The sequence below is a fragment of the Diabrotica virgifera genome, chromosome 2 (genome assembly GCF_917563875.1).
Source record: "Diabrotica virgifera virgifera chromosome 2, PGI_DIABVI_V3a".
In the NCBI taxonomy this organism is placed as follows: domain Eukaryota; kingdom Metazoa; phylum Arthropoda; class Insecta; order Coleoptera; family Chrysomelidae; genus Diabrotica; species Diabrotica virgifera.
In genome coordinates, this window is record NC_065444.1 from 54,977,617 (window position 1) to 56,131,049 (window position 1,153,433).

The window sequence follows — 1,153,433 nt, forward strand, 5'->3', positions numbered from 1 at the left end:
CTATTTTTCCGTTTAATATCCACTAGTTTACACCCTTTATCCTCCATTGCCTTCTTATGTCTTTACACCTCGTTTGGTTTCTCAGATTGTTTCCTATAATTGTTTTGCCAGTTTTCTACTGACAGGTGGTAGTCATTTACATATTTGTAGGTATTTCAACTCAAGGCTGCAAAAGCAAAAGGTGTTTGTACTTACGCATAATTCTCTTAGAGGGGTTTACAATGATGGAGTACGTTTTCAATAAGATGATGAAAAAAAGTTATTTATAAAATAACTTCTATTCCACTACATCTTTTGCGTGGTCGGCTGATTGTTCTTCTACCGTTTGGTGGTTTATCTCTAGCTGTGTCTATATTTATACCTATTTATTTTTTATATTATTTCTTTCTTTCTTTCTCCCCTTTCTTTTACCCTCTCAAGGTGTCGGATTTGTGCTGACTATTTTAATTTCCATTCACCTATCTCTTCCAATATTTTCTATTTCCTACCAATATTTTACTACTTGCTCTATCCATTTTTTCTTGGTCTGCCTCATTTTCTTTTTTCTTTTTACGATGTTTTTTGCTTTGTGGACTTTTCGTGTAATTCTGTTGAGTTGCATCCTTATCAGTTGCATATACCACTTCAATTGTCTCTTTGCTATTTTATTCAATATTAGTTCTTGGTTGGTCATTCTCCTAATAGTCTCGTTGCTTAATCTATTCCATTTTGTCTTTCCAGCTATCCTTCTTAGGCGTCTCATCTCCATTGCATTTATCCTAAGTACCCTTATGTTTTTGCTGAATTGTGTCCAGTTTTCACTTGCATAGAGCATAGTCGGTATCACTATTGTGTTATATATTTTTATCCTTGTGTCTCGTGTAAATTCTCTTTTTCCCAGTATTGGGGCTAATTAATAGTATAACTTGTTTGATCTTGTTGCAGACAGAGCAATGCAAAATTCAAGATATTGTAAGATGGGGAAGGCAGCGCAAGAGGATTTGGTACAACCATGTAAGACGAATGGATGAGAATAGACTCCCAAAAATTGCCCTAGAAAACAACCCGCTCGGTTGAAGATCTCCGGAAGACCACCTAAAAGATGGAGGGACAGTTGGCAATCTACCTCCCTGGAAATTAACCAGAGGCAACTTCAGAAGAAAGGAAGACGAAGAAGAAGAAGATTTCTTTGCTTTATTTGTTATTTCCCCGTATATTCCCAGATATTCGTAAGTAACTACATATTTCCAATTCTAAGTTTTTACATTTTAACTTTATTTCATTATTTTCCTTATCTTCTTTGCTGCTGATTATCATTATCTTCTCTTCTTATCCGAGTAGATATTAAATAACAGCACGGATAGAATTCATCCCTGTCTGACGCCTCTTTGAATGTAACTTCATCGGTTAATCTTCCATCGACACGTATGCCTGCTTTTTGCTTGCAATGTAAGTTTTCTATAATATGTAGGTCTCTACCATCTATGCCTTTGGTTCTTAGTACATTTAAAAGCATTCCATCCTGTACCCTATCAAAAGCATTTTCGTAATCGATGAAAGCCATATAAATCTGAATTGCTATAAAAGGAGTTAAACCATTGCTCAGGAATTTTACCAGTAATATACACGTCATTAAAAAGTTTAACTAAGATGGGTCTGGTTATCAACGAGAATAAAACTGACGTCAGAGGCAAGTCAGAGAGTTAGAAACATCGGACTTGATCGGACATTTACCTTTAACGTCGGTGACTATAAGGTTGGAATAAATAAAAGGACACAAAAAGTTTTCTGTCATAAAGGACAGAAATAGGTGGCGAAGATCAAGGAACAGCAACACCAGAAAAGGGAAAAGCCGAGGAGGAAGAAGAAGATCACATGCACATTAAGATGTTGCAATATTAAGCCCCGGCGCAAATTGATCCTAAGCGAGACACAACCTGCACCGGCGAACTGCGTGGACAGTTTTTTGAAGCACGCTTATAAGCGAGAGACCGCAGATTGAACCCATCCTATGATCAGTGCATGCGTTCGCAGGCAGGTCTCGCTTGGGAACGTTTGTCATCGGCGTACAGTTTTCTTGGGTCGTGGGACGCGTGACTCACTGTCAGTTGTTTATTTTTACTTGTTTTTGTTTGCGAGATGGACGTATCTGAAATGAATACGGATGGTACCTAAGTACAATTTATTGTGATAAATAAAAATATTAGCATAGTCAAAACCCCGAGTGAAAACTGCTTTGTCTTTGTCATTAAATTCTGATAACTTTTGGTAGACTAAATAAGGGGCGATACGAAATTAATAATGAAAGTTATACCTTTACAATAACGTCATTATTAGAAAAATAAGGTGAAAAATGATTCATGTTACTTAAAACAGTGATCGATAAAAATATCGTATTATTTACCCTCAAATTCAACTTGTCGGCATATTACATTTTTTTATGCTTAAAAATTAACGAAATATGCAGATAGTGTTATTTTTATCACCGATTAGTAGCGGAGGGATTATTAAATAACTCTGAGATTATTTTAAATATTATGTAGGTATTATATGCAGAAATAAAATACTCAGTGTAAGATATCTTTTTATGCACCCGCTTATGATCAAATTCGATGTTTTCGAAAGTCATACCGCTACGACTACTAGGGACGTGTAAAGATATTTTTAAAACGTTACGAGTTACAAGTATGGAAATACCGATTTAAAGTTGCCTACTCAATTCAGTACAAGGATCAGATACATCAGTATTTTGTAATCAGTATTTGTACTCAGTACCACTAAGATTCGGTATCAAAAGTAACCGTTACAGCTCCGCACTGATTTTGCTCGTCTCTATTCGTTACAGCGACAGTCAACAGTTGGGTCGGGTTGGGTTTAATATGCGGTGCGCTAGAAAAATAACTGCACGGGTCACCCGTCCCGTCGGCGCAGGTTGTGTCTCGCTTAGGTTCAATTTGCGCCGGGCCTAACGGTCGAGCTATTTAGTTAGAATTTTTGAATACCTCATTTGTGTATTAATCTGTAAAACGTGATGACAGTTTTTCTACATAAAGTAACATTGAAAATTAAACGTTTAACATTATAATCATAATTAATTAACCTAAACGACTACAAAAACAATATCATCGAATGTAAACCTGTCTTTTATAACATTAATTATAATGTTTATGTATTCAAAGACAGATGTATACAAATAAAAATACTGATTAATGCAAATCTTATAATAACTCAATTTTGTCAGTTTGTATATTGTTAGGACATCTTTATTAAATACGGTTAATAGAAATCAAAATACAGTGTGGGCCAAAGAAAACAGTCCACCTCCATATTTGGGAATATTTGTTAAATTTTAAGGAAATGACGAAACAGGTCGATTTTCGATCTAAGCGGGACACATTTTTACGGTACATACATTTGTCATTTGTCAACCGCCTCCCTTCCACTTCCCCACCCCTTATTTTTAAATGGGGAATAGCGGTCGTGTGCTAGCTCATTTGAAAGCTTATTTAATTCTTTATTCAGTAATATAAACATTAACATAATTATTTATACAGGTTGTCCCAGAAAAATATTTGAATTAAATTAATTAACACAAAAAGAAGAATGTATGTAATTTATTTAATTCAAAATACATTCTACTTCTGTCACAAAACAGAAAAAATGTTTTTTGATCAATAAACATTGCTTTTCGCTTAATTTCAATGTTCAAGCTGCTACCCATCTGCCTCTTGGTAGGTTGAATATTGAATTTAAGCAACAAACAATGTTTATTTATCAAATAAACAAATTTTTTCGTGTTTTCTGACAGCAGTAGAATGTATTTACATTCTTCTTTTTCTGTCGATTAATTTAATTCAAAATAATTTTTCTTGGACACCCTGTATAAATAATTATGTCAATGTTAATATTACTTAATAGAGAATTGAATAAGCTTTCACATGAGCTAGCACACGACCCTATTCCCTATTTAAAAATAAGGGGTGAGAGAAGTGGAAGGGAGGGGGTTGACATATGACAGATGTATTTCCCTTAAAAATTTGTCCTCCTTAGATCGAAAATCTACCTGTTTCGTCATTTCTTTAAAATCTAATAAATACTCCCAAATATCGAGGTGGACTGTTTTCTTTGGCCCACACTGTAAGTATTATTTAATTATGTATTTGTATGTTTCTGAGGTATTATTGGAATTCACAAAATATTTTTTTATAAAATATTGTAATAACGATTGTTAATCTCAAAGTGAAACCACAAATTGTAAATATTATTAAAAAATTTCAGGAGGCGTTTCGACGCATGTCATCAGTCATCTTCAGCTGTATAAAATTGGCAGAACTATATCTGAAATGCGTAAGAATACACAACTTTAAGAAAGAGTTTTTTAAAGAAATTTTTTAATAAATTTTGTATTTACAATTTGTGGTTACACTTTGAGATTAAAAATCGTCATTAATTCACAAGGCACATTACACTCAATGAAAAAGGTACGTAATATCAATAAAAATGTTAATTCAGACAACAAACGCAATACTTAAAATTTGTCCAATTCTTAGTTTTATTGGGACAACAAAACGATGTTCATCAATTCATTATTTTCGTTCGTTGAGCCAATGTATTACGTTTATTGAATGGATGAACATTCATTATGTATACCATAATATCACTTTATTGGTATTACGAACTCTGTTCACTGAGTCAACGAACACTATTTATTGATATTACGAACTCTGTTCACTGAGTCAACGAACACTATTTATTGAAACAACAACGTCGTTAATTGACCGACGAAGACTATTCGTTGTGTCAATAACAGTGTTATTTCTCCTAACGTATTTCGTTTATTTCTACAATTATTTCCATTTATTGTTACAATTAATTTCGTTCATTCCCACAATAAATACTGTTTTTCTTACAAGCAATTCTAATCATTCTTACAATCAGTTTCGTTCATTCCTACTATGAACGTATTTTATATTAATAATTACTGAATGCAATAGCCCAATCTATGATATTAATTGATTAATAATAATTTTTTAAATCCCCCTTTTTTTCCTTAACCTAAAGGACTTTACACTGTGTGATTTTTCATATGATTTCACTTATACAGTGTACTGTAATAAGTGTTACACTCCCCCCACCCCCTTATTAACTTATTTATTTTTAGCACATAAGCAAAATGCTCGCAGAGGTCGATTTTTAAAATAATCAAAGTATATTATAACATCAATGTTTCGAACTTAACACGATCCCTCTTCAGGTGACAGCGTTTGAAATAGTGATTCCAAAAACGTACAACACTTTAATCCTTTTTGAGGCGCAGGTGCAAAATTTCGATCGAATTCTTTTTAAACGCATTCATTTTTTTTTGGAATTCTGAGAAAACTGATAAGAATTTTTGAAAAATTTAAACGCAGAGTAAAATATTACATTATTACCGAGGGCAGAAAGTCCCTTAGAATAAACAACAAGTTTCTTTTGAATGGTATGCCTATTTGAAATTAAAAATCATACTAAATTTTCTCTTTTCCACCCCTGTGACTTATTAAAATAATCATTATAGAGGTTCTCAGGGACTTCAGACCCTCGATAATACTGTAATATTTTATTCTGCATTTAAATTTTCAAAAATAATAATTAGTTTTCTCAGGATTCGAAAAAAATGAATATATTTAAAAAGAATTCGACCGAAATTTCACGATAATAGACACACAAAAACTTCCTTCTACTACGGACTACACTTGAAAACGAAATGCAATTATTATTCGGCACTTCGGTAACACAGAGAAGCTGGGGGTATCACGATAAGGAAAAGCCATTAACTTTCAAATGGTCAAGCAAAACATTTATTGTCTCAACAACTACGATTATTGTCACAATGACGCATTGATTGTGGGAATTAAATGCAGTAGTAGATTGATTAATGCATTCGTTGTCATAACAATCAATTTACATCTATTCAATAATCATATATTACTCTATATTAACAACACTTGTACATTGTTTTAATGAAATCTGTACGTTGTCACGATAAACCAGGGTAATTGCTTGTCATCTACGAAATCAAGAACGTGAGTTGCTGCCAGAATTAACAGTATTTATTAAATATACGAAACTAAGTTATTGGCTGAATAAATTGAGTGTTATTGATTAATGTACTCTAGTTATTCTCACAATTATTATTCAATCATTGTGACAATAACCAAATACATTCGTCAATGTCTAAAAGTTCGTTGAAACAACAAATTAATTTGTTGTGACAACGAAATACTATTCAGTAATCACTGTTAATCAATATTACGAACTAAATTTTTTTGAGTGTAGAGAGACACTTTTCATTAATATCAAATATTATTTTGTCTGGCATTAGCCACAGCTGATTGTAATGACAGTTACATTTTTACCAAAAAGTTTTGACGTTTAGATTTCCACTTCGGAAATCGTTTTCAAAAAGATTATTAAGATAATTGTGTATAAAAGTGATTATAAGCACAAAACTAATAAGGTTATGTTTTCAATTGAGGTTGACGTACTTGGCCATGGTGTAGGTACATGCAACAGCCATGCTTTGGATGAAAAGAACTGAGGGTGGATGTTTTATGTCCTATGTTACATGAAATTCTGATTATTATCTGTTTTTCTGCATTATTTCTATGTGTTTTTTACGGTTCTGTGTATGGGAAGTTTGTATTGTGATCTGTATTTTGTTGCATATGTATTGTGTATGATAGAATATGTGCATCTCACATTTTCGCATCCGCTATTGTTGGAATATTCTTGTTGTTCACTTCGTTTTTAAGTATTGCCAAACAAAACCCTACTGCATTCTGCTGATGAGTTTGCTTCACATTTTTCTTCATTAAGTAGGATCAGGGCTGTTGCTTTGATTTTTTTCTTTTTGATGCCTCTTTCTTTCATAATTATTGTTGATGCACCTGTCCATTGCAATTATTTGTGTCCATTATCCCATGTATGTTTGCGTATATGTGGTTTGTCGAAGTTCGTGTTTTTATGTATGTATCATGCTCTTTTGTCCTGACACTTAGTGGCCTTGCAGTTTCTCCCACATAGAAATTGCTGCATTTACAGGTTATGCTATAGACTAAGTTCTTAGATCTTTCTTGGGTGTTGTTAGGTTTGTTTTGGACAAGGTAAACCTGAGTGTATTGTTCTTTTAAATTTTGTTGCAATGTTGTACTTATTTCCTATCCTTTTTATCATATTCCCTTTTCCTATTCCCTCAGATATGCTAACGCAGTGCACCGAGAGAAAAAAATTCTTGACATAAAGAAACTTTATTAATATTTAAGAAAGATCGACTTGGCATATTGCCTAAGAAATATATCTTTGTATGTAAGATATAATTTTCTAACATATTTCAAATAAATTCTACTATAGCCAAAGAAATATATCTTAAACATGATTGAACTATCACTTTCTGGCAAACTTCAAACCCATTTATCAGAAAGAAATTACACTTGATGTTAATTAATTTTATTAGTCATCAAAATATATTTTCTACACATTACAAAACTATTCTTTCTGAGCAATAATATTTCTTAGTAAGAAATATTATTATCTTACTATTAATAATTAATGTATTTAATGTTAAGAAATATATTTCGCAGAGATAAACGTGTATTTAGAGTTAAGTTAATATTTCTTGAAAATAAAGTTATATTACATACGGCAAAATAAATCATTGTGTTAAGGTAAAATCATTATTTATTAATAAAAACAAGATATAAAATGTTATTATTACATATAAAATATTTTTTCCACTCTTAAACCACTGGCTTCTACACAAAAATAAAAGGATGGAGAGGCAAATCCAAATTCCTCAAAGTTTCCTTCTTTTGTTACTAGCACTTTGTATATCAGCAATTCACTAAAACAAAATCGTTATGTAGAAAGAGTAAACTTACTTTAATAAAATTTTCTTATAAAGATATAGATATTTATTTTGACAAATTTAGGAAATACGAAAAAAAAACAAATACATGGCCCCACATAAGAACTATTAATACTAATAATAATCAATCATATTTAGTTCAAACATGGCATTGTTTAACCTATACACATCTTTGTTTATTTTTTTATTTTTGTTAATGAAATATTAATTATTTATCTGTATAATATTAAGTCACACAATAAACATTGTTTAGCTAAAATAAGAGGGAAAATACAACCAATGTAAAACATTGAAGCAGACATAATAATATGTAATTTTCTTTTTTTTATAATCTAAAAGGGACAGCATACCTAATCATTAAGAAATTTTATTACGGGAAAATATTATTAGTTTACATCTTAAGTCATTTAATACATATTAACTAATTCACGGTTTTCGGCAATAACATTTCTTAACCATAAACATATATTTCTTTTAGACTAACTGATTTCTTTATCTCAAATAAATTAACAGAAAACATCCTCTGCGTTGCACTCGCCATGTTTGATATAGCGTTGTATTGTATATTTTTATAGAAGACGATACATTTAAAAAACCTATTATAGTTGATACAAAAGTATACACATTTTTAAAAAGGTACTTACATGTATGAAGTTCTACCATTTCTGGAAGGCCCCGCAGTTGGTTAATAACTCCTTTCTTAATATTGTTCTGAAGCTATATATTGTATCATTCTGTCCCAGCTTTAAATTGTGGCTTATTTCCCAATTAGAATAATAAGCTCCTTTATTTCAGAGTTGTCCATCATTATACCTAAAAAGCATATAAAGATACTATTATGTTTCTTTTATAACCATTCGGATACGCTACAATATTATTATTACATCTTAAATTACTCAATTTACTTTTATTTAATACCTATATATGTACGTACCTTCAAAATATCCCTTAATTTTTAAAGAACACCAATAAATCAAAAATCCATCTATATGAACATGAACATATCACGCCATCTTGACAAACACTGACGACTAAATCATAAATAGTTAATCTGCGCAATTCTTTTGTGGAAGAAAATCTCTTTGCAGGTAATATTTCGGCATTAATGACAAAGTTTTTATTTTATAACCACAGTTACTACAGAGGGTATTTCTGAAGAATTATTTCTTGCGGTTTAAAATATTTATTTGATTGCAAGAAAATTTCTTGTTCACAAATATAAATATGCATTAACTTAACATTATATTTCTTATACTGCAAAATATTTGTAGTTTTCAATTTAGGAAATAAAAACTTTAGGATAAGAAAATTAAATGTAACCATTAATGCATTTCTTAGTATTGAAGAAATTATCTGTAAGAAATTATTGAGTTGTGTTTAAAAAACTCGTTTCTTTATATGTGAACCGGTATGTTTAAGTTAATAGGATATGTTAACTTTTAAGAAATATTGCTCAAAGAAATCGGTGTTTTAGGAGAAAAGAAATTGTTCTCTCGGTGTGTACAATGAAGAAATGCAAAAATAATCATGAATAAAACAGACATTAAAAAGGAAAAATCAAAGAAGCAGCCCTCATCCTACTCAATGAAAAAAAAATGTGTAGCAAACTAATCACTAAAATCTAGCAGACTTTGGTTGCCAATACTAAAAGAAAACGTCAATAATAAGGATATACCAACAATAGCAGATTATTAGAGTCCGAGATACATCATCTGCAATCATAAAATATACAATACATATGCAACACACAATACACAAATACAAGACACGAACACACACATACCTACACAAATGAATAAACCACATATAAATTAATAATGCAGAAACACACAAAATAATCAGAATTTGATGTCCCCTAGGACACAAAATCCACACTCAGCTTTTTCAACCAAAAGCATGGCTGTAGCCTACAACACCGCGGCTAAGAAAGTCAAACGTCACTTTTAAATATACATAACCCCTTCAACAACTTTGGTGGTTATATCATTTTCGCACAATTAATAAATAATCTTTTGAAAACGATTTCTGAAGTGGTTATCGAAACGTCAAATATTTAGTTAAAAGTGTAACCTTAATTACAACCAACTGCGGCTTAGTCCCTTATAAACACAATATTTAACTTAGGCATGCCACTAGAAAACAGTTTTAAGCCGGATTTATCTTAAGACGACACGAGCTGTAGAACAATAGACGGCGCACGTCCCCGTTGTCCTCCCGTCACGTTGTACTATAAACTAGCCAATGTCTTTCATATAGCACGATTCTTCAACTGTCCCCGTAGGACAGCAGTGTTGTCCACGTCCCGTTTTAAGATAAATCAGCCTTTAGAAATTTTAATGTAATTTTTAAAATATGTGCTACTGAAATATGATGTTTAATAGATTATACATAATATGTAGTGCCATGTACGAATTTTACAGTGTATAAAGGTAAGAACGCCAAACCTGGTAACCGTAGATACAACACAACCAGCAAGCAGACATATCCGAAAAAAGACGATTAAAAATGGGGTCGGAGAGATTCTGGCACAAACCACTCAAAAAAGAATTTTCTCTCGCGCTATTTTCTAACTACTGGTGACACATCAACGACTCTTCTATCAGACAAGACTGACAGCAAGCTTTATATTCCCATTTTACAACATTTTAGTAGACGGTGCAGCTTCGGCTTCCATGGAGGTTTTAGGGCCACTGCCCGTATGAGAAGTTCTCTGACGTAACGTCGAAATAGCCAAAAGCGCACCGTTATAGGTGAGACGGATACGGCGGTTCAAAGACTTTATCATGATAAATGTATATGCATGAGATGAGACTTGGAAGATAGTGTACTTTGACATGTCTCGGTCTGAGTAACGGGATATCACCACCAATTTGTGATTATGGATATTATAAACGGTGGAGTAAATCATAAAACGGAATCGCAAGGAAGTTGTATAACTTAGGGATGACAAGTAGAATAAATCGAAAGATATTTAATAACCACGAAATTATAATTATATCTAATAAAACGCAACAATGAACACTTTTGCAATACATAAGATGTCTACAAAAGACATAAATTAGTAATAATAAAAAGAATAAATGCCATTTTATTTGCAAATTATTGTATGCATATCGTTAGTCTAAAAAGTATATATAAATAAAAAATTGTTATAATTTTTTGTATCTCCATACTTTTAATATTTCAATTAGAAAATTATCAGAAATGATTAACTTGTTCATATTCTTCTTCACGTACATCTTCTACCGAATATTGGCGACCATCGAATAATAGGATAATGTTTGCAGCTTCTGGCATTTGGAATCATTCTCGTAAGTTTTCTCAGTTTCTCCTCTATCTTCAATCCTGCCTTTCACTATAAACTATAGCAGACTGTACTTACCATTCTGAAACACATGACCCATATATTATGCTGCTTTTCGCTTAAAAGTTGTTAATAATTCCATCTCTTTACCCATTCGTCTCAGTACCTCTGTGTTGGTCACTCTGCCTATCCAAGGTACTCTTAGTATGCTTCGGTACAGCCACATTTCTAAAAACTCTAATTTTCTTATAGTTGCTGCAGTTAACGTCCATCGCTATACTCCGTAAAGTAGCATAGAGAGTACGTAATATTTACGTACGTACCCTCTACGTCTGGGTCCCACTTAACATTTGCTGTGTATCCCAGATAAGTATTTGAATCTGAATCGGTGTACCTTTTCAATATGTTCGGTTTTAATATGTAGATCGATATTTTGAATTTTGAATGTTCTTTTTACTAATCATCGTAAATTCAGTTACCTCTTTGTTGACCTTTAACCTCTATGTATTTAAATCATATAAAACTGAATCAAATGAGCCGACACACTGACACACATTAAAGTTAATTGTGGCTCAGATTGGAAAAATTCAACGAATCAAACTTTTTTATTTCGTGGCTCTACTCATTCTACTTTAATTTTCATTAATACTTATTTGCTTTTAACGCGACTGGGGCCTGGTGAAGCTTCTGAGCTGGAATAGTTGCCAAACTTTTGCATTCCAACTTGAATATAGGCAGAAACACTAAGGCAAACCTTAAGCTATTGTATAACAACTAACAGTGTCACACTGGCCTGTGTGTACAACACTCTCTGAAGAACTTGCCAGAAGATTATCAGCCGCAACACACTTCAGTCAAAAACCAATCGTAAGAGTGCCAAAATGAACCGTCCGCAATAGGAAAAATGTCTGAATGTAAACACTGCATAACTCGCACTGAAAATATAGGCTCGATATGTTGACAAAATTCAGCTTCAATTCAAATGAGGGAAAAATCCAACAAAGAATATGTGAAGGGATAAAACAACGAGGTTTGTGACGCAGCCGTTCCAACTTTGAGTTGTATAGAAGTTTTGGAGAACCTGACGTTGTAAAATGCATTAAGGTAGCACACCTTAGACAGGTAGGGCATGTAATCAGGTGAGAGGAAGATGCCATAGTCAGAAAAGTTTTTGACTGAAGAGGGCGGACAAGACAACGAGCAATAGGAAGATAGAGACTTAGGTACAAAGACACCTTAGAGAACGATTTAAAATCTGTTGGAATTTGAGCATGGAGAAGAGTTGCCAGAGACAGGAGCGAATGGAGGATTGTTCTGAAGAAAGCTTTGACCCATAAAGAGCTGTGACGCCACTGATGATGATGATGAAGATGATGTTGACAAAATTGGAAGGCACAGTATATTGAGTGGACATGCGCTAATAAGGCTGACGTAATGCAGAAAAAAAGCAAAGACCAGATAAGAATCAAAGCCGGTTTCCTTACTAGAACCGTGCTAGTCAACGGACACTTGTATACAATTAATCTGATACGTGAAGACTGTACATAGTAGATTCTGTAGGAGATAACCTGAAATAACACTGATATAATAACTGTGGCAACAAAAACTTTTGAAGATTATCAAGTAGCTTCAAAAACATATATGGTACCAATCCAATAGACTTGTACAAGCTAGTATTTGAAACAAATATTTTTAAAGCCTATTTGATGTACCTACCTACCCGATAAAAAATAATATAGGCACCCACACCTGTAAATGTCTTCTTCTACAATTTGATTACTCTGTGGCGATTGGAAAAACACTATAATTGTTAATATATGTTTGATAATTAATAACATCGTAGTTTATATTATTTTTTTATTTCAGGATCAAAATCTGGTTTTTCTGGTTGAAAATGATTTTATCTTCATGGATAATGAATCTGATTTGAGGGCGTGATTCAATGGTCAATTTTTATTTTTACTTAATGGTAACAGAACAGCATGGAAAAAATACACTGCACCCTGTATATTTTAATAATGGTTGTTTAAAATTAGCGGATTTTAAAAATTCTTGGATTCTAGAAAGGAATATATTAGGTAAGAATGCTTTTATAATTGATGAATAAACAAAATAAAAAATAAAAAAAAATAAATGCACAATAATGTAGGCCTGGATCCCGCGTACCAAAAAAAGTTTATTAATAGCAAACTGAAAATTTGTTAAGCTCAACGGTGTCTAGTCGGACAAACTTCGATGTACGGGAACGCTGAAACAGAAGAAGTTTTAATTGTGGAACAGGTTACAGGTTTCGAACGTCAGACTACGAAAACTTCCCATTTACTTTGTCGAACATAACTTCCAATTGATTTGTTACCCTTTCATTAAATTCTCATACAAAAATCAGTCTGCTATTTACATCCAACATAATTCCTGTCATTTAACATGTTCTACGTGTTGGACTTATTAAAATACCCAACGTATCTGTCGGACAAACATTTTCTCATATATTATATAATATGTATATGTTATAGTCAAAGCCCGAATTTCACGCACTCCTAGGTTTGACTAGGCCATCCTCAGGTCTGACAGGCGGTCTTAGTCAAAGCCCGAAATAAATTACAGTGTCGGTCTTTGACTAGTCAAACCTAGGAGAGACTAAGTTGGTCAGGTAAAGGTCAAAATTTAATTTTATGACTAGTCAAACCCCGATCAGCTATTAAAATGTCGTAATTTGTTAGATTAGGTTTAATAAAACGCCATTTTTTAATTTTAATGTTTATTATTTTTATATTGTCATAACTAAAATAAAAAATAAGTGTTTATTCTCACATGTTGAAGCATTATGGCATTTAGAGTGGCTCAATACGTTAGACCTTTTACAGTTACATAATTTTGAAGAGGGCTTATGAAGAGGCTTTTGAAGAGGCTTATGCCTCCAAATTATTTAACATTTAATATTTAAAAATATTATTAAATTTTTTACACAGAATAAAAATATTTTGAGGAAATTGATTTCATAGAATTGTATGAGTTTACTATACACTCCCAATATTTCCAATAATTCTTCTTTTTTTAATGAAACTTTATTTGAGCTGTTAATATTGTGAGGCAGGAAATTGTGTGTTTGTGTACGTTTCCTACTTTGAATCTATCAAAATTCTTTATTTCTTCTAATTCTTTCTAAAAATTCTTTCAAAATTATTTTATCTTTCCTACTCTGTTTGGCTAAAAGTATATGAATTTTATTTTAGTGCAAACATATGGAATGGGAGTGTCATCGTCAACTGTGAAATAAGATATTGCGATCGGAGAAAAACTAAGAATCACCATAATACTAATGGAGCCCCTGGACCGTCGTCACTAGGAGAGGAAGGAAATTATGAAACAATTCAGATCAGTTCTTCAGATGTGGTTTGTTGTATTTGTCAAAAAGAGAGCTCTGTCGCACATACGTGCGTAATTTGTAATCAGGTGGTACATGTTGTGTGCGCTGACAGCACACTTGGTGCATACTATGAAGGTTTTGAAAGAAAAGTTACATGCATGCGTTGTTCACAAACAAAAAAGATTAAAATAAATAAAGGAAAGCCGATTGAAGGTCTTCATGCCCAGGGTAATGCTATGAAACAATTAAAGTGAAAAAAAGATTCCTTCAATTTTCTCAGCTTTGATAGAGTCAAAGAAGATGCTCGAACTATTTTGGTATCATACGAGATAAAACAATTGACAGTTTTTATAAAGTTGGTATGAAATACGGAACAATAAACACACTTTTTTCAAGAAATCAAATAAAATATTGCAAAGACAATTTTCTCAATTTCGAAGATGTTCCAGACGTTAAGCTGTTTCTAAGAGAAATTAGTACAAATGATTCTAAATTTGGAGGACAAGGTTTTATAAAATGGTATCTACTTCAATAAGAAATGCTCTTCAAAATTAAATAAGTGTAGAAAGTTTAACGCATTTTGCAACTCAAAATGCCATAATGCCTCAACATGTGAGAAAAAAACAATTTTTTTTATTTTAATTACGACAATATAAAAATAATAAATATTAAAAAATGGTGTTTTGTTAAACCTAATCCAACAAATTACGACATTTTAATAGCTGATCGGGGTTTGACTAGTCAAATCCCGTTTTCATAAAATTAAATTTCGACCTTTGCCTGACCAACGTAGTCTCTCCTAGATTTGACTAGTCAAAGGCCGAAACTGTAATTTATATCGGGCTTTGATTAAGACCGTTAGTCAGACCCGAGGATTGCCTAGTCAAACCTAGGAGTGCCTGAAATTCGGGCTTTGATTATAACATATATATCATATTATAAAGTTTTCTATTGAATAAACTTAAAAACAACCTGCTAGTTTTCACAAGCATAAACTTGTCAGGATGATACGTTCCACAATTGAAACTTCCCCTGTTCCAGTGTTTCCATACATCAAGTTTGTCCGACTAGACACCGTTAAGCTATTAACAAATTTTCAGCTTGCTATTAATAAACTTGTTTTCGGTACGCGGGATCCAGGCCTAATAATATTTGTGGTTTTGTAATGATTTATCGTACAAAAAACAGAAAACTATTAAACTATTAAATTCAGATGCTGTGTATCTTATAATCTATTTTAAAATCATTTTTGTTGAAAACGATTTAGGTACGGAGTGGAAGTCGAAAAGTCAAAAACAAAAAAATATAAAATCTAATTTCCATTACAACTTACAACCAAGTGTGGCTTAATCCCATATACTTAAACATAATATTTAACTTAGATGTTCCACAAGAAAAAGAAAACACTTTCAGAACTTCAAGTTTAAAGTTTAACGATGCAGAAGTTAAAATAGAACAAACATCCTTGTTTAAATCAGTGTTTAGATTTGATTGCAAAAACAATTTGATTGCAGTTTAGCATTTATTTGTCATAAAATATCAAATTTATTGAACACTTTGTATTACAAAGTTTCATAATTGTGTATTAAAGTCCGCGGTTAAATTAGACTAACCTTTAATACATCATTTTAATGGTGCGGTATTTATATTTTCTTCATGTAAAATGAATCCATACGTTTTTAATTACAATATACACTTTGACTGTAATCATTTATTATGTAAAATTATCTGATTTTACCTTTTGATATGTTAAGAAGCTACATCAGTGGGCGGAAAACACGTTCCAAGATTTTAGCTTGAATTCTGAATATTTTGGAGATATTTAGCACACATGCCTATAATATGTAATATTGTAGCCCAGTTTGAGAAATAAGTTAAGTATGTGGAAGTGGAAATTACTCTATAATTAAATAAAATATTACAAAAACGAGTCTTTACCGCCATTCTTCTTCTTCTTCTTATGCAATCCACTAATGGATGTTCGCGATCACGTTTGACCATTATTCTCTATCCCTTGCAGTATGTATTAGGTCTCGTATGTTTCGGGTTTGCTCACAACGGAGACCAAAGGATGGAATCCGAGCCTAGAGCATGGTATCGTACTCATCATATTTGTGAATTCTCGCATTTAAAATAATGTATTTATTTTACCTGGCGATCGAAACAATATTATCGATCGCTATGTAAAATAAATGCATTATTTTGAATGCCAGAATTCACGAATATGAAGAGTGGGATACTATGCTCTAGGCTATGATACCATCCTTTGGTCTCCGTAGTGAGCACACGCTTAGTCCTATCCATTGTTTGACATTACGGAGCCATGACATTTTCTTCCTTTCCAATCCCCTCTTCTTCCTTCGATCTTTCCTTCAATTTAGGTTTGCAGAAACTGGTATCGCCATTACGAAGACCAAAAAAATACACGTCTTCAAATAAATGTTTATCCCATGCCTGGATTTTTTGTCACATTGGGATTACTAAGATCGATTATCTACTAGTAGATATAACGAGAAATCCAACTTGACTACTTTGGCAACTATTAGCGTGCATATAAGTAGGTATGTATATTAGGTGCGTTCGCGGGAGCCTGTCGACGACTAGTCGGCGACAAATTAGCAGCAAAACGCATGCGCACTTTAAAATGATATAATTAATATCGTTAATAGATAAATATACAAGGTATATTTTAATATTATAATTTAATAATTAGTTATTAATATTAATTAAAAGTAAATATACCTTGTTTATTTATCTATTAACGATATTATTTATATTAAATGAGGTTAGAAATTGTCGGCGACAATTTGTCAACTGTACCCGCGAACGCACCTATATTATTATCACAATATTTTGCTTTCGTTAGTGTCACGTACCTACTGCAGATGAACTGTTGCCGCACTGTTGAAAGTTCGCAGAACTTTGGAAAAAAAATATTGATGACGCGCTGATGTAGTCTTTTTCAGGCAATAATCTTTATGTACAGGGTGTAGCAAATTGGTATGTTTTGCAGGGTATAACGAACAGATAAAAAAAAGGAGTTAAGACGTCATTGTGTATTTATGTATTGTGTATGTATATATGTTGTGTTTCTGACCTTCTAATAATCCATTAATGATGGTATATCCCTATTGTTGACTTCTTCTTTTACTAGAGGCAACCAGAGCGTGCTATACAGGGTGTCCCGAAAAGATTGGTCATAAATTATACCACACATTCTGGGGTCAAAAATAGTTCGATTGAACCTAAACCTAACTTACCTTAGTATAAATGTGTTCGTAAAAAAAGTTACAGCCCTTTGAAGTTACAAAATGAAAATCAATTTTTTTCAATAGGCATATCGAAAACTATTAGAGATTTTTTATTGAAAACGGACATGTATCATTCTTATGTCAGAAATATCTTAAAACAAAATTATAGTGAAATTTGTCCACTCCATAAAAATTTTATGGGGGTTTTGTTCCGTTAAACCCCCCCAAACTTTTGTGTACGTTCCAATTAATTCATTATTGTGATACTATTAGTTAAACAACGTTTTTAAAACTTTTTTGTCTCTAAGTATTTTTTTGATAATTCAGTTTTTATCGAGATGCGGCTTCTTTTTTAATATATTTACATAAAAATTTTCTGTGGGTTTTGCTCCTTTAAACCCCCCAAATGTTTGTGTACGTTCCAATTAAACTATTATTGTGGTATCATTAGTTAAAGACAGTGTTTTTAAAACTTTTTGTCTCTTAGTCTTTTTTTGATAAGTTACCTTTTATCGAGATATGGCCCTTTTTTCCAAATATACCTAAAAATGTAATTATAAATAGATTTTCAGATTATTAACAGGTCTCTATAATCGTACTTAACCATATACAAATATGTGGTGGATTCGACAAAATTATTCAAAATATCTCGATAAACACTGGCTTGCCGAAAAAGTACTAAGAGGCAAAAAACTTTTAAAAATATTGTGTTTAACTAATGGTAACACAATATTAATTTAATTGAAACGTACACAAAAGTTTGGGCGGGTTTAAGGGAACAAAACCCCCATAAAATTTTTATCCATTTTCAATAAAAAATCTCTAAGAATTTTCGATATATGAAAAAAAATTGATTTTCATTTTGTAACTTCAAATTGCTGAACTTTTTTTGTGTACACTATTGTATATAGGTAAGTGAGGTTCAGTCAACTTATTTTTGACCCCAGAATCTGTGGTATGATTTATGACCAATCTTTTCGGGACACCCTGTATATTCTGTTGATAGGTTTGCTACACACATCCTCATTAAGTAAGAAAGTAAGATGAGGGATACATCTCTGATTTTTCTCTTTTTGCTATCTTTGCCTTTCATGACCAGTAATGCATATTTCCGTTGTAGGTACCTACTATGTTCTCGCAGACATTTTTGCATAACTGTCACTCGTCACAGATAATAAAAAATCTCTGTTGTTTTTGTAAGATCCATGCACATTTATTATGACACTTAGTGGTCTTGCGGTTTCTCTGACTTCACAGGATATTTTATAGATGTAGTTGACAGATCTCTCTGTTGTCTATTGTTTGGTTTGGTTTTGGTAAGAATATTTCTCAAAATATTGGTTGTTTTAAATGTTTTTATGTATTTATTTCCTATCCTTTTTCGACAGCCAAGTTTTCAGTTTTCTGATAAGCCTTTTACATCTGGTAATGGCCCCCTCTTGTGTGGGCTTCTGGATTGCTTATAATGTTATTTTGTTTTCTTTCTTCAATATTGTCAAATTCCTTGTTTATCAATGACAATGGATAGGTTCATAAAAGTATCCTATACTAAGTTTACTTTTCATATTTTTAAATTTCTTTGATTTTCTTGTGTGGGATAAAGCTGTCAAATTTTCTACCTCATTTTTAAATTTCTCTGTATTTTTCTGTAAACCAATTTCTATTGACATTGCATTTGGTCTCATTAAAAATATCTAATATTTTCTAAGATATATACATTCTATCGATAGAAAGAAGAAGAGCTAACAGCGATTAAAATTACATTTTTCTTTTAGGCTTTGTCGATTTTGAGTTTGTGATATTGAGCCATTTTTTATTTTTTTAAAAGATGAAGCTTTCGATCCTAATAGCATTATTAATAATATTAAGAAAATATTAAAATATTACTAAAAGATGTTTAAATTGAAAACTTATTGGTCCATTTCCTTGGTAACACTTCCTAGGCTTCTAAAATTTTCAAGCCAAATGGATGCTGAAGCGAAGAAGACAAGAGGGAATTCAAAAAACTTACAAGTCACGACCCCGTCTGTTCAGCTGGTAAATTCCAACAGAAAATGGACCTAGTTACTCGAAGGAGTAAAGACCTCCTAAAATGACCTACATTCTCTCCGATGAAGCTTCAATAAGAGCCGAAAATCGCGATTCAGAGGACTGGACTGCGCTCCGTATTCTAATTGAAAAGTAAGATTGTTTTGCCTTCGCATTGCAACTGAATTAAAAATAAAAATTTTATTTTATTTTTATTTTTTTGTTTGTGATATTTCAAGTTTACTTGTAGTGTACTAAGATCTACAGGTCAGGTTATCCATATTGTTCGTCATAACACGATATAGTCCTTATACCTCAAGTTGTTAATAGGAATTCCGTGTACCATCACTTGAGCTGTCTGGTAATCCAGAGTAATCTTGAATAATGGCTTCCAATTACAGGTTAAATATAGAGTAGAGTAGGGAAGACATAATGTTATTGTAACACTAAAAAGTTTTCTCTTTATTAACTAAGTTAAGCACAGTTACGAACAATGTACTAATTGAACTTTATGGTTTAATGCATGTATATGTAATTGTTATAGGTAGATACTATCTAATATTCCTTTAATTCTACTCAATTAAATATCCTACAGTATGGTGCAAAAGAAAGGAATAAATTCGTTATTTCGTAGGGCGGCGACTTTAAGGAAAATACTAAAAGAGGTCGATTTTTATTTTTAGACTATGATTTTTTGACATAGGTACGTAATATCTCATAGGTACTAGTGACGTCATCTATCTGAGCGTGATGACGTAATTGACGATTTTTTTAAATGAGAATATGGGTCATGTGCTAGCTGAGAATAGGGGTCATTTGAAAGGTTATTCAATTCGCTATTCGGTAATATAAACATTAACATAATTATTTATACAAGTTGTACAATTTTTTTTAATTATATAATTGACACCAAAGAAAGAATAATTTATTTAATTCAAAATACATTTTACTGCTATCAAAAAACGGAAAATATGTTTATTTCACAAATAAGCATTGGTTTTCGCTTATTCAACGTTCTGCCCAGTTGAGGCAGGTGGGTGGCAGCTTGAACATTGAATTTAAGCAAAGCCATGTTTATTTGTCAAATAAATCTGTTTTCTGACAACAGTAAAATGTATGTTGAATTAAATAAATTACATACATTCTTCTTTTTGAGTCAATTAATTTAATTCAAAACAATTTTTTGACACCATGTAAAAATAAGTATGTTAATGTTTATATTACTGCATAGAGAATTAAATAAGTAATCTTTCAAAAGATGGTCCTTTTCATAGGCATTTTTCAGTGCGTCACAAGTGATAAAAAAAAAGGTAAGTCCGTGATAATACACATTTATAACATTTATTCTAACATGACATTTTAATTAAATCTGACAGTTTTCACATTTTATTTGCAATGTGGCATAAAAACAAATCAATTGTGTTTATTGAATTTATAAAATGGTATTTTCTTCGATTTGTATAGTCTTATAAATTGTACAGATTATATTCGTAGATATATTATATAATTCGTATATAATTTTTTTTTCGGTTATAGCGCCATCTATCGACAACTAGAATAAATGTTATAAATGTCTGTAATCACGGACGTGCCTTTTTTCTGTCACATACAATTTAAATGCGTTAGAAAGAAATCGAAAAACTGTGACGCACTGAAAGGTGCCTATGAGAAAAATATTACACGACCACTATTGATATTTAAAAAAAATCATCGATTACGTCATCACACCCAGAAAGCTGACATCCCTAGTATGGTTTATATGTAAAACAATCATAATTTAAAAATAAAAATCTACCTGTTTCAAAATTTTTCCTTAAGAGGAAACAGTAGCGATCAACAGGTAGCGAAAACGCGTTCCAAGATTGCGGCTGTAATTTTAAATATTTTTTCGAGATATTTAGCACACGTATTCATAATATAATAAAGAATGGCGGTACAGAGCCCAATTTGAAAAATATATTAATATGTGGAAATAACTCTGTAATTAAATACAATATTAAAAAAACGAGCCTGTACCGCCATTAAGAAGAACAAAAAAATACACTTTCTTCAAATAAACTTTTTTATCTGATGCCTAGATTTTGTGTCATTTTGGAACTACTAATGAAATAAAAAATTTTAGTACATAGTTCCAAAATGACACATAATCTAGGCATCGGATAAAAAAGTTTATTTGAAGAAAGTGTATTTTTTTGTTCTTTTTAATGGCGGTACAGGCTCGTTTTTTTAATATTGTATTTAATTACAGAGTAATTTCCACATATTAATATATTTTTCAAATTGAGCTCTGTACCGCCATTCTTTATTATATTACGAATACGTGTGCTAAATATCTCGAAAAAACATTCAAAATTACAGCCGCAATCTTGGAACACGTTTTTGCTACCTGTTGATCGCTACTGTATCACCTTAAAGTCGCCAGTTTAAGTAATAACGAATTTATTTCTTTCATTTGCATCCTACTAATACTGTGTATATTTTACATACATACAGCGGCGGCTCTAGACCATGTAGCGCCCGTGTGCAGTCGATGCCCTGGCGCCCTTTGGTAGATGCGCAGTCAAAATGGAATAGTCGAATAGGTACCTACCTAGTACTAGTACATAGAGGGTATTAGCTACGCTTATATTGTAAACAAAATGCAGATGCAAATAGTGCAATATTAAATGATATCGGGAGCCAATAGGTATTCACAGCGTCAGAACAACCTACCCAAATCTGTTAAAATATGTAATTAAAAATGAACTTTTTGATCTATGAGGTAAGCAAGTAAGGTTGAAAATTGGTTGAGGAACTTTGACAGGTTTCGAATAGACAAAATTTGACAAAAGAACACGAGGGATGGCATGTGTGAAAAATTCTGCTATTGCCTCGACTTCTTCTGCTACAGTTTTCGCAGTATTAATGAACTCCACAAAAGCATACTCATTGCGTAATTCAGACAAACTTATTTTTGCATGATCCATCATTTTTACGGCTTCTGAAAATACAACATCTGACTTTTGAAGAGCCTTGCTAACTATATTTATCTTGCTTAAAATTTCAAACCAAATAAGCAAAGAGCAGATGAATTTAAATGACTTAATTTTTGCCAATATTGAATATATTTGCCATATTTCTTGACTCTGCATATTTGGTGTTATCAGAATATATGCTAAACAAGGCATCACACACTTTTTTCCAGATGAAAACAGAGAGCTTTTACTGCTTCAACCCTGCTCTCCCATCGAGTATTCGAGAGTGGTTTTAGACTTAAAGTTGGCACTTCTTTAGCTAGTATTTGCCAGCGTGCTGTTGACGCAGAAAAAAACATAAATTTCTTGTATAATTGAAAAGAAATTTACAATTTTTAATAATTTAGCTGTGCGTTTTGCAGGCGGCAATCTATAAATCGCGCTTAAGTGCCAATGCTATTTTTCATTAATCGTTTTAAAGCATAATTTATATTGAAACAAAGTAAAGGCCCGATCTTTGGCGCTCGGCGCCCCCGACATCTAGGCGCCCGTGTGCACCGCACACCCTGCACAATAGGTAAAGCCGCCTCTGCATACATATTACTACTGCACAAAGAACAGTTTGTGATGTTTCACAAACACTTACATTTTCCGTTTGATTTTTGCTAATCTTAATATACAGGGGTCCCAGAATAATTTATCCAGGCTATATCTCTTAAACGTATATAGATTTTCGATTGGGACAAACACTGATTTATTCCATTTGTAATACTCTTTAATATGGCGAAAAAATCATCCCCTAAATATTCTTCGATTAGTTACAACCCATAATTTTAATTTTTTTGGTAGCATCCTGTAAATTTTGTTATAGTTTTGCATCTAATATTATACCGTCTATTCAACAGATTTCTTAAAAATAGAATCGGTTCGTAACTGATCAAGAAAATATAAGTTTATTTTTGTTAATTATATGTCTCCGACTAATTTATCCAGGCTATATTTCTTAAACGAATAGAGATTTTTGAATGGAACAAAAACTGATCTATTCCATTTGTAATACACTTTAATATGGCGTAGAAAAAAATCATCCCCTAAATATTCATTCCTTAGTTACAACCCGTAACTTTAATTTTTTTTAATAGCACCCTGTTTGTAAGGGACGAATTTTTAGGGGATGAATTTTTTCTACGCCATATTAAAGTGTATCACAAATGTAATAGATAAGTTTTTGTCCCATTCGAAAATCTCTGTTCGTTTAAGAAATATAGCCTGGACAAATTAGTCTGGGACACATAATTAACAAAAATAAACTGATATTTTCTGATCAGTTACGACCCGATTTTATTTTTCAGAAATCTTTTGAATAGACCATAGAAGACCACATCCAAAACTATAAAAATGTACAGCGTGCTATTAAAAAAAATTAAAGTTGGGGTTGTAACTAAGGGATGAATATTTAGGGTATGATTTTCTCTATGTCATATTAAAGTGTATTTCAAATGGAAAAGATTAGTTTTTGTACCATTCGAAAATCTCTATTCGTTTATGAGATATAACCTGGATAAACTAGTCTGGGACACCCTGTGTACTCTATTTGGTAATAAACTATAAACGATTTTATCATTTTTTAGGTCTCCTAGAAGAAGGCGATGATTTTAGATCACATTATTCAAGTGTTAAGATGTCAGAAAGTGTTTATTTTGTTCAATATAAATCTCTCATTTTTGGCGTTTTCTTTACTAATCCTAAAAACAAACAAAAAATCCTTTACAAAAGGTATATTTATATTAGAAAAGACCCCTTTGAGCTACAGCACACAATGTTTTCGGAAGTTGTTATAACTTTACACGATTTCACAGGTTTTCACCCGGATATTTTTAGTGGCTTAACCATGTATTTCTCGTAAGCAGCCCTGATGATGAAATTTCATTTCAAAAACCTTCTGTAATGTAAAAACGGTCTTTTCTAATATAGATGTAACTTTTATAAATAATTTTTAATTATTTTTTTATTTCAATTCATTCTTTTCACATTCTATGTGATTAAAAAATAAGACTTAGCTCAAGTTTAACCCACCACCCCCTTCCGTCTCACCCCACCGTCAAAAACGTGTTAATTTTTTTAGGTGGGATGAAATAAATTTTAAAATTTCAAAAAATTCTCACGCATAGTTGAGACTCTTACAAAAAATGTATACCTATTTTTATAGACCCCTCGGTTTAGTGTACATAACCTCAAAATAAAATTTTTTTGGAAAAAACCATAACGTTTTGTTGAGATGGCTTAAGGTCCATTTTTTTATTTTATGTATTATATGAAACACTATATTTCTAATTTTTTTTCAGATTTTTCCGTAACGTTCGCAGTTTCAAAAATCCAAAAGACTGTTTTTTTTTGGCGGTTTTTGGAGATTTTCCCTATTTTGTAGACTTCAAAATAGATCAAATCAAGGTTTGTTACAGTCTATAAATAAATTGAAGTAATTGAGTCCTATAAAATACACTGACCGGCACAAAAAACGGCCACCCTACAAAATGGGTAATTTTTGATGTTTCGAATCTCCTAAACCTTTTCTCCGATTTAGGTGATTTTTTTAATATCTTATAGAGTTATTCCTTACCAATACGCTGTAATCATATTGTTGATAGACAGGTAAATTGTCATTGTATACCGGGTGTACAAAACAAATTGTGATTTTTTTTCAAAATTCGCGCAATCATGTGGAATATTCTAGCATTTAAAAAATACTGAAATTAAAACCCAACTATAGCCTCAGGTTTTCTGAACATTTTGTATTTTGATTCATTCGTTTATGTTGGATAATAAAAAAGTTAGGTACTTTAACAACTAGTCATGCTTTTCATCGGTACAGCGTGTTTCTAAATAAATGCGACAAACTTTAAGGGGTTTTTTGCATGAACAAATAATGCCCGTTTGCTTTATAAACATACGTCCGCAAATGCTTCGTTTCCGAGATACGGTATGTTGAATTTTTTCTTACAAACTGACGATTTATTTATTGTTTTAAAAACCGGTTGAGATATGCAAATGAAATTTGGTAGGCTTTAAGAGGTTGTTATTGCGCATTTTTTGACATGCAATTAATAATTTTATAGTCACCATTAGCGTACCTGCGGGTAATATTACCCATCATATTACCCGTATGCTCGCCAATGGAGAATATAAAATTCTTAATTGCATGTCAAAAAATGTGCAATAAATGTGTCTCTTAAAACCTACCAAATTTGATTTGCATATCTCAACTGGTTTTAGAGCAATAAATAAATTTTCAGTTTGTAAGAAAAAACTCAATATCTTGTATCTCGGAAACAAAGCATTTGCGGACATATATGTTTATAAAGCAAACGGTCATTATTTTTTATGCAGAACTACCCCTTAAAGTTTGTCGCACTTATTTAGAAACACCCTGTATTGATGAAGAACATGGCTAGTTGTTAAATTACCTAACTTTTTTATTATCCAACATAAGCCAATGAAGCAAAAAACAGAATTTTAAGAAAAGCGCAGGCTATAGTTGGGTTTTAATTTCAGTATTTTATAAATGCTAGAATATTCCACAGGGTGTGGTCTTTGAGAATAAAACACAGTTTGATTAAAACACCCGGTCTAGCAACAATATTATTACAGCGATATTGTTAAAGAATAAGGCTATAACATATTAAATCGGACAATAACTTTAGGAAATTCGAGACATCAAAAATGACTAATTTTGTGGGGTGGCCGTTTTTGTGCTGGTCAGTGTATTCAAAAATGGGAGAAACACGTTTAAACCCCCTTAATACCCTAAAAAACCATTTTTCGGATTTTTGAAAAAATTACACAAAATAAAAAAAAATTAAATATGCAGCCATCTCAAAAAAAAAGTTAAGTATACCCTTTTTCCCAAAAAAATAAAGTAGATATTATACACTTAATTCGGGTCTATAAAAATAGACATGCTTTTTTAAAAGCCTCAACTATAGTATGGTATAGTTAGACCCAAACCCAGACATCCAAAGTGAAAGTTATCCTCCAACACCAAATTGTTCTATATGGTCCACATAATGTTCTGAAAAAAGTCACACCATTTTGAGCGTCGGATTTGGGGGGAGAGGGGGGAGAAATCTGCAAATTCGTAGTTTTTTACGTTTTTCGTCAATATTTCTAAAACTAAGCGGTTTAGCATGAACAACCCTCTACACAAAATTGTTCTACAATAAATTTGAAATAAAAAAGGCCCTATGCATAACCCTTCTAAAATGAACGGTTTCAAAGTTACGGAGGTAGTATAGTATAATTGGTCCAAAAAAAGGCCTAACCCAGACATCCAAAGTAAAAGTTTTCGTTCAACACCAAATTGTTCTATATGGTCCACATATTGTCCAGTAAAAAGTTACACCATTTTGAGCGTCCGGTTTGGGGGGGAGATGGGGGAGAAGTCGGTAAATTAGTAGTTTTTTTACGTTTTTCGTCAATATTTCTAAAACTATGCTTTAGCGTAAGGAATGTTCTATAAAAAAATGTTCTACATAAAATTTAAAACAAAAAAGGTTCTTTACATAATTGTTATAAAATCAACGGTTCCAGAGTTACGGAGGGTGAAAATTGGAGGTTTTCGATACTTTTTATATTTACCGATTTCTCCCCCCTCTCCCCCCAAACCCGACGCTCAAAATGGTGTGACTTTTTTCTGAACGTTATATGGACTATATAGAACAATCTAATGTTGGAGGATAACTTTCACTTTGGATGTCTGGGTTTTTGGTATAGTTATATCATAAATATTGCCCAAAAAATATAAAAAGTATCGAAAACCTCGACGTTTCACCCTCCGTAACTCTGGAACCGTTGATTTTATAACAATTATGTATAGAACATTTTTTGTTTTAAATTTCATGTAGAATATTTTTGTATGTAACATTGTTTACGCTAAAGTATAGTTTTAGAAATATTGACGAACAACGTAAAAAAACTACTAATTTACCGGCTTCTCTCCCATCTCCCCCCCAAACCAGACGCTCAAAATGGTGTAACTTTTTACTGAACAATATGTGGACCATATAGAACATTTTGGTGTTGGAGGAAAACTTTTACTTTGGATGTTTGGGTTAGGCCTTTTTTTGGACCAGTTATACTATACTACCTCCGTAGTGGGGCCTTTTTTATTCCAAATTTAATCTAGAACAATTTTGTATAGAATGTTGTTTATGCTAAACCGCATAGTTTTAGAAATATTGGCGAAAAACTTAAAAAACTACGAATTTACCGATTTCTCCCCCCTCTCCCCCCAAAACCCGACGCTCAAAATGTTGTGACTTTTTTCTGGACATTGTGTGGACCATATAGAACAATTTGGTGTTGAAGGATAACTTTCACTTTGGATGTCTGGGTTATGCCATCTTTTGGATCAACTATACTACACTACTATGCGTGTGAATTTTTTTAAATTTTAAAATTTATTTCATCCCACTTAAGACAAGTTAAAAACGAGAAATAACGTTGTTGTTGATTTTATGAGAGAAAGGAGGGTGGTGGGTTAAAATTGAGCTAAGTCTTATTTTTTTAATCACATAAAATGTAAAAAAATATTTATGAACAATTTAAACCCAGATTGAAAGATTACATTATTACCGAGGGCTGAAAGTCCCATAGAATAAACAAAAGGTTTCTTTTGAATAAGATATTTGAAATTAAAAATTAGGTACACTCAATTTTTTCACCCTTGTACTTTATTCAAATAAACAGTATAGAGGTTTTCAGGGACTTTCGGCCGTCGGTAATAATGTAATCTTGTATTCTGCGTAATTTTTTCAAAAACAGTAATTTTCAAAAATACTACGTGTAAAATACCTACGTGTACTCTACAAGAAAAACAGCCAACATTTTAGTGTAAAATCGTTTTAAATTTTATCAAAGACTGGTTTCTAGAGACTGCCCTCCTGTTTCCTGTTCTATTCGGCGACAGTCTTCAATGATACAGCGGTGCTGACCTCTAAATGACGGTCGGTAAAGTCCTGAACTAACGCAATTTCTAGGGTTGCCAAGTTGTTTGAACGGCTAATGGCAAGATTGGCTGTGTTCCAATTCCCCAAACTCGAGAATCGGAAATATAAATTCTCAATAAACATTAAAATTACAACTCGGACAGATTGTTTTGAAAATTGTAGGTGAAATATTAATTTGTGAAATAAACAAAATTATAAGAATGGGGAGCTATGAATGTAAACATTTTTTTATAGTCGTGTAAATAACATTCTTACGAATATGTCTTTGATTATGATTAAATTAATTATTGTTAAATATCGCTTAAGGGGAACGGAACAAAATGCAAAATTTAGACGCATGTCAAAATTTTCAATGTGTTTTAAATGTATTCATTATTTTTGAATCCTGAGAAAACTAATATTTTTGAAAAATTTAAAAGCGGAATGAAAGATTACATTATTAGTTATTATCTAGGGCCGAAAATCCCTGAAAACTTCTATAATGTTTATTCTAATAAGTTACAGGGGTGAAAATAAAAAAGAAAATTTAGTGTGATTTTTAATTGCAAATACACACACAGGCAAAATTAGCCGAACACCTTAAAAATGGGACATGTTTGATGTCTCGAAATTCCTAAACGTGTTGTCCGATTTGGGTGATTATTTTAGTATATTATAGCCTTATTAGTTAAGAATATCGCTGTAATAATACTGTTGATAGACAGGTAAATGTCATTTTATACCTTGTGTTAAAATCATACTGTGTTTTTTTCTTAAAGTTCGGAACACCCTGTGGGATATTCTAGCATATATAAAATATTAAAATTAAAACTCGAGTATAGACTTAGGCTTTCTTAACATTTTATTTTTTGATTCATTTGCTTATTTTGGAAAATAAAAAAGTTATGTGCTTCAACAACTAGCCATGCTTTTTATCAATAAATGCTCATATTAGGGGAGGAAAGTATGCTAAATTTGCAGTTACTCGAGCGTTATGGGGACCTATTGGATTGTGAAGAGTGGGTGCTAAAACCAAAAAAAGTTAAGTTGTTTTCCAAAAAGTGCGGGACTCTCCATTTTTTTAATTTAATTTTCAATTTCCACCAATCGTTTTTTCCGATTATAGCGCCATTTATCCATAATTGGAAAAAATGTTGCGAATAAAAATTGCTTATTTTTACATAAAGGGTCCAAATCTGCAATAAAAATTGGGACCTCCTATTTAAGATTTTAAAGTAACCCCCACCCCACCTCCGTGGGGGGTGGTGTTTGGTGCGATGCGGTAGATTTTTGAAAAATATTGAATATGTGTATTTTGCAGTTTTACGATCTGATGTTCATTTAGCCAAATATCGCAGGGTTCGTATTTAAAATTTTTAATTTACCCCCCACCCCTCTCCGGGGAATGTGACGAGCCCCTACGGAGGTGGGGTGGGTGATTTAATTTAAAATCTTATATAGCAGCCCCGAATTTTTATTGCAGATTTGGATTTTTTACGTAAAAATAAGCAACTTTTATTCGACACATTTTTTCGAATTATGGATAGATAGCGCTATAATCGGAGAAAAATGATTGTTTCAAATGGAAAATTAAATTAAAAAATGGAAAGTCCCCCACTTTATGGAAAACTTAACTTTTTTTGGTTTTAGCACCTACTCTTCACAATCCAATAGGTCCCCATAACGCTCGAGTAACTGCAAATTTAGTATACTTTCCTCCCCTACTATGAGGATTTATAGATGAAAAATATGGATATTTGTTAACGCACATAACTTTTTTATTATCTCACACAAATAAATGAATCAAAAAGGAAAATGTTAAGAAAGCCTAAGTCTACAATCGAGTATTAATTTTAATATTTTATATACTCTAGAATATTCCACAGGGTGTTCCAAACTTTAAGAAAAAAACACAGTATGATTGGTACACCCGGTATAAAATGATATTTACCTGTCTAGCAACAATATTATTATAACGATATTCTTAAATAATAAGGCTAGAACATACTAAAAGAATCACTCAAATCGAACCAGTGTCTTAGGAAATTCAAGACATCAAACATGTCCCATTTTTAAGGTGTTCGGCTAATTTTGCCGGTGAAACATTTTATTTATTGTAAGGGAAGGCCCTCGGTAATAAAGTAGTCTTTCATTCTGCGTTTAATTTTTTTTAAAATACTTAGGTATTTATTAGCTTTCTCAGAATTCGAAAAAAATTGATACATTTAAAACACATTGAAAATTTTGACATTCGTCAAAATTTTGCATTTTGCTCCGTTCCCCTTAATTACTAAATTGTTTTACAAAAAATAACAAACTGCTTAATTATGTAGGTTCATTCTTTACACATTTTTATGTGACTTTGCACTTTGATATGGTGTTTTGTACTATTTTATTCTTCTTCTTTGTGTGCCGGATTCTTTAAGGACAATGGCATTATCACGGCCATTTTACTCTGTCTGCAGCAGTTCTGAAGAATTCTATTGTTTTTTTCACCCCAATACTGTAAATTTTTCAACCTGGGTTCTTTTTCTGGGTCCCGGTGAATTCGTAACTATTTTAATCTCCCATCATAATTACAGGCCAATTGGTAACTCTGGCCCTCAGGTAATTTTTCGGTAATCAATCAACTACCGGTGAATTCGTAACTAAATAAAGGTATAATCTTTTAGACTTGAAATAAACATATGGAAAATCTCTTTGATTTTAAATTATCAGATGGATTTAAATAATTTATCATTGCTAAACATCTAAATATTGAATTTACAATTGAAGGGCTTAATGTGAAACAATGACAAGCCACACATGAGTTCAAAAAGACGATTCTAGAAAGAAAAATAATAAAGTTGACTTGACATTTGATGACAGTGACCGTGACCCTGACTATGTAAAATCTAGAAGTGACTCAAGTAATGAAAATACAGCGATATGTAATTTTTTCCTAAATGTGGCTTGTCACATTATTACCATTCAAGATTAATGTAGTGGCTTTTGACGTGGCTTGTTATATTATTGCATTTGGTTGTAGAATAATGAACAAGGTCCGTCAATAAAAAGGACAAAACCAAACACACCCGTCAAAACTTCCAACAAGTTGATGGAGACAAAGAAATAAACACTGTTTTACAACTATAGGGCTGAAACCACCCCGAACTCAGTCAATAATAGAAAATTCTGAATCTACATATCTAAAATTTGGGTATTTAAAATTAATGGAATGATGTAACGAGCCACATTTTTTTAATTAAAGGCTGTTTTTTCTAGAGTTTCAAGTAATTTGATTAATATTCTTGTTAACTATAGTCCCATAGGGCATGATGCATCGAAATTTCTAAACTAAAACAATAAAAGCTGCTACTGGATTTTTTAATATTAGTTTTAACATTCAAAGTCAAATATCTCACTTTTACCTTTTTGAGGCTTGTCATTGTTTCACATTAAGCCCTTCAATTACTTGATAAAACCAAGCTCGTGTAGAGCTATACTTGATGGAAATAATATTTATAACACGTGTTAATGAAACACTATAATATCAGGTATCAGGCAGGTCAGGTAATAGAAAAGTTACGAATTGGCCGGTGTACATTTTGATTTGAAAATTTTTGTCATTAAAAGTTACGAGTTGGCGCGTGTCCCTTTTTCTAAAGGTTTAAGTTTAACAGATCGTTTCGTCTTTAATCTCGATCTAACTGATAATGACAATGATGATTTTTGTTTATATTTTGGTTCATTGGTTCAGAGCCATTCAGCAGTACTGCATCAACCAAAATTTACTTGTATCGTCTGCATATCTGAGTATTCAAGAGTGTTCCGTTAATTGATATGCCTTTATTGATGTCTTCTAGTACCGCTTACATCTCTTCTGAGCATATATTAACAGGTAGAGGAGATAGTACACGTACACATCCTTGTCATACAGCTCTTCTTATAGGTATCCCTACGACTTTCTGATATTGGTATTAATCTGTAATGATTCTCACATCCTGATCATATACTTCTGTGTTCCCTAATATGTTCTACTACTGTGTTCTATTTTGTCAAGGACTTTCTTAAAGTCAACTAGACATATGAATATGTTATAGTTGACATCTCGACACCATTCTATGAGTTTTCCGAAATAAAAGGCAGATATCGAGCATTCAATTTTATTTAATCTTGCTCAAGTATACATACTTTCGCTCCTAGGACACCTTCAGGGGCGTTTCGTCAAGAAAAGGATGGTATCCTCGAATGCCATTTATTGGCTGATTGGTGGCCAGTTAAATTAACATATATCTAACACATACACTACACGAAGGACAAACAGGCACATTTGAGTGTCGGTAGTTTTGGTGCTTCTACATTTTGAAGATGGAGGTGAGTTCTATGAGTGTTTGTATAGTAAATAATGCCTCTCTAGTGCCAAAGACTCTTCAAAATCTCAGTTGGTTTCATGTTATTCTATCGTCTAGTTTTTGTAGACACTTTTAGAACATGGTTCTAAGACTAAGACTTTTAAACCATGGTTCTTCAAGCTAATCGTTCCATATTTTTTATGTTTCATAACGTGCGTTGAGTTTTTTGAATATTGGGATGAACTCGAAATTAGCCATTCTTTCGGAATTTCCCCGAAACCTATAGTAAATTTCGTTGAATAATTCTACTAGCAGGTCAATGTCATTCTCTGTTAGTAATTTAAGACTTCATGGCTTTATCATATTTTTTATACGTTTTAGAGCTTTTTCAATTTCCGTTTTGGTAATAATTGTAAGTTCATTTCTACCACTTGGTTATTTCTATTGTCTCCATTCTTTCGTCGTCTTCAAATACAATACTTGTTTTATATAGGGTGTTCCAAAAGTAGCGGAACGGTCAAATATTTCGCGAAATGAACATCGGATCGAAAAAACTGAAAAATACGTGTTCAATAATTTTCAAAAATCTATCGAATGACACCATCACGACCCCACACTCTACCCCCTAGAGGTGAGTTGGGGGTAAATTTAAAATCTTAAATGGAAACCCCTAGTTTTTATTGTAGATTTGGATTCCTTACGTAAAATTAAGATTTTTAAGAACGTTTATTCGAGATATTTTTTGGAATTGTTGATAGATGGCGCTATAATCGGAATAAACGATTTATCGTGATATCATAGCTAAATTATAGAAAAAGTCTAATATCTCGAAAAACACGCTTGCAAATGAAAACAGAAAAAACAAATTTTTATTTTTCAGATACCTATCGAATGATACCAAATACAACCCACCACTCTATGTATACCCTGGAGTTGAGGTGGGAGATAACTCTAAAATCTTAAATAGGTGTCCCCGTTTTTTATTGCAGTTTTGGATTTCTCATGAAAGAAAAAGTAATATATTTTCAAAACATTTTTAGAATTGTTGATAGATGGCGCTAATAAACCGTATTCTTCCGATTGTAGCCATCTATTAACAATTCTAAAAAATGTCTCGAACAAATGTTACTTATTTTTTCATGAGGAATCCAAATCCGAAATATAAAATGGGGGTTCCTATTTAAGATTCTAAGGTTACCCCCACCCCACCTCCAGGGGTGGGGTGGAGAGTCATGTTTGGTGTTATTCAATAGGTTTTTGAAAAATATTTTTTGGTTTTTCATTTGAAAGTGTATTTTTCGAGATATTAGACCGTTTTTATAATTTACCTATATGGTATCACGATAAATTGTTTTTTCCTATATTATAGCGCCATCTATGCACAATTTGAAAAAATGTCTCTAATAAAAGCTGCTTACTTTTACGTAATGAATCCAAATCTTCAATAAAAACTAGGGGTATAGAACACGTATTTTTCAGTTTTTCGATCGGATGTTGACTTCGCGAAATATTGGGCCGTTCCGCTTTTGGGACACCCTGTATAATCTTTCCATGTATTCATTTTCTCTGCACTTTCAATAATTAGTTTGTCGTTTTTGTCCATTATGTTTCCAATACCTCCTTTTTTATATGCCAGCTGTTTCTTTAATTTTCCTGTATATGTTAAAGCTATTATGTTGCTTTCCTATCTCTGCTCATTTTCTGGTAGCCACAATGCCTTCGTTTCTTTAATTTTTTGTTTAATTGTTTTATTTACGTTTTTGTATTTTTTGAACCATAGAGCAAACAACGATATGAAAAAAATAATTGATATTTCCAGAAAAGAAAATATATAAAAAAAACATATTACTACAGCATTATACCTACAAGCGAAATTATGATTATTATGACTCATTTGTTACTAAACCAAAAATGTTTTTGATTATGAGTAAACAGTAGCGATCAACAGGTAGCAACAAAATATAACTTCGGGAAATGGTATCATAAACTTTGGCAACAGTGGTAATCTTTGACATTATCTAAGATTAATATTTTGACAATATCATAGTCGCGCTAAATGGAAGTAATAGAAAACGATTTTATTATTAATAAATAGATATTTATAAAAATAAACCAAAATGGGTGAAAATTTATGTTAAGATAGGTATTTAGAAAGGTATTTGCATGAAATATCTAATAATAAAACAATAATAAATAATCATTTTTTTGTTGTGAAGCGAAACAAATTTCGATTTTCGCATAATTTTGGCACGGTTTTTAATGGACTGTTTCTTGGAAGGTTTCACTTTATTTTTCGTTTGATTTACTTTTTCCATTTTGTTAAACTATTGATAATATTTTTAGAATAAAAAATCCTCCTAAAACTTTATATATGCTTTTTCTCATGAGGATCTTTCAGTGCGTCACAGTTTTTCGATTTCTTTCTAACGCATTAAATTGTATGTGACAGAAAAAAACGCACGTCGGTGATTACATTTCGTCGGTGACATTTATAACATTTATTCTAGTTGTCAATAGATGGCGCTATAATCGAAAAAAATTATTTTCGAATTATATAATATATCTACGAATATAATCTGTACAATTTATAAGACTATCTATACAAATCAAAGAAAATACCATTTTATAAATGCAATAAACACAATTGATTTGTATTTATGCCAAATTGCAAATAAAATGTGAAAACTGTCAGATTTAACTAAAATGTCATGTCACTAAAATGTATATTATCACGGACTTACCTTTTTTTCTATCATTTGTGACGCACTGAAAAATGCTCATGAAAAGAAGCATACTCGCATTAGAATTCGAAATATTTTTACGTAAAATATACTTACCTACCTACATATAATAAAACTCTCAATTAACAACAATCTATTCTTTCAAAGAGGCCAACAACTTATACAACAACAACAAATATATAATAAATTAACTATCAATAAACACTACTTTCCTATGAAACAACAAAAACGAATTCTTAAATTAACACACTACTGCACTGAACAGATATCGATAAAGATGACAGAACAGATTAGAGAAAATCTGACGCAGGTTTGTCAAAATGGCAGTGATAATTTCTCTATGTTGCCTAAATAGTTATTTAGTCATATGTTCGATTTCTTGTTAGAAATAAAAAAAATTAGTAGTTCCAAGATTACACAAAATCTAGGTATGGGATAAAAAAGTTTATTTGAAGAAAGTTTATTTTTTTTCTTCTTAATGGCGGTACAGGCTCCTTTTTTCAATATTTTATTTAGTTATAGAGTAATTTCCACGTACTAACATATTTCTTAAATTGGGCAATGTACCGCCATTCTTTATTATATTACGAATATGTGTGCCAAATATCTCGACAAAATATTCAAAATATAGAGCCGCAATCTTGGAACGCGTTTGTTGCTACCTGTTGATCGCTACTGTAGCCTCTTAAGAGTAAACAGTACAGTAGCGATCTTAAGTAGCCTCTTAAGTGTTTACTCTAAAGAGGCTACAGTAGCGCATCATCAATATTTTTGTTTTTCAAAAGTTCTGCGAACTTTCAAGAGTGAGGCAACAATGCTTCGGTAATTCGACACTGACTGTGACATGTTTATCCTATCAAAAACAATAATTTTTATACTCATAGGCGCAAAATGTTGCCGAGTCAGTCACATTCGATTTCTTGTTATAGAAAATCGATTTTTAGTAGATCCAATATGACACAAAATCTAGGCATGGGATAAAAAAGTTTATTTGAAGAAATTGTATTTTTTTGTTTTTCTTAATGGCGGTACAGGCTTCTTTTTGCAATATTTTATTTAGTTATAGAGTAATTTCTATATACTAGCATATTTCTCGAATTGGCCTGTACCGCCATTCTTTATTATATTCCATGTCAAATCCATGTCAAATCACTCAGGCAAAAAATTTTGGATCTCCGATTTGTCTGAAAATTGGTATATAGCTTCTGCGGGACGTAAAAATAAGATATTTAAGGTCAAAAAATCTTCTTCTTCTTTTTTTCTCAAAATGTTATTTTATGCGATTTTACGGTGATTTGGTGTTTATTTAAACAAATTTGCATTTTCTGTCGTAAAGTATCGATGAAAAACATAATATTTTAATAGAAAGGACTCAAAAATGTCATTATATGGCATTATAACAAGTTATTTTGAATCAAAACAAGTTTTTGATCAAATTTTATAGTGTAAAGAACGTTAAAATACCATTTACATTTTCCTCCATTCCCAAAATACATCATCATCGATTTGGCTGAAAATTTGTCCACAGATAGCCAAAAGACAGGACTTTAAGTGGTTAGGATGATTTGAATTATATTACAATACCAAAAAAGTTACATGCAATAATATCAGACTCAAAAGTATATATTAGTCCAGTCAGGATAGCATTTGACCTTGAATGCCGAGCTGCCCAAAATTTTATTTTTCTGATCTTTAGGGGAGTCAATAGTAGCCTAAATTTAAAATCACGAATGAATTCCTCCGTTACGTTAGCCGCCATCTTGATTTTAAAGGAGAACCTGTTTTGCTCAATACCTCCGCCATTTTAAACTTTTCGACAAAAATGGTAGGAACTGAAATTGTTCCAAATAAATCGTATTTACAATTATTACAATTTCTTTTTAACAATTTTTGTCGTGAGGTCGATATTTTCGAGTTAATTTTACTTACAGTAGACGCCTATATTTTTGACTATAATATTGCATGTAACTTTTTTGGTATTGTAATATAATTCAAATCCTTCTCACCACTTAAAGTCCTATGTTTTGTCTATTTGTGATGTATTTTGGGAATGGAGAAAAATGTATCTTGTATTTTAACGTTTTCTACACTATAAAATTTGATCAAAAGCTTGTTTTGAATCAAAGTAACTTGTAATAATGCCATATAATGATATTTTTGAGTCCCTTCTATTAAAATATTATGTTTTCCATTGATACTTTACGATAGAAACTGCAAATTTGTATAAGTAAACACCAAATCACTGTAAAATAGCATAAAATAACATTTTGAGAAAAAAAGAAGAAGAAGATTTTTTGACTTTAAACATCTTATTTTTACGTCTCGCAGAAGCTATATACCAATTTTCAGACAAATCAGAGGTACAAAATTTTTTTTGCTCCAAAATTGAGTGATTTGAAATGGAATGACCCCTCGACAAAATTCAAATGTCTCGATAGAATTCAAAATTACAGCCGCAATCTTGGACCGCGTTTGTTGCCACCTGTTGATCGCAACTGTATGCTCTTAAGTAACAAAACATTAGAAGCTTAGATACATATTTAGACAACCGTCCGGGCAATGACTTAGAGATAATTGAATACATACAAAAATTAGAAAATCACTGGAAAACACTTTTTTGAAAATACGCTAGTGAAAATCACAGACTGGCTTATTCATTTGGGATTAGTAAAATTTGCAATTCGCCCTATTAAGAGGAAATCGATATCTAAAACCGCCTTGGGCTATCACAGAAATGCTTCCAACCATGACTTGGGGTGGCGGCAATCCCAAAATCTCATCTCTAAGGTGGATATGTAAAAGTAACACAGAATAGCTTGCTTTAAAAAAATAATTAAGATGAAATTAACACGTAGGTACCATGTAACCGATCGAAAACCAATGAATTTGTAAACATTTGGAAAAAAAAATTAAAAACATGACCTTGTAACATCTGCCTCTTTTGTAAAGTGGAGGGAGCGGTAACTTCCTGAGTTAAAGATCAGTGAATCGCGATTTCTTGCGTACTTAGTGTACATATGTCGTACAATAATCTATTTTGTTTCATAATTTATCTTTAACATAAAAAACATGCGGCGTTTATCAGACGTTCCCAGTTTCACGATAAACGCTGTAATTGACTGCAACACAAGTTGAAAATAACGTTTGCTGATAAAATGCACGAGTGAAAGCCATTAAAATATATCAAAAGTCTACATATTTACACATGTTTGACCATATACGACTTCAAGAATATTATTAATAGTTCAGAGAAATAAGGAAAAAAATATCGTGTTGGTGACACATCCCCCTCCAGGCTGAAACCAAATTTTTCGAGTAATATGGTCATCTATAATAATAACCTATATGTTTCCTGCAGCCGATTTTGATGATATACATAGTTATAAACAAATGAAGATCAAAAAACGGTAAATTTTCGCTTTTTTCGTCTATAACCAAAAAGTTAAGTATTTTAAACAAATTTGAGAGTAATAAGCTCATAAACCGTATAAAAAACTTCAATATGGCGTTCGCTGAATATGTCTATCCTTATTGGTTAGGGGAAGGGTGGGCAAGTCGACATACTCGAAGGTAAAATCGATTTATTTTGAAAAATGTAAAAGTTAACATGAATTAAAAAGCGCCATAATACAAAGAAAACATTCTTTTTTAATATTTATCAAGTGAAAAACAAAATCAGAACTCCATTTTAAAACTGCAAATGTAAAACAAAAAAGAGACAAATTGTCACTTGCCCTACCCTAGAGGGCAAGACGGCATATACGTGGATTTATACATAAAGTGATCAATTATCAAAACATAATTCGCAAATAAAGTTCTTAGCCTTCATTGATAGTCCTGCATACTCTGCATGAGCCCACATTTTACACATTTGGCAACGTAACCAGCCTTCTTGACATTTGGAAAGGCTATATAACTCATTGCAATAGAGGCATGCGCAATCATCGTCGTCGTCCTCATTAAAGGGCTCTTCATAGTCTGATTTATTTTCATAGATTTTAACTGCCGCACTTCGTTCACTTTTTCTTAATTTTCCGGTTCTCTTATCTCGACAATCTTTTTGAGTGTCTTTATCTCCACATTCTAAGGTACCATCAAACACATTTTTCTTTACTGAGTTTTGCTTATTCCCTCTTACCTCTCTCGCTTTCTTAATATTCTGTTGTTCGCGAAGACTCTGGAGGTATGGACTCGTGGTAAGAACATCTTGGTAACTATTGGCCTTTCTTCTTCTGGACTTTCTTGCATTTCCCTGAGGAAGAGGTGAAATTTGCAACAAAACGTTTGTGACGTTATTAGCTGAAGACTCTACACGTTCATGTTGCTTTGTATTTACTGTTGTAGATGACTGCGGATCTTCTTCATTCAAATGTTCTGCTGCAGCGAAACATGCACCCGGATTAAGGGATTCAGTGTTTGCATTATCGGCCTCAAGTGGTACGTCAGTTACTGTGCTGGGCAAATACATGTGTTCTGGAAATATATCCGGGTTGAAAGGTGAGATCCCTGTTGCTTTGAATCCGCTTAAAGCTATCGTTGGTATTGCGGTTTTATTGTAGGCGGAAGAAAAAAGCGAGGCGACCTGATAAAGAGTGATGACACGACTCGGATTTTCCTTCAACCATTGAGTTGCTGCTGCATCGTAGTAGTTACTTAGTGGCCCGAAAAAGCACACATCGAGAGGTTGGAGACGATGTGTGCAATGTGAAGGCAAGCAAAATAGCACCACTGAATTGTTTTTTGCAAGTTCCAATGCTTCTAAATTTTTATGGCTGACATGCCCGTCTAAAATTAGCAGGGCTTTGTTTTTGGTGTTCGGTCGAACATGTTTAATAAAGTGTTCCATCCACTTTAAAAATAGTTCCCCGGTCATGTAACCTGATTCATTGTACAAACATAAAGTCCCAAGGGGCGCTCCGTCGTATAATGTTGGATTGAATTTCTTCCGAGGAAAAATTATAGCAGGTGGAATATAAGTTCACCCTGAACTCATGCACGCTACTACAGTTGAATGTACTCCCCTTTCCCCGCTGGTGATAGCACCCACTTGTTTCTTTCCTTTTAGCGCAAAAATTTTAGAAGTATTTTGTACAGTTGTCAACCCTGACTCGTCCATGTTAAAAATCATACTTTTGTCGATGTCTTCATTATTTATTACGTTACGTAGATTTTTAAAAAAGGTCTTTACTTGTGGTTTGTTAAAACTTTCAGCGCGTGCCATTGATGTTGCCTCTGGCTGACGTAAAGATATATTCGGATGCCTTAGTCGAAAAGAGCGTAGCCAACCTTTGCCTGCAATTTTTTTCGTGTTATTGAATTGATGTTTTAACTTCATTCTCACTGCAAATTCATATGCCAAAATGCGGACATCTACGGTCGTTAAGCCAAAAAATCTGGCTTCCAGTGCTAGCATATGCTCCACTAGAGCCTCTTCTAGTTCTCGATTTAAGGTTGTTTCATGTCTGCCAAGATGCTTTCTTGTACCAACTGCTATTTTATTTCGATTCATGGCACGGCGGCGAAGTGTTGCCTGGGGCACTTGGTAATGCCTGCTAGCCTTTAACCAACCCATGCGCTTTTCCGCTACAGCCTGCAACGCTCGCTCCATGTTCTTCTCATTCCATGTCCCTCTATTGGTTTTTCTTTTATAATTAGAAACCATCTGTAAATAAAAACAGCAGTTGCAAATTTTAGGTCATAAAGGCCAAGGGCGGATCTATGGTGGGACGGGGGAGGAGCAATGGGGATAATTATTCCCCCAGACAGGTCCCACCATAATTTAAATGAATGGAAAAAACTGGATATAAACACTATAGGTAAGAGCTTAAAAATATACTAAAAAATATATAGGTACCCATGTTTTTACTTCTATATTAATAGCAAGTGCCCAAAACATTAGTTGAGCATTTTATTTTAAAGGATTTTTGGATAAAAGTTGAGCCCAGAGTTTTTTTACCCTCCCCCAGTAATATTTCATAGATCCGTCCTTTAGAGGGCAAGATGACACAGCTATATTTCAACTTGCCCGCTAGCTCGGTGATCATAACATGAAAGCATGGTCGGATAAAATATAACCCTAAGAGCAGTTACAATATCCTAAGGTAAAGATTAGGAACGCCCTTTTTATCTCCAAAATAAATCACGACAAGAAATGCTACGATGGCATAAATATATAACGAAACATATGGTACTTACATTGGACCAAGATACAACAATGACACAAAAACGTAAATATTTTTTTAAACGTACGGAGCATCCGCACCCAAAGACTATCAAACGATTACTGTGAAGGAGTAGATTCTAACGAGCGTACGGACTGAACGAATAATGGACTAGTTTTCGTGGTGGGGGCAGTGTGTCGTCTTGCCCGGCTATGTCAACTTGCCCACCCTTCCCCTACTTAGAAAATTGCCAAATAAATCATAAATTTTGAGTTTTTATAAATATTCATAACTTATGTAAAAATTAACTTAGAACCTTCTTATTACATGGAATGCTGAGACTTATGGTGCTTAAATTATACCCTAAATTCCAAAGCAATTGGTCAAATAGTTTAAAAGTTATTTAATTTGTTTATCCAAAATTAATTTTTTTTGCAACACTGTAAGTCAGAAAATGATGAAGTTACAGTAATATTTTGGATAGTTTATGAAAGAAGAAAATTTACAGTATTAATTTAATTTAAAAAAAATGACAAAAAATAATTATAGATATTGCAAAATAATTTTGCAAAAACATGTGAATTAAAAAAATGGGGGGCTAACTTTGTCCCTAAATGTCCTAGAACAGTTGTTTTTCTATCTAAATGTGTATAAAAATTCAGTCTTTCTAAATATGAAAAAATAATTTTTCTACGGGTAACGGTTAAAAAGTTATTCTAATTGTTTATAAGTAAGCAAAGAATGGACATGTTTTTGCAAAATAATTTTACACTGTTTAAAATTATTTTTTGTCATTTATTTTTAATTAAGGTAATAGTATAAATTTTCTTCTTTCATAAACTGTCAGAAGTATTATTGTAACCTCATAATTTTCTGACTTATAGTGCTGCAAAAAAAATGAACTTGGGAAAAATAAATTAAATAACTTTTAAACTATTTGACCAATTGCTTTGAAATTTAAAATATAATTTAAGTACAAGAAGTCTCGGCATTCCGTGTAATACGAAGATTCTAAGTTAATTTTTACCTAAGTTACGAATATTTATAAAAACTCAATATTTATGATTTATTTTGCAATTTTCTAAGCAACCAATAAGGTTGGACATATTCAGCGAATGCCATATTGAAGTTTTTTATACGATTTTTGAGTTTCTTACTCTCAAATTTGTTTAAAGTGCTTAACTTTTTGGTAATAGACGAAAAAAGCGATAATTTACCGTTTTTCGATCTTCATTTATTTATAACTATGTATATCATCAAAATCAGCTGCAGGAAACATATAGGTTAATAATATAGATGTCCATACTACTCAAAAAATTTGGTTTCGGCCTGGAGGGGGATGTGTCACGAGAAAAACCTTATTTCTCTGGACTATAAATGCCAACATTTATTTATAAAGAGCAGCATCTCATATTTAAAATAAATATTTCGATATATATGTAGATACCAACCACATATAAATGTGTTTACATTTTAACGAGACAAGAAAGAAGATGGTTACTGATATAAATTATTAAATCGCGATACAAAGTAACAGAGCAGCAACAAAAATCCTGCAAATAACGAATAATTTGTTTAGAAATAGCCTGTATCAGGAAAATTAAATGTTCTTCTGAAGCTATTTTCTTGTCACATGTTGATATTATATTTACTATCTTTATAATACGGAAAAGGGGATACCAGATCGATAATTAACCACAGGATACAAGCGGTTGGGTTACGGCGCGGTGATGGGTGGCTTAAAAAAACGATTCAGGAAAAGGAGAAGGAGCTAGCTGAAATGAAAATGTTACGATGGATGCTGGATAGCTGCTAAGACTAGAGTGAAAACTATGTGTGACGAATGATATAGAGTTGTTAGAACTTAATGGAAGGTGACGCAGAGGAAAATTGAGGTGAAGCTGGAATCACTGTGTGGCAGAGGACTTGAGAGTTTAAGGTTTAGGTGAAAAAGACACGAAGACACGATGGAAAGAAATGAATAACGAAGAAGAATTAGGAAAGCGACCCCTGAAAATGGAAAAGCTGAGGAAGAAGAAGAAGAACACAAATATTAAAATGGTGGACCAGAAGACAACATTGAGACATTTAAGTAGAAAGGAAAATGAAAGACATTATTGCATGAAGAAAAGCTGACCTAGAACGGAGGGAACATGGTCAGCGATGATTATACGGATTATCTAAAATAGAATATTTAAAAATTAAAAAAAATTTACCTGTTGCATAATGAGAGAAAATGAGAACCAAATCTAGTTGTTTGCGGATGATTTTATACAGTGAGCACGTAAAGGTTGGAATAAATTCATTTTCTCGGGAATGGACGATTTCGGAAAAAAATCCCGAAACAGGTCAATTTTTATTTTTAAATTACGACTTTTTGGCATATATATCATACTAGTGACGTCACCCATCCGGGCGTGATGACGTCATTGATGATATTTTTAAATGAAAATCTCTATTCAGTAATACAAACATTAACATAAATATTTATACAGGGTGTCCAAAAAAATTTTTTTTTGATTAAATTTATTGACAAAAAATAGAATGTATGTAATTTATTTAATTCAAAATACATTTTACCTCTCTCAGAAAACAGAAAAAAATGTTTATTTGAAAAATAATCATTGCTTTTCGCCCTAATTAAATCTTCAAACTGTCACGAGGCTGGTGGGTGGCTGCTTTAATATTGAATTTAAGCGAAAAGAAATATTTTTTTGCCAAATAAACATTTTTTCCTGTTTTCTGATAGCAGTAAAATGTATTTTGAATTAAATATATTACATACATTCTTCTTTTTATGTCAATAAATTTAATTCAAAAAATAATTTTTGTTGGACACCCTGTATAAATAATTATGTCAATGTTTATATTACTGAATAGAGAATTGCATTACCTTTCAAATGAGCTATCACACGACCCCTATTCTCATTTAAAAAAATCATAGATGACGTTATCACGCCCAGATGGGTGACGTCACTGGTATGATATATATGCCAAAAAGTCGTAATTTAAAAATAAAAATTGACATGTTTCGGGATTTCTTTCCAAAATCGTCTATTCTCGATAAAATGAATTTATTCCAACCTTTACGTGCTCACTGTATAATAAATAAACTGTAAACTTTTTTATTTTAGATTTTTCTCTAGTATTTACACAGTTGTGAAAAGGTTTACTCAACTTATTTTTTGTACTTATACCGGGTGGAAGAAAAGAAATATTTTTCTTATGTTAAGTTTGAGACACCCTGTAGGGAGAACGAAGTACAAATGTGAGTATACATCAGAATCGTATTGTAGTCTTAGGTTTTGTGAACATGTTGTTGGTTGAATGTCCCTGATATCTTTAGAAACAAAAAAAAAATAGACGGTTTTATAATTTAACATGTGTTTTAACGAAAACAAAAGTTTGAGACACCTTGTAGGGAGGAAAAGGCACAACGGTGAGTACTTATACCTCGATATTATGTTGTAGTCTCGTATTTTGTGAATATTTTATTTTTTTAATTTCTCTGATTTCTTTAATACCAAAAAAACTAGTCGGTATTACTCTTTAATATGTGTTTCTATGTTTCACATGTGTGATGTGATGCATGTCGTCAGCTAAAACACATATTAAAGAGTAATACCGTCTAGTTTCTTTGTTGTTAAAGTTATTAGAGAAATTAAAAAAATAAAATGTTCACAAAATATGAGACTACAACATACTATCGAGGTATATTCATCTTTGTGCCTTTTTCTCCCTACAAGGTGTCTCAAACTTTTGTTTCAGTTAAAACTAAAACACATGTTAAATTACAAAACCGTCTATTTTTTTGTTTCTAAATATATCAGGGACATTCAAACAACAACATGTTCACAATACATAAGACTACAATACGATTCTGATGTATACTCACATTTGTACCTCGTTCTCCCTACAGGGTTTCTCAATCTTAACATAAGAAAAACATTTCTTTTCTTCCACCCGGTATAAGTACAAAAAAAGTTTGAGTAAACCTTTGCATAACTGTGTAAATACTAAAGAAAAATCTAAAGTAATAAAAAAAATTAGCGGAATCCGTTAATCTGTTCACGAAAAATCTACTATGAAAATTCAACAGAATTTTCTATATCCCTAACTTTTGACGAGCAGTTTATATAGATATAATATACTACGTTTTAATATTTATAAAATAGGTATAACTGTACCTAACTAAAAATTCATAATTAAGATCTAGAAAGCTCCGATCCGTCGGAAAGTGATTTTCTTCTAGTTATAGAGAAATTACTATAACTTCCGGTTCCCTATATATCTTCAAATTTAAATATGTGTTATAAATTAAAACCAATAATATTATACTCTCTACTCTATAAAATTATATATTCTTCTGATGTTTTGAACTGTTTTAGGTATGTGGACACTGGACAGACAATTTGGACATGTACCTATTATGGTTTTTCAATTAACATCTAGGTATAAAAAAATTATTTGCTATAGTTTATTCACATAGGAACTAATTATTACGTATCCCACAATAATTTATATCTACTTACATATTTACAAAGACAGATTTCATTTCTGAATGAAATAAAATGACATTCCTTATTACCTTAATATATTAGTAATTTTTATTGTTGTTCTGAAGCTCCTTTCTTTCGACCTCTTACTTCTTGTACTTACATAATATTGTGCATAATATTTTTATCGAGAATCATTATCTTCGTTTCATTCTTTACACTATAAAAAGACATTTACCGATTATATTAGTATGTTTACTATTGTAACTCACCGTCGGAAACTATCAGTACCTATTATTGAGCAAAAATGAACCAAGAATGTGTTTTGACTGTTTATTCTTGAGTGAAGTAAACATAATCATAGTTAATCTTATTTAAATGTTCCATCGACCTATCAATACAGCAAGCCAATAAAATCAAAAATAATATTGACATTCTGCTGACCTATCCTAATATTTCAGGAAATTTAAAGAACCCTACATATTTTACAGATATTTATGAATACGTTTAAAAATAAAATTAAATATAGATAGAGGCACAGTCAACAAAAAATCCACAAACATCTTGTTTTGGTGGTTAAAGAAGATATGGAAACTGGATCAAGGCCAAGTCTAAAATGAACTTTTAGTAAATCATTATTTGTAAAAGAGGGAAATGCTGGCGACAAAAAAGGGTACACAGAAATCTGGAAGTAAATTTAATTAAGTCAGAAAGTTCCTATTAAGGTGTGGAAGTTTAGCAAAAATTTGAAGAAAAATGTAATCTTATAAAGATTGGTGGAAATGGATTGAATGAAATAGAAGTAAGTATTAGTACCTATGTAAGTATATTGAAAAGAATATTTTAGTAGTATTAGTATTTCAGTATATGTTTATGTTTATGATACTCCTTCTAAAATGAATAAAAAAAAAATAAAAAACGAATGCTGCTATAAACTAACAAACAGACCAAGTTCTGCGCTTAGACCGATTATTCTTGCCTCTAGTTTTACCCAAAGTACCTAAGCATTTTATTCAGGATGATCGACTTAGAAGTCTTTAGATAGTTAAAAATATCTGAATCTTTTTGCTGGCGCCAGATATCAAAAAATCTTCTCAGTGATGCCAGATACTTACCGTCTGAGCCATCTTTCCACTTCGTCCAATATTCGATAAAATATAAGTGGGCTTATGGAGTCTTTCTATATAACTCCAGTTGATATTTCAACGGATTCTGTATATAATTTTAGTTGAGTTTTGTTTCTTACAATATGTTCCCTATTCCTTTTATGATGTCTAATGGTTCTAAAACTCTAAATTCTACTTGCCTGTTGCACAGTAGATGTATTGTATCTGATAGTCGCACAACAACAAACACAACAAGCAAAATCGCAGTACTAAACACACTTCTATACCTATTAACTATTGTCAAGTCATAGGAGATAACTTCTATGAATACATACCTATCTATTTTCCACGTTTATAAAAAGAATTTTTCTTATGTTATTGAGTTAATATTCGCAGCGTGAATAAAATATTTGATAAGTAGGTAGTGGGTAGGTACTGTTGTTTCATTGGTTATGCATATTTCTTGTGTCTTTAAATTGGTATGACGATGATAAATTAATTATGAATCTACATACATATGACACGTTTGCTGCCGATATTTTCTTAGTTTATCGTCATGAACATTTAATTTTTAATTTCAATAAACTATAATATGGTCATTGGCAATAATATCAGGTAAGAATTTGATCTTAATCTGATCCCTTAATAGCAGACATATTGGTGTACCTATCTGATAATAGTGATAATACTCTCTGCTTTTATTACTTAATGACCTCTTCATATTACAACTCCTGTCAAGTTGTTTTGGCATTGAGCCTTGTGCCCTCAGCATACGATGAGGGCACAAGTCTGAAGACGAGAAGGCAGAACACTTTCTGTGCAACTGCCCAGGGTTTAATAGGATATGCTCAATATCTTCTTCTTCTTCTTCTTCTTTTGCCCTTTAATTCGTCCAATTTTGAACATAGGCTTCCCCCAGTTTCCTCCATTCGCTTCTGTTTAGTGCTTTCTGTTTCCAGTGCGTTCCTCCTATCTTTTTATTGTCGCCTCCCTATCTCATCTGGGGTCGTCCTCTTGCTCTCTTTCCTGTCCATGGTCTCCATTGTTGTATCGTGCTATTCCACCTATTGTCCGTTTGTCTAGCGTTATGACCTGCGAAGCTCCATTTTAGCCTGGCTATATGTTGGCCTGCGTCTTTGACTTTTGTTCTATTTCTGACCCAGTTGTTTTGCTTTTTGTGTGTCAATTTTACTCCTAACATTGCTCTCTCTCTGTATGCTCAATATATGTGAGCATTATTAACTCGAGCCCTATTACTCCGTAGAGGTGTCACTAAAGGGACAATAATACTTTCTTAAAAATAACAAGGCTGGTCTGAAATAACGACTTTAACCTAGGGATTACGCCACAACAGACTTCTTATATGGAACCTCCTAACCTAACATAGCCTGCTTGTATTACCTACTCATTTGTTAATCTTCCGTTTATGATATTCCAAATTTTGGGAGTATATGTATCAATCATTTACATGGGAAATGATTCTTTTGAGTAGTTTAGAAAAGAGATTAGACAACATCACTCACGATTAGCGATGTGAAATTACGTGTAATTTCAGAAATTGTAAGTTACACGTGTAAAATTACCCAAAAATTACAAACCAGATGTAATTTATGTAACTTATGTAATTTATGTTCATTGTATTAAAAAATCAATTGTTTGCATTCATATTGAATATAATAAACACAAAGTAACTACATACTTATGAAATAAAGAAAAGTGGATAAGAAATACATACAAATAATAAAGAAATGAAAACATAGGTTCTTTAGTTTTGTTTTAAGCGGCTTTTATAAATCACAACTTCCTTTTTCGCAGACAACTGGAGACCTTCTTGTTATAAAACGTCGAAGTTTCAATTGTTTGCTCTTCCAATGAGCCTTGTGTAATTTTTTTTATCTCCGGCAAATCCAGAACTGCATCCTGAAATTAAATAGGAAAGTGTAAACATAGAGAGTAAAAATAATGGGTTTATAATATAATATATACAGATCTAACTACCTTGTTTTCGGCATCTGAAGTATCCTTCTCGACTTCCGTTTTTTTTTGGGGTTGTTCTGTGCCTTTACCCTGAAATTGATAATTTTGGAATATAAACAATAAATATGTATGTGTTTACACTAATTTACCGATTTCATTAAGACGTTTTCTAAAATGTTCACTTTGCTTTGTCTCAAAATGCGTGCTGGTCTCTGTTCCCTAGTTTCCATTCTTTGATCAATTTCATCATCGGTCATTGCAAAGTCAGCAAAATTAAAATCATCGTCGGAATTTCCATTTCCTGTTGTATTTGAATGCCATGATGATATTGTCTGAAAACATAAGATTTATAATTTTTTATTCGAAAACGGTGGAATGCATTGGAAAATCGGAAAAGAAGCAAACTGCATATATCACATGCACATATCACATATCTAAAAAATGCCTAAATTTAAAATTACCTCGTCTAATTCTTCCTCTTCGGAAATATGGTTTTCAATTACTTCTATCTCCTTCTGTAAGTTTCTACCTTCTATCGAAACGTTGTTCTGTACAGTCTCTTCTATAGGATATTGACTTTGTATGTGATGTTGTCGTGAACGTTTCAGCAATTTTGAATTATATTGTATATAATTTAAATTTGCTGCCCTTTGAGTTGTTAGGCGATTTCTTCTCTTCGTATGAATGCTGCTCTGGGAGCTAAAGCTTCTCTCTGTTGCCGCAGAAGTGCACGGCATTGTCAATATCCTGACTGCAACTTTGGAGAGGCATGAATGTCCACAAAATCCTTTCCACCATGTAACCAAAGAGACATTATCGAGTATGTTCCATAAAAATGTTTCGCCAAAAAAGTCTGTTTTAGCTAAATAGTTTCCTAAATCCTCAGTAATCTTTGACACTCCTTCATCACCAATCTCTATCGTGGTCGTGGTTGACATAGTAGTAATGTATTTCATCGCTTCAATCCTTTCGGCTGATGATAAATTTGCACCAACAGACCGAGGGTTTAGTAAGTCTGCGGCAAAATGGATCGGTTGAAGGGCGTATTCCTTCCTTGATATAAATTTATCCATCGCTTCTGTTTTTTCGCAATCCGTTAGTTTCACGCATTCTAAATGAGTAGATATGTTACTACCGATTTTCGCGAAAGTTTCACAAACCAAATGAATTGACGAAGAATCTCCTTCAAGACGTGTTATTGCTTCAGTAATTGGCTTAAGCAATTCAACAAGAGCGCTAGAATTTATCCAGAATCCTTCATCAAGTAAATTTGCTTTTGCGCTGCGTATTCTATCTTGAATTGTTTTATCTGGAGATATTGCTAGACGTTGTAGGACGGACTTGCATTTAGTCAGATCTTGAAGACATTTTACATGTGAACCCCATCTTGTTTTTACAGGTAGGCTAAGAGACACTCCACACTTCATCTCATTTCTTATTTCTGTGAATTGAGCTCTCAGTACTTGACACTGGTTAATAGTTTTAACGATATGTATAATATGTGACAAATGTGTCTCTATTGAAGATAATTTCAAAATATCGCTGCACAATAAATGTAATGTGTGCGCTAAACAGCCGTATGATACAAGATGGGGATACATCTCTTCACATTGTCTCACAGCCTTCCTCATATTCTTTGCGTTATCAGTCACAATAGCGAAAAATTTTTTAGGTCCATACTCCTCCAGAACTTCAACCATTAATTTTGTTATATATTCTGCGGTATGCTTCTCTGCTTTTGTTAGTACTGATTTGACAAATAACGGTTCGGGTGTTGTAACAATGAAATTAATTACACTTTCATTTCGCAAGTTGGACCAACCATCGCATTGCAATGATAAATTGTCAGCTTGCTTAATTTTATCATTAACTTGAACTTCAACTCGCTCGTACTCTTCGGTCAGGAGACGATTTGATAACATATATCTCGATGGTAAGGTGTATGAAGGTCTAATTTTTTTAAAAAACAATTTCCAATCTTCATTCTCGGTAATTGAATGTGGTGCTGAACTGGTGTAAATAGCTCTAGCAAGCAAAATATTCAATTCGTTATTTTGTTCGTGTGTCATTCGATCACAAAATGATTGTATTCTGTTGATTTTTGTGCAAACAGGTGTTTCCACATGAATGTTATCAGAAGCAGATGTTGATGCTGTGGAAACCGTTGATGATGTACAAGCAGCATCAGTGTTATCGTTATCCAATTTTGCCGATGTGATCTTTTTCATGGATGTTTCAAATGGAAATTTAGAGTGATTCCCCTTTGACTTTGGAGTTAAAATATTGAATTTAAGTTTTATCATATGCGGCACATAAGTGCATTGTTGAAGATGAGATTTCATTCTTGTAGCATTTTTTGCATGTACACTCTTGCAAAATTTACACCTCACATTTATGGTCTTTTGATTAGAAGAACCCGCAGGTAACACTTCAAAATAAAGCCAGATATCTGTCTTACGTTTCACCATGTTTTATGACCTAAAAAAAATATTCAGGTAGACTTAAACATTAAGAAGGGAAAAAACATTATTTTTCAAAGTATTTGATGGGCACGAGGGCATAAAAAATTGTTAGGCATCCTTAAATAGAAGAAAGATTAAAATTGAATCTGTGTAACAATTTAATGAAATTCGAATAAGCAGAATACTGGATCGGACAACTACATTATTTTGCCCTCAACGTTATCAAAATTTTTTATTTAGTAAGTTATGTCAGTGTAATTCAATTACACATGCTACATGCACAAGTACCCCGTTGCTCCTATCATTCTTATAGTTATTGTACAGTAAACTAATCTAAAAAATCGAATAAAACTTGGTAAACCGAATTCAGAATTAAGTACTGTAGCCACATATAAAATGACGCGCGTTAGATTTAACGTACAGTCGATATGCGATAGGCCCGCCCCTGTGTTTCCCAATCTAAGGTTGCTATGGACATCACCGGCACGTGTTTTGCTGTTTGTAGAAATAATATATTTCTTACCTTATAGTTTCTGTGCTTCCTTATAAATAAATGTAAAGTAACCAACGCTGCGTGAATGAATAGAGAAAGAACAGTCGAAAACTAACTTATACATACACATTACACATACAATAACAGAAATGTAAACATAACCTGCCTGACTCAGACTAAGGAACGACTAACGAGCGACGAGCGTAATAGCACCCACTGGTTCGCGCGCGCCGGCACCGGCGCACCGCACTTACGACAATTGCGCGCGCATAAGTTGCCATAATATATGTAATTTTACCAGTAATTACATAAATTACGGTAATTTATGTAAATTTATCATAAGTTACGTTAAATTTCATAAATTACGTAAATTCCAAAAATTACATAAATTACATTAAGTTACGGGTATCATGTAATATTACCGTAAGTTACGTGTAATTTATGTAACGTAAGTTATGTAATTTTACAACTCACATCACTACTCACGATATAATTGTGACTATAAAGAAAATATGGATAGACTTAACCGTTTTTTTTTTCTTTGTTTTTTTAAGGAACCTGGATGTACCTTTTTTTAATAGTTAAAGATGATATACCTACAATTATGAAAAGATTTAATTCATTAAAATTATTTAAGCGGTACCTATTAGGTATAATTTTTTTTAAAACCAATTAATTAATTAATTGGTGGTACAAATAATGATGGTGGTAATTAATTAATTAATTAATTTAACAATATTGGATTATGCAATAGAAAGAAAATATGGTATATAATAGGTATTGGAGGTATCTGATACATAAATAATTAAATGGGCAGGTCTCTTAATGAGATAAGATAAACATATATCATTATATCAACCAATAAAAAGATAAAGTAATAGCATAGGACAGCATTATAGAAATGTATTAGGTAGGAAGATACTAATGCAAGATGTAATAAAAATGGAAAGAAAGAACTGTTATTACCTACTAGCTTACAAAAACTCAAAGACCAGGTTTTAATTAAAAAAAAAAGTAGAAATTGCTTGTATTTAGGACAAATAAATCAATAATTGATAAAAGGGCTTTAAAGAGTTTTTACTGCTGTGGAAGTAGGCTTCACTTACCTAACTGGGTTTAGCACTCCTCTTTTGAGCTTTAGTTACCTACCTACTTGAAAAACTACAATTCTTATGGAAATACAATCGTTTGATTAGCTATTATAAACCAGAAACTAAATTTAATTAACAAAGGGAGGTATATCTGATTTTTTTGGTACCCCATTCCTATAGGTAGGTGTTCTGTAGATACATGTTCTGTTTTTATTTTCAATTATTTGCTTACGGCATTTTGAGTAGGCAGCAGTCTCTCTCTACGAATACCTAACAATGTTAAAAACATAGTTGTTTAGTACTTTTTTGTACGGCGTGGAAGCATGGACTCTCAAACAGAACAATATAAATAGCATTGACTGTTTTGAAATGTGGTGCTATCGACGAATATTAAGAAGTTAGGTTGACCGAGTCACAAATAAAGACGTATTACAGCCAATGGACAAAAGGCCCGAAGTAATACGTAGGTAGGACCTACCATAAAAAAGAGGCCATTGGAATACTTAGGCCATCTAATGCAGGGACAAAAATACACATTCCTACAAACTATAATGCAGGAAAAGATTGAAAGACGAAGGAATCATAGCTGCACAAGAGTGTCCTGGAAGAGAGTGGTGTGGTATGAACTATTTGGAACAGCTGAAAACAAAGTGTGAACAGCCTTGATGATATCTATTCTTAGATACGAGAGGAGCGGAAAGAAAAAGAAGAAGACTCGGTAATGACTTTTTACAATATATTTTCATAAAAATCAAATCTTAAAAGGTTTTAGCCTTCCCTTTAAGGCTATGGTGCGCAAATGTTCAAAATTTCTAATCCATGTTTAGTCTGTCGCTTTATATAAATAACTATTTCATTTCCACACTCACTTTTTGAGATTTTTCGTGTCTTTCAAATTTTATGAAAGCTGTCTTTGATAAATTAGTTGTAAACAATAAAAAATTTAAAGATAGAAAATTTTTTATGAATTATTTCAAGATTTGGTAATAATATTCGGTCTTTAGTCAGTAATTACCCCACTGTAGTCAAGATAGCAAATATCTCTTGCGGATTCAACATTTTCATAAAAATCCATGCAAAATTAAGTCCTCACGAGATGAAGTTTGAGGTATGTACCTAGGTACCATAGAAAAGAGTCTGGAATATGTAGGTACCTACCTATACCTATAACGAGGTACCTACCTGAGATGCAACAACACATTAAATTACAAATGAGAAAGATATAAGTAAGTACTTAAGTCAAAGTTTGGGTTTAGAAGAATAGGTAGGTACATCTAGATAAAAAGTATTACTAATTCAAGTAGGTATGTGTATAGTTCTTACCAAAATATAACTGTCTTGGCCTTAGTGAAACTAATTAGCTAATACCGCTGTAACCAAAACAATTTTTCAACAATCACACATACCTAACCTAAAAAAATGCTAAAGGCACTAAAAAAATATACCTACTGCAATAAACATAGACATGCTATAAGTAGGTATATGGCAATAGCGCCAATAGCTGCTTTATTTTAAACACTGATTTGCATGGTCATTTAAAATATCGGTTTAGTTGACTTTTTGTTACTAAAATCCTATAAGTAGGAAAACTTTTTATTTTTCATCCAAAAACTTATTAAAAATATAATAAAATATTTTATAAAATTATCCATAAAATATTTACAAACCAACTAAAATACCTATATAAAAAAATAAACAAATTTAATCAATAGATACCCTGTACGTCTCACTTATTTTATTCCATCAATGTCCTTGAAAAAACATTCACTTAATTATAAAGATTCTAAAAGCTTGTTTTACATAAAGAGTGGCAGTAACTCATAAAGCGGCTAGTTCAAAAACACAAAAAAGTCCCGCATAAATTGACTCCCACATAGACATAGCAATAAAGAAGAAAACGAGAGAAAACAGCTCAAAGAAATGAATAACTGCACCTTCCACAACGATTAACCTATATATTTACAGACAACCCATGAATCGATACCGATCATGGGGCATTTAACCCGTTTACAAAGCTACTTTTTTCGTTCTACCCAAACCTTTCCCCCCATTTCATTATAATAGTAAATCTATACAATATACATCGTCAAAAATTCACTGACCAACTATAAAAAACAGTTCGGGACTGACATCTATCGCATAGCGACTACACTACAAGTTAGAAGAAGACAGAATGACTAACCTAACGTCGGTGCTGAATCGTATGACGATACCCAATGCACCAGTGTTTCAGCCATAATGGTAAACGCGATATTTTCCTATCACGTGGTGATGTTACGATTCCAGCGCCAATAAGCTAAGCTGCAACGATCGATGTCGTCATGGCAACCGTGGTAGCTCCGCCTTGACAACAAGGACAGGCTTTGTCACGTGGTCCGCGTGCGACGAGGACGGAAGAAAGCAGTAAAGAATTTCATTGGACAATAAATAGTAAAAATTTTATGGTTTTTGAAGTCAATGCTGTTTTCGAAATCTGCTACTAGATGTAGGTAACGTCTCTGTTTTCAGAAAATGTGGATTTCTGTCCCGCCAGTCGTTTCAGAATTTAAAACTTTCAGCCTTTTAATAATTTTTTTTATTTCAAAATTTTTTGATTAATGTACGTTATTTTTTAAACAAATTTAGCTATTGTTGTATTAATGCGTTTAATTTCTTGTTGTAAAGGAACCGGTTATATTATTATTTAAGTATTTAAAATTTTGCAATAAGTAGATAGGTTCTATATAATAAGTAGATAGGTAGATAGGTATTATATTTAAATAAACATTGCATAAAAAGATTTTAATTTTTATAATCATATTAATTCTATCCATTGTTCTACATTTTTATTAAAATAAAAAATATTCCCGTCTTTTAACAAAAAAAAAAAAAATATTTTTTAGATTATGAAGCATTTACTACCTATACCTAGAGTTAGAGTACCTACTTGTCGTTTTTTAACCCGGGAGCAGTCGCGCTCACTTCTGTAACGTAAGCAGTCGCGCGTAGAGAAAAAATCTCACAATATAGATTTAAATACGAATTTAAATCAAATTTATATTTTATAATATTTTTATTTACTTCTTATCTTAAAAATACATATTTCTAACAATTTTATTAGTTCTCACCAAAGTCATAAATTCATTAAATTCCGCAAAAAAATAAAAAAATAAAAAAAAATTCTATGCATTACTACGATCTTCCTCGAGGCACTTACGAGTGGAAAGCAATGTTGAAAAATGTTTCATCAAATTATCACGAAAAAGGATAAAATGTGAGATATTTCTCACGGCGCGACTGCTCCCGGGTTAAAAGTTATAATATAACCAATCTAAAAACCAAATACATATTAGGAACCTATGTATTTGGTTTTTACATTGGTTTTCTAGATATAAGGAGAGATAACAACATTATTCCAAAAAAAGAATGTGTGTGTACTTTGTACGCACGTAAGAAGATATTCTTCTATTATATAATAGGTAATTTAAACGAAGTAAATATACTTAAAAGGTTATTTGTATTTTATTTAAAAATCAAACTAACTTTCTTATCTACCACTTTCAAAAATTTTTTATTAAAACAACCAAAAATAAAAAAAATATGAATCGCCCAGGAATTGAACACGCAACCTTCCAATCTCAGTGCTAACGCATTGCCCACTACTCCAGCGAGGCCCTAGAAATAGACATGTAAGTTTCGGATATAATTACACAACACGGCGACATATAGTGTAAAAATGTTATGCTTACATAATATTTTATTATTTTACTACAGGGAAACACAAATCCAAAAACACAAGAATTATAATAAATAATACATTTGCTAAAACCACTAATATATTCTTTTATTGACTTATTTGTACGGTTACAGATACATACATACCTACCTATCTTGAAAGATTAGCAATGAACTACATACTGTCAGAACTACATACTGTCAGTGAGCGCAGGCGCGCGGATCATGTACAATTTTACCCTCAATCGATCCGCCGCTAAAGAAGAATATCTTCAAAAATTGTAAACAACATGACAGTTCCAGAGGAATGGAGAGAGAGTATAACAATACCCATCTACAAGAAAGGTGTAGAGACAGATCCTACGAACTACCGAGAAATCATACTGTTCAATTCTACATCAAAACTATTGACAAAAATTCTATCCCAAAAAATATACAAGAAAGTTGGTGTATCGGAAGAACAACAGGGTTTCCGCCCAAACCGATCTGCATATAAGTATAATAGACGCTATTTTCATTATGCAACAATTAAGTAGTTGAGAAATCAATAGAATTCGACAAGCCCATGTTCACATGCTTTGTAGATCTGAAACAGGCAGTCGACAGAGTACGATTGAAGGACGTGCTCACTATCCTTGGAAAGAAAAACATACGTAAGAGGTATAGAAACATAATCAAAGAGCTTAATAGATCCAACAAAACACGAATAAAAACCACACACAGGCTCACGGAATAAATCAAAATCAATGTCGGCATTAGACAAGGGGACAGCCTCAGTCCATGCCTATTTAATTTAATAATGGATGAAGTTATAGGTACTTAGTGTTAACAAATGAATCAGGGATACAAAATTGGTAACCGAACCATGAGAATACTTTGCTACGCTGATGATGCAATCTTAATAGCCAAAAACGAAGATGACTTACAACGCCTACTACAAAAATTTAAAATAACCGCCGAAAAGTATAACCTGACACTATCCACAGAGAAAACCCAATCGATGGTAATATCCAAAGAACCAAATTGGATGTAAATTAGTAGTGGACGACCATATAACCGAACAGGTAATGGATTGTAGATACTTGGGTGTGGAAATATCTAGCGACAGGCATCTGTGGCAAGAAACAAAACAGCAGGCAACGAAAGCACCGAGAATATCTGGTTTCCTGAGGGATATAATCTGGCGGAATAAATATAATATGAGCACCGAAAGTAAAGTCCGCATTTATAAGACATGTGTTAGACCCGTACTGACATACGCAGCTGAGACAACGGCCGAGACAACAAAGACCAAACAAATAATGAGAACAACAGAGATGAAAACCCTAAGATTCATATTACGAAACGAAGACACATTGAGTGAGCTAGGTGTTCAAGACGTAGTGAGATGGACAAGAGCACGGCGACGCATGTGGAGAGACCACATAGATCGGATGAACCCTGAACGTATGGCGCAATGGGCGAAGACATAGAAGCCCAACACCAAGCGACCCATCGGAAGACCCAAAAAACGATGGTACGAGAGCTGGAGCTTCGGATCGCAGCAGAGACTGTAACAGAAGAAACAGTACATAGTCCTATTACAAGAACAAGAAGAAGAGATTGGTTTTCGTTTTAAAATTAACAAATTGTCGTCTTTAAAAAACTTCTTCTTCCATATTCAGACGTTGGCCGTCATCATGTTTACAATTTCCTGAAATGCCGATAGAGAAAGGTTTCTCTATCGGCTGCTGCGCAAAATAATTCTTCTTTTGTGGAACCACACCATTATCTAATATTACACAGTTATGAAAGTTTCTTTCGATTTATCCATCTCTTTCCCTCCACTTTTCCTTGTTTCCTTGTATTATACGGCTAAGTAGATGGTACTTACTTAGGTCCTCTAATTATATGGCCGAAGTGTTTTGTTTTTCTCCTCCTTATGTTAGTTATGAGGATGATTTTGAGCGGACGGACGTTCTGAGTTCATCACTTTAAGAACATCTTAATTGATAGTGCGAAACCCACGAGATTTTTAGGACCCATCAATAGCACCACAATTTGAATGCTTCTAATTTGTTAATTAAGCATTGAGGTTTTTAATGTCCATGTCTCAAAACCAAATAATAAAATAGACCACACATAACATTTTATTAGTTTGCAAAGATTTTTATTTTGGTTTTTTATATAGATATTAAACTTCCTTCCCGTGTTCCAGAAAGTCGTCGTACCTTTACCTTTAACTTATTGTATCTGTGTATGTTATTAATATATACAGATAATAGTGTTACATCAGAGCTTGGTGTTAAATCAGTCGAAAACTAAACATTGTCTATGTATGTAGCTCTATGCATGGGATGATGGAAACCTACGAGGACATGGAGAGATTAGTTTTCTGCCGTTCCCAATCTCATTTGCACAACAATACTTGTACCTAGGTGAAGATCTATCCACAGCTAACCTACACGAGTTTGCTATAAGAATCAAATTGTTCTGGAAGGAATCGTTTGTTACCTCAGAAGCTTGTAGGCAATTAGTGTTATACATACTTGGAACCAGGGCCACTTTATCCATTAGGCAATATAGGCAGTTGCCTAGGGCGGCACATTATGAGAGGGCGGCAAAAATACTGTACAAAAATATTTGTATTTAAAAATCATGGATCTGGGTTCTGTCATTAAGCAAAATGAAGTTCTTTCAAATTTCTTTACCGCAAGGAAGCCAAAAAATTGTGCCCAAATAAAACATAATATAAAGAAATAAGAAAGAGAAAAAGGAAAATTCAATTTGACGAGGGGGCCGATGATGACCTAAACTTTTCAGCTAGTGATGAGATGAAAATCAACACATTCAATATTATAATCGACACTCTGATAAGAGACCTGAATAGACGTCTGGAATCTTATCGACTTATTTATCAACGTTTTCGTGTTATTAACAGATTTGCCATAATTAAGCAATAAAGAAATTATTACCTAAAGAAGCTGAAAATCTGATATCTACAAAATAAAGACGACCAAGATACATCATTCATACATGAATGCATTCACTTAAAGGGTCATTTGGATACCACAATAAAATCACCAATAATTGACATATCTTAATATTTAAAGAAGAGTTAGTGCAGTCACTGAAGGTGGATATGAACTATTACCTCCGATTTCGTTGAACCTCCATCGATTTGCATGAAAATTGGTGAGTGGTTAGAGGAGCAAAATTGTGCAAAACGTAAATTACGTTTCATGGAAATAAACCACTGCTAAACAAATATATGTCCGGCCATTTATGAAACTCTCCGAAAATAAAAATGTGTCATGAGCATGAATCACACTCGTTTCATTGGTAGGCGAACTTTGAGATTTGTTTAGCAGTGTTTTCTTTTCATGAAACATGTTTTACGTTTCATGTTTCATGTTTTTCGTTTCATGTTTCTTTGGTGTGCGGCTTGGCTTAGGCATCGCGGAATCCAAACTGTGTCCATGAAACTTGATTTTCGCATTTTGATATATTCTGCCGCTTATCACTTTTAAAAGCGTTGTAAACAAATAGCTCATTAGGCTAATTTTTCTGAATGTTGAAACTAAATGCATGTTTTTGCATGTAATTTTTGGATATAATTACGAAAGTCGACTTTAACCCGCTTTGGGGTAATTTTCCAGTTACATATATTTTGTTAAATAAGTACATATATACATAGTTGCTATCCATTTTATTGCCTGTTCATCCATAAGTTTTAAGAATTTTGCACAAAACTTTGTCACTTTATTAAAGATAGGTACTAGTAGGCACACTTTAGAAGACCAAAAATAATCATTTTTTTCAAGAAATTTTTCTCAGAACCTTTATTAAAAATGAACATAAAACATTTTACATCTAACTCTTAGAGAGTATAAAAAAATATATCTTTTTTCATATTTATACACGTAGACTAATATTGTAGAGGGCGCAAAATTCGAGGCCTCCAAAAATGACGGCGGACAGTTAATCTCAGGATTTAGATACCTATCTGAAATAAAAGAAACCGTACGGCATTTGAGAAAGAAAGGTTTCTTACGTGATAATTTACCACAATTTGACCAAAAAATAAAAAATAAATATTTTTTAACCATGAAAAACTGAAGAAAAACGGACGATTTTTTCACAAAAATCTTTAAAATTTCCGTAATTTTTTTTTTCGGAATTTTTCACTAACGATGGTAAATTGTCACGTAAGAAACCTTCCTTTGTCAAATTCCGTACGATATTTTTGTTTCAGAGATTTCAATCCTGAGATTAACTGTCCGCCATCGGAACTATTATTTTTTTCGAGGCCTCGACTTTGGCGCCCTCTACAATATTATAGTGTACGTGCATAAGTGAAAAAATATATATTTTATCTACTCTATTTCATACTTATTATGTATAAGTATTTAGTTTGTGCAAACTGTCATTAGAGATAGCAGTGAGTGAAGAATTTAAAGTGTGCGTGAAGTAACAATGTATTTTAAATGGGATGTACTTTTTCGCACTGTTTTTTGGCACACCTTCATATAATCAAGTATCCCTAACTTTCACGTTGTCATGGTGATGACAGGCGAACAATAAATTACAACAAAAGTTTTAACAGTTTTGTGGTTTGAAAGAAGTTAGAATTTTTAAATGTCAAAGTTCTAAAATTTTTAGAATAGAAATGAATTCCAGTGACGAAGAATTACAGTTTTTTATTTGTTTATCGTAGATAAAATATTGTACGAAACTGTGCGTGAAGTAGGTACTTTTTGCTAACTTACGCGATGTACCTATAGCACTCGCTCCGCTGTCGCTCGTGCTCTAAACATCCACTCAAAAAAATTTAGTTCGTAATATTGATTAACAGTGATTATTGAATAGTATTTCGTTCTCACAACAATTTAATTTGTTGTTTCAACGAACTTTTAGACATTGACGAATGTACTTGGTTATTGTCACAATGATTGAATAATAATTGTGAGAACAACTAGAGTACATTAATCAATAACACTCAATTTATTCAGCCAAGAACTTAGTTTCGTATATTTAATAAATACTGTTAATTGTGGCAGCAACTCACGTTCTTGATTTCGTAGATGACAAGCAATTACCTTGGTTTATCGTGACAACGTACAGATTTCATTAAAACAATGTACAAATGTTGTTAATATAGAGTAATATATGATTATTGAATAGATGTACACTGATTGTTGTGCCAACGAATGCATTAATTAATCTACTACTGCCTTTAATTCCCACAATCAATGCGTTAATTGTGACAATAATCGTGGTTGTTGAGACAATAAATGTTTTGCTTGACCATTTGAAATGTAACGGCTTTTCCTTGAAAGTGCCGAATAATAATTGCATTTTGTTTCCAAGTGTAGTCCGTAGTAGAAGGAAGATAAGGATAAGATATTACTTATTTTTTATATTTGAATAAAAGTGTGTTTTTTCTGATAAGGTAAATACGGGAGAACATTCTAATTAAAAATAAACTTGTCAGTGTCTTATGTTTGTAAGTGTTTACTTTTAATATTGTCTTGTGATGTTATTTATAAGATGAACTGAAAATGAATTTTCGAATCCTGAATGAAAAACAATAATTAGTATTTTTGAAAATTTAAACGCAGAATAAAATATTACAGTATTATCGAGGGTCTGACGTAGTGATGAGCAAAACAAGAACAAGACCAAGACCAGGCTAGTCTTGGTCTTGGTCTTGTTCTTGCAAGCTTGGTCTTGGTCTTGGTCTTGCAGCTAAAAGGCAGTCTTGGTCTTGGTCTTGGTCTTGCACTAGCCGGTCTTGTTCTTGGTCTTGGTCTTGCTGCAAGAGTCTTGCTGGTCTTGCTTTTTTGGTAGTAATAATTTGAACCAAACAATTTCGAATAAAATGTACATTGAAATTGTGATGTTGGGGGTTGCTGGACGAAGACACTCCCGAACAAACAAACTTAAACTTTTTACATATCTTTATTCTTACAAGGTTAAAGGTACAGTTACAACTACGTCGACCGACATTATAGTTAGGATAGGTCAAGGTGACCCATATCTCGGTAACTATATCCCCTGACCACGCGCCAGCAGAGTTCAGCGAACACACTGATACAACAATGAATGTCTCAGGTACTCGACCTTCCCACTTATATCTTATTATATTAAAAACAATGCCCATATGTATTACCATATATGGTTATGCTATACGTATTTCAATAATGACGTGTGCTGTGTTTGCAGTCTTGCGAATGAGTTGAATACTTTGAACTTTGCTACTATCGTAATAAATTATACAAATTGCAACTATAATATTGACCTTATTCTTATAACAAATAAATTAGGAAAATTCCGTGAGGGTTGTCGTGTACCATCACATCTCTCTGGGCGGGGAAAAGATGAAAGGAATTTCAGTAACAATTTCCTTTCATCTCTATTTTATATTATTTATGCTGACTGACGTCTCTCCTTTATAAGAAAATTAAACAAACATATTAAAGAAAATGAGAAAAGAAAAAAAATGAGATATATAAATATTTACACTGAACCTTAAGTACTAGTAAAAGTCTTATGGTGGACTATTATTACACTTTTACACTATAACACTTTTCAGTACTTATTCTTTTTATATATTATACAGCTTAACGTTATTCTTATGTATGACTACTTGTTTACCCTTTTTCTCAATAATTACGTTAGGCGTTTCATCTTTAATTACGGTATATGGACCCGAAAACAAACAGTTAAGTTTTGTGTTTGGCTCCTTTTTTATTAATACCTTATCTCCTGGTTTATAAGTTATTTTACTCGTTTTGGCATCATATATTTTTTTTTTGCTGTGTTTTGTATGTGTTAGTGTTTCTCTGGCCTCCTTTGCGGCTACTTGTAGTCTGTATTTCAGTTCCATGGGATAGTCGTCAAAATTATACAGGGGTTCTATTTCGTTTTGAACATTTGTCGGCAGTCTACATATTTTTCCGAACACTAATTCGAACGGAGTATAACCCGTTGCTGAGTGTACTGAAATGTTATACGAAAAACAGAAATATTGCACCCATGTACTCCAATTTGTAGGGAATTTTGATAGTTGTATCCTAAGGTACGCATTTAAATGTTTGTGAGTATTTTCTAAAGCTCCTATTGTTTCGTGGTGATATGCTGTTGAGTTTAGTTTCTCTATTTGCAATAATGAGCATGTTTCCTTAAATGTTCTTGCCATAAACTCTGAGCCTTGGTCTGTGACTATTTTTCTGGGTACTCCATACCTCAGAATAAAATTTTCTACCAATGCCTTGGCTACTGTTTCGGCTTCTTTGTTCTTTATTACATATCCTTCTATGTATTTACTTAGCTCACATTGCAGTGTCAATATATATCTATTCCCACTGTCATCCATCTCAAATGGTCCTACTAGATCTATAAATATTGTGTCGAATGCGCAGGTGGCAGTCGATGTGATAGTTAGAGGTTGTTTGGTTATGATAGAATGCTTATGTCTTTGACAATCGTCGCATCTCTTCACAAATTCCTCGATATCTTTTCGTAAACTATTCCAAAAATAATATTTCCTTATATTTTTGTACATTCTATTTATTCCGGCATGCCCTCCTGTTGGTAACATGTGAAAATCATTAATTATAATTCTTCTTAATTTTTCATCTGCTATATTCTGTTTGTCTTGTACTATACATATTTTGATATCTCTTTCTTTAAATATTTTAGGATCCTTTCTTATCTCTTCAATAATTGGCTGATTCTTATTATTCTTTACTAGTACTAGTTCCTTTATATTCTTTTGTGCGCACATTTGAATCAAGGCTCTCAACGATGCTCGTAGCGCAGACGTTGATCGAGGTTCTTGATATGTCGAGTTTCTCAACGACGCTCGTAGTGCAGACGTTGATCGAAAATCTCGAATCAGATAAATAATATCGTCTTCTTCATTGTACAATATACTACTATTTGTATTTTCTTCAGCCGAATCTAGCTTCATTGTTTTGCAATCGTCCTTGTCTATCAGTTTTACCTCTACCGCACTTTTCGGGAATTTCAACAATTCGACTACGTCTGGTTGATCAGTCCATTCGTTCTTCGAATCGGTGATTTCCTCCTGCTTTTTCGTTTGTGCTCTCGTCATCACTAATATACTTTTCTCTGAGTCCTTATTTAGTTGCTTTAGTTCTTCTGATGTAACTTCTATTCGTGATAAGGCGTCAGCTGTTACATTTTCAGCTCCTTTCACGTATTTAATTGTAAAGTCGTATTCTTCTAACTTCAATCTAAATTTGGTTAATCTGCTGGAAGGGTTTGTCATACCAAATAGGTACACCAATGGTCGGTGGTCTGTCAAAATAATAAATTCTTTCTGTAGAAGGTAATGTCTCCATTTAGCAATGCTCCATACTATTGCCAGTAATTCTTTTTCTATCGTAGGATAATTCATTTCCGCTTTATTAAGTGTTCTACTGGCATATGCTACCGGTTTGTCATTCCCGTTTGACAAAGTTGCTCCTAGTGCGATGCCAGATGCATCTGTCCGTAGAATAAACGTGTTCTCCTCCGATAAATCTGGGAATTCCATTACGGGGGGGTTTGATAATGACGTCTTGAGGCTTTCAAAAGCTTTTTGGCATTCTGTTGTCCACTCAAATTTTACATTTTTCCTTGATAGTCTATTTAGAGGTGCGGCTATTTCTGCAAAATGATTGATATGTTTTCTGTAATAATTTGCAAAGGCTACGAATCTTTTTGCTTCTTTTGCATTTTGTGGTATTGGATATTGTTCCAATGCGGTGATCTTTTCCGGATCTGGTGCTACACCTTTATTCGAAATCTTGTGTCCTAAATATAATAGTTCTTTTTTCATAAACTCGCATTTAATTGGATTTAATTTCAGATTTACTTTCCTTAGTCTCTCTAATACCTTCACTAAATTCTGATTATGCTGTTGTAGACTGTTGCCAAAGACTATCAAATCATCAAGATATATAAACATGTTTTCATAATTTAAACCTGACATTGCCATAGTCATGGCTCGTGAGAAACATCCTGGGCTTGTCTTTAACCCCATCGGAAGTCGTGTCATTTGATATTGACCTCTATCGGTTGCGAATGCTGTGTACGGTCTGGACTTAGAATCGAGTTCTATTTGGTAATATCCTTGGTATAAATCTAAATGTGAAAAATATGTTGCTCCTGATAAAGCGTCTAGGATTTCTTCTATGCATGGTAATGGAAATCTGTCATTCTCAATTTTGTTGTTTAGTTGTCTGTAATCTATCACAACTCTCCATTTCTTGTTTCCATTTTCATCGTTTTTCTTTGGCACTATAAGTAGTGGAGATGAGAATTCTGATATTGCATTTTCAATAATCCCGTCTTTTAACATTTTGTCTACTTGTCTATTTATTTCCGTTTTTTGTCCGTGTGGTAATCTATACGGTTTTGTATAAGCAGGTGATACTCCTTTTTGCAATTTTATTTTTGCTTTGTATACGTCCGTCGTTGTGCATGGATCGTTTTCTAAGAAAAACACATCGGAATATTTTACACATATTTTTTCTATTGCTCTTTTTTCCTCTAGCGATAAATTTTTTGTGTTTATTATATTCAAAAGTCTTTCGGCACGACTCACCGATTGTTTTGATTCTCCCATGTGGAAAACGTCGAACTTGTCTAATCTTTCGACCTTCGGTCTAAAATTCTTAACAATTATTTCTCTATCATTGATATTTAATATCCTTATTGGTATTTTTCCGTCGACTGGTTTTGAGACTGTTCCTGCCGAGAAAATTCCTTCCGCTATCTCCTGTGGTATAGTTACAAAATCTCCGTAGTGTGTCCCGATCTCGAAAAAAAATAATTTTTCACATCTCCTAGGTATTATTATCGTATAAATTTCTCCCATAGATAGCATTTTAAAATCTCTTCTCATTCCTTCTACATGTAACGATAATTTTAAGGATTCGTAATCTATTGTAGCAAAATATTGGTATAAAAAATCGCTACCAATAACCCCATCGACTTTATTTGTGAAACTCTTCATAACTGCAAATTCCTGTGTCAACGTTATCTTCTCTGAGTTATCTAATATTTCAAGGTCACACAATAAGGTTCCCCTTGTATATATAGTTTTTCCGGTAACACCTCGCAAGCTAATACGTCGGGTTTTGTTTATGTCGGTGTAGTTTTTATCTAAACATTCTTCAAATAAAACGCTGACTGTTGCGCCAGTGTCAATTAATAGTTTTTTGCGTTTTCCTCTGTAATAAACATGTGTAATAAACTCTGTAATAAACTCTGTAATAAACTCTGTGTTCCTCTGTAATAAACTCTGATATAATTTAATCCACTTGCTGTGGAATTATCTGCCTCCATTTGATGGGCCACGAAAAAAATCTACTTCTTGTATTGTGCTTGTGTGTGGTTGCTCTTGGCGGGGCTGCTCCTCTGTTGCGAAATATGCTCCTGGTGAATTTCTGTTGCTGGGGTTTCTACCTTGCGACCAATTATTATTTCTCCCTCGATGACCATGTCCTGCTCCTCTGTTTCTTTGAGACCTACCTCTGTTATGATATTGTCTTACTTCGTTTCCATTTGTATTTCTATTATTATATGTCTTGTTACCTTCTTTTCTCCTGTCAAAACTATTTTTGTATCCGTTTGTTGTATTTCTTCTTCCGCCTCTATATGTTTTATTCATGTGGTACATTCCTGCAGTTTCCGTTCGAGTTAGCGATTCTTCGTTCTTTGCGCTTGTTATCGCTTCCGCTAAAGTGCTAAAGTTCTTGGCTTTCAAAATTGTCTTTATCTTGTCATTTTTTAAACCGTTAGTAAACACGCTTATTGCAATTTTTTCGTTTACTTTGGCCAGCACTTCTTCTGCATCTCTGTTTCCCTCTGCTTGTGCTATTGTTAATTTAGCCATGAGCTCCTCTAAACTTCTTCCAAATTTTTCTATTGACCTATTCTCTTGTTTCGCTGAGTTGATCTCCGCTGACAGAACAGGGATAGATTGTTTTACTAGAAACTTTTCTTTAATATCGGTTATTAGTGCCGCGTTTGAGTTGTAAGTGGTCTTCAGTCGTAATTTTGCTGCTTGCGTTAGTTTCACCTTCAACAGGTACTTTGTTAGTTGCGGTTTTCCTTCATCATCTAAAAATTCATCGTACAGTTCAATTGCGTCTATGAATGCTCTAATTGATTCTTCGGTGTTTCCTATGTGAGGGATCAGGTTCCCTGCTGTTTTCAGTTCGAATTTCTCTCCCATCTTGTCGTTGTTATGTTCAACTTGTCTTTTCCGTAGTTCTGTTTGGACTTTTCCGATCTTTTCTCCAATTTTTGCAATAATATCTGCAATGAATTTGTCTTCTGCTGCCTTACAGCTGTCACCTTTGTATATTTTATGCACCGTCCTAAACTGTTCCGTGATAGTCCTGAGTTTTTCCACCCATTTATCTGTGATTAGCTTATTTTTCCTTCGTTCTATAGTGTCTTTTGTGAGATTCCTATTTAATATAGTTATATCTTCCAGAATACGTTGAAATCTTTCCTCGAACATAAATTCGGCTTGGCCTGACTACGTTACTCAATAGTATATGGCCTAGTGTCTCGAAGTCTCAATTACTTCGTAAAGCTTATCATTGCCGTTAAGTTTATCAAATATAACAAAATGTAACATATAAAATAATATAATAAAACATAAATGTAAGTAAAATAAAAGGATCAATAATATTGGATAACCGTCAATATTTAAAGTGTCAGTAAATAAGTAAGTGAGTAATTATATAATAAAAAAAAAATCAAAATTTCAATATGAAAATAAAAAAAATAGTCATCAAACTTACTTCATAAGCAGTTAAACTGTATTGTATTAAAAAGAAAAATTACTCACGAATGTGGGTTCATGTGTCTATGCATTTGGTCCTGGATTCTGGGCGTCTAACCTCAGCATCTCCATTGATTTAGATACTTCCTGTCGGATGTGGCGTCGAAGCTGCTTCTTCCATCGTCGATACAGTAGCCATCCGACGATGATTATGGCCAGGCTGAACGATACAATTCCCAAAACTCCCGGGATTGATAGCTTCTCGTTTTCGCCGGTTTCAGCTGTCACACCTCCGCTGTTGCCTGCTTGGTTTATGAAGATCTGTTCCTCTTTTTCTTTATTCTGGTTGTTTCCCATCTTACGTGTAGAGCTGCATACCTCAATCTATATGCGAACCAGAAAACTCCATTCTTTAACTTAAGGCACGGGTCGCCATGTGATGTTGGGGGTTGCTGGACGAAGACACTCCCGAACAAACAAACTTAAACTTTTTACATATCTTTATTCTTACAAGGTTAAAGGTACAGTTACAACTACGTCGACCGACATTATAGTTAGGATAGGTCAAGGTGACCCATATCTCGGTAACTATATCCCCTGACCACGCGCCAGCAGAGTTCAGCGAACACACTGATACAACAATGAATGTCTCAGGTACTCGACCTTCCCACTTATATCTTATTATATTAAAAACAATGCCCATATGTATTACCATATATGGTTATGCTATACGTATTTCAATAATGACGTGTGCTGTGTTTGCAGTCTTGCGAATGAGTTGAATACTTTGAACTTTGCTACTATCGTAATAAATTATACAAATTGCAACTATAATATTGACCTTATTCTTATAACAAATAAATTAGGAAAATTCCGTGAGGGTTGTCGTGTACCATCACAAATAAATAAAGATGTGAAGAATGAAACTCTATTATTTGCTTTAAAATTTTAACAGAATGTAGAATGTAGTTTCAAACGGATACCAATTTTACCATTATACATTCACCTAATGACCTAATTATTTCTCTCTATATAAAGAGATTAGAGTATATTTTTATAATGGTAATGTTTATCAGTAGGAAAAATCTGCATTTACAACCCTTGTTGCAATTGCCGGCCTTCGGTTGTGTCACGTTGTGTTTTGCATTCTGTCGATACCTGCCGCCTGCCTTCAGACCACGTCTTGAGTCTGGAATATTGTTTATTGTCCCTGTATTTTAATAAAATGTTAAAGAAAAAGAGCTTCTTAAAAATATCGGGCCCTTTAAGGCCCATTTATACATATCAGGGCCGTGTCCGTTCCGTGTTAAGACAGGGCCCGGTCAAAAAAAAACAATATGTACTCTTATGAGTACATTTATACATTGGCGTTTCCCGGACGGGGCCCGTCCGGGCCCGGTCTGAAATTAATCCCAGCCGATATTTTTGCTGGCGGCACTGGCGATGCGCGAAAATGACACGGATCGCAGGGACTTGTATAAACACGATTTTATTGTTTTGTGACCGCGACTGCTGGAAAACAGACAAGCAATAGATATTGTGAGGTGAGATCTTCTATCCAAGCCAAAATATTTTCAACTATCTTTTACACAGAGATATGTAATAACGTTTTCCTCTCTTATTCGGCCCGGTACGCACACTGCCAAAACCCGGTTGTATGTAAATATTGCATTAAAAATACCCGGACTCGGCACTGACCCGGAACGGACACGGCCCAGGTATGTATAAATGGGCCTAAGTGCCACAAATGGTAGGGGACCTTCAATTCACGGATTTTACGAAAAGGGATAAACGGTTTATAGTTTGTTAACAGATAATGATCTGCTCCTTTCACTCGAACACTGTAGTATTTATCCTACGAGGGTCAAATTTAAGAACATGAATTAAATTTTTTTAAGAGAACACAAAAATCAAATATTTTTTACTCTATTTAATCATTATTTAATATAATTAACTTTTTTTGTAAACTAACTAAAACATACTATTTAGTAAATACGTTCATATTTACCATACCTATTTATAGACCTAATACTATAACATAATAACTATACCTAGTGGGGATTTATAAACGTTTAATTCTGTAATTTGTTATTTTGCAGTTCTTTAATTTTATTTAAACTACATTGCTCTCGTAACACGAGTTATTCGCACTTTTTATTTTCACATATTTTTGGATTGAATACCCATTATGACATTTAAAAAGTTGAAAATATTCGGATGTGGGTAGTAAAAACTAGAATTTAAAATTGAAACACACTGAAATGATGCGCATGCATTTCAAGTGCGGCACATACTATTTGTAGTACTGGCCCTTTCTGGGGAAAACCTAGATTCTTCCAAATAGTTTTCAACTATGAAATCAGTAAACTTCTTTACGCGTTTGTCATCCGGGATTTTCACAAATAATTCAACTTCCAACTTTCGTTGATTGTAAAAAATTAATCCAAAAAATAATTTTAAAAATTTCCCAGTATCGGAATTTTTGTCATTATATTCAGAAACTGAACCTAAGCTTTGGATTTTGCGATACCAAGCTTGACACATTACAATCGACAACCAGTTATTTTTTATTCAGACCACAATTCTTTCACAGCATTGTGAATCCCTTTTCAAAATTTATTATGATATTTTTTGTATTAATTTTAAATTTAACGACCTACATTTTTCCTCGATTATGCGAAAAGAATTGAAATAAGTGTCAGTATTTTTATTAGACAAAAAAGCTAAAACTACTGGTACATAAAAACCGTTTTTAATTGCATTTTTTTTAATGGATTATCCTATCTATAATTACATTTTTTTTGTCTTACAAGTAATTTCAATTGTCCTTGAACTGTCGCCGTTTGAAAACTTGCCTTATGGACACTTTGAAGGTTGAGAAAATGCAAACCGTTTGACTTATCAAAACGACTTAAAAGTACATATAACCAAAATATTATGTATTTTAAAAATTCGATATTGTTTAAGGTTTCTTACAATGTCAGTATATATTATTGAACTAAAAAATAAAGTTAAATAATAAAAAACAATTTTTCTCAAAAACGTGCAAGAGTCTTGCAGGTTGGTCTTGGTCTTGCGTGGTCTTGCAAGGTTCGGTCTTGGTCTTGGTCTTGTTCTTGCAAGCTTGGTCTTGGTCTTGGTCTTGCAACCAAAAGGCGGTCTTGGTCTTGGTCTTGGTCTTGGTCTTGCTGCAAGACCAAGACCAAGACCGCAAGACCAAGACCAGTCTCGCTCATCACTAGTCTGACGTCCCTGAGAACTTCTATAATGATTATTTTAATAAGTCACAGGGGTGAAAAATAGAAAATTTAGTATGATTTTTTTATTTCAAATATACTATTCAAAAGAAACTTCTTGTTTATTCTAAGGGACTTTCAGCCCTCAGTAATAATGTAGTCTTTTATTCTGCGGTTAAATTTTTCAAAAATACATATTAGTTTTCTCAGGATTCCAAAAAAATGAATGCGTTTAAAAATAATTCGATCGAAATTTTGCCCCTGCGCTCTCAAAAATGATTAAAGTGTTATACATTTTTGAAATCACCATTTCAAACACTTTTAAATGAGCTGTCACATGATGTACTTTCCCATTAAAAAAAATCAAAGTTACGCCTGTCACCTGAAGAGGGATCGTGTAAAGTTCGAAACATTGATGTTATAATATACTTAGATAATTTTAAAAATCGACCCGTCTGAGCGTTTTGCTTATGTACTAAAAATAAATAAGTTAATAAGGGGGGGGAGTGTAACACTTATTCCAGTGTACTGTATAAGCGATATAATAATTATGAGAAATCACACAGTGTAAAGTCCTAAAGGTTAAGGACAAAAAACGGGATTTAAAAAATTATTATTAATCAATTAATATGATACATTGGGCTAATGCATTCAGTAATTATTAATATAAAATACGTTCATAGTAGGAATGAACGAAACTGATTGTAAGAATGAATAGAATTGCTTGTAAGAATAACCGTATTTATTGTGCCAATGAACGGAATTAATTGTAACAATAAACGGAAATAATTGTAGAAATAAACGAAATACGTTAGGAGAAATAACACTGTTATTGGCACAACGAATGGTCTTCGTCGGTCAATTAACGACGTTGTTGTTTCAATAAACAGTGTTCGTTGACTCAATGAACTGAGTTCGTAATATCAATAAAGTGATATTATGGTATACATAATGAATGTTCGTCCATTCAATAAACGTAATACATTGGCTCAACTAACGAACATAATGAATTGATGAACATCGCTTTGTTGTTCCAATAAAACCAAGAATTGGACAAATTTTAACAATTGCGTTTGTTGTCTGAATAACCATTTTTATTGATATTACGTACCTTTTTCGTTGAGTGTCGCGTGCGTTCGCAAAAAGCATACTTCACGAACTGTTTCATAATAGTTATTTTTGAAACATAGTTATTTCGTGAAGTATGCTTTTTGCGAACGCACGCGATGTTTACATCGCGTAAGTTCGCAAAAAGTACTTCACGCACAGTTTCATGCAATATTTTATCTACGTTAACAAATAAAAAAACTGTAATTCTTCGTCACTGGAATTCATTTCTATTCTAAAATTTTTAGAACTTTGACATTTAAAAATTCTAACTTCTTTCAAACCACAAAACTGTTAAAACTTTTGTTGTAATTTATTGCTCACATGTCATCACCATGACAACGCGAAAGTTAAGGATATTTGATTATATGAAAATGTGCCAAAAAACAATGCGAAAAAGTACATCCCATTTAAAATACATTGTTACTTCCCGCACATTTTAAATCCTTCACGCACTGCTATCTATAATGACAGTTTTCACAAACTAAAAACTTATACATAATATGACATAGAGTAGATAAATAACTATTTTGTATTCTCTAAGAGTAAGGTATTAATATATAGAAAGTTTTATGTTCATATTTAATAAAGGTTCTGAGAAAAAAATCTTGAAAAAATGCTTATTTTTGGTCTTCTTAAGTGTACTAGTACCTTAATTGTAATTTTATAACTTTATTAAATTTTATATAGGTAAATATTTTAAAATCCAAATTAGCCAAATCGATCTAGTCGTTCTGAAGTTGTTATAACAAAAATTTTTTTTATAAAATTGTAATATAGTGTATATATTTTTATGTATATTATATAGGTATATTACTGTATACTGTATACTTAGCTAACGCAAGGTTACCTAAATTAACCTAAATAGGATTTCGGGACTATTAAAAACATCATACCGAATACCGAGCGATAAGAAGTATTCATTTCAAAACTTTTTTCAAAGGACATATAGATAGTCCTATAACTAATATAAGATATTAATTTATTGATATTCGTATTTTTTAAACTCCCTATAAAAGTGGAGTTTAAATTGGGCAGTAAACTCCCCATAAAAAATCCGTTTAATTAAAATAAATATAAGCACAAGAGTGATAGCAATTAAGAAAAATATTCAAAATTATATTTCACCGACCAGGAAACAACACCTACCTATTAGGTACATATAGACAATTCTGTTCCTGTTTTATTTATGATACGAGTTGACAGACTGCCCATGAAGAAAGCGATAAGTAGCTGAGATTATAATCTTTCAGCAGCTGTTTTCCTTGTTAATGATAATATAACATTAACTTAATAGGTAGAGAAGAAGGGAAGGAACTATTTCGTGGAAGCTAATGGTATACTACTTATAATATTTTAAAAATGTATTAGTTGTCGCAATTTTTTTAGAAAAAGCCTACATAAGGTACCGTAAGTGTTATCGACTATATTTGATGAGAATTTACAATAATTTCAATCTAAAATTACATTTTCCACGACTGAAGCAAGAAATCGAGATATTTAATAAAGAACTTATAGCGAGTTATGGATATAACACTAATTTGTTTAGATATTTGCTATCTATAGACCCAACTCTACCACCCTGGACAATTAATACTCCATACATTAATACTTCTTTAATAGCCCACCCAAAAAACGACACGAGACCCATCCTCATCAATCACTTCTATCAAGAAATTCTAACAAAATATGACGACTATATTAAGATTTTCACTGACGCTTCAAAAACCAAAAGTGGCTGTGCCGCAGCATTTATAACAGATTCTATGGAATACGCTATACGAATACTTATTTATTGCAGTTTATTTACTGGAGAAGCTATTGCAATTTTAAAAGCACTTGAATTTTGCCAAACTACAGATCCTAATATTGTACTAATCACAGGTTCACTATCAGTACTTCAATGCATAAAACAGATCTATCCATCTCATAATATTATCCAAAAAATTAAATGTATGATACATTGTATGCAGAGCAGAAATATAAACATTCACTTCCTTTGGGTACCTTCACACATACGTATTTCAGGTAATGAAAATGTCGATGCCCTAGCACTTAAAGCAACTACTGACGAACACATTGACATTATCCAAATAATTCCAATCGCAGATATCAATTTGAATATCAAACAGTATTGTATACAAGTTTGGCAGCATTGTTGGGATTCGCATTGCTAAAAGCTCAAAGAGATCAAACCTTACATCAATCTCCAGCTCCAGCTCCCTGAAAATAGAAGAAAACAAGTGGTAATAAACTGATTAAGAATTGCGTATACAACATTAACCCATAAGTACTTAATAACCAAAGAGCTACCACCACAATGCTCATACTGTCGATGCCTGATAACAGTCCAGCACATTCTTACAGAATATCCACTTTACTCGTATGAACGAAGCATCAACATTTCTGAAGAATCAATTCAGCTGAAGAATATATTAAATTATAGTTTATTCAGTACAATTAATTATCTGAAAGATATACATTTATCTCATAAAATGTAATAATTATATTGTAATTGTTCAACATCCGCTAATAACCTTCCATGGCTGATGAGGCTTTATGTAAATAAAAAAAATTCAATCTATTTCGAAATTATTTTGACATTTCAATTATCACTTGGAAATCATTTTCGGAAGTTGAAATTAATTTTATTTGCCTCATTTGCAGGGTGTCCCGAAAAGATTGGTCATAAATTATACCACAGATTCTGGGGTCAAAAATAGGTTGATTGAACCTCACTTACCTATATACAATAGTGCACACAAAAAAAGTTACAGCCCTTTGAATTTACAAAATGAAAATCCATTTTTTTTTCATATATCAAAAACTCATAGAGATTTTTTATTAAAAATGGACATGTGGCATTCTTATGGCAGCAATATCTTAAAAAAAAAAATTAAAGTGAAATTTGTGCACCCCATAAAAATTTTATGGGGGTTTTGTTCCTTTAAACCCCCCCAAACTTTTGTGTACGTTATAATTAAATTATTATTGTGGCACCGTTAGTTAAATACAATGTTTTTAAAACTTTTTTGTCTCTTAGTACTTTTTCGATAAGCTAGTGTTTATCGACATATTTTGACTATTTATCGAATCCAACACATATTTGTATATGGTTAAGTATGATTATAGAGACCTGTTAATAATCTGAAAATCTATTTATAATTTACATTTTTAGGTATATTTTGAAAAAGAAGCCACATCTCGACAAAAGGTGACTAGTAAAAAAAAAGACTAAGAGGCAAAAAAGTTTTAAAAACACTGTTTTTAACTAATGGTACCACAATAATAGTTTAATTGGAACGTACACAAACATTTGGGGGGTTTAAAGGAACAAAACCCCCATAAAATTTTTATGTAAATATATTAAAAAAGAAGCCGCATCTCGATAAAAACTGGCTTATGGAAAAAATACTAAGAGGCAAAAAAGTTTTAAAAACGTTGTGTTTAACTAATGGTACCACAATATGAATTAATTGAAACGTACACAAAAGTTCGGGGGGGTTTAAGGGAACAAAAACCCCATAAAATTTTTATGGGGTGAACAAACTTCACTAAAATTTTGATTTCAGATGTTCCTGTCATATGAATAATACATGTCCATTTTCAATAAAAAATCTCTAATAGTTTTCGATATATTGAAAAAAGTCGATTTTCATTTTGTAATTTCAAAGGGCTGTAACTTTTTTTCTGAGCACATTTGTACTAAGGTAAGTTAGGTTCAATCTAACTATTTTTGACCCCAGAATGTGTGGTATAATTTATGACCAATCTTTTCGGGACACCCTGTATAACCCGGACTGTCAGCAATCTTACCTACATCGCTCAAAATAACACATAAGCTCCCAATACTTCACAAGGACGAATGGAACTAAAGAAAGACATTTATAATAATAATTCTGCCATTAAATATTAAAAAAATGACTTTATTAAAATGATATTACCAATCATATTTGAGGTGTGTTTCTGGGACGACTTTATTGGAAAGTAATTCATATGAAATTAACTTTAACTGGAGACTACCTAAAATGTGCTAAAAATTTGTGACAAATATAAAAAAGAGGTTTTGTCGTATTTTGAGCATGTTCTGATTTGAGAATGGCAAACATAATCCCAGTATTAGAAATAACAACAAAATTAGATGTTTTTTTTTTCGAATTTTGAGGATGTCCCGGAAAGAAAATGGCAAATCTAACCCAGACATTCAAAAGATCGGAAAACAATTCACAAAAATAATTTATTTGCAAAAATAATTGTTAAATTCGTCAAACATGACCAAAATTTTGTCAAATATTTTTCTCCAGCTCAATTTATATCGAGTAGCTATCGTGTAAGCATTAAAATGTAAGTTCATGATTGTTTTTCAGGTTTTTAAATCAAAGGATGTATCAGAAAACATATTTTTTGCGATAGGGGGCATCTGGAGAATTAAAAATTAGGCTAAGGGGGTTTTGAAATATATAGGTAGGTACACCACATTCACATAGCAAATTCCCAACATAAACAAACGCACGTGTTAACGATTCGTCCACTCATTCGTCAAGAAGCTATTAAATATAATTTATCGCCCTAAACGAGGCGGTTTCTCATTTTACAGGTCCTAACTTCTCAGTCTGCATCTGCAAATTCAAATTGTAATTTTTAGCGTGTTGGTTTTTAAGATAATATTATTTTGTGTTATGTTATTGTAGTTTACAGTAGTTATTGTTGAGTTATTAATTAAGACTGGTCGTGTTTTATAGTTTTTTATGTTTTCTAATCGTGACATGAAATTTGGCATACATATACCTAACTAATATGTCAAAGAAAAAAGTAATACTGTGCCGATGTGTGCTTTGGTCCTGGCAAAAAAATACACGTTCAAAATAAGCCCGGAAATGGATGGATGGTTTTTAGACGGTTTTTTGCAAATATTCCAAAAAGTAAATATTTTATCAAAGAAAAAAACATTCTTAGCAAAAACATAACTTATAAATAACATAACCTTATAATATTGAAATACTTTATTGAACAATACTTTATTGAAAATGTTCACATTGTTATGTATATCTCAGTTAATAAATTATTTATTTTACCACATTTTTCTTAAGGACATATCACATAGTCGCAAAATTTCTCCTGTCAAAATGTTCAATGTGTTTTAAATGTATTCATTTTTTTTCGAGTCCTGTGAAAACTAATAAATATTTTTGAAAAATTTAAAGGCAGAATGAAAGATTACATTATTATTGAGGGCCGAAAGTCCCTGAAAACTTCTATAATGTTTATTTTAATAAGTTACAGGGGTGAAAATAAAAGAGAACATTTAGGGTGATTTTTAATTGCAAATATTTCACTAAAAATAAGCTTTTTATTCATTCTAAGGGACTCTTGACCCTCGGTAATAAGGTAATATTTTATTCTGCGTGTAAATTTTTCAAAAATACTTATTAGTTTTCTCAGGAATCGAAAAAAATTAATACAATTTAAAACACATTAACAATTTTGACAGCCGATATTTTGCGCCTTTCCCCTTAAAAAGAACAAAATTTTGTTTACAATTAAATTTCAAGCAATTCTTACGGTATTAATTTCAAAAGTAAATATTTAAAAAAAACATATGATACACCTTAGTACGGCCCTGTTTAGCTTCCACGTGCGTTTGTTTACAGTTGGGAATTTGTAAAGTGAATGGACTGTAGGAACTTTCTGAGTGACCAGTTCCGAATAAGCCGAGTGCAGATTTTACCATCTTATCCCACTGTAATCTGTAATAATTTCTTTATAAGTGTTTAATTTCACCAATATTCAGTGTATTTTTATAATATTATTGTTTGATTTGATTTTATATATTGCCGGTCCGGAAGAAAAAATGACGTAACTGCAAATTTGGTCAATTCCTGTTTATTGATGTAATTGGAATTTTTTTTCCCAATTTTTTTCCAGTTAGTAGTTAGTGTGAAAACCAAACCATGTAGTGCATCACACATGGGACATAATGAGACTCCTATCATGAAGAAGATAGTATCTACGTCAAGACTAAAAATTTCAGTTACATCCAGAAATTTTATCTACATCAACCACACTAAACTACCTGCAGCTAACTGATGACTGCACTTCAACTTAAATCCGAAAGCTCCAGAAATATATTTTGCCATAACTATCATGTTTTCATATTTCTTTGTAAATCTTTTAGGGCAATATTTGCTTTTTGGTTAAATTAAATTATATTTTTTATGTATAATAAATATGATTATTTATTATATTCTTTTATTTGCCCCTCCAGTCCTCTCTGTGTAGGAGAGGCCCTGACCCGAAAGGCAGAGCTAGTGGAAGTCTCAATAATTATCATCCAATGATATAGCTAGTAATTCTACTGTTATATCGCCGACCCTACGAAAAGTATAACTCCGAAAAATGCCGTTAAGAATAGAACTTTCAATGAACGCCGCGAAAAATATTATTTTCGATTATATGACTGTGAAAATTATAATCCCTAATAAAGTGTTAGGGAAAAATTTATTTTTTGAGGAGTATTAGCAAAAAACATCATTTCTGTTTGTGGGTCCACGGAAATTATAATTACTAAAAAGTTCTCAGAAATAATTGTTTTCGTTCGGCAGGAACAGAAACAGAAAGGGAAATAATTGTTTTCGTCGGCATCTGTTATGAATTAAATCTTTTTGTTATAAATATTTTGGGAGTTATAATCTTCGCGGCACGCATATAAAAAAAATTGTATCGGCAACACTTATCAAAGAGTTATTATTTTCACTGGAAATGTATTAGGAAGCGATATATGAATTGCTATATTGTTATAGTAGAGGATTCGATATAAGGTCGATTTGTACCGATCTGTTTAATAGATAAAAATTATTGGATATGTAATTTAGAATGTTAACAATTACAAAAAAACAAAGGTTGCCCGATCTAATCTTGTTCTAACTATATTTAATTAATAATTAAAAAATTACATTTTTTTTATGAATTTAAAAATAAATTCGACCCGGGCAGATATTATTTCAGATTTTTTGGATCATCCTAAACAAAAAAGGTCTTTTCTAATTTTTCTCTAAAGTTGATAATTTTCGAGTTATAAACAATTTAAAACTGAAAAAAGAACGAAAGATGACGATTTTCAAGGCTCAAAAACATAGTAAAAAATACCATTTGTGAAACTACGAAGTACCTAAATTCAAGTTCAAACCTTTTTCTATCAGGTCCCGATAATAATTTTAGCCATGTTTTATTCTAAAACATATTTTTTAATTGTTAATGAGGAAGATTTCTTATGGGGGGACGGGCATTAACAACTAAAAAACAATGTTTCAGAATAAAATAAGTCCAAAAGGCTTATCAAGAAATTATAGATTAAAGTTTGAACTTGAATTTAGGTACTTCGTAATTTCAAAAATGATATTTTATACTTATGTTTTTGAGACATGAAAATCGTCATCTTTCGTTCTTTTTTCAGTTTTAAATTGTTTATAACTAGAAAACGATCAACTTTACAGAAAAATTACAGAAGACCTTTTTTTGTTTAGAATGACCTAGAAAATCTGAAATAATATCTGCACGGGTCGATTTTTTTATTTATAAAAAAATGTAATTTTTTAATTATTAATTAATTATAGTTAGAACAAAATTAGATGGAGCAACCCTTGTTTTTTGTAATTGTTAACATGCTAAATTACATATCCAATAATTTTTATCCATTAAACAGATCGGTGCAAATCGACCTTATATCGTATCTTAGACTATTATAAAAGACTTAAACGAATGAAAATGTTAATTGATTTTTTCTTCTCCTCTATGGTTACTATTGTTTCTACAAACATAGTACGGAATAGGTTTGTTTTATATGTAGAAACGAATACGAATAAAAACTTTTCTTTTATGGTTACTACCCTTTCCATTAACATACTAATATTCCCTACAGAATAAATAAATAAGTCTTTATATTTGATACGGTAACCAACGTCATAAGAAATCCCTGTTAAAATATTTATGTTTTAATAAATTGCCAGTTTTATTCTTTGAACTTTGGGAACTTAGAAATCTTTAATAGGAACTCTCATTTTTTATTGCCGATTAGGATTCTAAAGTAATTTAGCGAACATGTAAGGACTTTTACATGTGGGGTATTCCCAAATCACGTCCCAACAGGAATGGCAAAATAAATTATACATCGATATATATTGTAAGCATATTGATACATCGAATGAAGATATTTATACATGCTATAAATCAATATATTCTTGTATAATTAAATAATATAAAAAATAATTAATAAAACGATGAGGTTTTCTCCAAAAATTAAAAGAAAGGATACACTTACGAATAAAATCGACTACGAATTAATATTGGTTTCACCAATTTTGAAAAAATGTGAAAACGTTGAAATACCCACGTCCGTCTGTCCGTCCGTCTGTCTGTCTGTCCGTGAACTCAACTCCTCCGTCGTTATACCAGGTAGAATGACAAATGAGGTGTCAAATGAAAGCTTATAATCCAAGGATGGTACTAAAGGTGAGAAATTTGACTTAGGCTGTCTGTCCGTTCGACCGCGAATATAACTCAATATTATTGTTTGTTTGTTACGAATAATTATAATTTTAATAAAAATGATTATTTTTCCAAGAAAAAAGTATTTTATTCAATTTATTATTTATATTAAGCCGTACCTACTAGTTCGCTGAATTACTTTCTTCTTCTTGGCTTTTTCCCCTTATGAGTTTGCACTCTATTCTTCCAGTCGCCATCTCTGAGGTCTCTATCTATCATATCATTTCCTATGTGAGTTTTCCATCTCACAGAAGGTCTTCCTCTCCGTCTTCCTTCCCGCGGGTCCCAGTCCAGTAATCTTTTCGGCCACCTGTGCTCCGGCATTCTTTGTACATGTCCGTACCATTTCAGGGCTCTACTTTTACTACCACAACTTTTTTGTAATTGAGCATTCTACTTCTATTCTATTTCATATTTCCTCTTTTCTTATTCTATCCTACCTGGTAATTTGTAGACACCTTCTCATAAACTCCAGTTCAACTGTATGTATTTTATTTTTTATTATTGTTGTCACTGGCCATTCTTCCGCTCTTATAGGGTAATACTCAGCACTATGCCCTGAAAAATCCGTTTTTGTTTTCTTTAGTTAGAGTGTTCCTCCATATCACTCCATGGAGTGCTTTCGTGGCTTGTTTTCCCCGTACTATTTTCATTTCTATATCTTTCATACAAGTCTGTTTATCATTTACCCTAAATACTTAAAAGTCGTACAAGTCTTAATAGTGTCTTCTAAACTTACGTTTAAATCAGCAACCAATCTGTAATCAATTATTTTCGACTAGATTAAATTGGTTTATCCTGATATAAAAACATACACTTCATGATAAACTTTTTGGCCTGCAGTGTGCGCCTTTATATCAGGATAAACTAGTTTGGCCTAGGACAAACTAGTTTGGCCTACGCGCGATAGGACAAACTAGTTTGGCCTACGCGCGATAGTACAAACTACACTCACCGGCAGAGAAAACGGGCACCCCAAAAAATGGGTCATTTTTAATGTCTTGGATTTCCTAAACCTGATGTCCGATTTAAGTAATTTTTTTTAATATGTTATAACCTTATTCTTTATCAATATCGCTGTAATAATATTGTTGCTAGACAGGTACATTGTCATTGTATACAGGGTGTACGAATCAAACTGTGTTTTTTCTCAAATTTTGGAACACCCTGTGGAATGTTCTAGCTTTTATAAAATACTAAAATTAAAATCCAACTATAGCCACAGATTTTCTTAACATTCTGTTTTTTTTATTCATTCGCTTGTTGGATAATAAAAAAGTTAGGCACTTTAACAACTACCCCTGTTTTTCGTCAATACAGGGTGTTTTTCAATAAGTACGACAAGCTTTAAGGGGTAATTCTGCATGATAAAATAATGACAGTTTGCTTTATAAACTTATGCCCGCAAATACTTCGTTTCTGAGATAGGGGGTGTTGAAATTGTTCTTACAAACTGACGATTTATTTATTGCTCTAAAACGGTTTGTGATATGCAAATGAAATTTGGTAGATTTTAAGAGCTAGTTATTGTGCATTTTTTGGCATACAATTGAGAATTTTATATTCACCATTGGCGTGCATACGGGATATATCTAAAATATTTATACCCGTATGCACGCCAATGGTGAATATATAATTCTTAATTGTATGCCAAAAAATGCGCAATAACTACCTCCTAAAATCTACCAAATTTTTGATTTACATATCACAAACCGTTTTAGAGAAATAAATAAATCGTCAGTTTGTAAGAACAATTTCAACACCCCCTATCTCGGAAACGAAGCATTTGCGGGCATACGTTTATAAAGCAAACTGTCATTATTTTATCATGCAGAATTATCCCTTAAAGTTTGCCGTACTTATTTAAAAACACTCTGTATTAACGAAAAACAGGGGTAGTTGTTAAAGTGCTTAACTTTTTTTATTATCCAACATAAGCGAATGAATCAAAAAACAAAATGTTAAGAAAACCTGAGTCTATAGTTTGGTTATAATTTCAGTATTTTATAAAAGCTAGAACATTCCACAGGGTGTTCCTAAGTTTGAGAAAAAACACAGTTTGATTCGTACACCCTGTATACAATGACAATGTACATGTCTAGCAACAATATTATTACAACGATATTGATAAAGAATAAGGCTATAACATATTAAAAAAATTACTTAAATCGGACATCAGGTTTAGGAAATACAAGGCATTAAAAGTGACCCATTTTTTGGGGTGCCCATTTTCTCTGCTGGTGAGTGTAGTTTGGCCTAGGCCATACTAGTTTATCCAAACGCGTTTAGGCCAAACTAGTTTGTCCTGAAATCGGGTTTGGCCGGTAAATACATCCATTTATATCCTTTAATCGAATTTTGCGGTAAGTTAATAACTTTTTTGGAAGCATTTGAAATGTGGACATATCGAAGAATGCTGAGAATCTCCTGGATAGACAGAATAACCAATGAGGAAGTACCTACTAACAGACGTACTAACAGAAGTACTAAAAGAATACACAACAGCAGGGAGATACTGGATTCCATCAAAATAAGAAAACTTCAATACTGGGGTCATATAACACGTGACAGATATGAACTCCTAAAATTAATTATGCAGGGAAAGATTCAAGGAAGGCGCAGCATAGGTAGGAGAAAAATGTCCTGGCTGAAAAATCTCAGAGAATGGTTTGGATGCAGCTCAACTGAACCCTTTCGGGCTGTAGTGTCAAAAGTTAGGATAGCAATTATAATTGCCAACCTTCATCGCAGAGATGGCACGTAAAGAAGAAGATTTTTTTTTTTTTTTTTTTTTTATTTATTTATTATTTATACATATGACCTGGCCTCTAGTGACTAATCCAGGTCGTTTTTTCCTGATGGGATTACAGATATTTTTTTTTATATTTTTACATTTTTTACTCAACTATTAAATCTATTTTTACAATAACAATTTGCCATAATCTCTTAATTACGTATAACAAACAAATTTAAATAAACAATTTAAAATATTTTTGGTACTATCAACTCCCTTCTAAGTTATAAAGACAGTCCCTCTATTTTCAGAAGAGAGTTGGTAGTTTTTTTTTTATTTTTTTTTTATTTTTATGAATTATGTATTGAATTATTATTTTTATTTATTTATTTTATATTGAATTATTATTATTATAATTGTAAATATCTATTTTTGAATTTATATTTTATTTTATTTATTTTAACTTTATCTTACTCAACTTCATCAGGGTTGGATTATTGGTTGTCTTCTTCTATTATTATAGATTTCTTGTTGTTTTTTAGATATTATTTGTGCGAGATTGTTTAATATTTCAAAATATTCTTCATTTTGTAATATATCTCTTATTTCAATTCTTTCTAATCTTCTTCTCATTTCTCTGTGTTCTTCATTTTCTATAGTATTTTCACAATGTAACACTATATGTTCTGGTGTACCTAGTTCTCCACATTCACAATATGCATCATCTTTTAAGTTAAATCTTTCCAAATATGTTGGGTACGGTCCATGTCCTGTTAAAAAGTGTATTAAACCTTGTTTTGGATTAAAATAATTTGGAATGTTTTCTAATATTGGTATAAAATTGTATAAACGTCTAGATTTTGTTGAATTTTCCCATTCATTTTGTCTTTTTCTATTTATTATTTCTTTTAATTCTCTTTTATTTCTTATATCTAATCCTATTATTTGTATTATTTTTTCATGTTTTTCGTTTTTTAGCCAATAATTACATGCTCTTTTTTGTGTTTCTAAATGCATTGGCATTACTCCAGTTAAAACTGTGAGTGCCTGTGTTGCAGTTGTTCCAAATGCTCCCGTCATTCTTACAAGAAATCCTCTCTGAGCTCTATTTAATTTTTCTGCGTTTTTTTTATTTATTAATCTATGTGCCCATACACTTGAACCGTACCCTACAATTGATGCAAGTATTGTACTTAGGTATATTCTCATCTGTCGGAACGAAATTCTATATTCCTTCTGTGCTAGACTAGCAATGCTATGCATGGTCTTTGTTGCCTTTTCACAGACACAATTCATGTGTTTTGTAAATAATTTTTGTTCGTCTATTATAATACCTAAATATCTTGTTTCCATTTTTCTTTTTATTGTTTTCCCTCTAATTTTTATAATTGGATCTCTTTCTAAATTTCCTTTTATTAAACTATATGTTGTTTTTGAATCTGATATTGTTAATTTTACTTTATTCATCCAATCATTTACTCTTATTAATACTTCATTTGATTTATTTTCTAATTCTCTTCTTGAGTTTGCATCTATGATCAACAACAAATCATCTGCATATGCTATGCTTCCAAGCACTTCAGGATCTATAGTCAATTGTTCCAGCAGTTCCTCTAGCATTACATCCCAGAACATAGGTCCACAAACTGATCCTTGTGGACATCCTTTTGTGATATGTTTTGTCTTTTTTCCTGTTGGACAGCTTAGGCTTGCATATCGGTCTTGACAGTAGTTTCTGAGACTTCCGTACAGATTCTTTGGACATCTCATTCTTCGAAGTCTTTCAAAGAATGACGGCCACCAAAGATTGTCAAAAGCCCCAGACACGTCTATAAAGATCATTAAAACATACTTTTTTATGCTTTCGTTTACTATTTCAAATACTTTATTTATTGCATCTTCTGTTGATCTACCTTTCCTAAAACCATACTGACAAGGATGTAATCCAATTTCTGTTCTTATTTGATTTAATTTTTTACATAGTAATTTTTCTTGTAATTTTCCCATTGTATTCAATAAACATACCGGTCTATATGATTTCGGTATAATATATAATAAAGAAGAAGAATATTTTTTTTATCTTTAACTTCACCAGTATTCAGTGTCTTTTTATAATTTCCCATGGTATGTGTATGTAGGATGTTTTATTTAGGCCCGGTCTTTTCACCTCCGAATAAAAGTTATTCGGAGTTTTATTTGACAGATTTACATGTAATGTGCCGGATAAACTTCCCAATAAATAGTTATTCGGAGGTGAAAAGACCGGCCCTAATTGTAACTAATTTAGCTTAATAATAAATATACTCAGTTACTCTCGTTGCCAGCTTCTAATTTTTTTTTATTTTGTAAAACCTCATAACAACGCAATGTTTAAAATTTACGCTGTCGCTAATATAAGGTCTCTTGTTTTTTTCTTTTAGGTAATTGGAGTTTTTACTAGTATTCCTTTTAGTGGGACACCCAAACCCGATGGTGCAGCACATGTAGCAGACCAAAGTATCCTGGCTGCTACCATGATGAAGCTTATATAATAAATACCTAAAGACTAGTTTCCAGACATCTAAACAAGTACATGAAGTCAACAAATACCTGAAAATACATTCATTTGTAACTTCACCTTGCATCCAGAGTGACAAAAATATAGTAACAACTGCCATAAATATTATTTTTATATTTTTATTTGTAAAGCTTCAAGCAAGATTTGCTTAAAGCAAATTCATTATTTATGTTTTTCTAATAATTTATCCTTCAATTCAAAATTTTCTCATATTTTATCAGCACAAGCCAATTATAATAATGATACAGGTCCTAGTTATTATTTTCCAGAAGCATAATAATATATTAAAAATTTAATCAAATAAATAAAAATGAGATTTGAAGATTTGAGTGATTTCACAGGTTGAACAGCATTGTTTCTCATAAATCACGTACATCTGTTGATGTTAAAAATATCCCCTAACCAAAAACAATCAAGAATGCTGTTTCTGAATCTCAGAAACAACCTCGTTACATACCACTAATTTGTCCCCGGCCATATATCAATCATTCACATTTGTGCCTTAAATCTTCAACCACGACAGATCTTTAGAAAATATAAAATGGAGAAGATAATATTTCAGTCTATTTTAGTTGAAAGTTATAGAAGCCAATGGATATAACAAGAAAGATTTGAAGAAAACTAATTAACTATAAAATGTGTTTCTAGTATATTGGAGAAGATTTTTTGGTGTTTTAAGTTCGAAATATGTCAAAAAATTACGTATGATTTAAATTATATAAATTCTCAATTTAAGCAATATGTCTATTGCCTTTAAAAGCTGGCAGAAGAAGCTACAGAGGTGAATAAATTGTATTAGCAAACCCTTGGCATTAAAAGAACTGTGGCACTTTTGTTACGTCAAAATGGTTTTAGTTAAATTTTGTCTAAAACTTTGCAAAACATTGCAAAGAGGTAGCCAGTGGAAGTAGTGGATTTAAAATGGACTGATAAAGATGATGCTTAATGGTTATTTTTTTATAAACTATTTATATTTTTATAAACTATGTTTATAAAAATACAAATTGTGGTAATTGTGGGGGGAGGCGGAGCGAAATGGGGTACTGGGGCGGAATGAAGGTTGGTATTTTTTAAGTATTAATGACGTGCTGCAGCCAAGCGGCTATAAGTCAAATTACATCAGTGTAGTGAGAATGAAGACCGGTAGGCATGTTTGTCTAGTTCTCTTGACGTTAACCACGTGCCACATTGACAGTACCATATTGACAAAACAGCAGGGAAATTTCAAGCTGTAACCAGCAACTATAAATATAGGGCAGTCAATGAGGGTATGTGGCTCCGAATTCCATCCTACTATATCGATTTACGTGATATTTTCACAGTCAGTAGGGAATAGCCCAAGAAACAAAGTCTACCCTATGCCGATGTGTGCTTTTGTCTTGGGGACGGTTCCCACGCCTTCTCGGGGGTGGAAAATTTTTTGCTTAAATAACTACGGAAGTTGCTAGAGAACCTATTAACTAAGCCAAAACTGTTCTATAATTGTTTTTCAAAAACTCGATACTTTTTGAGTTATTCCTGGTTGAAAATTGGCCATTTTCATTGAAACATAACACCTTTTCAAACGGGTTTTTGCGAATACCTTAAAAACTATGCATCTAATTAAAAAAACTATATAAAACATTTTTGTAGCGTATAAAATGACAAAGAGATTCTTTCCTTTATGAATCTCCTAGTGATAACACAAAAAGAGATATGGTAAGTGAAAAAAACTTGTTTTCTTGGTGCATGCTCAAATCAGCGTATTTAACTTGAAATAACAGAGAAACGGTCGATTTTAGGTGTATATTGCTACCAATTACTTTTATTGTGCTTGAAAAGTCCTATAAATTAAGTAATATTAAATGTTGATTACATTCAAACTATGCGAGATAAACTGTAAAAATTTGATGAATAACTTATTTTAAGAAAATCCATGCTGATCGCCAACACCCGGAAAGGATAGGCACCTTAAGAAGAAGAAGAGGAAAAAAATGAGAAGTATATTCAACCCCTCATCCACAAGAATTTAAATGCATGGTTTTCCTTCTACAATACATTTTACTATAGTGTTCTTTTTATGTTCAAAAAGTTGGGCGGGTTTAAAATGAATGATTTTTGAAAAAAAAATAAGATCAAATTATTAAGCGCATTTTTAAATGTTCTTAAAAATATTCCTATTTCTCCATAGAGATGCCAAAAAAAGATGCCATACAAAAATGTTGGTTTCTTCTAGATAAACATTTTGATTTTATTTTTTATAACAGTATCTCTTATCATTTTCAAGTTACATGGAGAAAAAGGAAGATTTTTAAGGAAATTTAAATATGCGCTCTATAATTTGATCTTATTTTATTTTCAGAAACCATTCATTTTAAGCCCGCTCAACTTTTTGAACATAAAAATAACACTGTAGTAAAATGTATTGTAGAAGGAAAACGATGCATTTAAATTCTTGTGGATGAGGGGTTAAATATACTTCTAAATTTTTTTCTTAAAATTCGTTAGCCATCAATTTTTTGCAGCATATCTCGCTTTGTTTGAATGTAATCGACATTTAATATCGCATATTTGAAAGGACTTTTCAAGCACAATAAAATGTATTGGTAGCATTATACACCTAAAATCGACCGTTTCTCTGTTATTTCAAGTTGAATACACTGATTTGAGCATGCACCAAAAAAACAAACTCTTTTTACCTACCATATCTCTTTTTGTGTTATAACTAGAAGATTGAAGAAGGAACAAATCTCTTTGATTTTTTATGAGCTACAAAAATGTTTTATATAATTTTTTTAGTTAGATGCATTGTTTTTAAGGTATTCGCAAAAAAAACCGTTTGAAAAGGTGTTATATTTCAATGAAAATGGCCAATTTTCAACCACGAATAACTCAAAAAGTATCGAGTTTTCGAAAAAAATTATAAAACAGTTTTTGCTTAGAATTAGGTTCTCTAGCAACTTCCGTAGTTGTTTAACCAAAAAATTTTCCACCCCCGAGAAGGGTTGGGAACCGCTCCCAAGACAAAAGCACACATCGGCATAGGGTAGACTTTGAATAAGGAGATATTTTCATGCTATTCCTAAAATTTCATTAAAATCCATGCAGTAGGATAGAATTCGGAGGTAATAACCTGTCCTTGCTCTCATTGACTGCCCTAATATCTAAATCAAAATTAGCAGTAGGTTAAAAGACAATAACAAAAGTTATTGATGCTCAATTTCTACCATAGTGTCGAATAAATAAAATGTAAATTCAGGGTTTAAATGTTTTGATAAGATTTTACTATCATTAGTAAAGCCTTTTATAAATTTCGGCTTTCGGTAAAGATCATACGATTATCAGAAGTTAGTAATCTCTTGACACGGGTCAAGTAACTTTCATTTTATCAAACAAGCTGCACCATTTTACATATTCAGCTACTGGACATAAATAAACTAGGGAAATGGCCGAGTCTTATCTAAAAAGTTTGTTTAATATGCAAACTAATACTGTTGTTAATTAAAATTACCAATAAATCTTTTGTTTATGTTAAAATATAATAAAGGTTAAAGACAATTATAATATACAGGGTGTCCCGAAAAGATTGGTCATAAATTATACAACAGATTCTGGGGTCAAAAATAGGTTAATTGAACCTCACTTACCTATAAGTATACAATAGTGCACACAAAAAAAGTTACAGTCCTTTGAAGTTACAGAATTAAAATCGTTTTTTTTTCATGTATCGAAAACTCTTAGAGATTTTTTATTAAAAATGAACATGTGACATTCTTATGGCAGGAACATCTTAAAAAAACAACATTAAAATTTGTAAACTCCTTAAAAATTTTATAGGGCTTTGTTCCCTTAAACCCCCCCCCCCAAACTTGTGGATACGTTCCAATTAAATTATTATTTTGGTACCATTAGTTAAACACAATATTTTTAAAACTTTTTTGTATTTAATATGTTAGCATAAAAATTTTATGGGGGTTTCGTTCCTTTAAACCCCCCAAATGTTTGTGTACGTTACAATTAAACTATTATTGCGGTACCATTTGTTACACAGTGTTTTTAAAACTTTCCTGCCTCTTAGTATTTTTTAGATAAGGCACCTTTTATCGAGATGTGTCTTCTTGTATATTGTTCAAAATATACCTAAAAATGTAAATAATAAATAAATTTTCATATTATTACCAGGTCACTATTCGCTCCGTACATGACTGACGCGACACCTAGCGTAGTCGCCTGACATCTTTGGCGACCAGAATTTGACGTTAAACATATGATACACATATGACTTACTTATTTGAAGTTAATATATAATATTTATTTACAATTTTTGTTAAAATACCATACAAACAATAAGTTCGAGTGTCAAATAAACGTCAAATTAAAAAGCGGATATTTGAAAGTTCTCTGAAGAAAATATCAATATTTTAAGGGTTCTTCTTCACTTTTTCGTTATAGTTTAGTTATCGATGTTAACATTAATTAAGTTTCCATCGAAAGCAATTAGGCAGTGTGAATTATTAGTAAAATACCAGATTTTAACACTGGCTGGGTCTATTGAAATATAAATACAAATAATAAAAATCATAACGGCAATAATAAGGTAAGCGAAATATCTATTGAAAACAATTATTACTTAATCATTATTCGCCACGCCAAAGTTGTCATATTTCGCCGCTACGGACGCTGGCATAGTTTCGTATATCCCCACCACGGTCACGCACGGAGCGAATAATTCTACTTAACCATATACAAATATGTGGTGGATTTGACAAGAATATTTAAAATATCTCGATAAAAACTGGCTTTTCGAGTAAGTACTAAGAGGCAAAAAATTTATAAATATTGTGTTTAATTAATAGTACCTACTATAATAATAATTCAATAGGAACATACACAAAAGTTTAGGGGGTTTAAGGGAACCAAACCCCATAAAATCTTATGGGGTGCACAAATTTCACTATAATGTTTTTAAGATATTCCTGTCATAAGAATGCCACATGCCCATTTTCAATAAAAAATCTCTAATAGTTTTCGATATATTGGAAAAAATTGATTTTTATTTTGTAACTTCAAAGGGCTGTAACTTTTTTATTATGTGCACATTTGTACTAAGGTTAGGTTCAATCAACCTATTTTTGACCCCAGAATCTCTGGGGTCATTTCTGGGGTATAATTGATGACCAATCTTTTCAGGACATCCTGTATAGTGTATAGATATTGTTGGAATAAAAATAAATGTCAGGAAAAAAAAATATATCATAATGTATGTTTCAATCAAGGCAAATGACTTGATAATGTCTGATAATATTATAGAAAATAACTTATTTATGCTTGGTATTATACAGGATGATGCAGGTATAAATAATATTATCTTGCTAAAACTCATGGTAACACTAAACTAATTCCCTTGTGTTTAATAGTACATATTGAAGTTAATTAGTTATTTGTTTCATGTGAAATTATAACTATGGTATATTATAACTTATTATACAACCGTGCCCTATTATTCCGCCATAACACAGTTTTCAGTAATAATTAATCCTCTTTCTTGTATATAAGATAGCAATATTGTGATATTTGTATCAAAGTTTTAATATATTTAACTTTGTTTGAGCGAACTCAAAAACTTCGGGATAACAAGTTTCAACGATTTTCATAATAAATTTCCAAAAAACTCTAGGATACGACGTACAGCTGGTTCCTAAAAAAAACTGATACGACTCTTAAAGCGTATTTTGTAGAAAATTGAGCAGTGTATTTTGAAGGATAAATACTTATTATTTACATACTGCCACTGCCAAATTTTAAAATTTTTGTCAGATAACTTGTTCTGTTCAACCTCAAAAATGGCGGTTTAATATTTTATTTAGCAAAAATATATTTTATTCTAATTTATGTAAAAACTATCATTTATTTTATAAAATGCAGGAATTCAAAAATAATATCAAAATTTAGACCTTAATAATTATTACAATGTATGAATTAACATATATGTAGTCAGTTGTTTGTTGTTTGTTTGTTTATTTTATTATTTGTCTGTCATAATAAATATAATCTAATGTCAGACCAATCAAATACACTGCTCAAAATTATCAAATCTTACTAAGAGTCGTATCAGTCTTTTTAGGAACCAGCTGTACATACCGGAATACAGGGCACCAGGTACCTCTTACAGATTCGCCGACCCCATATTCCTGTTTAGCGACCTCAAAACATATGAACATTGAACTCATTTCAACAATGCAATTTTCATTTGTTCCTTGTGCTAAGTGTTCAAGATATTTCCTGAAGCACTCTCGAAGCCAATGCAAACGGTTTCATAACGATCCGTCTTAATTTAAAAAAGTTAGAGGTTTAGGCGATTTTAGTGCTTTATTTCCTCGCCTATTTGCCCAACAGTTAAATACCAAAAAAAAAATCTAAAATAATAAAAAAATTTAGCGGAATCTCTTAATCCGTTCACGAAGAAATCAACTATTAAAATTATTATCATAATTTTTAGTGGTGCAAAAGATTTGCAGTTACGTGTGTATTTTAATTTTTAATACAATTAATAATATAAATTAACACGTTCGCTAACAAGATCTTCAAATTTTGGACATTGAGGAATCACATTTTTTTTTATTATTTTGAAATAATAGTATATTAAGTATGGAGAACGGTAAGGGTTTTATACCGATCGAAGACAATTGTTCTGAGATCGGTTCCTATTATTGTCTGAGATCGGTTACCCTTAACGTTCGACATGCTTATAACGTTTTTTGCACGATTGATACCATTATAAATTATAAAATTAAACATTTTCGTCATATTGACTAGTTTCATTCATTTTATCAAGATAGATACTTTGGTTGTTAGGCAGTAACTAGGGTGCATAACAACAATGGAGAATTGAGTTTTTATTTAGTTGTCAATAATTTTATAATTTTAAGTACAATTTTGATTATTATAAAATAAAATATGAGCGAAAGTGAATTTGAAGAAATTGAACGGGCTTGGGAAGAAGGGTGTTCCGCAATTATTACCGAAAAATCCAAAATCCGTTATCAAAATACCTACCAAAGTTTTAAAAAATGGTGCGAAGGCAAGAATTTAAGAATCGAAGAAAAGACTCTATTGGCATATTTCGTTCAAAGACATATGCAGTTGAAAGCTCCTGGAAGCCTCTGGGCAGAATATTCAATGATTAAATCCACCGTTTTTCTTTATGATGGCATTGATATTTCCAAGTTTTCAACTTTGATCGCGTATTTGAAGAGAAAAATTGTTGGCTATAGGCCTAAGAAAGCGAGCATTTTTACACGGGAGCAATTTGAAAAATTTCTGATGGAAGCACCGGATGAAGAATTTCTAGTTCACAAGGTAATATAAGCTAGTTTAGGTAAAAGAAATACTCTAATGAAGATTTTTTCATAATTTGTAGGTCGCAATGATATTGGGAATATCTGGTGCCTGTAAAAGAGAAGAATTATATAATATTACTATGAATGACATCCAACAAACCGATGTTCGTTTCCATCGCGATGGTTTAATGATTGTAAAAGTACCCAATACAAAAACGAACATCCAGCGTACTTTTACAGTCGTTAATAAACCAGACGATAAAATTCCATATTTATAAATTCTGCAAAAGTATATAAAACTTCGTCCATTACAAGTAAAATCAAATCATTTGTTCTGAAGATACGCCAAAGGAAAATGTTGTGCTCAAGTAATAGGGAAAGGGACAATCGGGGGCTGGCCTCAAATTGCCAAATTCTTAAATTTGCCTAATCCGTCGACAGCGACAGAAAGCTATGTAGAAGATTCTCTTCAAAATAAAATAGATTTTGCCGAAAAAATATTGTGCAATACTAGTAATACTACTAATGTATGCGATTCTGCAGGAGTTTCTGTTAGAAGTGAAACCACAGCCCAAACAAGTGGGATTTCATTAAATAATTTAACAAATTGCACCATAAATTTCAATATTAATAAATAATTCGTTAGTTTGCTTTATTCTTTCAAAAAATAAATTAAAATTAAGAGATTTTTTAACTCGACGGTAAGTGAATTACTTACCGTCGAGTTGGAGTACTTACCGTCGAGTTGGATTACTTACCGTCGAGTTGCTAGTAAATGTCACCTACTGACGTAAAATCTGTCACGGTAAACAGTCAAAAATGATCAGTCGTGCAAAAAATTATTTTAATTGTGCTGTGAATCAATGTAGTAAATATCAGATGCAGAAAAGAGACATTTGAAAGGATTTTTGAACCCGACTCATATATGAGACACTGGTCTATTATATAAATTTTTCTTTGATAGACCATGTGTCTCACTTATGAGCCACTCCAAGGATAATAATTTCGACTGATTTTTTTTTTATTTTTAATTTCTCTTATTAAAAAACGAGCATACATAATGTTAAAAAGAAACTAGATCTTCGATCGTGATATTCACGAAAACAAGGGTCTACACAAAGTTCAACAGTTTCTCCATATTTGTCCTTACAGTCTGCACAAACAAAGTACGTTTGAGTTCTCTTCTTTTTTGAAGAGTAAACACATCTTTTCCTCTTCTCCACCTTCTTTGGATAATGTGGTTTTTCCGTATATGTCGGTTTTTGAAGTTATACTTCTTTACCGGCGATAGAGGGTAAATTTTTATATGGGAAAACCTAGCGACCGGGCGCATGCGCATTATAACTTTGTTCTGATTGGATGTTCAAATGACATGTCAAAAATTATTCAATATGCGGCGGCTGTGGCACAGCTGTAGTTAGATTATTTATGGTTGTTGCGTTTTAAAATTTGTGTGAAAAGAAACAACAAACAAAAGTTAGTTACCTATACTGCCTTTTTAAATAGTTTTCATATACCTATATTTTTGGACTTTTGGACTATTTTGGACAAGGAAAACTCATTCTAATTTGGTAACTAGTTTTTATTATAATCATATTGTAATTATACATTTGGACATTTGGATTAGGTTGAAATACATACATTTATTTTCTCAAGAATGCGGATTTTAGAGAGAAATCCCAAATTAGGTTCGATTTTTATTTTTAAATTGTGATTTTTTGGCGTAGATTTATTTATCTAGTAGGTATTGATGTGATCTTGATTATTGATATGAGATAATATTCTTATATGTCATTTAATTTAATCAATGCATTAATCATAATCTAATTAATTTACCAGATCACATATCAATATGTTTTCAATCTCAGGGCGAATTATAAAATTAATTACTTACTCTCGTGGCTTCTAAGTATTTCTCAGTGGTTCCTAATCGGGATAGGAAAGAAAAGAGTAAAATAATACACACATATAGGTTACAATTATAATCAAAATATTGTTTATTTTATTTAAATGGCAATCACTGCTTAATATATGCTAGATCTTATTATTCTTAAACAGTAACATTTACAAATGGGAATCTTATTTCCTTTTGGTTTCCAATTGAAAGTTTTTATTAACATTTAACTATTAGGATTTATTAGCAACAATTCTATTTAAGTTTGATGAAGCTTTTCTGATATTATTTATTATGTTCTTCAATTTATAATGTGGTATTTAATACGAAAAACCCATACATTCATGTCCAAACAAATGAGACTGACCTTTTTCTGGTGAACTGAGAATGTCTTCACACAAGACCCGTTTCCTGCTATCCTTGGCTGCGAGCAAAACCTCGTCCTGGCTTTCAGTAATGTTCTCCTTTGAAAACTAGCTCGTATAGCTCTCGTTCCTGCTTCTGTCGTGATGCTGTATTCTACCTTTTTCGAAACTGCAATCAGCTACCGGGACACTCTTGGCTCAAGGAGGTTCTTTTACTCTCAACCTGGCCTACCTCTCGTTCCACGATAGATACTCCACACTCACGGAACTACACCGGCTTTCTCACTCTCCGTACACTACCGTCTACTACTGGACTTCACTTCTCGACAGCTCAAAACATTCTGATCTCTATTTTTCATTCATTTCCCTACTTTCTAAATATCCCTTCCAGATTCACAAATCAACCTTCCACCACCAACTCTCATTCGCAGTATTCCTCAAAACCAATTTTTAATCTTTCTAAATATGCTTAATGGATTTCAAAAAATAAATAGTTAATTCCCATTCTAAAATTACTTTCTACTATTTACAAAATTTAATGACCTATTCTCTATTTCCACTGAGTCTTATTTAGCATCGGCTAATGATCGAACCTTCCGCGAACAACGATAATGACCTATTATCGATTCCAACTGAGTCTTATTTAGCATAGGCTAATGATCGAACCTTCCGCGAACAACGATAATGACCTATTATCTCTTTCAACTGAGTCTTATTTAGCATAGGCTAATGATCGAACCTTCCGCGAACAACGATAATGGTACGCGCCATTCACTTTGTTTATTCTCGGCGCATTGTCCCGAGTTCCGTAAGCTTTTTCTAATCACTTCTTAAAATTAAATATAACAATTTGTTGTATACAGGTTGTTCTAAATTTATATGCCCGTGGTTGAGAAAATTGAAAATATTTTATATTTAATTGAATTCTGTTTATAATTATCAAAATTTAATAACCTATTTGGTACTACGGACTACACCTCTGGGGCTGTGCAAAGTCAACATCACTGAATATCATTCAAAGATTTCAGTCGAAAGTTCTAAGATCAATAGTGGATGCACCCTGGTATGTAACTAATCAAACACTTCACGAAGACTTAAATATACCTTTCATTAGAGAAGAAATCCATCGAGCCTCGGAATCACAAAACGAGCGTACCATTCACCATGACAACGAATTAATAAGGGAATTATTTCATAATGGCCCTGTCACAAGGAGACTAGATAGAACCTGGCCTCAGGACCTATTTTAAAACTTTAAACAAATAGAATAAGATGAGACATCATTGGAAGTCTCTTCTTCATGACCAAAAACATAGAAAAAATTTACTTAATACTCTTTTAATGATGTAGATTGTAAATAAACATAATTACATAAAAAAAAAAAAAAATATCAAATAGAAATATAACAGTATGTAATGCTTTGATTTACATACTTAATTTGATTACCAACAAAAGTTCTACCAATCTTCATCTAATATATTGTTTTCTTACTGTTTTGTTATATTTTTATATTTTCTTCCACAAAATTTATCTACATAATTTAATTTTCAAAACAACTGTCAAACAGTAAACCGTTCAGTTACCGTATTTTTCCACATGATAAATAATGTAGGATTGGACGAGTGAGTCTACGCTTCGATTTCGAGTCAAAGCGGCACGAAATTCAAGGGTTCAATTCCCGATGCAAGTTTTATTTTTTTATTTTTTTATGCATGTTATGATTGTAAGTATATTTGTTATATAATTCTTTTTTCAGAAAATGCGTATTTAAAATTTTTGCCAACAATTATTATCGTTCAGAAATCATTTTTTCTTTGTGGCATTTTTCAATGTGTTTGTGTGCGTTTTATTCTTTTACTTTTTTAAATTTTTGGTATAGTCTTAAAAATCACATAATATGTAGTAGAAGTATAACTTCTTACGTGCGTACAAAGTACACACACATTCTTTTTTTTAATGATGGAGCACGTGTGTTTATGTTTGCTTTTAAATATTGAAATACAAGCAACTCTCTAAACTTCAAATAAGTAATTTTTTTCTTTGCACTTTATTATATAGGTACGTGCTATTCCAAATGCAAACATCCAATAAATAGAAAAACACTTTCAGGTACCAACGGACTGTTTTCCAGGGCGTTGTGTAGTACGACACCATTTGGTCACTTCGATTTATGCCCGACATATTTTTGTTGTAGTCTAGTATGACATTATAATCACCATGTATAAACACCACAACAGCGATTTAAATCAATAAAATGTGTTAAAATAGCAAAACACAGCAGAGCAACAAAACACGTGTTGTTTGTCGGCAGTTACAAATGAAATTGGTTAGTGACTGAGAGACCATCCGACACAATCACGAGCCAGACCTTACTATAGACCACTGAAAAATATGAAACCTTTACAGTAGACGGGTATAACGGAAATCGAATAAAATAGTAATATTGCTAACGGCTCATATTTGAGACGGCAGTCCAGCAGAAAATTGTGAGTGGCTCTTATATGGGACGCTTGGTAGCGAACGAGTTAAGGCATGTATTGCTTTACGAAACACCGATGGGCAAGTAGGATATTATTTTTAAATTATCAGTAGTAATTGCACGAGAGCTCTAAAATTATCGATTTGTTTCCCGAGTGACACTTTGACAGTTTTAATTTCATGACCCGAAGGGGAGTGAAATTATGTCAAAGTGTCACGAGGGCAAAAGTTCTATATTAATTTTAGAGATCGAGTGTAATTCGCTGAGATTATTTCATGAATAAAACTGTCTTTTTAAATCATTTTAACTAATATTTTATTGATATTTTCACCTGAATATTTGTTGAATCTGTTTCTTGGTGTTCTCTGTGACAAGTTGTAAAACATTAATTGTCATTAATGTCACTGAATGTTCATTTTTGCATAGTAACGAAGGTAATCTGACGTAATGCTTGACGACGGGATATTATCAAAAATTATCGGCATTAATATCACAAGAGAGTGAGAATAAATTGACAATAATGCGACAATTTTTCGAAAATTTGTTGTCTGGCAATAGACACGAGAACCCGCAGGGCTCGAGTAGCTATTGCCCCAAGACAACCAGTTTGAGAAAAAGTGGAGTATTATTTTTTTATTTATTCTTACTGTCGTGTGATATTCGTAAGGTTATTTTTTAATACTTACATATAAAATTGAAGTCTTTGTACAAAAACTTTCAGTGGCATTGATCCTAATTATTAATGTGACAAAACTAGGAAATTGTTTGCAATTAAACAGAAACAATCTACTTAAGTAATTTTGTTCAGTAGAAAATTACCGATGTAATAACAATCTGATTTTACAGAATTAAACACGTGATGAAAAATCTTACTAAACGATTGGAAGGTAAAATCATTAAAAAATATTCGCTGTAATTTTTATTTCTGTAGCTTTCTATTGGTCAGAATCTCCTATAAATGAAAGAATCTACATAATTTCAGTCTTATCTAAAAGCTAATATCTACAACTTCCTTCACATTAGCTCCACCAAAGGTTATTTTTCCTGCAAGAATCAACAGGAAAATAAAAGAATAACTAGATAATTTATCAAGTGCTCTCTGGGGAATAGCTTCGTCGGTCGTGTATAGAAACACTCGGTACTTTTAAAGGATGCAAAAATAAACTTACCCACATTTTACGAAGCCTCTATAACTATCACATAATAACCACAAGAATTATCCGAGTACACAGGAAACTGATCACGATCACATAAGACCGAGAAACATCTTCAACAACTTAATGTCTTTAACCTCTAAGAATTAACCCACCATAATATTCGTCGAGAATTATTGTTGTCGATAAGATTTATGTGACTTGAATCATAATCGTGAATTAATTTGGCGGACGCTTGAAGTGAAATATGGTGCTGAAGACAATCGAATGTTTTTATAGTAACTGCTAACATTTAGAATACCGGGTGGTGAATGGTGGGACTAACCATGTGGAACGCAATGAGAAATTATAACCTGTCAAATTGCTGCTTCTAATGATTTTATATGAAAATTTATTAAAAACTATTTTGTAAAAGATTGGAATCTATATCGAAACTATTGAAACTGTTCTTTAGATGACGTATTTTCCAAAAATTGCAAGTATTCAGTACGTTTTTCGAGTAGTAACATTTGGATTGGTGAATGGTGATGAATAGAATAGAAATGATAGAAGCATTTAATGCGATAGAAATAGCGCCACAAAACAGTGGCCTAAATATTAATGAAAGAAACACCAAATACATGAAAGCCAGCAAATCGAGAGGCCAAAGAAACCTACAGAATCTGACAATAGGAGACTATAACATCGAAAGCGTAAAATTTTTTACATATCTAGGTTCACTAGTTACCGCAGGTAACAATGTCAGCGACAAAGTTAAGAGAAGAATACATATTGCTAATAAAACATATAATGGACTAATTAAACATCTAAGATCTAACATCACGAGAAAAACCAAATGCAAAATATACAAAACCCTGATAAAACCGGTCCTTATATATGGATCAGAGACATGGACACTTTTGAAAAGCGATGAGAACTTATTAGGTACGTTTGAACTAAAAATCCTCAGACACATATATAAGGGGGTGAAAGCAAATGACGTATGCCGCAGAAGATATAATTTTGAACTATACGCAGCATACAACGAACCCGACGTCATAACGTCCATAAAGATCGGACGTCTGCGCTGGATGGGCCATGTTGAGCGGATGTTGAAGACCGAAACACCAAAACATATAATGAGGCAAACACTAGTAGGGAGAAGGTCAAAGGGAAGACCCAAACTTAGATACATGGAACAAGTGGAACAAGATCTGAAAACACTTAAGATTACCGACTGGAAAAACAAAACAAGGAACAGAACAGAATCGCGGAAATCCTTGAACAAGCCAGGACCCAAAAAGGGTTGTCGAGCTACTGATGATGATGAATTCGACCTTAAGTATAAAGTAAATAAATCGTACGTAGAACTCTACGTAGAAAACTCAGCAAAAGTGAATACACATGGAGAACTGTCGGAAACGTTCAAGGTTGGCAAGGGTGTTGCGTGTTGCGTGATAAGCCCCATTCTGTTTAACATATCTAGTATCCAGAGAAGCCTTTATGCGCTAAGCAATCTCAGAATGGGAAGGGGGAATATCCATTGGAGGCAGAAGAATCAACAACTTAAGATGATACAACGCTTTTCGCTGAATTCTTGGAAAAATTGACGGAACTGTTAGAATGAGTGAGTTTGGAAACAGGGCTGTCCATAAATAAATCAAAAGCTTAAGATTATAGATAGATTATATAAAAAGATTACGCGCGATCATAGATAGAAGAAGTGGTAAATCAATTCGCACCAAAATACGGAGGTTTCACCAAAAACATAAAAACAAGGTCAGCCATGGTCAAGGGAAAAGCCACAACATCACCATGGATACAAAGATAAGGCCTGTAAAAACAATGGTCTTCTCCATTTATCTATATGGCACTGGTTTTTGAAGGAGATTGATAAAGGCACTCTAGACGTGTTTGAATTTTTTGCTGTCGAAGAATATTGCGAATTCCCTGAACCGCAAGAATAACCAAGGAGTCTATTCTTAGACAGCTGCAGGTTACCCGTAGACTTCGAACCGTTGTGACCGAAAAAATCACCACTTATTTTGGTCATATGCACAGAGATGGTCTGAAGAAGCTGACATGGCAGGGGATTGTGCAATTGTGCAAGGAGTGAGAGCCTGGGGAACATCATCAAAAAGGTAAGTGGACCAAATTACAAAGAGATCAGAGATTCACTAAACCTTTGCGTCAGAGTTGCTAAGGATAGAGAAAGAGGGCGACAGTTTAAGAGAAATCATTGAAAATTCATGGTGGCACGATGTCCGAATCGGACGTCCGACTAGGAAGAAGAAATAAATTGTAAAGACTATAAGCATACATTGTGAAAACTGTTAGCATTACAATGCTAAAATAATTATGTTAATTAGAGTAAATTTCGAATTATTTTGCCCATTCACTGATATTCTCTTCAAAAAACATGAATTGCTAGAAAAACGTGGAAAACAACTAATAGGCTATTGATTATGTATTTTAAAAAGGAACTACAACGTTAACGGGGTTTTATTGTTTCATATAGTCAATGGAACTCTAAATATGAAAAAACTGCGGAGTGTTACCATTTAAAGGGGTGCGTTTTTGAGAAAAGGGTGAATTAGGGTAAGTTCTATGCACTTTTGGCACAACCACGTCTACAGGAAAATTGTTCCAGGTTAAATTTACTATCGAAAAATCACATTCTAAAGTCAAAAATATTTTTTTTGCAAAAATATGTTCAATATAAATGCAAGAAAACAACACGAAAGATAGCAATTTTGTTTTTTGTCCCATAACTTTTTCCCATTGAGATATAGGTATAGGCATTGCTTCACAGAAAAAAAACTTCAATCCTTCCTCTTTAAAATGGCGTTTTGTGGAATTCTCTATAATTTCTAGTTTCCAAAACATGATTTTTCAAAATTCGTTACTCACAGCGATTTCGGCCCATTTTCCTTGTTACTTCGCAAACATTGTTCTGTAACTTTCTACGCAGCTCTAGGTATATGCAAGGGTACATTAAAGTAGGAACAAAAGTAAATTACCTTTAAAATGGTCTATTGTAGAAGGCTGTAGGACTATCATTAAACAAGATATGGTTTTTAAAATTTTATACTTTTAATGATTTTTGATATATTTGTCAATTATTTTTAAATTTCTCATTATATCTTTTTTTATTGTATATTTAGGTATATACATTGTGCAATAAAAAAGAAAGCTTATTTTCTTTACTTTAAAATGGTGTATCTATTGTAAAAAATTCTAGGACTATTTTTAAACAAGATATGCTTTCTCAAAATGTGACATATACACATGCCACAGGTCCCACTAAGTTGGAATTATATGGAAAACTTTTTTTATTATTAACTTAATGAAAAAAAAAATCTTTATAAAATGCTCTGCATAAGCTAAAACCTGAGATGCAGTCATGAGATATAAAATTTTATCAATAGTGTACGAGGTATGTTAAAAAAAATGAATTTCACTCAAGAGTAAAGTACCTTTATTCTAATTCAATTATATTCTTGTAATTGAAAAAAATAAAAAAATTTAAAATTTTTCTCTAATTACGGATTTCCTTGGATATCCTACGGATATCTTGTTTAAAACTAGTTCTAGAATTTTTGCAATACACCATTTTAAAGTAAAGAATATAAGCTTTTTTATTGAACATTGTATATATTTAAATGTACAAGAAAAAAGTCTTACTAAGAAATTTAAACAATAATCCTAAAAATGTCATAAATCATTAAAAGTATAAAATCTTGAAAAAGCATAACTTGCTTAAAAATAGTCACACAACCATATACAATATACCATTTTAAAGGTAATAGGGATGTTCACTAATTTTTAAATATAGTTAAATTCAATAGATTACAAGGTATATAAAAACGTAACAATCATAAAACTGTTTAAAAATGTATATTTTTTAAGATAAATGAGTTCATAATGTTGATTTTCTTGGAGGCTAGAAAAACGGTACCCTGCGGCGAGGCTACGGTCTGTGACGTCAGCAGTCGTAACGTCTTTGATCGACGACTAGTTTTGTATACTTATTTACTCAGTGTATTTAAATGTGCGCAGTTTTTTACGTATTTAATTATAAAAACAAAAGCCAAATAAGTGGTGTTTTGTTCCTGGGTGTGTAAATACATGAAAAAACAGTTCTGACAAGATTGTTATTACCGTTCCAGCCAATTTAAAACAGAAAAAGAAATGGTTTGTTGCAGCTAGAACTTAAAATAACTAACAGAACTAACTTAATAAAATAAACATTATAGAAGTTTTCCAGAGGCTTTCGGCCCTTGGTAATAATGTAATTGTTCTTTCTGCATTTACATTTTTCAAAAATACTTACTAGTTTTCTCAGGATTCGAAAAAGATGAATGAATTTAAATAGCATTGGACCAAGATTTTGCACCTACCCCCTTAAAGAGTAAATGAAAAAGTTTCGGGACCTCAAATTTGTATTCCTTAAACTGGGATATTCCTAAAAACGGGATTCTAATAATACATACAGTAAAAGTAAACCTTGAAATAACTACATGTGGATGTAGGTATGACTTTATAAGTATTATATTAAAATCATTAATAATTTAGTGAAAAGATTGGTTGAAATTGAAATGAAAATGTATAATATCCAAGTTCAAAAATATTTTTTACCTTGGAACAGTTGTCAACTCGAAATACGAAACAACCGAAATAAGATCTAGAGTTGAAACGGACATAGCAACATTTAACAACATGCATGAGAAATATTTTCACCCATTGCGACATAATATCTCTCCCACTAAAAATGTGGCTGCTAAAATGTTATTATTTCCGGTCTTACTATATGGCGCAGAGGCCTGGACAATATTGGAAACATTAATGAAAAAGCTAGAGGCATTCGAGATGTGGGTGTACCCACGTATCCTCAAAATATCCTGGGCGACCCACACCAACGTACAGGTATTGCGTCGAATGGGAAAACAAAAAGAAATCTCTTTTACAATTAAGAAACGAAATCTTAAATATTTCGGTCATATCATGAGGCATGATAAATATCGTATACTCCAACTGATAACGCAAGGTAAAATAGAGAGCAAACGCGGACCCGGAAGAAAAGACACGCATGACTTAAAAACTTACGCCAATGATTTGGACAAAAATCGATCGAGTTATTCAGAAACGCCTCAAATGAAATTAAAATTGCCATGATGATAGCCAATGTTTACAACAGACAAGGCACACGAAGAAGAATAAAAATATTTTTAATACACCTAACCAAGGTAAAGTAATAACCAGCCAATACAATATTGTATACAATTGTATACAATATGCATGCGTACAAGGCATGCATACAACTTTCTCTATTTTTTTTTTGTGGAGTATTAAGCATTTATTTTTTTAGCTTAAAGAAGACATGAAAAATTATATGGAATATACACTCAGTAAAGCTGTGGTAGATTTATTTTTTTACAAGATGCCAATAAATCATACACCATTGTTACATCTACACTACAGTCGGTAGTTTATACGAATCAGCTTTCTGAAAACCTTCTTCCATTTTATTTGTTTATTTTTGTAAAACTCAAAATATGTCCTTACAAACAGTCTATCCACTTTAAACTAAACAAATTCACTATAAAACTCCACTTTAACCCTGATAAAACAAGAAGAGAACAAAATAAAATGACCTGAAACGTTAAACAGGTAAACAGTAACACTATGAGAATGGCCCGCGCTTGGGGTATGCAACTAGTGACGTCAGGCCAATAGAGAAGCGTTCTTGAAATTTAAAATAATGCTAGATTTCTAATAAAGATTTTTTATAGAAAGGCTTTTTCAATTTTGTTGAAATTTTGGACAATTATTCCTAGGGTGTTTCTTAATCGTTTTACATGTTTGAAATGACTTTTTAATTTTTTGTGAACATCCCTATTGACTTCTATTTCTACTAAGTGTACCATTACATATATCCAGAAATGCGTAGAAAAAAGTTACAGAACAATGTTTGCAAAATAATGGAGAAAATGGCCCAAAAATGCTGTGAGCGGCGAAATTTGAAAAATTTTATTTCGGAAAATCTAATTCCTGGTGAATTTTACTAAACGTCATTTTAAAGAGAATGGACTGAATTTATTTTTCGCTGCAGCAATACCTATACCTATATCCATGAAGAAAAAAGTTATAGGGCAAATACAAAATTGCTTTCTTTGGTGTTTTTTTCTTGCTTTTCTTTTGAATATATTTTTGTAAAAGAAAATATCTTTGACTTAAAATTGTGATATTTCGATAGCAAATTTAATCTGGAAGAATTTTCCTGTAGTCGTGTTTGTGCCAAAAGTGCATAGAACTCATCCTAATTCACCCTGAGCCTAGGGACAAATTCTCCCCTTTCTCAAAACGCACCCATTTAAATGGTAGATAGCACTCCGCGGTTTTTTCAAATATATAGGTCCATTGACCATATGAGACAATAAAATCCCATTAACGTTGTAGTTCCTTTTAGCTCTCTTATTTTGAACATAATCAATAGCCTATAAAAAGAATATTGTATAACATTATAAAAACAAAGATGAGTAAAATTTACATAAACCGAAATGATTAAAATGTTACCTTTGTGGGACACAAACATTTTAACAGGTTTACAAAGAAATTCTGTCACTTCATAGCATTTGAATTAACATGTGGAGCCGGTGAACCGTCATAGTATAAAATGAATATCTTTATGGAAGAAAAACAGTCACGATGAAACGATTACAGGCTTAGTTATGTACAATATTATTATTATAGCTTTAAAAAATTGCCCAAAGTGGGAATTTTGTCATAAATTTTTGAACACCGAACCAAAACAGGCAAGATACCTTATTTTGAGATTGCTCAAAAAGTTCTTAGAGAAAGTGGTAGGTGGTGCTCATTTAACATCTTAGAGACTACTTTTAACACAAATAAAGGTCACCTCTGCTCTTGACCAAATGTACTTATACTTTATTAAAAGTTAATTCATTTGACCAGTTAAGTCACTTCACACTACTTACCAATGAATCCCATTAGCTCGGAAATGTAGTAACAGATTTAAGAACTGGAAACGCAAAAATAAAATATAATAACCAATTTGTATTCTTTTTATTAGAGATACCAATAAGAGGAGGAGTACGACAACTATGTGTACTATTCCCACTACTTTTTAATATGTGCTCATAAGAGATGTTAAAAGAGGCACTATCAATTAACGGAACACTAGGAAATAATCTCAGATATGCAGACGATACAATACTCCTTGCGGACAGCAGGGAAGGGCTGCAAATTTTCGTTGATCGCACTACGCAATATTGCGAGATGTATGGAATGGCTCTGAACACAAAAAAAAATCATGTTTGTCAGTAAGAAAAAGATTGAAGTCGAAACAATCTACGTTAAAAGAAAAGCTTTAGAGGAAGCACCTAGATACAACTATTATTTAGATTGTGAGATGTGAGCTAAATGAACAATGGGACCCCAGCCTTGAAATAAAATGAGGCATTGTGATGGCCAGAAGCATTTTCAATAGTAATTACACGGGAGCTCTAAAATTAAAATTAATGAAAAAATTAATAACCATTTTCAATTTCGTTGCAAAACGAAAATACAGCCGAACGATATTCTAGTCCAATCAGAGAGTGCAGCAAGCCCCTCTACCGGTTTCGAAACTTATTAGTCTGTCATCAGGAGGCACATATGCTGCTCTCTCTGATCCAATCAAAACAAACCCCAGCGTGCAGTCCCGGATTGCAACGAACTAAATGGCCCTAGCGGCAACTGCTAGCAAAAATACTATTTGAAAGCCATACGGATGCTGAGACTAAGGAAGATGAGGGAATTTTACAATTTACAATTCACGTCCCATCTGCTCAGCGCGGTAAAGTTCCAACGAGAACGGTTCCCTTCGTACTCCAATCAGAGTAAATGTAAATCAAAAATGAATAACCATTTTCAATTTCGTTGCAAAACGAAAATACAGCCGAACCATATTCTAGTCTAATCAGAGAGTGCAGCAAGCACCTCTACCGGTTTCGAAACTTATTAGTCTATCATCAGGAGGCATAGTCTTTTTGCTAGCAGTTGCCGCTAGGGCATCTATGCCATTTCGTTCGTTGCAATCCGGGACTGCACGCTGGGGTTTGTTTTGGTTGGATGAGAGAGCAGCATATGCGCCTCCTGATGAGAGACTAATAAGTTTCGAAACCGGTAGAGGTGCTTGCTGCACTCTCTGATTGGACTAGAATATGGTTCGGCTTTATTTTCGTTTTGCAACGAAATTGAAAATGGTTATTCATTTTTTATTTACATTTACTCTGATTGGAGTACGAAGGGAACAGTTCTCGTTGGAACTTTACCGGGCTGAGCAGATGGGACGTGAATTGTAAATTGTAGAATTCCCTCATCTTCCTTAGTCTCAGCATCCGTATGGCTTGCAAATTGTAGAAGCCTCGGAGGTGTAACCAGAGAAGGTTCCCATTGTTTTCATTCTGGTGGGATGTAGAATTGCATTATGTTGTTTTATATGTCATTAGAGTGAAAACTTAGTCTTTTTAAAATTAATGATTTGTATCCCGAGTGACACTTTGACAATTTTAATTTCAGGATCTGAAGGGAAGTGAAATTATGTCAAAGTGTCACGAGGACAAAACAAATCGGTAATTTTTAAGAGCTCGAGAGTAATTCGGTAAGATTATTTCATTAATTATTTTAAATAATTTTAGCTAATATTTTATTGATATCTTCGCCTGAATATTTGCTAAACCGGTTCATGGTATTCTCTTTGACAAGGTGTAAAACATTTATTGTCATTAATGTCACTGAATGTTCATTTTTGGGTAGCAACGAAGGGCATCTGACGTTATACTTGACTACGAGAAATTATCGAAAAAAATTCCGGCTGTAATTTTTATTCTTGTAGCTTTCTATTGGTCAGAATCTCTATGAATGAAATAAAAGTAGTAGTTACACGAGAGCTCTAAAATTATCGATTTGTTTCCCGAGTGACACTTTGACAGTTTTAATTTTACGACCCGAAGGGGAGTGGAATTATGTCAAAGTGTCACGAGGGCAAAACAAATCAATACTTTTTAAGAGCGCGAGAGTAATTCGGTAAGATTATTTCATGAATAAAACTGCCTTTTTAAATCATTTTAATTAATATTTTATTGATATCGTCACCTGAATATTTGCTAAACTTGTTTCTTGGTGTTCTCTGTGACAAGTTGTAAAACATTAATTGTCATTAATGTCACTGAATGTATTTTTGCGTAGCAACGAAGGGCGTCTGACGTAATATTTGACGACGGGAAATTATCGAAAAAAAATATCGCTGTAATTTTTATTTCTGTAGCTTCCTAGTGCTCAGAATCTGTATGAATGAAATAAACAATAGAATTAGTAGGGCTTTTCATCGATTGTTATTTGTTTTGAACCTCTGTCATATATTGTATAATCTGTGTATAATATTAATATACACGGATTATACAACATATGACAGAAGCTCGAAACAAGTGACTGTGAATGAAAAGTTCTATTCAGTATTATGCAATGGAAAACAGGGAATAGAAACATTAAGAAGGATGAAAACAGAAATACTCAATACTACGAAGGAAAGAAAAATGAAGAAAAATCCACATTCTGGTTGAAAAATTTAAAATAGTGGAGTGGAAAAACAACAATACAACTAAGTATTTTCTATGGGAAATAAGCCACAATTTTACTAAAAAATGAATTTATTAACGTTTCGAAGCCCAAATCGGGTTTCGTTGTCAAAATACAAAATACTATTAAAATAAACAAAAATGTTGTTGCTAAGTAAAAAAATTCTTCTAATACTTTATTTAATCTGACTCATTTATATTGGCAATTCAGACGTATATTATACATTTTAAAGTAGAAGACTTTAAAATGATATCGCCAATATTTATGAATTGCGTTCCTGGGACGACTTTACTAAAAGACAGTTCACTCGATTACATGAAATCAATCCCAACTCAAGAATATCCGTCGCAAAAAAATCATAGCATGTGATCTGTCTTTAAAAAGACAACCAAATGCAACGATGACAGTAAAATTCTCGCGTTAGAGATTCCATAGTAAATCACGAGGGAAAACCAGGAAAAAACCTCGTGATACTATCCCAACATCGTAAGTATTTGGTCTTACATTTAATTTACTTTCAAAAAACTAATACCAATTTCTGACTTTAATATGTTTAAAATACAAATAATATTAATAATACATAGATATACAATAAGTAATACTAAAATATAAAATTTGTACTAACTCGATATGTTATTGACTTACTAATCGCGGTATTCTATTGACTTCCTCTTTCAGTATGGGTAACCACATCCTACTGCATTCTACCGAGGAATTTTATATATAATTTAAAATATAATTTAAAATACAGAACAACAATACAACTCTTCAGAACTGCTGCAGAGAGAATAAAATGGGTCATGATGATCGCCAATGTTCTTAAAGGATGAGGCACATGAAGAAGAAGAACGAGCAATACTAAATTCTCATATCTTGATTAATTTTTCCTTCCTAAATTATATATTTTATTAATTATTATTTATTATGTACGACAAATCTTAACTTTTTAGATAAAATTCTTTAGAATAATTCATAATTTAATCATAATGTAATACGAGATGAATTTCTTCGTTTTTGTTATTTGTTTCTTATTCACTAAGTTATGAATACCTATATTTTATATATCTACTTCCCAGTGTATATTCGTCTCATTCGCGAAGTTGTTTTAAGAGATATCATTCAAATTGTATTTTATAAGTATAAACTTCTACTTTTATACTAAAACTTAGTTTCTTTTCAGAACTTCTTAAATAAACCGAATCCCGAATAAACTGAGCTTTGCTGTCGTCTTTCATACGCCAGCTTGTTCGTCAAAAATAGGTATAAGTTTTCGAAAAGAGATAAGTCGAAAAGTTAGTTCGCTTGAAAAATATTCCTATGAGATATTTTTGCATAATCACTTTTATGAAACATCCCAGAATAAAGATCAAGCAGTTGGCCTATTTTATTTTATTTAGTTATACCTACCTAAAACTTTGGAGAAGCAAATACAAAAATATGGGATTGCTGTTAAACAACATTACTATTATATTCGTCTTCGAGCGTTCAACGAAGCAACACCTAATTAGTTTAATCACAACTAGTTTTTGCGGTTTGTTTATAAACGTTGAGTACTAAAAGTGAAAAGTGTAAATTATCGACAAAAATTACCGATACTTGGACATTTACTGTAAGTTATTTAATTTATTTAATTAAATCGACTTATTACCAATGATTGCGTGTTGGTGTAAGGACCGTACTCAGGTTCCGTAGATCAATATGAACGAAGCTTCATCATCAAATGTTTTTCCTCAACAAGAAATTCCCAAAAATGATACTACTTCACCAAAGTTATATTCAACAGTTTTAAATGAACCTACCAGTATATTATTCCCTTCCAAAAAACAAGCGGTTGTATTAAATTCAGTTCCAAATTCAAAAATCGAGGATTACCTGAATGCTGTAGCCAACTCAGTTGACCCCAAAAATATACTTGCAATATCCCGAATTGTTAATGATCGTATATGCATCTACTTCACTTCAGAAAATATTGTTGAAACATTTTTGAAAACAGACAATGGGATAATAATAGTAAATCAACATCGCATTCAAGCTAGAAAGCTAATTACTCCAAATGAAAAACTAATAATTTCTAATGTACCTCCTTCCATACCACATAACGTCATAGAAAATGAACTCAAGAAGATAGGAATCTATCAAATAACACCAGTAGATTTTCTACGGATCGGAACATCAAATCCTAGTTTTAGGCATATCATTAGTTTTCGACGTTTTACTTATATAGCCCCTAAAAATCTTGAAAATCTTCCCGATTCAATATTAATTAACCACGATCAATCGAACCACCGAATATATTTCTCACTAGAAAAACAAACGTGCTTTATTTGTAAACAAACTAATCATTTAGCATCTCGATGCCCAAATTCTAATAACCAATCCACCGATGACAATACAATAAACATTTCCCAATCACAATGTGATCAATCTATTAGTTCACTACAAAATAAAACTCAACCAACAGCAAATTCTCCCGTACTTACTAAACATATCAGTAATTCACAACCTACTGAAACAACCACTTCAACCACACAACAAAACTCTACTGAAACAATCACTTCACTCGCACCACAAAACTCTACTGAAACACTCACTGCACTCACACCACAAACCTCCACTCCAACAATCACTTCACCCGCACCAAAAAACTTTACATCTTTCGATAACTCCCAAACAATGGTGACGGAACCGGTTAAAACAAATGAAACTATAGCAGCAACTCAAACAGAAGGGCAAACACCTAAAAGAAATGCTTCTGATCTAACTTCTCCTGAAACAGAGGGTGGAAGTCCTTTTAAAGAACCCATTACAAAACACAAAAGAACAAAAACAGATCTCCAAACCCATCATAACGTAGCTGAAGATCTTACGACCTGTACAGTGAATTTTTTCCAAGATAAGTCGAACAGTAGCTGTTTAAGTCAAGAAGAGTTAATAGATTTATTTGAAAACGCTCACGGATCTCCAGATCCACTTAGTATTGCTAAAATATACACGGAAGATATCGAAGGGTTAATAGATCTCTTAAAAAAGCTTTATCCAGTGCTATCACATAGATACTTGAAATCTCGATGTACAAGACTGAGGAATAAGCTTAGCAAACTACAGGATGACTATTCTTCTACAGATTTTAGCGACACACCCACTAATTAAAAACATTCAACTCCATAATTCAATGGAATCTGAACGGGTTTTACACCCGTCTAGAAGAATTCAAATTACTAATGTCAAAATTCACACCGTCCATCATTTGTCTACAAGAGACACACTTTAAACAGCAGAAATTTTATAAACTAAAAAACTATACACCATATATTAAAAATAGACTTAATGCAAACCAGGCTAGTGGAGGGACAGCTATTTATGTACATAACCAATATAATACTGAAATAATAGATTTAAATACACAATTAGAGGCTATAGCAATATCTCTGAAAGGACCTCAAAAAATAAACATCTGCAACATATACATTCCTCCCGGTACTGATCCTTCAGCTCGCGAATTATCAGACCTTTTTAATCAAATTCCTCAACCACGAATTATTTTAGGCGACTTCAATGCACATCATGTCCTATGGGGCTCAAGTAAATCAGATAGTCTAGGGCGTAAAATTGAACAAATTATAACTAACCTTAATGTCAACTTACTTAATGACGGTAGTATTACAAGATTTAATGTCTCTACAGGTGGCGGTTCAGCGATTGATTTAACTCTATGTGACCCTGTTTTACAACCTGGACTGTCTTGGCAAGTAACACCTTATCTACATGGAAGTGATCACTTCCCAATATTAATAACAAATAATAATTTAACTCCCTCTTCTATCCCGTCTAATAAATGGAATCTAAAGCATGCCGACTGGTCTTTATATTCTTCTTTAATATCTCGATCCGTATCTGAGCTAACTCCTCCCAGCGATGACCATGCAAGTATTAATCATATAGTTTCCAGTTTTATTCAGCTTATAACAACAGCTGCAGAATTATCCGTAGGTTTTATAAAATTTCCAAAAAAACACCCTCCAGTTCCTTGGTGGAATCAAGAATGTAAAGTAGCAATCAGAGAGTCAAAAAGTTCTTTTTACAAATTTAAAAAATTTCCTACACTTCAAAACCAACTCGAATATAAGCAAAAGAGAGCCTACTGTAGATATATATTGAAGAAAAGTAGGCGAGAAGCGTGGAAAACATATGTCTCGTCCTTAAATTCATCTACTCCTATTTCCGAAGTTTGGAAAATGATTAATAAAATGAATGGTAAAAAATCCTTCAATACAATCCATTATTTAGAATATAACAATCTTACTTGCTCGACGAAAGAACAAATAACTGCTCTACTAGCTGATACATATCTAAGACACTCCAGTAATGACAGTATCTCTACTAAGTCCATAATACACAAACAAAATTTAGAGAACACTTACATAGATTTAGAGGATCATACAGATTCTCCTCTTAATGCCATACTCTCAATGGATGAGTTACTATATTCATTAAACTGTATAAAAGATACCAGTCCTGGACCTGATAACATTCCAGTTACATTTTTAAAATCATTACCAGAAGAAGGTAAACAATACTTACTAAAAATTTACAATTTTATCTGGACAAAAAATGTATTTCCAGATAGTTGGTACCAGTCAATTATTATTCCAGTCATTAAGCATGGGAAAAGTAAATCAGACCCTGAGTCCTATCGACCGATCTCGCTGACATGTTCTATATGTAAAATTCTGGAGAAAATGGTAAGCAACAGACTACTGTGGTATCTAGAAGATAAACAACTTCTTACCCCTATTCAAAGTGGTTTTAGGAAATCAAGGTCTACTTTAGATAATCTAGTTGATATAGAATCCGAGATTCATGAAGCATTTGGATGCAATCAAGAGTGTTTAGCAGTTTTCTTTGACATAACTCATGCGTATGATACAATTTGGAGATCTGACATATTAAAAAACTTATCCAGATGGTCAATCAAAGGTAACATCCTCAAATTTATAAAAAATTTTCTAAAATTTCGTCAGTTTAGAGTTCGTGTAGATAATGTTTTTTCAGAGCCAACAACGCAAACTAACGGTATCCCACAAGGTTCTACACTAAGCGTAATACTGTTCCTTATTGCGATTAATGATATCTCTAAATCCTTTAGTTCATTAGTAAAAGCACGCTTATATGCTGATGATCTTGTCATATTTTCTAGAGGGAAAAATGTTTTAACACTTACCAGATATATACAAGCCTCTATCAATCAACTAGAAAATTGGTCAGAGAGATGTGGTCTACAGTTTTGTCCAAACAAAACAAAAGCAATTTTCTTTAGCAAGAACCCAAAAAACATCATATTACCACCTAATCTCACCTTAAACTCGTTACCTATTGCTTATGTTGAATCAACTACCTTTTTAGGAATGAAATTAGATCATAGGTTAACCTGGAAAGATCATATCTTTCATCTTCGACAAACAACTCAAAATGGCCTAAGTTTATTAAAAAGCATATCTCACAAACAATGGGGAGCCGATTTCCAAACACTCATAACTGTCTACAGAACGCTTATTCGTTCTAAACTAGATTATGGCGCAGTTGCTTACAATTCAGCCAAAGCACCAATACTTAAATTACTAGATCCTGTACATAATACAGCGATAAGAATAGCGCTGGGAGCTCATCATACTAGCCCGATTGAAAGCTTATACTGTGAATCAGGTGAACCTTCCCTCCAACTAAGAAGAAACTTCCTCAGCCTTGTATATGCAGCTAAATTGTCGGCTAATCCACATATACCGACATTTAAAAACACGTTTGCCGACAGATTCACATCGACATTTAACACCTCACAAAGATTAAGTCCGCCGTTTTATATCCGGATACAGAGATTACAAAATAGCTTAAACATACATTTTCCTGAGACATACAATGTAACTAACCTTAAACATCAACCTCCTTGGAGAATACAGCTGCCTATTTGTGATACAAGTCTTACTATCCACGACAAATATGACACACCACATAGTATAATTAAAAAGAAAGCAGCAGAGAAATTAAACTCTGCTAAGAACTTCCACATTTTTACAGATGCGTCTAAATCTGACAATGGGGTAGGGGCTTCTTTTACAACTTTACACCAAGACTTCTCCTTCTCACTGTCCCTTAGATCAACCGTATTTTCAGCAGAACTTCTTGCTATTTTGCAAGCAATAACATTTGTAAACAATAAAAACATAAAAAATTCTTTGATAATAACTGACTCTTTAAGTGCCCTCAGCTCTATGAAACAGTTATACGCAAAACATCCCATCTTATTGCTTATAAAGTCAGAACTAATGAGATGTCAAGAAAACGATCGATTTGTTAAATTTCTTTGGGTTCCGTCACACTGTGGTATAACTGGAAATGAAAAAGCTGATCAGTTAGCAAGGGAGGCAACAGAAAATCCACAATCAACATTAGTCACTAAATGCGTTCATAGCGACCTGAAGCAACATTTTAAAAACAAAATAAGTGAGAATTGGCAACTTCACTGGAGCAATTCAGAGACATCTATGAAGAACATTAAAGAAGAGGTAGCTGTATACAATCTCCCACAAAAGCGACGAGACCAAGTATGCATCTCTAGGTTGCGTATAGGTCACACGAAGTTGACACACGATTACCTTCTAAGTGGCGAACAAGTTCCCATTTGCTACAGTTGTGATAGTGTAACCACCGTGAACCATGTGCTAGTGGACTGCCCTTTATACACCCTAGAGCGACATCAAGTTGGATTACCGACTACATCTAAAGAGTGCCTAAACGGGTTAAATAACGACAGAACTATAAGCTTTTTAAGAAATGCAAGACTCGTTCACAAAATTTAATGTAACATTTTAGCCATTTATGTAATTATTGTACCATGCTAATGACCCTTAGTGGTTGATGCAATTTTGTAAATAAAAAAAAAAAAAAAAAAAAAAAAAAAACATTACTATTATACACATTATTACATATTTGCAAATACCCAACTAGCAATAGCACAAGAGTATGAAAATACTAAATGTATGACAAGGAAATTAATCAAAGAATATAAAAAATGGGGACATGAAATAAACGGAAGAAAGATAGAATCTATGTGTGTCAGTAAGATACAGCCACCTCGCATTGGAAGATGAAGAAATTATCAGACATTGTGACACATATATCTAAGTACCTGGTCATCACAGAAGAAGGGAATGTAGATAACACAATAGAAGAAAAAACAACCAGGGAAGAAAAGCAATATCTCGTTTAAATAATATACACTCACCGGCACGTAAAACGGGCACCTCACAAAATTGGTCATTTTTGATGGCTAGTATTTCCTAAATCTGTTGTCCGATTTAAGTGATTTTTTTAACATGTGATAGCCTTGTTCTTTAATAATATCGTTGTTATAATATTTTTGCTCGACAGGTGAATTTTCATTGTATATCGGGTGTACCAATCAAACTGTGTTTTTTTCTAAAAGTTCGGAACACCCTGTGGAATATTCCAGCATTTATAAAATTTTGAAATTAGAACCCAACTATAGCCTCAGGTTTTCTTAACATTCTGCTTTTTTATTCATTCGCCTATGTGGGATGATAAAAAAGTTAGGTACTTTAACAACTAGCCCTGTACTTCATCAATTCAGGGTGTTTCTATGTAAATAAGTGCGACAAACTTTAAGAGGTAATTTTGCATGAAAAAATAATGACCGTTTGCTTTATAAACATATGTACGCAAATGCTTCGTTTCCGAGATACGGGATGTTGAATTTTGTCGTACAAATTGACGATTTATTTATTGCTCTAAAACCGGTTGAGGTATGCAAATGAAATTTGGTAAGTTTTAAGAGGTAGTTGCATTGGCGTGCATACGGGTCATACTACCCAGTCATGTTATCCGTATGCACGCCAATAGTGAATATAAAATTTTTAATTGTGCGCCAAAAAATGCGCAATAACTACCTCTTAAAACATACCAAATTTCATTTGCATATCTCCACCGGTTTTAGAGCAATAAATAAATCGTCAGTTTGTAAGAAAAAATTCAATAAACCGTATCTCGGAAACGAAGCATTTGCGGACATATTTTTACGAAGCAAACGGTCATTATTTTTCATGTAGAATGTAGAATTACCCCATAAAGTTTGTCGCACTTATTTAGAAACACCCTGTATTGATGAAGACGAAGAGTTGCTGAACTGTCTGCCTGTATTTTTGAAGACGGTCGGCAGGGAAATCGAGCTTGAAGAGAGTTATCTGCTTACAGTAGAATCAGAGAAATCATGAAAGTAAATTATAGTACAGAGTAGTAGAAGCTATTGGTACACAATAACTAAGATGGTATGCAAAAGATCGACTTCGGAAATGACAAATATAGAAGTAGAGAAAAACCCATGGAGGAACCAAGAAAATATCGGTTAATGTAGGAAAACGTTATTTCAAAAACTGTATATTAAGAACAGATTTTGAGCGGCTATCTGGAAGCTGAAACGTTCAGTATAAAGTTTATACTAAACTGTCAAATATTTTAACTACAAGAACAGTGACAAAAGAACTGATAAAAGTAAGTTTGGATTATATAAAATTTGATTTCATGTCGCTTTCATTTACCTTTACAAAAAACTAAAGAAACTAAAGAATTTATAAGGAGCACACCTATTCTTTACGATTGTTAATATTATTAAATAGTTTTTCTCTGGTGTAAGCATTCCTAACATGTTACGAATCGAATCACAGTATGTGAAAAGCCATAAAACGATAATGGGACTTCATATGTACCTGCTTCGTTCTTCGCCAGCATTAAATATGTGAACTCGCGTTGGCCATTTGGCCATCAACCGTATTAAACTTGTTTGGTTTGTCCATATAAGTTTTAACACTGAGATTTTGCACTAAACTAAACTTTGTTAAGTCACAAACACAACTGATTTGTAAAATATCCCAGTGAAAGAAACTATAAAATGTTAAATCCCTCCTACAGCTATATATTTTTAATTGTCCCTCCACCATGATGGCGCGTCAAAGTCAAATAGCCCTTGAAGCATAGCTGTAAGGGTCGTTATACGGGAATAGACCCGTCGATGGGGAAGTTTAACACTGATTTATTCCGACAGGCCCAATAGGTTAAAAATAGTTATACATAAAATTAACTACTGATGAATACGGAATACGGAACTACATACATAAATTGAAACATATAGCGTAGGTTGAACCCCTTTCGAGTTTTAATTTATATCATTACATATGTTTCAGTAAAACGATCTCAGATACCATCATAACACATAAATTTACACCTAAAGTAGCCCAAATTATGCTAAAATTAAATAAGAGATACAGATTAAAGGTAATTCAAATTTGCGACTTCAATTAGGTAGGTATGTATAATAACGGGCAATGAAATGGGAGAAATGATTAAAAATTAATTGTCTCCTAAATATCAAGATAAAAAATATTGAAAGTATTGTTTTTCTTAGGAAAGGTTACATCAACGTATCATGTCTACTACTACAAGAAACAAGCCAAACCTAAATTTCCTCTTGTATTATTTTTCTATCCAACTAAGCCTATATAATGTAAGATATATTTTGATCCAATTAGAAACACCCAAAGAAATAAGTGAACACAAATAACAGCAGATACAACAGATACACAAAATAGCGAATAAACAAAAACAGAATCATCAATGAATATTGGCACGATATACAAAACTCGATGGTAGACGAAGTATAAGAGAGTCTTTGACAACACATATCATAAAATCTGACAAAAATGAGTGGACGACACAGGAAACCCTTGATCCGATGGAAGTTCGACGGAAACAAATAAAAATATTAACAAATATTGAAATCAACAAACTCGTTAAAAGAAAAATTAAGCAAGCCAAAGAATCTTGGCTCGAGAACTTATGTACAGATATAGAAGACCTCCAAAAAAATCACGACATTTTCAACTTCCACAAGAAACTAAAATATACCTCCGGAAATAGAAAACTGAAAAATGCTCACATTCTTAAAAACGTAGACGGAACAATTTGTGATCACGAACAACAGTGCAAAGAATGGGAGAGATACATCAGTGACAGTCCCAGTATACTGAAATCAGAAGTCCAAATAATAATACAGCAAGCCAAAAATAATAAAGCACCTACATAGATAACATTTCTATTGGGCTGCTTAAACTGTTGAACGAGGAAAATCTTACCTACTTAAGGACTTTATTTACCAAATTTCCAACGAAATCAGATGATTGGTTGGACTCACCGTTTACTAAAGAAAAGCAGGCGCACTAAATGCAGCGATTTTAGTCTAATCAATTTGATGAGATACACACTTAAGATCATCATCATCATTGGCTCGACAGCTCTTTCTGGGTCTTGGCCTGTTCCAGGATTCTTCTCCACTCTGATCTGTTTCGTGCTTTTTTCTCCAGTTTTTTATGTTTAAGGTTTTTATATCATTTTCTATTTGTTCTAAATATCTCAGCTTCGGTCTTCCTCTTGTTATTTTTCCTACTGGCATCTGTTTGAATATTTTGTTTGGTATTTCGCCTTCTTCCATTCTTTCTACATGTCCCATCCAACGCAGCCGTCCTATTTTAATGAATGTTATGATATCCGGATCCTGGTTGCACTTAAGATAATTTTACGAATTATACAAAGCTGAGCATTCCTTCTTTGCGAAAGTAGAATGGGAAATAAGCAATTTGGGTATAGAAATGGTCTAGGAACCAGTGAGGCACTATTTTGTCTATTTTGTCACCATTTTTTCTCTTACGACAAAGTTGTAAGTTCAGACAGAACGATTATCCTTGTTTTATCTACTTCGACCGAATATAACACCAAATATAACACGATACAGTTTTTGATTGCTTGTAAGCGGCAGAACTTGAGCACTACGATATAAGACTGCTAAAATTCTTATATTACAATTAGGTAGCCTCTATCCAAATTGGAGATAGTCATACTGAAAAACTACCCTCAAACGTAGAGTACGACAGGGTTGTGTTTTGTCACCCAGTATTTTTAATCTATACTCTGAAAAGATCTTTAGGGAGACGTGGATGACGGAGAAGAGGGAATAAAACTAGGCGGAGAAGTAATCAACAAACTCAGATACGCTGACGATACAACCTTATTTACAAAAAAATTACAAGATCTCCAAACGCTACTAAATCTAGTCAAGCCTTAAAATTATCATGTCAAAGACAAGTGAGGGGAAGTTGGAGAGAGTAATATAGATCAAGGTATGCTTTCTCTTATTGGAAAGGAGATAGAATATGTAAACGAGTTTAAATAACTTGGCAGCTGTATCTTGGTACTGGGGGATGTTACCCCCGATAATGGGGTCGATTTAGTTGAAACACTATTTAGCAAAATATATTTATTTAGAACACTAAATAAGACAGTAACTAGTTGGTGGACAACGTATCTGATCTAACCACGTCGCTGTCTGAATAATGAATAATCTCTCTTCTTTACTTTCTCCGTATCTATAAATAAATCGTAATTGTTTTGTTATGATTGACTACAACTGAATGTGACCATGAAAAATACTAATAGTAACATAATTGTTAACTCCGTTGTTTTCAAAACGAGTGGCCTACATTGCAGAAGCAATGTCACCCATTTACGTAATGTAAACAGTACATGTAAATAATATTTGTTTAAGACTTTAAAAATTAAATCGATATGGATTACTCTTATTTTTTGGATGCTAATATAAATTATGTCTTCTTCTTAACGTGCCCTATCAAGTCCCCTTGACGTTGGCGATTAACATGGCGAAACTGTCTCTGTCTCGAACTATTCTAAATAGTTGTTCTGCTTTCTTTTTTCCTGTCGACTCTCGGATATTCTTCAACCAAGAGGGCTTCTTTCTACCAATTCCTCTGCGTCCTTCGATTTTACCCATCATAGTAAGTTGAAGAATATTATACCGGTCTCCCTTTACTACGTGTCCAAAACAGGCCCTCTTTCTATATTTGATGTTATCAAGCAGCTCGCGGGCAGCATTTGCCCTCTTAAGGACTGCCACATTTGTCATCATAGCCGTCTATGGTATGTTCAGTGTACGTCTGTGCAGCCACATTTCAAAGGCCTCCAAACGATTAATGGTGGATATTTTTAATGTCCATGCTTCCACACCATACAAGAGGACTAACCAAATGTAACATTTAATCATGCGCTTTCGAAGTTGAAGTTGCAAGTTATCATTACAGAAGAATGGCCTCATTTTTAAAAATGTCGTGCGGGCTATAAACAGCCATGAATCCTGTACAGCTGGTTAAATGTCGATTGTGATTCTGATGTAGAGATAATAACCAGGATCGAAATATCACGCAAGATTTTTATGACCTGGAAACTTGTCGATGCATCTTGAAGTGTTATGTGTGGTCCTATTATATGGTTGTGAGACATGGACATTAAGAACCATAATTTTTAAAAAATTAGAAACATTCTAACTGTGGTGCTTTCGAAGGATCGTAAAAATATTGTGGGTTTCGCACACTTCCAATAAAGATGTTCTTAAAATTGATGAATTCATACCGCCTGCTCATAAACCTCATAAAGAGTAGAAAAACAGAATACTTCGGCCATATCATTAGAGGACCTTAATACCATTTACTTCGCCTTATAATAAGTACAAGGAAAAGTGGAGGGAAAGCGATATATTGGTCAAAAGAAACATTCATGGCTGCGTAATATTAGACAATGGTATGGTTCCACAGTAGAAAATTATTTCGCGCAGCAGTCGATAGACAAAGGTTTCAACAAATTAAATAGGTACATGTAGTAAACATGATGATGGCCAACGTGTGAATACGAACGCGGCATATACATAGGACGATTATTTTTCTGTAAGATACTTGAGTTTGTACCTGATTGATATTTGGGCGGATCTAGCAACACTCATTTCTCCGTTTGAATACTCAGAATGTATTCTTCCCAATTATTTTTTTGCACGATTGATCATTTTTGACTGTTTACCGTGACAGATTTTACGTCAGTAGGTGACATTTACTAGCAACTCGACGGTAAGTAATCCAACTCGACGGTAAGTACCTACTCCAACTCGACGGTAAGTAATTCACTTACCGTCGAGTTAAAAAATCTCTTAATTTTAATTTATTTTTTGAAAAAATAAAGAAAACTAACGAATTATTTATTAATATTGAAACTTCTTAGTATAGCCAACATTTTTTCTCTTCAAATACGCGATCAAAGTTGAAAACTGGAAATATCAATGCCATCATAAAGAAAAACGGTGGATTTAATCATTGAATATTCTGCCCAGAGGCTTCCAGGAGCTTTCAACTGCATATGTCTTTGAACGAAATATGCCAATAGAGTCTTTTCTTCGATTCTTAAATTCTTGCCTTCGCACCATTTTTTAAAACTTTGGTAGGTATTTTGATAACGGATTTTGTATTTTTCGGGAATAATTGCGGAACACCCTTCTTCCCAAGCCCGTTCAATTTCTTCAAATTCACTTTCGCTCATATTTTAATTTATAATAATCAAAATTGTACAAATTGTCAAAATTATTGACAACTAAATAAAAACTCAATTCTCCATTGTTGTTATGCACCCTAGTTACTACGTAACAACCAAAGTATCTATCTTGATAAAATGAATGAAACTAGTCAATATGACGAAAATGTTTAATTTTATAATTTATAATGGTATAAATCGTGCAAAAAACGTATAAGCATGTCGAACGTTAAGGGTAACCGATCTCAGACAATAATCAAACAATTGTCTTCGATCGGTATAAAACCCTTACCGTTCTCCATACTTAATATACTATTAATGTATTACAAGAATTCATGAAAAAGAACTGAAAAAAATGCAATGTGAGTAAGTACTTATATCAACTGAAAAAAAATGTGAATAAATTAACATAACAGATATTTGAATTACTTCATTTTTCATCCTAAATAATGTATTAACGTTACCACCATGGTTACGATGTATTACCTCAAATTAAAGTTTCTTTTGATAAAGATTAAATTTAAATGAACAGGGTATCTAAAGACGTGACCAGACATCTCGTAACGCGACAGTTCGTAACCGGACAACTGGTAACAGACAATTCGTAACAGCGACAGTTCGTAACGGCGACACTTCGTAACGGCGACAGTTCGTAACTATACAAATTCGTAACGGACAATTCGTAACGTCAAAATTGAATTATTCTGTTTATTTTTGTTAACGTGTTAAACTAACTGTTATTACAGTTATAATTAAAATTATGTTTATTAATTTAACGAATCAGTACCGGAGTAAACATGTTTAACACATTTTATGTTTCGTGTTTCAGAATATATGTATTAAAAGTCTTTAAACACAAACACACATTTAAATACATACAAACTTTTAACAATATTCTTAAAAGTTTATCCCTCTTATTGTTCCTTAAATTTGCATATACCTAGACAAAGGAATATTGAGTAATTCGTGAAATATTTAAGCCAGCAACCATCTTTAGAGATTCCCAATTTTCTAGTAAACATTTTTTAAAGGAAAGATTATAATTATCTGTTATTATAATAAACCTTGTGATTGGTTATAGCGTTGGATTATTCAATCAACGGTTATAGTTGATACGAGGAATGGCTTTTAATACTTTAATACTTGGTTTAAATACTTTTATTATAATCTGAAACACGAAATATGAAATGCCTTAAAAATGTTTATCCTGATACTGATTCGTTAAGCTGATAAACATAATTTCATTTAAAATTGTAATAACATTTAGTTTCCACGTTAACAAAAATAAACAGAATAATTCAATTTGGACGTTACGAATTGTCCGTCACGAATTTGTATAGTTACGAACTGTCCCCGTTACGAAGTGTCGCTGTTACGAATTGTCCGTTATCAGTTGTCCGGTTACGAACTGTCGCGTTACGAGATGCCATATGAAACCATCTAAAGAGTACATCCTTTATTTTTAATGGAACACATTATTTTAGAAAATTATACAAAACCATGGGACATTTCAACTTTTAAACTCAAATATGCGCTTTTAAACATGAATTTAAATGTAAGTGATTCACGCAAGTCTATTATAGTCCATCATCTGTATTTCTATTCATCATCGTGGATTATTCATAATATACCCTACATAATATAGTTTGTAAGATCAGGTTGTTAAGCAGCTTTACAAAATATAAAATATACATGGTGTTCCATGCTAATGGGCTGCGCTTAGCATGCGTGAATAAGCATGTACATTTAAATTTATGCGTAAAAAGCGTACATTTATATAAACTGTGTCCACGGATATGCCCAAGAGGAAAACCTTTTTTATTTTCAATGTTAGCGAAAAATGTCATTCTTGATAAAAGTTTTGCTTGTTCGAAAACCCCATAAAACAAAATAAAATTCAAGTTTTTCAAAACCCGCTTAATTTTGTAGCCAATTTTATATAAATCTCTATAAATTTTTGCACTAAGTTCGAAATCGTAACAATAATCTATAATAATCATAGTGTTTTAACAAGTTGGGGTAGGCTGCGTCAAGTAGTTCTTTTTTATTTACTGTTAATTTTCCTATTATTCTTTATTATTGTTTTGTTATTGATATTAAATTTATTGTTTTCTTATTAGGGGGTTTTACAACAAGCACAATATTTATCAAGAATGACAGTTCACAAGATAAATTCTTTGTTGAACGCTTAACATTGTCGAAGAAAATGACAACTCACAAAAATTATTTATCGGAGTTTACAGTTACTAATGTACACTGTAGTAGGTTAGCAACACTAGATTATTGTTACGATTTCGAGCTTGGTGCAAAAATTTATATGGATTTACATAAAATTGGCTACAAAATTAAGCAGGTTTTGAAAAACTTAAATTTTATTTCGTTTAATGGGGTTTTAGAATAAACAAAACTTTTTATGAAGAATGCCATTTTTGGTTGAAATTGAAAATAAAAAAGTTTTTCCTCTTGGGCACCCCATCCGTGGACACACTTTAGTATAAAAATCGGTGGACCTCAGCGTTTTTTATAATTTTTTGAAACAGGTACAGCAACAATTTTATTTCATAAGTAGTTTCCATCCTGCGTAAAGTAACGCAAACCTCTTCAGATTAATAAACTCAAAATCAGAAAAACTACTCCGATTATTCTTTGATATCTAGAGAGATAGGTGTCTCAGATTACGCAGATTAAACGCCAGAAAAGAAACAATCAAACCAAGAATAATTAAATAAGACGCGATAGATGGAGATGTAGGTATTGACATTAAAAAATCTCTCAAATTTTATAACATTGTATATGAATCTTTCAGAAGAGAGATACGTTGAGAATAGTTGAAAAAATAATAGAAAAATGAAAGTGGACTGAATAAGAAGCTATAATAATTAAGTAAAAAAAACAAGAATCGGTATCGTTTCAAAAATTTGAAAAAAAAATAGGAAAGTAATATGGCATCAACACATCAACAGAATGAACCACGCATGTAAAACAACATATGCTGTGAAGGCATATTAAAACGAACGCAATATCATCAGAAATGTCCAGACCAGACAATGGATAGGCACAGGTAAAGGTAGAGAATAAGGAAGAACTTATCTACAAATGAAAGCATACATAGTAAAGGAAAGTTTTAATAAAAAAATTTTGGTTTCACTTTTTTTTAAAAATTTTTTAAAATTGTTCATCGACAAGCCTAAAGAGACCGGTAGATTTTTCAAAGTCGGTAGAAGCATATGCACGCCATTTTAAAATGTTTTTATGTGTCATGTTTGACGTTTTATTGGACTCTTATTAACAACATAAAAGTCGGAATATTTAATGCCAGTTCGAGTTTCATGGTCGGTTAAGCAAATATTAGTTTACACTGTTGGTCGGTTGGTAGGCCAATGAGCGAAAAATATCAACTTTCGAGAAGAAAGCAAAACTATGTAGGTACATGTAGATATACAAATAGAACTAGGAGATAGTATCTAATGTAGTCTAATCAAATAAAATTACAATACATGTAAATCGAAATTTAATTCCGTACAGGTTGAAACACATTTTATATCAACGTTTAGGTGGAAACAAATATACCAGACTGTATGATCGCCCCCGTTAGGTAAATTATTCCGATTCGTTTTTTTTGCACAAACTTACTCAAACAGAGCTCCTTATAACAAATCCACAGAGTGCCAAGAGGTACCGTGGTCTGAACATTGTTTAAACAATTTTTTTTAAACAAATTCAAAATATCAATTTTTTCACTTCGGATAAATTTTTTCTAGATGTTTTGGTTCATTATGAGCTAAAAAGGTCTGATTTTTCTCGGCAACATTGATTGTTGCCGAGTTATTCGCGATTCAAATTTTAAAAACGGCCATTTTCAAGGCATTCAAAAAATGGCCATTTTCAAGGTTTAATAACTCAGTTTAAAATTATTATTATAAAGTCGGAAAGTGACCAAATCAAAGCCCCCCTACAAGATTATGAAGAAATTTTTGTCATTATTTTATTACTAAGCTGTTATTTTTAATTGTTAACAATGAGTGCTTAGCGCGTATTAGACGCCCGTCAATGGCGAGTGCGAAAGAGATGCACCATTCCGGCCGTCCAATGGTGTTTCTCACTCGCACTCACCATTGACGCTCGCGTCTAGCGCCTAGCGCTCATTGTTAATACCTACTTTAAAATATTAGCTTAGTAATAAAATAATGACAAAAATTTCTTTTGAATCGCGTATAACTCAACAACAATCACTTTTAGAGAAAAATCAAACGAGACCATTTTTGCTCAAAATGACAAAAAGAATCTAAAAAATATGACAAAGTAAAAAAATTTATATTTTGAATTTGTTTAAAAAAATGTTTAAACACTTTTCTGAACGCGGTTTCTCCTGACACCCTGTGGATTTGTTATAAGGACCTCTTTTTTTGGAGTAAGTTTGTGCAAAAAAAAACGAATCGGAATAATTTACCTAACAGGTCGAGTTTTGCATACAATTTACTTTTGCGCATTTACTCCAATAGGGAACTTGCATAAAATTTTAAATTCGAAAAAAATGTTATAAATCACAACAGAACATAATTTAAAACATGTATCAAATATTAAAAAGTTTTGTTTGGCTTTTGTTTGGCCCCTAAAGATATTAAAAATTCAAATTAAAACAGGTGGCCCAAAACGCGTCGTGACGTCATTCGTTTAAATTATGTTTACATTCTTCCAAAAAAGTAAACAGAATTTAAAATTAGACATTATAAACGTCAGTAGAAAATACAGGTATGTAACCTCACAAGTGTTTTTGATCGTTTGAACTATTTTAAATGTAAATTTCATTTAATAGTGTCAGTGTCAAAACGAATGCCAAACCTAATAGGGAACTTGCACATTTTTTTATTGCATAATAATATTCAGTTTCCTTTAAAAATAAGATTTCCAAAATTTCACGCCTTAAAACCTCATAATAATATAAGTACAAATTTAAAATCTATATATTTTTTTGTTTTCTGGCCTTGGTTTAGAGAACCTTTAGTCAATTTAAAATAGTTCAAACGATCAAAAACACTTGTGAGGTTACATAACTGTATTTTCTACTGACGTTTATAATGTCTAATTTTAAATTCTGTTTACTTTTTTGGAAGAATGTAAACATAATTTAAACGAATGACGTCACGACGCGTTTTGGGCCACCTGTTTTAATTTGAATTTTTAATCATCTTTAGGGGCCAAACGAAAGCCAAACAAAACTTTTTAATTTTTGATACATGTTTTAAATTATGTTCTGTTGTGATTTATAACATTTTTTTCGAATTTAAAATTTTATGCAAGTTCCCTATTATTGCTGCGGTAATTCATGTTATTACATATAGACATTTTTACGATTTTTTTTGTAAAATTGAAGGGAAAAACTTTCATTTGAGACTTTCTAAATAAAATTTTACCCTTAATATATTTAAATAATTATAAATAAAGCTTGAAAATAAATTTCCAAAAAATTATTAAGTATTTGCATTATAAATAGGCACTACAAGTACCCAACATATTTTATTTTGCAGAAAAAGTTGAGGTCTGTCGCCAAAATAAAGTAAAAAAAATTTGGTTAAAAAATATTTAATAATTTATAACATACTTATTTAACTTGTTTAATAAATGTTACTATTTTGTAGACTATACACTTTTGTGTATAAAACCTTTCGCGTATCAAAAAATTGAGCAAAAATCTCACATTTTTTGTTTGTATGTATATTTTCGACAAATGAAGTGAGAATCAAAAATCAATCACACCCCCTCCAAAATGACGTTTGAAAATTGTTCTAATTCGTGTATAACTTTTTTTAATAACTTCGCATTGATTAAACATTTTGGACTGCCGTTTCGATATTAGTGTTACTGATTATTTCATTTATAGGAGATTCTGACCAATAGAAAGCTACAGAAATAAAAATTAAAGTGATAATTTTTGATAATATCTCATCGTCAAGTATATTACGTCAGATGCCCTTCGTTGCTACGAAAAAATGCATTCAGTGACATTAATGACAATTAATGTTTTAAAAGTTATAAAAGTGATGACTTTCAACCGCCAAATATTTATAGCAACTGTGTGTTTAATTGTACTAATTTGTACTTACATAAATAAATTACAATAAAATTTTGGTTTTGAATAGTTTTATTCATGAAATAATCGCAACAAATTGCACTCGATCTCTAAAATTAATATAGAATTTTAGAGCTCTTGTGCAATTACTACTGATTATTTCATTCATAGGAGATTCTGACCAATAGAAAGCTACAGAAATAAAAATTAAAGCGATAATTTTTGATAATATCCCGTCGTCAAGTATATTACGTCAGATGCCCTTCGTTGCTACGAAAAAATACATTCAGTGACATTAATGACAATTAATGTTTTAAAAATTATAAAAGTGATGACTTTCAATCGTCAAATATTTATAAAAACTGTGTGTTTAATGGTACTTACATAAATAAATTACAATAAAATTTTGGTTTTGAACAGTTTTATTCATGAAATAATCGCAACAAATTGCACTCGACCTCTGAAATTAATATAGAATTTCAGAGCTCTTGTGCAATTACTACTGATTATTTCATTCATAGGAGATTCTGACCAATAGAAAGCTACAGAAATCTGAATTAAATCGATAATTTTTGATAATCTCCCGTCGTTAAGTATATTACATCAGATGCCCTTCGTTGCTACGAAAAAATACATTCAGTGACATTAATGACAATTAATGTTTTAAAAATTATAAAAGTGATGACTTTCAATCGTCAAATATTTATAAAAACTGTGTGTTTAATGGTACTTACATAAATAAATTACCATAAAATTTTGGTTTTGAACAGTTTTATTCATGAAATAATCGCAACAAATTGCACTCGACCTCTGAAATTAATATAGAATTTTTGCTCTCGTGACACTTTGACATAATTTCACTCGCCTTCGGCTCGTGAAATTAAAACTGTCAAAGTGTCACTCGGGAAAAATTCAATAATTTCAGAGCTCTTGTGCAATTACTACTGATAATTTTTCGCGCATATAAAAAAGTTTTTGGTAGGCTACCATTTTCTGAAGAGCTTTTCAAACTGTAAAAATTCGTTGTTGTTTATTTATCGATATTAACATTTAAAACTGCATGAATATATCTATTAACCCTAGGTACTACTTAACAATGCCATTTATATCTACATGGCATGGTAAAAGTAGTAGAATATTTTGAAAAATAATGATTTTTGTAGCAACCTTAAATGAAAAACGCCTGAAAAGTGATGGTGGAAGTAAATCCAAGGGTATGGGTACAAACATTTTAATAGAGATAAAAAGATTGAATTTGTGTAAAAGGTATATATTTTAACATGTAAACGTGGTGAATATTTATTAATTGGTTTGGGGGTAGGGTTTTTAGCCACACTAATTTAAGGCATATTTTTATAAAATGAAACTACCTATACAGGGTGATTGATTAGTGGGGTAAAGCTCAATAGATCTACTATCACTATAGTAATAGATAGCTATAAAAGTTAATAACAAAAATTAGTTAAAATGTTACAGGGTGTTCGATAACACAGTGGCAGTGGCAGGCCAAACTTATGTTTTTTTTTAAATAAAGCACCCTATATTTTATTTTAAATTGGAAACCCTGTTAACTTTTTCATCACAAAAATATAAAGGTTTGTTATGTTATACAGGGCATTTACAAAGTTATAACCAATTTTATATGAAAATCCTAAGAAGTTCAACTCCCTGTATAAATAAAAATAAGCAAAACAGCAATGGTTTATTATTGCCATATTTTTTTACGTATTGTCAAAATTTTCAAGAGTGATTGATATTGCTAATTTTCTTTATATCAAATACAGGGTGAGTGAAAACGCTACTTACATTAGTTTCTCAGTAATTTTAAAAGTACCATTACCGTACTTTAATTTTTAGATAACATTCCCTATGTCTAAATTTATTAGTTTTCGAGATATTTTCATTTTTCAATGGACCAGTAGCGTGGCCACCCAAATCACCAGAATTTAATAAACTGGACTGATTTTTTTGGGGTTACGTTAATAATGAAGTTTATAAAATACATCCAACAACAAGGGATGAGATGAAAAATAGAGTACAAAGTGTATTTCGTTATGTTAATTTACAAATGCTTCGTAGAGTAAGTAGCTCATTCAATGATCGTTTTTAGGCGTGCATTGTGTTAGGAGGTAATTTTAAACACCGTATGTAATTAAATATTAAAAATGTTTTATTAAAAGTAGCTTCTAATTTTTTCAAACATGTTGTTTTTTGCAAAATGTATTACTGATAAATTATTTTTCGTTTTTAGTTGTTACATTGTTACATTTACATACAAAAGTAGTGTTTAATTGTATTCACAAAATGTTGTATTTTGTGTTTGTGTGTGTTTTTGTAAAATATTACTAATTTTCTTTCTTTATTTGTTACATATACTGTTATATTTCTATTTGATATGAAAATTAAATTTTGATAATTATAAACAGAATTCAATTTAATATAAAATATTTTCAATTTTCTCAACCACGGGCATATAAATTTAGAACAACCTGTATACAACAAATTGTTATATTTAATTTTAAGAAGTGATTAAACGAAACTCGGGACAATGCGCTTAGAACAAACAAAGTGAATGGCGCGTACCATTATCGTTGTTCGCGGAAGGTTCGATCATTAGCCTATGCTAAATAAAACTCAAGTGAAATCGATAATAGGTCATTATCGTTGTTCGCGGAAGGTTCGATCATTAGCTTATGCTAAATAAGACTCAGTTGAAGTAGATAATAGATCATTAAATTTTGTAAATAGTAGAAAGTAATTTTAGAATGGGAATTAACTATTTTTCTTTTGAAATCCATTAAGCATATTTAGAAAGATTAAAAATTGGTTTTGAGGAATACTGCGAATGAGAGTTGGTGGTAGAAGGTTGATTTGTGAATCTGGAAGGGATATTTAGAAAGTAGGGGAATGAATGACAAATAGAGAGCAGAATGTTTTGAGCTGTCGAGAAGTGAAGTCCAGTAGTAGACGGTAGTGTACGGAGAGTGAGAAAGCCGGTGTAGTTCCGTGAGTGTGGAGTATCTATCGTGGAACGAGAGGTAGGCCAGGTTGAGAGTAAAAGAACCTCCTTGAGCCAAGAGTGTCCCGGTAGCTGATTGAAGTTTCGAAAAAGGTAGAAACACGGCATCACGACAGAAGCAGGAACGGGAGCTATACGAGCTAGTTTTCAAAGGAGAACATTACTGGAAGCCAGGACGAGGTTTTGATCGCAGCCAAGGATAGCAGGAAACGGGTCTTGTGTGAAGACATTCTCAGTTCACCAGAAAAAGGTCAGTCTCATTTGTTTGGACATGAATGTATGGGTTTTTCGTATTAAATACCACATTTAAAATTGAAGAACATAATCAATAATATCAGAAAAGCTTCATCAAACTTAAATAGAATTGTTGCTAATAAATCCTAATAGTTAAATGTTAATAAAAACTTTCAATTGGAAACCAAAAGGAAATAAGATTCCCATTTGTAAATGTTATGTTTAAGAATAATAAGATCTAGCAAATATTAAGCAGTGATTGCCATTTAAATAAAATTAACAATATTTTGATTATAATTGTAACCCATATGTGTGTATTATTTTACTCTTTTCTTTCCTATCCCGATTAGGAACCATTGAGAAATACTTAGAAGCCACGAGAGTAAGTAATTAATTTTATAATTCGCCCTGAGATTGAAAACATATTGATATGTGATCTGGTAAATTAATTAGATTATGATTAATGCATTGATTAAATTAAATGACATATAAGAATATTATCTCATATCAATAATCAAGATCACATCAATACATAAAAAAGTGTTACATATGCATAATTGTTACAAAAATTTTGCATGTTGTGGTTGTGTTTTTTTTTTAAATGAATTACTAATAAATTATTTTTATTTCTTTATTTGCTACATTATTACATTGATTACCGGATTGATAATCAGTAATCGTCATAATTGTCAATTCAGTCATGGCTTACTTAAAATTTAGATAAAAGACACCTAAAATAATTTGCACTGAAAAATGAAAATATCTCGAAAACTAATAAATTTGGACATTGGAAACGTTTTATAAAAATTAAAGTATGGTAATGTTACTTTTCAATAATGATATAAAAAATAGCGTGTTCCATTTAACATTACTGAGAACATAATGTACTTGCGTTTTGACTCACCCTGTATTTGATATAACGAAAATTAGCAACGTAAATAATTCTTGAACATTTTGACAATAAGTAAAAAAATATGGAATTAATAAACCATTGCTGTTGTGCGTATTTTTATTTATACAGGGAGTTGAACTTGTTACTATTTTCATACATAATTGGTTATAACTTTGTAAATACCCTGTGTAATATAACAAACCTTTATATTTTTGTGATGAAGAAGTTAACAGGATTTCGAATATAAAATAAAATATAGGGTGTTCTATCTAAAAAAACATAATTTTGGTCTGCCACTGTGTTATCGAACACCCTGTAACTTTCTAACTAATTTTGTAATGTGAAGCTCAAAGTAGGCTAAAATTTTTGTTATTAACTTTTATTGCTATCTATTACTATAGCGGATTTATTGAGCTTTACCCCACTAATCAATCATCCTGTATATCTCTACTAACCTTCTTTTTTATAATATAATAGTATCTACGAGATATTTAATAATTCTTATTAGATAACTGGAATATAATGATTTAGTGGTTGATATTCACCAAAGTAATAACTTTTGCTAATTAATATTTTACTGGCTTTATTCTGACATATGTTTAAAATTATGACAGCGTCCGTGCGAGGCTGCCAGTTTTTGTCATATTTTAAATTATCTAATTTATTAAGGTGATACAGTAGCGATCAACAGGTAGCCAAAACGCGTTCCAAGATTGCGGCTGTAATTTTGAATATTTTTTCGAGATATTTGGCACACGTATTCGTAATATAATAAAGAATGGCGGTACAGAGCCCAATTTGAAAAATATATTAATATGTGGAAATTACTCTGTAATTAAATACAATATTAAAAAAAGAGCCTGTACCGCCATTAAGAAGAACAAAAAAATACACTTTCTTCAAATAAACTTTTTTATCCGATGCTTAGATTTTGTGTCATTTTGGAACTACTAAAATTTTTTATTTAATTAGTAGTTCCAAAATGACACAAAATTTAGGCATCGGATAAACAAGTTTATTTGAAGAAAGTGTATTTTTTGTTCTTCTTAATGGCGGTACAGGCTCGTTTTTTTAATATTGTATTTAATTACAGAGTAATTTCCACATATTAATATATTTTTCAAATTGGGCTCTGTACCGCCATTCTTTATTATATTACGAATAAGTGTGCCAAATATCTCGAAAAAATATTCAAAATTACAGCCGCAATCTTGAAACGCGTTTTGGCTACCTGTTGATCGCTACTGTATCACCTTAAAGAAATCAAAACCAAACTTGTCAAAACAAGTTATATTTTACTTTTATTCTCACAAAATATGTGTCCTCTATGATTGTTATACCATCTAGCAAATATTACATAAAAACCCCACACAAAAAAACGACGCAGAATTAATCCAGTATTATTTGCACAATGTTGAATTAATTAAAGGATTGGAATAAATCCTTTGTAAAAGGTATAAAATTTATTAAAATCCCTAAAGGGCTACATCAGAACAAAACGTTTTCGATTTTATTACAAAATCATCATCAGTGTAAGACAGTCTGGATGCTAGCTGAGCCACCAAAGAAATATAGGGGTAATAACCCTTCAAATATAAAATGTATGCTTTACAGATGCATATTTACTTAAAATGCCTTGTGATGGGCAAAAGGCAACAGGAATAATGCCCTAAGGTAAGGTATTTAAATTCCCAACATGTGGGATGCAAAAAAAATTCCAACATGTGGGATGCAAAAAAAATTGAGTTTACATTTCGATGACTTTATGGCAACTCCAACTGGAGTTGCCATAAAGTCATCGAAATGTAAACTCAATTTTTTTTGCATCCCACATGTTGGGAATTTAAATACCTTACCTTAGGGCATTATTCCTGTTGCCTTTTGCCCATCACAAGGCATTTTAAGTAAATATGCATCTGTAAAGCATACATTTTATATTATACAGCATACATTTTATATTTGAAGGGTTATTACCCCTAGATTTCTTTGGTGGCTCAGCTAGCATCCAGACTGTCTTACACTGATGATGATTTTGTAATAAAATCGAAAACGTTTTGTTCTGATGTAGCCCTTTAGGGATTTTAATAAATTTTATACCTTTTACAAAGGATTTATTCCAATTTTTGTGATTGATGGTATACAGCCAACTACAGGAAAACTTTTCTTTCCTTGTGGATTTTTTAATTAAAGAATGTTAAGGAAAAATATTTTATGAATTTACAGAATTATTTTTTAAAATTTTGTTAGAATTTTTTCTTCATACTTAATAATTTCTTAGCTGTTTTTGTTTAAATTGAAGAATGCCTTTAATACTTTCAGGTAAAACATTTAAGAAAAACAAAAGAAAAGGTTTCATACAAAACAACATTATTATACGGTCATATAAATCAAATTTAAATAAGTACAACAAAAAATTAAGTACATTTACAACATTACAAGACGAAGCAATAAAGTTACGTACATAATACGAAATCAACTCTTTATAAGAAATTATCCCAATTCAAACTAAAATTTCTCTCATGCAGCTTTCGAATCAAAAGGAGCGTGCTTTTGCGTCAGGTAGACACCGCAATAAACCTCAGAATCTCTGATGGTCGCAAAAAAAGGCCATCCCTTCGGCTCATTTGAATGAAATCTAGGAACTTTCTACATAAATACGCAAAGCAAAAAATGACCCACTTTTGCGATTCTCTAAGAAACTTTCTACAACTGAAAATAGTTTAGTTAGAAGCGGGACGGACTACAGATTGATTAATTTTTTCCAATCAGTGAGTTAAATTGAAAGAAATCGTCTACTAATGATTTTATTAGCAATATTAGGTGAAAAAGTGTGTGAGTGTTGGTGTTTACAGTTCCATTCTGTTTTCCTTATTACTACATAACTGTTATTTTACGTTTTTGTTTGATAGTCGTGTTAAAATTTGTTTAAATAAAGGTAAGTAAATCTTATTATAATTTTAATTATTGGATGATATCGTTTATCAGACCAGAGAAATTAGGAAATAAAAAGGCTTTTTTCTACAACCTGTTAAAAATGCAATTTTTAGCACTCCATAGGAGCGTTAAAAATGCTACTATAAAGCATTAGTGCTTTAAAATTTTTAAGCACTTTAAAATTTGACACTTTTTGATAACGGTCTCTGATTTTGATGAATTTGGTGATAACAGTATAAAGTAAATAAAATATTTAAATGATTAAACGTTGAATTAATTTTTTACTTAAAACAGTATAATATAAACAATGCAAGATCGTCACTTGATTTTAATTACTAAAGGTTAAGACTGGTAAATTATATCGAGAAGTGACATAATTCTACTGAAAAAGCATGGAAAATCTTTTGAAAAATTAGAGTTTGTAAAGTTATTTTTGTTAATTTTTTACTTAATTATTGCAAAAATACCTTCCAAACTCGATTTTTTGAAAATTATTAAGGAGGCAAGCGCAAAATGTTTTAAATGTACCTACCTATTCATTTTTTTCGAATCCTGAGAAAACTAATAAGTATTTTTTAAAAATTTAGACGCAAAATGAAAATTACATTATTGCCGAATGCCGAGGGCCCAAAGTCTTCCTGAAAACTTTTATAATATTTATTTTAATAAGTTACAGGGGTGAAAAAGAGACAATTTAGTGTAATTTTTAATTTCAAATATGTCCTTCAAAAGAAACTTTTTGTTTATTCTAAGGGACTTCCGGCCCTCGGTAATAATGTAATCTTTCATTCTGCGTTTAAATTTTTCAAAAATGTTTATTAACTTTCTAAAGACTCGAAAAAAATGAATGCATTTAAACAGAATTGGACCAAGATTTTGCGCTTGCCTTAATAATGTTTAAAAAATCAAGTTTTGAAGCTATTTTTGCAATAATTAAGTAAAAAATTAACAAAAACAACTTTACAAACTCCAATTTTCAAAGATTTTCCTTGCTTTTTCAGTAAAATTATGCCACTTCTCGATATAATTTACCGGTCTTAACCTTTAGTAATTAAAATCAAGTGGCGATCTTGCATTGTTTATATTATATTGTTTTAAGTAAAAAATTAATTTAACGTTTAATCATTTACATATTTTATATAATATTTTATACGGTTATCACAAAATTCATCAAAATTAATTGTTAGACACCGTTAAAAGTAGTATTTTTGAAAAAATTAAACGTAGAATGAAATATTACGTTATTACCGATAGTCCGTTCTTTAAAGGCAAAATATTGAAAAACCTCTAAATTTTAAAGAGCCGCTTGGATTGACATGAAATTTGGCATACACATAGCTAACAAGTCAAAGAAAAAAAGTGATATTGTGCCGATATGTGCTTTTGCCCTGGGGGTGGTTTTCACTGCCTCTTGGGGGTGAAAAAATATTCGTCCAAAGAAAGTCAGGAAATGGATAAACTGGCTAATTTTAAGTAACTTTTCTTCTATAGAGTTTTTTCACTAAGTCAATACTTTTCGAGTTATTTGACAGTGAATATGTTCATTTTTTCAACAAAATAACTACGCTTTTAGACGGTTTTTCGTAAATAACTCAAATAGTATGTATTTCGTCGAAAAAACATTTTTAGCGAAAATATAGCCTGTAAAAATTTTTAAAAAATGGTGTATATATCACGTCTCTACACCTAGTAAAAGCAGAGTTATAGCTAATAAAAAATAGGTTCATATTCGTCCAATTCCAAATGGAATATTTTAACGTGAAATAACCAAAAATTAAGCACATTTCGTGGAAAATTCATTACAAATTATTTAAAGTGTTTAAAAAAAGCTTCATTTTTGTTTTATAAAAAAAATTCTAACATCAAAATTAAACAAGTTACGCTCAAAATAAAGTTAGTCCATTTTGGTTTTGGTAAAAAAATCGAGAAAATCACCCCCTAATTAGTATCTTAAATAAACTTAATCGTTACGACTTCACAAGTTTCTTGACTCGTGTATATATTGTTTATATGATCTGTAAGTTTCATCGGTTCAAAGTAGGGCTGTAGTTAAAAGGGGTTGAACGAGTCACTGATCACGAATGTATGCAAATTTAGAAACACCAAATCTTAATCAATTTTTGTCTAACAGAAAACCAAAAAAATACATGATATTAAGAAAAGCAAATCTGACTTTTTTGTCGAGATTTTTGGTATCTCTAACAATTTTTAAGTTATTTTGAAAAAAAAGCATATTTTGAAACCAAATTGTTTCAAAAATAAGCACTTTGACTCGATCAAACTTACAGATCATATAAACACAATATAAGTAAAATAATTTGTGGAGCGGTAACGATTAATTTCATTTAAGTTGCTAATTAGGGGGTGATCTTCCCGATTTTTTTTTTGCAAAAACAAAAGGGACCAACTTTATTTTGAGCGTAACTTGCTTAAATTTAATGCTAGAAACTTTTTGTGAAAACAAAAATAAAGCTTTTTTTAAACACTAAAAAAGTTAAAATAGGATTTCCCCAAAAAGTGTTTAATTTTTTGGATATTTCACGTCGAAATATTTCATTTGAAATTTGGTGAATATGAATCTCTTTTTCATTGGCTATAACTCTGGTTCTACGAGATCCAGAGACCTAACGCGTACACCATTTTTTTACTTTTTTATGTGATATATTTTTGCTAAGAACGTTTTTTTCGACAAAATACTTACTTTTTGAGTTATTTACACTCGCAAATAACTCGAAAAGTGTTGAGTTGGCGAAAAAGCTCTATAGAACAAAAGTTACATAAAATTAGTCAGTTTACCCATTTCCGGACTTATTTTGGACATATATTTTTTCACCCCCCAATAGGGGGTGAAAGTCACCCCCAGGGCAAAAGCACACATCGGCACAATATCACTTTTTTGCTTTGACATGTAAGCTATACGTATGCCAAATTTAATGTCAAACCAAGCGGTTCTTTAAAATTTAGAGCAAAAACCGTGAAAGAATGGACTACAAGGGCCGAAAGTTTCTTAGAATATATAAAAAGTTTATTTTGAATTAAATATGTGCAATTAAAAATCACACTAAATTTTCTCTTTTATTTTCACCCCTGTAATATATTAAAATAAATTTTATAGAAATTTTCAGTGACTTTCGTCCCTTAGTTATAATGTAATATTTCATTCTGCGTTTAAATGTTTCAAAAAGCTATTTATTACCTGTCTCAGGATTCGAAAAAAAAATGAATACATTTAAAACACATTAAAAAATGTTCAAAATTGTAAAATAGGTTTACAAAAGTACTGAGATTATTCTTATAAATTCAGACGCGTAGGGAGTTTTTTTTTAATTCGTGTAACAATGTTGACCTTGGATCTTAATTTCTCTGGATCATTGGGAATAAAGAAGGTATTTTATAATTTTTCTCAAAGTTGATCGTTTTCGAGTTATAAACAATTTAAATCTGTATACCTAAATAATTTAAATAAAAAACACAAGTAAAAAATATTTTTTTTTAATTACGAAGCGGCCAAATTTAAGCTCAAACCTTCTTCTATCGGCCCCCCATAGGAATGTTGTGCATGTTTTAATCTAAAACATTGTTTTTCAATAATTGTTAATGAAGTGCTTATGAGAGGATGGGCGATCGGGCTTCATTAATAACCAAGAAACAATAATTTATAATTCAATAATCCCAAATTATTTATCGGAAACTGATAAAATAAGGTTTGACCTTGAATTTAGGTACTTCAGAATATCAAAAATTATATTTGATGATTATGGAAATCCTTAATAATGTAAGATATACCGATGATTTGGGACTAATAGTGAATGGCCAAACCAAGAGAAGTGAAGAAGTAACGGAACGAATAAGTACTAGCAGGCAACAAAACATACTGGAGATATCATAGGCTTCTGAAGAACAAGAACTTATCCAGAAATACAAAACTGAAAATATACAGAGTTGCAATCAGACCAGTAGTTGCGTACGCAGCTGAGACAATGTGCCTCACGGGAAAAGATAAAGAAAAATTGAGAATATTCGAAAGGAAAATTCTCAGACAGATTATATGGGCCCGATAAGAATGGACAACGGAGAATTGAGAAGAAGAATAAACCATGAACTAAGAGATATAATGAAGGGAGAAGATATAGTTAGATTTATTAAAGCACAGAGGCTGAGATGGCTGGGACACAGAGAGAGAAGGAAAAACGACCTACTGATTAAGAAGATCACCAGATGGAAACCAGAAACTTAAAGACCAAGGGGAAGACACAGAGAGAGATGGTGGGACCAGGTCATGAAAGATATCAAAATTCTGAAAGTGAGAAACTGGAGGGAACTATGCACATATCGAAATGAGTGGAAAAAAATTGTAACGAAAGCCAGGTCGTACAACAAACTTTGACAACATACAAGTGGAATGCGGAGTGATTCACCGCAATAAGCGAATCCGAGAGCTCTAGTTTTTTAGCTCGATTTAATGACTGGTGTCGATCTAATAACTTAATTTTAAATGTAGACAAAACAAAAGTAATATATTTTAATAACTTAAATTCTGTAAATCCTGTACTACACCTAAGTTTTAACAATGTACTACTGGATTTCTCAAATCATACAAAATTTTTAGGTATCCATCTCGACTCAAAATTAAAATGCTCACATGAATGTTCACTAAAATGTTCACATAGACATGCTCAGTAAGTCCCTTAATAAGTCGTACTATGCATTATCCCGTATTAAAAATATTATGCCCATCTCTGCACTGTTAAATGTATACTATAGTCTTGTTTATAGTAAACTTTGTTACAACATAGTTTTATGGGGGAATGCAGTCAACAGTGACAGAATATTTATAACACAAAAACGTATAATACGAAAAATGTTTGGAATTAGATCTCTTGAGAGCTGTAAGCCCATATTTATTAAGAATAATGTTTTAAGTTTTCCATGTATTTATATCTTCAGAATGTTACTACAGTGGAACTTGGTTATAACGTCATTGAAGGGCCCATTAAAAAAATGACGCTATATCAGAGTGACGTTATAAGAGAGGTATAGAAAAATGAAATTTTAACGAGGGAAAATTGTATTACAGCATTATTGCTTAGGTATATTAGATATATTATTTTTTAATGAATCTAAGTCGTCTTAAAGGCTTTTAAAATTATATCCTTGTTTTTAGGATTGGGCCAAGATGACACTCGAATTAACAAGTCAAAATTGCCGACATACATTAGTAAATTTTCGACCACTTTCAAATGTTCTTATAACAGGCACTTTATCTTTAATGGGCAAAAACCTTGCTTTTAGTACCATAACATGCCATATTAAAAAATAAAAAGCTAAATTAATAAATTAAAATCTGAAACACAACAATTTGACTGTTAGGACGGTACTGACAATGACAAATGAGAAATCATAGAACTGTTACGGTCACATAACTGTTGTACGACTGTACACAGAAGGGATGATTTAACTTTCTCGCATTCTTGGAAGGAGCAATGTCGCAAAGCCAGAAACGCATTGCACTTTATTCTTCATAAAATGAAAAAACAACAACCTACTGTAAAATTTTATGACGCTATAGACGAGTGTTACTTTATTTTAAGCTGCTAAAACCGGGTTTTGAATAATGTTATTGAATAGTTTTTGGCCGGACCTATTAAACATTGACGTTACAACCGAGATGACGTAACTACCGAGGCCGTAATATCCAAGTTCCACTGTATTGGGACCGTGCAAGTTCGGCAAAGCGACCTCTATTTCTACGCTCTGTACTTTTATTCGCACTTTTAATTATATTGGCCAATTATATTAGTCCTGGTTGCTGGATAATTGTCAAGGCCATAGTCCAAAAAAATAATAGGAAGAAAAAATAAGATTTATCTTATGTTATTAAAACGTAAACAATTGTATGTAGTCAATAAAATTAGTTATTAAAATGCAGTACTGCAAGTAAAATACAATTAATTAAATTTACCTTTATATAATAATTGCATATCATATCAATATTGTGAAGCAATATAAAATTTTTCTGCTTCAATGACAGAAGGTATGAAATATACGTCAATTTGACAATTTCAATTGACAATATGAATTATTTAAGATAGTTGCAATATTCTCCGCGACTCGCGCACGGTCGTTTCTCGTTTCCCTTCCAAGTACTTGCACACCGCGAATATGCTGTTGATAATATTCATATGTATGACAGAAATTCTAGTTTCCACAATTATTCGACGCATGGTGGCGACTTGCTGAGTGTACCTGGTCATAGATCGAGTAAATTTGAAATGTCAGTAAAGTATATGAGCATTAGATTGTTCAACATTTTACCAAAAAAATATAGAACAATGAATAAATATTTCTTTAAGAAATCCATTAAAAGCTTATTGCTTACCAAATGTTATTATACCGTGGAAGAGTTTGTTTCGGACAGAAATATTACCTGAATGTTATTAATTCTATCTACCTTTAAATGTTTATAAAATTTATAAATGTATTAATTTTATTGTTTGTTTGTTTGTAAAACTAATGACATGTCCTATACATTGTATGTCTTAAAGGATGAATAAATATTATTATTATTATCTAAGTAAGAGCGGCAAACATTCCACCCGGAATGAAAAGCCCTGATTATGATGACACTGTCAGTCGCTGTGGCTGAAGAATTTCCATGTTTATATCCAATTTTCGATAGAAGATGGAACCTTAACACATTCCGTGCGGGTGTCTGATCATAAGACTTATACTCATGACTGACAAAAAAAATGCATATTTAAAATGTGTATAATCAATGGCATACATGCGCGCCGTTCGGAATACATGAAAGGCATCATGTGGCTCACATGTATGCCATCCGCACGGAACGCGTTAAGGAGAGGAAGAAATACAGCTAATCGCACTTAAATATACTGTAATCCTTATGTCGTTACTATACTTCGAAAGAATACGCTATTTGTTTTAAATAAAAAAAAAGTTAGTGTTGAGTTCAATATCCATTAAAGTTTAATGATTAAAAAAACGGAAGATATTACACAATATAAACTTCTTACCTAAAGAGACCAAACGCAATCATTTTGATAACACTTTTTTATAAGTACAAATATTTTTTGTTAAGAAAGGAAAATCTTGATTTTCATAACAATATATTCTATGCGACACCACTAAACCGTATACTGAGTGCTAAAACAGATTCGTTTTTTACATAATAGCTTTTTTAGACTCTGCGATAAGAAAATTGTGTCATTTTATGTTGTTTTGTTTGGTTCGCCAGTTGTCTGATTAATAATGTGTTTTATCGTAAATCGTAAATATTATAAAGGTTTCTTACAATAAACTTATATTAGGTTCAAAAAGAAAACTAGGTAATATTTTGTTTCACAATGACGAGTGTTTAGTTACAGATAGAAAACATAAAATATCCATTTATTGTAAGCAAGAGAGGTACCTCTAGAAATAATTAAAACGATCGAAAATATCTACCAGCACAACACGATAAAATTAAAAGTAGAATAACTAATTTACCCACTTGAAGGTAGCCCATGGGATAAGACAGAGAGAATACGGCCGGTTTGCGCTCGACCGTTTTGCGCCCTTACCTGAAATCGACCGGTTTGCGCTTTGCAATTTTCATAATAGAAATATCTAACTACTATAGTTTCCTTAATCGGCCGATTTGCGCTCTCTTGCAATATAATTTTAATTCCATTCTACAATAATAGTCTGGTGAACCTACCTGACTCAAAATCTGTGGGGAAGGAGGAAGACCCAACCCTTCGGTCCTAACTTAACTTTCGGGTATTTCCGTCTTTAGACATTAATTTTCGTAATATTATCAAGAACCACATACTTCAGTGAGATATTAAATTAAATTTAAATGTTAAAATAAAAGCTTATCGCAATTTTTACTATATCTACAGGCTACAAGCAAGTAATTAAAACAAAATTATCCATGTTTCTATATGTGTTTCTATAATGAGAATTATAAAAAAAATAGGCATTGAAATCTAAAAGCCGTGATTTTTTTAGCATTATAAAGCGAGAACAAAGACATACATAAGATTTTTTTGTGTTTCCACCTTCCAATTGCTGTGCACATCATCTAGACTATATCCATTTTTTTTTATAGTTTTATGATTTTTTAAAACTAATTTTACTAGCCTAACCGTTACCTGATCGTTATGGTAGAATAAAATTAAACGTCGATTACAAGAGAGCGCAAAACGGTCGATATAAGAAAATAGTTAGCTATACATCACCATTAACCCTTAAACGCCCAACCTTTTTTAGGTTCCATGTACGCCCAAGGGTAGGTAAAAAATGTCCACCTCGAAAATAGCTAATATATTTATTGAGAGTTGTTGAAAATGGATTAAACTTAAGAATCTTATGCTTAATAAACACATAATCTTCTAAAATGTTAATATAAACAATTTACAAACCTTACAACAAAATTACAATGTACATCAAAATTAACATACCAGTAAAAGCCAGTAATTCAGATTTGTCGATTTTCTCCACATTCTTCCTTTCAGCCTCCTCATTGGCGGATAATTATGTAGATTATATAATTATACGTCGATAATTATATGGATTATCTTCCTACCAACAAGAAATTATATAGAAACCTTTAGGAACAAGTTTTACCAAGGGTATACTTTTTATGCCCATCCATATTTAACTCAAGATGCTACTTTTGTTTTCAAAAATATCGGTAGAACCAAATTAACATTCGATAAAGGGCTGGCTGTCTTTTTAACAATAAATAATTTTTTAAAAATTTTTAAACACGTAATAAATGTGTTACAAGGGAATACGCATTAGGTGGACATTTTTTACCCACCCTTGGGCGTTTAAGAGTTAAGAAAGTGTTAGAGCGCAAACCGGCCGATTTCAGGTAAGGGCGCAAAACGGTCGAGCGCATACCGGCCGACACCGACAGAGAGATTCCCTGAGTCCTCTGTTGTTCAACCTAATCATGGATGGAATTATAAAAAAAATATAAACTAAAAAAGGATAATTTAATAAAAAAATTTTGTCTTGGTAAAAGGTATATTAGTTTAAAAAGCCCCTATAGGGCTACAAACATAGAAACAAAACGTTTTCGCTCTGTGACAACAGCATCATCAGTGTTACAAGAACATGGTGAGCCAACCAAAAAATACAAAGGTCAAAACCTTTCAAAACAGAGTAAAAGTCTCGTATAAATGCAAACATGGCAAAATCCAAAGGATGGATATAATTCCTATGGATACGGCCCTAGGGCAACATATGACTCCCACACGTGGTAAGTGGGTCAATAGGTAACAATTAGGTCATTATGTTACAAGAGGTGACAGGCAACTCTAGCCTGTCACAAAACTCTTCGAAAAAGCCATGGTAAGACATTATGGAACAGAACTAAAAATGCATAAGTATTGTTATGCTCTGTATTTCTCCCTTTTATGAGATTGATCAGCAAATTCTTACTTTGATTAATTACTTAATTATTTTAATTATTACTTATGTAAAACAAAACCAAAATTAATTTAAATTTTCTAATAAATTTTATTCTCAGGGCTATTTTAATTTTAATGCATTACCTTCGGTTTGTGGCTTCTAGTATCTCTAGTTGCTTAGGTACTTCATCCAAGGACAAAACAGGGAAATTAAACACATTCGATGTCATATAAATGTTATAAATATTTTTTATTTATTCAGTATACCATAAAAATAAGATTTAAAAATTATACTAAAAGTCAATTCTGTTACTACTCTTTCTCATCTAATAAATTAAGCGTTAATTCTGATATCTCCTTTGTTTTAACAAAAATTTTATTTAAATAATTTGTTAGACTATTCTTACAAAAAATACTAAAATTTACTTTCTCCTTTGGAATTGATTACTTAATTCTTCTTTAAATTTTGGAATGACTAAATTATGCTATAGAACTGCTCAATACAAAAATAAACAAATATGGTGTGAATATAAAACAACTCTCTCCGTTTCACAAAAATTCTGACTAACCTTTTGTTTCTTCTTTACTTCTTCTTCCTGGATTGCGTAGTCCTCGATTCTCCCACACGTGCTCCTAGGATGTAGCGAAAGGTCCTTCTCGTCCAAACTGCTTCACCAACAAACAAACAACGGAACTCGCTCGAAATCTCTATTCAGTTTTCTCTCTGCTCGATATCTTGTGCAAATTGAGATCCACCGGCTACTCGTTCTAGACAGAAAACAGGAATCTCCTCGGACACAAGGAAAATTAACCTCTCAACTCGATCAACGATTTCGTTTCACCACGATTCTGCTCTCAAAGGCCAATTTCACCACTTTACACCGACTTCTCACTTTTTAAAAACTGGACTGTACTCTCCAGATATTCATTACACAGTGAGCATTTTTTCTCTCCTCAAACTCAGACTCAACACTCTCATCCCTTCCATCCATCATCTCCGCCAATCACAAACATCCTTGTTACCCACTACATCCATATTTTCATTTCTTAAGAATCAATTTATTTTGTATACAACTTTTCCATTTTGTTAAATTCTGGAGATACCAAATTACTTTCGTTGTTTCAAAATGCTAAACAAAAAGCCTTATATTCTAAACTCAATAAATTTGTTTACTGTCTCTCCTTCTCCGAATCATTTACAAATGTCCTATTGTCGATTTCAAAGCGAAATAAAATGTACTTTCTAATCTTCCCGCACCATTGTTTGAGTCCGTTGCGAGACCCATTAATAAACCACCTTAACGATTTCACTTTCCGCGAAAACACTGTTTACTAACTAAATTATAATATTTTCAATTTTTGGTCATATACAGGGCGATGAAAATCTATGATCTCATGGTCTCTGATATAAATTCATTTTCTAAAATTTTCCCATAAAAATTATACAACAGTAGGTATATAAGACGGCAATGCAAGTACCCAATTGTGAGAGTAAACAAAAAATAAGAAAGACATTTAAGATTTAATTTGGATACAGAGTACCACCATTCGCTTAGTGCCGATTTCTCATATCGAGTTCAACTCCAGTTTAACCTGAACTTCTAGTGAACGTCAGTTTAAAGTCAAAATTGACTTTCTTAATTCACGTTCAACCGATAGTAGTTTAAATTACGTTTAACTTGAACGGTGACATTCGGGCGTTCAAAACTCAGTTCAGATATTTCAAGGATTACGCATGCGTTGTATTATTGCAACTTGACATCAAACGCTGTCATAATATAAATATAACCTAACGTATTACATTAAACATAACGATCAGTGGCGTAACTAACGCCAATGCAACCAATGCGGTGCATTGGGGCGCAGGCCTTAGGGGGGCGCATAAAACTGATATTCTGGAAAAATTTTAGCAAAAAAATATGTTGAAGCAAAACTACAGAGATCCGATGTTAATCTAGATGATGCAAAGAATCTCCTTCAGAAGTGTTTAAAGACTGTGAGCGAACTGCTAGGAGAATTCGACGATGACCTGGATCAAGCCAGAAAGTTAGCTGCGAAGTGGAATATTGATTCCTCAATGACCTCCAAACGCAAAAGAAAAGTAAAGACTTTTTTGACGAACTTTCTAGTGACTATGAGTTTAGTGATCCTGTGCATTTCTTTAAAGTTAAGGTATTTTTGAGAGCTGTTGATATTCTTATTTCACAGTTAAACGAAAGGTTGAAATCTATGGTATGTATAACTGACACGTTAAGTTTTTTAAGCCAAGATAATTTATTACATTTTTCTGACGAACAACTTGTAAAGTCAGCCTCTGAGTTGTGTAAAAAATATGAATCTGATGTGACTCATGCTTTGACCAATGAAGTAATTTACTTTAGAAATGTAGTCAAAGACGATATCAAAAGTAATAAAATAAGCAAAATCAGCCACTCGGCTGATTATCTATTGATTTAATTAGGAATAAATTTATTGCATCAAGTGTCCCAAACGTAAGTACAGCATTAATAATGTTTCTTACATTACCCGTAACTGTTGCAAGTAGTGAAAGATCTTTTCTAAACTAAAAATAATAAAGAACTAATTAAGGAACTCTATGTCCAATACTAGACTGTGTGATCTTAGTGTAATTAGTATTGAACATGAAAGAGCTCGGTCTTTAGATGTAGAAAAGTTAGCAAGACTGTTCCTAGAGACAAAGAGCCGCAGGGGCTTTGTCAGGGAATAGGAATTAACGTACAGTGTTGTTCCTATGAGCTGTAGGTAGGTTTGACTGTAAGAATGCATCATCTAGTAAAATTAATCAAAGTTTGAGAAACGGAACATAAACATTATATTGTTGCTTGCGATATCATGTATACTATACTGTATAGGGCACTGAATAAATAAAAAATGTTGAGTAAAGTAAGTAGTGTATATTTTATCGTCCTAAAAAGTACATTAATTAATTGTAAGTATATAATGTGATCCTTACTTCAGTTATATTATTGGTATTTGGAAATGTTCAGTAACTTAAGGGGCTATCCTAGTGTAAAAGTACGAAATTCATATAACATACTTCATATTGGTTCAGTTGGTAATTCATATTGGTACAGTTATTTTTATTTTAGAAATTAAAAAAAAGTATGTGAATTTCGTACTTTTACACTAGGATAAGTCTGGGTCTGGGGTGGAGAATAAGTCTGGGAATAGGGGCGCACGAGGAATACTTGCATTGGGGCGCAGGTCAGACTAGTTACGCCACTGATAACGATAAACGATAACATTATTTTTATTTTTATTACATTTGTTTATAATTATTAGAGCTCGGGAAATATGCAAAATGCATATTAAGTGCATATTTGCATATTTTGAATAAATTTTGTAAGTGCATATTCATTTATTAAAATTGCATATTTGAAACTTTTTTGCATTTTTTTGCATAGATGCATTTTAAAGAGAAATGAGAAGTCTCAGATCTAAACAATAAATCTGAAAATTCTCGTGGAACCACTTTCTGGTAATATCCTTAATATCTGCCTTTTACGATTTATAAGACGACGAATAAAGGAAACGAAGGGGGTTCTACAATATGCAGTCACATTTTGTTAGTGAAAACATTTTTCAGTATTATTAATGTTGCTATTAGGATTGAAAACTTTACCTTTCAATTGCCAGATGACGCTAGTCACCTAATCCATACACGTCAGTTGCAATGTGGGGATAAACTTTCATGGTTGGTCACTTCGAGTATGGAGCAGCAGGCCTACGCCTCTCCGATGATGACTCCAATACGATTCGAAAATCGTCTATTCAGAGTGCTGGACTGTGCTCCCTGTTCTAAGTAAAAAATAAGATTGTTTTGCCTTCGCATTGCAACTGAATAAAAATGGTACCTATACATTTTTACTTTGGTGAAGAAAACATTTTGTTATTGTTAAGTGATGCTGCGCCATATGACCAAAGGTGGACAACATTTAAAAATATTTTTTTCAAATTTGTTACTCGTCTAGAGCACGCGTCTGCTACAAACAGAGTAGCAGGATGTTACAAAATGTAAGGATGGAATTTACAATGGTCAAAATACCCTTGTATCAAATATAAAAACATATTTTTAAAAATCTTTCTGAGAGTATAGGTGTATAAAGATCGTTTACCTAATGTGCCTTTACCACCTGAACTTATGATAACTAGATGGAGAACATGGTTAAATTCTGTAAATTTCATAACCGATAATTTTGAGGGAATTAGAGACGTCATTATTTGTAGATTCGATGTAGACGTAACTCAGGTGCTATGAAAAATGTGTGGATGTTTTAAAAAAAACCATTATTAAAAAGTAATTTGACACATATCCAAACCAATTGTGTAAATATTGCTTAGCCAATTATTAAATTAGAAAAGCGAAACATTTCTTTAGAACAAAGTATTGAAATTATCAATTCATTAAATGAAATAATTAAACACCTTGATGAAACCAACAAAGTATATCAAAAATGAAATAGACTAAATTTTCAATCTAATGGCATATAAAACAACATACTGTTACTCTACATCCCACCAGACTCAAAACTATGGGAACCTAGGGCATCTATGCCATTTCGTTCGTTGCAATCCGTAACTGCACGCCGGGGTTTGTTTTTGTTGGATCAGAGAGAGCAGCATATGTGCCTCCTGATGAGAGACTAAAAAGTTTCGAAACCGGTAGAGGTGCTTGCTGCACTCTCTGATTGGACTAGAATATGGTGCGGCTGTACGATGTTGGTGCGGCAACGAAATTGAAAAGGTTATTATTCATTTTTGTATCAAAAATCTGCACGGTGTTAAAGAAAAATGAGGGATGTCAAAAAATAATTAAAAAAAATATTATTAAGATGGGGAAATGTAAAGATAATTTAATTTTATAGGTAGAAAGAACCCTTAATTAAACAATATTTTAAGTTTGCTTCTTTAAAACTTCATGTGAAGTAGAAAGAAATTTTTCCTAAAAAAATAAATATTTTTTTAGCAAATACCTCGACATTCCATTGGCATCAAATAAATAATTAAATACCTTCAAAGCAAGGATTACTGCGTTTTTTATTTATATGCATTAAATGCATAAAAGCATATTGAAGTGTATATTTCAACGGTTTTTTGTGCATATTTGCATGCATATTTTAGTGTTTTTTAAGTGCATATTTCCCGAGCTCTAATAATTATTATTAAAATAACTTTTAATAAATAACATAAAAAAAGGTCTTACAAAATGGCGATAGTTTTACCTTTGCCATCTATCGGCCTTTCTAGAAAGCTGTAGAACGTGAAGTGACAATGAGAATTGCATTCCAAATAAAACCGAAGTTCAAGGATGAACTTCGATCAATTGAACCACAGATTAACGCAGGTATGCGAGATCGACCCTTATACGCATTTCATCCTTTTGGAATCATCAGACAGAGCTGCGGTAGGCTCTCTGGATCGAAACTAAATATTTCTGTCATGTTAGCAAATTATTTAAAATAATATGCAAATGATACAACAGCGACATCTATTACTTTGTAATAATGTTAGCAAATTAAATAATTTAATAACATAACAGAAAGACTTTGTTTCGATCCAAAGAGCCTATCACAGCTCGTTCTGATGATTCCAAAAGGAAGAAATGCGTAGGTATAAGCGAATGGTGGTACAGTTGTTCCATTTTATCTTTTCCCACGCGTCATAATTCATTGTCAAACAAGTTAAACCAAAATATAAAGTGAAACGTACGTCGATGTTTAGTATCATTGATATGCATACGTACTGTCAGCGGTAATAATTATAAAATGGCTATTATCTCGTGGAAGTATATTTTATAGAGTTATTTTATTGAAGTGTTTAATCTTTTTTTCCTATTGAGATCGATGGACTCAACATTAAACAGCTTGAACATCATACAGACTATTACTAGGTAGGTAATACCTATGAAGATAAATATTGAACAGTAATAAATAGATAATTGAAAAAATGTCACAACAACAAAGTTAATATTGTTTTAATTAATTAGTTAATATTTAGATTTATTATTACCTAAGGTTGAGAAAGACGAAACTATCGAGTGAATTACAAAAATAATTAATATTTTTAATATATTGCACCTTTGGGCAAACAGTGATACAATTGCTTTTTTTTAGAATTGCAAATACAAATTGACTTATCAACACTACGATATTACTAATACATACTCGTCTCTGTCTGGGGACCCAAAATTCAGTATTGCAACTCTTCCTTTATTTAACTGAAATATTATATTTATTGTTTATACATATAAAACCAAATAAACAATAAATGCAAATAAACCAATAAACTGCCACTGTCATTGAAAATTATAAACGTCGAAATTCATAAGCTATCAAAGACATCCCTTATTGTTTATCCCTGTTTAACTTATTGTGATTTCTATGGAAAAGCGGCTTAATTTTGCGATACTAGTTTCTGTGAGTTAAAAGAAGACCTAGTATAATAAGTAATTCGTAAATAATATCATAAATGGGAAAAGATAGCGTGGAAGGACTATATAGGCCAGGAACCAAAGCTTTTCTCCTCGCAATTTTTACAGAATGGATCGATTTGCTTGAAAATTTGAGAGTAAGTAGTGGATAGTCCAAGGATCAAAATCTATATGATTCCGAAAGGCGCTTTTACCATGGGGGTGGTTGCCACCCCATCTAGTGGGTATAAATTTTTTATTATATTTTGACTGCAAAAGTTGATAAAAACATTCATTCTAAGCAAAAAATGTTTTGTACATTTTTGTGATAAAATTAATACTTTTGATGTATTCGCTATCGAAAGTGTTAGTTTTGTATAGAAAAAATCTATAAAAAAATATAGAAAAAAAAATGTTTTTCGATATACTCATTTACGATTCACTCAACTTTTGCCGTAAAAAAAATTTTTTCAAACCAAGTTCTTGTGAATTAAATAACCTACAATTTTATATTGAAACATTTTTTCTTATCTCTGATGCTAACCTTTCTATTCTGAAGAAATTTGCATTTTTTACCAAACTACAAAAATTCGTTATTGGCTTTTACCTCCAGTTTTTTAAAAACTACTCATTCTAAGCTAGTCAAACTTCTAGAATCTATTAATAATACATAAATAAATAAGAATGAATAAGGTCAATGACTAAAAACACCGCCAACTTACATTATTATACTTCCAATTGGATTTCTATTGATTTTTTAACCGTAACTTTTTATTTTTTATCTTAGAAAGTTTGTCAAAAAACAATTTTGTAGGTTTTTACAAGATCTATAATCCTATTAATATTAAATATTTTTAAAATCCTCAGTAGCAAAAAGAGGTGACTTTGAAAAGTTTGGTAAAGGTGGTTTTAGCATGTTATTACAAGTTTTAATTGTCAACAGCTCACTCAATTTCTGCCGTAGAAAAAATTTTTGCAAACTAGATACTTGAGAATTAAATAAGCTACAATTTCATATCTAAACATTTTTTCGCATCTCTGATGCTAATCTTGCTATTCTAAAGAAATGGCCATTTCTTTCCAAACTACAAAAATTCGTTACTCGCTTTTAACTCTATTTTTTTAAAAACTAATAATTCTAAGCCGGTCAGACTTTTAGAATTTATTAATAATACATAAGTAAAAAAGACCAAATAAGGTCAATGACTAATTTTAATTATTGTGGTGATTATTGGGTTGCTTGCGATCACTTTTCCGCTGAAGAAAATAGGGACTGACATTCTTTTCATTGTAAGCCACTTAATTTTTGAGCTAGAGACTTTTTTATTTCTATAATAGAGATAGATATTTTTAAGTACTTTAAATTAGTTTAAACAAGTTGTCGGCGAAAAATGCATACTTTTCCCGTATTTTGACTTTGAAACTACAATATTTAGCATTTGACGAAGAAGAGCCAACATATAATAAAGTATAATAAATTATTGGTCTTAAAGAAAATTTGAAAAAACGGTTTTGTTTATTTTTTCAGAAGGTACATTTTTGTTAAATAAAGTTGTTTTGATAAAACCAAAACTTTTGGAGTAATTAGCAGAAAACTTATTAAAAACATTGTTTTTTTCGGTATAAAACTAACACTTTCGATAGCGAATAAATCGAAAACTATCAATTTTATAAAAAAAATGTATAGAACGTTTTTTGCTTAGACTGAACGTTTTTACCAACGTTTGCGATTAAAATATAATGAAAAATTTCCACCCCCCGAGATGAGGTGGCAACCACCCCCCTTGATAAAAACGCCTTTCGGCATGATATAGATTTTGATCCTTGGACTATCCACTACTTATTCTCAAATTTTCAAGCAAATCGATCCATTCTGTAAAAATTGCGAGGTTTTGTCCTATTTTAAGCTTCATTACTTGGACTAATAAGTACTCTATATCTAAATTAAATCCTGTCTTTCTTATTTTATAGAAATAAATAATTCTAAAAAATATGATTATTTTATTAGTCTTTATTATTTTTGTATATCGAACTATAATTCGTAGTCTAGCTTTATTCTTACTATAAACAGCAGATAGATTAATAGACCTGGATCCCGCGTACCAAAAAAAGTTGATTAATAGTAAGCTGAAAATTGGTGAATAGCTTAACAGTGTCTAGTCGGACAAACTTTGATGTACGGGAACACTGGAACAGGGGAAGTTTTAATTGTAGAACAGTTAAAAATTTGGAACGTCAGATTACGAAAACGTCCCATGTATTTTGTCGGACAGAACAGCAATTGATTTGTTACCCTTTCATTAAACTCTCATGCAAAAATCAGACTGCTATTACTAACCTACATGATTCCTGTCATTTGACATGACATGTTCTTCGTGTTCCACTCATTAAAATGCCCAGTTGGTGATAAACACCAGTCTGATTTTTGCATGAGAGTTTAATGAAATGGTAACAAATCAATTGGAAGTTTTGTCCGACAAAATATATGGAACGTTTTCGTAGTCTGACGTTCCAAATTTTTAAACTGTTCTACAATTAAAACTTCCCCTGTTCCAGTGTTCCCATACATCAAAGTTCGTCCGACTAGACACCGTTAAGCTATTAACAAATTTTTAGCTTGCTATTAATCAACTTTTTTTTTGGTACGCGGGATCCAGGTCTATAATAAACAGAACTCTTGGGCTTATCCACATAACTACCAGTTTATTAAAGATAATCAGTGATCGGTATCAAGTTGTTATTAATTGATTTGTGGGCTTGTTTGTAACATGTCTTTGACTCTGAGCGGTTGATTGGTCCGTAGTAATGCCAATTGTATATAATTAATTTTATTAACTTTGATTGGAAATGCTGTTTATGATTAATTAAAGATATGTCTTACATTAAATTAAATAAACCGACCATTGATCTATGATATCAACATTATTTTTGATGTTATTTATTTACCAGAAATAATTAATTATAATTTGATTCGAGTAGAATGATAAACTATACACATACACAGCCGGTCCCAAGTCCGGATAAAATATGGAGGGTGGTTGACAAGGTTCACAAGCAACCTAATAATCGTAAATACGAATACTGCTCAAAGAAACAAAGAAAGCCCCATGTTTTAGAGAGGAAGTGAAGATAAAATGTGAGAAAAGCTTCTCAATACAGATGGAATACGACTTCTAGGGAAGATCAGAGGACAAAGAAAAGAAATGAACTAACTAATATAAACGAAACACATTCAGAAATAATCATGGGTGGACTACTTTCGATCACTATTTGCTAAATGTGACGATAACGAACCACCAACACCTGAAGTGAAAGTAAACGAAGAAATAAATATTGAAGAAGCATAAGGAAATTAAAAAATAAAAAATTGCCACGAGTGGAAAGAATATCGAATGAACTCCTAAAGTAATCCAAAAAATAATAGAACAAAACACAACACCACCAGAATGGAGATCAACACTCAAAAAAATTTAGTTTGTAATATTGATTAACAGTGATTACTGAATAGTATTTCGTTGTCACAACAATTTAATTTGTTGTTTCAACGAACTTTTAGGCATTGACGAATGTATTTGGTTATTGTCACAATGATTGAATAATAATTGTGAGAATAACTAGAGTACATTAATCAATAACACTCAATTTATTCAGCCAATAACTTAGTTTCGTATATTTAATAAATACTGTTAATTCTGGCAGCAACACACGTTCTTGTGAGCACGTTCAGTGCGCCAATGTTTGTGAGAAGGGTGACTTTGGCGTTATAAATAAAAAATTATAGAAGCTATAGATTTAATTGCAGAAAAATCTTTATATTAAGGTTTTTATTTGTAAAATTTTCTGAATTTTTCAATGGTCAGTTTTTTTCTAGATTTATATTTTCGGAGTTATTAAAAAAAACAACTAATTTCTCAGTTCATTTGTTTAATAAAATGAAGCACCCTCTTCTGGAGTAGAACTTTTTGATATGTTGTATATTAAACATTTCTTAATAAGAAAATATAAAAAAAATTAAGAAACGCTTTTCTTTAGTTAAGAGTGACTAAAATTAAAAATATTATAAAAAATCAACTAAAAAGCCAAAAATAAAAAAAATTCAAACTCGAAAAATTATTCGAAATAAACTGTCACACACATTTGTTAAAAAATTGAAAAATCTAACACATTCGTTAAAGAAAAGCGTGGGAAGAAAACCGTTTATTCGATGAATACGCGCCCCACACTTTTCTTTAATGAATGTGTTGGATTTTTTCAATTTTTTAACAAATGTGTGTGACAATTTATTTCGAATAATCCTTCGAGTTTGAATTTTTTTATTTTTGGCTTTTTCGTTAATTTTTTTATTATTTTAATTTTAGTTTTAGTCACACGTAACTAAAGAAAAGCGTTTCTTAAAATTTTTTTTCATATTTTCTTATTTTTTTACTTTTTAGTCTTACACTTTTCAAACATTAAAATATATCATCATGTTTATTAAAACATATGTATAAAACATAAATATGATGTAAAAACATGAAAAGTAGTCGGAATCGGCAAAAAATTTGAAACTTTATTGTTTATTTATGAAGCATAAAGTAAACAATTAACGTAAAAATTGAAATTATGTACAGTTCATATATTTAGCTACAATCCATAAAAGTTTCAAGTTTCTTCATTGTAAAAAGCCAGAGAATTTAAGCATTTTCCATTAAAATCGTTTTTTTAATTAAACAATTAATGAACATAAAAAAAATTTATTGACTATTCGTGTATTGTTCCCTCGAATGCATATATTCTGCAAATTTTCATTCAGTTGCATTGAAAAAAAGGCAGCCAAATTAACGTCTAAAGATTTGACAGAAACGATTGAACTAAAGAAAAGCGTTTAATAAAATTATAAAAAGTTATATCTTGTTTGATTTTTCCGAAGTCAAAATCTATAATGACTCCCTTATATAAATAATAATTATCTATTGTATACGTCTAATGTTTCGGATTGTTAATAAATACCTACAGTTGTGGGTACAATGCCAATAGTTTCATTATTAAGCAAATACTATCGAAATTAACCCCAACATCCCCACATGTTGCTCGGCAATCGAACAATATTGGCTGTATAATTGCAGCGTGTGTTTCAGATGGACAGATACCGGGAGTTGGCTAGACGTCTATATGACGCTGATTGTATGAAGTGTACAGATCGATGGTGTACACCCCACGTTGTCCTGTTTCGCTCTTTCTTTTCGAAAGACTTTCTCTGTTTTACAATTTCTGGTTCCGTTAAGGATCGTCTGCAGTTAAGGTCTCCATTGTAAATGCCTTTTTTATTCAGGAATTTTCTTACTCGTACAATCTTGGTCAACATTCCAGTTACTGTTCTGGTTGTTCGTACCAATATGGAGCAGTTCCTCTGTTCTCTTTGTACATGGTCCACCAATGAAGATATCACATGTATTTGTTTTGAGATTCTCTTTCAATGTTCGTGACTTTTTCGGATCCAGTTTACTACAACCCTACGTACGGCAGCCTTTGGTACTCCCAGAGTCACAGCTTGTCCCGTTTGATTTGTTCGATCCTCTTTTAGCAATTTGATCTGCTTTTTTATTGAATTCGATGTTCTGATGGCCTGATACCCAGGCAAACGCAACCTATCCCGATCTCCCAGTTCATTAATTTTTTTAGGCAGTCACACTCCATCCTGGATGTCACTCCTTGACATGACAGTGCCTTTGTTGCCGGTTTAATTTCAGACAAAACATGTATTTGCCCTTTTTCAAGGCCTATCTTACTATTTTTCTACGCATATTGCAGTATCGCCTACAACTCAAAGTACAAAAAACCTAATTAAACTACTTTATCGTTGGATATCCGATACCTATTTGTAAAAACATTAATTTATTCCATATTGCTATACTTTCGGAGGGGAAGCATGGACTCTCGAAATTACAAGTATGAGACGCATATAAGCCTTTTAGATGTAGGTTTTTCGAAGAATGCTGAAAATCTCTTGGACAGAGCACGATGTTCTGAGAAGAATGGGGACTGAGAGAGTACTCCTAAATATTGTAAAATACACAAAAAACGAGTTATCTAGGACATATTTAAAGAGAAGAAAAATACAACTTTCTACGACTCATAATGAAAGGGAAACTGGAAGGAAAAAGAGGTCCAGGAAGAAGAAAATGCTCCTGGCTGAAAAATGTAAGAGACTGGACAGGCATGGACACACATCCGATACTAAGCACAGTCCAAGATAGAGAGCTATTTGCTCAAGATAGAGAGCCAATCATCAGTAATGAAGAAGGCACCATAAGAAGAAGAAATACGGTGCAGTTCCTCCTCAAGGCAAAGATTTCGCCAATTCAAGGATTATTGGAGTATCTTCGTGTCTCCACACCCTCTCTAGTCTTGGATCCGTCTGTATACCAGATCTTGTCCTCTTGGTTGTGTTATTCTATGTTTCTCTATCCATTCCTGTCTGAAATAGACATCCTGTAGGCACCCACAGTTTGTAGATATTCTATTCTAATCGTACTCTTGTAACATCGTCAGCAAATGTTGCTGATGGACTCATGTGGCAGGGATATCTCTGAGGTAGAATTTAAGTATACCTAGCGAAATAGTCGAAAAGTAGGATTTTATTTAACTTTCAACCTCATCTCTTCTCTTAAAGTAAACAAATAAAACTATCATAAAGCATAATAATGTAGGGGAGAGTTGGATAAAACGGGATAGTCGGATAAAACGGGATACCGAGCCTAGAGACCCAACTAGTGCTGCTATCAATCGGACAACGACGAAATCTTGTTCTCAGTCGTCATTTTAACATTCTCAGTTCGTTTTAACTCGATGTCATTATTTTATGAAAAGTTGTTGTGTTTCGAATTGTTTAACTCTATTTTTTTGGTACTTTGTACTTTTAAGTGCGTTGTTTTCTACATTATATTGCCTACATATCTAAACATATAATTACGGTGACTATTACATTTAATTAAGCACTCATTAATGAATATCATCATGTGTAGTCTATCTAATTTTACTTTCAAGTTTAGTCAGGAGTCATTTTTTTTTGAAAAATGTCTGAGTTGGACAAAACTGGACACTTATAAGTTGGATAAAATGAGATACAGTTTTTTATGTCCCGTTTTATCCACCTATTTATTTGTTGGTCTATTAATTTTTTAAATAGCGATAAAGCGTGTTCTCATACTGCAGAAAAAACAACATATTTTTATGTGACTTTTGTTCTGATATACGTATACCTAGTCCTAAGTAAAAGGTCTAAATTCTCATTTTGCAATAAAACATAAAAAATGCCTATTTTTAAGTTTCTGACTACTGTAGATATTGTGTTTTCAAAGGTAAATTTTGCTTTGCAGTCTTACATCTAGTTAAATATACTTTTTAGACTATTTTATGCAAACAATTAAATATTGTGAACCTATCCCGTTTTATCCAACCATGGTATGCTAAAACTTGATGTGCAGGACTTTAATAAATATATGTTTTTACTATTTTCCAGTCATTAAAAATAGCTAAAAATGTGTTTTTGTGTGCTTTAATAAATGTTCTACCTATAAAAAATAATAATATGATAATTTCTTTAAGATTTTTTCGGTAATAAAAATAAACAAGAATGGTATCCCGTTTTGTCCAACTCTCCCCTAGATAAAGAATAAATAGAGAAATATAGATAAAGAATAAAAATAAATAAAAATGCAGCTTTTAAAAAAATAAAACTGTCCCTAAAGTTGTGAGAAAATAATGCAAAAAAGCCAACAGAAGCATTTTTTAATAAAAACGCGTGTTAAGACTTTTTTACATAAAAATATATAGCACATAAGTTTATAAACTACTTTAAAACAACCTTTACATAGTATTATCTACTCGGATATTACATAGCCTATAAATAATGATCTAATTCTTGTGTTTGGGATTGTTAATGAATGACACAACGCCAATAGTTCCATTATTAAGCAAATACTATCGAAATGAACCCCAACATCCCCACATGTTGCTCGGCAATCGAACAATATTGGATGTATAATTGCAGCGCGTGTTTCAGATGGACAGATACCGGGGGTTGGCTAGACGTCTATATGACGCTGATTGTATGAAGTGTACAGATCGATGGTGTACACCCCACGTTGTCCTGTTTCGCTCTTTCTTTTCGAAAGACTTTCTCTGTTTCTTTCTATCGAGATACATGTTCGACTGTGAGGCGCGCTCTCGCCCTCTCTCTTTCTGGCGCTCGCTGGCGTTTAGATGTTGGCCATCTTGAAATTTGTGAGTCTGTTGTATTCAATTGTTTATCCACTTGACGACTTTATTAGGTTGTATTAGGCTTGAGTTTGTGATCGATGACTTCTTAGTGCGGGGGATTGTCAGAGAGTGAGAATGGCTGTTTTCACGTTGTAAAGAGTCTGATTTTTTTTAAATATGTTTCACTTTATATCAGTATGTAACAGATATGTAATTGGCTATAGTTATGTGTAGCTTTACATTATAATAATATTGTTTAATATAAAAATATTAAACGATGTGTTGGAAGTAAATAATGAAATAAAATAAATTAAATACAAATTTACAATGAAGTAAAAAACTTATGTACCTACAATGGTATATTTTTTTATTAAAAAAATTTATGAATAAATATCTTCAAAACGTTTTCAAAATAGTCGGAACATCGTCAGTGGCATATCTTGAAATTGAGATGACATGAGGTCCAAAATTAAAAAAGTATTGTATTTTTTAAAATAAAGTTCATCATCATCATCATCAACCCGTACTCGTTCACTGCTGGACATAGGTCTCCCTCAGCTCTTTCTATCTTTCTCTGTTTTGTGCGGCTTGCATCCAGTTGCCAACAATACGCTTCAGATCGTCAGCCCATCTGGTTGGTGGTCGTCCTCTGCTCCGTAGTGCTTCTTCTTGTGGCCTCCACTCGACAATACGTTTTGTCCATCGGTTGTCTGACAATCTGGCGACGTGTCCTGCCCAATTCCACTTGAGCGACGCGATTCTTTCGATGGCGTTCGTTGTTTTTGTTCTACGACGTATTTCTTCGTTTGGGATTCGGTCCCTCAGGGAGACACCCAACATCTGGCGCTCCATAGCCCTCTGAGTTATGCGAATCTTGTTCACTACCTTTTTTGTGAGTGTTAATGTTTTCGCTCCATAAGTGAGTACAGGCAGGCGCGGATACGGGGGGGTCAAAGGGTCTACAGACCCCCCTATTTTATTTAGTCTATAAGTATGTTTTTATGATTTATTATTTTTTTCTGTCAACTCTAAACTTTAAGCCATCAGTAGAACACTAAATTAAACAACAACCGCTTCCAAAAAATTATTGAAAGAAGAAATAAAATATAATAAAACCAGCCTTTTCTGAAAAATAAATTGAAGCCGCATTTGTTTGGGTACCGATGGAGAGGTAAACAACTGAAATATTTTTCTCAATTCAGAGAATAACAGAAATGATATCTTAAAATGCAAATACATTACACTGGGTATAAACCTTACCACATGAAAAGTCACGTTTCAAATTTGCGGTAGGTATAATAAAGATATAAAAATTTGTATTTTACTAGATAATCCAGGGACGCGTACTTACTCCATGATGGTAGAAACGTTAATCTTTACACCTCCAGTTGGAAAAAAGTGACCAGTGAGATTAATAGTCGTGAATTGTGTTTGCTAGCGTTGACTAATAATTATTAATTAATTATTAATAGTAAATATGTCCAAACGAAAGATTCAAACCGACATAATGCAGTTCATAAAGAAGCCACGGTCTCAAGTAAGTCCTCGGTCTACTACTGTTGCCGATGGTAATTGTAGGCCTACGTTAATGTTAGCTGTCGGAAACTGTAGTATTGGTGTAAATGTATTTTCACCAGAATCAGTTACGTGTGATACAGATTCGGCAGCCACTAATTATAACGATATCGGTTGTTTTGTGGGTAACGAGAAGTACAGTGACGACTTAAAATATCGTGTCACAACTAATCCTTGTCTCCTCCGGTTTTTGCAACACCATTTCGTTCGTAATATGATCAGTCCATGGTATTATCAAAATTTTTCTAAGAAGGCACATGTCAAAAGTCTCCAACTTTCTAATTATGTCAACATTAGCAGTCCGAGCTTCAGTATCTTAAAAGAAGAATAGAGTGGACATTTTACCACTCGATATAGGAGTTTCAATTTTAGTCTTTGGTTACTCATACATAGTAATTTCCTTATCTTCAAAAAGGCTGCTCTTGATTGGTCTATTCTTGATTAAATTTTTGATTGCATATTTAGATTTTCCTTAATCCAGACTCCTAAGTATTTCATTTTATCCATTTGTTCAATATCTTCATTTTTTATCTGGATTCTTATTATGACTTTACATTTCTTACTGATAACCGTAAGTTTTCTTGGATAAACTAGGATAACTTAGTTTTGTTTTCTTTATGTGTATTGTTAAACCAAACTGTTCCCAGTATCACAAATTGTGTTTAGTAGCGTATGTATTGCTTTCCGTAAATCTGGTTTATAGTTACTTTATTCACAACTTATAGAAACCATTATATTAACATATTTGTCTTTATTGTTATATTATTCCCGACCTTAGTCAGATTTTCCCGAGTTTTGTCACATTTGTCACTTCATATTTAAAATTGTGTATATTAATAATGATTTAATATTAAATGTATTTATGATAATTCCGTTTTATTTTACTTGCAACTACGGCTTGACAATACGTAAAGAGTCCCATCAGAGCTCAATCTTTTTGATACTGGAGGTACCTATCTGGGATTATAAATATACTGTATTTTATCGTTAGAGTAAGTGTGAGTCGTAGGTATGGCTAAATCTGGAAAATATAATATTTGAGGTAAGTCTGACCCCCCTATTATGAATTTCTAGATCCGCGCCTGAGTACAGGCAATGGCAATACACACTGGTCAAAGATTTTCCTTTTCAGGCATATGGGTAAGTCCGATTTAAATACATAGCTCAGTTTACCAAACGCTGCCCAGGCAAATTCCCAAACGAATTTCATGTCCCAAGTACTTATAAGATGCAGTCTGCTCAATATCCATTCCATCAACAACAATATTAAGATTTAGCATCAGATTAGTTATTATTTGCGTCTTGTTGATGTTAATCTTTAGTCCGACCTTTAAGGAAGCGTGATATAACTTGTTCAACATTATTATTGCATCATCCATACGATCGGCTATAAGGACGATGTCATCTGAGAATCTCAAATGACTGAACTTCTCTCCATTTATATTGATACCATATTCGTTCAGATCTGCCTTCTTAAAAGTGTGTTCTAAAATGGTTGTGAACGGCTTTGGTGAGATGGTGTCTCCTTGCCGTACTTCTCGCTGCATACATAATTTATTAGTTTGTTGATCAGAGAGTCTTACGCTAGCCGTTGCATTGTAGTAGATATATTTTATTATGTTAGTGTAGCGATGGTCTATTCGGCATTCTGTCAATGCTTTTAACATTTTCTGCTGGTTTATGGTATCGAACGCTTTCTCGTAGTCCACGAATATCAGTGCCAATGGTTTGTTGTATTCCGCTGACTTCTCTATCAAGTTTTTCATTACCGCAGAAAGTGGTCGTTAGTGCTATATCCGGAAAATAAAGTTACTAACCTGAAAATGGTGCTAGGTTTCTCTATAACTATAGATAGCAATATTAGTTTTGAGTTAATTTGTAAATGTTGGCGCATATTGAAGAGATCCAACTTTGTTACTCATGAATTTACAGTGACACTTTCACAAAAAAATGCTGTGGTTCAATTAAAAATTTATCCCCTTATAGCTGACTTTTACAGGATTTTTTGTTAAAAATACTTACCATTTTCTGGTAATATTTTCAGTAGTACGTAATTACACGAGAGCTCTAAAATTATCGATTGTATCCCTAGTGACACTTTGACACTTTTAGTTTTGTGAAAGTGTCACGAGGGAAAAACAAATCGATAATTTGAGAGCTCGAGAGTAATTCGGTAAGATTATTTTATGAATAAATCTGTCTTCACTCAAAAAAATTTAGTTCGTAATATTGACTAACAGTGATTTTTGAATAGTATTTCGTTATAACAACAATTTGATTTTTCGTTTCAACGAACTTTTAGACATTGATGAATGTATTTGGTTATTCTCACAATGATTGAATAAGAATTGTGAAAATAACTAGAGCACATTAATCAATAACACTCAATTTATTCCGCCAATAAGTTAGTTTCGTATATTTAATAAATAATTGTAATTCTGCCAGCAAAACACTTTCTTGATTTCGTAAATGATAAGCAATTACGTTGGTTTATCGTGACAACGTACAGATTTCATTAAAACAATGTACAAATGTTGTTAATATAGAGTAATATATGATTATTCCATAGACGTAAACTGATTGTTATGACAACGAATGCATTAATCAATCTACTACTGTGTTTAATAACCACAATCCAGGCGGACATGGTAACAATAAACGCAGTTGTTGAAACAATACATGTTTTGCTGGGCAATTTGAAATGTAAGGGCTTTTCCTTATCGTGATACCCCGAGCTTCTCTGTGTTACCATTGTTTAAAAAAAATTCTTTGTTAAACAATACTTTTACCTCTACCGAAGTGCCGAATAATTTGATTTCGTTTCCAAGTGTAGTCCGTACTGGAAGGAAGTTTTCGTGTGTCTATTATCGTATTCATTTTTTCCGAATCCTGATAAAACTAATTCGTATTTTTGAAAAATTTTAACGCAGAATAAAATATTACAGTATTATCGAGGATCTGAAGTCCCTGCGAACTTCTATAATGATTATTTTAAGTCACTTCTATAGTGATTATTGTTTGTTCGCTTTAGATATTGTCTGGTCCCACAGAATGCCGTTCATCATGGATATGGCTTTTCTACCCTGTATGTTTCTGTCTTTTATATCAGCATCGAGTGTTCCATCTTGAGTCATCTTCATGCCCAGGTACTTGTATTCATCGCAATGTTTAATTTCTCTCCATCGTCTAATGTAATGGACTGCTTTGTCCCTGCAATATACATGGCTTCAGTTTTCTTAATGTTGACTTCGAGACCCCATTTGTTATATTCTTCTATTAGCTTCCGAATCATGTAACTCAAATCGTCATGATACTGAGCAATCAGAATTTGGTCATCAGCGAAACATAAAGTGTATGCAAGTATCTAAACTTAATTTCGTTAATCATTTGCTTAATTATGTGTTCTCGTTTTGCTAGTAGGTAATTAATTATCAGTTAACATATTTAACTGTATAACAAAATTATTAAGCCTTAATTTCTCTACCCCATTGTATTATTTTTAAACTATGAGAATATGTGGTAAAATTTAGTTTTTTTAACTGTATCTAATAATTGCTGCTAATAACCATTTAATGATTGCCGCCGAAAAAAAGCGGAAGCTGGCAACGAAAATTTCTCGGAAGATAAAAAAAATTAAGTATTTTTTAGACTGGTATGAAATACACTGCGCGTCAGAGAAAACGGCCACCCCAAAAAATGGGTCATTTTTGATGTCTCGTATCTCCTAAACCTGTTGTCCGATTTAAGTAATTTTCTTAATCTGTTATAGCCTTATTCTTTAAAAATATCGCAGTAATAATATTGTTGCTAAACAGGTAAATTTTCATTGTGTACCGTGTGTACGAATCAAACTGTTTTTTTTTAAACACCCTGTGGAATATTCTACACTCACCGGCACAAAAAACCGCTACCCCAAAAAGGGTCACTTTTAATGTCTTGTATTTCCTAAACGTGATGTCCGATTTAAGTAATTCTTTTAATATATTATAGCCTTATTCTTTAACAATATCACTGTAATAATATTGTTGCTAGACATGTACATTGTCATTGTATACAGGGTGTACGAATCAAACTGTGTTTTTTTCTCGAAATTTGGAACACCCTGTGGAATGATCTAGCTTTTATAAAATACTGAAATTAAAACCCAACTATAGCCTCAGGTTTTCTTAACATTATGTTATTTGTTTTATTCGTTTATGCTGGATAATAAAAAAGTTAGGATTTTAACAACTACCCCTGTTTTTCGTCAATATAGGGTGTTTTTAAATAAGTACGGCAAACTTTAAGGGGTAATTCTGCATGATAAAATAATGACAGATTGCTTTATAACCGTATGCCCGTAAATGCTTCGTTTCCGGAGATATTGCTCGAAAACGGTTTGTGATATGCAAATGAAATTTGGTAGATTTTAAGAGGTAGCTATTGCGCATTTTTTGGCATACAATTAAGAATTTTATATTCACCATTGGCGTGCATACTGGTATAAACATTTTAGATATATCCCGTATGCACGTCAATGGTGAATATAAAATTCTTAGTTGCATGCCAAAAAATGCGCAATAACTCCCTCTTAAAGTCTACCAAATTTCATTTGCATATCATAAACCGTTTTAGAGAAATAAATAAATCGTCAGTTTGTAAGAAAAATTTCAACACCCCCTATCTCGGAAACAAAGCATTTGCGGGCATACGCTTATAAAGCAAACTGTCATTATTTTATGATGCAGAATTACCCCTTAAAGTTTGCCGTACTTATTTAAAAACACCCTATATTGACGAAAAACAGGGGTAGTTGTTAAAGTGCCTAACTTTTTTATTATTCAACATAAGCGAATTAATCAAAAAAAGAATGTTAAGAAAACCTGAAGCTATAGTTGAGTTTTAATTTCAGTATTTTATAAAAGCTAGAACATTCCACAGGGTGTTCCAAAGTTTGAGAGAAAAACACAGTTTGATTTGTACACCCTGTATACAATGACAATGTACCTGTTTAGCAACGATATTATTACAGCGATATTGTTAAATAATAAGGCTATAACATATTAAAAAAATTACTTAAATCGAACATCAGGTTTAGGAAATACAAGACATTAAATATGACCCATTTTTTGGGGTGGCGGTTTTTTCTGCCGGTGAGTGTAGCATTCATAAAATACTGAAATTAAAACCCAACTATAGCCTCAGCTTTTGTTACTATTCTGTTTTTTGAATCATTCGCTCATGTTGGATAATACAAAAGTTAGGTACATACTTTAACAACTATCCGTGTTATTCATCAGTACAGGGTGTTTCTATATATTGTTATGATTTACTTTTTATTACTTTAATATCAATTAATCTTTATTTGATTACTCCAATTAATTATTTAATCAATTATCTAAGTGCCTTTTTATAATACAAAAAAAATATCTAAATTATTTTATGTTATACTTATCTTCTCTCGTGGTTTCAGTATCTCTTAGTTGGTTCTAATCGGGAAAAAATATTAGGAAAAGGAATTAAATAGAAATATAAAATAAGCATACAGAATTTTATTATCAAAATGAATACTCTAAAAATCGATCAAATTTAAAACCTGTGGACACAGCTGTCCGAATCAAATTTTTACCACTTAAATTTATTCTAGTTAAAAGAACAATTTATCGGTTTGTTCCCGATGACTTTGATAAAACAAGCTAAACAAACAAATTTAGGTATTCGCAAATTACCTATACTTCCTATTTACTTTTTGAAATATTGGAATCTTAATTCATATGCTTTTACTCAAAATTTTAGTTTCCGAACATAATAATATCTTTCACATAAATTGACTGACCTTTTGCTTCACTCACTTTGATGTCTTCTCTTGACCCAAAACAGCTCTCCCTCGTTGACTATGTTAGGCTACCAATCAAAGCCCTCTCCGTTCTCAAACTTCAAATCTATCAGCATACCAGCACCAATTCTCCAACAAAACACAAACTCCAAAAATGCTCTCCTCTCTTTCTCACAATAATACAGAATCAAAGAGGTATTTCGTCTCAATTTGATCTGTCTCTCGTTCCACTTTTCAGCTCTATTCTCCACTATCAAAACACTCACTGGTACTTGCTATCTAACTATCCACGAAAACGTTGACGGCTCTTCAGCGATGCCAATCACATCATAAATTCCTCTTTCCAAATCTATCTCAACATTCAAACAAAACTTTCCCCATTCCAAAGTGCCTAACCAATCAGAAACATTTATCTCCCCACCTTCTCTTTTTTATTTGAAAACAAACAGTCATTCTCTCAAAAATATTCCTACCCAAACTTACGACCTTCCGGAAATTATCTAAATATTCCTATCATTAAACAAACATATTTAAAATTCCAAACTTTCTTTACACTAATTTCCTAAGAACTTATTACTATGGCTATTGGCTTCGTGCATAATAAAACACCGTTAAAATCTCCAAATACCCTGAACAATTATTGTCTATTCATCACTTTCTCCCCTAATTTGTTCTATTTTTCAGGGAAAAAACTTACTAACGATAAATCACTTCTTAAAAACTACTTATAATAAATAGTTACAAATCAATATACAGGGTGGATCAAATTTATGTGCCCGCGTTATATTAAAAAAAATTAAAATTTTTATTCTATCTTTGATTGATAAATTGAAACACAATAATATATTTGAAATTTGGTAGGTTTTAAGAGGTAGTTATTGCGCATTTTTTGACATACAATTAAGAATTTTATATTCACCATTGGCGTGTATACGGGTAATATGATCGGTCATATGACCCGTATGAGCGCAAAATGGTGAATAGAGAGTTATTGCCAACGTCTTTTAAGTCGACCTGTAATAAAAGATCCTTTATTTTGACATATAAGCATGCGCAGTATTGCGCCTTTTATTTTTGTCTTTTAATAAAATACAGGCCGCCTGTATTTAAGGAAAATTAGAGGACACCTTTATTTTAATAAAAGTTCCTTTATTTTGACATAACGTGTCAAAAATGTGAAGAAAGGTCTAACTTAACTTGTATTTTGAATTTATCTTGTCGCTTCTTTGGATTGATAATTTATGTATTGTGGGATTGATATTTGATTAAACTTTCATCATTCAAGTTGTATGTTGGGTTTTATTTATTAAAAACAACTCTAAGTAATATTCTGAGATATAGATTATTGATGTTTTGACCCAAACGAATATAGAAAAGAACATTTTATTGAAGCTTGAGTTATTACAAGAAGTTGTAAAAAGGAATATTACGTAAATAATTTTAAATTGTTACTAATTACAATGATCAGACTTAAAATATCAGTAACTCATTTATTAAACTCAATATATTTTACATTTTTCTATAGAAATAAATATTTATTGAAGATATAGGAGATTGAAGATATAAGATCAATAAATTTTAATGAAAGTTAGGATTTGTTAAAATTCTAGATTCAAAATAGAGTTCTATTCAACAGATATATAAAACAACAGGTTAACAAAATAAAACAAAGGTTCAAGTATTTATTTTTGAAAATTTAATCTTTTATAGATTAGAATCTATAAAGTTTTTAATCAAAAGTATTAATACACTTTTCTTTTCATGCCATCTTCTTCTTTTGGTTCTTATCCGTTTCGAATGTTGGAAATCATATAGCAGTCGTAACCTTGCTAGCTGCGATTCGAAACAGTTCCATTGATATTCTCCCTCTACCAGGTCTTCGCTTACCTTTGACTGTACCTTGCAATATGTACTGCAGCAGGGAGTAACGGTGCTGATTTATCATATGTGTCCCAGATACTGCAGTTTTATGCGTTTAATGGTAAACACAATCTCCAATTCCATCTTCATTCCTCCTTGTTCGTGATCCATTTCATGCCATCAGCATTTGTTTATTTAAACATTGCCAAACAAATTAATAAAAACCAGCATAAAGCTTAATTCTTCTATTATCTTTTTGTATATCGGGAAGTTTATCTGACAGATTAGAGGTCTTTTCATTTTCAGATAACTAATTATTGGGAAGTTTATATAACAGTATCCTTAGTGTCTGTCTTTTCAGCTCCGGATAACTAGTTAACGGGAAGTTTTTCTCTGTCAGATATCTATTAGTATCTAATCTGTCAGATAAACTTCCTGATAACTAGTTATCCAGAGGTGAAAAGAAAGAAAGAGGATAAAAGATCCATAATGGATAAAAGATCAAACGCCAATAGCATGTATGTATATATTTATAAATTTATTATTTAAAACCTGCTAATGATCATAAAATACTTAAAATCAGTCACCAATATAATATTTATATTTATTTATAAATTTATTAACAAACTGCAGTCCAATAAAAATAAAATTAGTTTAAGCGCTAGCTTTAAATGTCGAACAATAATTTTAAACAAACACACACACAATTTAGTTGCATTAGATTAGCTTCTGGTTGAAAATGTACTGCCACAGCTTCTATATCAATATCAACAGCACACTCATTTGCCAGTATTTCAACGTTTTCTCTATTATGTACTACTGCAATATGTAAAACTGAACAAGCTGATATTATTCTTTGAATAAAAGGTAACTTGCATCTCATTACATATGGTAAAATGGGAAATCTCTTCACAATACCAAATGTTCTTTCAATAACAATTCTTGAAGGGATTTGTGATGGATTATAAAAACACAACTTCTGTCTGAAAATTCTGGAATGGTGTCATTCGGTAGTTGTAGTTGAGGAACGGATATCCACTATTCCCTAATAATATATTCTCCAGAAATTCCCCATTACATATACCCATAATGCAAAAGTATTTAAAAACTCCTAAAATAGTATTTCCAATTTATTGCACTTCCATATTATTGAACGATGAGTATTATGGGATATATTATGTTGTTCTCTAAACATCTTTAAATGACAAAATAATTAAATTTAACCTCGAATTTAACGTTTTACTCTTCAATTATCTTATTTTAATTTATATCGACAAATGGAATTTTATAGGATATTTTTATATTTACAAAAATATTTCATGTCATTGGTCAAAATAAAAGATTCTTTAACTGCGTTTGCAATACCACTCTTTTAGACCCGTCCTGTATTTGTCCTTTATTAAAGTATCCTGTAATAAAGGATCCTTTATTTGCCGGTGGCAATAACTCTCTAATATTTCATTCTTAATTGCATGTCAAAAAATGCGCAATAGCTACCTCTTAAAACCTACTAAATTTCATTTACATACATAATCTCAACCGGTTTTAGGGCAATAAATAAATGGTCAGTTTGTAAGAAAAAATCCAACATCCCGTATCTCGGAAACGAAGCATTTGCGGACATACGATTATAAAGCAAACTGTCATTATTTTTTAATACAGAATTACCTCTTAAAGTTTGTCGCACTTATTTAGAAACACCCTGTACTGATGAAGAACATGGCTAGTTGTTAAAGTACCTAACTTTTGTATTATCCAACATGAGCGAATGATTTCAAAAACAGACTGTTAACAAAAACTGAGGCTATAGTTTGGTTTTAATTTCAGTATTTTTTAAATGATTTTTTTAGCTAAAGAAATAAATTATTTACACATTTTGACATACTACATTTTTTATTTCCTTTATTTTTAAATGCTAGAATATTCCACAAGGTGTTGCGAACTTTGAGAGAAAACACAGTTTGATTCGTACACCCGGTACACAATGAAAATTTACTCGTTTAGCAACACTATTATTACACCGATACTGTTAAAGAATAAGGCTATAACATATTAAAAAAACTACTCAAATTGGACAACAGGTTTAGGAGATACGAGACATCAAAATAACCCATTTTTTTGGGGTGCCCGTTTTCTCTGACGCGCAGTGTAGTTATGCTCAACTGCTTGACTATTATTTACAGACCCATTTGTTTAACATGATTTTCTGTAAATTTTTCAATCTATTTTTAATCTAATCAGGAAAGCACACTCCATCAAGTATTTCTGACTTGCAGAATGATTTATATGATTGTCTTGTCAATTCAGAAGATTGTTACTGTTTATCAATGATTTATAATTCAAAAGCTTCCAGCATGGTGATGAATGTGATACGAATGTAATTTCGAAAACAGCTCAAAATAAAGATACGGTATCACATGTCACGTGCTTTTTAAAATGGGAATAGCTTAAAAGTTCTAAAATAAACATTATGTAATTACCGTTTCTACATCTATCTACGAAACCGTGTAGAAATAAATTTTTTTAAAATAAATAAACAGTTATAGTTTAGGTAGTATAATAGGTAGGTATGTAAGACGAGAAAAACTAATGATATTTTACGTGATTTCTACCATTTCTACGTGATTATATATTGTAAAATCCGGAGATATGGGATGAAGCCAGAAAGCAGTTTATTAACGAAAATCTTAGATTTAAAATATTGTTTATTATATTTTTATTTCAATTATTCTAATTGTTTAAAAAGTAGTAAACTTTGTATCTGGGGCTTTTCGTTGTTTTCCTCGTAATACGAGAGATGTCGCTAGATTGCGTCTCAAAAGGTGGGTTCATTGCATCGCGATGGTTTGCCTTAAAAGAGGCAGAATGTTTATATTCCCTTCAGAGTTGTGACTGCATAAACTTCACTGATGATGCATAAGGATGCTGAAATAGTTGCTATATGGAGATGGTAGTCCAACTCTAAATCGAATATAAACAAAACCTGCCTTGAACCCTTTTTTATAATGATATTTTATTTAAAATTAAGTTTGGGGTCTACATATTTAATTTATATAGTGATGAGCGCGCTAATAACCGGCAAAATAGCACAAAAGACGGAAAACGTAATAAGTTGTGAGATAAAAAGAAATGAAACTAGTCGAGCTGGGAAATTTAGCGATATTAACCTATACATTTACATTATATTGATTGTTTCCCACCTTTAGACGTATCGGACGAGTTTGGCAACTACCACGGTCACAGTGACAGTTTTAGTTGCCATACTCCTCTGATACGTGTTAAGGTGGGAAACAATTAGACCAGGGCGCATCTGTAAAAATATTAGTACATTTGGACGTTGAGAGGCGACTCAAATTTTTTTGCAGAAATTATTTGAAAATAAATCAAATAATAATATTTGAGTTATCTCCTCTCTCTCAAAAAGGTCCGGAACATTGTTTAAATAATCAAAATGTCAAAAAATTAAGGAAAGATTCGATTTTTTTCTTCGTTTTTTGATTATAACTTTAAAAGTATTCATTTTCGAGAAAAGTTGTACTTACATAAAAGTGGCGTAATTAAATTTTCTACAATATAGAATTGGTTAAAAATTTAAAAAATAGCCACCCTTGTTGCAAAATAGCAATAATTTCGAAAAAAAAAACATACAAAAACAAGTATTCGCATTTTACGTTTTTCAACCATTCATGCTAAACTTAGGACCTTTATATTTCACCCAGAAAAACTATATAATACAGTAAAACAATACTGTAAATTTCATTAAGATCGGTTTAATAGATTTTGCAAAATAAATTTTGCAATCCAGCTTTCGTAAAAAAATTCATTTTTTCAAAATGTTACAGGACTGAAAATAAAGCAGATAGCAAGTTGAAATTTTTATTGCGTATAGATATAGAAGTGTACTGTACCTTTTATTTGCAATTTTGTAAAATTAAAATCAATTAATTTTTACTGCGTCAGGAATTTTTTTAAAAAAACATTAATTATTGGTGCTACGCGCAGGACAGCGGATAGTTTGCTCTGATTCGGCATTCCAATGACGTTTCATAATGATTGATACATTTTAATTTGTATTACATTTCGATATAAATAAATAAATTTGTTTATTGCAAAATAAAAACACATACTCTATCCTTTGAAATATTCTTTTTCTCATGATCATCTTTCAGTGCGTCACAGTTTTTCGATTTCTCTCTAACGCATTAAATTGTATGTGACAGAAAAAAAGGCACGTCTGGGAATACTTCGGTAATTATTCTAGTTCGGTGATTATTCTAGTTGTCGATAGATGGCGCCATAATCAAAAAAGAATTATTTATTAAATAAAATAATAATATTATCAATATAATCTGTACAATTTATAAGACTATACAAATGAAAGAAAATACCATTTTATAAATGCAATAGACACAATTGATTTGGTTTTATTCCAAATTGAAAATAAAATTTGACAACTGTCAGATTTAACTAAAATGTCACGTTAGAATAAATGTCATAAATGTGTATTATCACGGACTTACCTTTTTTTCTATAATTTGTGACGCACTGAAAAATGTTCATGAAAAGGAGAATAACACTTTTATTAGCAAGAACTATCTTTGTTCATATATTTTAACTTAAAAATAAAAGTTTATTATTTTTAAACATATGCAATTGTTTAAACAATATTTCTCAAACAATAATAAAATTAGTTTGATTTTTGTGGAATTAAAATACAACAAAATATAGAGTCAGAAAATAATATATTAGATAAAGATTGGAAGAAATTTTGGTGGAAATCAACTTGTGTGAATCGAATACCTCTATCATGCGCGTAGCACCAAAAATTATTGTTTATTTAAAAAATTTTCTGACGCCGTGGTAATTCATCGATTTTAATTTTGCAAATTGCAGATGAAAGGTACAGTACACTTCTATAAGCAAAAAATTCAACTTGCTATCTGCTTTATTTTCAGTCCTGTAACATTTTGAAAAAATGAATTTTTTTTGCGAAAGCTGGATTTCAAAATTTATTTTGCAAAATTTATTGAACCGATCTTTATAAAATTTACAGTATTGTTTTACTATATCATAAAGTTTTTCTGGGTGAAATATGAAGGCCCTAAGTGGAGCATAAATGGTTGAAAAACGTAAAATGCGAATACTTGTTTTTGTATGGTTTTTTTCGCAATTATTGCTGTTTTGCAACTAGGGTGACTATTTTTTTTAACCAATTCTATATTTAAACGCAAAATTTAATTACGCAACTTTTATGTTAGTACAACTTTTCTCGGAAATTAATACTTTTAAAGTTATAATCAAAAAACGAAGAAAAAAATCGAACTTTTCCTTCATTTTTTGACATTTTGATTATTTAAACAATGTTTCGGACCGTTTTGAGAGGGAGGATAACTCAAATATTATTATTTGATTTATTTTCAAGTAATTTCTGCAAAAAAATTTGAGTCACCTCTCAACGTCCATCTCAAAACAGATGCGCCCTGGACTAAATCGATATAATGTAAATTTAAAGGTTAATATCGCTAAATTTCCAAGCTCGACTGGTTTCATTTTTTTATCTCACGATAATACGTTTTTCATCTTTTGCGCTATTTTGCCGGTTATTAGCGCGTTCATCAATGTATATCAAATTGTATAGTGAGATAAAAAGAAATGAAATGTTAATGCCAGCAAATCAGTACAAATTACTTTTACAACCAAAAATATGCATGTCCTCAAGTTTCTATAAATAATACTCCGGTTCCCATCAAACCAGTTGTCAAATACTTGGGATTGCATTTGGATGAAAAACTCATATGGAAAACGCACATTAAAACTAAACGTAAACAATTAGATCTTAAACTAAAAAATATGAACTGGCTATTTAACAAGAGGTCTCAGTTATCTCTTGAAAATATGGTGCTTCTGTACAAATCTATACTTATACCAGTTTGGTCATACGAAATAGAACTATGGGGCTGCAGTAAACCTTCAAATACAAAGATACTCCAAACATTCCAGTCCAAAATACTCCGTATGATAAGTAAAGCTTCATGGTACGTATTCAACCAGACACTTCAGAATGATCTGGACATCCCACTAATCAAGAATTTAATAAAGAATCATTCAATAAAATATAAAAATCGCACCACTGACCACACCAACGAATTGATAAATAATGTATTCACTCAACCACTTGCTGAAAGAAGACTGAAGAGAATATGGCCAGACGATCTACCACAATAATGCTTAGAGAACCGTAACTAGACGGTACCTAACTCATGTTAATTGACTTACATATGTACCATTTACTTATTACTTTGTATATAGAGTAGATTGTAAAAATGCAGTGTATCAAAAAAAAAGAAATGAAACTAGTGAAGATGGGAGATTTAGATATAAAAACCTATAAACTTACATTCTATTTATTGTTTCCAACCTTTAGACGTATCAGAGGAGTATGTCAACTAAAACTGTCACTGCGTGACAGTGGCAGTTGCCAAACTCGTCCGATACGTCTAAAGGTGGGAAACAGTAAGTAGAACGTAAATTTATAGGTTTTTATCGCTAAATCTCCCACCTCCACTAGTTTCATTTCTTTTTATCTCACAACTTAATGTGTTTTCCACCTTTTGCGTTATTTTGCCGGTTATTAGCGTGCTCATCACTGTAATATTAGGTATACTTAAACAAAGAAGAAGAAGACATATTTTATAACGGCGTGCAGGAAAACGGTGTATGGCGTAAGCGCTATATTTTTTACCTTCCGTCTTTATAGTGAACCTAATACTGGTATAGGTCCATAAAAATAAACAGGCTGCGCCGGCTGAAGCACTTGGAGAGAATGAACGAGATGGAGCCATCGAAATAAATGTATAACCACAGTATATAGAGGTTCCACAGTACAACCACTCCTCTGTCGGCGCTTTGATCTCAAGAAGTAATACCGGCAGTTGTCAATTGGTAATTCACCAGTAGTGGATGCGGGTTGTCCCTGTTAAAATCCGTGCGTTTCTATGACTAGCAGTGCGAGAGTGGGGCAAAAGCGACTAAGAACATTGCGCGGTCGCCATGCGCGACTACAGATTTTACTTCCAATTTTTCGGAGAGTGGTTCTACTGTCCCTCTTTATGCTGTGGTATAACCAAAGATCGGATGGAGTGAAGATAAGAGGCAGGTCTCTTTATATTGCACGATTTAAGGACCAGTTGAAAGACTACTTCTTACGAGTGTTGAGTAAAAGACAGGAAGAAATGGAAGCTGCTTCTAGAACAGGCCAAGACCCACTGTGGGTTGTAGAGCCAATAATGATGATTTATACCTACGTCTTTCATAGCGGCTCATAATTTCTTCAAGGGAACCGAGCCAAATGATTTACGAAGATCTACAAAAGTCGCATGAAGCTTGATTCCTTTTGCTAATCTTTTTTCTGCCTGTTGTTTTATCGTGAATATATTGCCTACATAGGATCGTCCAGGTCGAAATCCACTTTGTTCTTCAATTTCCTTTGCTTCCTCTTCTAATAGGGTTAATACTACTTTCGGAAATGTCTATTGAAGATGCAATACTATTATAACAACTATTTTTTCTTTTGTTAAAAATTGAGACTGAGGTTAAGATTTCATGAGCAGATTTATACTCTTTTGGTTATTATGTATTGAGCAGCAACTATGCTAACCAAAAGGATATTTTGAAAAATAATCCGTATAATATGTCGATATACCTACTAAATATTTGAATTGAGTGTTTTTTCATATAAAGCAATTGTGTAGTTCACTTTTTTCTTGTGCAATGCAGAAAAATCTGCAAAAACAAATAAAGCCAACTCTTCACTATGTAATTTACACATAATACACAATGTAGACGAACAATTACAATAAATGATGAAAATTTGTAGGTATATTGTTGTTTGTTTTCTTATTACCTATTAGTAGCTGAATACAAGGCTGTCAATGATTTTTTAGAGCTTTGATCGTTAACCTTTTTTCGAAATTTAGTGTTTGTTAACAGATGTACCAACAAAGATTAAATAATTAAGATTCACATTTTTGTTAAAGTCAAAATTTCATTTACAATAAAATATACGTTTACTTTTGTTGATAAACATAATATTACAAGGTATGTATTCGGTACCTAATTCTATCATACATGTTTTTACAGAAGATTAACAAACGTTAGAAGTTTCTGTTCCAAATTATCAAGGGATAGTTCGAGCCCAAAACCAACTGCTTGACAAACGGCAATAATCATTGCGAAGAGATACTTAAAGACAAGGGACCAAGTGGCTCGTGTCCTGTTTTTGTATTATCTCTGTTTACTGGAAGAGTTGTCACCGTCTTTCTCAACAGTCGGGCGTGACTACCAAATTGGAGCAAAAACAATAAGATAAAATATGCAAATACTGAACATTTTAGTTAATAACTCATACAGAAGTAAAAACTTCGATTTGTATATTGGTATAACAAGTTTATTATCAACTATTAAAATGTCATACAAATGGATTGCAACACGTTTTCGATCTGAATCAGATCATCTTCAGTGCGTTTTGCTTAGTAGATGAAACTAGCACACTATTAAAAGGTACACGACAATTAGACCGAAATCATTAGACCGAAAGCAGTAGACCGAACTCATTAGACCGAAAAGCACTTTACCGAAACCTCACTAGATCGAACAGCATTAGACCGAAATGGTAAATAAATTTAAAAGGTTTGCAGTAAATTATGCTAAGATTTTGTATATCTGTCTTTTTGTTTATTGTATTTTTTTGTATTATTTTATATATAGACTGTGTAAATTGTTACTATGTACTTACAGTCTGATATGAAATAATTTTTATTCGTTAAACAAATTAGTGAAGGTAAAAATAAATTAAGGGTAGAGGGACGTGTACACCATTTTAACTGTTTATAATAACCATCCAAATAACATTTAGTTGTAATTATATTAGTCTTATCTCTTTTACTGCGACAAGCAAAAAGACTTGCTTTTCGGTCTTCTGCTGTTCGGTCTAGTGAGGTTTCGGTAAAGTGCTTTTCGGTCTAATGATTTCGGTCTCTTCAGAGTAAACCCTATTAAAAGTGGTAACATCGAGATATATGATTTACATTGTATGATTATAATAAATATAGCGGCTCCAAGTTGATGTTAATAGATTATATACTATTAGTGCTCAAACAAACGGACAGAGACCAACTCATTAGTTGGTCTGTGTCCATTGAACTGGCAAGAACCACGCGTTCTATTCGAGCAGGGAACCATGTTGCTCTTTGAGCACTAATAGTATACAGTGATGAGCGTGCTAATAACCGGCAAAATAGCGCAAAAGATTGAAAACATAATACATTGCGAAACTAAAAGTGACGAAACTAGTGGAGGTGGAGATGATCGTTATAAACGTATAAATTAACATTACATTACATAGTTTCCCACCTTTAGACGTATGTGACAGGAGTATTTTATAAAATTCTACTGTCACAGTGACAGTTGTCATACTCCTTTGATACGTCTAAAGGTGGGAAACTATGTAATGCAATGATAATTTATACGTTTATAACGATCATTTCCATCTCCTCTACTTTTATCTCTTTTTGTTTCGTAGTGTATTATGTTTTCCATCATTTGCGCTATTTTGCCGGTTATTAGCGCGCTCATCACTGTATAACCTATTAACATCGATTTGGAGTCGCTATATATATTATAATCATACTATGTAAATCATATATCTCGATGTTACCACTTTTAATAGTGTGCTAGTTTTATCTACTAAGCAGAACGCACTGAAGATGATCTGATTCGGATCGAAAGCGTTTTGCAATTCATGTGGATGACATTTTAATAGCTTTTATTAAACTTTTTATACCAATATGTATACAAATCGAAGTTTTTTACTTCTGTATGGTATGAAATTTTAACTACGGTATACACCCAGCTGCAGCTACTGGGATTTTCCCATTGATTTTGTATTTTAGTTAATATTAAAAGAGTTAAAAATGGATATGTAGAGTAAAGGGAGGAAGGATGGACCACATTTTAGAAAACTGAAGCCTTTTTCTTTATTAAATTAACATCAGATTTTTAAAAAATTGTAAACCATAACTTAACTTGGTATTTGTTCTGGTGTAAGTAAAAACTTGAAATAATAATTCTTAATCCTAAAAAAATATAATGCACTGGCATGTCATCGGTCCATCTCTCCTCGACTGTGGAGGCGAGATGGATTACTAGGAGTAGAAGAGATGGACCAAGCTAAACCTATTTCTTTTTAATAGCAACACTCAGAAAATTTATGCGTTTTAAAATGCACAACAAATCACGTTAAAATAATTAAGTTGATCTGCTTAATTTAATTAATTAAAAGTATTTATTTCATAAACGTTCGCTAATAATATGATATTGATTTGAATACATAATAAAAATGTAATTATTTAAAATTAAGGGAATTCCCTTTTCTTTGATATCTAATATTACTTCTTTTTAAATTAAATATTATCACATATAATTTAAAAGAACCATATTTAAAATAAAGCAGCATTGATAAATTGTTTTCTTGTCTACTAACATTAATAGGGCGGCGATACAATCAAATATACACATTTTTATTTTAATTTGCTTTTTTGAAATGTTTACTAGTGTTTCTCTTTAAATCAATGATTAGCGGATATGATTTAAAAGAAACACATTCGAATCAAACAGCAATGCATTATTATATGAAGATGTTTTCCCCGTCTGCTTATATCAATAAGACACCCTTTTAATTTTATGTTAACATTTTTATTTTAAGAGTGAGAAGATATTGTTTCTATAAGATTCGCTAACATTTTAAAAACACTTCGGCTAATTTTACCCCTCGTGACCTAAGACTGTCCAATAGAAACTCGATGCAGTCGCCATCACTAACTGGGAGGCAGTGGGAAAAAACTTTTGTCCTTCGACATCGCGACTTAAAAGCTTCTAGCCATGATACAAATATAGTTAATTTTTTAAAGAACTGGCCTTTATATTCGCATGCTAATGCCAAAGACTTGGTAAGTTTCTTGCTATAATAATATGCATCACTTGCTTCATGTGATCATGTGCGATGCATTTATATTCAAGGCATCTAATACTATTTTACCTTTTTTCAGATTGACATTGATTTTCGCTTGCTATTTCCTGGAAAAGTTTGCTATATAGTAAATGGGCGGATTTTAAAAGAAGATAAAATCATTTTATAGAACAAATATAAATGATAAATCCTGCAAATTATTATTCTCATCTTTAAATGACAAATCTGAAACAAGTAAGTTTTTTTGTAATATAATAAATTAGTTGCTACTTGTGCTAAGAGTAAATTTTATTCTAACAAAAACTATTTTTACTAAGTCTCTAATATAAGTGTTTTGTCGATTTTTTTCCAACTTGGTCTTGGTATACCAAATAAATATTATACATTTTAGCAAACAGTGTGGCAAATATACAACTTTGAAAAAAAAATTCATTATATTTTTCTTTTTTATATGATTTAAATTTGTTTCTGTTTTAGATGTTGAAGATTATATCTTGGCCACATTATTAAACTCGATTATTCTACCAACTAGTCGGTTTCCAGTAGATAGTTCTTGTTTTTTAGAGAGTTCAATCTTGTTTTGATTATTTTTTAGACTGATGTTATAATAGGTTTACGTTATTTTTGTATATGCAAAATTTTTAAAATATATATTTTTGTTATAAATTTAATGTTGATTTTATTTAAAATGTTAGTACTAAAGCGCTTGAATTAAAGTCGGCTCAAACTTTAAACAAAAAAAATACTAATATGTTAATAAACATTTCATTTTAATTCATAAAGAAAACAATTTGATGTAATTTGACAAACAACTTATAGTATTGCTGTAAGTTTTGAAATAAAAGGAACGTATTTTAAAACAAAAAGAACGTAATTTAAAAACAAAAGGAAAGCCAAGGAAGTAAAATCATTTTCTCTTTAAATCAAAAGGATAGCATTTTTATTTCAAATAAAATTAACTTTTAAAATGTTATTATCGGCATTTAAATCTATAAAGAACTATTATAAAAATAACAGTGTTTCATGTTCATTAAAATAGATACTTAGGTCATTTCAATTGCTTAATGGTATTTATTTACTTCAAATACCACAGTGCGACGTTTTAATAGGATTAACCAATTAGAGTGACTATGAGGATGTTTATTTTAAAAATGCGTTTAAAATCATAAGATCTGTTATTAATTTAAATAAAAACACTAATGAAGCCAAAACATATTGGATTTTACTTGAATCATTATTATTTTTTTTGATTTTACAATGATTTTTCTTTGAGTGAAGAGACTTTCCGCACTTGTTACAGAGATTAGCGAAGCCAATACAAGTTTTATGTAACCAGCACATTGTAACCAGTCATATTTTTTATACGTTTGGTGACAGTCCTCCTTGCACCCAACAAACTCATTTTCAACATCACTCATGTTTCATTACCACTAGTGTCGTTTAGAATAACATCTTCTTCAGATAGTGGCGATTCGCTTGGCTTTCTTTTACGTTTTTGTTTTTTTATTTTAAGGTTTTGAGCTTTTTTTAATCAAAAATCCACAAGGAAGAACTTCCTGTAGTTGGCTGTATACCATTAATTACAAGTGAAATTTAATAAAAAATGTTCCTCGTGGTAAAAGGTATATTAGTTTAAAAAGCCCTAAAGGGCTACAAACATATACAAAACGTTTTCGCTCTGTAACAAGAGCATCACCAGTGTTACCTAAAATAAGTATAACCATATTAATTAATTAGTCTCATGAGCCACTCTCTCAAGCTACTTCTTAAGATAATTCTTAATAGAATCAAGCAGAAATGAGAAGAGACAATGGGAAACAAACAATTCGGTTTCAGAGAAGGATTGGGAACAAGGGAAGCTTTGTTCTCAATGTTAACATTACTTCAACGATCATGGGAAGTACAGAAATCAATTTACGTCTGCTTTATAGATTTTGAGAAGGCGTTTGATGGAGTTCAACATGATAGGTTGTTTGAATATCTAGAAATGATTGGAATAGATGATAAAGATCTGAGACTTTTACAACATCTATATTGGAATCAAGAAGCTTCTATTCTGGTAGACGGCAAAGAAACAGACAAAATTTGCATTCAAAGAGGTGTCAGACAGGGTTGTGTGTTATCCCCAACTTTGTTTAACGTATACTCAGAAATAATTTTTAATGAAGCCTTGGAAGGACAATGTGGAGTTCGAATCGGGGGAGAAACTATTAACAACATCAGATATGCAGACGACACCGCGATCATGGCTGAAAATATCGAAGATCTTCAATTCCTTATTGATCGAGTCACTAGAGAATGCTCCAATAACGGACTTAACATAAATGCAACAAAGACAAAGTTACTTGTGGTTAGTAAACAAGACCCTATGCAACTAATTGTCAGTGATAAATCAATAACAAAAGTTAACCATTTTAAATACCTAGGATGTTGGATAAACGAGACACTAAATCCGGATGAAGAAATTAAAACTCGTATAGAAATTGCAAGAGGAGCATTTATGAAACTTAGATCTATTCTGAGCAACTCTCAGCTGAATTTACAACTAAGAATCAAGTTCCTAAAATGTTATGTGTATCCTGTATTACTATATGGATGTGAAACCTGGATCATGAAGGTTAACATGATGAACAAATTAGAAGCCTTTGAGATGTGGTCGTATCGTAGAATGCTCAGACTATCTTGGGTTCAACGCATTTCAAACAGAGAAGTCTTAAACTGAGTAGGTCAAGGCGAAGGTGACTTAATGAAGATGATAAAAAAGAGAAAACTTGAATATCTGGGGCATATAATGAGAGGTAGCAGATACAGGATGCTGCAGTTAATACTCAATGGAAAGATCGACGGAAAAAGAGGAATTGGTCGAAAGAAATATTCATGGCTCCGAAACCTTCGTCAATGGACTGGCTTATCAGCAGATCAATTGTTACATGCCGCACAAGATCGAGAACGATATCGGCAAATTGTTATGGAAGCTACCCACGCCTAAAAATTTGGGCACGGTACTTAAAGAAGAAGAAGATATTAATTAAAGCAAAATGTTAGAATGATGACCAAGGTAAAAGCAAAGTTTGGTTATACTTACAAGAACATGGTGAGCCAACCAAAAAATACAAGATCAAAGCCTTTCAAAAAACAAACAAAAATCTAATATCAATAAATACATCGAAAAATCCAAAGGATGGATAAAATTCCTAAGGATACGGCCCTAGGGCAACATATGACTCCCACACGTGGTAAGTGGGTCAAAAGGTAACTAGATCATTATGTTATAAGAGGTGGCAGGCAACTAAGAGATGAGACTTTAAAAGCGAATCTGTCTGATGTCAGGACGACAATTGTCAATGATTAAAGTTTTATGAAATGTTGGTTACGTAGCTACTAAAATTAAAGTTATTTATGGTACAAGCAATGATAACAGCTAACATCAGTGTGGGAATTATAAAATTACAAGAACTGTAAATGTAGATAAGAAAGAAATAAATAAAGAAAAGGGTACAGTATTACTGTAGATGAGAATAATTAGGGGAAGCAAAGATAATATGAGAAACAGATTTATAATGTGATTTATGAAAAGAGTTGACGATGTAAGGGTTGAAAGTCACGATTGAAAGACACATGGCGATTAACACAATTCGGACTTCTCTGTTTCTCTTTGACTATTTCAAGGTCCTCGTATAGGTCCAATCTCAAAAAGTTCTTCTCGGGGATGTTATGTAATAGAGATACGTTGTCCGGGAAAGGTTTGCCAGCTGCAATATCTCTCCTAATGTACCTTTTGGTGGTGGCTCTAAAAAGTTTTGGGGGAAATTTGTTTTGAAGCTCGTACGGAGTTGGTCCTCATACGTACGAGGTCTATGAATGCCCATTATTACTTAGACAATATTGTTGTCGAACATGTAATGCCTTTTGCTCCGTTTCTTGACCTAATTTTTGAAGTTATACTTCTTTACGGGCGTAATGACGGTGAAATTTTATATGGTAAAACCTAGCGACCGGGCGCATGCGCATTATAACTTTGTTCTGATAGGATGTTCAAATTACATGACAAAAATTATCCAATATGGCAGCTGTGAGACTGTGGTTTGGTTATAATGTATGCTTGTTGCGTTTTAAAATTTGTAAGAAGAAAAACAACAAACAAAAAGTTAGTTAATGGTTATACTGCCTTTTTAAATAGTTTTCATATTATATTTTTGGACTTATTTACATAGAAGAGATGATTGTTGCATGCCAATGTGAAAGCCCATCAAACTGTGACTAGTATGCCTGCCGCAGATCTCGCTTATTCAAAGCTAAAGAATCTTTCACTGGTAAGTGTTTTATAAATAGTTGATCAAATTTTGTTATGATATTTGAACATAGCCACTTTGCACGACGCAAGTGATTGCGAAATTTATTAGTCGTTATACGGGCTCCGATACCTACCTTGAACCTACCAAAATACATAAGTAGTATGTAATACTTTTATTTACATAATTTGATTACCATCAAAATGTCTATCAATATTCACCTAATATATTGTTTTCTTACTCTATGTTTTGTTGTATTTTTTCAATTCTAAATCATTTCAATTCAAAATCAAAATAATTTGATTTACATAAGTTAAAAATGTCAAAAGGTTAATCTGTTTAGTTAGACGATCTTCGCACATAATGACAAGCTGTCTCTGTGGCGAAGTTTTAATGCGAGTGAATCCCAATACAACGCAAATACCAGCCGCGTGGTAAGTTGGTTCGAATCCCAATAGAAACTTTTATTTTTTTATTTTTTTTATACATTTTATGATTGTAAGTATATTTATTATATAATTTTATTTTCAGAAAATACGTATTTAGTTAAAAATTTTTTCGAATGTTCAGAAATCATTTGTGGCATTTTTAATGTGTTTGTGTGTGTTTTATTTTTTTATTATTTTAATTTTTGGCACTGTTTTAATAAAAATGTTTGAGAAGTAGTAAGTATAAATTAATTTAATATTTAAATAAAATATAAATAAAAAGTATATTAATTTCGTTTATAATCATATAATCATATAATAGAAGTATAACTTCTTACGTGCGTACAAAGTACACACACATTCTTTTTTTATTTATGCAAGACAACACTCGTCCTCATGTGGCTCGACAGGTTATTGGCTACCTAAATGATGTTGATATTCCATTATTAGAGTGGCCACCTAACAGTCTGGACATGAATCATATAGAGCATCTATGGGACTATCTCAAAAAAAGATTCGAAGTCGTAGACACCCTATTGCCAATCACAACCAACACTGAGTCCGTTATTGAAGAATGGGAGAATATTCCGCAAGCTTTTGTTAAACATTTGATATCAAGCATGCCTCGCAGTCATAAGAAGTAGGGGAGGGCCTACACTGTATTAGTGTTGACCCAGATGCATTTTATTGTGTTACTTTACTGATTTTTTTCTTTTTGCAATTTGGAGTTATGCTAGCTTACTTACGCATTTCCGGCAAAAACAATTTTTTAAAGAAACAATAAGGCAAATTAAGGCCATGATAAAGTCATATTGGACTTACCTATTTGTAGGTGTTTATTATTATTTCAATGTAACTTAATTTTATTTTGTGTTCATATTGTAAATATTTAGATTAATTAAAGTGGTGCGTTAATTTTGTCCAGGAGTTTATTTTCTTGTGGCATTGTTGTGATATACTTGTTTTCTTCTGGACTAGATCCGAAGTGGAAATCGAAACGTCAAAATAGACGAATTTTCAATTAACCTTGTGGTTAATTCCTCGACAAAAATAATATATGACATAAAAAGGCCTCAAGAAAATAGCTCTTCAGAACTACAATAGTTACTAGAATGGAATAAAAACTGAAGACCTATTAATCTAGAGCACGGTTTCCGAAAATATTATTACGGGGCATACGACCATCTACAAGCTTGAAAAACCTCATAAAAAAAATAGTAAATTATAGCAGAATTTCTGGTTTAACCGTTATTGATTTTTCCTAGTTTAACCGTTTAGAAGCTAGTGGAATTTCGTTTTGAGGAGAATATCAACAGTACATAAGAGAAAGCATAATACAAGCAGGTCTGGAAGCGCTAGGAGAAATAGAAAATATAAGAGATAAAAATTACAAATGGGAATTCCACGAAGACACCTTAGAGAAAATAAAAGAAAAAAAAAGAACTATACCATAAATACCTAAGCACAAAAGATCCACAAGACCTCCGTAAATATAGAGATAAGAACAGAGAAGTTAGGGCTATTACAACGAAAGAAAAAAATGAACAATGGGAAAGGTCATGTAGAAGTATAGAACAGAATATGGGAGGAACAAGAAGTTCAGAAGCCTGGAAAATTGTGAAATCATTACGAACTAACAGGAAAGAGAAAACTTTTATACAATACATACCAGACGACGAGTGGGAGAACCACTATAAAAATCTACTGATAGAGCAAAGACCAGAATTCAGCATCGATGGAGACGAACAAAAAATAATGACCACAGAGGAAGAAAAAATAGTCATAACAGACAAAGAGATGAAAGAAGCAATAAATTCCATGAAGAACCATAAAGCTGGAGGACCAGGAGGAATTGTGGCGGAACTAATCAAATACGGAACACAGAAATTAAGAAGAATGATATGCCGAATCATGGAAAGAGCAATAAATGGAGAGGACATCCCTAAACAATGGCAGGAAGCCTACATAACATCGATATACAAAAAAGGTAACAGAAAAGATTGCGAAAATTACAGGGGGATAAGCGTCATTGCTACAATGGGAAGACTGTATGGCAGGATCCTCAGGAACAAAATAGAGAAAAATATAGAAGGTAAAATCGGAGAAGAACAAGCAGGTTTTACAGCAGGGAAATCATGTCTAGATCATATCCATACAATACAACAGACAATAGAGAAAAAAAGAGCTAAGAACAAAGATGTACACATGGCGTTTATAGACCTTACGAAGGCATACGACACCGTGCCAAGGAAAGAACTGTACAAAGCAATGACTAAAATAGGGATACCACCTAACCTAACACAAGCAATCAAAAACATGTACAGTGGAAATGAAGTAAATATAAAAATCGGAAACAAGGTAGTTGCTAACTTCAAAACAACAAAAGGATTACTACAGGGATGCCCAACGTCACCGACTCTATTTAAATATTTTTAGAACACGCACTAAAAACTTGGAAGACAAAGTGTAGGAGTATGGGAATACCGATAAGGGACGATTATCTCTACACATTGTGTTTCGCAGACGATCAGGTGGTGATGGCTCAAGAAGAAGAGGATATCAGTTACATGGTAAGAAAACTAAAAGAGGAATACAAAAAGGTGGGCCTGGAAATAAATATGAAGAAAACGGAATACTTAGTAATATCGGAAGAAGACGTAAAAAACTTAGAAGTAGAAGAACAAGTTGAAATAAAAGGAACGAATAATTTAAATATTTGGGCTTTATAATGTCGAAAAGCGGAACAACAGAAGCAGAAATAAAAAGTAGATTGGGACAAACAAGATCTTGCATCAGACAACTCCATAATGTAATCTGGAATAAAAACATCAAGGGAAAAACAAAAAGAATGATATACCAAACAATAGTAAGAAGCATCATGACATATGCCGCAGAAATTTGGGTCATAAACAAAAAAACCCAAAAAAGCATTCTGGCAACCGAAATGGAATACTGGAGGAGATGCTGTGGTCTCACCAGAAGAGACAGAGTAACAAATGAGGAGATATAGAGAAGAATGCAAGTGGAAAAAGATGCCCTGCAATATATAGACGAGAGAAGACTGAAATGGTACGGCCACATACGCAGAGCAGAAAACACTTGGATAAACAAGGTTGCAGAATGGAGCCCAAGAGGAACGAGAAGAAGAGGACGACCTAGAAGATCTTGGAAAAATGAAGTCGACGAAGCCATGTCTAAGAAAGGATTGGAAGACGGAGACTGGGAAGATCGAAAAAAATGGAAGTCCTGGCTGACGGAAGGGAAACGGCATTAGTTGTAGACAACCCTTTATATATATATATATATATATATATATATATATATATATATATATATATATATATATTGTTAAGATATGTAAAATTTGAATTAATATGGTTTCGATCTTAATATTTTAGAAAAGTTAAAACATATAATAAAAATATACCAAAATTCATTTCGAAGAAATGAAAGTCAATTATCTTTGGATGGCCGTAGGTAAACAAAATTTAAATAGGGATTAAGTATTTTCTTTGTACAGTTAGTATGATAAGAAAGTGGTTATGTGTTTGGACAATGAGACCGGGTTTCCCAAATGGACTTTTGCGGCGAGGGAACAATTGTATTTAGAAATTTAAATGAATGTAATCTTTGTTTAGATATTAAGAAAGGAAAAAAAACCGATTGGCATGTAATTAGTTTTAGGAAATTTCTAATGGTAGGGAAAATTGGTGTTTGTTATCTGAAAGGTAGATGGGGATAAAATTGAGGAACTCGGATTGGTGAAGAAGGAAAAAGGAGGGGCTAGGTATGAAGAATGGGAGTTTAGCGAAATGTTAGAGGGTGGAAGAAGAGTCAGTTGTTAAATGATCGTTAAGTCGACTAGTGGTGATCTCTAAGAGTCTCCTGAAGTAGTAAGGCAGATAAGTGAATAGTTGTGAGTTTGTTGAAATAAGTGTCCTGACGGAAGCTCATCACGTAAAGCATTGTAAGTTATATTGTTCTACTTATATTCCAAGAGTCACCGTTGCATGCCGGAACGAGAAATAGATTCAGTTTATCGAGAGGAGAAAAGGCTAGCATTGTTTTTTGAAAGATACGTGCATCTGTAGGGGGTCATTAATGACAATAGGCTTGCAATAATTTGTTGCGAGATTGCTGACTACATAGGGGGCTGCTAAGAGTAAATTGTAGGCGACCAGAGACAAGAATTTGGACAACTCATCATCCGAGAGACAGTTTTATTTTTTTTGTAGAATTATTTATTCATAACGCAAATTTCAATAAGTACTTTAGATAGTGGTAGGGTTATTTCAATAATCAGAATAGGAGATATTATTTTTAGAGGATATTTTGAGGGTGAATTTATTTCAATAGATGCTTTTGTACCATATATGTGTTTTATTCCGTTAATCTTTGACCTTATTTATCATATGTAAAGCAAAGGAGATATTGAAGCACGAGAATATAAAACCCTGAGATTAGAGCATTAAATAGTGTGATTAAATCATAAGTGCATCATTAAAATTAAATTTAATTAATTAGTTAATTATCTAATCAATTGCTTTGAGCACACCGATCTTTGAATATCACAATAATATATATGATTTTTCCTGAGCAATGAACAATGTTCCTTCATTGTGGAAAAAATGTTAACATGACTTTACCTGCAGAAGATTGAACTTTAAACCTCTTTGGTGGCGGAGAATTAATGACAGCTTACAGGATGTTTAAAAATAATGATACCAAGATTCGTCGCCAGCAATTATTGGTCAAAGAAAGTTGCTACCGTTTTTCGGGCGTTTTTCCGGTATTCCGTGAAATGTTGCAAAGGTAAACCCATTCGCAAGCTTTTCTCTGACAAAAGACGAAGAACATATTGCACATAAACTTTGCTGTAACCCAGTTTGTGTACGACATCAAGAACGGATCCAATACTCAAATCAACATTATTTTCTGAGATTGTTCTGATTACAATGCGACGACTTTCTCTAATTATACCTTCGACACATGCCACATTCCTGTCGGTTGAAGCAGTAATACTCAATTGCAGCACCACTCTTTCTTTCTTAAACTTCCACTTCTCTCTCTTTCGACACCATTCCTGGACACTAGAGACGCAATACATACATTTACTTACATTGGTTGCATTCTTACATTATACCTATTATATCTCGCATTATATTTGGACGGATGGTTAACAACAAACTTAATTTACAAGTTCCAATGTGGCAGTGTGATGTTTAAACAAAATAACTAAAATTGCAGAACGTCAGTGGAGTTATTACAATTATTGTTTCCAAGGTTAACCTGACCAAAGATGGGTTTCAATTAAACAAGTATATTATATTAATACTAGTTGTTCATGACAACATAATAGTGTTAATGAAGCTTTCAATTTCTTTGCAAATCCAATCTTATAATAGGTACCAAAACATAATTAAACGTGAAGATTTATTTTTTAAATATATTTTTTATCTTCTTTCCGTGGGACGCCATTAATTTTAATATAGGTATACGTATGTACTTCAATGGTGGGTGAAATTTATTTATACTTATAATTTGTGGTCAATAATACCTGGCCTACTAGAGGATTACTAAGCAAAATGTCTGCGAATGAACTTCTAATCGGACAAATCCTCTATTTTTAGTAGGTCTGGTGGGAAACAGGTTTTGCAGTGTCATTTCAGCCACTCTGGCACTCTGTCGATATCGCGAACAAGATTTCTACCAAATTTGTATACCTACTTAAAGACAAACCAGTTATTTAAAGTGTTTCTGCAATCAGATTATCGTGACGGCTGTCGATTGGTTTGACCAATAGTGGAATTTAGCATAATATGTATAAAATAAATTCAATGTTTCTTACAGAAAATATTTTTTTACTTGTAAGTCTTGTAAACATACCTATTAAAACGTCGTAAATATAACGTCTTCAAAAGCGTGATGCCGTTTTTTTTCTTAAGTGCCCTCTCCTCAATGGAGGCTACTACAATTGCAAACTCTTCTCTGTTTTCAGCTGTTCTTGTTAGCTGTTCAAAATTTAGCCCTGTCCATTCTGGGATGTTTCTTAGCCACAATAGTCTTTTCGTTTCTAGTCCTCTCTTTCCCTCGATCTTTCTTTTCACCAGTGGCGGCTCGTACCACTTTAAGAAGGTAGTGCCACAACTCGGGCAGCCGCCAAAATTTTTAGTGACGGATTCACGATATTGTCAAAAAAAGGTATACTGACAACAAAAACTAAAAAAAATATGCGCGGATACTTTTATCTTATGTACATATCTTAAGTTTATTGATCTGAGGTGCCAAGCAATTGTCCAACATTGATCAAAACAGTTCCGTAAATTAATTAATAATAAAAACCTCTTAACCTACCACCAGCATTTACTGCTGATAGTGCTTGAAAATTGTTATTACGATTTAGTCTCTATTTACCAATTTATAAAAATAATACTATTTCATTATTCACACACATGCACACATTTTTGTAATGTCACTTTTAAAGTTTACGATATATGAAGTTCATTCTTCTATTTTTTGGTTGCAAAGTTTTCAATGACTTTATAATTAAAATTATCAATACAATTTACAAAATGCTTTTCTGCAGATAGCATACCTAAAGCACTAGGCTTCGATGTAAACATCGAAAAACAGCGTTCTGCTTCAGATGTTGATATAGGAATGGTAACTAAAATACTTAAAAGTTTAATAGTTTCTTCAAATGTGCTTTTTGAACCTTCCCTCTACAATAAAACCGATAGCGAAACAGCCCCAGAGGTAGTACTTAATTCGTCTCGCTAATACAGTACCTACTTCTAATTCAGTTTTAAACCGAGTTTTGCTTAAAAATTAAAATTGTCTCCATGGTTCATTAAGAAATGATTCGGAGAACTGATGCTTATAAGCAGAAAACTTCTCCGACATAAATAAATTAGAAGCAACTAAATGTCCGGAGAAGGTAGACCTTTGAAAGATCTGGTACTTTGAATAATATGAACCTTTAAGTCGTTGTCTAATTCGGCGCTAAAATTGACCAGCTCCTTATAATATGCCTCTATTTTCTGAATTTTCTTTTTCGTCGTGACCTCTTAAAGCTAACTCGAAAGCTCCACAACACCTTATAACATTTGTAGTTTTTTTTTCTAGCGAAAAACCACCAAAAAATTTTTTAAAATACTAATCTTTATTGTCAATTAATAAATTAAACTTAAGAAATAATCAAAATATTATCAAAATACCCACGATCATGATGCACCAAAAGTTTAATTATAAATACAAAAACTTTTTAACAGAAAATATACATAATAAAAGCGACAAACCAGCTAAAGAAACTCAAAATAAATAGACCTGGCTTCATACCCTCGTGCCTGGCACAGAGATTCTAATGTTAAGGTATACTAATAGTCCAATATAGCTCTTTCTCTGTCACTTACATATAATGCTCGTAAAATCTTTCTCTCTTTACTCGTGCCAGTACTGACTTCGGCGCGAAGGAGATTCTCCTGTCGAATACTCTCCGCTGTCGGCAGGGATTGTATTGCGCCCATAGTTGCCATATTTTATATAATTTAAGAAGATCAAAAGAAATACACACAAAAAAATTAATAGGAATTAAAAAGTTTTGAAGATAAAAAATATGTTTATGGATAGTTAGCAAGGTAGTGCCATGGCTCTATGGCACTACCTCACGGGCCGCCACTGCTTTTCACTATTAGTTGAGCATATTGGTACTTATTAGGTTTGTTCGTAGAACGATCAGCAACCGTTACCAACCGTCAGACGCAAGCGCGTTCGTAGTCTACGAACTCGAACTGTTAACTGCGCAGCGCTAACTGTTAACTGCGCATGCGTCTGATGGTTGGCAACGGTTGTTGATCGATTGGATCGTACTACGAACAAACCTATTTTTTCTCACAGTATGTGGCCTAGGTATGATGTTTTTCTACTATTCACTGTGAAAAGTTTTCTTTCCTTGCCTATTCTATGCAGTACTTCTTCGTTTGCGATGTCCATTAAATTTTGACGATTCTTCGGTAGATCCAGATTCCAAAGGCATCCAATGTACACTGGGGTGCAAAGTTAACCGGACACCTTAAAAATGGGTTATTTTTGATGTCTCAAATTTCCTGAACCTCTTGTCTGATTTAATTAATTTTTTTAATATATTATAGCCTTATTCTTTAACAATATCCCTGTAATAGCAATGTGCTAAACAGTTAAATTTTCATTGCATACCGGGTGTACCAATCAAACCGTGTTTTTTCTCAAAGTTCGCATCACCCTGTGGAATATTCTAGCATTTATAAAATACTGAAATTAAAATCTAACTATAGCCTCATGTTTTCTCAACATTTTGTTTTTTGATTCATTCGCTTATGTTGGACCGTAAAAAAGTTAGGTACTTTAACAATTAGCCATATTTTTCATCAATACAGGGTGTTTTTAAATAAGTATGGCAAACTTAGGGTTTGGTATAAAGGTATAATTCTACATGAAAAAATAATAACAGTTTGCTTTATGTATGTCCGCAAATGCTTCGTTTCCGAGATAGGGGATGTTGAAATTTTTCTTTCAAACTGACGATTTATTTATTGCTTTAAAACCGGTTGAGATATGCAAATGCAATTTACTGCGTTTTAAGACGTAGTTATTTTACATTTTTTCACATACAAGTAAGAATTTAATATTCACCATTGGCGCGCATACGGGTAATATGACGGCTCATGTTACCCGTATGCGCGCCAGTGGTGAATATTAAATTCTTACTTGTATGTGAAAAAATGTACAATAACTACGTCTTAAAACTCACCAAATTTAATTTGCAATCTCAACCGGTTTTAAAGCAATAAGTAAATCGTCAGTTTGTAAGAAAAATTTTAACACCCTCTATCTCAGAAACGAAGCATTTGCGGGGACATAGGTTTATAAAGCAAACTGTCATTATTTTTTCATGTAGAATTATACCTTGAAGTTTGTCATACTTACTTAAAAATACCCTGTATTGATGAAAAACATGGCTAATTGTTAAAGTACCTAACTTTTTACGGTCCAACATATGCGAATGAATCAAAAAATGAAATGTTGAGAAAACATGAGGCTATAGTTGGATTTTAATTTCAGTATTTTTTAATGCTAGAATATTCCACAGGGTACTGCGAAGTTTGAGAAAAAAACACAGTTTCATTGGTACACCCGGTATACAATGAAAATTTACCTGTTTAGCAATAATATGATTACAGCTATGTTGTTAAAGAATAAGGTTATAACATATTAAAAAATCAATTAAATGGGACAACAGGTTTAGAAAATTCGGGACCTCAAAAATGACCCATTTTTAAGGTCAAAACGGCAAACAGGTGTATGTTTTCAAAAAACTTTTGATAGTGTGTAAAAAATATATTTTATATCAGCTAAGTACTTTCAACACATAACGTGCCATCATCAGAGCTTCGTCCTCTTAAAATACCTTCATAGAAGAGCAATTGCTTAACAACACAACAAAAAACATGAATACTGGGCAAAAGCCACAGATATAGGGTAATAACCCTTTACAGTGAATAGAATCACATCTAAATTCTTTTATTAAATTATAACTGACAGTCTTCCTCAGCTGATCTGCTGTTCACGTGGGCTCAAAATGGTCTGACTCAGCCATGTTGTCTTTATAATTTAGTAAAAGAATTTAGATGTGATTCTATTCACTGTAAAGGGTTATTACCCTATATCTGTGGCTTTTGCCCAGTATTCATGTTTTTTGTTGTGTTGTTAAGCAATTGCTCTTCTATGAAGGTATTTTAAGAGGACGAAGCTCTGATGATGGCACTTTATGTGTTGAAAGTACTTAGCTGATATAAAATATATTTTTTACACACTATCAAAAGTTTTTTGAAAACATACACCTGTTTGCCGTTTTGTCCTATTCAGAAGTGTGTACAAGTCTTGCAGTCATTTCCAATTCATTTTTAAGGTGTCCGGTTAATTTTGCACCCCAGTGTAGTTACGGTTGATGTTTTAAGGGTCCAGGTCTGAACTGCATAGAAAAGAGTCGACCAGACGTAGCATTTTGATAAACGTTGTCGAACTTCGAGTTTTATTCGACAATCATAAAGCAGTTTTTTATTTTCTCGAAAGATTTGCTGGCCTGTTCCATGTCGTTTTACATGACAACTTCCATCAATATTATCATATACTAATATGTCACACTGGTAAAAGTTCTCAATACATTACATTTATTCTGGAGATAGAGAATAAAACAAGATGGACTTAAATGTAAACGTTAAAGGATAGACCAAGTTTAGTACCAACAGCAATTTACCATCAAAAAATATCTGAACGAAATCTATTTTGAAGATGATGCTGCTCAATCAGAATATACCTGAATGAATCCTCAAAATAAATGATTTTGTTTTTGAAGTTATACTTCTTTACCGGCGATAGAGGGTGATTTTTTTATATGCTAAAACCTATCAGCCCGGCGCATGCGCATTATAACTTTGTTCTGATTGGATGTTCAAATGACATGTCAAAAATTATCCGATATGGCAGCTGTGGTTTGGAGGTAAAGGTAAAGGTAAACAAATGTATAATATATTAGTTTTATTGTTGTGAGGACAGAAACAAAAAAGTTTATAATATTGTAGTGACTTTTAAATAGTTTTTAAAAGCAACAGGTACGTAATAATTGTTAATGTATCATGGGTATAAACCTACCTATTTGATCTGCCAAAATACATAGTATGTAATACTTTTATTTATATAATTTGATTACCATCAAAATTTCTATCAATATTCACCTAATATATTGTTTATTTACTCTATATGTTTTGTTGTATTTTTTCAATTCTAAATCATTTCAATTCAAAATTAAAATAATTTGATCAATTTTCAAAATATCAAAATATCACAAGTTTAATCCGTTTAGTTAGTCGATCTTCGTAAATAATGACACATACTGTCCGTGGCTAAGCGGAGAAGGCGAATGAATTCCAATACCAACCGCTCTTATCAGCGGTGGTTCGAGTCCCAATAGAAACTTTTCCTTTTTGTTTTTTTTTAATACATTTTATGATTGTAAGTATATTTATTATATAATTGTATTTTCAGAAAATACGTATTTAGTTAAAAAATTTTTCGACAATTAATGTTCAGACATCATTTGTGGCTTGTTTAATGTGTTTGTGTGTGTTTTATGCTTTTATTATTTTAATTTTTGGCACTGTTCTAATAAAAATGTTTGAGAAGTAGTAAGTATAAATTAGTTTAATATTTAAACAAAATATAAATAAAAAGTATATTAATTTCGTTTAAATCATATAATAGAATTATAACTTCTTGCGTGCGTACAAAGTACACACACATTCTTTTTTTTCTGATAACATCCATATCCTGATATTTGCAACTGTTGAAACAAAGTTTTGTCCATTATGTCTGTACATAATTCGTATCAAACCACGGAGTATCAACCTCTTCTTCTTCTTCCTCTTCTACGGTACTACAGCCCAAACTGAACCTTGGCCTCCATTATTTTTTGCCTCCACACGGTGTTCAAGAGAAAATCTAAATAAAAGTTGATCGAACCCTCTATTTTTTTTGCTGTTATGCTAGCAGTATCCCTTGTAGATCAAAAATACGTCAAAATTAAAATCGGCTACGGGCACTTTTTTGCGCATGCGTAAAAGAAAATTTTTTCTATTTATTTTCCTGTTTTTTTATTTTTCTTTATTTGTATAATCGGATTTTCATTTATTTTAATATATGTGAGTACGTATGTATATGATACGTGTACACACTCACACATACACACAGACATACACATACACACACAAATATACCGGGTGTTAAATAGTCAAACGGGGCGTAGGAAACAATGGGGAATGCTTAACTGTTGAATTCCTGCTTCCCTAATTATTTTAAATCAAAAGTCATGAGAAACTATTTGTAGAGAGGACTGAAATCGCTATTAACCCATTTAGCACCAAAGGTGCGAAAACGCACCATTTTTTTGTAGAATTTTTTTTTGACAATTCGTTAATTTTTTTTTAATCTTTGTATTTTTTAAGCAACCACAAGATATAAGTGTAACTAAATTTAATTTTGTTTAATTTCCAAACTCGTGCTTTCATCACAAAATATTTTCTAAATGTCCGACATTTTCAATCCTTCGACACAACTTTATTTTTACTGTAGTAATTTTATTGGCATAACACTTTTGTGGTCAACTAAATTAAAACATTATTTTTTTAACCTATTTGTACACCAATTGTTATAAAAATACAAAAAAAAATAATTTCTGAGTCATCAAATCTCGTGTTTGAAAATAATGGTTCGATAACGAACCATTGGCGGAAATCGACATAATATATAATCCTGTCTGATCAGGAATAAGTTCAAGGTGATGCACAGGCAGTAATTTGTTGGGATATTTCTTTATTATGTGTAAAAACACGTATCCACTATGCTTGCGCTCCGAGCTCCTGCAACTACTCCACATAGTGGACAGGTTTGCCGCTCCCGGACTGTGCAATTGTGCGCACTCTGCCTCGGCGCTCCAATCTGTGGCAGTTTATATATAAGGGAACGCATACCGTATCGATTGGAGCAGTTGCAGGGAGCGCGGAGTGCAAGAGTTTTGTGAACATATTGGATGGTTGGCGCTCCCGGACCGTGCAACAGTGCGCCAACGACCGTGCGGCAGTGCCTCGGTGGTCCAATATTACGAACGTAGTGGATACGTACTTTTAGAAAGACGGGTATTCTGGTATTCAGTTTTGTTAAAATCTAGGGTGGGGGAGGGGGCTACATAAGGGAGGTTGCGTAGTGTTGTAGACAATATGTCGATTTGTCGAATTTATGCAACTGGCACAGTGCAAGATACAGGAATGGAAAGTGTAAACTGGAAATATCTAAAATAATTTCTAAAAAAGATAGAGGACCGTTCGACTTCGTTTTTGGTAAAGAAGCTGAAGAAGGTTTAGGCAATGTTCTAACAATACTATTTTTGTTTATCAAAACTTCCAGGTCCATTTACACTCTAAATGTTTTGAGACTTTTCACAAAAATATAAAATTGTGTATTTCAATTTTTATATCTCATTTCCGCCAAAGGTTCGAAAACGGACCATTTTGTTGTTGTGACACCTGCCATTATCAAAGTGTAAAATAATTTTTTTACGAATGTTTAAGTTTATTTTACTCTAGTTAATCAAATATATTACATATTATTGCAGTATTTCTTTGCTTGGCGGTTAATGGGTTAAAAACAAATGTTAAAATTGTTCTACGAATTAAACACATTCCAAAATTTGCAAAAATCTAAAGCAATTGCCAGAGTATTATTAGTCCAATCGACCTCTAAAAGTCAGTTTTTACCTATAAAAACCATACGAACTAGCTGAATTTTTTAAGACTATGAATTTTGGGACCTTAAAAAAAGCTGCAAAAAGGATTGCCACTCCTACCCCCGGGCTTCTCACTAAAACCACCCGTCGTAGAGGGGAAAATCGAAAACTTCACATTACCAAGAATAGGTTTACGCCGTATAAAAAAATATAAACAAAGTTTAGATGAAATTTTGAACAAAAATGTTTGTTAGAATTTTTTGTGCAGAATGAACCGTTCTTTCAGAAACAACGCTTGAAGCGACCGGCGATTTTAAATGTGAGTTACGCCCGCGCACTCAATTTTTTAAATAAAATTTGTTCAGCTTTGGTGTCTAATTTTTGCATTTTGTAGCAAATGAAGTTAGTTTCTGTGTAGCTGTTAAAGAAATAAACATTACTTTTTTTGGCACATTTTTTACGATTATCATGAGATCAATATAATTTATTATTTCCATAATTTAAATTTAGCGTGTTTTAGGCATATTTCAAATGCCTCATAGTGGTTGCCAAAACTCAAAATCGACATATTATGTTACAAATTTTGAAGACTGTGCTCTACTCTAATAATGGAAACTCCATAGCGGCCAGTGAATGAAAATAATAAATTATATGGATCTCATGAGAATCTTAAAAATGGCAAAAATCGCATAATATTTATTTATTTAACATTTATATAGAAACTAACTTTATTTTCTCAAAATGCAACAATTGGATATCAAAGCTGCAATTTTTTATAAGTATATAAAACGTATTTTTATTTTTGGTAATAGGACACTCTGATCAGAAGATATCCAATTTTTACCGTCGATTTGTATTGATACAAATTATATTTAAAAAATTGAGTTCGCGCGCTTAACTGACATTCAAAGTCGCCGGTCGCTTCAAGCGTTGTTTTTAAAAGAATAGTTCATTCTGCACAAAAAATGCTAACAAACATTTTTGTACAAAATCTGAGCTACATTTGTTGTTTAAAACATTTCTTTTGTACGGCATAAATACATTTTTGGTAATATGTATGAAGTTTTCGGTTTCCCCCTCTACGAGGGGTGGTTTTAGGAGGAAGCCCGGGGGTAGGAGTGAAAAACAGGTTTGCATCTTTTTGGGGTCCCAAAATTGATATTCTTAGCAAAAAACAGCTTGTTCATAAGATTTTTATCTCACTTTTAGAGGTCGATTTGACTAATAATATATGCCAATTGTTTTACATTTTTGCAAAATTTTGGAATGTGTTTAATTCGTAAAAACAATTTTAACATTTGTTTTTAATACACATTTCAGTCCTCTACAATTAGTTTCTCACGACTTTTGATTTAAAATAATTAGGGACGCAGGAATTCAACAGTTTAGAATTCCCCATTGTTTCCTATGGCCCGTTTGACTATTCAACACCCGGTATATTTGTGTGTGTATGTGTATATCTGTTTGTATATGTGTGAGTGTGTATACATGTCATATACATACTCACGCATATTAAAATATATGAAAATCTGATTATACAGATTAAGAAAAATAAAAAAACAGAAAAATAAATAGAAAAAATCTTCTTTTACGCATGCGCAAAAAAGTGCCCCGTAGCCGATTTTAATTTTGACGTATTTTTGGTCTACAAGGGATACTGCTAGCATAACAGCAAAAAAAATATGGGGTTCGATCAACTGTTATTTAGATTTTCTCTTGAACACCGTGTCCACCCTTGTTTGTCTGTGGCTGCTCTTCTCTATACACGGACTCCTAAAAGTGCTTGTGCGTCGCTGCTTACTGTGTCTTTCTAGCGCTTTTTTGGCTTTCCAACCGATATAACTGAGTTAGAGTTGCCATCTAACAGCCTTCATGTAGAGTATAAAGACATATCTACCTGTTTAGCAACCCACGTGATGGGGGAGTCATGCAGTGCCCAAGGGCTTGATTCTTTATAAACGTTATCAATCCTTTGGAATTTTAAGCAAATATGCTAATACATATAACCAATTATAACAATTTTTTTACCATTTAAAGTGTTCATACTCTGGTATTTCTTTGGTGGCTCAACTTGTGATCAACCAGTTTTAAACGCTGATGATGATATTTTTAAATATTCCAAAACGTTCTGTGATGTAGCCCTTAAAGGGATTTTAATAAATTTTATATGTTTTACAAAGGATTTTTTATTAAATTTTCTAAAAATATTAATTTAATTTTTATTTAATTCAAATCGCTTTCAAACAATATCTTATTTGACCCCCATTGCCACTGCCATTAAAAAATGTTGAACTCTGTTGAAAAATTGTGTACTTACTTCTTTAATCAAAAATAGACCTGTCACTGGGTTTTTCAAAAATGTTGTCGTAGTTTCTAATATTGCCAGTTTCGTTTTCGTCCGGTCACCCTGTATATTAAAACGTTTTTATATACTTGGCTTGGTCGTTGTAGGTGTAGGTAAGTATGTCACTATATCCGCAAATTTTGGAATCCATTTTAAAAATTTCAGAATAGCTAAGAACTAGCTAACAATGCAATATTTAACTGCTATTAAATGGATAAATCGATTTTTTTTTAATTTCAAACTATTTTAAAAATGAGACTAATGCAATGACATGTAAATTCTATTTTAAAGTACGTTAATAGATCGTTAGGTGGCGGCTTAGTGGTAGAGCATTAGACTGCAGATCGAGAGGTCCCGAGTTCGAACCCGGCTGCACGTTTTTTTTTTAATTTTTTGAATAAATAATTAAAAAAAAACTAAGTTCTCTGATTGAACTGGAATAATGATGCGGCTGTAGTTTCGTGTTGCAACGAAATTGAAAATGGTTATTTATTTTTAAATAATTAAAAGTTAATGTACCTACTAAAAATTCATATTATATAAGTTAATAATTATTATATGCAAATATTATATATACCATTTTAAATATTTTTTTAGATTTATACCTATGAGTTTATAATTTTATATTGGGTCCTATAAATAATAATGAAAACGTTTTATTATAAGAAGTTATTTCTTTTATAAAAGCGTAATTGTTTTGGAATAGGGTACCTGCTCTATTTTAACTTAAATTTTAGATCTTCAAAATAAGAAAAATACTATTTTGTAAACTATTTCCTTAAGGGGGTAGGCGCAAAATTTCGTGCCAATGTGTTTTAAATGCAATAATTCGAATTCTGAGAAAACTAATAAGTATTTTTGAAAAATTTAAACGCAGAATGAAAGATTACATTATTACCAAGGGCTGAAAGTCCCTTAAAATAAACAAAAATTTCTATTGAATCAGATATTTGAAATTAAAAATCACACTAAATTTTCTCTTTTTTTTTCACCTCTGTAACTTAATAAAATAAACATTATAGGTAGAAGTTTTCAGGGACTTTCGGCCCTTGGTAATAATGTAGTCTTTCGTTCTGCGTTTAAATTTTTCAAAAATACTTATTAGTTTTCTCAGGATTCGAAAAAAATAAATGCATTTAAAACACATTGGAGCGATATTTTGCGCCTATGCCCTAAGGTAAAAAATTTATAGAATAATTTTTCTCTAATAAAAAATACTTGCAATATATAAGTTATATTTGTTTCGTAGATGCGTTCTTGTTGATAATATAAAAAAAAATCGTGATTTGAATAAATAAGGAAATGGTCATGTGTACACGAACACACCCACTATCAATAAAACTGTTTAGGATTTAAAGAGAAAATCTAATAAAAAACAGTAAATAAAAGGATTTTATTGTTAATCTTTTATATATCTTAATTAAAATCAAAAATTAATTAAAATCAAGGTTCCGTATGTAAGAAAACAAACCTATCTTATCGCGTTGTTCGGTTAAAAAATTGTTTTATTATAAATTAAAATATGAGTTTGTTATCAATATAATTGGATATACTACGACTATTGGAATGATAAGGTATTTTAATATACAGATCACAACAGGTTCAATTTTATAGAAAAAGTCAAACAATAAGGAATGCACGTAATTTTTCCCTTGTTGCCATATTCTAAATTTGAAAAAATAATCAGATTTTTTGACATGCCAGTCCTATTAAGCGCAAGGTGGCACCATGTCACCTTCGTTTCTTGAGGTATCTTCTAATTACTCACCAATTTTCGTGAAAATCGATGTAGGTTCACCGAAATCGAAGGTTATAGTTGATTTTTACCTTCAGTGACTGCACTATACAAAAGAAATTGCAATTTAATGATCTAAATGAGCGTATTTAACTCTCTCTTAAGCCGGGAAGATGGGGTAATTTTCTTGAGCAGCGGTTGTAGCTCGATAATCGAAATTAGCGTGAGAGTTTATTCTTAGAATAGGTATAAGCTACACGAATTATATCCGCGATACGATATATTTTAATTTTTCTTAGCATTTTTCTCTTGATGAGCTCAAAAATCGAAACTATATCACTTCAAAAGCTCATAAGTAGCTCGTAATTATGCCGCAAATATCGATTCAATATCCCTATTTTTAAGTAGTGGGGAGGGGCTGACTCAGCCCCCACTAAAATATTAAATTCCTGCCCAGTGTAACGAGCTAAAAATTTTCAATTTGCGAGGTATGAAAGCTCATACTCAGCGCTATTTGTTGTTTAATTTTTCCAAGTGAGGGGGGCAGCTCAACAGGGGTCTACAAATGACAGAAACATACAGGGCAGAAAAGCCATATCCATGACGAACGGTATTCTGTGGGACCAAACAATATCTAAATCTAATAATAGCTCATACACAATACCATACTTAAAAGTGTAATCAAATATGGCAGTGAAGTTTGGCCACTGAAACAAAGAACAGAGAAAATGTTACAAGTAACAGAAATGGACTTCTGTAGAAGAGCAGCAGGTAAGTCGAGAAGATATGGGATACCAAATGTGAGAATACGAGAAATGATGGCAGTTACACATACAATAATTGATGACATAAAAACAAAACAACTAATATGGTACGGCCATGTTCAGAGAATGCCAGATGACAGGATCCCTAAACAGATTTTGGCGTGAACACCACAAGGGAGAAGGAAAAGAGGAAGACCGAGAAGAAGCTGGAGGGAGGGAATTGAAAACGAACTAGAGGAAAGAGAAATCCCTCCAGGTCTATAATGAAACAGAGAAGAATGGCGTTTAGGAGTCGAAAGGCATCGGAGAACGCTGTAAACTGATAGTAGTGGCAGTGGCGGCTCGTGGCTTTAGGAACAGGGTCGGCAAGGTATTGTCTCCTCAGATAGGTATGCCATCAAATTAAAAGGCTTCAATTTTATAGGAGATTTTTGGTTTTTGTTTATTTTTATTTTTTTTTTATTTTTTTTTTGTTTTTTCCTATAAATTTAGAACCTAAACCTGTTTATAAATTAACTCTAGTCTATGTTGTTTCGAAGTAGCAAAATGGGTTATAACGTCATTGTAAAATTTATTCTTGTTTTGGAGAGATTTTAAAAGTTTTTTTCTATTGACATTTGAGACAAGCTTGACATTCTTTCTTGTTTCATGGTGTTTCGACAATACGTTTTGACTCTTTTGAAACAACCCCTCTGTGGCTTAATGGTAAGAGCGCCTGCCTTTGGATCGAAAGGTCCGAATGGTCGTGAGTTCGAATCTCACCAGGGTCAGAGATTTTTCGTTTATTATAAATTAATAAATAAAAATAGTTTCTGTCCTTGTGGGATCGGTACTCACCGCAGGGACCGCAGACATTCGGATACAATTAGCCCCTCTTTGCAAAGACAATGACGTCGACTTTGCAAAGTAACAAGACACTCAACACACACACTACACATTACTCCCCTGAGTTAGTGATAAGTTATAGTCTAAAAAATCATTATGAAATTGACTGGTCAGTTGGTTGTGAAAACCAGTGCCAATAAAACACAAAACACACACACTCTTTTGATACAAGAGAAATCCCGTTCATTTGAGGCAGAATTTGCCCACCTTTGAGAACAATAATTTATTAATTTCGGGAACAGTTTGTTGTACCTAATGAATTGCAGTACTTGCAACTTATCCCACCTTCCGAAAATATTTGAATCAGCATATAAAATTTCATTTTCTTATTTTATTTGATTAAATAATGATGGATAATTTTTAATGAACTTTTCTAATAAATATTTTGAAAATTCTTTGGCGTAACTTTTAAATTTTGAATCGTGAAAGAGGTAAATGACTTATGACAGTGAGTAAATATAGCGGGGGTGCTATAGTTTTAACTTTTGCCTGGAAACCATACAATTCACCGGACATCAAGGCAGCGCTGTCAGAAGTTTTATTTTTGATATCAATTGATACCAATTTATTTTTGATATCAAAAAATTTTAATCTGTCCTTTAAAACACCAAAATATATTCTGTCTTATGGCTTCTACTCACGTCTGAAAACCTAAAAACCTCTCATAAATATTCAACTAACCTCAAATAATGTTACCTCTATCAGTAGTTTCGTCTAATTCTATCGAAAAGGATTAAAATGTATTGATTATTACATTCTGTGCTGTTTTAGGTACAGTTCACCAAATATAGCTGAAAGTGTGAAATTCCCATTGCCTGCTCTAACAATGAAGTGAGAACGCACATACAAACGGTCTGGACCGTCAGTGCGAGTGCGAGGTCCGTCGTTTGACGAATGCGCATGCGCATCATGATCGTCACGCGTTTTCACACTTTCAGCTATATTTGGCGAACTGTACGCCGCTAAATCTCTTCGAGACAGAAAGTAAATAAGAAAATTCCGTATTTGTTAAACAATTTTATTTGTTCTCTATAATTAACTTGATTTAACGAATACTCCGATTCATTCTGCCCCTAAATGGTAATTCCTGGCAACTTAAAAAACTACAATATCAATAATTAAACGACGTAAAACTACTTATTTCATAGTTTCATCTCGGGCGCAGTGTACCTACGTGGCTAGTAGGTTCGTGCTTTGCTTCCGTTTGCCAGATCACCGATCGGCAGATTGGTATCTGCCGGACTTGCCATTCAAATGAATACGAGGAAAGTATAATTGGTTGCTTATCGGCTAATATTCCATAGCTTCTTATTACAACCAAATCGTCAATCTGGTACGGCTTGCCGAAGCGGGCATATCGCAATCGGGTGCATGGCTATAGGATCATTAATTTGAAAAGTCTCTTACGCACAGCGCACAGGGATCACTTAACGTATCGGATCGATCGAATTCTTTTAAAAACAAGGAATAAAATTTAGTCTGTATTATCTCACAGATATTTTTTTATTTTACAGAAACGAATATCATCAACTCTGATTAAATTAAATATTTAAAAAAATCTATAATGTGTCCATAAATGTGTGGGTCGGCACTGCCGACCCTGACAAGCCACCACTGAGTAGTAGTAAGGCTCGATGCACATTTGCGTGTTTTTAAGCTGCGTGCCCGCTGCGGGCGATCGCTAGCGGGTCAGCAGTATGTACATGATTTGAGTTTATTCACCACACACTCGAGCTGATCCGCGTCGGGCACGCTAGTGTGCTGTGAATAAATTTAACTCATGTACTGCTGAACCGCCAGCGATCGCCCGCAGCGTGCACGAAGCTTGAAAACACGCAAATGTACATCGAGTCTTATAGATGAAGTAAGAACTTCTGAGGTAGAGGTAGTGTATTATCTAAAGGGTTGTGATTCATGCATGTGCAGAACACAAATTTACGCTTCGGCCCTACAAATTTAAATAATTTTAGACGGGCAGGTGCGCAGATATTTTCAAGGTCATAGCTTTTTAGAAAATCCATTACCTCTATATATTATTTACCTAATATCAAATTTAAATCATCCAAACTGAATTAAAAATTTCAAAACGTTTTCGATCTTATCAGACTATCATCAGTGAAAAGATCTTAAAAGTAATTGACACTAGCCATAGCCATGTAGCATACATATTTTTAGAATATTCGTATTTTTATTATTTGCATAGCACAAGGGAAAATAGTTCAATACTATTGTATTGAAAAGGGATTAAAATAAAAATTCAAACCTTATACTAAATTTACAATCGAGATGCAGTAGAAATAAACAAACCAAAACACGTTAAATGCTACTAGAAGCACTCCTTAGCACATTGTAAATCCCAAATAATGATTTCCAAAATTTACACATTGTAAATTATGATTAGGGAATGCTCCTAGTAGCATTTGACGTGTCTTGATTTGTTTATTTCTACTGCATCTTGAATGTAAATTTAGTATAGTTTGGAACTTTTTATAAAATGGTGGTACAAATTAATAACTACCCATTATTTATGTTTATAATAAAGACATAAACAACAACATTTTCATGGTGACAAATCCAGTCTATAAAGTGGGATAATGTCAATGCCGACTCGTCACTAAAAGCAAGTACTAAAATTCTCAATATGGTCAAATCTTCTTTGTGACAATGAGTTACACAATTGCAAAGTAACATTAATAATATTCAGGTATGGAGTAAAAAGTCAATTCGTAGCATCCTAAATAAAATCTGTGAAAAATCAAATAACGAATAAGCGGATACTGGTAAGTTATTTACTAGACATGATTATTCCACAAAATTAAAAACAACATGACAGTACCAGAAAAATGGAGAGAGGGTACCTACTTATTATAGCAATACCCGTCTACAATAATGGCGTAAAGACAGATCCTACAAACTAATGAGGAATTACACTACTCAATTCTACATCAAAACTATTGACAAAAATTCTATCTAAAAAAAAATACAAGAAAGTCGGTGTATCGGAAGAACAACAGGCTTTTCGCCAAAACAGATCTACAATAAACGCTATCTTCATCAATGCGACAATTAGTTGAGAAATCAATAGAATTCGACAAGCTCATGTTCACATGCTTGGTAGGGTAAACATACCAGTTATTGAACACTGCGAGTTCCAAAATATTTTAACTGAAAACAACAATTCTGTATTGGGCTTTTCATTCACAGCCATTTGTTTCGAGCGTCTGTCATGTGTCACATATTATTACTGTATCTGCGTCATACGTTATTGGTATATACCAATTATTGGGACCGTGCAAGTTCGGCAAAGCGACCCCTATTTCTACGCTCTGTACTATTATTCGCACTTTTAATTATATTGGCCAATTATATTAGTCTTGGTTACTGGATAATTGTCAAGGCCATAGTCAAAAAAAAATAATAAGAAGAAAAAATAAGATTCAGGTTATGTTATGAAAACATCAACAATTGTATGTAGTAAATAAAATTAGTTATTAAAATGCAGTACTGCAAGCAAAATACAATTAATTAAATTTACCTTTATATAATAATTGCATATCATATCAATATTGCGGAGCAATATATAATTTTTCTGCGTCATTGACAGAAGGTATGAAATATACGTCAATTTGACAATTTCAATTGACAATATGAATTATTTAAGATAGTTGCAATATTTCTCCGCGACTCGCGCAGGGTCGTTTCTCGTTTCCCTTTCCAAGTACTTGCACACCGCGAACACAAACCAAAGGCGTATCACGGAGATATATTAATATTATGTAATACATGACAGAAGCTCGAAACAAATGACAATCGATGAAAAGCCCTATTCAGTAGTCAGCTAAGTTTTGTTGAGATGTCGTCATTAGTATCAATATTCACATAAATGACATTTGGTTGACGTTTATGTTTTGCCGGCAAATGTCAGATTCTTTGGTTATGCACCAAAAATACGGTTTTCTTAACCCTATTTTAAGAAATCTTAGGTGAATTTTAGCGTTATAATTAGTGGTGAAATTTTACCATATTGCCCAGCATAAATATACAAGTTAGTGGTACAGTAAAAGTAAGTATTTTTAAGGTTTAAATCACCATATTTAAGTCTAGGTTATGTGTTAGATGGGTGTCCAATAACTACAACTAACATATGAGTAATATATGAGTTGGACATCTGTCCAATAATTGCATTTTGCAAAAGTTTATACAGTTTTTGTGTGAAATATTCGTGCGTCTTCTCTGTTACCGGCACTTACATTTTGGTGTCAATATTCACAGTGTAGCCAGTTTTTAGAAAACGTCATAATATATACATGTCATATCATTATACTAAGTGTAGTTTTTATAAAAAAAATTATTTTTATCAAACATGTATAACTCTCTATTGTGACTATGACGAGCAATTATTAATAAGTAAACGGTCACTTGTATCAGTTAACAACGGTAAAGCTTTGATGAAGTGACTAATGATAAGTAGGTATCAGAAAAATTGTAAATCTGGCAACGTTAAAAACATCAAATTTCAAATTTTCATGTTGCAAAATAGGTGTACCTATTACTCTTTTTGTATAATTTGGACCATCCATTTAAGAGATAATTTTTTTAAGAGATAAGCGTTTTCATACTTGTGGCTTGTGGTTCACTATGTATACTTTGATAGCAGAAGGCATAGCAAGGCTCAAGTGGCAATGGGTTGAGCATGTTGCCAGAGATAATCTCGCAAAATGGAGACAGAGATTTACAAACTGGAGACCAAAAGAGAACAGGCGAGGAGTAGGCAGACCGCAGAAGAGGTAAACAGATGATATATCAAATAAGTCGCAAGCAAGCAGTGGATGAGGATTGCCAAGAGTAGAAATTGATGGAAGCAAATGGAAGAGGCCTATGTCCAGCAGTTGACGAACATAGGTTGAAGAAGAAGAAGAAGATATTAATATCATCATAAGTTAGTTAAATAAAACAATATGAACAGGTATGCATATCACAACACTCAAATATAGACAGTTAAAGACAACTGACCCTCGGTTGATAATCCAAGATTAAAAGTGATCTTCAAGTAGACAGGAAATGATTCAATAAAACTGTATGCAAAAGACAATCATTGCATTTAATTTATATGAATGTGAAATCGAAACAATGAAGAAAATAGATAGAAAAAAGCGATTTGTTAGAAGGATGGAGGGAATTACAATACATTACCAATAGACAAATGAAGACGAAAGGTAAAATCGGATAAGAACAACACAACATTGATAAAAATTTACAACCGAAGTACCAAATTACAAAATAAATGAAGAAGTAGTGTAGAAAATTACATGAAAAGAGGAAGCGAAAGTTGAAGTAAAAAAAGATAAAAGAGCCCAAATCCTTGAATAAATAAGAATAAATACAAATCAAGCAGAACAAATTGACAAAAATAGTTCTACAAATTAAGACAAAAAATTAGTACATGGAAACAGATCAAAATTAAAATAGGATAAATATTGGCAAAGACACAAATCAGAAAGTCATGGTAAAAAGCGATATATATTGCAAATGAAAAACGAACTGGTTCAACTAAAAATATCAAAAAATAACTCCTAGACCTTAAATAATATGCCCATTATGGACTAGAAAAACGAGGTTAGAAACAGATTTAATTCTTGAATCCTGCAAAGAAGAAGTGGGTAAAGGTCCTGAAAGGACTGTTAGCTACGAAGGAGTAAAATATTTCAATCATAAAGTCAAATTTAAATGAAGATTTTGATTTTAGGTGTAGAAAACTGGAATAGATTATATTTGAATAGGGTTGAAGCCAATGGAAGAATAATATACTGTACCTTTTTTAAGACGTAAAGCTTATTTTTCAATGTAAAATGCATAATCTACAACAATTTATGTAAAACTGGATAGTAGAATTATTCAGAAGCATAGTTGAGATTAAGTAATTAAAATAAATTATTTATTTAATTAGTGATTAGATCACAAAACAACATATTTTTAAATGTTACAGGTATCAAATGTTTTCCTCCACAAAATTCTCAATTATATTATCTACCTGTTTACCTACATCGAGTATTGTAAGTCAAAAAATCAATATTTAATTCATATCACTTCGCAAAAAAAATTTCGAAAATGTGGTGGAAACCAAAAATGTTTAGATATGTATATTGGATAACGTTCCATTCCGTTGAAAAAACAAAAATTGTTGATAATAGTTAACAATAATCTCATGTAAATAATTTTCATATATGCACACGAATTATAAAGATTATTACATAGCAGATACAAATAAGGCACAGACATGCAAAATAATTTCAAAACTGACCTAAATCTTCTACACCGAAACCTAACCTCACTTTCTTCAAAATTGTTTTAATGCCCGATGTTATATTTAGTTAAATGGTGAGTTTTCTTTAAATAACTGATATTCTCAACTGAATTGATGATTAAATGCTCATAATTACAAAGGTCATGGATGATAATTGTACTTTTTGTAAAAAACTCCCTAATTATCGACGTTTTTGCGTATTTAAATGGTTTTCCGAATGTTTCGATTGGATTTGAAATGCAGAAGGTGAAAGACGTGTGCCGAGGATGTTACGGCGTCGGCGTCATAGGCCAACTAATTGGTGTAATGGGGGCGAACTAAATTAAAATATAACCTTGGCATAAACAATGAGAGAAGTGCATGCATGGAACGACAAAGTACGATGTTGTGTACGCATGCAAGGTTGGTGTGTTTCGGTGTAGAGATCGGAGAGAAGGACCCGCGAGAAGCAACAAGCGCCGTGGAGGACATGTTGGCGCGGGAATTTGAACTTTTCTACATAATTATGAATAAGTAGGTTAGGTAGCTCACCTCTAAAAAAGAATAGCCAGCGGCTGTCGAACACGACTAATGACTGTCACATCACCCTGCACTCTTTGGGTTATACCTATAGGTATGTGGCATGCGGATTGCATATAGCATATAGGAGGGGCCCCCAGCGCAGCCGTATACATCTTAGTGTTATGGCCGCTACTCACATTGGAAGATAGGCCATCAAGCATGCCGTGTATACCGCCGCACAGCCAGCTATATAGCGATTGTAAAACTTTTAGGACACTTTGCGAAACCTCTCGGCTGCCATCGGTTCCGAACTCTTCTAATATCCGGATGGATCACTAGCTCTGTCCTCTTTTCTCCCATTAGCGTTTACAGATGCATTTCGGCTTGCTCGTAAATCGTAAACATTTTCCGCACCGTTCCTCGCTCACCGCCCCTTTCTTTTGCTTGCTTGCACCCCTCGATATCGGATCAAATCGCCGGCTAGACGTTGACGATGTTTTCAGACCATCTTATCTGTTTTCCTTTTGGATGAATCATTATACTAATGTGTTTAATCCCTTCGCGAATTATAGCCCTGTCGCGATGTTTGTTTATAATAAACAATTTTTAATTTTCCATGTTTAAAAAAAGTATAGGTGTATCGAAATATTGCGTGGGTACATGATTTCATAATTCATTTGTTATAATATAGGTTATATAAAATTTTGACTAAATTGTTTTCTACTATGTATTTAACAAGTTTTTCTGATATTCGTTGAGGGAAAAATAAATATTTCGCTATAGACTTCAATAATTCCCATCTAAGGTACCTACAGATTTAAACGTTAAATTAAACTTTTTATTTATTTATTTGTTGTGTCCAAACTACAGAGATTATTGACAATGAAACAATTGTTTTACCGTATTAACCGCCAGCGTTATTAGAGGGATGGTTTATTTTTATTTTGGAAAATGTTTTTTACATTAACATACCTAGCATATTTGAAAAATACACAGTTCTCAATTGCTGAGAAAGTTTATTGTTTTACTAATGTCTTCTACACACACCGGCAAAATTAGCCGAACACGTTAAAAATGGGACATGTTTGATGTGTCGTATTTCATAAACCAGTGGTCCGATTTGAGTGATTCTTTTAGTATGTTATAGCCCTATTATTTAAGAATATCGGTGTAATAATATTGTTGCTAGACAGGTAAATGTCATTTTATACCGGGTGTAACAAGCATACTGTGTTTTTTTCTTAAAGTTCGGAACACCCTGTGGAATATTCCAGCATATATAAAATATTAAAATTAAAACTCGATTGTAGAATTATGCTTTCTTAACATTTTCTTTTTTGATTCATTTGCTTATGTTGGAAAATAAAAAAGTTATGTGCTTTAACAACTAGCCATGTGTTTTATCAATAAATCCTCATAGTAGGGGAGAAAAGTATGCTAAATTTGCAATTACTCCAGCGTTCTTGGGACCTGGAGTGGATTGTAAAGAATGGGTGGTGCAACCAAAAAAATTTAAGTTAAGTTTTCCATAAAATGTGGTACTCTCCATTTTTCAATTTAATTTTCCATTTCCACCAATCGTTTTTTCCGATTATAGCGCCATTTATCCATAATAGGAAAAAATGTTGCGAATAAAAGTTGCTTATTTTTACGTCAAGGATCCAAATCTGCAATAAAAATTGGGGGCTCCTATTTAATATTTTAATGTAACCCCCCACCCCACCTCCGTGGGGGTCGTGTTTGGTTCCATTCGGTAGATTCTTGAAACATATTGAATAGGTGTATTTTGCAGTTTTACGATCTGATGTTCATTTCGCAAAATATCGGAGGGTTCGTATTTATAATTTTTAATTTACCCCCACCCCTCTCCGTGGGGTGCCACGAGACCCCACGGAGGTGGGGTGGGGGATTTAATTTAAAATCTTAAATAGGACCCCCCAATTTTTAGTGCAGATTTGGATGCTTTACGTAAAAATAAGCAACTTTTATTCGACATATTTTTTCGAATTATGGATACCTAGATAGCGCTATAATCGGAGAAAAATGATTATTTCAAATGGAAAATTAAATTAAAAAATGAAAAGTCCCCCACTTTATGGAAAACTTAACCTAACCTTTTTCTGATTTTAGCACATACTCTTCACAGTCCAATAGGTCCCCATAACGCTCGAGTAACTGCAAATTTAGTATACTTTCCTCCCCTACTATGAGGATTTATTGATGAAAAACATGGATAGTTGTTAACGCACATAACTTTTTTATTATCTCACATAAGTAAATGAATCGAAAAGGAAAATGTTAAGCAAGCCTAAGTCTACAATCGAGTATTAATTCTAATATTTTACATATGCTAGAATATTCCACAGGGTGTTCCAAACTTTAAGAAAAAAACACAGTATTATTGGTACACCCGGTATAAAATGGTATTTACCTGTCTAGCAACAATATTATTACAATGATATTCTTAAATAATAAGGCTATAACATACTAAAAGAATAACTCAAATCGGACCACTGGTTTATGAAATACGAGACATCAAACATGTCCCATTTTTAACGTGTTCGGCTAATTTTGCCGGTGTGTGTATTAGAGCTTCTTTCAGAAGTGTTTTCGCTATTGATATTGCTGTTGAGTAGGTACATTGGACAGTATATATTAATTATATGTCGCACATAAATTAGTATTTTACAGTTGGGGCAAGTCCGGTGAGAGTCTTGCCCTTAAAATGATATAAGTATCCTTGAGTAATTTTGGATGCCCTAGCTGCTGTCTGTTAACAACCACTAGGCTATATCTTTGAGCTATGAGTGATAGTAAAGTAAAAGTAACGTCTGGTTTGATAATTTATTAGTTTTGCATCTATTTGGCACCATTGCTCGGGTTCTGGTATAGGGCGTGTAATTCTTAGTTTCGGTACCCCGTCAAAATAGCCCCGTCAAAAAAGCTCCGACAAAATAGCCTGCAGACAAAATAGCCGCGGAATAATAGCCCGCCGACAAAATAGCCCCGACAAAATAGCCCCGACAAAAAAGCTCCCTTCAGAATTCATCATGAAATAATTCCTTAAAAATACATTTATTCGGAAATGGTAATTATCCTTTATTCAGATGTTTATCTTAACCACATTAAATAAGAATGGTCTTTTCAGAGAACTCGAGTCCTGTCTTCCCTGCCTCTTGGAAGTTTGAACATTTAAGTTAAGCAAAAATCAATGACTATTTATGATATAGGTAAACATTTTTTTCTGTTTTCGGGCACCAGTAAAATGCATTTTAAATTAAATAAATTAACTACATTCTTCCTTTTTGTCAAATAATTTAAATTAAAAAAAGTTTTTGTACACATTATATAAATAATTACGTAACTGTTTATAAGAAGCTGTTTTAGCCGGGGCTATTTTAGCCGGGGCTGTTTTGACCGGGGCTATTTTGTGTGCGATCTATTTTGTCGGGGCTATTTTGTTTGCGGGCTATTTTGTCGAGGCTATTTTGTGTTCGGGCTATTTTGACGGGGCTTTTTTGACGGGGCTGTTTTGACCGGGCTATTTTGACGGGTCACGCTTAGTGGTATTCACTTGATTGTTGGACAGGACCTCGATTTTTGACCCTTCGCTTCGTTATCGAACGTATTCGCTTCGTATCTGTTCAGTGTACAGATAGCGAATGATCGATAACGAAGCGAAGAGTCAAAAATCGAGGTCTTGACGAGTTTAATCTAGACATAATATTAGTGGTAATAGTTCATTGAATACCATTTTAATATTTTCAATGTGTCTATAAATACCATTAAAGAATGAATTTAATTAGACTATTAATCTGGGCAGATTATCGGACAATACGTCATTTTTGGGAAAAGTTATTTACCAGCAATTTTATTGCTGGAATCTAATCTTATGATTCTATATATTAGGTAATAATATAGGTATGCAAAGTCCGCAGATAGTGTGCTACTTTTTTTATAAACAAAATGACGCCCGAAAATCGTGTTTTTTTTTTAATTTTTGCTCTATAACTCCAAAGATTTTAACTTTACACCAAAAACACCCAAATAAAAATTCACCGTAATTAAATTCTGCATAGAGACATGTTTTTCCCGATTTACTTCGACGAAAATTTTCCTCCCTCGGAAAATGGTGGTTTTTTCAACAAAATTTTTAATTTTCAACTAAAATAGGTAAGTAAGTAATTATTTATCAATAATTAAATAGCTTGGTGATATAAAAGCTCTTTTGGTATAGGTAGATTATATTTCCAGTAGCTGATGAAAATTGAATGAACAGTTTAGCAACAATTAAATTGTTAATTAAAAATGTAAGGTCGTTATAACAACCACAATAATTATAATACATAAGAATGATTATGATTTTTGTAAAAAAAAGATACTATAGGTGCCTATCTAATGTACTTTACAGATTTGAAATTAAACTATTTAAGCGGCCTCAGGAATATTAAAAGAAAAATTATAAACAATTTTTTGGCTCATAAACAAATAGAATATCATTGCATATATATTGCGTTCTATCAGTATGTAGTTAATTATTGATTTGTCCGTGTCTCTTGGTCCTTGTCTTGTAAATTTATGTACATTTTTATGCTTGTAGTGTGTGTTTGTTACTATTAGGCTATTTAATTATTCCATTGTTATTTCTCACCTCCTCGCCATATTTTCCAATTACATCAGATGTTGACATATCCTTGGTTCCATTAAAATGTCCAATGATAATAGCTATTTCCACCTACCTCTACCGAAAGTATACTTTTCCGGACCTGATTGTAGGGAGCAAAGTTGTACTTTTCCTCCCTAGGGAGGAAAAGTAAAAGTGACGTTATGGTATTTCATTCATGAAATATAACTTATTGACGCCCTGTATAATATCTATTTTCTATTACGTAAGCATCTATACATTTTAACATTTATTTATAAAACACCCTGTATTTTGCAGAATGGTAAAAAACAGTAAATTGTATTTTGATTTAACAATGTTTACATTAATAATTTGACTTATATTTGACAGTTGACAGTTATATTAAACCTACTTGTTAGTTTTAGTTCTAATAAATTTTGTTTGTTAGATACATAAATAAATTAAGTAAAAATGAAAAAATGACTTGTTATTTGAGAAAGGTGGAAAAACCATATGTATAGCATGGGAGTAAAGTGCCTTTTCCTCTCTTGAATGATTACTGCCCTCCGCTACACGTCGGGCAGTAAACTTCGAACAAACAAGGGAGGAAAAGGCACTTTACTCCCATGTTATACATGTGGTTTTTCCACCTTCCTCAAATAACAAGTCATTTTTTCATTTTTACTTAACTTATTTATGTAACTCAAAGATAGCTTCTGGGAACAATTGCAGGACGAAATGGACCAAATAAATCATAAGGTCATAATAGTAGGCGATTTTAATGGGCGAGTGGGGTCAAGCAATGAATATGACTACCCTATAGGACCATATGGAGAAATGGTCAGGAATAATAATGGACAAAGAGTCATCGAGTTTTGCATCATGAATGATATGCAAGTTAGTAACACATTTTTTCAACACAAGGAGATTCATAAATACACACGAGTGATGGATTCGCGGAACGAAAAATCCGTTATTGACCTAGTATTAGTACAGAACAGATACAAAAATGAAATAGCGGACGTGCGTGTTAAAAGAGGCTATGAGATCAGCTCGGATCATTTTCTCGTTGAAACTAAAGTAAAGACAAGGAGAGAACAGGCATTTAATATTAAAAATGAAGAAAATCGCTACGAACAACCAAGTATTAAAGTATACAAACTTCAGTCTGAAAATATTAGGAAAGAATACTGTCGTAAATTAAATGAAGAAATACAAAAAACAAATTGGAAAAATGAGGAGGATATAGAAATATTATGGAACAATTTTAAGGAGCTGGTGTACGCAACTGGGAGTAAAGTATGTGGGGTAACGAAAGGAAGATATCTGAAAGGTACAGCTTGGTGGAATAATGACATAAAATTGGAAGTTTCGAAGAAGAAAAAATTGTGGAAAAAGTATATAAGCAATAAAAGTGAAAGTAATTATCAAGAATATAAGGAACAGAGAATACTGGTTAAAAATAAAATTAAAGAAGCTAAGAATCGACAATGGGAAGAATTTGGAAATAAAATGGAAAGTGATAGTAAGGGGAATGCGAAGTTGCTTTATAGGACTTTAAAAAATCTAAGACAAAAAAAATCAAACGGATTAACAGGTTTAGAGGACAAAGATGGTAACATATTATTAAAAAATGAAGAGATTACCGAAAGATGGCGAGAACATTTTATGGAGTTATTAATGGGAGACAACAACGAAATAGAGAATGACAGGGAGGAGTACAATTTAAATGAACAACAAGATGATGATGACATAACATACGAAGAATACAGGGAAGCAATTTTAAAATTAAAAAACGGCAAGGCTGCAGGACACGATAATATTAAGGCTGAGCTAATTAAGTATATGGAAGAAGAAGGATTACAATTACTATGGAAGATCATAAGGAGCTGTTGGCGTACCGGATGCATACCTAGAGATTGGACGCTTGCAACTATTCTACCATTACACAAAAAAGGCGATAAACATAAGTGTTCTAACTATAGAGGAATATCATTGTTGGTAGTTGCTAGTAAAATCTACGAAATAATACTAGAGAAAAAGCTGCGAGAAAAGATCGAGGCCACACTGGATGACAGCCAATGCGGCTTTAGGCCAGGGCGAGGTACAACCGATCTCATATTCACGGTGAGACAGTTATCAGAAAAAGCCCTAGAGCATAACAGTAAGTTGTATCTCTGTTTTGTGGACTTGGAAAAAGCATTTGATCGGGCGCCACGTAACAAGATCTGGGAAATATGAAACCGTAGAAATGTGAAACCGAAGTTAATCCAAGCAATAAAGAGTATATATAAATGTACACGTAATAATGTAAGAACGAACAATTGCTCATCTCTTGAATTCTACACAAGGACAGGTGTAAGACAAGGTGGTGTTCTGAGTCCTTTGTTATTTATCACTCTAATGGACGAAATTGCAAAAGAATGCAGGGGTAAGGTAAAAAGAACTAGGGTTGGGGTGTATAAACTTCAACAAGTTTGCGTGTCAGAGTTGATATATGCCGATGACCTGGTTATTGTGGCAAAATCAGAAAAAGACTTGCAAGTAAATGTGAATGTTTGGAATGAAGCCTTTAAGAAATTTGGGATGAGAATAAATATTGAAAAAACAGAAGCTTTAGTAATATCGAAAACACAAGAAAATATAAATGTTAAGTTGAATAATGAGACCATTACACAAGTTGAGGACTTCAAGTATCTAGGATCAACAATGAATGGGCAAGGAAATATAGAACCAGAAATAAACAGCAGGGTAATGAGTGCAACCAAATTATACTATGCACTAAATAAAAGTTTTATTAGGAAGAAAGAAGTAAGCCTGAAAACAAAAATGAAAGTATTTCAAACCGTATACGAGCCGGTGCTACTCTACGGTAGTGAAACGTGGACAGTGAACGACAACATCCGTAGTAAAATCCAAGCATGCGAAATGCGATATTTACGTGCGGTATCCGGGGTGACCAGACGTGATCGTATAAGAAATGAAGACATACGTGAAAGGTGCGGTGTTGGAAGGACCTTAGACAGCCTTGAAACGAAACAGTTATCGTGGTTCGGACATATGGCGAGAATGAGTGAAGGTAGAACTGTAAAGAGGGTATGGAAAGCGGCATCTGACAACAAACGAAGAAGAGGCAGGCCAGCAAGAACGTGGAATGCAAATATTGGAAAGGATTGCGGAAAAAGAAATATTGGGTGGAGAGAAGCAGAAAGACTAGCTACCGACCGAAAGGCATGGAGACGTCTCATTTCTCCACTTACCTCGACACCGTAAGGTACAAGAGGACGGCTTAAGTAAGTAAGTAAGTAAGTATTTATGTAACTAAGCAACAAAATTTATTAGAACTAAAACTAACAAGTAGGTACAATATGACTGTCAACTGTCAAATATAAGTCAAATTATTAATGTAAACATTGTTAAATCAAAATGAAAATTTACTCTTTTTTACCATTCTGCAAAATACAGGGTGTTTTATAAATAAACGTTAAAATGTGCAGATAATTACGTAATAGAAAATAGATATTGTACAGGGCGTCAATAAGTTATATTTCATGAATGAAATACCATGACGTCACTTTTACTTTTCCTCCCTAGGGAGGAAAAATACTTTTCCTCCCTAAGGAGGAAAACTACAACTTTGCTAACTACAAACAGGTCCTGAAAAGGAAAAGTATATTTTCGGTAAGGGTAGGTGGAAATAGCTATTTGTATAACAAGGGAGGAAAGTGCTACTTTTCCTCCCGAGAATGAAGTTTACTGCCCGACGCGTAGCGGAGGGCAGTAATCATTCAAGGGAGGAAAAGGCACTTTACTCCCATGTTATACATATGGTTTTTCCACCTTCCTCAAATAACAAGTCATTTTTTTATTTTTACTTAATATATTTATGTAACTAACCAACAAAATTTATTAGAACTAAAACCAACAAGTAGGTACATTATAACTGTCAACTGTCAAATATAAGTCAAATTATTAATGTAAACATTGTTTAATCAGAATAACAATTTACTGTTTTTTACCATTCTGCAAAATACAGAGTGTTTTGAAATAAACGTTAAAATCTATAGATACTTACGTAATAGAAAATAGATATTGTACAGGGCGTCAATAAGTTATATTTCATGAATGAAGTACCATGAAGTCACTTTTACTTTTCCTCCCTAGGGAGGAAATATATTTTCCTCCCTAGGGAGGAAAAGTACAACTTTGCTCCCTACAATCAGGTCCGGAAAAGTATACTTTCGGTAGAGGTAGGTGGAAAAAATATTTCCTTTACCAAGGAGGTCTTCCCAGAATTTGTCCTTTCTTTCCTTTTTATCTTTTTCATCTGGGCCATACACCATGATTATGGTTAGATTTTCTTCCCTTCCCTACTGTAAGTATTCTTTCTGTCCAACTTTCTCATGTTTGTATGTGTTTCATTCTGTCATTTTGTATTACACATCCCACTCCCGCTGCTGCTCTTTTTTCATTTGGTAGGTACACCGCTGTATATGAGAATATGTCCACCATCGAAATACATTTCTCCATTGCCTTTCTTTTTGGTTTCTGTTAATAGTATTTTTATTCTATTTCTATCAAACTCATAGCTTACTTCTACCTTTTTTTCCATTTAGTACTCTGACATTCCACGTTGCTAGTCTCCAAATTTTTTGTTTATTACTCTACCATCCTCATTTCCTGTTCTTTGCATCGTCGTTTCCGTTAATGTCTTACCATCTCTTTTCCTTGTAGTTATTGTAGCCAGTTTTTTGTTTGCCTGTTATTGCATCTTTGTTCTTGTATCAATTCATTATTTTTTATACTCCATATCCATTTTTCTCCACTGATTATTAGTTTTTGATATCCTATTTTTACTTTCTTGTTTTCTTCTCTCTTTTTTTCTGAAATTATTCATTATATATATCAGATCATTATTTTATTATTTATTTATTATTTATTATTTATTATTTGTTATTTATTATTTAAATTAACGTGCATGTGACATCTATGGCCATTAGCACGAGTTACAGTTTACATGGTAATATTATAAATTACAAATTATAAATATATAGTTAACATTAGTAGTAGTTAACATAAGTAAAAAAAGATCAGTTAACAATAATTATATTTTGTTTAACAGTTGATTCTTCTCGAGGAATTTGATAACCTTGTTGATTTGGTCTGTACTGTTGAGGACATCTTTGAAGTTAGGACTAATACCAAGCTGTTGGCGTTACGGGTATGTCCTATACGCAGTCTTCGTAAGATTGCCATGCTTTTCCGAGATAAACTAGGGCAGGTAAATAGGTTCACTGAGGGCTTAATTTTATGCAGCACTGAAGTAATTTTATTCCAATGAATTTGCCAGGTGGATAGAGTGTGCTTCTTCAGTCTGGCTTTTAGATCATTACAGATTTGTACATTAAGTATGGTATCCATCGATGATGCAGCTTTTTTGGCAAGGCAATCGGCTTTTTCGTTACCACTAATGCCAACATGGGATGGTACCCATAATAAAGTGACTTTTGTATTATTTTTAGAAAAGATCGGTATCATTGGTGTTGGAGGTACATGGATTATTGGATGAAAGGCTTGTAACTTCGTCAGCGTCTACGGGATTTAATGTGATCTTAAGCTTTTTAGATAATCTTGTAATTCGATTTTTAAGCGATCTATCAGATACAGCTTGATATATTTGCGTAAGGTCTTCTAAAAGAGACTTAATGTTGGTGGTAAAGTTATGAGCTTCTTTGAGAGGATCACTGCTACCAAAGGAACTTTCCAGGAAGGCAATAAGCTGTAATGCTGTCAAAGAAAATCTCTCTGGGTTAGCACTAATTAATTGTTCAATAGTTGATTGAGCAGAGGGAGTAATTTTACCAAGTTCTTTGTCATCAGTTTTTAATTTCTTTTTAGGAGCTGTTTTAGGAGTTGCAAAGGCTGTGGGAGATTTATCATTTATAGGGTTTAAGTCTGGGGGGTTATCAGTAACCGATAAAGTGGGTGATTCGAGACTTGTGTCGGTAGAATAAGTTCTTTTGATGCAAGGATTTGAAGGTAAGGACACTGACATTAGAGACTGTTCATTTGGAATTATTAAGTCGTTATTAGTTGGATTGATTTCTTCTTTTGAGGAGGAGGAAGGACGAGACATAGTAGAAGGAGTTTCAAATGGGATTAGGCTAGAAGTTGTATTTTGAGAAAGATTGGTAGATATTTCTTGAGGGTTAGAACAGGAGTCTGCAGTGTGTCCAGATTGTTTACATAAGAAACATTCAAGTTTATCCGAAGTGATAAAGATTCTATTATTGTTATTTTCGTGCGATATTAAAATTGAGGTATTTAATTCAAAGTTTTCTTTATCCGGTATAATATAGATAGAGCGTCGAAAACTGAAAATGTGAGCGTATTCGTCCTCAGGTGAGCCGCATCGGATAAAAGAGATAGGAGAAGCAAGTTGTAATCGAAGTTCTTCTTTCAAGTGCTTGCTCTATGAGTGAATTCGGGATCGAAGGGCTCACGTTGGACAGTAGTAGCCTCTTTGCAGGTGTAATAAGTCTGCGAATAGATACTGTTTGATTTCTAACAGTAATGGTCGGATAATTTTGCAGAAGATTATCCACTACGGATAAGGAAGAAAGATATATGCATATACGCTGGTTAGAAATTCGTGAAGCAAAGGTTATTTCTTTAGGGGTAACAATTTCGCCAATTGCCTTGATGTATTCAAATAGCACGACGTCAGGAAGAGCGTTCATAACGATGGCGAAACTTCTACTGGGACATGATATTGCTGTTGTAGGTTTTTTTGGTGTGATTTTTGTTACTGCGGCGAAGCTGGGTTGTACTGTTTGTGATGATGTTTGAGATGATGTTGATGCCATAATTTGATTTTAATATTCTGGATGCCAAAATATTAAATATGTATGGCCAGTAAGAACTGGCCTAATTTTTTGGTTGTCGATATTTGCTGTTAATTAAAAATCGCCTTACCAGTATTTTTGTTGGTAAACACAGCACATTAACTAACTAGTTTTTATATGATACACTATTAGCAGAGACGATAAGCGAGGAGTACTTTACTCGTTGGCTTCTGAAATGGGAAAGATCATTATTATTATTTATATAAACCTGTTTGTGTTCTCCTCTCATTAATAGTGTTTTGTTTTTTGATTCATTCGTTTATGTTCGATAATAAAATAGATATGTAGGTACTTTTATTTTACAAACGACATTTGCTATTTTGTCTTGAACAATATCATTCCAAATCTTGAGAGCTACTAACTTTCTCTACCTCTTGTAAGGTTCTAGGAGGTGGCAAACGCTGTCTCACAGCATTTGGGACTAGCCTTCTGCCAATTATGTCTCACAAATGTTCGATTGGGTTAAGATCTGGAATATGCGGTGGCCCATTCAAAATTCCGAAGATTTACCTGTTGTAAACATTCGGTTACAGCTCATGCAACATGAGCTCTTGCATTATCGTGCTTTAGCAAAAAATTGTTACCAATATAAAGAGCCAATCGCAAGGTAGCTAAGTCCTTCGCTATGCACTCATCATGGGTCAAATTCTTTGTAGTGCGTTCCATTTTCACCAAACAACAAAAACAATTTAGGGACTTAATTGAAAGTTTAAATAATAAATCTACTAATTTTCACAACAAATCAGACAAATTTTGACTGTTAACAGTTTGAAATTTATCAAATTGTTAACTTCGCATAGCCTACTTTAGGGGTGGTTATTAAACTAAGCAGAAAATGAGGATTTATTGACGAAAAACATGGCTAGTTGTTAAAATATCTAACTTTTTTATTTTTCAATATAAACCTGAGGCTATAGTTGAGTTTTAATATCAGTATTTTATAAATGCTAGAATATTCCACAGGGTGTTCCGAATTTTAGAAGAAAAAAACACAGTATGATTGGTACTTCCGGTATATAATAATAACTTACTAATAGTCGAGCAACAATATTGTTACAGCGATATTCTCAAAGAATAATGCTATAACGTACTAAAAAATCACCCAAATCGGGCAACAGGTTTAGGAAATACGAGACATCAAAAATACCCCATTTTTAAGGTGGTGCCTTAATTTGGCTGCTTAGTGTATTAAACAACCATGTCAAACAACTTTTTCCGATATCTCCTAATATGGTCCATACTTTTCTAGGCATTACATTTGGCTTTCAAATTATTTTTTGTTAAAGTGCTTGAGTAACTGTCTTGTTTCTTGTTGTGGACCCAACTGTTGTTACTGTCTGTATTAGTTTTATAGTTTTCTTTTACTTTACACTTACACTTACGACAAACTCTTCAAGAATAATAATGCAAAGTCTCAAACAATTTACCATAAATATGCAGATGGTACAATCTATGTAATTTGTATATTTTCTTAAGTTTAACTAAGTAATACAAATTAATAGCCTTACACCTAAAGGTAGAAAGGCTTAGGACTAAGTAAGTAAGTAATACAAATTAATATTCTCCCAAAGGAAATGTGTTTACCAAATTTTGTGTGTTTTCCATGTTTTATTTCATTTATTTTTATCTAGTTCGTTTCCCATTCGTTTTTTTTTTGATAAATATTGATAAGCATCGTAAACAATCACTGGAAATTTCTTCTGCTAGTTCTTAACCAGTTGACAATATTGATGAATTCTAACTGACAAAATTTTATTTTCTTGTCCACCACTAACAACGTCTATTTTTGGATAAATAAATCAAAATCTGAGGGAGCGTTCTCCCGATCATCTTTTATTCATGCGTGATATAAAATTGTGTATCTACCAAATTGGACGGTGAATGATGATGTCTGGGGTTTCCAAACCCTTAATAACATGGAACGTCTGAAGGTATTATCCAAATTAACTTTTTTCTTTTTTTTTCTCCAATAACTATTTGAAAATCATGTAACGTGAAAAAGTATAACTACTTGAATAAACAATAAATCAACAAGAGTTGGCTAAAAAATACCTCTCGAAAAATTAATTTTCTTCTCTTCTCTTCTCTTCTCTTCTCTTCTCTTCTCTTCTCTTCTCTTCTCTTCTCTTCTCTTCTCTTCTCTTCTCTTCTCTTCTCTTCTCTTCTCTTCTCTTCTCTTCTCTTCTCTTCTCTTCTCTTCTCTTCTCTTCTCTTCTCTTCTCTTCTCTTCTCTTCTCTTCTCTTCTCTTCTCTTCTCTTCTCTTCTCTTCTCTTCTCTTCTCTTCTCTTCTCTTCTCTTCTCTTCTCTTCTCTTCTCTTCTCTTCTCTTCTCTTCTCTTCTCTTCTCTTCTCTTCTCTTCTCTTCTCTTCTCTTCTCTTCTTTTCTCTTATTATTTTTGTATAATGACTCTGTCTGTTTTTTCAATGTGCCTGTAGTAAGTTATCATTCCATCGTTTTCGTGGTGTTCCCACTGATCGTCTTCCTATTGGGGAACTGTCTGTCGCTGTCATTACTACTCTATTTGTTGCCATTCGGCTTATGTGGTCATTCCATTCTATTCTTCTGTTTCTTACCCAGTTATTAATGTTGTCCACCCTGCATCTACGTCGTATATCTGTACTTCTAGCTCTGTCCCATAGAGTTTTACTATCGATTTTTCGAAAGGTTTTCATCCCCGCTGTTTCCAGCAATCTTTTTGTTCTCTCTGTGTCGGGTTGTGATTCTGCTAAAAATTAATTTTGTAGTGGTATATTTTACTGCAACTTTGTGTAAGAAGTTTATTAATAACCAGTTTTAGTTTTATACTCTGTATAAAAATCATTAATCCTTAATTATTGACGATTTATATAACATTTCAATAAGTTGTATTCTAAAAAACTGTCAAAAACTTAAGTAGTTTATCAGCTTTATCATTTTAAATCCGGTTTTATCTGTCAGCTGTAACGCTTACCAGGGCCGTATTAACTACTTCCATTATTTTAATCTGTTGGAGGAAAATTAAATATGGATCCTAACAGCAGCATCTCACCTGCATCACTATGCGTACCTAAATAGTCCAGGGCGCATCTGTTTTGAGATGGACGTTGAGAGGTGACTCAAATTTTTTTGCAGAAATTGCTTGAAAATAAATCAAATAATAATATTTGAGTTATCCTTCCTCTCAAAAAGGTCCGGAACATTGTTTAAATAATCAAAATGTCAAAAAAATAAAGAAAAATTCGATTTTTTTCTTCGTTTTTTGATTATAACTTTAAAAGTATTCATTTCCGAGAAAAGTTGTACTGACATAAAAGTTGCGTAATTAAATTTCCAACAATATAGAATTGACTAAAAATTAAAAAAAAACTAATCACCCTAGTTGCAAAATAGCAATTATTGCGAGAAAACCATACAAAAACAAGTATTTGCATTTTACGTTTTTCAACCGTTTATGCTACACTTAGGACCTTCATATTTCACCCAGAAAAACTATATGATACAGTAAAATAATACTGTAAATTTAGTTAAGATCGGTTCAATGTATCTTGCAAAATAAATTTTGCAATCCAGCATTCACAAAAAATATTCATTTTTTCAAAATGTTACAGGACTGAAAATAAAACAGATAGCACGTTGAATTTTTTTTTTGCTTATAGAAGTGTACTGTACCCTTCATTTGCAATTTGCAAAATTAAAATCGATTAGTTACCACGGCGCCAGGAAATTTTTTAAATAAACATTAATTTTGGTGCTACGCGCAGGACATCGGTGTTCGATTCACACAAATTGATTTTCACCCAAATTTCTTCCAATCTTTATATAATATATTATTTTCTTACTCTATATTTTGTCGTATTTTATTATTTTAATTCCACAAAAATCAAACTAATTTTATTATTATTTGTGAAATATTGTTTAAACAATTGCATATGTTTAAAAATAATAAACTTTTATTCTCTAAGTTAAAATATATGAACAAAAAAAGTTTTTGCTAATAAAAGTGTTATTTCAAAGGATAGAGTATGTGTCTTAATTTTGCAATAAAAATTTTTATTTATTTATATCGAAATGTAATAAAAATTAAAATGTATCAATCATTATCAAAGGTCATTGAAATGCCCAATCAGAGCAAACTATCCGCTGTCCTGCGCGTAGCACCAATATTTATTGTTTATTTAAAAAAAATTCCTGACGCGGTGGTGTTAATCGATTTTAATTTTTCAAAATTGCAAATGAAAGGTACAGTACACTTCTATATGCAAAAAAATTTCAACATGCTATCTGCTTTATTTTCAGTCCTGTAATATTTTGAAAAAAAAAATGAATTTTTTTGCGAAAGCTGGATTGCAAAATTTATTGTGCAAAATCTATTAAATCGATCTTAATGAAATTTACAGTATTATTTTACTGTATCATAAAGTTTTTCTGGGTTAAACATGAAGGTCCTAAGTGTAGCACAAATAGTTGAAAAACGTAAAATGCGAATACTTGTTTTTGTAAGGTTTTTTCTCAATTATTGCTATTTTGCAACAAGGGTGACTATTTTTTAAATCTTTAACCAATTGTATTTCAAGCAATTTCTGCAAAAAAATTTGAGTCACCTCTCAACGTCCAAATTTACTCATGTTTTTACAGATGCGTACCTAAATAAAAATGAACTCTAATCACAGCTCAACGTACAACGTACCAACGAGCCTTGGAAAATAGGTACTAAATTTTAACACTATTTATTTCAATTGAGCAACATATTTATTCAACCTAATAATATATTTCATCCAGATTATCCAATAACTGTAATTTGTATGTAGGGCAAGGAAAGGTATATTGGTGATAAAAATGAAAAATAATAATAATATAGGAATTTGACAACTAAGCAAGAAATACGTTTTGGTTTATTATGTTACTTATTATTTGAAGTAAATGTTTAGAAGAGTTCATTTAACAAAAAATGAATAATAATGATAGTAAATGTCAAATTGACATACAAACTTATGTTAGGTAAGTTGGTGGCACGGTAAGGCATATTGGTGATAGGGGTTAGAAAATTTGGTGAAACAACCGCAATTTTAGGAATTTACCTTACCTTGGCTAAATCACGAATTCAATGCAGCTTTTTTTATTGATAATTATTTTATTGAATGGTTTTATAAAGTTTTATAAAGAAAACAGCAATTATTCCAATTAGTATGTAACCGTCTCTCACATTCAATAAGAAATGGTTCCACTGTCGACTGTCACAAAACGCGACGGTCAAAACAGTCTGTTTACTAAAAGCGGGTGCGCGCATTGCTAAATTGTAATATATCTTTGTCCTGCTTACACTCGCAACAACTTACTAGCGCTGTGTCATGAATGTGCTTGCATAGGGAACTGTGTGGTAATCGGATTAAAAATTATCACCAAATTACTTGTATCACCAATATACCTTTCTTTACCCTATATAGGGAATAAAAATTTTGTTGATGACATGACAACTACGGCCATAGGGCTATATCAAAATTCAAAATGTAACTGTACAGGCTAGAAAGTAAATCACACTTGCGGAACGCATTGTTCTTTAAAATTTGAGACCTACTATATTGCACAATTTCTCAGTAAACTTTCTACAAATTATCGGACTTAACTTGGTATCCCCAATTACATTTCTCCAAATCTGCATAATATATCACCTGAATACAGTCATATTTTCAGCTTCAGATGGCATTCATTTATGTAAGTTTTCTAGTATTGAACTACCTTATTCGTTATCAATAAATCATGACGATACAACATACTGATCCTTTCTGTCACAAGATGGTGTATGTTACAACTACAAAGAGACCGGACATACTGCCAATCGCTGCAACGAAAACTTACCACTACGTATCGAAAAGAGTTCTATGGAGAACGGTAATGACCTCCATCTGAACTTAGCGACGCAACAGTGCCTCTCCTATTAAAAAAAGTCCGATTAAAAATCTAACCAAAATACAACCAACAATATTGATACCTATTAAAATTGAGAACACAGGTCTAACCAATTAACCAAAACGCAATATTAACGATGTACTTACGCCCCCAAACACACATCTAAATAAAAAAAAATGGGACAGCTGTACCGAAAAAAGACCAGTACCTACAGACTTTACAGTAACCAAACCGCCCAATTAAGCTCTTTTGGAACCAGTAAAACTCGTTATTAATTATACAACCATTTACATAATTCAGGATTGTGCTACTAGTCAAGGCGGGATATGTTATGAATTGAACAATTTCCACAGGAGTATATTATTTGCTGAAATCACTTCAGGACTTACCTTGTGTCAATAACCACGATATGCATCAGCTTCAATGTTGCAAACCTTGTGCTTAATTTTTTATTGAACAAAATATGAAAAAATATCGAAAATTTTTGCTTTTAGCGCTCATAGTTTCGCCTATACTCAAGAGATATTACTTCAACAATTTGCTCAATTTTAAATAGTATTTGACTAGCTAAAAGTTAAAAATTTAATGCTTAGAACAATGCCATAATTACGAAATAAAGTGCAAAAAATTGAGTTTTTATCTTATTTTGTGACTCCTTACACATAATTTACCGCCTTCATATTTTTTGTAGAAAAATTATATAAAACGACTTACCCGTGTTCTAACTTTCGTTAAGATCTTTTTAATAGTTACTGCATAAAAATTTTACAATCAAGAGTTTACAAAAGAAAATTGCAAATTTTCAAAATTATGCTGCGCCCGAAATAAGCACTTTAAATAGTCGATTTTTTTTGCATATAAAGCAACACTTAAGCTCTCAAACGCAATTGGAAAAATTAAAATCTGTGAACTAGGAGAGCCTAGGAAATTTTTAAAAATTATGATGGTGAGGGTAGTTCCTCCGTACTCAAAGCCAAAATGAATCGCCAAGGAGGTGCCCACAGGGGCTGCCCCACCTCACAAATTTAAAAATGTCTACGTTCCCCTGTTGACCGATTAAATTCATTCTAAATCAGATTCAATTTGTTCTGGTACGTATCTGGCCGAAAAAGGTTTAGGTTCAGATTATCGCACAAAGCACACACTTCAAAAAGGAACGTAACAAACAAGCCAAGCTTATACTTCTAAATATGAACTACCTATAACTAATTTGTGGAGTAGCAGTGTACAGGTTTAGACCTATCCAAATAAGTCAAAACAAAAGGCTCTCAATTAGAATTGGACATAATCACGTTGGGCAATATGATATTCAACCTTGAAACTGTTTGAAAAAGTTTGATTTGAAGTCAAACCTAAAGATATCGAAATCAAGTCAAGTCAAACTTTTTTACAAAAAAGGTTTGGTTTTCAAGTCAGGTCAAATTTGTTGAATAAAATCAACCTAGTTTGACTTGATGCAGCTCTACTGATTTTTGCATGAGAGTTTAATGAAAGGGTAACAAATCAATTGGATGTTCTGTCCGACAAAATACATGGAACACTTTCGTAATCTGACGTTCCAAATTTTTAAACTGTTCCACAATTAAAACTTCCCCTGTTCCAGTGTTCCCGTGCATCAAAGTTTGTCCAACTAGACACCGTTAAGCTATTAAAAAATTTTCAGCTTGCTATTAATCAACTTTTTTTGTACGCGGGATCCAGGTCTAGGAGCCGAAGAAATTTAGGCAAAGAGGAAACTCCATTTTTTTGCAATTTTAAATACTAAATATTAAATTTTCGATTTATAGCTTGTTCTGGAATCCTCGAATCGAGATAAACTCTCGGCGTGGAGGATAAACTCTCGGTGTTGGTCACTTAGAGTATGGAGCAGCAGGCCTACGTTCTCTCCGATGAGACTCCAACAAGAGTCGAAAATCGTCGATTCAGAGAGCTGGATTGAGCTCCGTATTCTAAGTGAAAAATAAGATTGTTTTGCCTTCGCATTGCAACTGAATAAAAATGGAATTTTTATTTTATTTTTATATTGGTCGTTACTTCTTTGAGTAACTAGGTCCATTTTTTGTTGGAATTTACCAGCTGAACAGACGGGGTCGAGAATTGTAAGTTTTTTTAATTCCCTCTTGTCTTCTTCGCTTCAGCATCCATCTGGCTTGCAAATTTTAGAAGCCATGGAGGTGTTGCCAAGGAAATGGACCAATAAGTTTTCAATTTAAAAATCTTTTAGTAATATTTTAATATTTTTAAATATTATTAATATTGCTATTAGGATTGAAAATTACTTCATCTTTCAATTTCCAGATGACGCTAGTCACCTAGTCCATTTACGTCAGTTGCGGTGTGGGGGATAAACTCTCGGTGTTGGTCACTTCGAGTATGGAGTAGCAGGCCTACGTTCTCTCTGATGAGACTCCAATAAGAGTCGAAAATCGTCGAGTCAGAGTGCTGGACTGCGCTCCGTATTCTACGTGAAAAATAAGATTGTTTTGCCTTCGCATTGCAACTGAATAAAAATGAAATTTTTATTTTATTTTTATCTGAAATGTACCTATAGGTATGTGTTTTAAAATTTAAAGTATTCGAATTGTATACCTACACTACATTCCCGCGAATCACCTCATGGTGGATGCGGTAAATTTTTGCAATAAAACAATTATAGATGTGTTGTTAAATAATGTCTAATATACATAAAATTGTGCGTACTTACCGATAGCAAACTAAACTAAAAAGGCGCCATTTTGAACCTAAAAAGAAAACATTTACTTCTTAATACCTTTCCTATACTAGTATAAAAAATAATTAAAACCGCCTATATAAGTTCATAATCGAAAGTCAACGATAAGGTCCGGTTTAAAAAGAATGTTAATCAGCTACTTGAACCCAAGCGGTAAAAATCTGCATTTATTTAACCGGTAGAGAAAGGTGGTCTATCTATACGATAATATAGTCATTAAATCAAGAAAGTATGAAACAGGCGAATGTGTGGATAATTTGGTAAAGCTGGGATTCCATGGAAAGTGGCGTGACACTCCAAGAGAAAATACGTAGGTAATAGAAAAAGATAAAAACTAAATACGGGACTCAACGCAATGCGAAATAGCGTTATTTCCCTCAAAATTTGTGACTTATGATCCTTGGGCTCAGAACGAATCCTCGATTTATAGATTGTCGGTATGTAAATGAAAATGGTTCAAAAGAACTCGGAAGCTGATACAAACTAGCTACATACCCTTTCAACCCTTTCGACTCGGCTAGGAGCTGGTACGGTCCGTGCGGTAGTAATTTTACAATGGAGTGGTCTAACGACGTTGTCTTGGAAGTTTAATCATTGTATGAATTAACCAATCCACTAAAATTCCTACCACCAACACTGGTGGAGTGCCCTAGATTTATCAAAAAGTGAATATTTGTTAATTTCACAGTAAAATGGGGTGTGCTGTCTTTTCTTTTCAATATTATCTATTTTCTCTTTGCCGACGTGAACTCGCGAAGAGTGTCATGCCACATTCCATGGGATTCCGTCTTAATAATTTGAAAATATTTTCTTTGCTTTCACGGTTGCTACTTGATTTTACTTGGACAAGTATACACATACAGAGTTTAAAACAAGCACAAGTATACACAGTTTAAAAAAATTGTGACTGCCTTTTGATCCTGGCAACATGCAAATTTGTTAAAAGGAGACCTTTTCAAGCAAGATGGTGAAAAAAAATTGAATCAGAATATTTTTCCGCACATATATTATTTACGCATGATATTACATACATGCAACGCAACGGTTGAAAATAGTGCCGCGCCCGCTTGATTTTGATTAGCAATTAAAAAAGAAAGCGGTTTTCGATATTGTGTTGCAAAAAACTCTTCGGGATTTCATCAAGCGATGTAAAGAATATCTACCTACCTAGGAACATTGAAATTTTCAGTTTTTCACATAGTTTTTGAAGGTTAAAAATGGCCGATTTCGCAATTTTTTAATTTTTAATCGCTAATGTCAAAAACTATCAACTTTAGAGAAAAGTCACAAGACCTTTTCTGTTTGGAATGGTTCAAAAAGCCTAAAAAAACTTTGTTCGGTGCAAAAAAAAATAATTTTAGAAAAAAAAACATTTAAAAAATATTTGACTCACTTTTGGACCTGGCAACATGCAAATTTGTTAAAAGGGGTAATTTTGAGTAAGATTGTGCAAAAAATCCGAATCAGAATATTTTTCCTAACGGATGCGCAGTGGCTTTCTGGACTATATATAGTTAATCTTATATGCAAAAGATGGGCCCGATTGGTCAAGTAATTTTTAAACAATTTGTTTATCCCATTTGATAAAAAAGGCCATTTTCAAATAACTATACAGATGAATGATTGTCAATATTTTTTCAGCAGTGGATTTTTGATCTCATTCTCTTTGTAAGGTGTTAGATTTTCATGTTTTTAAAAAAGGATATTTAAAAAAGATCCGCTGATTTGTCATCCATGGAACATGTGCGGGGTATAGTAGGTCGAAACCTAAATTAATTGCCACGTGCTGCAGCAAACTAAAAATACCTGTGGCATGCCATAAGAAGAATCTGTATGATTATTCCGCAATATGGTATAGAGTATAGACCACCTAATTCGATCAATGTTCCATATAGTAACTAAGTGTATAGAAAATCAAGGAGGAGCCACTCAGTAACAATTTTTTGACGAAACTGGATGGAAAATGTGTTTTCCACCTACCTCTACCGAAAGTATACTTTTCCGGACCTCATTGTAGGGAGCAAAGTTGTACTTTTCCTCCCTAGGGAGGAAAATATTTTTCCTCCCTAGGGAGGAAAAGTAAAAGCGACGTCATGGTATTTCATTCATGAAATATAACTTATTGACGCCCTGTATAATATCTATTTTCTATTACGAAGTATCTATACATTTTAACGTGTATTTATAAAACATCCTGTATTTTGCAGAATGGTAAAAAACAGTAAATTGTTATTTTGATTTAACAATGTTTACATTAATAATTTGACTTATATTTGACAGTTGACAGTTATATTGTACCTACTTGTTGTTTTAGTTCTAATAAATTTTGTTGGTTAGTTACATAAATAAATTAAGTAAAAATGAAAAAATGACTTGTTATTTGAGGAAGGTGGAAAACCCATATGTATAACATGGGAGTAAAGTGCCTTTTCCTCCCTTGAATGATTACTGCCCTCCGCTACGCGTCGGGCAGTAAACTTCATTCTCGGGAGGAAAAGTTACACTTTCCTCCCTTGTTATACAAATAGCTATTTCCACCTACCTCTACCGAAAGTATACTTTTCAGGACCTGATTGTAGGGACCAAAGTTGTACTTTTCCTCCCTAGGGAGGAAAATATTTTTGAAAAGGAAAAGTGACGTCATGGCATTTCATTCATGAAATATAACTTATTGACGCCCTGTACAATATCTATTTTTTATTACGTAAGTATCTATACATTATAACGTTTATTTATAAAACACCCAGTATTTTGCAGAATGGTAAAAACAGTAAATTGTTATTTTGATTTAACAATGTTTACATTAATAATTTGACTTATATTTGACAGTTGACAGTTATATTGTACCTACTTGTTAGTTTTAGTTTTAATAAATTTTGTTGGTTAGTTACATAAATAAAGTAAAAATGAAAAAATTACTTGTTATTAATTTGAGAAAGGTGGAAAAACCATATGTATAACATGGGAGTAAAGTGCCTTTTCCTCCCTTGAATGATTACTGCCCTCCGCTACGCGTCGGGCAGTAAACTTCATTCTCGGGAGGAAAAGTAGCACTTTCCTCCCTTGTTATACAAATAGCTATTTCCACCTACCTCTACCGAAAGTATACTTTTCCGGACCTGATTACAGGGAGCAAAGTTGTACTTTTCCTTCCTAGGGAGGAAAAGTAAAAGTGACGTCATGGTATTTCATTCATGAAATATAACTTATTGACGCCCTGTACAATACCTATTTTCTATTGAGTAAGTATCGATACATTTTAACGTTTATTTATAAAACATCATGTATTTTGCAGAATGGTAAAAAACAGTAAATTGTTATTTTTTTCAACAATGTTTACATTAATCATTTGACTTATATTTGACAGTTGACAGTTATATTAAACCTACTTGTTAGTTTTATTTCTAATAAATTTTGTTGGTTAGTTACATAAATAAATTAAGTAAAAATTAAAAAATGACTTGTCATTTGAGGAAGGTGGAAAAACCATATCTATAACATGGGAGTAAAGTGCCTTTTTCTACCTTGAATGATTACTGCCCTCCGCTATTCTCGGGAGGAAAAGTAGCACTTTCCTCCCTTGTTATACAAATAGCTATTACAATGTTATCAAATAATAAGAATATTATAATGTATATATTTATGTACTGATGTACTTCCATAAATAAATATTTAAAAAAATATGTGTCCTTCTAGGTGTAGCATCATTGTTTTTAATAACAGGATATTATTCTCTAAGCTTCATGTATATTAGCTAATTTAAACAAGTTTAAAAGTCGACTTTTGCCTTGCCAAAGGTTCAAGAATCCGTTAACAACACGCCGTATTTCATCCTCACTAGGTGTGCGTTGGTTTTATTAATAATGGACTGTATTGTAGAGTATTTACATTATATTACAATTCTTTGTACAATGGTAATCTTTTTACAAGGTAATTTATTACAATTACATGCTTTCTTTCTGCCATTTTCTTGATGACAGCAAAAAATAGTGACAAGTTGACAGCCATCAAATGCCATGTTGCCAAGCATTTACACATCTTTGCGCAACGTCGACTGTCAACTTTGTTGGGAGTAAAATACTTTTCCCAACATGTTGGGGGCCTTAGGAAGCCAATATTGCCAACAATTATATAGTATATTAAACCAGCTTAAATCTAAACTTAGTAGAAATTCAGATTGTTAGGTTTGATAATATTTCAAATATTTAGAAATGTTTTTTTTTTATAAGTGTAGAGTGTATATAGACACAATTATACATTGGTATAAAAAATATTTTTTATAAGAGTATATAGACACCTTATTAATTTATACATTGGTATAAAAAAAATATTTTTTTTTTTTATAATTGTATATAGACACCTTACTAATTCATACATTGGTATAAAAAAGGAAATTATGAGAATCTGAGTATTATCTATAAGTAAATATAGCTTTACCTGTGTTTTTTTTTACAAGACACTCTCAATAGAAATCTATCAAATAAAACTCTTAAACTTTTACACTTAAAAACTAACTTAAATTTCTATCTATATACACAAATTTACATACAGGTAATACATACATTGTTGCAAGAAAACCTTTACACAAAGTCATTTAATTACCAAAATTTGCACTAAAATTTTGCACTATAAACTTTTCACCAAAATGATCGCACTAATCACCTTTCTTCATTGCATTGGTTGTATGTTCAAATTAACAGTCTATTTACAAAGCAATTTACAAATGTACAAAGCAAAGGTTTAGTTTATAGGTAGAGGAGCTATCTTTGTCACTGATCGCAAATAAGTCCCCTTGGCTGTTCTTATCTCTACCACCCTAACCTTGGAGTCATTTCCTGGAATTGTTCTCACAATTCTTGCCATTGGCCATTGTAAAGGAGGGACATTGTCCTCCTTAACAAGAACAAGCATGTTTTCTGTTAAATTCGGCACACTATGATGCCATTTAGGCCTCGTTTGTAAAGAATTTAAGTAATCTTTATGCCACTTTTTCCAGAAATCCTGCTTGATCTTGGTACACAATTGCCAAAACTTTAAACGATTGTCAGGAATCTGTGTTAAGTTGACTTCTGGGAAGCTTGTAATTGGCTCCCCTATAAGAAAGTGTCCTGGAGTTAAATACGAAAGATCTGAAGGATCTGAAGACAACTGAGTAATGGGTCTAGAATTCAAAACACCCTCTACTTCCACCAACACTGTATTAAATTCTTCATAGGTTAAGAGCGTGTTACCCACTATTCTTTTTAGATGGTATTTTGTACATCTAACCCCACTCTCCCATAATCCTCCAAATACTGGGCTATAGCTTGGAATAAACTTAAAATCAATCTGTTGATTAGCAGAATAATCAATGATTGTGTTTTGGTAATCTTGACTGTGCTGTATATTATAGAGCTCTTTCAGTTCATTTTTTGCGCCAATAAATGATCCACCATTATCACAATAGATCTTAGAACTTTTACCTCTTCTACTAAAGAATCGTTTAAGTGCAGCTAAAAACGTTTGTGTTGATAGATCTGATAATAATTCAAGGTGAATTGCTTTCACAGCAAAGCACACAAAAACCGCAACATAGCCTTTAGTTATCAGGCTCTTTCTAATTCGCGATTGTTTTATCTGAATAGGACCAAAAAAATCTATTCCTACATTTTTAAAAACTCTATTTGAATTTACCCTATCTGTAGGCAGTGAGCCCATTAACTGGTTAGCCACTTGACCTTTAAGTCTAAAGCATATGACACAATTAAAAATGTTCTTTTTAATTTCATTATGTGCACTAATAAGCCAATATTTCAAATGTAGGCTACTTAAAATTTGTTTCAGGCCAGCATGACATAACCGTATATGTTCACGCCTTATAATAAGATTAGTAACATGGCTATTTTTTGGCAAAATTATGGGGTGCTTTTGATCAAAAGCAATATTTGCATTGTGCAACCTCCCCCCCACACGAATCAAGCCCTCACTATCCATGAATGGATGTAAATTTTTTAAATTGGATTTAATGTTTTCTTTTTTATTTAATAACTTGATTTCATTGGAAAACTTTTGATATTGCTCACTTTTTATGATTCTTTTTAAAGCTGTGTCTAATTCTTCAACAGTTAAATTCCCATATTTTTTGTTGTTTTTATTACTTACGTTGTAAGCAAATCTCAAAATGTATGCAGTCACTCGTTGTAATCTACACAAATTAGAAAAGTCTGTGAAAAAAGTTTTTGACTCTTGAACATTTACAACCATTACTTTTTTCTTTTGTTCTGGAAGAGGTCCTTTCAATTGAGGAATTTTGGACAAATTCAATGAGATGTCATTATTTTTTACAAAATCTGGTCCTGTAAACCAAATTGAATCCAACTTCAAGTCTAGTGGGGACACTCCTCTGCTCAGACAATCCGCAGGATTTTGTTTTGATGGAACATAACCCCATTTGAAATCCCTCGTTAAACTTTGGATTTTAGTTATTCTATTAGCAACATAGGGATTTAAATTAATTGGGTCATTTTTTATCCATGCTAATACAATATTCGAGTCAGAATATAAATATACTTTTGAAACTTCATTTTTCAATAACAGAAAAATTTTATTAATCAGGTTACTCAGTAAAAGAGCACTATTTAACTCAAGGCGAGGAATGGAGAGTTTTTTGTTGATTGGTGCAATTCGTGACTTCGAACACAAAAGATTAATATGAATTTTTTCATCTTTTATAGTCTGTGTATATATTACTGCACCATAGGCATAAATACTAGAGTCACAAAATCCAATAAGAGATATACTAGATGCCCCTGTGAACTTTAAATTCCTTGGTAAAATAATTTTTTCCATTTGAGCAAGCTCACTGGAAAATTTTTTCCATAAATCTAATAACTCATCAGAAACTACTTCATCCCATTTTAATTTAGCTAACCATAGTTTCTGCATTATTAGTTTGGATTCTACTAAAATAGGTCCACAAATACCCATTGGATCCCAAAGTTTTGAAATAGCACTAAGGATTTGCCTTTTTGTGACACATGTTTCAAAATTAGTTCTTGGCACTGAGATTTCAAAATTATCTGTTCTAACATTGTACTCAAGTCCAAGTGCTTTAATAACAAAATTGTTTTGAGAGAAATCCTTATCATCCAAATGTTGCAGATGAGTGGGAATTTCTTTTAGAATTGTTTCTGAATTTGATGACCATTTATGCAATTTGAATGATCCTAGGTTTAAAATTGAAATTAGTTGCCTTTGAGTTTCAATGGCATCTTCTAAAGAATTGCTTGAACAAAAGACATCATCAACATATGTGTTCTTCAAAAGCACCTCAGCACCTAAAGGATATTGATATTGAAAGTTCTTTGCTAACTCAACAAGACGAGTGGCCAGGAATGGAGAACTGCGAAGACCATACGTAACTGTTAACAACTGTATAATTTTTAATGGCATACTTGGATGTTCTCTCCAAAGAATGTTTAAAAGAGATGTATGCTTGGGATCAATCATGATCATTCTATACATTTTTTCTATATCAGCTAACAATGTATAATCAAACTTACGAAAAGAAATTAATATGTCGAACAGCTCTGGCTGTACTACTGCTCCATTAAACATACATTCATTCAGACTTATACCTCTCTTGGATTTTAAACTTCCATCAAACACAACTCTGACCTTAGTAGTTTTCTTATCTTGTCTTATAACTGCATGATGACTCAGAAAATAATTACTTGGATTGTTAACATCAATTTCACCCAAATTCAGAATTTTTGCATGGCCTAAGGCCACATATTCATCAATGAACTGTTTGTATGACCCAAACAATTCAGGATTAACGTGAAGTCTCTTTTCTAGATTTAAAAATCTACTGTGTGCTACTGAAAAAGTATCACCAATATTCAAGCTTTCAGCATTTTTCTTTAAAGGCAATTCTACTTGAAAATGATTATTTATTCTACACACTGAATTCCTAAAACTTTGCTCACAAGCAGCTTGATCGTTATCATACTCCACTATGACTTGTGGTACTCGCTCACACTCCCAAAATTTTGAAATTATATTTTCTAGATTTGAACTAACATCTACGCTACTGGTGTTATTTTGTATACACAAGCTGACTGCATTATTGCACATAAATTTATTTTTTACCACCTCAGGAATTTCTCCACTGACAACATAACCCAAAAATGTGTTTTGCAATACTAAATTGTTACAACCTAACTTTATAGTACCAGTAAGCAATATGCTAAAGAAAATATTAGCCCCTAACAAAACGTCGATAGTTCCAGGAGTATTAAATGCATTATCTGACAACTGCACGGTACTAGGGATAAGCTTACTACTTTCAAATTGCAAATGTGGTAACATACATGTAATATTGTCTATAATATGGCAAGTAACTTCCATACTAAAATTATAAATACATGACTCAATTTTTATTGTAACCGATTCTGTGATACTTTTGGCACCATTTGTGACACCTACCAAAGTCATTTGTGAAGCATCAATACTATGCCCTAACTGTTTTGCCAACTGTTGTGTTATAAGAGACACTTCTGACCCAGAATCAATAAGTCCTCTGACTATTAAATATTGATTGTCTTTTGTTTTGACTCTAAATTTTACTGTTGGTAAAAGCACTGTGGTATTGGGGATTCTTCCTACTAACCCTACCTTATGTTGCACTACATTATTAGTATTGCACAAAATAGAATTGTGCTCTGAACTAGAACAAATTTGACATTTAAATTTAAATCTACATTTGCCCGAATGAGCATTTAGGCACACTATACATATTTTGTTTTTTAAAATGAAATCTGATTTATTTTCATAGCTTTCCAATTTAAAGTTTTGACATTGGTATAGCTTATGGCCAAGAGTAAGACAAAACTTACATTTTTTGTCACTTTTATTATTTACAGTAACATGAGAAACTTTTACTTTTTGTCGACTGACATTATCAGCTGCTGTTGTGACTGACTCCAAAGCTAAGGCCCTATTTTCTAGATATTGCAAGAACTCATTAAGGGTTGATAACTTGGAATTGTCTCTGTCAAGTTGAAAACATTTATTAGTGTGTGAATCCAGTTTTCTAGAAAGCAAACATACCAACAGAGAATTCCAAGCATCAGTTGGTTCGCCTAGATTTTTCAGAGCAGTCACTTGCTGTTTTATAAGAGAAACAAATTCTCTTAGACTAGAACTAGTCCCCTTTACTACTGGTGGCATATCTAAAATTTTATAAATGTGACTACTTACCAATAATGCTTCATTGTTGTATCTTTCATCCAACAATTTTAAAGCCTCTTTGTATGACTCATCAGTTAGCTCTAAATTGCTTATTAAAGCCAAAGCTTCACCTTTTAGATACGATCTCAAATAAAACAGCTTCTCTACCTCAGATAAACATTTGTTTTTGTGAATTATAGCTAAAAATAGATTTTGAAATGGTTTATAATCATCTAAGTTTACACCATTAAACGCAGGAATATTAACGTAAGGCAACCTTGTCGAAGGCATACCCTGACTCCAATCTGAATTTCTGCTCTTGTCACAATCTACACCTGGTGTCTTAACCTGACCTAAATTCGATTTGGAAATTAAAACATTAATTTTAGATTGTACATTATAGTACAACTCCTCAAAAGACTCAATTTGGTCTTGATCTTTCTTATCGAATGTTTTAATTTCCGCATCAATATCTGAATACTTAATTAAGAGATCATCAGATTTTTCTCGTCTTACAATAAGTTGTTGGCTCACTATATCTGTGATATCACCATCATTTTGTTGACAAACAAACTCGTTTATTCTAGCCAAAGAGCGTCTATATTGATCTCTTTTACCTTTTAAAATTGTTAGTTCTTGTTTGGAACTCATTGTTAAACTTTTCTTCAAAACACAATATTTGAGATTTTTTATTCAGACGTTATAGCTGAAATGTGTCTATCTATATTATTTACAAGCCTTACTTACTTTGCACATGTAATACGTTACAAAAATTAAGCTACATAGTAGGTAATATTATGTACTTGGCCTAATGTGAATGTTTTATGGTCTGGGGCCCATACTATAAACACGGCAATCTGCTCTTCCTGTGGACAATGGATGGACCAGATTCATCACAATTATGCCGTGTGTGCCTCAGTTGCATTCATTTATTGCAGAATATCGGAATAATGGCTGATGGCTGCTGCTTTCATCACGTGGACGTGGAGATTTATTTTTAAAGCGAAGCACTTCATCATTCACCCGTCTCTAACGGACCAAAATGTGCGTTGGTTTTATTAATAATGGACTGTATTGTAGAGTATTTACATTATATTACAATTCTTTGTACAATGGTAATCTTTTTACAAGGTAATTTATTACAATTACATGCTTTCTTTCTGCCATTTTCTTGATGACAGCAAAAAATAGTGACAAGTTGACAGCCATCAAATGCCATGTTGCCAAGCATTTACACATCTTTGCGCAACGTCGACTGTCAACTTTGTTGGGAGTAAAATACTTTTCCCAACACTAGGCATGATATATGTACCGGGTGGTGAATTGGAAAGCGGGCCATAGGAAACTCAATGTAAAATTCTAAACTGTTGAATTCTTCCTTCCCTAATTATTTTACATCAAAAGTCATAAGAAACTATTTGTAGAGAATTGAAATCTGTATTGAAAACAACTGTTAATATTGTTCTACGAACAATAATTATTCAAAATTTTGTAAAAATATAATACATTTTTCAGAGTAATACGCCAAAGTTAGGCCACACGCAATACCATAATGTGTATAAGGTTGCATTTGTTGACAATAAATTTATTATATTAACAATTTGAACTGTCAATTTTTTTATTTATTTTATCACTTACTGTTTAAAACACAATAAAGTTGATAAGATACCTTTAGTTAAGAAGTATTAATAATAAAGATATCTTCTTCAGTCAATAATGTGCTCACTGTCAGTTAAATAGTAACGTGTGGCCTAACATGCCCACACATACCTACTGCGGTAAATACATTATACTTTTTCAAAATTTTGGAATGTGTTTAAATCGTAGAACAATTGTAACTTCTGTTTCTAATACAGATTTCAATCCTCTACAAATAACTTCTCATGACTTTTGATGTAACATAATTAGGGAAGCAGAAATTCAACAGTTTAGAATTTTACATTGAGTATCCTATGGCCCGTTTTCCGATTCACGATTCACCACCCTGTATAGAGCAAGTAATGAAGCTTAAAATAGGACAAAACCTCGCAATTTTTACAGAATGGATCCATTTGCTTGAAAATTTGAGAATAAGTAGTGCATAGTCCAAGGATCAAAATCTATATGATGCCAAAAGGCACTTTTACTATGGACTTTTTTTTAATTTTTGACCGCAAGATTTGGTAAGAATATTCAATATAAGCAATAAACGTTCTATACATTTTTTTGATAAAATTAATATTTTTCGATTTATTCGCTATCGAAAATGTTAGTTTTATATTTTATATCGAAAAAATCAATGTTTTTAATCAGTTTTCTGCTAATAACTCAAAAAGTTTTCGTTTTATCAAAACAACTTTATTATCAAATTTTTGTTAAGACGAATAGTAATCAAGCTATACTTTATTATATGTTAGCTCTTCTTCATCAAATGCTAAATATTGTAGTTTCAAAGTCAAATGACGGGAAAACTATGCATTTTTCGAGCATAACTTGTTAAAACTAATTTAAAGTATTTAAGAATATCTATCTCCATAAATCAAAAAAAAAAGTCTCTAGCTCAAAAATAAAAGTGCCTTATAATGAAAAGAATGTCAGTCCCTATTTTTTCAGCGAAAAAGTGATCGGAAGCAAGCCCCTAATCGCCACCCTAATTAAAATTAGTCATTGATTGGTCTTCTTTATTTATGTAATATTAATAGGTTCTAGTCTAGAAGTTTGACCGGCATAGAATGATTAGTTTTTAAAAAAATGAAGTTAAAATCGAATAACGAATTTTTGTAGTTTGGAAAAAAATGGCCTTTTCTTCAGAGTAGAAAGATTAGCATCAGAGATACGAAAAAATGTTAAAATATGAAATTGTAGCTAATTTAATTTACAAGACCAAAAATTTTTTCTGCGGTAAAAATTGAGTGAGCTATTGTTAATTAAAACTTGAAATAACATGCAAAAACCACCTTTACTAACCAACCCTTTTAAAGTCACTTCTTTTTGCGACTAAGGATTTTAAAAAGACTTAATATTAATATACTTATAAGTCTTGTAAAAACCTACAAAATTCTTTTTTACTTAACTTTCTAAGATAACAAATAAGACAGTTACGGTTAAAAAATCAATATACTTTTTTGAAAAAAAAAAGGAGAAATCCTTTTGGAAGCTGATTGGAAGCATAATAATGTAAGTTAGCTGTATTTTTAGTCATTGACCTCATTCATTCTTCTTTAATTATGTATTATTAATAGATTCTAGAAGTTTGACTGGCTTAGAATGATTAGTTTTTAAAAAAACTGGAGTTAAAATCAAATAACGAATTTTTGTAGTTTGGTAAAAAATGCCATTTTCTTCAGAATAGAAAAATTAGCATCAGAAATACGAAAAAATTTTTAAATATTAAATTGTAGGTCATTTAATTTCCAAGAACTTGGTTTAAAAAAATTTTTACTGCGGCAAAAATTGATTGAATTGTAATAATGAGTATATCGAAAAACGTTGATTTTTTCGATATAAAACCAACACTTTAGAATACCGAATAAATCGAAAATTATTAATTTTATCAAAAAAATGTATAGAACATTTTTTGCTTAGAATGAATGTTTCTATCAACTTTTGTGGTCAAAATATAATAAAAAATTTCCGCCCCCGCGATGGGGTGGCAACCACCCCCATGGTAAGAGCGCCTTTCGGCATCATATAGATTTTGATCCTAGGACTATTTACTACTTATTCTCAAATTTTTAAGCAAATCTATGTATTCTGTAAAAATTGCGAGGTGGAAAGCTTTGGTTCCTGGACTAATACGTGATCAAATCAGCGGAACGCACATAGCCAATTAAATTTGTAAGCATAGTACTTAATTAACAATTGCAACAACTGCGTTCAATTGCAAACAACTTTTGTTACATTGGAAATCAGGAAAAAACGATACTTCTGCTTTTTACTTTATCCTTCGATAAAGATGAAGATATTAAAAAAAATCCATGCCATTAATGAAATAGAAATGTACAAATAAATAAAGGTTTTCAGAAAACCTAAACCGATGTCCCAATGCAAGCGCTGCCAGGAATACGGGCACACAGCGAATTACTACAAAAGGGAACCAAGATGTGTCAAATGCATTGGAAGACATAATATAACCCAAGACTGTAAAAAACCCAAAAATATAGCTCCAAAATGTGTTCACTGCGACAATAATCATTCTACTAATTATAGAGAATGTAGCGCTGCAACAGCTCTGCAAACACTGAGAAATAAAAATACAAATACCAAGGCTTCTGAGAGCAGCCTAAATATAAATAAAAAAATATGAAAAAAAAATTAAGAAACGCTTTTCTGTAGTTATGAGTGACTAAAATTAAAAATATTATAAAAAAAATTAACTAAAAATCAAAAAATAAAAAAATTCAAACTCGAAGGATTATTCGAAAAAAACTGTTAGACAGATTCTTCTTCTTCTTCTTCTTCAGCCTGTGTTCGTCCACTGCTGGACATAGGCCTCTTCCATTTGCTTCCATCGATTTCTACTCTTGGCAATTCTCATCCACTGCTTGCCCGCGACTTGTTTGATATCATCTGCCCACCTCTTCTGCGGTCTGCCTACTAATCGCCTGTTCTCTCTTGGTCTCCAGTTTGTTAGTCTCTGTGTCCATTTTTCGGGATTATCTCGGGCAACATGTCCGACCCATTGCCACTTGAGCCTTGCTATACGTTCTGCGACATCAGTAATCTTTGTTCTTTCACGAATGTCGATATTTCGAATTTTGTCTCTCAAACTAATCCCTAGCATGGCCTTCTCCATCGCTCTTTGAGTTGTACTGAGCTGCTCTAAGGTTTTCTTTGTAAAGGCCATGGTCTCCAGTCCATATGTAGTTACAGGCAAGATACATTTGTCATAAACTCTTCGTTTTAGACACATTGGTATATCTCTATTCTTCAAGATAAAGCTTAACTTGCCGAAAGCTACCAAGACAATTGTATGCGTCTTTTTATTTCGGCTATTTGGTTTTCTTTGCCGATTTTAATGGTATGTCCAAGATATATATAGTGGTCTACATTCTCAAGACTGACGTTGTCAATAACATGATTAGTTTGTACATTACTCATTATTTTTGTTTTCTGAAGATTCATTTTGAGACCTATTTTATTTGACTGCTGGTTTAGTTCCTTCATCATTTGCTCCAGTTCCTTGATATCTGTACTGAATAATACTATGTCGTCCGCAAACCTCAAATGACTCAAATGTACACCATCAATGTTTAAACCTTTTTCCTCCCAGTCGAGCTGTTTGAATACATTTTCCAATGCTAAGGTAAAAAGTTTTGGTGAAATAGTACATATCACCTTGTCTAATACCTTTACCAAGGCGTATTTTTTCGGTTTTTTGGTCTTCATTGATTTTGATGTGGAATGTGGCCTGTTCATAAATGTTTTTAATGAGTGTAGTGTACCGTGAGTCTATTCGAGCATCCCTGAGGGCTGACAAAAAGGACCAGGTTTCAATACTATCGAAAGCCTTGTGAAAGTCAATAAATGCCATACAGAATAAGCCAAATAAAAACGGAGCATATGCAGTTAATACAGTGTATCGGAACTACATTTGAAATAGTCGACCAATATAAAAGTTTGACACACATAAATCATATCAACTCAACTACCTGTCTCCTTTTAGGCTAAGGCTATGGCCAGACAAGCGACAATTTACAGCGCCATAAGAGCAGTAAAATGAAGCGAGAAAATGGGTCCCGCGGTGAGTGTAGTGGATGGCCAGACTGAGCTGTAAAATATCGCGCAGCAACATCGAACGGGCCCATCTTCGGCGTCGTGTCGCAAACGAATGGACCTGGGTCCTAATTTGTAGCTCATCTAGTCACAACCACGACCAAAACACTATATTTACATATCGCGACACGCCGTAATTAACATCCTCGTCTGGCCATGCTTTTTACTGCAGCTACTGCCGCTTCATTTTACTGCTGTTACAGCGCCGTAAGAGCAGTAAAATGAAGCGGCAGTAAAAAGCATCACCAGATGGGGATGTAAATTACGGTGTGTCGCGAGATGTAAATACAGCGTTTTGGTAGTTGTTGTGGCTAGATGAGCTACAAATTTGGACCCAGGTCCATTCGTTTGCGACACGACGCCGAAGATGGGCCCGTTCGATGTTGCTGCGCGATATTTTACAGCTCAGTCTGGCCACTCACTACACATTTATGTACGTCGAACTTTTATATTGATCGACTATTTCAAATGTAGTTCCGATACACTGTATTAACTGCGTATGTTCCGTTTTTATTTGGCTTATTCTGTATGTAAGGGTACATTATATTCTGTGGTTTTTTCTACCAGTGTTCTGACGGTTTGTAAGTGATCGTTAGTACCAAACCCTTTTCGAAATCCCGCCTGTTCAACCGGTTGATATAAATCAAGTTTTTGTGTTATGCGGTTGGTTATTATTCTTGTTAGCAATTTGTATAAATGTGACAACAAACTTATAGGCCTGTAGTTTTCAATATTAGTATTGTCTCCTTTCTTGTGTAAAAGTATTATTTCGGCGTTTTCCCACAGATTGGGTATTCTTTTCTCTATCAGGGACAGATTACATATACAAAAATCTTACACATTCGTTAAAAAATTGAAAAAACCTAACACATTCGTTAAATAACAGCTTGGGGTGCGTCTTCATCGAATAAACGGGTTGAGGATAGATACTTTTTTACTTTTCGCGCCCCACGCTTTTCTCTAACGAATGTGTTAGATTTTTTCAATTTTTTAACGAATGTGTGAGATTTTTGTATATGTAATCTATCTAACAGTTTTTTTTTTCGAATAATCCTTCGAGTTTGAATTTTTTTTATTTTTTGCTTTTTTTGTTTAGTTGATTTTTTTATAATATTTTTAATTTTAATCACTCGTAACTACAGAAAAGCGTTTTTTTAAATTATTTCCTATTTTTTTATTTTTTACTTTTTAGTCTTACACTTTTCAATCATTAAAATTTATCGCCATGTTTAACAAAAGGATGTATACGATAGACACTTTTTTGCATTTATTTCAACATTTGATACATATATTGTACATTTTCTGTAATTTCTTCATACATTTCTTAAATCAAAATCAATATTTTCACCTATTACAGTTTTGCAGTCTTTCCATCTCTTCTAATGCTTTACTATTGCACAGTGTAGACCCTGTTAATTTCTCGCGAATAACGAACTCTAATGTTAATTGTAGCACGAAACGTCTCTACCGGTGGTTTTTCTAAAACTACGTTAAAAACACGAATTTTTTGAATTCGAGTTTTGGTTGGTTGAAGTTTTGTTTCGTATCGTATTGAAATTTGACACGAATAAGCGCCGATGTTTATATAAACAAAAATATGAGCGTTCAAAATCGTCGCTGCTTAGGATGTTTATAAACATGATGCACAAACATGAAAGTAATCGAAATCGGCAAAAAATTGAAACTTTATTGTTTATATATGAAACATAACGTAAACAATTAACATATAAAGTGAAATTATGTATAGTTTATAGAATTAGCAACAATCTGTAAAAGTTTTAAGTTTCTGCATTCTAAAAAACAAGAAAATTTAAGCATTTTCCATTAAAATCGTTATTTTTTTATTTAAACAATTTATAAACATAATTTTTTTTATTGACTATTTGTGTATTGTTTCCGCGAATGCATGTCTCTGCCAATTATCATGCATTTACATTGAAGAAAAGGCAGTCAAATTAATGTCTAAAGATTTGACGCAAACGATTGAACTAAAGAAAAGCGTTTAAAAATACAGGAAATAAGTTCTTATACAACGAACTTTAAGAAGTCCTGGAGTATCTTACGCCCAAATAACAGAACCAGAAGAACGTATCCACAAGATGGTTAGCTTTTATCTTGATTTCCCCTAGATATTCCAGTTGAGAAATAGCGGCTAGTAATTTTTTGATTTTTAAATGATTCGTTTCCTGGGGTATAAGATAGAAAACATGTTTTTGGATCATACATCAAGGCAAGATTCATATGAAATAGTACAACCGATTCTAAAACAACAATAGATGATATCATAATAACAAAATTTCTTAGTTGAAAACGAATTCTAGAGCCAAAGTAACAAATATATTATTTTGTATTCTTGTAATAATACATTAGCTAACTTACAAATGTTTCTTCTTCTTATTGTACCGTCTTCTAACGAAATCTGGCCATCACTTTTTTAAACGCTTCTCTATCTTTTGCAAAGTGAAATATCTGTTCAACACCGAGGTTAGCTCAATCTCTGATATTACTCAGCTATTAACACAATTTTAATTGCGGTAATAAGCTTTCTACCATGTACAGTTCGTCTTAACATTTCTTAGTTTGAGATTTTTGCAGTCCAAGGAATTTTCAAATGCCACCAATTTTTTACCGATTGAGCTTCCAGAGTCCAAGCTTCTACCCCATATAGAAGCTGCGACCAAACATAACATTCGACGAACCTTAATCTGCTAGCTATACGTAATTTCTTATTTGTAAACATTGACTCAACTCTAAATAGGAAATAAGCCACAGTTTAACTAAAAAAAAAAATATTTTATATATTTTAATATTTTATATAAAAAATATTTTAACGTTTCGATGTCCACATCGGATGTCGTTGTCAAAATACAAAATATTAATAAATTAAACAAAAATGTTGTTGCTTAGTAAAAAATTTTTTTCATAATTTAATTTAATCTGACTCAATGTTGTTCTGAAGCTATTTCCTTGTGGCATTTTTATAATTACGTATTTTTTATGGGAAATAAGCCACAATTTTACTAAAAAATGAATTTATTAACGTTTCGAAGCCCGTTAATAAATTAATACTTTATATTATTCTTCGAAACGTTAATAAATTCATTTTTTAGTAAAATTGTGGCTTATTTCCCATAAAAAATACGTAATTAATCTGACTGATTTATATCGACAATTCAGACATATATTACGTTTTAAAGTAGAAGACTATACAAAATTATATTGCCAATATTTATGACTTGCGTTCCTGGGACGACTTTACTGAAAGATAGTTCATTCGATTACATGAAATCAACTCCAACCCAAGAATATCCTTCACAAAAAAATCATAGCATGTGATCTGTCTTTAAAAAGACAACCACATGCAACGGTGACAGTAAAATTCTCGTTGTGTAAAATGCTGTAAAATGTCTCTATTATTCCCATTCCACCTCTAAATCCAAACTATGTGTTGTCTAAAAATTGATCTTCTAAACAGGTTTAAATGTCGACATTTCTCTGGACAAAGGTTCAAGAATCCGTTAACAACACCCCGTATTTCATCCTCACTGGGCATGACATACGTGATCGAATCAGCGGAACGCACATAGCCAATTAAATTTGTAAGCATAGTACTTAATTAACAATTGCAACAACTGCGTTCAATTGCAAACAACTCTTGTTACATTGTCTGCTGCATTGGAGGCGATACCCTCTTTCAATGTCATTGCGTACGACAATCGAGATAAAGATACAATCAAAACAAAATTGTAATGCGTTCGTGTTTATATTATGCATTTGGGTGTACCTTTTGATTTACAGTACACAAAGAAATAAAACAGACAATAAAAACTTGTGTTTATGCAGAAAACTGCAAATAATACCTACTTAGTTGATCTGCATAAAACACATAAAGTAGGAAAACATGGCGTTAAATGAATCCTAAATAACTGAAGTATTAACAAGTGCAACAAAGAAGTGTCAAATACAAAATCAATTAATTAATCAAACCAAAAATATACAAATTAATTTTTGTACCACTTAGAATCTAAATAGTCCAGACGTCAGTAATGTTGCCCAAATGCAAAACCAAGACGAGACTTAGACAGTCTTGGTCTTGGTCTTGCGCCAGTACACCTGGTCTAGGTCTTGGTAATGCGCTCCCGGTCTTGGTCTTGGTCTTGCAGCAAAAGTCTTGCAAGTCTCGCAGTTGTCCATTAGCCTATTGCATATCTTTGAACAACGTAACAGAGAGGAACATTTTAAGCTTGAATATCATAGCCATAGTAAAGACTAGCCAAATTAATAAATGTCTAGACCTAGACAACTGACACCGGGTGAGGTTTGAACCCACTGTTTGAAACTAAACTGTCATTGCTTTTCGCGCAGAATTACCCATTAAAGTTTGCCATACTTATTTAAAAACAGCCTGTAATGATGAAAAACATGGCTAGTTAAAAAAGTACTTTTTTATTATCCAATATAAGCAAATGCCAGTATTTGGAGGTATTAGATATATGTAAATACCTCCAGAACGCTTCTATTTAGAAAAACGAAAATTGGTATGTTTATTTACTTTCCTGAAATGAATCGATTCCATCCATTGCGAATTTCTAGTACCGGTCATAGGCGTACGTTTTGGGTAGGGCAACGGTTATTTTATTGCATAACTTTTTTGTCTTCAACTTTTAAGCATTTTTGATACTGGATTATTAAATTGTGAGGTATTCTAGTACTAAAAGATACTCTTACTTTAAGTCGATAGGATACACCGTTTTCTAGAAAAATCTATTTGAAAGTTTTTAGTTTTGGGAATTTGAAAAAAAAAAGTTAAAAAAAATTAAAAAAAAAAACCGATGTATTTTACCAACTTAAAGCAAGAGTAACTTTTAGTACTCGAATATCTCATAATTGAATAATCTCGTGTCAAAAATGCTTAAAAATTAAAGACAATAAAGGTATGCTATAAAATAACTGTTGACCTACCCAAAACGGACGCCTATGACCCGTACTAGAAATTCGCCATTAATGAAATCGATTAATCTCTGGAATATAAATAAATGTACCAGTTTTCATCTTTCTAAATAGTTTTTTTTAATCTTTTTTTTTTAATTCAAGGAACGAAAAATTTTCAAATCGATTTTTCTAGAAAGCGGTGTGTCCTATCGACTTAAACTAAGAGTACCTTTTAGTACTAGAATAACTCACAATTAAATAATTCAGAGTCAAAAATGCTTAAAAATTAAAGACAAAAAAGTTAGGCGATAAAATAACCGTTGCCCTACCCAAAACGGACGCCTATGACCTGTACTAGAAATTAGCAATGGATGGAATCGATTCATTTCTGGAAAGTAAATGTGTATACCAATTTTCGTTTTTCTAAATAGAAGCCTTCTGGAGGTATTTAAGAAAAACTAATTACATGACGCCATCTTCAAAGAGCTCTAGCTCCCTTAGGAAGCATTTTCGGACTAGGTGAATTGGGTTAAATTATCTTAAAATTATCTGAGGAATCTCCTGTCTTCGTTTGTCGGTAGAGTTTCTGGACACCCTGTATATTTTAGAAAATGAATTGAACACTTTTTCAAATAACTATAACTGATGAGCAAGTTGCCTGTTCATAGCTTTTACGCTATGATCGCAATTGCGATCAACAAAAAAAAAAAGAAAAATAGAAAGTGTACAAATAAAAAAAATGCCAAAATAGGTCTAGACATCAGTTGGACAGTCAAATCTATTAGTTTTTACGACCTTTTTTCAAAGTCCAGGTGCTTGACCTTATTATGGGTCAAATATATGTATCATTTTCTAATTATCTCTTAGGCTAAAAATGGACAACGAAAATTTTCTTGCTAAGCAATAGTAAAAGTTAAAAACATCAAACAAACAATAATATATTAATTTCTTAACTAGTGTGGAAAAGTTTTTTAAACGAATCTGAGGGTTGCAATGCGAGCCGAAGGCGAGCATTGTAATTAGGTGAGTTAAAAAAACTGTTCCACACTAGTTAAGAACGATATTTTATTCAACAATGTGTGAAAATGCGAATATTACATCGCTCGAGCGTGTGGAAAAATAACCTTTCCTACACGGCGTTGAATAAAAATATCATTTTTTGGAATTCGCATTCATGATACATTGTTGCTACCAAACTAAGAAATATTGCTGAGAAAAATACCAATGTTTCACAAGTGATGAAAATGTCTGAACACGAATGGACAACTACTGGACAATCCAAAGCTGTTAGTCCTAACAACTTTTTCTCGAATTCGAAAACTTGTACTTCTTCCCTGTCCAAAAATTTTTTTTAACTATTTTTTCAAAAAAGGTGGACAAAAAAACTTTTTATTGGACAAGGGTGGACATTCGAAGGACAATCAAACGTAAAAAAAAAATTTCGAAAAATTCTCATTTTTTGGCATTTTACTAACAAACAATAATTATTGCTAATTTAAATAAACAAAAGTTGGAGAATTAAAAAAAATGCCTGGACAAGTGTGGACAACAGTTGGACAATCAAACGTATCAGTTTTTACGACGTTTTTTTGACTTCGGGGTGTTGGGCCTCATTCCACGTTTTTTTAGTATCTCGTAAAAAAAAAGGTGGACAAAAAAATTATTGCTGGACAATGGTGGACATTCCATAGACAATTAAACGTGAAAAAAAATTTCCAAAAATTCTCATTTTTTTTGGCATTTTTACTCATTTTTTGGCATTTTTACTAACAAACGATAATTATTGCTAATTTAAATAAATAAAAGGTGGACAATTAAAAAGAATGCCTGGACAAGTGTGGACTACAGTTGGACAATCAAACGTATCAGTTTTTACGACGTTTTTTTTTACTTCGGTGTGTTGGGCCTTATTTCACGTTTTTTAGTATCTCGTAAACAAAAGGTGGAAAAAAAAATTTTTGCTGGACAAGGGTGGACATTCGATGGACAATCAAACGTTAAAAAAATTTCCAAAAATTCTCATTTTTTGGCGTTTTTACTAACAAACGATAATTATTGCTAATTTAAATAAATAAAAGGTGGACAATTAAAAAAAATGCCTGGACAAGTGTGGACAAAAGTTGGACAATCAAACGTATTAGTTTTTACGACGTTTTTTTGACTTCGGGGTGTTGGGCCTTATTTCACATTTTTTTAGTATCTCGTAAACAAAAGGTGGACAAAAAAAATTTTGCTGGACAAGGGTGGACATTCGACGGACAATCAAATGTGAAAAAAAATTTCCAAAAATTTTCATTTTTTTGGCATTTTTACTAACAAACGATAATTATTGCTAATTTAAATAAATAAAAGGTGGACAATTAAAAAAAATGCCTGGACAAGTGTGGACAAAAGTTGGACAATCAAATGTATCAGTTTTTACGACGTTTTTTTGACTTCGGGGTGTTGGGCCTTATTTCACGTTTTTTAGTAGGTATCTCGTAAGCAAAAGGTGGACAAACAAAATTTTTGCTGGACAAGGGTGGACATTCGACGGACAATCAAACGTGAAAAAAAATTTCCAAAAATTCTCATTTTTTTTGGCATTTTTACTCATTTTTGGCATTTTTACTAACAAACGATAATTATTGCTAATTTAAATAAATAAAAGGTGGACAATTAAAAAAAATGCCTGGACAAGTGTGGACTACAGTTGGACAATCAAACGTATCAGTTTTTACGACGTTTTTTTTTACTTTGGTGTGTTGGGCCTTATTTCACGTTTTTTTAGTATCTCATAAACAAAAAGTGGAAAAAAAAAATTTTTGCTGGACAAGGGTGGACATTTGATGGACAATCAAACGTTAAAAAAAATTTTCAAAAATTCTCATTTTTTGGCATTTTTAGTCACAAACGATAATTATTGCTAATTTAAATAAATAAAAGGTGGACAATTAAAAAAAATGCCTGGACAAGTGTGGACAAAAGTTGGACAATCAAACGTATCAGTTTTTACGACGTTTTTTTGACTTCGGGGTGTTGGGCCTTATTTCACGTTTTTTTAGTATCTCGTAAACAAAAGGTGGACAAAAAAAATTTTTGCTGGACAAGAGTGGACATTTGATGGACAATTAAAAAATAAATTTTTTTTTGAAAAAATCGTATTTAGAGGTGGCAACTTCACACGGCTGATTACTGCCATTGACCACTTACATTCAATCTTGGTTAATTTCATTAATCGCGGCAGGTAAAGTAAAATTCTTCTTTCAGTATAATAAAGTGTTACTTTACTGCCGCAAATGAGGGCAATTGAGTACAATAATGAACCTTTAGTGACGGTTGGCGATAAATTAATTTTTTTCCAATTTTGTTTTGCAAAATGATTTTATCAATAATGTTTCCTGCTTATATGCTTGCAGTTAATGTTCGCTCAATAATAATAAATATTGTATGATGGTCATATTCATATTTCTTCTCTGTATCTTTATCCCTTATAAGGAAGCAATGAAGATATGCCTTTCGGTTGATTACTACTCTCCATTTATCTCTTCCTTATTCATGTTGATTTGCTTCTGAAGTAACTGAGAAGCTACGACTTGTCAGAAGTAAGTGTGAGAGATTGAAGAGAAAGGAAATGGTCCGAAAAGATGGAGAGACATATTCACATTTTTGGAAGCCAAGGGTCTACAAGACCTGTAACTCTATTGTATATATAATTATTGTATACTAGACGTCTAGACTAGATCATATGGAGCCACGATATTTCAAGCAAAATTAAACACAAAATCTATACAACACTAGCCGAAAGCTGAGAGATATGGGTGACAAATCAAAGAATGGAACACAAAATAAATGCAATGTAAATAATGTTTTTGAAAACAAGCTACACCGTTCAGTGCCATTTTTAACAAATTTTGTGGCGATACATACCTAAATATATATTATTTTCATATTATAAATAAATAATAGGTAATTTGTTTTTTATGTTTCAAGTTTCCATTCCAAATTTGAATGAAATTTAAAATCAAATTGAATTTTTATCCAAAATTTTGTTCAATAATTGTATTATTTAATTTTATTATCACATTATCAGTATTTCATCTTATTATTGCCACAATCATTAGTATTATCTAGTTATTTATCCATTACTTGCTTTTTCATACGCCGACGACGCCATCCCTTGACTGAGGGTTAAAATTCGAGTTCGAACTTTGCTTAGGGGATGATTAGGGTCGGTAATACAGATCCAATAGTACAAGGATTCGCTTCTAGGCCAGACTCGTAATTACTCTCGTTTAGATAACCCGTATCTTTAAAATAAAAGAATTTATCTATCTGCATACGATAAAATACAACAAATTAATGAATTACCTACCACAACATTTAACATGTAGAAACTGTAATTTAAAAATTATACTTTTTCGTACCTATATATTTTGTTTTTTAATTTAATTCATTATGTTCGACTTTATGAGAAACGCGATCCATTTTTTGCATTTTTGGTTAAAAACAATATGAAAACGGTCCTAAAGATTAAAATCTTGTTTAAAAGTTTTACTGTTGCTTTTCAATGCTTGACGATTCTTCAGTAATAATTAATATTTATTTTTTTCTATTTAAAACCAGCGGAAAAATTAAAAAACATTCTTTAAATTATTAATCAAATTAATATCAAAGCCCTATGGACATTATGTGTTAGAAATTTTTACAAACAACAGAATTCTAATTGAAAATAATCAATTGATCACCTAACCTGAATCATATCGTCTTACAATTTAGATCTCAGGGGATTATTGGAGGATGTTTAAAAGAAGTGCGGGTCGAAATATTTTAAATTCATAAATTAATTTTGTTAATATTTAAATGATTAATCACTCCCTGTAGTTGTTCATGAGTAAGATTTTACAATATAATTTGAACATTGGAATTCTTTGGTATAGGTACTCCTAATTTTGTAAGTTCGATTCTCAGATTAAACTGTTTGGATACTATTATTGGACACTGTAGAAGAATATGATCTAGATCCTCAATTTTTCCGCATTTACAGTAAGGATGTTTTTTTACTTTTAATCTATATAGATGTGAGATTGTGAACTTGTTAGTTTGTTTAAATAGTGTGAACTGTCAAAGAGTATGCCATTTGACTTGACCTTGCGCATTGCGCATGTCCCACCTTCGTTACACGACGTCATCTTCCGATTTTATTGGTTAAAAATCTGTGTCATAATGAAAATTTGTATCATAAGTAGTGAAGCCCATTAGGATACAGGTATTGAAATTCTAATTGACATTTAAAACATAGAGTACCTAATATCTGAATGAAGTAGCTGAAACGATCGAAAACATCTACTAAAACGACAAAATAAAAAGTAAAAATAGAAGAAGAACTAACTGACCCAATTAAAGCTGGCAATGGGATAAGACAGAGAGATTCCTTGAGTGCTTTATTGTTTAACCTACATGGATATGTGATGGACGTGTGGTGCGGGGCGAGAAGTATGGCATCCTGCGACTCCTAATGCAACGAAAAATAGATGGAAGAAGAAGCATCGGAAGAAGACGAATTTTATGGCTGAAGAACCTGAGAGAATGGTTTGGATGCAGCTCAAAACAACCATTTAGAGCTACTGCCTCAAGAATTAAAATAGCTATGATGATTGCCAACCTCCGTAGCGGAGATGGCACCTGAAGAAGAAGAAGAAGAACTCAAAAAGGATACCAAATGGGAGAAAAACAACTAAAAATAATTTGGTATGCAGACGATGCAATACTAATCGCTAAAAGTGAAGAAGATTTACAACGTATGCTGCCCCAATTTAATATTTAACCGCCAGAAAATTTAACATGTTAATTTTCCTAAAAAAGAACAAAATGCATGGTTTAAACACCAAAATCCAATAAGATGTAAATTAGACATGGAGGGTCTCAAATATCTGATGCATCACACTATCTATTCCAATTCTCTCCCCCCCCCTAACAAGGTCCAAAATTAAAGAAAAAATTGTTGAAACATAAAAATATATTAGCTGATATGAAACTTAAACCACAGACTGATAAATTTGACCCAATAAACACGCTACTTAGGAGCACGCAGTGTTAGAAACAGAAGAGTAGAATGGAATGACCCCATGAGCCGAATGATAACAAATGATAATAATAGTAATAAGGACGGCGAGAGACGGTTCCCTAATAGGAAGGCCAGGAAATAACGAATAAAGTTATTCCATTTTATTTTTGCACATGCGCCATGATTAATTTTCAAACAAGTAAAATCAAAACAAAGTTTTGCAAAGACAACGACGTCAACTTTGTTAAGTAACAAGACATTTACTCAACATACACACTACACTTTACACTAGGTGCGTGATTGGAAAAATCCACGGTACCATGCCAAGGGCCATTAGTTGCCGAAGCATTAAACTAAATAAAAAAAACAAAGCGAAACGTACTTCCATGTGTAGTATCATTAATATTAATACATACTGTCAATCGTAATAATTGGGAAATGGCTATTATATCATAGACGTATTTTATAAAGGTATTTTATTGAAGTGTTAAATCTTTTTTCACTATTGAGGAGATTGATGGACTCAATATTAAACAGTTTGAACATCATACCGACTGTTACTAGTATAAAGATAAATATACCTATACCTACTAAAGTCACCTGCACATCAAACAAAAGAATAAACTTGCGTCCTCTGCAAAACGTAACCCTAAATGTAACTTTTCAATGGACTATCACTTTATTCAGAAAAGTGTAAAAATTTCAGACAAAGCAAAGAGGAATCATTATGAATCAAATTATGATCTTTACAATCAATTGTTGTTTAATGAATAATCAATCACACTAAATTAACCTTCTCTGCATTTCATTAATGCCAGTCATGACAAAGGTTTACTAATAAATAGGTATTACAACAAATAATTTACCTAATAATTAAGTCAATAGGTACATCTACACAGACACTAAACACTGTTCTTATTTAACATATTTTTAACATCATTTAACAATCATTCTTTGTATTAATTAAAAATGTTTTACCGAAAACCGGCTGCGTGCATAATTACCGGGCCACTGAAACGATAAAACTAGCACAAAACTTGCAAATGTCTGTACGTTTTTTTAGTTCTAGGAATATTTTTTAGTAAACAAATCAAGTTCGTGTATAGACGAAGTGTCTATGTTATCCGAGCAACGTTGCCGGTATCACTGAATTAAGTGATGAATGTTTTATAAATTTTGGGGGATTTTATTATTGAATCGTTAAATGTGATGCACAAGTTGGTGTTATGTAATTAAAAACTGTCTGAAATTAATAACAATAAATGTATTCATGTAATAAATGAATAGGACTTATTAGATTGAAATATTTAAGTAAACTTAAATGTATCAAAATTAACTTATGAAAACAATATCACCTAACAAAAATAGTAACATACTGCAGCAGAGACCAAAATTTACACAACCTGATAGTCCATTGAAAATTGAAATGATACATTTTGTAGCCCTAAGCGTGCATTTCTCAGAGAACTCTCAGTAGAACTCAGTACAGAGATTTTTTTTGATGTGTTGGAGGGGTAATAGCGATGTTTAAGTTCGGGTTTGCGGAGTTACCACCCTTCTCCCCCTATTGTAATCTTGGAAAAAGAGGTGCAAAGGAATTTTCAAGTCAAAACTAACATTCTACAGAAAATTTTATTTGTAGCAAATTAAATTACTTACTTTATTTCCTATCACTTTTTCTCGTAAAATGGAAAATAAAAAAAACACTAAGTTTTGAACCTTCTCTGGTAACATCTCCGAGGCTTCTACAATTTGCAATCCATAACGGATGCTGAGACTAAGGAAGATGAGGGAATCTTACAATTTATAATTCACGTCCCATCTGCTCAGCGCGGTAAAGTTCCAACGAGAATGGTTCCCTTCGTACTCCAATCAGAGTAAACATGTAAATCAAAAATAAATAACCATTTTCAATTTCTCGTTGGAACTTTACCGCGCTGAGCAGATGGGACGTGAATTATAAATTGTAAAATTCCCTCATCTTCCTTAGTCTCAGCATCCGTTATGGCTTGCAAATTGTAGAAGCCTCGGAGGTGTTACCAGAGAAGGTTCCCATTGTTTTCAATCTGGTAGGATGTAGAGTAACATTTGTGGATGTTGTTTTATGTGCTATTAGATTGAAAACTTAGTTTTTTGCTAGCAGTTACCGCTAGGGCATCCCTGCCATTTCTTTCGTTGCAATCCGTGAGTGCACGCCGGGGTTTGTCCTAGTTGGGTCAGAGAGAGCAGCATATGTGCCTCCTGATGAGAGACTAATAAGTTTCGAAACCGATAGAGGTGCTTGCTGCACTCTCTGATTGAACTGGAATAATGATGTGGCTGTAGTTTCGTGTTGCAACGAAATTGAAAATGGTTATTCATTTTTGGAAAATAAAAAGTTATAAAAAATTGCCATTTGGGCCTCATAACTTTTTTTCTGACCATTTGACAATAAAATCACATCAGAGCAACATTGTAAAAGGTTGTTCTTCTTCTTCTACCTCTTTATAAGCAATTTTGATTGTTCACTGTAGGATTAATACCTCTATGGAAGGTTGTAATTACATCTGTAATTACAATAATGTAATTACATCAATATTATGTTGATAGTATTAAAGATATTATTGTAAGTTTTGACCAAAATAGTGATATTAATTTAAATTTGCAGACAGTTGTTTCATCTGATGTAAATTTTGAAACTTTTGAGAGCATATCACTAAACCAACTATATGATATAATCAAATTTCAATATAAAAAAAATAGTACGGATGAAGTAGGTCTTGATATTATCAAAAATCTATTTCATGTGTTAGGTTATCCTTTATTAAATTTAATTAATATGAGTTTAGAGAAGGGCCTGGTGCCCAAGCAATTTAAAATATCAACTATAGTTCCTGTTCCAAAAGTTCCTAATACTAATAAACTTGATCAATTACGTCCAATAAATATGCTCACATTTTGTGAAAAAGTTTTAAAAATTGTGGTGTACAATCAGCTGATTAAATTTATTACTTCAAATAATATCCTGTATAATTACCAGTCTGGATTTAGAAATTCTCATTCATGTGAGACCGCATTACAATTAGTTGTCTCAGATATGAAAAGTATCTTAGATACGACAGGGGTCGGTATATGCGCAGTTTTTATAGATCTCAAAAGAGCATTTGAAACAATAAATCGTCATATACTTCTTTTGAAATTAAAGAAATATGCTTTCAACTGGACAGTTTTTAATTGGCTGGAAAATTATCTGTCAAATAGGTACCAAAGGACTAAATTAAATAGTGAAATGTCAAATCCACAGTTAAATGATATTGGTGTGCCGCAAGGCAGTGTACTTGGACCTCTACTTTTCATATTATACATTAATGATTTGGGAAACGTATTAAGCAAATGTAAAATTCATCTTTTTGCTGATGACACATTAATATATTTTTATGGGGAAGATTTTGTTGATGTAGTGGACACGATGAATCGTGAATTGCATTTATTAACTGAAAGATTTAAGTTAAACAAATTGAAAGTCAATGAGTTAAAATCCAAATACATGTTTATTGGTAATAATACTCTTTTCGGGAAATTCTTAAGTTTGGATGTTCACATTAAATTAAATAATGAAAAAATTGAAATGGTTCAGGAAATAAAGTATTTGGGATTCATATTGGATAGGGAACTAACTTTTAGTAAACATGTTGATTACATTTGCAGAAAGATAGGGAAAAAATAGGTTTTTTTCGAAGAGTATCACCATTTTTGACATTTCAAACTAAATTAACAATTTATAATTCGTTAATATTACCTCACTTTTTATATTGTTGTTCACTGATTTATACAGGATGTTCTAATTATGACAGGCTTCAAATTATCCAAAATAAGGCTATGCGAGTAATATTGAGATGCAATCGATATACTCGAATTCAAGATATGCTGAAAACTTTAAATTGGTTAAAAGTTGAACATTTTATGTATGTCCAATCTATGACATTCTTATTTAAGATGGTAAACCATTTATTGCCTGAGTATTTGAACAGTCAGTTGGTCCCGATAGCAAATGTTCATGAGCATAGCACTAGAGCTGCAAATTCAATAAATTTTTATGTTAGAACAACCAACAAGTCCAGTTCAATGAAAAGCTTGTTTCATAAAGGAATTATACAGTTCAATAATATACCTTATCACAATAAAAATGGCCATAATGCAACTATCTTTAAGAGATCATTAATCCATTATATTAAAACTAAGACCTAGAAACCAATTGGCAATGTTTGTTGTACTTCCAGTGTTTTTATTTTTATTTTATTTTCTCTTTTTTTGTTTATATATTGAATGTTTCTGATTAATTTAATTTGTCAATGCTTATTTCTTTATTTGTTTAGTCTCATGTTTTTAATTTTTGTAATACTTTATGATAATTATACAGCGCTCCTTGCCTTGACAATTCTTATGTAATTTGTATAGGTGTGGAGTGCAATGTTTTTGTTTTGTGTATTATCTATTATGATAAATAAATAAATATCTATCTATCATCTATCTATCTTTTGTGCGGTCGGCCGATATTTCTACCGATTGGTGATTTATCTCTTGCTATTTTGACCACACGGGGCCTCCCCCATTATTTTTATGTGGTTATTCCATTAGTTTTTTTATTTAGTGTCCATTCGTTGATACAGTGTACGTTACATATTTTTCTAATGCCCACTTCTGTATCGATCTTCCATCGTATTTCCTGTAATTTTTCTCAGTACTCTCATCTCTCATTAACTCTTTTCAGTACTCGTTTCCAGTAGTCTTTGTGTTGTTGCTGTGTTGAGTTTTGTTTTTGATGCATATGTCGTTATTGGTTATATACACTGGCTTTATAAATTCTTGACCAAAATCATCTGTGTTAGTAAGTCGATTTCACATATAGTGTTATTAAGACATCCTGCCAGTCTATTTGCTTTTTGTACTTGATCTCTCACTTCTGTGTCCAGATCTCCATAGTTCTTCTTCTTCTTGTTTGTCAATGTGCTTTCAGTAAGTTGTTATTCCATCGTTTTCTTGCTGTATAAAGTCGTGTTTCTGCCGCGTATATCATTATTGGTCTGGTGACTTTTTTGGCGAAATTAAAATGTTAAATTTTCAAGGGGTTATATTAAATTGGTGCAGCGCACGTTGTAAATCATCTTCACCTTGAGAGGTTAGTATTGCGTCGTCTGCATAACAGAATATTTTAAGTTGATTTTCTCCCATTCGGTATCTTTTTTAGTTCTTACTTTTTTATTTTTTCATTCATGATCAGGTTGAACAATAGAGGACTCAGGGAGTCTCCCTGTATTATGCCATCGCCAGCTTCAATTGGGTCAGTTATGCCTGGTTACACCAACAAATCTTAAGCTCCAGCTTAGCCCAGCTTAGCTTATAGATAGGGCCACTTTAAGTCTTACTCACGTTGAACCATAATTTTGGATTCTTATCTAAGCACGTCTTAACTGAGATGAAGTTTAAGATGCAATCCACGTGAGCGACAAACACGTCCACACTAGTACAATTTACTTCGAGTAGGCAAATATTTGCGACGAACAGCTGGTTCAACCGACGCAAATTTTTACCAGTGTGGACGCGGCATTACATTGTGAATAAATTATCAATTATTCTGAAAAATTTTATCTAAAAAGCTAAGATCTATTTTACGCAATAAATAAAAAATAATTAATAAAATATATAATTTAGGATGGAAAAATTATTGAAGATATGAGATTTTGTCCTTGCTTGTTCTTCTTCTTCATATGCCTCATCCTTAAAGAACATTGGCGATCATCATGACCCATTTTATTCCATTTGCAGCGATTCTGAACATTTCTATTATTGTTTTTCCACTCCACTGCTTTAAGTTTTTCTTTTTAACCAGAATGTGGATGTTCTAGGCCTGGATCCTGCGTACCAAAAAAAAGTTGATTAGTAAGCTGAAAATTTGTTAATAGCTTACCGGTGTCTAGTCGGACAAACTTTAATGTAGGTACGGGAACACTGGAACAGGGGAAGTTCATTCTGGCAATTTTAGGGTTGTGAAAACTAGCAGGTTGTTTTTAAGTTTATTCAATAGCAAACTTTATATAATATACGAAAAAATGTTTGTCCGATAAATATATGTCCGACACATAGAACATGTCAAATAACAGGTATTATAATGGTGGTAAATAAAACTTCATTTTTGCATGAGAGTTTAATGCAAGGTTAACAAATCAATTAAAAGTTCTGTCCGACAAAATACATGGGACGTTTTCGTAGTCTGACGCCACGTGGCAATCAATTGTGGCATGCTGAATATTGATCTAAGACTCAATGGTGCAACGCATATGTTTCGTAAGCTGAGCTTAAGGCACGTCTTAAACTTAAGCTTTGTTGGTGCAACCAGGCATTGGTTCTTCTTTACTTTTACTTTTATTATATGGTTCTGGAAGATATTTTCGATCGTTTTAATTATTCCTAGAGGTACCTCTCCTGCGTATAATAAAATGTATAACGTCCTTTAATTTTACCCTGTCAAATGCCTTCTTAATGTCCACGAAATTTAAATATGCCGGTTTGCTGTATTCTAATGACTTCTCTTAAACCTGCCTCATTATAAATATAGCGTCGGGGAGGTATATAAATATGCGTCCTCTCGAGCTAAAACGAGCTATGCGTCTCCATAATTGGACAGTGTAACTCCAAGGTATTTTCTTTCCATTACTTGTTCAATACAGATGCCATCAATTTATATTTTGCACCTAATATGGTCTTTGCTGATTACTATTGTTTTAGTTTTCTAAAATAGTTATCATTTTAAATTATTTTACTCTTATGTTAAATTTGTGGACTAGTATTTGTAGACTGTGTTAATCATGGCCTATCAATATTGCCTCGTCTGCGGTCTGCGTATCAGAGTATTTTTACTTCTTTATTTCCCATTCTGTATCCTCTTCATTTATTCTTTTTCCTGACGTCATCCTGGACACAATGCAAAAAGTTATGTCTCTAGGGGCTGTATTTAAAAATCAATTGCCTCTGGTGTTTTTAGTTCTAAATGACTTGGTCTGTAATGATATGATTCCCTATGATGGTAACAGGATTAAATATTCTTATATTGATATTTGTTTTATGTTGTCATTGTTGTGCATTACTGCAACTTTCACTGTTATTCCTAGTAAGAAAATTCAATAGAACCGATATTTTGAGTTTTTTGGTATCTGCTTAGAGCCAGTAATCGATAGCCTTATGAGTAGTCAGTTAACTGAAAGATTCATTTACAGAAGATTGTCTGATTTCTCGTTGCAGATGCTGAAAGGATTATTTAAGTTGTCTTAGTTGCATAATTCCAAAAACATCACAATGTTGTAATAATAAAACTCCTACTAAAATTGGTAGCCAATTGTTTTGCGCTAACTAGCTATAGTCTCTCAGGTTTTGATACGTCTTATCTTAAACGCAAATCTGAAAAATGAGTTTTGCAAGGACAAATAAAAAACGATATTAACTAATCATGTTTATTATACAGAAATGAATTTAATGTTAAGAGAAAAGAAGCAAATGCTGCCTAAAGCTTGTTGTGGTGTGATTGTTGAATGTAGATACATAAAATATAATATGTATGTATGTAAGTCGTTTTAGGTAGGTGTGGAGTTGTGCGTAGTAGCGGTCATGTTGTTATGGCTGTTTATTCCCTGTGTTTTCTCTGTGTAGAAGAGGGGAAAATTTATATAAGGCAGAAAATCTAAAACAAGAAACCTTATGTTAGCAACAGCATAAATTTTAAAGATTTCGTTACCACGTAGTTATAGAAGATTATCAAATATTTAAAAGTAGGCCCAACACCGAAAGGTATCAATGGGTCTACTGATTAAGTAAAAAGTAAAAGAGGGCGCCAATATTTTTTAGAATAAAAATAGTAAAATAAAACAGACAGTTAACAAATAAACTATGAAAATCAGCAGAAATCGGAATAAAATAATTACTTGAAGACAAGTTGATAACAAACATATATTTATAACATTACAATATATTTTGTGTGGCTAATAGACTTCTTATTTCCGTGGTGTATCTGTTTCCATCTAGCGTTGTAGTAATAACTGGTGTGTTCTCTGTGAGAAAATCACCAGGACAGAATTATCTGATTCCATGCCCAATGCCTCTTCTACTTTTAAATGTACGACGCATTGAAAAATAAATATGAACTCTGCATCTCGTCATACAGAGGACATCATAGCCTCAAAACTGACAATGGTACGGAAAATCGACTACATCAATATTTAGAAGTGCCGTTAATTAAGCAATGATAGCAAATATGGTCGCCAACGATGGATAACAGTCATGGAACTAAAAAAGAACAAATTAATATGTTTTTTTATTTTCCTTTTACTAGAATGACTTCAAATGTTTTTAGCTATTTTTTAGATATTAGGCACTCCTAGTTTTCGTTTATAATGGTAACACCTAACGTTTGTCGATATATTTTTTCGGCTAACTTTCAGCTACTTCTTTTCTATTTATGTAGGTATATTTTGCCAATATTTTATTTAGACAAAATACTACTCCAGTATTTTTAAATCGGCATTTTCAATCGTTTCAATTTTCAATTTTAAACAACTCTACATCAACTTCAACCATATATTGGTCATTTCTCCTTGGACTGTGTAACTAGAAGAGAAGTATCGATTTTATTAGAAGACTCCGAATTAACCACACCAAACTTACTCATGGTTTCTTGATCTTCTCAGAAACTCGTCCAACTTGCATCCATTGCAATTAGAGATGCATCAAGTCAAACTAGTTTGATTTTACGCAACAAACTTGACTTGACTTGAAAATCAAACTTTTTGTATAAAAAAGTTTGACTTGACTTGATTTCGATATCTTTAGGTTTGACTTGAATTCAAACATCTTCAAACAGTTTGAAAAGTTTGAATATTGCGCAACGTGTTTATTTGTTCAGTGGCGGATCAACGGGGGGGAGTAATGGGTGGGGGAGGGGTAGGGGAAATCCCCCAATCCCAACAAGGTCCAAAAAAATTTTTTTGACAAATTTCAATAAACAGAAATGTATTGGCTGATATGATATTTAAACCTCAGACAGACAAATAAAACCCAATAAGCGCGCCAGTTAGGATAATAATTATTAAGAAAACTTATAGCGTTTTATAGTATGATACAATTGATCCAAAGAATGGCATAAACCAGACATCCAAAGTGAAAGTTATCATTTAACACCAAATTGTTCTATATGGTCCACATAATGTTCAGAAAAAAGTCACACCATTTTGAGCGTAGGGTTTGAAGGGAAGAGGGGGGAGAAATCGGTAAATTCGTAGTTTTTTACGTTTTTCGTCAATATTTTTAAAACTATGCGATTTAGCATGAACAACCTTTTATACAAAAATGTTCTACATTCAATTTGAAATAAAAAAGGCCCATTGCATAATCCTTCTAAAATGAATGGTTCCAAAGTTACGGAGGTAGTATGTATAGTATAACTGGTCAAAAAAAGGCCTAACCCAAACATCCAAATAAAGAGTCTTCCTCCAACACCAAATTGTTCTATATGGTCCACATATTGTGCAGTAAAAAGTTACACCATTTTGAGCGTCCGTTTTGGAGGGGAGATTGGGGAGAAATCGGTAAATTAGTATTTTTTTTTACGTTTTTCGTCAATATTTCTAAAGCTCTACTTTAGCGTAAACAATGTTCTATACAATTCTACATAAAATTTAAAATAAAAAAGGTCCTATATATAATTGTTATATAATCAACGCTTCCAGAGTTACGGAGACTGAAAAGTGGAGGTTTTCGATATTTTTTATATTTTTTGGGCAATTGATGATGATTTTGGGTGGTGAGGTTGACGTTTCTTCGAGGGCTTATCACTAACATGCCACTGAAATAGCAAATTTTATTTACAAAACACAATCCTGTTAAAGAAAATTTCTTTCATCAGTAATAATATTATAAATTTCCCAAAAAATATAAAAAGTATCGAAACTTCCACTTTTCACCCTCCGTAACTCTGGAACCGTTGATTTTATAACAAATATGTATAGGACCTTTTTGTTTTAAATTTTATGTAGAATCCTTTAGAAACCGCATAGTTTTAGAAATATTGACGAAAAACGTAAAAATCGCCGAATTTACCGATTTCTTCCTCCTCTCCCCCCAAACCCGACGCTGAAAATGGTGTGTGTGACTTTTTTCTTACCATTATGTGGACCATATAGAACAATTTGGTGTTGGAGGATAACTTTCACTTTGGGTGTCTGGGTTTGGGTCTAGTTATAAGTTATACGATACTATTAATGCATATTTATACATTAATTTTTAAAAAATTTAAACCCAACATTTGTAGCCTGTCTCCGAAAGAAATTTAAATTGTAGATAAATGTAGGTAAAACCATATAGACCTGGATCCCGCGTACCAAAAAAAAGTTGATTAATAGCAAGCTGAAAATTTGTTAATAAATTAACGGTGTCTAGTCAGACAAACTTTCATGTATGGGAACACTGGAACAGGGGAAATTTTAATTGTGGAACAGGTTAAAAATTTGGAACGTCAGACTACGTAAACGTTCCATGTATTTTGTCGGATAGAACTTCCGATTGATTTGTTACCCTTTCATTAAACTCTCATGCAAAAATCAGGCTGGTGTTTATCACCAACTGGGCATTTTAATGAGTGGAACATGAAGAACATGTCAAATGACAGGAATCATGTTGGTTAGTAATAGCAGTCTGATTTTTGCATGAGAGTTTAATGAAAGGGTAACAAATCAATTGGATGTTATGTCCGACAAAATACATGGGACGTTTTCGTAATCTGACGTTCCAAATTATTAAACTGTTCCACAATTAAAACTTCAACCGTTCCAGTGTTCCCGTACATCTAAGTTTGTCCGACTAGGCACCGTTAAGCTATTAACAAATTTTCGGTTTGCTATTAATCAACTTTTTTTGGTACGCAGGATCCAGGTCTAATAACCCAATGGTTAGTTTTGAATTTTAAAGAAATACCAACAAATATACAGCAATACGTTTGTATTGTATTTTCGAGTGAACTAGCAGATTGGTATGTAACCAGATGTTTTTATAACTGGCCCTTAAATGCCTTTTTTAATAAAAGAAAGTCATAAAAATTCCAAATTATTTTATTTTGAGCTGTCCATTGAGACACATGTTACTGTGCTTGACTGCTAAATACAAATTTTAAGATTTTTTCACTTGAATACTATTTTGTCCTATTGTAACATGAGCGGAGGTGAGGGAGCAATATAATACAATCCAGGGGTTTTATGTAAAATATAAACGAAAGTTGAAAAGGTGGAAGATTGTGATTCGGTAGTTTTTTTATTTAAGTTAAAAAAACAATGTTACGTAATAGTGATGTAACGAATATTCGTATTCGCATTTGGGAATATCCGCATCTTTTTGCATATTCGCATTCGCGTTCGCATTCGCAAAATTTGTGCGAATATTTTGCGAATATGAATATCAGAGAAGAGAAATAATAATTTGAAAATAAAGTTAGATTAATAAAATCACAATCCATTCTCTTTCTCATCTTTTTTATTAAAAAAAGGTAACTTAACCTCGTATAATCAGATTATCAGCCTTCACGTTGTTTTATTATTTGGCATAATGTAATAAAGCTTAAGATTCAGATTGATTTACACTAAATATCAATTAACTTCTCATTACAAATTTAGAAAACATTTCAAAAATAAAAACAAATTAAAAAAACTGAGCATTCGCATTCGCATCCGCATTCGCGAATGTCGTTATTAGATATTCGCATTCGCATTCGTATTCGCGAATGTTCAAAAAATGACATTTGTTACATCACTATTACGTAATGCGCTGTTCGAACCATCCTACCCCCTCCCCGTGTAACGTGCCGTAACGTTTTACATGACTCCCCCCCCAACTTTCGTTACGTAATACTTGAACCTGAACGCTCCCAAAGTAGATTAAATTACACTTTGTATGATAATCCAACGAATTCTTTGTTTTAATCTAGTAACACTCAGATATAAAAAAGTTATATATGGATAAAACGAAACTTGCCAGCAAGCAGTTTAAGCATTCAGAAATCATTTTCAAGAAATTTAAATTTACGACCATATTTTGATTATAATCGCTTCCCGTATTAAGTTACTTTTATGTGGCACTCATTGTATTATTAATTTTCTTATCTTAATTGGCAACTAACATGTCAATCTCGACAAAAAAGTATATCTACTAAATAAATTATTTTTCAAACTCTTTCAAACTAGTTTGACAAACAGTTTGAATTTTCAAACCTGTACGATTGACCAGTTTGACTTGACTTGAAATATTTGTGAGAAGGATTGACTTGAGTTTGACTTGAAATTAAGTCAAACTCAAGTCAAGTTCAAACATTCAAGTCAAACTTGTGCAACTCTAATTGCAATGTTTCCTGACTGTGAAACACATCCTCACCGAATGTAACTCATTCACCAAAATACATCACTTCGACGCTGTCACGCCAAAACGGCATAAACGACATTAACCTGATTTTTCAGAACACACAAAAAACTGATTATTTTTATTTTTACCAATTCTGCTTATCTGCAAACTGACTCAAAAAAATTGGTGATTTTTTTTTCAAATTTTAACATTTTGTAAACATTAATGTGGCCGAAAATACTATGTGAAATAAATTAAAAACTAGAAAATGGCGCTTGTGTCCAATCAATATATAACATTGGTGAATATGCCAAACTTACCTCTGGCGTTTGCGTCGATCGCATTGTTGTAAGGTTAACCGAAATGGCGCTTAAAAAGGATATATGCCATTAATGAAAAAAAAACGAAAATTAAAAATTGTCGTTTATGCCAACAAGAAAAATTATGAAATTACGAAGATTTTTGATTGGTTTTATTTTTTATTAATCAAAAATACATTCTAAGTTAAAAACAAAACTCTAAATTCTTTAAACATGTTTTTGGTGCTAGGATGAAATACTTAAAAATAAATAATACTCAAATAGAAGAGCTATACAAAAATTGGTATAAAAATAAAACTCAAAAAACACTTTCAAAGAACAACAACTTAAAACCTAAGAAAACACAAAAATCAGAGGTACATAAAAATAGTTATTTTTTAATTTCTAAAACAAATAAAAAATAATTATTCACAAAAATAACATAAGATTTACTTCTTTTATATAGTTCAAAATAAAAGTTAGTAAAAAAAACAGAAAAATAACAGAAAAATATTTAACAACTTTTAACTTTTAAACAATTTAAAAAAAAATTCACTCCGTTTCATCTTCTACATCTGTTTCATCCAGTTGATCTGGAACTATGTTGTTCATTTTTAGAGATAAATATTCTGCATGATACTCTGGTTTAATAATCAATTCTGTTGCTAAGTTGAAACATGATGTGAGATCGTGACTAAATATTTATTCTTCTGCTGCAACGTCTGGTGGTTCCTCAAAGATGATAATGTTATTGCTAAAAGCTTCTGCAATGTTGGCATTATAAATGTCATAAACCTCTAAGGGGAATATAGGGGAATTATTGCCAGTCTGTATATCATTTTTTGCTACTTCGGTATATGACTTATTTTCATTTAGTAAGACCATTATTTTTTACTTCTGCTAAAATACTATGGCATAAACGCCAAAAATCGATCGCCATTTTTAGCTATATAAAATTGATTTGAACTATATGCTGTAGTACAAAAATAATTGTTCATCACACTAGTACAAAGTTATAATAAAACATTTTAAAATAAACTTTTTATTTGCGCAATTTTTAAAAAAGAAACCTGCATATGAATACCATTGAGGAATGGCGCTTGTGTCAACCACGATGTAAATATTTGGTTTTGACATAAACGCCTCATAGTTTTTAAAGAAATTCAGGGTGTTTACGCTTCAAAAATCAATACAAATTGAAAATATTGCAGAGGTAAGTAATATCATATTACTTATCCATAAAAATTGTAAAAATACATACCTTTACTATTATTACTGGACCGAACTGTACACAATGATAATCTTATGGGCACTGGCGGTTGTGTCAATCATTGTTCACGTCGACCTTCACGTGCGTGACTAGACTGGCGTTTATAAAAACTTTAAACCAATATTACACCTATTTCACTTTGTTTTCGGTTATGCTGCGGTGACTGTCTGGTGCGGAAATTAAAATCCTATTTTTTCGTGCATCTACCTCAAAACTGGCCATTTTGGCGTTTATGCCGTTTTGCCTTGGCAGCGTCGACTTGATATGAAACCTACTTACTGTTAAAGAAATGCTCAACAACCCTACAGAGATCATGAAAACTATATCGTTTTTAAAAACCACTCAGCTCTACAAGAATATTTAATATCATAGACATTAGTTAAAGTTATATAATTATTATATGTTTTTCGTTATTTAATTATGTATTTAATGTTAGTGTTCTTGTACCCATGGGCATAGTTGTCGAGGTACTTTTTTTTACGTAAATATTTTTTTTTAAATTGTCTATTACTGCTATGTTGTTTACTTTCTTTTTGTGCTTTTTTAATGAGATAAAGAACCTTTTTGCAACGTTTCCTTTGTTTTATACAAGATATTGTTATTGGTGGGTGAAAGGCGTTAATTTAGTGTAATAGATTTTGACTGACATTTCGATTTACGATGTTGACCTATTCAATTGTAGCAATGCTGTAGGTATATACTTATTCTATCTAGTTGAATGTTTCTAAAACGTTTACGTTGTTATGAAGCTAATATAGAGTTTCTGGCAAAGTACACCAGGGAAATAAGGCAAAAATATACCATGTTCCGGACACTTGAGCAGCCAGGTTGCAAATGGGTTTTTTGGGTACTATATACTTAATACATTATAAATACAAATATGCCCGTCACAGTTTGGACGAGAAATTTAGTTATTAACAAATATGGGTCAAAAATGAGAGTTTTTTCGTTTACATCGCTATAGGTAAATATAGGGTAATTAAATGTCTTATTTATAATATTTTTCTTTTAGTAGATGAGCCAAAAACCCCCTCTGTGGCTCAGTGGTAAGAGCGCCTAAACTTTGGATCGAAAGTTCCGAATGGTAGTGAGTTCGAATCCCACCAGGGTCAGGAATTTTTTCATTTATTATAAATTAATAAATGAAGATAGTTTCTGCCCTTGTGGGATCGGTACTCACCGGAGGGACCGCAGACGTTCGGATACAATTAGCGTCTCTTTGCAAAGACAATGACGTCGACTTTGCCAAGTAACAAGACACTTACTCAACACACACACTACACATTACACCTGAGTTAGTGATAAGTTCTACAATTACGTGGCTAATAGTTCTAGTTAACCAAGGCCAGAATCAGAGAAAAAAAAAGATGAGCCAAGGTTTAAAATAGCGTTTTTAGAATTTTGGTCCGATTATTTGTTGCTTCGGATATTGCAAAATAAAACTAAAATTTTGATAATAAATAATGTGCTATAACTTTTGCGAAAATGAGTTTAGGACTTTCATATTGCACGAAAAGTTAAGTTAAATAGTTCATACAATGCATAAAAATTTTTAAGACGATGCGTCAATTAGTTTAAATTTTATTCAATTTGCTTATCCCAAAGAGCTTTTTGTTCGCAATATTATTGTTCAGGAAGTAATAATGATACAGTAGTTCTGTGAAAACAACGTGAAAGAAGAATAGTCATATTTTCAACGCATTTAAAAAAATTATTAAAAAGTCATTTTCATCACTCAGAAAACATTTTACTAAAATAGAGTCATTTTTGGCTTAAAACAATTTGAATCACTTTGTTAATATTGACTATAGGCTAAAACTACAATGGAATTTAAAAAACAGGTATTTTTATACGAACTTTCAAAGAAAAACTTTTCACCTAGGTTAATTACGGTCAAAGTTAGCCACTTTTTTATTTAATTGTCGGCTACTTTGTTTATAACAATTAAGCAACCTAACTAGAGTCATTTTGAAGTTGAAGATATATATATATATATATATATATATATATATATATATATATATATATATATATATATATATATATATATATATATAAAAAGAAGTCAATCTTTGAACACACTCAGTGATCAAAAGATACAAAGTTGGTTCACCGACCAATCGTAACAAAATCAAACAAATGAAATAGAGAATGTAGGGATTTTTCCACATTCTCTATTTCATTTGTTTGATATATATATATATATATATATATATATATATATATATATATATATATATATATATATATATATATATATTGATGTGATCTTTATTATTGATATGAGATAATATTCTTATATGTCATTTAATTTAATCAATGCATTAATAATAATCTAATAAATTTACCAGATCACATATCAATATGTTTTCAATCTCAGGGCGAATTATAAAATTAACTACTTACTCTCGTGGCTTCTAAGTATTTCTCAATGGTTCCTAATCGGGATAGGAAAGAAAAGAGTAAAATAATACACACATATGGGTTACAATTATAATCAAAATATTGTTTATTTTATTTAAAAGGCAATCACTGCTTAATATGTGCTAGATCTTATTATTCTTAAACATAACATTTACAAATGGGAATCTTATTTCCTTTTGTTTTCCAATTGAAAGTTTTTATTAACATTTAACTATTAGGATTTATTAGCAACAATTCTATTTAAGTTTGATGAAGCTTTTCTGATATTATTGATTATGTTCTTCAATTTATAATGTGGTATTTAATACCATTAAAAATCCATACATTCATGTCCAAACAAATGAGACTGACCTTTTTCTGGTGAACTGAGAATGTCTTCACACAAGACCCGTTTCCTGCTATCCTTGGCTGCGATCAAAACCTCGTCCTGGCTTTCAGTAATGTTCTCCTTTGAAGATTAGCTCGTATAGCTCTCGTTCCTGCTTCTGTCGTGATGCTGTGTTCTACCTTTTTCGACACTGCAATCAGCTACCGGGACACTCTTGGCTCAAGGAGGTTCTTTACTCTCAACCTGGCCTACCTCTCGTTCCACGATAGATCTCCACACTCACGGAACTACACCGGCTTTCTCACTCTCCGTACACTACCGTCTACTACTGGACTTCACTTCTCGACAGCTCAAAACATTCTGATCTCTATTTTCAGTCATTCACCTACTTTCTAAATATCCCTTCCAGATTCACAAATCAACCTTCCACCACCAACTCTCATTCGCAGTCTTCCTCAAAACCAATTTTTAATCTTTCTAAATATGCTTAATGGATTTCCAAAAAAAATAGTTAATTCCCATTCTAAAATTACTTTCTACTATTTACAAAATTTAATGACCTATTATCTACTTCAACTGAGTCTTATTTAGCATAGGCTAATGATCGAACCTTCCGCGAACAACGATAATGACCTATTATCGATTTCACTTGAGTCTTATTTAGCATAGGCTAATGATCGAACCTTCCGCGAACAACGATAATGGTACGCGCCATTCACTTTGTTTATTCTAAGCGCATTGTCCCGAGTTTCGTATGCTTCTTCTAATCACTTCTTAAAATTAAATATAACAATTTGTTGTATACAGGTTGTTCTAAATTTATATGCCCGTGGTTGAGAAAATTGAAAATATTTTATATTAAATTGAATTTTGTTTATAATTATCAAAATTTAATTTTCATATCAAATAGAAATATAACAATATATATATATATATATATATATATATATATATATATATATAAATATATATATATATATATATATATATATATATATATATATATATATATATATATATATATATATATATATATATATATATATATATAGATTATGTGTAAAAGTTTGAGTAAACTTTGAACCTCAACAGAGTGGTTAATAAAGCTTTAAAAATGGCGTCCGAACGGAATTAATTCGTGGTCGGTGGAGATGAATTACTAAAATACGTGCACTCAAAAAATGAAGCTGATTCTGCAAACATATGCTGCGATTAATATCGCTGGAACTTGTTGATGGATTTTGATCACAATTTTTTTAATTTGTATGTACTCGTAGTCTTATAGAGTACGTTATATACACACAACCCCACCTAACATTACAAAATGTTAGGGGGAACTCCCCTTATCACTCAGGGATATGAAAAATAGATTACGACCGATTCTAAAACCTACCGAATATACATATATAATTTCATAAAAATCGGTCAAGCCGTCTCGGAGGAGTATGGAAACTAACACTGTGAAAGGAGAATTTTATAGATGTAAATATATAGATGGCTATTAACAAATAGGGGTTGGTGATAGAAGAGTGAAAATTAAGGGTTTTATGTAGTTTTTAATTCTACATCATATAAAATTCTTCTTCTTCTTCTTATGGTGCCTATCCGTTACGGATGTTGAACACTAACATGGCTACTCTGACTTTGTTGACTGCTGCCTTGAAAAGTCCGGTAGTTGTTAAGTTAAACCATTTTCGCAGATTGTGCAGCCAGGATATTCTTCTTCGTACTGGACCTCTTTTCCCATGCACTTTACCTTGAAGTATGGTCCGAAGTAGGTCATATCGTTGTTCATTGCGCATTATATGGCCCAGGTATTCCAGTTTGCGACGTTTTATGGTTACGACTAGTTCGCGCTCTTTACCCATTCTATGTAGAACTTCTTCGTTGGTAACTCTGTCTATCCAGGAAATCCTCAGCATGCGTCTATAGCACCACATCTCAAATGCTTCGAGTCTCTTCAGTGATGCTTCAGTTAAGGTCCATGACTCCACGCCATATAGAAGAACGGAGAATACGTAGTATTTTAGTAAACGAACTTTTATTTCCATATAAAATTAAGGTAGATAATTTTTTCCAAAAAAAATAAAAAGAAATGTCAGGGGGGCAACTTCACTTATAACTTATGGGTATAAAAAATAGATTAAAACCTCTTCAACGTCCAACAGGATAAACGTGTAAAATTTTATAAAAATCGGCCAAGCCGTTTCGGAGTAGTATGGTAACTAACACTGTTACAGGAGAATTTGATGTATATAGAAGTAACTGCGAATTAAATAATAAAAGTGGCTAACTTTGAACCTAATTAACCTAGGCAAAAAGGTTTTTCTGAAAATTCGTATAAAAATACCAGATTTTGAAATCCTAAAGTAGATTTACTCTATAGTCAATATTAACAAAGTTATTCAAATTGTTTAGAAGCCAAAAATGACTCTATTTTACCAAACTTTTTTCGGAGTGATAAAAACGACTTTTTAATGATTTTTTTCAATACTTCAAAAATATAACTATTATTCTTGCATGTAGTTTCCACAGAATCGCTATGACACTATTATTTTCTGAACAATAACATTGCGAAAAAAAGGCTCTTTGCGATAAACTCTGCCTGTGTTAGGTGTGGGGTGAACTGAGTAGCTTCACACATGATGCAGCCGGTCCCAAGCCCGGATAAAAGAGGAGGGGAGAGGAGTAACACCTCTATAAAAAACCAGGGTTTAGCTGGCCCGGCTAATAGCACCCTGTAAGGGCCTCTTGTCTAGGGTTACAGATATACCGAATGATTGCCGAAATAAGCAATCCCTCACTTACTGACCAACGGCTTCGGGCGGATGAGTTAGTAAGTGTTTAGGGCACTCTTTTGCCCTGGAGTTGAGAAATCGGCTCCGAAGGCGGATGAACCAACAATGTGTCAACGGCATAAGGATCAAGCAGGCAAACGGAAAACCACTTGATTACATATTCCAGAGCACGTTATGGAATGAGAAAGGAATATAGTGCTATGCGATCCGGCAAGCAACCGGCGCCACGTCGATTCCGGGTCGACGGGTGTGAAATGGACGACCGGGCAGATGGATGTGGGCAACCAGGCTACAACTGCGAAATTGGTGACTGGAAACCCAAAATTAAAATTACTCACAAAACACCGTATAGCCACATGGAACGTCCGAGGTTTGCTAGAACCAGGAAAACTACATATCTTAGAACGAGAGCTTATTAGAGAAAAAGTAGACATATGTGGAGTTTCAGAAACACACTGGGAAGGCCAAGGACACTGTGAATCCAACTACTATAAAATATTCATGTCGGGAGCCAATAAAACTGGTCAAAATGGCGTAGCAATACTGGTACGGAAGAACCTCGCAAAATGTGTATATGAATATCTCCCAATAAATGAGCGCTTAATTAAAATTACTCTTGATGGACAGCCAACAAAGGTTCATGTACTACAAGTATATATGCCAACATGCGACGGGACAGATGAAGAAGTAGAAGAGATGTACCAGTTAATAAACAGTAACATCGCTAACATACCCAAAAAAGAGCCAGTCATAATATTGGGTGACTGGAACGCAAAAATAGGCAAAACAACATCAGAAGAGCTGCTGAAAGGAACAGTTGGTGGGTTTGAAATAGGCGAACGAAATGAGAGAGGAGAAAGGCTATTACAATTTGCCATCGACACTGAACTTAGTATCATGAACACCATGTTTAAACATCACCCGCGAAGACTATCAACTTGGACTTCACCAGGGGGAAGATATAAAAATCAAATAGATTATATTCTTGTCAGCAAACGATGGAAAAGTTCGGTAGTAAACGTAAAGACAAAACCAGCGGCGGATTGCGGAACAGACCATAAACTGTTACAATCCGAATTCCGTATCAAATTTTGTAAGAAAATTGAAACAACTAGAACAATTAAATATATTCCTAAAGAGCCTGGAAAATACAAAGAAACACTAAGACATAGTAACACACCAAACATTACTTGCGATCCCAATCAAACATGGGAACATACAAAGACGTGGATTATAGACGCAATAAATATTACAAACCCCAAATAAACCCAACGGAAAGAAAAACACTGGATGACTGATGAGACACTGAACCTAGTAGAAGAACGAAATAATATTAGAAACAACGCTGCAAATCCAACAGAAACTGAAAACAAGATAGCAGATGTAAACAGACGCATAAAATCATCAAGTAGAAGAGACAAAAATAATCACATTAAAGAAATATGCAAACAACTAGAAGAACACGCCGACCGTCAAGAATCTAGAGAACTGTTTGCCAAAGCGAAATACTTAACTAAAGAGTTTAAACCACAAACGCAGGTCATTAAAGATAACTTGGGAACGATCATCACCAATGCAGAGGGCATAGCAGCGATATGGAAACAATACTGTGAAATGCTGTTTCATAGTGACCATGAAGATGTGAACCCAGAAGAAATAAATGACGAAAAGGAACCACATATTTTAAAATCGGAAATAGAAACCGCAATAAAAAAATTGAAAACTGGAAAATCTCAAGGAGAAGACGGAATCACGGCGGAAGCACTTAAAGAAATGGGAGACATAGGAGTTGAAGTGATGTTCAAACTGTGTAATGAAATCTGGAACACAGGAAAATTGCCAGATGATTGGTGTAAGCTTACTTTCATACCCATTTATAAGAAAGGCTCACCAACTGATTGTAATAACAACCGCACTATAGCCCTGATCTCCCACGCAAGTAAAGTCGTTCTAACTATAATTAACGAGAGACTAAAATCAATACTTTTACCACAGATCCCACAAGAACAATGTGGATTTGTCCCTGGAAGAGGCACACGAGAACAAATTCTTAATCTCAGACAAATTATAGAAAAATCTGGAGAATTTAATGTAGAAACATATTTGTGCTTCGTCGACTACTCGAAAGCGTTCGATAATGTAAAGTGGCATAAAATGTGGGGAATACTGAGAGACATGGGTACCCCCGAACATCTAATATACCTGCTGAAACAACTGTATATCAACAACACAGTAAACGTAAGAGTCAACAACACATACTCCGATAATTTTAAACTAAAAGCCGGTGTTCGTCAAGGATGTATTATCTCTCCCACGTTATTCAATATATATATAGCGAACACATCATGCGCATTGTATTCGACGGATGGCTAGGAGGAATATCAGTCGGAGGCCGAAAAATCAGCAATCTGCGCTATGCTGACGACACTTTAGTACTAGCATCATCAACAAATGAACTTGAATACATCATGTTGTTCTGAAGCTATTTCCTTGTGGCATTTTTATAATTACGTATTTTTTATGGGAAATAAGCCACAATTTTACTAAAAAATGAATTTATTAACGTTTCGAAGCCCAAATCGGGTTTCGTTGTCAAAATACAAAATACTATTAAAATAAAACAAACATGTTGTTGCTAAGTAAAAAATTCTTCTAATAATTTATTTAATCTGACTCATTTATATTGGCAATTCAGACGTATATTATACATTTTAAAGTAGAAGACTTTAAAATGATATCGCCAATATTTAAGAGTTGCGTTCCTGGGACGACTTTACTAAAAGATAGTTCATTCGATTACATGAAATCAATCCCAACTCAAGAATATCCGTCGCAAAAAAAATCATAGCATGTGATCTGTCTTTAAAAAGACAACCAAATGCAACGATGACAGTAAAATTCTCGCGTTAGAGATTCCATAGTAAATCACGAGGGAAAACCAGGAAAAAACCTCGTGATACTATCCCGACATCGTAAGTATTTGGTCTTACATTTAATCTACCTTCAAAAAACTAATACCAAATTCTGACTAATATGTTTAAATTATAAATAATATTAATATTACATAGATATACAATAAGTAATACTAAAATATAAAATTTGTACTAACTCGATATGTTATTGACTTACTAATCGTGGTATTTTCTTTCTATTGACTTCCTCTTTCAGTATGGGTAACCACATCTTACTGCATTCTACCGAGGAATTTGCGACACAATTGGTTTCATTTAGCATAATTAGAGCCGCTTCTTTGATTTTTCTCTTTTTATAATCTGATTCTTTCAGGACTATACTTGAATCTCTCCACTGAACTCTATGTTCATTATCCCATGCGTGTTGACATATCTGAGATCTATCAAATTCTCTGTTTTTAATATAAGATTGATGTTCACTTATATTAAAAACAGAGAATTTGATAGATCTCAGATATGTCAACACGCATGGGATAATGAACATAGAGTTCAGTGGAGAGATTCAAGTATAGTCCTGAAAGAATCAGATAGTAAAAAGAGAAAAATCAAAGAAGCGGCTCTAATTATGCTAAATGAAACCAATTGTGTCGCAAATTCCTTGGTAGAATGCAGTAAGATGTGGTTACCCATACTGAAAGAGGAAGTCAATAGAAAGAAAATACCACGATTAGTAAGTCAATAACATATCGAGTTAGTACAAATTTTATATTTTAGTATTACTTATTGTATATCTATGTAATATTAATATTATTTATAATTTAAACATATTAGTCAGAATTTGGTATTAGTTTTTTGAAGGTAGATTAAATGTAAGACCAAATACTTACGATGTCGGGATAGTATCACGAGGTTTTTTCCTGGTTTTCCCTCGTGATTTACTATGGAATCTCTAACGCGAGAATTTTACTGTCATCGTTGCATTTGGTTGTCTTTTTAAAGACAGATCACATGCTATGATTTTTTTTTGCGACGGATATTCTTGAGTTGGGATTGATTTCATGTAATCGAATGAACTATCTTTTAGTAAAGTCGTCCCAGGAACGCAACTCATAAATATTGGCGATATCATTTTAAAGTCTTCTACTTTAAAATGTATAATATCCGTCTGAATTTCCAATATAAATGAGTCAGATTAAATAAATTATTAGAAGAATTTTTTTACTTAGCAACAACATGTTTGTTTTATTTTAATAGTATTTTGTATTTTGACAACGAAACCCGATTTGGGCTTCGAAACGTTAATAAATTCATTTTTTAGTAAAATTGTGGCTTATTTCCCATAAAAAATACGTAATTGAATACATCATGTACAGACTAGATACTATTAGTCGTGAATATGGACTTAAAATTAATGCACAGAAGACCAAGGTAATGATGATCGATCGAATTAGAAATAACCAGCCGGAAATACGAAACGTAGCGGGGTTTGAAGTGGTAAGCCGTTTCAATTACTTAGGTTCTGTTATCACAAACAATGGTGGATGCGAAGAAGAAATACGCCGACGCCTTACAATGGCCAGATCAGCAACGGTCAAACTCACTAAAATATGGAAGGATACGGCCATAACCAGGAACACGAAACTGCGCCTGGTACGGACGCTTATCTTTCCTATCGATACCTATGCTTCAGAAACTTGGACCATTAAAAAGTCCGACTCACGACTTATAATGGCCTTTGAAATGTGGGTATATCGTAGAATGATGCGCATACCCTGGACAGCACATCGCACAAATATCTCAATATTATTAGAACTCGACATCAACACTAGGCTTACCACCATCATCAACAAAAATATATTGAGGTACTTTGGACACATTACCAGACGAAGAGAAAGCATGGAGAGGTTGATGGTTGAAGGCAAGGTAGAGGGTAAAAGAACTCGAGGAAGATCGCCACTCCGATGGTCAGACCAAATAAAATGCGCCACCGGTTACTCTCTGTCTGAGGCAGCACACCGCGCCCAGGGGAGAGAAGAATGGATAGCAACCATTCGTCAAATACCATAACGTCACCACATCCTTACGAAGGATAAAGGACAGAGGAGGAGGCGATAAACAAATTGAATAAAATTTAAACTAATTGACGAATCGTCTTAAATTTTTTTGTGCATCATACATAATATTTGACTCAACTTTTTGTGAAATATGAAATTCTTGAGGCCATTTTCACAAAAGTTATAGCACATTTTTTATTTTTGAAATTTTAGTCTTCTTTTGCACTTTCCGAAACAAAAAAGGATCGGACCAAAATTCAAAAAGTGTCATTTTAAACCTTGGCTCATCTACAAAAAGAAGAATATTATAAATAAAATATTTAATTACCCTATTTTTACATTTTTACCTGTAGCGATTTAAACGAAAAAACTGCCATTTTAGTCCAGTCGGGTTAGACGAATAACAGGCCTAACCTTGCATTAGGATCTGCCCCAAATTTTATTTTTCTAATCTTTAGGGAGGGTCAATAGTAGTGTAAATTTTAAATCTCGACTGAATTGCGCCGTTGAGTTAGCCGCCATCTTGACTTTAAACTAGAACCGTTTTTGCTCAATATCTACGCCATTTTCAACTTTTCGGCAAATAGTATATAAACCAAAATTGATAAAATGGTATTTTCTATAATTTATATTATTACAATTTTTTGTGCGGTCGATATTTTCTGAGTTATGGCGGAAAATATTGACAGTTAGAGCATAGTTATTGAATTATTTCGTTTATAATTAGTTTTACGACAAAATTGTTCCTATACAAAAATAGAGAGAATTAAATTCTACACAATTTTGATCTCTTTCATTTTTTGCTAAAATTAATATTTAAGGTAGTACGTATGCGATAATGGCGCGAGCGTAAGACCTGATTGATTTTATAGCAACTGTTTTTGTCCAATATCTACGATATTTTCAACTAAAATTGTTCAAAATATAATTTCCTACAATTTCTTTTTAGCAATTTTTTTCATGCGGTTGATATTTTCCGAGTTACATGGGAAAAGAGTAAAAAGTGGTGGGGGAGCATAATTATTGAACTGAATCTTGTTTCCGAGCTGCCCCAAATTTTATAATTATATCCTTTAGGAGAGATCGATAGTAGTGTAAATTTAAAATCTCGACTGAATTCCGCGGTTGCATTAGCCGCCATATTGATTTTAAATAAAAACTGTTGTTGCTTAATATCTCCGCCATTTTCAACTTTTCGACAAAAATGATGGGAGAGAAAATTGTTGGACATGAAATTTCCTACAATTTCTTTTGCACAATTTTTTTATGCATCTGAGTTAAGAGGGAAAATAATGGAAGCGGAGGGTAAGCATAATTATTGAATTGTCTCATTTATTATTAACTTTACGATATAATTGTAAATAAACAAAAATAAAGAGAATTATATTTTATACAATTTTTGAAACTTCCAATGAAACATCAACCAATCTAAGTATATAAAAGGCATAAATAATAACTTATATGCATTAAATTTACTTAATTTTATTAACTAGCGGGTTTTATTGGTTGAATTTTTATGTCGATATTTTAAGTTTCATGTTAGCTAATATATTTTAATATTTCAACAATTTTTTTTTAAATTCTGGACCCTGTTGGGGGGAATCTTCCCATTCCCCCCCTCCTTGTAGACCCGCCACTGGTTCTCTCGAAAATTGTAGTAAATCGTAATTGCAACAATTTCAGTTCTTACACTTTTTGTCGAAAAGTTGAAAATGGCAGAGATATTGAACAAAAACCATTGCTATAAAATCAATCAGGTCTTACGCTCGCACCTTTGCCGCAAACTTACTACCTTAAATATTGATTTTATCAAAAAAATAAACGACATCAAAATTGTATAAAATTTAATTGTCTTCATTTTTGTATAGGCATATATTTGTTGTAAAACTAATAATAAACGAGATAATTCAATAATTATATAACTATGCTCCAACTCTCACTATTATCCCCTCATAACTCGGAAAATATCGACCGCACGGAAAAAATTATAATAAATGAAATTATAGAAAATTGTATTTTCAACAATTTCAGTTTCTACACTTTTTGTCTAAAAATTGAAAATGGCGGAGATATTAAGCAAAAACCGTTCTCGTTTAAAATCAAGATGGCGGCTAACGCAACGGTGGAATTCAGTCGAGATTTTAAATTTATACTAATATTGACCCTTCCTAAAGATTAGAAAAATAAAATTTGGGGCAGCTCGTAATGCAAGGTCAAATGCTATCCCGACTGGGCTATTTTTGATCCTTATTTGTTAATAACTAAAATTCTCGTCCGAACTGTGACGGACATTTTTGTATTTATAATGTATTAGGTATATAGTACCCAAAAAATCCATTTGCAACCTGGCTGCTCAAGTGTCCCGACAATAACCTTATTTCTCTGGACTAAATTTCTTATCTTACCTTTTTATAATAATGGTGTTTTCTACGTTCACGCCACAAAGAAAACCATTAAATTATTATGTTATGTTATATACAGTGTGGTCGGACGAAAATGAAATATTTCATAATCACGAAATAATCACAAAAAAAAACGAAATAGATTCATAATCAAGAACTACGACAAAATGTTTGAACAACCCGGCGACTAGTCGATTTATGATTAAAGAGGGAGACATTTTCCGGTATTTTCGATAATTTTACTTTCACCCCTAAGCCAGTTTAAGAATAAGCCCAATATTTTTTAATGACAAGGGGAGTTAACGAAGTTAAGTCGTTAAAGAAGTTTTCGTTTGAAAATCCTTTATTATATCAGTCTTTAAATTTTTAAATTCGGTTCAAACAATGACAGAAGAATATTAAATTATACTACAGTGTATATTTGGTGATTGACTGGTGGGACCATTTTTTTACCCAGTAATCTGGCTGGCGAAATATACTCACCGGCACAAAATTCCGCCACCCAAAATTTTTGATTAAGTTTGACAATTTATAACTTTATTATTTGTGCTCCGATTTTCAAGATTCTTGCACCAGTTTGTAAGTACACGTATTCATATTGTTTGGTATTATTCAGGTAACAAAAAATTTTGCTTGCATGTCATTGTACAGGGGTGAAAGGAAGTGTTGTATTTTCTCTTAATTTTAAAAAATTCTGTGGAAAAATGGAATAGCTGATTTTGTTTCATAGTCCTGTCATATTTCCCGGAGGCATCACCAACATTTCATTTTTTGAATTATCCGAATATATTTTTTCTTGTAACAGCTGTACCATTTTTTGTAAATAAAAACACTGATTGACTCATACAATTGAGGTTGGATTGATAAGATTAGAATGGTCCGCATGCAGCCCAGATCTCAATCATATTGAGCATTTATGGGATGAATAAAAAAAGCTATTTGCCGTCATCCTAGGCCTCCAAAATTTGGTACAGTTATGGCCCTGGTAGAGGAATATCGGGCTATTCTTCAGGCAAGGAAAACACATCTTTATTAGATGCTAAACAGATTGCGAGCAGTCGTTGCTGCAAGAGGTGGACATAACCGCTATTGAATTGTTTTGTTTTGTTAATTTTAGTGCGTTTGATATTTTTAATTAAATAAACCTTCAAAGCAGTGTTTTTAATTACAGCTCTTACAAGAAAAGAGATATTCAGATAATTCAAAAAACAAGAACTTAGTGACACCTCCAGGATAATACAAAAAGGAGTATGACACAAAATCAGCCCTCCAATTTTCCCACAGAATTTTTTAAAATTAGGAGAAAAACAACGCTTACATTTACCCCCGTATAATGCCATCTAAGCAAAACTTTTTTGTTACCGGAATAATAGCAATTGACATCAATACATGTACCAGAAAGTCGTGCAAGAATCTAGAAAATCGATGTACAAATAATGAAGTTATAGATTGTCAAACCTAATCAAAAATTTTGGGTGGCGGAATTTTGTGCCGGTGAGTGTATATTTACAATTACTGTAAGACGTGAATAATTCTGTCTTGACTTATATGATATTATTGAAAATGATCAACAATTAAATGAAGATCATTTAATTTTTTAACAGGACGGTGTTCCTTCCCAGTAGGCTTGACTTGTTCAAATATTTAGACCAAAATTTTCTATGCATTGGATTGAGAGGAGTGGCAGCATCGAGTGACCTTCTTGGTCACCAGATTTGTCTGCTCTGGATTTTTTGTGGGGATACATAAAAAGTAAAATCTACAGAACACCATCCGTATAGAGTTGAATATTTACGTCAACACATTGTCAACGAGTGCCTTCGAATCTCTCCACAGATGGTTTGGAATATGTAAGAACGCTTCAAACTGACTTTTATCATTGCATGGACGTTGGAGGTCACTATTTTCACCATTTGGTCAATTAAGAAATAAGTGACCAGATAAAATTATTGAATTAATGAAATAAAGTTTATAATTATTGATTGTTTTGTCATTCTAATGTCAAGTTCAAGTTTTATGTGAATAAAAAGTACTTTCATTGGAGAAAACATTAAAGGGAAATTGTGGATCGGTCACTGCTCGCTCACTGATTTTTTCATAAGACTGTAAACGGCGGTCATAATCATCCTCATTAAGTTCCTGAACTAGGTAAGTGTATTTTATATAGCGTAGGCAGTGGCGGATCCAGAATTTGGGGGGGGGGGTCATGGATCTTGAGGGTCATTTACTTACATTCCTCTGATGCAAGGTCACTTAGTCTTACCACCCCTAGGATAAGTGGGTTTTCAATATTATTTTTTGGATGAGCCTAAATTTTTTTTGTTTGACGGCTCTCGGTTTTTCTTTTTTTAGGATTATTGGATTGATATTTATTTTCGTCTGAGGGGGGGGTCGTGATCTCCCCCTTTGATCCGCCACTGAGCGTAGGTATAAATGTATTTTTATACGGATGAAATTTGTTCTTTTTCAAAATGGCTTGAACGCCAATTCGGTTGACTTCAGACACAGCTTCTACTTGCTTCATAGTTAACATGAAATCTAGGTGAACATGTTGCTAATACTGCAACTTCACTAGGTTCATGAACTACAGCCCTTCAGTTTCTCGTTTTTATTACCTACATTCCCAGCTTCCTGAAATGTTTTTACTCCAGAACATACTTCCTGCTGTCATGTTTACTTGAAGTCGTTCATTAAATTGCTGATCTGTCATATTAGCAAATTTTTTATTCAAAAAATGAAACAATACGGGATCTACCCTTTCCGGAATTGAATAAACCATTGTAATAAATGTTTAATTACAAATTAATGCTTATAACTCATATTCACAACAAAACTTTCAAAGTCCGTGTTTTTTATGTTAGTCTGGGAGGTAGCGTCAAATTTGTCCTGGACATTTTGGAATGGCTGTTTTTTTTTTATTTACCTGTAGCTAGGTTTTTCAAAAATACTGTCGTAGTTCCTAAAAATGTCTCCGGTATCTAAAATGTTTTGTTTTTATACGGCGAGCCCGTATTTATTTCCAAAGTAAAGTTTTAGTTTTTTGGTTTATGCATGGACATAGAGATTAATTTGTACTCGACGTATACCTAGTGGTATTTTCAAGCATTTTATATTTTCAAGATTATTTTTATAATCCTTGCATGAATAAATATCATAAAATACTTTCTGGCGTGTTACATACATACATATTAGTTGTATGTCTCTCTATTTAAATATAATTGATTTTGTGCCGTTATTTCTTTTGTCTCAATTATTTTAATTCTTCAATTATTCAGATTATATTTTTCTAATTGTTTAACTTGATATTTTGATGTTTCAGTTCAGTTCTTCGGGATATGGATAAACACAAGGAGAATGAAAAAACAAGGTACGAGTTCCTTAATAATATTTATGTGTATACATATACATACATAAACAACAATTCATATTTTGAACACAACAAGTAAAAAGTACAATTCAAAAGAAAAATAGATACAAAAAATTTTCAAAAAACAGAATTTTTATTTCTAACCACAAACGTGACTAAATAATAAATAGTAATAAAACTTTTGCCAGCCTATTCCATAACAGGCAAATATACACTGAGAAAAATATCGCTATCTTACAAGCATTTAACGAATGACTTGAAATATTTAAAATCGTATTCAAAAACTAAATTACTCAAATAATACCGCGAAAAGCACAGATTTTTTAGATATTATAACGAAAGAGTTACCGAAAATAACGGTTCTATCTCGACATAGCCAGATCTTTACAGAAATATCTACACGGAACACGAATCGACGTGAAGGGGGCATGCGGAAATTATAGGAATGTCAGTAGAATAGAGATGATGAGTCCAGAATTCTCCAGAATAACATCGTTCTCTGTTTAAATACAAAATAACGTTTTCCTTCAGAATTATGGACTCACCATCTCTATTCCACTGACATTCCTGCAATTTCCGCACTCCCCTTTCTCGTCGTTTCGCGTTCCTTCAAGATATTCCTGTAAAGATCTGGTTATGTCGAGATGGAACCGTTACTTGTTTGTAATAATTTAAAACACAGTTTAAAATAAACGACAAACTGTGGAAAGTTTAACGTAGAGATAATAAATGTCTTAAATACAACAAAGGTTTTAATTTAGCATGTTATGCAATTTTCATATCATTAATTTTTTCTTTTTAGTTGTCAATAAACTATATCTTAAACTCCATATTCGTGTTATTGCCAATCCACCTGAAAAAGTGAAATTTACTTATAAAATCTAATCAATAAATAAAACATGAATGGCCAAAAAATATTCGGCCAAGTATAGGAATATCAGCATTTTACAAGTACACAGAATGAACCATGGCCTGTCATAAGTAGCTAGCCCTATTGCGAAAACTCGTGTCGTCAAAAAGTAAACTGCCTAAAAATATTTTAGACTTTCCGTCTTGTCGTGTTTTGTGGCGCTACTTCCATGACGCTCGTGTCGGCATTTTAAAAAAGGAAAAATTAATACAACGCCAGTATAAAAGCGTCTCCTCAATAATTAACAATTTTTAAATTTATTTTATGTTATATTACTTAAAGCCCGACTCATAAAAAAAGTCATTTATTTTTTCCGTAGGTATACTTTCTCCCTCTTAACACAGATTCTTTGTTTGCGCAGCTTCTTCCACCGGCCATATCTCATCCTGTGTAATTTACAGTAGCCTAAAATATATAACTAAAACACAAAAAATAATATTTTTGATTAAAATTGTAACCTTACTTTAAAAATAAAGTTTATTCGAATATACTTTAAAAACATATAAAGATAAAAACCAAATTTAAAAAAAAGACAATTTGGAGTTTTATAAAATCCCCAAAAATTAATCCTCTTGTTGGTTGTAAGAATTTGTTTTCTCAGTGTATATAAGTTAAGTAAAACAACGGCCAACTCGAGATCATCCTTTCAAACAGCAAATCGTTGGCTAAAAGGTATCAAAAAAATAAAATAAAAACAGATGAATAGCTTCAAATTTCCTATTCTAACAATTCTTCAGAATACTTTAAATTTTTGATAAAATAAAAGTTCTAGTTAATTCTCCTATGAATATACAAAGTCGAAGGTAGGTGATTTTAATAGGTACATATTTTTCATTTTTCAAATGATATTACCCTTACCCGTGATTAGTGAGAAGTACTTGGTATATCCTAAAAAATACTATTTTCCTGTTATATACTGTAAGGTATAGAAAGATTTTGTTTGTCCCATTTATCTATTTGTTTCTATCAAAAAACAATTCCTTAATTTCAAAAGATTTTAATCTAATATACAAAACTGAAACTGGTTAGAAAAAAGATAAGACTTCAAAACTACTACTAAGTACCACTATCAGTCTGCGTATCAGAGAACACATAAGCTGTACAAAACAAAGCAGCAATTTTTTAACATCAGATAGAACTAGACCGAAAGACCGAACATTAACAAGGAATACTAAGCTCAGGTTGGCCAATGCCCATATTTTTCCCATTGCTACATACTCTGAAACATGGACTCTCAAAAAATCGATAGAAGTAAGATCGACGCCTTTTGAAATATGGATCTATAGAATTCTATGCGTGTCCTGGACAGAATCTGTCCTTACAGAACCAACCTGTCAATTCTGGAAGAGCTTTATATAAGGCAGGCTATTAAAAAATATACCAAGCATACCTAAAGGGACCACGGAACTATTGGTAGCAGTAGAAAAGGTAGAAAGCCGAAGATCAAGAGAAGATCTCCAACAAGATGGGCAGACCAAATGAAGACGCTGATGGGAAAATCTCAATATGAAGCCGTCCATATGGCGCAGGATCACAGCCATTGGTAACAGAATTCTCTGCTACCGCCAACTCATTGGAGACAGAAAGCTAACATTTATAGTGTCACCATGCTCTGCCAAGGGCTCAGGGGATGAGAAGGAGAACTAACAATAATTCATTCATGGAGTTTAAATAATATAACCTCGGTCAAAAACAACAACTAATTGTATTAAAGATATTTGGGTTTGGTAGATCTGCCTATATTATCGATTGTTTTGTCAGGCAGTCTAATATAACATATAACACTAACTAGCAGGTGCTATGCTATACATTTTTTGTGGATCTTCGCCTGGATAGAGATCAGTTTTTATTTATTTCTATTTTTTATTCTGGTTTTATACGTCTATGATTCATACATCTCCCGTTATTTCTTGTTTTGTGACTTGATTACTTGATCTGTGACTTCTTCTTAGTGGTTAACTTGTTCCAGCCATCTTGATAACATGACATTATGAGGTAATCTTTTCTATGTCCCTTAAGTTTATTGTTCATGATAAACTATTCATTTTTTGAAGGAGCATATAATTTCAGTTTTGATATAGGACAGTAACAAAATACCTGTACCATATTTTCTACTCCTGCATTCCTTTTTAGGCATACTAAAGTACCTATTTTATGTTCAAAGCAAGCTAGCCGCTATTCCAATCTTGTCGTCATCGTCCAATCTTCTAATGATATGTTTAGTAATTCCCATCACTGCATATATTTGAGTTATGTTAATTACAAATAATATTTGTATTTTGTACTAAAGTTGTACTATGAGAAAATTGAAATAATGGATCATTAGCAATATCTAGGTTATGAGTTCGGACTATAAAGATGCCAGAAGATCAACTCTACGTCAACCAAACCTCAGTAGAAAGAGTTACACATTACAATTACCTCGACACCATAATAAATAAAGAATGGATCAACAACCATTGGATAAGAAGGTTCATTGGAAAAGCTAGATCCGTCTTCAACCATTCTGGGCTAACTTGGTTTACTGGGTCTACCGTTCAGCCACACACTAGTCATAGAAATAAAAATTTTAAAGCTATCAGTATAGAGTATAGAGAATCTAAAAAATCAATGACCGATGCACAGTTAATATGGTAAGACATAGGAACTTACAGCTTGGAGACACTCATTACGTCATACATTCTGACCAATATCATGCAGTTATGCCATAAAAGGTTAAAAAATCAATAACACCTTTTTCTATGGTCAAAACTTGTAACATTTCCAATGTTTTAGTTTTTGTTTTATTTGTGTGGAGTATATGCTTAAACAATGTCTTAGTATTTAGTAAATTGCATATTTTAACAAGAAAAATATACATATCGTACATCTCTTAGCTAATTCTGTCGGTTACATATAAAGTTAGGATACGAGCACAACTTTTTAAGTTATATGGACAAAGGAAATTATTGTAGTATAAAAACATTCCGTTATTATATCTTTTGGTAATGTTTTATTAGTACGTTTGTATATAATTATAAAATCATCTACCTTTTACCGTTTTAAAAATTGAAATATGTACATCAGTGTAATTAATTGTTGATCTTCTTACTATTCCATATTTAATAAATACATCTGACACTTGACAAGTTAGTATAATGGTTTGTAGTAGGTAATTACAATATTCATGAAATTCGGATTTCTAGAGAAGTCTTTTCAGTATATTACAACAGTTTATTGATAATATAGACAACGCGCCAAATCTTTACTCTAACGTCAAAAAAAAAATAAAATGGGTTTCAAAATTGAACATGTAGAAATTTGTAACCTAAGCCGCTGCACTAATAATTTAATCTTGTGTAAAATACCCCTGTTTGAATGTTTTATAGTAAGGGAGCTTTTAGGATTATATATTTATTAGTTGTATGAAAATACATCAAACTGTGAAAAGTGATTTTGTATGAAAAAATTTACCATATTAAAAATTTAAATTGATACTGATATCAAGAAAAATTTAAAAATTAATAAAATGAATTTAAAATAAGCCTAATATTACGAACTTTGTGACCTATCATATAGATAGGCTATAGTTCTAACTGAAAAAAAATATAGGATATAGATCTAATTCAGGTACGACCTTAGGAGTTGCTACAGCACGACCAGATTCCTTTTGTATTTGAGATTTGGATGCGAACTGGTGTTGACGTTCAGTTTTTCCAAATTTTTTGAATTGTATTTTGGTAACGTCTCGCCAAGTAAAATACCTGCACAGTACCACAATAAAATTGAGAATGTGTGGAAAAGTCGAGCGTCAGCAACAGTGCGCATCCAAATCTCAAATACAAAGTGAATCTGGTTGTACTTCATACAGAAACTACGTCTCCGGGACCTTGTTGAGAGTTTTACTTTGTCATGAAGTTAATCTACTTAAATTTTTAACATCCTATAAAATCAGCAACTATGTAATCTAGTACCAATTTATTAACATTTGTGTTTTCAGTTACGTATTTAGTGACTTTAAACAAATATACCTTGCATACAAGAGAAGCACTGAAGATCGAATATTTATTCAGAAAACGTTCCGTGACTTAGCCCGAAAGGGTTCTGGAAAAGGAAAAAGAATCATCGATAAGAAGATAAATGTAAAAATTGGAAAAATTTGGTAACATAGTGAGAGATATGATCTGCTTCAACTATTATAACGAAAGATGATGGTAAATGAAGGCATGAAAAATCTGCAGGTATGGTTTAGCAGGTCCACAGTGGGTGTATTTCATTTATTAACTATACCTGTATTCTAAGTACCAAATACTCGAAAACTAATTTTAACAATAAATAAAATAGAAGAATATGTCTGTTTAAAATCGTAATGTTAAAATGAAAATTGGATACAAGGTCTAACAAACAAATAAATGCAGCAATATGTCACATCATTTTAAGTAATTTGTTTCAAATACTTTGAAAGAAAGTTTACAACACAGTAAATAATCCATTCAATTACTACAAATATTTTATTATCGGTTCAGTCATAAAACTATAAATAATATAATCCTTTCAACTTTGTTAATTGCAAATAATGGCGACAAGCTATGGTCATTTTTTAGATCCAGTCCAGTAGATCCAGATCTCTACAGATGACGGCTCGCTGAATCAGCGTATTATAATTAATCAAACTATATCACGTTACATTCGCTACTTAAAACATTTAAGCAAATAAAATTAATTAAAATGCTTTATAAAAAATATATATTAATAGAGACCCTTTCGAGCTACATCACAGAACGTTTTAGAAATAAAAATATCATCATCAGTGCTGGTTACAGGTATACATTCTTCAGCCACCAAAAGACATGGGTGAAAATCCATTAAATGTTACAAAGTTGTAATAAAGGGCCTAGCCGGGTAAGAAGATGAAAACTGCCCTCAATTCGATTCGCATTCCATATAGGTCACCGTTTAGCATATATAGTAAAACTCACTTTCTGAAATTTTTAGCCCCTAGGTGGTCATGTGACCCACCTAGACCCTAATTAGGGTTTTTAAGTTTTTATTTTTTATCTCAGCCGCATCGAGAACTAGTGAAAAACTTTAAATAAAAAAGTTGTAAGCTTTAAAAAATTCTGTCCGAAAAAATTTTTTCTTTAATTTTTGGCGGAAAATTTAAATTTTAGACCGATTTTAAAATTTTAAATGAGTATAAAAAAATAACCAAGACATTCGTTTTCACGCAAAAAATATATATAACGTGTATTGTTGCATAATGTTTCACCCCGAATTTTTTCAAATTTTTAAAATTGGTGAAACGCACCTTTAAAAATAAAAAACCGCATTTTTTCGGTTTTTTTTTTCGTTTTTTGATATAATTTTATACATATTTTTCAAAAAAGGTAACACCGTAACTAGAATAGGTAAAAACCTGAAAAATAATTGGGGTTTGTTTAATAAAAATTTTTTGTAACGCCATCCATTTTCAAGATACAGGGCGTTGAAGAAAACAACATTTTACACATTTTTTACGATTCTGCGGAAACTACTGGCAACATTGTAATAAAACTTGGCGGGTTTTAAGAGGTAGTTATTGTGCATGTTTTGACATACAATTAAGGATTTGATATTCATCATTGGCGCGCATAGGGGTAATGGTCTGAAATTTTCAAAGAAAAAAAGATAATACGCCACTGACATATTTCAAATTAACAATCATTTTTGAATTCCTCCTTCAATTTGCGATAAAAAAAAAACTATCTTCTCATTTTTTCATACGACGCGCCGTTCTGCTGCAAAAAATAAAATATCTTAACGCTTCCAAAGTATTCGAATTAGTTTTTATAATGGATGTGTGTAGATGTAGAAACTAATAGAAGTTCGAATACTTTGTAAGGGTTAAAATATTTTATTTTTTGAATATAAATGGCGCATCGTATGAAAAAATAGGAAGATAGATTTTTTGGCACAAATTGAACGAGAAATTCAAAAGCGATTGTTAATGTGAAATATGTCAGTGGCGTACTATCTTTTTTCTTTAAAAATTTCAGACCATTACCCCTATGCGCCAATGATGATTATAAAATTCTTAATTGTATGTCAAAAAATGCACAACAACTACCTCTTAAAACTCGCCGAATTTTATTACAATGTTGCCAGTAGTTTCGGTAAAATCGTAAAAAATGTGTAAAATTTTGTTTTCTTCAACGCCCTATATCTTGAAAATGGATGGCATTACAAAAAATTTTTATTAAGCAAACCCCAATTATTTTTCAGTTTTTTACCTATTCTAGTGAAGGTGTTACCTTTTTTGAAAAACATGTATAAAATTATATCAAAAAACGAAAAAAAAAGACAGAAAAAAGGCGGTTTTTTATTTTTAAAGGTGCATTTCACCAATTTTGAAAATTTGAAAAAATTCAGGGTGTGACAATATGCCAAAATAAAGGTTTTATATTTTTTTCGTGAAAACGAATGTCTTAGTTATTTTTTTATACTCATTTAGAATCTTAAAATCGTTCTAAAATTTAAATTTCCCGCCAAAAATTAAAAAAAAATTTTAAAGCTTACAACTTTTTTGGTTAAAGTTTTTCGCTAGTTTTCGATGCGGCTGAGATAAAAAATAAAAACATAAAAAGCCTAATTAGGCTTTCGGTGGGTCATATGACCATATATTGGCGAATGGATTTAGTGTCCGCAGTCATATAAACCCAAATAAACAACAATGACCACCTAGGGGGCTAAAAATTTCAGAAAGTGAGTTTCACTATATATGCTAAACGGTGACCTATATGGAATTCGAATCGAGTTGGGGGCAGTTTTCATCATCTTACCCGGCTAGGCCCTTTACATTTTTATAGAGAATAATATGTGTGGTGTTTAAACTATTACATCGTGTAACGTAGGGCTCCCTCACACTGTGGGTTGCTGATCTTGAGGTGAGAATCGCATTTAAGAAATTTTTATTTCGAAAAAGTTCTGTCATGTAAAGCGAAAGGGTATTTTTAGATATAAATACTTACACCTTTTTTAAAGGATCTTAATTAATTTTTGGTATACAGCCACCTACAGGGAATGTTGTTATTACCTTGTGGATTTTTAGCAAATACTCGTAATTTTATGAGAATTTTGACTTATTAACGAATATCTACACATTTTCAGAGAAACCCATTTGTTTTATTTTTTAGGTGAGGCTTCGTTGGCGCGTTTGCACTAATACACCAAGCCGAAGAAATCGAAACGAAAAAAGTGTAACGAAAAATCTTGCATCAACCGTATACAACAAGCCACAGATATACAGGTACCTAAAATGTATTTTTTAACTATTTACAACAAAATTTGCAGGATATAGTTCAGAGATTGATTGCACGCTCGTACAAAACCGCTCTGGGAAGAAAGGGAATAAATAATTTATCTTCAGTGAAAATAATGGTAGTGTTCAATAGATAAAAAGATATTTAAAAGTTAAAATTATGTGTTAGTTTATGCTCACTGATACCTATGTTACAAAACATTGACAATAATGTGTGAAAAAGTTGTTCCATATATTAACATTATTTTCAAAAAATTACTAAAATCCTTTATAAAAGGTATATTTTATTTAAAATCACACAACGTTTTCGATCTGAAAAGATCATCATCAGTGCTTTTTACCTGAAGTGAGTATAATCGTTTTAATGAAAGCTAACTTAAGGTTAAATCTTGACTAATAGGTTGAAAACCTTACAAGGTTGTTGGTTATACTTATAGGGTAAAACCAGAAGAATGGGTAATTCACTTCGAAAATCTATTCAAAGATGATAATGATAGTAATGAAGTACAAAGAAATGACCTACAATACATTCCCAAAAAAAAAATAAAAAAATAGGAAATCACCTGGTCTGGACAATATGCCAAATGAATTAATTAAATAGGGGGGTACAAAAATAATAGAAGAGATAACAAAATTATTCAACAAAATTGAAAACAACATGACAGTACCAAACGAATGGAGAGAGAGTATAACAATACCCATCTACAAGAAAGGCGTATAGACAGATCCTACGAACTACCGAGAAATCATACTATTCCATTCTACATCAGAACTATTGACAAAAATTCTATCCCAAAAAATATACAAGAAAGTCGGTGTATCGGAAGATCAACAGAGTTTCCGCCCAAACAGATCTACAATAGACGCTATCTTCATCATGCGACAATTAGTTAAGAAATCAATAGAATTCGACAAGCCCAAGTTCACATGCTTTGCAGATATAAAACAGGCATTAGATGGAGTACGATTGAAGGATCTGCTCAATCTCCTTGGAAAGACACCAGAAATATAGTAGCATAATCAAGGAGCTCAATAGATCCAAAGAAACAAGAATAAGAACCACACACTGGCTCATTTAAGAAATCAAAATTAAGGTGATCGCATTCGACAAGGTGACAGCCTCAGCCCATGCCTATTTAATTTGATAATGGATGAAGGTATAGATAGTATTAACAAAATCAGGGATACAGAATGAATAACCGAACCATGAGAATACTTTACTACGCAGTAGATGTTGTCTTAATAGTCGAAAACGAAGATGACTTACAACGACTACTACAAAAATTTAAAATAACCGCCGAAAAGTATAACCTGAGACATTATGTAAATTAGTAGTGGACGATCATATAATCGAACAGGTAATAGATTGTAGATACCTGGGTGTGGAAATATCTAGCGACAGGCATCTATGGCAAGAAACAGCAGGCAACGAAATAAGCGAGAATATCTGGTTTCCTGAGAGATATTATCTGGAGGAATAAATATATGAGTGCTTTGCTTATATGATAAGCAAAGTCCGCATTTATAAGACATGTGTTAGACCCGTACGTACTGACATACGCAGCTGAGACAAGGGCCGAAATAACAAAGACCAAACAAATCATGAGAACAACAGAGATGAAAACCCTAAGATCAATAAGAGATAGGATACGTATCAAAGACACATTGGGAGAGCTTGGCGTTCAAGACGTAGTGAGATGGACAAGAGCACGACATCCCATGTGCAGCGACCACGTAGATCGGATGGACCATACATGAACGTATGGCGAAATGGGCGAAGACGCAGAAGCCCAATACCGGCCCATAGGAAGAGCCAAAAAACGATGGTACGAGAGCTGGAGCTCCGGATCGCAGCAGAGATTGTAACAGAAGAAACAGAACTTAGTCCTATTAAGAGAAGAAGAAGGAGAAGAAGAAGAAGAAGAAGAAGAAGAAGAAGAAGAAGAAGAAGAAGAAGAAGTGTCCTGGAAAGTCCTGTGGTGCCTGATGTTATATCCAGGAATACTTTAAACATCACTTTCATTTAACACAATAATATAAACATTTTGTAAATTGAATATGCTTTAAAGGATTTTTACCCAAATATCTTGGTTGCTCAAGTACAAGTATGTTATTAACTTGTAAGTATAACAACCTTGTAATTTTTTCAACCTTAGCCAAAATTTAATCTTACGTTTGCTTTCATTAAAACGGTTATACTTATTTCAGGTAAAAAGCAATGATGATGATCATTTCAGATTGAAAACTTTCTGTGATGTAGCCCTTTAAGCGATTTTAAATAAAATATACCTTTGATAAAGGATTTTAGTAATTTTTTATGATTTGTGGCATGCAGCCAGCTACAGGAATTTAATTTCCTTGCGGTCTTTGTACCATTATTTTCAATAAAATCTAATACTTTTTCCATCCGCATCACACATTCTCGTACAAATCTTATAATTAAATTACCTTATAGTTGAGCTCGAGTCCCAGGCATTCGCTTTCGTTCCAGTCCAAGCGTGCAAATCGCTCCAGTACTAGAAGAAATTAAAATTAACACAGGAAAATTATGGCTGCCTTATTTTTATCTCTATACCTGCAATAATTTACTATACATTGAACTACAGGCAACATTGATTACAGTAAACATAGTGTAAGGTCCATGTCACCAGCCCCCCCTTTTTCAATTTGAGGGCCAAAAAAAAGCTCATTCGTTTGTATTGCGTTAGTACTGGATTGTATCAACCTTCATTCGTTTGTACTGCCCCCACCCTTTTAAATCTGCCTGGAGGGGCTGGTGACATGCCATCCCCCCCTTTTTCGATTTGAGGGTCAAAAAAAATCTCATTCGTTTGTATTGCGTTAGTACTGGATTGTATCACCCTTCATTCGTTTGTACTGCCCCCACCCTTTTAAATCTGCCTGGAGGGGCTGGTGACATGCCATCCCCCCCTTTTTCGATCTGAAGGTCCGGGATGGGTATGTTCGTTTGTACTGCGTTAGTATCGGATTGTATCGTCCTTATTTTGTTTGTACTGCCCTCACCCGTCTAGATTGGCCTGGGGGGGCCAGTGACATGCTACCCTCTACTCTGCACTTTTTCCCTTCTGAATGTCGAAAATAGGCTATTTCGTTTGTACTGCGTTAGTACTGGATTGTATCACCCTTCATTCTTTTGTACTGCCTCCACCCTTTTAAATCTGCCTGGAGGGGCTGGTGACATGCCATCCCCCCTTTTTCGATATGGGGGTCCGGGATGGGTATGTTCGTTTGTACTACGTTAGTAGCGGATTGTATCGCCCTTATTTTGTTTGTACCGCCCCCACCCGTCTAGAATGGCCTGGGGGAGCCAGTGACATGCTACCCTTCTACATTTAAAACAGGGGAGGATTAATGCTAGGAGTAAGGACACAAAATTAGCCAGAACTATTATAGTAACACCGCGGGTGTTAAATTGGGTAAATTCGTCAAAAATGAATTATATTTTGAAACGGAAAAACAGGCTTGCAAGCCACTCTCCATGGGGAATGGAAAGTTACACCCTCAGATGGATCTCGGAGTAGTTCTACGCTACCGATTTGAAAAATGGTACATGTATTTGTTGGAGATATTTTGAACACCATTTCCGATCAGAAATCAGAGGAGCGACCTTGCCTTTTCCTGCTAGGAAGAAATTTATCCATCCCCTCAATAAATTTTACAGTTTTACACGCTATCGATATGAAAATCAAAGATCTCATGCGGCGCATTCCGAAATGCACTCTTCGTTGTACAATTTCAGCCTCTCTGGATAACTGATTAACTGAAACATACATTCGGCAGAATTCATTGGAATCGAAAATTATTAAAAGTATTTGGAACATTAAATGAAAAATTCCCACAATCAATGTCTTTACCATCTAATGCGAGAGACCAGATAACAATAATTGCCGTTGCTATGTTATGGTAATTTGTTTTCTAGAAATGTTTGTATTGTTCATTTGTGACTGCAATAAGATTCAGAATTTCCGTATTCCATTTGCAAAATAAATATAGTGTCAAAAACTTGCTTATACATTTGACGCACTGTCCGTCAACGTGTTAATTGACTCTACAGATTCAGTGCCAAAACGAGACATTTTTATAGAAAAATATTTGCAAATATATGAAATGCCAAACTGACCTATTAAATAAACAATGACAGTGCAATTTTCGATTTTTTTACTATGGAATTATCGCTGTATAGACCAGGACGGATCTGTTTTGAAGTGGATGTGAGTGGTGGCATTCCGATTTTTGCAGATAAAATTAGGTGACAACTTCAGTAATTATAATTGGCTTATGCTCCTTCTCAAATATGTCCGGCACATTAATAAAAACATTCAAATATTTAAAAATTTCGAAGAACATCGATTTTTTTCAACTTCAATCGTTTTTAAAACGGTTCATTTTGGAAAAAAGTCGTAGGGAAATAAAATAAAGATAATTGAATTTTTTATGATATACGACTATTAAATACACTTAATTTTGCATAATAATTTTGCAATCTAAATTTTTTTAAAAAAGTTAAAATTTTTTATAAACTTTCTGAACAAAAAGTAGACCATTATTTAGAAGTTTGCTAATTTTTTTACATATAAAGATACGCCCTACCTATCTAATGCACTTTACAGAATTTAAGTTGGTTTATTTAATCGGCCTCAGCAATGTTTTAAACTTATACACAATTTTTTGGCTTATAAACAAATACAGTGAGAACGTTTGAGTTAATAAATACGAATAAATTCATTTTTCTGTTATTTATGAAATAAACATTTTTTTCTGTTTTAGGACAACAGTAAAATGTATCTCGAATTAACTAAATTAAATACTTTCTTCTGTTTGTCTCAATTAATTAAAAAAGAATTTGGGTACCCTATAAAATATTTATGTAATAAATAGAGAATTGAATAATCTTTCAAATAAGCTAGCACACGACCCACATTTTCCTTTAAAAAAATCATCGATTACGTCATCACACCCAGATGGATGACGTTAGTAGTATGATAGATATCCCAAAAATTATAATTTAAATATAAAAATCGACCTGTTTAGGGATTTATCTCCAGAGTTGCCCATTCTCGAGAAAATAAATTTATTCCAACTCAAACGTCCTCACTATATTTGTTTATAAGAAGAAAAATTGTTTATATCCTTAAAACAGTGCTGAGGCCGCTTAAATAATCCGATTTTGATTTTGTAAAGTGTATTGGATTGGTAAAGTACCTCTCGATATGTAAAAAAAATTAGCCAACTTCTAACAGGTCTACTTTTTGTTCAGAAAGTTTTTAAAAAATTTGAACTTTTTCTAAAAAAATTTAGATTGCAAAATTATTATGCAAAATGTATTATGTCGATTTTAATAAAATTTGGTGGACGGATTGGGTATGTTGCAAGAATTTTCTAAGTAAAATAGGAAGGTTCTAAGTGCAACCAAAGTGGTTGCAAAACATTGAATAAAAAGAGGCTTATTTTGTATTTATTGCTATTTTGCAGAAAGGATAATCATTTAAGATATTTTATACCAGTCGTGTCGTATATCATACAAAATTCAATTATCTTTATTTTATTTCCCTATGACTTTGTTCCAAAATGAATCGTTTTAAGTTACAAGCAATGAAAGTTAAAAAAATTGATGTTTTTCGAAATTTTTAAATATTAAAATTTTTTTAATAATGTTCCAAACATATTTGAGAAGGAGCATAAGTCAATTATAATTACTGAAGTTGTCACCTAATTTTATCTGCAAAAATCGGAATGCCACCTCTCACATCCACCTCAAAACAGATCCGCCCTGGTCTATACAGCGATAATTCCATAGTAGAAATCGAAAATTGCAATGTCATTGTTTATTTAATAGTTCAGTTTGGCATTTAATATACTTGCAAATATTTTTCTATAAAAATGTCTCGTTTTGGCACTGAATCTGTAGAGTCAATTAACACGTTGACGGACAGCGCGTCAAATGTATAAGCAAGTTTTTGACACTATATTTATTTTACAAATGAAATACGGAAATTCTGAATCTTTCATAAACGAACAATACAAACCTTTCTAGAAAACAAATTACCATAACATAGCAGCGGCAATTATTGTTATCTGGTCTCTGACATTAGATGGTGAGAAAGATATTGATTGTGGGAATTTTTCATTTAATGTTCCAAATACTTTTAATAATTTTCGATTCCAATGAATTCTGCCGTATATATCTGGACCTCGGAGGTAAACTACACTAAGTCATTTCAAACAATTTTGTTTAGCGTATGTTTGCAACAAAGTTTAGAGCACTTAGGATGTTAATAAAAATCTGATATATCCCATAATTGGTTGAAAGACAATATGACAATATTTTAGAGATAATAAATAACCAATTTGTATAATTAAACTAATAAAATAAGTGGATTAAAAATACTTATTCAAAAAAACGCCATGTCGACATAGTGTAGTTTACCTCCGAGGTCCAGATATGTTTCAGTTAATTAGTTATCCAGAGAGGTTGAAATTGTACAACGAAGAGTGCATTTCGGAATGCGCCGCATAAGATCTTTGATTTTCATATCGATAGCGTCTGAAACTGTAAAATTTATTGAGGGGATGGATAAATTTCTTCCTAGTAGGAAAAGAAAAGGTCGCTGCTCTGATTTCTGATTGAAAATGGTGTTCAAAATATCTCCAACAAATACATGTACCATTTTTCAAATCGCTACTACTCCGAGATCCATCTGAGGGGGTAAATTTCCATTCCCCATGGAGAGTGGAGAGTGGCTTGCAAGCCTGTTTTTCAGTTTCAAAATTTAATTCGATTTATTTTTGACGAATTTACCAAATTTTACACAGCGGTGTTACTATGTGCAAGGTTTGGCTGATTTTGTGTCCTTACTCCTAGCACTAATCCTTCTCTGTTTTAAATGTAGAAGGGTAGGGGTAGTACAAACAAAATAAGGGCGGTACAATCCAGTACTAACGCAGTACAAACGAAATAGCCTATTTTTGACATTCAGATGGCAAAGAATGCATAGTAGAGGGGTAGCATGTCACTGGCCCCACAGGCCAATCTAGACGGGTGGGGGCGGTACAAACAAAATAAGGGCGATACAATCCGATACTAACGTAGTACAAACGAACATACCCATCCCGGACCCCCATATCGAAAAAGGGGGTGGCATGTCACCAGCCCCTCCAGGCAGATTTAAAAGGGTGGAGGCAGTACACAAGAATGAAGGGTGATACAATCCAGTACTAACGCAGTACAAACGAAATAGCCTATTTTCGACATTCAGAAGGCAAAAAGTGCAGAGTAGAGGGTAGCATGTCATTGGCCCCCCCAGGCCAATCTAGACGGGTGGGGGCAGTACAAACAAAATAAGGGCGATACAATCCGATACTAACGCAGTACAAACGAACATACCCATCCCGGACCCCCAGATCGAAAAAGGGGGGGATGGCATGTCACCAGCCCCTCCAGGCAGATTTAAAAGGGTGGGGGCAGTACAAACGAATGAAGGGTGGTACAATCCAGTACTAACGCAATACAAACGAATGAGCTTTTTTTTACCCTCAAATCGAAAAGTGGGGGATGGCATGTCACCAGCCCCTCCAGGCAGATTTAAAAGGGTGGGGGCAGTACAAACGAATGAAGGGTGATACAATCCAGTACTAACGCAATACAAACGAATGAGCTTTTTTTTGACCCTCAAATCGAAAAAGGGGGGGATGGCATGTCACCAGCCCCTCCAGGCAGATTTAAAAGGGTGGAGGCAGTACAAACGAATGAAGGGTGATACAATCCAGTACTAACGCAATACAAACGAATTAGCTTTTTTTTGACCCTCAAATCGAAAAAGGGGGGGCTGGTGACATGGACCTCATAGTGTATGCGAGAGTAAGATTGTGCTTGTTGTTTTAGATGAAAATGTTCGTATGAGCTTTCGTAAACCGTAATTGACGTTTGTCACTATACCAATGATTTATTTAACCAGAATGAAACCAAAAAGAAGAAAATGATTTAATATATATTGGGATCTCGATAAAAACGCGAAAATGTATGAGAAACTAAAATTGAGAAATGTGAAAAGATCAAAGGCTGACGACACAGTACAAAACCTGAAAGGCTTCTTCTTCTTTAAGTGCCGTCTACCAATGGGAGGTTGGATACTATCACCACTGTTTTTACTCTATCTATTGCTACTCTAAAGAGTTCTATTGATTGCATTTAAACCTGTACCTTCATTTTTTCAACCATGACACTCTTCCTATACTCCTTCCTACTCTCATATTTCCCTGTATTATCAATATTAGCATTTAATATTGCTGTGCCCTCATCACCTGTCCCAGATATTGCAACCTTCAACCAGGATACTCTCCTTCTTCCTATACTCCTTCCTCCTCTGATCTTTCCCTGTATTATCAGTCTTAGTAGTTCATATCGTTGTCCTCTCTTTACGTGTCCCAGATATTGTAACTTTCTTAATTTTATTGTGTTTATTATTTCGTATTTTTAGTTTTACCCATTTCTCGCAATACTTCCGTGTTCGTTTTCTTCTGTGTCTGTGTCCATGCTATTTTAATCGTCCTCTTGTAACACCACATTTGACATGACTGTAGCTTATTTATGTGTTCTTGGTTCAGTGTCTAGCTTTCAAGTTCTTTCAGCTCATCTACATTCATATCCATGCATCGCTGAGCTATCACATTAAAAGTAAATGACGCCTCTCTGGTTCCCAGTCTGCTTCTTAACCAGAACTGCCTATCATCTATCCCTTCTTCCAGTTTTTTGTTTATACGATGTCAGTATTTTGCAAAATTTGTTTTCATTCGATCGGTTATTGATTTCATCTCTCAGGCGTCGTCTTATCGATTTGTGCATTTCTTGTCTTTGGTTTTATTTCCTATCTGATTCTATGCCATGGCACTCGAATATGTTTTTGTTGATATAATTGCGTTTCTATATCTTTCTCTAACTAATACATAGTCTTCTCTCTGTCTGATCTAGTAATGACTTACAAAACAATAGATCAGAAGATTTAAGCCTCATTCAGAAACCACATGAGCTATCTACTATCCAGAAGAGATAATTAGACTCTTTTTACTATGTAATGAGAGGCGAGAGAGGTATCCTACCTCTGCTGATCATGCAGGGCAAAATAAAGGGAAAGAAATCAAGATCAAGAAGAATCTCATGATTAAGCAATCTTCGTGAATAATTTGTCTTCATCTCCATTGAGCTCTTTTAAGTTGGTAGCATCAAAGATATGAATAGCTAGTATGGTATGTTTAACAGTAAATGGTTAAGTTCAATTAGTTACCACTATAAACAGCTCGGATTAACCGATAATAGTATAAACGGCCCGGTTTCAGGTAAAATTTATTTTAGGCTTTATTATGGGAGTACCGTCTAGTCAGTGTTAATTGCAAAAGACCAACTCTGTCTACCTCGGTGGCTTATCGCTCCGGGTGGGTCTTAACAATGGGCCAGGTCAGATAAATTTAATAATATTTACGACCGCACTAATTGAACTCAAACCAATTACTGTTGAACAAACCATACCTCCGATGGCATAAGAAGCTAAAAAACGACAAAAATTAAAAAAACTATCACAATACAAAAAAATAACCATCGCTATTGATACAATAGCTATTGAAACATACAAAGAATAAAATAAGTGAGAATCCTTCTACGAATAGCATAGCTTTATCACTTACTATATTATGCAATCCATTCCCAATATTTTTAAAAATATAAAAAACAACTGAGTTGTGACAAAAGCATTTTATATAAAAAAGTAGTAAACTCAACAATATCCAGATAAACAAATTAAATATAACAAATATTTTAGTACATCTTGTAAAACACTATTTTATAATCTCAATAATATGCTGTGCCTGTACAGAAAGTATAAGTATCTTGTCACTTGTGGTTTAAGGCCCAGTCTACATACAACATTATCCAGCTACACTTAACAATTATTGCGCACAATCTTATTCACGCAAACCAACGAATTACACGCTAAGACAAATTACAGTCGATGTATGTACAAAATAAGTCTTATTATAAAAACCATCCTCAAGTAATAATACAAAGAATTTCAAAAGATCGCCTATCCGGAGACGGTCCGACATATTTGTGTGCTTTGCACCATCTTCTATAGTACAGGACCCGCGATATCGTGATCGATTTTTGCAGACAATTTTAGGATCGATTTTGCGATTTCTATTCGATAGAAATTAGTAAATTTATGGATTTAACAAGTTTATGTCATATCTATTTGACTGGTCTATACTACGTTCGATCCCAAGATAAGCCAGGCGCAAGTTTCAGACGCCTAATCGGTTGGTGTGTCATGTCGTTGCAGCTTGTTATAGGTTAAAGCTGCGAGGACACGACACACTCACCAGTCACGGGTCTGAAACTGATGTCTCAGCTTATTTTGGGAATAAACGTAGTATAGTAAACAAATTGTGCAACAATCAATCAGTAGCTAAGAGTACAAGTATAAATAAGTTAATCAAGAACACACTGCAAAAATTACTGAAAATTTATCATAATTCATGGTTATTAAGATTCTATCAAGATTAAAAGGAGAAACCGAACAATTAAAAATAAACCCGGAAACTCAATTTAAAAAAAAAATTAAATCTTTACTGAGCTACAAGTACATACTTAGAATAGTGGAGTACCTAAATTCCAAATTTAACTAGAAACAATGCACAAGAGCAATTTTTCTAAATGTAAATCTTTCGACAGGGTTTAACATACACGAGTTATATTCGAAATAAACGAATATGGATATAGCGCATGTGAATCATACCTAATCTGCTGCCAGAACTTCAGAGTTCTGATAGGACAAGTACTATCAGAGCATGGGACTCCAAAGGTGGGAGTACTATAGGGACCAGTGTTGTGACGTCTATTGTATAATAATATTATACAGTGAGCACGTAAAGGTTGGAATAAATTGATTTTCTCGAGAATGGACGACTTTGAAAAAAAATACTGAAACAGGTCAATTTTTATTTTTAATTATATAATAAATAAATAAATAAATAAATAATATAATTATTTTCCTGTTTTCAAATAGCAGTGAAATGTTTTTTGAAATAAATAATTTACACACATCCTTTTTTTTTGTCAATAAATTGAATTAAAAAAATTTTTTTTGGACACCCTGTATAAATAATTATATTAATGTTTATATTACTGAATAGAGAATTAAACTATCTTTCAAATGAGCTACCACACGACCCCTACTCTCATTTTAAAAAATCATCGATGACGTCATCAAGCCCAGATGGGTGACATCACTAGTATGGTATATATGCCAAAAAGTCGTAATTTAAAAATAAAAATTTACTTATTTCGGGATTTTTTTTCCAAAGTCGTCCATTCTCGATAAAATTAATTTATTCCAACCTTTACGTAGCACTGTATACACTGCACAACAGGAACATTCCTTTTCAACCTTTACGCTGATGACAAATATATAGAGTTCTGATAGAATAGGTACTATCAGAGGACAGGACTCCAAAGGACTACTATAATAGTGTCCAGTGTTGTGATGTCTACTGTGTAACATATACAATGCACAACAAGAACACATATATAGCGACCGAACACAGGAACCAGAAGATAGCAGGAAATATTGATGCATATGGTATAAAATAACTGTATACCTGTTATGTTTAAGAGGATTTGGAAAACATCAGAAGACTAATAGACCTATCGAGCGGACATATTATGAAGCTAAATGCCTAATAATCATAATCAACAAAGCCCTGATCTTCACTATTCACGTGAAAGGCATGAGTTACAAAGCAGCAACAGCTCCAGTGAGCATCAGAGGACTTACGGGTAGATGGAGCAAACCTGCCTTCAAAACCAAAACTAGATTTAAATAGTACCCACCTACGTAGCTGAAGGCTCCCTGTTCAAGACAACAAATCAGGTTACTGACGTACCCTGGAAGCGTACGATATTAGTACAATGGAAGAAAAAACGCGCGTAAAATTTTCCAAACTGAAGAACCGCCCTAACCACATTCTTCGAGGGATAGTAAGGTATGATGTCTTCTACTGATGGAAATACAGAAGACCAAAACCACAACTGCTTTAATGTATAGACACTAGATGGTATTGCTGACCTAGCTCCTTCCTTGACTACACTTAGTTGGTGGTTGTTTTGAGGGACAGACTATCCCAAAAAATTAAAAAGGCTATTAAAGAGGAGTTTGGCCACCAAAACAATTTATATACAGCAATCTGTCAAAGAAAGAACTAACAAAAACTAAGTATGAGTGAGGGTAGTGGAGTGTCTGGAAAACATTGGGCTCGAAGGGTACTGGTGATTGCTCTAATGCAGTGAACAGTGTGTAATGTAAGTGATCTGATGGCTCAGGAGATTGTAACCCCTGGAAGCCCTGATGAAGTCTTCAGAGAGGAAGTCGAAAGCTTGGGGCAGTGAAATTCGAAGCGGACACCATACCATAGGTCTATTAGAGATGCTTTAAGGAAAATCCAAACGTTAAACAAATCATGGTCTTCAATACTGTTGTTCCTGGTGTTTTGGTAAATAAAACTTAGCGAAAATGAAGTGAATGTAGACAACGTGTAGTAGAGTGACAAAAAATGTGTGAAAGGAATGCCACCATCTATCAACATTTAAATGGAAAAAACTCATTTTCAACGAGTTATAGTGAACTAGACTGATTACAGACTCCACCTATAATCAGTCTGGTAAAAAACTATTTTAAAAAGTGGAGACTAGAAGTGGAGGTTCATTCAAAGCAAACATTTTTCGAGGAACCAAAAAAGAATCTTTAAAACTATAACAAGAACAGTAGTTGAGAAACATGAATGTTAAGGATAAGGACATGAAAGACTCTCATGAATTTATATGGCAACATGGACAAAACAACGTAACAAAGAACAACATTTATATGCATAACCAAATATACAAGCCCAGAACTTAGGTAAGTAAAGAGGTTCGCACTAATAACGATAGAAGCGAAACTACAAAAAAATATTACTAAATAATTAGTTACCAGAAGGAAAAAGAAAAAAGAAAGAGTAAGATCATGACGGATTAAGAGTATTTAAAAAGAAAATTAATAATATAAACATCGGTAGCTGTAAAAAGGAATAACTTAGGAATGCATGGAAGAAAATTCGCAATGAAACCATCAGTGGACTGCGTTCTTAAATCTTTATGTGTACATAAACCATACCGTTAAATCAAGCCAAAGAGAACATACCTAATGGGAGCATGTCACCATCTTAACCACTTTAATTTCTACAGGACAATTTGCACTTACAGAGAGCCACAGGAAAGTATCTGCACAAAATAATTTCATAATTATTGATATTTGTTATAGATTTATAGTCCGTCCGCTATAACTTTTCCCATGCGGTACGATTCATTTTCAATCAAATTAAGTCAAAACAGAAAGTGAAACCTACGCCGATGTGTGTAGTATATGTATAGAATACAGTATACAAAATGTATATACACATCGACGTTCGTTTCAATTTATGTTTTGACTTAATTTGATTGAAAATGAATCGTACCGCATGGGAAAAGTTATAGCGGACGGACTATATATCACTATTACTACCTAATGTCTTATTTCCATATATCAATCAGTCCTAAAATCAGTCCTAAAATCTCCCCCAAAATTGTCCACAAAAGCAAACGTAGCGATCCATCACGGAATCTACTATTTTATTTGCACAAGCCCAAAAACTTTTCGGAAAAATTAAAAAAATAAGTTTTTCAGTAAATATAACAAATATAAATTTACTCTTTGGCACTGCAAAGAACTTTTTTTTAGGGGTTGGTATTCGTCAACACTTCGCCCTAAGTGAACTAAGTTTGAAGCACTTATTTTAAAATACTACAAGAAAATTAGACGTAATTTGAAACTAGCAATGGGTGTTGAGACACAAAAAAATACGGAAATGGAAATACAATTGGTGAAATATGAACAACTGTGTAACAATTTATTGCCTAAAAATACATTAGATGTTTGTCGTGAATTTTTGTCTAAAAAATATCAGTCACAAGTACATAATTAACGAATAAAAAATATTAGCAACATTTGGTATCCTACAATACAATAGTAATTCTTCATATATTTTTAATCAATTATGCTATATGAAGCAATTGCAACTTTTGGATAGTTTCCTTCCTTTATTTATAATTTAATTAGTTGCTCAATAATATAGAAGCAATTTTAACATAAATATAAAAACCAAAATTATGGCGAACCTACTCGTGAAATAAAAACAATCAATGGTGCATGAAAAACTTGAAAACAGGATACAGTATTATCTAGAGATGATATATTATAAACATTTGATGCAATCAAATCATAATACTAAGTCACATAGAGAAAAATGGAGCGGTCCATTTTAGTAATAACTCTTCAAGACACAATAAAATACGAAGAAATCAGGAGAAGAACCAAGGTGACTGAAGTCATCTAAAGGATAGCCAAACTAAAATGGAGATGGGCAGGACACATGGCTAGAATGACAGATGGAAGATGGACAAACAAGTTATTGGAATAGAGACCAAGGGAAGACAAGAGAAACCTAGTTCGACCACCTACAAGATGGAATGACGATTAAAGAAGGAATAAAAACTGAATGAGAGCGGAGCAAGATAGATGGGGTTGGAGGAAGGGGCCTATCTTCAGCAGTGGACTTTTGAGGTTGATGATGAAATAACAATGAATAATATAAAACGTAAGGATTTGTGGTATAAACATTTGGAAGGGACCTTTGTAGATCCTATGCCAATGCGTTCACTTCTATCTAAGATTTTATTTGTTCGACCTCTTTTTATACCATTTTGAGCATTCTAATCTAGAGCACTTTTCCAATTTGCATTTGTAGTGTTCTTCAAAGTAGTTTCCCCAGTCTATGTCGACTCTCCTTTCATAACTTGCAGGAAATTACTGGGTATTTTTTTGGCCTGTCCTCCCTCTGTTATTGCACAATAAAGAGGTTGTTTGATACATGGTTAAAAAATAGGAATAAAGAAACAAACGTTCATATGGTATCCATTGATATTCCAGAAATCGTATGGTAGGGTACTTCGAAAAAGGCTCTATGGTAAGCACTCGATAAAAAAGTAGTTCCCAGAAGAATGGGGACCATGGAACCATTGGTAGTAGAAGAAAAGGTAGAAGGCCGCAGATCAAGAAAAATATCTCCTACGAAGAACACTACGGGCAGACCAAATGTAGACTCTGGTGGGAGAATCCGTACATGAATCCGTCCATCTGACACAGCACCGCAGTCAATGGAGGACAAGGGCCCAAGGAAAGGGGAGGAGGATTGCACCAGTTCTGAAGACTTAATCCTTATTTATTCCCAGGTGAAATAAAATTTAAATTTGACACTTCTAGGCACTTAATATATACTAATGATATCAAAGAAGACTTCTGGATATGACATCTGTATGAAGAGGACTAATATTGATATGAACCAATATAAAAACTTATGGAGAAACGTATAATGGATAATGGATAAAGGAAAAATAATAAATAATGATCGAATGCGATTGTATTGGGGGCAGACTGCATGTGTTAGGGTTGGGAATCAGTGCTCTGAAAAAGTAAAAATCAAGCGTGGAGTTCGACAAGGCTGTATATTGTCACCAATGTTGTTTAATCTTTACGCTGAAACAATCTTAAGAGAAGTGTTGTAAAACGCAAAAGAGGGCTTACTCATTAATGGTATGCTTATGAACAATATCAGATACGCAGATGACACTTTGTAAGTGACAGAATCAATTGAACATCTTCAAGCGTTATTAAACCGAATGGTGGCGTTCTGCGCGATATATGGACTCAACCTCAACGCAAGAAAAACAAAGTTTATGGTTATTAGTAAACAAGCAGCCGTAAACAATAATAACTATAACGTAACAATCGGTAATGACTCGATTGAACGAGTAAGTAATCTTGTATATCTGGGTACTCATATTAATGAAAGCTGGAACCCTAGTACAGAAATAAAAAGTAGAATTGCCAAAGCAAGAACAAGTTTTATGAAATTTAAGAAAATCCTTGCAGTCATGATCTAAATTTGAAACTTCGCTTAAGAATGGTTCGATGTTATATATTCCCAGTACTACTTTACGGGGTTGAAGCACGGACCCTGACAGAATCGCTTTAAAAAAACCTAGAAGCATTTGAGATTTGGGTCTACCACCGTATTCTAAAGATCCGTTGGGTAGAAAGAGTCACAAACGAAAGAGTTTTGCAACGTTTGAATAAAAGTTGCGAAGTAGTGAACACGGTTAAAAGGCGCAAATTGGAATACTTTGGTCACATAATGCGTCACCCAGAAAAATATGACATACTTCACCTTGTCATGCAAGGTAAAATAATGGGAAAAAGAAGTGTGGGCCGCCGTACAACTTCTAGGCTTAAAAACCTACGCCAATGGTTTGGGAAAACTAGCACTGAACTATTTCGTGCGGCTGTAAATAAGACAGTGATTGTTAATATGCTGGGCAACATGAGAGAGAGCCAACGATCGACAAGCGGTCTCGGCACCTTAAGAAGAAGAAGAATGATATTATTTTAAGTAAGCTAATAACATATAATGAAATGGCTACACATTGCTACACAAAAATAATGGGGAAGCACCGTATATAAAGATCGATTTCTATTGTCACAAAACAAGAGTTTTCATAGAGTTACATAATTATTCTTTATTATCCCATTATTTTGAATGGGATACAAATATTTCTTAAATCAGAAAACATCAAATGTATTTTTTAGGCTATCAAAAATTTTTACAAAATATTTACACAAAGAAAAAACATTTATTCCTTGTGATCACTGGGACATTACTTAGGATTTCCTAATAAAATATTTAATTTTTCACCGCGAATATTTTAGCAATACCTTCCTATCACCAACTACTCTTTTTGCTAAATAGGTCGATTAATATAATCGAATCACAACTACTCGATATCCAACACGATTTCGAATATTACGTAAAAATTATTTTATAATAACTGACAATGTATGATTATTGCTCTCATTAATTTTAATTTTATGTATTCGTTTATCATCGGCACACGCAGAAAATTGAACATTAAGAAATTAATTTATCGATTAATCTATATTTAATGAATCGATTATTCGATGTCTTATAAATCGATTGTTATTATTTTTAATACGAAATAATAAAATTTTTAATAATTAAAATAAAATCAAAGAATGCTTTTAACTTGACTATAAATAAGGTAATATAAATGAATTACCTTTTTATACAAAAATTTACATATTTCATTAAGATATCCTATTTTTACACTGTTTACTCAGTGTTTATTCACTTTCACTATTAAAAAAATTATTATTGGTTTATTTAGAAGTATGCAAGATTTAACGACAATTTTTTCAATGATGGTTTGCTTCTTAAAAAATAAATAACAAAAAATGTTTTTTGCTGCCAAATTATTACTAATCTGGTAGCCTTCTTATTAGGGAAATTTAGCAACCTTATATTTTTTTATTCATAACATAAAAAATAATTTTAATCACAGTATTATCAATAATAAAGTTTTATAAATACCCAAGTAATAATTATAAACGATCTAGTGGATCTAGTTTAAAAATAATGACCAAACTGCGGATGATTGTATCGGAACAGAAATGTTCTTACAGACACCTCATTTTCCAGACCTATCACCATGTGTGCCAAGCGAAAACGTTGACAGAAGCATTATTGGCGCCGTTAATGAATGAAATGGATGACGCCTTGAGCAAAAATAAATAGTGATGTATCATTGTCTTGATATAGAAAGGGCATTTGACAATGCTTTACACGCAACAGCATTAATAGAACTTAATTAAAGCAGGGTAGATTGTACGACATATCTACCACTGCTCTATTTCATATATGGTTGGTAGAGATGGAAATAGAACAAGCTAACTTCTGTATTTCCACAACTAAAGACTTTTCCATTGAGGATGAATTGTGTCCACACATATCCTAATGGAATAATTGATTATATAAGACCGTATATAGTATGACCAAAGAAGGTATCATTAGATCCACTTCTCGAGTTAAATATGAGTCTTGTGGTCTATCCCAAGACTACATACCAAGAGAGTATAGCTTTATAAATGATTTCTATATGAAATGGGACAAAACTATCATTTCTAAGCTAAACACGAATGAAATAAAGTAACTCACAGACGGCTCTAAAACAGCATGAGGAATTGTATTATGTATGTAAGAGCCTAGAACTAATCTCTCAAAAAGCCGGGGTAAAATGCCATTCTTCTTTAAAAAGAAAACTTATCATGTTGGAATATGCTCTTTACTTTGGACAAATATTGGGAATCAGGGATTGTCATAGGAAAATGAAATCAACTAAAATAGGAATATTTAGTTACCCTCCTATGGATACCTGGACATATATAAGTTAAGAAGGACAGAATTAGTCAAAAAAGGACAGCAAAAACACCTTTTATGGGACTGGGACCCTTTTGCAGAATCCATGTTCTTTTTTAACCAGTTTAATTTCTAAATATACTGCTCGAGAGAGTTATTTTGAAATGCAGCCATATTATTCTTATAGGTTTTTCATCTAAGAAATTCGTCTTTCGTGTTATGTCCCATATGTCTATTGCAATCTTTTTATTTTCCTTCCAACTCAACCCTTATCTACAACAATTGTATCTGAGACCAAAAACAACTTCACTGGTACTATCTCATTCCTATAATGTTCTAGTATAAAATCCAAAATGATTATATAACTTTAAAGTGAAAATAGCGTATGAGTCACCCGATGAAAAAAAAGTATATTCGATATAGTTTCATGGTTTAGTGAGCATTCATTTCTTGATCACTACTGGAAGGTTACTGGAAGGAGGCATTAGAAAAACATAGCATATATTTTGTAAACAAACTAGGAAGTTGAAAATGAACTATGTAAAAATCGCATATCGCTAACTTGTTATTGCATCTTTGGATGACAATACAACATAAGCTTATACCAATTAGATCATAAATAAATTATTAATTGTATAATTGTAATTTCTATATTCTGAATATACTTTTAAACTAAATACGTATATTCAATATACAAAAACCTAGTACGTGTCGAAAAACAGATCATTATATAAAATGTGACGTAATTGTCAAAAATTTGTACACAAGTCCTGCATACTTCTACCAATTAAAGTAACATTAGTACGAAAAATCACCAAAATCAATCAAAGCTTACAGTTCCATCTTTCTTGCAGTAAAAATGACACTAAAAGAGTATTTTAATTCGCTATCCCATGGTGATGGTGGCCCAAAACTACCCCAGAAAACGGCATTGGTCACTGATGATGTTTTAACGTCCCATTAGCAGAAACGTGGTGGTTTACAATATGGTGCGGCGTGTGCACCTGGTGCGAGGGATGGTGATGAGACCCGTGGTGGTTCTGGTTGTTGGTAGCCGAGTTATTGTTATTCGACTGCTGCGTTTGCTGTCTTTGCGAGTTCTTCTTATTTTTCATTCTTCGGTTCTGGAACCAAATCTTCACCTGGCGCTCGGTCAAGTTGAGGTTCCGCGCCAACTCCCATCGTTTCTGTTTGGAAACGTAGGCGTTGAACAGGAACTCTTTCTCCAACTCCAGCGTCTGGTATTTCGAGTAGGGTTTACGTTTTTTGCGGACAGTCACTTGACCGGTCCATTCGAGGGGGTTGGTACCAGCTCCACAAGACACTGATCCTACCATGGAACCCAGCGAACCTGAAGCAAAAAGAGATGGGGATGATCCCCACATAACTGTGAACAATTAAATATTCATAACAAGGGAAAATTTTAGCAATTAATTTTCAAGGTTCAGTTGCAATTGTTTGTTATCGTAAACTGTTATCAACGTTAATTGATTTCTCATTCCAATTGCTTTGTTTTCTACTAAAACAAAGCTATGGCTACGTGGGATTTATAAATTAATTATTATTAATTGAATTTTTAGATAAACATTGGTATTCTAAGAAATACTCCGGAAAAATATGAAAATTTATTGTACAAAAATAAGGAAAATGTTGAAAGGTTATAGAAAATTATTTTATTAAAGAGTACCTACTAAGTATAATATAGAAAAGGGCATTTAGCACTAAAAACCAGAATAAATCTATTTTTAAATACAGCACCTAGAGACTTGCAACTTTTTGCATTTTGTTCAGGATGATGTCAGGAAAAAAGTCTACTATAGAAAAATAGGTGAAAATGTATTTTAAACAGCATTATAAAGTGCATAACATGCATCGAGAATCGAGAAGTTCATAAACATGTCAAAATAAGCATAATAAGGGCCAGATTTTGTTACTCGGGGATTTTTGGGGTTGCTGAAAACGAATACGCCATCAGAACCGACATCCGGAGTAGAGATGCATCAAGTCAAACTAGTTTGATTTTATTCAACAAACTTGACTTGACTTGAAAATCAAACTTTTTCTGTAAAAAAGTTTGACTTGACTTGATTTTGATATCTTTAGGTTTGACTTGAAATCAAACTTCTTCAAACAGTTTGAAGTTTGCATATCATATTGCGCAACGTGTTTATTTCCAATTCTAATTAAAAGCGTACCGACTTTTGTTTTGACTTATTTGGATAGGTCTGAATCTGTACTCTGCTACTCCGCAAATTAGTTTGTAGTTCATATTAAGAAGTATGTGCTTGGCTTGTTTATTACGTTCCTTTTGAAGTGTGTGCTTTATGAAATAATATCTGAACCTGAATATTTTTCGGCTCAGAATATGTACCAGATCAAATTAAGTCTGATTTTGAAGGTATCCCTTCTCTTCCACTGCAAAAATTAAGAGAAAAAATCTGTAGTTGAAGAAGAATTAAGTAAGAAAAATAAATGTACTGATTTATTTGATATTGCGGCAGGTGATTTCAAAACAATGAAAATTGAAAAGTGCATACTTGTATTACCTATGTAAAAATTAAGAACAGTGTTATAAAATGACAATTAATGAACTAACTCTTTACAACGACATTGCAAAATCACAAAAAATTCATTAAACCTACTCTATCAAAATATAATATTTTATTGTTCCTTCATAAATTTTTGTTAAAGGGGCCGTTTAAGTACCGTAACACAATTTTACAACCTCTTTATCCCATCTGTACCTTTTTCATCTTTTGTTGTGAAGGAAGGTCCAGCTATTTATTGCAAACATGTGTTACTGTGCTTGGTCTGGTAATACAAATTTTAAGATTTTTTCACTTGAATACTATTGTCGTATTGTAACATGAGCGGAGCGTGCAGGAGCAATATAATACAATCCAGGGGTTCTATGTACAATATAAACGAAAGTTGAAAAGTTAGGACATTGTGATTACATAGTTTTTTTATTTAAGTTAAAAAACAATGTTATGTAATGCGCTGTTCTAACCCCCCTCCCCCCGTATAACGCGCCGTAACGTTTTACATGACTCCCTCCCCCAACTTCATCATCATCAGTAGCTCGACAACTCTTTTTGGGTCCTGGCTTGTTCTAGGATTTTCCGCCATGCTATTCTGTTCCTTGCTTTGTTCTTTCAGTGGGTACTCTCAAGTGTTTTCAGATCTTGTTCCACTTGTTCCACGCATCTAAGGTTGGGTCTTCCCTTTGACCTTCTCCCTACTGGTGTTTGCCTCATTATATGTTTTGGTGTTTCGGTCTCCAACATCCGTTTTAACATGGCCCATCCAGCGCAGACCTCCGATCTTTATGGATGTTATGACGTCGGGTTCGTTGTATGCTGCGTATAGTTCAAAATTGTATCTTCTGCGCCATACGTCATTTTCTTTCACCCCTTTATATATGTGTCTGAAGATTTTTCATTCAAACGTACCTAATAAGTTTTCATCGCTTTTCGACAGTGTCCATGTCTCTGATCCATATATAAGGACCGGTTTTATCAGGGTTTTGTATATTTTTATTTGGTTTTTCTCGTGATGTGGTTAGATCTTAGATTTATAATTAGTCCATTTACTAACTTGCGTTACCCTCCCCCAACTTGCGTTACGTAATACTTTAAAGCTTCCAAAGTAGATTAAATTACACTTGGTATGATAAAAAACTATCCAGCGAATTCTTTGTTTTAATCTAGTTAGTGACACCCAAATATAAAAAAGTTATATCGATAAAACGAAACTTACCAGCAAAGCAATTCTAAGCATACAAGAATCATTTTCAAAAAATTTACCCTATTTTGATTATAATCGCTTCCTGTATCAAGATACTTTTAAGTGGCACTCATTGTATTATTAATTTTCTTATCTTAATTGGCAACTAACATGTCAATCTCGACAAAAAAGTATAATATTTACAAAATAAATTATTTTTTAAACTCTTTCAAACTCTATCAAACTAGTTTGACATACACTTTGAATTTTCAAACCTGTACGATTGACCAGTTTTACTTGACTTGAATTATTTGTCAGAAAGATTGAGTTGAGTTTGATTTAAAATTAAGTCAAACTCAAGTCAAATTCAAACATTCAAGTCAAACTTGTGCAACTCTAATCCGGAGCGCCTGGTGTCTAGGGTCACGTCATCTTCTGGAGTTTCGAGCGATTTCGGCCCTAAATTAATGCAAAGTGGTTACGCGAGGAGTTTTAGGGCTTACAAAACACGAATACGTCATCAGAACTGACCCCTGGAGCACCTGGTGCCTACGGTAACTGCTAAGGCAGGTCATCTTCAGGAGTTTAGCCTTAAATCATCTAACCTTAAATGCATGCAACTAGATTACTAGGCGGTTTTTGAAGTCGCTGAATACGAATACGCCATCAAAACCAATACGCCGGACCATCTGACGCCGAAGGTCACTGCTAAGGCATATTATCTTCTGGAGTTTGTAGGCTTTCTGGGCATCAGGTGCACCAGGGGTTGGATCTGATGGCGTATTCTTGTTCAGCGACACCAAAACCCCTCCGGGTAATCTGTTTGCATCTGTTTAGTACCGAAAACCCTCTAAACTTGAGATGGCGAGACATATCAGTAAAACTGGGCACCATGTGCTCCGGTGGTCGGTTCTGATAGAGTATTCGTCTTCAGGTACCCCAAAAACCCCCCGAGTAACAAAATCTGTCCCGTAATATTCTTATTTTGACATGTTTGTGCAATTTTGGATGCATTTTATGCGCCTTAAAATGCAACTCTGCATTTCCACCCATTTTTCTATAGCAGAATTTTTAAATGACATCATGCTGAACAAAATGCAAGTCTCTAATGCCTGGTTGCACGAACAGATCTTAAGCTCTACCTTACCTAAGCTCTACTTATAGATAGGGCGTCCTTGAGTATCACTTACGTTGCACCATAATTTTAGATTCTTACCATATTATCAATTATACTACTACTACTACTATCGGTTTACAGCGTTCTCCGACGCCTTCCGACTCCTAACCGCCATTCTTCTCTGTTTAACCTTAGACCTGGAGGAATTGCTCTTTCCTCTAGTTCTTTTTCAATTCCCTCCCTCCAGCTTCTTCTCGGCCTTCCTCTTTTTCTTCTCCCTTGTGGTGTCCATGCCAAAATCTGTTTAGGGATCCTGTCGTCTGGCATTCTCTGTACATTGCCGTACCACACCAGTTGTTTTGTTTTTATGTCATCAATTATTGTATGTGTTACTCCCATCATTTCTCGTATTCTCTCGTTCGGTATCCGATCTCTTCTTGATTTGTCTGCTGCTCTTCTCCAGAAGTCCATTTCTGTTACTAGTAACATTTTCTGAGCTCTTTGTTTCAATGGCCAAACTTCACTGCCATATGTGATTATACTTTTAAGTATGCTATTGTATATGAGCTGTTTGTTCGCTTTAGATATTGTCTGGTCCCACAGAATGCCGTTCATCATGGATATGGCTTTTCTACCCTGTATGTTTCTGTCTTTTATAGCAGCGTCGAGTGTTCCATCTTGAGTTACCTTCATGCCCAAGTACTTGTATTCATCGCAGTGTTTAATTTCTACCCCATCGTCTAATGTAATGGACTGCTTTGTTCCTCCAATACACATGGCTTCAGTTTTCTTAATGTTGACTTCGAGACCCCATTTGTTATATTCTTCTATTAGCTTCCGCGTCATGTAACTTAAGTCGTCATGATCTTAAGCAATCAGAATTTGGTCATCAGCGAAACATAAAGTGTACAGTGTTGTGTCGTCATTGAGAGGGATTCCCATGCCATTACATTTTCTTTTCCACAGCTTGAGTGCTTGTTCCAGATAAATTTTAAAAAGGGTAGGCGAAATACAACAACCCTGCTTCAATCCTTTCGTGACCTTAAATCCCTCAGACATCCTTAATCCAGTTTTAATTTTTGCAGTCGTTCCATTATACAGACTTTGGATTGCTTTGATAAGATATCAATTATATCTATTATTATATTATGGTAATCTTATTGTAATATATTATAATTATATTATATTAATTCTTATGATATTCTCGACTTAAGCTTAAGATCTGTTGGTGAAACCGGGCATTAGTGCTGTATTTAATAATCGATTTATTTTGTGCTAAATGCCCTGGTCTAATGATAGTGATGGAAAACTGAGAGACAAATAGATGGTGTCAAAAATTATTGAATTTAAATTATAAACATACATAACCTCCAAGATTTTAAATATATATTTTTAAACATATAAGATGATTACCTACAATTAATAAAACACTAAAAGGAAGAAATACAACATAAGTAAAGTAATAAAATAAGTAACAATCTTAAGTTTGACAAGCTAAAATATACCTAACAATCTGTTTAGTTCAATTAGTGTTTAACAATCTATAATTACCACCAAGTCTAAAAAGGTAATAACGATGGCAGGTATTTGCTAGATGTTCTAGTCTTCATAAAAATGCCTTCTTAATAATTCAATTAGTTCTCTACATTTTGTTATTCTGAGCTCAAATAAAGGAAATGTCCAAAATTTGTTAGCAATTTTATATAATTTGCATTAGCAGTTTAAAAAATTTATTCTAAGATTATTTTTTTCTAATTACATGGCAGCTGCACATTATTTTTCTGAAATGGAAAGCTTTCGGTGATATTGAAGCTTACTAGTGGATTAAAGAGATTTTGTAAGCTTTGTAGTGATTCTACGACTAATGCATTTTATAGCTGTTAAGTATTTTTTATATAGTCACTATGTTTAACCCATTCAGTGCTCATGCCACCTTTGCGTGCCATGCCGATACTTAACGCTGTGCGCGTGTCACTCATAGGTGACATAAGTACCTATATTCATACTAATTTGAGTTTTTTGTTAGCGCTAGTAGTGGCTGTGAAAAAATATATATTTATATTTTAAAATATGTGTAAAATGTTTTTTTATTTATTTTTTACGATCCTCTATATAGTCTATAGGAACATTAACACTATAGTTTTGTAATAACTGATTCTAATTTTCTTATTAAACTATTTTATGCATATTATTTTTGTAAGACAACATTAATATTTTGTTACATAACCAGAGCGTGTATCTAAAACTGAAACGGGAAATCTACGTGGAACCTCTTCTAGAAAAAGAGCTATATACAGGGTGTCCCGAAAAGATTGGTCATAAATTATACCACTGATTCTGGGGTCAAAAATAGGTTGATTAAACCTCACTTACCTATATACAATAGTGCACACAAAAAAAGTTACAGCCCTTTGAAGTTACAAAATGAAAATCGATTTTTTTTAATATATCGAAAACTCCTAGAGCTTTTTTATTGAAAATGGACATGAGGAATCCTTATCATAGCAACATCTTAAAAAAAAATTATAGTGAAATTTGTGTACCCCATAAAAATTTTATGGGGGTTTTGTTCCCTTAAACCCACCCAAACTTTTATGTACGTTCCAATTAAATTATTATTGTGGCACCATTAGTTAAATACAATATTTCTAAAACTTTTTTGCCTCTTAATACTTTTTTGATAAGCCAGTGTTTATCGAGAGATTTTGAATATTTGTCGAATCCACCACCTATTTGTATATGGTTGTATGATTATAGACACCTGTTAATAATCTGAAAATTTATTTATAACTTAAATTTTTTGGTATGTTTTGAAAAAGAAGCCACATCTCGATAAAAGTTGACTTACCAAAAAAAGACTAAGAGACAAAAAAGTTTTAAAAACACTGTGTTTAACTAATGGTACCACAATGATAGTTTAATTGGAACGTACACAAACATTTGGGGGGTTTAAAGGAACAAAACCCCCATAAATTTTTTATGTAAATATAGTAAAAAAGTAGCTGCATCTCGATAAAAACTGGCTTATCGAAAAAATACTAAGAGGCAAAAAAGTTTTAAAAACGTTGTGTTCAACTAATGGTACCACAGTAATGAATTAATTGGAACGTACACAAAAGTTGGGGGGGGTTCAAGGGAACAAAATCCCCATAAATTTTTTATGGGGTGGACAAATTTCACTATAATTTGGTTTTAAGGTGGGCCTGTCATAATAATGATACATGCCCGTTTTCAATAAAAAATCTTTGAGAGTTTTCGATATATTGAAAAAAATCGATTTTCATTTTGTAACTTCAAAGGGCTGTAACTTTTTTTATGAGCACATTTGTACTAAGGTAAGTTAGGTTCAACCGAACTATTTTTGACCCCAAAATGTGTGGTATAATTTATGACCATTCTTTTCGGGACACCCTGTATAATGCATACTGAAGTGATATGGAACACAATACCCAAAGAAAACAAAAAAAAAGGTCTTTCAGAGCATGTTGCTGAATATTACCCTATATGGAGCGGAGATATGGCCAATGACACCAACAATACGAAATAAAATAAGAACAGATGAATTGCACTTTATGAAAAGATGTCTACAAATCATCAGAAAGGATAGAATAGGAACAGAGGAAATATGGAACAGAATGGAAGTAGAATGTTCAATTTTAAAAAAGTTGGAAAACTGAACCCTGTTGTTTTCCAAGTGGGGAACCACTTGCTGTATGTAGTTCGGGCTCGTACAAAAAATGCCAGAGCATAAGTGGCCGAAAAGGATATTGGACTTCCTCTCCGTCTTCTTACCAAGACTTGTTATGTTGTTATGGGATGGAAGATGTGCATAGGAAATGCTATTATCGATAGAGATCTCAAAGAAAATGACTGGGAGAATAGAGTGCTGTGGAGGACGAAAACGGTGAACTCATAATGGGAAAAACCGAAGAAGAAGAAGAAGAAACATACATATAAGTGATAACTAAACTAACCTAAGAGCTAGGAAAAATAAAGCAGACACTCGGGCGAGATGAAGAGTTACGACAACACCATATAGAACGCAGAACAACAACCACAACAAAATGATTAGATCGAAATTAATGAAATGCCTTATTACCCTCTGTAGGCGAAACCATACCAGTAGCCTTTGCCCATTGTTATTTGATTTGAGATATCCCTGGAGTTTGTGTTGTCTTATTGTCGGTCTTAGGTTAGGTTCATTGTCAATTTTTGCGTTGAAGTCTCCACAGATTATCTGCATGTCTTGTTTGGGGATTCCCTCTAGCCTTTTTTCGAGTTGTTCATAGAAGTCGTATTTAATATCAATTTATCTTTGAAATTTCCCTTAAATAGGCAATTTTGTTTTATGTTGGTTCAGAGGCGGGCAAGCATCTGTACTGACGACGGTTACACCAGAAACAGCGCTGTCTGCAGATTATGCCTTGCCTCTAAATCGAGATAAAACATAAATTGCTTTTAATTCACTTCTATCTTTACTCAGATTATGAGTACTAAGAACCATTTCTTGTACCTTTTCCTAGATGAAGGAAAACGGACTGTGATTGCATATTGTGGGATCCTTTCCGTTTTCTATTTTTCGTCATCTCTATGCCTTGTAAATGGTAGAAGGCAGAGATTCAGGATGCTATTTTTAATACTATATTCTGTATATGAGACCTTCCTACTTTCTATTTTCGTATTTGATTGTGTCCTCTTTATCTTCTGTTGGTGCATATGCAGATATAATTAAGATATTGTACCATTTTCCTTGCAATCCAATATAACACAGGCTCTCACTAATAGGCGTAAAACGTATAACACTGTTCAAGTATTCTTCTTGGACCACGAAACCTGTGCCGAATTCGTGTTTTCCTATCTGGTTTCCACTGTAGAAAATAATCGTCTTGTTTTATATTATGCTTATGTTCCAGAAGAATATCTAAACTGAGAAAAATACTTTCTAAATTTTCTTATTTTAGAAAGAAAAATGTTTCTTTCTAAAATTTCTACAGAATATCTAATAACTTTAGAATATGCATGTGTCTTTCATCAATATTATTCAAATCATGTAAATATAATTTGTCCAAATCTGACCTCTGTTGATAGCATTAGATAATTAATTCTGTGTATATGAAGACGATAAATAAAATTTTAAAACATATGTTAACTAAAATTTCAATCTAATTGATTCAATGTTTGTAAAATTTAATGAGCCGCAACAAACAAAAATGTCAAATAAATGTGTCAAATAATAAATTAATAATATCATTGGAAATATTGTTGTTTGTTGCTAAGAAAGATAAACAAATACATAATACAGAGAACAAAAGGCAATATTATTCATAACGTGTAGGTCTCAATTTTTTTATTCCTTCAGAAGCAAACGCAGTAAACATTACAAGGACAATAATAATCTATAGGTATTATAATACAACTATATGAACTTAGGCAATAGTACTAGTAGTAGTAGAATAGTGGTCTCGTAGTAAACAATTCAAAGTATATCTACAGCTTTGAATTGTTCGCAAATGTAGTACAAGTATCAGGCAAGAATACTTTTACATAGTATTTTTACTTCTTTGTTTCCCATTCTGTATCCTTTTCGTTTGTTGACGCTTTTGATTATTTCGTTCATGACTAAATTGAAGAGCATAGGGCTCATATTTTTTTTGGTTTCAAAAAAACTGATCAAGCTCGTTAGATTATGTATGAATGTAAATGTCACCTCTCCTCTTTAGTATAGGTATTACTCCAGGAAAACAGAAAGACAGAAGACTAAAAAGAAGGTTACGAAAAATGGTTATAAGGGAGGGTTCAAGTATTACGTAACGCGATTTTTGAAGATTTTTAACCCCCCCCCCCCTACGTAACGCACTCTTATGGGAGTTTAACTATTGCGTAACGCAATTTTTGAAGATTTTTACACCCCCCCCCCCCCCCAACCTGCGTTAGGTAATACTTGAACGGTCCCTAAGGTTATAAAAAACAATAACTGTTAATTCTATTTCAGAAGGGCATAAATAAAAATTAAGAAAATTTATCTCCAAAATACGTAGGTACAATATACAGTTTATCAACTTAAGTTGAAACCATATGGGAAACTTTTTTATTACCTATTAATTTTGAAAAAAATGTTATTCTTCATAAAAAGCTCTGCATTACCTAAAAGCTAAGATGCAAGCATCAGATAATATCAAATTTTATCAATCTTATACAAGGTATGTCTAAAAATATGAATATCACTCAAGAGTAAAGTAGCTTTATATTTCATAATTTCATAATAATGAAAATTGTTATTATGAAAAGTTGTTTTAAATTAAAAACTATGTTTCAACATGCAATTACATCCATAATTTTTATTTATTAGAAATATATGATAACTCTTTCACTCCGAAAAAAGAAATAAGCAAATTTTCACAAAACAAAATATATTAAAAATCTAATAAACATTAAAGAGTTAATAATCTTCTTTCTATCGTAACGGAAGAGTTATCATTATTTTAATAAATAAAAATTATTTTCTTTGTCGGTGAAAATTTTGCAATTTTTTTAATTAGAAGGATGTACCTAATTGCATATTATAATATAGGTAGTTTTTATTTCCAAATAAATTTTCAAACAACTCTTAAATGAAATTCTTATTTTTTGACATACCTCGTATAAAATTAATAAAATACCTGATAGTTAAGATTTTTAACCCATGCAGAGCTTTTTATGAAGAATAATTTTAGTTCGTAAAATTAATAATAAAAAAGTTCCCCATATGGTTTCCAGTTACGTAGACACCCTGTATATAATTCATAAAAACATCAAATTAGTTAAACCTTCTAATTTTACAGTAAACAGAATTAAATCTCACACGTTCCACGACAGGTGTCAAAACTAAACAGAAAAAAGTCTACTAAAGTTTCATCTGTATTTTAATAGCAATTGTTTCGAACAGGCAACTATTGCTTTCGTATTCAACACGACATAATTATTGTTTATTTACTTGTTTGAACACAAACGGATTGTTCGAAATTGACACTTAAAAACTAATGTGCAAAGCAAATATTATGGTGTTCATAAATTTTAACAACCCTGAGCCCGAGGAGACCCCGAGTAGTCCGCGTATCCGTCGCGTATCCCAAATCTCAGCCATCAATACGGAAGGAAAATAGGCCAGGCTTTAGACGAAAGACGGAATATTAGTAAAATGAATAATGTAAGACATTTTCGAATACAAAAACCTTAAAAGTTATGTTCGTTATTGTTTTGTGTTTGGTGCTTTTCTTTTTATAGGCTGTTGATTATATCCAAAAAGAGGGCTTAAAGAACTACAACGTTGCATGTGTTTTAAAGGAGTAAACGTTTATTGTTTCACATGTTCAATGAACCCCAAATATGAAAAAACCGCGGAGTGCTACCATTGACTATTTAAAGGGGTTGAGTTTTTGAAAAAGACGTAAATTAGTCCCTATGCACTAGGATACATTAGTATGAATTCTATGCATATTTCGTACGTATACATCTACAAAAAAGTTGTTCAAAATTAAATTTCCCATCAAAATATCACTTTCTAAAGTCAAAAATATTTTTTTAATAAGACTATATTCAACAAGTGCAGCAAAAATAAACGCGACTACACGCGATATTGTTTTTTGCTTCATAACTATTTTGACGGGGTTATAACTAGAGACTTCTTCGCAGAAAAAAACTTCTATCCTTCATTACCAACGAAAAAACAGGAATAACTCGAATTGAATACAATAAAGACAAGAAAATTAGAATACCTCGGATACATTACACACGGGGAGAGATACAACTTACTCCAACTGATTATGCAGGGAAAGACTTAAAGACAAAGAAGCACAGGGAGACGTAGAATGTCATGGTTGCGCAACCCGAGAGAATGATATGGATGTACATCAAATAAATTTTTCAAAGCAGCCATCTACAAAGTGCGAATAGCTACGATGATTGCCGACCTGCGTGGCGGAGACGGCACTTAAGGAAGAAGAAGAAAAAGAAGAAATTAAAAGAAAATTAAAATTTTCAGATCGAAATAGAGATATCTGGTTTTATGTGCATGTATAAGATGCTCCATAATCCAAAACTATTTATACTATTTAAATTGGGAGTACCTACTAACATTTTCCTCATCGTTACACGGATTCAAAATTGAATGAAATTAAATGAAGATAAAAAAAAATTAAAGGCATTCAAAATGTTAATGATGTTGTAAATAAGTTGGACTCGCAATTAGTTTGACACCAATAAAATTAGAAAGAACATCACATCTGGGATTGCACCAACAGTAAACCACTAATTTAACAAGAGCAGGAGAGAAGAAAATTGACCATTTTGATCAATAACAAACACAAAAATAATTATTCCGACATCATAATTTGCGGTTATCGGAAATTAAAATATCCAGAATTTCGTTATTGATGTGTAGCTTAATTGCTTTGGATTTTTCTAATAAGTATTTCAAATAACACAGAGATTCATTGGAAGAAAGAAAATTTAAAAATTTTTGGTATCCGCCAGAACGAAACTATATAAATACCTTCGGACTAGAATATAAAATCAGTGAAATGGTAATCAAGATCTATTTTTATGGAATTAAACATGAATGTGATGATTGTGAAATATAACAACATTTTTTAAATTACCAGAAAATGTCAAGAAGTCTATGTACCAATAAATAAATGTTGACTTGCAGCGACATAAATAATTAATGTACTTTTGTCGGCAAATTTATCCTACTTAGTTTTTGTAGAGTCATTACCAGTTATATGAGAATAATATTTGGCCTGTTAAATATTTAGTCACCATTTTAAATGCACACATCACAAAAGTTGTGAAGTTATCCATTAAAATTTTCAAATTTTTCTGCTTTTTACCGTTACACCTCTTTATGGTATAGCTACAGGTTATTCTACAGTAAGTTTTAATGTAGTTATCAAGCTTAAATGTGTGGATATGTCACCAAAGATTTAATAAATATAGTACAACGCTTCTCTCCTTGTGGTGTCATTCACCACTTAGCATATATCACTATTGTATATCATTAAGTTAATGTTATTATTTTTTAATATATAATCTTCTTAATATTTTTATAAATAAAAATCTTCGTAAAAATAGATGTATTTCTTATTGACGTTTTATTGATTACTGTCCCAGAGATTCGAAGCATTCCTCTCCAATACCGCAGCTCAAATGCATCAATTATTTTCCTATCTGCTGCTCAAATCAGATGCATGGTTTCAGAGCCATAGCTAAATATTCGTAAAACCAGTATTTATATAAGAATGATCTTAGCGTTTTTGTTATATGTGTGTTTTTCCTATTTTAGTGAGGTTCGACATACGGGTTTTACCCATCCGTATGCGTCGTGAATTTCCTGTTCGCATATTCCATTATTGTTGAAGATTCTGCCTAAATAAATTAAAAATTTAACCATTTAATGCTCTAAATTTATTTTTTTTTTAGTTTGTCGATTATCAATATTAGCTCTTCCTCACTGGGCTGTTAATAATATCTGCAAAGCTAATATAGAACACCTTTACTCCACCTACTGAGATACTTCTTACCGATTAACATAAATATCTAAAATATTGAACCAGTCGTCAGTCTTGAAAGTCTAGATATTTCTACATACACCGAGAGAAAAAAATTCTTGACATAAAGAAACTTTATTAATATTTAAGAAAGATCGACTTGGCATATTGCCTAAGAAATATATCTTTGTATGTAAGATATAATTTTCTAAAATATTTCAAATAAATTCTACTATAGCCAAAGAAATATATCTTAAACATGATTGAACTATCACTTTCTGGCAAACTTCAAACCCATTTATCAGAAAGAAATTACACTTGACGTTAATTAATTTTATTAGTCATAAAAATATATTTTCTACACATTAGAAAACAATTCTTTCTGAGCAATAATATTTCTTAGTAAGGAATATTATTATTTTACTATTAATAATTTATTTATTTAATGTTAAGAAATATATTTCGCAGAGATAAACGTATATTTAGAGTTAAGTTAATATTTCTTGAAAATAAAGTGATATTACATACGGCGAAATAAATCATTGTGTTAAGGTAAAATCATTATTTATTAATAAAAAAAGATATAAAACGTTATTATTACATAAAAATATTTTCTCCACCCTTAAACCACTGGCTTCTACACAACAATAAAAGGATGGAGAGGCAAATCCAACTTCCTCAAATTTTCCTTCTTTTGTTAATAGCACTTTGTATATCAGCAATTCACTAAAACAAAATCGTTATGTAGAAAGAGTAAACTTACTTTAATAAAATTTTTTTTATAAAGATATAGATATTTATTTTGACAAATTTAGGAAATACAAAAAAAAACAAATACACGGCCCCACGTAAGAACTATTAATACTAATAATAATCAATCATATTTAGTTCAAACATATGGCATTATTTAACCTACATATATTTGTTTATTTTTTTCTTTTTGTTAATGAAATATTAATTATTTATCTGTATAATATTAAGTCACACAATAAACATTGTTAGCTAAAACAAGAGGGAAAATACAACCAATGTAAAGCATTGAAGCAGACATAATAATATGTAATTTTCTTAATTTTTATAATCTAAAAGAGACAGCATACCTAATCATTAAGAAATTTTATTACGGGAAAGTATTATTAGTTTACATCTAAGTCATTTAATACATATTAACTAATTCACGGTTTTCGGCAATAACATTTCTTAACCATAAACATATATTTCTTTTAGACTAACTGATATCTTTATCTCAAATAAATTAACAGAAAAAATCCTCAGCGTTGCACCCGCCATGTTTGATATAGCGTTATATTGTATATTTTTATAGAAGACGATACATTCAAGAAACCTATTATAGTTGATACATAAGTATACACATTTTTAAAAAGGTACTTACATGTATGAAGTTCTGGAAGGTCCCGCAGTTGGTTAATAACTCCTTTCTTAATATTGTTCTGAGGCTATATATTATATCATTCTGTCCCAGCTTTAAATTGTGGCATATTTCCCAGTTAGAATAATAAGCTCCTTTATTTCAGAGTCGTCCATCATTATACCTAAAAAGCATATAAAGATACTATTATATTTCTTTTTTAACCATTCGGATGCGCAACAATATTATTATTACATCTTAAATTACTCAATTTACTTTTATTTAATACCTATATATGTACGTACCTTCAAAGTATCCGTTAATTTTTAAAGTACACCAATAAATCCAACATCCATCTATATGAACATGAACATATCACGCCATCTTGACAAACACTGACGACTAAATCATAAATAGTTAATCTTCGCAATTCTTTTGTGGAAAAAAATCTCTTTGCAAGTAACATTTCGGCATTAATGACAAAGTTTTTATTTTATAACCACAGTTACTACAGAGGGTATTTCTGAAGAATTATTTCTTGTGGTTTAAAATATTTATTTAATTGCAAGAAAATTTCTTGTTCACAAATATAAATATGCATTAACTTAACATTATATTTCTTATACTGCAAAATATTTGTAGTTTTCAATTTAAGAAATAAAAACTTTAGGATAAGAAAATTAAATGTAGTCATTAATGCATTTCTTAGCATTGAAGAAATTATCTGTAAGAAATTATTGAGTTGTGTTTAAAAAACTCGTTTCTTTATATGTGAACCGGTATGTTTAAGTTAATAGGATATGTTAACTTTTAAGAAGTATTGCTCAAAGAAATCGGTATTTTAGGAGAAAAGAAATTGTTCTCTCGGTGTAATACGATCTAGTGAATATCTTAAGCAAATAACCAGACCAAATATCGAACAGAAAAGAATAAAACACAATAGAATGAGATATACTAGTGAAGAATCGAACAGATACAACAGAATAGAAAAAATAGGTTGAAATTTTGTAAAAAACAAAACAAAAACACAATTCATCTTATCTATTGTAATATGTAATTCAAATTTCCATCCTCTTGAAAAGTCGTTTATTTGATAAAAGTTGGCGGATGTTTGGCTATCTAGCTTAAATTTTCTTGGAAAATTATCTTTCAAATGAAATAATTAACGTAAAGCAACCAATGTCGGTTTTCAGTAAATCTGATCAAAATATTGGATATTATTTTTAAATTTTATGAATGTAAACATAAACACAGCTTTTAAAAATTATATAAACATGAATTTTTATCTTCATATCTATAAAAATCATTTTTATAAACAACCTCGATGAAACAAAAAAGTGAGTCCATTTTTATTTTTAAAATCAATTACATCAAACTCTGGATAGAATCAATTAAACTTTATCACATCTTAATGAATAAAGTGATTCAGCATAATATGATAAAAATATTTATTTTTATAAAATTAAATATTAAAGAATTTTGTAGCTAAAACCGACTAAAATATATAATAATCGAAAGAAATTTATTAAATATCCTAGCTCTCTGAAATATTCTTCCTGTTTTTGACTAAAAATATCTCTGTGTCCTTATAGCTTTTTCTGGTTTGCTTTTGGAGTATTTTTGAGTTAAAATCCTTTTAAATAATATATTATTCCAGTTGATTCAATATTCTTAACATTTTATCCAAGAATTCCTACAATAAACACAAGCAAGCTTAAAGAACCCAACGTAAAAAATACCTACAATACGAACCGTAGTAAACTGAACATAGACCCCAATGATATTGACGAGCACTGGGATTAACTAAGAATTATACAGAGTGTGAAAAGATTGGTCATAAATTATATCACAGATTCTGGGGTCAAAAATAGGTTGATTAAACCTCACTTACCTATATAGGTACAATAATAATGCACGCAAAAAAAGTTACAGCCCTTTGAAGTTACAAAATGAAAATCGATTTTTTTTCATATATCGAAAACTCTTAGAGATATTTTATTGAAAATAGGCATGTGGAATTTTTATGGCAGCAACATCTTAAAAAAAATTAAAATGAAATGTGTGCACCCCATAAAAATTGTATGTGGGTTTTGTTTCTTTAACCCCCCCCCCCCCAACTTTTTTGTACGTTCTAAATTGCGGCACCATTAGTTAAACACAATGTTTTTATTTTAAAACTTTGTTGCCTCTTATTACTTTTTTGATAAGCCAGTGTTTATCGAGATATTTTGAATATTTGTCGAATCCACCACATATTTGTATATTATGGTTAAGTATGATTATAGACACCTGTTAATAATCTGAAAATTTATTTATAACATTTTTAGGTACATTTTGAAAAAGAAGCCACATCTCGATAAAGGGTGACTTATCAAAAAAAGATTAAGAGGAAAAAAAGTTTTAAATCTCTGTGTTTAACTAATGATACCACAATAATAGTTTAATTGGAACGTACACAAACATTTGTGGGGTTTAAAGGAACAAAACCCCCATAAAATTCTTATGTAAATACAGTCGAACCCGCTTATTGGAATAGCCTTTGTGCAAGGCAAAAATATTCTTATAACCGGGATATTCTAATAACCGATCATTGGTGGCTAGTCGAAATAAGTGTTACCGAATATACGTAATAATATTATTTACATACTGTGCCAATGTGTAGTTTTACATACTATACCAATATGTAGTTTTATTACATACTATGCCAATATGTATATCATATTATATGTACCTACATATTCAGTGTATGTAAATGGTTTTAGGTCTTTTTACGTCAATAATACAGTAGTGTAACTAGTACTTATCTATGTATGTGTTAAATACCAAATTACATTACATGTATGTGAATGAATACGTTATATAATTAATATGAAATGTATGCAATATGTAGATTTGTAAATATTTTCTTATTAAAATGCATACCTATATAACAAAATTACTTTTTTTTTCTTGAGAAATTATTGGTAATTATAGCTTTTTCGTTGTTAATCCGTGTGGTCATCCTTAATCCATTGGTTGAATAGAAGTTTTATTGGCGTCAAGAGATGGATTGTTACATTCTTGTTCTTTTCTCTTCTTTTCGAATTTAACAAAGCCATAATTCCATCTTGCAAAGAAGTAGGTACTCTCTGAGTGAATTCTAACTAAACTGCTTCTAACAATTTTATAACAGGCAACAGTGCCTTTGTGTAGACAAATAAAAATTATTTTATGACCCATGCATTTGTCGGCTATGCTAAAGATCGAATTGGTATTCCTAACAAAGTAATAAATATTTATTACCCTAATAATATCTAATCCAGCACTACCGGCCGTTGACGACAAACCATAATACCAAACATAATTTAAATTTTTAGTAAATTGTAAAAAAAAATATTCTTTGACCTGCAAAATATGTTCATAAGCGGTATTATCTAGTTAGATCCTATTCCAATAAACAGATAAATTTATGAAGGAGTAAATGGAAATGTTTCGGGAACTTGAATTTATATTCCATAAACCGGGATATTCCTATAACAGGGATTCTAATAAACGGGTTCGACTGTATATTAAAAAGAAGCCACATCTCGATAAAAATTGGCTTATCGGAAAAATACTAAGGGACAAAAAAGTTTTAAAAACGTTGTGTTCAACTAATGGTACCCCAATATTGAATTAATTGGAACGTACACAAAAGTTTGGGGGGTTTAAGGGAACAAAACCCCCATAAAATTTTATGGGGTGGACAAATTTTACTATAATTTTGTTTTAAAATGTTCCTGCCATAAGAATGATACATGTCCATTTTCCATAAAAAATCTCTAATAGTTTTCGATATATTGAAAAAAATCGATTTTCATTTTGTAAATTCAAAGGGCTGTAACTTTTTTATGAGCACATTTTGTACTAAGGTAAGTTAGGTTCAACCGAACTATTTTTGACCCCAGAATGTGTGGTACTTATAATGTATGACCAATCTTTTCGGGACACCCTGTATACTGGGTCTGAGTAAAGAAGTACCTAGGTACTAAATACTTCCGCAAGTAGAAAAGAGTAATATGAATGACGAGATACTCAATATGATGGACTAACGGAGACAATGTAAGAACAAAAATAACAATAAATACAAAGAGATTGACCACACGAAGGTGATAAAGCAGGGAAAAGAAAAATACTTTGAAGAGAAATGCAAAGAGATTGAGGAATTTAAAAAAATACGATCTCTTTAATCTACACAAGAAAGTTGATGAAATTGCAGTGCTAAGAAAACAAAATATCATTCGTGCACTTCTGGATTGACAAGGGATCACCTACTTTAACACTGACGGATGAGAAACGTTTAGCAGAATACCTCGGCGAACAGTTCGATGACGAAAGAGGTTACCTGGAGCACATAGACACGTTTAGTGTCTCTTGTAAATTTATCTATAATACGAGTTTAATTGGCTTTACCTTATTAATAATATTTTATTAATAACGTCTACATCAAAGTTTCCTGTAGTACGGAATGTGACACCTACATATTTAAAATCCTAACAATTTTTAACCATACCATCCTCATGCCTGAGTTCCTCTTCAGGATCACTGATCACCACATGCTCTGTATTTCCAAGCCTTATTCAGCCAACTGTTCTTGTAATTTCTGCATCATATAGGATAAGTCGTCCAGATCAGCTGCTATAATGTTGTTCTGAAGCTATTTCCTTGTGGCATTTTTGTAATTAACTATTCCAAATGGGAAATAAGCCACAATTTAACTAAAAAAATGATTTTATTAACGTTTCGACGTCCACATCGGATGTCGTTGTCAAAATACAAAATATTAATAAATTAAACAAAATTGTTGTTGCTTAGTAACAGATTCTTCTAATAATTTAATTTAATCTGACTCATTTATATCGGCAATTCAGATCTGAATTTTAGAATTATTTCTACTTCGAAATGTGCAAGAACTCCCTCCATTTCTCTGTTCTTCTTATGCCAGTGCCTATTTTTCTTTTATCTCAAATTTATTATATAATTTAACACATTTTAACAATATTTGTTCGTCCTGTATATACCGCAATACTTGCTAATTTTCTTATCGTCCACTGGAAGATACCATATATATTATTAACTTTCAAAATTCGACATATTCTTAGATAACTTAACAGTAAAAACAATTTTTTACGTAAGTAGAAACATAAGGTATACAGAGACAACATTATTTGTGGAATAACGCTAGAAAATTTAAAGAACTGGTTATAACTTCTGAGTCTAAAATTAATAGTATTATTAAAGTTCTGAGTTTAATCAGCATAATAATTCCCACTATTTGCCGAAAAACTGCCGTTAGCCAAGTTTTCTTCTCAAGAATACGTCACCGGACCGGTCTAAAGTGGTTGGTGTGCGTGAGTAATAAAGTCAGCTGTTCGTCACGTGATTGAGAGCCATTCATAAAGCCTTGACGTATGCCAGAATAATATCTGTTGTTTTTATCTACCATCCAAAAAGTCGAGCAAATCCTAGATGTTTAGGGACTAATTTTAAATTCGTATCACACGTAACGAAAGGTCTATCATTGCGAAAGATCGTTATAGAGATATTATAGCACTTTTACTGTTCCATAAAACTGACCTAGGCGGACTAATGTTCAAGACGGCAAGTCAAATACAGCCACTTCCTGATGATTCGTTTATGTATTACCGAAAGAATTATTACTTTATTGTGGTAATAAATAAGGAAATTAATTTTAGTTTCACTTCAAATTTTTTATTCCAGGTTCTTTATTTGTAGGTCATACATTCCCAAGCTTTAGTTGCATTTTTTATTACATCAGTTTAGGTTTAAACTGATTATATTTATTTTATAATTTAGGTTTTTTCTAAAGACCACCGATTGTTGAAAGTCAACTAGAGGCCATTCTTCAGAGATCGCTTAGAAATAAATAAATGAATTCTATTAATATCAATATTTATTAAGCTTTTGAGTGACTTTAAAATTGAAAGAGGTTATCAAAATGCAGTTAAATTACTAAAATTATTTATCATCATCAACTTCATTATTCCCTTTGCCTTTATCCCTTTATGATAATCCCCATTTCCGACATGTCCTGCCTAAGCGTTACCCCAGGTCTTCTTTGGTCTTTCTCTCCTCATCAAGTTCAGCAATTCTTCGTACTGGGTGAATAACGTCTCGACGTTGAACATGACCAAACCATCTTATTCTATGCTCCTTCATTTTGGCATCAATTGGTAGACTACCCCTAATTTACCCATTCTTAATGTTATCCTTTTTTGTGACCCATCCATCTAAGCATTCTTATTTCCGCTATATGGATTTATTGTTCCTGTTTCTTTTTAACTGCCCAACAGACTAAAATTATTATATTGTTTAATGATAATAAAATTATAATGCAATTGAACTTTGCTACGTTTTCTCTATCCTTTTATATGAAGTTGAAGCCTGGACCATTACGAACGCAACTAAAAAAGATTTGCTAGCTTTGAGATGTGTTGTTATCGAATAATGTCAAAAATATCACGGACACGACACGTAACAAACACGGAAACATTAAGAAAGATGAAAAAGAAGAAGAATTCAACACTACGTAGGAAAGAAAAATGAGTTACTTCGGTCACATACTAAGAAAAATAATAGCTGATGCGATTGGTTATATACAAGGGAAAGTGGAAGGAAAAAGTGGACCGAGGAGGAACGTCCTGGTTGAAAAATTTGAAGCAGTAGAGTGGAAAAGAAATAATAGAACTTGAAAGTCAAAGTTTTTCAACCTAATAAAAATATTAAAAATATTTCTAAAAGATATTTACTTAAAATACTGATTGGACCATTTTCCTGGTGACATCTCCATGTCTTCTAAAATTGCAATCCAGATGGATGCTGCAGTGAAGAAAATAGGGAATTCTAAAAAAACTCGTAACATGAAGTAAAAACCACTTCTATGTAATTGGTTTATTTATTAAAATTTTAAAAATCCCAATGGATTGAATAAAATGTGTCCAATTCAGAACGTTTTCGGACCTATCAGTCCATCATCAGTAAATTCGAATACTTGCTAAATAGCCCCAGAACCAAACAATGGTTGAATTTATAATTCGATCTACATTATGTCAAAGTAATATTGAACAGGCTAAACGCCGATGTTAAAAGATATAACCTCCGGGAACATGGGTTCACCATGTTCCCGGAGGTTATATCTTTTAACGTTGACTACCAAGACTTGGTAGTCAACGTTGGCTTAAGATGGTTGTTTACGTTTCCTGGTAGGGTTTCACCATGTTCCCGGAGGTTATCTTTTAACATCGGCTTTTAGCCTGTTCAATATTACTTTGACATAATGTAGATCGAATTATAAATTCAACCATTGTTTGGTTCTGGGGCTATTTAGCAAGTATTCGAATTCACTAATGATGGACTGATAGGTCCGAAAACGTTAGAGTTTTTTTAAAATTCCCTCTTTTCTTCACTGCAGCATCCATCTGGCTTGCAATTTTTAGAAGACATCGAGGTGTCACCAGGAAAATGGTCCAATCCGTTTTTCAAGTAAATATCTTTAGAAATATTTTTAATATTTTTATTAGGTTGAAAAACTTTGACTTTCAAGTTCTATTATTTAAAATTTTAAAAATCCCAATGGATTGAATAAAATGTGTCCAATTCAGAACGTTTTCGGACCTATCAGTCCATCATCAGTAAATTCGAATACTTGCTAAATAGCCCCAGAACCAAACAATGGTTGAATTTATAATTTGATCTACATTATGTCAAAATAATATTGAACAGGCTAAACGCCGATGTTAAAAGATATAACCTCCGGGAACATGGGTTCACCATGTTCCCGGAGGTTATATCTTTTAACGTTGACTACCAAGACTTCGTAGTCAACGTTGGCCTAAGATAGTTGTTTAAGTTTCCTGGTAGGGTTTCACTATGTTCCCGGAGGTTATCTTTTAACATCGGCTTTTAGCCTGTTCAATATTACTTTGACATAATGTAGGTCGAATTATAAATTCAACCCTTGTTTGGTTCTGGGGCTATTTAGCAAGTACAGTGGAACCTCGTTAACTCGGATTAATCGGGACCGCGGCCGATCCGGGTTATCGAAAATCCGGGTTAGCCGGAGAAAATGGTAAAAATTAATAAAATACGGTATACTTACAGATAAACTCCGTTATAATTGAAATAACATGAAATATATATGCACAGTACCAAATCCGAAAACTTTTTGTTATAGTCATGAGCAGTGTTGTTGTCCCCGCAGATAGACTTTCGCCAGTGATAGATAGTTGGCGTATTCCATGACGTTTTGTCCATCTATCCAGCCAACTTTGACTTGTAGTGAAATTTGGTTCACAATCAGGCAACATTTTATTCAGCTTGAGTGCTGATTCTTGAATAATTTGTCAAGACACTGGTAAACCACGTTCGCGTTCCGCACAAAACCACACAAGCGTCGTCGAGAGTCTCATTTTTAGCTTTATTAGCTTTGCACCTATTGTCCAAACTGTCTTTTATTATCATTTTGAAACAAAATTCTTCGATTTTAGTTATATTTTTCTTCCAATCCGATACTGTAGATGTACCGACACCGCATAGATGCTGCAATTGTTTTAAAGATTCGCCTTTATCAATTCCACCTAATGCTTTTAGTTTCTTTTCCATTGTCACTACAACATTTTTACGTTTTGTTGCCATTACGTAGACATAAAAACACGGAAATATAAAATCTGAATAGATTTACGAACGATTACAGAACGGAAGCCAACAATACGACTGCACTACACACAATACGGTCTCAATCGCAACGATGCTATGTTATTTACTAACAGTGAAGACTAAGACCATTGTTTAAAAAAGAATATTTTAATAGTCTTTTAGTCTTTTTTAAACAATGCTAAGACAGTTTGTTATAAATAAAGGATACTACGGGTGCCTGTTGTTTTCGATAACACGACAATGAACGTCGTGTACCATGAGTCATTTTTACTATCGTATATGTAGTTCAAATTACACAAATACCCATTATGTCTCAAATATTATATTACATACATTTTTATTGTTGAAATATTTGTTTGATAAAAATCGGTCCGGGTTAGCCGGACTTCCAGGTTATCGGGGGCCGACTTATCTGGGTTCCACTGTATTCGAATTCACTGATGATGGATTGATAGGTCCGAAAACGTTCTGAATTGGACACATTTTATTCAATCCATTGGGATTTTTAAAATTCAATAAATATACCAATCACATAGAAGTGGTTTTTACTTCACGTTAGAGTTTTTTAACTATATGGTATACAGCCAACCTAGGGAACTTTCCTTTTTAGTTTGTAATTCTGAAAGTTGCAATTCACAACCCGGTCTACAGATTAGTAAATTCCAACGGAAAATGGACCTAGTTACTATATAGGAGTAATATGTCTCTACTAACAGAAAAATAAAAATGTATACCTACCATTTTTATTCAGTTGCAATGCGAAGGCAAAACTGTCTTATTTTTCACTTAGTACAGAGAGCGCAAACCAGCACTCTTCTTGTTGGAGACATCATCAGAGAGGCGTAGGTTTGCTGTTCTCTGCCTCAAGTGACAAACCTCCGAGAGTTGTCCTCGGACTGCAACTGACGTTATGGAGTAGGTGCCTAGCGACATGTGCTAAATGAAAGTCAAAGTTTTTCAACCTAATAAAAATATTTCTAAAAGATATTTAATTGAAAAACTTATTGGACCATTTTCCTGGTGACACCTCCATGGCTTCTAAAAATTGCAAGTCAGATGGAAGCTGCAGTGAAGACAAGAGGGAATTCTAAAAGTTGGAATTCACAACCCCGTCTACAGCTTGGTAAATTAGGACGGAAAATGTACCTAGTTACTCTATAGGAGTAATACTAACAGAAAAATAAAAATGTATACCATTTTTATTCTGTTACAATGCGAAGGCCAAACTGTCTTATTTTTCACTAAGTACAGAGAGCGCATACCAGCACTCTAATAATAGAACTCTTCAGTACTGCTGCAGACCGAGTAAAATGGACCGTGTTGACCACCAATGTCCTTAAAGGATGAGGTATACGACGAAGAGAAGAGGAATACTAAAATGAATTGAGTTTATATGTTTTTAATTGTATTTTGACAAGGAATTCCGATCTGAGGTCGAAACGCTGATAATAGTAAAAAGTGTTCTTATAATCTGTAAATTAATGTAATGTCCAACAAATATAGTAGGCTCTAACAAAATTAAGTTTGACAACATTGTGTGAAGACCAAGCCTTCTCGGATATCAACAGAACCGTAATTTAGTCCAGACAAATATATTTTTTTACCAAACAATGGGATGTTTTAACCAAATAATGTTTCAAATATGATGTTAAAAATAATTTTGAATTCGGTTCTGCTAATGAACTTTTTTTGTGTAAAAGTAGAAAAAAAGTTTAATTTCTCTTGCTTAATATTTATCGTCTAATAATTTTAGCCGGCATGTGCTTATTTTTAAAGCGGCTGCCCGAATTTCTTAAACATTTATACCAAACATCGATACCGCCACTTGCGCATTTTGACCGATTTCTCCTTTTACTATAGATACATACTTGACAAAAGATAAACAGATTTTTTTTCGATAATACATTTTTGTCAGGCGTCAAATTTATTAGATATAGGTAATGCTGAGCACGCCACTGATAATTTCGAGGTACCTATCAGTGATATGTACCTATGAAAGATTTTAAGAAATAGTTTGTATTCATTAATTTAGTATCGTTTTGTACCCTAAGCTGTTAACAACTCAATAAACTTGTTCATTTCTTTCAGAGTTTCGTTACTTAATTCTCCAACGAACACACATCATTTTATACAGAATAAAAGTTATATTGGTCATTTTCTTCGAAAACCAATTAATTGAACCAGGGAACCGAAAAGAAACGTGTGACAACGATTACTGCGGTTTTCGTAATTGCGTTAGTTACTGGAAATTCTGTCAGAAACTTATTTTTCCATACCTAGGCTTTTACCAACATAAAGAAATAAATGTATAGGCTTCTTATATCATTTTCTCGTCTATATCATTTTTATACTATGAACTTTTAAATATGTCGAAGGCATTGTTCAGAATTTTTCTAGAAGTGTTAACAGCTTGTTATTTTCTGTTCTCTCGTTGTTAAAACTCTTTTATTCTTCTAGAAACTAATTTAAATTGATTATATAAAAAATATATATGTTACAGTTCAAGTTGATTATCCAGTTGGAGTTGACTTTTCCTAGTTCGAGTCGACTCAAACGGCTGGTTTTAGTAAAAGTTGATTATAAATATATATAATAAGATTTTTATTCAACATTTACTAGTAAAAGTACACTCCAACTAGTTTACTCTTCCCAATGTCATTTAGTAAAAGTTGATTCACAAAAACAACCGATTCTAGAAATTAAATGTTACTGTATATTATGTTCAAATCGTGATATTTCTAGTCCAGGCTGTATCGTCGCCCCCGTTAGGTAAATTATTCCAGTTCGATTCTTTAGCACAAACTTACTCAAAAATAGTTCCTTATAACGAATCCACAGAGTGTCAGGTGGTACCGTAACCGAAAAATTGTTTAAACAATTTTTTTAAACAAATTCCCAAAAAAATCACTCCGGACATTTTTTTTACATCATTTGGGTCATTCGGAGCAAAAGAGGTCTTTTGTGATTTTTCTGTAAAATTTATTGTTCTCGAGTTATACGCGATTTAAAATTTGAAAAATGCGAAAATGACCATTTTTAAGGCTTAATAACTCAGTTAAAAATTATTATTATGAAAGTCAGAAAGTCACCAAATCAAATTTTAACGACCCCCCTACAAGGTACTGAAGAAATATTTGTCATTATTGTATTACTAAGCTGTTATTTTTAATTATTAACAATGAGCGCTAGGAGCGTATTGAGGCGGCTGTCAATGTGAGTGCGACTGAGATGCACCATTGGACGGTCGGAATGGAGGATCTTACTCGCACTCACATTGACGGCCGCCTCAATACGCTTTTAGCGCTCATTGTTGGCAATTAAAAATAACAAGCTTAGTAATAAAATAATGACAAAAATTTCTTCAGGATCTTGTAGGAGGGGCTTTAAACTTTGATTAGGTGATTTTCTGACTTTCATAATAATAGTTTTTAATCGAGTTATTAAACCTTAAAAATGGTCATTTCGCATTTTTCAAATTTTAAATCGCGTATAACTCAAAAACTATCCATTTTACAGAAAAATCACAAGAGACCTTTTTTGCTCCAAATGACCAAAATAATCTAAAAAAAATTGTACGGAGTAAAATAGTTAGTTATTTATAAAACAGTTCGTGAAGTATGCTTTTTGTGCACGCACGCGATGTTTAGAGCACGAGCGGGCCGAGTGCTATACATCGCCTAAGTGCGCAAAAAGTACTTCACGCACAGTTTCATACAATATTTTATCTACCAAAAAACAAATAAAAACTGCAACTCTTCGTCACTGGAATACATTCCTATTTTACAATTTTTTAAAACTTTGACATTTAACAATTCAAACTTCTGTCAAACCACCATGACATCCGACCTTCTGTCATCACCATGACAAGGCGAAAGTTAAGGATATTTAATTATATGAAAGTGTGCTAAAAAACAGTGCGAAAAAGTAAATCCCATTTAAAATACATTATTACTTCAGGCACACTTTAAACCCTTCATGTACTGCTATCTATATTTACAATTTTCACACAATAAAAACTTATACAGTAGGAAAAATGAAAGAATACCCATGAACGAACATATAAAACACGCTGTATTTTTCTGTCACCGTGTCACACAAAAAGTTGGCCAGCTCAAGTACATGTAATAATTATTATTACATGTACTTGCGCTGGGCAATTTTCTTTGTGACACGGTGACAGGAAAATACAGCGTGTTTTATATGTCCGATCATGGGTATTCTTTCATTTTTCCGACTGTACATAATATGAGGTAGAGTAGATAAGAATTATTTTTGTGAATTTGGTTAACAAAAATTGGTTAAACAATTTTTCGACCGCGGTACCGCCTGACACTGTGTATTTGTTATAAGAATGTATTTGTTTGAGTAAGTTTGTGTAAAAAAATCGAATCAGAATAATTTACCTAACGGGGGCGACGTTACATCATGGACTAATAAATAGTTGAAACGGTCAAAACAAAGAGACGCACACTCATCAAAAATGCACGTGAGATTATACTCGTATAAATTGTATAATATACTTTTACTAACAAGGGTTAGGAAGAGTCAACTTCAACTAGTAAAAGTTGATTTAAATTTTTCAAATCAACTTTTACTGCTCGTTTCAGTTGGAGTTGACTCGAACTAGGAAAAGTCAACTCTAACTGAGAATCAACTTGAACTGTAACATATGTTAAATTGTTGAATGGGTTGCATATGTGAGTCCCTAATATGTTACTTCATGTAACATATGTATATAAAATAAAAACAGGTTATAAAATAAAACAATATAAGAATTTAATCAGCTGGGATTACAAAATAATGTTTTTAAAGCACCCAAAGATAATTAGATAAAAGGCAGTATAAGAAAATATTACATATAATAAAAATAATATGTGTAAAATATTACAGTGTGTCTCAGAAAGTTGAAATAATGTGAAAAATATTTTTATTATTAAGTTTAGGAAAAAAATATTATTTTTTCCATGAAGTTTTTCAGGGCTTAATATAATTTAAAATACTACTATAATTATGAAGATTGCGTAGTGTTATACAAGGTGTGCAAACAAATGAATACTGTACAATACTCTACCGAGGCTATTTAAATACATTCATTTTTTTCAAATCCAGGGAAAACTAATAAATATTTTTGAAAAATTTATACGCAGAATGAAAGATGACATTATTACCGAGGGCCGTAAGTCACTTAGAATAAACAAAAAGTTTCTTTTCAATGAAATATTTGAAATTTGAAACTGTTGAAAAATCAAACTGAATTTTCTCTTTTTTTGCACCCCTATAAGTTATTAAAATAAACATTAAAGAAATTTTTAGGGACTCTAGGCCCTCGGTAATAACGTAATCTTTCATTCAGCGTTTAAATTCTTCAAAAATACTTATTAGTTTTCTTAGGATTCGAAAAAAATTAATGCATTTAAATAGCATTGGACCAAGATTTTGCGTCTATCCCCTTAAAACTTGAGAATACACAACATACCTACTGTACAATATGAAATATGTAAAAGTTTAGTAGGTATTGTCAAAAATTAACTAGGCTATCACGGATTAATTATTACAGTAATGCTTTATAATTTTAAATGTATTAATTAACTAATCATTTCAATATTAAAAACTACTTTTTTTCAAAACTGAATAAATGAATACCAAAATAAATCACAAAAAAATATGTTCTTATATTATTTTAGAACATTTCATATACACACTATACGCACAATCCTCTTGTTTATTATTTTCTGTATTAAATTTTGTTAGTGAATTTTTATTATCGATATGTAAATTATCAGGCCCATGAGACGAACTCCTCAGAATTAGGTGAGCCAGCTATATTTGCTGATTTACATAAAGTGACTAATTTTTTAATCTTGAAGAGTAACTTATCTTCCATTATTTTTTTTAAATACTTAACAATAAGAGGAGTACCTACTAACAAAGATAAGTTATTTATTAAAAAACTTATTGTAATAGTAAGTAAATAACTGCCTTCAAAATATACAAATAAATTTGCCCTACAGAAAAGATATATTTTTGATCAATTAAAAATAAAAAATGAACCAAATTACATAGCATGCCTTGTTCAAAGTATTTTTTGAAACTTGAAAATACAAATAACACACTGTATGATATAATGTAAAAGCTATAATATTATAAAAAATTAACTGTAATATACACGCTATCGGGGATTAATTTAATGTATTATAATTAAAATAATGCAATTTATACCTATAATAAATAATAACAAAATCAAATGCTTTATAATTTTAAATAAATTAATTAAGTGATTATTCAAATATTCAAAACCAGTTTTTAACTGAATAAATAATAACAACCATGTTATTATATTTTAGAACATTTCCTATACGCACATTTTCTTTTTTATTATTTTCTGTATTACATTCCACTAAGTGAATTGGTATTAACGATTTAGGAACCATCAGGCCCACGAGAAGAACCCCTCAGGAGTTCCCATATTTTCTAATTGAGTGCTTACTAATTTTAGTAGGTATTATTAGTATTTTTAACGAAAATTATGTGTAAATACCTGCTATGCGACCAACTTACATAATTTATTAGGTAAGTCAGCTGTTTTTGCTGATTTATATTTTATATAGGTACATGTGACCATGTGACTAATTTTTTCCTTTTAAAAAGTAACTTATCTCTGTCCTAATTTTTTTGACACATTATTAAAATACAAGAGGAATACTAACAAATAGTTATTAAAAATTGTTATTAATTAAAAAAAATGTTTATTAAAATACTCATTATAGGTAGGTACATAATACCAAACAACTGCTTTCAAAACATACAAATAATGTACCTACTGAAATATAAAAGGAACTAAATTGCATGGCATACATTGTTTAAAGAATTTTTTTGCAAATACAACAAAACATACTGTATGTATAGGTAATATGAAATATGTGAAAGTTTAGTACCTATTATCAAAAATAAAAGTATATAACGCTATCAAGGATTACTTATTACATTATTATAATAATTAAAATAATGCAAATTATATAATAAATGACACAATCCAATGCTTTATAATTTTAAATAAATTAATTAACTGATTATTTCAATATTCAAAACCAGTTTTTTAATACTGAATAAATAAATACCAAAATAAATCACAATAAATATGTTATTACATTTTAGACATTTCTTATACCCACAATTTTTGTGTTTATTATTGTCTGTATAAAATTTCGTTAAGTGAATTGGTATTATCGATCTGTGAACAACCCATCATCATCAGACCCACGAGACGATCTCCTCAGGAGTTCGCCGACCGATCGCAGTTCCAAAATCAACAGACACCGAGCGCGATTTTGAACTCTGGGGCCATCTAGCGGCATCGCGAAGAAACACGACACAGTTAGTCATTTCAAATGTTTTGATGTGGAAAAATGTGCTCAGAATAACATTGAGAATAAATTAAAATACGGAATTTGGTTTGATAATTAACTGAATTATAATTTATTATAAATAACTAAAAAATAGTGAGAATGAACGGAACAATGATGTCTTATAAAACTATTTGAAAGAAAATACAAAAGCTTAGACAGTACATAATTAAAAAAGTATAGTAGGTAGGTACATAAATTCAATTTTTGCAAATTTTTCATTTTGAAAAGAGCTTTAATTTTCATAATTTTGAATAGGAATCAACAATAAGTTTAATTTGACGGTTTAAAAATTTAGCAGCAATTTTTAAAGTTTGTTGTTCACAAAATGATAAAAAAATAATATCGAACTATCTAATGTTTGGAACATTAATTATATTAGGCAATTATTTAGTCCAATGATATGCAATAGTTAGAAAATTCATTATTAAGAATATAATGATAAGCTCTCTGACTTTTATTATATATTTAAAAAAATTAGTTTATTTAAAAAATCATTGTTTTTGAAAAATAATAAATTATAGGAATGTTTATTGGGGTAAAAGAGACTATCATTGATAGCAAAAGGAAGTTTTGACTCACCTGGGGGAGGATAAGGTGTAGACGGAACTTGTTCAGGTCCATAGTTTCCAAGACCATAACCTCTATCATGGGCATGGTTGAAGGAAGCAGATTCGGCGACCATAGCAGCAGCAGCTGCCGCACGACCTCGATCATCTGTGGGTAAATATGGGACGGCTTGGTGGGCATCCACATGGTGCCTGGATGCAGAAGAGTACGGAGAATAGTTGCACCAAGAACTGCTTGAGAAGCCCTGATGGCATGAGGAAACAGCTGGGTCTGCACTCGGCCCCGCTGAGACGCTACTGTACTTGTATTCAGGAGTACCCGTGGCAGCAGTAGCTGCAGGTGACCAGAAAGACAAAGGTGGCTTTCTATCTCTGTTACCTGAAGCGTCAGCTGCTAGGTTGTAATACGTGGGAGCGTTGTACTGATGATGAAGCTGACCTACCGTTGGTTCGAACGCCGTTTGCTGGTTGTCTGAAGGAGAGTATGACCAAGGCTGGCCATGACCGTGTCGTATGACACCGTCTCCGCAGTCCCCATAACCTCCAGAGGTCAGTCGCTTGGCGGGAATGTGAAGAGGGCCTGCTGAGCCACTGTTGCTGGTGACACTGGCAGGTGAAGAACTCGACGTCGCCGAAGTGGTTGCTGCTGGAGGCGGTACTGTGGTAGGACTAGTCATACCGCTATTGCTGATCGGCGTAGCCGCGCTTTGGGGGGCTGGAGGGGGGCTTTCCTCGTAGAGGCTGCCGTTCATCATGGACCACCAGGCTACCCCGGCGGAAGACCCCGTTCCGGTGGCTGGAGAAGATCCCGGGGGATGCACATGGTCGTAGAGGGTGGGCGCCGGGCACGCCACCGGGTCCGAGATGGTAAGGATGATTGTTAGGCGATTAAATTACAGCACCCAGAAATAAACAACCGACATGTCAGCACAGAAAAGCGAAAGTTTCGGTTGGAGTCACGATGGCACACCAGTTGGTAGGGCAGGAAATTTATGAAACAAAAAAACACCACAATGAACAAAGTTATAAAATATTTTCAACACATGCAAATTTAATAAGTCACTTTAAATTTTTTTTCAATGTTTATCGTTCTAAAAATCCATTGACACTTTCGTTTAACAGCCACCGACAATATGTTTTTCAAAAAAAATAATATCTATAAAAATTTGTCCGCAATTTTTTTTAATCCCTCGATTTATTCGCGATCTCTATAGCGCTCGTCATGTATGTGTACTTGTGTCAGCTGCGTACGAATGTCAGACACACACTGAAGTAGTATGTGAGTGTGGTTCTCCTTCGCGTTTAACTCGATCGGCTGGATTCGTGGACGCGCGTGCGATCTAGCGGGACACATAGAAAACGCTGTGATGTGTTTCTCGCGATGCGAGTTCCCCGCGATGTTAGCTCAGACACACGTTCGTCGTCCCAAAGATACCAGTGGAGGACGAAGTGCACGCTTCAAGTTCTTGGATTAATTCCTTTATATTTTCCTTCTTATTGCCTTTCTTGCGAATTCGAGTTTGAAGCATTTAGGGCTTAGTTAGATAAATGTGCAGGCGATGGTTGAAAGCCGGTTTTTCGATAATTTGAAAAATAAAAAAATTTTAATTCAGGCGGCATATTTTTTGCAACATTGTAGCTGGCCAGATATACAACAAAAATTTAAATAATAATACGTGTGCTATAAAGATAAATACACCGCGGTGCAAAAAAACCGATCCACTAAAAATTTGGTCATTTTTGATGTTTCGGATTTCCTAAACCTGTTGTCCGATTTAAGTGATTTTTTACCACGTTATAGCCTTATTCATTGACAATATCTATGTAATAATATTGTTGCTAGACAGTCAAACTATCATTGTATACCGGCTGTACGAATCAAACTGTGTTTTTTTCTCAAAGTTCGCATCACCCTGTGGACTATTCTGGCTTTTATAAAATACTGAAATTAAAACCCAACTATAGCCTCAGGTTTTCTTAACATTTTGTTTTTCGATTCATTCGCTTATGTTGGATAATAAAAAACTTAGGTACTTTAACAACTGGCCATGTTCGTCATCAGTACAGGGTGTTTCTAAAATATTTGCACAAAACTTTAAGGGGTTATTGTACATGAGAAAATAATCACAGTTTGCTTTATAATCATATGTCCGCAGACGCTTCGTTTTCGTGATACGGGATGTTCAATTTTTTTTACAATCTGATGATTTACTTATTGCTTTAAAACCAGTTTAGATGTGCAAATAAAATTTGGTGGGTTTTAAGACGTAATTATTGCTTTGACATACAATTAAGAATTTAATATTCACCAGTGGCGCGCAAACGGGTAATATGACCGATAATATTACCCGTACGCACGCCAATGGTGAATATAAAATTCTTAATTGTATGTCCAAAAATGTGCAATAACTACGTTTTAAAGCCCACCGAATTTGATCTGCATATCTCAACTGGTTTTAAAGCAATAAATAAATCGTTAGTTTGTTAAAAATTTGAACATCCCATCCCGTATCTCGGAAACAAAGCGTTTGCGGACATATGATTATAAAACAAATTGTTATTATTTTCTCATGTAAAATTACCCCTTAAAGTTTTTCGCACTTATTTAGAAACACCCTGTACTGATGACGAACATGGCCAGTTGTTAAAGTACCTAACTTTTTTATTATTCAACATAAGCGAATGAATCGAAAGACAAAATGTTAAGAAAACCTGAGGCTATAGTTGGGTTTTAATTTCAGTATTTTATAAATGCTAAAATAGTCCACAGGGTGATGCGAACTTTGAGAAAAAAAAACAGTTTGATTCGTACACCCGGTATACAATGAGAGTTTAACTGTCTAGCAACAATATTATTACATCGATATTGTCAATGGATAAGGCTATAACGTGGTATAATATTACTTAAATCGGACAACAGGTTTAGGAAATTCAAAACATCCAAAACAACCAAATTCAAATTTTTAGTTGATCGATTCTTTTGCACCGCAGTGTAATACGGAATTCAGTAATTTTTTTCTGTAGATCATCCTTGGATGCTATAGGTCTAGGAGAGCGTTCAAGTATTACGTAACGCGATTTTTGAAGATTTTTGACCCCCCTCCCCCCTACGTAACGCACTGTAATGGGCGTTTACCGATTACGCAACGCAATTTTTGAAGATTTTTGACCCCTTTTTAAGCGCTCGATTGTACGCTTCTCTAAGATTATTTCATGAATAAAACTGTATTTACAAATAATTTTAACTAATATTTTTTTGATGTCTTCATCTGAATATTTGCTAAACTGTGCTGTTCACTTGGACAAGTTGAAAAATGTGTGTCACATTAATAATTAATGTGGCACACATTGTGCCAGAAAAATTAACTTATGTTTTCTAGAACTATAATGTTCTGTAAAGGAGGTTACAACTACATTATCTCACTCCCATTTTTTCTAGATCTTCTCGGACTGCATGTTTCCACCTTTTTCCTATACCTTCTCCCATCTGGCCTTTCCCAAAAGACATTGTGTTGATATGAGATATATGTTATTACCGGCCAAACCGGATTTTTCCTAGCCCTGAAATGGTACGGGCATGTACAAAGAATGCCGGAGGACAGTACCTTTAGTACCATCCTTGGATTATAAGTTTTCATTTGACTCTTCATTTGTCATTCTACCTGGTATAATTGAGTTCACGGAGAGACAGACAGACGGACGTGGATAATATAATTCAACGTTTTCACATTTTTTCAAAATTGGTGAAAACAATAATAATTCGTACTCGATTTTATTCGTAAGTGTATCTTTTCTTTTAATTTTTGGAGAAAACCCCATCCTTTTATTTATCATTTTTTATATTATACATTTAATTATACAATAATATATTGATTTATAGCATGTATCAATATCTTCATTCAATGTATCATATGATACAATTATCGATGTATAATTTTTTTCCCATCCCTGTTGGGACGTGATTTGGGAATTCCCCGTATGTAAAAGTCCTTACATGTTCGCTAAATTACTTTCGACTGGGCTAATTTGGTTTAGACTAGGCCGTATCAGTTTATCCTAAAGTGTGAGTTTTTATTATATCAGGATAAACTAGTTTGGCCTAGGCCAAACTAGTTTGGCCTGAAGTGTGTGTATTTATATCAGGATAAACTAGTTTGGCCTAGGACAAACTAGTTTGGCCTAATTGCGATAGGACAAACTAGTTTGGCCTAGGCCATACTAGTTTGTCCTGAAATCGGGTTTGGCCGGTAACATATACACATAAAAAACATGAAAATAAAGGATTATCTTATAATCTTATGACTATTAGTTGAAAGCATTAATTTTTAGTCTTAGAACTTGTATTACCATGGTTTATTCTAGTCCTCAAAGGCTAGATAGCGTTTCATATTCGATAAATACGATAGTAGGAAGTATGTTTTGGAGTTACTAAAAAAATTTCAGGAAGCTGGGAATGTAGGTACTAAAAAAAGAAAATCTGAAGGGTCTGTACACTCAACGAAAAAGGTACGTGATACCAATAAAAATGTTAATTTAGACAACAAACGCAATACTTAAAAAATATTGAATGGGTTGCATATGTGAATCCATATTAGAAGTAGTAGTGGAACACAGACTTACTCACAACCATTTAATAATACTTTGACGATTGACGACCGGTTTCGATCTCTACACTATGAATGAAGATGATCTGAATAGTGTAGAGATCGAAACCGGTCGTCAAAATATTAAAAAATGATTGTGAGTAAGTCTGTGTTTCATTACTACTTGCAATACTTAAAATTTGTCCAATTCTTGGTTTTATTGGGACAACAAAACGATGTTCATCAATTCATTATTTTCGTTAGTTGAGCCAATGTATTACGTTTATTGAATGGATGAACAGTCATTATATATACCATAATATTACTTTATTGGTATTGCGAAATCTGTTCACTGAGTCAACGAACACTATTTATTGATATTACGAAATCTGTTCACTGAGTCAACGAACACTATTTATTGAAACAACGACGTCATTAATTGACCGACGAAGACTATTCGTTGTGTTAATAACAATGTTATTTCGTATTTCGTCTCCTAACGTATTTCGTTTATATCTACAATTATTTCCGTTTATTGTTACAATTAATTCCGTTCATTCCCACAATAAATACGGTTTTTCTTACAAGCAATTCTATTCATTCTTACAATCAGTTCCGTTCATTTCTCCTATGAACATATTTTATATTAATAATTACTGAATGCAATAGCCCAATGTATAATATTAATTGATTAATAATAATTTTTTAAATCCCCCTTTTTTGTCCTTAACCTAAAGGACTTTACACTGTGTGATTTCTCATACGATTTCACTTATACAGTGCACTGGAATAAGTGTTACACTCCCCCACCCCTTTTTAACTTATTTATTTTTGGCACATAAGCAAAACGCTCGGACAGTTCGATTTTTAAAATAATCAAAGTACTCGTATATTATAACATCAATGTTTCGAACTTTACACGATCCCTCTTTAGGTGACAGGCGTAACTTTGATTTTTTTAAATGGGAAAGTACGTCACGTGACAGCTTATTTAAAAGCGTTTGAAATAGTGATTCCAAAAATGTATAACACTTTAATCCTTTTTGAGAGCGCAGGTGCAAAATTTCGATCGAATTCTTTTTAAACGCATTCATTTTTTTTGGAATTCTGAGAAATTTAATAAGTATTTTTGAAAAATTTAAACGCAGAATAAAATATTACATTAATACCGAGGGCAGAAAGTCCCTTAGAATAAACAAAAAGTTTCTGTTGAATGGTATGCCTATTTGAAATTAAAGATCATACTAAATTTTCTCTTTTTCACACCTGTGACTTATTAAAATAATCATTATAGAGGTTCTCAGGGACTTCAGACCCTCGATAATACAGTAATATTTTATTTTGTATTTAAAATTTTAAAAATAATAATTAGTTTTCTCAGGATTCGAAAAAAATGAATACTTTTAAAAAGAATTCGACCGAAATTTCACGATAATAGACACACAAAAACTTCCTTCTACTACGGACTGTGCGACGGACTACACTTGAAAACGAAATGCAATTATTATTCGGCACTTCGGTAACACAGAGAAGCTAAGGGTATCACGATAAGGAAAAGCCGTTAACTTTCAAATGGTCAAGCAAAACATTTATTGCCTCAACAACTACGATTATTGTTACAATGAACGCATTGATTGTGGGTATTAAATGCAGTAGTAGATTGATTAATGCATTCGTTGTCACAACAATCAATTTACATATATTCAATAATCATATATTACTCTATATTAACAAGTTTTGTACATTGTTTTAATGAAATCTGTACGTTGTCACGATAAACCAAGGTAATTGCTTGTCATCTACGAAATCAAGAACGTGAGTTGCTGCCAGAATTAACAGTATTTATTAAATATACGAAACTAAGTTATTGGCTGAATAAATTGAGTGTTATTGATTAATGTACTCTAGTTATTCTCACAATTATTATTCAATCATTGTGACAATAACCAAGTACATTCGTCAATGTCTAAAAGTTCGTTGAAACAACAAATTAAATTGCTGTGACAACGAAATACTCTTCAGTAATCACTGTTAATCAATATTAAGAACTAAATTTTTTGAGTGTAGTTAATCAACCTAGTGGAGTTGCAGTATTACGACTTTACGACATATTCACCTTAGATTCCATGTTAAGTACGAGGCAAGTAGCAGCTATAGGTATCTGGAATCAATTGAACTAGAGTCCAAGCCCCAAGTCATTTCGAACAATATCAAATTCGATGCATATAAAATACTCACAGTGCAGGATTGCATAAACTTACCTAATGGGAATGGTTACGAACCCCCAAGATTTTCCAGGAGGTAGGTACATACATAGCAACTCAAAAATGAAATGTAAGGACTGATATTTTTGGTGATCAACTGGTGGGACAATATTTTTAACTGGCTATTTGACTGGTGACATGTATTTACAATTACTGGAAGACGTGATTAATTCTACCTTGACTGACATTATAGGGCTTTTCATTCACAGTCATTTGTTTCGAGCTACTGTCATATGTCGTATAATCCGTGTATATTAATATTATACACAGAATATACAACATATGACAGAAGCTCGAAACAAATGACAATCGATGAAAAGCCCTATTGAATAGGTATGATCAACAATATGATGATCATTTCATTTGATTTTTCAACAAAACGGTGCTTCTCTGCATTATGGTTAACTTGTTCGTCAATATTTAGACCAATATTTTTCACTGCATTGGAGTGGGAGGAGACGCTGCATCGAATGGCCTCCTAGGTCATCTGATTTGTTGCTACTGGGTTTTTTAATTGGGACACAATAAACGGTAATATCTATGGAACACCACTAGTATCTTTAGAAGATATATACGTCAAAGAATTGTCAACGATTGCCTACGAATCACTTCCCAAATGCTTCGGAATGTAGAAGAATATTTACAACAAACCTTTATCATTATATGGATGCCAGAGGTCATCAGTTTCACCATTTGGTGAACTAAGTAATAAATAACCAACTAAAAATATTAATTTCAAAATTTATCATCTTTTCTAATAAGTAAGTATCTACCTAAATCAAATCTAGTGTATAGGGAATTGCAGGAGACTTCAAATGATATCTTATTTGCCCCCATTGTCAATATAAAATGTTGAGGTGATTCTTACCCTGTCTTATGGGCGGATGTAAAATAATCGAAAATTCCTGAAAAATTAAGCTGGCACTGGGTTTTACAAAAATATTGTAGTTCCTGATATTGCCTCTGTTTTGTTTTTTCTATCCTGTATTTACAAGAAAATAGAAAAGAAGATATTATTTATTAAACCAAATCTTTTTTTCTTTTTCAGGTGTGCATTTGCTTAAGAAGACAGAAAAACCTTAAAATTCACGAAAAAGATTAAGTTCTATTAGAGTATGAAGAGATGCACTGTGAACTTGGTTCATATACGGTATAAAAAAACAACCTTCCCCACGCTACGTTTTGCGCTGTGCTGTCCGTCAGAAATAAATTAAGGTAATTATTTATACAACTTTAATAATCATTTTTTTGCCATAATGTTATTATAGTTATGGTGAAAAATTACATAGAATTGCTGATAATTACCGTTTAAAACTCAATAACACATTAAGTTTCATTTTTGTAATGCGACTTTTTTCTAAATTTAGAAAACATAAACGACGGGAACTAATGAAAAAATGATCATAATGTTTTAGTTGTATGTTAATTTCGTATTACTTTTAATTTTATTTAATACAAAATAAATGTTTAAACATAATTTATAACCCTTACTATAGTAATTATGCAACCTGTTTATTTTACAATGTAAGCAACTTGACGTTGCATTGCGTAAATGACTTGAATATTCAAGATATTATCTTCTTTTCTTTAGGATCTTCATTTTAATAGCATTTAGAGTTGAAAGTCTAGTTCAGTCTTGCCCACTTTTTAAAATCTTTAATGTTTCCTTCGTCACCTATTATTTAGTTTATTTTCGTTTTCTCCTCCGTTTATTAGTCAGTCAATTCATAAATATATATTTATTTAGTATCAAATCTGTCCTGAATTATTCACAGTAAACCGCTAAATGATTTCACAGATTTCAAGAACTAGCAAGTTAATCTATTCGTCCAAAGAAATACTGTTTTCTTACAGAACACTGACCAATAAATGAACAACTGATTGATGAACTTAAATGCGTATAGCAAAAAGTCTGAAAGCATTTGAAGAGGAAAATGTAATTTTAAAATTATAAAATAGTCAAAAAAGTCAAAAATTATAAAATAATGAAATGGTTTCAAAGTAATAGTTATAATGTCGAATCAACTACTAGAAACGACTAGAATCGACTGTTAAATAGCTAGTCCAGGGCGCATCTGTTTTGAGATGGACGTTGAGAGGTGACTCACTTTTTTTTTCAGGAATAGCTTGAAAATAACTCAAATAATAATATTTGAGTTATTATCCGCTCAAAAAGGTCCTGAACATTGTTTAAATAATTAAAATGTCAAAAAATGAAGGAAAAATTAGATTTTTTTCTTATTTCCGAGAAAAATTGTATTCATTTCCGAGAAAAATTGTATTGACATAAAAGTTGCGTAATTAAATTTCCTACAATATAGAATTGGTTACAACCATGGTGATGATGATGATAGAATTGGTTACAAATTTTAAAAAATAGCAATACTTGCGAAAACACCATAAAAAAACAAGTATTCGCATTTTACGTTTTTAAACCATTTATGCTACACTTATGACCTTCATATTTTACCCAGAAAAACTTTATGATATAGTTAAACAATACTACAAATTTCATTAAGATCGGTTTAATAGATTTTGCAAAATAAATTTTGCAATCCAGCTTTTGCAAAAAAATTCATTTGTTCAAAATGTTGCAAGACTGAAAATAAAGCAGATAGCAAGTTGAAATTTATTGCATATAGAAAAGTACTGTACCTTTCATTTGCAATTTGCAAAATTAAAATCGAATAACTACCACGGCGTCAGGAATTTTTTTAAATAAATATTAATTTTTGGTGCTACGCGCAGGACAGCGGTGTTTGATTCACACAAGTTGATTTCCACCAAAATTTCTTCCAATCTTTATCTAATATATTATTTTCTTACTCTATATTTTGTTGTATTTTAATATTTTAATTCCAGAAAAATCAAACTAATTTTATTATTGTTTGTGAAATATTGTTTAAACAATTATTGCATATGTTTAAAAATAATAAACTTTATTCTCTAAGTTAAAATATATGAACAAAGAAAGTTCTTGTTAAAAAAACTAATATTTCAAAGGACAGAGTATGTGTTTTTATTTTGCAATAAACAAATTTATTTATTTATATCGAAATGTACTAAAAATTTAAATGTATCAATCATTATCAAAGGTCATTGGAATGTCCAATCTGAGCAAACTATTGTCCTGCGCGTAGCACCAAAAATTAATGTTTATTTAAAAAATTTCTGAAGCCGTGGTAGTTAACCGATTTTAATTTTGAGAATTGAAAATGAAAGGTTACAGTATTCTTCTATATGCAAAAAAAATTAACTTGCTGTCTGCTTTATTTTCAGTCCTGTAACATTTTGAAAATACGATTTTCTTTTGCGAAAGCTGGATTGCAAAATTTATTTTGCAAAATCTGTTGACCCGGTCTTAATGAAATTCACAGTAATATTTTATTATATGATAAGGTTTTTCTGGATAAAATATAAAGGTCCTAAGTGTAGCATAAATGGTTGAAAAACGTAAAATGCAAATACTTGTTTTTGTTATGGTTTTTTCGCAATTATTGCTATTTTGGAACAAGGGTGACTATTTTTTAAATTTTAAACCAATTCTATATTGTAGGAAATTTAATTGCGCAACTTTTACGTCAGTACAACTTTTCTCGAAAATGAATACTTTTAAAGTTATAATCAAAAAACGAAGGAAAAAATCGAATTTTTCCTTCCTTTTTAGACAATTTGATTATTTAAACAATGTTCCGGACATTTTTGAGTGGGAGGATAACTCAAATATTATTATTTGAGTTATTTTAAGCAATTTCTGTCAAAAATTTGAGTCACCCCTTTACGTCCAAATGTACTAATATTTTTACAGATGCGCCCTGGTCTAAGCATAATAACAGCAAAACTCTATTACAGTCGGAAAAATGAAAGAATACCCATGAACGAGAACGAACATATAAAACATGCTATATTTTCCTGTCACCGTGTCACAAAGAAAATTGTCCAGTGCAAGTACATGTAATAATAATTATTACATGTACTTGCGCTGGCCAATTTTTTGTGTGACACGTTGACAGGAAAATACAGCGTGTTTTATATGTTCGTTCATGGGTATTCTTTCATTTTTCCTACTGTATCTACCTTGTAATTGAAAATCTGGAATACAGATTACCGCAACTATTCATTTAAAGAAAACATAAATATGTAATGCAGAGAAGAAAATATGTAGATAATAGTATAAACATATATGTAGATTATTGCCCTTGGAGATGTCCTTCAGAGTAAAATATATGGAAAATTTTGAGTCTACAAAGTAAAAATAGCAATATTTCCGGATGTCAAGCAAAAACCAGATTGCATTAGCTTTCTCCAAGTATGAGGATCTGTACCTGGAGTAATCATCTATTCCCTTGTTACAAGTATTGACCAAATAAAGCAGCCCAAGTCATTAAGAAACTTTGAAACTGGATCCTGTTAGAGAACCTACTTTCCAAGACGAAGAGAAACTATTGAAAACTAGTCAGAAGACTCTTGATGGAACTGTCATTATCATCATAATCAGGCTGCTATAGCCCTTAAAGTAGTCGACCATCTCAAGCTATCTGCGTCATTCTGCTATGTCTCTATATTCAGACCGCTCCGAATATTTTACTTAATACCACTCTTTCAACGATCATTGGAGAGGATTCGTTGGCGTTGTGACGATATTTATGTGATGAAATTTATCACGCTTATGAGTTTTTTTGAAATTCCTACTCTTCCATAGCATTGTACAGGTTTGGTCATATGAACTTTATGTATATGGTCAAATGCCGCTTTAAAAAATATGATGGTACTTATCTATATTAAATTCCTGCTCTTTTTCGAGAATTTGGTGTAGGTACTATAGAGATCTGGTTAATAATTGAACGTCCATGCCTAAAACCTGCCTGATATTCTCCTAGGAACGCTTCGGTATGAGGCTCCAATCTCTGGTAGAAGATGTTGGACAATATTTACATATATGTCGTATTTAGGGGAGTTATTTTCCGGTAATTATTGCATTCTAGTAGGTTCCTCTTCTTATGCAATGGGCATATTAAACACTCCATGCTTCAGCCATTTGCTTCTCAGATCAAATTTTATAAATGATTTATGCATGAAATAGGCTATGTGATGTCCATCATCTTTAAATAATTCAGATTAGATACCATCGCTGCCTGAAGATTTGTGGTTTTTTCACAAATTCCTCAATTCGGTACTCCAATTCTATGTTGTTAGTTACCCCTTGCAGCAACTCTCAAAAGTGTCCTACCGATCGTAATACAATATTCTCTTTGTTGGTAAGTCAACTGCCATCCTTATCATTAATTATGTCGGTTCTGGGTTTAATTCTTTTGTTGGTTGTTCTTGTTGTTGCCTGGTCCTAAATGCCTCTCATCTGTTATTTTGTTGCACTCATGGTCAAACCAATCGTTTCTCTCTTGGCTTCGGAATATTACCAATGTATTTTCGGCCGCTAATTTCAAAGCCTCCTTGCAGTTGTTTCACAGTTCCATGTTTGACTGATCGACTATCCAGGTTTGTTCTAGGGTTTCTTTTATGTATGACTGGCACTGTTTCCCTGTTTCCATTTATTAGCATAATAAAGATGTAAATTGCATTTTATTCGTCTAGTGTCCCTTTCTTTTTTGATGTTGGAAATTGTCGAAACTTGGCTGGTACCATAAAGTAGTCGATATTTCGGCTTCAAGGTCACTTCTGGCTTCCATTAGGTTTGATGATATCCAAGATGCTTTATGGATAGAGCTCAGTAAGAAACAAAAAATTCCAATGGTATTGCGTAACTGGGCATTAAGGTAGATGTTTAAGGACGTCCGGCGTTCCCTCAAAAACCAAAGAAGCTACCAAAGGAGAATGCCAGGTCAAATGATCTCTATATCTTCAATCTACAACTATGATTGTTTTGCTGATTATCCTGACCTGTGGTTTTGCAGGGATCGACAAACATGATGGTATAGGCATACAGTTAAACTTGTTTGTCTTATTCCTTTTACATTCTCCTTCAAGTATAAAAAAATCATTCATTTACGTATAATTGAGTTCAAACAATTTTTGAAAAGTTCATTAGTAAACATTATTTTTACATGCCTTGTCCTTGACACAAAATCTACATATATTCTCTACCTGTACCTACCTGTTTCAACAAGTTTTACTCATTTGATGTTTTTATTTGCTCATTTCGAAGGTGTTGCAAAGCAACAGTTCGTTTTTTCTGACTTTCTTACCAAACAGGTCAGATTTCTTGCACCATGTTTTAAAACCTCAGAAGGAATGCCATCTGCTCCAGGAGCTTTGTTGTCTTTAAATTTTTGTATTGCTTTGAGAACTTGAGAACTTATTCCTTTGTTGGGATGTTATTATTCTCTCTTTCGTTGTCGATACTTCGATTATTCATTTTACTTTCTTCTTTGAATACAAAAAATTGTTATTAATTTCTGTACTATTTGGTTCAAACAATTTTTGAACAGTTCATGTAAACATTATTTTTACTTGCCTTTAATCTAACAACACTTCTTGTCCTTCAATACAAACTAGATTCTTTACCTGTTTCAACAAATTTTACTGTTTTTATTTGCTCGTTTCGAAGGTATTGCAAAGCAACAGTAAAAGCTTTTATTTGCTTCTAATCTGTCTACATAATAATTTCGCGTTTTCTCAAAGTGTCTAGTTTATATTTAATAAAACTCATATGTTTGTTTAATACATCACCAAATTATGAAACTATAAAAACTTTAATATGACAATTAAAATGACATTAACGAAAGTTATGGCCAATATAAACCCATTCAATATCTGTTAACAATAGTTAACACTCGTAAAATTCATTCATACCAAATATTTAATGCCACAATCAAAAGTTTTAGAACAAGCAAATGGTACGGTGAGTATCGTATCGTAAAAAAATTGACAGCCGTTTACTCACCCAACCTGTGCTGTGTTTTATTTCTTTATTGCTTTATTTTCTGCTACCGTCTTAAACGGTGGCTTTTTTCACTATCTCCTCGATTTAATAGAGAAATGGATGCATGTTTATGGCCACAATAATATTTAAATTTTGTAATGATAGTCCTTGGTAGGCGAATCAGTATTTTAGTTTTATGATGTCCTCTAGTTGTTGTCGAAGATAATTTATTGTCGACACCCAATTAGAATTCATTTGACTAATGAGGCACTAAAATTTTTTTTCATTATATACTTATTAAACTAATTTTATCTGTTTTTAAGACAGCTGTTTAAAAAACTACTAAATAAAATATATCGTTCCAATTTTGTATCTAAGTATTACATATAATTCAGTGATAATTACCACTTTTTATATGTATAAATGGATGGTATTGTTATTGTTATAAACACTATTACAGTATTATTGATCAGTAACAGTTCTTCTTTTGGCATCAAAACCTTGGATGGCTAATTGCCTATCTGGCTATGTCCTTCCATTCGGATATCTCTCGTACCCTTCTCCTCTATTGTTCTACATTCATAGTTTTCAGGTCGTCTTCCATGCCATTCAACCATCTCGTTCTAGTTCTTCCTTTTTTTCGTCTTGGTATAGGCTTCCATTGTAATATTTTCTATGTTTGCTAGATATACCTATGTATACTACAATCACAATAAAGATTCACTAGAAATAAACAAACCAAAACACGTTGAATGTTATAGGAGCACACCCAACTCATAATTTACAATGTATACAGGGTGTTTCATTAATAATTGTCCATATAGTAACTGGAGAAACCTTAACACAAAATACGAAGATTTAACCTAAAACACTTAAATAAAATGTGGTTCCTTACTGAGTTACAGGGTGTTTTATCTAAAATATTAAAAACTATTTTTGCTCAGCATTTTAAAACTATTTGACGTATCCTTTTCATACTTGGCAGAAAGTGCGACTACTAGACACACTACTAAAATATGATAAACAAACGTTTCTAGCTACTACCAGAGGCGTACGACAGGGGGTGGTGAATAGTTGACCCTTCTCAAATTCTACGCCACTGGAGGAATTACTATTTTAGTGCCATTTTTAGATTCTAAAATACTTTCTACGTAAATAATATACTCTTCATTGGTAACGATAAAGTCATTAGTTTTCGAGTTATTTGAAGTTAAATATTAAAGGGCATAGTTATTTTGATTAATTTATGATATGATTCATATTATGATTAAAATTTAAAAATTATTTGTACCCAGTACTTTCAAACTATTTGGCGTATCCTTATCATACTTGGCAGAAAGTGTAGGTACTGTACACCCTACTAAATTAAGATAAATAAACGTTTCTAGCTACTCCCAGAGCCGAACGACAGAAGATAGTGACTGGTTCACCCTTCCCAAATTCTACGCCACTGACAAAATTGCTATTTTAGTGTAATTTTTTGATTTTGTAATACTTGTTATGTAAATAATATACTCTTCATTCGTAACGATAAACTGATTAATTTTCGAGATATTTGAAAATAAAAATGAAGCGACACAATACAATAATCAAAATAACCGTGTCATTTCATTTTTAACTTCAAAGGTCTCGAAAACTAATGACTTTATCGTTACGAATGAAGAGTATATAAAACTCCGCCTCCGGTAAGTGCTGGGTGGATTGAGTAGCTCAGTAAATGCCGGTGCCGGCCCCAAGCCCGGATAAAGGAGGAGGGTTGAGGCGATGGGCTAGCAACTCGTCCCTTGTCAAAAGAAATAAATGCTACAAATTTCGACAAAACGCCTCGGAATGAGGACGGATCAAAACAAAGACGACTAATGCAACGGAAAAGGAAAATGATATTGGCTACATGGAACGTGCAAGGACTTAAAACCAAACAAGCAGAAGTATTCAAAGAATTAGCGGAAAGAAAAATAGATGTATGTGTTCTTACCGAAACCAAGAAAAAGGGAAAAGGAAATGAAGAGATAGGAGAGTATATACATATCTTCAGTGGAGTGAGCAAAGATAACAGAGCTAAGAGAGGAGTCTCTATTGCTATTCAAAAAAATCTTAAAAATAATATTAAATCGTGGACTGAAGTAAATGAACAACTGCTGATGCTGGAAATGAAAAAGAATGGGCACAATATCGTAATTGTCGGAGTGTATGCCCCAAATGATTATGTTGATCCAGAAAGTAAAGACGATTTCTACGACAAGGTGAATGAAATAATCTCTCAAGTTACTTAAAGAAAACTGTGAAATCTATGTACTAGGAGATTTAAATGGCAGAGTAGGTAGAGAAGAAAATAATAGAGTCGTAGGAAGATATGGGAAACAAATAACCAATGACAACGGAATGCGTCTTAGAGATTTTTGTGAAACAATGTCTCTCAAAATTATGAATGGATTTTTTCAACATAGAGACATCCACAAATTTACATGGATACAACCTACTAGGAATCTGCGCTCGATAATCGACTATGTAATTCAACGTCAAACTTCCCAGCTGAAAACCACTGACGTAAGGGTATACCGTGGATCAGAATGTGGATCCGATCATCGTTTACATATGGCCAACTTAATAGTTAACTATCGCAAAAAAATAATATTCAGGTACAGAATATAGAAAAGGGACAAGAAGTAAGATCTCATAAATATAACCTAGAAAGCTTAAAAGAAGACTCAACGAAATTTCTTTATAAATTACGACTGGCCACAAAATTACAAAATGTGGGACGAGAAAATATAACAGCGGAAGAATTATACCAGCAAATAAAAAAATACATTCATGAGGCTGCAAGTGAAGCGTTGGGGTATAAAGACAAACATGAAATAAAAAATAAAGAATGGTGGTCGGAGAATATGCAAACGTTAGTAAACAAGAAGAAAACTGCTTATCAGAAATGGATGTCAACAAGAAAGGAGGAAGATCACAAGAGATATGCAGCATTAAATCGAGATGTAAAAAGAGAAGTAGTGAAAAGTAAAAATGAGATGTGGGACCGAAAATGCGCAGAAGTGGATAGGTATATGGGTGGAACAAGAGTTGGACAAGCGTGGAAGGTAATAAAGTCTCTCCAGAGGGAAGGAAAGGAAAAATCTAACATAAAGTTAATAGATCTGAAACAGTGGAAACACCATTATGAGATTTTACTGACAGAAGATACTTAGATGTAAATTCCAAGAGATCGAAATGGAAGAATTAGCCGAACATACCAAATAGTTGAGATAACAACCGGAGAGTTAAGCGAAGCCCTCAAAAGATCTAAAAACGGTAAAGCAGCAGGACCTGGAGACATCCCAATTGAGTTGGTAAAGTACAGACCAAACATATTACATGAGATGTTGGTTCAACTATTTAATAAATGATTAAAAGGACAAAATATCCCTGATGATTGGAATGTTGGATACATCCGGTCAGTATTCAAGAAAGGGGATAAACGCATATGCTCTAATTATAGAGGAATAACTGTTACCAGCTCAGTAAAGAGGTTGTACGGTCGAATAATAAAAAAAAGAATAGAATCAGAATACGAAGACATGGAAGAACAAAGTGGATTTCGTGCAGGAAGATCGTGCACTGATAATATATTCGTTCTGCAGCAGGTAATATAAAAACGGAAGGCAAGGAATCTATCTACCCACCTATTGTTTGTAGATTTGGAGAAGGCATACGATACGGTACCTTTGAAAAAACTGTTTCAAACATTGACGAAGGTAGGTCTCAGTAGATATGTGGATGCTATCGCAAATATATAAAAAATGCAAGAAGTGTCGTTAAAGAAGGAAACTTTATATCTGAATCATTCCCTATATCAAAGGGGCTTAAACAAGGATGTTGTCTGTCTCCGACTTTATTTAAAATATATATTCAATCATCGCTATAGCAGTGGAGGAAACAAGTATCCGGAATGGGAATGGACATAGGCAGTGGTAAATGTCTAACAACTTTGTTTTTTGCAGATGATCAGGTAGTCGTAGCGAATGATGAGGAAGACATGGACTATATGTTTAGAAAACTAAAGAAAGAATATGAAAAATGGGGCCTCAATATGAATATGTCAAAGACAGAGTATCTTAAAATAGAGGATGATGAAGAAGATCCAGAGTTAAAAAATTAGAACCACGAAAAGATGTAATGAATATAAATATCTCGGATCTATAATATCTAAAGAAGGCACTACCAAAAGAGACATCGAAAAGAGAACACAGCAGGGCAAAAAAGCGGTAAACATTCTGAGCTCTCTACTGTGGTCTAAAGATATAATACAAGAAACGAAATTGACAATCTATCGTACCTTGGTAGAGCCTATTATGACTTATGGGGCAGAAGTTTGGCAGATGACAAAAAAAGATAGGAAAAGAATAGAAGTAGTAGAAATGGATTATCTAAGGAAAGCGTGTGGTATATCTAAAAAAGATCACATCAAGAATGATGAATGAAGATATTAGAAGGAGGACACATACTATACCAGTGTAGATAGAATTGAAGCTAGACAACTAGTGTGGTATGGTCACGTGAAACGAATGAATGAAGATAGATGGCCAAAGAAAGCTTTAAATTACATACCACACCAAAGAAGAAGAAGGGGAAGACCTTCAGTTGCCTGGGAAGAAAATGTACGGCATATCATGAAAGATAGAGCCATCAAAGAAGACGAATGGATGGACAGCAAACGATGGCGGTCGAAATGCGAGAAGCGGCAGAGGCTGTAATAACCTCGCTTATAGATAGATGAAGAGTGTATTATTTTCATAGAAAGTATTGGAGAATCCAAAAATTAAAATAGCAATTTCGTCAGCGGCGTAGAATTTGGAAAGGGTCAACCATTCACTTTCCCCTGTCGTACGCCTCTGGTAATAGCCACAAACGTTTGTTTAACATAATTTAGTAGTTTGTACAGTACCTATACTTCCTCTGCCAAGTATGAAAAGGATACGTCGAATAGTTTTAAAATGCTGAGCAAAAATAGTTTTTAAACTTTAAGATAAATCACCCTGTAACTCAGTAAGGAACAACATTTTATATAAGTGATTTAGGTTAAATCTTTGTATTTTGTGCTAAGGTTTCTCCAGTTACTATATGGACAATTATTAATGAAACACCCTGTATACATTGTAAATCTGTGTAACCCTTAACTACTGCCGTAACCCCCTCTGTGGCGCAGTGGTAAGAGCGCCTACATTTGGATCGAAAAGTCCGAATGGTGGTGAGTTCGAATCTCACCAGGGTCAGGAATTTTTTCATTTATTATAAATTAATGGATGAAGATAGTTTCTGTCCTTGTGTAATCGGTACTCACCGGAGGGACCGCAGACGTTCGAATACAATTAGCGTGTCTTTGCAAAGACAATGACGTCGACTTTTCAAAGTAACAAGACACTTACTCAACATACACACTACACATGACACTAATACTCATGTTGTGAGTGGCTGAATGACAAATTCCATGTCATAAAAAAAACTACTGACGTAGATGTTTCAGGACGTATTTTATTATACGAGTATTAATAAATATTTATTATAATAAGTTAATTTCACTAAATAAAATGATATATGCTAATTTTACTGATTTTCCGTGTAAGGTTATTTACTAAAACGTTTTTTGCGATTTCCCTAAAACTTCTTAAGGTGGACATGATTGGTTTTGATTGACACCTCCTCAAGTGTATAAATCCTTTTTGTTTTCAATCACGTATTTTCAATAATTTTTCATGACAATATTGAAAATAATTAATTTTTATACAAGTTCAACATAACGCTTATGTAATATTAATCAAGTGCCAGTTTTGTATGCTGTAGTAGGTGGATCAAACAGCCGCTTTTATGAGCACACCTTCAATTAGGCGGCAAGCAGACACAGAAAGTAAACGAACGCTAGGGGTGGACTTTTAAATAGTTAATCATCTTACGCCTACTCTGTCTGCATGTCAAAATATCATTTCCTCACTTCCATACTCAGACATGCATTTCCGTTTTTTAGATATTCATAACATATTCATAAATGGTATTTCTATGTCTCGTTCAATCAACCAACCCGTACTTTTTTCTGAATCATAATTGGGAGGAGGAAGTTCGTTTTATGGCTGGCCTTAGTTCTCTGTGCGTCTATTAATTTCTCATTTAATAATTTCTTAATGCATTTTATAGTAATATGACCGGATATCAAGATATGGAATAATTTAGAAAGATCCTTTTAAAGTTCGTTATTTTTTATTCACCAAAATTATAAAAAGAATTAGTTGCACAGATATTTTCTTCTTCTTATAGTGCCAATCCGTTTCGAATGTTGGCGACCATAATATGTAGCAATCTGTACTTCAGTACAGCACACTGCTGCTCTGAAAAGATTTATGGTTGTGTTGAACCACGTATGTAGATTTTTCAACCAGGAAATCTTTCACCTTCCTGGTTCTCGTTTTTCTTCTACTTTTTCCTGCAATTAGTTTCAGCGATTCATATCTCACAATCACAAATACACAGCGAAAAAAGAAAGATGGCCTTCTTAAAGACATAAATGGAAAAATTATTATAGAGTCAAAGAGAAATTAAAAAAGTGGAAGACATACATAACAGATCTGTTTGAGGATAATAGACAAGAACCGGAAGAAATCGACAGCGAACTGGGACCAGAGATCATAATGGAGGAAATCGAACAAGCAATACGAAACACAAAAAACGGAAAGACTGTAGGTCCAGACGAAATACCTGCGGAATTACTGAAATGTCTAGACGATGAATCTCTACCGGTACTACTGGATCTGTTTAATGAAGTATATAAAACCGGAAAAATCCCTCAGAAATGGTTGGTGTCCACCTTTGTAACAATACCAAAAACAATATACGCCAAAGATTGTTCGGACTATAGGACAATATCACTAATAAGCCATACCCTCAAAATATTTCTAAAGGTGATTCATGGAAGATTATACAGAAAGCTAGAATATGATATGGATGATACCCAATTTGGGTTCCGCAAAGGACTTGGAACAAGAGAGGCATTGTTTGCGTTTAATGTCCTCTCTCAAAGATGCTTAGATATGAACCTGGATATTTATTCCTGTTTCATCGACTTCGAAAAAGCGTTCGACAGGGTCCGACATGAAAAACTAATAGAATTATTGAAAAACAGAGATATAGACAGACGAGATTTACGAATTATCATCAATCTGTATTGGAATCAAAAGACCAATATAAAGATAGAAGAACAAGAATCCGAGAATATTGATATAAAGAGAGGAGTAAGACAGGGTTGTGTTCTGTCGCCGCTGCTGTTTAACCTGTACAATGAAGCCATATTTCAGGAAGCGATAGCGGAGCTAAGTGATGGAATCTCTATAAACGGAAGAATAGTAAATAACATAGGATTCGCTGATGACACCGTTATAATGGCAGATACCCTGAAATCGCTACAACAATTGCTAAATAGAATTAACGATTATTGCATTCGATACGGACTAAAAATATACAAGAAAAAATCTAAATTTATGATTGTCTCAAAAACAGAACGTGGAAATGAAAGGTTAATGATAGAGCAAACCCAAATAGAAAAAGTTAAGACATACAAATATCTGGGAACCTGGGTTGATGACAGAAATGACCAAAGCAAAGAAATTAAAGTCCGAATTGAAACTGCAAGGCAAACATTTATAAAAATGAAGACACTGCTTACAAACAAAGACATTCAGTTGCCTCTCAGATTGAGCGCTCTAAGATGCTACATATTTTCTATATTGCTATACGGAATGGAAGCTTGGACATTGAAGAGACAACACATAAGAAGAATAGAAGCGTTCGAAATGTGGTGTTACAGAAGAATATTGAAAATTCAGTGGGTTCAAAGGATTACCAATGTTGAAGTGCTACGACGTTTAAATAAGGAGTTAGAAATTATGAAAAGTATAAAAACTAGAAAACTGGAATATTTGGGTCACATTACCAGAGGAGAAAAATATGAGTTGCTGAGAATTATTATGCAAGGAAGGATCCAAGGAAGAAGAAGCATAGGAAGAAGACGCATCTCCTGGCTGAGGAACCTTAGAGAATGGTTTAACTGTAGTTCATTACAACTATTCAGAGCAGCAGCCAACAAAGTGACCATAGCCATTATGATATCCAACCTCCGATAGGAGAAGGAACTTTAAGAAGAAGAAGAAAAAGAAGAAGAAGAAGAAGAAGATTCATATCTCTTGCTGTTCCTCATGATGTGAACGAAGTATTAGATTTTGGCTATTTTTATTATGGTTAACAGCTCTTTTCCTTTTTGTGGTCATAATGATCCTGATTAGCAAGGTGGTCGATATAAGATATCTTCACGATTCGACGATAAAGCCACATTTAGAAAGCCTCAATTTTCTTGCAGGTGGCGTCTGTCAGAATCCACGACTCGACTCCGTACAACAGTATAGGGAGGATATAACATCGTAGTAACCTGATTTCCTACACTACATTTTCTATCCTACATTGGATTTCTAGGCAATAGTCCCAATTTTATAGACTTTTTCACTCTTTCTATTTGATGATCTTTCACACTGAATCGTCCAAATTGCTGTTCCTTCTTAAGGCGCATTTAAATCAAAGCGAACACGAACGAACGAACGAAGGAACGAATTCGTAGGTGTTCGCTTGGTCATTCGTTCGCTACAAAGTAGGGCCATTTATATTGAAGCGAACGTTCGCATTTGTTGATGATCGGGAGTGCATATTGCCCGCAGATGTATTTAAGATGGACCAGTCACACATTGTGTTTAAGTTTATTGTCGTGTTTCTTGTTGGGTAAATTTTAACACAATAATAGCTTATAAAATGGAATGTGTATTCTGTGAGCAAAAAAAATATTTAATATTCATAAATATAAGTATAAATTTTGATACGACTTCAATAATTTCATTTTGTCCTGTCTCTATTTTATAATTATTTAATTTAAAAAATTTGATTTTAATAATTAAAATAAAATAAAAATTATATCCAGACTCAAAAATAATTTATCCAGTTATTTTTTATTATTTTGATGATAAGTTTTATTTATTAATATTTTATTTAAATCTGACATTATCAACCAAAGTTTGAGATAAATAAAACGTCCAAAAATGTGTAGCAGTTATAAATTCATATTTCTTCTTCTTCTTAAGATGCTGTGCATTTCTACGTAGGCGTCCACCGTACATTGTCTTGTTTATAATATATTACTGTTTTTAGCAGCATTGCAAAGCATTTCATAGCCGTGGATTCTTGTCCACTGGCGGTGGCGATTATGCAGCCATGACATCTTTTTCCTAGACGCCTCTTACCATCTATCCTTCTGTCGAGTATAAGTTGCTGAAAAGTGTATCGTTCCCCTCGTTATATATGCCACTAGTATGCAGTCTTCTTACTTTTAACATAATTAAATAGTTCCCTATCCTGTAGACTCGCTCTTCTTAGTACTTAATCATTTCTGACTCTGTCCGTCCATGATATTCTAAGCATTCGACGTAGGCACCACATTTCAAACACTTCAAATTTGTTAATAGAACTGGCCTTTAACGTTCATGCTTCGATTCCGCATAAGACCACAGGTCAAACGTAACACTGTCTAGCATATAAATTACTGACAAAATGTTTGTATTCATATTTCTAATAATGACAAAAGCAATGACAAAAAAAATTGTCTTATATTACAATAATTTTGAATTTAATATATTTAGGTAGGTACCTGTAATGTGCTTCGAACTAATGAACGCAACCTGTATCAGCAGCCAGGTAGCAGGTATTATACGCTGTTTGAGGGAGCATAGAGAACAATATATTAAAGAACCAGCTTTCTTAAAATTCTCCCTCGAAAAAGTTACTTGTTCTTGGTATTATGATTATATTATGTTCAAATAATAAATTGTAAAATTGGTGTATCAAAATAAATTTGCCTTTAATTAATTTTAGCAAATAATTTGATTTGCTTACCTCATTAGTCTTTCTGGGTTGAAATTTATCCAATAAAAACATTGGGCTGTTAAAACCCAACCACTTCGAACCCTCTTTTTGTCTTTCTCGTCTAAATGATGCCAGAAGCTAATTCATTTTTTTAGTTCAGAGACATCACAACCCATTCCTATTAAAATGTTAAAACAAGCATCAGTTTTTCTGTTTATTATTTTATATAGCTTCGATTTCGGGTTTCATAGGCATTCTTCATTTCTATATAACTAAATTAATTGAAGTATCTTTTCATTGGTCCATTCCATATTGTAAAATTATGTTTTCACGACTACACAATAAACAACCCTCGCAAACTAATGTTTGTAAATAAATTAAATCAGTACTTCTAAACGAATTCGTTCGCTACCGTCTATCCACTGTCCACATTGAACAACGATTTCCTTTGATGATTCGCTAACTTACAGACATCGGTTGGAACATGTGCGAATGCGAACGAATTCGTTCGGTCATGCTCGATTCGCTGTACAAATACAATAAAGTTAACGAACGAATTCGTTCGTTCGTTCGTGTTCGCTTTGATTTAAATGCGCCTTTAGAGATCATCTTACATTTTGTTTTCTTAATGTTTAGTGAAAATCCATATCTCTGACTTATTTCTGTGATCCTATTTATTAACTCTTGGAAGGCCTTAGAACTCGCTGCGTATACCACCGTGTCGTCTGCATATCTTATGTTATTGATACATTCTCGTTAATTCGAATTCGGGCTTCAACATCATCTACTGCTTTTTGAAAGATTTCATCAGAGTAGGTATTATGTTGAACAGCAGTGGTGATAGTATCATCCCTGTTGGACCCCACGTTAAATTTTGGTATCATCGAATTCGTATATCTGTTAATCGTTTCCATTCGGTTAACTTGCATGTCCACCTTCCGTCCTTCAACCTTGTAACGTGGCAAGCCAATCTGTATTTCAATCTGGAAGCTCCCTTGACAACATTTTTTTTCGACATTATATTTTTCAATTTTTTTCTGATTGCTTTGTGTACTTTTTGATTCATCTTTCTTATTCCTTCTTACTTGTGTTTATATCTTGTGTTGATATTTTGTTTCTGTCAGAGAAACAAGTAACTGAAATGCAAAAAAATGACATAAAACCAGAAACAAAAATCATGTGTGTTAACAATCGTTTACAAATGTTACATGATTTGTCGAAATTTAAAAAAATTAAATAATCAGTGTTGCAACAATAAACACTTTATTAACTATAATCCTATAAGAAGTCATAAATTAACATTAACTGGTCGAGAATTCCATAAAAATCAAATACCATTCATCGATCAAACATTATCATTAAGAAATTTAAATATTATGTGGCAATAATCATAAAATATCCGTTTATTTCTCTATTAAATTTATAAGATTGTATATAAAAAGTACCGTTTATTACAGTAGCTAAAAATGTAGGAAAATGTGTAGATTTTTTTGTTTTCTACGACTAGGCCCTCTTTACTGGATTTTTTTGTTTTATAAAAATTTGAATGATTAGAAAAAGAAAAAAGATGTTGGACAAACGAGACACTAAATGGTGATGAAGAAATTAAAACTCATATAGAAATTGCAAGAGGAGTATTTATGAAATTTAGATCTGTACTGTGCAATTCTCAGATGAACTTGCAACTAAAAATTAAGTTAATAAAATGTTCTGTGTATCCTGTATTATAGGCTATTGATTATGTTCAAAATAAGAGAGCTAAAAGGAACTACAATGTTAACGGGATTTTATTGTCTTGTATGGTCAATGGACCTCTAAATTATAAAAAACCGCGGAGTGCTACCATTTAACTGGGTGCGTTTTTGAGAAAGGGGTGAATTAGTCCCTAGGCACAGGGTGAATTAGGGTGAGTTCTATGCAATTTTAGTACAAACACGTCTACAGGAAAATTGTTCCAGGTTAAAATTACAATCGAAATATTATATTTTAATGTCAAAAATAGTTTTTCTTACAAAAATATATTCAAAAGAAAAGCAAGAAAAAAACACGAAAGAAAGCAATTTTGTTTTTTGCCCCATAACTTTTTTCCACAGGGATATAGGTATATTTATTGCTTTAGCAGAAAATAACTTCCATCGATCCTCTTTAAAATGAAGTTTGATAGGATTCTCTAAGATTTATAATTTTCGAAATAGGATTTTTTAAATTTCTCGGCTCACAGCATTTTTGTGTAATTTTCCCCATTATTTCGCAAACATTGTTCTGTAACTTTTTCCTACGCATTTCTAGGTATATGCAATGGTACATTTAGTAGAAAGAGAAGTCAATTACCTTTAAACTGGTCTACTGTATAAGGTTATAAGGCTCTTTTTAAGCAAGTTACGCTTTTTCAAGGTTTCATACTTTTAATGATTTTTTATATTTTTAATGATTATTTTTTAAATTTATCATTATGACTTTTTTTCTTGTATATTTAGGCATATACATTGTGGAATAAAAAAAGCTTATTTTCTTTACTTTAAAATGGTGTATTGCAAAAAATTCTAGGACAATTTTTATACACGATATCCAGAGGATATCCAAGAGTATCCGTAATTTGAGAAACATTTTAATTTTTTTTTATTGTTTTCAATTAGAAAAATATGATTGCATATTATAACACAATTTTTAATTCCAAATAACTTTTCTTAATAACACTTTTCGATATTATTAAATATAAAGGTACTTTACTCTTAAGCGAAATTCATATTTTTTAACATACCTCGTACACTATTGATAAAAATTTATATCTGATGATTGCATCTTAGGTACTAGACTATGTACAGCATTTTATAAAGAATAATGTTTTTTATAAAGTTAATAATAAAAAAGTTTTCCACATGGTTCCACTTTAGTGGGACCTATTGCATGTGTATAATATGTCACATTTTGATATCTTATTTAAAAATAGTCCCAGAATTTTTTACGATGCACCATTTTAAAGTAAATAAAATAAGCTTTATTTTTTATTAGACAATGTATATATATACCTACATATACAACAAAAAAAGTTATAATGAGAAATTTAAAAATAATCTTAAAATATATCAAAAATCATTACAAGTATAAAACTTTGAACAACCATATCTTGCTTAAAAATAGTCATACAGCCTCTTACGATAGACCGTTTTAAAGGTAATTGACTTTTATTCCTATTAAATGTAACATTGTATATACCTAAAACTACGTAGAAAAAAGTTACAGACCAATGTTTGAGAAGTAACAAAAAAAATGGGCCAAAATCGCTGTGAGTTGCGAAATTTGAAAAATCCTGTTTTGGAAACCATAAATCATAAAGACTTCTTCTAAACGTCATTTTAAAGACTAAGGACGGAAGTTTTTTTCCTGTGAAGAAATGTCTATACCTATATCCTCGTGGAAAAAAGGTATGGGCCAAAAAGCAAAATTGCTATATTTGGTGTTTTTTCCTGCTTTTCTTTTGAATATATTTTTGTAAAAAGTAATATTTTTGAAAAAAACAATAAATGCTGTATAAAAGGTATATTTAAAAAAACCCTCAAAAGGGCCACATCAATTCACATAACTAGTTTTCGACTGGTTTACCAGTCATCATCAGTGCTTACGTGCAATGTACATGTTAGCCACCAAAATGCTATTTTACAAAAATATGTGGGTCAAAGCCCATTTCAAGTAGTCCGTTAAGGAAACATAAGTATAAAAAGCTACCTTAAGCCTTACCTTAAGCTACCTTAAGACGGCAAGTACTTGCCGTCAAACTTCCAACATGTGAACAAGTCACACCCAAATTTCAGATGTTACCTAGGGCAAATTAAATTATATTTTAAACATCAAGGCTTAAGGTAGCTTTTTATACTTATGTTTCCTTAACGGACTACTTGAAATGGGCTTTGACCCACATATTTTTGTAAAATAGCATTTTGGTGGCTAACATGTACATTGCACGTAAGCACTGATGATGACTGGTAAACCAGTCGAAAACTAGTTATGTGAATTGATGTGGCCCTTTTGAGGGTTTTTTTAAATATACCTTTTATACAGCATTTATTGTTTTTGTATCACATGGTATACAGCCAACTACAGGAAAACTTTTTTCCTTGTGGATTTTTAATATTTTTGACTTTAAAATGTGACGTTTGGATAGTAAATTTAACCTGGAACAATTTTGCTGTAGATGTGTTTGTACCAAAAGTGCATAGAACTCACCCTAATTCGCCCCGTGCCTAGGGACTAATTCACCCCTTTCTCAAAAACGCACCCCTTTAAATGGTAGCACTTCGCGGTTTTTTAATATTTAGAGGTCCATTGACTATATGAAACAATAAAACCCCGTTAACGTTGTAGTTCCTTTCTAAAATACATAATCAATAGCCTATTATTATATGGATGTGAAACCTGGATTATGAAGGTTAATATGATGAAACAATTAGAAGCCTTCGAGATGTGGTCATATGGTAGAATGAGAATTCTAAAAATATCATGAGTTCAACGCATTTCAGACAAGGAAGTCTTAAACAGAATACACAATACACTGAAAAAAATTTAGTTCGTAATATTGATTAACAGTGATTATTGAATAGTATTTCGTTGTAACAACAATTTAATTTGTTGGTTCAACGAACTTTTAGACATTAAAGAATGTATTTGGTTATTGTCACAATGATTGAATAATAATTGTAAAAATAACTAGAGTACATTAATCAATAACACTCGATTTATTCAGCCAATAACTTAGTTTGGTATATTTAATAAATAATGTTAATTGTGGCAGCAACTCACTTTCTTGATTTCGTACATGACAAGCAATTACCTTGGTTTATTGTGACAGCGTACAGATTTCTTAATGTTGTTCTGAAGCTATTTCCTTGTGGCATTTTTATGATTAATTATTTATATGGGAAATAAGCCACAATTAAAATGAAAAAAATAATTTTATTAACGTTTCGACGCCCAAATCGGGTGCCGTTGTCAAAATACAAAATATTACTAAAATAAACTAAAGTGTTGTTGCTAAGCAAAAAAATTCTTCTAATAATTTATTTAATCTCACTCATTTATATTGGCAATTCAGACATATATTATACATTTTAAAGTAGAAGACTTTAAAATGATATTGCCAATATATATGAGTTGCGTTCCTGTGACGACTTACTGAAAGATAGTTCATTCGATTACATGAAATTAACCCCAACTCAAGAATATCCGTCATAAAAAATTATAGCATGTGATATGTCTTTAAAAAGACAACCAAATGCAACGACAGTAAAATTCTCGCGTTAGAGACCTCATAGTAAATCACAAGGGAAAACCAGGAAAAACCTGTGATACTATCCCGACATCGTAAGTATTTGGTCTTACATTAATTTACTCTCAAAAAATAATACCAAATTCTGACTTGTAACATGTTTAAATTATAAATAATATTAATAATACTAGATATATAAGTAATACTAAAATATAAAATATGTACTAGCTCGATATTATTGACTTACTAATCTTGGTATTTTCTTTCTATTGACTTCCTCTTTCAGTATGGGTAACCACATCCTACTGCATTCTACCGAGGAATTTGCGACACAATTGGTTTCATTTAGCATAATTAGAGCCGCTTCTTTGATTTTTCTCTTTTTACTATCTGATTCTTTCAGGACTATACTTGAATCTCTCCACTGAACTCTATGTTCATTATCCCATGCGTGTTGACATATTTGAGATCTCTCAAATTCTCTATTTTTAATATAAGATTGATGTTCATTTATTCTAACGTCTAATGGTCTTGATGTCTCACCTAAATAAAATTGTTCGCATTCACAAGGTATTTTATAAATGCAATTCTTTGTTCTTTCTTGATCATTGTTAGGTTTAGTTTTAGATAGAATAGATCTCAATGTGTTTGTTGTTTTGAATGTTGTTGAAATGTTGAATTTATTTCCTATTGTTTTAAGTTTCTCGGATAGTCCTTTTATATATGGTATTGATATTTTCCTCGTATTATTTCTGGTGAATGTTGTAGGATCCCGTTCTAAGTTGTTCTGTTCCATTCGATCCAATCTTGACAATTCCTTATTTATAAACGATAAAGGATAATCATTTTTTAATAAAACAGATGTTAACAATTGTTTTTCTGCTAAAAAGGAATTTTCGTTAGAACAAGTAATTTTGGCTCTATCATATAAGGATTTAATGATTCCCTTTTTAACGTTGATGTTGTGATTTGACTTGTAATTGAGATATCTGTTGGTGTGTGTTGGTTTTCTATACACTTGAGTCTCATATCCAATATCCTTCTTTGAGATCAAAACATCGAGGAAAGGTAGGCTGTTATTGTATTCCTTTTCCATTGTAAATTTTATTGTCTCTTCTTGATCGTTTATAATATTCAGGAACGTATCCAACAATTCTGATCTATGAGGCCATATTGAAAACACATCATCTACATATCTCCACCATACTGTGGGTTTTAAATTTTGTTTAAAAATAATATTAGTTTCGAAATCCTCCATAAATATATTAGCCAATAATGGAGATAAAGAAGAGCCCATTGCTAGACCAAAATTTTGTTTATAGAATTCATTGTTTAGTTGAAAATAGGTATTATGGGTATATAATGTCAATAACTCCATTATAGCTGATACATTTAGTCTTGTCCTAGTTGCCAATGTATTATCATTCTCTAATTTCGTTTTGATTATGTTTAAAGTTTTATCTAATGGTACATTTGTAAATAAACTGTTTATGTCAAAACTTACTAAAATATTATTTGGATTAAATTCAATAGTTGATAATTTGTTTAAAAAATGTTTTGTATTTTTTATAAAAGTGTCATCATTATTAGCAAATGGTTTTAGAATGTTTAATAAGAATTTTGATAGTTCACTACAAGGAGAATTGATGGTACTACAAATGGGTCTAAGTGGTATGTTCGCTTTATGAATTTTCGGCACTCCATAAAAATGTGGTGTCTTACTGTAGTGAGGTGTCATTAATTTTCTTTGATAGTATGTTAGATCATTTTTAAATTTGAATAAAGTTCTATATATTTTGTTTTCTAGTGTCTTCGTTGGATCCTTCGTTAATTTGCTATAAGGTCCATTTGTAATTAGATCTGTAATTTTGTCCTCATATTGTATTTTATTCATTATTACAGTTGCATTGCCTTTATCCGCTGGTAGGATTGTTATGGAGTCATCATTTCTTAAAGTTTTTAAAGCTTTCATTTCCTCTTTGCTGATATTCTGTTCAATTTGATTAGACTTTTCCAATTCAAGTTTACATAGTACCCTATATTGTTCTTTTTCATGAGTTGGTAGACACTGGGATATTTTCTCCACTGAGCTGATTATGTCTAATTTTGGAATAGATGGATGAGTAACAGCATAGTTTAAACCTTTTGACAATACCAAATTTTCCGTTGCATTTAAATGTCTATTTGATAGATTGACAACTGTCGCTAATATGTCATTATTTCTATTTAGGTTATCAAAAGTATGTAAACTATTTTGTTCTAAAAGATTATTAAATTTATTTAAATGTATATTTCTTTGTTTCTGATATGAATTTTCATAAATTATGTGTAAACTAAAAATAATTCGATCAAAATCAGAATTTGATATCATTCCGAAAAGTAAATCTTCAATACTTACGATGTCTTGTTCGATAAAAAATAAATTTGACCTGTGAAATTGCAACCTTTCCCGGATCATCGACAAACTGGCTCTATGTAGAATATTTTGGAGTCTTCTGCTTGAGTATGCTGGCCGTAACCTCAAGCCCTTTGGTATTATGTTGTTATTTCTACATCTTCTTAAAAATTTTATTGAATTTTGACAATGTGCCAGTTTCTCGTAGAAGGTTTCCAATTTCCTAAAATTTTGACACACGATAGGCCCATACCGGTTTCTTAATGTTGTTCTGAAGCTATTTCCTTGTGGCATTTTTATGATTAATTATTTATATGGGAAATAAGCCACAATTAAAATGAAAAAAATAATTTTATTAACGTTTCGACGCCCAAATCGGGTGCCGTTGTCAAAATACAAAATATTACTAAAATAAACTAAAGTGTTGTTGCTAAGCAAAAAAATTCTTCTAATAATTTATTTAATCTCACTCATTTATATTGGCAATTCAGACATATATTATACATTTTAAAGTAGAAGACTTTAAAATGATATTGCCAATATATATGAGTTGCGTTCCTGGGACGACTTACTGAAAGATAGTTCATTCGATTACATGAAATTAACCCCAACTCAAGAATATCCGTCATAAAAAATTATAGCATGTGATATGTCTTTAAAAAGACAACCAAATGCAACGACAATAAAATTCTCGCGTTAGAGACCTCATAGTAAATCACAAGGGAAAACCAGGAAAAACCTGTGATACTATCCCGACATCGTAAGTATTTGGTCTTACATTAATTTACTCTCAAAAAATAATACCAAATTCTGACTTGTAACATGTTTAAATTATAAATAATATTAATAATACTAGATATATAAGTAATACTAAAATATAAAATATGTACTAGCTCGATATTATTGACTTACTAATCTTGGTATTTTCTTTCTATTGACTTCCTCTTTCAGTATGGGTAACCACATCCTACTGCATTCTACCGAGAATTAGATTATCCAATTATTATAAAATTAGACTATCCGAGAAACTTAAAACAATAGGAAATAAATTCAACATTTCAACAACATTCAAAACAACAAACACATTGAGATCTATTCTATCTAAAACTAAACCTAACAATGATCAAGAAAGAACAAAGAATTGCATTTATAAAATACCTTGTGAATGCGAACAATTTTATTTAGGTGAGACATCAAGACCATTAGACGTTAGAATAAATGAACATCAATCTTATATTAAAAATAGAGAATTTGAGAGATCTCAAATATGTCAACACGCATGGGATAATGAACATAGAGTTCAGTGGAGAGATTCAAGTATAGTCCTCAAAGAATCAGATAGTAAAAAGAGAAAAATCAAAGAAGCGGCTCTAATTATGCTAAATGAAACCAATTGTGTCGCAAATTCCTCGGTAGAATGCAGTAGGATGTGGTTACCCATACTGAAAGAGGAAGTCAATAGAAAGAAAATACCAAGATTAGTAAGTCAATAATATCGAGCTAGTACATATTTTATATTTTAGTATTACTTATATATCTAGTATTATTAATATTATTTATAATTTAAACATGTTACAAGTCAGAATTTGGTATTATTTTTTGAGAGTAAATTAATGTAAGACCAAATACTTACGATGTCGGGATAGTATCACAGGTTTTTCCTGGTTTTCCCTTGTGATTTACTATGAGGTCTCTAACGCGAGAATTTTACTGTCGTTGCATTTGGTTGTCTTTTTAAAGACATATCACATGCTATAATTTTTTATGACGGATATTCTTGAGTTGGGGTTAATTTCATGTAATCGAATGAACTATCTTTCAGTAAGTCGTCCCAGGAACGCAACTCATATATATTGGCAATATCATTTTAAAGTCTTCTACTTTAAAATGTATAATATATGTCTGAATTGCCAATATAAATGAGTGAGATTAAATAAATTATTAGAAGAATTTTTTTGCTTAGCAACAACACTTTAGTTTATTTTAGTAATATTTTGTATTTTGACAACGGCACCCGATTTGGGCGTCGAAACGTTAATAAAATTATTTTTTTCATTTTAATTGTGGCTTATTTCCCATATAAATAATTAATCGTACAGATTTCATTAAAACAATGTACAAATGTTGTTAATATAGAGTAATATATATGATTATTGTATAGATGTAAGCTGATTGTTGTGACAACGAATGCATTAATCAATCTACTATTGCGTTTAATACCCACAATCAATGCGTGCATTGTGACAATAATCGTAGTTGTTGAGACAATAAATGTTTTGCTTGACCATTTGAAATGTAACGGCTTTTCCTTATCGTGATACCCCTAGCTTCTCTGTGTTACCATTGTTTAAGAAAGAATTCTTTGTTAAACATAGCTGTTACCTCTACCGAAGTGCCGAATAATAATTTATTTCCTTTCCAAGTGTAGTCCGTAGTAGAAGGAAGTTTTCGTGTGTCTCTTATCGTGAAAAAACTAATTAGTATTTTTGAAAATTTAAACGCAGAATAAAATATTACAGTATTATCGAGGGTCTGAAGTCCCTGAGAACTTCTATAATGATTATTTTAATAAGTCACAGGGGTGAAAAAGAGAAAATTTAGTATGATTTTTAATTTCAAATATACCATTCAAAAGAAACTTTTTGTTTATTCTAAGGGACTTTTTACCCTAGGTAATAATGTAATCTTTTATTATGCGTTTAAATTTTTCAAAAATTCTTATTAGTTTTCTCAGGATTCCAAAAAAATGAATGCGTTTAAAAAGAATTCGATCAAAATTTTGCACCTGCGCTCTCAAAAAGGATTAAAGTGTTATACAATTTTGGAATCACTATTTCAAACGCTTTTAAATGAGCTGTCACATGACGTACTTTCCCGTTTAAAAAAATCAAAGTTACGCCTGTCACCTGAAGAGGGATCGTGTAAAGTTCGAAACATTGATGTCATAATATACTTTGATTATTTTAAAAATCGACCTGTCCGAGCGTTTTGCTTACGTGCTAAAAATAAATAAGTTAATAAGGGGGTGGGAGGAGTGTAGCGCTTATTCCAGTTCACTGTATAAGTGAAATCATATGAGAAATCACACAGTGTAAAGTCCGTTAGGTTAAGGACAAAAAAGGGGGATTTAAAAAATTATTATTAATCAATTAATATCATACAGTGGGCTAATGCATTCAGTAATTATTAATATAAAATACGTTCATAATAGGAATGAACGAAACTGATTGTAAGATTGAATAGAATTGCTTGTAAGAAAAACCGTATTTATTGTGAGAATGAACGGAATTAATTGTAACAATAAACGGAAATAATTGTAGAAATAAACGAAATACATTAGGAGAAATAACACTGTTATTGACACAACGAATAGTCTTCGTCTGTCAATTAACGACGTTGTTGTTTCAATAAATAGTGTTCGTTGACTCAGTGAACAGAGTTCGTAATATCAATAAATAGTGTTCGTTGACCCAGTGAACAGAGTTCGTAATACCAATAAAGGGATATTATGGTATACATAATGAATATTCATCCATTCAATAAACGTAATACATTGGCTCAACTAACGAAAATAATGAATTGATGAACATCGCTTTGTTGTTCCAATAAAACCAAGAATTGGACAAATAAGTATTGCGTTTGTTGTCTGAATTAACATTTTTATTGATATTACGTACCTTTTTCGTTGAGTGTAGGCCAAGGCGAAGGTGACGACGAAGATGATCAAAAAGAGAAAACTTGAATATGGGGGGAATGTAATGAGAGGTAGTAGATACTGAATACTGCAGTTAATACTCAACGGAAAGCTCGAGGGAAAAGGAAGAATTATATATAGTTTAGCTCTCCAGGCCTAGAAGGCCCATGGCTTGGTTTACTATTCCTTTCCAATCTCTCCTATTTGCTGCTTTATTTTTCCAATTTGTGATTTTCAGTTCTTCTATGTCTTTTTCAACATCTTTCTTCCATCTGGTTTTCGGTCTACCTTTCTTCTTCTTTCCTCCTATTCCTCCCGTTAGTATTTTTTTGGGAAGTCTCGTGTTTGGCATCCTTTGGATATGTCCCAACCATCTCAGTCTTTGTGATTTTACGATCCCTACTATGTTTGGTTCACCATACATCCTCTCCAATTCCACATTTGGTCTTCTTATCCACATTCCATTCCATATCTTTCCGCCAAATATTTTTCTTAGGACTTTTCTTTCCCATACTTTAAGCATGACTTGCTCGGATTTGTTCATCGTCCATGTTTCACTGGCATACAAGACTATAGGTCTTATCACTGTCTTGTATATTCTTATCTTAGCCCCTCTAGATATGTTCTTATTTCTCAATAAGTTGTTTAGAGCAAAGATACAACGATTACCAGCCATAATTCTCGCTTGGATTTCTTCTTTTATATTTGGTCTCCTAGTGAATGTCGCTCCTAGATATTGGAATCTCTCTACTTCCTCGAATTTATATATTTTTGCCTCTGTGTTTATTGTCAGGTATTGTCCTTGTGTGTATTCTCGTTTTGTCCATTCCATATATTTAGTCTTTTCTTCGTTTATGTATATCCCTTTCTTTCTTCCTATCGCCTCTAGTCTTTTTAGTATTTCTTGTAATTCTTGTTTGCTTCTGGCTATCATTACTATGTCATCAGCGAATGCCAAGCATTGGTGTTTTCGTTGGTATACAAGTCCTGTCCTGTTAATTTCGGCTTCTCTGATGACTATTTCAAGAAGGATACTAAACAACAGTGATGACAGTGGGTCTCCTTGTCGTACCCCTTCACCGACCCTAAACTTATCTGTTTCCTTTCCATTTATTTTAACCCTGTTCTCTGTTTCTCTGAGTGTAACTTTTACCATCTTTATTAATTTTTTACTAATTCCAATTTCACATAGTGCTTTGTATATTTCTTTTCGCTTAACTCTGTCAAAAGCTTGTTTAAAGTCAATGAATAGGGCCATTGTAGATTTTCCGTATTCGTAGCTTTCCGCTTGTATCTCACGCAGCAGGAAAATTTGATCCACCGTGCTGCGTCCTCTTCTGAATCCACATTGATATTCTCCTATGTCATTATCTATCTTTTGTGTTATCTTGTCTTTTATATGTACTGCAAGTATTTTATATGCAACGTTTAGTAGGGCTACTCCCCTGTAATTATGGCATAAACTTTTGTCGCCTTTTTTGTGAATTGGACACAGTGTGGCTTCAGTCCATTCTTTTGGTATGTGTTCTTGTTCCCAAATTTCTTTTATCAGCTTTTCCAAATGCTTAATTAGTACTGGTCCTCCATATTTAAACATTTCAGCTGTTATTTCATCCTTACCTGGGCTCTTGTTTTTCTTTAGTTTTTCTATTATTTCTTTTATTTCTTTTTCATTAGGCGGTCTTTCCTGCATTTCTTCTTGATCAATATTTTCATTCGGTCCTTCTTCTTCTTCTTCTGCATATTCTGTTGTGGGAATTTCATTTAGAAGCTCTTCGAAGTATTCTCTCCATCTGCTCAGTATTTCTTCGTCGCTTACTAAATTCCTTCCATTTTTGCTTTTGTAGTGTACAGGTTTTCTTTGGAACCCCTTTTTCTCATTTTTTACTCCTTGATATAAGTTCCTGACTTCTCCATTTTTATAGTTTTCTTCTATGCATTTCAATTTATCTTCGTTGTACTTTCTTTTCTTTACTCTTATGATTCTTTTAGTTCGTTTTCTTTGTTCGTTGTATTGTATCTCCATCTCTGGTGTTTTCACTTGCATCATTTTGAGTCTTAACTTATTTCTTTCATCCAGTTCTATTTTACATTCTTCATCAAACCATTCTTTGAATCCATCTTTTATATTTCTATTACTGACTTGCGCTGCTTTGGTCATACATACTTTTATTTGCGTCCATTTTTGTTCGATGTTTTCATTTTCTGCAATATTTTCCAGTTCTCTAGTGACTAGTCTTTCATATTTACTTTGTTCTTCTTCTGACAGTAGTCTAATAGGTTTAGTTACTTTGTACCTTTTTTTCTGTTGATTTCTAAGAACTGGTATAACCTGTTTAAGTTGTATTCCGACTATAAAGTGATCTGTGTCTGCATCCGGTCCTCTATATGTTCTTATGTTCTTTATACATTTTTCCATGTCTTTTTCGATGAGCACATGATCTATTTGATTTATGGTTTTTCCATCTGGTGATCTCCATGTTCCTTGATATATTCTTTTGTGTTGAAAGTACGTGCTCATAACGATCATGTTTTTTTCTTTTGCAAAATCTATTAAGAGGTGACCATTTTCATTCGTTGTTTCATGCAGACTATATTTTCCTATGGTGGGTGTGTATATTTCTTCTTTTCCTATTTTGGCATTAGCATCACCTAGTACTATTTTTATATCGTATTTGGGAATATTTTCGAATACTGTATCTATTTGACTGTAGAAGTCTTCCTTTATCTCTATGTTTTTCTCTTCAGTCGGTGCATGTATGTTTATAAATGTTATTTTTTGGTATTTTCCTCTTATTCTTAGTATGCATATTCTCTCTGAAATTGGTTTAAAGTCAACGATTAGATCTTTCAGCTTTTTGTTTACTACAAATCCTGTGCCTAACATTCTATTTTCGCCTCCGCTATTGAAAAATAAATAGTCATTTATTTCCATTGAGTTTTGGCCTAGTTGTTTCGTTTCTTGTAGTGCTACTATTTCGAATTTATATTTTTTACATTCATCTACTAGGTGTTTCAGTTTTCCTTCTTCGTATGTTCCTCTTACATTCCATGTTCCTACTAATATATGTTCTTTTATGGGCTGCTTTTCATTAATAATCTGTACATTTTGTCTATTTCGTGTACCTGTACTTTGCCATGTCATCTCCGTTATTTCAGTCTGCTTTCGTTGTATTGCTAGTTTTTTGGTTGTATATTTTTCTCTTTTATGAGTTGTTGTTGGTTGTTATTCCATGTCCATATTTCACCATTAATGATTAGCTTCTGGTATCCTATTTTTACATTTTTTCCATTATGCCTCTCTACCATAGCCTTGCTTCTAATTTCTTTCTGAATAATTCTTTCTTCTTTTGACATATCATCATTAATATAGATTCTTTCGTCCTTTTTGGTTTTTAATTTACTTTTATTTTTCATTACTTCTATTTTGTTTTTCACGCTGTTGAGTTCCACTATGACAGTATTTTCTCCTATTTTCCTTGCTCCATTTACATCTACTGAAACTTGTAGCTCTTTTTCCATAAAATTCTCCATAGCCCCTCGTAAAACTTTCTGATCATTTGTATCAATTTTTATTCCTTGTATTATTACATTTTTTCTCTTTCTTTCTCTTTCCAATTTCTCTATTTTTTCATTTGCTATACTAATTTCTTTTTCTAATTGACCTATTTGTTTTATAGCTTTTTCGTTTGTTTCTCGCAGCTTTTTTATTTCATCTTTGTAGCCGCTTTGTTGATCTTTCAGTTCTTTAATTTCATTCTTTAGTTGTGTGATTTCGTCTCCAGATCTATATTGTTCTTTTTTTATGTCTTTTATATCCATTGCTAATTCCCTCATCATTTTCATCATTTGTTCCATTCCACTTATGTTATCTTCATCTGTTTTTTGTGATGTTCTAGCTGTTATTTTTGATTTTTTGCTGGGATGTTCCTCCTCTTCCCTTCTCCTTTTCATTTCATCATCTAATTCGCTATCTGAACTCATTGTTCTTAATTCCTAGTTATTTTTCGTGCTAGAGTTATTAGTCAATGCGTCACGGGTGAAGTTTCGTGGAGAACTCTACTCACAGTTCAAATTCCCACCCGCACCCGCGCTAGCCGTTACTAATTTTCCAGCACTTTTATTCCTAGGTAAAAATCAAAATCAAAATCCGGCCCTGGTTATCTGTTTATAATAAAATTAATTATATTATAATAAAGTTTTCTACTTACAGCTGATTCTGTTTATTAATATGCTTTATTTTCCTGTAGAAATACACCATTCACAATATTGTTTAAAAGGAAGAATTGGTAAGAATAATTCTTCATGGTTCTGAAACCTTCGTCAACAGACTGGCTTATCAATAGATGAACTGTTGCATGCCGCGCAAGATCCAGAACAGTATTGTCATGGAAGCTACTCTCACCTAAAATTTGGGCACGGTACTCCAAGTAGAAGAAGAAAAGTATTTTAAAAGTGTGTAAAATATTTAATTCCCAGCTGAGCGTTTTCGGCTTACGATGCCATCTTCAGAGCTATGGTCAAAATACAAATTCTTCCTCAGAAAAAACATATTTCAAACAGCACACTAGAGGCATTAGAGAAAAACACATGAAAACATTTTATCCACCTACCTCTACTGAAAGTATACGTTTCCGGACCTGATTGTAGGGAGCAAAGTTGTACTTTTGCACCCAGCCATCTAAACTGAGGAAAAATATTTTCCTCCCTAGGGAGGAAAAGTAAGAGTGACGTCATGGTATTTCATTCATGAAATATAACTTATTGACGCACTGTACAATATCTCTTTTCTATTAGGTAAGTATCTATACATTTTAACGTTTATTTAAAAACACTCTGTATTTTGCAAAATGGTAAAAAACAGTAAATTGTTATTCTGATTTAACAATGTTTACATTAATAATTTGACTTATATTTGACAGTTGACAGTTATATTGTACCTACTTGTTAGTTTTAGTTCTAATAAATTTTGTTGGTTAGTTACATAATTAAATTAAGTAAAAATGAAAAAAAGGACTTGTTTTTTGAGGAAGGTGGAAAAACCATATGTATAACATGGGAGTAAAGTGCATTTTCCTCCCTTGAATGATTACTTCATTCAGTTTACTAAGTAAACTTCATTCTTGGGAGGAAAAGTAGCACTTTCCTTCCTTGTTATATAAATAGCTATTGTTCGCGTTAAGTGAGCAAGCACCCAGCCATCTAAACTGAGTTGAGGAGGCAGACAGAGTACCTATTTAATAAGTTAAATTAACTTTTGAGGAAGAATGTGTAATTTTTGAATACATTTTTTCATCAGTGGGATCACTCTTTATTAGTGGTAGGTACTTTTAAATTTTGACCATAGCTACAGTCGGAAAAATGAACGATTACCCATGAACGATCACATCAATCACTTATTTTGTATTTGCTGTCTTTTTCTATAACAAACGTTTGTTATTTATAGAAAAAGACAGCAAATACAAAATAAGTGATTGATGTGATCGTTCATGGGTAATTTTTCATTTTTCCGACTGTATGAAGATGGTTTTGTAAGCCAAGCGTCCAGATAGGAATTAAATATTTTACACACTTTTAAAATACCTTTTTTTTCATTCGTTTATTTTTCAGAAGTATTTACAAAATATATCACTATTTTTCAATTATAAATTTTTTTTCCAAATATAAGACTATATTTGAAATAGATTTGACAAGGTCTCTCTTGTCGAGGTTTTCTTTTTATGTAATACGCGGTTGGTGGCTAATTGGCTATACCAAGCCCATAAAGAAAGAAAAAAAAAACTACGCAGTTATGCCTGATTTAATATAAAGTTTTTTAACAATACAATAACATTCAATATTCTAAAATAGACATTTAGTGCACTACTGTTCGAAGAGATTGATGAAAAATCGCGTGATGTCGATTTTCTGGTTGTATTTTATTAAGTTATCTAAACGATTTCTATAAATAAGCTGTCCTTCCACTATTTATTTCAGGGCTTCCATCTTCCGCCCTTATCTTTCCATGGTTATCCATATTCACAATACATTGGCTGCGGAGGCAAATCGTATGTATAGCTTTATACGGTGTATGTTAAAAATACCTGTAAAATCAATAACACTAGATAGAGTTTTAACTATACAGTATGTCAATTTTAAAACTTACAATGGGCTATATCTGACGAACAACCAAAAAATTTTAAATTGCAAACCCCTACTTGTGATACATCATTGAAAAGACTGTAAAAATGCTATCCAATAGTATAAATATTAATTATACAGGGTGTTAATATCAGCCGCCTTACTATGACTTTTGTATTTGTAATGCTATCTTCCGGACTATTATTTTGAATGATGTGTCTGTCGGTACTTTTTTTGTTAAATAAAAACAATTTGCGGTTCTTGCAAAACAAGTTGAAAACATCTGTTTTTTGGGTTCTGTCAGATTCAATAATTTTTGGTTTATTTGAGACTTTTGAATGTCATTAGTTTTCATCATTTGTACGATCGACAGGTACTACTGTCATTCAACTGTAGTTGTCACGATGGTTTACAGTATACCTGAACCAGTGTTATTTACGAACAGCTCAAATATTTAATGAAAGGCATTCGGACAAAAATGTTAAGTCACGTGTACGTCCGCGATTTAAAGAAACGCGAAACGGGATCAGTGCAAAATAAAAAAAGGGTTGCCCCAAGATTACTGAATGAAGCATCCCAAATTGAGGCCCTTGGAAATTTTGCAATAGACCTACTGCATCAACACGTCAGGTGTCTGCAATGACAGGACTTTCACATGAGTCGATTAGAAAGGTGTTGAAATTACATAAGTTTCACCCGTACAGAACACAAATGCTTCAAGAACTAGGCGATGAAGATCCAGACCGACGAATTAAGTTTTGTGAACGCATGAGTAAAAGAATTCGCGTGGAACCGAGAATGTTAAAAAATATTTGTTTCACTGATGAATGTACTTCTATGCTGAATGGTAATGTAAATAAACAAAACTGTCGGTACTAGAGTGATGCGAACCCGCATCTATTCAGAGGTCACACTCAATATACTCAAAAACTGAATGTTTGGGCAGGAATATTAGGCGATGCTATAATTGTCCCCTTGTTCATAAAAGGTAATTTAAGTGGCCGACATTTATCTCGATATGCTGGAAAACACCATCGAACCTTTAATTGTGCATGAATTAGAGAACCAAAGGGACGACCAAGGCAGCCTAGCTCTATACGAAGATTTGCTGCACTTCCAACAAGACGGAGCACCTCCTCACTATCCTGCTTCCGTTAGTCACTGGTTGGATACTAATTATCCGAACAAATGGATTGGAAGGAGAGGTCCTGTTGAGTGGCCACCGAGGTTACCAGACTTACCGCCACCTGACTTATTTCTATGGGGTTACTTCAAGTCAGTTGTTTATAAAACTCAACCTGCGCCACTTGGGGAATTCCGAGAAAGAATTACGCAAGCATGTTCTATTAGGTACTAGAACAATATTTGCCTTGCCAAAATTCGTGCATAATTTGAAAATAGGCTGTATTATTGTTTATAAAACAACGGAATACACTTTGAACATTTATTTAATTGACATTTTTAACAAATTTTTAGTTCAATAAATTCTCCATTTAAGCCAAAGTTTCACAATTATTGCTTCACCCTGTATAATTATTATTTATACCATTGGATGGCATTATTTATAGTCTTTTCAATGATGTATCACAAGTAGGGGTTTGCAATTTAAACTTTTTTGGTTGTGGTGGGTGGGGCCTAGACGGTTGATGGGGGTGAGTTCTCTTAAACGTCATTTTAGTTCCCCCTTACTGTCCTAGAAACAGTTTCCAGCATTTTTCGATATCAGCTTTTGTTCGTTAGATATAGCCTATTGTAAGTTTTAAAATTGATACACTGTATATCTAATAGAAATTTAACTATATTATGTAGAATAGTTAAAATATCTAACAATAAAACACTAAAACTTGTGTTTTCAAAATTTACATAGATTCTAATAAGGATCCTTGAGGCCTTTATTTTGAATAAGGAGAATTTGAAATTGGCCATTAAAAGGATGATGATGATCTAGAATCTAGAAGGTTAGGTGCGTACAAAAATCTATTTTTCTATTATTGAAAGCTCTTTTGTGTTCTGCTATGAGTTTGTTAAAAGTTCTACCGGTTTGACCTATGTAAGTTATTGTGCAGTCACCACATCATATAAGTTTGTATACCCCACTGTGTAGTACTTTTTGTTTTTGCTGTTGTTGTTTTTAGTATATTATATCGTTTTCATCGATTAATAAATATTATTTACTTAATCGATGACAACAAAACTGAGAAATGAGAAAAAAATTGAATTTTTCGAATTTTTTCACAAATTGTAATGAAAAATTTAGCCCATCTTTTGAAGTGTCCGAATAGTGAAATTATCAATAGTAATTGCACAAGAGCTCTAAAATTATCGAATTTTTCCCGAGTGACACTTTGACAGTTTTAATTTCACGACTCGAAGGGGAGTGAAATTATGTCAAAGTGTCACGAGGGCAACAATTCGATAATAATTTTAGAGATCGAGTGCAATTTGCTGCGATTATTTCATGAATAAAACTGTTTAAAACCAAAATTTTATTGTAATTCATTTATGTAAGTACAAATTAGTACAATTATTAAACACCTAGTTGTTATAAATATTTGACGGTTGAAAGTCATCACTTTTATAACTTTTAAAACATTAATTGTCATTAATTTAACTGAATGTATTTTTTAGTAGCAACGAAGGGTATCTGACGTACCTACCTAATATACTTGACGACGGGATATTTTCAAAAATTATCGGGTATAATATCACAAGAGAGTGAGAATAAATTGAATATAATGCGACAGTTTTTCGAAAATTTGTTGCCTGGCAATAGACACGAGAGCCCGCAGGGCTCGAGTGGCTATTGCCCAATGACAACAAATTTGAGTAAAAATGAAGCAATATTTTCTTATTTATTCTTACTGTCGTGTGATTTTCGTAAGATTATTTTTTAATACGTATATTATGGATATTTTCTTAAATGTGACAGTTGTCAAAACTAGGAAACTTGTTGTCATTAAACAGAAACAATCTACTTAAAAAAATTCTATCGGTAATTTTCTACAGTAGATAATTCTCAGTATAATTTTAATCTGATTGGACAGAATTAAACACGTGATCAAATATCTTACTATACGATTGGAAGTTAAAATCATCAAAAAATAATCACTTTAATTTTTATTTCTGTAGCTTTCTATTGGTCAGAATCCCCTATGAATGAAATAATCATTGTTAATAATATTTCGAAGGAAAAAGCAAAAAGATAGGATCGTATTAAGTATACGATTTACCCAACCCAAAAAGATATCGCCTGATATAACTATTAAATATAAAAAATGATAATTTATAAAAACAATTTATGAGGATTTAAATGAAGAAGATAGTTTCGTAACAGAAAGATTGCTCTAACCACTTAATTGGTTGATTTTCAATGACTTGCGGAGACCGGACATTTTTGACTGTTCATAATATAATAAATATGTCCTGCGTGGAATCCAACAGTTTCTAGAAATAATTAAGCAACGGCTGTGGTTTGGGAGGATGAATCAAGAGACTCCATTCTTGGTACTTTTAGCATCAAGATGTTTTCGTGATAATTTCTACAATTTGTGTTTATCTATTCAAAATTGTTTAAATTGTTAACAGGCTTTACTATTAAAGTATGTTAAAAATGTGACGTATTTTTTGTTTGTTTATTACATTGTGAGCTCAAACAGCGTACTTAATCCAATTAATAGTAGGGGAGGAAAGTATGCTAAATTTGCAGTTACTGGAACGTTATGTGAATCTATTGGGTTGTGAAGATTAGGTCCTAAAACCAAAAAAAGTTAAGTAAAATTTTCCATTTAAGTGGGGACTTTCCATTTTTTAATTTAATTTTTCATTTCCAACAATCGTTTTTTCCGATTATAGCGCCATCTATGCATAATTCGAAAAAATGTTTTGAATAAAAGTTACTTATTTTTACGCTAGGAATCCAAATCTGCAATAAAAAATGGGGGCTCCAATTATTTATTTTAAAGTCCCCTTCCCCCCCCCCCCACCCCACCTTTGTGGGTGGTCGTGTTTAGTGTCATTCGATAGATTTTTCAAAAATAATGAATACGTGTGTTTTGCAGTTTTTCGATTTGATGTTTATTTCGCGAAATATTGCGGGGTTCCTATTTAAAATTTTAAATTTACCGCCACCCCTCTCCGTGGGAGGTCGTGTTTGGTATCATTCGATAGATATTTAAAAAATATTGAACACGTATTTTTAGTTTTTCGATCTGACGTTTATTTTCTAAGGATAGATTTTTTTTTCGGGCCCCCTTAACGAACTCCCCTGTATTAAGATCCAATATATGGTAGGGGTACATTTACAGGGTACAAGTTTTCTCCTGATTGACTTGAGTCAGTCTATGGGAAATCACTCCGGTGTTATATATTGCATTAAAAATTTTTACTACTACTTTCATGTTGTCTTCATCTACTAGCTTCAGCAACTTAGTTGGTGTATCATCTTGACCACAAGCTTTGTGCACATTAAATAAGTCGTACCTTCTAAAGCTCTGGAGAGATTGGGAAATGTCGAAAGGTCTTAATCTTGATGAAGGAAAAATCCGAATCTGCACCTCCACGTGGTAGAAGGTGGGCAACATCAACTTTTGATGGCAGACGCAGATAGGGACCGAGTGATTGCCGCAATAAGCAATCCCCGTTTACTGGCCAACAGCTTCGGGTGGAGGAGCGAGTAAACGGTAGGGCACCCCTTTGTCCTGGAGCTGGGAAACTGGCTTCAAAGGCGGAAGAAACGGCATAGAGATGAGGAAGAAAGATTGGGACAAGACACCTCATTAAAGATCCGGATTGGATAAGTCCTAGTAGAATCAAATGGCTATGCTTGCAGCGAAATTCAATTCCGGAGTAAGCTCCTCAATCGGATCTCCGGGAGGAGCAGTTACAAGTATAACAAATAGATTAAAATGCAAAGAAAACATGAGAATAGGCACATGGAACGTGAAAACCATGGCACAGGAAGGTAAAATCCAGAATGCAATTCAAGAAATGGCACGAAATAATCATGGAATTAAATATTCTAGGAATAAGCGAGATGCGTTGGCCAGGCTCAGGAACCGCAAATATCGGAGAACACCGCGTATACTACTCTGGAACAGATAACAGCAAACATGAATTAGGTGTCGGTATTATATTGACAAAAGAAGTTGCAAAATCTGTTGACAACTTCGTCCCAGTCTCAACAAGAGTTATGCTCATACAACTGAAAGCAAGCCCAATCGACATCAATATAATTCAAGTGTATGCACCTACAACAGAAGGAACAGAGGAAGAGGTAGAAGAACTATACCGTAGCATTGATGAAGTCGTGAAAAGGTTGAAAAAGCAAGACCTAACAATTGTCATGGGTGACTTCAATCTTCAATGCCAAAGTTAGTCAAGTACCATAAGCCTAATGAGCCATCTTCTCAAGCTGGTTTTAAAAGTCATCCATAATAGAATTTACCGAAAATGCGAAGAACAAATTGCACCCAATCAGTTTGGATTTAGCTGGCAGCTTGGAGGCCTTATTTAGCGTGCAGGTGTTGTTTCAGAAATGTAGAGATGTCAGCTATGATGTTTTTGCATGCCCGATTGACTACAAAAAGGCTTTCGATAGAGTCCGACATGAACAAACGATGGAAGTGCTGAAGAGGACAGGGATTGACGGAAGAGACCTGAAAATAATAGCTAACCTGTATTGGAATCAATCAGCAGTGCTCCGAGTAGATGGAGAATATACAGATCATGTCAAAATCTTAAGAAGAGTGAGACAGGGATGCATAATTTCACCGCTTATATTCAATCTGTACTCAGAGCACATTTTTGAAGAGGCTCTAAAAGATATTGATAAAGGCATCTCAATAAATGGAGTCAAGCTCAGTAACCTGCGATATGCAGATGATACAATAGTGTTTTCCAATACCATAGAAGGGCTGCAGAACTTAATGAATAAAATAACTGAAACCAGTAGAACATATGGACTAGATATAAACACCAGCAAAACCAAGCTAATGATCATCAGCAAGCAAAACATAACTGGAGTAAATCTGTATGTGAACCAAATGAGAATTGAACGTGTCTCACAATACAACTATTTGGAAACTATATAATCAATGAGTCACGGGACAATACTCAAGAGATTAAATGTCGCATCGGAATGATCGGAAAGGCAAAGAGTGCATTCTTGACTATGAGCTCTGTGTTCAAGAGCCATGACATCACTCTAAAAACAAAAATAAGGCTTCTTAAATGTTACGTGTACTCAGTGCTTCTATACGGAGTAGAAACGTGGACATTGAAGGCGGAAACTCTATCGAAACTTCAAGCTTTTGAGCTATGGTTGTACAGAAAGATCCTGAAGATACCATGGACAGACAAAGTCACCAATGAAGAAGTACTACGGAGGATGAACACAACCGCAGATTTAGTCAACATCGTGAAGGGCCGAAAGCTGCAGTACTTGGGGCATATAATGAGAAATCAAGGCAGATACGAGCTACTCCAGTGCATTTTACAAGGTAAAATTGAAGGAAAAAGGGCCCCAGGACGAAGAAGAATATCCTGGCTTGCTAACCTGAGCCGCGCCTGCATGGTATAGAAAGACCTTAACACAACTATTCCGTATAGCAACTAACAAAGTCATCATAGCCAGAATGATCGCCAACGTTCGGAACGGACAGGCACCCTAAGAAGAAGAAATAAGTCGTGCAAAGATAGCACATCCTCCATTTCGTCGCACCTTTCTGTCATCCATTTTCTTTGGATAATTTGATCTCCCTTTTAATCCTTCTCTGAATCCTCTTATATTTATTTTGTCAAATTTTTTAGCACTTTTCTCCGTATCGAATAATCTTAAATTGAAAACAGTACTTGAAGTTTAAAATATAATAAAAATATGGCGTGATTTTGTCTAAATAGATAGTACGTACAACGTTTCCACTAAGATTAATACTAATTGGAAAATCCAGTTATAAATAAGTTAAGTTATATGACAGTTAAATACGTACATGATTTTTTTAATGTTCTTACTGTAATAAAGCACTTCATAGTTTTAATCGTAGTTCCGGCTGAACAAAATGCTTCATGTCTTCATTCTTCTTGAGTCTACTTGAAAGTTATAATCAGAGTCAGGCAAATATGCCGGTTGAAAAGTAAGATATATGCGCGCGCATATATGCATATTGTTTGTGTCAAATATGCGTGTATAGGCATTTATTTAAACAAAATATGCACGTTATAACCCGTTTAAATATATTAATTTTATAAAATATTAGTTGTTAATATTGTTATAAAAATATTGTTATGAAAATGTAGCAAATGTTTTCTAGAAACCTGAGTTCTTATAAGTGCTTTAAGAAATATTTTTTTCCACCTACCTCTACCGAAAGTATACCTTTCCGGACCTGATTGTAGGGAGCAAAGTTGTACTTTTCCTCCCTAGGGAGGAAAATATTTTTCCTCCCTAGGGAGGAAAAGTAAAAGTGACGTCATGGTATTTCATTCATGAAATATAACTTGTTGACGCCCTGTACAATATCTATTTTCTATTACGTAAGTATCTATACATTTTAACGTTTATCTAAAAACACTCTGTATTTTGCAGAATGGTAAAAAACAGTAAATTGTTATTCTGATTTAACAATGTTTACATTAATAATTTGACTTATATTTGACAGTTGACAGTTATATTGTACCTACTTGTTAATTTTAGTTCTAATAAATTTTGTTGGTTAGTTACATAAATAAATTAAGTAAAAATGAAAAAATGACTTGTTTTTTGAGGAAGGTGGAAAAACCATATGTATAACATGGGAGTAAAGTGCCTTTTCCTCCCTTGAATGATTACTGCCCTCCGCTACGCGTCGGGCAGTAAACTTCATTCTCGGGAGGAAAATTAGCACTTTCCTCCCTTGTTATACAAATAGCTATTACATATTTGAAATGAAATTATTACCGAGAGGTATGTCTAATTTCTTCTGCGGCCCTATTTAAACCATGTGCTTAGCAAATTTTATGTAGGTACCTACTTCATAAACGTTGATAAAAAAAAATTCAAGACCTTTCTAGACTTCTTCGAGAGATACTGTGGTAAGAAAGAAGTCTCCGGTGAATATGTAAAGATTGTGGGAGACATGCACCTTGAGGGAATAACAACTAATGTTAGGACTAGTGTGGGAGAGACTGGTAAACATGTGAAAAGTAGGAATGCACCATATACATAATATATTATGTCTTTATATATGTCTCTTAGTTTGAATAAGATAACAAGTATGACGGTAATGTAATATTAGGAGGAAATAGTGAAAGTGACTTAGAAGAAAAACTGGAACACTAAAGACAAGCTTTTGAGGAAAGGAAGGTTTAAAATTTATTAGAATAAAAAGAGACTATTCGGAATGTTCATTTAAAAATTGCGTTATTCCAAATAAAATGATATCTGTGGATGGTGAAATAAATGATTGTGAAATGTAATAGTTTTAAGTAGGTACCTAGGATTGGTATTACAGAGTAATGGGGGAAATGTATGGAAATGCATGCAGTAGAATTAGGGTTGGATGGATGAAGTGAAAGGAAGCGAATGATTTGTTATGTGACAAAAAAATTGTATCCAAGCTGAAAGGTTAATTCTATAAAACAGCCTAAAACCAGCTATGATATATGGAGCTGAATGTTGGGTAGTTAAAAACAAAGAGGAACAACGAATGCATGTGGTTGAAATGAGAATGCTTAGATGGATGAGTGGTGTGACAAAAAAGGATAGGGGAAGGAGCAGGGGAAGAAGATTAAGAGGACCTGGGGGAGACGCTTAAATCTAATTCGGGAAGCCGACCCAATGTAGGGATAAAAGCAAAGATAATGATAATGTATGATATATTTTAATGTATACAGGGTGTCCAGAAACTCTACCGACAAACGAAGACAGGAGATTCCTCAGATGATTTTAAGACAATTTAACCCAATTCACCTAGTCCGAAAATGCTTCTTAAGGGAGCTAGAGCTCTTTGAAGATAGCGTCTTGTAATTAGTTTTTCTTAAATACCCCCAGAACGCTTCTATTTAGAAAAACAAAAATTGGTACGCGTATTTATCTTCAAGATATAAATCTAATCCATCCATTGCAAATTTCTAGTACCGATCATAGGCGTCCGTTTTGGGTAGGGCAACGGTTATTTTATCTCATAACTTTTTATCTTTAACTTTTATGCATTTCTGACACTGGATTATTAAATTGTAAAGTATTCTAGTACTAAAAGGTTCTTGTTTTAAATCGTTAGTACACACCGTTTTCTAGAAAAATCGATTTGAAAATTTTTCGCTTTCCGAATTAAAAAAAAAAATTCAAAAAAAAACTGTTTAGAAAGACGAAAACTGGTACATTTATTTATATTCCAGAGATAAATCGATTTCAATAATTGCGAATTTCTAGTACTGGTCATAGGCGTCCGTTTTGGGTAGGTCAACAGTTATTTTATAGCATAACTTTTTGTCTTGAATTTTCGAGCATTTTTGACACTAGATTATTAAATTATGAGGTATTCGAGTAATAAAAGTTACTCTTACTTTATGTTGATAAAATACTTCGTTTTTTGTTGAAAAGTTCTTCTAATTTTTTTTTCAAATTCCAAAAACAAAAAACTTTAAAATCGATTTTTCTAGAAAACGGTGTGTCCTACCGACTTAAAGCAAGAGTACCTTTTAGTACTAGAATACCTCACAATTAATTAATCCGGTGTCAAAAATGCATAAAAGTTAAGGACAAAAAAGTTATGCGATAAAATACTCGTTGCTCTACCCAAAACGGACGCCTATGACCGGTACTAGAAATTTGCAATGGATGGAATCGATTCATCTCTGAAAAGTAAATATGCATACCAATTTTCGTTTTTCTAAATAGAAGCCTTCTGGAGATATTTAAGAAAAACTAATTTCATGACGCCATCTTCAAAGAGCTCTAGCTCCCTTAAGAAGCATTTTCGGACTAGGTGAATTGGGTTAAATTGTCTTAAAATCATCTGAGGAATCTCCTGTCTTCGTTTGTCGGTAGAGTTTCTGGACACCCTGTATAAACAAAATCAGAGACTCACGCTAGTACATATTATAAACTTAAATAGAATAAGTAACGGAATAGCTCGTAATATATTTTAAAAACAAAAGTATAAAATGATGGAACATGGAAGATTATGGTAGAGAGTACTTGTTTCTGATATATTGGTCATCAATAGCGTGAAGCCAAATTAGAGTAGGTGAAATGAACTTCGAGGATAATCACTACAACAGACGTAACCATTTTGTTCATTAATTGAGATGTTAAAAATATGTTAAATTGAGGGTTTTCTAATCGTGAGATAAGTAGCATTTCCGAGAGGCAAAAATGAAGTAGGTATAATTTGAACATGTTTTATTTTTAGTTTCCAACATAACAATACAAGGAAAAATGTATTTTGCAAATGTTTTTCGACCTAAAAGTCAAGATTTTCCACCAGAAAATATATTTTTGTATTGCTGAACGCATATTGGAAGATGTATGATTCCTAACGTCTACTGTTATGTATGTCTACTAATATGCGACTTGCTTGAAACAAAGGCGTGTAGGAGGTATCTACGTAGGTAAACTCTATGATTCGATTACACGATTCGCTGCATTTTCTCTATGCAATACAGGAATACGACACGCAATATAAATATACTTCTGTAAACATAGAATCCAGTTATATTAATATCCAATGGCGACACATTGCCGCACTGCATGGAACAGTTGCCATTATTAAAATATCATTATTTGTTCATCCTCTTACAAAACAGTAGATATATTGATGTTATCAAAATCGTCTGAGTAGATAGTTTCATCTGCATTTTTAAAATATTAAATTTGTTTTTATTGATAGACAATAATTCTGTTAAAAATTTGAATATTATAGTGAGAAGTTAATTTTAAGATGCATTATTTTTTTAAATATTTAGGAACTAAGGATTATTAGCAATCTCTACCGGAATCAAACATCGTCTATTCGGGAAGAGGCAGGAGAACCTAACGATATCAAACTCAAACGTGAGGTCCAACAGGGACCTCACGGTCAACATATATATACTCTGAGGAAATCTTTCAAGAAAGATGATGTTGAAGTCGGAATTCGATTTAAAGGAGAATGTGTCAATATCATAAGATATGCAGACGACACGGTGGTATACGCAGCGAGTTCTAAGACATTCCAAGAGTTAATAAATAGGATCACAGAAATAAGTCAGAGATATGGACTTTCACTAAACATTAAGAAAACAAAAGGTATGATATGATGATCTCTAAGAACGAACAGCAATTTGGACGAATCAGTGCGAACGGTCAACAAATACCTAGAAAGAGTAAAAATATATACCTACCTTGTTACGAATTTCAATGAAAATTGGGATCTGTCTTTGAAAATCAAATGTAGGATAGAGACAGCAAGATCTGCATCTCAAAAAATGGTTATTCATCTCAAAAAGTTATTCAAATGTTATGATTAATCAATACACATAAAAATCGGGTTACTACGATGTTATATCTTTCCCACAATGTTGTATGGAGTAAAGTCGTGGACTCTCACAGACGCCATCTGTAAGAAAATTGAGGCTTTCGGGCTTTACCGTTTTTTCTGTACGTTTATGCGTTTCTTACCGGTGATTCACGAACGCTGGTGGTCAGATCAGCTTAGTTTCTTCTTTGCGTTTATTATGTGGTTAATCTGCGTACCAGTTCCTTCTATTCTCCTTAGTTTCTTGCTTTGTTTTTCACTTCTCCCCATCTTAAACCGATTCTGTTGTGTTCTCTGATTACTATTTTCTTTCGGGTATTATCTGGTATTCCCCTCTTTATTTTCCCCTCAGGTTGATATTTGAGAATTCGAGTACTTGTTTTGTGATGCTATTAGGATCTTTGCTTAGCTTATGACTAATCCATTTCCATTTCTTCTGCCTAACTGTGGTTATTACACTGGTTGGTTTTGTTATTTTCCATAGTTCTACATTCGTTATTTTATTAGGCCAGTAAATTTTTAGGATTTTTATACGCTTTTAACACAGGTATTGGATACATTGATTTTTGTTGCTTCTGATATTTCACTTGTTTGCCTGATTTTATTTAACGCATTGAAGGCGAATTATGCCTTCATTATTCTTGTTTGTATGTTTATTATGTGCATCCTCCTTTTTTTTTTCCATAATTTATCCCAAATAAGTGACTTTTTCTACTTTTTCAATTTAATTACCCTTTATTTTCATTATATTAATTCGTTTTTTAATATTTTTGTCTTCTCTGCATTTATTTTGAGACTAATCATGCCGGAGTAGGTACTGTGTTAGCTTATCGATTTTTGTTTGCATGTGAGTTCTGTGTTCAGTTGACAGGCAGACCTCGTCAGAAAATTCAAAATGTTCAAGCTGATTAAAGAGGTTCCATCTAATGCCTGTCCGATCGTCTCTTACTTTCGACATAATCCAGTCTACCAAGATTAGGAATTACGTAGGAGAAAATATGCAACATTGTGTTTAACACCGCTTTCAATTACTATTTCTTCTGTGATTACAGAGGTGTATACGCGACAAATTATTTTGAATATGTTTATTTATACAACAAAAACAAAAATATACTGCAGAACGTTTATCCCGCGATTATTCTCAAAAACATTTATTTTGAAATGGGAGGCAATTTATTTCAACACTGTTTTGTTTAATTTTCAATTATTACACATATGTAGTGTAAATTTTATGTTTCAATTATTATAGTAGGGGAGGAAAGTATGCTAAATGTGCAGTCACTCGAGCGTTATGGGGACCTATTGGGTTGTGAAGAGTAGGTCCTAAAACCAAAAAAAGTTAAGTAAAGTTTTCCATTTTAGTGGGGACTTTTCATTTATTAATTTAATTTTCCATTTCCAACAATCGTTTCTTCCGAGTATAGCACCATCAATCCATAATTCCAAAAAAATGTTTCGAATAAAAGTTTCTTATTTTTACGTCCAAATCCGCAATATCCAAATCCGGAATCCAAATCTGCAATAAAAAATGGGGGCTCCTATTTAAAATTTTAAAGTAACCTCCCACCCCACCTCCGTGGAGGGTCGTGTTTGGTGCCATTCGATAGATTTTTCAAACATATTGAATAAGTGTATTTTTCAGTTTTTTAATACGATGTTCATTCGGATTTAAAGTTCGAAATTCGTATTTAAAATTTTCAATTTACCCCCCATCCCTCTCCGTGGGGTGTTTGGTATTATTCGATAGATTTTTGAAAAATATTGAGCACGTATTATTTAGTTTTTCGATTTGCCGTTCATTTCGCGAAATATTCGCTATTTTCTTGTGAAATTTTGTGACTCACCCATTTTCTGACGCCCCGTTCAAATCGTCAGATTTTTGAAATATACACTGTTTTGCATGTACATAACTTACCTTATCTTAATCTGACGATTTCGAGTTTTTCTAAGGATAGATTTTTTTCGGCCCCCTCTTAACGAACTCCTTTGTATTAAGAGCCAATATACGGCAGAGGTACATTTACAGGGTACAAGGTTTCTCCCTATTTCATTTCTGACGCGCTCGAGTAATTGCAAAAATCCCCGCTCGGGCTCCCCTACCATTATACAGTGATAAGCGCGCTTATAACCGGAAAAATAACGTAAACGATGGAAAACATAATACATTGTGATATAAAAAGAGATGAAACAAATAGAGACAGAAATTATCGATATAAACGTATAGATTAATATTAGGTACATTATCAGTAGTAATTGCACAAGAGCTCTAAAATTCTATATTAATTTTAGAGATCGAGTGCAATTTGTTGCGATTATTTCATGAATAAAACTGTTCAAAACCAAAATTTTATTGTAATTTATTTATGTAAGTACAAATAAGTATAATTAAACACACAGTTGTTATAAATATTTTACGGTTGAAAGTCATCACTTTTATAATTTTTAAAACATTAATTGTCATTAATGTCGCTGAATGTATTTTTTCATAGCAACGAAGGGCATCTGACGTAATATACTTGACGACGGGAAATTATCAAAAATTATCAGTTTAATTTAGATTTCTGTAGTTTTCTATTGGTCAGAATCTCCTATGAATGAAATAATCTACATAGTTTCCCACCTTTAGACGTATCGGATGAGTATGACAACTGCCACTGTGATATGTCACTATCAGTATGACAGTAGAATTTTATAAAATACTCCTGTCACAGACATCTAAAGGTGGGAAACTATGTAATTTAATGTTAATTTATACGTTTATATCGATAATTTCCATCTCTACTAGTTTCATTTCTTTTTATCTCACAACGTAATATATAATATGTTTTCCATTTTTTGCGTTATTTTGCCGGTTATTGGCGCGCCCATCACTGTATAAATAATTATTATTTTCTGTGGCAGTCTAATGAATCAAATCCCAGGAACTCAGTCAGTTTTGAGACCCTGTATGTATAATGAGCAAAGCCAACAATTTGGTGTACGAACCGACGTCGCTGCTGTGTATTTTCGCCTACATTTAATTAATAAATTTAGGTCATGAACTGTACGCATTCTTGGAGTTAATCTTATCTTCAAAATTGCGACAAATAATGACTATGTTTGCTGTGTTTCTGCGTAGAGACCGTTAGGACGCTCCTGTTTGAACCTGATAATAGCACGTCAACCATATGCAAATCGTACCATAACTCACGACCTCGGATCGGAGTGGAGTCTAGCTACCCGGAAAATTCATCGACAACGGCGACATACATACACACACCCCGATCTGCATAATTAAATTTCTGGAAGCTAACATAATCTAATTTCAGTAAGTGACGAGTCGGTGGTGATGGTCACATGCACTGGATAGTGCAAATTGACTCGATATGCTACGGTGGATATGGATATCACCAAATGAATGAATAAAGTGGGGTGAGTTGGATCAACGAACGCGATTTTTTAACAGAGCAGGTAACGATTTGAAGGGTCGGGTCGAATATAATAGTGCCAGATATATCTAATAAATAAATAAATGTATAAACATTTAAACGGAGGAGAAGACCTCCGAAACCGGTATAGACTCTTCCTGCACTCTCCGATTTAACCAGAGTATTATGCAGCTGCTGCATTTTCGTGTTGCAAAGAAATTGAAAATGTTTATACATTTTTAATTCATTTACTCTTTTGTAGGAGTATTAAGGAATCTTCCTTGTTGGAACTTTTACTACGCTGAGCAGATGAGTTGTAAATTATTTAAAATTCTCTCATCTTAATTTCCTCAGCATTTTGTTTGATTTTTAAATTTTGAAAATCTCAGGAGGTGTAACCAAAGAAAGTATTCCACCTGTTGTCAATCTGGTGGTACGGAGGCGATATTTATTGTCGTTTTCTGCGCTACTTCGATTGATAACTTACTTTGTTAAATAAATAAATATTTTTTTATTCTACTCCACTTATGATTCGATGGTATTGGCACAAGACAGTGACAACGTAACACAATACTCAAAACACACGAAAAAACTAGGATTGGTAGGTACATCATGTTTTCTTTAAGAGGGGTCTCCAAGTTGAAGGAAACCGGGTGCCGGCATCTCTTTTGTTTAAACAATTTGGCCGTTTTCGATCACTATGGCCTCTCCTAATAGCCATTTGAGGCCAAAGAACTTTTAAATCAGCTAGAAGGGAGGATTGAAAATTAATAGTCCATTCTTTCACGGTTTTTGCTCTAAATTTTAAAGAACCGCTTGGATTAACATGAAATTTGGCATACGCATAGCTTACATGTCAAAGAAAAAAAGTGATATTGTGCCGATGTGTGCTTTTGCCCTGGGGGTGACTTTCACCCCCTCTTGGGGGTGAAAAATATAAGTGTAAAATAAGTCCGGAAATGGATAAACTGACTAATTTTAAGTAACTTTTGTTCTATAGAGCTTTTTCGCCAAGTCAACACTTTTCGAGTTATTTGCAAGTGAATATGTTCATTTTTCAACGAAATAACTACATTTTTAGACGATTTTTCGCAAATAACTCAAAAATAAGTATTTTGTCGAAAAAAACCTTCTTAGTAAAAATATAGCCTGTAAAAAAGTAAAAAACATGGTGTACGCGTTAGGTCTCTGAACCCCGTAAAACCAGAGTTATAGACAATGAAAAATAGATTCATATTCACCAAATTTCAAATAGAATACTTCGAAGTTAAATATCCAAAAAATTAAGCAATTTTTGGGGAAAACCCATTTTGACTTTTTTAAACTGTTTTAAAAAAGCTTTATTCAGTTTTTATAAAAAGTTTCTAGCATTAAACTTAAGCAAGTTACGCTCAAAACAAAGTTGGTCGCTTTTGTTTTGGCAAATAAAATCGGGAAGACCACCCCCTAATTAGCAACTTAAATTAAATTAATCGTTACTGCTCCACAAATTATTTTACTTATGTTGTGTTTATATGATCTGTAAGTTTCATCGATTCAAAGTGCTTATTTTGGAAAAAAATTTGGTTTTAAAGTAAAATTTTTAAAAATTTTAATTTTGAAAAATATGCTTTATTTCAAAATAACTTAAAAATTGTTAGAGATACCAAAAATCTCGAAAAACAAAAAGTCACCAGTGCTTTTCTGAATATCATGTATTTTTTTGTTTTTCTGTTAGACCAAAATTGATTAAGATTTTGTGTTTCTAAATTTGCATACATTCGTGATGAGTGACTCGTTCAACCCCTTTTAACTACAACCCTTTCAAAAATAAGGACTTTGAACCGATGAAACTTACAGATCATATAAACAATACATGCACGGGTCAAGAAACTTGTGAAGTCGTAACGATTAAGGTCATTTGAGATACTAATTAGGGGGTGATTTTCCCGATTTTTTACCAAAAAAAAAGAGACTAACTTTATTTTGAGCGTAACTTGTTTACTTTTGATGATAGAAATTTTTTTTATAAAACAAAAATGAAGCTTTTTTTAAACACTTTAAATAAGTTGTAATGAGTTTTCCCCGAAATGTGCTTCATTTTTGGTTACTTCACGTTAAAGTATTCCAATTGAAATTTGACGAATATGAACCTATTTTTAATTAGCTATAACTCTGCTTCTACTAGGTATTGAAACGTGATATATACACCATTTTTTAAAATTTTTTACAGGCCATATTTTTGTTATGAATGTTTTTTCGACAAAATACGTACTATTTCTGTTATTTGCAAAAAAACGTCTAAAAGTGTGGTTATTTTGTTGAAAAAATGAACATATTCACTGGCAAATAACTCGAAAAGTATTGACTTAGTGAAAAAACTCTATAGAACAAAAGTTACTTAAAATTAGTCAGTTTATCAATTTCCGGACTTACTTTGGACGAATACTTTTTCACCCCCAAAAAGGGGGTGAAAAGCACCCCCGGGGCAAAAGCACTTATCGGCATAATATCACTTTTTTTCTTTGACTTGTTAGCTATGTGTATGCCAAATTTCATGTCAATCCAAGCGGTTCTTTAAAATTTAGAGGTTTTGCAATATTTTACCGTTAAAGAACGGACTATTAATAGGTATATCTAAAACCCAGATGACCACAAATCTTGTAGTCAGCGAAGAGATATGCCTAGGAACAAGATCCATAGACCAGGTTGATGCCTTATAAATACCTAGGTCATGAGATTCGCCTAGGAAAATATATCCAAATCGTTGAGCTTCTCCGTCCTATAAGGCTAACTTGGGCAGCCTTCGGCAAGCTGAACCACATTTTCAAATCGTCTGACATACTGTGGCCTTTGAAAAAACTCCATACATCAGTTTTATATCCTGTCTCCCAGAATATCTAGTTTTCCAATTTATTTTGTAAAGATTATTTATCTTTAAAAAAAATATCCTAAGCCGCTCCAGTTTGAAATGTTTCAAATTGTTACGCAACATTGAGAAAGTACCTATTTCCCCTTGGAAGGATGTATTGGACTCGTCCCAAATTTGTTGATGTTCCGACGATAAGGACGAATTTCGCTTACAAGTACTCAGCAGGTTTGCAGCGGTGAAGGATTTTGCCGCGCGGATAAGTCAGTTCCATGGTACCCTTTTAGCTGGTAACTCGTCAGCCAGCAGTGGAGCTCCAGAGGCCGCTACCTACCGGCTTAAAATTGTGTTTTGTCGCTATGTTAGATCACATGGATTTCACTGTTTGAAGAGTGATTTGTGTTGGTTAGAAGAATCAACTTACTCCCCTTTGTTGGATCTGTGTCCTGTCCCATTTTAGAAGCCCTGTGTCGTCGTTATGAATTGGATGCCTGCCCCCCCCCCGTGTTGAATGGAAAGTTTGTTCAAGTGTTGTGACAATGAGATGTTTCTTTTAAAAAGGTACTGTATTTTTCTTGTTTTTAAATCAAAAAGGTGAATAAGTCCCAAGTAAATTATAAAAATTGTAGTCGATAAAATGTAGAGATATTTTGCTTTCAAAATGTACAAGTTTTTTGTAACGTTTGTTTAATATTTAAAAGTCCTGTTTTGCTATTGTAGCTATCTAAAATTATTTTGTTTGAAAATAAACCGTATTATGTAAATTAAATAAAATGGCAGTGACATTTGACAGTTGACAGCTCAGTCAAATCTTGTTTTGGAATACACTGCCCGATAAAGTTTAAAGTTTTGTAATTGTAAGTCATGTAAAGGTTATAAATTTTTATTGTCATTCCTAATAGTAAAGTCTGTATTTCTTTGAGAATATGTTTTCTCAAACGATTAAAAATAAAGTTTGAGTTTTAAAATGAATATTTTGAAAATGTACCTATTTTTATTTTCTCTAACCCTTTGGAAAATTATTAACTAGATTTCTAATGCAACTGAAATTGAGTTTTAGTGTAGAAGAAAAAGAAGTCGGCATAGAAGCCAATATTGATTATAAAGATAGCCCAGTTAGACCCAAAAGAGGAATCTCAGATGCAGTGGCGGCTCGTGGTAATTTAAGGAGGGTGTTCAATTAAAGAAAATAATTATACAAACGGTGAATAAGCGCCGCAGGCGAAAAATTTTTGGGGCATCGCCAAAAGATGTTCTGTAAAATGAAACCTATCTTTGACCCGATTAGTCAGGATGTCACACACTTTTTTGTTTTGTGCAGAATATGATACCTACTGAATGATGGCGCTTCTTCGGTGGTGAAGGTGGAGGCAGAAGTTACGAATAATGAAATGGCTTTGTCAAAACTGTTTAAAAATCCGTTTATTTTAACGGCATCCAAAGACCGAGATTTAAATTATAGTTTTATTCTTTGAAAATACTAAACATGGAAAACAAAATAAAGAATGTAGTTTATCACACCCACATAATCACTAAGTTTTTCTATATTGTTCAACTTTAAAACAATGTTTAAACTTTTTGTTTCTTATTGCACATTCTTGTACCAAGTTTATTTCCGGCCAAGTTAGTCCATTCTTTTTGTAAGAAGTCGATTTTCAAAACTATTTGCATTTTCTTTTATAAACTTTACGGAATAAGGCTCCACCATCCTAAAAAAACTACCTACCCATATTGTATTTAATAAAATCCCACAACAGAAAATGCCAAACTGTGAATCGAAACGCTTCGCCCCGGTCTGTGTGCGGTGCACAAATGGTCAATGTTTTAAGATAGGAGAATCCCTGGTTCACGGATTTAAGAGACCCGTGTTGAGCTGGCCCCCCCCACTTGCAAAAATTAAAAAACAAATAGCCCTGATTTATGAGCTATTTATGAGCTCTCATATTCCGCAAACTAAAAATTTTGAGCTCGTTCCACTGAGCAGGAATTTAATACCCTAGTGGGGGGGGGGCTGAGTCAGCCCCCCCCCACTACTTAAAAATAGGAATATTGAATCGGTTTTTGCGGCAGAATTACGAGCTATTTATGAGCTCTTGAAACTATATAGTTTCGATTTTTGAGCTCATCCCCTTCACCCCCAAACAACCCTTTAATTGATTTAACTTAAGAGAAAGATGCTGAGAAAACTTAAAATATATCGTATTGCGGATATAATTCCTATAGCTTATATACTCTAAGAATAAACTATTAAATCAAGGGCATTTCGATTATTGAGCTACAACCCCTTCGCAAGAAAACCACCCTATCTTCCCGGCTCAAGAGAAAGTTGTACTTAAAATGCGTTAAACTAATTATTTGGCGACTACATAATATATCATTTAATAATTTATAAGCTTCCAAATTACGCGCATTTAGATCAGTCAATTGCAATTTATTTTGTATAGTGCAGTCACTGAAGGTAAAAATCAACGATTACCTTCAAGTTCGGTGAACCTTCATCGATTTTCACGAAAATTGGTCAGTGGTTAGAGGATACGTCAAGAAACAAAGGTGACATGGTACCACCTTGCGCCTTTACCCTGAGGGTGGATACCGCCCCTTATCCGGGGTGAAAATTATTTTAATAAAAATAACTGCACAAATCAATAAACGAACAAATTAAAAGCAAAATTTATTATATAAAGTTAATAAAATAAGTCAATACTTTTTAAGTTATTAAAGATCAAAGATTTTAATTATTTGTGAAAAAAAATGCATGTTTTGAAGAGGTTTTTTGTAAATCACTGAAAAACTGTAAATTTTTACAAAAAAGTTAATAGTAGTTTAATTCGTATAGCTTATATTCTAAGAATAATCTCTAAAATCACGCGCCTTTCGATTATTGAACTACAACCCCTTCGCAAGAAAACCATCCCATATTCCCGGCTTAAGAGATGGTTGTACTTAAAATAATTTAAATTAATTATTTGTCGACTATATATTGCTTAATAACTTATGAGCTCGCAAAATATACGCATCTCAATTATTGAATTGCCATTTTCTTTCTATAGTGCAGTCACTGAAGATAAAAATCAACTATGACCTTCGATTTCGGTAAATCTCCATTCATTTTCACGAAAATTGGTGAGCGGATTTTGATACTATCAACTTTTTCTGGATCTTATTTTTGATGGGAATTTCTAAGTACTTTGACAAGTATTTAGTACCTAAGTGTTATAAATTGCATCTTTTTCCCGTTATTTAAGCTTGAACCCTTAGATTTGAACAGTCGCGGAAAAAAATATACACTTAATTACCAATAACTTACTTTAAATTAACATTAAAGGTTTTTCAAGTAAGCAATTTATTATATTTTTTATTAGCTTCAATTTTAGTGATGAAAACTTTTTTGTAAAAACTTACAGTTTTTGAGTCATTTATGAAAAATCGCTCTAAAGCATGCATTTTCTTTCCAAAAATTAAAATATTTGATCTCTAATAACTCAAAAAGTATTGATTTATTTTAATCACATTATGTAACAAATTTTGCTTACAATTTGTCCCTCTCTCGATTTGTGGGGTTATTTTTAATAAAGTAATTTTCACTCCCGAGAAGGGGTGACATATACCCCAGGCTAAAACCCCAAGTTGTTATTGTCAATTCGTGAAAATAAATGGAGATTTACCGAAATCGAAGGTAATAGTTGATTTTTACCTTCAGTGACTGCACTATAGAAAGAAAATGGCAATTCAATAATTGAGATGCGTATATTTTGCAAGCTAATAAATTATTAAACGATATGTAGTCGCCAAATAATCAATTTAAATTATTTTAAGAACAACTCTCTCTTAAGCCGGGAAAATGGGTTCGTTTTCTTGCGAAGGGGTTGTAGCGATATAATCGAAAGGTGCGTGATTTAAGAGTTTATTCTTAGAATATAAGCTATACGAATTAAACTACTATTAACTTTTTTGTAAAAATTTACAGTTTTTCAGTGATTTACAAAAAACCTCTTCAAAACATGAATATTTTTCACAAATAATTAAAATTTTTGATCTTTCATAACTTAAAAAGTATTGACTTATTTTATTAACTTTATATAATAAATTTTGCTTTTAATTTGTTCTTTTATTGATTTGTGCAGTTATTTTTTATAAAATAATTTTCACCCCGGAGAAGGGGCGGTATCCACCCTCAGGGTAAAGGCGCAAGGTGGTACCATGTCACCTTTGTTTCTTGACGTATCCTCTAACCACTGACCAATTTTCGTGAAAATCGATGAAGGTTCACCGAACTTGAAGGTAATCGTTGATTTTTACCTTCAGTGACTGCACTATACAAAATAAATTGCAATTGACTGATCTAAATGCGCGTAATTTGGAAGCTTATAAATTATTAAGTGATGTAGTCGCCAAATAATTAGTTTAACGCATTTTAAGTACAACTTTCTCTTAAGCCGGGAAGATAGGGTGGCTTTCTTGCGAAGGGGTTGTAGCTCAATAATCGAAATGCCCTTGATTTAATAGTTTATTCTTAGAGTATATAAGCTATAGGAATTATATCCGCAATACGATATATTTTAAGTTTTCTCAGCATCTTTCTCTTAAGTTAAATCAATTAAAGGGTTGTTTGGGGGTGAAGGGGATGAGCTCAAAAATCGAAACTATATAATTTCAAGAGCTCATAAATAGCTCGTAATTCTGCCGCAAAAACCGATTCAATATTCCTATTTTTAAGTAGTGGGGGGGGGCTGACTCAGCCCCCCCCCACTAGGGTATTAAATTCCTGCTCAGTGGAACGAGCTGAAAATTTTTAGTTTGCGGAATATGAGAGCTCATAAATAGCTCATAAATCAGGGCTATTTGTTTTTTAATTTTTGCAAGTGGGGGGGGCCAGCTCAACACGGGTATTTAAGAGCGTTCTTCTATAGGGTTACTGTATAGTGGCTTTGTTAAATTTGAATTCTGCACTTACCACGTGCATCTAGCGTAGCGGTGTTGTGCAAACAAATTATGTGATTAATAAATACAGTTATATTTTAATGATACTATGATATTTATGAGATTTAAGAAAAAATATTTTAATGATATTTATGAGATTTTTAAAAATATGTATTTTAATGAAATTTGATTGGGTGTTCACTGCACAAGTGAACCAATGGAGAAACCGCCCCTGCTCAGATGAATGTCCCACCAATTGGTATCCGTAAGTACCGTAATGTGTCCAGTAAGTACCCAGTATGTGAATCTGAGGATTTGTTCCAAACGGCGTCATTTTTTTAAATAGTAAGTCCTCAAGTATTTGTCAGTATCCTTTGCTTATTTGGTTATGGTAGTTAGTCCTCTTTAAACCCTCCCATCTCCCTAACGAATCTACGACTCAGCTCTCCGAACAACAAACTGATGCGCCGTTCGCAAAGAAGGTTTTTGTGCCTGCTCCTTCTACTTTGGCCCCATTTCGACTCCCAGTATCTTTGTAGTTAGTTCTATCCCTGTCCCCATCTGAGCAGACATGTAAAACGCTTCAATACCAATATGTCTTAAAAGAAAAACCTGTAATCAGTGTGTTTTGTCAGTGTTGACTTACCGAGCGCAAACGTTGACCATGGCAAGCAGAGCAGTACAAAAGATCCGTGTATCTCAAAGGGCGATAAAGCGGGCTACGTTGGGCGTTTCATTACGAGAAAAGATCCTAAACCGCCACCTATGACAAAGATCAGGAGTGGGTGATGCAGTAGGGAGAATTGCAACACTGAAATGGAACTGGGAGGCCACGTGGCTCGAATGACAGATAACAGATGGACAAAGCGGATACTGGAATGGAGACCAAGGGATTCTGCCTACCGAAGCAGAGGTCGTCCACCAACACGTTGAACTGATGATCTAAAACGTTGTCACAGAAATTGCATGCAAGAAGCACATGAAATCATGCACAGATCGAAACAGATGGAAAATTATGAGGGAGATGTATGTCCAGCAGTGGACAAGCGAAGATTGAATGATGATGGCTTCTCCTCTAATTCTAGAGCTGAAATTGTATCGTAATTGCGAACTAATATGGAATGTTCAAAAAATGCTATTTTGGATTCTACGATTGGTTTGGCCTATGTAAGTTCGGGGGCAATCTGCCCAAGGAATTTCAAAAACTCAGTGTTATTCATTTGAGATGTTGTCTTTGATTGATCGGACAAGAGATGAAAGTTTTTGTTGCGGGGTAAATATTGTCTTTAATTCTCGTGGTTTGAGAATTTGGTCGATTTTTACAGTAACACCTTTGATGTAAGGAAGAAAAGCTTTCGTATGATCAGGGTCTGGGCCTTGAAATAATATCTACAAAGGGAACTTTGCTGGAAACCATTTGTAGATGAAGCCATAGATTATAGTGCCAGACTAAATTATTAAGGGGACAATAGGTAAATACAAGAAGCTGTATATCTCGAAAATTTAAGAATGAAATAAATAGTCGTTAAGTTAAACAGAATCAACGCAAATAATAATTTTTTGCTTATAAAAATATAGAAATAATTTCTATATTTTAATATAATTTTAATATATTTTAATATAATTTTAATTTCTATATTTTCTTTTATTAATTATTAATAAAACAATACACAAAATTTAGACAAGACATAAAAACAAATCCCATTTACATAATCTTACTTTCGAATGAAAACTACCAAGGTGCGACTTTAAGGATCTTATCTCATGACAAAATCAATATTTGAATGTGTTTTAAGCAATCATTATTAATCCTGATTTAAACTTGCACCTAGGTGTTATTTCAAAATTCTAGATAGTTACTACATAGTTAAGCAAACAGGTAATAAAAGTTATGCCGATTATGCAGATTCATTGAATGGGACGATAAGGGAATTTACTAAAGCACCAATTTTCAAATCAAACGAGATAAATACTATTGTGTTTTCAATTTTATCAATCAAAGGCAAAATAAAAATTAAATTAAATTTTTTTTAAATAACGCGGGCACATAAATTTGATACACCCTGTATATTGAGCTGTAAATATTTATTAGAATTTAGTTTGGATGTAAGTGGATTTCTCTTTTAATGTGTTTTCCGATGAACCATTAAAGACTATTGTGAATAATTAAAGTGAAAAGGACGATGTATTTAGGTTTATAATGGAAAAAGATTGTTTACTACGGGAACTATAGAATCCACAGGTAGATGTAATTATCACTTTCTGGGAAAGTGGTTTAAAAGAAAGTTTGGAATTTTAATATCTTTGTTCAACACGAGTAAATGTTGTAGAGTTTCGCCGAAAGTAATTAGGATGGTCGGAATAATTTTGAAAATGACTGTTTGTTTGTCGAATGGAAAAGATTGTTTCTGATTCTTGGCAAGTTGGAAAGGGAAAGGTAGTTTGAATGATTGACAGAGTTTGAAAAAGAAGTCAGTGTGTTATTTGGCAGCGCTGAGGAGCGGTCGACGTTTTGGTGGATAAGTAGTTAGCAAGTACCAGTGGTTGTTTGATAGTGGAGAATAGTGTTGAAAAGTGGAACGAGAGACAGATCAAATTGAGACGAAATACCTCTTTGATTCTGTATTATTGTGAGAAGGAGAGCAGAGAATTTTTGGAGTTTTGTTTGAATCGAGTACGTGTCAAAAGAGGCCAGGCTTGTTGGAGAATTGGTGCTGGTATGCTGATAGTTTTGAAGCTGGAGAACGGAGAGGGATTTGATGAGTAGCCTTTAACATAGTCAACGAGGGAGAGCTGTTTTTGGGTCACGAGAAGACATCAGAGTGTTGGAAGCAAAAGGTCAGTCAACTTATGTGAAAGATATTTTTATGGTCGGGAACTAAAATTTTGAGTAAAAAGCGTAGGAATTAAAATTCCAATATTTCAGAAAGTAAATAGGGAGTATAGCTAATCTTGCGAATACATAATTTGGTTTTGTTTATTTTGTTGTACCAAAGTCATCGGGAACAAACCGATAAATATTTTTTTAACTAGAATAAATTTAAATTGTAGAAATTTCATTCGGACATCTGTGTCCACAGGTTTTAGATTTGATAGATTTTAGAGTATCGATTTTGATAAATAAAAGACAATTCTATATTTTTATTTTATATTTGGCTTTGTTTCTTTTCCCTATTTTATCCCGATTAGGATCAACTAAGGCCGCGTTCAGAGTGGACGAGCAAAGAGCAAAGAGCAAAGAGCAAAGAGCAAAGAGCAACGAGCAAAGAGCAAAGAGCAAAAAGTGCACGTTCAGAGTGGACGAGCAAAGAGCAAAGAGCAAAGAGCAAAGAGCAAAGAAGTGCTAATAGCGGGTAGTTACGCTAGACGAGAGTTTAGTTCTTTTCCACTCGGCAGTGTGGATAGGAGCGGTAGGATATTTGCTCTTTACTCTCACAGTAGTCCATGTAGTGAGACCGCTCCCGTCTGAAAAAATTTCCGATTCGGTCTCTTTGTGGATTCCTATTTAAAAATATTTTAAAATTTCCTTTAAACAAATCTGAAGGGTGCCGGGCGGAATTTTTGGGCAGAAATTGTTTAAACAATTTTTTTTAAACAAATACAAAAGATCACGTTTTTTGCTCTGGAACATATATTTTTAAGTTTTGTGGGTCATCTAAACAACAAAGGTATCTTGTAAATGTTCTCAAAAATTTATAGTTTTCGAGTTATAGGCAATTTAAAATCTGAAAAATGCGAAAATACCCATTTTCGAGGCCTAAATACTCATATTTAAATTAGTATTTTTGAGGTTGTCAGATACTTAAATTGAAGTTTAAACATTGAGACTCAAGACTCTGAAGAGTGATCGCGTCTAACCTTAATTTATACCGTTGTTTTTTAATTGTTAAATATGCGTGTTTATTCGATTTTTTGCCGGTGTGGCGCGCTCTATTTCAAAAATCTCCTATTTTCCTCCGAAAATTATTTTTTCTAGATTTTTTGGGATTTTCTAAATAAAATAAGTTTCTTGTCATTTTTCTCAAAAGTTAACAGTTTTAAAGTTATAAGCGATTTAAAGTCCAAAAATGAGTTTTTTGTCATTTTTTGGATTTTAAATCGCTTATAACTTTAAAACTATTAACTTTTGAGAAAAATGTCAAGAAACTTATTCTATTTAGAATATCCCAAAAAATCTAGAAAAAATAATTTTCGGAGGAAATAGGAGATTTTTGAAATAGAGCGCGCCGCACCGGCAAAAAAATCTGATAAACACGCATATTTAACAATTAAAAAACAACGGTATAAATTAAGGTTACTCTTCAGAATCGAAGCTGAATGTTTAATCATCAATTTAAGTATCTGGTAACCTCAAAAATACTAATTGAAATATGAATTTTTAAGCCTCGAAAATGCGTATTTTCGCATTTTTCAGATTTTAAATCGCCTATAACTCGAACACTATTAATTTTTGGGAAAAATTACAAGATACCTTTTTTGTTTAGAATAACCCAAAAAAACTAAAAATATATAATAATAAAAATGGTATACATTTTTATTTTATAGTCGTATTACTCCGTAGAGTAAGTCCACACCTACATTGCCTACATTGGATCCGATTTTCTCCGATCAGATCAGATCAGATCAGATCCGATCCGATCCGACAGGCGGTGCCTATATAGGGCTTTTCATTCACAGTCATTTGTTTCGAGCTTCTGTCATGTGTCACATAATATTAATTTATCTACGTCATACGTTATTGGTATATAAACAATACAAACCAAAGACGTATGGCGTAGATATATCAATATTATGTGACACATGACAGAAGCTCGAAACAAATGACAGTCGATGAAAAGCCCTATTGGATCCGTCTTTCTCCGATCAGATCAGATCCGATCAGACCGGTTTTCCGGCGAGGGTGCCTACATTGGTTCAGTAATCTTCCGACCACCGACCACCGACAATAAGTTCCGATGAAGATGTGTTGAGATGATGACATTTAATATATTTAATCATGTTAGCTCGCAACCCCCAACTTGCAACAAACTTGCAACCAGTTTGCAACCAACTTGCAACCAGTTTGCAACCAGTTTGCAACCAGTTTGCAACCAGTTTGCAACCAACTTGCAACCAATTTGCAACCAACTTGCAACCATCTTGCAACCAACTTGCAACCAACTTGCAACTAAAATTGCAACTCAACTTGCAACCAATCGGAATGAAACCAAACACTTCTCGATGAGAATAGGAGAAGCTACTCCCGACGTCGGCCGATATCGGATCTGATCTGATCTGATCTGATCTGATCGGATCGGAGAAAAACGGATCCAATGTAGGCACTCCCATTTAATACTATGGGTTTATTTTTTATTTCGACGTCGGCCGACGTCGGATCTGATCTGATCTGATCGGATCGGAGAAAACGAATCCAATGTAGGCACCCCCATTTAATACTATGGGTTTATTTTCTATTCCGACGTCGGCCGACGTCGGATCTGATCTGATCGGAGAAAATCGGATCAAATGTAGGTGCGGCCTAACTAGGTGCATTTTTCCGTTGGAACTTTACCAGCTGCAGACGGGGGATGTGAATTGCATAGTGTAGAATTCCTTCGCTCTCGTCTTCACTGCAGCATCCATTTGACTTGCAAATTGGTCTTGGAGGTGTCACCAGGAAAGTGTACCAATAAGTTTTCAATTTAAAAATCTTTTAGTAATATTTTTAATATTTTCAATATTAATAATTTACTATTAGGATTGAAAACTACTTCGTCTAAAAATATATGTTCCGGAGCAAAAAACGTGATCTTTTGTATTTGTTTAAAAATAGGTATTTATGAAACAGTTCGTGAAGTATGCTTTTTGCGAACGCACACGATATTTAGAGCACGAGCGACAGCGGAGCGAGTGCTATACATCGCGTAAGTTCTCAAAAAGTACTTCATGCACAGTTTCATACAATATTTTATCTACTCTACCATAAACAAATAAAAAAACTGTAACTCTTCGTCACTGGAATTAATTTCTATTCTACAATTTTTAGAACTTTGACATTTAAAAATTCTAACTTCTTTCAAACCACAAAACTGTAAAAACTTTTGTCGTAATTTATTGCTCATTATGTCATCACCATGACAACGCCAAAGTTAAGGATATTTGATTATATGAAAGTGTGTTAAAAACAGTGCGAAAAAGTAAGTCCCATTTAAAATACATTGTTTCTTCACGCTCACTTTAAACACTTCACGCACTGCTATCTATAATGACAGTTTTCACAAACTAAAAACTTACACGTAACATAACATAGAGTAGATAAAATTGTTTAAACAATTTCTGCCCAAAAATTCCGCCCGGTGCTCTTCAGATTTGTTTAAAGGGGACATTTTTGAATAGGAATTGACAAAGAAACCGAATCAAAAAATTTTTCAGACGGGAGCGGTCTCACTACATGGACCAAAGAAATCAAACTTGTTTGGTTTCGCCGCTTTGCTCTTTGCTAGCACTCTGTGCACCTCCGTTTGCCAGTATGAGTTTGATTTCTCCGCTTTGCTCTTTGCTCTTTGCTCTTTGCTCTTTGCTCGTCCACTCTGAACGTACGCTAAGAGATACTGAACCCACGAGAGAAGATAAATATAACGTAAGATTATTTAGACATTTTTTTAAGATTATAAAAAGGCACCCTGAGATTTTTTTATTGTCTTTTATGTATGATTTGCGACAATTAAATAATTAATCAGATAAATAATAATTAATATAAAATTAATAAGAAGCAGATCATAACAATACAGAAAAAAACACTAAATATTACAAACACAGAACAAGAAAGAGTGGGATCAACTTTGTTTTATGTAACTCCTAGAAAGATCTGCAGTCTGCCCAAGAACATTAGGCGTTTTTTATGAAGAGGATTTATGACATGTAAAATGTCACTCCAGTAAGTGCTCTTCATTTGAATTTAACTAAACTTATGTCTGTATCGGAGGATGATCACCAACTAGATAGTCTGACCAAATAAAGCATTCAGCTGGAAACTCATTCTGCGAAGCTCTTAGAGCAGCTGAAGAAAGAGACCAATGGAGAAACATTGTTAAGAATATTGGAAGAAATCACGATCCTCAGTAACGGGGAAACGACAGGAGAGAGAGATGTCTGCATCTGTCTATGAAATCTTTATTTATTCGTCTTAAAATCTAAACTTATCTGTGTGTTGAAGACGGATCGGATGGCAAGAGATGATCTACTCTTCTGACTGCATTGACATTTTGCATGTTTGGCTGGGTGGCTATCAGATTTAGACACTCTTTCAGTGTAACTGACACTAAACCGATGAAGAGTATCCTTCACGGACTTAAGAAAATGCCATGCTGGATCATTTCGTTGAAGACATAGTAAAGGGCATCAACGCCATCAACGATAACTTACTGTAGTTTATTTTCGAATTTTGGTAAAATTAATAACTTTGAGTCGCTGGCAGCACTCCATAGCTGGAAGCTGTCTTGGATAGTAATATGTTGTGACCTATTGAAGCTGAATGAGCTTTGATTTGCGGCCAACGAGCCAATCTATTTTGTTCAACTTAAGATTAAGTTGGTTGCGCTTGGCGAATGTGTTTTATCCATGATAATCGTCAATCCAGGTAGCAGTGTTAAAAGTTACATCTATTTGTACGAAGAGTAAACGTCACATGAGTGGATTTGAAAATATTTGCTTTAATACGCCATTTGTCTTGCCAGTTTTGGACCTTAGTAAGACAATTTGTAAATTCTTACAAGTTAATGTTGGCGTCTGATACAAAAAAGAGGTAGTTAGTCGTGTTAGCACATCTGCAGTGTACGATATATAGAGGATTGGTCCAAGAACACCGAACACCTGAGTTTATTGGATATAGACGTAGTCTCATTCCCATGTTTTATTTGAAACTTCCAAGCTACCAGATACAATTTCATTAACGGAGAATATGGGTGGGGCAGTAGTTTCTCTAGTTTAAATAGTAAGTCTTCATGCGATACTTTGTCAAAGGCATGGGATATATCATGAAAGACTGCTGAGCAATCAATATACCTTTTACTATCAAAGTCCTTATTTATTTGATTAACCACTTTATACATTGCCTCTAAATTTTTCCGTGTTTTTTACGGAATCCAAATGGGTAATCTAGTATTATCTTGTTTTCATCTAATATAGTTTGTAGCCTTCAAACATACAGCTTCCCAAATACATTGGAAAGTACAAGCGTTTGGGTTTGTAGGACGAAACCTCTTCTAGTTTTTTTTTTCACAGTAAATTATAAATTTATAACAATTTTTAGCTAATTTTTGAAGTATTTTTTAAAAAATCCACGAGGAAAAAGTTTTCCTGTAGTTGGCTGTATACCATTTATTACAAAAAAACATACAGTACATTATTTCACGGTTTTTGCTGTAAATTTTAAAGAACCGCTTGGATTGACATGAAATTTGGCATACGCAACGCATAGCTAACATGTCAAAGAAAAAAGTGATATGGTTCCGATGTGTGCTTTTGCCCTGGGGGTGACTTTCACCCTCACCCCATCTCGGGGGTGAAAAAATATATGTCCAAGATAAGTCCCAAAATGGATAAACTGACTAATTTTAAGCAACTTTTGTTCTATAGAGTTTTTTCACCAAATCAATACTCGAGTTATTTGCAAGTGAATATGTTCATTTTTCAACAAAATAACCACGTTTTTAGACGGGTTTTCGCAAATAACTCAAAACGTAAGCATTTTGTCGAAAAAAATATTCTTAGCAAAACTATAGCCTATAAAAAAATGAAAAAAAAACGGTGTATACATTGGGTCTCTATACCTAGCAAAAGCAGAGTTATAGCTAATGAAAAATAGGTTCATATTCGAAAAATTTTAAATAGAATAATTCAATGTGAAATATCCAAATAATGAAGAATTCTTGGGGAAAACACATTACAACTTTTTTAAGTGTTTAAAAAACTTTATTTCTGTTTTTATAAAAAAAATTATCTTGCATCAAATTTAAGCAAGTTACGGTCAAAATAAAGTTGGTCCCTTTTGTTTTGGCAAAAAAAATCAGGAAGATCACCCCCATTTAGCAACTAAATGGTTACTTTTAAATGGTTACCACCATTAATCGTTACCGGTTCACAAGTAACTTTACTTATGTTGTGTTTATATTATGATCTGTAAGTTTCATTGATTCAAAGTGCTTATTTTTGAAAAAATTTGGTTTTAAAGTGAAATTTTTAAAAATTTTAATTTTGAAAAAAATGTTATTTTTTCAAAATAACTTAAAAATTGTTAGAGAAACAAAATATCTTAAACAATAAAAAAAGTCGGCTTTACTTTTCTGAATATTTTGTATTTTTTTGTTTTTCTGTAAGACAAAAATTGGTTAAGAATCGGTGTTTCTAAATTTGCATACATTCGTGATAAGTGACTCGTTCAAGCTCTTTTAACTTCAGCTCTTTCAAAAATAAGGACTTTGAAATGATGAAACTTACAGATCATATGATAATACGTACGCGAGTAAAAAACTTGTGAAGTGGTAACAATTAAGTTCATTTGAAATGCTAATTAGGGGGTGATTTTCCGGATTTCTTACCAAAAAAGGGACCAACTTTATTTTGAGCGTAACTTGTTTATTTTTGATGCTAAAAAATTTTTTTAAAAAACAAAAATAAGCATTTTTTAAACACTTTAAAAAAGTTAAAATGAGTTTTCCCCATAAAAGTGCTTCGTTTTTTTGTTATGGCACGTTAAAATATTCAATTTGGAATTTGACGAACCTATTTTTCATTAGCTATAACTCTGCTTCTACTAGGTATAGTGACCTAATATATACACCATGATTTTCACTTTTTTACGTGCTATATTTTTGATAAGAATTTTTTTTTTCGACCAAATACTTACTTTTTGAGTTATTTGCGAAAAACCGTCTGAAAACGTGGTTATTTTGTAGAAAAATTAACATATTCACTCGCAAATAACTCGAAAAGTATTAACTTGGTGAAAAAACTTTATCGAACAAAAGTTGCTTAGAATCAGTCATTTTATTAATTTCCGTACTTATTTCGAACATATATTTTTCACCCCCATAAGGGGGTGAAAGTCACCCCTAGGGCAAAAGCACACATCGGCACAATATCACTTTTTTTCTTTGACTTGTTAGCTATGTGTATGCCAAATATCATGTCAATCCAAGCGGTCCTTTAAAATTTAGAGGTTTTGCAATATTTTACCTTTAAAGAACGTACTAATAAAATCCTTTATAAAAGGTATATTTGTTAAAATCCCTATACAGGGCTACATCACAGAACAGAACTAGTTTTCAATCGGTTGATTGATCATCATCAGTGTTAACGTGCATCTAACATGCTAACCACCAAAGTAAAAAATATTTGGGTAAAAACCCTTTACAATTAATCCGTCATAAGAACATAGAAATAAAATGTGAAATTAAACATGGATTTTTAAAATATCCAATGTTTCATGCTCTAGGTACCATTGAGCTCGAATCTGACTTGTTCACATCATGACTGTATGGTAGCAACTTGCTACCATAGCGTTTTTATCCAAATATTTTTTACTTTGGTGGTTAGCAAGTGAGATTCACGTTAACACTGATGATGATCGGTCAACCGATTGAAAACTAGTTCTGTTCTGTAATGTAGCCCTGTATAGGGATTTTAACAGATATAACTTTTATAAAGGATTTTGTGGTTTTTTCTATTTTTTCAAAGATCAAATCAAAACTTTAACTTTTTTATTTTAATCTAATTCATTAATATATTGTTTGATTAACATCCCTAAGAGTGAGATTCGTCCATATATTTTTAGTGGCTTTAACCATGTATACTTTGTAAGCAGCACAGAAGATGGAATTGTTGTTCCGGAAACGTTCTGTGATGTAGCCCGAAAGGGATCTTAATAAATATACCTTTTATAAAGGAATTTTTTAATAATTTTTTTTAAATAACGGACTTACTTAGTTTATTTCTTAAAACCAGAAACAAGAACTGTTACCCCCATCTCTACTCCACAGAATTAACTTGATATGCCTCGATGCACTTAGATATCCCTGGCTACCAACTCACTGGAACGAATGGGGCCTTCGGCCAATGTCGCTATATGCGACAACATGGCCTTAACTAACGAATGTTGCCGCGCGAATTTCAACCTTACTGCAACGTTGCTTGAAGGCCGCTCTCCCTTACCGAATATCGCGAAGCCGTAACGTTCTAAATGCGGGATTCTGGTGTAGCGGTTTCCAAGTTTCGCCAGTCCCACCCTCACTTGCAGGGCGGAGATGAGAACAGGGCTGGGCGCCGGATTTGTAATTTCAGAGGAAATGGAAGTATTTATGTTACAGTTAAGAAGGGATTTAAAAGTACAAGTTGCCAAGAGGAAATATCTGGAAGTTTTAGGCTGAATGTTTCGTTCTGTATATTGAGGGTGAAAGCCCTAGGCTTTTGATATCATCAAGTATTATAATCTAATTATTTAAGGAAATTAGTTCAAAATTGCCTACTACAGGAGCATTCAAATGTTCGTTTCTTTAATAAAAATTTAATAAAGGAAGAAATTACATATCGAATAAAAAAATACAAGGACCGATTGCGGGAACACCCAAACCACCTAGCAAGGAACTTGATGCAGATGTGTGCAGTGCGCAGGTTAAAACGTAAAGTGACTAGTGATTTAGTGTGAGCTAAAAAAAAGTGTAGTACTTATTTATGTTTTCCCAGAACCAATAATAGTTTAGTAGACTAACATTAAGAGCGGCATATTAATGGGTATGTTCGCCACATGTCAATAGTTTAGCCGACATAAATATTATTTAATGCTTATTACTTTGTAAAAAACGGCAGATTGTAATAAATTGGGATGTCAATAAAAAAAAAAAAAAAAAAAAAAAAAAAAAATAAAAATGGCTTTTAGTATTTTTGGTGAGAATAAACCAAGATTTTACTCTAAAATTAAATTTATTTGACGTTTTCAAAATACAAAACATTCAAAAATTAAACAGATTTTGTTTTTGTTGTTTGGTAAAAAATTCTTCGTGCTACTATAATATGGGGTTTACTCCGAGGATGCGTTCTACCTCTACAAGTACCTCTCTATTATAGTGTGTCTACCGATCGCTATCTGAAAATTCCTAAAGGATTTGCACAACATAATGAAATGAAAGAAATTTTGTAGAAAAAAAACGTTTATTCACAAGTAATACATATCTGGAGGAAAATAAATGTAAAATGAAAGTGGACTCTAATAATTAACAAAATAGATGCACCCCAACTAAGTATTTACAAAAAAAAAACGATACAGCCTAATTATTATTAAAGAAAGAATTCATGCACCTTAATTTGGGAGAGAAAGACAGTCAATTTATTCTAGCTGAAGAAAAAGCCTTGCAGGCTCACTAACCAAGAATTTAAAAAATACCCTATTTAGGTATATAGGTTAGTATCTGACGTGCCTTATAAAAATGCGAGAAACAGTCCTCGTCCTCGCGTAGTCAAGACATAACTAATTTTTGTAAATCTGGTCCAAGGGTGTGAATTTTACAGCCCTTCCTATTTAGGGCCTGTTTTTCGTTTTCGTCCCCAAAACTCCCAAAAACTTCAAAAATTTCCCACCTTTGCGGCTTATAATAGTACTGCTCATTACCTTTCCAACGCATGTCTAATTTTGAAAATCGGTTATACCATTCAAAAGTTACCGAGCTCAAAAATATGACTCAATTTCTATTTAAAAAATGCCGAGTTGTTGAAATATCTGGGAGAATTGGGCAAAAAGGAACTTTATGCACTGTTAAACCTAACATGGAAAACTAAAAAAATACCGAGTGACTGGAACACGGCTATAATATTGCCTATACACAAAAAAGGAGATTCAAGAGAATGTGAAAATTAGAGAGGCATATCGTTGCTCTGTTCAACATTAAAAGTCTACGAAATTATCCTAGAACGGAAGCTCCGGAATTTAGTCGAGCCTAGATTAGCAGATATTCAAAGTGGGTTTAGGCCAGCACATAGCGTCCAGGACCATATCTTCACTCTACAGCAGATCATTGAAAAGTCATACTAAAAGATGAAACGGTATATTTGGGATTCCTAGATATGAAAAAAGCTTGTGACAAGGTGAGCAGGGAGGGAATATGGCAAAGGTTGACAAATAAGGAAGTGGATATGGAACTGATAACCACAATCCAGAGTTTGTATTGCAATACCATAAATCAGGTAAGAACAGGCAATCTTATTTCCAGCAAATTTACGAATAACGACGGAGTCAGACAAGGAGGGGTATTGAGCCCCTTACTGTCTATCTGTGTAATAGACGAAGTAATTAAAAAATGTCGGCCAAAAACAAAAAAATATACCATAGGATACAGAAACCTACAAAAAATAAAAATCGAAGTCTGTGTATTTGCAGATGATATTGTTATTGTGGCAAGAACTGAAAGAGCTCTGGAGGAGAACATAAGAATCTGGGAGGCAGAATTAAAACATTACAATCTAATAATTAATAGCAATATCCAAGAAAGATGTAAACTTAAATATTGAAATCAAAGGCAAAAAAATAGAACAGGTATTTAAATACCCTGGAATAATTTTAAATAAGACACAAGAAGACGAAATTGGAAATAGGATAAAAGCAGCCACAAGAACATATCATTCGCTGTATAAAAAAGAAATAACTAGGAAAACCAAATTGATAATATTTAAAACAATTTACGTACCTATTACGTACATATGGAGCAGAGAATTGGGTATTGAACGACAAAGAAGAAAAGAGATTGCAAGCAGCGGAAATGAGGTATTTAAGAAAAGTCGTGGGAGCTAGGAGAATCGATAAAAGACGTAGCGAAGATATTAGAAGAGAATTAAAAGTAAAATCATTAAAGGAAAAAATTAATGAAAAGAAATTAAAATGGACTAAGCACGTATTTAGAATGAACCACGGCAGACAGGTTAAAATGACATGGGAAGCGAGGCCGATAGGGAAAAATAGGAGAGGCCGACCAAGGAAAACGTGGAATACAAGTGTGATGGAAATATTGCAGAATAGAGGAAAATCGTGGCAGGAAGCCAAAGAATTAGCTAGGGACCGAAAAAAGTGGCGTAAGTTCGCAGAGAATAACGAGTAAAGAAGACACCTCGACATCTTACGGTATAAGAGGATCATCGATTATGTATTCTATTTAAAAAAGGAAAAATGTTTGTGGGTATGTATGTATGTATGTATGTATGTGACTGGAAAAGTTAAACGGTTCTGAATTTTTTTTCTGTGTTTGAAGAGGGGGTCAGAGCCGATTCAGAACCGGCATAGTTTGTAATTTTTGACAACCCATAAGCCAGCTATAGAACTTGGTAGGTACAAAACGTTATATTTTTTGGGGGTATATATTTTCGGTTCAAGAAGAGACAGGAGAACCGCAAATACACCAAATCAATAGTGTTGAGTTAAGCTTTCAATGTTGTCTAAGCTGTTAGGATCAGACATACACACGGCTCAGTATCGCCGAAAAACTGAAAAACTAAACCCATTCATTATTTGAAAAACTAAACTTTGAAAATTTTGGTTTTTCGACAATTACTCAAAACTTCAACCTACGAATTGCGCCAATAACTGAGAGTTTGTAGAAGGACTCTAGACAAATCTGACGGTGTATACCTCAAATCCGGGAAAATTCGAATTTTTAAGTTATAGGCTTCATAAGTATGATCAAATCTATTGCCTACGGGAAAAACGGTTTTTCAAGCTCAATAATTCCTGTAATATCTTCAGTTATCACACTTGACCTTAGATGCATCAGAAACTACTTGTCAATACGTTTTAAACTCATGTTTAGTGATCAAAATCGGTTAAGCCGTTTAGAGGTTATTAAGCTACAAAAGTATCATACAATTAACGATTATTCCCGAAATGGTTTATGTAGTTGTAGTGGTTACGACGCTACATTTGATCTGGCAACGGGCAATCTGAGTTCATTAACCGGCCATCCCAATATTTTTTTTCAATCTATTTCGAATAGGAAAAAGAATCTAGTGTAAATTCGATGGACACTAGATCATTTGGAAGAGAATGCGACAAAGGCGAATATTTATAAAGCTTAACGTGTAATCGAGAAAAATTGCATTCAACTTCATACATTTAATTTATAAAAAACTTTGAAAAACTCCTGATACAAGAATAAAAAACCGCTAAACGCCGTAAAAATGAGTGGCGCATACAATATTCCAGCTGCAAAAGATCTGATATGAATATTACGTGGCGCGAAAATGTATTTTCATTTTGATTCAAAATAAAATTTTAGTTTTATTTTAAACAATTAAAACTGTATCAAAGTTACCCTTTTGTGGCGCGTTTTACTTTAAATTTAGCAAATATTATGGAAAAATCGTTTAAAATAAAACTAAAATTTTATTTTGCATCAAAATGACAATCCATTTTCGCGTCACGTAATATTCATATCAGATCTTTTGTAGCTGGAATATTGTATGCGCCACTCATTTTTACGGCGTTTAGCGGTTTTTTATTCTTGTTAAATATTTGAAAAAAACGAATACATGAACACAATATAATATTTGAATATGGAACCCAAAAAGATTAGTTAATACATATTAGTTAATTTTATATTTTATATTTAATAACATTCATTGTACAAGGTCATGAGATTCGCATAGGAAGAGATAACCAAACCGTTGGGCTTCTCCGTCGTATAAGACTGACTTGGGCAGCCTTCGGCATGCTGAACCAGATTGTCAAATCGTCTGACATATGTCTTAAAAGAAAAACCTGTAATCAGTGTGTTTTGCCAGTGTTAACCTACGGTGCGGAAACGTTAACCATGACAAGGAGAATAGTGCAATTTCATGATATCATATCATTTTAAAAATAGTTAGTCTAATAGTAAAGGTTTAATACCAAAGTTTGTGTCGTTTATTTGTTAACAATTCCATCTATTTGTAAATAGATACCTATGCATATCAAAATAAATACAGATTTGAAGTTTTGCAGTCCATACATAATGAAGCTTCAAATTTTTTAAGATACTCAACTGAATTTTTTTAATTCTAAACGCGGCCTACTGCGAATTCAAAAACACGATAAATTACCGATATTTTGCTTTGAGTTAGAGATATCGGAAAAAGTTATTTGAGCAAGTTGTTCCAAATATTATTATAACCCCACATACCAAATTTAATAACAAAATTCGCACTTTTAGATTTTTCATTATTGTTAGTCAGGACCCTAAAATTCGTTGTCCCGAGACGCACCCAACCACCCAACGGAGCTGAGAAACTACTCTGCCCTGCCTCCCTTGGTATATCTCCGGGCAGCGTGTGATGGCGCCGTAGATGCCACTGTTAGGAGACCGGGTCTCCTTAAACGCCTGCTGCGCTGCACGGAGCATTAGCATCGGAGAATGCTGGGCTTCTCGGCTCCGTTCATGCATCTCGGGATAACCCCATGGTCCTGCCTACAATAATATGTAATAAAACTGAGACGCGATCATGCGTTCTAATGCTAATGCTCCGTACGTATGGATAATTAGTGATAATATGGAATTTACACGTTGTATAATAGTGAGAGTAATTGTTGTTTTCGCGATTCATGATAAACAAAACAGTATAGAGTGTGTAAAAAATTTATGGGGAGGCTGAGCCTCCCTTGCCTCCTCTGACGAGCCGCCACTGGAGAGTAGCAACACTGAAATGGAACTGGGCAGGTCATGTGGCTCGAATGACAGATAATAAAAGGACAAAGCGGATACTGGAATGGAGACCAAGAGATGATGCCTACCGAAGCAGAGGTTGTCCACCAACACGTTGGACTGATGATCTAAAACGTTGTTATAGGAATTGGATACAAGAGGCACAAGATCGAAAATAGATGGAAAATTATGAGGGAGATATATGTCCAGTAGTGAACAAGCGAAGATTGAATGATGATTTTACAATGCTCTTTTTGTAAATGCTGCTTATATTACCTAGAAAGTTGTATCTTTAATATTATTTTAGCATCCCTGATGATTTTAGTGACTACTAACGAAATATGGGATTATTTCGAAAAGAGTAGGCACATCTAGACTTCTACTTGAGCTGCCTATCAAATAATTTTGGTGATTTGATTAAGAACTAATCAGCTGTGATCGTACCTATATATCCCTTTTTATTGAATGCTCCACCACTGTCTATATACCGCTATATATCTATATATCCTTCGCGATAGCCTGCCTTACTCCCGTTTTGTTTTGAAAATCGCTGGCCTGGTGGATTCATGCTTTGGCCCTTTGCCAATATCAGATATAGTCGTTCATTCACCTGGGAATTCAGTGAGGTATTGTTGGGGCACAGAAAAGCTTTTTGGCTTTCCCAATTCATTCGATAAAAAGTATTTTATGGTAGTAATCTATCGAATGATTTCAGTTCTTTGAATAGAAAAAGTGTGTCACAAAACGAAGGGCTGTGCGATTTAAATTTATTTTTGTTTTATAACATCAGCAAGTTTAAACACCCTTTACTAGTTTTAAAAGTCTTACTTTCCTGTTTCCCATGAGGATTTTGTTATTGGTTTTTAACCCGGCACCTGCCACGTGGGGTGCTACCAGCACCCCATAACACATTTTTATCAAATATTTGGTATTTCAAGTTTGGTAACCGAGCTGTGCGTCATAGTAGCTTTCTATAATATTATATAGCATGGATGTGTTAGTGTTTGAAGTGGTTGTTTAGTGTCATTCTGAACTCATAGCTCTAAAGTCGAATTGGGGTGTCTTCATCTGGCACTTTAAGTTTTAAATTATTTTGTATTTTTGATACAAATTTACATTTTTTATTGAAATAACTGATTTAAATTATTATTATAGACTCTATACTCACTAAATCTTAATTTTTTTTTAGATCTTTTACTTGACTTAATTTATTATGGCTTGGTACTTGCTCATTTGCTTATAACATCTTTTTCATTTTATTTTTCAACTTTTATAACATATAAGTGGCTAATAAGTTAATAAAACATGTTTTTTATATTCTTGTGCTACTCAACGCATTATTTTGTTTTTTCAACAAGTAGATCACAGAAAAATTTTAAGGGGTGCTGTGAGCACCCCACGTGGCAGTTGACGTCTTGCAAAGCCACGTGGCAGGTGCCGGGTTAAATAAATATTTAACTTTAATAGAGTCAATATTTCTCTTTTCTGTTATTAATGTGATAGCTCAAAGATGCATGGATATGCATGTTTCTTACGTTGATTTTGACAAAGCATTTGACAAAATAAGTTAACTTAAGAATAATAACAAACCCCTATTGGAATCAAAGGGCACGCATTGAAATAACGAACAAATCGTGATAACGAACCCAGTTCAGAAATTAAAATCAGGAGAGGAGTTAGGCAGGGATGTATTCTGACTCCATTACTATTGAAGGTATAATACTGAATCCAATTTTGAAGAAGCACTACTATCAGAAAATGAAGGAATATTGGGAGGAAGAACTATTATTAACAATATAAGATATGCAGAGGACACTGTGATTATGGCAAGCTCTGGTGAACAGCTCGAACTACTACTAAACAAGGCAAGCAGTTTCTGTGAAAAATATGGATTAAAAATGAATACAAAAAGACCAAACATATAATAATAACAAAGAAAATAATTATACAAACAAAAATACCTTTGGAAAATGTACCGAGGAATTCAGTGCGGTATTTTTGGGACACAGAAAATCTTTTTAGCTTTCCCAATTCATTTACTTTTGTTTTATAACATCAGCAAGTTTAAACACCCTTTACTAGTTTAAAAAGAACTTATATCTTACTTTGCTGTTTCTCACTTGGGAACTTGGGATTTTGTTATTGGTTTTTAAAAACATAATTAACTAGATTGAGTATTTCTCTTTTTTTGCTATTATTGCAGCTCAAAAAAGCATGGATATGCATGTGGATGTGCGTGTTTCTCACGTTGATTTTGAACAAATATTTGACAAAGCAAGACATATAAAATTAGTCCAAATTCTAAAGACAAAAAAAAACCTAGATAAAAGGGACTTAAGAATAAGAACAAACCTTAGTGGAATCAAAGAGCACCAATTGTAACAGGTAACGAACCCAGTTCATAAATTAAAATCAAGTGAGGTTAGGCAAGGAAATATTCTCCATTACTATTCAAGGTATATACAGAGTGGGCCAAACAAAGCAGTCCACCTCGATATTTGGCAGTATTTATTAGATTTTAAGGAAATGAAGAAACAGGTCGATTTTTGATCTAAGGGGGACACATTTTTATGGTACATACATCTGTCATTTGTCAATCCCTTCCCTTCCATTTCCCCCACCTCATATTTTTAAATAGGGAATAGGGGTCGTGTGCTAGCTTATTTGAAAGGTTATTCGATTATCTCTTCAGTAATATCAATATTAAAATAATTATTTATATAGGGTGTCCAAAAAAATATTTTAATTAAATTAATTGACACAAAAAGAAGAATGTATGTAATTTATTTAATTCAAAATACATTCTACTGCTGTCACAAAACAGAAAAAAAATATATTTTGATAAATATACATTGAATGTTCAAGCTGCCACCCATCTGCCTCTTGGTAGGTTGAATATTGAATTTAAGCAACAAACAAAGTTTATTTATCAAATAAACTTTTCTTTCTGTTTTCTGTCCGCAGTAGAATATATTCTGAGTTAAACAAATTACATACATTCTTCTTTTTTTGTCAATTAATTTAATTCAAAATAATTTTTCTTGGACACCCTGTGTAAATAATTATGTCAGTGTTAATATTACTGAATAGAGAATTTAATAACCTTTCAAATGAGCTAGCACGCGACCCCTATTCCCTTTTTAAAAGTAAAGGGTGGGGGAAGTGGAAGGGAGGCGGTTGACAAATGTCAGATATATGTACCATAAAAATGTGTCGCCCTTAGATCAAAAATTGACCTGTTTTTTTATTTCCTTAAAATCTGATAAATACTGCCAAATATCGAGGTCCTTTGGCCCACTCTGTATATTCAAGGATTACTATCAGAAAGTGAACTAATAATAGTTAACGGAAGATCTACTAACAGCATAAGATATGCAGATAACACTGTGATTTTAGCTGTCTGTCGACATACTACTAATCAAGTCAAGTAGTTTCTGTGAAAAATATGGATTAAATTACCTGGAAACCTGGATTTCAGAAATTAGTGCTCAAACAACAGAAATAAGGGCCAGGATAGAAATAACAAAAAATGCGTATGTAAAAATGAAAAAAATTCTCTGCAATAAAGACCTTAGATTACAACTGATAGTAAGAGCTCTGAGATGTTAAGTGTTTTCTGTACTATAATATAGACTTGATAGCTGCACACTGAAGCAAGAACACATAAAGAAGTGATAGTCATTTAAAATGTGGTGTTACCAAAGGAATCTTAGAATGGTATGGACACAGAAGAAAACGAACACGGAAGTATTGCGAGAAATGGGCAAAGAATACAAAATAATGAATATACTAAAAATAAGAAAGTTACAATATCTGGGACACATAATGAGGGGACAGCGATATGAAAAAGATAGATAATACAGCTAAAGCTAAAAATAAGAGGAGGAAAGAAGGAGAGTGTTATAGTTGAACATTTTAAGGGGTTTTTTAAATGCGGGTCAGTAGAACTCTTCAGCAGCAATAGAGTAAAGATAGTGATGATAATATTCAACCTCCGATTGTGAGACGGCACAAGTTAAAGAAGTAGTCTCTCTATACGAGGTGGTGGCAGTACCTACCTATGTACTAAAATTATTTAAAAATTGGTAGGACTAATTATTAATATTAAAATGAGAAAAGTAGTTTATTTAATTAACCGTATATATTATTATGTAAATCAAAGAATAAAATTTTACTCAAAGTCTCTGTAAAAGCTAGTTATTTATAGGTCTGGATCCCACGTATGAAAAAAAAAGTTGATTAATAGCAAGCTGAAAATTTGTTAATTAGTGTCTAGTCGGACGAACTTTGATATATGGGAACACTGGAACAGGGGAAGTTTTAATTGTGGAACAGGTTAAAAATTTGGAACGGTCAGACCACGAAAACGGCACATGTATTTTGTCCGACAGAACAGACTTAAACTCTCCGAACAGAGATTAAACTCTTATGCAAAAATCAGATTGCTATTTATCACCAAATGGGCGTTTTAATGAGTGGACCATGTAGAATATGTTAAATGACAGGAATTATGATAGGTGATAAATAGCAGTCTGATTTTTGCATGAGAGTTTAATCTCTGTTCGGAGAGTTTAAGTCTGTTCTGTTGGACAAAAAAAATGTGCCGTTTTCGTGGCCTGACCGTTCCAAATTTTTAACCTGTTCCACAATTAAAACTGCCCCTGTTCCAGTGTTCCCATATATCAAAGTTTATCCGACTAGACACCCTTAAGATATTAACAAATTTTCAGCTTGCTATTAATCAACTTTTTTTCCATACGCGGGATCCAGACTTATTAGCTAAATACATTTGTATCAAAACATAAATCTCATAGTTATTTATAGTTCTACTTAAAATAATGACAAAATATGATATTGCAGGTGCTTTTCATAATACATAAAACTAAAATTATTTGCAAAATAAACGAAAATGTCAACGGATGTTTGAAATAAATTATAGTAATGTAAGGCAGTAATTACACTAAATATTTCTTCAATTTCCAACGTAGGTATGCAAAGATGAGATTGTCAAAAATTATACCTATTTATATCTACGAAATACGATCATTATATATTAAGAAAAATATATTTTCTTGGTAATTAGAGACGCAACTGAGACTACAGGAAATATAGGGGGCAAAAAGTGCTCGCCACAAAAATTGAGTAATCCTCAATAATTGTATATCTCTTCCCAAAGAGTTTGTATTAAAACAACTAAATGTCTACTATTTCAAATACGGCTTTACTGTGAACTCTCATTTTTTACTCTTAGAATAGGTACGCAGCAAAAATAGTGCGAATCCAAAAACCTACAACATATTTTCTCTTTTCACATCTTTTCATTATATCTCCATATTTTTTAGAACATACGTCCGCTATTCATCTAACAGGACTAAATATACCTACCGAGCAGCATTCCTATCGCAAGTTACTATGACAAGTGATCAGTAGGGCAAAACTAACCTATCTCACGATGGACTAAACTAAGCTCACATTTCCTGTCTATGGGTGAAAAATATAACGCTGAGCGAATTCTGCTTCGCAATGATAGGAAGTCCAGACATCTAAGGACCAAAAAGCGACGTCGTTATGAACGCTTGACTATCGCAAGCCAGTTGTAGCTGTGATAGCTTGGTCTTGGTCTTGGTATTGCACTCACAGTCTTGGTCTTGGTCTTGGTCTTGCAGCAACAGTCTTGCAAGTCTCGCAGTTACCCACTAACATATTGCTATTTATTAAATATTACTTTAGATCTTAGAACAACGTAAACGTATAGGTACATTTTCAGCTTGACTTAACATAGACATAGTAAAAACCAACCAAATTAATAAATGTCTAAACAACTCACATTGGGTGGGTTTAAACCCACGATCTAAACTATCCCTGCCTATAGTCTAACGTCTAACTAACTGAGCTATCTACCATCTCCCACGGGAGTTAGTCTGTTTCTTAATAAAAGTTTGCATTTTGTGTTTGGTGTCCTTCGATAGATTTTTCAAAAATATTGAATACGTGTAATTTTCAATTTTTCGATCTCATGTTCTTTTCGCGAAATATCGTGAGGTTCACATTTACAATTTACAATTTACCCCCCACCCCTCTCCGTGGGTGGTCGTGTTTAGTATCATTCGATGGATTTTTGAAAAATATTGAACGTACTTTTTAATTTTTCGATCTGACATTCATTTCGCAAAATATTCGCTTTTTTGTGAAACTTTGTGACTCACCCATTTCCTTACGCCCTGCTCAAATCGTCAGGTTTTTTAAATATACACTGTCTTGCATGTACCTACTTAACTTACCTTATCTTAATCTGACGATGTCGAGTTTTTCTAAGGATATATATTTTTTTCGGGCCTCCCTTAACGAATTCCCCTGTATTAAAAGCCAATATATGGTAGAGGTACATTTACAGGGTACAAGGTTTCTCCCCATGTGATAACCTGACGCGCTCCAGTAACTGCAAAAATCCCCGCTTGGGTTCCCCTACCATTAAATGCATCATTTTATTTCAATTTTTTATAAGATATATTTTTGCTTAGAATATTTTTTTCGATAAAATACTTACTTTTTGAGTCATTTGCGCAAAAACCGTCGAAAAACGTGTGTTTTTTTTTTGTTGAAAAATGAACATATTCAGTCGCAAATAGCTCGAAAAGTATTGACTGGTTTATTTGTAGATGAATAAAATAGAACAAAAGTTGCTTAGAATTAGTCAGTTTATTCAACCTTGACTTATTTTGAACCTTTGTTTTTTAACCCCCCAAGAAGGGGTGAAAGGTGAAACTCATCCACAGGGCAAAATCACACATGCATCGGCCAATATCTCTTTTTTGACGTGTTAGCTATGTGTACGCAAACATGTCAATCCAAAATCCAAGCGGTTCTTTAAAATTTCAAGGTTTTGTAACATTTTACCGTGAGTGAATGGACTATACAGGGTAGCCGGGCATTATCTTATCTTGTGCTTTTTCAGCAAAAAATTTTGTTTGGCCTATTGATCTAATATCTAATTGCACACTCTGCAAAAAGTTTATAAGTAGGGCGTTTAGTCTTTACTATATGGTATTATTCCCACTAACTGATAAGGAAAAACAATTGACTGGGTGTCCGTAACAGTGGATATGCTATTCGTATTATATTTTTATCAACAAAGGTGACATTATATCTTTAAAAGTTTTAATGCAATATTATTATGCTGTTGGCGGCGTCACACAACACAAGCAGATTATTTTATGAAACGTATTCTCAAAATCTAGTACAATTACTTTTGGAGCGAAGGCGTTGTCTGATATTAGGAAATACAAAGCCGTTGAAATACCGGCCCTAAACCACCTTGAGAATTGGTCAAAACAAGTGGGAGTACAATTTTCTACGACGAAAACAAAATGTATATTGTTTTCAAAGAATCGACATTCTACAAAGCCAGATTAGCAAATATATGGAAACAGCTTAGAATATGTTGACCATATAAAATTTTTAGGAATGTTTTTCGATAAAAAACTCTCTTGGAAAATGCACATTATGTACATCAAGGAAACTTGTCAAACTGGTCTGAATTTATTGCGAACTTTGTGTAACAACAATTGAGGGTCAGATTTTAAAAGCCTTATTCATATTCACAAATCATTTATACGATCAAAGATTGATTATGGTTCAATAGTTTACGCTTCTGCCAAGAAGACATTACTTGCTCAGCTTGAAACTATACAGAATACAGTATTAAGAATAGCCACTGGAGCTTTTCGTACTAGCCCTGTTGAAAATTTACAATGTTTAACTGGTGAACCACCTTTGAAATTTAGGAGAATATATCTATCGTTAGCTTATGCATCAAGCATTCAATCAATAAAATCACATCCCTCTCTTCGTAATACAATTGGTGACCGTTTTAAAGATATTTATATTAAACACACCCGAACAGACCCACCATTCTATGAGAGAATTCGAAGGTATCTATCCTCGTATAGTGTTCAGTTTCCAAAATTCTTTGATAAGTCAACCACCACGGCTGAATTTCCATCATGGACATTACCCCCTTTACAATATGATCTAACTCTCACTAAATATAATAAGTTCGAAGATACTCACAATATAATAAACCAAGAGTCACTTAACAAACTTTCATGTTTTTCCGATTATTATCACATTTATACAGATGCATCCAAAACCAGTGATGGTGTAGGATCAGCAATTGTCACTCCAAATTCCATATTGCAATTTAAACTATCATCTACTAGCAGTATTCTATCTGGAGAATTGTTTTCGATTCTACAAGCATTAATTCATGTAAACAACCTTAACATCTCAAAAACTCTGATCATTACTGATTCTCTTAGTGCATTACATTCAATAAAACAGCTCTATACCAGTAATCCTATTGTTCAGCTAACACAACATCAATTACACCTTATAAACCAAGCAAAACAGCAAATTCACTTCTTTTGGGTTCCATCACATACTGGTTTGGAAGGCAACGAAAAAGTGGATCATTATACCGGTGAAGCAATACACAGTGAATCTTCAATAACAGTGAATACAGTGTCGTGTTCGTGAAACAGAAAGTGCTAAGTGAATGGGGAAATAAATGGCAACAATCAAAATCACTTCTACAGACTATTAAACGTACAACACATTCATGGTATGAGATAAACATCGATCGCCGATTGTTTGCTAAAATAACTCGTTTGCGTATAGGACACAGCAGACTAACTCATGGTCATATTATATCTGAATCAAATCACCCTATATGTGATCATTGTAACTGTAATATATCCATACCACATATTTTGGTAGATTGTCCTAAATTTATTAATGAAAGAAACAAACATTCAATACCTGTAAATATAAAAATGTTTTAGGAGATAATTGTAATCCGAAAAACCTTTTCAATTATCTAAAGGATATTGGCCTTTTCAACAAACTGTGAAGAAGTTTATTTTTTTTATATTATATATGTCTAGTATTAAGATACGGACAAGTTACATACTTTAGTTATTAGTTAAAAAAAATATTGTACTCCAAACCTACCCACTTATTGTAATATTAATTGTACAAATCCTGATTGTATGTTCAAATGTAATTAACTGTATATTATGTTCTCCCGCTAATAACTCTGAGTAGTTGATGCGGTTAATAAAGAAAAAAAAATTCAGTTTGGCAACATTGTATGAATAAAAAGTCTTCTAGCATATGAACAGAACTGTAATTTAGTCCAGAAAATTAATATATTTTTTTACCAACAAAATAATGTTACAAATCTGATGTGTTGTTCTTAAAAATAGAAAAAATGTTCTCTTGCGTAATATTTATTTATTAATTCCTCTTACGTAATATTTATCGTTTGATTATTTTATTTCTACCAGCCCCGAGAACATAACAAGCTGACTTCCGCTCAAAATTCGGAACAAACAATCACCTACAAACAGTAGAAAAATCTGTAGAATATAACAGATCACTGGTACTTATCTTCGTAGACTTTCACAAAGCCTTCGACACTGTGAAATTAGACAGCATTATATTATAACTGTTCTGAACAATAGTAGAATAGACTACCGGTTTACAAAGCTAGTACAAACATTATACCAAAACGCCACAATGCGTGTAAAACTACATGATACCACCATAGAAATTTATATTAAGCGAGGTGTGAGACAGGGCGATACTCTCTGACCTAAATTATTTATAACGGTCCTCGAATACGTCTTTAAAATGCTAAAGTAGGAAAATAGAGGAATAAAAATAGATGGAGAAATGCTCAATCATCTGCGTTTTGCCGACGATATAGTACTTATTACCGAAGATCTGGGTGAAGCACAACAAATGCTACAAGAATTAGAAAACGTATCTTCAACAATAGGTCTAAAAATGAACATCAGTAAGACCAAATTTATGACAAATTTAGTTCTCCTCGAACACCTAACCATCCAAAATAAAGTGGTAGAATTGACAGAAAAGTACATAAGTATATCTCGGTCATGAAATCAGAATAGGCAAGGACAATCAGACCTGCGAATTTTAACGACGAATAACACTTGCTTGGACGGCGTTTAGTTCACTAAGAGATATCTTTAAGAGCAACATCCCAATAGCCATGAAACGGAAGACATTTGACCAATGTGTTCTTCTTATTATGACATACGGAGCACAAACTCTCACGCTCACCAAAACAACAGCACTAAAAATTCGAGTGGCACAAAGGCGCATGCAAAGATTGATTCTCGGCGTGACAAAAAAAGACAACATAAGGAACCAAGACCTGAGGAAAAGAACAGGTATCACTGATGTCGTCGAACGTACATATAGTCAATCTGAAGTGGAATTGGGCAGGTCACATAGCGAGACTAAAGGACTCAAGATGGACAAGAAAACTAATTGACTGGCACCCAAGAGAAGACAAACGCAGCAAAGGACGGCCACCAATACGCTGGATGGACGACATTAAACGGATATCCAAGAAATGGCAACAAGACGCACAGAACCGTGGAGAGTGGCGAAAAATGGGAGAGACCTATGTCCAGCAGTGGACAGAAGAGGTTGCATGATGATGATGATGATGATTATTTTAACTGTACTAATATCCAAGTATTTACTATAAGTTGTAAAATAACTAATTTAGAATGATTAATGGGATATTAAAATATCTTATCTTTAAAGCGGCTCCTCAAATTACTTAAACATTTATATCAAACATTGATACCGCCAATTTGTTGCGCATTCTGACCGATTTCCGTTTCGACTATACCGTATCTCAATTAAAATTGGTTGCGATCTATGTTTCTACAATATTCTAGCGACTAAAATCTCTTGCTTATCTTACTTCTTACAAGTAAGACCGACAGACTGAAATTATTTAAAAAATGATTTACTATCTTTAATGGGAATTAGCCACAATTTCAATTTAACATAACGTTTATTTTAAATGAACCATACCCCATCCTGAATGAACCACATGATCTGTCTCACATTTAGTGGTAAATCATCTAGCCTGTGACTAAAGGTATTTTGTAAGAAATGTAAATAATAAACGTATTTTTGTGGTTAACTCTCATTAAAGGTAGTAAATAATATTAATATACCGCAAGAAATGGCTTCAAAACATGATTTAAACAACTTGCAAATTGGCAAATAAACAAAAAGTGTCAATGGATATAATATATCATATTAAAATATAATAATTATCATAATAGTATGTATGTTAATATGAAGGCGCTGAAATAATTCTTTCGATGTTCAATTTTTTTTTGGCACGGCGAATATTAAAATGTTGTACCCATACATCATTTATATTTAAATGAACGCCAGTTTGCCAATGAGGCAATCATAAATTTACACAAATCACCATTTTAAATTCAAATTAAAATTCATTTAGTTAAGTTAGCGCAAAATTACTGTTATTAAAACAACATTTTTTTCTACTTGAATCTTTTTCAGTCAATTTATTCAGGTCCTTCGAATAAGCAGGTTTTGAGTAATTTGGAACCTAAAAATATTTTATTGCTAATTAAAATGTTTAACTTATGCATTTTGCGATATTGGTTGGGACTCCCTCTTTATCTGAAGTGATGTTGTTCTGTTTCTTGTGACTAGCTTTAATAGATATATACTACACAATTTCTTTAGCTTTTTCAATTTGACATAGTTAGTCTGGTTTTTTCAGTGGTTATACAAGTTATAATCAATATTTGGCTTGTAAAACTATCAGAGACGTATTAGTATGTCAAAAAATGCAATGAGTCGCCTAACTAAAGTTTGGAAAGACAGGTCTATCTCTCAAAATATCAAGATGAGACCGGTTGTATTCTCAATATTTCTATACGGAGCAGAGACTTGGACTCTTCGCGCATGCGAGCGCCAAAGAATTGATGCCTTTGAGATGAGGTGCTGGAGAAGAATGCTGCGCATACCTTGGACAGCTCATAGGACAAACGTTCCCATTCTAAACCAATTCAAGTTTAAAAAAAAGGCTGTCCACAATATGTCTGAAACGAATACTGCAATTCTTTGGTCACGTGGTTCGCAGAGGTGACGACAGTTTGGAGAGATTATTTGTTTCTCGAAACGTTCCGGGGAGAAGATCAAGAGGACGATCACCAACTAGATGGTCCGACCAAATAAAGAATTCAGCTGGAAACTCATTCTGCGAAGCTCTTAGAGCAGCTGAAGATAGAGACCCATGGAGAAACATTGTTAGGAATATTGGAAGAAATCACGATCCTCAGTAATGGGGAAACGACAAGAGAGAGAGAGAGAGAGAGAGAGAGAGAGAAAACTATTTTTAAAAGTTAAAAACCGTGGGAGCACATTCTTCATATAGTTTATACTATCTGGCATTCTACAACAATACATCACTGGGTCTCCATGGAAATAAGTTGCTGTCGGCATTCTGAGACCATTTCCAGTAACAACACCAGGTAACCTGAGTAAGGTGTGATAAGGCTGAGTGACCGAGCACACACTATCCGGACAGCGAGACACCAATTTAGGTCGGTGCCTTGATGACCGAAATACACTTGATTAGGACACAAGTCCAAAATCAAGTAATAAATTAACTATACTAAATTTACAATCAAGATGCAGTAGAAATAAACAAACCAAGACACGCTAAATGCTACTAGGAGCACTTCCGAATCATAATTACCACAAATCATGATTTCCAAAGTTTAAACATTGTAAATTATGATTCGGGAGTGCTCCTAGTAGCTTTTAGCGTGTCTTGGTTTGTTTATTTCTACTGCATCTTGATTGTAAATTTAGTGTAAGTCATTAATAGGGAGAAAAGCTCTTCTAGGCACCCCTTAAATCAGGTGGCTTAACCACATTAAGTAATACAGAGGATGTCCCATTACCCAGGGCATTCAAAGTAACGGTAAGTACAACGCCTCCCCATTCGGTATGTCCTTAGATGAGGAGGGATGGTGGTATAGCTTGTGGGTCAGATCGGTACCACTTCATTACGGAGTGTGACCGGTTTGATCTTCGGACATGTGGGTCCCACTGTTCCATTGGAACACACATGTCCCCCGGGGCTGGGGTTGTACGAGTATGTGTGTGTGCACCAGTTCACAAGTATTTTATGGTTGATGTGGACTATTTTTTCAAATAGACAGAAGTAGTTGCATTACCCAACCAAGAAGTAGTCAGATTTGGTGAGGCACTGCTTGAAAATATTACTTCCCGACATGGGGTTTCACTTCTTCTTCATTCTGACCAGGGGCGCAACTTCGAATCATAAGTGTGGAAGACCATGATGGTTTTACTGGAAATTAAGAAGACCTAAACGACACCTCTTCATTCTCCAGAGAGACTGGGACAAACTGGTGCCTCTGTTTCTGCTAGCTTAACAAAGCTCTGGTGAAGAGCTTCGTTAGCCTACTGAGTTAGCATTTCTAGCCTAAACATGAAGTATCTGGTTACAGTCCGGAATAGTATTGACTGGCCGAGACATGAAGTTTCCCATCGATCTCCTACATGACAATCTACAGACGGAAAGGCAGACCGAGAAACACTCCCCGAGTATGTCAACGGTCTAAAGGTTCGACTGGTTAAGGTCCAATAGTTCTATGACTAGTTTCTACAAGTCCATTGGGTTTTGTTATATTTTCTCTATTTTAGGATTTAATCTGATAACCGATTCTTATAGTAGTTCCACATAAAGGAGTACGACAGGGTAACACAAACTATCATTAAAAACGACGTGGCAGCACAATTTAATGTCAACAATGTAGCTTTCCCGATAGCTGAGATAATGGGACCTAAGACCTAAGACTGGGATAACTCAAGAGAAATAAGATGTCGAAATGAAAAATTAAAACATTCGATAAGGTGCGTAAAATGCACTGTAATCTCTCCCTCAATATCCATAACCGAATAAGGAGTTTGAGATGCAATGTTCTCTCGACTTTGCATACAGAGCAGAAGCATGGACTTTCACGGATGCCTCATGTAAACGCGATTCTATCAACGCATACTTGACACCCATGAATTCATGATATTTATATCACTAATGAAACCACCTTACAACGCATCTGTGGAGAACTAGAATACCTCTGAGAAATGAGCCACAATTTTACTAAAAAATGAATTAAAGACAGATCACATGCTATGATGTTTTTGCGACGGATATTCTTGAGTTGGGATTGATTTCATGTAATCGAATGAACTATCTTTTAGTAAAGTCGTCCCAGGAACGCAACTCATAAATATTAACGATATCATTTTACAGTCTTCTACTTTAAAATGTATAATATACATCTGAATTGCCAATATATATGAGTCAGATTAAATAAATTATTAGAAGAATTTTTTTAGCAACAACATTTTTGTTTATTTTAATAGTATTTTGTATTTTGACAACGAAACTCGATTTGGGCTTCGAAACGTTAATAAATTCATTTTTTAGTAAAATTGTGGCTTATTTCCCATAGAAAATACTTAATTATACAAATGCCACAAGGAAATAGCTTCAGAATAACATTAGAATACCTCTTAACTATCAAACGTAGAAAATTGGAATACTTTAGACAAATCATGAGAAATGAGAAATATCACTGCTTCTTCTTATTAGTCTTCTGCTGATATTTCTTCTTCTTCTTCTTTTTGTGTAGACATGACTGTCTGTTTTTCAATGTGCCTCGAGTAAGTTCTATCGTTTTCGTGGTCTTATCTCTCACCGCCTTTACATTTTCATTTACTTATACGATCGTCCTATTCTACTTTTTCTTATTATTGCCTTGAATCTGATGTTTTTTACTAACCATGTCCCACGTAGGTATATCTGTATTTCTAGATCTGTCCCATAGTATTTTACCATCGATTTTTCCGTCGAAATGTTTTTATCTCTGCTGTTTCTAGCATTATTCTTGTTCTCTCTCCATCAGGTCGTATTTCTGCCGCTTATGTCAACATCGGTTTGATGACTGTTTTGTAAATTCTGCCTTTTCTTCCACTTCTGTTTCGAGAAATGAATTTCTAACCAATGACAACTGAAACTGACGTCTCAGCTTATCTTGGAAATGAACTTAGTATAGTAACATTAGCTTTTACTTTTCTATAAAACTGCTGAAAAAATATTTAAATTCTTTTTGAAATTTGTTTAAAAAAGTATATTAAATATATCAAAGCTGTAGTAAAAAGTGTTTTATTAATTTTTAAATATTTCTGTATCTTCATTATATTAATAAAAATTATGAATATACATAATGAATTATATGGATGAATAATCCATCGTATATCATCATAATATTGATATACAAATACATCGAGAGAATTAATCCAGCGATCCTTACCTGACTATTCCATAAAAGAGTAAATATAACATATTTAATAAAATTGATACCTTGGTGGAGTGTGGCAAGCGTTGAGCCTGGAAACACTCTCGAGAGTCTGAAACAATAGAATAATAAAATCAAAGGGAGTAACAGGATCAATAACACACTAAAACTATAAAGATGAGAGATACATCTATAAAACTAATCTCCCAAAAATCTTTCGATTTTGACGATAGATACTTAAAAACGATGATAAACATAAATGAGCTTTAGGCATCAACGTAATATCCACTTTTGTGTTTTCAAGGTTGATCGATTATTATTCAAAGTTTTAAATACATTATTTAACTGATGCTAATTAAAAATAACTATAATTAAGAATAAGGTTTGAAATTCTAGAGAATTCGAATTTTTTATTGTGGACCAATAAAGTGGCCTTGTGACTCCCTCTTTTACACACTTGCTTGGATACATTTGGGCTTGGGCCGGTGAAAATGAAAGTGACATAAGTCCAAGGAACAGAGCGGTTTGTTAAAATCGTTTGAAAAATTCAATTAAACGATATTTCAATACCGACCAGTAACTGAAAAATATCTACGTTTAGTTTATCTAATCTACAGGGTGTCCCGGAAAATAGTGCGTTCCTTAAAGGTGTGGGTAGAATGCACCATTTAAAAGAAAACTTTCTTATAAATTTTTTTTCTTAAGTCATCTGTTGCCCCAAAAAATGAAAATAATGTCTTTTACTAAAATTTACATTTGGCAACACAGAAGTTTTATTTATTTTGACACAGCGAAGATAAAAATATACAATAATTGTAAACACAACCTCAACATCTACGGGTATAAGAGGTTTTCGATTATGTATGTATGTGTGTAAACACAAACAGTCATATCATAATCACCTGTAACCCCAGAATAGGTACATCGTATTGTTGTAATATTGTCATGATTTCGATCGCGAGTATCATGATATTATGTTAATTATGTTTAGTGCAAGATTTACAGCAAGGCTATTTACCTCGAAGAAAAACAAAATCTTCAGAGAACCCGAATTTCTGTGTAAAGTGTTGTGTGCAGATAAAGTTTATTTTACTGGAATGGTGTGTTAAACTTTCATGATTACCAAAAGTATGAATTTGTGGACTGGGATTATTTATAATCATCTGATTGAACCATTCGAACTTCACAGAAGATTGAATGGAGAAATGTAGTCAAATGTTTTGCAACATGTTCTATCGATACTTCTTGAAGACGTAGCTTTATTGTAATAAAAATTTTTCATTATAATATACAAACCTTATTTATTAAATATTTAATAAACATAAGTATTAAGCTGTTTTTCTATCACTGTTATCAGTATTTTATCAATATATATTATGCCTATGGTCGATGATTCATGATAGTTGAGTTACAGTAAAATTAATTTAGTACAGAAGGAACGCAGCGTTGCCGGCTGTATTTGCTTTTCTGTAGACATTAATCAAATGCATTAAAATTAATAAATTATTTTTTTGAAAACGGTTGAATTTACAACAAAATTTTATCAGACTTTTTGCTCTAAATGGTGCAGATAGCTCATACCTTGAAAGAATGCACTATTTTCCGGGACACCCTGTATAAATGAATTCTAGATCTGTCATTCATATTCCATCATTCATTAAGCATTATAGTTCCTAGGGATTATAGCTAACGCCATGGCGTTCAAAATCCTATTCTTAGGTTAGGTGGATTACTCCTCTGTCATTTATAGCTTGCTGTATCGCTGTGTGTCTTTGCTGCTGTCGTGACTCTTTTCCATTTCTTCCTGTCCTTGCACTGAATTTCCTTTCTTTCCCTCTTCCTCTCTTGCACTGAACTTTCTTTTATGTCATATAGGTAGATACAATACAAAAAATTGGGCTAAATTGGCTAAAGACACTTTCACTCTAAACCTGTAGGTACAAGGTAAGTTCAAACATAAATACTTGAATCTGGAAATGCAATGAATTTTATGGAACATTTAAATGTGAATAGTATTGCATTATTAGCATGTGGAAACATTACATTTATTTTTGGTTTTCTAAAAGTTTTCTGTTACTGGCTTGCATCACGTAGTTCTTCATTGCCTTCATTTCCTCCTTCATTATTAAGTCCATAAATTTTCTCTTCATGTTATGGCAAAGATCCAATATTGTCTTCAACATTATCTGCGGTGTTAAGATCCAAGAAAAACGTGTGACGCACCTGAGGAATAAACGTTAGCAGATGAATTATGTCTTGCTTTTTCAACTCCCCAACAGGTCTCTTTGATGGATAAAGTTTTTCGTATGGCACATTCTTTGAATCTACGGGCCTCCCTTTTTTTTTAGTAGGCTTTATGTTTAGGATATTAAATTCCATTATCTTCGGTAATGTTTTTTTTTTACATTATTTCATAAGGATCATCTTTCTATAGTCTGATGTCTGATCCATTGAATGGTCCTATAGCAGCAGGACAATATAGGATAAGAACTAACAAAGATCTCGAAGAACTATACCCAGACGCCAACATCATAAAAGAAAGAAAGTCCAGAAGACTCCAATGACCAGGACAACTCAGAAGACATTCTGATCAAAGAACAGTAAGGCTGGTATGGGAAGAAGTTCCAACTGAAGGAAGACCAAGTGGACGCCCTCGACTACGGTGGCGGGATAATATAGCAGGATACCTGAAAGCTATGGGCGTGGAGAACTGGACCGAGATTGCTCAACATAGATCAGAGTGGAGGCATGTTATCGAGTCAGCTAAAACCCACGAAGGGTTGTAACGCCTGGAGTAAGTAAGTAGCATTCATTGAATTGTCAACCAGGCACAGGACTGTTTCAGTGTTTTTCTTCCTCACAACCATATTTCCATATTGTTCTTTAAAAGTATTTGCTGAATATATATCATTTGTCATTTTGTTAACAATAAACCTTTTATTTCTACACTTTGCCACGATGTCATGCCATTCTTCTGGAACATAGGTGATCTTTTCTTTTGCTGCTGATTCTACACTGCCAAAATCAGTATCATTTCGCAAACATGAATAGCCTGGAACTAAAGTCTTTTGATTTATGACATGGATGTTAGTTTAATCACTATGAATAAACATCATCAATGCCAAACATACGAGTATATTTATGTTGCGATTTTAACCTCCATATTTATCGCAAATAATTACATCCTTTTGTCGTTTGCATTAAGTTTTAAGTCTTTTATTGGACATAAAGGAATGTCTTGTTAGCCTTTTACGGCTCTAGTTTCATCCCACATATAAAGATATCCAGAATCTCTTATATCTTCTTCTATATCATCCAGCCATCTTCTTCTAGGCCTTTCTCTATACCTGGGCCATAGTGGTATCCAGTTAGTTATTATTCACACCATATCTGAGTGTGGGCGTCTCTTTATATACCTATGTAATATGTGCTATTCATTCTAAGAGAAGAGATTTTATGCATGATACAATAACCCAAGATACGACACGCAGCGTTCCTAATTTCGTTCAGGTCGCGCATGACGTCACGTTGTGAGTAGATCCTTTACATTTCGAATGCATTGCCATTATGATTTGGGGATTTTAGCTTTTAATATCAGTTGTGAAATTTTTGAGAAATGCTGTTTTGTTTAGTATGATTAAATATAATTATTGAGAACATAATCTAATAATAAAAATCAATTACAAACATGATTTTTTATTATTAGGCAAGATACGTCTCATTAGGTATATATTATGCTGTATAATACCCAGCGTTGCTCTCTACTGTTGTTCTGAAGCTATTTTCTTGTGGAATTTTTGCAATTAACTATTTTTAATGGGAAATAAGCCACAATTTTACCAAAAAAATCATTTTAATTACGTTTAGACGTCCAAATCGGATGCTGTTCTCAAAATACAAAAAATATTAATGAATTAAAAAAATCTTCTAATAATTTATTTAATCTGACTCATTTATATCGGCAATTCAGACATATTATATTATACATTTTAAAGTAGAACACTTTAAAATGATATTGCCAATTGTTCATTCGATTACATGAAATCAACCCCAACTCAAGAATATCCGTCACAAGAAAATCATAGCATGTGATCTGTCTTTAAAAACACAACCACATGACCACATGCAACGGTGACAGTAAAATTTTCCCATTAGAGATTTCATAGTAAATCACGAGTAAAAACCAGGAAAAATAACCTCGTAATACTATCATGACATCGTAAGTATTAGGTCTTACTATTATTATCGTAATTATTATATTAGAATCTGGTATTAGTTTTGAGAGTAAACTAAAGTAAGACCTAATACTGACGATGTCGGGATGGTATCACGAGATTTTTTCATGGTGTTCCCTCGTGATTTACTATGGAATCTCTAACGCAAGAATTTTACTGTCATCGTTGCATGTGGTTGTATTTTTAAAGACAGATCACATGTTATGATTTTTTTTTGTGACGGATATTCTTGAGTTGGGATTTATTTCATGTAATCGAATGAACAATTGGCAATATCATTTTAAAGTCTTCTACTTTAAAATGTATAATACATATGTCTGAATTGCCGATATAAATGAGTCAGATTAAATGAATTATTAGAAGAATTTTTTACTAAGCAACAACATTTTTGTTTAATTCCTTAATATTTTTTGTATTTTGACAACGGCATCCGATTTGGACGTCGAAACGTTAATAAAATCATTTTTTAGTAAATTGTGGCTTATTTACCATTAAAAATAGTTAGTTGCTCTCTACCAGAATCCACTTTGCCTTTTCCCGTTTTGGCTAAATTTTGGGATGGAATAGCTTTTTTTTAAGGCATTGAAAAGTTTTAGGAGAATATCCAAGCAGCTCGTGTTTCAGATGACGTTCATTATGTTCGCTGTTACAATATTACAATGTGTTGAGCAGATACGAGCGTTGTTAACCTTAAAATGGTCTGCACATTTACGTTTACATAATTGTTTTCACACACATCGCACTTTTTTGTCTTTTGGGAAACTAAAAAACTTGATATTCGTATCGAAACCTTGTGATTGATTGTCCACATTACAACCAAACACGGCACACCTCATTTTTAATAAAAATTTAACAAATTATAAGTAAAATTCGCCTTAAACAAAAAAATAAACACCGTTTACTATACGACAACACTGAATTTAATGCTGTTCTGTGTTCTACACACAGAGTGACGTAGTTACGTAGGCCCCGCCCACCGACTCCATGTCATATCTTCAGTTATTGTATCATGGATTTTACGTATCTGACTATTTTTTCTCCCGTTAATTATTCTTCAATTTCGGTATTTGTTTTGCTTCTTATTTCTCCCTCTCCTGTTACATTGTGTCCCAGTATCATTCCCATTATTTTTCTTTTAAATTTCAGAAGGCTATCTTCCTCTTTCTTGTTAATTGTCGTTTTTTCCATCCCGTATGTAACAACAGGTCTTATTAAGGTCGTATAGGTTCATCTTTGTTCTCTTACTTAGAGTCTTGTTTCTCAGCAGATTTCTATTCATTCCATATGTTTTTTCCCTTTCAGAATTCTTTCCTGTGTTCTCTCTTCTCCGGTTTTTCCTATTGTTACTCCTAAATAACTAAAGGTGGATACAGTTTCAAAATGGTTCTGTGTTATTTATTAGATATTTCTAAGTTGTTGTGTCGTCCTTCCCTGTCGTCATGTATTTTGTTTTGTGCTAGTTTATCTCTAACCCTATTATCTTTACTTCCTTTTTCTAATTTTTGAACTGCTTTTATAAGTGCCATCTTCATCTTCGCTGTGATGGCTAGCTAGATCATCTGCACATGCTATTACTTCAAGTTGATTTGTAATAAAGTTTTTGGTTGCAAAATTTGTTCTCCTTATTATTGCTTCAAATATCAGGTTAAATAGTGTTAGAGAGATAGATCCACGTTGTTTCAAGCATTTAAGCATTTATTTACTGTGATCTACTTAGAGTTTTTCCGTTGAAACTGATCTTTGCTGTGATGTTCTTTAGGGCTGTTGTTAGCATATGTCGGAATTTTTCTGAGATTTCAAAATGCTCTAGCCCTTCCATCATTTTTGGTGCTTTATATCAAAAGCGCTTTTAAAATCTATGAACATTACGTGCATTTCTCTGTTGTATTATCTCGATTTTTGAATTATTTACTAAGCCCACTTTTATTCTGAACAGTACTATATCAGGGATTTTCTTCCGTTTGCAACAACAAAAAACTTTATTTGACTTTTTACTAACATCGAATTTTAGTATTTTACATTCATAACTGCTAATATCCTCTGTCAAAAATTGTATAAAAAAAGTAAAATTTGCCGTGAGAAATCCACAAAATATTTAAGTATCTAAAATTTCACACCTACTTAAAAACCACTTCGAGAAAAATGTCTGATGCCTCAATCTTAGAAGAGATTTGTGGAAAAGACTCCGCCCCAGATGTTAAGGGTATAATAAATTTTATTATTAAGAAAATCTTTATTTGTATCTCTTGGTCACGTTTGTGATAAATTACGGCTCAAATATATATCGCATTTCCTTCAGCCATTTCTGGTTTGGCACGTTTCAACGCGTTCATAAGTCCATCTAGATGCGAGATCTGGCGCTGGGATATTACATACACACAGAAACGTTTATTTATAACTGAGGGTAATGTTTAATTGTCTCCAAGGGACAATATTGGAATGCTAAGATACTGTGGGATCTGGTAACAATGGATACAAAACTGTATTGCAAAAATGATATTTAATTTAAACCATCTAATGAGTCTATTTATGATTTTTTAAATTTTTTTACGGACTACCGATAAAATACATTAACCTATACAAAGCGGAGTTAAACAAGGATGCGTACTGTCCCCGACATTATTCTTAATAATAACGGGTTGGATCATGAAGAAAATAAGCAATAAAAAAACAGGTATTAGGTGTAACTTCAATATATGAAGCCTTACTTTATGCAACAGAAAGTAACTCGGACCATATAGTGATATTATCAGATTCTTTATCAGTTTTGACCTCTATTGGGAAACCGGGATTGCCAAATACGTACAGTTGCCCTTATATTTACAAAATTAAGGATATCAAACAAAACTTAGTAACAAGCGGAAAAATGTACTCTTTGTTTTGATTAAAGCACATATAGGTTTGGAAAATAATAAACTGTAGACCAATTAGCAAAAGAAAGTCTTTTGTCTGGTAGAGAAACTTCGTATAAAATAACGGCTTGCGACTTTCTGGCTTCCTTAGAATTAAGATTATACCAAAGGTGGGATAATATTATATGGAAGGAATATTCCATTGTTAGCCCAAATAGATACACTTCTCTTCAAACAGATATTCCTAAAACTCCTTGGTATAAGTTTTTTAATGGACCTAGTAAATATGTTACCACGATCATTAGACTGAGATTTGGACATGCTTGTTACCCCAAACATTTATTTAAACTCAAGGTTTTAGATAATGGTCGATGTGAATTTTGTACAGAAGAAGGAAACCTAGATCATATATTTTTCAGTTGCCCCGGAAATACTATAATTTCATCCAGATTAACAAATAACTTACATAAACACAAAATATATTAGCCCCTTGGAACCTTCAGTACTTATTATCACTAAACTCGAGAACAGTGTATGATTCCTTAGTTATGTTTTTAAAAGATAGTAAAATAACCATGTAAATAATTATACATTAGTTAATAACGTAACCTTTGTTTCTAACCCAATTGTTAAATTCCTTTATTACCGTAACCTAGTGTTGTATTTCTTAAAAAAAAAATGCCTTGATGGGCCCCTAGGCGAGAAAAGAGTGACCCTGTTTATTGTTTTGTATATTTATTTTAATATAAACTCAGACAACCATTTCTACCATGTTGAGTCTGGCTGAATGACTAAAACTCTATGCCAAAAAAAAAGGTGTAACTTGCTAACTAGTTGGAGGACTTGGACAATTGTTTCCTAATCGAACATAGCAACCATACGCAAAAAGAGATCGACAAGTTTGCAAGATACTCCAACGTATTGGACCTGAAGATTAGTGATGAGCGAGACTGGTCTTGGTCTTGCGGTCTTGGTCTTGGTCTTGCAGCAAGACCAAGACCAAGACGAAGACCGCCTTTTGGTTGCAAGACCAAGACCAAGACCAAGCTTGCAAGAACAAGACCAAGACCGAACCTTGCAAGACCACGCAAGACCAAGACCAACCTGCAAGACTCTTGCACTTTTTTGAGAAAAATTGGTTTTTATTATTTAACTTTATTTTTTTAGTTCAATAATATATACTGACATTGTAAGAAACCTTAAACAATATCGAATTTTTAAAATACATAATATTTTGGTTATATTTTTAAGTCGTTTTGATTAAGTCAAACGGTTTGCATTTTCTCAACCTTCAAAGTGTCCAGAAGGCAAGTTTTCAAACGGCGAGAGTTCAATGACAATCGAAATTACTTGTAAGACAAAAAAATGTAATTATAGATAGGGTAATCCATTTAAAAAAAAAATGCAATTAAAAACGGTTTTTATGTACCAATAGTTTTCGCTTTTTTGTCTAATAAAAATACTGACACTTATTTCAATTATTTTCGCATAATCGAGGAAAAATGTAGGTCGTTAAATTTAAAATGAATACAAAAAATATCATAATAGATTTTGAAAAGGGATTCATAATGCTGTGAAAGCATTGTGACCTGAATAAAAAATAACTGGTTGTCAATTGTAGTGTGTCAAGCTTGGTATCGCAAAATCCAAAGCTTAGGTTCAGTTTCTGAATATAATGAGAAAAATTCCGATACTGGGAAATTTTTAAAATTATTTTTTGGATTAATTTTTTACAATCAACGAAAGTTGGAAGTTGAATTATTTGTGAAAATCCCGGACGACAAACTTGTAAAGAATTTTACTGATTTTATAGTTGAAAACTATTTGGAAGAATCTAGGTTTTCCCAAGATAGGGCCAGTAGTACAAATAGTATGTGCCGCACTTGAAATGCATGCGCATCATTTCAGTGTGTTTTAAATTCTAGTTTTTACTACCCACATCCGAATATTTTCAACTTTTTAAATGTCATAATGGGTATTCAATCCAAAAATAAGTGAAAATAAAAAGTGCGAATAACTCGTGTTACGAGAGCAATGTAGTTTAAATAAAATTAAAGAACTGCGAGATAACAAATTACAGAATTAAGCGTTTATAACTCCCCATTAGGTTTAGTTATTATGTTATAGTATTAGGTCTATAAATAGGTATGGTAAATATGTACGTATTTACTAAAAAGTATGTTTTAGTTAGTTTATAAAAAAGATAATTATATTAAATAATGATTAAATAGAGTAAAAAATAGTTGATTTTTGTGTTCTCTTAAAAAAATTTAATTTATGTTCTTAAATTTGACCCTCGTAGGATAAATACTACAGTGTTCGAGTGAAAGGAGCAGATCATTATCTGTTAACAACTATAAACCGTTTATCCCTTTTCGTAAAATCGGTGAATTGAAGGTCCCCGACCATTTGTGGCACCTTTAAGAAGCTCTTTTTCTTTAACATTTTATTAAAATACACGGGCAATAAACAATAATCTAGACTCAAGACGTGGTCTGAAGGCAGGCGGCAGGTATCGACAGCATGCAAAACACAACGTGACACAACCGAAGGCCGGCAATTGCAACAAGGGTTGTAAATGCAGGTTTTTCCTACTGATAAACATTACCATTATAAAAATATACTCTAATCTCTTTATATAGAGAGAAATAATTAGGTCATTAGGTGAATGTATAATGTTAAAATTGGTATCCGTTTGAAACTACATTCTACATTCTGTTAAAATTTTAAACCAAAAAATATAGTTTCATTCTTCACATCTTTATTTATTTCAATGTACATTTTATTCGAAATTGTTTGGTTCAAATTATTACTACCAAAAAAGCAAGACCAGCAAGACTCTTGCAGCAAGACCAAGACCGAGAACAAGACCGGCTAGTGCAAGACCAAGACCAAGACCAAGACTGCCTTTTAGCTGCAAGACCAAGACCAAGACCAAGCTTGCAAGAACAAGACCAAGACCAAGACTAGCCTGGTCTTGGTTTTGTTCTTGTTTTGCTCATCACTACTGAAGATAAATACAGAAAAACCGAAACTCTTAAAAAACAACAATCAAGAAACTAGAATTGAAATAAATGCATTTGTCTTGCATTAAATTGCAGGGGAGGTAGATAAATTTACCTATCTGGGATCAATCATGGAAAAAAGGCAGTATTAGATCAGATGTAGAAAAAAGTATAGTAAAGACACAACATGCATATATAACTTCTTAAAGAAAATTTGGAACACAGGGTATATATAAGAATTAATCAAAATTAAAATATTTAAACAACAGTTGTTAACAACTGTATTGTATATTGTATATTATTATAAGAAACAACTACCGAAAATTACAAATCTTTCTAAATAAATCGTTGAGAAAAATCCCAAAAAAATTCCTGTTTGTATAAATAACAAACGTAGAACTATAGAGAAGAACCGAAGAACAGAGCAAGAGAAAATATCAGTGACGATTAAAAGATGGAAATGGAAATAGTTCGGACATACTCTTTATCTTTATAAATAAATCGTTGAGAAAAATCCCAAAAAAATTCCTGTCCATATAAATAACAAACGTAAAACTATAGAGAAGAAGAGAACAAGAGAAAATAACAGTGACGATTAAAAGAAGGAAATGGAAATGTATCGGACATACTCTAATTGAATGAAAGACCAAAATAATAAAACCAGACAAGCACTCTAATACCAAACAGGTGGAACCAGAAGAAGAGAAAGACCCAATAGTAGCTGGAGAAGAACTGTAACAAGAGCTCATGAAAGAGTTTCTTTTTCGTTGTCACAGAAACGACATTTCTCATTATCTGATTTGCCCATTTTTTACTAATGTCTAATAAAGCATGTATTTCTGCCTGAAAGAAATTTGGGGCGTTTCCAAGAGATTTAGATAACCTTAAATTGGGCTCAGTAACCCCCACTTCCTGTAATCTATCTTAGACCCATCCGAATACCATGAACTTTCCTTCAGCTTTGTTTCAACTTCTTCACCAATTTGGTGGTTTTTTATGATCACTTCAAGGGTGTTTCAAAGTCAAACGAAGTAGCATGGCATCTGTTGGCCTGTCCTTAGAATCCAGTCCAGCCTGATAGTTAGTTCGTTACGATGCTTGGAAAAATTTTAGATGTGGATATTCTGGCGCATTCTAACCAAATACATTCCTTCTACATTTTTTGAGGATTTATAAAAGTCACTCATTTCTAAATCCCCTTCTGGGTCATCAGATGACCCAGAAAATGACTCTATAGGTTTCTATGATAACATAGATTCTATTTGGTCTTTTGTCCATTTTATTTCCACGAGTTAGGACGCTGTCCTTAGAAAATTTTGTCCATCGGTTGTCAGCTCATCTGGCTACGAGTGCTAACCAATTACATTTTAGCGATGTGATTATTTTGATAGTCTTTAGTTTTTGTTCTACGACAAAATTCCGTCTAATTCTTCATTTGGGATCTAGTCTCTCAGAAAGAAACCCAACATCTGGCGCTCCATAGTCCGCAAATCTTGTTTAGCACGTTTTTTGTGAGAGTTAATGTTTCCACTCCATAATTTCCTTTTGAGACATATAGATAGATCCTATTTAAATATATAGTTTAATTTTTTTATCAAACGCTGCCGAGGCGGATCACCTTGGACGTCTGGTAACACATGTCTGCCTGGTAACACATCTCTGCCCAACCGAATTTCATGTCCTAAGTAGGTACTATACGATGCAGTTTGCTCAATATTCTTTCTATCAACAGCAATATTACGATTCAGTACCAAATTGGTACTAACAATTGCATTATAATAATGTTGGAAAAATTATACCACACTTCCTTGTAGGTCGGAGTTCAACCTGAGCAAGTCGCAGATTCACTAATCTGATGCTAATCATAATATTCCTGTTGATAGAAAGGACATTCTTTGGAATAGTGTTTTTTTAATTTAGTTTACAACTATCCCGAATGAACTTATCAGTCAATGCGATTAGGTATATGTAATTAAAAAATCTGAATGTTTCTTATAGCCACAATATTTGAGATCAAATAACTGATGAATTAGAAACTTTTTCCAACCTTCTAAATCATCAGGAGGGCGGAATAGGTATAGTGGATCCCAAACCTTTTTTCAGTGCGTCAAATCATTACATGACATTTTAGTTAAATCTGCAGTTATTTAGTTAAATCTGCAGTTGTTTAATTAAATCTGCAGTTGTTAAATTTCACTATACAATGTCCGAATATACCAATGACATAAAATATTTATATTTACGTCGCTGAAAAATACTAGCCTACAAATTAAAATTGTCATTTTACCATATGATATTGTCAAAATACTGTCACGATCGATTACTTTTGTGCCAAATTATCTTTATTCGCATCATTGATTGGTTATCTATTTAGAGTATTGTAATCGCCAATAAATTATACATCTACTTATAAGAATAAGTCGTTTTAATATGCAAATACCCGTCAAGGAATACATAATATTCACAAGTTTATAATACAAGTTTAATGTATAATAATCATAGAGGTAAGTTTTTTCTGTCAGTTCCAACTGTAATGCTTTAGAGAGAATTCGATACTCTGTGACTGTGACGCACTGAAAAAAGGGTTTGGGATGATATGTATCATATCTATTGTCAAACAGGAATCGCTAATTTATATAGGCTAACATGGTTTTTTTGAAGTTATTAAATATGTATATATTTTACAAATGCCTTATTAACTCTCATCTTTAATTTAGTTGAATGATTTTTATTAGTGTAAATAAATGTATATCTCACCTATTAGACAACTCGAAGGGATGAAGAACTCTTTCCACGTCCCCGAACAGTTTGACGCATTGGATATAACACTCGCGATGGAAAAAATTCTCGCCTGAAACAGAAAGAGAAAACAGCTGTTATTTCATAAATTTTCACTTGACATGTTTACAGCTAACGTTAAGTGTCGAACGAAATATACGAGGTTTACAATCGTCCCTGCCATCTCCATTTTTTTTAGAAATTGCATAACTTTTTGTTTTAAAATAACTCTTTCAAAAAATTGAAGTTTGGAAATTCTAGTCGAATGTACGACATCGCTTTAACTACTAATAATTAATATACATTAGGTTCTCCAATTTTATAGAAAAATATAGTTCATAACATTGTTATTTATCCTTTATTTCTTTTTTAGACAAACGTACATAGTCTGTATGGGTGTCCCTGAAAATAGTGCGTTCCTTAAAGGTAAAGGTAGAAAAGACAGACAGAATTGAATTTGTCTAATCTATCTGGAGACAAAATCAGCCAAACTGATTTGCGATATATGTACCTACATACAGAGAGGATCTAAATTATGGAATAAATTCATTTTCTCTAAAATAGACGACTTTGGAGAAAAATCCTGAAACAGGTCGATTTTTATTTTTAAATTATAATTGTTTGGCATATATTTCATATTAGTGACGTCATCCATTTGAGCGTGATGACGTAATCAATGATTTTTTCAATGGGAATAGGAGTCATGTGGCACCTCATTTGAAAGGGTGTTTAATTCTCTATTTAGTAATATAAACGATAATTCTATTATTTATACAGGGTGACTAAAAAAATTATTTTTCAATTAAATTAACTGACGCAAAAAGAAGAATGTATGTAATTTATTTAACTTAAAATACATTGTACGGCTGTCAGTAAATAGAAAAAAATGTTTATTTCACAAATAAATATTTTTTTTCGTTTAAATTAAATCACAAACAGCCTCCCACCTACCTCTTCGCAGTTTGAACATTTAATTTAAGCGAAAAGCAATGTTTATTTGCCAAATAAACATTTTTTTCTATTTTCTGATGGCGATAGAATGTATTTTGAGTTAAATAAATTGCATACATTCTTCTTTATTCGTCAATTAATTTAATTCAAAAATTATTATTTTGGCCACCCCGTATAAATAATTATATTAATGTTTATATTATTGTATAAATAATTTAACAACCTTTCAAATGAGGTGCCACACGACCCGTATTCCTATTTAAAAAACATCATCGATTACGTCACCACGCTCAGATGGAATATATATGCCACGTCACTAATATAAAATATATGCCAAAAAATTGTAATTTGAAAATAAAAATCGACCTGTTTCGGGATTTTTCTCCAAAGTCGTCCATTTTAGAGAAAATTAATTTATTTCATAATTTAGATCCTTTCTGTATAATGAAAGGTTGTACGAAGCTGGTTTTGTTGAATATAGTATAATAGCACGACGATACTTTAGTGATAAACAGACATACAATTTCAATAGTATATAACGCGCTATAAGAAATAGTCACTTCTGTCGCAAGTGTCACGTGCCGGTATTTATTATCTTTCGATTTTGAAATCTATATCTATATTATTATATGTACCTATAATAAAAAATAAATTAGAGGTCGTCAGTAAAAACTAGAGGGTGTCAGAAAAAATTTTGGTGGTCAAAAAAAATTGGAGGGAGATACGATAAAACAGAAGGAAATAAAAAAATTGAGTGCAGTGACTGTAGGGGGCAATTGGTTGTATCCCTCGTTGCATGGCAACGCCACTGAGGTTCCAAATGCCGAAAACGTGGACGTGGACCTTTAAAATCGTATATTGTTTATACATTTCGGAATTACTTTCGTTTTTAAGGGTTTTTGACATCGCTAATTACGAATCAGACATTATTTTTTCGGAAAAACAAGGCGGCAAGAAGTTGAAAATATCAAGCAAAACGCAATTTTTTTGTTAAATTTGGTAGTATAAGTTTGCTGATTACAAATATAACATTACTTTTTTTTTTAAATAGCGGATCCAATATGGCCGAAATAAATTCGAAAATTTTATTTTAAACGCACATTTGTTTAAAATCTTATATTAGAAGGGACTTTTGAAATTGCCGATTACTAATACATTTTCTTTATGAAGTACAATGTTCAGAACCTATTACTTATGTTCTTATGTACACTTCGCGTCAAAAAAAACTGGTACAACTCTTATAACCAAAAATCGTGTTTTTCAAGTTGTGTAAGTTGATCTTGTCACAAGTGTCATTCCAATTTCTAGGGCAACGTTGCCAGTTCAACGAAAATATTATATCAAACTAGGTAAAAACGGGGCTGAGCGACAGACTGCATTTTTTAATCTACTAAAAACTAAAACAATTGTAATTTTCCGTCATCTCAATTAAGTATCTATACATTGATTCGTGTTTTATTATAATTTATGAAAATATTTCAATTAAAAAATAATGATAGATAATAAATCTTGACATAACTTTAAATTATTATGTTAAATGTCAAATCGAGAGGTGTGATGGGTTTCTCGTAAATTGCAGGACAAAACTGCATTAAGTTATGTAGAATAAATAAAATACACTGGAAAAATTAAAAATTTAATTTGAAATTAGTACAAAATGAATAACTTTTACAGTGAACAAGTATGGAATTTAAATATATGTATGTATTACAATTTGAAATACACATTTTAAACGTTATTTTTTTGTATTTAGATTTAGTGCAATTCCGTTATCTGTGATGGCAACAACGAAGTGATTCACGAACAATAATTGTCAGTCTGAACACAGGTTTACATTGGGAAAAAAAAGTGTACCAGTTTTATATGACGCGAAGTGTACAACTACTTACCCATACATACTCAACAATCGCCAGAATTATGTAATATGCGTCATTTACCACTTTTGTATTCAAACAACTGCCAGCAATGCATAGGCAGCTATAGGCAGCTAAACCAAAGTGATTCGGCATCTTCTTAGTACATATATATTTTAGTCGCATAATAAACATTAGTCGCAGAACTATGCAGAATTTTGTACTTTTTGAATGTATCTTTACAAAATTTTGATTATTTCAAGTGTATTTTCACTATTTATGCATTAATAAATTTAAGGAATTTATTGTCACTAAATCTTAAGTTAACTTTCATCTTACATTACTATATACATACTTAAAAAAGAAGAATCTGCTTTGCAGCTGTAAAATTGATAAACTACAAAACGTTTTACAGCGTTTTCAATATAGGCGTTCTTTTTCACTTTCTATGCCGGCCAAAATAACCTCGGACATGGCTCACTTACTCCTGAGCTATAAACCAGAATACATCCAGTCTGATCCTTACACCTGCTTATTACGACTCTACGATAGTATGAGAAAACAACTGTAAACATTAAAATCCTTAGATAGGGACTTTTTTCGCCTCATGACCACGTTTTCAGCATTTGGAACCACCACTGTGGCGACGAGTAAAATAACTAGTATGTAATTGATAATCATCTTAAGAATTTAGTGTAGATTACTTGTAAACATCGCAATCGCTCTCGCTGTTACCTTATTATTGATGAACAATCAATGCAACAACAAATTTCGCAATTCGACCTATTCAAGAGACGTAGGTGTGAAATTGCATTGTTTGTAACCTTCACGAGATCGGGCACGTCATTTTTCATTCTAATATGAGTGATAAATATAACTGCGTGAACATAAACATGGTTTTTTACAGAAATCCCGTGTTTTGTTTCTTACATAGTAATGCTATTATTATCTAAGATAAATATTGTGCTTTATTGTTGTTTTGGCACGTCACTAATAACTGCATAGGTAGATTAAGTATTACGTGACGATAGGTTGAGATAATATGCGTAGTTTCTTGAAATCTCGTATAAAAGGTGACACTTTTTTACTTATTTTCAAAAATATGTCCTTCAGATTCATAGTAGAACGTTTATTGATATGTGTGTGGTTGGAGTATTGACTGTGAAACCTGTGGTTTCATTCTCCTAATCATAGTTGACGTTCATTCTTAGGACAAACAGATAAAATTAATTTTTAACAATACAAATACGGCCAAAAATTCTACATTAAACAATTGTTTAACTTAAAAATTATTACTCTTCGTATACAGTTCTCTATTATTACCAATTTCGTGGCCACTGATTGTATTTTTCCAGTATTACCCAGTTTCGCATCCAGTGGTTTTATTTTTTCAATATTTGTTTATTTTTATTTAAAAAAAATTTTTGTAATTTTTTTTTTAGTTTATTAATTTTGTTTGTCTTTTTTAAACAGTGAAAACATAACATCTGATCATTCGGATTCTTAGCTATAGACTAAGGTCTGATCTTCCAAAAAAGGTTTTCTATGTTTACGAGCTTTTCCTCGTTTATTCAATTCTTGATAGGATTTCTACAATCCTACAGGGCATTAATGTTGCTAATAAATTAATAAAAAAAGTAATCATCTTTTGAATTACCTCGTACAACATTACAAAACCTTATGTTTCAAAAAGCAAAACATGGATGAGAATCAAAAAACGTAAGGATATAGGTACGGGGTGTTCCATTAAAAATAATGTTTATTTCACCCTGTCAATACCTACTGGTGGCCGTGTATATTTGAAAATATTTTTAAATTATGCTCCTATCCATGCCCTAACTTTTTTCTCAATACATTTTTTTCGTGTCTCTTGCGACCATTTGTCCCTAATTATTGACTTAAAAATTAGTTTATTAAAAAATGTGTAATTTTTTATGTCGGCGCTCGTCCAATAGATAACCCAAATAAGCAGTTACAAAAGGAACTACTAAAGGTATCACAAAATTGTTTTGTCAAATTTTTAAGATGCCAATAACAGTGTTCTAAAAAAGTTTTATTTTTGTTTCATTATTTTACGAATACAATCCAATATACCTATGAAAACTAATCCTTTGTGCAAAATGTTTTAGTAAAAATATTTGAAACACGGAGGTATCTTAGGATCGTAAACTTTTTTATTTCATAATAAACACTAGGTATCATTTACCTATTCCTAAACTTTCATCCTTGATTTATTTTTGGGTCATTGTGTTCTTTTATCAGCTAGCAATATTTTCTTGAATTGATACATACCTGTTAATTTTTTGACAGTTGAAACTTAAAATTTAAAACCTAAATACATATTTTATTCTGAGACTATATTATAAAGAACAACGAAAGTTTGGCATGCTATAGGCAATATTATTGGCGGACATAAATTTTACAGCTCCAAATTGATATAAATTAACTTGAATACAGTCTTTATAAACAGTCTTCATTTATTCAACCAACGCAACGTATAAACTTCAAAACATCACAATGATTCCCAAGATCAGGGATATGACACATTACATGTTACTATCTGTATACTAAGATGATTTTATTTAAATGAGCTGCGTCTGAACAAGTAAGTATTAGTATAGAAAAAAATATTTTTTTGCTTATTTTACTTGTAAATAATTGATGAATTCGTCACGTTATTTGATGAAAGTTCATTTTATCTAACAATAAAACACTGAAAAATCAGTTTTCAATAATTGTAAAATTTTTTGTCACTACAGCTGTTTCCTCATAGTGTTTTTCTCAAGAGATGTACTTTTACTGTGCGTCTACACTTTATAGTCTTTAAGGGGGGGAGGGTATGGTTTGAAATCAACATGTCAAGCACATTTTTGTGAATTTTTTTCAAAACTATGGTACAATTATTCTATTTTTAAATTAAATAAACATATTAAGTACAATCCAAAGAATATTTAGAAAAAAATTCAATCCAAAATATTGAAAAGTAAGCCATTGGTGACAAATTTTGACAGGCAGCTCACAAAAAAATGGATTTTGCGGTGAACATCAGAACTCGTCACTAGATCATACGAAATAAAAAATTCAAAAATATTTAATTAGCTAATGAGTTTCGCGAGTCACAACGACGAGGTTTTTTATTTTTAATGATTTTTGAATTTTTGGTATCACTCCGAAATCGAAAAAATTAAATTTTTGGTAAAAATTTTGTGAAAATCAACAGATCTATTATTGTTGAACAAAAAATAAGCACATAAAGAAAAAATATCTCAACGTGGTTACCTCATGAAATGTCTTTAAAAAATCTGTGCAAAATATCAGGTAGATTGGCCGAGTAGTTTTTCAGTTACAATGTCCACCGCATTTGAAAAAGCAGTTTTGAGAAAAATGCGTTTAAAGTATTGACAACTGCATCTTCATCTTCTTATTTGTCTGCCAAATCGTAAAGTGATGCACATTGGAATATGTTTTTTGAATCGAGGAGTAATCTACAAATAGTCTAAGAGCTAGTGAACCCTCCGACTAACGGTCGTCCTGTAAGGCTAGAAATTTCTCTAGTGATAATTCATAGCACACCAAGGCTAAAAACCATGACCTGGCAGGCATCAGCGGTGCACGTGTATCTACCAAGTGAATCGAAAAGTGCAAATTTAGGGGGTAAAATAAACTTTCTCCTGTAAAGTTTAAATTTAAGTATGTGTTTGAGTAAGTCATTTAGAAGAAATGTGTACAATGACAGGCGATTCTGAAGAGCATAAGACCTTGCCAGGCGAGGGGAAAGATTAGTGGTTTTTCCTAAAATTATTCTTTTTGCATCGAACAAATTTTTTTAGGTTTTCTGAATCATTCCAAACAGAAAAGGTCTTTAGTGATTTTTCTCTTAAGTTATTAGTTTTTGTTATATAAGCGATTGAAAATTTTGAAAATTGCGAAATCGGCCATTTTGCCATTTGGCCAATGTTGCCAAAGTACGTAGATATTCTTTAAACATTGATTGATGAAATCCCGAAGAGTTTTTTGCAATACAATATCGGAATAGTATATTGTGCAACAAGTGCAGAAAGGTACTAATTTCTCACGAGTTTGAAAAGTTGCGGTACGAGCGCAAGCGAGTGCCGCAATTCAAACGAGTGAGAAATTACCTTTCTGCACGTGTTTCACACTATACTTTTTCTACAAGCACAGTTTTTCCTAAAAATAAAAATCACAATTTCCAAACGACGATTAATTATAATAGGTACCTATGTGATAAATTTTAAACTGTATTTAATTAATACTTACTAATCAATTTAAATTCCTTATACCTAAATAAATTGCACAGAAATCAGTTATCATTTGAAAGGTTATTTAATTCTCTATTCAATAATATAAACAATAACATAATTATTTATACAGGGTGTACAAAAAAAATTTTTCCCCTATTTGTCAAATTTAATCAAAGTTAATTTATTAAAAAAAAATTTTGTACACCCTGTATAAATAATTATGTTAATGTTTATATTAGTGAATAGAGAATTAAATAACCTTTCAAATGAGCTATCACACAACCCCTACTCTTCTTTAAAAAAATCATCGATTACGTCATCACACTCAGATGGATGACGTCACTAGTATTACATATATGCCAAAAAGTCCTAAATTAAAAATAAAAATCGACCTGTCTGAGGATTTCTCTGGAAATTTGCTCATTTTCGAGATAATGAATTTATGCCAACTCAAACGTCCTCACTTATTCTACAGTGTCGCGCCCGCTTGATTAGCAATTAAAAAACAAAGACGTTTTTCTACAACCACTATTCAAAGTGCACTTTTCTGCACGGTTTTATGTTAGCAAACTTGATATTTTCTCACAGTATAAGATATTTGACATAAGTGTGCAGAAAAGTGACGTTTCTGTGCCGCAAAGTGACGTTTCTGTGCCGCAAAGTTCTTTTCTGCACAGTTGACTACCTCATTCTGAGTAACGTTATACCTATTCTGTTTACATCCGTGGACTACCGCATTCTGAGTAACGTTATATTCTGTTTACATCCGTGGTTAAACTTTAGACAAATATATAACCTATAAGACAATTATTATATTTAACTAAAGCATAGAAACTAAATTATGGATGTTACAACTGTTTTATTTTACAATTTTATTCTTATTAAACATTTTATAATTATCAAATAACCAATAAGGATTTAGCAACCTGTGCAAGAGACGTCGAATGAAGTAGGTTTTGTGTAAATCCGTGACTGCATAAATATAATGTCAATAATGTGTAATAATTGTTTAAATTTAAACAAATTAAGGCAGTGCATTAATTTTTTAACTGATTTCTGTGCAATTTATTTAGGTATAAGGAATTTAAATTGATTAGTAGGTATTAATTAAATACAGTTTAAAATTTATCACATAGGTACCTATTATAATTAATCGTCGTTTGGAAATTGTGATTTTTATTTTTAGGAAAAACTGTGCTTGTAGAAAAAGTATAGTGTGAAACACGTGCAGAAAGGTAATTTCTCACTCGTTTGAATTGCGGCACTCGCTTGCGCTCGTACCGCAACTTTTCAAACTCGTGAGAAATTAGTACCTTTCTGCACTTGTTGCACAATATACTATTCCGATATTGTATTGCAAAAAACTCTTTGGGATTTCATCAATCAATGTTTAAAAAATATCTACCTACCTTGGCAACTTTGAAATTTTTAGATAAATGTCCGATTTAGGGTTAAAAATGTCCGATTTCGGACATTTTTAATTTCTAGCCTTACAGGACGACCGTTAGTCGGAGGGTTCACTAGCTTTTAGACTAAAAAGAGAAGGCCAACAGTTGTTTAACGTTTCTCACTACGCTCAAGCGTGCTGGCGCGAAGTCGCGGCAAAAAGCGAGTCGAAGGTAGGGATATTCAACACGCTGTATCTCTGGTAATTTTACTCCGATTATTTTGAAATTTTTAGAGAGTATTCTTGAAAGTATGCAATTTTATTTGAAATAATAAAAAAATTAAATATTTCAAAACCATACCCCCCTCTTAACTGAATAAATTAGTGAGAGCTGTTTTTCTCAAGTTTGTCATTCACAATTACAAACTATAAAAGCAAAAGCACTAACACAGTAGTATACCCAAACTTACATGTAGTGACTGCCCAAAAATTTACATGGGTCAAACTGGTAGAACCTTCACTAAACGTACATCAGAACATATATGTAGGTACAAGGGCTTTCAATAATAGAAAAACAGATTCTACGTGCGTTCTTCACCTTCTAGATCATAATCATTTTTATAATGAACAATTTCTAATTCTCCATATTTACAATAAAGACATTTTTATTAATTTCTATGGAAACTACTACCATTGATTAATAAATATAGGGGGAAGATACGAAACCCTGTGCATTATTTTGTTTCCTTTAAAATCTGCCTGTATAGTGGCGCGCCTAGCGTAAATTTGTTGAAGCTAGCCAAGAACAAGCACTTATTCTACGTGGACCGTATTCAAAATTTTAATGCACAGTCGCTATCATATTAATCTGTATTAATACCTGTATTAATTTTTTTCTGCAAAAACGTTGAAAATATAAATTGACTATAGAGTTTTTTTCACTAGTCTTGACTTCACAAGTAAATACTTTTCGAGTTATTTGCGCGTGGATATATTCATGTTCCAAAAAAAGTATGTTTCATGAGGAAATGAGTAAGTATTTCGCCAAAAAAAATATTCATAGCAAAAATACAGCTTATAAAAAAACGAAAAAAATGTTTTATATATGACATATGAAGTAGACCCAGTAAGAGCAGAGTTGTAGCTAATAAAAAGTAGGTTCTTATTCGTCAAATTCCAAATTGAATATTTCTACGTGAAATAACCAAAAAATTAAGCACTTTTCGGGGAAAACTCATCATAACTGTTTTAAAGTGTTTAAAACAGCTTTATTTTTTTAAGTTTCTAGTATCAGAAGTAAACAAGTTGCGCACAAAATAAAGTTGATCCGTTTTTTTATAAAAAAAAATTTAAAAATCACCTCTTAATTAGCATCCCAGATGAAATTAATCAGTAGCGCTTCATAAGTTACTTTACGTATATGTATGCTTATATAGTAAGTTTCATCGGTTCAAAGTGCTTATTTTGTAAAGGCTGTAGTTAAAAGGGCTTCAATGGGTCACTAGTCACGAGTATATGCAAATTTGGAACAGCCATATCTTAACCAATTTTTGTGTTACAGAAAAACAAAATATTCAGAAAAGCAAAACCTTTACACTTTGGGATATTTCGTATCACTGATAATTATAATGTTATTTTGAAAAAAAAGGCATTTTTCTTTCAAAACAAAAAAAATTACTGTAAAACTAAATTTACGATAAAACTTACAGATCATGACAAGGCGAAAACGGCGGGTCCGCTGGGAAAAATATTCCCATGAGATTTTTTGGCATAATCACATTCGTGAGACATCCCAGAATAAGGTTCAAGAAGTCGCCCACGTGAAAAGTGGTTCAATTTTTTTTAGCAATTTTTTTTAATCAAATTGCAAAAATCAAAATTTTTGGCTCGGACATTTTTTTTGTAGGTTTTTTGGACCATTCTGTATAAAAAAAGGTCTCTTATTATTTTTCTCTAAAGTTGATCTTTTCGAGTTATAAGAAATTTAAAATTGAAAAAAACGAAAAATGGCGATTTTCAAGGCTTAATAACTAGGTTAAAAGTTATTATTATGAAAGTCAGAAACTGACTAAATCAAAGTTTAATGCCCCCCCCCCCCCTACAAGATCCTGAAGAAATTTTTGTCATTATTTTATTACTAAGCTGTTATTTTTAAGTAATAATAATGAGCGCCATGCACGAGGTAGGCGGCCGTAAATGTGAGTGCAAGTAAGATGCACAATTGGACTGCCGGAGTGGCATCTCTCTCGCACTCAGCATTTACGGCCGGCAACCACGTGCATGGCGCTCAATATTATTACTTAAAAATAACAGCTTAGTAATAAAATAATGACAAAAAATCATTCAGGATCTTGTAGGGGGGGCATTAAACTTTGATTTAGTCACTTTCTGACTTTCATAATAATAACTTTTAACCAAGTTATTAAGCCTTGAAAATCGCCATTTTTCGTTTTTTTCAATTTTAAATTGCTTATAACTCGGAAACGATCAACTTTAGAGAAAAATTATAACAGACCTTTTTTATACAGAATGGTCCAAAAAACCTACAAAAAAATTGTCCGGGCCAAAAATATAGATTTTTGCAATTTGATTAAAAAAAATTGTTAAAAAAAATTTGGCCCACTTTTCACGTGGGCGACTTCTTGAACCTTACTCTTATTAGAATAATGTAGGTAATCCTGAGAATCTAATATTTCACCTGACAATACAATCCACGGTGGACGCCTACGCAGAAATACAAGGCACCTTTAAGAAGTAAAGTTAATAATAAATAATTCAATAAGTATACTTAGTCACGATTTTCCCCCTAACTCGGAAAATATCGACCGCATGAAAAAACTTGGAAGAAATTGTAGGAAATCGCAACAACTTAAGTCCTTACCATTTTTTCGAAGAGTTTAAAGTGGCCGAGCGGTTTACTTAGTCAATTTTATATTAAGTAAATACCGTTGCAATATCTCCAAACAAAATATACCATCATCAGAAGAGACTGTAATTAACGAAAATACTTACCTAATTTTTTATCGAGATTATGAGGCAAATAAGATAAATGTACAATATCTATAAAATCACCCAGTGACTTAAATCAAATTAAAAGACAAATTACAACTACAATTATTCTTGTTAATTTAAAAACGAGTTTAGAAAGTAATACATAGGTACACTCCAATAATTATTTTAAAGATTGCCATTGTTATCGTTGAATGAGAACTCAAATTTAAATACATCAAAAGAAATAAATAATTTTTATTATAATCCGATCGACCCGACCGACCCCAAATTCCGATAACCAAAGCTACCTGAATACGTCTCATCGTTGTCTCAGGTAAATTCAATCTCGTACCTAGAAAGCTGCTAACGCCATCTATTTCTAAAACCACTGGTGTCGTACATAAACGCTCGTTTAGTTTCGTATCTTCTCCCCTATATTTATTAATCAATGCTACTACATTAAAAATTACAGAAATAATTCTGAATGGCCAACCTGAGACAAACAGCCCTCCCTCCTAAGCGTACAGATACCGAGATTCGTGTACTATGGTACCTTGCATTTCACTTTTTTTTATATTTTAGACATCTAAAAATGCCCGACAAAAAAATACAAATTACAAACCCGTAAGATTTTATAGACTACATTAATATATACCATGTTTCTCTAAAATTTTTATACGGATAATATAGATAGAATTATAGAAGTTTATTTATTTTATCCCTATTATATGTCCAAAAACTCCCAACTTACGTGATCATTGCGCCTTATAATAATAACTAACCCTAATACACTTGTAATTTGCTGGGTCCATTTTTGTGTCCAGGATATTGTCCTGTCAAAGGATTTTCTGACCCTCTGTGGAAGGTATTATCGGGGGTGGGCTTATATAATTGATATTTGTGGTGCGATCCCCACGAGATGAAATAGTTTCGGTTCAGTTGGTCTTTATCTTTTCTAAGATGTCTCCATAAACTCTGATTACTTTGACAAACTCGGAAAAGTGGGGTTCTTCGTTCAGTAGGGTAATGTTGAGACGAAAAAGGTTGCGCTATAGATGTAAGGAAGGTTTGTAATATTTTAGGGTGGGTTGTGTAGTGTATTTCTTCAGTTATCTGTATAATAACTTTTTTTTAACATTAGTTTCTTTTATTTAAAACTTTTTAGATCCTTTCTTCACGTCGAAGTGATAAATCAATTTGTGATTAACTCATAAACATAACCAATTCCAGGAAATGCACCACAGAAATAAAAACAAAGGTCAGCAATGGCCAAGGGAGCAATGACAAAGGTCACCAAAATGTGGAAAAACCACATCACTATGGACACAAAGATAAGGTTTTTAAGAACAATGGTTTTCTCTATTTTCTTATATTGATCTGAATGCTGATCTTTGAAAGTCGATAAATGCACTATAGACGCGTCTGAAATGTTTGCTAGCGAAAAATGTAGTGAATAACCTAGACTCCTAGACTGTAAGAAGAACTAACCATAAGAACTAACAATTAAAAGCACAAGAAGCTGAAAAGCTGCAGTGCGACCGGAGTGCGGAGTGCATGCACCGACGGCTTCCAGAGGAAGGAAAAACAAGAAGAACTAATGAATCTAATCTTCTTTTCATGAGCATTTTTCAGTGCGTCACAAATGATAGAAAAAAGGTAAGTCCGTGATAATATACATTTTAGTGACATGACATTTTAGTTAAATCTGACAGTTGTCACATTTTATTTGCAATTTGGCATAAAAACAAATCAATTGTGTTTATTGCGTTTATAAAATGGTATATTCTTTGATTTGTATAGCGTTTTAAATTGCTCAGATTATATTCGTAGATATATTATATATTTCGCAAATTATTTTAATTTCGATTATAGCGCCATCTATTGACAACTAGAATAAATGTTATAAATGTCACCAACGAACTGTAATCACCGACGTGCGTTTTTGTTACATACAATTTAATGCGTTAGAAAGAAATCGAAAAACTGTGACGCACTGAAAGATCCTATGAGAAAAAGCATATGCTTAGACGTAGGCTTCGAACATTGTGACCGAAAAAATCACCGATTACTTTGGTCATGTGGTGTGTAGAGATGGTCTCGAGAAGCTGATATTGCAGGGGATGGTGCAAGGAGATGGTGAGAGAACCCGGGGAAGATCATTAACAAGGTATGTCGTGGACCACATTACAAAAGAGGATGGAGCTTCACTAAATATTTGCTTCCGAGTCGCAGAAAATGGACAAAGGTGGAGACAGTTTTGAGAGAAAAGATTGAAAATTCAAAGTAGTACGATATCCGAATCCGACGTTCTACTAGAAAGGAAGAAATTCCTTTTTTCCGTAATCATCATCATGGCATCTACACTCCTAGCAGAGTGATTGCCGCCCTCTTTTGGCTCTTCCGATTCGTTTGTCACGGTGAACGCATTAACCGCATTAACATTTTGGTTTTACAATTGGTTGTGTGACTTGATATCTTCTACAATTTTCCTCCATTCGTTCTTGTTTTTGCTTCTGGTTACCCATTCTCTGACTCCCATCTTCTAAGGTCCTCCACTATCTGGTTCTCCCATCTAGTTTTGGATCTTCCTCGTGGTCTGCCTGATACAAGTCTCCATTTGGAAATTTTCTTGATAACGGCTTCTGGATTCCTCTTTTCTATATGTCCCATCCATCTGAGTCTCTGTGCCTTGATAAATCTGGAGATGTCTTCTCCTTTCAGAAGTTTTTATACTTCGTGGTTCATGAGTTTTCTAAATTCATTAAAACCTAAATTTAGTGGTACTGCTATCCTCCAATTTATTTTCCTTTCTAGGATCCTCAATCTTTCTTCCTCTTTCTGTGTCAGACACATTACTTCAGCACCATATGTGATTACTGGTCTAATTGCTGCTTTGTAAATTTTCAGTTTTGTATTCTGAGTAAGCTTTTTATCTTTGAGGAAGTTACTGTATTTCCAGTAGGTTCTGTTTCCTGCCTGGATGCTTTCATTAATTTCGATATTTCTATTAACGATATTTCTTCTTCTATTTCGATATATCGTAATTTTAACCATTAATTAGATAACATCTGAACACCCTCCGACAATTTGCCATATCTATTGTGTTTTATCAGTATATTATAATTATGGTAGGTACTTTTACAAGTAAGTATCTTATTCTCATTCAAAAAGTTGATTCGACATTTTGCACAATATTGTCATATTTCAAAAACACAATAAGATAATACCATACTTTCTCTGACGAAGGATCATCGTCATCATCACGTAGCGCTACAACCCTGGGAGGGTCTTGGCTGACTGTACAACTTTCTTCCAATTTGTTCGGTCTTCCATCAACCTAGGGTCAAATGGAATGTTCATTTTCCGGGGATCTGCTTGGATGTTATCTATCCTTCGCATTCTGGGATGTCCAAGTGGTCTTTTGCCTGTAGGAATCTCCTCCCATAATAGTCTTACAAGTTTCTTGTTATGAAATCTGTGCACGTGGCCTTCCCATCTTAGTATGAAGAAGGGTGTGCTTCATCCAGAACTTTTCAGTTGATTCACACTGAACTTCATTCTTTATTCTTTATTCAGAACTTCTTCAAGAAGAAGTTCTGAAAAAGGTTGCATTAAGTATTTTCAGTTGTGTCAGTCTTGTAATGAAGTTGGTGTTTAAAATGAGTTGTAGTATTCTTTTGAGTTATTTCAGCATTTTAGAAAATTATTAGAACTTTTTGAATTTTAAAACCCAAGTTGTGGGTTAAATTATTTCGATATATGACGCTCATAAAAATCCAGTAGACTATGCTCAAGTTGACTTATGCCAAAAATAATTGAGTGTGTGTATTATAGAAAATTAAAGAAAGAATTTTCAAATGAACAGAAGTACTTTGTAGCGATATAATTTACTACAGAATGACAGTATTTTTAGTTTTTACACTATGGTAATAAGTCAAAATCAGAAAATGACCACCTACCCTACGAATCATAACGAGAGTTACAATCATGTACGAGAGTACATCTGTTGTGGAGAGAGCTTGCGGAATGAAATGGAAATGGGCTGTTAGGCGAAATAGGCAAGTTAAACGGTTGGAGAACAAGTGCAGATAAACGAAACAGAAGAAGACCACAGACACGATGGCAAGATGATCTGCGAAAGATGAGGAAAAATTGAATTCATTCGTGCAATCTGGATAAAAACAGGGACGGCCTATGTTCTAAATTCTACAGTAACGTTAAAACAGGCTGATAATGATGATGATGACGATGATGAAACAAAATAAGAGAGATCAGAATAATAAGCAAAAAATCAAACTAGCTCAGGAAAATTTTAATATCACTTTTCACCCGAATAAGACCTATAAGTATCTTTAAAATATAGAACATACCGCCAAATACGAAACGACACGTAGTATTTGGTTTTATCATAATAGATACCTGACAATTATTAATAATAGTTATTTATGTACCAGTCAGTAAAGTGACTCTTTATCGAACGAGTTTGATATTAGGAGCCGAGCGAGCCTAGCGAGCGAGCCTAGCGAGCGAGAAGAATAACAGACGAGGTCGATAAAGAGTCGTTACTGACGTGGTGCATACAAAATTTTATCGTCAACCATAAAAAAACATTAAGAGGATCGGTACGTATTTTCGGCTGCAATGCTATTCAAATGGGGATTCATTTTTTTTTTCGAATCCTGAGAAAACTAATAAGTATTTTTGAAAAATTTAAACGCAGAATGAAAGATCACGTTATTAGCGAGGGCCGAAAGTCCCTGAGAACTTCTATAATGTTTATTTTAATAAGTTACAGGGGTGAAAAACTAAGAGAAAATTTAGTGTGATTTTTAATTTCAAATATATCATTCAAAATAAACTTTTTATTTATTCTAAGGGACTTTCGGCCATCGGTAATAATTTAGACTTTCATTCTGTGTTTAAATTTTTCAAAAATATTTATTGGTTTTTTCAGGATTCGAAAAAAATAAACACAATGCCGTGGTAATATTTTCCAAATCTATCTTTGTCTTACAACGCACTCAGCGCACTCAGCCGAATATAATATTATTAGCATATATTGTCAGTCAGACACTGACAATCAGGGACAATTTTAAATATTTGACATTGCATCGGGAATATGTTGAGTTGTTGATTAAATATTATTGAAATATAGTGTATTTGATAAATAACTGATTTAAGACGTGAACTTAATAAAAAGTTATTTATTGTGTATTATTTGTGGAAGCTCCAAGCAGAGAATACATCAGGATAATATATTCTGTGATCCAAGTATTTTGTTGTTAAAGATGTTCAAAATTGTAAGCGTTCCAAAACAATATATTATTAAAAAATCACTTTAACACTTTTCCTCTTTTCTCGATTGAGTATTAGTCTTTGTTGTACAAATAAATTATTACAATCACTGAATACATAGTTAGTGAAAAAATTATCACATTTATTAACTAAATTAATAATTTCCAATTATAAAAATAACAGTTATCCAAGAACATTCAAAACCCATCTCTTTAAATTAATGATGACATTTTCAAGTAGAATGACATTCTAGTAATGTTTACATATCCATACCAGTGTGAATTTTACTACACGTAATTTGCCGTGTAAAGACAGAAAAAGTAGGGATACACGTAAAATATTTGCGAATTATGTACCCATAGCCTTAAGACTTACTTAATTACATCCTAATGAAAAAAGAGTGTGTGTACTTGGTACGCACGGAAGACGTTATACTTATATTATTATGATTTCAACGAAATAAATATATTTTAAACAGTTAATCATATTTTTATTTAAATATTAAACCAATTTTAACACTTAAAATAAAATACCAACAATTTAAAATACCGTTAATAGTTACGTTATGTTTATGAAGTGTAGCCTCCCACAGCGCAGTTGCTTTTCCCTTGACGAATAGTAGAAAATCTAAATAAATATATATTTGCCAACAAATTATTATCCATATCTGTCACCATCCTATATACATATCTATAATCGAATTAACAAAAAAACTATTTCATAATATACAATTTGTATGTGCATTAATACAAAACTTAAAAGATTTACGAATTGTATTAATTTTAGACGAAATAAAAATTTCATATGACAGTAATGACGATGACAGAAAGCTTTTGCATGATGGCCGATTTCGATGTTTAATCGATAGTTGTTATCAATATTGAATAAGTACCTAGTTACTAAATCTGTAGTTTTGATTTATGTTTTATGAATATAATTGCAAAATACTACAAAAGTTCATTTTCTGACATAAATTTAATTAATAATAACTTAAATTTTGTACAATATTTTTAATAATTAAAGTAAATAAATTTTAAGTTCACTCAAATAAATAATCGATTACTGCCATCGACCACTTACATTCAATCTCAGTTTATTTTGATTAGTCGCGGCAGGTAAAGTAAAATTCTTCTTTCAGTACAATAAGGTGTTACTTTACTGCCGCAAATTGCGTCAAATGAGTACAATAATGAATGACTTTAGTGACGGTTGGCGATAAATTCTATTTTATGCTTTCTTTTAGTCTACAAACTCTATTTATATTTAATTTAAAAAACACCTCTACTCTCACGATCCTGTTTGTTTAATATGCAAACCACTTAATCTTTTTCAACAAAACTAGAAAATTATTAGATATAAATTTGTAACTATCTACACCTGTGTCACACAATAGATTACCTCATTGTGTGCGAGATGCTGCACTTAAGCTTTTGTCATGTAAATCAATAAGCAATCTAGTAATTAATTTTTTCCACTATAATTATTTTCATAGAAGTAATAATAATTTTCATAAAATATTTTTAGCGGCATAAAAAATAATAATTTCTGCAATTGGTGTAATTGATTTGATGCATAATAAATAGTTTGCTAATATAAATATGCAAATTATGCACAAACATTACGATGGGCAGGACATCTTATAAGAATGGGTAATTATAGAACACCTAATGGAATGCTTAGTGGAACTATGGTGGGACGTCGCGTCGTCCAATAGGAAGACCAAGGAATAGGTGGATAAATGAAATGAGCACCGATACTATGTGACGTTTAGCTCTTTCTGGACGACCGACACAGTAAAACACAGGTTAAAAAGAAAGTATATATATATATATATATATATATATATATATATATATATATATATATATATATATATATAATAACTATCTCGCTACGCGGAATCAACATATCCACACATTCAGACCCAGACATCTCATTTCAATTCAATGCGATAACATTGAACAGTGATACACAATCACCCGTCCATCGTTACTACCGCTCACTGTAGTAACGGTGTAGAACGCCACGTCAATACTGTGGCGTCTACCTAGGCATAGTACCACCTCAAATCCGGTGCATCTGTGCCATCGAGCTATTGCTAATTCAATACGTTAGCAACAACTGATTTATTAATTCTCCTGGCTCGTCTTAAATATGCTCCCGATGCCACTTCTCCTTCAGTTTCCCCCAGCGGTGTTATGAAGAAGGTATGCGCCAACACGGATACTTCTACGGTCGTCTCTGGTCAATCGGCTCATCGCCCGCTGTGGTATCATATCATTACAACTAAAGAGATGTTGAGGGTGGATATGTGGAGGAGAGCAGCCAGAGACAGAGATACCTACTTGGGGGCGGATGCTGGGGGAGGCCCAGGGCCGACTTGGTCAGTAGCACCATGGGAGAGACTATAAATATGAAGACAATTTAATAAAGAGATGTATAAAAAATATGTGTATTGAAATAAAATATTAAATTACTATCTTCTCTTCTATAATTGCAATTTGCCGGCTATTGGTTCTTAATAGATCTAGTTATCTTACTTTCAAATTATTTCCTTCACAAACGACTTAAAGATGTTGTGCTATATAGAGTTTACTTTGCAATTTTCTCTGTAAATTCATGTTTTCAGCTTATTGTGGCATTCCTCAGCTTACGCTTTAATTCATCTAATTAAATCTTTCACCCACAATTTTTCTTTTGAGGTACTGCTTCGTATCGGATATTGAAGTATATTTTTAACTGTTTCTTGCCTTTAATTTTAACAGAATTCCTAATCGAGTTTTAAGTGAATATGAATAGCTCTTAAAAGATTTTGCTGGTTTATTTGTACTCCCAACCTTCAGAAAATTTTGAGTCCTACTTTAGCTATGAATATTTTGATTTCATTATTTTGCTAGTACAGTTTTTTTACTAAATCCTCGTATAAATTGATGTGAATTATATCGTATTCTTGTCTTTTTGAGTATACAAACAAAGCTGTATTAGAAGTTAGAAGTGGCATCACTAAAGATTTTACAAAAAACGAGGTTCGGAAATTGCTAATAAGAAATCATCAAAAGAAATGGAGAACACTCAAGGGCAAATCCAGACTAAAAAAATAATCAAGAATATTGATAAAAAAACTCAAATAATTTGATAAACATTAAACGAGAATCAAAACAGTCACGGAAATGGTGAATAGATATTGCTGTTTAAAAAAGCACATATACAAACTAGATAAGGTGAATGAACCATGGTGTAGAAAGTACGAAATAGAAGAAGAGACTCATACATATACGATGGCATTGCAATGTGCTAAGTGATCTCAGGCAGACATTCACTGGTCCACTGAGGTTTGAACTAAAATAGATCTTAAACTGCCAATAAGAAAACTGTAGACCCTCGTTGAGGCAGAGAATTTATTAGAGTTTACGGAAAAACAAGGTATGGTACAAAGACCTTACGACCAAGTGGCAGACACTAACGAGTCTCTCTTGATTTAAGAAAAAGAAGAAGAGTGTAGGTACCTACGTTATAACTAACCTAGGCACCCACCCCCCTTAATGTCTACCCGGCTAATGTCTACTCGTTTAATGTGATATATAATTAAAATAAAACAAAACGAAATTTGGCGCAACCCTTTCTAAAGGCCCCCTTCAAAATCAGAATTGAACAGTTAGAGAGCTCACAGATCGGTCGCCAGCATTCCGGGGATCATAATAGCAAAACTTTTTCTCCTTTGTTTCATCCCCTATCGTTATTTCAGAAAAATATCTGTCACGAAGAGTAAAAGTTATTTAATTTCTGTCCCATTTGAAAACAAGAAAAGATTTTCCTTTCTCGGGGAAAGCTCTCCCTTTTCCCTGTGATGTAATTAAAAAAATTGATGAGAGCCTCGGGGAAACCGCAGAGGCTTTGTTAAAAAAGTCTTTAGAAGTCAGCAAGATTTGATGGTGCGTACGTAATTAGGGTGGGTGGGGTGTCTAGATCTTAACTTAAAAATATAATTTCCAGTAATGTTCACCAAAAACACAGAGGCGTTTTTTGTAGGGGATGATTTATATTAGGCGATAGTATTTTTCCGGTTCAAGACTTTTTTATTGTGGCATCTCAATTTTTACTATGTTTCATTGAAAATAGAACAAAAATTGTAAATGAACTTATTTAATGGAATTTAAAGAAACTAAAAATTAAATTTATATATCTTTTTTTCTTTATATCACTGATCAGCAATTCGTAAACTGAAATAGATGAAATAGTATAAACTGAGAAATAAAAGAAACTGAGTAACAAAACAAAACATAAAAACACACCTCTGTTGTTAATTTAAATAGAAAATTAAATTAAAAACGGTGTTTTGATTTACGTTTTGTTGTGATCATCATCATTAATAGCTATTTAATCCATAGTTGAATGTAAGCCTCCCTTAGACGTGTCCATTCATTTCTCTTCGTTGTTTTCTGCATCCATTCGTGATTGGCCTCTACTTCTCTTATTTACTCTTGGTCTCCATTCAACAATTCGCTTCGTCCAACGGTTGCCTTTCATTCTTCCTATGTATTCTGGCCAGTTCCATTTTAACATGGCAATCTTTTGAATTACACCTGTTACTTTTGATTTTGATCGCCTTCCCTGTAACTCCACAGTCTGTCTGTCAAATGAAGAATTTGACAGACAGGCTGTGGAGTTAACGAAGACAGTAACAGCAATGGTTACCAGAATAACAAATGAGAAAGGGGCTCAAAAAATAGACGGATAGAGAGACTGATAAATTTCAGGTGAAAGTAGGATTGCACCAAGGCTCAGTGCTTAGTCCTTATTTATTCTCATTAGTTTTGGACCAGATAACAGCGAAACTACAGGGTAGTAATTCTATGGTGCCTAATGTATGCTGATGATGTAGTGGTAATAGGAAATACTGAAAGAGACTTTTAACAGAAACTGGAACAGTGGAGACAAGCTCTGGAGGAAAAAGGTTTAAAACTTAGTAGGACAAAAACAGAGTATTTGGAATGTTCATTTAAAGATGGAGTTACTACAAATAAAATGGTATCTTTGGATGGTGAAATGATTGTGAAAAGCAATAGTTTTAAGTACCTAGGATCGGTATTACAGAGTAATGGAGAAATAAATGGTGATGCATGCAGTAGAATTAGGGATGGATGGATGAAGTGGAAACAAGCTAATAGTGGTGTGTTGTGTGACAGAAAAATTCCAATGAAGCTGAAGGGAAAATTCTATAAAACAACCATGAGACCGGCTATGATGTACGGAACTGAATGTTGGGCAGTGAAAAAGAAAGAGGAACAACGAATGCGTGTGGCGGAAATAAGAATGCTTAGATGGATGAGTGGAGTGACAAAGAAGGATAAAATTAGAAATGAGTATATTAGGGGAAGTCTAGGTGTGGCACCAATTGATGCCAAAATGAGAGAGCATAGGTTAAGATGGTTTGGTCATGTTCAACGTAGAGACGTTTATCACCCAATACGAAAAATAGCTGAAGTGCAGATTCCTGGAAGGAGTAGGAGAGGAAGACCATAGAAAACCTGGGGGAGACGATAAGGCAGGACATGTTGGTAAAAGGGATTAACATTGATATGACCCAAGATAGAATTGTGTGGAGAAATGCAATGAAGGAAGCCGACCCCGCATAGGGATAAGGCAAAGAGAATGATAATGACTTTTGATCGTCTTCACACGCCGATTATGTTGTTGTTAACACGTTTGGTCCACATGACGCATGAGTAACGTCACGAAGGTTTTATCAAAGGTACTGTTGTCGCATAAGTGGCATCAGTAGTACTGTGTTACTTAATTAATGATTTAATTACGCGGTATGAACCAAGTGGCGCTTGTTTAAGATGGGCAGCGAACGTGTTAATAGCCCATGTTTGCAATAATAAGTACCTACTGATGAGAAGATTTGCCTTAAAAGTATTTGATTTGAATATTGTTTGTAATTTTTCAAATGCTGTCCATGTCAAGGAATATCTTCTATTTAAATCAGGCTTTGTAGTAAGCTTTAATATGTAGTTCGTTAAATTTTTTGAACTACGATTCAACCTTTTCTATATTGTTATTTCCTAGAGTTGTATCCTCAGTTATATCTATCGATTCGTTTGTTAGATATTTAGGTTTGCTAGATTTATTTTTAATCCTATTCCTTATGATTTTATGTTTAGGTATAACAGCATTTCTTGTAGTTCTTCTCTGTCTTTTGCTACTAATCAACATAATCTGAAAATCTCAGATAGTTCAGGTTTTCGCCGCTCTTTTATTAGGACATTTTATAATTCGAAACATATCTTCTAGTCTAGAGCTAACGTAAATAGTTTGAGTGAAATATAATCACCTTGTCTAACCCCTCTATTTAGTTTTATCTATTCTGGTTTGCTGTTTCTGTTTTTACATGCGATGTTAGATTTTCATACATATCTTAATGGCTTTTGTATATCAGCCATCCACTCTATTGTTACTTAAGGCATTAAAGATTGTCCAACTTTCTATGAAGTCACATGCCTCTTTGTAGCTTATGATAGCTACCCAAAGTGTTATGTTGTATTCGTTTGATTTTTAGATTAGTGTTCTTATTACTTGTATGTAATAATTATACGGTGCTATAAGTTTTTCTAAATCCTGTCTGTTCCCTAGGATGATAACTATATAGTTTTTGTTGTTGTGATGTTTAACATGAATTTCCGTTAAGTTACTGCCAATTCCACAATAAATAATTGTAATTGTATACAATTTTAACAAAAAGCGTTACTATTTTGCTGCCTTTACTAACAAAGCGTTAAATAAAGTGTTCATCATCATCATCATTTGGCTCTACAACTCTATATGAGTCTTGGCCGCGTTTACTATTTCCCTCCATTGTTGTCGGTCCTGAGCAGCTATTTCCCATTGCTGTACTCCCATTTTGCGTAGATCGCTGGCTACTGCATCCTTCCATCTCTTTCTTGGGCGACCAACTGACCTTTTTCCAACGGGCCTTTCCCAGAATGTGGCGTTTAGAAGTCTTTCGTCACTTGATCTTAGTACGTGACCCGCCCATCGTATTCTGTTTGATTTAATGTAGCGTACTATGTTTTCATCTCCGTATATTGTCTGGAGTTCATCATTGTGTCTTCTTCTCCATTCTCCTGTTGTCTCTTCTCTGCAAGGCCCATAGATAGTCCGCAGTATCTTTCTTTCAAGTACCAGTAATTTTGTTGTTTCCCGCTGATTCAGAGTCCAGGTTTCGCTTCCATACGTTATTGTGGGACGAATTATTGTCTTATATACTCTTATTTTTGCTGGTCTTGAGAGTATTTTTGATTTAAGTAGGGTCCTTAACGAGTAATATGCCCTGTTTCCTGCAATAATCCTGGCTGCCACGTCCTTTTCATAGTTATTTTCAGATGTTATGACCGCTCCCAAGTACTTAAATTCTTTGACGACTTCAAAATTGTATTCATTAATTGTTACGTTTTGTCTAACCCTTGGTCTTGGGTTCTTCGTAACCACCATGTACTTGGTCTTGTCCTCGTTGACCTTAAGACCAACTTCCTTGGCTCCGTTCTCGAATAGGGTGAAAACTTCTTTTGCATCTCTGGTGGATTGTGCAATTGTGTCCACGTCATCCGCAAAGGCTAATAGTATTTTTGATCCTTGGGCGGCAAATCCGTTTGTCAGTTGTGGCTGAGCTTTCCTTACTGCATGTTCCAGTGCGAAGTTAAACAGCAGGGGGGCGAGAGGATCTCCTTGTCTAAGTCCGGTGTCAATGAGGAATTCCTCCGACGTGTTGCTGCCGACTCTGATTCGTGCGGAAGCGTTCTCCGTGCTCACCTTTGCTAATCGTACCAGTTTTCCAGGTACTCCCATTTCTACCATAGTCTCCCACAATGCTTCTCTGCTAACAGAATCGTAAGCTTGTTTGAAGTCCACGAAGATTTGGTGTACATCGCGGTTGAATTCCCAGTTTTTTTCCAACACCTGGCGTAGGACGAAGATCTGGTCTATAGTCGACCTTCCCGGTCTGAATCCGCTTTGGTAGTCGCCTATTATTTCCTCTGCGTATGGAGTTAATCTTCTAAACAGTATTATGGATATAATCTTGTATGTTGCATTAATTAACGATATTCGTCTATAGTTCCGACATATTTGTTTGTCTCCCTTCTTGTGAATAGGTATTATATGGCTTTCATGCCAGTGTTTCGGTATTTCTTCTCTTTCCCAGACTTCTCTTATAAGATGATATATCTCAGATGTAGTTTGTCTCCCCCTTTTTTTAGTAGTTCCGCCTGTATGCCGTCTGGGCCTGGCGCTTTATGGTTTTTTAGGGACGAAATTGCGGACTTTACTTCAGCTAGTGTGGGCCCTGGTATTTCAGGTTCGGCTAACTGGTACTGTCTTTGTTGCCCTGTCGTTGTGCGGTTTTCTGTATTTAAGAGTTGCTCAAAATACTTTCTCCATTGGCGGCTTATCTCTTCGTCGTCAGTGAGCAATTGTCCTGCATCGTCTTTTATAAATCTTGGGCTGTTGATCGTGTTGCCCGTCATTGTTTTTATGTCCCTATAAAACTGTCTAGACTGACCGGTTCTATGTTCCTCCTCGAGTTGCTGTATTCGTGCTTCTAGGTACTGTTTCTTTTTTCTTCTCAAAAGTCTTCTCGTTTGAGTCCTTACTCTGTTGTAGTCTTCCCTGTTCTCTTCTGTAGGTCGCGTTAGTAGCTTCAGCCTCTTGATTGCTTTCTGCTGTAAGCTTTGTTCGCACTCCTGGTCAAACCACTGGTTTTTCTTCTTGTTATTCTTTTGTTTCCCTATCGTTTCCGCTGCGGCGCTTTCTATGGCGTTTGTTATATTTTGCAATTTATGGTCTATGGTCAATTCTGGTGTTGATGTCTCTTCTTCTTCCATTGTCTGCAATTTATTTTGGATCAGTGACTGATATTGGCGTTCATTATCAGGTAGATCGAGCCTTGAAATGTCCCATCAGTTTCCTTGTTGGCGTTGCTTTGGATGTCTCGTGTTTAGCCTTGTTCTCATTTTTATTCTGACCAGGAAGTGGTCAGAGTCACTTTCTGCTCCCCTTAAACTGTGTGCGCCGATGATATTGCTAGAGTGTCTTCCGTCGATGAGCACGTGGTCTATCTGGTTTCGTGTGATTCCGTCATTTGACACCCAGGTTACTTTATGTATATTTTTCCTTTGGAACTGTGTAGTTTTCACTACCATATTGTTGGCTACAGCGAACTCTGCCAATCTTGATCCGTTATCACTGGTGTTGTCGTGTAAGCTATGTGTACCGATCACCGCTCTAAGATGGTCCTCTTTACCTAGTTTGGCATTGAAGTCTCCCAGTATGATTTTGACGTCGTGTCTGGGTGCCATTCTGTACTGTTGTTCTAGAATTTCATAAAATTCCTCCTTGTCGTCTTCATTTGCTTCTTCAGTTGGTGCGTGGGTTGAGAAGAGGGTTAGGTTAAACCATTTTCCTTTAAGCCTTAGAGATATAATAAAGTGTTATTGGACTAATTTACATAATAAATAAGGTAATCTGTATTCTTAACAAGTTTTCTAATGATACGTCACAGATAGATTCGTATTTGTCAATGTTTGTAATGTAAAACAATGAATTTTTGCTTCTCAGTAATCTAATAGCAATGAAATCTGGATTACCATAATTTACCATTTATAGTAGACAAATGATCATCTACCTCGACGGATGCAGTGGCCAAGTCTACAGGTGACATAGCTGTGTTGCCCTCACACAATGATACACAGGTGGAACTACAAATCAGTTCCAACCAAATGGAACAATTAAAATAACATATGAAGCCGAACGAAGATACATCTGTTCATTTAAATTCTAAAATCTAAGTATTAGTTCTGAAATCTTTGGGAATTTAATTAAATAATTAGCTAAGCTGAAAAAAAAAAGAATATATTCACAAAACGGAAACCAATATGTATTCAGATATCTGCAATGTGTTCTTAGTAGGATTTCCTTAAAAAAAGTTTTTGATCTAAAAAATATCCTAAGGTTCTGGGAAACCAACTCGTCAGCACACAATAGATTAGTTCAAAAGTTATTAAATAAGACAATAAAGATGATACATAACAGACGATACTCGTCCCCAACAGAGTGATCTAGTGATATCAACCAATTGGATTAGTAAGAAGAGAGATATTTGGATACACTAAAAAATTTCACCAAAGAGTATGTCTATAGTCTATATTCGCGAGCGGGACACCCTCAAAACAGCGCTTAGTTTTCGAGATACTGACCACGGAGGGCCGAAGGGCTAATTTTATTCATACTTTTGACAATATTCCCCCACCTGAAATTTAAAATAAATTTCATTTTCGTTTTTGTCACGGTCAAAAACATAATCTAATACCAAAATTAGCCATTCATCACCCATGGTCAGTATCTCGAAAAATAAGTGTTATATTGGGGATTTCTAATGTCGACATTAAAAGTTGCACTATTTTTTTTATAAAACATTTTTATCTAAAACTTACCAGAAAACTTCTTTGTTACTCTCTACTTTAACATAAACGTGATTAGGAAGCTAAATTTTAAACTTCGTCACACAAATTTTGCGATTAAACTTTGCAATGCACATATCCGCACCTTTTTCTTTGAACAATTCATAATTTTTATCAGGATTAGAATAAAAGCTTGAAACAGGTACCGTTGTCTTCAGAAATATTAGATCTATATACCGTAAAAATTTTGGAAAAAAATATTAAAATGGAACAAAGTTGTAGCGAGGTAAACACAAAAAACGTGATTTTTTTTTATTTTAAGTTAAAATTGCGATTTTGACAATGTTCCCCCACATACAATTCAAAATAAACTTCATTTTCGTTTTCAGCACCCTCGAAAATATAAAGTATGAATAAAATTAGCCCTTCGGCCCTCCGTGGTCAGTACCTGGTCATTTTAGGGGTATCTCACGCTCGCCTAATATGGTCTATACAAATGGTGATTCGATCACTTACCTACTTTATTTAACAATCAGAATATTATACATTCGATAAGTTAAAGTGTTGACTTGGGAGCTGGGCTCCTCATTGGCGTGAAGGGATTCCTTCTAGTCCTAGGTTGTCTTCATGTCAGCTGGCTATAGTCTCTTTAGCCTTCGGACAATTTGTGGTTGGACTAGGGGCTGTAAGACTAAGTTGGGGTGTGTTTTCATTTTCTCGTGGTGTTTTTTGTACCTATCTTTAATGACATCTGTGATGAATGGAACCTTCAGATCTTGAACCAAGGTGCATTTATGATCATGCGTAGTATTTTTGACTGGCTCCTTTGGATGATAGCAATATTAGATTTGCTTGCAAATCCCTAGATTTCGATACCATACATCCATATTGGTTTGATTCATATCGATTTGACTTTCCTCTACTCTCTCTCGGAGCAGAGTGCTCTAAGGAATATATTCGGAGGAGGAAAATACGATAAATACGTTTGGATGAGACGAACAAACGCAGGGATCAGAGATCTGTACCGGAAATCAGAAATTCTCCAAAATCGCCCATTTTAGAAAACAGTAATTGATTCCATAATTTTTCCCCTCACTGTATATACTAATTATAGTTCGCTTTGTAGCAAAACGACTGTTAAAATACACCCTAAATAAAGCTGTTACCCTTGTTAGCGTTTCCCTCTGTGCTCTCGTATCCGCAGCAATTCCTATGCATACCTCCATCACCACGGACATATAACTCCAAAAGTTCCGAATCCATATATATGTGTACTTTGTCTCCTTTTATTATTATTTTCCATAGTTTCTGATGAAAGCAGTAAATGTCGATGGCGGAAGGGCCGACCGACCGGATCCCATCCAAACTTTAGCTGCCTACGCGACTATAAAAAAATCAATTCAATCTAGCGATTGCAAAAAGTATTCCGACATACACAACCAGTTCTGGGAAAAACAATCCGACTAATCGCGGATGGATGCTTTTATCGTAAAAATGGATTTTGCATGAATAATTTATTCAATCGCGCGATTTTCATATGGGGGCGGTTTTACATATCGGTGATGCTTTTTCTAGTATTAGCAATAAATTCGAAACACAAAGGAAACACTTCAAAACTGGGTTTATTTTTTGTTTGATGATTCATCTACCCTAGATACTTTTACTGACAATTTAAAAGGAGTCACAAATCTTATTCAAAAATTTATCATCAGGTGCAGAAGATTCTATAAAAATAATCCAGTACTCAGTTATTTGCAGGGGGACAACATAATTTACAAATTATTACAAGGTATACAATTATAATCAGTACTCTCAATATCAAATATGTACATGCCTTTTAAATATTTATCTCTTTCTCTCTCTACCACATTCCCTCCTTACGAAGTATTAGGTGCTTTTGAGTTTCTTAGCCAAAAGTGAAAGATGTTTGATTGGCTGGATTAACGCATCCTCTTCTATCTTTACCAGTTCTCTCTATTTCTCCTTCAGTTCTTCTCCAGCTATTATCCGATCTTCCTTTTCTTCTTTTTCCACAGTACTCTTGTACAGTATTCGCTGCCAATACAGGCAGCGAACTTGATATGTAGCCATTATTCTCACATGCGCTGTACCTTTAGCTCTTTATGCGCGGCCTTTCTGTTTATTCTACGTATCTTGTTCAAGGTGAAACAATTTCACAATGCTAACAAGTGTAGTAGCCAAAATCAAATTCCTCATAGTCACATCACGAGAAACAGCGAAAGTTAACGACTGCTGCAACTAATTTTACAGGGAAAATTAGAAGGAAAACGAAGACCTGGAAGGTGAAGGATTTCCTGGCCGAAAAATCTACTTACTTGGTTCTACACAATAACCACAAATCTCAGAGAAATAGTGTACAAAGTACAGATCGCCATGATGATCGCTAACATCCAAAGTGGATAGGCACTACAAGAAGAATAAGAAGAAGAAGAAGAAGAAGAAGAAAGAGATGTGTAACATGGAGAGGGTATATTCTTACCACCTTTTTGCATAACGAAAGGAAAGAATCTAAAACAGGAGTTTTGTAAAGCTTTGCCTCCTGGTGCTGACGTAAAAATGTTTCAAAAACCCGGCTACGTAAATAGTGATCTATTTTTTGATTATATGAAAGTCCATTTTACTCCAAGAAAACCAGCAGATAGAGCCTACTCCTTCTTCTCGATCGACGCACATCGCATACTAGTTGCATTGAAAGGCGGAAGTTTGCTTAATATAATATAATAATTTTGATAAGTATTCCTCCCCATAACAGCCATTAGCTTCAACCATTAGATCGTGCCTTATTTAAGTCTCTCAAAATGAATTACTATTCTGCTTGCTCCAACTTAAAATATGACCAATAATCCCTCAAGGAAGATCATCTGGCGACAGTTTGGTACGCTTCTTAACTTAGCTTGGGGAACACAACAAATATAGAAAATGGAATTAGTACTTTTAGAACCTCTGAAATCATTCGTTTTGAACCTAAAGCAATACCAGGATATGATTCTCTGTTAGAATCCTCTGACTCCAGGCCTCAAGACATATCCTTTTTTGTCCAAAATGATGTAACTGGTACAGCTGTAATTACTTTTGTCCCCAAATATATTACCATCTTAAATATCTCTATTCTATTTACTAGTGTGGTGATAACACCACAAAAAACATATTGTTGCTCTATGGATGCGAAAGATGGCAACTTACTAAATCCCTGGAACGACGCTTAATTGCATTGGAAATGGACTTCTAGAGAAGATCGGCTAGAAAATCAAGGCTTGAAAGAATACAAAATGACCAAATCAGAAATATAATGGGGGTCAAGTCAACCATCATAGACGAAATTCAAAGGAGACAACTGATCTGGTATGACCATGTAGAAAGAATGGACGATGCCGGCTGCCAAAACAAATTTTAAAATAGACGCCAAGGAAAAGAAGAAAAAGAGGAAGGCCGAAACAATCCTCGCTAGGCGGCATTCAGAAGGTAATATCGGAAAGGAATCTTTACCCTGGCGAATGGAACGACCGACGAAGCAAGCTAGAAACGGAGAACCCGAAGCATCTAAACATTCCGTATATGTATTTGGCACCTAGGAGTTTTCTATTGGTTCTTTGCAGCACGCGGTCATATTTCAACCAATACGCGGCGAGGTGCCAAACGCATATACGGAATGTTATTCGGTGCGAAATTTATATACGGAATGTTAAATATTCGTAGACGGAAAAAGACACTTTTCATTAGAGTCAGTTAAAAGGAGATTGATTAAAATACTTGTTAATGTATTATTAAATAAAAATAAAACAATTATAGTATTGCAATGTTATTTGGTGCGAGATTCATATGCGGAATGTTAAATATTCGTAGACTAAAAAGACGACTATTTATTAAGTCAGTTAAAGAAGACTGATTTTAAAATATTTTGTTAATGTATATTATAGTTATTAAAGTACCAAGGGTATAAGGATAATAACGCTTGAGGTCAATGGTGTATATACCGAGGGCCTATGGCTCGAGGTATATACATTGACCGAAAGCATTATTATCTATAATACCCGTAGTGCCTTCAAAGTTTAATGTCCGACTAAATTCTTCTTTATATGCAAAAAATTTGAATGAGTTTTGAATTAATTAATTTTTAAATAAGTACATTTACCAGCAATAGTCGTAATGTAGTTGTGGTAACCATAGTTTTACTTAGGTTTTTATTTGTCAACTTGACAGTATTAAACTAGTTATTTAAATTTAATGTCCAAGGGCGTTATTTTTCAAAATAACGCCCTAGGGCATTATATCATATTTAACTGACTTCGAAATCATGTCATTATTTGTCAAATAATATACCAGTAGGACATTAAAGAAAATAAAACAATTATTACCTATACGGAATGTTATTTGATGCGAAATTTATAAATGGAATGGTATGGTAGATATAGGTATACCTATAGATTTGAGAGACTTTAATATTTCTTTATTTGACTATTTCACTTTCGCAGAATTTTTACTTGCAGACTTGCACGTATTGTATAGTATGTTTCAGCTATTCAATTCTGTTATTTCTATTGAAGTTTAGGGCTGTGTGCTACCAGACGAAAATAGTCGTCTTTTTTTAACTACGAACATTTAACATTCCGTATAAGAATTTCGCACCAAATAACATTCCATATGCTATACTTGTTTTATTTTTATTTAATAATACATTAACAAAATATTTTAAAATCAGTCTTCTTTAACTGACTTAATTAAAAGTCGTCATTTTGAGTCTACGATTCTTTAACATTCCGCATATGAATTTCGCACCAAATAACATTCCAAATACTATAATTGTTTTATTTTTATTTAATAATACATTAACAAGTATTTTAAAATCAATCTCCTTTTAACCGACTAATAAAAAGTTATCTTTTTCCGTCTACGAATATTTAACATTCTGTATATGAATTTCGCACCGAATAACATTCCATATATGCGTTTGACACATCGCCGCGTACACCGAGAGAAAAAAATTCTTGACATAAAGAAACTTTATTAATATTTAAGAAAGATCGACTTGGCATATTGCCTAAGAAATATATCTTTGTAGGTATGTAAGATATAATTTTCTAAAATATTTCAAATAAATTCTACTATAGCCAAAGAAATATATCTTAAACATGATTGAACTATCACTTTCTGGCAAATTTCAAACCCATTTATCAGAAAGAAATTACACTTGATGTTAATTAATTTTATTAGTCATAAAAATATATTTTCTACACATTAGAAAACAAATCTTTCTGAGCAATAATATTTCTTAGTAAGGAATATTATTATTTTACTATTAATAATTTATTTATTTAATGTTAAGAAATATATTTCGCAGAGATAAACGTATATTTAGAGTTAAGTTAATATTTCTTGAAAATAAAGTGATATTACATACGGCGAAATAAATCATTGTGTTAAGGTAAAATCATTATTTATTAATAAAACAAGATATAAAACGTTATTATTACATACAAATATTTTCTCCGCCCTTAAACCACTGGCTTCTACACAACAATAAAAGGATGGAGAGGCAAATCCAACTTCCTCAAATTTTATTCCTTCTTTTGTTAATAGCACTTTGTATATCAGCAATTCACTAAAACAAAATCGTTATGTAGAAAGAGTAAACTTACTTTAATAAAAATTTTTTTATAAAGATATAGATATTTATTTTGACAAATTTAGCTAATACAAAAAAAAAACAAATACACGGCCCCACGTAAGAACTATTAATACTAATAATAATCAATCATATTTAGTTCAAACATATGGCATTATTTAACCTACATATATTTGTTTATTTTTTTCTTTTTGTTAATGAAATATTAATTATTTATCTGTATAATATTAAGTCACACAATAAACATTGTTAGCTAAAACAAGAGGAAAAATACAACCAATGTAAAGCATTGAAGCAGACATAATAATATGTAATTTTCTTAATTTTTATAATCTAAAAGAGACAGCATACCTAATCATTAAGAAATTTTATTACGGGAAAGTATTATTAGTTTACATCTAAGTCATTTAATACATATTAACTAATTCACGGTTTTCGGCAATAACATTTCTTAACCATAAACATATATTTCTTTTAGACTAACTGATTTCTTTATCTCAAATAAATTAACAGAAAAAATCCTCAGCGTTGCACCCGCCATGTTTGATATAGCGTTATATTGTATATTTTTATAGAAGACGATACATTCAAGAAACCTATTATAGTTGATACATAAGTATACACATTTTTAAAAAGGTACTTACATGTATGAAGTTCTGGAAGGTCCCGCAGTTGGTTAATAACTCCTTTCTTAATATTGTTCTGAAGCTATATATTATATCATTCTGTCCCAGCTTTAAATTGTGGCATATTTCCCAGTTAGAATAATAAGCTCCTTTATTTCAGAGTCGTCCATCATTATACCTAAAAAGCATATAAAGATACTATTATATTTCTTTTTTAACCATTCGGATACGCAACAATATTATTATTACATCTTAAATTACTCAATTTACTTTTATTTAATACCTATATATGTACGTACCTTCAAAATATCCGTTAATTTTTAAAGTACACCAATAAATCCAACATCCATCTATATGAACATAAACATATCACGCCATCTTGACAAACACTGACGACTAAATCATAAATAGTTAATCTGCGCAATTCTTTTGTGGAAAAAAATCTCTTTGCAAGTAACATTTCGGCATTAATGACAAAGTTTTTATTTTATAACCACAGTTACTACAGAGGGTATTTCTGAAGAATTATTTCTTGTGGTTTAAAATATTTATTTAATTGCAAGAAAATTTCTTGTTCACAAATATAAATATGCATTAACTTAACATTATATTTCTTATACTGCAAAATACTTGTAGTTTTCAATTTAAGAAATAAAATCTTTAGGATAAGAACATTAAATGTAGTCATTAATGCATTTCTTAGTATTGAAGAAATTATCTGTAAGAAATTATTGAGTTGTGTTTAAAAAACTCGTTTCTTTATATTTGAACCGGTATGTTTAAGTTAATAGGATATGTTAACTTTTAAGAAATATTGCTCAAAGATATCGGTGTTTTAGGAGAAAAGATATTGTTCCCTCGGTGTATTGGTTAAAATATGACCGCGTGCCGTAAGGAACCAATAGAAAACTCCTAGGTGCTAAATACATATACGGAATGTTTAGATGCGAACCGGAAGGCGAAAAATGCAGACATTTTTTTGGGGGGTCATGGATCTTGAAGTTGATTTAATTACTTTTCTCTGATGCAAGGTCACTTAGTCTTACCACCCCTAGGATAAGTGAGTTTTCAATTATTTTTTGGATGGGCCTAAATTTTTTTTGTTTGACGGCTCTCGGTTTTTCTTTTTTAGGGTTATTGAATTGATATTTATTTTCATCTGTGGGGGGAATAATGACCCCCGTGAAACCCCCCTTAGATCCACCACTGTTGTTAAGAGAATTAAAAGTCTTTCAATTGCAACTTTTTCAATGGCTGTTTGTATACCTGTAACGTTCATTTGGTATACATTTTGCATTTAATACTTATTGTCCAATAAAACAACGATGCATATTTAAAAAAGCCTTAAGTTTTTGTAGACATTCCTCCTGCATACATTGTTTCCACACTTTCTCAACCCATTCATGCATCGAACAAATAAAAAACCGCACGACATGCACACGATCTGCAAGACTGGGAATGAAGTTCGCATACTGCATTCATTCGCCGCCATACTTTATCAGATTAATCAGAGAATTTAATATTCTCGAAGGCACTCAAGCTTGTTATGTTTCAAAATAAGATTTAATCGTAAATTTGTAGTTGTTTCTTATGCAGCTCCTTAAGTGTCTCACTTGAGTCTCTCGTCGTTTTGTATTTTAAACGCCACGCTGAGATCTCTTTGTTTATTAAGTTGCACCAGGAATAATAATCATTAAACAGAGACAGTGCGGTTAGTCAAAATGGTAGTATGTATAAACATTCTTTGATTGTGGTCGATAAAAATTAAAGACACGGAGTCACTTGATGGATATTTTATTTGTAAAGTTTATTCATCTTCAACTCAAGTAGGTAATAAGCATAATATTTGCTTTACGTATTCTTTCGTTCCCTTTTCAGCTACTAATCAATTTTTTTATTACATATCTGTAAAGCGTTAATATTTTACGACTATAAAGCATTACAAATAAATGCAGTGGATGTCTTCCATAAAGACCGAATTCATTACAAGGCTTTGCGATTAATACTAGATGCGCTGAATTGCATGTACAACTACACACAATCTTTTAGTTTAATCTCTGGAACGTCGCTTACTTAAGATGACCATTTTAGCTGACAAATTTATTCTCTAATGCCAATCTAACAAACGAACTACACTGCTACAAAATATGTGACATCTCTGTTTCTAATCTAGTCGACAAAATGTGGCATAACCGGAATTCTTCCATTCTGGTAGTGGCACATCTTAAAGTTTCTCAGCAACTCAACAACCCAGATAAACTTACTATTTTCCATCTCCTATGCCATAATTAATTATTGTTTCCCAAATTTTGACACAGCTTGATAATCCATGCAAGATTTTTACGGATGGTTCAAAATTTAGATTGGAAGTTGGTTGTGCTATATATTTCGGACTACCAAAAATCCCGAATGTTCAAGTTATATAAATATAAATGATGCTCCAGTATACTCTGCACAAATGTTTGCAATCAATCAAGCCCTAGAATGGGCAATCAACAAAAAATTTCTAACCACCCAGTTGTAATTATATCAAATTCAAGGTTTCCGATATTAACTTTAAAATCTTAGTCTTCTACCCTGTGAATCCAACAATTTCTACATGGGAGAAACTGCAACATTACTAAGTGTTAGGGTAAACGAGCATGGAACATACAGCTAGAACAGAGACTTCGAGAAATTCCAGATATGCAAACATCCCTGGGTCAACAAGCACAGAGTATAATCCAAAAATGCATCAATTATCATGAAAGAAACAGATCTGAAAAAGAGAAAAGGCAAAAAAGCAGCGTTCATCCTACTCAACGAAGAAAAATGGGTAGCAAACCCATAAGGAGGCTTTGGTTGTCAATACTAAAGAAAGACGCCAACAACAAGAACATACCAACAATAGCGGAGTAAAGAAAGTCGAATAACAAATCATCGACAATCTCATACACAATATAAGAACACTTCTATGTAAGTACAAAAATTAAAAAAAAACTTTAATTTGCATAATCACATCTAAGATACAAATTACACAAAAAAATTAACACAAAATAAAACACTAAAACGGTTAGAATTTGATATCCCTGAGGTAATAATATCACTCTCAAACAATTTTTCAACCACATATTTGTTGACATGCTGACTGGCTAAAAAGACATACACATCCTAATACAACCAGGATATAAAATCTTCCCAAAATTTTTAGAATAACCTTTTATGTGATCGATTTAAGATGAAAACGTCAAAGATTAGTTAATTAAAAATTTTCATTACATGAGTAATTTTATTTTGGCTATCCCTTATAAACATAATACTTAAATTAAACATAAAACAAGAAAGCAGTTGCAGAACCATATCTACGCTTATGTTAATCTCTCAGACGTCACTGTTTAGAACTATATTAAATTCTAGGTAATAACTTATCTGGTTGTAACAAACTTTTGCAGGTAAATATAAAATCAAGATATGTTTCAAAAATCTAAATCTTTTTTTAACATTGTGAACATAGAACTCTCGTTAACGTTGAATAAAAAAGGTAAAACTGCTAGGCAAACAAACATTTCCGCGTAAAATGTGCAGTGCACATGCGTTATATTCAAAGGTATAGCCCGGTTATAGATAAATGAGAAATTATATCTATAACCCGGCAATACCTACTGTAAATATATCCTCAAATTTGGACAAATGACAAATGCATTGTAAAAATACTGATAACAAGAAAAATATAAAAATTGAGAGTATTTAAATGATAATATATTTTGCGTTGTTTTATATGAAATAATAAAATAAACAAAAACCTAATACGTTTTTATGAATACCTGTCCATCCCCAAAACAACCAAAGCTCCCTTTTTTTAATATTTTTAGTTAACCCATTTAAAATTTATAACCGAATTATGAAACTCCAAACTCGACATTCCGCCCGTTATTCTGGAAAGTGGAAGTATCAACGACAAATATTATCGAGAAAATTTCACCATGCATCTTTTGTTGCTTGATATATTCTCTAACCAATCACCAATTTTCACGAGAATCTATGGAGGTTCAACGAAACCGGAGGTAATACCTCATATTTACCTTCACGGACTGCAGTACTAGCCTAATCATCCGTCCTTGCTGCCAATTTTTAATAAATGGATACACTTTAGTAATAATATTGATTATTTCATTCATAGGAGATTCTGACCAATAGAAAGCTACAGAAATCTGAATTAAATCGATAATTTTTGATAATCTCCCGTCGTTAATAAAAAATACATTCAGTGACATTAATGACAATTAATGTTTTAAAAATTATAAAAGTGATGACTTTCAATCGTCAAATATTTATAAAAACTGTGTGTTTAATGGTACTTACATAAATAAATTACAATAAAATTTTGGTTTTGAACAGTTTTATTCATGAAATAATCGCAACAAATTGCACTCGACCTCTGAAATTAATATAGAATTTTTGCTCTCGTGACACTTTGACATAATTACACTCGCCTTCGGCTCGTGAAATTAAAACTGTCAAAGTGTCACTCGGGAAAGATTCAATAATTTCAGAGCTCTTGTGCAATTACTACTGATAATAACAAAAACATAAAAATTGAGAATATGTATATGAGAATAATATGTATATGAGAATATATTTTGCGTTGTTTTATATGAAATAATGAAATAAACAAAAAGCAACCTAATACGTTTTTTATGAATACCTGTCCATCCCCAAAACAACCAACCTTCCTTTTTGTAATATTTTTAGTTAACCCATTTGAAATTTATAACCGAATTATGAAACCCCAAACTCGACATTCCGCCCGTTATTCTGGAAACTGGAAGTAACAACGACAAATATTATCCAGAAAATTTCGACGTTTCTAGTCTCTCCCAAAAGGACGATTCGTTCCATACTCTGGCAATCCCAATCCTTCCGTCATAAAATAAACGTCGGCCCTTTTGCCTTTGCTCCTCTATGAACACTTTACATTTCATTAAACCGTACGGTTACGCTATCGCAGAAGATATTCCCCATTCTCCTGCAGGAATATCCGGAACATGGCAAATTAGCAACTCCGTAAAGTATTTTAGGTGGAGTCGGCATATTACTCCAGACAATCATTTGTAGGAAATTTAAATTCGAGTTCATATACATTTTCTCGGGAATTCATGGCTATGAGCTCAATAAATTTGCTCCAGTTCTCTTCCAAATTTCCTTCTATATGTTTTTTTATTTATGAAAATTATGTTTCCATTTCTTCATCAGAAATTCAAAAACATCACATAGAGCAAACATTGCAATACGTTCCTCCGAATAACAAAAAGGGTAACAATTTTTATAATTATATAAAATTTTATACAGTTTTATAATATCTACCTACATATACCTTAAGTGAGATCCTAAAAGACTTTTTAAAATAAATAATTTATAAATAAACAGAATTCAGTGGATCTGAGCAGATTATAGATTAATTAGCCTTATGTGTATAAGATTCATATAAGATAATAGAATCAATCCGAAGTAAATGCAAACAAGAAATTGTACCATCCACTGGGCCATTTAAGTTATTTTAAATAGGGAGTTGGGACTGATGAACGAGATGAGTAATTACCTTATTAAATACATAATATATTCCATGAGAAGGGATCATATTGAATAACCAGTGGCGTAACAAACTCTGTCGGGACCCCCCGCAGAATTGGAAATGGGGCCCCCAATAAAAAATTACTAAATGCGACTTGTGTAACAAAAACTTATATGTGTGATAGACCAGTAAATGAACGTGAAATACGGCGATACCGTGTAATTTTCAGTGTCGACGTTCAGTTATTTGCGAGTGGAAATGTATATTGTTCAACAAAAAAACCTTTTCAGGCGGTTTTTCGCAAATAACTCAAAAAGTAAATATTTGATCGAAAAAAATATTCCTAGCAAAAATTTAGCTTATAAAAAAAAATGAAAAAAATTAAGTCTAATCGACCCAGTAACAGCAAAGTTGTAGCTCATGAAAAATTGTTCTTATTCGTCAAATTCCAAATCGAATATTTCAACGTGAAATACCCAAAAAATGAAGCACTTTTCGGGGAAATCTCATTAAAACTTTTTTAAAGTGTTTAAAGAAAGCTTTATTTTTGTTCTGTTATAAAAGTTTCTAGCATCAAAACTAAGCGAGTTACGCTCAAAATACATTTGACCCCTTTTTTTTTGGTAGAAAATAATTCGTGAAAATCTCCCCATATTTAGCACCCCAAATGAAACTAATCATTACCGCTTTAAAAATTACTTATTTTTTTATATGACCTGTAAGTTTCACCGGTTCAGAGTGCTTATTTTTGAAAGGATTCTAGTTGAAAGGGCTTAAACGAGTCACTAATTACAAGTGCACGTAAATTTTAAACAGCCATATCTTAACCAATTTTTGTCTTACATAAAACCAAAATATTTATAAAAGCAAAACCTCAATTTCTTTATTCTTTAAGATTTTTCGTATCACTAATACTGTTTAAGTTATTTTGAAAAAGGGGCATCTTTCTAAAATAAAAATGCTTTTTTTACTATAAAACCAATTTTTTTTCATAAATAAGAACTTTGAACCGGCCAAACGTACAGATCATATAAACAATACATATTTTTGTATATAAAGTAACTGGTAAAACGCTAACGATTAATTTTATTTGGGGTGCTAAATAGGGGGGGATTTTCACGATTTTTTTTAATGAAAAAAGGGGTCGTCAACTTTATTTTGAGCGTAACTCGCTTACAATAATTTTGATGCTAGAAACTTTTATAAAAAATAAAAATAAAGCTTTTTTTTTAATTTTTAAAAAAGTTTTAATGCGTTTCCCCGAAAAGTTTTAAAAAACCAAATTTTTTCGTTATTTCACGTTGAACTATTCGACTTGGAATTTGACGAATAAGAACAATTTTTCATGAGCTACGCAACTTTTTACTGTGTTTTTACTGTGTCGCTTGACTTCATGAATACACCATTTTTGTTTTGTTTTTTTGGATGCCACATTTTTGCTAAAAATATGTTTTCGATAGTTTTTCGATAATATTTAATTCGATAAAATAATTATTTTTTGAGTTAATTGCGAAAAACCGCCTGAAAACGTGTTTTTTTGGTGAAAAATAATCAATTTCCGGATTTATTCATTTCCTGATTTTTTCAAACGTATGTTTTTCACCCCCCGTGTAGGGGTGACTTTCACCCCCAAGTAAATGCAACCAACGGCACAAGTCCAACTTTTTAGTGGAGGGTAAGTAGAACCTAAATCCAACTTATCAAGCAAATCCATCGTGACGCTGATAATTACACTCCAAAACGGTCATTTACTGGGCTATTAGTGTATCCATGCACTGTTTATGACAACTTACATGTTTCATCTTTATTATTATAGAATAAAATATAACAAAAATTAATAAATGATTACATTATTACATAGTATTATTCTGAGATGAACAACTTTCTTCATGCACTACTATCAGCGAATACGAGTATACCTACAATTTTATTAATACCTAATAATATGTCTGATGGACAATTTAATTTTCAATACCGCACTGCTTAAAAAACGTTGCGTATGTATATGTAAAATAATATAACAATAACACATTTTTACATATTATACTAGACGACAAGATGGGGCCCCTGACATATTGTGGCCCCGCCGCAAGCTTCATGCTGCGGGGGCCTTCGTTACGCCTCTGTGAATAACAATGGTAATGAACCAACCTTTATCAACAAGAACTGACAGGATGTTCAAAAAACAGTATAATAACAAAATTTTAACTGGAATCTGTCAAACAAGCCATCGAGCTCAGATCATCGACACGTTGACTTTAGCTTATATACAAGTAAATGACCCCTAATTAGCTAGAGGGATCCGAAATGCACAAATTGAGAATATCTTGAACCAATTTGGAAGCAAAGAGAGCAAAAAGAATTAATATCAAAATAAGTTTTGAGATCGAAGCGGCGAATGATCAAATCAGGGAAGCAATTCACACAAAATGTCAGGAGAACTGCCTAATCAAAACTAAGACAAATTATAGACAAACGCCTTAGTGGAGCAGAAAACTGGAAAAACTAAAAAAATAAGTACGGAGGCTATCAAATAAAGCCAAGGATTGGGGAACTGGAAAACATACAGAAACACTCTTACTGAATATGATAAAGAGATAAGAAGAGCAAGGGGAATCTTAAAGAAGGTTTTGCGCGAGTATTTCCGATATACCTGCGAGAACTAAAATTCGCAAGATTCGTTCCAAGGGTCTGGCAGAGGAACCAGTCTACTTAAAATACCTGATGGCACCTTTGCCGGATCTAAAAAGGAATCGCTAGAGTTCTTTAGAAAACCACTTCCTAGGATCAATAATTATTGATGAGCAAACTCACGCTGACAACCTAGAACGATCTAAACGTTAGATCTAGAAAATAAAGACTGGGAATTCTCTGTAACAAACATCAAACCGGAGAATGTAAAGTGGCCCATAAACCACTCTGCTCCGTTTAAATTTCCAGGGGAAGACTATTCTATGAATATTTCCTGCTTTACTACAAACACGATTGGCCATCTTGTTGCCCATCTTAACAAAGATCTTTAGAGTATAGCACTAGCTGGTATATCGAAGAATTATGCAACTCTAAGGGTGGTATACTTACCCAAATTAGAACGACAATCCAACTCCCTAGCTAAATCCTACAGGCCGATAAGCTTTATAGGTAAATTGCTGTTGAAGGCAAAAGAAAACTTCTTGATAGATATATTAAGGAGGGCAATTGAGGGATCCATCCTCTCCATTTCAAACAAATTTGCATATCAAGAAGTTAATCAAGTGGATCAGAACAAGGATGGAAACTAGGCTGATTCTAACAGACCTGCTAGGAGAGGTGATTTTGGCCAAAACATGTTAGTGAGTGCCCACAGGGGGAAGTGTTTTTCCCTTTCTGTGGCTGCCTCGTGTCGAACTGTAAAGACGCGAATCTCTTGACTCTTGTAGAGAACATACTGTCTGTACTCACTTAGAAATAACCCCATAGTGCCACCTGTTAAATACCTCGAATCGCTCTGATTCCGCCTCAAGTAAGTAAACGACTTTTCTGTTAATAGTGTAAAACGTAAACAGTGACGTGTGCACGTGTAGCCGCAAAAACAGGCAGACAATACCTAACTACCAGTTTTTTCTGCGATTAACCACCGCGAATGAAAACCTTTATCTCTAATTTCCCTTGAACCGGACCTACATACCAGTTAATACAGTCTACCTACGGTCTAGGCCTAGAGAGACGAGGTAATTACTCTACTATCTTCTAATCGCAAATTTATGCTACAAAAGATGTGCCTGCAGGAAAATGAAACTGCAGGGACAGATCTACAAAAATTATATCTGATATAGAGAGGCGGATTAAAGGCACTGGAATCGATCTGATTCGATCAAATTCTACAAAGACGTGTTGAACGTACCTACTTGAAAAGATGGAGTTCATTTTGATATCCTACCTAAAACCAAAATTTGTAATACCTGGAAGAAGAACTTTTAGATAAAAGGATAGTAGAGAAGAGTATGATATTATTTGCTTCAAATTTCTTTGAGTTAATTCTCCTCTAGGTAAATTTTTTAGCAGTATTTGAAAGATTGGATTTTAATTTTTCATTGAACTTCGTATTTAAATTATTTCAAAAGTTTAGCCCGAAAATTTCACTGATTGAAAAATCAGTAATTTTGATAATATTAAGAAATATTTACCATTAAACATTTAGGTAGGAACATAACAGAATTCATTACAGATTATTGAATCTACATTATGTATGTATAATGATTAAGTTGTTTCTTAGACAAACTACACATGTTTGCACCAAAATGAAGCAATTATTCCAGAGTAGTAACCCCTCGTCTATAAATTATGCTACTCAACGGTCTACCAAAAGGGAGAACAACCTAAATTAAGACGAAATAAACGCGGATAAATAATGGACGATTATTGGTTAGGAAAACACATGTTCTTAATTATTTCGATGGCACGCCGAAAGCAAATTGGAACAAGACAGGCGGTATCTTCTAACAAAACAGGACAGAATTTTATAACCGTGCCATTTACAACTCACGATTGAACACCTTTTTTAGACGTACCAATAAAAGTTACATATAATAAAACAAAACTACATGCGAAGCGTGACTTACTTCTTTTTTGTTGTCATAATTTAGAATCGTTTTCTAGTGTTTGTACAAAATTGGTTAAGAGTAGATTGGCTAAAGATATATCTGCCATATCGATTATAAATCGGGTAAGAACAGTAGCGTACCTACCGATAAATCAGCGGGCCCTGGTTCCAGTTGGGCTGCGGGCCTGCCCGCCCAATAAAAACACATTGTATATTAAAAGTTTGAAATACACATTAAATATAAATCATCATACATCATAAATAGTTATTTTCCTAACTAGTGCGGAAAGTGATACTTTCACGGACGAGACTGTCGTTGTACGAACGACGCGATAGCGGAGTTCGGGCAAGCAGACGAGTGCGGGGAAGACACTTTCCGCATGAGTTAGGAACAATATTTTTTCTAGGGCCGTACGTATGGAAAAAAGCCACAAAAAATAGAGTCATATCAATTTTTATTTAGAAGTGAAAATACACAAATTGATTCTTTGACAAGGTTGTCAAAACCAAACTTTCAATATAATGGGTTACCACGACGACGATATTGGTTTCCATGACGATGATTTAAAACCATTGTAATTTTCTACTGATTTGACTTTTAAATAATAATATAATGTCAAAATAATTTTATTTCATCAAATTATTGCGTTAATTTCATTAAAACATGAACACAATAAGATACATTTGAAATAAATTAGTAAATAATATCTAAATATTAGTTTATTGCATGTATTATAGTATATTATAATGCCATATTAGAAGGTATTATACTTTCCCGCACGGCGTGCGGGAAAGTGCAACTTTCAGAAACAAAATGCGTGCTAGAAAGTGGCTGTTTAAGCACGGCCGTAGAAAAATATTATATCATATTATTTATAAAAAGTAAAAAATAAAAAATAAAAAAAATTTTTAAGAAACGTTTTTCTTTAGTTACGAGTGAATAAAATTAAAATTATTATAAAAAAAATCAACCAAAAAGCAAAAAATAAAAAAAAATTGAAAAAATCACATTCGTCAAAGAAAAGCGTGGCGCGTCTTCATCGAATAAACGGTTTTCGCCCCACGCTTTTCTTTAACGAATGTGTTAAATTTTGTCAATTTTTTTTTATTTTTTGCTTTTTGGTTGATTTTTTTTATAATATTTTTAATTTTATTCACTCGTAACTAAAAAAAAGCGTTTTTTAAAAATTGTTTTTTTATATTTTTTTATTTTTTTACTTTTTAGTCTTACACTTTTCAAACATTAAAATAGATCGTCATGTTTCTTAAAATATGTATAAAACATATGAAATACTAACATGAAAAGTAGTCGGAATCGGCAAAAAATTTGAAACTTTATTGTTTATTTATGAAGTACAGTCGAACCCGCTTATTGGAATAGCCTTTGTACCAGGCAAAAATATTCTTATAACCGGGATATTCTAATAACCGATCATTGGTGGCTAGTCGAAATAAGTGTACCGAATATACGTAATAATATTATTTACATACTATGCCAATGTGTGCTTTTACATACTATGCCAATATGTAGTTTTACATACTATGCCAATATGTATATCATATATATATATACCTACATAATCAGTGTATGTAAATGTTTTTAGGTCTTTTTACGTCAATAATACAGTAGTGTAACTACTACTTATCTACGTATGTGTTAAATACCAAATTACATTATATTATGTATGTGAATGAATACAGTAGCAGTAGGTAATTAATATAAAATGTATGCAATATGTAGATATGTAAATATTTCCTTATTAAAATGCATATAACAAAATTACTTATTTTTTCTTGAGAAATTATCGGTAATTATAGCTTTTTGTATTGCTAATCCGTGTGGTCATCCTTAATCCATTGGTTGAATGGAACTTTTATTGGCGGCAAGAAATGGATGAAGTTAACAAAGCCATAATTTGCATCTTGCAAACAGGTTGGTAAATACTCTCTGGGTGAATTCTAAATAAACTGCTTGTAACAATTTTATAGCAGGCAACAGTGTCTTTGTGTAGACAAATAAAAATTACTTTACGACCCATGCATTTTTCGGCTAAAGTTAGAATTGGTAGGTACTCGTAACAAAGTAATAAATATTTATTACCCTAATAATATCTAATCCAGCACTGTAGGCCCTTGACGACTGACCATAATACCAAACATAATTTAAATTTTTAGTAAATTGTAAAAAAAAATATTCGTTGACCTGCAAAATATGCTAATAAGCGGTATTATCTAATTAGAACCTATTCCAATAAAAGGATAAATTTATTAAGGAGTAAATGGAAACGTTTCGGGAACTCGAATTTATATTCCATAAACCGGGATATTCCTATAACAGGGATTCTAATAAGCGGGTTCGACTGTATAACGTAAGCAATTAACGTAAAAAGTGAAATTATATATAGTTCATATCATTAGCTACAATCCGTAAAAGTTTCAAGTTTTTACATTGTAAAAAACAAGAGAATTTAAGCATTTTCCATTCTTCTTCTTTTAGTGCCTATTCGTTTCGAATATTGGCGATCATTCTGGCTATAATTATTTTATTAACTGATGCTTTAAATAGATTAGTTGTTGTTGTGGAGAACCATTTCCTCAGGTTCTTTAACCATGATATTCTTCTTCTCACAATTCCTCGCTGTCCGAATACTTTACCTTGAAGGATTACCTTCATTAATACAGTAGAGCGTCGATAATCCGAACTAATTGGTACAGGGGTAGTTCGGATTATCAAATTGTTCGGATTATCGAACATATTTTCAAAATACATACAAAGCTCATAAACATAGTACATATGTACTGTTATATTTCTATTTGATATGAAAATTAAAATTTGATAATTATAGACAAAATTCAATTTAATATAAAATATTTTCAATTTTCTCAACCACGGGCATATAAATTTAGAACAACCTGTATACAACAAATTGTTATATTTAATTTTAAGAAGTGATTAAATAAGACTCAAGTGAAATCGATAATAGGTAATTATCGTTGTTCGCGGAAGGATCGATCATTAGCCGATGCTAAATAAGACTAAGTGGAAATAGAGAATAGGTCATTAAAATTTGTATATAGTAGAAAGTAATTTTAGAATGGGAATTAACTATTTTCTTTGAAATCCATTAAGCATATTTAGAAAGTATAAAAATTGGTTTTGAGGAATACTGCGAATGAGAGTTGGTGGTGGAATTTTGATTTGTGAATCTGGAAGGGATATTTAGAAAGTAGGGGAATGAATGACAAATAGAGAGCAGAATGTTTTGAGCTGACGAGAAGTGAAGTCGAGTAGTAGACGGTAGTGTACGGAGAGTGAGAAAGCCGGTGTAGTTCCGTGAGTGTGGAGTATCTATCGTAGAACGAGAGGTAGGCCAGGTTGAGAGTAAAAGAACCTCCTTGAGCCAAGAGTTCCCGGTAGCTGATTGCAGTTTCGAAAAAGGTAGAACACAGCATCACGACAGAAGCAGGAAGCGAGAGCTATACGAGCTAGTTTCAGAGGAGAACATTACTGGAAGCCAGGACGAGGTTTTGATTGCAGCCAAGGATAGCAGGAAACGGGTCTTGTGTGAAGACATTCTCAGTTCACCAGAAAAAGGTCAGTCTCATTTGTTTGGACATGAATATATGGGTTTTTCGTAGTAAATACCACATTTAAAATTGAAGAAACATAATCAATAATATCAGAAAAGCTTCATCAAACTTAAATAGAATTGTTGCTAATAAATCATAATAGTTAAATGTTAATAAAAACTTGCAATTGGAAATCAAAAGGAAATAAGATTCCCATGTGTAAATGTTATTTTTAAGAATAATAAGATATAGCAAATATTAAGCAGTGATTGCCATTTAAATAAAATAAACAATATTTTGATTACAATTGTAACCCATATGTGTTATTATTTTACTCTTTTCTTTCCTATCCCGATTAGGAACCATTAAGAAATACTTAGAAGCCACGTATGTAAGTAATTAATTTTATAAAAAGCCCTGAGATTGAAAACATATTGATATGTGATCTGGTAAATTAATTAGATTATTATTAAAGCATTGATTAAATTAAATGACATATAAAATTATTATCTCATATCAATAATCAAGATCACAACAACTGTCGTCCAACGTGGAGGGCATTGTAAAGTATTTCTAGTGGCAAATTTGAAGGATAGAAAGAGTAAAGCCGGTATTTGAAAATTTATATGCCTGTGGTAAAAAGTGAGATACGTACATTTGATAACATAAAATTTTAGATCTCTTTAGGTACAAATTTTACATAACTGATTTAATATTTTATTTTTACGATATTTACATTTGATATATTTATTGACAATTTATAATATTTGGGTGAGAAAAAGTCGTCTTGGTAACATACTAGTAAAATTTCATATTTGGCGGGGACAGTACTTCTTGAAAACAAATGTCAGTGACAAGAAGCCAAAGCAAGGACAACAAAAAACAAAAAGAACATTCAGACCAAGAAGATATTTTAGACACGACAATCATGGCATCAGAACAGCAAGAATTATCAGGAATAGATAAACTATTACAACTTATGCAACTCCAGTCACAAAAAATGGATGAAGCAAAACTAGCAATGGATGAAACATCAAAGAAAATGGATAAAGTGGATCAAAAAATGGATGAAACACAGCAAAAAATGGATGACAATCAAAAGGAAACAAAACAAGCAATAGAAGAGAACAATAAGAAAATAGAGGAACGCATAGAAAAGTATGAAAAGGAAATAAAAGGATGTTTGACAACAATGAAAAACGAGATAGAACAGCAAGAAATGAAAATTAAAGCTCACATGAAAGAACAAGAAATGATAATTCAAAACAAAATGGAGGAGTTAACGAATGGCCAGAAAAAGGAACTAGAAAATTTGGAAAATAAGTTAGAAAATGCTATTCAAGTAGACAGAGAAGAAGTGGAAAAAAGAATCACAGAAATAGAAAAACAAGTCACCGAAAACAGGACGCAACAGAATGTCGGAGAAAGAAGAGAAATGGTTATACATAGCACAGATGACGTGAAGATAAGGTTTGGCGGGGATGTAAGAAGATTACACCCAGTGCCGTTCATAAATAGCCTGAAAAAGAAAATACAGCACATCGGAAATTTCGAAACAGCAAAAGAAACTATCAGAAACCATCTCAAATATGAAGCAAGCCTATGGTTCGATAGCAAAGAAGAAGAATTCGGCAATTGGCAACAATTTGAACAAAAATTTTTGAATTATTTCTGGGGAAAAGTCCAACAATTGGAAATTAACAAGGAATTGCAAAATGGGAAATACAATGATAGGATGGGGGTATCAGAAAGGACATATGCTTTACAAATTTACAATAATGCAAAGCATTTACAATATAATTACTCATCGGAACAATTAGTCGAACTGATTGCAAGACATTTCGAGGAAACGCTGGAAGACCATATCACATTGCAAAATTACAAAGACATAGATAGTTTATGCCAATTCCTACAAATAAGAGAATCACGTCTAAGAGAAAGAAAATCAAGAAGGTCGCGAGAAGATTACAGGCCCCGAGAAACACAAGATTACAGAGATAGAAATCAAAATAGGAGGGACTATACAAGACGAGATTTTAATCCCAGAAGGGAAAACGAAAATAGAGACAACGGAAGAGGAAATTATGAACAAAGAAATAGGCAATGGAATGAGGATAGAAATCGAGAATACCAGAATAGAAACACCACACGCTCAAATCAAGAAAACAGAAATAATGGTAGACAAAATGAACAGGGATATCGAGAAAACCGAAACAGATCCGACAGACCAAGAGAAAATAGAAGAGAAGTAAATAATACCCAGACAGATGAATATGACGGAGAGAGACATTATGACGAAAATATAAACAACGATGAGCAACCGGCGTCTTTTCACGACGGCGCTCACTAAAAACCAAAAATCAAACAGGAATCTTTTGTCACCCCAAGGAGTTTATTAAATTGGCAGGAAACAACGAAAAGAAAAATGGAGTTAATTTTTAAAATTTGTGGATGGATTTATCAACGAGAAACCAATTAAAATTATGATAGACACTGGATCTGAAATAACATTGGTCAACAGAAAACTAATAGAAGAAGTTAACTTAACAAATTTAATTTACAAAATACCTAGGGTAAATTTAGTGGGCGCAAACAAACGGACATTGGCAACAATAAATGAAGGCATACGAGTAATGATACGACTGGGTAAGAATATGTATGCACTACAATGTGTAATAATGCCAAACATGTCACATGACATGATAGTAGGAGTTGACGAATTGGCAGAAAAACATGTAGTGATAGATTTTAAAAATAATACGATGAAACTAACAGAAGAAAAAGAAAAAGAACAGGACAAGGAAAATGAGAAACAAAATACGGACGAATCAGGTAAAGAACAAACAGTGGAAATGAATTTGGCAGCGAAGCAAGGACAAAGAAAAAAAAGGAGAAAAGGTCAGAAAAAGATAAAAGAAAATGAAACCTGTGGCTCCTCAAAAGAAGAGTTGAGCCCAGAAGAAGAAAATTTGGGAGTATCAGAAACAAAGGAAACCTGGGATTCCTCAAAAGAAGAGACGAGCTCAGGAGAAGAAGAAATAAAGCAAAAAAATGAAAGTGAAAAGAATATGATTGAAACAGTCGTATTTGAAGAGGAGGTATATGCAAACGAGGATGCAGAATGCACGTTAAACATGTGTGAAGAATCTGAGAAAAAAGACAGAAAATTGATATGTGGAGAAGGGAAAGAAAAGGAATTGCGGTTGATGTTAAGAAACTATGAAAATTTGATCAATGAGGAAAACAGAGTGGCGAAAAAGTACGAACATTCATTTGAGGTGAAAAACTTGGGAAATTTTCGATCAAAGACTTACCCGATTCCATACAAGTATCGACAAGAGGTGAAAGAAGAAATAAATAAAATGTTGGAAGATCAAATCATCGAAAGATGTGATTCACCGTATGTTAACCCGATTGTGATAGTAAAGAAAAGCAATGGAGAATTGAGATTATGTTTAGATGCCAGGAATATCAACCAGCACACTGTATCACAATATGAATCACCTCTAAACATCGAGGCCATTTTTGGAAGAATCACCGGGTCACACATATTTTCGAAAATTGACTTAAAACACAGTTTTTGGTTGATACCGTTAGCTGAAAAGTGTAGAAACTACACCGCTTTTTCTATTGATGGTATTGTCTACCGGTTTAAGGTAGTGCCATTTGGATTGCAGAGTGCTTGTGCTGCACTCGTCCGAGCTCTACATACCATTTTGAATCGCCATGAAGATTTCATAGTTCATTATATCGATGATTTATTAATTTTTTCACAAGATACTCAGAGTCATCTGGAACACATAGAAATAATTCTGAAAGAATTGGACACAGCGGGATTGAAATTAAACATTGAAAAATGTAAATTTTTTCAAAAAGAAGTCATTTATTTGGGTTTTCAATTGGACACCAAAACAGTAAGATTAGCCGAAGACAGAGTCAAGCTCATAGATGAATACCCAAGACCAACGAATTTGAAAACATTGAGAGGTTTTCTTGGCACGATAAATTATTTTAAAAAGCTGATTCCCGATTTGAGCCAAAAGGAAATCCCTCTGATAAAATTGCTTAAAAAAGGAATAAAATGGAATTGGAAAGAAGAACAGGAGGAAGCTTTCGAAACATTAAAACGAGAATTCGCAAAAGGAACGAAAATATACCACCCCATTTACAATTTACCTTTTATACTCCGAACTGATGCGTCCATACAAAAATTTGCAGGAGTTCTGTCTCAAATACAAAACGACCAAGAAGTACCGATATGTTTTATATCTCGAGTGACTAAAACACATGAGAGAAAATATAGTGTTACAGAATTGGAGTTTGCCAGTGTACTATATTGCGTAAACAAATTGAGGTTTTACTTATTGGGAGCAAAATTCACAATCGAAACAGACCATGCAGCTTTAGTACATATCATGAAGAATAGATTAGTAAATAATAGAATACATAGAGGCATTCTGTTATTACAGGAGTATGATTTTGAGTTCCGATATATAAAAGGAAAAGACAACATAATAGCCGACGCTCTAACACGGGATGAGGACACCGGAAAAAAGGAAACAATTACTCTACAGGTGGGACTAAATAGATTAATACAAGAAGAAGGGATATATTCGTTAAATGAGATAAGGACAAACCAGGAAGACCTAGAGGAAAGAGAGAAAAGAAGAGCGGAAGTAGAAAATAACATATATTTTAAGAGAATAGACGGAAAGGAACTATATTTAGTGACACAGACATTGGCCGAAAAGATAATAAAGAAATTACATGAGGACAATGGGCATATCGGTAGCAGAAAAGTTTGGCTCGTTTTTAGGGAAAATTACATAAGCCGACAGGATTACCGCATTGCAAAGGAAATTACCCAGAAGTGCGATGTATGTCAAAAATATAAGAGTCGGAATTTCAAAAACGAAAATGTTGCCAAAAATATTGAAGCCCGAAACAAACTAGACATTGTAGCAATAGATATGTTAAGCGATCTAATTATGACCACTAAAAGGAACAAACATATTCTGGTAATGGTGGATGTGTTTTCAAAATACGTAAAATTATATAGTTGCCGCACCACAAAGGGGGAAGAAATATTAAGAAAAATCGATAATTTTATAGCCATAGTAGGAACACCTAAAAAGATTCTACTGGACAATGCAACGTATTTCCGAAATGATCGTTTCAAGGGACAACTTCGAGAACGAGGAATAGAGACAAATTTTGTCAGCATCAGGCATCCACAGAGTAATCCTTCGGAACGATTCATACAGGAAGTGACGAAATTTCTTCGCATTGCAACAGATGGTCAACATCGCCACTGGGACAGGAAAATGGCGGAAATAGAAAGGTATATAAATACAATTCCGAGCACAGTAACAAAAGAGACCCCAGAATACATCATGAAGGGTGTACTGCCGATAAGGCCATGGGAAGACCAAGAGCCAAAAGAATATCAACAGGTGATTGAAACCGTACAGAGAAGATTACGGCGAAGCAACGAAAAATATATCCAAAGACAGGAACAAAATAGAAAAAGAAGACCAGTGACTTTCCAAAAGGGTGAAAAAGTACTCGTGAGGGCATTACGAGTATCAAATCTTCCTGGGGGCATTTGCGCAAAGTTGATGCCTGTTTTCGAAGGCCCGTATATCGTGAATAATGAAAATGGGATAAATAGTTATGAGTTGAGGCACAGGAACTCGGAAAAGATCCGAGGAATTTATAATATTCACGATGTATACAAATATCACGAATAAAAGACAGAATTACATGAAGTAGATAGTAAGTTAGGATATAAGACGTAGATTAAAGTAAGGAAATATACAGGGAGTTGGTTTTGCCTCGAGAAAATTTATTTAAAAATGCAGATAAATTTTATCGAATACAAGGCGGGGATTTGTTATATTTCTATTTGATATGAAAATTAAAATTTGATAATTATAGACAAAATTCAATTTAATATAAAATATTTTCAATTTTCTCAACCACGGGCATATAAATTTAGAACAACCTGTATACAACAAATTGTTATATTTAATTTTAAGAAGTGATTAAATAAGACTCAAGTGAAATCGATAATAGGTAATTATCGTTGTTCGCGGAAGGATCGATCATTAGCCGATGCTAAATAAGACTAAGTGGAAATAGAGAATAGGTCATTAAAATTTGTATATAGTAGAAAGTAATTTTAGAATGGGAATTAACTATTTTCTTTGAAATCCATTAAGCATATTTAGAAAGTATAAAAATTGGTTTTGAGGAATACTGCGAATGAGAGTTGGTGGTGGAATTTTGATTTGTGAATCTGGAAGGGATATTTAGAAAGTAGGGGAATGAATGACAAATAGAGAGCAGAATGTTTTGAGCTGTCGAGAAGTGAAGTCGAGTAGTAGACGGTAGTGTACGGAGAGTGAGAAAGACGGTGTAGTTCCGTGAGTGTGGAGTATCTATCGTAGAACGAGAGGTAGGCCAGGTTGAGAGTAAAAGAACCTCCTTGAGCCAAGAGTTCCCGGTAGCTGATTGCAGTTTCGAAAAAGGTAGAACACAGCATCACGACAGAAGCAGGAAGCGAGAGCTATACGAGCTAGTTTCAGAGGAGAACATTACTGGAAGCCAGGACGAGGTTTTGATTGCAGCCAAGGATAGCAGGAAACGGGTCTTGTGTGAAGACATTCTCAGTTCACCAGAAAAAGGTCAGTCTCATTTGTTTGGACATGAATATATGGGTTTTTCGTAGTAAATACCACATTTAAAATTGAAGAAACATAATCAATAATATCAGAAAAGCTTCATCAAACTTAAATAGAATTGTTGCTAATAAATCATAATAGTTAAATGTTAATAAAAACTTGCAATTGGAAATCAAAAGGAAATAAGATTCCCATGTGTAAATGTTATTTTTAAGAATAATAAGATATAGCAAATATTAAGCAGTGATTGCCATTTAAATAAAATAAACAATATTTTGATTACAATTGTAACCCATATGTGTTATTATTTTACTCTTTTCTTTTCTATCCCGATTAGGAACCATTAAGAAATACTTAGAAGCCACGTATGTAAGTAATTAATTTTATAAAAAGCCCTGAGATTGAAAACATATTGATATGTGATCTGGTAAATTAATTAGATTATTATTAAAGCATTGATTAAATTAAATGACATATAAAATTATTATCTCATATCAATAATCAAGATCACAACAGTACATACGTTTTAGTTACAAGGAATAAAACACCTGCATAATAAACAAATATATTGTATGTATTACAAAAATCCGCGGTCATATTTTGCCCATATTGTTATATTAAATCCAAAAATTCGGTCCGCGATCATATTTTTTAATTTTACAACTTTTTTCGCGTTCGGACTAGCGATCGTTCGGATTACCAGGGTTCGGATTATCGACGCTCTACTGTATGTATTTAGTGCCGTTTCTCATTATGTGTTCGAGATATTCTAACTTTCTCCTTTTAATGGTATACATCACCTTTTTTTCTTTGCCCACTCCAAAAACGATTTTCCATTAAAATCGTTTTATTTTTTTATTTAAACAATTAATAAACATAAAAAAAAATTGTGATTGATTATTAAATGTATTGTTCCCGCGAATGCATATGTCTGCAAATTTTCATTCATTTGCATTGGAGAAAAGGCACTCAAATTAACGTCTAAAGATTTGACGCAAACTATTCAACTAAATAAAAGCGTTTAAAAACTCAAGCTAATTTATAGTCCATTTACTCACGGTTTTTGCTGTAAATTTTAAAGCACCGCTCGGATTGAGCTGAAATTTGACACAGGCATAGCTAACATGTCAAACAAACAAAAGTAATATTGTGCCGATGTGTAATTTTGCCCTGGTAGTGAGTTTTACCCCATCTCGAGGCTGAAAATCATACGTTCAAGTAAGCCCGGCATTGGAAAAACTGACTAATTCTAAGCAACTTTAGTTCTATAGAGCTTTTTCACTAAGTCAATACTTTTTGAGTTATTTATAGGTGAATATGTTCATTTTTCAACAAAAAAAACACGTTTTGAGGCGGCTTTTCGCAAATAACTCAAAAAGTAAAAAAAATATTGGTGATACCGAAAATCTCAATTAGTAAAAAATATAGATTTTGCTATTATGAATATTTTGGACTTTTCGTTTTCCTGAAGTCAAAAATTGGTTATAGGTACCTATAAGATATTGCTGTTCAAAATTTGCATACACTCATGATTAGTGACTCGTTTGAGCGCATTTAAATACAGCATTTTAAAAAAATAAGCACTTTGAACCAACGAATCTAACATATCTTTTAAACAGTACATAAGTAATATTGTGCCGATGTGTAATTTTGCCCTGGTAGTGAGTTTTACCCCCTCTCGAGGCTGAAAATCATACGTTCAAGTAAGCCCGGAATTGGAAAAATTGACTAATTCTAAGCAACTTTAGTTCTATAGAGCTTTTTCACTAAGTCAATACTTTTTGAGTTATTTATAGGTGAATATGTTCATTTTTCAACAAAAAAAAAAAACACGTTTTGAGGCGGCTTTTCGCAAATAACTCAAAAGGTAAAAAAATTATTGATCGGTACTCACCGGAGGGACCGCAGACGTTCGGATACAATTAGCGTCTCTTTGCAAAGACAATGACGTCGACTTTGCAAAGTAACAAGACACTTACTCAACACACACACTACACATGACACTAGGTACCTAACTGTTCAAAATTACCATACCTACCATGCCAATGGCCATTAGTTGTCGAGGCATTAGCTAAATAAAAAAAAAAAATTATTGGTGATACCGAAAATCTCAACTAGTAAAAAATATAGATTTTGCTATTATGAATATTTTGGACTTTTCGTTTTCCTGAAGCCAAAAATTGGTTATAGGTACCTATAAGATATTGCTGTTCAAAATTTGCATACACTTATGATTAGTGACTCGTTTGAGCGCATTTAAATACAGCATTTTAAAAAAATAAGCACTTTGAACCAACGAATCTAACATATCTTTTAAACAATACATAAGTAAAGTAATTTGTAAAGCGGTAATGATTAATTTGGGTGCTAATTACAATTAGAGGGTGATTTCCACGATTCTTTTTACCAACCAAAAAAAAAAGATACCAACATTAACTTACTTAATCGTAACTTACTTACTTTTAATGTTATAAACTTTTTTAAAAAACAATGGACTATTAAAACAGTAAGTTAATAGTAATCATATCGTTTTTCATACCGACAAGACTGATCACTTTACGCCAGCGGTTTTTATAAATAATGAAACTTAAAAATTTTCTACAAATTTCAAGTCATAACTAATTAATATCAAAAATCTAAAACAGCTTTTAAAAAATGAATATTGAAATGAAATTTATATCAACAAAATACTATAAATCACCGTGTAAAACTTAGATTGAATATCGCAGTTTCTGAATTTCTGTAGCTTTGTAGTTTACCTACAACTTATTCATGAATCTTGCTAATATAAAAAAATAAAGTATGTGTTTGAGTTAGCACGTGTAGGCAGGCACGCGGCGGCGGGTCTTTAAACAAGTGTTGAAACAAGGGCTTCGGTAAGCAGGTAAAGCGAGTGAGGTAACTTACAAAAGCGTTCCCTATGTTTTTTAATAAATTTTGTTTTCAAATTTTTTGATGAATAGGTATTCTTAGTTTTTATTACTTGTGTAGTTCAAAATGTCCGTATCAAATTAGAAACAAAAGAAGCAAAAAATGCGTTAGAGCGGGCCCCTGTGGGACCCGGGCCCTTGTTCCACGGAACCCGCGGAAAAATGCTCAGTACGCCACTGGGTAATAAAAAAGGTAAAATAAGTGAAATTTTACTTTAAAGAGCGGCAAAATTACAGTTTACAAATGATATAATTATAAACATCTAGAAGATATTTATTTTGATTAAGTTTTTAAAACGCTATAGATATTCTGATAAATATTTTTGTTTTTCACTTGCTTGTTTACTCCAGTCGTCAGAGGTTTGAGGTAAACATTATATGAATAAACTGTATTTTGCTGAGAAAGCCAATTTTTGGACCCCAAAAATATAGAAAAATATTTGCCACTCCTACTCCCAAGATTCCCTCTAATAGTGTTGGGGCGGAAAACATCGATTTACTAAGAATTGGTACGCCGTAGAAAAAACTATTTAAAAAAAATATATAACCGAGATAATTTTGAACAAGAATCTTTATTAGCACTTTTTGTGTAGAATGAACCGTTCTTTCAGAAACAACGCTTGAAGTGACCGGAATTTTTAAATGTCAACTCCGCGTGCGAAGTTAATTTTTTAAATAAAATTTGTATCAACTCGACGGTAAAAATTAGTTATTTTTTTTATTAGAGTGTCCTATCAACAAAGATCAAAATACGTTTTAAAGTTGAAGAGCGCAGCTTTCGTTTGCAATTGTAGTTTTGGAAACAAATATGAGGCATTTGAAATATTCCTAAAAATTCCTAATAACAATGAACTTAAAATTCCACATTACAAACGATCTACAACGTTTAATTTCTTGAATAGGTATGAATGAAGCTATACATCTTCAGCTCTAAATTACATACAATGTCTGCTTCGTGATAGCATTTCCTGTGACGTGGCATCATTTGAAACGTGAAAGTTTAAATTCAGCGTTTCTAGGCATAATTCAAATTCCTCATATTTGTCGCTAAAACTCAAAATCGAAATTTTATGTTACATGTTTTGAAGATTAAGCTCTAACAATGGAAATTTTATAGCGATCGATCAAAGAAAGTTATACATTTTATTGATCTCATAAGAATAGTAAAAAATGGCAAAAATCTCGTAACGTTTACTTAATTTAACAGCTTTATAGAAACCGACTTCATTTTCGGCAAAATACAAAATTGCATACGAAAGCTGCACTCTTTATCTTTAAAACCATTTAATTTTTGTCGACACTCTTATCAAAATATATTGAATTTTTACCGCCCAATTAATTGATACAAATTTTATTTAAAAAATTGATTTGCGTGCATAACTGACATTCAAAATCGCCGGTCGCTTCAAGCGTTGTATCTGAGAGAACGGTGCATTCTACACAAAAAGTGCTAATAAATAATCTTGTTCAATGTTATCTCAACTACATTGAGTCGTTTCCTCAACGTTTTCCATTGAGGTCCAAAAATTGACATTCTGTCTCTTGTTCTTATAGTTTGTATAACTTCAGTGGCATCTTCGTCTCTGAGGACTGGACTATTTTTTATTGACGAATAATAACTTGGTAGAGCACCAAACTAGACATATATGCTCTTGGTCTTGCTTCAATGTCCAATGCTGGACATTGAAGCAAGAACACATAACTTTTTGAAAGGGTTATAATTGAAAGGGCTTGAAAGAGTCACTAATCACGAGTGCATTAGAAACTTCGAATCGAACAGCCATATCCAATTTTTGTCTTTCCGAAAAACAGAATGCAATCAAAATATTTATAAAAGCAAAACCTACATTTACTTTTTTAGATTTACTATAAACTAATACTTTTTAAGTTCTTTTTCAAAAAGGGCATTTTTCTATTCTCATACTATAATATATCAATTATGATGTCACTACCTATATCATAATGAACTTCATTATGATACAGATTTTCATTAAGATATAGATTTTTAACCAATAGAATCGCGATATGGCATTCGCGATAAAGGTGGTACACGCGCAGTGACCAATGGAGAGTCAAATATACGCTTTGACAGTTTTCAATATGTAAACAAACCGTCAAACTGACAAACTACTGAATTTATTTGTATTACAAAATTAATAAATTTGAATATATTTTTTGTTGTGAATGATCATAGAAAAAATAGTGTATACAACTTGCATTTAATTATCATTATGAAGCTCGTACTCTATACGAAACTCGCCGCATACGGCTCGTTTCGTAACCCTCATACTCGCTTCATAATGACCATCATTAAATGCTCGTTGTATAATATACTATTAACATATTTTCCTAAAGTAACCAAAACAAAAAATAAACAGTTTTTGGATTTTGATATTCGCATTTCGCTTGGAAACATCTTTTGTGCGAAATATTTTATTTATTAGAAATGAAAAATCCCATACACGATTATTTGGTCTCCGAATTTGAAAACAACCGTATAAAAGAAATAGTCCATCTCGAGTTGGCAAGCACCAAGCACTGAAAAAGTGCAAACTCTGCTTTCAATATTTTACACAGAGATGAAAAGGAGAGAAGAGCGTAATAAAATTCCCTTGACGTCTTCTTGTTTACATTTCGGAGTTTGCTTTTCTTATTTTACAAGGTATATTTACATACTTTTGTAGTAAACGGAAGAGATATTGCCGGTCTCTCTACGAATTTCCGAGTGAGACGACTGAAATAATTAATTCCCTGCTAAATTGAAAGAAAAACGAAAAAGATATATTTAAATTTTTCCTGCTAAAGGATTGTATCTTTATTCAAACCAATTATTTGTTTTATTTAAAACGAAATAAAATAATCTAAAACACTGACATAAATCTCTTCTTCTTCTTCTTCTTCTTCTTCTTCTTCTTCTTCTTTTTCTTCTTCTTCTTCTTCTTCTTTTTTATAGACATGACTCTGTCAGTTTCAATGTGCCTCCAGTAAGTTGTCGTTCCATTGTTTTCTTGGTCTTCCCACTGATCGTCTTCCTATATTGTCCTATGAAAGGGTTGGTAAAGCTGGTTTTTGCATGTTATTACAAGATTTAATTGTTAATAGCTTCCTCAATTTTTGCCGTAGAAAAAATTTTTGCTAACCAGATTCTTGGAAATTAAATAAGCTACAATTTTATATTTAAATATTTTTTCGTATCTCTGATGCTAATCTTTCTATTCTGAAGAAAAGTGCATTTTTTACCAAACTACAAAAACTCGTTATTCGCTTTTAACTCCATTTTTTTTAAACTAATCATTCTAAGCCGATCAAACTTCTAGAACCTATTAATAATACATAAATAAAGAAAACCAAATCAGGTCAACGACTAATTTTAATTAGTGTGGTGATTAGGAGGTTGTGTCCGTTCACTTCTTGCTGAACAAAATAGGGACTGACATTCTTTTAATTATAAGTCACTTAATTTTTGAGCTAGAGAGTTTTCTTTTTATTTCTGCAGATAGATATTTTTAAATACTTTAAATTAGTTAAGTATATTCAAATGGGAAATAAGCCACAATTTTACCTAAAAATGATTTTATTAACGTTTCGACGCCCAAGTCGGGTGTCGTTGTCAAAATACAAAATAATACTAAATAAACAAAAATGTTGTTGCTTAGTAAAAAATTCTTCTAATAATTTATTTAATCTGACTCATTTATATCGGCAAATCAGACACGTATTATACATTTTAAAGTAGACGACTTTAAAATGATATTGCCAATATTGATGAGTTGCGTTCCTGGGACGACTTTACTAAAAGATAGTTCATTTGATTACATGAAATCAATACCAACTCAAGAATATCCGCCACAAAAAATCATAGCATGTGATCTGTCTTTAAAAAGACAACCAAATGCAACGGTGGCACTGAAATTCTCGTGTTAGAGATTACATAGTAAATCACGAGGGAAAACCAGGAAAAACCTCGTGATACTATCCCGACATCATAAGTATTTGGGTTTACATTTAGTTTACTCTCAAAACTAATACCAAATTCTGACTTGATATTTTAAATTTTAAATAATACTAAAATACTAAATATGTACTAACTCGATATGTTACCGATTTACTAATTGTGGTATTTTCTTTCTATTGACTTCCTCCTTTAATATGGGTAACCACATCCTACTGCATTCTACCGAGGAATTTGCGACACAATTGGTTTCATTTAGCATAATTAGAGCCGCTTCTTTGATTTTTCTCTTTTTACTATCTGCTTCTTTTAGGACTATACTTGAATCTCTCCACTGAACTCTATGTTATTATGCTAAATGAAACCAATTGTGTCGCAAATTCCTCGGTAGAATGCAGTAGGATGTGGTTACCCATATTAAAGGAGGAAGTCAATAGAAAGAAAATACCACAATTAGTAAATCGGTAACATATCGAGTTAGTACATATTTAGTATTTTAGTATTATTTAAAATTTAAAATATCAAGTCAGAATTTGGTATTAGTTTTGAGAGTAAACTAAATGTAAACCCAAATACTTATGATGTCGGGATAGTATCACGAGGTTTTTCCTGGTTTTCCCTCGTGATTTACTATGGAATCTCTAACACGAGAATTTCAGTGCCACCGTTGCATTTGGTTGTCTTTTTAAAGACAGATCACATGCTATGATTTTTTGTGGCGGATATTCTTGAGTTGGGATTGATTTCATGTAATCAAATGAACTATCTTTTAGTAAAGTCGTCCCAGGAACGCAACTCATCAATATTGGCAATATCATTTTAAAGTCGTCTACTTTAAAATGTATAATACGTGTCTGATTTGCCGATATAAATGAGTCAGATTAAATAAATTATTAGAAGAATTTTTTACTAAGCAACAACATTTTTGTTTATTTAGTATTATTTTGTATTTTGACAACGACACCCGACTTGGGCGTCGAAACGTTAATAAAATCATTTTTAGGTAAAATTGTGGCTTATTTCCCATTTGAATATACTTGATTATAAAAATGCCACAAGAAAATAGCTTCAGAACAACTTTAAATTAGTTTGAATTTGAACAAGTCTTCCTCTAAAAATGCATAATTTTCCCGTCTTTTGACTTTGGTACTACAATATTTAGCATTTGACGAAGAAAAGGTAACATATAATAAAGTATAGCTCGATTATTATTGGTCTTAAAAAAAAAAAAACGGTTTTGTTTTTTTTTTTTCAAAACATACATTTTTGTTAAGTAAAGCTGTTTTGATAAAACGAAAACTTTTTGAGTTATTAGCAGAAAACTGATTAAAAACATTGATTTTTTCGACATAAAACGAACACTTTCGATAGCGAATAAATCGAAAACTATTAAATTTATCAAAAAAAAAATGTATAGAACGTTTTTTGCTTATAATGAATGTTTTTACCCACTTTTGCGGTCAAAACATAATAAAAATTTCCACCCCCGAGATGGGGTGGCAACCACCCCCATGGTAAAAGCGTCTTTTGGCATCATATAGATTTTGATCCTTGGACTATCCACTACTTATTCTGAAATTTTCAAGCAAATCGATTAATTCTGTAAAAATTTCGAGGTTTTGTCTTATTTTAAGCTTCATTACTTGGACTAGTAAGCTAGGAGAAATATTTAAAAATGATATGCCCATATGTCTGAAGAGAATAGTTTATTGTCGTTAACAACATAAGGAACAGAGACCCTAACATTAACAAAAAGGTCAGCAGAAAATTTAAGAGTGGCCCAAGGGGCCATTGAGAAGAATCACAAGGAGAGACAGAATACCAAATAATACCATCAGGCAAAGAACAAAAATCAAAGACATAGTAAAAAATGTAGCTAAAAAGAAATGGAGATGGGCATGTCATGTGGCAAGAACACCGAGCGACAGGTGGAGCAGAAGATTATTGGCGACCACGGTCGGACAAACGAAGCAGAGGCAGACCACCATCGCGCTAGAGTGAGGATGTCAAGAAAACTGGCAGGAACTGGATGATTCTAGCTCAAGACAGGGAGAAATAGGGAAACTTAGAGGAGGCGTATGTTCAGCAGTGTACAATAACGGCTAGATTATGATGATGATTTATAGATAACGTGCTTTGTTTTTATCATTTCTAATATTTCCATAGATTAATCTACCTATTTTATCTTCTTTTTTCTTGTTGTCTTTTTAAAATCTTATTTCCTATTCTTTGTAAAAAGATTATAGTGCCAACTCATAAAATAGTAAGATAATCTAGATAATTAATATTATTAGGTTACAATAGCATAATAAATCATATCTAATGTCGGTAAAATATATCTATATAATTACAAATTTGTACTACATTCATAGAAAAAAAGATGCCAGCGGCGTCAATTCTTTGATCATGTTGTAATGGTCTGTTTTGTAATTGGTCGCCTCTTCTGTGAAAAGTTAATTGAGTTGTTGTTTTGACTACTTTTTGTAAATTATGCAAATGGCTAAATTATATAATATTCTCATATTAATTCCCACTCATGAACATAATTAAGAATCTACCTAATTGTTTGCGGCTGATTATAATTTTTAATTGGTCACCTTTTTTTGTATTCCTGAGTGTAGCGATTTGAATATTTTTTAGATTTTTTGGTATTAATAACCACTGTTTTTGTACAATAATTTAATAAATGTTTTTGTTTGTCAATGACAACGAAAAGTGAGATATGACTATTGTCGTTTTGACGATATTGCGTGGTATAATCAGAAAGAGAGATATGGACTGCTGCAACTAATCTTGCAGTATACTGAAGTCGGAAGTCATAAAAGCAATACAAGAAGCCAAAAACAATAAAGCACCTGGACCAGATCAAATCCCTGTTAAGCTACTTAAGCTTTTAGATGAGGAAAACATTACCTACTTGACTACTTTCTTCAACAAAATTTACAACGAAGGAAAAATACCAGATGATTGGTTGGAGTCACTGTTTATAACATTACCAAAGAAAAGCAGGCCCACCAAATGTAGCGATTTTATACTAATCAGTTTGATGAGTCACACACTTAAGATACTTTTACGTATTATACAAAACCGAGTACATATTCCTTCTGTGCGAAACTAGAATGGGTAATAAGCAATTTGGATTTAGAAATGGTCTAGGAACTAGAGAAGCACTATTTTGTATGCGCGTTCTCGTACAAAAAAGTTGTGAATTCCGAAAGAACGTTTGTTTGTTTCATCGACTTCGAGAAGGCATTCGACCGAGTAAAACATGATACACTTTTCGATTGCCTGCGGGCAGCAGGACGACCACTACGATATAAGACTGCTGAAATACTTATATTACAATCAAGTAGCCTCTATCCAAATTGGAGACAGTCGTACTGAAAAACAACCAATAAAACGTGGAGTATGACAAGGTTGTGTTTTATCACCCACTCTTTTTAATCTGTCTGAAGAAATCTTTAGGGAGGCTTTGGATGACAGACAAGAGGGAGTAAGGCTAGGCGGAGAAGTAATCAACAATATTAGATACGCTCACGATACAGCCATTCTTGCTGAAAATTTACAAAATCTTCAGACACTACTAAATCTAGTCAGTGAAGCAAGTTATCGGAGAGGCCTTAAAATCAACATTTCAAAAACAAAGTGGATGGTAGTTGGAAAGATTAATATAGATCAGGGTCAGCTTTCTCTTGATGGAGAGGAGTTAGAACGGGTGAATCATTTCAAGTACCTTGGCAGCTGGTTAAATGTAAATTGTGACTCTGATGAAGAGATAATAACTAGGAGCGAAATATCACGGAAGGCTTTTTGAACTGGAAACCAGTTTTATGTAACAGAAACCTGTCAATGAATATTCGAAAGAAGGTCCTGAAATGTTATGTGTGGTCTATCTTATTGTATGGTTGTGAGACATGGACGTTAAAAACCACAATGCTAAACAAAAAAGAGGCATTGGAATTGTGGTGCTATCGACGAGTCCTAAAGATATCGTGGGTTTCGCACACTTCCAATGAAGATGTTCCTCAAATGATGAATGCAGAACGTCTGCTCATAAGCACCATAAAGAGGAAAAAAAACAGAATACTTCGGCCATATAGTTCTAGGACCTAAATACCATCTGCTTCGCCTTATAATACAAAGAAAAGTGGAGGGAAAGAGATGGACTGGTCGAAAGAAACTTTCATGGCTGCGTAATATTAGACAATGGTGTGGCTGCACAGAGAAGAATTATTTCGCGCAGCAGCCGATAGAGAGAGGTTTCAGGAAATTGTAAACATAATGACGGCCAACGCCTGAATACAGACACGGCACCTAAAGAAGAAGAACTAATCTTGCACGGAAAAGTAGAAGGAAAACCTGGACCAGGAAGGCGAAGGATTTCCAGACTGAAAAATCTAAGTACGTGGTTCAACACAACAACCACAAATCTTTTCAGAGCAACTGCGTGCAGAGTACAGATTGACATGATGGTCGCCAACATCCGAAACGGATAGGCGCTACAAGAACGAGATAATAAGAAAACCGCGCGCTTTAATGTGGATTGGTCACTCTTCAGGACGTGGTTTGTTTTGTTGGATGCTGGCACTGGGCTGATTGTGGATCACTGGTGGTATCGATATCTGGTTGGTGGACTGGATTCTATCTGCATGGAGCATGTTTACAGAGTTAGGTCAGAGGAGAAAGGGCTGTTGTTAAAACCGTTCTTTAATAGTTCTCCAAGTAAAAAATAGTGTTCTCAAGAAATTATAAAATTTCTCGAAGTATATGCACAACATACATGTTTGTGGGAATTTAAGGATTTCAATGTTAACGCTAAAATATGTTTACCTACTGCAGAATGCATACATCTTGGAACTAACTAAAAAGAACGTACCGTGGTTTCCGATTGCTGCTAGAATTTTGCGTGAAGTGGATCAGTTGAGAGACACATAATTAACAGAAATTGTATTTTATCTGTTTGAACTTATTAGATTTGAAATTATACTCATTTTCCAAGATATAGCATCATCGTTCAAGAAGCAATCAGCTGGTTTATCCCTAATTGCAGGTGCTATTTTAGAACAATTATGACTCTTATTAATTGTGGTTAAATTTATTTAACCTGTACTTCTAGTTTCGGTTCTCCACGAACCTTCTAAAACAAGCATTATGAAGTTTTCAGGGACTTTCTACCTTCGATAATAACGTAATCTTTCATTCTGCGTTTAAATTTTTCAAAAATTTAAAAACTTCATTCTGCGTTTAAATTAGTTTTTCCAGGATTTGAAAAATATGAATACATTTAACACGCATTGAACATTTTAACAAGCGACATTTTGAGCCTATGCCCTGGATATCATTGTTACGTATTTTAAAAAATATGTTTTATTGGAAAGCTATTAACCCATTGATTTTAATATTAACATATTAATATTTAAATTTTTTCTTATTTTTTATAAATAGTTTTTATGTTTGTCCTACTGCATTCATTTCATGTACTTATCCGAAAGAATTTGACTACAAATCCGACAATCTAGAAAAAATCAAGCTCGCCCAATTGATTTAACTGTCCCAATTCTCCTTTTTACCTATTCTCCGTTTTTCCTGCCTCTGTAAAAAACCTCTGTCGGTAAAAATGGTTGCATATATCCGGTCCATAAATTAAAGAGAGGTACACATCGAGTTCGCTTCTGTATTCGGTAAAGACTCTACGTTCCGTGAATGCAAACTACGGACTTAGAAAAGCGTTCTGAGGATTTGGTAGGATCTAAACGTTTTCAGTTTATGGAAGGTGACTTCCTGTGCTTCACCGTATCGCTGCGGAAATAGAGCCTTTTGGCTCCCTGCCTCCTTTTCAACGGGGCCAGAAGCGCAATCTTGGATACAGACTTCTAGCTAAGGGCGTCGTTTGAGGTAGGATCGAAGGTTCACAGTCGTGATGTTGTTGACATTTTTTATAATGTATCTTAATTTAATAATATTATATTTTATTTAATATTGTTGGAATGTTGTTTGTCTTTGGCATTTATATATTTTTAACAAATATCTCAGTTTTTAGTCACCTGGAATAAGCAACATGGAGAATAAATTACTAATAAATGGTATTATACAACGAACGAAAGCAGTAACTATTCTAGTCTTAAAATTAATACTAGATCAATACACTAGAAATTAATTTCAATCAGTATTAACACTAAAGATACAGGAGACAAAAATCAGAACAGTAAAGTACCTAGTAATATTACTCTTAATGTGTAAGACATTATACCATTCAGAGCTATTTTTTGAAGTATTGAAGGTTAAACTAGAAGAACTCTAATAGATACTAAAGAAGATCAACGATTATTACGACAGCGTAGTTCTGCTTACAATACAATCGTTTAAAGATATATCGATGGAATACAACAGTCATCCCAAAAAAAAAGAACATTCGACACAAGGAATCAAACAGGAAAGATTATAAATCAAGTTCTTCTATTAGTGGATAAACTAATAGAATGAGTACCCGCTCCCAGATGGTTAACAGAAGTCTCAGCTTGGTTCGGATTTTCATTTCCCTTGTTCCCACAAGGTGCCGAATTCCAGAAAAAATCCACTATGTACATATTTTGATGCTAAAAATATTGATTTTGAAATTTGAAGACCACTCTTGGGATCTGGAACAAGGATAATCAAGTCTTTTTTGCGAAATTTTAAAAATTTAGTGAGCGAAATAATAGTGATTTTGGAATGTCAAAATGTGGCGATTTAAAATCATTGTAGAACGTGTTCATAAGCACCTACAAATTTTTTCAAAAAACAAAAATGTAGCCCTATGGTGGGGTAGCAAAGTATGCTAAATGTGCAGTCACTCGAGCGTTATGGGGACCTATTGGGTTGTGAATTGTAGGTCCTAAAACCAAAAAAAGGTAAGTTTTCCATTTTAGTGGGGACTTTCCATTTCTAATTTAATTTTCCAGTTCCAACAATCGTTTTTTTAGATTATAACACCATCTATCCTAATTCGAAAAAATGTCTCGAATAAAACTTACTTATTTTTACGTAAGGAATCCAAATCTGCAATAAAAAATGGGAGCTCCCATTTAAGATTTTAAAGTACCCCCACTCCACCTCCGTGTGATGTCGTGTTTGATATCATTCGATAGATTTTTGAAAATATTGAGCACGTGTTTTTTATTTTTTCGATCTGTCATTCATTTCGCGAAATATTCGCTTCTTTCTTGTAAAACTTTGGGACTCACCCATTTCCTTAGGCCTTTTTGAAATATACACTGTTTTGCATGTGCTTTTTTTTAGATTTTTTTTCCTCCCCCCTTAACGAATTCCCCTGCATTAAGAGCCAATATATGATAGAGATACATTTTCGGGGTACAAGGTTTCTCCCCATGTAATAATCTGACGCGCTCGAGTAACTGCAAAAATCCCCACTTCGGCTCCCCTTCCCCTATTTGTATAGCATTAATATAATTATACTCTATCTACAGGGTGAGTTTTGAGTATGATTGAGCCTCAATTATTATCTTGGAAACGGCTCGCGCGATTTTTATAGGTTTTGATGTGATGCGACCGATAGTGGTATTTACATTGTTCTTATCAGATCTTCAATTTTTCTTCAAATCTAATGAACTTTCTTAATTCAAATATTCACCCTGTATATTTTTTACCTTTTGGGATTCTTAAGACATAATGATTATTTTTGATGTAATGTTTCCTATACCTAAATGCTATAATTAGTACATTCTTTCACGGTTTTTGCTCTAAATTTTACAGAACCGCTTGGATTGACATGAAATTTGCTTACATGTCAAAGCTGAATAGCTTACATGTCAAAGAAAAAAAGTGATATTGCGCCGATGTGTCTGGGGGTGACTTTCACCCCCTTTTGGGGGTGAAAAAATATATGTCCAAAATAAGTCCGAAAATGGGTAAACTGGCTAATTTTAAGTAAATTTGGTTTTATAGAGCTTTTTCGCCAAGTCAACATTTTTCCAGTTATTTGCTAGTGAATATGTTCATTTTTTAACAAAATAACCACATTTTTAGACGGTTTTTCGCAAATAACTCAAAAAGTAAGTATTTTGTCGAAAAAACGTTCTTAGCAAAAATATAGCCTATAAAAAATTTCAAAAAATGGTGTAAACGTTAGGTCACTGGACCTTGTAGAACCAGAGTTATAGCCAATGAAAAATAGATTCATACTCCCCAAATATCAAATAGACTATTTCGACGTGAAATATCCAAAAAATTAAGCACTTTTTGTAAAAAAACCATTATAACTTTTTTTAAAGTGTTTAAAAAAAAGCTTTATTTCTGTTTTTATAAAAAGTTTCTAGCATTAAATTTAAGCAAGTTGCGCTCAAAATAAAGTTGGTCCCTATTATTTTGGCAAAAAAAATTGGGAAGACCACCCCCTAATTAGCAACTTAAATGAAATTAATCGTTACCGCTCCACAAATTATTTTACTTATGTCGTGTTTATATGATCTGTAAGTTTCATCGATTCAAAGTGCTTATTTTTAAAAAAATTTGGTTTTAAAGTAAAATTTTTAAAAATTTTAATTTTGAAAATTATGCTTTTTTCAAAATAACTTAAAAATTGTTAGAGATACCAAAAATCTCGAAAAACAAAAAAAGTCAGCATTGCTTTTCTGAATATCATTTATTTTTTTGTTTTTCTGTTAGACAAAAATTGATTAAGATTTGGTGTTTCTAAATTTGCATACATTCGTGATCAGTGACTCGTTCAATCCATTTTAACTACAGCCCTTTCAAAAATAATGACTTTGAACCGATGAAACCTACAGATTATATAAACAATACGTAAACGAGTCAAAAAACTTGTGAAGTCGTAACAATTAAGTTCATTTGAGATATTAATTAGGGGGTGATTTTCCCGATTCTTTTACCAAAAAAAAAGGGACTAACTTTATTTTGAGCGTAACTTGTTTACTTTTGATGCTAGAATTTTTTTTATAAGACAAAAATTAAGCTTTTTTTAAACACTTTAAATAAGTTGTAAAAAGTTTTCCCCGAAATGTGCTTCATTTTTGGTTATTTCACGTTAAAGTATTCCATTTGGAATTTGACGAATATGAACCTATTTTTCATTAGCTATAACTCTGCTTCTACTAGGTATAGAGATAGAGACGTGATATATACACCATTTTTTTAAATTTTCTACATGCTATATTTTTGCTCACAATGTTTTTGTCGACAAAATACTTACTATTTGAGTTATTTGCGAAAAACCGTCTAAAAGCGTTGTTATTTTGTTGAAAAAATGAACATATTTACTAGCAAATAACTCGAAAAGTATTGACTTAGTGAAAAAACTCTATAGAACAAAAGTTACTTAAAATTAGTCACTTTATCCACTTCCGGGCTTACTTTGGACGAATATTTTTTCATCCCCAAGAGGGGGTGAAAACCACCCCCAGGGCAAAAGCACATATCGGCACAATATCACTTTTTTTCTTTGACTTGTTAGCTAGGTGTATGCCAAATTTCATGCCAATCCAAGCGGTTCTTTAAAATTTAGAGGTTTTGCAATATTTTGCCGTTAAAGAACGGACTTTTCAAGGAATTATTTTCACGTAAAATTTGTAAATCTTTTACTGAATCAGTTTGGTTAAATTTTTTTACTAATTTACTGACAGTAGATTTTTTATGTGATTTAGGTTAGGACATAAATTTTATTAAAGACATTACACGATTCTTGTTGCCTTCTACGCATATCTCGATATCTCCATATCGTACTATCAACTATAATCTCAACTTGTTCTTTTTCAGATAATATAATCCATTTTGACTTTAATTAAACTCCAACAATACGAAGTTATTGAAACGTCAAAGTTGTTATTGTAACGGTCATAAATATTTAAATGCATTATATTAACTTCGGCGACGATATTTTAAATCTAACAATTCTTCCGAAATGGCACTTAAGTTTAGGAAACATCACATGAAACATAATCAGTCTTTTTGAAGGACTTCAAAAGGTAAAAAATATGAAATGTGATCTACTTGCAATAACACTCCAAAATCACTATTACGAGTATTTTGCTCATTAAATTTTTGAAATTTCGCACAAAAAGCATGATTACTCTCGTTCCGGGTGGCGGCACTAGTTTTTCTTTCAATGTAGGTAAGTACTAAATAACAAAAGAATTGGTCTCAATAGTGTGCCGTCAAATTTGAAAAACAATGTTTTTAGCGTCAAAAAAGTGAATATTTTCTGTGAAATTCGGCATAAATCATATATTGCTGTTTTCATCTCTTTCTAGTCAAATATTTGTTATACCATTTGTGTGTTTCTTTTTTTTTCTCGGTTGGATATAGACTATTGAATAATGTCTTCAAGTAACTCTCGCCAAATTTGATTATTCTGCCTGAATATTTTTGTTATAGATTTTAAATATCGTAGGGGTCAGGGGTCCTGTTAACCTGTCGTAATTACACATTTCAAAAGCTTTCGTTTAATGTAAAAAAGCAAACATATGCTTCACGTGTGACCTGTGATTTATATGGTATTCTTCTTCTACAAATGAATTCTGTGATTTTACTTTGTTTCTCATGGCCAAAAAGGCTCATCAATGCCATTCGTTGGACCGGAACCCTTCTGCGGCGTTGCAAAGGCCATGACAAGATCAGTTATAAGACATTAGGTAGCTCACAAATCTTTGGAATGGTGGAGGAATTCACCAGGACAAAGACAGGGGAAACAGATAATTACGGAACATTCGTTAAAATTTACGGCAGACCTAATAAGCAAAGGCAGGAAAACAGTCAAAGTCATATTAGGTCTACTAAAGATACTGTATGTTGGATAGGCACTCGAAGCTGATGGGATTGTCAGATGATGACGTGTGCAGATTTTGTCAGCTAGAAGAAGAAACAGCAGCGCACATTTTATGTCAGTATGACAGTCTGGCAAATGTATGGCTCTTTGCATTGCGAGAAGAACATCCACCGTAGCTACGTGAAAGGTTGTCTCCAAGCTCTTAGACCTTTTAAAAAGAGATAGGCTGGAGAATATAATCTAGAACTAGAGGACCACAATAGAACTGAAAGGTCGCAGTGGAATAGGCCGAAAGGCCTCCTTAAATTTATCTATCTATCTACTTTGTTCCTACAAACTTGATAAGAAACTCAAGAATTTGTGTTAATTTTGATTTTTGGTAATGTTTACAAAGTTAGTTCTATACAAAATTTTAGCTTGTGCCCCTAATTTTGAAATTGTTAATTTCTATTTTAGCATAGTTCTAAAAATTTACCAAAATATTAACAAGATCTATTTAAAACGTGTTTTTGAAGACATTGGCCTTAGCTTATTTTTATTTTGGAAGAAATTATACATAAACATAAATATAGAAATAGTTAAACTAAAAACTTTTGTCAATAGCTAATTCTTTTTCGAATTGCTGACCTTCCGTTTTTCTAAAACCAGTTAAAATTGTAAATTCTATTTTGCCTAAAGTAGTCCTTTTACCCTTTTAGCAATTTCGCCGCGGCGACCTTGTTTCTACAGAGCCCTGAGCGCAGGTATTTCCATCCAATCTTGGATATATACTTTTATTTAGTTCAGAAACAACGGGAAATCTAGATAAGAATTCAAATTGGAATTGGCTCTGCGAGATCCCTGGCACGGGGGTTACGAAGAGTCGCAGAGAGACAATTAGGTGTGCGCTCTTGTTGGTTAATCTCGTTAATAGGATCTTTAGCAGTGTAAACGTGTGTAAAAGATGAAACTCTGATGGAACTGGGACCATATTTGGTCGGACTATTCTCGATTATATTATAACTTTGTCGAATGAGCTTGAAAGGGTTAACTCCGGATGGGCTTAACTTGGTCGATGCGGTTTTAAGTTTGCGACAAACATTAATTTCATTAAAAAGAAAAACTAATTCTGGTGACTAATAAATTTTGTGTCACAATTTATTTGGATATTCTTTCACAGCAAAAGTATATTATTTTATTTATATTATTTATTTATATAGCTATACCCTAAGCCTTTAATACCTTGAAGGCTTAGGGCTGAAAAGGTTAATATTCCATTACTCTAACTTCATTCCATTGATTTTTGTCCAACACATCTTCTTTCAAATTCTAAATATTAGTTTTTGTAAGATTTTATATACGCTGTCCTTCAGTTTCTTTCTTGGTCTACCTTTTTTTTTGTAGATATTGGCTTTCGTAACAGTATTATTTTCGGCATTTTTTCTGTGCCATCCTTTTAATATGTCCTATGTATTATTCTCTGTATTTTGTTTACTGTCGTTATTTGTACTTCGTTTTATGTTTCTTCAAATTCTTTATTATTACTTCTTCTCCATTGACCATCTATTTTCACACCTCCATATATTGATATTTCTGCCGCCCGATTCTACCTGTTACCAACCTTATTTAAACTTAATATTAGATGTAATATTAAAAACTTGTAACTATTAGAAATGTGGACAGATTGGAGTAAAAATTGACGACAACTACATCCATAGTCTTTTGGGGTACTATATCCATAGTGTTTTGGTACTTAATTAATTATGGTAAGGCAATATATGGTCATTTTAAATACTGCAGGAGATCTGGACGTTAATAAAATAAATAAATGAATTTAAATTCTTGGGGGTAACTTTAACAAATACAGGATCATATGAAACAGATATAATATATAAAATAAAGAAAGAAAAGACAATAATATGACAATTACAGTCAATTACAATTATATGGAACATCGATATTTCAAGCAAAACTAACCACCAAATCTTTAAAACAATAGTGGAAAGCTGCTTATTGAGCCATACTCAGGCACGTGGGTGACAAATAAATGATGCGCGATAAAAATGATGTTTTGAAATAGTTATGTTCCTAACAAGTGCAGACATTTTTGCACGCTCGTAGAAAAAAGAAGTTGCAGATTAACTCTATTGGACAAAGTGAAAAATTAACGAATTAGAAAACTAATGAATGTGAAGACGACACTAACTGACAAAATAGAAATACCAAAATTTTTGTGGTATGGCTGAGAACTTCTGAATTAAAACCAAGTAGGAGGAGAAGGGGATGTTATAGATTACAGTGGAACGGTCAAATGAAAACCATTGGAAAAAAGGAGCATCTGGCATCTCTGAAGAAGGTAGATTATATGACAAGAACAAAGAACAAGAAATAACGATTGGGTTTGGGAGGTGGTAAACGGCAAACGTAATATACTTACTGTGTAAAACCATGGATAAGTAAGTAAATAATAGGGAACGTATGTTAATATATGTTTGCTTAATTCGTAAACACATGCATGTCTTTCCAGCAAGGCCTCATCATGACTACTCCACCAGAAATTCAACTTTTGATGTCTATTTACCGATCCCGTCTTCTGAGTTAGTGAAGAAATCTATACTATATTCCGCAAAAAAACTATACAACCATCTCCCTTTACAACTCAAATCTGCAACATCCTTTCTCAAGTTCCGTAAAATGACAAAAGCTCATTTATCTAAAAGACCATATTATTCAGTAGAAGAGTTTCTTAATGACTAACTAAGAAATCACAGTAATGTACAAGTAACTAAAGTGTATTTATATATATTTGGGTGTCACATACAGCAGCTTAAACTTATTAGTTCCTTTGTTTGTGTTTTATTATATTATGTTGTATGTTCAATTTTGCAATTTATAGTAATTTTGCAATATATTGGTTTATGTTTTTTTACTTCACTTTTTTAACTTGTTTATATTTTTTTTATTGACGATTTATCTAATTTTATAAAATTGTATTTGATATTGTTATGTATATCTTTTTCGTGAATCTATGTTAAGCTTTGTCCATAAAATTGTATAATTTTCAGTGACGATACAGCATATTTCTATAATATAAGAGATAAATATAAAACTGAAGTAAAATTACAAACAGAAACAACAAATCATTGACATAACTGGAATTAGCCAGTAACACTCATTAAATTCATCAAAATATCCATCATCCATCAAGTAAGAAATAAAAAAAAGAATGTGTGTGTACTTTGTACGCAGGTAAGAAGTTATACTTTTATTATAATTTCAACGAAATAAATGTACTAAACAGTTTATTTGTATTTTATTTAAATATTAAACTAATTTTAATACTTACCTGCCACTTTCAAAATTTTTTTATTAAAACAATACCAAAAATTAAAAAAAAAAAAGAATATTAATCGTCAGGATTCGAACCCGGGACCTCTCGATCTGTGGTAGAATGCTTTACCAACGAAGCTATCATCGCTCGGTTTACGAGACATCTCGGACATAATTACAAATCACGGTGATAAATAGATCAAGTGAAGTATAAAGATATTATAATAAATACCTACTTATTATCTTACTCCCCTTGCAGACAAATCCAAAGACATAAAAATTATAATAAATAATATATTTACTAAAAACACTAATATATTATTTTCCGATGGGGCCCAAAATCCCGACAGCCAAAATCCCGACGGCCAAAACACCGACACGCCAGAATCCCGACACGCCAGAATCCCGACACGCCAGAATCCCGACAGGCCAAAATCCCGACATGCAACAATCCTCGCACAAGCAAAAATCCCGACCACTACATTTTGAATATTTATTGTTTCCTTTTCCAATGCAATACCAAATCATATTATACAGTATTGAAATTGAAAAATTAATTACTTACTAATAAGTACGGGTACTAATTATTATGTATTTTAAAAGAAAAAATCATTAAACTAATAAAATCATTAAAAATATATAAAAGCTATACTTACTGAAATGGAAGGTTGTAAGTGACATGATAATATCTATTATATGAAAGTAAACTTGAATTCAGGATTTGATTATACATAAGTATATTATTGGACTATATATTGGCAAAAAATATAATTTAATTCATATACCCATGTCAGAAATTTTATTTAGAAAATTAGTTCATATTAAATGGGAAATACTTTTGTTTAGTAACAAAAACTAAAAAAAAGATGGCCATAAACAAAAAAACAGAAATAAATGTAATTATATATTAAAAAGGAACTTCTCAAACCTGTCGGGATTCTGGCGTGTCGGGATTTTGGCCTGTCGGGATTGTGGCAGTCGGGATTTTGGCTGTCGGGATTTTGGGGTAGACCCATTATTTTCATACCTTATTTCATAACTTGAAAGATTAGCAACGAACTACATACTGTCTGTGTGCGCATGCGCCCAGAATAATAAAAATTCACTCTCAATCGCGCCTAGAGAAGTATAACTTCACAAAAATATAAGAAACAAAAACAAAAGAAAGATAATATTTTATCATATTATGATGATATATTTATGATAGCGGAAAATGAAGACGATCTATAAATGATGTAACTTCATTTCAATACTAAGGAATTTTAAAATAATAACATATGACCATGACCGCAAAAAACGGAAGTATAAAAAAATCAATAGCGTATAAACATGAAATTAAAACCAAAAGATAGAACTAGAAATAAAATTTAAATATCTTGGAAACATAAGTTACCAAAAGACAACAATATTGATGAAGAAGAAATAGAGAAACAAGCAAAAATAAACAACATGAATAAACGGGTGCAAGTGTGCAAGGAAAAAATAAGAATGAAACTTACACATTAGCAACGACATTAGTCAAACGACAGAAAACAAATGTGACCTAGAAAGAGATGACATGATAATATTCCAACAAAATAAGTGGTAACGTAAAGTAAAAGAAAAACAAACAGTAACAGTACCTACCAAGGGGGAGGCCTACGTTCAACTTTGGACAAATGAAGGTCAATAGATAGATAGATAGAACTTTATTTAGTAAGTTAAACGGCTGCACAAGAAAAAAAGTTAAAAAAGAGTTAACGGCTGCACAAGAAGAGACAGACCAGAAGAGAGATTGCTAATAATATAAATGCAGACAGCATATTGATGAAAGATAAAAAACTATACAAAAAATGAAGTGAAGACGGGCCAGGCAAAGCATAATCTTTGTAACGAAGAGGAAGAGGAAGAAGACTGCGTATATGGCTGAAAGCCTTCTATGGTTGCATTGGAGGTTTTAAAGCCTAAAGAACTTTTTCTGAAGAATATCCTAAAATTAAAAATATATATACGATTTTTCTGTAGTTCCACTTACAGCGACGTATTGTACGAGTTTATAAATAAAACAGATAAACAAATTTTTATTTTTCCTACCGATATAACACGATTAAATAATAATTGAAGGTACGGTGAGCTTTAAATAGGCATTTTAACGATACCACCCTGTGTTTATTTGAAAACAAAACGTACAGTAAATCAACAGTTAAAAGTACAAACAATCGCAATAACTCTTTTTCAAAACCGTTTTCATTCAACACATTCCGACATCGAACACGGCCTTTGGCAATCACCAGAGTTTTCGCTTAAAATTTTTGGAATTCAACAACGGTCATCGGCGGCGCAAATGACAGTATAAATAACAGAATATGTCAGGTTAGTTCCACTTTATTGTTATGTGGATGTGACTGGTACACGAGAAAGCTTTCGGTTGCCAGGGCGCGTGGAAATGGAAATTATTGAGTTTTGACCCCAACTATCGAAAAGCTTTTCTCTAAATTTCCCCGCAAAACAGTTTCCACGTTTGCAGGAGTCTGCTGTAATGACTATTACGGGAACATTAGAAAGGGAAAATGGTTAAGAGATTGGGTAATTTTATATAATGGCCGGAAATAATTTTGTATTTAAATGGAACACAAAGCTCAATTGGTTCTTCTTCTTTTAAGTTTATTTGTATTTCGCGATGTTCATGAAACTTTACTATTATTTTCCTAATATTTGGATAATTTATTAGTTGGTATAAGTTATTCCTTCACTTCACACTGGTGAAGGACTGGAGAAAGAGTGCAGAGGACCGAAAAGAATGGAGAAATATTATCCACAATTTAGAAGCCGTAGGCCTATAAGGCCTGTTAGCGCTGTTATATATATATATATATATATATATATATATATATATATATACAAAATATGCATAACATGGAATGCAACCACAGACACGTGTTTCTGACTTATTAGTCGTCATCAGTATGGTATAGCCAAACAGGAGCAACGCAACCAATTTGTGGCTGTAATGTTAGAAGACCCTCAGGATTCGAGAGCAACAACTAACACATCCACGGAGGAAGCTACAGCTACCTGAGGAAAGTAATGCCAAACGTTTAAAACGTTTTAAAATCAAACAAGGAGAGGTTAACGCGAGTTAATAAATATCGGCATGGCTCGCAACAATGAAAATACAAAATATGCATAAGATGGAATGCAACCACAGACACGTGTTTCTGACTTATTAGTCGTCATCAGTATGGTATAGCCAAACAGGAGCAACGCAACCAATTTGTGGCTGTAATGTTAGAAGACCCTCAGGATTCGAGAGCAACAACTAACACATCCACGGAGGAAGCTACAGCTACCTGAGGAAAGTAATACCAAACGTTTAAAACGTTTTAAAATCAAACAAGGAGAGGTTAACGCGAGTTAATAAATATCGGCATGGCTCGCAACAATGAAAATACAAAATATGCATAAGATGGAATGCAACCACAGACACGTGTTTCTGACTTATTAGTCGTCATCAGTATGGTATAGCCAAACAGGAGCAACGCAACCAATTTGTGGCTGTAATGTTAGAAGACCCTCAGGATTCGAGAGCAACAACTAACACATCCACGGAGGAAGCTACAGCTACCTGAGGAAAGTAATGCCAAACGTTTAAAACGTTTTAAAATCAAACAAGGAGAGGTTAACGCGAGTTAATAAATATCGGCATGGCTCGCAACAATGAAAATACAAAATATGCATAAGATGGAATGCAACCACAGACACGTGTTTCTGACTTATTAGTCGTCATCAGTATGGTATAGCCAAACAGGAGCAACGCAACCAATTTGTGGCTGTAATGTTAGAAGACCCTCAGGATTCGAGAGCAACAACTAACACATCCACGGAGGAAGCTACAGCTACCTGAGGAAAGTAATGCCAAACGTTTAAAACGTTTTAAAATCAAACAAGGAGAGGTTAACGCGAGTTAATAAATATCGGCATGGCTCGCAACCATGAAAATACAAAATATGCATAAGATGGAATGCAACCACAGACACGTGTTTCTGACTTATTAGTCGTCATCAGTATGGTATAGCCAAACAGGAGCAACGCAATCAATTTGTGGCTGTAATGTTAGAAGACCCTCAGGATTCGAGAGCAACAACTAACACATCCACGGAGGAAGCTACAGCTACCTGAGGAAAGTAATGCCAAACGTTTAAAACGTTTTAAAATCAAACAAGGAGAGGTTAACGCGAGTTAATAAATATCGGCATGGCTTGCAACAATGAAAATACAAAATATGCATAAGATGGAATGCAACCACAGACACGTGTTTCTGACTTATTAGTCGTCATCAGTATGGTATAGCCAAACAGGAGCAACGCAACCAATTTGTGGCTGTAATGTTAGAAGACCCTCAGGATTCGAGAGCAACAACTAACACATCCACGGAGGAAGCTACAGCTACCTGAGGAAAGTAATGCCAAACGTTTAAAACGTTTTAAAATCAAACAAGGAGAGGTTAACGCGAGTTAATAAATATCGGCATGGCTCGCAACAATGAAAATACAAAATATGCATAAGATGGAATGCAACCACAGACACGTGTTTCTGACTTATTAGTCATACTGATGACGACTAATAAGTCAGAAACACGTGTCTGTGGTTGCATTCCATCTTATGCATATTTTGTATTTTCATTGTTGCGAGCCATGCCGATATTTATTAACTCGCGTTAACCTCTCCTTGTTTGATTTTAAAACGTTTTAAACGTTTGGCATTACTTTCCTCAGGTAGCTGTAGCTTCCTCCGTGGATGTGTTAGTTGTTGCTCTCGAATCCTGAGGGTCTTCTAACATTACAGCCACAAATTGGTTGCGTTGCTCCTGTTTGGCTATACCATACTGATGACGACTAATAAGTCAGAAACACGTGTCTGTGGTTGCATTCCATCTTATGCATATTTTGTATTTTCATTGTTGCGAGCCATGCCGATATTTATTAACTCGCGTTAACCTCTCCTTGTATATATATATATATATATATATATATATATATATATATATATATATATATATATATAAGTTATTCCTCTTCTTTAAGTGCTCTCTCCCGGTTGGAGGTTGGATATCATCATTACTATCTTTACTCTATTCACCGATGCTATGAAGAGTTTAGTTGCATTTAAACCAGTTTATTTCACCGTGTTTCATCCGAGTCAACTGTCAACCATGACACTCTTCTTCTTCCTATACTCCTGCCTCCGCTTATCTTTCCCCGTATTATTAATCTTAGCATTTCATATCGCTGTCCCCTCATTACGTGTCCCAGATATTGTAACTCTTTTATTTTTATTGTGTTTATTATTTCGTATTCTTTGCCAATTTCTTGCAATACTTTCTTGAACGTTTTTTTCTGTGCTTAAGCTAATTCTAAGCATCCTTCTGTACGCAGCAACATCACATTTCAAATGACCACATTCAGTGTCCAGCTTTCAAGTCTTTATTGTAGTATCAAAAACGCGTAACACCTCAGAGCTCTTACTCGCAGTTCTAATCTAAGGTCTTTATTGCAGAGGATTGTTTTCATTTTTACAAATGCATTTCTTTCCTCGCTGATATTTCTGTTGTTTGATGATTATTTTCTGAAATTCAGGTTCTTAGGTATTTGTATTTATCAACACTTTCTATCGACACATTTCCCAAATGTATCTTTGTTTATATAAACTTACGTGCATAGAAATCGGCTTACTTAAAAATTTGGTCATGTTTTATGTCTCATATTTCCTAAACCATAAAATCCTAAACCGTAAAAAGATTATACACACGGAGCAGCCCAGATGGACGAACAAGGAATCAAATAGACTACATCCTAATAAGATCAAGATGGAGGTCGTCGTCCATTAACTGTAAAACATATCCTGGCGCAGACTGTGGAAGCGATCATCAACTCCTGGTATTGAACGTTCGACTTCGTTTTAAAGTCCCCAAAAGAAGACCCCAGAGAAAAGTCATGTCTCTAACTCCATCAAAAATCAATGACTTCCAACAAAACCTAGAAGATGCTCTTTCCTTAGATCAAGTAGATAGTGACCCTGAGAGCACTTTGATCTATCTGAAAGATAAGGTAATCGAGGCTGCAAAAGACTGTGAGGCAGCGGTTTCCACTGGCCGTAAGCCATGGATATCCGATAATACGTGGACTGTGATTCAACGCAGAAAAGAACATAAAACTAGATACGGAACAAACGATGAATACAGAGCGTTATCGAGAGAAATCAGAAAACAGTGCCGCAAAGATAAAGCTGATTACATCTCTCAAATATGCAGAGAGATAGAGGAACATGGCTGTAGAAATGAACCGAGGGACTTATTCCAGAAGATCAAACTCCTTACCAGAGAATTTAAACCTCAAACGTGGTCTGTAATAGATAAGGAAAGTAATTTAAAGACCGATACTGATGAAATATTGGAAACATGGCGAGACTACTGTGGCGAGCTATATAAAAATAACGAGGTATCAGCAGAAAATCAGTGGCCTTCTAACTACCCTAGAGAACCTACTGTTTTACTCGCTGAAGTCAAACATGCAATTAAATCACTAAAGAGAAATAAATCCCCAGGCATTGATTCAATACCATGTGAAATACTACAGTTACTAGGTGACAAAGGAGTACATATCATACATTCTATCTGTGTCACTGTTTGGAATTCAGGAAAATGGCCATCTGATTGGTGTACCTCAATTTATATCCCACTACACAAAAAAGGAACTACTACCAGATGTGAAAACTACCGCACACTGTCACTAATAACACATGCTAGTAAAATCTTGTTGCATATCATCAAAAACAGATTAAAAACCTATCTTCATTACCAAATACCTCAGGAACAAGCGGGGTTTGTAAAGGTAAAGGTACAAGGGAACAAATCCTGAACCTGAGACAACTCATTGAAAAGTCTAGAGAATTTCAAGTACCTATGATTATATGCTTCGTTGACTACCAAAAGGCATTTGATTGTGTAAGCTGGATAAATCTGTGGTCAATTTTAATAGAAATGGGCGCACCAATGCACCTGGTGACACTTATTAAAAATCTGTACCAGTCTAATATAGCGACAGTACGACTAGATCAGAAGTTCTCAAACCAATTCAAGACCGAGAGAGGTGTTAGACAAGGATGCGTGTTGTCACCTGACTTATTTAACATTTATGCTGAACATGTCATGAGGATGGTTTTAGAAGGATGGGCCGGTGGAGTAACAGTAGCTGGTAGGAAAGTCTCCAATTTAAGATTCGCTGATGACACTACACTTATAGCAGCAAATGAGCAAGAAATGTTTGATCTTCTGCGAAGAGTTGAGTATGAAAGCAATACAGTTGGTCTGAAAATCAATAAAGCTAAGACAAAAATAATGGTAGTCGACAGATTTGACACTATTCAACTGACTAACATATTACAGGAATACCAGATAGTAAACACCTTTGTCTATCTCGGGTCTAGTATAACTAACGATGGTAACTGTGAAGCAGAAGTTCGGAAACGTATTGGTATGGCAAAAAATGCGATGAGTCGCCTAACTAAAGTTTGGAAAGACAGATCTATCTCTCAAAATATCGATGAGACTGGTGAATGCCCTTGTATTCTCAATATTTCTATATGGAGCAGAGACTTGAGCATGCGAGCGCCAAAAAATTGATGGCTTCGAGATGTGGTGCTGGAGAAGAATGCTGCGCATACCTTGGACAGCTCATAGGACAAACGTTTCCATTCTAAACCAACTCAATATTAAAAAAAGGCTGTCCACATTATGTCTGCAACGAATTCTGCAATTCTTTGGTCACGTGGTTCGCAGAGGTGACGACAGTTTGGAGAGATTAATTGTTTCTGGAAACGTTCCGGGAAGAAGATCAAGAGGACGATCACCAACTAAATGGTCTGACCAAATAAAGCATTCAGCTGGAAACTCATTCTGCGAAGCTCGTAGAGCAGCTGAAGATAGAGACCAATGGAGAAACATTGTTAGGAATATTGGAAGAAATCACGATCCTCAGTAATGGGGAAACGACAGGAGAGAGAGATTTCCTAAACCTGTAGGCCGATTTAAGTGATTTTTTGAACATATGATTCTTTGTCAATACCACTGTAATAATATTGTTGCTAAACAGGTTACTTTCATTGTATACCGGGTGTACAAATTAAACTGTGTTTTTTTCTCAAAGTTCGCATCACCCTGTGGAATATTCTAGCATTTATAAAATACTGAAATTAAAACCCAACTATAGCCTTAGGTTTACTTAACATTCTGTTTTTTGTTTCATTCGTTTATGTTGGATAATAAAAAAAGTTAGGTATTTTAATATCTAGACATGTTTTTTATCAATACACGGTATTTCTAAATAAATGCGACAAACTTTAAGGGCATCAGAAATAAGTGCATGAAAACATATTGACAGTTTGCTTTATAAACGTATGTTTGCAAATTTTTGGTTTCCGAGATACGGGATGTTGAATTTTTTCTTACAAACTTACGATTTATTTATTGCTTTAAAACCAGTCGAGATAAGCAAATGAAATTTGGTGGGTTTTAAGACGTAGTTATTGCACATTTTGACCGGTCATGTTACCCGTAGGCACCCTAATAGTGAATATAAAATTCTTAATTTTATGTCAAAAAATCTGCAATAACTATCTCTTAAAACCTACTAAATTTCATTTCCATATCTCGACTGGTTTTAAAGAAATAACTAAATCGTCAGTTTGTAAGAAAAAATTCAACATCCCGTATCTCGGAAACGAAACATTTGCGGACATAAGTTTATAAAGCAAACTGTCATTTCTTTTTCATGCAGAATTTCCCCTTAAAGTTTGTCGCACTTCTTTAGAAACACCGTGTATTGATGAAGAACATGTCTAGTTGTTAAAGTACCTAAATTTTTTATTATCCAACATAAACGAATGAATCAAAAAACAAAATGTTAAGAAAACCAGAGGCTATAGTTGGGTTTCAATTTCAGTATTTTATAAATCCTAGAATATTCCACAGGGTGATGCGAACTTTGAGAAAAAAACACAGTTTGATTGGTACACCCGATATACAATGAAAATTTAGCTGTTTAGCAACAATATTAGTACAGTGGTATTACTAAAGAATCAAGAATCATGCTATAACCTGTTCAAAAAATCACTTACAACGGCCAACAGGTTTAGGAAATATGAGACATCAAAAATTACCAAATTAAGTGGGCCGATTTCTATGCACGTAAGTTTATTTGTTTTCTTAGTTATATTTAGTCTTGTTTATATTCATTTTTAGTCCATATTTTTTCACTGAAACTGCTTCTTTTGATTAGTAGCAGTTGAAATTGTTCATAGAGCTTGACATAATCACACTGTCATCTGCATGGCTGTCATCCAAAACCCCCAAGTATAAAAATTAAACTCATTTCCGTCAATATTTCCTGAGTTCTAAATTTTTCATTTTCCATGTCTTCGAGATGCACTTTGAAAATGCAGTTTCTCATGCACAAAAATTTTTGCCGGAGATCAATTTAGTTCACAAAATTGCCTGACACTCTCTCTAATCGAATGCAAAAAGTTGCATGACGATTAATCTTACTGCACAAAATTCCTAGGTTTAAAGCTTCGTGGCCTCGCCTATTAATTTTTCCCTAGTACCTATTGAACACAAGTTTCTCATTTCCATCTTTCAGTATTCTCGTTTTTTTTCTACTGCTGTTAGATAATTCTTTAATTTTTTCTGTGTTAAAACTATCTTGTCTTTTCTTATATTCTACGTATTCTTTCAGTTATTAAGAAGAAGTTATTAGCATAGTAAACATGCGTTTATAGGTGCAAGACTTAAAAAAGGAAAATCTGGAGTTAATTTTTTTGGAAATGAAGGAAAAAAAAGATAATTGAAAAAAACAACATAGACAATAGTGTATGATTTATTTGAACCTTCAATATAGAGAACTAAAACTACTTCTCCAAATTAGTATTTTTTTTCTTGTGCCAAATCGGGTAATTGAATTTTACTCAATAGCGGAGAACTCCATTTGCCATTAAATGATTTCATAACAAAACAAAATCAAATTCATACCGATAAGGTTTATGTAATAAGGTATCGTAAAATTTTAAAATAAGACGTTTTATAATCAGGGAGGGTTAGACTGTCTCTGCGACGTCTTTCCAACACGTTCGGAGACATTGAACGGGCAGTGGCAGCTCAAGCATGGGATGGATTGTCATTCAATTGTAATAAAAAAATGACTATAGAGAAATGTTACACTATTTTAAACAAAAATGTAAAATGTGGTTGTAAATATAAACGGAACTTAAAATATTTTACACACAAAACATTGGTAGAATTTGTCAATAATTACTCAATAAATTTCATTAGGGTCTAGCTTTCTAAAGTAGGTAAGACATAGAACTGGATAATAAAAGATTTTTTTCAATAAATTCATGAATATGGTTCCGGAGCTATTTTTATGAAATTTGAAAAATATTTGGACGCAACTCAAAATATTGACATCATTTAAAAGGCATCTACTTTAAAATGTAAGTTATCAATATGGATGAGGTAGATAAAATCAAATTATTAATTTTTGTATTACCAAGAAACACAAACTAAATTTGATTAATTTCTATTTTTAGAAACATTTCCGAAGTGGAAATCGAAACATCACAATAAAAATGTTTACCACTACTACCACTAACATTGTCATTAATTCCCATTAAAATGTTAGGTTATAATCATTTCAGGAATGCGAATGCAGTATGCAGTAAATATAAAAATTATGAAATTAAATATATAAAGAGGACTTTTCAATTATAAATATAAATAAATGGTTTATAAACGCCACATGTTATTTTTGTTCAAATAATTATTGTATTCAAATTTCTTCATTCATTCGTTAACTTTCTATTTGTTTTACCATTTTTTAAATATCTTCGATTTATTTAAAGTTTCATTTTTGTTCATAATAGTTATTTTTGAAACAGTTCGTGAAGTATGCTTTTTGCGAACGCACGCAATATCACGCTATACATCGCGTAAGTTCACAAAAAGTACTTCACGCACAGTTTCATACAATATTTTATCTACGATAAACAAATAAAAAAACTGTAACCCTTTGTCACTGGAATTCATTTCTATTCTACAATTTTTAGAACTTTGACATTTAAAAATTCTAATTTCTTTCAAACCACAAAACTGTCTAATAGACCGGGCAGTATCGTCGCCCCCGCTAGCGCAATGATTCCGATTCGATTTTTTTGCACAAACTTACTCAAAAAGAGGTTCTTATAACATATCCACAGGGTGCCTGGCGGTGCCGTGTTCGAAAAATTTTTTAAACAATTTTTTTTTAAACAAATTCACAAAAATAATTTTTTTATTTTCAAAAATTTTTTTTTAGATAATTTGGGTCATTCTGAGCAAAAAAAGTCTCTTATCATTTTTCTCTAAAATTGACTGTTGTCGAGTTATACGCGATTAAAAATTTGAAAAATGCGAAAATGGCCATTTTCAAGGCTTCATAACTCGATCAAAAATGATTATTATGAAATTCAAAAAGTGAAAAAATCAAGATTCAAATACCTTCTTCAGAGTTCTGAAGAGATTTTTGTCATTAATTTATTACAAAGCTGTTATTTTTAGTTATTATCAATTAGCGCTATAGTTCATCTCTATCGTCGCCCCCGTTAACGGAACTATTTCGATTAGATTTTTTGCACAAACTTACTCAAAAAGAGGTCCTTATTATCCACAGGGTGCCAGGCGGTGCCGTGGTCGAAAAATTTTTTAAACAATTTTTTTTAAACAAATTCACAAATATAATTTTTTTATTTCCAACAATTTTTTTTAGATAACTTGGGTCATTTTGAGCAAAAAAGGTATCTTGTAATTTTTCTCTAAAATTGATTGTTGTCGAGTTATATGCGATTAAAAATTTGAAAAATGCGAAAATGGCCATTTCAAGGCTTCATAACTCGATTAAAAATGATTATTATGAAATTCAAAAAGTGACGAAATCAAGATTGAAATACCTTCTTCAGCGTCCTGAAGAGATTTTTGTCATTATTTTATTACAAAGCTGTTATTTTTAGTTATTAACAATTAGCGGTATAGTCCAACTGTATCGTCGCCCCTGTTAGCGGAACTATTTCAATTAGATTTTTTTGCACAAACTTACTCAAAAATAGGTCCTTATAACATATCCACAGAGTGCCGGCCGGTGGTCGAAAAATTGTTTAAACAATTTTTAGACCACGGAACCGGCCGGCACCCTGTAGATATGTTATAAGGACCTCCTTATGAGTAAGTTTGTGCAAAAAAAATCTAATCGAAATAGTTTCGCTAACGGGGGTGACGCACGATACAGTTGGACTATAGCGCTAATTGTTAATAACCAAAAGTAACAGCTTTGTAATAAAATAATGATAAAAACCTCTTCAAGACGTTGAAGAAGATATTTGAATCTTGATTTTGTCACTTTTTGAATTTCATAATAATAATTTTTAATCGAGTTATGAAGCCTTGAAAATGGCCATTTTCGCATTTTTCAAATTTTTAATCGCGTATAACTCGACAACAGTCAAGTTTAGAGAAAAATGACCAGAAACCTTTTTTACTCACAATGACCCAAATTATCTAAAAAAAATTTGTCGGATTATTTTTGTGAATTTGTTTAAAAAAATTGTTTAAAAGATTTTTCGACCACGGCACCGCCCGGCACCCTGTGGATATGTTATAAAGACCTCTTTTTGAGTAAGTTTGTGCAAAAAAATCTAATCGAAATAGTTCCGCTAACGGGGGCGACGATACAGTTGGACTATACCGCTAATTGTTAATAACTAAAAATAACAGCTTTGTAATAAAATAGTGACAAAAATCTCTTCAGGACGTTGAAGAAGGTATTTGAATCTTGATTTTTAATCGAGTTATGAAGCTTTGAAAATGGCAATTTTCCCATTTTTCAAATTTTTAATCGCGTATAACTCGACAACAGTCAATTTTAGAGAAAAATCACAAGAGACCTTTTTTGCTCAGAATGACCCAAATTATCTAAAAAAAATTGTTGGAAATAATAAAATTATTTTTGTGAATTTGTTTTAAAAAAATTGTTTAAAAAATTTTTCGACCACGGCACCGCCCGGCACCCTGTGGATATGTTATAAGGACCTCTTTTTGAGTAAGTTTGTGCAAAAAAATCGAATCGGAATAATTGCGCTAGCGGGGGCGACGATACTGCCCGGTCTATAAATTGTTGTTGTAATTAATTGCTCATTATGTCATCACCATGACAACGCGAAAGTTATGGATATTTGATTATATGAAAGTGTGTCAAAAACAGTGCGAAAAAGTCAATCCCATTTAAAATACATTGTTACTTCACGCACACTTTAAACCCTTCACGCACTGCTATCTATAATGACAGTTTTCACAAACTAAAAATAATATGACATAGAGCAGATAAACTCTTTTTTATTCTTCAGTTTAATGTTGGGATGAATACATATTGATATCATTGAATATTTGTAGTTCATATTTTTTTATATCAATCTTATAATATTCTTTTTGACTTGTTTTTATACAACCTCCAAGCAGTGTTCCTTTTCAACCTTATTAATTATATAATGTAGGTATGGAGAATCTTTGAATATTTGTAGTTCATATTTTTTTATATCAATCTTATAATATTCTTTTTGACTTGTTTTTATACAACCTCCAAGCAGTGTTCCTTTTCAACCTTATTAATTATATAATGTAGGTATGGAGAATCTTTTATTTAATTTAACTTGAATTTAAATTAAATTTATTGTAATAATAATTATATTCGTTTAATCCTTGCCATTTGCTAAGATTTTTTTTTATTTAAATACTTACTTGTAATTTTGTAACATTTCATGGAAAGGAAATGTTTAAAATTTATGCTGTCCGCCAACACAAGATTTTTTGTTTTAGTTTTTTTCGTTTGATTACAATTTTTCTTGCCCCTCTCTTTTGGGTATCTAACCAATTGATACACCACAAAAGGAATAAGCTGCATTAAAAACATGACCGCTACTATGGAGAACTCAATACCTACCTTAAACTACTTCAGCTTACATACATACATATACAGTCAGCCTTAATTAAGAATTCATCTAGAAACTAGATTCTACTATAACTGCAGTTAACATTACATTCATCTGCATGAAGCCAATAAATTAATCACCAACTACGTAAAGCCAACCATACATATTGACATAAGTATTATTTTCACTTGTGTACAGCTTTAAACAGGATTTGCTTCTTTTTTTTTTCAGTAAAATCTAAAGTTTATCATTTTCCTTACTCATTAATTTTGTTGTAGATTGTATAATTTTACTAAATATACCTTAAAAGTTTGGCAAAAAGAGTATTTTAAAAAAAGGGAGAAAGAATCTCAACTTTCTCTAGTATAGTTATAATGGTAGTTAAAAATCAAGAAAGTTTCATTAGTTTCCGGTTCTGCATAACTTTAATGATTTAAAAAGAATTCCAGCGAAGAAAGAATCACATATAGAGGTCAATCTTAAAAATGTGTTTGCATCCAGTATTTTTAAAATCATTGTTTATTTGAGTACCATTTAGTAAGTAGGTACTTTGGTAAAAATCGGCTACAATTTTGCTAAGGTATTCTCCGGTTTGGGTAATATTTAACAAAGCATTTGAATAAAAAATCTCTAAATCTTGAGAGTTGTTTCATCATTATCAACCTGTACGCATTCACTGCTGGGCATAGATCTCCATCAGCTCGTTCCATATGCCTTGTGTCTTGTGCGGATTGCATTCAGTTACTGCTAACACGCTTCATGTCGTCAGTTCATCTGATTGGTGCGCGTCCTCTGCTCCATAGTGCTTCTTGTCTTGGCCTTCACTCGGTAATTCGTTTTGTCCATCGGTTTTCTAATAATCTGGCGACATGTCCTTCCCAATTCCATTTTAGCAGTTCGATTTTTTCGATAGCGTTTGTTCTTTATGTTATATGACCTATTTCTTCGTTTGGGATTCAGTCTCTCAGGGAGACACACAACATCAGGTACTCTACAACCTCCCGAATTACGCGAATATTGTTCACTAACTTGTGTTAATGTCAATGTCTCCGTTCCACATATGACCACACGTAACACTGGTCAAAGGTTTTCCTTTTGAGGTGGGCAGGCCCGATTTAAATACATAGTTTAATATACCAAATGCTACCCAGGCTAATCCTATAATACGTGGGAGTTCACATGTCTGATTATCTCTTCCCAACCGATTTCACGTCCTAAGTACTTATACGATGCAATCTGCTCAATATCTTGCTTTAATTTAGCATCAGATTAGTCATTACATATTTGGATTTGTTCATGTTAATCTTTAGTCCGACCTCCAATGAAGCGTGATATAACTTTTCCAACATTATTATTGGTTTTTCTTCTTCTTGTAGTTCCTTCTGCTATTGGAGGTTGGCTATCATCACAGCTATTCATACCTTATTGGCGGCTGCTCTAAAAATATCTACTGAGCCGCAGCTATATCACTCTCTTAGGTTTCTCAACATCCCCTCAGGATTACTACAACATCCATATAATCAACCAGGGCCGCCGCTACCATGTGTATCGCACACGGGCGGCCGATTATAGGGGCGGCCAAAAACAGGCCACTCTGATTATAATACTTTTTTTAACACGAAAATAAATTCAATAAATTAAATAGTAATGATTCAGATATTTCTATAAACTCTAATATTAAACTCTCATGCAAAAATCAGACTGCTATTACTAACCAACACGATTCCTGTCATTTAACATGTTCTTCGTGTTCCACTCATTAAAATGCTCAGTTGGTGATAAACACCAGTCTGATTTTTGCATGCGAGTTTAATGAAATGGTAACAAATCATTGGAAGTTATGTCCGACAAAATACATGGAACGTTTTCGTAATCTGATGTTCCAAATTTTTAACCTGTTCCACAATTAAAACTTCCCCTGTTCCAGTGTTCCCATACATCAAAGTTTGTCCGACTAGACACCGTTGTGCTATTAACAAATTTTCAGCTTGCTATTAATCAACTTTTTTTTTGCACGCGGGATCCAGGTCTATATATTTAAATATATTAGTAAACAATTAAGCAAGCCGAATGTTGTAAGTGCCCAGTCTTGTAAACAAAACTTACACATGTAGGTATTAGTTCAAGATTGCATTACTGTATATTATTATTGACATAATAATAACTTTTTTAGGAAAGCGGGATCCAGGTCAAAAAGTAACGTCAAGATCAGAGCAATTATTATTCATATACGCGTTACGGTCTCCTGTACATTTCTTTAAATACTAGTACTTATGTTGAAACGACTAAAGTGTTGGAAGGGGGTGGCAAATATTAAGTTGCACAAGGGCGGCCAACATTTTAGCGGCGGCCCTGTAATCGTAATCAACTATAAGGACGATTTCATCTGCGAATATCATACGACTGAGCTAATTCCTCTCATTGTATGTTGATACCGTAGTAGTTCAGATCTGACTTGTTAGGTCCTTTTTATATTCTCACGAGGTACAATCCTAGAAATGGGTATAGAAAAAAAAGTAAAAATGTGTTCTCTAGCTTTTTAAAATATAAATATTCAGAATAAAACGATAAAATAAAACAAACGTTACTTATTTTGAATACTATACTGCAATATTTAAAACGAAAATATTTAAATTTCTGATATCTGATTTTCATTATCAGTTTCAAAAATTATTTATTTTATCTAAAAGTGCTTTAGTAGTATGTACATATATTTCTATTTTATACAAATAGGTGAACTTTGAAAGACAATTACTTTTATTAGTCTTTAATCATATTAAGTAATTTCTAACATAAAATATAGCCCTATAATAAACAACTTCTAACAATGACTTTCTTTGTCTATGAATGTCAACACCCTCAAGAGTTCCGCCATTGCATCTTTAGACGCAAACAAGCACCCTTTTGTTCAGCGCGCTGGGCGTTTTTATTACATGCCTTATAGAACATACAAACACTTCTTTTAGAATTATTTAAAGGGAGGAATTTTATTACTTATAAATCATAATTTGTCCAATTTTGGTTATGGTTATTTGAAGCTTACCCGCCATTTAACTCAAATTGCGGAAGACACGTGACGCGGCGGAGGAAGTTTTATTCATGTCTTCGGCGCGGCGGTTAAACAAAGTTTTCCTTTCGAAAAATTACAATACTGGAAGTTTTGAATGGCCATATGGTTCTTATTAATAAATGTCTTCAGGGTTTTGCTTTCCCAATTTATTCGTATTTTTTTATTTCGAATAATGAATTGTACTCAAAACACGAAGTTACATAACTTAGGTATATATTTAGAAATAATATCTGAACATCATAACACTTATTCCAACAAAATTTCAACTTATGGATTCCATATCTGGAATCTTTCCCTTGCATAGATTTTTCTAGTCCGTAGGGGACAAATCTGGTGAAAACGGTGGATACTTTAACAATTGAAGACCTAAGTGAAATAAGGGGGCATGTCACATTTTCTAAAATTTTGACTTTCCTAGTAAATGAAGGTGGTATGTAACTTCACTATCATATGACACTTATACTGTACCTCTAAAAAGCTTAATGAGAGATACTCTAGTGGATGAAGGTGCTATGTAACATGTAAAATACGATTCTTGAATAGAAGAAGGAGGTATGAAACATTTTTCGTTTTTTTCAGGTTTAAATTGATTATAACTTGAAAACGATAAACTTTATATAAAAATTACAAAAGTCCTTTTTTGTTTACAATGATCAAAAGAACCTAAAATAATGTCTACCCTGGCCGAAAAAATTGATTTTTTTAATTTGTTTATTTTTTTTTTAAATAAATGTTGCAATAACTCCGAAATTGTGGCATTAAGTATAGGGAATATAACACGAAAAATAATCAGAATTTCTAAAGGACTTCAAAACGCAAAAAAATACAGGGTGTTCCATTTGAAATAAGAAAGTTCAATAGATTTCCAAAAAAATGGGAGATTTGACAACAATGTAATTACCACTATAATGTCTGCATTTGAAAATCTTTACTCACCAAAATCCATAAAAAAATCGTGCAAGCTGTTTCCGAGATAATTAAAGCTTTCCATACATAAAACTCACTCTGTATATACTCCATTTAATAATACAAGACATTACCGTACCGGTAGACGGAAGAAGAAGGGCCAGGTCGAAGAAGACCGTCATAGCTTAGAAACCTGTGAGAATGGTTTAACAGATCCTCTGTATCCCTTTTCCGAACTGCCATCAACAAAATTACTACAGCCAATTTGATAGCCATCGCTCGACAATCAAGCACGACACATAAAGAAGAAGATTATTTTGTGTTCAATTACATAAATTTCTGTAAAACTGATTATAGAGTATTATTTCAAGCAACATAACCCCTTCATCCATTCAAATAAAGGATAGTAGTTATACAAACTAAAATTAATGCAAGAAGGCGGTATGTACAGTTTTTATTTATTTTTAGAAAAAATACTATAAATAAAAACAAATTATCAGTAGTAATTGCACAAGAGCTCTAAAATTATTGAATTTTTCCCGAGTGACACTTTGACAGTTTTAATTTCACGAGCCTTCGGCTCATGTCAAAATGTCACGAGGGCAAAAACTATATTAATTTTAGAGTTCGAGTGCAATTTGTTGCGATTATTTCATGAATAAAACTGTGCAAAACCAAAATTTTATTGTAGTTTATTTATGTAAGTACAAATTAGTACAATTAAACACAAAGTTGTTATAAATATTTGACGGTTGAAAGTCATCACTTTTATAATTTTTAAAACATTAATTGTCATTAATGTCACTTAATGTATTTTTTCATAACAACGAAGGGCATCTGACGTAATATACTTGACGACGGGAAATTATCAAAAATTATCAGTTTAATTTAGATTTCTGTAGCTTTCTATTGGTCAGAATCTCCTATGAATGAAATAATCAACATTATATGTAAAGGAATGCTTAAGTATAGCAATACACATAAAGCCAAATAACACAAATAATATTTTCATGATAAAAGCAGAGGAATAAAAACTTTAACTACCCATATCTTAAAAGGTAGGCTTTGTAACATACCCCCTTCTTCCACTTAGCTCTTCAATTATAACTTTAATTCAATAATTTTACCTCAAAAGGTCCTTTTTCACAATTTTTTTCCTTCAGCTCGTCTAAAAGGTTGTAGTAATATTCAGAATTTATTGTTTTACCAGTGTGCAAGTAATCGACAAACAAAATTCCTTTCGTATCCCAAAAAAATTATAGCTACTAACATCTTCTTGGCTGATTTCTGGTCACGAATTCGTTTCGGAGCCAAAGAAGCAGGATCTCACCACTCTTTAGCCTATTGTTTTGATACGGAATCATGGTCATGTCATAGACATAAGTCTTATCCACAGTGACAAATCGATGCACGAAATTAACCTTATCCTTTGGATAACTTTCTAAATGAACACAGCTTTCTGCAACCCAAGTGCCAATACCTACTTCAGCTAAAATAATACTTACCAATCAGAAAGTATATCTTTCTGATTGGTAATTCTGGTTTCCTGTATTTTTCTACGGTCTCTGGTGTTGTTGCTGTTTTTGGACGTCCTGGATGTGGATCGTCTTCAAGGTTTGTAACAACATGTTTAAATTCAGCAATACTTTACCTTTAGCCCTTGATTCAGTTGAATTTTGACGGATGCAGGCCAAAGTTTCGACGAAAAATTCACCAAGTTTTTGTCTTGCGAAAGACTTCTTGTGAGCGACGTGAAATGGACTGTCTCGGATTCCTCTGAATACTCTTATGGAGAGCGACACATGATTGCCACAGTTCTGATGTGCGGATGTTGACCGATTGTTTACTAAACCATTTGTCTGAACAGATTCAGGGCCCCCGCTACCATATGTGCAAAGTGTGCAATGCACACGGGCGCCATCCTTTAGGGGCGCCAAAATCCAGGGACGAAAATTGAAAAAAAAATCATTTTAAAACAAAAGTTGAGAAATTAAATAGGATTAGGTATAAATACACACAAAACATATTTAAATTAACAGACAGCAATCTTTATAACGTTGTTTTGTTCCTGAAGAACGACTGACAGATCAGGATAATAAGGATATAGACCCCAATCTTTTGTTTTCAAATTAAAGCGTCAAAGTTATTTTCATTACTTGATACTGACCACTTAAATATTTTACAATATGCAGGCTGTTTGGTAAATAATGGGCCATAGCTTAATCTTAGATTCCTGAGCTTAAAATAGGTTGATTAAAGCTAACTAACCTTAGTACGAAAGTTGATAATAACCGAAATACAGGGTGCCAAATTTAAAATTTGACAAACGCAACTGTTTTCGAGATAAACGCATTTTAATTTTGCGGTGTAAGATAATTTTTTGCATATCATTGTAGTTACACCCGAAATTTAAAAAAAATTGCGATACATTTGTGGAAATTATTATGATTTAAAGTTTATTTTTCGGATGTAACTACAATGGTATTATGCAAAAAATTGTGTTGCATCGCAGTTTAAACTGCGTTTATCTCGAAAACGGTTGAGTTTAGCGAGATGAATGTAGTATACCTTTTTTAAGTAAAAATATTAAGCGAATAAAAGTTTTGATTCAAAAAGTATGTAGAATGGGGGATAAAAAAAAATTAAAGTATTAAATGAGCGCTGAAAGACGTATGTGGCGCCCTCTGGGCAATACATGATTTTTTAAAATAAAAAGTTTGGGCAAATAAAAGTTTAACTTTGACACCCTGTATTTCGGATATTATCAACTTTCGTACTAAGGTAAGTTAGTTTAAATCGAGCTATTTTAAGCTCAGGAATCTAAGGTTAAGCTGTGGCCCATTCTTTACCAAACACCCAGTATATTTGAAAACAATAATCTCCACTCTTTCAGACGTATGTATTTCACTAAGAATTCTTTTGACATTGTCTAATCTGTAGCTTTTGGCGAGCGATGATTTTCAAAGTTAAAAATTATTAATAATCATTTAAGGACAATTCTTCAAGAAAGATTGCCTGGGCTAGCAATATGTATTAGCAACAATTGAACAAGAACTTTTTAATGGTATAAATTTTATATCACCGATGTAATTGCATTTGCAACAGCAAAGTCTCGGAAAATATCGCTACTACAATTATTCATAGCTATTGTTTATTTTTTTATTGTACCTATGGCCCAGTGAAATACGGCGATAGGGTGTAATTGTTAGGGTCAGCACCGAATTGTATGAAAATCTGGATTTAGGTTCTACTTCCCTTCACTTCAAAGTTGTACTTATAGCGTTGGTTACTTTTGCTTGAGAGGTGAAAGTTACCCCTTCTCGGGGACGAAAAAATATAGGTTTAAAATAAGTTCGGAAATGGATAAACTGACTAATTATAAGCAAATTTTGTTCTATAGAGTTACTAAATCAATACTTTTCCGAGTTATTTGCGAGTGGAAATATTTATTTTTTAACAACAAAAAAACACGTTTTTAGGCGGTTTTTCGCAAATAACTCAAAAATTAAGTATTTTATCGAAAAGTATTGTTATCAAGAATGTAGCTTATAAAAAAACGAAAAAAATTGTATGTTCATGAAGTCTACATACCTAGTAAATCCAAAATTTAAGCTCATGAAAAGTACATTCTTATTCGTCAAATTTCAAATCGAATACTTCCACGTGAAATATTCTAAACATTAAGCACTTTTCGGGGAAAACCATTTGTTAAGTATGACTTCTAAAGTTGTTTTTTCCTTATTTCAAGCACCTACCAAAATACCTACCTACCTTTAAAGAAATAAATAAATAAACATAAACCAAAATACCTTAAGCGGCGCCAAAATCCTTTTTTGCACACAGGCGCCAGTAGGCCTTACGGGGGCCCTGAACAGATTACCCATTTTGATAAAATAAATTTATCATTTGCCAAAACAATTATAACAAAAATAAAATATAACAATTTGCCAAATTTTTACCTTTACCTAACTGACAATATAATCTAAACAATATGTTTCTACGAGTTGTATCTGTTTTGAGTAATACCTACTAAAATATTTTTATAGCTAAACTGTTGAAAAACATTTCAGGTAACCTAGTAAATACAAGATTTTAGCAATATAAGTACCTACAATGGGATAAGGTTATATCAACCATAATAAATCTATTTGAATTTGGAAATTTGTCACGTACATTCTATGAAGTTTTATAATTCTATTGTAGGTATATACTAAAACTTAATATTATTGGCATTGGGTGGTTTTATTTAAACATCGATGGTTGTTTCAATCTAATATTTATATCGAAGTCATCTTTTCTTAGTTTGGTTTTGTTCTTTGGAGGAGAATAATTGTTATCGTGTAGTTAGGTGCAATAGTTGATTTTATAAATTTGCACATCAGATTGAATAATATTTTATTCTAATAACTCTTCATTTTAAAGCAGTGCCAGGGCACTTTTAAGTGATCGCCAGACACCTTAATTTTTGAATTAGTCTATTTATCTGTTGTGCTTGGTATAATATTGGAACTTAAGCATTTGCTTTGATCTCTACAATATTTAAACCAGGTAAGTTATTTTCAATAAAATGTATATAGTTCAGGGTAATACCTAAGAATTTTTCCATGGCACTTCAAGAGCAAGGACACTGAAGCGTTTTTTCGACAAGTAATGCCTATAAGAGCAAATTGTCATTATTTGCTGCGTAGAATCTAGCGGCCACTTTTATTTATAAACAATTTAGCGTCAAAAAACGGCATTTTTCCTTTTCTTAGATCAATTGAAAACAGTGAAACTTTCAATTGAAATTAAAAACTGGGTTTTTAGTACAAACATTTTCGAGAGTATGGAAAAAGCTTTAAAATGAATTATTACAAAGTTTGGTACACTCAATTGATACTCAAAATTTGATATAATACTAATGGATTATTACAAAAGTTAATATAATTGCGGAAAAGGTCAAAATTGCACAAAAATTAATTTCGCATAACTATTGTAACAATTAATGTACAGCTTTGAAATTACTGTCAAATGAGGGTTCTTTGGTGCTTAATATGTGACAAAAATTTCAAAACGATTCATTCAATTGTTTAAATTTTATTCAAATTGTTTATCCAAGAGAGCATTTTTTTTGCAATAACATGTCAGAAAAAAAAAGATATTAGAACCAATCCACAATTAAAGAGCATGAGCTATATTTTCAACTTGGTTTAAAAAAAGTAAATAAAAAATGCATTTATTAGTAATAAATTATTATGCAAAAGTATCATCAATCTTTCCTTATAAACTTTATTTTTTTATATAATAAATTATACATATTTATTACAATGTTTTATCAATTATATATAAATAATATTTGTACTTATTAGTTGTGCATCTAAAACAGAGTAAAAAAATAGATTTTTTAAAAAAATTATTCAAAAAGTTTATACGGAAAAATTGAAGATACTTTTGAATAATTATTTATTACTAATAAATGCATTTTTTATTCACTGTTTTTAAACCAATTTGAAAGTCTAGCTCATGCTCTTTCATTTGAAACCTGTAAATTTGTTATCACCTCTAAAGCACCAAAGAACCCTCATTTGACAAAAATTTTAAAGCTGTACACTAATTTGTATAATAGTTATTGTGAAATTAATTTTTTTGGAATTTCGACTTTTTTCGCAATTATATTAACAATAATTAACTATTTAGATGGGAAATAAGCCACAATTAAATTGAAAAAATAATTGTGTAATAACAATAAATGAGCATATCAAACTTTGTAATACGCCATTTTAAAGCTTTTTCCATGCTCTCGAAGATGTTTATATTAGAAAAACCATATTTTCTATTGATTTGAAAAAAAGGAAAAAAGCCGTTTCTTCCAACGTCCAAACGAAAAAATCATATTTTTTTCTAAAATATTCATTCTAAACCCGTCAAAATATTTGAGGTTCATACTAATGCTAAAGTAAAAAAAGTCTTATAGGAATTACTATAAATTTTAATTTTTTTGGAAATAACGATGTTTTATTTTTCAGTTTTTTCTAAAAAATTTGAATGTGTCCTCTTATTTTCACCATAACTTGCTTAATTTTGATGTTATTATTAAATCTATTAACTCGTTCATTTCATAGGTATACCTGATTACTTTGACAAGTGTTTAATAAGTATATTTTTTTATAAAATACATAGTGTTCACGATATTTAAGCTTGAATATGTACCTATAATCAGTTTGAAAATTATTGATTGTACAGTTTATACGACGCAGGTCATTTGTACCTATTTACGGACAATAGATTTAAGTACTTGCAGGAAAAAAATAGACTCAATTAACTATAACTTACTTTGAATTAATATTATTATTAAAAGGTTTTTAATTAAGGAATTTATATTGTATTTTTTATTACCTTAAATTTTGGTAATAATAACTTTAAAACCGATTTAAAACATGTATATTTTTCACAAAAAATTAAAATCTTTGATTTTTTTCAAAATAACTTTAAAATAATGCTTTTTTCAAAATAACTTAAAAATATATACCTACAAAAAATCTCAAACCATAAAAAAAGTAACTTTTTCTTAAGGGGCCTCATAGCTTTGGTTGCCTAGGGGCCTCAAAATCCTTAATCCGGCACTGCGCGGCGATTTGGCAAGATAGACTAAATAAATGAGAGCCAATTTGACATCGGTAACTTCAAAAATATGGCCCGCTATCCATTGTCCAAGTGATTATGTCCGTATTGGTAAGCTAAGAGGCCAGTTTCAGACGTCTGAAAACGTATCAGTGTATGTCGTGTCGTCGCAACTTGTCATTCAATTAATTTATAACCAATTTTATTTAATTTCTAACCAATGACAAGCTGCGACGAAACGACAAGCCCACCGATCAGGCATCTGAAACTGGCGTCTTAGCTTACCTTGGAAGCGAACGAAGTATAGTTGGGTCTATTCTTCTTTAAATAAAACCAATTCAGCGTCTATTTTGTCTGGCTTTCATTTTGAATGTACCAGCTAAAATGAACAAATTAAAATATAAACTAAATGGCCTAAAAACCCAATTTTACTGAATGTAACTGGCTGAATATAAGTAGCTCTCTAATTATGATACCACTGTTATGTATGCAATTAAGGTGTTCACTTCGCGCAAAATATGGTGTAATAAATAATGTAACTGAATTTTGTATTTAACATATCAGGAATATCAGTTAATGAAGTATGTGATAGCAAAATAAAAATGGGAATTGTTGCTAAACGTTTTGGCCATGGATATCTACAACGTAGCAACCATAACGTGGTTTTATCACCCACGCGTACTTTTTATCTGTCGTTGCAGTTGCAAACAATGCAGGGGCCATTCGACGTTGCCAAATCGTGTAGGCTGTTAATAATAGAAAAGTTAAATTATTGCGAAATTTAATATTATTATAAGATTATATCTGTAGATAACATTTGTTGACAATAGAGAACTTGCTGGTATATATTTCTACGTACAATTTTATCAACACGTAATAGATTTCTACTAGGTATTTTAAAAATTAATATTTTTTTTTAAATTGCGGTGCTTAATTGTTAGTTTTTTTAATATTAATTTATTTAAATGCAATCAGAAGTTCAGAAAAATTTAAACAATATTTATTCCGGTTATTTTAATTCCATTAGTACCTACCTTGACAAATTTTATCCAATGAGTAAAATATTAAGTGTACTTCTGGTTTTCTTATTATTTTTCTTCTTTAATATTGGCTATCATCATGTTTAAAAGTTTTTGTAATGTGCTTTTATCAGCTGCTATAAATAGTAGTAGTAAATAGTATAGAATAGTTTCGCGCACCTGACAAAATGGCTTTTTACACCCTATCCATCTTTTGCCTCCCTTTTCCGGTTTATGTTGGCCAAAGGGCCTAAGCCGGGTAAGATGATAAAAAATGCCCCCAACTCGATTCGAACTCTATATAGATCGCCGTTTAGCACACATAGAGAAACTCACTTTCTGAGATTTTTAACCCCCTAGGTGGTCAAGTGACCCACCTAGAGCCTAATTAGGCTTTTTATTTTTTATCTCGGCCGCATCGAGAGCTAGCGAAAAACTTTAAATAAAAAAGGGTTTCAAAAAACTCTGTCCGACAAAATTTTTTTTGATTTTTGGCGGGAAATTTAAATTTTAGGACGATTTTAAACTCGTTTGACATTCGTTCTCACGAAAAAAATTTAAAACGTGTATTTTTGCATAGTGTATCACCCACCCTAAATTTTTTCAGATTTTTAAAATTGGTGAAACGTACTTTTAAAAATAAAAAACCGCTCGCTTTTGATACAATTTTATACAGAGTGTTTAAAAAAAGGTAACACCGTCACTAGGATGGGTAAAAAACTGAAAAACGAGTGGCGTTTGCTTAATAAAATTTTTTTGTAATGCCATCCATTTTCAAAATACAGGGCGTTGAAGAAAACAGAATTTTACACATTTATTACGATTTTGCCGAAACTACTGGGCACATTGTAATACAATTTGGCAGGTTTTAAGAGACAGTTATTGTGCATTTTTGACATACAATTAAGAATTTTATGGTCATCATTGGCGCGCATACGGGTAATGGTATGAACTTTTAAAGAAAAAAAGATAGTACGCCACTGACATATTTTAAATTAAGAATCATCTTTGAATTATTCGTTCCATTTGTGACAAAAAATCTATCTTATCTTTTTTTCATACGACGCGCCGTTTTCATGCAAAAAATAAAATATCTTAATATGTCCTTCCAAAGTATTGGAATTAAGTTTTTGTATTATGGATGTATGATGTTATATGTATGTACGATGTATGGATGTACGATGTATATGGATGTACGAGTTACGAGTATAAGGTATGTAGATGTATAGAAACTTATAGTCTAAGAGCTGGGAGCGGATTTTGAGCGTGATAAGTAATATGGAAAAACTATAGGGGGATATGTTGAATTAGTTGTATACATGAATTTCCCCAACGGCCGGAAACCAGAGTGGGGGACGAGGGTAGTTATAAGGGGTCAAAGTCGCGGATTTTATTCTTTTTTTTTGTGACGCTCATGATCGAGATAATGCACCAAAATTTGGAAATAAGTAGATCATGACGTAACTAAGCAAAATTTACAGGGGGGAACGCTGAGTGGGGGACAAATGAGGTGAAGGCAGGGGTGAAAATATAAATTGTAATTAGTTTTGGTGACGTTCGTGATCGAGATAATGCACCAAAATTTGGGAATAAGTAGATCATGACAAAACTAAGTAAAATCTCCAGGGAAGAAACGCTGCGTGGGGGACAAAGGGATGGGCAGGAGTAAATATAAAAATTATGAGGTGTTTTTTGTGACGTTCGTGATTAAGATAGTGCACCAAAATTGGGAATCAGTAGATCATGCAAGTTGCGGACATTACGGACCCACGCAGTATTACGCCCCTGGAGATTTTGCTTGGTTACGTCATGATCAACTTACTCCCACATTTTGGTGCACTCTCTCGATCACGAACGGCACAAAAACCCCTTTATAATTTTTATATGCACCCCTGACCCTACCCCTTTGCCCCCTGACACGGCGTTCTGCCCCTGTGGATCAGAGGCATGTACCCTAAACAAAACAGATGAATCCTCCCAATCGATTTTTGAAAGAAAGGTAGGTACTACGTCAGATATTCGGAGCGGTCTGTGAGAACCGAATATGGAGGCGTAGATATAATTTTGAACTTCAGAATATCTATGGGAATGAGGAGACGGGGAAGGTCACAGCTGAAGTGAATAGACGGGGTAACACAAGATGTTGAGAAGATCGGTGTTGGTGTTACCAACTGGAAAACCAAGCAAGGGACAGAGCAGAACGACGAAGAAATCTTGTGAATGTCGAGGCGCTTTAAGGGCTGTAGCACCATGATGATGATAAATCATCTCTTGCAGCAGTTATTGGATAGAAGGATTGACGTGAATTCCAAATTAATTTTGCTGCTTGGATGGTAGGTATTTTTAAAAGAAATTTTTGGCTGCGAAATCTTCATGAATGGTTCAAAAGGGCAAAGTGAAAATAGTCATATTGATCAGCATGGCTATTTGCACGTCTACGTGGATTACTAAATGTAAGAAAAAATAGTCCATGTGTTGATGTAATTACTTCAGCATCAACAAATGCACCAACAAATACTTATTAGTTGATAGAACGACGAAAGAAGTTTAATTTTAGTTAGGCGGCTGTTATAATCTTGATGTCGAAATCAACACATATAGGTACCAATATAAGGTATGGTATGAGGTATCAGTTTTATAATATAAAACTGATACCTCATACCTGATATTATATGAGGGAAATATTTGACAAAATTTGAATTTGTTACTAAGATATAGATTTACATAAACATCTTACATGCTGAATCAGCTCTACATGCATTCAGAATCGAATTTAAATGCAATAGAAGTTTAAAAAATAAACTTAATACATACTTACATATATTATTAAAAAATAAACTAAATAAATTTTCTTTCGATAAAATTTCAAATTAAAAATTATGCGAATTCCTTATTTGTATCAATAAATTACTGACGTTATAATTCTATATCTCTACTAAGCTAAACGTTCATTAGCAACTAATCTGTCCGTTAATAGTATAATAAATTGACCAGATATTAAGAAAAAAGCAATTACAGTAATATGTCATAAATTTTAAGACGATAATTAATACACTTTAATTAAAAGTAAAGTATAATTGAAGATTACAAATCTCTATAACATTTTTAAAAAAATGTTAACGATATATTATTCCATAATGTTTGGTGTTTTATTTTAGCCCAATAAAAGACTCTTTAGGAGTGTATTTTTCCTAATCACGACGGATTTGCTTGAAAATTTGGTTCTTCTTACCCTCTACTTCATTATTGCACTTAAGCCCAGGTTTGCTTTTACTTGGGGTTTGAAAGCCACCCCTTCTCGTAGGTGAAAATCCTAAGCTCGAGCTAAGTCCGGAAATGGATAAATCAAAACTAAGCGAGTTACTGTCAAAATAAAGTTAGTCCCTTTTTTTTCGATATATTGATCTGTAAGTTTGACCGGTCTGAAGTGTTTATTTTTGAAAAAATTTGGTTTTATAATAACAAAAAATGTTATTTTAGAAAAATGTTTTTTTTTTCAAAATAACTTAAAAGTATTAAAAAAATACCAGGTTTTTGTAAAAGGTGTATTTTAAAATACCCTAAATAAGAGTCACAATACAAAACGTTTTCGGATTAAGAAATCCATCATCAGTGTTTAAAAGCCCTAAAATTAAGTATAACTTAATTAATTAAGATAAAAGTTAAAAAAAAATTGACAGGTTTTAAAAAAAAACAAGAGGGCATACTTACAAAAATTGCATGTCTGAGCCACCAAAATGTATTGGGTAAAAACCCTTTAAATGTAAACGATTTAGTTGTTTTACATATTTATATAAAATTCATGTGATGTCAAAGATATGCATGGATGTTACCCAGGGCAACACAGGACTCTTTCCACGTGGTTGGAATTTTTTTTTGGAGAAAACCTCACATATTGGATTTCAATGGCCAACTGACAACTGAATTCAAGAGCAACCCAGAATGGCATTAAGAACTGTCAATGTAACCTAGTTATATCATTACTTCAGCCACAACGTTTAAAGATTATTTTAATATTTAAGATAAAAAACAGTATCAAATTTACATAGTATGTTGGAGTAAAAGTTGTTCGAAAAAAGATGAAAAAATGTTTCCTTGAAATAATCCATTAATCATCTTTTTTCGAATAACTTTAACTCCAACATATTATGTAAATTTGATACTGTTTTTTTATAAGTATGCCCTCTTGTTTTTTTTAAACCTCTGTCAATTTTTTTTAACTTTTATCTCAATTAATTAGGTTATAACAAATTGAAGAGTCTCAGATGCAGAATCCACCAATCTAATAAAAATTAAAATGGTAAATAGTAATTTAAACCTTAGACTTTTTGCGTTGAAAGTTCTTACTGGTACATCCTTAATCTGCGACTTTTTCAATTAATAAGACAGCAGACGACGAATATAGAAAACGAAAGGTAAACGATCACATTCCGCCTTCATTCGTCTCGGAAAAGGACAGCAGAAGAACTTTCAGTACTCAAACCGAGTAAAGGAAATAAAATAATAAATGATGGTTTTGCTTGTTTTCGATTCAGAGGGTTGCACACCAGCTAGACAGGCTGTTTCTACCATTTCAGGCGTCTTCAGTAGCTTTTGTTAGCGTGCACACCACTGAATCGAAAAATTAGGTTATACTTCATTTTAAGGCTTTTAAACACTGATGATGGATTTCTTAATCGTTTTGTGTTGTGACCCTTATTTAGGGTATTTTAAAATATACCTTTTACAATAACCTGGTATTTTTGTGATTTATGGTATACAGTCAGCTAGAGGAAGTTTATTTTCCTCGTGGATTTTAAAAGTATTAGTGATTCGAAAAATCTCAAAGAGAAAGAAACGTTTTTTATTAAAAGACTGATCATTTTTTATTTCTTCTTTACTGGTAACCTCATTACCGTGAGGTTGAGATCTATCAAATTCTCTATTTTTAATATACTAAAATATATCATTACGCACGGGACAACGAACATTTTAAACATTTTAAAGTCGTCTAAATATATGTCTGAATTGTCAATATGATTGAGTCAGATTAAATTAAATTATTAGAAGAATTTTTTACCAAACAACATAAACAAAATTTGTTTAATTTATTAATATCTTATATTTGGATAACGACTTCCGTGGAAGTCAAAACGTCATTAAATTAATTTTAAATTAAATGCTGTGGCCTTATTTTTAATAAAACAGTAAAAAAAATTTATGTTACCACTATTTTTTTCAAAATCATATCATCATCATAATATAATATTCTTTCGAGTGTACCCGGTATACCTACAGCTAATAAAATATTTTATCTACTCTATGTCATATTATGTATAAGTTTTTAGTTTGTGAAAACTGTCATTATATGGGGTCATTATTGGGGACATATCGGGTTGTGAAGAGGAGGTCCTGAAACCAAAAAAAGTAAGTAAAGTTTTCCATTTTAGAGGGGACTTTCCATTTTTTAATTTAATTTTCCATTTCCAACAATGTTTTTTTCCGATTTTAGCGCCATCTATTCATAATTCGAAAAAATGTCTCGAATAAAAGTTGCTTATTTTTACGTAAAAAATCCAAATCGGCAAAAAAAATTGCGGGCTCCTATTTAAGATTTTAAAGTAACCCCAACGTGGGGGGTCGTGTTTGGTGCCATTCGAAATATTTTTCATTTCGCGATTTCATCCGATGTTCATTTCGCGAAATATCGCGGGGTTCGTATTTAAAATTTACCCCCACCCCTCTACGTGGGAGTCGTGTTTGGTATCATTCGATAGATTTTTGAAAATTATTGAAAACGTATTTTTTAGTTTTTTGATCTGACGTTCATTTCGCGAAATATTCGCTTTTTTGTGAAACTTAGTGACTGACCCATTTCCTTATAGTCCATGTGGTGAGACCGCTCCCGTCTGAAAAAATTTCTGATTCGGTTTCTTTGTGGATTCCTATTCAAAAATGTCCCCTTTAAACAAATCTGAAGGGTGCCGGACCGAATTTCTGGGCAAAAATTGTTTAAACAATTTTTTTAAACAACTACAAAAGATCACGTTTTATTGGCCTAGAATATATATTTTTAGGTTTTTTGGGTCATTCTAAACAAGAAAGGTATCTTATAATTTTTCTTAAAAATTTATAGTTTTCGAGTTATAGGCGATTTAAAATCTGAAAAATGCGAAAATACGCATTTTCGAGGCTTAAAAACTCATATTTAAATTAGTATTTTTGAGGTTGCCAGACACTTAAATTCAAGATTAAACATTTATGTTCAAGATTCTGAAGAGTGATCGCATCTAGCCTAAATTTATACCGTTGTTTTTTAATTGTTAAATAGGCGTGTTTGTCCGATTTTTTTGCCGGTGCGGCGCGCTCTATTTCAAAAATCTCCTATTTTCCTCCAAAAAATATTTTTTCTAGATTCTTTGGTATATTCTAAATAAAATAGGTTTCCTGACATTTTTCTCAAAAGTTAATAGTTTTAACGTTATAAGCGATTTAAAATCCGAAAAATGCCAAAAAACGCATTTTCGGATTTTAAATCGCTTATAACTTTAAAACTGTTAACTTTTGAGAAAAATGTCAAGAAATTTATTTTATTTAAAATATCCCAAAGAATCTAGAAAAAATATATTTCGGGGGAAAATTGGAGATTTTTGAAATAGAGCGCGCCGCATCGGCAAAAAATCGGATGTACATGCATATTTAACAATTAAAAAACGACGGTTTAAATTAAGGATAGACGCAATCACCCTTCAGAATCTTGAAGCTCAATGTTTAAACTTCAATTTAAGTATCTGGCAACCTCAAAAATACTAGTTTAAATATGAGTTTTTAGGCCTCGAAAATGCGTATTTTCGCATTTTTCAGATTTTAAATCGCCTATAACTCGAAAACTATCAATTTTTGAGAAAATTTACAAGATACCATTCTTGTTTAGAATGACCCACAAAACTTAAAAATATATTTTCCGAAGCAAAAAAACGTAATCATTTGTATTTGTTTAAAAAAATTATTTAAACAATTTCTGTGCAAAAATTCCGCCCGGCACCCTTTAGATTTGTTTAAAGTGGACATTTTTGAATAGGAATCCACAAAGAAACCGAATCAGAAATTTTTCCAGACGGTAGCGGTCTCACCACATGGACTATTAGGCCCCGCTCAAATGGTTAGACTTGTAAAATATACACTCTTTTAATTTAACTCCCATATAATCATCTGACGCGCTCTAGTAACTGCAAAAATCCCTTGGGCTCCCCTACCATTATCAAGTTGAAATTTAAATCATAATGTTCTCGTCTAGTTTTTATATCCTTACATTATTTACAATAATCTTGATTAAATCTTGTAATAAAACAATAGACAAAGTTAGAACACAGTATAACGAAAATAGTTAATTTTCTTGTATCATAAATATAAAAAAAAAACGAATAGAAAAATCTTATTTTCTGTCTGAACTTTATACGTATTTTCTGTATATTTTAATAAATCTTTTGTTTCTCGGTTTGTTTTGTCAAGTAATCAACGTTTTCTGCAGTTTCATGGCGATCTTTGTACACCTTGTGCATATTGTCAATGGTCGCTGTTGCAGTACCATATCCAATAATAGCCGCGGCGTGCAAGTACCGTAATTGGCAACAGTGCACTTGCATCCGCTGCATTTCTCGATAATGCAACTGGTGCACTTCGACCAGTTAAGCGGTCTCGCTAAACTCATGCTTTCCTGATCAGAATTATATTCTGAATGCAATGTATAATAGTTTAAATAATACAAAATGAATTGTTTATTTGTTATTTTATTTTTAGGGAGAGCAAGGAGTGGGGGTAGGTAAAAATCACATGTTGGCCTACAAAAAAATCAGTCGAAGGTTAGATGCCTTCCCAAAAAATTCGGTGCTCGCTCCAAATCTTCAAATACAAAAATTATTTTATTTCTAGTCGTTCTTAGTCGAGTTTAAGAGTACTAAAATTAAGACGGCATGCGTCGCTTGGCTAGATAAGCGTCTTTCGATGTACCTTTACTTAAACTTGTCTAGGATACACAGAGTATGATCTATAAGTTCATACGCTCTATCAGGAGAGCAGAAGGTCGAAGGGGTTGTCGTTCGGAAATGCAACAAATAATTGCTTTTTTGTTACGCATGAACAAAATAATTATAAATTCTGATTAGCAAAACCAATAGCGAGCTATTAGTATAGCGATTGATATATCGGGTGTTGTGGAAGGGGTTGGAATCCAGTAATGGACCTGTTTTTTCTGAATATTTAGAATACAAAAATCTTACCAGTTTAAAAATACTCAGTACATGAGATTATAACAATTATGTTTTATTTCATAAATAAATGAGAGTGGAATATTGTATTATTTAAGATAGGTATCTTGAATATATGTCATCTATCTGTCATAAGGTTTTTTAATATTTCTTTCTAGTTCCATCTACACTGTATAAGTCTTGTTTTAATACAGTTTTTTCTTTTTTCTTCTTTTGTACAAAGTTTTCTATTTTTGGGTTTTATGTATTTAATAATATAAGTACTTATATCAATGACAGTTTATTATCAGTCAATGACAATTTTTCCACATAATTTCCTTAGCCAGCACCGATTTGGACCTAAAGGACACCGCACACATCTTATGGAAAATATAATGTCACTCAAATTCAATAAAATTTATATGAATAGATTCGTTTCAAATTAACGGTCAACTCTTATCATTGCACCAACTCTGTATTTTCAATAATAAGAGCAGAAATCAAATGGGTACGTACATAAGTTAGAGAGAGAAAAAATATTATAAAATACCCAAATTATCGGTACTCAATAAATCAGCGGATTAGTTTCACTAATCCGCTTAGGCCCAGCGGGGTTTAAGCTGTTTTGAATAGCACCCAGAGCAATAGTAATTGTAACTGACTCATTTATAAACTCCAAAAATGTGATTTCGATAAACTTTAATTGCAATTTACGCCGTAATTAATCATAATTAAGAGTTGGCGCACTGATAAGAATTGACCGTTAATTTAAAACGAATCTATTCGTATAAATTTTATTGAATTTGAGTGACATTATATTTTCCATAAGATGTGTGCGGTGTCCTTTGAGTATAGGCTCCAATAATTACTGTCTGTTCTAAAGTTAATTCCTGTGCCTTAGTTTTATCTTGGGTGAGAAGAATACCACCCTATCTCGGAAATATTTTTTTTATTAAAAATAAAACAAGAAAAATTAATACATTCCCCGTCACATTCATACTAATTTTAGAAAATCTCCTGAATATGCAGGCTCCCTACTTTTTAATATACCACCATCTAGTTTTAAAAATTTTAATTCACTAAGAACTTTTCAAAAAAACTTAAAGCAATTCTTAATAAGCCATGCCTTTTATTCAGTACGTGAATTTACAGAATGCTTAGCTCTAATTATTTAGAAGATTTCCAATGTCTGGGTCGAATTTAAATTTTTGTATTTAAGATGATTTATATAATAATTGTTGGCAACTTATTGTTTATTTGTCTTGTACTATACAGGGTGTCCAGAAACTCTACCGACAAACGAAGACAGGAGATTCCTCAGATAATTTTATTACAATTTAACCCAATTCACCTAGTCCGAAAATGCTTCCTAAGGGAGCTAGAGCTCTTTGAAGATGGCGCCATGTAATTAGTTTTTCTTAAATACCTCCAGAACGCTTCTATTTAGAAAAACGAAAATTGGTATACATATTTACTTTCCTGAAATGAATCGATTCCATCCATTGCGAATTTCTAGTACCGGTCATAGGCGTACGTTTTGGGTAGGGCAACGGTTATTTTATCGCATAACTTTTTTGTCTTCAACTTTTAAGCATTTTTGATACTGGATTATTAAATTGTGAGGTATTCTAGTACTAAAAGGTACTCTTACTTTAAGTCGATAGGATACACCGTTTTCTAGAAAAATCGATTTGAAAGTTTTTAGTTTTGGGAATTTGAAAAAAAAGTTAAAAAAAATTAAAAAAAAACCGATGTATTTTACCAACTTAAAGCAAGAGTAACTTTTAGTACTCGAATATCTCATAATTGAATAATCTAGTGTCAAAAATACTTAAAAATTAAAGACAATAAAGGTATGCTATAAAATAACTGTTGACCTACCCAAAACGGACGCCTATGACCGGTACTAGAAATTCGCCATTAATGAAATCGATTAATCTCTGGAATATAAATAAATGTACCAGTTTTCATCTTTCTAAATAGTTTTTTTTGTATCTTTTTTTTATATTCAAAGAACGAAAAATTTTCAAATCGATTTTTCTAGCAAACGGTGTATCCCATCGACTTAAACTAGGATACCTTTTAGTACTAAAATAACTCACAATTAAATAATTCAGAGTCAAAAATGCTTAAAAATTAAAGACAAAAAAGTTAGGCGATAAAATAACAGTTGCCCTACCCAAAACGGACGCCTATGAGTTGTACTAGAAATTCGCAATGGAGGGAATCGATTCATTTCTGGAAAGTAAATATGTATACCAATTTTCGTTTTTCTAAATAGAAGCGTTCTGGAGGTATTTAAGAAAAACTAATTACATGACGCCATCTTCAAAGAGCTCTAGCTCCCTTAGGAAGCATTTTCGGACTAGGTGAATTGGGTTAAATTATCTTAAAATTATCTGAGGAATCTCCTGTCTTCGTTTGTCGGTAGAGTTTCTGGACACCCTGTATATTACTTTTGTTTGTAACTGTAGTGTTGTAACGTTTATTGTAATTTTTGACATGCCCTATGTATACGTGTGTGTAACCAAGTAGGTAGACAAGGCGAAAACGGCGGGTTTGTTGGGAAAAATATTCCCATAAGATTTTTTTGCATAATCATATTCGTGAGACACCCCAGAATAAGGTAAAAGAAGTCGCCCACGCGAAAAGTGGTCCAAATTTTTTTCAACAATTTTTTTAATCAAATTGAATAAAAACAATATTTTTGGCCCGGACAAATTTTTTTTAGGTTTTTTGGACTATTCTAGACAAAAAAGGTCTTTTATAATTTTTCTGTAAAGTTGATCTTTTTCGAGTAATAAGCAATTTAAAATTTGAAAATCGCGAAAATTGCCATTTTCAAGGCTTAATAACTCGGTTAAAAATTATTACTATGAAAATCAGAAAGTGACTAAATCAAAGTTTAAAGCCCTCGCTACAAGATCCTGAAGAAATCTGTCATTAATTTATTACTTAGCTGTTATTTTTAATTAATAACAATGAGGGGTTTGATCGTATTGACGCGGCTGTAAATCTGAGTGCGAGTAAGATGCACAAGTGGACTGCCGGAATGGCATCTCTCTCGCACTCAGAATTTACGGCCGCCTAACACGTGCATGGCGCTCATTATTATTACTTAAAAATAACAGCTTACTAATAAAATAATAAATAATGACAAAAATTTCTTCAGGATCTTGTAGGAAGGGTGTGTGATCTTGTGTAAACTTTGATTTAGTCACTTTCTGACTTTTATAATAATAACTTTTAACCGAGTTATTAAGCCTTGAAAATGGCCATTTTCGCGTTTTTCAAATTTTAAATTGCTTATAACTGGAAAACGATCAACTTTAGAGAAAAAATATACTTAACAGACCTTTTTTGTCCAGAATGGACCAAACAATCTAAAAAAAATTGTGGGAAAAAATATTCATTTTTGCAATTTGAATAAAAAAAGCTTATGAGTTTTTCGAAGTAACGCTGTCGAGTTTTTTGATATCACTCGGAAGTCAAAACAACGAATTTTTTTTGCAAAAAAGGGTGAAAATCAACACATTTATTATTGTTAAACAAAAAATAAGCATAAAACAAAAAATATCTCGACAGCGTTACCTCAAGTAATATCTAAAGGAAATATATACAAAATTCCAGGTGAGTCGGTCAAGTAGTTTTTGAGTTACAATGTCTACAGCCTTTGAAAAAAGCAGTTTTGAGGAAAAAGCGTTTAAAGTATTGTCAACTTTTATTTTCAATTACATTTTTGTCTGTCAAATCGTAAAATGATGCACACCGGAATATCTTTTTGAATCGCGGAGTAATTTACAAAAGAAAATGACAACGGTCAACAGCTGTTGACTAGTGTTGACCGTTGTTAACTACGCCCAAGCGGGCTAAGCGAGTAGAGGGTAGGGACATTCAACACTATCTCCCTACCTTCCTACCTTCGAGTCGCTTTGCGGCAAGTTCGTGCCAGCGTGTTAACCGTAGTGAGAGACGGTAAAAAGCTGTTCTCATTTGCGTTTGTAAATTACTCCGCGATTCAAGAACATATTCCGGTGTGCATCACTTTACGATCTGACAGACAAAAAAAATTTAAAATAAAAGCTGACAATACTTTAAACGCGTTTTTCTCAAAACTGCTTTTTTCAAAGGCTGTAGACATTGTAACTCAAACCTACTTGACCAACCCACCTGGAATTTTGTATATATTTCCTTTAGACATTCCTTGAGGTAACGCTGTCAAGATATTTCTTGTTTTATGCTTATTTTTTGTTTAACAATAATAAATATGTTGATTTTCACCCTTTTTTGCCAAAAAGGGTGACCCATGCTAGAAATATTTATAGGTCTGGATCCCGCGTATGAAAAAAAAGTTGATTAATAGCAAGCTGAAAATTTATTGATAGCTTAAAGGTGTCTAGTCAGACAAACTTTGATATATGGGAACACTGGAACAGGGGAAGTTTTAATTGTGGAACAAATTAAAAATTTGGAACGGACAGACCACGAAAACGGCACATGTATTTTGTCCGACAGAACAGACTTAAACTCTCCGAACAGATATTAAACTCTCATGCAAAAATCAGACTGCTATTTATCACCAAATGGGCGTTTTAATGAGTGGAACATGTAGAATATGTCAAATGACAGGAATTATGACAGGTGATAAATAGCAGTCTGATTTTTGCATGAGAGTTTAATCTCTGTTCGGAGAGTTTAAGTCTATTCTGTCGGACAAAATAAATGTGCCGTTTTCGTGGTCTGACCGTTCCAAATTTTTAACCTGTTCCACAATTAAAACTGCCCTTGTTCCAGTGTTCCCATATATCAAAATTTATCCGACTAGACACCCTTAAGCTATTAACAAATTTTCAGCTTGCTATTAATCAACTTTTTTTTCATACGCGGGATCCAGACCTATTATCTCTGTATGAAATTTAATAAAAATGTTTCATTTGGCAAGCAGATGGGTACAGATCGACCTATATTCGGATCCCGTACTGTATAAGGGAATTATGACAAAAATAAGGTGAGCCCGTATGTTTTTAGCGACAGAGAATGTGAAAATTACTCCCTAATTACGACCCTAATTCAAAATAATGTACCTAATAATGTAATAATTTAAAATAATTTAATAATGCAATAAAATAATAATAATTTAAAACAATACCTTCTTACAATTCACTTGAGTAATGTACGTAATATGCAATAGAAGTTTGGCTGATTTGAACTGTTTAGTTTTGAAAGAAATTGAGTTTGAAGTGAACGGCTTCTTGTATTTTTACAAAAAAATCTACATACAGAACTACATATATTATTTATATAATAGCAAATCCTACCATTTGTTACTACAAAATTATACAGTTACGCCGTATTTACCTTCATTGACTTTACTATTATAATATAGAATATAGTCGTTACATATATCCGGAATAGAATAGTTTGTAAAAATACGAGATCCTTTATAAAAGTTACATTTAAAATTCCCTAAATAAGGGTTACATTAAATCATACAATGTTTTCGGACTAAAAAATCCATCATCAGTGTTACTCAGCAATAATATGCATGCCTGAGCCACCAAAATGTTTTGGGTAAAAACCCTTATATGTCGAAAATTGTTACGATATAATACATAAGTATTTTTAATAATATTTATTGATGTTGAAAATATTCCAGGGTATTACCCAGAGCAACACGGGACTCTTCCCACATGTTGGAGTTAAATGGGCAACTTTAACTCCAATATGTGAGGTAATACTTAACAATATTTTTAAAGTTATTTTAAATGTTTATAAACTAAAAAATTTCAAAAATTTGACATTAGGATTTTTGACTAAGTATATGTATTAGATAATGTTTTATCTTTTTTTAGTACATTTTGATAGTATCATTTTGCTAGTTTCATTTGGCATACGCAGAATTGCCGTATTTTCATTATTTTCTGTCTTATGTTATTGCAATACAAAGGTCTCTGGGATAAACAAATAGAATAACTTTTAAACTAATGAATGGATCGGTCTCACATTTTGAGGGTTTGTTAAGTACCCCAATACCCAACTTTGGGTGAAACACTAAAGTCCTAAATTAGTTTTAGTAAAAGATATTAACAAATATCTATTTTCATTTATTTTGCTATTTGCGAAGCAAAAAATTGACTTTTTAACTTTCAAAAATCGGCATTTTAAAGGGTTTTCAATGCTCTAAAAAATTAAATTTGGTTTTTTTTTATGTCAACTATTTAGCCTTTTAATAGAGTGCAAAAAATTTAAAAAATCGTGTTCTTTGCACTAAATTGTTCATTTAAAAAAACGGACGCGAACTCTAGGCAAGAAACAGGTAAGTTTTCATCCTATAGGTTACAATAACTAAAAAAGTTGTCAGCTAGCTGGATACTTCAGTGTCCCGAACATGGTCTATTTCTTGCTTATTTTCCTGGAGTATAATCGACTGCCAATAAATATAATGAACAACAACGGTCTCATCATCGCCTATCCAACAATTTATCCGAGATACTAGGTGATGTGTTATATGGCGTATCTAAGATAAATTATATCACCATGTATATGTCTTATGCAGTCGCTAATATCCTATGGTTAATGCGACATTCTCCTCTAAATAAAAAAACATACGAATAAGGAAGTCATTATTGCCATAAATACTCTCTAAAGACACCGAACACACAATATAATATTTTTAATCTTAATTAAACTTTTAATTAAAATGTATATCAAGATGATTATAATTTCGACAAGAATTCTGCGGCGACTTTTTTAGCTTAACCTCGATGAAAATGATAAGGAATCAAGAATGCTCGAAATAGCCCTAAATAACGAGTGTTGCGTGCATCGAGTGCAGAATATATAAGTAAGTTCGCCATTGGTTCGACGGCAATAACAACGTGCACTCCGTTTTTTCTGGATTCCACTTATTGCAACTGGCCTTATGCAGCTATAGCTAGCGGGTCGCAATGGTGCGACCACTACAATCAAAAAAGGGTTATTCTTCTATTATATATTTATAATTAGATTCAAAATTAATAAAAAATAATAGAATATTTTATAAAAGGAAGGTCTTTTGGAAAACGGTTTATTTAACAATTGGCTCATTATGCATCCTTGTAACGGTTCACACGTTACGAATTCATTTTTGAACTCTTTAATTATTGTATAATTTATTTTCTGTTGATTTCTTTCAAATTCAAATACGGAACGTACTCTACGCCACCTAGTGGCGAATATGACCTCGCGTTCTGGGAGTTTCACGTTTACCTTGTCGGAGAAGCGGATCTCGCTCGTCACTCGACTTGTGTGCCCGGAATAGGTCAGCTGTGTCAGCTGTAGTACCCAAAATGGCGGGTTGATAATTTTAATTATAGTATTGACTTTTAGTTAACGCCTCCAGTTCACTAGTGAGAGGAAAATACCCATTGTTTTCTGGAGTAGGAATTGAAGTACCTTGATTGAACCTCCATAAAATCAACCCGGTAAATACCTAAATCCACATATTTTTTTGACATACAGAGGTTAATGACATGCATGTTACATTATTTTTACATCTAATAAAATATTTCTTCCAATTCAATTTTCCTAGTAAATTTATTAGTTGAATTTAGTATATTTTAATCAGTCCCATATCTATAGATAATATTCACTCAGAGAAAATTCTAATAGTTTTAATTTTTGGTTATACATACTAAAGTCACTTTCAACATCAATAATAAGTATTCCTATAATTATTTTAAAGAAATCATATTTATTCTGTAATTAAATCCCAAATTCACGTGTCTGGAATTTGAAATTGTCACATAGGTACATTAATTTTTGTCAAGGTCATGTATACCGTAATTTTTTGTGAGTAACTAATGGCCCTTTTTTACATTAAAATCAATAATAAAAACATTTCCTTAGTTCCTCTTTTTCTCCTTTGTTTTTTTTTTTCTTACACTTTTCCATTGAAACTAAGACTGGGAAAATATTTGTTTTAGCCTTTTGGGGAAATAACATTCTTAACACATGGGAAGTCATAGACCCTCACCAACCGGAGAGGAACCTCCTATTTCGGCCACAGTTTAGTCACTTGGGGAGTAAGCTATCTGGAGCGTTCCAGCTCCATTTTCGTTTCTACATCTGGACCTACAGGAGGTACAGTTTGGCACCATTCTGGTGCTCATTTTCGGGGATGCAGCAGCAACCTTTTAGGAGTCGTTTAAATCTGTTTGGGAACAATTAGTTTGTGATTTGAGTAACTATTGCGTTTTATATCTCAGATATTTGGTTGATGCACTATGATTATTAATTATTTTTTTAAGATTTAGCTTACTTCTTTTATATAACATATTGAAATCTTAGTGTATTTAGTTCCCAACCTGTTGTATCTATGGTAAATTACTTGTGCACAAGGAATAAGCCCAGAAAATTAGGTTTTTATACTTTATTGTTAATTTTGGTCAATTTCACTTCATTATGTAAATTTAGGTTGTAATTTAGGTTGTAATAAATTTAGGTTGTCGTTAATTTACTTCATTGTATTTGCTCGGTCAATTTAAGTCGTTTGTATATTATATTCTTCACTTCGATTCGTTCATTCATTAACTTTGATTAATTCATTTTATTGTTTTTCCCCTAGTCAGGCTTATATATTAAATTTTTAGTATTATTATTTGTCGGGTTTTAATTTAGTTGTACGTAACAAGCATACAATAACCATTTGGTAAAAGTCTCATGTGAGTTGTACCCTATGTATAAGTAAGAGGTATTTAAATTTGTAACAGGTAACATTACTGTTGCTATCTTGAAGATAACTTGTTAAAGTATAACTTTTATCATTTTAGAGTTACATAATATGCACTTTGTGTAACTCAGAGATTGTGAAGATCTAGTAGTTATAATATAACTACTATAGATATTATCTAATAAATATTTGCTTATTTTGCATATCATTTATTCTTATTATTCCATTATGTTCACATTTACTGATTTAATATCCCTATTAAATATTTGACAGCAGTGTAAGATACCTAGGAAAAAGATCAAGTATCATTTCCTGGCGCCATGATTTGTTTTGTTTTATTTAATTGTTCTTCTTTAGCAATTGTTCATCTTTATTCAGGTTCAGTACATTATTCTTATCTTAATATTTCCATTCTTAGTCATTATCACTATCTACTCAGAGCTACCGTCTTCGACAGGCATGCAAAATTGGCCGTTTCCATCCTTGAGTGTCAAGTTGTCGTTCTCTTGCATATCTAGCTAGTCTAACTCCCTTCAGTTTGTATCTGTCTATTCATTTATCTATTATCAGTTCATCTTAACCCCCCCTGTCTTCAACTTTCTTCATCTTATCATTTTCCCCCCATACAAGTACTACTGTAAAAGTAGTATTTTGTTCCATCGGCTTACATTAGTTCAATATCTTTTCTACTTCTGTTGGAGTATATCTTTCTCTTTACTTTTACTCCAACAGAAGCTTTTCTTTTTTGTTACATCCTCCCAGGTAGCTGTCGTCCGTAGCTCATTGTCGATCCTCCCATTTCCAGGAAGGTGGAGAAATCACCAGGAGACATCTCTCTTATGTTGGCAGGTGTAGGCCTGAGCTCGCCGAACGCAAACTCTCGTATTGACGATAGCTCCGGACTTTCACATAGGACATGCTCGACATTTGGTCGTCTCATTCACACTTTCTGCATAGAGATGTGTCTAATAGCTCCAGTGTGTGGAGGTGCTTGCTTAGTTGACAATGGCCAGTTAAAACACCAACTGGTAAGCACAGGTTTTTTCTGATTATTCCCAAGTACTTTCCTGATACTGACTTTCGAAGGTTCCTTAGTGTTATCTTGGCAAATCTGCATCCTGGCCCTTCTTCCCACCTATTCGGGGTTTACGTGTGAGAGCGAAATTTGGCAATTTCCGCGATTGTTGTAGTTGATCAGACAAAACTATTACCAGGCCCTAAGAGTCGTAAGCTTGCTGCCTTCCTAGCTAGCTGGTTGCCTTTATTTCCATTGTGCCCTTTAACCCACCTTTGCACGATGTTTTTACCATCCGAAGCTTAGGCTAGTGACTCATGACACTCCATTACTAACACTGATTTGACACGTGGTCTATTCAGGGTTATTAGCGCTTATCTGCTGTCTGTGCAGGTTATTATGGTTTTACCGGTTATTTTCGGGTTATCTCTTTTGCGGTTATGGAGATACCAGCCAGCATAGCCGAATCAAGAATGATCGAAATAGCCCTAAATAACGAGTGTTGCGTGCATCGAGTGCAGAATATAGTATAAGAAAGTTCGCCATTGGCTCGACGGCAATAACAACGTACTTACACTACGTTTTTTTCTGGATTACACTTATTGCAACTGGCCTTATGCAGCTATAGCTAGCGGGTCGCAATGGTGCTACCACTACAATATCAAAAAAGGGTTATTTTTCTGTTATATCTTTTTATTTATAATTAGATTTATAATTAATCAAAATAAGAGAATATATTAATAAAGGAAGGCTTTTTAGGAAAACGGAGTTTAAACAAAAAACAAAATATGTATATATAAAAGAAATAAATAATACCTTACTTTGCGGTTGCGGTTCAATAGAAATAACCACATTAGCGCGTTAGAAAACTCCGCGTCTGGTAGTTGCTGATTTCAGTAACTATCAGTGTCGGTCATAAGCCCGGATAAAGGAGGGGTCAGAAAGGGCACCGGCAGTAAAAACCTTGCTAGAACTATTTAAGGAGGGAATATGGAAAAGAGTTTAATGGTAGGGTGAACTCGTTGGAGAGGTAATACGTCCAGGGATCTTGAAAATGGATGTTAATATATATGTAGTAGTTCGAACGGTCATGGAGAAAATGAAGTATGTATTATTTTGAACAATGTGACGAAGTAACACCTTGTAAGGGTAGCCAGGAGAAGTGACAAGATAATGAGTGTCCAACTGAATGCAGGCAATACCAATGTGAATATCATATGTGCCTACGCCCCAAAAATAAGGTGTGGAAAACAATAAAAGGAAGAATTTCGGAGTGCCCTCGATTGCTAGAAAATTCGAAAATTCGAAATTCGTCTAGATAAAAATTAGAAAATTGGAAATTCCTGTATATCAAAAGTGTGTGTGTGTGTGTGTGTGTGTGAGATCCTGGCATCAGACAAAATCTATTTGCCACAAAACATGTAAATTGTTAATTACATTAAATGTTTTCATCTTGTCTATTTCTTTAAACTATACCGCTATTTTTGCATTTCTGATAAAATTAGTGATGGAATCTAGTACCGATTTATCTGAAGAAGAAAGGAGTATTGGAAATGATGTTAATGGATAAGTAGAGAGAGAAAGAGAGAAAGAGAGAGGGGGAGAGAGAGAGAGGGAGAGAGAGAGTGAGAGAGAGAGAGAGAGAGAGAGAGAGAGAGAGAATAGAAACAATTCATGTATCTTTATGGATGGGAATAAAAAAATATAAAGGAAATGGATTTTGTAGTCGTGGTGTTTGTCTGTGATTAGTACGTTCTTTCTGAAGACTTAAGACCAGTATGTTACTTATAATAGCGGAAGAAGGCGATAATCGGATATATTTTGTGCTGTGTAGAAGAACCCTGCTAAAATAGTCCATATCGACCGGTGATAGTGGAGGTTTGGAAGGCTCTAGGAAAGGAACGGGTTGATGTTTTGTGGCAAATGATAAGTAGGATATATAAAAAAGAAAGGATTATTGGGCATCCTTTGCATATTTTGCGCACGGAGAGGGAGTGTGATGATATCATTGTATAAAGATAAAGGGTACCATCAGGACTGTAATAACTATAGAAGGATAAAGTTAAGGCCTCGCACAATGAAAATTTGGAAGAAAACTTTAGAATAAAGGTTAAGGAGAGAAACATCAATAGGAGAAGGGCAGTTTGGGTTTATGCCAGGAAGGAGAACAACGGATGCCTTGTTTGCTTAATGTTCATGTGATCTTTCGTTTATCATTTATTCTAGAGGAAATGATGAAGTGATACCCTTTCCATTTTTGTGCATTTAGACCTAAGTAATTCAAAATTTCTCAGATTTTTAGTATACATATCTTTGTTGTTGATATGTTGGTTTATGGTTTGGCTTACAACACACATATATTTAGTTTAAGCAGCAAAATTAACTGGTAACCCCTATTTAACATAAAAAAACTTTCTGGTCACATATTGCACGTCATTACCTTTCTGGCAAGCAAGAAATGACTTTTCGTTCACATAATTTAGAGTTTATAAACTTCTGTATGCATTTGTACGCCTACGTTTTACTATTTTTACTTCAGCATATATACTTGAGTACAGTTGGAAAAACAAAAGATTACCCATGAACGATCATATCAATCACATATTATTAAGATAATTAATAATCTATCTCCTTCGTTTATTATTTATAGAAAAAGACAGCAAATACAAAATATGTGACTGTATGTGATTGACATGATCGTATTCTTTCATTTTTCCGACTGTACATTCGTTTAATGGTTCTAACTATTATCAATTGTAGATCATTTTAAAACCTGTCTGCTCACTCTGCCATGTACGAGTAGGCATGGCAATAATACGATTCCATAAATTTTATGGAGGGGTCTTTGCGTATTTGTTAGTTTTTTAGATTTGTGTTTTTTTTGCATTTTAAAAAGATTTTATATTCATTTTGATTTTATAATAAATTAACCAGTTCAATGGAATAATACCATTTAGTGTAGTGTTTTGGTAGTTTATAAATAACCGAATATACATCATATGAATATTATGTTGTATTCAGCTGATCATTGAAAAGGCAGTTTTCCGTTAGAAAGGAGATCAACCTCGTTTCTTCGCTCTTTAAATTGAATTCCTAAGTGAACACTAGAACAGTAATCTTATTTTTAAATGCCATTGTGAATTAGATCGAATGTTAATCTATTTTACCTGAGGTTAGTAAAAACTTATTTGCAAGTGAATTAGAGCTTTTAGGAACTAATCCTTGCCATGCGCCACTGCTTCGCTCACTTACAGCGAAGAGAGATCAACTTTCAAGTTTATGATAATTAGTTCAGTTTGTATGTAAATAAGTTCAATAAAGTATTCATTTAATACGTTCGTGAGTCGTTCTCTGCCATCTTAGTAGGTTTTTGTACGAGCACTTTTTGCGATTTAATCGAAATATATGTAGAGGAATGCAGGTGGTTCGATTAAAATTGTCGAATTCTAAGATATGGACGAGTCTGCAATCGATATGAGATAATCTGCCATTTTGTAAAAATGGATACTTACACCAGACAGATTGTAGAAAGAGCAAGTCAACACAATATACTAATGGTGATCTGTTTCGTAGATTACAAAAGGCTTTAGATTCAGATAAAATGGGATTTTATCTGGAGTGTAATGGAAAATATGGGAGTATCTAACCACCTAGTTAACCTAATAAGAAATCTGTATGATAAAAACTCAGCTAAAGTTAAAGTACATGGAATATATTCAAATGCGTTCAAAACTAAGAAAGGAACTAGACAGGTCTGCATATTATCACCATTAACATACAACACATATTCTATAGAAATCCCTATAGAAGGAAAAAATCCGTAATCTGCGATACGCAGATGACACAATTGTACTAGCAGCGAATAAAGTAGAAATGATTACCATCACTTAACGACTAAGCCGGATAAGCAACGAATTTTGACTTCATATCGACACTGGAAAAACAAAAAGAATGATCATAGGCAGGGTAAATAATAATCTATTGCACATACACCAAGTGGCGATTTTCGAAGAATAGACATATTTGTATACCTACTTGGGCTCCCTGATAACCAACAATGGCGAATGATCCTCAGAAATAAAGCGGAAAATTGCAATGACCCGAACTGCAACAGCTAAATTAATTAAAATATGGAAACACCAAACAATAACAAAATCAGGTTTGTCAATGCCCTTTTTTCCCGTTGTTTTTTTTTTTCATAACGACAAGAACGGCGACCATAGAACTATTGGTAGTAGAAGTAAAGGTACAAGGGCGAAGCCCAAGAAGAACGGCTCCAACACTATGGGCAGACTAAATAAAGACTGTTGGAAAAATACATATATGAAGCCGTCCATCTGCACATGACCACAGCATATCCTAACCAGATAGGAAACTTGGTTTAATGTATCTACCTATATATTATTTTGTATGCTTTCACCTGGTATGCTAAAACACCTTTCAAAACATCAAGGAGTTTCAAAAAACTTTAAGAATTCCAAAATAATCTTCATAATTTGAAGTTTTTTTATTAATAGCAATTTTAGTAGCACAAGCAAAACCATAAGTCTGGCTAAAAGCTCAGCGCCATAAAAAAACTTTGATAAATCAACCGAAACAGATAGAAAATTATCTTTAATGGACCCAAAAATTCTCTACGGAGTTAGTAACAGCTTAATGCTGGAAGAAAACAAAAGGGAACTGGATCACAAAGAATGCAAACATTGGGCAGACTTATAAGGAACAAGGCAATTAAAATATTTTTAGGGAAATATAATCATGAAAGATTTAAATGTTGCTTTAGTTTTAAAAAGTACTAGGTATGTAAACAGGAATACTTACATGCCATTGTCGACTGAGGAAACACCTGAAAACATTATAGGTAGTAGATATGGAAAAATGGATAGATACTCTGTGAGATAGAGAATACAATCTCCATGTAAATACTTTGAAACTATTACAATCTACAAGGAAACTCAGAGTACGTTATCTTAGGGCATATGAGATAAAAAAGGGATGTACCAAACATGAAATATCCTGGAGCATATGAAATTAATTTAATTACTAAAAAACTATCAGATTTATGCTTAAAACTCTGACATTCTGATTAGTAAAAAATACACCAGGATCTCTTCAATGCGACATAACGACATGCCAATAAACATGTGCCTTCATATTAACTTTTTCGATCGAAGTCCTATCCTTAGTGAAATTGTCAATACCAATACAAATTAGGTTAGTTAATTAGTTACAATTACAAAAAACACAGATCCGAAGACAAAGAAATGTTTAACAATAATCAAAATAAAACAATAAGCAGATAAACAAAAAATATACAAAACTTTATCAGAACACCTTGAAAATATAAATTGCCTCAAACAATTGTGCTATTGGGCGATTTTATTCCTTAGACAGGAAAAAACATTTTTGTTTATATTTTTTTATAATCAAAAATTTAAAACCTGATCTACTCCTCAGCCCAGAATAGTCACCAAGACATAATAAATACAATTAATGAAGCATCTTGTGAAGCGCTTGGCACGATCCCAAGGAACAAAAATCATACTCCATTGTAGTATATATACCATATACCTATGAATAGTGGCTATAATTATATAATCAAATATACCTATCAAAAGTAGCTGTAAACAAATTGCCAAGGTAATAGCGAATAATGCGTGAAAATAGATGGCAAACAAAATTAGAAAAATAGACTCCGCTTACTAGAAGAAAAATGAGAACAAGACGGCCATAGAGAGATTTGGAAGATGCAAAGACCGCCACAGATTTAAAAACAGAAGAACTGAAACTTGCTGAAAGTTTTTATTAATAAATTAATACACTCACTGGCACCCAAAATTGTTGATTAAGTTTGACAATTTATAACTTTATTATTTGTACTCCGATTTTCAAGATTCTTACACCACTTTGTAGGTACATGTTTTCATTCCGGTAATAAAAAATTTTGCTTAGATGGTATTATAAGGGAGTGAATGGAAGCGTTGTATTTTTTTCTAAATTTAAAAAAATCTGTGGAAAAAATTGGAGTGCTGATTTTGTTACATACTTCTTTTGTATTATCCTGGAGGTATCCCTAAGATTTTGTTTTTGGAATTATCCGAATATCTCTTTTCTTTTAAAAGCTGTACCTAAATAAGGACACTGCTTTGAAGGTTTACTTAATTAAAACTATCAGACGTACTAAAATTAACAACACAAACCAAAATTAACAACAAAACAAAACAATTAAAGAGCGGGTCTGTCCACCTCTGGCGGCAACGACTGCTCGCAATCTGTTTGGCATCGAATAAATATGTGTTATCCTTGCCTGGGGAATAGCCCAATATTCCTCTACCAGGGCCATAACTGTACCAAATTTTTAGAGGCCTAGGAGACGGCGAATAGCTATTTTTAATTCATTACATAAATGCTCAATAGGATTGAGATCTGGGCTGCATGTGGGCCATTCTAACCTTATCAATCCAACCACTATTTAAGATATTTATATTTATGAGTCAATCAGTGTTTTTATGTACAAACAATTGTATAGCTCTTACAAGAAAAGACGTATTCGGACAATTCAAAAAGCAAAATCTTAGGAATATCTCCAGAATGATAAAAAGGAGTATGTAACAAAATCAGGCCTCTAATTTTTTGCACAGAACTTTTTATAGGATATTTTAAGTTAGTAGAAAACACAATGCTTCCATTCACCCCCGTATAATGCCATCTAAGCACAAATTTTTTGCTACAGATATAATAACGAACGACACCAAAAGATGTAATTATAAACTGATGCAAGAAACTTGAAAATCGGTGTACAAATAATAAAGTTATAAATTGTCAAACTTAATCAAAAATTTTGGGTGGCGGAATTTTGAGCCGGTGAGTTTATTTATCAATATTTTTGTGCTCTTAAATAATTTTTTTTTTTAAATAAACAGTAACTATTAATCATATAATCGTTTCAACTTTCTTACACAATTTTCATTTAACATAACACACTTGGACATTTTTAATTTTTAATTCTTCTTCGTACTTGTTCTGAAAATTAGGATTTCAAGAAAACCATAAGCAGAAATGAATCGACAATATCTCTAGTAAAAATTAACTACCAATAATGAAGAAGCTTCGATAAATATTCTTTCAGAGTAGAGATTGAAGATCAGAAGATATAAAATTTAGTCTTGCCTTACTCCACGCATGATATTCACATATATTTGGTATGTTCACCTTCAATTCTGAGATTTGCGGTCTGATTCCAGTAAAGGTTTCTAATTATGTTCAGATCTTGGTGGTTAGTTCCTGCTTTTTTAATATCTGTATCATCTTGGCGTGCTGTACTCGATCAAACGCTTTCTCGTAATCAACCAGACATGCGTATACATCGCAATTGACGTCTCTGTATCTCTGGAATAAGATTTCTATTGAGATTAGGCCTATCTCTTACCAACAGCATTTGTGAATCCGAATTGGTTGATGGAAATTTGATTTTACACATATTTTAAATCCTCTTATGGATTATCTTTAGAAAAAAATTTAGTAGTTGGTATGAGGTATGAGGCTTATCCCACGGTTTTTGAAAGTGCAATAAGCTAAGATTTCAGTCATTCTGTTGGTATTTCTCCAAAATTGTATATAGCAAATAAATTAAAATAAATAAAATCTCATACTTACGTATTAAGATATTTCTCAACTTAACGTATACTTTTTTTTTCATTAAAAATAGCACTGATTAAAGTTAATTAAATTTTTTTAATTTTAGCTGCATTTTACCCAAATATATTTGCCTGTCTTTTTCTAGAACCAGATGAGTTCCTTTTAGTATATAAATAAATAACATGCAAGATACCATTTCATGTACAACACAGAAAGCCACACTACAGAGCACATTACAATAAACAATACATTTTTGATGACTACGTTACTACATAAATTCAGAAATTCAGATCAATCACCAGTCATATCCATCAACTAAACCCTTAAGTCAATTTAACTTGACAAAGACTTTCCCAGCAAATTTGAATAGAGCGCATTAAAATGTAAATCCACCGTGACAACAACAGCTCGAAACAATCTCCAAGAAACTCATATCCTGACCCAATTTTCATACAAGCTCTGAATAAATGCAAGCCGAATAATAAAAGTATATTACAGCCAAAACCATAAAACCAATCTCTTCTTATACCTGCTGTGAATACCACAATTTTTTGTGTATGAACCAACCCTATCAATGCTCTTGTCGTCTGACGGAGCACTTATTTTTTGCTCCCCGGTTATACGAGAAAGCAGTGCATAGGCAAATCAGCATTTAAATGCATAGAAAATTTTACTATTCCCTAGAAACATTTCTCATTTCGGTGGCAGAAAAAAAATAGAAAGTTTACAGATTCATGGGGTTTTATGCAAAACACTGAAATGGGTTAGTTTCTGCTTTAAATTCTAAAAGGGTGGTTGTAAGCGGAAGAAAGAGTGTTGTGGTTATTTGAAAAATTTATTTATGTAAGTAAATAAACCAATACATAAACTTTTATCTTGTTTACAGACGAAATTATTTACTTTAGAGTGTAGGCTCAAAATTTCGGGCTAATGTTTTTAACTGCATTCGTTTTTTTCGAATCATGAGAAAAATAATGAGTATTTTTGACAAATTTAAACGCAGAATGAAAGACTATCTTATTACCGAGGACCAAAAGTCCATGCAAACTTCTATAATGTTTATTTTAATACGTTACAGGGCTGAAAAGAAAGAGAAAATTTAATGCGATTTTTAATTTCGAATATCTTAATCGAAAGAAACTTTTTGGTTCTTCAAAGGCACTTTCTGCACTCAGTAATAATGTAATCTTTTATTCTGCGTTTAAATTTTTCAAAAAAATTTATTAATTTTCTCAAGATTCGAAAAAAATGAATGCATTTAAAAAAGCATTAGACCGAAATTTTGCGTCTACGCTCTTAGCGTATATATGTACATAATGACCAGGAAACCATATTGATAACAGTTTTTCTCCATTCTCCTCTTTTTTTTATTGTTCTTCTTGTGAACAATCTCAAATGATTCTCTGTGCTTTTATTGCTCTAATTATGTTCTCTTGACCCACTCATTATTGAATTTCGTGATTTATCCACTGTCTTGCGTCATCTTAGTTTTCCCTCTTTGGTCCCAGTATGTATCTTTATAATTTTCCTCTCAAAAACTTTTAGTTGTTCTTCTTCTCTTATTGTTAATGTAAATGTCTTTAAATACATACCACTATCGATCTGTCGGTCGTTTTGTAGATTTTTATTTTTTGTTTCGGCTTTTCTTCTTATCTCTAAACATTTTCTTATTTATGTATAACGCTTTATATCCCGCTTGAATTCGTCTTTTCATATCTACACTTTCATTTCTTCTGTTGAACGTTTCAAATTCTTAGAAGCTGTCAGTTCTGTCATTTGTGTCTTCTTTTTCTTGCTAACGTTTATGTATTTTGTTTTTTATTTTGATTTATTTATAGTCCTCTGTTTGGCTGGATGTGTAAGAATTTATAGATACATGTTCGTCGGGAGGAACCATCTTGAAGAAGAAGATGGTGCCTCCCGACGAACATGTATCTCTAAATTCTTACACATCAAACCACCATCGATTGAAAAATACTAAGTATGTAAAATCGTTTAAGAAACGTTATTTTAAATGTTTGTGTATGTACAATTTGTTATCCAGGCTTAATCGCTTCTTTCTCCTTCTTGTTGGGTCAGTTTTTGATGTATTCTCCTGTACTTTGCTGATGATGGCTCGTGTTGAGCCGAAACGCATCCAATAAAGAGTTTAATATTTAACTTTTCAATAAATTTTGTGGTACCTTCTTAAAGTTGAGTACTTTGTTACCTCTAGACCACATTTATGAACTACGACTTCCTTTTATGGTTCCTTTAAATTTACTTGATACTAATACGTAAATCATCTAGCATGAGAGCTTTATTATTTTTTTAAAGTATTTCTCTTTCATTAAAATTGATTATTTAGATAATCTGTCTACTTTTAGCCCTATTAATTTGATATTATACTTTTGACGTATAATTGTTTTAATATTTTGTATAAGCATTCTTAATACCAAGTAGGGGAGGCAAGTATGCTAAATTTGCAGTTACTCGAGCGTTATTGGGTTGTGAATATTAGGTCCTACAACCCAAGAGTTAAATTAAGTTTTTCATTTTAGTGGGGACTCCATTTTTTAATTTAATTTTCCATTTCCAACAATCGTTGTTCCGATTATAGAGCCATCTATTCATAATTCGAAAAAATGTCTCGAATAAAAGTTACTTATTTTTACGTAAAAAATCCAAATCTGCAATCAAAAATGCGGGCTCCTATTTAAGTTTATAGGTAAACCCCCCAACCCACCTCAGTGGGTGGTCGTGTTTGATGTCATTCGATAGATTTTTAAAAAATATAATATATAACACGAATTTTTCAGTTTTTCGATCTGATGTTCATTTCGCGAAATATTCGCTTTCTTTGTGAATCTTTGTGACTCGGTCATTTCCTTACGACCCGCTTAAATCGTCAGATTTTTGAAATATACACTGTTCTGCATGTACTTAACTAAAACTTTTACCTTATCTTAATCTGACCATTTCGAGGTTTTCTAAGGATAATTGTTTTCGGACCCGTCTTAACGAACAGCCCTGTATTAAGAGTCCATATATGGTAGGGGTACATTTACAGGGCACAAGGTTTCTCCCCATGTGATTTTCTGACGCGCTCGAGTAACTACAAAAATCCCTGCTTGGGTTCCCCTACCACAACCCTATCTACCGAAGCTACCGTGATTCTGCGTGTGTTTTAAGTATCTTTCTAAAGAACAACTTAAAATTATTAGATGTAGGAAGCAGAAATAATTTTTAATGATCAATTATTTTTTAATGGTCTTTATTAATTACAAAAAAATTATTGTGGCATAGTGTCTTTTGTCTTCTGTTGTCGATTAGTCTTGGCAAATTGCTGTCATTTTTCGATGTAAGACCATTTCATGACCATAAATAGACTAAGAAATGTTTTATTGTGGTAAATTGTTTATACGTATTAATAATGAAGCATGAAATTACTGATTGCCACCGGGATTTATATAGAGTTAGATATTATACTTATAATCAAAAGATAGGAGAGTAAACCATTGTTCAACTAATATTGGAAATATTTAATAGTTCTATTAGTTCGCAAGTGTTACGTTTGCACTAGGCTAGTATACACTACAGTATTATACTTCAAATGTCTTCATATTCTTTATGTGGCGTCCACATTATTGGAGGTTAGCCCATTTGGTGGCAAAGCTTTATGGTAGGGGAGCCCAAGCGGGGATTTTTGCAGTTACTCGAGCGCGTCAGATTATCATATGGGGAGAAACCTGGTTTCTGCAGATGTACCTCTACCATATATTGGCTCTTAACACAAGAGAGTTAGTTAAGGGGGCCCGAAAAAAAATCTATCCTTAAAAATACTCGAAATTGTCAGATTAAGATAAGGTAAGTTAAGTACATGCAAAAGAGTGTATATTTCAAAAATCTGACGATTTGAGCGGGGCGTAAGGAAATGGGCGAGTTAAAAATTTCACAAAATAAAAGCGAATAATTCGCGAAATGAACGTTAGATCGGAAAACTAAAAAATACGTGTTCAATATTTTTCAGAAATCTATCGAATGATACCAAACATGACACCCGACGGAGAGGGGTGAGGGGTTAATTTAAAATTTTAATACAAATCCCGCGATATTTTTCAAAATAAACATTAGATCGAAAAACTGCAAAATACACTTAATCAATATTTTTGAAAAATCTATCCAATGGTACCAAACTCGACCCCCACGGAGGTGGGATGGGGGATACTTTAAAATCTTAAATAGGAGCCCCAAATTTTTATTCCAGATTTGGATTCTTTACGTAAAAATAAGCAACTTTTATTCGAAACATTTTTTCGAATTATATATATGTAATCTAAAAAAACGATTGTTGAAAATGGAAAATTAAATTAAAAATGGAAAGTCCCCACTAAAATGGAAAACTTTACTTAACTTTTTTTGGTTTTAGGACCTACTCTTCACAACCCAATAGGTCCCCAAAGCGCTCGGGTGACTGCACATTTAGCATACTTTGCTCCCCTACTGTTTTGATCTGTCTTCCGCTGTTTGAATTAAGTCCTTTTCCTTTATAATCTAATCCTGTGCAATTTCTAATACTACGCAAATAGGTAAATTTTTTGATTCTAGTAGCACATTTTTTCCCTCTATGTTACCCTCAATAATTACCTAAGTAATGTAATACCTTTTATGACCGATTACATGAGTCAAAAAACTGTTTTTTTTATTTTGGAAATATTTTCAATTTGTTTTTCTGGATTTAATTTGTTTAGGATTTCTTGTCTTGTTTTTCGTGCATTCCAGAGAATTTTCAAAATTTGTAATACACTCACATTTCGAATGCCGTTATTTACGCTTTTTACCTTCTTGCTCTCTGTTTCTCTCTACTACCTTAACTCCTCGGGTGCTGTTGCGTTTCTTTGCCAAACGTGTAAGATAGCTGATTAGCTTAATCAGCGCATCCACTTCTGTTTTAATCCTTCAAAATTTTCTGTAGAAATCTTTTCTCTCTCTCTCTCTCTCTCTCTCTCTCTCTCTCTCTCTCTCTCTCTCTCTCTCTCTCTCTGTTGTACCTCTCTCTATCTCTCTCTCTCTCTCTCTACCTTAGGCCAATTTTTTCATGATCTCTTGTGACAGTGCTTCTCTTCTTCTGTCTGGTTAGTATTCGAGTGCCTGTCTGGTTATATTATTTTGGTCTTTCCTTAGTATAGGCATGTCCAATCCATTTCCATTTGCTTCTTTTAATACTAGTCCAGGGCGGATCTGTTTTGAGATGGACGTTGAGAGGTGACTCAAATTTTTTTGCAGAAATTGCTTGAAAATAAATCAAATAATAATATTTGAGTTATCCTCCCTCTCAAAAAGGTCCGGAACATTGTTTAAATAATCAAAATGTCAAAAATTGAAGGAAAAATTCGATTTTTTTCTTCGTTTTTTGATTATAGCTTTAAAAGTATTCATTTCCGAGAAAAGTTGTACTGACATAAAAGTTGCGTATTTAAATTTCCTACAACATAAAATTGGTTAAAAATTTAAAAAATAGTCACCCTAGTTGCAAAATAGCAATAATTGCGAAAAAAACATACAAAAACAAGTATTTGCATATTACGTTTTTCAACCATTTATGCTACACTTAGGACCTTCATATTTCACCCAGAAAAACTTTTATTTATGATACAGTAAAACAATACTGTAAATTTCTTTAAGATCGGTTCGATAGATTTTGCAAAATAAATTTTGCAATCCAGCTTTCGCAAAAAAATTCATTTTTTTCAAAATGTTACAGGACTGAAAATAAAGCAGATAGCAAGTTAAATTTTTTTTTGATTATAGAAGTTTACTGTACCTTTCAACTGCAATTTTCAAAATTAAAATCGATTAATTACCATGGCGTCAGAAAATTTTTGAAATAAACAATAGTTTTTGGTGCTACGCGCAGGACAGCGGACAGCGGTGTTCGATTCACACAAGTTGATTTTCACCAAAATTTCTTCCAATCTTTATCTAATATATTATTTTCTTACTCTATATTTTGTTGTATTTTAATATTTTAATTCCACAAAAATCAAACTAATTTTATTATTGTTTGTGAAATATTGTTTAAACAATTGCATATGTTTTAAAATAATAAACTTTTATTATTTAAGTTAAAATATATGAACAAAGAAAGTTTTTGCTAATAAAAGTGTTATTTCAAAGGATAGAGTATGTGTTTTTATTTTGCAATAAACAAATTTATTTATTTATATCGAAATGTAATAAAAATTAAAATGTATCAATCATTATCAAAGGTCATTGGAATGCCCAATCAGAGCAAACTATCCGCTGTCCTGCGCGTAGCACCAATAATTAATGTTTATTTAAAAAAATTCCTGACGCCGTGGTGTTACTCGATTTTAATTTTGCAAAATTGCGAATGAAAGGTACAGTACTCTTCTATAAGCAAAAAAATTTTCAACTTGCTATCTGCTTTATTTTCAGTCCTGTAATATTTTGAAAAAATGAATATTTTTTACGAAAGCTGGATTTCAAAATTTATTTTGCAAAATCTATTGAATCGATCTTAATGAAATTTACAGTATTTTTTTACTGTATCATAAAGTTTTTCAGGGTGAAATACGAAGGTCCTAAGTTTAGCACAAATGGTTGAAAAACGTAAAATACGAATACTTGTTTTTGTATGTTTTTTTCACAATTATTGCTATTTTGCAGCAAGGGTGACTATTTTTTAAATTTTTAACCAATTCTATATTGTAGGAAATTTAATTACGCAACTTTTATGTAAGTACAACTTTTCTCGAAAATGGATACTTTTAAAGTTATAATCAAAAAACCAAGAAAAAAATAGAATTTTTCCTTAATTTTTTGACATTTTGATTATTTAAACAATGTTCCGGACCTTTTTGAGAGGGAGGATAACTCAAATATTATTATTTGATTTATTTTCAAGCAGTTTCTGCAAAAAAATTTGAGTCAAAATATTTTATCGTATTTTGTTCTTCGTCATAGTTCTGCGTTTGATATTTTATCAGGCCAGTATATTTTTAGGTAGTTATACCTATTTGTATTTTTTGGTAGTTATTTCTTCCTTTCTTCAAGATTCTGCGCCATACAGTTCTATACTCCTAATAAAACAGATGTTATATTTTGATTTTGCTTAATTCTGATATATCGGGTGGTTCCACATTTCCTTTAAGAAGTTATATGCATGTTGTGCCTTTTCTATTCTTTTTTCTACATCTGATCTACTACCGCCTTTTTTCCGTGATTAATTCCAGATATTTTATCTAGTTCCTCTATTTGTCTTCCACTTATTTTATTTTTAGTTTTTTGGTTATTGTTTTTTAAGAGTTTTGTTTTTCTGTTTTTATCTTAAGGCCCATTACATTGGAGTATTTTGCAAGCGTGTCGATCTTCTGCATATGGTTGCTATGTTCGGTTAGGAGGTAAATATCGACTGCGAACTGCAAGCCTTACTTTTTCCATGATCTAATCCGTTATGATTAGTACTCTGGGCTAATTAGCAAAATACAAGGAAAAGTTATTTACCAGCAATTTTATTGCTGGAATCGAATCTTATTATTGTATGTATTAATAATATAGATATGCAAAGTCCGCAGATAGTGTGCTACTTTTTTTTATAAACAACATGGCGCCCGAAAATCGTGTTTTTTTTAATTTTTGCTCTATAACTCCAAAGATTTTAACTTTAGACCAAAAACACTCAAATAAAAATTCACCGCAATTAAATTCTGCATAGAGACGTGTTTTTTCCGATTTACTTCGACGAAAACTTTCCCCGGAAAAAGCGGGTTTTTCCAACAAAATCTTTAATTTTCAACTAAACTTTTAGATAAGTAGTTGTTAATCAATAATTAAATAACTTGGTAACGTAAAAGCCCTTTCTGTATATATTATAATTCCAGAAGTTTATGGAAATTGAATGAACAGTTTAGCAACAATTAAAATGTTAATTAAAAATTTACGGTCGCTATAATAACGACAATAATTATGATGCGTAAGAATAACTATGATTTTTTTATAAAAAGACACTATCTGTACCTATCTAATGTACTTTACAGAATTGAAATTAGACTATTTAAGCGGCCTCAGGAATATTTTAACATTATAAACAATTTTTTGGTTTATAAACAAATAGTATATCTCGGGAAATATTGAACTGCATTAAATTGTGAAAACGGTATTCGAAAGACAGCGGTAGGATGATTCTTTTAAAAGAAAAAAATTTTAATTATGACGAGTGGTTCCTTAGATACAACCGGTCAAAGTTGACCGGAATTTACGGCAAAGATATAAACAATAGGATCATAATTTTTAAACCATCACCTTTTCATTTTTGTCCCCTTTCTCCACACCAATTTTCATATGTTTAAAATCCTCATAACATATATTATTATAAAAAAAACTATCGATAATACGTGTGAAAATTGCCAAAAATAGCAAAATTCCAATCAAAAATTAGGTTGGAACTAAAAATGTAACTCTCAAAGTTCAAAATCGGTATATACGTTAACAAAATGCATTTTATCGGCTTCCCATGGAGCAATTTCCTTCATTCTTACTTACTACAGTGATACTGTAGATACTGTGATTACTTAGATAAACTTACTACAAGTGTACCTTTTAAAGTTAAAAACATAAATATTCTCATTTGAAAGCTGTATAATTATTTAAACAATTTTTATTTAATCAAATTAAAATATTGTGTTATAATAAATAAATTAATTTATTTTAACAAAACAGAAGCAAGTTTGACATTTAATAATACGTTAGTTCGATGGCTCTACTCGAGTTACTTGGGAACAAAAAAAGAATGAAGGAAATTGCTCCATGGGAAGCCGAGAAAATGCATTTTTTAACGTATACCGATTTTGAACTTTGAGGGTTACATTTTCTCCAACCTAATTTTTGTTTGGAATTTTGCTATTTTTGGCAATTTTCACACGTATTATCGATTGTTTTTATTATAATAATACATGTTATGAGGATTTTAAAGATATGAAAATTGGTGTGGAGAAAGAGGACAAAAATAAAAAGGTTATGGTTTGAAAATTATGATCTTATTGTTTATATCTTAGCCGTAAATTTCGGTCAAGTTTGACCGGTTGTATCTCAGGAATCACTCGTCATAATTAAACTTTTTGTCTTTTAAAAGAAGCGTCCTGCCGTTGTCTTTCGAATACCGTTTTTACAATTTAATTTAGTTTAATATTTCCCGAGATATTCTATTTATTTATAAGCCAAATAATTGTTTATAATTTTAAAATATTGCTGAGGCCGCTTAAATAGTCCAATTTCAATTCTGTAAAGTACATTAGATAGGTACAGATAGTGTCTTTTTATAAAAAAATCATAGTTATTCTTACGCATCATAATTATTGTCGTTATTATAGCGACCGTAAATTTTTAATTAACATTTTAATTGTTGCTAAACTGTTCATTCAATTTCCATAAACTTCTGGAATTATAATATATGCGGAAAGGGCTTTTACGTTACCAAGTTATTTAATTATTGATTAACAACTACTTATCTAAAAGTTTAGTTGAAAATTAAAGATTTTGTTGGAAAAACCCGCTTTTTCCGGGGAAAGTTTTCGTCGAAGTAAATCGGAAAAAACACGTCTCTATGCAGAATTTAATTGCGGTGAATTTTTATTTGAGTGTTTTTGGTCTAAAGTTAAAATCTTTGGAGTTATAGAGCAAAAATTGAAAAAAACACGATTTTCGGGCGCCATTTTGTTTATAAAAAAAGTAGCACACTATCTGCGGACTTTGCATATCTACAGTGAGCACGTAAAGGTTGGAATAAATTCATTTTCTCGAGATAGGATGATTTTGGAAAAAAATCCCGAAACAGGTCAATTTTTATTTTTAAATTACGACTTTTTGGCATATACTTCATGCTAGTGACGTCACCCATCTGGGCGTGGTGACGTCATCGATGATTTTTTTAAATGAGAATAGGGGTCGTGTGATAGCTCATTTGAAAGGTAATTCAATTCTCTATTCAGTAATATAAACATTAATATAATTATTTATACAGGGTGTCCAAAAAAATTTTTTTTCAATTAAATTTATTGACATAAAAAGAAGAAAGTATGTAGTTCATTTAGTTCAAAATACATTTTACTGCTCTCAGAAAACTGAAAAAAATGTTTATTTGAAAAATAATCACTGCCTTTCGCTTAAATTAAATGTTCAAACTGTCACGAGGCTGGTGGTTGGCAGCTTTAATATTGAATATAAGCAAAAAGCAATATTTATTTGCCAAATAAACATTTTTTCCTGTTTTCTGATAGCAGTAAAATGTATTTTGAATTAAATAAATTACACACATTCTTCTTTTTATAATAAATTTAATTATAAAAATTTTTTGGACACCCTGTATAAATAATTATGTTAATGTTTATATTACTGAATAGAGAATTGAATTACCTTTCAAAGGAGCTATCACACGATCCCTATTCTTATTTAAAAAAATCATCGATGACGTCATTACGCCCAGATGGGTGACATCACTTGTATGATATATATGCCAATAAGTCGTAATTTTAAAATAAAAATTGACCTGTTTTGGGATTTTTTCCAAAATCGTCCATTCTCGAGAAAATTAATTTATTCCAACCTTTACGTGCTCACTGTATATTATTAATATGTATATACAATCATAAGATTCGATTCCAGCAATAAAATTGCTGGTAAATAACTTTTCCCAAAAATGGCCTATTCTCCGATAATCAGCCCAGACTATAGGAATATTGTCGGTATAGGCTTCAGTCTGTTCAATATGATCTTGGACATTATTTTGGATGTGAGTGGCCGTCAGTAATGTTTTTGCTCACCAATTCTTTCATCTACTTAGATCTGCCTTTTTTGGTATCTTAATAATTACACTCTCGTTCCATTTCTTTGATAGCTCTTTATCGATCCATATCTTGTCAAGACGTTTGTGTGACATATTTCTACTGATTAGTTATTCGTTTGAGTCGGCCTTATTTAATTTATCGGTACGTTGTCACTTTTAATTGGCTTGGTCATTTTTTAGTTGTTTCACTGTGTATTTCTATTTCGCTTGGAGTCTTATATTTCCTTCTTCTTCTTCTTCTTCTTCTTCTTCTTATGCAATCCACCAATGGATGACAGTTTCTCTATCCCTTGCAGTATGTAGTAGGTCTCCTATGTTTCTTAGTCCTGTCCATTGTTTGACATTACGGAGCCATGACATTTTCTTCCTGCCCACTCCCCTTCTTCCTTCGATCTTTATATATTTCCTTCAAACTAAGTTAAATGTTCTTCAAACTGGATGTTACTTTATGATTGAATGATTTTATTTTCTTATAAACTTTCTTTAACCAGTGGATCGTATTGTGTACTTTCATTATTCGATTTTTTTAGCCAGTCTTCCTGATTTCATACTAGACCAGGGCGCATCTAAAAATATTAGTACATTTGGACGTTGAGAGGTGACTCAAATTTTTTTGCAGAAATTGCTTGAAAATAACTGAAATAATAATATTTGAGTTATCCTCCCTCTCAAAAAGGTCCGGAACATTGTTTAAATAATTAAAATTGTAACCCTTATAGTAGGGTTATATTTTTTTTGGTACTAAAATTTGATTGATGAAGAGAAAGGAGTAGTGAGAAACGGCTTAACAAGTTAAAATTAGAATGAAGATAACAAATTAATTATGAGGATGAGGATGAGACGTAAAAGCTCAGGAAGTGGAGATCGGCTTATTTTCGTGCTGTTGTTTAGGGGAGAAAGAGATAGTGATAAAGGAAGAAACCAGAAAAATTAAAAAGTAATGAAATACTTAAAAGAAAAGAACTGACCTATGATCAATAAACCAAAGATGGGCGCCAGAAGTAAATGCCTTTTAGAGCCTTTACTTCGTTGATAGAACAGTGTGGGAGACTAGAAAAGAGAGAGAGAGATATAGAGAGAGCGATATATAGAGAGAGAGATATAGAGAGAGATATATATATATATAGAGAGAGAGATATATATAGAGAGAGAGAGAGAGAGAGGGGGAAAGAGAGGGAGAGAAAGAGAGAGAGAGAAATAAGGAGAAAGATATAAACAATCCAAATAACTTAATCCTGAAATAAAATATTATATGAACACATATAGTTGAGAGATATCAGGTGCAGGTGAAATGATACAAACCCAATAGGTATACCTTATTTTTATTGTGTAAAAGAAATACCTAGATATATGTAAAGTAAGATTTTGGTAACTAATGTATATATATATATATATATAATGTAACATTTCTAGCTAAAAATATAAATAATGTATAATAATGTAAAACATTGGCTTGCAAGATGAATATATAATAGTAAAATTTAATTAATAATATAAATAATGAATATGAGTAATGTTAAAATTTTGGTTGCCAAGATATAAGCAGATAACGTAAAAGTTTCCGACTATTAAATGATTTCTATGAGTTTACGTTTCTTTCAGATACAAACAATAAAGAGACAGAAAAACAATAGTGAGTGCTAGTCAACAGAACCAGATGATATTCTTCATAATACCGTATTAATATACTTGTATATTATCTACAACAATACCTAAGTTATTATGTAATGAACCCTATAGAGACCAATGCTCTAGGTCTATAAGTACTTATGTTCCCTTACATGCATTGAGACTTAGATGAAAAATTGACAAAATATTATTTGTTGTGTAGACACAACCGATAGTAAAAGATATGATAAGGGAAGTTAAAAAATAATCTAATGCTTAACAACAAATGTAGAATAAATATATAATATATTGCGGAACACAATTCGGTCTATAAATGAGAACATTAATTAAGTACACTTATCTTTGTTCCAATCTAGATGAAATTCCTTCAGCTCTAATTCCAAGTGTTGGCTTATGGACGTGCCGGTTTATCAGACGGTAAGCGGCTCTATGAGTATACACATCTTAGGGAAGATTTACGTTCCAGATAATTAATAGGAATGTTATTCTTAGTGCATTTTCCATATAAGTTGTCTTTGTGGGATATTAAAAGCTTGGTTCTATTTTATAATTCTCTAGGTACGGCTAAAAAGAGAGGTTCTCATTAGGTATCTAGAAATTTTTTCCTGGATACAAGGTGAGACAGACCGGTTACAAAAGATAACCGAACATATTCTTCCACATAAATGGGAAGGTCATTTATCCAAAATGAAATTACATTATTACTTAAGTAATATATTTCTAAAAGTAGCTTTGCTAGATTTGACTTTTTAAGGTATAAAATTATTCATTTTGATATATGTGTTTCCTAAATTTCCAAAAGAAATTTTTAAAATAAAATCACTTACCAGACGTTCATTTTAGGTATATTATATCTTTACAGATATATTTAGCTTGCTTTGTAATTGCAATTCCAAAATAGATTTATTGAATATCTCCTATTCTTTTATGTATGACATCTGCCGTTTTTTCTCCAACACATATTTGTCTGTATTTGACCTTCTTAAGTCGTTGGTTAGCTAGCACTAATTCTGTTTTCATTTTCCTACCTCGATCGTAAGGTAACTTTTTGTTATTCGATGTTAATTATTACGGTTGTCGGGAGTGGCTACTCGTAAACGTAGCGGAACGCTACAAAATGTCAAAAAATGAAGGAAAAATTCGATTTTTTCTTCGTTTTTTGATTATAACTTTAAAAGTATTCATTTCCGAGAAAAGTTGTACTGACATAAAAGTTGCGTAATTAAATTTCCTACAATATAGAATTGGTTAAAAATTTAAAAAATAATCATGCTTGTTGCAAAATAGCAATAGTTGCGAAAAAAACCATACAAAAACAAGTATTCGCATTTTTCGTTTTTCAGCCATTTATGCTACACTTAGGACCTTCATATTTAACCCAGAAAACTTTACGATACAGTAAAACAATACTGTAAATTTCATTAAGATCGGTTTAATCGATTGTTAATTGCAAAATAAAAACACATACTCTATCCTTTGAAATAACACTTTTTTTAGCAAAAACTTTCTTTGTTCATATATTTTAACTTAGAGAATAAATGTTTATTAGTTTTAAACATACGCAATTGTTTAAACAATATTTCACAAACAATAATATAATTAGTTTGATTTTTGTGAAATTAAAATATTAAAGTACAACAAAATATAGAGTAAGAAAATAATATATTAGATAAGGATTGGAAAAAAATTTTGGTGGAAATCAACTTGTGTGAATCGAACACCGCTGTCCTGCGCATGGCACCAAAAATTAAAGTTTATTTAAAAAATTTCCCGACGCCGTGGTAATTAATCGATTTTAATTTTTGCAAATTGCAAATGAAAGGTTCAGTACACTTCTATAAGCAAAAAAAATCAACTTGCTATCTGCTTTATTTTTAGTACTGCAACATTTAAAAAAAAAGGATTTTTTTTGCGAAAGCTGGATTGCAAAATTTATTTTGCAAAATCTATTATACCGATCTTAATAAAATTTACAGTGTTGTTTTACTATATCATAAAGTTTTTGTGAGTAAAATATGAAGGTCCTAAGTGTAGCATAAATGGTTGAAAAACGTAAAATGCGAATATTTGTGTTTTTATGGTTTTTTCTTAATTATTGCTATTTTGCAACAAGGGTGACTATTTTTTAAATTTTTAACCAATTCTATATTGTAGAAAATTTAATTACGCAACTTTTATGTCAGTACAACTTTTCTCAGAAATGAATAGTTTTAAAGTTATAATCAAAAAACCAATAAAAAATTCGAATGTTTCCTTCATATTTTGACATTTTGATTATTTAAATATGTTTCAGACCATTTTGAGTGGGAGGATAACTCAAATATTATTATTTGAGTTATTTTCAAGCAATTTCTGCAAACAATTTGAGTTACCTCTCAACGACCATCTCAAAGCAGATGCGCCCTGGACTATACGGAATACGTCTTTATAGAGGTACAGAGTTTTCACAATTTCTTTTCATTTCATATTTTTGTCCTCTCCCGGACTTTGTACTTAGCCACTTTGTTGTGTGTTTTTTATAAATATGGTATTTTTACACCTCTAGCAAATTAACTCTTTGTTATTTTTATAATTATTTCACCTACTAAAAACCTCTTCTATGACTGTTATTATTTATTTTAGTTCGCTTTATTTTCTCTTAAATTCTGATCGACTTTCTTTGAATATGTATTTTATCTGTATAATATATCATTAAATATTTTTTATACAACAAAAAACAGCATATAAATGTTCTATACGTCATTGTATTTGATACAACTGTTGTTTTAAATTTATTGGTTTATTTTTAATAAGCCAAAACACTGCATACATTGTCTTCATCTCGATAACCTTTCATCGAAGGTCAAACGGCTAAAAAATGCGGCGACTACCAATTAAGAAATCCTAAACCTTATTAGATAAACCAATTTTGGTTTGAGAGTCCCGATAAAAGTCCGACCAGTTAAATATAAAAAGCTCTTTCAAATCGCTCCGTTTCGTTTATAAAAGACAACTTAAGTATAGCATAATAATATGTGTATTTTAGTGGATTGCTTTTCAAGCATTATCTCTCGATGGTGTTGTTGCCCCGCCATAATCAGCTGAAAAACATGGAGAGACTCGCGGTATGCATGGGAATGAGGAGGATATTTTTATTTGAGCAAATCGCAGAATTTCTGCATTTTATTATAGCCCGGGAATTTTAGCCTTAAAAATACACTGGTCAAAACAAAAAGGAGCCACTAACTTCATTTAATTCAAATTGTCTATTGCATTAGGTAGGAACTTAAATATGTACGTCCACCCAGTAGACACATATAGTTTTTATAAATGAAAGAAATAACAAGTTTCGTATCTTCGCTTTTCTTGTATTCAATAAAAAAAAAGAATGTGTGTGTACTTTATACGCACGTAAGAAGTTATACTTCTATTATTATGATTTCAACGAAATTAATATATGTACTTTACATATTATTTGTATTTTATTTAAATATTAAACTAACTTTCTTTACCTACCACTTTTAAAAAAATTTTATTAAAACGATACCAAAAATATAAAAAAAAGAATATGAATCGTCCGGGATTTGAACCCGGGACCCCTTGATCTCCGGTCACACGCTCTACAACTGAGCTATATTCCTTTTGCTATGACAGGTTACAAGATTTCTCATACATATTGACAAATTTAATAGACCAAGTGAAGTATACAAAAATACTTTAAATATACTTACTATTATTATAAAATATCTTATTCCCGAGGAAGACAAATCCAAAGATACAAAAATTATAATAAATAATACATTTACTAAGAACACTAATATATCCTTTTATATGATATAAGATATAATATGACTTATTTGCGCTGACAGCGCTGATACATACATATCTTGAAAGTTTAGCAACGAAATACATACTGTCTGTGTGCGCATGCGCCCGGCATTTTAAAATTCCACTCTTGATCGTAAATAAGTATAACTTTAAAAAGTAAAACATGATAACATTTTGGAATCACGTTTCTGTCGACATTTACGTCAAAGCTGTTACAAATTAATGATGGATTTTGATGTGTTTGGAAGGCCCCGAAGGTGCAGAGTGTATCTACAAGAGATTCAAATTGCTAGGGCAATAGCTTTAATTCAAGAAGTTACTCAAGACGCCGCGCCGTATTCGCCGTGTGCAAGTACTTTGAAGAGGATACGAGGAACGATCGTGCGCGAGTCGCGGAGAAACTTTGCAACTTTCTTAAATAAATAATATATTCAATTGAAATTGTCAAATTGACGTATATTTCATACCTACTGCCATTGAAGAAGAAAAATTATATGTTGCTCCACAATATCGATATGATATGCCATTATTATATAAAAGTAAATTTAATTAATTGTATTTTGCTTGCAGTACTGCATTTTAATAATTAATTTTATTTACTACATACAATTGTTTACCTTTTAATAATATAACCCGAATATTACTTTTTCTTCTTATAATTCTTTTGGGCTATGGCCTTGACAAGTATCCAGCAACCAGGACTGATATAATTGTTCAATATAATTAAAAGTGCGAAAATGTTACTGAGCTATGAAACCAGGTGTGGCTTTTCCGAACTTGCATGGTCCCAATAGAACAATATGTAATTTCATTGAGCTACGTCGAAAAATGTAGAGATGCTATTTACATTTGAAAGATGGTGTAGTGATTGTCATATGGCCCAAGCTATGGTAAATGGTTAAAGCGGAGAGAAGAGGATATGGGTTTACTGATGAGGGGAAAAAGATCTCCGAAACCGGTTTAGACTCTTCCTGCACTCTCCGCTTTAACCAGAGTATTATGCAGCTGCTGCATTTGCGTTTTGCAAAGAAATTGAGAATGTTTATACATTTTTAATTCATTTACTCTTTTGTTTGAGTATTAAGGAATATTTCTTGTTGGAGCTTTACCACGCTGAGTAGATGAGATGTGAATTATTTAAAATTCTCTCATCTTAATTTCCTCGGCACCCTGTATGATTTATAAATTTTGAAAATCTCAGGAGGTGTAACCAAAGAAAGTATTCTACCTGTTGTCAATCTGGTGGTACGGAGCTACGGAGGCGATATTTATTGTCGTTTTCTGCGCTACTTCGATTGATAACTTAGTTTGTTTTTCGGTAGATGGCCCTAGTTCATCCGTGACATTTCTTTCTTTGCAATTCGGGAAGGCCCAAGCTATGGTAAATGGTTAAAGCGGAGAGAAGAGGATATGGGTTAACTGATGAGGGGAAAAAGATCTCTGAAACCGGTATAGACTCTTCCTGCACTCTCCGCTTTAACCAGAGTATTATGCAGCTGCTGAATTTTCGTTTTGCAAAGAAATTGAGAATGTTTATACATTTTTAATTCATTTACTCTTTTGTTTGAGTATTAAGGAATCTTTCTTGTTGAAGCTTTACCACGCTGAGTAGATGAGATGTGAATTATTTAAAATTCTCTCATCTTAATTTCCTCGGCACCCTGTATTATTTATAAATTTTGAAAATCTCAGGAGGTGTAACCAAAGAAAGTATTCCACCTGTTGTCAATCTGGTGGTACGGAGGCGATATTTATTGTCGTTTTCTGCGCTACTTCGATTGATAGCTTAGTTTGTTATTATCATATTTATATTTATTTGTTATGCGTTAAGTTAAGGGTTTCGTGTGTTTTAATCAGTCTATTTAAGTGCTGCTGCTGCTGCTGCTTTATTTTTATTGAGACTCGTATTTATACAAATTATATAACTCTAGAACTATATTTGCGTCTTTATTTTTCATTTTCACATACCTTATTTTTTTGAATGTACTTATACGTGTTTCATAATATTTGGAGAGATTCCAAAGTTCTGATCAATATGTGTAACTTACCATAAACTATTCATTCAACTATTCACTTAATCCATTCTAAATATTGTTTCCAAAATCCTAAAACCGACTTTTTGTAGACGTTCCTAGAAAACACCGTGAATCACACGCTAATTAGTGATAGAGTGCATAGAATTATAAACAAACAAACAAGAAGTTTTGCAAGCATTACCTGGATACTTTTGAAAGTAGAAATCTATTTTTGTTTATAAAATTTTACTAAAATAGATAAACGGTATTTTCGAACAGAATGTGCTAGGTTGTAGATAAAATAGGAAATGCCACTTACGGTTCATTGCCAAAACAAATATATTCAAATTTTGAAATAAGAAATTGATAATGTGATTTTAAAGCTGCCATCTTATGTCATGTTTGGTGTATAACTATATTTCTTGATGTTAAATGAATGTCCTAGATGACCAATTTAAGAGAGTGGTTTGGTTGTGCCAAAAGCTTACTGTAAGCCAACTTCTAGTATTCTTAATGTTATCAATCTCCAATATGACAGGAACAGAAAGACGAAAAAATTATAAATAATTTGCACTGGGTATGTTGTTAAAATATACATTCTGATTTATTTAGTAAGAGCTTCCTCAGGTTCTTTGAAACTGAATGAAACCGAACTTTTCTACAGAACACTACTAAAAATCTCAATACTACAGAAGGAAAAATCCCAATACCTATCACAGTTAGAGATTAAGTAGAAATGACACTAATAAGGCGCTGAAAAAAATCTTTCTTCTATTCGTTAAACTCTCTTCTCAACTCCTAATCTTTGATGACTTCTACACTTTTTCTTTATTCATTAAGTCCTTGATGTAGGTCTCTTCCAATTGCTTCCATCTTTTTTTTTACTGTGCCAGTCTCATTCACAGTTTCTCCATTATATCCATCTTTTTATCGCTCCCCTTGGCTTCATTTCGTTTCTCTTAATCTTCACTCCAGGATTCTCCATCTTGGCTGGTTCATGTTATATTTTTACCAACTTCCCACGTTGTCATTGACTTTTGTTCTCCGCTGCTCTAGTTTTTTAATAGACATTATGATAAGGAATATTGTCTCTAATCTATAGGTATAAACTTTTCTGTAAAGTTTATAGAAATGGAGAAATAAAGTCGGTTTTCAGAATAAATGCCAATTTACTGAAAGTGGTCATTGGTAATTATGTTCTTCTTTTTATTTTAGTATCTTCGTTTGGTTTTTCTATCTTGATGGCATACCATTTCCTATACAATCTAAGTATAAATACGTAGTGATCGATGCTTTCGAAGATGTTATTTTGTATTTTTATAATTTTCCGTTCTTTGCTGATTATTTTTGTTTCGTTGTACATCATTTTAAGGTCTGCTGTTTCGGATCTTCATTTTGTTGTAATATTTCTCTCAATTCTTTTACATTATTTGCTATTTTGATTAATTTATTGGCAAATTTTAGGAGGATTTTCCTAACTCTTCTTTGTCGATGTTTTGTATTAAATTAGTCGTTTCCGATATAGCCACATCTCAAATGCTTCCAAACTTCTGCATATATCGTTGTTCAGGGTCCATGATTCAAACACCATACCATAAAAAACGACATAGAATATGTTTGGTTAATGTACAGTTGACCTTCTGTTAACTATTTCTTGCTCATTTATCTTTGTCTTCTTTACATATTGAGTCCATATTGTTGACTGTAATATTTGATTTTGTTCATAAGGATTTGCAGGTCTTCCGCAATATTCCGCAAATACTATTGTGTCATCTGCATATCTGACGTTGTTAATCCGGTACCCGTTTGTAGTAGAATACCTTTTTTAGTTTCGTGCAAAGCTTCGAAAAATAATAATCTTTCAGAGTAGAGATTGAAGATAAGAGGAAATAAGATACAGCCTTGCCTTACTCCCATCCGGATTTTCACATATTGGGGAGTTCACCTTCAACTCTGAGATTTGCGAGTTCTGATTCCAGTCAGATTTCTAATTATTTATTTCTATTTCTAATTATTCCCTATAATGATATACACATTGTGAATATTCACAAATCAAAGATTAGGTAATACTTAAACGTCACTAACTGGTCTAATAAGCAAAAACTTGGAGATACTTTTGTTGTAAATATGCATGCAAAGATATGCTTTTATTTTCTTAGAGTCGGTGCATTTTATACGTTCTCTTTGGAACGTTGCTAATATCAAATGAAATGGATGGCAGAGGCAGAGGCAGAGGCAAGAACCTCGATTCAGTCAGCGCGGCCAACAGAGATTCGTGGGCTTATTTTGACACAAATAGCATAAAGTTAGTAGACGCTAATGCTAATTTACAACGATTGCATTGAGTTCGTCGAGACACGGAAAGACAGGGCGGGATTTAAGTTAGAAAGCAAATGTCTAAATATTAAAATATGTATTTCTTTGTAGGCCTTTCTGGAGATTCTACAAAAAGCAGTTCATAGTCACACCAGAAAATTGCACAAGAATCATAATCTCATCATCACAAGTAGTGGGATATTCTTAACACTGAAAAAGTTTTTCTGATGCCTAGAACTATTCATTCGTTTAAAAATTCATATACTAAAATGTTATCGCTCTTCTTCTTCTTCTTCTTATTCTTTTTGTGTAGACATGACTCTGTCTGTTTTTCAATCCGCCTCCAGAAAGTTGTCGTGCCACTGATCGTCTTCTTATTGGCGAATCGTCTCTCGCCGTCTTTAGTGCTCTATTTATTGTCATTCGGCTTATGTGGTCGTTCCATTTTTCTCTTCTGTTTCTTACTCAGGTATTAATGTTCTCCTTGCGTCCCTGCATGTTCACCTTGCATCTCTGTCGTATATAAATATATACTTCTAGCCAGTGGCGGCTCGTGGTAATTTAAGGAGGGTGTTCAATTAAAGAATGTAATTATATGAACGGTGAATACGCGCCGCAGGCGAAAAATTTTTGGAGCCTCGCCAAAAGATGTTCTGTAAAATGAAACCTATCTTTGACCCGATTAGTCAGGATGTCACACACTTTTTTTGTTTTGTGCAGATTATGATACCTACTGAATGATGGCGCTTCTTCGGTGGTGAAGGTGGAGGCAGAAGTTACGAACAATGAAATAGCTTTGTAAAAACTGTTTAAAAATCCGTTTATTTTAACGGCATCCAAAGACTGAGATTGAAATTATAGTTTTATTCTTTGAAAATACTAAACATGGAAAACAAAATAAAGAATGTAGTTTATCACACCCATATAATCACTAAGTTTTTCTATATTGTTCAACTTTAAAACAATGTTTAAACTTTTTGTTTCTTATTGCACATTCTTGTACCAAGTTTATCTCCGGCCAAGTTAGTCCACTCTTTTTATAAGAAGTCGATTTTCAAAACTATTTGCATTTTCTTTAATAAACTTCACTGAATAAGGCTCCACCATCCTAAAAAAACTACCTACCAATATTGTATTTAATAAAATCCCACAACAGAAAATGCCAAACTGTGAATCGAAACGCTTCGCCCCGGTCTCTGTGTGCAGTGCACAAATGGTCAATGTTTTAAGATAGGAGAATCCCTGGTTCACGGATTTAAGAGCTCTCGTTCTTCTATAGGGTTACTGTATAGTGGCTGGGTTCAATTTGAATTCTGCACTTACCACGTGCGTCTAGCGTAGCGGTGTTGTGCAAACAAATTATGCGATTAATAAATACAGTTAAGTATATTTTAATGATACTATGATGTTTATGAGATTTAAGAAAAAATATTTTAATGATATTTATGAGATTTTTAAAAATATGTATTTTAATGAAATTTGATTGGGTGTTCACTGCACAAGTGAACCAATGGAGAAACCGCCCCTGCTTCTAGCTCTGTACCATATTGTCTTACCTTAAATTGTTCGAAGGATTTTCATCTCTGCTCTTTCTAGAATTTTTTTGTTCTCTCTTTTTCATGTCGTGTCTTTGAAGCCTATTATTGATCTGATGACTGTTTACTGTTTTATAAATTCTGTCTTTCATTTGTTTTCCGATATTGTTTTTATTCAGGCAACTTCTCAATATTGTTTTATTCAGGCAACCTGCGGTTATGTTTGTTCTATTCACTTGAGGTTCCACGTCTGTTTCGAGCTTTCCGTAGCAAGATATTGTGATTCCTAGATATTTAAACTCCATCACTTTTTCTATTATGTGACCCTCTAGCTCCAATTTATATCTTATAATAGTAGATTTGTCGTTAACATGTTTAATTTTCTGGCAGTTATATTAAATTGGTGCAACATACGTTGTGAACCATTATCACATTGAGAGATTAATATCTCATCATCTGCATATCAGATTATTTTAAGTCGTTTTTCTCCCATTGGGTATCATTTTTTAGTTCCTACTTTTTTTTATTATTCCATCCATGGTCAGGTTGAACAATAGAGGACTCAGGAAATCCCCTATCCCATTGCCTCTGGAGAATACACTTTATCACCAAAGTTCTTACAGGAGAATAAAATATCTTGTCGTCTTACATAATTTTTTATTGATACATGTTTACTGATACCAGATATATCTTCCTTTTACGAACAAGATCTTGAAGTTGTGAAGAACAAAGAAAGCATTTTATATGTAGAAGTAAAGTACCTACATAGTACTTATATGAAATAGAAAAAAAAGCGAAGGAGGCCTATCTGAAATAATATAAAACTTCAACTTTCAGTAGTGGGAGCACGCAAAATAGAATTCTATTTTAGTGACTTCACGTTGCCTAGCAACCGTCGATTCTCGCATTGTGAAATTCATTTTGTGACGTCAGCAAAATAGAATTCTATTTTGTATGCTCCCACTTCAGGATATAGGTACTTTCTATCAATAAAAGAACTAACATAAAAAGATGGAGTTAAAAATATGCATACCTCATTAATATTCTGTTTAAAATTCAATCACCGCCTCTTCCGGAGCATCATCAGATCAGGATTTTTAAGACCTCCTTCTGTTCATATAATAATCTTTCTGTTAATAAATCTATCGAAAATTGAAATTATGTGTTCATCCAATATTTATATTAGGTATAAGAAGAGTTGGTACTGGTCTACACATTAACATAAATCTCTTACTTTGTTCAGATATATTTATATTTTATATTTCGATTAAAATTTAAACATGCACACAACGAATCTTCACGGTTTTGAATACACGGTAATCATTTTATTTTTCTTATCATTTCAAGTGAATTTAAAAAATCAACAAACGAAGTCAAACAAGCTATTTTAAAGAAATTTAATTATAATACCAACACAAAAAAATTTGGAAAATAAGAAAGTCTTGAAATATCAAATTGAAACTATGTGTTTTAAAGGCAATAGCATAAAAAATTTTCAATTTCAAGCTTCAATTTTCGTGGGCATGCTCCTAATTAAATTGTCAACATTTTGGTGTGCCATGTTATTCCATTGTTTAAGGGCAGCTTGTACCATCCCTACGGTTTTTGTGGATCATCCCATCGAGCTCCAATTTTTCTTTTAAACTCTTCTCCCACAAATGCTGTGTAGGGTTAGGGTCAGGTGAGCAAGCCGGTCACCACAGAACTGTGCTATCTTCTGCTTCAAGGAATTCTCTAGTGACTCTGCTGGAGATGTATTATCATCCATGAAAATTAAGTTCACCTATTGCACCCCTCCGGAGCCTACCTATAGGTTCTAGAACCAAATCAATAGATCTACGCGATGATAAAGTTTGTTGGATGAAAATTAAAGGAGTTTTTTTACCGATCAGAATGCCTCCCCAGAACATGACACTTCCTTTATTATATATGGCAACAGATCTGTCAGTTTCCGTTCTTGCTTGCCTTCCTCGTCCTCTAAGTCCACTATTTGTCGGAATTCGTAGGTACACAAATCCTGGTCTCCTCTGAAAATTGCACATTTTGTCAATTTCCATTATTCCGGTTTTGTTGCTGAAAACTACAATTGAGGCCTGGATAACTCGGGAACAGGTAACTGTCTCTGGTTGTATAGTCCTTGATACCAACCCTTTTTTATCGTTTCAACTGAAACACTTCACGTGTAGCTTCCAAAGGGCTGCCTTTGGAGCTGCAGGTGAGAAATTCTTGGATCTCTTCCAGCTTCTTGAACAATAAAACGGTTGTTACTTTTTGGCGACTTTGTTTTGGTCTATCTTCCTAATTCCTGATAGCTAGAAGTTTTCCTAATTCCTGATAGCTAGCATGAATATGAAGAATTGGAAATTGTTCATTAAAAGAATTATTATGTCAGCACTTTTCATTTTAAGTGCAGTTTCTTTGCAGAACGCTTGAAATAGTCTTCGTAAATATTTTAGCATAGGTTTTTGACACAAGGCCGTGTGTTACACCTACCACGGTAGGTATTCCTCTGTTCCTCAGAGACGTTCCTTGCTCCACAAGACTTAGATCTTGTGGAGCAATCTTTCCCCTTTGTACGTCCGTTAACTCCACATAGTACGGCATAATTTCGTTTTTGAACAGTTAGTTTATTTATTTTCGTTCAATTTACAACTAAAGCAAATAATCTATAACGTACCGAGCTGTTATCTGATTGATTTATCGATTTGTTTATTTTCAATCAAATCTTTTATTATTCACAATAACAACTTTTTTCAAAAGAAATGAACATTGGTTTGAAATACACGTTGATTCCTTTTAATTTTGTTTGTGTATACATATGCATAAAATAGTTTTCTGCCAAAACGATTTTTTTGAAGTTATACACCTTTAGGCGCGATTGTGAAAAATCTTGACAGTGAATTTTAATAAAAAGGACAGTATGAAGTATGCGCACTTGACAGTCTGAAGTTAGTTACTAAATCTTTCGATCAGTGCAAATAAAGTATGGAAAAAATATATTGGTGATTCTAGTAAATACATAATATATTCAGTAGTAATTGCACGAGAACTCTAAAATTATCGATTTGTTTCCCGAATGACACTTTGACAGTTTTAATTTCACGACCCGAAGGGGAGTGAAATTATGTTAAAAGTGTCAAGAGGGCAAGAATTCGATAATAATTTTAGAGATCGAGTGCAATTTGCTGCGATTATTTCAGAATAGAACTGTTCAAAACCAAAATTTTATTGTAATTTATTTATGTAAGTACAAATTAGTACAATTAAACACACAGATGTTATAAATATTTGACGGTTGAAAGCCATCACTTTTATAATTTTTAAAAACAAATTTGAGTAAAATTGAAGCATTACTTTCTTATTTATTCTTACTGTCGTGTGATATTCGTATGATTATTTTTTAATATGTATATTATGGATATTTTCTTAAATGTGACAGTTGTCAAAACTAGGAAACTGGTTGCCATTAAACAGAAACAATCTACTTAAAAAAATTATATCGGTAATTTTCTACAGTAGATAATTCTCAGTATAATTTTAATCTGATTGGACAGAATTAAACACGTGATCAAATATATTACTATACGATTGGAAGTTAAAAACATTAAAAAATAATCAGTTTAATTTTTATTTCTTTAGCTTTCTATTGGTGAGAATCTCCTATGAATGAAATAATCAGTAGTAATTGCACGAGAGCTCTAAAATTATTGAATTTTTCCCGAGTGACACTTTGACAGTTTTAATTTCACGACTCGAAAAGGAGTGAAATTATGTCAAAGTGGCATGAGGGAGCAAGTCGATAATAATTTTAGAGATCGAGAGTTATTCGCTGAGTTTATTTCATGAATAAAACTGTCTTTTTAAATCATTTTAACTAATATTTTGTTCATATCTTCACCTGAATATTTGCTAAACGTGTTTCTTGGTGTTCTCTGTGACAAGTTGTAAAACATTAATTGTCATTAATGTCACTGAATGTTCATTTTTGCACAGTAACGAAGGGCATCTGACGTAATGCTTGACGACGGGATATTATCAAAAATTAATACTTTAATTTTTATTTCTGTAGCTTTCTATTTGTCAAAATCTCCTATGAATGAAATAATCAGTAATTGCACAAGAGCTCTAAAATTCTATATTAATTTTAGAGATCGAGTGCAATTTGTTGCGATTATTTCATGAATAAAACTGTTCAACACCAAAATTTTATTGTAATTTATTTATGTAAGTACAAATTAGTACAATTAAACACACAGTTGTTATAAATATTTGACGGTTGAAAGTCATCACTTTTATAATTTTTAAAACATGAATTGTCATTAATGTCACTGAATATATTTTTTCGTAGCAACGAAGGGCATCTGACGTAATATACTTGACGACGGGAAATTATCAAAAATTATCGATTTAATTTAGATTTATGTAGCTTTCTATTGGTCAGAATCTCCTATGAATGAAATAATCGGGTATAATATCACAAGAGAGTGAGAATAAATTGACAATAATGCGAATAATGTTTTTCGAAAATTTGTTGTCTGGCAATAGACACGAGAGCCCGCAGGGCTCGAGTGGCAATTGCCCAATGACAACAAATTTGAGTAAAAATGAAGCATAATTTTCTTATTTATTCTTACTGTCATGTGATATTAGTAAGATTATTTTTTAATACGTATACTATGGATATTTTCTTAAATGTGACAGTTGTCAAAACTAGGAAACTGGTTGCCATTAAACAGAAACAATCTACTTAAAAAAATTCTATCGGTAATTTTCTACAGTAGATAATTCTCAGTATAATTTTAATCTGATTGGACAGAATTAAACACGTGATCAAAAATCTTACTATACGATTGGAAGTTAAAATCATTAAAAAATAATCAGCTTAATTTTTATTTCTGTAGCTTTTTATTGGTCAGAATCTCCTATGAATGAAATAATCAATATAATTTTTGTTTCTTTATATTTTTGTACCTAGTAAACACACATATTTTTATCTTGTGTGTAAGAACTAATCTCAAAATTAAAGAAGTGAACACAATTTTTGCCCATTGAGATATTATATTAATTTCGTCGTGTCATTTTGTTCAGTCCGCGTCTGCATTATGAGAAACGCAGGGAATGGCCTCCACGTTTTATTATAAGGAATGGGGAAAATACAAGGATTTAAATTAAAATTTAAATAAAATGTCTGTAGTATGTTGCCTTTCTTTTGCAAGGATTTGTTTCGTTTTATTGCACTTCTCGGTATCATGTCGGTACGACAAAAAAGTGTCCTCTTTGTTGTTAATATTAAATAATTTTGCAGCGTGGGTGTATATCTATTCTTATTGAAGAATTAATAAAGATTATTCTGCATAAATAGTGCCCATTTTGAATTCATTTTAATTTTATTGAAATTAATTTTGACTTTAGGTGAAGTTTTAATTTAAGAATGCGCAATATCGCAGCAACACTCGTTAGTTCGTAATATTGATTAACAGTGATTATTGAATAGTATTTCGTTGTAACAACAATTTAATTTTTTGTTTCAACGAACTTTTGGACATTGACGAATGTATTTGGTTATTGTCACAATTATTAAATAATAATTGTGAAAATAACTAGAGTACATTAATCAATAACACTCAATTTATTCAGCCAATAACTTAGTTTCGTATATTTAATAAATAATGTTAATTGTGGCAGCAACTCACTTTTTTGATTTCGTACATGACAAGCAATTACCTTGGTTTATGGTGACGTACAGATTTCATTAAAACAATGTACAAATGTTGTTAATATAGAGTAATATATGATTATTGTAAAGATGTAAACTGATTGTTGAGACAACAAATGCATTAATCAATCTACTACTGCGTTTAATACCCACAATCAATGCGTTCATTGTGACAATAATCGTAGTTGTTGAGACAATAAATGTTTTGCTTAACCATTTTAAATGTAACCGCTTTTCCTTATCGTGATACCCCTAGCTTCTCGGTGTTTAAAAAAGAATTCTTTGTTAAACAATGCTGTTACCTCTACCGAAGTGCCGGATATTTCGTTTCCAACTGTAGTCCGTAGTAGAAGGAAGTTTTCGTGTGTCTTTTATCGTGAAATATTTTGAAAATTTAAACGCAGAATAAAATATTACAGTATTATCGAGGGTCTGAAGTCCCTGAGAAATTCTATAATGATAATTTTAATACGTCACAGGGGTGAAAAAAGAAAATTTAGTATGATTTTTAATTTCAAATATACCATTCAAAAGAAACTTTTTGTTTATTCTAAGGGACTTTCTGCCCTCGGTAATAATGTAATCTTTTATTCTGCGTTTAAATTTTTCAAAAATACTTATTAGTTTTCTCGGGATTCCAAAAAAATTAATGCGTTTAAAAAGAATTCGATCGAATTAAAGTGTTATACATTTTTGGAATCACTATTTCAAACGCTTTTAAATGAGCTGTCACATGACGTACTTTCCCATTTTAAAAAATCAAAGTTACGCCTGTCACCTGAAGAGGGATCGTGTAAAGTTCGAAACATTGATGTTGTAATATACTTTGATTATTTTAAAAATCGACCTGTCCGAGCGTTTTGCTTACGTGCTAAAAATAAATAAGTTAATAAGGGGTTGTAGGGAGTGTAACACTTATTCCAGTGCACTGTATAAGTGAAATCATATGAGAAATCACACAGTGTAAAATCCATTAGGTTAAGGACAAAAAAGGGGGATTTAAAAAATTAATATTAATCAATTAATATCATACATCGGGCTAATGCATTCAGTAATTATTGATATAAAATACGTTCATAGTAGGAATGAACGAAACTGATTGTAAGAATGAATAGAATTGCTTGTAAGAAAAACCGTATTTATTGTGGGAATTAACGGAAATAATTGTAACAATAAACGGAAATAATTGTAGAAATAAACGAAATACGTTAGGAGAAATAACACTGTTACGGACCCAACGAATAGTCTTCGTCGGTCAATTATCGACGTTGTTGTTTCAATAAATAGTGTTCGGTGGCTCAGTGAACGGAGTTCGTAATATCAATAAATAGTGTTCGTTGACTCAGTGAACAGAGTTAATATTATGGTATACATAATGAATGTTCATCCATTCAATAAACGTAATACATTGGCTCAAATAACGAAAATAATGAATTGATGAACATCGCTTTGTTGTTCCAATAAAACCAAGAATTGGACAAATTTTAAGTATTGCGTTTGTTGTCTGAATTAACATTTTTATTGATATTACGTACCTTTTTCGTTGAGTGAATGCGGATACACAGCAGGTACCTACTTTTTGACATAAACGCAAAGATATTTATGTGGGATTCATCGATTACAAAAAGGCTTCTGATAGGGAGTAGCATGGAACATTTTGAACATTTAAGAACCAAACGAACTAATGGTGGAGACCTGCGTATTATAGTCATAGAAAAATTGTCTTGGGATCAAAAATAAGGGGTGCAAGTACGAGTCGATGGAAGATTATTCGACGAATGTTACATTCAAAGACGTATCACACAGGGATGCAGTGTATACTCGATGTTATTTAATATCTACTAGGATATAATGTTCAAAGAGGTTTTACAAAACATATACTCTGCAATAATGCAATGAATATCAATGGTAAACAATCTTAGATACGCTGACGACACTGTTATTTCATGTCATAGTCTCTTAGGTGACTAGAACAGGATGTCATATCTGCATGTACTAATGCTTAATGCTTTTCACATATATACTGTTCAAAAATTGATAAAAACACATCAAAACTATCAGTATATAAACATCAAAGAAAAAATCAAAAAATGCTTAGAAAACTACTTATACTTAAAACTCAAAGATATAGAACAAAAATAGGAAAGTTAGTAAAATAACAATCAGTAAAAACAGATAAAAAGTGTTAAACAAAAACTAATAACATTAAACATCATTATTAGGTCTGGATCACGCGTACTTATGAAAAAAAGATGATTAATAGCAAGCTGAAAATTTGTTAATAGCTTAAGGGTGTCTAGTCGGATAAACTTTGATATATAGGAACACTGGAACAGGGGCAGTTTTATTTGTGGAACAGGTTAAAAATTTGGAACGGTCAAACCACGAAAACGGCACATGTATTTGTCCGACAGAATAGACTTAAACTCTCCGAACAGAGATTAAACTCTCACGCAAAAATCAGACTCCTATTTATCAACTGTCATAATTCCTGTCATTTGACATATTCTACATGTTCCACTCATTAAAACGCCCATTTGGTGATAAATAGCAGTCTGATTTTTGAATGAGAGTTTAATCTCTGTTCGGAGAGTTTAAGTCTGTTCTGCCGGACAAAATACATGTGCCGTTTTCGTGGTCTGACCGTTCCAAATTTTTAACCTGTTCCACAATTAAGGCTTCCCCTGTTCCAGTGTTCCCATATATCAAAGTTTGTCCGACTAGACACCCTTAATCTATTAACAAATTTTCAGCTTGCTATTAATCAACTTTTTTTTCATACGCGGGATCCAGACCTATATTGAACATATTTTTAAGAGGAAAACAGTTTTGTTGGTACATTTGTCTTATTTTTATTATATTATAAGGTTTATTAAAGCAATATTTTAAGAGCTGATGCCTCAGATACTATCTAGAAGGTTCAACATTGTATAAAATAATGTTTTAATTTCTGTTTCAAAGTAACTTCCTTTTTTTACAAAATTCACATCATAAATCGTCCACTTTTCCCCAATTTATCTAACAATAATTCTCTTCCATCTTCTTGAAACTGTCTAATAATAGTCTAATATGTTAAGTTCTTAATAACGTATCGTGAAAAAAAAATCATAACTTATACACTACAAGGATAAAAAACTGTATTTTGGCAGAAATGATAAACAACCACCATCCGTCTACGAATTTTACCATGCTGTCTCTCTGAATTATTCAAGATATAAAACAGATGAGTACTAACTAGAAGCATTGGTGGAGATCTAAATAAATATCTAGGGATCAACCCTGGATTTCTCACGGGTTTTAGTTTCTTTATTATGCAGGTGGGTAAGAACAAAGAATACATTTTTGGGATAATACCTATTGTAAATAATTTCTACTTAACTTAAATTGTTGTAGGGTATTTATTGTGTTTCCGATTTCTTGCTATTTTTTCAAAAGTATTTTTAGTAATGTCGATCATCATGGCAATATTTATCTTATCTGTAGTAGCGCGGTAAATGTTGAACCAGGTTCTGAGGTTTTTTTATTCAGGATATCCTTTTTCTTCCTGAACCTCGCTTTCCAAATATTTTTCCTTGCTGGATGCCTTCTATGAGTGCACATCTGGATTCATTCCGCGTAATTTGTCCAAAGCATTGTAACTTTCGAGATTTAATGGCGGTCAGTACCTACCTACATATCCATTCTTTTGTGTGAGTGAGTCGGTCTGTCCACGGGATCTTACGTATTCTCCGATTAGTTTTCGTTTATGGTCTACGATTCTTCTTCTTCTTTCTCGAAACTCCTTATGCACCTCAGGGGTGTCGGAGGTTTTATTCATCCTCTATCCATATCTTCCATTTCTTGCGGTCCTTTGCTAACTCTTTCATTTGTTGATGTGTTTTCCCTTTTTCCTGTCCAATTTCTATAATCTGATCGATCCATCTCTTCCTTGGCCTCCCTTTCCTTCTTTTACCATATCTTTTTGATGCCATCGCATGCTTTGGTAGTCTTCCCTAGTCCATTATGTTAATGTGTCCATACCATTTTAATTTTCCTTTTTGTATCTTGGTTATTATCGATTCCTGTTTCAGTCTTTGTCTAATATCTTCATTTCTTATTCTGTCCAATTTCGTTTTTCCTGTTATTTTTCTTAGCTGCTTCATCTCCGCTGCGTTTATTGTACTGTCTATTATTGCATTGTTTACCCATGTCTCACTTGCATATATTAAAGTTTGTACAGAGATTGCGTTGTATACCTTCAGTTTTATTTCTTTTATCTATTTCTTCCTTTCCAAATATTGTTTTATTTAGTGCATAGTAGATCTTATTTGCTTTTTTCGCTCTGTATGAGATTTCTTGATCTATCTTTCCATTCTCTGATATTATTACTCCAAGGTATTCAAACGTCGAGACTGTTTCTATTATTTCGCTTTTGCACCTACTTAAATATCGTTTGATTTATTTCTTCCCTTTTCTTTTGGGTTACTATCATGGTCTTCGTTTTCTTTACATTTACCTCCATTTTCAAATTTTCTATTTCCTCCACCCAGATATCGAGTAATTTTTGCATTTTCTCTTTATTGTCTGCTACTATTACTAAGTCATCTACTCTTTATTGTCTGCTATTATTACTAAGTCATCTACATATAGTAATCCCTGCATTCTCACTGGTACCTACTAGATTCCTGTACCCTATTGTTGACTGTAATTGCCCTGACCTTCTTTTAGCGCTCTTCATTACTCTATCCATTACTAATATAAACAAAACTGGGCTGAGACTGTCCCCTTGTTTTATTCCTCTCCTTAGGTTTATTATTGGCGATCTGTTTCCGTTTATTTGTACTTTAGCAAGTACGTTTCTATATGTACTTTTTACCACGCTTACTGTTTTGCGAGATTTGCAGATCTTCCATTACTGACCATATTACTTCTCTATTTATAGAATCAAAAGCAGCTTTAATATCTATAAACGTAATATATAAGTCTTCTCCTATTTCGTTTTTCCTTTCAATTATATTTGCGCAGTATGTATATATTATCTGTTGTTCCTCTTTCCTTCCTAAAAGCCGCTTGTTCTTCTTCTAGTTTTCCTTCCAGTTCTTTCCTGAGCTTCCTTTCTATTATCCCGGTGTAGACTTTATATGCCACTGATGATAAGCAAGTAGCTCTATAGTTATCACATTCCGCTTGATCTCCTTTCTTGTGTATTGGTATCAATAAATTTTCTTCCCAGTTTTTCGGTATCTTTCACTCAACGAAAAAGGTACGTAATATTAATAAAAATGTTAATTCAGACAACAAAAGCAATAAGTACTTAAAATTTGTCCAATTCTTGGTTTATTGGAACAACAAAGCGATGTTCATTAATTCATTATTTTCGTTAGTTGATCCAATGTATTACGTTTATTGAATGGATGAACATCTATTTATTATTATTACGAACACTGTTCACTGAGCCAACGAACACTATTCATTGAAACAACAACGTCGTTAATTGACCGACGAAGACTATTCGTTGTGTCAATATCAGTGTTATTTCTCCTAACGTATTTCGTTTATTTCTACAATTATTTCCGTTTATTATTACAATTAATTCCGTTCATTCCCACAATAAATACGGTTATTCTTACAAGCAATTCTATTCATCCCTACAATCAGTTTCGTTAATTCCTACTATGAACGTATTTTATATTGATAATTACTGAATGCATTAGCTCAATGTGTGATATTAATTGATTAATAATAATTTTGCAAATCCCCCTTTTTTGTCCCAAACCTAATGGACTTTACACTGTGTGATTTCTCATATGATTTCACTTATACAGTGCGCTGGAAAAAGTGTTGCCCCCTTATTAACTTATTTATTTTTAGCACATAAGCAAAACTCTGGGAGAGGTCGATTTTTAAAATAATCAAAGTATATTATAACATCAATGTTTTAAACTTTAGGCGATCCCTCTTCAGGTGACAGCCACAACTTTGATTTTTTTAAATGGGAAAGTACATCATGTGACAGCTCATTTAAAAGCGTTTGAAATAGTGATTCCAAAAATGTATCAGCGGCGGCTCGTGGGTCAATCTTCAGGGGGGTCATTTTGGTTTGAAAACTTCAAACTGTTGATTTTTTAAAGTATTTAAAAGATCTTTTAGCATTTATATTTTAGATAAAAAATACAGACTTAGATAAAACTCAATACTATTTACCCTAGTTTTCCGAAAATTAAATTTGTCTTTTTTTAGAGTAAATCTTTTAAAAAATATAGGAAAAATGGTATGAACAGGTTATTGACTGATATATAGATAGGAATATTTATAGTATAATAAATTGTAAATTTATTAAAACGAAACTTACTTTAAATATTTTTATATTTTAAGTCAATTCTTCTATCCTTTAGTTCTGCAAAATAGTCTATGACATTCTCATTGAAATTTGGAATGCTCTTGACAAGCGTTTTCTCGATGCTCAGCATAGACAAGGCACTAAGTCTAGGTTGTCCCATCGTATTACGCAGGAATGTTTTTACTCTTTTTAAAGTAGAAAAACATCTCTCACTTTCCACGGTTGTCATAGGGAGTGTGCACAAAATATTTAATAACTTCACTGCTTCAGAAAATGTTTCAGACAAATTCATGTTAATAAAAAGCTGAAGTATGGCTACTGCACCAGCACTATTGCGAAAATCCTCACGACAATATAAGACTTCAAGTTCCGATTTTAGTTTGGAAATATTCACTGTGGGATAATTAGCCGTCACCATTTTTAAAATATTTTGCGGAAAGTTGGTAGTGTATGCTTCAAATTTCTCTATGTAGAATAACTGTGAAATCATGAGATGATCATTGAAACTAAACCTGTGATTTATTTCAGATATAATAATATCACAAATTTCAAGTGCAGTTCGTCGCTTTGGATCCTCTGCAGTAGTTTTTCTTTTTTTTTGCTGTTGATGTGCTTGGTACTTCTGATTCCAAAATAGTATTTCTAATTATTTGGATATTGTTGTTAAAAGACAGGATACAATTTTTGACAGATATAACATCAATGTCTCGCATTTGCAATTGTTTAAACAATATATCAACATGGGGCATTATTTTATGGAAAAAATTTAACCAAAATAAAAAATGCTCATCTTCCAAATGTCTTTTTAAACCAGTTGCTTGATTTATATTGTTACCATCTTGCTCCTCATCAATAATTTCCTCTAAGCAAGATTTTAAATCATCTTTATAAGTGTATACAATTTCAACACATTTTGTATTGAAAGCCCATCGAGTAGGCGCAGCTTTAGGTAGCCTTACTTTAACCACTCTATCCAGAACCATCGTACGTTTTGGAGATCGGCCGAAAAAGGACGAAAATCCGTGTAAATTTGCAAAAAATATTTTTATCGGTTTGTGTTGACTCGCCGCTTTTTGGAGGATAAGATTAAATTGATGGGCATAGCAGTGAATGAAGTGTGCATTTGGGTATATTTCTTTAATTTTTGTTTGTACTCCTCCCAGTTTACCGCTCATGACTGATGCACCATCGTAACTTTGGGCAATCAATTTTTCAGGTGCTTCATTAATTTTTAATAATTGAAGTTCTTCCAATATTACATTAGTTAAATGTTGTGCTGTAGTACCTAGGGGGTTAACAAATTTCCAAAATCTTTCATGTACAATACCAGTTAATACATATCGCAATATGATAATCATCTGCGTTTTATTGGAGCTGTCTGTGGTCTCATCTACTTGAATGGCCACAAAATTTGTCTGGCCAATCTCCTTCATGATATGAGTATGCACAATGGCTAACATTGATTCTAAAATATCGTTCTGAATTGTTTTCGATGTTCCTTTAAATACTGTACTTTTTTCAATGTGTTCTTTAAACATTAAATCCAGTTCAGAAACAAAATCGATAAGGCCCAGAAAAATTCCACGATTATTGGAGCTGTCACTTTCGTCATGACCGCGCAATGCAATTTCGAAAACTCCACAAAATTTTACACAGTCGATTAGTTTGTTTAAAATATACCTATTTTTAGATACCAATTCATTAAAGTCATGCACAGATTTACGATATACACTATCAAGTTGCTGTCTTATGTTAACACGTCCTAAACTTGCGTAACTCATTGATGAATTTATATGAGTAGTTGAAGAGGCATGTTTTGTAATTTTCACTTTTAAATGCTTAATGTCAGTTACTCCATTTTTCGCCCATACAGCGTCATTCGAAAACAGTAAACACGGATAGCAAAAAAATGCATTTCTCACACTGCAGCCACAAATCCAATCACACAAATTGTACATTGATTCTTTAAAATATCTTTGAATGTCCTTACCCCTATCCTTTGTTGTTTGTTTTAAATTCATGTTTGGTTTTGGTCGACCACTTTCTTTTTTCTCAAGCCGCCGTTCATAATTTAGTGTTCCAGCAGATTTTAAGGCAATTATTTCGTCAACAACACTCATCTTGTTTTTGTTACAATCACAAAAAAATCCAACAAAACAAAATAAATTACGCAAATACGCCGCGATCGATATAGACCTGCCGTGAAGTGCGGTCAGCAGACGGTAACTAACTAAACGTGAGGCCGTCGACTCTACTAGAGGTATACGACGGAAAGGTCACTCCCACTCTCGCCCACGAAATTGCTATCTGCCGTCTCTTTTCTATTTTACATGCATTTGTCCATAAGCCATAAGAACTGTATATAGACAATTTAAAATACGGCCCAGCCACGGGCTTGTGTATAGCGCGAGGCGCGACGTTATTATATCTATTATATTTGTTTTGCCAATGCAGACTGCTGAGAGAGAATTTTATATTTCAGAGTGAAGTTTTAGATAAAAGATATTTTTAATAAAATTGGTATTTTTATGAGATTATTTTAGGGGGGTCATTGACCAATTGACCCTAAGGAGGAGCCGCGCTTGAAATGTATAACACTTTAATCAAAACTTAAAAGGGGGTAAATCCTGTAGTAAACCCTGTAGTAAACACTTTAATCCTTTTGGAGAGCTCAGGTCCAAAATTACGATGGAATTCTTTTTAAACGCATTCACTTTTTTTGGAATCCTGAGAAAACTAATAAGTGTTTTTGAAAAATTTAAATTCAGAATAAAAGATTACATTATTACTGAGATTACTATAGTTATAATTTACATTTAAACTTATATTTGAAATTAAAAATCATACTAAATTTTCTCTTTTTCACCCCTGTGACTTATTAAAATAATCTTTATAGAAGTTCTTAGAGACTTCAGACCCTCGATAATACTGTAATATTTTATTCAGCGTTTAAATTTTTCAAAAATACTAATTAGTTTTCTCAGGATTCGAAAAAAATTAATACGATAATAGACACACAAAAACTTCCTTCCGGTAGGGACTACACTTGGAAAAGAAATGAAATTATTCGGCACTTCGTCAGAGGTAACAGCATTGTTTAACAAAGAACGATAAGGAAAAGCTGTTACATTTCAAATGGTCAAGCAAAGCATTTATTGTTTCAACAACTTCGTTTATTGTTACCATGACGCATTGATTGTGGTTATTAAACGCAGTAGTAGATTGATTAATGCACTCGTTGTCACAACAATCAATTTACATCTATGGAATAATCAAATATTACTCTATATTAACAACATTCGTACATTGTTTTAATGAAATCTGAACGTTGTCACGATAAACAAAGGTAATTCCTTATAATCTACGAAAACAAGAAAGTGCTTTGCTTCCAAAATTACCATTATTTAATAAATATACGAAACCAACATATTGTCTGAATAAATTGAGTGTTATTGATTAATATACTCTAGTTATTTTCACAATTATTATTCAATCATTGTGACAATAACTAAATACATTGATCAATGTCTAAAAGTTCGTTGAAACAAAAAATTAAATTGTTGTTACAACGAAATACTATCCAATAGTCACTGTTAATCAATATTACGAAGTAAATTTTTTTGAGTGTAAGTAAGCATATCTAACGTTGCTTAACCAAATGGTTCTAACCATTAGTTTGAAGCCAAGATGAAGACTCCATTTTGGTTTATTTACACTTAAATCTTGTAACATCGACTTGTCAATCTCGATGTAGCCGAAATGGCTAATTTTTTATACTGGTAAGGTCATTCGACCTACCACAGTAGCTAGTTTCAACTACGTACTTTGGATCTGGAACTTCAAACCAACCTGATGATGGACTGATTAGTCCGAAAACGTTTGTTTGTTTCGTACCAGTGATGTACCCACTTTAAGTCTAACTTGGATCTTTTTAGAAAAAATTTTAAATAAATTATATACCATCTACAAAGGAAGATTTTTACTTCTTTAATAATTTTTATTATGGTATACAGCCAATGAGAGGGATTTTTTCCTTTCTATATTATAGAAGTACATTTTAGATACATTTCACGGAAGACTATAAGTGCTGAACATTTATATATTATAGGTACATAGTTAGAAGAACATTTTAAACATAGATTATTACCTATAGTATGTAATATTTTAGAATATTATAGGCTCCACCACTGTCAGTGTACTCATGCATTCATCACTCCACGCTGATAATACTGTTTAGCTCGGATCCGTTTTTCAACACACTTGAATATTTTACAAAAACATAAGTGGAGGTAACAATTATAGAACAGACAGACAAGATGGCAGCTCACTGAGTTATTGTAAACACTTCATGATTCGAGCAAGCTGGTATGCGACCATGAAAACGAAAACATCCTCTTCTAAGTTATGCGTTTAGATTACACAAGTAGGGAAGCTTTTTAAAAGGAGATTAGCTGACAAATTTCAGGGTTAAAAAGTTAAAAGCCTGCCACATTTTATATTTATAAGATTCGTAGGTTTTACAACTTGTTCATTTATTAAAATTACCTTGTTATTTTCAGTTTTAGGCTCTTTCATATTAGCAGAGAACCGTAGTTCTCGCCAATGGCGCACAACCCCCCTACACGCGACACTATATACCTACACGAAATTTTCGATTTTCTAAATCTGACTGAATTGAAAATTGGGCCAACTCCCATCTTAAAGTTCAGGAAAAGACTCACCCATCCATATGTAAACCATCCATTTTGGTCCAAGGCTGTGGATTTTACTTACGGCCATTCCTATTTATGGTCTGTTTTTTGTTCTCGTCCCCAAAACTCCCAAAAATTTCGAAAATTTAAGTCCGACCTTTGCGGCTTCTGATAGTACTGATCATTACCTTTCCAGCGCATGTCTAATTTTGAAAATCGGTTATACCATTCAAAAGTTACCGAGCTCAGAAATATGACTCAATTTTTATTTAAAAAGGGAAAAATGTTTGTGGATATGTATGTATGTGACTGGAAAAGTTTGAAGAGGGGTCCGATTCAGAATCGGTGTAGTTTGTGACTTTTGACCATCCATAAGCCAGCTATAGGACTTGGTATGTACAAAACGGCATATTTTTTATGGGTACATATCTTCGGTTGAAGAAGAGACAGGAGAACCGCAAATACACTAAATCAATAGTGTTGAGTTAAGCTTTCAAATGGTGCATAACACGTCATGATCAGACATACACACAGCTCAGTATAGCCAAAAAACTGAAAAACTAAACTTTGAAAATTTTGGTTTTTCGGCAATTACTCAAAATTTCAACCTACGAATTACGCCAATAACTGAGCGTTTGTAGAAGGACTCTAGACAAATCTAACGGTTTATACCTCATATCCAAAAAAATTCGAATTTTTAAGTTATAGGCTTCATAAATATGATCAAATCTATTTTCTATGGAAAAAACGGTTTTTCAATCTCAATAATTCCTGTAATAGCTTCGGTTATCATACTTGACCTTAGATGCATCAAATACTACTTGTCGATACGTTTCAAACTCATGTTTAGTGATCAAAATCGGTTAAGCCGTTTAGAAGTTATTAACACGTAACGCTATAGGTACGCGGAATACGACATTTATTTGAAACCACCGCTTTAGCGATTTGTTACTAATAATTACCGAGTAGTATTTTAGCACTATTTTCTCTTTTGCATTTATTAGTCTGCATTGGTTTTGGTGTGTCTTCTGTGCATTATTAATAATTTTTATGTATATTCTCTTTTTTTACATTTATTGAATTTTTACTAGAAAATTCCACACCTGTAATTTTGAACCAATCAAAATACGTTATTTTGACAGATCACCATGGCAACGGAGGTATTTTATCGGAAATTTTTTGCTCGTGGGGTACCCAACAGCGAATTATAGTGGAAATTTTTTGACGTTTACAATAACAGAACATTTTTGACAGACTGGTTTTTATTTGTTTACATAATTTAAAATAAAACGCCAAAAAATAATTTTCTATCACTTGTAGTTACTCAAAACTTATGTAAAATTGAAGAATATACTATTTTCTATCTTGAAATGGTATTCCCATGCAACTACAATGAGTAGAAATTACGAATTTGAAAGCCTAAATAATTGCTGACAAAGCTATGGCGCGCTATTAATCTGTTCATGCAGCTTTGGATTTTCAAATGCAAATTTGGTGTGGAATTTTCTTACCGAATACCACGCGAAGTCAAATTAATATCCGGAAATTTTTTTTTGATCATGAATATTTTTAGAAAATTTCCCTCGTCTGCGACTCGGGAAATTTTCAAAATATTCATGATCTCAAAAAAATTTCCGGAAATAATTTGACCTCTAGTGGTATTACTAGTGAAAATTTTATACTTATCTGCTTTATTGCCTACAATATTTTCTACTATATTTAAAGTATGTTACCTTTTGCACACTTTGTCATCAATTTTATGGATAAATTCATATATGTTAAGGGGATGGGTAGGTATTTTCGGCTGCAATGGTATTTGAATGGGGATTCATTTTTTTCGAATCCTGAGAAAACTAATAAGTATTTTTGAAAAATACTTATGCAGAATGAAATATTACGTTCTTACCGAGGGCTGAAAGTCCCTGAGAATTTCTATAATGTTTATTTTAATAATGTACAGGGGTGAAAAACTAAGAGAAAATGTAGTGTGATTTTTAATTTCAAATATCTCATTCAAAAGAAACTTTTTATTCATTCTAAGGGACTTTCGGCCCTCGGTAATAAAGTAATCTTTTATTCTGCGTTTAAATTTTTCAAAAATACTTATTAGTTTTCTCAGGATTCGAAAAAAATGATTACATCTAAAATACATTGAAAATTTTGACAGGCGTCAAAATGTTCCTTTCCTCTTAATAAAATAGTATATTATTCAACGAGCATGTAATGATGGCTATTACTCACGATGATGAAGTTTGCGACACGAGCTGTAGGCGAGTGTCGTAATTCATCAGAGTGAGTAATAGCCATTACATGCAAGTAGAATACTATACTTTTTCTACGACCTTCTTTATTTTAATTAGTAAAAAAATATAATTATCAACTACTCCAGATTAAAATTATAATTTACAAAAATTAATTTTGTTTACCAATAGTACACGGCTGAATACCTAATTGGTTGCTTACTATTAATTAGCAATGCTGTCTTTATATGTACCTACCTATTGTAAAAGACACAACAATAAATAAATAGTCAATTCAAGTTATATTCATTTCCGAAAAATTATGAGTATAAATTTGTACCTCCTGTCACTGTAATAAACAGGAAATGGCTATTGTCGGTTGACGTATTTAAAAATTTAAAATGCACATTTATATTTAACTATATATAATATAAGAATATTACTATATATAATATGTTATACTTAAAATATATATCACAAGATAACTTTATAAAATAAACACAATATAAGTTTTAAATTCCAATAAACACAACAAATACGCTAACGTCACTGTCATTGAAAATGGTAAACGTCAAAATTCATAATAGTAAACAAAGTATAAAAGTAAAAAATATACGGACGCATTGTTACAGTTAAAAATCGTTTAAAAAATTGTCGAAGTTAATTATTGATATAAATAATTACAATAATTATTTTGTTAAATAAACAAGTTATTTTATTGTAAGTAATTTTATTTGCAGTTTATATAAGACTAATATTAAAAGTGATATTCGCTACTTGAACCTAACTTCAGCCCGTGAGTAATGACCCGTGAGTAACTTCAGCCCGTGAGTAATGAACTATTACTCACGGTTAAAGTAATAGGTGTTATTATCTATTCAAAAATAGCGAATAATGAGCACATGACTAAACGGTCGTAGAAAAAAAATATAAGTACATATTATTATTCTAACTGAAGATGAAATAATTAAAAATTGTATTATTCTATGAACTCGAACACTAGGTAATGTAACTGACAGTCGTTAGAATAATTGGTATAATAGAAAGTATAATTTTTAGGTCAAAAAATTGAAAATTAAGGTAACAAGAAAGCTAATACCTAATGATTACTAATAATAATTAATAAAACTTTGTCATCTCAAAACAGAAAATTACTCTGATGCAAAACCTTTCTTCTCTGCTCTATTTAAAGGGTTGTAATCCCATTAGGTATCAGATACATTTTATGAAAATTCTTGAAAATTATAATAAAATATATTCTCTAATAAACATAAAGATATTTTTCAAGTACCTACCTACATAGATTTTGCGATATGGCAGTACTTTAGTTGTAGTACCTATTTCCTACTGTCTTTCTTTTTATGCTATTATTCCTCAACTGTCGTCAGTTTTGTTTAACTTGGTAAATAAAAAGTTACTTAAGCGTGGAGCGTGTGCCTGTTTAATGATATTTGTATGGGAAGATTAGGAATCAAGAGGATGTCTGAACGAAATAGGAACTAATAGCCCAGTAAATGAACGGAAAATTCGGCGATACCGTGTAATTTTCAGGGGCAACTCCGAATTGCATGGAAATTTGGATTTAGGTTCTACTTACCCTCCACTTCAAAGTTGAAATTGTTCCGTTGGTTGCTTTTACTTGGGGGTGACAGTGACCCCTTCTCGGGGGTGAAAAAACATACGTTCAAGATCAGACCGGAAATGGATAAATTGACTGATTTTAAGCAACTTTTATTCTATAAAGTTTTTTACGTAAGTCAATATTCGAGTTATTTGCCATTGAAAATGCTGATTTTTCGACAAAAAAACTACGTTTACAGACGGTTTTTCGCAAATAACTCAAAAAGTAAATATTTTATCGAAAAAAATATCCTTAGCAAAAGTGTAGCTTATAAAAAACCCAACAAATGGTGTATCAGTAAAGTCTATCAATCAAATAAAAAGAAAGTTGTAGCTCATGAAAAAAAACGTTCTTATTCGTCTAACTCCAAATCGAATATTTCAAGGTGAAATCACCGAAAAGTTAAGCACTTTTCGGGAAAAACCCATTTAAACTTTTTTAAACTGTTTATAAAAGCTTTGTTTTAATTGTTAACAAAAGTTTTAGCATTAAAAATAAGCGAGTAACGCTCGAAATAAAGTTGGTTCTCTTTTTTTTTGTAAAAAATCATGAAAATCTCGCCGTGTTTAGCTCCCCAAATGAAATTAATCGCTACCTCTTTACAAACAATTTACTTACCTATCTATTTTTTATATGATCTGTCAGTCTCACCGGTTTAAAGTGTCTATTTTTGAAAGGGTTATAATTGAGAAAGCTTGAATGGGTCACTAATCACTAATCACGAGTGTATGCAAATTTTGAACAGCCATATCTTAACCAATTTTTGTTTTACGGAGAAACAAAATGAAACTAGCATATTTATAATAGCAAAACCTACATTTTTTTACTCTTTAAGATTTTTCTTATCAGTAATACTTTTTAAGTTATTATGAAAAATTGAAATTTTTCAAAAATTTTTAGAAAATTTTTTTTTACTATAAAACCAAATGTTTTCAAAAATAAGCACTTCAAACCAATCAAACTTACAGATCATACAAATAATACACATACAGTTAAAATAGATGGTAAAGCCAAACGATTAATTTCATTTAGGGTGCTAAATAGAGGGAGGTTTTCACGATTTTTTTACCAAAAAAAAAGGGGCCAACTTTTTTTCAGTGTAACTCGTTTATTTTTGATGCTGTAAACTTTTGTACAAAACAAATAATAAGCTTTTTTTGATACTTTAAAAATGTTAATAAGGTTTTCTTGAAAAACGCTTCTTTCTTCGGTGATTTCGCGTTGAATTATTCGATTTGGAATTAACGTATTAATAAGAACGTATTTTTCATGAGCTACAACTTTGCTTCTACTCAATTTGTAGACTTTACTGGTACACCATTTTTTTCGTTTTTTTATAGGCTACACTTTTGATAAAAATATTTTTTTCGATAAAATATTTACTTTTTGAGTTATTTGGGAAAAACCGTCTGAAAACGTAGTTTTTTTGTCGAAAAATCAACATTTTAAATCGCGAATAACTCGAAAAGTATTGACTTACGTAAAAAACTTTATAGAACAAAAGGTGCTTAAAATAATTTATCCATTTCCGGCCTTATTTTAGACACGCGTTTTTCACCCCGAGAAGGGGTAAATGTCACCCCCCAAGTAAAAGCAACCAACGGCACAAATTCAACTTTGAAGTGGAGGGTAAGTAGAACCTAAATCCAAATTTTCATGCAATTCGGAGTTGCCCCTGGAAATTACACTCCAAAACGGTCATTTATTGGGCTATAACATAAAATGTCTCTTATAAATTTAACGAACGTAATGGATAGGTTGAACCCTTTTTCCATATAAAAAATCAATCAGGCGGCTACGTATCTATTTAATTTAAGGTCAAAAAAATGAAAACTTATACTTAATTCACAGCATCAATCACCTTCATTGTACTAATGTGTTTGCCTAAAGTATTCTAGTGTGCACTGATAAGTGGATTAATTTCATTATTTTAGATTATGTACTTATGTAAAAATGGGGATATACTTAATATAAAAAATATAAAAAATAATTTGATTTGTGGAAATTCATTAGTATCTCACTTGAACTAAAAACAAGGACGATAAGAAACGTTGTGTGTTTGTAATTTAGGGGACCAGATGATAAGGGGTACAAGTGATAAAATGGTTCAATTGAGAAAAACGAAGTCAAAGTTAAATTTACATAGTAAATTCTACAGCAAATTAATCACTTATGAACTTATTTTGAATTAATTTTACACTTTTTATTTATCTAATTGTAAAAGCTTTGGTAAAGTTAGTATTTATTTTTGTTCAAAATATTTGAAATTTGGAAAAAAAACGTTCGCACTTGTCCCACTTTGCTTTTTCTTTGCCAGTTAAGTAAGTTACGAATTTCTTAAATTCTTAGCCTAAAATAAAAGCAAAATTACGTAAAAATTAAACATTTTTATTTATGAAAACTTACTTGGTATATTTTGTATTATTATTTCACTTATTTTGAATTCTTTTTTAGGGGCTTTATTTGTAAAGATACTAAACAAATCACCAAAAATAATATCCAACACCTTACAGGCAAAGGGATAAGTACAAGTGAAGTTATACCTGTTTGCTGCAAACTGTTTTTAAATATTTCGTAAGTAGTCAAACTAGAACCTGCGATATGTCGCCACCAGTAGTTTAATTCACCTGTATCTCTTTCCCACTAAATGTTTAGTACTATCTAATATTATTTTGTGCACTTAACTCATTTGACAATATTTTTTCACTTGTATCTACCCCTTAGCATCTAATCCCCTCAATTAATAATGGATCGACAGGATATTGGCCTTTATTAATTAAAATAAAAAACAGTTATTTTTAATTGCAGTGTTTTTATGTTTTTCTTTCTATTACATCGTTATTTTTTATAAATATCGATGTTCTCGAAAAAATTTTCAAACACTGTCCGACGTCAAATTATGACGTTAGTACAAGGTTTTCTAAAAATAATGTAGGTACATATACCTAGATAGATACAATTATATAACACAACTAAGTATCACATATAAACCCCATCATATCACATACGAAAATGCTTGTATCTACTTGCATAAAAACATTTCTATATACCCGTACTTATTAAAGTTTTTTGATATAAGTATATTTCTTTATATACCTACCTACTTATAAAAAATAAATAAGTTGCCGAAACCAATAACTTTACATTTCAAATTTCCCCCGTTTCAGATAGACGATAGACCCCATGAGGAATCAAGAAATGTGGCCATGGCCAACTTTGAAACCATCACTTATCGTTTATTTCGTGTGTGTAACGCCTTCGACAGCATGGCCTCCCTCGATTACACGACGCCATTAGATATTATCTGGACTCCATAGAACTACTTCAAAACAGTGGACCAGTAAAATAATAGACTTGAAGCATTCATTAAATACCTTTTAAAAGTTATTTGGAAGACTGTATTGGATTGTAGTGAACCATACGTTAATATTTATGTAAACAAGAAAATACAAAACATCTTGGATTTTTGGTGATGCTTGTATGGTGCAGACTGAATGGATGAAGAAAACAATAATATTTAGGTAAGTTGAAAGTTTGTATATTCTTTTTAGCAGTTACGTTAACCAGAATGCACGTGTTTATTTCCTTTTCCTTTCTATTTCGTCCCGAAATATACTTACATTCAATGGATACGTCAAACTCATGAGTAGATATAAACATTCTTATATTTTACAGAAAAATAACAGAGGTATTACCTTTTTATACCTACATGAATATAAAAGATATTGGTTCAATATGTAGGTAACTTTAAAACAAACGATTTAAATATTTAATTACTTAGTCAAATAATCTTTACTAATGAAGCAATATCAAAAAAGCTATTTCCGTCGGAACTACAACTTTATGTGATTGTGCATCTTTAAGTTTTGTCAAATAGACATGGCGAAATGCAGGGGTTTGTTCGGAAAAATATTGCCCTGGGATTTTTGTGCATAAACACTTTCAAGATAGGTATAGGTATCTACATCTACCCTAGATTAAAATACGGCTCAATAGTTGCATATGCAAAATGTGGTCCTATTTTATTTAAACAATGTTTTTTAACAAATTATAGAAGGTTATTTTTAGCTCAAACAGATTTTCTTTAGATTTTTTGGAATATTCTGCATAAAAGGTCTCTTGTAATTTTCTCTAAATTTGATTATTTTTGAGTTATCAACAACTTAAAACTGATAAAAACAAAACCTGATTTTCAAGGCTCATAAACACAATTAAAAAATATTAGTTTTGCAATTATGACATAATATACCTACTAAATTCAAGTTCAAAGCTTCTTCTATCAGATCCCAATAAAAACTTTAATCTTGTTTTGTTCCAAAATGTTGATAATTTTTAATGAATGACAGGATGGCCGCTTAGGCTGCCGCGTGTATAAGAGAGAAACAAGATTTTTTCTAGGGTTATTAGAGAGATGGTTTATTTTTATTTTAGAAATTTTTTTACATATTATAGCATATTAACATATCGTACCTCCGCTCAAAGAGGTCATAAGTCAAAAAAGCAAAGTTTCTAGAAAACTACGTTTAAAGTTTGTCCTACGACATTTTCGGGTTTAATTCAAAAATTATTAAAATTAGAATAATAACTATTTTAGTCAGATACAATGGTTTTTGAAGCTCTATAAAATACCATATTAAGTATATTAATAATATTTTAAAAAATATATTTTTTTGAGTTGTGCCACTATACAGATGAAATAACGAAAATTTACGAAATATTATTTATCAAAAGTGACACTTGTAGTACAGAATATAATATCATTATTATTATTGTTCTGAAGCTATTTCCTTGTGGCATTTTTACAATCAACTATTTTTAATGGGAAACAAGCCACAATTTTACCAAAAATAATTTTATTAGCGTTTCGAAGCCCAAATCGGGTTTCGTTGTCAAAATACAAAATACTACTAAAATAAACAAAAATGTTGTTGCTAAGTAAAAAAATTCTTCTAATAATTTATTTAATCTGACTCATTTATATTGGCAATTCAGACGTAGGTATATTATACATTTTAAAGTAGAAGACTTTAAAATGATATCGTCAATATTTATGAGTTGCGTTCCTGGGACGACTTTTCTAAAAGATAGTTCATTCGATTACATGAAATCAATATAAATGAGTCAGATTAAATAAATTATTAGAAGAATTTTTTTACTTAGCAACAACATTTTTGTTTATTTTAGTAGTATTTTGTATATTGACAACGAAACCCGATTTGGGCTTCGAAACGTTAATAAAATCATTTTTGGTAAAATTGTGGCTTGTTTCCCATTAAAAATAGTTGATCATTATTATTATCTAGTTAGCAGACTACTTTTTACCGATGTAACTTTAAATACAAGTATGTAACAACATTAAACACAAAATACTGCAAAAAGAAAGATAATATCTAAGTGATAAATGTGTCACTTTTCTTGAGCACATACGCAGATTGTTTTGAATAAAGTAATCACATATACTGTCTTAACTCGACAAACGACGCTTTATACACATCTTAGGTAGATGGACAAATGCTTTGTACAAGCCGATATTATGTGACACTGTTTGTGTTCGGTGCGTCGTTGATTTTTTATAATCGTATAATGACACAAGTGTCATCTAACGATAAATACTTGATCCATAGACGTCACACTTTGTGAGATAGGAGTTTATAGTTTAATTAAATAGGTCTGGACCCGCGTATGAAAAAAAAATTGATTAATAGCAAGCTGAAAATTTGTTAATAGCTTAAGGGTGTCTAGTCGGACAAACTTTGATATATGGGAACACTGGAACATGGGAAGTTTTAATTGTGGAACAGGTTAAAAATTTGGAACGGTCAGACCACGAAAACGGCACATGTATTTTGTCCGACAGAACAGACTTAAACTCTCCGAACAGAGATTAAACTCTCATGCAAAAATCAGACTGCTATTTATCACCAAATGGGCGTTTTAATGAGTGGAACATGTAGAATATATCAAATGACAGGAATTATGACAGGTGATAAATAGCAGTCTGATTTTTGCATGAAAGTTTAATCTCTGTTCGGAGAGTTTAAGTCTGTTCTGTCGGACAAAATAAATGTTCCGTTTTCGTGGTCTGACCGTTCCAAATTTTTAACCTGTTCCACAATTAAAACTGCCCCTGTTCCAGTGTTCCCATACATCAAAGTTTATCCTACTAGACACCCTTAAGCTATTAACAAATTTTCAGCTTGCAATTAATCAACTTTTTTTCATACACGGGATCCAGACCTAAAACTGTTGGTGCAATATATAAAACCGATTTTAAAATTTTTTTAGTTATGACACTTTTTGAGCGGAGGTGCGAATGTACATTTAAATAGGTAGTAGTGTATGTACAATAGTGTATGTACATTTACATAGGTAGCAGTTTTAAAAAATACAAATATGTACTTATTTTGTGAAATCTTAGTGTGTTATACAGTGGAAAATTTCTGAGAAAGTTTATTGCTTTACTAATGCCTTCTATTAGAGCTTCTTTGATATCATTATAAATGTTGCACTGAAATTGGTATTTGACTTCTTCTTCTTCATGTACCATGTCCTTTCAGAACGTTGGTTACCATCATAGCTATCTTAATTTTATTCACTTCCACCCTAAATAGCCTTATATCAACTCTATACCAATCTCGCAAGTTCTTCAACCATGAAGTTCTTCTTCGTTCTGGACTGCATTTGTCTGCTATTTTCCTTTGCATAATATTTTGTAGCAACCTATATTTGTGACCTCTCATTACATGTCCGAAATACTTCAGCTTTCTCTTCTTGATGCTTTTTATAATCTCAGTAGTCTTGCTGAGACGTTCTAGTACGTATTGTGGAGTTTCGAATCTTCTACGCCCAAGAAACTTTTAAAATTCTTCTATAACACCACATTTCGAAAGCCTCAAGGCGATTTAGATTGATTTTATTTACAGTCAAAAACTCGACACCATAAAGTAAGACCGACAACATGCAGCAGCGAGGTAGGCAAATCATCAATGCCAATTTTAGATCTTTGTTACATAATACTATTTGGACACCCTTCTAAAAGCTGCTATGGCCTGCTCTACCCTAGATATAATTTCGCCTTGACTTTCTGCGTTTGGTACAATTTAACTGATGTAACTTGCTCAAATTTGGTATTTAATTTACAATTAGTCTTTATTTGATTACTCCAATTAATTATTTAATCAATTATCCAATTGTCGCAAATCATACAAAAAAATTAAGAAAAAGTCTGAGGGTGCCTTTTTATAATACAAAAAATATCTAAATTATCTTATGTCATACTTATCTTCTCTCGTGGTTTCAGTATCTCTTATTTGGTTTTTATCGGAAGAAAAATAGAAAAGGGAAATAAATATAAATATAAAATAAGCATACAGAAATATCTTTTATTATCAAAATCAATACTCTAAAAATCGATCAATTAAAACCTGTGGACATAGCTGTCCGAATGAAATTTTTACCACTTAAATCTATTCTAGTTCAAATAAAAATTTGTCGGTTTGTTCCCGATGACTTTGATAAAACAAGCTAAACAAACAAATTTAGTTATTCGCAAAATTATTTATACTTCCTATTTAATTTTTGAAATATTGGAATCTTAATTCATATGCTTTTACTCAAAATTTTAGTTTCCGAACATAAAAATATCTTTCACATAAATTGACTGACCTTTTGCTTCACTCACAATGATGTCTCCTCTTGACCCAAACAGCTCTCCCTTGTTGACTATGTTAGGCTACCCATCAAAGCCCTCTCCGTTCTCAAGCTTCAATCCAGCAGCATACCAGCACTAATTCTCCAAAAAACAACGAGCCAGGCCTCTTTTAACCAGTACTCGATTCAAACAACTCCAAAATTCTCTCCTCTCCTTCTCACAATAATACAGAATCAAAGAGGTCTTTCTTCTCAATTTGATTTGTCTCTCGTTCCACTTTTCAGCTCCATTCTCTACTATCAAACAACCACTGGTACTTGCTTTTTAACTATCCACGAAAACTTTGACTACTGTTCCGGGATGCCGGTCACATAATAATTCCTCTTTCCAAAACTATCTGAAAATTCAACCTTCTCTCCTTCCAATTCTAAAATTGCCAAACCAATCAGAGACATTTCTTCTTCCCCATTCTTTTTTTCATTCGAAAAAACCCACGCATTCTTTCAAAAATATTCCTACCATCATAATAATTACTTTCGGGAAATTCTACAAAATTTACTCAAGTTTAAACAAAAAGAGATTAAAATTCCAAACTTTCTTTTACATTATTTTCTACGATATCATTACCTGTGGCTTCTGGCCTTGTGCATAACAAAGCACCGTTATAATCTCCAAATACCCTGAACAATTATGGTCTATTCATATCACTTTCTTTCCTAATGTCTCTTATTTTTCAGGGAAAAAACTCATTAACGATAACCCACTTCTTAAAAACTACTTATAATAAATGGTTACAAATCAATATACAGGGTGTATCAAATTTATGTGCCCGCGTTCTATTAAAATTAATAAAGTTTTTTATTCTATCTTTGATTGATAAATTGATACACAATAATATAGACGGTTTTATATTCAGTTGTTTACTTATTAGTAGTATTTTGGTTTTCCGTATGTCTTGGTATTTCCTATTGTGTTAAATCGGTTGAGGGTCACTGGAGATGATGTATCCATGTATACATTTTATATGACTTAGCCACAGTCTATAGCCGCAGAACAATTCTAACCTGGAGACCATAAAAGACCCAGAGGCATACCTCCTATGAGATGGACAGATGATCTGAAACGAACTGCCGGGAAACAAGACTTGAAGAGGCTTATGTTCAGATGTGGACGTGAATGGCTAGACGAAGAAGAAGAAGAGAAGCCGTAGTCTGTTGAGGACTACTTTGTCATGTGTTTGAGCTGGAAGTGGTAGTAAAGCAGTATCGTCTTGTTCGATAATTTTTAATTTTGCTTCTGTTTGGCTCCATTTTTTCTGCCAGGTGTTTGTTAATGGATGGACGACCGAGGAAAAGATGGTCAGACAATGTCAATTGAGGCTAAAAACCGAAGTAAAACAGGCAATAAGCCTATTTATAAAGTAGGAAGAAGTAGAAGAAGTGTTTGTTAATGCAGGTTTTATTCATGTTTTTTGGTCGGAAAATGGTATGTTTTGCATTATAGGGATTGCTATGTTATTCATAGTTGCTTTTGCTTCTTTATTATGCCACACATTTTTCTTAGTTTGAAGTCCCATTGGACAAATGACAGCTCGCACTGTCATAAGCGCTTCATTAACAACTAACAACAATATTTTGTAATCAAATAAGCCCAAAATAAAATACTTATCTGGAACTAAGGGTTTGAACTTAAATATAGGCACTCCGTAAAAGTAAAAAAATTAAAAAAGTGATATTTTTTGTTCAGAATCATCCAAAATGACCACTTTTCATGAACCTTATTATATTGTTGGGCATCGCATGAAAGTGATTATGTAAAGAAATCTTGTGGTAATATTTTTTCGAATGAAACCAAACTTTTCGTTTTGTCTAAAATGTTTTCGCAGTTATTCGTTATTATTTTTTAAATAATCTATTATTAGCTTACCAGTCTTTCCCGCTTTCTTGTATTTTGTAAATAAATTTCATACCTGAAATTAAAAATGAGACATTAATTACAATATTTATTTAATAGCGGTACATAATGTCATTCTTAATAACATCAAAGAACATCTATTTTTAAACATTTTATTGTTTTTTTTTTAATTTTCAAATATAAATATAGTGCAGTTACTGAAGGTGGATATGAGCTATTAACTCCGATTTCGTTGAACCTCCATCGATTTGTATGAAAATTGGTGAGTGGTTAAAGGATTCCTCAAAGAACAAAGGTGACATGGTGCCAACTTTGGCTTTTACCCTGGGGGTGGACGCCACCCCTTCTCGGGGGTGAAAATTATTTTATTAAGAATAACCCCATAATTCGATAGAGGGACAAATTCTAAGCAAAATTTGTTATATATAGTTATTAAAATAAATCAAAACTTTTTGAGTTATTAACGATCAAAAATTTAAATTTAAAGGGCTATTAAATCACGTTAAATTTAATCTTTTAAATCCCTTACTTTTTAAAAATACTTAAAATGTAAAATGGACCCGGTTACATGGTTCTCGCAGCAAAATTTGAGTTTAAACGTTTCTATCTCAGTTAATTTTTACCCTACAGAAATAGTAAAGAAGGTAAAATATTTGCTACAGAAAAAACTAAAATTTGGTAATATATCATTTTTACGTATATTGAGTATTTTTGGAGTTATTATCAAAAGAAAATGAAAATTACGATTATTTTAAAAATTCTGATTTTTTGATATCTTTTTTTCAAAAATATGCATTCTAAACCGGCCAAAATTGTTTAAATGATTACTTATGCCAATATAAATAAATTCTTGTAAGAATTACAATAAATTATAATTTTTGTCGAAATGGCATATGTTTAATTTTTCACTTTTTCGTAAAAAATTCGAAAGGGTTCTCTTATTTTCATCATAACTTGCTTAATTTTGAAGCTTTTAACTTCTTCTGGTCCTCATTTGATAGGTATTCTGTAGTGCTTTGACAAGTGTTTAACAGGTATCTTTTATAAAATGCATCGTTTTTCCGTTATTTAAGCTTGAATACTTAGATTTGAGTACCTACTCGTCGAAAAAAATATACGTTCAATTACCCATAACTCACTTTGATTAACATTAGTTTAGTTCTTTTAGTGAGTAGTGTATTCAATCTTTTATTATATTTAATTTTGGTGGTAATAACTTTTTTGAAAAAGCTTAAAGTTATTGAGTTATTGTTATTAACTTAAAGTTATTGAAAAAAAAGCAAATTTGCTATTTTTTGTGTTCTTCTTGCTTTTCTTTTGAATATATTTTTGTTAGAAAAAATATTTTTGACTTTTAGATGTGATGCTTCGATAGCAAATTTAACCTGGAACAATTTTCCTGTAGACATGTTTGTACTAAAAGTGCATAGAGCTCACCCTAATTCACTCTGTGCCTAGGGACTAATTCACCCCTTTCTCAAAAACCCACCCAGTTAAATGGTAGCACTCCACGGTTTTTTCTAATTTAGAGGTCCACTAATCATATGAGACAATAAAATCCCGTTAACGTTGCAGTTCCTTTTAGCTCTCTTATTTTGAACATATTTAATAGCCTATAACTCAAATATTATTATCTGAATTATTTTCAAGCAATTTCTGTAAAAAAATTTGAGTCACCTCTCAACGTCCATCTCAAAACAGATGAGCCCTGGACTAAAAGTAAATTGATCGAAATAAGTAAATGGCTAGTTAATAAGCAGAATATTTTTTTATCTGTCTCCTAAATAAAGTTCTTTATTGGTTATGTTAACAATAGCTCATATACGACTTCCAACTTGGCTTTCATGAGACATGAGAACATGTACATTCAATAATGTTTGATTCTTGTATCAATAAGAAACATGCATAGCATTAATTCTTTTATTGTTTTCATTTATTTCTCTGTTTGTATTCACATCACGTACGAGACTTGAATATCAGCAAATGAAATTGTGAAGAGATTTCATAAAATTCTTATTTCAATCCACTGGACTTCAAAAATAATAAAAATTTTATCCACAAACCAAATGGACATTTGATGTTGATATTAAACGTCTCCTTAAGGTGGGGGGATGTATAGTTTGAAATCAACATTTCAAGCACATTTCTGTAATTTTTTTAAACTATAGTAAAATTATTTTATTTCTAAATTAAATGAGCATATTAATAAGTACAATTCAAAGAATATTAAAGAAAATTCAAGAAAAACGCTGGACGGAAGGGTCTCCCGAGAACTTTATCGTACCGATCTATTATCGTTATGGTACTAGATACTAGCATTCTATAAAAATAACAAAGTTACTCGTTATTTTGATATTTTAGAATTTCAAATTAGTTCATTTTTCTGAGAAATTAATAGCTTACATTATTTACATTTCATTCTATTTCGATTATGCCAGTCAAGATATTATCTCCGAATTCTATCCTACTGCATGGATTTTAAGGAAATTTTGGGAGTAGTCCAATCTCCTAATTCAAAGTCAATCCTATATACTATGGCGCTTTTATCATGGGGGCGGTTCCCACCACTTCTCAGGGGTGAAATATTTTTATTTTCGAATTACATGGAGAAAAAGGAAGATTTTTAAGAAAATTTAAAAATTCATTCTATAATTTGATCACATTTTCTACAAAAACCATTCATTTTAAACTCGTTCAACTTTTTGAAAGTAGAAGTAACACTATATTAAAAGGTATTGCAAAAGAAACACAATACATTTAAATTATGTTGGATGGGGAGTTAAAACTTTTCATTTTTCCTTAAAGTACATTAGTCATATATTTTTTTACACCATATCTCGCTTAATATGTATGTAACCGACATTTAACGGTGCTCTTTTTAAAGGCCTTTTCAAACACTACAAAAGGTGTTGGTAGCATTATACACCTAAAACCTACCGTTCCTCTGTTATTTTAAGTTGAATACACCAATTTGAGCATGCACCAAAAAACAAACTATTTTCACCTACCATATCTATTTTTGTATTATAAATACAACATTTACGAATGAACGAATCTTTTTATTATTTATAATCTAAATAATGTTTTATATAGTGTTTTTAGTTCGATGCATAGTTTTTAAGGTATTCACAAAAAATCCGTCCGAAAAGGTGTCATTTTTCAATGAAAATGGCCAATTTTCAACTACGCATAACTCAAAAAGTATTGAGTTCTCAAAAAAAAAGTATAGACCAGTTTTTGCTTAGACATAGGTTCTTTAGCCACTTCCGTGCTTATTTTGACCAACAAATTTTCCACCCCCTTGAAGAAGTGGGAACCGCCCCAAGATAAAAGCGCCATAGTATATAGGGTAGATTTTGTTTCTTGAGCTATTCCCTACTTACTGTGAAAATATCAAGTACATCAATGTAGTAGGATAGAATTCGGAGCCAAATACCCTCATTGAGTGCCCTACAATAATGCTGTGCTATGATCGCGTGAGAGAGGACACACTTAAGATTATAGCAAAATTTCTATTTACCGTAACTTTTCGAGTTTTTGAGGTACAGCAACGAATTTTATGTCATTGGAAAGGTAATTTTGCATTCTTTCAAAATATGTAAAAATATACAGGACGTATCTAAAAAGATTAAGATTTTTTATTCATTTCCGGTTCAACCGGAAGCCGTATTTTTGGTAAAATTTATTGTGATAATAGATAATAAAGTACCATATATGTCTGCAAAATTTAAAATTTAAGTTTCTATTATGAAGGAAGTAACGGGCACTCAAACATTTTTTTATAAAAAATACATAACTCGCCTCCTATAGGGAGTTAAGAAATCTGACTAATGTCATTCAATTAAGCGATAGGATATCAAAAACATATCAAAAAATAAAAAAATTCCTTGGAGCCATTTTTGAGAAAATCTATTTCAAATTTATGTCAAATTTTGACCCATTAAATATAGGCAACCCGTAACTTTCTCTGAAAAACGATAACATTCTTCTTATAGCCCCATCTTTAAGCTATATAACGACGTTTTCAAATTAAACTTATCTTAAACAAGTTTTTAGATAGGTAGCGAAATGTGTCGGGTGGGCGGTCGGCCATGTTGGCCGCCATTTTGAATTTGGAAATGTCAAATTCCGTATTTTTATTTACCTATCGATGAGCTTACTTTGAGTTGAATTTCATTCATTTCGGTAAAAATTTGCAAAAATGGGCCCTAAATAACCCCCCTATTTCGGCCCCCCTTTGAGAGGTTTTTTTTAAAAGCTTAGTTTCTCGACAAAATTCTCTTAAACTTACTCATACCGAATTTCATCAAAATCGGTCCGGTAGTTTTTGCTGGGCGGTGGCGACATACGTACGTACGTACGTACGTACGTACATACTTCCGACATGTTTTTTTTATTTGCTTTTTAGACTCAGCGGGACTCAAAACGTCGAAAAAAAGTGAAATCTGAAAAATTTTTTTTTGCACGATCCTATAACTTTATCTATTATACTATACTACGTATATAGTACGATAAAGTAAAAATATTCTATATCTAATAGAAAAAATAAAATATCCATAGATAAAAAAAAAAGGATTTTACGCTGGATATCAGAACTCGTCACTGGATCGTGTGAAACCAAAAATTCAAAAAGATTTTATTAGCTTATGAGTTTCTCAAGGTAACGCTGTTTTTTATTTTTAATAATTTTTGAGTTCTCGGTATCACTCGGAATAAAAAAAAACGAAATTCTTTGTAACAAAAGGGTGAAAGTCAATATATTTATTATTGTTTAACAAAAGATAAACATAAACACAAACATATCTCGATAGAATTACCTCATGAAATGTCTAAAGAAAATATATGCAGAATTTCAGGAGGATTGGTCTAGTAGTTTTTGAGTTACAATGTCCACCGCCTATGAAAAAGCAGTTTTGAGGAAAACGCGTTTAAATTTTGACAACTTCGTGTTCGTCTTCGCTTTTGTCTGTCAAATCGTAAAGTGATGCATACCGGAATATGTTTATATATCGCGGAGTAACCTACAAAAGAGAAGAGGGACAGTTGTTAAACGTTTCTCACTACGATCAAGCGTGCTGGCGCGAAACTGCGGCAAAACGACTCGACGGTAGGAATATTCAACATACTGTATCTCTGGTAATTTTACTCCGATCAATCTGAAATTTTCAACGAGTATTCTTGACGTTATGGACTTTCATATAAAAAAACTTTAAAATTGCAAACGATACCCCCGCCCCTCCTTAATGGTATTACATAAGGATTCGGATTTTTTTTTCAATTCCATAAAAACGTTTAATTGCTCAGCGGCATATAGTTTTAAATGGACGGGTTTAGATGATTCGATCGTATATCGCACACGAAAATTATATCTGATACTTCCAATTTTACATCGACTCGAACTTCAGTGGCGTTTGTATCTAGCTTCGCTCATTCACACGATTCGAATTTTGTAGACCTACTCGAACACCAAAAAAAAGTTTTGGGAATTTGGAACCCTAGGGAATTTTGAATTAGTTGTTTATTTTTTCTCAAGTAGTGTAGTACAAGAAAGATCAGATTTTGGTATGAATCCTAGGGTATAACAATACACACATGTCTAAAAGTTTGGAATACGTACAAACAATATATCTACGCCTATGGTGGTTTCAAAACTATTGTTGATATTCATTTTAGAGCGTTTTTACATGAAAATGATAAAAACTTTGAATCGTTTTTGTATCATTTTGCCCATTTTGGTCACATTCAACTGATTAGCGTATTTACACATTATTTCAGTCTGTGTTTACATTTGAATTGAGCCGTTTAAAAATGCCTAGAAACGTGATATCTCACTTTGACAGATCTAGAGTAATTGCTTTATTACAACAGGGCTTTAGTCAAAGTGATATCGCGAATATTGTTGATGTTACTCAGAGTGCTGTATCTAAAATTAAAAAAAAAATCCAAGAGACAAATGACGTCAAAGATCGTCCCAGAAGTGGTAGAAGTCGATGTACAACAGCAACACAAGATCGGCAGATAACATTGATAGCTCAAAGAAATCGGCTGGAATCCACAAGTGGTATATCCAGAGAAATTTCTAGGCTGCAAGGACTAAATATTTCACGGCAAACAATAACACGCCGACTAAATGCGGTAAATTTGTATCGTAGAAGGCCCTTATATGTTCCTAAACTAACCTACCAACACAAAATAGTAAGGTTGCAAAGGGCCAGAGAAATGGTGCAACATGGTCCTAACTGGAATAACGTGATGTTCTCTGATGAGTCAAAAATTTGCTTGGTATCTGATTCGCGAAGAACACTGGTTTAGAGGGCCCCAGGACGACAAGCCCGACTAGAAACAGCCCATCCGCGTGTCCCGTTTGAAGGTGGCAGTATTATGGTTTGGGGTGGTATTATGAGTGATACACGGACGCCACTGCTGGTTCTGGAGAGAAGTGTCACTGGTGCTGTGTACATCGAGGAAGTTTTACATCCTGTCGTACGTCTATTCTGAGGGGCAGTAGGTGATGAATTTGTATTTATGCATGACCACGCACCTCCTCATCGAACAGCCAGCAGTACAAAATTTTCTGGAAGAAGAAGGAATATCTACATTTCAGTGGCCCTCGAATTCCCCCGATATGAACGTTATTGAACATGCTTAGGACATTCTCAAGACACGCATCAAAAAGCGAAACAATCCCCCTATTACACTTCGCGAACTAAAAGATGCTGCTCGTGAAGAATGGGAGAGAATTCCGCAAGCCCAGCTGGACCAGTTAATCGGCAGTATGCCAAATCGCCTACAGGCATGCATACAGGCTAATGGAGGAAATACTAATTATTAGTTTTATTAAAAATTATTTTTTTCTTTACTAATTTATTTTTAAATGTAAGTTGTACTTTCTAAGTTTTTCACTCCAAGAGAATAAATAATTTTTTTCGCATATCGTTTATCTAGTTTTGAGATTTATTTAGTATTGTTAAGAATTGAAACAAAGTGATATTTAACTATTCTGAAAAGTTTATATATAAAAATCAATAAAAAGACGAAATATTCCAATATTCCAAACTTTTGGACATATGTGTACCTTTCAGAATTTCACTCAAACACATGGCTATTTGCTCAGAACATCAAGACCAAATAAGTCAACTGCCAAAATGGGTTTACCACCCAATAGCCAATTTCTAATCATTTAGAGGTTAAATCTAATAATTTTGTAATTTAAAAATTTTTGAAAACCATTTCCGAGTTGCAAACGTAAAAACAGTTTTAAAATTGAATTCTCATTAAAATCAATTGGGGTTTTATTCTTCTTGATGTGCCTATCCGTGACGAATGTTGGCGATCATCATGGCAATCTTTATCTTATTTGCAGCAGCAAGGAGAAGCTGTAAAGGTGTTGTGTGGAACCAGGAACCAGGTTCTGAGGTTCTTTAACCAGGATGTTTTTCTTCTTCTGGGACCTCCTCATTTGTGGCTCGATCAGTCCACGAGATCGTAAGTATTCTCCGATGTAGCCAAATTTCAAAACTTCCAATCTTCTGCACATATACAGGGTGGGGCATTAGTGTGACAAAGTCCAATTACTCGTTTGTCGAAAGAGATACGAAAAAAAGTTATTTACATAAAATGTAGGCCACGGATAGGACCTATCCGTGGCCTACATTTTAGTAAAAATGTAGGCCACGGATAGGTGTAGTAAAATATTTTAGTAAAATATGGTCCTAATAATTTAAAAATATTTTCAGATATACAGGGTCACTTATATTGACAGAGTGACACAAACTTACGTTTTTTTAAATGGAACACCCTGTATATTTTTGCATTTTTGGATTCTCCTCGATGTCTTCTTTCTCAAAATATAGGGTTTTGTAATATTATACGAGGTAGTTTAAAATATAATTACGTTATATTGTTAATTTCGTAGCAATATTCACACCCTGTAGAATTGTGGTAAATTGATATCAAAGTTTCTATTTATAGTCAAACGATTTTTAATATAGTCTACTATTGTTAAACATTAATAATATAGCGAAAAGTTTAATATTAATATACAGGGTTGGTCAAAACTCGGAATGAGTATTTTCTGAGTTTTCTTAAATAGAACACCCTGTATTTTAGTATTCTAATGAAATGATATTTTATGGTACGTTTTTATTTCTTAAGCATTCCCTATACCTAAGTGTTTTAATTTTTGAGTTATCCGTGATTTTTAATCCAAACATTAATTGCAATAAAAATTACGTGAAATTTTTTTAGGTGGCTGTGCAAATATTCAATCAAAAATAATTTTTCGAAAAGAAAGTAGATATTAATCTAGACTAATCTCTAATTTATTAATTTTGGATGAGATATTCAAATATCTACGTAGTTAAGATTGTTGGTGCGTAAAATATTAATAAAAGCATACAAGATTCTATCTAGTTGGCTATGACAATAAATTTGCTAAAACATTTGACATTATTCTATTTTTATTGTTCCAGTTGCTTTGCTACCATTACTAATATGAATTTTTCTAATGAGTAACTGATGAGTAACTGATCAAAATAATTTTTGTGTTAGGAGAGTATAACAAAAATGTGCTACTAGCAATAAGAATTTTTCATCAGCAATTCCCTGATAGACGAAAACCAAGAAGAGAAATTTTTAAAAGTACACTAAAACGATTTTAACAGTCTAGGTCTAGATAGTTAGATTATAAGAACGTTCTTCCTAATATGTAGATCCTCAGTTACACTAAGGATTACATTTAATTCATTTTATTCATTTACAATAGTATTTGCTCAATCAGGTTTCTGGTAATTTTAGTATCCAGTCCATTGAAACCGTTTTAGTATACTTTCAAAAGTTTCTCTTCTTGATTTTCGTTTATCAGGGAATTTCTGATGAAAAATTCTTATTGCTAGTAGCACATTTTTGTTATACTCTCCTCATAGAGTTACTCATCAGTTATTTAAAAAAATTAATATTAGTAATGGTAGCAAAGCAACTGGCACTATAAAAATAGTATAATGTCAAATGTTTTATCAAATTTATTGTCACAGCCAACTAGGTAGAATCTTGTATGTTTTTATTCATATTTTACGCACCAACAGTCTTAACTACGTATATATTAATCCAATAATAATAAATTAAGGATCAGTCTAGATTAATATCTACTTCTTTTGAAAAATTATTTTTGATTGAATATTTGCACAGCCACCTAATAAAATTTCACGTAATTTTTGTTCCAATTAATGTTTGGATTAAAGAATCATGAATAACTCAAAAATTAAAGCACTTAGGTATAGGAAATGCTTAAGAAATAAGAAAGTACCATAAAATATCATTTCATTAGAATACTAAAATACAGGGTGTTCCATTTAAGAAAACTCAGAAAATACTCATTTCGAGTTTTGACCAACACTGTAGATTAATATTAAACTTTTCGCTATATTATTAATGTTTAACAATAGTAGACTATATTAAAAATCGTTTGACCATAAATAGAAACTTTTATGTCAAATCATTACAATTCAGGGTCTAACTGTATGTTGGTACGAAATTAACAATAAAACGTAATTATCTTTTAAACTACCTAGTATAATATCACAAAACCCTACATTTTGAGGACATCGAGGAGAATTCAAAAATGTAAAAATATACAGGGTGTTCCATTACAAAAAAACATAAGTTTGTGTCACCCTGTCAATACGGATGACCCTGTATATTGGAAAATATTTTTAGATCATGGTCCTATTCGTGCCCCAACTTTTACCTAAATAACTTTTTTTTGTATCTCTTACGACAAACGAGTAATTGGACTTTGTCACACTAATGCCCCACCCTGTAGGTATATATTCGTTTAATATCCACGATTAACACCATAAAAAAGGACAGAGACGACATAGCATCGCATCATTCTTATTTTTATACCAAGAGAGAAGTTGTGGCTCTTGAAGGTTTGAATCCGGTGGAAGGTTTGAATCTGGATCTAGTTTTTCCAATGAGCGCTCTTATCTCCTGGTTGTAGGTATATGCTTTATTTATTATAGTGCTGAGGTATAGTGCAGTGCGTTACTCTTTCTATTAAAGTTTGGTTGACGTAGAGTTGACCTTCTGTTATCTTTTTCTTAATTGCAGTTTAATTCCATGTAAAACAAGTAATTGGACTTCGTAAGTCCTATGTTATCACCCAAAGTAATCGAAAGTAGAACTGGAAATCGATATTTGTACTCTTCGTGTAACTTTGCTTCGATTAATATACGATTTCACTAATTTTGTTTAAACATTGTTTAAGCAGCAATGACTTCAAAACCGGAATTAAAGATTCAAACTCAACTTTTCAATACACTTCGGTTGATGTGTTACATATACTATTTCTGCGACTATAATGGCACTTCTGGTTAGAACTTTTTAACCGGAAATGATATAAAAACTAAAATTTTATATTTGTTATCATCTTGCTTGGCACGTCGAATGGTACTTATATCGTTTATATTATTTCGGTGACTTTAAAACGGTACTTACCGTTGCAACTCTAAAAGCGGAAGTCCGATGTCAAATATCTCGTTTGGGTTATAAGTATGGAGACCTGTAAGAAGGAGTGGAAACGCAATGCATCGTTTGTGGATGTCGGTAAAGTCAGCAGCACCACTTCATAAGACCAAATTCAGACTAAGACTATATTTTATTGCTAATTTATTGCTAATTTATTACGCAAAGGAAAAATTTATTGCTGTAGCCGTTTCCGAGAAACAGTGGGTGCTGCTAGCTTTACGGTAAAGCTAGCAGCACCCACTCTATATCTCGGCAATGAAAAGGAGTACAGGGATCATTTTAACGGCATATTTTATTGCTATTTAATTGCTCTTGATTGGTATATTAACCAATCCTGAAAAGCTATCCCATCATCCCCTAGCGTAAAACTCACCCCCAAAAAGATGATGAAAATCGAAAATTCAACACCAAGGAATTAATTGCTAATTTATTGCTAATTTATTACGGAAAGAAAAAATTTATTGCTTTAGCCGTTTCCGAGAAACAGTGGGTGCTGCTAGCTTTACGGTAAAGCTAGCAGCACCCACTCTATATCTCGGCAACGAAAAGGAGTACGGGGATAATTTTAACGGCATATTTTATTGCTATTTAATTGCTCTTGATTGGTATATTAACCAAACCCAAAAAACTACCCCATCATCCCCTAGCGTAAAACTCACCCCCAAAAAGATGATGAAAATCGAAAATGCAACCCCAAGGAATTAATTGCTAATTTATTGCTAATTTATTACGTAAAGAAAAAATTTATTGCTGTAGCCGTTTCCGAGAAACAGTGGGTGCTGCTAGCTTTACGGTAAAGCTAGCAGCACCCACTCTATATCTCGGCAATGAAAAGGAGTACGGGGATCATTTTAACGGCATATTTTATTGCTATTTAATTGCTCTTGATTGGTATATTAACCAAACCCAAAAAACTACCCCATCATCCCCTAGCGTAAAACTCACCCCCAAAAAGATGATGAAAATCGAAAATTCAACCCCAAGGAATTAATTGCCAATTTATTGCTAATTTATTACGGAAAGAAAAAATTTATTGCTGTAGCCGTTTCCGAGAAACAGTGGGTGCTGCTAGCTTTACGGTAAAGCTAGCAGCACCCACTCTATATCTCGGCAATGAAAAGGAGTACGGGGATCATTTTAACGGCATATTTTATTGCTATTTAATTGCTCTTGATTGGTATATTAACCAAACCCAAAAAACTACCCCATCATCCCCTAGCGTAAAGCTCACCCCCAAAAAGGTGATGAAAATCGAAAATTCAACCCCAAGGAATTAATTGCTAATTTATTGCTAATTTATTACGGAAAGAAAATAGCTATTTGTATAACAAGGGAGGAAAGTGTAACTTTTCCTCCCGAGAATGAAGTTTACTGCCCGACGCGTAGCGGAGGGCAGTAATCATTCAAGGGAGGAAAAGGCACTTTACTCCCATGTTATACATATGGTTTTTCCACCTTCCTCAAATAACAAGTCATTTTGTCATTTTTACTTAATTTATTTATGTAACTAACCAACAAAATTTATTAGAACTAAAACAACAAGTAGGTACAATATAACTGTCAGCTGTCAAATATAAGTCAAATTATTAATGTAAACATTGTTAAATAAAAATAACAATTTACTGTTTTTTACCATTCTGCAAAATACAGGATGTTTTATAAATAAACGTTAAAATGTATAGATACTCCGTAATAGAAAATAGATATTATACAGGGCGTCAATAAGTTATATTTCATGAATGAAATATTATGACGTCACTTTTACTTTTCCTCCCTAGGGAGGAAAAATATTTTCCTCCCTAGGGAGGAAAAGTACAACTTTGCTCCCTACAATCAGGTCCGGAAAAGTATACTTTCGGTAGAGGTAGGTGGAAAAATTTATTGCTGTAGCCGTTTCCGAGTAAATTGCTCTAATAATTATTTCAATAAGCAACAATGTAATTTGTAATTTAGTTTTGTTCTTCATATTTTGCACAGTAAAATATTCGTTGTTAAGATAATCCAAAACAGTCGTATATTCGTGAAATGGATAAACCTAAATAGACCATATTATAATAAGTTAGTGCTGGGTTTGTTCTGCATTTCTGTCAAAGCGTGAAATTTGCGCAAAAACAGTTACACAAGATATTATGCGTTGCTCCAATTCTACCCAAATGTACTGCCCCATAATATAAAATCCAAAAAAAAATTGAATAAGCTAACTTTGTTATAAAGCTCATTCACAATAATTCTAAGAATTGACTTATGCAGAATTTAAGAGTAACCCGCTGATAAAGTCGAAGCAATAAAGGGATTTCAGGTAAATATAAGTATTGAAATGGGCCGGCTTAAGAAATTTTATATTTCATTTGGTATTAACTTAACATTACATATTTATTTTAAATAAATATCTAGATAAATAAGGGAAAAATACAGAAACTGATAGAGTATTAGAATTAATTAATTATTATATTTTTCTGTGTGGATTCTTTATTAAATATATCCCAATTTTGAAAGTAATTAACAATTTTTGTTATGTTATAGGTATTTTCCTAAGAAGTGCGGAAAGTAATACTTTTATGCACGCGATTGCGCGAAGCGGAGTTCGGCAATCAGTCGAGTGCGGAAAATAGACTTTCCGCAAGAGTTAGGAACAATATTTTTTCTACGAGCGTTTAAAAAATGACCAAATCTTAATCAATTAATTGGGTCTATTGAATAAAAAGAAGTATTTGCTTTTACTTCCTCGTATTTAAGTATTTACTTAATGGTAATTGAATAAAGCATTAAAGAAATGACTTTATTCAATTAGTATTAAGTAAATACTTAAATACTTGTAAGTAAAAGCAAATACTTCTCTTTATTCAATAGACCCATTGAATTAATTGCACATTCTGAACAAATGCACCTGCTAGGTTTGTCCAAACAAATGCAAAAAGTCATACTTTTCCGCACGCGACTGCAGTTTGCCGAACGACGCGAAGCGGGAGTTCGGCAAGCAGTCGAGTGCGGAAAAGAGACTTTCTGCAAGCGTTAGGAACAATATTTTTTCTACGAGTCTTTAAAAAATGACCAAATCTTAATCAACTAATTTAATTAATATGAAAATACATACATAAATTAATTCTTTGACAAGGTTGTCAAAACCAAAGTTTCAGCATAATTGGTTAGCATGACGACGATCTTGGTTTCCATGACGACGATTCAAAACCACTGTTATTGTCTACTGATTTGACTTTCGAATATTATGTCATAATTATTTTATTTCATCGAATTCTCGCGTTAATTTCATTAAAACATAAACACAATAAGATATATTTGAAATAAATTAGTAAATAATATCTATATATTAGTTTATTGCATGTATTATAATTACTTTAAGGCCATATTAACATATCTAAATTAACACGCGTGCGGAAAAGTAAAACGCGTGCGGAAAAGTAAGACGCGTGCGGAAAAGTAAAACGTGTGCGGAAAAGTAAAACGCGTGCGGAAAAGTAACACGCGTGCGGAAAAGTAAAACTTTCTAAACTAAAATGCGTGCGCGAAAGTAGACATTTTTGCACGCTCGTAGAAAAATTGCAAGTGAAATAATAAAAGAGTGAAATGAAAATTAAAATACAGACCGGACCTGATTCCGAACCACAAAGCGTGTTTAATTTCAGCTCCGATATACTCGCAATTTTATACCAGTATTTTCACAATAGTAAATTAACAAAAGTGATATACCTGTTCAATAAAGTTAGTGTTATAAGAAGACCCAAAAACGTGAGTAGAAGAACATTAATTAGATTGAAATAATATATTCATTTGGAAATCTATCTATATAAAATTTTCATATCAACACTACACCGGACTGGTTTTTTATTAACAACAATTAAAACCAGGGCCGTACTTGAATATGTTTATAATAAATCGTTCAAGTAAAATTAAATGATGAATAATACTTTATCAACAATGGAAACTCCTACCACTTCTCAAAACACTCCAATGTATTCTACTATTGCATCTCAACAAACTACTCCAAAATTACCAGTGAAAGAACAAGCCATCATCTTCAGTTCAATTAATGGCACAAAATTGCAAGATTATCTTTTGCAACTAGGACCACTCGTCCAACCAAAAAATATTATTTATTCATCAAGAATCTCTAATAACCGAGTATGCGTTTATCTTTCAAGTAAAGCTGTAGTTGATGACTTTCTAAATAAAGCAGGATCCATAAAAATAAATAATGAAGTACTTCTAGCACGTAGATTAGTCACTCCATCGGAACGTCTTCTCTTATCTAATGTTCATCCAACAATACCGCAGGAAATGTTAATTAATATTCTCCAGAACCTAGGCTTGAAATTAATGTCACCAATAACATGTTTGAGAATTGGAGCTACAAATCCTGAATATAGCCACATACTAAGTTTTAGGCGTCAAGTATACATAGAACCCCTAGGTAATATAACCATACCTGATTTTGTCATGGTTAATCATGATAATGTTAGCTACAAAAGATGTCTACATGCGGAGCTAAAGATGTCTATAATATTGTTAAGGATTATATACCAGATTTACCATTACTTATTAAAATGCTTGTATACCCTATTCCACGAACATACGCCTGTTTTGGATTACTTCGACAACGAATATTTTACTCTGCAAAATAAGAAGAACGAAAGTAAATTGCAAATTACATTGTTCTTTATTGGAATAATTATTAGCGCCATTTACTTTCGTACTTCTTATGTTGCACAGTAAAATATTCGTTGTCGAAGTAATCCAAAACAGGCGTATGTTCGTGGAATGGCCCATAGACACTCATCCTCATTTTACTGACTCAAAATTAAAAAATCGAATCACACGACTACGCAAAAAGCTAGAAAGACTATTACAACATGAAGTATCTGAACCCGATAGTGATTCATGTACTTCAACTAAACAATAAATCACTTTCAATAGTATATTACAATGGAATTTAAATGGGTATTACACCCATTTAACAATGTTACAGCTTCTTATCTCAGGATATGCACCAGATTTTATTTCGTTACAAGAAACTCACTTCAAGAATAACTCAACACACAACCGGAAAGGTTACACAGGATTTTGCACCAATCCACCAAATCAGAACTACGCTAGTGGAGGAGTAGCTCTATATATAAAGTCAAATATACCTGTTCAAAATATAAACCTCACAACTAATATCGAAGCAGTTGCTGTAACAATACTTGCCCCTCTAAAGTTAAATATTTGCAGCATTTATGTTCCACCAGACAAGACTCTGACTAAACCCGAACTACTTAATCTTCTCCAACAAATTCCTTCCCCTCGAATAATCACGGGAGATTTTAATTGCCATAATATTACATGGGGATCAAATAAAACAACAACGAGGGGAAATATGTTAGAAAACGTTTTGAACACTATGAACTTATGCCTACTTAACGACGGCTCGCCAACAAGATTCAATATGGCTACGGGAACTTCTTCCGCCATTGATCTCTCCATATGTGAACCCTCATTGATCACCCAACTAGACTGGACAGCATTAAAAGATTTATATAGTAGCGACCACTTCCCAATCTTAATAAAGCACACAGTAAATTTTTAAACACAAATACAATACCAACTCAAAAATGGAAATTAAAAAAGGCAAATTGGATTGAATTTGAGAGAATTGTATCAAACAGAATGGATCAGATTAAAATTTCAGACTCCATTGATGACACACTTAGGAGCTTCAATCAGCTTATACTGGATGCGGCTAATATAACCATAGGTAAATCTCAACTTTTAAAAAAACGCAAACCAGTTCCCTGGTGGAATTCACAATGTGAAGCCGCTATTAAATTAAGTAAAACAATTTGGAACCGCTACAAAAAATACAAAAATATTGATCTATTAACAGAGTACAAAAAACGTAGAGCTGAAGCAAGAAGAATAATTAAAAAAGCAAACAAGAATCATGGCAGACATACATATCTAGCATAAACAGTAGTACAAATATATCATCAGTTTGGAAAAAAGTTAAAAAAATAACAGGGCAGCATACCTACCAAAAAATTGTGAGCCTGCAAAAAGAAAAAACGCTACTAACTGAGCCACAGGATATAGTAAATGAACTGGCTGATACCTATCAAAAATTCTCATCCAACCAAAGTTACAGTAACGAGTTCCTAACATACAAACAAGAGGAGGAGGCAGTACCTATTACAATTTCCGACGAATTTAACGCTATTAATATACCTCTCAGTTATGGGGAATTTGAAGATGCACTTAATAGCATAAAAGACACTGCACCAGGTCCAGATGACATACCAATACAATTCATTAAAAAACTTCCCATGGAAGCAAAAGAGTTTCTGCTCCAAATTTTCAATATTATTTGGGAACAAAAATCATTTCCAAAAATCTGGAAAAATGCCATTGTTATTCCTATTATTAAAGCAAATAAAGATAAATTACACCCAGAATCATATCGTCCTATATCATTAACGTGTTCCTCATGTAAACTTATGGAAAAAATAGTCAACAGAAGATTAATGTGGAACCTGGAACGCAATGATCAACTGATTATCGAACAAGCTAGCTTTAGACCAGGCAGATCTACAAACGACAACATTATCGATCTGGAAAACGCTATTCACGAAGCTTTTAAAAATAACCAAAAATGTATGGCGATTTACTTTGACATAACTAAAGCATTTGATACAGTATGGAAACACCGTATATTGAGCATTCTAAACAAATTTGGATATCAAGGAAATATTTTAGCCTATATAAACAATTTTTTAACTCAAAGAACATTTCAAGTCCGAGCGAATGGTGCTATATCCTATCTTAGAGAACAACAAAACGGAATCCCACAAGGATCAGTCATCAGCCCTACTCTGTTTTTAATAGCAATAAACGATATAGTAAAAATCATGGCGAAACCTGTTCAGGCACGACTATATGCTGACGATCTGATTATTTACATTAAAGGAAAAAACGTAAATCATATGGCGTCAATATTACAGGAACACTTAAATAAACTAGTAAATTGGTCCTTAAACACCGGTTTTAGTTTTTGTTGTAATAAAACAAAATGTATAATATTTTCAAAAAAACGTATCGAGGATAAACCAAATCTCACGCTTGAGAATCAAAATCTTTCCTATACAAACGAAATAAAATTCCTAGGAATGATATTTGATCAACAGTTAAATTGGAAAAGTCATATTCAGCAGTTAGTTCTTTCATGTCGAAATGGTCTTAACTTGTTAAAGTATCTAGCTCACAGGACTTGGGGTGCCGAAGGCAAAACACTGCTCATGCTATATAGATCCTTAATTCGCTCTAAGATTGACTACGGATGTGTCGCATATGCATCTGCCAGCAAAACAACGTTGAAACCTTTGGATACGCTACATAACACCTCCCTAAGGATTATACTTGGAGCATACAGAACAACTCCGATAAATAGCATACAAGCTGAAATAGGCGAACCCACTCTAATGCTTCGTAGACAGCTGTTAACCTTTAATTACGCTTCTAACATAAATGTACATAAAAGAATTTCAATAAATAACATTTTAGATCCATCCATGACCAATGACTCTTCAAAGTTCAATCTCCCTTATTCTCGCAGAATCCACCATGCAATGGAGCTACTTAACTGGCAGGAATTTCCACCCTTATATCAATACAAAGAAATATCTTCATCTCCACCTTGGACTGTAAAAATTCCAACAGTCAATTGCAGTCTATTACAATTCCAAAAAAATAGCACTAACCCTAATCTCATCTTACAACACTTCAGAGATCTAATTAACTCTCATTCCGATTACACAGTATACTATACAGACGCGTCTAAAACTGAAAATGGAGTCGGAGTGGCATTTGTTAACAACACAGAGACTCACAAACATAAAATTCCAGATACTGCAACTGTATTAACTGGGGAACTTTATGCGATCTACCAAGCAATACTACATGCAAATGCGAACAAGATGAAGAAGATATTAATCGTCACAGATTCTATGTCATCACTACACGTAATAAGGAAAATTTACACGCAGCATCCAATAGCTTTACTAATAAAGGAAGAACTACATAAATTGCATACTGAAGATTTAAGAATCAAGTTTCTCTGGGTCCCATCACATGTTGGACTAGCAGGCAATGAAGCAGCAGACCGAAATGCCAAAGAAGCCATAAATGATAACAGTATTCCAATGTCGCTTCAATCTGTAAGTATGGATCTAAAAAGCTACTTCATAAAACATATTTTCGAAAATTGGAACAGTAAATGGAAATCCACATCATCAAAGCTTCAGGAGATAAAAAACAACGTTGGACCATGGCAACCACCCGAGGTATCTAGACGAAAGCAAACAATTATTTCCCGTTTACGACTTGGACATACCCAATTTTCTCAAGAATATTTGCTGAAAAAAGAAGAACCTCCAATTTGTGATGAGTGCGGGTCACCCCTTACAGTGAAACATGTGCTAGTGGAAAAGTGTGAAAAGTTCAATAGCCATAGAATTAAATACCATTTAGCTAACAATCTTAAAGACATTTTAGACTATAACAACACTAATAAACTATTTCTGTTTCTAAAAGACTGCAACTTACTAAACAAAGTGTAATTAACTGTTAAGACCGCGTCCCACCATCAAATAATTTGATCAAACTTGACAGTTAGTGACACAAAGTGACAGTTAGTGACGTCACATCCTGAGTGTTCATTGTGGATAATAATGAAAAATTTTAATTCTAAATAAAGTACAAACAAGTTAGACAACTCAATACAAAAAATTTGATCAAACTAGACTGATAGTGAGAGCACAGATTTTTAGAATTTCAAAAAAACTGCAATTGTGACGTCACTTTGACGTACTTCCGCAGTTTGCTCAAACTGTTTGATCAAATTATTTGATGGTGAGACGCGGCCTTTACTATCCCGCTAATAACCTTCTTAGGTTGAAGCGGATTGTTGTAAATAAAAAAAAAATTATAATAAATTAATGTAATAGGTATTATTAGATATTATATTCCATGTAAGAGAAGAAAGTGAATATTACAATAATTTTATAATCAGAAATACGACAATAACCAACAATTATTGACGAAACCGTAGTTTGTGACAGGAGTGTTCATTTTATTTCATAGAAAAATATTATGCAGGGTGGTTTATTGCATTCGCCCCGGTCTCTGTATTACGGGAAACGACTTGATATTTAAAAAAAATTCTTCATAGAAATATACAGGACCAATGTGAATTATGCAGGGTGCTCCAAAAAAATAGTAATATAATCAAAGTTATATTTTTTCTTATGGAACACCCTATATCAGATAACATTTTTGAATTTTTCTTAAAAAATAAGCTGTACTTTTATAAGGGTTCTTCATACCTAAGTACAAGGTGTTTTGATTTATTTCGATTTTTATAAAAAAAATTATATAAAGGTTTTATAAAAAAGTAAATATTTATGAATCTAAAAATCGGTGACAAATTTTTTCTTGGATCTTAATAATATACTACTCAGCGTATTTAAATAGATATTTATGGTAGCAAAATTTTGTACAGGGTGGTCAAAATATTATATTGTTCTATTAACAAATTCAAGCTGTAATAACTCATTTATTTTAAATTAAACGCCCTACATTTTATTAGTTTATCGTATGGAAAATTTACTTAGCTTTTAATCTTTTTAAGGGTTCCTATACCTATCTTTGTACATGGTGGTTAGAATTTTAGATTGTTCTATTAACAAATTCAAGCTGTAATAACCTACTTATTTTAAATGAAACACCCTAGGGATTTATAGATTGTTCGTATATCTCAGAATTTAAGACGTTTAGGGCATCTTAAATAAAGTTTTCTTCTTAAAATAAACCCAAACAAACGCCCCCTTAAATATTTTACCATACTTTTGAAACGCTGTGTATATAAAGATTACAGTGGAACCTCGATAAGTCGGATTAATCGAGAATGCGGGCAATCCGGGTTATCGAAAATCCGTGTTAGCCGTAGAATATAGTAAAAATTAATCAAATACGGTATCCTTAGAGATAAGCTCCATTATAATTGCAAATACATGAAATACATTATGCACAGTACATGTGAATTACGTACAGTTATATACAGTATTGTTCATTCCTTGGTAAAAATTTCAGTCAGTTTCGGTTGTCAATATTACGTTTTTATTGTTGAAATGTTTGTCTGATGAAAATCGGTCCCGGTTAGCCAGACTTCCGGGTTATCGGAGGCCGACTTAACGGGGTTCCACTGTACCATTTGTTTTTTTATTTCTTTATTATTTATTTAATTTTAATATTATATTTTTTATATAATATTAAATATCTCGAGTATCTTATATGGTCGCCTAAGTGCACATTCAGAAATTGGAGAATATAAAATTGGTTTAACCCTTAAATGCATGATTTTTTTTGTTGATGTTACATATCAAAAAAAAGCCTTTAGCGGAAGCTTAGAAATGATGAAAAAATAATAAAAAAAAATTAAGTTTAATTTTAAACACTTGTTTTTGACAACAACAAGTTTGTTGCCAAAATTCTACATTGTGCATACAAGGTCAAGTAAGGATATAAAATCTACATTGTTAATTTACATGAAAATTATAAAAACAATTAAGTATTATTTCTATTGAAACACAGTGCCACACCACATTTCTGACATTTTGTATGTGTAAACCCTTTGATAAAGTTCGCCATGAAAAAATGCTACATATTCTCAAAACTACCGGTCTGGACGGTAGGGACATTAGAATAATCGCAAATTTGTATTGGGTGGCCAGGCTGAATGTGTTAGGGTTGCGAATCAGTGCTCTGAAGAAGTAAAAATCAAGCGTGGAGTTAGACAAGGCTGTATATTGTCACCAATGTTGTTTAATCTTTACGCTGAAACAATCTTAAATGGAAAACGCAAAAGAGGGAATACTCATTAATGGTATGCTTATGAACAATATCAGATACGCAGATGACACCTTGTTGCTGACTGGATCAATTGAACATCTTCAAGCGTTATTGAAACGAATGGTGGCATTCTGCGCGATATATGGACTCAAACTCAACGCAAGAAAAACAAAGTTTATGGTTATTAGTAAACAGGCAGCCGTAAATAATAATAACTATAACGTAACAATCGGTAATGACTCAATTGAACGAGTAAGTAATATTGTATATCTGGGTACTCATATTAATGAAAGCTGGAACCCTAGTACAGATTATTTGATCTGATGATATTATGTACCTACAGTTGACTTGGAAGCCGGTCCTGACATCTTGGGTAATTCTGAAAACTATACAACAATAGAGTAGGTATTATATTTACAAGGGATTATTCAGCTTTACAGCTGTTATTAAAATAACTTTTATAATGAGACACTAAATTTCTGGATACAGATAAATTTTTCCATAAGCGTTATAATAACAAAATGAAAACTGAAACAATGAGAAATTTCAAATACAGCAGCAATACATGATTCTTTTTCAGCATAAATAAAAAATCGGTTTATCAATAACACACAGTATTTGTCAAGGAAGGGAATCAAGAATTTGTAAAATGCATTAAATGTAACCATATCTATGTGTTCCGTTTGTGGAAGAGACATTAATTGTTACTACGTTTTCAAGCAATTTTTTTGCTCCCATTCATGTTTTTGTCTTGAAAATTGTACATTAGTCGAGTTAACCGACATTCCAGCAACAGTTAGTTAGGTACCTTAAAAAACAAAACATACCAAATTAAAGGCATTGTTGAGTTTGTTCCTCCTGAAAACGAAATAACAATTGGACATTATATTTCCCACTGCCGACGAAATAACAATAAATGGGAAATTTACGATGATCTTAAAACTTCGGTTAAAATATCGTTTCCATAAACGTTTGTGGGGCACTACAGTTTTAGGCAAAATTGTAGCGCAACATTATATCTTGTATAACCTATTTTGTTTATGCAGAACATATTACACGCTTTGGCAAAAATGCAGAACAAACCTAGCACTAACTTGTGGTTTATTCAGATTTTCTCTAATCGTTTGGATTCTATATGGGCAATACAGCTTTACGTAAACTTGGAGCGCCACATTATATCTTATATATTGAGGTGATCTTGATTATTGATATGAGATAATATTCTTATATGTCACTTAATTTAATCAATGTATTAATACTAATCTAATTAATTAACCAGATCACATATCAATATGTTTTCAATCTCAGGGCGAATTATAAATTAATTACTTACGTTCGTGGCTTCTAAATATTTCTTAATGGTTCCTAATCGGGATAGAAAAGAAAAGAGTAAAAATAATACACATATGGGTTACAATTATAATTAAAATATTTTTTATTTTATTTAAAAGGCAATCAATGCTTAATATTTGCTATTTCTTATTATTCTTAAACATAACATTTACAAATGGGAATCTTATTTCCTTTTGGTTTTCAATTGAAAGTTTTTATTAACATTTAACTATTAGGAGTTATTAGGAACAACTCTATTTAAGTTTGATGAAGCTTTTCTGATATTATTGATTATGTTATTCAATTTTTTATGTGGAATTTAATACGAAAAACCCATACATTCATGTCCAAACAAATGAGACTGACCTTTTCCTGGTGAACTGAAAATGTCCTCACACAAGACCCGTTTCCTGCTATCCTTGGCTGCGATCAAACCTCGTCCTGGCTTCCAGTAATGTTCTCCTTTGAAAAACTAGCTCGAATAGCTCTCGTTCCTGCGTCTGTCGTGATGCTGTGTTCTACCTTTCTCGAAACTGCTATCAGCTACCGGGACACTCTTGGCTCAAGGAGGTTCTTTTACTCTCGACCTGGCCTATTTCTCGTTCCACGATAAATACTCCACACTCACGGAACTACACCGGCTTTCTCACTCCTCGAACACTACCGTCTACTACTCGACTTCACTTCTCGACAGCTCAAAACATTCTGCTCTCACTTTGTCATCCATTCCCCTACTTTCTAAATATCCCTTCCAAATTCACAAATCAATCTTCCACCACCAACTCTCATTCGTAATATTCCTCAAAACCAATTTTTAATCTTTCTAAATATGCTTAATGGATTTCAAAAGAAAATATTTAATTCCCATTCTAAAATACTTTCTAACTATTTACAAATTTTAATGACCTATTCTCTCTTTCAAATGAGTCTTATTTAGCATAGGCTAATGATCGAAACCTTCCGCGAAAAACGATAATGAACTATCATCTATTTCACTGAGTTTTATTTAGCATAGGCTAATGATCGACCTTCCGAGAAGAACGATAATGGTACGCGTCATTCACTTTGTTTATCTAAGCACATTGTTCCGAGTTTCGTACGCTTATTCTAATCACTTCTTAAAATTAAATATAACAATTTGTTGTATACAGGGTGTTCTAAATTTATATGCCCGTGGTTGAGAAAATTGAAAATATTTTATATTAAATTGAATTTTGTTTATAATTATCAAATTTTAATTTTTATATCAAATAGAAATATAACAAATCCCCGCCTTGTATTCGATAAAATTTATCTGCATTTTTAAATAAATTTTCTCGAGGCAAAACCAACTCCCTGTATATTTCCTTACTTTAATCTACGTCTTATACCCCTTCTTCTTGTATTACTCTAATTAGTCCCACCTGTAGAGTAATTGTTTCCTTATTTTCAGTGTCCTCATCCTGTGTTAGAGTGTCGGCTATTATGTTGTCTTTCCCTTTTTCCCATATTAATCTTCTGTCTTTTTCCTCCGATTTTTCACATACTTTTATCGTGTATTCTGCATCCTCGTTTTCATATGCCTCCTCTTCAAATGCCACTGTTTCGATCATATCTTTTTCGCTTTCATTTTTTTGCTTTATTTCTTCTTCTCCTGCGCTCGTCTCTTCTTTTGAGGAATCCCAGGTTTCCTTTGTTTCTGATACTCTCAAATTTTCTTCTTCTGGGCTCAACTCTTCTTTTGAGGAGCCACAGGTTTCATTTTCTTTTGTCTTTTTCTGACTCTTTCTCCCTTTTCTTCTTTGTCCTTGCTTCGTTGCCAAATTCATTTCCACTGTTTGTTCTTTACCTGATTCGTCCGTATTTTGTTTCTCCTGTTCCTTGTCCTGTTCTTCTTCTTTTTCTTCTGTTAGATTCATCGTATTATTTTTAAAATTTATCACTACATGTTTTTCTGCCAATTCGTCAACTCCTACTATCATGTCATGTGACATGTTTGGCATTATTACACATTGTAGTGCATACATCTTCTTACCCAGTCGTACCATTACTCGTATGCCTTCATTTATAGTTGCCAATGTCCGTTTGTTTGCGCCCACTAAATTTACCCTAGGTATTTTGTAAATTAAATTTGTTAAGTTAACTTCTTCTATTAGTTTTCTGTTGACCAATGTTATTTCAGATCCAGTGTCTATCATAATTTTAATTGGTTTCTCGTTGATAAATCCATCCACAAATTTTAAATTTACTCCATTTTTCTTTTCGTTGTTTCTTGCCAATTTAATAAAATCCTTGGGGTTACAAAAGATTCCTGTTTGATTTTTGGTTTTTAGTGAGCGCCGTCGTGAAAAAACGCCGGTTGCTCATCGTTGTTTATATTTTCGTCATAATGTCTCTCTCCGTCATATCCATCTGTCTGGGTATTATTTACTTCTCTTCTATTTTCTCTTGGTCTGTCGGATCTGTTTCGGTTTTCTCGATATCCCTGTTCATTTTGTCTACCATTATTTCTGTTTTCTTGATTTGAGCGTGTGGTGTTTCTATTCTGGTATTCTCGATTTCTGTCCTCATTCCATTGCCTATTTCTTTGTTCATAATTTCCTCTTCCGTTGTCTCTATTTTCGTTTTCCCTTCTGGGATTAAAATCTCGTCTTGTATAGTCCCTCCTATTTTCATTTCTATCTCTGTACTCCTGTGTTTCTCGGGGCCTGTAATCTTCTCGCGACCTTCTTGATTTTCTTTCTCTTAAACGCAATTCTCTTATTTGTAGGAATTGGCATAAACTATCTATGTCTTTGTAGTTTTGCAATGTGATATGGTCTTCCAGCGTTTCTTCGAAATGTCTTGCAATCAGTTCGACTAATTGTTCCGATGAGTAATTATATTGTAAATGTTTTGCGTTATAGTAAATTTGTAATGCATATGTCCTTTCTGATATACCCATCCTATCATTGTATTTCCCATTTTGCAATTCCTTGTTAATTTCCAATTGTTGGACTTTTCCCCAGAAATAATTCAAAAATTTTTGTTCAAATTGTTGCCAACTGTCAAATTCTTCTTCTTTGCAATCGAACCATAGGCTTGCTTCATTTTTGAGATGGTTTCTGATAGTTTCTTTTGCTGTTTCGAAACTTCCGATGTGCTGTGTTTTCTTTTTCAAGCTATTTATGAACGGCACTGGGTGTAATCTTCTTACATCCCCGCCAAACCTTATCTTCACGTCATCTGTGCTATTTATAACCATTTCTCTTCTTTCTCCTACATTTTGTTGAATATTGATTTCCGCAATCTTTCTTTCCATTTCTTCTCTGATTGCTTGAATAGCGTTTTCCAACTTGTTTTCCAAACTTTCCATTTCTTTTTTCTGGCAATTCGTTAACTCCTTCATTTTATTTTGAATTTTCATTTCTTGTTCTTTCATGTGGTCCTTCATTCTCATTTCTTGTTTTTGCATGTGATCTTTAATTTTCATTTCATACTTTTCTATGCGTTCCTCTATTTTCTTATTGTTCTCTTCTATCGCTTGTTTTGTTTCCTGTTGATTGTCATCCATTTTTTTCTCCACTTTATCCATTTTCTGATCCAATTTTTGTTGTGTTTCATCCATTTTTCGATCCACTTTTCGTTGATTGTCATCCAGTTTTTGTGACTGGAGTTGCATCAGTTGTAATAGTTTATCTATTCCTGATAATTCTTGCTGTTCTGATGCCATGATTGTCGTGTCTAAAATATCTTCTTGGTCTGAATGTTCTTTTTGTTTTTTGTTGTCCTTGCTTTGGCTTCTTGTCACAGACATTTGTTTTCAAGAAGTATTATCCCCGCCAAATATGAAATTTTACTAGTATGTTACCAAGACGACTTTTTTTTTTACCCAAATATTATAAATTGTCAATAAATATATCAAATGTAAATATCGTAAAAATAAAATATTAAATCAGTTATGTAAAATTTGTACCTAAAGAGATCTAAAATTTTATGTTATCAAATGTAAGTATCTCACTTTTTACCACAGGCATATAAATTTTCAAATACCGGCTTTACTCTTTCTATCCTTCAAATTTGCCACTAGAAATACTTTACAATGCTTTCCACGTTGGACGACAGTTGATGTGATCTTGGTTATTGATATGAGATAATATTCTTATATGTCACTTAATTTAATCAATGTATTAATACTAATCTAATTAATTAACCAGATCACATATCAATATGTTTTCAATCTCAGGGCGAATTATAAATTAATTACTTACGTTCGTGGCTTCTAAATATTTCTTAATGGTTCCTAATCGGGATAGAAAAGAAAAGAGTAAAAATAATACACATATGGGTTACAATTATAATTAAAATATTTTTTATTTTATTTAAAAGGCAATCAATGCTTAATATTTGCTATTTCTTATTATTCTTAAACATAACATTTACAAATGGGAATCTTATTTCCTTTTGGTTTTCAATTGAAAGTTTTTATTAACATTTAACTATTAGGAGTTATTAGGAACAACTCTATTTAAGTTTGATGAAGCTTTTCTGATATTATTGATTATGTTATTCAATTTTTTATGTGGAATTTAATACGAAAAACCCATACATTCATGTCCAAACAAATGAGACTGACCTTTTCCTGGTGAACTGAAAATGTCCTCACACAAGACCCGTTTCCTGCTATCCTTGGCTGCGATCAAACCTCGTCCTGGCTTCCAGTAATGTTCTCCTTTGAAAAACTAGCTCGAATAGCTCTCGTTCCTGCGTCTGTCGTGATGCTGTGTTCTACCTTTCTCGAAACTGCTATCAGCTACCGGGACACTCTTGGCTCAAGGAGGTTCTTTTACTCTCGACCTGGCCTATTTCTCGTTCCACGATAAATACTCCACACTCACGGAACTACACCGGCTTTCTCACTCCTCGAACACTACCGTCTACTACTCGACTTCACTTCTCGACAGCTCAAAACATTCTGCTCTCACTTTGTCATCCATTCCCCTACTTTCTAAATATCCCTTCCAAATTCACAAATCAATCTTCCACCACCAACTCTCATTCGTAATATTCCTCAAAACCAATTTTTAATCTTTCTAAATATGCTTAATGGATTTCAAAAGAAAATATTTAATTCCCATTCTAAAATACTTTCTAACTATTTACAAATTTTAATGACCTATTCTCTCTTTCAAATGAGTCTTATTTAGCATAGGCTAATGATCGAAACCTTCCGCGAAAAACGATAATGAACTATCATCTATTTCACTGAGTTTTATTTAGCATAGGCTAATGATCGACCTTCCGAGAAGAACGATAATGGTACGCGTCATTCACTTTGTTTATCTAAGCACATTGTTCCGAGTTTCGTACGCTTATTCTAATCACTTCTTAAAATTAAATATAACAATTTGTTGTATACAGGGTGTTCTAAATTTATATGCCCGTGGTTGAGAAAATTGAAAATATTTTATATTAAATTGAATTTTGTTTATAATTATCAAATTTTAATTTTTATATCAAATAGAAATATAACAATATATTTTTTGTTTATACAGAACAAATTACACGCTTCGGCAAAAATGCAGAACAAACCTAGCACTAACTTGTGGTTTATTCAGATTTTCTCTAATCGTTTGGGTTCTATATGGGCAATACAACTTTACGTAAACTTGGAGCGCCACATTGTATATTGAATAACTCTTTTATTTTTTTAGAACAAACTTCAAAATTACAGAACAAACTAGAACAAACCTAGCACTAACTGCTACAGTTATGAAAATATATATTGGGAACTGGGGCAATACAGGTTTACAGACATATCCGTGCATTATGATCTTCCTGTCCGAAATCCTTTCTGCTCCTCTTGCAGAGTTATTCGTTCGTTTATCTTTGTCGCTATAATTCTTGTTGTCAATTTGAGTGTTGTATTTAAAAGATTTATTGCTCGATAGTTATTGGGGTCCTTCTTATCTCCTTTCTTGAAGAACCTCAGCATGATCGCTCTTCTCCATTCATCTGGTATTCTGTTCGTGGCGATTATTTTATGAATAAGAAGTTGCAGTTGTTGTACGTACACCACCATATTATAAGAGTTCATTTGGTATTTGATTTTATTTGGTGTTTCTGGTAAAGATTTTTCGTTTTCTTTTTTAAAAATTTCTGTCAGGAAGGCCACCCACGTATCCTCTTTTATGTGTTCTATTTCAACTAGTTCTTTCATTTCGCTTCTTTGTTGTCTTATGAAGCGCCTTGTTTCTGTTGTCCACAGAAATCCATCTCTAGTCCTTTTGTGAATCTTTCCCAGTATAATCTGTTATTGTTTTTCTTACCAATTGATGAGTTTCAGTTCTTACTCTTTTATAGTTTTCATATGATTCATTCGTTTTTTCTGACCTATATTTTAGGAAAGCTTTCTTTTTTTTGGTGAAAGTATTATTTAACCTCTAGTGTAAACCATGGTGTTTTCGTTGACCACTTTTGGTTTTTGTTTATTATTTTCGTTCCAGAGGCTTTCCGGTAGCGTCCAGAATATTTACAGAATTGACATGACGGAATTTTGACAGAATTATTAAAAATAATTAGCAATAAAATTGGTCGCTAAGATGGACCCTGTACCCATTTTTCTTGCCGAGATATAGCTTTTACCGTAAAGCTAGCAGCACCCACTGTTTCTCGGAAACGGCTACAGAAATAAATTTTTTCTTTTCGTAATAAATTAGCAATAAATTAGTAATTAATTCCTTGGGGTTGAATTTTCGATTTTCATAATTTTTTCGGGGGTGAGTTTCGCGCTAGGGGATGATGGGGTAGTTTTCGAGATTGGTTAATATATCAATCAAGAGCAATTAATTAGCAACAAAATATGTCGTTGAAATGGGCCCTGTGCCCCTTTTCATTATCGAGATATAGGGTGGGTGCTGCTGGCTTTACCGTAAAGCTAGCAGCACCCACTGTTTTTCGGAAACGGCTACAGCAATAAATTTTTTCTTTTCGTATTAAATTAGCAATAAATTAGTAATTAATTCCTTGGGGTTGAATTTTCGATTTTCATCATTTTTTCGGGGGTGAGTTTCGCGCTAGGGGATGATGGGGTAGTTTTTTGGGTTTGGTTAATATACCAATCAAGAGCAATTAAATAGCAATAAAATATGCCGTTAAAATGATCCCCGTACTCCTTTTCATTGCCGAGATGTAGAGTGGGTGCTGCTAGCTTTACCGTAAAGCTAGCAGCACCCACTGTTTCTCGGAAACGGCTACAGCAATAAATTTTTTCTTTCCGTAATAAATTAGCAATAAATTAGCAATTAATTTCTTGGGATTGAATTTTCGATTTTCATCATCTTTTTGGGGGTGAGTTTTACGCTAGGGGATGATGGGGTAGTTTTTTGGGTTTGGTTAATATACCAATCAAGAGCAATTAAATAGCAATAAAATATGCCGTTAAAATGATCCCCGTACTCCTTTTCATTGCCGAGATATACAGTGGGTGCTGCTAGCTTTACCGTAAAGCTAGCAGCACCCACTGTTTCTCGGAAACGGCTACAGCAATAAATTTTTTCTTTCCGTAATAAATTAGCAATAAATTAGCAATTAATTCCTTGGGGTTGAATTTTCGATTTTCATCATCTTTTTGGGGGTGAGTTTTACGCTAGGGGATGATGGGGTAGCTTTTTGGGTTTGGTTAATATACCAATCAAGAGCAATTAAATAGCAATAAAATAAGCCGTTAAAATGATCCCCGTACTCCTTTTCATTGCCGAGATATAGAGTGGGTGCTGCTAGCTTTACCGTAAAGCTAGCAGCACCCACTGTTTCTCGGAAACGGCTAAAGCAATAAATTTTTTCTTTCCGTAATAAATTAGCAATAAATTAGCAATTAATTCCTTAGGGTTGAATTTTCGATTTTCATCATCTTTTTGGGGGTGAGTTTTACGCTAGGGGATGATGGGGTAGCTTTTCAGGATTGGTTAATATACCAATCAAGAGCAATTAAATAGCAATAAAATATGCCATTAAAATTATCCCTGTACTCCTTTTCATTGCCGAGATATAGAGTGGGTGCTGCTAGCTTTACCGTAAAGCTAGCAGCACCCACTGTTTCTCGGAAACGGCTACAGCAATAAATTTTTCCTTTGCGTAATAAATTAGCAATAAATTAGCAATAAAATATAGTCTTAGTCTGAATTTGGTCTTATGAAGTGGTGCTGCTGACTTTACCGACATCGTTTGTGGGCTAACTTTTCAACCTCTAATTCAACTTTCAGCAATCGCCGCTAGAGGCGCAAGTGTTCGAATAGGTGCTACAAATACATTAGCTCTTATGGACTTATTTAATATTTAACTCATTTTATTTTTGTTTTTAGCGTAATTAGACATTAATGTATTGGTGAATTGTAGCTGAATATGTTTTAAGCCAAAAATAAATTATTTTAACCTTATAACATATCGACGTGTGGTAAAAAGTGTATTCTTTTTATACCATTGTAGATGGAGATGTGACATCAAATTTAAATTTGTCATTACTTTAATATGTAGGACAGCTTATTTTGAAGCGGAAATATTTTGTCACATTATCTAACTGCCACATTTATATACCAATGGTATTTCAACTGCAAATTAATTTTTTAATATCTTTGTAACTGATATCAAAAAGTTTGTTAGTTGAAAAAATTGACTTAACTGTACGTAATTGTTTTTAAAAAGTTTAAAAAGTTATTTAAATAATTTGAAGTTTATTGATCAATTTTTTTTTAATTATTCTTTTTATCAAAATTTAAACTGCTTTTTCTTTTGAATACTATCATTTATCTATATTCTGAAAGCGTACCTATCAGATGTTTAAATTTAGTTAATAAAAATATATGTCTATAAACTACGCAGACGATAGTCTGACTTTTATAAAATTAATGTTAATTTTTGTGAAATATTTTGTCTCAAAAAATGCATTGTTTCGACAGAAAAACTTTCCAAGATCCTCCTACTATTATCACTATAATTTTCAGGTTAAAATAAAAACCAATAATAGGCACACATTTTATTTACACCGAAGGAAATAACATACAAACGAATAGGTATAATCCATGAACGTTATAAATAACATAAAGACAAATATTTATAAAAAGTCTTTATTAACTTCATTAAGTTCCCTTTTGAATTTTTTATCGGAACGATAACTCGATATAAATCCCGGTACGAAGCAAGTTCTTTTAGTGTAAGCTTTCTTGGCACTCATATTTAAATAATATTAACCACCAAAACCAATAATCTTATATTAACTACGAATAATTAATTATTTTCGAAATTTTCACATTCACTCCAATGCAAAAGTAGCATCTATCTCTACGCCACCGCCGCCCTAGCGAGAAACCAAGCAAACAGGCAAAATCGTGTACAAAAATTTCAAGGTCGTCCTATCTCGATTCCTCTCCTCTGTGTAGGTCTCCATAGTTATAAGCTTTCATTCGACACCTCATTTGTCATTCTATCTGTATTAATAACGGAGGAGTTGTATTCGCGAGCGGAAAGACAGACGGACAGACAGTCATGAAACCGGAAGTATATATTTGTTCTCGTCTTGCGAAGGCGCGTCGAATAATATATCACTTGTACTATTTCGGTGGCTTTCAAACAGTACTTCTGGTCGCATTTCTAAAACCGGAAGTTCTATGTTAAATTTCTCACATTTAGTACCATCCTTGGATTCGACACCTCGATTGTAATTCTACCTTGTATAGTGACGGAGGACTTATATTTGCGGTCGTACGGACAGACGGACAGACATCCTAGGTCAAATTTCTCACATTTATTACTATCCTGGGATTATAAGCTTTCATTTAACACCTCATTTGTCATTCTACCTTGTATAATGAAATAGGAGATATATTCGCGGTCGGACGGACAGACGGACAGACAGCCTAGATCAAATTTCTCACCTTTAGTACCATCCTTGGATTATAAGATTTTATATGACACCCCATTTGTCATTATACCTGGTATAATGCCGGAGGAGTTATGTTCGCGGTCGGACGGACAGACGGGCAGACAGCCTAGGTCAAATTTATCGCCTTTAGTACCATTCTTGGATTATAAGCTTTCATTTGATACCTCATTTGTCATTCTAGCTGGTATAATGACGGACGAGTTGAGATCACAGACAGACAGACGGACGGACAGACGGACGTGCATAATTCAAATTTTTCACATTTTTTTCAAAATTGGGTGAAAACAGTAATAGGTCTGGATCCCGCGTATGAAAAAAAAGTTGATTAATAGCAAGCTGAAAATTTGTTAATAGCTTAAGGGTGTCTAGTTGGACAAACTTTGATATATGGGAACACTGGAACAGGGGAAGTTTTATTTGTGGAACAGGTTAAAAATTTGGAACGGTCAGACCACGAAATCGGCACATGTATTTTGTCCGACAGAACAGACTTAAACTCTCCGAACAGAGATTAAATTCTCATGCAAAAATCAGACTGCAATTTTTCACCAAATGGCCGTTTTAATGAGTGGAACATGTAGAATATGTCAAATGACAGGAATTATGACAGGTGATAAATAGCAGTCTGATTTTTGCATGAGAGTTTAATCTCTGTTCGGAGAGTTTAATTCTATTCTGTCGGACAAAATAAATGTGCCGTTTTCGTGGTCTGACCGTTCCAAATTTTCAACCTGTTCCACAATTAAAGCTGCCCCTGTTCCAGTGTTCCCATATACCAAAGTTTATCCGACTAGACACCCTTAAGCTATTAACAAATTTTCAGCTTGGTATTAATCAACTCTTTTTTCATACACTGGATCCAGACCTATAATCTTTAATTTAAACATGTCATAAGAAAATAGTTTCAGTAACACTAAACAGTAAGCTATGTTTAAAAACAAAGATAAATGGCACGATTACCTACAGAAAAATAATCTGTAATATAATAATATAAAATAATCTGTTTTCTAAAGACTGTAATAATGTAATCCCGTGTACCTATTAATTAGAAAACAATTCGTCAATGTAAAATATAAAGTTGTAAAGTACAAGGAGAAAAAGTGACACATTATAAAATTACACGTTACTGAATTCGACAAGTAATCATCAATAATTTTATGACTTGTCACCATGCAATCGACATATATTTATTGCTTGCGTAGTTAGTACTTTCCAATTTTCGCTATTGCTATTAGGTCTGGATCCCGCGTACCAAAAAAAGTTGATTAATAGCAAGCTTAAAATTTGTTAATAGCTTAACGGTATCTAGTCGGACAAACTTTGATGTATGGGAACACTGGAAGTTTTAATTGTGGAACATATTACAGGTTTCGAACGTCAGACTACGAAAACGTACCATGTATTTTGTCGGACAGAACTTCCAATTGATTTCTTGCCCTGTCATTAAACTCTGTCATTTGGCATGTTCTACGTGTCGGACTTATTAAAATGCCCAACATATTTGTCGGACAAACATTTTTGCATATATTATATAGATAAAGTTTGCTATTAAATAAACTTAAAAACAACCTGCTAGTTTTCACAATCATAAACTTGTCAGGATGACACATTCCACAATAAATTAAAACTTCCCCTGTTCCAGTGTTCCCGCATACATTAAAGTTTGTCCAACTAGAGACCGTTAAGCTTTTAACAAATTTTCAGCTTGCTATTAATCAACTTTTTTTGTACGCGGGATCCAGGCCTATATACGTTACACAAAGAATAGTCGAAGTTGGAGTAGTTGCATTAAATTGTTGCGAAGACCTTCGTTTGTCATTATCAGTCCGAAGCAGGTAATTGTAATTAGCAACTACGAATAAATAATGGTTTGAATAATGGCCGTTGTACAATTATACGGATGAAACCTAATGCATAGTAATTTGTACCTTGTAATTTATTACCCAAGTAATGTTCAATTCCTGATAAAAAATATAGTGAGGCGAAAAATTAGGGAATAAATTCATTTTAAAGATTATCAAATCTATTCATTTGCCAAATCGTTTGTTCTGATAAAGTAACGTTCTGTCTACAAGGAACAGTAAATCGGCAAAACTGCAGATATTGGATCCTACCCCAAGATCTCCAGATCTAACAGCACTTGATTTTTTAAGGGGTTTCTTAAAATCAACAGTAAACATCAATCGACCACAAAATTAACAAGATTTAAAAAATATAATTAGCAATTCGTAATTTAAATCTAGAAATGATCCATAACATTCAAAAAGATTTTGTCCTCGGTTCAATTACTGCTGAGGGGCCGATGGGAGGCACTTTGAACATTTAATTTAAGCCCAAAGCAAATGTTAATTAGTCATAGATATACATTTTTTTCTGTTTTCTATTAGCAGTAAAATATATTTTGTATTAAACAAATTACATACAATATTCAAAATTATTAGGCAATTGATTATGTACTATAGAAAGGAACTACAACGTTAACGGGGTTTTATTATTTCATATGGTCAATGAATCTCTATATATGAAAAAACCGCGGAGTGCTACCATTTAAAGGGGTGCGTTTTTGAGAAACGGGTGAATTAGTCCCTGGGCACAGGTTACATTAGGGTGAGTTCTATGCACTTTTGGTACAAACACGTCTACATAAAAATTGTTCCTGGTTAAATTTCCTATCTAAATATAACTTTTTAAAGTCAAAGATACTTTTTTTTACAAAAATATATTCAAAAGAAAAAGCACAAAGAGACCCAAAAGAAAGAAATTTTGTTTTTTGTCCCATAACTTTTGTCCACGGAGATATAGGTATAGACATTGCTTCACAGAAAAAAAACTTACATATTTTGTCTTTAAAATGATGTTTGGCAGAGGTCATTAAAATTTATAGTTTTTGAAATATGATTTTTCAAAGTTCGCCACTCACAGCAATTTTGGGCAATTTTCCTTGTTATTTCGCAAATATTGTTCTGTAACTTTTTTCTACGTAACTTTAGGCATATGCAATGGTACATGTAAGAGGAATAGAAATCAATTACCTTTAAAATGTTCTACTGTATAATGTTGTACGACTTCTTTTAAAGAGGATATCTTTTTCAAGACTTTATACTTTTAACGAATTTTTATATGTTTTACGATTATTTTTTAAATTTCCCATTATAACTTTTTTTTCTACATTTAGGTATACATTATATAATAAAAAAGAAATCTTATTCTGTTTAATTTAAAATAGTGTATTATAAAAAATTCTAGGATTATTTTTAAATAAGATATACTTTTTCATAATGTAATAAGTACTTGCAACGATTTTTGATTTTAGGATTATTTTTTAAATTCCTCATTATAACTTTTTTATGTGATTGTGTGTTATGACTGAATCTTATTTTTAATAGGTAATACTTTGGTTCCACTTGACTCGGCCGGGCAAACTTCAAAATATGGATTAATTTCAAAATTTACTGTCAAAGCTCCTGCACCACAGTATAAAGAGGGACAGTAGACCCACTCTCGGAAAAATTGGAAGTAAAATCTGTAGTCGCGCATGGCGACCGCGCAATGTTGGCAGTCGCTTTTGCCCCACTCTCGCATTGCTAGTCGCATAGAAAGGTACGGGTTTTAACAGGGAAAACCCGCATCCACCACTGGTGAATTACCAATTGGTATTACTTCCTGAGATCAAAACGCCGACAAAAGAGTGATTTTACTGTGGAACCTCTATATACTGTGTCCTGCACCACAAGCTTTGCTTGAAAAAATAGCATGTAAATGTACCAAAGGATGTACAAAAAACTGCGGTTGTAGGAAGATAGGAATTAGTTGTTCAATATTCTGCAAAAGGTGCATATGCTTGGGTACTAATTGTGGGAACTCTAAGATAACCGAGGTGTCAGAGGAAGATATTGAAGCTAATGCTAACGAAGATATGGACTTTGAGTTTAAAAACTTTTTAAATGTCCACGTTTAAATAATTTTAGCTAAAGTAATGTTTTCTAAGACTAATGTTTTTGTAATTTTTGTAAAAAAAATAATTTTAAATAATACAAGCAAAAAAATTTCAAAGAATCACTCGGTTTCCATTACATATTTAAATATAGATGATACACAATTTTAAAGAACAGAAAGTAAGCCCTCTTTATTGAGCAATATATAGTATATTCATGTACAAGAAAAAAAAGTTATAATGAGAAATTTCAAAAATAATCGTAAAAGATGTAAAAAATAATATTATTTTATATTAGGTATTATATAATATATAATATATATAATATATAATATATTAAATTATATAATTCTATATATAATATATTATTATATAATATATAATGTTATATAATAATATTATTTTATTTTTATATTATATTATAAAAAATCGTTAAAAGTATAAAACCTTGAAAAACCATAATCCCTTTAAAAAAAGTCCTACAACGTTATACAGTAGACCATTTTAAAGGTACATAATTGATTTCTATTCATATTACGTGTACCATTGCATAAACCTAAAGTTACGTACAAAAAAGTTACAGAACAATATTTGCGAAATAACAAGAAAAATTGCCCAAAATTGCTGTGAGTGGCGAACTTTGAAAAATCATATTTCGAAAACTGTAAATCCTACTTACCTCTACTAAACAACATTTTAAAGAAGAAATATGTAGGTTTGTTTTCTGTAAAGCAATGTCTATACCTATATCCTCGTGGACAAAAGTTATGGGACAAAAATCAAAATTTCTTTCTTTTGGGTTTCTTTGTGCTTTTTCTATTGAATATATTTTTGTAAAAAAAAGTATCATTGACTTTAAAAAGTGATATTTAGATAGGAAATTTAACCAGGAACAATTTTTATGTAGATATGTTTGTACCAGAAGTGCATAGAACTCACCCTAATGTAACCTGTGCCCAGGGACTAATTCACCCATTTCTCAAAAACGCACCCCTTTAAATGGTAGCACTCCGCGATTTTTTCATATATAGATGTTCATTGACCATATGAAATAGTAAAACCCCGTTAACATTGTAGTTCCTTTTAGCTATCTTATTTTGAATATAATCAATAGCCTATATCTATGTAAGATAATTATTGTTATAAAATTTCACAGAATAAGTACCAGGTAAGAAATATTTAAATTAAAATAATATTATTGTATATTGCATTAATTAGCAAATAGTAAAGACGGGTCGAGACAGCTTAGAATACATTACATGTCGATATACACTCACCGGCACAAAATTCCGCCACCCAAAATTTTTGATTAAGTTTGAAAATCTATAACTTAATATTTATTATTTGTGCATCTATTTTCAAGATTCTTGCACCAGTTTGTAGGTACATATATTGATATCGTTTGATATTATACCGGTAACAAAAAAATTTTGCTTGCATGGGGTGCAAGCAAAAATTTTGCATACAGGGGTGAATGGAAGCGTTGTATTTTCTCCTAACTTTAAAAAATTCTGTGGAAAATGGAATAGCTGATTTTGTTTCATAGTCCTGTAATATTATTCCGGAGGTATCACTAAAATTTTGTTTTTTGAATTATCCGAATATCTCTTTTATTGTAAGAGCTGCACAATCTTTTATAAATAAATCCACTGATTGACTCATAAACATGTATCTTAAATAGAGGCTGGATTGATGAGATTAGAATGGCCCGCATGCAGCCCAGATCTCAATCCTATTGAGCATTTATGGGATGAATTAAAAAAACCTATTCGCTCCAGAAAATTTGGTACAGTTATGGCCCTGGTAGAGGAATATCGGGAATAACACATCTTTATTCGATGCTAAACAGATTGCGAACAGTCGTTGCTGCAAGAGGTGACATACCCGTTATTTAATTGTTTTGTTTTGTTGTTAATTTTGTTTTGTTTTGTTAATTTTAGTGCGATTGATGTTTTTAAGTAAATAAACCTTCAAAGCATTGTCTTTATTTGCAGCTCTTACAAGAAAAGAGATATTCGGATAATTAAAAAAACAAAACCTTAGTGATACCTGCAGGATAATACAAAAGGAGTGTGAAACAAACTTAGCCCTCCAATTTTTTCACAGAATTTTTTAAAGTTAGGAGAAAAAACAACGCTTCCATTCACCCCCGTACAATGCCATTTAAGCAAAACTTTTTTGTTACGGGAATAATACCAAACGACATCAATACATCTAGGTAGGTACCTATAAACTGATGGAAGAATCTTGAAAATCGGAATCTTACAAATAATAAAATTATAGATTGTCAAACTTAATCAAAAATTTTGGATGGCGGAATTTTGTGCTGGTGAGTGTATTATGTTTATAAGATTTAGTCTGGGAGGTAGTGTCAAATTTTTACGGTGATTTTGGCATGGATTCGATAAATTTATTTTGGTAGATAGTATGTACTTGCTTGATAACGAAAATGTCTGTCAGCTGGTGCGACTCCGGGGCTTTTAGGCAAGAAAAGATAATATGAAAGTAGATGGAAAAACCCTACAACTTATATGTTAAATATTTATCTCAGTGCCTTTCATCCGTATGGTGTAGTCAGTCTAGTCGTTAGAATACCATGGTCTTTCACCCAGGCAAGTCTGGTTCGATTCTCAGCGTCGTTAAAACATTTTGTTTTTAAAATTGACATTTTGATTTGAAAAATTGTTTTTCTGCGAGCGTGCAAAAATGTCTACTTTCGATCCCGCGTTTTAGTTTAAAAAGTTTTACTTTTCCGCACGCGTTTTACTTTTCCGTACGGGTTTAGATATTTTAATATGGCCTTAAAATAATTATAAAACATGCAATAAACTATTATTTAGAGATTATTTACTATTTTATTTCAAATGTATCTTATTGTGTTCCTGTTTAAATGAAATTAACGCGATTATTTCATTCATAAGAGATTCTGACCAATAGAAAGCTACAGAAATCAAAATTAAACTGATAATTTTTGATAATCTCCCGTCGTTAAGTATATTACGTCAGATGCCCTTCGTTGTTACGAAAAAATACATTCAGTGACATTAATGACAATTAATGTTTTAAAAATTATAAAAGTGATGACTTTCAATCGTCAAATATTTATAAAAACTGTGTGTTTAATGGTACTTACATAAATAAATTACAATAAAATTTTGGTTTTGAACAGTTTTATTCATGAAATAATCGCAACAAATTGCACTCGACCTCTGAAATTAATATAGAATTTTTGCTCTCGTGACACTTTGACATAATTTCACTCGCCTTCGGCTCGTGAAATTAAAACTGTCAAAGTGTCACTCGGGAAAAATTCAATAATTTCAGAGCTCTTGGGCAATTACTACTGACAATTCGATGAAATAAAATTATTTTGACATAATATTCGAAAGTCAAATCGGTAGACAATAACAGTCGTTTTGAATCATCGTCATGGAAACCAAGATCGTCGTCATGCTAACTCTTGCAGAAAGTCTGTTTTCCGCGCTCGACTGCTTGCCGAACTACCGCTTCGCGTCGTTCGGCAAACTGCAGTCGCGTGCGGAAAAGTATGACTTTCTGCACTTGTTAGGAAAATAACTATTTTATAATACTTTTTTATATTGCGTCGAATAAATAATAAAACATGGTATTATAAAAAGTTCTTTTCTTTTAAATTGTAATTATTTTTTATTATTAATTTTACTGGCCTTTTTTCATTTTATACCCCGGTTTTGGCCCAGCTGACACATCATTTGTTAATAAGCATTGGAACAACGAACAACTGACTATAAAAAAACAGCCATGCCAAAATGCTCCGGTCAAATTTAACGCTACCTCCCAGACTCTATGTATTTGTTGCAAATTTTAGAAAACATTGTAGGGCATATATTTTAATATTATTAAAAGGGGCATACATAGCAAATTTTAGCGCGATACAAGAAAGTTGCGTCCTTACGCGTAGCGGAAGGCGCTAAATAATGAGACCGCTAAATTTGTATTTTGCCCCGTGTAGGTATAATAAAATACACTGCGCTCCAAAAATAACGCATAATTTTAAAATTCTTATTTTGAGTTGTAATGAAAAAATTTTTGTTTGTTCTTTTCTGCTTTATGGTTGTTTTAGAACATCTTAAATAAAAAACTTTTCTTTTTTTACAAAAAATGTATTGAAATTAACAATATAACATCATATATCTACATCAACATCTAAACAAACAACTGATCTAAACAAACTAACATTATAATTATATGACGGAATTGAAATTTTTAAAGTTCAAGAAAGTACTAGTACCGAGTACTAGTATCAAGTATTGCCTCCTCTGGTATTTATTACAGTTTGACAACGATCTCTCATACTGAGAATTACCGTTCTAATTTCTTCTTGATCAATTCGATCCCAAATTTCAACTAACCGCAAGAACAGTTCATCTACTGTCTTTGGTGCATTAGGTGGTTGTCGTAGTCTTCTGCCTATGATGTCCCAAACATATTCTATTAGGTTGAGGTCAGGACTTCTCGCAGGCCAATCCATGGCAAGAATTCCAACCTAATGATGATATTGCTGCACAATTCTTGCCATGTGTGGCCTGGCATTATCCTGCATAAGCATGAAATTATCCCCAATAAATGGTGCAAATGGCACGACATGCTCTTCTAAAATGTCTGTTATATACCTCTGCGATGTAAGCCGCCCGTGATATATTCTAACTAATTCTGTTTTCGACAAGTCTTCTTCTAATCGTATTTTGGCTGATTCTAAAGTTATAACGATCCAAAAATTCATTTTGTAGAGAAGTACTGCTAACAAACCTTTGTCTCGATGTACGAAGTGTCAAAAGCCTGTCTTGATTAGGAGCTGTAACCCTTCTGCGACCATGACCGGGTCTTCTCGATTTACTTCCAGTAACAGAAAAACGTGTTAACACTCTTGAAATGGTTGACTGAATGACGTTAAAACGTTCAGCGAGTTCGACTTGAGTGTATCTTTCTTCGCGAAGAGTAACGATTCTAATACAGTCACTTTCTGACAAATTTCGATTTTCTTGCTGCTGGTGGTTAATTTCAAAGGAAAAACCACTCAATAAACTTAAAAAACCCCTTTAAACGTTTAGGATAACGTATTTCAACCCAACTAAATTCGAAATAAAATGATGCACAACTAGCATGTTTTTAATTTTTTTTTTGCAAAAAATGATAAAATCATCAGCGTTTTTTACCGTTCTTTCGATAAATTTTACAATATACCGTGGGTAACAACAATATTATTATCACAAAAATCTAAACATTAAAATTATTTGATTTACCAGGGTTTTTAAAATTATGCGTTAATTTTGGAGCGCAATGTATTTTTTTCTATAACTCGTCAGAAACACCAGTAGTTTCTGTGGCCCGCCATTTTTTAAACTCCTGGGTTTTTCACTCATCTTAATACCTAATATGTTTCGCTTCTAAATACATTTTCATTTGTGTTCATTGTATTTATAATTATTTATCAACTTTATTAGTTAGTAATATAAGGCTTTAATACATCATATTCTGACACGTTTGTGTTTTATTGTCACTCAGAGACAAAATCTTCAACCAACACATCGTTTCGTTTTTCTCCTATTAAAAGATAGAATTGATGTTGGCGTCAACATTTTAATTACTTTTAATAGAGTTGCTGGGTTTCTACAGGATCTACTACCTAAGTTGGTACTCACAACTAGTGAGATCGAAAAAAAAAATTCCCCAGGAATATCCCGGTTTAAGGAATAGAAATTTGAGGTCCCGAAACATTTATAGTAGCAACCAATGATCGGTTATTAGAATATCCCGGTTATAGGAATACTTTTACTTGGCACAAAGGCTATTCCAATAAGCGGGTTTGACTGTATATAAATTAGTGAGGTGTTTCTTCATAATGCCGAGGTTTTTACTGATACATTTAGAAAGATAACAAAGTTTCTTATGTTGCTATTAAAAATATAATATTTCACCAATAGCATTGACAAAGATATCTTGGTGCTGCTATAATATGCGGTCTACCGTCGCGGTTCTACTATAGTTGCAGTCTATCGAGGGATGCGGTGTATTAGCTGTATTATATTACAATGCAATCAAAAAATATTTCATCATCATCATACAACATCTTCCGTCCACTACTGGACATAGGTCTTTCCCATTTTTCGCCACTCTTCAAGGTTCTGTGCGTCTTGCTGCCATTTATTGGACATTTGTTTAATGTCATCTAGCGTGTTGGTGGTTTTTACAAAAAAATCTTTACAAAGTGAATGAAACGCATAAATCAAAAGAATCATTATTTTAATTTTAGAAATTAATATTTAATAATAATAATTTAATTTGTCATATCAATTTTGTGGGTTATTCCCAACTAAAATAGTAAATTGATATGAAAAAGTATTAATTTGTAAAATTAAAATAATAATTCTTCTGGCTTATGCGTTTTATTCACTTTGTAAAGATTTTTGTGTCGGTACTGTATACACGTGCGGCTAATCACCACGATCTTTTCTCAGAAGGGTTTGCACACATTAACACAATAATGAAAGGCATCTTTGTAGGCAAAATGTTTATTGCTAAGTATAATTAACGTGAAATGAATTTCGACTAAATTCAAGCTTTCTGCTTAACCCAGGTATAACATACCAAAAAGCACCGCCAGGAAAACATTCCACTTTGCGGTTCAGAGAGCCCAAAGAAACGAGTCTTTGTACTCTATACTCTGCATATATGGCATTAACAAAATAAGAAAATCTACGGTTTCGTTTTGATCAAAATCTGTCTTCCTCCATCCCCCGATAGTACTATTTCTAGGTCTACCTGTTGTCAAGGAGGTTCTAAGGAAGACAGATTTTTACCATTCCGACCGTAGATTGTCGATACAAATTAAAATAATTTATATCGCAGTATGGATAGAAAGCCCTCTAACGGGGAATAAGCGAAATGAATTTCGACTCAATTCAAGCTTTCTGCTTAACCCAGGTATAACATACCAAAAGGCACCGCCAGGAAAACATTCCACTTTGCGGTTCAGAGAGCCTATATGAAACGAGTCTTTGTACTCTATACTCTGCATATATGGCATTAACAAAATAAGAAAATCTACGGTTTCGTTTTGATCAAAATCTGTCTTCCTCCATCCCCCGATAGTACTATTTCTAGGTCTACCTGTTGTCAAGGAGGCTCTAAGGAAGACAGATTTTTACCATTCCGACCGTAGACTGTCGATATAAATTAAAATAATTATAATTAACGTGTTGACGGACAGAATGTCTATAACATCTAATTTCCATTGATGTAGCTTATACATTTGTAACCGTTTAAACATTTATACTAATACTATTTAGGAATATACAATAAACTTTATTCTAATTTATTTTATTTACTATTATGGAAATAACAGTAATAACACCGTTATTTTTTCGCAGGGAATGCGCAAATGTCGACCCTTCTTTTCAAATATAACCTGGTACAGAACGAAACGTCAATACATTAGTTAATTAAATGTGTAATTTTCATTACACCAATATTTGTGGCTAAATACCATATACACATAACACTTAAATCATTAGGCTGTATCGTTTTATAAATAATAAAGAGTTTTCTTGCATTTCATTATTTTGTGCAAATCCTTCAGGTAGATCGCACCCTCGAGGTAGACCGTATACTATAGTCGCACGCGCTACCCACGAGAATACCATAAACGCCAAGTGTGAATGACAAACAAAGTGCCGTGTCAAACACTAAAATACCTTTTTATAGGAAGTAAAATAGCAATAAAAATTAAAAAATAATTACACTGTCCTAAAAATTAAACTACGATTTGTAAAAAGCAGCCAACTACCCATTCATAAAACAATAACGCGTAACGAGTAAGTAAAAAGGTTTTATGATCCCCATTGAGGATCACGTGATTGATATCTGTTTAATTTTATTGGGGTGTTTCGGACCACAACGACTATAAGGAAAAAATGGCCATATACCATTCCAAAACCACTGTAGTTCACACACCTGCTTTGTCCATAAAAACATTTTAGTTACGACTTTATGATCGATTTGGCAGTAAAAGTAGTTGAGGTGTTTATATTCTTAACAAATTACGACCTCCTCGTAATATCCATCTTCATAGGCGTTTACTGGGACATCATTATCAACTAGTGAGTTCGTAATGGAGCTATTGGCTTTGTAATCCTCGTGACAGATTTTATTTTTAATTTATTAGGACTATAAAATGTGCACAAAACTTTAATGACTATTATATAACTAAAAATGGGTTTATACGGTTTTTTTTAGGTAAATATTTGTTTGTTTATATGTTTATATAGAGTTATTGTGATTTGGAGACAGAGGTGTAACCAGGATGATCCTAGGGGAGGGGTTTCAACTACTACTTGTTGGTCTCTGGGGGTATGAAATAGTGCGTATAGAGCTCAAAGTACATCCAAATGAGGGGATTATAACCCCCAAAACCCCCCTGGTTACGCCTATGTTTGGAGATACTTATTGCGAAAATTAAATATCTTGTTATTGTTGTGAAGCTATTTTCTTGTGACATTTTAATATAATTTACTATTTTTAATGGGAATTAACCACGATTTCAGTTGAAAATACATTTATTTTGACGTTTCGATTTCCACTTCGGAAATCGTTTTCCAAATACAAATGGAACAAATTATTTTTTTATGTAGGTAATTTGGTAATCCAAAAAAATATTGATGATTTTATTTTACCTGCCCCGTGCATATTGATTGACGTATTTATACAGTGCTAGTAGCTGAAAGTGCCCCTTCGTATCTTTTGAAAGGTTATACTTATAATAGGAAATTTGGGGGAGGAAATAAACGGACGTAGGCTTCTCAAATAGTCATAAAAGGTGACGTAATAGTGACAGATGACGTTACAGAGCTACTTTGACTGATAATTTTACATGGGACCTTATAGCAAGTGATATCTGATATCTCTTTAGAAAGGTATTGAAAGTACCTATTCAATCATACTAGTTTTGTTTGGGTTAAGTTGATTTTTACAACATTTTTACATATTTAATTAATAAAGATTCAAACGTCCGCCTATGGTTATTTGTCAAAAAAAGTTGACGTTGATGTAAAAACAACTAAAGAATTGAAGGGTACAGGGGAAAAAGGAGAAATGTCAGAAATTTTCATTTTTTATTTTAATAATTCATTAGATATGTTATATTCTGTACTTATACAGAACAGCTATGGTACTTTGAGCTACCGTCTTTGACAGGCATGCAAATTGGCCGTATCCATCCTTGAGTGTCAAGTTGTCGTTCTCTTGCATATCTAGCTAGCCATTCAATTTACATCTATCTATTTCGAATTTTATTATCAGTCCATATCAATTTTTTTATCAATTCTTTCTTTATCAATTCTATTCTATTTGTCTTCGCAGACCCCCCCCCCCTCCCGCCAATACAAGTACTACTGCAAAAGGAGTATTTTGTTACTCCAGCTTCTCCAACAAGAAGCTATTTTCTTATTCTTATTAGTTACATCTAGTTAATTTTCTTTTTACTACTTCTGTTGTAGTTTATCATTATTTTTACTTTCACTCCAACAGAAGCTTAATATTTTTGTTACGGAAAAGATTCTATTCTCATTTTTCTGTTCCATTAGCTAGTTTTTTTCTTTTTCTTACTTCTGTTGGAGTTTACCATCCTCTTTACTTTCACTCCAACAGAAGTTTTCTTTTTTGTTACATTGGCATAGTGCAGGTTATACTATACGTAAATAACACTGGTTAAAAATGGGTTGTGCCATGAGATAACACGAATAATCAAATCCTCTTAACTTGAATGTCCTTTTAGGAAGCTCTGATGATGGCACGTGATGCGCTGAAAGTACTTAGCTAATTAATAAAAAGTTTTTTTACACACTATAAATTTTTTTGAGAACATACATCTTTTTGCCGGTTTGACCTACTTAGAAGTGTGTACAAGTACAGTATTTTTCAATTAATTTATTATTTCAGATTCTAATAAGGAAATTAGACTGTTCTAACAACTTACACAAAGGTAAATATATCTTTAAATACATTTTGATATTGAAAAAACAACAAAAAATAAAGACGATTTATTGATTTTAGTCAATGGCACTTAATACCCACTTGAATATTATTTTTTGTTGCGTTTTAAAATAATATTTTAATTTCTTTCTTGAGTAGTATAAATAATAATTAGTATTAGTCCTTGTTTCTTGTTTAATCAGTTCTAACAAAAGTTAAAGTAACAGATAAAAAAATTAAAATAAATGCCTATTTTATTTTTGATATTCGTATATATAGACAAAGACACTTGCTTCCCAGACAACCAAGAAAAAAAGAATCGCTGGCGCAGCAGGTGTATTAAACACATCTTCCATTTTCCATCGTAATAGCCACTAATTTAATTCTTCCAAATCCTCAACTCTTTAATTAAATTTCTAATACGGTCCCCGTAACTAAAACTGACGACGTGCATTTATCATTTCTGTCTCCGTCTAATAATATCGCTCCTTTGCTGTCAGTTCCGTTTATTAAGATAACTTTCAGAGAAGCGCGAAGCGGGCTTTATAAAAGGAAGGGGTTTAACCGATGCGATGCGATGAATATACGATGAATATGCAGTTCGAACGAGTTCGATCGTAAATTTCGGGATGCACCTTCATGTGACTGTGACTGGGGCCTGGTCGGCCATTCGACATGTGTGTTGAATTCTATTTTGTGCAAAGAAGGTGTCTTGATGGCACATATTATAATAGGTACATAAATATTTTTTATAGTGTGTTTTGTTAAAACATACACATTTAGGGCAGTCAACGAGGGTATTTTGCTCCGAATTCCATCCTACTACATCGATTTATTTGATATTTCCACAGTAAGTAGGGAATAGTTCAAAAAACAAAGTCTACCATATGCCGATTTGCGCTTTTATCTTGGGGTGGTTTCCACCCCTTCTCGGGTTTAAAAAATGTTTTGGTTAAAATAGCCACGGAAGAGGCTAGAGAACCTAATTTTAAGCAAAAACTGTTGTATAATTATTTTTTGAAAACTCAATACTTTTCGTGGTTATTCGTGGTTGAAAATTGGCCATTTTCATTGAAAAGTGACACCTTTTCGGACGGATTTTTGCGAATACCTTAAAAACTATGCATCTAACAAAAAACTATATAAAATATTTCTGTAGGTTATAAAAGAACAAAGAGATTCGTTCCTTCATAAACCTTCTAGTTAAAATACAAAGAGGGATATGGTAGGAAGAAAAGTTTGTTTTTTGCTGCATGCTCAAATCGGTGTATTCAACTTGAAATAACAGAGAAACTGTCGATTTTAGGTGCATAATGATACTAATAACTTTTGTAGTGCTTGAAAAGGCCCTTAAAATGAGCAATACTAAATGTGGATTACATTTAAAGTAAGCGAGATATTCTGCAAAAAAAGTTGATGACTAATGTATCTTAAGAAGAAATGAGAAGTATATTTAACCCCTCATCCATCCATCTCCAGTTACATGGAGAAAAAGGAAGAAAATTTAAAAATGCGCTCTATAATTTGATCTTTTTTTTTCAAAAACCATTCATTTTAAACCCGTATAACTCTTTGAACATATAAATAACACTATAATAAAAGGTATTGTGGAAGGAAAACGATGCATTTACATTTTGGTGGATGGGGGTTAAAATTACTTCTCATTTTTTCTTAAAATACATTAGTTATCAATTTTGTCTGCAGCATATCTCGCTTACTTTTAATGTAATGGACCTTTAATAATATCTCATTTTTAAAGGTCTTTTTAAGCACTACAAAAGGTATTAGTAGCATTATACAACTAAAATCGACCGTTTCTCTGTTATTTCAAGTTGAATATACCAATTTGAGAATGTACCAAAAACAAACTATCTTCACCCGCCATATCTCTTTTTGTATTATAACTAGAAGATTTATGAAGACAACACTCAACGAAAAAGGTACGTAATATCAATAAAAATGTTTATTCAGACAACAAACGCAATACTTAAAATTTGTCCAATTCTTGGTTTTATTGGGACAACAAAACGATGTTCATCAATTCATTATTTTCGTTCGTTGAGCCAATGTATTACGTTTATTGAATGGATGAACATTCATTATGTATACCATAATATCACTTTATTGGTATTACGAACTCTGTTCACTGAGTCAACGAACACTATTTATTGATATTACGAACTCTGTTCACTGAGTCAACGAACACTATTTATTGAAACAACAACGTCGTTAATTGACTGACGAAGACTATTCGTTGTGTCAATAACAGTGTTATTTCTCCTAACGTATTTCGTTTATTTCTACAATTATTTCCGTTTATTGTTACAATTAATTCCGTTCATTCCCACAATACATACGGTTTTTCTTACAAGCAATTCTATCCATTCTTACAATCAGTTTCGTTCATTCCTACTATGAACGTATTTTATATTAATAATTACTGAATGCAATAGCTCAATGTATGATATTAATTGATTAATAATAATTTTTTAAATCCCCCTTTTTTGTCCTTAACTTAAAGGACTTTATATACACTGTGTGATTTTTCATATGATTTCACTTATACAGTGTACTGGAATAAGTGTTACACTCCCCCCACCCCTTATTAACTTATTTATTTTTAGCACATAAGCAAAACGCTCGGGCAGGTCGATTTTTAAAATAATCAAAGTATATTATAACATCAATGTTTCGAACTTTACACGATCCCTCCTCAGGTGACAGGCGCGGCGTAACTTTGATTTTTTTAATGGGAAAGGACGTCATGTGACAGCTTATTTAAAAGCGTTTGAAATAGTGATTCCAAAAATGTATAACACTTGAATCCTTTTTGAGAGCGCAGGTGCAAAATTTCGATCGAATTCTTTTTAAACGCATTCATTTTTTTGGAATTCTGAGAAAACTAATAAGTATTTTTGAAAATTTTAAACGCAGAATAAAATATTACATTATTACCGAGGGCAGAAAGTCCCTTAGAATAAACAAAAAGTTTCTGTTGAATGGTATGTCTATTTGAAATTAAAAATCATATTAAATTTTCTCTTTTTCACCCCTGTGACTTATTAAAATAATCATTATAGAGGTTCTCAGGGACTTCAGACCCTCGATAATACTGTAATATTTTATTTTGCATTTAAATTTTCAAAAATAATAATTCGTTTTCTCAGGATTCGAAAAAAAAATGAATACATTTAAAAAGAATTCGACCGAAATTTCACGATAATAGACACACAAAAACTTCCTTCTACTACGGACTACACTTGAAAACGAAATGCAATTATTATTCGGCACTTCGGTAACACAGAGAAGCTAGGGGTATCACGATAAGGAAGAGCCGTTAACTTTCAAATGGTCAAGCAAAACATTTATTGTCTCAACAACTACGATTATTGTCACAATGAACGCATTTATTGTGGGTATTAAATGCAGTAGTATATTGATTAATGCATTCGTTGTCACAACAATCAATTTACATCTATTCAATAATCATATATTACTCTATATTAACATTTGTACATTGTTTTAATGAAATCTGTACGTTGTCACGATAAACCAAGGTAATTGCTTGTCATCTACGAAATCAAGAACGTGAGTCGCTGCCAGAATTAACAGTATTTATTAAATATACGAAACTTATTGGCTGAATAAATTGAGTGTTATTGATTAATGTACTCTAGTTATTCTCACAATTATTATCCAATCATTGTGACAATAACCAAATACATTCGTCAATATCTAAAAGTTCGTTGAAACAACAAATTAGATTGTTGTGACAACGAAATACTATTCAGTAATCACTGTTAATCAATATTACGAACTAAATTTTTTTGAGTGAAGTGTCTCTTTGTCTTTTTATAACCTAGAAAAATTTTAAATATAGTTTTTTTAGTTAGATGCGTGGTTTCTAAGATATTCGTAAAAAACCGTTCGAAAAGGTGTTATGTTTCAATGAAAATGGCCAATTTTCAACCACGAATATCTCAAAAAGTATTGAGTTTAAAAAAGAATTATAGTACAGTTTTTGCTTAGAATTAGGTTCTCTAGCGAATTCCGTGGTAATTTTAACCAAACAATTGTCCACCCCTAAGAAAAGGTGTGAACCACCCCCAAGATAAAAGCACACATCGGCATAGGGTAGACTTTGAATTAGGAGATAAGTAGAGGCTAGGCCCAAAATTTCATTAAAATCCATGCAGTAGGATAGAATTCGGATATAATATCCTATTGTTGCTCCCATTGACGCGTAATTAATATTATTGATTATTTCATTCATAAGAGATTCTGACCAATCGAAAGCTACAGAAATCAAAATTAAACTGATAATTTTTGATAATTTCCCGTCGTCAAGTATATTACGTCATATGCCGTTCGTTGCTATGAAAAAATACCTTCAGTGACATTAATGACAATTAATGTTTTAAAAATTATAAAAGTGATGACTTTCAACCGTCAAATATTTATAAAAACTGTGTGCTTAATTGTACTAATTTGTACTTACATAAATAAATTACAATAAAATTTTGGTTTTGAACAGTTTTATTCATGAAATAATCGTAACAAATTGCACTCGATCTCTAAAATTAATATAGAATTTTTGCCCTCGTGACACTTTGACATAATTTCACTCGCCTTCGGCTCGTGAAATTAAAACTGTCAAAGTGTCACTCGGGAAAAATTCAATAACTTTAGAGGTCTTGTGCAATTACTACTGATAACACCTTAATAACACGTTTCTATATTTGCATTTATTATACGTAGGTATGTATTGAATGTAGAAAGCGCAGAAAGCAACAAAATACTTCGGTTGGATATGAAATGGCTAAGAACCTGGATCCAAACACAACATAACTTCCACCGAGAAAATATATCCCGTCAAGCATATGGCAAAATGGATCTATCTATCTATCTAATCAGAATCAGCCCTAAACATCCATCCTTATATATAGGCATAGGCCTCCTCTTCCTTCTTCCATGCCTCTGTCATATCTTGGGCAATTTGCATCCATTTTGACCCAACGTGTTTCTACAGGTCTTCCTCTTTTTCGTTTGTGGTTCCACGGTCTTCAATTTATAATTGTCCATCTTTCATCCTTTTGACTTAGGGCAGCGGTTCTCAATCTGTGGTACATGTACCATTGGTGGTACATTTCATTGTTTGAGGTGGTACACAAAACGCAAAACAGCCAAAATAAGCACCACTATTATAGTTCATTAGATCACCTAACTAGATAGGTATTTCAGTTAGGTGGTACCAAAAATAATAAAAAGTATTTGGTGGTACATGACTCAAAAAGATTGAGAACCGCTGACTTAGGGTGTGTTCGGCGAACTTCCATTTAAGTTTTGCTGCTTGGGTTGAGATATCTTTCACTTTCGTTTTGTTAAGGATCCATTCAGTTATTTTCCTGTCTGATAGTTTAATGTTCAGCATTTTTCTTTCCATAGATGTTTCTGTCTGCTATTTTTTCCATATTTTTCTCTGTAAATGTCCATGTCTGGGAGCCATATGTGAGTACAGAGAGCATACAAGACTCCTGTTTTTAGGTATTGGTGGAATTTTCTGTTCTTTAGAATATAATATGACAGTTTTTCGAATGATGCCCAGGCCAATATTATTCTTCTCTTTATTTCTTCGGTCTGATTTTCTTTATTTAATTTAGTGATTTGTCCTAGGTATACAATGATCTGTCCTAAGTATACATCAAAAAACACAACTGATATTATGCAGAAATCACAAATGTCATCGTCCAGAACTAAAACACGAACAACCACATTATGGTCAATGGGGAAAGGTTCGAATTCAGACCATCATTGTCCTACTTGGGTCTTGAATGTCGAATTTCCAGACACTCAACTAAAACACAAACCTTAGGAACGCCCTAAAAAGGGTACGAAACAGCGTCAACTTCCTAAAAGAATTAGATGGTAAATTTGGGAACACTGATCATGTTACTCCTATCCATGCATACATACAAAACGTACATTAGACCAATTATCGAATACATAGCCAGAATCTACCTTGCCCGAAGTAACGTCTAAGAAAAAGATACGTTCTATGAACTATCGAATAACAGAGCAAAGGAGGTACTTAAAACATGCCACCACCGAGGACAATAACTCACCAGGCACTCGAAAACTAAAGTTACCTTCCTGCCAGATAAACTGATGAGTAGGTACTTTAACATCCTTAAATGAATTTTCCAATATATTGCAGGCAAGAACCAAAAATGTTTATCTGAAAGAGCCGTACCTAAAAACTACATGATCAAAAATGTAATAGTATCACCTTCTCAGCAACAACTGAGAGCTAAAACCCGAGACCTAGGATACCGGTATATCTATCTTCTATCTTCGAGCCTTAATCAATCCATTTTTGGACATAGGCCTCCCCTTCTCTTTTACACTGGTTTCAATCCAGTGCTGTGGTCATCCAGCTGGATCTTACATGCCTTTTGAGGTCGTCGCTATATCTCATCTGAGGCCTTATTGAGGCTCTCTTGTGTTCCCATGGTCGCCAGTAGATCATCGGCTTGTTCCATCTTTCATCTGCTTGTCGGATGGTGTGACCTGCAAATTTCCATATGAGTTTTGCTACCTGTTCCCTAACGTTTTTCAGTTTGGTTACTCCTATGATGCAAACGTTTCTTTTGCGATCTTTGCGTTTTATATGCAACATCTGCATTTATCGGTCTATAGACCACAAACTATATCCCAACACAATACGTATGTTTACGTTTTTCCAGTTTTAAATTATTTATAACCCGACACCAATCAACTTTGTGTGTGTATATGTTACAGTTGAAGTTGATTATCCAGTTGAAGTTGACTATTCCTAGTTCGAGTCAACTCAAACGGCTGGTTTCAGTAAATGTTGATTATAAATATAAAATGAAGATTTTTATTCAACATTTACTAGTAAAAGTAGACTCCAACTAGTTAAAGTATAAGTATAATCTTCCCAATGCCATTTAGTAAAAGTTGATTCACAAAAACAACCGATTCTATTTAGAAATTAAATGTTACTGGATATTAGTTCAGGAAATGAAGCATTTTGGCTCGCAATTTTTTCGTTTATCTTCGATTTACTTGAAATCTTCACAGAAGGTAGGGAATAGCCCAAGGATCATTTTCTATATCATGCCGCTGTACGATGAAACCTTAGAGGTGGTTGCCACCCCATCTCGGGGGTGGGAATTTTTCATTACATTTTAACCAGGGAAATCGATGGAAAATGCACTTCTAAAAAAAATTGTTCCTTACGTTTTCTTCGTAAAACTAATATTTTTCGAGGTATTCGCGGTTGAAAGTAACTGTTTTTCGACAAAAAATCGACTTTTTAGAGGATTTTTTGAGAATAACTCAAAAATATACAGTGAATAAAAAAACTTTAGCTTTAAAAATTGTATCTTTTAGAAACAGAAGCAAAATCCCCTTTTTATAATTTTTCTACAACTGAGATACGGCATGTTAAAGGTTAGCTTTTTTCGTCAAATGCATAATTTGAAATATTCCAAGCCAAATAACGGAAAAACTCTGCATTTTCGAGGAAAACTTACAGAATATTTTTTTAAGTATAAAATTAGACCTTTCAAAAAAAAGTTTCTAGTACAAAAATTGAGAGACTTATGATCAAAATAAGGTCGGTATCTACTTTTTTCTATGAAAAAATTAGTGAAAACTACCCTCCTAATTAAAATTGATCTTCGGCCTTCTGCAATTCTTTTTATATATGTATTATCAATACACCCAAGAAGTTTGACCTATTTAAAATTTAGAAAAATTGGAGTTAAAAGAGATAAAATTGGTGATTGGAGAGATCACATTTTTTTGAAATTTCGTCAAAGATCTCTTATTCAAAATACCTCTTATCTTTTATTCAAAATATCTCCGAAAATATTAGAGATGCAAAAAAAATTATAAAGTATGTATTAAATTGTATCTTTTTTAATAACTAAAATTAACCTTTGCAAATATTTTCTTTACAGTGAACAGTTTTTCATTACATTTTAACCAGGGAAATCGATGGAAAATGCACTTCTAAAAAAAATTGTTCCTTACGTTTTCTTCGTAAAACTAATATTTTTCGAGGTATTCGCGGTTGAAAGTAACTGTTTTTCGACAAAAAATCGACTTTTTAGAGGATTTTTTGAGAATAACTCAAAAATATACAGTGAATAAAAAAACTTTAGCTTTAAAAATTGTATCTTTTAGAAACAGAAGCAAAATCCCCTTTTTATAATTTTTCTACAACTGAGATACGGCATGTTAAAGGTTAGCTTTTTTCGTCAAATGCATAATTTGAAATATTCCAAGCCAAATAACGGAAAAACTCTGCATTTTCGAGGAAAACTTACAGAATATTTTTTTAAGTATAAAATTAGACCTTTCAAAAAAAAGTTTCTAGTACAAAAATTGAGAGACTTATGATCAAAATAAGGTCGGTATCTACTTTTTTCTATGAAAAAATTAGTGAAAACTACCCTCCTAATTAAAATTGATCTTCGGCCTTCTGCAATTCTTTTTATATATGTATTATCAATACACCCAAGAAGTTTGACCTATTTAAAATTTAGAAAAATTGGAGTTAAAAGAGATAAAATTGGTGATTGGAGAGATCACATTTTTTTGAAATTTCGTCAAAGATCTCTTATTCAAAATACCTCTTATCTTTTATTCAAAATATCTCCGAAAATATTAGAGATGCAAAAAAAATTATAAAGTATGTATTAAATTGTATCTTTTTTAATAACTAAAATTAACCTTTGCAAATATTTTCTTTACAGTGAACATTTAGCGAGGTATAGCTGCTTAAATCCTCTATTTACAAGCAAACAACTCCTTTTTCGAGCCCTTTAAACTCACCCTACTTGAAAACTACGGGATCTTGCGTAATTTAATTTACAAAGTGTTTATATATAATTTAGTTCTTATAGCTATAAGATAACCCACCAGTATAGAAAAAGACGAAGATGACATCGATCTCGATGAAGATGACTAAAATACTATTTGTATTTGTAAATTCGTATTTTTTTGTAAATAAATGTTTTTGTACGTAATTCTACTTTTTTTTCTGTATAGATCTATTAAATTATGTACTTATAAACATTGCAATGTTATTAAGGGTGATTTTTAAGGGTTGAAGTATTATGATATTATATCCTAAAGCATAATACAGTCATTATTTAACCAATCAAAACCAAATTTTACCAATATTAAGGTTTGCAATGTTTTATATAATTTTTGACAATAAGGGGTAGTTTACACCCCTAAATATAATCAACGCCCTTAGGCATGATATAGAATATGAAGTACAGGGTGAGATGATCCTAATCCCAAATTTTTATTCAAATCAATGCAAGCCTAAATCATTCTTTTAGGATAAATAATTTTTTTATTTATAGCTCCAGCAATGGTGGTTTTAAGAGTTGAAATATTATATCCTAAAGCATAAAACAATAATGATTTAACTAATAAAAACTAAATGTTGAGCATATTAAAGTTTAAATGTTATTTTATAATTTTTTACAATAATTAGGGGTACTTATCACCCTTAAAAAACCAAAAGCGTACAACGGCTCAATGTAGAAAAAATGTACTAGTACTAGAGGGTAAAATGAGCCTAATCCCAAATTTTTTGTATAAAAAGTTTGTAAAAAATATTTTTGTATAAAAACTTGTATCCTGGACAAAAAAATGCGAGGTTTTTCCATTTTTTCAGCTTCATTTCCTGGCCAATATGTTCAAATCATGATAAGTAGTTGAAACGGTCAAAACAAAGAGATGCACAGTCATCAAAAAAGCACGTGAGATTATACTCGTAGGTATAATCAACATTTACTGAATCGATCCAGGAATAGTCAACTCAAACTAGTAAAAGTTTAATTAAATTTTTCATATTAACTTTTACTCAAGGGCGGATCCAGGGAGGGGGCCATGGGGGCCATGACCCCCTCCGAGAATTTAGAATAATATAAATTTAAATATTTGCAGTTCAAATGTTTTTAATTTCAAACACATAGGTATATATGTACAAAATAGGGGATAAACACGTTTTCTGGACTAGAATTGAAAAAAAGAAGTAACGGAGAAGCTTCAAGAATGACTTTTGGGTTTTTTATAAATCAAAATGTTGATAATTTTACAGAGTGCCAATTGTTAGAACGATCTTGACAACCATCACAATCGTATAAATTTAGATATTCTATACACACAAAGAATAAAAAAGAAGTGAAGCGTTACTTGGGTCACTAGCACTTAGAACAAAGGAGTTGGTTGGTATGTTCGCACAGTCAAAAGGAATTGTTTTACAAATATTGCGTTTCATTTTCTAAACAATAACGGGATGACAGCCCAAAGCCTAGTCACGAATTCTTTAACATCTTTCGCCAAACTCATGAGCAAAGACGGAGTCATATAAACCCATGAAAAAACATCATACCACAAGGAGTGCGTTCAGGTTGAGCTAGATTTTCTAAAAAGTTATAGCAACCCTCAAAAGTCAGTCATTAACCAGATAGACTCTCAGAGGTCTAAACAGAAACAAAAAATAAAGAAAGACTACGACCAATAGTAGGGTCTATAGTGTTCTTAGGTCAACAAAATATTCCTCTAAGAGACCATCGTGATGATGGCCTTATGCTTCTGGACGAAGATGCTGGACCTAGGAATGAGGGGGGAGTTGCTGTGGTACTAAGGCAAAACCCGATATGTCAAAAATTATCGATTTTTCGTTTTTAATGCCAATATGTACATTTAGCGATGAAGAATATGATGACAAAACCCTACATAGCTAAACGCATCCATGTAACCAGTAGATAATAAAATTATTTCCGATATGTCCACTATTACAACAACACCGGGAACTTTTAAACTCATCTGCTGCAAAATCACGTTTTTTGACATATCGGGTTTTGCCTTAGCACCACAGTGTTAAGGTTTAAAATTGCATCAGGAGATAAGACTCTTAAATAAAATCAATGGGAAAATCCCAATACTCTTAAATAACACCTATCCACGGCATCTTCCTGAGCAACATGCATTAGTAGCAGCAGTCAAAATCAATTAATAACATGTTGTGGTGAAGAAATAATTGAACAAATAATAGTTGACGAAACGACTGACGTATCCCACGTGGAACAGCTTTCTCTAAATTTGGGATACATACACAATAACAACATTCGTGAAGACTAACAACATTCGTGAAGACTTCATTGACAAGACAAATTCATTGACGCTTATGAGAACCTAATTAGTGAAAATCAAGAAATAGCGAAAGAACAAGGCCTGGCAGGGAAGCATTGGAAAAAATAGTATTAAACTTGTTGAAAGAACTGCACTTTGATCCGAAGAAATGTGTAGGAATCGGTACTATGGCAGGAATGGTGAGTTTTAAGGTACTTTTCAAAGTGTGTGGAAAGTTACTTAAAACTCACCATTGTAACCCTAATTTTTTAAAATTACCCCCCGTACTTCTGGTACTCCACCCCAAAAAAAGTTTATGGCCCCTCCCGAAAATCGGTCCTGGATCCGCCCTTGCTTTTACTGCTCGTTTTAGTTGGAGTTGACTCGAACTAGGAATAGTCAACTCTAACTGAGAATCAACTTGAACTGTAACATAATATACACTCTCAATCTAATATACAAAAATTAAGAAACGTATAAGTAAAGGTTTATTAAATACTAAATACTGCCCTATTGTTAAAAAATATGAAACACGAAACCAAGTATGCCAATGTCTATATTCTATATCATACTTAGTGTGACCAACTAGCCCGAAAAATCCGGGACATGGCCCGAATTACGTAGTCGTGTCCCGGCGTCCCGGACAAGGCTTCCGGGCCATCCGAATTTTCAACGTTTTGGTAAACTTGTATTTGAAACTTTGAATACGTTATTCATCTAAGAATTCACATCAAATTAAATTGGTGGGACGAAAAGAAGTCGACAATTTCTAGAGCTAGATTGTAATACTAATACCACATCCAACACGCATGCATTTTATATCGTGGTATTATAGTTCTACGAAAACTCAAACTGTGGACTTTTCACGTTTCTGTATTGTAATTTTCGTCTTCTGAAAACACGATTCAAAAACATGAATATGTAATATTGATAATATTTTTATATTATCCTATTTACATGGAAAAAACATCAGTTAATTTTCTAATTTTTCCTTTTTTGAGAACGATTTCCGAATTGGAAGTCTAAACGTCAGAAAATAACAAAAATGTAATAATCATTACAACCGTTCCCATCAAAAAAATTGTTGTCAACATAATAGTGTTAAATAATCAATAAAAGGATGATAATAAAGTTAATCAATAAAAGAATGATATTTAAAAAAAATGGACCGATTTTCATTGAAATGTCTCGGATTTCAGGTATTTTTTTCAGCCTTGTCCCGAATTCGACTGAATTGGAGTTGGTCACACTAATCATACTATATAAACATCAAAGTGTTTTGCATTCTCTCTGTATAATAAAGAACTTTTAAAATCCCCTATTAATTTGCAGTAAATTTTTAGGCGAACCCGACAAAAATTCGCTGGCTTAGAGCTCCGCAATTAAGAAATTTTCAAGTAGAAAAACGTCATCACCAGCGTGCTTCTTGGGTGGCCTCTGCGATGGAATATGAGTGTCGTTGGAGAAAAGAACTGGTTGATGGTAGGTAATTATGCTTATGAGACTGGTTATTGGTTAATCGGTTATCTGCGAAGGTTGTCCGCTGTAAATGCTTCGAATTATTCAGGTAACGTTTTCCTTTAGTTGAAAAATATTTAATGAACATGTCGTCTTTTTTTAAGATAAGCGGTAAATGATAATTAACGTTTTAAATTTAGATAATGGAAAATAATTCATAAGATATATGTCGGGAATTACCATATAGAAAGAATACATTTTAAGTGATGTAATTATATAGAAATAGACAATTTAGGCATGAAATTTAACTGTTTGTGTTGAATAATTACATAAAGAAATTAAGTACATACCAGCGAAAATGTTAAGAAAACATGGAAATTATTTCGTGAGATATGACCAAGATGCTAGAAGAGCATAATACAATAGTGTAACTTATATACAGGGTGTAACAAAATTACAGGTCATAAATTTAACCACATATTCTGGGACCCAAAATAGTTCGATTGAACCTAACTTACTTTAGTACAAATGTGCACACAAAAAAAGTTACAGCCCTTTGAAGTTACAAAATAAAAATCGATTTTTTCCAATATATCGAAAACTATTAGAGATCTTTTATTGAAAATAGACATGTGGCATTCTTATGGTAGTAGTATCTTAAGAAAAAATTATAGTGAAATTTGGACACCCCATAAAAATTTTATGGGGGTTTTGTTCCTTTAAACCCCCCCAAACTTTTGTGTACGTTCCAATTTAATTATTATTGTAGTATCATTAGCTAAACACGATATTTTAAAAACTTTTTTGCCTCTTAGTACTTTTTCCAAAAGTCAGTTTTTATCGAGATATTTTGAATATTTGTCAAATCCACCACATATTTGTATATGGCTAAGTACGATTATGGAGACTTGGTAATAATATGAAAATTTATTTATGATTTACATTTTTAGGTATATTTTGAAACATATTAAAAAAGAAGTAATATCTCCATAAAAAGTGCCTTCTCGAAAAAATACAGAGGCAAAAAAGTTTTAAAAACACTGTGTTTAACTAATGGTACCGCAGTAAAAGTTTAATTGGAACATACACAAACATTTGGGGGGTTTAAAGGAACAAAACCCCCACAAAATTTTTATGTAAACATATTAAAAAAGAAGCCGCAACTCGATAAAAACTGCCTTATCGAAAAAATAGTAAGAGACAAAAAAGGTATAGAAATATTGAATTTAACTAATGGTACCACAATAATAATTTAATTGGAACGTACACAAAAGTTTGGGGGGGTTTAAGGGAACAAAACCTCCATAAAATTTTTATGGGGTGCACAAATGTCACTATAATTCTTTTTTAAGATGTTCCTGCCATAAGAATGCCACATGTACATTTTCAATAAAAAGTCTCTAATAGTTTTCGATATATTCGAAAAAATCAATTTTTATTTTGTAACTTCAAAGGGCTTTAACTTTTTTTATGTGCATATTTGTACTAAGGTAAATTAGGTTCATTCGAACTATTTTTGGTCTCAAAATATGTGATTTAATTTATGACCTGTATTTTCGTTACACCCTGTATTTAAGGTACTAGTACACTTTAGAAGACAAAAAATAATCATTTTTTCAAGAATTTTTTTCTCAGAACCTGTATTAAAAATGAACATAATACTTTTTACTTATTAATATCTAACTCTTACAGAGTACAAAAAATACAGTCGGAAAAATGAAAGAATACCCATGAACGAACATATAAAACACGCTGTATTTTCCTGTCACCGTGTCACAAAGAAAATTGTCCAGTGCAAGTACCTGTAACAATAATTATTACATGTACTTGCGCTGACCAATTTTTTTGTGACACGGTGACAGGAAAATACAGCGTGTTTTATATGTTCGTTCATGGGTATTCTTTCATTTTTCCTACTGTATATCTTTTTTCATTTATACACGTACACTAATATTGTAGGGGGCGCAAAAGTCGAGGCCTCGAAAAATGATGGCGGACAGTTAATCTCAGGATTGGAATAAAAAAAATCGTACTGCATTTGAAAAAGGAAGGTTTATTACGTGACAATTTACCACAATTTGACCAAAAAATACAAAATAAATATTTTTTAACCATGAAAAACTGAAAAAAAAGATTGTTTCACAAAATTTTTTCAAATTTCCGTAAAATTTTTTTTGCGGAATTTTTCACTAACAGTGGTAAATTGTCACGTAAGAAATCTTCCTTTTTCAAATGCCGTACGATTTTTTTGTTTCAGAGATCCCAATCCTGAGATTAACTGTCCGCCATCGGAACTACTTTTTTTGGATGCCTCGACTTTGGCGCCCTCTACAATATTATTGTGTGTGCATAAATGGGAAAGGATATATTTTTTGTATTCTAAAAAAATTAGATATTAATATGTAAAAAGTTTCATGTTCATTTTTAATAAAGGTTTTGAGAAATAAAATCTTGAAAAAATGCTTATTTTTGGTCTTCTAAAGTGTACTAGTACCTTAAGAGGGAACAACGGATGGCAGAAGAAAAGCTAGACCTTATGCAACAAAGGAGACAATACAAAAATAAGGCAGAAGGATACAAAAGAAAACAGAGAAATAAAAATATAAAATACGAGCGGCTAAAGAGAAGTGGATGACGGATCAATGTTTAGGAACAGAAGACTTAGAAAAGAATAAATATGACATGTTCATTATGCATAAGGAAGTTCGTGAAGGGACTGACCTGTATAAGAAAAAAAGCAATAATACTCTAATAGATAATGCAGGAAAAGATACTATTGATGAATGAGAAATACTGGAAATATGGAGTAATTATATAACTGAATTGTTCCAAGATAACAGGTCAAATATATTAATGTGATATTCAAAGATCGGTGTGCTCAAAGCAATTGATTAGATAATTAACTAATTAATTAAATTTAATTTTAATGATGCACTTATGATTTAATCACACTATTTAATGCTCTAATCTCAGGGTTTTATATTCTCGTGCTTCAATATCTCCTTTGCTTTACATATAATAAATAAGGTCAAAGATTAACGGAATAAAACACATATATGGTACAAAAGCATCTATTAAAATAAATTCACCCTCAAAATATCCTCTAAAAATAATATCTCCTATTCTGATTATTGAAATAACCCTACCACTATCTAAAGTACTTATTGAAATTTGCGTTATGAATAATTCTACAAAAAAAATAAAACTGTCTCTCGGATGATGAGTTGTCCAAATTCTTGTCTCTGGTCGCCTACAATTTACTCTTAGCAGCCCCCGATGTAGTCAGCAATCTCGCAACAAATTATTGCAAGCCTATTGTCATTAATGACCCCCTACAGATGCACGTATCTTTCAAAAAACAATGCTAGCCTTTTCTCCTCTCGATAAACTGAATCTATTTCTCGTTCCGGCATGCAACGGTGACTCTTGGAATATAAGTAGAACAATATAACTTACAATGCTTTACGTGATGAGCTTCCGTCAGGATACTTATTTCAACAAACTCACAACTATTCACTTATCTGCCTTACTACTTCAGGAGACTCTTAGAGATCACCACTAGTCGACTTAACGATCATTTAACAACTGACTCTTCTTCCACCCTCTAACATTTCGCTAAACTCCCATTCTTCATACCTAGCCCCTCCTTTTTCCTTCTTCACCAATCCGAGTTCCTCAATTTTATCCCCATCTACCTTTCAGATAACAAACACCAATTTTCCCTACCATTAGAAATTTCCTAAAACTAATTACATGCCAATCGGTTTTTTTTTCCTTTCTTAATATCTAAACAAAGATTACATTCATTTAAATTTCTAAATACAATTGTTCCCTCGCCGCAAAAGTCCATTTGGGAAACCCGGTCTCATTGTCCAAACACATAACCACTTTCTTATCATACTAACTGTACAAAGAAAATACTTAATCCCTATTTAAATTTTGTTTACCTACGGCCATCCAAAGATAATTGACTTTCATTTCTTCGAAATGAATTTTGGTATATTTTTATTATATGTTTTAACTTTTCTAAAATATTAAGATCGAAACCATATTAATTCAAATTTTACATATCTTAACAACTCCCCGCCATTTGATTTGCCGAAAAAATTCTGTTATTTATTTAAATGACACAAGTTTTTTTTTAGGATCAAATTATTCCATTATGTTACCAAACTCTACTCATGATACTTATAAATGTCGTGAATGTTAAAAATACCCCGTATCTTGCCTGTCTCTATATGCGCTAATTCATAACTATTTACCCCATTTTCCGTATTGACCCTATATGGACCTTCAAATACCGGCATCAATTTAGCACAAATACCATTTTGTAAATTGGACACCCTCAGTGCCCTCACTAAAACTTTATCCCCTTTCTGGAATGTAACCGGCCTTCTTCTTCGGGTCCTCTCTTGCCTTTGGAGATATTTCTCTCCACTTCGTCTCAATCTTCGTTGAACCACCTCGATCACTTCTTCGTATTGTCTGGGGGCGGTGTCTTCCCACGGTCTCGTAGGCATTGTTCCTTTCATTACATATAAAGGCGTCTCCTTGGTAACCGTATTTGGTGCACAGTTCAAATACGTCTCTATTTCAAACACTTTTCTGTCCCAATGTCGATGATGTTCTTCCGCAGCAATTCTTAGAAATTTTGTGACTTCTTGTATAAAACGCTCTGATGGGTTGCTCTGTGGATGTCGGATGCTTACAAATTTTGTATTTATGCCTCTCTCTCTTAATTCCCCTTTAAAACGGTCATTCCTAAAGTATGTCGCATTGTCCAACAAAATATTGTCTGGTCTTCCCACTGTTTCGATAAAATCGTCTATCTTCCGAAGTATTTCAGCTCCTTTCGTGGTTCTACATGGGTACAGTTTTAAATACTTTGAGAAAACATCCACCATAACTAATATGTGTTTATTCCTCTGTGTTGTTGTTATTAAATCGCTCAACATATCAATGGCGACAATATCCAGTTTCTTCCGAGCTATGACGTTTTTTGTGATGTTTTCGTTTTTGAAATTCTTACTTTTACACTTTTGGCATGTCTCGCAATTTCGAGTCATCTCTTTGGCTATTGTATAGTCCTGTCGACAAATGTAGTTCTCCCTGAACATAAGCCACACCTTCCTGCTTCCAATGTGTCCGTTGTCACAGTGTAATTTTGCTAAAACTTCTTTTGCCATCTGTTCCGTGATTACATATAGTTCTTTACCATCGACCCTCTTAAAATATAAGTTATCTTCTTGTTCGGCCCTTTGCTTTTCTCTTTCATCCAGTTGTTCCTGATTTTCCCTGATCTGAGCCAAAGAAAATAAGCCTGCTTCTTCTCTCATTATGTTCATGCCAACGTGGAGAGTTTTGTGGTCCTCTTTGCGGAATTGTTCATCTCTCGTCAACGCATCAGCCAAGATATTGTCAGTTCCTTTGATATATTTAAATTCAAAATCATACTCTTGAAGTAAAAGAATGCCCCTATGAATTCTATTATTTACCAGCCTATTTTTCATTATATGTACCAAAGCTGCATGGTCTGTTTCAACGGTGAATTTTGCCCCTAGTAGGTAAAATCGTAATTTATTTATACAAAATAACACACTGGCGAACTCTAATTCAGTAACGCTGTACTTTCTCTCATATGTTTTGGTTACACGGGAGACAAAACAGATTGGCACCTCTACATCGTCTTGGATCTGTGATAACACCCCTGCGAATTTTGTTATGGAAGCATCGGTCCGGAGAATGAAAGGTTGATCATATCTTGGGTGGTGTACTCTTACAGCTGTGGAGAAAGCTCCTTTTAAATTTTTGAAAGCCATTTCTTGTTCCGTTCCCCATTTCCACCTAACATTTTTCTTAAGTAATGCTATCAACGGTATTTCTTTTGTGCTGATGTCTGGTATTAGTTTTTTGAAATAGTTTACCATTCCCAAAAATCCCCGCAATGTTTTTAAATTGGTTGGCCTAGCGTAGTTATTTATAATTTCGATTCTATCTTCTGCAAGACTAATCCCTTTTGTGTCTAATTTGAATCCTAAATACAGTATTTCCTTTTGGAAAAACTGACACTTTTGAATATTTAATTTCAATCCCGCTTGATCCAGTTCTTCTAGCACAGTGTGAATATGTCGTAGATGGCTTGTTATATCTGGTGAGAAAATTAATAAATCATCTATGTAATGTACAACAAATTCTTCATGCCTATTTAAGATTGTGTTCAATGCGCGAACCAAAGCAGCGCATGCACTCTGTAGGCCAAATGGTACCACCCTAAATCGGTATACCACTCCGTCGATCGAAAAAGCGGTATAATTTCGACATTTCTCTGCCAAAGGTATTAACCAAAAACTATGTTTCAAATCGATTTTGGAAAAAATGTGTGACCCTGTGATTCGTCCAAATATGGCTTCGATGTTCAAAGGCGCTTCGTATTGCGCGATTGTGTGTGAATTAATGTTTCTTGCATCTAAACATAATCGCAAATCATCACTCGATTTTTTAACGCATACTATCGGGTTGATATATGGAGAGTCACATCTTTCTATCACCTTGTCTTCGATCATTTTTTCAATTTCCTGTCCGACGCTTTGCCTGTATTTATACGGGATTGGATATGTCTTGGATTTAAAATTTTCTAAGTTTTTAACTTTAAAAGAATGTTCATAATTTTTAGCCACTCGGCTTTCTTCATTAATCAAATCTCCATAACTTCCTAGAATCTTCTCTACTTCCTTTTCCATATTTTCTCCACATTTTAATTTTCTTTCATCCTCATTTTGTTCGCATGTGTTCACTGTCCATAATATTTCTTCATAAAATTCTGGATTCTCGTCCATTATTGCCATTTCTTCTCTGTCCTCATCCTTTATTTCTTCTTCTGTTTTTTTTTTATCTTCAATTTCCATTTTGTATCCCGAGCACCATGTTTCTACTGCTTTCATTTCTCTTATGAGAACTTCCTTTTCTTCCTGCTTCCTTTCTGTTTTATCGTCGATTGCCGACAATTCTTCCGTATCTTCGATTTCCTGTCTTTCTCTTGTATCCACCGTGTTTTCCTTCTTTCTTTTTGAACTCTTCTTCTTTTTCTTCCTTCTTTTTTTTTCTGGTTGATTTTTTTCTTGTACTTTCGGTTTTTCCTCTACAGTCATATTGATTTCTTTATGTTTTTCCTGTTCATTTATCTTTTCAACAATTATTTTCCTCTCTATTTCCGTTTCTTCTTCTATGTTGTCTGGTTCTGCTTTGATTTCCAGTTGATTCTCCGAAAAATTTATGGTGATATGTTTTTCACTCAATTCATCAATTCCCGCTATCATATCATGGTTTAAATCTTCGATCACCACACATTGCATAATATAGTATTTGTCTCCCACTCTGATCCGCACTCCCAAACCTTCATTTACTGTCGTCAATTTTTTGTTGTTTGCACCCACTAAAGCAACCCTAGGAATTTTATACACAAATCTGTCCAAATTTAATTCTTTTACTAGTTTCTTATTGATTAACGATATCTCCGATCCAGAATCAATCAAAATTTTAATCGCTTTATGTTTTATAAATGCATCTAAGAATATTAAATTTGAATTAGAACTTTGTCTTTCATTTCCCGCCAACTGTATAAACTCTCTCGGATGACAAAATATACCGGAGAGTTGTTTATGTTTGTTCAGTGGATGCTTTATTGAAAATCCTGTCTGGATTCATTGCATACATCTTCTTCCTCGTTTTCTATTGTTACATTATTCATCTCCCTTCTATTTTGTCGTTGGAAATTCTGATTGTTTCTACCGTCCCTTTGTTCGTTCGTATTCCTAGTCGGAGGATTTTGTGCATCTCTGTTTCTGTTGTGATTTTCATATGTTCTATTTTTTGCGTGATTCCTGTTATCATAATTTTGTTGTCTATTGTAATTTTGGTATTCTCTCGGCCTATCTTCGTTTGTTGATTGGGCATGTCGGTTTCTCTGGTCATAATTTGATTGATACCTTCTTGCCGGTCCATTATATTGTTCATGTTGTCTTCTGTTTCGCATTTCTCTTCGTTTTGCTTCCCTTACTTGAAGGAATTGGCACCAACTATCAATATCTTGATAGTTTCTCAAAATCACGTGGTCCTCCAGCGTTTCTTCGAAATGTCTGCTTATCATTTCTACCAGTTGTTCGGTAGAGTATTTGTAGTCTAGATATTTGGAATTGTTATATATCTGCAAAGCATATCTTTCCTCCGATATTCCCATTTTCTCGTGATATCTTCCATTCTGTAGCTCTTGGTTGATTTCCCTCTGTTTAACTTTCCCCCAGAAATAGTTGAGAAATTTATTTTCGAAATCTGTCCAATTTTCAAACTCATCTTCTTTACTTTCATACCATAACGCTGCTCCTTCTTTCAGATGGTTTCTAATTGTTTCTTTGCAGTCGTCAAAATATCTAATATGTTGCAATTTGGTTCTCAAATTTTTAACAAATGGTACTGGGTGTGTTTTTCTAATATCCCCGCCAAATTGTATTTTCGCGTCGCTTGTACCATGGATAATCATTTCCCTTCTTTCTCCACAATTCTGTTGATTCTTGAGTTCCGCAATTTGTTTTTCGTTTTGCTTAAATTTTTCTTCTATTTCTCGCCTGTCTTCTTGTATTGCATTTTCAAATTTGCTTTCTAACTGTTCTATCTCGTTTTTCATTGTTGTCAAACATCCTTTTATTTCCTTTTCATACTTTTCTATGCGTTCCTCTATTTTCTTATTGTTCTCTTCTATTGCTTGTTTTGTTTCCTTTTGATTGTCATCCATTTTTTGCTGTGTTTCCTTCATTGCTAGTTTTGTTTCCTCCTGATTTCTATCCATTGTTCGTTTTGCTTCCTGTTGATTTTCTTGCATTGTCCTTTTTGTTTCCTGTTGATTTCTATCCATTTGTTGTGATTGGAGTTGCATCAGTTGCAATAGTTTCTCTATTCCTGTTAATTCCTGTTCTTTTCTCTCCATAATCGTTGTATCTCCTTCATTATCCAATCCTTCTTCAACAATTTTTTCCTCTTCTCTGTTTTCTTGCATTTTGCTTTGCCTCCTTGTGGTCGACATGTTGTTTCTTTTCGTTACTGTTTTCTTTGTCCCCGCCAAATGTGAAATTTTACAACACTCTATAAGTTGCAGAACACGACAAATATTTCTCCCCAAATTTAATAAATTTTCTCCACAAATATCAAATATGCAATCAGTAAATTTCAAAATAAATATCAAATGTACGATTGGTAAAAAAAAATCAAATAATTCAATGGCAGTAAATATCAAATACCTACGATCAATCCATAAATCAAAATTATTTTTACACCTGGAAAAATTGTCAAATTATCTCTGGATCACCTGTAGTTATTCCTTATCTCTTTCCCTACCATCAAATGCAAAGCTGCGATATTTTTAAGCCACCACGTTCTGGGCTCCAGTTAATGTGATATTCAAAGATCGGTGTGCTCAAAGCAATTGATTAGATAATTAACTAATTAATTAAATTTAATTTTAATGATGCACTTATGATTTAATCACACTATTTAATGCTCTAATCTCAGGGTTTTATATTCTCGTGCTTCAATATCTCCTTTGCTTTACATATGATAAATAAGGTCAAAGATTAACGGAATAAAACACATATATGGTACAAAAGCATCTATTAAAATAAATTCACCCTCAAAATATCCTCTCAAAATAATATCTCCTATTCTGATTATTGAAATAACCCTACCACTATCTAAAGTACTTATTGAAATTTGCGTTATGAATAATTCTACAAAAAAAATAAAACTGTCTCTCGGATGATGAGTTGTCCAAATTCTTGTCTCTGGTCGCCTACAATTTACTCTTAGCAGCCCCCGATGTAGTCAGCAATCTCGCAACAAATTATTGCAAGCCTATTGTCATTAATGACCCCCTACAGATGCACGTATCTTTCAAAAAACAATGCTAGCCTTTTCTCCTCTCGATAAACTGAATCTATTTCTCGTTCCGGCATGCAACGGTGACTCTTGGAATATAAGTAGAACAATATAACTTACAATGCTTTACGTGATGAGCTTCCGTCAGGACACTTATTTCAACAAACTCACAACTATTCACTTATCTGCCTTACTACTTCAGGAGACCCTTAGAGATCACCACTAGTCGACTTAACGATCATTTAACAACTGACTCTTCTTCCACCCTCTAACATTTCGCTAAACTCCCATTCTTCATACCTAGCCCCTCCTTTTTCCTTCTTCACCAATCCGAGTTCCTCAATTTTATCCCCATCTACCTTTCAGATAACAAACACCAATTTTCCCTACCATTAGAAATTTCCTAAAACTAATTACATGCCAATCGGTTTTTTTTTTCTTTCTTAATATCTAAACAAAGATTACATTCATTTAAATTTCTAAATACAATTGTTCCCTCGCCGCAAAAGTCCATTTGGGAAACCCGGTCTCATTGTCCAAACACATAACCACTTTCTTATCATACTAACTGTACAAAGAAAATACTTAATCCCTATTTAAATTTTGTTTACCTACGGCCATCCAAAGATAATTGACTTTCATTTCTTCGAAATGAATTTTGGTATATTTTTATTATATGTTTTAACTTTTCTAAAATATTAAGATCGAAACCATATTAATTCAAATTTTACATATCTTAACAATATATAGAGTAATGTAAATCAAGAAGGACCTGAAATTTTAACATCTAAACTTCTTCACGCAAAAAAAATCATCAAAAACCAAGAAAGCAACTGGACCAGATAACATTCCAGCTGAACTCTTAAAAATGAGGTCAAACCGGCAAAGAGGTGTATGTTCTCAAAAAAATTAATAGTGTATAAAAAAATTTTTATTAATTAGCTAAGTACTTTCAGCACATCACGTGCCATCATCAAAGCTTCTTCCCATAGGTATAAATCCTTCATAGAAGAGCAATTGCCAAACAACACATTAAAATGCATAGATACTGGGCAAAGCCAACAGATATCGGGTATAAAAACCCTTAAAATTAATAAAATCACATCTAAATTGTTTCTATTTGAAAAAGACAACATGGCTGCGTCAAACCAATGTGTGTGAGTTCAAGTGCTTACAGCCGTTCAGTGTTTTTATAGCAATTCCGAAAAAGATGCTACGGGCAAAAGATGCGACGAATACAGGTTAATTAGCCTGATAGACCACACATTGGAAATTTTTCTTCGCATTATTCATGGAAGAATAAGAAGTCATGGCGAAAGGAACCTAGATTAAACCAGTGGCGTGCGGTGACTTTTTCGAAAGGGAAAGCGATTCAATAAGGATATAAAAATATTTTCTTAAGGGTCGAGGGTCGAGCAACTTTCCACCTGATAACACTCTGATGCGCAGGGGCTCTCTATCAGCAAAGTACTTAATTATGTGAGACGTCCTGCGTACAAGGACTCACACACTAAATCCGTGACGCGTGAATGCGTGAGGCACTCTATTCCCGCTATTTCTAGTGACTAGTGACCTATCATTGATATGTATTGCTAGCTCGGGCCTTGAGTCCTCGCGCCGGGCTTGGTTTTCTAAAGAAGAATCCTATTTAAAAAAAAATATACTCCGAGGCATTTTCCACAACACATAACTTTCACTAAAATGACACTTATTTATACTAGAGGATTCTCCTATCAACTTCTGATAATTGTTGAATGCAGTCTTTTTTAATGGATAATAGGGCTAACTTTCAAAGTCTGTCTTCGCTTATTGAATTTCTTTTAAACTCTTAATTTGAAACTTTTAATGCATCTTAATACTGCAAAACTTCGTTCAACTGATGCACTTGTGGCTGGGATAGTTAGTAGTACTAATTCACACAACTTGACCACTTCACACAGCGACTTGTTTAAACCAGTAGTTGTAAAGAAATCCCAGATTTCTGGGTATTTCTTTATCATTCATGTCAGTTGTTTCATAAATGATACTTAACTGAGAATGCAAAGCTGGGATATAAAAAAATTTTCATTATTTAATCGTAATGACATAAATTCCTCTGTGGGAAATTTTGATGAATTATAATTAGAAATATTAAGATTATATATAATTCTACAAATTTTAAATCGTTAAAATTTTGAAAGCTAGTTTGTTGTAGAATATTATCAAAAGGTCTCTTTGTTTCCTCTGTTTTCTCTGTCTCTCTGTCTCCGAAATTATCAATCTTCATTATTTTTCTTTCATGTTCAAACCCCATATGTTCAGTTTTATCCCAAATATTTTTAAACTGCTCTCGTTTTTTTAATTATCTTATTAATAAAGTCATCAATTTGTGTTATACAAAATGCAATACCATTTGATTTCTGTAAAATGTCAAATAAAAGATCAGTAAAAGGAAATATCTCTGCAAAAAATTTAAATCGAAATATTCTTTAAGATAATATATGTATATAATACCTAAGCACCCCTTAGCAGCAGTAACAGTCGGAGCATCTTACTTTCGGGAAGGCGATACGACGAGCGCTTCCATGGCATACCAAAATTCGCGCGACTAGTGGGTGCGGTCATTGTACCCTGACCAATTTTAAACGGGACAATTGCATGACAAGCAGCGATTTTGAAATGCGCTTCTGCCAGGAGTGGACCAACTAGTTGAATTGTGTGCATATTCGTTCGTACGCGATTAATTTTTAATATTTTTCAATGCCTATTGGCTAGGTAATATGTAGATTATTTGGATTAGGGAAAAAATTTTATTATTAAATATTAATTAATAATATATTTTCTTATATCGACGAATAAATAGGGAAGCGGCGCTTCCCCCGCTTCCATGGACCGCACGCCTCTGGATGAAACCCAGTTTGGTTTTAGGAATGCATTAGGTACACTTTTTTGCTTAAAAGTAGTTCTGCAAAAATACTTATGAGGCTTTCATTGATTACGAAAAGGTTTTTGATAGAGCAAAATTAATGCTTCTAAGATAAAATTTATAATATTTAGTCGCCAACCTCACGACAATGTTTCACTACTGCTTCCAGAGCATGCTCATAGAAGAGACCGGTCCATAATCCTTCAGCTCATCTTGAAAGATAAAATCCAGGGCCGAAGAGGAATTGGAAGGAAGCAGATGTCATTCACGAACATTTGCGGTATGACAGGAATGGCAGAAACGTCAAAATTACTCTTCTTCTTCTTTTGCAAAATTACTCAATAATTTACAAGAATAATAAACTTACATTTTCATCATTTCAAAATTCTCTAAATTCTCTACTACATGTTTCGATCGAAGTGCAACTGTGTAGGAAACATCAAAATTAGATGACGTGCAATGAACTTATTTACATTCAAGATAATAATGTATATATTCACATTACATTATCATGCAGTTTTGCCAAACACAGAAACAAAAAACACGGAAAATCTTTGCCAATTACGTTATTACACTTCGAACACCTGTTTTTGTTTACGTCAGTAGTCATATAAATATGTGATTTTCCGTTTAGTGATAAATTACTCATATACAAATGAAATTTTCCGCGCAGTTATACATAAATGTACTGAGATTCATCATTTGCATTCCTTTCTCGGCAATGTGCGGTTTCATTTTTTTTTCGTTTTCATTCTTTAGCAGTGATTTTTTCAAATAAGTTAGTATGAAACAGGCGTGGACTAATCTAATGTTGATAGACGTATAATATATTTTGTTACGGTGCAAAATGCATCTATTTTGTACTATATGTGAATTCTAGACATGAATAACAAATAGATTAGTGGCATTTAAATTACAGTAATATGAGTAGGTATTCTTAAAAAGGTTCTATAAGTGTTTTCTTGTGCCATCATCATCAGCCTCTCTCAATCCACTGCTGGACATAGGCCTCCCCTGTTTGTCTCCAAAGTGTTCTATCTCGTGCTTTCTGCATCCTGTTTTTTGTTATCTTTCGTAAGTTGTCTTGCCATCGTGTTGGTGGTCTTCCTCTGCTACGTTTATCGGCTCTTGGTCTCCATTCAACTAGTTTACGAGTCCATCTTCCGTCCTTCATTCTGGCAACGTGTCCAGCCCATTTCCACTTTAAGTTACAGCTTCTTTCAATGACGTCTATGACTTTGTTCTTAGCTCGTAGATCTTCGTTTCTAATCCTGTCTCGCAGAGTGGCCCCTATCATTGATCGCTCCATTCTTCTCTGCGCTACTCTTAGTTTTTGTGCGTTTTTCTTTGTGAGCGATAATGTTTCTGCACCATAGGTCATCACCGGTAGCACGCATTTGTGCCATGTCTAAGATAAATATTGTGTTTATAAGGGATTAATCCACAATTGATTGTAATAAAAATTACATTTTAAACTCTATTTATTTGTACTCCTGAAATCGTTTTTAAAATATATTATTATAAAAATTTTGCCAAAATGTATAACCAACAAGTTGATGGTTGTATTAGTTTGTTTTTCAAAATTAATGGTTGACTTACTTGGCGTAGATCTTGTAGGTAATTGCATTCTTATGGTTGACAAAAATCTGAGGGTGGTGTTTTTGCCCTTGGAATATAAAATTTTGATTGTATTTTGTTTTTTGTGTTATATGTTTGTGTAATGTGTGTTAATATAGAGTGTATGTTTGATTTTTGTGTATTGTGTGTTGTACATGTAGGTATTGAAATCCTGCTACATTCAGCTGATGGGTTTGCTGCACCTTATTCTTCATTAAGTATGATGAGAACAGCCTCTTTGACTTGTTTCTTTCACGATTATTGATGCATATTTCCATTCAACTCCTTGTTTGTTGTCCCAGGAATGTTAACATATTTTGGATTTGTTGAGTTCACTGTCCAGTTCAAGAAAAAGAGCTGTTAGTTCTAATAAAAATAGCCAATATCGAATACCTCGGTCACATAATGAGGAACAGTGAAAGGTATGGATTGCTGCAACTAATCTTGCAAGGAAAAGTAGAAGGAAAACAAGGAACAGGAAGGCGAAGGATTTCCTGGCTGAAAAATCTACGTACGTGGTTCAACACAACAACCACAAATCTTTTAAGAGCAGCAGTGTGCAAAGTACAGATTGTCATGATGGTCGCTAACATCCGAAACGGATAGGCACTACAAGAAGAAGAAGAGTTCACTGTTCTAGTTATTATGTTTGAGGCTCGTTTATCCTGACAGTTAGTGATCCAGTCTTTCTCGTAGAAATTGCTGCATTCGCAGATTTTTTACCGTTCTTGTGTGTATAGTTGAATTTGGTTTAGGACGGACAGGGTAGATCTCAGTGTGATGATTGTTTTGAATGTTGTTCTTACATTGTACTTGTTTCCTATCCATTGCAATTTTTCTGAGAAGCCCTTTACATATGGTATTGTTACCATCTTTGAATCCCATCTTGTGAGTGTTTCTGGTTTGTTTACACTCAAAAAAATTTAGTTCGTAATATTGATTAACAGTGATTACTGAATAGTATTTCGTTGTCACAACAATTATTTGTTGTTTCAACGAACTTTTAGACATTGACGAATGTATTGGGTTATTGTCACAATGATTGAATAATAATTGTGAGAATAACTAGAGTACATTAATCAATAACACTCAATTTATTCAGCCAATAACTTAGTTTCGTATATTTAATAAATACTGTTAATTCTGACAGCAACTCACGCTCTTGATTTCGTAGACGACAAGCAATTACCTTGTTTTATCGTGACAACGTACAAATTTCATTAAAACAATGTACAAATGTTGTTAATATAGAGTAATAAATGATTATTGAATAGATGTAAATTGATGGTTGTGACAACGAATGCATTAATCAATTTATTACTGCATTTAATACCCACAATGAATGCGTGCATTGTGACAATGATCGTAGTTGTTGAGACAATAAATGTTTTGCTTGACCATTTGAAAGTTAACGGCTCTTCCTTATCGTGATACCCCTAGCTTCTCTGTGTTACCGAAGTGCAGAATAATAATTGCATTTCGTTTTCAAGTGTAGTCCGTAGTAGAAGGAAGTTTTTGTGTGTGTATTATCGTGAAATTTTTTCAAATCCTGAGAAAACTAATTATTATTTTTGAAAATTTAACTGCAAAATAAAATATTACAGTATTATCGAGGGTCTGAATTCCCTGAGAACCTCTATAATGATTATTTTAATAAGTCACAGGGGTGAAAAAGAGAAAATTTAGTATGATTTTTAATTTCAAATAGGCATACCATTCAACAGAAACTTTTTGTTTATTCTAAGGGACTTTCTGACCTCGGAAATAATGTAATATTTTATTCTGCGTTTAAATTTTTCAAAAATACTTATTAGTTTTCTTAGAATTAAAAAAAAATGAATGCGTTTAAAAATAATTCGATCGAAATTTTGCACCTGCGCTCTCAAAAAGGATTCAAGTGTTATACATTTTTGGAATCACTATTTCAAACGCTTTTAAATAAGCTGTCACATGACGTACTTTCCCATTAAAAAAAATCAAAGTTACGCCGCGCCTCTCACCTGAAGAGGTATCGTGTAAAGTTCGAAACATTGTTGTTATAATATACTTTGATTATTTTAAAAATCGACCTATCCGAGCGTTTTGCTTATGTGCTAAAAATAAATAAGTTAATAATTGGGTGGGGGGAGTGTAACACTTATTCCAGTACATTGTATAAGTGACATCATATGAAAAATCACACAGTGTAAAGTCCTTTAGGTTAAGGACAAAAAAGGGGGATTTGAAAAATTATTATTAATCAATTAATATCATACATTGGGCTATTGCATTCAGTAATTATTAATATAAAATACGTTCATAGTAGGAATGAACGAAACTGATTGTAAGAATGAATATAATTGCTTGTAAGAAAAACCGTATTTATTGTGGGAATGAACGGAATTAATTGTAACAATAAACGGAAATAATTGTAGAAATAAACGAAATACGTTAGGAGAAATAACACTGTTATTGACACAACGAATAGTCATCGTCGGTCACTTAACGACGTTGTTGTTTCAATAAATAGTGTTCGTTGACTCAGTGAACAGAGTTCGTAATATCAATAAATAGTGTTCGTTGACTCAGTGAACAGAGTTCGTAATGCCAATAAAGTGATATTATGGTATACATAATGAATGTTCATCCATTCAATAAACGTAATACATTGGCTTAACGAACGAAAATAATGAATTGATGAACATCGTTTTGTTGTCCCAATAAAACCAAGAATTGGACAAATTTTAAGTAGTGCGTTTGTTGTCTGAATTAACATTTTTATTGATATTACGTACCTTTTTCGTTGAGTGTATGGTGTTTTCTTGTTTACTTTCTTCAATATTGTGGAATTTCATGTTTATAAATAACAATGGGTAGTTATTTTTGAAGTTATATTTCTTTAGGCGCGATTTCATTGAGGTAGTCGTTATACGGGCTCTGTTTGGGTGTTGAAATGATCTGTCAATAATTGTTCAATATGGAAGTTATCGGTAAACAAAAATATTGTATATATTAGTTTTTATTGTTGTGAGGACAGAAATAAAATCAAATTTATAATTATAGTGACTTTTTAAATAGTTTTGAAAAGCCGCAGGTACGTAATTCTAAATGTTTCAGTTGTATTCCAATAAAAAATTATCTTCATACCTATCTATTTGGAATATATAAAAAAAAAATGTAGTTACCTATTAGTAGGCAATGCTTTAATTTACATAATCTGATTACGAACAAACTTTCTACAAATCTTCATCTAATATATCGTTTTCTTACTCTATATTTTGTTGTATTTTAATTCGACAAAAATCAAACTAATAATTTGATTCATATAAATAAACAAAATGTCAAAAAGTTTATGGTGTAAACGTTTAGGTTGTGTATATTCCCACATGACGTATACGCGAATGTGGTGTAGTGGGAAATCGCTTCAACTCTCGTACGGCGCGGTAGACGTGAAGTGGGTTCAAGCCCCAAGCAAGTTGTTATTTTTTTATTTTTTTATAGATTTTATGATTGTAAGTATATTATTATATAATTTTTTTCAGAAAATACGTATTTAATTAAAATTTTTGGCAACAATTATTGTTCAGAAATCATTTCTGGCATTTTTCAATGTGTTTGTGTGTGTTTTATTCTTTTATTTTTTTAATTTTTGGTATTGTTTTAATAAAAATTTTTGGAAAGTAGTAGAGAAACTGTTTAAGTATATTGATTTCGTTGAAATCATATAATAGAAGTATAACTTCTTACGTGCGTACAAAGTACACACACATTCTTTTTTTAACAAAACTGTGTTTTTTTTTATTAGCACATCCAGAAGAGAAAGTCACTTGTTGTCTTGTTTTCCATAACGAATTTGTTTTATTCTTCTTTATTGTTGATGTCTATTCTTCTGGTCCGTGAGGACAAATGGACACGTCATCTAAATACTACCACAATGCGGATAGTTTGTCTTGTTTGTGTAGAATATTACATTCTAAATTCTCTATACATAAATAGATCTGCTAATAAAGGAGAAAAGGATAGCAAATCCGAAATTTTACTTATGAAATTGATTATGAAAAATCTAATTTTCTTTACAATCAATATCAATAATTGTGTCTTAATCGTGTACAAACGTAAGATTTAAATTAGTATTCTTACTCTATGAAAAAGCAATTCAGATTTAATATTTTCCTTAGACTCTGCTCATCTAAATTTCATTTCACGTAACAACCAACTTTTGATAAATTTAATCCAGAATAATTTCCGGTTATACCATTTTAGCTCAAACACGACGGACGAAGAGAAACTCAATTTTCTCGGAAGTATATAAATAGCATGCCGGCTGATTTCCTTCGGCTCACAAAAGGTGAATTTAGAGAAAAAAGAAGGCATAAAGAAAAATGGGTCTCCAGGGTTGAAGTCGCTTATTCCCACTGGCGTTTTTTAATAAGAGCTGGGACCAAGATTACATGCGACAAAGGTAATATAATTATACTAACGATATTTAAATTCTGATATTCCCCCCTCGGTTTCTTTTTTAAATTTTGTACCTCGGGTGATAATCTCAAAGGGTGATTTCAAAGGGTATTCACAAAAATGCACGGAAATATTATTCAAGTAAGTAGGTAGGTACTATGCTCTGTTTAAAAGCTTAATTTATGCCAAAAAATTACTAAACAGCTTTCCAGATTATTTTTTCTTTTTCTATGTCTATAGTAGTCGTACTGCTCGCTATTTTTTAACTGAAGTATCTGGGGAGAGTCAATAAAAAAGGCGTACCATCTTCTAGATAACAAAATTCATACTGGGTCATGGTTTTGTTGCGACTGCGTCGCAAAAAGCGACTTTTTTTATTCGTGTCAATATTATGCAAAAATTACGCATGGTAGATGAAAAGACTGTCTTGAAAATACATGCTCTTTAGAACGAGATTTTCTAAATTAAAAAATGTTTTTAAACAAACAAGTCATTGCAAATTAAACCCGAAAGCAAGCATTTTTTCAATTATTAATAAGTATTTAAATAAATAATAAATAATAAAGATGGGCCCGATAGAAACATCCCATCCCAACATCCCAACATTCCCATTTGAGCAAATTTTCAAATGACTGTACAGGTGCTTTGTCGATATTTAAAAGGGCTTTTTTGGTCTAATTGTAAGGGCTCAATTTTTTGCGCTATGGAGCTAATTTTTTATTTTTTGCTAATGTTGTAGCATCATCTTCTTTCAACTAAAACAAGATTTCTATACCCAAACCCATATATATATATATATATATATATATATATATATATATATAACTAGATTTCTATACCCAAACCCATATATATATATATATATATATATATATATATATAATAAACCACTTGTTTGTTTATATATATATATATATATATATATATATATATATATATATATATATATATATATATATATATATAGAGACATATATACAAGACGAAGAAGGGGTATTCGACAGGGATGCGTTCTTTCGCCTCTTTTATTCAACATTTATTCGGAAGCCATATTTTAAGAGACTTTGTTTGGAAAATGCAGAGAGATGCAGAATGTATTCAATCTTCGCTACAAAACAATCGCGCGAATAGAAAATCGCAAGTGGAGTACGGCGCTTATGGAGAATGTCCATTATGATCTGCTTTTCGACAAATACTGCCTGGACTATATAACAGTAAACCATTTTCTACGATATGGTTTTTGTAAACCGTTGTTTTAGTTTTAATAAGTAATATAGATTTACGAAAGAGAGCTTGTTAATTGCTTACTTCAACACTTGCGGATATGTAGGTATGCCTACAAATCCGCATTCCATAATTAGTCTAGTAAAATAAAATTACACTACATGTAAATCAAAATGTAAATTCGTACAGGTTGAAACAAATTTTATATCAAAGTTTAGGTGGGTACAAAAGATATTTTCAAAAAAGTATCCAAATCATACAAGGGGATCATTGTTTAAATAATTAAAAAGGGGTCATTTTTGCAAAAAAATTACTTTTTTAACTGCTGAGGTCATTCAATTACTAATGAAGGTCTACAGTAATATTTTCTGCAAAGTTGAAGGGTAAATCTGTCACATAAGACTTACTAAATTAAATTTGACACCTTATTTATTTAGATAATTATACATAAAACTTTAAAAACAAATTTGCAAAAAAATATTTTTAGCGTTTTAATAAGCACTATAAAATATCTTATTTTACAGGAAAAGTTGCGCTATATTATCAGTATTAATAAAAAAAAAATTGGTCCAAAAATATTTAATATTTTTTAAGATATGGAATTTGTTTATCAAATGTTACTCTATTTTCAATTGCAAAAACGCGGTTGTTGCCAAAGAAATATTCACCTGTATTAAATCTTATTATTTTTATTCTTATGTATATTTTCGATAAATGTATTGATAAATTCAAATTTTAATTAAACTTCCCCCTAAAATGGCATTTGAAAATTATTCAAATTTGTTTATAATTTTTTTTTTAATAACGTCACGGGTATTAAATATTTTGAAATGCCGTTTCGATAATTGGATTCCTAGTAATTTTTCACTAATTAACAAATATTTTTGTCTTTTTTTCCTGTTCTTTTTTTTTCTTGGAGTTATATTACTAAACGCCCTTTTAGGGTTAAGTTTCATTAAAAATGTCGAATCTTTAAGTTGTAGATTCTATACCTAAAAATATTAAGATTGGTCTAAAATCACTTAAATAAAATGTGACTGGTTACTGAGTTACAGGGTGTTTTTTTTTTAATTTAAAAATTATTTTTACCAAGTACTTTCAAACTAAGTATTTGACGTATCCTTATCATACTTGGCAGAAAGTGTGGGTACTATACAGTCTACTAAATTGTGATAAATAAAAGTTTCTAGCTACTAACAGAGGCGTACGACATGGGATAGTTAATGGTTAACCCTTCCCAAATTCTACGCCACTGAGGTAATTACTATTTTAGCGAAATTTTTCGATTCTCCAATACTTTCTAAGTAAATAATATACTCTTTACTGGTAACGCTTAAGTCATTAGTTTTTGAGATATTGGACGTTAAAAATGAAACGGCATAGTTATTTTGATTCATTAATTCATTCATTTTAAATTTCCAATATCTCTCAAACTGATGACTTTATCGATACCAATAAAGCTACTTACATACAAAGTATTGGAGAATCGAAAAATTTCGCTAAAATAGTAATTCACTCAGTGGCGTAGAATTTGGGAAAGGTCAATCATTCACTATCCCCTGTCGTACGCCTCTGGAACTAGCTAGAAACGTTTATTAATCACAATTTAGTAGAGTGTATAATAGCCACACTTTCTGACAAGTATGATAAGGATACGTCAAACAGTTTTAAAGTACTTGGCAACAATAATTTTTAAATTTTTATAGGTCTTAATATTTTTAGGTCTACAATCTACAACATAGAGATTCGATATTCTTAATAAAATTTAGCCCTAAAAGGGCCCGTAGTAATATAACTACAAGAAAACAAAGAAGAAGAAAAAACGACAAAAAAATTTTGTTAATTCGTAAAAAATTCCCAGGAACCCAATTATCCCCGCGACGTTATTAAAAAAACAAATTATAAACAAATTTGATAAATTTTCAAATGCCATTTTAGGGGGGACTTTAACTGAAATTTAAATTTATCAATACATTTATCAAAAATATACATAAAAATAAAAATAATGAGATTTTAAGCAGGTAAATTTTTCTTTGGCAACAACCGCGTTTTTGCAATTGAAAATATAGTAACATTTATTAAACAAATTCAATATCTCAAAAAGTATTAAATATTTTCCGACCAATTTTTTTTCCTTAATACTGGCGCAACATAGCGCAACTTAATCTGTAAAACAACGTATTTTATAGTGCTTATCTAAAACGCTAAAAATATTTTTTTGCAAATTTGTTTTTAAAGTTTTATATACAATTATTTAAATAAATAGGGGGTCAAATTTCATATAGTAAGTCTTATGTGAAAGATTTACCCTTCAACTTTGCAGAAAAGAATCACATAGACCTTCATTAATACGTGAATTACCTCAGCAGTTAAAAAAGAGTTTTTTTTTGCAAAAATGACCCCTTTTTAATTATTTAAACAATGATCCCCTTGTATGATTTGGATACTTTCTTGAAAATATCTTTTGTACCCATCTAAACTTTGATATAAAATTTGTTTTAACCTGTAGGAATTTACATTTTGACTTTTTTTTTTTATTAGGCTAAATGGAGAATGTCCATTATGGAATGCTTTTCGACTGATACCTACCGCCTGGACTATAAATATAACATAAACCATTTTCTATGATATGGTTTTTGTATACTGTTATTTTAAACTTACGAACTAGAGCTTGATAATTGCTTACTCCAGCACTTGAAAATATGTACCGCTTATTTCTCTTTTAGTTTTTTCTGTTTTTTTTTTGTTAATACTGTGTAATTATTACAACGGTAACTGACTATACTGTACTGTAATTTTATTTATTTTTACGTCTAAATAATAAAATGCCTCCTTCCGCCAATCTATCATAATCTTAAACCAATTAAACCGAGCAGCATTGCTCTCTTAAGAATAATTAGAAAGGAAGAATTAATAAGTAAAGCAACAAAGTTGTATGCAAATTTCCCTTTTTATTACATTGAAATTACGGTAGTTATTTAGCAGACCTGCGACGTGAAGTGTATTTTTGGCGGGAGAATAATTTACAGGTGCAAAGGCGGATATGTAATTGCGACAAGCCCCCATGAGGGTCCAAAGCTCATAGAAATGTGAAAGGAAATGTACTTGACGTATGTAAATCAACACTTATTACTGGTCTGTGTTTTATTGTACGATTAATGTAGTGATGTATGACTGAACTTCATCCTATGATACCCCAGGAAACGAAGACAAATCAGTACTTGAAAAATCTAAAAATTACTGGTCACTGGAACAAAATTCAAAATGTAAAAAAGAACAAAATAACCGTAATGTTACAAATTTTTAACGCAATAATATCACTATAATATTTTCCGTATCAGTTAAAAAACTTATATAGTTATGATAAGGGGGGGCTAAAAGTACAAGGGTTTAAGTGCACTTTTCTAATAATATGCTCGAAGTACAGATTCGCATACTTAAATTGTATTATAACTTGGTGGTAAAATGATTCAAGCAAATTTCGCCCTACAGTCGCCATCTATCGCCATTAAATTTAATTTAATGAAAACAATTGCATTTGCATTGGTAGTAAACGGGTTTAAGTGCGCTTGAACCGTTTTACCACAAAACTATTTTTAGTATTAAAAAAAATATTGGATCCTTTGTAAAAAGTAAATTTAAAAGACTTTTAATATTCTTTAAAAACAAGTAGAAGTAAACAGATTTAAGTGCGCTTGATCCGTATTACCACAAAACTATTTTTAGGATTCTTTAAAAACCTCATGCTAATACAGGATTAATTTCAAGTAAATAAATATTAGATTTGTAGGTACTGAATTTTGAACACTAATTAAGTATTATGCAACGTGCCAGTTGTAGTTACACTGTGCATAACAGCTGGGATAAAATGATTAGTATATTAATAGTTAACATCTGCACTTGAATCGTTTTACCAGTTACATTATCAATACCATGTACCGATTCAAGTACATTTTTTTAATAATTGAAAAAAAGGAAGGATATGGTAAGAGTAAAAATATACCCTTATATTTTTATAATTTTATAGAACATTCTACACTAAACATATTTTAGATTAATGACTCCTAGAATTTATAAAACCCAAACAACTTTGAAGCTGATTATCTCAAACTATCAAAATTGCACTAAACCCTTTATGTCTGACCCCCTCCAGTAATCCAGAAAAAAACTAGAAGAGTATAGAAGTGTCTGTTTCAGAGGCTTATAAAAATAATAATAAACTAATTATAGATAGCAACAGGGCCGCCGCTACCATGTGTGCAAAGTGTGCATCGCACACAGGCGGTCAACAATAGGGGCGGCCAAAAGCAGGCCACTGATGATACTACTTTTTTTTAAACGCAAATAAGTTCAAATAATTAAATAGTAATGTTTCAGATAATTCTAATTCTAAAGTCTAATATTCCAAACAATAATTATTATTATTATTACCTGATAATACTAAAATGCGCTTCATTTAACATTTATAGTGCTTTTTTCGCGAATCTAAATATTTTTCTATTATATTAGATTGCAGCCCAGATATAACGCACGTAGAACAAATAAATAACAATAAATTATTGTAGTAAGATGTGTTTCAACTTCAACGTCAGTTCGGATATTTTTTCTCCTGAAACTGACGTAACTGGACAAGGTCTCTTTGAATTTATAGAGAATAATCTTGAAGAATTAAATATAAATATTATGGATAATATAATAATATACGTGGACAGGGTTACGATAATGAAGCCAATATGCGTGGTAGACACATTGGATTGCAGAAAATCCTCGAGAGAAATATCCTCGATCATTTTTTATTCCCTTTTCTGCACATAGTTTAAATCTAGTGGTGAATGATGAAGTAAAATTAAGTTTTGAGTGGGTGGAATTTTTTAATACTGCAGGTACAGGAACTGTATGTATTTTTTTCTTCTTCAAATATTTGAAGGAAAATTTTATTAAAGCACCTTCCAAAATGGACATTAAAAGCATTGTTGGACATGCGATGGGAGAGTCTGATCGATGTAATCGCATCATTAAAAACCCAGATAAGTAAAATATATGATGCTTTAGAAGAATTGCAAAATGATAACAAAAGGGATATGAATTTGGAAATTCAATGGATAAACATATTCAATTGTGAGAAAGTGTATACAGCCCTTACAGACATAAACAGCTCGGAGACTGATATTAGTGCAACCGATTTATATGAAGAAATTAAAGCTATTAATGTTAATATTAAAGTTATTCACTAAACGTGAAGAGTGGTCTATATCGTTCAACTGGAATATCTGGGGGAGTTTTTGCTGCATTATGGTTTTTCATTAACATTTAAGCAAAAAAGGGATTTTTTCATTTATAGCCTATGGGAATCTGGCCTTGGTGGTGTAGATCATACAATTAGTATTAAATAAATATTATGCAAATGTCACAAAGGAGGGTACACTATTGCGTGGATTTATTCAAAAAGTGTCAAAAAAAACAGATTGGAGTTTGAATGGTTAAACCTCGACTTCGTGCAATTAGCTTTCGAAGTTTTCCTGACCAACTTAGTCTCTCTCTTTGACGAAATTTTTCTAGTCAAAGGCAGAAAAACGTCATTTATTTGGACTTTGTCTTTTTTAAAAAGATTTTAAATAAGTCCTTAGGATGGTCTAATCAAACGTAGAAGCTCAGGAGCTTCTAGGTTTGACTATAACATTACAGAATTCTACCGTGCTAGACGCCTGGGCCCAGGCTGGATGTAATCTTGGACATTAACAATAGTGTTCAATACTTATGTGTACTTCATCGCATGTTAAAAGTTCAATGGATCCACTATGAAGAAATTTTAAGTCGCATAAATAGAGAGCGTTAACTAAAGATAGAAAGAATACAGAGGTTCTGACAGGAAAAACGTTTCTCCCTGGTAACATCAACTAATGGATTTCTAATAAGAAAGTTTCAAAATAGGACACAATTAGAAGTAGCTATCGCCAAACTCAACGAGAATACTGCAAGAAAGATGAAGTCTTGATTTTGATAGCTTCTTATATTGAGCTTCTAACTTATTATATAGAATATATTGTCTAACACAACATCATATAAAATAATCTCCATATAAAATAAACACCCGTAAGATCAAAATTAGTCGTTATGTCATATAAATTTATTTATACTTGCAGCTGCACTTATTAGCATTTTTCTCATATCGCAGTACTAAATATACAGTAATCAAGCTGACCTTTATAATAATACAACCTATTAATAGAACTTCCTATTTTCATATTGTGCCTACCACTTAGAAATCTCTATTAATGATTATGCTTAACAGATGTCATTTGCGACCATCATTAACATTGTTCTGAAGCTATTTCTATCATTAACATCGAGCCATAAATTAATGTATCTTCCAATTAATTAAATTCTAAATTGTACTGTCAATGTTCACCGACGAACTGAATAAACACTCGCCGCAAAATTGTTCATTGTCATAAATCATAAATTTTGCTTATAATATTTTAACAGAAGAAGCTGCAAGAAGACCATGATGAACTTTAAATTGCGGTGCATTAACAGTAAAAAAAGTGAAAGGACAATACGGCTTATAAGGAAATATATGCCTTAGCAATTTCATAAGATCAAGGCCAAGTATATTCAGAAGAACAAGGTAAATTTATTGTTAATTATAAATGTTTTCATGAAATGCGAAGGAGTGTGTTTAAATCTTTGTATTCGTATAGTCCAAAGAATGTGAAGTAAAGATATATAAATTAACCAAATATTGAATGAAGAATGAAAATCTTAACCAGATTAGATTTATTTGAAACGAAAATTATAAAATACTATTAAGTATATGAACAGGATGAAAAATATACGAAAGAAATAGTTTGGTAGTTTATTATAACATTATGGTATGACATGTACGTTAGCAGAAGACCAATAGAAGTACCTACTTTAGTCACTTTAATTATCTGGGATGCTACATTACACACCAACTAGACCCAGACCCAAGTAAAGAGATCAAATGCGAAATTGAAGCAGCTTCCACAACGTTTCTAAAAATGAAGTCAGTCTTCTGGGACCACAACTTAAACCTAAAACTGTCAAAACTTTTGTTGTAATTTATTGCTCACATGTCATCACCATGACAACGCGATAGTTAAGGATATTTGATTATATGAAAGTGTGTCAAAAAACAGTGCAAAACAGTAAATCCCATTTAAAATACATTGTTACTTCACGCACACTTTAAACCCTTCACGCACTTCTATCTGTACCGACAGTTTTCACAAACTAAAAACTTATGCATAATATGAGATAGGGTAGATAATAGTTATTTATGAAACAGTTCTTGAAGTATGTTTTTTGCGCACGTACGAGATATTTAAAGCACGAGCAGCGCGAGTGCTATACAAATATATCGCGTAAGTGCGCAAAAAGTACTTCACGCACTGTTTCATAAAATATTTTATCTACGATAAACAAATAAAAAACTGCAACTCTTCGTCACTGGAATACATTTCTATTCTACAATTCTTAGAAGTTTGACATTTAAAAATTCAAACTTCTTTCAAATCACAAAACTGTCAAAATTTTGTTGTAATTTATTGCACACATGTCATCACCATGACAACGCAAAAGCTAAGGATATTTGATTATATGAAAGTGTGTCAAAGAACAGTGCAAAAAAGTAAACCTCATTTAAAATACATTGTTACTTCACGCACACTTTAAACCCTTCACGCACTGCTTTCTATAGTGACAGTTTTCATAAACTAAAAACTTATGCATAATATATACGATAAAGTAGATAAAAATGATTTTGTAATACATAATGTGTTGACTTGGCTTGAAAATTAATAAATTAACTAGAGCCTTAAATTAGATTAAATTAAGCGGAAAATAACATTGAGTAAGAAATTTTATCTCCTTCATAGCCTAATTAATACGAAATGCGCTATGAAAATATCATAAGTAATATAATAATGTTCATATAGAAAAACTTATATTAATTTGAAAGTCAATTGTGTAATTATTGAAGTAATAACTGACTGTAATTTATGTAAGTTGTCTTAGCAATTATACTAAAAAATATTCTATTGCATTAAAAATGTGTGAAAGTAAGAAACACTGCGAAATTTTAATTATTCTATTACATTGGCCAGTTAATCAATATATCGCTCATCCGGAAGAAAATTGTCCCAACTCAAAAAACAACTATTTTCAGGGGAGACAAAAATAGATGTTTTAAATCTTAATTTAACTGTAAGTTTTAAACGGTAACTGCTAAAATTTATAAATTAAAAACGAAGAATATGCATAAGTGAATGTTTTTAACTGTGTAAAGTAAATAGTTACAAAAGCGCCATCTACTCTGATGGCTGGGAAATAAAACGACTCGAATCGAGTCGGATTCTATCTTTTGTGCTGTATGAGATGTTGGGTAAGGAAGGTGAGGAATTTTATTAAAAAAAATAAAAACATGAATATTTATCTGATTACTACTCACCCGAGGCCCGAGATATCGCAGTCGTTTGGAGTTTGGATATAATTCGGAAGGTAAGAATCTTTGAAAAGGCAATGAAGCTGACTTTACTTAGAAACAAAAAATACGCTAGGCAAAGATAATTAATTTATTAAGTGGATGGCTATTGATGATGCAACTCATAATACTTGCCAACATTATTCAATTTTAATCGCAATTTGTTTGACCTGAATACGGTCCTAATCTACTACGAGTTTTTGCGAAAATGCCGTTGCGCGCAAAAATTTATGTTGATAAACCGTTGGTGTATTTACTTTGTTCTTGGATAGTCTGATGATTTTATAAATACATGGTACAATGCAAAAAAAATAAATTATGCTTAATAGGATGCACCCTGAGAATAATATTAAAGACTGTAATAGAATAAAACAAAATGTTTATTTTTACTCTTCAATATTAGATCGTGTAGTAGTTTCGATTTAATTACGTATTTGCCTATTAGATATTGATAACCTAGCAACTGTTTTCTTGGAGACAATTTCTACGCTCACTTCGATAGCTCCTACTTTCTTTTCTTTATAAACTTGATCGAATAGGGAACTTGCACTAAAAAATTTTTTGCATAAAATTGTTAATTTATGTTTAAAAATGTTATATTCAAAATATGACGTCTTAACAATGAATAGTGTACGTACAACATCTGATCAAAGTTCCGCGCCTAAAATTTCCGTTTCAAACAACTTCAAAAGCGCGAGCTTGGGTCTGACGTCACAGGCCACATTTATCGTTTTCGCCCGTTTGCTTTGAATGCAGTTTGCCATTGCCAGTTGTGCGTGTCGAATAACTGTGACGTTTGCTCGGTATTTATGTTATTGTATTTAGTGTAGTTTAGTGTATTTAGTGTGTAATATACTTCATCAAAATGGAAAACAAATCTGCGCAATATAAGTACTGTATAGTGCCTGGATGCACCTGGATGCATCAAAAAGTTCTTTTTTATGAAATTACTTTTGTCGTTTCTTGTGTTGAAAAAAGAAACAAGTAACTTAAAAATAAACAAAACTTAGTAATAAAAGTAAGAGTAACTAAAAAGTATTGGTGCTACTATAGTATGCGGTCTACAGTCATGTTTCTACTATAGCTTGCGGTCTACCGAGGGATGCTGTGTGAGTATTATAAGCTGAGATGATAAAGATATTAACTTGTAAAATTACAATAATGATTCTTCTTATTTATGCGTATTATTAACTTTGTAAAGAAGAGTTTTGTTGGCTATCGGTACGTCTGCTAATCACCATAATCTTTTCTCAGAAGGCTTTGAACACAATAATGAAAGGCCCCAGTAGGTACTAATAAACATTACAATCAAATATAATAAACTTCATAAAAATTTAGTTTCTTTATTATTATGCAAATTACACCGTAATCTTTTCCAGGATATACGAAATCCTTCGATTAGAGTTAGGTAGATGAAACCCACGGGGAAAACCGTTTACTATAATACATATAATGGTACCAATTTCAGTTTGAAACTAAGCTGATTGGGGAACTACTTACAATATATAAGATGAACATAAATAATACATAGGAATTTTCAATTAAAGACGATTAAAATGAACTGTTGTACTTAATCGCTTTTTTTGAAAACCCCTCGTGAGTAATAATACTTATACGTTATAAACACATTAGTAATTTCTAAAGATTTATAAATTTGACTTTAAAGTAAATAAACTGATTGTAGAACTATGCAAGAATACAAATAATAGCTGGTAATATCCATTTAAATACGATTAAAATGTAATACACCCGTAATACCTAATCGTAGACGTAGATGACTGTGGCCTCTGACGTCAGACCAATAGAAGGACGTTCAAAAGCCTCCTAAGATATTTGAATTTTATAGCATTTTCAAAGCGCCGTAATTAGCGTACGGGTTAAAAATATTTGTTTTTTCGCATGCAAGCGTTTTAAGATCATGTTACCTTATGTTTTTTAATATTATTTTAATATTTAAAAATTTATGCAAGTTCCCTATTCTGCTTGTTCATTGCCGGATTCATACCTCTATAGAAGGTTGTCACTCTTTTGAGCGGACGGCCGATACTTCTTCTACCGATTGGTCATTTATCTCTTGCCATTTTGACCACAAGTGTCTCCCCCATTCTGCTTCTGTGATTATTTCATTTTTTTCTATTTAGTGTCCATTCTTTCATACACTGTACATTACATTTTCTTCTAATGTCTTCAGTCTTCACTCCTCCTTCGATCTTTCAGCGTATTTCCTGTAATTCTTCTCAGTACTGAAAGGTAGTCCTTTCAAGACGACAGACTCAGTAAAACTCCAGTTAAAAATAAAGTAAATATATTATATTATATATTATAAGTATAATTATATACAGTTTAAAACAAATAAAATAAAATATAATTCCGTCTTCTGCAAAGGAAGAACAATATTACACTTTATTACAGTTATACGATCATAACAGCAACATTAAAATAATACGATAAACAGTATTTTTATATACAATAACAATCTCGCTACGTTAAATCAACATAGCCCTATATTCCGATCCGGAGATCATTCCTCGCTACTACCGCCTACTGCGATAACGATCATGGCAAGACCCACGTCACTACTGTGGCGTCCGCCTAGGCATAGTCCCACCTTACATATGGTGCATCTTTTGCCAAGCCAGCTAATGCTAGTTCAATAGGCTAGCAGCAGCTGTTGAGCCATGGTTAGTTCAATTCGCTAGCCACGACTGATTTTCTCATTTTCCTAGCTCGCCTTAAATATGCTCTCGATGCCCTCTCCTTCGGTTTCCCCCAGCGGTGCTATGCGCCAATGCTGACACTCCTCCGGTCGTCTTTGGTAGAGCAGCTCATCGCTTGTCGTAGCATCACATCGTTACACCCCCTTCTCTTTGAAAAACAAAAAAAAATGCATAAATTTTTTTGTGCCGTGTGTGCAACACGGCTTGGACTCATCAACGGTGTGGTCTTGGTTGGTTCTTCCTTACTTCGTAGACTGGTCCTGGATGGCTGTCAAGAAGATGCTTCCCTCTGTAGATCTTGGGCGTGGTCCCCTCATATCCATTGGGACAGTGTGCCAAGGCTTTTCTACAGCAAATAGTCACATTCTTCCTGCTGGCTGCATCTGCGACGGTTTACTCTTAAGGCATGTACTTTCTGTCGGTTTTCTTTTGGCAAACTGGTCTGGGATGATTGTCAAGAATATGTTTCCTTCTGTAAATCTTGCTCGTGGTCCCCTCAAATCCATTGGGACAGTTTACCAAGGTTTTCCTACAGCAGATGGTCACATTTTTCTTGCAGGTTTTATCTTTGACGGTTCCATCCACAATGTCGTCTTTTTCGGTGATTCGTAAATTGGTATCGAATGACTGGCTAGAAGGTGCTTCCTTCTGTAGATCTTGAGCGTGATCCCCTCAACTCCATTGGGACAGTGTGCCAAGGCCTTTCTACAGCAGATGGTCGTATCCTTCCTGCTTGTTGCATCGGCGACGTTTATTTTCGGATCATTCTCAGTTTCGTTCATTTTCGGTTCCTTAAGAATCTGAAAACAAAGAAGCTTAATCATCTTTGAACGGGTTCTATTTATATATCCACGACGTGGACCTGTTACTGAGTCTGTGTCTTTATCTGTCGGCATTTTTGGTATTTTCCTGGCGTCGAGTAACGACGTTTACTTGCGTATACTCTAATTTTTGCTCGGGCGCCATTGTAACGGGTAGTACTTTCAAGCCGACAGACTCAGTAAAACTCCAGTTAAAAATAAAGTAAATATATTAAAGATAATTATATACAGTTTAAAACAAATAAAATAAAATATAATTCCGTCTTCTGCAAAGGAAAAACAATATTAAACTTTATTACAGTTATCCGATCATAATAGCAACATTAAAATAATACAATAAACAGTATATTTATATAAAATAACAATCTCGCTACGTTAAATCAACATAGCCCCTATATTCCGATCCGGAGATCATTCCTCGCTACTGCCGCCTACTGCGACAGCGATCATGGCAAGACCCACGTCATACTGTGGCGTCTGCCTAGGCATAGGCCCACCTCACATACGGTGCATCTTTTGCCAAGCCAGCTAATGCTAGTTCAATACGCTAGCAGCAGCTGTTGAACCATGGTAGATATGCTCTCGATGCCCTCTCCTTCGGTGTCCCCCAGCGGTGCTATGCGCCAACGCTGACACTCCTCCGGTCATCTTTGGTAGAGCAGCTCATCGCTTGTCGTGGCATTACATCGTTACAGTACCGTATCTCTGCCGTTTCCAGTGGGCTTTGTGTTGCGGCTGTATCGGGTCTTGTTTCTGATGCATATGTCATTATTGGTCTTACACTGGATTTATTCTCAACTTTATTGTTAATATGTCGGTTTCGCCATAGAGTGTACGATATAAAAGTACTTAATTACGTAGCACTCTTTTACTTATACCTACTCGTAGAAGATCAGTTAAAAAATTTATATTTGTTAAGACAAACTTTGAGAGATAAATTTTGACATTTATTTACTAATATGGTACAATATGTTTAAGTTAATTTCCATGGTGTAGGTGTGGTAATTAGTATTAATGGTATTTTATTTATCGTTTGTAGGTACATAGTTGATTTCTATATTTCATGTAGGTACCACCTACTTATTTTTGTGCCGGAATATTACTTATTTTTAATTTTTTTTTTCAGAATACAACGACTATAAAAAATCATAAACTAAAATATTTAAAAGAGTTGTACCTCATAAGCCAGGAGCATAGTACTGACAATAGAAAGCTAATCGAGGAGCTAAAAGAAGATATCGTAAAATGTGGCAACCCATCGATGCAACAGCTACGGGACACAACTTTGATAATAAATTCGAAATCAATATTACCAGGCAGGGAAGACTGGAAGGAAGGTGAAGGTACCCATACAAGCGGAAGCTACCTGGTACACTGATGGCTCAAAAATATCTGAGTGTGTGTAGGAGTTGGTATAATGAAACAAAGTAAGAAATACATTTCTCGGTAAGCCTATCTAAGGAAATAACGGCAATCTATCTAGCCAGACAGTGCTTAAGCACTCAATTCTATACAGGTCAATTCTTAGCTGGTATGAGATTGTGTGGGTGCTTTATATAAACCAGGAGAACTTAACAAGGTTACGATACCCTGGGTACCGTGACACAAAGGTTATAAGAGCAATTGATTAGCAGATGAAATGGACAAACAAGGCACATTAATGCAATATTCATTGAACCGTAATTCACTAGATCATTGTCATTGCGAAAGTCTGTATTATCTAATGTTCTATTGAGACCTCCTTCAACTCTAGCAAGATATTCTCCTCACAAGTACCTAACCCGTGACCTGTTTTATTGGATTCTTCTTCTTGTTCTGCTGTCTCCTTTAGTGGAAGTTAGCGATTACACTGGCAAATCTGCCTCTGTCCAAGGCAGCTCTAAACAAAAATGTTGAATAAAGGCCGGTCCAATCTAACATTTTTAAGCCATGAAATCTGGCGCCCTACCTGGACCCCGTTTTTTGTTTCAATATTTCTCTGGATAATCCGTTGCGTGAAGCGGTACTTTTTGTTTCTCATTATATGTCCTAGATTGCTAACTTTTCCAACTTTGATGACCTTTAGCAGCTCCCTAACTTTACCTATTCTTCTCAGGACATTTTCGTTGCTGGTGTGGGTTGTCCAAGATATTTTTAAGATCCTTCTATAGAGCCAGAACTCAAAGGCTTCTAGCTTGATCGTCAGCATTATGTTGAGCGTCCAGGCCTCCGTTCCATAAAATGGTATTGATATAGCAATGATAGAAATGCAGAAAACGACATATAAGCATGATATTAATGCTACTGTTAAAAAATAAGCTTTTCATTTTGATAGAGCCTTGTCGGGCTACCTCTATTCTCGCTATTACTTCTTGTTTATAATCAAGTTTATTGTTCAATATTTTTTGATCAATGTTATATTGGTTGTTATATGTATATTTTGTGGTAATACAGGGTGTTAGTAAATAAGTATGAAAAACTTTAAGGATTAATTCTACATGAAAAAATAATGACAGTTTTCTCTATAAACGTATGTCCGCAAATGCTTCGTTTCCAAGATACAGGGTGTTGAATTTTTTTTTTTCAAACTGCGAATTTTTTTATTGCTTTAAGAGGTAGTTATTGCGCATTTTTTGGCAAACAAATAACAATTTTATATTCATCATTGGCGCGCCTACGGGTAATGGTTTGAATTCTTTTAAAGAAAAAAATAGTATTGTATTAAAGAAAAGAGAGACGTTCTCACAAACAATTTATTTTACAACTGACGACCGGTTTCGCTGTCTACAATATTCACAGTATCTTCAGGTCACGGTAAAAGTAAAATTAAATGCTACAAATAACAAAAAACCAGGATTAGTTAAGTGGTCTGGTTGAAATCAAAGGGTAATGATCAAGCCAATATTAAAGTATATATATTTATGCATACATATAAATACTAACATGTACGTAAATATGGTTTACAACCCTCACACTCACATACATGCACGTATTCAAATGTAGTGGCAACAAAAGTATGTTAAGTATAAGTATAAAATATACACTTACTTTCCGGTATAAGGGAAGAATATAGTAGTATTCAATATCATACTTTTTCTCTATATTATGCTAAAGGGAGAGACGGTAGAGGGACAGATTTGAATGTAATGCATTAACAAAACCAAAATAATTGGCAGGATCTTGAGGGGATTAGTAAGAAAACACGACATTAAACCGTGAAACCAAAAAAATTGTTAGTTATATATAAAGTGATGTTATTTTTATATTTTTAATTAATAGTGTATATTTTAATTTAGTTGGGATTATTAGATGTTGTTCTGAATGTTCAAGAACTAATAGATGTAAGATTGGTTGTGCAATTTTCCTAAACCAGAATTGGTCAGTTGTGTATTAGTTGTGGTGTGATTGTGAAAATATTTTAATTTGTTTTGTTGGAGATATTGAAATTAAATTGAACAATAGTAATTAGGTAAAATTTGCTAAAATTTTTTAATATTAAAAGTGTCAAACAATAAAATCATTAATAAATAATTCAGAATTAAAGTCAAGTGTAAAGGTAACTGTACATGAAATTAAATTTATAGTAATATAAAGTTATGATTATTTGTGCAGCAATGAGACTTTATGCGATATTACTTACTAAAAAAGTTAGAAAAAGGTGGAAAAAGGCAAATATGAAAAAATCATTCATTTATGTTAACATAATATGTTGAATGTAATAAATAGTTGAGTAGATTGAAAGTTAACCTCAAAAGATCTTTGAAAAAGTTACCTGGTTGAGCTGAATTAAATGGTTTCTTTGTAAAGTTAAAAAAGTTTTGAAATTTTTTTTTTGTTTTAAAGTCGATAAATAACACATAACATATTCTCGAACGCACACAAAGGAGATGGACATAACATAACATCAAAAATTCCCAAACTCCTGTTATGTCCATCTCCTTTGTGTGCGTTCGAGAATATGTTATGTGTTATTTATCGACTTTAAAACAAAAAAAAAATTTCAAAACTTTTTTAACTTTACAAAGAAACCATATAATTCAGCTCAACCAGGTAACTTTTTCAAAGATCTTTTGAGATTAACTTTCAATCTACTCAACTATTTATTACATTCAACAGATGTTAACATAAATGAATGATTTTTTCATATTTGTCTTTTTCTACCTTTTTCAAACTTTTTTAGTAAGTAATATCGCATAAAATCTCATTGCTGCACAAATAATTATAACTTTATATTACTATAAATTTAATTTCATGTACAGTTAGTTACCTTTACACTTGACTTTAATTCTGAATTATTTATTAATGATTTTATTGTTTGACACTTTTAATATTAAAAAATTTTAGCAAATTTCACCTAATTACTATTGTTCAATTTAATTTCAATATCTCCAACAAAACAAATTAAAATATTTTCACAATCACACCACAACTAATACACAACTGACCAATTCTGGTTTAGGAAAATTGCACAACCAATCTTACATCTATTAGTTCTTGAACATTCAGAACAACATCTAATAATCCCAACTAAATTAAAATATACACTATTAATTAAAAATATAAAAATAACATCACTTTATATATAACTAACAATTTTTTTGGTTTCACGGTTTAATGTCGTGTTTCCTTACTAATCCCCTCAAGATCCTGCCAATTATTTTGGTTTTGTTAATGCATTACATTCAAATCTGTCCCTCTACCGTCTCTCCCTTTAGCATAATATAGAGAAAAAGTATGATATTGAATACTACTATATTCTTCCCTTATACCAGAAAGTAAGTGTATATTTTATACTTATACTTAACATACTTTTGTTGCCACTACATTTGAATACGTGCATGTATGTGAGTGTGAGGGTTGTAAACCATAATTACGTACATGTTAGTATTTATATGTATGCATAAATATATATACTTTAATATTGGCTTGATCATTACCCTTTGATTTCAACCAGACCACTTAACTAACTCTGGTTTTTTGTTATTTGTAGCATTTAATTTTACTTTTACCGTGACCTGAAGATGCTGTGAATATTGTAGACAGCGAAACCGGTCGTCAGTCGTAAAATAAATTGTTTGGGAGAACGTCTCTCTTTTCTTTACTACAATAGTATGGACTCACACATGCAACCCATTCATTTTTTTTTAAATAGTACTTCACTGAGATATTTCAAATTAAAAATTATTTTTGTATTTCACGTTTAATTCATGATAAAGAACCTTTCTTGTCTTTTTTTCATATGATGCACCGTTTTTATGGAAAAAAATAAAACATCTTCGCGCGGATTTTTCATTTCGTAATACCTTATCAAGAACTCTCCAATATAATAATGCCAAACTAGAACAATAACGGAAAATATTTCTAAAAAGATTTTAACTATATGCAAGGCTACAACAAATGTTCAAAATTACCTCCTTTAAACGTGAGAGAGTAATTTTATATTCACCATTAGCGCGCGTACGGGTAATGGCCCGAATTTTTTAAAGAAAAAATAGTACGCCACTGAAGTATGTCAAATTAAAAATCATTTTTGAATTCCTCGTTCAATTTAGGACAAAAAATTTTTTGTTTTTTTTTTCATATGAGGCGCCGTTTTTATGCAAAAAAATAAATATCTTAACGTTTACAAAGTACATATTTCAAATAAGTTTCTATAATATGGAATCTACCACGAATAATTTGTAAGCGTTAAATGTTTTATATTTTTGTATAAAAACGGCGCCGCATATGAAAAAAAATACAAACATGATTTTTTGTCGTAAATTGAACGAGGAATTAAAAAATGATTTTTAATTTGACGTTTCTCAGTGGCGTACTATTTTTTTCTTTAAAAAATTCAGACAATTAACTGTACGGGCACCAATGGTGAATATAAAATTATTCTGTCACCTTTAAAGGAGGTAATTTTGAACATTTCTTGTAGCTTTGCACCTAGTTAAAATCTTTTTAGTAATATTGTCTGTAATTGTTCTAGTGTGGTATTATTATATTGGAGAGTTCTTGATAATGTATTAAGATATGAAAAATACGCTCGAAGATGTTTTATTTTTTCGCATAGAAACGGTGCACCATAGGAAAAAATACAAGAAAGGTTCTTTTTCATAAATTAAACATGGAATACAAAAATAGCTTTTAATTTGAAATATCACAGTGGCGTACCATTTTTTTCTTTAAAAAAATTCAGACCATTACCCGTAGGCGCACCAATGATAAATATAAAATTGTTATTTGTTTGCAAAAAAATTTGCAATAAACCTACCTCTTGAAACCCACCAAATATAATTTTTATATCTCAACCGGTCTTAGAGCAATAAAAAAATTGGCAGTTTGAAATAAAAATTTCAACACTCTGTATCTCGGAAACGGAGTATTTGCAGACATACGTTCATAGAGCAAACTGCCATTATTTTTTTATGTAGAATTATCCCTTAAAGTTTTTCATACTTATTTGCTAACACCCTGTATAATGTTTTTTCAACCACAGATTACTAGGTGCCTTAAGATCGACGCCAAAATTTTATTTTCAAGGAAGATATTAGGTACCTAAAAAGATCATATAGGTACCTAAAAAGATCAGATTGTGAGAATTTTCGCAGAATTTTTTCAGATCTAAAGCTTCCTTTTAATTTTCTCAGGACGATTTCTGGAGTGGAAATCGAAACGTTAAACGATAGTTTCATTTAAGAAATGTAATTTACATTACATCAACAATTGTGGCTCAATCTCATAAACAAAATACTATAGGTATCAAGTTTATTATTGAAACAGCGCCAAGACATTTTTTGTATTGGTCTATACTTCGTCTAATTTACTTACCGTTGCACGTCATCCGCGTCATAGCCTGTGACGTCACATGATACCAACACGAAATATTTAGGCGGTAGGTGTGTTCCTTTTTAGAATCATTTTGCCTAGTACACTGGAATTACAGCCACTAGACATTTTATTACATACACGTAGAAATAATATTTGAAGATTTCTATTAATGTTAACGTAAAGAAATACACAACATGTTTCATTTAATTTGTATAAATGGATTATAAAGCGTTTTTATGAAGCACGTTTGCTCGGAACACACTGTAACTGTAATCGAACGAAGGTGACATTTTAGAATAAATTGGTAACATTTATTTAACAGTTGCGGTGATGACACTTCATATTTGTTTATATTCTTTACTATAAGTATTGGTTTTATTATATTTACTTTTTTTATTATTTACTTTAACGTAATATTATAACTTAATTCTTGTTCTCTATTTCTAAAGTTTTTATTTATTTACATTGAATATTAATTTGTTTTGTTGTATAATCCACGTTTACAATAATTATGTGATCTATTTGATTTAAAATGGATTCAGGATTTTTTTATACTTTGGCAACTATGTCAACTTAGATCTCTAGGGTAGATAATGACGTGCAACGGTAAGTAAATTAGACGGACTGTACGTGTTCAAGCTGTTGGTGGTTCAAATATATTGGAAGGGCTATATTTTTGTTCGTTGATATTTTCATAACTTTGGTTTTCACATTATTGATCTTCATCCCCATTTTTTCACAATTCTCAGTGACCCTATTTAACAGTATCTGCAGACTATGGTCCGAATCAGTCATTAAAATAGTGTCATCTGCATCATCATCATCATCATTCAACCCGAATATATCCACTGCTGGATATAGGTCTCCCTCAGTCTTCTCCATGCATTTTTTTCATCTGCATAACGGATGTTATTTACTCTTGGCCCGTTTATTCTAATAACCTCTCAAGATTCGATCAAGCGTTCGCAAATATTACCTCCGAGTACACATTAAACAGCATCAGTGATAGCATATAACCCTGTCTTCACCTCCTTTTATTTCAATAGGTCTTGACTTGACGTGTTACCGTTGGTTTTTATGATTGCTGTCAGATTCCAATTAGCTTCTTTAATGTGAAAATCTCTCTTGTTAATAAAACAGACAAAAACATTTGCTTGTTGATCTTTGCATCTTTGTGCCAGAGTTAGAACACAGAATATTGCTTCTCGTGTCACCGTGACTTTCTTGACGCCAAATTGTTCTTGACTGGCCACCTCGTCGCTTTATTGTATAAAACTTGCAATTAGAAAATGTAATTTGAGTGCAGTTGAATACGGCCCTGAACAATTACATGATAAAGCAAGCGATTTTGATCGTGCAGTCATGCATGGAACATAAAAACAACTTTTTATATTTATACTCCTGTTTATACTCAATAATTAACAGGTAACATATACTTATTTGCAACAATGTTGTGTGACATGCTAATTCCCCCACTAGGTATTATTTTAACAAGATAAAATTGCGAATAAATTGGTGAAGATTGATGAGCATAAAATATAATAGGCTCATATTTCATCCGCAAGCGCGGTAATTTATTTGTGATATGTAAATGTTACTAAATATTCGTGATTATAATTAGTGAACTATGCCTTTCATACTACATTATTGTTATTTTTATTGCCGCTGACCTTCAGGAATGATGTGAATAATTCAAGAAAGCGCTCTGGCTTCCACATGATTTTCTCCTAATTATTATTTTAAAAAACTTGAGGGACGCAGAAAAACATGCAGGATTTAGAGCCGAAACATCCACAATAATCAAAAACTAACAGTTAAGATTGATGCCAAAATATGGGAGAATAATTACGAAGAGTTATTTAAGACTAGTGTTGCCCAAATGCAAGACCAAGACGAGACTTAGAGAGTCTTGGTCTTGGTCTTGCACCAACACACGTGGTCTTGGTCTTGGTCTTGGTATTGCACTCCCGGTCTTGGTCTTGGTCTTGCAGCAAGAGTCTTGCAAGTCTCGCAGTTACCCACTAGCATATTGCTATTTATTAAGCGTTACTTTAGATTTTAGAAAAACGTAACAGTATAGATACATTTTCAGCTTGACTTAACATACAGGGTGGGCAGATAAACTTCCTATTAGAAATATCTCGAGAACTAAAGACAACAGAATCATGAAAATTGGAATAAAGGGGTTTTGAAGAGCAGGGGCGTCATTTAAAAGGGCGACCCTGAAAATGACTGAAATTTACAAAAAATACATCAGTTTTCATTATTACATCATATATAATATATTTTATATATAATGCTTACCCCCCCCCCCAATCAATTCAAATGACTACCCTGTTGAAGAGTGATCTATTTAATGAAAATATTTTTATCTATTTCCTACTTGCAGTTATACTGGAAGTTGCTTATATCTTCGTTTTTTAAATGGGATAAACCTGTATATTTTTACATTTCTGAATTCACTTCCATGTCTTCTTTCTAAAAATATGAGGTTTTGTAATGTTATATAGGGTAGTTTAAAAGATAATTACGTTTTCTTATTAATTTCATAGCAACTTTCACACCCTGTAGAATTGTAGTTATTTGACATCAAAAATTTTACTTATGTTCAAATGATTTTTAATATAGTCTATTATTGTTAAAAGTTATTAGTATGGCTAAATATTAAATTTGGTATACAGGGTTGGTCGAAATTCGGAATAAGTATTTTTTGAGTCTTCTTAAAATGGAACACCCTGTATTTTAGTCTTGTAATGAAATGATATTTTGTGGTACTTTTTTATTTCTTAAGCATTCCCTATACCTAACTGCCATAATTTTTGCTTAATTGCTAATCGCATTAACAATCTTAACTACGTACACCGAGAGAAAAAAATTCTTGACATAAAGAAACTTTATTAATATTTCAGAAAGATCGACTTGTCATATTGCCTAAGAAATATATCTTTGTATGTAAGATATAATTTTCTAAAATATTTCAAATAAATTTTAATATACCCTCAGAAATACATATATCTTAAACATGATTGAACTATCACTTTCTTGCAAACTGCGAACCCATTTGTCAGAAAGAAATTATACTTGTCATAAGAATATATTTTCTTGGCATTACAAAACTCTTCTTTCTGAGCAATAATATTTCTTAGTAAGGAATATTATTATCTTACCGTTATTAATTAATGTATTTAATGTTAAGAAATATATTTCGCAGATATAATTGTATATTTAGAATTAAGTTACAATTCTTAAAAATAAAGTGATATTACATACGGCGAAATAAATCATTCTGTTAAGGTAAAATTATTCTTTATTAGATAATAAAAACAGGATATAAAACGTTAGATATTAATACATACAAATAATTTCTCCACTGGCTTCTATACAATAATAAAAGAATGGAGAGGCAAATCCAACTTCCTTAATTTTTCCTTCTTTTTGTTAATAGCACTTTGTATATCAGAGATTAAATCACAAATAATGAATAATGGTTACAGCGCAATTCTTTTGTGGAAGAAAATCTCTTTGCAAGTAATATTTCGGCATTAATGATAAAGTTTTTATTTAATAACCACAGTTACTGCAGAAGGTATTTCTAAAGAATTATTTCTTGTGGTTTAAAATATTTATTTGATTGCAAGAAAATTTCTTGTTCACAAATATAAATATGGATTAACTTAACATATATACTGAAAAATATTTGTAGTTTCCAATTTAAGAAAAAAAAACTTTAGGATAAGAAAATTAAAATGTAACCATATATATTTTCGTTTCCCTTGTGACGTATTTGTTTCTCCAGATTGTGTTGTTGAGACATCCTGCTGGTTTGTTCGCCATGTTCACTTGTTTTTGTACTTCTTCTTCCACTTTTCCGTAGTTTGACAGTTTTATTACCAAGTATTCCGTTTCCATCACCTGTTCTATTATTTTATTATTTACGACCAATTTACATCGTCTCGGTTCCGATGATATTGCTTGTATTGTTCGTAATGCGCATAAGTCCAAGTTTACAAATTTTTGTTATAGTCTCTAAGACGTATAGTCTCTAGACATAGTCTCTAAGCATATACCCGAACTACTACATTCCCTAAAACGACACTCAATCCTAACTGCAAGACGCAAGAACAAGACCAAGACTGCAAGACCAAGACCGATTTTGGGCAACACTAGTAAAGAAAGCATTTACGAATGCACATAAGAAATATATCTGGATGATAAAAACGAAATTGAAAATCGGTCGTATGAGGATTTTCTAATCCTCATACCTAATTTTCTAAATCCCAAACAAGCTAATAAAAACTAAGCGGAGAAGAACTGCAAAGGAAAGTATATGACATGGGGACTTAAACCGGACACGATGTATTGGATATATAACATGATAGTAAAGCCCACAATAACGTATGCAGCATTGGCATGGTGACCAAAGGTGCGGCAGAGAAATGCTATAGAGAAGTCAAGCAAGATACAAAGGCAAAGGCTTGTCTGTCTCAGCTTAACAGGTGTAATGAGAGGCACACCAACTGCAGCGATGGAAGCCTTACTAGACCATCTTCCCTTACACATCATAGTGAAGGGCGAGGGAAGGATGGGGTTACATAGACTGCAGGGAAATCAAAGCAAAATTGCAGTGGGCAAAGGACACAGCAGCATCAAAGATATATGCGGGGATCCGATATGAGAGATGATAACAGACCATTCTATCCCCAAGTATAAAATGGAAATACCTTTCCAGGTGGAATTACACTCCAGAGAGGTATGGGAAGATCCTGGCAGACATCTGAAGTATGAGGGCCACACCTGGTCCTGGTATATAGATGGGTCCAAGACAGAAGATCGGTTCGGGATCAGGAGTAGGTATATAGTGAGGATAGGAACTATAACGGTTCCATCCCACTAGGAGACAGTTCAGACAGAGGTATATGCAATCCTGCACTGTGCACGGATAAACAGATTGAGGACTTATACTAATAAGAGAATCAAAATCTGTTCAGACAGCCAAGCCGCCTTGATGGCTTTAAAGAACCCAAGGATAATCTTAAGGCTTGTATGGAAATGCCGCGAATAACTTGACACCCTGGTGGAACATAATGAGGTAAAACTCATTTGGATGCCTGTACATCAAGGGATCGCTGGTAATGAGAAAGCTGACAAACTTGCTAGACGAGGATCAGCAACAATATACTTCGGTCCAGAACCGGCACTGAGAGTCTGGGAGTGCCCAAAAGCAAAATCAGAGACCGATTAAGGGGCTAGATACGAAGACAGCACAAAGAATACTTGGAAGAAATTTCCATGCAAAAGCATGCGAAAACAAAAGAGCCTCAAAATGCAAACTGTATCAAAGTTACTCTTTTGTGGCGCGTTTTACTTCAAATTTAGCAAATATTATGGAAAAAATGTTTCAAAATAAAACTAGAATTTTATTTTCCATCAAAATGAAAATGCATTTTCGCGCCACGTAATACTCATATCAGCTCTTTTGTAGCTGGAATATTGTATGCGCCATTCATTTTTACGGGGTTTAGCGGTTTTTTATTCTTGTTTAAAACTTACTGCGTATAAAAAAATATAAAAAAAAATTTTTAGGAAACGCTTTTCTCTAGTTACGAGTGACTAAAATTAAAAATATAAAAAAATCAACTAAAAAGCAAAAAATAAAAAAATTCAAACACATTCGTTAAAGAAAAGCGTGGGGCGAAAACCGTTTATTCGATGAAGATGCGCCCCACGCTTTTCTTTAACGAATGTGTTTGAATTTTTTTTATTTTTTGCTTTTTAGTTGATTTTTTTATATTTTTAATTTTACTCACTCGTAACTAAAGAAAAGCGTTTCCTAAAAATTTTTTTTTATATTTTTTTATTTTTTACTTTTTAGTCTTACAGTTTTCAAACATTAAAATATATCATCATGTTTATTAAAATATATGTATAAAACATAACATGATTAACAAACATGAAAATTAGTCGGAATCGGCAAAAAAATTTAATCTGTATTGTTTATTTATGAAGCATAATGTAAACAATTAACGTAAAAAGGGAAACTATGTATAGTTCATATAACTAGCTACAATCTCTAAAACTTTCAAGTTTCTTCATTGTAAAAAACAAGGGAATTTAAGCATTATTCATTAAAATCGTGTTGTTTTATTTAAACAATTAATAAACATAAAAAAATTTTATTGACTATTCGTGTATTGTTCCTGCGAATGCATATGTCTGCAAATTTTCATTCATTTTCATTGAAGAAAAGGCAGTCAAATTAACGTCTAAATATTTGAAACAAACGATTGAACCAAAGAAAAGTGTTTAATAATAAATTACATACATTCTTCTTTTTTGTCAAATAATTTAATAAAAAAATTATTTCTGGACACCCTGTACAAATAATTATATAGATTTTTATATTACTGAATAAAGAATTGAATGACCTTTCAAATGAGCTATCGCGTGTCCCCTATTCTCATTTAAAAAAATCATCGATTACGTCATCGCGCCCAGATGGATGAAGTATGACATATATGTCAAAATATCGTAATCTAAAAATAAAAATCGACCTCTTTCAGAATTTTTCCTTAAAGTCGCCTTTTTACGAAATAACGAATTTATTCCTTTCATTTGCATCGTACTGTATAAACAAATATATGAGTGTTCAAAATTTAAAACTTTATTGTTTATTTATGACGCATAACGTAAACAATTAACGTAAAAAGTTAAATCATGTATAGGTTATATCATTAGCTACAATCCGTAAAAGTTTCAAGTTTCTACATTGTAAAAAACAAGTGAATTTAGGCCTTTTTCCATTAAAATCGTTTTTTTTTATTTAAACAATTAAAAAACATAAACAAAAATTTTTTGTTGTCTATTCGTGTATTGTCACCGCGAATGCATATGTCTGCAAATTTTCATTCATTTGCATGGAAGAAAAGGTAGTCAAATTAAGATCCAAAGATTTGACGCAATCTATTGAACTAAATAAAAGCGTTTAATAAATACAAATAGCTACTGAATATTTTAAGGCATTATAAAGAAAATGCTGGTAGATGTGAAAAGTGTAGAATTTTATTTTGTTTGATTTTTGCTGTTTTGCTTTTTTGTTCATAGGAAAAACGTTGTTTAGTGTTGCAATTTCAGTTAATTATGTTCAATGTTATTGTAGATGTTAAATTTTCTTTAATTTTTAAATATTTCCAGATTAATTGGGGATTTATCCTATCCATTTTAACCGACAATAAAACACTCCGGGTGTTTTGCGCTGTTTCCGGGAGTACATTTAGATTGCTGCAGTAGTTGTCTCAGAAAATCAATAAATTGTGAGTTATCTCGAAAAAGTCTGTCTTCCTCAATAATATAAACAAAAAAGTAATAAAAATTAATTACCGTTTGTACAGCTTAATCATCTGTACAATATTTCAAGACACCTGTTTTTGCAATACGTCCTGTATATTATGCTAAAGATATCCCACATTTAATTTTTATGTTGTCATAAAAGTGTCATGTTCAGGCAGCAACGTCCGTAAATATTTAAGATTTCTTTGGTTAAACAAGCGAAGTAATTTGTATGATTGTGAAAAATATTTGATTATTTGTAGAATTGTTATTAAATTTTAATGTTCTTAAAATGCATAAATATTATTTTCATATGCGAAGGATGATGAGTGTAAAGACTTCGGCAATTATAATATACAGAGCTCGGCTAAGGTATGGAGCAAATTGATTATTTTGTAAACAATAATTTACTTTATACAAAAATCGTAAAGTCGGCCACTCACTGTACGGCGTCGTCGTTCAATTTTGTCGAATTCGACTAATTGGCAAAGACTTTGATCGTGTGTGACCGTGCATCCAATGACATCGTACAATTTGACCACAGAGAGACTGACCTGTCTGCTACAGTACTGCAGAATTGATATCATTGGCTATCTTGTCGAACGACATAGCAGTACCGTGAGTGGCGGGCTTTAAACAGGTCGATTTTTAATTTTGAATGCCATTTTTTATCCTATCGCCGTATGCAATCCAAATTTAGTAAACAAATTATGTTTTCTGGTGAGGCTACATTTTTCCTAAATGATTCAGTCAATCATCATGATCATCATTTGGTTCTACAACTCTATGTGAGTCTTGGCCGCGTTTACTATTTCCTTCCATTGTTGTCGGTCCTGAGCAGCTATTTCCCATTACTGTACTCCCATTTTGTGTAGATCATTCGCTACTGCCTCCTTCCATCCCTTTCTTGGGTGACCAACTGACCTTTTACCATCGGGCCTTTCCCAGAATGTGGCGTTCAGAAGTCTTTCGTCACTCAATGTTAGCACGTGGCCCTCCCATCTTATTCGGTTTGCTTAATGTAGCGTACTATGTTTTTATCTCCATATACTGTCTGGAGTTCATCACTGTGTCTTCTTCTCCAATCTCCTGTTGTCTCTTCTCTGCAAGGCTCATAGATAGTCCACAGTATCTTTTTTTCAAGTACCAGTAATTTTGTCCTTTCCCGCTGGTTCAGAGTCCATGTCTCGCTTCCATACGTTATTGTGGGACGAATTATTGTCTTATATACTCTTATTTTTGCTAGTCTTGAGAGTATTTTGGATTTAAGTACGGTCAATAATGAGTAATATGCCTTGTTACCTGCAATGCTCCTGGCTGCCACGTCCTTTTCATATTTATTTTCAGATGTTATGATCGCTCTCAGGTACTTGAATTCTTTGACGACTTCAAAGTTGTATTCATTAATTGTTACGTTTTGTTTAACTAACCCATGGTCTTGGGTTCTTCTTAACCACCATGTACTTGGTCTTGTCCTGGTTGACCTTAAGACCAACTTCCTTGGCTCCGTTCTCGAATAGGGTGAAAACTTCTTTTGCATCTCTGGTGGATTGTGCAATTGTGTCCACGTCATCCGAAAAGGCCAATAGTATTTTTGATCCTTGGACGGCACATCCGTTTGTCAGTTGTGGCTGAACTTTCCTTACTGCATGTTCCAGTCCGAAGTTAAACAGCAGGGGGCGAGAGGATCTCCTTGTCTAAGCCCGGTGTCAATGAGTCAAATGGTCAAATGAGCCAAAGGATAATCCTCAATTCCTCAGTGAACGTCATACTCAACATCATCAGCAACTCAAAGTCTGAGCGAGAACAATTAATGACGCAATTATTGGTCCTCATTTTTTTAAAGAAAACCTTACAGGGTAATGTTACCTGCAATTTCTGCGAACTGATTAAATAATGATAGTACCTATCTGAATATAACAAGATGGTGAATCTGTAACAAAAATAAGAAAACTTCTGTTGGAGTGAAAGTAAAAAGCCAGTGTAACAAAAAGAAGAAAACTTCTGTTGGAGTGAAAGTAAAAAGCAAGATATACTCCAACAGAAGTAAGGAAAAAAGTAAATAAATAACTAATGGGACATAGATGTAGAGAGATGGGCTGTAAAGAAGGGGTGAAGTGGCTTCTACGTTGAGAAGCTGCAATAGGAAAAAATAAAAAAAAATACTACTTTGCAGTTGTACTGAAGAAAGGGGGATTAGAAGGGATAGAAGTAAAGTGGGAAGAGACAGAGGCAAACTGAATAGAGTTGGCTAGCTATAGATGCAAGAGAGCAACTTGACACTCAAGGATGGATACGGCTCGTTTGCATGCCTGTCGAAGAACAGTAGCTCTATATAGATAGTAATGATGACTAAAAGATGAAATAATAAAATAAGAATAATGTACTGAAAATGAATGGAGATGAATAATGACTAAAAACGAACAAAATAAATAAAACTAACTAATCATGGGCGCCATGAAAATGATCTTCGATCATTTTCCCAGGTATCTTACACTGCTTTCCAATATTAAATATATTAAACCTGTAATAATGAACATAAAGGAATAATAAAATAATTGATATACAAAATAAATACATATTTATTAAAAATAACTACTAGATTTTTGACAATCTCTGAGTTACACAAAGTGTATATCATGTGACTCTAAAATGACATAAGTTATACAAAAAGTCATCTCTAAGATAACAACAATAATGTTATCTGTTACAAAATTACAGGTATTAGTACCTCTTACTTACATATAGGGTACAAAATTACATAAGTCTTCTACCAAATGGTTATAGTACGCCTGCTACGTACAACTGAATTGAAACCGACAAAGATGAAAATAATACAAATAAATAGGCCCAAGCCTCACTAAGGGAAAATACAATAATGAATAAATAAAGTTAAATATACAATTGACTAAAGTAGAAATTAAGTTGAGATAAATACCGACGATGACCTAAATTAACCGAACAAATGGAATAAAGCGAATAACAGTAAAATATTTGGGAAACAAGCTAGTAATATTAAAAAATAAATTTACCCGAATTACATAAACCAATATCAAAGCAATAATAAAGCATTAAAAACCTAATTTTCTCTAGGCTTATTCCTGTGCACAAGAAGTTACCGTAGATACAAAGTTTGGGAACCAAATAACCTAATATACAAATATGTCATATTTAAAAAAAAAACAGAGGTAAACTAAATCTGGAAAAAAAATTAATTAACATAGCGCATTAAACCGAGAGTCTGAAATGTAAAAAAAAACCAATAGTTACTAAAACACACTAATTGTTTCCAAACGAATCCCAATGATTCCTAAAAGGGTTGCGGTTGCATCCTAGAAAATGATGCACCAGGATGGTGCGACCCATGACTCCTGTAGGCCCAGGTGCCAAGACGAAAACTGAGCTGGAACGCTCCCATAGCTTGTTCCCAAAAAGACGTATTCCCATGATGACTTGACTGTGGCTGTAGTGGTTTCCCTAGGTGGTCAAATAAGGTCTACGACTTCATGGTAGGGTTTCTCCTAAATGGCTAAAAACATTCCCAGTTTTATTTCCCATTTTAAACATTAGCAAAAAGTAAAGGGAAGAAGAAATAATTGAGGAAACTTTTTAGAAGCATTAACATAGAAAAACCGATCATTAAGATGGAACAAAAACTAATCTCAGGTAACCTTGAACTATTTTGAGTGTGAATACATGGACAAATGACATTGAAATGATTTATTTGAGGAAATATCTGTAAGAATATATTGAATTTATAAAATATTGGATGTTGAATAATTTAAAACCTACAGAGAAATGGTAATTATTTCTAATATTAATTGAGAATTGCATATGTTTGGTTATGTCTAACCAAAAAATATATTAATATATAATTTTCCTTGAATGAATATTCAATAATCGAAATAATCTACATAAAATCCAAATAATGAGTTGACTAAGAAATTTAACAATGAACCTAATATCTCAAAGGTTCCATCACAAAAACCAAGACTATACATAAAAATTTACTATGAAAAAGTAGATCTCACCGAATGATTCCTATTTATACTCCAACAGGAGTTGTCACCCACATGTCTCCTCACTCCAGACAATCCCTGGTGGTAACTTTTTACTTTACGTTAAATTTCTTATGTGATAAAATAAGTTGGAGGAAATCATCCGCCATTCTATATGGTATATCTATTCGACACCACAGCTCACAGTCAAGTCAAGAACGAGAGGCGTTTCTCCGCCAAGGTAAACGTCAAATTCTCTCAGAACCCGAATAATTCTCGATAGGTGAAGTACGTTCCATCACCGAGGTATGACGTCACCTCAGTGGTCCTATACGAGAATTTAAATGAGAGACCGAGGGAAAATAATAATAATAATTATTAAAGAGCTACTTTCGTAACGTGACCGTTACAAATCCTTGTATAATGCACGTAATGTTCGCGTTTTTTTAATCAGTGATTTCCTGGTAGGTGGATTAGTAGATGAGGACCAATAGGGTAGCCTTCAAGATCTCCAGATCTTACACTTCCAGAGTTTTCTATGGGGTTATTTAAAGTTAAAGGTTTATGTAGAATGTAGATAAAACTCAAAATCTACAATAGTTGTAAGACCGAATTATAGAAGAATGTAATATAATTATTCCGGATAGTTATTAGTAATGTTCAGAAAGAATGTGTTTTTCGATTGACTTATTGTCAAGACACCGTTGGATGGTATTCGGTGCATTTTATTTAGTCGAAAAGTCTTATGTAATTAAAAGTACTTAATATGTAATAATTAATTTAACATTGCAAGTCGTTTATTGTAAAAATTATTCTCTGTATAAATTATATTACTTTTTACTTTATCTATATAAGCATCAGTAGATACGATACTGCTGAATACATTATTAAAAAGATTGCTATTTCAAATAAGATATTACAAGACCTACCTACATTTCAATTTAGAAAAATTAACGATTATGTAACCTTGTCAAAACTGGTGACGTCATCATTTTCGTACAATATTAAAAAAATCGGCATTTAAAATTAAAAATCGACCTGTTTCAGGAATTTTTGTCTAAAATAGTTTGTTTTGTAATTTAGCCCCGGTCTGCATATTCTGTTAACAAATAGGTATTTAACATTATTTTCGTTTGGAGTAGTTTATGTTACTTATTAATTTGTACCACATTTAAATTAATGATTAGGTACTAGGTCTAGGTACCTCTATATAGTGCTATTCAGATGAAACTATCCACCTTAATAACTTTTGAACCATTTTTAGAAAAAACGCAAAAACAGGTCAAATAGTACTTGAAAGGCTTTAAGCTTAATATACATTATGCCATATTTAAGCTTGCCAGGAAAGGAGCCCCCGGTCTCCTCCCGTATCATTCCTTAATTTTTTTAAATTACTTCCACCTTTTTTGTTGATATTTGGATTCTGCTCTTTGTACTGATTTCAAAAATGTATAACACTTGATGTGTGATAAATATAATATCTAGAATGAACATTTCACTACCAAAATTTTTAACAATAATTATTCAAAATTTTAACAATAATTATTCAAAACTTCAAAAGTTATTTTGACTAATTATTGTTAAAACTTTTGGTAGTGAAATGTTCATTCATAAATGTTTGTATGCAATAAAATTGTTAAAAAATAGTATATTGTACAACAAGAGAGAAAAAAAGACATATTTCTCACGAGCGCAGAAGTTTGTTGGCACGAGCCGAGGCACGAGGCGAGTGCCGCAAATCAAGCGAGAGAGAAATATGTCATTTTCTCTCGTGTTGTACACTGTACTTTTTCTAAGGATGCATTTTTGTCAAAAGTTCAAACTTCAAAATTAAATAATTTAGGTGTTTTTAGGTATATTATATGCCTAAATTGAAATAAAATACATATATACATATAGGTATTTAATATTCTTAATATTTATATACTTTGTTTATTTAAAATTATAATTCACAGTTGAACAGTCTTAAAAGGTAATTTTTGATATGTTTTGACAAGTTTGAACACATTTTGTTTGACAAAAATAATTGTGTTTGTATTGTGCATTACCGTGGAAATGGCGATCATATGTATGTAAACTGGCGGTGAACCCGTGAGAAAAAATATTTCTCACTGCAATGGCCGACTTTTCTCACTGCCTGAGAAATTGTTCATTTTGAATGTATGTAAGTAGTGAGATAAGTTGCACATTGTATAGCATCCATAGAAAAATTATTTTTTTCAATCCAATTTTCTTGCTTTTGTGTTTATTTTTCTCATAAACTAATCACTTTAAGCATCAAGTGTTATACATTTTTGAAATCAGTACAAAGAGGAGAATCCAAATATAAAATAAAAAAGTGGAAAGAAAATGAAGGAATGATACGGGGGGTGAGAGGGCGCCTTTCACGGCAAGCTTAAATATGGCATAATGTCTCCCCCTTCAAGTATTCTTTGACGCATTTTTGCGTTTTTTCTAAAAATCAGTGGTTCAAAAGTTATTTATGCCAATGGCCAGGCATTAAGCTAAATAAAAAAAAGTTATGTAAGGTGGATAGTTTTATCTGAAAAGCACTGTATAAGTAGGTACATCATTTTTGAATGGTGTCGATGGTGTGTAAATAATTGTCATTTTTGTGGCTGTAATAATTAACTAAATAGACCTCCCAACTGAATAGTTTCTTCTCTACTTATTTCAATTTGAAGTTAGTAATAATAATTTACTTTTAACAATTTACTTTCACTTTCCCAAAAGAACACTTTCATTATCAACATCAGGAATATCACTTCTCTCTGTACCACTTATTGGTGTAAGTATTTCTCCAATATTAAATTTTTTTATTTTAGAGCTTTTATTTTATTTTTCACCATTTTATGCTTCCTCTTCCTATATACTTACTCGTACATTTATTTTTTATACAGTGAGCACGTAAAGGTTGGAATAAATTCATTTTCTCGAGAATGGACGATTTTGGAAAAAAATCCCGAAACAGGTCAATTTTTATTTTTAAATTACGACTTTTTGGCATTAAATCATACTAGTGACGTCACCCATTTGAGAGTGTGATGACGGCATTGATGATTTTTTTTTAAGTTATACTTCTTTACGCGCGATATGAGGGTGAATTTTTATATGTTAAAACCTACGATCCCGGCGCATGCGCATTATAACTTTGTTCTGATTGGATGTTCAAATGACATGTCAAAAATTATCCAATATGGCAGCTGTAGCGCAGCTGTGGTTTGGACGGTTGACGGTTTGGTTATGTATGGTTGTTGCGTTTTAAAATTTGTGGGAAGAGAAACAACAAAGGTTAGTTAATAGTTATACTGCCTTTTTAAATAGTTTTCATATTATATTTTTGAAGTTATATTTCAAAATGTTTTAATTTATGTATGTATCAGTCCAGAAAAGGTGTGGAAAGAATATATTAGTGTTTTTAAATATATTTTTCTACAAACCTGTTAAAAATGCAATTTTTAGGACTCCATAGGAGCGTTAAAAATGCTACTTTAAGGCACTAGTGTTTTAAAATTTTTAAGGCACTGCAGTTAAAAGTGAATTGTCAAATTTTGAAACGTCAAAATATTTATATTTCATTTATTAACATTAATATTAATAATACAACTTGCGCATTTTGAAAAAGGTGGTTTAAAAGGTTTTTTATTATAATTTTGTGTCTTTGGATTTGTCTTCCTTGGGCGTAAAATAATAAAACATCTATTTTTATATTTCACTTGTCACCGTGATGTATAATAGGGTGGAACGAAAGGATAGGAAAAAAATTTTTTTCTTTCATAGAACTTTCTAATAGCACTCAAAAGTTGCTTTATCATGTCTACAATAAAACTACAAAATATTTTTGTTCTATGTTTACATCTTGAGGCGCCGCAAGAGCTATGAAAAGATAGGTTTTTAACAAAAAAATACAGAAAATTTCAAATATTTTATATATTTAACCTGGTGAAGTAGCTAACATTTCTTAGTCAAATATTATTTCTAATAACAGTTAACATTGCTATCATTGCTATATGTACACATTGCTATAAGATTTGTGTAGTTATAATATTCATCTTGATATTTTAATACAATGGTTTTTTGTCTCAAACTTGGGCATGACCTTTTGGGATGCAATCTTTGCTCTAACAAAGCCATTTTTGCTTCAAGACCACAGACACTAAGAGATGACTCAGTCACGAGTTTTATGACTCTTTTCACTGCCTTTGTGTGACAGGGAAAACACGGAAAATCCACACTGCACCTGACAACTAGGGTCTCTTGCTTCACTTACTTATATACATTTTTAAGTTCTCGTCAGTTATATGTTTTGTCATAGGAGACTCAGTAATTTCTTCTTCCGTTCAGTTAATTATATCTATATCAGTGTAGTCATTGGCATTAAAGTTAAGCTTCGGGACAACAAACTTCCTTACACCATTTATGAGTCCCGATCTTGCCTTCAAAAGTCGCCACAGACCTAGCTCCCTTATGTGTTGTTTTCTCTTGTCACATTACATGGAGAGAAGCACATTTTCTTGGTGGAAATAACCATTCCTTTGATTAATTACTGGATAAATTATTTGGCGATGTTCCTCACAAAGATAACGTGAAAATTTGATGAGTCTATATAGATGTTTTGATCCATTTACATAAAATGGTTTCAGCTTGATATGAAACCAGACTGGGGCATACACCTTCATCACATACATAGTTACAGTTTTCAAATTATTTGAAAGATTCTCTGTTGCAACATATAACAGAAGAAGGCGATTAGCCAACGTAAGCCATCGTGAATGAGCTAATTTCCCATGGGTTTTTAAAGAAAGATCAGAAGGACATACACCACGGGAGATTGATTTGCATATTTCAAGTAAATATTTTTGATCTGTGCTTAGATCATCCTTAATCTCTAGAATAGGGAGGTTGTTTTGTATGGGAACGAAATTAACCACATGAAGCTGGTTAAAGATTTCAAGTTCTTTGCCTAAAAGCCCTCCAAATTCATTAGGGCCTTTAGTTTTTCCATCCAATGTGCAAAACAAATAATGCAAAGGCAATTATTAATTGGTATAGAACAAACAAATCAGCCACTTCAGCGGCTTATTTAGGTTTTTTTTTTCTATAAAAGCAATTACACCATTGTTAATACCGGTGTTAGTGACAGTTCCATCAAATCAGACAGCTGTTATATTGGAAATGTTCAAAGGATTGTCCTCTTGAAAATGCTCCATTATCTTTTATAGCTTCACCTGTTCCAGAAGAAGAAATTATATACCCTAGCAAAATTGATCTAGTTTCCTCTACTATTGAAATGTGCTCTTCTACTATAGTCAGAATATTAAATTGTAATATTTCTTTAAATGTGGAATTCAAGTTCAAACTTTGCCAGTTTTAGTAAAAATAAACATTAGATTGTTGTAAGTTAAAACTAAAATTATCTTGAAAGAGTAGTTTTAGAGTGTGTATTTATCGTTTAAAATAAGAATTAAGACATTACAATTGCTATTTTTTATCAAACCAAAATCATCAAAATTCGCAAAATTTAACCAAAACTTCTAACTTTTAACCCTTTTGCGGCACCTCTAAAAATATTTTGTTTGGAAAAATATTTTATTTGTGGCTTAACAATGGCTATAGGCAACTTTGTATCACTATTACACATTGAAATTATAAAATCATTTTTTTCGTTCCACCCTAATGTATAATTATGTATATCTGAAAGGTAACTAGCATGCGGCTTGATGGCCTTGTTGGTAGAGCATTGGACCAGAGATAAAAAAATCGCGAGATTGCGGGTTCAAATCCCGGACGATTCATATTTTTTTCTTTTTTTTTTTAAATTTGGCATTGTTAAGTTAAGTAGGTATACGTATTTCGTTGAAATTATATTATAATAGAAGTATAACTTCTTACGTGCGTACAAAGTACACACACATTCTTTTTTTTTTAAATAAGAATAGGGGTCGTATGATAGCTCGTTTGAAAGGTAATTCAATTCTCTATTCAGTAGTATAAAAATTATTTATAGGTACATGGTGTCGAAAAAAAATTTTTTTGAATTAAATTTATTGACATAAAAAGAAGAATATGTGTAATTTATTTAATACAAAATACATTTTACTGCTCTCAGAAAACAGAAAAAAATGTTTGTTTGAAAAAAATTATTGATTTTCGCTTAAATTAAATGCTCAAATTGTCAAGGGGCAGGTGGGTGGCTGCTTTAATATTGAATTTGCAAAAACAATATTTTTTATTTGTCAAAAAATAAACATTTTTTCCTGTTTTCTGATAGCAGTAAATTGTATTTTGAATTAAATAAATTACATACATTCTTCTTTTTGTCAATAAATTTAATACAAAAAAAATTTTGGACACCCTGTACAAATAACTATGTTAATGTTTATATTACTGAATAGAGAATTGAATTACCTTTCAAATGAGCTGTGATACGACTCCTACTCTCATTTAAAAAAATCATCGATGACGTCATCACGCCCAAATGGGTGTCGTCACTAGTATGATACCTACAGTCCATCTAATTTACTTACCGTTGCACGTCATTATCTACGTTACAGATCTAAGTTGACATTGTTGCCCAATTACAAAAAATTCTTGAATTCATTTTAAATCAAATACATCACACATTTTTTGCGGAAGTGGATTATACAGCAAAACAAATTAATATTCAATGTAAATAAATAAATCTTTAGAAATAGAAAACAAGAATTAATTTATAATCTTACGTTAAAGTACATAATAAAAACAGTAAATATAATGAAACAAATACTTATAGTAAAGAATATAAACAAATATGAAGTGTCATCACCGCAACTGTCAAATAAATGTTACCAATTTATGCCAAAATATCACCTGCGTTCGATTCTAGTTACAGTGTATTCCGAACAAAAGTGCTTCATAAAAACGCTTTATAATCCATTTATACAAATTAAATAAAACATATTATTGTGTATTTCCTTAAGTTGACATTAATAGAAATCTTTAAATATTATTTCTACGCGTATATAATAAAATATGTCTATTGGCTGTAATGCCAGTGTACTCGACAAAGTGATTCTAAAAAAGAACACACCTACCGCCTAAATATTTCGTGTTGGTATCATGTGACGTCACGGGCTATGACGCGGATGACGTGCAACGGTAAGTAAATTAGATGAAGTATATATATGAGAAAAAGTCGTAATTTAACAATAAAAGCTCACTGTCAAACTAACGTCAGAACGTGTATGTATCGATCTGTAAATTGGTACCGAAATTTGTAATTATTACTGTAAATACTAGTTATCAAAATTATTTTTCGCTCAAATAGTGACTAATAACAATTGTGTTACGTGTTAATCATCAAGAACAAGCTGTAACTTCGGTCAGTAAGAGATGTTTTACTTAATAATCTTCCAACTTAAACACATTCAGTGTCAAACTGTCAATAGTTTTTCACTGTTGCTATCCCGTCCCAACGGACGCCAACGGTTAGGCAACCAGTATTGCAGTGATGTATCCAAGGTTATCACTTATTTCCAGACATACAAAGCGTTAATATAATCAAATTCAAGTTACTTTTGACTACATGAGTAACAATTTAAATCAATGTTCCCCCACTGTTAGCAACACCATGTCTGGATCCAATTATTCCAGTAATCTTACTAGTTCATATGCAACTGCTACTATTACTAAACAACGTCCGAAGTATCCCAAGAAGACCGAAGCAATTTTATAATTAGTTGTACGTCTCTATAGTATCCAATGATTGTAGGTATATAAAAATTTTTTTTCTTCATAATTTTTACCTAATGTTATTTAAGATTTAGAAATTAACTGTTAGTAATATTTAGTTTTAAGTCCTTATTGTAATTAATTATTGTATAACCAATTGCTGAGACACATAAATTTAAATAAAAAAAATAAAAATCGACCCGTTTCGGGATTTTTTTTCAAAATTGTCCATTCTCGAGAAAATGAATTTATTCCAACCTTTACGTGCTCACTGTACATATATTTACTTTATATGTTTTTAAGTTTATGTTAGTAACTTCAATAATTTTTTATTTTTTTATACGTTTAAACCACCCTCGAGTTTGTTGGTAGATACCAACTTTTAGTATTAAGATCGTTGTTTAGTTTGAAATTTTAATTTCATAATTGATTTCATTTGCCAGCCTTGAGAATAGAACGTTTATGGTTTTCTACAGTATGTTTTCTTTGTTTTTAGTTCCACCAAAAATCAAGAATGCATTTTCATCGCTAGTGGATTATACTGGGAAAAATACTATAAGTCCTTACTACAAGACTTTGTGCATCCATAATCACCACTAGAGGATTTCCAAACTTCCTTTGGACCTGAGTGGGTAACAAATTAGTAACCGCAGATTACTAAACTATTCCAAAGTATTCTAACTCTTAACGATATTAAAGTTGTTAAACATTTCTTGTATTTTGTTAAATATATTTTTTGAATTATACATTTTTTCTTAATTTGGTATTTACTGTGTCTAGCTTTCTGGAGAAAATCAAATCTAACGTTGAGTAGGCTAGAATCAATAAAAACGCGGATTGTTGTTTACACATCCTATATTACGAAAAATATTAAATAATTCCTGATAATAAACAAATGTTGTGGCTGCGAAATATAAACAACTGGACTACTGGACAGGAATAAATAATACTGGCGAACTTTTGCATGCCCCAAAAAACAGACGTCTGACCAGTGGCAGTTCTAGCCCGGGGCAGGGGACCCCCCAGTTTTTACAGAAGTTTTGTACTATAATTTTCGTTATAAAGTCACATTATCTTGTTTATTCACCGGTTGTGTTCACTTGCCCCCCAGTTTTTTTGGTCTAGAACCGCCACGGCGTCTGACCTTAGATAATTCGCTAACGCACGATAGGTACACGGCACTATAAGACGAAGAAGAATAAATAAATAATTTTTAGAAAGAGACCTAAAAAAATAATATAAAAATTAAAGCAGAATTAATGTATTGAATATAAAATACGTCAATATAAAATGTAATCGTCAGAACGGAGGAAATTACTAATGCATTAGAAAAACTGAAAAACCGTAAATCTCCAAGAACGGACAAGATTTCAGACGAAATGCTGAAATAGGGTGAAAACACATTAACTTAACTGAACAACTGAGGATACTTGTACAAAAAATTCTTCCGGGAATGTTTCCGGGAAAAATTCTATCATCTTAATGTTTAAAAAGGGTGATAAAACGGTACCCAAAAACGACAGAGGAATAAAACTGCTTAGTACCTCTCTGAAATTGACCACAAAAGTCATAACCACCAAAATCACCAACGAAATAGATCTAACAGATGAACGAGGCTTTAGATCCGGACGATCCTGTAACGATGCAATTTTTGTAGTCAGGCAAGTCATGGAAAAATCACTAGAATACAACGTCCCGGCTTACTGTTGCTTCATAGATCTACAAAAGGCATTCGACCGTGTAGGGCTGAATGACGTAATTCACCTGTTATACAGGGTGTCCCGAAAAGATTGGTCATAAATTATACCACAGATTCTGGAGTCAAAAATATCTTGATTGAACCTAACTTACCTTAGTACAAATATGCACATAAAAAAAGTTATAGCCCTTTGAAATTACAAAATGAAAATAAATTTTTTTCAATATTTTAAAAACTATTAGATTTTTTATTGAAAATAGACGTGTGGCATTCTTATGGTATGAACGTCTTAACAAAAAATTATAGTTAAATTTGTGCATCCCAAAAAAATTTTATGGGGGTTTTGTTCCCTTAAACCCCCCTAAACTTTTGTGTATGTTCGTATTAAATTATTCTTAAAGTATTATTAGTTAAACACAGTGTTTTTAAAACTTTTTTGCCTCTTAGTACTTTCTCAAAAAGCCAGTTTTTATCGAAATATTTTGAATATTTGTCAAATCCACCACCTATTTGTATATGGTTAAGTACGATTATAGAGACCTGGTAATAATATGAAAAATCTATAATTTACATTTTTATGATATGAAAATATACTAAGCGGCAAAAAAGTTTTAAAAACGCTGTGTTTAACTAATGGTACCGCAATAAAAGTTTAATTGGAAGTTACACAAACATTTGGGGGGTTTAAAGGAACGAAACCCCCATGCAATTTTTATGTAAACATAATAAAAAATAAGCCGCATCTCGATAAAAACTGGTTTATCGAAAAAAGACTAAGAGGCAAAAAAGTTTTAAAAATATTGTGTCTAACTATTGGTACCACAATAATAATTTAATTGGAACGTACACAAAAGTTTCGGAGGGGTTTAAGGGAACAAAACCCCATAAAATTTTTATGGGGTGCACAAATTTCACTATAATTTTTTGTTAAGATTTTCCTGATATAAAAATGCCACATGCCTATTTTCAATAAAAAATCTCTAATAGTTTTCGAAATATTGGAAAAATATGATTTTTATTTCGTAACTTCAAAGGGCTATAACTCTTTTTATGTGCACATTTGTACTAAGGTATGTGCAGGTAATAACGCCAGCTTGGTAATATCGCCAACTCGTGATTTCTCAGAAAGTACGTTTGCTAAATAATAAATGGCAATATGGATATGTTCCTCATAGTATTCTAAATGACGTGATCATGTTTGCGATGACCTTAGATTCGCCAGCGGTGTTTATGACAGTTGAGTATCAGTGTTCGGTGTAGAAGGAGTACCGTTTATAATTTTACATCTTTTGTGTTTATTAGATTAGAGCGGCGTTATTGATGAGTAATATTATTTGATTTCAGTGATTTGTACTTTGTTTCCTAAGGAATAAAATGATGCATTCAGATTTTTTAGATAGTTTTGCTTATCTTCGAAAACCAAATTACAAACAATTTATGTGCATGTCGGTAATATCGCCAAGTCCAATAGATGGTAATAACGCCTTGGCGTTACCAACCCTTCTTGGAGTTTTGGTTGCCTTGGCAACTTTCTCCAGATACGTCGAAGGTTGGAAAAATTAAAAAGCGCTCTGCCGTAGAGTCATCGACAAGCAACAGTGATTCTGATGATATAGAGTTAAGTGAGATGGAAACATCAGATGAAGAAAAACATGACACTTCATTTTCAGATATGCTAACCACTCCAGATTATGGTACAAAAATGTTATTGTTCTTAAACACTTACTTATTGTTATTTTTCAGCAAATATATCATTTTGAAGTATATTGTTCAATTGTAAGGCCGTATTGCATTCGAAATAATAGGTTGGCGATATTGCCAACAAGGGTTGGAAATATCGCCAAAGATGACGTTTTTTTTTAAATTGTCCAGTGAATGTGTAAAAATACCCAAATTATTTTTTTAGTGGATTCTACGTAATTTCAAGTAGTTCATTGAACAGCTCAAGTTGTGACATCGTTTTTAATATAACCCACTATCCAACAAAAAAATTCTAAACCTTAGCTTGGCGATATTACCTTCAGATACCTTAATTCAAGTTACGTTCAATCAACATAATTTTGACCCTAGAATCTATGATATAATTTATGACCATTCTTTTCGGGACACCCTGTATAAACGAAACATACCGTCACGTCAGATAATATTATCAAGACTATCGAAAACATATTCAGCAGGAATAACATACAGGCCAGAATTAATAACAAACTAACACAGCCGATACCAGTGGAAAGAGGCATACGTGGAAAGAGGAGACTCATTGAACCCGCTGCTGTTTAACCTCATCATGGATGAAATTAAAGTCAAAAACCTGAGTACCTATAGTATACCGAATGGGTGAAAAAATTATCTCTATAGTATGCTATGCAGATGATGCCACATACTTATTGCAGAGAGTGAAGATGACCTTCAGAGACTTTTATATCAATTTAATATAACAGCAAGAAAGTTCAACATGATAATATCACCAAATAAAACATAAAGTATGGTAATCTCTAAAGATCCAATAAGGTGCAAGTTGGAAGTGGACAGCAAAATAATCCAGCAAGAAAGAAGTATCAGCTACCTGGGAGTGCTAATGCACAGTTATGGAGACACAGAAGCGGAAGTTGCCCAACAAGTAAACAAAGCCAACAGAATAGCAGGATGTCTTAAACACACTGTTTGGCGCAACACACATCTACGGACAGAAACAAATGCCAAGATCTATAGAACAGTAGTTAGGTCAATTATGGCTTACACTGCGGAAACAAGACTTGACACCACTAGGACAAAAAGACAGATGGAAACGTGTGAAATGAACATAGTCCGAGATATCACAGAAAATCATTATGGGATAGACAACGTAGTACAGACCTCAGACAAAGCTGTAATAAGTATAGAGAATATAAATGAAAAGAAAAAAAAGAATGGTATATATAGACATATAAGCAGAATGGGAGAAGGAAGAATGGTAAAGATAGCATAAGACAGATCACCAAACGACCGAAGGAGTATAGGAAGGCCAAGGAAGAAATGGAGTGACAACCTGGATATCTGATGAGGAGACATCCGAAGATGGAAGAGGCATGAGGCTATTAAGGAAGCAGGAAGAAGAAGAAGAATATAAAATATAAAATAATTAAATTGTCAACCATACCTATGTTCTAGAGCTAGAGGATGTAAGTTACAGTAAGTATGAGAAATCTGACTTTCTCATACTAGAAAATAACAAAAATCTCTGCAGTAGTAAACCAAAGCGTATAGAACGCCTTGTTGGGCCAATCTACGAAGATTCAAAGACGGAGAACTAAATAAAATATGCCGAATAGGGAAAAGAAAATACGAAAACGGTCATATGAAGAAAATGGAAGAAAATCTTCAAAGCTTTGCTTGAGAAACGTATAAATATCTACACAATTTAAGAGAAGGATACAAACCCCAAACAAATGTAGGTATGCAGAAATCAGGAAGGACAGATAACCAGCGATTCAAAAGAAATAAAATCAGTCCGGAGAACCAATTTCCAAATTCTTTTATTGACTCAAGGAAATGAAGAGCATATGGAAATGCATCACATCACGTTAAGCAACACACCGAATAATAGAACTCCCGTTAATTGAAGAGGGAAAACAAGGAATACGAGCACGAAAGAATAACGAGGCTACGCAGATATTGACAAGGAAGAGGTTATGTAAATCATCCGAGTTATGTAAATAAGGTAACTAATGAAAAGATCCTTAGAAACTGAAAACCGGGATTATATGCCCAATGTATAAAAAAGGGGATAAACTGAATACAATACGCAGTTGTGTTATGGGACTACAAACACCTTTACTGCCAATAAAATCAATTTTCGTTTTATTTTTTGTAATATTTTACACTTTTTGTTTATGTGCAAAATTAGTAAGATTTTTAAAACATATAAATTTTGGTAATTTTAATTGCTGTATTTTTGTAATTTGTTATAATTTTGCAAACTGTTTATTTTAATTAGTAGGTATAGGTACTTTTATACTCTGACTCTGCTTAGGTTAATTACCTATGTGACAATATATTGACTTCACTTTCTAATAAATGTAGCCTAGTCCTTATTCAATTTGTTATTTTTAATAATATGAAAGTTTGATAAGTTAACGTTCCTTTTTCTGAATTTTCCAATTTTATTTTTAATTTCATCCTTAGAATTTATCCGATCTATTGTGGCGCCATCTCTCAACCAGCGTCTGAAGTAGGGTCCAGTAACTTCGGCAATAATCACGAAAACTGTGGAAAGGTGGAAATATAAGAATATACAAAAAGTCATACAATATTGCAAAAATAAAGGTAGTAATAAAATTTAAAATAGCTGAATAAATTTTGCTAAAGACACACAGAACATTCTATTTAATTATGATGTCAACTTTCTTGTTTAACAGTTTTTGAAAAAAATTATGTAGGTAATTCAAATTTCAGTAGCACGTTTTATCTTGAAATATTAAAGTTTTTCTTTTTCTTCTTCCTTTCTATAAGCAATTCCGCTTGAGTATTGATGGAATGATACTTTATAGAAGGTTGATTGCACTTTGCGCTATCGGAAGATACTTCTTCTATCGTTTGATGATTTATCTCATGCTAATAGGCTATTGATTATATTCAAAATAAGATAGCTAAAAGGAACTACAACGTTAACGGGGTTTTATTATTTCATATGGTCAATGGGCATCTATATATGAAAAACCGCGGAGTGCTACCATTTAAAGGGGTGCGTTTTTGAGAAATGGGTGAATTAGTCCCTGGGCACAGCTTACATTAGGGTAAATTCTATGCACTTTTAGTACGAACATACCTACATAAAAATTGTTCCTGGTTAAAGTTACTATCTAAATATCACTTTTTAAAGTCAATGATACTTTTTTTTACAAAAATTTACAAAAATTACAAATATTCAAAAGAGAAAGCACAAAGAAACCCAAAAGAAAGAAATTTTGTTTTTTGTCCCATAACTTTTGTCCACGAGGATATAGATATAGACATTGCTTTACAGAAAAAAAACCTACATATTTCTTCTTTAAAATTTTGTTTAGTAGAGGTTATTAGGATTTATAGTTTTCGAAATATGATTTTTCAAAATTCGCCACTCACAGCAATTTTGGGTAATTTTGCTTGTTATGTTGCAAATATTGTTCTCTGTAACTTTTTTCTACGTAACTTTAGGTATATGCAATGGTAAACGTAATAGAAATAGAAATCAAATACCTTTAAAATTGTCTACTGTACAACGTTGTAAGACTTTCTTTTAAAGAGATTATGGTTTTTCAAGGTTTTATACTTTTAACGATTTTTTATAATATAATATAAAAATAAAACAATTTTATTATATACTATATTATATAATGTTATATAATATAATATACTTAGTATATATAACATATTATTATATTATACATTAAATAATATCTACCTAATAAAAAAAAATATTATTTTTTAAGATTATTTTTGAAATTTCTCATTATAACTTTTTTTCTTCTACATTTAGGTATATATTATATTATATAATAAAAAAACTTATTTTGTTTACTTTAATAGTGTATTACAAAAAATTCTAGGAATATTTTTGAATCAGATATTATTTTTCAAAATGTATTAAGTACTTGCAACGATTTTTGATTTTAGGATTATTTTTTAAATTTCTCAATATAACTTTTTTTTTCTTGTACATGAATATACTATATATTGCTCAATAAGGAGGGCATACTTTCTGTTCTTTAAAATTGTGTATCATCTATATTTAAATAATGGAAACCGAGTGATTCTTTGATATTTTTAACCTGTATTATATAAAATTATTTCTTTTACAAAAATTACATAAACATTAGTCTTAGAAAACATCACTTTAGTTAAAATTATTTAAACGTTGACATTTAAAATTTTTTCAAAATCAAAGTCCATCTCTTCGTTAGCATTAGCTTCAATATCTTCCTCTGACGTTCAATTATCTTAGAGTTCCCACAATTAGTACCCATGCACATGCACCTTTGCAGAATATTGAACAATTAATTCCTATCTTCCTATAACCGCGTTTTTTGTACATCCCTTGGTACATGTACATGCTATTTTTTCAAGCAAAGCTTGTGGTGCAGAAGGTTTGACAGTAAATATTGCAATTAATCCATATTTTGAAGTTTGCCCGGCCGAGTCAAGTGGATCCAAAGTATTACCTATAAAAAATAAGATTCAATCATAACACACAATCACATAAAAAAGTTGAAATGTCACATAATGAGAAATTTAAAAAATAATCCTAAAATCAAAAATCGTTGCAAGTACTTATTACATTTTGAAAAAGCATATCTTATTCAAAAATAATCCTAGATTTTTTTATAGTACACCATTTTAAAGTAAACAGAATAAGCTTTCTTTTTTATTATATAATATATACCTAAATGTAGAAAAAAGTTATAATGGGAAGTTTAAAAAATAATCGAAAAAAATATAAAAACTCGTTAAAAGTATAAAATCTTGAAAAAGATAACCTCTTTAAAAGAAGTCGTAGAACATTATACAGTAGAACATTTTAAAGGTAATTGATTTCTATTCCTCTTACATGTACCATTGCATATGCCTAACGTTGCGTAGAAAAAAGTTACAGAACAATATTTGCGAAATAACAAGTAAAATTGCCCAAAATTGCTGTGAGTGGCGAACTTTGAAAAATCATATTTCAAAAACTATAAATCCTAGTGACCTCTACTGAACATCATTTTAAAGAGAAAATATTTAAGTTTTTTTTCTATAAAGCAATGCCTATACCTATATTCCCGTGGACAAAAGTTATGGGACAAAAAACAAAATGTCTTTCTTTTGGGTTTCTTTGTGCTTTTTCTTTTGAATATATTTTTGTAAAAAAAGTGTCTTTGACTTTAAAAAGTTATATTTAGATAGGAAATTTAACCAGGAACAATTTTTATGTAGACGTGTTTGTACCAAAGGTGCATAGAACTCACCCTAATGTAACCTGTGCCCAGGGACTAATTCACCCATTTCTCAAAAACGCACCCCTTTAAATGGTAGCACTCCGCGGTTTTTTCATATATAGAGATTCATTGACCATATAAAATAATAAAACCCCGTTAACGTTGTAGTTCCTTTCTATAGTACATAATCAATAGCCTATAAGTACTTATTTTGTCTGATGTGTTAAAACCATCTCTAGGAAAAATAGAAATGTTTAAAATTGAAGATGCAGACGGATAAGAAATTAATGATAAAGACAAGATGATCCAGAGAATTGAAGAATACTACAAACCTCTGTATGAATCTAAGATCATACAGATACACCAGAAAACGTACAACATAAACATTTCAATAATCATAAACATTTCAATATTCATTTCAGTATTGTTTATTTTGCCGCATGCTCTATAAGTATCTATGTCATCTGCGTATCGCAGGTTACTGATTTTTCTCGCTCCTATAGTGATTCCCCCTGCCCACTCGTCTAATATTTTCCTCATTATACATTCAGCATAATGTACCTACGTTGTATAATCATGGTGATAGTATTCAGCTGTGTCTACTTAGTTCCTTTCTATGTTTTCAATACATTTGAATATATTTCGTGTATACTTTGGCTGGGTTTTTATCATTCAGATTTCTGAGTAGGTTAACTAGGTGGTAAGAAGTCCCCAAGCATATCAAGCTGAACTGAAGTATTGTTAATGTATGGTTAAAGGGACGGTAAGGCATACATTGGACCTCGACATGGCTGCCGAACAATTTAAGAGACTGTCATGTCAGCGGTCGAAGATAACTTTTCGGAGATAGCATGGATTTTCAACAAAAGTAAGGACAAAAGTCATTCAAATTTAATTTTGTCAAAATTCAGGTACCTATAGTATAGTATAGTTGATCCAAAAGATGGCATAACCCAGACATCCAAAGTGAAAGTTATCCTTCAACACCAAATTGCCTATATGGTCCACACAATGTCCAGAAAAAAGTCACACCATTTTGAGCGTCGGGTTTGGGGGGGGGGAGAGGGGGGAGAAATCGGTAAATTCGTAGCTTTTTACGTTTTTCGTCAATATTTCTGAAACTATGCGGTCTAGAATGAACAACCCTCTATACAAAATTGTTCTACATTAAATTTGAAATAAAAAAGGCCCTACGCATAATCTTTCTAAAATGCATGGTTCCAAAGTTACGGAGGTAGTATAGTATAACTGGTCCAAAAAAAGGCTTAACCCAAACATCCAAAGTAAAAGTTTTCCTCCAACACCAAATTGTTCTGTATGGTCCACATATGGTTCAGTAAAAAGTTACATCATTTTTCTACATGAAATTTAAAACAAAAAATCTTGTATACATAATTGTTATAACATCAACGGTTCCAGAGTTACGGAGGGTGAAAAGTGGAGGTTTTCGATACTTTTTATATCTACCGATTTATCCCCCCTCTCCCCCACAAACCCGACGCTCAAAATGGTGTGACATTTTTCTGAACATTATGTGACCCATATAGAACAATTTGGTGTTGGAGGATAACTTTCACTTTGGATGTCTGGGTTTTTGGTATAGTTAGTTATACCATACATTGCCCAAAAAGATTGCACACATCTTATGGAAAATATAATGACAGTCAAATTCAATAAAATTTATACGAATAGATTCGTTTTAAATTAACGGTTAAATCTTATCATTGCGCCAACTGCATATTTTCAATAATAAGAGCAGAAATTGATATAAATAAATCTGAAATCAAATGGATACGTACATAAGTTAGAGGAAGAAAAAATATTTTATAATACCCAAATTGTCGGTACTCCATAAATCAGCGGATTAGTTTTACTAATCCGCTTAGGCCCAGCAGGGTTTAAGCTCTTTTGAATAGCACCCAGAGCAATAGTGATTGTAATTGACACTTTTACTGACTAAAAAATTTGATTTCGATAAACTTTAATTGCAATTTGCGCCGTAATTAATCATAATTAAGAGTTGGCGCAATGATAAGATTTGACCGTTAATTTAAAACGAATCTATTCGTATAAATTTTATTGAATTTGAGTGACATTATATTTTCCATAAGATGTGTGCGATGTAGAATATTTCTTTATATCACATTGTTTACGTTAAAGCATAGTTTTAGAAATATTGACGAAAAACGTAAATAAAACTACTAATTTACCGACTTCTCCCCCATCTGCCCCCAAACCGGACGCTCAAAATGGTGTAACTTTTTACTAAACAATATGTGGACCATATAGAACAATTTGGTGTTGAAGGAAAACTTTTACTTTGGATGTCTGGGTTAGGCCTTTTTTTGGACCAATTATACTATACTACCTCCGTAACTTTGGAACCGTTCATTTTAGAAGGGTTATGCATAGGGCCTTTTTTATATCAAATTTAATGTAGAACAATTTTGTATAGAGGGTTGTTCATGCTACACCGCATAGTTTTAGAAATATTGACGAAAAACGTAAAAAACTACGAATTTACAGATTTCTCCCCCCTCCCCCCCCCCCCCAGCCCCGATGCTCAAAATGGTGTGACTTTTTTCTGAACATTATATGGACCATTTATAACAATTTGGTGTTTGAGGATATCTTTCACTTTGGATGTCTGGGTTTGGGTCTAACTATACCATACTAGTAATTGGAGCGATTAAGCTCTGACTGGTTATAGGCGATAGAGAGATGGGGAACTGAGAAGGGCAAAAATAGAATCGTGGAGAAAGAATTGACAGGAATGCTTTCAAATGCAGAAATTTCAAAGATCCTATACTAAATTTACATTCAAGATGCAGTAGAAATAAACAAACCAAGACACGTTAAATGCTACTAGGAGCACTCCAGAATCATAATTTACAATGTATGAACTTTGGAAATCATGATCTGGGATTTACAATGTATATAAATTGTAAATTATGATTCGGGAGTGCTCCTACTAGCATTTAATGTGTCTTGGTTTGTTTATTTCTACTGCATCTTGTTTATAAATTTAGTATAGAACTAAAATAAAATATAAAGGAAAAGATTCCTCTCATTGGCTGTATACCATGATAAAAAATTAGTAAGGAAGTAAAACTTCACTTGTATTGCAAATATGGTATATAAATTTTATTAAAATTTTTCTAAAATGATCCAAATTGGATAAAAGTGTGTACATCTATAGTACAAAAATCACACAAACGTTTTCGGACCTATCAGTCCATCATCAGGTGGTAGATACCTAAAATAAGCAAACCACTGCATTAAAAAAGGGCCAAGATGAAATTTTGACTGTCTGAAAGTTAGGAAAATTAAAACATGTGGTTACTTACTTTAGATCCAAAGTAGTTGGAACTAGCTACATATTTAGGTCAAAAGACCTTAATGTTACAATAATTATGCCATTTAGGCTACGACAATGTCGACTATAAGTCGATGTTGAAAGAAAATTAAAAATGCAGCGGTATTACAATGTGGTCTTCATCTTGGCTTCAAACTGACAGACTGAAATATGACATTTAACGAATATTGACAAGACCTTCTAGGTAGGGAATTTTATGTGTATGCAGTTATTTTGTATTTTAGAAATGCAAAAATATTTTTACTTACATGAATGAATTTAATTAGCTATTGAATAAATTAGTGAGAATAAACAATTTGAATTAATAGTAACATAAAATTATTTATGATAATTTCATGACTATTGAAAGCGAAAATTTTGCCAACAAGGTAATGACGTCACTTGGTAGAAAAGAAGAACAGAAAAAAGAAAGGAAATAAAATAAAGAAAAATAAAAGGAAATTTATTAGATGATAAATATGATGTAAAAGAATTAGTGAATAAATCTGGAGTTTGGCTGTTATGAAATGTAATTTATTTAAAAATCTAACTAAAATAAAAGTGTCTAAAACCGAACTGATACCACTAGATACGTGGAAGCAGACTGGAATGGACACTATGACTTTTCTAGGGAAAACTGACGTGTGGCAAAAGAAATAGTGAACGAGGATAAAATCAAAACATTAATTTGAGCTATAAAAGTCACCGTGTCTGGACGGGAAAATTTTGTACACTACTGCAGGCTAGCTTAGGACTGAGTCACATAGCAAACAATGAGGGCTAATAAGGCTGGCTTTTATCCACAAACCTGGCAAAGTTAGACAGAAAAAAGGTAAATCTATGAGATCGATAAATCTGATGTCGTTCGCACTGAAGACTCTAAAACAACTACTCGATAGGAATATTAGGGATGGTGTATTGGTTAAAAGTCAGACACATAAGGGACCGGTACATAAGGGTGCGATACATAAGGGATGCATGTCGAGCAGGAGTCTCTACAGAAACGGCACTACCTCGTTTCATACAGACGGTGGAGAACGTTCTGCAAAACGAATAGGTGATCTTGGGTGCATTTCTGGATATAGAAGGAGCATTTGACAACACCTCCTACAAAGCAATCATAAGTTATACTGAGGACTTGTGTGATATACGCAACGTTACTGGGGGATACAATGTCAGTATAAGTAGCCAGAGGCTGTCCGGAGAAGTAATTTCATCTACTCTCTTATGAAAACGTCATGGATGGGTGAATAGCTAGATTAAGCAACGTCAGGCACCATGTCCCGGGCTATTTGTATGTTTCGGTCATCTTAGCACAAGATGGCTTAATGGCCCAATCACAGATAAAATAAAATAGGCTCTGACTGTAGTTACAAAAGACCTTCAAATGTAGGACTTAACATGAACCCTCAGAAGTCCAAAATCGTGATATTTATCACAAGGAGGAATTGAGAGGGACTGAATCCTAAGTCTAAATGGTACGTACACATCCAAATCTGGTGAGTGAATTAAAGTATCTTGGAATCAACGGATAGAACGAATAGCCAAGATGGCGGCATCTACGTTGGTGGTAGCCAAATACACTCAAGAATCTAAAAATATCGAACTGTTTCTGGCTGCCAATCGTTTAAGAAGTCAACCAAAAATAACATTTCATTCAGTATTTTGGCAGTGAGCATAATACTTTTATTTTGCGTATTCAATATTGTCAGAGAATGATATTTTATCAAGTATAAATTAACTATCTCCACTAAAATCATCAATATTATTTATCGGGTTAAATCCTAACTAATTATAGTTAAACTTCTAAACTGTTGATATATGTTTATTGGTTGGATTAACCAATAACAAACGAATAGATTCGTATAAAAACGAGTACATCCCCCTTAAAATATTAAAGCTCATAAAATAAAACGATTAAATCCTCCACAGGCTCAATGTATTTGAAACTCCTCCGGGGGCAGTTAGTATAATAAACATTTTTCGATTTAAAACAAAGGAATGATAAGTACCTACTTGTATTATAAAGTATGTCTCTTCAAAACACACAGTTTTTCAATACCAATAATAATACCAAGACTTCATTTATTTATGTTTGTGTAATGCATTATCCCAGTATATAACAGACGAGGGCACACCCCTAATTTGAGGCTTAGAAATAGAAAAAACGACCATGATAGGTGAATGGCAAATTTTGGTCATTCTTTATATTTTCGAAGTCGGTGAATCCGAATATGAAGTTTATTTTTATCTAGAATTGGTGGAACATGTTCAAAAATCAAATTTCATGCAAAAATGCGAAAAATCAAATTTGATTATTTTTATATTTACTTCGCTGTATCTTTGGTCGCTGTAAATATTTCCTTTTGAAAATTTTACTGTAAGGTAGGTTCGCCAAATAAAGCCCGGTTCCTAATAAAGCCCACTCGCCCTTATTCCTCAGGATGGACAAATAATGGCAGTATGCTGCAATGCACAGACGCAGTAGAGCCATCTAGGTGCAAATTGTTACACTAAGTTGAGCAGCGACGCGAACTGTCGCTTTTATATGATCATTCGTTTACAGTGGTCAATGGGTAAACATCCAATCTAATATTGAGGTTAGAATGCTTTTGTAATTTAATACGATTATGAGTGCGATTTTTTTTATTCTGCATGACATTTGTGTACTTATTAGTTGTACTTTCATAGTACCTGAATTACCTTATGTTTATTAAAACGTAAATAATGGTAATGTCTAAAAAACATTGATCACCTACAGTATTCCTAATAAAGCCCGGGTGGGCCTTATTAAGACTACGGGTGGGCCTTGTTAAGACCACTACAATAACACGTTTTATAAGTTTTTAACTTTGTTTCAGAAAGAATACTAAAAAGCTTAAGATGCCTAGAGCTTTATGGACTGAAGAACAAATGGCTTTGGCCTTGCAAGCAGTTAAAAATGGGATGTCAGTAAGAACAGCCGCCAAATAATTTAATATTGCCCGTCGAACACTTAGGAATCATTTGCTTAGTGGAAAAGCGGAAAAGAAACTTGGGCGCCCTTCATGTTTAACCCCCCAACAAGAATCTGAGTTGTGTGGAAGAATTTTTAGGCTAGCTGACGTTGGAATGCCTCTGACATCAACAGTGATAAGACGTTCTGTCCATGAATATTGCCAAAGAAATGGCATATCTGCACCTTTTATCGATAAAAACTTAGCTGGTCGAAAATGGCTCAAACTTTTTTTAAATCGACATCCTGAAGTAGTTAAAAGAAAATTCATGAAAGAAATTCATGAATCCAGCTAGAGCCGCCAAATTAAACAGATTCATAGTCAATGACTATTTTGAAAAGCTACGCGAAGTTATGTTGAAGCTTGATATCCTGCAAAGCCCTCAACGCATTTTTAATATTGATGAGAAAGGTTGCCGCCTAAACCTTCATAAATCACAACAAGTATATGCTCGTAAAGGTGTCAAACGAGTTCATTTGATTTCGCAAGAGCACGCTGAGAATGTGTCAATCGTTGGTTGTGGAAATGCTATAGGACAAATAATTCCACCTATGATCTTGTTCAAAGGAAAAAGAAAGAAGAATGAATGGTATGACAATCTTCCTGCTGGAACAGTTATTGAAATGACCGAGAAAGGAAGTATGACTACGCCAGTTTTCATTAAGTGGATACAACATTTTGCTAAGTACAAGCCAATAGGAAGAGTACTGCTTATTTTTGATGGAGCATCGTCCCATTTGGATGCAGGTATTGTTGATGAAGCCGAGTCGCATGAAATTACGCTTTTTTGCCTGCCAAGTAATTGCACACATGAACTGCAACCTATGGACAAGGCGGTATTTAAAGCCTTCGAATCTTACTGGGACGACGAAGTTATCACCTACTGGACAAATAAACCAGATCGAACGATCAATAAATTTTCGTTTGGCACAATTTTCTCAAAAGTCTGGCCAAAAGCAACTGCAGCATCAAATGTTATTTCAGGTTTTCGTGCTACGGGAATATACCCGTATGATCCGAGTGTCATTCCTGACATAGCTTTTTGCCCATCCAGAAATAACCGAAAATAAATTAGACTCATAAGATTCTGCTATTCCATCAGCTTCGACTTCCGCAACGAATAATCCTATTGGCAGCTCCACTCCAGACAGAAAAAAGAAAATAAAAGCTCTAAAGGAGAAAAATACGCAAGATAGCTCTGAGAGTTCTGACGGTTCTGACAATGAATTTTCGGTACATAACAGCTCAGAAGAAGAAAACGAAATGTCAGTAAGTTTCAACGCAGTATTAATAACACCAGAATTGGAAACTGGAAAACGCAAAGGTGCTAGAAAGAAATCCCTGAACTATCGAGCACAGGAAGTCACAAAATCATTGTTTGATGAAGCTGGTTTAAATGACCCTAAAAACCAATCAAGAAAAGGAAAAAACTTGGCAAACGGAAAAATGGTCAAAAAACAACTAAAAAAAGGAGAAGAGAAAAATAAACACTGCTCACTTGAAACCTCAAAAAACAAAGAAGAACGAAAAGATAGTTGGTATTGTTTCGTCTGCAATGAGGATGTCGTTAAGGATATGAGACTTTGTGACAGCTGCAAACGATATATTCATGAAGAGTGTGTAGGACTTTCAGCAGATGATAAAGACTTAGTTTTCATATGTCCAGACTGTTTGCAATAATTATTTTAAGTACCTATTATTTTTTACAAAATAAATGTCCTACATGTCACCTTTGTTTAATTTGATTAATGTATAGTTGCACCAATAGACCTTAAGCTTAAGACGTGGAACGTCAATGCGACATAAGCTGAACTGGGCTAAACTGGAGCTGAAGATCTGTTGGTGCAACCAGGCATAATTGTCACATTTAAAAAGTGGGCCTTATTAAGAACATGAAGTGGGCCTTATTAAGAACATGGTGTTCCTAATTAGGCCCAGAAGCAACCATATTTTAAAGACTAAAAGGTAACAACTCATAAAACATTTGACAAAATTTAACAATCTCATATTAAATTTAAATATGTGATTTATCTTCTCGGTGGTTTTCAGTAGTAATAACCCAAGGACATTGATAATTGTTCGAAAAAATTTTATAACAGATTTCGAAAGCTTGTTGCTTGGAAACAGACCGACGCCGTAGGCGGAGGTCTGTTGCCTGTAAGCAACAAGCTTGAGAAAGTTGTTAAAAAATTTTTGAGCATTTATCAATGTTCGAGGGTTATTCGGATAGAAAATTTTTTGCTGGTTATGAAAAAAAATACAGAGCAGAAACAATTTATTTAAATGTGCAATTAACAATTCTTCCACCGTCCGATTTCCATCTAATTCATATTTTCTATCATTGCAAAAGTCCATAAACGCTTTCCATACAAATTTTTTACTGTAAACAGTATTCTTTGGTATATTTGATTCGATAATTTCATTAATATTCTCATCAGTATTACAACCAAATCGTGACATTTTGAAATATTGAATATTTGAAATGTCAAAATCGAAATGAAACGAAATGTAGGTATCCATAGCTACATGATTGAGTGAAAACAGCCCATGGGATCTGTTTTCAGTATAATGTTGGTTTTATTGGTTGTACTCAATCAGATGACCACAAATTAATTGATTTCATTGGATTTCTAATTGAGCAAAAAATTTTCAGATTTATATCGTGATTTTATTTATCAAAAAACAACTAACAAACATTAAGTGGGCCTTCTTTGGTCAACTTACCTTACCATCTTTCGAGTATTTAGATGACAACAATATTTGTCTAAAATGTTTAAACAAATTAAAAGAGGGGTTGTCAATTTAAACATTTTATCGTCAGACTTCGTTAGTTTCTTGTTTACTTAAAAAAGTTGAGTGACAAACTTTCTAGTTTATAAAATTTTAACCAACACAGCAATAAAATATAATTCATGAAGAAGTTTTCTGGGAAATTTTAATTCAAAATATGCAATAAGAAAAAAGTTATGTGACTTTATAGACGAGTGGCACGCTGCCTTCCAAAAAAACGCTTATTTCTCGAGATACTGACCACGGTATGGTGAATGGCAAATTTTGGTCTTACTTTATGTTTTTGATAGTGCTGAAAACGAAAATAAGGTTTATTTTGAATTTTAGATGGACAAACATTGTGAAAATCGGAACTTTACCCTAAAAATAAAAAAAAATGAAATCACGTTTTTCTTAAAATTAAAAGTTGTAATATTTCTCTTCTATAAAACATTTTATTATTTGTACCCTATGTTTTAACATAAACTTGATTAAAAAGCTTAATTTCAAATTTTGTCACTCAACTTTTGCGATTAAACTTTGAAATTCAGAAATCTGCACCTTTCACTTTAAACAATTCATAACTTTTATTCTAATGAGACAGAGAGATTGAAACAGGTACCATTGTCTTGGTACCACCAAAATTGGTAGTTCACCTTAAAGTTGATTTTCTTTGTCGGTATAACGTAATTTTAGGGGTTGCTGCCGCTCGCCTATAACAGTGTTTTATTTTATTTACTTTTAAAAACATGTACTTGATCTCAACGCTCTCCTAAAAAAATCGTTGGGAACAATGATTAGGTATCCTGATCGCGAAAAGATCTGAAATCTTAGACACAACCAATACAGAAATGCAACTTAAAAAAAATAGATTCCCAACTTTTTTTAATTGAGATTATCGTGTCACGCCATTGTGGGCCGAATAGCATTGGTCCTATTACCTTCCGTGTAGAAAACTACCCTGATATAATCCGTTAGGAATGTACAGAAACAAAATTTTTGTGCAATTACGTTACAAATTTAAATTACTTATTATTATGAAAACAAGAACTCTTTAAAAACTTTATTAGGCTTCTAAAACTTCTTGTGGAGAACTTCTAAAACAGTGGAGAAAATATGGAAGAGCTTTAAGAAAAATGTCGAAAACTGAATACGAAACGACTGGAATAAAAAAAGAGAAAACAGAAAATGGATAACCCGAGACTAAACTAATAACTTCTTATAACTAATATAAGAAAAAAAAAATCAAACAGGAAATATGTATTACAAAAGGAAGCAACCGAAGAAGAAAAACAGCTAGAAAGAAAATACAAAGAAAAAATATAGCAATTACAAAGAAAGCTAGAGAAGGTAAAAGGAATAACGTATTGTAAAAAAAGTAGTAAACAAATCAAAGATAAACACAGAAATATTATTAAAGCCAAACATGAAATAATACAAAGATGAAAAGAACACTTCGAAGAAACATAATCCAAACACGAGGCGATATAGACGAAGGAAATGATATAGGTACAGGAGTTAAACGTTGAAAATAACGAAAAAAGAAATATTCAAAACACACTAAAATAACTAAAAAATGGCAAAGCCACCGGAAGTGACAAGCTACCGATAGATTCAATAAAAGGCCGACGCATACAAATCAGTAGAAATTTACACAAACTTTTTAAGGGCTGATGAGGAGCTACCAAACGAATCTATCAAATGAATGGAATGAGGATGTAATAATTGAGGTATCGAAAAAGGGCGATCTAAGTAGATGCGAGAATTGGTAAGTAATAACAATGCTGAGCGCCACATCCACAAGAAACTAAGAAGCAACCAATAAACGTTGAAATATTCGATTTGGAATTTGACGAATAAAAACGTATTTTTTATGAGCTACAACTTTGCTTCTGGGTTTATAGACTTAGCGAATACACAACATTTTTCGTTTTTTTTTTATGCTACATTTTGATTCGAATATTTTTTTCGATAAAAAACTTAGTTTTTGAGTTATTTGCGAAAAACCGCCTGCAAACGTTGTTTTTTTTTGTCGAAAAGTGAACATTTTTAATCGCCAATAACTCTAAAAGTATTGACTTAAATAAAAAACTCTATTGAACAAAATTTGCTTAGAATTAGTAAATTTATCCATTTCCGGGCTTATTTTAAACTCGCGTTTTTTCGCCCCCGAGAAGGGGTGATTGTCACCCCCAAGTAAAAGCAACCAACGGCAAAAGTTGAACTTTGGAAGTGGAGGGTAAGTTTAACCTAAATCCAAATTTTCATGCAATTCGGAGTTGACCCTGAAAATTACACTCTAAAACGGTCATTTACTGGGCTATTAAATAATAAAATATCAGCTTGATTTCCAATGAGATAACTTATACAACATATTATATTAAACAATTTTCTTTCCATTCATTGATAACAGGGTATTAGATACATTTTATATTTTATAACATCTGAATAACAAATACAATATCGAAAGACCATTCGAGCGAAGGCCCCTTGCATAATATTAGCATATTCAAAGGGTACTATCAAAAAATATAACCTTCGGAAATGAAAACCCTTGTCGTAAACGAAGGGGCGAGGGGCCATATAGGTACTATGCCGAAAGGATGATGATTTCTGACCATATGACATCCAGATACAAGCTAGAGTAACTTTTCAAGTGGAGATTTGCCCACGAGAGGAATGGGATAGAGGAAACTCTCGACTCAAACTGCAGAAGGATCGGGCGCAGGAATATTCGCTAGTGGTGGAAATTTCAACATTGCTGTTCCAATAGGAGCATAAGTATAGCTCTACTAACATATGCACAGATAGTCAAACAGCCATTGGGACTCTCATAAGCCCTAAAATGAACTGTAAACTAGTGTGGAAATGTCGACAAGAACTCTACAGACATAACAGTGTTAAACTGGTATAGGTTCCAGGTCATCAGGGCATATACGTTAATGAAAAGGCCGATGCACTTGCCAGGAGAGCATCAGCTACAAAATACCTGCGTCCAAAACCGACCGTGGCAATTCCAAACAGCACCGTCCGCGAACGTAAAAGAGCCTGGACCCGAAGCCAACACAACTCATACTGGGAGAGTGTACCTGGTCAAACACATGGCGGCAAGATGCATATCGGACGGACATGTGCTAGTAGGGATGAATTACTGCTGAAAACAAGCAAGAATCAGCACAGAGGCATAACAGGTTTCCTTAATGGGCATGCACCAGTTAAAGGCACCTGATTACAATGGGGCTGTTTCATCGAAACTTGAGTTGCTGACTCTGTAGCAGAGAACCCGAAACAGTCAACCATATCTTACATGACTGCGAGACATTGGATCGCAGGCACTAAATGGCTCAAAATATATTATATAGCATCCACCCACTAGAACTGTATAAGCTAGTACAGTGTTCAAGAGTTCTGGAATGGGTTTCATAAATGAATGGAAGATGCACAATAAGCCAAGTGGCTGCATTACGACCAGTTCATAATAGACGGCTTCCAGAGAAAAAATACAAGAGACGAAGAAAAAACAGAATGGTTTAATTATGCTAACTGCCTTTCTGATGATTTACAGTGATGTTGCGAATGAATCCAGAGCAAAAGAAGGAGTCGCCCTGTCAATACACAAAAATGTTTAGACCAACTAAAAGAATGTAAATATATCTCTGAAAGAATTGTTAACTTTAAAGGAAAACTGGATGTTAACCCACTGAATGTGATAGCAGTCTATGCACCTGAGAACAACAGAGACTCCACCACAAGAGGAAACTTCTATGAACAGCTTCAAAATGTAATAAATGAGACCCCAAAGGAGGAATATAATCGTTATAGGTGATTTTAATGACAGTCTTGCAGTCGTGGTAATGATATACTATATACTATATATATATACTGTTGTGATCTTGATTATTGATATGAGATAATATTTTTATATGTCATTTAATTTAATCAATGCATTAATAATAATCTAATTAATTTACCAGATCACATATCAATATGTTTTCAATCTCAGGGCTTTTTATAAAATTAATTACTTACATACGTGGCTTCTAAGTATTTCTTAATGGTTCCTAATCGGGATAGGAAAGAAAAGAGTAAAATAATAACACATATGGGTTACAATTGTAATCAAAATATTGTTTATTTTATTTAAATGGCAATCACTGCTTAATATTTGCTATATCTTATTTTTCTTAAACATAACATTTACACATGGGAATCTTATTTTCTTTTGATTTCCAATTGAAAGTTTTTATTAACATTTAACTATTATGATTTATTAGCAACAATTCTATTTAAGTTTGATGAAGCTTTTCTGATATTATTGATTATGTTTCTTCAATTTTAAATGTGGTATTTACTACGAAAAACCCATACATTCATGTCCAAACAAATGAGACTGACCTTTTTCTGGTGCACTGAGAATGTCTTCACACAAGACCCGTTTCCTGCTATCCTTGGCTGCAATCCAAACCTCGTCCTGGCTTCCAGTAATGTTCTCCTCTGAAACTAGCTCGTATAGCTCTCGTTTCCTGCTTCTGTCGTGATGCTGTGTTCTACCTTTTTCGAAACTGCAATCAGCTACCGGGAACTCTTGGCTCAAGGAGGTTCTTTTACTCTCAACCTGGCCTACCTCTCGTTCTACGATAGATACTTCACACTCACGGAACTACACAGGCTTTCTCACTCTCCGTACACTACCGTCTACTACTCGACTTCACTTCTCGACAGCTCAAAACATTCTGATCTCTATTTGTCATTCATTCCCCTGCTTTCTAAATATCCCTTCCAGATTCACAAATCAAACTTCCACCACCAACTCTCATTCGCAGTATTCCTCAAAACCAATTTTTAAACTTTCTAAATATGCTTAATGGATTTCAAAGAAAATAGTTAATTCCCATTCTAAAATTACTTTCTACTATATACAAATTTTAATGACCTACTCTCTATTTCCACTTAGTCTTATTTAGCATCGGCTAATGATCGATCCTTCCGCGAACAAACGATAATGGCCTATTATCGATTTCACTTGAGTCTTATTTAATCACTTCTTAAAATTAAATATAACAATTTGTTGTATACAGGTTGTTTTAAATTTATATGCCCGTGGTTGAGAAAATTGAAAATATTTTATATTAAATTGAATTCTGTTTATAATTATCAAAATTTAATTTTCATATCAAATAGAAATATAACAAATCCCCGCCTTGTATTCGATAAAATTTATCTGCTTTTTTAAATAAATTTTCTCGAGGCAAAACCAACTCCCTGTATATTTCCTTACTTTAATCTACGTCTTATATCCTAACTTACTATCTACTTCATGGAATTCTGTATTTTATTCGTGATATTTGTATACATCGTGAATATTATAAATTCCTCGGATCTTTTCCGAGTTCCTGTGCCTCAACTCATAACTATTTATCCCATTTTCATTATTCACGATGTACGGGCCTTCGAAAACAGGCATCAACTTTGCGCAAATGCCCCCAGGAAGATTTGATACTCGTAATGCCCTCACGAGTACTTTTTCACCCTTTTGGAAAGTCACTGGTCTTCTTTTTCTATTTTGTTCCTGTCTTTGGATATATTTTTCGTTGCTTCGCCGTAATCTTCTCTGTACGGTTTCAATCACCTGGTGATATTCTTTTGGCTCTTGGTCTTCCCATGGCCTTATCGGCAGTACACCCTTCATGATGTATTCTGGGGTCTCTTTTGTTACTGTGCTCGGAATTGTATTTAGATACCTTTCTATTTCCGCCATTTTCCTGTCCCAGTGGCGATGTTGACCATCTGTTGCAATGCGGAGAAATTTCGTCACTTCCTGTATGAATCGTTCAGAAGGATTACTCTGTGGATGCCTGATGCTGACAAAATTTGTCTCTATTCCTCGTTCTCGAAGTTGTCCCTTGAAACGATCATTTCGGAAATACGTTGCATTGTCCAGTAGAATCTTTTTTGGTGTTCCTACTATGGCTATAAAATTGTCGATTTTTCTTAATATTTCTTCCCCCTTTGTGGTGCGGCAACTATATAATTTTACGTATTTTGAAAACACATCCACCATTACCAGAATATGTTTGTTCCTTTTAGTGGTCATAATTAGATCGCTTAACATATCTATTGCTACAATGTCTAGTTTGTTTCGGGCTTCAATATTTTTGGCAACATTTTCGTTTTTGAAATTCCGACTCTTATATTTTTGACATACATCGCACTTCTGGGTAATTTCCTTTGCAATGCGGTAATCCTGTCGGCTTATGTAATTTTCCCTAAAAACGAGCCAAACTTTTCTGCTACCGATATGCCCATTGTCCTCATGTAATTTCTTTATTATCTTTTCGGCCAATGTCTGTGTCACTAAATATAGTTCCTTTCCGTCTATTCTCTTAAAATATATGTTATTTTCTACTTCCGCTCTTCTTTTCTCTCTTTCCTCTAGGTCTTCCTGGTTTGTCCTTATCTCATTTAAAGAATATATCCCTTCTTCTTGTATTAATCTATTTAGTCCCACCTGTAGAGTAATTGTTTCCTTTTTTCCGGTGTCCTCATCCCGTGTTAGAGCGTCGGCTATTATGTTGTCTTTTCCTTTTATATATCGGAACTCAAAATCATACTCCTGTAATAATAGAATGCCTCTATGTATTCTATTATTTACTAATCTATTCTTCATGATATGTACTAAAGCTGCATGGTCTGTTTCGATTGTGAATTTTGCTCCCAATAAGTAAAACCTCAATTTGTTTACGCAATATAGTACACTGGCAAACTCCAATTCTGTAACACTATATTTTCTTTCATGTGTTTTAGTCACTCGAGATATAAAACATATCGGTACTTCTTGGTCGTTTTGTATTTGAGACAGAACTCCTGCAAATTTTTGTATGGACGCATCAGTTCGGAGTATAAAAGGTAAATTGTAAATGGGGTGGTATATTTTCGTTCCTTTTGAGAATTCTCGTTTTAATGTTTCGAAAGCTTCCTCCTGTTCTTCTTTCCAATTCCATTTTATTCCTTTTTTAAGCAATTTTATCAGAGGAATTTCCTTTTGGCTCAAATCGGGAATCAGCTTTTTAAAATAATTTATCGTGCCAAGAAAACCTCTCAATGTTTTCAAATTCGTTGGTCTTGGGTATTCATCTATGAGCTTGACTCTGTCTTCGGCTAATCTTACTGTTTTGGTGTCCAATTGAAAACCCAAATAAATGACTTCTTTTTGAAAAAATTGACATTTTTCAATGTTTAATTTCAATCCCGCTGTGTCCAATTCTTTCAGAATTATTTCTATGTGTTCCAGATGACTCTGAGTATCTTGTGAAAAAATTAATAAATCATCGATATAATGAACTATGAAATCTTCATGGCGATTCAAAATGGTATGTAGAGCTCGGACGAGTGCAGCACAAGCACTCTGCAATCCAAATGGCACTACCTTAAACCGGTAGACAATACCATCAATAGAAAAAGCGGTGTAGTTTCTACACTTTTCAGCTAACGGTATCAACCAAAAACTGTGTTTTAAGTCAATTTTCGAAAATATGTGTGACCCGGTGATTCTTCCAAAAATGGCCTCGATGTTTAGAGGTGATTCATATTGTGATACAGTGTGCTGGTTGATATTCCTGGCATCTAAACATAATCTCAATTCTCCATTGCTTTTCTTTACTATCACAATCGGGTTAACATACGGTGAATCACATCTTTCGATGATTTGATCTTCCAACATTTTATTTATTTCTTCTTTCACCTCTTGTCGATACTTGTATGGAATCGGGTAAGTCTTTGATCGAAAATTTCCCAAGTTTTTCACCTCAAATGAATGTTCGTACTTTTTAGCCACTCTGTTTTCCTCATTGATCAAATTTTCGTAATTTCTTAACATCAACCGCAATTCTTTTTCTTTCCCTTCTCCACATATCAATTTTCTGTCTTTTTTTTCAGATTCTTCATACATGTTTACCGTGCATTCCGCATCCTCGTTTGCATATACCTCCTCTTCAAATACCACTGTTTCAATCATATTTTTTTCACTTTCATTTTTTTGCTTTATTTCTTCTTCTCCTGAGCTCGTCTCTTCTTTTGAGGAATCCCAGGTTTCCTTTGTTTCTGATACTCTCAAATTTTCTTCTTCTGGGCTCAACTCTTCTTTTGAGGAGCCACAGGTTTCATTTTCTTTTATCTTTTTCTGACCTTTTCTCCTTTTTTTTCTTTGTCCTTGCTTCGCTGCCAAATTCATTTCCACTGTTTGTTCTTTACCTGATTCGTCCGTATTTTGTTTCTCATGTTCCTTGTCCTGTTCTTTTTCTTCTTCTTCTGTTAGTTTCATCGTATTATTTTTAAAATCTATCACTACATGTTTTTCTGCCAATTCGTCAACTCCTACTATCATGTCATGTGACATGTTTGGCATTATTACACATTGTAGTGCATACATTTTCTTACCCAGTCGTACCATTACTCGTATGCCTTCATTTATAGTTGCCAATGTCCGTTTGTTTGCGCCCACTAAATTTACCCTAGGTATTTTGTAAATTAAATTTGTTAAGTTAACTTCTTCTATTAGTTTTCTGTTGACCAATGTTATTTCAGATCCAGTGTCTATCATAATTTTAATTGGTTTCTCGTTGATAAATCCATCCACAAATTTTAAATTAACTCCATTTTTCTTTTCGTTGTTTCCTGCCAATTTAATAAACTCCTTGGGGTGACAAAAGATTCCTGTTTGATTTTTGGTTTTTAGTGAGCGCCGTCGTGAAAAGACGCCGGTTGCTCATCGTTGTTTATATTTTCGTCATAATGTCTCTCTCCGTCATATTCATCTGTCTGGGTATTATTTACTTCTCTTCTATTTTCTCTTGGTCTGTCGGATCTGTTTCGGTTTTCTCGATATCCCTGTTCATTTTGTCTACCATTATTTCTGTTTTCTTGATTTGAGCGTGTGGTGGTTCTATTCTGGTATTCTCGATTTCTGTCCTCATTCCATTGCCTATTTCTTTGTTCATAATTTCCTCTTCCGTTGTCTCTATTTTCGTTTTCCCTTCTGGGATTAAAATCTCGTCTTGTATAGTCCCTCCTATTTTGATTTCTATCTCTGTACTCTTGTGTTTCTCGGGGCCTGTAATCTTCTCGCGACCTTCTTGATTTTCTTTCTCTTAGACGTGATTCTCTTATTTGTAGGAATTGGCATAAACTATCTATGTCTTTGTAGTTTTGCAATGTGATATGGTCTTCCAGCGTTTCCTCGAAATGTCTTGCAATCAGTTCGACTAATTGTTCCGATGAGTAATTATATTGTAAATGTTTTGCATTATTGTAAATTTGCAAAGCATATGTCCTTTCTGATACACCCATCCTATCATTGTATTTCCCATTTTGCAATTCCTTGTTAATTTCCAATTGTTGGACTTTTCCCCAGAAATAATTCAAAAATTTTTGTTCAAATTGTTGCCAATTGCCGAATTCTTCTTCTTTGCTATCGAACCATAGGCTTGCTTCATATTTGAGATGGTTTCTGATAGTTTCTTTTGCTGTTTCGAAATTTCCGATGTGCTGTATTTTCTTTTTCAGGCTATTTATGAACGGCACTGGGTGTAATCTTCTTACATCCCCGCCAAACCTTATCTTCACGTCATCTGTGCTATGTATAACCATTTCTCTTCTTTCTCCGACATTTTGTTGGGTATTGATTTCCGCAATCTTTCTTTCCACTTCTTCTATGTCTGCTTGAATAGCGTTTTGCAACTTGTTTTCCAAACTTTCCATTTCTTTTTTCTGGCAATTCGTTATCTCCTTTATTTTATTTTGAATTTTCATTTCTTGTTCTTTCATCTCGTTTTTCATTGTTGTTAAACATCCTTTTACTTCCTTTTCTATGCGTTCCTCCATTTTCTTGTTGTTCTCTTCTATTGCTTGTTTCATTTTTTGTTGTGTTTCATCCATTTTTTTATCCAATTTTTGTTGTGTTTCATCCATTTTTTGTTGTGTTTCATCCATTTTCTGTTGTGTTTCATCCATTTTTTGATCCAATTTTTGTTGTGTTTCATCCATTTTTCGTTGTGTTTCCTCCATTTTTTGATCCATTTTTTGTTGTGATTCATCCATTTTTTGATCCACTTTATCCATTTTCTTTGATGTTTCTTCCTGATTTTTATCCATTTTTTGTTCTATTCTTTGTGACTGGAGTTGCATCATTTGTAATAATTTATCTATTCCTGATAATTCTTGCTGTTCTGATGCCATGATTGTCGTGTCTAAAATATCTTCTTGGTCTGAATTATTCTCTTGATTTGAATGTTCTTTTTGTTTTTTGTTGTCTTTGCTTTGGCTTCTTGTCACAGACATTTGTTTTCAAGAAGTACTGTCCCCGCCAAATATGAAATTTTACTAGTATGTTACCAAGACGACTTTTTCTCACCCAAATATTATAAATTGTCAATAAATATATCAAATGTAAATATCGTAAAAATAAAATATTAAATCAGTTATGTAAAATTTGTACCTAAAGAGATCTAAAATTTTATGTTATCAAATGTAAGTATCTCACTTTTTACCACAGGCATATAAATTTTCAAATACCGGCTTTACTCTTTCTATCCTTCAAATTTGCCACTAGAAATACTTAACAATGCCCCACGTTGGGCGCCAGTTGTTGTGATCTTGATTATTGATATGAGATAATATTTTTATATGTCATTTAATTTAATCAATGCATTAATAATAATCTAATTAATTTACCAGATCACATATCAATATGTTTTCAATCTCAGGGCTTTTTATAAAATTAATTACTTACATACGTGGCTTCTAAGTATTTCTTAATGGTTCCTAATCGGGATAGGAAAGAAAAGAGTAAAATAATAACACATATGGGTTACAATTGTAATCAAAATATTGTTTATTTTATTTAAATGGCAATCACTGCTTAATATTTGCTATATCTTATTTTTCTTAAACATAACATTTACACATGGGAATCTTATTTTCTTTTGATTTCCAATTGAAAGTTTTTATTAACATTTAACTATTATGATTTATTAGCAACAATTCTATTTAAGTTTGATGAAGCTTTTCTGATATTATTGATTATGTTTCTTCAATTTTAAATGTGGTATTTACTACGAAAAACCCATACATTCATGTCCAAACAAATGAGACTGACCTTTTTCTGGTGCACTGAGAATGTCTTCACACAAGACCCGTTTCCTGCTATCCTTGGCTGCAATCCAAACCTCGTCCTGGCTTCCAGTAATGTTCTCCTCTGAAACTAGCTCGTATAGCTCTCGTTTCCTGCTTCTGTCGTGATGCTGTGTTCTACCTTTTTCGAAACTGCAATCAGCTACCGGGAACTCTTGGCTCAAGGAGGTTCTTTTACTCTCAACCTGGCCTACCTCTCGTTCTACGATAGGTACTTCACACTCACGGAACTACACAGGCTTTCTCACTCTCCGTACACTACCGTCTACTACTCGACTTCACTTCTCGACAGCTCAAAACATTCTGATCTCTATTTGTCATTCATTCCCCTGCTTTCTAAATATCCCTTCCAGATTCACAAATCAAACTTCCACCACCAACTCTCATTCGCAGTATTCCTCAAAACCAATTTTTAAACTTTCTAAATATGCTTAATGGATTTCAAAGAAAATAGTTAATTCCCATTCTAAAATTACTTTCTACTATATACAAATTTTAATGACCTACTCTCTATTTCCACTTAGTCTTATTTAGCATCGGCTAATGATCGATCCTTCCGCGAACAAACGATAATGGCCTATTATCGATTTCACTTGAGTCTTATTTAATCACTTCTTAAAATTAAATATAACAATTTGTTGTATACAGGTTGTTTTAAATTTATATGCCCGTGGTTGAGAAAATTGAAAATATTTTATATTAAATTGAATTCTGTTTATAATTATCAAAATTTAATTTTCATATCAAATAGAAATATAACAATACACCGTTATTAGGCGTCAACGCCTTCGGTAGGGATCTATGGAAGAGCTCCTCCATGGGCCGATCAGACACCAGTTTATTCCAGACCAAGTCGTAGATTCTATTGAATTTTATATTACAACGTTGGCCTTTTTTATTTTCTCAAACCTCGATCGTATATCCGCAAGATTTATCGATCGAGCGCGCCTCAACCCACTGAGCCATCTGACCGACGGTATCCAGTGATAAAACAACGATATAATAAAACCAAATTTTTTTTGTTTATACATATTTTTCTATGCGTAAATCTTCGAAATTTCTTTTTATTGAATAACTTTTTATTGTTGGTTCATGTTCCTCAATGTTTAATACATATATTCTTCTTCCTTTTGCATTAGGTATATAGCTCATTTACCATAACTATGTTTAATTTTTAATTTTATATTGTTTTTGTTTTAAATTCCTTTTTTTTTAATGTTCTTCATTATAACTTTTATTATCAAAATAGTGATATATTTATGACAAAAATAAACTTTAAATAATAAATATCAGCTCGATTTCCAATGAGACAACTTGTACAACATAGTAAACAATTTTGTTGCCTTTCATTTATAACAGAGTATTACATGCATTTTATATTTTATAACATCTGAATAACAAGTACAATGTCGAAAGACCATTCCAGCGAAGGCCGAGAAGCCCCTTGCATAATATTAGCATATTCAAAGGGTACTATCAAAAAATATAACCTTCGGAAATGAAAACCCTTGTCGTAAAAGAAGGGGCGAGGGCCCATATACTCGTGAGCGGCATCACAAAAGCTCTCTTTAGATACGCTTTTGCTTTTCGCAAAATACCCTTTTACTTTTAGAACTTATCTCAGGCATTGTAAGTTTTTTTGCATACGTTTAGCCTATAAATTTCTCGGAAAGCTCCGATAGGAAGAAAAAGGATCGAGAAGGCGGATGGGAAGGGTCGGTCGGTTTTATCTCAGATCTGAAAGGGGTGAGTTGAGATCGTCAACGAAACGAAATATTTAGATTGAGAAACGGAGAGGATATTTTGCTTCTGGGTAAAGCGTTTAGGGACTAAGATTATTCCGGATTTACGAAGTTTACTGTCTTATAAATTCCAGATTACATGTTTTTTTTGCTTCACGTAAAACAAATATTACATTTATAAACATTTTGCCAAAGTGTATTTTGGATGTTTATACTTATACAACACTTTTGCTACTGTTTATTGTATTTGCATTGATTTAACATGAATTTATTATTTTATTGTTCAACACGTTGTAAGTAAGTCGCTTTACTAAGACTTAGATTCAAAATGTAGATATTATTAGTCCAGCCAAAGGCAAAAAATTGGAATTAGCTACACAGAAATTTATTTGAAAATTGGTAGCAATGAATGTGTTCACACAATGAGTAGTATAATTAATTAGGAAGTATGACGAATATGACACAGTTTCCAATTTTATGGTTTATTTTATATACACAAACTACTTTTTACTTAATGGATAGATAGTAACGCTTAATAACTGCAAAAACCTATGGATACATGATGAAATGTAACTATAGTAGGCAACAAATTTTAGTGTCTTCAAAAGCTCTGGAGAGACATTCAATGGACAAAACAAGCAAACAAATACGAGAGATAACGTCCGATCTAAATGCAGATAAAAAGATGGCTAAGGAATTATAAGTAGGTATAAGATAGTACAGGAACGGTTTCATTAGAGGCTATCACAGGTCTGCCTCCGCTGGAATTATATATTTTGGCGGTAGCTTTTATGACCATCCTGAGACTCAAAACAAATAATACTTGGAGGCCGAATTATGTATTAAATTGCCACACAAATACTACTGGGACTATACTTGAGGAATCCATCTTTATGATGAAATCATAATCACCACAGAACTAATCTTCACTGAGAAGATTAACACAATTATACCATCTAAAGAACGAAAAGTCCCAAATATTAATGGGGACTTAATATTGTTCATTGATGGATCTAAGACTGCCCATAGTACTGGATCAGGAATCTATGGGCAAACAAGCAACTACATATAATAAATCTTGCAGCCTAGTTCAATATACAACTGTGTTCCAATCTGAAGTTTTTGTTTTGGTTGCCTGCATTGATGCAAAGATCTCCTCAATAAGTTGGCAAAAGACAATAAATTTTCTTTAATATGAGTGCCGGATCATGAAGAGCTGCATGGGAATGAACTAGCAGATATGTTGGCAAAACAAGGCCCGAGAGAAACCTCTGACGGCCTAGAACCTTTCTGTGGCATCAAAGATGCTACGAAAAACGAGGTTCAGAAATGGCTAAGAAGGAATCATCAAAAGAAATGGAGAGCCACTCAATGGCATATCCAGACAAAAATGAGCCTTCTGATGCTGGTAAAAAGAGATGACAGTGTTTCATAACAATCTATAGTTTTATTTTGTGCGTATTTTTAATGAGTAGGTATATATACGTGTATGTGTGCAATATAAATAGGTCATTAATATACAATAGAGTATTGTTAGGTTATATTGTGTTATATTGTGTTTAATGGGAGTATATAACCTTTGACATGATTAAATTATATGCATGTTAAAACAACTTTGCTACAGAAAGAATACTTTGATATTATTATGTAAAAACCGAAGGTTTCCTTTGAAACTACCGCCGGTAATTTTTCTCTTACTCAATTTAATTAGACCTTGGCCAGGAAAAAATACTCATTACCTTTTCGGAATACGCGAACATGATTAGATATCACTTAGAACATTATGCGAAATTAATCCAGATATGCCCTCCTACAAGTAATCCTGCAAGGAAAAATATTTGGAAGGCGAGGTCCAGAAAGAAGAAGAACATCCTGGGGGCCGTTCAAGTATTACGTAACGCAGGTTGGGGGGCGGGGGGTCAAAAATCTTCAAAAATTGCGTTACGTAATACTTGAACGCCCCCCTGGTTAAAGAACCTCAGAACCTGGTTCAACACAACATATGTGCAGCTTTTCCGCGTGGCTGCAGATAAAGTGAAGATTACCATGATGATCGCCAACATTCGTCACCCATAAGCACATCAAGAAGAAGAATCAGTTAGAAAAGGCAATAAAAGCTTGCCTGTCACCTCTGGTGGCTGGTGGCTACTTTTATGATACGACAGTATATTAACTTGGCTTAAACCGAATAAAGTTGGAGAGGTACTGGGAAGAACCAAAGAAGTCAAGATATAGGGGGAATCCTTAGATTCCTAACTCATTTGGAACACTCATATTGATAATATAACCAATAGGGCTAAGCGACTCTTCTGGAACTGCAGACGAGTTGTAGGTAAAACCTGGGAATTGTTGAAACCAAAGTTAATCTGTTAGTTATACAGTGATACGATCGGCAATTACTATGGTTCGGTACTTTGATGGAAAAAGACGGCATTACAATCTTGTGTGACCTCTCTTACCACCTTATAAAGACAAGCGCTTCTAAATATAACAGCAGCCTTGAATACTGCAGCAAACAATATTTTGAGGGGGAATTATGTATGGAATAGCCACACAAACACTATTATTATACTAAGACTATACTTAAAGTATCAATTTCTATGATTAAATTTAATTTGATGACATGTGAACTACTCTTCTCTGAGAAGATTAACATAAATATACCATCTAAAGAACAAAAAATCCCTAATATTAATAGGGATTTAATATGGTTCGCTGATGGATCTCAGACTGCCCATGGTGGTGGACCAGGAGTTTTTGGGCAAACAAGCAAGTAAAATAAATCTTGCAGCCTAGGTCAATATACAACTGTGTTCCAGCCTGAAGTTTGTGCTTTGGTTGCCTGCATTGATGAAATCATAGAAGGAGACCCTGAAGCTAAGAGGATCTACATTTACACAGATGGCCAAGTGCTATTCTGACAGTAAAGAACCCATTTACGAAATCAAAACTGGTGAGGAACTGCACTCTGATACAATAATCTCCTCAACAACCTAGTAAAATACAATAAAGTGAAAGTGTCTTTAATATGGGTGCCTGGTCATAAAGGAGTGCATGGGAATGAACTATCAGATATGTCGGATAAACTTTAAAAGTCCTAATACCTTTCTGTGGCTTCACTAAAGATGCTACAAAAACGAGCTTCAGAAATGGCTGATAAGGAATCATCAAACGTACCTAATGGAGAGCAACTCAAGGGCAAATCCAGACTAAACAAAGGCTTCTGATGCTGGTAAAAAGAAATGACAGCGTTTTATATGCGTATAATAATGTATGGTTTTATTTAATATTTTTAATGTATGGTATTTTTAATGAGTAGGTACGCGTATGTGTACAATATAAACAGGTCATTAATATAGGTACATTGGCGTATTGTTAGATGCTATATTGTGTCTAATGAGTGTGTATAATCTTTGACATGACTAAATAATATGCATACAACTTTGTTACAGAAAGAATACTTTGATAATATGTAAAAACCGAAGGTTTCCTTTGAAACTACCGCCGGTAATTTTTCTCTTAGTCAATTTAATTAGACCTTGGCCAGGAAAAAATACTCATTAGCCATTCGGAACACGCAAATATGATTAGATATCAGTTAGAAAAGGCAATAAAAGCTTGCCTGTCACCTCTGGTGGCGAATTTTATGACACGACAGTATATTAACTTTGCTTACACCGGATAAATTACAAAACAATTGTACGTCATTAACGTACCTTGGTTTGCTGATTACACGAAATATTTTCTTTATATCGTGTGCACATACTAAATCATTTTAATTGTTGTTGTAAGCACGAACGTTTTTTTGGTAAATTTTACAAAAGTTGCATTGAAAAATATATAGCCTAATTGACTTTAATTTCGTAGTTTTAAACGTCAATTTTTTCTTTTCTTTGTCCCAAATTCCACCTCTTATCTGGACAATTTTAACGTTTGTAATTTGTTTTGATTTTATTAATTTGTTAACTTTCTCTTTTGTTTTACTAATTTTCTTCGAATAGTAAAAGTTGAAAAATAGTTGGATGTCGTTGTCAAAATACCGACAACGACATCCGATGTGGACGTTGAAACGTTAATAAAATCATTTTAAAACGTTACTTGGCTTGGTTGGTGTCACGGACTCCGCAAATTTTGTAATCCATTTTAAAAATAGTTCTAGGCTAACTAGGTACTTGAAATTTTCAGAATAGCTCATAGCTTACTAACAATGCAATATTTAACTGCTATTTTATGGATAACTGGATTTTTTTAAATTTCAAACTATTTTAAAAATGTGATTTTTTGTGACATTTTATATTAACTATGACATTTGAATTCCATGTTAACGTAAGTCAAGACATCGAGAGCTGATAGCTCAGTGGTAGAGCGTTAGACCGGAGATGTAGAGGTCCTGAGTTCAAATCCTACCTGTCGCTTACCTTTTTTAAAATTTTTAATACATAATTAAAACTTAATATAGGTACTTAAAATGCATATTTTATAAGTTAATTATTATATATGCCATTGTAAACAACCGTGGTATTATAAAGAGTACTTTTTTATACTAGTGTAATTTTTGGAATTATAATCTTGACCTCGAGGTAAACTACACTATGATATTTCGAGTAGGTAACTGTGTTTAGCGTGTGCTTGCAACAAAGTTAAGAGCACTTAGGATGTTAATAAAAATCTGATATATTCCATAATTGCTTGAAAGACCATTACCTGCTGTTGTATGGATAAATGAATTTTTTTTTAAATTTCAAAATATTTAAAAAATCTGACTAATGCTCGGGACCACTTAGCTCAGTGGTTAGAACGTTAGCCCGGAGATCAAGAGGTCCAGAGTTGGAGACCTGCCTGTCGCTTACCTTTTTTTTTAATTTTTTTAATACATAATTAAAAGTTAATATACTTAAAATTCATACTTTATAAGTTAATTATTATATATGCCATTTTAAACAACCGTGGTAATATAAAAAATACTTTTTTATACTAGTGTAACTTTTGGAATTATAATCTGGACCTCGGAGGTAAACTACACTATGTTATTTCGAGTAACTGTGTTTAGCGTGTGTTAGCAACAACGTTAAGAGCACTTAGGATGTTGATAAAAATCTGATATATCCCATAATTGGTTGAAAGACCATATTACAACGACAGAAACCGCAGCCGGCTGCGTTAATAAAATAATGTAGTATTAACTATCGCTGCGAGATGGGAAAAACCTACCGGTTTAAACCTAAAACCGGTTTTTTTACTTCGCAATAACCGGTTTTACCGGTTATTTTTTTGTCCCGGTTATAACCGGTTTTTTCTTTTTAAAGTAAAAACCGGTTATCAGGTTTTTACGGTGATTAGGATTAGGTTAGGTATTATTTGGGATCCCAATCATAATTATTATTATCAAGTAACTATTCCAAACAAAACCATAATTCAAATTTTATTTTATTTTATAGATACAAAAGCAAACTGAAAGTGCAATCTCACATCAGCCAGCAGAATCAGTTATTAAGTTTTATTTAATATTTCCTTGAAAAGGTTTTTGTAATCATAATATTTGCATAAGAAGTGTCTGTTTGAATTAGACGCAAGCCAAACATCATCTATTTTTCACACTAAACTCTTAACTCTTGACATTGAAAGTCGGTGAATGATTTTATCTGATTACCAGAAATAATGCTCTGCCTATGCATATCGTATTACTGATTACGAATACGAACCTCCAAGAATTTCCCTACGTTTTCAAAACGATACACCCATACAGGAAGTATTAAATGAGTTAAAATGTACATATTCTAGAAATATATATACAAACGTGTTAAAAGTATGTAATACATGATACATTTTTTTTTGATGGTAGTAAAAATAAAAGATATATTGCATTATCCAATTTATTTTTAAGTAAAATATTTATGTTGCTATTATTTTTTTAAATCCCATTTCAAAGAGTCTGGGAAATTTTTTATAAGTTGAAATGGTTCGGGAATTTTTTGATTTTGGGAGGAGAGGAAAATTGTAATTGTAAATGTAACTTTGTAACCTATTGGATTAAAAAAACCGAAAACCGGTTTTTCCAAAAACCGGTTTTTTTTGGCCGGTTATAACCGCCAGGTTAAACCGTAAGAAAAAAAAACCGGTATAACCGAAAACCGGTTTTTTGTCAAAAACCGCCATCCCTGACTGCGAGATATCGTCGCACCACACCAATGTGTTGGTTCTTGTTATATCGCCGTGGCTTTATACAAAAGATGGCGCTACTAGTTTACTCGGTTGATGTTTACTTTTAATAGATGGCGTTACTTTATATGTCATATTAATTTCATATTTTATTTGTGAAAACTATTGAATATTTAAATGTCTATCAAGTCTAGTTTAGTTTCGCCCATTTGTTTAGTATCTGCTCTTTGTTACTAATTATAGAGCCGCCTCTATCTTTACAGGCTATTATTCTGGGTTTGAATTCTTTTCTGCATCTGCTTATCTGTTGGTAGAATGTTCGTGAATCTTTCCCATTATGGTAGTGAACAATTTCGTTTAGAGCGTGTTCGTATTGTTCTTTCTGTTTTTGAAGTTATTCTTCTTTAGGTGCGATTGAGAGTAAAATTTCATAAATCTGCGCGCATGCGCACACATACAGTAATAGTTCGTTGCTAATCTTTCAAGATAGGTATGTATGTATCTGTATCAGCGTAAATAAGTCATTAAAAGAATATATTAGTGTTTTTAGTAAATGCATTATTTATTATAATTTTTGGATTTGTCTTTCTCTGTAGTAAGATAATAAAATATTATGTATGTAGGTATAAGATTTTTATATGTCCATTTGTCACCGTGTTGTGTAATTATATCCGAAACTTACATGTCACTTAAAGAAGCTCGGTGGCGTAGTTGGTAGAGCGTTGGGCCAATGATTGGAAGGTTGCAGGTTCCAATCCTGGACGATTAATACTTTTTTTTAAATTTTTGGTTGTTTTAATAAAAATTTTTTGAAAGTGGTAGATAAGAAAGTTAGTTTAATATTTAAATAAAATACAAATAACCTGTTAAGTATATTTACTCCGTTGAAATTACATAATAGAAGAATAACTTCTTACGTGCATACAAAGTACACACACATACTTTTTGAAGTTATACTTCTTTAGGCGCGATTTCATTGAGGGTGAAATTTTATTAATCTGCGCGCATGCGCACACAGGCAGTATGGAGTTAGTTACTAAATATTTTAAATTATGTATGTATCAGTCCAGAAAAGGTGTGGAAAGAATATAATAGTGTTTTTAAATATATTTTTCTACAAACGTGTTAAAAATGCAATTTTTAGCACTCCATAGGAGCGTTAAAAATGCTACTTTAAGGCATTAGTGCTTTAAAATTTTTAAGACACTGCAGTTAAAAGTGAATTGTCAAATTTTGAAACGTCAAAATATTTATATATCATTTATTAACATTAATATTAATAATACAACTTGCGCAATTTGAAAAAGGTGGTTTAAAAGGTTTTTTATTATAATTTTGTGTCTTTGGATTTGTCTTCCTTGGGCGTAAAATAATAAAACGTCTATTTTTATATTTCACTTGTCACCGTGATGTATAATTATGTATATCTGAAACGTAAGTAGCATGCGCCTTGATGGCCTTGTTGGTAAAGCATTGGACCAGAGATCGAGAAATCGCGAGATTGCGGGTTCAAATCCCGGACGATTCATACTTTTTTCTTTTTTTTTAATATTTGGCATTGTTATGTTTTGGTTAATTTTTGGTAATTATTGTTAATTTTTTGTATTGTAACTGTTAAAGGTATATTTATTTCGTTGAAATTATATTATAATAGAAGTATTACTTATTACGTGCGTACAAAGTACACACACATTCTTTTTTTTTTCTAAATATTCTCTTTTCTCCTCTCCTAAGATTTTCATAATCTTCGAGAGTTGATCTCTTTCTGCACTGCTGGAGGCTCTTATATGCTTCATTTTTTTGTTGGTTAATAATATGTCTACACTCTTCGTCGAACCAATCTTGGTTTCTTCTGGTCTTGATAGGTTTTAATATAGTTTCAGCCGCTGTGTGCATGGCTTTTTTGCATTTAGTCCAATGCTCTTCTATTCGCGGTGTGCAAGTACTTGGAGGGGATACGAGAAACAATCGTGCGCAAATTTCGGAGAAATCTTGAAACTTTCTGAACTAATTCATATTGTCAATTGAAATTGTCAAATTGACGTATATTTCATACCTACTGTCATTGAAGAAGAAAAATGATATGTTGCTCCACAATATTAATATGATATGCAAATATTATATAAAATTAAATTTAATTAATTGTATTTTGCTTGCAGTACTGCATTAATAATTAATTTTATTTACTAGGTACATACATTTGTTTACCCTTTACTAACATAAACTCAGTGTTCATTTTTCTTCTTATAACTTTTTTGGGCTATGGCCTTGACAATTATCCAGCAGCCAGGACTAATGCAATTTGCCAATACAATTATTAAAAGTGCGAAAAAATTGCTGAGCTGTGAAACCAGGTGTCGCTTTTCCGAACTTGCACGGTTCCAATACTTAAATTTTCGTAGATGTTTGGTAACACTTCGTCTAAGATTTTCATGTATAGTCCTGTCGCCAGTAGGGGTACAACGGCCTCCTTAATTCAGATGGACTTATTCAAGTTTTCTTTATGTATTTTGACCCGTAGAACACGAATTTTTTGGGTAACAGTCGATCCGGATATCGATAAGATTGTTATAAACAAAGAACTTGAGGAATAACATAACAGCGATTTTTCGCAAAACAAAACATGTTTTTGTATTCTTTCGGTCATTCTAAGCAAAAAGTTATTTTACAAGTTTTTTGGTAGGATGCATAGTTTTCGGCATAAACGGGGTTGAACTTTCAAAAAATCGAAAAATTGCAATTTTTGAACCCGAATAACTTTTGATTGAAAAATAAAATAGCAATTATGCTTACCGCATTTGAAATTTCAAGTAAAATTCTATCGGTTTTGATTATTTTCATTGCTAGAAATTAATTTTTTTATTGTTAAACAAAGCTATCAACACATAGTGATTGAATGATGTTTTCAATGCATTTCTAATTTGAAATCGAAGGAGTAGGCGCGCATACAGAATTTCTACGTACATTACGTCCATTAAGAGGATCGGAACGTATTTTCGGCTGCAATGCTATTCAAATGGGGATTCATTTTTTTCAAATCCTGAGAAAACTAATAAGTATTTTGGAAAAATTTAAACGCAGAATGAAAGATTACGTTATTAGCGAGGGCCGAAAGTCCCTGAGAACTTCTACAATGTTTATTTTAATAAGTTACAGGGGTGAAAAAACTAAGAGAAAATTTAGTGTGATTTTTAAATTCAAATATCTCATTCAAAATAAACTTTTTATTTATTCTAAGGGACTTTCGGCCCTCGGTAATAATTTAGTCTTTCATTCTGCGTTTAAATTTTTCAAAAATATTTATTGGTTTTTTCAGGATTTGAAAAAAATGAACACAATGCCGTGGTAATATTTTCCAAATCTGTCTTTGTCTTACAACGCACTCAACCGAATATAATATTGTCAGCATATATTGTCAGTCAGACACTGACAATCAGTGACAATTTTAAATATTTGACATTGCATCGGGAATATTTTGAGAAATTGATTAAATATTATTGATATATAGTGTATTTGATAAATAATTGATTTAAGACGTGAACTTAATAAAAAGTTATTTATTGTGTATTATTTGTGAAAGATCCAAGCAGAGAATACATGAGATATATCCTGTGATCCAAGTATTTTGTTGTTAGAGATGTTCAAAATTGTAAGCGTTCCAAAATAACAGCATATTATTAAAAAATCACTTTAACACTTTTCCTCTTTTCTCGATTGATTATTAGTTTTTGTTGTACAAATAAATTATTACAATCACTGAAAACATAGTTAGTGAACAAATTATCACATTTATTAACTGAATTAATAATTTGCAATTATAAAAATAACAGTTATCCAAGAATATTCAAAAGCCATCTCTTTAAATTAATTATGACATTTTCAAGTAGAATGACATTCTAGTAATGTTTACATATCCACACCAGTGTGAATTTTACTACACGTAATTTGCCGTGTAAAGACAGAAAAAGTAGGGATACACGTAAAATATTTGCGAATTATGTATCCATAGCCTTAAAACGCATGCATTGGGCCCGGGAAACACTATGTGTTTATACCTTTATTTAACAAATAAAAACTTATTTTTTAGCAATGCAAACAATCAATACCGATAGAACTTGACTTGATCTTTCAAATGCAGTAATAAGAATTGCTATTTTATTTTTTAATCAAAAGTTATTCCGGTTCAAAAATTGCACTTTTTCGATTTTTTGAAAGTTTAACCGCGTTTATCTCGAAAACTACGCGTCCTACGAAAAAGCTTGTAAGACCATTTTTTGCTGAGAATCACCCAAAAAATACAAAAAAATATTTTATTTTGCGAAAAATCGCTGCTATGTAATTCCTCAAGTTCTTTGTTTATAACAATCTTATCGACATCCGGATTAACTGTTACCCAAAAAAATCGTGTTCTACGGGTCAAAATACATAAAAAAAACTTGGGTAAGCCCATCTGAACTAAGGAGGCCGTTGTACCCCCCTGGCGACAGGACTAGTAATTAGGTCTAGCAGTTTTAGATATTAGCGCAGTGTTATATTCTGTGAATTTTATGCTGTGACCTTTTTTACGTTAAATATGCGTGCTCTGAGCTTTAATTTTATAAGGTAGTGGATCGGAGTTTTCCTTCATTTATATGAGTTTAAAGGCGATTACAAAATTCTTTTATGACATATTGAGAAAATTGAAAAGACATATTGAGAAATATATTTAGAAATTGAAACAACAAAATAATTTTATATTGGGTCATATAAATAATAAAAACGTTTTATTATAAAAAGTTCTTTTTTATAAAAGTGTAATTATTTTTAGTTAAATTGTGGCTTATTTCCCATTTAGAATAGTTGATTTAGTTGATTACAAAAATGCCACGAGGAAATAGCATCAGAACAAACTGATTAATGTCAAATGGTTCCTTGTTGCTTAACGGGGTCCATTTAAAAAACGGTGTAACTAAAGTCACAATGCTTTTCATATCAGATATCGACATTATCGATACCAATAATGTACATAATATACGAAACAGGTTACATAGGTATATGATGCCCCACTATCAACTTTCTTCTCCGATCCTGAACTGGCTCTTAAAAAACTCAACTGACTTGACGATAAACAGTTATTCACATCGAAGAAGAAAAGATATGCACGAAAAGGTTTTTAAAAAGTTCTCATGTACCGGCCTCTCCGGCTTGTTCACCTCACAAGGCAGGCTATTTAAGGAAGGCGGTTTAAAGGCTGAAAATAAACGACTTTGAAAACCAGAACCGCGTCTGATAAAACCAGCCGGATCAGATAAATATGTCAACAGGGTCTCCGCCTCTGCATTCCCAATTACTGATACATAGAAAACAAAGAAACAGGGACGGTTTTCGTAGTCATTACGAGAAAACAACTGCAAAAAAATTCGTTAGGAAAAATAATTAATAAATTCATACTTTAGTTAGCGTATGTCATATAGGTACCTACCTATATGCTAATCCCCGGACAAATAATCCCTGACAAAAAATCCCCACAAATTATCCCTGGACAAAAAATCCCCGGACAAAAAATCCCCGGACAAATAATCCTCGGATAAAAAATCCCTACAAAAAATACCGGACAAATAATCCCCACAAATTTTTTTGGACAAAATATCCCCACAAAAAATCAAGGACAAAAAATCCCCAAGAAATATTTGCTGTCAAATAGTTCTCTAAAAGTTTTCCCCCACCCCTTCTTACATTTATGGGTTTGGATAAACTATCTCCTAGTACAGATAAAGTATAGGTGCAGAATTCAGAGAAACAGTGAACTCACAAACCAAAGAGAAACTCTACAACAGCGACCTCACAAACCAAAATATCCCAAGCACTCGTCTGTTTCTCTACGCAGACGACACGGCTCTACCCACAACAACTGCTAGAAACAATCCACAACTCATCCACAGAAGAGCTCAAGCTCTGTTAGACGTGGTCGAGGAATGGTGTTGTAAGTGGAGAGTCACGCTGAACGCGAACAAAACAACAACAATTGTGCTTCACGCCCCTTCTGTGTCACCAAGAATCATTAAAAATGAAGACGATCGATATCCACTGAGACTGATGGGAGAAAGGCTCGTACTTGGGAGTACTGTTCACCAGGACTCTCAACTGGGACGCAGATCTAAAGGCAACTTTAGATAGGGTGAGAAACAGAGCCAGACTTCTCAATCCTCTCTCAGGAAGAATCGGCAAGACACACAAGAAGACACTCATCCACACTTACAAGACATATATTCGACCCGTCACTGAGTACCAAGCAGGTCTCTACTGTCTTTCAGTAGAATACAGAAAGAGAGGTTGTTGCGAGTGGAACGAAGAATCTTGCGTAGAGCTTACTACGAGCACTGGAGATACCCATCAAATGAAATCCATAACCTTTCTAATATCCCCACAATTATCGAGAGAATCAACTCTCTGAACAGGAACTTCACATCTAAAGTAATCAACGGTCCTCTCTCCGACACACAACAATCTCTAAAATGTTCCTGTTCTTCTTCAGGCCACGTATTCTGCTACCGACCGCCCAAACGGAAAAAGATTCACCTACCGTCCGCTCTAATGCAAACATGCATTGACGAACTCCCGGCTGAATACGAATAAATCCTTGAATAAACCCCGCTAGCCTACCGTACCCATCTCTTTTAAATCCTCTTCCCTACCCCGAACAGGAAGAAGTTGGTTTTTTGCGGTTTCCCAACTTCATTGAACAATTATACCTGTTCGCCCCAAGAAAATAGCCGCAACTATTTTCTACTCGAACGCTCACTGTCCACGCTGCGTCTAAAATCCACCTCCTGACCGCCGACGAAGGACGCAGGCTTGCCTGTCGTTGTACAATGGTTTCTATGGAGCATGGTCGAGGGCAAAGCACGGACATTACACTCATTTGTCAATGGAACCAACACCAATTCCATCAAACTTGCTTCTCTGATCTCGGATAGTCGACGGAACCACCACCGTCCGGCCCAACCAGGAGCACCACAACTTGTCCCAGTGCCTTTTCGGGCTGTTTGCTTTTGCGGCCAGATAATCACATTCAACACATACCCTGAAGAGGACAAAATCCTAAACAGGAACCTCTCAATGAATCTTTCAATTTTCAATAAAGCAATCCAAATCTTTCACGAAACCCACATTGAGATCAGATCGATCAGATCAGAGAAACATTCCTTGTATCGGCATCATTTCAGTAACCTTTCAGGAGACTTGACGATGAACAGCCAAGTTTAGTGTTCGAAAACGGTTGTCCAAGGTTTAATAAGTAGATTGTGAGTACGTCGTTTATTTAACAACTTTTTTGTTTAGGTATATATTGTTTGGTATGACTAAATACTATTTATTTGTTATACAATTTTTTGTAAAGTTACCTTTGTTCTATTTTAAAATAATAGAAATGTACCAAGATATTCGAAATCATAAGCTCTCTTCTCGCAGAATACGGTTCCGCAGATGAGTAAAAATTTATTTCGTAAAATAATAGTCTCTTACTGTTTTTAATTAAATTAAAATATGACTGACTTTATAGTCTACAATCCATTTGTTTCCTATTCTAATTGGCGTAAAATCAACTGTTTATTTACTAATTACGGCTGAAATGTTTAATTTAATGACACTTTATGATTTTACTACCCAGAAAAAATCCATTAAAATAACACTAGGCTCGCATTGAATACAATGAGGATATTTTTATTACTTATTTTTATATCGCATTGCCTCATAAACGGTGTCTTCTTAAAAAAAAAAGTTATTGTTTTTCTATATTATGGGAAGTAGCTCAAAGGAAGATCAAAAAAAGGATTGCCAAGTAGAGACTTTGTAATAGTCTATATCTATTAATTCTTTATATCCATTACAAAAAAAAAACAATACGGCCTTTCTTGATGTTCATTACTCAGAGAAACAATGAGTTTTATGTTTAAACAATTGTAATTAGTTTGTTAGAGAAAGAATATTTTTCCCGTAAAATTTCTAAAGATATTAAGTACGTATGCTAGATTTTTGACTAAAAAAATTGACCTTCACTGTAGATCATGAAAAAGAAAGTGCGCAGGAATATCAGTAAGAAACAAACAATTTCTTCTTCTTCTTCTGCAGCCTGCTTGCACCTACTCCTGGACAAATGCCTCCCCATTAGCTCTCTTCTCTGTTTTGTGCTATTTGGTGTCAGTTTCTCCCCACTTTGGCTTTGACCTATGCTCTACGAATATGTACCTACGAAAATGTTTGAACGAATACCTATATTAGGTATATACGTACCCTAAAATTTTCTGACTACTAAACACTGATCGAACAAGACGAAGATGACCTCAGTTTTTTATGAGAAAACTGGAACAGGAATATATAAAGAATGGGATGGAAATAAACCTAAAGAAAACGGAATATCTAGCAACGGAGAATACAGAAATAAATCATGGTAAACAAATTAAAGGAACAGACAAGAACAAGTATTTAAGTTTCATAATAGCAAACAAAGGAACAACTGAAGGAGATATAAAAATAGACTAGGATAAACAATAGATTGCATACAAAAATTGAACAAGGTGCTGTGGTATAAGTAGATCAGTATAAAAACAAAAAGAAGAATATATAGGTAACACAATGAGAAGAAGTATCCTCTTATGGATGTGAAAATTGGATAGTAAATAAGAAAACCAAAAACAAAATAAGAGCAACAGAGATGGAATTTCTAAGGAGAAGCTGCAGAGTAACAATAATAAATAACATAGAGATTAAGAAATGCATGGAATGAACTCATATTATATGCAATATTAGCGACCAGCTATGCGATGATGGAATGGAGAGATTACAGGAAAGATGACTGTCGGATAGAAAGCTGTGGAGGGTGAAAACAGCGAACTCGTAATGGGAAAATGTCGAAAAATAAGAAGAAGAAGAAATACAGTTACATGTAATGATACAAAAATTATGTATTAGGAGGGCAAAACATATCCTACTTTAGTTGAATATATTTCCTCTCCTATGAAAATCATGTATCATCATCAGCTGCTATGTATTTTCAACGTTGTTGTACGGAGTAGAGGCCTGGGCACTTTCCGAGGCTTCTTTGAGAAAACTCGAGGCATTCGAAATGTGGTTTTACAGGCGCATTTTTTAGAATTTCGTGGGTGGATCGTGTGACTAATGTTGAGGTTCTACGTAGAATAGGCAAGGAATGCGAGATTATTAACACAATTAAAGAGTGCAAACTGGAATATCTTGGCCATGTTATGAGGAATGAACAGAGATATGGCTTGTTGCAACTCATTCTTCAGGGGAAGGTATTTGGAAAGAGATGACCAGCGAGAAGAAGAATATCTTGGCTTCAAAACCTGAGAATGTGGTTTAATACATCGACAACCGGACTGTTCAGAATAGCAGCAAGCAAAGTTAGGATAGCCATGCTGATCGCCAACATCCGGAACGGATAGGCACCTTAAGAAGAAGAAGCTATGAAAATGCATTGCTTCTTCTTAATCAGTTTTTAAGCATCGAATTTCACCTTTCTCACCTTCCTTCACCACATCCTTATTCCATATTCCTACTGTTTACTTTTGCGTAATATTCCTTATATTATTTATGTCCATAGATGTTATCCAGCTTTTTAAATTTTCAAAATTCAAATGCTAGTTTTTTATACAAATTATCTACCAATTTCTTAAACAGATTCCAAACTATTTTCTTGTAGTATTTTATTTTTTATTTATTATGTTTTTGAGCATATACAACAAATGTTAAGTAGCAACGGTAGTAGGAAATAGAATTTTTTCATTTAATTTTTGGGCTGTTTTTTCTGTTAGTTTCTGTGTATCTTCTCTTTATCTTATCATCATTAACATGTTAGAATCGTCATCATTCTCTTTGTTTTATACCAGATATAGATATACCATTTTAATGCAAGGTTTGGTTCCCAAACTCAATTTCTCAATAAATTACTTCATACTTCATTGGGCCATATCAATTTAATGATGATATGACTCTTCTTAAAGTGCCTTCTCCTCAATGGAGGTTGTCTTCTACAATTGCAAACTATTGTCTATCTTCAGTCTTCAGCTGTTCTTATTAACTGTTCAAAATTTAGAACTGTCTCTTGTCGAACGTTTATTAGCCACGATAGTCTTTTCCTTTCTAATCCTCTCATTCCCTCGATCTTTCCTTCCACTATGAGTTGATCATATTTGGTAGATTCTTATTATTTCTCAGTACGTGGCCTATAGGTGTGATGATAAGAGTACCTAATGATATCCAAAAATGTGTTTTGCTTAAGCGTATATCATCAGGTTTTTTCTCTTCCTTATATAACTCTTCCAGGAATTTACTAGATGTTGAACATGTCCAAGTCAACTTAACCCATTATTTCATTCTGGCATCAAATGCTGTCTCCTAATATATATTATATCCGTTCTTAACTTTATCTTTTTTTACCATTTCAATCTTCCATCTAAGCATTATTATTTGCAATTTGCACCACAAGTATTCGTTGTTTTTTTTAACTGTCTAACATTAATGCCGTAGGTAGATCATCTTCTTTTTTTTTTTCTAGTTCCATAACCGTTATCGTTAGTTATAATGTTGGTTGCTATATTCGCTATAGTGACTTTAGTGACAACAACTCTATATAATTATGTACATGTAGTCGATTTTCCGTAACACTATCTTGGATTTTTCAGCCATGATAATCGTCTTCTATCAGAACCACGTTTGCCTTTGATCTTTACATGAATGATCAGATTCAAAAGTACCTACATATTTTCAGGGTGTCTCAGAATATCACCGAAGTATTCTAACTTGCGTCTCTTTATTATATTGACCAGTTGTGTTCAGGCGCGGATCTAGAAATTCATCATTGGGGGGCCAGATTTACCGAAAGTATTATTATTATTATTATCCAGATTTAGCCATACGGCTCACGTTCCCTCTAAGGGTCTGAGCACAGTGCGGTAACAGTATAGCTTGTAGTTGTCGTTTTCAAGCATTCTGTCAGCGATATTTTGATAACAAGGAAGATGGTTGGTTTGGAACAGTCCCAGCTTATTGGCCAATTCCTGGCGAATAATTTTTACTACTGAGTCATGGCGTTCTTTATAATCAGTATCGACTAACGCCTGGGAGCCGGCGGTAAGATGTTAAATAGTTTCTTTTTGCTTGACATCCACATCGGCATTTGTCATTTTGGACTTGAAGCTCGTTGACTATATATTGCTGGTAATTTTTAGTTGAAATAACCTGATCTTGAATGGCCAGTAGGAAATCCTCTGTTTCGGCAAACATCCTGAAGTCAACCAATAGTTTGACGCTATACTGCCGACATATTCTTGGCTGATCACATTGAGATGTCGCCCATGCAGAGGTTTACTTATCCAGGTTGGCATTTTTTTGGCTTAGAAAGGAAACACCAATAAGATGCTTAAGAACATTACAATCTGATCAAATATTGTGATCAATGAGCAACTTATTTTTAACCTAAATTACTACTAAAAACTTAAGACTAAGGACGAACTCAATAGTTCCCCTTAGGTTCTGTTAATATATTGCACAAATGTTAACTTGGACCATCACTTGCACCGTGCACTATTTTTCACTTAACTAACTCGAAGGGTTTCCTCCGCTTGAGTCTTCTAGCTAGATCGGTGTTGTCGAGGAGCAGGATGGCCTCAAAACTGACGTGTTGAAGAAGTCGTTGTTCGTGACTCTTGGCAAATTTTTCTAGGGTCTTGTTAACAGTATCCATGTCTAGGTCCCTATGGAGGTCTCTGTTCCTATAGTACCATGGAGCGTTGACAATGTTCCTTAGTACCTACTTTGTTTTGGAATCGTTGTATGATGTTTAAATTGGTATTACTAGCGCAGCCCCATAGCTGGATGCCATATGTCCATATAGGTTTTATAATCTGTTTATACAAAAGTATTTTATTGTAGATCGAGAGAGTAGATTGTCTTCCCAATAGCCAATACATTTTTTTACACTTCATGTTAAGCTGTTCTCGATTCTTTTTAACATGGGCCCTCCAGCGTAGCCTAGCGTCTAGTGTAATACCCAAATATTTTGCGGTATCGGCGTATAGTATGTGAATATTATTTTGTTATTGTTTTTCTTGTTTGTAAAATTTATATGCACTTACTTCATTTCGTTTAATTTCATTCGCCAGCGTTTAGTCCACTTGTTAAGTCTGTTAACAGAGATTTGTAGTTATCTTGCTGCTTCTTCATGGTCTTCACCTACGGCTAAAACGGCAGTGTCATCAGCAAAGGTAGCTATTGTGTTATGATCTACTTCAGGGATGTCACTAGTGTATATGTAATAGGTATAGGACCGGTCCTATCACACTACCTTGCGGTACACCTGCATTGATTTCCTTTAGTTCCTTTCCTTTCCTTTAGTTCCTATTTCCTTTAGTCCTTAACCCTAAAAACTCTCTCTGATATATAAGATTCCAATAATTCTGTGTATTGTCTTGGCAGAATCCTGCTTAATTTGTGTTTAAGTCCTTCGCGCCATACCTTTATCAAAAGCTTGCGCCACGTCGAGGAAATTGCGCTTTTTAAAGTAGATGGTGTAACTCATCCCAGATACTTACAGTATCAAAAGGATTCAGCTCTGGTGGGGCTCTTTCCGTGCTATCGAGCCCTATGTGACTTGGTATGCTGGAGTAGGTATCTCCCAAAAATTTTCAGTAGTAATTGCACAAGAGCTCTAAAATTATTGAATTTTTCCCGAGTGTCACTTTGACAGTTTTAATTTCACGAGCCGAAGGCGAGTGAAATTATTTCAAAGTGTCACGAGGGCAAAAATTCTATATTAATTTTAGAGATCGAGTGCAATTTGTTGCGATTATTTCATGAATAAAACTGTTCAAAACCAAAATTTTATTGTAATTTATTTATGTATGTACAAATTAGTACAATTAAACACACAGCTGTTATAAATATTTCACGGTTGAAAGTCATCCCTTTTATAATTTTTAAAACATTAATTGTCATTAATGTCACTGAATGTATTTTTTCGTAGCAACGAAGGGCATGTGACGTAATATACTTGACGACGGGAAATTATCAAAAATTATCAGTAGTAATTGCACAAGAGCTCTGAAATTATTGAATTTTTCCTGAGTGACACTTTGACAGTTTTAATTTCAACGAGCCGAAGGCGAGTGAAATTATCTTAAAGTGTCACGAAAGCAAAAATTCTATATTAATTTCAGAGGTCGAGTGCAATTTGTTGCGATTACTTCATGAATAAAACTGTTCAAAACCAAAATTTTATTGTAATTTATTTATGTAAGTACCATTTAACACACAGTTTTTATAAATATTTGACGATTGAAAGTCATCACTTTTATAATTTTTAAAACATTAATTGTCATTAATGTCACTGAATGTATTTTTTCGTAGCAACGAAGGGCATCTGACGTAATATACTTAACGACGGGAGATTATCAAAATTTATCGATTTAATTCAGATTTCTGTAGCTTTCTATTGGTCAGAATCTCCTATGAATGAAATAATCGTGTATATTTGGACCTTGAAAGTGGTACAGCTTTCAGTATGGTCTATACAGAGATGTTCATTCAGACCCAACTATTTTATGTTTTCTAGAATGTTCTTCGGAATGACTCCAGCAGTAGAGAGAATAACAGTTATTGTCTGGGTACTTCCAAATCTACGGACTATTTAAATTTATACTATTTAAACGTATTTCTTTTCGTTATATTTGACACGCAGATTATTGTTGTTAGGTATCGCCACATCAATTAGTGTTGTTTATCTCATAAACTTATTAACTAATATGAGATCTGTTCCATTATTTGCCCACTGTTTGATGTGTAATCCCAGTTTAACTTGTAATTATCATTCTCAAGCATACTCTCAGGAACGTATTGATAATATGGGACATGGAGGAGTCCCACTTTGATAGCTATCTCGTAATGATGGATCTTTCCTACTAAGTCATACCGTTCCATATATTCAGTTGCAGCAAACGCATAAATTAATAATACAAATAAGGCATTCTGCGCAAAATAGTTACACAAATTGATAATTTATAGCAGTAATGTTCCTGTCCTGAAGTCGGGTTAATTGTAAAACTGTAAAAAAAATGTTCAGTTTAAGCGTCTAAGAACCTCCTCATTTCTAACTGCTGACCGATTTCGTTCTTATCTTATTCTTAGTACAGTTCACCAAGAATAGCTGAAAGTCTGAAAATAACCACGCCCATGATGCGCATTAGTCATCCGACGGCCGTTTGTAACGTGAACAAGTCGGTACAGTCTGCGAAACATTTTTTGTAAGTACGAACCGCAAAGGAGAATCAATTTAAAATTTGCAAATTTTGTTTAAATCGAATCTGAAGGGAAAAGTTTTAAATAATCAGACACGGGAAGTGATAGCAAACGTGATTCATTTTATGATAAATGAAGCGAAAAACAATGAACCGTGTAGAGATTTGAAAAAAGTGCAGGAACGTATGGTATTGGCAACAGGTGTTAGTTTAAGCAGCGTTCAAAAAATTGCTCGGGAAATGCAATTAATTGAAGATGGCGAATATTCCTCATTTGTAACTCCAAACAAAAAGAGAAAAAAAAAGCGCTTCAAAAACGTGCTTGGACGATTTTGATATAGGGCATAGGGCGTCTTCGACATTATATAATGGATTTTTGTATAACACAAAAACAAGTCCCAACTGTGAAACGCATACACAGAACATTTGCAGAGGAGTACAACTACTCAGGTTCCATAGAAAGCCTACGAACAGTAATTAGAAAGATGGGATTTCGTTGGCGAAAAACCAGAACTAATAGAAAATTATTAATGGAAAAGCCCAGTATTCAATATCTTAGACTGAATTTCTTACGTAGTATGAAACGTTACAGGAACGCAAATCGCCCAATTATATACATGGATGAAACATACGTCCATTCATCTCATACCTACCAAAAGAGCTGGTCTGATAGTTCAAACAAGGGCATACAAAAACCAGTATCTAAAGGACATACATATGCTTGTGATAGTGCATGCTGGAGGTAAAAGTGGTTTTGTTGAAAACGCTTATCTGCGCTACAAACCTACTATAAAAACAGGAGATTATCATGATGCAATGAACTACGACATTTACAAAAAGTGGCTTCAGGAAAAACTGATACCAAATTTGCCCCCGAACAGCGTTTTAGTGATTGATAATGCACCGTATCACAACGTACAAACTGAGAAATGTCCAACTATGTATTCCAGGAAAGCAGAAATGCAGCAGTGGCTGACAACGCGAAATATTTCCTTTACAGATGACATGTTGAAATTTGAATTATACGACATTATAAAATTACACCAACCTCTGTTTAAAGCCTATGAAATTGACAAAATACTCGAGGATAAAGGACATTCAGTTTTACGGTTACCCAAGATATTATCCGGATTTGAATCCTATAGAGTTAGTATGGGCTTCTATGAAGCAATATGTCGCTGAAAAAAATGTCAGTTTTGATTTTAAATTAGTGAAAAGTTTGTGTGGACTGAATAAAACGATGACGACAAATGCTATGGAAATGGATACGAGAAAGGTTATAAATAACTCTTTTAACAAAAGGTACTGGTACAAAGACACCATATTTATGCTTCACCGGGACCGAACATCTAATTTCTATTTAGTATTGCAATAGACGATTTTATTACTACTTTATTACCCTACTGCTTACGCCCTTTTTCTCCGAAACCTTTTGGTCAATATAATGGTAATATAAAGTATAAATAGTCAATATAAAAATATAATTTTTGGTTTATAATGCCATAATTTATAGCAACACAAGCGGTTTTTGTTGGATCTATTTTATTACATATCACTTTGTAAAAAATACTACAAATATACTGAAGAAAAGTAATGACAGTAATAATAATTGTGTACGGGACCTATTAGAAACTATTCAAACTTTACGTTTCTATATTTGTGTCTCCGATTGTACCTATATTTTAAAGTTCACCCGCGCGTACAGGCTATCTTTTTCCTTCCGAGTGCGTTCTCACTTCATTGTTCGCGCAGGCAGTTAGAATTTCAGACTTTCAGCTATTCTTGGTGAACTGTAGTCGTCTGTACACCAACATGCAAAGGCTTCCAAGCGTTTAAACATAGTCTCACTTAGAGTCCACGTTTCTACTCCATACAGTAGGACTGAGAAGTTATAGCAATATACCATTCAAAGGCGCGGGTTTAATACTAAGATCATGGATGCAAAGTAGGTAGGTACGTTTCACATTTTTACCAAAGTATCTCGGGCTTGTTCTATTCGTTGAATTTGATTACATCCTTTACTTTGAAATTATGTTTGCGCATATATTATCTTCTGCCTGATTATTGCGTGGATACTCTTGTATTTGTTTTTATCTTCATTTCTGAATTCTCATCTTTGGTCCATGGGTCTCAGTATTCCTTCTGTAGATAACAGATAGCAGCTGACTTTTTCGCAGTTTTATTTCTTTGGCATCTTTGTTTAATGTACAATATAGTCTTGACCTCCTTTATTTATTATCTCTGCATTTAGTTATTTATACTTAGTTTCATGGTTTTCCAAATACTTATATAGATATATTTTATTTTTTTCACGGTAGTTTTCATTTAGTAGGTATCTATTAAATTTTTATCATTTTTAAATTTCTTTTATAACGATTTAACATGTTTACGAATTTATCAAATTGCAATAGGAGCAAAGATATGACTTTTAATCTAAAAACCGGCCCTGTGCATTGACCCCGCCTTGCGTTCCCAATTGCCGAGAAGATACAAGAGAGATACAAAAAAATGCCTACTCACCTAAGATGGCTGGCGGAGGGACAGATGTGGAATATCTTCGACTGTGATAACTTCTTTACTCCATGATGGCGATCGTCTTGATCTGGAATTTTAAAAAGTTAATTAGTTTCAGAAGTAGTCATCGTAAATCATATACTGATAATAGTACTAATGGCATCGATGGCAAATGCAAGCCATCAATAAAAGTCGGAATGAAAGATTATCTGTTCTTTATGATAATTATACTTATAGATAATTGCAATAATTTGCATTTGTATTGGCGGAGACGCAGAAATAAAAATTGAAGAAGCGGGTGCATTCCGTGCTGTCTGCTGTTTAAAGTGTCTATGTTAAGAGCAATTATAAAGATCATTAAAATGCTATTAAAATACTGATTCATTGGTGTTAATCTCATATATGCAGCTTTAATAAATAAGTGCATTAAAAAACAAAAAAGGGGGTAATTGACGATGGTAGGAATATGCAGACACGTTAGATAAATCTACAAGTCTTTACTACGAACGTCAGAAAAGAATGTCCATGTAGAGGAAAGGCACCAAATTTGAGACACTTTTTTTGAAAAACAAATATAAAACAGAATATTCAAAATTTTTAAAACATTTATTTCGAAAACTTAAATTTAGTGTTTCTACAACACAACAAAAAAATAAATAAAGCGAATAAGACATATATTTTTGCAAAAAAAATACATTTCATTTTTTTGCGACATTTAATATTAAAAATAAAAGGTCGCTTAATTTGAGATAGCCAGGTATCCAAATTTGAGACAGGTACCCCAATTTGAGATACTATTCAAAAAAGCCCTTTCCTTCGCAGAAAAGACAAATAAATGTGCTGGACTTTATTTCTCCACAGTCTTTATGTGCCCACCTGCCACATTGGTAACACTTTGCCCATCGTTCTTCATATTTACCGTCGGAAAATTTTCCGGTGCAAAATAGACATTCCGCGTCGTTCTCTCCACTTTCGTCAGACGATGAAACAGCTAATGGAAAGTCTTCGCTGCTATCTGAACTTGAACTCGAAGAAACTTTCCGTTTCCTTCTTGATGTTTTGCCTTTTGATGTAGAAGGTTGACCTGCGTCTTCGTGTACTGCTATTTCTTCTTCGGACGTTGCTGTTTTTTCTGATCTAACACTTTTTGTTGAACTGTTTTTTTCTGGAGCTAATACACAATCCAAGTTTAGCTGGGGTACTAGTTTTTTTGCTTTTTTCTTCTGCAAACTTTGCTCTAATTCTTCTTTGTAGGGTGTTAGAGTAATTACTGAAGCCTTTCCTGATCTGGCATGTGGCTTTTTAGTGGTGTCTCTCTTGTATATAGGGATGGGACAGATGTCTTTCGGAGACAAGTTGTTGATGAGGTAGTGGTGGACTAGGAGTTCTATGTTCTCGCATTGGATGATTTGGTTGTTCATGGTTTGGTTCTATTATTTGTTCGTCCCTTTCGTTTTGTGTTTCCAAGTGCTCTTGAATTCCAAATTCAAAGTCCCTAAAAATATGGCGACAAATAGGGACCAGTCCAGTTTTTCGGAAACCATTGCAAGACATTTCCATCATCGCAGCTTTGTTATACGCTTTACAAAAAATACTGGCAATGGCATAAGGCGACACAACACTCAACTGATTTTCTCTAAGCCAGTTTTCTATTTCTTGTGCGTAGTAGGTAAGTTTTCAGCGGTGCCATAAAAGCAACATCCAACGGTTGCATTTTATGTGTAGAATGTGGAGGAGGGAAATAATCGTCACATGATTCTGTTTGGCCAAATCTATTAGAGCAACGTTTCTCGTATGAGAATAGTGGCCATCAAGGACGAGAAGAACAGGGTCTGCAGCTGAAGGTTTCGTGAATTTTATGAAGTGTTGTAGCCATCTAGTGAAAATATCGGCCTGTACCCAACCTGACACATGACGTTCTGCGACTGCTCCAGTGGGAGCCCCTAGCATCAACTCTGTTTTCATATTTTTTCTAGGAAAGATTAATAATGGTGGTACGAAAACTCCTGCAGCATTCATACATGAAATAACAGTAATCAGCTTGCCCCTTTCTGCTGAAGTAAGTGACGAAACCGGCTTCTTCCCTCTCAAAGAAATGACTTTGCTATGTTTGTGCTGAACAATTGTAATACCTGTTTCGTCTACATTGAATATACGTTGTGCAGGGTTAGTAAGCTTAAGATATTCTGGTTCATACAGGTCAAAGAACTTGGATACATTTTCATGAGTAAACAATTTTACTCGAGCAGATGACATTCCATGAGGAGTACGCATTGAAAGCGTCGGATGCCTTTTCAAAAAGAGTCTTAACCATGTCTTTCCGGCTGATTTTTTGACTCCGCTAAATGGATGTGGTATTGAGTTTCGTATTGCAAGTTGAAATGCCAGTAGTTTTATATCACGCGCTCTTAGCCCGAAATAACGTTGCTCCATAGTTAGGGCATACTCAACCAACTTATTTTCTAATTCCAAAGGAAGAATAGGTCGGCGGCCAATTGATATCCCGACGAGTTCTTCTGGAGTCTTGTCTGATTTCACATATCGTTCTAAGGTACCTTTTGGTACTCCAAAAACTTTTGAGGCCTTCAAATAGCCCATCTCTCTATTTCTTACTGTATTTACAGCCCGTATCATATCATTTGCATTCCATTTTTTATTTTTTGGCGGCATCTACAAACAAAAAAATAAAAATTTTACACGGGGTCATAATTTGAGACACTCTCAAATTTGGAACCTACAGGTGTCTCAAATTAGGATTTTTCCGTCAAAAAATAAAACGGATTTTTGTTGGTTATGTATGCCACACAATTACCGTTTAATTTGCATAAAATGTATTAACTAAAAATAAACTACCAAAAAAAAATTACTGGAATAAATGTAATCATCTTACCTTGATGTATTGTAAGTTTTTATAAATTCTGAAAAACTTTGTGTATGGTGTTAATCAAATTAACGTCGACAAAACAACAACGGTCACTTCTAAGCGCCAACTAAAAGCAGATCTACTACTAACTTCACAGAATGATCAGTTTTCAATATTTTCACTAGATGTCAACCCATCGTACACAAATATACGACGGTGTCTCAAATTAGGCGCCTGTCTCAAATTTGGTGCCTTTCCTCTAATGATATTCATAGTATGAATCAGGCAGACATAAAATCGTAAAAATTATCTGGCAAAAATCAAAAAATTAAACCAAGTTGGATGTAAAATTGTTACTATAAATTTATAGAAATACCTGTTATTACTCATACAACAAAAAATGTAAATTTAGTTTAAATCCGTTTAGAAATGATTTCATATTACCTACATACTTACATACTTTTCAATAGGTAGGTACCTATACATATAAAAAAACAGTTACATATGTTCAAAAACTTACAGTAAATTTTTGGTTGTTTCACTATTAGCCTAATAAAATAAAAAAAAGTCAAAATGTAAATTCGTACAGGTTAAAACAAATTTTATATCAAAGTTTAAGTGGGTACAAAAGATATTTTCAAGAAAGTATCCAAATCATACAAGGGGATCATTGTTTAAATAATTAAAAAGGGGTCATTTTTGCAAAAAAAAATACTTTTTTAACTGCTGAGGTAATTCACTTATTAATGAAAGTCTATGGGATTTTTTTCTGCAAAGTTGAACGGTAAATATTTCACATAAGACTTACTAAATTAAATTTGACCACCTATTTATTTAAATAATTTTATATAAAACTTTAAAAACAAATTTGCAAAAAATGATTTTTAGCGTTTTAAATAAGCACTATAAAATATCTTATTTTACAGAATAAGTTGGTATATGTTACCAGTATTAAGCAAAAAAAAATTGGTCAAAAAATATTTAATATTTTTTGAGATATTGAATTTATTTATTAAATGTTACTATATTTTCAATTGCAAAAACGCGGTTGTTGCCAAAGAAATATTCACCTGCTTAAGATCTCAGTATTTTTATTTTTATATATATTTGCGATAAATGTATTGATAAATTCAAATTTCAATTAAACTCCCCCCTAAAATGGTATTTTAAAATTATTCAAATTTGTTTATAATTTGTTTTTTTAATAACGTCGCGGGGATTAAGTATTTTGAAATGCCGTTTCGATAATTGGGTTCCTGGGAATTTTTTACTAATTAGCAAAATTTTTTGTCGTTTTTTAAATCGTAAATTTTATTAAGAATGTCGAATCTCTGAGTTGTAGATTCTAGACCTAAAAATATTTAACTAAAATCTTTTAAATAAAATGTGGCTACTTACTGAGTTACAATGTGTTTTATTAAAAAATTTAAAAATTATTGTTACCAAGTACTTTAAAACTATTTGACGTATCCTTATCATACTTGACAGAAAGTGTGGCTATTATACACCCTACTAAATTGTGATTAATAAACGTTTCTAGCTAGTGCCAGAGGCATACGACAGGGGGTAGTGAATGATTGACCCTTCCCAAATTCTACGCCACTGAGTGAATTACTATTTTAGCGAAATTTTTCGATTCTCCAATACTTTGTATGCAAATAACTTTATTGGTATCGATAAAGTCATCAGTTTGAGAGATATTGGAAGTTTAAAATGAATGAATGAATGAATCAAAATACCTATGCCGTTTCATTTTTAACGTCCAATATCTCGAAAACGAATGACTTAATCGTTACCAGTAAAGAGTATATTATTTACATAGAAAGTATTGGAGAATCTAAAAATTGCGCTAAAATAGTAATTCCCTCAGTGGCGTAGAATTTGGGAAGGGTCAACCATTAACTATCCCCTGTCGTACGCCTCTGGTAGTAGCTAGAAACTTTTATTTATCACAATTTAGTAGACTGTATAGTACCCACACTTTCTGCCAAGTGTGATAAGGATACGTCAAATAGTTTGAAAGTACTTGGTAAAAATAATTTTTAAATTTTTAAATAAAACACCCTGTAACTCAGTAAGTAGCCACATTTTATTTAAGTGATTTTAGACCAATCTTAATATTTTTAGGTCTAGAATCTTCAACTTAGAGATTCTACATTCTTAATGAAACTTAACCCTAAAAGAGCCCGTAGTAATATAACTCCAAGAAAAAAAAAAGAAAAGGAAAAAAAGACAAAAAAATTCGTTAATTAGTGAAAAATTCCCAGAAACCCAATTATCGAAACGGCATTTCAAAATATTTAATCCCCGCGACGTTATTAAAAAAACAAATTTTAAACAAATTTGAATAATTTTCAAATGCCATTTTAGGTAGAAATTTAATTGAAATTTGAATTGATCGATACGTTTATCGAAAATATAAATAAAAACAAAAATAATAAGATTTAATACAGGTGAATATTTCTTTGGGAACAATCGCGTTTTTGCAATTGAAAATAGAGTAACATTTAATAAACAAATTGAATATCTCAAAAAATATTAAATATTTTTGGACCAATTTTTTTTTAATTAATACTGATAATATAGCGCAACTTCTTCTGTAAAATAAGATATTTTATATTGCTTACTTAAAACTCTAAAAATATTTTTTTGCAAATTTGTTTTTAAAGTCTTATGTATAATTATTGAAATAAATGGGGGGCCAAATTCAATTTAGTAAGTCTTATGTGAAATATTTACCCTTCAACTTTGCAGAAAACAATCCTATAGACCTTCATTGTTAATTGAATGACCTCAGCAGTTAAAAAAGGATTTTTTCTGCAAAAATGACCCCTTTTTATTTATTTAAACAATGATCCCCTTGTATGATTTGGATACTTTCTTGAAAATATCTTTTGTACCCACCTAAACTTTGATATAAAATTTGTTTCAACCTGTACGAATTTACATTTTGATTTACATGTAGTGTAATTTTATTTTACTAGACTATATACTGGGTTGGGATAAATAGCAAATATCTTTGAAACGAAAAGAGCAATATTTATGAAACTTTGCATGCAAGTACAGTGACGCAAAAGACATCTGTTGCCATATTTTCTGTTACTATTCCACTTCCGGTTTCACCGGAAATACCCCTAACTTATTTAATTTAAATGGGACACCCTATATATTTTTGCGGATTTTAAAAGAACTTGTTATTTTTAATTCATACATACCAAATTTGGTAGAGAAAATTTGTTAAAAAGTGTCTGTAGATAATTTTTTGTATTAATACAACGTAATAGGAAATAAACGAGTATGGTATGTTAAACAGTAAATGGTTAAGTTCAATTAGTTACCACTATAAACAGCCCGGATTAACCGATAATAGTATAAAAGGCCCGGTTTCAGGTAAAATTTATTTTAGGCTTTATTATGGGAGTACCGTCTAGTCAGTGTTAATTGCAAAAGACCAACTCTGTCTACCTCGGTGGCTTATCGCTCCGGGTGGGTCTTAACAATGGGCCAGGTCAGATAAATTTAATAATATTTACGACCGCACTAATTGAATTCAAACCATTTACTGTTGAACAAACCATACCATCTATACTGTAGACTAAAATTGTTGTTTACGTGCACTGCATGACTTATTTGAATTTAGTATAGTAGGTAAAACTGTTACTGAACCAATTGACAGAAATAAGTTGTATTATAAAAATAGTTCATTTAAGTGGAAAAGATCGTATTGAAATATTAATGATAATAGGTTATGGTGAATCTTAATTTTTTGGAAGTGAATTTTCCAAATCCATTGATTGGAGATTGGACGTAGAGGATTCATAGAGTGGCCCGCTCATTCTCCGGACCTCAACCAGTTAGATTTTTTTCTTTGGGTTATCTAAAATTACGTGTTTACGTTAGGCGACCAACATGCTTGCAGGATTTGAGACAAAGAATAATAATTGATGAATGTGAACTAATACGTGGAGAAATCTTGCAAAAAGTGACGAATTTATTTATAGACTTGCACGTTGTCAGGAGGTGAACAGCAAACATTTTCAACATTTGAAATTATTTTTTTATTTTTAATATCATTGGTCTAACGTAAATAAATTAACCTATTTTTTAACTCTAAAGAGATTTATTTCTTGTTTTAATAGTTTTTTCTTCCAAACTTGGTATGTATGAATTAAAAATAACAAGTTCTTTTAAAATCTGCAAAAATATACAGGGTGTCCCATTTAAAGTAAATAAGTTAGGGGTATTTCCGGTGAAACCGGAAGTGGAGTAGTAACAAAATATACGGCATCAGATGCTTTTGCATCACTGTAGTTGCATGCAAAGTTTCATAAATATTGTTCTTTTCGTTTCAAAGATATTTGCTTGGTTCCATACTTTATCGCAACTCTGTGTACATATTTTTACATTTTTACTGCAGTCTACTCGGAGTCTTTTAATAAGAAATGACTAGATGGACTGTTTCCCAGTGAACAATTTAATAAATTGCGGAGACTGCTTCAACATCACTCCCATTAGCACGAATCTGCACCTGTTTTATTATCTTGTAAAGCAGAAAACCAGGTAAATCAGAAATTAAGGGCAGCATAATATATTAGCAAAGTTAACCTATTATGGTGTCCTTAACTCAACTCAAGGCAACTCAAACAAGCCAAGCGTCACTCGTACTGGGATAATACGGGCAAAACCTGACCGACCCAGCTCCAAAATCAGAATGAGAAGGCAAAAACGATCTCAAAATTTCCGAGAAGATTAGCTTCCGCTGATAGAAAAAATTCAACTCAAAAGTATTTTGACATTCTCTTGCCTATTTTGATTCTCTTAGCGGCATTTGTCAATGTATAAAAAACAATTGGATTATGATTATTCCCTTCTAATATTTTAAGACGCATTTCTTCAGGTCTGTCTCTTTCGAAGATTTGTAAGACGTAGAATATCTTCTTCCTCGCGTGCCATATCAGATTTATCTGCCGTCGTCGGCTCTAATTGTTCTTAATATATTTGTTTAAGTTGTTGTTAGCTCTGAAAGCTGGTGTTATTCCTTTCTTTTTGTGTATCTGGCTGTTTTTGTGGTTATCTTGCCAGTATATGTGATAGAGCAGAAGGTACTGGGTTCTTTCTGTGGTGGTGGATAGACTAATTTCAGGGCTTTCTTATGGAGTTTTTGGTTTAAAATTTTATTAATTGTTTGTTCGTTATAGCCATTGTTTACTGCTATTTATTTAATGATGTTCAGTTCTATTTCGAAGTAATTTTTTGACATGGGAATTGACATGAGTTGTGTATAGTTGTGTCAGTATGGGTAGGTTTATGATATACGGAGAACTCATGTTTGTTGTGTAGTCTGGTAATTGTTACATCTAGAAAGTTTATGGACTTATTCTGTTCTGTTTCTATTGTAAACTCAATATTACTATGAAGTGAATTAATGTATGATAGAAATTGGTCAAGTTGCCTGTTAGTTCCTGTAAAGCATACTAGTATATCATCCACGTATCTCCACCATTATAAGAACTGTTTAAATACGGGATGTTTAGAAATTGTTGTTTCAAGCTGGTTCATAAATTATCATAGAACTTATTTTGACAAATTTTGAAAAGTTATGGAAAAGCGGTGAAATATAAATATGTTGCAACATGTAACTATAAATTTGTCAGATTGTGTAAAAATGTTGTCAGCAACTATAGAAAAAATTACTTCTAATGAAATTGCAGAAAATCTTGATATAAGTTCCGAATTTCCAGCTGAAAATTAAATTCGAGCCAGGAGAAAAAAGCGCCAATTTGATTACGAAAAATCTGTGGATGAGTTCTTAACAGAGGAAGATAAATTTAAAATAAATGTTTTTATCTATATTTTAGACATAAACTAATTCTTTGATTGGCCGTTTTTGGCTTCTATAAAACACTAGAAAAATATTGTATGAACCTTCATTCAATAGTTTCAATAGAAAAAGAATAAGAATTGTATATAGATTCAAATAATGATATTGCGTGATATATATCAAATGATACAATACTCGATAAAACCTTTTTGTAAGGTTTTGAGCTTTTGAACTGTTACCAGAACTGTGTCAAAATGCCTAATTTCTATATACCCAAATGTAGTTGTATGTTGTATCACTAAGAATTTTATTTACACTGCCTGTCTCGGTAGCTAGTGGGGAAGGAAGTTTTGCAAAATTAAAAATTATTAAAAACCATTTACGAAGGTGCATAAGACAAACAAAACTAAAAAATTTAGCACTCATTTCGAGAGAGTCCTTACTAGCTGCTTCTTTAGACTACACTACTACACCAATCGGATTGACAGTTTGCCAAAATTAAAGTCAGATGAGCAAAATTGTAATTTTTGTAAATGTTATTTAATGTTAATACATATTTCATTTAATTTAGGGTATGTTTTGTTTTTAAAGTAGAAGTTTTCGTGTCGAAATCGGAAAAGATGTACCGCACGGCTCTGCATCCTGTCGCTGATCTTAGCACTATTGAATCAAGAGTTTGAAATGAGAAGAAAGCTTCTTTGGTCCCTAAACCTTTAGAAAAACGAATTCTATCTCACCACTCAACTTTTTACACCTTCTCCTAATTCAGGCTTGATTTAGCGAAGAAATGCCCTTAGACAATGGCTTATTAAAGTAACAAGTTTGGTATTACCCCAGGCTGTGGGCGAAAAATAGGTCGATTTCAGGATATAATTCAGGAATTTTTGAAACCTATCAGGTGTTGTAAAGGACGATGCCGGGAAAAACTTCTACTAAAATGTAACCAAAAATATTGTGCGCTTTTTTTTCTATTGCGATTTTCATTTGTTAAATTTGCAATTTTTAAAGATTTTTAATTTTGCAGCTTAGGATATTGATTTTAGAGAAAAACTTTTTAATAGACAGTTGTAGTAAATTAAAAAACCTACAATTTGAGGTACGGTAAGTTTAATTTGGTTAATTGGTTATTTCAAAACAGCCTGCGAAAAGTCCAAAATGCCCGTTTTTTACAATTTCATTATTTATTGTACAAATAATTTTTATTATTTTTTAAAGCTTTAAAATGAAGATCTTTCAATTCCAAACATAAAAAAAATTGTAAAGCCAGATTAACGAATTTGTTTAGAGGAAATAAAAAATGTAGTATATCAAAGTGTGTAAATAATTTATTTCTTTAGCTGAGCGCTTTCGACATAAACGTCATCATCGGAGCTAATGGTCAATTGTTAAAAAAGTACCGCTACAAAATTGAGGTGTTAACATTTGCATCTTGTGAAAATAAATTTTGGTTGGATATGCTATGTCCTCCGTACAACCCCAAACAGCAAAAACAGAAAAACGGCCACATTACACGTTACACAAACACAAAAAGAATTTTTTCATGGTATAGGTATCACCCATCCATTGTTGGCCTAGTAGAAAAAGCTGACTGACGAATTTGTTGCTTAGATATTATAAATTGTTTATCCCAAGAGGTCAAATGTCGAAGGCTATAACTTTTTGAAAAAAAAATCGTAGAGAGTTGGTGAAGCATCTAATCTGCTTCTAAAGAGTTATATTTTCATATTTTGATGTAAATAAATGCGTAAAACATTTTTAAACCTCTAATTTTTGGGTTTGAAAATAAGGGGGCAAATTTCGTTATAAACATTTAGAGCTGAAGCGGCCCTGTACATCCTATGAGTTTTTAACTAACAGATTATTGTTGCTAAAGATGAAAGAAAGATTTATAAAAACATAAAAAATTTCTACGACCAACTGAAGCCGAGATAATTTTTGGGTTTGAAAATAAGGGGGCATATTTCGTTATAAACATTTAGAGCTGAAGCGGCCCTGTACATCCTATGAGTTTCTAACTTACTGATTATTGTTGCTGAAGACAAAAAAATTAAAAATTTTTACAACCAACTGAAGCCAAGATAATTGTTTTTTTTTTCTTAAGTCGTAGTGCCTTTATTTATAACAATTAAGAAATTATTTTACAGTCATTGACTAAAGAAAGACTTATATTATCTTAAAATAAAAATTATTATAAAATATAATTACATTTAATTATTAAAAATTATTTTTAAAATCGGTGCTTTTGCGAGCGGCCGTATTTTGCAAATCGCCCGGCTCGCTTCAAATCCGCGCGGTCGAAAAATGTTTACGTAACTTGTATTAAATTTTGAGAGAAAACAATTTAATAATATTACCATTATAATATACAGTCTATTTACCACTGTATTTGTTTTTCTTGATAAACTTTTATATGTGAAATATCATTTCTGAAGAAATAATATTACAAAAATGATACATATATATGAAATATTTAACTATATTTTAATTTTTTCATTGTTATATAAATATAATAATAGTAATGTTCCTTCTTACTATAATATACAATATAAAACTTTTTCTTCTTGTAGTGACTATTCTTTTTAAATTTCACATATAAAAGATTATCAAGAAAAAAAATACAGTGGTAAATAGACTGTATATTATAATGGTAATATTATTAAGTTGATTTCTGTCAAAATTTAATACAAGTTACGTAAAAAATTTCCGAGCGCGCGGACAGAGCCGGGCGATTTGCAAAATTCGGCCGCTGGCAAAAGCACCGATTTAAAAAAAAAATTAATAATTAAATGTAATTATATTTTATAATAATTTTCATTTTAAGATAATATAAGTCTTTCTTTAGTCAACGACGGTATAATAAATTCTTAATTGTTTGACACTATGATTTAAGAAAAAAAAAACAATTACCTCGGCTTCAGTTGGTTGTAGAAAATTTTAATTTTTTTATAAATCTTCGTTTCGTCTTTAGCAACAATAATCTGTAAGTGAAACTCATAGGATATACAGGGCCGCCTCAGCTCTAAATGTTTATAACGAAATTTGCACCCTTATTTTCAAACCCAAAAGTTATCTCAGCTTCAGTTGGTCGTAGAAATTTTTAATTGTTTTATAAATCTTCGTTTCATCTTCAGCAATAATAATCTGTAAGTTAAAAACTCATAGGATGTACAGGGCCGCTTCAGCTCTAAATGTTTATAACGAAATTTGCCCCCTTCTTTTCAAATCCAAAAATTAGAGGTTTAAAAATGTTTTACGCATTTATTTACATCAGAATATGAAAATATAACTCTTTCGAAGGAGACTGGATGTTTCACCAACTTTCTACGATTTTTTTTCAAAAAGTTATAGCCTTCGACATTTGACCTCCTGGGATAAACAATTTATAATATCTTAGCAACAAATTCGTTAATCTGGCTTTAAAATTTTTTTTATGTTTGGAATCCAAAGATCTTCATTGTAAAGCTTTAAAAAATAAAAAAAATTATTTGTACAATAAATATTGCAATTGTAAAAAACGGCCATTTTGGACTTTTCGCAGGCTGTTTTGCAATAACCAATTAACCAAATTAAACTTACCGTACCTCAAATTGTAGGTTTTTTAATTTACTACAACTTTATATTAAAAAGTTTTTGTCTAAAATCAATATCCTACTACAAAATTAAAAATCAATAAAAATTGCAAATTTAACAAATGAAAATCGCAATTAAAAAAAAAGCGCACAATATTTTTGGTTACATTTTAGTAGAAGTTATTCCTGGCATCGTCCTTTACAACACCTGATAGGTTTCAAAAATTCCTGAATTATAGCACGTTTTTTCACCCACAGCCTGGGGTAATCTTTACCCTACAGATGAACTGGGTATTAGAAAACTTTAGAAATTGCGTTTCTATAGTTTTTAATAGGTTTTGATAACATTTTTATTAAAACTTATAAGCTTTTATTTTTTATTTTATGTTATAGATAGACGGTTTATAAATTCTTTAGCAAGTTGGCTATATCTAATCGTAAAAAAACATTCACTTCAAACTTACACTTATAGAAAGTTTTACGCAATCAGTCGTACGTTTAAAACATTACCTATTAAAAAGCCAATTACATTTTTTCATTTTGCTTATCTCTAAATTAATCTTAATACTATACATTTTCTGACCATACAAGCATTACGAAAAACCTCCTCATTATCATATAAATGTCGTTCATATGCTAAGTCAAACCTATATCCATCGCCTCTCTCTCTAATTATTCCACCGAAATCTAGTTTTAGCTATCTTAATCTTTACCAAATGTGAAAGATAACTCTTTTTTATATTTAATGATGTTTTTAAAACAAATTCCTGGTCTCTACGAACTTGTAGGACTTAATTATATTTTCTAAACCTGCATAATTTAGACGTTTTTGAAATTCAAATATGGCGTCGACGTTTAATATCAAATTTTTTATGCATATTATCCAAGTAAATTTAAATCACATTAAAATGTTTTGTGAATATCTTAATTATTAAATCGATATAACCAATACAATACTATTCTTACTGGAAATTAATCACAATTACAGTTTAAAGTATGTTTAATTTGACGTTTCGATTTCCTTTTTAGACTTTTAGTATTTTGAGAACGATTTCGGAAGTGGAAATAGAAACGTCAAAATAAATGAAACTATTAACGATGTCGAATGGATGATGATTTCTAACCATATGACGTCCAGATACAAGCCTGAAGTACCTTTCCAAGTGGACATTTGCCCACGAGAGGGATGGGACAGAGGAAACTCTCGACCCAAACTGCAAGGTTACACCTGGTATACGGACGGGTGTAAAACTGCAGAAGGGTCGGGCGTAGCAATATTAGGTACTGGTGGAAATTTCATCATTTCTATTGCAATAAGAGAATTTAGGTAGGTACCTCTATCTGTATTTCAGGCAGAGAGTTTTGCAATCTTGCTGTGTGCAAGAGTTAAGGACTTTCGAACTGAAGCGTATTAACAAATTATGCACAAATAGCTCAGCAGCCATTGGAACTCTCAAAAGCTCTAAGGTGAACTCTATTCTGGTGTGAGAATGTTAACACGAACTCGACAGACTGGCGCCCAACATAACAGTGTTACACTGGGATGGGTTCCAGGGCATCGGAACATATATGGCAACGAAAGAGCTGATGTACTGACCAGAAGAGCAGTGAGCTACAAAACACTTGGGTCCAGAGCAGGCCGTGAAGTGCCAAAAAGCATCGTCCGCGAACGGAAAAAATCTTGGATCCGAAGCCAACACAACTCACACTGGGAGGGTGAATAAGCTCAGAGTCATAACAGGTTTCCTTACTGGGCATGCGCCAGTTAAGGAGCACCTGCATACAATGGGGCTGTTTCATGGAGACTTAAGCTGCAGAACTCGTTAGCAGAGAACGTGAAACCGTCAACCACATCTTGCATGACTGCGTGGCATTGGATCGCAAGCGGCAACCACTTTTTGCAGACAACAAAGTTACTCAAAATATATATGTCATCCAACCACTAGACCTGTATATGCTAGTACAGGGTTCCAAAATTCTGGAATTGGTTTCATAAAGCAATGGAAGATGTACAATAAGCCAAGTGGCTGCAGTACGACCGGTTCATGATAGACGGCTTCCAGGAAAAAAATATGTTAAGTAAAACCTATATCCATCGCCTCTCTCTCTAATTATTCCACCGAAATCTAGTTTTAGCTATCCTAATCTTTACCAAATGTGAAAGATAAACTCTTTTTTATATCTAATGATGTTTCTAAAACAAATTCCTGGTCTCCACGAACTTGTAGGACTTAATTATATTTTCTAAACGTGCATAATTTAGACGTTTTTGAAATTCAAATATGGCGTCGACGTTTAATATCAATTTTTTTATACATATTATCCAAGTAAATTTAAATCACATTAAAAGGTTTTGTGAATATCTTAATTATTAAATCTAAATAGCCAATAAAACGCCATTCTTACTGAAAAATAATCACAATTTCAGTTTAAAATATGTTTAATTTGACTTTTCGATTTGCACTTCAGATTTTTAGTATTTTGAGAACGATTTCTGAAATGGAAATCGAAACGTCAAAATAAATTAAACTAGCGATGTCGTATTTATGTTGATTTCTGACCATAAACGATCTTCGAAATAAAACTCACACAGCTCAAACATTTTCCCTTCCAGACCCAGAAAATCTAAATGAATATTTTGTTGATGTGAGTAAAAATATAACATCAACTATTGTGTCACAACAATATCCCATTTCCTATCTCCCTAATTCAAGAAAGGTTTCGAATTCATTCTTTATAAGACCGGTTGATAAATATGAACTGATCCAAACAATCAATAGCATCAAAAGCAAATCTTCCTGTAGTACCGATGGACTATCCATAAAAATTTTCTCAAATCTCCCAGACAATGTGTTGTCCTCATCTCTCTAATTAATGATTCTTTTGAGAAAGGTAAATTTCTAGAGTGCCTAAAGACGGCCATCTTTATTTCTCTTCATAAGGGTGGCGAAAAATCTAATGCCTGCAATTATAGACCTATTCCATTACTACCGGCACTCTCCAAAATTATTGAGAGACTTTGAGAGATTATGTCCTTTCTCGTTGATAACAACATTTTATCACGAAATCAGTTTGGCTTTTAAAAAAATAAATATACCACCGATGCCATGTTTTCTGTACTACATGAGGTTTATCAAGCGTTAAACAATAATCTTCACACTGCCACTGTTTTTTGTGATTATGCCAAAGCTTTTGATTGTGTAAATCACGACATTTTGATAAAAAACTAGATTTATATGGAATTCGAGGTATTTCTTTGACCTGGTTTCAATCTTACGTGGATAATAGGAAACAACTGGTTAGAGCAAATGATACAGACTCTAGTCTCAAAAATGTTGTATGTGGGGTAGCACAAGGTTCAGTATTGGGTCCCCTACTTTTCCTTATCTTTATTAATGACATCACTAGTTTAAAAATCGATGGAAAAGTTTTTCTTTTTGCTGACGATACCAGTATCACTTGGAGCAACTCAAATATCGCAACTCTTAATGCTACTATAACTTCTGATCTACTCACAATAAAATCCTGGTCCGATTCTAATTTACTCTCTTTTAACGTAGATAAAACAGTAGCATTATCCTATAAAGGAACTCTTCAACCCTTACCTCTTCATAACAGCCAGATCAGTATCGTTGATTCTGTAAAGTTTCTTGGTATTTTTTTAGATAGCAACCTTAAATGGTCCCTTCATATCGATGTGTTAAGCAAGAAACTATCCTCAGCTTGCTTTGCAATAAGATCTGTTTCGAAGGAAATGAATTTAGCCTCTTCCAAAATAACATATTTTTCTTTGTTCGAGTCCCATCTTCGATATGGTTTTCCTTTTTGAGGTTCTGGTACAGCTGCCCAATCCGATGTTATTTTTAAATTACAAAAAAGAGCAACAAGATATCTGTTTGGCCTCAGAAGAACAACACATTGCAGAAGCTACTTCAAAGATCACAGAATTCTAACACTGCCTTCTTTATATATTTTAGAAACTGTTTGCTTAATTCGTAAAAATCTACATGTCTTCCCAGCAAGACCTAGACATGACTATTCCACCAGAAATTCTACCTTTGACATCTATTTACCGATCCCGTCCAGTAAGTTTGTAAAGAAACCTATATTATATTGTGCAAAAAAACTATACAACCATCTCCCTATACAACTTAAATCTGCAACATCTTTCCCCAAGTTCCGTAAAATGACAAAAGCCTATTTATCTGAAAGACCATATTATTCAATAGCAGAGTTTCTTAATCAATAACTAAGAAATTACAGTATTCTTATTAGTCCAGGGCTCATCTGTTTTGAGATGGACGTTGAGAGGTGACTCAAATTTTTTTGCAGAAATTGCTTGAAAATAACTCAAATAATAATATGTGAGTTATCCTCCCACTCAAAATGGTCCGGAACATTGTTTAAAAAATCAAAATGTCAAAATATGAAGGAAAAATTCGATTTTTTTATTGGTTTTTTGATTATAACTTTAAAACTGTTCATTTATGACAAAAGTTTTACTGACAGAAAAGTTGCGTAATTAAATTTCCTACAATATAGAATTAGTTAAAGATTTAAAAAATAGTCACTCTTCTTGCAAAATAACAATACTTGCGAAAAAAACCATACAAAAACAAGTATTCGCATTTTACGTTTTTCAACCATTTATGCTACACTTAGGACCTTCATATTTTACCAAGAAAAACTTTATGATATAGTAAAACAAAACTGTAAATTTCATTAAGATCGGTTTAATCGATTTTGCAAAATAAATTTTGCAATCCAGCTTTCGCAAAAAAAATTCATTTTTTAAAAATGTTGCAGGACTGAAAATACAGCAGATAGTAAGTTGATTTTTTTTTACTTATAGAAGAGTACTGTACCTCTCATTTGCAATTTGCAAAATTAAAATCGAATAATTAACACGGCGTCAGGAAATTTTTTAAATAAACATTAGTTTTTGGTGCTACGCGCAGGACAGCGGTGTTCGATTCACACAAGTTGATTTCCACCAAAATTTCTTCAAATCTTTATCTAATATATTATTATCTTACTCTATATTTTGTTGTATTTTAATATTTTAATTCCACAAAAATCAAACTAATTTTATTATTGTTTGTGAAATATTGTTTAAACAATTGTATATCTTTAAAAATAATAAACTTTTATTCTCTAAGTTAAAATATATGAACAAAGAAAGTTTTTGCTAAAAAAAGTGTTATTTTAAAGGATAAAGTATGTGTTTTTATTTTGCAATAAACAAATTTATTTATTTATATCGAAATGTAATAAAAATTAAAATGTATCAATCATTATTAAAGGTCATTGAAATGCCCAATCAGAGCAAACTATCCGCTGTCCTGCGCGTAGCACCAATATATAATGTTTATTTAAAAAAATTCCTGACGCCGTGGCAAGTAAACGAGTTTAATTTTGCAAATTGCAAATAAAAGGTACAGTACACTTCTATACGCAAAAAAAATTCAACTTGCTATCTGCTTTATTTTCAGTCCTGTAACATTTTGAAAAAACGAATTTTTTTTGTGAAAGTTTTACTGTATCATAAAGTTTTTTTGAGTGAAATATGAAGGTCCTAAGTGTAGCATAAATGGTTGAAAAAACGTAAAATTCGAATACTTATTTTTGTATAGTTTTTTCGCAATTATTGCTATTTTGCAACAAGGGTGACTATTTTTTAAATATATAACCAATTCTATATTGTAGGAAATTTAATTATGCAACTTTTATGTCAGTACAACTTTTCTCGGAAGTGAATACTTTTAAAGTTATAATCAAAAAACGAAGAAAAAAATCGAATTCTTCCTTAATTTTTTGACTTTTGATTATTTAAACAATGTTCCGGACCTTTTTGAGTGGGAGGATAACTCAAATATTATTATTTGAGTCATTTTCAAGCAATTTCTGCAAAAAAATTTGAGTCACCTCTCAACGTCCAAATGTACTAATATTTTTACAGATCCGCCCTGGTCTATATGTATAAGTAGAATCTTAATATATATTTGAGTGTCATATGCAGCAGCTTAACTTATTAAATTTCTTAAGGTAGATTACGCAATTTGCAATTTTTTTAATTTTGCAATAGATTGTTACTGATTTTTATAACCATTTTTATAATTTTAGTAAATTGTATTTGTTATTGTTTTTATTTATGATTCTTGTAAGCTTTGTCTATAAAATTGTTAAATTTTTCATGACAATAAAGCATATTTCTATTCTATTCTATTATGACATCCAGATCCAAGCCTAAGAAAGGAAAAAGCCTTGGAAAGTACCTTTCCAAGGGGATATTTGCCCACGAGAGGGACGGGATAGAAGAAACGCTCGACCCAGACTTCAGGTACACCTGGTATACGGACGGGTCTCAAACTGCAGAAGGGTAAGGCTCAGGAATATTAGTTAGTGGTAGAAAATTTCAACACTAAATTTCTATTCCAGGAGAGCATACTTATAGTCGAAACGTAAGTCAGTGGGAATACGCATTTTATCAATGAAATTCGATATGTTTAAGACATTTAAGAAGTTGCTAACGATAAAATGTTGTAACATCCCATTAATCATTCTAAATTAGTCGACGGATATTAGTACAGTTAAAATAATTAGACGATAACTGGACGATAGTGATTATGCAGGAGCAATTTAACGTTTTTTTCTATTTTATTGACAAAAAAAGCAAGTTCATGACTGGAACCGAATTCAAAATTATTTTGGACATCATGTTTGAAACATTAGGTTCATTCATTATCTTTGCCTTATCCCTATGCGGGGTCGGCTTCCCTAATTGCATTTCTCCACACAATTCTATCTTGGGTCATATCAATGTTAATCCCCTTTACCAATATGTCCTGCCTTATCGTCTCCCCCAGGTTTTCTTTGGTCTTCCTCTCCTACTCCTTCCAAGAATCTGCACTTCAGCTATTCTAAGTTTTGGGTGATTAACATCTCGACGTTGAACATTACCAAACCATCTTAACCTATGCTCTCTCATTTTGGCATCAATTGATGCCACACCTAGACTTCCCATAATATACTCATTTCTAATTTTATCCTTCTTTGTCACTCCACTCATCCATCTAAGCATTCTCAGTTCCGCCACATGCATTCGTTGTTCCTCTTTCTTTTTCACTGCACAACATTCAGTTCCGTACATCATAGCCGGTCTTATCGCTGTTTTATAGAATTTTTCCTTCAGCTTCATTGGAATATTTCTGTCACACAACACACCACTCGCTTCTTTCAACTTCATCCATCCAGCCCTAATTCTACTGCATGCATCTGCATCTATTTCTCCATTACTCTGTAATACCGATCCTAGGTACTTAAAACTATTGCTTTTCACAATCATTTCACCATCCAAAGATACCATTTTATTTGTATTAACTCAATCTTTAAATAAACATTCCAAATATTCTGTTTTTGTCCTACTAAGTTTTAAACCTTTTTCCTCCAGAGCTTGTCTCCACTGTTTCAGTTTTTGTTCTAAGTCTCTTTCACTATTTCCTATTAACACTACATCATCAACATACATTAGGCACCATGGAATGCTACCCTGTAGTTTCGCTGTTATCTGGTCCAATACTAATGAGAGTAAATAAGGACTAAGCACAGGGCCTTGGTGCAATCCTACTTTCACCTGAAATTTATCAGTCTCTCCCACACCTGTCCTAACACTAGTCGTTACTCCCTTATACACATCTCTCACAATCTTTACATATTCGCCTGGGACTACTTTCTTATTGAGTGCCCACCACAGCACAGAATCTCTCGAGGAACTCTATCATATGCTTTCTCAAGATCAATGAATACCATATGAGCGTTGGTCTCTTTATTACTGTATTTTTCCGTCAGTGGCCTTACAATGAAAATTGCATCTCTTGTTGATCTGCCCTGCATAAAGTCAAATTGATTATCGGATATTTCGGTTACTTCACGTATCCGTAAAATTTGTCCAACTTCCATAATTCTATTAAATCGACCTGCTAGCCAACTTATTCCTGTCTTTCCCAATGCTCTCCATACTTCCCCAGGAATGTCATCTGGTCCGACTGCTTTTCTTTTCTTTATTTTTTGAGGCGCTTGAGCCACTTCCTCGTTTGTTATTCTGGTTACTGTCTCCGTTAACTCCACAGGCTGTCTGTCAAATTCTTCATTTAATAAACTGTCAAAATACATTCTCCATCTCTTTTTGATATCCATTTCGTGAATTAGTATTTTATTATTTTTATCTCGGATACATCTAATCTGATTAAAATCTCTTGCTTTCTTTGCTCTCTGTTTGGCAATTTATATAAGTATCTTTGCTTCGCCTTCCCTGGTATCAAGTTGATCGTTAAAGTTTGAAACATTAAGTAAACTTCGAAGTTTGAAACATTATTTATTTGGTTAAAACATCTCATTTTTGTTGGCAAAAAATATATTAATTTGTCTGGACTGAGTTACAGTTCTGTTTATCTTAGAAAGGATATGCTAATATCAACGTTCGAAGAATGTTGCCAAACTGAATTTTGTTATATTCGGTGTAAATTTTCCAACCGTTTCCCGCGCCGACTATACCTCTGTATTTCAGGCAGATTTTTTACTAAATTTTTATATAATAGAAATGTTGCTCTGAAGCTATTTCCTTGTGGCATTTTTATGATGAACTATTTAGATGGGAAATAAGCCACAATTAAATTGAAAAATAATTTTATTAACGTTTCGACGCCCAAATCGGGTGTCGTTGTCAAAATACAAAATACTACTAAAATAAACAAAAAAATATAGTATAGTATCACGAGGTTTTTCCTGGTTTTCCCTCGTGATTTACTATGGAATCTCTAACGCGAGAATTTTACTGTCATCGTTGCATTTGGTTGGTTGTCTTTTTAAAGACAGATTACATGCTATGATTTTTTGTGACGGATATTGTGCAGGAACGCAACTCATAAATATTGGCGATATCATTTTAAAGTCTTCTACTTTAAAATGTATAATATACATCTGAATTGCCAATAAAAATGAGTCAGATTAAATAAATTATTAGAAGAATTTTTTTACTTAGCATCAATATTTTTGTTTATTTTAGTAGTATGTATTTTGTATTTTGACAACGACAACGACACCCGATTTGGGCGTCGAAACGTTAATAAAATTATTTTTCAATTTAATTGTGGCTTATTTCCCATCTAAATAGTTAATATAATAGAAAGTTATAATAATTTTGTTAGGTCGAACAGTCTTTGGATAGTTATGTAGGTACGTAGAATCCAAACATAAAATTGATGTTTGTGAAGAATGATGTTTTCCGGTCGTGGTTCGATCAAACCGTGGATTTTACCTCGCCGACCAATAAACTGTTAAGTTTAATAGTTGGGTCAATATATTTATTTAAGGTATTTCATTGGATTTCATCGTGCGGTTTTATCTCGAAGCTGCTTTCTCCGGTTTAAGTCCTGACTCACGACTTATTAACTTTAGAGGTGATTCCTTGTGTGAATCGTTTAAAAGTATCGATATCATAGTGGAAACAAAAGGCAGTCCGGTGTAACGTTAAATTTTTACTCTATGGAGTAAAATATAACGTTGTAGGTACTAGAGTAACATTTTAATATTTAAAATAATTTAAAATTTTTACTGTATGTTAAAATTTTACTGCAAAACGGAATCGAAAGAGTCGGAAATCTAAAGATTTCTTACGTTCTTCTTTGGAAAATATTCTTCTTTGGAAAACAAATTCTGGTCGCAACCTAAATCCAAGCTTTCTACAATTTATAACGCAAACAAACGATAAATGAATAGAGTGGGGAATCTAGAATATGCATTCCTTGATACGTAAAATTTATCTAGATAAAAAACCATTGAATTTGATTCCTATTAGTAAACAAGTATAGTACTCAATTTGTGAGTAAACGAAGGTAAATAAAGCAGTGGCGGCTCGTGACCTCAGTATGCGGGTAGGCGACATGTATCCACAAATTCTATTTTTTCTAACTTCATCATTATACTGGGTGTAACAAAAATACAGGTCATAAATTTAATCACATATTCTGGGACCAAAAATAGTTCGATTGAACATAACTTACCTTAGTACAAATGTGTACATAAAAAAAGTTACAGCCCTTTGAAGTTACAAAGTGAAAATCGATTTTTTCCAATATATCGAAAACTATTAGAGATCTTTTATTAAAAATAGACATGTGGCATTCTTATGGTAGTAGTATCTTAAGAAAAAATTATAGTGAAATTTGGACACCCCATAAAAATTTTATGGGGGTTTTGTTCCTTTAAAGCCCCCCAAACTTTTGTGTACGTTCCAATTTAATTATTATTGTAGTAAAATTAGTTAAACACAATATTTTAAAAACTTTTTTGCCTCTTAGTACTTTTTCGATAAGTCAGTTTTTATCGAGATATTTTGAATATTTGTCAAATCCACCACATATTTGTATATGGCTAAGTACGATTATGGAGCTTTGGTAATAATATGAAAATTTATTTATGATTTACATTTTTAGGTATATTTTGAACCATATTAAAAAAGAAGTAATATCTCGATAAAAAGTGTCTTCTCAAAAAAATACAAAGAGGCAAAAAAGTTTTAAAAACACTGTGTTTAACTAATGGCACCGCATTAAAAGTTTAATTGAAACATACACAAACATTTGGGGGGTTTAAAGGAACAAAACCCCCATAAAATTTTTATGTAAACATATTAAAAAAGAAGCCGCAACTCGATAAAAGCTGCCTTATCAAAAAAATACTAAGAGGCAAAAAAGTTTTAGAAATATTGAATTTAACTAATGGTACCACAATAATAATTTAATTGGAACGTACACAAAAGTTTGGGGGGTTTAATGGAACAAAACCCCCATAAAATTTTATGGGGTGCACAAATTTCACTAGAATTCTTTTTTAAGATGTTCCTGCCATAAGAATGCCACATGTCCATTTTCAATAAAAAATCTCATAATAGTTTTCGATATATTCTAAAAAATCGATTTTCATTTTGTAACTTTAAAGGGCTGTAACTTTTTTTATGTGCATATTTGTACTAAGGTAAATTAGGTTCATTCGAACTATTTTTGGTCTCAGAATATGTGGTTTAATTTATGATCTGTATTTTCGTTACACCCTGTATAACTTATTAGATATAGAAATATGTCCAGCTAAAGCACTGTCAATAGTTTGATTGTTTTTTTCTAACCGTTTTAAACCTAAGCAATTGTTTAAATGTTCTTTCGAAGATTCATATTTTTTGACACTAACTGATAAATTTTTTAAATATGAGTATCCCTGACTCATCCAAACATTATTTTGCTTCAAATTTGAGAGCAACAGACAAGGCCAACAAAAAAGTGAATTTCTAAAATAACTTCCGCTTAACCATTTATGGTTTTCATACCATATTGTTTTAAACGATCTCGAAAATGGTCGATTGTCTTTCTTCTTATCTGTTGATAAAATTTTTAAATTTGGTAAAGGCCGACCCATTAAAATAATTTCTAATCTTTCTTGATTATGGCACCTTGAAAAAGGCGTCTCAATTAAAAGTACATATTATATCGTGTAAAATGCATAAAATATGTATGAATAAAAATGTTCGGCCAATAAAACTAACACACCTACGTTTCACCAACGTCAAATATGACTTATTTTATTTGTCTCAAATAAATAGTTACTCTTCGAATAAATTGACAAGTTAACCTCGCTTTAAATAAATATCGACATATATAATCAAATGTAACAAAGAACATTCGTCATTTTAACTTTAAATTATCAAGATTGTATTGAAACACAATAAAAATAAAATATATTCGACTGATAAATTTTATTCTACCAATAACTAAGTATTCACAGATTTATTTGTTATTGGTGAATTATTACTAACATAAATTAAAATACCCTTCAATAGACCAATTTTAAATTTGCCTGTTTATTATTCACTTTTCATAAACAAATTTAAATTGTTTTACCTATTTTTATTGAATACTTAACCTACTAACAGCCCAAATAAAAAAAAATAAAATAGTTTCACAGCACACAAGAGAATCAACTGAGATCCGAGATGTGAGCGATTTTGTTATGCTGAAGGCCTGTAGGCTACAAAATCTGGTGCCTAACTTCCTAAAAAATTCGTGGAAATTATGGCCCAGTACCGCCAGAACTTAAGGGCTTTAGCTGGCGTAAAGAGCGAGATGGCACATCAATTCTGTTGCATCGTTGTTCTATTCTAGGCGACGTTTAAAAGTGCCTTACCAATGAATATAGAATCTTAATACTACTACTATAAGGGGCGTACAATAATTACAATTTCGGAGAGAAATTAAAAAGTAGTTCTTTTTTATTTTAGGTATTGTGTCAAAATTTAACAATTTTAAAATAAGTAATTTATATTGATAATTTATATTATTGTACATTTGGAGAGGTTAGGCGGCGCCTACCTTGCCGACCCCGACGGGTCGCCCCTGAAATAAAGACAATTTAAGATTTAGTTTGGATACAGAGACCACCACCATCCGCTGATGCACATTTATTTCTCTTGGACTCTTCAGAGCGACCCGTGGTGTGCTGTGAATCGAAACCAAATCTCCCTTCAGTTCAGAGAAATAGGGAAAAAAATATCCTGTTGGTGACACAACCCCATCCAGGCCGAAACCAATTTTTTTAAGTAGTATGGACATCTATAATAATAACCTACATATTTTCTGCAGCCGATTTTGATGATATACATAGTTATAAACAAATAAAGATCAGAAAACGGTAAATTTTCACTTTTTTTGTCTATTACCAAAAAAGTTAAGCATTACAAATTTGAGAGTAATAAACTCATAAATCGTATAAAAAACTTCAATATGGCGTTCGCTGAATATGTCTATCCTTATTGGTTGCTTAGAAAATTGGCAAAAAAATCATAAATTTTGAGTTTTTATAAATATTCATAACTTATATAAATATTAACTTAGAACCTTCTTATTACACGTATTGCTGAGACTTCTGCTGCTTAAATCATACCCTAAATTTCAAAGCAATTGGTCAAATAGTTTAACACTTATTTAATTTGTTTATCCCAAATTAATTTTTTTTGCAACACTATAAGTCAGAAAATGATGAAGTTACAATAATACTTTGGATAGTTTAACGAAAGAAGAAGATTTACACTATTAATTTAATTTAAAAAATAACAAAAAATAATTCTAAATATTGCAAAATTATTTTGCAAAAACATGTGAATTAAAAAAACGGGGGGGCTAACTTCGTCCCTAATTGTCCTAGGACAATTGTTTTTCTTTCTAAATGTGTATAAAAATTCAGTCTTTCTAAGTAAGAAAAAATAATTTTTCTACGGGTAACGGTTAAAAAGTTATTCTAATTGTTTCTAAGTAAGCAAAAAATCGACATGTTTTTGCAAAATAATTTTACACTGTTTAAAATTATTTTTGTCATTTTTTTATTATTATTATCTGTTAATAGTATGAATGTTCTTCTTTCATGAACTGTCCGAAGTATTACTGTAACCTAATAAATTTCTGACTTATAGTGTTGCAAAAAAATGAATTTGGGATAACAAATTAAATAAGTTTTAAACTATTTGACCAATTGCTTTAAAATTTAAAATATTAATTTAAGCACAAGAAGTCTCAGCCTTCCGTATATTAAGAAGGTTCTAACTTAATTTTTACATAAGTTATGAGCATTTATAAAATCTCAAAATTTATGACTTATTTTGCAATTTTCTAAGCAACAAATAAGGATAGACATATTCAGCAAACGCCATATTGAAGGTTTTTATATGATTTATGAGATTATTGTTCTCAAAGGCTATAGCGGGATAAGATGGTAAAATCTGCACTCGGCTGGATTCTTAGATGGGATTGGGCAATCGAAAGTACATAATTCAAAAACCCCCTAACCAAATTTTTAATTTTTAGCTCCCTATGTGACCCCAGGTGTCCCCTATCGAAAAAATGTGTTTTTTGGAAAAACATTTTTTTTGAGCGATCTTTTGCTTTAAAAAATGTGAAAAAAATTGTGAGTGTACATTATTATACCCAAAATCACACTGATTTTTTTCAGATTTTTTGGATCAAAATTGACGCCAGAAAAATTTTTTGAATTTTTCAAAAAAATTTTAGGTTATGTAGGTAATTTTTGGCTAGCGCCGACAAAATTTTTTTTAGTGTATATTTTTCCGTTCTTTTGAATGGCAGGGATAGTTTTGCCATTTTCTCGCCGGAAATTGCTCAAAATTCGAAAAAACCCATTTTTTTGGTTCCCCCCTCATGTTTTTAGTGTTTACTGAGCCATCTTTTCTTTAAAAAATCTGAAAAAAATTATGAACATACATTGATGCCCAAAAATATACTGTTTTTTTTTTCAGATTTTTAGGATCAAAATTGAAAAATTTTGAATTTTTCAAAAATTTTTTAGGTTATGTAGGTAATTTTTGGCGAGCTCCGACATAATTTTTTTTAGTGTATTTTTTCCGTTCTTTTGAATGGCTGCTATAGTTTTGCCATTTTCTCGCCGGAAATTGCTCAAAATTCGAAAAAACCCATTTTTTTGGTTCCCCCCCCCCCCTCATATTTTTAGTGTTTATTGAGCGATCTTTTCTTTAAAAAATCTGAAAAAAATTATGAACATACATTGATGCCCAAAAATATACTGTATATAGTATTATTGTATTATTATTCTATCTATGTATATTATGGATTGAAAATATTAATATGTAGACATTCACATACTTATTTAGTAAGCTACATTTATGGAAATAACTTGATTACGGTGCAAACGTGTTTGCTTATTTAAAATGTAACTTTTAACGAATAATTTTATTTACTTTACACCTTTGAAAAGTAAAATTAATAAAACAAAATAAGTTGAAAATAAACGTTTGCCTATAGCTGTATGGCATATTTCATGATGTGAAAACGTTTTTAATAATTACTTATTACTTATTAATTACTTATTAATTACTTATAATTACTTATTAATAACATTAATAATGTCTATATATATATTTAGATATTTTTAATATTGATATATTTTTTAAAATAGGTACTCTAGCGTATCAAAAAATTAACTTTCAATTACCTAACTTAATTAATAAATACGCAAAAGGTAATATTAATATGGTAGTTTCAATTGAGAAATCGGAAAACACAACTAAGACGAAGAAATATCTATGAATTGATCTGTACATAATGTAATTAAGGTAGCCATGTACCTATAGTTAAGGGGTTAAGGTTGTCTACTAAATACATAGCAAAAATATCAACAAAGGGAGTTTGTCGTATTTTATGCATATTCTCTTCTCAAAATGGCTACCTTCTCTTCTCAAAAAACCTGATCACGCTATTCAAAATAACGAAAAATCGTTATTTATTGACATCAAAAATCGTTATTTATTGACATGCAATTGAGTTTATGTGCACACATAGGGGGACACAAAGAAATGGCTCTTTTCGAATTGTGAGGAAGTCCCGGAGAGAAAATGGCAAATCTAACCCAGTTATTCAAAAGAACGAAAAAAAAAAATACACAAATTATTTCGAAGTCTGTCAAAAATGGCTTACATAACCGATTTTTTTGAAAAATTCAAAAAATTTCCCTGGGTAAAATTTTAATCCAAAAAATCTAAAAAAAAATCAGTATGTTTTTGGGCATAACAATGTATGTTCATAATTTTTTTCAGATTATTTTAAGAAAATATCGCTCAGTAAACACTAAAAATATGAGGGGGGAAAACCAAAAAATGGGTTTTTTCGAATTATGAGCAATTTCCGGCTAGAAAATGGCAAAACTATCCAAGCTATTCAAAAGAAGGGAAAAAATACACTAAAAAAAATTATATCGGAGCTAGCCAAAAATTACCTACATACCCTAAAAATTTTTTGAAAAATTCAATAATTTTTTCTGGCCTCAATTTTGCTCCAAAAAATCTGAAAAAAAAACCAGTATGTTTTTGGGCATCAATGTATGTTCATAAGTTTTTTCAGATTTTTGAAAGAAAAAATCGCTCAGTAAACACTAAAAATATGAGGGGTGGAGACCAAAAAATGGGTTTTTTCGAATTTTGAGCAATTTCCGGAGAGAAAATGGCAAAACTATCCTAGCCATTCAAAAGAACGGAAAAAGTACACTAAAAAAAATTATGTCGGAGCTATCCAAAAATTACCTACATAACCTAAAATTTTTTTGAAAAATTCAATAATTTTTTCTGGCCTCAATTTTGATCCAAAAATTCTGAAAAAAAACCAGTATGTTTTTGGGCATCAATGTATGTTCATAATTTTTTTCAGATTTTTTAAAGAACACATCGCTCGGTAAACACTAAAAATATGAGGAGGGGAAACCCAAAAAATGGGTTTTTTCGAATTTTGAGCAATTTCCGGCGAGAAAATGGCAAAACTATCCCAGCCATTCAAAAGAACGGAAAAATATACATAAAAAAATTATGTCGGAGCTAGACAAAAATTACCTACATAACCTTAAAAATTTTTGAGAAATTCAATAATTTTTTCTAACCTCAATTTTGATCCAAAAAATCTGAAAAAAAAAACAGTATGTTTTTGGGAATCAATGTATGTTCATAAGTTTTTTCAAATTTTTTAAAGAAAAAATCGCTCAGTAAACACTAAAAATATGAGGGGTGGAGACCAAAAAATGGGTTTTTTCGAATTTTGAGCAATTTCCGGCGAGAAAATGGCAAAACTATCCTAGTAATTCAAAAGAACGGAAAAAAATACACTAAAAAAATTTTGTCGGAGCTAGCCAAAAATTACCTACATAACCTAAAATTTTTTTGAGAAATTCAATAATTTTTTCTAACCTCAATTTTGATCCAAAAAATCTGAAAAAAAAACAGTATGTTTTTGGGCATCAATGTATGTTCATAATTTTTTTCAGATTTTTTAAAGAACAGATCGCTCAGTAAACACTAAAAATATGAGGGGGGGAACCAAAAAAATGGGTTTTTTCGAACTTTGAGCAATTTCCGGCGAGAAAATGGCAAAACTATCCCAGCCATTGAAAAGAACGGAAAAATATACACTAAAAAAAATTATTTCGGAGCTAGCCAAAAATTACCTACATAACCTAAAAATTTTTTGAAAAATTCAAAATTTTTCAATTTTGATCCAAAAAATCTGAAAAAAAAACCAGTATATTTTTGGGCATCAATGTATGTTCATAAGTTTTTTCAGATTTTTTAAAGAAAAGATCGCTCAGTAAACACTAAAAATATGAGGGGGGGGGGGAACCAAAAAAATGGGTTTTTTCGAATTTTGAGCAATTTCCGGCGAGAAAATGGCAAAACTATAGCAGCCATTCAAAAGAACGGAAAAAAATACACTAAAAAAAATTATGTCGGAGTTCGCCAAAAATTACCTACATAACCTAAAAAAATTTTGAAAAATTCAAAATTTTTCAATTTTGATCCTAAAGATCTGAAAAAAAAACAGTATATTTTTGGGCATCAATGTATGTTCATAATTTTTTTCAGATTTTTTAAAGAAAAGATGACTCAGCAAACACTAAAAATATGAGGGGGGGAACCAAAAAAATGGGTTTTTTCGAATTGTGAGCAATTTCCGGCGAGAAAATGGCAAAACTATCCCTGCCATTCAAAAGAACGGAAAAAAATACACTAAAAAAAATTTTTGTCGGCGCTAGCCAAAAATTACCTACATAACCTAAAATTTTTTTGAAAAATTCAAAAAATTTTTCTGCGTCAATTTTGATCCAAAAAATCTGAAAAAAATCAGTGTGATTTTGGGTATAATAATGTACACTCACAATTTTTTTCACATTTTTTAAAGCAAAAGATCGCTCAAAAAAAATGTTTTTCGAAAAAACACATTTTTTTCGATAGGGGACACCTGGGGTCACATAGGGAGCTAAAAATTTGGTTAGGGGGTTTTTGAATTATGTACTTTCGATTGCCCAATCCCAACTAAGAATCCAGCCGAGTGCAGATTTTACCATCTTATCCCGCTATAGCCTTTGTTTAGAATGCTTCACTTTTTAGTACTAGATGAAAAAAGCGAAAATTTACCGTTTTTTGATCTTCATTTGTTTATAACTATGTATATCATCTAAATCGGCAGTAAGAAACATGTTATTAATATAGATGTCCATACTACTCAAAAACTTTGGTTTCGGCCTGGAGGGGGACGTGTCACGAGAAAGATCTTATTTCTCTGGACTACCTGTCATGTTAGCAAATTATTAAAATTAATTTGCAACAGAATTTAGTAATTTTTTCACAAAAGTGCTATTTTGTCTTGAGACTATTCCAAACTTTTGCCGCTCTCTGTATAATAGGAAATCCAATTTTATTGAGAATATACAAAACAGTTTAATGAAACCATAAAAGCGAATAATGTATTCTACCTATATATGGTAAAATTGGTAAAGTAAGAAAATGTATAATATAATTTCTTTTTTATTTAAATTATTAGCCACACCACAAGAAAACCTTCTACAAAATACTCATAAAAATAAAAAGTGTACAAAAGAAGATAAAATTACAATTTAAAAACACTCGGCAACAAAATATGGACACCGACTGACTTAAGTAAAATGAAAAATGCCTACTTATTTGTAAAATATGCTTATGAGGTGTCAGTTTCCGTGCGAGGTGGAGTTCTCCCAAAATATATTTAAAGATATTTCATCCTTATGAATGGATTATGATGGCTTCCATCGACCATGGTTGTACTTAAGCGTCTTATATATGCATGCATTAAAGTTTTAACGGGAATACAAGGCATGGACAAAGCATATAGAGTGGAGGCTAGCTTCAAATGTGTGTAAATTTAGAATTGTATACGGATTGGATTCTTTGAACTACCTAATAGACAAGAAAAATAAGCAAGAAGCAAGCATTTTTACGACCAGAAAATTATATGGAAAAGAGACACAATTTTTCTGAAAAAGCTTTAGAAGTTGATTTTTTGAAAATTCATCATCATCATTCTCTTTGCCTTATCCCTATGCGGGGTCGGCTTCCCTAATTGCATTTCTCCACACAATTCTATCTTGGGCCATATCAATGTTAATCCCCTTTACCAACATGTCCTGCCTTATCGTCTCCCCCCAGGTCTTCTTTGGTCTTCCTCTCCTACTCCTTCCAGGAATCTGCACTTCAGCTATTCTTCGTATTGGGTGATTAACGTCTCGACGTTGAACATGACCAAACCATCTTAACCTATGCTCTCTCATTTTGGCATCAATTGGTGCCACACTTAGACTTCCCCTAATATACTCATTTCTAATTTTATCCTTCTTTGTCACTCCACTCATCCATCTAAGCATTCTCATTTCCGCCACATGCATTCGCTGTTCCTCTTTCTTTTTCACTGCCCAACATTCAGTTCCGTACATCATAGCTGGTCTTATGGCTGTTTTATAGAATTTTCCCTTCAGCTTCATTGGAATTTTTCTGTCACACAACACACCACTCGCTTCTTTCCACTTCATCCATCCAGCCCTAATTCTACTGCATGCATCTCCATCTATTTCTCCATTACTCTGTAATACCGATCCTAGGTACTTAAAACTATTGCTTTTTACAATCATTTCACCATCCAAAGATACCATTTTATTTGTAGTAGCTCCATCTTTAAATGAACATTCCAAATACTCTGTTTTTGTCCTACTAAGTTTTAAACCTTTTTCCTCCAGAGCTTGTCTCCACTGTTCCAGTTTTGTTCTAAGTCTCTTTCACTATTTCCTACTAACACGACATCATCAGCATACATTAAGCACCATGGAATGTTACCCTGTATTTTCGCTGTTATCTGGTCCAAAACTAATGAGAATAAATACGGACTAAGCACAGAACCTTGATGCAATCCTACTTTCACATGAAATTTATCAGTCTCTCCCACACCTGTCCTAACACTAGTCGTTACTCCCTCATACATATCCCTCACAATCTTTACATATTCACCAGGGACTCCTTTCTTATTGAGTGCCCACCACAGAATCTCTCGAGGAACTCTATCATATGCTTTCTCAAGATCAATGAATACCATATGAGCGTTTGTTTCTTTACTCCTGTATTTTTCCATCAACTGCCTTATAGTGAAAATTGCATCTGTTGTTGATCTACCCTGCATAAAGCCAAATTGATTCTCGGATATTTCGGTCTCTTCACGTATCCGTCTATCAATTACTCTTTCCCATATTTTCATGGTGTGGCTAAGCAGTTTTATAGCCCTGTAGTTTGTACATTGTTGTATATCACCCTTGTTTTTGTAAACAGGTACCAGTATACTGCTTCTCCATTCGTCTGGCATTTGTCCAACTTCCATAATTCTATTAAATAGACCTGCTAGCCACCTTGTTCCTGTCTCTCCCAATGCTCTCCATACTTCCCCAGGAATATCATCTGGTCCTACCGCTTTTCCTTTCTTTATTTTTTGAAGCGCTTGAGCCACTTCCTCATTGGTTATTTTGGTGACCATTGCTGCTACTGTCTCCGTTGACTCTACAGGCTGTCTGTCAAATTCTTCATTTAATAAGCTGTCAAAGTACTTTCTCCATCTCTTTTTGACATCCCTTTCGTGAACTAGTATTTTATTATTTTCATCTCGGATACATCTAATCTGATTAAAATCTTTTGCTTTCTTTGCTCTCTGTTTGGCTATTTTATATATCTTCGTTTCGCCTTCCCTGGTATCAAGTTGATCGTATAGGTTTGAATACGCTTCTGCTTTAGCTTTTGCTACTGCTACTTTCGCTTCCTTTTTGGCGACCATATAGTTTTGAAGATCTATGTCCGATCTGGTTTCTTGCCACTTTTTATATAATTTTCTCTTCTCTTTTATTTTTCCTTGTACTTCATTTGACCACCACCAAGTCTCTTTATCTTCAAACTTCTTTCCTGACGTTTTCCCAAGTATTTCAATAGCCGTCTCTCTAATAATATTGGCCATTTTTCTCCAAATTTTGATTTTTTGAATTTTCTCCAAATTTTGATTTTTTGAAAATTATTAATATTAATAATATATGTGTAGGGTAAAGGATCCGAATATGAGACCCTTTTTTTAAAACTCTTGGTAATCGTACAGTTTATGGATTCAAGAAGTCTTAAATTAAATACATGTCAGATAATTATGCTATTATATTGCAACAGGTTCAAAATTAATTTTAAACTAGCATGTTTTTAACAATAAATTAATTTATTCAAAATGTCAAAATTCCCAATTTAAAAAAAGGTGTCTTAATATGAGACCATGTGGTATCCTAATATGAGACACCACGTTATACATGTTAAAAAGGTGATACAAATTATTTTAACACATTGTTCAGGATATAAACTGTATTACATGCTGTAGACATGATTCTATTGTTCTGAAGCTGTTTGTTTTTGGTATATTATGCAATTTACTATTTTATTGGAAAATAAGCCACAATTTAAGTTAAAAATAGAAATTGGAAGTATAAACGTCAATAAATTTGCTTTTTAACTTAAATTGTGGCTTATTTCTCAATAAAAAAGTAAAAATACATGATGCTATACTTAAAACATTACAGTACCCTATCTCATATTAGGCACACTTGAGGGTCTCATATTAGGAGCAACCACGTGTGAACTTTTTAGTCCATATTTTAAGTTTAGGATTGGTTTTTACGCCACTATAATTACGTGTTTCTGTAACCAATTTAAGTAGCTATCAACTAATTACTAAGGTGATTTTTTCTCTCTCACTTTAAAAATAAAAATTCAGTTTGAGCTACACCGATTAAAAAACTTTTGACTCGCAAAAAATTTAAAAACTTCACCGACTGGTAATACTAAATCACAGACCCTCGATTTGTTCACAGCCTACTAGAAACACTACCATAGCTAAGTTTTTACCCCAGTCACCAGGCTGCAGCACTTACAAGACTCTAGAGACAGGGGTCTCATATTAGGAACGGGTCTCATAATAGGATCCTTAACCCTATATATAGGTTACTGGCCAAACCCGATTTCAGGACAAACTAGTTTGGCCTTGTTCTAAGCGCGTTAGGATAAACTAGTATGGCCTAGACCAAACTAGTTCGTCCTATCGCTCGTAGGCCAAACTAGTTTGTCCTAGGCCAAACTAGTTTATCCTGATATAAATACACACATTTCAGAAATCTTTGCTACATAAAATTTTTTTCATTTTCACAAAGTTAGCACATTCTGTTTCAATTATCACTCTTCTTTCTGCAGTATAATCGTTATTTTCTGTGATTATCGTTACCAAGTAAGTATATATTTTTTACTATCTCAATCTGCTATATTTCGTTTGTATTGTTGTTCTTGCTAATTTTCATAAATTTTGTTATTTTGATGTTAGGAGAGAATCCGTATTCTCCACTATGCCTTACGTCTTATCTCTAACATATCCTACCTATGTTTAAATGTATGAAAGAGAATATCATATGAAAGGGAAATAAAATTATTTGCTATAAATATTTACATAACTCGTTAACGTTAAGGAACCCTTGGGAATACTAATGAACAACCAATTTACATGGTTTAATTTGCAAAAAACACAACAAAATTGTGTACTATGCCCACGTGTTACATGTAAAATGTAAGCATATTAATTGAACAAAATTATTTAAATTTTCATTTTAATTAAAAAGGGCTAACATTGTTACATTTACGGATTTACGTATGGTTTCACTCAACGAAAAAGGTACGTAATATCAATAAAAATGTTAATTCAGACAACAAACGCAATTCTTAAAATTTGTCCAATTCTTGGTTTTATTGGAACAACAAAGCGATGTTCATCAATTCATTATTTTCGTTAATTGAGCCAATGTATTACGTTTATTGAATGGACGAACATTCATTATGTATACCATAATATCACTTTATTGATATTACGAACTCAGTTCATTGAGTCAACGAACACTATTTATTGAAACAATGAACTTTCATTATGTATACCATAATCTCACTTTATTGATATTACGAACTCTGTTCATTGAGTCAACGAACACTATTTATTGACACAACAACGTCGTTAATTGACCGACGAAGACCATTCGTTGTGCCAATAACAATGTTATTTCTCCTAACGTATTTCGTTTATTTCTACAAATATTTCCGTTTATTGTTACAATGAATTCCGTTCATTGGCACAATAAATACGGTTATTCGTACAAGCAATTCTATTCATTCTTACAATCAGTTTCGTTCATTCCTACTATGAACGTATTTTATATTAATAATTACTGAATGCATTAGCCCAATGCATCATATTAATTGATTAATAATAATTTTTTAAATCCCCTTTTTTGTCCTTAACCTTTAGGACTTTACACTGTGTGATTTCTCATAATTATTATATCGCTTATACAGTGCACTGGAATAAGTGTTACACTCCCCCCCCCCCTTATTAACTTATTCATTTTTAGCACATAGGCAAAACGCTCAGACAGGTCGATTTTTAAAATTATCAAAATATATTATAACATCAATGTTTCGAACTGTACACGATCTATTTTTAATGGGAAAGTACATCATGTGACAGCTCATTTAAAAGTGTTTGAAATGGTGATTTCAAAAATGTATAACACTTTAATCATTTTTGAGAGCGCAGGGGCAAAATTTCGATCGAATTATTTTTAAACGCATTCATTTTTTTGGAATCCTGAGAGAACTAATAAGTATTTTTGAAAAATTTAACCGCAGAATAAAAGATTACATTATTACTGAGGGCTGAAAGTCCCTTAGAATAAACAAAAAGTTTCTTTTGAATAGTATATTTGAAATAAAGAAATCATACTAAATTTTCTCTTTTTCACCCCTGTGACTTATTAAAATAATCATTATAGAAGTTCTCAGGGACGTCAGACCCTCGATAATACTGTAATATTTTATTCTGCGTTTAAATTTTCAAAAATACTAATTATTTTTTTCATTCAGGATTCGAAAATTCATTTTCAGTTCATCTTATAAATAACATCACACGACAATATTAAAAGTAAACACTTACAAACAGACACTGACAAGTTTATTTTTAATTAGAATGTTCTCCCGTATTTACCTTATCAGAAAAAACTTACTTTTATTCAAATATAAAAAATAAGTAATATCTTATCCTTATCTTCCTTCTGCTACGGACTACACTTGGAAACAAAATGCAATTATTATTCGACACTTTCAAGGAAAATCCGTTACATTTCAAATGGTCAAGCAAAACATTTATTGTCTCAACAACCACGATTATTGTCACAATTAACGCATTGATTGTGGGAATTAAAGGCAGTAGTAGATTAATTAATGCATTCGTTGGCACAACAATCAGTGTACATCTATTCAATAATCATATATTACTCTATGTTAACAACATTTGTACATTGTTTTAATGAAATCTGTACGTTGTCACAATAAACCAAGGTAATTGCTTGTCATCTACGAAATCAAGAACGTAAGTTGCTGCCACAATTAACAGTATTTATTAAATATACGAAACTAAGTTATTGGCTGAATAAATTGAGTGTTATTGATTAATGTACTCTAGTTATTCTCACAATTATTATTCAATCATTGTGACAATAACCAAGTACATTCGTCAATGTCTAAAAGTTCGTTGAGACAACAAATTAAATTGTTGTGAGAACGAAATACTATTCAATAATCACTGTTAATCAATATTACGAACTAAATTTTTTTGAGTGCTAATTATAAGTATCGGTTAAAGCGAGTTGCTTGATAACATCAAATATAGAAAGCTGGCCTATTTTGGACACGTAGTAAGGGGAGACCGGTATAATATTCTTCAACTTATTATGATGGGTAAAATCGAAGGACGCAGAGGAATTGGTAGAAAGCAGGCCTCTTGGTTGAAGAATATCCGAGAGTGGACAGGAATATATAAGCAGAACACCTATTTAGAATAGGTCGAAGCAGAGACAGTTTCGTCATGTTAATCGCCAACGTCAAGGGGACTTGATAGGACACGTTAAGAAGAAGAAGATCGGTTAATGAGTAACACCGATCTAAAGTTTTTATCTCATAAGTTCATTCTTACACTCACTAAGACTTGCGACTCCGGTGTCCAGGCTGCCACGCCATCGTTCTGAGGTTTCCCACATGGTTTCGATGTATTGGGTTTTTCAGATCATGCAATGTTTTCGAGCCTCTCATCGTCCATTCCATCAATATAATTTCTCTCCTACCTGCATCTCTGTCTAGCTATTACTTGTCTAACTGGGTTGAGGCAATAACAAGAGTCCTATCCTCTGAAATGTGGAGTTATAAAAAGATTCTGAAGATCCCATAGGTGGATCACATTACAAACGTTAAAGTAACAAGAAGAAAGGAAAGAGAAAAAGAAGTTGAAAGACAATGCATTGCATGGAAAGTAAAAGTATATAGAAATAAAGAACATAACGGACCGGACATACCTACAACACGTTGAGAAAAATACAGCATCTTGCGGTTTATCATTAAAAGCAAAATAGAAGTCAGGATTAGTGTGAAAAGAAGCCGAATATCTTCTTGTTGTTCTCCCGAAGAGAATTGTTTTGAGCTATAATCATAACAACCTCATAAGATTTTCAGTCAAGATATTCGGCTAGGGAGTGGAGAGGGTTATTCTCCTCTACGGAATAGAAAACTGGACTCTTACAGAAGACGCCATAAAACGATTAGAAACATTTGAAATACGATTCTACCGACGTATGTTAAGGGTTTCATATATACACGAAATAACTATCGTAAACTCTAGAGGATCAGAAAAGACAAGAAATTATTACTTAACACCGTAAAGAACAGAAAATTGGCTTCCTTTGGCCACAATATGCGTAATAGTAAATACGGACTTTACTCTGGGGTAATTAGCAAAATACAAGGAAAAGTTATTTACCAGCAATTTTATTGCTGAAATCGAATCTTATGATTGTATATAATAATAATATAGGGATGCAAAGTCCGCAGATAGTGTGCTACTTTTTTATTAACAAAATGGCGCCAGAAAATCGTGTTTTTTCAATTTTTGCTCTATAACTCCAAAGATTTTAACTTTACACCAAAAACACTCAAATAAAAATTAGCCGAAATTAAATTCTGCATAGAGACGTGTTTTTCCCGATTTACTTCGACGAAAATTTTCCCCGGAAAATGCGGGTTTTCCAACAAAATCTTTAATTTTCAACTAAAATTTTAGATAAGTAATTGTTTATCAATAATTAAATATCTTGGTAATATAAAAGCCCTTTTCGTTTAGATTATAATTCCAGAAGCTGACGGAAATATAATGAACAGTTTAGCAACAATTGAATTGTTAATTAAAAATTTACGGTCACTATAATAACCACAATATATATGATACATAAGAATAACTATAATTTTTGTATAAAAAGACACTGTATCTATCTAATGTATTTTACAGATTTGAAATTGGACTATCTAACCGGCGCGGCCTCAGGAATATTTTAAAGTTATAAAAAAAATTTGGCTTATAAACAAATAGAATATCTCCGGAAATATTAAATTAAATTAAATCATGAAAACAGTATTGGAAAAAAAGCGGCAGGATGCTTTTTTTAAAGGAAAAAACGTTTAATTGTGATGAGTGGTTCATGAGATACAACCGGTCAAAATTGACCGGCATTTACGGCAAAGATTTAAACAATAGGATCATAATTTTCAAACCAACACCTTTTTATTTTTATCATCTTTCTCCAAACCAATTTTCGTATCTTTAAATACTCATAATATATACTATTATAATAAAAGCTGTCAATATTACGAGTGAAAACTGACAAAAATAGCAAAATTCCCATCAAAAATGTTGGAGAAAATGTAATCTCAAAGTTCAAAATCGGTATACGTTAAAAAAAGGCATTTTCTCGGCTTCCCATTGAGTAATTTTCTTCATTCTTTTTTTGCTCTTAAGTAACTCGAGTAGAGTTACTTGGGAACAGAGTTAAAGTTGCTTTTTGTTTTGCCATAATAAATTTATTTATTGATTATAACAAAAAATTTTAATTTGTTTAAATAAAGATTATTTAAATAATTATACAGATTTCAAATGAGAATATTTGTGTTTTTAATGTTAAAAGGTACACTTGTAGTAAGTTTATCTAAAAAAAGTCTACAACTGGAAAAAAAATGTAGTTTTCTTTTCTTATAAACAAATTAATTTATTATAACAAAACAAAAGCCACTTTGACATTTAATAATGCGTTAGTTAGATGGCTCTACTCGAGTTACTTGAAAACAAACAAAGAATGAAGAAAATTGCTCCATGGAAAAACGAGAAAATGCATTTTTTTTAACGTATACCGATTTTGAACTTTGAGATTACATTTTCTCCAACCTAATTTTTGATGGGAATTTTGCTATTTTTGTCAATTTTCACTCGTAATATTGACAGCTTTTATTATAATAGTATATGTTATGGGTATTTTAAAGATACGAAAATTGGTGTTAAGAAAGAAGATAAAAATAAAAAGGTATTGGTTCGAAAATTATGATCTTATTGTTTAAATCTTTGCCGTAAATGCCGGTCAAATTTGACCGGTTGTATCTCAGGAACCACTCATCAAAATTAAACGTTTTTTCTTTTAAAAGAAGCGTCCTGACGCTTTTTTCCAATACCGTTTTCATGATTGGAATTTTGCTATTTTTGGCAATTTTCACTCGTAGTTTTTATATCGATAGTTTTATTGTAATAATAGGTATATTTATGTTACGAGTAGGTATTTTAAAGATATGAAAATTGGTGTGGAGAAAGAGGACCGAAATAAAAAGGTGATGGTTCGAAAATTATGATGCTGTTTATATCTTTGCCGTAAATGCCGGTCAACTTTGACCGGTTGTATCTCAGGAGTCAGGAACCACTCATCACAATTAAACGTTTTTTTCTTTTAAACGAAGCGTCCTGCCGCTTTTTTTTCAGTGCCGTTTTTATGATTTAATTTAATTTAATATTTCCCGAGATATTCTATTTGTTTATAAGCCAAAGAAAAGTTTATAATTTTAAAATATTCCTGAGGCCGCTTAGATAGTCCAATTTCAATTCTGTAAAGTACATTAGATAGGTAGGTACGGCGCCTTTTTATACAAAATTATAGTTATTCTAATGTATCATAATTATTGTGGTTATTATAGCGACCGTAAATTTTTAATTAACAATTCAATTGTTGCTAAACTGTTCATTAAATTTCCATCGGCTTCTGGAATTATAATCTATACGAAAAGAGCTTTTACATTACCAAGATATTTAATTATTGATAAACAATTACTTATCTAAAATTTTAGTTGAATATTAAAGATTTTGTTGGAAAAACCCGCATTTTCCGTGGAAAATTTTCGTCGAAGTAAATCGGGAAAAACACATCTCTATGCAGAATTTAAATTCGGTGAATTTTTATTTGCGTGTTTTTGGTGTAAAGTTAAAATCTTTGGAGTTATAGAGCAAAAATTGAAAAAAACACGATTTTCAGGCGCCTTTTTGTTTATAAAAAAAGTAGCACACTATCTGCGGACTTTGCGTATCTATATTATTAATATATACAATCATAAGATTCGATTCCAGCAACAAAATTGCTGGTAAATAACTTTTCGTTGTATTTTGCTTATTACCCCAGAGTAAAGCCGGTATTTACTATTACGCATATAGTGGCCAAAGGAAGCCAATTTTCTGTTCTTTACGGTGTTAAGTAATAATTTCTTGTCTTTTCTGATCCTCTAGAGTTTACGATAGTTGTGTGGAGTATATTTATATGAAACACCTTAACATACGTCGGTAGCGGTAGAATCATATTTCAAATGTTTTTAATCGTTTTATGGCGTCTTCTGTAAGAGTCCAGTTTTAACCTCCGTAGAGGAGGATACGCCTCTCCACTCCCTAGATGAATATCTTGACTGAAAAACTTATGAGGTTGTTATGATTGTAGCTTAAATCAATTCTCTTCATAAAAGGAAAAGACAAATGTGTAGCTTTCCTTAAAGAAAAAATTAATAAAATTGCCCACCATGCATCATACACGAGCGATACCTAATGTCTGACCGAATCTATCGCACATATTGAAAATCCTTTTCTTCTTCAATATACCTAAATCTCCTCTATTCAATATAATTTCACCAACACTGTATATCTCTATACTAAAATTCAGTAAAATTTTTTGATATACTTTTTTGCTTCTTTCGTATTTTTGTTACACTTCTATGTTGACGACTTTGATAAGTTCCACAATAAAAAAATGCATAAATATTTTAGAAGAGCAAAGATTTGACGTTCTAAAAAATTAGCTCCTTTAAATGCTTGAGTTCTACTTAGTCATCTCAAAACACGCATCTGGGACTAGCTCCTGAACTAGAAATAAAGGGCGAGGCATTGCACGAACTCGAGATTCATAAAATTGAGAAGTTATTGCACAGGTTGACAACAAATATCTCCCTGTATAACACCAAAGAGTGGTTCGAGAAACGTAAAACGGTCTACACGTATAGAGATAAACTGCCTAAAATAAGTATGTTTTATGTTGGCGATTCGTAAGCCGTGAGTGACCAAGTGGAAAGAATACCTAACATGCCGTTCCTTTTAAATCCTTTTAATTCCTCTGTATATTAATGTTGCCGACTATATCGTGAGGTCATTATCTTTAGGTATTGATATTAGAAAATCCATATTTCTTCTTTATTTCCATCTACTTTTTAAAATGCTGGGTACCTACTGTCGGAAGTTGGATATCACCATCGAAGTTCAAATAAACTAGATTTAAACCAGTTTTTTTACGAAAAAAAAAAAAAAATTGAAAATGGTTATTCATTTTTCATTTACATTTACTCTGTGTGGAGTATGAAGGGAACCATTCTCGTTGGAACTTTACCGCTGAGCAGATGTGACGTGAATTGCAAATTGTAGAATTCCCTCATCTTCCTTAGTCTCAGCATCCGTATGGCTTGCAAATTGTAGAAGCCTCGGAGGTGTAACCAGAGAAGGTTCCCATTGTTTTCATTCTGGTGGGATGTAGAATAGCATTATGTTTTATATGCCATTAGAGTGAAAACTTAGTCTTTTTGCTAGCAGTTGCCGCTAGGGCATCCATGCCATTTCGTTCGTTGCAATCCGGGACTGCACGCTGGGGCTTGTTTTGGTTGGATCGGGGAGAGCAGCATATGTGCCTCCTGATGAGAGACTAATAAGTTTCGAAACCGGTAGAGGTGCTTGCAGCACTCTCTGATTGGACTAGAATATGGTTCGGCTGTATTTTCGTTTTGCAACGAAATTGAAAATGGTTATTCATTTTTCATTTACATTTACTCTGTGTGGAGTATGAAGGGAACCATTCTCGTTGGAACTTTACCGCGCTGAGCAGATGTGACGTGAATTGCAAATTGTAGAATTCCCTCATCTTCCTTAGTCTCAGCATCCGTATGGCTTGCAAATTGTAGAAGCCTCGGAGGTGTAACCAGAGAAGGTTCCCATTGTTTTCATTCTGGTGGGATGTAGAATAGCATTATGTTGTTTTATATGCCATTAGAGTGAAAACTTAGTCCTTTTTCAGTTTTTTTACATTTTTCAATTACGAAAATCTTGTTCTTCTAAATAGCCGGATCAAAGAACAATCTGACCCAAAAAAAAAATAAAGGAAGAATGATAATTTGGGAATAGGTAGTTGAAATTGTCTATTATTATATAAGAAAAAGTTTACAATTCTACATCCCTTCCATTTTTCAAAAATGGAGGGGAATACTCCCTCTCGAAAGTGAAAAATATACATTCAAAATAAGTCCAGAATTGGATAAAATGACTAATTCTAAGCAACTTTTGTTCTATAGAGTTTTTTCCCTAAGTCAATACTTTTCGAGTTATTTGCAAGTGAATATGTTCATTTTTAACAGAAAAAACATGTTTTTGGACGATTTTTCGGAGATAACGCAGAAAGTAAGTAGGTATTTCAGCGAAAAAAATGTTCTTAACAAAAATATAGCCTATAAAAAACTGAAAAAAATGGTGTACGATTGAGGTCTGTAGACCCAGTAGAAGCAGAGTTGTAGCTAATGAAAAGTAGGTTCTTCTTCATCAAATTCCAAATCGAATATTTCATTGTGAAATAACCCAAAAACGGAGCACTTTTCAGGGAAAATTCATTTTAACTTTTTTAAAGTGTTTAAAAAAAGGTTTATTGTTATTTTTTAAAAAGACTTGTAACATTACATTAAAAAAAAAAATTCTGACATTAAAAGTAATTGAGTTACGCTCAAAATATTGTTGGTCCCTTTTATTTTTTGGTAAAAAAATCGCGAAAGTCACCCCCTAATTAGCATCACAAATAAATTTTATCATTACCACTTCACAAGTTACTTTGCGTATGTATTATTTATATGATATTATGTAAGTTTCATCGGTTCAGAGTGCTTATTTTTGAAAAAGCTGTAGTTAAAATGGCTTGAACGAGTAACTAATCCACTAGTTTAGGCAAATTTTGAACAGCCATAGCATAACCAATTTTTGTCTAACAAGAAAACAAAAAAGAAAAAATATTCACAAAAGCAAAACGTACATTTTATTACTCTTAAAGATTTTTGGTATTACTAATAATTTTTAAGTTAATTCCATGAACAATTCCATTTTTTTTTTTCAAAATTAAAAAAATCTTTTATTTTAAACCCAACTTTTTTCAAAAATGAGCACTTTGAACCAATGAAACTTATAGATAATATAAATAATACATAAGTAAAGTAACTTGTGAAGCGGTAGCGATTAATTTTATTTGGGAAGCTAATTAGGGGGTGATTTTCGCGATTTTTGTAACAAAAAATAAAAGGGACCAACAATATTTTGAGCGTAACTCACTTATTTTTAATGTTAAAAGTTTTTTTAAAAAACAAAAGTAAAACTTTTTTAAATACTTTAAAAAAGTTATAATGAATTTTCTCCGGAAAGTGCTCTGTTTTTTGGTTATTTCACATTGAAGTATTCGATTTGGAATTTGACGAAGAAGAACCTAGTTTTCATTAGCTACAACTCTGCTTCTACTGGGTCTGCAGACCTCACTCGTACACCATTTTTTTCAATTTTTTATAAGCTATATTTTTACTAAGAATATTTTTTTCGTTACAGTACTTACTTTTTGAGTTATCTGCGAAAAACCGTCCAGAAACATGTTTTTTTTTTGTTAAAAATGAACATATATTCTCTCACAAATAACTCGAAAAGTATTGACTTAGTGAAAAAACTCTATAGAACAAAAGTTGCTTAGAATTAGTCATTTTATCCAATTCTGAGCCTATTTTGAACGTATATTTTTTGACTCCTGAGAAAATATTTTTAACCCCGTATTTCCCAATTTTTGTAAAATGGAGGGGATGTAGAATTGTAAACTTTTTCTTATATAATAATAGACAATTTCAACTACCTATTTCCAAATTTTCATCGTTCCTTTATTTTTTTGGAGGTTTTCGTAAAATTTTGTGTTCCCTGATCGGGCTAAAAGTTCTTTCCAATTTTATATTTTATATGATAAATCGGATGCACATGTGAATCTAATTTAAGTGGCATAGTAAGTAATCTCTCAAAAAAGAGCCGAAAGGTGTGTTGTTAAATGAAATTCCTTTTTGGACCACCCAGGATAAATAATGGCATCTTTCTATTTAAATATTTCTCTATAAAGAGACATATCTCCTTATTTCATATTCCTCTGTGCAGCATGGCGTGAAAATTCGACTTGAGTTTACGAGACCCCTTCAAAGAGTAAGATTTTTTTGTTGTGTTTTCTGGCCTTGGTTTAGAGCCTTTAGCCTTTAGCCACTAAAGATTAAGATGTTTTTGATACTTTGTGTATGTATATATTTTATTTTTTGTTTTCTTCGTCCTTTAGGTTATTTTACTTTGTTTTCTGTTATCTAATTAGTATCCGAACGTGGTCCAACGTAGTTCCAAAGATAGTTTAAAGTCAATTCCAAAGTTAGTACCTATCAAGTCTATCTTATGTGATGAGTTGGGAGTCCTAAGTTAATCCAAATAGGATTCCCCTCAGCTAAGTATGGTATGGAGCACCGTATATTCCTGAAAGTCCAGTTGATTCGCTCTACAGCTCAATATGAGTTATTGTGAGGCCTTTTCGTTATATGTACTGTGAGCCAATTTAAGTGAAGTTCTTTTAAGTTAAAAATAAAACAAGGGATTAATAATATATTACTCAACAAACATGTAATGATGGCTATTACTCACGAACTCACGACAATAACGGATCTACGTGGAGGGAAAAAGGGGAAATCCCCCTCTAACAAGGTCCAAAATTAAAGAAAAATTGTTGAAACATAAACATATTAGCTGACATGAAACTTGAACCAGAGACAGACAAATTCAACCCAATAAACAAGGTAGTTAGGAAAATTAAGGGAAATTAAATTAATAAAAATTATTATTTATGCCTTTTATAGAGCTTGGGTTTATATTTTTTATATATCTGTTGGTTGATGCTTCGTTAGAAGTCCCCCTCCCTCTAAGGCAAATTTCCTCTCCCAAGGCAAATGTCTAGATCCGCAACTGGCAGTACATAGCAGATAACAATGCAATAATTCCCAATGTTGGTATTCAGTTAGTACCCTGGCCTCCTAGAAGTCCAGACCTCAACCCCTTTGAGCCTTTGTAAGAACTTAGTCAGGATAGTTACTCAAAATTATGGCGAGTTAAAAAATTTTGTAGCGTTTAATTTAAAATACGGCAAAATGAAATTGCCATATATGCTTTGATTCAGTGTATGCCAGAAGGGATGATAACTATTATTAGAGCTCGAGGAGAAAATTTGTTTGGAATTAGTTTTTTTTTATATTGTTATTTATTGTTTAAGATACAATAAAGATAATTTATTAGAATTTATGTTTTACTAATTTTTTGCCCTGTCATTTGCCATTTTTTACAAGGCAAAAATGGAGATAGGCGTGACATATTACAAGAACTAAAGACAACAGATGGACAGAAAGTTAAGTGGAGACCACGGGCAGACAAGCAAACTCCAATGCTATGTGACAAATTGTGACCAATTGGATAGCATAGGCGCAGATCAGAAGAAGATGGAAGTCTTTGGAGGAGACCTATGTTCAACAATGGACAAATCAGGACTGATTGATGAAGTTTTTCTAGTACTTTTTATTTTACTTAAAATGAACTTGTATTGGGGTACATTTGATTTCATATCTTCTAGGAAAAAATCATATTAATTGCAACAAGCACAGTTATTTATCAATAGTTCGAGTACCAAATTAGAAGCGGAAATTTTAGCGCGATACAAACAGTGAGATTTTCTAACCCTGCTTTTTAAAAAATTAATTTCTATTCCTACTCACGCCGAAGTTGAATAATGTGTTCATGGTGAAGTTATGCACTTCAATTTCATATCCAAAATATTGTCATTTTCCTTAATATTGTGCGTTAAACTAGTAAATATTTCTCAATTTTTTAGTTTGGTAAATATTTTCTGTAGTTCTGGTGATTAATCAAATTGACGAATTGAAAACAATCTCTTTTATATTTCAACTTCCAGCGCGTAAATGAGAATTTTATAAAGTAATATTTGTTGTAAACATATACAAATAAATACTTTAAATATCCCATTATTTATTGATAGCATAAATCAGTTTTACAACCCATTCATTTCTAGTCACACTTCCATAGGTATTTATTGGCGATTGTTACCCATTTTTTGCTCTTGCGAAGACCTTCGATCTTTACCAAGTAACGACCTTCCTGATTGCTATTGCCGCTTTGCATAAGAACACAAAATGCGAAGTAAGTAGAAAGTTGTAAGAAAAAATGTTTTGTAAGTATAACGAGTGTGAAGGATAAAATGTAAATATTTATCCTACCACGCGCCCTAAAAGTCTGGTAATTATTATGTAGTCACTTTCGAAATTTTTGTGTAACACAGCAATGGTAAGCAATGTCAGTTATTTGTGTAGTGATCTACAAATAAGATTCTTTTCAGATTTGAAATCAAAATTTTGCTTTTTTGGAGCTTAATATTGTAGACGAATTATTTTTTATGTAGCTTAAATGCCTCGGCAACTAAGGCCATTGGCATGGTACAGTTGATTTCGCAATCAGTTTATAGTGTAATGTGTAATAGTGTATGTGTTGAGTATAAGATCTTGTTACTTAATAAAGTCGACTTCATTGTCTTTACAAAAGTGCTAATTGTATCCGAATGTCTCCGGTCCCTCCAGTGAGTACCGATGCCACAAATATATAAATTAATTTATTAATTTTTAATAAACAAAAATTTCCTACCTATCCAGCTGGGATTCTAACTCACAATCCTTGGATTCAAAGGCAGGCTCAGATACCACTGAGACAGAGAGTGTAGAGAAATTGTATGGTATGGTAGGTTTTGAACAATTACCTAACTTTTATTTAGACTTTTTAGATAATCGATCATTGTTACCTTAAAATGTTGGACAGAGCACCAGATAATTAAATTAAACTTAAAATGAGTGCTGCACAACTTAATATTGAGTAAATAAATATTTCATCATTGTTTGATTGTTTCTTTAACTTTGGTAACTTTGTAAATACTTTATTTTTACGAATTCTTATTTACTTTCGGTAATTTCCAATTTTGTTCTATTCAGATTTACATAAAGATATCTGTGAATATTACTCTTTTAGTTACATACTTTTTAATTCTTCAGTGTTTTTATTATGTGACTATTCAAATTTCAATATTTTAAGTGCCATGAATACATAGGCTTCAATCTATTTCTCTGAAAAAATACGGTTTGATGTTACGTGTACTTCGGATTTTTTTCAGACAACACTTCTTATTCCTAACTCTCTACATCTGTCTTTCATAATTATATCTTTAATTCGTTTAGATTTATACTTCCTTTAATTGTCTTTTACACATTTGCCTGCAGTGTACTTAATATCATTTGTGTCCTTATTTTTTGTGTCATGTCTTCTCTTCATATAGTTAGTCATCTCTAGCTTACGTTCAGTTTTAGAATATGCTCAACAGAATCTGTTTCCTTTTGGCCTCGCCACGATATTCTCCGCATTTCCCTTTTCATGGTTCCCTGAGCTTGCTTGATTTTTAGTTGTTCTTGGTAACTTTAGGAGCACTTTTGGAGTCCTTGTATAAGAACAGATACAACAAATTCATTGAATACCTTCCTTCTTAATCCCCTGTTCTAAGATTATTACGGAAAGCAAATTGCGTATCACTAATTTCTCTTTCGAGCATAAATTCTGGAATGAGTTATCCGAAGAATTATTTTTAAAATGTGACTCATAAGACTAATTATCCTAAAGTCATATTTAAATATTTTAAATATAATACCTACATATTTTAAATATTTCTGTTGGTATTTCATTTTGGTCCTGCAGCTTTTCTGTTTTTGGCCATATTTATTGCATTGTTATTTTTTACCTGCTAAGTAATAGATTTTTAACTTACCTACTCTTCCCATCTATTTAGCTTATTTATCCATTAAGTGTCCATATCGTGTATGGTAGGGTTTCCTTGCTTATCGACAAGATTGTATGATCTCTTATTTCGTATACCAGCAGCTCTTTTATCTTCTTGTGTAAGTTTCAGACATTTCTTTCCAAACCACGCTTCTTATGCTCTTCGTATTTTTCTTTTTTTTTTCTTTTTGTATGTCGCTGTATTTTTGAGGGTCTTGGTTTTTAAATTGTTTTCTTTCTTCTAAGGTATAAGGTTTAATTGTCATAGTTCATTCACTATTGTTTTTATATTGAATTTTGAGAAAGTCTAAAGTAGTTTATTACAGTTTTAAAATGTTGCCAGTGATCTTTAATGTTGTCAACCAAGAGGATATGATCCAAAGGGACAACTCCGCGAAATTTTTTGATTACTTTTAATGAGTTTCGAAAATACTCATTGATAGTGATGTAATCTATCTGATTTCTTTTGATTTTTTCGGGACTATCTGCTGAAGCTCTGTAAGTGTAAAACCTTTTTCTCGGCATTACACAGATTAACTTCTTTACATAATTCTACAGATTGGTTCCCTTTATCGATATCGTTGCGTTTCCCAAAACTAAACTCTTCTACATTTTCTTCTTGTGGCCTTCTACACAGGCTTTGGTTTCAGTAATTCTCGAGGTCTGTTGGATCGCCCAGTTTGTGTACCTACTGTGCTAAGTGCACTGTGCCATCTTGTAGGTGTTTCACTTTGGTTTAGACGTAAGTTGAACAATTCTTTATATTCTCTAAAAGTTTGTCTCCTTCAATTTTTCGATAATGATATTATAATCTTCCGGAACATTTTTTTTTTTTTTCATTTTCTTCAGTGTATTCGTTATTTCGTCTGCTGATTATCAGGTATCAATTTCGACCCTTGGTTGACTAATCTTTTTCTCGAACTTTTCAAATTTTTTGTTAGTTGCTCAACATGTTTGATTGACTAGTGTATAATATTGTATAGAACTCTTCCACTTCCCTTAGTAATTCATCTCTGTTGATGATGATATTTCCATATTTATCCTTTAATTTCTTTATTTATGTTGTGCCATTATTGTTGTTAATCTTATCCTTAGAACGTTAAGGCTGTTGTTATCTTCAATCGTTTGTTGGAGATCAAAGTTAATCATACACAAAGCAAACACTACTTACTTTTTAGGACATTTCTTATTTAATTCATTTCATCTCATTCCTCAGTATATTTCCTATTTTAAACAAACAACAAAATCCAAATAAATCGTTAATATGTATCTATAATATTGCAAAATCTTCTATATTTATTCAACATTTGGCTCTAGGACTATAAAAACCTTCTACTCTGACGAACATAATCCGGAAAAAATGGCGTAAACCTTGGAGCATACGAACGTTTCGAAAAATATTCAAAGAGCGCGTTGGCCTCAGTTATCTCGCTTGACATTTATGAGATTCTGCTTCGCAATTTCCTTTTAAATTTATTCCTTCTGCTTTTTTTGAAGAAAAATTAGCCGGCATCGAGTCGGCGTGCACGTTGTCCTCGGGCTATGAACATGAACAGATAGATATACTTTCCTGGCTCGTATCGGGACTTTAATTATGTTTGGTTTATATTTAATGAAACAGCTAGTACAATTAGATTGCTATAATAGATTTATTCAATTTATCTTTCTGAATTAGATTACATAATTGATGGATTAAACCGTTACTTGATGAAAATTCATTTTATCTAACAATGAAACACTAAAAACTTTTGTTTTAAATCATCATCATCATGCAGTCTTCTACATCCAAAGTTAAACATAAGCCTCCCCTAATTTCTTCCAGTTTTGTCGGGCTTGAGCTTCCTGCAACCAATTCCCAGCAATTCTTTTGACGTCGTCTGTCCATCGTGTAGGTGGTCTACCTCTACTTCTTCTGTCTTCTCGTGGTCTCCACAGTGTAATTTTTGGGTCCACCTCCCGTCCTTCATTCTGGCTACCTGGCCAATTCCACTTCAGCCGTGCTACTCATTGTTTTCAATATTTCCACAAAATTTATTATAAATAATATATTATCACCTCACCACCACCGTTTCGGCAGAGTGCCTTTCTCAAGTGATTTAGAGTATTTTACTTTTACTTTAGAGATTTCTCAAGAGTATTTTACTACGTGTCTGCACTTTAAAGTCTCTAACTGAATAGTTTGAGCAGATGGGAGCTGTTCGTTTTAAGTTGGCCATTCAGAGTCATATCTGTATTTTTTAATTTATTAATTTCCATAGATTCTAATAAAGATAGCTTATTCCTGGTTGCACCAACAGATCTTAAGCTCCAGCTTAGCTAAGCTCTGCTTATAGATAGGGCCTCCTTGAGTATAAGTAACGTTGCACCATAATTTTTGATTCTTACTTATCAATTATATCTATTATTATATTATATTTATATTATAATATATTATAATTATTCTTCTTCTTCTTCAAATGCAAATCCACTAATGGATGTTGGCGATCACATTTTCCATTAACTCTCTGTTTCTTGCAATGTGGATCAGTGATTGTATGTCGGTAATCCCTGTCCATTGCCTTATGTTTCGGAGCCAGGACATTTTCTTGCGTCCTATTCCTCTCTTGCCTTCAATTTTACCCTGGATTATAAGTTGAAGGAACTGGTATTTTTCGTTTCGCATGATGTGACCCAAATACGCCGTTTTTCTTTTCTTGATGTTTTCGAAAAGCTGACGTTCTTGGTTGATTCTTTTAAGGACATCCACATTTGTGACTTTCGCCGTCCATGGTATCTTTAGGATACGGCGATAAAGCCACATTTCGAAGGCTTCTAATCTGTTTATATCCCTCGTTTTGAGTGTCCAGCCCTCTATGCCATATAGCAGCACCGACCACACGTAGCATTTAGTAAACCTTAGTCTCAGTGTAAGGTCGAACTCTGAGCAGCTCAGTACCTTCCTGAATTTTACGAAAGCTTGTCGAGCTTGCTCAATGCGACATTTTACTTCCCTGTCCGATGCCCAGTCTTCAAAAAGCCACGTTCCTAGGTATTTGAATTTGCTCACTCTCTCAATGGACTTAGTATTCAGTGTTATGGTGGAGTTTTCAAATGCATCCAAGTTTCTGGAGATGATCATGAATTTGGTCTTTTTGGTATTAATCTCTAATCCCATTCGCTTACTGTATTCTCCGATTATAGTGACAAGTTGTTGAAGATCTGCTATGTTGTCGCAAATTAAGACAGCATCATCAGCATATCGTATGTTGTTGATTAATACTCCATTCACTTTGATTCCCATCTCTGCATCTTCCAAAGACTCTTGAAATATGGCTTCCGAATAAATGTTAAATAAAAGAGGGGAAAGCACACATCCCTGCCGAACACCCCTTCTTATATGTATGGATTTGGATATAGAATTGTCTATTTTTAATTGTGCTGCCTCATACCAGTACAAGTTTTCAATGCATCTTATGTCTTTTTGGTCTATATCAAGCTTCTTGAGGATCTGCATTAACTTGTGATGTTGGACACGATAAACGCTTTCTCGTAGTCTAGAAAGCACAGGAATACGTCCTTCCTCTGATCGTAACAATTTTGGACCAACACCTGTGTTGCTACTATTGCTTCCCTTGTTCCCAAACCTTGCCTAAACCCAAACTGAGAATCACTGATGTCCCATTCACATTTTTTGTATAATCTTTGATGTAGTATTTTTAAGAATATTTTTAAAGTGTGACTCATCAGGCTAATGAGTCTGTGATCCTCACATCTTTTTGCATTGACTTTTTTGGGTAGGGGAATAAATGTAGAGAGCAACCACTGCTGAGGATAGCAACCAGTTTCATAAATAAAATTAAATATTTTATGACGTGCTGAAATTCCCCTTTCATCTAGTAGTTTGAGTATTTCTGAAGGGATTTCATCAGGTCCAGGTGCCTTATTGTTTTTTGAATATAATATTGCCTTTTCTATTTCCTCTTTAGTAATTGAAGGGCCAGTCAGCTGGTCGTCTGTATAAACTTCACTCATGGGTCTTTCGTCATGAAAGAGCTCCTGAATATAGTTTTCCCATATATGAATTTTCTCTTTTTCACCTAGCACTACCTGGTTATCCTGATTAACTATAATAGTTGGTCTTCGTTTTCTGTATATTCCAGCAGTCTCCTTAAGCTTTTTATGTAAATTCCGATCGTCGTGCTGTCGTTGTAAATGTTCTAGATCGATACATTGTTGCTTAAGCCATTCATTTTTTGCTATTCTTATCTTTGCTTTTATTTGCCTGTTAATGTTTTTATACATATTGCTGCCATCTGGGTCATTCTTGTGTCGTCGTCGTTCATCCATTAGTAATAGTATTTCTTCTGTCATCCATTTTTGCTTCTTGTTCTTTGGTTTGTACCCCAAGTTGCTTTTCATGATGTCTGTTACAGCACTTGTAATCGTATTCCATGTTGGTGTTAGATCTTCGGTAATGTTTGTCGTCAATATTTGAATTTGTGTGTTTATTTCATTACTTATTTCTGCTTGTATCATTGGATCTTTCAGTTTATCCAATGCGATCTGTTGTTGAGTTTCAGGCTTGTTTTTGCATGAAAGAGCGATCTTTATGACGGCCACTAATAGTACATGGTCAGAAGGCACATCTGCTCCAGGATATGTGCAAGCTCTTTTGACAGTTGTGCTGAATCTACCGTTGATGAGAATGAAGTCTATCTGATTTCTTATTATGTTCTGAGCTCTATCGGCTGGAGATTTCCAAGTAATTATTAATATAATTAATATAATTATTATATTATATTAATTCTTATGTTATTCTCGACTTAAGCTAAAGATCTGTTGGTGCAACCAACAGATTGGCACTATGCTTTTATATGCATGGGCATTAATGCTTTTATATGAAGAATTTAAAACTGTTTATTAAAAGAATGATTATGTTCGTTCGTAGTGTTCGTAGAATGTTTTTGTATTATTGAAAGCTATACTGTGTTCTGCTATACGTTTGTCAAAGGTTCTACCTGTTTGACCGATATAAGTTTTTGGACAGTTACCTCATGTCAATTTGTATAGGTACACCATCATATACACCAGCAATTATTACAGGTACACCATCATCATCATCCAGCCTCAAAAGTCCACTGCTGAACATAGGCCTCCTCCCCTCGTTTCCAACCCCATCTATCCTGCGCCGCCCTCATCCAGTTTTTATTTACCTTTCTTAAGTCGTCAGTCCATCTTGTAGTCGGTCGACCGACGCTTCTCTTGTCTTCTCTTGGCCTCCATTCCAATAACCTCTTCGTCCATCGCCCATCTGTCATTCTGGCTACGTGTCCTGCCCATCTCCACTTCAAACTGGCTATCCTCTCGATGACGTCAGTCACCTTTGTTCTTCTCCTGATTTCTTCGTTTCTGATTTTGTCTCGCAGAGTTATTCCTAACGTTGACCGCTCCATTCTTCTCTGCGTGACTCTTAGTTTGGTAGCCGAGGCTTTAGTTAAGGTAAGTGTTTCTGATCCGTACGTCAAGACTGGGAGGACGCACTGATCGAATACCTTTCTCTTTAGACATGTGGGTAACTCACTTTTAAAAGTTTCTCTCAGTTTTCCAAATGCTGCCCACCCAAGACCGATTCTTCTCTTCAGCTCATGAGTCTGGTTATCCCTGCCAATCGTAATTTCATGTCCCAGGTATTTATATCTATCTACGAGTTCTATTTCCTTCCCACCAATACTGATGTTCTGGTTGGGTACCAAATTTGTCATTATTTTTGTTTTTGAGATGTTTATATTTAAACCTACATTTTCTGTAGCTACAACGAGTTCTTGTACCATCTCTCTTGCCATACCTAGATCCTCAGCTACTATGACTATATCATCGGCGAAAGTTGTTTAGGTATTCTCCATCTATTTTTATTCCCTTTGTCATCCAATCCAAACTCTTGAAAGCATGTTCTAAGACCGTATTAAAAAGTTTAGGTGACATTGGGTCTCCTTGTCTAACCCCCCGTTCTATTTTTATGCGATTACTGTTAGTATGTAATTTGACAGTGGTTGTTGCCTGTAAGTATATTTTGTGTAATAATTTTGTATACCTATAATCTAGCCTGCATTCTTTAAGCGCCTGTAATATTTTGCTAAGTTCAACTGTGTCAAAGGCTTTATGAAAATCGATAAACCACCATCATATACACCATCATATACACCAGCAATTATTATAGGTACACCATCATTATACACCAGCAATTATATACAAACTGACATGTTGTGTTTTGTCCAAAAACTTATATCGGTCAAACTGGTATAACTTTTGACAAACGTATAGCAGAACACAAAAGGACGTTAAATAGTAGAAAAACAGATTGTACGTAAGCACTTCACCTTCTAGATCGTAATAATTCTTTTAATGAATAGCTTCAAATTGTTCATATTCTAATCAAAGGCCTTAGATATCCTTACTAGAATCTATGGAAATTAATAAATTAAAAAAAAAAACAAAAATGACAAATATAATTCTGAATGACCAACTGGAGACAAACAGCACCTCACTCGTCGACTTATTCATTTGGAGACTTTAAAGTGTAGACACGTAGTAAAATGCATCACTTAAGAAAGGCACTCTGCCGAAACAGCTGTTGTGAGATTCATCATCATCATCATCATTTGGCTCTACAACTCTAGGTGAGTCTTGGCCGCGTTTACTATTTCCTTCCATTGTTGTCGGTCCTGAGCAGCTATTTCCCATTGCTGTACTCCCATTTTGCGTAGATCGCTGGCTACTGCGTCCTTCCATCTCTTTCTTGGGCGACCAACTGACCTTTTTCCATCGGGCCTTTCCCAGAATGTGGCGTTTAGAAGTCTTTCGTCACTTGATCTTAGTACGTGACCCGCCCATCGTATTCTGTTTGATTTAATATAGCGTACTATGTTTTCATCTCCGTATATTGTCTGGAGTTCATCATTGTGTCTTCTTCTCCATTCTCCTGTTGTCTCTTCTCTGCAAGGCCCATAGATAGTCCGCAGTATCTTTCTTTCAAGTACCAGTAATTTTGTTGTTTCCCGCTAATTCAGAGTCCAGGTTTCGCTTCCATACGTTATTGTGGGACGAATTATTGTCTTATATACTCTTATTTTTGCTGGTCTTGAGAGTATTTTTGATTTAAGTAGGATCCTTAACGAGTAATATGCCCTGTTTCCTGCAATAATCCTGGCTGCCACGTCCTTTTCATAGTTATTTTCAGATGTTATGATCGCTCCCAAGTACTTAAATTCTTTGAGGACTTCAAAATTGTATTCATTAATTGTTACGTTTTGTCTAACCCTTGGTCTTGGGTTCTTCGTAACCACCATGTACTTGGTCGTGTCCTCGTTGGTAATCTAATTCTAACAATAAAACACTGAAAACTTCTCAAAACTTCAACAAAATTTATTTTAAGGTAATCTGTTGTGAGATTACCTTAAAATAAATTTTGTTGAAGTTTTGAGAAGTTTTCAGTGTTTTATTGTTAGAATTAGATTACCGTATGAGTGCCTACATTAGTATACATATTACTTACATATTAACAAAAAAAAATATTTACTAGACTAGATATAGATAGTGCAAACTACAATCAGATCGCTTGTATAAAGGTGGATCAAGAGGTCTTAACTAAAGTTTCTATTAAGCGTGGTGTCAGACAGTGATGCGTTATGTCACCGGTGTTGTTTAGTGTCTACACTAAACCAGTTTTTAAAATAAAATTAAATAATCGTCGCGAAAGTGTTAAAATCGGTGGTGAAATTATTAATATGCAGATACGCAGATGACACCGTGTACCGCCATAATGGCAGAGCGTCTAGAAGACCTTCAAACACTGTTGAGCGCTGTAAACAACAAATGCACTGAAAAGGGCTTAACAATCAACGCAAAGAAAACAAAATGGATGGTGGTCGGAAAAATTAATATCGAAGATTCAGTAGGTACTAAAATTAACAGAAAAGTAACAAAATCCTGGAAAGGGTGGATCATGTTAGATATCTGGGTAGCTAGATAGACTGTAGGGTTGAAAGTGATGAGGACATTTCGGCCAGAATAGAACTTGCACGAAAAAGTTTGATTAACTGGAGTACTGTATCGTGGTGTCGAAGTCTGACCACATTGACCACATTTCTAAGAGTATTGAAGCGCTACGTCTGATCTGCTTTATTTTATGGATGTGAAACCTGGACATCAAAAAGTGTTCAATAAATTAGAATCGTTCGAGTTGTCGTGTTACTGTCGCATCTACAGAAAGTGTGCTAGAGACCTTAAAGAGCGAACATTGATCAACATCATCAAAATAAGAAAGGTCGAATACTTCGGTCATATTATATAATCTTCTTCTTCAAACTGTTTGCATCTACACCTGGACATAGACATCCCATCAGTTCTCCATTCTTCTCTGTGTGCTATTTGGTGCCAGTTTCTTCCCATTTTTGCTTTGATCTCATCTAGTCATCGTTTTTGTGGTCTTCCTTTAATACTACTGTGCTCACATGGTCTTCATATTATATTGAGAAGACCTAAATATCGATGACTGACTGCGGTTGATTATTCAGGGCAAAATCGAAGGGAAAGGCTGGGTCTCAAGAAAACAACTATCCTGGCTGCGTAATATTAGACAATGGAGAGGTCGAATGGTTGAGGAATTGTTTCATCCAGCTGCCGATCGAGAAACATTTTATCTGCTTGTTTTTCCATGTTTTCTATGGCAGCTCTCATAACATGTCCAAAATATTTTAATTGTTGGACATATACTTTGCTGGAGAGCCGTTTGCTGATCTTTGCAGCTCATTTAAAATTGAATTATTTGTCCTGTGGTCTGTTCACGGAATTCGTAACATTCTTTTTCAACAGAACATTTCAGTGGCATTTATCTTTCTTCTATCCTCTTGTATCTTGCCGCTTAGGGTCCAAGATTCACGTATGTTAGTATTAGAAATATTAAGCAGTTGATCAATCTCATTTTTAGAGTTCGTGAAATTTAAGAGTCCTTCCTTATCTTGGCTACTTTTCCTACGGTGATTTTTCTAGATCATATCTACCTGACCCTGTATTTGTGATCAATGATCCCAGAGCTAATTATCAGCTTACAACCACAAATCAGTCAATCGTGGTTATGTGTGGATGACTGATATAGTATATCCACTATAATGATCTTTATATCTGATGAATATGTTTATCTGTTTATCTCCAAATATTTTACTTTCGTTTTCAACCAATCGTATGAGATCAGTTTATTTTTCTTAGCTATTTGCAAGCAGGGCTGTGTCATCTGCAAAACGTAGGTTATTTATTTTTCGGTCATTTATTGAGATGTCCTTTGCCCATCCTTCCTCCCATAATATGCTTCCCATATAAATGTTCAATAATTTTGGAGACAGTACCTATACATCCTTGTGTGACATTTTGTTCTGGATGCAATGCGTTTGAGAGTGTGTCAAGAACTTTAACTTTTCTAGTAGTGTTCAGTTATTAGCGAAATTATAATCTTAGAATTAAAATAAAATGTTGATAATTAATTATATCACAAATATAACATGTTTTTAGTGAAATGAAATTAATAGACAATTAATATAATAAAAAAACTATAAACATATGTACTAAATTTATTTATTTTATATTGCTCTTTTAGTTTATATTAAAAAAGTAGGTACACATTTTGTAATTTTCTACATTATTTTTAAATGTCTATATCGGGTTCCGCTTTTTCTTTAAACCGTTTAAAAACAAAAAGAGAGAAGCATTATCATTAACAGTACATTAGCTTATAATAGTCGGCAATAATTTTTACTATTATTGCCATAATAGATTGTAGTAAAAACAGAAGATATTAACATTTCAGTCATAACAATAATTTTGAGTACCTACGCGTTAACATTTGGAGAGATATATTGCGTCTCATAAACCAAAATTGCTTCCGACAGTATTTCAACAGTAATCAATAAATCAACGGAAATTCTCTCTACAGGTGATTAATACTGACCCTACTTAAGTTCACACATAGGCGTAGCTTCACACGGGATAAAGTGGTCATATCTATTATAAGAGAATAATAATTTCAAACGAATGGAACGAGAGGATAATATAGGAATTAATACACGTACAAATGGAGAGGATCTGAACTACCTAAGATTTGCTGATGACGATGACATCGTTTTAATATCTGATAGAGTTGATAAAGCTACAAAAATGCTGCAAACACTGTATGAACACCTCAAAGACAAAATTTATGACCAACCTTGTAGTTAGCCATAAAATTCAAATTGAAAGCCATAGCATCGACCAAGTAATAGCTTACAAATATCTAGGGCAATAGATTTGCTTAGGACGAAGGATAGGTCACACATGAGCTGCCTTTGGTAGATTCAACAACATTTTCAAGTCTAATCCAGTTTGTTTAAAGAGGAAGGCTTTCGATCAATGTGCTTTACCGGTTCTTACATATAGTGCGGAAACACTAACTCTGACAAAAGGAACAATAAATAAAATAAGAGTTACACAACACGCTATGCAAAGATTAATATTAGGTATTACCATCAAAGATAAAGTACCAAACATAGAAATAAGAAGAACAGGAGTCACGGATGACGGATTATAGATGGACCAGAAAGAATCTGGAATGGCGACCAAGATAAGATGCATACTTATCGAAGCTGAGAACCACCGACTAGATGGACTGTTGATATAAAGCGCATCACCACAATTAGATGCAAGAAGCCCAAGAGAGAGATAGGTAGAAAATTTTACGGGAGGCCTACATTTAGCGATGGGTAAATATAAGCTAGTTGATATAACATACATAGGTATGTTTTTTCAGAAATTTATCCAATTAATGCGTGCATTAGAAAAAATAGTGAATTTTTTATTTAGGTAGGGGAGCAGGGGGCTAGTTGTAACAATTTTCATAAAATCAAATTTTTCCCACATATATTTTCCCTTTATGACAGCTATTTTCCCAAATATCACTAATTAAACACTAAACGCTAGTTTAACTCTTTCTGAATAAAATTGAACTGAAGAAAAGTTAAGAAGACTCTTATTTTTTAATCAACTAGCATTTTACCAAAAAAAGTGCATTGTTACAACTTACCCCGCGCTTGGGGTTAGTTGTAACATCTATTGGGGCAGGTTGTAATATTACGAAAATTCAAATTTTTTGGAATATTTCGAAGAAAATACCAACGTTAGTCCTGATGAAAGATGTTGCTCGACTTAATAAGGTGGCTTCTGGTGTTCTTAAATATAAATGTAGATTTCTACGCATAATATTTTGAACCCTATCTGGACCAACTGTATAATTATGATACCAAGAAGAAGGAAGTTGCTTAGCACTGAGTTTCACAGCATATTGGTAAGGCAGTTTTCGCATCTTCATGGGAATTAGTCCAAAATATACTTCGGTGCAGTTCAGAATATACGAAGCCATTTTACTTTCTTCTTCGGCTGTAAAAACTATCCCTGGTTTAGTACAGCTCACTTGTAGACTCTTAATGTTTTTCTTTTTTTTTCTATATCGTTATAAAGATACATGACACAGACACAGTTCGTGCTGTTTTACTTGCTTGCTTTATGCTACATTGATTATCTAAAATTTCCGCTGAACCTAACTCGTAGACTTCACTTCCTGGCTTTGAGTTGCCCTTTCTGATTTTCTTTTATGTTGTCTCGTTCTGGACTATTACTAAACTAAATAATACGTTTTTATATTGTAGATCATAAATTTAGTAAGATTCAGCGCAATTTGTAACGTGTTACAACAAGCCCCAACGTTTTGTTACAACATACCCCGTAGCACACTTTTGTATATTTATTAAAATAACTGTAAAAATATCTTGCTAATCGTAAAATCGTTAAGTAACATCAAAGTATTACTAAATTTAGAAAAGAAATGAATACCGAAAGATTCATTTCCCTTTAAAACAATAGCGATAACCAAAATTTTATGAGAGTCAAATTTTAAATTACCTCATCCAAATGAAGCACGTGCATAAAACTACTATTTGCAACTATCGGAGGATGGCTGGCTAGAAGGTGTCATTTGCAGGGCGATAAGAGAATAAGATTGAGTCAGCTAAATTAGTTAAAAACGGTCAAATAACCTATGAAAAAGCCGTGTTGCTACTTACCCCTGTTACAACAAGCCCCTTGTTCCCCTAAGTAGATACTAAAAATAGCAAAACATTTCTAAGCGATCAATAAATTGCTCGTGACCGCAACCAGCTATCTGACGTCGTTGAAACATTCTTCTTCCTCTTTCTACAACCCTAAGTAAGTTTTTTGAGCGTTTATTATTTTCCTCCACTCTTGCCGGTCTTGTGTAAAAATATCCCATTGTTCTAGCCCTATCTTACGTAGACCACTCTTTACTGCATTTTTCCATCCAGAAGGTTGTATTTAGTAGTCTTTCATTGTTCGCTTTCAGTAGGTACATATCTTGTCATCTTATACGATTTGCCTTGATGTATCTAGGATATGTTTTCCTCTCCATAGAGTACCTACTTGAAGTTCCTGGTTATGTTTTCGTCTCCAATCTCCTGTTACCTCGTCTCGACAAGGCCCAAAAATCATCTGGAGGTCCTCCGTTTTAAGATTAATCATTTTGTGGTTCAGTGTCCAAGTCTCACTTCCATACATTATTATGGAGCGAATTACAGTTTTATATACCTTTGTTTTAGCTGGCTTTGAGAGAAATTTTATTTGAAATTACTAGGGACCTGCTAGTTCCTGCTACATCTTTTTATAACTGTTTTCGGCTGTTATCAATTTTTAATGGTATTTTGTATTTTTGAAGTTATACTTCTTTACGCGCGATATGAGGATGAATTTTTATATGTTAAAACCTACGATCCCGGCGCATGCGCATTATAACTTTGTTCTGATTGGATGTTCAAATGACATGTCAAAAATTATCCAATATGGCAGCTGTAGCGCAGCTGTGGTTTGGACGGATGACGGTTTGGTTATGTATTGTTGTTGCGTTTTAAAATTTGTGTGAAGAGAAACAACAAAGGTTAGTTAATAGTTATACTGCCTTTTTAAATAGTTTTCATATTATATTTTTGAAGTTATACTTCAAAATGTTTTAATTTATGTATGTATCAGTCCAGAAAAGGTGTGGAAAGAATATATTAGTGTTTTTAAATATATTTTTCTACAAACGTGTTAAAATGCAATTTTTAGGACTCCATAGGAGCGTTAAAAATGCTACTTTAAGGCACTAGTGCTTTAAAATTTTTAAGGCATTGCAGTTAAAAGTGAATTGTCAAATTGTGAAACGTCAAAATATTTATATTTCATTTATTAACATTAATAATAATAATACAACTTGCGCAATTTAAAAAAGGTGGTTTAAAAGGTTTTTTATTATAATTTTGTGTCTTTGGATTTGTCTTCCTTGGGCGTAAAATAATAAAACATCTATTTTTATATTTCACTTGTCACCGTGATGTATAATTATGTATATCTGAAAGGTAAGTAGCATGCGGCTTGATGGCCTTGTTGGTAGAGCATTGGACCAGAGATCAAAAAATCGCGAGATTGCGGGTTCAAATCCTGGACGATTCATATTCTTTTCTTTTTTTTAGTATTTGGCATTGTTAAGTTTTGGTTCATTTTTGGTAATTATTGTAAATTTTTTGTATTGTAACTGTTAAGTAGGTATATTTATTTCGTTGAAATTATATTATAGTAGAAGTATAACTTCTTACGTGCGTACAAAGTACACACACATTCTTTTTTTTTTGTAAAATTGTATTTATTTATCCAAATCGTTTATCTAATTCTTTGGATTTTTGGTTACTACCATGTATTTTGTCTTATCTTTTTAGATCTTAAGGCCAATTTCCCTGGCTCCACTTTCGAAAAGGGTAAAAACTGCTTTCGCATCTCTCTTGGATTGTACAATTATTGTGTCCACATCGTTAGCAAAAGCTAACAGTACCTCGCTGTGTGCTATTCTTGTTAATTCTGGTTGTGGTTTCCGAACTGCGTGTTCTAAAGTTAAATTGAATAACAAAGGGAAAATTGGATCGCCTTAAAGATCTGTTACATTTTGAAACTCATCTGATGTACGGCTACTAATTCTGATACGTGCACATGAATTCTGCACAAACACACAGACACAAAAATCTGAGTTAATCCTACCAGCTTTCTGGGTACTCCCATTTCCAGCATTAATTTCCACAATGTACAAAAATGTGACAGGTACGTATGTCCCAACTTAGAAAAATGACAAACTGCGACGAAACGACACATCCACCGACGTGTGTGACCTTAAACTTTTCTTGAGAATGAACGTAGTACCTATAGACTAGGAAGAAAACCAAGGTTTGAATTGGAGGAATAGTGCGGATCAGGATACCAGTTAAAATTGACATCATGCTGAAATATATAAAACTGAAGATAAGATTAGAAAGGTTTCGAGACTCAACTTTTACTAATAACATATTGAAACAACAATTTTGTTCTCTTAAATCTGTGATTTTTTATTTTCTTCTATTTCTAAGCCAATTCGACTGTATCCAATGGATTTCACATGGTGATATCCCACATACACAAAAAGCAGGGATACTTTGTATATTCACGTTGCTGTCCAAGGAGGAAAGGGATTCATTCTAGGGTCTCGACACAAATGATCAGTTGGTGCACCACCCTTCAAGCAAGTTTTTTTCCCTAGTCTTGATGCTAAGACCTCTAAAGCTTTTTTGGCTAGCTCTAAATCTCATACTAAATCATTACTCTTTCTAATCAAATCCCATCTATTGAAGGCTAGTGTCAGCTACTAGGGGAGCAATAGTGCTTCCTACGAAACATGTTAGATTGTGGTGTAGAGGAAAAACTTGCGATAGAGAAAAACTAATGCAGTTTTAAGACCAGTACGCCTGAATACCTATAAAACAGCTCAAAAATCAAACTCAGCAGATATTTTTTGCCAAATTGTTCCCCAGTGAAAATTGTACATCTTTCATCTTACATACATTCATCTATTTTTTTATGGTTTTTTCTATAAAAAATATGAAAATATAGTCAGACAGACTTTAAAAAGGGGGTAAACCTGTAGTTGGCTGTATACCTTCAATATAAAAACGTGGAATGAAGTAAACACTTCTGTTGTATGTAGGCATATGAATTTATTAAAAAATCCCTAAAATTTATCCACGAAGGAGTGGAAGTACAAAACGTTTTCGGTCAGACTGACCATCATCAGTGTAAACCTGGAAATAAGTAAACCACTAAGATTAAAAAGCAAAAGGGTGAAATTTTGACATTTGAAAAAAATTAAGAAAATGTGGTTACTTACGTCCAGTGTACAAGTAATTTTAACTAGCCACCTCAATAGGTATAAAAACCTCTAAAATACATTATTGTTACATTTTAGATTAAAAAGTAGTCGACATTAAGTCGACGTCTTAAGATTTAAAGATCACATGTGAATGTATTTCATCCTTGCTCGAAAATTGCACAAGGTAAGTACTTGTGTTCAGGTGAGAGGTTACGAACCAACTGATTAGACAGTTTGGTGCCAGAAATGAATGACAAGATGTCAGAGGAAGTTAGGTGGATTTTTAATCTGTTAACCGAAACGTTTTTAACAAAGAGATTAATATTTAGTTTTAATTGGTATATTGAAAAATGCAGGTATTAAAAAGTTTAATGTGAGTTTTAATTTAAAATTAAGGTAATACATTCCTTAGTACAAACTGAATTTAAAAAAAACGGAGCAGATTTTTGACATCTTGTCATACATTTCTGGCACCAAACTGTCTAATCAGTTGGTTCGTAACCTCTCACCTGAACACAAGTACTTACCTTGTGCAATTTTCGAGCAAGGATGAAATGCATTCACATGTGATCTTTAAATCTTAAGACATCGACTTAATGTCGACCACATTTTAATATAGAATGTAACAATAATGTATTTTAGAGGTTTTTATACCTATTGAAGTGGCTAGTTACAATTACTTGTACACTGGACGTAAGTAACCACATTTTCTTAAATTTTTTCAACTGTCAAAATTTCACCCTTTTGCTTTTTAATCTTAGTGGTTTACTTATTTCCAGGTTTACACTGATGATGGTCAGTCTGACCGAAAACGTTTTGTACTTCCACTCTTTCGTGGATAAATTTTAAGGATTTTTTAATAAATTAATATGCCTACATACAATAGAAGTGTTTACTTAATTCCACGTAGTCAGACAGACCTTAAATTGCTTATAAAAAATATGACTAATGTCTTTTATTTTGGTCAGTTTATAGGAACTTATGTTTAAGATGTTTTTTTATAGCGTATATATAAGTCTTATTCATAATACTAGTTCCTAAAAACGTCATTATACTGCAAACTTTTCTTTAAATAAAATAATATTTTTTAATTTATACATAATAGAATATCAATTAAAAGTTATATTATGTAAGTATTTTGTATTTATACCTATCGAAAGGGTTTCCCATCGCGCCACTGTTTTTAAGAGTACACTAAAAACAAACTTTGAACTAATGATTCTAACAGGTTCGTCAATCATATTCGAAATTAAATTTTTATGGAGATATAAAAGTTGTGTCAAATGTTTAGATGTAAAAGATTGGTTTATTGATGTTACAATATCATTATGGGTCGTCTTCCTAAGGCACGTGCGAACTGCCGTTTTACTAACGTGACAATAAAATTTTTTAATGACGTAGTACGTCACTTTACCCACTGCCATTCACTCCGGATTTAGCGGCTCTTTCTTCATAAGTAGGTAAAGGAAATAACTATAAACCTATATTGCCTCCTAAACGGAATAAACAAAAAAGACTTGAAAGGAATAGATTTTCTTGCCGGTTTTTTATTGTTTCACGGTACGGAGCTAATGAATTGGACACAGTAATTTGGTTATCTGCAAAAAGGATTGCTTTTTGTTATTCGCCTTAAGTTTTGGTTGATTCTGACCTTGTTTTGACAATTTAGCCAACATTTTTTTAATTTTATTTAGGGGGTGTATTTTTATTCAGAGCATGAATAATTTGATTACAAAATATTCCACTGTCGTCGTTTGTTCTAATATTTTGTTTTTAAGGTCCAGTTTGCAGGTTATTTCGACTTCGACCGGATATTATTAGTCTGGGCCCTAGGCATTTAACCGAGTAGGTATACCTCGTCCAATTTACTTACCGTTGCACGTCATCCGCGCCATAGCCTGTGACACGATACCAACACGAAATATCTAGGCGGTAGGTGTGTTCCCCTTTAGAATCATTTTGATTCTAAAAAAGAACACACCCACCGCCTAAATATTTCGTGTTGGTATCGTGTCACAGGCTATGGCGCGGATGACGTGCAACGGTAAGTAAATTGGACGAGGTATAGGTAGGTACAGCATGCCAAGATGATGCAAATACATAATACGTTCTAAAAGAAGCAAGAATTGACAACCAAGATCTGAAAATAATTATAAATCTCTACTTAAATCAGATCTTAAATCTCAGAGTTGAAGGTGAACACACCGAATATGTGAAAATCATGCGTGTAGTGAGGCAAGGCTGTATTTTGTCTCCTCTAATCTTCAATATCTACTCTGAATCTCTAAAAGAATATTTTGGTATCGAATCTGTGAAACTGAAAAAGGTACTCGTCTAAATAGGTACCGGCTAAACAGCATCAAGTATACAGATGACACCATAGTATTTGCGGACAACCTAGAAGACCTTATTAACAAAAGCACGTATTGCCAGTGGCGCACCCAGGGGGGGTTTTGGGGGTTAAAACCCCTCCCAGGGCATATAAAGGATAGTAGGAAAATGTAACTTGTCTTTAACAAACGATACAAAAAAATTTCTGTACCCAAGCCAAACCCCCCCCCCCCAGAGGAAAATTCTAGGTGCGCCACTGCGTATTGCAGTCAACAATATGGACTCAATATAAACGTAAAGAAGACAAAGTTTATGATCATTAGCAAGAAAAAGATAACAGACGGGTCAACTGAGGCCCCTAGAACACAAGGGGTGTAAATGACAATTTTTAGGAAATTGGGTTAAATACCTACAAAAATGGACTCCTAACACATAGAAAACATGGTGGCTTCAAACTTTCTACATAAAACTAACCAATAACATGATCAAAAATGATATGTCATTGAAAACATGCTAACTAGTATGTACCTACCTAGATTTTTAAATTTGTCTAGAACATTGAACAAATTTTCTAAAAACTTGGCAAATACCAAAAAAAGCAAGAATTAACAACCAAGATCTGAGAATAATTAGAAACCTTTACTAGAATCGGACCGTAAATCTCAGGAATATGTGAAGGTGAATATCATGCGTGAAGGGAGGCCAGCCTGTATTTTGTCTCCTCTATAATCTTCAATATCTACTGTGAAAGAATATTTTTCGAATCTTTTCACGAAACTGAAAAAGGTATTCGTCTAAATGGGTACCGGCAAAGCAATATCAGGTATGCAGATGACACCGTTGTATTTGCGGATACCCTAATAGGTCTAATCAAGTCCTTAATCACGTATTATATTCAACAATATGGACTCGATATAAACGTAAAGAAAACAAAGCTTATAATCATTACCTATCAACAAAAAAATTAAAGACGGGCTAACTAGGTGCAGCCTACGTCAACTAAACCCCTGTATGAAGGAGTGAAGCACTATAACTATCTCGGCAGCATAATAAATGAAGAATGGCCAACAACCAAAAGATACGAGCGCGCATCGAAAAAGATAGATCCACCGTCAACCGGATAGGGGCTTTCTTCAAGAGCCACACGCCACACCGTCTCTCTTTGTATAAAAGTAAGAATGCTGCGGTGCTAATTCTTCTCTGTCCTTTTGAATGGTGTTGAATCGTGGACCTTGAACGAAGATATGTGCCGAAAATTGGAAGCATTTAAATGGGGCTATATCGAAGAATAGTTAAAATCCTCTGGACTGACCGAGTCACAAATGAGGAGGTCCTCAAAAGAATCAGAAGAACGAAAAGGTGCTGACCGCCATAAAATCTCGAAAGTTATAATACTTCGGACACATTATACGAAGTGAATCCAAAAATGCCCTCCTAAAAGCTATCCAGCAAGGAAAAATATTTGGAAAGCAGGGTCCAGGAAGAACAAGAACATCCTGGTTAAAGAACCTTAGCACCTGGTTCAACATAACATCTGTGCAGCTTTTCCGTACTGCTGCAGATAAGATAAGGATTGCCAAGATGATCACCAATATTCGTCACAGATAGGTACATCAATAAGAAGAAGATTGGTCTAATAAAGGGATATGATTAATTATGAGCACTTTTAACGTACCTAAATATTGGTGAGGGAACACATGAGTCAATTGTAGAACCCTATATGTGGTGAGGTACGATATAATAGAGAAGATCCTAACAAACAAATAGGTATAACAAAATTCCTAAAAGATATGCTTAAAGATTTCCACAAAGTTGCTAATCATAATAAAATGATCTGATGATAACCTTGTCCTGTTTCAGGATTCTTCTCCATTCAGATGTGTTCGTGATTTTCTTCTCAAATTTTTTATTTTTAAGTTAAATAGTTTTCTATTTTTGTTCGATGTATCTCAGTTTCGGTCTTTCTCTTATTCTTTCTCTATTAGTAGGTAAAGAAAATATCTATAAACCTATATTGCCTCCTAAATGGAATAAACAAAAAAGACTTGAAAGGAATATATTTTCTTGCCGGTTTTTTTATTTTTTCATGGTACGTAGCTAATGAATCGGACACAGTAATTTGGTATCTGCAAAAAGGGTAGCTTTTTGTTATTCGCCTTAAGTTATGTTTGATTCTGACCTTGTTTTGACATTTTAGCCAACATTTTTTTAGTTTAATTTAGGGGTGTGTTTAGGGTGTATTTTTATTCAGAGTGTGAATGATTTGAAAATATTCCACTGTCGTCATTTGTTCTAATATATTTTGTTTATAAGGTCCAGTTTGCAGGTTATTGGATATTATTAGTCTAGGCGTTTGACCAAGTAGGTACCTACAGCACGAAAAGATGATGCTAATAGGGCTTTCCATTCACAGTCATTTGTTTCGAGCTTCTGTCATGTGTCACATAATATTAATATATCTACGTCGTACGTTATTGGTAATACCAATGATACAAACCAAAGACGTATGACGTAGATATATTAATATTATGTGACACATGACAGAAGCTCGAAACAAATGACAATCGATGAAAAGCCCTATACTAAAAGAGGCAGGAATTAACAACCAAGATTTGAAAATAATTAGAAGCCTTCACTAGAATCATATTGTCCTTTTCATGATCATTTTTCAGTGCGTAACAAATGATAGGAAAAAGGGTAAGTCCGTGATAATACACATTTATGACATTTATTCTAACATGACATTTTAGTTAAATCTGACAGTTGTCACATTTTATTTTCAATTTGGAATAAAAACAAATCAAATATGTTTCTTGCATTTATAAAATGGTATTTTCTTTGATTTGTATAGTCTTATAAATTATACAGATTATATTTGTAATATTATTATCTAATAAAAAAAAATATTTTTTTATTATGGCGCCATCTATCGACAACTAGAATAACTAGAAGAAATGTTATAAAAATGTCACCGACGAAATGTAATCACCGACGTGCCTGTTTTTCTGTCACATACAATTTAATGCGTTAGAAAGAAATCGAAAAACTGTGACGCACTGAAAGATGATCATGAAAAATACTGTACCACAAATCTCAGAGTTGAATGTGAATGCACCGAATATCTAAAGATCATGCGTGGAGTGAGTTAAGGTTATATTTTGTCTCGTCTAATCTTCAATCTCTACTCTGAAAGAATATTTTTATCGAACCTTTGCACGTAACTAAAGCCGGCCACTCACGATACTGCGGTGTCGTTGACACCGCAGTAGTTGACCGGTAGTTGACCAATTGACAAAAATTTTGATCGTGTGTGACCGTGCATCCAACAAAATCATTACAATTTTACCACAGAGAGAATGGTCTGTCTCCTGCAGTACTGCATAATTGATATCATCGACGATTTTGTCGAACGGCACCGCATTACCGTGAGTGGTCGACTTAAAAAAGGTATTCTTCTAAACGGGTACCGGCTAAACAACATCAGTTATGCAGATAAACCATAGTATTTGAAGAACCTGGTTCAACACAACATCATCCGTGCAGATTTTCCGTGCAGCGGCAGATAAAATAAAGATCACCATGATGATCGCCAACATTCGTCAGGGACAGGCACATCAAGAAGAAGAATATAACGTAAGTGCCTATTGTGAGGGAACACATAAGTCAATTGCAGAACCCGATGTGTTGGGGTACGATATAAAAGAGAAGATCCTATCAAACACATAGGTATTACAAAATTGCTAAAAGACGTCTGTATGCTTGGAGATTTCCAATTGACAATCATATACTTATTTACCTAATCTGCATACATATATTCATTATCATCACCATTATAGCTCGACAGTCCTTTTTGGATCTTGAGCTGTTCTCCTGGATTCTGCTCCATTCTGATGTGTTTCGTGTTTTTCATAGAGTCGAATATTTTATAGCTAATAATTTTGTAACATCTAACAGAATCAATTTTTACTGTATTTATTTTAATATAATAATCTTTATCTTTTAAACTTTCTATACCATTTTATATCCTTGTATATTACCATCTCATTACCAGGATTTTTTTTCAATGTCACATCTTAACTATTTCAGCGCTTTGGATCAAATTTCTACTCTTTAATGAGCATCTGCTGAGATGATACCTATCTGTGCCCTTGACTGCAGACTGCACAGTTTATTATTAGTTTAAGTTTATTGGACAGCTAGACAGTTGGTTGTATTCTTTGAACTTGAATTTAAATTTGGTTAATCTACTGAAGGGATTTGTTCATCACAGACAAATTTAATAAACTAAAAGTCTGTGATCTCTTCATATTATTGAAAATTAGTCCACTCCGAACTGCCTTAACCAATCGTTATTTTTCTATTACTAATAAAATTACTGTAATATTATAGCTCAGTTATAGACCAGGGCCCATCTGTAAAAATATTAGTACATTTGGACGTTGAGAGGTGACTTAAATTTTTTTGCAGACTCTGCTTGAAAATAAATCAAATAATAATATTTGAGTTATGCTCCCTCTCAAAAAGGTCCGGAACATTGTTTAAATAATCAAAATGTCAAAAAATTAAGGAAAAATTCGATTTTTTTCTTGGTTTTTTGATTATAACTTTAAAACTATTCATTTCCGAGAAAAGTTGTACTAACATAAAAGTTGCGTAATTAAATTTTCTACAATATAGAATTGGTTAAAAATTTAAAAAATAGTTACCCTTGTTGCAAAATAGCAATAATTGTGAAAAAAACATACAAAAACAAGTATTCGTATTTTACGTTTTTCAACCATTTATGCTACATTTAGGACCTTAATATTTTATCCTGAAAAACTTTATGATACAGTAAAACAATACTGTAAATTTCATTAAGATCAGTTTAATAGATTTTGCAAAATAAATTTTGCAATCCGGCTTTCGTAAAAAAAATTCATTTTTTCAAAATGTTACAGGATTGAAAATAAAGCAGATACCAAGTTGAAAATTTTTTTTCATATAGAAGTGTACTGTACCTTTCATTTGCAATTTTGAAAAATTAAAATCGATTAACACCACGGCGTCAGTAATTTTTTTAAATAAACATTAATTATTGGTGCTACGCGCAGGACAGCGGATAGTTTGGTCTGATTGGGCATTCCAATGACCTCTGATAATGATTGATACATTTTAATTTTTATTACATTTCGATATAAATAAATAAATTTGTTTATTGCAAAATAAAAACACCTACTCTATCCTTTGAAATAACACTTTTATTAGCAAAAACTTTCTTTGTTCATATATTTTAACTTAAATAATAAAAGTTTATTATTTTTAAACATATGCAATTGTTTAAACAATATTTCACAAACAATAATAAAATTAGTTTGATTTTTGTGGAATTAAAATATTAAAATACAACAAAATATAGAGTAATAAAATAATATATTACATAAAGATTGGAAGAAATTTTGGTGGAAATCAAGTTGTGTGAATCGAACACCGCTGTCCTGCGCGTAGCACCAAAAATTATTTTTTATTTCAAAAATTTTCTGACGCCGTGATAATTAATCGATTTTAATTTTGAAAATTGCAAATGAAAGGTACAGTAAACTTCTATAAGCAAAAAAAATTCAACTTGCTATCTGCTTTATTTTCAGTCCTGTAACATTTTGAAAAAATTAATTTTTTTTGCGAAAGCTGGATTGCAAAATTTATTTTGCAAAATCTATTAAACCGATCTTAAATAAATTTACAATATTGTTTTACTGTATCATAAAGTTTTTCTGGGTGAAATATGAAGGTCCTAAGTGTAGCATAAATGGTTGAAAAACGTAAAATGCGAATACTTGTTTTTGTATGGTTTTTTCGCAAATATTGCTATTTTGCAACTAGGGTGACTATTTTTTAAATTTTTAACCAATTCTATATTGTAGGAAATTTAATTACGCAACTTTTATGTTAGTACAACTTTTCTCGGAATTGAATACTTTTTAAGTTATAATCAAAAAACGAAGAAAAAAATCGAATTTTTCCTTAAATTTTTGACATTTTGATTATTTAAACTTCCTAAACTTCCATTTTGAACTAAATGTTCCGGACCTTTTTGAGAGGGAGGATAACTCAAATATTATTATTTGATTTATTTTCAAGCAATTTCTGCAAAAAAATTTGAGTCACCTTTCAACGTCCATCTCAAAACAGATGCGCCCGGGACTATAAACTAAATTTCAATTTCAACTTTTGCAAGATTTAGTTTGTTATCAAGTACGTACTATGTGATAAAGTTGTCCGTAGTTCTTTTAGTTGTAAACTACTTTCTTGAGGTCTATATATGAGTCTTTTCACAAATCTTCCTTATGAAAGGTAAACCTTAAAACACGTTTAGAATATCGAGAGACTTACATTAAATCAAAACGCAACCGTCTATATTTATTTTTTTACGACCTATGTAAGTTTTAACCTATGTATGTAAGTACCTACTTATACTACGTCCTACGTCTTGAGGCCAATACTTATTTGTCTGTAGTGTTCGTTTTTTCATTGGTAGGTGATATGATTGGAACAGTGGTCACTGGAGACAAGCTCTGGAGGAAAAAGGTTTAAAACTTAGTAGGACAAAAACAGAGTATTTGGAATGTTCATTTAAAGATGGAGTTACTACAAATAAAATGGTATCTTTGGATGGTGAAATGTTTGTGAAAAGCAATAGTTTTAAGTACCTAGAATTGGTATTACAGAGTAATGAAGAAATAGATGGAGACGCATGCAGTAGAATTAGGTCTGGAAGTATGAAGTGGAAAGAAGCGACTAATGTGTTGTGTGACAGAAAAATTCCAATGAAGCTGAAGGGACAATTCTATAAAACAGCCTTAAGACCGGCTATGATCTACGGAACTGAATGTTGGGCAGTGAAAAAGAAAGAGGAACAACCAATGCATGTGATGGAAATGAGAATGCCTAGATGGATGAGTGGAGTGACAAAGAAGGATAAAATTAGAAATGAGTTTATTAGGGGAAGTCTAGGTGTGGCACCAATTGATGCCAAAATGAGAGAGCATAGGTTAAAATGGTTTGGTCATGATCAACGTCGAGACGTTAATCACCCAATAGGTACGAAGAATAGTTGAAGTGCATATTCCTGGAAGGAGTAGGAGAGGAAGACCAAAGAAGACCTGGGGGGAGACGATAAGGCAGGACATGTTGGTAAAGGGGATTAACATTGATATGCCCCAAGATAGAATTGTGTGAAGAAATGCAATTAGGGAAGCCGACCCCGTATAGGGATAAGGCAAAGAGAATGATGATGATGATGATGAGGTGATATGATTGGCTGGTAACATGGTTGGATTGTCTTAGATGGTATTCCTAGGTCATTGTGAATGGTTGCATTGCACACATATACACCTAAAAAATAATAGATGTTTTTCAGCTGATAGCTGAATGTTTTGAATTAGAAAGTTCGCAAAATTTTTGTGTTTGAAGGCTTGCTACAGTCACAGAGTTCTAGGCCGTAGGTCCATATTAGTTTGAGTCTGACTTCGTAAAACAGTGTTTTGTTCTCCAGTGAGAGTTGATACTGTTTGCCAAGTAAACGTTTTTTAATTTCGGACCGGGAAGATATTATTCTAGATTTTTTGGATCAATTCAAAACAAAAAAGGTCTTTCGCAATTTTTCTTTTAAGTTGATAGTTTTAGAGTTATAAACAATTTAAAACTGAAAAAATAACGAAAGATGACGATTTTCAAGGCTGAAAAACATAATAGATAATTAAAAAAATATCATTTTTGAAATTACGAATTACCTACGAATTACCTATTCAAGTTCAAACCTTATTCTATGACTTGCACAAATTTTGAACTTATTTCATTTTAAAACATTGTTTTTTAATGCAGCCTGATCGCCTGTCTTTCCACAAGGAACCTTCGTCATTAACAATTAAAAAAATATATTTTAGAATAAATGGCAAAAATTCTGATCGAAACCTGATAGAAGAATATTTGAACTTGAATTTAGGTACTTGATGATCACAAAAATTATATTTTTACTTTTGTTTTTGAGCGTTGAAAATCGTCGCGTCATTTATAACTCAAAAACGATCAATTTTAAAGAAAAATTAGAAAAGACCTTTTTTGTTTAGTTTGTTTAGAATGATCCAAAAAATCTGAAATAATATCTGCCCGGGTCGAATTTTTTTAATTTATAAAAAAAGTCATTTTTCAATTCTTAACTAATTATAGTCAGAACAAAAATAGATCGAGCACCCCTTGTTTTTTATAATTGTTAATATACTAAATTACATATCCAATAATTTTAATCCATTGAACAAATCGGTGCAGATCGAATTTATATCGGATCCTCTACTATAGGTATGTAATACCTATACGCTTTCGATGTGCAATTGAAGACACCCTTCAATGTGTAAATAGTGGTTACATGTCACTCTTGCGTTGTAGATATAGTATTTTTACTACAAAAACGTTATTACGTAGGTCAAAATTTTTGACGTAAGAGAACTGTCAAAACATTAGAATGTGACTTTTCATTATTGCCGTGTTTATAATAAACATAGCAATAATGAAAAGTCACATTCTAACGTTTTGACAGTTCTTTTACGTCAAAAATTTTGACCTACGTAATAACGTTTTTGTAGTAAAAATACTATATATCGAATTTTTGCAACTTCGACGTTTATGTTCCTTATATATGTTTTATCGTCTTTTGTTACATCCTATAATTGATAAAAAACTGAGACTTATTAGCAACAGCTACCGAAAATAACACTATCTATTAGTCTTGAAGAAGAAAAGATATGTGGTCTTTACCTAGTTAGTTGATAATCTCATAATCAATATGCTTATAGTATCTAGTCCATATGAATTGCACGTATTTACGTACTTACAATGGACCGTGATAGTGTGACGTCAAAACGTCAAAATTTTTCCAAACACGTTGTGTCTAGGTATACGCTAACGTGTACGCAAATAAAAAAGTTAGGTAGAATTAAACGTCATAACAAATATTTTTCTATCAAACAAACACTAAACATATCAAAATAGCGTGTATCAAAATATACAGTCACTGCCCACGCTAAATAGTCACTAGCTTGATGAAGTTTAACTTTTTTATTTGCGTACATTTTAGCGTGTACCTAGACACAACGTGTTTGGAAAACTTTTTTTGACGTTTTGACGTCACGACTATCATGGTTCATTGTTAAGTATTTTGAACAGTAGCTAGATCTGTTAATGGTTTTGGTCAAACCAATGGAATGAGCAATAACAAGAATGCCGATTTTAAGAGTTTACGTGAATGAGAGATTGATAGATAACAAATAAGATTAGTTTAAAGTGTCCATACACTCAAAAAAATTTAGTTCGTAATATTGATTAACAGTGATTATTGAATAGTATTTCGTTGTAACAACAATTTAATTTTTTGTTTCAACAAACTTTTAGACACTGACGAATGTATTTGGTTATTGTCACAATTATTAAATAATAATTGTGAAAATAACCAGAGTACATTAATCAATAACACTCAATTTATTCAGCCAATAACTTAGTTTCGTATATTTAATAAATAATGTTAATTCTGGCAGCAACTCACTTTTTTGATTTCGTAGATGACAAGCAATTACCCTGGTTTATCGTGACAACGTACAGATTTCATTAAAACAATGTACAAATGTTGTTAATGTAGAGTAATATATGATTATTGTGTAGATGTAAACTGATTGTTGTGACAACGAATGCATTAATCAATCTACTACTGCGTTTAATAACCACAATCAATGCGATCATGGTGACAATAAACGTAGTTGTTGAGACAATAAATGTTTTGCTTGATTTGAAATGTAACGGCTTTTCCTTATCGTGATACCCCTATCTTCTCTGTGTTACCATTGTTTAAAAAAAATTCTTTGTTAATCAATGCTGTTACCTCTGCCGAAGTGCCGAATAATTCGTTTCCAAGTGTAGTCCGTAGTAGAAGGAAGTTTTCTTGTGTCTATTATCGTGAAATTTCGGTCGAATTCTTTTTAATTTTTTTTTCGAATCCTGAAAAAACTAATTAGGATTTTTGAAAATTTAAACGCAGAATAAAATATTACAGTATTATCGAGGGTCTGAAGTCCCTGAGAACTTCTATAATGATTATTTTAATAAGTCACAGGGGTGAAAAAGAGAAAATTTAGTAGGTAAGTATGATTTTTAATTTCAAATATACCATTTAAAAGAAACTTTGTGTTTATTCTAAGGGACTTTCAGCCCTCAGTAATAATGTAATCTTTTATTCTGCGTTTAAATTTTTCAAAAATGCTTATTAATTTTCTCAGGAATTCAAAAAAAATGAATGCGTTTAAAAAGAATTCGATCGAAATTTTGCACCTGCGCTCTCAAAATGGATTAAAGATTTCAAACGCTTTTAAATGAGCTGTCACATGCTGTACTTTCCAGCCGTGTGAAGTTGGCACCTCTAAATTCGATTTTTGCAAAATTTTTTTTATTTTTTAATTGTCCATCAAATGTCCACACTTGTCCAGCAAAATTTTTTTTTGTCCACCTTTTGTTTATGAGATACCAAAAAAACGTGAAATAAGGCCCAACACCCCGAAGTCAAAAAAACGTCGTAAAAACTGATACGTTTGATTGTCCAACTGTTGTCCACACTTGTCCAGGCATTTTTTCTAATTGTCCACCTTTTATTTATTTAAATTATCAATAATTATCGTCTGTTAGTAAAAATGCCAAAAAAATAAGAATTTTTGGAAATTTTTTTTCACGTTTGATTGTCCATCGAATGTCCACACTTGTCCAGCAAAAATTTTTTTTGTCGTTTACGAGATACTAAAAAAACGTGAAATAAGGCCCAACACCCCGAAGTAAAAAAACGTCGTAAAAACTGATACGTTTGATTGTCCAACTGTTGTCCACACTTGTCCAGGCATTTTTTTTAATTGTCCACCTTTTATTTATTTAAATTAGCAATAATTATCGTTTGTTAGTAAAAATGCCAAAAATGAGAATTTTTGGAAATTTTTTTTCACGTTGTCCACACTGGACAAGTGTGGACAAAAGTTGGACAATCAAACGTATCAGTTTTTACGACGTTTTTTGACTTCGGTGTGTTGGGCCTTATTTCACGTTTTTTTAGTATCTCGTAAACAAAAGGTGGACAAAAAAAAATTTTGCTGGACAAGGGTGGACATTCGACGGACAATCAAACGTGAAAGAAAATTTCCAAAAATTCTCATTTTTGGCATTTTTACTAACAAACGATAATTATTGCTAATTTAAATGAATAAAAGGTGGACAATTAAAAAAATGCCTGGACAAGTGTGGACAACAGTTGGACAATCAAACGTATCAGTTTTTACGACGTTTTTTTGTGACTTCGGGGTGTTGGGCCTTATTTCACGTTTTTTTAGTATCTCGTAAACAAAAGGTGGACAAAAAAAATTCTTTGCTGGACAAGAGTGGACATTTGATAGACAATTAAAAAATAAAAAAAAAATTTGAAAAAATCGTATTTAGAGGTGCCAACTTCACACGGCTGTACTTTCCCATTTAAAAAATCAAAGTTATGCCTGTCACCTGAAGAGGGATCGTGTAAAGTTCGAAACATTAATGTTATAATATACTTTGATTATTTTAAATTAAAAATCGACCTGTCCGAGCGTTTTGCTATTGTGCTAAAAATAAATAAGTTAATAAGTGGGGGGAGTGTAACACTTATTCCAGCGCACTGTATAACTAAGTGAAATCATATGATTTCTCATATTATGAGAAATCACATAGTGTAAAGTCCATTAGGTTAAGGACAAAAAAGGAGGATTTAAAAAGTTATTATTGATCAATATCATACATACATTGGGATAATGCATTTAGTAATTATTAATATAAAATACGGAAATAATTGTAGAAATAAACGAAATAGGTATCTACGTTAGGAGAAATAACACTGTTATTGACACAGCGAATAGTTTTCGTCGGTCAATTAACGACGTTGTTGTTTCAATGAATAAGTAGTGTTCGTTGACTCAATGAACACAGTTCGTAATATCAATAAAGTGATATTATGGTATACATAATGAATATTCATCCATTCAATAAACGTAATACCTACATTGGCTCAACTAACGAAAATAATGAATTGATGAACATCGCTTTGTTGCTCCAATAAAACCAAGAATTGGATAAATCTTAAGTATTGCGTTTGTTGTCTGAATTAACATTTTTATTGATATTACGTACCTTTTTCGTTGAGTGTATTGCTTAAAAAATGTAGAAATCTTCACAATTTGAAGTTGGGTATCTTTGCTTAGAGGCCATGCTAAGGTTTTCTGTATGAGGAAACAAGGAAATACAGGAAATAAGGAAACGAATTAAAAAAATTGTTCTTCTCATATAGGTAGATGTAGATATCATATATGTTGTCTATATACCTAGGGCCTTTCATTCACAGTCTTTTGTTTCGAGCTTCTGTCATATCTCGTATAATCCGTGTATATTAATATCATACACAGATTATACAACATATGACAGAAGCTCGAAACAAATGACAATCGATGAAAAGCCCTATTGGACTATTACTTAATGATAGTCCTGTCGCCAGGGGGGGTACAACGGCCTCCTTAATTCAGATGGACTTACCCAAGTTTTTTTTATTTATTTTGACCCGTAGAATACGAATTTTTTGGGTAACAGTTGATCCGGATGTCGATAAGATTGTTAGAGACAAAGAACTTGAGGAATTACATAACAGTGATTTCTCGCAAAACAAAGCATCTTTTTGTATTTTTTGGGTCATTCTAGGCAAAAAATGCTCTGACAAGGTTTTTCGTAGGATGCATAGTTTTCGAGATAACCGCGGTTGAACTTTCAAAAAATCGAAAAATTGCAATTTTTGAACCCGAATAACTTTTGATTAAAAAATAAAGTAGCAATTCTGCTTACCGCATTTGAAAGTTTAAGTCAGATTATATCGGTTTTGATTATTTTCATTGCTAAAAATTTATTATTTTATTGGTAAACAAAGCTATAAACACCTAGTACGTGAGTGATGTTTTCAATGATTTCTCATTTAAAATCTAACGAGTAGGTAGAGTAGCTACAAGTGCAAGCGAGGCAATTTCTACGTAGCATGCGTTAAAACGCATGTATTAGGCACGGGAAACACTATGTGTTTATAGCTTTGTTCAGCAGTAAAAAAAATAATTTTTAGCAATGCAAATAATCAAAACCGATATAATTTGACTTAAACTTTCAAATGCAGTAAGCAGAATTGCTACTTTATTTTTTAATCAAAAGTTATTCGGGTTCAAAAATTGCAATTTTTCGATTTTTTGAAAGTTCAACCGCGGTTATCTCGAAAACTATGCATTCTACGAAAAAACTTGTAGGAATATTTTTTGCTTAAAATGACCCAAAAAATACAAAAATATGTTTTGTTTTGCGAGAAATCGCTGTTATGTAATTCCTCAAGTTCTTTGTCTATAACAATCTTATCGACATCCGGATCAACTGTTACCCAAAAAATTCGTATTCTACGGGTCAAAATATATAAAAAAAACTTGGGTAAGTCCATCTGAATTAAGGAGGCCGTTGTACCCCCCCTGGCGACAGGACTATGAGGAATAGATACTAGTTCCGTTTCTATTTTGAATATAGGTACCTACCTATGCCTGTATGGTAGGTATCTATTTTACATAGATAAGTATCCACTTTATATTTAGATAAGTAGGTAGGTACCGATTACTTTATAAACCCGTTAATAATTCTTAACTCCGATGCTTTTATTCTATTACCGCAGTATTTTCCCTATGATCTTTGTTAATAATAAAATTCGCGATACCTTTATTGAAGAGCTATGGTGATGAATCATACCTACATACGTATTATAAAGCTGTTAGTTTTTTTTGTCTATTAAAATGACTTTAAATTAGTAAAAAAGAAATCCGCGTTTTCACAATAAAAATTAATGAAACGTAGGTAGGTATACCCTTCATATCTGCTGTATTTTGTACCTACTTAATTAACTATAGGTACCCGGACATTTTTGTAATCTACTTTAATGATATTTTCCCGTCGTCTATGAAAGCTGCGAAGTCGTCTCTTTCCCAAACAAATATTTTCCCCCGAGGCCAAAAAAAGAAAAGAAACTCAGAGAAAATAACGATTTCCCCAAAAGCCGGCTGCCTCTTGGTTACCGCGTCCACGCGGCTCTCGGCGCACGCTCAGTAGCTCCAACCTGGCTGTATCGAACAGCGTACCCCTGGCGGTTATTGATTCTGACACGAACCAAGATGGCCGCCGTCTCGTTACCGGCATTGGTGCACCAACCCACTCCCCTTCTGTTCACGCTAGACTTTGCACGGCATGTCGTCACCCCTCTCGGGCCCCGCGACTTGATCTACGATCCGACGGCCTGCCAGCGATACTGGCTCTTATTTACTCCTCTTCTAAGGACTATTAGTCCGATGGAGCTGTAACTACGTGCTTAGAGTCTGGGAATGGATTCAGGGAATAAAATAAATTGCAAGACATGCTTGCCATGCTATCTCAAGCGTTTTCAGAAAAGAAAAAAAGTGCTGGCTGTGTCTGAACTCGACGGGTTTCGCTGCAGTTTATTCTCAGATAAATGTATTTTTTGAGGAATTGCTTCTTTAAACAAAGGATTATTTTGTCAAACCGAGAGAGTGGTCGTAAAATTTGATGTATTTTAGTACGGGGATAGTTGTTATCAAAGTACCTAAAGCTATTTCAACTTTTCCATGTATAAGATTTGTGGAAATATAAATATACATAGAATCTCCATAGTTGCCAAGTTGCAAAGCGTGGTTTCATCAAAAAATGGTATTGTAAGTATCCAACAGGATATAAATAAAGAAAACTAATAAATCCGCTTAAACGTCAGGATAGAACTATTGAAAAATACATAACATTATTTTTTCTACAACCGTGTTAAAAATGCAATTTTTAGCACTCCATACGAGCGTTAAAAATGCAACTTTAAGGCACTAGTGCTTTAAAAAAATTTTAAGGCACTGCAGTTCGTATTGACCGTATATGAAATTTTGATGTCAAAAAAATATAAAATTGGAATGTCAGTCAAGTTCAAGTAAAAGTTTTTGTAGATGTTGTCCTGTAATTACGTTTGTAGAAAAAATATTGTATGATATGCGTGTTAAAAAGTACATTTTTAAGGCACTCATGTGAATTGCAGAACTCGCTTTCGCTCATTCTGCAAACTTTCACATGCGTGCCTTAAACGTGTACTTTTAACACTTATATCATAACTAACTATTAAATCTTGGATAACAGTATTGGGACCGTGCAAGTTCGGAAAAGCGACACCTATTTCTACGCTCTGAACTTTTATTCGCACTTTTAATTATATTGGCCAATCATATGGTCCTGGTTACTGGATAATTGTCAAGGCCAAGGTATATTGGCCAATCATATGGTTCTGGTTACTGGATAATTGTCAAGGCCATAGTCCAAAAAAAATAATAAGAAGAAAAAATAAGATTTAGGTTGTGTTATTCAAACGTAAACAATTGTATGTAGTAAATAAAATTAGTTATTAAAATGCAGTATTGCAAGCAAAATACAATTAATTAAATTTACCTTTATATAATAATTGCATATCATATCAATATTGTGAAGCAATATATAATTTTTCTTTTTAAATGACAATAGGTATGAAATGTACGTCAATTTGACAATTTCAGTTGACAATATGAATTATTTAAGAAAGTTGCAGTATTTCTCCGCTATTCGCGCACGACCGTTTCGCGTATCCCTTCCAAGTACTTGCACACCGCGAATACATGTTTAACACATTTTATATTTCGTGTTTCGGAATATATTAAAAGTCTTTAAACACAAACAAATATTTAAATACATAAAAACTTACAAAAAGGAAAATAACTTCAGTTAAAGAAATGATAGCGAAATAAAAACTATCGCATATAGAAATCTATGTATAAATTTTTTGGCCATCAGTATAGGTAGGTTCCTCTATTATGTCTTAAAATAACTATAACCTCACAGGCTGTCTCGGTATTAAACTCAAATGTAGGAACTTAAAGTACTTACAAATATTGATTTAACTTTTACTTTGACTTTAGAAATCATATTATTAGATAATGAGTTCCTTTGATATCACGACAGTGTTTTGTTGCACATAATTTTGTATTTATACTGTAGTTGATATATCTAGCTTAATTTCGTAGTTACGTCTGTTTTGAAACAGTTAACGTCTTCTTCGAAGTGTTTTTGTAACAAAAAACAAAATTGACTGCTTTTTATTACAATTTTTTATTTTGTGAATTTGCAATCTCCATTATTTCACAATACATAATACCAAACTGCTTTTTTTTATAGTGTATTAGGTCAATGCATTGTACTTAATATCTCTATGTGAAAGTATCTGTATCTTCTTGGTAATCACACTTGGCAATCTCTGTAATCACCACTGTATGTTTTTTGTTGAATTGCACAAGTAACTTGATATTTGAAGAGTTAATACGTTAGAATAGATATACCTACTTATTATGCTTAACTTCAACATTAAATGATACGAAGCAGAAGAATATTTCCAACTAGAGAAAGTCAATGTACAGCAATATGTATTTAAATGCTACATATAATGAGATGATAATTATTTTTTACATGAAGAAAATAAAGAAGCTCATTATATTCTTTGGTAATTTGCTCGTCGATATTTAAACCATTCTCCTATGATCATAATTGGCTCGACAATTTTTTGTAGATCTTGATCTGCTCGCGATGAAGTAGCCAATTCCTTCGATGATTCTTAGCCACTAACCTTCTTCCATCTTCTCACCCTTAGAATCTTAAGATCTTCCACATCATAAATCCATCTTCTACCCAGTCGTCCTGTACTTCTTCTGACCTCTGGGTTTGAGAATGTCAATATCTTCTTGTCGTCATTATCTGACATCATGGCAAAGTTTCCAGCCCATCTTAGTCTTTGGATTTTAATAAATTTCACAATATATGTGTTCATAATTCAATATTAAGTTATATCTTTGACGCCATTCATTTATGACCTCAAAAATCTTTCGAAGTATTTTCCTCTCAAAATACCAAGTAGTCTTGTTATTGGTACCTATACGCATGTAATAGCTATTTGTATAACAAGGGAGGAAAGTGCTACTTTTCCTCCCGAGAATGAAGTTTACTGCCCGACGCGTAGCGGAGAGCAGTAATCATTCAAGGGAAGAAAAGGCACTTTACTCCCATGTTATACATATGGTTTTTCCACCTTCCTCAAATTAATAACAAGTCATTTTTCATTTTTACTTAATTTATTTATGTAACTAACCAACAAAATTTATTAAAACTAAAACTAACTAGTAGGTACAATATAACTGTCAACTGTCAAATATAAGTCAAATTATTAATGTAAACATTGTTAAATCAAAATTTACTGTTTTTTACCATTCTGCAAAATACTGGGTGTTTTATAAATAAACGTTAAAATGTATAGATACTTACGTAATAGAAAATAGATATTGTACAGGGCGTCAATAAGTTATATTTCATGAAGACGTCACTTTTACTTTTCCTCCCTAGGGAGGAAAAGTACAACTTTGCTCCCTACAATTAGGTCCGGAAAATTATAGGTACTTTCGGTAGAGGTAGGTGGAAAAATCTTTTTTTACTAATTTAATTATTTTATTTTAGTGACAATTATATCCATTTAATTCTTGTCGATTCGCAATTTAATATTTTCTTAAAATTGTAATTACTTGTAATCTTGGAAAATTGGCAAGGAAATCTTTACAACATATGCTGTTGTTAACAAAGTTTCTCATTTTGGTTTTTTGGCTTTATTAAATTTTCCTTTGTTACCCTTTGGCGGGGCATACACATGGGTGGAACTTTCTAAGCCTCATATTATCACAAAGAGACTTCCCGAAAAACACAGTCGACCATCGGATATCAACTTCAGTAGAACAGCATGCAAAACTCAACATCTCCCTGAAGTTACAATCCATTGCACATTCTAGGCAGTATCTGAAACCAACAACCGCACTGCACTGACTTTTTATTTTATTTTTTTATGTAGGTACAATAAATATGATTAGTTAATATTTATAATGTTTTATTTGTCCCTTTGCAAGACTCATTTTCCACTTTTGCAATTAAGATAAGACATACCTACACTTGAGACGTTGAGCTAGACAAAGTCGAAACAATTGACTTCCTACGTTAATTGGAGTTTTATTGTTAAATATTGGTCCAAACTTTCTGTGGGTAGTTATATTGTTACACAGTTACACCATACGCAGAGCAACAAAAGATTTTTTTCAATAAATTTTAAACAATATTGTCATTCTAAAAATATACTGTCAAATTCTTTTAGTTATTTTGAATAAATAACATCATTGATGATTTCATAGCGTATTAAATATTTTGATCGGATAACAACTTGGTGAATGGAATTTGTAGTTGGTTGAATTAATTTTGTTTTATAGTTTTTATATGAACTTTAAAGAATAAATCACACATTTTACAATAAATTTTCAATTATCATTAACATGTCTTCTTTGACAGCGGAAGATATTATCAAAATCCACTATAATTTGTGGTAAGTATATTCTAACAGATATTTAAAAGTCAAAATTCTTTAGAGAAAAAGATAAAGAACTTTATTTTATCGTGCACAATATTTGTCCCAATGTACACTTATCGGCACAATTAACCGACCACATAGTATTTCTTTCAATTTGCAGAAATTGTCCATCTTTGACCACATTTTATGAAATGAAAGGTACGGTTAAAACTACCTTTGAAGGAAATAAAACAATTAAATTATTGAAAAAAAAATTGTTTATCAAGGGGTCCAATGTTTAAAAATCTTCGATGAAAATTTAACCAAAATAATTTTGAAAATCATAGGGCCGGTTGTTCGAATGCTAATCAACATTGATCACTATCAAATATTTAATTACTGTCACAACTGTCAATGTCAACTTTATTTCGGTTGCTGAAAACATAATATGAAATTACTTAATCAATTATGTTAATAATTGTTATGTTAATTAATTAACTAATCTCATAATTTTAATCAATATGTTTTCAGCAACCCAATAAAAGTTGACATTGACAGTTTTGGTGGCAGTAATTAAATATTTGATGGTGATCATTGTTGATTAGCGTTCGAATAACCGGCCCTTAGTCTATTAAAAAAATATATAGGATGTCCCAAAAGTAGCGGAACGGTCAAATATTTCGCGAAATGAACATTGGATCGAAAAACTGAAAAATACGTATTAAATATTTTTCAAAAATCTATCGAATGACATTAAACACGAACCCCACTCTACCCCCTGGAGGACGGTTGGGGGTAACTTTGAAATCTTAAATAGAAACCCCCATTTTTTATCGCAGATTTAGATTCCTTATGTAAAAGTAAGCAACTTTTATTCGAGACATTTTTTCGAATTGTGGATAGATGGCGTTATAATCGATGAAAACGATTTATCGTGATACCATAGGTAAATTATAGAAACGGTCTAATATCTCGAGAAATACACTTTCAAATGAAAACCCAAAGAACACGTTTGTAATATTTTTCAAAAACCTATCGAAAGACTAAACACGGCCCCCCACTCCAAACCCTGGAGGTAGGGGTGGGGGTAACTTTAAAATCTTAAATAGGAACCCCCATTTTTTATTGCAGATTTAGATTTCTTATAAAAAAATAACTAACATATATTCGAAACATTTTTTAGAATTGTTGATAGATGGCGCTAATAAATCGTATTTTTCCGATTAGAGCGCCATCTATCAACAATTCTAAAAAATGTTTCGAATAGTTACTTATTTTTTATGAGAAATCCAAATCTGCAATAAAAATGGGGTTTCCTATTTAAGTTTTTTAAGTTACCCCCACCCTCACCTCCAGGGTGTGGAGTGGGGGGTCGTTCGATAGGTTTTTGAAAAGTATTAAAAACATGTTGTTTGGTTTTTCATTTGGAAGTGTATTTCTTGAGATATTAGACCGTTTCTGTAATTTACCTGTGGTATGTTCTGCAATTTACTTATGGTATGACGATAAATCGTTTTTACCGATTATAGCGCCATCTATCCATAATTCGAAAAAATGTCTTCAATAAAAGTTGCATACTTTTACGTAAGGCTTCTAAATCTACAATAAAAAATGGAGGTTTCCATTTAAGATTTTAAAGTTATACCCCACCCACCTCCAGGAGGTAGAGTGGGGGGTCGTGTTTAGTGTCATTCGATAGGTTTGTGAAAATATTATAAACGTATTTTTCAGTTTTTCGATGCGATGTTCATTTCGCGAAATATTTGACCGTTCCGCTATTTTTAGGACACCTTGTATAAGTAACAATAATGGGCGCTGCCGTCTCTGGCCCTTAGCCCTTAGGAGTCGGTTCGATAATCAGTTTATGATATCCTGGATATCCGATTGAAGGATATTGTGCCACTCCTCCACCGCAGCCGTCTTGAGCTCCAGGAAGGATGTAGAGGTTGGTTAACTTGCCCTTACCTTTTTAGGTTGTTCCAAATGTGTTCAACTGGGTTAAGATTGGGTCTGTGGACATGGTAAAACTTAAATTCCAACCTCTTTAAGGTACTCACTGGTGAATCTTGTGGTAGGTATGGCAACGTGCACTCTCTTGGAGATCTTTCACGTATCTTTGAGTATTAACACTAACTGTATAGAATACAACAAGATCAGTACAAGCTTCGTAAGATATACCTCCCCAAATCATATTATTGACTCTCCTCGGTAAGGCACTGTTTCGGTTATAGTGCATGGAGCAAACCTTTTATTTTGACTCCTGTAGACACGCTGACGTCCATTTGGACCTCTTAAGGCTATTCTGCTCTCATCTAAGAACAGTATGTTCTTCCATTGCTCCACAGTCCTGTCAGCATATTCTCGCACAAAACCAAGTCTAGTTCTACGATGTTGTGAGAGCAGTTATGGAACGCGAGCTGGACGGAAAACTCTCAAATTTCTTTCTGACAGTCTTCTTCTAATGGTACATTCATTCATACTAATATTTATCGCCTCTAAAAGACGCGTACGAGCTTCAGGAGCGGTGCAAAAAATCATTTTCTCAACACTTTGCTGATAACGAAGCGGTCATCTCGAATTGTAGTGCATCGATGTCGGATCTGACCTGACCTGCGGGTATATGAACATGTCTCCAGAAATCATCTGATAGCATCCCGTACCGTAGTTCAGCCCCTACATCCTTCGGAGAGCTCATCCTGCGGTAGAGGATTGGAACAATATCTCCCAATGAGATATCCAGGATATCATGAATCGACTTCGAACCGACTTCGACTTCAAGAAGTCCTAAGGACCAAAAGAGGCAACACCTATTATTAATTAGACTCATCATCATCATTCAACCCGGATCTATCCACTGCTGGATATAGGTCTCCCTCAGTCTTTTCCATGCATTTCTGTTTTGTGCTGTTTGCATCCAGGTTTTGTCGATCCGTTTTAATGTCATCAGACCATCTGGTTGGCGGACGACCTCTACTTCGATATGCTTCTTGTCTTGGTCTCCAGTGTATTATTCGCTGTGTCCATCTGTTGTCTGACATTCTAGCTATGTGTCCAGCCCAGTTCCACTTTAGGGTCATAATTCTTTCTATGGCATCCGTTACTCCTGTTCTCCGTCTTATCTCCCTGTTCGTAATTTGATCCCGACGAGAAATGCCTAACATTGAGCGTTCCATGGCTCTTTGGGTAACACAAATTTTATTTCTTACTTTCTTGGTTATCGTTAAAGTTTCTGCACCATAGTTAAGTACTGGCAACACACACTGATCAAAACCTTTTCTTTTGAGACACATAGGCAGTTCTGACTTAAGGACATAGCTCAGCTTGCCGAATGCCACTCAAGTGAGTCCTATGCGGCGGCTTAGTTCGCACGTTTGATTATCTCTTCCTATGCGTATCTCATGTCCTATGAGATACGCATGTCCTTCGTAAGTACTTATAAGAGGTGGTTTCTTCAATACGCATGCCATTTACTGAAATCTTTTCGCTTAACACAAGATTTGTCATGATTTGTGTTTTTGTATGGTTGATCCAACTTGTAAGGAGGCTAGGTATAGTTTCTCCAGTTGCGATACTGCATCATCGATGGTGTCAGCAAAAAGAACAATATCGTTAGCTAATCTCAAATGGCTAAGTATTTCTCCGTTGATATTAATTCCTTTTTCACTCAGATTTGCGTTCTTAAACATATCTTCTAATAATGTTGTAAACAATTTTGGCGAAATTGTGTCTCCCTGTCGCACTCCCCGTTTTATTTTAAATGCGTTGGTCTTTTTATCTGCCAGTTTCACGCTTGCTGTCGCATTTTGATAGTTGTATTTAATCATGTTTATATAGCGATGATCTATAATCTATACGACACTCTGTTAAGGCTTTTAGCATTTTTTGATGACTTGTGGTGTCAAAAGATTTTTCGTCGTCAACAAATATCAAGACTTAAACTATAAATTTCAAAATTACGTTTGTTTGAAGATTTTTACTTCGATTTTTGCTAAACATCCCTTTACTTGATAATCTACTTTTTTTCAATATTTTTATTGTTTTCTTCTCCTTAGAGTTAGTTTTTAGGTACCGTATCTTTTATAAAATGTGATCAAAGGTTGACAATTTCTGAAAATAGAAAGAAATACAAGGTGGGCGTTTTAGTGTGTCATAAGTACCTATATTCACTTCAATCGTTTCTTGAATGTTTTTTTTTACATTCACAATATCACAAGTCTCCAGTTTCTATTAATGTTAAATCTATAATATTAAACTACACGATTTGTATGTTTTTCTTTCACAGCAGACGTAATTTATTTCCTGTAGACGTGTAGGTATAAAGGAACCAAGATCTCCTCGTATACATGATCTTAAAATAAATTGTCGTATTTCTAGTACAAACAATGTTAAAATAAAAGATTCTTTGGGTCTTGTTTTAGCTATTATGTTCGGATTACGAGTCCGACAAAAACATCTAAAATAAAATGTAGCTATAGTCCAGTAGTCAGAGACAAAAATGCCATCCAACTTCTAAAAATCAGACAAACAAGCTGAATTTTTCTTAGATCATCAATTTTGGGACGCTAAAAAGGTGTAAAAAAGTCTGGAACACCTACTCTAGGCTTCCTCGATAAAATTTATCACTTCCATTAAAAGGTCACTACGGAATTGGAATTGTTGGAGCCTTCAAAACCTAGGTATAACATTCATGAAATTTCGATTTTGAGTTTTGGCAACAAATATGAGGTATTTGAAATAATGGGTACAGATGGGTACACGTATCTGCTACTCAAAAATAAAGCACCAATTAATGAAACAGAAACACTCGTTCAATGTCTAAAAAAATTTTATGTTCAAAAATCTGTTCAAAAATTCTTGAATATATAGGTATAAATAGTAACTTACTTAATTTATTGGATAAGGATAGAATATTTAGGAGTCACTATCCAAGCTTGGACCAATGATCAACTCCACAAATGATTACTTTCAGGAAATCAAAATCAGAATAGAAAAGACTAGAACAAATTTTAACAAAATGAGAAAAAGTTCTGCACCATATAGTTGAAGTTGGAACTAAGTTATAGCTCCTTCCCACAGTCTGTGTTTTTGATTGAGATTGAACTATTTAACTTTATTCCTCGCTAGCGAAACGACTGACGGTGTCATGAAAAAAGAGAATATTGTGTATGTGACTCATTTTGGTATTGATTACATTCCGTTTCTCATATTTCTTATCTCTTTCAATGTTTTCGTTAATAAATAGCATAAGTTGTGAAATGTGTAGTATGCACATTCCACGCAAATCAATAATTATACACATAATAGGTATGTATTTTATTTTTGACAAAATGTGTTAAATTATCAACTTGTAAAAAAATCGTTGGCCAAAAACAAATTTTGGACCAACTTTGGATATGCTTTATAATAACCCGGGAGGTAGTGTCAAATTTGACTTGAGCATTTTAGCATGGGTGTTTTTCTTATTATATTTAGTTAGATGTTCCATTAACAAATGATGTGTCAGATAGCCCAAAACCGGGGCTTTTAGGCAAAACAAGATAAAACATGAAACTAGATGGAAAAACCCTACAACTTATACAGCGTGTCTACTTGAGTTGGAAACATATGGGAAACTTTTTTATTATTAATTTTACGAAAAAAAGTTATTCTTTATAAAAAGTTCTGCATGCCCCAAAACCTAAGATTCAATTATCAGATATCAAATTTTCTCAATATTATACGAGGTATGTCAAAAAATATGAATTTCGGCTAAGGGTAAAGTACCTTTATTTCTCTCAATATCGAAAATTCTTATGATAAAAAGTTGTTTGGAATTAAAAACTAAGATGAAATATGCAATTACATGCTTCTTATTGAAAAAAAATATTTTTCTCAAATTTATGGATACCCAACATCGTTTTTAATTATTACAAATATCATAACTCGTTTATTATTCATTTTACGAAAAAAAGTTATTCTTCATAAAAAACTTTGCATGGTCTAAAATTTTATACGAGGTGTGTCAAAAAATATGAAATTCGCTCAATATTATAGCACCTTTATATTTCACAGTATTTCAATTAGAAGGATGTAATTGCATATTGACACATAGTTTTTAATTCTAAACAACTTTTTTAATAACCGTTTTCAATATTGTAAAAAATAAAGGTACTTTACTCTTGAGTGAAATTCATATTTTTTGACATAACTCGTATAAAATTAATAAAATGTCATATCTGTTGGTTGAATCTTCGGTCTTAGGACATACAGAGATTTTTATAAAGAATACCTTTTTTTCGTAAAAGTAATAATAAAAGAGTTATCGTATGTGTAATGAATAAAAACGAAGTTAGTATCAATAAATTTGAGAAAAATTTGGAAAATATTTTTTTCCAATTAGAAGCATGTAATTACATATTTGAGCTTGGTTTTTATTTCCAAACAACTTTTCATAATAAGAATTTTCGATATTGAGAGAAATAAAGGTACTTTACTCTTGAACGAAGTTCATATTTTTTGACATACCTCGTATAATATTGACAAAATTTGATATCTGATAATTGAATCTTAGGTTTTGGGGCATGCAGAACTTTTTATAAAGAATAACTTTTTTTCGTAAAATTAATAATAAAAAAGTTTCCCATATGTTTCCAACTCAAGTAGACACGCTCAAATATTTGTCTCCGTGCCTTACATCCATCATGGCCTAAAATACCTATTTCCTGGCTTTCACACAGGCGAGCCGGGTGCCATTCCCCACGTTGGAAGTTTTTTTTATTTTTAAAACTGACATTTTGATTTGAAAAATAATTAATTTTATAATACCACGTTTTTATTATTTATACGACACAATATAAAAAAGACTGTATGTCCTTTATAGAATCGTAAACTATGCATTTGATCATCATATATGATGACCTCAAGCAAAGTTTTACATGAACCCGGGAAGGTTTCTGTGACTTAATACGACCAACCTAAGTAATCATTATTTACGCAGACACCACAAAAACTATTGTTTATTAGAAAAAAGGGTTGTTTAGGTTGTATGTATCTTTTGGTTCTACATTATATAAAATTAAAAAAAAAACAGAAATGTTAAACAATGTCGGGGGCAACTTCACTTAGATTGGTCGTACCTACCAACTCAGCAACCTTTAGGGGTTCATGTACAACAACTTTGCTTAACCCGGCATTTAATTGCTTAACTCTACATTTTTAGATTAGGTTAAAATGTAACAGCGCATCAAGAGTCACATTGTGTAAAGCTAATAATTTACTTTATTAAGTTTAAAATCCGTTTTGAAAATTCTATTTCGTAAAAAAAGGCAAAAGTTGGATATGTGAGACAAAATTTCACGCACCCACTCACGTAAGAACCAACCGAGCGACCAATGCTGGGTTAAGGTCATCATAATATGATCAAATGCATAGTTTACGATTTGTGTCCTATAAAAAATGTTAAAACGTGGTATTATAAAAATAATTATTTTTCAAATCAAAATGTCAATTTAAAAACAAAAAAAAACTTCCAACGCGGGGAATTGAACCCGAATCGCTTGGGTGAAAGCCAGAAGCTAGGTATTTTAGGCCATGATGGATGTAAGTCACGGAGATAAATATTTGACATATAAGTGGTAGGGTTTTTCCATCTAGTTTCATATTTTACCTTTTTTTTGCCTAAAAGCCCCGGTTTTGGGCCAGCTGACACATCATTTGTTAATAAGCTTTGGAACACCTAATTAAATAAAGAAAAAACAGCCATGCTAAAATGCTCCGATCAAATTTGACGTTACCTCCCGGGCTATAAGTCCCCCATTCAATTAAATACAAACGATGAATTCTTTTGAATTCACCTAGCCCAAAGTGAAAATATTCCTTTGTATCTATTTGGATACAGGTGACCTAAATGATAAAAGTTATTTGTATCTGTTTATTATGTAATTGATACAACTGGCGTCTAACGTGCTAAAAAATCATGACAGCGTCCTCACGTCCACACGGGCTTATAACGCACCTTTGATCTTTACCGACTTTCAACGGATTACTACAAACGTGTCTGTGCTACCACAGACGACCACTTCCCACGGTGCGTGGTGCGAGCTGGTCTGTGACCGTTCGCGAAATTGCCGATCCTGGGAAGCCGTTGTTACTACGGACCAGCACAGACGCGTCTGTGCTACCACGGACGATACACTTCCCACGGTGCGTGGTGCGAGCTAGTCCGTGTCCGTCCGCGATATTGCCGATCGTGGAGAGCCGCTATTAGGTTGGCTAGGTGCTACACTTTCTCGATGTTTGTTTTATGGAATGGAAGGTTGGACCTTGAATGAAGCATCAATGAAAAAACTGGAATCATTCGAGCTGTGGGAGTACAGAAGAATTCTGAAAATATCGTGGACAGAACACATGGTTCTGAGAAAGGTGCATAATAAAATGGAAATCTTAAATACCATAAAAAAATGAAAATTAGAATATCTTGGACATATTACATATGGAGAGATGTACAACTTGCTACAATTGATTATGCAGGGAGAAAAGATAAGATTCAAGGAAAAAGAAGCATAGGGGAAACCTGAGGGAATAGTAGGGATGTACATCAAATGAACTTTTTAGAGCAGTTGTCTCTAAAGTCCGAATAGCTATGATGATTGGCGACTTCCGTCGCGGAGATGGCACTTGAAGAAGAAGATCCTAGCTTAACCATTCTTGGAGAGAAACCTATGCAAAGAAGATGCGAATAGTTGTGCAAAAGTACCTATTTTGTTTTTGCAGAAAAATGCCCATGCACACCAGTCACGTGTTGACATGGAAGCAATAAATTGGTGATTTAAGGTTCGAATTACTTAAACACAATTCTTATTCACTTGATCTGGCTCCGTACGACTTTTAAGAATTTTTACGCGTATGCTACCACTTTACTCTCCCATCTATTCGGTGATCTCTTTTGGTGTTCTATATGGGCCGGCTACACACAACGTCTTACCTGTGCAGTCCAAAACTGTGCAGGCATGACGGAACAGACCTAGAAGGTTCTAACTTAATTTTTACATAAGTTATGAATATTTAAAAAATCTCAAAATGTATGATTTACTTTGCAATTTTCTAAGCAACAAATAAGGATAGACATATTCAGACAACGCCATATTGAAGTTTTTTATATGATTTATGAGCTTCTTATTCTCAAATTTGTTTAGAATGCTTCACTTTTTAGTAATAGACGAAAAAAGCGAAAATCGGCTGCAGGAAATATATAGGTTATTAATAGAGATGTCCATACTACTCAAAAAATTTGGTTTCGGCCTGGAGGGGGATGTGTCACGAGAAAAATCGTATTTCTCTGGCCTATTGAGAACAAACCCTTTCTCGTTTCAACAGCATTTATGAACTCGAATGGGGGAAGTTTGATTTTCACACAGCTTGTAAATTCTCTTATGGCTTATTTTAAAAATTAATTTGAGGAGAAGACTCATGAGGTCATAGATCAAAGACACTAATTAGTATTTTCTTAATACTTAGTATATTTCTTTATTTCTTTAATAAAAACTTATTTCAACGTATTTTAACTGTTTAAAGAAATTAATTATTTATTCATTATACACAATGTGGCAAACATGTGTTGTAACACATAACACCTCTTTTTGTTCATTAACCTTTAAATCCTCTATTTGTTGGTAAAACAAAAAACTAATAAGAGAAATCCCAGCAGATTATAAATTGAAAGCATTACTTCGTTTACTAAAACGGCAAATGATAAATCAAAATCAACGCTGGTATATTAACAGTCTATGTTTGCATATTAGACTAAGAGCCAGTATAGGTGAAATTTGATAACCATTTTAGACACCATAAGAGCCTAGGCCTAGAACTTTTTCCACTTATAGACGGGATAAATAAATTAAAAGGTACCCTTCCTTACCAGCATCTTAGACAGCAACCTAACAGGTACCTTTAGACAGCAACCTTAAATTATCCCTTCATATCGATTTGTTAAGGAAGAAACTATCTTCAGGCTATGCTATAAGATCTGTTTCGAATGAACTCTTAATTTAGCATCTTCCAAAATACCATATTTTTCTTTGTTCGAGTCGCATCTTCGATATGGTCTTCTATTTTGGGGTTCTGGTACAGCTGCCCAATTCGATGCTGTTTTCAAATTACAATAAAGAGCAATAAGATATCTGTTTGGCTTCAGAAGAACAACACATTGCAGAAGTTACTTAAAAGATCACGGAATTTTAACCCTTCCATCTTTGTATATTTTAGAAACTGTTTGCTTAATTCGTAAACATCTACATGTCTTTCCACCAAGACCTAATCATGACTAATTCACGAGAAATTCTACCTTTGACATTTATTTACCGACCCCCTCCTCTGAGTAAAGAAATCTATATTATATTCCGTAAAAAAACTTTACAACCATTTCCCTCTACAACTTAAATCTGCAGCATCTTTCCCTAAAATCCGTAAAATGACAAAAACCTACCTATCTGAACGACCATATTATTCAGTAGAAGATTTTCTTAATCAATAACTAAGAAATTACAGTACCTACCCTTTGCACAAGTAGTATTTTTATTATTTTTTTATCTATACATATTTGCGGGTCATATGCAGCAGCTTAACGTTTAATCTTATTAGTTACTAGGTACTATGCAATTTATTAAAATTTGTTAATTTTGCGATTGATTGTTTCTGTTTTACTTCATTATTATTATTATTAGTTTAATTATATTGACGCTTTATGTAATTTTAATAAATTGAATTGTTATTGTTTTGTTTTCTTGACTTTTTGTAAGCTTTGTCGATAAAATTGTACAATTTTCCATGGCAGTAAAGCATATTTCTATTCTATTCTATACCACCAGAATTAAATTTTTTTCATTTTTTAAGATCTATGTGATTAAAAAATAAGACTCCCGCGTAAATTTTAACCCACCATCCCCTTTCCCCTTCCCCCACCATCAAAAACTTCATTTTTCGTTTGTATCTTTTTTGGTGGGATGCCATCCATTTTAAAATTTCAAAAACTTCACACGCATAGTTGAGGCTTTTACAAAAAATATCTATTTTTTATATACCTGAAGGATGCGTGTACATAATCACAAAAAAAATTTTTTATTTTATTTTTGGAAAATAGCCTATAACATTTTTTTGGGGATTGCTGCAGGTCTAATTTTTTTAATTTTGTATATTTTCCCGTGTGTATAAAAATCAGAAAAAAATTGTAAATATAGCGTTTGATAAAATACCCAAGATAAAAAAAAATTGGACCTGCAGCCATTCTCAAAAAAAAGTTATACGCTTTTTTCCAAAAAAATTTTTTGAGGTTATGTACACTCAATCTATGGGTCTATATAGGGATGGCGGTTTTTAACAAAAAACCGGTTTTCGGTTATACCGGTTTTTTTTGCTTACGGTTTAACCTGGCGGTTATAACCGGTAAAAAAAAACCGGTTTTTGGAAAAACCGGTTTTCGGTTTTTTAATCCAATAGGTTACAAAGTTACATTTACAATTACAATTTTCCTCTCCTCCCAAAATCAAAAAATTCCCCAACCATTTCAACTTATAAAAAATTTCCCAGACTCTTTGAAATGGGATTTAAAAAAAATAATATCAACATAAATATTTTACTTAAAAATAAATTGGATAATGCAATATATCTTTTATTTTTACTACAATCAAAAAAATGTATCATGTATTACTTTTAACACGTTTGTATATATTTCTAGAATAGGTACATTTTAACTAATTTAATACTTCCTGTATGGGTGTATCGTTTTGAAAACGTAGGGAAATTCTTGGAGATTCGTATTCGTAATCAGTAATACGATATGCATAGGCAGAGCATTATTTTTGGTAATCAGATAAAATCATTCACCGACTTTCAATGTCAAGAGTTTAAGAGTTTAGTGTGAAAAATAGATGATGTTTGGCTTGCGTCTAATTCATACAGACACTTCTTATGTAAATATTATGATTACAAATACCTTTTCAAGGAAATATTACATAAAACTTAATAACTGATTCTGCTGGCTGATGTGAGATTGCACTTCAGTTTGCTTCTGTATTTATAAAATAAAATAAAATTTGAATTATGGTTTTGTTTGGAATAGTTACTTGAGAATAATAATTATTATGATTGGGATCCCAAATAATACCTAACCTAATCCTAATCACCGTAAAAACCTAATAACCGGTTTTTTCTTTAAAAAGAAAAAACCGGTTATAACCGTGACAAAAAAATAACCGGTAAAACCGGTTATTGCGAAGTAAAAAAACCGGTTTTAGGTTTAAACCGGTAGGTTTTTCCCATCCCTAGCTATAATATAAAACAAGACATATTTTGTAAAAGCTTCAGTATGCGTGTGCATTTTTTGAAATTTTAAAATTGTTTGCAGGTCACCTAAAAAAAAATTAAAACGAAAAATGAAGTTTTTGATGGTGGGGGAAGGGGAAAGGGGATGGTGGGTTAAAAATTACGCGTGAGTCTTATTTTTGAATCACATAGAACTTAAAAAAAATTGCATTTTGGGAGTGAGGGAGGGCACCTTTTAATTTATTTATCCCTTCCGTAAGTGAAAAGTTTGATGCGCCACTAAAGTTGCATATTGAGTTTGGCACTAAAAAGTGATAGCGCAATGTTCATACGTTTTCTTTTAGTTTCTACTATTTAAGTTATAGGCTCTTTCGCTACAGAGATACGGTCTTTCGCTAAACACTAAGAAAACAAAATGTATGATGATCTCTAAGAAGGAAAAGCAATTTGGACGAATCAGTGTGAGCGGTCAACAAATAGAAAGAGTAAAAACATACACCTACCTTGGTACGAACGTCAATGAAAATTGGGAACATTCCATAGAAATCATACGAAGGATAGAGAAAGCATTTCAAAAAATGGCAAAATTATTCAAATGTCATGACTTGTCGATATCCATTAAAGTCAGGTTACTACGATGTTATATCTTTCCTATATTGTTGTACAGAGTTGAGTCGTGGACTCTCACCGACACCACCTGCAGGAAAATTGAGGCGTTTGAAATGTGGCTTTATCGTCGAATTCTGAACACATTACTAATCAGGGTGTTTTGCTGAGAATGCAAAACGAAAAAGAGCTGTTAATCACAATAAAAACAGCCAAAATCGAATATCTCGGTCACATCATGAGGAACAGTGAAAGATATGGACTGCTGCAACTACTCTTGCAAGGAAAAGTGGAAGGATAGCGAGGACCAGGAAGGCGAAGGGTTTCCTGGCTGAAAAATCTACGTACGTGGTTCAACACAACAACCACAAATATTTTTAGAGCAGCAGTGTGCAAAGTGCAGATTGCCATGATGGTCGCCAACATCCGAAACGGATAGGCACTACAAGAAGAAGAAGATCGCGCCTAAAATTATTAGCAAATTTCATCTATGTCGGCTCTTAGTCTATACATCAACGCTGGTATATTAATGGTCTATGAACGCGTACGCCGAAAAGAATATTACTTAATTTAATGGCCTAATGTACAAAAACATAAAGAAATCTCTTTATTTATAGATTTATGAAAGTGATTTATACAAAACAGAAGTACCTACAAAGTTCTTCCATTATCGTTGATAATCACGATGGCCATAAAATAATATTTTATAAATAGTTAGGTGTTTAGGAAGAGAAAAAGTATTAAGTAGACAATAAAACGGGTCTCGGTGAATTCGTAACTATTTTAATCCCCCATCCTAATTACAGGCCAATTCGTAACTCTGGCGCGCAGGTAATTCTTCGATAACCCACTAACTACCGGTGAATTAGTAACTTTCATTTTTAAGTAATGTTGATAATTTAATACCGACATTCCAGGTATGTACCTGTAAAAATTACTCTCTTTGAAGGTGGTGTAAAAGGTATTCATCATTTATGTATTGTCTCTTGGAAGAGTTACTAGAGAAAATCCAAAAAAATTTTGTGAAAATGACTGAAATTCTTGTAACAGATAACAGATTTCGTAATGAGTACACGTGGGTGTAAGTTATTGGTGGTAAATAATTTTAAATTTCAATTAAAGAAAGTGCTAAAAAGTGGAAAACATTTATGGTACTGTTCTGCATCTGGTTGCAAGGCAACCTGTTATACCGACGGAATCATACGGCCCCTATTCTCATTTAAAAAAATCATCGATTGCGTCATCACGCCCAGATGGATGACGTCACTAGTATGATATGTATACCAAAAAATTAGAATTTAAAAATAAAAATCGACCAATTTCGGGATTTATCTCCAGAGACGCCCATTCTCGAGAAAATGAATATATTCCAACTCAAACGTCCTCACTGTATTTGTTTATAAGCCAAAAACTTGTTTATAAATTTAAAACAGTGCTGAGGCCGCTTAGATAATCCGATTTTAATTCTGTAAAGTGTATTAGATAGGTAGAGAGCCTCTTTATATGTGAAAAAATTAGCAAACTTCTAAATGGTCTACTTTCTGTTCAGAAAGTTTTTAAAAAATTTGAACTTTTTTAAAAAAATTTAGATTGCAAAATTATTATGCAAAATTTATCAGGTCGATTTTAATAAAATTTGGTGGACCATTTAAGTATGTTATGTATAAGGATTTTATATGCGAATTACGAAGGTTCTAAGTGCAACCAAAGTTGTTGAAAAACACTTAATAAAAAGAGGCGTATTTTGCCCCCTCATTTTGTATTTATTGCTATTTTGCAGAAAGGGTAATAATTTAAGACATTTTTAACTAGTCGTATGTCATAAAAAATTCAAATATCTTTATTTTAATTCGCTACGACTTTGCTCCAAAATGAATCGTTTTAAAGTTATAAGCAAAAAATGTAGAAAAAATTAATGTTTTTCGAAATTTTTAAATATTTTAATTTTTTTGTTAATGTTCCGGGCATATTTGAGAAGGACAGAAGAAGCATAAGTCAGTTATTATTATTGAAGTTGTCACCTAACTTTATCTGAATAAAACAAAAATCCGAATGCCACCTCGCACATCCACAAATAGTAGTTTTTTACAGATCCGCCCTGGTCTATACATATATTGTTTCAATCAAAAGAGATTTCAATTTTTGTTATTTTTTTATAGGTACATATAATACACAACATGTTTTTAAGCAAACCAAGAACCATTCGCTTACATAATAATAATAATATGCTATATGCCCCGTGTTGGCTTAATCCGTTACTGTTCAAATTTATTTCTTACCCTTTAACCAAACAACTACCTGGGGTATTAGAATTAAACAATGGTTTCGAATCCACCTGTATAAAGTTGCAATTTGTTCAGGTAGTAAAAAAGTTACGAATTGGCCGGTGTACATTTTGATTTAAAAAAGTTTGTCATTAAGAGTTACGAGTTGGCGCGTGTCCAATAAAACGTCGGTAATGCTACAATGACCTACCGATAATTATAATATTTTTATAGACAGTTGTGATTTTTTTTAAAGTTTGTTTATTGGATGAGATATAGGTTTAGAATTAACAAATCAAAATCATTTATATGAAGGCGTTACCATCACCATACGTGTTTGGGAAAGAAAGATATTTGGGCCTGTGATTTATGAAACAGCAGGATAATGTCGAATAAGAACTAACAAAGAGCTTGGAGAAGTTGTAATGTTATAAACGTCACATCTTTGATATTTTATTTTTAAATAATTATTTTACTTTATTTTCTTTAATATTTCATTAGTAATTATGTTCTTCTATTTGTTTCACCTGTTTTCTTCGTTAAACACTCGTTGGCGCCCTCTTTTATTATCCTCTTTTATTATCTTCTATTTCATATATCTCTTTTCATCTAAAATCTAAGTCATCATACTGAACGTACCCCGTCTATTCTTACTCTGTAAGTATCTGTTTTTCAATACGGAACATGCCTGCCACTGCCTACGTCGCACTGTCATGAAAGTGACACTTCATCCCTACCCGCTGACTCTGACACAAAATGAAAATGGAAGGGACAGGTAAAAATTAATCTATTTAAAGAGATGAGCCCATAAGGCCTCATCTATTTCTAGACTTAATATTATTCTCTTGGGCTGAGTTGTGTATTCTAATTATTTTTTCTTGTAATTACATTTCTAGATCTAACGGCTTTTTCTAAAAATTTTTATATCTAACCCAACCTCCCATTTAAAAGCATGGTTTCTGATATTTTAGTTTTAAATATATCTTTTTAATTTACATATATGCACATGTTACAATGTCTTTTTAATTTACATATATGTTTAGTAATCAAATTTTAACTAGTGATTTTCAATATTACAGTGGAACCTCGATTATCCGTCTCTCCATTAACCGTCACCTCTGTTAACCGTCAGGGTACATACAGAAGTTGTATTGACTACATAAGCAAAAATTTTATTTAAAACAAAATGGTAATTTGATTTGTGATGAGGATACAAACGGCTATCCATTGCCGACAGATAAAGAAATCGTTAAAATGACAACAAAGGCGGACCACACAGATTCAGAAGCTGACACAGACTTGGAATTTGACTATAGCTATGTTGATGAGCCTATTATAACTGACAAAGATTTGCGAAATAATCTAGAGAAGCTGCATCGCATATGCAATAATTCATAGAGTGGTATTCTCAACAAGAAGAAGCCAATAAAGTAGATTACATGATCTTATGTCGATTAAGAAATTCAGCCATCGCAAAATGTGAAGCAACAGTAAAACAAACAAAGATTTCAGAATATTTTAAAATTATTCGATTGTACGAACACAAATCCCTCTAATATTGTCGAAGAAATCATAAAAATGAAATTTGAGAGTTGTACCATGAATTTTTATTTTTTTTTAATGTTCTGTTAACCGTCTTTTCGATTATCCGTCATACCCTTGGTCCGGTGCCCTGACGGATAATCGAGGTTCTACTGTAATTCCATTTAATATACCCTTGCCATCTACTACTCTTTGAATACTATTTGGCAAAGGTACGTTTTGGTTTTCTTCTTGATGATTGATATGTGTTTTACTCTTCTAGTTTCTTGGGATAAAGATCACCGTCCTCCCTCTGGGAGCTTCAAAAAAGCCTATCGCCGGCGATGACACTACGGCTGACAAGAATGGGACCATGAAATCTAGGCTGCAAAAACTACCACCTTCAGCTGCAGGGGCCTAGGGCCGAATATCTGCCCGGGTCTACAAGAAGTCAACAGCTGTACCATTCGATATCAAGAAGTTACCATCAAATACCAGCTACCAAAAGCCATAAGTATAATCTACAAATTGTTAGTTTTTGACAAGAATTTGAATATATTTGTTAATGCACATAATAGTCATATTTTTCATATATTTTTATGAACAATAAACATGATTAGTTAAAAATACTGTTTTGTTTGCTTTCATTCAAAACTTTCATAGTTGATTTCTAAGATTAGGATAAGACGAACACACACCTGAGAGACTGAGCTAAGCAAGGGTGTAGCGATGGCTATCTTGGATGATTGGGGTAATATTTTCGAATATTATTTTAATTAGCTGGGGTAGTCCATCGCCGCGCTTATTTCGTTAAAAGTATACCCAGACGCTAACATAATAAAAGAAATAAAGTCCAGACGACTCCAATGGACAGGACATTTCAGAGGACGTTATGAAGAAAGAACAGTAGGGCTGGTATTGAAAGAGATCCCAACTGGAAGAAGACCACGTGGACGTCTTCGACTCCGATGGCCAGATAATATACCAATAGACCTTAAAGCTATGGGCGTGGAGAATTGGATGGAAATTGTTCAAGACAGAGAGGAATGGAGGCATGTTGTTGAGTCGGCTAAAACCCACAAAGGGTTGTAACGCCACGGAGTAAGTAAGTAAGATACCATTATTCTCTTTCTTTTTATCAGCTTCCATAATGTTTCTTGAATCATACCAAGTAAGATACCATCATTCTATTTCTTTTTATCAGCTTCCATAATGTTTCTTGAATCATATTAATATCCATTTGTTTTATCGACACGTCCCGCCTAATAGTCTCAACTGTACCATATTCTCTTTTGTTCCTCTTCTTCACCTTCCAGTAACTTTTTCTTCACGTGCCACTCCTAGTGGAGATTGGAAATCATCATCATGGACACTGCGACTTTGTTAGCAGCGCGCCTTAAAAGTTCAATCGAACTACACCCGAACCAGTCACATAGATTTCGAAGCCACGATATTTTTCTTCTTTCTTCTTCTTCTTCTTCTTCTTCTTCTTCTTTTTTCTTTTTTCTTCTTTTTTTCTTCTTATTCAGTAACTTAGAAATTAGTAATTCCTTTAATATATTCATTCTTAATTTCATTCTGTTTTGTCACTCCACTCATCACTCTAAGCATTGTCATTCCTGCCACATGCATTGGTGCTCTCTTTCTTCTTAACTGCTCAGCATTTATTCCCGGACATCATGAGTGGTCTTATGGTGGTTTTATAGAATTATCCTTTTGGTCTTTATATTTTTCTGTAGCGCAACACACTATGCGGTTCCTTTTAGTCCATTTATCTCGCGGGTAAAGACTCTCGAGAGAGTCTTTATTCTCTCGAGGAACTCTGTATTACCCGTCTTAGATACATCAAAGTATTACTTTTTACAATCATTTCAGCATTCAAAGTTAACATTTTAATTGCACTGGTAATTCCATCTTTAAATATACAATGAAGTACTTATCTCTGCTGTTCCAGTTTTGGTTTTAAATACATTTCAGTATTTCCTACTAAATATGCATCATGGTAATGCTCACATGCTAGTCACATTAAGTTGCAGGGAATGTAAAAGTAATTTTCTTTTTATCTGATCCAACACTAATGAGAATAAATAAGGACTAAACACTAAGCCCCGATGCAAAACTACTTTCTCATGAAATTTATCCGAATCTAGCCGATACTATCCAGTTGAGAAACCCGATCTTCCTGGCATCTTCATCTACACCATCTCTCCATGTCAGATTTCGCTTGCCTCTTCGTCTTGGGGGGCTTAATTCCAAAATGACCTTATGGTCTATACACAAGGGTTATTAGACCAATGGTAACCTATAGGTCGTGACGTGGTGGATAAACACGCAGCAACTGGGAGAAATTAGGCAGCTAATGCCTGGTTGCAGCAACAGATCTTAAGCTTAATACTTGCCTTAAGCTCAGCTTACGAAAAATACGCGTTACACCACTGAGTCTTAGATCAATTTTCAGCTTGCCACAATGGATTACCAAGTAGATTGCATCTTAAACTTCGTCTCAGTTACGGTGCAACGTAGATTTGTTGGTGCAACCAGGCATAAGTAATACACAAAGGTTAGCATGTCTGTGGGATACGTTGGAAGTCCTGCTGAATCTACTACCACTTCATATATGATGTCACCACAGATTTATACAGGGCGAAGCCAGATCTGTGATGTACAGTTAATACATAGTCAACAACACATTGACATTTATAGTCTACCATGTTAAGCGCTTAAGGCACTTAACATGGTAGAGGTCAATTCTAAGCTAGCATGGGATTGTGTGGGTACCCTAAATAAACTAGAAGACCGTACCAAGGTTACGGTAGCCTGGGACCAAAGTATGAGTGTCATAAGGCAATGAAAAAGCAGATGAAATGGTTAAACAAGACTGATTAATGAAATTAAAAAAAGTGTAACTCACAAATAGCTGGAATGGTGCAGGAATTCACCAGGACATACCTAGAATAGAATAGAATAGAAATATGCTTTATTGTCACTGAAAATTTTTACAATTTTATGGACAAAGCTTACATACAGCCAAAAGAAAAACATAATATAAATAACAAATAACAACTACAATTTACTAAAATTAGATAAATCGTCAATAATGTACAGTATAAGATATAAAAGCCAAGACAAAAACAATTTATTGCAAAATATATATAAATTGCAAATTGAACATACAACAAATAAAATAAAATAGGTACAACATAAGGAACTGACAAGTTTATGCTACTGCGCATGGAACCCAATTTTCTTAGTTATTCATTAAGAAATTCTTCTATTGAATAATATGGTCTTTTGGATAGATAGGCTTTTGTCATTTTTCGGAACTTAGGGAAAGATGTTGCAGATTTAAGTTGTAACGGAAGATGATTGATTGTACAGTTTCTTTGCGGAATATAATATAGATTTCTTTACTAACTCAGTGGATGGAATCGGTAAATAAATATCAAAGATTGAATTTCTGGTGGAGTAAAGATGATTGGGCCTTGATGGAAAGACATGAAGGTGTTTACGAATTAAACAAACCGTTTCTAGAATATATAAAGAAGGAAGTGTTAAAATTTCGTGATCTCTGAAGTAACTTCTGCAATGTGTAGACCTTCTGAGGCCAAACAAATATCTTATTGCTCTTTTTTGCAATCTAAAAATGACATCAAATTGAGCAGCTGTACTAGAACCCCAAAAAGGAAGACCATATCGAAGATGAGAGTCGAATAACGAAAAATATGTTATTTTAGAAGATGCTAAATTGAGTTCCCTTGAGACAGATCGTATTGCATAGCAAGCTGAGGCGAGTTTCTTACTTAACGAATCGATATGAAGGGACCATTTGAGGTTGCTGTCTAAAAAAATACCAAGAAATTTTACAGAATCAACGGTACTGATCTGGCTGTTATGAAGTGGCAAAGGTTGAAGAGCTCCTTTATAGGATAATGCTACTGTTTTATTTACGTTAAAAGAGAGTAAATTAGAGTCAGACCAGGTCTTTATCGTCAGTAGATCCGAAGTTATAGTTTCATGAAGAGATGCAATAGTTGAGTTGCTCCAAGTGATACTGGTATCATCAGCAAAAAGAAAAATTTTCCCATTGATTTTTAAATTAGTGATGTCATTTATAAAGATAAGGAACAGTATAGGACCCAATACTGAACCTTGTGGTACTCCACCTACGATGTTTTTGAGACTAGAGTCAGTATCATTTGCTCTAACTAGTTGTTTCCGATTATTCAAGTAGGATTGGAACCAATTCAAAGAAATACCTCGAATTCCATAGAAATTTAGTTTTGTAATCAAGATGTCGTGATTTACACAATCAAAAGCTTTGGCATAGTCGCAGAAAACAGTGGCAGTATAAAGATTATTGTTTAGTGCTTGGTAAACCTCATGTAGTACAGAAAACATAGCATCAGTGGTACATTTATTTGTTAAAAAGCCGAACTGATTTTGTGATAAAATGTTGTTATCAACGATAAAGGACATAAGTCGAGTTTTAATGAGTCTATAGTTGCAGGCATCAGATTTTTCGCCACCCTTATGAAGAGGAATAATAATGGCTGTCTTTAGGCACTCTGGAAATTTACCTTTTTCGAAGGAATCATTAATTAGTGAGAGGAGGATTTCCAACACATTTTCTGTGAGATTAGAGAAAATTTTTATAGATAGTCCATCAGTACTACAGGATGATTTGCTTTTGATACAATTGATTGTTTGGATCAGAGTTATCGACTGGTCGTAAAAAGAATGAATTCGAGACCTGTCTTGAATTAGGAAGATAGGAAATGGGATCTTGTTGCGGCAAAATTGTTGATGGTATATTTTTACTCACATTAACGAAGTAGTCGTTTAGACTTTCAAGGAAGGGAAGGGAAGGGTTGGAAGGGAAAATGATTGAGCTGTGTGAGTTTTATTTCGAAGATCGTTTATTATAGACCAAGTTTCTTTTGCAACACTTTTAGAGCTTCCCAGACGATTTTGATAATAGGCTTTTTTAGCTGACCTGACAAGTTTTAGATATGTTGTCCTGTACTTCATGATATATTCAGTGACAGCAACATTGGTAGTAAATTTCTTGATGTATAGTAATGAACGCATATTCTTAGCTGATATGCGAATACCTTTCGTAACCCAAGGTTTCCGATGTTTTGGCTTAATAGGAATTAAAGGAAATGCCTTATTGAAGATGTGGAGAAGCTTATCTAGAAAAACACTGAAATTATAGTCCACGTCTATAGAAGGAAATTGCCACTCAGAAATTAAGCATAAATTTTGGAATTTACGAAAATTCTGGGCGGAAAAAGTTCTACCTAAACGTCGGGTTTTTGAGGAGAGTTTGCTGAAGATGTTAAACTTCGTATACACTGCTTCATGATCAGATAGTCCCGCATTTATAACTGTAGAGCAGACATCAAGGGGTGAGAAATCTGAGACAATATAATCGATTATGGTAGATGTAGTTTTTGTAATCCTTGTAGGAGAATCAACGTGCATTGAGAGACCATACGATTCAAATATGTTTGCCAGGGACACTTGGGTAGCACTAGCAGCAGCATAATTAATGTTAAAATCACCGCATAGAATTTTTCTGCTTTTATGAGGCAGGTCATCTAACAAATTTAGCAGGTTCTGAAAAAATAGTTCCACGGTAGAATCAGGTGATCTATAAATGCAAATAATGTAAAGATTAAGATTTTTATTATAAACTAAGGAAAACTCAAAGAAGGATTCACTTAACAAAAAGTCATATTTTGTTATTAGAGAAAAATCATTATTTCTAGAGAGAATCAGGGTGCCTCCATGAGCCGAATTTGGACGATCATACCTGGCAATTGTGGTATATTTTTCTACAAAAAAAGGCTCGTTAACTTCAAGCCAGTGCTCTGTAACCGCAACTATCGGAGGAAATCCTAATTCCTCCAGAAACAAAAAAATTCATCAGTTTTATTTCTTATAGAACGAATATTAATCAGAACCATGCCAAAGTTGTCATCACTAAAATAATTTGAGGTTTCTAGTCCCTCAGAACACGTCGTGTTGTTTAAAACCTACCTAGACAGGCGAAACAGTTCATTATACAACATTCGCCAAAATTTACAGCAGACCTAATAAACAAAGACAGCAAACCAGTCAAAGCCATAGTAGGTATGTTAACAGGGAATAGTAAGTTGAGTAAGCAGTTGAATGTTAAATTAGGTTAGGTTACCTATGCTATATGAAACCTATGAAAATAACTATCTTCTAAAAGATAATCTTATTAAGTTTTGTTATTACCTACTATATACCTATCTAGACTTCTTATTATTCGCTAGTGACATCCCCCTGTATTTTCATATCCGAAATAATTTTGTTTTTCTACCTTTATATAGTAAAATAAGAATGTCAACAACCTTAATGTGAAGTAGAAACTCAATTATTTGAATAAAATATTAGGAATAAATATTCAGAATTTGGTATAACTAGATCTTCGCATGCAACTATTCACATTCGTTAGTTAATTATTACAATGAAATATTCACATCAAGCTAAAATATTATTAGAATATTCTTATATTTCCTCATAAATTTATTTTGTTTGTTTTTGTGCCGTATATTAAGATAGTACTTCTCCTTTATTTAGGTAAGTATTTTTAATATTTACAACTACTATCTACTATATTTTCAATGATCGAAGGTTGAGCTTTTAAACGCCTAAGCGTTTTTAAACCTAAAATTTTACAAATCAATGCTGTTTTAATTCTTGTACATACTATAATTTTTTAAGATTTTTTTATCTGATATTTAATAACGTAACACAGAATTTTCAAGCTTCATAGGTTAAGCTTTTTCGGAAATTGAAATTTTTTTTAGAAGAAACTACATGAGATCGATGACAGAACAGAAATGTCTGCAGAGATCCGACGGAAGCAATTCTGTATTTTCGCCCTTTTTGCCCGGCGTTAAGACAATAGATTAAATAATAATTTCTAGTTTCACGGTATGTCATTTATAATTTACAAATAAATACAGTGAGGACGTTTAGGTTGAAATAAATTAATTTTCTCGAGAATGGGTTATTTTGAAGGTAAATCCCGAAACAGGTAGATTTTTATTTTTAAATTATAATTTTTCGGAATGCAGGGTGCCCAAAAACATTGTTTGAATTAAATAAATTGAGACAAAAAGAAGAATGTATGTAATTTATTTAATGCAAACTCCATTTTACTGCTGTCAGAAAACAGAAAAAAATGTTAATTTGAAAAATAAACATATGCAGCTTATTTTGGGCCCAGCATAACTCTGTAAATTTTCAAATTTTTTTGTAATAGGTAGGTACCTATGTCAAATTTATATTTTATTTATATCAAATTCTTATATCAAATATCAAATTTTATTTATATTGTAGGAGCAATATTTCTGGAGTTATGCTTCTTTTCATGAGCATTTTTCAGTGCGTCACAAATGCTAGAAAAGAAGGTAAGTCCGTGATAATACACATATTTGACATTTATTCTAACATGACATTTTAGTTCAATCTGACAGTTGTCACATTTTATTTGCAATTTGGCCAATAAAAACCAATCAATTGTATTTATTGCAATTATAAAATGGTATTTTCTTTGATTTGTATAGTCTTATAAATTGTACAGATTATGTTCGTAGATATATTATATAATTAGTAAATAATTTTTTTCGATTATAGCGCCATCTATTGACAACTAGAATAAATGTTATAAATGTCACCGACGAAATGTAATCACCGACGTGCGTTTTTTTCTGCCACATACAATTTAATGCGTTAGAAAGAAATCGAAAAACTGTGACGCACTGAAAAATCCTCATGAGAAAAAGCATATAGACGAAAAATTTGGACCCAGAAAAGCATAAATTTACGATTTTTCTCTCTCTCTCTCTCTCTCCCTCTCTCTCCCTCTCTCTCTCTCTCTCTCTCTCTCTATCTCTCTCTCTATCTATCTATCTATCTATCTCTCTCCCTCTCTCTCGCTTCTATAGCGTTACCACCCAAGTCGGGCCCTAGTCTCCCCGAGGATCCGCCTTCAAGTATCTCTGTCCCTGGCTGCTCTCCTCCAATTGTCCACCCTCAATATCTCTTAAGCATCGATTCTTACTTCGTCTACCCACATCGATTCTTACTTCGTGTTCTGGCATTGTCCATTCTTATCAGGTGACCTGCCCAGTACAATCTTTTTATTTTTGCATAATTTGCTATATAGCAAATTCTAGACCTACAATATTCTTTGCAAAATTGGTATCACTCGTGGTTGATTCTCCTTTTACTTTTACTATTATCGCAAATGAGTCCCAATATCCTCCTCAATATCTTTCTTTCAAAATATTAATAAGGTTTATTGTCTTTTCTGTTATGATCCGTGTTTCTACGCATTATGTTGTTACTGATCGTATGATGGTTTTATATATTTTAACTTTACTTTCCTATGGATGTTTTTGGATCTAAACACCTGCGACAGAGAGAAGTATGCTTTGTTAGGCATTATCCCTTTATAGAAAATCTGCACAGTGAAAAATAACACAGAATTAAAAATAAACGCATATCTGCGATTCCACTTATAATCGAGAAGTTATTTTGGATTATTAACGAGAAAAATAATCGTTGTTTTTAAGAACAATAGGTATGGATCATGCTGATGAATCATAACTGGTTGAATGCCAAGAACACCTAAAAGAAATAACATGATTCATAAAAATATACAATAATACCTAGAGCTTATTTTATTAATAAGAAAATCTATGCTGATTTTTCTCATGATTTACAATGGTGTTAATAACACAATGGTATTAATACCGGAAGTGTTTTGCTTAAACTGCTACTTCTAATACAATGACCAGTAGTAATGGATCATTATTTAATAGAAACACCTGCGCTAAAGTTAAAATTATGTAATCAATTGCGCTTTACTTTCTTTTTACGATGCCATTATTTTCTGAAGACCTGCGACCAAAATGATTATTTGTATTCTGTTCACTGCTGTTAAAAAAGTTTGTTAGAAGAAGACCAAGCATTGTTTGAGATTCCGGAACCATTCGCTTTCATATAACTATTTTCTTATCTCCTCTATTGTGGAATCTGGTCATGGATGGCCTGATAGCTAGACTCGACAACGATAGGCATCATGTTCTGGGCTATGCGGATGACCTAGTCATCTTAGCCCACGGAAAATTTAATGGTACAGTCAGAGATCTAATGCAACAGGCTCTGACTGTAGTTACAGAATAGACTTCAAATGTAGGGCTTAACATCAGTCATCTAAAGTCAAAAATCATGACATCTACTAAAAGGAGGAATTCAGAGAAATTGGGTTTTCTTAGTCTAAATGGTCTGCATTTAAATATGATGAGTGAAGTAAAGTATCTCGGGAAAATATTAGACTCAAAACTTACTGGGAATCAGCAGATAGAAAGAATAACGAATAGAGCGGTAACTACGTTAATGGTAGCCAGACGTACTCATGGAAAAATGTAGGGTTTGAGACCAGACATGGTATATTGGACTTATAACATGGTGGTAAAACCCACAATTATATATGCATCAGTGGTATGGTGGCCAAAAGTGCAACAAAAAAGTGCCATCATCAAATTAAGCAAGGTGCAAAGACTTGCTTGTCTCGGGATCACGGGGGCTATGAGGGGCACACCCACGGCAGCTATGGAGGCACTACTGGATATCCCTCCTTTACATATAACAATAAGAGGTGAGGCGAGAATGGGATATTATAGACTGCGAGAAAACCTGAGCAACGTACCAGTTAAATCAGGATATAGCAGAATAACGAATGAAACTAATGATGCCGAATGGATGATGATTTCTGACCATATGACATCAAGATACAAACCTGAACTACCTTTTCAAGTGGACATTTGCCCACGAGACGAATGGGACAGAGGAAACTCTCGACCCAGACTGCAGGGTTACACCTGGAATACGGACGGGTCTAAAACTGCAGACGGTTCGGGCGCAGGAATATTCTGTAGTGGTGGAAATTTCAACATTTCTATTCCACTGGGAGAATATACCTTCGCATTTCAGGCAGAGATTTTTGCAATCCTGCAATGTGCAAGAGAAAACAACCTAAGGGCATTCGAACTGCAGCGGGTTAACATATGCATAGATAGCCAAGCAGCCATTGGGGCTATTAAAAACCCTAAGGTGAACTCTAGGCTGGTGTGGGAATGTCGACAAGAACTTGACAGACTGACACAACATAACAGTGTTATACTGGTATGGGTTCCAGGTCATCGGGGCATATACGGCAATGACAGAGCTGATGCACTTGCCAAGAGAGCATCAGCTACAAAATACCTGGGTCCAGAGCCGGCCGTGGGAGTGCCAAAAAGTACCGTCCGCAAACGAAAAAAAGCCTGGATCCGAAGCCAACACAACTCACACTGAGAGAGTGTACCCGGTCAAACACATGGCAAGATATATATCGGACCGACATGTGCTAGTATGGCTGAGTTACTGCTGAAAACAAGCAGGAATCAGCTCACTGGACATGCGCCAGTTAAGGATCACCTGCATACAATGGGGTTGTTTCATGGAGACCTGAGCTGCAGACTCTGTAACAGAGAACCTAAAACAGTCAACCATATTTTGCATGACTGTGAGGCATTGGATCGGAGGCGGCAAATACTTTTCGGAAACATGGAAGTGACTAGAAATATATATGGCACCCACCCACTAGACCTGTACAAGCTGGAACAGGGTTCCAGAATTCTGGAATGGGTTTCATAAACGAATGGAAGATGTACAATAAGCCAAATGGCTGGAGTACAACCGGTTCACAACATACGGCTTCCAGGAAAAAAGCACTGTTGAGATTCCGGAACCATTCGCTTTCATCCAACGTTACATTTTCTTAGAATATTTTCCTGCATGATAACTTGCAGAACAGATTACCTGGCCACTGTTTGTTTAATATAATTATTTGTTTAATGCTGTTTCTTTTAAAGAACTTCTTCTTTGCTAGAGCCAGTGCGACAGCTTCGTATGACAGAATACTAAATATACGCTGTCTTAAATTTTAATTAGTCATGGAATCATATCACGTCTCATTAGATTAAAAAACTCTTCGCTTGCGCTGACAAAGTTGACAAAGCAGACATGGTTGGAAAATGTCGCTTGAATTGAGCTGAAAAATTTTCATTTGTCTATTATAGTTTACGTATAAATAAAGCAAAATAAAAATACTTACTTACTTACTTAAGCCGTCCTCTTGTACCTTACGGTGTCGAGGTGCAAAATAAAAATAAAAAAGTATAAATAAAAAAAATATACCAGTTTATACCAGTACAAAGCGGAGTCAGACAAGGTGACTTATTAAGTCCACTGCTCTTTAATATAATAATAGACGAAATAATAGAAGCAGTACGTAAAGGTCATAGTTACACAATGGGTAATAAAGAAATCCAAATATTATGTTATGTAGACGACGCCGCAATAATCGCCGAGACAGAAGACGAATTCCAAAGATTAACACACATCTTCAATACAACAGCCAAGAAATACAATATGATAATATCAGCAGAAAAAACCAAATGTATGACAACATCTAAATACCCATTACGATGTAAAATCGAAATTGATGGGAAAATAATGAAGCAGGAAGCAAGGTTTAGATATCTGGGAATAGATATAATAAGTTACGGAGATGCTGAACAGGAAGTACAACAACAAAGCCTAAAACCAAGTAAAGCGGTGGGATCTCTGAATGACACAATCTGGAATAATAAACCAACACCTAAGACAAGACACAAAAGCAAGAATCTATAAAGCAGCAATTAGACCTATATTGACACGGCAAAGGCAAGACCTGACACATCTAAAACGAGACGACTACTAGAAACAACAGAGATGAAAATACTCCGACGAATATCATGGAAAAGTCTGTTGGATAGGGAGAGAAGCGAAAACATAAGGAGATCATACAAAGACATAAATGGATGGGTGGCAAAACGGAGACAGGAGTGGAATGAACACATTAGTAGAATGGCAGAGGATAGGATAGTAAGAATAGCACGAGATAAGTCACCAAATGGACGAAGAAGTATTGGCAGACCAAGAAAAAGATGGTGCGATAACTTAAACAATTTAGGAGGCTAATATTGAAGAAGAAACAGGCTTTAAAGCCTACATACAAGAAGGAAGAAGGAGAAGAAGTATAAATAAATGGTGGAGGTGTTTGTTTCGAATAAACAACTTCTTTAGCAGCCTCTCGCCTCTCCTGATCCAGTGCTGGATATAGACCTTCCATTGTATTTTCCATATTCGCCTGTTTTGAGCTATCTGGTGCCAATTGTTTACTGATTTTTTTAATGTCATCAATCTATCTTTTTGCGGTCTTCCTATACCTCGTTTATGACCTCTCGGTCACCAATGTATAATTCTCTTTGCACACTTCTTTTCTTTCTCTTGCCACATACACTGCCTACTTCCATTTAGATCTTCGTTTCTCATATTATGATCCCTTAAGCTTAAATTTATCATGTCTCTCAATAACTCTTTGACTTTTTTTAAGTCTATTGAAAGATTGGTTTGTAAGCAGTGTTATGGCCTGCATTCTATAAGTCGTGACAGGAAGGATACTTAACGTGTCAAAAACCTTTCGTTCTAAATTAGCTGGTATTTTGGATCTCTTTTAATAAACCCTAGTTTACCTACTTCTATCCAAGTGATTCTTATTCTTCTGGTTATTTCTGCAGTTTAATTTGTTTTATTTTATGTCTCAAGTACCTATATTTTTCTAGTACTTTGAGAGATTAGTATTGCATCCAGTGGCGGCTCGTGGCTTTAAGGACAGGGTCGGCAAGGTTTTGTCTCCTCAGATAGGTATGCCATCTAATTAAAAGGCTTTAATGTCATAGAAGATTTTTGGTTTTTGTTTTTTTTTATTTTTTTATTTTTCTTTTGTTTTTTCCTATAAATTTAGAACCTAAGCCTCTTTATAAATTAACTCTAGTCTATGTTGTTTCGAAGTAGCAAAATGGGTTATAACGTCATTGTAAAATTTATTATTGTTTTGGAGAGGTTTTAAAAGTTATTTCTATTGAAATTTCAGACAAGTTTGACATTCTCTCTTGTTTCATGTGTTTCTACAATATGTTTTGATTCTTTTGAGACCAGAGAAATCCCGTTCATTTGAGGCAGAATTTGCCCATATTTGAGCCCAATAATTTATTAATTTTTAATTTATTAAAACTGTTAATCCATTTTTTTATTTTATTTGATTAAAGAATGATGGATAATTTTTAATGCACTTGCCTAATAGATATTTTGAAAATTGTTTAGAAATAATAATTGAGTTATCCTTCCACTCAAAAAGGTCCGGAACATTGTTTAAATAATCCAAATGTCAAAAAATGAAGAAAATATTCGATATTTTTCTTCGGTTTTTAATTTTAGCTTTCAAAGTATTCACTTCTGAGAAAAGTTACAGTAACATAAAAGTTGCGTAATTAAATTTCCTACAATATAGGATTGGTTAAAAATTTTAATAAGTGTCATCCTTGTTGCAAAACAGCAATAATTGCGAAAAAAAACATAACAAACAAGTATTCACATTTTACGTTTTTCAACCATTTATGCTACACTTACGACCTTCATATTTTAACCAGAAAACCTTTATGATATAAAAAAACAATACTGTAAATTTCATTAAGATCCATTCAATAGATTTTGCAAAAAAAATTAATTTTTTCAAAATGTTGCAGTACTGACAATGAAGCAGATAGCAAGTTGAATTTTTTTACATATAGAAGAAAGGTACAGTATTCTTCTATACGTAAAAATAAATTCAACTTGCTGTCTGCTTTATTTTCAGTTCTGCAACATTTTGAAAAAATGAATTTTTTTGCGAAAGCTGGATTGCAAAATTTATCTTGCAAAATCTATTAAACCGATCTTAATGAAGTTCACAGTATTGTTATATTATATGATATAGTTTTTCTGGGTAAAATTACGAAGGTCCTAAGTGTAGCATAAACAGTTGAAAAACGTAAAATGCGAATACTTGTTTTTTTATGATTTTTTCGCAATTATTGCTATTTGGCAACAAGGGTGACAATTTTTAAAAATTTTAAATAAACCTATATTGTAGGAAATTTAATTACGCAACTTTTATGCCAGTGCAACTTTTCTCGAAAATTAATACTTTTAAAGTTATAATCAAAAAATTAAGAAAAAAATCGAATTTTTCCTTAATTTTTTGACATTTTGATTATTTAAACAATGTTCCGGACCTTTTTGAGTGGGAGGATAACTCAAATATTATTAGGTATATGAGATATTTTCAAGCACTTTCTGCAAACAAATAATATGAGTCACCTCTCAATGTCCAAATTAATGTATTAATATTTTTACAGATGCGCCCTGGTCTATAGGTACGTGTCTTGTTGCCGTTTGCAGATCACCGGATTGTTTATCTGCCGTACTTGCCATTCAAATAAATACGGGGAATGTATAATTGGTTGCCTATCGGCTAATATTCCATAGCCTCTTATTTACAAGCAAATGGTCAATCTTGGGACGGCTAGCCGAAGCGGGCCTTATAAGAATTCCCACAATCGCAATCGGGTGCATGGCTAGGATCATTAATTTGAAAAGTCTCTTACGCACAGCGCACAGGGATCACTTAACGTATCGGATCGATCGAATTCTTTTAAAAACAATGATTAAAATTTAGTCTGTATTATCTCACAGATTTTTTTTAGTTCACAAAAACGAATATCATCAACTCTGATTAACTTATATATCTAAAAAAGTCTATAATGTGTCCATAAATGTGTGGGTCGGCACTGCCGACCCTGCCGACCCTGACAAGCCGCCACTGATTGCATCGTCTGCATAGCAGATTATTTTAAGTTGTTTTTCTCCCATTTGGTATACTTTTTTAGTTCTTACTTTTGTATTATTTCATCCAAGAGCAGGCTGAACAATAGAAAACTCAGGGCATACGCCTGTCTTATCCCGTTGCCAGCTACAATTGGATCAGTTATTAGTATTCTATTTTTACTTTTATTGTGTTGTTCTGGTAGGTAGATATTTTCGATCGTTTTATAGACAAGGCGAAAACGGCGGGTTCGTTGGGAAAAATATTCCCACGAGATTTTTTTGCATAATCACATTCGTGAGACATCCCAGAATAAGGTTCAAGAAGTCGCCCACGTGAAAAATAATCCAATTTTTTTAAAAAATTTTTTTTAAAGTTTTTGGACCATTCTGGATAAAAAAGGTGTCTTATAATTTTTCTCTAAAGTTGATCATTTTCGAGTTATAAGCAATTTAAAATTGAAAAAAAAACGAAAAATGGCAATTTTCAGGGCTTAATAACTCTGTTAAAACTTATTACTATGAAAGTCAGAAAGTGACTAAATCAAAGTTTAATGCCCCCCCTACAAGATCCTGAAGAAATTTTTGTCAATATTTTATTACTAAGCTGTTATTGTTAAGTAATAATACTGAGCGCCATGCACGTGTTTGGCGGCCGTAAATGCTGAGTGCGAGAGAGATGCCATTCCGGCAGTCCAATTGTGCATCTTACTTACACTCACATTTACAGCCGCGTCAATACGATCTAACCGCCCATTGTTATTAATTAAAAATAACAGCTTAGCAATAAATTTATAACACAGATTTCTTCAGGATCGTGTAGCGGAGGTTTTAAATTTTGATTTAGTTTCATAATAATAATTTTTTTCTACGACCGTTTAATAACATGCTCATTATTCGCTATTTTTTCATAAATAATAGCACCCATTACTGTACCCGTGAGTAATAATTCATTACTCATGGGCTGAAGTTACTCACGGGTCATTACTCACGGGCTGAAGTTAGAGTCAAGTGACGCATGCCACTTTTAATATTAATCGTATATAAACTGCAAATAAAATTACTTAAAGTTGTTTATTTAATACAATAATTATTATAATTTATATCAATAATTAATTTCAAAAAATTGTTAAAGGAATTTTAACTGTAACAATGTCAGTATATTTTTTACGTTTATATCTTGTTTACTAAAAATTTTGAAGTTTATCATTTATTTTAGTGACAGTGACATTAGCTCATTTTATTTATATTAATTGGAATTTTTTAACTAATATTGTGTTTATTTTTCAAGTTATATTGTGTTAAATATGTTATAATATATTATGTATAGTTATATTATTATATTATATATAGTTAAATGTAAATATACATTATAACTATTGAAATACGTCCACCGACAACAGCCATTTACTTAGTCAGCCAGACTTACAAATTTAAGCTTATAATTTTTCGGAAACGAATAGAACTACTTTGATTATTTTTAGTTGTATTTTTACAATAAATAATAATTTGGTAATAGTAGGCAACCAATTATTCAGCCACGCAATAGGCTTAAATAGCATTTACAGTCGGAAAAATGAAAGAATACCCATGAACGAACATATAAAACACGCTGTATTTTCCTGTCACCGTGTCACAAAGAAAATTGTCCAGTGCCAGTGCGAGTACATGTAACAATAATTATTACATGTACTGGCGCTGGCCAATTTTTTGTGTGACACGGTGACAGGAAAATACAGCGTGTTTTATATGTTGGTTCATGGGTATTCTTTCATTTTTCCGACTGTAGGTATTCTTGTAAATTATTAGGTATAATTTAAATCTTGAGTAGTTGATATTTAAATTTTTTACTAATTAAAATAAAAAAAGGTCGTAGAAAAAGTATAGTATTCTACTCGCATGTAATGGCTACTACTCACTCTGATGAATTACGACACTCGCCTACGGCTCGTGTCGCAAACTTCATCATAGTGAGTAATAGCCATCATTACATGCTCGTTGAATAATATACTATTAACCGAGTTATTAAGGGTCATTTTCGCGTTTTTCAAATTTTAAATTGCTTATAACTCGAAAAAGATCCACTTTAGAGAAAAATTATAAGAGACCATTTTTATCCAGAATGGTCCAAAAAACCTAAAAAAAAATATGTCCGAGCCAAAAACACTGATTTTTGCAATTTGATTAAAAAATTGTTAAAAAAATTGAACCACTTTTCACGTGGGCGACTTCTTGAACCTTATTCTGGAATGTCTCACGAATGTGAATATGCAAAAAAATCTCATGGAAATATTTTTCCCAACGGACCCGCCGTTTTCGCCTTGTCTATTAATTACTCCTAGAGGTACCTCTTTTGCGTGCAATAAATGGGTACTTAATTTGATCATATCAAATGCCTTCTTAAGGTCCACGAAACATAAACATGGTTTTCTGTATTCTAATGATTTTTTTTGAACTGGCATTATTCTAGCATATAGTCAACGTTTTAGTAGGCGTATTTTAAAATTTGATAGTTTTAAAGTTCCATTGAAGAAGAATTGTTTTATTTTTAAAATAACTTACGTGAAATTCCAATTCTTCTTCCTTAAAAGCTATCCATAAAATAAGTGATTCGAGGAACACACTTCAAAAAGACATAGTTGAAACCTAATGAAGTTCTCAATAAATTGAAGTCAGTTTAAATAATGATGTGATAAAGTAACTTAGATTATTTCCAAAGATGACTTCGGAAGTAATATGAGACTTTTCTAAGAACAATACTGTTGGCCACACAGACATTTTTCTAACAATTATAAAATCAGGTCTGTACTTGTCATTTTTATAATTTTTCTTTTTAATTTTTCGTAATATTTTAATTTCTTGTAATTCATATATTAAGGATAAAAATAAAGATAGGATTATCACAGATATGATATTAGAAGGAGCTAAGGAACTAATTGCAATTGTAACTAATCTTATAGACAGTTGTTTACACCAGGGCAAAGTCCCTAAGAGCTGGAACAACTCTAAAGTAATCTTATTACACAAGAAAGGTGATAATCGAAAGTTGTAAAATTACAGGCCCATCAATCTACTGTCAAACAGTCACACCTGTTTAAAATACTCACCAAAGTCATAACTACCTGACTAACAAGGAAATTAGATGAATACCAACCATATTAATAGGCAGGTTTTAGAAAAGGCTATTCAACTTCCGATCACCTGTTAACCAAAAAAATATTAATAGAAAAATGTAACGAATAAAAGTTTCCAGTTTTTATAGCATTTGTGAACTACGAAAAAGCTTTCGACACTATAGAAGACACGGCCGTAATAAACGAAATGCAAAATTGTAGAATAGACAGCAGATATATTAACTTAATAAAAGAAACTATGAACCAAGCTACAGCTACATACTACCTATATGAAAATGAATACACGAACTCTGTACCATTAAACAGGGGAGTCAAACAGGGAGACACTATATCACCCAAACAGTTCACCTTAGTTTTGGAGGATGTTTTTAAAAATCTAAATTGGAAATATAAGGGAATAAACATCAATGGCCGCTACTTCAGTAATCTATGATTTGCGGATGACATAATCCTGATAACTACTGACCTACAAAAATTGCAAACCATGCTTTCGGAACTACACATAGAATCTTCTAAAATAGGACTGAAAATGAATTTAAACAAAAAAAAGTCATGCACTCCGAAGAAACCGTGACAATAATAAACGACAACGTTATAGAAAAAGTTAAAGAATATATATACTTAGGACAAAAAATAATACTAAATAGTGAAATTCAAACGGAAGAAATAAAAAGAAGAAGAAAGTTAGCATGGGCAGCATTCGGCAAACTGAACTATATACTCAGAAATCAGCAAATTCAACTATATCTTAGATCTAAAGTTTTTGATGCATGCATTATTCCGATATTAACATATGGGGCACAAACATGGACAATCACAAAAAAGAATATGAACATACTCAGAGTCACTCAACACGCGATGGAAAGAGCAATGCTTGGCATATCACTTAAGGACAGGAAAACAAACACATGGATAAGACAGAAAACCAAAGTCACCGATGTGGTACAAAAATCATTAAAATTGAAATGGGAATACGCTGGACATGTAGGTAGGAGCGATCTCAACAAATGGCACAGAACAATTCTAACCTGGAGACCATACCAACACAAAAGACCCAGAGGCAGACCTCCTATGAGATGGACATATAATCTGAAGCGAACTGCCGGGAAAAATTGGCTACAAGTAGCGTACAACAAAAAACAATGGAAAGGAAGACTTGAAGAGAATTATGTTCAGATGTGGACGTGAATGGCTAGACGAAGAAGAAGAAGAATTCATATAATAATGAATAAACATATTATACAGAATGATATCTTTTTATTTGTTTAAGTATTTGTTTATTTTTTGTGGATAATTGGCAAAGCAACATGGTAATCGCACTTAATAAGAAGTGGCCGAAATATTAAATTGGTTCCTCCGGGTGTAATTAATCATTAGATTTAGAATAGTTTAGGTATAAAACAAGACCTAGAGCTAGTTTAGAGTTAATATGCGACACTGATTAGTGAACCAGCTACGGTCTAAAGACAGGACTATATTATTATGACATCCAAAACAAATTGTAAATTCATGTAAGCCTGTATTATACCATTCGAAGAAGCTTGTACGAAAGTTGATTTAGTTTGGCATGTCAAGTTAAGGGTATATTTCTGTTGCAGCTGTGGGAGGAAGTGAAGAGGGATACTTGGAACATAATAGGGCTCCAATTGCATTTGGAAAAGGATATTTCGTGTTTGGAGAGGAATTTATTTGAATTCCACACGGAGCTACTTTTTCTTGGAAGACAAACAATAAATAATCACAGATATGTTATGTTAGAAGTTTATCCGATTGGTGTATCGTTTGCTCGTTAGCTTGTCCAATCGTATTCAATAGAAGAAGTGTAGAATTGTTTCCAACAAGAGCTATATTTTCATGATTGTCAGTCAGTACATTTGAAGACCTTTTTGAGTCTTTAAGATAATTGACAGATTTAATTTATTTTAAACAGGCATACGACTACACCTCACAAAACTAGTGAGCACACTATATGAAGCAATGAGATCACTAGGAATATCAAAGAAATACTACGATTAGGTAAAATGATGCTAACTAATACAGTCCACAAGTTCGTGATAAAAGCACTTTTTTCAAATCAGTTTAATGTCAATAGAGGATTAAAACAGGGAGACGTTCTATCAACAGGCTTATTCAGTCTTGTAATAGAAAAGATAATTAGAGGAAACAAAATTATAAAAAGATAGAAGAAACTAGAGAATAATTATATTCTGAGTATAAATCAAGCAAAAATCAATAGAGGAAATAGAAATGTGAGGGAAAAATGCGGAAGAAAATAAATGGATCACTCTAAGGACGAATGGTATATACGAATGAGTAGGTACTAATTTAACAAAGTAACAAAATTTGAGTACTTTGCAGTAACAGTTACAAATAGATGAGGAAAAGAGAGGGAAATAGATAAACGATTGTTAACTGATAGCAAAATAGAAGGATAATTAAACTCACAGTTTGTATTTTTGTTGCGAATAAATCACAATTTTACTTTAAAATTAAGTTTATTTGAGGTTTCGATTTCCACTTCAGAAATCGAGAAGTCAAATAAACTTAATTTTAAAGCAAAATTGTGGCTTAGTACCCACAAAGTTAAAAAAAAGAGATTCAAAACAACATTATGAAACAATAGTGTAACCAACGGTGATGTATGCATGTGAAATTTGGACAATCAATCAGAAAGAAGAAAAAAGAAAAAAGAGAATTGAGATAGAAAAATCTTGAGAAGAATTTTTGGTGTTACACATAATTTGGAATGGTACATAACAAACCAGAAGCTAATGGAGATGTATAAGGGACCCAGAATAACACAGTAAATCAGGGCACAGAAAATTAGATGTTTGGAGCATGTCTTACGAATGTCAAAAGAAAGAAACGTCTAAAAGTTTTGCAAAGGGGAGAACAAGGAAAGAAAAGAAGCGAGAGACTACGAAGAAAGTAGATTGATGCCGTCCGGACTAACATAGAACGAATAGGGACAAGAGACTGCAGGAAAAAAGTAAGGACCTGACAAAGTGAAAGAAATTAGTCAAGACTAGGGAAGCCAAAGGCCTCTAAAGCCTATAGTGCTGATAAGGGAAGTGTCAACTTTGAATCAATGTATAATTCGAACATTGATTCTATGCATGCTCATAACAGTAGAGACAATATTAAGAAGCAGGTATACAAGATATCAAATGGAATCAATGAAGTCTGTAATATTTTTACTTTTTAAAAATTCTAATTTAAAAATTTTTAATATAAATTATTAAATTTTTTTTGTAATTCGCAGTGTAAATTTTGTTATTAAAATATTATAGGTACCTATATACAGTTTTTGGGTTAGCTTTTCTTTACTCGTATAAACATCTAATTAAAAAAAAATATTTTGAATAATTCCGATTGTGCACTTCAAAAGATCTGTAGTTTATAGTTTATTTATAAAGACCAGGGAATAAAATTTTTAAAAATCTTTTAAGGGCATAGGCGCAAAATGTCGCCTGTCAAAATGTTCAGTGTGTTTAAGTGTATTCATTTATTTTGAATCCTGAGATTCGTATTTTTGAAAAGTATTTTTAAAAAATTTAAACGCAGAATTAAAGATTACGTTATTACCGAGGATAGATAGTCTCTGGACAACTTCTATACCTAATGTTTGTTTTAATAAGTTACAGGGGTGAAAAAGAAGAGAAAATTTAATGTGATTTTTAATTTTAAATATCTTATTCAAAAGAAACTTTTTGTTTATTCTAAGGGACTTTCTACCCTCGGTAATAATGTAGTCTTTCATTCTGCGTTTAAATTTTTTAAAAATACTTATTAGTTTTCTTAGGATTCGAAGAAATGAATACTTTAAAAAAAAAAGTAACAACATTATGAAACAAAATTGAATATTCTGACAGGCGACATTTTGCGCCGATGCCCTTAATGAATACAGATATTAATATCCTCAGATATCCTCAGATATCCTCAGATATCCTCAGACATCCTTAATGAATACAGATATTAATAATTAAACTGCTCGTCAAAAGTTAGGGATATAGAAAATTCTGCTGATTTTCATAGTTGACTTTTTCGCGAACAGACGGATTCCGCTATTTTTTTAATTTGGCCTTTTCTTTAGTATTTACACAGTTGTGCAAAGGTTTACTCAAACTTATTTTTTGTATTTATACCGGGTGGAAGAAAAAAATATGTTTTTCTTGTGTTAAGTTTGAGACACCCTGTAGGGAGAACGAGGTACAAATGTGAGTATACATCAGAATAATATTGTAGTCTTGTTTTGTGAACATGCTGCTGTTTGAATGTCTCTGATATCTTTAGAAACAAAAAAAAATAGACGGTTTTGTAATTTAACATGTGTTTTAACCGAAACAAAAGTTTGAGACACCTTGTAGGAAGAAAAAGGCACAAAGTTGAGTATATCCCGATATTAAGTTGTAGTCTCGTATTTTTTGAATATTTTATTTTTTTAATTTCTCTGATATCTTTAATAACAAAGAAACTAGACGGTATTACTCTTTAATACGTTTTTCTATGTTTCACATGTGTGATGTGACGCATGTCGTCAGTTAAAACACATATTAAAGAGTAATATCGTCTAGATTCTATTTGTTATTAAAGATACCAGAGAAATTAAAAAAATAAAATATTCACAAAATATGAGACTACAACAAAATATTGAGGTATACTCACCTTCGTGCCTTTTTCTCCCTACAAGGTGTCTCAAACTTTTGTTTCGGTTAAAACACATGTTAAATTACAAAACCGTCTATTTTTGTTATTTCTAAAGATATCAGGGACATTCAAAAAATAAAATGTTCCCAAAACATAAGACTACAATACGATTTCGATATATACTCCCATTTGTACCTCGTCCTCCCTACAGGGCGTCTCAAACTTAACATAAGAAAAACATTTCTTTTCTTCCACCCGGTATAAGTACAAAAAAAAGTTTGAGTAAACCTTTGCATAACTGTGTAAATACTAAAGAAAAGTCTAAAATAATAAAAAAAAATTAGCGGAATCTGTTCACAAAAAAATCTACTATAAAAATTCAGCAGAATTTTCTATATCCCTAACTTTTGAAGATCAGTTTATTTGCTTATATCGAAATTCGTTTAAAACTTTAAGTAGCTTGTATATTGTTTAAAAACTTATTGAGGTACGGTTTTACATTACTAAATTAATACACTCTGTTCCAACACGAAAATTGGATCCCCCCCCCCCCTCCAGAAAGTCAGAAACCAAAAGCTTCTTCAAAATTTAAAAAAACACGTCAATTTTTAATGGAAGGGTGACGAATTTTCATGCAAAATTCATGCCCTTTTTTTTAGACACCACTTTTTTTTTAAATAGCAAGTGTGAATCATTTGAAATCATTTGAAAGGTAATTCTTTTCTCTAAACGACGCTCTATTTTTTTCAATTTACGTAATAAGTTTGAAGATAATTTTGGACTTAACAAATTTATTATAAATTAGTTAAATCCAAAATTATCTTTAAAGTTATTCCGCAAATTAAAAAAATAATTTAAAAAAATTACCTTTCAAATGATGTGCCACTCGACTACACTTGCTATTAAAAAAACTGGGTTGATGCGGGGCAGGGAAAGGAGGACAAATTTTGCATGAAAATTCGTTTCCCTTTCGATACAAATTGACATGTTTTTTTAAATTCTAAAGAAACTTGGTTTCTAAGTTACTGGGAGGGAGGTCAAATTTTCGTTGAAATATTAAGGTTTATTTCAATGTGGCCTACGTCTATAAACTTTAATTTGCAACTTTGTTTTGTAATTACAATCATGTAGGCAAAATTACAACAAAATATTCAATAATTTGCATACAAGACCAATCTCGCACCACCTACATCCTAAACATTTTATTGGAAACATCATCACGGCATGAGTGATCACCAATTTCCCATTTCAGACATCATTGAATTTAACACTTAAGTTAATTCCGTATAATGAAAGTATGTACACATGTGGCTGAAAGGTAAGTCTTTAATACCTCTACTTCCATTTTGGGAGAACATCTGCGAAGTCGCTCCTTTCTATAAAATACTAAAATGTGGGATGTGTACATATGTTCTGTAGGGTGGTAAAGCCAGTGACGCCGTCAAAACAAAAACATATACGTCGGTGGATAGGAGATCTGGTGAAAATATTTTCAGTAACTCAAAATGTACGTAACTACCACTGGCGAAGCATCCATGTAACCACTGTTACCATTGGTAACAGTTAAAAATCTTGCAAATAAATATTTTATAACTACTATGAAATGATTCCATTTATATTTTTACCAACAGAAATATTTGTTAATAGAACCTAATTCAGTAAATAGCCAACTAGACGCACGAAAATATTGGCGAGATATGTGAATCCATTGCACGTTATTATATTTATGCTTTTACCAATTCTGGCAGTGGTAACGCAGGAGGAAGGAGGAACCTCGCTATCGGTCGGGACTAAATAGCTCGTTTCTGAAAATTTTGAAGGAGCGACGGCTCTAGTGACGGCGCGCAGGCACGCTGTGTATATCAGTATTGCAACCATTTTGAGGATTGGTAACGTTGGTTTAGTACCTATTACAGATTACAGTGTGCGTGCATTTAAACATGGAAAAGTGTTGCTACGTATTGCGTAATTGATCACCTACTTGAAAAGTCATTCTCCTTGTACATTTTTTATATACAATTTTGAAGAAAAAAATGATATTATTCAAAATGGAAAAATTGAAATATAAACAATAGTTTTCAAAATCTGTTCTTTTTCTACTTGTTCATTTTTTATGTTAATTTTATGGTAGAATAATATGTTTAGTTTGTTTATTATTTATTGTTATACCTGTTACATATACATAATTACATAAACATAATTTGGGAATAGTGATTTGTTTAATTTTATCCCACATGATTGAAAAAAAACTTATATTTGGGAGGTTCAAAATAATTTTTTTAAATAAGATTTTTTTACGTCTGGTTTTGGTAACACTTTAGAAAAAGTCAGGCGTCGCCAATGGTAACTATTTATGATTCTTGAGAAAATATTTTAAATTGACATGAATCAAGCAAAAAAAACTATTGAAAGTATTGGAAAAATATAATGCTAAAAAAAACTAAAATTAATATTAAGGGGCTATCCTAGTTTAAAAGTAGGTACGAAATTCATATACTTTTCTGAGAATTTTTAAAATAAAAAGTACTAGGTATACCAATTGTTTTGAAAATTCGCATGAGTATTTATTATAAAAAGAACTACAGGTAAAACAATTTTTATAAAAAAATGTTACAAATTAAATGATTTATGCGCCATCTACTGGCACCGTGGATATAAAAACATAGCTCCACTGCTGCAGTGACTGGGACTAATAGAGATCCTCAAATATAAAATTTCAAAGTTATTATCGAAAATTAAGTTATTTTGTATACCATCAACTAGGGGTTTTTTGATCGGATAAAAAAATGTCAATTTGGCGGTTTTTGAAACTGAAAATGTTTTAGCTAGTTTAAAAAAAATTCAACACTTCGTCATTTTTCCAAACTTTAATATTTTAAAAAAATCCTAGGTGATGGTATAGAATATAGAAAATAACTTATATTTCAATAATCACTTTCAAATTTTATGTTTCAGGATCTCTATTAGTCCCAATCACTGCAGCAGTGGACCTATATTTTTACTTTCACGGTGCCAGTAGATAGCGCATAAATCGTTTAATTTTTAATATCTTTTTATGAAAATTGTTTTACAGATACTTCTTTTTATAATAAATGCTCGTGCAAATTTTCAGAATAATTGGTGTAGTATTTTTTATTTCATAAATGCCCAAAAAAGTATATTAATTTCGTATTTTTACACAAGGATAGCCCCTTAAGAGCAAACAGTAGCGATCAACAGGTAGCATCAAACGCGTTCCAAGATTGCGACTCTAATTTTGAATATTTTGTCGAGATATTAGGCACACATATTCGTAATATAATAAAGAATGGCGGTACAGAGCCCAATTTCAGAAATATGTGAGTATGTGGAAATTACTCTATAACTAAATAAAATATTGAAAAAAGGAGACTGTACCGCCATTAAGAAAGACAAAAAAATAAACTTTCTTCAAATAAACTTTTTTATCCCATGCCTAGATTTTGTGTCACATTGGAACTACTAAGAATCGATTTTTTTATAACAAGAAATCGAACGTCACTGACTTGGCAACATTTCGTGCCTATGTGTATAAATATTATTGTTTTTGATAGTATAAACGTCACTGTCACAGTGTCGAATTACCGACGCACTGTTGCCTCACTTTTGAAAGTTCGCAGAACTTTCGCAATCTTGGACCGTGTTTGTTGCCACCTGTTGATCGCTACTGTGTGCTCTTAAGAAGGCTTGAAAAACAGGTTTTTAAAAACTCCCATATCAGTACTGCACAGTGTGAAGGAGTCTTCTTATATTATATACTAAGGATTTCCACAGTTTTTACTGTATTCTGTTTTGCCCGTTCCCTTCCTGCAGATTTCTTATTTCCATTGCTTCATCTACTTCATCTCTGAAAGATCTTCGGGCCTCTCTTTCTTCTTCCTATCGGGCTCCACTCTGTTATTCTATTTATCCAACGATTTTGGTCTTCTTATTCTTCTTAAATCAGGCCAGACTCGTTAGTCTCTGGCACTTGGTCGTAAGACTTTTGTACCATACTTTGTTTTGTTTTTCTTTAACTCCAATATGTATTGTGAACGGGCTGTGTAAAGTTCATTTTGCAGTTGTCTAGCTGTAACATAATGTGTACGCAAAGTCTGCAGATAGATGTAAATAACGTTCATCTGCTGGATTCGTGTACCTGGAAAGTCCTGGAACTGGTCTTTTTGCGTATCCTCCACTTTCTCCATACCTTCTTAAAGCACTTGAAAAGCTGGATTGGTGCATTCTCATAACATCAGCAAGATATTGCTGAGATCGTCCATCTCCAATTAAACCTACAATTTGCGCTGCTTGTTCTTACGTTATAATACTCATTTTTTGTAAGAACGCACCCCCTCATTGAAAACTCAAGCAGACATAGTACACCAGGGAAATAAGGCAAAAATATACCATGTTCGGGACACTTGAGCAGCCAGGTTGCAAATGGTTTTTTTGGGTACTATATACCTAATACATTATAAATACAAAAATGCCCGTCACAGTTTGGACGAGAAATTTAGTTATTAACAAATAAGGGTCAAAAATGAGACTTTTTCGTTTAAATCGCTACAGGTAAAAATAGGGTAATTAAATGTCTTATTTATAATATTTTTCTTTTAGTAGATGAGCCAAAGTTTAAAATAGTGTTTTTTGAATTTTGGTCCGATTACTTGTTGCTTCGGATATTGCAAAATAAAACTAAAATTTCTAAAATAAAAAATTTGCTATAACTTTTGCGAACATGAATTTAGGACTTTCATATTGCATGAAAAGTTGAGTCAAACAGTCCATACAATGCACAAAAAATTTTAAGATTTTTAATTCGTTTAAATTTTATTCAATTTGTTTATTCCAAAGAGCTTTTTTCGCAATGTTATTGTTCAGAAAATAATAATGATACAGCAATTCATGCTGAAATGGAAAACATTTTACTAAAATAGAGTCATTTTTGGCTTATAAACAATTTGAATAACTTTGTTAATATTGACTGTAGGCTAAAACTACAATGGAATTTGAAAAACTGGTATTTTTATACGAATTTTCAAAGAAAAACGTTAATTACGGTCAAAGTTAGCCACTTTTTTTATTTAATTGACGGCTACTTTGTTTATAACAATTAAGGAACCTAACTACAGCCATTTTGAAGTTAAAAATATACAGGTTATGTGTAAAAGTTTGAGTAAACTTTGAACCTCAACAGAGTGGTTAATAAAGCTTTAAAAATGGCGTCCGAACGGAATTAATTCGTGGTCGGTGGAGGGGAATTACTAAAATACGTGCACTCAAAAATAAAATTGATTCTGCAAACATATGCTGCGAGCTGCGACTAATATCGCTGGAACTTGTTGATGGATTTTGATCATAATTTTTTTAATTTGTATGTACTCGTAGTCTTATAGAGTACGTTATGTACACACAACCCCACCTAACATTACAAAATGTTAGGGGGAACTCCCCTGATCACTCAGGGATATGAAAAATAGATTACGACCGATTCTAAGACCTACCGAATACATATACATATACAATTTCAAAAAAATCGGTCAAGCGGTCTCGGAGGAGTATGGAAGCTAACACTGTGACAGGAGAATTTTATAGATGTAAATATATAGATGGCTATTAACAAATAGGGGTTGGTAATCGAAGAGCTAAAATTAAGGATTATATGTATTTTTTTAATTCTACATCATATAAAATTAAGGTAGATAATTTTGTCCAAAAAAATAAAAAAAATGTCAGGGGGCAACCCCCTTATAACATATGGGTATAGAAAATAGATTAAAACCTCTTCAACGTTTTACAGGATAAACGTGTAAAATGTCCGTGTAAAATAAATATTCTGCTTTAACAAAGTTTGGTTTCTTGTTTTTTTTTTTTGGCAAAAGCACGCTTCAACTTGAAATGTTATGGGTTTGTAGACACCTAAAGAAGACGATAGACGGATATTAAAACATTCTGCTAAAAATTAAAAATTATTTTTAAACTTTGTTTCTGTTTCAAAAATTATGCGATACTTTTTGTGATTAGTGTATATTATAATCTAAATTGTATTAATTATTTTAGTTAATTCATTATTATTAAACTATTTTTATTTGTATCATTATTTTTCACAGCTTTACTGCTTTCAAGTGATAATTTAAAATAAAAATTAAAAAAAAAATCTTTAGTTGTCATATTAATAAGAGGAGGTATACGAAAAATAGGTGTTAAGTGTATTTAAAAAGATTTAGTCTTAAAAAAGTACCATTTAGTGTAGGAATGTATGCAAAATGCATTTTTGTACCTGTACCTGTGAATATGTACCTAGATATTGTTACCCACTGTCGCGATGTCGCCGTTACGAACTGACACCGTCACGATTTGTCCGTTACAATTTGTCGTGTAACGATATGTAATGGAACCTTTAGTATCATAAAACACAGAGTAAACAAAAAACGGGAATAAACAAGAGAAAAAAAATTTAGGATATTAACAAAATATTGTACAAAAAATAACAAAATTAGCCAAAAGCTTGTGGCGTTTATATAGACACGATTTCTTAGTAGAAGGATGTTAAAACCATACCGGATACAGTCTTTAGTCATTTAACACTTTTGTCGGCATGTTTTGTAGCGTTTTCATACTTCGCTAATTATCGTTGTTACTTACGGGGTTAAGGCAACTTTTTCTAACGTAGTCTGTTTAAAAAAAGGGTGAATAATTTTATGGCCTTGTAAAACATCGCCTCAACAAATTTTATGTTGTTTATGGATTTTACGAAATTATTTACATACTTGCTTTAGGCCTGGATCCCGCGTACCAAAAAAAAGTTTTTTAATAGCAAGCTGAAAATTTGTTAATAGCTTAACGGTGTTTAGTCGGAGAAACATTGATATACGAGAACACTGGAACAGAGGAAGTTTAAATTGTGGAACAGGTTACAGTGTTACAGGTTTCAAACTTCAGACTACGAAAACGTCCCATGTATTTGGTCGGACAGAACATCCAATTGATTTCTTACTCTTTCATTAAACTCTCATGCAAAAATCAGACTGATATTATTTACCACTAACATACCACTCCTGTCATTTGACATGTTCTACTTAAAATGCCCAACATATCTTTCGGACAAACATTTTTTCATATATACACGCAATTTTTACAGAATGGATCGATTTGCTTGAAAATTTCAGAATAAGTAGTGGATAGTCCAAGGATCAAAATCTATATGATGCCGAAAGGCGCTTTTATCATGGGGGTAGTTGCCACCCCATCTTGTGGGTGGAAATTTTTTATTATATTTTGACCGCAAAAGTTGATAAAAACATTCATTTTAAGCAAAAAATGTTCTATATTTTTTTTGATAAAATTAATAGTTTTCGATTTATTCGCTAGACAGATTTATTCGCTACATAGAAAGTGTTAGTTTTACATCGAAAAAATCAATGTGTTTCGATATTATACTGATTCACGATTCACTCAATTTTTGCCGTAGAAAAAAATTTTTTGAACTAAGTTCTTGGGAATTAAATAACCTACAATTTCATATTTAAACATTTTTTCGTATCTCTGATGCTAATCTTTCTATTCTGAAGAAAATAGCATTTTTTACCAAACTACAAAAATCCGTTATTCGCTTTTAACTCCAGTTTTTTAAAAACGAATCATTCTAAGCCAGTCAAACTTCTGGACTCTATTAATAATACATAAATAAAGAAGAATAAATAAGGCTAGTGACTAAAAACACCGCTAACTTACATTATTATGCTTCCAATTGGATTTCCCCTTTTTTTTTTCAAAAAAATATATTGATTTTTTAACCGCAATATTTTATTTTTTATCCTAGAAAGTTTCGTAAAAAAGAATTTTGTAGGTTTTAACAAGATCTATAAGGCTGTTAATATTAAATCCTTTTAAAATCCTCAGTCGCAAAAAGAGGTGACTTTGAAAGGGTTGGTAAAGGTGGTTTTTGCATGTTATTACAAGATATAATTGTCAATAGCTCACGCAATTTTTGAAGTAGAATAAAATTTTGCAAACCATGTTCTTGAAAATTAAATGAGCTACAATTTTAATTTAAATATTTACAAAAATTTGTTATCCGCTTTTAACTCCATTTTTTTTAAAACTATAAGAATGATCCGACAATGGATAGTGCTAAATTTTGAACAGCAGATAAGAACAGCTGAAGACAGAAAAGAGTTTAGTAATCGTAGTAACCAACCAAGAGGGCATTTTAAGAAGTCGAAGATGATGCAGTAAAAGGGCCCATGTGTAAAGATCAAAGAGAGATACGGAAAAAAATAACTATACCCCAAAATAATCATCCATTTTGCAGTCTTATACTAAGTCTCATACCTCGGAGCAATTATAAACTCACAGTTAGATCAACATGATGAGATAAAAGCCAGAATAAAAATAGCTCGAAAAGGATTTATAAAAAATACAAGTCAATGTTTACAAATAAGAAATTGAGTACGGCCATCAGATTGAGGTTCGTCGAATGCTATGTTTGGTCGCAACTACTATATAGGGTAGAAGCTTGGACTCCCTCCGTAAGAAAAGCCCAAACCGTAAAAAAATTTAGGCATTCGAAATGTGGCTATATAGGCGTATTCTGAAAATTCCTTGGACTGCAAAAGTCTCAAACGAAGGAATGTTAAGACGAACTGGACTTAGCAGAAGGACTTAGATTGGACTTATGAACACAATTAAAATAAGAAAAACATCGTATCTGGACCACCTACTTCGAAACGATAAATACTCTCTGCTACATGTCATCATACAAGAAAGAGTAGACGGAAAAAATAAGAAGAAGATATATATTTGAATTGTTCCTATAACTTGCGAAAGTAATATTATATTATGAATAATCAGTTGGTTGTATTTGCTTGGTAACAAAAAAAATTTATATTCAAAAAATGTCTACTTATCCGGAAATCAAATCTGGAATGCAATGAATCAAATCTGGAATGGAAGCAGTCATTCGAAGGTTGAGAATTGGACATACCCGATACACACACGAATACTTAATGAAGTCTGAACCGAAGCCTAATTGTCAAATTTGCTGTAGTGTTTTGAGCGTGAAACACATCCTTATTGAGTGTCCTCAGTATGTGACTCAAAGAAATCGACATAAACTTAAGCCAAATATTAAAGATATTTTAAACTCGTCCGATCAACTTCATAACCTAATTAGTTTCTTGAAAGACATTCGATTATTTAACACAATATGATCTTTTGTCTTTATAATCTCTACCTAATATTCAAAATTTAGTGATTAATAATTAATCACTATAATCCATAATTAATAATTATTGTAATAATTAGTTGTAAGTCTCTATAGTATCTAATAATTGTACTTCCAATATTTCTGTCATAATTTTTACCTAAAGTTATTAAGATTTAGAAATTAACTGTTATAATAATTAACTTTAAGTCCTCATTGTAATTAACTATTGTATAACCAATACTGTTTGTGTCAATGGCCATTGCAGCCGAGACACATAAATAAAAAAAAAATCTGGAATGACAAATACATAATTTTTAATTTATAATTTATGTCATCCCAATGAGAAACTTGATAAACACTGATGTGTCACAGAATAATGCTTTAAGCATACGTTCATAAATAAATTATATATTTATTTGCACTTTTCTGAATAAAATATTGCTGCAATAGGCCTGGATCCCGCGTACCAAAAAAAAGTTTATTAATAGCAAGCTAAAAATTTGTTAATAGTTTAATAGTGTACTTTTCGAGCTATTTTTATTCTGGCCTTTATCTCATCATGTTGATCTAACTGTGAGTTTATAATTGCTCCGAGGTATGAGACTTAGTATAAGACTGCAAAATGGATTATTCTTTTTGGGTATAGTTATTTTTCTTCCGTATCTCTCTTTGATCTTTACACATGGGCCCTTTTAATTAAGCGCATCATCTTCGTCTTCTTAAAATGCCCTCTTGGTTGGCTACTACGATTACTAAACTCTTTTCTGTCTTCAGCTGTTCTTATCTGCTGTTCAAAATTTAGCACTATCCATTGTCGGATCATTCTTAGCCTAGCCAGTTGTTTCCTTGATCTATCCCTGGATCTTTTCTTTCACTGTGTTGAAAAGTTCTAGTTCCTTGTATATTCTATGCAGCACTTCTTCTTATAAGGTAGGTATACGATATCCATGAGATCTTGAGGATTCTACATTAGATCCACATTTTAAAGTCCAATTTATTTACGGTTATTTAAGGGTCCACGTTTCAACTGCAAAAAGAAGAGTCGACCAGACCTAGCATTTTGATCAACGATGCCGAATTTCGAGGTTTACTCGAGAATCACACAATCACACAGCAGCCTTGATTTCTCTGACACATTTTCTAACCTGATCTATTCTCGACCTTATTTCTAGATCACGATTTAGGGTGATATCGATTCAACAGTACTTCAACTTGTTGACCTGTTCTAAAATATGCCTGTCTATTTTTGCAAAGTTGAGGTACATTTTGGTTTTTTCGGATTGTCTTCACTTTGGTTTCCTTAATGTTTATTTTCATACCAAATTGCTCACAGAGCGAGTTGGTTCTGCTGACGAGTCTATTGCAAGAAGTACTAGCGTTTATGTACTTGATACGCCAAATTAAAGTTAAAATTAAGTAAAATAAATAAATGAATTAAAAGGGAAGTTCCCTAGGTTGGCTGTATACCATATAGTTAAAAAACTCTAACATGAAGTAAAACCACTTATATGTAAATTGGTATATTTATTAAAACTTAAAAAATCCCAATGGATTGAGTAAAATATGTCCAATTCAGAATGTTTTCTGACCTATCGGTCCATCATCAGTGAATGTGCATACTTGCTAAATAGCCCCAGAACCAAACAATGGTTGAATTTATAATTCGATTTACATTATTTAAAAGTAATATTAAACAGGCTAAAAGCCGATGTTACAGGATATAACCTACGGGAACATGGTGAAACCCTACCAAAAACTCAATCAACCATCTTAAGCCAACTTTGACTATAAAGTCATAGTCAAAGTTGGCCTAAGATGGTTGATTGAGTTATAGTCAAAGTTGGCCTAAGATGGCTGATTGAGTTTTTGGTAGAGTTTCACCATGTTCCCGTAGGTTGTATCCTGTAACATCGGCTTTTAGCCTGTTTAATATTATTTTTAAATAATGTAAATCGAATTTTAAATTCAACCATTGTTTGGTTCTGGGGCTATTTAGCAAGTATGCACATTTACTGATGATGGACCGATAGGTCTGAAAACGTTCTGAATTGGACATATTTTACTCAATCCATTGGGATTTTTTAAGTTTAAATAAATATTCCAATTTACATAGAAGTGGTTTTACTTCATGTTAGAGTTTTTTAAATAAATAAATGTGTATTCAAAGAAAAGATACAATACATAACATGATAATACATTAAAAATTAAAACTGCTCTTCAACTATTAAAGAATTATTAAACAGAAGAGAGAAATTATTAACGATAACGTGTTTGGCTTCTTTATGAAGCAAAATGCTCAATTTTTAGCCGGTCAAAAAAATAGTTAATGGCTCAAATGGAGCAAGAAATTCAATAAGTAGAGATTGTTGTAGAATACTACTTTCACCTAAAAGTTTGGGCAATTTGAGATCATTCGAGAAAAAGTACTATCACTTAACACATGACAAAAAATGTGATTTTCGAAATACTAGATACTGGCGGTATCTTCGAATATACTAGTTGAAGTTTAATTTACAAATACTCGTTTGAAATGTATTTAAAAACCCTTTCATTTCCGGTTTCTATATTTTTTCCTAGTGTAGTTAAATTTTGACAATTAGTTGAAAATTATAAAATTTTTTAATTTTTTCTTCCGCTCTTCTTAACCTATAAATAAATACGTATCTTTTTCGGTTTTGAAAATTATTATCATTAGTAATTACACGAGAGCTCCAAAATTATCGATTTGTATCCCTAGTGACACTTAGACAAAATGATGTCAAAGTGTCACGAGGGCAAAACAAATCGATAATTTTTAAGAGTTCAGGTGTAATTTGATAAGGTCCTTTTATTAATAAAACTTCTTTTTAAATCATTTTAACTAATATTTGATTGATATCTTCGCCTGAATATTCGCTAAACCTGTTCCTGGTGTTTTCTTTGACAAGTTGTAAAACATTAATTATCTTTAATGTCACTGAATGTTAATTTTTTTCGTAGCAACGAAGGACATCTGACGTAATACTTGACGACGGGATATTATCAAAATTTATCGGGTATAATATCAAAAGAGAGTGAGAATAAATTGACAATAATGCGAAAGTTTTTCGAAAATTTGTTGTCTGGCAATAGACACGAGAGCCCGCAGGGCTCGAGTGGCAATTGCCCAATGACAACAAATTTGAGAAAAAACGAAGCATTATTTTCTTATTTATTCTTAACAATCTACTTAAAAAATTATATCGGTAATTTTCTACAGTAGATTATTAGTATGATAGAATTGATTCAAAAAATGACATAACCCAGACATCCAAAGTGAAAGTTATCCGTCAACACCAAATTATTCTATATGGTCCATATAATGTTCAGAAAAAAGTCACACCTTTTTGAGCGTCGGGTTTGGGGGGAGAGGGGGGAGAAGTCGGTAAATTCGTAGTTTTTTAAGTTTTTCGTCAATATTTCTAAAACTATGAGGTTTAGCATGAACAATCTTCTATACAAAAATGTTCTACATTTAATTTTAAATAAAAAAGGCTCTATACATAATCTTTCTAAAATGTACGGTTCCAAAGTTACGGAGGTAGAATAGTATAATTGGTACAAAAAAGGCCTAACTCAGACATCCAAAGTAAAAGTTTTCCTCCAACACCAAATTGTTCTGTATGGTCCACATATTGTTCAGTAAAAAATTACTGCATTTTGATCGTCCGGTTTGGGGGGCAGATGGGGGAGAAGTCGGTAAATTAGTAGTTTCTGTACGTTTTTCGTCAATATTTCTAAAACTATGTTTAAGCGTAAACAATGTTCTATACAGAAACGTTCTGCATAAAATTTAAAACAAAGATAGTCCTATCCATAATTGTTATAAAATCAACGTTTCCAGAGTTATGGAGGGTGAAATGTGGAGGTTTTCGATACTTTTTATATTTTTTGGTCAATTCATTATGATTTTGGGTGGTGAGGTTGACGTTTCTTAAGGGCTTATCACTAAAATACCATCGGCCACTGAAATAGCAAATCCTGTTAAAGAAAATTTCTTTCAATCAGTAAAAATATTATAAATTGCCCAAAAAATATAAAAAGTATCGAAAACCTACAATTTTCATCCTCCGTAACTCTGGAACCGTTGATTTTATAAGAATTATGTATCGGACCTTTTTTGTTTTAAATTTAATGTAGAACATTTTTGTATAGAACATTGTTTACTCTAAAGCATATTTTTAAAAATATTGACGAAAAACATAAAAAAACTACTAATTTACCGATTTCTCCCCCATCTCCTCCCCCAAAACGGACGCTCAATATGGTGTAACTTTTTACTGAAGAATATCTGGACCATATAGAACAATTTGGTGTTTTACTTTTACTTTTAATGTCTGGGTTAGGCCTTTTTTGGACCGATTATACTATACTACCTCCGTAACTTTGGAACCGTTCATTTTAGAAGAATTATGCATAGAGCCTTTTTTGTTTCAAATTTAATGTAGAACATTTTTGTATAGAAGGTTGTTCATGCTAAACCGCATAGTTTTAGAAATATTGACGAGAAACTTAAAAAAACTACGAATTTACCGATTTCTCCCCCTCTCCCCCCCAAACCCGACGCTCAAAATGGTATGACTTTTTTCTGAACATTATGTGGACCATATAGAACAATTTGGTGTTGGAGGATAACTTTCACTTTGGATGTCTGGGTTTGGATTTAGTTATACCATACTATATTCCCAGTATAATTTTAATCTGATTAGACAGAATTACACACGTGATCAAAAATCTTACTATACGGTTGGAAGTTAAAATCATTAAAAAATAATCAGTAGTAATTGCACAAGAGCTCTAAAATTATCGAATTTTTCCCGAGTGACACTTTGACAGTTTTAATTTCACGACCCGAAGGGGAGTGAAATTATGTCAAAAGTGTGACGAGGGCAAAAATTCGATAATAATTTTAGAGATCGATTGCAATTTGCTCCGATTATTTCATGAATAAAACTGTTCGAAACCAAAATTTTATTGTAATTTATTTATGTAAGTACAAATTAGTACAATTAAACACACAGTTTTTATAAATATTTGACGGTTGAAAGTCATCACTTTATCACTAATGTCACGGAATGTATTTTTTCGTAGCAACGAAGGGCATCTGACGTAATATACTTGACGACGGGATATTATCAAAAATTATCAGTTTAATTTTTATTTTTGTAGCTTTCTATTGGTCAGAATCTCCTATGAATGAAATAATCGCTGTAATTTTTATTTCTGTAGCTCTCTATTGGCCAGAATCTCTATGAATGAACTAATCAAAATAGGTAATTAAAATATTTGCTAAAATCGGTCCACTAGGCTCAAGGATATAGTTCTTCAAATGTAGGGTAAAAAGGACAATTTTTGGCCCTTTTGAGATTATGGCTGAGGCCCAGGGTCACCTAGAGGACTAAAAAATAGCTGTAGGGTAATTTTTAAGGTGCAGTATTTACAGTAATATAGGTACTAAAATTTGGTAAAAATCCGCGGACACCCCCTACAAAAGTGGTCGAAAAGTAAAAATACTGCTCATATACCTAAGTATAAAATATGTATTTTCCAAGCATGAAAATATAGAAAGCAAAATGATTTATGAAAAGTAAAATAACCGGACAAAAGGAATTAGCGTCCGTCCAGTTAATTGACTTTTTAATAAAGAATACGGCCCTGGTCGTGTTCGACTAACATCAATTCACATATTTCACTCAAAGGCTGGCATGTTCGTTAAAGATGAAAAGAAACAGAAAGCAAAAAGTGTGTGATGGTGGATGGAGCAGCAGAGTAAGGTAATACATTACCGAGAAAATGTCGGCTCAGCGTTTCTATACAGGTGGATAATAAATTATACACCGAGTAATATTTACGGCTGTGCCATTCTCGACTTGATATTACTAAATGATATATCAAGCTCTCTGATCAGTACCTACCTTGGTATACCGTGATATTTTTGCGATGCTGGGAGTGGCGGATCGTGGGCAGAGCTATGTTCTTTATAACTTTATTTTAGCTGCCTTTCCAAATCCTTTAAGTATTCATTAGGGGTTTTAGTTAACAAATCGTTAAAATTTAACGACTGGTTTAAGTTTTGCTTTTTTCCAAACAGAACCATTACAGGGCGTAGTAATATTTATTGACTACGTAAAGGTCTTTATTTTAATGTTTTGATCTGAAATACTTAAATGTTTTACTGATTTTAATTACTACCATTATAAGAGTACACCACAAGATTTAATATAAGTTACCCTGAATCATTAAACATACACATCATAAATATTCTCTCTCTCTCTCTCTCTCTCTCTCTCTCTCTCTCTCTCTCTCTCTCTCTCTCTCTCTCTCTCTCTCTCTCTCTCTTGCTCTCTATTGCCTTCCCTCCTTATGGAGTATAGAGTGCTCCTGCATTTCTTTGCCATAAGTGAAAGTTCCTCTATAAGTATTTGCCATTTCTCTCTATTTCTCGCTTTTTGTTTGACCTCTCTCGATCTCAGGACCATTCTTTCACGGTCTTGTGTTATAGTTCTTCTCCAGATATTTTTTTGGTAGTTGTTTCTTCCTGTCTTCCAGATTCTGCACCATAAAATAACACACTCTTAATACAGATTTGGTTAATTTTGATTTTGGTTAATTCTGATAAATCGCGTGTATTCCAGATTTTCTTTAAGGAGTTACACGCATGTTGTGCCTTTACTCTTCTTTTTTCTAGATCTGATCTACTGCCCCCTTTTTTCATTTATTGATCCCAGATATGTAAAGTTATCTACATCCTCTATTTGTCCTCCATTTATTTAAATTCTAGTTTCTTGGTTGTTGTTTTTTAAGAGTTTCGTTTTTTCTGTATTTACTTTCAGGTCCACTTACGTTGGTGTATTTTGCAAGCTTGTCGATTTTCTTTTTCATATGGTTGCTATGTTCGGCTAGGAGAAAAATGTCATGTGTGAACTCCAAGTCCTCTAACGGGTTATGCAAGTTCCACCTAATATCTGTTTTTTATGGCTTACTTTCTTCATAATCCAATCCGTCATTATTAGGAATAATGTTGGGGACAGTATACGCATCCTTGTTTAACTCCGTTTTGTATAGCTACATCTACACCTATAACTACATCTTCTACCATTTCTCCCGCATGTTCCAGTTTGGATCTAATACAAACTTCTACCCTTGTAGAATAGTCTGATCAAGTTAATGTATTTGATCGATAGTTCATAAAATTTTAGAATCTTCCACATATATTATTATGTTCTGTTTAAACTATCGAAGGCCTTTTCAAAGTATGTAATTATTTTACAGTATATTTTTATTTTTTCCATTCAATGGTTAGTTCCAAGATAATTCATAGGGTTCAAATGTGATCGACAGTGGAGGGTTTAGCTCGAATGCGTTTTTGGTTGCTTCTTAGTTTTTTGTCTAACTCTGGCTTCAGTCTATTCAATATGATCTTGGACATTATTTTGGATGTGGCGCTTAGCAATGTTATTGCTATTGGGTTTTAGTTAACAAATCGTTAAAATTTAACGACTGGTTTAAGTTTTGCTTTTTTTCCAAACATAAACATTACAGGGCGTACTATTATTTATTGACTACGTCTTTATTTTAATGTTTTGATCAGAAATACTCGGGTCGTCTTCTTCTTCTTTCGTCTGGTTGGTATTTGACTGCCTATCAGATTAAATTATTTTGGTCTTTCCTTAGAGTATATCCAAAACATTTTCTTGTTTCAATCGTGACTGTTATTTTCTCTTGTTTTGTTCTGTTCTTATAATTCTACGTTTGCTATTTTATCCGGCCAGTATGTATTTATAGTCGGAGAGATAGTGGGGGACGAGGGTAGTTATAAGAGGGTCAAAGTTGCGGTATTTATTATTTTTTTTGTGACGCTCATGATCGAGATAGTGCACTAAAATTTGGGAATAAGTATGTCCTGACGTAACTAAGTAAAATTTCTAGGGGCGGAACGCTGCGTGGCCGACAAAGGGGTGGGGGCAGGGGTGAACATAAAAATATAAGGGGTTTTTTGCGGCGTTCGTGATTGAGATACTGCAGCAAAATTTGGGAATAAGTAGACCATGACATAACTAAGTAAAATCCCCAGAGCTGGAAACCAGAGTGGGGGATGAGGGTAGTTATAAGGTGTAAAAGTCGCGGTTTTTATTATTATTTTTGTGACGCTCATGACCAAGAAAGTGTACCAAAATTCGGGAATAAGTAGGTCATGACGTAACTATGTAATATCCCCAGAGTCGGAAACCAGAGTGGGGGACGAGGGTAGTTCTAAGGAGTAAAAGTCGCATTTTTTATTATTTTTTTTTGTGACGCTCATGATCGAGATAGGGCACCAAAATTTGGGAATAAGCAGGTCATGACGTCACTAAGTAAAATCTCCAGGAGTGGAACGCTGCGTGGCCACCAAAGGGGTGGGGGTAGGGTGAATAGAAAAAATATAAGGTGTTTTTTGCGACGTTCGTTAACGAGATAGTGAACCAAAATTTGGGAGTAAGTAGATCATGATGTAACTAAGCAAAATCTCCAGGAGCGGATACCAGAGTTGGGGATGAGGGTAGTTTTAAGGGGTCAAAATCGCAGTTTGTATTATTTTTTTGTGACGCAGCACACCATTTGTCCCCCGCGCAGCGTTCCGCCCCTGGAGATTTTACTTAGTAATGTAATGATCTACTTATTCCCAAATTTTGGTGCACTAACTCAATCACGAACGGCCAAAAACCCCTTATATTTTTATACTCACCCCTGCCTCCCACCCCTTTGTATCCCAAGCAGCGTTCCGCCCCTGGATATTTTACTTAGTTACGTCATGACCTACTTATTCCAAAATGTTGGTGTACTATCTCAATCACGAACGTCTCAAAAAACCCCTTATATTTTTTATATTTACCCCTGCCCCACCCCTTTGTCAGCCATGCAACTTTCCGCCCCTAGAGATTTTACTTAGTTACGTCATGACCTACTTATTCCCAAATTTTGGTGCACTATCTCGATCATGAGTGCCACAAAAAAAATAATAAAAACCGCGACTTTAACCCCTTATAACTACCCTCGTCCCCCACTCTGGTTTCCGCCCGTTGGATAAAGTCATGTACACAACTAATTCAACATATCGCCGTATAGTTTTTCCATATTACTTATCACGCACAAGATCCGCTCCCAGCTCTTAGACTATTAGGATTTTTCTCTACGATTTATCTATAAAGGTTTGTAATTTTTTGGTAGTTGTTTCTTCCTGTCTCCAAGATTCTGTGCCATATAATAAATATACTCTTAATACAGCTGTAAAATATTTTGATTTTGGTAATTTTGATATATTGCGTGTGTTCCAGATTTCCTTAAGGAGTTATAGGTAAGTATGCCTTTACTATTCTTTTTTCAAGCCCGATCTACTAGTGCCTTTTTTCATGATTGATTCCAGATATGTTAAGTTATCTACTTCCTCTATTTGCCTTCCATTTATTTTACTTTTAGTTTCTTGGTTGTTTTTTAGAATTTCGTTTTTTCTGTTTTTATCTTAAGGCCCAATACGTTGGAGTACCTATTTTGCAAGCTTGTCGATCTTCTTTTGCACATGGTTGCTGTGTTTGGTTAGAAGACAAAATGAATGTTGTCTCCAACTCCAAATCCTTTCAAATGATCTCCAAATCCTTCAACTGGTCATGCAAGTTCCACATAGTACCTGTTTTTTCTCGTTTACTTTCTTCATAATTCAATCCGTTGTTATTAGGAATAATGTCGGCGACAGTACGCATCCTTGTTGAACTCCGCTTTGAATAGCTATATCTTCTACCATTTGTCCTGTATGTTCAGGTCTGGCTCTGTATCCCTTGTAGAATAGTCTGATCATTGATCATGTATTTCATCAGTAGTCCATATACCTTTATAATCTTCCACATTTTTCTCTGTTTGAAGCCTTTTTCAAAATATAAACACATCTGAAGACATATTTTTGAATATTACTCTACTTATACTTTACTTAATACCCTTTGCTTATTTAATTTAAATGAGCACTCTGTATATTTTTGCAGATTATAAACTTTTTATTCCTACATAAACATATTCTTTTAAACATAAGTGTGGTAGAAAAAATGTGTTAAAACAAGAAATAATTCAATTTACAATTCAATTTGAATATCATTGGTATTATTGGTCTTCAATGAGAATATCATTGGTATAATTGGTCTTCAATTAAAATAATAATTTAAAATAATCACTTCAAATGTTCAAAATGCTCGCTTATTTATATATGTATCTATCGGACTTGTGTATGAAAACTTGTGTATAAACTTACCTGGTTCCAAAAACAGGATATTATTTCGATGTATTTCTGGAACAAAAACAAAATTACAACTTTACTATTATGATACAAAAACAAAACTAAAATGAGATTGGTATAAACTATTCTTTGAAAAATATTCTTTTAAGAAAATGTCACTTTTATTTAAACTTTTCGTTTTTCTCACTTTTAAAGTGAGACTAGGTATATTTTCCCCTGCAATCCGTCTAGGTATTATGAACCGGTCGTACTGCACATCCCCCATTCCCTTATGAAACCCATTCCAGAATTCTGGAACCCTGTACTAGCATATTATATAGGTCTAGTGGGTGGGTGCCATATATTTTCTGCATATTTGGTCGTCATCAGTACGGTGCAGCCAAGTTAGAATAGAAGTGTGTTAAATTGGGAAGAAAAGATCACAAGAGTACCCAAGTAGCACCAAACGGGTTTATTAAGTCTTTTAAGGATGCTTTAAATCTGTAGACTAAAACTAAAATTAAAACCGATTGGTTTTTAAGTAAACCTTAAGGTTGCAATAAAACCGCTTTCAGCATAAAATGGCCCACTCTGAAAGAGGTCAATATAACCAAAAATAAAAACCTTCTTAAAACTTTGTTTTCTTAAGCAACTGGTTTTAAAGCTGCTGGGAAGGTGCTTTTAAAACCATGTTAAAAGACACTTTAAGTGCGGGCAGTTTTACAGCAAACTTAAAAGGTTTCTTAAATGGAGACTTTTAAAGACAATTTACCATATTGAATGATTCTTTAGACCCATATACTCCATATAGGCCAACAAATTTTACATGTGTTATGATAGGTAGATACGTATTTGTAATCATATAATAATAAAAAGTACTTGGTTATTTCGGACTGTCAAGGTAGAAAAACACTTGCGCACCCAACTTTATTGATAATGTTAACAAAAATAGGTCTAAATAACTCACGCGCCCTAAAATTTTTGACTTTTGGCGATTAAAAAATAAAAATAATAAAAAAATTTAAATCCGAAAAAATTAATTTGAAAGAAAAATAATTTTATCTACAATTTTAATGTTTTAATGTTAAAATAAATCGACTTTATGTCTTTAAGACGCTTATTTATCATTTTAATGTAAGCCTTAAATTGTAATCTATCATGGCTTTCAGCATCTCCAGAAATCAATATGGCCGAAATCCAAATAAAAATATTTGGTTTTCGACAGAGAATTGTTAAGATCAAATGGTTTTATTTTATACCTTTCCAAGAGCATACATCCTAAATAAAAGCAGGGTTGCCTTGGAATTAAAACCGTTTAGTTTTAATGCTGCTGTCAATAATGCCACTCGATTTTAATGTGAATCTAACCTAAAATCGAGGCGTCGTAGTGCTGTGTGTGTTGTATTATTCTTTTAAAATGACCAGTTCGTTTATATTTTAAGTACTTGCGACTTATTTCTTCCATACTAACTGTACTTTCACTTTTTACAACACACTGCACCACTGTTTCGCTCTAAAACAAATGGCCGACCATTTTGGACATGAAAGAAAAGGGGATGAGTTTAGTTTTATTGTTTCTAACTAGAAGCATAGTTTAAGCTTTACGATAACCAAATTGATTCAGTTAAGAGCGTTTGGTTTTAATATAGCCTACTAATTGCTTTTAAGAAAACAACTTTAAAGAAAACTAAAAAAATAGTTTTAAGGCATATGTTTTACTGACATAATAGTCTTGAGATTAAGTAGTTTTAATAATAGGTTTTATTAGTCATATTAGTAGAATCTTTAAAACTGCAATAAAACTAAAAGGTAACAAACTAGAATCTAATAAAACCAAACAGTCCGGAAGTTCTTCATAAAACTGATTAGTTTTAAAGTGAACTGAGAATAAACCATTTTAAAACTACAATAAGGCAAAATATCGATTAAGATTAATTAGTGCTATTTGATACTCTTATTAGATACTTTAAACCTAGTGACAAATGCTTAACAGTTTTAATGTTCTGGCATTATATCTACAAGGTAACTTTAAAACCATTATCTTCTTATTTACCACAATAAAACCTTTATAAAACTTAAATAAAACTAAAATGTTTTTATTGTGCTACTTGGGTAGCAATGCCACCACTTTGTGATATAATATTAGAAGATATTGTATTGTAATATCGTTTTTATCGTTAATCACGAATCATCCAATATTCTAGAAAATATGAAGTAAGGGAAGATGGAATTTATGAATAAATTATTTATCCTATGAGTTACGCATACCTATGTTAAAACCCACGGTTAAAAACAGTTTTAAAACTTTTGGTATATTTTTCGCATTTACCCTGAAGATTTTTTTATTGTATTTATCGCTTGATGTAATAAATGCAACCGGAAAAGTTGTATAATTCAAGAAATAAAATATGAAATTTAAGTACATGCATACAAACATGTAGTATATAAAGCACGTTCGTTGGACATAAAAGTAGTGTAAATTTCCTCCAAGGTTTTCATATTTTAGTACTTTTCGCCATGAATATTTACGCTTATCGTGTTTTCAAACGTATTTACTACCTACACACGAAGCGAAAAAACGACTCTATGTAGGAGGATACACCCAGAGTACATTAATATACCAAGGTGGTTGCTTCTCTTGCTTCGATGTTTTTATTTTTTTCGATAATATCTCTGTTTAACGTGAGAAACAGTCGAGTAAGAACTCGGATATATAATTAAATTTATAGCAGTTGTTAAATAGGTGGGGACGAACCATTTCCAGAGAGAAAAAAAATTAAAATTTCTTAAGACAAAACATATTATTATGATAAAACATATTCAGCTGCAGAAAAAACTTCAGCACTTTATATATTTTTAGTTTCTTATGGTGTACATTGACTAAAAATCGCACACAGCCAGGCGCGGATACAGAGGGGGTCAACGGGGCTTTAGACCCCCTATTGTACTTAGTCTCTAAATATTATTTTTTTACAGTTTTACAATTGTCCTGAGGTAAGCAAAGGAACATTACTGCCATAAATTATCATTTTGTGTAACTGTTTTACTCAGAATGTTTGATTTGAATTATTAATTTATGCAACAATATGTTTTCCACACTTTAAACAATGAACAGTATGTCCGAATCCATTCGCACAACGGTCGAACCTATGTGGCAACATTGGAACATTCAAAACAGTTTATTCACTATTATAATTCGGTTTGGGTGTAGCAAAACTAGCGGTATTTAAAGACAATCAGATCCAAAACGACAATTTCTTATATGGATGTCAATCCTAAGAAACCATCCAATATCTTACCGGGGGATGCCAGGCGTTTGCTGCAACTGAATAAGGAACGGCTTGACTCAGTGGGAAAGATCCTTCATTAAGAGATCAGTTATATCAAATCAGATATATCAGGTATATCAGATAAGGTATCAAAGTGGGACTTCTCCAAACCAACCATCTCCCATATTATAATGTTGTTCTGCAGCTATTTTCTTGTGGCAATTTTGCAATTAACTAGTTTTGATGGGAAATTTTTGATGGGAAAATATTACTAAAAAAAATGATTTCATTAACGTTTCGATCCACAAATCGGGTGTCGTTGTCAAAATACAAAAAGTATTAATAAAGCTATTTTCTTATCACATTTTTGCAATTAACTAGTTTTTATGGGAAATAAGCCACAATTTTACTAAAAAAATGATTTTATTAACGTTTCGATGCCCAAATCGGGTGTCGTTGTCAAAATACAAAGAACATTAATCTTTTTTATATCTTGACAACGACACCCGATTTGGGCGTCGAAACGTTAATAAAATCATTTTTTTAGTAAAATTGTGGCTTATTTCCCATATTATAAATACGTCTATGAGAGTATGCTTGAGAATTACAATTACTGGGTCAGCAGACTAAACAGTGGCATATAATAGAACAAATCTCATTCGTTAATAAATTCATGATACAAAACACTAAATAATGTGGCGATACCTAACAACAATAATCTGCGTGTCAAATATATTGAAAAGAAGGCCAAGTACGGAGATTTGGAAGTACCGAAACAATACCTACCTATTATTCTCTCTACTACTGGAGTCACTCCGAAGAACCTTCTAGAAAACATAAAATAGTTGGGTCTGAAAGAACATCTGTATAGACCATGCTGAAAGCTGTACCACTTTCATCGATCAGATATACACGAAAATTTTATTTTTGGGAGATACTCCAGCATACTAAGTCACCTAGGGCTCAGTAGCACGGAAAGAGATAGGATAGAGATAGTAGCACCAGAGCTCAATCCATTGAGTGCAGTAGAGAGAACAACATTACCGCGGTATCTAGAAGGAAGAGGACTTATGTGCATAGGCAAGCAAATAGAAAAGATGGTTGCCAATTTAAGAAGCTATTTTCAAACGCAAGCCGAGATATCTACTTTAAATTGCGCAATTTGGGCATTAGATGAAACAGCGCGGCTTAACTGATGGAAAAAGCAATGAGCATAAACCACTTTTCTTAGCAAGAAAATGCAAACCTGGATGAGTCGAACTACTGGTTGATATCAGGAAGGATATTTGCCGAAGCAGAGGAAATATTATTCACCAGAAATTTACCAATAAACTGGGACTTCTCCAAACTGACCATCTCCCTTGTTATCAATACATCCCTGACTAAATGCTTCAAAACGACAAGTACAAGCTATACTGGGACCGCAACTCAGAGCCTTAGGGGGACCGCGAGCCGTATGGCTAAATCTGGATGATAATAATAATAATAATAACACTTTCGGGAAGTCCAGCCCCTCCCTATTATGAATTTCTAGATCCGTGCCTGCACACAGTGTTAGATAATTTGTACGAGATTGACTATTCCTATTTCTCCTTAAGAACACTATAGTTACACCATAGTTACTTGAATGCAATTTTGAGATAATTTGCGCTGTATTTACAATTTCTCTGTCAATATCATTCACGATATCACGATGTGTGGCCCATGTAAAATCCGGAATAGTAGGAAGCTATATTGTCTTCCGCATCTGTCCTTTATCCTTCGTAAGGATGAGAGAGAGTAACCGGTGATGCCCTTTATTTGATCTGATCATCGAAGTGGTGATCTTCCCCGATCTCTTTTACCATCTACTTTTCCCTCAACCACCAATCTCCATACCTTCACTTCGTCTGGTATTGGTGATTTTGAGTTCTGTTAATACCTATTAAGATATTTGTTGGGTGTGTCAATTAGTCCAAATTCTAAAGACAAAATATATAGATAAAATGAACTTACGAATAATAACGATTCTTTTCTGGAATTAGAGCTAGCCTAAATTGTAATAGATAACGAACCCACTTGCACTTAGAAATTGAAATCGGGAGAGGTGTTAAGCAGGGATGTAGGTATTATGTATTATATCTCCATTACTATTCAACGTACATAGTGAATCCATTTTTAAAGAAACATTTTTATGTGAAAGTGAAGGAATAATAATATTAACTGAAGAACTATTAACAACATAAGGTATGCAGATGAAATCGTGATTATGGCAAGCTCTGCTGAAAAACTTTAACTACTACTAAATAAAACAAAGAGTTTCTGTAAAAAATATGGACTAAAAATGAATATAAAAAAACTAAACATATTAGAATAATTAAGAAAACAAATCTATAAACAAACATACATTTGAGAAATGTACCGATAAGAAGGATAGATCATTACAAATATCTGGGAACAAAAGAACTGATGACAAGAAATGAATTTGTAAAAATGAAAGCAATTATCAATAAAGAACGTAAATAAAGAACTTTGATTAGAACTGAAAGTAAGAGCACTGAGATGCTACCTATTTACGATACTACACAATATGGACTTGAAAAGCTGGACACTGGAGCAAGAAGATGTAAATAAGCTACAGTCATTATAAATATGATGTTACAGTCAACTATTTTTAATGGGAATAAGCCACAATTTTACCAAAAAAATGATTTTATTAACGTTTCGAAGCCCAAATCGGGTTTCGTTGTCAAAATACAAAATACTAATAAAATAAACAAAAATGTTGTTGCTAAGTAACAAAATTCTTTTAATAATTTATTTAATCTGACTCATTTATATTGGCAATCCAGACGTATATTATATATTTTAAAGTAGAAGACTTGTATACCGTAGGCCCTAGATATATCAGGCTACCCTGCTATACTCCCAAAGCCACAGCGGTATAAAACGAGAGACTATTATTATATTATTAAAGTAGAAGACTTTAAAATTATATCGCCAATATTTATGAGTTGCGTTCCTGGGACGACTTTACTAAAAGATAGATCATTCGATTACATGAAATCAATCCCAACTCAAGAATATCCGTCACAAAAAAATCATAGCATGTGATTTGTCTTTAAAAAGACAACCAAATGCAACGATGACGGTAAAATTCTCTCGTTAGAGATTCCATAGTAAATCACGAGGGAAAACCAGGAAAAAAACCTCGTGATACTATCCCGACATCGTAAGTATTTAGTCTTACATTTAATTTACCTACCTTCAAAAAACGAATACCAAATTCTGACTTTAATATGTTTAAATTATAAATAATATTAATAATACATATAATATATACAATAAAGCAATACTAAAATATAAAATTTGTACTAACTCGATATGTTATTGACTTACTAATCGTGGTATTTTCTTTCTATTGACTTCCTCTTTCAGTATGAGTAACCACATCCTACTGCATTCTACCGAAGAATTTGCGACACAATTGGTTTCATTTAGCATAATTAGAGCCGCTTCTTTGACTTTCTTCTTTTTACTATCTGATTCTTTCAGGACTATACTTGAATCTCTCCACTGAACTCTATGTTCATTATCCCGTGCGTGTTGACATATTTGAGATCTATCAAATTCTCTATTTTTAATATTAGAGATGTTCATTTATTCTAACGTTTAATGGTCTTGATGTTTCACCTAAATAAAATTGTTCGCATTCACAAGGTATTTTATAAATGCAATTATTTGTTCTTTCTTGTTAATTGTTAGGTTTAGTTTTAGATAGAATAGATCTCAATGTGTTTGTTGTTTTGGATGTTGTTGAAATGTTGAATTTATTTCCAATTGTTTTAAGTTTCTCGGATAGTCCTTTTATATATGGTATTGATATTTTCCTTGTATTATTTCTTGTGAATGTTGTAGGATCCCGCTCTAAGTTGTTCTGTTCCATTAAAAGTTCTGTTCAGTCTAATATTAAAAATAGAGAATTTGATAGATCTCAAATATGTCAGCACGCATGGGATAATGAACATAGAGTTCAGTGGAGAGATTCAAGTATAGTCCTGAAAGAATCAGATAGTAAAAAGAGAAAAATCAAAGAAGCAGCTCTAATTATGCTAAATGAAACCAATTGTGTCGCAAATTCCTCGGTGGAATGCAGTAGGATGTGGTTACCCATACTGAAAGAGGAAGTCAATAGAAAGAGAATACCACGATTAGTAAGTCAATAACATATCGAGTTAGTACAAATTTTATATTTTAGTATTACTTATTGTATATCTATGTATTATTAATATTATTTATAATTTAAACATATTAAAGTCAGAATTTGGTATTCGTTTTTTGAAGGTAAATTAAATGTAAGACTAAATACTTACGATGTCGGGATAGTATCACGAGGTTTTTTTCCTGGTTTTCCCTCGTGATTTACTATGGAATCTCTAACGAGAGAATTTTACCGTCATCGTTGCATTTGGTTGTCTTTTTAAAGATATATCACATGCTATGATTTTTTTGTGACGGATATTCTTGAGTTGGGATTGATTTCATGTAATCGAATGAACTATCTTTTAGTAAAGTCGTCCCAGGAACGCAACTCATAAATATTGGCAATATCATTTTAAAGTCTTCTACTTTAAAATATATAATATACGTCTGAATTGCCAATATAAATGAGTCAGATTAAATAAATTATTAGAAGAATTTTGTTACTTAGCAACAACATTTTTGTTTATTTTAGTAGTATTTGGTATTTTGACAACGAAACCCGATTTGGGCTTCGAAACGTTAATAAAACCATTTTTTTGGTAAAATTGTGGCTTATTCCCATTAAAAATAGTTGATTATAAAAATGCCACAAGGAAATAGCTTCAGAACAACATGATGTTACAGAAGAAGATTAGAGTAGCACGGATACAGAAGAAAACGAACACGGAAGTATTGCGACAAATTGGCAAAGAATACGAAACATTCAACACAACAAAAATGACACAGTTACAATGGGACCCGTAATGAGGAGACAGCGATATGAAATACTAACACTAATAATACAGGGTAAAATAAGAAGAGGATGTAGTATAGAAAGAAGGATATTGTCCAAAATTTAAAGGACTAGTTTAAATGCAGTCCCATAGATCTTTTCTGACCAGCGGTTGATAAAATAAATTTCCCTATAGGTTTTCATATTTTAGTACTTTTCGCCATGAATATTTATACGTTTATCGTGTTTTGTGTTGTCAAACGTATTTACTACCTACACACGAAAGGATGTACTATGTAGGAGGATACAACCATAGAACATTTATATACCAAGGTGGTTTCTTCTCTTGTTTCGATGTTTTTATATTTTTTGATAATATATCTGTTTAACGTGAGAAACAGTCGAGCAACAACTCGGAGATATAATTAAATTTATAGCAGTTGTTAAATAGGTGGGGAAGAACCATTTCTAATAGAAAAAAATTTAATATTTAAGACAAAACGCATGGTCCCCAGTAAAGATAAAATGTGAACAAAAGAAGATAAGATTTGAAGAATACAACAAACATATTACCACTATAAACGAATCACAAATGAAACGAATACTTTAGTCAGAAAAATAAAAAGGGAATACTATGGCAGTTATTCTTAAAACAGGTCTTCTATGGAATACAAAAAAATATGGAGAATGACCAGAGGATAAACAAAAGAGAAGAACGAACTGATAAAAACAAAACAAAGGAAACATGAGAAAACTACTTTCATATACCATGCCCATTCAGAACGTTGGGTTATGATCATAGATATCTGTTCATAGACATCATAGAGTTGTTCACTGCCACCCTATAAATAGCATGCTTGTATTAATACCATACCAATCTCGCCAGTTATTCAACCGTAAAATCCTGTTCGTCCTGGACTGCGTTTGACTGCTATCTTCGATCCCTATTTGATAAAGGTTGTGGGAATGGACCACCAACACTAGAAGTGATGACAAACGTAAAAATAATCATTGAGGAGGAGGCGTTAAAGGCAGAATTAAGGAAATTAAAAACAAATAATACAAATACAATAAATACAACATTAAAATGAACAACCACCGTGATAACAAACAAACAAACAATGAAAGTATAACACTAGCAAAAAACAACAAGATTTTAATTCGGGAAAATCACGTACCGACGCGCGACGACGCTATATTTATAATAAGGCAAGTGCAAGAGAACTTATTAGAATACAACATTTATGTACGTTTATGTTTCGAAGACTTAAAGATGGCGTTTGACAGGGCCAAATTAAAGGACATTATTCACTTATTGCACGCAAGACAGTTACCCCTAGGAATAATCAAAATGACCAAAAATGCCTACCAAAACAACACAATAAACGTAAAAAAAGAAGAAGAATTAACTGTCCCAATTTAAGCTGACAATATAGGATAAAACAGACGGATTCCCCGAGTCCTGAGTCCTCGATTGTTCAACATGGATCATGGATATTAAAAATATTCATATATAATATATGAATATACAAATACATATCATATATAAATTCAATATAATATATCAAATGTTAAAAAGGTAAGAACTAAAAAAGGATATCAAATTGGAGAAAAACAACTTTAAATAATCTGCTATTTTGCCGAACCAATACTAATCTCTTAAGTGGAACGCAGAAAAATGCAAAATTTTGACGCATGTCAAAATTTTGGAGGTGTTTTAAATGTTTTAATTTTTTTCGAATCCTGAAAAAACTAATAAATATTTTTGAAAAATTTAAACGAGTAATGAAAGATTACATTATTACTAAGGGCCGAAAGTCCCTGAAAACTTCTATAATCTTTATTTTAATAAGTTACAGGGGTGAAAAGAAAAGAGAAAATTTAGTATGATTTTTAATTGCAAATATTTCATTCAAAAGTAACTTTGTGTTTATTCTAAGGGATTTTCGGGCGTCGGTAATAAAGTAGTTTTTCATTCTGCCTTTAAATTTTTCAAAAATACTTATTGGTTTTCTCAAGATTCGAAAAAAAAAACAAATACATTTAAAACACATTGAAAATTTTGACATGCGTCAAAATTTTGCATTTTGCTCCATTTCCCTTAAAGTGAAGATGATATACACCAAATGCTACACCAATAAAACAACTGCCAGAAAATTGAACATGTTAATTTCCCCCAAAAGAAGCAAAATGTATGGTTATAACAGCAAATCTACTAGGATACAAAGAGCTGGATGATCATAAATAGAACAAGTGATAGAGTAAACAGAAGTCAAAGATAAAGCGAATATAGCAAACAGTATGGAGAAATAAAAATACCAGTAAAGAAATAAAAGACAGAATTTAAAAAGACAGACCAATAATAACATACGCAGCAGAAACACGAGCTGAGACAAAGGATAAAAACGATATTAGAAACAAGAGAAATGAAAACCAATAAAAACATCTATGTATATGGGACACAGCTCGAAGTACAGATATACGACGGAGATGAAAGATGGAGAACATTCTGCGTAGGAAACAGAATAGTAGAATGGAACGGTCACATAAGCTGAATAACAACAAATAACAGAGCCATGTCTACACAAAAAGAAAAAGAAGAAATTAAATATAATTGAAAACAGTGAAATTCAAATGAAGAGAAAATAGACGAAATAAAAATATGATCACAAGAACGAGTTTTATGATAAAAAATATATAAAAAATATAAACATAAATAAAACAAGAAAAATAACTAAAGTATTTTGAAAAAGTAGTCAGAATTCAGAGGATAGAATATTAAAAAATACGATAACCGGACAGGAGTAGAAAACCTAATATCTAATACAAACAAACCAAAGAAAACAAACAACCACACACAAGCTGTAATATGAAAAAGGGAATTACGAATACAAAGTATACAATTTTGGGTAAATTTGTAAATAAATAAAAATATTTAAAAATAATAAATTATTAAAATAATTTAACACATAGATAAGTAAAAAAGTCACACAAGTCTTAAACTACATATAGAAAAATGCAGTCGTTTAATATTTTCCAACAAAAACAAACTATCTTTTTCTTAGCTTAGGTTCATTCTTCAAACAACACTTATAATGAGACATATAACATATACAGCACACATTACGCATAATAAATCATTCAGCATATGAAGATACAAGAAGAACATATCCAATATTAAATCTAGGAGCTAGGAAATTAAATAAATAAAAGCAAAATTTAAACACGAATACATCACTAATTTTCCTGGCATAATTGTTGATAGAGTTTTAGTAATTTCGCATACGTTTAATTTAATAACAAAGAGGGGTTAACCATAAAACCGTTAAAATACTACATCCCCGGAAGAGCTAAACTATACAAATAAGCTTCGAATACTGATGTATTTTTAGTGGAAGTAGCCTACTTTACCTTTTATTGACCACTGTCCAGATTCGCACGACACGTCCGTGATTTTTTGTTACATTTTAATCGCCACCCTTCATCCCAGGAACGCACTTTCACTTTTCAAACTAAAAATTTCAAAGAAAACCCCCGTAACGACCGCCAATCGCCGTCCTTGGTATCAGAGGCAACAACAAAAAGTCCATGTTGACCTTCCAATTCTTAAAATAGATACGTAACTGATTAAATGGAGTGTTTGTGCGTTGGAGATGCCAATGATGCACAAGGGCGACCAACCAAAACTGTGAGGGACACTGCAACACCCAACAGGGTGATTAAGGATGCAAGGGTAGTTCTGCGGGGACCATCGACCCCACTAACTTTAGTTGCATGTGGATGTTTATTCGTGTTGAATAAATAACGAAAGCTATTTTAGATAACATTAATTAGGAAAGGAGGAAGGTGTTTCTATTTTTATGGTACTGCTTTTAATGGTACGGTATTTATTTCGAAATGCAGTAGCTTTCTGCTTATCTACGATATTATTAACGTTTGAAATAGTCTATACCTATAACGAAAGAAAATATGTTTCAGCTCATTTTCCTGTTTTTAAAAGACTATTTTAAATAAATTTACATAAATATAATCTTAAATATAATAATACATAATATTTTCGCTGTGAATCGAAACAAGAGCAGGCTAATTTTAGTTAGTTTAGAGAGCGCCAAAAGTGCTTTACCTAGTTTTAACTCTTGTTAGAGTTTCTTCAGAGAGCACATATTTGATTCTCTCTCAAGCACTACAATTCTGGCCATCAGCTCCATGACATGGATGCCGTGGCGGCATCTGCTAAAGACACGAATGGTGTAACTAGAAGATTAGTTCTGATAAAGTTTTATTTTTAATATTGTTAATATTAAAAGTGAAACTTTCGTTATCCAGTCTTTAGCAGATGCCGCCACGGCATCCATGTCATGGAGCTGATGGCCAGAATTTTAGTGGTTTAGAGAGAATCAAATATGTGCTCTCTGAAGAATTCTAACAAGAGTTGAAACTAGTTAGAGCACTTTTGGCGCTCTCTAAACTAACCAAAATAAGACTGCTCTTGTTTGGATTCACAGCGAAATAATTATTTATTATTTTTATTAGTTTTCCTCCTATTCTGAGTATTGGGAACTAATCTTTGTTGGAATTTTACCGTGCTGGACAGGCGAGTTGTGAGATGCAACTTGGTAGATCTTCCTCGACCTTTTTTGCTCCGGTGATTTGCTGGCTTGCAAATTTTATAAGCCACGAATGGTGTAAACAGAAGATTAGTTCTGATAAAGTTTTATTTTTAATATTGTTAATATTAAAAGTAAAACTTTCGTTAATCTTAAATATGTTTATAGTTAATTTTAAACTCTATATACATAAAAATAAAAATGTATACCATTTTTATTCAGTTGTAATGCGAAGGCAAAACAATCTTATTTTTCACTTAGAATACGGATCGCAGTCCAGCATTTTGAACCGACGATTTTCGACTCTTATTGGAGTCATCTTCGGAGAGGCATAGGCCTGCTGCTCCATACTCAAACTGACCAAACATGAAAGCTTATCCACACATTGCAACTGACGTGTATGGATTAGGTGACTAGCGTCATCTGGCAATTTAAAGGTGAAGTTTTCAATCCTAATAGCAACATTAATAATATTGAAACATATTAAAAATATTACTAAAAGACTTTTAAATTGAAAACTTATTGGTCCATTTCCCTGGTGACACCTCCAAGGCTTCTACAATGTGCAAGCCAGATGGATGCTGCAGTGAAGACAAAAGGGAAGGAATTCTACACTATTCAATTCACAATCCCCGTCTGCAGCTTGGTAAAGTTCCAACGGAAAATGGATCTAGTAACTCAGTGAGAGTAATACTAATTATTTCTAATATAAAATAAAAATAAAAATGTATACCTTTTTTATTCAGTTGCAATGCGAAGGCAAAACAATCTTATTTTTCACTTAGAATACGGAGCGCAGTCCAGCACTCTGAACCGACGATTTTCGACTCTTATTGGAGTCATCTTCGGAGAGTCGTAGGCCTGCTGAAGATGACTCCAATAAGAGTCGAAAATCGTCGGATCAGAGTGCTGGACTGCGCTCCGTATTCTAAGTGAAAAATAAGAGTGTTTTGCCTTCGCCTTGCAACTGAATAAAAATGGTATACATTTTTTCCGTTGGAACTTTACCAATCTGCAGACGGGGATTGTGAATTGCATAGTGTAGAATTCGTTCCCTTTTGTCTTCACTGCAGCATCCATCTGGCTTGCAAATTGTAGAAGCCTTGGAGGTGTCACCAGGGAAATGGACCAATAAGTTTTCAATTTAAAAATCATTTAGTAATATTTTTATTATTTTTCAATATTAAAAATGTTGTTATTAGGATTGAAAACTTCACCTTTCAATTGCCAGATGACGCTAGTCATCTAATCCATACACGTCATAATGTGGGGATAAGCTTTCATGGTTGGTCACTTCGAGTATGGAGCAGCAGGCCTACGCCTCTCCGAAGATGACTCCAATAAGTGTCGAAAATCGTCGGTTCAGAGTGCTGGACTGCGCTCCGTATTCTAAGTGAAAAATAAGATTGTTTTGCCTTCGCATTGCAACTGAATAAAAATGGTATACATTTTTTCCGTTGGAACTTTGCAGACGGGGGTTGTGAATTGCATAGTGTAGAATTCCTTCCCTTTTGTCTTCACTGCAGCGTCCATCTGGCTTGCATATTGTAGAAGCCTTGGAGGTGTCACCAGGGAAATGGACCAATAAGTTTTCAATTTAAAAATCTTTTAGTAATATTTTTAATATTTTGCAATAATATTAATGTTGCTATTAGGATTGAAAACTTCACCTTTCTATATACATACTTCACGCTCTCTTACTCTATATTCACTAATTCTATATATACTCACGATTAACACTGTTTATTAACCATTTCGGCCGTAACAATATTTATAAAATTGAGTACAGTTGTGTTGGTTGGTTCAGCCACCTAAGAACCTTATTTCTTATTCTGACAACAAGGTTATTTTACCCTCGTGCACCACTCTAGTTTCCGGCTCTGGGGATTTTACTTAGATATGTCATGGTCTACTTATTCTCAAATTTTGGTGCACTTTCTCAATCACGAACGTTGCAAAAAACCCCTTATATTTTTATATTCACCCCTACCCCCACCCCTTTGTCGGCCACGCAGCGTTCCGCCCCTGGAGATTTTACTTAGTTACGTCATGGCCTACTTATTCCCAAAATTTGGTGCACTATCTCGATCATCAGCGTCACAAAAAAATAATATAAACCGAGACTTTGACCCCTTATAACTACCCTCGTCCACCACTCTGGTTTCCGGCTCTGGGGATTTTACTTAGATATGTCATGGTCTACTTATTCCCAAATTTTGGTGCACTTTCTCAATCACGAACGTTGCAAAAAACCCCTTATATTTTTATATTCACCCCTACCCCCACCCCTTTGTCGGCCACGCAGCGTTCCGCCCCTAGAGATTTTACTAAGTTACGTCATGACCTACTTATTCCCAAATTTTGGTGCACTATCTCGATCATAAGCGTCACAAAAAAATAATAAAATCCGCGACTTTGACCCCTTATAACTACCCTCGTCCCCCACTCTGGTTTCCGGCCGTTAGGGAAAGTTATGTACACAACTAGTTCAACATATCCCCGTGTAGTTTTTCCATATTACTTATCACGCACAAAATCCGCTTCTATCTCTCCGACTATTAATTTTAATGATTTCATTAAAAGCACTAATATGCTATCTATTAATTATAATATTAGCGTTTACTTAATGTAAATTAATTTCTGCTTTGTAAAAACCTGATAAAAAACTGCGATTATTTTCCTTAATTAATTAAATCGAAATATAATAATTTTAAATTCTTGCATTTGTCAACCTGATATATTAAGACGGATTACGCAAAAGGAATTCCGAATTAATTGAATTGTTGAATTAGTTTAAATACGCTTTACAAAAATGATCCTTATTATAATACTAATCAGTGGAATATTCATAAGTTTAAAAAAGCTTTTACATATTAAGAAACATCCTGACACGTGTCATTTGCAGGTATTACATAACTTGGTAGTAGCTTTCCATGATATCAACTAGAACTTGGTCGATATTTGTTTAAAATGTATGCTAATAAGGTTTTAATAAACGGCCTATAGTTTTGTTTCATTAATTATAGGTCTTGATCACGCGTACCGAAAAAAGTTGATTAATAGCAAGCTGAAAATTTGTTAATAGCTTAACGGTGTCTAGTCGGACAAAATGTGATGTACGGGAACACTGGAGCAGGGGAAGTTTTAATTGTGGAACAGTTTAAAAATTTGGAACGTCAGATTACGAAAACATCCCATGTATTTTGTCGGACAGAACATTCAATTGATTTGTTACCCTTTCATTAAACTCTCATGTAAAAATCAGACTGCTATTACCAATACCAACCAACATGAATCCTGTCATTTGACATCTTCTTCCTTCTTCGTATTCCACTCATTAAAATGCCCAGTTGGTAATAAACACAATCTGATTTTTGCATGAGAGTTTAATGAAATGGTAACAAATCAATTGGAAGTTCAGTCCGACAAAATACATGGAATATTTTCGTATAGTCTGATGATTCAAATTTTTAACCTGTTCCACAATTAAAACTTCCCCTGTTCCAGTGTTCCCATACATCAAAATTTGTCCGACCAGACACCGTTAAGCTATTAACAAATTTTCAGCTTGCTATCAATCAACTTTTTTTTGGTACGCGGGATCCAGGTCTATTAAAATCCTTCTGATCATTTTTTGATTGTTTCAAAATGTTATTTATTTGTTATACAGTAAGCACGTAAAGGTTTGAATCAGTTCATTTTTTTCGTGAATGGGCGGTTTGGAAATAAATTCTGAAATAGGTATGTATATTTTTATTTTTAAATCAGGTATGATTTTTTCATATATAGTTTCATATATTCATTAAGGGACTAAGGGGACGGAAGATTACAGTGAAAGGGTGAAAGATTTAAAAAAAAGTAATTAGTAATTTGTAAGTTGATAATAGCTGCATTTTAAAATGATTATGAAATATAGAGGGTATCCTAATAAAGTGAGGCGTATCAAAGTTATATTTTTCCTTATGGGACACCCTATACAGGGTGTCCCGGAAAATAGTGCGTTCCTTAAAGGTATAGGTAGAAGGCACCATGTAGAACAAAAAACTCTTATAACATTTTTTTCTAAATCCGTTTGACCAAAAAATTAAAATGTATTTTGGTAGGCAAATTTAAATCTGACAACTATGTGCGGTACGCAAATTTAAGCATAGACAGTCCCATGTAAATAAATAGATAGAAGATAGATAGTAAACAGATAGTTTTAAAGAATCCTGTTTAGTGTCAATGCCGAAAATGTTTTCGAATAGTGAGTGTATTACCTATTATGTTATTACCTATGAATGGTGTTTGTGAAAGGTTACTTGAAACATCTATTCGGTATAATAATTATTTTCAAGTAAGTACAACTTAGTTATTTCAGTTCACAAGTAAACAAATTACTGAGACATCATCTGGTGTATGTAAGTTCCACTGTAAACTATTAAAACTATGTAATTCAGTTAAAGCCCTCAGCAATACTCAGCATTCAACCCATTTAAACCTTACTAAATACATAATACTAGTTCAGTTAAAAGATGTGGTTTTATGTTAAAAGATGTGTAATTCGTTTAAAATTATGCAATAGATATTTCAATACATTTCAAAAGAAAATAATTTTAGTAAACAAATAGTAAATACAGAAGTATTACCTACTATTAGGTTGGATTATTTTAAATACTGTTAATCACAATCACAAACGAGTTCTTATTATGTTATTATGCCGTAGTGCGTACGACGTTGCCAGTTTATTAAAATTTCCAAACATTAAAATACAGGTATATGGAAAACAATGTTAACTTTTTTTTGGAAACGGTTAACTTTAGAAAAAAATGGTATAGGACTTTTTTGTTCCAAATTGTGTATTCTCTCCATACCTTAAAGGAACGCACTATTTTCCGGGACACCCTGTATTTTATTGCATTTTCTAATATTGTTTTCAAAAAATATGGTATAGTTTCGTAATGCTTCCCTATACTTATGTACAGAGTTTTCTGAGTTATGTCGACTTTTTTTTATTGTACCTAAAGTTCATGTAAAGACTCATTCTCAACTTATTTAAGCAATTATAGCAAATTTAGTCTTAGATCTAAATAGTTGGATATTGGTTAAATGTATTTCAGAATTGATTATTAAACATTTATTTACAGGGTGTTAAAAATTTACATATCTTTATTGGATTATTCAATGTGTAGGATGAGGCTTATTTTAAATGGAACACCATGTGTATTAATTAATGATAATAATAAACAAAGGTTCCTCTTTTGAATGGTATGGGATGTCCTATAACTATGCAGAGATCTCATAGTTTTTGCGTAATTTACAATTATTTAAATTCTTAGCCATTTTCTAATCCTTATAACGAATAACGGACGTACGTTTGGCTCACATATTTTGTTTTATTTCCTATAAGTAATACGAATGATGACGATGTGAAAAGATATAATACAGGACCTCGATTTTTGACCCTTCGCTTCGTTATCGAACGTATTCGCTTCGTATCTGTTTAGTATACGTAGCGCATACGTTCGATAACGAAGCGAAGGGTCAAAAATCGAGGTCCAGTGGACCGATTCTATAAGATCAACGCGAAACAATTACGTTCGTTATCCGACGGTTTGCTATTCTGTAAGCTAATTCGGGAAGAACCGGAGAAGCAGATCACGAAGCCGATTACAAAGCGAAAGCGATAACTTTTGGCTTGCGTTTCGTTTCGCTTTCGATAGTGATTGGTCGATCATTTTCACGTGGTACACAAGCGCAAGCGCTAAGCGGGTTGTTCGTTGTTGTTGATTCCACAAGAATTCTGTGTTTTTTGTTGATAATGAATTCGTGATGCTCTTACACCATATCTTCCGTAAGTTCCTGTAGCTCATCAAAAAGGAATCGAACTAGTTCTTTGCTTAAGCGAAAAATATCAATAAACCTTATATCTGTTACACCAAATGGGTCACTTCTCTCTCGAAGGAACCCGCTTTCCTCTCGCGTTAACCGTAGATGGTTTCTTCGCGAGTTTTCCATAATATAGAACAAATTGCACTGACAACATTTTTATTAAAATATAATAAAAATATAGTTGTTCAAGGAAATAATTCAATCAAACTTGTGATTATAAGGCAATAAGGTTATATAAATACGTCATATAACTGCTAGTTACTCTTCTTCTTTCTTTATTTCTTCTTTTTTTTACTCCCTGCACGTATATTTGCAATGTTGCCGTAATTATTTATTCATACGTCGTTTAAACTCGTACATTATCGTATGCCGCTATGATAACGAAGCGAAAGCGATAACTAACCTTATAGAATATGAACATAAATCAACTTCGCTATCGTTTAGCTTAGCTTTCGCGATAATAACGAAAATTATAGAATTCGCCTACAGTAGAAGAACTATATAATATACTTAGCTATATCTAATTTGTGTATTTTATGCAAAAATATATTATTACTATATATTAGAAAGTATATTATACTTTCTCCTAGTAACTATTAATCTCGAGAAATAATATATTTTTGCATAAAATACACAAATTAGATATAGGTAAGTACCTAGATACCTACTATTAAAACATTTTTACAAAAATTTCTCATGGTGACAACAAAAAAACATTTTTAGTTTGGAGATCAGTTAACGAAAATATGTAAATGTAAAAAGATAAATTTAAACAACAATAAAATTGTATACAAATGGGAAAATCCTCATGAAGATTTATGTACTTATCAAACTCTGCTAGACATCATGACTGAAAATGGAAATTTAAATGCTAAAATCACAAATAGGTGACACTGCAACTACACAAAACTTCATTAAACTTGAAAGAAATTTATAGTAGAATGTAAATTAACAAATACAGGGTGATTGATTAGTAGGGTAAAACTCAATAGCTCCGCTATAGAAATAGATAGCAATAAAAGTTAATAACAAAAATTTTAGCCACCTTTGAGCTTCACATTACAAAATTAGTTAGAATGTTACAGGATGTTCGATAACACAGTGGCAGACCAAACTTATGTTTTTTTAAATGGAACACCCTATATTTTATTTTAAATTCGAAATCCTGTTAACTTCTCCATCACAAAAATATAAAGGTTTGTTATGTTATACAGGGTATTTACAAAGTTATAACCAATTTTATATGAAAATCGTAACAAGTTCAACTCACTGTATAAATAAAAATAAGCATAACAACAATGGTTTAATAATGCCATATTTTTTAACGTATTGTCAAAGTTTTCAAAAGTGGTCGATATTGCTAATTTTCTTTATATCAAATACATGGTGAGTCAAAACGCAAATACATTATTTTCTCAGTAATTTTAAATGGAACACCCTGTTTTTTATATCACTATCGAAAAGTACCATTACCGTACTTTAATTTTTAGATAACATTCCCTATGTCGAAATTTATTAGTTTTCGAGATATTTTCATTTTTCAATGGACCAGTAGCGTGGCCACCCAAATCAACAGAATTTAATAAACTGGACTGATTTTTTTGGGGTTACGTTAATAATGAAGTTTATAAAATACCTCCAACAACAAGGTATGAGATGAAAAATAGAATACAAAGTGTATTTCGATGTGTTAATTTACAAATGCTCCGTAGAGTAAGTAGCTCATTCAATGATCGTTTTTAGGCGTACATAAATATGTTAGGAGATAATTTTGAACACCTTATGTAATTAAATATTAAAAATATTTTATTAAAAGTAGCTTCTAATTTTTTCAAACACGTTTTTTTTTGCAAAATGTATTACTGATAAATTATGTTTCGTTCTTTATTTGTTACATTGTTACATTTACATACAAAAGTAGTGTTTAATTGTCTTCACAAAATATTGTATTTTGTGTTTGTGTGTTTTTTTTGTAAAATTTATTACTAATTTTCTTTGTTTATTTGTTGCATTTACATAAAAAGATAGTTTTTAATTGTTTCAAAAATGTTGCATGTAGTGATTGTGTTTTTGTTTATAAAATGTATTACTAATAAATTATTTTTATTTCTTTATTTGCTACAGTGTTACATTGATTACCGCATTGATAATCGGTAATCTTCAATTGTAAATTCATGGCTTACTTAAAATTTAGATAAATTTAAACACCTAAAATAATTTACTCTGAGAAATGAAAATATCTCGAAAACTAATAAATTTGGACATAGGGAATGTTATATAAAAATTAAAGTACGTTAATGTTACTTTTCAATAATGATTTAAAATACAGGGTGTTCCATTTAACATTACTGAGAAAATAATGTACTTGCGTTTTGACTCACCCTGTATTTAATATAAAGAAAATTAGCAATATCAATAATTCTTAAAAATTTCGACAATAAATAAAAAATATAGCATTAATAAACCATTTCTGTTGTGCTTATTTTTATTTATACAGGGACTTGAACTTGTTACGATTTTCATACAAAATTGGTTATAACTTTGTAAATACCCTGTATAACATTACAAAATTTTATATTTTTGTGACCGAGAAGTTAACAGGATTTCGAATATAAAATAAAATATAGAATGCTCCATTTAAAAAAACATAATTTAGGTCTGCCACTGTGTTATCGAACACCCTGTAACATTCTAACTAATTTTGTAATGTGAAGCTCAAAGGTGGTTAAAATTTTTGTTATTAACTTTTATTGCTGTCTATTACTATAGCGGAGCTATTGAGATTTACCCTACTAATCAATCACCCTGTATACAAATTAAATAAACATCTCAATTTTAGCACATGCAAGCTCAAAAGCTGAAAAGCAGGACAATCGGAAGGAAAAAATACAAAACAAAATGAACGATGTGAAGATAAAACACAAAAAAAGAATGGCGGAAAAAATAGGGTGTCGGCAGAAACCATGGAGTAAGTTGCATCGAGATTTTGCAGAGTAAAAAAAACAAATTGACTAAAAACTGTTTAACTTTAATTAAACCCCCTCTGTGGCTCAGTGGTAAGAGCGCCTACCTTTGGATCGACTGGTCCGAATGGTCGTGAGTTCGAATCTCACCAGGGTCAGAGATTGTTCGTTTGTTATAAATTAATAAATGAAAATAGTTTCTGTCCTTGTGGAATCGGTACTCACCGGAGTGACCGCAGACGTTCGGATACAATTAATCGTCTCTTCGCTACACTGCAAAAGACACTGTCAAAAGACAATAACGTTGACTTTGCAAAGTAACAAGACACTTACTCAACACACACACTACACATGACACTAGGTACCTACTGCAAATTCACCGTACCTACCATGCCAATGGCCATTGGTTGTAGAGGCATTAGCTAAATAAAAAAAAAACTTTAATTGACTTTGACTTTTGCTTATTCAGTGATTTAAAAATAAAATTGTTTTAGTCCAATTTAACATTCCGAGTTCAAAATTTAAATTTAGTTTATCCTTAAGAATTGAAAAACTAATTTCTCTTTTTTATAATAAAAAGTAGGATGACTTGGCCATCATTTACATTGTAATAATTTTTAAATTATTGTAACTTTAAGGTGCGTACTTTTGATCATAATAAACTTGTTTGTATTCGAATATTTTTTCTGCATTAAATGAAATTACGTGCATGTACCCGATATGAAAATATTTCAGCAACAGGATATCAAAAAGCGATGAGAAAAAAATAATTTCACAGTTTTGTAAACAAAGAATTTGACAGAAAATCAGTTGAACTAACAGATAGTAACGTAAACAGTCAAAACAACAAACAGGTAAGTTGTTTAAGCACTTTAAAAAATAAAGAAAGGTAAGTCTTCTTCTTCTTCTTCTTCTTCTTCTTCTTCTTCTTCTTCTTTAAGTTTAAAGGAATACTTGTGGTGTTTTATTGTTTCTTGTCTTCAATCTTGTGGAGAGCAAGCACTCCAGATACACTCACAAAAATGGAAAATGATAACAGTACGATAAGTAAAGGCCTTATCAAAAAAATTGAAGAGGATAAGAAACAAATACAACATCGCAACATTCAAAACAACCAACACCCTGACATCCATCCTAACCAAAACCAAACCAAACAACACAAAAGAAAGATCCAAAAACTGCATCTATAAAATACCCTGTGAATGCAACATTTTTTATGTAGTAGAAACGGCAAGATCATTAAGTGTCAGGTTAAACGTGCATGAAACATACGTCAAGAACAGAGACTTTAAAAAATCCCAGATATAGAAAGATGCATCAATAATCATGAAAAAACATACATTAAAAAGAGAAAAGTCAAATAATCAGCCCTCATCCTACTTAACGAAGAAAAATAGGTAGCGTAGCAAACTCATCAGCAGAATGCAGCAGGTTTTAGTTATTAATACTAAAAGAAGAAGTCGACAACAAGAACGTACCAAATCGGAAAAGGAAGCGTAGAACAAATCTCGATGATCTCATACACGATACATAGGCAACATGCACTTTATTTATACACAAATACACTTTATTTATACAACTACATCTACGATACTGATTTCACAAACAAATTAACAAATAACACAAAATCAGACTAGATCAACCAAAAAAGAAGATGTATTTGGTTATTATTCTAGTGACTTTCTTTTGGGTGTGAATCTGTCTTTTTAGTTTACTCCTCCTGGTTAAACAATAAACTATAGTTCGCTCCGAAAACCATAACCTAGTTCGCTCACATTATTAAGCGGATTAAGTATTTATCTATTCAGTTCAAGGAAATTAATATCGGCAAAATTGGTACTGCGACTTTTGTTTTTTATATAGAAATTGTATAAAATATTGGTTGTTACATATTTATATAAATACAGTGACAAGCACGCTAATAACCGGCAAAACAGCTCAAAAGATGGAAAACATAATATATTATGCGAAACAAAAAGATATGAAACTGGTGTAGGTGGAAATTATCGCTATAAACGTAATAATTAACTTTACATTACATAATTTTCCACCTTTAGACATCTGTGACAGGAGTATTTTATACAATTCTACTGTCTCAGTGACGGTTGCCATACTCCTCTGATACGTCTAAAGGTGGGAAACTATGTAATGTAAAGTTATTTTAGACGTTTATAAAGATAATTGCCACCTCCACTAGTTTCATCTCTTTTTGTTTCGCAATGTATTATGTTTTCCATCTTTTGAGCTATTTTGCCGGATATTAGCGAGCTCATTACTGTATATGAGACAGTGCAATTAGATTATTTAGATTTATGACCGTTTTGGAGTGTAATTTTCTGTGTTACGCCGGATTTGCTTGAAAATTTCGTTTTAGGTTCTGCTTACCCTTTGGTGCCGTTGGTTGCTTTTACTTGGGGTGAGAAAACATACTTTTGAAATAAGTCCAAAAATGGATAAATTGACTAACTCTATGCAACTTTTGTTCTAGAGAGTTTTTTAACTAAGTTAATAAGTACTTTTCGAGTTATTAGAGAGTGAAAATGTTTATTTTTCGACAAAAAAAAAACAAAGTTTTAACAAATGCTTCTGCATTGTTGTTTTAACAACTTCTCTCTATACACACTGCCAACGTTTGATATTATTAGCAAACATTTTATGGAAGTTATACATACTTACTTGTAATTGTCAATAAATAACATAGACTTTCCATTTCACTTACTTCAGATTTCTCCATCATGAACTAAAGACATTCAAACCGTAACTAAAGTAATAATGATGAGATTTGCACCACCCCTCTTTCTTATAATAAAATTTCAGGTGAATACTAATTACCAATCTTTTCAAACAAATATATCACTTGCAATTTCTTATACGTAAAACCCAATCAAATATTGAACAAGGGAATATGAGCTCTAACATCACAATACTTTAGTGATAATATGGTTATAATTTTAATATAATTTTAAGTAAGAAGTAGTTTTATATTTAGGTAAATACATAGTTTGAGAAATATTTATTAAAATTTTTATTAATAAAATGTATCAAAGTACATACCTGCGTTATGAAGGAAACATTGTCTATATACGCTGACCCTGGCTATTCATTATTATTAATTGTGTACCCAGTAAAGGCATTTTTAAACAATCTTTTCTAAGAAATATATGACCGGAGCGAATTTACCTATGCCCCTTTTCTGTAGGGTATTAAAATCTGGCCGCCGGAGCGAACTAGTATTTGCCCCCTCAAACATTTAGTTAATAAAAATGCAATTTATATTGCACCAATGATGGTGGCTCAATCCCATATATTCGTAAATATACATTTAAATTAGATAGGCCACAAGAAAACAAGATCTAGGCCATCTCCGGAACTGTCAAAGAGAGTTGAGTAGAAATCAAAACGTCATACATTTAGTTAATTAAAAATGCAATTTTTATGGCATCAATAATTGTGGCTCAATCGCACATTCTCGTATATAGGTACACTTAAGTTAGATAAGCCTCAAGAAAACAGTTTCAGAATCCTAGTTGTTAACACACCTATATCTAAATAAAAATTTTCGATTCTGTTTCTAGAAAATTAAGAATGTTACTTAACAAGCTAATTTTACAATTCTTCAACGCACCCTCCGCACTTTGAGAAAACAAATGTCTTTTTTACTCTCCCACACTTTTTAAAACATTTGAACGTTCCTTCCTCTAACGAGTTATTTATAACCCAAAATATTTTTTGCAGGATGACTTTCGGAGGGGAAACAACTCGAGAAACTGCATCAAGATTTAAAGTTAGATTTTATGGGTTTATTGGTGTCTTCACTTTCCCCCACGTCATCGTCAACGTAATTAGAGTTTCGGAGGATGTTAGGACTGGCTGGCAAGCAGGACCGGGTTTAATTAGGGCCTGGTTTTAGGGTATCTGGTCCTTCGGAATGGTGCCACTTAAGCTCGGTTTTATGGCTGGATTAAAAGGTCGTCCAAGAGATACACTGTCGAAATTAAATTTGACCGTACATTTAGCGTACACTGCTAGAAAGGATTCGTCAAACATTTCGTGCAAAATGAAATATAAAAATTCATTTCAACCATCAAAAATTACGCCTCTTTCTTGGTTAGGTAACATTTTTATTATTTTTTTTACTCTTACTGTTTTATAAAATTTCACAACATTTCAAGTCAGTATGAATTTAATTAAAATAATAATTAACTATTTTTATTAAATTAACAATTGAATAATGAAGTGTGAATATATTTCTAAAAAAGAACAAAAAAAAGTTTAAGCAATTAACAAACCTTTGACAGTTACGTTATTAAGATACTTTATATTAAAAACATTGCAATTTATAATTGCAGCAATAGGTATATTAAAGTGACGAAAATTTTTATAAAATCCACAAGAAACAAATATTCCTGTAGTCGGCAGTACACAACTAATTCCAAAAAATTAATTAAAATCCTAAATAAAAGGTATATTAAATTTAAAAATATCTCTAAATAGCAACTTCAGTTCAAGAATATACAGCTAATAACAAAATCATGGTAGAATGTATCGGTATATCTCGCAACAGGGAAAAAATATTAAAATAAGATGGAAGGCAACCGTAAATGCGTATTTATGACTATTTGGTAGTCATCAGTACGGTGTAGCGAAGTTAGAATAAGGTTATGCTAACTTGGGAGAGGATTACTACAACAGAAGTAATGCGACCAATTTGTGTCAATAGCTGTTAACGTTTGGCATTCCTTTCCTTAGGTATGTAGTTGTAGTTTCCTCCGTGGATCTGTTAGTTGTTGCTTTGGTCTCCTCATGCCTCATGGTCTTCTAGCATTATTACCGTAAGTTGGTTGCATTGCTCCTGGACCAGAAAACTAATTGACTGGCGCCCAAGATAGTCGAAGCAATAAGGGGGGGTCAGGGGTCATGGATATTGAGGGTGATTTAATTACCTTTCTCTGAGGCAAGGTCACTTAGTCTTACCAACCCTAGTATACGTGCGTTTACAATTATAGGGGGGGCATGATCCCCTTGACACCCCCCTGGATCCGCCAGTGACTGAACCTCCGAAAAAAAAAGGACAAGACGGATCTTAATAATTCTTTTTGCATTCGATTCGTGAATGCGCCTGGAAACTTTGTGAACCGGAGCCATAATATAATATTGAAAAACTGCACACAAAAAATGCATTCTTAAAGTGCATCTCAAACAGACAATAAAAATATTCAGAACTCGTCAATTATCGCCGGAAATGAGTTCAATTTTGTTACCCAACAAAATGGGGGTTTTTGGGGTCGCTGAAAACGAATATAACTAACGTCAAAAGTGATCTCCGGAGTACCTGGTGCCCAGGGTACCTACTGTGTACCTCGTCTTGTGGAGTTTTCGGCAAAAAATGTATTAAAACATTAGTCAAAAATAATTACTCGAGGGTTTTTGGGGTCGCTAACGACGAATATGACATTGGAAGCGATCTCCGCAATGCCTGGTGCCCAGGGTACCTACTTCTTATGGAGTTTTCTTCAAATTCATTAAAAAATAGCCAAAAATAATTACTCGGGGGTTTTTGGGTCACCGACGACGAATATGACATCGGAAGTGCTCTACGGAATACTTGGTAACGAGGGTACCTACTGTTTACCTCCTTTTTTGGAGTTTTTGGCAAATTCATTAAAAAATTAGTCAAAATTCATTACTCAGGGGTTTTTGGGGTCTTTGACGACGAATATGACATCGGAATCGGAAGTAATCTCCGGTGTATCTGGTGCCCAGGGTAGCTACTGTTTATCTCGTTACTAATGATTTTTGACTAATTTTTTAATGAATTTGCCGAAAACTCCAGAAAACGAGGTAAACAGTAAGTACCCTAGGTACCAGGTACTCCGTAGATCACTTCCGATGTCATATTCGTCGTCAGCCACCCAAAAACCCCCGAGTAATGATTTTTGGCTAATTTTTTTATGAATTTGCCGAAAACTCCATAAGAAGTACGTACCCTGGGCACCAGGTATTCCGGAGATCGCTTCCGATGCCATGTTCGTCGTTAGCGACCCCAAAAACCTCTGAGTAGGTAATTATTTTTGACTAATTTTTTAATAAACTTTTTCCCGAAAACTCCACAAGAGAGGTAAACAGTAGGTACCCTGGGCACCAGGTACTCCAAAACTCCAGGTACACAAAAACCCCCGAGTAATGATTTTTGACTAATTTTTAATAAATTTGCCGCAAACTTCACGACGAGGTAAACAGTAGGTACCCTGGGCACCAGGGTCTCCGGAGATCACTTTTGACGTCATATTCGTTTTCAAAGACCCCAAAAACCCCCGAGTAACAAAATTGAACTAATTTCCGCTGATAATTGACGAGTTCTGAATGTTTTTTATTGTATGTTTGAGATGCACTTTAAGAATGCATGTTTTGTATGCAGTTTTTCAATATTATATCATGATTTCGGTTCACAAAGTTTCCTGGCGCATTTACGAATCGAATGCAAAAAGAATTAGTAAGATCCGTCTTGTCTTTTTTTTTCGGAGGTAAGGCCGATTTTAGTGCTTTATTGCTTCGTCTAAATCAGAGGTTCCCAACCAATGTGCCGCGGCACACTGGTGTGCCGTGAAGTACCTGTAGATGTGCCGCAAAATTTGATTATATTCCCTACCATTATAGAGATTATTTACCCAAGTGTGCCGTGGCTGAACCAAATTTTAAGTTAGTGTGCCTCAAGCTAAAAAAGGTTGGAAACCGCTGGTCTAAATAGAGGACAAATGCAGCAGAGGACGACCATCAACACGCTGGATGGACGACATTAAACGAATATCCAAGAAATGGCAACAAGACGCACAGAACCGTGGAGAGTGGCGAAAAATGGGAGAGACCTATGTCCAGCAGTGGACAGAAGAGGTTGCATGATGATGATGATGATGATGATTTATAAATATAGCTATGGCTGGTTTCACCAACGATAAATAGTAGTTTATTCGATGAATAAAGTTATTCGACCAATAAAATTGACACATCTACGTTTCACTAACGTCAAATAGGACGTATTTTATTTATTTATCAAATAAATACTTATTCTTCGAATAAATTGGCAAGTTAAATTTAAATTGTTAAAATTGTATTAAAACACAATAAACATATAATCGACTAATAAATTTTATTGTACGAATAACTATTCACTGATTTATTTGCTGTTGGTGAAACCGGCCCGTTTTGAAAGTTATTTATTTGGTAAGAATTGTTAGTACTATCCTAGAACTCTGTTAGAATATTACCACTAAAGATCTCTTTAAATTATATTAAAAATGTAGCCCAAGATTTAGCTTCTTCTAAGTTTTCATTTAATAATATGTGACTTGAATTACTCCAGTATTGATGTATGTATTTATTTCTTCCAGTATTATCACCAGGCCCGGCCCTAGGGATTTTGTCGCCCTGGGCAAGATCGGCGAACGCCGCGCCCCACCCCCCTACTTGGTAGACCCATGACTCACCACCGTCCTTCAGCGGTCACCAAGATTGTATTTTAATTGATGTATGTGTGGTGCTAAATTATTTAATATGCCATTTTCTACTTTATCTGAACGATACACGCTTAAAAACACATATTTATATTTGCAATATTTTCATGAGAAATCAAAAATGAATAACCATTTTCAATTTCGTTGCAAAACGAAAATACAGCTGAACCATATTCTAGTCCAATCAGAGAGTGCAGCAAGCACCTCTACCGGTTTCGAAACTTATTAGTCTCTCATCAGGAGGCACATATGTGCTCTCCCCGATCCAACCAAAACAAACCACAGCGTGCAGTCCCGGATTGCAACGAACGAAATGGCATAGATACCCTAGCGGCAACTGCTACAACAAGACTAAGTTTTCACTCTAATGGCATATAAAACAACATAATGCTATTCTACACCCCACCAGAATGAAAACAATGGGAACCTTCTCTGGTTACACCTCCGAGGCTTCTACAATATGCAAGCCATACGGATGCTGAGACTAAGGAAGATGAGGGAATTCTACAATTTACAATTCACGTCCCATCTGCTCAGCGCGGTAAAGTTCCAACGACATCAACATTCCAACGAAATTTCATCTATGCCATTTCGTTCGTTGCAATCCGGGACTGCACGCTGTGGTTTGTTTTGGTTGGATCGGGGAGAGCAGCATATGTGCCTCCTGATGAGAGACTAATAAGTTTTGAAACCGGTAGAGGTGCTTGCTGCACTCTCTGATTGGACTAGAATATGGTTCGGCTGTATTTTCGTTTTGCAACGAAATTGAAAATGGTTATTCATTTTTGATTTACATTTACTCTGATTGGAGTACGAAGGGAACCATTCTCGTTGGAACTTTACCGCGCTGAGCAGATGGGACGTGAATTGTAAATTGTAGAATTCCCTCATCTTCCTTAGTCTCAGCATCCGTATGGCTTGCATATTGTAGAAGCCTCGGAGGTGCAACCAGAGAAGGTTCCCATTGTTTTCATTCTGGTGGGGTGTAGAATAGCATTATGTTGTTTTATATGTCATTAGAGTGAAAACTTAGTCTTATTTTCATGAGATTTTATTACATTACCGTATATTAACATGTCTTAATATCCAAAAACTCATTATCTTTATCCGTAATTACACACCTACTTTTTTAATTAAGTAACACTCTTCTTACCTTGGTGTAATAAATAGTGTGATGTTATGCCTTCTGGTCCCAATTAATTAAAACTCTATTGTTTGGTTCAAATACATTATATTTACAATCACCTCCATCAACGACTAACCATAACAATATGTTTACATTTAACAGTAACGACCTACTACAACAATAATATCTATATCATCGGGCGTTCACTTATATAAGGATTAAGCTATTGCAACATCACGCGCTGGCCTCGGTCATGGTCGATCAATAATTATATTATTTACTTTTCAATAAAACATCTTTTTGTACAGGGTGATATTATAATACCACACCTCCCCGTTTTGTTAAAATTACATATTTTTAAAATGAGATTGATTGTCCATCATCGCCTTTTAGGAGATAGACCTTATATTACTTATATAGTTAAGGTCCTATATCGGCCGCTATAAGACACTTAACTGAACAAAAATCCTATTCTACACAAAAGTTCATATTTTCCCTATACTAAACTGGTTTTTCTAATACTAAAAAATTGTTTATTATTATCACTAATTCACTTTCTGTTCCGTCTTGCTTTTTAGTCTTTTCTCCATTCACAAAACAGTGTCCACATAAAAACAGTGACTAAACCTATCGGGATTTTTAATATAGTCTTTTAGTGCCTATATGCATCTCCTATAAGCAGGGGAATAATCTAATCTACCTAACTAAAAATCTCGTATCTAACTAAAAGTCCTAAGCTAAGCTAATATTACTCGAATAAGTAAAAAAAATGTATCCTTTACTCTATTAATAATTCCTATTTCAGTCTTCTTTTGATTTATTTATATACCTATGTCTTACTAACTCTAAAATAATGTACCTATAATAAAAATGTAATCTCTCTAAAAAAACTTCTAATGTGTCTCTAAAAACTTCTAATAACTCTCTTGTACCTATAATAAAGATTTAATCTCTGTTGCTGAATGTCTAAAAATTTCACTTTTTGTGTCCCTTTGCTTACTATCTACTAACACTTATTGTAAGATATTGTCTATCCTTAATTCAAACACTTCCATTTTCCGCGAAAATTTAACCTGAATTCATTATCTACATTTAAAAATAAGTTATTTATAATTTACGTTACTTTAGAGAAAAAAAAAATTTACAGCTTTAATTCTTAGACATAATTCAATGATTAGCTACTTATTTGATATTATTCTTAATTTTGCTTCTTTTCTTTTATGTGTCTTCTTTCATTTTCCCCCCATATTTTAATAAAAAATTATCTTTTTTCTCTTCTTCTTCTTGTCTGGTACTACAACTATATTTCTTCATTTTCTCCACATAATAACACTTCTGCAGTGTACATAATTCATCTTCATATACATATTTCATATAACAATCATATATCATTTATCTCATATATCATTTCATATAACATCATAATCATCACTTCATATACTAGCTCCGATACCTTCGTTTTACCTTAATAAAAGAGGTTTCACTCGGATGTCTTAGTTCTCCGCCAATATTAACCCGAATTTTCGCCCTGATCTGTACGCACCATTAAGGTGGTATAGTTAACTCAAAACACGAAATAGGTATTTTATGCGGTTCAAATTCTTCTAAAAATATCACAACCTCAATCCCTTGCTTTGAGGCCGTTGTTTATTCACGAATAATCATGAATAAAATAGGTACTCTCAAAACACAGAGTGGGTCTCTAATAAGCTTTCAAGCTTCTATAAATCACTTAGTACCTTCCCAATTTGACAAGAGCAGTGGGTTTCTTATTGTCTCAAGTTGTCTCATAATATTTAGCTTATACTATTGTTAGTTCTTCTTCTTATCTATATAGTTCTTCTCCAAATTCCTTATCTCGACGCATCAGGTCGGTTCGTTAAAAATAAATCTCTTGCTTATAGCAATGTTTGTCTTAAGCTCTTATATTAACGTATGTCATCACTAATCATTATTCATTAAAAAAAAATATCATTTATCACACAAAAAATTATTAATTCAGGTTCATATCATACAAAATTTAACACAAAATCGATTAAAATGTATCTATAGAATCAATAAATATCAATAATAAAAACAACTGGCTAATAAAAGTTCAATAGTAGTATACATATTCGAAAAAAATTCAATAAAAATTCAAAAATAGCATATGCAAAAGTTAGATAAAAATATTCAAAATAAGTTTATATCTCAAAATTCGATAGAAATTTTTGAAAAAAAAATTCGATATTCCATAAAATATTCAAAAATAACCGTACTAAAAATCGAAATCGGATACATTTTTCAAACAAATTCAATAAAAATTCAATAATAGCATATATAATAAACTTTGATAAAAATATTCAATTCAAAAATCACTTCATATTTCAAAATTCATAGATAAAAAAAAATAGATACTTCATAAATTATTCAAAAATCAGCAAAGATAAATATTCAATGTTCAATAATAATATAAAACGAGGGAAGCATTTTTAATAAAGATAGACATTCTTACTTACATTTTATCACTTTGTCTTTGTTCCCTGGGTTCTCTGCATCTTCGTCCTGGTCCATCTTCGCCGTCTCCGTTTCCAATTTTTGTCGCCCATTGTCAGAAGATTCTCCCAATTAATTTACAGGAGCGCCATGTAATAAATAGTGTGATGTTATGCCTTCTGGTCCCAATTAATTAAAACTCTATTGTTTGGTTCAAATACATTATATTTACAATCACCTCCATCAACGACTAACCATAACAATATGTTTACATTTAACAGTAACGACCTACTACAACAATAATATCTATATCATCGGGCGTTCACTTATATAAGGATTAAGCTATTGCAACATCACGCGCTTGGCTCGGTCATGGTCGATCAATAATTATATTATTTACTTTTCAATAAAACATCTTTTTGTACAGGGTGATATTATAATACCACATTGGCACGGGAAAAGTCTTTTAATAATTCTCCATGATACAGGGACTCAGCTATTTCGTGTTCAATAGAGATTGTCGCTAGAGCCCTAGAGCAGTCAAACGTTCCTGGGACATAGTTGATCAAAAGTAATTTTTTATTAGTTTTAGCTTTGAAAAGCTTTTCTCTCCAGAGGCCACTGTCACTTGTAGGGTTAATAAAATCCTCAAAGTAACACTAACGTTTGGTACGATATCTATCATACTCTCTAATCATTTTCAGGGACTCTAGAGATGTACTCTTGGGCTTCACGATCGTGGAAAGTACTTTCAGTTCATCTTTTAGCTAATGTGCTCTTGTAAAATGGAATCAAATTTTCCAAAGAACTCAACAAGCTTTAAAAAATTACCATTGTTTTGATGAAAATGTTTATCAGAATTGCCCCTCAATGGAAGACACTATTGTAGTAAGAACTCTATTATTGATGTAAGTCATTCTATTACATTTTTCCAAAGACGACTTTCTGAATTTAGAACTTTTTGTGTTTCTTCGTCTATGGTTTTGCCCGATTCTAGTCTAGTTGCTAGTTCTATCACTGTCGCTGTGACTGTAGATGAGCTGGATAATTAGCATGGCTGGACAAAGCTTCAGCCATATGTTTCCAATTATTACATATTCATATTCATTTTCAGTAAATTTAATTTTAAATGAATTTAATTTAGTTCTGATCTTACTATTATTATGCGATGAAGAAGAAGTGTTGTCGATTTCCCGTCGAATGAACCTTGCAATTGTTATTGTTTCACTTATTTAATTCTCGTTTTTTAAAGTTGCATTTTGCCGCTCTTGTTCATAATATTGATCTTTTATCACATTAAAAACATAATTTATTATTTCTTCAATTTCAAAAATTGGTTGTCCTCTAAAATTTGCCGTCCCTAAATTTGCCGCCCTGGGCGGCTGCCCAGTTCGCCCACCCCTGAGGCCGGGCCTTATTATCACCGATTCAATGAGCACATTACTTGGAATAAAACAGCTAGATACAACTCATGCTATATTTCTCAAGATCAAAGAAAAATTATCTCCTCTATAGTATCAACGAAAAGATATTTCCTTCATCTGAATACCTTCCTATGGAGAGATCTGACAAGCGTAAAGAAGGAAGATAGATGCCACTGAAATGTTTTGTTGGAGACGAATGCCACGAATCCCTTGAACCGACCACAGGACAAATAATTTAATTTAAAATGATCTATAGGTCAGCAATCAGCTCGCCAGCAAGGTCCATCTCCAACAATTAAAATATTTTGGACATGTTATGAGAGCAGGCACAGAAAACATGAAAAGACTTATCCAAGGAAAGGTAGGAGAACAAAGATCGCGATGAAGACCAATAACAAAATGGATCCGTCAAACTACAGGAATATGCAAAAAACCTATGCATGAGTTATAAGTTACAAGAAATGACCAGAACAGAAACAGAGACTGTCTTTGGAGATAGACAATAGATGACACCACGATGACCACTCCCTCAGGGGATCAGGACTGAGAAAGAGAGAAAGAGAGAGAGAGATAGAGAGAGAGAGAGAGAGAGAGAGAGAGAGAGAGAGAGAGAGAGAGAGAGAGAGAGAGAGAGAGAGAGAGAGAGAGAGAGAGAGAGAGAAATTTGTCTCTAAAATACAACAGATCTTAACTTCTTTAATTTTTCAAACAGTATAAGTACAAATATTAATTAAACGTAATAATATGAGTTGTTCAATACAATGTATTTTATTCAGATGTAACAGATTTCTAATTCTATTCTGATTCTTTTTACGTTGAGAAAATACATAATATGTTCATTGGTTATAAGAAAACTTGTTGGAGGTTATTGATGCCTTGCTAACGCTAATATTCGCAATCTTGTATTATTGAATGTCCATTCTACGCCAATTACAGAATAAACTATGTGCTCATAACATAGTAAGTCTTTGACACCTTTATAATACTACTCAATCCGGGGTTTGTTGAAATTCCGTAAAGCCTCCTTGAAAGCACATAGTAAACAAAACAAAAAATACCAAACTATGAAAATTCACTCTCATTTGAAAATAATAAAACTTTATTGTGCCATAAAATTCGAAGTGAATGAATGAACCGAATGGTTAGGAAGCCACACTAAAGATATTCAGATTTCGATTTCACTTTTTCAGGTAATAGGACACTTTTGTGGTTTATGCCAAACCACAACATAAAGGGTGGATCAGTTTGAATTAGAGCGTCGTTTATTAAACCGCTGAAAATATGTAGTAGGTACTTAGTGCGTAAACTGTAGTGGGTTTTCAAAATAATTACTTTATGGCTTTCTCTATTTATAAAGGAATATGTGAGGTAATAAATTTTCATTAAACATTTCATTAAACTTAGCAACATAGCATAAGCATTTTATTAAACTTTTCACTTATAAACAGATCTTCTTCTTTTGGAGTCATAACTCTGGATGGGTTTTTGGAAGGGCTCTCTTGTGCCCTTCTCCTCCAGTGTCTTATATTCATGGCTTTCAGATCGTCTTCCACGTCATTCAACCCTTTCGTTATGGGATTTCCTTTTTTCGTCCTACTATAGGCTTCCATTGTAATACATTTTTTTTTGTTTTTGCATCTTCTTGTCTCTGGATATAACCTAGCTATGACAGTCTTTGACTTTTCACAAATCTTACAATCTCATATATTCTTCTTCTTCTTCTTCTTCTTCTCCTTCTTCTTCTATGGCACTACAGCCCAAATTGAGCCTTGGCCCCCTTTATTTTTTGCCTCCACACTTGCTTGTCTGTAGCAGCTCTTCGCCATACACGGAATCCTCCCACGGACACAATCTCATATCCTCCATTGAATTCATTAATATCGTCGTTTCTCCTGATTTTCCATGTGTCGTCTTCCTCTTGCACACGGCCATATACTTATCTCAGTATCTTTCTCTCAGTGAGTTTTTTAATACCATAAATTAGGACAGGACGTAAGTTGATTGAAAATTTTCCTTTTTAGACATATTGGAGTATCATATTTTAATACGTAGGTACTTTAATTTTCCAAATGTTGCCCGGGTATACCTATTCTTCTTTGAATTCCATGTGTTTTATCGTCCCTTTCGATGCTCCAAACACATATTATATCTCACACGTCATAGTTACCGATACCTATTATGGTTATGGTTAAATATTTGAGTGTTGTTAATGTTATCTATTTGTAGAGAAACAGTAGTGACTACATTTGTCATAAATTGGGGTTTTTTTTAAATATTTATTTCCAAACCGACTGGTTTAGGTGATTTGTCCAACTCTTTTAACATAGGTATATATTGCGCTTGCAGCATATACTGAAATCAATACATTGTCCGCAAAATATAGGTGATTCAAGATTTCTCCATCAATTTAGATCCCAGCTGATCTCCATCCTATGTTATTAAGTATATTTTGCAATAGGGCCACAAATATTTTTTGAAAGATTGTATTTTACCCCTATGTCTATGTTAAATTTCGATATGAAAACTAGATATGAAAATGAACATTGTAAATATTTTATTTTTGTCCTACTTAGTTTTAAACTCTCTTCTTCAAGTAGTTTTTCTATAAATATTTCTTATTTTATACACAAATGTATCTAGCGATTGCCGTTTACTAAATATATGGCCTTTAATGTTTGTCGGTCATTTGCCGCTATTTCCCATTATCTCACTCCCATGTCTTCTAGATCTTCTCTGTTTAAAATGTTCAAATGTTTGTATTTGCATTTTTTAGATTAAACCATGAATATAACCGGTACCTAGTGATGACAATAAATGGTTCTACGATATCGCAAGAAAAATTCTAGTAAGTAACTGTCATTAAATTTATATTAATTCTTGTTTGCTCTTATGTATTTTGTCCGGTTCACATTATTCCAGTCCGGTAATCCAAAGTTAATTCAGTACAGTGCTGGACTGGGTCATAATATCGACCACATTATTCCAGTCATTCAAATGTAGTGATGTTGATTATAGTTACTTGCGAGTATTCGTTACTTGTATAAAGTAATCATTTACAGTATTCGTTACTTTGATTATTATGATTACTTTTGTTACTTTTATATTTGAGTACCGGTAATCATATCGAGAATCGTATTTCTCAGTAAGTAGGTATTTTGTATAGGTATTCCGATATAACAACGATCTTCACAGATCTGTTTAAGGGATAAAAAGATTTGATTACTATGATTACTTTTGTTATTTTTGTATTTGAGTACCGGTAATCATATCGAGAATCTTATTTCTCAGTATATAGGTATTTTGTATAGGTATTCCGATATATCAACGACCTTCACTGATCTGTTTTTACTCGCTGGGATACGATTGGTAGAAAGTAATCAAGTGTACTGGTTGTAGATACAATAGTCGTTACTCGCTCTGATACGATTAGTACGAAGTATTCAAAGTAATAAAAGTAGATACAATAGTCGTTACTCGCTCTGATACGATTGCTACGAAGTAACGAAATAATCAGAGTAAGCAAATTAACGATTTGCCTCTCTGAATAGTAATCGTTACTTTCGGTATTCGTAAGTAACGAGTACTTTGTAACGAATAGATCCTTTTTCAACATCTCAATTCAAATGCTGTTAGATCGGTGACAATGCTTTAATGCGATAATCAAGCACTGGATTGGCCGGTCACACTGGCCTGGATCCCACGTACCAAAAAAAGTTTCTTAATAATAGCAAGCCGAAAATTGGTTAATAGTTTAACGGTATATAGTCGGACAAACTTTGATGTACGGGAACACTGGAACAGGGAAAGTTTTAATTGTGGAACAGGTTACATGTTGGTTTCGAACGTCAGACTACGAAAACGTCCCATGTATTTTGTCGGACAAAATTTCCAATTGAGTTGTTACCCTTTCTTTAAACTCTCATGCAAAAATCAGACTGCTATTTATCACCAAAATATTTCCTGTCATTTGACATGTTCTACGTGTTGGACTTATTAAAATGTCCAACATATTTTTGGGACAAATATTTTTCATATATTATAATATAAAGTTTGCTATTGAATAAATTTAAAAACAACCCGCTAGATTTCACAATCATAAACTTCCATGAAGTTCCACAATTAAAACTTCCCCTGCCTGTTCCAGTTTTCCCGTACATTAAAGTTTGTCTGCCTAGACACCGTTGCTATTAACAAATTTTCAGCTTGCTATTAATAAACTTTTATTGGTACCCGGGATCCAGGCCTATTTATTGTACGTGGGTTAATAAAATTTTATATCTGTTTATTACTGAATTTTTAATTTGTTTATAATAGCAACACATATATGTACAAATTTAAGTTCTTTAATATTTAAAAAATCTTATTTTTTTTAAATTTTGTTTAATGATTTTAGTCATTTTCAAAATTTGTTAAATATGTGATAGTGATTTAGTGGGTATACAAAATAGTTGCAGTACTAGTAGTTTACTGTAGACAGAACAAGAATATCCATTCTGCTGATAGGTACACATACGATATTTAATTAGACATAATTAGCGCAATTAGCGCATTAGGTAGATAGACATAATTAGCGCAAAGTACAAGAGGTTAATACCCTTAAATTGCAGTCACTTTATGATTGTTGAACAGACTCCTACTTTAAACCTTTTTAAAAATACTTTTCCAAACATTGCATTTCCAAAAAGACATTTCCAAAAGACTAAAAAAAGTCTTTTTTTTTTGGAAACTATGAAGGACATTTGTTTTTTCTTTAATCAGACGTGGACACGTCGAAAAAAATAAAAGTTATCAGACATCAGCAGTAACTGTCTGCAAGCAGCACAAGACCGAAACAGATGGAGCGAACTCAGGGAGACCTATGTCTAGCAGTAGACGCGTAGGTACAGGTTGATCATAATGATGATGATGGTAAGTTCTTGAAATTTATTCAAAATTATTTCATTACTCCTCTGAATATAGCCCATCTTTTAGTGAATATATTTTTGTCCTTTTTTATTTTTACAATAAATAACTAATTTATCGAATCTGATTTAACACTGCTCCTTTTAAGTGACAACTTCTTCATAATTTTAAAGAACATCCTATCAGTTGACGAGTTACCCAATTTTGCAAGTTTGCAACATTGTTGCAGTTGTTAGCTCCCAAAATACTACTCCAGTTCAAAGTATGCTCTTCCTGTGTTCGTGTATTATTTAAAGAAGAAGTTCTCGTAAACGTCGAGCCGGTAGAGGGTTATTAATTTTTAGATTAATTTATCGCATCATCCTTTGAAGATGAAATTTTAATGCTTTGTGCTTTGATATCTCAATAATAAACACAAATATGAATAATTAACATAATATGGCTTTTATTGGTTTTTTATAAGTTGTTTACTATCAGGTATATAGTGCGGAACCGGTGGATTGCGGAATTGGAGTCGGTGTTTCCATTATTTTTGTGCACACACACACACGTACACACACATACACGCACATACCAAAATTATTTTTGACAAAAATCAACTTTTCCGCAAATCGCCAGGAAATTTTGACATTCCTGTCAAAATTTCTTGAAGAAAAAGTCAGGACTTCCTTACTGTAAGGAAATGTCATTTCCTTACTGTAAGGAAATGATATTTCCGTACAGTTGTTAGTGTTCTACATAAATGATAGAAAACACATTGCTATTAAAACCTTGTAAATTACCTTAATCATTAAATTTTCTTTATCTGGAGCTTCCTGGATAAATTTTTCAATTTCTTCCTTCGTTAAAATCTTAGATTTCTTTGCCCTATAACCTTGAGCTTGCCGTTTCAATAAAGAACGAAGTTTTGAGTATGTAGATATATTTACATTGTGTTTAAGTGCAAGGGTTGACTTCAGCATTGAATAATTGGCCCATAATGTTGAAGATTTCATCTTTAAACAAAGGTCTAGGAAGTATGCCATTACAACATTTTCTGAGAAAGAACTCGTATTTTACTCATGCGATAATCCATAAAACGTCTGTATGCATTTTCGTACTTTTCTCTTGATTTCTTTGGCAATAATTCTAATGAAGCAGTATTCACTGCCTCAACCAGCTCTGGAGGAGTCCCAGGAATGGAAATTTCATCATCACTTATCATTTTACTTTCGAGAACACCAGCAATTAAATTTATAAGCGTCAAGTTTGACAATTCAACCTCAATACGTTTCCATAGTAACCCAAGTAATTTTATTAGGAATTTCAAAGCACCATTTATTTGGGAATAAAATTATCGCGTTTTTTTTTAAATCAATCAATATCTGTCGAATTTTAAACGATTTGCGGAAAAATAGTATGTTTACCTCGTAGGAAAAGCCACATTCCTGGACTCTGTGTTGCTAAGTCTCGGCTTGCGCCTCGACTTAGCAATCTTCACAGTCGTCCAGGAATGTTAAGCTTTTCCTACCCGGTAAACAATGTACTATTTAACTAAGTAATTTAATTAAGTACCTATTGTATAGGTCGGGTACAAAAAAGTATATTAATAGCAAGCTGAAAATTTGTTAATAGCTTAACGGTGTCTAGTCGGACAAACTTTGATGTACGGGAACACTGGAACAGGGGAAGTTTTAATTGTGGAACAGTTTAAAAATTTGGAACGTCATATTACGAAAACGTCCCATGTATTTTGTCGGACAGAACATCCAATTGATTTGGTACCCTTTCATTAAACTCTCATGCAAAAACCAGACTGTTTTTTACCACCAATTAGACTTATTAAAATGCCCAACATATTTTGTCGGACAAACATTTTTTCATATACTATATACAGTGCATTCGTAAAGTGTGGAAAAGGTCTATTATCTCAAGACTTAATTATTTTCAGAATTAAAGCTCTGACAGGTCGATTTTTATTTTTAAATTATGATTTTTTGACGTATATCCCATAATAGTGACGTCATCGATTTGGGCGTGATGGCGTCATCGATGATTTTTTTAAATTGGTATAGGGGTCGTGTGGTAGCTCATTTGAAAGCTGATTTAATTCTCTATTCAGTAATACAAACACTAACATCATTATGTATACAGGATGATCAAAAAAATAATTTTTGGATTAAATTAATTGCAGCAAAAAGAAGAATATAATATGTAATTTATTTAACTCAAAATACATTTTACTGCTATCAGAAAAGAGAAAAAAATATTTATTTCACCAATAAACATTACTTTTCGCTTAAATTAAATGTTCAAACTGCTAAGAGGCAGGTGGGTGGCTGTTTGACATTTAATTTAAGCGAAAAGCAATGTTTATTTATGAAATAAACATTTTTTTATATTTTCTGGCGCCAGTAAAATGTATTTTGAGTTAAATAAATTATACATTCTTCTTTTTGCGTCAATTAATTTAATTCAAAAATAATATTTTGGCCACCCTGTATAAGTAATGATGTTACTGTTTATATTACTGAATAGTGAATTAAATCAGCTTTCAAATGAGCTACCACACGACCCCTATTCCCATTTAAAAAAATCATCGATGACGTCATCACCCTCAAATCGATGAGGTCACTATTATGGGATATACGTCAAAAAATCATAATTTAAAAATAAAAATCGACCTGTCAGAGCTTTAACTCTCAAAGAAAATAATTAAGTCATGAGATAATAGACCGTTTCCAGACTTTACGAATGCACTGTATAAAGTTTGCTATTGAATATACTTAAAATCAACCTGCTAGTTTTCACAATAATAAACATGTCAGGATGACACGTTCCACAATTAAAACTTCTCCTGTTCCAGTGTTCCTATACATAAAAGTTTGTCCGACTAGACACAGTTAAGCTATTAACCAATTTTCAGCTTACATCAACTTTTTTTTGGTACGCGGGATCCAGGCCTAGTAATCAATATAATCACTGATTATCAAGTTGTATTGAGAACGTTTGAACGTTTGAAGGCTGATTTGAACGTAAAATCGTCAGACATATTTATAAAGGCGTACACGAGAACGGATTATGTCTAAGCGCTATATTTTGTATGGGAGAATGGTATGAATGTACATAAAACGAACTTTTCAGAGCAGCCGTCTCTAAAACGAGAGTAGCTATGATGATTGCCGACCGCCGTCGCGGAGGTGGCACTTAAAGGAAAAGAAAAAGACACAATGCATAATTCCAGTTCTTATACTTAGAGTGGAAACTTGGGTACGACTTACTACAACAGTGGTAGGTACTGAAATTGATATGATTGGATTGACACCGGTAGATGAATAAAAATAATAAGCGAAAAGAAGCCAGAGAGACAGACAAAAGAATACTTTGACGTCCTTTATTGCGATGATATAATTATTGTACTTGACTGAAAAAACTGGACTGCTAAGCCCCAAAACAGAGATAAATAGAAATAGCTGCAGCAAGCATATAGGTATGTCTACTTGTGGACGTAAAATAAGCGAGGGAGAAATCAAATAAAGATCATATAACTTTATTATTAACAGTTATAAATCTAGAAGAAAAAATAAAGCGCAAGGAAATAGTTATGGAGATAAACACAAATATGACGAAGAAATGGAATAAACAAACAAGTAAGGATATTTAAACTCATATGTAAACGAATTGGTAGGAATAGAACAAATATATAAAAACTTCTAGTACTTTGTGACATGAGGACAAAATTCCTCATATCACAAAGGATTATATGGTTGGGACGTTGGGACATGTAGAAAAAATGGACGTGAACAGAATGCCTAAACTAGTTATGATCAAAAAACCTATCGGTCTCAACAGAAGAGGTAGACTCAGAACCAGGTGTACCTACTTATTACTAAATTGGAAGAAGATATTATTAAACACGTGAAGGTACAGAAGGTACTTACACTGAAGGAACAGAAGCGAATGGAGAATAGTGATGAGCGAGACTGGTCTTGGTCTTGGTCTTGCAGCAAGACCAAGACCAAGACCAAGACCAAGACGAAGACCGCCTTTTGGTTTGCAAGACCAAGACCAAGACCAGGTATTCAAGACCAAGACCGAACCTTGTCAGACTACGCAAGACCAAGACCAACCTGCAAGACTCTTGCACTTTTTTGCGAAATTGGTTTTTTATTATTTAACTTTATTTTTTTAGTTCAATAATAATATATACTGACATTGTAATAAACCTTAAACAATATCGAATTTTTAAAATACATAATATTTTGGTTATATTTTTAAGTCGTTTTGATTAAGTCAAACGGTTTGCATTTTCTCAACCTTCAAAGTGTCCAGAAGGCAAGTTTTCAAACGGCGACAGTTCAATGACAATTGAAATTACTTGTAAGACAAAAAAATGTAATTATAGATAGGGTAATCCATTTAAAAAAAAGCCATTATAACGGTTTTTATGTACCAGTAGTTTTCGCTTTTTTGTCTAATAAAAGTACTAGCACTTATTTCAATTCTTTTCGCATAATCGAAGAAAAATATATTTCGTTGAATTTAAAATAAATACCAAAAAATATCATAATAAATTTTGAAAAGGGATTCACAATGCTGTGAAAGCATTGTGGCCTGAATAAAAAATAACTGGTTGTCGATTGTAATATGTCAAGCTTGGTATCGCAAAATCGAAAGCTTAGGTTCAGTTTCTGAATATAATGACAAAAATTCCGATACTGGGAAATTTTTAAAATTATTTTTTGGATTAACTTTTTACAATCAACAAAAGTTGGAAGTTGAATTATTTGTGAAAATCCCGGATGACAAACGCGTAAAGAATTTTACTGATTTCATAGTTGAAAACTATTTGGAAGAATCTAGGCTTTCCCCAGAAAGGGCCAGTACTACAAAGTATGTGCCGCACTTTCAAATGCATGCGAATAATTTCAGTGTGTTTTAAATTCTAGTTTTTACTACCCACATCCGAATATTTTCAACTTTTTAAATGTCATAATGGGTATTCAATCCAAAAATATGTGAAAATAAAAAGCGCGAATAACTCGTGCTACGAGAGCAATGTACACTCGGGTGCAAAATTAACCGGACACCTTAAAAATGGGTAATTTTTGATGTCTCGCAATTCCTAAACCTGTTGTCCGATTTGAGTGATTTTTGAATATGTTATAGCCTTATTCTTCAACAATATCGTTCCAATAATATTGTTGCTAAACAGGTAAATTTTCATTGTATACCGGGTGTACCAATGAAGCTGTGTTTTTTTTCTAAAATTTCGCATCGCCTTGTGGAGTATTCTAACATTTACAAAATACTCAAATTTAAACTCAAATATAGCCTCATGTTTTCTCAACATTCTGTTTTTTGAGTCATTCGCTTATGCTGGACCGTTAAAAAGTTACGTACTTTAACAGTTAGCCATGCTTTTTATCAAAACAGCATGTTTTTAAATAAGCATGGCAAACTTTATGGAGTTATTCTACATGAGAAAATAATGACAGTTTGCTTTATAAACCTATGTCCGCAAATGCTTAATTTCTAAGATAGAGGGTGTTGAAATTTTTGTTATAAACGGACGATTTATTTATTGCTTTAAAACCGGTTGAGATATGCAAATGAAATTTGGTGGGTTTTAAGACGTAGTTATTATACAACTTTTGACATACAACTAAGAATTTAATATTCACCATTGGCGCGCATACGGGTAATATGAGCTGTCATATTACCCGTATGCGCGCCAATGGTGAATATTAAATTCTTAGTTGTATGTCAAAAAATGTGCAATATTTACGTCTTAAAACCCACCAAATTTCATTTGCATATCTCAACCAGTTTTAAAGCAATAAATAAATCATGAGCTTGTAAGAAAAATTTCAACACCTCCTATCTCAGAAACGAAGCATTTGCGGACATACCGTTTATAAAGCAAACTGTCATTATTTTTTCATGCAGAATTACCCTTTAAAGGTTGCCATACTTATTTAAAAAGACCCTGTATTGATGACAAACCTGGCTAGTTGTTAAAGCACCTAACTTTTTTATGGTCCAATGTACGCGAATGAACCAAAAAGCAAAATGTTTGGAAAACATGAGGCTGTAGTTAGATTTCAATTTCAGTATTTTGTAAATGCTAAATAAAATTAAAGAACTGCAAGACAACAAATTTCAGAATTAAGCGTTTATAACTTCTCATTAGGTTTAGTTATTATGTTATAGTATTAAGTCTATAAATAGGTATGGTAAATATATCATATGCTATTGAATGTATAAAAAGCAGGTTGTGTCTCAATTCAAGTAAAAATTGAAATTTGAAAATAAACCTTAATATTTGAAACATACTTTTAAATGAAATAATTAGGTGAATGTATAATGTTAAAATAATTGGTATCCGTTTGAAACTACATTCTACATTTTTTTTTAAATTTTAAAGCAAAAATATAGTTTCATTCTTTACATCTTTATTTATTTCAATGTACATTTTATTCGAAATTGTTTGGTTCAAATTATTACTACCAAAAAAAGCAAGACCAGCAAGACTCTTGCAGCAAGACCAAGACCAAGAACAAGACCGGCTAGTGCAAGACCAAGACCAAGACCAAAACCAAGACTGCCTTTTAGCTGCAAGACCAAGACCAAGACCAAGCTTGCAAGAACAAGACCAAGACCAAGACTAGCCTGGTCTTGGTCTTGTTCTTGTTTTGCTCATCACTACTTGAGAATAATTAAGAATTTTGTCATAAGTACTTAATTTTGAGTTTTGTTCAAAACATTGTAATTAGTAAATGTTATGATTGTTTTATAAAAATGCCCTATGTCTTAACGACTTAAGACTATGTCTTAAGAACATTCTATAGAATCGGGTATCAAGAATTAATCGAGAATTAAACAAAGAAGTATTATTGCATGTAAGAACAATATTTAAATTACCTACTAAAAAAAGTACCAGTCATTATTTTTGGCCGGCTGTCTAACCTGATTTAATTCCTCTTGATCCATTTCAGCGTATAAAGTGTTGATGATATAATGACATGGATGTGCAAACAATATAATATTTCGTTTAAAATCAGAATGAACTCCATAACAATTCACTTATTGTTCACAATACATGAATTTGAGCCGCGCTCTTGATAAGTTTATGTTACGAGAGAAACCATCACCGTCGGAAAGTTAGTAATAGTCAATAAGTAAACTTACAAATAATTAAAAGTCATGATTAGTAAAATCCATCATCACAATCTGATGCACATAAAAGCGTTTAATGTCCATTCACAGCAAACACTTCGCTTAAACATCAACGGGGTCCCAAAACGTCAAAACAATACGGCGATTTTATTCGTCATCGTGAAAACGGCTTTTATTGGTTTTCTCGTCGGCGGGTATATCAGTAGCAATGAAAGTAGTATATTTTTTTATGAAATCTTTATAGCAAATAAAATTAAGGCTAATAGCTTACTTGTGTTTAGTGGTAAGTGTTTGGAGAATGCATGGGGGGAGACACCGTAGTCGTAGTAGGCACTGATCGCGCACGTCGTTCGCTCATATCAACACACTGCGCCATTAAAAACATATATACGATTAAGTTGTTTGGAGTTTCAGAACTGCCTAACTTACATATTTTAAGACAACGTGGTCATTTGGAAGGAAAATGGCCGCCTAGCCCGCCGCTGTTGGCCTATGAGGGAGCGAATATAGAGAAATTGGCAGGGGAGTGAGAGAGAAAGGTGCGTGACAGGACAGGACTACATTAAAAAGCAATAAAAAAGTATTTAATTAAGAGCTTGATTTAAAGTGATGAGTGTGTGACAGTTATACGCTTTTATGTGTTTTGAAAAACTGCCAATCACTATTTAAGTTTAAACTCACCTTGTATTTGATTGTAATAAAAAGAGTAGTACCTACAGTAAGTACACACACCCAAACTTATATGGAATCATTTGATATTTCTTACTCTTTCGTGCGAATTAAAAAAAAACAAACACACGAAGTCAAAGAATATTTATTTTACAGCAATTTAATAACAATTAAATAAAACAATATAGTGGAGTCAATGAAGGTGGATATGAGTTATTACCTCAGATTTCGTTGAACCTCCATCGATTTTCATAAAAATTGGTGAGTGGTTAAAGGATACCTCAAGGAACAAAAGTGACACAGTGCCAACCTGCGCTTTTTGCATTTTAGGGATGAAATACACCCCTTTTTTAAAAATTATTTTTTAGATTTCTGAAAGTGCAGTCACTGTAAGTTTTCACTTCCTATTTCGTTGAACCTTCATCGATTTTCATGAAAATCGGTAAGTAGTTAGAGGATACCTCAAGCAATAAAAGTTATATAGCATCAACTTGCGCTTTTGCATTTTAGGGGTGCAATACACCCCTACTTTTTAAATTGTAAAAAATGCAGATTTCCGCATTATGGCGCAAGTAATTTTTAATTAAGAAAAATAAATATTTGTTTTATAATTATGTGCATGAATTACATTTTTTTTTATTTTTCAAACCTTATAGTAACCAAAAATCCGAAAATTAACAAGTCGAAAATCACGAAAACCTTATTCTTCTATATTTCTGAAAGTGTAGTCACTGAATGTTTTCACCCACGATTTCTTTGAACCTTCATCGATTATCATGAAAATTGTTGATTAGTTAGAGGATACCTCAAAAAACAAAAGTGATATGGCACCAAGTTACGCTTTCTGCATTTTAGGGGTGAAATCCACCTTTTTTTTAATGATAAAAATGCAGATTTCAGCATTCTGGCTCAAGCAATCTCATTTAATTAAGTAAAATAAATATTTTTTTACTTTATGTGCATGATTTATAATTTTTATTAATTTTTCAAACCTTATAGCAACCAAAAATCAGAAAATTAGCAAATCGACAATCACGAAAAAAAATATTCTTTTATATTTCCAAAAAGGCAGTCACTGAAGGTTTTCACCCCTGATTTCGTTGAACCTCCATCAATTTTCATGAAAATTGGTAAGTAGTTAGAGGATACCTCAAGAAACAAAAATGATGTGGTACCAACTTGCGCTTTTATCCTGGGGGTGGATGTTACCCCTTCTCACGGGTGAACACTATTTTATTAAAAATAACCCCATAATTAGATAGAGGAGTAAATTCTAAGTTCATAAATTTTTTATTTAAATAATATTTCATAATTTAATAAAATATTATTGGTACAGTAAAACCTGCCAATAACGGCCACTAAAAATAGAAAACAATTGGCCGTTATAGAAATGTGGCCGCTAATGCTAGGTTTCCTTTTCCACAAATACATAAAATATAATTGAAAATTTATTTATTTTAGTAATTAAAGCAATAATTCTACAAACAAACGGAACATACTAAAACTAAATTCAATTTACTACAATATAAAACAATATCTATACGAAAAAACAACTACAAGAAAAACAGAATTTTTGTTTGTTTTACATTTTTTTAGATAAACGAAACATACTAAAACTAATTTAATATAGGTAATACATAATATAAAACAACATACTATAGCTACTACGAAAAATACGCTTATCATTAAAGTATCGTCGTGCTTTCATGCTATATTCAACAAAACCAACTTGGTACGGCCTTTAATTAGATATCGCAAATCACTTTGGCCGATTTTGTCTGCATATATATTATGTTTGAAGAATCCCTTTTTTTTGTGAGACTGGATATAGGACCTTTCTCAAGTATGAATTCACATTCATGGTATATCGTTGCTATACAGGGATAATAATCTGTGCAATGTTATGGTACAGGCTACGTTAAATATGAAGTAAATGTGGAAGATATACACTGGTTATTCATTTCAATTTAATTTGATTGTTTTTTAATCGTTTACAATATTTAAAATAATTAAAGACATAAAGTTAGGGATTTCAAAAATAAATTCAGTTCTTACTGGCAGGGTGGGAAATAATTAAGTGTCATACAATAGCATTTCATTATAATGCTCATTACAGGCATTACAGGCTGCTCCGTTTGAGAAAACTGATACTCTCAAACTTTGAGAAAACACTCATTCAGTTTCGACCAACCCTGTATTAGCTAAAATTAAACGTTTTGCTAGATTAATAATTTTTAACAATAATAGACTATATTAAAAAACACTTGAATATAAATTGATTTTCTGATGTCAAATCACTACAATTATACAGGGGGTGAATATTGCTATGAAATTTGAAAAAAAACGTAGTTATCTTTTAAACTACTTCGTATAACATCACAAAACTTGATATTTTAAGAAATAAAACATAGAGGAGAATCCAAAAATGTAAAAATATACAGGGTGTTCCATTAAACAAAAGATAATTTTGTTTCACCTTGTCAATATGGGTGGCCCTGTATATTTGGAAATGTATTTAAATTCTGATATTATCTATGCCCAAATCTCACCTAAATAAACTTTTTTCGTATTTCCTACAACAAACGACTAATTTGACTTCCCACAACCTGTATACATACAAAATCTCAGCTATAAAATTTTTTCAAAGAAAATGTTATTGGTTTTTTTAAAATAACTCAGTTAATTTTTGAAATATGAGATTTATCCAAAAACCATTACAGAGCTAAGTAAACGGTCTATAACACTGTATTAAACATAATTTTCTAAATCCTTTATTTTTGTTTAAATACAAGGTGAAATGGCCCCGGTTACATGGTTCTCGCAGTAAAATTTAGGTTTTAAATGTTTCTATCTCGGTTATTTTTTGTCGTAAAAAAATATTAAAAAAAGAAAAAGCTTAAATAAAGTTAAAACTAAAATTTTATTCTCTACCATTTTTTAAGCATATCGAGTATTTTTGGAGTTATTATCAAAAGAAAATGAAATTCACGAAAATTTTAAAAATTCTAATTTTTTTAATCGTATTTTTTTTTCAAAAATATGCATTCTAAACCGGTCAAAATTGTTGAAGTTATTACTCATGTTAAAATAAATAAAGTTTTAAATGGGTTACTATAAATTTTAATTTTTGTGGAAATGACGTATGTTTCATTTTTCATTCTTCCCTAAAAAATCTGACAGGGTCCTCTTATTTCCATCATAACTTGCTTAATTTTGATGCTATCGACTTCTTATATAGCTTTTTGACAGTTACCTTTAAGTACTTTATTAAAATGTTTAGTATCTATATTTAACAAAGTGCATCGTTTTCCTGTTATTTAAGCTTGAATACTAAGATTTGAGTACTCGCCGTAAAAAAATATACATTCAATTGCATATAAAATTCACTTTGTATATGTAATAAATGATTTTTCGAATAAGGAGCTTATTTATTTTTATATTATCTTCGATTTTGGTAATAACAACTTTTTTAAAGAAACTTATGGTTTTTGAGTTATTTATGAAAAACTGCTTTAAAACATGGATTTTTTTCAGGAAAAATCAAAACTTTTGATTTTTAATAACTCAAAAACTATTGATTTATTGAAATAACTTTATATAACAAAGTTTACTTATAATTGGTCCCTCTATCGATTAGTGGTATTATTTTTAATAAAATAATTTCCACCCCCCGAGAAGGGGTGGCATCCCCCCCCCCCCAGGGTAAAAGCGCAAGTTGGCACCATGTCACCTTTGATTCTTGAGGTATCCTCTACATACTTACCAATTTTCATGAAAATCGTGGAGGTTCAACGAAATCGGAGATGAAAACCTTCATTGACTCCACTAATAAAGTATTTAACAAACAAATTGAAAGTAGTTGTTTTAAAGTCAATAGCATACAAAATTTCAACGTAAAACGAATAATGTTGAAATTGTTTTTATTTATTTTTTTTTTTTTGTATTTTTTGGTAGTCAGTATTATCACCTCTAGTCCTTATGAAAGCTTCAGTTTGCGTGGGCACGCTCCTAATCAAATTATCAACATTTTGTTGTGGTAGGTTCGTCCAACCTTTAAGAGCAGCTTTACTAGCCGTACGGTGTTTTGTGGATTATCCCGGCGAGCTGTAATTTTTCTTTTAAGCATATCCCACAAATACTCTATAGGATTAAGCTCGGGTGAGCAAGCAGGCCACTCCAAACAAGGGATTGTCTGTAGTCACTCTAATGGTATGTGGAGGTCCATTATCATGCAAAAAAATTAAATTTTCTCCTGTTGCACCTCTCCAGAGCCTGACTACAGGTTATCAACATACCTGTGAGCAGTTAAAGTTGATTGGATGAAAATTAAAGGAGTTTTTTTACGGATCACAATTCCTCTCCAGAACATTACACTTCTTCTTGTATATTTGTGAACAGATCTGACAGTTTTCGTTCTTGCTTGTCTTCCTCGACCTCTAAGTACCTACACGATTTCATGGGTCATCTGATTTTACACAAATCCTGACTTTTTTGAAAATAGCACATTTTGTCAATTCCCAATGTTCCAGTTTTGGTGGTGAAGATACCAATTTAGGCGATCAATATTGTGCTGCCTGGATAACTCGGGGACCCATAACTGTCTCCTGCTGTATACTTCTTGGCACGAACTCCTATTCTTATCGTTTTAACTGAAAGAGTTACACCTGTAGCTTCCAAAAGCTGCCTTTGGAGCTACAGGTGAGAACTGGTTGGGTGTCTTCCAGCTGAATGGAAAATTAAACGATCGTGGCGAGCCGTTTTTACTTTTTGGAGACTTTCCCTTGCTTTATTTTTGAGCTTTCCTAATCCTGTTACCTAGCATAGGTTTTGGACAGAACGTGTTACGCCTAGCTCTACAGCTATGTCTCTCTGAGAACATTACTTCACTCAAAAAAATTTAGTTCGTAATATTGATTAACAGTGATTACTGAATAGTATTTCGTTGTTACAACAATTTAATTTGTTGTTTCAACGAACTTTTAGACATTGACGAATGTATTTGGTTATTGTCACAATTATTGAATAATAATTGTGAGAATAACTACAGTACATTAATCAATAACACTCAATTTATTCAGCCAATAACTTAGTTTCGTATATTTAATAAATACTGTTAATTCTGGCAGCAACTCACGTTCTTGATTTCGTAGATGACAAGCAATTACCTTGGTTTATCGTGACAACGTACAGATTTCATTAAAACAATGTACAAATGTTGTTAATATAGAGTAATATATGATTATTGAATAGATGTAAATTGATTGTTGTGACAAGGAATGCATTAATCAATCTACTACTGCATTTAATACCCACAATCAATGCGTTTATTGTGACAATAATCGTAGTTGTTGAGACAATAAATGTTTTGCTTGACCATTTGAAAGTTAACGGCTTTTCCTTATCGTGATACCCCTAGCTTCTCTGTGTTACCGAAGTGTCGAATAATAATTGCATTTCGTTTTCAAGTGTAGTCCGTAGTAGAAGGAAGTTTTTGTGTGTCTATTATCGTGAAATTTCGGTCGAATTCTTTTTAAATGTATTAATTTTCTTCGAATCCCTAGAAAACTAATTATGATTTTTGAAAATTTAAATGCAAAATAAAATATTACAGTATTATTGAGGGTCTGAAGTCCCTGAGAACCTCTATAATGATTATTTTAATAAGTCACAGGGGTGAAAAAGAGAAAATTTAGTATGGTTTTTAATTTCAAATAGGCATACCATTCAACAGAAACTTTTTGTTTATTCTAAGGGACTTTCTGCCCTCGGTAATAATGTAATATTTTATTCTGCGTTTAAATTTTTCAAAAATATTTATTAGTTTTCTCAGAATTCCAAAAAAAATGAATCTGTTTAAAAAGAATTCGATCGAAATTTTGCACCTGCGCTCTCAAAAAGGATTAAAGTGTTATATATTTTTGGGATCACTATTTCAAACGCTTTTAAATAAGCTGTCACATGACGTACTTTCCCATTAAAAAAAAATCAAAGTTAGGCCGCGCCTGTCACCTGAAGAGGGATCGTGTAAAGTTCGAAACATTGATGTTATAATATACTTTGATTATTTTAAAAATCGACCTGTCCGAGCGTTTTGCTTATGTGCTAAAAATAAATAAGTTAATAAGGGGGTGGGGGGAGTGTAACACTTATTCCAGTACACTGTATAAGTGAAATCATATGAAAAATCACACAGTGTAAAGTCCTTTAGGTTAAGGACAAAAAAGGCGGATTAAAAAAATTATTATTAATCAATTAATATCATACATTGGGCTATTGCATTCAGTAATTATTAATATACAATACGTTCATAGTAGGAATGAACGAAACTGATTGTAAGAATGAATAGAATTGCTTGTAAGAAAAACCTTATTTATTGTGGGAATGAACGGAATTAATTGTAACAATAAACGGAAATAATTGTAGAAATAAACGAAATACGTTAGGAGAAATAACACTGTTTTGACACAACGAATAGCCTTCGTCGGTCAATTAACGACGTTGTTGTTTCAATAAATAATATTCGTTGACTCAGTGAACAGAGTTCGTAATATCAATAAATAGTGTTCGTTGACTCAGTGAACAGAGTTCGTAATACCAATAAAGTGATATTATGGTATACATAATGAATGTTCATCCATTCAATAAATGTAATACATTGGCTCAACGAACGAAAATAATGAATTGATGAACATCGTTTTGTTGTCCCAATAAAACCAAGAATTGGACAAATTTTAAGTATTGCGTTTGTTGTCTGAATTAACATTTTTATTGATATTACGTACCTTTTTCGTTGAGTGTTGCTCCACAAGACCAATAATATTTCCCCGTTGTAAGTTCTATAACCCAATATAACGCATATTTTTGTTTTTGGACGCAAAAGTTAATTTAAGTATTTATTTATTTTCGTTCAGATTGCAACTCAAGCAAATAACCTATACCGTACTGAGCTGTACTGATTGTCTTACAGATTTGTTTATTTTCAATAAAAATCTTTATTTTTCGCAACAATGACAAGTGTTTTTAAAAGAAATAAATATTACTATGAAATACATGGTGATTCCAGTTTAGTTGTGTGTATTTTTCTTCATTAAGTGGGTTGAGTTCTGCTTGGTTGACTTTTCTCTTTTTTATGTATGTTTCCTTCATGATTATTGATGCATCTTTTCTCTGTAATCTGTGCTATTTGTCCCAGGCATATTTGCTTATCTGAAATTGCTCGATGGTTCTGTTTTTGATGTTTGCTTCTGCCCGTTTACCCATACACTTAATAGTGGTCTTGCTGTTTGTCCCACATATAAATCGTTGTATTCACAGGGTATTTTATACATAGATGCAGTTTTTGGATCATTGTTGTGTGTTATTGTGTTTGGTTTTGGACACGAGTGATCTATCTCTATCTCGAAAGCCCTATCGGAGAGATCGCTGGAAGAAGCGGTCCAGGCCGAGGAAGAACAACCCGGCTCCGAAATCTCAGAGAGTGGTATCAAGATACATCTTCTAAGTATAATCTGTTTCGAGTTGCAGTAGACAAAGTTATTACTGCCATAGTATGATCGACAATGTTCGATTGATTGAAAATCTTTTAATACAGTTTTTCTACAACTGATCTACTAATCCTTTTTTCCATGATTGATCCAGGTGTATAAATTTATCTACTTCCTCTATTTTTCTTCCATTTATTTTTATTTTAGTTTCTTGGCTGTTCTTGTCTTAAAGTTTCATTTTATCCAGTGTTATATAAGGTTTGTTCCAACTCGATACAAAACCGTTCTTGAACGGTTACGAGTATGCGCAGTAACGAAAAATGTGTTACTGCGCATAATTATTCGTTATTGCGCATCAGCGTAACGATTCAAGAACGGTTTTGTATCGAGTTGGAACAAACCTCTAGATATCTCTTATTTAGATATTTGGTATTCTGCCTCTTAATGTTTTCTTAGCAATTGATCACAAGGCTCTCATAAGAATCGAAATTTATTAAATATACGTATTTTCACATCACATGGCATACCGCATACCTATCCTTATTCTTCTTCCAGATGCAGCCTTCTGCATCCGAAGCTGAACATAGGCTTCCCCTAATTTCTTCCAGTTTTGTCGGTGTTTGGCTTCCTGCAGCCAATTCCCAGCAATCCTTTTGACGTTGTCTGTCCATCATGTAAGTGGCCTACCTCTACTACATGGCCCGCCCAATTCCACTTCAGCTTTGCTACTCGCTCTATGATATCTGTGACGCCTGTCCTTCTTCTGAGGTTCTGAGTTCTTCGTTTCTGACCCTGTCTCTGAGAGTCAGTCTCAGTAGTGACCATTCCATTATTCTTTGGGCTACTTTATGTTTGGTTATCACGGATGTTAGACCAGAGATATTAGCAAAAAACTTTTTCGTGACTTTTTGATTTTGGTCACAACAATATGTAATAAAAAAAATATGCAAAATATTATCTACACCTCACTTTTTACTAATTAATACATCAACAATGTGAGATCGTTATTTCATTTTAAATACTAAATATGATACCTGAAAAGAGACACCATTTTTCTGAAAATTCTTTAAAATGAGAGTTTGTAAAATTATTTTTGTTATTTTTTGCTTAATTATTGCAAGTTTTTGCAACTAGCTTTTTGAACAAGAAACAAACACAAAATTTGTTTAATTTATTAATATTTTGATAAAGATTTCCGAGGTGGAAATCGAAACGTCAAATAAACTTAACTTCATAGTAAAATTGTGGCTTATTAGTATAGTCTAGTTGATCTAAATGATGGCATAACCCAGACATCCAAAGTGAAAGTTATCCTTCAACACCAAATTGTTCTATATGGTCCACACAATGTCCAGAAAAAAGTCACACCATTTTGAGCGTCGGGTTTGGGGGGAGAGGGGGGAGAAATCGGTAAATTCGTAGTTTTTTAAGTTTTTCGCCAATATTTCTAAAACTATGCGGTTTAGCATAAACAACCTTCTATACAAAATTGTTCTACATTAAATTTGAAATAAAAAAGGTCCCATGCATAATCTTTCTAAAATGAATGGTTCCAAAGTTACGGAGGTAGTATAGTATAACTGGTCCAAAAAAAGGCCTAACCTAAACATCCAAAGTAAAAGTTTTCCTCCAACACCAAAATGTTCTATATGGTCCACATATTGTTCAGTAAAAAGTTACACCATGTTGAGCGTCCGGTTTGGGAGGGAGATGGGAGAGAAGCCGGTAAATTAGTAGTTTTTTTTACGTTTTTCGTCGATTTTTTAAAAACTATGCCTTAGCGTAAACAATGTTATATACAAAAATGTTCTACATGAAATTTAAAACAAAAAATGTTCTATACATAATTGTTATAAAATCAACGGTTCCAGAGTTACGGAGGGTGAAAAGTCGAGGTTTTCGATACTTTTTATATTTTTGGGTAATATTTATGATATAACTATACCAAAAACCCAGACATCCAAAGTGAAAGTTATCCTCCAACACCAAATTGTTCTATATGGTCCACATAATGTTCAGAAAAAAGTCACACCCTTTTGAGCGTCGGGTTTGGGGGGAGAGGGGGGAGAAATCGGTAAATATAAAAAGTACCGAAAACCTCCACTTTCACCCTCCGTAACTCTGGAACCGTTGATTTTATAACAATTATGTATACAACCTTTTTTGTTTTAAATTTTATGTAGAACATTTTTCTATAGAACATTACTTACGCTAAAGCATAGTTTTAGAAATATTGACGAAAAACGTAAAAAAACTACTAATTTACCGACTTCTCCCCCATCTTCCCCCAAACCGCACTCTCAAAATGATGTAACTTTTTACTGAACAATATGTGGGCCATATAGAACAATTTGGTGTTGAAGGAAAACTTTTACTTTGGATGTCTGGGTTAAGCCTTTTTTTGGACCAATTATACTATACCACCTCCTAACTTTGGAACCGTTCATTTTAGAAGGGTTATGCATAGGACCTTTTTTATTTCAAATTTAATGTAGAACAATTTTGTGTGAGGGGTTGTTCATGCTAAACCGCTTAGTTTTAGAAATATTGGCGAAAAACGTAAAAAACTACGAATTTGCAGATTTCTGCCCCTCTCCCCCCCAAACCCGACGCTCAAAATGGTGTGACTTTTTTCTGAACATTATGTGGACCATATAGAACAATTTGGTGTTGGAGGATAACTTTCACTTTGGATGTCTGGGTTTGGCTCTAACTATACCATACTATATTCCCAACTAAAATATGTAGTAGGTTCCTAAATTTTATAAGATGCCATGAGAAACTAGCTTTAGAACAATATATTTTTTAATATTCTAAAATTCTAAAAACTTCTAGTAATTCTTCGAAGATATTCCTCAGTAATTCGAAACAAATTCCTTATCGACCCTGAGAAGGAGAAGGGAATGAAATACGACTCTGTATTGACGGCCCCTATGTAGAATCTTGAATCTCTCGTAAGTCAATGCCATTTGCTTACTTTGTCTACGGGAATACATACTGAAACGAGCTTGATTTGTATCCGAGAGGTCGAGAGACGGAGCCAAGATGCACCACCGCTTCCATTTCAAAGTACAGCCTTCCATTCTTTCGTGCATTCTCATTATCAACTGGGAAATTTACAGGCATATCTCTTCAAGTTCTTTGGGCTTATTAACTACTTAATTAAATTCCACGGATAGCTGGCCACTAGCTAGGTGGTCTCAATATCGAAACAATCTTCGGCTTTGTAATAAGTTTGCCTTCAAACAGAGTTTTACGTGGAAAACAATTTCATTACTAGAAATATAATTGTATTTCAACGATGTACCTATGTACTTCAATTTAGTTTTAACTTCATTAAATAAGTAAAATAAAAGTTTGACAAGAAAAAAATATTTTTTAAAATCAATTAAATCATTAAAAAGAAAACGAATGCCTATAAATTAAAATTAGTTCATTAAGGGTCAAAAATAAATGTTTTTCAATAATCTTTTTCGGGTAATTAAAAGCCACATAGAACCTTCAAACTTTACTCAGAAAATATTTCTAATTTATATCGATCAAGTCGTTTTCGCAAAATAATTTTGCAATCTAAATTTAACAAAAAAAAAAAAATGCGTGTGTACTTTGTACGCATGTAAGAAGTTATACTTCTATTATATGATTTCTTAAAAATAAATATGCTTTAAACAGTTTGTTTCAATTTTTTTTAAACACCAAACTAATTTTGTGCTTACCGAATGCTATACCAAATACGCTACGAGGACTGTGTCTGTATTGGTTCGGACACACCTAATGACAATTCACGGTAACAAACAGACAAGGTGAAGTATAATAAATATACAATAAAATATTTTAATAATACTCATCTTACTCCTGAGGAAGACAAATCCAAAGACACAAAAATTATAATAAATATATTTAGTAAAAACACTAATATATTCGTTTCACACCTTTTCTTGCACTGATATATTTATACATAACTTAAAAGATTTAGCAACTAAACGCCATACTGTCTGCGTGCGCATGCGCGCAGTATTATGAAATTTTACTCTCAATTGCGCCTAAAGAAGTATAACTTCAAAAAGTTATTAATTTTGAAAATTATGCAGCACCAATAAAAAAGTTTTAAATACTTGAAATTTTTTTAGATATAATTCAAGCTTGCATTTAAGATAGATAAGATAATTCAGTTGCCATTAAGTCATTGAAATGTGATCAACTCAATTTGGATCCCACGTGTTGGGAAACCTGTATACCTTACCTTAGGGCATTATCCTGTTTGCCATGTGACCATCACAGGCCTTTTTACTGAAGTATGCACTTTTAAGGCATCTATATTTTATGTAAAGGGTTTTTACCCAAATATTTTTCTTTTGTGGCTCAGCTAGCATCCAGTTTATCGAACACTGATGATGATTTTTTATAAAAATCGAAAACGTTTTGTTGTGATGTAGCCCTTTTAAGGGATTTTTAATAAAAAAATTTTTATACCTTTTACAAAGGATTTCTTTCCAATTTTGTGATTGATGGTATACAGCCAACTACAGGAAAACCTTTTTCTTTTCCTTGTGGATTTTATAACAAATAAAATTCTAATAATTAAAATAAGTTGAATAGGAAAGCCTATGGAATGTTTAAACAACTGTACAATAATTTAGGTCTGGATCCCGCATAAGAAAAAAAAGTTGATTAATAGCAAGCTGAAAATTTGTTAATAGCTTAACGGTGTCTAGTCGGACAAAATTTGATATACGGGAACACTGGAACAGGGGAAGTTTTAATGGTGGAACAGGTTAAAAATTTGGAACGTCAGACTACGAAAACATCAGATGTATTTTGTCGGACAGTACTTCCAATTGATTTGTTGCCCTTTCATTAAACTCTCATGCAAATATCAGACTAGTGTGTATCACCAACTGGGCATTTTAATGAGTGGAACAGGAAGAACATGTCAAATGACAGAAATCATGTTGGTCAGTAATAGCAGTCTGATTTTTGCATGAGAGTATAATGAAAGGGTAACACATCAATTGAAAGTTCTGTCGGACAAAATATATCTGACGTTTTCGTAGTCTGACGTTCCAAATTTTTAACCTGTTCCACAATTAAAACTTCCCCTGTTCCAGTGTTCCAATATATCAAAGTTTGTCCGACTAGACACCCTTAAGCTATTAACAAATTTTCAGCTTGCTATTAATCAACTTTTTTTTGGTACGCGGGAGCCAGACCTAATTGTATAAATAAACGAATAGAATAATTTTAATTCAAATTAAAAGATCTAAAAAATTAAAGACTCATTATTATCTATATGTATTTACAATAATTGGTAAAAACTACTACAGTAGGTATTATTGATATTGTAGGCCTAACGAATGAAAAGAAAAGGAAAAAATGATGTAATTTTGCAAGAGAATATTCATTTATACGTAAAAAATAAATAACGAATAAATAACCAATTTAAAAAAAATATTAAATTTGGCCCACTGGAAACTGAGATAATTGATTTTTTTAAGAGCGTCGCTATTTTAAACGCGTGATTTTATTTTTGAGACGGCTGAAATTGTTATCCCCACTACTGCCTCTGACCAACCGTAATATTTCTGTATTTTTAAAGTTTTATATAAACATTTTAACTAGGTTGTACAAAATAAAAAGTAAGGTGAAAATTTATAGGTATCTACTAAGTACCTACGTACTATTAAAACAAAGGTACTTGTTTAAAAAATATGCCTCAAATCTTCGTACCTACTATTGTTGTAAATGCCGGTTAATTTTGATCATAATTTCGGAACTAATTTACCAATCTTAATGTTTTTTTAAATAATCATCTTTCGCTGAACTTTTTTTTTTTTTTTTTTTTTTATTGAGAAATTCGCATCAACCCGAAGGTTATTAGCGAGGAGCAGGTTTACAATATTAAATATTATATATTTACAAAATTAATAGCTTTTAAATAGTTTAACATATTTGTGAACGAACAATTTGCACCAAGTGCTTTCTCTAAGTTTGTTGGAATACCGTAAATTCTTCTTGCTGTGGAGAAAACTGGACAGTCTACAATTATATGTTTTACCGAGAGTTTAACGTTACACTGATCACATTTCGGTTCAGGTTCTTTTGTTATTAAGAACTTGTGTGTGGCACTGGTATGACCTAACCTAAGGCGGGTTATTGTCACTTGATCCCTTCTTTTGGTGGGGAAACATGTCCATGGTTTAATGTTTGGTTTAATATTCCAAAGATTGGACACTGAAAATTGCCACCGGTTTTGCCACTCACTTAGGATACGCGATTTGATAACACTTGAAACATCACTAGTTGTCACATATTGCACGATAGTAGAGTCAGCTGAGTTGACGGCTTCACGCGCACACTTATCTGCTTCTTCATTGCCTCTTATACCAATATGTGACGGGATCCAGATGAAGATTACCTCCTTATTACGATTTTGTATCTCGATCAGATTTTGTTTTATTTTTCCCAGAATGTAATTCTCTGGGTATATTTTTCCTATGGATTGTAGTGAGCTTAGTGAATCAGTCAAAATGATGTATTTCTGATTTGGTGAGGATATAATATATGTCAGTGCCCCGTATATGGCATATAATTCTGCATTAAAAGTACTGCAGTATATTGGCAACTTATATTTTTGGCACATATTCGAGGATATAACTGCTGCTCCCACGCCATCTGTTGATTTTGAAGCATCTGTATATATTTGAGAGAAGTTTGTATACTTTGATAATAAGTTTTGCAGATTTTGATGTATTATACTATGGTTAGTAGTATGTTTGTCCAATGAAGTTAAGGTGGTAATTATTTTTGGTACTCCCAAATTCCATGGCGTAGCAGGTTCAAAACTAACAGGATAGCAAGGAGGTAAGGTGGTGTTAAGAGATGAGAGATCCATTTTGATTCGGTGGTAGAAAGGTTTGTGTAGACGTGGTTTATTGGAGAAAAATGTTGATAATCGGTTAAGGTGATCATATTTGAAGGTGTGGTTATTAGGATTTGCATTTGATTTAATTGCATAGGTTAACTTTAAGTACATTCTTCTGTAATACAGTGATGGTTCAGCTGCTTCACAATACAGGCTTTCTATTGGTGTGGTTCTGAAAGCTCCCAAGACAATGCGGAGTGCAGTATTGTGGATTGAATCTAAAATTTTAAGAGAAGAATCAGTAGCCGATGAATATGCTATCGCGCCATAGTCTAATTTAGATCTGATTAGAGTTCTGTAGAGAGAGAGCATAGTTTGTCTATCTGCTCCCCAGTCTTTTTTTGACAATGATTTAATGATATTAAGTCTTCCTTGGCATTCGATTGCCAGTTTCTTAATATGTTCTTTCCAATTTAGATGTTGGTCGAATGTCATTCCTAAAAATTTTACAGTATTTTTCCGAACTAACGAATTGTTATATAGTGAGAGTGAAGGGTGATTAGGGCAGCTTTTCTTTGAGAATAATATAAATTGTGTTTTTTCTGTAGAAAATTGAAACCCACAACTTTGCGACCATTTCTCTAGTTGATGTAAGAACGTTTGTAGCATATTCGTGATGTTTTCCATATTTTGACTTCTCGCATAGATAACAAGGTCGTCTGCGTATAAGAGACCTTTCAGTGGTAAGTTCATATTGGTTAGGACATCATTTATTGCTACTAAAAAAAGTGTAGGGCTTAACACTGATCCTTGTGGAATACCATTCTCTAGTTTTGTTTTTGGTGATAGCATACCATTAGTTTTAAGTTGGAATGATCTATTGGTAAGGAAATTGTTAATGAACGCTAGGCAGTGTCCCCTGATATTTAAATTATGTAGTTTCTTGACTATTAGGTGTTTCCAAGTGACATCATAGGCTCCCCCGATGTCAAAAAATATAGCGACGCATTTTTGATTGACAGCAAAAGCTTCAAGTATGTCATTTTCTAATGCTAAAATATTGTCTATTGTTGATCGATTTCTACGAAAACCACTTTGATTTGGAATGATTAGGTTTCGATTCTCAAGAGTCCATAAAAGCCTTTTATTTACAATTTTTTCCATTAATTTACCCATAGCACATGTCAAAGATATTGGTCTATATGCATTTGGATTACTTTTTGGATTGTTTGGTTTTAAAATTGGTATAATAATAGATTCTGACCATTTTGGTGGAAATTTATGTTGAGTCCAGATTAAATTAAATAACCTTAGTAAGTACTGGTGAGCGTTCGAAGGTAAATTTTTTATAAATTTTACCGGAATATCATCAGGTCCCGCTGCCGAATCTTTAAATGAGTTAAGGGCTTCGTTGTATTCTTCCATTAAAAAAGGAGAGTTTATAGGACTTTTATCTATCTCATCGAAGTTAATTAGATTACGTTCTTCATGTTGCTTAAGTGTAATAAAGCTCTGGTTATACTGGGTATTACTAGATCTGTGTTTATAAGTGTTAGCCATTTCTTCTGCGATTTCGTTGTCGGAGATATTAACCTTATCTTGAATATTTAGTGAGTTGATTTTTAAATTTAAACTTTTTCCCGATATTCGTTTTATCTTCTTCCATATGTCACTCATAGGAGTAGAGCTGTTTATTTTAGAAACATAATCAATCCAGGATTGACGTTTAGCTGTCTTTATTGTCAATCTAGTTATGGCTCGAGTTCTCTTATATTCTAGTTGGTTTTCAAGTGATTTATTTCTTTTATATTTATTAAAGGCAGTTTTACTTTCTCTAATGACCTTTTTACAAGACTCGTTCCACCATGGAACTGGTGTTGAATGTTTCGTTGGAGCTGTTTTACCGATTGAGTTTTCAGCTGCCTTAATAATTATTTGGGTCAAATTGTCTAGACATTCTTCGACATTAATTATTGTTGTCGAGCACTTGTTTATATATGATTCTATCTGTTGGGCGAAATGCTTCCAATCGGCTTTATCTATTTTCCATTTGGGAGAGAAATGGGTTGTGCGTTTATGTTGATTGTTTTCTATAATTAATGGATAATGGTCACTGTTGTATGTGTACTGCATTGGATACCAAGACAAATGTGGGTAAAGATCACTGTCACATATTGTTAGATCAAGTGGTGTAGCTTCTCCAGTTCTTATATTAAATCTAGTCGGGCTTCCGTCATTTAAGAGAGACAAATTAAGATGATCTATAATTTCTTCAATGGCGGTACCCCGTTGATCTTTATATGCGGATCCCCAGATGTGATTATATGCGTTTAGGTCACCCAAAATGATTCGAGGAGTAGGAATTTGTTTAAAAAGATCCTCTAGTTCGTTTCTGGAAATTACTGCTCCAGGAGGTAGATATATGTTGCAAATGTTTATATTAGTTTTCCCAATAACGGTGACAGCAATGGCCTCTAAGTTAGTATTTAGAGGTATTCTTATCGAGTCATATGAATTATTAATTAAAATTGATACACCGCCACTAGCAATGTTTTGGTTAAGTCTTATTTGATTATGACAAACATAGTTTCTTAAGATTATATTTTGATTTGGTTTAAAATTGGTCTCTTGTAAACATACAAAATCTGGATTTTGTTCTGAAAGAATGATCTGTAGCATGGGTAAATTATTGAAATAGCCATTTATATTCCACTGTATTAATTTATTAAATTCCATTTTAATTTATTAAATTTATTTATTGATTTGTTTGTGAGGAGTCACTTTCTGTATCGGATACTAGGTCCTGTGGGATTTGCATCTGTAAGTGTTTTAGAAGAATTTTCCTTAATTTGGTATTTCGGGTCTTTGTAGATCTGTCTTGAGTATAGGGATATATTTTGTTTAACATATCGATGAGAGCTGTAAAGTTATCTGTATAATTTTCAACGGTAATAAGTGGATCGGGTGAACTCTTTATGTTTTCGAATAGGTCTGTTATCTGAACATAGCTTAGAACAAATGGTGGCGACTGCTGGTTTATGAATGCTTCTAGAGATTTTCCTTTATTTTGTTTTTTCTTTTTCTTGGGATTAAGTGCTATTTCTGCTGGATTGGTAAACATCGGTTTATCAGTGGTGTCATTAGGGGGCGGGGGAGGACTTAAGGTATCGTCAATCGTTCTTTTTGAACTATTTTGTGAAGACTCAATATTCATATGTAAGGTAGTTGATTCGCTCTCAGTTTCTTTGGGGTTCAGTTGATTGTTTGTAGTTGGGGTAGCTGATTGAATTGAAACAGATGCTGGTGTGATGGTTGATATTTCTGGAGGATTTAATATTGGGTTTTTTTCTGCTGTGGTTGGAGCAATAGGATTTGGTTTTGGATTGATAGGTTCTGGTATGCTGGTTGATATTTCTGGAGGAGTGAATGTTGGGATGTTTTCTACCGAGGTCGAAGCGATAGGATTTGAGTTTGGATTGATAGGGTTTTTGCAGTTAGTTGCCGTATGACCATTTTGTTTACAGTTGTAACATGTCAAGTTGCCACTCGATAAGAATATTCTGTATGAAGTATTATCGTAGTTGATTAAAAACGATTCTGGAATTGTGAGGTCTGTTGGGCTGATAAAGATTTGCCTTCTGAAGCTCATTATATGACTAAATTCAGGTAACGGTGCACCAATTTTTAAAAAGGACATTGTAGATTGAATAACAAGTCCCATGGACTCGAGTTCTTTAATTAATACATCATGAGGAATTGATGGACAAACATTAGAGAGAATAATTCTTTCGGAAGGAGTTATATACCTTCGAGCTTGTATAATCTGATTATTAACCACAATGTTGCCGTTATTTTCAGTCATGAATTTTTCTACGATATTTTCAGATGAAAAATACAAACATATTCTATTGTTTGATAATCTAGAGCAGAATAGTATATTTTTTGGATGAATGATTTTTCCCAGCGGGAGGAGGTAATCTTGTATTTTCGCATCTTCAATGGAATTAAAAATGATTGCCTGGCGCTTAGAGGGATGTTTTTGTTGAATAAGGGCGGTAGAGTAACTTCTTGGTGTAGAATTATCCATTTGAGAATTTCCTGGTAAATTTATTTCACCGCTTTGTGACATCTTAATCGATTTTTAAACATTTCTAAGTACGGACCTGTCCCCGGCTGGGAAAAAAGCCGAGTGGACACACAGGTCGATGGTAATTAAATGTTTTTGTTTAACGTCAAGCAGATTTCGATATAAAAATTTACAATAATGTTAAATACTAATTAGATGTTTTCTGTGGAAATTACAGTAAAACTGTACTTACAAATTTGGAAAGTTGAGATTCAATTGATCACTAATAATTTCACCAAGTTTGGTTAAATTTTGAAAACTTATTCTCACTTAATTTGAACTATTTTGTAGAGCCAAAATAAACACACCGTTCCGACATACAGTCAGGATCGGCCTCGCTGAACTTTCGATATAAGTTTAGAAAAAAAATATTAATTGAAAATTTGAAAAAGTAAAAAATTATACGGTTATTTAAAAAAATCCCTAGGCTCTCCTATTAAACATATTTCATTGATTGGAATTTTATTTGAAAGCTTGAATACCCTTTTATATGAAAAAAATTTTCAAGCAGGTATTTAAAACTTTGTGTTTTTTATATTAAAAAGATTTTGTGTATAAATTTTGTAGGTTTTTTGTGACTTTTAAAAACCTGAAAAAGATTATTGAAAGAATATTGATTTTTAGCCCTTGTTTTTTGTTAATTTTGCTATAATAGATAATAGTTATTTGTTGGCTGGCAAAGAATTAAGGAAATTTTAAAACAAAAACTGCATAAGAAAACCCTCATATTAGTATTTACATCACTACAGAAAATTTCGATTCCTTAAGCTCTGTCAGGCAAGATATCAACAAAAATAGCTATACACACATAAAAAAAAAAAGAAATGACACCAGCTTTCAGAACGAACAACAACACAACTTATGCAAATACATTAAGAAGAATAAGAGCCAAAAGAAAAAGCAATTAGGTATTACAGAGTTTGACAAACACATACATATAGACCGGTCTAGTTAGACTCAAAAATAGGAGTGAGGTTACAATAATTACCATCAAGCTGAAAATTGGCAGGATTGTTCAAAATACCATCGTAAATGAAATCTAAAAAGTCCTCATAAATCCGACCCGAGCTAAAAAATTTACGCGGGGTCAAAGGTCACCAAATATGGTTTTAGCAAGTTTCAGCGAAACGGTAAGTTTAATGATAAAATTAGTTCGAACAAAAAATGTAGATTAGATGATTGTCTATAAAAAATACTTTTCTTATCTATAATAATTAATACTTTTTTTTTTGTAAGAGCCACCGTTTTTGAGATACAACGATTCAAAAAGTTGAAAGAGTTCTAATTTCTAATCGTCATAATAATATGTATTAGTACACCACGTATATACATCACTGACACTGAAGCTGTAATACAAGTAAACATATTATTCTATCGGTCAACTTAACTTATATTACACATAATAATACAAGATATTATAAATATGATAATGTTTCTACTATACAGCTTGCGGTCTACCGAGGGATGAAATGTATAAGCTGTATTATATTACAGTGCCAACAAAAAAATCTTTACAAAGTGAATGTAACGCGAAAATAATAAGAATTATTATTTCAATTTTACGGTTTATTCCCAACAAAAATAATAAATTGATATGACAAAGTATTAACTTATAATAATTCTTCTTACTTATGCGTCTGATTCAATTTGTAAAGATGGGTTTTGTCGGAATAAACACGTTCTATCGGTACGTCGGCTAATATAATCACCCTACCTATTCTTTTCTCAGAAGGGTTTGAACATAATAATAAAAGCCTACTTTCTAGACAAAATGTTTATTGCTAAGTACTAATAAACATTTCAAAATACAATAAACTTTATGCAAATTTAGTTTGTTTACTAGAATGCAAATTACATCGTTATCTTCCTGGGTGGCGAAATCCTTCAGGTAGATGACACCCACGAGGTATTAATTAGTCTTGAGTACTACTCCGGAGTGAAAATACGTCATATTACTTGAATGCGCTGAAGTTTAAAAAAAATAATTTCACTCAACAAGCAGTTATTTCCAACGGAATTAGCTTTCTTCTCTCTATGTCGAGCGCCTAAAAAAACTGCGTGCTTAGATAAGTTTCGATATGCATGTTTCTTTAAAAATACTCGAAATAAAAAACAAGTGCAATTATCTTGTCTTCCTCCAACCTCAGCGGCTGCTCATCAACATCTTGTTCGGGTATATTACCAAGTTCAAGTGTGGCTTGGTTATCAGCTAGATCCAAAAGATTGGGGATGGAAATTAGTCGACAGTTCATTAGAACCAATTCAAACTTTACTCCCACCTCCGCCGGAAAAACTCCTGAACACAATTTTTTGCAACTGTAAAAAGGGATGTAGCGCTAAATGTGGTTTCAAAAAAGTTTGACTGTTTTGTTCGGTAGCATGCACTAATTGTCAAAACCGGTCGTGCTTCAATGTTGAATCACCAACAATTGAGGATTCATTTGATTCTATCGAGGAGCCATGCGATGTGTCATTATTGGGGCAATTTACTTGCACCCAGGATGAACAAGAAGAAGAAGAAGAACTAGAAGGTGAAAAAGAAGAAGAAGAACAAGGAGAAGAGGAAGCAGAAGTATTAGAAAATTATGAATCAGTTGGATAAATGTCCCCTTTTTTTTAATTTATAACGCTTTTTATAACTTTTATCATTTTTAACCCTTGCCAATATCAATTATTCAATAGCTTCAAATTAAACAGAATCATAACAGATCCGTGGAATAGGCCTACTGGCTAAACCACATTAAAAAACGTGTTAAGTATACTACCTCAAAGGTGGTGTGGAAACGTGTGCGCATATTATGATGATTACAACTTTTTGAATCGTTGTAGGTATCTCAAAAACGGTGGCTCTAAGCCCTACCGCACATCAAAGAAACATGAAACGTAAATTACGTTTCATGGAAATAAACCACTGCTAAACAAATATACGTCCGGCCATTTATGAAACTCTCCGAAAATAAAAATGTGTCATGAGCATGAATCACACTCGTTTCATTGGTAGGCGGACTTTGAGATTTGTTTAGCAGTGTTTTAGTTTCATGAAACATGTTTTTCGTTTCATGTTTCATGTTTTTCGTTTCATGTTTCTTTGGTGTGCGGCTTGGCTTAGGAAAAAAAGTAATAAGGCATTTTTTTATAGATAATTATCTAATCTATATTTTTTGTTAAAACCAATTGTATTTTGAACAATACTGTCAATTTTCAGCTTGATGGTAATTTTTATAACCTCGGATGTGTAAGTTGACCGGAGTAATAGCAGAACACGGAAGGTCTTTTAATAATGGAAAAACAGATTCTACATAAAAACTTCATCTTCTAGATCATAATCATTTTTTAATAAACAGTATCAATTTTTTCATATTCAAACTAAAGACCTTAGGCTGTTTTTAGTTATGTAAATTAATAAATTACAAAATACAAATCTAATTCTGAATGAAAAACTTGAGGCAAACAGCTCCTCAATCCTCAATCTACTCAGTTAGAGATTTTAAAGTGCAGACAGACACAGTAAAACATATCACCTGAGAAAGGCACTCTGTCGAAACAACTGTAGCGACATTAGTTTATAATTTTTGTGGAAGTATTGAAAACAAAAGTTTTCAGTGTTTTATTGTTAAAAAAAATACTTTTCTCGATTGTTAAATTAAATTATACCTTCTTTAAAACCAGTCGATCGATTTCCTGGAAAATTGTATCGAGAATTAGGATTATAATCGTTCTAAAATCGTTGACTTCCTGGCCTACAGACAATGTCGAGACAAATAATTGATCACTAAAAACTGCAGTTCAGTACTCTCCCGAATGCCAATCGATTAGCGATAGCGGCAAAAGCAGAGGCACTGCCTCTATCGAACTTATCCTTGCAAATATTTTAATGAATTCAATCCATTAAAAGTGCAATTGCATCTTTTTGTCTTTTACGATGGTACTTATTTGTACAAGGATTGCATGCCATAAACATGGCTAAATTTATGTTGTCGTCGGGTCTTTTCTCAAATTGTTAATGGCACACAGAGTTGGAATGGGAAAGAGGTAATTCTGCAGTGGATTAAAAGGGTACTAAATTACTAGAAAGAGCCATGTACTTATATCACTGTCGTCTTAAACCAATAAAAGACGAGTGTTACCTGAATATTAAGAAAAATATCTGTAACACGTAGAAACGGCATTTTTTGCCAACCTACAGATTAATCTACAAAATCTATATATATTTATTGATATACGCGTGTATTTTATTTAAAATTGTTTAAGTTCTGGAGTTTATATTAATGTGTTTTAAGAATTCCAAATACTTCATTGTTTACCCATACTTGATGATAATTAGGGGGTGATTTTCGCGATTTTTTTTACCAAAAAATAAAAGGGACCAACAATATTTTGAGCGTAACTCACTTACTCTTAATATTATAATAATGTAGAAGTTTTTTAACAAACAAAAATAAAGTTTTATTAAACACTTTAAAAAAGTTGTAATGAGTTTTCCCCCAAAAGTGCTCCGTGTTTTGGTTATTTCACGTTGAAATATTCGATTTGGAATTTGACGAAGAGTTTTTCAAAAGCTACAACTCTGCTTTTACTGGTGCTACAGACTTCATGCATACATTATTTTTACCACTTTTTTATAAAATATATTGTTGCTAAGAATACTTTTTTCGATAAAATACTTTGAGTTATTTGAGAAAAACCGTCTAAAAGCATGTTTTTCTTTTGTTAAAAATGAAGATCTTCTTTAAGTGACATCTCCGCGAAGGAGGTCGACAATCATCATAGGTATTCGGATTTTAGAGATGAGAATCCTATGCATTTTTTCAAAATCTCTTGTGTAAGAGCGAATGGAAGAAAAACCTGGCCTAAAGCTTCACTTAAAATTGGCCACATCATAGGTTCCATAAATTGTTGAGATGACTCTCTCTCTCTCCCTCTCTCTTTGTCAAATGTCATGTCAAATGACAGGAATTATATTGGTGGCAAATAGCACTCTGATTTTTGCATGAGAGTTCAATGAAAGGGTAACAAATCAATTGGAAGTTCTGTCCGACAAAATACATGGGACGATTTCGTAGTCTGACGTTCGAAACCTGTAACCTGTTCCACAATTAAAACTTACCCTGTTCCAGTGTTCCCGTATATCAAAGTTTGTCCGACTAGATACCAAGATACCGTTTAACTATTAACAAATTTTCAGCTTGCTATTAACAAACTTTTTTTTGGTACGCGGGATCCAATCCAACTACCCACCTGCCTCTTGGCAGTTTGAACATGTATGTAGGTACATATAAGCAAAGTAACTTGTGAAGCGGTAAGGATTAATTTTATTTGGGATGATAATTAGGGGGTGATTATCGCGATTCTTTTTACCAAAAAATAAAAGGGATCAACAATATTTTGAGCGTAACTCACTTACTTTTAATGTTAGAAGATTTTCTAAGAAACAAAAATAAAGCTATATTATTCACTTTAAAAAAGTTGTAATGAGTGTTCCCCGAAAAATGCTCCGTTTTTTGGTTATTTCAAGTTGAAATATTCGATTTGGAATTTGACGAAGAGTTTTTTTAAGCTACAACTTTGCTTCTACTGGTGCTACAGACCTCGTGCATACAGTATTTTTTCCACTTTTTTATAAAACTTTGGCTAAGAATACTTTTTTCGATAAAATACTTACCTATTTTTTGAGTTATTTGCGAAAAACTTCATCATAGCTATTCGGATTTTAGAGACGGCTGCTCTGAAAAGTTCATTTGATGTACATCCGTACCATTCTCTCGGGTTGCGCAGCCACGATATCCTGCGTCTCCCTATGCTTCTTTTTCCTTTCCCTGCATAAGTAATTGGAGCAAGTTTGTATCTCTCTCCACATGTAATATGTCGAAGATCTTCCAATTTTCTTGTTTTGATGGTATTTAAGATTTCCATTTCTTTATTCATCGTTCTCAGAACCTCTTTGTTTGTGACGTGTTCTGTCCACGATATTTTCAGAATTCTTCTGTACACCCACAGCTCGAATTATTCTAGTTTTATCATTGATGCAGCATTCAAGGTCCAAGCTTCCATTCCATAAAAAACAAAGTCCAGAAAACGTAGCACCTAGCCAACCTAAATCCTTCAGCTAGATAACTCCTAGGACAAATACCTAGGAACCTGGATTTCAGAGAAAAATGATCAAACAACAGAAATAAGGACCAGGATAGAAATAGCAAGAAATGCGTTTGTAAAAATGAAAACAGTTCTCTGCAACAAAGACCTTAGCTTAGAACTGAGAGCAAGAGCTTTGAGATGCTACGTGTTCTCGATACTACAATATGGACTTGAAAGCTGGACATTAAAGCAAGAACACATAAATAAGCTACAGTCATTTGAAATGTGGTGTTACAGAAGAATGCTTAGAATAGCATGGACACAGAGGAAAACGAACACGGAAGTACTGCGAGAAATGGGTAAAGAATGCGAAATAATAAACACAATAAAAATAAGAAAGTTACAATATCTGGGACACGTAATGAGGGGACCGCGATATGAAATGCTAAGACTGATAATACAGGGAAAGATAAGAGGCCGAAGGAGTATAGGAAGAAGGAGAGTGTCATGGTTAAAGAATTTAAGGGACTGGTTTAGATGCAGTTCTATAGAACTCTTTAGAGCAGCGGTGGATAGAGTAAAGATAGTGATGATGATATCCAACCTCCGATTAGGAGACGGCACTTGAAGAAGAAGAAGAAGATAACTCCTACAAGCCATCCTGCAAGCAAAAATATTTGGAAAGCGAGGTACAGGAAGAAGAAGAACATCCTGGTTAAAGAACCTCAGAACCCGGTTCACCACAACATCTGTGCAGCTTTTCCGCGTTGCTGCAGATAAAGTGAAGATTAGTGCACGGATAGACACATCAAGAAGAAGAAGCCAACCTAACCAGGAGCGGATCTAGAAATTCATAATAGGGGGGGCTGGACTTACCGAAAATATTATTATTATAATCCAGATTTAGCCATACGGCTCGCGCTCCCCCTAAGGCTTTGAGTTGCGGTCCCAGTAGAGCTTGTAGTTGTCGTTTTGAAGCATTTAGTCAGGGATGTATTGATAACAAGGGAGATGGTCGGTTTGGAAAAGTCCCAGTTTATTGGTAAATTCCTGGTGAATAATCTTTCCTCTGCTTCGGCAAATATCCTTCTTGATATCAATCAGTAGTTCGACTCATCCAGGTTTGCATTTTCTTGCTTAGAAAAGTGGTTTATGCTCATTGCTTTTTCCATCAGTTTAAGCCGCGCTGTTTCATCTAGTGCCCAAATTCCGCGATTTAAAGTAGATATCTCGACTTGAGTCTGAAAATAGGTTCTTAAATTAGCAACCAGCTTTTCTATTTGCTTGCCTATGCACATAAGTCGTCTTCCTCCTAGATACCGCGGTAATGTTGTTCTCTCTAGTGTACTCAATGGATTCAGCTCTGGTGCTACTATCTCTATCCTATCTCTTTCCGTGCTACTGAGCCCTAGGTGACTTAGTATGCTGGAGTATCTCCCAAAAATAAAATTTTCGTGTATATCTGGTCGATGAAGGTGGTACAGCTTTCAGCATGGTCTATACAGATGTTTATTCAGACCCAACTATTTTATGTTTTCTAGAAGGTTCTTCGGAATGACTCCAGTAGTAGAGAGAATAATAGGTAGGTATTGTTTCGGTACTTCCAAATCTCTGTACTTGGCTTTCTTTTCATTATATTTGACACGTAGGTTATTGTTGTTAGGTATCGCCACATTAATTAGTGTTTTGTATTATGAATTTATTATTAAAAAGATTAATGTTTTTGTATTTTGACAATGACACCCGATTTGGACGTCAAAACGTTAATAAAATCATTTTTTTAGTAAAATTGTGGCTTATTTCCCATCAAAACTAGTTAATTGCAAAAATGCCACCAGGAAATAGCTTCAGAACAACATTATAATATGGGAGATGGTTGGTTTGGAGAAGTCCCACTTTGATACCTTATCTGATATACCTGATATATCTGATTTGATATACCTGATCTCTTAATGAAGGACCTTTTCCAATGAGTCATGCCGTTCCTTATTCAATTGCAGCAAGCGCCTGGCATCTCCCGGTAAAATATTGGATGGTTTCTTGGGATTGACATCCATATTAGAAATTGTCGTTTGGGATCTGATTGTCTTTAAATACCGCTAGTTTTGCTACACCCAAACCGAATTATAACAGTGAATAAACTGTATTGAATGTTTCAATGTTGCCACATAGGCTCGACCGTTGTGTGAATGCATTCGGACATACTGTTTATTGTTTAAAATGTGGAAAACATATTGTTGCATAAACTAATTCAAATCAAACATTCTGCGTAAAACAGTTACCCAAAATGATAATTTATAGCAGTAATGTTCCTTTGCTTACGTCGGGACAATTGTAAAACTGTAAAAAAATAATATTTAGAGACTAAGTATAATAGGGGGGTCTAAAGCCCCGTTGACCCCCCTCTGTATCCGCGCCTGAACCTAACCCTTAGCTCCAACTACAAATCTCTTGTGCAGAGCAATTTTCTCATTTTGTTAAAATTTGCTCTAGCCTTTTCTATTCTGATTTTGATTTCCTGTAAGAAATCTCCTGTGGAGTTGATCATTGTTCCAAGGTATGCATATTGGTCGACTCGTTCGATATTGGATTCATTTATGAAGAGATTCTCGATATTTCTTTGAGTTTTCGATATTCTCATAAACTTTATATTCTTGACGTTCATTGTTAGACCATATTCTTGTCCAAACTCCGCTATTCTGGTCTGGTCAGAAATGAACACATTCACTCGCAAATATGTAACTCGAAAAGCATTGACTTAGTGAAAAAACTCTATAAAACAAAAGTTGCTTAGAATTATGTAGTCATTTTATCCAATACCGGACTTATTTTGAGTGTATATTTTTCACCCCAAAAAGAGGGTATTCCCCCCCCCCCATTCTACAAAAAAATTTCTTTTAAGTTGTAAACTTTTTCTTATATAATAAAAGACAATTTCAACTACCTATTCCCAAATTTTCATCCTTCTTTTATTTTCTTTTGTTTGAGGTATTCGTAACGTTTTATGTTCTTTGATCGGGCTAACTATATACCTATTTAAAAGAAATATACAACAAAAACTGAATATTGTGGTTAATACATAAGGAAAAACTGCAATTCTCGGCAATATTGTTCAAGAAATTTTACGACAGGATTATGAACTTCTGCCTTTAGAGATAAATGAACTGGTCGTCGCGTCGCCGCGTCGCGGTCGCGACTAGACTTATTGTTTCAGGTAATCACAGAGCCATATAAAATTTATACAATTTTATGGTTCGTCAGTCATGCCCTAATGTATTTTTGAAAACAATAGAGTTGACAACATTGTGGAAGTGTATCAAATGAACTTTTTTGTTGAATCATTGATAACAGTAATATTGAGTTAATATAGAATCAGTTAAAAGACCATTGTTTTGGTCAGTTCTGTTACAAATTTATTGGTCATATTTTGCTATTAATAAAAAATATTTAACAACATTTATCAACAAATCTATTTAAAATAACTTTTTCTAAATATTTGATAAACTGACCATTGTTTAGAATGCTAAGGTTTGTTTTGATTTCTGTACTTATTATTGTTATGAAAATTGGGTCATATTTGCAATTGGGATGATTTTTTTTAAATATATGATAAATTTAACATTGTTTAGAATGCTAAGGTTTGTTTTGATTACTGTATTTATTATTGTTATGAAAATTGGGTCATATTTGCAATTGGGATGATGAGGAGGTATAAGCCGAATAGTCTAGGTGCTAATATATGTATAATGTTGTAGTTTCTTAGAGAATCAGCCTTTAAGCTAAGAAACCGGCTACTTAGCCAAGAAACGCTTCTTAGGCAAAAACGTTTTAAAAACACTGTGTTTAACTAATGGTATCGCAGTAATAGTTTAATTGGAACGTACACAAACATTTGGGGGGTTTAAAGGCACAAAACCCCCATAAATCTTTTATGTAAACATGTTAAAAAAGAAGCCGCCTCTCGATAAAAACTGCCTTATCGAAAAAATTCTAAGGGGCCAAAAAGTTTGAAAATATTGAATTTAACTAATGGTACCGCAATAATAATTTAATTGGCACGTACACAAAAGTTTGGGCGGTTTACGGGAACAAAACTCCATAAAATTTTTAGGGGGTGCACAAATTTCACTATAATTTTTCCTTAAGATGTTCCTGCCATAAGAATGCCACATGTCAATTTTCAATAAAAAATATCTAACAGTTTTTGATATATTCGAGAAAATCGATTTTCATTTTGTAACTTCAAAGGGCTGTAACTTTTTGTATGTGCATATTTGTCCTAAGGTAAGTTAGGTTCATTTGAACTATTTTTGGTCTCAGAATATGTACTTTAATTTATTACCTGTATTTTTGTTACACCCTGTATAATGTTATAGTTTCTTAGAGAATCAGCCTTTAAGCTAAGAAACCGGCTACTTAGCTAAGAAGCGCTTCTTAGACTAATGAAATTCAATGTCTCCGCATTCCGCCGACTAAATTGACAAAAATGTTGATCGTGTGTGACCGTGTATCCAACAAAATCGTACAATTTGACCAAAGAGAAACTGGTCTGTCTGCTGCAGTACCTACTGTAGCATTGATATGCTTCTTTTCATGAGCATTTTTCAGTGCGTCACAAATGATAGAAAAAAAGGTAAGTCCGTGATAATATACATTTATAACATTTATTCTAACATGACATTTTAGTTAAATCTGACAGTTGTCACATTTTATTTGCAATTTGGCATAAAAACAAATCAATTGTGTTTATTGCATTTATAAAATAGTATTTTCTTTGATTTGTATAGTCTTATAAATTGTACAGATTATATTCGTAGATATATTATATAATTTGTAAATAATTTTTTTTTTTCGATTATAGCGCCATCTATTGACAACTAGAATAAATGTTATAAATGTCACCGGCGAAATATAATCACCGACGTGCGTTTTTTTCTGTCACATACAATTTAATACGTTAGAAAAAATCGAACAACTGTGACGCACTGAAAGATGCTCATGAGAAAAAGAATATCATCGACGATTTTGTTGAGTCTCTCCAAAGCTATCCTGAGTCTTTTAGAACATACTTGTAAGAGGGTAGGTCTGAACGAGTATGGCATCAACATAAAGCTGTCATTTCAGATTCGTCCTTAGAGGCGATGCTATATGGATGATGCAATAATAATGCTGGAAAAATCATATCACGCTTTCTTGGAAATAGACTAAATATTATCACGAACACGACGCAAATAATGAATAATAGTGCTAAATCGAAATATTGCTATTGGTGGAAGGGATACTGAGCAGATATTACATCGTATAAGAACTTAGAGCTCATGTGAGCTCCCATGTGATTATTTTAGGAGGTTATTTTTTCCCATTCAGCATCCTTTTTTTGTTCTAAAAACAACCTCTATGTTAAACATATTAATCTAAATACCTGTTGGCTTGAAATGCTAACTTAGTTGACACAACCGACTGTCTCCAGTTCTAAAATAAACATCTCACTATAATTGTACTATAACAAATCGCTAGTAAATTTTTATGGAGTGTACCTTTCCATTTAGTACACAATATAACTGAGTTAATGGCTCCTATACATACATTTCAAAGGCCTCTTATGTAATTTACATAAAGACCATTTAATTGGCAAATCAAACAAACTTTACTGCTCAGCTAATATTTTCATTTGGCCGAGACACTCTTCGACATTCAGCTACAAATTTGTGTCTTAACGACAAGAGTGTAAAACAATAACAATGTATGCTTTTGTAATTTTAGGAAAAATTAATAGAGATAGAGAAGTGTTTATTTCAGTGGCGTACTTTGATTAATTTCAACAGAATATACGATTAGTTAAAAAATGAAGTAATGGAGTCAGCTTAAAAAATATTTAAAAACACGAATTTATTAACAAATGACAATTAAATTCTTTCCTTCTTTATTTCTTCCCTTCTTTTACCCTGTCGGGGTGTCGGATTTGGGCTAGCTATTTTAATTTTCATTCACCCATCTTTTCCGTTAGTTTCTATTTCCTGTCATTATTTTCAATTCCTCGAGTGATTTTTGCTTAGCTTTTACCGCCTTTACTACATGCTGTATGTATCCATTTTCTCTTGGTCTGCCTCTTTTTATTTTTACGATGTTGTTTGCTTCGTGGACTTTTTCTTGTAATTCTGTTGTATTTCATCCTTATCATACGCCCATACCAGTCCATTTGTCTCGTTTCTATTTTATTCATGATTGGTTCTTGGTTGGCCATTCTCCTAATCCCAGTCTCGTTGCTTAATATATGGACAATTCGATGTAAATATCAGGATCGAATTTTTTTCTAATGCCCCTTTGTCCGATTCTTCTCGATCGACGATGGTAAATAAATGTTGGAAGTGTGGAGTAAAAATATGGTTTTATTGACAGCTACTGAGTACCTATTACACTCCAGTGACGTAACTTCAAACAATGCTTACGCACTTGTTAATGAGGTATCTGTTCTAAATAGACTGCAACCCAAATAGTCCCTTTGGCTAATTTATAATCTCGTCAAAATATATAATTCATCAATAAGTCGCGTGGTAACAAAACTACGGACTTTGAATATGTTGAAAGCTTGCAACTATAGTTTAAAGAAAGCTATTGCAAAACTTAGAAAGTTCAATTGGAAAATACAGTCGGAAAAATGAAAGAATACCCATGAACGATCACATCAATCACATATTTTGTATTTGCTGTTTTTTTTTCATAAATAACAAACGAGAAAGATATATTATTAATAATCTGAATAATATGTGATTGATGTGATCGTTCATGGGTATTCTTTAATTTTCCGACTGTATACTATTTGGCAATTTATTAAGTTTGTAAGTTGAACGGACTCTAATTATTAAAATATTACTAGATATGTTTCCCAATGTTTCAATTATACACGGTGAAACTATAAAAGTTTAGGAAGTTAAGAATAATGTGAGATTACAAATTAAGGATTAATTTGAGATTGAACAATCTATCTATCCTGTTTTGTCTTTCCAGCTGTCTTTCTTAGGTGCCTCATCTCCATTGCATTTATCCTGCTCTTATGTTTTTCCAGAATTGTCCAGTTTTCACTTGCATAGAGCACAATCGGTATCCCGCTTGTGTTATATATTTTTATTTTTATCTCACAATAAAACACTGAAAAACGTTTGTTTTCTATACTTCCACAAAATTTATTACAACTATGTTATTACTACAGCTGTTTCGTCAAAGTGCCTTTCTCAAGTGATATATTTTACAATGTGTTTGCCTTTTTAAGTCTTTAACTGAAGAACTGCCTCTTCAGTTAAAGACTTAAAAAGGCAAACACATTGTAAAATATATCACTTGAGAAAGGCACTTTGCCGAAACAGCTGTAGTAATAACATAGTTGTAATAAATTTTGTGGAAGTATAGAAAACAAACGTTTTTCAGTGTTTTATTGTGAGATAAAATGAACTTCCATCAAGTAACGGTCGAATCCATCAATTTTTATTATTGTCTCTCTTGGTTCCGTTTTTCCCAGTACTGGGGCTGACGCATAGTATAACTTGTTTGATTTCTTTGCTCTATTTGTGATTTCCGAGTCTATATTTTCGTCGTTATTTCCAGTTCTGAGTTTTTACATTTTATCTTTATTTCATTATCTTCTTTCTTTCTTCTTCTACTTTTTCTTTTTTATATGCATTACTGCCTATTTTTCTTCAAGGGTGCCTTTCATTCTGTCCCTAAATTATCATTCCACCTATTCCTTGGGCGTCCTATACTTCTTCTGCCTAACGGTGACTTGTCTATGGCTATTCTTACTATCCGTGATTCAGACATCCTGCTTATGTGTTGATTACACTCTTCTTTTCTGTTCTTTACCCAGGTATTTATATTGTCTACCCCACATATGCTTCTGATTTCCTCACTTCTTACCCTGTCCTGTAGTCCTTTTCTAGCAATCCTTCTTAAGATCTTCATTTCTTTGGTCTCCAGATGTCTTTGTGTTTTGCTTGTATCTGGTCTTATTTCGGCCGTGTAAGTTATAACTGGCCTAATAACTGACTTATATATTCGAGCCTTTGTTTCCACTCTGAGTTGTTTGTTTTTCCAAATTGTGTCGTTTAGGCATCCAGCCGTTCTACTGGCTTTATTATCTTCTTTGCCGTTGATTACTATTATCTTACTTTTTTCCACTTTTATTTTCATTTTTAGTTCTTCTTTTTGCTCTACCCATATGTCCATTAGTTTCTGCATTTTATTCTGGGAGTCTGCTATTAGTATTCTAATAAAGATAGCTTAAGCCCTTTATTTTGAATATGAAGAATTTGAAACTGTCCATTAAAAGAATGATTATGATTTAGATCTAGAAGGTGAAGGGCGTACATAGAATCTTTTTGAAGATATTCTTCTTTAGCGGCGAATCGATTGAGGGTAAAATTTGATTGATCCCCGCGCATGCGCACGCCGACAGTATGGTATTAGTGGTTATACGGGCTCTGATTGGGTGTTGAAATTTTGAAATGATCTGTCAATAATTGTTCAATATGGAGATTATCGGTAAACAAAAATATTGTATAATATTAGTTTTTATTGATGTGTGGACAGAAATAAAATCAAATTTATAATTATAGTGACTTTTTAAATAGTTTTGAAAAGCCGCAGGTACGTAATTCTAAATGTTTCAGTTGGAAATACCTAATAGTTTCAATACCTATCTATTTGGAAAATGTAAACAAAATAATGTAGTTACCTATTAGTAGGCAATGCTTTAATAATTTACATAATCTGATTACGAACAAACTTTCTACAAATCTTCATCTCATATATCGTTTTCTTACTCTATATTTTGTTGTATTTTATTTCGACAAAAATCAAACTAATAATTTTATTAAATTCATATAAATTTATGGTGTAAACGTTTAGTTTGTGTATATTCCCACATGACGTACACGCGAATGTGGTCTAGTTTGAAATGCCGTCAGCTTTCGTACGGCGCGGTAGACGTGAAGTGGGTTCGAGCCCCAAGCAAGTTATTATTTTTTTTTATAGATTTTATGATTGTAAGTATATTATTATATAATTTTTGAAGATATTCTTCTTTTTTGAAAGTGGTAGATAAGAAAGTTAGTTTGATTTTTAAATAAAATAAGTACAAATAACTTTTTAGTATATTTACTTCGTTCAAATTACCTATTATATAATAGAAGAATATCTTCTTACGTGCGTACAAAGTACACACACATTCTTTTTTTTATTATTGATAGCCTTTTTGTGTTCTACTACACGTTTGTCAAAGGTTCTGTCAGTTTGACCGATGTAAGTGTTTAGACAGTCATCACATGTCAGTTTGTATACACCACTCTGTAACTGCTTTTTCTTTTGGTTCTCATTGTTCTTAATATATTTGCTTAAGTTGTTGTTTGAAAGCTTGTGTTATCCATTTAATTGATAACAATACAACTGATAGCAATGGGGTTAAAGGATTGCCCATGATAAGTTCTGCACTGTTGTTTTTTTACAAAGCTACAAAAACAAAATGTGTTTAATTTATTAATGTTTTGTATTTTAATAACGATCCACGAAGTGGAAATCGACACGTCTAATAAATTTAATTTCGAATTTAATTGTGTTTCAAACTTAATCTCAACTTAAATAGTAAATAAAATAGTACATACATTTTCGAAATTGTCCACAATTTAAAGTACCTTGATGCTGCAAGCAGATTTGGGCATTAAACTTTTCTCTTTCTTAGCTTACAGCACTTTTCTTTTACAACTTTATATCTGACTACTAGAAAATGCATTAAAGAGATCCCTCGGGCTCGAAAAACGTACGAAGCTTTCAGTGCGTCGCAACTTAACACAAATTTCCTCCTAGTAAAAGTTTTCTTTCTTGTTAAAAAGTAATGAACTGCCTTTGTGCCTGATGATATCACAAGAAGGGTAGCGTAGATAAGCCCCAAGATCGTGTCAAGTTCGTATAACGTGAAAAGGTTCTAACTCCACGTAACTGGCGGTATATTATCCGCCGTTCGCCCTGGGGAGCGCCATTTTATGGGAACACGCAACGGGTTGATTGCTTTCCTTTCGGATGGGCTCAACAGGGACGGTACACGACGGAGAGATCGATGGTCTTCCCTAAGACTTGATATTACCTAATCAGGTTTTGGACCATTTATTTAATGGATCTATTGTGACGAAACAAAGATTATGCTTATATGGGATTAGGCTTAGTTTGCTTGTAATGACAATAATTACATTGTTTTCAAAATATTAAAGAACAGTTTGTACAAAAATGCTGTGTATAACCGCCAATTGTTGCTGTTGAGGTTACGTTATATCACAGTCAACAAAAATTTAGGCTTGAATGTTCTTGACTTGACTGTGATGGTTGTAGGTAACAGCCAGCTTTGGCTGGAAAGATATGAGAGTGGATGTGTTTACGCCCTATACGATACAATTCATTTCCATTTCTGGATGTGGTGATGGCTTAAAAGGTTACAGGATATGCATCCAAAGTTTACAGAAATCCGACCCACTCTAATAGATATTTAAATTTCCACTCAAATTCCAATATAAAAAAAACTTTTTTTAAGAAGAAGAAAAACTGCTAACAAAGGATTTAACAAAAGATGACTACCTATTGTCATTTATACACAAATAATTCCACAAGATTGAAGAAAGAAAACAACAAAGCAACACAAGCACTCCAGCCATGCCCAAAGAAAGGGATACAAGGTTGACAATAGGTACCATATGTAAAGGGCTTATCAGAAATAATAAAAATGATAGAAAATGAGTACAACATTACAATAAAACCAACACCAGAATACAAGAACCAAACCCAACAACACACAGGAAAGGTCAAAGAAGTGCATCTACAAAATACCCTGCATGTGAATGCAACAATTTCTATGTGGGAGAAACTCCAAGATTACTAAACGTCAGGATTAACGATCATGAAACATACATCAAAAACAACGATTTCGACAAGTCACAGATATGCAGACATGTCTGGGACAATCAACACAGACCTCAGTGGAAAAATGCATCAATAATCAATAATCAGAAAATTATCAGAAGGACACAGACATGGACCAGAGAAAAATTAAAGAAGCAGCCCTCATTCTCCTGAAATCTTGTCGAGACTGGAACTGGATGCTAATATCTGGACACACAGTTGTAGAAAACTGGTAAGGAACTATTTTTGCAACGGTAACCGCATGGGTTTCTAGGAGTGTGAGTAAATCTTGCTTTTCTTCAGTAGTAATACCATGTCTAGCTTTACCGCTAACTCCATATGCCCACATGAATTCCTCAAACGTGACGTCCGACTTCTACTCCTTCGAATGTTACTAACCGGTTATGGTGTACTGTACCTCCTACACCTTCTACTAGACCTCCTCACAACTTCTGCAACTTGGGAGAGCAAACCTTTCGCTTCTTTGGATTATAGACCCAGACTTTCTCGTTCTTCTTAAAAAATTCCTCCTCGGTTTTGGTATCGTGTCATTTCTTCATTATATCGCTAGAAATCTGAATTCGTTTACAAAATCTTCATCAGCAAAATCTTTTCCAGATCCAATCCAATCTCTAGATTACAAGGTAGTTACATCTCGCGTCCAAATAGGACTTTTGCTGATGTTTGGCCCGTTGACTCATTAACAGCGGATCAGTAGGCCATTGAAACGAACGGAAGGTATACTGGTCCCAGTCTGGTTGGTGATTGGATACCATCCTTACCAACTACTTGCCCAAAGTCGTAAATTAAATTAAAAACGAGTGTTTAATTGTATAACTAACGAGTATATAATTAACGAGTATAGTGTTGTTAATTGTTGTTCCATTTACCTTTATTCCAACAGTTTCTCCCTCAACAATCCTTTTCAAAATTTCTTGTAAGTATGCATTCAAGAGAAGTAGTGACAGCGCAAAGCCCATTCTTACCCCTCTTTTAATTTCGATATTTTCTTATTTGTTTCTATTAATGACAGAACATAATCACCGATCAGATGTCTATGGCGTCTAAGCCTGGAGTATCTTGAAAATGAACGCAGTACAGTTAAAAACAGGGAACATCATATGTTCCCTGTTTTTAACTATACTTACATATTATTATGTCATACAAGTCTCTATATCATCTTCTCCAAATGGTTGTTTAATCAGATTGCTTTTTGATTGTCAGTTGGTAGTTTAGGTAAAAAAAATTTTAAAACAAGAAACCAAAAAGTCAAATACTTTTTATATGCAGTCAATATAACTTACTCAAAAAAAAAATTCTACGCGACACTGAATTTTGTTGGTAATTTCTGCACCGTGTTCTAGGTTCTTGCTCGAGTAGAGTGGAAAGACGTTTATTTAGTCATTATTTTCTCCAAACTCATCAGCCCGAACGGTATTTTTATCGCAAACGCACTCTCTCTTCTATCTCTCGTCGTTCTGTTCTATCGCCTATTTCTTCACTGATTTCTTTCTATATGATACCAATCTTTATAAATTAATACAGGAGGGGTAGATATTTGCCATCGTTTACGACCAGATTTATATGTGACGCAATTAGAGGTTTATGTATTTAATACCATTTTTATGACATCGACGTTCGGAGTACATTACTGTTAATCTGCGGTGAATCGTCTAAACTCTGTTCAGTAAAACTATTCAATGCAGCATTTTCGATATAAGTAGTGGTAGTATGTTTTTATCCAAATCAAAATTATATATTTAATTGTTCACAGTTTTGGTCAGTACAATAACTTTAAAATCATCGCGATACTTAAGAGGCAATCCATTGGAGCTGAAAATTCTCTCAAAACCAATATCTCCTAAAATTAGGAAAATCCTAAACAAAGATATTCCAGGTTGTGAACGCCTTTAGTCTATTTTTCTCTGAATAAAAACCAGAAGGAGAGTAAAATATTTTAGACATTTAGACTGCCCATGTCCGCTATCTGGAAATTGTCTTATGACATTGTTGACCAGAACCTATTTTACTTAAAATCGGGCCCGAGGCACTACATAATTTTCGGGCCCCTAAATATAATTTAATAATAATTATTGATATCAATTGATTTTTTAATTGTTCTAAGACCTTCTTTTTGTTAACGTGCCCTATCAAGTCCTCTTAACGTTGGCGATTAACATGGCGAAACTGTCTCTGTCTCGAGCTATTCTAAATAGTTGTTCTCTGTTCACTCCCGGATATTCTTCAACCAAGAGGCCTGCTTTCTACCAATTCCTCTGCGTCCTTCGATTTTACCCATCATAATAATTTGAAGAATATTATACCGGTCTTCCCTTACTACGTGTCCAAAATAGGCCATCTTTCTATATTTGATGTTATCAAGCAGCTCGCGGGCAGCATTTGCTCTCTTAAGGACTGCCACACTTGTCAGAGTAGCCGTCCATGGTATTTTCAGTGTACGTCTGTGCAGCCACATTTCAAAGGCCTCCAAACGATTAATGGTCGATATTTTTAATGCCCATGCTTCGACACCATACAAGAGGACTGACCAAATGTAACATTTAATCATGCGCTTTCGAAGTTTAAGTTGCAAGTTATCATTACAGAAGAATGACCTCATTTTTTAAAATATCGTGCGGGCTATCTCGACTCTACATTTTATCTCTTTATCTGGATCTAGTTGTTCAGTATGGCAACCAAGACATTTAAAACTGGGTACTCTTTGAATTATATGACCATCAACATATAACTGTGAATCTTGATGGGTCAAACGGTTAAATACCATGTATTTTGTTTTTGAACAGTTTATGTTTAGGCCAAAACCTCTTCCCACTGTATCAATGGCATTTAAAAGGTGTTGTAATGTATTCATATCATCACTTAAAATAACTGTATCGTCTGCATATCTGATTGTATTTATCAGAATTCCATTAACTTTCACACCCCATTCCAAAATATGGAGCGCTTCTTTAAATATTCTACCTGAATATAAATTGAATAACAGTGGAGACAGTATACAACCCTGTCTGACACCTCTTTGTATTTTGCATATTTCTGTGATTCGTACATCTTGACTATCAACTCCTTAATCCTTTAATATTTTAATTAATTTGTGATGTTGTACTCGATCAAAGGCCTTCTCATAATCAATAAATACAGCAAATACGTCTTTTCTTTGATCTCGGTATTTCTGCAATAATACATTTAGTGCAAAGAGTGCGACCCGGGTTCCCAGTCCATTTCTGAAGCCAAATTGTGTTTCATCCTGGTCTTCTTCACATTTATCTCTGATTCTACTGTGGATACGTAGAAAGATTTTCAAAGTGTGGCTCATGTGGCTCTAAGACCACAGTTGACAATTTTAAAAATGTATCTTGTTTTATTGCAATAAAAATTGTTTGATGATCTTTCCGGGCCCCATTAAAATGCGGGCCCGAGGCAGGTGCCTCACTGGCCTAGTGGTAAAATAGGCCCTGTTGTTGACTATTAGTAATAGGTACTAATAAAAAAAGCTCCTGGTTATGAACTGGCTATGAACTCGATTTGTCTTGTTTCAAAAAATGTGCTCTCTCGTTAATCGCATCTCTCGCATCTACAATGCTTAACATTAGGATATTTTCTTTCTCAATTAAAAATGGCTCGAGTTGTTACGGCTCTAGTTATTATTGTTATAAACCAGGATCTGGAGGAAAAGCGCTGTTGTTCTGTAATTTTGGAATTCATATAGGATTTTGGTAAAGTGTGACATACAGATTTGCTGTAGGTACCTATAAATTTAAACAACTACCATCTGAATTCTTCTTCTTAACGTGCCTTATTAAGTCCCCTTTACGTTGGCGATTAACATGGTAAGACTCTGTCTTGTGCTATTCTGAACAGTTGTTTGACATTCCGTATCCCCGTCCAATCTCTGATATTCTTCAACCAGGAGGCTTGTTTTCTACCAATTTCCCCGCGTCCTTCGATTTAACTCATCATAATAATTAATCGAAAAATATTATAGTGTTTTTCCCGGATTATATGTCCACGATATGCAATTTTCCTGAATTTGATGCTATCAATCAGCTGACGAATAGCTTCTGCTCTGTTGAGAACTGCTTCATTTTTCTGCTTAGCCTTCTACGGTATTTTTAGTGTTCGTCTATACAATCACATTTTCAAAACCACTAAGCGGTTAAAAGTAGATAGGTACTTTCAATGTCCATACTTCGACACCATATAAAACAAATAGCCATGTATAACATTTAATCATGCAAATTCGAACTTAAAGTTTCTGTTACAGAAGTTATTGTTACAGAAGAGTGACCCCATTTTTAAAAAATATGCACGAGCCATCTCAATTCTACATTCTATCTCTTTACGTAGATCTAAACGTTCGGTAATATAATAACCTAGATATTTAAATTTGGATACTTTTTGTATTGGTTTCCCATCTGTTTGTAATTGTGTATTTTGATAAGGTGACATTTATTTTGTTTTCATCATCATCAATGGTGCTACATCCCTATGAAAGAGCCTCGACCTTCCTAAGTCTATTACACCAGTTAGTCCTATCCATTGCCAACCGTTGCCAGTTTGCTGCGCCTATTTTTCTCCCATCCTCATCTACACCATCCTTCCATCTAAGTTTTGGCCTACCCCTATTTCTACTTCCCACAGGTTGTAACATAAGGATTCTTCTAGAAGGGTTGTTGTGCTGTGATCTTGCTAAATGTCCTGCCCATCTTAGTCTTGCTATTCTTATAAGAGATACTACGTCTTTACCACCAAATATATGTTTATATCTGTGGTATACCATACCTCGTAGTTGTTCCTCCTCCTCCAAATACCATTTTCACAGATGCCACCGAATATTCCTCTCAGGATCCTTCGTTCAAATATAAGCAGAAGGTTTTCATCTGCCTTGGAGATGGTATACATGTCTCCGATCCATAATATGTCAACACTGGTTGTATAAGGGTTTTGTATAGGTATGGTTATTTTTGTTTTTTGGCTTAAGTTTGTGCTTCTCATATGTCTACTCAGTCCAAAATAGCATTTGTTCGCTAGGATTATCCTTCGCTGGATTTCTTCCGTCATGACGTTCTCCTTGGTGATCAGGGAGCCAGCCTAAGTATGTGAATTTGTCCACCACTTCAATGGTAGAGTTATCAACAGTGAATTGGTGACCGACGTTTCTGGCTCTATTGTTTTATTTTGTTTTAGAACAATAACTAATTCCAATCTGAATAATAGAATATTCAAATCCTACATACAATATACATACAATCGACAGATATTTCGAGATAATACACAAGATGTAATGTATTTCATTTTTAGTTGCTCCATTTGAGCATATGTTTATTTTGCTTATATTTGCGCAAAAAAAAAACAAAACGAATGTGAGCATCTTCAAATTTAAGCCTAAAGTCTTACTTAAAATACAATTAATAAAAGTTCTTTCAACTGGTAACACAGTGAAATATGTCATTTCTATACAAGTTTAGTGTTATGCCAACTGGCGTTAAATAGTTGCTTCATAATTTATAGCATCAATTAAACTATACATGTTTATAATAAATTTGTAAAGCTTATCAAGGCCACACCGTTTTGTACCCCGCATATATTTCTAAAAAAATCTCGCTATTTTTATTCCAAGGACGAATTGACTAATATTAGATTGATTCAGATTATCTTTATGAAATTAAGGGAAGATTCACACGAGTATATATTAAAAATTGGTTAAAATTATGAAAATAAGGTTCATATTTTCGAATATCTTTATTCTTTTTTAATTTTACAAGAAATGAAAGCAAATCATTACCTACTAGGCCTGGATTCCGCGTACCAAAAAAAGTTGATTAATAGCAAGCTGAAAATTTGTTAATAGCTTAATGCTGTCTAGTCGGACAAATTTTGATGTATGGGCACACTGGAACAGGGGAAGTTTTAATTGTGGAACGTGAATTTAATTGTGGAACGTGTCATCCATCATCCATCCACGTTTATGATTGTGAAAACTAGTAGGTTGTTTTTAAGTTTATTCAATAGCAAACTTTATTATAATATATGACAGAATGTTTTTCCCACAAATATGTTGGGCATTTTAATAAGTCCGACACGTAGAACATGTCAAATGACAGGAATTATATTGGTGGTAAACAGCAGTCTGATTTCTGCATCAGAGTTTAATGAACGGGTAACAAATCAATTGGAAGTTCTGTCCGAAAAACTACAAGGGACGTTTTCGTAGTCTGACGTTCGAAACCTGTAACCTGTTATACAATTAAAACTTCCCCTGTTCCAGTGTTCCCATACATCAAAGTTTGTCCGACTAGACACCGTTAAGCTATTAACAAATTTTCAGCTTGCTATTAATAAATTTTTCTTGATACGCGGGATCCATGCCTATACTATTATTTAACTTTTTCAACTTAGCAGAACAAAATATATAAATGTCGTGTAGTTTTGGTGATTAATAATTTATGTCAATTGTGAAAAATGAGGAAATCAACGAAGAAAAATTAGGGAGGTGGAACATATTAGTTTATTGAGTACATCGTACCTATATTATAGTTGATCCAGTAAATGATCCAATCCGGTAACAGGATTAGTGATAGTGATCTACTTTTCTCTCCAACGTCTCCATTCCAGTGCAGCTGGAATCGTAGTATAAATTGTTTAGTTTTCTTCTTCTTCCTTTATTGGGTTATATCCCTCGGAATAATTCGCCCAGCTTACACCAGGGAAATACTCTTGTCTTGCTCTTGGCAATCGAATATTTCCAAATATATATGCTAAAGCCTCAATTTTTTTAAATATTTATTAGCAGGAACATCATTTAGTTCAATTTTAGTAATAGAAATGTCATTTACATTTTTATTTCTTGAGGTTATCATTTTCACTGTGGGTTGACACTTTAATTCCTTTTAAGCAACTGGGGTAACGTACGCGACGACGTTGCTGGTTTCGATAACTGAAATGGAGTGCTACTGGAATATTATGAACTGGGGCGAGAGGCCTATGTCCAAACGTGGACGATAGAAGGATAAGAAGAAGAAGAAGAAGACAGAGGTTTTGTGAGTCGAGGATCAAAACTTTTTTTGGCCTTTGCTTATGATTTAGATGCAGTCGCTCATTCTTCTAAAAAACGCGAGAAAGGTGTTTTCATAACTCGAGGAGGAAACAGGGAGTCTGGGTCTTCAAATAAATAAAGAGAAAAAATCCACGAGGAAAATAAAATTCCTGTAGCTGGCTGTATACCATAAATCACAAAAAATACAGAATCCTTTGTAAAAGGTATATTTAAAAGACCCCAATAAGGGTTACATCACAAAACAAAACGTTTTCTGATTAACAAGTAATCCATCATCAGGGTTAAGACAATAGCATGCATGCGTGAGCCACCAAAAAGCAATGGGTAAAGTAAAAACCCATTAAAAGTTGCAAGATCAAAAATGATACTACATATTATGATTAAAATAGATGGATGTTGCAAATATTGCTGAATATTACCCAGGGCAACACAGGACTCTAACCCACGTGGATGTGATATGAAAGGGATGAACCTCACATATTGAAAATTGAGTTGACACTCATGTTTACACTCAATTTTCAATATTTAAGGTTCATCCCTTTCATATCACATCCACGTGGTTTAGAGTCCTGTGTTGCCCTGGGTAATATCCAGGAATATTTGCAACATCCATCTATTTTAAGCATAATATGTAGTATCATTTAAGATCTTGCAACTTTTAATGGGTTTTTACCCATTACTTTTTGGTGGCTCACTCATGCATGCTATTGGCTTAACACTGATGATGGATTACTTGTTAATCCGAAAACGTTTTGTTTTATGATGTAACCCTTATTCGGGTCTTTTAAATATACCTTTTACAAAGGATCCTGTATTTAAAAAAAAAGAGAAGACGAAATACTTGCTAGTAAGCATAAATCCAAGACAAGAGCAAAACATAACTATTAATGACATAATGACCACAGCAAGTGATGAATTATTTAAGAGTTTAAATATCTAAGGGCGGTAATTACAGGTGGCAACCACATGGAAAAATAGGTCTCAGCAAAGATAGCTGCGGGGAATAGAGCATTATTAAAACCTAAGCTGTTAAAAAGACAATCTAATTTAAGATTGTACATGTCAATTTTTCGCTGTTATTACACAATATATGGAAGTAAAATATGGACTCTACATCAGCGGGAAATATATAAGCGGCTGGCATTTGACAGGAAGGTTCTCAGAATGATCTTTGGCCGTCAAAGTGATGAATTGACAGGAGAGAGGAGAAGGCGCCGCAATGCTGAATTGGTGACTCTGTATAATACTGAAAACATTGTTAGACATATAAAAGCTAACCGGATAAGGTGGGCAGGTCATGTGGTAAGATTAGAGGAAGACAGAGAGTTAAAGATAGTGCTGAGAGTGTAGACATTAGAAGATAAAAGGATGATCTTGAAGCCGATTTATCTGGGATTGGGGTACAACAATGAGAAATGGAAGCTCAAGATCGTAGAAGATGGAATGATAAAGTGGATGCGGCGAAGACTCACCTCAAGTTGTAAAGCCAGTCAAGAAGAAGAAGAGATTTCTCCGTTCTGCAGTGGTTATTAAAACACATTTAACAAAGTATGTACATATCATTCTGCAAAACAATTTTTGTGTTAAATGTTAAATTAATAAGTAATAGTAAACAACGCTCTTTTTTTAAATCAATTGGTATTAAAAAAGCGCCGATCAATTTAATATCGTTAAATTTTTTTATTACCCTCGTAATAAAACTGAAGCATAAAATAATGCTTACTCTCAAGCTATAAAGACTATATTTCTCAAGCTCCATTTTTTGTATTTTACTAATGAAATGGAATCGAAATTCCTTCGGAAATAACTTTGGCTCCAAGAAATCTCCTATTTTTCATCTCTCAACTATAAAAAAATATCTTTTCCAGTCGATTAATCAAGATGAACCTCAAAATGAAAGAAAAAGCAGAAAAGTCAAAAAGTCCAATAGTAAAACTTCATTTAAAGTAATATATCACCCTTTATTCACGAAAAATATATTTCACTGAGACTTTATCTATTTCTGCAGAGCACACAAACATATTTTGCTCGCTTTTTTCATTCCCCGTTTTACGACTTTCTTCGCTTCGAGTTTTTCTTATTTTTCAGCGTCCCGGCGCACTGGCTACACACTAAATTTATATATCTGATGGAGTAATCAAATTGTTTTTCCAGATAGATATATTTGTCTTTCCGTTCTGAGATGGTTTGAAAATAAAATGAATGACAATGTATTATTACATCTAAAACAGGAATCGAAATAATCAGAAATAGACAGAGAGGGAGATTCTTGTCAAAGATGTTACATATATACAACATACAAGCGGCCTTTACAAAAAGAGCATTGCAATGAATGATATTAAATAAAAAAAATATAAAAATACAAAAAATATAAATAGGGTAAGTCCGGGAGAGTTGGACCACATTTATTTGGACGCTCCCTAAAATTATATTTGTCAACTTATTAACATTATTATTTATGCGTTTGGTAAAGAATTTAGTTTTATAACCTTAAACAGTTTATTTTCTAATTGAACGTTATTAATAAAGGCTACATCGCATTTTTTCCAAAACGTTGCATGGTCCATCTCACCCGGACGTGTCTAGGTGAGATGGACCAGTATCTTGTGAGAGATGGACCAGGGGTAAAAAGTAGGATCAATGACTACAAACCAAAATATGTATATTTTACATAATAAATGTTACATAATACCTGTCAATGTGTCAATACCTAAGATCAAAGCAGGATTATGCAATGAAAAACTAGGAATAGAACTAGAGTATTGAGATGCTCTGTCTTTTTATATGGAGTGGAAGCCTGGACAATTACGAACGTAGCTGAAAAAAGACTTGTCAGCATTGAGATATTCTGTTATGTCCGAATGTGGAAAATATCATGAACACAACATATAACAAACAAGGAAACGTTAAGAAAATTTAAGAATGAAAAAGAATTACTCAACACCATAAAGGAAAGACTTCATGAAAGTCTAAGAACTTTCATAAAAATGAAAGAAAATTAATTTTTCATTTTAAGAAATAAAGAATTAAGAAATGAGTGTAAGAAATGAAAAATATGAGTTAATGCGATTGGTTATACAAGGGAAAGTGGAAGTAAAAAGATGACCGGGAAGACGACGCACTTAGAAGATAGAACTCTTCAGAATTTGATGCAGACAGAGTAAAAGAAGCCGTGATGATCGACGATGTCCTTAAAGGATAAGGGACAAGCCATACGAAGAAGGAGAAGAAGAAGGAAAAGGAGAAGGAGAAGAAGAAGGAGAAGGAGAAGAAGAAAGATAAGGAGAAGGATAAGGAGAAGGATAAGGAGAAGGAGAAGGAGAAGAAGGAGATGGAGAAGAAGAAGAAGGAGAAGAAAAAGAAGATGAAGAAGAAGAAAACAATGCAACAAGAAGGAACAATTTTAGATTGCAGTGCTCAATGTAGGTACTAAGTTTTATGTCTACGATTTTATCTATCCTAAAATAAGACGCCTAACACCTTAAATTATAAGTAGGTATGTCTCTTCCAGTTGAGGTTTTCCTGCTTCTGGATTCAAAAGGGGGTTGTAGAGAATGATAGGGTTAGAGGTGTTTTGTCTCGATCAGTAAACAAAATGACTGTAGGTATTCTTTTTCTCATGATCATCTTTCAGTGCGTCACAGTTTTTCGATTTCTTTCTAACGCATTAAATTGTATGTGACAGAAAAAAAGGCACGTCCGTGATTACAGACATTTACAACATTTATTCTAGTTATTCTAGTTGTCGATAGATGACGCCATAATAAAATTTTTTTTTAATTAGATAATAATATTACAAATATAATCTGTATAATTTATAAGAGAAAATACCATTTTATAAATGCAAGAAACACATTTGATTTGTTTTTATTCCAAATTGAAAATAAAATGTGACAACTGTCAGATTTAACTAAAATTTCATGTTAGAATAAATGTCATAAATGTATAATATCACGGACTTACCCTTTTTCCTATCATTTGTTACGCACTGAAAAATGCTCATGATGTATATGATTTGATGATTGCCTACTTGTGTGATGGTTTCTAGGTGTTGGTAGAGTTTGGGGAATGTAGTTTTGAGATTGTTGGATTTGTGGTTATTTGATTTGGATTGTCAGGTTTGAAGTTGTTGGAATAAGGTTTATGTTAAGAAACTTGGGATTTATGTGATTTAGATTTTCTGTTATAGAATCATATGGTTTGTACATTTTTTAAAACTAAGAAAGTTTAAAATACTGTACTTTAAGATGGTTGTAACGGTTTCTGAAAAAAAAAATTATATTACAATGCTACATAACCTCAAAAATTATCAAAAACTTCTATTTTTACTTTTACTGTTTATTTTACTTTTAAGTTAGGATAGTTCAGAAACCAGAGCCAATTTGGAAATTTGGAGCTCAAATTCGGATTTAGCGCATAAAATACCTTCTGAAAAGTATATTCTGATCTGTGTGGTTCCGAATACTGGTCAAATTTTGTCTGTGACCCGTGTAATCCTTGTTTGTGATTCTTTGACGAGTAAGTACCTACACCAGAACCAAACTTTGCAACATTAAATAAGTTTACGATTATTTCTCAAACGGTATTTATTCGGCGGTCGTATAAATGTCCCCAGCCCTTCCGTGCCATTTTATCCCTTGTATTATTTACCGAAATAATTTCATTTTCTTCGTGTAAACCAATTAAAATTCAACTCAGTGCGAAACTGTTGTTCATTTCGTCGACGCGGAACGTTTTCGTTTAGATGAATAAAACAAAATCCAGCGCAATGAAAATGGAAGAGACAGGACCGGATTTAGTTTTCCGGAATTCTATGTTTGTTTTATAAAATTTATCTAAAATTATAAATATAAGCAATTACAATAAAGGCTATTGCCAAATGAGCTCTGTGAAGTTGGAACCTCTAAATACGATTTTTTCAAAAATGTTTCTTTTTTTAATTGTCCATCAAATGTCCACCCTTGTCCAGCAAAAATTTTTTTTGTCCACCTTTTGTTTACGAGATACTAAAAAAACGTGAAATAAGGCCCAACACACCGAAGTCAAAAAAACGTCGTAAAAACTGATACGTCTGATTGTCCAACTGTTGTCCACACTTGTCCAGGCATTTTTTTTTAATTGTCCACCTTTTATTTATTTAAATTAGCAATAATCATCGTTTGTTAAGTAGTAAAAATGCCAAAAAATGAGAATTTTTGGAAATTTTTTTTCACGTTTGATTGTCCATCGAATGTCCACCCTTGTCCAGCAAAAATTTTTTTTTGTCCACCTTTTGTTCGCGAGATACTAAAAAAACGTGAAATGAGGCCCAACACCCCGAAGTCAAAAAACGTCGTAAAAACTGATACGTTTGATTGTGTCCAACTGTTGTCCACACTTGTCCAGGCATTTTTTTTAATTGTCCACCTTTTATTTATTTACATTAGCAATAATGATCGTTTTTTAAGTAGTAAAAATGCCAAAAAATGAGAATTTTTGGAAAATTTTTTTCACGTTTGATTGTCCATCGAATGTCCACCCTTGTCCAGCAAAAATTTTTTTGTCCACCTTTTGTTTACGAGATACTAAAAAAACGTGAAATAAGGCCCAACACCCCGAAATAAAAAAAAGCCGTAAAAACTGATACGTTTGATTGTCCAACTGTTGTCCACACTTGTCCAGGCATTTTTTTTAATTGTCCACCTTTTGTTTATTTAAATTAGCAATAATTATTGTTTGTTAGCAAAAATGCCAAAAAACGAGAATTTCTCATTTCGTCTTCTGTGATTGGTAGATGCATTTTTTTTCAAATATGTAAACATATATTATTTTTCGACAACGAAGAATGAAGTAAACACTTCTGTTGTATATAGGTATATTATAAATTTATTAAAAAATTTTTAAAATTCATCCACAAGGGAGTGGTTGTACAAAACGTTTTCGGTCAAACTGACCATCCTCAGTGTAAACGTCCAGTGTACAAGTAATTGAAACTAGCCACTTGAATAGGTGTAAAACCTCAAAATAACATTATTGCTACATTATGAGCTGTATAGTAATCGACAATAAGTCGATGTCTTAAGATTAAAAATGTATCACATGTGGATGTATGTCATCCTTGCTCGGAATTAGCACAAGGTTGTGATCAGGTGAGAGGTTAACAACCAACTCTAGAGTTGGTTGTTAACCTCTCACCTGATCACAACCTTGTGCTAATTCCGAGCAAGGATGACATACATCCACATGTGATACATTTTTAATCTTAAGACATCGACTTATTGTCGATTACTATACAGCTCATAATGTAGCAATAATGTTATTTTGAGGTTTTACACCTATTCAAGTGGCTAGTTTCAATTACTTGTACACTGGACGTTTACACTGAGGATGGTCAGTTTGACCGAAAACGTTTTGTACAACCACTCCCTTGTGGATGAATTTTAAAAATTTTTTAATAAATTTATAATATACCTATATACAACAGAAGTGTTTACTTCATTCTACGTTGTCTTAACAAAGGTATACAGCCAACTACAGGGTTTACCCCTTTTAATGTTTTATATATTATTTTTCGGTTATCCAATCAACATAACTTGAGCATAGTTTCTTCGAATTTTAAAATTTAACTTGTGCGTTACTTTTCATTCACAATCAACTATTAAAATATATGACAAGTACTGCATATTAAAATGAGTTATCTTTTTAAATAGTAAGTAACCCATGTGAAAAGTTACAGATGACATACTATTCTCAAAAACGTTGATCATCAAGAAATTTTTCATCTTCGCCTTCAAATTTACAGAAAATTGTCAGCATTTAACGCATCAAATGAATCATACTTTCGAGGAATTTTCTAATATGTTATTACCAAATTATAAATAATTGCGATCAACAAAAAAAAAGAAAAATAGAAAGTCTACAAATAAAAAAAATGCCAAAATATATCTAAACATCAGTTGGACAGTAAAATCTATTAGTTTTTATGACCTTTTTTCAAAGTCCAGGTGCTTGGCCTTATTATGGGTAAAATATATTATGTATCATTTTCTAATTATCTCTTAGGCTAAAAATGGACAACGAAAATTTACTTGCTAAGCAATAGTAAAAGTTAAAAACATCAAACAAACAATAATATATTTCTTCACTAGTGTGGAAAAGTTTTTTTAAACGAATCTGAGGGTTGCAATGTGAGCCGAAGGCGAGCATTGTAATCAGATGAGTTAAAAAAACTGTTCCACACTAGTTAAAAACGATATTTTATTCAACAATGTGTGAAAATGCGAATATTGCATCGCTCGACCGTGTGGAAAAGTAACCTTTCCTACACGGCGTTGAATAAAAATATCATTTTTTGGAATTCGCATTCATGATCCATTGTTGCTACCAAACTAAAAAATATTGCTGAGAAAAATCCAATTTTTCACAAGTAATGAAAATGTCTGAACACGAATGGACAACTTTTGGACATTCCAAAGCTGTTAGTCCTGATAACTTTTTCTCGAATTCGAAAACTTGTACTCCTTCCCTGTCCAAAAAATTTTTTTCAACTATTTTTTTCAAAAAAGGTGGACAAAAAAAATTTTTTGTTGAACAAGGGTGGACATTCGACGGACAATCAAACGTGAAAAAAAATTTCCAAAAATTCTCATTTTTTGGCATTTTTACTAACAAACAATAATTATTGCTAATTTAAATAAACAAAAGGTGGACAATTAAAAAAATGCCTGGAAAAGTGTGGACAACAGTTGGACAATCAAACGTATCAGTTTTTACGACGTTTTTTTGGCTTCGGGGTGTTGGGCCTTATTTCACGTTTTTTTAGTATCTCGTAAACAAAAGGTGGACAAAAAAAATTTTTACTGGACAAGAGTGGACATTTGATGGACAATTAAATAAAGCAAAAATTTTTGAAAAAATCGCATTTAGAGGTGCCAACTTCACAGGGCTTGCGAAATGAGATGGTAAAAACTGCAATCGGCTGGATTCATATTTGCACGGTTAGAAAGTACCTACCTACATAATATATTATTTGCAAACCTATATTTAGTAAAACTTTTAGCCCCCTATAGGGGTCTCAGGTGGCCCTCATATCACAAAAAATGTGATTTTTCGAAACAGAAGTTTCCTAGTAGATACTTTGGTGTAAAAAATTTGAACACATACATTTTTATGCCCAAAAACACTCAGCCATTTGGATTAAAATTGAGCCCACGAAATTCTTTTAATTTTTCAAGGAAGATTTAGTTGACTTATGTAGGTAATTTTTGGCAAATGTGTTAATAATTATTTTTCACGTATTTTTCCGTTCTTTTGAATGGCAGGGTTCGATTTGACATTTTCTCTCCGGAGTATCCTCAAAATTCGAAAAACCCCTTTTTTGTGTTTCCCCATATTTTAGCATATACCTACACTTAACTGCTGTCAACAAATCATGGTTTTCATATATTCTTTGGTATTTCTATTAGAAATGGCAGGATTAGGTTTGCCATTTGGTCAGAACATGCTCAAAATGTGGTAAACCCTCTTTTTTTATACAGGGTGTCCCAAAAGTAGTGGAACGGTCAAATATTTCGCGAACTAAACATCGGATCGAAAAACTGAAAAATATGTGTTCAATCATTTTCAAAAATCTATCCAATGACACCAAACACCAACCCCCACTACACCCCCTGGAGGTGGGGTGGGGGTAACTTTAAAGTCTCAAATGGAAACCCCAGTTTTTCTTGCAGATTTTAATGTGTTACATAAAAGTAAGCAACTTTTATTCAAGACATTTTTTCGAACTGTGGATAGATGGCGCTATAATTGGGAAAAACAATTTATTCTGATACCATAGGTAAATTATAGAAACGGTCTAATATCTCACGAAATACACTTCCAAATGAGAAACTAAAAAACAGATTTTTAATCTTTTTCGAAAACCTATCGAATAACACCAAACATGACCCTCCAACCCACCCCCTGAATGCGGGGTGGGGGGTAACTTTAAAATCTTAAATAGCAACCTTCACTTTTGATTACAGATTCGGATCGGTCATAAAAAATTAAGTAACATTTATTCGAAACATTTTTTAGAATTGTTAATAGATGGCGCCTTAATTGGAAAAATTCGATTTATTAGCGCCATCTATCACAAATTTTAAAAAATGTTTCGAATAAATGTTGCTTAATTTTTTATGACGAATCCGAATCTGCAATAAAAAGTGGGGGTTGCTATTTAAGATTTTAAAGTTACCCCCAACCCACATCCAGGGGGTGGGTTGGAGGGTCATGTTTGGTGTTATTCGATAGATTTTCAAAAAAGATTAAAAATCTGTTTTTTGGTTTCTCATTTGGAAGTTTATTTCGTGAGATATTAGACCGTTTCTATAATTTACCTATGGTATCAGGATAAATCGTTTTTCCCAATTATAGCGCCATCTATCCACAGTTCGAAAAAACGTCTTGAATAAAAGTTGCCTACTTTTACGTAACGAATCCAAATTAGCAAGGAAAACTGGGGTTTCCATTTAAGATTTTAAAGTTACCCCCACCCCAATCCAGGGGGTGTAGTGGGGATTGGTCTTTGGTGTCATTGGATAGATTTTTGAAAATTATTGAACACATATTTTTCAGTTTTTCGATCCGATGTTTAGTTCTCGAAATATTCGACCGTTCCACTACTCTTGGGACACTATATAATATGTTCTCCCATGTTTTTCTCACATAACCTCAACTGCATGTGAATAAAGAGCAAATTTCACCCACTTGTTTCGTTTTTAAAGATAGTAGGGCCATATTGGCCATTTTCAAACCGACACAGACTCTAAATTCGAAAAAAAAATGGCATTTTTCGGCGATTTTTTTCATTTTAAGCACATACAGCCTCGTTTAAATGTGGCAAATAAAGATTTTTGTTTCCTCCTCTCTTTATTCGACTGATGGTTATTATCATTTAAATATTCTCATTTCTGAATAAAATTGATAAAATAATTATATTTAATTACATATTAGGCCTTTTTCCCAATTGTTATTAATAATAATCAAATTTTATAAAATTACAAAATATAAAAAATGTTCAAAATCATAATTTTCAATTACCGTAAGTAATAGGTGTTTTTTGTGTTAAAGTTTTTTTGGCATAAATGTGTTCATGAGTTTGTAAAAACTCATGAATCCTTTCAAATTTTTTAAAGCAACGGATAGCGCAAGAAAAATTTTTTTTCGAAAAAAAACACGTTTTTGCAATAAAAGGCCCCGGGGCACCTTAGGAAGCTTAAAAGATTGGTTAAAGGGGTTCAAAAATGGAGATATATGGAACAAATAAAACAATATCTGTAAACTATAAAGATTACCAACGGAACAAATAAAGCGAGGAACAGATCATAATAATGGAAAATTATAGAGCAAACTTAAAACCACAAAGACTTAAGAGTTGATCATGATGATGATTACAAAATCATATTTATATTAGATAGACATTTGTTTATAAAAGTTTATAGACTTTTCTGTTGCAACTTCACTTGTAATTTTGCAGTTGTCGGTTCGCTAAACTCAGACACAACTGGCTAATGATTTTAATAGGTATTTTTTTTGTTTTTTGACAATTTTGACAAAATTGGCAAAATTACTAACTATTAAGTAATTAAAAACAAAAGATGTAGATCTTTGAAACACACTCAGTGACCAGTACGAGTGGTCGTCCAAACCAGTAACTGTGGATCTTTTGATCACTGAATGTGTTTCAAAGATCTACATCTTTTGTTTTTAAAACATACATTTTACTTTAAGTAGTAATTAGGGAATTAAAACTTGAGACGGGCATTGTCAGATTGGGCGTAGATTTACGCTCCTGCTATGTCTAGGTCTCGAATGTTGTTTTTTGATTGGAATGTGTCTGAAGATATTCAACCTCTCATCTTCACTGATGAGCCCAGAGAGGTTGAAGAGGGCGAAACACATTTCTAAGAACTGGTGTTTGGATCTTTGATTCTATTCAAAAAAATTTTCCCAGCCCGAAGTAGTGGATGTGTGAATTATTCGTAGGGGGATTTTTCCGCATTCTCTATTTCATTTGTTTATTAAGTAATTATTAAATATTTAGTAATTATTTTTTTGCCTATATGACCAAATTGGCAAAATTACTTGCTAAAATCACTAGCCAGATGTGTCTCAGTTTAGCGAACCGACTCTTATTTTTTTTTTTAATATTTTAAGATCTAAAAAACCCTACGGGTAAGAAATTCGCACTCAATTCATATTATTTTCCGTAAATCTCCTCGTCAGTTGAAAATTTGAAAATAAAATAAATAAAAACTACAAGAAAATATTAAAATTGATGTTAAAAACTACAAGAAGAAATTAAGAATATTTTAATGTAAATAAATGTATTTTTTTATTTTTAAATGCCGATCACTCAATGGTAAAAAAGTAAAAAGCCCATAAAATGTTTATATCCATTAATAGCATTTCATCACTTACTTAATCCTAAATATATTTCTTTTAAAGATTATCATCTCTATTTGACATGCATAGTTCAGGTACCTAATAATATGTAAAACGGTTTTTTATAGAAAAATAAAACGTTATTTCAAAAACCATTAAATAGTTGTTGAAATTGTTGAAATTTTAATGGATATATCTGCGTACACTTACTAATTCGATAATTTTTTTATAGAAATAAACGTTATTTCAAATACCATTAAATAGTTGTTGAAACTTTAATATGGATGTACCTACTTGTCTGCATATTCTTACTAAAAACTTAAACAATTCTCAAGTTTTAAATGCCTTTTAAAAAGTGTGTAGAATCCAGTAACATTTGGCTACCGATATTTAAAGAAAATATGGTTATTAAAAATATTGTTCGTTGATTGGTACGTTCTTGTTGAGACAACATTAACTCGCCATATGGAATGCAGAAAAACTACATCAACGAAAAGTGACTATGCAGGCCGTAAATAGGTTTTTCGTGTTGTCAATTATACGCCAGTCACATGAAGAAATTTTTAAAAGAAGATAATATGTTTTGCGATATTAAAAACATCATTTTTAATCTCTTTATAAAATATGTACCGGGTGTCCCAATAAGAATGGCTCTCGGCCATATCTCAGAAACCGTTGATAGTACAGCTTTGAGAAAAAATATTTATAACAAAAGTTGCCTCGGGAAAAGCCTGGAAATTATTTTCATAATTGTAGGTCCACCGCTAGAGGGCGTAATTGAATATCAAAAATTAAAAAATTAAAATTTTACAAAATTTACCTAATGAAAGGGCACTGGAAATCCAATTATGGTATTCTTCATAAAATTCTGCGCATATTTGATTTCACAAGTTTAAGTCTACCTTTGCAAATAAGAAGTGGGGGTGAGTGGGAACATTCTTATGAAAAAATGGCCCGGATCTGCTAAATGGAATTTTGCATACTTGGTCTTGTTGATAAGAGCTTTTTTTCGTCAATGTAAGTGTCTTATTTTCGAAATAGCCTAATAAGTAATATGCAAGCTAGGAGGCTTTATTTAATTATTTTCAGAAATCTAGTTTTCTTTGGAAAATATTCAAGTATGCATTTTTAATCCTGTATTACAAAATTAGGCGAAATTAGAAACATAATACCGAAAACCGCATGTCGATATCTTTTTTCTAACTCGAGATATCTTAAGAAATGTGTAAATTTTAAACAACTGTTAATGTCACCAGTAAACGAAGTTAAGGAAAAGTAGCGTGCTATGGAAAAAAACAAAGAAACATTTTCCAGATGTAAACGTATATAATTAATTAAAACAACAATAAGACAAACAACACTATAAAATATAGCAAAGAAATAAAAGCAACTACTTACATACTTAGCGACGACCTAAATTTTCAAATTGTTGCACATCATTTTTGATGCAAGCATTTACTCTTTCAAGAGTAGATTGAACAGCAGTCTAAATTTCGCAATGCTTTGAATGGCGTTTCGTACTCTCTAGATTCTAGATTATTTTTTCTCGAGTACCTAGTGGGCCTAGCGGCAAAAAAGGTCTTTAATCCGTCCCCATAAATAAAAGTCTAAAGCAGTTAAATCTGTTGCTATTCAATCTACTCTTGAAAGAGTAAACGCTTGCATCGAAAATGATGGGCAACAATTTGAACATTTAGGCAGTCATTAAGACTAAGTAAGTAGTTGCTTTTATTTCTTTGTTACATTTTATAGTGTTGTTTGTCTTATTGTTGTTTTAATTAATTATATACGTTTACATCTGGAAAATGTTTGTTTGTTTTTTCCATAGCATACTACTTTTCCTTAACCTCGTTTACCGGTGACAGTAACAGTTATGTTTAAAATTTACACATTTCTTAAGATATCTCGAGATAGAAAAAAGATATCGACATGCGGTTTTCGGTATTATGTTTCTGATTTCGCCTAATTTTGTAATACAGAATTAAAAATGCATACTTGTATTTAATATTTTCCAAAGAAAACTAGATTTCTGAAAAGAATTAAATAAAGCCTCCTAGCTTGCAAATTACTTATTAGACTATTTCTAAAATAAGACACTTACATTGACGAAAAAAAGCTGTTTTCAACAAGACCAAATATGCAAAATTCGATTTAGCAGAAGCGGACTTACAGCCATTTTTTCATAAGAAGGTTTCCACTCACCCCCACTTCTTATTTGCAAAGGTAGACTTAAACTTGTGAAATCAAATATGCGCAGAATTTTATGAAGAATACCATAATTGGATTTCCAGTGCCCTTTCATTAGGTAAATTTTGTAAAATTTTAATTTTTTAATTTTTGATATTCAATTGCGCCTTCTAGCGGTTGACCTACAATTATGAAAATAATTTCCAGGCTTTTCCTGAGGCGACTTTTGTTATAAATATTTTTTCTCAAAGCTGTACTATAAACGGTTCCTGAGATATGGCCGAGAGCCATTCTTATTGGGACACCCGGTACATAGAAATTGGTTATTATTAGACAGCTAAAGCCGCGTCTTCACTGGTAAAACTTTACGACGAACGAGCTGTTCACCGCAAATATTTACGTGCTCGAGGTAAATTGTTCTAATGTGGACGTGTTCGTCGCATAAATCGGACGCAAGAATTTTCGACGCACCAAATGCATAACAGGATTTGCGTGTACGATAGAACGATAAATCAATTTTCGATGGTCGAGCAGTTAAATTCTTGCGAGACGCACACAACGCATATGCACAGGATTTGCGTCGCATACGGTTTTCAGTGTCGGCGCTTTTTTTGATACTGTTTGTGTCTTTAAGTTACTCCAGACAACCTGAGCAGACGCGTACAACGGACGATAAACAAATTTTCGATGGTCGAGCAGTTAAATTTTCGACGCAAATTCTTGCGACACGAAGCATAAGTTCAATATGTAAAAATTTATCAGTGAGGACGAGGCTTTAGGCTGTTGATTATAAAATGTTTAGAAAGGCTCCTGCAGTTAATAAAATAACACATACAATTAATATTCTTATTCTTTTGGTGCCTATTCCTTTCTAATATTGTCGATCGTTCTGGCTTATAATTATTTTATTAACTGATCCTTTAAATAGATTAGTTGTTATTGTGGAGAACTATTTACTCAGGTTTTTTAACCATGATATTCTTCTTCTCTCAATTCCTCGCTTTCCGAATACTTTGCCTTGAAGGATTATTTTTAATTACCTATATGTATTTAGTGCCGTTTTTCAATACCTATGTGTCCGAGATATTCTAACTTTCTCATTTTAATCGTATACATCACTTCACTTTCTTTCTCCATTCTTCGTAACACGGTCTCGTTGGTTATCTTGTCCGTCCATCATATTCTTAGGATTGTAGGATTCACCTGTATTGTCCTGTATAACCAATACTCGAAAGCCCAAAGCCTAAAATGAGTGTCCAGGATTCAACTCCGTAGTATAATGAGAAGATATAACATCGTAGGAGCTTTACTATTATCTTCAAATTAAGTTTGTCGCTTTTAAAGAGTTTGGCCATGTTGTTGAATGCACTCCTAGCCTTCTTTGTATCTACATTTTACGTAGTGTTACTAAGATATATAAACTGTTTTACTCGGTCCATTGGTGTATTCTTAATAAGCAGTTGGACGTCTCTAATTTTATTTTTGCTGAAGACCTAAAATTTAGTTTTTGATATGTTTACTTGTAGTCCAAGTCTTTCGTCTTCTTCTTCTTGTAGTTATTTCTTCTATCGAAGGTTGGCTATCATCACAGCTATCAGCATAGGCGTAACCAGGGGGGGTTTTGGGGGTTATAACCCCCCCATTGGGATGTACTTTAAGCCCTATATGCTTAACACCATAGCCCTCAGAGACCTTCCAGTACTTGTAACCCCCCCCTTTCAGGTAGTGGTAACCCCCCCTTAGGATCATCCTGGTTACGCCTATGGCTATCAGTAACTTCTAGAAAAGATCTACTGACCTCCAAATCTTTGCAGACTGAACAAGTCTGCAAGAATACCGGTGTCATCTGCATAGCGAATGTTGTTTAGGCGTTCTCCATTTAGGAGTAATTCCGTGTTCGCAATTTTCCATAGCTTCACTGGATATTTCCTCTGAATATAGGTTATTAATTAATATTAATTAATAGGTCGTCATGTATTTTGTTTTGTGCTGGTTTATCTCTAGCCCTATTCTCTTCGCTTCCTTATCTAATTATTCAACTGCTGTTATAAATATGTCTTCTTCATCTTCGCTACGATGACTAGATCACCTGAATACGCTACTAGTTGAAGTTTATCTGTAATAATGTTTTTGTTTGCAAAGTATGTCCTCCTTATTATTGCATACTTGTTGTATTAGCTGGTTTATTTCTTTATGTCATTTTTTTCCTCCGTTTTTTATTAATTCCACTGCTATTTCATCTTCTCCTATATACTGCTTTTCCGTTTCGGAAGTTTTTAATTTCTTATTGTACTTCTTTTCTGTGAGAATTTCTACTTCGTCGTTATCTTGTACTATGGGTGTTACTGACTTTCTCTGAAAAATGTGCTATTTTCAGAGAAATTCAGGATTTGTGTAAAATAAGATGACCCACGAAATCGTGTACTTAGATGTCGAGGAAGACAAGCAAGAACGAAAACTATCAGTTCTGTTCACAAATATACACAAGGGGAAGTGTAATGTTCTGGAGAGGAATCGTGATCCGTAAAAAAACTCCTAGTTTTCATCCAATCAACTTTAAATGCTCACAGGTATGTTGATAACCTGTAATTAGGCTCGGGAAAGGTCCAACGGGAGAAAATTTAATTTTCTTGCATGATAATGGACCTTCACATACCATTAGATTGACTAGAGACATCACTGAAGCAGAAGGTATCCCTTGTTTGGAGTGTCCTGCTGGCTCACCCGAGCTTAACCCTAAAGAGTATTTGTGGGATATGCCTAAAAGGAAATTTAGAGAGCTCGCCGGGATAATCCACAAAACACCGCACGGCTAATACCAGCTGCTCTTGAAGGATGGAGCAACCTACCACAATAAAATATTCATAATTTGATTAGGAGCAGTGCCGGATTAACCAATAGGCAAAGTAGGCATTTACCTTATTTTAGGGCCTCGGCCCTAAAGGGACTCTCGCAGGGCCCAAAATCAAAAAATAACAATTAGATTTAAATAAAAATTATAAATCATATTATGTTAAAAAATTCAAATATCGCGCAATACTAGAAAATTGATGGTAGACGTATAAAATTACATTACAATGCATACTTTTGTTCATATAAAAAGCCTATTTTGAGAGAATAAGTCGCTAATGAATGCCGTTTGGTAGAAGGAACAGTATTGCTATCAGTCTGCACGGTTTCTTAGAAAAGTAGTAAGAGCAAGAGCAACAAATAAGTTAGTGCTCACTCCCTACCCTCTCCTTCATTACCCATGCCTTTCGCTACATGCCAGGCAAATACAATGGTCTCCAGGTTCATTTATCTAAAATTAACAAACTTCTAATTTAAAAGCAATTTACATTTTTTGTGCCGCACACTCGCTTTAGTCGGTGCTAAAAGTTGCGTTGGACCCGTTGGAGCAATATCGTATTTTGAATTTGTTCAGTCCGTGTACAATGTTTTTTCAGCCTCTACCCACCGTTGGGAAGCTCCGATCAAATGCTTAAATGAAACACAACTACGTGATCCAATTGGCCACGATCTAAACCTTGTCCTTAAAAGAAGAAGCAGCACTAAATGGACTGCAAGGGCTAATGCAACCAGAGCTTTGTCTAAAGGTTACAACGCCTTTAAATCTGCTCTTCATACTCTTACTGAAGACCCTAATCAGAAAGCTGAAACAGTTCGTGAGGCTAAGTGTTTGTTGAAAGAAATGTCAAAACAGAAACATTTTTAGAACTCATCAACGCTGTCAGTAAATCATTACAGAGAGAAGAGATTGAACTTGAAACTGCAGTTCCGCTTCTAAAATTACTTTTGGAGTTCTTAAAATCCCAAAGAGATAATTTTGCTTCCTACGAGTAGAAAATCTGCGATATACAGTACTCTGAATATACCGACGAGAGTAAACAAACGCGAGCAAGAAAACTACATTTTGATGATGCTAAATTCCAATGAAGTTTTTCTACAGGGTGGAGAAAAGTTAAAGGTTGAAACGAATCTACCAATTTCGGATAAGCTGATCATTGAGCAGAGTCGTCAGTTGACAGCGTACGAGTCAGTAACTCAGTATTTGGTATTTTGTGTGTTTTTCCAAAACTGAATGATACTCAGACAAAGGAGTGTGCTTCAAAACTACATGAAAGCTATACTGATGATATTGAACCTGAAATTTAAGATGAACTACTGCAGTTCAAATATTTTATAGTCCATCTTCAGGATTTGTAGCGAAAACAATTTATTCCTCCTTTATAGTCCCTTTGGGTTATTTTTATGAGAACAAATTCGAATCGAAGTTTCGAAATTTGTCAGTAGCTTATAAGATTTATCTTACGCTACTTATTACAAATGCAACAGACCAACGGTCATTTCCAAAATGAAAATTATTAAAAACTGTCACCGTTAGACAGTGGCACAAAATATACTAGCATTTCTCTCAGTTATGGGTATTGAGAATGATGTGCTCGAAAATTTGGAAGGTGAAGATATTTTAACTAGTTTTGTTTCTATGAAATTCAGAAAAGTTGCTTTATAATAACACTAGTCAACAAAAAAGAAAAAAAAAAGTTGCGACTGATGTTAAAATAGCTGTATCGGAAAGTTTAAAGCATCCTCATTACGAATTAAAACACCAAAATTTTCCATCACGTATATATTTTGAGTTATAGAAATATTAATATTTATTATAAAAATACTTATATACTATATATACAATTTTAGAACTATAATATAAAACTGTGGTAAGTCTTTCGTACACAAATTTTTTGCAAACGCTGATTTCGTTTTATATTCTCTATCAGTTTTTCTCATGAGGAACCAACAGTAATCTCCCATCATTGCTGAATCCCATCTTCCCTGGTAGCGTTGCTCCATTGTGAGAATATCCTGGTAGAACCTTTCTCCTTGCTCGTCGCTGACCGCACCCAAATTTTCCTGGAAAATTTTTAAATGGGAGTGCAAAAAGTGTATTTTCAGAGACATACGACAGCCCATTTTGCAGTAGTTTTTAAGTAGTTCTTCTACAACATTTTGGTAATCTTCTACTTTTTTGTTTCCTAAAAACTCAGAAACAATTCTTTTGAAAGATCTCCACGCAGCTAACTCAATATCACTTAATTTTTCATCAAAATGTTGATCTCTTAGTAGTTTTCTGATTTGTGGTTCAACAAATACCCCTTCTTTCAGCTTCGCGTCACTTAATTTAGGAAAAATTTGTTTAAGGTAGGTATTTAAACGCATGTCCTTCTTTATCTAATGCTTTAACGACATTTTTAATCAATCCGAGTTTAATATGTAACGGAGGTAACAGAACGTTTTGGGGATCAACGAGAGGTATATTCTTAATGTTAGCTTGACCTGGAATATATTGATCTCTTGGAGACCATTATGTAACTTAGTAATGGCTCTGTGTTGCTCTACTGTACCAAAAACAAAGAAAACAGCAAAATTTTGTAAATCCTCCCTGAAGACTAAGTAATAATCCGATGACTTTTAGGTCACCACATATTTGCCACTTGTATGTAGCGCTTATTGCATTTAGGATAAGCGACATACTCTCATGTGTTTCTTTCATATTAACTGCATGTGCAAGAGGAGTAGATGGTCTTCTCTTGCCATTATTGAGCAGAACTGCTTTTAGACTTGATTTAGAAGAATCTATAAACAAACGCCATTCTTCTGGGTTATGTGCAAATCCTAATATTTCCATAACCCCATTTGGATTAATACAAACACACATTTTATCCTGCATAGTGAAAAACGAGGATTGCTCCTGGTTACGGTTCCTAAATGTTGTAACTTTGGTTCCACTGGCTAGTAAATTCCATTGTTTCAATCTAGAACCTAAGAGTTCAGCATGTTCTTTGGACAAGTGAAGATCTCGAACTAAATCATTTAATTCAGCTTGTTGGATGAAATGAGGTTCTTTTTCGTCGCTTTCGGGTAAATATTAATCGCCCCTTTCTGATGCATCACCGGGTTCACTTCTATCGTCATAGATTTCTAAATCTTCCTCCCAATTTTCCGGGGGTTCTGGAACTTGTAAATTTTCGCTATGCACAACCGGTTTTATTGCTGACGGAATATCTGGATATTCAATTTTATGTTTGCTCTTCCTTGAAAATCCAGACACTTTTGTCATGCAGAAGTAACAGTCGTTGAAATGTCTTGTTGGTTCCCGCCAAATCATCGGAACTTCCCGCCAAACGGCATAGAAAAGCGTTTTCCATTTAACCAATTACTTAGATTTGCAGCACAGGTTTGGTAACATATGCGAGGAGCCCAGTCCCGATCTTGATCGCCAATAACACATCCAAAATACTTATGATAAGCTACTTTTGTCTTCTTATTAATTATCCTTTTCTGCGATTTAGGAGTAAACTGACCACATATGTAACAAAAACTATCCGCGGGGTTAACACAACCACGTTTCTGGACTTTGGACATTTTTCACTTTGGATACTTTGACTTTTCGATATAACACCACTATGCGTACTAAACCAATACTGAGGGGGTGATTTACCAACGAGCTGCTTTTATAGCCGTTCCATACTTTTAGCATTTTCTGGAAAACTCAAAGGTCAACAAACCACGGCGAAATTCCCGTACATGGGGGCCCATATAAAAAAAGATGCGGCTCAGAGGAGTAAAGACATTTGGAAATAGGTTTAAATGGGTAGGTTTGCCGATTAAGGATTGTCTTTGGTTTATTTTTTATTTAATGTGTTATTCGTAGACATTACACATCCCAGTGTTGCCAAATTATGCACAGTTTTTAGAAAAAACGTCAATTTGATAATGACTGTTTTAAAAAAAAATTATCAAAATACTGATCTTTTCATAACTCAAAAATTTTACGTGTTAGGAAGTTTTTACCATCATATTCGTGTTCAGAGAGCAAAAATTAACCAAAAACAGCATGTGGCATTCCAGTCGCATTTTGAGTGTAAACTAGTGTAATTATAAGGCTTTGAAAACTCAAACTATATTTAATCCAAAATTATTTATAATTAATATCATTCAACGAGCATGTGATGATAGGTATTACTCACGATGATGAAGTTTGCGACACGAGCCGAAGGCGAGTGTCGTTATTCATCAGAGTGAGTAATAGCCACTACACGTGAGTAGATTACTATGCTTTTTCTACGACCTTCTTTTTTTTTTCATTATTAGAAAAATTAATAGTTTCTTTACTATGTATTTCTTTTTTTTTTTCTTTAAACAACACGTTTTACAAAATGAAACAAAAATTTTAAGTTTAAATCTACAAAATGTCTACTAATATTAATATATCAAAGAGATGCCGCTCGTAGATGGGGAGGTTATCAGGGGGTTTTGGAGGGAAAAGATAAAAGTTTCTTGAGGGGCCTCCTAGCTTGGGTTGCCCAGGGGCCTCACTGATTAGGAGCGTGCCCACGCAAACTGAAGCTTGCATAAGGACTAGAGGTGATAACACTGACTACCAAGAAAAACAAAAAAAAAAAAAAAAAACAATTTCAACATTATTCGTTTTACATTTAAATTTTTTATACCATTGACTGTAAAACAACTAGATTCAATGTGTTTGTTAAATACTTTATTGTTTTATTTAATTGTTATGTATTTGTTATTAAATTGCTTTAAAATAAATATTGTTTGACTTCCTGTGTTTGTTTTTTAAAATTCGCCCAAAATAATAAGAAATAGCAGATGATTCCATATAAGTTTGGGTGTGTGTATAATATCATTTTTTTTCCTCTTTTTGCGAGATACTTATACCAATACCTTTTACCCTTTATAATATTTTTTACACGCTTTTATGCTTACTACTATATAAATTAACAGTACTGTATGAGTACCTATGTGTGTAATATTAATTTATGTGATGTCTATATTCTGATATTATCATTATCATATACTTATCTTCAAATTGCCCATAATTGATAGTTTTATTTAAGATTTATTAACCATTAAAATGTTCTTAGATCTCAGCCGCGTAAGCTTAACCAACAATTATATTTGACATTTATTTAACATTAATTATTCCTTTATCTTATATTGTTAAGAAAACACTTTGATACGTATTATTATATCTAGGATGAAAGTTATCTGGAGCACTTACCGACCCTGCAGAGGAAGCTCCGCAGGGAGCGAGTATAAATGGGAATGACAATTAAAAGCACGCCCTTTAGCCTTTTAGCCCTTACGCCCTTCGGCAGATAACAGCTAGGAGGCAATTACGGACCCGCGATGGGAGCACTGAGCTGTCCTAACCCTTTTTCTTTCCCTATGAACTTGATTATCAACTCTTCTTGTTTAATCAACTACGCGCCCTTATCGGCAGTAGCGTCGTGTGACCGAAAAAAATTTAGGTTCAAAGAGCTTAATAAAGATTTATCTCGAATGCTGATAAAGCTGGGGCGGGAGTTAATGTCACTGACTGTCGGAGGGGAATTTTAAAATCTAATTTTTTTTAGATATTTATGTAAAAGGCTGGTCTCAGACAGGGAAGAGCAACAACCGATCAAATGTTTATGCTAAAACTATTACAAAACAATAGTTATGAACACAATCTAGGCGTGCATATGATCTTTATCGATTTTAAACAGGCTTACGACTCCATCTCACGAAACGGACTACTTATATGAAGTAATGATATCACTATACCCTGTTTAACCTATCACATTTATACTATCTTATTTAACCATTCACAAATATGTAGTGGATTTCCCAAACGTTTAAAATAGCTTGATAAAAATTGGCTTATCGAAAAAGTACTAAGAGTTTTAAAAATAATGTGTTTAATGGTGCCACAAGAATAATTTAATTGGAACGTACACAAAAATTTGGAGGGTCTAATTCAACAAAACACCCATAAACTTTTTATGGGGTGCACAAATGTCACTATTATTTTTTTTTATATATATTTGTAACAACTAGCTGATGATTTTCTGTTGGAGTGAATGAAAAGGGAGTGGTAAACTCCAACAGAAGTAGTAAAGAAGAAGATCTACTTAATGTAGCCAAAGGACAAAAATGTGTGGCTTCTCCGTTGAAGAAGCTGGAGTAACTAAAATACAACTTTGTAGTAGTATTTGTATGGAAGGATGCCAAGACAAAGAATATCGAATTGATACAGGACTAGAGATGAGAAATCATTAATAGATAGATATAACTTGAATGGCTAGCTAAATATGTATGAGAAGGGCCACTTGACACTCAAGGAAGGATTCGGCCAATTTGCACGGCTATTTTTGGCCAGACAATAGATTAAAGGAAGTGACAATGATGGCTCGAAAAGAAGATATGAAGATAATGTTCAGAAAATAGATAGAGTAAATATAATAATATACTGAAAATAGAATGAATTTTTGGGCGCCAGAAGAAGGATAACTAGGTTAACGCTCTTCCAGGTATTCTACGCTGCTATAGAGTATGTTAAATTTGTAGTACAAGTATGTGAAAAGTTATTAAAGATTATTAAATTATAAAATATACTACTAAAAATAAAGGATTAATAAGAAAAAAAAAATCACAATAAATGTATATTTATTGAATGTAACTACTAGATCTTTTTAACAATCTCTGAGTTAGGACAAGTAACTAGTGTGTAACTCTAACATGACAGGAAAAAGTGATACTAGTGAAAGTCAATTACAAAATCATCATACAACTATGATCTAAGAATACTCTTTATAAGGTTAGAAAAACTGACTACGGGTACCTCTAATACAGGAAGTACAACTTACAACTAGGTTAGTAGAACCCTCACCAAATAATAATTGTACGTTTATAATACGTACACCTTAATTAAATACTACCTGATACTATATATAACATATAAATACCTCACTGTGAGTGGGACAGGCACAAGCCTTATTGAATAAATAAACCTACGAGTGGATACACAGATCCTTTTCCTAACTCGTGGTTTATAATAGTAATAATAACAAGTGAAACCAAAAACTAATCTGAGGGATTAGAATCCAGAAGTTCATATGAATTTAATAAATTAAAGTTAAAGTTAAATAAAGTTAATAAGTTAAAGTTAAGTAAAGTTAATAAGTTCGAGTTAAATAAAGTTAATAATTACAATTTTGACTAATATGTGAAGTTAATTTTTAAAAATTTAATTAAACATATACTAAAATAATGGAATGAGTTTAAATAATTATACAAAAGTGGAACACAGCCTAAAAATAATCAAGATAAGAGTACCGACTACTATTATCAGGGAAAATATCTGAGCTCAGAAATTTATACCTTTATAGATTGCAGAGTGTTGGGGAACGCTATCAATTAAATATTATGTTGTAAAGAAAAAAAAACCTATAAAAAATATAAAGCAGGAAAAATGTGTGTGCAATTGAACTATAAAAAAAAATGTACTAAATATCACAAAACCAGTCTGTCTTTAATAAGAGCACAGTAAATGTTCCCAAACAAACCACTCTTTCCTAATCTTGAAGTTGATGTAATGAGCACCCAAGGGTGCTAACTCTCGCTAGCAGCTGTCCTGCTGGAGGTACAGGAGAGGAAGACTGGTAGAAAGCAGCTGAAGGTACTCAAAACTGTTGGAAAGCAGCTGGAGGTACTCAAAAAAAGAAAATGTGGAAATAATCCAGGCTGGTCGCCTATTGATTGTTTCTCTCTGTGTGGTCTGGCCTTGGTGTTGTTGTAGGGTGGCTTTAAGATTTCATGGTAGGTGCTAAAAAAAACACAGTGTGGTGTTACTACCAATCTACCAATGTCAAAAAAAAGAAGCAAGAGATACGAGGAGGTGTTTTTATTCCTATGGGAATAAGAAGAAATAGGTCATTAAGTCCAAAAACTTGAATGACTAGACAGCTTGACCTTTTATCAAGTTGCTATCAGATGACCTTGGTCAAATAACACAAGTAATTTCCAATTGAAATACAAAATATAATTACTGTGAAAGAATATTTTATTATAATATATACACCGGTATATAGATATATTATACAAGGATGAAATATAGTAAGACTAAGCGATGGATACTTATTTGATCATCGTTCAAAAGATAGGAGTTCTGTAGACTTGAAAGGAATATAAAAAATGGAGTTTAAATTAGCTCTATTTTCCAACTGGAAGCACAAATTAACAACGAATATTGAATTATCTCTAGATGAGTTTGATCCATGAAAATAAAACATAAAAACCATGAAAATAGACTATGTGAAACTTAGTTAGCAAATGTCAAGGACTTCCAAAATGGCTGAATAAAATACTTAATAAAATGTGTATTTACCGGGGTAGAACTCATTGGATATAGTATGCTCTAAAATTCTTCAAATCCACTGCTGCTGGATAACTTCACTATACTTTTATTGTAATATTTAATCAATTTGGAACTGAGAATTAGAGGTGAATAATTGAGTCTAATGACCCCGCACACTACGATTCAGACCGAACACTCGAGAAACAATGGCAATCCAAGGCTCACGTTCACAGCTGAATCCTTCGTACCCCTCTACTAAGCATTGGCTGTCAAAGTGGGGAAACCAATGTTGCCACGTTTTAAATGTGACGTCATCAAGCATTTAAAAATTCTGAGATGGGTTTAAGTTCTATTTGAATAAACATTGAAAGAAAATAATTCTGAAAATAATTAAATAATATTTTGGATAGTTAAATAATATCTTCCCATCAATAATCGATTCTATAAGGGGCGGAACGTCACATTCCCTTTCAACCACCAGAAAAAAAATTTTATTTAAAAAAAATTTTTTTTTTTTTTTTTTTTTTTTTTTTTTTTCAAAATATTAAACTAGAGTAGTAGTGCTTAGTGTATCATTCCCCGTTGATTCGCAAGATTACAAATAATCACCACTAATAATCAAGGGAAAGTAGGATGGTCACTGCAGCAAATAACGGAAATTGCAAAATATGACCCGAAGTCCTAGTAAAAGTGCTAAAGATGAGACATAATTTATAATGACAAATAAGTGTCGAATTGGCAGTAAATCCAAAGTTGAACTATCCATGGACATCAGATTTATAAGGAGTATATCCAAGGACGAACAACCAGGCAAAGGTGAGAGCCAATTCATACCATAACGCAAGTACATATACTAAAGTCACCAATGAAATCAATAACTATAATAAGTGAAGAATCAAACACTCAATCCTAAATTGGACTAGCAATGGACACCAGATTCGTAATAGCATATCCAGAGAAGAACAACTAGGAATATTTATAGAATAATTTTCACCAATACCAACTAATATAAATAGTGAACATACCAAAGGAATGCAAACACATTAACCAAAATAAATGTGGAATCAGACACTCAATCCAAAGTCAGACTATCAATGGACAACAGATTCACAAAAGCATATCCAATGAAGAACGACCAGGAAGATTTATGGACCAATTCACATCCATACTAAATCATATAAATAAATTAGGTCTACGTACACCCACATCCGGTAATACGAACCTATACAACCAAATAAACAAAATAAGTGAAGAATCGGACACTTAATCCAAAATCGGACTAGCAATGGACACCAGATTTATAGGAGCATATCCAAAGAAGAACGATCAGGAAGATTTATGGACCAATTCTCACTAATACTAAATAACTAACTAAATTAGCTCTAGATCTACCCTCATCCGGTAATATGAGCCTATCGAAACTAAATAGTAAAAATAAAGGATGAACTTATAAGTTCTATGACTCCATGGTAAATACAAAATATGACGGGAACGAGCTCCCAATCTTTCATAAGACTGTATATTCATGTGAACATACATAGGATTATCCAGGAGATATTCCTGAATCTAAGCAACAATTAATGCCTAAGGAAAGAAGAGGGAATCTACTAAAAAGAAAATCAATAATTTGTCCCAGTGGGTTAATCACTAACATTACGACTCTACGTCTATGGAAAGTCAAGCATCTATATACTATGAACTAAGAGACATAAAATAAGCAAACTAGACTTCCCTATTATCGTGTGAAAATGTGCCTGGAATATTTGGAACAATTGCACAAGAATGGTTAGGAAGTGTTGTACACCATTTCCCAACCAGAAATATTATCATGGATAAACATCTGCCTACTCTGACAAGAAAGACATGGATTACGAAATCGGATAGCAGTGATCAGTTGCTGAACTTCGAACCCACGTATTCACCAACTTTGAGCATTAACAGACTAGTTCATAAGAAGAAATATGAAGGACTCAAGAATTCATTTATAAATCAAAATTCCAAATTCATTCCAGAATCATCCTGTGGAGGAAGTAAGAATCCGAATGAATATAAAGTATTTAAGGTACCTGTGACAAATATCAATAAAGTAACCCAATAACAAATTAACAACCACAACTTCTTTCCAATATGGCAAATCCAATGACATGATATAAAAACAATAAAAAAAAATAATAGGTATGTAATCAAATATCCAAGATATAACACATAATCTAAGATATGGTAGTGTAACATAGCTCCATCTATATTAAGCAAGAATACTTGTATGAGCCCACACATCCAAATATCTTAATATATAATAATCAACAGCCCTTTTATTCTGAGAGGTTGAGTACAAAACTAAGAGTACAAGTGGAGGTTATTAACTTGGTAATACTACTGGCTGGATTAGTATTTGAGAATATTTGTCGATAATGACTCAAATGCAATCTATAATACAAAAAAAATAATAATAAACTCATACAAGCGGTATTACACAAGAATTCGGTACCTAATAACTAATACGTGAGAAATCATCAAGCCATGCCGAAGGATAAAAATTGCTATGGTCAGGCATTATCTGGTGATTAACAATTTAAACTAAAATACTATACCATAATAAAACTAATTAAAGGCAAACACAGGAAGATATTAGCTTAAACAACCCTGTTAAGCTAATCTTCTTCCGATGAAGTTGAAGAATCCACATCGTCCATGGTGTTGTCAGGCAGTAAATCCTTTACATGAAATTGACCAATTCGCTTATTAGTCGAATTGTCCTTTAATTCATAAATCAAAGGAGATATTACCCTTGAGACAGTACATGGGACATATTTCTGGCAAAACTTTGCAGAAATGGCATCACCCTTATTGGATTTGACAAAATTGCGCTTTAAGACTCGATCACCAACAAAGAATCGCAGATCTCGTTTCCTCAAATTATAGTGCTGCTGGTTCCTTAGGTAAGAAGTTTTTAACTTCTTCCTAATGTCTGCGAAAATATGAGGTAACGTCTGGAGATCATCTAAGCGATGAAGTTTCTCAGATATTTGAGGAAGATTTTCGGAATTGTCTGAAATTACACCAAAATAATCACCTGATAAAGCCACATTCCTACCAAAATTCAAATATGCTGGAGAGCACTGGGTAACTTCATGGACAGAAGTCCTTATGGCTTGAGCTATGGAATGAATATATTGATCCCAAGCTCTGTGATCAGGGTAAGTATAGGACCTTAGAGCTGTGACAATACTGCGATTTACTCTCTCAGTATGATTTGCTTGTGGATGGTAGGCAGCATTATAAAAGGTCTTTTGAACCTTATATTTAGCTAGAAGATCTTTAAAGGCCTTCGATACAAACTGAGGACCGTTGTCACATGACACAATTTGAGGAACACCATACACCAAAAAGACTTGTTCCTCCAAATATTTTAAAATTGCTGGAGTTGTGGCCTGGCGAAGGGGACAAACTAAAGGAAATTTAGTGAAATAATCCACAACTACCAGGCAATAGGTATTACCCTTGTAACTCCGAGGATAAGGTCCAATGAGATCCATTGAGATCATCTGCCAAGGAAAATTTATGTTCCTGAAGGAACCCATAAGTCCAGCCTGTGGTAGGTTACTTGGTTTACAAGTAGCACAAACCATGCATTTAGAAATGTACCTTTTTATAGACTTCCGCATACCAGGCCAATAATATAATTCGGCAATACGGTGATAAGTCTTATAAAAACCAAAATGACCCGCCGTAACTTCATCATGAAACATATGCAGAATATTTTCCCTATTTGGCGTAGGTACAACTATTTTCCACTCCGACATATTGGATAAGGACTCTATCGGACTTAAGATGTGTTTGTACAGAATATTATTCTCTACCTTAAAATCAGGATATTTTTGTGGGTCTTGAGTGACCCTATCAATCATATTCTGATACCACATATCAGGACTTAAAGAGGACAGATCTAGGACATTAATATCATGGACACGTGAAAGAGCATCTGCGACCACTACCCCGTTTGCCTTTCTATGGACAATCTTATATGAATAGGCAGCCAGTTTGCATATCCATCGAGAAAGCCTCTGTGAAGGGTTTTTCATACTATGAAGCCATACTAAGGAACTATGATCAGTAATTATAGTGAAATTACGACCTTCCAGATAATAACGAAAAGCTTCTAACCCATGGATGATAGCTAAGAGTTCTTTCTCCGTAGTTGAATAGTTTTTCTGGGCCTTGTTCAACTTCTTACTAGTGTACGCTATGGGGTGTTCGGAGCCATCTTTCAACTGAAATAATACGCCTCCAGAAGCTGTATTAGAGCAATCTGTCATTAGATAAAAATGCTCATCAAAATTAGGTGACATCATAACCGGAGCGCTCGTTAAAGCATCTTTAACGCGCCTAAAAGCTTCGTCAGCCTCAGGAGTCCAAGTAATGGTCTGTCCCTTTTTCCTGTTCTTCAAAAGATCAGTAAGAGGTGACAACAAAGTAGAGTAGGACGGTACAAATCGCCGATAATAGCCACACATTCCCAATATCCTACGGACTTGGGTGGTGGTCTTTGGTATAGGAAAATTTTTGATAGCAACTATTTTCTCAGGATCAGTCCTCAGCCCCTGGTTATCCACAACATAACCCAAGAACTTAAGACTAGGGCGACAAAACTGACATTTATCCAGATTGACCGTTAGATTAGCTTCCTTAAGACGTAAAAATAACTTATCTAAAATTTCCATATGAAGGGAAAAATCAGGAGTGACAACCAAAATATCGTCTAAATAATAGAAAACATAGGGCTCTAACGGTGGACCAATGACTAAATCCATCAGACGACACATTGTCTGAGGAGCAGAAACAAGACCGAAAGGCATGGTGACAAACTGGAATAATCCTTTACCACTGACAGCAAAAGCAGTATACTTCTTGCTCTCTTCACTCAGTGGGATCTGTAGGAAGGCCTTAGACAAATCAATAGAAGAGATGTATTTGGCATTCTGAAGTTTGCTCAAAATCACATCTATTCTGGGGATAGGATAAGCATCCCTGTTAGTTGTGATACTGTTTAGTTTTCGACCGTCAAAGCAGATCCTGAAGGATCCATCCTTCTTCTTCGTTAACCAGAGCGGAGAACAGTAGGACGATGTTGAAGGTTCTATGATATTTAAAGCAAGCATCGAATCTACTTCCTTTTCTAAATCTGCCTGCCAGGCTTGAGGTATGGGGTACTGATATAATCTGAAAGGAGTGGGATTTCCCACTTCGATAGTGTGAGAGATTAACGACGTACGACCTAGTTTGTCTTTTGAAGAAAGAGTAGTAAATTTAGAGATCATACTCTCTAATTGCCTTTGTTCAGAGCTTGATAAACTAGCAAAATCGTGAATAGCACTAAGGGTAGATAAATTAAATTCAGATATGGAAAAAGAAAAATCAGAACAACTTAAGGTACTATTGAAAGCATTGAAAAAGTCCATACCTAAAATTATAGAATTCTGCACGGAAGGAATAACATAAAATGTAATTTCCCTACATAAATCTGCCACTGTGATTTTAATTTGGAGTTTGCCCGTAATGGACTGAACTGTACCATCTGCAGTAGATACTTGCAAAGATGAAATGGGCATAATGGGAATACTAGAATTTTTCAATAAATTTAACGAATGTGCCCCTATCAATGAAATATTAGAGCCACTATCTAACAAAGCTAAACACGATTGTCCTAAAATTTGAATAGGAAGATATGGCCTATTATCATTTTGTTTCCTAACTAATAACGAATTAATATCTAGATCTAAAGTATTTGGTTGTCTACAACCGTTATATGGAACTAACCCAGACGTATCATCATCATTAACAAAACTAGAATCTAATATAGATAATGGAACCACATTACTATCACAATTATTATTGTTACGTTGAACACTACCAATCAAAGAAGCGTTTGTAAATGACCATCTGTGATCATTTGAATCAAGCGAATCTAACGTATTATCTATAGAAATAAATTTCTGGTTTAATTTTGTTTTGTGGTGTGTGCTGCTTTCTTGAACGACACCCCTTTCCCTTTTCGTGAAGATGGGTTTGGGTTGCTGGATGTGCTTGGTCCAGCAGTTTCGTTTGACGATGGGGTTTGATTCCCTGATTGGATGTTGGACGGAGAAACGTTCAGGGGACGGACCTCCGACGTGTCGTTTCCCGAACACTTAGAACAGTTTCTTTTAAGGGTGTTCTCTCGGCCACAACCATGGCAGAAAATACGATTTTGAGGAATCCCACAATTGTAAAATGGGTGACCAGGCTGATCACAATTCCAGCAGACAAGAGAACTAACAACCGAAACATTATGTTCATGACCCTTATTTAGCCAAGAACGTTGCCTAAAGGAAGTTGGCTGAGAAGAAGAGTTAGAAGAGGATCGAGATGTGGATGGAGGTTGAGAAGACCAGGATAACGTTTCCTCCAAACGTTTGCATTTTATAGTAAGGTCATCAATGTTCTGAATGTCCATAAGAGCTAATTGTTGATGATAAAAGGGCAATAGACATTTAAGGATGATTTTAATTTTAGCTAAATCTGACAAAGGAGTGTCTAAACGACTACACATACCTAATATAGTATTAATAAACATAGTAACAGATTCCCCAGGTTTCTGCTTATGATTCTTAATTTGATCTAATAAATCATCCTGGAATGAATACGGAAGAAAATCCGACTTCAACTTTTTAATCAGATCAGACCAACAAGAAAAATTACCCCTGTTATTCATAAACCATGTAAAAGCGGTCCCGGTGAACAACTCAGCAGAAGCAGCAAACAAATCCTCTTCCGAAACACCTCTAGATATTCGAAGACATTCAACCCTTTCTAAAAATGACATCACATCAGTGTGCTGTTTTTCACCTGAAAATGAAATACCCCATTTGTGTACTTGAACAGGTTTGGAGTACGTAAAGCTAGGTACATTGACTGAAGCATTAGGAGTAGAGGTAGCAATGGGGTTAACTCTAGAATCAAGTTCACCCTCTAGTGTTAATATTTTAAGAGAAACAGACCTCTTGAACGGTTCCTGTTCTTCAGAAGGACAGTGTAGCAAGTGTACACGGGCAGAAATATGGCCTAGACGAGATGTTAATCGCGCATACTCTGTATCCTTTACAGTTCCCCTAAACTTTTCGATTTTTTTAGACAAGCTGTCCAATGTTTCAGTGATTCCTTTTTGTTGTTCCTCAAAAGGAAGGGATACAGCTGAAATTTGGAGAAAACTTCTATTGCCAGCTTCTTGTTTCAAAGCACCTCTCAAAAGATTGCGTTTTTTATCGACAGTTGTCGACTCCTCTGGCATTATGTCCCGAATCTTTAATTCATAATCCAATTCATCCACCAGAAGATGTTCAGCTTTAAAAGCACACATGATGAGAGCAAAGTTATTGACAAATAGTCCAAAGAACAGAAATATGAAAAATATGAAAATATGAAAGTTTGCACGCAAAATATATATAATATAAACCGAGAAAATATCAGCAACACACCAACAAAATCAAAATAGCCAGCAAAAAAAAAACATATATATATAATGCAGTATATAATCTAATAAATAAGATCAAATAAATATATAAGATCAAATAAATGGATAAATAATCCAATAAATATTGTATACTCAAGTAAACCTACTACCTAAATACTGGAAGTAAATTTTTTTATTTATATGTAACTTACCACCACTCTAGAAAAAATATATATCTATAATAATAATAATAATAATCAACACTTAGTTGTACCTCCAACTATACCACTATTGACTGAAGAAATAAAATTGTTATATGAATTATATTATTAATAGCAATATTAAATATAAGTTCCCAATAAAAATTCAAAATCTAACCCAGAATGTAAGCTGCACAAACATATACTATAATGAGGTCCCAAAATATAAACAAAAATCAAAACAGCGTTTAAGAATACCTGATATGTATCAGAAATTAAAAATAAAATAAATAAGTAACAATATGTGTATAGGATACCAAACGGAAATAACAAAGAGATTTCAGATAAAAGAGAAGAATTGACCTAAATGAATACTGTCTCAGACCAAAAATAAAGCCACCACGTTGGAAAGCCGATGTAACAACTAGCTGATGATTTTCTGTTGGAGTGAATGAAAAGGGAGTGGTAAACTCCAACAGAAGTAGTAAAGAAGAAGATCTACTTAATGTAGCCAAAGGACAAAAATGTGTGGCTTCTCCGTTGAAGAAGCTGGAGTAACTAAAATACAACTTTGTAGTAGTATTTGTATGGAAGGATGCCAAGACAAAGAATATCGAATTGATACAGGACTAGAGATGAGAAATCATTAATAGATAGATATAACTTGAATGGCTAGCTAAATATGTATGAGAAGGGCCACTTGACACTCAAGGAAGGATTCGGCCAATTTGCACGGCTATTTTTGGCCAGACAATAGATTAAAGGAAGTGACAATGATGGCTCGAAAAGAAGATATGAAGATAATGTTCAGAAAATAGATAGAGTAAATATAATAATATACTGAAAATAGAATGAATTTTTGGGCGCCAGAAGAAGGATAACTAGGTTAACGCTCTTCCAGGTATTCTACGCTGCTATAGAGTATGTTAAATTTGTAGTACAAGTATGTGAAAAGTTATTAAAGATTATTAAATTATAAAATATACTACTAAAAATAAAGGATTAATAAGAAAAAAAAAATCACAATAAATGTATATTTATTGAATGTAACTACTAGATCTTTTTAACAATCTCTGAGTTAGGACAAGTAACTAGTGTGTAACTCTAACATGACAGGAAAAAGTGATACTAGTGAAAGTCAATTACAAAATCATCATACAACTATGATCTAAGAATACTCTTTATAAGGTTAGAAAAACTGACTACGGGTACCTCTAATACAGGAAGTACAACTTACAACTAGGTTAGTAGAACCCTCACCAAATAATAATTGTACGTTTATAATACGTACACCTTAATTAAATACTACCTGATACTATATATAACATATAAATACCTCACTGTGAGTGGGACAGGCACAAGCCTTATTGAATAAATAAACCTACGAGTGGATACACAGATCCTTTTCCTAACTCGTGGTTTATAATAGTAATAATAACAAGTGAAACCAAAAACTAATCTGAGGGATTAGAATCCAGAAGTTCATATGAATTTAATAAATTAAAGTTAAAGTTAAATAAAGTTAATAAGTTAAAGTTAAGTAAAGTTAATAAGTTCGAGTTAAATAAAGTTAATAATTACAATTTTGACTAATATGTGAAGTTAATTTTTAAAAATTTAATTAAACATATACTAAAATAATGGAATGAGTTTAAATAATTATACAAAAGTGGAACACAGCCTAAAAATAATCAAGATAAGAGTACCGACTACTATTATCAGGGAAAATATCTGAGCTCAGAAATTTATACCTTTATAGATTGCAGAGTGTTGGGGAACGCTATCAATTAAATATTATGTTGTAAAGAAAAAAAAACCTATAAAAAATATAAAGCAGGAAAAATGTGTGTGCAATTGAACTATAAAAAAAAATGTACTAAATATCACAAAACCAGTCTGTCTTTAATAAGAGCACAGTAAATGTTCCCAAACAAACCACTCTTTCCTAATCTTGAAGTTGATGTAATGAGCACCCAAGGGTGCTAACTCTCGCTAGCAGCTGTCCTGCTGGAGGTACAGGAGAGGAAGACTGGTAGAAAGCAGCTGAAGGTACTCAAAACTGTTGGAAAGCAGCTGGAGGTACTCAAAAAAAGAAAATGTGGAAATAATCCAGGCTGGTCGCCTATTGATTGTTTCTCTCTGTGTGGTCTGGCCTTGGTGTTGTTGTAGGGTGGCTTTAAGATTTCATGGTAGGTGCTAAAAAAAACACAGTGTGGTGTTACTACCAATCTACCAATGTCAAAAAAAAGAAGCAAGAGATACGAGGAGGTGTTTTTATTCCTATGGGAATAAGAAGAAATAGGTCATTAAGTCCAAAAACTTGAATGACTAGACAGCTTGACCTTTTATCAAGTTGCTATCAGATGACCTTGGTCAAATAACACAAGTAATTTCCAATTGAAATACAAAATATAATTACTGTGAAAGAATATTTTATTATAATATATACACCGGTATATAGATATATTATACAAGGATGAAATATAGTAAGACTAAGCGATGGATACTTATTTGATCATCGTTCAAAAGATAGGAGTTCTGTAGACTTGAAAGGAATATAAAAAATGGAGTTTAAATTAGCTCTATTTTCCAACTGGAAGCACAAATTAACAACGAATATTGAATTATCTCTAGATGAGTTTGATCCATGAAAATAAAACATAAAAACCATGAAAATAGACTATGTGAAACTTAGTTAGCAAATGTCAAGGACTTCCAAAATGGCTGAATAAAATACTTAATAAAATGTGTATTTACCGGGGTAGAACTCATTGGATATAGTATGCTCTAAAATTCTTCAAATCCACTGCTGCTGGATAACTTCACTATACTTTTATTGTAATATTTAATCAATTTGGAACTGAGAATTAGAGGTGAATAATTGAGTCTAATGACCCCGCACACTACGATTCAGACCGAACACTCGAGAAACAATGGCAATCCAAGGCTCACGTTCACAGCTGAATCCTTCGTACCCCTCTACTAAGCATTGGCTGTCAAAGTGGGGAAACCAATGTTGCCACGTTTTAAATGTGACGTCATCAAGCATTTAAAAATTCTGAGATGGGTTTAAGTTCTATTTGAATAAACATTGAAAGAAAATAATTCTGAAAATAATTAAATAATATTTTGGATAGTTAAATAATATCTTCCCATCAATAATCGATTCTATAAGGGGCGGAACGTCACATATTCCTGCCCAGTGCCGGTTTAACCTAACTTCGGGCCCTGGGCGCTGGAGGTTTAGGGGCCCCCTTCATTGCTATTCGTTGTCAGTTTTTTTGACAAGAAAACACATGCATTAACTATAGTGGTTTATTGTAAAATCCATAAAGTAATTTTTTTAAACAAGCAAGAAGAATAGCAAACGTAAAAAATAATCCAAAAAATACTTTTAAAAACATAAATAAAGAACAGAAAGTTCCACAAAACAACACAAAACAACACATGGAAAGCAAAAAAACATATTCTAAAAAATACATAAAGACAAAAATTAGATCACTTTTTTTCTTGATTTGGCATCTCGCAAACTGCCATATAATATTATCACAATTCGGTTTTTCCAGTTCTTCATTCTCTATATACAATAGTGATAATGCCTCTAGGTTTTTTTGACCCAAATTTGACCTTAAATATGTTTTTATTCTTTTTAAAGCCGAAAAAGATCGCTCACCTGACGCGTCAAATAAATTTGCAGTTAAGTTAAGATATTGGGAAAAGTTGACTTTACATCCTGGATGACATCAAATTTTTCATAAATTATATGTTTAGTCAAATTTTGGCATAACGTTACAAAATGGGTAATTTCATTATGCAAGTTCTTTTTGGTTTCATCAACATCGTTTTTATGTTTCACGCATAAAGTACGAGTATTAATTGACGTTTTGACTTCTTCTTTATCTAGAGTAAAAGAACATCTAAAAGCCAAATTTTCTGCGACAGCGATTTTCTTTGTCGCCGCGACTACAAATCGCAAGTGGAGTGCTAGCCTTAGAGGCCACTGTATAATGCCAGATTGCAATTTTTGTAATCGCTTTACTCTTGAAAGTTTGAAAGAGTGTGTATGAAAGAAGTACACAATATGAAAGAGGTACACAATGGAAGTATGAAAAATAGGAAGTATGAAAATATGAAAGGAAGTATGAAAGAGGTACACAATAGTGTACCTATTGTTTGGGTATTGGCATTTTCGAGAATAATCTATTCTTTATCTATAAATTAGGTGTATAGGTATCTATTTTTGTATTTCGTTTAACTATTTTAAAAGAACTTATTTTGTTCATATTTTAAAAGAACTTATTAGAAAATAAGAAAATCTACGGTTTCGTTTTAATTCAAATATGTCTCCCTCCATCGAAATTCATTTCACTTATTTTAAAGCCGAAAGTGAGGTATACCTATTAATATTTAAGCCACAGAATTCAAAAAGAAATTATTAGAAACTAAAAAACTCCGTTTATGCGATTATTTTGGATACAATTCGAGACAGAGCTAAATCTGGCAACTTTCTGTAGTTTTTGGAAAAGGGCCCCGCCACAAACATTGACACGGGCCCCTGTGAGACTAGGCTACGCCACTGTGTATAGACGTGAAGAGATGTAACAATAGAACATAGGCTTTTGCAGTGTATTGGCGTATCTGCGTATGAGATTTTTTCGGGTAATATGTAGATTATTTAGTGTCTTTATTTTTTTATAATTAAAAGGGACGGGCCCCTGGGCGCCCGCCCCAAGCGCCCAGTGGATAAACCGGCACTGTTCCTGCCATTAGGACTGCTGGGCAATAGCCCAGATATGATGTATTGGACTGAAACTGAACGTTTGGAATTCTAAAATAAAGAGAAGAAATTAATGAGTCAAATAACAAAGAAGTATAAAATGAAAGTCAAAGTTTTAAAGTTTTCAACCTAATAGAAATATTAAAAATATTGAAGAATATTAAAAATATTCCCAAAACATATTTAATTGGAAACGGACCATTTTCATTATCAGATGGATGCTGAAGCGAAGAAGACAAGAGGGAATTCAAAAACTTACAATTCACGACCCCGTCTGTTCAGCTGGTAAATTCCAACGGAAAATGGACCTAGTTACTCAAAGGAGTAAAACTAATATAAAATGAAGTAAAAATAAAAATGTATGGGCCATTCCACGAACATACACCTGTTTTGGATTACTTCGACAACGAATATTTTACTCTGCAACATAAGAAGTACGAAAGTAAATGGCGGTAATAATTATTCCAATAAACAACAATGTAATTTGCAATTTACTTCCGTTCTTCTTATTTTGCACAGTAAAATATTCGTTGAAGTAATCCAAAACAGGCGTATGTTCGTGGAATAGGGTATATACCATTTTTATTCAGTTACAATGCGAAGGCAAAACTGTCTTATTTTTCACTTAGAACAGAGAGCGCAAACCAGCACTCTAAATCGACGATTTTCGACTCTATTTGGAGTCATTATCAGAGAGGCGTAAGTCTGCTGATCTCTGCCCCAAGTGACCAATCTCCGAGAGCTTATCCCCGCATTGCAACTGACGTTTATGGAGTAGATGTCTAACGAATCTGGCAACTGAAAGTCAAAGTTTTAAAGTTTTCAACCTAATAGAAATTCTAAAAATATTGAAAAATATTAAAAATATTCCCAAAAGATATTTAATTGAAAACTTATTTTACCATTTTCCTGGTAACACCTACATGGCTTCTAAAAATTGCAAGCCAGATGGATGCTGAAGCGAAGAATACAAGAGGGAATTCTTATTTCATTTTATATTAGTTACTCCTTTGAGTAACTAGGTCCATTTTCCGTTGGAATTTACCAGCTGAACAGACAGGATCGTGAAATGTAAGTTTTTGAATTCACTCTTGTCTTTTTTGCTTCAGCATCCATCTTGCTTGCAATTTTTAGAAGCCATGGAGGTGTTACCAGGAAAATGGTCCAATAAGTTTTCAATTAAATATCTTTTGGGAATATTTTTAATATTTTTCAATATTTTTAATATTTCTATTAAGTTGAAAACTTAAAAACTTTGACTTTCAGTTGCCAGATGTCGTTAGACACTTACTCCATAAACGTCAGTTGCAATGCGGGGATAAGCTCTCGGAGTTTCGTCACTTGGGGCAGAGAGGAGCAAACCTACGCCTCTCTGATGATGACTTAAAATAGAGTCGAAAATCGTCGATTTAGAGTGCTGGTTTGAGCTCTCTATTCTAAGTGAAAAATAAGACAGATTTGCCTTCGCATTGCAACTGAATAAAACTGGTATACATTTTTATTTCAAGTATAAAATGAATAATGGATAGGTAATTATATTATGCGAAGTCTGCGCTTTGTCCACATGAGGGCGGTTTGCCAACGTCGACTGCGCGGTTTACCTGTTTTACTTGATCACACCCTAATGCTGCCTTTGAAGTTACCAAAGAAAACAGGTAAATCGCGCAGTCGACGTTGGCAAACCGCCCTCATGTGGACAAAGCGCATGGGGTTACCTATATTGAGAAAGTGATATTGGTAAGACTAGTGATTGAAATTTATGTAGAAATATAATTGGGTTTTCTAGGACAGATTCTGAAACTTGACAGAGCACCAAAGTGCGGAAAGCACTAGAAGAACAACACTGGCATTTGGTCAGGATTTGGAAAATTCAGTTGGATGCTTCTTCTTCTTTCTCATAATCCTTAGTGCCCTTCAAGGAGAGTTGGATGCTTATAGAACTGTAAAATACCTGCCCTTCAAGGAGAGTTGTATGCTTAAGAACTGTAAAATACCTATCTCAATATTTGAGGAGAAGTTTTCAACCAGTAGGTACATCTTTCCTATTATGACATAAGATGTCAAACCTAGACCCTAACCAATGTTAGGTAGGTATACTACTGTCAGATAAAAAGAGGAACGACTGGGTAAGATCAAAAACAGAAGCCAATGATATCACAATAAGAATTGCCAATCTCAAATGAAGCTTCGTAGTTCATAAATACTACTTGACAAAAAGGTCAATCTTGGAATACCACAATACATTACTGAAGACTCTACAAAGGTACCTAAATGACCAAGTGGAAGACCATAGATTATGCTATTAAAAAAATTCAGAACAAATTGAAAGTATGTTGGTCAGGGTCAGAATAGAGATCGATAGAAGGAGTTGGGAATGAATAGACCAATGTCCAACAATGGATTATGGAAGGCTAAGAAGAATAAGAGAAATTAGGGTAGCCGACTACGCATAGGGATAAATAAGGATGGCAAGAGAGCGGGCGACCCACTTGACGAGCTATTGGGTTCTTTAGTGATGCTGATGTTGTTTTATTTGAGCATCTTACAAAAATAATCTAACGGTTAAACGTAAACTACCCCCTAGCACAACTAAGTTATAACATTTTTAGAATGTTAAAGGAACATTTACCATTTTAAGGCATAGCAAAGCGGTAAATCGGAATAAAGGATGGTCTCTAAGCATTGATGTCATATTGGATTCATTAATTTTATTGATTTTAATTTACATGAAATTTAATAAATGCAAAATAAACGTCGTTTATTTTGATTTCAAATATTCATGCTTAACTCTTCGGTAAAAAGATTTAGGATTATAAAATTAGTTTGCCTTTTCACAAATCTTCCTTAAATAATAATTGCATATTAGACCAGGACTGATCTGTGAAAAACGTCTATTTTTGGATGTGAGAGGTGGCATTCGGATTTTTGCAGATAAAGTTACGTGAAAACTTTAATAATAATAATTGACTTATGCTCCTTCTCAAATATGCCCGGAACATTAATAAAAAAATTAAAATATTTAAAAATTTCGATTTTCGAAAAACATCGATTTTTTTCTAATTTCTTTGCTTATAACTATAAAACGATTCGTTTTCGAACAAAGTCGTACAGAAATAAAATAAAGATAATTGAATTTTGTATAATATACGACTGCTTAAAAATGTTAGATGGAATTTAGAACCTTTAATTCGCTTAGAAAATTCTAAGTCTGGATCCCGCGTATGAAAAAAAAATTGATTAATAGAAAGCTGAAAATTTGTTAATAGCTTAAGGGTGTCTAGTCGGATAAACTTTGATATATGGGAACACTGGAACAGGGGCAGTTTTAATTGGGGAACAAGTTAAAAATTTGGAACGTCCAGACCACGAAAACGGCACATTTATTTTGTCCGACAGAACAGACTTAAACTCTCCGAACAGAGATTAAACTCTTATGCAAAAATCAGACTGCTATTTATCACCTGTCATAATTCCTGTCATTTGACATATTCTACATGTTCCACTCATTAAAACGCCCATTTGGTAATAAATAGCAGTCTGATTTTTGCATGAGAGTTTAATCTCTGTTCGGAGAGTTTAAGTCTGTTCTATCGGACAAAATACATGTGCCGTTTTCGTGGTCTGACCGTTTCAAATTTTTAACCTGTTCCACAATTAAAACTTCCCCTGTTCCAGTGTTCCCATATATCAAAGTTTGTCCGACTAGACACCCTTAAGCTATTAACAAATTTTCAGCTTGCTATTAATCAACTTTTTTTCATACGCGGGATCCAGACCTATTCTTATAGCATTCTTAAGCCGTATACCAAATTTCATTAAAATCAACCTAATAGATTTTGCATAATAAATTTGCAATCTAAATTTTTTTAAAAAAGTTTAAATCTTTTAAAAACTTTCTGAACAAAAAGTAGACCGTTTAGAAAATGGCTAATTTTTTTGCATATATATCTAATACACTTTTACAGAATTAAAATCGGATTATTTAAGCGGCCTCAGCAATGTCTTAAATTTATAAACAGTTTTTTGGCTTATAAACAAATAGCTTTGTTAAACAAAAAAATTTTATTAATGCAAATAATCAAAACCGGTATAATTTGACTTAAAATTTCAATTTCTGTAAGCAGAATTGCTATTTTGTTTTTTAATCAAAAGTTATTCGGGTTCAAAAATTGCAATTTTTCGATTTTATAAAGTTCAACCGCGTTTATCTCTAAAACTATGCATCCTACGGAAAAACTTGTAAGAACATTTTTTGCTTAGAATTACTCAAGAAATCCAAAGTTTTACAAAAAATCGCTGTTATGTAATTCATCAAGTTCTTTGTTTATAACAATTTTATCGACATCCGGATCAACTGTTACCCAAAAAATTCGTGTTCTACGGGTCAAATACATAAATAAGGCTTGGGTAAGGCCATCTAAATAAAGCAGGCCGTTGCATCCCCCCCCCCCTAGCGGCAAAACTAATTTGTTTATAAGCCAAAAAATTGTTTATAACCTTGAAACATTGGTGAGGCTGTTTTGAAATAATCCAATTTTAATTCTGCACGGTGTATTAGATAGATAGAGCGCCTGTTTATATGTTAAAAAATTAGCAACCTTTTAAATGGTCTACTTTTTGTTCAGAAAGTTTTTAAAAAATTTAAAATTTTTAAAAAAAAATTTAGATTGCAAAATTTTTATGCAAAATCTGTTAAGATTTTAATGAAATTTGATGGACTGTTTAAGTATGTTATAATAATTTTTTAGGCGTATTACGAAGGTTCTAATTGCAACCAAAGTGGTTGAAAAATATTGAACAAAAACAGGCTTATTTTGCCCCCTTATTTTGTATTTATTGCTATTTTACAGAAATGGTAATTATTTGACATTTTTAATCAGTCGTATATCATACAACAACATTTAATTTTCTTTATTTTATTTCTGTACGACTTTGTTCCAAAATAAATCGTTTCAAAGCTATAAGCAAAGACAGTAGAAAAAATTTCTTTTTTTTTCGAAATTTTTAAATATTTTAATTTTTTTATTAATGTTCCGGTCATATTTGAGAAGGAGCATAAGTCAATTATAATTATTGAAGTTGTCGCCTCTAGTAACTTTATCTGCAAAAATCCGAATGCCACCTCTTACATCCACCTCGTAACAGATCCGCACTTGTCTATATACCTACTCAATTATTATTATAATTTAATGAAATAATAAGAAGTATTCACTTCAATAATATAATTCACTTTTAATATTGTAATTATATAAATTTATTAAGGCTGTGGGATTTTGTCGTTGTTTATTTCATTATAAAACTGCTAAGTATTAATTTTGATGACACATCTCTCCGTGTAAACTTTCCTTTAATAAAATTCAAGCTCCCAATAGATGATTTGAATTAACAACGCAAGCAGAAAAGAGAAAAAGGTGAAAGAGAAAACCAGCAAGCACGAAATTTCATTAAATTAAATTCCACGCAATCTAGGAGGCCTGGGAGAGAAACAGCTCAGAAAACAGAGCCCCGCTGGGGACAAGAGCTACACAAGTTCTGGTTTATGTCTTACAGCAAATTAAGTTAGTTATGTTTATAGGGTTGTTTGGAACTTTAGAGTTATGTCTACTGATATATATTGTTAGTGCTAAAGTTTTGTCCGTGTCAGGTTGTTTTTATCAGACAACTTGGTTGGCTCCTGTGGGAGGGGGCGAAATATGATCTTGAATGCTTCAAGAGTGTGTTGTAGTAGGATGTAAAAATAACATTTTTAAAGCTACTGACTGGTTATTATTATTTTTCATAACATAACGATAAAATATTACTTAAATAACGTATGGAATATATTTATGTGGTTTATGAATCAAATTAGCGATTGTTGTCTGCGAAAATGTTTTCGACAGTGTTAAAAAAGTATCCGACAGTAAACGTAAATATCTGTTATCTTAATGGCATAATTCTACTCTAATTTTCTCTCCACGATGCCTGGCATAGGCGGCTGGTCAGAGTCGGCAGGGTCGGCAGTGCGGACCCACACATTTATGGACACATTATAGATTTTGTTAAATATTTAATTTAATCATAGTTGATGATATTCGTTTCTGTGAAATAAAACAATATCTGTGAGATAATACAGACTAAATTTTATTCTACTTACTTACTTACTTAAGCCGTCCTCTTGTACCTTACGGTGTCGAGGTGAATTTTATTCATTGTTTTTAAAAGAATTCAATCTATCCGATAAGTTAACTAATCCCTGTGCTCTGTACATAAGAGACATTTCAAATGAATGCTCCTATAGCCATGCACCCGATTGCGATAGGCCCGCTTCGACAAGCCATCCCCAGATTGACGATTTGGTAAGGCATACTTATGACGGCGCTGCCTTGATGTCCGGTGAATTGTATGGTCTCCAGGCAAAAGTTAAAACTATTACATCTCCGCTTTATTTACTCACTGTCATAAGTCATTTACCTACCTCTTTGACGATTCAAAATTTAAAAGTAACGCCAAAGAATTTTCAAAATATCTATTAGACAAGTTCATTAAAAATTATCCATCATTCTTTAATAAAATAAAATAAGAAAATGAAATTTTATATGCTGATTCAAATATTTTCGGAAGGTGGGATAAGTTACAAAATATGTATAATTTTATATAGGTGCTGCAATTCATTAGGTACAACAAATTATTCCAGAAATTAATAAATTATTGTTCTCAAATGTGGGCAAATTCTGCCTCAAATGAACGGGATTTCTCTTGTCTTAAAAGAGTCAAAACATATTGTCGAAACACCATGAAACAAGAGATAATGTCAAACTTGTCTCAAATGTCAATATAAAAAAACTTTCCAAAAATCTCTCCAAAACAATAATAAATTTTACAATGACGTTATAACCCATTTTGCTACTTCGAAACAACATAGACTAGAGTTAATTTATAAACAGGTTTAGGTTCTAAATTTATAGGAAAAAAACGAAAAATAAAAAAATAAAAATAAACAAAAACCAAAAATCTCCTATGAAATTGAAGCCTTTTAATTAGATGACATTTCTATCTGAGGAGACAAATCATTGCCGACCCTGTCCCTAAAGTCACGAGCCGCCACTGGTGCCTGGCTCCCTTAATTACACATTTTTAAATATTTTGTGTTCATCATTAGCATCATTATCCAATTTAAGGAATACAGTTCCTTCTTCTTCTTCTTCTTCTTCTTCTTCTTCTTCTTCTTCTTCTTCTTCTTCTTCTTCTTCTTCTTCTAAGGGGAAGACTAACTTATCATAAATACTGTATCAAAAATATTGAGCTCTGGGGACTCTTTTTGTGGTATCGAGCTAATATTCCGGACTATTTCTCACCCAAAAATTATCTTAAACATCAAGCTTTATCTATAAATCCATGTACCTTAAGCTCTGTCTATCTCATCTTTTAGCTTCCTTAGTTTCATCTTAGTCTCGTCAATATAATACGTCTTGCAGTATAGCTTATAGCTCTGGCTAGATGTTTTGCCAACTGCAGACGTCTATAATTTATTTAGATAATAAATATATCTCACGACTATATGCTTTTACTTATTATATACCTCAAAGTAACATCGACATTAATCAATAATCATCAATAAGTCCTGATTTTTCCAATGTTGAACATAGGCCTCCTCTAGATATTTCCATCTATTTCTATTCTGCGCCTCTTTTATTCAATTGGTAGCAATTCTTTTGAGCTCGTCGGTCCATCGTGTTAAGAGTCCTCCTAGACTTCGCTTATTTGCCCATGGTCACCAGTTAAGCAATTGTTTTGTCCACCTGTGTCTTTTATTCTTGCAACATGTCTGGCCAATCTCCATTTTCGTCTTATAATACGTTAGATAATGTCTTCCACTTCGCTTCGTCTATAAGAACTTCCTCGTTTTAAATATATCTCTCATTTTTCTGAATACAGCTCAACCTAAACTTACTCTTCTGAGCAGCTCACATATGACATCGACATAGCCAGGTTTTATTTTTGTGAATTGAACCTAGCCCTAGTCCCTAGATCTGCAGAGGAGCAATCTGGCTTTAAAGCTGGGCGATCCACAGTAGACCACTTGTAGTCTATTACGCAAGTTATTCAGAAAAAACAGTCGTCAATAAAGAAGTTCACCTGGTGTACGTAAACTTACAAAAAGCATATGACAGTGTGACCCTCAGCAAAGTATGGCCAACCCTACAGCAAACCAATATTAAATATGGTCTTATCAAAGCAGTCCAAAGTCGGTATAAAGGAACGACTGCAAACATTAACACTGGATCAAGGATGTCTGGAACAAGCACTCAAGCTGTGGAAAGGAAAAATGGCATGGGAATCCCTCTAAATGACGAGACAACACTCACTATACACTTTATGTTTCGCTGATGATCAAATTCTGATTGCTCAGGATCATAACGACTTGAATTACATGATGCAGAAGCTAATAGAAGAATATAAAAAATGAGGTCTCGAAGTCAATATTAAGAAAACTGAAGCCATTTGCATTGGAGAGACAAAGCAGTCCATTGCATTAGATAGACGATGGGGTACAAATTATATGTGATGAATACAAGTACCTGGACATAAAGATAACTTAAGATGGAATACAAGATGCTGCTATAAAAGACAGAAACATACAGGGTGGAAAAGCCATATTCATGATGAAGAGCATTCTGTGGGATCAAACAATATCTAAAGTGAACAAACAGCTCATATGCAATACTTAAAAATGTAATCACATATGTTAGTGAAATTTGGCCATTGGAACAAAGAACAGAGAAAATGTTACTAGGAACTGAAATGGACTTCTGGAGAAGAGCAGCAGCAAATCAAGAAGAGATCCGATATAAAATGAGAGAATACGAGAAATGATGGTAGTCACGCATACAATAATTGATGACATAAAAACAGAACAACTAACATAGTACGGCTCAGTGGCGTACTGAGCGGGTTCCGCGGAACCAGGGCCCCGCAGGGGCCCGCTTTAATGCGCTTTTTGCTTCTTTTTTTTTTCTAATTTGATGGAGACATTTTGAACTACACAAGTACACACTAGGAACTCTAACTGCTTAATAGATTTTAATTTACACAAGTACACAATAGGAACTCTAACTGCTTAATAGATTTTAATTTTTGTGTAAGTACTTAAAAATAATAAGGTAATAAGAGTATCTTATATATTATTAGATAATGTAGGTACTTAAATAAAAACGAAAAGTTCCAATTCCTCAAAAAATTTGAAAACAAAATTTATTGAAATACAATGTACAATACTGTTGTAAGGTTCCTTACTAGTTTTACCTGCTTTCCAAAGCCTATATTTCAACACATGTAAAGGCTAACCACCAGGGCCTGCCTACACGTGATAACTCAAAGACTTATATTTTTTATATTAGCAAGATTAGATCAACCCCACCGTTATCCAAGGTTTTTTCTGATATTTTTTTATTTAAGCGTTTTACCTCCCTAGAGGTTTGTATGTAATTATTTAACTTATTTATAAATGTATCATATGCAATTTGAGAATCTGTTTGGTTGATATACATTTCATTCCAATGTTAATTTTTTAAAAGCTGTGTTAGTTTTCCGATATTATGGTTTTTAATTATGACTGGAGATTTGGAAGTAGAAAATTTTTAAGTTTTATTATTTATAAAAACGGCTGGTGTAAAGTAATCGTGATCAGTCATTTCAGTATGAAAAACAATAGGATCAATATTAATTTACTGTTTTAATAGTATATAGTTTTTTTAAGTTTCTAACATCAAAAGTAAATAAATTTCGATCAAAATAATGTTGGTACCTTTTTTTGGTTGGTAAAAAAATCGTGAAAATCACCTTCTAGTTAGCATTCAAAAGGGTATTAATCGTTACCGCTTGACAAAAAATTACTTTACTTATTGTTTATCAGATATGTAAGATTCGTTGGGTCAAAGTGCTTATTTTTGAAAAGGCTGTAGTCAAATGGACTTAAACGAGTCACTAATCACGAGTGTATGCAGATTTTGAACAGACATGTCTTAATAACCAATTTTTGTCTTCAGGAAAACAAAAAGTCCAAAATATTCACAATAGAAAAACCTATATTTTTTATAATAGTTGAGATTTTTAGTATCACCAATAATTAGTAAATTTTCAAAAAATTTTCAAAATATAAATACAGAGATTGCCAGATGACAGTATTCCTAAACAAATTTTGACGTGGACACCACTAGGGAGAAATAAAAGAGGAAAGCCGAGAAGAAGCTGGAGGGAGGAAATTGAAAAAGAACTAGAGGAAAGAGGAAAGAGTCTATGGTTACCTAAACAGAGAAGAATGGCGGTTAGGAGTCGGAAGGCGTCGGAGAACGATGTAAACCAATAGTAGTAGTAGTACCTAGCCCAAGTCTATGTTAGAAACCAACCATTTCTTAGATTCTTCTTCTACTTATAACGCCATCTTCTTCTAAAGTTTAGCAATCCACTGCCATTCTGGACATTGAAGCAAGAATACATAAATAAACTACTGTAATTTGAAATGTGGTGCTACAGAAGGAAGTTTAGAATAGCATGGACATAGAAGAAGACGAATACGGAAGTTCTGCGAAACATAGGCAAAGGATACGAGGTGATAAACACCAAACAAATAAGAAATTTACAATATCTGGTCACGTAAATACTTATGGGACAAGCGATATGTAATGTTAATACATCAACAGCAGGAAATACGGAAGATTATTGATCGCAAAAATTGGTTTCAAACACCATGAATCATATTTCCATCCTTTTCTCTAAATTATTTGTCATTTTGTAACCCTGTAACATAATCTATACATAATTTTCATAATTTACATAATTTATTTTAATTCGTAAACATCATAGTCTGATTTATGTGCAATCTTTATTGGACGTCTCTATTCTTTATGTTTCTATACGCATGTATCGCAACCATAAGACAAGGCCAAAATGTAAATTACAATATAATTTATGCAACAAAAGTATCTGCTATTTTAAATATTTATTTATTTATAGTATGTCCCCGCGTTTTCAAAATGTCGAAGATAAGATAAACTAATAGCAACATTTGCCATATAAAGTGCCAACTAATTAGACCTGGATCCAGCGTACCAAAAAAAAGTTGATGAATAGCAAGCTGAAAATTTGTTAATAGTTTTAAAGCTTAATGGTGTCTAGTCGGACAAACTTTGATGTACAGAAACACTGGAACAGAGGAAGTTTTAATTGTGGAACAGTTTAAAAATTTGGAACGTCAGATGACGAAAACGTCCCATGTATTTTGTCGGACAGAACATCCAATTGATTTGTTACCCTTTCATTAAACTCTCATGCAAAAATCAGACTGCTATTACTAATCAACAATATTCCTGTCATTTGAGATGTTCTTCCTGTTCCATTCATTAAAATGCCCAGTTGATGATAAACACCAGTCTGATTTTTGCATGAGAGTTTAATGAAATGGTAACAAATCAATTGGAAGTTATGTCCGACAAAATACATGGAACGTTTTCGTAGTCTGACGTTCCAAATATTTAACCTGTTCCACGATTAAAACTTCCCCTGTTCCAGTGTTCCCATACATCAAAGTTTGTCCGACTAGGCACCGTTAAGCTATTAACAAATCTTCAGCTTGCTATTAGTCAACTATTTTTTTGGTACGCGGGATCCAGGTCTAAATGTGTAAATGGCTAATATTCAAGTACCTACGCATGTGAATAAGTAAAAATTTGCCTAAAAAATAGATGTTATCTTCATGATTGATAGCAAAAACTCTAATTATGATAAGAAACATTTGACGACAGCTTTATTGCCAAATTAGTTAAGTTTAATGAAAGCGGTTAATTATTTTTATGCTTTAGTGTGATTTCAAGCGAACATATAGGCCGGTCCTCCTTCTATTATAAGTGCCTTCTCTATTGAGGTTGGCGATCAATATGACAAATTTATCTCTGTTCTGGGCTTGATGGATTAAGTCATTCCCCGTTGTGTGGGTCCAATCTCAGATGTTTAGGAACCAGGATTTTTTCTTTCTTCCATACCCCTTTTACCTTCGATTTTGCCCTTTAATATTACCTGGAGCTGCTCAAATTCCCTATGGCGCATTATGTGTCCTAGATATGACGTCTTTCTAATTTTGACTGTATTGACCAGATGAGGACGTGTGTTCATTATTTCCGGTACTTCTTCATTTGTAGTTCTGCTGGTCCAGCTTATTCTTAGCATTCAGCGGTACATCCACATTTCGAATGAATTCAGTTTGTTGACGTCATACTGTTTTAATGTCCAGGTCTCACAGCCATATAGTAATAGAGACCACACATAACATTTTAGTGTTCTCAATCTTATTGTGACTGATAGCTTGGGGTTACAGAGCTTTTTACGCATGTTCATGAAGCCAGACCTTGCTATTTCAATGTGTCTTCTAATAGCGAATCGGCTATTCTGTAGCAGTAAAGGACCAACTCACAAAATCAAAACTGGTGAGGACCTGCAAAGATCTCCTCAACAACCTGACAAAAGACAATAAAGTGTCTTTATTATGGGTGCGCATGGGAATGAACGAGCAGATATGGTAGCAAAGCAAGGCTCGAGAGAAACCGTTGAAGGCCCAGAAGTTTTCTGTGGCATCACTAAAGATGCTACCAAAAACGAGGTTCAGAAATGGCCGATAAGAAATACAAAAAGTGGAGGGCCTCTCAAGAAAACTGTTGGCCTTCATTGAGGCCACAGAACTTATTAGAATTTAGCACGTTCGGTGCCCATGACGACAGTGTGTCGTCATGGCGGTTTCATCGAGGGTGCTGACGACGCATGGGAGTCGGCGGTAGTGCTGTGTTACTAAATGAACCATTTAAGTACGTGATACCAGCCAAGTGGCGTTTGTTCAAGATGGGACCGAACGTGTTAAGGAAAAAACAAGGTATGGTACAAAGGCCTTATGACAAAGTGCCAGAGACTACCCAGTCTTGCTTAATTTAAGAAGAAGAACACAGGATAAACTGATTTCATATTTTTTTAGTATAAGAGCTTTTTGAAAGCAATGGAAATCGAAACATCAAATCAAAATAGTAAAATGTAAATCTTACTACTAATGTAATTATGTAATTGTAGTTTAATCTAATCTAATAAATATCTACTATAAATAATAATATTCGTTCAAGTTTACGTTTAATGCACTACCTACCGAGATTTCTTTTTGTAATAGATATATTTGTATTTTTTGTTGCCTGTAAAGTGAAAGTCAGTTATAAAATTTACAGCAACCCGAAATTTTGAATATTCAAATAGGCCTTCGTCTGTCCTTAACCGACAATAGTAAAACTAAACTTTTGATAAATACGTTATTGAACTGAACAGTGCACGCAAGGGGTTATTGTCATTGCTCCATTGTGCAGATTATGTCCAATGCCTATTGTTGACATAAACATGTCAAAATTTAGTGCACTCTTTCATGGGAATTTTTTGCCGCATTTTATTGCATCTAATAAATATGTTTACTTCCAAGGGGATGCATTTATATTTAGCGGAAAATTTGTTTAGCGATAAAAAATTGTTTATTACAGTACAGGTTATGTAAGTTTTTAGATTTTTATTCCCGTAAGGGTTGCTTGCCCTCAAGATAATTTATATCTAAGACATAAATTTTCATTTCTCTCAACAAGTAATACAAATATATGGTGGTATTAAATTTTTTATGGCGTTTCGTAGCGAGATCAGTCGACAAGGGCGCTCTTGTTAGTAAAAGGGAAGAAATGTATTGAATATAAATAAGTTTGGACCGTTAATGTACCGGCAAAGATGTCGGCGAATAAAAATAAAACGGTTTTAGGTCAAAACAATAACAAAACAAACATGGTTTTAAAAATATGAGAGACTATAAATCACGTTTAAAAGAGAAGTCAATATGAGAGTATAGGTATTCGCAAAGTCAAGTCTCTTAGTTTTTTTTTGTTACTGATATTTAGGAAATTTTTGTTACTGATATTTAAGCGTTATTTATTATCAACTACGAGGTAACATCATTCATTATTGTACTCATTTGCGGCAGTAAAGTAACACTTTATTGTACTGAAAGAAGAAGAACTTTACTTGCCGCAAAAATTAATCGACTTAACCAAGATTTAATGTAAGTAGTCGATGGCATTAATCCATTAAGTATTTATTTTAGTGAACTTAAGATTTATTTACTTTAATTATTAAAATATTGTACAAAATTGGCCGGTAGGTACTTACTTATTATTAATTAGATTTATGTCAAAAAGTGTAATTCTGTAGTATTTCATAATTATATTCATATAACATAAATCAAAACTTAAAGATTTAGTAATTATTCAATATTGATAACTATCGACTAAAAATCGAAAGCGGCCATCATGCAAAAGCCATCTGTCATCACTGTCATATGAAATTTTTATTTATATAAAATAAAAAGATTAAACAGAACATGACTATTTGTTAATGTTTTTTATGGCTGGCGATTAAATTTTATATGCACCACGTCAGTAAAGACTCTTTATCGAACTCGTCTGTTACTCGCCTCGCTCGCTCTGCTCGTATTATCAGACTCGTTCGATAAAAGCCACTTTACTGACTTGGTACATAAATATCTATTAAAGAATTTCTGAAACGCTAAAGAAATAGTAATAATGCAATTCTCATTACAATTTGGACGAATCAGTGTGGACGCTCGTTCATTCCCATGCACTCCTTTATGACCTGGCACCCATAATAAAGACACTTTATTGTCTTTTGTCAGGTTGTTAAGGAGATCTTTGCAGGTCCTCACCAGTTTTGATTTCGTGAGTGGATCCTTGACTGCCAGAATAGCCGATTCGCTATCTGTGTAAATGTTGGCTCTCCTAGCTTTATGGTCTTCATCAATGATTTTAACAATGTAGGCCATCAAAGCAAGAAACTTCAGCCTGGAACACAGTTGTATTGACCTAACCTGTAAAATTTATTATAGTTGCATGTTTTACCAAAGACTCTTGATCCAGTACAATGGGAAGTTTTAGTTCCATCATTTAATCGTATTAAGTCCAAATTAATACAATCTTAGATTGTACCTCCATCTTCCAATATGTAATGTAGTACCGGCATTTAATCTGTTTGTCCTTTGTCCAGTGTGTGTTATGGTATGTTAAGTATGTTAAAATTTTTGTCATTCATTTAAATGTCTACGATACTCCAGGATATCTTCCTAATATGACGAAATCATCATACTTCATAAAAAAAGGTGATGCTACCGACCTTAGAAATTACAGGCCCATAAGTCTTTACTTTCCCATATTTATAAACTATTTACAAAAATAATTACGAAGCGACTAGAAAAGAAATTGAAATTTTATCATCCTATAGAACAGGCGGGTTTTAGAGAAGGCTATGAAACAAACGATCACCTACTAGTAATAAAAAATCTTATAGAAAAATGCACTGAATATAATAAACCACTAGCTTTAATATTTGTGGACTATAAAGAGGCCTTTGATATCTTAAATCATCAAAAAATGTTGGAAGCCGTGACAGAATGCCGAATGGACTATCGGTATATAAATATAATTAAACACATATACCAAAACGCAGCAGTCACTGTTAGAGTGGGTGATCTTCAAATCCAGAAATTCCCGATAGAACGTGGAGTACGTCAGGGGGGACCATATCGCCAAAACTGTTCACTACGCTTTTGGAATATATTATGCAAAAGGACAAAACTGACCGACAAAGGCATAAACATAAACGGAGAAAGCTTCTGAGGTTTGCAGATGATATTGTACTAATAGCTGATAGGATAGATGAGGCCAAAGAACTTTTAAATCAGCTTTACCTTTCCTCGCTCGAAGGGGGATTGAAAATTAATATATCTAAAATCCAAATGATGACAAATCTTGTAGTTAACGATCAGATATGCGTAGGAACAAGATCCATAGACCAGGTACATATAGTGGCCTATAAATACCTAGGTCATGAGATTCGCATAGGAGAAGATAACCAAACCGTTGAGTTTCTCCGTCGTATAACACTGACTTGGGCAGCCTTCGGCAAGCTGAACCATATTTTCAAGTAGTCTGACATACCAATATGCCTAAAAAAAAACCTTTAATCAGTGTGTTTTGCCAGTGTTGAGTTACGGTGCGGAAACGTTGACCATGACAATGAGAACAGTGCAAAAGATCCATGTGTCTCAAAGGGCGATGGAGCGTGATATGTTGGTCGTTTCACTACGAGACAAGATCCCAAACTGCCAGCTACGACAAAGAACCGGAGTGGCTGATGCAGCAGAGAGAGTAGCAACACTGAAATTGAACTGGGCAGGTCATGTGGCTCAAATGACAGATAACAGATGGACCAAAGGAATACTGGTATGGAGACCAAGGTGAACAAGAGATGATGCCTACCGGAACAGAGGTCGTCCACCAACACGTTGGACTGATGATCTAAAACGTTGTCATAGGAATTGGATGCAAGAGGCACAAGATCGAAATATGTAGATGGAAAATTATGAGGGAGATCTATGTCCAGCAGTGGATAAGCGGAGATTGAATAATGAAAGTATACTTGGGCAAGATTTAATAAATTCAGTGCTCGATATCTGACTTTCGAGCATTCATTTCCCATTTTAAAAAGTGTTTTGTTAGTAAATCTCAGTCTTTATGTAAGTGAACAATTATTACAATAAGATTCAATGCTCAGAAAAAGTTAAATAAGACAATGATAGAATTGATTATTTTGTTTTTAATATACTTAACTTAATATCATAGTTGTTGTTTTATATTAAAATTATACAGTAGAACCCCGAAAATCCGAACTAATTGGGGGGACAGTCTGTTCGGATTCCGAAAAGATCGGATTATCCGAAAGTTAGCTTAACTAGTAATTCAAAGCTTTCATTGTCGTTGATTTTAAGTCGCAAAACGTTCTCGCAAGAGTTCGGACAATATTTTTGAACTCAAGTTGACTACGAGAAAATCGAGGTAAGTATGTTTAACCATTATAATCACTTAATCACTACGTATTAAGTACGTATTTATTTTTAAGAAATTTTAAATGTCGAAGTCCTACTAATCCTACATTGTTCAATTTTCTGGTTACACTCTGTACAATAAACATGTTTTTAAGTTTTTGTCTTGAATTTTTTAATTTTTTTCACCTTCCTTTGGTTCAAATTTGACGAACGTTCGGATTGGCGGGGTTCTAGAGTATTTTAACAGCGGATTCAATTTCGGGAGTAAAAATGTTGATAATAAGAATTTATTTTGTAATGACTGCCATCCAGTATTCTAGTCAATCAACAAAGCTCTCGCTGAGATATTCCAAATTAACCTGGTTAAATTTTTATTCGAAAACTCCTTGCTGAGAAAGTTCCCCCCCAATTGGATATTCATGATTTATTAGATTAGATGGGGGTATCATTTTCAACTGAACATTTTCTTTTAGCGTTCTTTTACGAAGGTACACTCCTCGCTGCGCTATCTCTCATTTTACTGCTTCTTCCAGACAATTATGAATTTAATTAAAGTTTCACCCATAAATAACTTTTTTACAAGAAAACTTCTTTTAGCATGGAGCGTTTGCATGTTTAGGTGTGAAACCGTCGCATTGTTTTCTGGGTTGTGTTTAATCTTTGCAGATACAGTAGAGGCGGTAGAAATACATTACATCGAAGCAAGATGATTAGTATAAGTATGTATGTATATTTAAATTCTTACCGAAAGCTAGACAACAACTAGGTGCTTGTGAAAAAACAATGAACAAAAATAAACGAAAATACTTAATAGGTAGTCGCAAAATCTTGGTCCAATGCTATTTAAAGACATTCATTTTTTTTAATCCTAATATAACTAATAAGTATTTTTAAAAAAATTTAACGCAGAATGAAACATTATTACCGAGGGCAGACAGTCCCTGAAAACTTCTATAATGTTTATTTGAATAAGTTACAGGGGTGAAAAAAAAGTGATTCTTAATTTCAAATATTTTATGCAACAGAAACATTTTGTTTATTCTAAGGAACTTTCTGCCCTCGGTAACAATGTAATCTTTCATTCTGCGTTTAAATTTTTCAAAAATTCTTATTAGTTTTCTCAGGATTGGAAAAAAATTAATGCATTTAAATATCATTGGATCAATATTTTCCGCCTACCCCCTAAAGTGATAGGAAGTTTGGAAGGGATAATTAGATAATAAGTATTAGACTTCTAATAAAAACTATAGTGAATATAGGTAAAAATAAACAAATAAATACAAGGAATGCGTTGAAAAGGTTATTCCTTATAGGTAGATATTCGAAATTGTTTTTAATTAAGGGGATGGGTACGTATTTTCGGCTGCAATGCTATTCAAATTGGGATTAATTTTTTTCGAATCCTGAGAAAACTAATAAGTATTTTTGAAAAATTTAAACGCAGAATGAAAGATTACGTTCTTACCGAGAGCCGAAAGTCCCTAAAAACTTCTATAATGTTTATTTTAATAAATTGCAGGGATAAAAAACTAAGAGAAAATGTAGTGTAATTTTTAATTTCAAATGTTCCATTCAAAAGATACTTTTTATTTATTCTAAGGGACATTTGGCCCTCGATAATAATTTATTCTTTCATTCTGCGTTTAAATTTTTTAAAAATATTTATTAGTTTTCTCAGGATTCGAAAAAAGTGGACACCATGTCCGTGGTGATAATTTCCAAATCAAACATTCGCTATCTTGGTCATACAACGCACTGAGTCGAATAGAATATGATGACAAGACAGTGACAGTTTTACATATTTGACATGGCATCGAGAATATTTTGAGTTGTTGATAATGTATTTGATAAATAATTGATTTAAGACGTGAACTTAATAAAATGTTATTTATTGTTTATTATTTATGGAAGATCCAAGCAGAGAATACATCAGGATATATTCTGTGATCCAAGTATTTTTTTGTTAAACATGTTCAAAATTGTAAGCGTTCCATAGTAACAATAGATATATTATTAAAAAATCACTTTAACACGTTTCCTCTTTTCTCGATTGAGTATTATACTCCGTCTACCGAACAGATGGAGTAGTCACGTGAATAAATCACAATATTTGTTCAAAATACCTTAACGCACGGCCTTGTACACAATACCGATAACACCAATAATACCGAATACCTTGTTATCAGTATTGTGTACAAGGCCGTGCGTTAAGGTATTTTGAAGAAATATTGTGATTTATTCACGTGACTACTCCATCTGTTCGGTAGTTTTTGTTGTACATATAAATTATTACAATCACTGAATACATAGTTAGTTAGTGAAAAAATTATCACATTTATTAACTGAATTAATAATTTGCAATTATACAAATAACAGTTATCCAAGAACATTCAAAACCATCTCTTTAAAGTTAATGATAACATTGTCAAGTAGAATGACATTCTAGTACCTAATGTTTACATATCCATACCAGTGTGAATTTTACTACACGTAATTTGCCGTGTAAAGGCAGAAAAAGTAGGGATAGCCGTAAAATATTTGCGAATTATGTACCGATGGCCTTAAATAATAAAGCAATCACTTGTTTTAAACGATACACTGTACTAAATGGGAAAATAGTAAATACCTATAGTAGTTGTTTCATTAGGTATATATTTGCAGAAACGTCATGATTTATTTGCAAATAAGTTAAATCAAAACATTAAGTGAAACGTACGTCAATGGCTATTATCGGTAGACGTATTTTATAAAGTTATATTGATCAAGGGCCGGCGTAGCTAAGCGGTAGTATGCTTGGCTCGCGTGCTGGTGGTCCGGAGTTTAAATCCTACCGCCGGCAAGAACAACTAGACATTTTTAAAAATGTTTATAGGCCGCAGGTCGACTGAGCCTGAATAAAATGAGTACCTTGGGTCCAACCAGGGGTAATAATAGGCGGTTGAAACGTAGCACTGGCCCTGTTACCTTCCGTGTATACCGTAGGGCCTAGATATAGTAGACTACCCTGCTATACTCTCAAACCCACGTGGGCGGTATAAAACGGGAGACTATTATTATTATTATTGAACATTTATATTTAACTATGTAATAATTATATTTAAGAGCAAACAGTAGCGATCAACAGGTAGCAACAAACGCGTTCCAAGATTGCGGCTCTAATTTTGAATATTTTGTCGAGATATTTGGCACACATATTCGTAATATAATAAAGAATGGCGATACATAGCCCAATTCCAGAAATATGTTAGTATGTATGTGGAAATTACTCTATAACTAAATAAAATATTGAAAAAAGGAGCCTGTACCGCCATTAAGAAAGACAAAAAATACACTTTCTTCAAATAAATATTTTATCCCGTGCCTAGATTTTGTGTCACATTGGAACTACCAAAAATCGATTTTTTTATAACAAGAAATCGAACGTCACTGACTTGGCAACATTTCGCGCCTATGTGTACAAAAATTATTGTTTTTGATAGTATAAACGTCACTGTCAGTGTCGAATTACCGACGCACTGTTGCCTCACTTTTGAAAGTTCACAGAACTTTCGCAATCTTGGAACGCGTTTGTTGATACCTGTTGATCGCTACTGTGTGCTCTTAACACAATATAACTTTATAAAATAAACACAATAGTAGGTACTTATAAGCTATAAATTTCTATAAACACAACAAATGCGCTAATGTCACTGTCACTGAAAATGATAAACGTCAAAATTCATAGTAAACAAGGTATCAAAGACCATGCCGTATTGTTTATCCTTGTTTAACGTATTGTGGTGTCCATGGACAAGAGGCTTAATTTTGCCATACTAGTTTCTGTGAGTAAAAAAGAGACCTAGTATATAAAGTAATTCGTGAATAATTCATGCATGGGCAAAAATTAGAGTGGAATAACTATATTAGCATACATATAAGTGATTCTGCTTTTATGCATTTAGTTAAGGGCTTTGGTTTAGAGTTCCGTTAAATACTTAGTTTTTTAAAAAGATTTCTGCCACCAAAAAGTTTGAGAACCACTGATATATAGTTAAAAAAAACAGTTTTTTATAAACAGAGTGCAACTCTACCCTAATAACTACATAAAAAATTAAGGTTTATAATCAGCTATCACGTACATAAATTATTTCATGTGAAGATCTATCAAGGCATAGGGGACATATTTAGGTAATTGCTTCTAAAACTAACAGTTACTAATAACTTACACATTACAATTTGTATATCGTTGTATATTTTAATAAATTCGGCCCGTATAACCAGCTCATCACTCAACCCTTTATGTACCCCTGTTCTAACACCATGTTGGTATTAGTCGGGGTCTCTGAGATAAGGGATTATGGTTTCTATTTATAAACAACGACAGGACTGTGGGGAATCCACGTCTGGATAATATTTTAGGGGTTACAGTAATGGTGGATGTGCCCGTATATCTGAAATTATTTTAGAGGGTTGAATGCAGTGATTATGTTTAATGTTGAGAATCATTTAAATGAAATCTGGATTATTTCATTGTAGTACAGTGTTATTACATAGGAAATTAAAAACGATATGTTAAATAATGAACATATATTATTTCTCCCATCTTCTTACCAGATTTTTTTATCACGAATATTTTCTAGCTCACTTTTTTCTCTTATTAGATGAAGATGGAGTAGTTGATATTTCTCATAAAATACATCTAAACCTACGACAGTGCAACTATGCAAATACATAAATATATCAGAAGGTCTAACAACAAGCAAAATAAGAACGGAGGGATGAGTTAGAAAGGGAGACGCTATCTCTCCAGAATTATATATTTTACTCTTGCATTAGAAAATGTGTTTAAGAAATTTAATTGCGAAAAGCGCGGAATTAAAATTGATGGCAGATTTTTAAGTCATCTATGATTTGCCGATGACATAGTACCTACTCAAAAGCAACAATACATAGGAACTAATCTACATGGTAAAGGATCTGAGAAAATCGCTTTAAAAATGAATTTAAATAAAACAAAAGTGATGACAAATGACAAGTGATGACATAGTACCTACTCATAAGCAACAATACATAGGAACTAATCTACATGGTAAAGGATCTGAGAAAATCGCTTTAAAATGAATTTAAATAAAACAAAAGTGATGACAAATCAAAATATCACAATCGACTTGTGATATTTGGAAGTAAGATCGAAAGTGTCGAAGATTATTATATACCTAGGTCATAGGTCACCCGATGAAACTAAGCAAACAGAATCAAACGGAAGAGATATATAACTAGAAGAATCCGAACGACTTGGGCAACAGTAGGAATACTCAGTGATATGTTGAAAAACAAAAAGATACCAATAAATATAAAGAAAAGTGTGTTCAACAGTTGTATTCTACCAATTATGACCTACGGAATGGAGACCATGACACTTACAGATTTATCAGCCAATAGATTGAGAACGATACAGAGGGCGATCGAATGAGCTATGTTAGAAGTATCTCTGAGGGAACATATACTAAATATGGACGTGCGAAGCAGGACGAAGGTGGCACGGCAAGACAACGTAAGGTGGACGAGAAACATTGTACATTGGAGACCAGGCGAGCATAGTCATGGTAGAGGAAGATCACAAAAACGATGGCTAGAAGACATCAAAGCAAAAATGGGGATAAACTGGCACCAAATATCACAAAACAGAGAAGAATGAGAACTCCTGGGGAAGCCTTTGACCAGGAGTGGATGCAAACAGACTGCAGAAGAAGAAGTTGATATTTTTGTCATCATAATGTGTTACTAGTAAAATATCTCTAAAGCCGTATCTAGAAAGCTGTCTCTAAAATCCGAATAGCTGTGATGATTGCCGACCTCCGTCGCGGAGGTGGCACTTAAAGAAGAAGTAAAATATATTTTGCTAAGTACCATTTCGTTTGAAATGAGTCTTAGCACTTCATAATTTCTAATCTGCTCTTCTCATCAAACGCTTATAATAATCTGATATAAAACCGAATAATATTTAATTAACCATGGTACATATTTTCCTCTAATTCTTCTGTTTTAAACAATTCACAACCATCTTGGTCCAATATGTTTGAAATCATCTGAACCCTACATTCCAAATTTGATTCGGAAACTATTTTTTTGTGCTATTATATTACCGGATTATCTACTATTTTAGTGCGAATAAACGAAAATTATTATTCAAAATGTCTGAAGTGTCTAATCAAATAAAAAAATAATCCACAAGATTGGATATTGGCATATATAACCTCTACCTACAGGTATAAAAACAAGAAGGCAAAGAGAAATGTAAACATTACAGAGATATAAGCGTCATTGGCTGCGTTCACCAGAAATAATCAGTTTAAGTTTCAACTGAACAGCTTTGTTTCAGCGTTTTAAAACTACGTTCAGTCTGGTGAAAATGGTATTTTTTCCGTTTGACACTTTCATAGTTGGTTTTGTTTTGTGTTCTCGCATGTTTTATGAATTATGAACCTAAAACGAGATTCGTTGTTTTTGTTTATTTTTATATCGTGCTATCGTTCAACGATAACTTGGACGTGTCTTACACAAATTTAATTCAAAAATGTACAATATAATACTACCTTTATTGTTGTTTGATAATAACATGAACAAGAAATCATTTTTAGTGCTGCTGGCTGTGCTGGACTTGGCAGAACCATTGGATGATGATGAACCCACCATAAATATATAATAATTCACGAGAAATATGAATTACATATGTTGAAAATATTGTTCCTCAATACACAGATTTACAATTTCGTGAGCGTAGACAATTATGTATCTCCTACGTTTCAATTACTTTATAATTAAAACCATTGTAAAAGTAAATATTTTCACATCAGCGCGCCATTACAATATATTTCTTAAACACGTTCAATATTGAAGCGATACAAATACGACGTTGAATAAAATGGCGACCGCTTCGTCAACACGTTGAAGTTTAGCCTAAATTGACATGACGTTCACCGGAAAAATCTTAACAGTTTCAAAGCGCTGACATAGCGCACTGGTCTGGTGAACGCACCCATTGGCTCATTGATGGAGGTTGTAGGTACTATCGATTGATAAAAGAACAAATCGAAAACAAAATAGATATGTGGAAATAGAAGATCAGAGTGAATTCCATATTGGCAGATCTTGTGTTAATAATAAATTTTTACATCAAAAAATTAAAGAGAAAAGAACAGCGAGAAATTTACTAACTCATTTAGTGTTTGTTGAGTTAGAAAAAGCCTGTGATACAGTACCGTTAAACATATTGTTTTAAATATTGACGAGTTGGCTGTGTAATGCATGTCAACGCCAACGCTGTAGCATATTATGTAAATAAATGCACAAAAGTGCCGTTAAAATAGAGAATCAAATTTCAAACTCATTTTCTGTTGCAAAAGGTTTGAGACAAGGATGTTGTTTATTCCCAACTCTATTCAAAATCTATATTCACCAAGCAATGAACAACTGGAGGAGAAAATGCACAGGATGGGAATAGAACTTGAGAACAAGTACCTACATAACAAATATTTTCTTTGCAGACGATCTAGTGATTATGGCAAAAAATGGGGAAAGCATGAATTATATGATTAGAAAATTAACTGAAGAATACGAAAAATTTGTGACTTATCATCAACATTAACAATAAACGGAATATCTTAGAATAAAGGACGACGAAAGAGACCCACAAGACTTAATTAGAGATATAAAAAAATGCGAAAAATTTAAATACCTAGGAACAGTGATAGCGAAGTAAGAAACATCTAAAAGGAAACATTCATTAAAATGTCATTCATTAGAATTCCAAAATGTGGTACAAATAATAAACTCGTAGTAAGTCTGTTGTAGGCTTCTACGACGAAAGTGAAGAGAAAACTGGAATTGGTAGAAGTGGACTATCTAAAAAGAGCGTGTCGGATATCTAGATCTGATCACATCCCAAATAAAAAAAAATAAGAAGAAGAACCGACAGGATTTACAATACCGTAGATACAATAGAATCCAAACAACTTTTATATTGTTTGGATGTATCCATACTATATTTCATAGAAAACAAAAAGGAGAGGACAACCAGCATTGGACTGGAGAGATGGAATCAAAGAAAGAGAAGTAATGAGAGACAGATAACGGAGAAGGTAGACTGATCAAAGAAAGACATACAGAAGAGAAAAATAGTAAGACATGTAAAACATAGTGAAAATAAATATCAAATTAGAAAAGATGACACATACTTATACCCTATACCTAGATATAGAAAGGTTACAATTTTGAGTTTAAACAAAACAAAACTATGAAGAGCGACGTAAGGACAACCGTACCATTTTATACTGATATTTTGTTGTATTTGTTACTACATATAGGTAATAGATTATATTATATTTATTATATTATATACTATATATTGTATAGGTAAAAAATATAATAAAAACATTTATCTAAATAAGTTGTAAAATAGATTAAATACGTAAACAACAGTTTATATAACATTTTATGTGGTAATTACGGTATTCAAAAAAATAGTTTCCATAGGTAGATATCTACATAAAAAGATTTCAAAAAATATTACTGGACAAGGACTTTTCTGTAACGGAAATTACACAAAAAATTTCTCATTTTGATATACGTATGTAGGTATATAGGATAAAGCAATATTTACTTTAAGGATTAATATTATATATTCGTCATTTTTCTAAAATTTCGTCAAGTTCACACGACCTTCACCTGGATACACAGTCCAAGCACCTAATCATATTTATCGGTTCTCAGAAAAGAAATGTGGCCATTTTGAATTCTTCTCCGCCAATAATACAGACATAAAAGAAACTTGACTGTGATGACAGTTGATATTTCAGCTGATCCCTTTTTTAGGTAGAAATTCAACACAATGGTCTCGCCGAAAAATCAACAGTCTCACAGGGCGTATCACTTTTAAGATCATAAATCGATGTTATTTATTCAGTGAAGTGACAGTTCCTATCTGAGGTACCACCTTTGTCTAGGCTTCAAATCAGATTAGAGGAGATGGTGGTTTTTTTAAGGTGGATTATAATCTTAATATATTGAGAAAGACAAATGTTGGAATCTTTATTTTAAACTGTTTTTTATAGAATTCTGAGAATGTGCATATGCCTTTACTTAATTAAATAATTTGTATATTGTGACACGTATAAAAATATCTTTTGAAGTTGAGTTAAAGTTGAAATCCAGTTTAAAGAAGTCACTTTTTAAACGAGTTTAACAAAAACTTTCTTTACTTAATATTCGTACAAAAACTATTCTTCTTTTTTTTGTGTAAACATGACTGTCTATTTTTCTCAATGTGTCTCCAGTAAGTTATCATCTAGGGTCTTTCCATCATTTTCGTGGTCTTCCCACTGATCATCTTTCTAATGGGGAACCGTCTCCCGTTTTCCTTACTACTCTATTTGTTGTCATTCGGCTTATGTTGTTGTTCCATTCTACTCTTCTGTTTTTTACCCATTGATTAAGTTGCCCACTTTGCATCTCCGTTGTATATCTTCTAGCTCTATTCCATAATGTCTTACCATCGATTTTTCGAAAGGTTTTCATATCTGCTGTTTCTAGCATTATTTTTGTCCTCTCATTATTGCTCTGATGACTGTTTTGTAAATTCTGCCGTTCACTGCTTTTCCGTTATTTTTATTTATCCATATTGTTTCATTCAGACATCCTGCTGCTCTGTTTGCTTTAATCACTTGATCTTCCACTTCTGTTTCGAGCTTTCCGGAGCTAGATAGTGTATTGTCTAGATATTTAAACTCCATAACTTGTTTTATTATTTAACCTCCAGCTCTAGTTTATTAGTAGATTTGCTATTTTCAGTATAACCATGCATTTGGTCTTTTTTGGGGAAATTGGGGAAAAAATCTAGGAAAGCGAATTTTGGATTGCAAAGTAATTTTATGAGTACGACGATTTGGAAAATGTTTTTTCACCAACAACTTTACTTCTATATAGAACATTGTACAGAGCTTTATATGGAACATTCGGTAATCCTAATCCTTATAAGCAACAATAGAGTTGATGACTGATACCTATGAAAAAATCATTAAGTATATAATACATGACAATGCTGCATCGAAAATAAAAAGAGAAGAAAAAAATAGGAAAGATCACACTACAAAGAGGGGTTAGACAAGGAAATTCTATCTCTCCCAAGCTATTTACTTTAGCTCTAGATGTGTTTCGAACTCTAAAATGGGCAAATAGAGGAGTGACGATAGACGGCAAAATCTAATCCATTTGAGATTTGCAGATGCTGTTGCTCTAATAGCAAAAGACAAAAAAGAACTGCAGAAAATGCTAATAGACCTACCTACATATAAAATCATAGGAAACGTGATTAAAAATAAATCCAGTAAAAACTAAATATCTAACGAATGAATCTCTAGATATTACTGAGGATATCACTCTGGAAAATCACAATATATAAAAGGCTGAGTCGTACCTACCTATATTTAGGACAAAAAATTGAACTATCAAAGCTTACCCTAAAAGCTGATTTAAATAGAAGATGTTCTTTATCATATGCAGCATTTGGAGGATTACAAACAGTGTTCAAATAAAATTTACCAAATAATTTGAAGGTAAAACTTTTGATCAGTAGGTACGTGGTCTTTTAATAAGAACATAGTCCACGAACTCCAAGTAACTCAGAAAGATATGGAACGGAGAATACTCAACATTAAGATCGCAGCGATCGTAAACCCAATAAAGAAATATGAAAACGATAAAAAGTAACAGATTTAATCGAAAAGATTGCTAAATTAAAATGGAACTGGACAGGATACATAGGATCATTGGAAAACAACCGTGGAATGAAGATGAAGCCATTATTGAGTGGAGACAGGCCCGGCCCCAGGGGTGGGCGAACTGGGCGGCCGCCCAGGGCGGCGAATTTAGGGGCGGCAATTTTAAGAGGACAGCCAATTTTTGAAATTGAAGAAATAATAAATTATGTTTTTATATTATAAAAAATCAATATTATAAACAAGAGCATCAAAAATGCAACTGTAAAAAACGAGAATTATTAAGTGAAACAATAACAATTGCAAGGTTTATTCGACGGGAAATCGACAACACTGCCTTCTTTATCGCATAATAATAGTGAATAGTGGGACCAGAACTAAATTAAATTCCCTGAATTCACTTAAAATTAAATTTACTGAAAATGGATATATGTAATAATTTGACAAATCTGGCTGAAGCTTATTGCTAAGCTGACAGAAGTTATTTTGCAAAAACTGAATGGACTGAAACTGAGACTACCTTTGGACGATATGAGAGAGCCAGGATATGATGATGGGCCAAACATGAATGGGAAGAACTTTTCGTCCCATGTTTTAGCCATTCACTCAACTAAGTCGTGAACGATGCTGGTATAGCCTCACAGTTTGCAGTTTCTTTCTTTTCCTTAGTCACAAAATTTTACAACCTTTTTTCGCCATCTATTCATCGTTGTGCTATACTAAAAAATCATCTTTCTAGCATGACATTGAAACCCTTGTCCGAAACTATGTAGATGGGAACTAGATGAGAATTGATTAAATTTCTTCGATCAGATACCAAATTGAAGAAATCTACCTTAAAGAAATCTATGCTCTTGTAGAAATCACTGTCAATAAAACCAACGATAAAATGGTTGCTCATGAGGCAAGCTGTTTGGAAAATCTAATACATGATTTTACTTTTCAATGCTCTGGTAATAGGTATGGCATGACATTTTACTTTACATCAACGTAGTCAGCAAATCACTGCAGAGTATTGATATTAATTTGAGTGTATCAAGCTGTCAGTTTATTAAAAAAAACAGAAATCCATTTTAAGTCTTTCAGAAGTGACTATTTGACAGACGCAAAAGAGTTCCATCAAAGTTAGAAATTGAAAACCCGAAAATCAGAGGCACACTAACATCAAGAAAGAGGAAAGTGAAAAGACAATTCGGCTATGAGGCTGAAGATGAAAGAATGGACCTAGATCCAGAGACACGATATACATGTTGACTTCTATTTGTAATAGATTTCAGCAAATTAAGAGCCATGGAGAAATTCTTGAGTTTTTGTACGACATAAACCAAATTAATTAACCATATGCCTGCTAGTGATTTATCAATGTTGTTCTGAAGCTATTTTCTTGTGGCATTTTTATATCAATTACTTTTAATGGGAAATAAGCCACAATTTTATCAAAAAAATGATTTTATTAACGTTTCGAAGCCCAAATCGGGTTTCGTTGTCAAAAATAATAGTATTTTGTATTTTGACAACGAAACCCGATTTGGGCTTCGAAACGTTAATAAAATCATTTTTTTGATACAATTGTGGCTTATTTCCCATTAAAAGTAATTGATATATAGTGATTTATCAGATAAATGTTTTAACCTATGTGATGCTTTAACTTTTGATGAGTCAAAAGATCTAAATTATGCTGATCTAAAAGATGCACACAAAGTATTTTCCACGATTGTGAAGCCCAAGAGTACACCTATAGAGACACTGAAAGTGATTAGAGAGTATGATTTTGATTTCGCACCCAACGTTAGTGTTGCTTTGAGGATTTTTGTAACCCTACCAGTGACAGTGGCCTCTAAAGAGGCTTTTCAAAGCTAAAATTAATAAACAATTACTTAAGATCAACTATGTCCCCATGAACGTTTGAGTGCATTAGCGACAATATCTATTGAACACGAAATAGCGGAGTATCTGGATCTTTGAGAATTATTAAAGATTTGCAACCCATTCAAGATTTTAAAAAATTATTAAAGACTTAAAAGACTTTCTCGTGCCAAGATAAAAAGAGTAGTGCTTACTTAAAAAGGTAAGTGTGTAATTATGGATATGTATAGTGAGTTTTTGAATATTAAAGCATGTTTTAATATAATAATAGTAATGTAGTAAAATTTCATGAAAATATTGCAAATACATATATGAATTTTTAAGCGTGTATCGTTCAAATACAATGGAAAATGGCGTATTAAATAATTTATCACAAAGCACACAGCAATAAAAATACAATCGTGATTTAAGTTGGCGATGCTGGAGAAAGGTGGTGAGTCATGGGTCTACCAAAGGGGGGCGGTCGCCAATCTTGCCCAGGGCGGCAAAATTTCTAGGGCCGGGCCTGAGTGGAGACCAAGAGCAAGTTAGATAAGTAGAGACAAACCTCAAACCAGGTGGACCGAAGACATCAAGTGAATGGCTAGACATGAATGGATGCAAAAAACAACGAACAAAAATAAATGGACACACTTAAGGGAGGCTTACATCTGACAATGAATGAAATAGCTCTTGATGATGGTGATACTATATCTTCGTCGTCCAGAAATCGCCTGTCGGTATTATCAATAACATTAAAACCTATGCTAGTTTACATTTTTTTAAAGTTTTTAATACTCGATTCGGTTACAATAGGTAGGTGAAATAGTAGACCTAAATTTAAGACCAAACAATTAAACAAACAGCAAATTAAAGTAAAACTAAATGTTTATGACCTACAAAGGTGTGACTAGAAAGAGGAAACCGGCTTTTTTTAAACTTTAATTACTTTGCATATAAAACAGTAAATATCTTTAACACTCAAAACTTTTTAAAATTTCATTTAAATATATTTTATCGCTTTAACCAGAAGCCTCCAAGCATTAAATTAAACCATTATGCACTTCGGCCTTGTCTCGTAAATACAGGGTGTAACAAAAAGGTAGGTCAAAAATTAAATCACATATTCTGGGATCAAAAGTAGTTCGATTGGACCTAACTTACTTTAGTACAAATGTGCACATAAAAAAAAGTTACAGCGCTTTAAGATTACAAACTGAAGACTTTTTTCCAATATAATACTGTTAGAGATTTTATATTAAAAAAGAAGATAATATTATGGCTTTCATTTGGAAGGAATATTAAAAAAAAATAACAGTGAAATTTGTGTACCACATAAATTTGTGCATCCCATAAAAAATTTATGGGGGTTTTGTTCTTTTAACGCACCCCAAATGTTTGGGTACCTTGAGTTTGAGACCAATCAATTAAATTATTATTGTGGTAGGTACCATTAGTTGGTTTGAAAACTTCTTTGCCTCTTAGTACTTTTTCGATAAGCCAGTTTTTATCGAGATATTTTGAACATTTGTAAAATCCACCACATATTTGTAAATGGCTAAGTAAGCTTATAGAGACCTGGTAATAGTATAAAAATGTACCTATTAAAAATTTGCATTTTGTTAGGTATTCAGAAATTATGAAATATATTACAAAAGAAGCAGCATCTCGATAAAAACTGGCTTATCGAAAAAGTACTAACAGGCAAAAAAGTTTTAAAAATATTGTGTTTAATGGTACCACAATAATAATTTAATTGCAACGTACACAAATATTTGGGGGGCTTATTAAGGTAACAAGTCAGAGATACGGACTTTCACTAAACACCAAGAAAACAAAATGTATGATGATATTATCTAAAAATGAACAGCAATTTGGACGACTTAGTGTGAATGGTCAACAAATAGAAAGAGTAAAAACATAGACCTACCTTGGTACGAACGTCAATGAAAATTGGGACCATTCCATAGAAATCAAATGTAGGATAGAGAAAGCAAGATCTGCATTTCAAAAAATGGCAAAGTTATTATTCAAATGTCATGATTTGTCGATACACATAAAAGTCAGATTACTACGATGTTATATCTTTCCTGTACTGTTGTACGGAGTTAAGTCGTGGACTCTCACAGACGCCACCTGCAAGAAAATTGAGGCTTTTGAAATGTGGCTTTATCGTCGAATCCTGAAGATATCTTATACCGCCCACAATACTAATCAGGGTGTTTTGCTGAGAATGCAAAAAGAAAAAGAGCTGTTAATCAAAATAATCAGAGAAACAGTGAAAGATATGGACTGCTGCAACTAATCTTGCAGGGAAAATTAGAAGCAAAGCGATGACCAGGAAGGCGAAGGATTTCCTGGCTGAAAAATCTACGTACGTGGTTCAACAGAACCACTACAAATATTTTTAGAGCAGCAGTGTGCAAAGTACAGATTGCCATGATGGTCGCCAACATCTTAAACGGATAGGCACTACAAGAAGAAGAAGGTAACAAAACCCCCATACAATTTTTATGGGGTGCGCAAATTCCACTGTTATTCTTTTATGTTCCTGCCATCAGAAAGCGACGCGACGTCTCCATTTTGAAAATAAAATCTCTATCAGTTTTCTATAATATATTGGAAAAAATAGATTTTCATTTTGTAACTTCAAAGGGCTGTAACATTTTTATGTGCACATTTGTACTAACGTAAGTTAGGTTCAATCGAACTATTTTTAGTCCCAGAATACTTATGTGATTTTTTAATTTATGACCTATCTTTTTGGTACACCCTGTATTTTATCGCCTTAACCAGAAGCCCCAAAGCTCCGAAGCATTAAATTAAACCATTATGCACTTCGGTCCCGTCCCGTAAATATTCATCGTCTAATTATATTTCCAAATGCACCGACCATTTTAATTCAAACATCGAATTCCATTTTCCCTCTAATGCACATTAAAGTGACCCTTTAGGGCATCGCTGGGCCTTTTTAATTGCTTCAGTTATCTGTCCGAGCCGAGTTAATGGCTTCCTTCATCCATGTAAGATTTTCCTAAAAGTTGGTGAATTTATGGTGATCCTTAAGCAGAGGCGGTGCATTATACCCCTGTATTTTGTCCGTAAATCCATGGATATTTATTAATACTTATAAATAACTTATTCAACATAATATACGAATCTCGATATTAATATTTAATATTCTTCTATACACCCACAACTCGAGAAGAATTCTGAAAATATCATGGACAGAACACGTCACAAACAAAGAGGTCCTGAAAAAAAAATGAATAAAGAAATGGAAGTCCTAAATGCAATCAAAAGCAGAAAATTGGAATATCTCGGACATGTTACACATGAAGAGATACAACTTGCTCCAGAAGGAGCTTCAAGGAAAAAGAAGCATAGTGAGACGCAGAATATCGTGGCTGCGCAACCTGAGAGAATGGTAGGGATGTAGAGCAGCCGTCTCCAAAGTCCGAATAGCTATGATGATTGCCGACTTCCGTCGTGGAGATGGCACTTGAAGAAGAAGATAATAATATATGATTATTGTCTCCTTCTCTTATTTGTCTTTATAAATATGTAACGTTTTAAACGTCACATTGCTTGTGTAGTCCAGTCAGAGATTTGATCTCTAAAATCGGGACGAAAAATCTAAATTTTGCTGAAAATGTGGATTTAAAGACCCCATAAATGATGCAACCAGATACCAGATTTACCGCTTCTAACCCGGGCTTCCCTTTAAAACCCCCCTCATAAGGAAAAAACGAAAAACATCGATTTAGCAACTCACATGCAGTAGAAAAAATGCTTCAAACAATAAATGTAGTTGAGATAATTTTGAACAAAAATGTTTATTAGTATCTACTTTTTATGTAGAATGAACTGCTCCCTCAGAAACAAAGCTTGAAGCGGCTGGTGATTTTGAATGTCAGTTACGAGCTCGAAATCAGTCTTTGTTATACTTCTTTAGGCGCGAAATGTTGAGGGTGAATTTTTTATAAAAATGACAGTATGGCGTATGCGCATACCGACAGTATGAAGTTAGTTGCTAAATCTTTCAAGTTACGTATGTATCAGTGCAAATAAAGTGTGAAAAAAATATATTGGTGTTTTTAGTAAATATATTTATTTATTATAATTTTTGTGTCTTTGGATTTGTCTTCATCGGGAATAAGATAATAAGTAGTAAAATATAATGAAAAGACAATTAAAAAAGCATTCTTAACATTATTTGTAGAATCTGCCAAAATAATTCATTTTGGTATCAAATTTACGGCCATAACACACTGACTTACACGGTTGTCGCCTGATAACCGTAACCGTAGTCAATAAAAATGTTTAGCGCAGTTAATACTTTCTTTAGATATAATTTATATCAACGTATGGTAAAAGACGGAATGGGACGTTTCGATGCCGCCGGTTCATCGCCGGCCGTTTCGATGCCGCCGGTTCATCGCCAGTCCATTTCATCGCCGTCATATCTCGCATTTCCTAGAATTCCTAATTAATACTAAAAATAACTAATAATTGTAACTGTCGAAAATTCGGAAATATATCAAATAGCGATTAATTGACTGGCGATGAATCGGCCGGCATCGGCATCGAACTGGCGACATCGAAACGGCGGCGATGAAACGTCCTAGACCCGGTAAAAGATATTGGTGAATGGAGAAACAATTTCCATGCAGCAGAACATCTTTTTAATGAGAGGTACTCCGATCGTTCATATCGAAGACTTATTTGAGGGAGCTTTTTCGGAAGTTTGAAGAAACAGGTAGTGTTCAAGATGAAAAACGATCTGGTCAACCAAAAATTAGTAATGACAAAAAAATTGAAATAATTTCAGAAATGATAGGGAACCATACATCTTTTACAGCCCAAGATGCATCTACCTGTGGAATCAGTCAAAGGACAATACACCGAGTGTTGCCAAAAAAAGAAATTTCATCCATACCTACAAATTAAAAATTGAGCACCAACTTTAAGATGATGACCCCAACCGAAGAGTAGAATTATGTGAAAATATCTCGAATCAAATTAACAAGTAGCCAGATTACATAAAAACAATTTGTTTTAATAATGAAAGTACTTTTCCCTCAATGAAAATGTTAACACACACACACACAATGTGAGGTATTGGAGTGACATAAATCCTCACATCTTTCGTGAAAATCATACTCAATTTCCAGAGAAAGTAAATGTTTGGGCTGATATTTTGGGAAACCACATAGTTGGCCCTCACTCAACGAAAAAGGTACGTAATATCAATAAAAATGTTAATTCAGACACGAATATTTAAAATTGGTCCAATTCTTGGTTTTATTGGAACAACAAAGCGATGTTCATCAATTCATTATTTTTGTTAGTTGAGCCAATGTATTACGTTTATTGAATGGATTAACATTCATTATGTATACCATAATATCACTTTATTGGTATTACGAACTCTGTTCACTGAGTCAACGAACAATATTTATTGAAACAACAACGTCGTTAATTGACCGACGAAGACTATTCGTTGTGTCAATAACAGTGTTATTTCTCCTAACGTATTTCGTTTATTTCTACAATTATTTCCGTTTATTGTTACAATTAATTCCGTTCATTCCCACAATAAATACGGTTTTTCTTACAAGCAATTCTATTCATTCTTACAATCAGTTTCGTTCAATCCTACTATGAACGTATTTTATGTTAATAATTACTGAATGCATTAGCCCAATGTATGATATTACCTAATTGATTAATAATAATTTTTTAAATCCCCCTATTTTGTCCTTAACCTAATGGACTTTACACTGTGTGATTTATCAAATGATTTCACTTATACAGTGCACTGAATAAATTTTACACTCCCCCCACCCCTTTATTAACTTATTTATTTTTAGCACTTAAGCAAAACGCTCGGACAGTTCGATTTTTAAAATAATCAAAGTATATTATAACATCAATGTTTCGAACTTTACTCGATCCCTCTTCAGGTGACAGGCGTAACTTTGATTTTTTTAAATGGGAAAGTACGTCATGTGACAGCTTATTTAAAAGCGTTTGAAATAGTGATTCCAAAAATGTATAACACTTTAATCCTTTTTGAGAGCCCAGGTGCAAAATTTCGATCGAATTCTTTTTAAACGCATTCATTTTTTTTTAATCCTGAGAAAACTAATAAGTATTTTTGAAAAATTTAAACGCAGAATAAAAGATTACATTATTGCCGATTAAAATAATCATTATAGAAGTTTTCAGGGACTTCAGACCCTCAATAATACTGTAATATTTTATTCTGCGTTTAAATTTTCAAAATATTTCACGATAAGAGACACACGAAAATTTTCTTCTACTACGGACTACAATTGGAAACGAAATGAAATCGGCACTTCGGTAGAGGTAACAGCATTGTTTAACAAAGAATTCTTTTTTAAACACAGAGAAGCTAGGGGTATCACGATAAGGAAGAGCCGTTACATTTCAAATGGTTCAAAAATCAAGAAAGTGAGTTGCTGCAACAATTAACATTATTTATTAAATATAAGAAACTAAGTTATTGGCTGAATAAATTGAGTGTTATTGATTAATGTACCTACTCTAGTTATTTTCACAATTATTATTCAATCATTGTGACAATAACCAAATACATTCGTCGATGTCTAAAAGTTCGCTGAAACAACAAATTAAATTGTTGTTACAACGAAATACTATTTAATAATCACTATTAATCAATATTACGAACTAAATTTTTTTGAGTGTTGTTTCTCTCAATGCTAAATTAAGAAGTGTAACTTCTGGGGATGTTACAAAACGCAATTAAACCGTTAATTCTTGAAATTCTGGAAGATCATCCAGATGAATTCGGCAAATAGGAAATAACGTTTTAACAAGATGGTGCTCCTGCACACTATTATCGTACAATAAGACTTTACTTAGATGTGGAATATTGTGGTAGTTGGATTGGACGACGATGTTCGATAGAATGGTCAGCTCGGTCACCGGATTTCGTACCATTAGATTTTTATGTGGGGGTATTTGGAATCTAAAGCTTACGCTACAGCACCCAACCGTATTGACATTTTGAAATAACGAATTGTTGAAGAATGTAGGACAATTTCCTCCGGCACATGTGAACGAGAACGACAAGAGTTTAGAAATTTGATGAGGCACATTTTGAATATTTAATATGAGAATTGGTTTTTAAATCTTTATTAATTAAATACCAAACTACAATTTAGTATTTATTTAATTTTTTCACTAAAATCAGCTTAAACCCAAACAAAATTAATATGATTGAATAGGTATTTTTAGTAACTTTCAAACGAGATATCACTTGTCATAAGGTTTCATTTATATCGGTCACAGTGGCTCTGTAATGTCATCTATGACCATTAGGTAACCTGTTATGACTAGTTGATAAATTTACGTCCGTTTATTTCCTCCCAACATTTCACTATTTGTATAAATATAACCGTTCAAAAGATACGAGGGGGTAGAGCACTTTTGGCTAGCACTGTCGAATTAATTGGCTAGATACGCAAATGACACGGTACTGATTGTCTCCAATGAAGAAGACTTGCAACGACTAATAAATAGGGTTACTGAAGCATGTGATGAATATGGGGATAAAACTTAATACTTCTAAGACAAAACTTATGGTTGTCAGCAAAACGGAGTTACAACCAATGAACAATAGAACGTATGGAATAACGTTAAAAAGAGTCCACAATATTACCTATTTGGGCGCCAGCGTTAACGATAATTGAGATATCATCATCATCAGGGCTTTTCATTCCAGGTGGAATGTTTGCCGCTCTTACTTAGAGCTCTCAGATTCGCTTATTGCGGTGAATCACTCCGCATTCCACTTGTATGTTGTCAAAGTTTGTTGTATGACTTGGCTTTTGCTACTATTTTCTTCCACTCATTTCGATATGTGCATAGTTCCCTCCAGTTTCTCACTTCCAGAATTTTGATATCTCTCATGACCTGGTCCTCCCATCTCTCTCTGGGTCTTCCTCTTGGTCTTTCAGTTGCCGGTTTCCATCTGGTGATCTTCTTAATCAGTCGGTCGTTTTTCCTTCTTTCTATGTGTCCCAGCCATCTCAACCTCTGTGATTTAATAAATCTAACTATATCTTCTCCCTTCATTATGTCTCTTAGTTCATGGTTCATTCTTCTTCTCATTTCTCCGTTGTCCATTCTTATCGGGCCCATGATGCGTCTGAGGATTTTCCTTTCGAATATTCTCAATTTTTCTTCATCTTTTTCCGTGAGGCACATTGTCTCAGCTGCGTACGTAACCACTGGTCTGATTGCAACTCTGTATATTTTCAGTTTTGTATTTCTGGATAAGTTCTTGTCCTTCATTAGCCTATGATATCTCCAGTATGTTTTGTTGCCTGTTAGTATTCGTTCCGTTACTTCTTCACTTCTCTTGTTTTGGCCATTCACTATTACTCCCAAATATTTAAATTGTTGGACTCTTTCAAAAGTGTTGTTTTCTATTTTGATTTCTCTCATCCTGTTATCTTCTCTTCTAGAGCAGAGTAGATATTTTGTTTTTCCTTCGTTAATTTCTAGACCTCTTTTCCGTGCTTCTTTTGCCAGGATTGTTACTGCTTCTTTTAATCTTTCCTTGTCTCTTCCCATAAGAACTAAATCATCTGCATATGCAACTATTTGTGTTGAGGAGTGGGCTATAGTTCCTTTAATTTTGCTGGCCTTGACTGTTCCTTCTAGTGCTATGTTGAATAATGTGGTTGACAGGGAGTCGCCTTGTCGCACTCCTGTTTCTATTGCAATTGATTTTGTGCTACCTTCTTCTGTTGTTACTTTGGCTCGAGCTCCATCCATGGTCATTTTTGTTAATCTGATTAATTTTGCTGGTATATCTTGATTTTTCATTTCAATAAATAATTTATTTCTTCCAATACAGTCAAAGGCTTGTCTGAAGTCTACGAAGAGGATGTGGAGTTCTATGTTGTGTTCGTGGCATTTTTCGATTGTTTGTGTAACTATGTGGATCGCATCGGATTGAGATATAAATAGGGAAATAAGAAAACGTAATGAAAAAGCCAGAGCCGCCTTCCTTCTATAAACTAAAGAAAATTCTTATTAATAGATATATCACGTTAAACCTTAAAATCAGATTAATACGCTGCCACATATTCTCCACATTGCTGTATGGCATGTAGCTGACCCTTACAGAGACACTAATGAAAAAATTGGAGATGTTTGAGATGTCGATCTATCGACGAATATTACGGATCAGTTGGGTTGATCGAATAAGAAATGAAATACGAGTACATCGAATGAATAACAGCACAGAAATAACAAAAACAATAAAAATTCTAAAGTTACAATATTTCGGCCATGTAATGAGACATCCAGATAGGTATAACCTTCTACACCTCATAATACAGAGTAAGATCGCCTGAAGAAAAGGCCCAGGCGGAAGAAGAACATCCTAGCTCGGAAATCTCTGGGAGTGTTACCAAGAGACCACCGCTAATCTGTTTAGAGCTGCCGTAATCAAAGTTATTATTGCCAACATGATCGCCAGGAAGAAGTAGAATTAAATAAAGGAAATTGGAATTAAAATAGTAATAACCACGACAGTGGCGGCTCGTGGTAATTTAAGGAGGGTGTTCAATTAAAGAATGTAATCATACAAACGGTGAATCAGCGCCGCAGGCGAAACATTTTTGGGGCCTCGCCAAAAGATGTTCTGTAAAATGAAACCTATCTTTGACCCGATTAGTCAGGATGTCACACACTTTTTTGTTTTGTGCAGAATATGATACCTACTAATTGATGGCGCTTCTTCGGTGGTGAAGGTGGAGGCATAAGTTACGAATAATGAAATGGCTTTGTCAAAACTGTTTAAAAATACGTTTATTTTAACGGCATCCAAAGACCGAGATTGAAATTATAGTTTTATTCTTTGAAAATACTAAACATGGAAAACAAAATAAAGAATGTAGTTTATCACACCCACATAATCACTAAGTTTTTCTATATTGTTCAACTTAAACAATGTTTAAACTTTTTGTTTCTTATTGCACATTTTTGTACTAAGTTTATCTCTGGCCAAGTTAGTCCATTCTTTTTATAAGAAGTCGATTTTCAAAACTATTTGCATTTTCTTTTATAAACTTCACTGAATAAGGCTCCACCATCCTAAACAAACTACCTACCAATATTGTATTTAATAAAATCCCACAACAGAAAATGCCAAACTGTGAATCGAAACGCTTCGCCCCGGTCTCTGTGTGCAGTGCACAAATGGTCAATGTTTTAAGATAGGAGAATCCCTGGTTCACGGATTTAAGAGCTCTCGTTCTTCTATAGGGTTACTGTATAAAGCGTCGTTTAAACACAACGATAAGTCACAGCAACTAGTTCTGATGACAAGTTGAAACGCTGTTTAGACGCTGCGATTCAATGCGATACCACCTTCAACCCAACTCCAACTTTGATAAGTTGTGCGATGCACCGTTTATTTATCGCTGTGTTTAAACGACCCTTAATGGCTGGGTTCAATTTGAATTCTGCACTTACCACGTGCATCTAGCGTACAAAGTACAAACAGCGGTGTAGTGCAAACAAATTATGCGATTAATAAGTACAGTTAAGTATATTTTAATGACACTATGATATTTATGAGATTTAAGAAAAAATATTTTAATGATATTTATAAGATTTTTAAAAATATGTAGTTTAATGAAATTTGATTGGGCGTTCACTGCACAAGTGAACCAATGGAGAAACCGCCCCTGAACCACGAAACAAATAACTTTGTAGGTTTAACAAGTTACCCGTAACACTTTTTATTCATCATTCATCCAAATTATAACGCTCCTAAGCATGAGCAACGAAGCCTTTTCAGTAGGTATTCATCACGTAGCTCTATAACCCTGGGTGGGTCCTGGCTGACTGTACAACTTTCTTCCAATTTGTTCGGTCTTCCATCAACGTTGGGTCAAATGGGATGTTCATTTTCCGGAGATCTTATTGGATGTTATGTCTCCATCGCGTTCTGGGACGTCCGAGTGGTCTTTTGCCTGTAGGAATCTCCTCCCATACCAGTATTTTAAGTCTCCTTCAGTATAGGTACTCTTGTGATCAAACCGGCAAACGTATAGTATACTACCACCCAGTGGCGTAACAAACTCCGTCGGGGCCCCCCCGCAGAATTTGAAATGGGGCCCCTTTTAATCCGGGAGCAGTCGCGCCGTTAGAAAAAATCCAAATTTTTATCATTTTCCGTGATAACTTAATGAACAATTTTGCAACATAACTTTCCACTTGTAAGTGCCTCGAAGAAGATTGTAGTAATGCGTAGGATTTTTTTTAAATTTTGTTTTTAATTTCATTTTTATTTTTTTTTGTGGAATTTATGGCTTTGGTGGGAACCAATTAGTTTTAAAATTGTTAGAAATAGATATTTTTAACATAACAAGCAAACAAAAATATTATAAAATTGAAATTTGTTTTAAATTTGTATTGTTAGATTTTGTTCTACGCGCGACTGCTTACGTGACAGAAGTGAGCGCGACTGCTCCCGCGTTAAACAATTACTAAATACGACTTATTTAACAAAAACTTTCTTGTGTTAGCGTTATCATTCACTGTTCATAACAACTTACATTTCTCATCTTTATCGGTATACAGACCCATTCCAAAAAAAGTGTGTTTGCGTAGCTTGGAACCTATGGGAAACTTTTTTATTACATATCTATATTACGAAAAAAAGTTATTCTTCATAAAATGCTCTGCATGGTATAAAACCTAAGTTGCAATAATCAGATATTAAATTTTATTGATATTATACGAGGTATATAAAAAAATATTAATTTCGCTCAATAGTACCTAGACCACCTTTATATTTTACAATATTGAAAAATTTTATTATAAAAAGTTGTTCGCAATTAAAAACTATGTTTAAATATGCAATTATATCATTCCAGTTGAAATATTGTGAACTATAAAGGTACTTAACTCTTAGAGAGAAATTCATATTTTCGACATACCTCGTATAAAGTTGGTAAAATGTGATATATTACGATTGAATCTTCGTTTTGAGATAATGCAGAGCTTTTTATAAAGAATCTGATAATCATTTTATAAAGAAGTTTTTCGTAAAATTAAAAAAATAATAATAAAATAGTTATTATAATTATTGTAATAAAATGATGTTGGTTATCGGTAATTTGAGAAATATTTGGAAAAATTAATTTTTTATTTACAAGGATGTAATTACATATTAAAATTAAAATCGTATATTGTTAAATATAACAGTACTTTATCCTTGAGTTAAATTCCTATTTTTGACTTACCTCGTACAAAATTGATAAGCTTTTATATCTGATGGTTTATCTGGCTTATTTTGTATCTCAGATTTAAGACCATTGTTTCCCATATGATTCGAAGCCACGCAGACATACTGTATAAGTGCTCAAAAAAATTTATTTTGAATTTTCAAATTGTAATGTCTGACAGGGCCGTAACTACCATTGGGGCAACCGGGGGCCCCGCGATTGTAATCGCGTTATACTGCCTATAGGCAATATAACGCGATTAAAAACCTACATTATAGCCGAACAGAAAAGATGTTATATTGATGGTAAATATTTAGCTTAAAATAATGTGATTTCAAATTTTTTTTGTGTTGGTCAACTAAAATAGCAATATGTAGGTAGGTACAGGAAACTTCAGTCATGGAGTACATTAAAATGCGTTTTCAAGTGGTTAAATATCAATTTTCCCGGACTCCTTCTGCTGGGTGATTAACCCCAGACCTCCCGGTAGGGGGTCCCCAGATCACGTTTGCCCCGGGGCCCCCAACATCGTACTTATGGCCCTGATTTAATGACATGTTCGAATTCAGCATAATCAAAAAGCAAATAGAAACATTTTTGAACAAAGTAAAATGATGAATTCACCGATATCTTTTAAAATTATTTAATATAAAACCATTTTATTGTTTAAAGAATTAATAAACAATTAGAGGCATCTGTGAGCAGAACTTTTCACTTTAAGATAAGATATACAAACTAACAAAAAATGTATTAGAAAAATATAAGCTTGTTTGATTTTTTCCGAAACCGAAACAATGCAAGCTTTTCTACATTGACTCCCCTAAAGCGTAAGTGTTATAATTTCCTTATCTTACCGTTTATCTGTTGAGGGATTGTCCAATGATTACCTACACAAGAAAAGTCGTCAATAATTGTTAAATAAATGCGTACCAAACTGATGCAACTATAACCGTAAAACAACACAAACATAAATAACATTCAATGCAAACAACCAATATGAAATTACTGGCGAGAATATTGTATCGAAATACTAAAAGTAGGTAAAGAACAGAGAGAAAGAAAACCCATTTTTAGATTTAAAAATATTGTTCTTAAATTCGTCAAATTGCAATTTTAATATCTTTCAATAGTCACGTACAAAGCATTATATAGGTAGTTTATTGTCGCTGCCATAAAATTTCGGTAGGCCGGAAGGGATTAAGTTTATTATGAGATGATTCACTTGGCAAATACTTCTAGTTAGAAATTTTTACGTTTTTAAATTTAAACAGACAACGTAAAAATAATATAACAATAACAGATTTTTACATAATATCAGATGCCAAGATGGGGCCCTTAAGCGATTGGGGCCCTCCCGCAAGCTTCACGCTGCGGGGCCCTCTGTTACGCCCCTGCTACCACCTGAAGTTATGAACGTGAAATATGGCGATACCGTGTAATTTTCAATGCCACCACCGAAGTGGTTCAGTCAATACTTTTCACAAAAGAACCACGTTTTCAGGCGGTTTTTCGCAAATAACGTAAAAAGTAAGTATTCATATTTATGTAAGTAGCAAAATGTTACGTGTATCCTGTATTACTATATGGATGTGAAACCTGGATCATGAAGGTTAACATGATGAACAAATTAGAAGCCTTTGAGATGTGGTCGTATCGTAGAATGCTCAAAATATCTTGGGTTCAACGCATTTCAAACAGAGAAGTCTTAAACAGAGTAGGTCAAGGCGAAGGTGATTTAATGAAGATGATAAAAAAGAGAAAACTTGAATATCTGGGGCATATAATGAGAGGTAGCAGATACAGGATGCTGCAGTTAATACTCAATGGAAAGACCGACGGAAAAAGAGGAATTGGTCGAAAGAAATATTCATGGCTCCGAAACCTTCGTCAATGGACTGGCTTATCAGCAGATCAATTATTACATGCCGCACAAGATCGAGAACGATATCGGCAAATTGTTATGGAAGCTACCCACGCCTAAAAAATTTGGGCACGGTACTTAAAGAAGAAGAAGTAAGTAGCAAAAATGTAGCTTATACAAAAATGAAGTCTATCGACCAAGTAAATGCAAATTTGTAGCTCCTGAAAAATTGTTCTTTTCGGGTGTCGTTTTCAAAAAAATGAAGCACTTTTCGGGGAAAACTCATTAAAACTTTTAAAAAAAGTTTTAGGTATTTTTACTTTTTATAAAAATTCCTATCATCAAAAGTAAATGAGTTACGCTCAAAATACAGTTAAAGACTTTTTGGAAAAAAATTGTGAAAATCTTCCCCTATTTAGCACCCCAAATAAAACTAATCATTACCGCTTTACAAATTACTTAACTTTTTTTTTATTTGACCTGTAAGTTTCACCGGTTTAAGTGCTTATCTTTGAATGGGTTTTATTTGAAAGAGCTCAAAAATGAACATTCAGTCACATTAATGACAATTAATGTTGTGCAACTTGTCACAATGACCACCAAAAAAGAGGTTTAGCAAATATTCAGGTGAAGATATCAATAAAATATTAGTTAAAATTATTTAAAAACACAGTTTTATTCATGAAATAATCTCAGCGGATTACACTCGATCTCTAAAATTATTATCGACTTGTTGCCTCGTGACACTTTAACATAATTAAATTAAAACTGTCAAAGTGTCACTCTGGAAACAAATCGATAATTTTAGAGCTCTCGTGCAATTGCTACTGATAATTACACTCCAAAACGGTCATTCACTGGGCTATTAGTGTATTCATGCACTGTTTATAACTTACACTTTTCATCTTTATTTGTATAGAATATAATAGAAAGAAAATTAATAAACGACTACATTATTACATAGTATTATTCTATGAGATGAACAACTTTCTTCGTGCACTAACATCAGCGAATATATCTACAATTTTATTAATACATAGGTAGGGGAGCCTGGGTACGGTTGTAACAGGGTACGGTTGTAACAACTCGAATATTATCGAAACTGTGTATGGTAGGCGAGGGGCACAAGGGAAGGAATACGCAGACAACGTGTCCCGACACGATTATCAGTGCTGCATCACCTTTCGCGCGGTAATTACACTTACAGTGAGACCTATTGTGTTTTGTCAACGAAAAGTAAGTATTTTTGACGAATTTCTTTCTATTATAACTTAAATATTAATATTGTCACGTATTTCAAAATATGCTTATATAATCGTCGCAGTTTAGAGATTATAATAAGCATATATGTTTTTGTATAGGTTATGCTACTTCGTGCTTGCGACAGTATTATTATCAAAATGGGGGGGTGGGGACGGTTGTAACGATTTTCATGGGGACGGTTGTAACAGTAATTTTAATTGTAAACCGGCGTTACTACAGTACATAAGCCTGACAGGGTTGTTGCAAGACGTGGCACAAGGCAGGTGGCCGCAATTACTTCTGCTGAACGAGGCTCTTTGGTCACACTAGCATTTACAGCTAACGCATTAGGCAACGCCATTCCACCTATGTTCGTGTTTCCTCGAATTAGATATCAAGAGCATTTCATTAGAGACGGACCAGTGGGATCAATCGGTGCCGGTAATCCATCAGGGTGGATGCAAGAAAAGTCATTCATTATATTTCTTAAACATTTTCAAAAACATACGAATGCCTCTTTGTCGCATAAGATATTATTAGTGCTAGACAATCATTCGCCCCATATACATATCAACTCCTTAGATTTTTGCAAAGATAATGGGATAGTATTACTGTCATTTCCGCCCCACTGCTCTCACAAGCTACAGCCCTTAGATAGATCCGTTTATGGGCCTTTCAAAAAAGCCATTAATACTGCCTGTGATGCCTGGATGCGAAATCACCCAGGAAAAGTCATGACTATTTACGACATACCGGGTATTGTAACTATCGCAATGCCACTTGTTTTCACTCAGGTGAATATCCAGGCCGGATTTCGAAAGAGAGGGATCTTCCCATTCAACCGCGATTTGTTTCAAGTAATTGATTCTGCGCCATCGTTCGCGACAGACAGGCCTAATCCAAATGCTACTGAAGAGGTGGGCATTTCTAATCAACATAGCATTAGACTTGCACCTGATGACGAATCACTATCACCTTCGTTACTGAAGGAGGATTCACCTTCATCCAGCGCAGTAAGCCCCACTGAGCCCGAAACTAGAGCTTCAACTAAAGAATTTACTAACAGTGATCCTAAAAAGGAAACATCCATTGACCATCAAATGCTCACACTAATTGAAATATCCGAGCTCGAAGCAACAATAACACCGCCTAGGCAAACATCTCTAGAACCTAGCCAAGAATGGCAAGCTGGTACAGTGAATCTGGAATCAGACATCTCTCCTCGTGATGCTGTTTTGTGTCAGCCATCAGAACCGTCTACAAGCAAGCAGTCTGTCTTCTCGCCTGAGACTTTACGGCCTTACCCTAAAGCTCCACCTAGAAAACTAGGAAACAGAGGTCGAAAAACCAAAAAGTCTGCTATCTACACAGATACTCCAGAAAAGGAAGCTGCTAGAAAAGAGTATGAAGAGCGACAAAAACGGTTGAAAAATAGACGAACAAAGAAAAAAGTACTCGAATCATCTACTGGAAAGGTAATCAAAAACAAAGGGAAAGGAAAAGCGAAGAAAATGAAGATTAATACACCATCAGAAGAAGAATATTATTGTCTTATTTGCTTAGAGATCTATTCAGTGAGTCGATCTGGAGACAGTTGGATTCAGTGCCAAGGTAGCTGCAAACAATGGTCTCACGTGGCCTGTATACTGATGGAAGTAGATATTATATATGCCACAACTGTGATGAGTCTGATTAAATATAGGAAATTATAATTTGTTTAAACTCAGATTTTGTTTGATATTTTTTATTAATAAATTTGATTTTGATCTGGTTTGGTATTTTTGATTAATAAATATGATTAAAAATAATAAAACTGATTTTATATGTGTGATTTATGTATTATTTTTGATTGTTACAACTGTCCCCTATTCGTGTTACAACCGCCCCTGGTATGGGGTCGGTTGTAACAATCGCACACACTTATTTAAATGACATATTCCCTCCGTACTATTTTACTTGAGCTATAGGTTTTGACATTAATTTAAAGACAAATGAATATTACTTCACATCAAAGACTTTGATCGTTGCTTACAGCTATAATAGCTGTGCTATGAAGCACTAAAGAAAAATTGTTACAACCGTACCCAGTCTACCCTACATAAAATACATACATACATACATACGATACATTGTATCAATCTGATGGGCAACTTCATTTTCAATACATTGCGTATGTATGCGCAAAATAATATAACAATAACACATTTTTACATATACTTATGTATTGTATTAGACAAGATGGGGCCCTGACATGATGGGGCCCCCCGCAAGCTTCATGCCGCGGGGGCCTCTGTTACGCCCCTGTGTGCTACATTTTAATACCCATCGAAAATTTTAGAACCCTGGAATGTATTTAAATAATTTGAAAGGAGCTAATCATTAAATAATAGTTAACAATAATACAAATAATATATTTTACCATCCATAGATCCTTATATTGGTTTCTAGAGTGCGCTGCTGCGAAGACCTTTTCCCAACGGCTGATGAATTTATAGTGATCCCTTTTCAAGTATATGGGACAATTTCATTAGAATTTATATCTGAAGGCCGCCGGATAGCTTAATCCTCTTACGTACATATTTCATTTTAGGATAAATTTATATGTAACGTTTTACAACATTAATTTTATAATGCGGAGATTAAGAGAACTTAATTTCCTGTTGTGAGTTAAAGAAGAGAAAAAACCTGAAGTAAAACTGAAATGTAGAAACTTTTTAATTATTTGCTAATTTGAAATAATGAGATCGATGATATAATTGCCATAATATAGAATTAGTAATACATGTAGGCATCAAATCTATAACTATAATAACACCGAGCAACACGTAAAAATTGATTGGTTTGATACAAGAAAATCACTCTTAGATGGATTTTGCCAGAAACGCTAAACAATAAAGAGAGAGAGAGAGAGAGGGAGGGATAGCACTGTTTATTTTTGAGCTCTAACGAATATTTCATAAGTTTAAAATGGGATATAGACAAAGCGAAAACGGCGGGTTCGTTGGAAAAAATATTCCCATGAGATTTTTTTCATAATCACATTCGCCCCAGAATAAGGTTCAAGAAGTCGCCCACGCGAAAAGTGGTCCAATTTTTTTTAACAATTTTTTTTTAATCAAATTGCAAAAAATCATTATGTTTAGCCCGTAGAATTTTTTTTTTAGATTTTTCGGACCATTCCGGACAGAAAAGGTATCTTATAATTTTTCTCTAAAGTTGATCGTGTTCGAGTTATAAGCAATTTAAAATTTAAAAAACGCGAAAATAGCTAACTCGGTTATAAATGATTATTATTAAAGTCATTTACAGTAGGAAAAATGAAAGAATACCCATGAACGAACATATAAAACACGCTGTATTTTCCTGTCACCGTGTGAGACAAAAAATTGGCCAGCGCAAGTACATGTAATAATTATTGTTACATGTACTTGCACTGGACAATTTTCTTTGTGACACGGTGACAGGAAAATACAGCGTGTTTTATAATGTTCGTTCATGGGTATTATGTTTACTTAAATAAAATTAAATAAAGATTTAAGTTTACTTAAAAATAGCAGCTTAGTAATCAAATAATGACAAAAATCTTCAGGATATAATTCTTCAAGATCTTGTAGGGGGGCTTTAAACTTTGATTAAGTTACCTTCTGACTTTCATAGTAATAACTTTTAACCGAGTTATTAAGCCTTGAAAATAGCAATTTTTCGTATTTTTCAAATTTCAAATGCTTTTACCTCGAAAACGATTAACTGTAGAGAAAAATTATAAGAGGCCTTTTTTATACAGAATTGTCCAAAAAACCTAAAAAAATTTGTCCCGAACAAAAATATTGATTTTTGCAATTTGATTAAAAAAAATTGTTAAAAAAAATTTGGACCACTTTTTACGTGGGCGACTTCTTGAATCATAAGGCGGGTTGACATTACTAGTGAATAACGAAAGTGGCTCACGCTTACGTATTTTGCCCGTGGTATTGTTGGATATTTTATTATCTATTTTCAAACTCGAGCCATACATTTGTATTTATGCAATGCATAGATACAAATGTACTGCTCGAGTTTGAAAATAGATAATAAAATATCTAACAATAGCAAGGGTAAAATACGTAAGCGTGAGTCACGTGCGTTATTCACTAGTAATGTCAACCCGCCTTTATTCTGGAATGTCTCACGAATGTGATTATGCAAAAAAATCTCATGGAAATACTTTCTCCAAATAACCCGCCGTTTTCGCCTTGTCTAATAGTTCCTGAGAGTTTATTCCTTCTAACTCAGTTGGCAGGTTATTACAGACCAAGACTGATGTGAGAGCTATTTCGTTCGAGTAGAGACATAATGTTCCCTGATAGCTATATCCATATTTATCGATATTATGTCGTTTAATTTTACACCTTTAAGTATGTAGTCTTCAATTTAAGCCCAACCACTGTTTGGTTTTAGGGTTATAGGCGCAAGTACTTCAAATGTCACTGAAGATTTGATTTGATTTGATCAGTTCCATCAGATCCATAAATGATTGTTAAATCTTCCCCTAATTGGCGTCTTCGTCTGAATACGAAGTAAATATTATTGCTGGTTTGTCTATCAGAACCAGAACTTCAAGATCTTCTTCGTAAGAAGGTAATTTTACTTTCCCGGAATATATGTATACACAGCTTTTTTCAAATACAACCATTTGGTGATCCCATTTTTGAAACACCGATACTACGTATGTCATACCTATTAATTCAAATAAAGCAAACGTATAAATGTTCAGTGTGGAACTGTGAAACAAAATAATACCAGAACCATGTTGTACTGGTAGGTAGGTAGGTACCTAGGTTTCTATGTGTAAATCAAAATCATGTTATGTCTGAATGGACGCGGACGTTTTAATCTTATATACGATTATTTCCAATTTGTCAACTTGTTTTGTATTATAGCTGAGAAAGGCCATACATTTTTCTAAAAAAAAAAGGAAATGAAAAGCTGTTTCTAATAAAAAGGCTAAGTAGATTCTTATTTCTAAAAAAAATAATGTTATCTGATTTATATTAACACAAGCTTTCATGCCTACTTAAGGCCATCGGTACATAATTCGCAAATATTTTACGGCTATCCTTACTTTTTTTGTCTTTACACGGCAAATTACGTGTAGTAAAATTCACACTGGTATGGATATGTAAACATTACTAGAATGTCATTTTACTTGACAATGTCATCATTAACTTTAAAGAGATGGCTTTTGAATGTTCTTGGATAACTGTACTTATTTGTATAATTGCAAATTATTAAATGTGATAATTTTTTCACTAACTATGTATTCAATGATTGTAAAAATTTATATGTACAACAAAAATTAATACTCAATCGAGAAAAGAGGAAAAGTGTTAAAGTGATTTTTAATAATATGTATATTGTTAGAGGAAAGTAACCAAATATGGAATAGTGCCCTAATATGGAATTCCTTGATTTCTCCGAAAATATAAGTTGGAACCGCACTATAAGACCATCCTCTATTTCAGTCGCTCTCTTTATTATCGTATTCACACCTCTGTGTCAGATGCGCGAACGATACGTGTCGGACAGGCGCGTTTTGTTTTATCGTCTTGCAGAAAATTTCAAAGGTAAATATATTCAACGAGTATTATTGGTTATTATGCATGAATACAGACTTGTTATGTTATTGCGTACATCAATAGTACCTTTATTTTGATATTTTATGACCTTCTGTATGTTGATACTAGTTTGAACAAATGTACAAATCCAAATATGGACAGTCGTTGGTGCCTAATTATGGAATAGTGGATTAAGTGTAAGTGGGCTCATTATTATTGTGCTGGTCCAGAGTTTCATACGTAGATCTGTGATGTCTGCAAGTGAATTAAGCTACTTCTTTCATTTTTCACAATTTTCTTATTTAAATTTATTTGATCTCAGATGTTTATGTCTATTTTTGTTATTGATATGTTGATTTATGCCTATATTCCATATATGGGTACCTATTCCATATTTGGGTACTTATTTGGGATTTTGTTTCTTTGTTCGATTTTTTTTGTTAATTAAGATATTTAATAAAAGGCTTTTAATTACTACATAAAAATGTATGACTGATGTGTCATAATATTAAATTGTTTTCATTTCTATAAAGGTATTATTTTATATCCCCAAAACAAATGGTATTCCATAATTGGCGACTTTCCTCTACTATGGAACGCTTACAATTATTTTGAACATCTTTAACAACAAAATACTTGGATCACAGAATATATTATCCTGATGTATTCTATGCTTGGATCTTCCACAAATAATACACAATAAATAACTTTTTATTAAGTTCACGCCTTAAATCAATTATTTATCAAATAGACTATATAGGTATCAATATTATTTAATCAACAACTCAAAATATTCTCGATGCCATGTCAAATAATTGTCACTGATTGTCACTGTCTGACTGACAATATGCTGACAATATTCTATTCGACTAAGGTAAACGATCCTATTTTCGGCACTACCCCAATTATCGGCAGTAATTCTACATAATCGAAAAAAATAAGAATTCTTGCGCGTGATTGTTGAACGAAAGTATTTCACTAATTTATAAGAACCTTTATCCACGCATACGAAAATATGTCAATTGTCAGACGAAAACTGTACTCGCAACATTTAAAAATATATTGGCCTGTTGGCGCCAATCTCTCATGGGAAGTGTTTCTTATTGTATATCTATGTGTTAAGAAACAGGTAAGCTATAGAATACTATAATTCCTGATTAAAATTTCGAATAACCGTTTTATTAAGTTTTATGTGTTAAGAAATAGTTAAATTTGATAATTTGTGGGCCAAAAACTGTTTTTCTATAGCTTTTTGCAGTATTTTGAGGGTGCCGATAATAGGTACGTAGATATTAACAGATGATCCAATCATCGGCTGGAGTGCCGATAATTGGTTATATGCATTATAATCTATATAGATTGATTTTAGCGTCATCTTTTAACTTACTATGACAAATGTTTGGTCATTATATGCAATAAAAAACGATGATTCTCTGTACCAATTTTCGGCATCCCATATCTATACTAGAAATAGCTATAATTTGACCAAGTATAACACTGCCGATAATACGTGACTATACGTGCCGATAATTGGATATTCTTTGTTTTAGACTAAAATTAAGAAATTAATAATGTAAAAGAAAAATAGAATTCAATATTCTTCAAAAGATATAAGAACTGTTGTAACTGTTCAGTCAGGAATGCCATTTAAAACAGCTGGCAAATTGTAGATACCTAGATCGACTCTACAGGATAAAGTAAAGGGTAGAACTTCTTTAAAGAAGAAATCTGGACCAGGGATCCCACTAACAGAAGAAGAAGAAAACCTACTGGTAGCATGACTATTTCGGATTGCAGCTTGTGGATTTCCTGCAACAAAAACGCAGTTGTTGGATAGGCAGTTTCAATGATTTATTGAAATAAGGACTTTTTGAGAAAATACAAACAATCTCAGTGGCAACAATATTACAAGAAAATAGAAGAAAAGAAAAAACAAGAAGAACACCTAAAAAATGCAACGGAAAGAAAAGCGCACCCAAAAAAAATTGGAAAACGAAAAGAAAAAAAAGTTCCACAAACCTTTAATAATAGAATTTCTAATCGCAAGACAAAGACTAAATTAAAGAATGTCACGAAGGCCCGTTTTCCACACAAGAAGAGGAAAATGAAAAGGAAATGCTTGTGTCAATGACTACTAAAATAAAGTGTGTTTAATAATTAAGTTTTTACCGAAACATTAAGATTTTATATTTAGCTTTGAGAAATACGTTATTTTATTTGAATTTTAAAATTAATGTATTTACATACAATAATTTATTTACTTCAATAGTATCTAAGTAAATATTTAGGTAAGTATCTTATACAATATTTATTCAAATTTTGGGTATCTAATTCATGCCGAAAAAACGATCCTTGATATGCCGAAAATTAGAGCATGAATTTAATTTAGAATGCCGATAATAGGGACTTACGACACTTTTCATTTTATTAATTTTTTAAATATTATGAGTTTGTTTTACAATAAAGTTAATATTCTGTATGTAATTGTGATAAATTTTATTAGCCAAAACAATAATCTGAATACACTTTATTCAGCTAATTTGGTTACTAACCTAATTAAAGTGAAGCTCCATTGTGCTTAACGTGCTAAAGGTGCCGATAATAGGTACGTTTACCTTAATTCGACTGAGTGAGTGAGTGCGTTGTAAGACAAAGATAGATTTGGAAAATATTACCACGGACATTGTGTTCATTTTTTTCGAATCCTGAAAATACCAATAAATATTTTTAAAAAATTTAAACGCAGAATGAAAGACTAAATTATTACCGAGGGCCGAAAGTCCCTTAGAATAAATAAAAAGTTTATTTTGAATGAGATATTTGAAATTAAAAATCACACTAAATTTTCTCTTAGTTTTTCACCCCTTTAAGTTATTAAAATAAACATTATAGAAGTTCCCAGGGACTTTCGGCCCTCGCTAATAACTTAATCTTTCTCATTCTGCGTTTAAATTTAAAAAAAATACTTATTCTCAGGATTCGAAAAAAATGAAGCGCATAAAAATACTGTCTTATACCTGTACGATATTTACACAATTTTATTTTTGTTATACAACCCCTATAAGTTTTTTTATCGACCCATCCGATATCGTCTAAGGGTGCTATCTATCGGCGCTGCGTATAACACTCACGGTCTCTGCCGAAGACCGGTTACAGTAATCTCTAAATCACCAGTGGTAAACTGTACCATCGGCAGATTTTATTGGGGGTCTCTTCTCGAGTTCCACGGATTCCTTATGGAGCGCCATCTGCGCGTGGCGATCTCTAGCTCACACGGAGCTCGTAAAATTTTCTGCTGACTTCGTGGACCGAATCGATTGTATAAGTAGGAAAATAAGGAAACATTTTTTTGAAATTCTAACAAATTTGGTCAATTATTAATATAAATAATATATTATACTACATAATAATTTCAAAAATAAAATTTATTTATTTCTGCTTCTTGTCATATACTTTTAATTTCAATTTAATAGTCCGGGACTTTTTGTACCAAATTTTTTCATATTTCTTATTTTCTCTAATATTTTCGACGTTCCCCCTATTGTTTTTCTTAGTTCTTATGTTATTTATTGTATTAGGTATCTTGCTCTAAAAAAGAATAGTTTTATTCAGTTCAATAGTTTTCTTTCAGTTCAAAAGTTTTATTTAGGATTTATGACAGATAAGTACATACCTAACAATAATAATTGTCTATGAATATAATAGGGCAGTCAATGAGGGTATTTGGCTCCGAATTCCATCCTACTACATTGATTTACTTGATATTTTCATAGTAAGTAGGGAATAGCTCAAGAAACAAAGTCTACCCTATATACTATGGCGCTTTTTATCTTGGGGGCGGTTCCCACCCCTTCTCGGGGGTGGAAAATTTTTTGGTTAAAATGACTACGGAAGTCGCTAGAGAACCTATTTCTAAGCAAAAGTTGTTCTATAATTTTTTTTTAAAACTCAATACTTTTTGAGTTATTCGTGGTTGAACATTGGCCATTTTCATTGAAAAATGACACCTTTTCGGACGGTTTTTTGCGAATACCTTAAAAACTATGCATCTAACTAAAAAAACTAAGTATGTAAAACATTTTTATAGCTTATAAAAAACAAAGAGAGTCGTTCCTCTACTTTTAAATATTCTAGTTATAGATAATACAAAAAGGAATATGGTAGGTGAAAAGAGTTTTTTGTTTGGTACTTGCTCAAATCGGTGTATTCAACTTGAAATAACAGAGAAACGGTCGATTTTAGGTGTATAATGCTAATAGTATTTTTTGTAGTGCTTGAAATGACCTTTAAAACGAGTAATATTAAATGTCGATTACATTCCAATTAAGCGAGATATGCTGCAAAATATTGACGACTAATGAATTTTAAGAAAAAATGAGAAGTAAGTACCGATATTTAACCCCTCATCCAACAGAATTTAAATACATTGTTTTCCTTTTACAATACCTTTTACTAGATATAGTGTTATTTCTATGCTCAAAAAGTTGGACGGCTTTAGAACGAATTGTTAAAAAAAAAAGATCAACGTAGGTATAGAGCGCCTTTTTAATTTTTCTTAAAAATCTACTTTTTCTCCATGTAACTCGAAAATGATAAGAGATACGAAAAAGATACCATACAAAAATGCAGGGTTTTTAAATAAATCTTTTGTTGTGTTTTTCATTACTGTATCTCTATCATTTTTAAGTTACATGGAGAAAAAGGAAGATTTTTAAGAAAATTTAAAAATGCGCTCTATAATTTGATCTTATTTTTTTCAAAAACCATTTATTTTAAACCCATTCAACTTTTTGAACAAAGAAATAACACTATAATATAATGTCTTGTGGAAGGAAAACGATGCATTTAAATTCTGGTGGATGAGGGGTAAAATAAACTTCTCATTTTTTCATAAATACATTAGTCATCAATTTTTTTGCAGCATATCTTGCTTAGTTTGAATGTAATCGATATTTAATGTTGCTCATTTTAAAGGTATTTTCAGGCACTACAAAAGGTATAGGAAGCATTATACACCTAAAATCGACCGTTTTTCTGTTATTTTAAGTCAATTACACCGATTTGAGCATGCACCAAAAAACAAACTCTTTAATTTTTGCCTACCATATCTCTTTTTTTATTATAACTAGAAGATTTATAAAGAAACGAGTCTGTTTGGTTTTTTATAAGCTACAAAAAGTTTTATATAGTTTTTTTAGTTAGATGAATAACTTTTAAGGTATTCGCAAAAAATAGTTCAAAAAGGTTATATGTTTCAATGAAAATAACCAATTTTCAACCACAAATAACTCAAAAAGTATTGAGTTTAAAAAAAAAACATTATAAGAACAGTTTTTGCTTAGAATTAGGTGTTCTAGCCACTTCCGTGGTTATTTTAACCAAACAATTTTCCGGAATGGGACGTTTCATCGCCGCCGGTTCATCGCCGCCAGTTCATCGCCAGTCCATTTCATTTTCATCGCCGCCCGTTTCATCGCCGTCCGTTTCATTGCCATTTAGTCAGTTGATTTTGTATTATGGGAGATGACACGACACGACGTTAAATTAAGTTCAAAACTTATGACAATTAAAAAGAAAAAAATTAATATTATATTAATTTACTGTTCTATTTCTACTTCCCCTAAATTTGATACTAAATAGTATTAAATTTGTAGTGTTAAATGGCCTTGTACAAATATATATGTTCAAATTTATGTAGTGTTAGGTTAGGTTAGGTTAGGTCATTTCCTAGAATTCCTAATTAATATTAAAAATAATTAATAAATGTAACTGTAAAAAATTAGTGAGAAATTTGGAAATAAATCAGTTAGCGATTAATTAACTGGCGATGAACTGGTGGTGATAAACTGGCGGCGATGAACTGGCGGCGATGAAACGTCCTAGACCGACAATTTTCCACCCTCGAGAAGGGGTGGGAACCGCCCCAAAGATAAAAGCGCCATAGTATATAGGGTAGACTTTGAATTAGGAGATAAGTAGAGGCTATTCCCAAAATTTCATTAAAATCCATGCAGTAGGATATAATTCGGAGGTAATATCCTGTTCTTGCTCTCATTGACTGGCGTATAAAGACACACCTAATATTTGCTAACTAATGTTAATTCATCTATCAAAATTATTCTCAAGCAATGTTTAATTACAAAAGCATTAAGGTGATACAGTAGCGATCAACAGGTACCAAAAACGCTTTCCAAGATTGCGGCTGTAATTTTGAATATTTTTTCGAGATATTTGGCACACGTATTCGTAATATAATAAAGAATGGCGGTACAGAGCCCAATTTAAAAAATATATTAATATGTAGAAATTACTCTGTAATTAAATACAATATTAAAAAAACGAGCCTGTACCGCCATTAAGAAGAACGAAAGAATACACTTTCTTCAAATAAACTTTTTTATCCGATGCCTAGATTTTGTGTCATTTTGGAACTACTAAAATTTTGTATTTCATTAGTAGTTCCAAAATGACACAAAATCTAGGCATCGGATAAAAAAGTTTATTTAAAGAAAGTGTATTTTTTTGTTCTTCTTAATGGCGGTACAGGCTCGTTTTTTTAATACTGTATTTAATTACGGAGTAATTTCCACATATTAATATATTTTTCAAATTGGGCTCTGTACCGCCATTCTTTATTATATTACGAATACGTGTGCCAAATATCTCGAAAAAATATTCAAAATTACAGCCGCAATATTGGAACGCGTTTTCGCTACCTGTTGATCGCTACTGTTTCCTCTTAATGTTGAATATTATTAATTTTAAACATAAAGCTTATCTACACTTAGCCATAATGCTATTCAAAGGAAATCTGCTTCTAGACTCGTTAATAAACAGACCCACTGGTAGGTATATAGGTAAGTACCCCAAAGAAACAAAGGATCCAATATTTGAAAAGAGAAGACTCAGAAGGATCTGGCATCAATCTAGAGCTTCAGCTGACAAAAATAGACTGAACAACGTAACGCAGAAAGTAAAAAGGGAAATCCGAAGAATTAAAAATGAGACAATTATGACTCAGTGAATAGTCAGAGCCAGACTATTTATTCAGTCTGGAGAGCAACTGCGAGCAACAAAAATACCAATCCTGCAAAACTCTCCAAGAAGGAACGAAGATGACAGTGGGGCAAAAAGCATTTCTTCTTCTTCTTAAAGTGCCCTCTCCTCAATGGATGTTGTCTACTACAATCGCAACTTCTTGTCTGTCTTCAGCTGTTCTTATTAGCTTTTTCAAAATTTAGCCTTGTCGGATGTTTCTTAGATAGACCACGATAGACTTATCTAAGAGGACCTAGTCCTCTCTTTCACTCGATCTTCCCTTTCACTATTAGTTGAGCATATTGGTACTTATTCTTTCTCAGTATATGTGGCCTAAGTATGATGTTTTTCTAACTTTCACTGTGTTGAAAATTTCCCGTTATTTGCCCAACGGCGGATCCAGCAACCTTGCAAGGTGGGGGCCATAAAATAAAAATTTTCTCTGGCGTACGCAGGATTCTTTTTCGCGATGAGCTGTTATTTTCTTATTATTCATGTAATACCATGTCCTTTCAGAACGTTGGTTAACATCATAGCTATCTTAATTTTATTTACTGCCATCCTAAATCACCATGAAGTTCTTCTTCGTCCGTCTTGGACTGCGTTTGCCTGCTATTTTCATTTGAATAATATTTTGTAGCAACCTATATTTGGGTCTCTCATTACGTGTCCGAAATACTCCAGCTTTCTCCTCTTGGTGCTTTTATTAATCGCCGTAGTCTTGCTGAGACATTCTAGTATTGTGGTATTTCGAATCTTCTCCATCCAATAAACTCTTAAAATTCTTCTATAGCACCACATCTCGAGAGCCTCAAGGCGATTTAGATCGATTTTATTCACAGTCCAAGACTCGACACTATACAGTAAGACCGAGAACACGTAGCAGCGAAGTAGGCGGATCCTTAATGCCAATTTTAGGTCTCTGTTACATAATACTTTGGACATCCTTCTAAAAGCGGCTCTAATTCGGGGGGTTTTCTTAAATGATCAAATTACCATAACATAGCAGCGGCAATTACCTACTATTTTTATCTGGTCTCTGGAATTAAATTGAATAGATGGTCATAAACAGATTTATTGTGGGAATTTTTCATTTATTATGTTTCAAAGACTTTTAATAATTTTCAAAGCAATGCTGCCATACTTATGTTTCAGTTATTCAGTTATCAACAGAACACAAAACTCACTATTTATGTTCAATCGTAATCTCTTTCTTAAAAAAGTGCCAGTAGACACCAGGAGAGGTCTCAAGGAGGGGGCAATTGACTCCATTGACCCCCCCTTGGATCCGCGCGTGTATTTGCCTATTCTATGCAGCACTTCTTCGTTTGAGATATGCGATGAAAATTTTTGAAAAGCACTTCACAGAAAGCTAATAGATTTGCCGAATATCTTGAAAGGACCTTCCAGCCAAACGAAGGCTAAAGCACACTTGATTGGGAAAACCTTATATTTGAAGAATAAGAAATTAGACCAACTACACGAAAAGAAGTTGCGAATGAAATAAAGGAAGACACCAACCCTAATAAAGTTATGACTTAGTAACCGGAAAGGTTTTAAAACAACTTCCTAGGAAGGCTTCAGTTAAAATTACCAATCTTAGTAATGCCTCATTCAAACTTACCTATGTACCGAAGTGATGATGATCGCTAAACCTAGAAAACCGAGTGATTGCCGGAATAAGCAATCCCCGTTTACTAGCCAACAGCTTCGGGTGGAGGAACTAGTAAACGGTAAGGCATCCCTTTGTTCTGAAGCTGGGAAACTGGCTTCAAAGGCGGAAGAACTGAGGAAACGGTCAACCTCAGAGATTAGAGATGAGGAAGGAAGATTAGGATAAGACACCTTATTAAAGATCCGGATTAGATAAGTCCTAGTAGAATAAAATGGCTATGCTTGCAGCTAAATTCAATTCCGGAGTAAGCTCCTCAATTGAATCTCCGGGAGGAGCAGTAACAAGTAGGGGAGACCGGGATTAGTGTGCCATAGGGGCAAGTTCGCCCACATGCCGTATTTCCTATGTAAATCACGATAGTGCGCCAATGGCCTGACCACTCCTTTGTTACCTCGCCCGGCAACTGCGAGTTCCGTTTTAGTTATCTATAAGACTTCGTTGCGTGCATACCGCTGTTTAAGTGTTTGTCGAATTGGTGAGTAAATTTTACCTCTGTTACATTTTTAATGTTTGTGTAGGTATATAGATAATCTACAAGTTTTTATTTTTAAATATGCAAATACATGCTACTATTGTAATATATTGGTAGAATTGTAGTTTTAAAATATCGCTTATTTTGTTAACTGGCTACCATTTTTGTAAAATATTCTAGTCGGGGCTAGTTGGCCCATATTAGCTGGGGTTAGTTAGCCATATGGCGAACTAAACCCTGGTCTTTTATTGTGCTTACATACAAAACGAAATCTTTTACTTTTTAGAAAAAAAAATGAGAACATACAAAAGGAAAAGTGAGAAGGGTAAAACCCCGTACGATATTATGAAGCGAGCAGTGAAGGTTGTCCTTGAAGAAAATTTTTCGGTCAGAAAAGCTGCAAAAAATTTTGAGATACCAAGAAAAAACTTAGAAAAATATTGCAAAAAATTTATGGCAGTTCAGGAACAAAATGGAAATTTGATAAATATTCAAATAGGTTACGCTAAAAGCCGACAGGTATTCTTTAACTTAATTTTATTTTCTTTTTCTTCAGCCGATTCAAATTTGTAGGTGTTTTCTACTGAACAGGAAGAACTTCCAAGAAACCCCCCAAAATATAAAATCGAGATTTGTTTGTATTGGATGTCCCTTTAATAGAAATATTTTTGGGGAGCAAGATTTCTTACCTGCGTAGGTATACAACCGATGGGCCTCCAAATACAGTGATTGCACCAAATTAGATGAATAATAGCACATTAGAAATTAATGCATCCCCCAAATTAACTACTCAAAAAAAAATAAACAATCATCTTGAAGATAAGAAGAATTTGATGGGTGCTATAAATAATGACATCTCTTTGAAAGATCTGTTAGAAGCCGGACCGTCACATGTTCCTTCTCCCGTTTGTGAGAAATCTTTGGAAGAAATCAGACCGTTAGCAAAAGCAGGAGAGAGAACAAGTAAAACAGGAGGCAGAAAACGTAGAACCACAGCAATGTTAACGGATACACCAATAAAAGATGAGCTTGAGTTAGAGAAGCAGCAGAGAAAAAAGAAGAAGACAAAGCAAAGTAAAGCAGGTTTAAAGAATGTAAAAAGAGACATATGTTCTAAAAAAACGAAAGCTAAAGAGATAGATTCATCTTCAGAAGAGGACGAATGCTTCTATCTAATATGTCTCGAATTATTCTCTAATAGTGTTAGTAAGGAGAAATGGGTACAGTGCACTAAATGTAAAGAATGGGCTCATGAAGCTTGCACAGCTGGAGATATCCTTTTTTTGTGTGCGATAACTGTTTGTCCGATGCGGATTAGTGATTGTATATTTTTACAAATATATTTTAATTGATATTATCGTTTTGTATATTCATTTAAAAGTATGGGCATACTTACCCCAATGATGTGGCTCACTTGCCCCGCTTCAGGGGTTAGTTCGCCCACTGGACCAGCCGAACAAAAATACGTATAATCCCTTTAAACATTTGTTTTGAGTATTTATTTCTACTGTAATATAGTGTTCACACCTTGTATTATATTTTATAATAGTTCAGAAAAAGTAATCTGGTTTCATGTAATTGTAAAAAATCAAAATCCAAAAAGTGGGCCTACTAACCCCGGTCTCCCCTACAAGAAATAGATTAAAATGCAAAGAAGACATCAGAATAGGCACATGGAACGTGAAAACCATGGCACAGGAACGCAAAATCCAGAATTCAATACAACAAGTGGCACACAGGAAATTAAATATTTTGGAAATAAGTGAGATGCGTTGGCTAGGTTCAGGAACCGCAAATACTGGAGAAAACCGCGCATACTACCTACTCTGGAACAGATAACGGCAAACATGACTTAGGTGTCGAAATTATATTGACTCATTGGCAAAAGAAGTTGCAAAATCCGTTGACAACTTCATCCCAGTCTCAGCAAAGTGAATCATACAACTGAAAGCAAGACCAATCGACATCAATATAATTCAAGTGTATGCACCTACAACAGAAGGAACAGAATAAGAGGTAGAAGAACTGTACCATATAGACAAGGCGGAAACGGCGGGTTCGTTGGGGAAAATATTCCCATGAGATATTTTTGCATAATCACATTCGTGAGACATCCCAGAATAAGGTTCAAGAAGTCGCCCACGAGAATAGTGGGCCAATTTTTTTTTAACAATTTTTTTTAATCAAATTGCAAAAATCAATATTTTGGCCCGGACTAATTTTTTTTTTAGGTTTTTTGGACTATTCTGGACAAAAAAGGTCTCTTATAATTTTTCTCTAAAGTTGATCTTTTTCGAGTTATAAGCAAGTTAAAATTTTAAAAACGCGAAAATGGCCATTTTTAAGGCTTAATAACTCGGTCAAAAATTAATATTTTGAAAGTCAGAAAGTGACTAAATCAAAGTTTAAAGTCGCCGTTACATGATCCTTAAGAAATCTGTGTCATTAATTTACTACTAAGCTGTTATTTTTAATTAATAACAATGAGTGGTTGTATCCTATTGACGCTGCTGTAAATGTGAGTGCGAGTAAGATGCACAATTGGACTGCTGGAATAGCTTCTCTCTCGCACTCAGCATTTACAGCCCCGCACACGTGCATGGCGCTTATTATTATTACTTAAAAATAACAGCTTAGTAATAAAATAATGACAAAAATTTCTTCAGGATCTTGTAGGGGGGGCTTTAAACTTTGATTTAGTCATATATTGACTTTCATAATAATAACTTTTAACCGAGTTATTAAGCCTTGAAAATCGCCATTTTTCGTTTTTTTCAATTATAAATTGCTTATAAGTCGAAAACGATCAACTTTAGAGAAAAATTATAAGAGACCTTTTCTGTCCAGAATGGTCCAAAAAATTAAAGAAAAAATTGTTCGGGTCAAAAATATTGATTCTTGCAATTTGATTAAAAAAAAAATTGTTAAAAAAAATTGGCCCACTTTTCACTTGGGCGACTTCTTGAACCTTATTCTGGGATATCTCACGAATGTGATTATGCAAAAAAATCTCATGGGAATATTTTTCCATTCGAACCCGCCGTTTTCGCCTTGTCTAATAGCATTAATCAAGTCGTGAAAAGGTTGAAAAAGCAAGACTTAACAATTGTCATGGGTGACCTCAATGCCAAAGTTAGGGCCAGCAATACATAATTTGCAGTTGGATCATTTGGACTAGGAAACCGGAATGATCGGGGAGATACATTGGAAATTTTTACGAAAGCAAATCAATTAGTAATAACGAATACCTGGTTTAAGTTACACCCAAGGAAATTGTACACCTGGAAATCTCCACAGGATTCTGTGGGAAGGATTGTGAGAAATCAGATTGATTTCTGACATACCAGGGGACAGACATAAATTCTGGTCATGTACCAGTTGTAGGTAATTTAAAAGTCAGAATGAAGAGGGTTACAAGTAAGTCGATTAAGATGTGTGATATTAGAAAACTGAAAGATGTCAATGTTCGAATAAAGGTGAGTGAAAACCTCAATACAAAGGTGCTAAAATGCAGAAATGCAGTAACTATGGATGAAAGTCTGACCATCATACAAGAAACAGCGAGAGAAATAAAAGAAGAACACCTGAAGAAAGATACAGAGAAAGGGAAATCGTGGATGACCGATGAAATACTTGGATCAGATAAAAAAACAAAGAAAATCTCAAAGAATATAAGAGAATACCATCGTCAGAAGAAAGATAAGAAAAGTCAAAGAGGAACAAAAAACAGAACAATGTCAAGAAATAGAGGACTCTCAGAGTCGATATGATAACTTCAATGTTCATCGAAGGGTGAAGTAAATAGCTGCAAAGTTCCGAAAACGCAACAGCGGAAAAATAACAGATGATGAAGGCAATCTTGCCATAACTAAAGAAGATAAAAAGAAAGTATGGCAAGAATACTTGGGGAAACTTTTATACGACCTTAGAACAAGACCAGAACCCACCATTGAAGAGAATTCAGGTCTCGAAATCCTAACAGAAGAAGTAACGGCAGCCATCATACAAATGAAGGATGGAAAAGCACCCAGACTTGATGAAATTCCTGCAGAACTGCTGAAGCTATTAGATGCAGAATAAATAAAAATAATAGCCGAAATGACATATACAAGGGAGGAAAACTACCAGTAGAGTGGCTTAAATCGAGGTTCGTACCGTTGTCCAAAAAACCAAGAGCAAAAGTTTGTGAAGACTGTAGGACTATAAGCCTAATGAGCCATCTGCTAAAGCTGTTCTTAAAAGTCATCCACAATAGAATTTACCGAAAATGCGAAGAACAAATTGCGCCCAATCAGTTTGGAATTGTGAACGCCTTTGGTATGAGGGAGGCTTCATTTAGCGTGCAAGTGTTGTTTCAGAAATGTAGAGATGTCAGCTGTGATGTTTTTGCATGCCTGATTGATACAAGAAGGCTTTCGATAGAGTCAGGTATGAACAAAGGATAGACCTGAGAATAATAACTAACTCGTATTGGAATCAATACATGTTAGTGTATACATGATATGGGAACCAGGGAGGCACTTTTTGGGCTTAACATCCTATTACAAAAATGCCGTCACCAAAGAAAAGATGTATTTGCATGTTTCGTGGACTTCGAAAAGGCATTCGATAAAGTACAGCATGTGAAATTAATGCAAATACTGCAAAATATCGGAATCGATGACAAGGACATTCGTGTCATTAAAAATTTGTACTGGAATCGAACTGCTATCGTAAAAATTGGAGATAACTACACCGATGAAACCTCAATACAACGAGGAGTCAGACAAGGTTGCATTTTGTCGCCAACATTGTTCAATGTTTACTCGGACCAGTAATTTAAAAAGGCACTTGAGAGACAACCATATGGACCAAAAATCAACGGGGAAATGCTTAATGTGATTAGATATGCAGACGATACAGTAATTCTGTCAGATAATATTGAAGGTCTCCAAATTCTGCTTGATCGTATTCACGAGGTAGGAGAGGAAATGGGCATTAAAATAAACTCAAACAAAACCAAATTTTTAGTTTTTAGTCATGACCCACATCCCGATGCAAAGCTTCAATTAAACGGAGTCCAAGTTGAGAAAATTCACAAAATGACAAATTTGGGAACTGTGATAACAGACCAACTAGATCCAGACATAGAAATAAAAGTAGAATAGCAGTGACTGTAACTACTTTTATGAAAATGAAGTAATTTCTTTGCAATACTCATCTCAGTTTAGAACTAAGACAAAGAATGGTCAAGTGCTATGTTTGGTCCGTACTTTTGTATAGTGCAGAAGTGTGGACGCTAAAAGTATCGATCATGAACAGAATTGAAGCATTGGAAATGTGGATTCATATACGGATGCTGAAGATACCTTGGACTGCAAGAAAAACTAATAAAGAAGTGCTAAAGAGGGTCAACAAAGATAGAGAACTGCTAAGGACTGTTAAACATCGAAAAATGTCTGATCTGGGGCATATAGTGAGGGGAAGTCGATATAAAATATTACAACTGATCCTTAAAGACAAAATAGAGGGCCTTAGAGGTGTAGGAAGAAAACAAGTTTTTGGTTAAAAAACATTCGTGAATGGACTCAGATATCAAATGGGGTCCCGGTGAATTCGTAACTATTTTAATCCCCCATCCTAATTACAGGCCAACTGGTAACTCTTACGCGCAGGTAATTTTGCGGTAACCCATCAAGTACCGGTGAATTTGTAACTTTCTTTTCTAAGTAATTACTAACGATGTTGATAATCTAATACCGGTATTCCAGATATGTACTTGTACAAATTACCCTCTTTGAAGGTGGTGTAAAAGTTATTCATCATTTATGTATTATCTCTTGGACGAGTTATATGAGAGAGTCGAAATAAATTTTGTTAAAATGGCTGAAATACGTAGCAGATTTCGTAATGAGTGAACGTGGATAAAGTTAGGTAAAAATATGCTCGGAACATTAATAAAAAAATTAAAATATTAAAAATTTTTGAAAAACATCGATTTGTTTCTACTTTCATTGCTTATAACTTTAAAACGATTCATTTTGGAACAAAGTCGTAGTGAAATAAAATAAAGATGATTGAATTTTGTATGATATACGACTGGTTAAAAATGTCTTAAATTATTACCCTTCCTGCAAAATAGCAATAAATACAAAATAAGGGGGTAAAATAAACCTGTTTTTATTCAGTGTTTTTCAACCACTTTGGTTGCATTGAGAACCTTCTTAATTCTATTCCCCCCCCTACGTAACGCACTGTAATGGGCGTTTAACTATTACGCAACGCAATTTTTGTAGATTTTTGACACCCCCCCCCCCCGCAACCAGCGTTACGTAATACTTGAACGGTCCCATATAAAGAGGCACTCTACCTATCTAATAAACTTTACATAATTAAAATCGAATTTTCTAAGCGGCCTCAGCACTGTTTTAAAGTTATAAACAATTCTTTGGCTTATAAACAAATACAGTGAGGACACTTCGAGTCGGAATAAATTCATTTTCTCGAGAATGGGCAACTCTGCAGATAAATCCGAAACAGGTCGATTTTTCTTTTTTTTAATTATACATTTTTTGGCTTATACATCAAACTAGTTACGTCATCCATCTGGGTATGGTGACATAATCCAGTGGTTCCCAACGTTTTATGTCTGGCGACCATCTTTTGAGGTTTTTTCATATCACTCACCCATGATGATATATTTACGCTACTCAGGTTCTCAGCTACTGTAAGAGCCACACCGGGACCCACCTGAAATCTGCCCGCGACCCACTAGTGGGTCACGACCACGACCCACCGGTTGGGAAACGCTGACGTAATCAATGATTTTTTTTAAATGAGAATAGGGGTCGTATGATAGCTAATTCGAAAGGATATGCAATTCTCTATTTCCTAATATAAACCTTAACATATAATTATTTATACAGGGTGCCCATTTTTTAAATTAAATTGAGACAAAAGAAGAATGTATGTATATAATTTATTTAATTCGAAATACATTTTACTGTTGTCCTAAAACAGAAAAAAATGTTTTATTTGATAAACAACTATTAGGTCTGAATCCCGCGTATGAAAAAAAAGTTGATTAATAGCAAGCTGAAAATTTGTTAATAGCTTAAGGGTGTCTAGTTAGATAAACTTTGATATATGGGAACACTGGAACAGAGGCAGTTTTAATTGTGGAACAGGTTAAAAATTTGGAACGGTCACACCACGAAAACGGCACATTTATTTTATCCGACAGAACAGACTTAAACTCTTCGAACAGAGATTAAACTCTCATGCAAAAATCAGACTGCTATTTATCACCAAATGGGCGTTTTAATGAGTGGAACATGTAGAATATGTCAAATGACAGGAATTATGACAAGTGATAAATAGCAGTCTGATTTTTGCATGAGAGTTTAATCTGTGTTCGGAGAGTTAAAGTCTCTTCTGTCGGACAAAATAAATGTGCCGTTTTCGTGGTGTGACCGTTCCAAATTTTTAACCTGTTCCACAATTAAAACTGCCCCTGTTCCAGTGTTCCCATATATCAAAGTTTATCCGACTAGACACCCTTAAGCTATTAACAAATTTTCAGCTTGCTATTAATCAACTTTTTTTTCATACGCGGGATCCGGACCTATATTGTTTTTCACTTAATTCAATATTAGTTGCCACTCTCCAGCCTCTTAGCAGTTTTAACATTTAATTTAAGCGAAAAGCAATGTTTATTTTTCAAATTCACATTTTTTTCTGTTTTCTGACTGCAGTAAAATGTATTTTGCATTAAATAGATTACCTACATTCTTTTGTTGTCTTAATTAAATTGAATCAAAAAACTTTTTTTGGGCACCCTGTATAAATAACTATATTAATGTTTATATCAGTGAATACAAAATTGAATAGCCTTTCGAATGAGCTATCACACGGCCCCTATTATCATTTAAAAAAATCATGGATTTTGTCATCACGCCCAGATGGATGACGTCACTAGTATGATATGTATAACAAAATATTAGAATTTAAAAAAAAAATCGACCTATTTCGGGATTTATTTCCAGAGACACCCATTCTCCAGAAAATGAATTTATTCCAACTCAAACGTCCTCACTGTATTTGTTTATAAGCCAAAATATTGTTTATAACTTTAAAACAGTGCTGAGGCCGCTTAGATAATCCGATTTTAATTCTGTAAAGTGTATTAGTTAGTGTATGTAAAGTTTTTAAAAAAAATTGAACTCTTTTTAAACAATATAGATTGCAAAATTATTATGCAAAATCTATCTGGTCGATTTTAATGAAATTTGTTGGACGATTTAAGTATGTTATAAGGATTTTGTGTGCGAATTACGAAGGTTCTAAGTGCAACCAAAGTTGTTGAAAAACACTGAATAAAAAGAGGCTTATTTTGCCCCCTTATTTTGTATTTATTTTACAGAAAGCTATTTTTTGCTATTTTACAGAAACTACAATATTGCCCATAATAAACAGTACTGAAACTGAAACACAGATGTATCTTTGTGCGCGCTGTCATATTCAAATTAACTAGTATAGACCTGTCGAGTAATCTTTAAATAATTACTTATTAAGGCCTAATTGTTAAAAATGGTGTTAAATACAGAGGAGAAATTGTTTCTAGTGGAGCATTATTTTCGCTCATACGGAATCGGCCGACGTAATAGTGCAAGTCTGCTATACGTGTGTGATACATTCACACAATGTTTTAATAAACGTTGTCCAAGTAATGTCGTAATTTTGAAGGTTGTTGAAAATTACAGCATTATAACGTTTATTAAACCGTTCCGTTGTGTGAATTGATCACACACGTATTGCAGACTTGCACTATTACGTCGGCCGATTCCGTATGAGCGAAAATAATGCTCCACGAGAAATACTTTCTCCTCTGTATTTAACACCATTTTTAACAATTAGGCCTTAATAAGTAATTATTTAAAGATTACTCGACAGGTCTATACTAGTTAATTTGAATATGACAGCGCGCACAAAGATACATCTGTGTTTCAGTTTCAGTACTGTTTATTTTGGGCAATACTGTATTTTACCCTTTTTTACACAAAGCTATTTTGTAAAATAGCTTTGCTATTTTACAGAAAGGGTAATAATTTAAGACATTTTTAACTAGTCGTATATCATACAAAATTCAATTATCTTTATTTTATTTTCCTAGGACTTTGCTCCAAAATGAATCGTTTTAAAGTTATAAGCAAAGAAAGTAGAAAAAAATCAATGTTTTTCGAAATTTTTAAATATTTAAATTTTTTTAATAATGTTCCGGGCATATTTGAGAAGGAGCATAAGTGAATTATTATTATTGAAGTTGTCACCTAACTTTATCTGCAAAAATCCGAATGACACCTCGCACATCCTCAAATAGACGTTTTTTACAGATCCGCCCTTGTCTATACATATAATATTGTTTCAATTATTTTATTAAGAGATTTAAATTTTTATTTTTTATAGGGACATATTATAATACACAACATGTTTTTAAGCAAACCAAGAACCATTCGCTTATATAATAATGCTATATGCCCCGTGTTGGCTTAATCCGTTACTGTTCAAATTTATTTTTTACCTTTTAAATTAACTACCTGTGGTATTAGAATTAAACAATGGTTTCGAATTCACCTGTATAAGTTGCGAGTTGGGAGGGTCAGGTAGTAAAACAGTTACGAATTGGCCGGTGTACATTTTGATTTGAAAAAGTTTGTCATTAAGAGTTACGAGTTGGCGCGTGTCCATCAAATGCAGGACAATTATTCCATATTGTGGAAGATCTGAGTGATCATTTTTTACAGAAAGTTGAATACAACTTGAATGCTCCTTTTTCGGGGGATAATATTTTTTATAAACGTGATTTTAATAGCACTCTTAATATTAATTATTTTAATCAATCGCTCTCTAGGGAATCTTGGTGCTTTCTAAACTCACATCTATCTTCGGATAACAAGTTTTGCATATTTTATGAAAAATTTATGGAACTATTCGATAAAGCTTTCCTTTGCAAACGGTGGATACTAACGATTTTCTAAACAGTCTAAAAATAAGGGCTGGTTGGCTTCTAATTTAATAAATGAGGGACATTTTATTAGAGACATTTTCAGATTTATAAAATATTCAGAAAGTCATGAGCTCAGAATACGGTATAACATTCTAAAATAATCATGAATACAAAGTTAAATTAGCCAAGCAAACTTATTTTAATAATAAAATGATAAATGCGCTGAATAGTATGGCTGAAGCTTGGCGCATTATAAATCGAAACACTGTCGGAGGTAAAAATCGAAACTCTTATAAATACCCAAGTAAATTTTAAAATCTTCTTTGTAAGCAAAGGTTTTGGAGAAGGCTATCTAAATATTGTACCAAATTATGAAATTGCTTCAGACCATACCCCTGTAATAGCGACGCTAAATTCAAGATTTGTTGAGAAGGAACGTCCAGCAAAACTGCACAATCATAAAACTGACTGGAATGAGTTCAAGGAAGAAATACATCAAAAAATAAACCTTAATATTTCTCTCAAAACAAAACATGAACTTGAATTGGCAGTATATGAATTTACTACACTTCTCCAAGAAGCTGCTTGGAATGCCACTCCAAAATGTAAAGATACACAGAATAAAAGAAACAATCCTATTAATATAAGAAATCAAATTAAAGAGAAGAGGAGACTAAGAAAGATATGGCAAAACACAAGGCAGCATCAAGACAAAATGAACTACAATAGAGCCGCAAGACAGCTGAAAAATACAATACTACAGCACAAAAACTCCTACATCGAAAACTATCTTCAAAATTTAACACCAACAGCAGATACCGATTATTCACTTTGGAAGGCAACCAGGAAATTAAAACAACCCAGTAAACACATACCAGCATTAAGAAATCCAGATGGCTCATGGTCGAGAACAGATCAAGAAAAAGCAGAGGCATTTGGAAAATATCTTGACGAAGTTTTTCAACCTCTGCCCTCTGTCAGTGCTGAAGAAGATGAGGCTATCTATGAAAGTCTAGCAACAATCCAACAGCCAAGTGAGCAAATGAAACCAGTAACAAAAAGAGATGTAAAAAATACTATTCAATATAGATTAAAAACCAAAAAAGCTCCTGGCTATGACCTTATAACAGGAACTATCTTAAAAGAGTTACCAGATAAAGGTGTAATTATGATAACACAACTATTCAACGCCGCAATAAGGCTGAAAATTGTACCAACGCAATGGAAAATTGCTGATATAATAATGATCCATAAACATGGTAAACCACCTCACGAACATACCTCTTATCGTCCTATTAGTCTCTTACCGGTACTAGCTAAACTATTTGAGAAGCTATTAGCGACCAGGCTAATGAAGATAATAACTGATAATAATCTTTTTCCGGATCACCAGTTTGGTTTCAGAGAGAAGCATTCAACAATAGAACAAGTTCATAGAGTCGTTGATATAGTAAATAAAACTTTTGAAGAAAAAAAGTACTGTTCTGCACTTTTTCTTGACGTCAGTCAGGCTTTTGATAAAGTCTGGCATGAAGGGTTGCTCTTCAAAATAAAAATGAACGTTCCTGATTCAATGTTTACTATACTAAAATCATATTTAGAAGAAAGGTACTACCGTGTCAAGCGTGAAGCAGATACATCGAAAATCTACCCTATACGATCTGGAGTCCCTCAAGGTAGTGTTCTGGGTCCTATATTATATTTAATATTTACACACGACATACCAACAAACGAAAATGTAACGACTACAACATTCGCAGATGACACAGCTATGTTAGTCACAGATGAAAATCCCGCAACAGCTACCGAATCTCTTCAAAGGCATATTAGGAACATTGAAAAGTGGACAAAGAAATGGCGAATAAAGATCAATGAATCAAAATCACAACATATCATATTTACAAAATGTCGTAAAATATCGCCTAATATAGAAATAAATAACAAAGCAATTCCACAAGCCGAAAGCGTTAAATACCTTGGTTTGCACCTGGACAAAACTTTGACATGGAGAACACATATATGGAAAAAGCGCCAACAGTTAAATTTAAAATTTCGTAAACATTATTGGATACTGGGCAGAACATCGAAGTTGTCTATACGTAACAAACTGTTGGTATACAATACAATACTCAAACCGGTCTGGACCTATGGGATCCAGCTATGGGGTACAGCAGCAAAATCCAACATATCCATAATGGAAAGATTGCAATCCAAAGTGTTACGCTCTATAACAGACGCCCCATGGTTCGTGTCAAACAAAGACATTTATTGTGATCTAGAAGTACCTACGATCAGTGAAGTGATAGTTCAGTGCAGTGTTCGGTACATAAAACGCCTAGAAAGCCATCCAAATGCCCTGGCAATAAACTTGCTTGATAATAGTCAACAAACTCACAGACTAAAACGTAAAAATCCACTGGACCTTATTTATAAATAAGTTTTATACCTCACCGTAATTGTGTTTATATTTTAGATATATGTATTGTTTGTAAATGTAAAATGTATGTTTGTATGTAGCATATTATCGGAATGTCATGTTTGTTCCATACTAGAGGTCCAGTCATTGGACTGACCTCTCTAACGTCAATTATTTTTTATTTCAAACCCCAAAGATGCTTATTGTTAGAATTTTTATAACTAACAGATTGCTGAATAAACGTTTCAAAAAAAAAAAAAAAAAATTTTAAAATAATTTGGGAATATCTGTGGATGACCCTCATCACATAGCAGAATCTTTCAGTCAACATTTTTCGAATTCCGTAAAAAATTTACTTAGTCAAGCTTCGCCTGACTATAATCCTAAGAATCTTTCTTCGCTTATACACTCATTTTTCCTTTATCCTGTTGTTAGTGATAAAGGAATAAAAAGTATAATTAAAGATATCTCAAAAAATTCTCGGCTGGACTGGATGAGATCCCATGTTCTATATTAACACATGTATTCATAACCATAACATATACAGTGAGCACGTAAAGGTTGGAATAAATTCATTTTCTCGAAAATGGACGATTTTGGAAAAAAATCCCGAAACAGGTCAATTTTTATTTTTAAATTACGACTTTTTGGCATATATATCATACTAGTGGCGTCACCCTTCTGGGCGTGATGACGTCATCGATGATTTTTTTAAATGAGAATATGGGTCGTGTGATAGCTCATTTGAAAGATAATTCAATTCTCTATTCAGTAATATAAACATTAACATAATTATTTATACAGAGTGTCCAAAACAAATTTTTTTGGATTAAATTTATTGACATAAAAAGAAGAATGTATGTAATTTATTTAATTTAAAATACATTTTACTGCTCTCAGAAAACATAAAAAAATATTTATTTGAAAAGTAATCATTGCTTTTCGCTTAAATTAAATGTTCAAATTGTCACGAGGCTGGTGGGTGGCTGCTTTAATATTGAATTTAAGCAGAAAACAATACTTATTTGCCAAATAAACATTTTTTTCCTGTTTTCGGATAGCAGTAAAATGTATTTTGAATTAAATAAATTACACACATTCTTCTTTTTATGTCATAAATTTAATTGAAAAAAAATTTTTTGGGTACCCTGTATAAATAATTATGTTAACGTTTATATTACTGAATAAAGAATAATTACCTTTCAAATGAGCTATCACACGACCCCTATTCTCGTTTAAAAAAATCATCGATGACGTCATCACGAACAGATGGGTGACGTCACTAGTATGATATATATGCCAAAAAGTCATAATTTAAAAATAAAAATTGACCTCTTTGGGGATTTTTTTCCAAAATCGTCCGTTCTTGAGAAAATGAATTTATTCCAACCTTTACGTGCTCACTGTATAAACAATTAACATTTCTAGTAAACCTTTCATTTCAGGAATGGATTTTTCCTCAAATTCTAAATACTGCTTTAGTTGTGCCTATACATAAAAAAGGTGACAAATCAAAATTTGGTAACTATCGAGGCCTATCACTTTTATCTGTGTTTTCAAAAATATATGAGAAGGCATTTCGTACACGTATCCTCTCGTGTATTAACAAGCACAACATTATGGAAAAGTCTCAATTTGGTTTCCGTGAAGGTATAGGTGTGCAAGATGCACTACTAGCGCTGTGCAATCATATTTTTTCCACCTACCTCTACCGAAAGTATACTTTTCCGGACCTGATTGTAGGGAGCAAAGTTGTACTTTTCCTCCCTAGGGAGGAAAATATTTTTCCTCCCTAGGGAGGAAAAGTAAAAGTGACGTCATGGTATTTCATTCATGAAATATAACTTATTGACGCCCTGTACAATATCTATTTTCTATTACGTAAGTATCTATACATTTTAACGTTTATTTAAAAACACTCTGTATTTTGCAGAATGGTAAAAAACAGTAAATTGTTATTCTGATTTAACAATGTTTACATTAATAATTTGACTTATATTTGACAGTTGACAGTTATATTGTACCTACTTGTTAGTTTTAGTTCTAATAAATTTTGTTGGTTAGTTACATAAATAAATTAAGTAAAAATGATAAAATGACTTGTTATTTGAGGAAGGTGGAAAAACCATATGTATAACATGGGAGTAAAGTGCCTTTTCCTCCCTTGAATGATTACTGCCCTCCGCTACGCGTCGGGCAGTAAACTTCATTCTCGGGAGGAAAAGAAGCACTTTCCTCCCTTGTTATACAAATAGCTATATCGAACTTTGATAAGGGTAATAAAGTTATCTGTTAGTTTTTTGACTTAGCACGAGCTTTTGAAACTGTAAATCATACAATACTGCTGGAAAAACTTTATCATGGTGTTAGAGGAACTGCGTTAAAGTGGATCCACACCTTTTTATCGAAAAGGTTTCAAAAAATTAAGGTCAATGTGAATGAGAATAAAATATTTTCTTCAGAAGAAAGTGTCCTCTCCGGAATTCCACAGGGAAGTATCATTGGCCCTCTTTTATTTTTGATTTTCGTCAATGATTTAAATCAACTGATAAACGATAGCTCAACATGTTTGGTTCTGAATCCATTAGATAATTTTTCTGATGCAATAAGCGTTCGAGTATAAAAAGTGAAGCAGCAATCAGGCTGTTATGTCACTCAATTTGCTGACGATACCACAGTTGCACTAAATTCCAATAATTTTTTTCATGTAGGTACTTAGTACAACAAGCAAACTGTCTTGTAAAAAGTATGACTCATTACTGTTTAAATAATGCCCTAATCTTAAATGGATCAAAGACCAATATGGTAACCTTTTCACCTTCTGCTATGCAGATGAGTCCATTAGTAAAACTTGACAATGGGTCAGTGGTAAATAGCCACTCCACTAAGTTGTTAGGTGTTGTTCTGAAGCTATTTCCTTGTGGCATTTTTATGATTAATTATTTATATGGGAAATAAGCCACAATTAAAATGAAAAAAATAATTTTATTAACGTTTCGACGCCCAAATCGGGTGCCGTTGTCAAAATACAAAATATTACTAAAATAAACTAAAGTGTTGTTGCTAAGCAAAAAAATTCTTCTAATAATTTATTTAATCTCACTCATTTATATTGGCAATTCAGACATATATTATACATTTTAAAGTAGAAGACTTTAAAATGATATTGCCAATATTTATGAGTTGCGTTCCTGGGACGACTTACTGAAAGATAGTTCATTCGATTACATGAAATTAACCCCAACTCAAGAATATCCGTCATAAAAAATTATAGCATGTGATATGTCTTTAAAAAGACAACCAAATGCAACGACAGTAAAATTCTCGCGTTAGAGACTTCATAGTAAATCACAAGGGAAAACCAGGAAAAACCCTGTGATACTATCCCGACATCGTAAGTATTTGGTCTTACATTAATTTACTCTCAAAAAATAATACCAAATTCTGACTTGTAACATGTTTAAATTATAAATAATATTAATAATACTAGATATATAAGTAATACTAAAATATAAAATATGTACTAGCTCGATATTATTGACTTACTAATCTTGGTATTTTCTTTCTATTGACTTCCTCTTTCAGTATGGGTAACCACATCCTACTGCATTCTACCGAGGAATTTGCGACACAATTGGTTTCATTTAGCATAATTAGAGCCGCTTCTTTGATTTTTCTCTTTTTACTATCTGATTCTTTCAGGACTATACTTGAATCTCTCCACTGAACTCTATGTTCATTATCCCATGCGTGTTGACATATTTGAGATCTCTCAAATTCTCTATTTTTAATATAAGATTGATGTTCACTTATTCTAACGTCTAATGGTCTTGATGTCTCACCTAAATAAAATTGTTCGCATTCACAAGGTATTTTATAGATGCAATTCTTTGTTCTTTCTTGATCATTGTTAGGTTTAGTTTTAGATAGAATAGATCTCAATGTGTTTGTTGTTTTGAATGTTGTTGAAATGTTGAATTTATTTCCTATTGTTTTAAGTTTCTCGGATAGTCCTTTTATATATGGTATTGATATTTTCCTCGTATTATTTCTGGTGAATGTTGTAGGATCCCGTTCTAAGTTGTTCTGTTCCATTCGATCCAATCTTGACAATTCCTTATTTATAAACGATAAAGGATAATCATTTTTTAATAAAACAGATGTTAACAATTGTTTTTCTGCTAAAAAGGAATTTTCGTTAGAACAAGTAATTTTGGCTCTATCATATAAGGATTTAATGATTCCCTTTTTAACGTTGATGTTGTGATTTGACTTGTAATTGAGATATCTGTTGGTGTGTGTTGGTTTTCTATACACTTGAGTCTCATATCCAATATCCTTCTTTGAGATCAAAACATCGAGGAAAGGTAGGCTGTTATTGTATTCCTTTTCCATTGTAAATTTTATTGTCTCTTCTTGATCGTTTATAATATTCAGGAACGTATCCAACAATTCTGATCTATGAGGCCATATTGAAAACACACCATCTACATATCTCCACCATACTGTGGGTTTTAAATTTTGTTTAGAAATAATATTAGTTTCGAAATCCTCCATAAATATATTAGCCAATAATGGAGATAAAGAAGAGCCCATTGCTAGACCAAAATTTTGTTTATAGAATTCATTGTTTAGTTGAAAATAGGTATTATGGGTACATAATGTCAATAACTCCATTATAGCTGATACATTTAGTCTTGTCCTAGTTGCCAATGTATTATCATTCTCTAATTTCGTTTTGATTATGTTTAAAGTTTTATCTAATGGTACATTTGTAAATAAACTGTTTATGTCAAAACTTACTAAAATATTATTTGGATTAAATTCAATAGTTGACAATTTGTTTAAAAAATGTTTTGTATTTTTTATAAAAGTGTCATCATTATTAGCAAATGGTTTTAGAATGTTTAATAAGAATTTTGATAGTTCACTACAAGGAGAATTGATGGTACTACAAATGGGTCTAAGTGGTATGTTCGCTTTATGAATTTTCGGCACTCCATAAAAATGTGGTGTCTTACTGTAGTGAGGTGTCATTAATTTTCTTTGATAGTATGTTAGATCATTTTTAAATTTGAATAAAGTTCTATATATTTTGTTTTCCAGTGTCTTCGTTGGATCCTTCGTTAATTTGCTATAAGGTCCATTTGTAATTAGATCTGTAATTTTGTCCTCATATTGTATTTTATTCATTATTACAGTTGCATTGCCTTTATCCGCTGGTAGGATTGTTATGGAGTCATCATAAAAATTAAGTTGCTGTTAATAAACGTTAATAAAATTATTTTTTCATTTTAATTGTGGCTTATTTCCCATATAAATAATTAATTGTTAGGTGTTTACCTGGATTCTAACTTGCCTTGGAGCTCTCACGTTGGTTATGTAGTGGGAAGATTGTCTGTGCACTGTTATGTTCTATGGTAACTTAGTAATTTTGTCTCCCTAGATATCTTAAAACTTTACTATTTTGCTCATGTACAGTCAATTTTGCAATATTGCATGGTTTGTTGGGGAAATTGCTCGCGAATTAGCTTGTTCTTCAAAAAAAAAAAAATTATTTGTACCATGACGTTTAGAAGGCGCTTGCATTCCTGTAGTGTAGACCAATTTTTAAACAATTAAATATTTTAACTGTAATTTCGCTCTATATTTTCAGTTGTGTTGTTTATGTAAAGTCACATAGATGCAATTTTGTTGCAGAAATGATGTTTCCTTAACGAGTGGCTACAATTTTCGTTACAGAAATGATTTGGTGACCCCTGTTCGCCACTTGACCGTTGTAGGCAAGGGTCCTTACCCAACATGCGTTCGTTTGTATAATAAATTACCTAATTATGTTAAAGAGTCAAATATTTATGTATTTAAGAGAACAGTTAAGGACCTACTTCTGGTAAACACTTTCTATTCGTTAGAGGAATACTTGCAGGCATCTTTTTAACAATTTGTATGTTTTTGTGTATATTTATATGTTTTTATGTTAACTGCTTTTATGTACTTACAGTTTTTACTGTTCATAGATTGTATTTGACGCATTTCAATACTTGTATAAGTCAGATGAAATAAAGAATATTGATTGATTGATTGATCTAGAAGCCTTCGCAATGGTGATC

The 1,153,433-nt window shown here is 32.8% G+C and overlaps 2 protein-coding genes and 1 long non-coding RNA gene across 4 annotated transcripts; 2 read left to right on the forward strand and 1 right to left on the reverse strand.

Annotated features, from left to right (window-relative positions):
• Positions 1 to 309,738: 309,738 nt before the first annotated feature.
• On the reverse strand, positions 309,739 to 948,536 carry LOC114346330 (homeobox protein abdominal-B-like). Of its 2 annotated transcripts, XM_050643652.1 has the most exons (6): positions 948,501 to 948,536; positions 804,895 to 804,976; positions 455,664 to 455,757; positions 442,880 to 442,926; positions 347,081 to 347,863; positions 309,739 to 316,016 (listed from the first exon to the last, which is right to left on the reverse strand). In XM_050643652.1, the coding sequence occupies exons 5-6, from the start codon at positions 347,820 to 347,822 to the stop codon at positions 315,601 to 315,603; spliced, it is 1,158 nt and encodes a 385-aa protein (XP_050499609.1). In that variant the 5' UTR covers positions 347,823 to 347,863; positions 442,880 to 442,926; positions 455,664 to 455,757; positions 804,895 to 804,976; positions 948,501 to 948,536; the 3' UTR covers positions 309,739 to 315,600. The 2 variants fall into 2 exon arrangements, with proteins under 2 accessions (XP_050499609.1, XP_050499610.1); XM_050643653.1 differs by lacking the exons at positions 442,880 to 442,926; positions 455,664 to 455,757; positions 804,895 to 804,976; positions 948,501 to 948,536 and having other exon boundaries at positions 347,081 to 348,334.
• On the forward strand, positions 726,548 to 751,985 carry LOC126880039 (uncharacterized). The gene is made up of 2 exons (XR_007696386.1): positions 726,548 to 726,839; positions 751,738 to 751,985. It is a non-coding gene; the product is annotated as an uncharacterized LOC126880039 (long non-coding RNA).
• A 186,438-nt stretch (positions 948,537 to 1,134,974) lies between the features above and the next one.
• On the forward strand, positions 1,134,975 to 1,136,276 carry LOC126880040 (uncharacterized). Its single transcript, XM_050643654.1, has 2 exons — positions 1,134,975 to 1,135,441; positions 1,135,496 to 1,136,276. The coding sequence occupies exon 2, from the start codon at positions 1,135,666 to 1,135,668 to the stop codon at positions 1,136,272 to 1,136,274; it is 609 nt and encodes a 202-aa protein (XP_050499611.1). The 5' UTR covers positions 1,134,975 to 1,135,441; positions 1,135,496 to 1,135,665; the 3' UTR covers positions 1,136,275 to 1,136,276.
• The last annotated feature ends 17,157 nt before the right edge of the window (positions 1,136,277 to 1,153,433 follow it).

Coding starts and splice junctions, on each gene's coding strand:
- LOC114346330 (XM_050643652.1), bottom strand. CDS start 347,822: ATGATGAACGGCAGCCTCTACGAGGAAAGCCCCCCTCCAGCCCCCCAA. Junction 316,017..347,080: donor TACACCTTATCCTCCCCCAG/GTGAGTCAAAAC, acceptor TTTTTGCTTCAG/GTTCGCTGGGTTCCATGGTA.
- LOC126880040 (XM_050643654.1), top strand. CDS start 1,135,666: ATGAATAATAGCACATTAGAAATTAATGCATCCCCCAAATTAACTACT.